The sequence below is a fragment of the Triturus cristatus genome, chromosome 3_1 (assembly GCF_964204655.1).
Source record: "Triturus cristatus chromosome 3_1, aTriCri1.1, whole genome shotgun sequence".
Lineage (NCBI taxonomy): Eukaryota > Metazoa > Chordata > Amphibia > Caudata > Salamandridae > Triturus > Triturus cristatus.
The window spans coordinates 1,045,123,916-1,046,277,348 of record NC_140583.1 but is presented as its reverse complement, the minus strand read 5'-3'; the positions used below and the strand labels follow the sequence as shown (position 1 = coordinate 1,046,277,348).

Genomic DNA, 1,153,433 nt, shown 5'->3' with positions numbered 1-1,153,433 from the left:
ACCTCGTATTGCTAAATGTTTAAAACGTGTGTACACATTTTTATACTGGAACCACTGTCAGTAGTGCAGTTCGAGCTTACAACATTTACTTAGAGCGCTCACTCTAATAATAAAGGCTTTCAATTAATGAACCATAAATACCAGTTTAAACAGCATTAACATATAGGCAAACATATTACCTTAACTGCAAGCCAAAGGGTTTGTCCTGCAGGGAATTGAGCCTACTTGTCCAAATGACAAAATACAAATGAAATCTTGTAGCCCTTGACCCCAAATAATATGTCCTGGGCGTCTGGCTATAGGAATTCCACATCCCTGATAGGGGTGGGGGCCACCTACCATGGGCATGGATATGCCCCCACCCCAACTAGATGTGGCAACACTGTTTCTAACCCTCCCCCCCCCTTGGGGGACAGAAATCCCACTAGACACAAGGGATTTGTTTTTCTTAAATGTAGAGGTGGGGACTGCCCTTCATGGGCTTGGCCATGCCCACACCTCAAGTAAATGGGGCAACAGTCTTTCTGCGCCCATAGGGCAAATCGATCTGCACCTCCAGGTGCCATTTTTATCGGAAGACTTGGGGTAATGCTGGGTAGAATGAAATTTGTGGCTTCCCGCAGATTCCAAAACTTTCCATCATAGAAATATGAGATAATGTTTTTTAGTCAAAGTATGAGATTTGCAAGGAATGCTGGGTAATAAAACATGGTGAGAGCCACACAAGCCACCCCACCCTGAGTTCCCCTAGCTGAATAGTTTTCATAAATGTACAGGTTTGCTCGGTTTCCCTAGGTGCCGGCTGACCTACGTCCCAAAATCCACAGCTACCCAATAAGGGGTCAATTTTGAGTGAAAGAATTTGATGTTTGCATGTTGTGTTTTCAGCCGTTTTCTGTCACGTGTACTTGGAATACCCACACCAGTGTGGTACCATTTTTACTAGAAGATTTGGGGGAATGCTGGGTTGAAGGAAAGTTGTGGCTCTCTGTTGAGTCCAGAGCTTTACATCACAGAAATGTGAGGAAAATGTGTTTTTGTCAAGTTTGAGGTTTGCAAGGAATTCTGGGTAACAAAGCCTGGTGAGAGCAATGGAAGTCACCCCACCCTGGATTCCCCTTGTTGTCTAGTCTTCAAAAAGTCACGGTTTGCTGTGTTTCATTAAATTTCAACTGAGTTAGCGCCCAAATTCCACAGCTACCCACCTTGCAAAAAAAGAGTCAGTTTTAAGTGAAAAAATGTGATGGATCCATGTTGCGTCTTCGGCCGTTTCAAGTTGCGGATACTAAGCCTACCCACACAAGTGAGGTACCATTTCTATCTGAAGACATGTGGGAGCATAGAAAAGTAGAACATCCATTATTACCAATTGCATTTCACTGCATTTTTGGCTTCAAATGTAAGTCAGTGTGTAAGAAACAAGACAGTTTGAAAAATACCCTCTTAAGCTTATACTAGTATGGGTACACACACTTTTTCACAGATATACAAATAACTGCTGCTCCTAAACTCCGCATCTTATGCCCATTTCTGAAATACATAGGTACCCTCAACACCTATTTTTCACTCTACATCAGTGGTTCTTAACTTGTGGCCCAAGAACCCCTGGGGTCCACAAAGCCTGCTCGGGGGGGTCCACAACGGCTTGGAAAATTAAATAATATTAACAGATTATTTCAGCGTATGTAAATGAAGAAGCAAATTTTACAACATAAAATTTAAGAACATTCTGTAATTGTGAAGAAATTTGAAATTGGAGGCTGAAAATGAAGCAAATATCCTCAGATTGATTTGTGATAGTAGTGCAAGTGCATCAAACAATATACTATGGACGATGAGTTGCCTCAATTGAATTTAGAAAAGCCAGACTTTCCCCTTAAAATAACATTTTGAATTTTCTTTTTACATTTGTTTGTGAATTCAATTAAATATTTTATCATTTGTATATTTGCTTGATGAAGGCCCGTTTCTGTATTTTTTCTGTATTTGTTTGCCCATTCAAATGATCAAAAATGATTAGGCCAGGGTCCACAGATTCCAGCAGTTACTCATTGGAGGGTCCCAGGATTCCAATAATGATTCAGAGGGGTACATGAGTTCCAGTAGTGATTAAGAGGAGGCCTACAGAAGTCAAAATGTTAAGAACCACTGCTCTAGAAATATCACCTTATGAACTGGCCTATACTCAGTACAGAATGAAAAACCATTGTATGGTGCAGCTCAGGTGTTGACTCTGGGTACCTAGGGTTCTTCGAGAACCTACATACCCTGTATATCCCTGCAACCAGTAGGGTCTAGTGGATATAATGGTATATTGTTATTGTAAATCGGCCATTGTGATAAAAGTTACAGATAAAAACTGTGTCACAAATGGCTATTTTTTCCGACTCATTTTCAATATTTCTATATGTTAATTTTTTTAAGAAACCTTGAGGGATCTACACATATGACCCCTTGCTGTATTCGGAATTTAATCTACTTTTCAGAAATCTACAGCTTTCTTGAATCACCCTTTGGTTTCACACTACTTTCCACCACAAACTTGAAGCAGGTTGAGAGCACAAAAAATAGGAAAAATTGTCTACCTCTTTGAAAAATGCCAAAACTGAGTAAAAAGTTGTTTTTTTTATTCAGCTCTGCATGTTCCTGGAAGTTGGGAAGATGGTGACTTCAGCACAGCAAGCTGTTCGTTTTTAGGAACAATAACAACCACTCTTATCCAGAGCACTTTTTTTTTCTATTTTACTCTAAAAACTCAAAATGTTGCTATATTTTCCTCTTTTCTCGGTTCCCTCCAGGGCAGTCCACAAACCATGGGCACTTTTAGAATCCCAAGATGTTGGGGAAAAAAGGATGTAAATTTGGTGTGAATACCTTATGTGGGGAAAAAAAATATTGAGCCCTAAGTGCGAAATACTACAAATAGCCAAAAAAAGGGCTCAGTACTTACGGGCGGGGCAGGACCAGCAATTAAGGGTTTAAAAGGGAGGACATGTTGAATTTAAACTTTACATGTCCTGACAGTGAAAACTCAAAATTGTTGTTTTTCACTCCAGGAAGGCTGGTAGTCCTATTGGCTAACAGGTTTCACTAGCCCACTCACGCACTAAATGCATTTGGGACCGCTGAATATAGTGCTTCAAGGTATCAAATCAATTGAAACATTAAACACAACTTATTGCTGAAGTCGGATTTAAAGTGACATTTTTCATTTTTGAAAAGGTGACTTTAGAAAGTCACCAGTTGCTTGCCCCAGTTTTCTAGTAGCAGTTTTTGGTTGACTACAGCAGTTGCCACCTGAGACTGATTTGGTCTCCTGTTAATAGGTGTGAAGCAGTCCCAGGAAGGAGAACCAAGTGTCTGCTGGAGGGAGGAGGAGTGACCTCTTCCTTCTAGGATGGCCCAGGGGTGGTGGCCGCAGATTGCCTAGCGTCAAAGAGGCAATCGCCTCTGAGAGGCAAATGTGAGTCACACCTTAGCTTGCCAGATCCTTTGTGTAGTTAGACAAGCTAGCATCTCCTCCAGAGGGGGAATAACCCCTTACAGAACCGGGTTTCCAGGTGGGTTGGCTGATTAGACTAGATAAGCCTCAGGGGTGGGCCTGTGGCTCTGTCCCATTTAAGAAGGGTCTAACATATTGGATTTTGGCCCGAAGATGCACTGCAGGATTGTTTAGTGCCAACTCCACAGGAAATTATGCAAAAGTGAGTAAGGTGGCCCAGTGGGAATTGTAGCCCCATTGGCTAGTGAGTCCTCCCAGCCTGTTGACTTGAAATTACATTAAAATTTGCACCCCTGGCTTCCAGCCTCAGAAAACCGCTGGTCTCCAGTTGACCAGTTCACCCTGGACTCTACTGGTGTAGCTGAGAGATCGAGTCCTAGCCCCCAAGAGGTCCCTCTCAGGTCCTGGACCCTTGGCTTGTGCTAGAGTGTATTCCTTCTCACCACAGCACTGCAACTTGTGAGCCAAAGCCAAGCATAATGGTTTCGGAGCCCAGAGTCTGAGGCCCATAGACTACAACTACTTGCCAGTTTGTAGGCAGCCTCAAAGAGACCCAAAGCTTTCATTGGATCAGTGGACCTCGCAGAACTGTCTGCAGAACCGTCTGTTCCGAATGTGAGGCCGAATTCAAGCTGCAGAGGACCATGCCAACCTCACGGTTGATGAAAAATAGGGCCAGAAAAGTTAGCAAGTGAGATGGTAAAATCTTGACTGGGACCAACCCAGTGCCTTCTTCTGACTCCAACTTCCATCGCAGTTGGCCTGAAACTTTGATTTTGCCAAGGACCCTCAAGCTTAAGGTTCATAGACTACCACTAAGAGTAAAAAGCAGCGTTTTACAAACTTGAAAACAATTTCCAAACTTTTTGGTATGAAAGGCAATGATTTATGAAAATCTTCAAAAATCATAACTCCTGTTCCCCCATCTGATTTTTGTCATTTTAGTGTCTACTAGAAGAACTGACTGTGGTACTGATAAATACTTTGTTTGTTTACCTTTGAGCTAAGCTGGACTGCTCTGTGCCACAGCTACCTAGAACTTTGATACCATTATAATTTGCTTCTTGGCATTCATGCTTATTATTCTTCTATGTTCCCCTGATGGTGCCAGCTGAACAACATTTCACCCCTCTTAGCAAGATGCACCTTCTATTCTGTGTTTCTTCTCCTAAACCTCGCTTCCATGCATGACATGCATAATAGATCATTCTTGGTTTTGCCATATTCATTTGGAATAATATCTGCTTCTCCAAGTTCACCCATGTGGTCACCAGTGTCAAACTTCTTGTCACTGGCCAGTGTGTACATAGATCCTGAATCTCCCAAAAGTTTGATGCTTTTCCTATTGTGTTGCATTTCGCACTTTGACACAATCCAGACTTCCCGTCCCTTTTATCTGCAAGACAATGTTTTTTTGTCTCGCGTCCCCCTTCAGTATTTTCCACTTTTATCAGGTGAAATTTATGTACCCTATATACGCTGACTGACTTATTTATTAAGCGCACGAATGCCGAGGCGTCTTGGCGCCGAGTGATCAGAAATGCTGGCCACACTGATTAATCTGCCAGTTTAGGAAAGAGCCAGGTCTTTATTTGTTTCCTAAAGATGGTCCTGTTTGATTGTAGTCTGATCTATATGGGGAGTAACAAAAGCTGTTGATGCACACACAATATTTTAAACATGTATATAAAAATTCAATAAACGATAGCGATTATTGGAACTTTTGTTCTTCTTTATTCTTGAATGATTTCTTCCACTCCCAACGTGTTTCGTCGCAATAGGGATTAGCCAGTTCGATCAATAACACCAGAAACACCGAATGTTAGGATGATTGCTGATTACAATTCTATGAGTACAACACTTTACAGAAGTCTGAATAAACACTGGCACATTTTGAAAGCTGATAGAACATTGAAAGAATTTTGGGGGGATAAACCTCAAATTACCTTTCAGAGAGGTAAGACACTGAGTACAATACTGAGTCCCAGTTACCCCATTGATAAAAGACAGGAGGTATGGCTTTCACAATTGAGCAAGGGTTTTTACAAATGTGGACATTGTAATATGTGCAAATTCGCAAAAGATAGAACTAAACAGTTCGTAGATGACAAGGGTCATACATATGATATTCTATCCAACATTAATTGTACTACTAAATTTGTGGTGTACATTATTATATGCAAATGCCAAAGAATTTATGTAGGTAGTACAATTAGGGCACTAAAAGAATGTGTCAGTGAGCATTTCAGAGCTGTGAAATGTAATGACTGCAGATATCCGATTGCTGAACATATACATAATTGCTCAGCACAGGGTCCATCTAAGTCTTTTCAATTTATTGGTATTGAGCATGTCAAATTAGACCCACGAGGTGGGAATAGGGAGCTCCAACTGCGGAGACAAGAGGCAAGGTGGATCATGCGGTTGAGGGCGGTTGAGGTGGGTCTCAATTATGACCATGAGTTACAGTATTTTCTGGGTGATTAGGCATTGTAGGGATGTGAATCAATCTTCCATTTGTGGTTACTAATAATGAATCATTTGAAGGTAGTAGCTGGTAACTCTGAGACGATGGAGGCCTTAGTATGACCTATGAACGTAGCATATGCAAAGGGGCGATTTTCTAGCGGAGGGACGCCTCTTACTTAGCATAGGAATTGAACTTAGATCTTGGGCGCTTCTAAATAGAAGGTTCTTTTAGCTTTTTATCTTTGACTTTGCTCATATAATATATAGCAGCAGGATTATTGAGAGCCCGCTTGGGTTAATCTCATACTCTGAGAAGAATTTCCTATAATGGCTTTTGCCATAGACATTATGAGTGTCATATCTTTTTTGATGTTTACTTTTTGTTTATATATTTTTTGTTTGCACATATATCTATTCTTTTTCTTATCTTATAATCAAGTAGCGGGACTACTGAGAGCGCGCTTTGGTGGTTCATTGATAATAATGTGAATACCATCTTAGTAATTGCGCCCGTAATAGTTAGTTAGGGGTTAGTCACCTCCATTATGTTTTTAGTCGTAATGTGAACACCATTTAGTAATGGCGCCCGTAATCAGTTTTAGGGGTTAGTCACCTCCTTTATGTTTTTGGCCTTTAAAGCATGACGATGCCATCACGTGATTGCCTGCGTGAACCTGTATTCGGGAAGTAGTGTCTACGAAAAGGTGAGCGAATGCATATGGATCTCTAAACTTTTTATAAATGAATAGTAGGATTAGTTAACTCTTATGACGAGTTCTCTTTGATTTATTTGCAGGTCCCAGTACTCTAGGGTACCTATTGATTTAATGGAGAATACTTTGGAATCTAATTTACTGGGGAGACAATAGCTTGTAAGGTGAGCAAGTTCGTAATTGTAGCGTTCTGTGTACATTGTTAGCACGTTTGTTTTACTAGATAGTTTATTTCGAGTATTTTATGAGCTTGGTCTATCTTTAACGTGTAGGTCCCGGAACTTTAAGGTACCTACAAAGATATATACCCTTAACCCTAGCGGTTTGGCTCGTATTAGGAATCGGAAGCAGATACTATGGCTTCTTGCTAGAGGTGAGATTTATTTGAAAGCATTAGTGCAATTCACGCTGATTTACAGTAGGGCGTTTTTGGATTTGTCGACATGTGAATATACAGCAGACTGTTATGGTTATTCCTTTCAGGGATTTTGGTGCAGCATCTGAAGCGGGATATAAATATGAATAATCTGGAGTGTTATTTGACTCATTGTGGAGAATTAATGAGGTAAGCAATCGTTATATAAACAAAATTTGGCGGGAGAACCGCTTTGCGAGTGATTGTCTTATGCCTTTTGTGTCTCGCAGTTACTAACTTTGGAATTTATTCAATATGAATTACTTAAGGAATACATTGGAATAAGAAAATTGAAGGTATGAACAAATACTTAATATTGGTACAGCATGTCTGTCACTAGTTTGGGGTGATCTGCACTATTTTGGTCCTTTTGTAATATGACATTTAGTTTGAGATCGATTTTTGACCGTGGTATGGTAGGGCACTGGGTCCATACAAATTAGGATTGATGTATAATTTCACTGTATGTAAGTGAGGTAATCCTATATGGTATTAAGCTATAACAACCAATATGCACAATATTCAGATGATGGTTTGTTTCTTTATTTTGCATCATCTTGTTGTCCTCTACACAAGTTTTGGATTGAATCCAACTTATAAATTGTACTCAATATGGGAAATTCGATTTATTGTAATATAATTTCATTACTTCCAGCCCTGAGGAAGTCGTTTGGGTTACTCCCTATTGCGACGAAACGCGTTGGGAGTGGAAGAAATCATTCAAGAATAAAGAAGAACAAAAGTTCCAATAATCGCTGTTGTTTATTGAATTTTTATATACATGTTTAAAATATTGCGTGTGCATCAACAGCTTTTGTTAGTTTAATCAATCTCTGATTGAGTCTTTTAGGGAATGGGGTGGTATTCCCTAGTGTGGTAGCACCGCGGGTACTTTGATTGAATCAGTTAATATTACTGTGGACTCCTGTTGGAGCGCTAGGTTCTTTTTCCCTTACACCCATCAAGCTTTCTATATGGGGAGTACGTTCCATAGCTTGGCCGCTTGGTATGAAAAACCCACGCCTCCCCATCTGACTTTTTTTATCTTGGGAATCAAGATCAGACCTGTATTCGATGATCTGAGGCAGCATTGTGGAAAATACAGTTTCAATAGAAGCTGTACATCCCCGGCTCCCCCACCATACAAGGCTTTGTGTACAAGACCGAGAGCCTTGAAGTCCACTCTCTGCCGAACCGGTAGCCAGTGGAGCAGTTTAATAGTGGCTGAAGTAGGGTGATATTTGGGAAGACCATAAAGCACCCGTGCCGCCGCGTTCTGGATGGACTGTAGTTTGGCAATCTGGCCCTTGTCTGCTCCCATGTAAAGGGCGTTGCCATAATCAATTCTGGAGAGAATCAAGGCCCCCACTACCGTTTTCCTCAGGGTTAAGGGGATAAACGGAAGGATTTTGCGCAAGTTTTTCAGCGTGTAGAAACAAGCAGGTGACACCTGATTCGTTTGTTGGGCAAATTTTAGATTGCTGTCAAACATGAAACCAAGGTTCCTGGCCTTAATTACAGGAATGGGGCAGTTCCCAGCCACAGTGGGCCACCATACTTGGATCCAAATTGAAGCCTTCTGCCCGAATTCGATCACCTCCGACTTTTCCGTGTTGAGCTTTACAAAATTTGAGCTCATCCACTGCATAACATTCTTTAGGCAGTTCCTAAACCTAACCACCGTCTCGTCCACATCTTGGGTTACTGATACCACTATCTGGGTATCGTCTGCATACGATACATGCATCAAACCATGATCTCTTATTAGTCTGGCCAGAGGGGTTACGTAAAGATTAATCAACGTGGGTGACAACGCGGATCCCTGCAGGACACCACAAGGGAGGCCGAATTTTGCAGACTTGAAACCATCCCAATCTATCAGTTGTTCTCGAGATGACAGAAAAGATGTCAATAGGGTTAGAGCCGACTCCTCAATGCCTGGCTTAGTGTCCCACCATCCCACAATTTCTGCACACATAGTTCCTCAAAAAGCACACTTCATTATTCTATGTGCGTCCCAAGTTCCATTGTTTAAAACACCTGAATTCTCCTTCACAGAAATGCCACCTTTCTTACATTTTCCTCCCCCCGTTTCTTCTCACACACTGGTATATGTTCTATACAGTGTAAAATACCACTAGCTTCTATCAAACTAGAGTGCCTTTCGACATTAACTTTTTCTGCTCCTTGGGATTGTTGGTGCAACAAGTTAATTGATCCATAATAAAATTATCTGCTAGTTCTCCAAACTTGTTAGTGTGAGATAAGGTTCTCAAAGCGGCTTCAAAATTATCCACTTGTTCTTGAATGTCTTGCACTTTGGCATTAAACCTTTGTATCTCCAGCCCATGTTCATTCTAGGTTAAAGATGCATTTCAGTCATCAGAACTGTCAGTTCATCAACATCATATATTTCTCATCACCTCCTTCTACAGGTATCACTGGGCTGTTTTCATAGTTTTCATTTCTTCACCTCCAAATTCTGCAGTAGGACATTCTGTTGTCTTAAAGTCGTGAAGTTTTTTTCTCTTTGGCTATCAACTAGGAGTCAAAAATCTTCTTCCACTGTTTCCAGGGTTACAGATTCAACTGCTTCTGAAATAAAATGGGGGCTGCAACATGTTTGCTGCTTCCATTTTAACACAGTAAATGAAAACAACAATCTAGCTTAATAGGCTAACATAAGTTAAAATAAAAATTTAAGTTTCTATGCTTATTGCGTGAACAGAAGGCCAGGTAATAAAAGTAGTTATAGTAGGCAGTTGAGCCCGCTATATGATATGTCCCCTTTGTTTCTCTCCTCCTCACCAGAGGTATTTGAATAAATCACCCTTTGATTTTTCTGTACAGTTTCCCTACCATAAGAAAGTCTCCATAAGTTATCCTCTGCCTTAAGGGACCCTCTTCAGTCCCAATGCCCTAGGTACCCGGGTATCATTTACTAGGGACTTACAGGGGCCTGAAGGGCCAATCCTGGAACAGTTTTCAGGAAAGGAGCACTGGCACAGGGGACCTGGTTGGCAGGGACCTTGTGCAGTACAATCAAAACCACACCAATACTAGGCACAAGTGGGGGCTAACCATGTCAAAAGAGGCACTTTCTCACAAAAAGGTATATTTATCTTTCAGAAACCCACCCATATGCTAAGAATAAATGGTAACAGGCACCTTAAATTGTTTGGGGACGCTCATAACAACATGGAGGAATACCTTTCAGCTTCTTGTGAGATGATCCTCGAAGAATGCGATAGACAGGAAATGGATCAACCGATATTAGTAAAAGAGGTAGAAGCAGCGATTAAGAGCTTAATATCTGGTAAAGCCACAGGTAGGATTTCATCCCCAGAGAAGTCTATAAAATATTAGCCGAGGTACTTAAAGACCACTTAGTGGAACTGATGCAGGAAGTGCAGAAAGGTAATACCCCCCAGATACCTGGGCGACTGCAAGGATTGCAGTCTTTTGAAAAAACTCTGCTCATATCACCCTATAACACTTATTAACTCTGATTCCAAGATCTATGCAAAAATTCTAGCCTTGTGGCTCGCTAGGGCCGGCTCTAGGGCAGTGCAAACGGTGCCACCGCACCGGGCGCCGACTTGGGGAGGGGGCACCATGTTTATTGTTTTAAAAGCTCCAGATGCCACGTTCCTTGTCCGAGCAATTTTCAAGCATCATTAAAAATGTCACGCTAGATAACTCCGGTGATTAATGTTGTTCCTGGTGAAAGACCCGAGCTTTGTCTGGGGAAAGTTTTAACTCCTCATAGCCAAAAAGGTTAATATGCCTGCTGCAAAGAACTTGTCCCATTCTGCATACACAAGAAATAAGTCAAGGGGTTATCGCTTTTGTCAGCAAGATCCGATTGTTACTTGCAGTTTCAAAGTTAAAATCCTAATATAGAGCAGTGAGCTATTAACTGCCATCAAAGAGCTCATGCAAACTGCAAGAAATATATTACAGCTACATGTTTTTTGCCCAGTCTTTCCTTATCCTAGTATAGAAATCAAGTCTTCTTATTAAACAAAACCCCTAACCATGATGTTACATATAAAACAATTCTTAATTTGTACTTTTCCAGACCAAGGACTTTTAAATGATACTGCCTACCAGTATGAATGACGTGACTCCTACACATTGTAGTCCTCTGTCTTAGGTAACATTTCCTATACACTGATTTACACACGCATGATTGTCTCTGTGCAACGTAGGTGTGATGTAAAGTGTTCTGAGACCCTAAACTGGTATGAGGGGGGGGTAGAAAACTAAATGAATCTAAGAGACAGTGGTTATGGTGACTTTGGGGGCATTGTCAAATGGTGGTAGTGAAGGAATCCGTGGTGAGGTGGTCATTGGGGGCGCCAACAAACACTGTCGCACAGGGCGCCACCAGTACTAAAGCCGGCCCTGCGGTTCGCTACGATTATTAGCCGTATTACAGCTTCCGTCCAGCATGGCTTTATCCCAGGTAAGGGGACGACTGATCATATCCGATGAGTTACTACCCTCATTGATGCGGCAGGAATCACTAAGGGTCCAATGGCACTAGTCTTACTAGATGCCAAAAAGCGTTTGATCGGGTCTCCTGGCCGTATCTTTGGAAGGTGATGGCTCGGAAAGGGGTTGGACGAGGATTTATTAAATCTGTAAAAGCTCTCTATAATAAACCTAGGGCTAGGATCTCTGTAATGGGCGGGTTATGCGATGAAATAACTATAGAGCGAGGCACTAGGCAACGGTGTCCCTGCCCCCCACTCCTGTTTGCTATTTATATTGATCCTCTGATAAGACAAATTCAGTGCAATCAGGCAATTCAACCAATTGGGTCATCGGGGGGCAGGGGGGGTGGAACAAAGATATTGGCGTATGCTAATGATCTAGCCATCGTTACACCGGATTCTAGTAGTGCTATTGCTGAGATTGAAAGGGAAGCCAGGATATTTGGCCAATTTTCTTGCTAACTTTTAAACTGCGAGAAAACTCAGATAATTATCAATAGAGATGACTTATTGACGGATAGGCAGGTTACTCAAGAAGCCACATATTTGGGGGTAATCATTAAAGCGGAAGTGAAATTGTGGAAGCTAATCTGACCCCTCTAATATCCAGATGAAATTAGATTTCTCGAGATGGAATAATCTGAGACTATCGATGATCGGGCATACTAATCTGATTAAAATGAGTTTTCTACCGAAGGTTTTTATATCTCTTGTGGGCTATCCCGCTCGAAATAGGTAACAACTGGTTTAAACTAATTGACCAGATAGTGACTCAGTTCCTATGGCATATGCCAGTCCCAGGAGAGCGTTAAAATCCCTGACTCTCGGGGCGTGACCAACTGCCAAGGGGAATGGTCGCACGGTAGCTGAGCTCGGCTGCGCCAGTCCCGAAATATCCGTTTTTAATTAGCTGCCCTGGCCGAATCGCCTTCCGAGGGGTCTAATCATGCTTACTGACTGCTGCCCGAGGAGCGGGTGAAGTTTGGGTGCAATCGTAGAGGTCCGAGTGAAGCTGCAGCCTTTAATCGACCCGCCCTCTGTGTCTGAACCGGAGGAGAGTGTTGCTCCTCGGCGGAAGGGCGCCGCGCAATGCCGCGGCTGTGGCCTAGAACGCGACCTGAACCGAGAGTGGTTAGCGGACGGAGCAGACATCCCAGGTGCCGTCGCACATCGGGAACATACAGTGTTGCTCCCCAGCAGGTTGGTGGACACCAGGCAGGGGGGGTGAGAAGATTTGGCGCATGCAGCGGCTGTTCCCCCGCATTGCTGCCGTAGCCCACAGCTGATCGGGCTCCCTGCCCTGGTGCGGATTTCCGAGCGGCCCTTGACCCGATAGCGGTCTTCTCCTCCTTGCCTCCCCGCTTCCATATAAGACCAGAGGGCTGTAGCGGTGGCGGATGTTAATCCGGCTCACCTGGGGAGCAAATGCTAAAACCACAATTGATGGACAGAATGCAGAACAATGTCATACATTCACCCCAGTACAGAGATCTGGGCCTAAATCCATCGGTTTTTTGCTCACCGTGCCATTCCAGTTTGAACCCAGCCATATGCAAATCAGTCTTGACCCTGTGCCTCATGGGAACAGTCCAGCCCGAACTGCCAAGCCAGGTCCTCCCTGGACTGGAAACAAGCATCCTAGGACCGGTTTCGGGGTGTCATCCCTCTTTAGCCAGGATAGCATTATTCCAGTGGCATGGAGAGCACGGGACTCACGTCTGAGCTTACCCGTCCCACTCGGGGTGACAAATGCAAAAACAACAATTGATGGACAGAATGCAGAACAATGTCATACATTCACCCCAGTACAGAGATCTGGGCCTAAATCCATTGTTTTTTTGCTCACCATGCCATTCCAGTTTGAAGAGAGAGGAGGGGTGTCCTGTATAGCGAGCAACGGCCTCCGGGGGGCGCTGGGAACTCGTGGGGGGGGGCCGCAACACTCCGCTTGCTGCCGGTAATGCCTCAATGGCCTCTGCGTGAGTGACTGGTGGGCCTTTATCGTCTCCCGAGAGGAGTTCATCAGCCAGCCTTTGCCGACCCCAGTGGGAGAGAGTCTGAAGGGTGCTCCAGCCGAAGTTTGGCCCTGGGACTGACTTGAGAGAAGCCGCATTGGAACTATCCGACAGTAGACAATACAGTTGGTGGACAGCTACCTACGTGATAGCCAGGGTCTCCGGCTGCCGCATCCCGGTGGAGGAACATAGCCCTCGACACAGGGGGGTGTTAGCTTGTGTTCATTTGCTCGGAGGGTGGGGTGCCCCCTGCCAAACCCGACAGGCCGAGTGGGAGGTCCCACTGCAGGTGGCGGCGAGTAGCTGGTACATCCCGGTCCCCCCTCATCGCACCCTCCTGGGAGTGGCGACCATGGCGTCGGGCTGCGGTGGGCGCAATGCCACGCAGGCCAAACTAGAAAAATATGCATGGAATAAGTCTCAAGAGGAGGGCCAAGGTACCATAGCAACACAGAGTGAGAGCACGGAGCCAACAAACAAAGATATCTTAGCGGCCATCACCACCGTCCGGAACTCTCTTTAAACCCGGATTGACACAGTTGCCGTAGAGGTCGCATTAATCAGGGCAGACATGCGGAAAATGGCCGATCGGGTGAGCACAGTCGAGACCGCCACTAAAGACCTGGTGAAAGATACAACCCTACTGGGGAAACAGGGGACCGAACTGCAAACTGCCCAGGAGGCCCTTACCATACAACTGGACGAATATGAAGGCAGGATACGACGCAACAACGTTCAAATTCTTGGCGTCCCAGAGTGAGCGGAGGGGCAGGTGGCCGACTTGTTCGTTGAGGAGCTGATGCTGCAACGCCTTCAGCCGCGGGGCCTGTCCGAGTGCTTCTCCATTGAGCGAGCCCACGTGTACTTGGAGGTAGGCCGAAGCCGGGGGGCCCCCCAGACTGCTTCTTGCACGGGTGTTTAACTTTCGCGACCACGATGTGATCCTCCCGACTGCACGGGCAGCCCTCCCTCTGTTAATCGACAACAGTAAGATTTCCTTCTTCCCGGACTTTACCTTGAGAGTCCAAAAGCAACGTTGTAGCTTCTTGGAAGTAAAGCACGCTCTCAGAGCCCAAGAGATCAAATATGCCATGCTGTTCCTTGCTAAGCTCCGGGTGGAATCGAATGGTAAATTGTGGTTCTTCACGAGACCGGAGGACGCCTGGGACTGGCTAGACGGCTGGCGTATGGTTGGTAAGGGGTCCCGCAAATCTCTAGCTGCGATCGACGGAGCCAGTGACAGGCGTCATCAGCGGAGGTCCCCACCCCATTCTGACTCCGATTCTCAAGGCCCTCTGGGGTGAAAAAGGACATGGTGTAAGTAAGAGGGTCTGACTGTTAAGTCTCTGCCTCCCTTGAATAGCTGAAGATTGGGGGTTGTACTCTGGCTGCAGTTTCTTCGAGTACTGACTGATGACACTGACCCTTTACTAGTTGACCCTTAGTTGCCATATTAAGTTTGCTTTATATGCTCTGTTTTTGCGTAGTATAACCCGGGAATTATTCCTGGACATTCCACCCGGGGGGCTTTTTGGCCGGGGCTAGTAGTTAGGATTGCTGTCTTAGGGAGTGGGGTTGTTCACATTCCTGAAGTTGATGAGGGTGGGCAACAGGCACTCTGCAAGTTGGGGATGGTGGGTGGTTTCAGACCCGTTGTGCAGGGAGGCAGGGGGGGTGGGAGTGCATGCTGAGAGGGGGGACGGGTTGGTTTTATGTTTCAATTGTTTTTTGTATTGGCGCATTGTGCTGTTTGGTTCTCTGGTGCAGTAACAAGTCACACAGACAGTTGTAAAAGCCGAATCCACATCAGTTGTTTCTGTCCACTAGCTAGATTCTTACATACTATGGTGGGTGGCTCCACGGATTGCTTAGCGGCGGGATCCATAGAGGAGATCCCTTTTCCTGACAACTTGTTCAGATGGCACCCAGTATAGCTCTTAACTTATTGAAATGGAATGTTAATGGCCTTGGGGACAGGATTAAGAGGGGTATTGTCCTAAAAGCGGCAAGAGTTGGATATTGCGATGCTCCAGGAGACGCACCTAGTAGGAAACTCATGTGGGGCCCTGAATCGGATGTTCATTCAGGATTCTCCTTGGGCTCCAGGGGGGCGGGGATCCTCCTCCGGAAAGGATGCCCATACATTATACACAACACGTGGTCCGACGCGCAGGGCAGATATTCAGCGGTCACGGGCACACAGGAGGGTCGGGTCCTTAATGTAGTATCCGTCTATGCGCCCCCTATGTTACAGTGCTTGACACTACGTGATGTAGGGACTCTTCTTTTGGAGCTACCCCTGGGAGTGTTGGTACTGGGGGTTGACTTTAATCTGTTCATGGATGGATCTCAGGACCGTCTTCCACCTCGAGATGACCCGCAGAGGGGCTCGCAGCTCGGGGGGGTTTGCTAATGCCCTCGGCGTTGTGGACATGTGGAGGTGGCTGAACCCATTAAGTACACACTTCACATTCCAATCAGGGGTACACGGTAGTCAATCTCAAATCGATTACATGTTCACTATGTACATGCTTTCACTAGGTCCAGCTGACCATTCTCCGATACTGACAACTTATGGCATACAACGGACTAGTCGGCCCGCCACCCTCACTATACCATGGGCGCTAAAGATACCACACATCAAGGAGGCACTACTTACAAGATACAGACTACTTCTTTGCTGAGAATGTGGGTTCCGTTGCCTCGGCGGGTATACTATGGGGCGCATTTGGAGCTGTTTTCAAGGGCAGGGCTCTTTCGTTAATGGTGGGATACAGGGCTGAGCGCTCCAAGCGGGTGGTAGAATTGGAAGCGGACATATTGGCTTTGGAACGTACTGTTGCACACGCCCCTGAATCTGCTGCCCAACATAATTTGAAAATGAAGAGGCAGGATTTTAAGCAACTACATTTAGAAGAAGCCACGTCGCGCTCCCTCGCAACTCGCCATAGGATCTATGAACAAGGCGAACGTACAGGTAAACTCCTGGCATGGCTGGAACGTAAGCAGCAGGCCACACGTTGGGTACATGCACTTGCGGGACCGGATGGTGCATTTCTCACTAATCCTTAACAAATTGCAGACATCTTTGCTTCCCACTTTGAGGAGGTTTACAAAATATCGGAGACCTCTCAGGCCCAGTGGACAGCCGATCTTCTCACCACTATGAATGTGGTTAGTCTCTCCCCACATGATAGAGATGTCATGGAGGTGGACTTTACTGAGACGGAGGTTCAGAAGGCCATACAAGACGTCCGCTCCGGGAAAGCAATGGGTCCCAGTGGACTTCCCATTGAGCTCTTTAAACCCATGGCCGCTAAACTAGCTCCCCACTTATTGAGTCTGTATATGAAGAATTTTGAGTCGGGCTTACTTCCGACTGACATCCTCACCGTGGCTAAATAGTGGTTGTCCATAAACCGAATAAGCAGGCAGAAGACTGTAAATCATACCGTCCAATCTCCCTCCTTACCGTCGAGGCTAAGATCCTGGCCAAACTCCTGGCCAATCGATTTCTTCCTTATATCACTGAACTGATCCATCCGGATTTATGCCGGGAAGAAACACTGCTCGGAATTTGCGACGGGTGAATGGGGCCCTTTGTAGACTTAGCACCCTAAGGGTAGAGGCGATCTTATTGTCATTAGATGCCACCATGGCATTTGACACCATTGAATGGGATTTTCTTTTTGCAGTGTTGGCTCGCATGGTGTTTGGACCTAAAATGATTAAATGGATTCGGCTACTGTATACACAACCTACCGCACATGTCACCGTAAACAATCACCGCTCAGTCACCTTTCCCCTCCGACGAGGCACGCAACAAGGCTGCCCGCTGTCTCCACTCCTCTTCGCTCTGGTATTGCAGCTGCTGGCCGTATTTGTTAGGGGAGATCCGGAAATACGGGGAGTTCAATGGACAATGGACCATGAAGACCGCATCTCGCTATACGCAGATGACGTTCTTCTTTATTTGGCCTCTCCAGCGCATTCTCTGCTGCGGGTACTCCACATATTTGGCTCACATTCCAGTTACAAGATAAACTGGTCTAGTCCAGTAGTAGGGGTTATGCTATCCCGGTAGCGTCTCAGGGCTTTCGATACCTTGGTATCTTTGTTACCCCAGATGTTAAACTTTTCTTTGAACAGAACCTGTTAAGTCCACTCCAACGTCTCAAATCTGACGCCAGGCACTGGCATTCTCTCCCACTTACTCTCCTTCGGGCCTGCGTCTCTTTTTAAGATGCTTGCGCTCCCGCGCTTTCTCTATCCCTTACAGAACACTCCTAACCCTATCTCAGATTCCTATTTCTCACTGATTGATGGCATCGTGCAGGGAGTGTTGGTAAGAGATTAGAAGTTAAGCACTTAAAAGTTTTAAGTTAAGCCGCAGCAGTAATTCATTGTAAACTAACTAGCTAAGCGAAGCCAGCTAACTAGGGATGGGTGACCAACCGTCCGTAAATCGGACCTCACGCCCCTTGTCCGTGAGATCCTTTTTACGGATGCCTTTTTCTTCCTTGCAGGAAACAGAAGTGTTCCCTGTGAGAGGCCTCAGCCCCCTTGATGGGGCGCCTTGCACTCATCTGTGAAGCACAAGAGCAGCCCCACCCCGCCCATTGTCATTCTGTATGCGGCGGATTGCCACATCCATAATGACAATTGGCCAGTCTGGGCTGTGAAAGCATGTGGGGGCCTCCTCCAGTCTCCCCCTGGGGCAGGGCATTCCCTTAAGGTTAGATGGACGACATTTACATTTACATTTAAGACTCCTCTAAGGCAGTGGTCTGGAGCGTGACATTGAACACTAGTCTAGATAGCCTACAGAAGTACAAGGCTGACTTGAAATTTCATAACTTTAAACCCCATTTTGATTCTCACACAAATCTAGGTGTTGTGAGCTGAGCATTTAGTAAACACCAGTGACACGGGGTACAACATTTTTCGGGTGACATGTTGCACTTCATTCAGTTTTGACCTCCAAAATGAGGAATTGGGATTAGCTCTTGTTTCAAATGGGTCCCTGATGCACTGAAGGGGACCACAGCACACAAACTGTAGGATTACCATGACCCAGACCCTTTTCTTAACCAGGCTTTCTTCCAAAATACTATTGCAGCAGAAGGAAAAGTTACACCAAGCAGGCAAACAAAAAGAATATGTAGAAGAGAGTACCACAATTACAGTGTGCAAAGTAAAAAAGTTTAGAAGAAGATATTATAGTTCTTTCACAGTCTCATCATTTCAGAGCTGAAGCATTGTTAATATTATTTACAACAAAGCCATAGTTGCTGCTTTTTTAAATTGATTTTATGCAACTAACATCCATTGACAAAGCCAATACTCATGGCTTGTTGAAAGTCTAATGTTACTGGATGCAATGACAGAAACCGCAAAATACCAGTCGGGCGGTGCACTATGCTCAGCACATATTTTTAGCTTACGTGTTTAAAGCCAAGCCCTTAATTAAATCAGACACACCCCCTGGAGAGACCCCGACTTTTTTTTATCCCACGTAAAGCCCTGGAAACAACACCATGTCACAGTCACCCCATGTCCTGGCACTTTGCATCATGCATGACTCATGACTTCCAAGTTTTCAGATTGCCTATGTGCAGGTGCATAGTGAACCTCCCCCCACCCTACCCCACCCTTTCCTTTAGGAACTACAGCGGGAGTGAAGTTCTTGATGAGCCTCTTCTGTCTGCAATTTGATGGGTGGATGGGTGGGTGGGTGTATGGGTAAAATGTGGCTGAAAGGATGGATGGCTAAGTGAAAGGGGCATGGCGAGAGAAAGAGAGGATGGATGGATGAATGATTGGCAGAATGGATGGGTGAATGGGTGCATGAATGAGTGAATAGAAGAATGTAAATATGGATGAGTGAAACGATGCATAATGAATGAAAGGGAGGGTGGAGAGCTGGATGGATGGATGAGTGAGTGAAAGGGTGGATGGGTGAGTGACTGAGTGGATGGATGAGTAAGTGAAAGGATGGGTAAAAGGGTAAATGGTTGGATGGATGAGTGAATGGGTGGAAGACTAAATCGATGAGTGAAAGGATGGCTTGGGTGAAAAGGTAAATGATTGGAAGGATTAGTGATTGGATGAATGTGTGGAAGAGTAGATGGATGAGTGAAAGGATGGATTCGGTGAAAGGGTGGATGATGGATGGATGAGTGAAAGGGGGGGTGGATGAAGGGATGGATGAGTGAAATGATGGATGGAAGGCTAGATAATGGATACGTTTGCAAATGATTGAAATGGTTTGGATATGGATGGGCACACAGATGGAAGGACAGAATGAATGGTGAAAGACTGAATGATGGATGAAAGAATTAATGGATGACAGAATGTAAAGTATCATATGAAATACCACAAAAAGACCTGCACAGTTGCTCAAAGCTGCACACATACCAAATAATTGTGAAGTGCACGATTTTCTCAACCTCAAATAAATTTATTTTGACTTGTGCTTAAGTGGTTGTCTATTTACTTACTTACTATTATAGTATTGCGCAACTTCCTTTGGTGTGTCTGTAAAACTTACCTTTTTCACAAAGTTTTGTCCTGAATTTTGACCCTCTGTCCTGAATTTTTAAACTTACCGTCCTGAAGTTGCACCCATGCCAGTTGGTCACCCTATTGTGGCCTGAAGCCATAGCGCTTTTCGATACTGATTCTGTTTGCTGAAGAGTGTTCGAAACACTGCCAACTTTTAAATGGGGATTTATTTTAGCATATTGAACAGAAATTGTGTTATGGTGATGTGTGGTACGCTCTTTTTTTATAGAAAGTTGTGAAATAGCATTTACAGAGCTTAATCCACTATAGTTTTACTTTGCACCAGTCGATTCCTGAAAACACCATTGTCACATTTTGAGAAATGACAGCCCGCATCCTATGTATCCACTTTTAGGAGGAATAATTTCTTGGAAAATTGAAGAGAAGTTAGTATTTGTGTGTGTAACTCCACCAACAATGATATGTCACCTCTTCTTTCCTTTAACGCTTTTATCATTAAACAATCGTAAATCAGACTACACGTGAGCCTCCTTGCCACACGTGAAGCACCGACTGACGCCAAATACGAGCTCTTTCACTCCTCGTAAAAAATATCAAATCAGGCCATATTTGAATCCCCTTGCCACCCACGAAACACTTGTAAATCAGGGCGAATATAAACCCTCTGGGCGTCATGAAACACAGGAGGATAAATATGACCAAAAAACGTGAAACGCTTGTGAATCATACCGTATTATTTCCACCCCAATCAAAAGAAACAGACATAATCGGAGCTAAAATAAAAATAAAACTTTGGGAGGGGATAGAGACACCTGCCAGTGTGCTGCAGACAAGAAAATTGGGACGCACGATCCCTAAAAAAAAGTCTATTTTGTGTGCAGTGGGCCCTTCATGCCTTCGGACGCCAGTGTCACGGCACCTGTTGCACTACTTATAGCTACGCCCCTACCAGGGTTTGACTGGGACAAAAAATAGGCCCGGGGACCACAATAAAAGTGACCCCCATTGGTGAAGCTTTGTTGGTCCCTGGCGATTGGTATTGTCGCCTCCTTTCATTGGCTGACCTTGCTATGAGTCAGCCAATGAGAGGAGGGTGCAGTCCCTTACTCGTAACAGAGTGGATGTGGTCAGTGAGATTTGCTGACCCCACACTACTTTGTGATGAGAGTCACTGATAGACACTTGGCCCTGGGCACTTCAGGGCTTAAAACTAAAGCTCCCAGGTCCAAGGCTTTCAGTGACGCTCCCCCTCGTCATGAGGGGTAGGACTTCCACCACTTTGCTGGGCTGAGGAGCTCAGGCCCACAAGGTGTAACAGTGGCGTAGCTAGGGGGGGGTGAGGGGGGCGGACTGCCCCAGGCAGCACTGTTTTGGAGGCGGCCGCCGCGTGGCACTGGCGGCCCGTTGCGGTGGCCTTTATAATTTATTTGGGGACACTCACTGTCTAACACTTTGTCAGTCAGTGTCCCCAAATAAATTATAAAGGCCTCCAGAATGGGCCGCCAGTGCCTCGCGGCCCTGTTCTAAGTGCAAAGCAAGCTCACGTGACCTGCTTGCAACTACTGCCTGCATAAGCGCACGCACGCTGCACGCACTGCATAGTGGTGGTGCGTGCGCGCGAGTCGCGACCAGGTCACCAGTCTCTTCTGGGCAATCCTAACCTCCCGAGCACAGACACGGTCACGGGCTAAGGCGGGGACGAGTGAATCACAGGTCCGGTGACTCCGGTCCTGCAGTCATGCTGAGCTCAGCTGCCGTCCACGGTGCACATCGAGCGGGCGGCATTTATCAAAGTTTTGTGCTGCACGTTTAGGCGGTGCCATAATTCTGCTCATGGGAGCCAGCTTCAAGGTACTCGACCCTGTTCCGGTGGGGATTTTTTATTTTATTGCATCTTTTATATAGCGCGAACTCGACCCGAAGGTATTAGATAGGGTGACCATATCTTGAGAACCAAAAACCGGGACATTTGGGGAAAATAGAAGGACTACCATTTTTCATCCACGGATTGGCGCAGAATGACAGCTGTCATCAACATACAATCACGGAAGATGCATTAAGAAAGTAAACACAATGTAATTTCTACAATCCAAATCATACCTATTAATTAAATTGCTTTCTTATAACAGTTTCTAACTAGCAAAGCTTTAGAACACCCCCAAAAAAGTGACTCTCACTGTTTCAGTCAACCCTTTCGAAAAAAACCGGGACATGAGACAAAATTGCTGAATTCTGCCCTTCTGAGTCGGCGGCGAACCTGTGCAGAAGTATAGGAGCTGTCTAAGCTTCTCATGTCGGCACCTGCGTGTGGGATCCGATGCACAGCTGCCACAAGAAGTCATTCATCTTCAGGAGTCAGTAGGAGTGCAGATATGTTTTAAAGCAAACACTTCTGTGCAGTGCCATATGTATTTTTTAGACTACTTTTACAGCCTGCTGCATAACACGCACTGGTGCAAGTACTCTTAGATAGTGCGGGCTTTTTAATGCTCACTCTCTCAAAAAGTATATATTTGAAATAAAACTGCCTACAGCCGAATTGTGACCCCTAGGCTATGTGTACTTTAATCAAACTTTTCTCCTGAGGCTTGCATGCACCCCCATGCTTAATTGTCTCAATGTTAATTGCTTAGACTAGCAATGCAACGTAGCTTCAGATTGTTAATAAATAACGGGCGGTGACGCACACCCTGCTGTTATCAACGAATTGATTTTTATCAAATTGCTCAGTGTGTCCTTTTGAGATAAATTACAGTCTGCAGAGGGGTTGTGACCTCTATGCTACGCGTGTACCCTTCCATTTCCAGTGCTTTGCAGCCGTTTTAAAATCTTCTTACAGTTTCTCGTTGCTCAAATGGGTGTAATTTCTGATATTTATGTTGCCTTTGTTTTTATTGCTTGATTTTCCTTGCGAAAAAAGTGTCACTCATAGTTGTTGAAATGTCACTCATAATTACGCTGACATTATAAAAATGTCACACTTAGCAATCTGAAACCTTGACAGCTATGCTTCCTTTATCTCCGGCCTGCTGCTGTTAGATGTACTTCCGGTGCCAGCTGCGCCCCTCCACGTGCACAAACCATGAGCTGAACATTGCAGGCATTGCCCTGTAGAAACATAGACATGGCCGCCGGTTGTACAGTGGGGTGTCGGAGAGCATGCCATAAAGTATAGAACCCTGCGAATGCTGTTAATTTCTACGTTTTTATTTCTTTATTTGAAATTTAATACCACACGCAGACGATGTTAAAGTACTCTACAGTTTTTTATTTTTACAAAAAAATTTGAGAAATGATTCCAAATAATAAACATACATATTTACAAAGAAATGTTCAGGATGACGGCAGAGCATTTTGCAATTTGTAGATACATATTTTGAGAAATGCATCCAAGTCATAGAAATCCATGTTAGCAAAGACGTGTTGTCTTATAGTGAATGTTAAGTAGTCAGTTTGTTCTTCACTCTACAATATTTGATTTAAGAATGACACTGCATATGTGGCGGTGCAGGTGCTGGAGAGGGCTGCAATTAAATGTCACAAACGTAAGTGTTAGTGTTAGGTGTTATGAGGCATGAATATGGAGTTTTATTGGATAAATAAAAAATCCATATTCTGGGTGCTGTTATTGAGATGGAGTAAGGGCCTACTTTGGAGTTTGGCCGATGTGATGCTCAGACACAAATGTATTACAGGTGCATTGTAGCCTATAGCCTTTATATACAGAGCACAGGATATGTACCACTGTGTGGCAGAGTATTCCATTCGCATCAGTGCTTCTTTGTTTCTGGGGTTTCTGTTTTGCCCAGTGACGTGTAATTGCTGATGCTAGGTAGGTTGGTGAAGGGCTTTGAAGGTTATGCACACTGTCCTGAGTATGCAGTGTTTCTCTACTGGGATCGAGCTCAGACATTCTCTAACTGATGAGCTGTGGTCTCCCCTTTCCATGTTTGCAGTAAGCCTTGCTGCTGAGATTAATAATAATGTTGAGGAAGCCAGGCTCGATAGGCCAGTGAGTAGGGCAGTTTCACATACCTACCTGGTGACATCTAGAGACTGGACTAAAGTTTGCAGTTCTTGTTTTTAACATAAGACACCACAGCATGCACAAATCTTGCACTGAAACAAGATCTGCTATTCTCGAGTTAGGGCACGAGATAGGGGTTGCCTTAAAGCTGGTGTTAGTGTTTGAGTTGGAGTGACATTCAATATTGGTGTTAGAAAGAATTAGGTTACAACTAGGATGAGGGTGATGGTTAGATGAATGGGATAGGGGTGGAACGAGGACTGGAATTATTAGCATCGCTTGGATTAAGAATAGGTTTAGAGATACATGTATGATTATGCTTAGATTGCGGGTTAGTTTTAAGTTTTGGATGAACACAAGTGTTTCGATTGGGTCTTACCGCAGGTTTGTGGTTAGGGTTTGTGTTCTAGGTTTAGAGTTAAAGGTAAAGTAATTGAGCCAACAATTGTGCAAGGAGGAATCCAGACTGCTTAACACCCAGCCTTAGCACAGAGGCCAGCAATTTACAAATAAACATAGAATTGTCTGAGACTGTATCAAGCTCTGAAAACTATAAAGGGCCTACCACAGCAGGCTTCTTTTTTTGGTCACTCTGGTGAGACACTAAAAACACACACAACATGCGCCCTTCTTTAAAAATGCAAATGAGTAAAATATCTGGTTACCACATTAACAGGCCAATACCTGCCTTAATAATGTCCAGAGGGCTTGTGACACATTCATATGGGAGGGGGACTAGAATTTCGTTGAGTCAGAGAAGGTAATAACCAAGAGAAACAGGATTGGGAACACCCAGTGGTGCTCGAACAATTTTCAGAGTGGCGTCGCTGCCATCAGTGCTTCATCACTGAACTCACAATGTTGAACATATATCATTAAAGCATGGTGTGTTCGCGCAGTGTCATTTATAGACAGCACAATCTCCATTGAAGTGGTCACTTAACTTGCAAAGACATACAATTTTACAGATAAAACTAATGTAGCGCACAAACGATGTGTGGAAATCGGGTGTCATTCAATCAAACAAACAGGATTTGCATAGCGCTACTTATCACCTGTGAGGGTATCTAGGCGCTGGAGGGTGGGGGCGGTGCTGCTGATTAGGGACGTTAATCGAATAACCATGTTTTTAGGCCCTTCCTGAAATCCTGCAGGGTGGCAGTCTGTGTGTTCTCCTTTGTACTGCCGGTCACCGGTGTATTTAATTGTGTAGCCTTGGACGGTGTCATGTATGTGCATGTAACTTGCATGATCGAGGTAACTATTAGCGGCGATACTATGTGTCTCTCGGTCCTTTTTCCCCAGCAACCCTCATCCCACTCTCCAGGGGTGGCAATCTGAGGGATAGCCCCGGGCGCCACAAGCTCTAGCTACGCCTCTGAGGTGTAAGATCTTCAGTCTGGAAAAGTTCCCCTAAGGCAGCAATGCACCTTCACATTTATACTCCACTATACTGATTAACCGCAACCCCATACCCCTTCGGCCACTGAAAGTGACAGAGGCTGACTCATTCAAGTGTATTGCATGATTTTATTCAGTTTATCTGTTTGGACTAGTGTTTTCACAACATTTTGTTTTATTTTGTCACCTAACTTAAGCTATGTCAAAGTTGTATCTTTGAACTCATAGACTCTGTTCAAAATGGCAAACCCTACCCCAGTATTGTCCTTTCCCCAAATCAGCACACAGGGCACTGAAATTCTCCCTTTTCAATGCATTAGTGGTTTTAGCTAATTTATTCCAAAATTATGCTTTAAATGCACTTTTGCTTTAATCTTTTTCAAAATGGTTCACGGGGATCCTCCTATCAAAACCTTACTCTGAGGAAGGCTCCTTTTCTGAAATTCAGAACAGGTATTATATTTGACTTTTAGCAGTGCCAGTTGAAGATGTGGGTGGAGCTAATAGAGTAAGTGGGTGGAGCCAGTGGAGGGAGTGGGTGGAGCCAGAAAAAGTGGGTTTGGCCTCCGACAAACATTTGAGCACCTGCACTTCATATTTTACAAATTAAGCACTGGTTTAAAAGCATATTTTTCATGTTTATGTCTAAAGGGAATTACATTGTATCTGTTTGTACTTCTTATTGTTGGTGTGAACTTTATTGGAGATGAGCTTTTGTAATAGCTTTAAATAACTGTTTCCTGTGCCAGTGAACAATGTGGTGTCCAAATGTTTTATTGTCCATTCCAATAATAGGCGTTTTAATTTGCCCTCTATTTTCGTATGCCAACTTCCACAGAATGACAACAGGTGACTGAATATGTAGTAATATGGATGTTTTTGTTTTTTAGGTGTAATCTGAAACCGCACCATTTTCATCTGCCAACAAACTACAGCTGAATCATACCTGATAGTGTTCACGCTTCATCCAGAACTGCAGCAGCTGTTTCCAGTAGGAACAGCTGAGGCTGGAAAACCTCGCAAACTGATGCACTGGATTATTGCCCATCCAGCAGAATGTTCTACATAGACCATGAATGCTTGCCTGACGGACAGGAGCACTAAACCTGAATTATGAGGCAAGGGACTTGAATTTCTTTTCGAGGTCCCTACTGCTTGCTATTTTCTATGCTTGGAGTCTTTTTTCAGGTGAGTGGCTGTGTAAATACACTGACCTACGGTGAAAACCTCACAGTGATGCAGAGCAGAAAGGTAGGGCATCTGAAAAGTCATTGCGCACACTCAAACCATTGCCTCCTAGTATGCCCTACATTACTGTGGCAACTGAAGAAGCTTAGTAGGCCACCGGAAAGATATGAGGCAGAGCTCGTCGTACAGAGCAGCTGGTGGTTGTTTCTAACAATGCTTTTACCAATACAGTTTGTACAAATCTCACCCATTTGTTTAACTTTCTTTCTAAGCTACAAACAGTTGATGGAAACAAATAGAGTTTTATTATTTTTTGTGTGGTGATTTTCATGCTAAGTTGAGGTAATGTAACTGGGAGCCAGGAGAATCTATGAAAGGGTGTTGAACCACATGTGACAACAGGGGGATAGAGCTGAATAGACAGAGGCGCACAATTTAGTTGATTTACTCGAGACACCTAGAGGGGGTGTAACATCATTACCATCTTTTAGAGGGATTAGTCATGCCTCAACTATCTTTTATATGTTTGTGAACACTAATTTTATAACTTGGTTCTCCAAAGGGAAGTTCTTAGCGACTGAGTGGGGTGACCCTAATGCCCTATGTGTTTTAGCTCAATTTCCCCTGATTAGACACCAGTTTAACACCAATACAATCCCCATCACCCAACACTCTACCAATGGTCTAATGCTTATTTGGCGCTTTATTAATCCAGTTGAAACCCTGACAACGTTATTAAAATCACATCAGGGACTGTTCCTCAGTTGTCTGGCAGACACCGGGAGAGAGGCTATGGTAACTTTTAGCACCCTAACTCAGTGCGTTAAACAGGCCCTGCTTAAACCTTCTCGCCCTGACAAAGAGGCACCCCGAGGGTTCTATGAACATTGCTCAGCATCCAACCATAGATTGAGGAAGGCGTTGACCACCACCCCTAGGGTATGGCCCGAGGTTTGGGATGCATGTCGAGAATATAAATCCATTCTTAAATCCAGGAAAGAGGAGTTACACAAAAGGGACTGGGAACTATTGGAAACTGTGGTAGTAGAGAATGACAGCAAGCTATTTTGGGGCTTAGTAAAGAAAACGAATCCCCTTTTGCAGTGCAACATCAGTATCTGACCGGGTCTTGCTCTCTGCTGCCATGTATCATATTGAGGAGAACCCGGACGTACATGCTCTCCATAACAGTTGGCAGCACTCGCCGCCTCTTCATATATCTCTTTTAGAAGTAGAGTTGGCAATACGGCTGTGCACAGGTGGGATAGCACCACGTCCAGATGGGATCCACATTGACCTCATAAAATGTATGTCTGACCTATGGGGAATATTCCCCATTCTTGGACCTTATCTTCCATTGTCCCTATAGTCAAAAAGGAAGATCACTCGTCTCCTAAATGCTATCGACCTATTTCACTCATCAATAGCACAATCAAAATCACAGGGAGAGTGGTTTACAATCGTCTTGTCATATGGGCTCGAGACAACGATATTCTCCAGCCTTTTCAATTTGGATTTCGTCCAAGGCTGGGCATGGCGGAGCAGTGCCTGAATTTGAGTTAGATAATAAGCAAATACACTTATTCCAAGGGCTCCCCCCTTTACCTGGCCTAAAAGGACCTGTCAAATGGATCTGATTCAGTGAACAGACCAAGCTGGGATGATGATGCTGGACTTAGAGGTGGAACACCCTCTGGTGAATTTCTTGCACTCTGGGCATGCAGATTTAAGAGTGAAAGTATGTATGAGAGTCAACGGTGAAATGTCTCCTTAATTTTCCTTAATGTTGGGGGTGCGCCAACGGTGTATCGTGGCACCCCTGCTTTTTATTCTTTATATCAATGGATTATGCACTTACTTGATTTCTAATCCGGTAGACACCCTAAGGATTGTAGGCACGCAGGTGCCTGCACTACTCTAGCCGATCACGCAATCCTCTTAGCCCGCACCCCCAATTCTCTGGGATTGTTGGTGGACCCCTTTGCTTCCTTCCTCAGTTATCTAAACCTAGTGACCAATTATTGAAAACCGCACATTATGGGAATGTGGGCCCAGCAAATCTAGGTTAACCAGACTCGTAATCAATGGCCAGCCACTTACTAGCTTTAGCGATTTTAGTTATTAGGAGTAACTTTTAGTTCCTCTGGGTCTTGGCACTCTCAGCTCTACAGGTCCTGCCTTAAACTTAGCAGATCAGCGGGAGCGATGCACAATCTTACTAGATCTAGAGGAACAGGAACCATTTCACCATTTTGAAATTGTATGACACCCAATGTCTAACTGCTGCTACACACTGGGCAGTGATATGGGGCTTTCATAGCATTCCTCTGTCCAAGTGGAGGAAAATGGAATTCTCCATATGCTATTTTACCTACTGCCATCCACTCCCAGTTGTATTAACTGCTCAGAGCGTAATCAAGGTTACATCGCAGATAAGGTGCATCTGGCTCCCTTGTTGCTTTGGGTCAGTGTATGGATTAACCCAGAGGCGTCACTTTGTAAGGAAATAATCATGGATTGTCTCAGCTTGGAGAAGGGCTCCTCTATTGTGTGGCTGAGCTACATTCATAAAACATTGGGCACCTTGGGGTTGTCTTCTTTGTTTACGGATCCTAAAAACATTAATAAAATGAACAAACTAAAGGTTAAAGCTACTTTTCTGGAGCACTGTGAGGAAGCAAGATTGAAAACCGAATTATCCAAACATACATGGTTGGCCTAAACTAGATCTTTAGCATCTGTGGAACCTTCTATTTATTTAACACTAGATCTTACGCATTGGGAGAGATCACTTCTTTCCCGTTTTAGAAGGAACGATGAGGTGGCTTTTTTGTTTTAAGAGTATCTGATTTGGCGGGGAACGCTGCATCGCCTTGCCCATGGGATAATACAACTGAACAGTCCCTATTGAACTTTACCTTTTTTGTAGCTTTTATAATTTTCCACGCAATCGCTTTTTAAAGCCCATATTAAAAAAGTTAGGGCTTTGCCAGTGCAGAGAAGCTTTGTTTCATCTACAATTATTGAGCTTTCCTAAAATATGTTTTAGCATGAGTTCCTTTTTTAAATTTGCAATTTAGGACCAGAAAGTTAGTGGATGTGTGATTTCGAGAAATCTATTGTTTATCAGCCTGTATCCATGTTTACTAATGGAGGATCATTGTAATATGATACATACATTGTTTTCACTATGCTAGATGAGAATCTGTTGTTTGAGTTTTTTTGAGTGACATTATTCTCTTTTATAAGTGTATAGTATGAGATCTGAGTATTTTTATGAAATTTTTCTGTATTATGCTTCTATTTATATTGTACCCTCTTTTATGTCCTAAATAGATCGAATAAAGATTTGTTTGATTGGGATTTCCAATTCATGCATTACAGTTTTAGGGAAAGAGCACTGGCACTTGAGCCTGGTAAGCAGCACTGTAGAGTCAACAACCAGCATCTAGTAGTCCAAATCGGGGGACATCTGCAAAAGGCCCTGTTTTCTTACACTTATGTATCGCTATTGAAACAAAAGATAGCAACACAGCTGACAAAGCAAAGTAGTGGGCTACTTTAAAATATGAATCCCCGACTTAATAAAATTATATGGTTTAAAAAAAAGAAAGCATGTGAGCAACTCAAAAGGCCTCTTCCTATGATCCATTACATAATTAAAAGACACATGAGCAGCTATGAAAGTCAAGTTGGATAGGGTTAGACTATTCAAGTTAGTTCAAGTGTGGTTTGTCCTCAAAGTGTGACAAGAGGGTAGACGAATGTCATGTCTCTATGAAGTGACGCCAGGTGAAGGGTGTGGGGCCTGTTCATTATGACACTATTTAAGTCTGCCACTCCCCATTGCTCTTCACATGAGTTAAGTGATTGCCTGAGTTCTGATAACTTTTTGCGCTGGTCAACGACCATGATGAATTTGATGAATCGACAGGTGAGTTGAATATTCGAGCACTCCATGCTGATGATCATAGCCTGCTGAATGGATCTTATTTACAAGGTGCTGAATAATGATTTTAACAAGCGAACTATCTCCTTAAATCCTGAGCACATCCACAATAAATGCACGGCTGACTCGTAATGATAATCGTAGTAAGTGCAAGGCTTTGCTGAAGAAGTCCGCTCTTGTGGGGGATCGCAGTTCGTTGAAGGCAGGACACCAAATCTATGAAGCAGAAGCCACATTTGAAGCAGAAGCTTTGATAGATAGATGTAAGACTGATGTCACACAGAGTGAACTTCATATAACTTAATAAAGCGATCATCTTCGAATGGTTCTCCTTCCTTTGAATAACACTGATAAGAAATGTTTAAAGAGGCAGATGAAGTAATTACTATTTCAAAGCATGCAATATAGTCAAAGACTACTAAATGTCCTTTGCAATTCAATGTACAAAAGTAAACCTTTTGCTTTAAAACTATTTGTGAGTGCTGCACAATTATGTTGTAAGTAACTACTCAAGAATAAGTGAAGACAAAAGGTTTTCTTGAAGATGAAAATTCCTATTCCAAGATGGCCATCCTGCTGCCACATTGACATTGGGGTTAAATAACAAAAAGTCTGTTTTTCATTTACGTAGCAGAGCAAACACAGTTGTATGGGAATTTATCTGGGTACTCGCAACAGACACCTTCACCTGGAAGTGGCTTGAGAAGTTTGGTGGCTCTTGGCTCCATGGGTATGATTTGGAAGAGCAGGGTGATATAGAACCAGCAAGGAAACAACACAACCTAACACACACTACGGAGTGTATGTGACACACCTCACTCTAGGCAAGTAACAGCACACTTTTTACCCACCCTCCTCTAGTCCAAATGACATTCGAGCATTTTGCTCTCACGGTGTACAACACCACTACCCCTGCTGTTTCCAACTGTAGGTTGCACTTCCTAATTCAAATGTCCAAGAAAAAGTAATTTATGAATGTCCATCCAGTATTAACAATGTTCAAGTTTCTTTATTCTTCTTTTTAATTTGAAACAAAGCACCGGGCAGCCAACGCGTTTCGTTCTTTTTGGAAAGAACTTAGTCAGGGCTGTAAAGACATTTAAAACATATGTATAATACAATCTTAAAATACATTGACATCCAACAATACATTACACATAATACATCAAGACAAGAGACACTCTAAAAAATAAGCTTCCAAGCATTCATTTTCTTTTATACTTGAACTTAATTTATCAAATAAATAACAGATCGAGCACCTAAGCAACTTTCTCTTCATTTAAATTCATTATTATTAGTTGCAATTAGTGATCCATAATCTCATTTGCAAAAGATTATTTCAATCTTTACAAAACAATTTATGATGTATTCATCTTATACAATTGAGGCCAAGTCCAAATTGCACAAACCCTTGACGTCGGATATTATATCCTTTTGTTCATCAACCTTCTTGTAAAACATTACTGAACAGATCTAATATTGCCCCATAGGATGAGTCAGGCGTGTTTTTATAGAGGAAAGAAAATAAGCATGTATATAGTCTTCAAAGCTAGTTTCAAAAGATGAGAAGAAAATCAGAGAAAGAAAAGGTAAAATAGCTGCAGCATTTACATCCAACAACAAGCATTTACAATGCAATGGTCTCGGCATTGTTAAAGTTAGAGCTGTTGGCATTGCTCATGACATTCTTGTATGTTTTTGTTTTTAAAACATTTAAAGAAACGGCATTGTTATTTACAATGTCAATAGCTTAATCACTCTCCAATGCGAGACCTATTGCATTTGCACCCACACACAGAGCCACCCACACACACAGAGCCACCCACACACACAGAGCCACCCACACACACAGAGCCACCTACACACACAGAGCCACCCACACACACAGAGCCACCCACACACACAGAGCCACCCACACACACAGAGCCACCTACACATACAGAGCCACTCACATAGAGCAACCTACATAGAGTTACCCCCACCACTCACATAGAGCATTCTACACACAGTTACCCACACACAGAGCCTCCCACACACACAGAGCCTCTCACATACACACACACAGAGCCTCCCACACACACACAGAGCCTCCCACACACACACACACCCTCCCACACACACACACACACCCTCCCACACACACAGAGCCTCCCACACACATATACGCTACAGCCAGGGCTTAATGAGGGCAACCTCGTTTCACCTTGGAATCAAAGGCCGCCCTGCAGGCAGGGCCTGGCGGCTGCGCGCCGTATCCCCTTTCCCTCAAGGTGACCTCATCCCCTGAGCGCGGGAAGTGCGTTTGATGTCACTTTCTCACTTTCTTTCTCTCTGTCAGGAGAGCGCGCCAGCCCATCCTCAGAGCGTCAGACATCTGCGGCTGACCCGAGCCTCGCATGTGATGTCAGACCCGTGGACCCAGAAACAATCCGGGCAGGCACAGAACAGAGGTGTGGGTTGTGAGGTAGGGCCCTAGGCAGGCACAGGGGTTGGAGGCCCTGAGGTAGGCCCCGCCTGCTTTCCCTGCTACTGGCTTCTGTTATGTCTTCTGCACGGGGTGAGATCAGGAGGGGGCAAACCGCTTCCATATTCAAAGACTCCTTCCTACGCATCCCATCTCGTCTAGTCCTGTGATGAATGGCGCGTGGGCCTAATACGTTTACGTATAGTTCAATCAGCAAGGCGAGCGGGAGTCTGGATGCGGGGAGGCGCTGTTCATACCGACCTGTAGCTCCCAGCTCTAGAGAAGCAGTGAGGGAGGGGCGGCATGCTAGTTTAACTGCTGTAATAATATATTTTTGTATTGCACTTCATAGCAGTTATTGTCTTTAGGAGGGCTTTAAATATCTGCCAATATATACCCAAACTTTGCTTAAATTCTCGATCTGAGAAAGATGAACGTCTGAGCAGGCCCTGTCACAGTTGGAACTCGCGATCTTTTGGTGAGAGCGGATGTTTCTTTATCTTTATTTCAACCATTTGATTGCATGCGAAGAGGGAAGGACCACAGATGAAGGAGGACAGGAGATTTTTTTGGGGGTGGGGGGTATTAATTCAGAAAGCAGTGCCATGCTTTTAGGCACATGAGGGTTGCTAGAACGTTCCCTGAAGCATTTTTTATCATGCATCATTAATATTGAGTTTTTGCGCTTGCTTGTAACTTCAGTGAAAGTAAATTATGACTACCACTCCGAGCATACACTCATTTTTTAAATAAAAGACAGTGACTGGAAACTTGGTGCCCTGCTATCTTGGAGCAACCTGACAACTCTTTGGAGTAATGTGGCAACCATTGGACAACCTGTAGTATTTTGGATGCGTCTTCGATTTTTTAGCCCAAAAGAGTCAGATTTTCATTTGTTTTGTATTGCATTAAGTTTGTAGCAATATAGGAAAGATGCACTTATTGTGGTTACAGTAGAACCAGGTGGATTTATTTCCCTACAATAGAAGTTAGTGGAGTTATGCTCCACTGACTGTAATGCTCTGCTGCCTTTCCACTTGGTTTGTGCTTCACACGTACACATTCCTACAACAAATATCAATGTACACATCTTCCACGTGGCTCTATATCATATGTAACATCATTAGTAGGCCTAGCTTTACACACCCAAGGGGTTTCATGCTTCATCACTGGGCAAGCTCCTTGTCGGGCCGGCGCTGCAGTGCCCGACGGGCACCCACGAGGAGGCTCTTTGCCGGAGGTCATTTGTATATTCCGTATGATGAAGTGGTGGTGAATTTTGTAGTGTGTGAAAGTTTTAACAGAAGTGATTTAAAATAGGTATAGATGGAACTCGCTATCCTAGTTAAAAATGTGGAGCTTATACAGGATACAATTGTCCTAATAAGACTAAATGGTGTGTAAGCTTGAATATGGTCAACATGTTTCGCCTCTGTAAATCCAGTGAGAACTAGTGACGATTCTTCAGGACCCGGAGCATCTATCTGCACTACAAATTGACTCGGTTCCTTATCCTGTTCGTGATGTCATAGTAATCGGTCAAATATCTGATCAGAATAAATTATGAATTGTACCTTAACCTGGATAGTAACCCCAGAACGGGTACCTAACGGCTCCTTCATGCTCAGAGCAGATTAGAACGCATGTTAGCGTCTTGCGCGCGGATTAGCGCCTTACTTTGGAGCTAGCCCAAATCTGCTCGCCTCAGGATATCTGAGCTGATATTTGACCGATTACTATGACCTAACGTCCCACCTTCGACTGAATTGTGTCTCAGTAATCATGGATGAAGGAAGGACAGCAATCACCGGTTACCTGTAGCGCTGCGAAGTCTCTGCTGGTCACATGCCAGCACTATTAAAAACACTGAATCAAACGTATACACATAAGAAGTGCACGAACATTCCTAGTGGCCACGCCATGTTCTGTAATGTTTGTGGGTTTTTTTTAACGAATATACTATTTTTCAATAGAGGCCACAAAGGTTTTACCAGTGCTCCTTTCTGTGCCCACTAGCCCTCTAGTAATAACTTCCTTGGCCGCTGCTGCCTGCCCTCGTTGCAGAGGGCACCGGCCTGGAGGTGTGTACATCAAAATCCCCAGTGAGTCACGGGCACGCGCTGTGTTTACTCTCTCGGCTCATGTCATGTGCAGTCGCTAAGAACTACTTTTAATCTCCTCTGATTTCCTGAAGCCGGGCGATTGAGTCACCGCGCCTCACAGGCCCCTGTGCCCGCGCCAGCCCCGGTAGCGATCTTTGAAAAGATCAAAAAGGCCCAATTGCTTCCTTTATCGCATCTGAGAATGTGTTTCTTTCCGGGCAGGGGATGGGGGAGCGGAGGCCCTTGTATAAATAAGCTGTCCCGGCTGAGCTCAGCGTTAGTCAGTGCCCGGAAGCGGGCCTGGAACAGAGCCCCCTCACTTCTCATAGCTCCCGTTTCTGGATCTGCGTGTGTCAGGGCACTGCTATAGTCTGAAGCGCCGCGCTTCAAAGCGCCCTGAAACCTGTGTACCTGCCCACGAAGAAGAGAGCGTCCTTTGAGAGGACATTCCAGACAGATTTCATGCAGACGCCGGTTGTGCAATCCACGTCTCCATGGCTCATCCGTGCCTCTTCCGCCCCCCTCCTGCCTGGAATGAAAACACGTGCTTTCTAAGTCTAGGGTGTTGTCGTGAGGCAGCCGTCCCCGGCCTCCACGGACCGCGATGCACCCCAAAGTAGTTGTGGCGGAAATGAAATGACACACACTTTGACCCTCTATAATTGACCCCCTGTCCGACCGTAAACTCCACCTATCAGACTTTTGTTTTCCTAACGTGGGTGAGACAGGATGTTTTTTTTGGGGAGGGGGGGGCATTGACGTCAATGATGATGACGTTTTTAGTTTGGCGGGCCAGGGAGGTGTTTTTCGTAAGAATGAGAAACATTTTGCTTGTTTAGACGGCAGGGCAAGGAGAGCGACACTCTCCAAAGGAGGGTGAGTGAAGCTTCAACAGCCTCTAGTTTGTTGCTAAGGGGTAACGGAAAAGGTGAAGAAAAAACCACAGAAAGAAAACAAGGCTTAGACCCGGCCATATATCATTGTTTCAGGAGGGGCGCAGTTCAATTGAATCAGCCGAAGTGAATTTAAGACTACAATTCCCAGAATGCTTATTTTAGGTTGTTTAACGGAATCCCAGGACTGGAACACAGCTTTCTCTGTGAAATAGAACCTTCTGGTAACCTTACTTGTATACCGAGTTTGACAGTAGTTGACTGAACGCTACTGTTAAGTGCAATGAACAAGCACACCACTGCCTTTCTCCAAGGCGAAGCAGAAATGCCTCGGAGAAATGCAGCGGCGGATTCGGGGGCGTGTTTTTCTTTTCTCTCCTCTTGCCATTGGCTGGAGGAGATAATTAGAAAAGTTGCAAAAAACACGCCCCCGAATCCGAAAAGGACGGGGCCTGTTCGGAGTGACGAACCTCTTCTCCAATGGCTGGCCAGCATTCAAGAGGCCAGCCAATGGAGAAGAGGGGCGGGTTCAAGCCCCTCTTCTCCAAGTCATTATCTCTCGCAAGCGAGACTGCGCAAGCACAGCCTTCGCTAGCCGAGACCTAAAAAGGGGGCAGCACCCCCGTCCCTGTAAGCTGGAAACAGCTCTATTGGCTATATTCAATCCGTCTAATATATATGGAGGTCATCCATGACTAAGCCATGCACCTACCGATTAAACTGCTATTTGTTGTTTTTAGTCTGGGGACGCATTCCTTAGGATAGTTCAGCTAAGAGCTTTACCTGCGCCATCACCTTAATGTCCGAATTCGCAGATTGCATATAATGGCTATTGTGCCAATTAGAAATAGTATTATGATATTTAGTACACCTCGCTATCGTGTCCCAAATCCAATATGCCAAACACAATGCTACCATTGCACTAGTGCACTAAAAATAGTTACATATCTTAATATCGAATTGTCACCTTATGTATTGTATTGGAGTGCCAGGTGTAATTTTTAGCCTTGTGGTGATATCCTATTAATCGGCTGTTGTGCCTGAAAGAAAAGGGGAGTTTATAGAGTACATTATTCCTCACATTTAAAATCAGCTACATGCTACCAATATACGCAGCATTTGCTACAGATCGTTTCAACCTATCGGGCACATAAGTATATGGCGTCGCAAACTTTTGCTTTTGGGAAAAATATCAAGAACGAATTCCATTACTATCGTCCCTGTCAAACACTGACATCCTATTCCAAATCCCGGGCATCATCTGGCCCCCCCCATTTCATTTGAGCGGAAGACATTCACATCCTGAGAGTGCAGTCTATACTATGATGTGCACTGAAATGATATTATTTCTTAACACCCTTTATGTTCAAAATCCCAGGCGCCTTCTAGTTTCCAGTTTCCTTTGCCCGAAAGACGTTTACGTCTCATCACCCTTGAGGTACAACGTCCAAAATAACGCGCACTACAAAGATATTAACTCTCCGAGCCCCTTACGTCCCAACGCATATTAAATAAATATGCAGTTTAACAAGAGATGGCATGTTATTGATGACATTTTGTTTCTCACGTAGGCATCCCCATCTCATTACCGATTTATTTGGTCCGAACAGTAATAGAGTTTGAACATCAAGCATCGCGACACATTTTAAAAACTGACCAGTGTTAAGCCCAGACATATAGTTTCATACAAATTTGCAACCATTTCGCCGGCAACCGTTAATTAGAACGATACTAAAGATCATCATTTAGAAAGCAAAACGTGCCCAAACATCCGAACAAAAAAAAAGACCTTGATTATCGGCCCGTTTGATAAAATACAAAGTCAATACTATTGCCGGCAACCGGTATTTTGAAATTACGCATGTTTCTGAGCCTCACCATGTTTTATAAAACGTGCCCATAACTCCAAAACCTGGTGTTCAACCCTGCGGTGCTACTCAACCTGTATAACCAATATTCATCACTTTAGTTTGTGCCAGACTCGTTATCCAATTTGTCAATAGCTCACTTCCAACTGGTAATGCAACTCCTGGGCATTATTCATTACTTACCGGCGACGTGGCGTTTCGAGTCGTAGGTGATATATCAAATTTAGGCACTCAAGGGAGACGCCCGAACAACCTCCCTCTATTTATCCACCTCCTGATTACATCGGTATAACGTTCCCATGCGCCGTAAAACCTTAAGGGGAAGTCTCAAAATTTCCGACCTCTTTTCTATCAGGAGCACCACCTCCGTCGCTAGGGAGGGTCAAACACAACCAGCCCCTTGTATGTAGTTCTCAGGAGCACCACCTCCGTCCCTAGGGAGGGTCAAACACAACCGGCCCTTATATGTAGTTCTCAATCTCCATACTAGTGTCGCATCAAGTTTGCGTGCACCTTCTAGGGCCGCGTACGCCCCTTCGGTCACGCCCCTGCATTTTGTGCACGATCTTCCCACTCATGTTGTATTCCATGTCCGTGAATGTCCCTACAGTTGCGCTCCTGCATTTTGTACACGATCTCCCCATTCATGTTGTATTTGATTTTACATGCAACAACTGGGGCCATACACGCCCTTACAGTCGTGCATACCATATATATACAATTGCTCGTTACATGGCGCCCAAGTTATTCCTTGATGTACGAATATTTAAAATCCATATGGCAAGCCAGATATGTTTATAGTTTGCGCTCATCTTAAATTCCTACTCCAACTGCAGAAAACGAATGTATCGTCTGCATTCTTTCCACATCACGCACTAGTTCACCTTACTTTAACAGGGGCAAGTTAATAAAAGCAGTGATGTCCCATTGTGATAATATCACTCCCCCAAGGGTAGATGCTAATTTTTCAAAGTCACCCACATGCTCCCCACTATATCTAGTGCACACCTACACAACGCAGAATATAGTCGAGATACCAAAAATAGAGAGAGGGTTCCTAACCAGGCCCAAGAGGATAGAACAGAATAACTAATATTAAAGCATAAAGATTGTATCCAGATATGGGGCAAAACAGACCTCTTGTTATGTATGCCTCCCACCCCTGCACATACTATTCCATGTCCATGACATTCACATGTTTCATTGTTACATATCCATATATAAGCACCAGACATAGTATCCACAAGTTGATTTGACACAAGATGTACAGCTCACTCAATGAACATACCTATATATCGACAGTTGATCTAGAATTCAATCTACACTGTGATTTACTTCACTTTCATTGATACAGGTCTGTACATCAAAAATATACACGATGATCCTATTTTTTCATCAAATTCAACTGTTAACAATCATATACATCAATTAAGCTCCCTCCTCATATTATAGCCTGTCTGTACATTAACAATCTCAACATTTCAATACAATAATCATAGCTGTATTTGTCAGACTCCCACATTTACCATTCAAGGAAAAAATTTAACTCTTCATCTGTATTATGTCCCTTTGTTATACTACGTAGTCGACAAATCCTTTAAGGGCTAAATCTCTGTCTCCCCCCCCTCGGTTTTACAGGGATATGGTCAATTCCATGGAACCAAATTTCAAGCCTACCCCCATGACATTCACTCATATGAGTTGTCATTGGATATTTGGTGTCTTGACGCCGAATGGCCCATATATGTTCCTGGATTCTTACTTTTAGGGGCCGGATAGTACTACCTACATATATAATGTTGCACCTACATCCTATCACATAGGTCACATAAGTTGTTTTACATGTGATGGTGTGTCTGATAGTATAAATGCGTTGGGTGTTGTAACTAAAGTCTTTCAATTTATTTTTTCCAAATTGACAAATGTTAGTCTGTACACGTGAAAAAACCATGTGTTTGTGCAAATAACCATGTGCCCTCTGGTTTTTTTTTCCCTTCACAAAACTGGGACATAGCATCCGTCTCAATGTCCTACCCCGTCGATATGTAATCTTGGGTTCCATAGAAATAGAGATGTTTCCAGCTTACAGGGACTGGGGTGCTGCCCTCTTATTGTTGGATGTAAATTTTGCAGCTATTTTTCCTTTTCCTTCTCTGATTTTCTTCTCATCTTTTGAAACTAGCTTTGAAGACTATATACATGCTTATTTTCTTTCCTCTATAAAAACATGCCAGACTCATCCTATGGGGCAATATTAGATCTGTTCAGTAATGTTTTACAAGAAGGTTGATGAACAAAAGGATATAATATCCAACGTCAAGGGTTTGTGCAATTTGGACTTGGCATCAATTGTATAAGATGAATACATCATAAAATGTTTTGTAAAGATTGAAATAATCTTTTGTAAATGGGAGTATGGATCACTAAGTGCAACTAATAATAATGAATTTAAATGAAGAGAAAGTTGCTTAGGTGCTCGATCTGTTATTTATTTGATAAATTAAGTTTAGGTATAAAAGCAGGGTGATATAGGTATGGGTACGCAGGATATTAAATAATTATTAAATGTGGAGCTTCCTTCCCTCTTCTTTATTTTCACTATCCAGTTTTTTTTTTTTTCTAATTTTCTATTTTTCCATGCCTTTTAGGTCCTTGTAGCCTCTGCTTTACTTGTTCTTTTTCTCTGTTTTCCTTTCGCCCTAATTATTCTTTCCCTTGTTTTATTTTTTCCATTATCTTAATTCCTTTAATTCCAGACTCCCTCCTTCTTACCTCCTTCCTTCACCACTCTTATTCCTACTCGTATTGTTCCTTTATTCTTCTTAATTCTCGCCCATTCCTCTCTCAACCTGGTTCCTTACTTGTTCCTCTGAAATGTTCTTTCTTGCACTCATATCTTATTGCTCCCCCTTTCATTCCTTCTTTTCAGTCTTATACCTTCTTCTTCCTTCCATCCCTTTTTCCTTCCTAATTTATTCTTGATTTGATTAGTGCATTTGTAAAGAACATGAATGCCCAGGTGTGTCTTGGTGCTACAGACAGGTGGGTCAAGTAAGATTGCTGGAATGGTGTGAAAATCGTGGTAATTGGAAAAGAGCCAGGTTTTCAGCGCCTTTCTAAAAGATAGAAGCCTAGGGCTGCTCTTTATGGTGATCGGGAGTAGGTTCCATGTCTTGACGGTCCCTAACAGGAAGCTTCTTCCGCCCCATCATGCTTTCTTGAACCTGGGTGTTTGCAGAAGTTTGCTGTGTGCAGATCTTAGACTTCTAGACGGCACATACCATTTCAAGTCGGTCCTCAGGAATTGAGGCACTGCGCTATGTAGTCCTTTGAAGGCAAGGCATTGGGATTTACACTTAATCCTCTTGTCCACCGGGAGCCAGTGGAGGGCTCTTAAACCGTGGGAGACTGGCTCGAACCTGGGGATATCCAACACTAATCTGTCTGCCACATTTTGAAGGCGCTGCAATCTTTGTAGATACTGAGATTGGATCCCCATGTACAGGGCATTGCCGTAGTCCAACCTGGACAGGGCTAATGCTGTAATCAGTGTTTTTAGGGCATCAGGTGGGATGAATGGATGGATTTTCCTGATCATTTTTAGGATGAACCGAATGGTTGCGGAGAGGGATTGATCTGACTATTGAATGTCAGTTTATCATTAAAGATGAATCCTAAATTTTTGACCTTAGGCACTGGGGCTGGGCAGTCCCCCCCAGACTGGCGGGCCACCATCTAGGTGACCAGAAAGATGAATCAGAGCCCAGCAGCAAGACTTAAGTCTTTCCGCCGTTCAATTTTTGGCATTTGGACAGCATCCACACGTTCACCCGTGCCCTGCAGCAGTTGAAACGGTCATCCGTCTCATCCACATTGCTTGAGACTGACATCACCAACTGGGTGTCATCAGCGTAAGAGACCACTGAGAACCCAAACTGCCTGATGATTGAAGCCAGAGGGTCCACATGTACATTGAAGAGTGTGGGGCTCAAAGACGAGCCCTGTGGCACACCACAAGGAATGTTTAAAAGGCTTGGAGGAAAAGGCTCCAAATTCACTGGAAAGGTCCTATCAGCAAGAAAAGATGACAATAGTGTGAGGGCGGTATCTCTGATCCCCAGCTCAGATAGCCTACTGGCTAATATTTCGTGGCTCACCGTGTCGAAGGCCACCACTAGATCTAACAAAATCAAGGTGGCCTTGCCCCACGTATCTAGTATTGCCATTAGTTCCTCTGCAGCCATGACCAGAGCTGTCTCAGTTCTCAGTTTCTTTATCCAGTTACATCTTCCTTACCTGATCCTTCCTTTACTACATAGTTCTCCCTCTCATTTTTCTTCTACTTTAATTTGCTCTTTCTCTTATTCCATCTTTTTATTCTTTCTCGCATACATTTTTTTCTCATTCCATTATTTTCTATACCTCTTTTACCTTTCCTTTGTCTCCTGATTCTTATTTATTACTCTCATTCCCTTTCCTAAATTATTTTCCTTTCAATGCCTCCTTATAACTCACTGCTTCTTCCTCAGTCTCCCCCAGTTAATTTATTTACTTTTATTACTCTGCTTCTCACTCTTTTTTCACCCTCTCATTTTTTATTTTTTCCCGTCATTCCTTCTCCATGCCATTTTTTTTCTTCACTCCTCTCATTCCCTTTCTTTTGTTATCACTTCTTTTTGGTATCATTCCTTTTTACCCCATTGTTTTCTTTTTCACTATTCTCACTGTTAGTCTTGCGCTTTATTTCTTATCTTTTGATGTCTTTCCCCTTGTAGCAATGTGAATACAACTGTGTTAATGACAACTGACTTTGGATTATTTTTGCAGGCATTGGCGCCATGAAGTTGGGACGCCACATTTTGCTGGTAGGAGAGGGAAACTTTTCCTTCTCGGCAGCTCTCTCTGATGTTAGCAGTCAGGAGACCTGCATTACTGCAACCTGCTATGAAAGTGAAGAAATCATAACTCAGCAAGCTCTTGCTAGAGAAAATGTACAACATCTGCGAGAAAACGGTGAGAGTGACTAAATGCATATGTTTGCATCGATATCTGAACAGACTGTGCCCAATGTTTATTACCTGCACATTTTGGTAATGGGGTAAAGCAAGGAACGCGACTCAAGTGTCCTGTTTTAATTCTAAAACTTTCCCTCTTGACAGTATCGCTTAGTGCACACAGTGGTGTCTCCCCACCCCAATGATTTTCCCACGGTGTTAGGGTCCTTTCACTGTTTTTTAAAATGTTTTTATATAGCATGCTCTACCTTAATTGAGCCTGTAGGTGCTCAAAGGTTAGCAGAGGGTGTTATCCATGGTCGATGTTGCCGTTCCCTCTTGGTGTCTCAGAGCATTAGATACTATTTCACTTTGTCGCTTTAAAGATGGTCTTGCTATGATAAACATTTTATTGTTTAATTGCTCTTGGGTTTATGTCAGTATGTTTATTACAAAAATATCATCTGACATAAATATTGTGATCTAAATATTGTCTCGAAAAATATTGCTCCATTTGTTATTGGTTTCTTTATTATTATTATCTCCAATGGGGCGTTTTTTGTGAACCATATTTATAAATTTATTTTTGCCAGGTGATATTTAGGCAACTATATTTTGGGTTTGTGCATTTTGCTGTGAAGTGTGTAAAAACACTGTCAGCCAGCACAAGTATGTAGCGTGAAAATATATAAACACCAATTTTCTTAAGTTGGGAAATCACTGACAAATACCCACTGAAATTCACACAAAAAAATAAACATGGAAAACAGGAAACCCTCACCATATAGAAATATAGCAATCTTGCTCCACACCAGTCATAGATCTGGGTTGATCCACTGTTCTAATGTCATTGTTAGTGCATTTGGAAACAGTTCCTTAATGCTGTGATTATATGCATATCAAATATTCTGTCTTGAGATATTCCTGCATGGTCACTATTTAGACAGTGTATATTAAGCCTGTATTTTCACGCTTTGTTTTCTTTGTTTTCTCAAATGTAATTGCAACGCCTCTGGATAGTTGTTTCTAGGCTAACAGACCAAACTACCACTATATTGCTAAAGAGGTATTAAGAAGATAAGTCAATTCTTGGCAATACACAGTGGAACTTGAATGAAAACAAAGGGTAGGTACTCCGAAATAACCCCACGGTTGACACTCAGTATGTAGACATCCCCCCCCCCCCCCCCCCTTAGTGGAAATGTGTCTCATTGACTGCGACTTAGCTAGATTTATTTTCACTTTGTGCCATGATTTGTATTTATTAAAACACGTTATTGTGATTGACCAAATGTAGATCTTCCAACACTAAAACTTTATGCCATTTTTTGCACCTAGAAAAAAAATACCCATGCAGATAATCGAGTATTAGTTTTATAATTTAACAGTAGTTTCGTTAACACTGTAAAAAACGGCATTGATGACACTAACATTATATGTCTTTATCAGTTTGTACGAAATATTGGTATCTTTATAGCATATGCTGGAAACTTTATAGCACATTGTATGGCGTTCACCCTTTGGGAGTCAGTGTACCTTCTGCAACTTCCTTGAATGTTCAAAGAGACAGGAGCTTGCTGTACCTTTTAGTTTCCTAAAAAAATATAAATTTTACATTTGACACGAAATGCCACTAGGACTTGCAAATAGAGGAAGGTGTGTTTGTCTCCCCAGTGGCAAAACAAAACCTTAAGTACCTCCCTTCTCTCACATTCTGTTGGTAAGGGAGCCCGTATCACACCACTGTTATCTGTGTGCCCCACCTCCATGAGACTTAGAGCCTAGTTATCCACAGGTTGCACTGACGTACGGACTCTGGATTTAAACTACTATTCCTCAGGTGGAACTGAACGTATAAGCTCAGACATTAAACAGCACCGCCCTCAAAATGTGACAGTCTGAGAAAAGCATCTAGTATAATGGGGTATCCCAGTGCCCCTCAGAACCTTGGTGTACAAGAGTGTGGAGAATGTTGGTTCTGTCGGGTACAGAATTGATTCTTGGTTTACTAAATAATAACCAATAGAAAAAATACTCAAACCTTTCAGTAATAATCAATGAAAAGGAAGGAGAAGAAAGGACAAAAACCATAAATCAAAAAACACACCAACAATTAAATCAATCTGAATTTGTATTTTAAGGATCAATATATTCCTTTACATTTTGTGGTATCGAGATAACATTTAGAAGGCTGTCAAAGTTCATGAAAATACAATTTGTTCCAATGGCGCAAGTGATATGGCGAAAAAGATAACGTTTTCAATCTCTGAGCAGCGCCTGAGAGCTTTAGAACTATGCTGCCCCATTGATGTGACTCATTACCATCAAGGACCCCACTTCAGTCATTGCTTTTTTTAATCCAACGCACGGTGGATCAATCGCTGAAGACCTTTTCTTTCATTAATTCGGGCTGTTCCTCAAATCGCCTTGTCTTGAGGAAGACCCACCGTGCCTATTAGTCAATCTGACACCTCTCCGGGTCGAAACGCCGACGCGCATGTGCAACTCTGACCCTACTCTCTCCGCCCCATGTGAAATTGAAATTTAAATCCCAAGTGGCGCTGAGCTTTATGAACCTAGGGATGGATGTTCTTTGAATGACCAGCTTCAACAATCTGGACAGCACTGTATATATCTTGTTCACTTTTTTTGCACTTTTTTTCACCATATCACTTGCGACGTTGGAACAAATTGTATGTTCATGAACTTTTACAGCCTTCCAAATGATATCTCAACACCACAAAATGTAAAAGAATATATTGATTGATCCTTAAAATACAAATTCAGATTGATTTAACTGTTGGTGTGTTTTTTGATTTATGGTTTTTGTCCTTCTCTTTCCTTTTTATAGATTATTACTGAAAGGTTTGAGTATTTTTTTCTATTGGTTATTATTCAGTAAACCAAGAATCAGTTCTGTATGCGACAGAACCAACACTCTCCACAGTCTGAGAAAAGCAACAGCATGGCTGTCACACAGGTTACAAAGACTAAATTAGGGCTACAGAGTTATCACTGAGGTGCAAAAAAGAAAATACAGGCTCAGACCATAAACAGTACAGCTTTCTTGGGTAACACAGACATGTCATTTGGAGACCATAGGCGGCAGAGCTGTCACACCGGCTCCAAAGACCCACAGGCTTTTTCCATAGATTAATCTCATGAATGAAACAGAATGCGCCGGCTCAGAATGTACACAGCAGAGCTGTTTCTCTGAATACACTGAATAGACAGAACAAGGCCTTAGGCACCACAGCTATTCCTCAGGTTAGTCTGCTTCTGCTGCTTGATTGTTTAAATATTACATAATAATGAGTTGCGCAAAATCTCTCCAATGTCGCTTGGCACTCCAGACACTACTTTTAAAGCCCATAAGGTACATGTCCCTTTCGTCTCTGATGGATGGTGAACCAGTAGTTTTCAGTAATATGATTTCACATGAATTGTTTGCATTACTTGTTGTGCAGCAGATGAGATTCGAGCATAGTGCATTCCCTCCCTGTATAATTTCTTTTCTTCATCCTTTCACTTCCCACTTCACTTTTCACTGAAACAAAGTGACACCCAGTGCATTCTGTATAATGCATTTCTTACTGCCTTTGTTTCGGCCAGATAGAAGCATAGCTGCCTGGTGGGTGGAGGTATTCTCACTATCACAGGAAATAACTGAGGGCTTCATGTGGAAAATGTTTGACTATTCTCATGATTTTGACAACTATTACTACAACAGTAAAGACGGCATTACCACAACTTGACATTAAAATTGGCAACACCATGGGCATTGGTGTTTTGGCATTGGTATCTCCAATTAAACGCCACAGAGTTTACCCCAGCATTTTCCTGGTACTAAGGTGCTTGGACTTAAGGAGCTCGGAATTCGTATTACAACAATTATTAATGTAGTAAGGTCACTTATCCTTAATATAGAAATTGTATAAAGTGTAAAAATGCACTTAATACAAATGTATTGAACTTTTTACCCCACTTATGACGAGCACTAGATGAGTGACTAGAATCGAAGTGCATGGACAATATTCCTTTTTTTAATGATTATAAATTATGTTTATGAAAATATTCGCCTTTATATGACCACACTTATACATGAATAAATTATCATCTTTGTAACTGACGTGTATATATCGCCACACCCTTGATGCAAATTATAGTTATATAACATTTGGGGTCACAACAAAAAATAAATACACCATTCCAAGAACACCTCATCGCCTCCCGCACTCGACCCTTACCCAGCAGTCTGGAGCCAATCCTGTTTGTGCGAGTCTGACTATATTGAAGTGGTCCCACCAGGTATCCCATACCTTTGTGTGTTTTTTTGGACACCCCCAGGCTTAAACACTGATTCCTCTGCTATGGAGCAATAATACCTCACTTAAAGCCCTCCAGGAAAGCATGGAGCATCACAGACCTCCAGTCACATGTGATGTCTCACCTGGCCAGGATGCAGTCAATGCCAACCAATTGTTTCTGACCCTAATGACCATCTCACACAGGAAACACCCGCAGCAGGGCCATCTTGAGTCCCGGTCTTTTGATATCCCCAACACCTCAGTGAGTGTATCCAGAATTGTGGCCTATTATTTTTGGAAAACTGGACAGCCTTATATCACGCGCAGCAATGTGCCTCTCACTGATCCACATCTAAGGAGTCCGGTGTGCTTCCTATCCCCATATTCCACAGTCCATCATGGGTGTAGTATTATTTGTGGAAGTATTTAAATTGAATGAGTCTAAGCCTGACCCGGATTACCAGCTGTCTGGCATCTTGGCCTCGACTCATTCTTCTTTGTCCAGTTTATGCAGATGACTCCCATCCGCCACGTAGTTTTGCCATGATATCTGGGACATTAATCACCAATGCCTTGCATAAACAGGAGATTTCTTTCCCTCCGATTACTTCCATGGTGAGTTTGGATTCTAGAGCATTCCGATAGTGACTCGAGGTGCCCCTTCTAGGTCTCCAGTGCATGTCTCAGTTGGTAAAAGAGGAAAAATTGAGACTTGAGGGGCTCATGTTCCTGAGTCAACTGTTCGAAGGGTAAATTATGACGATGAGCCCAGATGTCACCAAGCATGGAGAGTCCCAGCCCGTCTCGGTTTCTGAATCCCTGTAATTGAGATATTTATTTTAACCTTGTTCTGCACCACAGCGGTGTTTCTTTGATTAGTGTTCCACCCCTAACCATCCTTTTCAATGCTCCCTACCAGATTTCAACTGGTATCGCCTTCACTTAAGGCACAGTCAACACCAGGATCGCATCCCGCTATGGCCAGGAACAAGGGGCTGCATCCCCAAATGCTGCCATCTCTATACGAATCGGTGGATTGTCTCTGTCCCCAAAAATCCAGACATTGATTGGCAGCATTTGGCTACCCAGTAGTGCACCCTCATGTGTACTGCCAGAGTCCCCTTTATATGACGTTTGAATACATTCTTTGTGTGCTACAATTGGGGGTGAGATTCCCACACACAGCTGTTTACGCTAGCCTATGTGTTTGTAAAACAAGATGGTGCAGTTCCTGTATGGATCATTTTAAAGGATGTAAAGCATATGTGGTAGAGCCACCATCTTAAAAAAAGCTATGCGATCTAACATATTTAATGGCATTGTGGGCCAGCATAGCATATTGCTCCTTGATTTTCTGTGTTTTAGGAGTTATATTTCGTTCCCAGCTATCCATAAGATCTCTGGACATGTACATTCTCAGGCATCTAAAGGGACCTCTTTCAGATCTGATTATTAAGGTCTGGGGGAGAAGGACTGTGGGTCTCTGTGATCGCTGATCTCCCCAGTTCACACAACAAACCAATGCCTGTCTGTATAGTTTCAAGATTTGGATCAGCCTGAGGACAGAGAGTTCAGGACTCTGATTGTATAGCAGGACGTCATCGGCGTGTAGGCAAATGCTGTCCTCCATGCCTTTCTCCCACTGCAGTCCCCACAAGTGTGCATCCCTATGTGTCCATTCACCTGAGGCTCGATAGGGCAAAGAGGAGAGGAGAAAGAGGGTAGCCTAGTCGAGTGCCCCTCCATATCTCAAATATCTTTGACACTGTGCCATTGACACTAACTCTTGCCCGTGGGGAGCTAGTCGGGACTTTTATGCAATTACAAAAGTATGGGCCCAATACATTGTAAATGAAAGGCAATTTAACTGATTCAAAAGTCTTCTCAAAATCCAACTGAAGTAGAGCCATTGGCTCTGACACATCATCCAGTTGTGCCAGCACTGTCAAGCCTGTGTATGCGTTGTCTCTTCCCCCTTGCTAGCATTTTGGTTGAAACTTGACATTGACATCCAGGGGGAAGCCACCATTGTTTGCAGAAAATATTCTCCCAAATGTAAATGCTATTGCAGAGTGATCAGACAGTGCCCTTGGTAATGGCCTAAAATAATTCAGTCTGGAGTGTGACCAATGTGAGTATGAGAAATAAGTGTAAGCAAGTGCATCTAGGTTTCAGAATGGCGATTCTCTTAAGTGTAATGAAATGAGAATCAAGATTTAATTAAATACACTGAGACTAACATTATGCATAACATATTTTATTGCCACTCCTGCAGCACTTTAAAGGACTTCAATAAACAAACAACTCTAGATCTGGAACACAGAAGCTCATATATACTCCAAACTCCCCAAATTATTCCTCTTTTAATGCCAAAACTGAAACTTCCTCTGAAACCTTCTTCTTCAATCTTCCATTTATTCCCAGATCTTCTTTTTCATTATGTAAACATTAAAAAACCCAAAACATCATTAAATCTAACCCCCTTTTTTTAATTTTTAAACTATTAAAACAATAACTCATCAATATATATATATAATTCATAAACCCTTCCCCTCCACTCCTTCCCAAACTGGGTAGCAGAGAGCGGGATAATGTTAGCCTCCGTGTCTTCAATGAAATCTTGATTCTCATTTCATTACACTTGGAGAATCGCCATTTCATTAGAATACCGGAGGCTACCATTGTGCATGTTCAAAGCTCTTCAAAACCACATTAGACACATGCATTGGTCTAAAATAATGCCTTGAAAAAGTTTCAGCTTTTGCCAAATCCGCTGCCTTTGAAATGTCCTCTAAGCGACCTCCAGATAAATACATTTTGCTTGCCATTGTGCCTCTTATAGAATGGGATTTATACTTTTCCACATCTATTCCACACTCTCTCATCACATTCTTTTTTTAAGTTTAAAAAGGCTTTTATTTGGTAAAAGAAAGACTATGATATAACATAATACAAATAATACGGGAACAGCATTATAGAATTATAAAAAGATAGTAATACATCATATATGGGGAGAGAGAGGGAAGGAAGAGAGAAGGGAGAGGGAAGGGAGGGAAAGATAACAATTGTAAGTAAAAAAGTATTACATAAAAGTTCCTAATGCATTATTATAGCACATAACAGTAAAATACAGGGAAATAAAGCAACAATGGTTGTAAAAGTCAAGGTGGTGGTGTTACATCTTCAATGGAGGGAGCATATGAAGAGAGGTTTTCAACAGATACATCTAAAAAGGTAGTAACAATTAACCAAAGGGAGCCTCTGTTAATCGGAAGCGAAATAGGATATACATAAGTTCTACCCAACCTTGTTCCTTTCTTAAGGTCAATCATGGAGAAACACAGTGCATATGAAAATAAAAGGTGAGGAAGAGTAACACTAGAACTCAAGGGGGTTTAAGTACTTCTTGTTGAGAGGGGGTTGGTAAAGAATGTTTAAATGCACATTTATCAAAAAAGGTTGTAACAGGCGTCCATAACTGGATACGTTTCATGGCCATTTGTAAAGGAAACAGGAGAAACGTGTCCAATCTGTGATTGTGGCATACATCATACCACCAAGCTTTATAAGAAATTTTTGTGAAGTCTTTCCAATTCCTTGTGATCTGCTGAAAGGCAACTGCTATCAGCAAATCAACGATTCTTGCATCAGCTTCATAGTTATCCCAGATTGGGGAAAGGCTACCTAGAAAGACGCTTTGTGCGCAAAATGGGACATCAGTGCCAAAAATTAAATTGATTTGTGACCAAACCTGTTTCCAAAACCTGTCCACAAATGAACATGTGAAAAGCATGTGAAACAAGTCAGCATTGGAAGAGGAACAGGACCAACAGTTATCCTGTACATCAGAAAAAGTTTTATTTAAAATGTGGGAGGACAATAGTAACCTGTTGTATGTAAAAAACAAAGTTTGTGTTAAACTAGCTGTTCTGGAGATTTTACGGATCTTAATCCAAATCTTATTCCATGTCGAAGGGGACCAGGCCGTATTGAAATCTCTTTCCCAGGCGGCTTCAATCTTAGAATTAGGCCTGGGCATAACCTTGGATTGGAGTAGAGTATATAGGGTAGAGGCCTTAGGTTTGGTATACAGATGAATAGATAGAGCATTAGGTGTATCAGTGGCACTAGAGGTACTAGCGTTTCGGAGAAGCCGAGTGTGTGTGTCAAGTACCGTATGCCGGAGAGCGCAGTATTTAGAAATCCAGGAGGCGTGTAAATTGTAGGTCTGTTGAAGCAACGGAAAAGGAATAAATTCATTGTTTGAGAATAATTGATGAACCCAAATCAAACCTTGCCGTCTCCAAGACTTCCAATAAAAAGGTTTGTTATTAATCAAGAGAGCCGTATTATGCCAAATAGTAGACGACATCAAGGACTCAAGAGTATCAGGGGCTATCGGAAGAGAGGGAGCAAGAAGATTGGAGGTGAATTTAAATATAGGAGAAGACAGTGCTTGGGGTTTGCGGGAGAAAGAGAGGTATTCTTGAAATGAAAAGGGGGACAAAAACGAACTTTCAACTGAAACCCATAATGGGCAGGGAACTGTTGAATCCAGCAACCAATATGAGGCTTGCCGCAGTAGAAAGGCTCTGTGATAAACAGAGAAGTTAGGAAAGTTAACCCCACCCTCAGCTTTAGGACGTACTAACCTAGAGAAAGACATCCAAGCTTTTTTTGAATTCCACAGGAAGGATGATAGTAACGAATTGATCGACTTAAACAGTTTAGGAGAGATGGAGACTGGAATATTAGAAATCATGTATAAAACCATAGGGGAGAGCATCATTTTTATGGTATCTAAACGGCCCCATCAGGAAAGGTAAAGGGGATGCCATTTCGTGGTCAGATCCGAAAGTTTTTTAATACAAGTATTCAAACATAGAGTAACCGTGTCTTTAATCGTGGGTTTAAAACACAATCCCAGATATTTAATATGAGAAGATTTCCATGTAAAGTTTGTTGAGTCAAAATCAGCTTTGAAAGTAAATTTAGTTAACGGTAGGATTTCACATTTATCACTATTCAGTTTATATCCAGAAACTATTTTTTTTTTTGTTAAAATTTTTATTAGAAACCGTTGATACACAATAAAATACAGACAAGGGCCTACAACCACCAGGGCCGGCCGCTATAGAGCCCGAGGGCCCGCAGTGCAACGCCACACATTCAAATGATCCAGAGGCAAAGCTCCCGGCAGTTCGTGAGCACATGTAACAGGCCGTGGCCATAGGCCAGGAGCATTCGGAATAAACAGTTTCATTTTTTATTAAATATAAAACACACTCAAGGCAATGAGAGTCTGAAATAGCAGCGTGCTCTTCCCAGGAGGGGGAATAACGTACAGTGTCCAAAGCAGGTCTTGTCTGGAAGCGGTAGAGGGGGGCAACGGGAGAACAAAGCATGGAACACATCTCACACCATCCCGCGGAATGCGTGGCTAGGGGGACAAAGCAATATCGATCTCTAATGGCAGAGGCGGGGTGCAGATACGTCCTCGATATAAATTCCATGGATCCCATACCTTAGCCCACTTCCCTGGCCTGCCTCTCGCCACATACACCGTCTTTTCCCTAAACATACACCAGTCCATATTCTCCTTCCATACCTCGATCGTGGGCGGCCTCGGGGAGCCCCACAGCTGTGCAATGTTACGCTTAGCCACCATGTACCCCAAGGTCACCCACTGCGTCTGTGCCGCATTACAATCATTCGGTTCCCAGACATTCAACAAGCACCTCCTAGCCTCTGGCAACAGAGCAACGTGCGTGACCTCCTCCACTACGGTGTGGATACCGTTCCAAAATCGCACAACCTCCGAACATTCCCATAAGATATGGAGAAAGGTACCCGACAGGCCACATCCACGCTTACACTGTCCATCCATCGAGTAACCCATACGCAGCAAACCGGGCCTCGTGACATACACTCTATGAAGGATCTTCAGCTGTACGAGTCGTAAGCGGGCCGGGATCGCCACCTCTTTCGGGGAGGCCACCGCCGATATCCAGTCCTCGTCGTCCAATTCCAAGCCATCGCCTGTCCAAGCATCCCGCAGACGGAGCAGCAAGTCCGCGCGATCATTAATGAGTTTCTTATAAATCAGAGAAATAGTGCTGTCGGGCACGTAGCCATCCAACACTCTATCCTCCAGTGGGGAGTACTCGGGGATAGCAGCAACGTCTGGAAAAACCGAACACAGCGCATGGTAGACTTGAGCATACCGGAAGTACTCTCTATCGTTTAATTTATATTCAGTTTTAAGCATTTCAAACGGTTTGAAAGACCCCTTCGCCCAAAGATCACCCACCTTACATATACCAATCATATCCCATTTCTCAAAGCCTTTCGATCTCCACAAACAGCCCAACCGCTCAGAGGCATACAACGGCGTCGCCCGAGTCAAGCGATCCCTCCACCCCATCGCAGCATTCGCCGCGTGCCACACACGTACCGCAACTTGCGTGGGTCCTGTCAACCGCGTGCCCGGAGTCACCGAGTACAGCGCCCTATTATAGTCCCCACCCGGGAGCAGAAATTTGTCCATCTCGAAGGCCGGATTCAAGGCAGGACCGTATATCCCGTGGTTCACCGCCGCCAACTGAGACGCCCAATAGTATCGTTTAATATCGGGGAGGGCGACCCCCCCCATCGTACCAAGGGAGCGTCAACTTGGCGAGAGCAATCCGCGGCCGCCCGTCCCAAAACAGTTGGCGCTGAAGACCCTCCACCTCCCGGAAATAACGGGCTGGCACGACATCTAGAGTATTTTGCAAAGCGTACAAGAAGCGAGGTAGTGACATCATTTTAAACAATGCCGCCCGTCCAAGTGGCGAGAGCGGAAGCCGTCGCCACCTCGCGACGTCGGCCTTCAATCGCTGGAGGGGAGGGAGAAGGTTTCGCTCATAGCGGACCGCGGGATCCAGTGAGATAAAGATTCCCAAATATTTGAACCCCAGGGTAGCAATCTGGATAGGGCAATCCCGTGGCAGGAGGGGGGCCTCACCCGAGAGGACGTAAACACACGACTTGGCCCAGTTGATGACCAGGCCGGAGTTGCGACCAAAGGAATTCAGTACGTCCACCAATACAATCAGCGACTGTCGGGGAGAGGTGAGATACAGAAGGATGTCATCCGCGTAAAGGGAGACACGGTCTTCAAACTCCGGCGTCCATCTAATGACTTGCAACGACGGCTCCCAACGCAACCAGGCGGCGAGAGGCTCCAAAGAAAGTGCAAAGAGAAAGGGTGATAACGGACATCCCTGCCGCGTACCTCTCCCCAGTGCGAAGGGAGCCGACACCCTACCATTCACCACCACCTGAGCCAGAGGGTCAGCATATAGTAATTTTACCCAACCAATAAATTCAGGGCCGAACCCAAATTTCGCCAACACGGCCCAAATATATGGCCACTCCAAAGTGTCGAACGCCATAGTAGCATCTAAAGATGCCAAGATGGCCGGCTCACGTATAAATTCCGCTCTAGCCAGCACGCCGTGCAACCGCCTCAAATTTAGAGCGGTGTTCCGATGAGGTATGAAACCAGACTGATCCTGATGAATCAAGTCGCCCACGACCCGAGCCAGTCGATTAGCCAATACCTTAGCCAGAATTTTGGGTTCTGCGTTCAGTAGCGAAATGGGCCTATAGGAGGCGCAGCGATCTCCCGGCTTCCCCTCTTTGTGTATCACAACTATGTTGGCGAGGCGTTGGTCAGGGGGGAGGAAGCCCGCCGCACGTGCCGCGAAAAACATGTCCCGAAGATACGGCGCTATCTTATCGGGACGCAACTTATATAGTTCGATGGGAAGACCATTAGGACCCACCGCTTTACCCGATGCGATCGAGCGAGTGGCCAGAGCGAGCTCATCTGACGACAACTTCGCCTCCATCAATACTGCATCAGCCTCCGATAGGGTTGGCAATGCAATGTCTCTAAGCAACAGATGAGAATCCTCCTCCGAACGCACAGATACCGGAGAGTATACCCCACGGAAATGAGCCGCGAAGCAGTCAACGATCTCCACCGGGTCAGTCACACGCACTCCATCCATTCTCTCCACAACGGGCACCACCCTGCTCGCTCTCTCCTTCTTATCCAACCAAGCAATCAACTTTCCGGCGTTGTCCCCCACATCATACAGTCGTCCTTGCTGCTCTCTACTCATCCCTTTAGCGGCTTCCGTGACTAGCGCTCTATAATCTGATTGTTTGAGGTTGAGAACATGCACTTTCTCATCAGTAACTCCCCGCTCCAAGTCCTCCTCCATTTCAGCTATTTCAGTTTCCAGGCGAACCACCTCCGCTCTCTCGCACCTCTTAGCATGGGAGATAAGGGACAGGGCCTGCCCCCTGATCACCACTTTATAAGCCTCCCATAGGGAGACGGCCGACGGCACCGACCCCACATTATCATTGAAGTAGTGATCAGTGGACTTGACCAGCTCCGCGCGGATCTTAGGGTTACGTAGATACCAGGGGCTGATGGGTGCCACTCTCCCCTCTGCCCCAGGGACAACCTTCAGTTGCAACCATATAGGGGAATGATCAGAAATACCTCGGGCTAAATGACGCACCTCCCCAATCATCCCAGCCTGGATCGCTGGCATAAGCATGTGATCAAGTCTCGAGAGACTCCCATGGGCCCCCGAGTGAAAGGTATACTGCGCCTGACCCGGGTGCATCAATCTCCAGCAATCTACAAGTCCCAAAGTGTCCAAAAAGCCACCCAACCAGGCCTGAGCCCTAGGGAGATCCCTGGGGGGGTGACGGTCCTCCAACCCGGAGACAACGGCATTAAAGTCACCCCCCAACACCAAAACCCCCCCCCAGGGAGTCCCAGGACCAAACGCCCCAAATCAGCAAATGTAGCCGTCTGCAACCCCGGAGGCACATACACAGCGACGAGCGAAATAGTCCTACCCTCCCATCTCCCCACCAGTGCCACATAGCGCCCCCTATCATCGTGAAGCACCTCATCAACTTCCAATGGGAGAGAGGCCCTAACCAAAATGCCCACTCCCCTAGAGCCAGAAGTGAAACCAGAGTGAGCGGCAAGGCGGTAGCCCCTCCTATTTAGGGCATGGAAGGAGTTCCCAATCAAATGTGTCTCCTGCAGGAAAACAATGTCGGGCGAAATCCGCTTCAAGAACTGCAACACCACCCCGCGCTTGATCCTGTCCCCAAGTCCATTCACATTCCACGAAAGGATTCTCAATCCCCTACCCCCCATCCCACTCCCGTGCATGATACCCACATCCCGGAAAGCACAACCCGGATAAGTCAGCAGAGAACTTCACATTGCCTTGCGAAACAAACAAACAATCCCCAACAACCCCCCTCCCCCACAATCCCCAAACCACAACTCCCCCCTCCCTGCACCCCTGCATGAGCCCAAACAGCCCCCCCAACTCGCAGTGTGCCTGTCGCCCTAACACATACCACAAAAAGAACCCCAGAAGGAGGAAAGGACCCCAATAAGCTCCCCACAACCCCCGGGGCATTTGGAGGGCATATTGTGCCAATCTAGGGTCCAGTTGAGCCAAGGTACAAAACGTCACCAGTTCAGTCCATCACCAGGAACCAAGTTCTAATCCTGCTCCACCAAATCCCGTCCGCTCTCCGCCATCCGACTGTCTCGATCCTGTCCCCGAGGCAGGGCATCCAACCAGTCTCCAACCGCCTCCGGCCGGTCGAAAAAGTGGGAACGACCCTGGAACTCAACCCGCAGCCTCGCCGGGAATAACATCGCATATTTCAGCTCCATGTCCCTCAAGCGCCGTTTGACACCCAAAAAACCCAGCCGTTGTTTCTGGACCGCTTGCGTGAAGTCTGGGTAAAAGCTGACATTGGAGTTCTCAAACTTCAGCGGCCCGGCAACCCTCGACGCCTGAAGGATAGCATCCCTATCCCGAAAGTTAAAGTGTCGGGCGATTATAGGCCGCGGGGGAGCACCCACCTTGGGCGCACCACCCGGAATCCTGTGGGCCCGCTCCACCGCAAAGAACTTGCTCAGTCCCTTAGGCGCGAGACGATTGGTCACCAGGTCCTCAACAAAGAGATCCGCAGCAGATTCCTCCGATCTTTCCGGCACTCCAATGATACGGACATTGTTCCGTCTAGCCCTGCTTTCAGAGTCCTCAAGTCGACGGTCCGTCAGATCACTGGCTAGCCGCAACCTACGGACCTCCGTCTGCAGGGCGGCCACGTCCACAGTTAGACTCGACGCCGCTTGACTCAAGGAGTCGACCCGCTCGTTAGTTTTGGACAGGTCTGCCCTGACCAAATTCACATCGATCAGGACCGCGTCCAGTTTATGAGCCAGGGTATCAAACTGCTGACCCACAGCGGTCTTCATCTCCTCAATGGCGCCCATGACGTCAAGCAGGGTCAATTCCGACGATGGGCCGGAGACCTCCTTAGACCTCTCAGGCGATTTATGCGAGCCACCAGGGGATCCCTTTGCCTGCGCATATCGATCCATGTTATTGACCTGGGTATAGGCACCCCTCCGGGTTTACTTGGGTTTCGACTTGTCTCCGTCTAGTCTCGCCGCCATCGTCCGGAGGCCACCAAGGCCGGCACCCGCCCGCACCAGGAAAAAAGGGGATCAGGTAGCTAATTCAATTGAGCACAGCCGTCGCCGACAGTCAGCCCATGTAGAATCCGAGAGTCAGGCCAGACACTTCGCCGTCCGGGCCCCTCTGAAACACCAGAGTCTCTCCGCCGATATCAGAGAGCAAGCTTGAAAACGAAAGTGAAAGTGCAGGGTCCATGGCAGGGCAAGCCCAGCCAGCCGCTGTTGTTCACTTCGTACCCGGGCACTTCACCAGCTCGAGATCGGGACCAAGGCAAGAGCAGGCCGCAAACTTCGGAGTGCAACCATTCCGGGTCCCGGCGTCCGATCTGAATTCGGAAAACGGGTGACACCTCAGCGCAAGTTCATCTGCAAAAGCCCGTCAAATAAACCAGGATTAAGTCAGGATAGACGTGGGAGGTTGCGGAGGCCCTCGGTAGCCGTAAGCCTACGTGGCCATCTTGGTTGTGCGCTTAAAACATGATATCCAGAAACTATTGAAAAGGATTGAACTTCTTTGAGAAAGGCAGGAACTGATTCGTTAGTGTTATAGATAAAAAGCAGAATATCGTCTGCATACGCTGCTAATTTGACATCCGTGGTCAGGGTCTGAAAGCCATGTATTTGTGTGTTTTGACGAATCCGAGATAGGAAAGGCTCCAAGGCCAAATTGAAAAGGAAAGGAGAGAGAGGGCAACCCTGACGTACACCTCTACCAAGGTCAAAAAAGGGTGAGATGAGACCATTAGCACAAACCGCGGCGCGGGGTCTGGAGTACAAAAGCGAAATCAGGGCTATAAACTTAGGGCCAAAGCCGAACCATCGAAGGGCATAGAATAAATATGGCCATTCAACTCTATCAAAGGCCTTCTCTGCGTCGAGCGCTATAGCAGCAAGGGAATGTTGTAAGTGCGGAACCTTAGACAGAATATCAAAAAACAACCTCGTATTGTCACTAATGACCCGCCCTTTCACGAAACCAGATTGCTCCCTACCTAAAATATTTGGTAAAATAGGGTCTAAACGTAATGCCAATGCTTTTGAAAAAATCTTATAATCTATATTTACCAATGAAATAGGCCTATAGTTCTTACAATATTGCAGATCCTTGCTGTCTTTTGGAATTAAACATATATGAGCCTCTGAAAAGGAGCCTGTTGAGCCTCTTAAAGAGGTAAAAGAATTAATCAAACGAAAGAGTTTAGGCAGTACTAATTTGGAAAAATGGAGATAAAATTCAACAGTAAATCCATCAGGTCCAGGTGCTTTGTCTTTCTTCAGGTGTTTAAGAGCCTCGAAAAGCTCTTGTTGCGTAGTATCGTTTTCTAGAGACGATAAATCGGAGGGGGTTTGCGGGGTTTTATGTATAGAGGAAAAGAATTGTGAGAGGGTAAGATCTGTGGGATTCATTTCGGGGGCATACAATGATTTATAAAAAAGTGCAAATTCATTCAAAATGTCCGTGTCACTGAACTTTAAGACAGAGTTGCCGTCAAAAATAGAATCAATGGTTAGTTTATTATGTCTAGTTTTTAAATAATTAGCCAGAATTTTACCTGCCTTATTTTTCCCACCATAGTATTTGGCGCTAGACTTTAGGAGGTAAAAAGAAGCATTGTCAGTGGATTCCTTATTAAATTGTAATTTAGCTTTAATTAGGGCATCAAGAACCGTTTTGGAATTAGACGTGTAGAAAGAATGCTCCAGAGTCTTGATTTCCTGAAGCAAAGTATGGGACCGATGGCGAGCGATGTTACGCTTTTTGGCCACAAAACCGATGATAAAATTCCTCGCCGAGGCCTTAAAGGCGTCCCAGATAGTGGAAAAAGGTAGAGAAGTCGAATCATTTAAAGAGAAATAGTCGTCAAAGAAGGTAGAAAATGAAGAAGAGAATACGGGATCTAAAAGAAGAGAGTTGTTGAATCTCCACCTTCTGGGCGTATTATTTTTCGGCAAAATGTCTAAAACAATTGAGACAGGGGCATGGTCAGATAACAAGATAGGTCCTATATCAGCGAGTAAAAGCGCTTGTGCAATGTTATGGGAAACGAAAAAGTAATCCATACGTGTCTGAGAGTGATGCACCGGGGAATAAAATGTGTACTCTTTGGTGGTAGGGTTACACAGCCTCCAGCCGTCAAGAAGTTTATTCTGAGTAATAGCATGAACAAAGGACTTATGTGGTTTGTTAGGAATGAATGAGACTTTGGAGTGCCGATCAACAAAGGGGTCAAAAGTCTGATTACAGTCCCCTGCTAAAATGAAATTATCTTCCATGCAGAGGGCAATCTGCTGGGCCATTGAAGACCAAAAGGAGGAATCCCCACCAGTAGGACCATATACATTGAAGAAGGAGATTGGGACCCCCTTCAGCTGCAACTTAACATGGAGCCAACGGCCTTCTGTATCAGATTCCTTTGAAACAAATTTACAATCAAGCGACTTATGACAGAGGAACATAACCCCATTGCGTTTCCCATCCCCATTAGAATAATACATTTCCCCCACCCAGCCTCGTTTTAATTTTAAGGACTCAACCTCCGTTAGGTGAGTCTCCTGTAGAAACACAATATCAGCATTCATCCTTGCTAGGTGGGCCAACACCCTTTGACGCTTGATGGGAGAGTTTAACCCTCTAACATTCCAAGATACCAGTCTAAGCGGCATAGTAGTTTAGAAATAAATGAAGGCCAAGGATAAAAAATAGTAGTAAAATAAAACAATGAAATGCCCCAAGTAGAACATAGAAAGAAAATAAATTAAAATAAAGGAAGAATACAGTACGTCAAAAAAGGAAAGAGTTACCAAGGCTTGAGGAAAGAAGAGAGAAGAAAGGAGTAACAGAGAATGAAGATGAGTAAACTTCGACAGAAAAGCCAAGAAGTCAGAGAGAGTAGATCCGGAATGATAATGCATAGGAGAGTAATAGAAAGATAAGTATGGAACTATGAGATAAAGCACCAGTACGAGCTGAAGGAATACCACCTCAAAAGGAAAGACAAACAAACCAAAAAGAAGAACAAAACAAAGCACATGGAAAAAAAAGAATTCAATTACAGCCAAACGAAGGATCAAGAGAATAGATGGGAGAGAAATAAGCAAGTAGAAAAAAACAGAAAGGATGGGAGAACAAAAGGGAAACATACCTACATGGGGACACACCAAGCGGAGACAGGAGGGGGGTGGAACCACATGGAATGGACGATGCACCAGGGATCGGCAAAACGGGAAGCCGGAGAAGACTTTAAAAGCAGGTGAAAGGAATCTGTAGCAATGAAAAAAGAATCAATGTTAAAACGCACAAAGAGGCAAATGCCAAAAAGTGGAAAAACAATATCAAACATAATCTCAGAAGAAAAACATGACAACAATTTCTTTAAGTATACTAGCACTAAGAAACAAAGGAGCACCAAACAAATTATCAAACTTCTGGGAGGAGAAAAATGAAACATTCAGTCAACATGTCAACGAAAGAACCATTTTACACACTCAATGAGAGGAAGCAGAACCAGAAGAGTCCATATCATTAGGTTTGCATAAATTGATAAAACTTTGTAAGCGCACCGGATCTTCATACGTGGTGGTTCTGTTATTGTATGTGACTTTGAAAAGACATGGATGGAAGAGACCATATCTAGCTCCTAAGGAGCGCAAGTCGGCTCTCATATTCAGAAAAGCTTTGCGTCTGGCGGCAGTGGCTTTCGCATAATCTTGCGCAAAATACAAGGACGAGCCAGACCATGTGACTTTAGGAGAAGCTCTAACTGCTGAGAGAACCTTTAGCAGATCCGTATATTCCAGAAAGTACAAGATGACGCCTCTGGGCCGTGGCGCAGGCGTAGTATGAGCTAGAGGACGACCCAAGCGATGCGCTCGTTAAATGTTAAGGACCGTCCCTTCTGGCATGTGAAGCAATTTAGGAAGGAATGACTTGAAAAAAAGCAAGAGAGTCTGTCCCTTCAAGGCCCTCCTCCAGGCCATAAACGCGTAAGTTGTTGCGTCTGCTGCGATTCTCCAAATCCTCAACCTGTTTTTGAAGCATCGAAACTTGAGAGTGTAGATGAGAGACAGTAACACAAGTTTCTTTAAAGGATGATACATTGTGCTCAACTGATGATACTCAAGTGTCCGTTAAGACTTGTAGTTTAGTATTGGTTTCTTCCATTAATGGTCGAAGAGCCCTAATTCCCTCCAGTAGTAGCTCCAGTGACACTCGTGAGGCTGGTTTAGGTGGCGAAGGAGGGTCTTTCTTTAAGCGTTTGGTATTTGATTTCACTGATACGGTAGGGGTAGGTGAGGGCTCCATTGTCGTATCCAGGCTTTGAAAAGATGAGGTTGAAGAGTCTTCTAATTTGGAGAACTCTGAAAAAATCTTCGAATTCTTTATGAAAATGCGCTTTGGCTTGGAGAAAGAGGAAGGTGGTACCCTTGTTCTCCCCATAAAACTCTATGCACAAAAATCAGGCCAGTGTCAGTATGTCAGGAAATCGACACAAAAAGCCAGGCGCAGGACACGGATGAGCACCAGCAAAAAGGAAGAGAGGGGCCCTTGAAAAGGAAAAGCGCTCACTGGTAACCAATCACCATGCCATCTTTGAAACTCCGGCGTAGTATAAACAGGGATAAATAAGCCAGGAGCCCACACAAGCGCCAAGAGGAGGAGCAATACCGCGTATGCCACCAGTATTTAACGTATGAAGAGATTGCAGTGAATTGAGCGCTGCAGAGTCTCGTTGCGATATGCTGGTCAGCGGTAATCCTACACAGAATGTAATCTAAAGGAGCACAGCTGCAATATCCTCACATTCAAAAGACTCTTCACGAAGGTGCCAGCATACTTGATATTGAAGACATACAGATTGTCTGCATTAAAACGCCGCAATTTCACCACAGAAAAAGCTTCCAGATACCTTAAACAGTGAGGAAGTGTTGAGCAGGGTCATTTTGAAAAGGCAGATGCCATTCCGACGACAGTCTGAGGTAACGCGCGTTCGCGCGCTAAATACAAAATGGCGGCCGCGCAGGAAACGAAGCCGAGGAGGAACTCACTTTGAGAAAATTAAGGTTCCCGCGCCGCCATAAAGGTCTACAGTGAGCACACAACGCGCTCCGAACCATCAGACAGCCGTACAGATGCTCAGCCGAACAGCAGCTAAGGGCAAAACGCCGAGTCTTCCCGGCTAACCACGGAGCTTCATCCGGGCGCCGCCATTCACTCGGGCGCAAAGCCACGCCCCCCCTCTCATCACATTCTTAACCCACCTAGAAATAGTAGCTGTACTTACCGCTCTAAATGGTTTCTCATAAGAAATCAAGAGTTGATTCTCTCCATCTCTTCTATTTTCTAACACCCTATTCTCATATTCATTCAAACAATTCACCACACACAACTTTTTCTCCTCTCTAAACGTGGGATAAAATACTGAACTAGACATAGTGTTAGTTCTGCTATACATTTCAAAATAAATACCGTCTGGACCCACTGACTTCTTGTCTACTTCTAATGCTTTCACATCCGAAACCCTTTTACAAGAGATCAAACACAACAAACATGCCAATTTCTCTGATAATCTTTTAACATCCAAATATTTATTACCTGGCCACTGCAAGAATAAAGACAACATAGAATTAACATCGCATAGAACTCTATAACGTGGCTTAGGTGGTCTTCTAATCCTCATGCTTTTAAGAATTCTACATATCATAACATTTCTCCCTAAACTACTTCTATCTATCTGCGAATGACCTGCTGAGATTGCAGACCTATAACAATTTAAGGTCCTAAATTCCAATGCTTCATGAAATTTCTCCATTAAAAAAAATTACCACCTCCACTACAGGAGCCTCCATGGGATCCAGACCCCTTGGCAAGCACCAACTAGAACATATTCTCCAAATTCCTTTGTATCTATTCCTTGATCCTGGAGCCCATGACTCTTCCAATAATTCTGCAACCTTCTTCGAAAGCTCTTTGACTCGGAAAGATCTCTTGACACTTTCCATGCAAGTAGGTTCAAAAGCACGCTCAAAACCAAAGGATGTTCTTCCTCTGCATTTCCAACTAGACCCAATCTCGCTGGCATCAACATAGGTTCTGCACAAGCTAGCTCCATTACTGATGGAAACCATACCTGTGACATCCAAAAGGGTGTCACTAAAACTATTTGACTCTTCTCCTGTCTCACCTTCAATAACACTCTCTGAATCATCACAAGAGGTGGAAATGCATATCCCTTCCTTCCTTTCCACACCTGTTGAAATGTAACCACTGCACTCGCACATGGGTCCGCTTTCAAACTGTAATAATACTTCACCTGAAAATTCAGCCGACTTGCAAAGAGATCCACTTCCAAGGGGCCCCATATTCTGTTTATCTTCACAAAACAAACCTTGTCCAATTTCCAGTCTCTGTAATCTTTCAAATTCCTTGAATTCCAATCTGCACTCACATTCAACTTCCCTGCCAAGTATTCTGCTCTCACATCTACCTTGTGCTCCAAGCAAAAATTCCAAGTCTTTTGCTAATTCTGCCAAATTCTTTGATTTCGTACCTCCCAACTTGTTTACGTAAGTCACCGCTGACACATTGTCCATCCTCATCAAACATGCTTCCCAACCTGTCAAGCTCGCATCTGACTCTATCATATAATCTGGTGTCACTCTGAAAATCGCTCTCCCATTCCATGCTTCCATATTGTCTAACCACCATCCAAGTTCCTCCTTTGTATCCGTATCCCAAGCAACCTTGTCTCCATACCATAAACCTTTTCTTAATGTATTCCCTTTCAACCTCTGCAATGCTCAATAATGTAGCAGACCAGGACAAGACGCTAGAATTGAAGAAAACAAGAGAACTATTATTATTGCCAAAAGTTATTAAATCTTTCTTCAAACTTTGCTTTATTTCCCTTTTTATCTTTTTCATCTTCTTTTCTGGCAGTTTCAACTGACATACCCTCGTATCCACCTGAAATCCTAAGAAATCTAGGTTCTGAGTAGGTTCCATGTTCAAAATGAAACCTAACCTAATTTCTCGACCACCTTCTGCACATTTACTATCAACTCCTCCCAACACTGAGTTAATATCAGAATGTCATCTAAATAAATAATCATTCTTATTCCTCTCTGACGAGAATATGCAAATATTACTCGCATGACCTTTGTGAAACACCAAGGTGCTGACAAAAGTCCAACAAGGTTTTCCCTCCATTTTGGAATGTCGGTGAACCAGGAAACTGTTTATCTCCCTTAAATTTATCACAGGGCGCCAACCTTTCTCCTTTTTCTCCACTATAAAAAGATTGCTTACAAAACATTTTTCCCATTCCTCTGTTTCTTTTTTTGCATTCTCCCCAATCATAGAAACAGTCTCCTGATCTACAATTTTTTCTTGTTCTTTTGACATTTTTATTTCCTTTTGTTCTCTCTTTTGAAAAGGATTCCTCACAAAATGTATCACAAATCCTTAAACTGTTTCCAACACCCAAGGATCTCTTGTAACTCTTTTCCATTCCTCCTTGAAATACTTTAAACGACCTCCTACTTTTTTCCGGGAAGAACCAAAAATAGTCCCCATACTCACCTTGTCCTCCATTATTTGTTTATCCAAATCCTCTTGAATATCTAATGCCTCGTCCTGACCTTCCTCTACTTGGAAAGAATCCTGTATTTTGTCCGTATCCTCTACTTCTGCTTTGCCATCCATATTGGTAATTGTTTGCCACACCATACTGTGACCTCTGCATTCCTCAGCCAGTAAAGGGTCCCCTTGTACTGGCCCTTCCAAAAACACCAAACATTTTGCGCATATTTCCCTGTGGTTTATCCAAAGCTGTGAAGGTCCCTACATACTTCCCTATTCCTTTAACTTAACCTTCACCAAACAATAAACCTTTATTATCTTCAATTTCCTCCTTTTGTGCTAAATCTCCTAAATTTGGATTAATTTTCATTAATATAGCTTTCCTCCTTTCATGTATTAATCCTGCGTTCGCATTTCCCAAAAGCACAAACGCCCTCTGGCTCCAACCTCTCAATAATTCAACATTAATTTGCTCCTCATTAGCGTAAGCATCTTCTGCCATATCTAGTATTCTTCCCAAAGGACCCACAACATCCAATAATTTATTCTGTCAAATATTTTAAATTACCTCTCAAGACCTTTCCTTGGCTCTCTTCCAAACCTAAATAAAAAACTTATAAGGTCTGGGTCTAAATTAGGTGTTGCACAAACTTTCTCCTCTATTCTCGGTCTTCAACATTCTGCCCTCATAATCCTACGCATTTCCCGGTCCAAAGGCTTCTTAAACCATGTCTTAATAAGCTTTGCCACATTATCCATTGGTAACCACTCACTGCTTCTTGTATGTTTCAGATTTACAGGATCTATCACACTCTCGTTATTTTCTTCTACTTCCATTTCCTCAAATTCCTCGTAACTATCATCTTCCTGTAAATCTAGGATGTATTCATCCATATTCTCGTCCTCTTTACCAGACATTAAATTTTGGATCTCATCCTCATAATCTTCCTCCGCTTGTGTGCCGCTAAGGACATCCCCTCTTTGTATGCGGCTAAGGACACCTTTTCCTTTTGTGCCGCTAAGGACACCTTTCTTAGTGGTTGATTTATAACCCACTTTTTATCTTTTATAATATCCACTTCTTCTATATGTCTGTTTTTTTCCGTTTTCTTTCTACCAACTTCTGAACTCATTCCTTCTCCTTCAGACAAAGAATAAAATTCCTCTCCAGATTCATTCTCCTTTCTTTTCCTATTCATAATAAAGTCCTCCATAGTTTCTTTCACCTGTTTTTTCATCTCAAATTCAATCAATTTCTTAATCAACTCCTCATTTACTTTATTATTTATTTCAAATGCATTATTTAATTCTCTTTCCATTCTTCTTTCACTCTCCATGAAATAACACTTCTTTTTCTTCTTCAAATATATTTAAACTCTCTACTCCTAACTTCCTGAAAATATCTCAATTAATAAATCAATTTATGATTAAATTCTTCCGAATTAAATAAGAAAAACCTCTTAAAATTCACTCCGATTCATCTGCCAACTTCCTTCAAAGCTGATTACACTCTGCGCACTCCGAAGATCGTTAAACCGTCTTCGCGCTAACATTAATACTATTTTTTTCATGAATCCAGACCCAATCCAAAATGGCCGCTCTATACGTCTGCACGTATTACAAAAGAACATATGCACGTACATTAAAGAAACTTCATTCGCTGCCTCACGCGATCAACTACGGCTGCCCAAATAATGCAAACAACAACTATGGCAACCATCTCACGTTCAGCTCTCGCGGAGTGTAACTTCAAAACATAACATTCCGTCTTCTTCAGCTTACCACGATAAACCTTGCGCTTCTAATTACCAAGGTAACAAACTCGCTCGTGCTTGTGTTCATTTCAAACTGTAACATCTTCTTAAGTTACCAAACATTTAAAAACTTTCCCCAAAAACTAAATATTTCCTTCATTTTCTAAACATAAACTATTTTTCGATCTACTTATTTCACCTAGCTTAAATATATATTTCTCTATTATTTTAAAAACACAATCCTAATATAAATAACAACATATTATTATAAGAGTATGCTTCCCGAAATTAGAAGCTAACTCAAGTAAAAAAACAATCTATTAAACTCAAAATATCTATTTAATTCTTATCAAATAAACCTTTACTAAGCTACAAAAAAGACTGACCTATCTGTTTCAGAAGCAGCAATTAAAAGAGGAAGAATGTTGGAGTTTGCAGTATCTATGGACTTCTGTGGTCCAGATCTAGAGTTGTTTGTTTATTGAAGTTCTTTAAAGTGCTGCAGGAGTGGCAATAAAAGATGTTATGCAGAATGGTAGCCTCTGGTCTTGTAATTAAATCTCCAGACATCACAAAGAGCCAATGATTCTGCCCAATGAACAAGGGCCTCTATCCTACTTAGGTTGATTGCTCTTTGGAGTCAGTTTCTAAGTGCCTCAAATTATAAAACACTCCTTCTACAAAAATCAGACCATTAGGAACTGCCAAAATTACACTTGTCAGCTGCGTCAACATGCTTTAATTAATTGTTGTGTGTGGGGGGGGGGAACATAGATACTCTCATTCGAGCACTCCTTTCCATTGTTCCCGTTACCAGGATAAATCTTCCCAGACTTTGTCCGAGACCACCAAAGGAAATTATTTGTGGATCAGTGTCACCACTTCTCTGGAGCCTCGAGTAAAGCCTGTGTGATGTACCCTGTTAAAGCTGTAGCGGTCCAGAAAGTTACATCTGTTGCCCATTCGCTGGGCTTGTTGCAATATCTCCCCAACACCTCCTTAACCTGATCATTAAGCCCATTAAAGTTCCAGGAAATGAAACTGTTCATTGATGCCATTGCATTGTGTTGTGGTAGGGTGTGGTAATGGAGCTTTATACCTGTGGATGGTGGAGCGTTTGGGCTGCAGTGTGGTGAGCAAAACGAAAACCTCTGTACCCAACACCCTCCTCAACTCTTCTAAATTTGAAGTGTCTGTGCCCTCATTACTAACTTAGAAAGAAGTTTATTCTGAATATTTGTTGCTCCTTAATGTCTCAATCCTTTTATGTGTGTTTTCTCCTTTGCTTTATTTCTTTAGGTGCACTGTTTGTAAGGGCATTTAAGAAATGGGGGGGAATCTGTTTTTGAGGCAGGTGCTGGCTATTCCTGTTAGAACCCCCTGATTCCCCTAAGGTTTGATGCTGGCCTCAGACCAATCTCGGAGCAGGCGGCTATTAGACCTCTATTTGTTTGAAGGAGAAGTTGGGTTACTCCTGAATTGATACATTATCTTAAAGGCCTCAAGGAAATCCTTAGGTATTGTGCTGCTGCAGATCTCCCCCGGATGAGATATGTTGGAAAAATATTTCCTGAACTGGATTTTAAAAAACTGGCGAAAGACCCCAGGGGTATTTGCTGTACCATTTTAGTGATTGAATTGAAATCACTGTTTATATCTTATCGGCTTAATAAGCTTCTAACTTCAACAGCATTGGGCACATTAACAGGAGCGTTTTTAATGACAAAGCATTTTCACTGTGCAGAGCCCCTTCTAGTTGATATTGAACCAATTCTGGCCAGGAAACTGTACATCCTATTTAGATACGGTACTCAACCACTATGCATCCTTACTTCAAGATGAGTGAAGTCACCAGACCTCGCTGCTATGGGCTGCCCATCTTGTGGACATGCATGAGAATCTGTAGCCCATATGTTGTTTTTCTGTCCTGCTTACACAGGGTGAGGGTAGGTGGATAATTCCAATCTGCAGGTGTCTAGGTGTCAGAAGGCACATGGAGACGTGCAGAATTCTTCAGACTGACTTGTCGGCCTCTATGTTCTTCGCAGTATCAAGGTTCTTAATGAGTATGTGGCTTGTACGGAAAAAAAGGGAGTAGTTACCCAATCTGATTAACTAGGAATCCTATGGTGTACAGTTAATAATAACTATCTGTTTTTAAGATTTTAAAGTATGTTTTTATCTCAAGAAATTGTGTAAAATTATATTATTGTTTTTACATATTTATTATTTTAAGAACATGAACACAAACGTATTTATGTTTCTATTTGTATGTCTCTTTTATGGTATTTTGTTACCGAAATAAAGAGTGTTGAACTGTAAGGGCATTTGTCTCAAAACACATGATCGCTATCTACCTTGATATGTGCTAATTTGGCCAGTGATGTCAGAGCAGGGCATTTTTTTCTTCTGTCTCTACATTCACAATTCCTACCTGTTTGGAAAAAACTTGGCCATCTTATTAAGTACTGCAGGCTGGCCGCGTTATGCAGATTGTCGCACTGAGTTACATTATAACAAGAGATAATTGAATAGACAGTCTAAGATTTTCACGTTACAAATAAAGAAAAGATTCAAGTTGTTAGACAGACTATAGTGACAATCAGTTGGTCAGCCATTTTAGAAGCAAGTGCCTGGGTAAATTGGATACTCTTGAAGAGCATGCAGAACAGTTTGGAGTTTTGAGGCTGAATATTAAGGTTTAGGTTAATTATGAATCACACCTTTTCATAGACATAATAATCCAGTGGACAGTTAACAGGGCTGGAGAGTGAAGGTCAGATCTTGCTTAAAGTACTCAAAGACTAGTTCATCAGTAATTGTCTGGCCGGCAGAGCATTGCAGAGTGGAAGACAATATCTGGCATTCCTAAGTGCAGCAATGTAAGACATTCTCCATAGTACATCTGGATTAGGACTTTGGTAAGTATATTCCAGTGCTCGGAAGATCTTTGTAAGCAGTTTGAAATAACATATTATTTACCACAAGGCTGCTGTGCATCTCAATATAGATTAAGAGCAGGAAATAGCCTTTTACAAAAATTCACTCAAAAGTAGTCCTTATTTCAGAAAAAATTTCCTTTAAATGCATTTTATAAACAATTGGGAATAGCCCTGTATGCAAAAGCAGTATGCTAAAATAACAATGGTATGGTGGTCTTTTTCAGGTGCCCAAGTATACTTCGAGGTGGACTGCACCAAGCTTAAGGATTTTTTTGCCACTGCCAAGAGTCGATTTGATCAAATTGTTTTCAACTTTCCACACTGTGGGAAAAAGACTGGTGTGAGAAAAAATAGAGAACTTCTTGATAAGTTTTTCAGAAGGTGAGTAGTGAAACAGATGAGGAAAGGCAATGTAAATCTTTGGAAAAATATTTCAAAATTAGCGAAACTGTTTTGTGCACCAAAAATGTAAATGCACAGGAAAACCTCTTGAATGCCCCATTTCTTATAAAAAAGAATTAGAACCAAATAAAATTGCACTGTTTTTATTTTACATACTCGCATCGTCCTTCTCTTCTGGAAAGGGAGCTAATAATGTAGAGAGGCTTGTGCATCTCTTCTTAACCGCCCATTGAGCCTCCTGAGGTCACTGTATATGATAAACTGCCTTGATTGGTCCCTCCACCTGGGTCTCGGCACCTTGACATACCTTTCGTCAAATACACTTGCCTGTTAGCTCCTCTAAGAACACACGTTTGCTACATTCATTCAATCATAGGGGATAAATGGAAGCTGGGCGGTAAGTGATTCAGGTGGGTGGCTTCCTCACAGACTTGCTGTTTGGATGATTCCTGACCTTCTTCTCCCCTTAGTGCAGTGTGCATCTCCGCTGACCTCACACTACAATAAATTAGTGCCTTTGTTGCTGAAGTTTTGGCAGCCTAAATTGTTAGTGCCACAGTAGCTTGGCCAACTAGACCTCAACATTCCACCTTCCTGGTGCTTTGGCTCACCTTCTCAGTCTGGAAAGTAAGGTATATCATGTGGAAAATGTTCATAAACTGTGAAAGATTTTAATATCTGCAGTTAATTTGGATATCTTTGTTTTGGTGGATCCTTGCTGATGAACAGGTCGTTTTTTTCTAAAAAGAACGAAAGGCTGTTCTACCAGTTTAGCACCAGTGAGTACCCAAGGCAATCATTCAATCAACTTCTCACTCAGTTGTTTCGACTGCCAGCCTACTCATGTTCTAACAATCAACGCCATTTGATTAATGTACTAGTCGAACACTATAAAGATGATGCAGTCAGCATTTTACATACCTTTACACATTAACACTCACCCTTGTGTACTGGACAGTTTCTTACAATAAATGAAATATTTCACCTATGCCATACCTTTGTTTTAATGCAGAGAGGTGTATTCCTCTGGTGTTTGGATAATTTGCAAGTTTCTGTTTTAATATGAATCCAAATAAGTTTATATTATATCAGAAAGGCAAAAGCAGCCCTGTTTGTGTTCAGTGTTCTTGGATTTATGCTGAGTTGCATTTTATGTTGAGTAATCCTACAAGATCTGAATGTGTTTACATAAATTTCCTATCCCTAAGTTGGCAAAAGTATGAAAACAATCAATCATTTGCATTGTTATATTTATAAAAACCTTATGTGTTGTTATTTCAGACTGTTCTTTAGAACACTGTTCTGTTACGGTTTTGTTTTGTGTTTTATGTTTGTGGTATATATAGAAACACATAGATTTTCTTCATTATTATTGTTTGATACTGCACCACCCATGCCCAGGGTGGTAGGTATCAGTGGCTGATCTGTGTTTTCTTAAGAGTATAAATAACAAATACAAATGGTTTCATAAAATATTGTTTCTGATGAATACTTCTACATGCAGATTCCTCACCTCTTGAATCCCCTTCAGGCCCCAGAATGGATCCAGAATATTGAAATGGTTCTACTGTGCCCTAAGGTGGTGCCGAAAGGTAGCGCCTCGGGATAGACTATGTTCCAGTCCCAGCGCCAGATATGACATTATAGAGCCCTATTAGACACCACCCAGCACACTGCCTTCAATGCCCTTCCCACTCCTTTTGACGCAGATTGGGAGGTGCTCTCCACAAATGTTTTTGCTTAACAACTTTATTTTTCAGCAACATTAACATTGATATATTTCCCACAAATATCAGGCTTTAAGAGATGCCATTTCTTCAGCAACCTGATGTTGAGCTTTGCTACACACAATGTATGTCTCCGGAGTCTGTGGCTCAAACGCAACTGCAAGTTGTATGAAAAATATGCATGCATGTGTTACAATGCCATCAAGGAACCAAAGGCAAAACCCTTCATGGTAAAAGCTCGAGATGAACGCAATAGAGGCATTCTCATTCCAGATACTGGTCCCCTACTGGCTTGCATTTGAGAAGTAAATCCTTAAAGCGGGCTCTTCCCTAGGGATAAGAAAAATTCTTCAAGAACAAGTTGAAGAACACCAGTAGAGGGACTCTTCAACCTCTTGGTGTCGCTCCCACTCTAGAGATTGAGCTGCCAGTCGGTGGATTCATTCACAAACTCTAGCCTCGAATTCAGAGAGGAATTTGGTGGCGATTCCATCCGTGCTGCATTTGGAGCTGGAGCCACCTGGTTCTCTTTGGGAATACCCAGCCTCTGGCACTGACTGTGCAGATACTTTTTTTCTTTTTCTTTTTTTAAACCTTTATAGAACATTTTGCATTTTACAGACAACATTTGGCAGACACTGCAGCACATACTGCAATCATGAAACAGCTGACAATTCGTAAGATGTACTCCAAAATATACATCACAGTACGACTTGCCAAGGAAAATAGAGCATGTAACAATGAGAGTGTACAAGATTGGTGGACCATGGAAGAGCTTTCTCAATTGGCACAACCGCAGCAGGCTCCACTTCAGTGGCATACGGTGTTAGTGAGAATAGGATCCTCGAGGGGCTCATCAGTGTTGGCTAATCTGTGAAAAAAAGATATGAGGGGGGCCCCATATATCCGGCTTGCAGCCGGCATTAAGTCCCAGAATTCACCGAGGAGTGTCTGGCAGTGAGCTGCATCTGTTAGCCAGTGTTTAACCTGCGGCTCCGGCCTCCGGCAACAGTGGACTACTACCCGTCTCTTGGCAAGTACCAGCAGCATCGGAACAAGCTTGTGATTGTCATCCGAAATGTCTCTGACATGCCCCAGGAGGCACACTAGAGAGTCCGGATCAATGCCCTCCTGAGTGATATCACTGATTACGGAGCATACTTCGGCCCAGAAATCCGTTACCTTGGGACACATCCAAGCCAAATGCGCGAAGTTCGCCCCAAGAGTGGAACATCGCACCACCACCAGGCCCATCCTATTCAGAGTGGCGGGGGTGTGGTACAACCCGTGCATGTATTTAAAGTGAACGAGCCTAAGGCGGTAGTTGGGAGAGAGACATTTCGTTTGGTTGCAGCAGTACTGTAATTGTGTAAGAGAGAGGTCTCCGGCCAGGTCTCTGCTCCACGCATTTCGGGCGCGCTCAGTGTCAGTGTGAGATGCAGCCAGTGAGAGCGCATAGAGTCTAGTAACTATCTTGCGCGGGGATGCAGAGGAGGGTAGGTGTTCAAGCGCAGCGTTGGGCTGGGGGGGCGAGCGTAAAGGCCAAGTTGTCATTTTTGCAGGTGGCCCAGATCGGGTAATAGAGCAGTTTCTCTAATGGTGCAGCATCTGCTGGCAGTGTAATTAGGGTCGATGTTGGCATAAGTGTGTATACCAAGGCAGGCTGCTCGACGAGCCATGCCGCTGTCTGTAGCGGGGGGAATGCAGGGTTATGTGTGAGCTGAATTGAGGGTGCGAACAATGTTTGCGAGCCAGAGTGTTTACGTAGGCTGTCTCAGGCCCAGCGCATGCACTCCACTGTGTCTATCTCATCCCGGGGGCTTTTATACGGTAGGAATAGCGCTGTTTGCAGTGGCCAAGGGGATGCCAGGTCCGCCTCGACATTATTATTAAATTATTACATTAAATTTATATTGCGCACAGCTACCCTGACAGGGTTTCCCGGCGCAGGCATGTCCACTACTGCAGACTAAGTAAACAGAGCTAATCACTGAGAGAAGAGCCAGGTCTTAAGATCTCGACGAAACCTGAGATAGGAGGATTTGTGTTTCATAAAGTTTGGGAGGGAATTCCAAAGTTTAGGCCCAAGACATGCAAAAGAGCGACCACCCATTCTAGTTAGTTTAAATCTGGGTAATACCAGATTGCCTAGAGTGGAAGAACGAAGGGACCGAGGAGGAACATATGGACGGATAAGTTCCTGCAAATAAGCAGGGGCAGTCCCTTGCTTAATTCTGAAAACATAACACAAGGTCTTGAATTTAATGCGGCTTTCCATGAGGAGCCAGTGCAGATTCCAAAGAAAAGGAGAGATGGAAGTTTTCCTTGGGACGTGGCATTAAAGGCGAGCTGCGGAATTCTGGACCACCTGGAGCTTGTTCAAAAGCTCCTGACTGCCACCCAGGTAAAGTATATTACCGTAGTCCAAGCGAGAAGTGACAAGTGCCTGGACCACCATTTTTTGTGTGGAGTCAGGGAGCATCCAGATGATCTTCCGCAGCCACCTTAAGATGGTAAAACAGGTGGCGGCAACGCTGACCGCCTGTTGCCGCATTGAAAGATGGTTGTCAATGATGAACCCAAGATTGCGGACCTGGGTAACAGGCTGGGGGAAAGAACCCATTTCCTGGGGCCAATGATGAGGGCCCCAAAGATGTTTATGTTTACCCAAGATGACAACCTCGATCTTGTCACCGTTTATATTTCAAGAAATTGACATGTGGCTGGATCAGTATTGAGTGAATCCAGAAGTGGAGGAAGCTGGCTTGGGCACATAGAGTCGGAGGTCAGGGGCACCCATTCCTCCCCTCGCCAGGAGTAGTGTTAGGACATCATAGGCAATGCAGGGCTGCGGTACTGCCCAGACCAGGGTAAACATTTTGGATTTCAGTTTTTTTGACAAATTGTGATGAGTGGAATAGGGATGTTCAGAAACAAGTACAAGAACTTGGGAAGCACAACCATTTTTGCGATGGCAGTGCGCCCTGCCAGCGAAAGGGGACTTTTTTGCCACGTTTGTATCCTGGTCTCCAGCCACTCCATTGCTCTCCCTAAGTTGGATCTCCACAACTCGTCAGCCAGATGCCCAGATATCTAGTAGGACCTGTGGCCCAGATAAATGGATATTCAGTGGGGAACAGATGTGTGGTGTCCGTAAGTGGGAACAAGACGGACTTGCCCCAATTAATCTGCATTCCGGATAGGCAGCCAAAGCGGATAACCTCCCTGGTCATGGGGGCCAGGTACTCTTGCGGCTCTCGGATGTAAATCGTGATGTCGTCGGCATACATAGACGTGGCCAGATCACAGGACGTGAAACCACTGCCTCGCTGAGTATGGTGCAAATAACATGGGGGATAGCCCAGTCTGGTGCCCCTCGTGATTGCTATGGGTTCAATCACCTGCCCATTGACCCTGAAGCATGCCGTTGGGGATGTATAGAGAAGCTGAATTTTCCAGACGAAGTCAGGACTAAACCCCAGGCGCGGTAAGAGGTAGAATAGGAAAGGCCATTCAAGCGTATCGAAAGCCTTGGTCGCGTCCAGGAGGGCGGCCACAACAGGCAGAGAAGGGTTTATCTGGTGGAGAACCGAGAATATGGTGCGCAGATTATGTGAGGTGGCGCGATCCGGGATGAATCCCGATTTGTAGTGTAGTTCCTATATCCCTGATAGGCTCTGCGCATTGGAATAATATACACTATAGATTTAACATAGGACTGAGGTCAGTATGTCTCTATCGAGTACATTAAACTTAATTACTTGTGTGTGCCACTAACTCAGAGGTCACTAGAAACTTCTTGAAAAAACAAGAAGGGATTAGTTTCTGACAACCACATAAACATGACAACTTTGTTTCCCTTGGAGTCGGAACAATCTCAGAACCGTGGAAACAATAGATAACAGTTTCACTCAGTCAATCGTGCATGCTTCGTTTCTACAGAGTTGCATAGAAATAGAGATTGGCGTTTCAATAAAAAGGGTTTATTGAACAGTCTTATTTCTCGTGCAAGAGATATGAACTACTACAATCGTAAGACAGGCTGCGAAGTACAATATGTACAGAGTTAGCAGTAAGATAAAATAATACTGCAATAGCATGGTTTGTAGCTATGACATATATTAATAAAAATACATACATAAATAACACAGGCTAAAATGTGAATACTCATCTGATGCTTCTAAATTGTTCTACCCCAGTGTACCTAATCTAAGTGTAGTACGAGGTAAGAAGTAGGTGCTGTTTTCTAAACTATAGCTAGCTATAGTTTAGTTTTGCCAAGAGTTGCCAAACGTTTCTCTAAGTTCTAGTCTGCTCCATACCTTAGAATGTGCGAGGTTGGAATCTCTTTCCGGGACTCGATAATAAACACCTCGCAAGGGGAATCAGAAACACTGGAGCTGGATTCTCTGCAAGGAGGATGACAGCGTCTGGTCAGTGCATCAGGCTGGAACTCGATCTCCTTCCGAACTTGCCGTGGCGAACTGCAAGTAGGCAGTCGAACTGGACCGTACCGGAACCGTGGTTTGCCAGGGCAAGTGCAGGTATATTTATACCTTGAAGGTGTTTAGGAATGCCTGTATTGACATAAAAGTCAGGCATCGGAACGTCATGAATGAACCCCTAAGGAATAGATGTTCATGCATACTAAATGAGCTCTTGGAGAAATCCATATCCAAGCAAGGGAAATTCCTAAAGGCTTAAGAGTCTGGTTTTTCAGGAACTTGTTGTGACGTGGATTGACGGATGTAGGAGACCATGCCTGTATTTGGTTAGCATGGACAATGCCTAAATAAGGGCTGGATTTTCTATGCCTAAATAAGGGCAATATGAATTGTACCTATATAAGGACATAAATCGGGAAACCTATATACAGAATCTAAATCTACACACAATAGATTGGTTGGGGCGGGCAATTAAGGGCATCAAAGGGAGGAGGCGTTTGGCCAGGAGTTTAGCGTAAATTTTATTATCGGTGTTAATTAAAGATAATGGACGACAAGAATCGCAGCTCTCGGGGGGGGGGGGGTATATCTGGCTTTAACAAGAGAGTTATCATGGCGTCACGGAGAGATGGGGGGAGCCTGCCCAATTCCAGGCCCTCATTATACATCTCAGCCAAGTGTGGGACGAGGAGAGGTGCGTACTGTTTATAGAATGCAGGGGTGAGCCCATCTGAGCCTAGGGCCTTGTCGCTTGGGAGACATGATATGACCTTTGAGATGTCTTAATATGTGAATGGTTCCTCCAGATATTCCTGGTGCCTGCTGCTGAGCCATAACAGCTCTATAGAATCGAAGTATTAATCAAGGGATTCCCTAGGGGCGGCTCCCCCGCGGTATATAAGTGTGAGTAGAAGGAAGAGAGCCTCTCCATAATATGTGAGGGGGAGGTAGTTCGTCCAGCTGTCTCGTCGAAGAGTGGCGATCCAGAGTTTTGATGTCCCTTTCCAGATGCTCAAGAGTGCCTCTAATAGATTTTAACACCCCGGACTGCTTTGCGATGCTTCCCCCCCCCCCCCCCCTCCCCCCCCCGATTACGACCTTGAAGGCCTCCTAGAGCATTGAGGATGACTCAACGGACCCGGTGTTGCGCTCAAAGCATTCAGTAATGACACTTTAATCAGCTCCAGTGCCCTGTCCATTTGGAGCATCTTTTGCTTATCACCAGTCATTGTATTCTCCACATCAGACTCCCCCCGCCTCCAGCTGTGCGAGTTGCGTGTCATGCGTATCCTCCCTGGTCTTCACGCTATCTAGGCGGGCAGACAATTTGTCGAGCTTAGTAGCAATGACGCCAATGCTGGCCTTGACTTTCAACAGCAGTGCCTTCTGGTCATCGTCCCGCGTTGCACCGTGTTCAGTCTGGGTAGCCAAATCGCCTGTCTCTGGGGCAGACCCCTCCTGGCGAGTCTGCCTACGGTTTTCAAATGCGAATTTAGTTTGTTTGGCGTCTACCTTGCCCATTCTGCTCAAGGGGCTGGAGGACAAAGATCCACGAACAATTCACCTGATTCCCTGGGGGCTGGCAGGGTCACACCAGAGGCGCAGAGAAGCAGGAAAACAAAAGTCGGTGCCTGGCGGGCCTTTCTGTAGTGCAGATGGGGGGCTCCAACAGCAAAATCGGCGCAAGCAGTGAGTTCGTCTGCAACCGTGGATCGGGAAGAGCGGCAGGCCCCAACACCTCCAGCAGGCACACTCGAGTCATAGCTCGTCGCCTCCCCAGAGCAGTGCTACATCAGGTATCCCGTACAGGTAGCGCCTTACCAACTGACAACAGCAGTGGGCTGCGTGGTGATTCGATGAAACAAAAGCAGGATCCTAGTCAGGCCACAGTCATTAGCACCAACAGCTTGTGTCCTCCGCGCACAGGCGCAGACACACCTTCGGCGCGATCCAGGCAGCCTGCGACAGGGGGCCCAGTCCAAGGGGTCGCACAGCAGGTACACCTGTTTATTGAGGGGGGAGGGTTACGGAGCTCTCAGTTTGTCACAGGGGTGCTCCCTCCAAGATCAATGCCTGTCCTGGGCCGCACGGTCTTGCTTTCTGCAGCGGAGCACTCTACTGCAGTAATGCGACTCCGTTCCAGCCCCCACCCTCTGCCGGCACTTGGAGGCTTGTGAGCTGGCCTCGGGATCGGGGTTGCGAGGGCAGTCGCACAGCGAAGGCGAGTCGGGAGGAGATGCGAGGAGGGCGCAGCGCTCCCGTCGCGGGGCCCAGTGTGTTCAGGGAGCGGCTGCCGCCAACCGCTAGGAGGCTGGACCCCCTGCCATAGTCGCGCACTGTCCCTGGCCCCACGGTATGGCACCCACGCTGCCACTGGCTGCCTCCTGCCACGTCCGCCCCACTTACTTGGTGCTTCTGACGGGGATATCACCCCTGTATGGCAGCAGCCGATGCCCCAGGCTCAGTCAAGGTGGCGCAATCCACAGTGGTGCCACTCTGCCACAGGGCCCGCTGCTCGGCTACGCGCAGGCCCCAGCCACGCACAGGGTGTCCTTTCTCGCTGCCAATGTGCAGTGGCTCGGAGATAAAGCGATCAGCGCATTATCCAGGATGCGGGTGCCACAAATCGCAATGTTAGCACCGTCAAAGCCCCACAGGTCCACAGGATTATGCCGGATGATTAGCTTGGCCGGCAGAGCCCACTCAGAGTGCGGCTATCTTGCAGCCTGCTAAGCCACGCCCCCTAGCTGCCTACAGTTCTAATCGACTGTGCAGATTAAGCTCTCCACCCAGGCGATGCTGGTACAATTCTGCTCTGCTCCACTCCATCTCCCTTTGTTGTGCATTCGGGTCCCAAGAAGCTTATGTGCTGCTTGACCCTACTCCACAGCCACCTTCTGTCAACGCACTGGCAGACCCTCTTCCTCCACTGAAGGTGTTGTCTTTTGCCCTTCCTCCGGCACTGTCCTTTATGCCACCAGCACTGACTGCTCCATAGTTAATGAAACTTTCTGAAGACAAAGGCAATTTTGATTGGAATTTGACTTATATCTCCTCCATTGATGATGAGAACAGACCTTAGCCTTGTAATGAAAATTATGAATAGGCTTGGGGATCTTTTTGTCATGGAATCAAACCCCATTCTGTCGCTCACCACGACAAAGATGACAGCATTGAGGCTGGCTGTCTTCTTCATTCAATGTTATGGATATTTGTGACTGCCTGGTCCTCAATACCTCCGCTGAGGTGGATCTGGTTTGTCTGTCATGGCCTCCCACTGAGCCTCACTCAGTGCTGTCCTACACAAGGCTGTGAAAGTTCTTGAACTGCCATTAACTTTGGAATAGGAAAAGACCAACCTCTTCACAGACATTTGAGCCCACATTTTCAAACCTTGCTCTCCTTCAACAAGTTATTGATGTCCCACCTCTTGGTTGAATGGAGCAAACAAATTTCTTCTCCCAAAGTGAACTTCTAAGTCGCTTGCCTCCATCCCATCACCCAGCATCTGGGAACCCCTATTTCTTGATGCTCATCCCCTGAGAGCTTTCCTCTAAACAGAACGGTGACTGTTTTTCCCTCTACCCCTCCAGATAGAGAGTTAAAGAGAACTGAGGTTAAAGGTAAGGTTTTTTTCCCACTCCTTGTGGGAGATTGTGCAAATGGTAATTCCAAACCTAGCCAACCCCCTTTCGTGACCATTTTGTGGAAGTTATTCTCAACGTTCAGGGCGCAGCAAAGTGAGATCCATAGGTTCTTTGATTGCTTTGATGGTCATCTAAATCTTATCAGTATGCCTTTGATGAAGGCACCCTTTTCAGCAAGAATGCTGACTCACCCCTCGAACGCTTCGAGCCGGGAAAATCTTTGAGACTGGCTTAACATCAGAGCCAGTTCTATCAGCAGTAAATCAAGTTCAGGGGATATTGCTGAGGGGTGCATTTCAGTGCAACTAGCGCTCACAACCTGATCAGCAATTTAAAGAGCTATTCTGCAGCAACAACCGGTGTGGCTGTTCAAGAGGACATTGTGGGCTATAGCAACCATTATTGTCCTCTTCCTGCCCCCCCCCAAAAACATCTCTAGTCCACGCTTGAGAGAACACATGCAGTAGTAAGAGGTTGGATAGGAGGATTCCCTTTCGCATGGTACACTGGCAGTACATTAAACATCATCATTGGGTCCTTCAGATTATGTAGAAAGGCTGTGTCCTTCTTTTCCAGAACCTGACTCCTTCCATTCCCTCTGCTTCTCAACCCCACCCTGTCCCCATTCCCTTTGTCGTCTCAAATGTCATGCAGTATGTTGCAGCTGGAGATTTTGGCCTGTTGAGAAAACGGGCCATAGAACTGGTTCATGAGAACTAGATGGAGAAGGGGTGCTGCTACTTTTATTTTCTTGTTCCCAAGAAAAATAATGAAAGATCACGGTCTCTGTTCTTTTCTGTACACTCACATTCTGAGTGCCTTCCTCTGCAGGAAGTTCAAGAGGATTTCTTTTGCCAAGGTCCTTTTGGCTCTGAAGCTGAAGGCTAGATGGTGAACCTCGACTTAAGGGACACATATTTTCTTATTCCGATCCTTCAGTTACTCATAAGATATCTACGTTTTGGTGGTAGGCTCCAGCCCACGATCAATTTGAAATCCTCCCGGTAGGCTTCACATTGGTCTTCTGAATTTCACAAACGTGATGTTGGTCGTTGTAGCACATCTTTGTAGGCTGGGCATATCTATCTTCACATATCTCGACTGACTGCTGAATGCTGGATTGACAAAGCTAATGCCAGATCACATGCAGGCCACGGTCTCTCTCTGCTCTTCAACTTAGGGTTTTGAACAACATCCACAACTCACACCTTCAACCTTCCTAGCTTCTGCTCTTCATCCAGGCGGAGCTGGAAACAGAATCTTTCAAGGCCTTCCCATCCCTTCAGTTACTTCTGGACACTCAGGCTATGATCTGATGTTTCGAGATAGAGCACTGCTTCTGTCCCCGACAGTCCTTTGCCTATTGTACCTGCTTGCTTTTTGCTGATTCCCCACACTTGGGGCACATTTGTGATGCCTTTCCTGGAAGTGGACTCAGCAGTGGGAAGTCCTCTCAGACAGTGCATTGATTTTCCCTAATGTTGCTTGAGATTTAAAATAGTGGCTTATGACAGGCTATCTCCCACACGAGAAGCCCTTCTGTTCTGCACCGGCGGTGGGCAGGTTGGTGACCAATACTTCGTTTCTTCGGGTGTTCATCTTGATACGATAGGCCTCTGGTGTTCCTCAAAGCGGAAGTCTTGTATCACACTGCTAGAGGTTTTACACAATCTGCCTGGCCCTCAATACTTTCCTACTCTCCGTCCGCAGTCGACAAGTACAGGTACAACCGCAATGTGGTACGCCAACAACAGGTCGGTGTATGTGTGAGGGCCCCTGTGTCAGTAGGCCCTGGGTCTCTGGTCTTGAATTTACTTTCGTGATAGCCGTGAGCCATCTGTTGTGCTCCCTGAAGGCACAGGCCTAGTTAGTCAGCACCATCTTGTCGATCGTTAGTGGCTTTAATTTTTTCTTCACCCTCTGGGACACCCCTTTAGTCAACCTTTTTCCGACCTTTTTCCGACAAAGTAGAGAAAACACTGTTCTGCTGCAAGGAGTATTGGGAGATGCATTTTGTCTGAAGTGGACCTTTCATTGCCAGTATGTGTTCCATCCCATCCCTCAAATTCCTTGGGTTCTGAGGAAGCTGTGGCCGGACTCTGCACAGGTTGGGTGGTTAGTCATACATCCTCTCAGATCATGAAGCAAAGCAAAACAAAATTGTGGGACGTTGCGAATTTTATCTGCTACTGTACATCTATACAGTACCAATGTATTAGGGAAGTCCCAACGAGGAGCCTTCGATGCAAAGGTGTGGCCAAACACAAATACCTCAGGGACAATTCTTACATGAAAAATTATTTCAGTCCAAAAGACCAATGGTGAAATAGTGTTGGGGGCACAGTGCAAACTTGTGGATGACCACGAAGGATGATTCATAAAAGTCTGTGTCTGCTACTAGCGTAAAGGTAACATGTTGGCACACTCTAGTTGCCTATAACGTTTGTGCATGAAAAGATTTTCCCAATTATTTTTTCCTGCACTATTAATTTTGCACAGAGCAACATTTGCTGCTCTATTATTCTAATATACAGATTTTGATTTTGCCTTATTTATATTTCACACAGTTGTTGTTTCTGTAATTGATTTGCATTCATTGCATACTGGCAATAGAGAATGTACTAGTTTGAGTAGCATATTATGTTATGGAACTGTTGTTGTTTGTTATATATACTTATTGGGTTGCCTTTACTATTTGGTTACCCTATTCTATTTTACACTTCAGTGGGCAGAGTTATGTTTTCTGACATTATGGTTTTTTCAGCGAGCAGACAACAGATCTAGTATCTGGCATGTATGATGCTTGTTTGTCCCATATTCTTTCAGCTAACATTCTTACATAATTTGTTTCTTCCTATATGTCTGGACCTTCACTCTTTTTCATCTTGGTTCCCTCATAGCTGTGCAGAGGTCCTGACAGATGATGGTGAAGTCCATGTATCTTTGTGCAGGGGACAGGGTGGGACCCCAGCAGACCATCCCATCAGAGAATGGCACAACAGTTGGCAGGTTGCTGCCATGGCAGCCCGCTCTGGATTTATTCTAAGCAACGTGAAGCCCTTCAACCCAGATTTCTACACTGAATATAAATGCACCGGCTACAGGTATTTTGTAGTGGTCACATGACTCTCTTTGAAAGAAAGTCACTCCTTTTTTATGTAATTCTCCGCTGGCACCTTTTAGATCAGATTGTGTAAGAAAATTATGTATGAAAGCAATAATGTTCAAATGTAGACATTTCAAAACATGCATTAGTGAACAATTCCTATGTCTGAAATGGACAACACAGAAAAGGAATTCCAGGTGTTATTTAAACGTATTTCCAGATTAAAGATATATGTAAATTGCAAAGGGTTTTGTAAATTATGGCACATATTCACTGAAAAAACCAAAGGTTAAATTGACGTTATATAGTTAGGTGAATATGTTAGTCACAACGTTAACATCTTGATCCCAAAATACCACAAAAATTCACGAGTTATAGTTAGGAGAGGTAACTATAAGAGGCGCTCTGCCATGCACTGCTTATGACCTCACATATTACATCACTCATGACATATTCTATAACATCACTGATTACATCTCCAATGACCTCATCCCCCCATGGGGCTCAGAGGGGCATGGTATCCCTACTTTTTTTTCTTCACTTTTTTAAACTTCACTACAAGGGGACTAAGTCTGTGAGTCCTCTAATGGCTGCCAGCAACATTTTCCTCAAGTTGCTGGCAAACAATCCAAGCGCTTGCTCCTGCGGAAGACTGAGATGGGCCAAGAGTAAAAAAGCTCCCGGGGCCAAACAGAACACTCTGTTTTTAAATTTGCGCGCCCGCAAGACTCTCACTGACCCAACCATCCAGATATATACAAATATTTTTAAACCCTAATTTCTCAAAAACTACTGAGTGGATTTACACCAGATCACAAAAAGCAAAATCTGCAGACCAAGATCTAGCTTTCTGCCAAATATGGTGTATCCATTCAGCATTTTTTGCTGTAGAGCTCCTTAAAGAAGTCATTTGCGTTTTGAGACCCCCTTTTTTTTCCAAAAGCCCCCGCTTGACGGATCACCCCGAAACTAGGCAAAAATAGGCACCTTTTTGGAACGTTTCGTGAAGATTCGTCAAACAGTGCAAAAGTTATTATCAATACAAAACACATTTCCTATGGAAACATTGACCTAACTAGAACTACTCAGTGGCGACTGCTACTGGGCAATATATTTTTCATATAAATAAAACTCACCCACACACATATTTTACACGAAAAATACCATGATATCAAGTCTTTAATTCATTTTGAAAAACCACTCAGCATTTTATAAAAGTAGAATTCAATGAGGATCACAATAAGGTTTATATAAAGAATATTATATTGCCTCCCGTCGCTCGCTGCCTGCTATGGGGACACTGCCGTGCACACAGCCAAAGATGTACTAACTGTGGGACAGACCCAGCCTTAAACCAGGCAGAAAGAGGGGATGGTGCTGCAAGATTCTCAATTGAGCCTTGATTGGGAAGGATGCTAGTGGATTTCTCAAGCGGCAGCTCCCTTTACCTAACCTTCAGATGGCAGCTGCGAATGCTTGAGCGGTCAGAGCCTTGCAAGCCTGCTGAAAGGGTGGAGCCTTAAGGGACTGCTGTCACCGGAGGTCAGGCGCCCCACAGGGCACTACAAGGACTGCCCTCAGTTCCTCCTTGACAATCCTGTAGCCTACTGCCTCTCTGGAGAGCCATGCATCTTAGATGAGATTGTACAGGTCGTGGGGATTTAAACTGCTGATTGGACACCAATAAGGATGCTGGGGTGAGCCATAGTGTGCTAAGAGAAAGAGGAGTTTGATGCTCCCATAGCACTATGCACTGGGGAATCCTGCCGCGCAAATCATGGAACCTCCCAGGGTGGAAGAGGGAGCAGAGTACTGAACATGCGCAATCCGGTGCAACTCTCAAGATTACCAGAGTGCCCCATCAATAATAGATTCAAGGCCCGACATCTAAACTAGCAAATACGAATCTTGCATACAATTATGGTGGCTATTAACTTGACTCTGTGCCAACCATCTGCAAATGCTACCAAAAAGAGCACACTAAAAGAACCTAGCACGATACTTGTGCAGCTGTCATAAACCAACAGGGACACAGGCGTCTGTGGCGACAGAATATTCCTCGCAAGTGTCAATATTACCTCAGGACATGGTAATCAGTAAGGAAGATATGCAGGCCTCCATCAGGGCTCGAGACATGACCTAAGGGGAAATCTTAAACAGGAAATGGACAAAAGTCAACAAAAGCTGACATCCACCTTGGGCTCGAAGCTTGATGAGCTTTGCAGCGATGTTTTTTCCATTGGAGCTAGAATCCTGGATGTAGAGGAGAGAAAGGATGTGTTGGAAGCCTTTAAAAGTACCAAAAAAGAAAACTGGAGACTACCTAGCAGCATCTAGACATTGCCCTCACACTGAAGTCTTGCAAAACATATCCTGTAGGGTAAATTTGAAAGTGAAGGGTCTTGTAGAGGGAGCCGATATTCCTCCTTCATCTCGAGCCTCTTCAAATCTCTCATGGGTGAACAACTTGCAGAAATATGTCTTGATATAGCAGGCAGGGTAGGTCCAAAGAATTCCTGACCAACTTAGTGGGCAAGAAATATTTTAGTCAAACTGTACTATTTTAGCCAAAAGGAAGACGTTCCCAAGACCACATTAAGAACAACCGAATCTTATAGGGAAGCTGCATATGCCAATCAGGGATCAGCCAGTTGCACTCTTAGAGGTCAGAGCACATATACTGGGCCTGGTCAGCAGGGCCCAGTACACATCAGAGTTTAAAAGCCAGCTGCATCATTCCAAAATATTTGGGGGGAGGAGGTGATCATAGAAAAAGTGCCACTTTCTTACAATCTGATATTTGGGAATCAAGAATATGACCCGCCAGCTTTAAAAAGTTAACTTCCCCCTGCTGCTGGAGTCGTTTTGGACAGACTTTACGTCATGGCCCAACTTATTCCTGTCTTTGATGGGGTGCATAAACATCATAAAGATGAATATCCTTCCTAGAGCTCCATACCTTTTTCGAGCTTTAACATTAATATTAGAGACAGAATTTGAACAGTGCAACCAGTAATTTCAGTTGGTTGAAAATGAAAAGATTGGATTATGCTCAGATCTGTCACTAGGTAGTTCACTCCACAGTCAAGGATGGAAGCAACAGAGAGAATATCACTTTGAAAAATCAATAGGCAAGCTATTATGTTCCAAAAGGGTTATTTATGCTCTATACTTTTATCTTATCACCCAACTGAGGAATGCTCTCAGAAGAAAACTAGGAAGAATACATGGGCGCATGACTATGTAGGGAGAGGATGTGGCCTAATGGCTCGGTCGGTCGATCTCGAAGTTGGGGAAGGTGTTCAAGTCTCGGTAGGGACGCTCAACATCCTGTGATTCTGGGCAAATCACGTAATCTCCCCGTGCCTAACAAAAATGAATGTGTCTGTCTGTAATGCAACTGGTGCTCATGTTAAGTGCTCTGATACCTTCAAGTCTAGTTAGTGCTATATAAAACTCAAACATACCATAACACAAATAGTACATACTGAGGAAGGATATACATACATGCTCCAGTAGCTTGAAAAGTAGGAGGCTCCACTTCAAGACAATGTACAAATGCACTACACCCCACACAATATACAGCAGATGTGCCCAAAGGTGTCTGACCTATGTTGGGTGGAGTGTGGAGAAGTGGAGAGCGTGTTGGAGGTGCTCAAAGCTATCACCATTCTGAAAGGAGGTTTCATCTTCTTTACCCAATGTGTTGGGCTTCCCACTGCCTTTAATTCTACAAGTAATGATTTTAGTTCTGAAACCAAACAATATTAAACAAATGTCTAGAGGGAAGTGGTATTCGTGCTTGTATTGTCTAGGAGCTGCTAAAATGGCTATTAGATTAGAATTGAAGAAGATTTACTGCACTTCATTGCACAGGTTAAATTAACAATAATGGGGTAACCCTGTGTCCCTCAGAACCTGGGTAAGTATATGCACAACAACAATGGTTCTGTCGGGAATACACTATTCCTTTGCAAACAACAACTTCGTTAGAAAGAACATTTACTTTATATAATAAATTGAATCAAGCCATAAATGTAAATATGGAAGCAATGGAACACAATATAAAAGTGGGGTTGAAGATATTTTGAATAGGTAATATTTATATAGATTCCAATATTCATATACATTTGCAAATTGTCAACAAGGCTGTCAAAACAGAGTGCAGTGTAACAAGGTGTATATTCAAAGTGACATTTTGGGTGCTCCGTGATAGACGTGTAGTACATATATATATATATATATATATATATATATATATATATATATATATATATATATATATATATATATATATATATATATATATATATATGTGGAAATATGTACAATTTATACAGAGGAGGGAGAATGAATGAAGATGGTCAGAGCTATAGGGATGCAATGGCTCAGGCAGCTAGAGCAGTTATTCAATGATTTTCAGCTAGAGTCTTGGTGGGTCTGGACCATGTGGAATCGTCGACGTTTCGACCCTTACAACGCACAGTTAAGTTGTCATACGGGTCTTCATCAGGACATGAATTGGAGACAGCCCAATCGAGCTGGCCAGGGCGTCCTCCGGAATTGAGGGCAGCCAGAGTATCTGTGAATGATGGGGGCACTCTCACCAGGCGATGTGGGATCGTCATGGGAGGTCTGTATTAATCAGGGATTCTCAGGGCAAAGCAGGTGAGATGGCCTCTGAGGATCTCAGTGGGGTATATCCGGCACTTGTTCAGTCTGCCGTTTCGAGGAGAAACTAATTCTATTTGGGTACAGCCAGGTGGGAGTCCTGGCAGTGTGCGACCGTATCGCAAATGTATATAAATATTGCAATCTATATAAATATTACCTATTGCAAGTATCTTCAACCCCGCTTATTTCTTGTGTTCCATTGCTTCCATGTTTGCATTTATGGCTTGATTCAATTTATTATATAGAGTAAATGTTCTTTCTAGTGAAGTTGTTGTTTGCAAAGGAATAGTGTATTCCCGACAGAACCATTGTTGTTGTGCAAATACTTCATCGCACAGGGGCACCATACACTGTTGTAAACATTGCCTATGGAAAGATTAGCAAATAAAGTGACGGGCACCCACGCTGCTTTTGAAATACAGTGGAAACCCCTAGTAGAGTACGTGTCCGAGGACCTCCCAGTTCTAGCACTCTCTCCTAGATGTAGGATGTCTGTGCTCTGAGGATTATATTGTAAATTAGCTTATACAGTTGGTGTGAGCAGTGCTTGTGAGCGAGTGTGTGGCGGAGGGCAGGTTTTGTTGGATTGATTTAAGGAGGGTGGGCACACCGTCATCATTATCGTTGCTTCATATTGTTTTATTTTAATGCTGATGTGTGTGATGCATGCTTTCCTTTGGTTTGTATTGATTGAAAACCACAAAAAAATCAAGTCCTGTGGAGGGCCCCATTTCCCTTGTGAGCGCACATCAATTAATTTTAAAGTTGAGATCTGCCTGCAAATAGCTTTGTGCATCTTTAAACATCTATTTACATGCATTTAAAAGGAAGATTTAAAAAGCTTCTATGAGTACCAAAGTGTTACTATTTTAAAATTAAAGCCTTATTAAGGTACATAGAGGACAGATCATTTGAAAAAACAGATTTGGAAAGGGTATGCTGAACTTATGTAAGGAACTCTCTCACTAATTATTTTTAAAGCTTCAAAAATATATTATGCCTTTAAATCACTGAAATATGTTGTATCTGAAACAACTGATTTCGTATCTGCATTAACCTCAGCGCTCATTCACTTTATTGTGCTCCATAGGAAAGGTTTTAAGTTCGAAAGCTTGTATTCCAGCAACATGGCGCCCGAACGCATTTCATCATTAGTGTAGAAAGTTAGCTCACTATTTGTTCATTAGAACTTTAGAGAGTCAACTAAGAGGCTTCTGCCGCTACTTCTCTTGGAAGTACGTTTCACTCGGCATCCCACCCTTTTTTTCTCACATGAATCAGGAAGATATTTGAGAATTTACAGGAAATATGTTCTAATTTTAGCTTTCTGGAGCACTAATTTTCATGGTAGCCCTACCTACCCATTTTTTTCACCTACAGCTGTCTCCTCTATAGAAAGTGGTTTTAATTCTGTAACTCCTGTTCCAGCAAGATGGCATTCAGGAGTGCCTCAGATTTGTCATGATTACAGAACGTTAGCCTTTTAGTTGTTCATTAGAAATCTGTAGTGAAGCTGCAGTGGAACACTGGGGAACCAATTAAAAGACAACTGCTGCGGTAATTTTGTTTCACTCAACATGTCTTACTTTCTTCATTTGGTGCTGTATCATTTTGTTTATTCATTTATTTATTTAGTTGTATTTTTGGGTGTATTAGATGTACTCGTTTTGACTTCTTGGGTTTTGATTTGGGAGGGTTCGAAATTCAATTTGAGCCGCTTAAAGTAGGTTAGAACTAACGCTGCACGTGAAACACTGGTGTTGAATGGGGATTGCTTTTGTTTTATTTTTACGACAACATTTTGGGAGCTGTTTCTTTAAAGATTTGAATTTCAACTAGATTAGGTCATGGCTTAGAATCACACCTGTTTCCTATAGTGCAGGAGTTTAAAACTATGGTGGAAGGGTTTGAGTCAAACTGAATGCTGACATTGTCGAATGTAGCTGCACGATATGATGTTATTGCCTCTCGCGGCTTTTAAGGTGATTCATTCGTTTACATTTGTATAGTGCACTGAAGGGTTGGGGATCAGTATTAATAAACAGGGTGGGTTTAACCCCTTGAGTGCCCCGCCCTTTCCCCCTCCTGTGCCGGGCATTGTATTAGCGGGCGGGGTCCATAACGAGATAGTCTCGTCATGGGCACAGCGCAACCGCGCTCCATGACGAGACTATCTCGTCATGGGCACAGAAGGGGTTAACAGAGGGGTTTAATTGAGGGATGTCACGTAAGTCAAGGGAACGTGAGAATGGGTTGTGGGTTAGTGAGTTTATTAATGAGTTTCCACGTGGTGGGTTCATTTTTGTTTGAGCAGGGGATGAATTGTTGGAGGGAGGAGATTAGCTTCAGGAGTCTCTGGGTTTAAATTGTAGTAAGGTTTAACATTTGGGTTCGTTTTTACATGCACAGTATTATTTCATTTTATTTTATTTCAATGCAGAGAGTTTGCTTTGTACAAATGGCTGAGATGTCTTTTTGTTATCCATTTCAGTGACCCCTGACGATGGGCCCTTGTGGCACGAAATGCATTGGGTGAAAAGTAATAAACATCTTTTGAGCCAACTTGCTTTTAATGATTCTTTTCAACGTGTCGCTGTTGAAGGCCCGGAGGGCATGCAGGAGATATGTGAAAATGCAAAATGAATCATGTTGGAATCACGCTGTTTTCGCTGGCATGTTATAAGCATGGATGAATTTTGGACAAAAGTTTTTGGATTACTGATCGGTTTACCTTGAATAAGATGATTACCATTTAAAAAGGAAAAGAGAAGTTGTTGTTGATAAGGATACATTCCTGATCTCGCAGTGCGACAGATGGGTGCGCACCAGCGTTACTCTTCGGATATTCTTTACTTTTTTGTAATGACATCTAAGACGAGGGCACTCCCAAGTAATAATTAAGATATTGACTTGGATGGAGTATGGCCTTTGGCTGCATCTCAAGCCCTCTGGCTTCCCTACCTCCTGTTATTAACTATCTTGCAGTGCTTTCCCTTTTTGATTAAATTGCTCAGGTGATCATCTGCAAAGGGAACTTCTTCGCAGTTCTTAGACTAGGACGAGTGCTGATGGCTAATGTGTAGTGCAGGACAAGTATGGTCTCAAGGGACCCCTTGAATCTATAATGCTCTTGGTGATTATGTAATGATCCAGGCCAATATTATGTCAAATAGGTAGATAATTCCAGAACTCAACCACAACAGTAGGTGAAATTCTGCCACCAATTTAGTTTTTTGCTGTTTTGTTCAGCGGTGCTGTTTAAAGTTGCAATTGGTTTTCATGTTCACAAGGAGGAAGACAGAGTTTCACAAAAAAAACTTTTAAAGTGTTGATTTACTTGTTTTTCCTTCCAGTTCTACTGACTATTGTTATATAATGTCTTCTTAAATACTTCCCAACCCTCCCACCCCCCAAAGTTTCCTTGGTAATAGGATCAGTTCAGGAGACATAGAAATAAGAGTGGTGACGGGAAAGACCTTTATCTTCTTGCTGAGTTGGCGATGGTTCTAAGTTTTTATTAGATTCTCATGAATCGAACTGTGTGGGCCAGGACGAAATGGCACTCCCACCCACTTGGAACTTCTGCTGTCTATGGACTTTTATTAGTCAATCAATCATCAGACGTATGAATGAGCCTGCCATTATAATGATCCCTTATAATTATCCCAGGGACCTAACCGTCAAGAGCGACAAGACAGTACTGTGTAGCCAAGTAAACAATTCAAAACGATTTGAGATGAAGCATCTTGTTCAGTTTACTTGAGAACATAATGGAGACTTGTACTGTGTCATGAGTTTCTGGTTCCAGATGGACAAGTGTTGAGCAGGTTTTTTGGCCCAACTAAAGACTAGAAAAGGTGTTTGTATTTATATGGTGCAAACCTTGCTGGATAGTAACGGAGTACAGTACATAAAGTAGTGATTTTCATCATTTGCCATTCACAATATGATATTTCACATATTTACAAATGCATTACTTTGGGTACATAGCTAGATTTTTAGGATCAGGGCGATTAAGCGATATGCCCAAGATCATAGAAATTACAGTTAAGTGCCAAAGGTGGGATTAGAACCCAGGGCATTAGGATCCAAATCTGCAACTTAGCCATTCGACTACATCTACTCCCCTTGTTTTTCAGAGTTGTAACCTTGCAGCCCTTATGTAAAGATACAAGGGGCGTGTACAACCAAACTAGTGGCAGTCTGGGAGTGAAAGTAGTGCAGAAATATGGATAATAAAATAAGAAAATATTTAACATTATCCCAATCAGGCATTGAATGTAGTTAATTGAACAAACTCCCAGGTTCAAGGTCTTGTAAACTCCCATGGGAGAACGGGTCAAGTCGGTATTCAAACGGCCTGTATGTTATTTCTCCCAAGAACCTTAATCTCTGCTATGCAGTCTTTATGAACAGAGACTTTGTCCATTCTTGAATGGTAAAAAAACTAAAATACTTAAATACAAAGGCTCAGCAATTGCAACGTGTTTTCCACTGATTTGAAATACTATCTGACCATCTTCTACATCGCACAAAAAATACAGACATTTCATCAGAGATAAGGTTTGTTAAATGGAAAGAAAGGATAAACATTGAACAGATTGGCATCGAGGGATGAATTCTGTGAGTCACTATATGCAACGTTTTGTAAGAAGATGAAAATGGGGGGATCTTAACAATGTATTCGTCAATCGCATAGGAGAAAAACTAATATCTAACTTTGCTTATGGATCCTGTATGATGAAGATACTGTGTCGCTTAAATCCTTAAGATGACTGATGTTCCCTACATAGAAGTATGATTTTCACAAGAGTAGCACTTAAAATGAGCTACATAGCCCACAGAAATGAAAAGAAAATGGTTTGGAAGATTTTAGTCCCAGAGTTTGGTCAAATTTGGCAAAATATACTTGTGCGATATACTTCTATTTAAATGTTTCAGATGCGACAATGACAAAACATTGGTGTACAGTTCAGTTAAGTACAAGCAGGATCTCAAAATGAAGAAAAACCCTTTGCGCTAATACATCTGTTGAGAGAGGAGCAACAAACAAGGAATTTTATTAGATTTGTATATCCCATATGAGATGTGGTGTTAATCATTTTTAACCTAATCAAAAGGTATGAATGATGAAATGCTGTAGAATGTGTTTTTTTTATTTTTGGTTTGTAATATACCAGATGTGCCACTAATGGAGCCAACAAACTGTCAGTATTGTTTATAATGTTTGTATATTTTTGATGTCAGGGGGTTCAGAGTCTAATTTGAACAGTAATAATATGTTCGAGGCATGTGTAGTTGTAGATACATTTACTTTGAATACTCCTGCCATTTAGTGTTGGTTCCAGATGTGTGAAAGTTGTTTTTCTTCGAAGGAGCCTTTCGAGTCACAAGTTTGAGTGGTGACTCCCCTTGGCGATAATGCGCATGGGCATCGACTCCATTGTTAGATTGTTTTCTTTTCGCTGTCAGGTTTGGACTTGTGTGCTTGCGCTTCGGGCCAAGACGTTAGTGTGCTCTATTCGGTTTGTTTTACACTCTAACCCTCATTAGTATTGTTTTGATAGTGCTTTGCCTCTCTGCATATCGAGGAAAGCTTAATCGCTCATCAATTCGACACGCTTCCACCACTGCCCCTACAGTGCCTCGCCTTTCTGGGCCATCATATTCGCTCTCCACCAGGTTCTCCAGTGAATGCCCTGCTACTAATGGAACGAACGTCCTTCCGTTTCTGACCCCGCTGACACCTGAAATATCCACGGACCAACTCACATTCAGGTCTGTAATCTGTGTTTGTCACCAGAACACAAAAAAGCGGATTGTGAAGCCTGTATCTCCTTCCGCTCGAAGAAAACACTCGGAGACCCTCAAGCATGTCAGCTCGAAATGCAGCGGAGGAACATTGAGGACACTCCTGACATCTTTGCCCATGAAGACTTCGGTGAAGAGGAAAAACAACACCCTGAAGCTTCCGTAGCAGGTACTTGGGCCTCCCACACGAGTGAGGCACCGTTTTTATCGGGAGACCCGGGGGAACGCTGGGTGGTAGGAAATTTGTGTCAGCCCGGTGATGCCACAACTTTCCCACACAAATTTGAGGTTTGCAGGGCATTCTGGGTAAGGAAACGTTGGGGGATCCACGCAAACCATACCTCCCTGGAATCCCCTGGGTGTCTAGTTTTCAGAAATGTGGGGGTTTGGTAGGTTCCCCTAGGTGGCCGCCAAGCCCGGGGCCAAAAACTCATAGGACCCCCTTTGCAAAACCAGGTTGTTTTGTGATAGGTAATTTTGATGTCTCCTCAATAGGTTTTGGGCCCTTGCCTGACGCGGGCACTATGCCTACCCACGCAAGTGAGGTACCATTTTTCTCTGAAGACTTTGGGGAACGCAGGGTGGGTAGAATTTTGTGGACCCACGCAGATTCCAGAACTTTCGACAAAGAAATGTGAGGAAAAAGTATTATTTTGAACACATTTTTAGGTTTGCAATGGATTCTGGGTAACAGAACCTGGTGAGAGCCAGTGAAGTCACCCCATCCAGGATTCCCCTCGGTGTCTAGTTTTAAAGAATGTACAGTTTTGCTAGGTTTGCCTACGTGCCAACTGCGCTAGGGCCCAAAATCCACAGGTATGCACATTTCCAGTGGGCTTTCTGCCGCCCTGGGGGGGAATCGGGGACGGGGGTTTCATCCTGATATGCCCCTAAAGGGGCAGAAACACTGTGGCTATTTTTTGTGGGGGTGGGGGCATTGGTATGACCATTTTGGGCAGCCCCCACGCATAAAAAAAGCCTGCATACTCGCTGGCGCCTACTGGGCTTTCTGCCCCCCCAGGGGGCAGATCAGGGGCCACTGCCACCATCTGCCCTCCCAGGGGGGCAGAAAGACTGGAATTTCTCTGGGGGTGGGTTGGGGTATTGTCATGCTCATTTTGGGGAGCCCCTACCCCTACACTAATAAAACAAAAAAATCCATGGTTTCTAGTGGGCATTCTGCGCCCCCAGGGGGGGCCAGATTGGGGGCTACAGCTCCCATCTGCCTCCTGGGGGGCAGAAAGCTTGACATTTTTGTGGGGGGGAGAGTGGGGGCATTGGCGTGCCCGTTTCGGGCAGCCCACACCCTAAAAACAATTGCGCAAAAAAATTCCCTGGTGTTCAGTGGGCTTTCTGCCCCCCCCCCCCCCCCGCCCGAAGGGGCAGATTAGGGGCCCCCACCCCTTTTATTTATTTATTATTATTATTTTTAACAATTCCCTGGTGTCTAGTGGGCGTTTTGCCCCCCGGGGGGGGGGCCAGATTGGGGGCCGATGCCCCATCTGCCCCCCAGGGGAGGCAGAAAGGCTGTAATGGTGGCGGGTGGGTGGGGGCATTGGCGTTCCCGTTGCGGGCAGCCCCCACCCTAAAAATAAAACTAAAAACTAATCCCTGGTGTTTAGTGGGCTTTCTGCCCCCCCGGAGGGGCAGATTAGGGGCCAATGCCCCATCTGCCCCCGGGGGGGCAGAAAGACTGTAGTAATTGGGGGGGTGGGGCATGGGCCGTTTTGGGCAGCCCCCACCCCTATTTTTTTTTTACACCACTTCCCTGGTGTCTAGTGGGCTTTTTACCCCCCTGGGGGGGGCAGATTGGGGGCTAATGCCCCCATCTGCACTCCAGGGGGGGCAAAAAGACTAAAATTCCCAAAAACACACAGGGGGGAGCAAAGGCCCTTGCCCAAGGGGCCGCTCCCCCCTCTCTGGTGTCTAGTGGGTGGATCCCTGCTTGGGGATCGCCCTCCCGTGGCGATCCCCAAGCAGGGATCAACTGGGGAGGGGTACCATTGGAAAGGGGAGATTCTCCCCTTTCCAACGATATCTCTCCCGTCTTTCTACGTGCTCAGGGGGCTGTAATGGTGGCGGGTGGGTGGGGGCATTGGCGTGCCCGTTGCGGGCAGCCCCCACCCTAAAAATAAAACTAAAAACGAATCCTTGGTGTTTAGTGGGCTTTCTGCCCCCCGAAGGGGCAGATTAGGGGCCAATGCCCCATCTGCCCCCCGGGGGGGGCAGAAAGACTGTAGTAATTGGGGGGGGCCACGGGCCTGCCCGTTTTGGGCAGCCCCCACCCCTATATTTTTTTTTTACACAACTTCCCTGGTGTCTAGTGGGCTTTTTATCCCCCCCCCCCCAGGGGGCAGATTGGGGGCTAATGCCCCCATCTGCCCCCCAGGGGGGGCAAAGAGACTAAGATTCCCAAAAATACACGGGGGGAGCAAAGGCCCTTGCCCAAGGGGCCGCTCCCCCCTCCCTGGTGTCTAGTGGGTGGATCCCTGCTTGGGGATCGCCCTCCTGTGGCGATCCCCAAGCAGGGATCCACTGGGGAGGGGTACCATTGGAAAGGGGAGATTCTCCCCTTTCCAACGACACCTCTCCCGTCTTTCTACGTGCTCAGGGGGCTCTTCCCCAGCTCCCGAGGCTATTTTTGCAGAAAGGGAATCCCTCTGGTGCCCGCACCAGAGGGATTCCTTAGGGTATGCCTCATGACGAGCTGGACTCGTCATGGGCACAGCGCGACTGTGCTCCATGACGAGTCCAGCTCGTCATGGGCATACAAGGGGTTAAAGACAGGCTGTGCTACATATACTCTTTCAAACAACTGCAACACCCACAGGTTAGCCACCGCTTTGAGGAGAACTGCTTTACAGTCTATACAAAACATGTGTATCTATAGCTACACATGCCTCAAATGGATTGTTGCTTACCCTGTAAGCATCTGTTCGTGGCATGTAGTGCAGTAGATTCACATGCACCCACCCTCTTCCCTGGACACCTGTGGCCGTTGCAGTTTCCTTTACCTTTTTGCTATCCATGGACATCTCTTTACTATGCTTACTCTACACTCCATTCTCACCCGCCTGCGGGAAAACAGTTTAATAATGGAGTTGATGCCCATGTGCATTATCACCAAGAGGAGGAGGACTCACTCCAACTCATGACTCGAAAGACTTCTTTGAAGAAAAACAACGTGTACACATCTGTATCCAACACTAGATGGCACGAACAGATGCTTACAGGGTAAGTAACATAATCCATAATCAGACAAATTAAAGCAGTGCGAGATACCTATGAAAAGAGAGATCAATGTGGGAACATTAAATATTATTGACTTTTCATGGACCGCTGACTTGAAATACTTCAGACATAAACATTTAATGCTCAATCTAAAATCACCACCGATGGATACTTTTTTCTCTCGTTGAATTTACTGGAAACCAGGTGAAGTTATGTTGGCGACACATGTCTTTGCAAGGGCTTTACCCTTAATTGTGTGATATTCAAAATATTTCATTTTTTTTTGCCAGAAGCCAAGAAAAACCTTTCCACGTTGAAGATGCTTTAATTCACATTTTCACCCGGAGTTTTCCTCTTGAGGGCTCAGAACCTGCAGATGTTGCTGGGAAACTAATACATAGGGAAGTTCCCTTCCTCCTGCCAGATGTGCTGCTTGATAGAATTAGCAGGTGAGGCTGTTTTCAAAAGACATGTTGTTTCTGACTTATTTAAGAAGCATGGTGATTGGTGAGCTAAGGTCTGCTTATCAAAGCTAGAGTGAATAAATCTGCGTATTAAGTTTTCACATTTTGTTATTAATTTTATGAAACGTAACATTCAGAGCTTATATTCTGATGTGTATTGTCCAGTGCTTGAGATTGAAAAATAGAAGTGCAGGTACTCTGTACCAGAGTACCTGCTTGTTTCTGAGAAGGGCTGGTACTCTCCAATTAAAAGTATTACGTCACTTTTGAGGGTACTCTCCCTCTAAAATAAAAAAAAGTGCCGGTACTCAGTACCGGACAGTACCGACACCTTTAAAGCACTGGTATTGTCTTGACACATGTACAGCTCAGAATATGAATAGTGCCTAACCTCTTACGGAATATAACTATAAAAACCTTCAGGTAAGTGCTGGTAACAGTATTACTCTGTACAACATACTACAAACAAATTCAGTGAAAGAGACTATGCAAGGGAAGGGGATCAGTCACATAAGTCTGTGCCATGTATCCAATGCCTCTACACCTTAAATTGAGCTGAAGTTTTTTTTTTTACAGGTAGTAGCTTGGTTGTATTGTTGCCATGGGAGTTAATAGCTCGAATCCTTCCATTTATACTTTTCATGTCCTGGCATCCTCTGCATGTTGTTGCAGTTGTTTGGTGCTAACTGATATTTGTTTCACAAGCTTTTTTGACAACATTGTTAATACATACAAACTTGCTTAAACAATTCAGTGCTTTCTATTGTTTTTTACAGGAACTTTCTGGACATTAGTTCTCATCACCCAGTAAGGACATTCAGTGAACAACTCATCACGGCAATCAGCAGTGCTTTCCCTCTGCAGAAGGTTGATCTTCCGCATACTACTCGCATCGAATCAGACAAATTCAAGGCAGCCCTCTCCTGGAGCACAAGTGTCCCTGACTCTAGCTTGTTTTGGCTCTCAGTTGCCGAAGAACAGAGCATGTGCTTAGAACATGCCAAGAATCAGACGGACAGAGGTTTTCCTGCTCCAGCCTTCCATTACAGCCATTTTGTCTGTGAAGTTTGTGACGCTGGTGATCCAGCATTCATTTCAGTCCAAAACTGCTCTAAGGCCAGATTGTGCATGAGACCCACTCTTACAGTCTGTGTTCAAGATCTCTGTCAAAGACCAGACTTTGTACCAGAGAAGATCTATGCACTGAGCGGACCAGTTTTTAGGAGATGTCTGATTTCTCCATGGACAATGCCAGTTTACCATGAAACTGTCTTCTTGTGTGGTTTGAGAAATGGCACCGGCGGCTTTTCAGTTGAGCTTTTTATGGATACCATTGCGGCCTCCATTAACTCTGTTACGGACTCCATCTCCAACGAGACAAAAGACAATCAAGCTGAGCGGGAAATACATAATAGTCCTCCCTTTATTTCTTTCCATCAGCAGTTTAAGAAAGGTGATTATTCCATTTGCCTGGAAAGCAGACATTTAGCGGCTGGTGAGAATGATGGTCTGTGTGTAGGATTTATTACGACCGTTCCGCCAGAACAGCTGCCCTGTGACTCTGAGGTCTTGTTAGCCGTGTTAAATCTGGATGCATTGGTAATACGGATATTGGGTGTGCCTGACTGGCGCATGCTGTGGACGTATGATGGACGTTTTATAAGTCAGTTCCTACATGGGAAGCTAAAACCTTTCAACAGCTTCTCCATGTACCCCCCTTCCTATGTTCATGATATAAGCTTCTGGGTGAAAGATGAAGAGCAGTTCGATGAGGTAGAATTCCACACCCTTGTCAGACGGGTTTCAAAGGAATGCGTTACAGACATCCAGTTACTGGACCGCTTTCAGCATCACCAAACTGGGATGGTCAGTTTTTGTTACAGATTAATATACCAATCCTGTGACAGAGCCCTCTCAGATGTGCAGGCATCCACCATGCAGCTGCAGCTCAGACAGGAGCTGCAGATGCTCCTGCAAGTCACTGTAAGGTAGTTTTCTGTATTTCTAGCTACAAACTCATGCCATCATTAGTATTGTACCAACTTTTATGGTGACATGTTTCGTAAAGCCCATTTAAAACCTCACTACCTTTTATACTGTTGTAGCATCTTTACAATACACAAGTATTTAAGACTGCTTTGCGTACGTTCATAAAAAATGTGTCCTCTGAAAATAGACAAGCAATTTGCAAAAGCCTCTGAAATGCATTTTATGTATGTCTCTATATTCTAAAATGGAACACAAGGTGCTATTTTTTTAAGGTGTTTAAAATTATGTATGTTCTTCGGAATAGGTTTTAGGGAGGTCCTAGATATCAGGAAAACAGAGAAACTTCACTGCAAGTAAGCTTTTGCCTTTTATCCATAACTGAGTACCCTCCTTGATTCTAATATCACCTGGAGGTTGTTAAGAACTAAGTGCTATGTGGCATATTGTTAAAGCCTAGATTTATTTGAAAGCATATGAAGCAAGTTAGTTAGCGTATGGCTTCCACATGCAGGAAACACGTCCTCTGGTTAAGATCAAATAGCAGTGCCTACAGAAACAATATGAAATTGCTATTCTTTTCACAAAAACATTCCCGTCACAGACTATTAATACATCTTACGATCAATCCACTGAATTGTTTCACGTTACTTATGCTGCCACGGATACCCCTTACTGCAAACAGGGAGATCCTCACTCCAAAGAACTTTGCAACTATCTCAGTGTATTCTTTGTTGATGCAGCAAGGGTTGGTCATGAATGCCAAAAGACCACCTGTGAGAAATTGGGTTGTTGGTTGACTGGGGTATGAGCCCTGATCAAGCAGCAACCACAGTCCTTGTCAGGGGGAGACACATGCTAACCCTAAATTAACCTGCGCTCAACTCACGGGTAGCTTGGTACGGAGCAGTCAGGCGTAACCTAGAGGCAATGTATAATGTATTTGTGCAACACCTCAAACAGTAATTAAGTGCGAACACCACACAAAAGGGATTCCATCACCAGTTAGTAAAGTAGAGTTATTATTAATAATTAAAACAAGACCAAAATAACAAAAATCCAATTAGTAAACCACAGCTATTCAAGTTCAATGATTTTAGTAAAAATAGTGCCACAAAGCACCAACTGTGCATATCTGGTCACGCCGGACCAGGACAAAGCCGCATGTTCATGCCGACTTCGATGGAGGGTGGGCCGACTACAGGGACCCGCTGAACAAAGTACCTTAAATCCTGGTTTGCAGAGCATTGCGAGGATCCACGTTGAAGATGTGTTGCGCAGCCGAAGTGATGCATCGGTACCGAAATGCGGCGAGGCTGCAATGTGAGGGCCAGCGTCCTCGTTGAGGATCCCGTCGATGGGGCTTACAATGCAATGTCCGGCGTTGCGGACGGGGTGTGCTGTCAGGGCAATGTGTCAGATCCAAAGAGCTGCGATGCAGAGTTAATCGACGCAACAGCGGAGGAGCACCGGTTCTGCCCTGAGTTGCTCCATGCAGCAGAGGAGATGTGTCTGTTCCGCTGGATTCTCAGGGGCTGGCAGGCACCTTGGCCCACTTCCAAAGACCCAAGAGTAGGGTGACATCACTAGGCATGGTAGGTTCATAGATGGCAGAGTCCAGGTGCAGGTGCAAGGTTGATAGAGGCCTGTTGTGACTCTGAGGCATCAGATCAGGTCAGCCACCTAGCCCTTAGAATCACCATGGTTTCTAGGTTCAAGAGATGTAGGTCCAGTCTTTCTCACCCAGGCATGAGGGTAGCAGTCCAGCAGAGTGGCAGTCCTCAGCAGCACAGCAGTTCCTCATCCTGGAAGAGTATCCACAGGCCCTGAAGTTTATTATAGACTTGGTGTCTGAGTTCCAGTATTTATACATAGTTATCCCATTGATGTGGGGAGAAGCTTCTAGAGGCTTGCCTTCTAAGTGCACAGATGCCCTGCCTTCTTGTCTCCAGACTAACTACTGGTTTATGCAGCCCTCGCTGTGGAGACCGGGCACAGCCTATTCAGGTGTAAGTGGGACTGGGCCCAGATCCTCCCTCCCATCCTGCCACTGATGGCCTATCCAGTCACAACCCCAAGATCCCCATTGTGGGTTGCTGTCTAGGAGGAATACACAAAGCCCAACTGTCACCCACACCCAGTCATGTGACCCAGAGACAGTCTGCAGGCACCAAATGGCTAAGGAAGGAAAATGTCAACTTTTTAAAAGTGGCATTTTCAATATTATAATTGAATTATAGAATTATAATTGAAACTACAATTCCAGAGACACCAAACATGAAGGGTTACCAGTTTCCATTCGGAAATTACAATTCTACAATGTAAAAAGGTAACTCCAATGTTATCATATGGAAGAGTTAGGCATTGCAGTAGTTAAAAAACGAATTTGATGAGTTTTTCAATACCAGGACATGTAAAACTTAAAAGTACATGTCCTAATTTTTAAATATATTGCACTCTGCATTCTGGGTTGTCCATGGCTTACCCTTATGGTGACTAGTAAGTATTAAAAAGGATGGTTTGGCCCATGCAAAACGGTTACTTTCCCAGGTCAAAATGGCAATTTAAAACTGCACATACAGGCTGCAATGGCAGGCTTGAGACATGTTTAAAGTGCTACTTAAGTGGGTGGCACAATCATTGCTGGAGGCCCGCTAGAAGCATTTAATTTACAGTCCCTGGGTACATGTAATACCGCTTCACTAGGGAATTATAAGCAAATTAAATTTGCTAAATGGATATGAGCCAACATTAAAATGCTTAGAGACGGAAGCACAAGCACTTTAGCACTGATTAGCAGTGGTCAAGTGTGCAGAGTCCTAAGGCCAGCAAAAACAAAGTCAGCAAATATAGGAGGTCTGAAGGCAAAAAATTAGGAAAGGAACAATGGTGCCCTTGACAAATCTCCAGTAACAGCCAGTGAGGCATAAGAAGACCCCCACTTATGTCTGGGTCTTATGGGACAGGGGGGGGGGTCCCCAAGCCAGAATGGTTTCAATCTAGGCCAGTCTAAAGGGGCTACACCTTGCCTCCTCCCACTTGGTGACCCAAGTAGACCACTGAAGTCTGCCCTACCTAGCACTTACTGGCTTGGATAGTCAGGCCTGCCCTCTGCAGAGCCTGAAGCACCATCCTGTGTTGGCATAAATGGTCCTCCCAACTGGAGCTGAAGACTGCAATGTCATCTAAGTAGGCAGGTCTGAAGTTCGACAGCCCAGCCAGGACCTGGTTGACCAACCTCTGAAAGGTGACAGGGGCGTTCTTCAAACCAAAGGGCATCACTCTGAACTGTAAATGGCCTTCTGGGGTAGAGAATGCAGACCTCTCTTTTGCCCCCGTGGTGAAGGTGATCTGCTAGTACTCAGACATTAAATCATACATGCTGAGGAACTTGGCAGCTCCCAACAAATCTGTGAGCTTATCAGCTCTGGGGATAGGGTGCGTCTGTCTTGGTGACTGCATTCTGGCCCCAGTAATCCACACAAAACCGGAGTTTAGGGGTGGCATCTGAAGGGGGGCAGCCTTGGGGACCAGCACCACTGGGCTGGACTACGGGCTGTTTGAGGGCTCCATAACCCCCTAAGTCCACCATCTTGTAGACCTCCTCCTTAATGCTGGCTCTCATCTGATCAGACAACCTGTACATTTTGCTTCTATGGGTGTGCCGTCCCCAGGGTCAATTCATGTGTACCCATGTAGTGAGTCCTAGAGTAGGGGAGAATAACAAGGTAAACTACCCCAACAACTGGCGGCAGTCTCTCTGTTGTTCTAGGGTCAGTGGAGGGGAGAGGCCCATACCCTCCACTGGCCCATCCTACTTCTTGGAAGAAAAAAGGTAGGGGAAAGGTTCACTCTCCACCACTCCATCATTCCTGACCAGGATCATGGTTAACTCAGACATCTCAAACTGTGTTTCTGTTGTTTTTTGTATACAACGTTTATTGTCATTTTATGAAAACAATCCTCTTACCTTAGGCTTGTCAATATCTAGCAATAGACTTACAGAATTTGTTAATCTACCAGTCAGAAAAATACAATAGGGAGAAGTAGCATCTCTTGTAATAATGTGAAGTTCAATAATCAGCCCAACCTCAGGATCATATTCGTTCTTAACTGCTAGTCAACACCCACAATGGGAGCTCCCTCCCTCGTTCATCTCGAAGAGGGGTTTGAGGGGAATGACGTGCAAAACCCTTAAAGGCTTCCCGGGAGTCTTGAGGTACACCAGGTAGGTGACCTCACTCTTGCACTTTTTCACCCTCTATGGCCCAAAACAACGGTCTTGTTGGGAGAGGCTTGGGCTCCATCAACCATCATTTTTGGTCTGGCTGAAACTTAACCAGAGTGGCCTTCAGATCATACCACTGTTTCATGACCTCCTGGCTGGCTTCTAGATTTGCGTTAGCTTGCTTCCAGAAGTGCTTCATCTGGGTATGGAGGGCCAGCTTTTAGCTGACCACTTCCTTGGTGGCCTTCCTGGGAGCTTGCACCCACTCCTCGTTCATCAGACTGAAAGGTCCTCACACTGGGTGACCATACAGGAGATCAAAGGGGCTGAAGTCAACCCACTTCTGGGGTACCTTCCGATATGAAGAAAACGTGCATTGCGTCATCCCACTTCTGCATTAACAGGCCCATGATTATTCCTTTGAGGGTCTTGTTGAACCTCTCAACAATCCTATTGGTTTGAGCATGGTAAGGAACGGAGAACTTTTACGTTACCCTACACTCCTTCCACCTAGCCTTCATGTATGCTGACATGAAGTTGGTAGTATGGTCCGACCCCACCTCCTTGGGAAACCCCACATAAGTAAATATTCCCATCAGTGCCCTGGCAACTCAGAGGGATAGCCTCTGGGTACCAGTTGGCATTGTTCACCAAGACCAGGATGAACCTGTTGCCCATGGCTGTCTTGGGGTCCAGAGGTGCAATAATGTCTATGTCCACCCTTTCAAAGGGTGTGCCAGCAACATGAAAAGGTTGCAGGGGAGCCCTGTGCTCCCTCACTGGCCTGGCAGGTAGGACAGGACCTGCACAAAGCATCTGTCGTCCTCCTCATTTGAGGCCAATAGAAGTGGGTGACAAGCTGGTCATGTCTTACCACAGATAACCTGCCAGGAACAAATCATGAGCCTTCTCTAGAAGCAAGGCCCTGTAGCAATGGGGGACCGCCAACACAAGTGTTGCCCAAGGCTCAGGAACCTTAGGCCTGCTATATAGGAGATCATTCTCCTAGTAAATCATGTGATCACCAGAGGTGTCACCAGCTGCCTGGGTCTTAGCCTGCCACGTCGGCCCTAAAGAGTAGAACACTCCATCTGCGCCTTGCAGAACTATCTGGTGGGACCCCCTTAATGCAGGCAGTTGGCCAGCTCAGGTAGGAAAGTCTTATTAGCAAAGGCAATCACTGCATATTGTTTTAAATCCCGACTTCATGTTTTTCTGGACCAGGTGCTTTTAACATATTTGTCTACCACTTTGGATGAGATGCGACTCTTTGCCTTCTGCAATATTGCCTGTACATCGATTTATACACTTCTATGATTAATTATAACTGTATAATATGTTTGTGTGATGTAAAGCCCTCTGAAATCCTACATTATGGTGAGTTATTGAAATAACTTCTACTGATCTGAGATTCTTATAGAACTTTCACATCTCTAACACACAGAGGTTGATCAAAACTCAAAAACCTTGCTCCAAAACATTGTGTCTTCAAAGCACTTGTTAAGTGATATTGAGTGTCCTCGTTTTGCTACAATGCTTTGAAATCTAGGTGTTAGGCTCCACACAGCACTAAGCCAGGCTGAATTTTCAACAAAAGGAAGGCTGATGGACCTTTTAAGTGAACCCTTTGTTTAGGCCTAAGTTAACCCCTTCACTGCTAGGCCTTTTCCCCTCCTGTGCTAAGCCTTTTTTGGGCTATTTGGGGTAGTGCGCGCTTAGGCCCCTGTAACTTTTTGACTACATTAGGTATCTACGCCAAATTTGCGTCCTTTTCTTCCAACATCATGCGGATTCTAAAGGTACGCAGAGTTTGTGGATTCTCCTAGAGGGTTCCCAGAAATTAGTCAAAATACAGCAAAAGTTTTTTTTTTTGTGTGAAAAACTGGCTGCAAATGAAAGCGTCTGGGTTTTTCTCTGCAAATGATATCAAAAAAGGGCTTGTGGGGCTGAAATCACCATTTCTCCAGCTTTTAGGGAATGACAGATTTTTGTCAGAAATCCAAAATGTTTTACACAGTTTTGAAATTTTTCTGGGACATACCCTATTTTTGCTATTTTTTGTGCTTTCAACCTCCTTCCAGTTATTGGTAGAAATGGGTACAAAAGCAATAATGGATCTTGGAAAGCTATACATTTTTGAAATGTAGACAAAATTCTGAATTCAGCAAGGGGTAATTTGTGTAGATCCATCAAGGTTTCTTTATAGAAACTAACAATTAAATATAGGAAAAATAAAAAATTAGTTGAAAAAAGCAGCCTTTTGTGTCAACGTTTTCACCTGTAACTTCTTCTAATTATGACATCTCTTTGAAAGCAATGTACCGTTACATCCGCTGGACCTTCCTGGTTGTGGGGATATATAGGATTTATAGGTTCTCCAAGAGCCCAACGAACCCAGAGTAAAAAACTGAGCAGCATTTTGTAATGGTTTTTTTTTTGTTCCGGGTATATAGCAATTATTGTGGGAAAATGTATACATGGAAAAATTGGTATGAAAGACACCTATGTATTTCTGAAATGGGAACAAATTACAGAGTTTAGAAACAGTCCATATTTGCACATTTTCGAAATTGGGAATACTCATACTAGCATGAGAATTATTGGTCATTTTTCAAAATGACTTTTTTTTTACACAATGTCTTTCATTTGGAGGGGAGAAATGCATCGAAAATCAATAGGTAATAACAGTTGCTTTACAAATCTGAACTACCCTAAGTCTCCCGATAAAAATGGTACCTCATTTGTGTGGGTAGGCATAGTGCCCACGACAGGAAGTGGCTCAAAACCTAAGGTGAACACACCACATTTTCACACTGAAAATTTACACATTTTTTGCGAAGAGTCTAGCTGTAGTTTTTTAACCCTAGCTCTGCCGGTACCTAGGGAAACCTAGCAAACCTATATATTTTTGAAAGCTAGACACCCAGGGGAATCCAGGATGGGGTGACTTGAGTGCCTCCCACCAGGCTCTGTTACCCAGAATCCCTTGCAAACATAAAAAATTGACAAAAAAAACACATTTTCCCCACATTTCTGTGATGGAAAGTTCTGGAATCTGCGTGGATCCACAAATTTCCACCCACCCCGCGTTCCCCAAAGTCCTACGAGAAAAATGGTACCTCACATGTGCGGGTCGGCCTAGTGCCCGCGACAGAAAACGGCGCAAAACGCAACGTGGTCACACCTCAATTTTGCAGTGAAAAATGACCCTTTTTTGGCATAGTGCCTAGCTGTAGTTTTTGAACCCTAGCTCTGCCGGCACCTAGGGAAACCTAGAAAACCTATATATTTTTGAAAACTAGACACCCAGGGGAATCCAGGATGGGGTGACTTGAGTGCCTCCCACCAGGGTCTGTTACCCAGAATCCCTTGCAAACGTAAAAATTGACAAAAGAAACACATTTTCCCCACATTTCTGTGATGGAAAGTTCTGGAATCTGCGTGGATCCACAAATTTCCACCCACCCCGCGTTCCCCAAAGTCCTACGAGAAAAATGGTACCTCACTTGTGCGGGTCGGCCTAGTGCCCGCGACAGGAAACGGCGCAAAACGCAACATGGTCACACCTCAATTTTGCAGTGAAAAATGACCCTTTTTTGGCAAAGTGACTAGCTGTAGTTTTTGAACCCTAGCCCTGCCGGCACCTACGTAAACCTAGCAAACCTATATATTTTTGAAAACTACACACCCAGGGGAATCCAGGATGGGGTGACTTGAGTGCCTCCCACCATGGTTTGTTACCCAGAATCCCTTGCAAACGCTCATGAAGGAGCGGTTCCGTCATAAGCACAGCCCAACCGATGCTCATGTCGGAACCGCTCCGTCATGAGCATCGAAGGGGTTAAGAAACCCCCCTCATTTCCTACAGGTTGCAGACGAAAAACTCTGAAACGAAAGCAGACAATGTGCAGCTTTTACTAAATGAGTCCTAGTGTCAGCAAATTACACTGGGACAAAGTCAACATATTTCACTGATGCTGGTCTGGATCCCAGATCGAGCTCAACAGTAGCTACTGAATCTAGCGGGATCCTCTTCATTTTTATGCACTGATGAAAGGAAATGCATATTGCTTAAGAGGAAAGAGACAATGTGGGATATACAATTTGAGTATTTGAGAAAGATTTGGAGAGAAGAGGGACCCTACAACCCTTGCCTCAACTCGCCTAGATGGCATGCACAAATGGCCATGACCCAGGTTTCTGCTGTAGATGCATAGTATTGCTTTAATTTAAAACTGGTATTTATATGACCATTTCGCTTTTTAGAGAGTCCTAGGATTGGATGTGCATTCAAACTGAACATGTTAATGACCTACTGCGGGCACTGTGAGAAACTGTTACTGCCTTCAGCCTTAGGGTACTCAATTATTTCCATCATCGCCTGCCCACAATATAAACTCACCCATCCCTGAAGGCGAGTCAGTTCACTAAATACACATCGAGAACAAATGCAAACAGTTTTTGACACTCAAAAACCAAATATACTGCTATTATTACACCATTTGCAAAAAAAAATAATGCAGAGAAATCAAACACATTTACATTGTACAAAAAAAAAGTCTCTTACCAAACTACACAAACAGCAGAACCACCAGTAATGAAACCGGAAACTGAAAAGAGCAAAAGCCTTCACCTAGAACAAAAAAGTAAAAAATAAAAAAAAACAATTACAATTGCAATTCACAAAAAATATAACAATAAACATTATAACATGCTATGTTACTACCCAAATGGTAAATCGGGTTGTGTGCCAGGTGGGGCAGAAAACAGTAGAAAAAAAAAACAGGTTAATCTGTCCCGGGGCGGGGGGGGGGGGCAAAATACATATTATAAAAAATTGCCCCCTGGAAGCGACTCTTGCCCAAGGGGTCACTTCCATTTTTATTTAAACTAATTCCCTGGTGTCTAGTGGGCTTTTCTCACCCCCCCCCCCCACCCCCCCCCCCACAGGACCAGAAACGTCTACACAAAAGACCGATCTGCCCCCAGGAGGGGCAGAAAAGTCCTAATAAAAATTTGGGCCCCCAGGAAGCGACCCTTGCCCAAGGGGTCGCTTCCTTAATGCTAAAACAGACATCCCTGGTGTCTAGTGGGCTTTTCTGCCCCCCCTGGGAGCAGAAACGGATACAAAGACGACCGATCTGCCCCCAGGGGGAACAGAAAAGTCTTAATATTTATTTTGCCCCCCAGGAAGCGCCCTTGCCCAAGGGGTCGCTTCCTTAAGTCTAGAAACAGACATCCCTGGTGTCTAGTGGGCTTTTCTGCCCCCCCTGGGAGCAGAAACGGATACAAAGACGACCGATCTGCCCCCAGCAGAAAAGTCTTAACATTATTTTTGCCCCCAAGGAAGCGACCATTGCCCAAGGGGTCGCTTCCTTAATTCTAAAAACAGACATCCCTGGTGTCTAGTGGGTTTTTCTGCCCCCCTGGGAGCAGAAACGGACAGAAAGACGACCGATCTGCCCCCAGGGGGGGCAGAAAAGTCTTAACATTTTTTTTGCCCCCAGGAAGCGACCCTTGCCCAAGGAGACGCTTCCTTACTGCAGAAAAAGACATCCCTGGTGTCTAGTGGGGCATCCCTGCTCCACGATCGCGACGCTGTGCGCGATCGTGAAGCAGGAATGCCCAGCATTGAGACATCAGGGGAGAGGAAATACTCTTTCCTCTCCCCCGATGCCTCAATACTTGCAAACATGCCCCTGCGGCCCCACCGGAGAAAAAAACTCACCTGCTGCTCGCTGGGACGCCTGGAAGCAAATGGCTTCCAGGCGTCTCAGCGCTTCCTGATGACGTCAGCGCGCGCTGTGCGCGCTGATGTCATGGGGAAGCGTGGGGGGGCTCGGGGTGGCAGCGGAAACTTTTCCGCTGCCATCCCCCTCTGTGGGGGCAAGATCGATGCCCCGGGGGGGGGGTGGGGGGGGGGAGCGCCAGCGCTTCCCCCAGGGGCTGTGCTCATGAAGGAGCGGTTCCGTCATAAGCACAGCCCAACCGATGCTCGTGACGGAACCGCTCCGTCATGAGCATCGAAGGGGTTAAGAAACCCCCCTCATTTCCTACAGGTTGCAGACGAAAAACTCTGAAAAGAAAGCAGACAATGTGCAGCTTTTACTAAATGAGTCCTAGTGTCAGCAAATTACACTGGGACAAAGTCAACATATTTCACTGATGCTGGTCCGGATCCCAGATCGAGCTCAACAGTAGCTACTGAATCTAGCGGGATCCTCTTCATTTTTATGCACTGATGAAAGGAAATGCATATTGCTTAAGAGGAAAGAGACAATGTGGGATATACAATTTGAGTATTTGAGAAAGATTTGGAGAGAAGAGGGACCCTACAACCCTTGCCTCAACTCGCCTAGATGGCATGCACAAATGGCCATGACCCAGGTTTCTGCTGTAGATGCATAGTATTGCTTTAATTTAAAACTGGTATTTATATGACCATTTCGCTTTTATGCATTCAAACTGAACATGTTAATGACCTACTGCGGGCACTGTGAGAAACTGTTACTGCCTTCAGCCTTAGGGTACTCAATTATTTCCATCATCGCCTGCCCACAATATAAACTCACCCAGACCTGAAGGCGAGTCAGTTCACAATTTGTACTATATTAGAGTAGCATGTTATATGAGAACTACAGAAACGCATCATCTGGGAAAAGGAAACTGTGGTAATGTGAGCATTGGCTCAGAATGTCCAGACATTGGAGTGTGTGATGAGGTCATGAGAGCACTGCATTCCGATTGTAAGCAGTTGCTCCAGGGCCCCTTCATGTTGAGACTTATCCTCTCCAATAAACATCTTCATACTTCCTCAGACTGCTTGGAGTCATCCTTATCAAACTGGCGACGAGGATGGGATGTTTCTGGATGTTACTACGCAATTTGGATAAAGAAGGGGCCAGAGAGCAAACCATTTACTGGCTTGTTTTCCTCACGACTGAATTCGTCATTGTTCACGAGTAAGTGAACCACCAAGGTGAGAGACCCATTTTTCTGTCATCTGCTCATCGTCTCATAGTTTTGTTTTTTGTGGCTTCCACATTGATTTTTGCCCTTGAGCCCTGCCACGCGCTTCAACTGCCACTGTACACTGTTCCACGCGCTATGTCTAGAAAGCTTTGCGCTACATCTTTGACAATCTGTGGTGTACTTTGTACAACTGCGCTGTGTTGTTTTTAATTGGCCTCAGTATCGGACTGCCACTGATTTTCAACCGGCCCCCGTACTTGCCAGCAACCTGTGAGGAGCGTGTGCTCCCCATCGCACGATACGAACAGAGAGCACAACCGTACTTGTCACGCTCTTCCTCACGAGCTCTAGACTTTACCACCAACCTGTGAGGAGCGCGTGTTCCCCATCGCTCGATACGAACAGAGAGCACATCTGTACTTTGCCTGCATTTTTCAGCATTTTACGCTCCATTCGGCAAGCGCAACAATCTATATTACTTCAAAATATGCCTACCTGCTGCCTTCCTTGTCTCGCACTCGTCTTGACTTCCTATCTCGTTTTTACCATCGAGTTCAGCGTCTTGCGAGAGAACTACTGTGCTTTCACTGCCATCTAGTGGTTTCTTTTGACATTTTTTTTTTTTTAGTAACTTGCACCACTATCAAGCACATGTTTATTAGGATCAAGCAGCAGTCTTTCAAACTTCAGCATTTATTCTCTGTACCAAGGGAATTATTATTATTTTTTTTCTTCACATTCACCAGCAAAATCTGTGACATTTTATTCCAAGCAGCATTCTTTAAAACAAGCAGCTCCTTCTGTGATGTATTTACAAACCCTACGTTGAGCACCCTATGCAAATCTACATTTCAGTGACTTGCACACTGGATTTACATGCAAGTCTTCACGTCTCACCTCAATGCAGATCTACCTTTCAGTGATTTGCACACTCTAATTGTATACAGAGTTTCTATGTTTCACATTCCAGTGCAAATCCACGTCTCAGTGATTTGCACACTCAAATTGAATACCATGTTCATATGTTTCGCACTTCAGAACAGATCCACGTGCCAGTGATTTGCACACTTATTTACTCTGCAAATTCTTTTATGCTGTGTGAAAATATTTTTTTTTTCTCTTTCATTTTTTATATTTCTGTGATCTACTCACCTTATGTCTAATACCGTGCAGAGCATTTCGCCTCCAGCACCCTTTTTACAAGAACCAGGTGAACCTATACTGGAATGGAAATTATGGATTCATTCATTTAATGCATATTTAATAGCTATTGATGCTACAAAATTTAAACCGGATAGGAAAAAAGGGTTGTTGTACTACCACTTAGGAGTGGAAGGGCAAAACATCTTTGATCGATCACTTACCTGATTATCCTGATATAGATGAGACTGATTTGGATGAATATCAACTTGCTACTGCTCAATTAGATAAATATTTTTCAAAGTCCAAAAATCTTGTGGTTCACAGATTCAAATTTTTCACACGAGTACAAAAACCGACTGAAAGAATTGACTCCTATGTTACCGCTTTAAAAGTACTAGCAGCTACCTGTGAATTTGAAGATTTTACTTCCCAATTGATAAGGGACCAACTTGTAGTTAGATGTAATTAAAAAAAAATACAGGAACGTCTTCTCACTTGTAAAAATCCATCTTTAGATAAGGCTGTTGATATAGCGAAAAGTATTGAGGGTTCTTGTCAAGATGTGAAGTTTTTGGAAGAATCTCTTAACAAAAGTTCCATTTCTGGTGCTGTCATCAACAAATCTATTCCTAGTTTTGACAAAAGTAATTTAAAAAATAACAAAATTGCTTCAAAATCCACTTTTCAAACCCCGCATTCTTTTTCGCAAATTATCTGTTTTAAATGTGGATCACCTAACCATGTTGCCACTTTCAAACATTGTCCTGCTCTTGGTCAACAATGCAAGAAATGTGGAAAAACAGGTCACTTTTCCAACGTTTGCAGAGGTGGTAGACCTTTCAATGGGGGTAGATTTAACAACTCCAATCCTGTTAGTTGTTTAATAAATGATGACCATAATTCTGATGACAGCAACAGCGATGTTGTGATTAAAGAGTTATCATTAGGTGTCAGATGCATCAAACAAGAGAATGTCTCTTCCATTGCTGATCCAGAAATTGAAGTTTGGATTGACAGCACCTCCATCAAGCTCTTAGTAGATACTGGAGCTCGCATCACTATTATAGATCAAATCAAGTACACACAATTCTGGAGTTCACATCATTTATTACCTCCAGATGTTATGACTGTGGCTTTTGAGGGCAGTAAAGTAGACTTGTTGGGGTATTTTTGGTCTTCCATTAAAATATTTGATTCTTCTATCAATGGTAAAGTCTATGTAGCACGTAAAGGTATTAATGTTCTAGGTCTTATTCATCAAGCAGAGTTCAATCTAACCATCAGACCTGGTTCAAATGATCCCATCACTATTGAGAGACATGATATTAATTTGGTTACCAATGTCAACATTGATTGGGAAAATAAATTCCCTAAAGTTTTTCAGAACAGTTTAGGAAAAATTTCACATTTTGTATATTCTGTAAAAGTGAAACAAGACATTGCACCTGTCAAGCACAAATTACGCAATATACCTTTTAGTGTCAGGAAGGAATTATCGGATATGTTATCTGAAATGTGCACACAAGGTATTATTGAAAAAGTAGAGGGCACATTATGGCTTTCTCCAATAGTTTTGGCAAAGAAAAAGACAGGTGAACTAAGAATGTGTGTTGACTTAAGAAGTGTCAATGAGGCCATCTGGGTAGACAACTTTCCCTTGCCCAGGATTGAAGATGTAATCACTAAAATAGGTCAATCCAATTGGTTTACCAAATTAGATCTCAGATCAGCTTACCATCAGGTGGAATTGGACAAAGCTTCTCGTCACTTAACTGCTTTCATTACACCTGATGGTACTTTTCAATTTTGCAGAATGCCGTTCGGCATAGCTTCTGCGGCAGCTGTGTTTCAACGTTTGATGTCTGAAATGTTTATTGGTAATTCGCAAGTAGCTGTTTTCCAAGATGACATTTTACTATTCACTAAGAGTGAGTCTGAACATGACCTCTTAATATCAAAAGTTCTAAACATACTTCAATCCAGAGGAGCTACTTTAAGAAAAGATAAATGCATTTTTAAAACCACAGAAATTGAGTATTTGGGTCATGTATTTTCAGCTGAAGGAGTCAAGCCTAAGCCTTGTCTTGTCAAAAGTATCACAGATGCACCGGCTCCTAAAAACAAAGATCAGTTACTTTCTTTTCTAGGTATGTGTGAATTTTATAGTAAATTTCTAAAGAACTTTGCCAATTTAACAGAATGTTTTAGGCCTTTATTAAAGAAAAATTCAGAATTTTTATGGTCAGATATTTGTGAACAATCCTTTAATGAAATTAAAGAAAGAATCGTGAACGTTCCTGCTTTACAGCCTTTTCTTGAAGGCAGAACCACCATTGTAACTGTTGATGCCTGTGATTATGGTCTTGGGGCTGTTCTCACCCAAATGGATAATGGGCGTGAATTTACCATAGGGTTTGCGTCCAGAACTCTCAGACCTGTTGAACGCAAGTATTCGGTCATTGAGAAGGAACTTTTAGCTTGTGTTTGGAGTGTAGAAAAGTTCAAAGCCTATGTTTGGGGTAGACCTTTTACAATTAAAACTGATCATTGTCCTTTGGTAAATATTCTATCTGGCAAAAACATCAAGCGTACCACTGCTCGCATTTCAAGATTGCAAGCTAAACTTTTAGAATTCACCTTTTCTATCCAATACATTACCGGTGGAAAGAATTCACGTGCTGACTGCCTCTCTAGACTTCCGATTGATGAACCTGAAAATCAAGAATGGGAAACAGAAATAGAAGAGTGCTTTATTGCATTTCAAGGGGATGCTTCATTTTGTGAAAAAGATTGGATCTCGGCTATCCAATCAGATCCCATTCTCAGTCAAGTTATCACATTTGTAAAATCTGGTTGGCCAAAAGAATCTGTGTAACAATATGATCTTCAAACATTTTGGAAGGTCTTGGATGAGTTGTCCCTTGAAGGTGACATCTTAGTCCGAGGAGATAAATTAGTGGCTCCGTTTTGTTTTCGTCAACATTTAATCAGTTTAGCTCATGGTGGTCATTTGGGTTCCACTTTGACCAAGAGGAAAGTTAGAGAGAGATTTTGGTGGCCTCGCATGGATTCTGAGGTCGAAGAATTTGTATCCAACTGTACCAAATGCAAACTTAGTGACAAAGTTTTAATAACTGAACCTCAAGTTCAATCTGTCAATCTTTGTCCCGAAAAACCTTGGCAACGCATTGGGGTAGATTTTCTAGGTCCTTATCAGATTCTTCCCAACTACATGAGATATTTTGTTGTAATGGTGGATCATCTTTCTAGATGGGTTGAAGTTGAGGCAATCTCTGAACCCACTACTAAAAAAACAATTGAATGTTTTCAAAGAGTATTCTTAAGAGAAGGTTTCCCAGGTGAGATTCTCACTGATAATGGGGTTCAGTTCACGTCCTCTGAGATGTCTTCATTTTTAGAAAATTGTGCAATAAAACACTTGAGAACGCCACTTTATCATCCCCAAACCAATGGTAAAGTTGAACGCTTTAACAAAGTACTTGTAGAATGCATTCAATCATCCATCAAAAGCAAGTCTTGTGTTGCTAAGTCAATACTTGAGTTAGTATGGTCACATTGCACCACTCCACATTCAGTTACTGGGAAATCTCCTTTCGAATTGATGAGAGGTAGAGAACCATCCACTGAACTTTGCCCTTTTTGGACCACAAGAATTTCTCAAAAAGATGGAAATGTGGATGACTGGTGGAAATCAGCTGAATTTAATTCCAATTTTGCAAACTTGAAGAGGTTTACTAAAAGTATTCCCAGTTCAAAAAGAGTAACCAGATTGAAAATAGGTGACTGGGTACGTGTGAAGAATCCAATCCTTGTTAGCAAAGGCTTGTCCAAATTCAAAAATCCAGTTCAAGTTTGTGAACTAGGGAAGAATTCTGTTAAACTTTCTGATGGGAATTGGTGGGGTATATCTCGTGTGGCACCTGTTCCTCACGATGATATGTCTAGCAAAACTGAAAAGTATTTTTAACAACGTTTCTCTTTACCTATCAAAGAGCATTCAAGAAATAATGTGACCATCAGGAAGAGTTCTCGCATTCCTGTACGACCTAAAAAAATGAATGACTTTATTTAACTTTATTTATTTTTTTCTCTTTCTATTTTCTTTTTCTTTTTCGCTTTTTCTTTGTCTCTTCCTTTCTTTCTTCTTTCTTGTTCTTCCTTCTTTTCTCTCTCATCTTTTCTTTCGTTTACCTACTTTTATTTTTTTGAAAGGGGGTATGGGCACTATATTTAAAGTTTTATGTTTAATATGTTTATCTTACTTCATACTTTGTATAAATGTATTGTTTCATACTTTGTTTTGTAAAAAGGGAGATGTGTGGTAATGTGAGCATTGGCTCAGAATGTCCAGACATTGGAATGTGTGATGAGGTCATGAGAGCACTGCATTCCGATTGTAAGCAGTTGCTCCAGGGCCCCTTTATGGTGAGACTTATCCTCTCCAATAAACATCTTCATACTTCCTCAGACTGCTTGGAGTCATCCTTATCAAAGAAACGCTCTTAGGGAATGCAGGATGAAGTAAAACGTGAAATGTGAACAGGGAATGCTTCGCTGACATGGATTACTTTAGAGGTTTTATAGCCATCGTTGAAAAATAAAGTTAAGAGCATAAATATGCATACTTAAAGCTAGGAGAGGACAAAACTCGCCAAATTTGACTCCGCTGAGTTACATAAAATCTTTGCAAGATTCGGAGGTCCGGCAATTGGCAGATAGACGCACGTTGCGCTGCTCGTGCTGTAATTTAGCGCCATGAGCGCGTTTCACTCTGAAAAATCTGCGAGAATGGCACAACGCGGCTCGCCAGAGGGTTTAGTTACTAGAGTTGATTTTGTTGCCGCTCTAGTACATTTTCTATTCAAGTGGCAGCCTTCAGACCGTGAATGGTTGTAACCGCCCGCGTTAGAAAAGTCTCACTGGGTAACCTCCTACCGACTGGAAATCGCTGTAGGTGATGCCAAATTTCACTTGCACGCCTATGTTCTGGAGCAATGCACGAAAAAAATTCCACCACATGGCGATTGGGGGAACTTGCCCTGAAACTCTGCGTTACAAGAGTAACGCTGAATTGCCAAAATTACACCCGTTTCGGGGGTGGAACAGAGTATTTCACCCCCCCCCCGCTTAAAGCCCTGGGTGCCCAGGTCAGCAGTGGTGTAATAGCAGGGTAGCGCTCATGATGAAAGGGAATGGAGTGGGATGGGGCAAGATGAGCGATGACAGTATAAGCAGACGCGAGAGTGTCAGTGTTCAAATGTTGGGAAAGTATGCAACCAAAGGTTCTTGGAGAATTGGTCTTTTTCCTTTCTGCTTTAACAGCCTTATATTCAACTGTATTCCAAACAAACCCATCTGTTGCTTGCAAAGGCTTGGAGCTTTAGTCAACTGTTCACTGCAACATAAGGGCAACAACAAAGGTCCTCTATAAGTTTTACCACCACAGTAGGTGGTCACGGTGAAGGACTTTGGATCCCAGTCTGGGAACTGGTCACAGTAAGTGACTGCGTCTTTTCTGGCCTCTTCAGTACATTTTAACTCAAAGGGTGGCTCTCCTGTCTTACTGCTGCAACCCTCGCAGCAGGGCACTTCTAATCTTTGAAGTTCTCACACTGTCACTTCACATTTCTGTACACTTTTTTTTGTTGCAAAAAACTTTTTCAATTGCCTCAAATGTTAATTTTTTTCCTAGTGTCCCACACTGCCATTGTAAAATAGTTTTTTTGTTTCAATGTTTAGGCAAATAGCATGCTAGACAAGTTGCGTTGGAATTACTGTAAAATAAGGGTTATTTAAAAAAATGTGTATCATTGTGTGGTGTTAATTCAGCAAAGACTGTTCAATATTATTTTTTGGAGCCACACTGCTGAAACACATTGAGGGTGCTGTCCTCAAACTTCATTAATGTGAATTACCTTCTGCTCTTGTAGAATTAATTCATGAATGCCAGGTTCAGATTTGGATCTGTTGTGACTGAAGTGCAAGATAGGTCACATCGGGGTCTGGTCTTATTAATAGAATTGAGGCATGATTGAAAAAGTGCACAAGTGCCCAAATAATCAATATGTATATTGAATAAAATTTAGAATTATCCTTAAAATAATTTCTGATTGTTATTTTTGCATAATGTGATAGTTGCAACTTTTGGCTGTTTTTTGGGTGATACTGGTCTGTGTTGGGCTGAATTTGGGCTTGTACTTGGACAACTTTGGAATGGGTCTCAAAATCTGGCAACACTGCTTGCTGTCATTGAGCGAAATGGCGGCGTCAGCGTTCAGAGAGCTCTGATTAGTTGTGCTGAGTTTGCAAAAATAAAATTGCATAATACCAGAATACTATATTGCTGGAGTGTATGTATGTATGTGTGTGTGTGTGTATATTTATATATATTTTTTGGTTTTTACCTGACCGCATCGGTCCCAGGCTTCAGGTACAAATCTTAATTCACATAGTCCAAATGAAACACTCCTACAGCTTTAGGAAAGTCAGACAAAGGTGTACAGCCGGGACATGTCACCACCCTTCAATTTAATAAAGCAGCTTTCGAGACTGCAGTGGAGTGCCAGCTTTCCATTCCTGAATTTGAAGGAGTGTGCTAGAGGAGTACATTTTACTACATGCCAATATGATTTTATAGGGGTAGCTAAAGCAGAACCTCGGGCTTAAAGAAAAAAAAACGTGCTAAGAAATAAAAAAATATGCATACCCGAGACTGGTGACAATACCTCACAAAGTAAAAAATACAGGATGTGAGATTGGTATACTTCCTTTTTAGGTCTTGCGCCTAGCGTTGCAGTGCATAGCACTGCGTGAGACCTCTTGTACGGGGTTCTGAAAGATGCTCACACGCTCGTGCGTGTGATCAGGCTTTCGCCGGCTGCCATTGGGTTTCGCGTTTTTTTTTACAAAAATAAGGCACGCAATTGGGCAAAGGCGGGCGCATGTCCCGCCTTTGCTCCGCCCATTCCCATCCGTGTCTAGCACGTGCATCAGCGCGGCACAGACGACAGGCTCCCTCGCCCCCGCTCCTCTGTGGTGCGCGCGCACCACTGGTTTCGATTCACACGTCTGCTCCTCTGTGGTGCACGCGCACCACTGGTTTGTGAAACAACCGCGCGCAGGACATAGAGTGCTGGCTGGAGGTGGTCAACAGTCGCGGTGAGTGCGGCCTCTTCCCGGCCTCCTACGTGGAGGTGCTGCGGGCTGCCGAGCCAGTCCTGCCGCCGCCCGCCCCGGAGCCGCACTACCCAGCCCGAAGTGATATAAAGCAAAAGGTGATCCGTTGAAGTTTCTTTGGTGGGAGGATGGGTTTAGGTATGGATAAATACCTGGTGCTCAAGACCCATTTGTGTGACTCATGGCAGTCCACAAAAACGTGGCATGTTCTGGGGCCCCTGGGAATCTGATTTTGGCATGGTAAATTGAACCTGAAGCGCCCATGTTGTGTTTTGCTTTGAACATCAGGGTGGCCATGACACTGCAGCTTTGGAAAAAGTTTGAGGGAATGTTTGCAATTTTGTCTTAAGATGTCTGCACCATGAATGTCTGCACCATGAATGTGGACTTCGTTATTGCTCCGTGTATGATGCAAGTGAAAATAATAAAATTGTTTATGAACACAAAAGTTGGAGGATAGGTTGTTGGACCTAGGAGAAGCAAGCTGGAAATAGGGATGGGAATTTGGGGTGGAGTTGTGGTTGGCGGCAAGAGAAGTAGAGGGGGAAGAACTGAACTTAATAGGAGGCAGCTGACGTGCAGGTCTGAGGGAAGAAAAGTGCTACTTGCTAACAAGCCAGACCTGGCTATGTGTATCACTCTTGCCATCAGGCGTTTAGGCACACATGTGAGTGACTGCCCCACAATCCTCCTAACCTTTCATAGGCAGGTTAGGGAAGGATATTCATACATTTAATGAAATACAAGTTGTGTAAATGGCAGTAGAGTAGTAGCATTCCTTAAGTAAACCCATTGATTACTAAAATAATACACATCACAAAATTGTATTTTGGGCTTTTCGTCACAGAGTAATTGGATTCCTTAGTACATGGAAAATAAACACATACAGCACAGGTCAGAGACAGGACACTGACACCTGGTTTCAAGCCTGCAAAATTCTACAAGTTAAATGGGAAGCTATGGAAATTAATTTACTCGCTACTTAATGTTAAACCAAGTCCACCCTCTATAAATCTTCTCTGCGTTATGAGAGGACTAGGAGATATTTCAATGCCTGAATATCTTAAACGGCATATAAGGCAGGTAAAATACTGCTGTACCACTGTCCATATCTGGATGTCCTCTCATATGATTTGTTTATGCAGATGAAATACTGCTGCATTGGCACCCACAGGTCGATATCTTAACCAGTATTGAATGCAGTTTGTGAGGCTGCAGTAGTCCTAACAACTGGATGCCTCGCCTGAGAGTTTCCAAGGTATTGGGCAAAAGCATTTAATGTATGCCCTATGTCGGCAAACGTATTTAAAAATGTACCGTTGACAGTGACTTTGTGGTTGAGTACATTGGTGAAGTCTTATGTGATGCAATCAGTGATTGTTGACATTTGTGGTGACTCTGAGGACTGTTGTTACTTAGGTGCAAGTATTTTTTTGAGATTTTATTTATAGTTCTTTGAACATTGGTTAGTTACTAATAACAAACTACGGTCATGCCTTAAATGGCATTTCTTATACTTTTTTGTTCCCACATGGCTCTTTTATTTGTCAGTATAAATCTAGATGACCTGTTCGTAAATGCAGTGGCATGAAAGTGCCTCATTTAATGAGATTAGAGTGCTTCCTAGATTTGCCCATCCATCATCGCCTGTAGAGGACTATGATGCCCGGGACCAAGTCTGTGCTACATAAAAACAAGCATTTTAATTACTTAGTTTATGCCATTGCACATTCGAAATGGACGCTGCACTTGTCGTTTGAAATATGGTCCCTCCCCACTTCCCGGCCAACCGCAGTGCTTTCATTGAAGTGGACCGGATCCACGAGAGTGATGTGCGTATGCAGTACCAGCAGCAGCTCTCCCATGGCCTGGTAAGGGCATATTTCTGCTGCAGTGCAGGAGTTACGGAGACTGCCACAGCGATGTGTATGGCACGGTATTCAGCTGCTGTGAGAACATGCGAAAGTGCTCCCTGGGCTATAGCTGCCTCCCCCTCCTTCTTGCTTGTTTCAGTTACGAAGCCACCTGCTTTTTTAAAAAAATGTTTTGTTTTTTCTAGTTGTGCTTTCAGTTTTATGACGACCGCACGCCTTTGTTTACATGTTGTTTCTTTATAATGCACCCCATGCCGTGCTTTCACTTTAATGGCTTTAATAAAGTTTAGGGAAGAGCTGCTCTTCATGTGAGCGCTCGCTCCCTGGACAGTAGCTGCCGCCTTCTACCTCCTGCTTATTTCAGCTACGGTCCAACTTCCTGAACAGGCCACTGTCCCCCCATATATGCCCTTTGTGTTGTGTGCTTTGCTTGTTTTTTTACCAGACGCGTTGTCCGCTTCATGGTGTTCACGTCTTTTTTTTTAAATTCCAATTGGGGCGGCCCCCCCTCCCCTAATCTGTCCTCCACCTCTGCAATACATACACCAGTACCACAATGCCGGTTGCAGCATTAGGGTCTTCCAAATATGTGCAGCTAGGAACGAAAGGGAGCGGCCTCCAGTGGTTATGTAATGGATGCGGTGGACCGAGGCAAAGAGTAAGAGGTCGAGCAAACAGCATGAGGAGGCTTGGTAAGACATATTTTCCTTTAGTGCTGGTAAAACTTTATTTACTCCGGGAAACCATCAATTTGGGTTAAAGGTGTGCCTACAAAACAGCGTAGAGTTGCGAGAGGCGGAGTCAAAGTGGTCTCAGTCAACATACTTTTTAAAAAATTCATTTTACAGTAAATGTCTCCCGCAAAAGACCTCACTTAACATGCAGATGAGCTTCATTTTATGTAGATCGGTAAGAGGGTTACTGTTTTTAACAAATAACCTTTTATTAGTACAGACAACACTAAGCACTGCGTTACATTTTAAATTATGACTTAGTGTTTCAACCAGCCATTCTCTCGTTACATATAATTCCTACCAGCAAAAACTGACTCCCACAACTTGAAACCCTCGTTGTAACATCCTGTATTTAATTTACATACTTGTAAATTATTGTCAATGTGTTCATATGATGCAAAGTGCTCCCACACCTTACATTCAGGCAAGTAGTGCTATCAAATAAAAAAACAAATCACTAAGTGCTATTTAAATTGTTTTTCGTGTAATTACTCAAACAAACACAATTGTTAAAGTTAGAGCTGTTAGTGTTCAAAATTACATTGTTTTTTACTTTTGTTTTTTATACCAATGGCAATAGCACTATGCAAATATAAATACTACACTGCAAAAAAAAGTAAAAAAAAGTAAAAAACGTTGTCATTTTCAATGCCAACAGCTCTAACCTTTAACAAATGCGAGACCGATTGCATTGCAAATGCTTGTTAAATCATGGGATAGTAAAGGAAGTGCAACAATGATGCATGGCCGTAAACGGGTAATTTTACACTTGGTAACTATTCTAGAAACAGAAGCTTTTTCATAGAATAAGGAGTAACAGAGAAGGCGGATAGGGATGTAAGACACATGATAACTTTTTAAAGTAATGCTTCCTTCATCAGTTTTCCTATTTCTAAGTGTTGTAAAGAACTTGTGCGATTAAATACATTTAAAATTGATTTTATTTGTACATCTTCGAAAGGATGACCAAGTTCATTGTGCAGGGATTTCAACTCATTGATCTGTGAGCTGTGTTTGGCTTCACCAATAGAGAGGAAGAGGGATGCAGCGAGAACAGGCTATCATACCATTGTGACAAATACACTAGGATATGGATATCTTGTCCTTATTTCTACATAATGTACTATTTATATCCATTTAACCAAGTGTGTTTCTGCTTTCCCATCGAGATGCAAAATTACCTGGTGAATTTCTAACAGGGAGATCAGGTCATAGGTGTTTTATGAAGTCCGTTCAGGCAAGTGGATTGAGACACCAACATGCCACGTGAAGATCCAGACAGAATCTACTTAGCAACGATGAGAGGACTCCATGACAGGTGCCCATTATTATTCCGTACCAAACAAAGTGAGCCCTGTTGAAAAATATCATCAGATGTCCTCAACACATGCTAACTCAGGACATGGAACTGAAAACAGTCTTTTACATTCACCTATCACACTCTTCCAACTTACAAGTAAAAAGTGGCCAACAGATCAATATGTGACACCTGATGAGTCACCTCAAACGGTGGGAAGCAAAAATGGAAAAAAACATATATACTAATTAACAGATCTTGTTCGCAGCTGTAAACATACTTCGTCATCACCGAAGTCGCCAGTATGGAATGACTCTAAGGCAGTTGTACTGTTGAGGACACCTCCCTGCCCAATTAGCGGTAAGATATCGATGCCGCATAGAGATCAGAAAGTTGGTTCCATAGCAGAAAACAGGAGGCATTGTACATTTTATTCAATATATTAAAAATGTTCTGAAACAATGATTGATAGCTAGGTTCTGGGGTACAGCATGGCTAGTATTACAGTGCTGTTATCACTATTAAATGAGGGTGCGAATTAGGAAGGCAGCAGGGTAGGGATTCACGTTATTACACTCTAGAACTATTGTAGGGAATTTGGATTACAGGACTGTGGTCTGGATTATTACAACAGGGTTAGCATTTGGATGACCACAAGGCTGGAATCTGAAGTAGTGTGTGGCCGGGATGAAGATTATAAAAGTGTTAATGCCTAAATATCTAATCTGTAGTTATGATTACGCTGGGAAAATATGCATTATTGGTAGGATGTGATTGTAGCAGGTTGGAACGTGTAAACACAGGCATGAGATCTGATTTACATCAGACATTAGATTCTGATTATTATTTTGGGAGAGGATTTCACTGGCATTGCAGTTGCTTGGTGAAAGTGGGGAAGTTTTTTGCTGCTGTCGGTCAGCAATGATGCCATGGTCTCTTGGGTTGGTTGCTAGTCAGTCAGAAAAAAGCAGTGCTCTGCTGCCTGGGTCAGACAGTGTGTGTGTGCGCCAGGAGACATTACAGCAGTGTCAGTGGTTAGACTAAAATATTAGAAGCCACTGTGTACAGAACTTTTTGTACACCCTTAGTATAGCAGCTAGGATACTTTGTAACAACTACAAATACTGGTTCCAGGTTTAAAAGGTAGCATGAGACCTTATCAAAGTTGTATAAAGGGTCATGGGACATTTATAAAAAAAGTCCAACATAATTTCAATAAAATTGATTGTATGGGGTCATCTATTTAATTTAACTCTAAAGGGAATGCCTTACTTCGGGCAGTGTCTGTGGTATGCACTACAGATGGTCCCCCTTTCCAGGATTAGATCCTAATCCCAACATCCTTCCTAGGTTGATACATTAATTAAATGTAGTTGTGTGATAAAAGCAGCAGCAGGCCCTGACAGCCAGATGTTTTGAGACCGGCGTTAAAACGTACATGCAGGAAGAGCCTCATCACCCAGAAATAGCTACAGTAAAGGACATCACATCTGGTGACCTCGACACAAATGTTCACAGCAAACATGATCAAGACCTATTGACGCAGTGCATGCAGTATGTCCTAGTCATGTGGTCACGTGTATGCTTTTCCCATACTGCTGGTCTAACCATTCGTCTCCTGGACAAGGATTTCTCCATTGAACAAACCAGATGTGTGAAAATACAATTGTGAATTCATATACCCCTGTGATGCATAGCTTTCTAACTCCAGTCTTTGAATCAAATAGTGGGAGAAAATTATTTGTATACAAATTATGTGTGCTTGCTCTGCACATTCATTTTCAAAGTACATGGAAGGTAGCAAATGATGGGTGGTAAAATCAGTGGGTCACTGGTTGTGTTGGAGAATACCATTCGATCATAGTAAAGGCAGTGAAGAGCCGGCTAAAGTAAAAGAATGAAATACTTGTTCAAATTCCTAACATAATATGGCCTAGACCCAGACAACAAATAGGACACCTTGAACTGTCTGAGGCAGAGAGGGCATTTATTCACACCAGGGAGAATCCGCTCCAAGGACTCTTGCTTGAGAATGAGCGAAGGGCGGCTTGCCCTCTACAACAGATTTCCGATTGCTGTATTCCATCTGTCACAATGGCAAACCTTTTAGCTGCTAATGATTAGTACCAGAGACTTGGTAGAAAAGGAAATTCCCAAAGTACGGTTACCTGTCTTCATAATTTTTTACATTCTTTATATTCCATATTGCCATAATAACAAATATTTTCTACAGATGGGTATGTTTCAACTCAGGAGAGAACAAAACCTTTTGTTTATAGCAGCCTTGTATTATCCTTGCTTGGATGCTTTACTGGTTAGTTATGAGAGAGCATGGCGATTCTCCAAGCATAGTGAAATGAGAATTAGGATTTCATTAAAGACACAGAGACTAACATTATGCATAAACAACCTTTATTGCTACTCCTGCAGCATCTTTAAAGAACTTACAACACACAAAAACACTAGAACCAGTACCCTACAGTCCATAAATAACCCTTTCACTGAACATTCCTCCTCTTTTAATGCGGCGACTAGTACTTCCTGAATCATCGTCTGTTCGCCCAAAATTTCATCCAACAATCCTCCTTCCTTTATTCTGTAGAAAGATAAAAAATACCAGATAATTCAAAACTTCAATCTAATTGCTTATCAACCACCGTTAACACAATATTTTCAAAGAAATACCTACACATAACATATGTAAAAAAAAAAAATCCCTTCTTTCCCTCTTACAAATTCCATCAACATCCTCTTTATTTTTTTAATGGTTTTTTATCTTCACTTAACCTCATGGGCAGAGAGGGTGGGATAATTTTAGCCTCCTTGTCTTTAATGAAATCTTGATTCTCAGTCGCCATTTCATTTCAAGACTGGAGGCTACCATTATGCATGTTGGAAGCCCTTCAACACTACATTTGAAACATGCTTAATAGGCCAAAAGTAGTGCCTTGCAAAAAATACCCACATTTGACCAGTCTGCAGCCTTTAACATTTTTTCCAGCCGACCACCAGACAAATATAACTTGCTTGCCATAGCACCACATAAGGAATGTGATTTGAATTTGTCTACATCATGGGTACTCACAAACTTTCTCTCGGGGGCCAAATTTACAGTGTGGTTTGTGGCCGAGGGCCGCACCAGTGGGGGCGGGGTCAGAGGGGGAGGGGCGGGGCTAAAGCAAAAAAACATTGTGATAATGAGGTTGAACACAGGTCCCTGCAGCAGACGCCTTCGTCCACTGAGCCACCAGACCCGGCATACACACATCTCTCTCTCTCTCTCTCTCTCTCTCTTTCCCTCTCCCCCTCCCTCCCCTCTCCCTCCCCTCCCCTCCCCTCCCCTCCCCTCTCCTCTCTCCCTCTCCCTCTCCCTCTCTCCCTCTCCCTCTCTCCCCCTCCCTCTCCCTCTCTCCCCCTCTCCCTCTCTCCCCCTCGCCCTCTCTCCCCCTTCCTCTCTCCCCCTCTCCCTCTGACTCTCTCTCCCTGTCTCTCTCTTTCTGTTGCCCTCCCTCCGTCGCCCTCCTCCCTCCATCTCCCTTCTCCCTCCTCCCTCTCTCTCCCCCTCTGTCGCCCTCCCTCTGTCGCCCTCCCTCTGTCGCCGTCCTCCCTCTGTCTCCCTCCCTCTCTCTCCCTCTGTCTCCCTCCTCCCTCTCCCTCTGTCTCCCTCCCTCTGTCTCCCTCCATCTCTCTCTCCCTCTGTCTCTCTCTCCCTCTGTCTCTCTCCCTCTGTCTCTCTCCCTCTGTCTCTCTCCCTCCGTCTACCTTCGTCTCCCTCCCTCTCCCTCCCTCCCTCCCTCCCTCTCCCTCCCTCCCTCTGCCTCCCTCCGTCTCCCTCTCTCCCTCTGTCTCCCTCCCTCCATCTCCCTCCCTCTGTCTCTCTCTCTCTCTCCCTCCCTCCATCTCTGTCTCTCTCCCTCCCTCGGTCTCTCTCCCTGTCTTCCTCCCTCTCCCTCTGTCTCGCTCCCTCTGTCTCTCTCCCTCCGCCTCTCTCCCTCCGTCTTTCTCCGTCTCCCTCCCTCCCTCTCCGTCTCCCTCCCTCCGTCTTCCTCCCTGCGTCTCCCTCCATCTCCCTCCCTCCATCTCCCTCCCTCCGTCTCTCTCCCTCCCTCTGTCTCCCTCCCTCCGCCTCTCTCTCTGTCTCCCTCCCTCTGTCCCCCTCCCTCCGTCTCTTTCTCTGTCTCCCTCCCTCTATCTCTCTCACTCCCTCTCTCCCTCCCTCTCCCTCAGCTCTCCCTCTGTCTCTCTCCCTCTGTCTCCCTCCCTCTGTCTCCCTCCCTCTGTCTCCCTCCCTCTGTCTCCCTCCCTCTGTCTCCCTCCCTCTGTCTCCCTCCCTCTGTCTCTCTCTCCCTCTGTCTTCCTCCCTCCCTCTGTCACCCTCTGTCTCCCTCCCTCTGTCTCCCTCCCTCCGTCTCTCTCCCTGTCTCTCTCCCTCCCTCTCCCTCGGTCTCCCGCCCTCTGTCTCCCTCCCTCTGTCTCTCTCTCCCTCCGTCTCCCTCCCTCCGTCTCCCTCCCTCCCTCTGTCTCCCTCCCTCTGTCTCCCTCCCTCTGTCTCCCTCCCTCTGTCTCCCTCCCTCTGTCTCCCTCCCTCCGTCTCCCTCCCTCCCTCTCCCTCTCTCTCTCTCCCTCCGTCTCTCTCCCTCCGTCTCTCTCCCTCCGTCTCCCTCCCTCCGTCTCCCTCCCTCCTGTCTCCCTCCCTCCTGTCTCCCTCCCTCAGTCTCCCTCTCTCTGTCTCCCTCCCTCTATCTCTCCCTGTCTCTCTCCGTCTCTCTCCCTCCCTCTGTCTCCCTCCCTGTCTCCCTCTCCCTCCCTCTGTCACACTCCGTCTCCCTCCCTGTCTCCCTCCCTCCCTCTGTCTCTCTCCCTCCCTCTGTCTCCCTCCCTCCATCTCGGTCTCTGTCTCCCTCCCTCTGTCTCCCTCCCTCCGTCTCTCTCTCTGTCTCCCTTCCTCTATCTCTCCCTGTCTCTCTCCCTCCCTCTCCCTCCCTCTGTCTCTCTCCCTCTGTCTCCCTCTCCCTCCCTCCCCTCCTCTCCCTCCCTCTGCCTCCCTCCCTCTCCCTCTTTCTCCCTCCCTCTGTCTCCCTCAGACTGCGCCTCTGTCTCCCTCTCTCTGTCACCCTCTGTCAACCTCTGTCTCCCTCCCTCTGTCTCCCTCTCCCTCCCTCCGTCACCCTCTGTCATCTCACCCCGTGTGTGTGTCAGCCCTCAGCCCGGGCTGAGACAGCTTCCCAGCGCGCGCACACAGCCGCACTGAGACAGCTTCCCAGCGCGCGCACACAGCCGCACCCGAGTACTTCACAGGTCTTTAAAAGACCATTTACATGTTAATAAAGCTTTGTTGTATTTCACCTCTTAGGCCCCTGCATCTCCACTTTGACAATCACTGGAATCCCCCGGCCCCCACAGAGCAGAGTCTCAGAGTCCGGGCTGCTGCACCCGGCAGTGTTTGCGAACACTATTTAATTTTTTTTTTTTTTTAAACACAGATAGGATGTCTACAAGGTCCGCGGGCCGCCAAGGAAGGCTTGCCGGGCCGCTGGCGGCCCGCGGGCCGTACTATGAGTAACCGTGGTCTACATCAACACCACTTTCCTTCATAACATTCTTTACCAACCTTGCAGTTGTTGCTGGATTCACCACCCAATAAGATTTTACATAAGAAATCGATCCTCCCCGTGTTTTCTAAATTCAAATACTCTGCTCTCCTACTCCTTCATACAATATACTACACACAACTTTTTCTCCTCAGCAAATATTTGCTCAAAAAACAAATCTGACATGGTTGTTGTTCTCTTCCAGATCTCAAAATACACTCCATCTGGTCCCATTAATTTGTTACTTACCTCTAATGCGTTCACATCGGAAACCCTGTTGCATGACACTAAACATTATAAACATGACATTTTCTCTGAAAGTCTCTTTAAGTCTAATTACTTGTTTGTTGGCCATTGCATAAAGAGCGACAGCATGGCCTTGACATCCCACTGCACACTGTAACATGCTTTAGGAGGCCTCTTAATCCTCATACTCTTCAAAACTCTACATACCATAACATTTATTACTACAGATTTGTCATCTACTGAGCATGACCTGCAGACCTGTATCAATTGATTGTCCGGTATCCTAACCCTTCCTCAAAGGTTTCCACCAAAAAATTAACCACCTCAACTACAGGATCCTCCACGTGATCCAAACCCCTTTCCAAGAACCGACTAAGCACCGACTAACAGATCCTTTAGCAGTGGCACCTTTCCTACCTCTTTCAAGGAGGCCATCCTAGTGCCCCTCCTCAAAAAACCCGGCGCCGACCCCGCGGAGCCGTCGAATTATCGCCCCATCTCCCTCCTTCCATACTTCTCAAAACGAATGGAGGCCCATGTCACCCGGTGCCTGTCAAACTTTATCGAATCTTCCTGTCATCTCGAGCCTAACCAAGCCGGCTTCAGACCCGCCCATTCCACAGAGACAGTCATCTTGGCAGTCCTTGACACACTCAGGAGCAATGCGGACGCGGGGCTCCCCCAAGCCCTCGTCCTCCTGGACTTGTCAGCTGCGTTCGACACGGTGGATCATAACATGCTTCTCCACCGTGTCGAGCAGGCAGGCATCCAGGGCACTGCTCTCGAGTGGGTCAGGTCCTTCCTCACTGGAAGAACACAGGCGGTCCGCCTGGGTCCCTACACTGCCAAAAAAAAACCCTCGCTCTGCGGAGTCCCCCAGGGCTCCTCTCTCTCTCCACTTCTATTTAATCTTTACCTCCGGCCCCTGATTCAATCTCTGCGGAAATGGGACATCATTGTCTATAATTACGCCGACGACTTACAAATCATCCTCTCACTCAATTCACCACATGCCATCAAAACGTTCCACGCAGTCATGATTCATATCCAACTCTGGATGAATCTGAACCAATTGAAGCTGAACCCCGGAAAAACTGAGCTCCTCCTCCCTGGACTCAGTCATGCCCACTGGGGCCCACAGTTCTGGCCTCCGGAGCTTGGCTCCCCCCCTATTCCAGCAAAAACAGTAAAGAGCTTGGGTGTAATCATCGACGCCGAACTCTCCCTCAAAGCCCAAGTTGGAGCGGTAGTCTCATCTTGAATGTACCAACTCCGGAGGATCCGCAAAGTACGTCACCTTCTTCCCCCAGCAGCACTCACCCAAACTGTCATCTCACTTGTGCTCTCCCGTTTGGACTTTTCTAACTCCATCTATCACGGTCTTCCACAATTCCTGTTACATCGCCTACAAGTCGTCCAGAATCAAGCAGCCCGCTTGATTCATGGAACCCCCAGATGGTAATCAGCCAAGCCTCTGCTCCACAGCCTCCATTGGCTTCCGATAGCCCAAAGGGCTGCCTTCAAGGTGGCATGCCTCACTTTCAAAGCCCTTCACTGCTCTGGCCCTGCGTTCCTCAAATCTCTCATCCATCCTCATTGCCCAACACGTAACCTCCGATCAGCCCACCGTGATTTGTTAATCACTCCTAAAAGCAAAACCAAGAAATTCGGCGGTCGCCGCTTCTCCTATCTAGCTCCTGTGCTTTGGAATCTCCTTCCTCTTCCAATAAAATCCTCCTCTTCCCTTCTGAACTTCAGAAAATTGTTAAAAACTCACCTATTCCTCCCCATTAGCTAAAACTCCGCCTTCTATGCTCCCTCCCCACCCACTCTGTCTACTAGCGCCAGGAAGCTTCGGTGTCAGTGCGCTTTACAAATGGCACTTAAGATAAGATAAGATAAGACTAGACCATAGTCTCCAAATCCCTCTACACCTATTTTCTGGAGGCTAGGATTCTTACAGCAACTCTGCAGCTTTACTCGAAAGTCCCACGAAACAGTTAGATCTGCTGACACCTTCCAAACAAGAAGGTTCAGTACCCTGCTCTGAACTTAAGGATGTTCCTCTTCCTCTACATTCCTTGACAGTCCTACCTTGGCCAGAAATAAAGAAGGTTCTGCACTTGCTAACTCCATCACCATCGGAAACGAAACCTGCGACATTCAGAAAGGTGTTACCAACATTATCTGGCACTTCTCCTGCCTCAATTTCAAGAGCACCCTCGGTATTATTGCGAAAGGAGGAAAAGCATATGCTCTCCTCCCTCTCCAACTCCGCTGGAATGCGTAGAATGCCGACGCCAAATGATCTGCTCTCCAACCGAAATATTTTTTCCAACTGATATGTTAATCTACTCGCAAAAAGGACCCCACACATTGTCTATCCGGCAAAAACAACTGCATTCCAACTTCCAATCGCTAAAATCCCTCAAATGCTTTGAATTCCAATCTGCATTTATATTCAACCCCCCCGCCCCCCGCCAAGTACTCTGCCTTCACCACTATTGTGTGTTCCAGACAAAAATTCTAGTAATCCTTTGCCAGATCTGTTGGACCTCTGGATCCTGTTCCCTTTAACTTGCTCGCATATGTCACAGCACAGTGTGTCCATTCTTGTCAACACATGTATGCTGAAACTCTTTACAGCATACAAACCCTCTGTCAGTTCCAAGTAGTTTATATGTCTTAACTCCAACTTACCTAAAAGTGCTCCCCAACCATTCAAACTTGTATCTGTCTCTAAGACATAATCAGTAGCACTTCCAAATTTTGCACGCCCATTCCAGGCCTTCATATTGTTCATTCACCAGACCAACTCTTCTTTTGCCTCTGCACTCCAAGATATTCTGTCTCCGTACCACAAACCTTTCCTTAGCGCTTCCCCTTTCAGCCTCTGCAATGCACGATAATAAAGCAGCCCTGGAATAGCCTGTATTGATAAAGACAGTAAACCAATTACCCTTGCCAACTCTCTCAATGTTAAAAACTCTCCTTTCAAATTCTGACGTATCTCCTTCTTTATCATTTTTACCTTTTTCACTGGTAAAAGCAAAAGACACTACCGTATGTACTGGGTTGGTATCAGAACAGATTTCTCTCTGTTCAGAATTAAACCTAATTCCTCTAATTGCACACTACCTCCTGCATCTCCCTTTTCAGCTCCTCTGGGGGCTGTGACAACATAAGAATATCGTCTAAGTAAATTATCATTCGTATTCCCCTCTGGCAGAAAAAACATATCCACCCTCATCACCTTCGTGAAACACCAAGATGCCGCTGAAGGGCCAAAATGCAGACATAGAAATTGATAAAGCTTCTTCCTCCATCGGAACTGTAAATATTTCTGGCTCTCCCAAGCCATAGGTACAGTAAAGTAAGCATCCTTTAGATCCAGTTTCAGTAACCAATCCTTCTCCATCAACAAATCCTTCAAATAATGAATCCCTTCCCTCTTGAAATGTCTGCACAGTAAATACCTGTTTAATTCCCTGAGATTTATGACCGAACCCAGCCGTTGTCCTTCTTCGCTACCAAAAATAAGTTGTTCACAAAGCATTTAGCTGACTCTTTTACCTGCTCTATCGCACCCTTCTGAATAAGGGACTTTATCTCTGAATTCACAACTTCCTCTTCTTCCTTTGACATCTTTATCTCTCTTTTTGAAGCGGACAACTCACAAACTCTATAGTATAACCCTGAATTGCGTCTAACACCCAAGGTTCCAGAGTTAACTCCTCCAATTCTTTTTTTAAAAAGTATTTTAAACGTACTCCTACTCTTCTGTGGAAAGAACCAAAAATAGTCTCCGTACTCACCCTGTCCTCCATTATTGAGCAGTCATTGTCCTCTCAAATCTTATGCTTTGTCTCCCTGCTCTTTCTCTGCTAGGGTAAAACCCTAAGCTTGTTTGGAAAACTCTTCCTATGAACTGATTCCCAAACTGAAAATTGTATTGTGTACTGTATTGGGACCGCTGTATTCCACGGCCAGTATGGGGTTCCCTCCTACTGTCCCTTCCAAAAACACCAAAGACCTTTCTCATATTCCCCTACACTTTATGCAAAGCCGTAAAAGTGTTCGCATAATTCCCAATACTTTTCATCTGTCCTTCTCCGAACAGTAATCCCTTTGCATCCTCACTAGTCTCTTTGTGTGCCATGTCCCCCAATTTAGGATTGCTTTTCATTAGAACAGCTCTTCTCCTTTCTTGAAATAAACAAGCATTTGCATTCCCCTAAAGGTCTACAGCGCTTTGGCTCCATCCTCTCAAAAATTCCAAATCAACCAGGTCCTCGTTTGCATACGGCTCCTCAGCCATATTCAATATTCTGGTTTAAGGGCACAAAATGTTATCTTGGCATATCTTTAAAGATCTCGCCAATACCTTTCTTGGGTCCCTGCCTAAATGGAACACATAGCTAATGAGATCCAATTCCAAATTTGGGGTGGCAGACACCTTCTCATCAATCTTTGGTCTTGAGCACTCCGCTCTTATCAGTCGCCACACTTCCCTATCCAAAGGTTTGCAAGTCCACGTTTTGATAAATTTACCCACATGTTACATAGGCCACTATTCTCCACTCCTAGGATGCTTAATATTTAGGGGTGTAAACATATCTCGCCCAAACGGATATCTACCTGTATCAGACGAACATTCTACCTCCATATCCTCAAAGTCATCAGCAAACTCATCTTCCTGTTGCAAATCTAAAACGTATTCATCCATCTTTTTCATATTAATGCCAGACAAGTTCATATACATTCCACCTTCAAAATCTTTCTCCTCCTGTGTGCCGCCAAGGACATCCTTTCCATGCGTGCCGCTAGGGACACCCATACTACCTCTTCTATCAAGGATACTTCTCTTTGTAGCGGTCTGAAAGCCCACTTTGTTATTTTTTGACATATCAATGCCTTATATGTGTCTGTTTTTTTATGTTCTCTTCCTTCCATTTTCTCCACTTACTCCCTCTCCCTCAGAAAGAGAGTAAAATTCTTCAACTGACTCTACCTCCTTTCTTTACTTATTTTTAAGAAACCCTTCCACTGTCTCCTTCACCGGTTTTTTCATTACAAATGGTATCAGCTTTTTAACAATCTCCTCTTTGACCATATTTCCAGTCACATTAAATTCACTACCCTATTTACTCTCCATGTCCTCAATATGCTCCTCAAAATGCCCCCCCCCAAAACTGCTAAATAATACTCTTCAACAATATATGTTTTACACTAATCGTATCCTTCTCCTACTTTCACTGAAAAAAACAGAACCTGTCAAACAAATCCGATTGACAGTTCAACCGCCTCCACACCTCCATATATTAATTCATCTCTATAGTAACTATCCCTTTCCAAAATGGCCACTCTCTTCTTGCGAGAGTAGCCTGATTATGTGTGTTGCACAATCGCTGATCTACGCATTGCAACACACATTACGTCTGAAAGCAACCCCCTCACAAACACCGGTCCCGCGGGCAACAATGCCCTCGCATGCACCGGTCCCACATCAGAGAGAAAACATCAAAGAGTTGGCCGCACACTGAAGGATAGGAATGGGGTTATGAAATGCCAGCATCCTTTGAAAAAATTATCCTCAGCTTCTCGTGCCGATATGCGCACTGCAAATTAATACGGCAACGTATTTGTAAGTCGTAAAGACCAAAACTCTTCACATACCGGAGCAAACTCTTGACCATTTGGAGAAATAAATCTTACTATGTATGTTTCCTACTTTAAAAAACACTCTTTAGCCAAAAATCACAAAATGTAAACTCTCATAACCTAACCTGTGCCTCCATAAATTAGGAGAGCTTAACATACATCAATCACTCAACTAAAATATCCATCTCGTTTCAACATTGACATCTTACTAAATGATTTTTAAAAGGTACTTATCTCCTCGGGGGAGCAGCAATTAAAAGAGGGAGAATGTTCAGTGAAAGGTTTAGTTATGGACTGTAGGGTTCTGGTTCTAGTGTTTGTACATGTTGTAAGTTCTTTAAAGGTTCTGTAGGAGTAGCATTACCGGTTGTATAAGCCTAATAGTAGCCTCAGGACTTGAAACAAAAGCAAAGGATAACTTACTGTTTTCCCCACTCCAAGTGGTAAGTTGGTACACCTTTACTGCCTGAGTGGAGAACAGGTGAATTCTGGCAAGTGTGATCAAGAACACAAAGCGTTTTTACCCAGATGAATGATACTGAATGTATAAACCTCAGAAGAATCAAGTGCTGAATTGGTTACATTAGGATTCAAAACTATATCTTGAGGGTCTGTAAACAGGCAGCATGTTAAAATATGCAAGACAAAGCCTCCTGGCTAATGATGAATGAAGTACCTAGCAGTATCAAAGGTGAGACTCCATATGTTCACTACTAACAATGTTGCTGGGTACTTGGTCTGCGTTGGAAAGCTGGTCATCCAAAGTCCCATTGACTCTCTGTCTCATCCACTGCCTCCTGGAGCGCTATTCCCACGCCATTCGGGATTGGATGGTTCAAGTCCTCCCAGTTGTTTCTCCTCCAGATCTCTGACCTGTCCTGCCCAAACTATTCAAGATGGTCATGATGCGGCCAAGTTCACAATTAGTAGTCGCTTGTACACCACCAATTCCATAGGGTGGGCCTTTAGCACTAGTGTAGCCATTCGCCACCATGCTTGGCTGTGATCAACTTTTCTTCAGGTGATGTCCAGGTGTCCCTCATGGACATGCCCTTTGACGGGACTCACCTATTTGAGTACAAGGCAGATTCTGCCACAGCACCCTCCCTGGGCTTATCTTCCCTTCTTCGCCAACAGCATGAGCCAAATCGCTTTTTTCACAGCTTTAGCAAAGGCGCCCTGGACCGTTGGCTAATCCAACCTGCTGGGTAGTAGGACATTTGTGCCTGCACTGTGATCCTACAACTTAACCACAGAAATGTGAGGAAAATGTGACTTTGTAAGTAAATTTGAGGTTTGGAAGCACTCTGGGTAAAACATTGGGGGATCTATGCAAGCCACACCGCCAGCCAAGAGTCAGTACATGCACACCACCATCCACACACACCACAAGCCAAGCGCCATCCACGCACACCGCCAGCCAAGCGCCATCCACACCCAGCCAGTCAAGCGCCATCCACACACACTGCCAGCCAAGTGCCATCCACACACACTGTCAGACAAGCGCCATCCACACACAATGCCAGCCAAGCACCATCTATGCACACGCCAGCCAAGCGCCATCCACGTACACCACCAGCCAAATGCTATCAATGCACACGGTCAGCCAAGCAATATCCACGCACACCGCCAGCCAAACTCTCCCTGGTTTCTGGTGGTTTTCTGCCCCCGCAGAAAGGCTGTGGAATTTTTGGGGGGAAGGAGTGGGGGGGCATTGGCATGCCCATTTCGGGCAGCCCCCCCCCAGGGTCAGATCAGGGGCTATTGGGATTTTTTTGGGGGGATGGGGGCATTGGCATGCCCCTTTTGGGCAGCCCCTACCCCTATATAAATAAAAAATATTCCCTGATGCCTAGTGTGCTTTCTGCCCCACCGGGGTCTGATCGGGGGCGCTAACACTGTGGAATTTTGCTGGGTGGAGGACATGGCATGCCCATCTCAGGCCGCCCCACCCCTAAATAAAATAAGACAAATAATCCCTGGCATCTAGTGGGCTTTATGCCCCTCCCGGGGGGCAGATTGGGGGCTATTGCCCCCATCTGCCTCCCAGAGGGGCAAAAAGACTTGAATATTGCAGATTGATTTTCAGTGCCATGTGATCGGACGGACGCGAGCCGTCCGACGCACATGAGCACTGGTGCATTGGATGGCTCTTGGCCATCCGACGACCGAAGGGGTTAAAATAATTGCCCATTTCTCATTTGTTTTGTTTGTTTCTCAACTACTGTTGCTGCACAGAAACACGTTACTCAGTCAGGGGGTTTATGATTTGCTTTCTGGTACTTCTGGCTTTGATTTAATCAATATAAATAAACAACTGCAAGTCTCTGAATGCAACTTTATCTCTACTGTGGACTGGACACAAAAAATTCGAAATAGAACAAAATACGTAGTGTAGTGTCTTGTTTACAATAGAGCACAGGCCCCCTGTGGTCCCTAACAGACTCTATAGTCTAGTGATGTAAGTGATTGGATCTGGTTAATAAAATTCATGATGCGATACGTTTCAGTTAACGGTTACTCTCTAGAGAATAAAGACGTGTATTGAGCTCCTGTGTGTGGCGTGATTCATTCACATGCTACCGGGCTGGGGAGAACGTCACAACAAGCCTCTGAAGCTAGTCTTTGTCATTACAGTTAGTCTATCCAGTAGGTGCTGCCACTATATTCCCCCTGTGTTCATGATAGGCAGGGCTACTGGGATTGTGCGGCCGTGGCGAGTTTCACATAGTTGTAGAGTTGCCGGATTTGCCACATAATCTATCATCTGCTGCATAATCTGCAGATTTTATCAAAACAAAATGTTGTTTCTAGCTCAGACGGTTTAAAAGTTAGTAAAACAAAGCAACACGTGTTGCCGCTTGGTAGAAGGTCTTTTGCAAAGGTTGACTGCTCACCTTTATGTAGTTTATTGCTATAGTTCGGTGTTAAACTGGAACTAATGAGGCACAGCTAATGCCCACACTGTTTACAAGCATTGGTAAATGCATTAGGTTTCGCCTATGCCTTTATTATTATTACATGTTTTTGCTTGGTAGGCAGTTTAGCAATATAAATGAAAGAAAACGTGAATGAGGCGTGAGCAGGAGAGTTAGAAACACCGGGTAGCAGGATGTGGGTGGGAGGAGGGCGGGCTAGGTTGACTCCCGGCAGAAGGAGACCCACAGGCCGCCCCCAAGATACTTTAAATGATAATCGGTACATCAGCTTAAAAAAACTAGACCAAAGCAGTGACCTAGAAACCGCATGCACAGCAGCGCCCTAAGGCTGCTCTGTATACTGTAATCTGTACATAATTTGTTCTGTACACACTGTTTTAGCAAATTCTCAACAGTCCAGAAACAATCAATGATGTCTTTACGTTGCAAACTGTAGTTTATTCAGTTGCTTGTAGAATTGGACTTTAGCTGTAGGAAAGCGCCATTTCTTGGCATGGTTACACCCCATTTTGTTCTGACATCTGATGAAACCCGACTCAATGTGCTCTGGGTCCCTGCCAATCAGGTTCCCAGGGCCTGTGTTCTTTCTCAAAATTGTACCATTGCATCCACAATTGGCACATCCCTGGCCACAGGCAAGCCCCTTGTAAAAGGTACCATGGGTACTAAAGCCACTGTGACCAAGGAAGGCCTCTGAGTGCTGAAGCTTCTATTATGCCACCCTTAGGGGCCCTGTACCTTAACCCACACACTCTGCCACAGCAAGCTGCGTGTTTTGATGCAGAGAAAAGTGAAGAGTCGTCATGGCACACACCCCTGCCTGCCATGCCTGCAATCCACTGCCTAAAGCCTAGGTAAGTCACACCTCTAGCAGGGTGCACTAGTCCTAAGGTGAGGGTACAAAGGCATGAACCCTGTACCCCTACAGTGTCTAAGTCTAGTGAAAGACATTGTAAGTGTGGTAAAGCCATAAAGAATATATGGTCTGGGTGTTGCGCCACTACAAACTCCACAGCTCCCTAATCTCTTTACTAAAAACTGGGAAGTTTGGTAGAAAACTTCTCAGCACACAAAACCCACCGATGCTAGTGTGGAATTTAAACTAAAACATATTCAAAGGGCATTTTAGAGATGCCCCCTGAAAATGGACCAGCCGTGGTGTGGTTCCTGAATGACTGCTCGCCATTGTCACTACCAGACTGGTGTCTGGACCCCTGGGTAGAGGGCCTCTACTCTCTGGGTCCAGAAACAAAGCGCATCCTAGGCAGAGGTGTCATGCCTCCTCCCCCAGGATGGGCTGCGCCCACAAAAGGGGAAGCTTCAAGGGCCTGCCGCCTTTCGACGCTGCCCCTGCTTTTGCTGCCCCCAGTAACTGGCTCCAACCAGTTCTGACCCCCACTTGGGCAGGAGAATCGGTGGCAAATCCAAGCTAGGAAGAGAGGTGTGCCCACCGTTGTCAACCCCACCCCTCAGGTGGGGAAAGCGAGGTGAAGCACACATCTCAGTGCCCTCCATCTTGAAGATGAGGGGACTCAGCCAATTAGGAAGAAGCTCTTTCCCCACTAACTGACTAGGCCCCTGCCCTAACGGCCTGTCCCAACCACAACTTGCCTACAGCAGAGAAAGCGGCTTGTTTAGTAGCAGCAGACCCCCAGAACCTGGAGGACCTGCCCTGCCCTGCACTCAACTAACAGTCTCTGTCTCCTGTGAACACTGGATTGGCTCAAACTAAAGACTAACCTCCAGAGTTCGGACTCCGCGATTCTGTACCACTTTGCAATCAGCCACCATGGACCGAGGCCGAGTGGCCCCATACTTCATAGCGGTCCCCCCCAGTGATTCTTAGTTGGGATCCGGGGACCCCTGACCTCCCACGAGGCTCGAAACGAAACCTGCAGCCTTTACTAGAAGGGTCCCTACAACTGTGACCAAAGGTGGTAAGACAACTGTTCTCTTGACCAAAGCAGTCCAGGAAGTCTGACCGCATCTGTCCGACAGACGCTGACCACGACCAATAGCAGCCTAAGCAAACCGACGCCTAAGACACCCCAGCCCTCGGGTGGCACAACCGACGGTGTCCAAGCATCTTCCCAGGTCCTCAGTCTCCTTCCCAGTCGTGGGTCACCTCCAAGAAGTCCCCCCCAACCGAGCCTGTAACTTTCCAAAACCAACAGTCTCCGCCCAGGGACCCCGACGTCCCCTTTACCTCCTGCACCTGGCTGCCTCTGTGCCGCTGGCGGTGCAGTTCTTTTGTCGGTCGTTGTCCCTTGCAGGGCCGAACATAACCTGAGGGGCTTGGCCCCCACACTCAAGTGGCCTGCTTGCCGGCAGACCCCAACCCAAGGCCCCCTTATGCCCGTTGGCTAGCGTTGGGCCCCTGCACTCTGCACCCGGCCACCCCAGTGCCGCTGCTGGTGCAACTAGAGTGTCCACCTGGACCTTGGGGAACCCTGGTCCTAACCCCGAAACCTCAACCTCGTAAGTCAAATACTTACCTCTGAATTCGATAACCATTTTTCCTCCTCCCACACGGACCCATAGTAGTAGATTTTGGTTCTAGAAAGTGTTCTATGTAGAACTGCTAATGTATGGCGGAAAGTGAGCACTATTGTAAAGTAATTTGAAAGTAATCAAAGCGTATTTACTGTGTAACTCCAAGTCTTCTGAGGAGCATTATCAACCTGTAAACTGTTATAGTTACAAGAACAACTGCATTTCCTTGAAGGCGTGCATTTGCAAGTATTTATTGACTATAAGACGATACTTCGCATGACATTACTACGCATGCTTTTAGTGCGATGTTTTTACATCGCAAATGCCTTTACTTCGCATATTTTTTGGGCGCATTCAATTACTTCGCAAAGGCATTATTAAGCTAATAATTTACTTTTAGTACGCATAACCTTTCTACGCATACCACTACTTTGTGATCATTTTTATATTTTACAAAGATTAAATAAAATAAATAAACACCCCAACACTACACAAAATTCTAAATGTAAAAACACTACACAAGACAAACTTCACAACAATACTCTAATCCCTTCAACACTATCCCAGAACTACCCTAACCTGTGCCCCAGTCCTGCCCCTACATGCAAACACTTCCCTACACGACCCCCTGACACTACTCTAAACCCTAAAACACTACCTTACACTACACAAACACTACCCCCAGCACGACCCTACCCCTACCCCCAATCCATCCCTTACACTGAAACACTACCCTACACAACCCCCTAAGACAACCCTAAACCCTAACACACTACCCTACACTACACTGTTGTGTCCTAATAATTATTCCAAGGGCCACACTTACCACTGGCCCGCAATATTAAGTAAAAATAAGGAGCAGTTGGCAACGTGGAAGGTTCAAATGTTTATTAGCCACCACAGAACTCTATATAGAGGAGCCTCGTCGATCCTCACCCATCAGGTGCGCCGAGGAAGACTGCTGGCTCCTTGACAGTAACACACTTTTATACATTATCAGTACAGCATACAAAACCTTATATGTGGAAAAGTACCAGTTAGTCCTGGCGCTCCTAATGAGCTCATGCCTATTTCTAGTTTCGGTTACACATACAAAGGGTTACTATCTTTACAGAGAAGGTCGAAAGGGTGACTCCCTTCTCGTCCCAGGTCTAGAGGAATTTGCTTGATACTCCCTTTTAGCAGATGTGACCTTGCTTCTCAGCAACTCAGCCTGTCTCCTAATAAATGCATGAAAAGGGGGGAGCAGAGGGTGTGCGGAAGAGACCATGTGATTCCCAAGCGAAAGAGCCGCAATCCAAGATGGAGGCGGTTCGGTTCTCGGCCCTTTTTGTCGTGCTAAACATAATGGGGATTTCGAACCTTTGAATACACCATAACTAATCATACTATCATTAGATATACTGCGCTAATCATACCATAGTGACTTGAATACCTCAGAACGGCCCTTTTAGCGCAGCATAGCTAATAACGGGGTCAGTCTTCAAAAATACCCTCATCGATCTGCATTAAGTCATGCATCTCCTTCTGAGCCCGCTGGGTATCTATTCTGGTTTGGATGGGCTTGGGCCTAGGGATGGATCGGCGAACCTGAGTAGCGCAATATGCACAGCAAGCAGGCCCGCACTGTAGACAAATGCAGCAGGTGAAAATTAACCCTACTACTCCCAAAAGAATCATAAATAACTTCCATCCCCAGGTGGTCACCAAATCCCAAGACCACCCGGACAAAGACCAAGTACCAGTCTCGGTGTGAATTTCAGAGGCTAGCCGATGCAGTTTCTGGATGGCTAAATGGACAGAAGGGGCGGAGTCAGGTATATATACACAACAGGAACTGCCGATGACTCTACAAGCTCCTCCGCGATCAGCTAGGATAACATCTAAAACAAGACGATTTTGAAGGGTCACAAGCCGGGTCGCCTGGAGCTCCACTGTGATATTAGTTAATATTCCTGCAGTAGTATTAACCACCCCTTCCACCACTCTAGATAGCCTCCTAATTTCTTTACTAGTGAGGATGGGTCCCCATATGGGCAACACCCCTTTTATGATATCAACGAAGTGTTGGGCTGGAGTGTCAGTCTGGTCAGTGGCATCATTACTGGTGGCTTCAGCTTTCAGGCTCCGCCGATTTAAGGAATGAGACTTATGATAATCAGAAGGAGCTATGTAGACCGGTGGGTAAAGGAAAGATAAGTAACACCTACCTGCCCATCCTCTGGGTAGCCAAGTGTATGCGTTTTCACCGCACACAAAATAAACATTGGGAGGGGTGAGCGTTGGGGGACTACTGAACGTCTGCAGTCTATAAGTGTAATTGCATCTACTATAACCTACAAATAAATATCCAGTACCCTGCACGCAGAAGGAGGAGGATGTATTCAGTACCGGGACCGGAATGATTTTCTCATCTGAGACATTTCGCTCCTGGAAATACTTGAAATACTCAGTAAAGTTAAAAGTCATGAAATCCAATACTTCATCCCTCAGCCAGGTATCATTTTCATGGTCAGTGTACACGTTCATGCAGGCGGTAGGATCAAGGGTACCATCCGTTCCCTCAGCATTAGGAGTAAAACCTTGGTGTTTCTCTATATAGGCTAGAATCAAGGCATAATCCTTCTCTGAGAATCGACGTTCATCTATAGTGTAGTGTTCATATAGCATGGATAACATTTTGAACCAGGCTTCGCAACTACCTAAATAAGATAAGGGCATTGATATAGACAAATCTTGCTTATGCATCACTGACGGGAGGAGACCACAGACCCAACAATCAGTACCATTCGTGGAACTATGAGTCTGGTGCAGCATCTCAATGAAGGCATTATGTACATATGTCTGTCGGTGCCTTTCCTTATGAGGGGCAAAGGTCTGGAAATGATGTTCCTTAGGAGCAGGGGTAGACACTATCAAGGTGTGTACAGGATGGCAGAACTCTAGATATATAAACAAACCTAAGCATAGTACAAATGATACAATCAGTATAGAAATGAAAACAATTTTAACACGCAAACTCCATGAGGAGAACATTGGCAAATGCGGGGGAATGGTACGGGGTACTATGGGACGCCCTTCTTCAGGGACAAAACGAGCAAAAGGGTACATTTTCTCACTAAAAGTCCAATATAATCTCGGGAAAAGGGGGCTACAAGCAGTCCGACCTGCCGGAGGGTGCTTCTTTCCTGTGTCCGTATAGAGCCTCACAGGCAGACTCCTATCGTTCAGAGAAACCAAAAAGGTAAAAAGATAAAAACTTCTCGCGTTGGGGTCGCACTTGACGCAACCCTTGTTGAAAAGAAACTCCACCTGGGCCCCCACCAACCGATCAATGTCTCTATCTTCGTTCTGAACAGAGCTTTACTGAAAGTTCCATGCTCTCAACGAGTTCAGTCCAGTGTTCTACCAATCCTCAGGTCTTTGCCGAGGCCTCCAACTTCACTCGCCAAGGCTAGACCTGGGATTCTCTATTTCCGGGGCCGCAGGTGATATCGATCCCGACCAGGGGTTTCAGGTTTCACAAACAAAACGGGCACAGTGGGGTCAGACGAGGAGCTGGGCTCCCGACCAGATGCCTCGCTTTGAGCAATTGGGTGGCCACAAAAAGGGGTTTCCAAGCTCACAGCACTCTCCCCTCGCCCGTCAACCTCTCTGCGGGTGTCCAGGGAAAGTGGTTCTCTAGTGCTGGGTTCGCCCTGAGTTGGCAGGCCTTCCTCCTGGTCAAGCTGCTCCCTGGGCAACGGGAGGGGAACTCGCTTAAGATGGGAGATATGGATCCAGTGCTGCTTCCCCTCGACTTTCACCGCCGTTCGCGTGGCCAGGAGCACCTGGTACGGCCGGGACCAGCGTGGATCCAAACTCGACTTTCGTTGGTAGTTTCGAACCAAGACCCACTGTCCAGGTTCTACGCTGTGTCCAGGACCCTCCGGCAGGGGCTGCAGTACGGCAGATATCTGTTGATGAATGGAATGGAGATCTTTAGTCAAAGCATACAAATAGTCAGTCAACATAGGATGGTCAATGTCCCTGAAGGATTTGGGCCGGGGTACTCCCCACACGTTGGCAGGTCTGCCATAAATTACTTCATAAGGGGAGATACCGCTCCGGGAATGGGGAGTAGTTCTCACGGACAACAGGGCCAGGGGCAGGAGATCAGGCCATTTTAATCCTGTCGTGTCCTGAAGTTTAGCCAGTTTCAACTTCAGAATCCCATTATATTTCTCAACCAGGCCCGCTGACTGAGGATGTCGGGCTGCGTGAAACTTCTGCTGGATGGACAGACCCTTGCATACATACTTAACTAAGTTAGCATTAAAATGTGTCCCGTTGTCACTCCAAATCACCCGTGGCAACCCATATCGAGGAAAAAACTCTTTTACCAGAGCTTTCGCAGTTGCCAGGGCAGTATTTTCCTTTGTGGGATACGCCTCCACCCATTTACTAAAAGTACAAATCACCACTAGCACGTATTTCAGATTGTTAACTCGCTCTAGCTGTATGTAATCCATTTGGAGTACTTCAAAAGGCAGAGTGGGTGGCGCAAAATTACCCGCCAGGACGGGAATACTAACCCCAGGATTATGCTGGAGACAAATCATGCAGTGCTGGACCAAGTTCCTAGCCGTCTTATGGATATTAACATTATACGGTTTATACCAGACAGGATCCAATGTTGCACAGTTGCCCTGAACTCCCACATGCGAAGGTCCGTGTGCCATGGTTACTACCGCATTTACAAATGCGTTTGGCAGTAACCATCGACATCTCTCTGACAAGTCAGTCCAACATCCATTCTCATCAAGCCTCCCCACCTGTTCTCGCCAGTATGTCAATTTTTCCGGGGTCACTTCCTTTTGTAGCTCTTTCACACTATCTATGGTGTTGTTAAAAACCCCTGCTTCTATCATTCTTGTTACTACAAACATGGAAGTGGTGTCAGACTGGGCTGTTTCCTTGGCGATTCTATCCGCAAAGAAATTTCCCCTCCCCACATCATCAACTATAACCTTGTGTGCACTGCATTTGACTATGGCCAAGGTCTTAGGCAATGTTAATGCGGCTAGTAATCGTTCAACTAATGGTCCATTGTTTATTTTCTCGCCATGAGATGTCAAGAATCCTCTTTCCGCCCATAACCTCCCGAAGCTATGTGCTACACCGAACGCGTACTGGCTATCGGTGTAGACATTTAGCCTTAAGCCTTTCCCAACTCGCAGGCCCTGAATAATGCAACCAATTCAGCCGCCTGGGCCGACCGGTATGGTATCTTTGCTGCCTCGACTACCGTTTGCAGGGTAGTGATCGCATAAGCCGCAGCTGTCGTACCATCCGGTAATCTAAAACAGGACCCATCAACGTACAATTCTCCTTGGGCATCAGATAGTGGGGTGTCAGTTAGATCTATCCGGCCCTTGGTTTCTTCTTCAGTTCGAAAGATACAATCATGTATGTCTTGTCCATCGTCTCCCGAAGGGAGGGGTAACAACGTGGCAGGGTTCAAATTAACACATCTTTTGATCGTTATATGAGGTGCAAACAGGGTCAATTCGTACCCTGTAAGACGCGCACTAGTTAAGTGCTGCGTCTGTGTCCTGTTTAATAATACGTCCACAGCATGAGGCACCATCACTGTCAGATCCGTATTCAGGACTAGCCCTTCCGATTGTCTGATTGCTATAGCCACTGCCGCTGCAGCCTTCAGACAACTGGGAAGTGCTCTGGCGACATTGTCCAAAACCGCCGAGAAATATGCACAAGGCCTTTGCTTACCACCAAAGTCTTGTGTCAACACTGAAAGAGAACAACCGTCCACCTCATGCATGTAGAGCACAAAAGGTTTCCGGTAGTCAGGGGTGCCAAGCACAGGAGCAGAGCAAAGAGCAGTTTTCAGAGCGGAAAAGGCAGTCTGGCATTCATCAGTCCAAGGTAAAGGTTCATGCACATCCTTCGTAGCTAGATACAGGAAAGGTTTAGTCAAGAGAGAATAGTTAGCAATCCATTGGCGACAGTAGGAGGTTATACCAAGCAAAGCGCGGACATCACGTTGTGTGCGAGGAACAGGCATGTTAGTTATGGTTGCGATGCGCTCAGAAGTCAACCATCTTCCCTCCTTCGACAGGAGATGACCGAGATAGGTCACCTCCGGTCGACAATATTGAAATTTAGAGAGCGACACCTTGTTACCATGCGTAGCCAAATGCTGTAGCAGGGTAACCGTGGCATCGCGGCAACCATGTTCTGTATCAGAGGCCACAAGGAGGTCGTCGACATACTGCAATAGGACATTACCTGGCGGCAATTATAAAGAATCCAATACTCTCTTTAGGGCTTGGCTGTAGATACTAGGACTTTCGGTATACCCCTGGGGGGCGCGACAGAATCTAAAGCTGCGGCCCCCCAATGAGAAACCAAACAAATGTCTACTATCCGGATGTATGGGAATACTAAAGAAAGCATTCTTTATATCAACCACCGAGAAAAATGTTGCAGTGGGAGGAATCATGGTCAAAATGGAATTAATGTCTGGTACCACAGGATATTGGGGTACCACAATCTTATTAATCTCTCGCAGGTCAATCACAAATCGATAGGTATCAGCATAATCAGGGGACTGGGGTACAGGGGCTCGTTTAAGAATCGGAAGAATAGGGCTGTTGCAGATGTTGGAAGTCGTTTCCTCCACCACCCCTGTTTTAATCAGATCAGAAATAATGGCCAGTAAAGCGCGTTCTCCCTCGGGGGCTATTTTGTACTGTGGGATCCTCCGCAATTTGGCATTCTGTTTCAAAGTGATGGACACCGGGGGGATTTGTAGGAACCCTACGTCAGTGTCCCCCAGGGCCCAAAGATCCCTCGGGAGTTTTGCAAGCTCAGGGGGTAAGGAGTCCGTTTTTGAAAAACATTGAATGGAGGGGATAGAGGTATTCCTAATGGTTAGGTAAACTCCATCGGGGGAGCAAAAGATGCGGGCATGCAGTCTTTTTAATATATCCATACCCAGGAGATTTTCCCCACACTGGGAGGTGAGGAGGAAAGGTGATTCTATCGTTACCGGCCCCAGAGTAAGGGAAAGTGGCGTAGAAATGGGGCTCACCACCGGAGTTCCAGAGAACCCCACGGACACATTAGTCTGGCCAGACAGAGCGGCCCCCGGGACCAGGGCACGTGAAACAGAACTGTTCATAGCCCCTGTGTCAACCAAAAACTTACCTGATGCATCCAGTAGTTGTGCATGGACATAAGGTCCAGCTTGATCTATCGGGATTGACACATGCCCCTTACTCTGCCCTTGGCTGTCCTATGCTTCAGTATATCCGGAGCCTTCGTCCGTCACACGTCCGTCATGGTAGTACTGCTTACCTTGGCTTTGGTCAAAATAATTCTGACTATTCTCACCTCGGGCTGCCTGTTCTTGTCTCGTGTATCCACCTCGGTGCCCACTCATTCTTCCCCGTCCACGACCTCGTGAAGCAGTATTCTGCTCATACAACAACGGGCACTGTGCTCTCCAATGCCCCTCCTCTTTACAGAAAGCACATTGATTTATGCCTAGATCCGTTCGCCCAGCCGTTTGCGTCGGTCCCGCCCCTCTTGGAACGAAATTCTGCAACCCTCGTCCTCTTCCTCTACCCCTCTCCACTTGCTGCAGTAACACTCGAGTTTTCAAATCTTTCGACTTTCTTTCTGTCTTATCCTTGCTCTCATTTTCCCGATGCTCATAATACTGAGCCATGCTTAGTATTGTGGAAGGCGTGGTGGTCGTCCAGGTACTCTCAGCTGCCTGCAACCGGGCCGATACCTCAGGTAGCAGATTGGTTACGAATCTATTGACAAATAAGCGCACACACCCCTCCGTGGCCAGGTCCTGTCCGCTGAAATCAATGAATACTCCCTCAAACCTCGTGAAAAAATTGGATACACTCTCATCCTTCTTTTGCTTACAAGCCGTCAGTTTATCCCAATCTACTTTCCTGGGTGGGATCAAGGAATGCATATAGGTTATTATTTTTTCAGGCAAGGTCAGTATCTCAGGTCGGGGCTTGTTCCCCGGTTTACGATCTCTATCCCAGTTTCTCAGTTGGTCCCATGTCCCACCAAATTCCGTAACATGGTCCTGGTCATGTACCTGGCGCCAAATGTCCACCGGTACTAATAAGGCAAAGAATAATTCAATATCCGCCAGCGTCATTACTGCTGATGAGGCGGCCTCGGTCAGTTCCTTGTAATATGCAGTGGGGTTTTTTCTAGGATCTGGCAACTGGCTTTTTAGGGATAATACCTCACTCCGCTTCCAGGGGGTATAGACCCATTGTTCCTGGAACCGGGCGTCTATTCCCGGGCGGGTAACGACACCGTGGGCATCCACCACCTCAGCAACTTCCGGATGGAAGATAGGGTGCACTTCTCGCATAGGGAACTGGGAGAATCCGGCGGGAATGGCAGACTGCAAACGAGTTCTATAAGAAACCAAAGTCTGCACCTTCCCATACACCTCTTCCGGCGTCAACTGAGATTTGTGACCCTGATCAAGAATATCATATAATATAGCCGGAGCTCTCCCTCCCTGGTGTACCTGTTCCCATACAGAAATAAGACGGTTGGCCATATGCTCCAGGGCATGCTGTTGCATCACCGGTTCGTAGTCTTTCATGGTACTCCAAATATCAGAAAGAGTATAAATAGGATGCCGCATCCACTGGGACGCTTGTGTGGCAATAGTTTCCCTTTCTTCCGTTCCCAAGGCAGAACGAGTGAACAACCTCCTACCCTCCGTTAGACTGGCCGGATGTATCGGAGTAGTTACAGCTGTTACCGGCGTTGTACTGGCGGAGGAGGAGGGCAGAACAGAAGGGGAAGACATTGACCCCGGCAACAGCTGAGGGGTCCCGGCTGCAGCTGCCGTCAATAAATTAGGCAGCATGGCCATAACTTCAGACACAGATGTCGGCAACCGGGAGAGGTTCGGCAGGGAGGGAGGGGTGGAAGTGGCCGGGGGAGCCGAAGCCCCCAGAGACACATTGGGGGCCGGGGCCGAGGCCCCTGACACCTCCGGATATATCCTCTGCGGTACATAAGGGGGCGGTGGCCTGGTGTCCAATAAATCCTCTATTTCATCTTCCGCATTCGGACGGGTCACATAGCTCTTATTAACCTTTAATCTAAATTCGCGATTCATGCAATCCAATCCCTTTTCTACTCTGTCTCGGTCATAGGCCATAGCTTTCTGAGTAACATTCTGTCCTGCCTTGGCTCTAGCTACTTTCTCTTCCCTTATTCGCCGTTGTTTGGCCTCCTTCTGCCATGCAATTAGAGCATCGAACATAGCCTGCCTACTTCGCCTGGAAAACAGTTGTTCCTGTAGGAACGCAATTTTCTTCTCATCAAACGAACCCGTCTTGGGCCATCGTAACTCCTCATTTCCCTTAGTATACTTATGCCACAGAGTGCAGAACAATAAGGGAGAGATCCCATGTTTGACATACATAAAATGGCTAGGACTGCCCTCCGGGCGGGGCGGGTTGGCTCTCAGCTAATCTGGAGTCACTTGTTCGGCAGCAGCAGCCAAAACAATTCAGTTTGCTAAAACAGGACATTTTGGTTAGTTTTTTAGACATGTACACACAAAACAACGATCAACACGAATCATACATAATATACAATCGGTATCAGAGAACCAAGCCCGTCGACTCTGGTTCACAGTTCAGACACCAAACTGCACACGGGATTCCGGCCACCCTTCCGGCTCACCACTAAGACCAGCTCCCAACGAGGACTTGCCCCGTCAGGAGTATGCCTTGTGGCTACCCAGTCTAGGTCGCAGGTCCTTCCACGTGCAATCCGTCTATATTCCTCCGGCGCGCTGTTTTAATCAAATCAATACGATCTGTACGTACTTCGAGTCAAACCACTGTAACGCTAACCCAACCAAGCAAGGCACCACCCTCCGGTGCGCGCCTTCAAATCAATGCACCGCTGTCCAGCGCGAGCTTCAAACAAATGCAGCCAGTGTTCAAATAAAAAATGCATCGTTCTCAACGAAGGCTCTTAAATCAATCAAATAGCACACCGTCCTCAACGCGTGCTTCAACAAAAATAATGCACCGTTTACAACGCGTGCGTCAAATCAAATCAATCTATACTCACCGGGTGCACCCAGATACAAATGTTCATTCTCCGCTGCCAACTTCTCCCGACCAAATCAGTCCATTTTCAGGGTTAAGCCCGTAGGACCCCGGTAAAGGGTGACTAGCAGCAGGGGACGTACCGAAAAGTCGCGCAGGGTGGGAGAAATCCTCAGGCTCCTCTCCCGCCAACCGGTCAGGACGCCCACAATCCCAACACCCGAGTACGGGGGGGGGAAAGACCCTTTCACGGGGTCCCTTCGTGGTCGCCAACTGTTGTGTCCTAATAATTATTCCAAGGGCCACACTTACCACTGGCCCGCAATATTAAGTAAAAATAAGGAGCAGTTGGCAACGTGGAAGGTTCAAACGTTTATTAGCCACCACAGAACTCTATATAGAGGAGCCTCGTCGATCCTCACCCATCAGGTGCGTCGAGGAAGACTGCTGGCTCCTTGACAGTAACACACTTTTATACATTATCAGTACAGCATACAAAACCTTATATGTGGAAAAGTACCAGTTAGTCCTGGCGCTCCTAATGAGCTCATGCCTATTTCTAGTTTCGGTTACACATACAAAGGGTTACTATCTTTACAGAGAAGGTCGAAAGGGTGACTCCCTTCTCGTCCCAGGTCTAGAGGAATTTGCTTGATACTCCCTTTTAGCAGATGTGACCTTGCTTCTCAGCAACTCAGCCTGTCTCCTAATAAATGCATGAAAAGGGGGGAGCAGAGGGTGTGCGGAAGAGACCATGTGATTCCCAAGCGAAAGAGCCGCAATCCAAGATGGAGGCGGTTCGGTTCTCGGCCCTTTTTGTCATGCTAAACATAATGGGGATTTCGAACCTTTGAATACACCATAACTAATCATACTATCATTAGATTGTCACGGGGGCACCACTGGGGGCACGGCTTCTGACACACAACCCGAAGGGATGCCTGATTGTTCCTTTACGCCTTGGCCACAGGACTGGTACGGGCCCTTTAACTCCACTAGAGAACCCCGTGGGGAGGAGCCGACTGTCTGCACGTCAGACCACGTCATCCAATCGGAGAGCCCGGGACTTTGTAAAACGAACCCGGAAGAGAAGAAGGACGCGAAAGCCGGAGGAAGTGAGGAGAGCCGAGCGAAGGAGACGGAGCAGGAACGAGTGAGCAGTGGAGAAGGAGAGACGACTGAAGGAGAGTGCGGAGTCCGAGAGACGGCGCCGACGGAGCCAGGAGGCCAACGGATACGCTACTCGCCCCGCCACGTTCCTGGAGGAGCGTGGCTGGGAAAGGTACGTGATCGTATCTTGAGTCTGTCACAAGTACGGGGAGGGACGAAGTGAATAGGACGAGGGAGGTCACGGGAGTACGGGGAGCCTGAGTGTTGAGGATTCTTTTTCTGTGGGTCAACCACGCTCACCCCCTCCAGTCTTCTCTGCCTACGTTCACCTCCTTACCTCACCTGAGTTACAAGAGTCACAGGATTTGGTGGTAGTCCCGGTGATCCCTCACAACCCCTTCCCCCCTCAAAGCGCCCTTGGTCCCTACAACCCTACTCACATTTGTATCCCTCTGTATCTCTTCCCTGGGTCACGGACGGAGGAGGAAGAAACGGTCCCTACGACAGAACCGGGAGGAGAGAAGATCCTTACAGAGGTGCCCTTAAAACGAACACTGACCCCTGGAGCAACAGACCTCATCCAGAACGTTAAACAAAGGACGCTTGTTGAGCCAATAAAAATTCGATTCTTTACCTCATCAGTGAGTCCCTGTGTTGGTATAATAGGTGAACCATCTCCCCCACCACATCGGTCCTCACATAGATATACTGCGCTAATCATACCATAGTGACTTGAATACCTCAACACCTACACTACAATACTACCCTAACCCTAAAACACTACTCCAAGCACGACCCTGCCCCTAACACCACTCCTGTACACTACCTACTTGCAAACACTACCCTTCACAACCCCCTACACTACCCTATACACAATTACTCTACTGTACACTACACTACAAAAACACAACACGACCCTTAAAACTACACAGCCCCACTTACCTCTCTCTCCTTGTGGTCCTCTCGTCTCGCCTGGTTCCTCTTTGCTCCGGCTTCCTGCCTCGTCTGGAAACGGATGTGCCTTAAAAATAGTTACCATCCTCGAGGGCTCAGAGACGGCTTGCCATACGGACAATTCCTCCGTATACGGCGGAATTGTAAGTGGAGAAAAGATTACTTTCGAGAGGCTGCTATCCTCTCGGCTAAATTGATCGACAGAGGCTACCCCAAACATTTGGTCAGAAGATCCCTCAAAAGAGCTTGGTATAACCATAGGGATATTATTTTGGCACCTTCCATCAAACGCGTCAATAAACGTATCCCTTTTGTTTCCACTTTCAGCCCCAGCAGTAATGCGGTTTCCAAGATAATTAAAAACAATTGGAAATTATTACGCTTTTTTCCACACTTTACAGACCCTCCCCTTTTATCATATAAGAGGGGTAACAATTTGAATGACAAGCTTGTCCATGCCATTACCTGGCCCATCAAAGAAAAATCTGAAAATACTACCTTATGGAATTTACCACCTGTAATAGGCCACTTTAAGTGCCTAAATTGTAATGTGTGTGATTTGACCAGTAATACCAAGGTTTTTGTCACTCCTTCTCACACCTATCAATTGAAACATTTTTCAAATTGCCGTACCACCAACGTTATCTATGTGATACGCTGTCCATGTGATTTACTTTACATTGGGCAGACTACACAGATGGTTAAACAACGCATCTCCCAACACAAAAGTCGCATTAGATGCAACGTCGTCACTGCTCCACTGGTGACGCATTACAAGGAGCTTAACCATTCAGAAACGGATATGACTTGGCAAGTCATAGATTGTCCACAATTACCAATCCGGGGCGGTAATTTACAGACCTTGTTAAACAAATGCGAATGTCGTTGGATTACACGCTGTAACTCTGTATCACACGGATTGAATTCACTGGATGAATGGAACACAGTTATTACGAGTGGCTAGGACCCGTGTTGTTATTACATGTTGTTACTCCTTTGATGCTCAGTCTGTAGTATTCTTGATCAGTGTGTGAAAAAATGTGGATAAAATGTGGATAAAATGTCAATAATGTGTACAAATTCTCTAATTTTTTGAGTCTTTTTACAACATCTCACTCCTTTGTCTAAATTGTTTTGCTATCCCAACAATGGGTTTTTACCTATCCCTGTCCTCTCCCCTCTTCCCCCTCCCTCCCCTCCCTCCTTCCCTCCTGCCTCTCTCCCTTCTTTCCATCCCTTGTTCCTTTCCCCACCCCTCTGCTGTTTCCTCTCCCCTTGCCTCACTCCACCCTTACGCCTCCCCCCTCTCCTCTCCCCCCGCGCCTTCATACACACCCCTTTGATCCCCTTCTGTTCCTCCCTCCCCACTCTTCCCCGGTCTTTTTGTTTTCCCAATGTGTTTCATCATGGATACTGTTCCTTGAATGACGTTGCAATATTGATTTTTGTTTATTTGTCATTCACATTTTTCTATTTGTGTCGATTGTCTATATGTCTTATCCATATCTTACTATTAGGGTGTCTGATTGTATTTATTAACACTGTTGCAATCGTAAATTGCTTTGCCCTTGCTCAGAGGTTTATTGGTAAATTGTTAATTGTAGTTGACAAATAACTATACTTAATTTGTATACCTCGTAAGGAATTTATTAACTTTTTATTGTTGATCACGACACTGATCGGGTGTTTCTTTCCTTTCATCCTCCTCGTTCTACCTATAGTCTTTTTTCCCTTGCTATGTCCGTACCTGCTAGTCCCTCCTTTGTGGCCTTGCGGTGATCACATGACCCGGATTGTTTATTTTTAAGCGTCCGCGTTTCATATGCGCTTGACGTCTTACTTGTCTGGACGCTGAGGCCCTATCCCGGACTAATCCCGTTGTTTGGCAATTGACGAACCCACTCTAGTAAGTTCTCCCTATCGCTGCCTCCCTTGACTAGATTAATTACTTTTTGCTTCGAATTGGCGTTGTCCTTACACGCCCATTTTTTAAAACTCGTTTTCTTTTTGTCCAGTAGAGTCCTGATGACTAATCCCGATGTTTGGCAATTAACGAGCCTACTCTAGTAAGTCTCCCCTATGGCTGCCTCCCTTGACTTGATTAACTACTTTTCGCTTCGAATTGGCGTTGTCCTTAAACGCACACTCTCTAAAGCTCGTTTTCTTTTTGTCCAGTAGAGTTCTGTGGACTAATCCCGATGTTTGGCATTTAACGAGCCTACTCTAGTAAGTCTCCCCATGGCTGCCTCCCTTGACTAGATTATTCACTTTTCGTTTCGATTTGGCGTTGTTTTTACACGCCCACCTGTTAAAGCTTTTTTTTCCTTTCTGTCCAGTAGAGTCCTTATTTTTCAAATATTGCGGATTATTTACCGCTGGATGCCCTCTCGTTACTTAACGAAATGCCCCTATTGGTAAGCGTTTTTATTCCCCACAATCCCCCTTTTTATTTTATTTTCCCAACTTGCGCATGAGTTTCATTTCTGTTTCCTTTTACGATAGATGGCTGCTTTTTAAACACTACCAGGATATTTTTATCCTTCCTATTGGCCTTCATTTCTCTGTTGTTATCCACAGGTAAGCGCCTGACACCGCGCTTTACTCTACTATTTGCATTGAATTAGTTGTCCACCCTTACAATTTCTTCATTATTATTTCAGACATTTGATGATCCCCTTCTAAATGTGACGGACCATAATTATTTGTTCCACAATTTCCCTGATATTAACATTGAAGTGGTTTATGACCACGGACACAGGTACTACTACCCCCTTACTTGCCTTTTACTTTTCATTTTCTGTGTTGTAAGTTATGTTTTTCTTCTGGGCCTTTCTATTCATTATCCTCCCCCTTTCTTCTTACACATAGGTATTTAGAATATTGCAATAACCATAGTCCTGATGATGACCTCAACTTAAGGAGGTTGAAACGTCGTCGACCAGACAGCATTACTTACGGCTAACTACAGGGTCCTGTGAGACCTTCATGATTATATGTAAATTACCCATTGTATATTACTCTCCTTGACCTCGAATTTATTTAAATCATTTCGCCGTACCGTGTTGTCACTTCCACACTTTTGTCACTGCGCTGTTCACTTTTTCACTTCTTTGTCAGTGCATATGTGTTAGTTATGGTTATTTTGAATTGTATATACCATTTGTGTATCTAATTATTAAATCTGTTCCTTTTCTATTCTCGGATCTCTCTTAATTTTTTTCCCTTCCTTTGATTGAATTATGTATTGATTGGTCCTCTTATTCATTTTCCCTGTTGAGACATTGTTTTTTGCTACTTAAAAATAACAATGGCGATAGCGCATACAATTACTACGCATGCGTTGTAACAACGCTTGCGATGTAACAGCCTGTGTACTAATGGTATGCGTTGTTACATTGCAAGCGTAGCAACGCTTGCGAAGTAATGGCCTGCGTACAAACAGCCGCGTACTAATGGCTGTTCACCGTATTTATTACCTACCTGTACTAAGTCCTGCTTGGCTCTATAAATAAACCATAAGTATACCTTTTTTTATTATACTAACTGTGAGAAGTTGGCCTGATGTATGATGTCACTAGTTCTAGTGTACACCTTATATCAGTCCAAACAACCCTTATGGGGATTGGTTGTAAAGTCAACCTTATAGACCAGCTATCCTAGTGGTAGCATGGACAAGAGCAGTCTTAGGCTAAACTCTGAATGGCATGTGAAGCCAGCTGTGATACCATATATAATCCCTTGAATACCAAATGAAAGGACACCACAACAGATATATATATAAAATAAAGTGTATTTATTCTAGTCAAACCCTCAGCACTCTTTATGAGCTTCGAGGTAAGTACAACACAGTCTTATTCAAGCATACATGGTCACACAGGTAAGTAATACAGTTAGGCCCTAGGGGCCACGCAAACCATATACTAAAGAAGTGGTATAAGGACCACTGTCACGGAAATAGAATAGGCCTAGGCCTAGGGAATCGCTGGGGCTACACTACACTACCAACAGTTAGGAAGTGGGAGGCCCACGGGATTCAGGTGCAGAGTGGAAACACTCACGCGTAATGCGTAAAAGTCGATAGAATCACTAGCAGTTAGAAATAAGCAGTTTTAGGACACTTCTGGTATAGCTAGAAAGTCGAGACTCGGAAACTAGACCCTAGGATAGTCAATACCCTTGTGAGCACCGAAGTACCCAAGTTACCTAGCCCACGGGCTGCGGGTGCATAGGTGTGAACTTGCGTCGGGTTTCGTCGTGGACTTCTATGGATGCCTGAAGGAATGTTGCTGACAGGCAGTCAGTGAAGAGAGTCCGGTGGATCCCAAGGCTGGGATTAAGAAGGAAGGGTACCTGCAAGCAGAAGGGACAGAGTCAAGGTCACTAGCCAGTGACCACGTGGAACCAGGAAGGAACCAGGAAGGAACCAGGCGATGTCGTGAAGATTGCAGGTGAAGGGTGAAGCTTGTCGCTGCAGCCACGGGTACCAGGAGACGTCGAGGACGACCAGGACCAGGAGGCGAGCTGTCCCACGAAGGCTCTTGCTGTCGGCGGCATCGAAGTTGAACTAGGACTCACCAAGCCTTGGCAAGCGGAACCCACGAAGAACGGAGGACTTGCTTCTGGTGCAGACCAGGAAGGTCTGGGGTGCTTCTCTTTTGCAAGGAAGCGGGAGCCAGTCTGGAGGAGCCAAACCAGCAGTGAAGATTTCAAGGTGTGTCGTCACAGAGGCCGCTAGCCAACGGGCAAGCAACCGGACAGACGCGGCAAGCAGGAAAATGCAGAAGGGCCCCACGCAGGACTCGTGGAGTGTGGGGGGCTGATCTTCGGTGCAGATGGTGCTTGGGGTTGGGGCTTCTCAATCCCCGGTGCACAACTTCGAGGGTACCTCAGAAGCTGCGCTGGAAGATACTCACCACTTTTCCCAGGTAGCCGGTCCCACGTCTCTCGTCGCCTCCACGGATCTCAGCTCGGCTGTGGATGTGGATCAGGGTCGGAGAAGTCTGGAAGTCAAGGCTCTGGTTGGGCTCTGCAGTCGGTCCCTCGTAGAACTTCAGCAAAGCAAAGGGTAAGTCTCTTGATGGTGCCTGTTTGCACAGGGTAGCCACTCCTTGGCCACAAGGGAGATTCTTCAGTCTTCTTCTTTCGTCGAATGTCGAAGGTCCAGAGTTTCTGTTCAAGTTGCAGGTTCAGGATAATCTAATCTCCTGGGGCCCAGCTACCACTCTTATACTAATCTGGGGGGCTGGGTTGCCTGCTAGGTCACGCCTTATGGGTGGGACCTGGGAGGGGGGTGGTTACACCCCCTTCCCTTTGTCCAGTTTCACGCCAGGACTGGGGCTGGAGTGCCCCAGCACCGGTTTGAACTGGACTATGCATGGGACACCTTGTGTGCCCCATGCATGTCTCATTCCTTTCAGCCCTCCCTGCCCTAATACACTAAAGTCTGTCTAGCACCTCCCCAAGCAGGAAACCTATTGTCCAAGCCTCCCTTCCCGGGATCACTCCCAGCAGCAGGAGGTCAGACTTGTGTCTGTGGCAGCAGCATCCATTTTGTGATGCTGAGGCTTTGGTTAGAGTCAAACAGCAAAGTAGGATTTTAACATGTCTCTCCCTCTAGAAGGGGGGAATAATATCCTCATCACCAGAAATATGGGGGTATTATTCCAAAGTGTTAGACACCTTACACGACATGTTTTGATAAAGCCAAACCATAGTTACCATAACCGTTTAAGATTATAAGGCACTTTAAGAGTATATGGTAGGCTATATCATAGAACAGCTATAAGGACATGGTTCCGAAAGCTGCAGACAGGCTCAGCTCATGCTAGAGCACCATCTCTCATGTTACCAAGCACTCTGCCTCCAGGATTGTTAAGGCCTGCCATAGGAGTGGCTGATAGGTACACATGTGTCTATATCTAAGGTAGGTATAGGAATACTCCACCTAAGCAAGGGGTGATTACACGACCTTGCCCCAGCTGAGTGATCAGCCAGTTGTGTCTGATTGGAAGGCCAGACCAGGGGTGGCATAATACATGCTGTAGCCCCTGGGAGGCCTAGGGTACACCTATGCCCTGGGTACCTAGGGTACACTGTACAGGGTCCAATAAGGTGATCCTTACCAATTGTTTATGTACCTAGGGTACATGGAGTCCATTTTAAAGAGAGAGCAGACAGCCTGAGACCCTGAATGGCAGGATCTCAGGCCAACTAAGTCGAAAAACCAGCTAGACACTAGGCAAAAAGTTGGGGGTAATCATACTCAGATATCCACCTTCCTACACAACCCCCCCCCCCCAAACGAAAGGAGATGAGGCTGTCCTTGACAAGGTAAGCCTCTATTGCCTAAGTGGCCATATAAGGAAGAACCACCACTGGCATGGTTACCCCTTGTCTCATGGTCCACTAAGCAATCCCTCACCCTAAAGGTATCATAGGGTCTCCACCATAGGGAATCTCTACCTTTGGTGTGTCTTTGCAAAGTAAAAGGCTGGTGTTGAGATGGAGTACTGAAGTGAGTGTCCTCAAAGTGAGGCCTCGGCTTCCTCCAATCATCCTCCACCATGGACGCCTTTCTTTCTTTAACTGAGTTGCACTGTGCTCTCAGGGTCAGCTTCTGGCTACCTAAAGCTGGAGGCTGGGTCCCTTTTGTGGGCTTACTGGAGGGACAGGTCAGGTTTGGGGCCCTAAGGTCCCATGTTTGCCTGTGCCCAACAGAATCCCTCTGTGGCAGGTCCCTAACTACCTGTAAATGGGATCCCTCAGGAATGTTTTTAACCATCACCTGGCTAGGGCTACTAGCCAGGCAATCCTCATTCTTTTGATGGGGGGGGTTCTTGTGGACAGGGGCCCTCTTGGGGTCCACTGGCCTCCCTGACCTCTGCAGCCCTAGGCTGACTGAGGCAGGGTAGAGAGAGGCAGGCTACCTGCACCAGACTGGGTCCCACCTTGGAAGGGGCCACTGACATCAGAGGCTCTGCCAGGCCAGGCCTGGCTACCTCTGGGGCAGTTCCTTCACAAGGGGTGAGGTCAGATCCCTGAGGAGGCTGACCTTTTCCTAATGTCTGGGGAGAGGGAGACTTTTCTTCCTCCCCACTACTCTCTGTTTGTGTGGAGTGATCCATAGTTTCAGGCTTCACTACACCTATGTCAGTCTGAGTATGGACTGGGACCATTACAGTCCTGCCAACCTTTTCAGGGAGGCACTCAGTTTGGGTTTGAGCTGTGACTGTCACAGCTCTGCCAATCTCTACAGGGAAGTCTGTCTTTGCCTGGGCTGTGGCTACTACTGCCCTTCCAACCTTTTCAGGGAGGAAATCTACTTGGACAGGGGTTGTGGCTGGCACAACCCCACTACCCTTTTGTGAAAGGCCTACCATTCTCGAATGGGTGTCTTGTTCAACTCCAGCCCAAGCTGAGAGTTCTAAGTCATTCCCCAGTAAGCAGTCCACAGGCAAGGTTGGAGACACTGCCACCCTTTTAGGGCCAGTGACACCTCCCCAGCTGAGACATACCTCTGCCATGGGATGACTGTTCTGTTTGCCATCAATGTTAGTTACCTGGTATGAGAAACCAGGCAAAAGCTGCTCAGAGGGAACTAGCCTATGGGCACCATAGTGATGCTAGCTCCAGTGTCTCTGTAGGCCTCAGCTTTTCTACCATTGATGTAGGGCTCCTGTCTGTACCTACCCAAAGTGTTGGGACAGGCAGTGAAGTTGGCAAACCCCATGCCACCATCACAGACAAGAGTAGCTGCTGTAGGGGAATTGGCTAAGCCAGGGTCCCCCTGTGTTCCCCAAGAAAACCCAACCAAATTTTTGGGGCACTCCCACCACCTGGGGGATTACTGCTGACAGTAATAGGTGGTGTGGCAGGAGTAGTTGGAGGAACAGTTTTGTTTTTAGCCTTTGGGCAACTGCTGTCAGTTTTCCAATGCCCAGGAGTTTTACACTCATGGCAGTAAGGCTTTTTAACTGTGGTAGAGGATGGAGCTTGGGACCCACCACCCTGTGTGGAGTTTTGGGGCCCTGAGGAAGATTTCTCTTTTGTCTTGTCCCCACCCTTCTCTTGAGGCTTGGTGGTATCTTTCTTTTGGTCACCACCCTGATTTTTAGGCCTAATCCTGGTCCTGACCCATTTATCTGCCCTCTTTCCCAATTCTTGGGGAGAGGTCAAATCTGAGTCTACCAGGTGTTGATGGAGAAGCTGGTTCTGACAATTACTAAGGATCTGCTCCCTCATAATCAAGTTGTACAATCCTGTATAGTCCTGCACCTTGCTGCCAGTTAACCAACCTTCCAAAGCCTTAGTGGCACAATCCACAAAATCAGACCAGTCCTGTGTCTGTGTCTTCTGGGTGTCTCTGAACAACAACCTATATTGCTCAGTGGTTAAGCCAAACCCATCTATCAGAGCACTCTTCAGGACTTTGTAATTGTTAGCATCCTCATCACTAACTGTGAGGAGCTTGTCTCTACCTGTGTCAGAAAAGGAGAGCCACAAGATAGCTGCCCACTGACTCTGGGGTACCTGCTGTACTTTGCAGGCCCTCTCCAAAGCAGTCATCCACTTGTGGATGTCATCCCCATTCTGATATGGGGGAACTATCTTGCTTAGGTTTCTATGGTCATAAGACCTATCCCTATCTCTAGAAATGTTGCTGCCACCAGTGGGTTCTGACCCACACAATTTTTGCTCTCTGGCCAGAGCAAGCTTCTCTTTGGCAAGGGCAAGTTCTTCCCTTTCAATCCTCAGTTTGGCTTCCCTCATTCTGGCCTCATGCTCTCTCCTCTGGGGGAAGTCATCCCCCTGTGGGATGAAGCATTGGAGCTTCTTGAGTGATAGGAGTGGAGAGAGTCCCCTGAGGGAGATCTACCCCTTCTATCTCTCTTCTTAAGATTACTTGGGGGCCTGTAAGGGAAGCTCCCATGCAAGCTCCCATGCTAGCTTAAGTTAGCCTGACTAAGTCTTCTGACTGGGGTCTTGCTACCTCCCTCTTCTTCTGAAGTTTCTTCTGCCTCATCTGTATCAGTTAAGTCAGGGGTCTCTTCTGTGGAGGGGAGGCCCTTATCTACAGCTATGGCACCATACTTGGCAGCTCTTTCAGCATCATAGGCCTCCAGAAGCTCCACTAGCTGTCTAAGGGTAGGATTGGAACCCTGTTTTAATCTCCTGGAGGTACACAGTTGTCTCATCTCCTGGAAAGTGAATGCATCATATCTAGAGGGAATCTGTCTAGGATTTTCCTCTCCTGAGGGAGTATCAGTGTGATCTCCATTCAGGGACATGATTCTAGTGAGGGTGTGGTGTGTGCACCTACCTACACTAGTTGTATCTACTAAACCTCTCTAGTAGTTGTAGTCAGGGTGTGTTAGGCCCTTCAACCTACAACAACTAAGTCCAGTAGGACTTAAGTATTATAATCTATGTTATATGTACCTAAACAATATCTGTGTGATCTTTCAATTTAGTATCTCAAGATTACAATGGTATTACAACAGCAAGCTCAGATCCCAACCGCTGCTCACCAATGTGAGAAGTTGGCCTGATGTATGATGTCACTAGTTCTAGTGTACACCTTATATCAGTCCAAACAACCCTTATGGTGATTGGTTGTAAAGTCAACCTTATTGACCAGCTATCCTAGTGGTAGCATGGACAAGAGCAGTCTTAGGCTAAACTCTGAATGGCATGTGAAGCCAGCTGTGATACCATATATAATCCCTTGAATACCAAATGAAAGGACACCACAACAGATATATATAAAATAAAGTCTATTTATTCTAGTCAAACCCTCAGCACTCTTTATGAGCTTCGAGGTAAGTACAACACAGTCTTATTCAAGCATACATTAAGTCACACAGGTAAGTAATACAGTTAGGCCCTAGGGGCCACGCAAACCATATACTAAAGAAGTGGTATAAGGACCACTGTCACAGAAATAGAATAGGCCTAGGCCTAGGGAATCGCTGGGGCTACACTACACTACCAACAGTTAGGAAGTGGGAGGCCCACGGGATTCAGGTGCAGAGTGGAAACACTCACGCGTAATGCGTAAAAGTCGATAGAATCACTAGCAGTTAGAAATAAGCAGTTTTAGGACACTTCTGGTATAGCTAGAAAGTCGAGACTCGGAAACTAGACCCTAGGATAGTCAATACCCTTGTGAGCACCGAAGTACCCAAGTTACCTAGCCCACGGGCTGCGGGTGCATAGGTGTGAACTTGCGTCGGGTTTCGTCGTGGACTTCTATGGATGCCTGAAGGAATGTTGCTGACAGGCAGTCAGTGAAGAGAGTCCGGTGGATCCCAAGGCTGGGATTAAGAAGGAAGGGTACCTGCAAGCAGAAGGGACAGAGTCAAGGTCACTAGCCAGTGACCACGTGGAACCAGGAAGGAACCAGGCGATGTCGTGAAGATTGCAGGTGAAGGGTGAAGCTTGTCGCTGCAGCCACGGGTACCAGGAGACGTCGAGGACGACCAGGACCAGGAGGCGAGCTGTCCCACGAAGGCTCTTGCTGTCGGCGGCATCGAAGTTGAACTAGGACTCACCAAGCCTTGGCAAGCGGAACCCACGAAGAACGGAGGACTTGCTTCTGGTGCAGACCAGGAAGGTCTGGGGTGCTTCTCTTTTGCAAGGAAGCGGGAGCCAGTCTGGAGGAGCCAAACCAGCAGTGAAGATTTCAAGGTGTGTCGTCACAGAGGCCGCTAGCCAACGGGCAAGCAACCGGACAGACGCGGCAAGCAGGAAAATGCAGAAGGGCCCCACGCAGGACTCGTGGAGTGTGGGGGGCTGATCTTCGGTGCAGATGGTGCTTGGGGTTGGGGCTTCTCAATCCCCGGTGCACAACTTCGAGGGTACCTCAGAAGCTGCGCTGGAAGATACTCACCACTTTTCCCAGGTAGCCGGTCCCACGTCTCTCGTCGCCTCCACGGATCTCAGCTCGGCTGTGGATGTGGATCAGGGTCGGAGAAGTCTGGAAGTCAAGGCTCTGGTTGGGCTCTGCAGTCGGTCCCTCGTAGAACTTCAGCAAAGCAAAGGGTAAGTCTCTTGATGGTGCCTGTTTGCACAGGGTAGCCACTCCTTGGCCACAAGGGAGATTCTTCAGTCTTCTTCTTTCGTCGAATGTCGAAGGTCCAGAGTTTCTGTTCAAGTTGCAGGTTCAGGATAATCTAATCTCCTGGGGCCCAGCTACCACTCTTATACTAATCTGGGGGGCTGGGTTGCCTGCTAGGTCACGCCTTATGGGTGGGACCTGGGAGGGGGGTGGTTACACCCCCTTCCCTTTGTCCAGTTTCACGCCAGGACTGGGGCTGGAGTGCCCCAGCACCGGTTTGAACTGGACTATGCATGGGACACCTTGTGTGCCCCATGCATGTCTCATTCCTTTCAGCCCTCCCTGCCCTAATACACTAAAGTCTGTCTAGCACCTCCCCAAGCAGGAAACCTATTGTCCAAGCCTCCCTTCCCGGGATCACTCCCAGCAGCAGGAGGTCAGACTTGTGTCTGTGGCAGCAGCATCCATTTTGTGATGCTGAGGCTTTGGTTAGAGTCAAACAGCAAAGTAGGATTTTAACATGTCTCTCCCTCTAGAAGGGGGGAATAATATCCTCATCACCAGAAATATGGGGGTATTATTCCAAAGTGTTAGACACCTTACACGACATGTTTTGATAAAGCCAAACCATAGTTACCATAACCGTTTAAGATTATAAGGCACTTTAAGAGTATATGGTAGGCTATATCATAGAACAGCTATAAGGACATGGTTCCGAAAGCTGCAGACAGGCTCAGCTCATGCTAGAGCACCATCTCTCATGTTACCAAGCACTCTGCCTCCAGGATTGTTAAGGCCTGCCATAGGAGTGGCTGATAGGTACACATGTGTCTATATCTAAGGTAGGTATAGGAATACTCCACCTAAGCAAGGGGTGATTACACGACCTTGCCCCAGCTGAGTGATCAGCCAGTTGTGTCTGATTGGAAGGCCAGACCAGGGGTGGCATAATACATGCTGTAGCCCCTGGGAGGCCTAGGGTACACCTATGCCCTGGGTACCTAGGGTACACTGTACAGGGTCCAATAAGGTGATCCTTACCAATTGTTTATGTACCTAGGGTACATGGAGTCCATTTTAAAGAGAGAGCAGACAGCCTGAGACCCTGAATGGCAGGATCTCAGGCCAACTAAGTCGAAAAACCAGCTAGACACTAGGCAAAAAGTTGGGGGTAATCATACTCAGATATCCACCTTCCTACACAACCCCCCCCCCCAAACGAAAGGAGATGAGGCTGTCCTTGACAAGGTAAGCCTCTATTGCCTAAGTGGCCATATAAGGAAGAACCACCACTGGCATGGTTACCCCTTGTCTCATGGTCCACTAAGCAATCCCTCACCCTAAAGGTATCATAGGGTCTCCACCATAGGGAATCTCTACCTTTGGTGTGTCTTTGCAAAGTAAAAGGCTGGTGTTGAGATGGAGTACTGAAGTGAGTGTCCTCAAAGTGAGGCCTCGGCTTCCTCCAATCATCCTCCACCATGGACGCCTTTCTTTCTTTAACTGAGTTGCACTGTGCTCTCAGGGTCAGCTTCTGGCTACCTAAAGCTGGAGGCTGGGTCCCTTTTGTGGGCTTACTGGAGGGACAGGTCAGGTTTGGGGCCCTAAGGTCCCATGTTTGCCTGTGCCCAACAGAATCCCTCTGTGGCAGGTCCCTAACTACCTGTAAATGGGATCCCTCAGGAATGTTTTTAACCATCACCTGGCTAGGGCTACTAGCCAGGCAATCCTCATTCTTTTGATGGGGGGGGTTCTTGTGGACAGGGGCCCTCTTGGGGTCCACTGGCCTCCCTGACCTCTGCAGCCCTAGGCTGACTGAGGCAGGGTAGAGAGAGGCAGGCTACCTGCACCAGACTGGGTCCCACCTTGGAAGGGGCCACTGACATCAGAGGCTCTGCCAGGCCAGGCCTGGCTACCTCTGGGGCAGTTCCTTCACAAGGGGTGAGGTCAGATCCCTGAGGAGGCTGACCTTTTCCTAATGTCTGGGGAGAGGGAGACTTTTCTTCCTCCCCACTACTCTCTGTTTGTGTGGAGTGATCCATAGTTTCAGGCTTCACTACACCTATGTCAGTCTGAGTATGGACTGGGACCATTACAGTCCTGCCAACCTTTTCAGGGAGGCACTCAGTTTGGGTTTGAGCTGTGACTGTCACAGCTCTGCCAATCTCTACAGGGAAGTCTGTCTTTGCCTGGGCTGTGGCTACCACTGCCCTTCCAACCTTTTCAGGGAGGAAATCTACTTGGACAGGGGTTGTGGCTGGCACAACCCCACTACCCTTTTGTGAAAGGCCTACCATTCTCGAATGGGTGTCTTGTTCAACTCCAGCCCAAGCTGAGAGTTCTAAGTCATTCCCCAGTAAGCAGTCCACAGGCAAGGTTGGAGACACTGCCACCCTTTTAGGGCCAGTGACACCTCCCCAGCTGAGACATACCTCTGCCATGGGATGACTGTTCTGTTTGCCATCAATGTTAGTTACCTGGTATGAGAAACCAGGCAAAAGCTGCTCAGAGGGAACTAGCCTATGGGCACCATAGTGATGCTAGCTCCAGTGTCTCTGTAGGCCTCAGCTTTTCTACCATTGATGTAGGGCTCCTGTCTGTACCTACCCAAAGTGTTGGGACAGGCAGTGAAGTTGGCAAACCCCATGCCACCATCACAGACAAGAGTAGCTGCTGTAGGGGAATTGGCTAAGCCAGGGTCCCCCTGTGTTCCCCAAGAAAACCCAACCAAATTTTTGGGGCACTCCCACCACCTGGGGGATTACTGCTGACAGTAATAGGTGGTGTGGCAGGAGTAGTTGGAGGAACAGTTTTGTTTTTAGCCTTTGGGCAACTGCTGTCAGTTTTCCAATGCCCAGGAGTTTTACACTCATGGCAGTAAGGCTTTTTAACTGTGGTAGAGGATGGAGCTTGGGACCCACCACCCTGTGTGGAGTTTTGGGGCCCTGAGGAAGATTTCTCTTTTGTCTTGTCCCCACCCTTCTCTTGAGGCTTGGTGGTATCTTTCTTTTGGTCACCACCCTGATTTTTAGGCCTAATCCTGGTCCTGACCCATTTATCTGCCCTCTTTCCCAATTCTTGGGGAGAGGTCAAATCTGAGTCTACCAGGTGTTGATGGAGAAGCTGGTTCTGACAATTACTAAGGATCTGCTCCCTCATAATCAAGTTGTACAATCCTGTATAGTCCTGCACCTTGCTGCCAGTTAACCAACCTTCCAAAGCCTTAGTGGCACAATCCACAAAATCAGACCAGTCCTGTGTCTGTGTCTTCTGGGTGTCTCTGAACAACAACCTATATTGCTCAGTGGTTAAGCCAAACCCATCTATCAGAGCACTCTTCAGGACTTTGTAATTGTTAGCATCCTCATCACTAACTGTGAGGAGCTTGTCTCTACCTGTGTCAGAAAAGGAGAGCCACAAGATAGCTGCCCACTGACTCTGGGGTACCTGCTGTACTTTGCAGGCCCTCTCCAAAGCAGTCATCCACTTGTGGATGTCATCCCCATTCTGATATGGGGGAACTATCTTGCTTAGGTTTCTATGGTCATAAGACCTATCCCTATCTCTAGAAATGTTGCTGCCACCAGTGGGTTCTGACCCACACAATTTTTGCTCTCTGGCCAGAGCAAGCTTCTCTTTGGCAAGGGCAAGTTCTTCCCTTTCAATCCTCAGTTTGGCTTCCCTCATTCTGGCCTCATGCTCTCTCCTCTGGGGGAAGTCATCCCCCTGTGGGATGAAGCATTGGAGCTTCTTGAGTGATAGGAGTGGAGAGAGTCCCCTGAGGGAGATCTACCCCTTCTATCTCTCTTCTTAAGATTACTTGGGGGCCTGTAAGGGAAGCTCCCATGCAAGCTCCCATGCAAGTTAGCCTGACTAAGTCTTCTGACTGGGGTCTTGCTACCTCCCTCTTCTTCTGAAGTTTCTTCTGCCTCATCTGTATCAGTTAAGTCAGGGGTCTCTTCTGTGGAGGGGAGGCCCTTATCTACAGCTATGGCACCATACTTGGCAGCTCTTTCAGCATCATAGGCCTCCAGAAGCTCCACTAGCTGTCTAAGGGTAGGATTGGAACCCTGTTTTAATCTCCTGGAGGTACACAGTTGTCTCATCTCCTGGAAAGTGAATGCATCATATCTAGAGGGAATCTGTCTAGGATTTTCCTCTCCTGAGGGAGTATCAGTGTGATCTCCATTCAGGGACATGATTCTAGTGAGGGTGTGGTGTGTGCACCTACCTACACTAGTTGTATCTACTAAACCTCTCTAGTAGTTGTAGTCAGGGTGTGTTAGGCCCTTCAACCTACAACAACTAAGTCCAGTAGGACTTAAGTATTATAATCTATGTTATATGTACCTAAACAATATCTGTGTGATCTTTCAATTTAGTATCTCAAGATTACAATGGTATTACAACAGCAAGCTCAGATCCCAACCGCTGCTCACCAATGTGAGAAGTTGGCCTGATGTATGATGTCACTAGTTCTAGTGTACACCTTATATCAGTCCAAACAACCCTTATGGTGATTGGTTGTAAAGTCAACCTTATTGACCAGCTATCCTAGTGGTAGCACGGACAAGAGCAGTCTTAGGCTAAACTCTGAATGGCATGTGAAGCCAGCTGTGATACCATATATAATCCCTTGAATACCAAATGAAAGGACACCACAACAGATATATATAAAATAAAGTCTATTTATTCTAGTCAAACCCTCAGCACTCTTTATGAGCTTCGAGGTAAGTACAACACAGTCTTATTCAAGCATACATTAAGTCACACAGGTAAGTAATACAGTTAGGCCCTAGGGGCCACGCAACCCATATACTAAAGAAGTGGTATAAGGACCACTGTCACAGAAATAGAATAGGCCTAGGCCTAGGGAATCGCTGGGGCTACACTACACTACCAACAGTTAGGAAGTGGGAGGCCCACGGGATTCAGGTGCAGAGTGGAAACACTCACGCGTAATGCGTAAAAGTCGATAGAATCACTAGCAGTTAGAAATAAGCAGTTTTAGGACACTTCTGGTATAGCTAGAAAGTCGAGACTCGGAAACTAGACCCTAGGATAGTCAATACCCTTGTGAGCACCGAAGTACCCAAGTTACCTAGCCCACGGGCTGCGGGTGCATAGGTGTGAACTTGCGTCGGGTTTCGTCGTGGACTTCTATGGATGCCTGAAGTAAAGTTGCTGACAGGCAGTCAGTGAAGAGTGTCCGGTGGATCCCAAGGCTGGGATCAAGAAGGAAGGGTACCTGCAAGCAGAAGGGACAGAGTCAAGGTCACTAGCCAGTGACCACGTGGAACCAGGAAGGAACCAGGCGATGTCGTGAAGATTGCAGGTGAAGGGTGAAGCTTGTCGCTGCAGCCACGGGTACCAGGAGACGTCAAGGACGACCAGGACCAGGAGGCGAGCTGTCCCACGAAGGCTCTTGCTGTCGGCGGCGTCGAAGTCGAACTAGGACTCACCAAGCCTTGGCAAGCAGAACCCACGAAGAACGGAGGACTTGCTTCTGGTGCAGACCAGGAAGGTCTGGGGTGCTTCTCTTTTGCAAGGAAGCGGGAGCCAGTCTGGAGGAGCCAAACCAGCAGTGAAGATTTCAAGGTGTGTCGTCACAGAGGCCGCTAGCCAACGGGCAAGCAACCGGACAGACGCGGCAAGCAGGAAAATGCAGAAGGGCCCCACGCAGGACTCGTGGAGTGTGGGGGGCTGATCTTCGGTGCAGATGGTGCTTGGGGTTGGGGCTTCTCAATCCCCGGTGCACAACTTCGAGGGTACCTCAGAAGCTGCGCTGGAAGATAATCGCCACTTTTCCCAGGTAGCCGGTCCCACGTCTCTCGTCGCCTCCACGGATCTCAGCTCGGCTGTGGATGTGGATCAGGGTCGGAGAAGTCTGGAAGTCAAGGCTCTGGTCGGGCTCTGCAGTCGGTCCCTCATAGAACTTCAGCAAAGCAAAGGGTAAGTCTCTTGATGGTGCCTGTTTGCACAGGGTAGCCACTCCTCGGCCACAAGGGAGATTCTTCAGTCTTCTTCTTTCGTCGAATGTCGAAGGTCCAGAGTTTCTTTTCAAGTTGCAGGTTCAGGATAATCTAATCTCCTGGGGCCCAGCTACTACTCTTATACTAATCTGGGGGGCTGGGTTGCCTGCTAGGTCACGCCTTATGGGTGGGACCTGGGAGGGGGGTGGTTACACCCCCTTCCCTTTGTCCAGTTTCGCGCCAGGACTGGGGCTGGAGTGCCCCAGCACCGGTTTGAACTGGACTATGCATGGGACACCTTGTGTGCCCCAGGCATGTCTCATTCCTTTCAGCCCTCCCTGCCCTAATACACTAAAGTCTGTCTGGGGAGGTGCTAGCTCCTCCCCAAGCAGGAAACCTATTGTCCAAGCCTCCTTTGCCGGGATCACTCCCAGCAGCAGGAGGTCAGACTTGTGTCTGTGGCAGCAGCATCCATTTTGTGATGCTGAGGCTTTGGTTAGAGTTAAACAGCAAAGTAGGATTTTAACATGTCTCTCCCTCTAGAAGGGGGGAATAATATCCTCATCACCAGAAATGGTATGGGGGTATTATTCCAAAGTGTTAGACACCTTACACGACATGTTTTGATAAAGCCAAACCATAGTTACCATAACCGTTTAAGATTATAAGGCACTTTAAGAGTATATGGTAGGCTATATCATAGAACAGCTATAAGGACATGGTTCCGAAAGGTCCAGACAGGCTCAGCTCATGCTAGAGCACCATCTCACATGTTACCAAGCACTCTGCCTCCAGGATTGTTAAGGCCTGCCATAGGAGTGGCTGATAGGTACACATGTGTCTATATATAAAGTAGGTATAGGAATACTACACCTAAGCAAGGGGTGATTACACGACCTTGCCCCAGCTGAGTGATCAGCCAGTTGTGTCTGATTGGAAGGCCAGACCAGGGGTGGCATAATACATGCTGCAGCCCCTGGGAGGCCTAGGGTACACCTATGCCCTGGGTACCTAGGGTACACTGTACAGGGTCCAATAAGGTGATCCTTACCAATTGTGTATGTACCTAGGGTACATGGAGTCCATTTTAAAGAGGGAGCAGACAGCTTGAGACCCTGAATGGCAGGATCTCAGGCCAACTAAGTCGAAAAACCAGCTAGACACTAGGCAAAAGGTTGGGGGTAACCATAGTCAGATATCCACCTTCCTACACTAACCTAATTGGTCTGGATTCTGTCTGTGTGACATCAGCCTTGATTGAGTTAATACATTCATTGTTTTAACACACTCTCCTGGTAAGCCTATCTGCTCGATCACACTACCACAAATAGATGTTAACGATTATCTAATTTAGCCTCTGCTATAACTCTGGGGACCTACTCGACTCTGTGCAAACTATACCTTATATAGTATATACAGAGCCAGCTTCCTACATTAGTTCCCAAATGTTACATCACATTTAGTGAAGGAAATGCAGCATCCTTAACAATAGAAGGATTCCCAAAAGAACCCAATGCATTTCAGGTGAAGGGGTAAATATAAATTGAGGAAAATTACAAATTATTTCTATGCAATCACATCACGTATACAGCACAATTACAGGTTCAACATAAGAAATCGACAGAATAAAAAAAAAAGAAGTGCGACGCATCTTATGATGCAGTGTGGGTTGATCCTTGATAATAACCTGTTTTCACACGTAGTGCGTGCTATAATATGCATATGTTAGATTGATGCCTGCATTGAAGATGGTTCGTGTGTGTTCATGACAAAGTCAGCAGAAAAAGACCATATGTACCAGCATGCAATGTTGTAAATAAAGTAAAAAGGTGAACTGGAAAAAAATAAAAAGTGCTTGCTCCACCAGACGAAACTGTGCCGGCACATGTCCGTGACAAGCATCGAACCAATTCAAAATTGAGTAAAATATTTAATTAACACAACACTCCGTGTCTGCAATGAAAAATGGAAGTATCAAAACTGGGCTTGCGCATAGGCTCGTAAATGGTGTATGCACCAGCCAGTAGGGAGTAACTAAAAGAAACAACATGCGTATGAGTGACCTGCAGTTTGTGTGATTACAAACCCAGCGTGAAAGAGGTTTACAAGTAATACCTGAAGTGTAGAGTCAGGTTTACAAAGTCTAAAAAACCCGAACAGTAAATGTGTGAATCATAGTGGCAATAGGTCAAAAAATATGCAGAGATGAAGGTAGACGGTTCCAAATTAAACAAACTCCACCACTCACCACGATCTTGCCAGAAAACCGAGTAGAGTTGCACCACCAAACGCTGGGCAACAAACGCGAATACTGTGTGCTGGACGCAGGTGATAAAGACCATTAATTAGTGACGCACACATGCACATTAGTGGAAACCAACGACAGTCTGCACAAGTCAACAGGAGATCATCTTTAATAGAATATGGCCCGATGTGAGGCAGCATAGGTGTGTGTTGTGCGTTGGCGTAAACCACTGACAGACTGCACAACTCGACAAGGGGTATCCTGTGTTTGAATCCCGCCTGATGTGTGGCAGCATAAATATGTGGGCAATCACCATCCATGAGGGGAGCTCACGATTATAGAATAGTGTCAGTGTGTGTCACAATTCAAAATTTGCGAACATACGTGGCAAGAATTTTCAATTCTATTAAGGACACGAAGGCGAGGATTATGCTTCTCATTTGCTTTACTGAAAATTCTCAGCAGCCAATCGGATAAAAGTAAAAACAAATAAACACTACAATACCCATGAACACTCGCTGGGTATCACATGACAACCATAGAGTAAACCCCTATATAAGGAGTACAAGAGAATACCATATCCTCTTTCTTTGTGTTAAAAATAAACAGTTAACTCCATGAAACATAGTCTGAGATTTGAGAACCAACTTGAAAGGAAGAATCAAGTCCACAGAACGAAAAGCAGCAGGCCAACGGGCTGCAAACAGTAGACGTGAAGCTTGTTCCAACTGGACACTTCCATTATGCAGAGACCATGAAGACTTCTCCAAAAGCGAGAATCAGCGAACCTCATTTGAGATCTGAACCTGGAAGGTAAAGACAGAGTCGTAATATCTTACTCACCCCAAGAGTGACTTATATCAGAAGGGAAGGGTGAAAAACAGAAGATATATACAGCGTAATATATATACACAATGCAAAGCATAAATCACAATACAGAATTATGGGTGGGATAATCCTCCCCTCCGTGTCCTTAATAGAATTGAAAATTCTTGTCACGTATGTTCGCAAATTTTGAATTCTATGTCAGGACCGGAGGCTCCGATTATGCTTGTTCAAAGCTGCGCCACCACAACAGATGCAATATTCACAATAGGTTTATAATAAAAAGACTTAAACGTAGAGTCAGTAGACCATTCAGCTACATTCATAATATCCAGTAAACTGACACCCACAGAAAAAGCTTTAGAGGCCATGGCCCCACAAGCGGACTGTGCACCAAATTTTGAAACATCAATTCCTGCTTCGCCCATAAGCCAGCGCACCCATCTTGCTAAGGTAGCTGGAGTTACTGGGCGAAAAGGTTTCTGCAGAGCAATCAATAATTGACCTCCCATATCCTGCCAAAATTCTGCAGTATTTACCTCATAATCCCGGATACATTGTACCACACATAGTTTAGGATTATCAGGAAAAACAGGATAAGTAATAGAAGAGGTGTTACATTTAGTGCGTCTGGTGACAACAAAAGTAACACCCTCTGGAGAAAACAGACGACCCGCTAGATCTAGTGCGCGGATATCTGAAACCCGCTTGCGAGACACTAGACAAAGTAGCAAAGCTAGTTTAGCAGAAAGTTGCTTACGGGACAGAAACTTATTGGAAGGCCATGCGTCCAAGAATCGTAAGACAGTGGAAACATCATATAGCCCAGAATATTTAGAACAAGGTGGTTTTACCAACCGGATACCTCTGAGCAATTTGCATATTAAAGGATGTTCACCAGTCGGTTTCCCATCAATCGCCTCATGACCCGCTGAGATGGCCGACCAAACATTATTGACAGTGCGATAGGCAAGACCTGAAGACGCGATGGACGCAAGAAAATTCACCATCAAAGAGACATCCGCTGTAGCGGGATCCACCGCCCGTGGAGAGCACCAATCACACCATCGTTTCCAGGCTGCAGAATAACAGTTGTGTGTGTTGGGGTACCAAGCCTCACTGATAAATCTGGTAGCGTCTCGCGAAAGGCCTGGGAATTTCCAGCGATCCCCGAAATGCGCAGAGCGACCAGCATGAGTTGGCCTGAGGCTATCAGAGGATGCGGTGATTTGAGAGGATCCAGCAACAGATTCCACCGCTGGGGTAGAAGGAGCGGTACTGCACACAACATTTCCAGAAGTACTGGGAACCATGCTTGAGCGCTCCAAAGAGGAGTGATCAGAATCAATTCCGACTGATAACATTTGGTCCGGGCCAGGACCCTGGGAATCATTACAAACGGAGGAAAAGCATAACACAGTGTTGGCTGCCACACCTGAAGAAAGTGGTAGAAGAACAATGGTTCTAGTGTGGCCTAAAAGGTCCAATTATAAAGTGATCCTAGGGAGAGCACTATGACTAGAGAAATGAAAAATAAATTTCCTTAAGGGAGCAAAAACAATGTACATAGGGACATAGGTCAAGGAGTTTTCTACAATTGTTGTCAATGCGATGCCGTAATTTTAAACTTCACTATCACTCTGCAAGTCACACTTTTTTCACTTATTGTGTGAGCACCTGAATACTATTATTGTGGAAATAAATCTTTCACATGAACTGACCTATGTCCCTATGTACATTGTTTTTGCTCCCTTAAGGAAATTTATTTTTCATTTCTCTAGTCATAGTGCTCTTCCTAGGATCACTTTATAATTGGACCTTTTAGGCCACACTAGAACCATTGTTCTTCTACCACATTATTCGCCCCAGGTTCACATATTGGGGTAACCTTGTTTTTCTCAAAACACACCTGAAGAAAGGCATCCGTGGCCAAAGCCTCCGGATCCGGACGCCAGCTGAAAAACACTGGAATCTGTTTGTTGAGCCGAGAGGCGAACAGATCGATATGACAAGGACCCCATGTCTGGTTCAGAGACCGGAACACTCGAGGATGGAGTCTCCAGTCGCTGAAGTCCTGGAGATGCCTGGAGTGCCAATCGGAGATCTGATTATTGCACCCCAGAAGATATTCCACCACCACGAACAGATTGTTCTGAAGGCAAAAGTGCCAGAAATCCTTGTCAATTTCCGCTTGAATCCGGGAGCTTGACCCGCCCAATTTGTTCACATAACGTACCTCTGAAACGTTGTCCATGCGGAGAAGAATGCAACAGTTCATCTGGCGGGGGAGAGGCAACGAATCGCAAAGGAACCCGCTAGAAGTTCCAGGTAATTGATGTGGAGATTCAATTCCTCCTGAGACCAGCGACCGCCCATAGACACCTGACCGCAACGGGCTCCCCAACCCCTCCGACTGGCATCGGATTCTATCACCACTTCTGGGGTGGACCCGAAGAGAGCTCGACCGTTCCACGACTCCATGTGCTCCAGCCACCACAACATCTCCCACCTAGCCTCTTCTGTGGGAGGAATCTGATCGGAATACTTGAGGCCTTTCTGGAGATGACGGATTTTGAGTCGTTGAAGCGCTCAGTAATGAAGGGGACCGGGAAGATCGCTTGGATGGAGGAAGCTAACAAGCCGACGATCCGGGCTACAGACCTCAAAGACACAATCTGCTTGTGCAAAATCAATCTCAACTCTCTCTTGATAGATCTTACTTTTTGATTGGGTAAGAGGAGTTGACAAGTGAGGGAGTTGATCAGAAACCCCAGGAACTCGACCAATTGGGACGGAATCAATACAGATTTCTGTGGATTAACTCGAAAACCCAGAGTCTGCAAAAGATCGACTGTCCAAGATAAATGCTGCATTACCAGGAGAGGACAATGACCCATGATGAGAATGTCGTCCAAGTAAACAATGAGACGAACGCCCCGGGCTCGAAGAGATTCTACCACAGGCCTCAGAATTTTCGTTAAGCACCAAGGTGCTGACGAGAGGCCGAAGGGAAGGACTTTGTACTCATACCAGATTCCCTGCCATTGGAATTGAAGAAAACGGCGATGCGGTTTGTAAATGGGCACAGACAGATACGCATCTTTCAGATCCAGGTGGACCATCCAGTCCCCCTCCTGAAGAAGATCGCGAAGAAGATGGATCCCCTCCATCTTGAAGTGTCGATATACAACCCATCCATTGAACACCTTGAGATTTAAAACTAGCCTGGACCCACCCCCCTTCCTCTGTACTAGAAAGAGGTTGCTGATGAAACCCTGGGGGTGAAGAGACGTCCGCACAATGGCCCCTTTTTGAAGCAGATATTCGATCTCGTTGGATATGAAAGTCTGATCGTGAAGGGAAAAAAGCATTAGTCGTGGAGGGAGAGTTTGATAGGGGAAATGGAAAAACTCTATTTTGTAGCTCTGCACCGTGTTCAGGATCCATGCATCCTGCGAGATTTTTTGCCAATTGTGGAGAAAACTTTTTATCCTGCCCCCCAATTGCACCTCCGAAAAGGAAATCAAGCTCACCTGAAGCTGTGGAATCATTTTGACCGCCTTTGTAACCTCCATAACGGTCTTTCCTGAACTTGTTCCTACCTCCGCGTGTGGGATAGAAGTTAGCGGAGGAGTTGGTGTTGGAATCCTGGAATCTGCCACGTTGGGAGTTATAGCCTCTGTGGGCGCCTTGCTGAGAACCACGGCCGGACAATCGCCCACAATATCATCTGGCCCGCCCAAAACCTGGACGGAAGGCCCGCTTGAGGGAACCCTGCGCTTTGTCAAGACCACTAAAGGTAGCAACAAACGTCAGTTCTTTTAGAAAAGGCTGACCAAAAAGGAGACCCTGAGCCAAAGGACCAGATTCAGAGGTGGAGAGCTCCGCCAATTTCGGGTCGAGCTTCAAGAGGATAGAGCGACGGCGCTCGCAAGACATGGCACAGTTTGCGTTGCCCAATTGACAAATGGCCCGTTGAGCCCATCCGATCAGATCATCCGGATCAACTACATCCCCTGAGGCCTTTGATTTAAAGCCTAGGTCCAACATTTTTGTAAGAGGACCTGTCAAATCAAGTAACATATTTTGACAAGCCTCCATGCTCGATCAATGCCTTTCTTAGGATCTTTAGAATATTTTTTGAGGTAAGCGCGCATGTAGGGATCCACCTCCGGTGTGTCAACCACCTTGTCAGCCAAGTCTGGCCTAGGACATGCCGAGCGCAAACGCGCCCTCACATCCTTATCAAATGCCTGGCAACTATGGGCCTGAACATAGGTAGCAACCTCAGGAGAGGGAAGCCAAGACGAGGAGTTAGGGTGGACAATCTCAGTGGGATCAAAGCTAAGCAATGTAGGATGGGAAGGGGCATCTACAAAGCGCTCCTTACGCTGTTTTTTAGCGGGCGGAGGAGAAACCTCTGGTTCCGAAGTAGTATCAGAAGAGGTATCACCATCATCCCCTTTGGGTGAATTAGAAAGTACGTCCTTGGAGGAGGCACCATAGGTATGGTCAGAGGACAAGGCTTTCGCTAACTTTGCAAAGTCAAAAGAATGAGGATTCTTGGAACCCTTTCCGCCAGAGGTAGAACGTGTAGCAGAGCCCGGAAGCCATCCTTGCTACAGGGTGAAATTACATAAATGGCGTTTCAAAGGTTCAATAGCCCTGACCATGGCTTTATTAACGGAGTGTTGAACTCCCACATCAAGAGCCTCAACAAGCTCATGCTCCAGAGACCCAGTGGGGCCCTCCTCATCATAATAATAATCTGACATAGTGGCACTGAAAAGTGACGGATATATCCACTGGAGGAGAAAAAATTGAGCTAATATGCACTGTCCACGTGGAAAACACCACAGGAAATAAGTGAGGAAGAGACAGTGTGTAATAGGGGGGAGTGGTGACCTCAGACAAGCCAATGCAAACAAAAACAGGAAATACAGTGTGTGCTAATGTAATAAAACGTGGAGGGAGGGCTTGCCCAGAAAAAACCACTCTAGGCAATGCCTATGCTATAATTATACAGCCCACATTCATAAAATTGCAAAAATTGGGCATCGCTGGGGCTGGCACAGGCAAGTGGACAACGAGCAGGTTCAGCGCTGCTCCCACGCTATCTCAAACCCGATGTTTACACAAGAAAACGGGTAAAAATGTCCGCCCTGCATGCGTGGAACGAGCCGCCCGTAAAGCCAGAAAGCGACGCGCGTCCTCACCCCGAATCTCCCACTCCACAACGAAGACGCGGGCACCTCGCGCCCGGTCTGGGGAGGCAATCAGCGCTCCCAAGGCTCAGTAAGCACGAGAAAACCTCACAAAAAGCACATTTGGAAAAGAAGGAACAGCAGCGCTACACGCACGTACTGTAAACAACAAAGAGAGCGGTCAGAATAGACGGCGCGAGTACAACAAAGCGGAATTGCGGCACAAGGAAAGCAATATCAGCGCGAAACGCGCACATTGTCAGACAATAGTAATAAGCAACGGTAGACAATCGTACCAGCAGAGAGTCAATTGCATGAGCAGAATAAACTGGAAACACACAGTAAAGCACAAAGCAAGCAACAGAGATATATATAAGTAAAAGCACATAACTGGCTGCGGAGCAGCAAAGAAAGAGGATATGGTATTCTCTTGTACTCCTTATATAGAGGTTTACTCTATGGTTGTCTTGTGATACCCAGCGAGTGTTCATAGGTATTGTAGTGTTTATTTGTTTTTACTTTTATCTGATTGGCTGCTGAGAATTTTCAATAAAGAAAATGAGAAGCATAATCGGAGCCTCCGGTCCTGACATAGAATTGAAGAGACCACCTTTGCAACAAAAGTGGTCTGATGTATAACCCTATATAGAAGAAAGATTACAACGTTTTAAAAGTACTCAAAACAACACTTGAGAAAGATGTGGCAGTCACATATCTTCAAAACACTAAAAATCATACCATTGTATCAATAAATATTTCAACATCTCTGTTGCTCGAAGACGTGATCCAGAAAGGTTTTGGTAAGTTTATTTGGAGCACCACAGCATACCATCCTGCAGGCAGGGCAGCAACCGAAGTAATGGAGTGCATTCAAAAACATCCACGATCAACATTCTTGTGGAATGTAGAATGCACTCAAAAGATAACACAGTATGTGTAAGTGGTGCAGATTGGAGCTTCCGAATCCCCTCTACTTCCACGGACGGAGTGATCTCACAGTCACAGGCGCACATACACATAATACGCTGGTGGGGCCCATTACACCAACATTCATCCTACCACTCTTATCCTTGCCATGTATAAGGGGAAACACTTTCTGATACCTAACCAATCTGCATGTACTTTAAGGTCAATGCGACCAACTAGTTGCTTATAAATCTGGCGAAAACATTTCCAATAATATGCAAATAAATTCAATAAACATGACAAGAAATAACCACCTGACACAGAGATTCAAACAGATTTATTTGTTTATCTAAAATTATAGGAAAAGCCAATTAAATGCAAATTCATTTCTCTCATATTTACCTATTCTGTCTAAATGTCAGATCCTAAGTCAGAACCGGTCCTCTGTAGGAGAAACAGAGTTTCTCGTCGTCATGTAGAGTCACCGTCCTCTCCGTCAGCATAGGGACCTCGGATCATCAGTTCGGGAAGAAGTGGCGCTAGACCTCTCTAGCCTACTAATATTTATACTAAAATTTACATTCTGTAAAGTTACAATTCATTGTTCAGAACGGATGAATGGCGGAAATAATGTCATCTTGGTACATTTGCGATACTGTGTGAGATTTTCTCACACTTAGATTGTCCAAATAATGAATAGAAAATAAAGATGTCCATAACTAATTCGATACTTTTACGGATGTCTTTTTTAGATAAAATGTATCCCAGTCGTGGGATCATCAGTTCATAAGTTCAGCATTCATATTTGAAACAAATTTCATGTTCAGGGGCTCTTGGCATTCGTCCTGGATTTGTCGTCATGATCATGGCTTTTCAGTTTTTGTCGAGTGGGCAAGGTCACAGGCAGTGCGAAGCTTCCTTGCAAAATTTCCATCAACTCGAATGCAGGCTGCGGGTGGTAGCCATTTTCTGGTAGGCCTCATGGTTTAACTTAAGCAAATAGAACATAAAACAGAATTACTGCACATAAATGATTATACAGTGATATTCCCCTGCTAATACCCTTATGTGTATGTATTTATCTAGCCATTTGCGACATCAAAAGTTATTAATGCATATTAATTATATGCGCAAAACACAATAACATTTACATAATTCTCTTGTTAATAAGGTTGGTTAGACAAAACTCGACAAACTTTTAATAGTTAATAATTAATCAGTAGTACTTTTAATTATAACATGCGAAAATGAAACAGGTATTCAGGTTTAAAGTAAAAACCCTGCTCCATCAATCCCCCCTTTTGTGAAATCTAATCACCACAAAAATCAAAAACCCAAAAATCAATTTAGTTTCCCCTTTTGGAAGAAAATCAAAATATCTTCTTGTTCATTTTTCAAACCCTTGTTTCCATCTCATCTTCCTTCTTAGTTTCTATATACATGCTTTCTCTTAGCTCTTCTAATTCTATTTCTTGTAGATCTCTTTCTCGTTTCTTTTGTCTCTTTTTAACATTTTCTTTTGTAATTTTCTTTTTATTTCTTCTATATCTACAACACATACACCCTAATCTAAGGATCAATAATGCAACAATTACACAGGTTAATGGAAATAATATCTTACCAAAAATGGTACTACCTATTTTAGCTATAAAATTCTTAATAGCAATCATCTTATTAGCCATTTTAGTCCAGATACTTTCGGCTTCCAGTGGTACTAATTCTTCATGCAAATCAGTAATATTTTTGATATAAACTTTTAGATCTTTGCTTTCGTCAGGAATGTAAGTGCAGCAGTGTTGAACTTTCAGCATTCTACAGACTCCACCCTCTTTTGCCAAAAGAATGTCAAGGGCAAGTCGATTTTGCATCGCCATAGCACGCAAAGCAACCATTTCTGTATTAACCAAAAGAAAGCCTCCAGCGGTGCTTGTTGACAAGCGATCCACCACTGTTGACAGCTTCCGAATGCCAAATGCATTCAAAGAAATTCCCACTGCTGGAATTAAAGCTCCAAAAATATCTCCTACAATTTCTGTCCATGTTTCTCTTCTATAGCGTGTTAATGGGTTAGAATGTTCAGCATCATCTACTCTATCCATGTGAAAAATCTTTGGAAAGACCAGGCCAACATAACATGTACCAAACCAATGGTCAGGCAAACGGTAATAAGCCTTGTTCCCACAAATATAATACACTCCTGGGAAAACTGGATCTTCTCCTCCTCTAAATCCCCATCCGGTTGCAATAAAGTATGTATCATGGCACTCACTAGTCCCTATGAAATAATAATCATACTGGGATCTCTTCCTGGTAATGCACAGTTTGCCTTTCTGTGGGGCATCTATAGCCATAGTTGGACTGGCTCCATTTTTCAACTCCTTTTCTTTCTCAATATCCCACATTGTGTCACTCATTTTATGCCCTTCTGCTTTCTTGTGCATGTTCAATCTTCTTCTCTCAACCATGTCTAGAAAATTCTTCTCTTCTCCTTTCAAACTGCAAGTTAAATTGTTTCTAAAAACATATTCTAAGGTTAATTCTTTGGTTTCTAAAAAAATCTCACCTAAAGTGTTAGCTTCTTTTGCAGGATCCAGTGCTTTATTCATAGGCAGTTGCCCAAGAATATTATCTACATTAGACAGATTATAATCTAATTTCCCTAACTGGTAAAATATACTAATCAGCACACTACAGGAAATTCCATACATAGCCGGAAGATGATGATAAGTCACTCCTTCCGAAACAGAGGCAGGTAATTGCATGCAAACATAGCAATCCCTTACTTCCATTGTCTTTACGTATTCATACAACAATTTAGAAAAAACATTGCTAGAAAAATCATTAATTGACCTATCCTTATGTATGTGTACATTGCTAGTTCTAGTTGGTACTATTTTCTGTGAACTCTTCCCTATATTCGTTTTGTTCTCAGTATGACCTTCTAAAGTGTCTATGGTGACTCTAAATGAAATCAGTAGAGCAAGCACGCTCCAGAGCAGCATTAATAAACCTGTACAGCAGCAGCACATCTTGCACCATCTTTTCAGAAAGGTACATCTACTTTTATTATTCTCAGTGTTAGCCATTTCGTTTAATTTGACCGTGTCTTTTGACTTAGCCTCTTCTACTCCTCTACTGAACTTAAGGGCAGCAAGTACCCACCAGATTATTACAATCTACTAATTTTAGTATTGCTTTTTCTTCTCTTCTCCAAGTGATTTTCCTTGGATTTACTCAATTTGGATTTTCATCACTTTTCACTGTCTCTTCATCATCATCAAACTGTATCAGGTCCTGAACATCCGTCTCTTCTCCAATGTCGGACAAGATAACTCTCAGGATTCCCACAGCTTCTTCTTCGGCAACCTCTTTCAGTAAAGCCTCCTCTGGACTTCCTTGACTGTCTGCCTCTTCTCCTTGTTCAGGCAGTGCCACATACGTCCATTCCGGTGACTTGTACCTCTGGTTTGGTTTCCTTATTCTTTTAGTTCTCTCAGGTATCTTTGTTTCTTCTTCCTTGGTAGGATTTTGATTTGACACTTCGTTCACTTGTTCAGCTTTCGAAGAGTTAACTCGTGTCAGTCTATACCTCAGTCTCTTTATCTTATTCGGCCAAAGATCTCCTTTTGCATTCCTCTTTTGTTTTCCTTCTTTATTGTTTCTTTCTCCAAGCCAAGTTCTCTTTCTCAGAACTCGTCCTCCATGTATCTCATTGTCACTTTCATCAGACTCTGTTTCAGTTGCCTCTTGTTCATCAACAGCTTTCTTTTCTCCAACAACTTTCTTTTCTCCAACAGTCTCTTTTTCCACCAGTTGAGATTTCCCTACTTCTGTCCCTCCTCGGGTCTCCGACACGCAATCTTCTTGCTGTCTACTTGTCCCTTCACCTAGCTTGTTGTTGATGTTCCCTACACCTCCTCGGGGTTTTTCCGCAATCTTTCCCTCTCTGTCTTTGTCTGTCCCTTCTTTTTCTATATTTATCTCAGGTGGAACTTTTCCAATTTCCTCATTTGATTCAGGTATCACTTCTGTTGGAATGTTCTTTTCTTTCCTTTCTTTCTTTTTGTGTTGGTCACTGTTAAGTGGAACCTCAGGTACTTCTTCAGAATCTGAACTTGCCTCCGCGGTTTGCACTGTTCTTTTCAGAACCTCTTCTGGTGGGATGAAAATTTCTCTTGACTCACTTTCCCCACTTTCAGGATTCTTTTTCCTTCTTACTGTTTCGCTGTCTGCATCATCACTGGAATCTGATTCTTCAAAGTATTCTTTTCCAGTGCCGTCTCTTGGATTTGGAACTCTCAGTGTGTGACTTGCATGTATCCAATTTTTCACTCCAGCACACTTCACAGCAGTCGTTGTGGTCAAGATGACTTGTCTTGGCCTTCCCCAGGAACCAGGCAATTCCTTCTTCTGTGGACTTTTATCCTTACCCAGTCCCCTGGGCTCAGATCATGGGCTGGTTTCTTTTCAAGTGTGGTGGCGTCTTCTCCAACCTGGTGAAACACAGAATGAACTACGTCAGCCAGGCCCTTACAGTAATCCAAAATCATGTAATCAGTTATAGTCATCAGCTTGTTGACTGGTACAAATGCATGTCTCATAGCACGTCCCATGATAATTTCATGTGGACTCAACCCTGTTGTTCTGTCTGGGGTAGACCTAATGGTCATCAGGACTAGAGGCAAGACATCAGGCCATTTCATTCCTGTGGCTAAGCACATTTTGCCAATTCTGTTTTTGATGGTACCATTCATTTGTTCAACCACACCAGAAGCTTCTGGTCGGTAAGCACAATGTAGCTTCTGCTGTACACTCAATGCTTCACAGATTAGACCCATGATTTCATTATAAAAATGTCCTCCTCTGTCTGATTCAATGGTTACTGGGAACCCGTACCTTGGGATGAACTCTCTTAACAGTAATTTTGCCACTGTTATCCCATCATTTCTTCTTGTTGGCTATGCCTCCACCCACCTGGAGAACAAACAGACCACCACCAGGACATACCTCAATCTGTTGACTGGGGGCATTTCAATGAAGTCTATCTGCATTCTTGTAAAGGGTCCTCCCTCTCTGCCTATTGTTCCTAGGCTCACCACTGTTTTCTTTCCAGGATTGAATTGCTGACATATCAGACATCTCTGACAGAGACTTTCTGCTATTAACCTGAACTTTGGACTGTACCAGGTTTGCTTAAAGGCTCTTATCATAGCATCCCTCCCCAGGTGTCCTTGGCCATCATACATCCTTGCCATCGTTGATAGCATGCTATTTGGCATGACTGGTCTTCCATCTCTATAGACCCACACATGATCCTTTTCTCTAGGTGCACAACCTGCTTTCACCCAATCTTTCATTTCCTCGTCTCCTGCCTCATCCTGCAATTGTTTCACTTCCTCCCATGTCCCCACCTCATTAGTAAACATCAAGGAACAAGAAGATATTTCTCTCTCTTTACTCCTGTTAATGGAATGATTGTTTCTTGCACAATATTGTGCTATGTCATTGGCGAATTTATTTCCCACAGTAACAAAATCATCACCTTGACCATGAGCAGCACATTTTACAACTGCTAGTTCTTTTGGCAGCTGTATCGCCTCTAGCAATTTTCCAACCACTTCAGCATTCTTTATGGGAGTTCCACTTGAGGTCAGGAAACCTCTTTGTAGCCATAGCTGGCCAAAATCATGGACAGCTCCGAAGCCATACTGGCTATCAGTCATCACAGTCACTCTCACACTCCTCCCAATCTTGCAGGCTTTTGTCAGTGCCACCAATTCTGCCACCTGAGCGGATTTAACTCCTTTCAAAGGTGATGCTTCCACAACTCCTGAAACTGTACACACAGCATAAGCAGCACTCAGTGTTCCTTCATCCGTTCTCAAGCAAGATCTATCCACAAACAACACATGATCACTCTCTGGCAATGGCAGATCTCTTATGTCTGGTCTTGGTTTTGTACAGTAATCAAGCACATCCAGGCAGTCATGATCAACTTCATTTCTCACTCCTACACATTCAGCATCAGGCAACAGTGTCGCTGGATTCACATTCACACATCTCTCCAGGCTTACGTTGGTTGCACCAAGAATGACTTTCTCATATTTAGTCAGCCGACTATGAGACATGAACTGTGTCCGGCTCCTTGTCAAAAGGATTGCCACATCATGAGGTACCAATACCCGTAAAGGATATCCCATTATGATTCCCTCACTTTGTTCCAGACTTTTGCAGGTAGCAGCTACTGCTTTCAGGCAACCTGGTAAACCCACAGCTACTGGGTCAAGAGTTGCTGAGAAATAGGCAATTGGCCTCCTCAGGCGTCCATGTTTCTGGATTAACACTGAAAGTGCACATCCATTTCTCTCACTACAATACAGCTCAAATTCCTTTTCATAATCTGGCATTCCCAGGGCAGGGGCTTCACATAGTCTGTCTTTTAACTCTCTAAATGCAGCCATTTCTTCTGGGTTTAGTTCTAATGGGTCTTTTACCTCACTTTTGGTCAATTTAATCAATGGTTTGGCAATCAGGGAAAAGTTACTTATCCACTGACGACAGTAACCCACCATTCCCAGGAACATTCTCACCTCTCTTTGTGTCATTGGGGCTCTCATTCCTCTAATGATTTTAATCCTGTCGATGGTCACTTTTCTCAGGCCCTTCTCAATATTATGTCCCAGATACTGGACTTCTTTCTTGCAGAATTGCAATTTGGCTGGAGATACTTTTAATCCTCCATCTGCCAAGTGATTCAGTAAAGCAATGGTGTCTACTTCACAAGCTTTACGTGTTTTTGATGCCACAAGTAGGTCATCAATATACTGGACCAAGACTGAATTTTCAGGCATTGTTAGACTTTCCAGAGATTTCTTTAGCAATTGATTAAATATTGAAGGGCTCTCTGTATACCCCTGTGGAATTCGGCACCATGCCAAAATCCGCTCTCCAAATCTAAAAGAAAATATTGGCTAGCTGTCATGATGCAATGGAATTGAAAAGAAAGCATGACATAAATCAATTATAGTATACCATTCTGCATCATGGGGAATCTGATACAAAATCACTGATGGATTTGGCACAATGGGACAACATGACACAACAATTTTGTTAATTTTTCTCAAATCCTGTACTATTCTGAACTTTCCATTAGGTTTCTTCAGTCCCATTATTGGTGAATTACATGGGCTGCTCAATATTTCTCTTAACATCCCCTGCTGAATCATCTTCTCAATTATGGGTATTATTCCTTCAATTATTTCAGGTGTCAGTCTGTATTGCGGTATGTTTGGGTAAGCCACTCCCTCTTTTACAGTAATCTTTACTGGATCTACATTTCTCATCAGACCCACATCTTCTCCAGTAAAATCCCAAACTGCTGCTTTCACTGTCTGCTTCAATTCTGGGGGTAATGCATCTGGATTAAATACAGTATATGTCCCCAAAGCCTCACATTCCCTGTTATCCATGGTCATTCTGTATAGAACATCCTCATCTGGTGTTTCAAAGGTTTTTCCATCTGGAGTACAGAAAATAGTGCAATTCATCTTGCACAGCAGATCCCTGCCTAGCAAGTTCACGGGACTAGTATCACACACCACAAATCGGTGCATGTCTGAAAATTTCCCTATTCTAACCCTTACTGGGTCAGTAAGTAGAGTTTTAATCTGTGTGTTGGACACTCCAACTACTTGGATTGCTTCATCCGAGAGAGGAAGATTCTTTATATCAGCTGACCTGACAGTCGATCTTGTGGCTCCTGTGTCAACTAGAAAAGTAACACTTTCACCATTAATTTTCCCATCTACAAAAGGCCCTGCCTGGTCTATTTCTAGAGTTGCGCCAAGTACGCATTCCTCCTCCTCTCTTCGGCACCGTCAGAAATCTCCCTCGAAGTCGCTTCCCTCATTTTTCAGCCAGTACTGAGAAACAGCGCTTGCGCGTTTTGGCTTGATTACCTGCTCTTCATCGTAGAACCCCGACTCTTGGCTGTACTTCTGGGATCCTCTTCTCTGCGGCAAGGGTGGTTTTGGCACCTGATTCTGCTGTTTAGCAGCCTTCTGCTGTGGCTGATGCTGACCACACCCCTCACTCTGCACCTGTGAATTCAATGATGGATTGTCATCATTAGTAGATGGTGGTTTCTTACACTCGGATTTCCAGTGCCCTAATTTTCCACAGTTGTGGCATGGGAACTTCTTCGCCTCTTCAATGTTTCCTTTCCCTTTTCCTGAACCAAACCTGGGTTTATTTCCTGGGTTATTTGCTTGTTCAACCAACTGAGCTTCCTGTCTTTCTGCAACTTTCACCTGTGCCCACATTGCCTTTTCTTTTAGCTTCCTCTGCTTTGCCTCAATCTCATCACTGAAGTATTTTGCATGTCTCAGAATCTCATCAATCTTCTTGCTCTGCCAGTCTACAGTATGCTGCCTTATCATTTCACTGATTTCCGGCCGCAAACCATACACAAATCTATATACAAAATGACTCAGGTCCTTGTCACCCAGATGTTCATCTCCACTAAACTGTTTGAAAGCTAATATTAGTCTTTCATAATATGCATGGACTGATTCTTTCAATTCTTGATGTGTTCAATCTATTTTAACCCAATCGGTTTCCTTGGGGGGTACCTTATTTTTCAAGAAGGCCATAACCTGCTCATACTTCTTCATGACCTCCGGGTCTGGAGCTCCTGTCTTTGGATCTCTCGGGTATTCCTTAGTGGGCCAGTCTATGACTATTTTACATTCTGCCCACAAGTCTGCTGGTACAATTATATCAAACAGACTATTCAGGTCAATCCACAGCACTTTTGACAATTTCACAAATCTGTCGACCTGTCTATACCACTCGACGGGTTTTTCCCTTAGTCGAGGAAAATCATTTGTAAAGGATAATATATCCTGTCTGGTCCATGGGACATGTACATACCCACCTCCTGGAATCTCCCTCATAGGGTAGGCTGTTACTGCTTTCTCCTTTTCTTTCAGAGGAAATGTCGAGTAAGTTCTATCTGCCCCATCCTCTCGCTTTCGGTACCATCTGTCTTTCCATCTTTCTACGTCTCCCCATTTTCTCAGCAAAGCAATCATCTCCTTGATCTGCCCTGTTCGGCTTGCAGTGTTCAGATTCTCAATGTCTTTATCTGTAAAATCCACCCGGTAAGGCTTTTGTAAAGCTTTTACCTTATCCATGTCAATTCCCAATTCACTGGCTGTTCCTTTCATCCTGTCATGTATGTTCTTTGCTCTCCATGTGATGCACTTACACAGGAAGAGAATCTCCCCTTCCTGATAATTTTTCAGCGTTTCTGTAGGGATTGTTCCTACAATCATCTCCTCTATTTACATACGTAGCCTAGCTACATCAATTCCCTGAGATTCTTTTTCTTTTCTCTGCAAAGTTTTCAGCCAATCATTCAAATCTTCAGCAGTTATCACAGATTTTTCTGCACCCCCTGGTTCTGTCATTCTTTGTGGTTCTAAGATTGATCCCCTGTTCCCTTCCACACATCCAGAATTCAAACTTGAGTTAGTCTGCACACTCAATTCTCCTCCACATATGGTATGTCTCCACTGATTTTCTCCTGTTCTCCACTGTATCTCTCCTGCTCTCATTTCTGCCTGCTCCGGAGGAACAATCAATCTATTGCCCACATATGGTACTGTCAAACCACTTTCGCCCGTCCTCTGCTTGTCAAAAATTGGCATAACCGGGCCTATTGTCACAGGCACTGTAACTGCCTCAAGATTTTTAGTCAGTTCTCTGATTTTCTCTGTCAGTTCAAAGGTAGTTCTTGCTAGTTCTCTGGTCTTTTCATCCTCAAGTTCATTCTCTCTTTCTATCTCTCTTTCTCTCTCTCTCTCTCTTTCTCTCTCTCTCTCTCTCTCTCTCTCTCTCTTTCTCTCTCTCTATCTCTCTCTCTCTTTCTCTTTCCGCCAGAGAACAACTGCTTTTCAACCCAGGGGTGGTACCCTCTGTCTTAATAATCCGCAGGGTGTCTCTCATCGGGGTCACTGCTGTTTCTACCTCTGGTTCTCGTCTATACGGGGGTGGTCTTTTATAGAGCATGTCCTCTAAGATATCATCATCAGACTCATTTGCCCCATATCTCCTGGGTTCTATATTATGTTCTTTCTCTGTACATTTTCTCCCTTCTGATTCCTCTGCCGTTCTTACAGGATATAATCCCTCGGTCATACTGGCGTCACGCCATCGTCTCATCCGGTCATGATGGGTTTCACGATCATACTTTCGTCCAAACATGTACCTGTAACTACCCCCACCCCTCTGTTTTTCTCGTTCATGCATTTCATCTTCCCATTCAGTCAATGCCTCAAACTGCGTCGGCCTAGGCCGAGGCTCTAGACTCATCATCCGTCCCCGTAAGTTCCTCAATATGGCCAGATTAAATGAGCCATGTTCCGGGAAAGCTAAAACTCCATCTTCTTTTGTATACTTCACCCAGTTATCTAACCAAATACAGGTATGATACCCATACTTCGCAACCATCAAGGATGCCGTGGTTCTTATCGGGGGCAGTAACTGTCCTTCCCTAGTCACAATATCCTTATCCAACCAGGTCTTAACCTTACTAAACAAGGATTTACTTTTCTTTTCCTCAGCGTGGTAATACATTTTCTTATTTTCCACAAGCTGTTTGCTCTTTCTACAACTGTACGATCTCCTGTCCAATTACAGCGCGACTCACACTAACGCACCAATCCTGGAGCGTCTACGTCACTAACTCAGTCCACGAATCCCAGCGCAACTCACACCAACGCACCAATCCTGGAGCGTCTGCGTCACTGACTCAGTCCACGAATCCCAGCGCGACTCACACCAACGCACCAATCACCGTGCTTCCACTGTTCTAACCCACTGTCCAATCACAGCGCGGTCTCCCTGACGTCAGCAGTCGCTGCAGTCGCTTCTGCTCCTGTCTCCTGTCTCTCTTGTCTACCCCTCCTTTACAAGACTACTTGGTAGACTTTGTTTCAATTTCTACGAGTCTGTTAGTTACAACATACAAACATCTCCATTGTCTGCTTCGCTACCCACAGAAAAGCAAAAGATCTTTCCCACGAGAATTCTGCCTTTCCCGAGAGCAGCGCTTACCTCTGCCCTACTACAGAATCGTTACTTCCGTTGATAAAGTAGCACATCCCTCTACTCTACCCTTCTAACAAGCACCAATTAACTGTTTTCTCAGGAATGCTCCTAAGAGTTTCACAATTAACTAGAATGCCTTCTCATTCACGCACTTTCACACCAGAAAATGTAGTACATTCACACAGAACTCTGTCTTTCCCGAGAACAGCGAACAGTCTGTCCTACTACAGAATTATATCACATGTTAACAAAGCAGCGCTTACCTCTGCTCCGTCCTTCTATCAAGCTCAGTAAATACCTATCACCTTTCTAGTGATAAGCTTTAACGGAATGTCATACGGATCCCTTGAGACCTAAGACCAGAATTTCACAGATAACCTTCGCTATCATATACACTTATCCCACACAGAAAATAAGTTTCTAATGGCAACACACGGCGATGCTACCTCATCGAACCCAGACAATGCGACGCGCAACTTCAATTTTCACACGTTTTCCCCTGTCTGCATACAGGGTCAACAATCCCGCCATTTTCCGAGAGCAGCACTCCCTCTGCCCTACTACGGAACTGTCACCGACTCCCTACGTCCCAGAAGCCGTTCACAATACATATAACTCAACACGACTTCAACATACAGTGTTAGTACAAATATCAATCAATAATCAACAAGCCTATATACACGCAATTTCGCCAGACCAAGACAATAGTTAACCATCATTCTGCTACCAAGAAACTGGTGCAGATCGGAGCTTCCGAATCCCCTCTACTTCCACGGACGGAGTGATCTCACAGTCACACGCGCACACACACATCATACGCTGGTGGGGCCCATTACACCAACATTCATCCTACCACTCTTATCCGTGCCATGTATAAGGGGAAACACTTTCTGATACCTAACCAATCTGCATGTACTTTGAGGTCAATGCGACCAACTAGTTGCTTATAAATCTGGCGAAAACATTTCCAATAATATGCAAATAAATTCAATAAACATGACAAGAAATAACCACCCGACACAGAGATTCAAACAGAATTATTTGTTTATCTAAAATTATAGGAAAAGCCAATTAAATGCAAATTCATTTCTCTCATATTTACCTATTCTGTCTAAATGCCAGATCCTAAGTCAGAACCGGTCCTCAGTAGGAGAAACAGAGTTTCTCGTCGTCATGTAGAGTCACCGTCCTCTCCGTCAGCATAGGGACCTCGGATCATCAGTTCGGGAAGAAGTGGCGCTAGACCTCTCTAGCCTACTAATATTTATACTAAAATTTACATTCTGTAAAGTTACAATTCATTGTTCAGAACGGATGAATGACGGAAATAATGTCATCTTGGTACATTTGCGATACTGTGCGAGATTTTCTCACACTTAGATTGTCCAAATAATGAATAGAAAATAAAGATGTCCATAACTAATTCGATACTTTTACGGATGTCTTTTTTAGATAAAATCTATCCCAGTCGCGGGATCATCAGTTCATAAGTTCAGCATTCAAATTTGAAACAAATTTCATGTTCAGGGGCTCTTGGCATTCGTCCTGGATTTGTCGTCATGATCATGGCTTTTCAGTTTTTGTCGAGTGGGCAAGGTCACAGGCAGCGCGAAGCTTCCTTGCAAAATTTCCATCAACTCGAATGCAGGCTGCGGGTGGTAGCCATTTTCTGGTAGGCCTAATGGGTTAACTTAAGCAAATAGAACATAAAACAGAATTACTGCACAGAAATGATTATACAGTGTTATTCCCCTGCTAATACCCTTATGTGTATGTATTTATCTAGCCATTTGCGACATCAAAAGCTATTAATGCATATTAATTATATGCGCAAAACACAATAACATTTACATAAGCAACATCTATTTCTGTCAGTTTGCTCACCAGCTTAGTTCACTTATTATTTTAGCCATGCAATAGCATTCCCACGTGTAATTCTCTTGTTAATAAGGTTGGTTATACAAAACTCGACAAACTTTTAATAGTTAATAATTAATCAGTAGTACTTTTAATTATAACATGCGAAAATGAAACAGGTATTCAGGTTTAAAGTAAAAACCCTGCTCCATCATAAGTACATGGAGGAATGCATCACATGTTAAAAGTGACTCACAATGCAACACATCCTCCCTCTTACAAAAAGAAATTCATGAAACCTTTTTAAACATGGGTTAACTAGTCTGACATAGTGTCTGAGAGTTTTGATGGCTACACTATTGTCATGGATGGCTACATAATTGTAATAATAGAGTTCAAAAGTAGAAGTGCAGAAATTAAAATGTATATTGCAGTTAAAGGATTAAATATCCTGGGATGGAAAGACCAGTGGAAATTAGGCATAATTCTAAATCCGTGTGCAAAAGAACTGGTAATGCTAGATGAGGAAGTGTTTGGAAAATAGGTAGCATCCATGGGAGTAGACAATGGAGAGGAGTAGCTCAAGAGTCTTTTTAAAGGTGTTTTCTCAAAAAAATTAGGGAAATTTGAGAATTTTTCACACTAAATTAAGTTGAAAGGTAACAGCATCCCAGTCATGCAAAAATTGAGAGGGGTACCGATTACCATGAGAGATGAGCTGAGGGATATGCTGAATGAATTGGTTAAGGAAGATTTTATTGAAGAAACTGAATCCGCTGAGTGGGTCCCTTCCATTGTTTTGGCCCGCAAGCCTGATCAAAAGGTGTGTTTGTGTATGGATTTGAGGGCGTTAGATGCAAATATATTGATCAATTGCCATTCCCTACCCAACATTAATGAGGTTGTGTGGATGTTGGAGGGAGCAAAAGTATTTTTGACTCTTGACCTCAGGCCATTTTGTTGCAAGAAGACATGATCCAGAAACGTTTTGGTAAGTTTAATTGTAGCAGCACAGCATACCGTCCTGCAGGCAGGGCAGAAACCAAACTAATGGAGTGCATTCAAGAACATCCACAATCAACGTTCTCATAGAATGCACTCAAAAGATAACACAGTATGTCTAAGTACATGGAGGAATGCATCACATGTTGAAAGTGACTCAAAATGCAACAATCTTTCTTAAACAAGTGTACACAATGGTTAAAAACAAACAATATAACATGTGCAAACGATGTGACATTCACTTATCTTCAAGCATTGAAAATCAAAACACAGCACAGCTCGCACTTCCTGCATGTTCAATTCCGTTGATATGGCCACAGAGGGGTCTCTGCAAGCGCCGAGCTCTGCAACAAAAAAGAGCAGTAGAGTGAGTGTCTGGTTCAACCCCGTTGTGACTTGTGAGTGCCATTTTTTATTTTATTTATTTATTTAGTGCATTTTTATAAAGCGCAGACATTACCCGAAGGTGTCAGAGCGCTGCACAATAGAGCTAGTTACGTTACAAGAGAAAAGTGGTACACAAAATAGAATACAAAGAAAAACAGGACACTAAAAATGAAGGGTACACAAACACAAAATTCAAAACAGCACGCAGGGGTGAGGAATGTACAGGAAAAAATACAAATTTACAATGAAGAGCGAACTTTCAAGAGGGGCCTGAGAATGAAAGTATTAGTTCTGAAAGTGTCTTTGGAAGAGAAGAGATTTGAGATCAGCTTTGAAGATCCGAGTAGAGGAGGTGGCACATAGCAATGGGGGAAGTGAGTTCCAGATTCTCACTGCATTGCCTGAGAAGGATTGCGCCATCGATCTTTCCCTTTTGAAGACGGGGGGCTCAAGCAGAAGCTTTTCCGCATTGCGAGAGGGTCGAGAGCCTCTGGACAATTTCAATTTATTTGCCAGGTAACAAGGGGAGGACGTGTGCAAGGCTTTGTGTGTGATGCAGGCAGTTTCGTAAATAGATCTTGCCTCGATCGGAAGCCATCGAAGAGAGGACAGGATAGAAGTGACGTGGTTGCTTCGTTTAGACCCTGAAATGAAGCGAGCCGCTGAATGGAGGATGGATTTGATAGGGGAGAGGTGGGATTTGGGTAGGCCCGTCTGAAGAGAATTGCAATGATCCAGTCTTGAGAGAACCAGCGATTGTACCAAGGTTTTTTATTCTTTCTCCGGGAAGAACCGACGGATCCCCCACAGAAGGCGCAACAGGTACCGTGCGTTCTTGGCAATAGAGTTGATGTGGGAGATTAGGTTGAGTCTTTTGTCCAGAATGACACCTAGGGATTTAGCGCTGTCGACAATGATGGGTTTGTTGTTGAGTAAGTTCAGCTGATCCATCCACGATTGAACAGGAGGAGGGGATAGAGAGGTAGAAAGGAGGAGGAATTCAGTTTTGGCGGGATTTAGAATGAGTTGGTGAGCTAACATCCAGTTGTGAATGGAGTTGAGAGTAGTGTTGACTAGTGAAAGATCTTGTGCGGAAGACACCTTGAGGTAGATTTGAGTGTCATACACATAAAGATGATAATGGATCCCATATTTGCTTAGGAAGTTCCCTAATGGTTCCAGGTAGAGATTAAACAGAGTGGGTGCCAGGATAGAACCTTGAGGGACGCCTTGACCTACAGCCAATGGAGATGAAAGACTGTTCGCTATCATAATCATTTGGGATCTGTCCGAGAGGAAAAAGGCAAACCATTTAAGAACTGTGATATCCAATCCCATTCTCTTTTGAAGAGTGTTGAGGAGGGTGCTATGATTAACAGTGTCGTAGGCTGCAGAGAGGTCTAGAAGAATCAGAAGACAAGATTCCTCAGAGTCGAGTATATGCAGCGCATCATCAATCACTTGCAGCAGGGCTGTTTCAGTGCTGCAATTTTGGATGAAGCCAGATTGGAAAACGTCGAGGAGATTATTATCCATAATATGTAGGGAGAGTTGTTTCGCAACACATTTTTCGGTGATTTTCGAGAGAAAAGGGAGGTTGGTGATAGGGCGGAAGTTGTTGAGGTCGTTCGCATCAGCGATTTTTTTTTTTAGCAGAGGGGTAACCTGTCCTGATTTAAGGGCAACAGGGAGGGAGCCTTGACTGAGGAAGAGATTAACTAGCCCGGTCCAGTAAGAGAGAGTATGGGTGTAGAAATCGATGGCGATGACGCTAGAAATGGGGTCAGAAGAGTGGTTGGATGGTTTAGTTTTGAGGATGCATTTGAGAAGGTCATCTTCCGAGATGATGTCAAAGTATTGCCAGGTGACTAAGGATTTCCGCTCCTCAAAGGGGGTGGGGTGGGCGACCTGATCCACCAGTGCTTTGACCTTTTCATCAAAGAAAATAGCGAAGTCGGCTGCTTTCTTTGTGGAGTCCTCGGGCTTAGTAGTTAGGGGAGAACAGTTTGGGTTTTTGATGAGGTTAAAAAGTTTTTCGGGTCTGTTTTTGGCTGAATCAAGGAGGGATCTGAAATGTGATGCTTTTTCATGGAAGATATGGTTCTGATATTTGGATCATGCTGAACGTAACAGAGAGAGATTGGAGGTGGAAGGAGATTTTCTCCAATGTTTCTCCAGGATTCTAAGGTTTTTCCTTTCATGTTATGTTATGTCATGTTATTGAGTTTTGTATAGCGCGGCAAATACCCGGAGGTGTCCTGGCGCTGTCATGAAAACTGGGAGGACTTGGGATGGGAGCAACAATACGGATACCTGGGCCTATTCATTCCGGAACAGCCAGGTCTTTAGTTCCCTTCTGAATAATAGGAGATCCGTCGTAGTTCTAAGATACGGCGGAAGTTCGTTCCAGGCTTTAGCAGCCCCGTAGATGAAGCTCCTGCCTCCCCACCGCGCTTTCCTAATGCGTGGGACATGTGCCAGGTTGGCTGATTTTGAACGAAGACATCTCCCTGGCACATACCAGTGTAATCTGTTCTTCAGAAATTACGGAAAAGGGTGGTAGGGAAGGCTTTCATTTGAAGGGAATTCCTGAAGATGATAGCGACACCGCCCCCAATTTTGTCTGATCTGTCATTTCTGAGGATAGAGTAGTCTGTGGGTACCAGAAGATCAAACAAAGTGTGAGAGGAGTCATTAAACCAGGTCTCAGTGAGGAAGAACATGTCAAGATTCTGGAGGGTGATAATGTCAGAGATTTCCAATTTGTGTTTGATTGCCGATCTGCAGTTGTGGAGCAAGCAGTGCAGCTTTGACGCAACTGTTTTGGTGATGGGGGTGTTAGGGCTGTTAAGGGAGATAGGGATAAGATTCTTGAATGAGGGTGCCCGGTAAGAGGGAGGCTGGTAGGTTCTGACAGAGGAGATGGTCTGAATAGTGAACTGCGTAGAATTATTTGGAGGGGAAGGTGGAGGGGGAGTGATGCTGGTGGTCTTGTAGCTGGCTAGTAAGTTGGAGATGTCTGTAGAGGACAGACTGTGGTTGGCTTTATTGGGGCGCGGGAGCACGGAACTCTTCGGGAGGATATTAGGGAAGGGGGACAGCTTGGCGCTTAAAAGTGAGATGGACGCTTCAAGCTGGGAAATAGAAGACATGAGAGAATCAAATGTATTTTCCGGGGAGAGGAGAGCTGAGCACGGAGTGTTGGGTGGCTCGATGGATAAGGGCAGGAGTGTGGAGGGTGAGGGGGGACGGGGAGGGGTGGGGGAACGGGAAACGGGAGGGAGTGCAGGGAGTGAGGGAGGACGGGGCAGGGTGGGGAAACGGGATAAGGGAGGAAGTGCAGAGGGAGGGAAGGGAGGGGTGGTGGAGTGGGTGGGGAGTTGGGGAGCAAGGGTAGAAGGTGGGGAAAGATGGTCGGCGATAGGAGTGGATGGTAAAACAGTGGTGGAAGGAGAAATATTTTTACTGGTGTTGAACAGAGGGGAAGAGTAGAGATCATAAATAGGAGGAGAAGGTTGAGGAGTAGGAGGGGGGTCAAATGAAGGCCAAAGGTAAGGGGAGAAGAGAGGAGAAGAGGCTGAACGGGGGAGAGTGGGGGGTCCAAGGAAGGCCAGAAGTATGGGGAGAAAAGAGAGGATGGTGCTGGACAGGTACTGTAGGTTATGAATAGGGCTCCCAGTTTTCCATTTTTACTAATTTTTACAGATAAATACAGACAGAAAACTATTTTTTTCCTGTCTGTATTTATTTTTAAATACAGAAAAATACGGAAAATGTGTCTTCTTTGGATATTTTTTTCTACTGTCAATCATGAGTGCCAGGTCAGTAAGTGTATAGATTGAGAGATAGGGCAGATGAAAAAAGACAATACATTTCCTAATTAAGCTTAATTAAGTGCAGATCTACAGTTATTTATGCTATTTTGCAATGCAAGTGTTTTCAGATAATGCTATTGCACTGTATACTGCTGAAACCTTTTGGACATTCAAATGCGAATGTACATTTATCAGTCAAATAAATGTGGAAAATACCCATGGCAGCTTCATTTATACAGAAAACACAAAATAGAAATGGATAAATACAGACAAAATGACCAAAAACATAAATATGTTTAAATAGACGGAAATGTAGAAAAAATAAACACCATAAAACCGGGAGCCCTAGTTATGAACGGTGAATGAAGGGGTACAAGTGAAATGCCATGCCAGAACTGGATTCAGGAGGTCTCCAATGAGACCAGCACAGCCAGCTGAGTCCATGTCACTCGGGCAGTGCTATAACTTTGAAGCAATGGTGTAGCTCTTGTTTTTTTTTTCCCCACCATTCTTGCTTGAGAAGCTCAAAAGGAGTTCCGCTAAAGCGCATGAACACAGTACTTTGCTGATGAGAAACTGATGAAACACAAGGAAGAACAGGATATAGAATGCCCACAACCAATCGTAACAAGGAAATGCAGCTGGCCACGTCGTGTGCAAGGCGACATAGAGGGGGACAGGATCCTAGTGTTGCTCCCCTGCTGCAAGGGTGGCCAAGCCCATCTGGCCACCGTGGAGGGAAAGGTGGATCATCCCCTCAGTTTATGGCCTTGGGTTGTCAGGAGGGGAGGAGTGGACTAGGAGGGCTAATAAGATCTGTTTAGTCAATAAACTTGCAACATAGTTTATCCACAAAAAGTGTCTCTGTCATTTATTATGTTGCACGCAATTTATTGTTGTAATTTCAGGGTCCTCAAATTCTCAAAGCGCCAGGGGTAGCAACTCTAATTAAAGTGACAAGCACAAGGACAAATAAGAAGTGAAGGCAGATGTAAATTCCGTAAAAGATATGTTTAATACAGTAAGCCTAATCGCTGTTCAAATGTAATCTTGTGTGAATTTACTATTTATATATAGAACTCTAACCACTAGTATATGTAGTAGACCTTTGTACTTACTACCATTCCTATGTGATTTTGAGTGTTTCCGTTTGTATCTTTCCTTGAGTGACTTTACAACTTGTACATTTGCAATTTTATTCTGTTTGTATATTTTCCTTGAATGACTTTACAACTTGTACATTTGCAATTTTTTCTGTTTGTATCTCTTATGTAACTCATGCAATCCAAAGTCCTTATGTAACGCAACTGGTTCTTTTGTACAGAGCTCTGACACCTTCGGGTAATGTTGGCGCTATATAAAATCGCATTAAATAAATAAAATAAAAACAAAATAGATTTCACAAGCACTGCAAACCTAAAAATGACAAAACAATGAAGTAGTACCTTCACAAAATGTGCCACACAATGTGCCTTTTCTTGCCGTATAATTTACTCAACTCTGCCGCATAATTTGACCCTCCCCTATCGCATAATTCCAGTGGCCGTGAAGATACTTGATATAGTATAGTCCTACTTCGATATCAATTGTTCCTGTTTAGCTTTTGAAAATCTGGCGAAGTCGTTGTGAGTGATCAGAGCAATACAATGCCTTCAGCACGTCGAGATCGACAAAGTATCATTTCACCCCGTTTATAAAGCGCGAGAAAGATACACGGAAACCCAAGAAAATGAGCCGTGCGTGGCCCGGCAGGGAGGCAGAACGTTACGCACGCGCTCAAGATTATTGTTATAGGCGATAAACAGCCAATGAAAGATTGACAAGAGCGCTCACAGTCGAGCCCTGCCAGGTTCCCGATGCGTTCAGCTACAAAAACCAATGAAAAGCTAACAATATTTTGTTCAGCCAACCGAAATCTACAGAGCAGACCACGACATCCTACGCCCAACGAACAACCGCAACGAGTTTTTTCAGCCAATCCCAAATCAAAATGCAGTCCTTGCTGTTTCATAGCCAATAAGTAACTGATGAAAGCGTTCACGCCTCAAACAGGAGTTTTTTTCGTCCAATAACGAGCCGGCATACATTTTGGCGACTGATAAAATATGTTTTCGTCATGCTGATTGGTTTTGAGGACTTAGGCGCCACAGCTGTAGTTCTTCTGAACGCAAGGAACTGTCCAGGGAAATTCTGCAAAGGTGGCTTCCCTGCTCACAGGAAAGGTGTCAGGATGGCTGAAACCAACAAGAAGGACTTAACAGAAAAGTAGGAATTGTCTCTGACTGGGGCTCCATGTCATTAGAAGAAGGGTGGAGGAAAACAACAATAAGGACTGTCACTATTCAGAGGAAGGACTGAGAGTCACTCAAATGATACTGTCATTCAGACGAGGCACTGTCCTAAGAGGAGCCGCTATCAGTCCCTCGTAGTAGGCACTGCCTATAGAAGAGGGTCTGTCACTCAGCGGATGACTACGACTACCCCATTCATTGATGGAAGGAGTAAGCAAACCGCAGAACAGCTGCTTTCATTCAGAGAAAGGGTTGCGACCCATAGGATGGTCTGCCAGTGCCACTTAGAGGAGGGTCTATCATTCATAAGACAGTCACTAAATGGAGGTATACTGCCCTGCCTGCCGTCAACAGAGGTGCTGTCAATCATTGAATGTGTAAATCTCTCACACGAGGGACTGTCACTGGGAAGAGGGTGATTCACTCAGAGAGATTCTGTCTCACGTGAGAGGCTGTCACTCAGAGTGTCTGTCACTCAGGGAGGTACTGTTGCTGAGGTGAAGAGCTGTCAATCACTCATAATAGGCTGTACACGAGGGAGACACTGTCTATAAAGCAAGGGTTAGGCACGTAGAGGAGGGCTTACAGATAGAAACGTGGTATAGGTCATAGGTATGTTGGCGCCACTAAAAGATTCACACACTAGTTTCCTGTTCTCTACTTCTGTGACGGTGCTGAAAGGTGTAGAGAACCACGAACTCTACAGAGGGAAGCAAAGCTAGCACAAATTATGTAAATTCCCCAGCACACGTAAATATAAAAACTCTTAAGTTTCAGTTAGTTATTAACAATCACAGCAGGCCAAAAAAATATAGAAGAGTCATAAGTTAGGTCTTCTTCTTTTCTTTTATTCAATGAAATACAGGGACACGAGGTATCCTCTAGCGGCACATATGTCTATCTGTTCAGAACAAACTATCAATAGACGTTTTGAATTTTACGGAATAGATCACATACCCAGACACCCAAGGGGTGGGAATAGGGAATTGACATTGAGACGGAAAGAAGCACTATGGATTTTAAAATTGAGGAGTACAGAATGTGGTTTAAATATTGATCAGGAGCTACATTATTTCTTAGGCAGATAGAATGTCTGTGTTCATGCCTGACATACATTGACATCTGTATGAGTTGTTGAATACCGGATCAGGGGCAGGCTGAGGACTAGATACGTCTGTAACCTGAATCAGAAAAAGGAAGATTATTTGGAACATTACTAATAAGATGTCTTATTTCTATGTTGAACTGTATGTATAACTTTTGTCTCATTCTATTGATATCGACCGTGTGGTTTTATTGGGCTCATAACACAAGTGATTAATTAGAAGGAATTATTTAATGGAGTATATTGTAATGACCTTAATTGATGGAGAGATTAAAGGGCACTATGTTTGAAATACACACGGAAATTTGTGGAGCGGCAAGGCGGAGATATTGATGTTACTTATTCGCGTTATCAACGTTACGCTTTCTGACGTCACCTCACCTCTTAATTTAAATATTTGAAACTAGATTTCACTCTCTGGATCCTAATTTAGGATTGAGGTTTTATAAACATATACCTTTGCAAATATAGGGTTAATTTTCTAAACTGCTGTTTTTCACAACTCGGGGACAGAGAATCTTAAGAGATTACGGAGTCTTTTCTCTTTGTTTATTACTTATGACGCGACACGTTAACGTCATCAGGAAGTGTTTTCAGTTTGTTGAAGATTTGAAGGTTTTGGCGGAATCACTCAGGATACGGGCTGCTGCACTCGGCTTAGCCGCGTTTGTTTCAGAGGACGGTGGACACACATCGTCAGATATTTTGAGAGGTGAGATAATATAAGTACTCTGGAGTAGATGATTTTGGTTCCTGATTATAGTACGAATATACAAGATTAACTATTAGGGTTTGGACAACGTATGATGCGATGGATGTGGTAGCGGCTTATAAACATTTTGTGTTTATTAGTGATACTTCATGTGGTTTCGGATGGAGTTTGGACTCAACTGTTTCAGATAATAGGGAATATCGGCCTTATAGAGATATAAGAAGTTTCTTGTTTGACTATTCCTGATACAAATGAGCCCTGCATTTCATACGAGTTTTCACGGGCCTCACTCTTGGTTCTTTACAGCTTACTGTGAATTTGAATTTGACGTAGCACGTGAGAACAGAACTGTGAGAAATTTTGCTATATCATCGTCGGAGTTTAGAACCCAGTGTGGTCTGGAATTAGTACCACATTTCAAGTAGGTGACTGTCCTTTTAATTAGTATAGGTATGGATGTTATCCAATTCCCCTTGAATTGTTTCTGATACCTTTTCTTTCGATTTTTTTCTACACTTCATGTTTTTCAGACTCATGATAAAACAAGGAATTTAGGTAAAATTGTATAGTTTTGGTAAAATAGGGCTGTGGAAGTCATCACGGGTTTGCATGTGTAACGTGGAGGTTACTTGACTATGGTATAAGGGACCGTCAATTTCACTCACCTCTCTTTCAGGGCACGTTTTTGTCATCTCCGGTATTTTGCGTCTGGATTTTCCTTTCTCTCTCCATCCTTTTGGGGTCATAGTCTTAAATTTCAGCTCTCACAATGTTTCATCTTTCAACTCATTGTATTTGTGAGATTTCGATTTGATATGTTTGATCCAATTTTGAATTTCTCTTCACATTGTTATCTCTTAACTATTCACAATAGAAACCCATGTAATGAAATATTTCGAGAGTCCATGTATTGATCTTTATATATGTTTTTTACCTGTACAGCCTTGATGAAGTCGTGGGACCACAATCCCTACACGACGAAACACGTGTTGGCTGTGGAGTGTCTTATGGAGGCTTCTTGAATAAAAGAAAAGAAGAAGACCTAACTTATGACTCTTCGATATGTTTTTTGGCCTGCTGTGATTGTTAATAACTAACTGAAACTTAAGAGTTTTTATATTTACGTGTGCTGGGGAATTTACATAACGTAGAGGAGGGCTGTCAGTCACACAAATGACTTTCACTCGCAGGAAAGCTTGACTCAACGGAATGTCACTGAGAAAGGATTGCTAGTGGGGTGGTGGTGGGGGAAGGGGGATGGTGGCGGGGGGGGGGGGGGTGGAGGAGCTGTCGGTCTCATAGAATGCCCTAACACTTATAGGAGGAACTGTTCCCTCATTAGAATGGCTGCCATTGAGGAGAGACTGCTCAGTGGAGACTTCGTCATGTGGCCGTTATGTCACTTACATGTGCTGCCATTCATATTAGATATGCTGCTCAAAGTTGTAAGATTCAAAACCATTTTAGTGATTAGAGTGGTCCATCAAAAACTACAAAGGGTTTTACCTTTGGTTTTCACTCATATGTCAATCGCAAGAAGAACAATCTTAGTGGGTAAGGGCAATAAGATGTCAACCACAGGTACGCTGTCACGTTTCTGAGTGGACTTCTTGAAGAGGGGCAACTATTTATCATAATGAGAATTATGAAGGGGTGGGAAGGGACTAAACTGTCACCAAGCGAAATTACACAATCACGGATTAGGCTATCGCTGATTGCAGGGAAATACTCATCCATGAGGGTGCTAACCTTGGAATTCAGTCATTTGCAGCTACGTCATTTCCTGTTCTGCTAGTCCATTTTTCTAACTATCCTGAACTGGAACAGGTAAAGGTACTGTGTCTTACTTGATACTGTAAACCAATGTGGCTGAAAGGATACATCGGTTAATTTACATACAGTTTTGTGACGACGGCACTGCATGAGGAATACTTGTGGGTTTTTTTCTTGGACAACTTGACCCAAAGCAGTTGGCCAATGAGACCTACAGCTTATTTTCTGAAAATGTAATTCTAGAGAAACCTGAGAATCTCTGATGAGCGTTCATGGTCAGGTGTGTTGTAACGTAAACCGGTTTAAAGAACGCTTGTGGCCCGGCTTTCTGAGGCTTTACAGATATTTGACAGCAAGATTCGAGAGTCACATCTTGGAGTCTGTGAGATGGAAAAGCCAGTTTCCAAACCTTTGTTAACAAGTTGTGCCAAAGCCACGGGCCAACAGCAAGATCTTCTTTGTTTTGCATGGATACATTTTTTAAGACCAGTTACATCATTGAACAGTTCTTAGACTCCCAACTGCTTTATAGGTTGTTAACTCAATGCTTCATACACAATGGTGAATGTCCAGATAACCACCAGAAGGATTCTCAAACAAGCTCAGGCCAATATTGCAAGGCAAGTGCCAGTGCATTGTGGCATATTGGCAGCTCAGCTCGTACCACCATTTGGAAATCACTGACGTCTGAAATGTGCTTTCTTTATACCAGTTCGGAGAATGCTTTAGTTGTTATCCAACCTTCATCAAGCTCAATAAATGACAGAGAAACCATAACTTAATACTTCAGCAATAATCAAAGGTGGGGAGAAGTTTTCCATCTCTATTAGACTAGTTGGAGGTAGCTGGGAATCATTGGAGAGGCTGAGGACTCAACCCCAGTCCGGAGCAGCATGGACTGTTTCTTTCATTGTCTGGGCTAGGCATTGTTTGGGAAGGTCCTGGTTGGTAAAAATATCTTTGTTTTCCATTGGTGATATAGCAAAAAACTGTGGTCTCCAAGAAGCAATTTTATTTCTGTAGACCAATAGTAGATGTCTGAAGCGTCGCTCCAAGTGGCTGATTTCATTCGAGACTCAGAGCAGTAGGGATGGGCAATCTATCTGGTTCTACCATTAAATGGCGATCAGTGAAATTCCTGGATATACACACTATATATATTTTGTTGCATGTATATACTACTAAACAAAGCAGCGGATTGTGGTAAAATAGAAATGTTGTTTTGTCACCAGGACTCCATTAGCTACACCTTTGATGTGCATAACAATGTGTACTGATCCCTTGTTGTGGGCTTAGCTTTTATAAACGTTGTTTTTGCTTCCCTCATACATATCCCTGGTAACGCTCTTTTTTTGTTTTATCAGTTCCTCGAATGCTAAGACTGGACACATTTGGGCACCCGAAGGAGCTACTGCTTTCAAGTGTCTTCTGTCAGCAAGGTTTTGTGCAGCGCTCTTGAGTAATATCTCAGACTGTGATGAGACATTCAATTACTGGGAACCCGTAAGTATCTTTACTTCTTCGATAACTGCTATTTAATGATATCAGTTAGATTTAACAGAAGCAGGAAATAAAACAGAAACCAAGCAGTGATAGTTAAGTCACTTGTATAAAATATACAGATGCGATTTCAAGTTCTGTATTGTAGTCGCCTTGTAAGTATTTTGCCTACTTTGTTACCATTTTGTTGGAAATGGAAAGCACTCCTCGGTAAAATTGACATATCTATAATCAAAAATAATTTCCCGTTCTGATTTGCAGGCATTTTCGTGTGTTGCCTCATGTTGAGGTCAGAGTGGCACTCTTAAAACTTCCTTTTGTGGTCACTAATTGACTTGAGTGGTTATTGGGCAGGGCCATAGTGATAGGGTGGGGAAGTGTGGCTCACTGGTTAGAGTAGGCAGACCTGGAAGCAGAGGTCAGCCCAGGACCAGGGTTCAATTCCCAGCTCGGCTGGGTCTTGAGTCCATAAATTGTCCATGGACTCGATAATTCTCGCTCCAGTGCATACTTGATTCATGGGTTCACACTCTGCGACTCTGGGCAGTACCTTGCTTAATCTCCACAATGGCCCCTCGCGGCGGGATGCCTGGCTTTCACCTTGTGGATGCCCTGCTGGGTTATCTCACAGGGGAATACCAGGACGGGTTCCCTAAGCAAGCGCTTAGAGACCGGTTGGTGATTTGCGCTATATAAATATCTGCACATTTACATTTACACATTTACATAGCGCATACATTTGGAAAGGTGGCTCGGTCTAGGTGTGTAATCGTCATTTATAGTAAATGTCAGGTATTTAGAGGTCTGAAGTAAGCTGTAAAACATTTGATGAACATTTTGCAGAAATTGAACCAGTTTGCCTTTTTTATTTGAGGATATTCTACTGAATCAGTAGTGGGATGGGCACATCTATCTCTCCTAATGCTGTGATGGGAAGCTGTAAACCAGGGACTTAAGCTGATCTTAGTGCTTGGGTTGGGCTGTATCTGTTGACTAATCTCTGAAGCTATCTGCAGTGCTTTTAGTGTAGAGCATCGTGGGGAATGCCTTGTGTTCTATACCTTACTCGGGTCTCACTTGGAAGCTAGTGCATGACACTTGTAACTTCCAAATAATTTGTTTGATGCTCTCCATATGAAAGAAATAATCCAAAAGGTCAAGTCAAGTCATACTTTATCCAGTTGGATGCAGGAACCATAAGAGCACGGGCAAAAACAATAACAAGCATTGGCATAGCCAATAGGTCTCGCCTTTGGGGCGTTATAAGTGTTTGGGTTTGTTAACATTTTTAATATGTGTTGTAGAGTATTGTGAATGTTGTGCAGCATGTTTGAAAATGTATAAGTTATAATGAAAAAAAGTGTTGTAACTATTTCTGTCACCTTATATCTAACCGAAAAAACATTATATACAACTGAAGTATTGTACTAAAAACCAAATGAATACAAAAAATGTGTTCTAGTTTATTTGTTTATGCAATGCATAGAGTTTAAATTGGCATAGAGTAGAGTGGTGTGGAATTGAGTGTCAGGGACTGGTGTAGATTAGAGCAGCATAGAGTAGAGTGGATTGGCATAGAGAGGCATAGAGTGGACTGGCATAGAGTAGGGTGAAGTACAGTAGAGTGGCATGGTGTGGAGTAGAGTAGAGAAGAGCAGAGTGGAGTAAGTAAAGAGGGAAAGCTCCAGGGAATGGACAATGCTAGCCATTGAATAAGAAGTCAGCAATTGACAGTGAAAGCCAACCAATGGTAATCAAAGGGAGGTCTTTAAGCCCACTGTAAATTCACGGAAAGCTGGGTCTTTTGCATCTTCGTGGGTATGGGTGACATCAGAGACCACTCAAAAATTGCTCTCTCTGTCTACGTGATGCCACTCAGAACCCCCAGCTGAAAAACATTCCCATATGCCCATCTATGATTCTATATGTTGCATCTTATCTGCTTTTAAATAAATAAACTGCGTTTTGTAATAATGAGACTAAGGGGTGTGCAAAAACACAAACAGTAGTTTCTCTTTTTTTTTCCTTTTTGCAAATTCTAGCATGAGTGGAAATGGAGCTGACTGTCGAGTTTTTGTAGCCAAAGTCAGCTCTGTGGAATTTAAAGCAGTGATTAGACACCTCTGTGGCAAGCGCTCAACTAGCTGAGCTAGCCTGGTCAGGCCTATTACCGATTCAACAGGCTGAACGAAAGACAAGACTTGTTCTCATTACTGCAATTAGGACGCTCCGCAAATGGCTTTGTTTACGGTCCGCAATAAATAAAGCGCTTATATCTCTGAGGGGTGGCGGGGGAGCGCGGTGGCGTCTTGTTGTGCTCGGAAACATTCCAGGGTGGCGCAGATTGCCATCTCCGCACTCTTCCTCCAGAGGCTGCAGCACCCCTCCAGCCCGTACCTTGCCAGCGGTGATGGGCGGTGTTTGCTGTGCCGGATCAGTGCTTTTCAGAGGCAGCCACAAAGACCTGCTATTGATTGTTGTTGTCATCCGAGGGCATCTGACAAGATGTTCCTCCTGCAGACTATTATCGTATCTGTGCCAGCCCAGATGGGAGCCATGCAGCAATAAAACAGAAGTATTGAAAAATACACACAGACTATTTCTGGATCAAAGTTCCTTCAAGGGAACACAAACATTCAAAACATGGGAACGCCGCAGGTTAATAAATAAAACCAAACCTACTGTGCGCTTTGTAAGGGACCACCATATAAAGCACAGGAACAAATCCTGTGTCTAAGTGGAACTGTGTCATGACTGACAGCAGCCTTTTCATAAAGGAACTACCACTCTACTGGATCTAATGCATGGGTGCTCGCAAACATTTTCTCGGGGGTGGGGGGGTGCAAAAAGTACGTTGTGGCACGTGCTCAAGTGCTGCATCGATAGCGGGGCAAGCCCAAAGAGATGGGGTGGGGTGGGTGTAGTAAGGATGTTGAGGAAACAGCAGGTAAGTTTCAGAGGTTTATCTCAGGGTTTACATAAACCCACGAACAGGAGCCCGGCGTCTGTGAGGAACCACCAGTAACTGACAAACATTGCAGTGAGCCACGCATACACAGTTCCAATCCAGAGTGTGTAACCCATGTTAATAATAAGTTATCCTTGTGATAGAGGTGCATGAGGATACTTCACCCTACAACATTTCCTTTTTTTATTTTTTTTTACAACAGGAACATAAGTTATAACTTAGTAAACGAAGAATACAAGCAGATATAATGCATGTTCTGATGCCATCATGTGGCCACTTTTGATATTTCAAGCATCTGGGTATAAACACACTGGCATGTTAATGCTTGCACTCGTGCTTGTGCTGGCATCCACGACAGTGAGCAGCCGCGCGCAGGCCACATGTTTTCAATTAGCACGCGCGCCGCTGTTCGCTCCCGCAAGGTGGATGCCAGCACAAGCACGAGTGTGCTTGAAAAGGAGCAGACCGATTTCTAAAGGTCTTCTCCTAGTGCATCGCATGCGCGCTGCCTAGGCGAGACCTAAAAACAAGTTAATTTACGATCCTAAAATACATATATACAACTAAGTCCTGATAAAAACATGAGAATCAGTTCAACAGGTTCCACAATTTGATGACACCCAGTAGAAATTTCACCACAGCCCAACAAATAAACAACAAAGGTAGCGACTGAATATAAACCATGGCTTCTTTGCAAAGCCTAAAGTTTGCATTTTTCAAAATAGTTAGCAAGAAGCAACGTCTAGGAGAGACACATAGTATTTGCAACAAAAAAATAAGTGCGGAGGAGGAGCCTAGCGCGCAACCAAGATGGCCGCGTAGGTGCGAGGCTCCCGAGGACCTCCGCGACCTCCTGAATTAATCCTGGCGATATCCTGTCCTTGTTGAGGGGACTGTGTCGGTGAACCCGAGCTGAGGCGCCGCCCGTTTTTTGGGCTCGAATCGGACCCCGAACACCGGTGGGAGCATCGATTGAAGGTTGCGGCCTTCTCCTCGCCGGCCCCCCGGATTGGAGTAGTGGGGCGATCCGGGGACGAAGTGAATAACAGCGGCGAGCGGGGCTGGGCGACTCGCGTACCCCGCACTTTCACTTTCGCTTTTGCGCCCTCCTTGCCTCAGGCGGGGTCGGGCTGCGGAGCGGGGTGCGGTGGTGTTGCCTTGTCCAGGTGCCCGGCTGACCCGCCGGCGGTGGGTTGACCCGCGGCCCGGTGGTCGCCCCCGTCCCCCCCCCTGACACCCGTGATTTGGTGTGGCGGCCCGTTTGGAGATCTTGGCACGACGGTGTAAGGGCCAGCATGTCCACCAAACAAGATGGCGACCGGGCGAAGATGAAGACAACCCGCCGTGGCACGGCGCACCAGGCCAATAGTATGGATCGCTATACGCTCCAGAAGGGTTCTCCGGAGACAGCGCGGTCATCCCTGGTGGGCCCGACGGAGGCGCCTGCCCAACCGGTGGATCTGACCCTCCGGGACGTCATGGGCGCCATCGCAGAGATGAAGGCCTCGGTGGACCAGCGTTTCGATACCTTGGCGCAAAAAATTGACTCGGTCCTGGTGGATGTGGGCCTTGTGAGGGCAGACTTGTCAAAAACGAACGACCGAGTTGACTCCCTGGCCCACACCACAACGAGCCTCACGACGGATGTGGTGGCCCTCCAGAAGGAGGTGCGCCGGCTTGGCCAGGCGAGCGCCCTGATGGACCGGCGACTGGAGGATTCCGAGGGTCGGGCCCGGAGGAACAATGTTCGCATTATTGGTGTGCCGGAGGGCCGAGAGGCGGAGGCGGCAGATCTCTTAGTGGAAGAATTGATCCTGACCCATCTCCAGCCCCGGGGGCTGAGTAAGCTTTTTGCGGTGGAGCGTGCCCACCGGGTCCCTGGGGGCCGCCCTAAGACCGGTGCCCCGCCGCGGCCTATTATTGCCCGGATTTTTAATTTCCGGGACAGAGACGCCATCCTCCAGACCTCCAGGCAACAGGGACCGGTCAGGCTGGACAACATGGATGTACACTTCTACCCAGACTTTACTCCGGCGGTCCAGAAGCAGCGACAGAGCTTTCTCGGTATTAAACGTCGCCTAAGGGACCTAAACCTCAAGTACTCAATGCTCTTTCCGGCTAAGCTGAGGGTGGAGGTGGATGGCCGTACGCACTTCTTCGACCGGCCCGAGGCGGCTGGGGACTGGTTAGATACTTTGCCTGGAGATCGGGGTGGGGGGGGCGCGGCTGGCGGGGAGGGCCCGCCGGATCAGAATTGAGGGGTGACTGTATAGGCCTTGCTCTGGATATTATTCCTTTACCATATATTGCCTTCGTATGTTCCCCTCCCATGGAGGTCGGGTGGGGTCTGCTGGGGGCTTCCCTCCTCCTCTGGGGGACTAGTTAGTACTTAGCTATGGGGCGACAGGCACACTGCACTTTGGGGGGGCTGTCTGGGCTCATGCAGGGGTGCAGGGAGGGGGGAGTTCTGTTGGGACCGGGGGGTGGGGGGGGTGTGTTGTTTGTTAACACCGCAAGGCAAACCCGCAACTGTTTTGTTGTTTTTAAGATGCTCGGTGGGGGGCGACCGATTGTTTTGACGTATGATGGGGGGTAGGGATTTGCTTGTGTTGTCATGGAATGTTAACGGCCTGGGGGATAGGATTAAGCGTGGTGTGGTCCTGCAGTATTTAAAACGTATTTCACCAGATGTTGTCTTTCTGCAGGAGACACACCTTATAGGTAACACCTTTCATGCAATGAATCGGCGGGGATATCGTTTGGCGGCCCACTCCGGCTTCACTTCGGGCTCGCGGGGGGTGGGTATTATGGTCAAGAACTCGCTCCCGTTGGAGATTGACGAGGTGCGCCATGATGAGAGGGGACGTTACGCTGTTCTGGTGGGACGAATGGAGGGTAGAGTGTTTATCTTTATATCAGTGTACGTCCCGCCTGGGTTACAAGCCACTACATTTGCGGACCTGGGTCGCCTCCTTCTGGACCTTCCGGGTGGCCTGTTGGTGGTTGGAGGGGACTTTAACGCGGTTGCCTCTGGGTCTATGGATCGCCATCCCCCTAGGGACCTCCCCCGGGCACAGGCATGGCTGCCCGGCCTTTTAGACACGCTGGGCCTGGTGGATTGCTGGCGCTTGAAGCATCCCGTATTGCAACAGTACACCTTCCACTCGGGGGCCCATGGTAGCCTCTCGCGGCTTGACTACATCCTTGTCCCGGCGGCCCATGTAGGGAGGGTGGGGGAGGTGCGCCATTTGGCACGGGGTATCTCAGACCACTCCCCATTGTTGTTGCATTTCGACGTCTTCCCGAGGGGGGATGGCAGAGTGGCCCCGATCAATGCATGGTATTTGCGCGACCCCACCATTCGTGCCGACTTGATCAAATCCTTACAGCGCTATTTCGATGAGAATGTGGGGTCGGTCCCGTCTGCCATCTCCCTGTGGGAGGCTTTCAAGGTGGTTCTTAGAGGGGAGGCCCTCTCCTTTATTTCCAATGCCCGGCGGCGCGAGCGGGAGGAGGTGACCCGGGTTGAGGCCGAGATTGCAGAACTGGAGGGTGACCTGGGGAACGGGGTAACGGACGCCAAGTTACATGTTTTGCACTTAAAGCAGGCGGCCTATCGGGCCCTCGTCACGGAGGCGGCCAGGGGCCTCAGTAGAGAGCAGCAGGGGCGATTGTATGATGTGGGTGACAAGGCGGGCAAATTGATTGCGTGGTTGGACAAGAGGGAAAGAGCGAGCCGCGTGGTGCCTTTGATTGAGAGCATGGATGGTGTGTGCGTCACTGAGCCGGAAGCCATTGTCTCCTGCTTCGCGGATTATTTCCGCGAAGTCTACTCCCCGGTTTCTCCCTGCTCGGAGGAAGATTCCCATGCCTTGCTTCGGGACATCGCACTGCCCTCCCTTACGGTGGAGGACAGGGACTCGCTGGATGCCCCGCCCACCTCGGACGAAATTGCCTCGGCTATTCGCTCGGTTGCATCCGGCAAGGCCATGGGCCCCAATGGTATTCCCATTGAGCTATACAAACTACGCCCGGATGTGTTGGCGCCCCACCTGCGCGCGATGTTCCTTGCGGCCCACTCGCAGGGCTCCCTCCCGCCGGACCAGCGTCTGGCTACAATTGTAGTGATCCATAAGGAGGGGAAGCCCCGTGAGCGGGTCACATCCTATAGGCCAATTTCGCTTCTGAACGCGGAGCCCAAAATCCTCGCCAAGGTGTTGGCCAACCGGTTGGTTGGCGTGGTGGGCGATTTGGTCCACCAAGACCAATCGGGCTTTATACCACACCGCAACACGGCGCTTAATCTGCGGCGCTTACACGGGGTGCTCGCGCGTGTCCCGTTTGTGCGGGAGCCGGCCATCTTGGCGTCCTTGGACGCCACCATGGCGTTTGATACGCTCGAATGGCCATATATCTGGGCGATGCTGGCGAAGTTTGGGTTCGGCCCGGGTTTCGTCAGCTGGGTCAAATTGCTATATTCGGGCCCGTTGGCGCAGGTGGTGGTGAATGGGCGAGTATCTGCCCCGTTCGCGCTGGGGCGGGGCACGCGACAGGGCTGTCCCCTGTCGCCTCTCCTGTTCGCCCTGGCCATGGAGCCCCTGGCGGAGTGGCTGCGGTGGCACCCTTCTATCCGTGGTCTCCGCTGGACCCCCGAGCATGAGGACCGCGTGTCCCTCTATGCTGACGATATCCTTTTGTATCTCGCCTCCCCGCGCAAGTCATTGATCGTCCTGGTTGATGTTTTGCGTTCCTTCGGTCGCAACTCAGGCCTGGTCATCAACTGGGCGAAATCCTGTGTCTATGTGCTCTCCGGGGAGGCCCCGGTCCTGCCACGGGACTGTCCGATCCAGATTGCCTCCCAGGGTTTCCGGTACCTGGGTATATATATCACTCTTGACCCGGAGGCCCGCTATGAGCGGAACTTGCTGCCCCCCCTCCAGCGTCTGAGGGAGGACGTGGTGCGCTGGCGGCGTCTGCCGCTCTCGCCGCTCGGCCGAGCGGCCTTATTTAAAATGATGTCCCTGCCGCGCTTCCTCTACGCCCTCCAGAATACCATGGACTTGGTCCCGGCACGCTACTTTCGCGAGGTGGAGGGCCTCCAGCGGCGCCTGTTCTGGGACGGGAGGCCGCGTATTGCTCTGGCTAAATTGACGCTCCCGTGGTACGATGGAGGGGTCGCCCTCCCGGACATCAAACGGTATTATTGGGCCTCCCAACTAGCTGCAATTAATCATGGCCTTTACAGGCCCGCCTTAAACCCGGCATTTGAGATGGACAGGACGCTTCTGCCCGGTGGCGATTATAATCGAGCGCTCTACTCTGGCGCGCCCGACTCCCGTTTGACGGGACCGACGCGTGTCATGGTGCGTGTCTGGCACGCGGCTAATGCAGCCATGGGGTGGAAGGACCGTTTGACCCGAGCGTCTCCGCTGTATGCATCTGAGAGGTTGGGCTCCCTGTGGACGTCGAAGGGCTTCGAGAAGTGGGACACGATCGGAATCAGCACGGTGGGAGATCTCTGGACGAGGGGGGGATTCAAAACTTTTGAGACGCTGCAGGCGGAGTTTCAGCTGCAGGGCAGTGAGTACTTTCGGTACCTACAGGTCCGCCATGCGCTGGGCTCCGTCTTCCCGGATGTTGCATCCATTCCGGAGTCTTCCCCCCTGGAGGACAGAGTGCTAGATGGCCATGTCCCGGACAGCACGATCTCCCTCATATACAAAAAATTGATTAACGATAGATCGTGTCTGCTGACTAGTCTCCGCGAGGCTTGGGTTGCCGACGGGCTGGAGCTGGACGACGAGGATTGGATTTCCGCGGTGGCCTCTCCGAAAGAGGTGGCCATCCCGGCTTGCCTTCGTTTCGTCCAGCTCAAGATCCTTCACCGGGTCTACGTGACGGGGCCAAGGCTTTTACGTATGGGTTTTGCCGGTGATGGAATGTGTAAGCGTGGCTGTGGTGCGTTGGCGACTTTCATGCATATACTGTGGGAGTGCCCGAAGGTGGAGCGATTCTGGCGTGGTGTGCATGAGGTTCTACGAATGGTTACGCGTGTCGCGCTGCTGCCTGAAGCGAGGAGATGCTTGCTGAATGTCTGGGAACCAAATGACTACTCGGTCCCGCAGGCGCGGTGGGTGACTCTGGGATACATGATAGCCAAGCGTGATATTGCCCAATTGTGGGGATCCCAGAGGCCCCCTGCGGTGTCGGCCTGGAAAGAGCATATGGATTGGTGTATGTTCCGTGAAAAGGTGGTGTATGTGGCGAGGGGTAAGCCTGGGGCGTGGATGAAACTCTGGGGCCCCTGGAACGCCTACCGCGGGGGTATTTGTGAGCCGCCGCTGCTACCGGCGGCCTCGCCGGCTCCGTCTCCCTAGATGGCGCCCCTCCCTTGGCCGCGGGCGCGCGGTCCCCCAGTCCCTGATCTACTCCCGTCCCCCTCTTCAGAATTTTGCTGCTGGTTTGGATCCCCCACTTATGGAGCACGTGTTGTCACTTTGGATCGAGGGTTGCCTTGCGGTTGTGGTTTGTTTACGTTGTTTTGTATTAAGAAAATGGAACCGTACTGTGGGCATGGAGCTTTGAGGCCTGCACCATTGATCACTCCTGTTTTCCTACTGTGCACCGCTGAGAATTTTTTGCTGTATGTATGTAATATGCTTTTGATGCTCTAGCGGCCGGCCGGGTGGTTGTAGGCCCATACCTGTAACTTCTATAAACTGCAATAAACGGTTTCAAAAAAAAAAAAAAAAAAAAAAAAAAAATAAGTGCAATGTGCATTGTGTAAAATGAACATCACGGGGGCATAATGGTAAAATCACATTATATGAAGTCAGTGATGTAAAGGCCACCATAAAGTGCAAAGTGTTCAATCTCAAACATCTTAACAGTTGCCTATGGAAACTATTTGGAGCCCAAATCAAATGAGTCAAGCAATGGGCTGGTAGTGTGCATAGAATAGTTGCTCACGGAGGCCTTTCTAACTTTCTTGTGCATTCTCGATAAATGACATAAATCAAATAATCTCTCTCTTAGGACATGCTTGAAAGAGATATGCAAGCCACTGAGATTATCAAAAAGGTCAGGTATACCAAGGGTGAGAATTAGTTCCTTGACATACATGAGCCAGGGAATCTTATTTGTCAAGTCCAAACGTAGACAGTCTTCTACTACTTGGCGTGTAAAGTTGTTTGAGGGGTTGGACCATATTGACAACCACAATAGGGCTGGGCGGAGTTTGATGGCGTAGTTTATGTAGGCCAGTCCCAATTCATCACGGCACAAATATATGGAGGTACATTGGAGGACTGCCAGCAGACGTCTCAAAAATCTGTTGTCCTTTTTCTGTATCATGTCATGCTCTGGCAAAGCCCAACCCCGTTTGTGGTGATTGGGAGACATCTGGTTCTATAAACGATAACTAGCTCTATCATGAGTGTATAGCCTAATGTAAGTGCAAATTACAAAAGCGCCACTACACTTTTACCAAACATAGCTGCACTATTATGGCCTAGCATAGACCAGCCACCATAGTCGTGAAAGAACACCCAAAGAGGAGAAAGTGGAAACAGGGCAAATCTTGAAACTGCTAACAATAAAAGACTTGCTTTTATATTTCTTAGCCCGAAACCATCATGTTTGTCTTAGACTGGTTTATGGTAGGATAAAGATTTGTCATGAAATTTGAGAACCTATCCAACAACCTCTGGAGACCAAGCGGGTTCCGGGCCATGAGGACAACTTCATCCGCATATAGGAGTGCAGGAATGGGGCGAGGGCCAACATATGGAACATCAATAGGATGGTTCAGTAGATATTTTTCCAGTCCACTTATGTGTAACAAAAACAGAAAGGGAGCCAACACACAAGCCTGTCTGACTCCTCTAACAATCTGGAAGGGTTTAGTTGTCTTTTCATTAGTGGCATACCTGGTGCCCGCAGTTTCATTACTATACAGTAGCCTTAGAAAGTGAACGATGTCGGCCTCAGCCTCCAAATCAATCATGATGTCCCACAGTTTACTTCAATCACACGGTTAAATGCCAAGCTGAGGTCCATAAAAGTGGCATATACAAAACTACTCTTTGCAGCCGAGTATTTAATGGTTACAAGATAAAAGGTGGCGTGTAAGTATTTTACCTACTTAGTTACCATCTGGTTGGATATGGTAAGAACTCAGCAAAATTGAGGTATCTATAATCAAAAATATTATCACGTTCTAGCTTGCAGGCACTTTCTTGGCACACTGCCTCATGTTGAGGTCAGAGCGACACTCTTACAACTTCCTTCTGTGGTCACTAATTGAGTTGAGTGATTATTGGGCAGGGTCATAGTGAAAGCACATACATTTGGGAAAGCGGCTGAGTCTAGGTGTTGGTATAATGGAATAGTCACTTACAGTAAAATATCGGGTATATAGAGGTTAGAAGTAAGCTGCAAAACATTTGATGAACATTTTGCAGAAATTGAACCAATGTGCATTATTTATTGGAGGGTATTCTGCTGGCTCAGTGGTGGGATGGGCAAATCTATCTCTTCTAGTGCTGTGATTGGAAGCTGTAAATGGTTGGACGTAAGCTGATTTTAGTGCATGGGTTGGGCTGAACCTATTGACTAGTTTCTGATGCTATCTGCAATACTTTTAGTGTAAAGCATCGCGTGCAATGCCCTGCGTTCTATACCTGACTCGGGCCTCACTTGGATGCTAGTGTATGACACTTATAACTTCCCAAAAAGTTGTTTGATGCTTTTTTGAAAAAAATAATCCACAGTTCAGATTTAACACAATTTCGAGGTTTACACAAAAGGCATTATTTTAAAATGAACCCTCGATTAAAAAAAAAAATACTTAAAATTATTTTCTTGGTCACGCAATAAATCTTTCAGAAGATGCATTTAGTGTAACAGGAAAATCTTTCTCAGTTGGATTCATATGATTGTACATGGCTTCTTCTTCAGGTGTAATTTTGTGCAAATTAAAAATGAACCTCAGTAAACAAGCTCAAATCACAGAAACATGTTCATAAACAAGAATATGGTTTTATTGGTTTTGTATCAAGCTGTATTGATGGCACAGTGCCTGAGCACAACCATTTCTGGCCAAAGCTACCTTCAGTACCCAGTCTGATGTCATGCCCAAATGAAATCACTTAAAAGTCTGCATATACTTTGTGTGTTGGGATCAGCTGGGATGTAAAAAAGATTCAGAGTAGGAATACTGAATGCCATTCTTTCATGAATGTTGACAGATGAAGGCCCAGGATATTAGAAATGGGGGTTCTGGTTGGCTAGGGTATGCACCTAAGCCAGACAGAACCCACCACTCGAGTCAGGGCAAGTACCTTTGCTCACCCTCTGGTAGCTTGGCGCAGAGCAGTCCGGCTTATCATCAGAGGCAATGTGTAAAGCGTTTGTGCAGCACATTCACACCAGTAACCCATTGAATGCATCACAAAAGAGACTTCACACAGGATTATATAAAAATATATCCTGTATATTGTACATAACACATTGACCAAAAATGACATAAATCAATTATTATTGCGCATACTATGCAAATCCTGAGCTAATACTTGTTATCGTGACAATGCAAGAATCAAAATGCCATACGTTGTAAATCAGGGCAAGAAATGCAACAATTAGTTTAGAAGTAAAACACATAAATCCCCAAGCATCACTCTTAACCTATAGGGTGCAGTGCACCTGCACTCCAATCAAGCTTTATGCAGTAATCAGGCTCCAAACATGGGGCATAGCAGCACCTGTGTGCCAATAACTGTGAATACGGTAATTACCATGATTTGCAAGGTGGTAAGTTCCGGATCAGGGGTCCTCTGTCAACGACCCACCATGTAATGCCACCCAAACAAGGTGCCACAAAGTATGTCCACAAAAGGGGGGCACACACACTCCAAAACTCAGCGGGGAGACCTCAAATGCAGAACCAGCAAAGGCAGCTTCCTGCGAGCGTTCTGTGCAGCTTTTACCAACTCCTCAAGCGTCAGCCCCTTTTTAAAGAAAATGCAGGCCCAAGACTTGCACCAAACTTTGACGAGTCCAGGTCCTTCAAGCACTCGGACTCGCTACCAACATTTCGAAGAACGGAGCTTCTTGAATGCAATCCCTAGTAAAACCAGGGACGTGTGCATTGTCCTCTCGGCAATTGTGCTGATCCATGGGGCGGTGCCAGCAGCTTCAATGTCATTGGGGGAGGGCTCTTCGTTGCTTCTGCACCATGATGAGGTAAAGAAGGCTTTCCGATTCAGCCTGCACTGCGTGCTGCGTGTGCTGTGGGAATCGGCCAATGCAAATCTATATTTGACGCTGTGGCGCCCGTTCAATCAACCAGGCCAGCTTGGCAATGCCCTTGGGCAAAGCGGGTTGTGCTGTAGGCACTCACAGCACTTTGCAGTGTGAAATGCTACTGGAGCACACACAACGCTCTCTACATAATTAGGGGCACCCCCAAACTCAGGATCATTGGCAGCCCAGGGCTCTCACTGGAAGCCACGGGCGCAGAAGATTCACGACCTCCCTCCCCTGGCAGGAGGCGGTGCTTGAGGACCTAAAGTGCTCTGTCTTGAAATCTCCACAGCACTGCTTGGGTCAGAGCGCTTCACGGTGGAGATCTTTGATGTCGCTAAGATCTCCCGGCAACAAGTGAAAGGCCATAAAGCCCTTGGCGAACACTGGTGGAGGTATGCATAGTCTACAAAAGTAGCAGGCAGCAGGCCAACACAAAGTGGTAGTCCCTCCTGAAGCACATCACACAGCAAGCAACAGGTCAAAACAGCAAAGCAGTTAGTAAAGTGGCAGTCTCTCCTGGCAGCACAGCCGTTCCTTCTCGCAATGTGAAGATATAGGGCTAGCAGTGGCTGGTTACAAGTCCCACGCACTGTCTAAAAACATGGGGTTAGAGCCCTTGTACTTATAATCAAAAAGGTCTTTGTTCAAGGAGGAGCTTCAAACGAACCCTTTCAAGTGTACAACAATTCCCTTTCAACGCATCCATGGCTCCAGACATCAGTAGAAGGGTAGATCAGCTCTTTGTGTGAGGGCAGGACACAGACTATACAATTGTAAAGTGTCAACGCCCCTTTTTCTTTTGCAGCCCAGGAAGACCATCAGTATGCAGATAAATGCAGATGTTACCCTGTCACACCCAACCCTTCCTGTGTTGTGGCTGCCCGGAAAGTATGCAGAAAGTGTAGTTTTCACCCAGCCCTAGACATGGATTGGAGTCAGGCTGCAGAGCTCAAAGATTCATTAGTACAAAGATGCCCACTTTCTAAAAGTGTCATTTCTAAAATGGTAATACAAAATCCAACTACACCAGTAAGCAGGATTTTACCATTCTAAACCTACCAAACATGGCAACGGTACTCCTTTCAGATCAGGAATTACAACTTAAACATATATAAGAAAATCCCCAATGCTAGCCTGCGAGAGTAGACGGCGTCACAGTAGTGAGAAATAAAATAGGCTGTTTGTCACTACCAGGACCTGCCACACAATAAAGGCACATGTCGTACCTTTTACTTATTCAGCACCCTGACGATAGGGCTACCCAGGGCCTACCTTAGGAATTACCTGTATGTAGTAAAAGGGAAGTGTAAGGCTTGGCAAATAGCTTTTAATGGAAACACAAGGAGATGATAGACGGAGTGCTAAAACATTTCAAATCCTCGACCCCAGTTACAGATCTGGGTTGAATCCATCATCATTCTTTAGCTCACTTTGCCACCCCAGTTCAGACACAGCTATATGCAAATCAGTCTTGACCCTGTGCCTCATGGCTACAGTCCAGCCCGAACTGCCAAGCCATGTCTTCCCTGGACCGGAAACAAGCATCCTCGGACCGGTTTCGGGCTGACAGCCCTCTTCAGCTAGGCTAGCTTGAATCCAGTGGCAAAGTGAGCAATAGTTTTTAATAACAAGATAAAGTGGCAGTAAACTGCGCACGCAGGCCCTGCAGTGACCGGCCTGAGACAGGTTTGAAAGGCTACTTCTGTGGGTGGCACAAGCAGTGCTACAGGGCCACTGGTGCATTTAATTTACAGGCTCTGGGTATAGGGGATACCACTTTACAAGGACCTTACATGCAAATTAAATATGCCTAACAAGTGTAAACCAATCATAACATGTTTTAGAGGAGAGATCATTTCACTTTAGCAGTTATTAGCAGTGCTAAAGTGCCCAGAGTCCTAAAGCCAACAAAAAGAAGGTCAGAAAAATAGGCGGAGGAAGGCAAACATTTTGGGGATAACCCTGCAAAAAGGGTCAGGTCCAACACAGGGTATTCAGATTTAGTAGATGAAGACCCAGAGTATTCAGATTAGGTACACAGCTCATCACTGACATTAAACATACAAACATTTCATCTCAATTATTCGGGATATTTGTTGAGTAGGAAAACCGGACAGCGTAAACCTATTTTCTTTTGCACTACTTGAGATTTTGACATAGCATGCGCAGTATGAAAAACAGTTCCCAGTTAAAGGACCAGCCCTCATAGATGAAAGTGAATGAAATGAAGATTTGTAGAGTGCAAGAGTATCCTAGCGCCAGACTCATGGGCAAGAAGTTAGACCTGAGCAAAAAGCTATGTTTTCAACTTTTTCTTGAAGATCTGTTATGACTCTATAAGGTGCATGTGAAGAGGAAGATTATTCCAAGCAGAAGGCTCCTGAAAAGAAAAGGAGCGCCCACCTTTTCTGGAGCAATTGATATCATTAACGTTTCCCTGCAGACAGGTGTATCCCTAAGATTATCAAAGGAAGCAGCGGATAACCTTCCTGACTCTGTTGCTGAGATTTGGACTCCCATCTAGTTTTTTGGGGAGAATATCTTTCTACTAGTACCCTTTTAGTCAATAAAACAGTTTCTTACGAGGACATTTTGGCTCTTAATTTGAACGAAAAACTGCCTTGACCGATACCAGGCGGTCTTCCTTCAAAATAAAGGTGGAGAGTTTGTACTTGAATCTATGCTTAAGAATGGTGATAGGTGTATGTTGTGTCTCAGCCTTTATTTTTTTACACCCGTGGACAACCTTTGACATTGCGAAGCACAGCGATGTGCTTGGGGTGACTAACGGAAGAGAACTTTTGTAGACACTCCTCAAGTGTTTAAGTATCCCCCCAGGTGAACATTGCCATAACGTGATTAAACTCTGCCAGCAATTAAGTGTTCTCCAAAGCTGGACCATGGTACCATGATGCCTTGATGATGATGATTCAGTGTCTATGGAATCGGTTGGAGCTTCTATGTTCCTACCTGATGAGGATGAGGGAGCATCGTGCTACAGGACTGAAGCTGCCTTCCTGCCTGAACTCCAGTCTGGGATTTTGCCTCTAGGCAAGCCTATACCAGTCAGAGTTTAGAAGGGATGTAAAATAAAAAAGAGGAGGGGAGGTTCCACATTCTAATGCTCGCTTCCAATATCGCTAAACTCTACCACAAAAGGAGGAGCATGGATGGTAGAGGATCTTTCTGTTAAAAAGCTTTCAGAACCCCTTTTGGAGTGCCATGGAGCAAACAGGAGTTACTGGGCCAAGCCATGAGGGCTGACACCTTTTACTCCTGGTGTACTGGGCCCCGGTCTATTATGGATCCTGAGCAGCTGGGCCAAGTACCCCTTCAGCACTTGACTCTCAGTAATAGCGTGGGACAAGCAGTCTAAGGCTTCTCAGGGGGAGGTGGATACAGGGAGTGAATAACGACTCTAAATAAGCGCAGCAGCAGCAATACATGATTGCCCAGCCAAATACTGCTTTTATGAAAAAACGTTTTTTATTTTACCACTATTAACACAAAGGGAAATACGAAATTGAAAAACAACTTCCACATTCCCATGAGGTCAGGGCTGTAGTGTTTCTTTAGGTGGTTCACTGAGTCCCACTCCCTCCTTGCTCTAGCGATGATGGTTATTTCCCTATTCACTCTAGGCAACATTCAGGTGAAGCCTTACCAGCAGTCTGAGTCTATATTTAAAGCCTAAAGTATTCCACTGCCAAAGGTCTTCTGGCAAGCAAATTCTCCCAGGGTCGATGGGCCCCAAATCGTTCTTACCTGCACCTGCAGGATCAGAGTGACTGGAGTCTCTTAGCCCCCCACCCCAGGCACATGAACTGCAGAGGCTGTCTCTGATAAGTTCTCTGGACGTGGCCCACTTCGGCTGCACTTGGTGATCCTCAGTCGTGCGGTTGCAGCAACCAGAGGTTCTTTGTGGCCTCACCAAGCTGGGTAAGCCCTTTGGTACTCCCCACAGCGAGTAGGAGGTGGGGAAGTTGTGCAAAGGTCCTGACTGGTCCTCAGTCATGGCGCATGTCCGTAGGGGCCCCCAAAGTGGCCTCACTCCTCCGGTGACAGTATTAACCAAGTTACACTTCTTGCTTAGTCCCGGTGCCCCCCTCTGGCACAAGGGGGTCACCGTCTCTCCACTGTACAGGGCTCTGACCCAACCGGCATAGAAGATGTATTCACGGCGGCCACCCTGGCATACGGAGTGGCTGGCTTTTCACCACATATGGGTGACTGCGCACTGCATACGGCAATCTCTCCACGGCAGCCCCTCCTGGCACAGTAAGTCGCCCCACTCCTCACTGCACACAGGCGATGACCTGTTCAGCACAGCAATAATCACGGCTCAATTCACGGCGGCCCTCCTCTGGCATACGAGGGTATTAAGTACAAGACAAGTACCAGCAATAGTAGTAAACGGGGTTTATTGCATAAATAATGCACCCACGACCGGAGCCATCCAACCGTGAAGAGGAGCCGGCTGAGTTCGAACTGCCGTACATACACAAATGGTGAAAGTCAAACCAATACGACCTTTGCAGGAGTGCGAAGCCACGACAGACGATAGAGAGCAGAGTTGCTTCATCTGGGAGTGCCGCTCGGACGTGAACGGCGGAAACGATCAGCTGCTCCGAAGAATCACGGTCAGAAGAATTTCTTGAAAATTGGGCTCTAGGTGGTGGGTGCGGAGAAGAATCCCATCCTCGTCACCAATTTATTAAGTACAAGACAAGTACCAGCAATAGTAGTAAACGTGGTTTATTGCATAAATAATGCACCCACGACCGGAGCCATCCAACTGTGAAGAAACCAATGTCCAGAGTGACGTTAAGCAGGAATCTTCACGAGTGGAAAGCACCGCTCTAGAATGCACACAAAGAAATGACATGTTAAGCAAGAGTCGCGTGATACCACGCGACTCGTGATACACAGTAATACATCTCCATAACAGAGGGTCACCAACTTTCCCTGCACACAAGCAGTGACCAGATTGGTGAAGCAGTCCTCTCCTCACACCTCGCTGCATACATTTTCTACACAGGATTCCCCACTGGACCTCGCTCCCTCCAACGCAATCCTCTTCCCCACAGGGCACACTGATCTTGGCAAGCAGGCAGGTGCCAATCACAGCAGAAGCGACTCCATAGCTGATAGCCACACAGCACAGACCATGGGAGTGATGAGGAGTTCACACCTGGTTGTTAGCCGCAGTGATAGGTGTATCAAAAAATTATCCCAGGTCCTCAGCCCTACTCTTTATGATTCTCTTACCAGTCCCATATCCTTCCTGAGAAGAACCCAGGCCCCTTCCTTGTGACCTCTCCCTCTCTTTGAGTTAAATAGCAACCTTTGAAGTGTACTGGGGAAGCCTGGCTCTCCCTCTCTTCAGTGTGTCCCACCCAGTGTACTTGGAATGCAGCAGTCTGGTGATTCTTGAACCTCCTCTCCTCATGTTTCACCATGCAGCCCTGGGTCTTCCAAAATGGAACCCTGAGTCAGCCATGTATTGTACCACTTGCAGGCATGCATACATCTAACACATGCATATAACAAACATACTGTGCACAGAAATACGTCCTCCATGTATTGTTCCTCTCATAAACACACATACACCCAGCACATACATATATGTATAATATGTATATATTATACACACACACCAGATATGTGAGTAACCCATTGCTCAGATGTGATGTGAGTGCTTACGTTTTTTAACCTGTCATCTCACCACTTGCCCTTAGAGCTCTCACTGCGCTTCAAAATCGTTGATGTTCCTATCACATGTGGCCAACATCTGATCCCAACTTTGTTGTTTGAGGTTTCTCTTCCTAAGTTTGATTGATTCCTTATAGGAAGTATGACATGCAGCAATTAGACTAGCATCCCTCGGTACAGATGTCAGGGCTGCCTTTAGGTGCCTTCTACCAAGCGACCAAGGTGCATCAAACCATTTGATGGTAGAATGTTCTTTACTCTGCACAGGCTTTAATAGGGATGTTTTAATTCCCTGACAAATCGTGATATACTGGTAACCAAGAAATCTTCATCGGGCCCTATGTGTCAGACAGAGTTCAAAATGACTGAAGAGCCTACGGACATGAGACTTCAGAAGTTCCTCAGGGTCTTTTAATCTCCTAAACAGCCTGAGCCCATTGATGTTGTTGCCAAAACATGAATCAAAACCCAATAGAGTTAGGGGGCAATGCAAATTCTTTTCCATCAGTGTTATCAATTCACTGCTTCCCTAGTAGGGATTTTAACATAAATCCTGATTCAGAAGGAGGTATATGAAAAAAGACCAGTCTTTTGGAAGAGGAGGCCTCATCCACGTAATGTGGCATGCTTAATCATAGACCACCTCTCCCCCCCTGGTTATTGTAATACCACCAGAGCAGACTCGACCTCCAGCTGAATCTGATGGAGGGAGTTCTTAGATAAGGTATTTTTGGGACAAACCGGGGATTCAGATAAGATTAAAACTACCTATAGTTAACCTGGTTTTCATCTTTAATGGTGGTAGCCTCTGGTGCGTCTAAAAAACTGCGATGGAGTGAGAGGACAGTAGCTCGAACCATCATCTTTATCCCAACATGACCCCCAATGCCCATGCCCCCTCCGTACTCACGTCATCAAGAGGTCCATCGTGCCATTTTACCTAAAAGAGGTCCTCATCCAGCCGCAGGTACAGCCAGTGAGATGAGCGCTTCTCCATTTTAACCTTGTTGTTTGACAGGGTATGTGCGATTGCAGGGCGGTTCCACACCGCCTCAAGGGACCATGGGGATTGTAGTCCCTTGGTCTGCTGGTTGAGTATGGGCACTGGTAGTTATGAGCAACTGTATAAAACCGTTTCTAGTTATTTAAATTGCTATGTTGAGGTCTCATGCTCTCTTTCCAACTAATTTTAAATATTGTTCAGATCATACAAATGTCAGATTTTTGGATCTCTCAACCACGTACGCACTCTATCTAGAGAGAAAGTCTTGGGTGGGTGGAAACCTAAAGAATTGTACAGGTGCCTTGCATCCTCAAAGGTCAACAGCATAAAGCCCAAAAGTGTGCACATAGAATGATTATTTATTTTCCAGAAGAATAATACTGTTCTGTTTTAATGTGTTTATTCTTCTAACCTTTGCAGACACACTACCTCATTTATGGTAAAGGATTCCAGACATGGGAATACTCCCCGGACTTTGCAATTCGCTCTTATGCATACCTTTGGCTGCATGCCTTACCTGCCTGGTTGAATGCAAAAGTCTTGCAATCTAATAAGGTAATAAAGTCATTTTCTTTTGCTTTTTACTGTTGCTATAATATGTTCCTTTTCAGCTCTTTGCTGGGAAAGGGTGATAAAATGTTAGGAATAATACCATTTTCTGTTTATATAATGCCTAGTACAAGTGAATGTAGGTCACACACGAATAACGGGTGTTATTTGGACCCTCTGAACGATACCCATAAACAAATTACGGGGAGTGAAGAGGTGCTGTAGAGCATGGGCTATCCCTCATTTGACTCAGAACTTTACATAAACTATAGAGTCCTACTCAATTGGATCAGTCTAAGAACCCTCCCTTTGACCTAAGGTGAAAAGAATCATTTTGCTTTAAAGAACTCTCACCCACCAGTTGTACCGCTTGGTGGCGTGCTACATCATAGAATTCCTTCACATTCTGTTGCGGAACAGGGCGTGCTACAACCTATGAGGTGCACGGGAGCACTTTGTTGGAAAAGGAATAGGCTAGTGATTTGGGTAGGGTTACTCTTTAAAATTACCTTCTTGGTAGCCCTTACCTTTTAATCTGGGCGCAAGCTGGTATGATTAAAAACAGTACAAGTTAGGAAGTCTTGTGGCTCTAGTTACCCCTACTACTCTTAGGGTCAACCTGTTTCTGTCAGTTATGTTCCCAAATTCTCGTGGCTGTTGTCAGGACAAATTGTACTTCCACAATCCACACCTATTCCATAATGCTGACGCAACTGGTGAAAGCACTATCTCTTCATAATTGCCTTAACATTTGTAGACTAGTCACATAAGTAAAATGTGGGATTTAAATCTTTAATTAGCGTCTTTCAGAAAGAAATTCTGAAATGCCATGTTACTGTGACTGTAACCAGTATTAGTTTCTCTCATCTCTTTGGCTGGTGGAGTAACGGTTGAGCTGTCTGATTTTTGTTTTGCACTGGAAGTGCACTTGAATGATGTTAAACCAGTGAATTAGATAACAATATCATCTGCTATTTATACAGAATCTGATGTCTGTTTTGAAATTCAAACCCATTCCTTAGCAGAATATGAGACATCATTTGTTTTGGTGGAAAGAGTCTTTTTGACTGCAATAATCAGAGTTTTATTGAGGTTCCTCTGTAGCTTTGGTGTCTGCCAACTGGATTGCTGAATAGTTTTCTTAGTAAACTCTTCATAGTTGTCCTGTTTGGCTGTGGGTATTTTTAAAATGCAGGGGAATTTTCTTTTTAGGAGCAGGCAGTGGTCCCAGGGACCACTACCTGCCCTTAAACAATGAAACGAAAATGTTGCTTTTTAAAAAAAAAAAATGTATGCATCCCGTTTTCCTTAAGGAAAATGGGCTGCATTTAAAAAAAAACTGCTTTATTGAAAAGCAGTCCCAGACATGGAGGTCTGCTGAGCCCAGCAGGCCACCATACCTGGGAGGGCCAGCCATTCCTATTGGGGTCTCAAATTGCGAGTGCCTCATGAATATTGATGAGGCATACAATTTGCGACCCCATTGGGAATCGCAAACAGTGTCTCTGACACTGTTGGACATGGCATTTTGCGACTCACAAATTGCGACTAGCAATTGAGAGCAATTTGCGAATCGCTAAATGCCCCAGTTGTACATCTGGCCTAATGTCTTCAGTTTCTTTAGCAAAGGCAAGTTATGATTTTTTAATGCTGTCTGATACTAGTTGAAATATTTGTGTTTGGACCTGTGAAAAAAATCAAAATGAGGGAGAATTTGACCAATTCAAGATTGTCATCCTGAGAAGCTCACCCTAACCTTTTTGCTATTGACTCTGAGCTCACTCTATTAATTATTTCCATAATTTCCACACAGTGGGAAAAGCTTCTGTTCTCCATTATAGACGATGATAATGAAGTTATGGCTGACACCGCTAAATCGTTATTGACTACATTGAATGGTTATATCCGATCAGCTGTTTTTAGTGCCAGGTGATATGATCATGTTATGACTATTCTACAAAAATGTTACCTGTTTGACCACATGATTAAGGTCATACACCTCGACATAGCTGCTCGTCACTCCAAAGAGGTGTCTCATGAAGTGTATTTTAATATTTATTCTAAGAGTAATACAATAGTTTACCTAGAGACTCCATAATGTATGGGAAGCAGTTCACAAAACTATCTTCCGAGATTAATTCAGACTTCTGCATGTGGTTCTACATGTGATTCAGAATGGAGAACAACCTTATAACAAAAGCACTTAGTTTAGACTTAAGTGTCCAGACCAATAGAATGCATTTGTCAGGAATTTACAGGTAAAGTTTGACTGGCGCTATTAATGTGGGCGACCCGGTGTAGCAGGCCAAAAATACCCCTGCCCAGATTAAACCCGGGTAAAGTTTGGCCCAGGCCAGAGTATACCTGTGTGGATAAAGTGTCCTAGGCTGAACTATACTACAGGGTTTAAAATAGACTGGGCCAGACCATACCCCACCCCACCAGGCCAGGATATGCCCCATTATATTTAAACCTTTTAATTATAATTATTTGTTCTATGGAATCTATTGAGTTGTGATATCGTCAGCCGCACAGTAGTCAGTGACTCCATGGATTGATTGACTTATCCAGCATGCTTCTATCTGCATTCAACAACAGAACTTTATCTTGAAAACAAGCATGATCATTTTGATGTTGTTATCAGTGTTGAACATTTTTACTAGAGCGAGCATTATAGAGTGTTAGATATGTGCTTTTAATGTGTTAACACTACTGAGAAGTATGGTACTAATCTTTGATCTTTGTGAAAGTTTATAATTTTTCAGATTAAAGTTTTTCTGGTTGAAGCAATCCAATTCTATGTCTTTATAGTTCTAAATAAGATGATGAAAAATGTACTAATTTATGTGTATATTGCTCAACATGATTGATATCATAGGGGTATAATTTGGCCTAGAGTGGTATGGTTTGGCCTAGTCCATAATATAACCCAGTGTATAAATTGTCCCAAGCCATAATATACTCGGGTGTAATCTGGCGTAGGCACTCTACAGAATACTCTCTGCAGAATGGTCATGGAAATGCAGTTGGTATTGGGTCCCGGCCCACAAAATAGGAATTTCTTTGGTAGACACAAACGTTTGCAGTTTTTGTCCAGGAGTCATGTGGATACCACCTGGCACCCACATTGTTCTAGCATAGTTGGTGCAGAAAATCTGGGAAAATTGCAGGTTTTTAAGGGTAAGTGTAAGGAACGGGGACTTCGATAGTAAAAGTAATTGCGGTGTAGGAAAAAAAAAGTCAAATAAATTCATTATTTTCATACTGTAGGCAAGTATAGGTTTGGGGAAATAGGTGAACATCATGACATGTATATTTGTTTAGCAAGTCAATGCACAATTCCCACAAAGCAATAAATTATGCACTTGCACAACCTAATGAAGACTGGCATAGTTTACATTTGTAAAGTTAAATCTCTTTCGATCAGGCCCACTCTTTATAAGTGGCCTTTTTTTGCATCTATCATTGAACATATATATATATTCTAAGCCTAAGGTTTTCCAATTTTGTTTTGCTGGTGGAGGTCTTTAATGTTTAAAGGCAGCTAAAAAATCTTGGATTGTGTAAATATTGCCCTCCCCAATATCAATGTAATTAGAATATTTTTCTTACATTGCTTTCTGACCAGTGCTAATAAATTTCCTACATATACACAGTTTTTCACATTGTTACTCATGATATCTTTCTGCCTTTATTACTTACTTTAAAGAAATTATCATATAAACCTTCATTTCTTTGACGCCTTATTTCTGATTTAGTCATTCCAATGCACCTTCCTCTGAGAAATGCCTGAAGTTTGCACTCCTATATATTTCATTTGCAAGATGTTAACCAAATATTGCGGTTGAGATGTGAGCTGTTAGTAAGGTAGACATGCATCTATTGTCCTTGTGCTTTGACCTCTATACTTACAAACTAAACACTCTGATATTTCTTCTCCCCAGGTGCTTGTATTTTACTTTGTAAGGAGTCTTTTGGCCTTCTTCAGCTGCATTTGTGAGCTTTACTTTTATAAGTAAGTCCTCTTTTGCTTACCAAACATCCAATGTTGTGTGTGGCGCAGCCTATGGAAGATGGCCTTAAGACATGTTACTGGAACGAACTAAGGAAATAGCTTCTCGCAGAGGAAAGCAATGTAAAAACTCCAAGAAAGTTTGTTTGATTCTTATTTGTAGCATGCCAGCATCCTGTATGAAGACCACTTCAGGGTAGAAATGACAGGGATAACCAATTCTATCAAGCATAATTTCACTAAAACATTTAACAATATAAATGCATATATGGAAACATAAAAACGTATATATGCATTACTAAACTGTATTTTTTAAACAAATTCTGCTTTTCGAGGGACATTGCTGACTTAAAATATTGTTATGTTGTTTCAGAACAGAAAAAAATGACCAAGAAGTTTTCTAATTTTTGGTAGATTCTGTAGCATCACAGTGACAGGAAGGCCTTTGCTGTTACACAGTTTCTTGCTTCGAACATGCCTTTCTGCCACTTGGCAATTCTTTTAGTTATAATGGATTTTTTCGAGGGGGAGGGGGCTGAGCATGAGGCATAACGTTCTACCAAGCAATATATTCTGAGCCCTGAGCATTGTTGTTTCCAAGCCTTTGAGCCCTCACTTCCTTCTCTGTTGATTTTCATCTCGTACATGGTGGAAAACGCCCCCAGATGGAAGCAACAAACTACCTCTTTCACCCATGGCAGCTGAGATGCTCTTTCCCCAGTGGCACAATGTTATTGTAAAGACACACTAAAGAGATGAGTGGATTCTTGTGTTAAATTGTATCGTTGGTTAGATTTCTAGATTTTGAACATTTTTGTAGTTGTTGGTGAGACTGTTGCACTGCATACCTTTGTGTTGGCACCATGCCATGAGCTGGACAACACAGAGGAAAACAAACAGTTATTGGCATATAGCGAAACACATATAGGTTTCAGGAAAAGGCTTAGATGTGTTAGTCCCCAGGGTGCTAAATGTAAAATTCACAAGGGGCGTAGCCAAGTAGAACTGATGAGCTGCTACTGAGGGATGTGGCCAGTGCTATAAACTTTGCAGACAATCTCTTCCATGTGTAGCAAAGGGAGCGAGTTCCAGTGTGTGGATGTCTGGATGGAGTAAGATCTGTAATCGCAAACTTTGAACCTGATTTTCTGAAAAAAACGGATGTGGTAGATTGAGATGATCCTAAAGTCTGGATTTGCTTAGTGCCCAAATTTCCAATTGATTTTAATTAAAAAAACATTCAAGAGACAAAGAAGAAAAGCTAGTAATTGCATGCTGAAAGAGCACTTTTTGTGTGCTATTACACATGGGCACGTTACTTGTGTAAGCAGAGGTGCACATTCATTTTGTCCAAGCCCACCTGAAGCACATTGACTTTGAACATCAGGGATCCATGAGCAATGGCTCCATGTGCCTAATGCGCTCATAGTAGACGAAAGAAGCACAAAGGACAGATTTCTGCAGCTGGCATCATTAGACATTCCATTATCATCTATGCTGATGTTAATGAACCAAATTGAACTGTGTGATTTTTCTAATCGATATTCTCTCATATTTGTTTTGTGACCAACTTTGTTAATTTTCTTTAATATCCGATGAGAAGTTCCCCCAAAGTAGGTTTTGCAAGAGGATGCTCCCTTTCCCCCCTGAGGAAATATGAATTTTGTGATCAGTTATGTCCCCTATCGTAGACCCCAACGGCTCCATGTGCGTGCTATAAGTACATGTATGTTCCCTCCAGTTCCAGTTTTGGAGACGCAAATACATGTGCGTCCACCGTCAACATGTCCTCTATCAGATCCACCATGAATGGGTCAGATATTCCATTCCTAGGTATGAAAGGCCACCGACTTTATGAGGTTCACTTTCCACATTTTACAGATTCAGGCGAGTAGGCCCTGAATTCTGCCATCAAGCCTTTCCTGCTTTCTGCCTCTGAAAGCTCCAGCCCGAGCCTGCATCTGTATCCATGAACTTTGTCCTACTCCCTGCGCGGCTAACGGTGCCTGATCCAGCCTGTTGCCTGCCAAAAACTGTATTTCACCTTCAAGATTATCTGCCTCGCTCCTCATCTAACGCATTCCTGTCTAGTAGTTTAGGTAAACATTCCTCCAGCTACCGTGCAAGGGGCCAGGCCTCACTGTCCTCATGCAAGTAATTCATAGCCCCTGTTACCATGGAAGATTCCTGCCCCCTCGCATCTCATGTAGACACTTAGACGCTCGTACACGCACTAACAGTCAGTATAGAATAGATTCCGTCCGAGAGACCTTTCCTTTTGGATAATACAGTTCTTTAAACATAAGATATTAGATATGATTTGGGATTAGGTTGACATGACCCCTCAGACTTCTGTCTCCACATGTAGAGCTAAATGTCAAGTCCCCTTCACCCTCTAGTTGCACGTCAATCACACGTCATGTGGCTGCGCACGCATCTCTGCCAAATATTTCTGCTGACATTGCAGGATTCTCTTATGGATCCACCCACTTGTGACATCATGTATAATGACGTTTTCTAAGTTACGCCTATATGACCGCCTTTTTGGTTACGTATGCATATTTTATCTCTCTTATCAACTGTTACGCCTCCTGCATCTGTTTCACTATAATGCATTTCTTATAAAAGTGATTGCCTGTCAATAATGTATTGCCTTCCTTCCTGAACCCTCATGGTGATGGAGTGTGAAGCCTGCAATTCGAATTGTATTTCCTTGTAGAGGAATAAAGCCTTTTAGAACCACTAATACCACGGATTCTGCCTCTTATATTTACTGAGTTATTCTTACTAGACTTTACCGCATAAAAAATAGTACCGGTAATGAAATATTTACCACAGAAATTGGCGCCCGAATAGGGACACTTTCTCATCTCACGCGCCGGAGGTGCGTTGCAGGCCCGGTCTCCTGCCACAGCTGAACGGACAAAAACGCGTACCTGCAGGATTTCCTGTATCTCCCTCCGGCCAAGCGGGGGTGACTGAGGCTGCGATCAACACCCAGACGAGGCGGTGAGAAGTGCGAAGTATCCCGACCAGAGCCTAGCTGAGAGAGCAAGATCCGAGGTATACAGAGGCCCACCAGGTTCCGAAGTTCCGAGTCCAGTCCGGTCCAGTTTCAGTTCAGTTCCGAGGCCTTCCGTTCCGCGCTACCCGGTGAGTACCATTGCCGGGGAGGCATTTAAACGTGCACATAATCTGTGCCGGTCAAGACGGGTTTGGGTACACAAATCCGGTCTGCACTGTTTCAGCAGTGTATCTGTACTGTTTAGCAGTATATCTAATATGTCTTGCATATAATTAAGTATTATTTAGTGTCAGTATTATGTCAGTAACGAGTTTCTTATTAGTTATCATCGTCCGTTAAACTGTCAAATGTTAAATGTTCAATACGTTCTATACATTGTGGTGTGAATGAGTGTTCATTATTGTGTTTATTGTATTAAGTGTGTTCAAATAATAAGATCTAAAAATGCCGCTCTTTTCAAAATTAAGACAGATCAAAACTAGAAAAGGGGTACTCGAAGAAGCTGTTCCCATTCCACCTAGGGATACTCCAGGATACTTTATGTATCATAAACATGGCTTAGATGCCGTGTTATTTCTTGATCTATGGGTGGACTACACCAAAGATTTACCAGAAAGTCAAAGATGGCCCGCAGCGGGGACCTGGGATGCAGATTGCATCATGAGAGTAGAAGAAGAATTATGGAAAAAGAAAGCCAGACAGTCACAGAAAGATGCCATTGAATTATGGCGTAAAGAATCATCTAGACGTACAGAAAAAGCGCTCAGACAGGAAGAGAAAGGTAGGGAGAATTCAAATAAAACCCGAGAAAATGTATTAATAGAGGAAGGTACCCGAGTAAAAACAGAACAAGTAGATAGACAAAGAAATACTCTTATGAATGGTATGTATCCTCTTCTGGCCGAAGGATTACCTAAGGCTACCCCGGAAATACCAAAAGACTTGACTCCTCCATTGCTCCCGATAAAAGCACATCCTAAAACAGCAAAGGACGTTTTCCTTTCCTCCTATTTAGATGACGTAGCTCCCGAGTATGCTAATACCATACCACACACACCGCTTGCCGATGGTGTTCAACACCAAGAGCATCCGTCTGTATCTCCGCAGCAGCAAACTCCTGCACTAGTTCCAACAGGTCCGTCCGTTTCTACTGTTTTTCCCGCATCTACAATTTCTAGCTTACGTCCAACGAATCCTTTCGTGCCCAGCACCTCAGACGGTGCTACAGGAGGTACGACAGACATGTTTGCCACCCCGCCGCGAAATAAACAGACCCTTAGAGATTTAGCACTCCAACGTACACCCCAACTAGCGACATCCGACATGTTTAAAGAACATCTTGTGGATTGTAGATACGATCCAGTGCCAGGTAAACAGGACAGATTGCTAATATCATCACTACGTATAAGACGAGCTACATTGTACTTAATGACGATACCAGGAATGGTTGAACACCTAGACAATATATATCACTTTGTCCAAACAGGGCGAGGTCCAGAAAGTATTAACGAAGCTATGGAATACCAGAAAGTGGATGTCCAAAGACAACTACTACGTTTTTTCATAAACTGCGTGATCAGGAACCAAGACAGGCCTGGGGCAGATCATGATACCATGCAAAAACTTGCCAAATGGGGTCAGAACATATCAGAAGAGAAACATGATAAACAGGCGTGTATAATCGCCATGTATCGAAAGATCCGCAAGGAAGTAGAACGAATACATAAAGAAAGACGAGAAGCAGACAGAATTGAATCAGAGGGAGAGGAGGAGCAAGAATCAGAACAAATAGAAACGATAGCTTACGTAGGTAGAGGAAGACCCCATAATAATACTAGAGGCTTTAATGATCCGATACGTCCGATACGTCCAGAATGTAATAGACATTTTCAAACCCCTATGTTAAATACAAGGCCCCTGAACACCTATTCCAAGCCGCTGATAAATTACTCCGAGATTGAAGGGGGTACCATATGCTCGATTCCATGGATGAACAAGAATTAGCCAGGTCAGCAGTACAATGGGCTGACAGTCCCAGCAAATACAGTGATGATGCACTAGCACACACGTTTCTGAATCTTGCCCCAGACGAACAGCGTTTAGCTAGTATATACATGATTCAACACCTCCTTATATTATATAAAAGCCAACACTCCGATCCTGGACCCTTACCTGACATATTGACCGAATTACTCACGAATAAATGGAGAGGTTCAGGTACTGATTTGATTAAAGAAATTCTAGAATTTCGAAACCAGTATATAACTTTCGTGTGCCCAGAACACGTTCCAGTTCCCACTATGGGAAGAAAAATGTATCACATAGATAGACTGAATCCGTTACGCGAAGTACACCCAATCAGAGGTGAAGGTAATAACTTTACACGCGTGTTTGTGTACACGCCTATAACTAAAATCGAATTATTAGAAATGAAGAAAGTAGTACCCAGCCATGACAAGGATCCAGCAGGTTTCCACCGTGAGATAAAAGACATGCTACTCATGGGAGAGTATACCTACCCCGACATTATGAAAATACTGAAAGTGTTAATGCCTGCCGGTGTTTACGAGAAACTCAAGGAAAAGGAATGGGAGGTGGGAGACCAAAAGATAGATTGGACAGCATTAGAAAACGAAGAAAAGGCCCGAGCTGCAGGAGCAGGGCTTGGGGAAAAGACTACAGCACTACCAGGATTACTAGTGCAGGTACTGCCACGTTTATTAACTACGAAAAAGGAGGACTGGGGTGCAATCTCAGCCTGTAAACAAAAGCAAGATGAAGACACTAGTGATTTCTATTCCCGATTTGAAAAATGTTTTGGTATAAATAGTGGCATAAAAGCAAGTAGCGAGTCATATCCACATCTGTTTGTGACAAAATTAGTTGAAAATTCTCTACCGCAAGTTAAGAATAGAGTATTGAAATTTGAGAGTACCTGGCAGGGTAACACCCCGTTACAGATGTTACAATATCACCACAATAGAATCAGAGAAGAACAAGAACACGAACAAAGACGTATGAAAGATACAAAAATGAAAATGCTTGTTGCTCAGTCAGTTCCAGCTGATGTACTTAAACAAAGGGATCCACCCGCATGTATAACATACCAAGAGATTCCCATTCATACCATGTGTGTCCCACGGTCGTGGAGAATACACATCTGTTGTTAAAATACCCCTCACACACCAAAAGGGCCCTTGGTGTCATGCTTCATCATAGGGGTCTTCCCGCCCCTCTACGGGACGGGGCGTGCTACGACCAGCGTGTACGTGGGAGCACTGTTCTTGGTAGGACTACTATGTGTAGTGCAGGGGTGTGCAAGGAAGGGTCAGGAGTGAGTGGAGAGTGATGTTAAAAAATACCTGGCTTACTGGACTAGGAAAAAATTTTTATTCTGCCATCTAAGCTGGTATTAGTAAAAATGTGGGGATGGAGGGTGTATGCCTCAATGAGCTTGACCTCCTGATGTCGACATGTTTCGAAGCTTACCCCAAGCTTCTTCGTCAGGACCTAAGAAGATCCCTTCCAACAATGCACTGTGATGTGGTGAGAAATAGTGGGTGTAAAAATAAACATAGGAGGTAAATAGCCTCCAAAAGTTGGTACCGCCCCACTGGGTCTTACGTACTCCTTGTGACCTAAATGGAGAAAATGGTATGATATGAGAGACATACAGGACATTACTGTTATAAGGACAGACGCTCATTCCGTGGTGTTTAAAACAGTGATCTGAAAAGGAAGTGAGCAATGATCGTCTTCTAGCCTTATCACGTGATCTGTGATAAAAAACATAGTGTGACATACTACATTTAAAATACACAATAACAAAACAACAGAAAACACACACTCTACTCATAAAGGAAACGAAGTTCCTGTATGGCGAAAATGTCATTTGTGGTTGTTTGCATGCCCAACAAAGCAGAGAAATGAACACATACTTGCTGCAAAAAGGATGATTTCCTCATGAGCTCATTTACCGGGTGGTTGAAGTGCCAAAATAGGCTACCTAAATAGCGAGAGAGAGGAAAATGTACTCCCATTGTCATTTTTAGAAGGTTGACCTTCCACCTGCCGGCTGTGCCGTACTTACGCCTCCTAGGATCAATGTCCTGCTGGAAAAACCACCCCGGTCGGCTCCGTCGATAAATTAAGATCGGAGTAAATGTACTTTAAATACCCCCTCCAATCAGGGAAAGAGTGTCAGAAAACGCCCCGTATGGCGGACCAATAGACGGTCCCTGCTAGTAGAGTAACCTAAAGCGCGCAGGCGCTGCTGCACGAGACCCGGAGCCGGAAGGTAGAGGCAGACGGGTCATTGCAATGAGACTGTAAGGACCCCCAGGGAGGTGTCTAAGTAGGTGCCTGATGGAGCGCCTTACATAAACTCATAATTAAAAGAGTAAAAGAGGCTATGGGGTGTGTGTAAAGGATAATCTACATAACACAAAATCGAGACTTGAAGGGGTATCTCTAGTCAGGTAGATAACCGGTAGTTGAACAGTGCTACCTTCCAGATCAATATCTGTTAATCCGTATGTTACAGGCAAAGTATTTGGACACCTAATTATTTTCTTAATAATGATATCTTCCATAGTTCATTTATTTTGCTAGGTCCCATTACACTCGATTTTGTGTTATGTAGATTATCCTTTACACACACCCCATAGCCTCTTTTACTCTTTTAATTATGAGTTTATGTAAGGCGCTCCATCAGGCACCTACTTAGACACCTCCCTGGGGGTCCTTACAGTCTCATTGCAATGACCCGTCTGCCTCTACCTTCCGGCTCCGGGTCTCGTGCAGCAGCGCCTGCGCGCTTTAGGTTACTCTACTAGCAGGGACCGTCTATTGGTCCGCCATACGGGGCGTTTTCTGACACTCATTCCCTGATTGGAGGGGGTATTTAAAGTACATTTACTCCGATCTTAATTTATCGACGGAGCCGACCGGGGTGGTTTTTCCAGCAGGACATTGATCCTAGGAGGCGTAAGTACGGCACAGCCGGCAGGTGGAAGGTCAACCTTCTAAAAATGACAATGGGAGTACATTTTCCTCTCTCTCGCTATTTAGGTAGCCTATTTTGGCACTTCAACCACCCGGTAAATGAGCTCATGAGGAAATCATCCTTTTTGCAGCAAGTATGTGTTCATTTCTCTGCTTTGTTGGGCATGCAAACAACCACAAATGACATTTTCGCCATACAGGAACTTCGTTTCCTTTATGAGTAGAGTGTGTGTTTTCTGTTGTTTTGTTATTGTGTATTTTAAATGTAGTATGTCACACTATGTTTTTTATCACAGATCACGTGATAAGGCTAGAAGACGATCATTGCTCACTTCCTTTTCAGATCACTGTTTTAAACACCACGGAATGAGCGTCTGTCCTTATAACAGTAATGTCCTGTATGTCTCTCATATCATACCATTTTCTCCATTTAGGTCACAAGGAGTACGTAAGACCCAGTGGGGCGGTACCAACTTTTGGAGGCTATTTACCTCCTATGTTTATTTTTACACCCACTATTTCTCACCACATCACAGTGCATTGTTGGAAGGGATCTTCTTAGGTCCTGACGAAGAAGCTTGGGGTAAGCTTCGAAACATGTCGACATCAGGAGGTCAAGCTCATTGAGGCATACACCCTCCATCCCCACATTTTTACTAATACCAGCTTAGATGGCAGAATAAAAATTTTTTCCTAGTCCAGTAAGCCAGGTATTTTTTAACATCACTCTCCACTCACTCCTGACCCTTCCTTGCACACCCCTGCACTACACATAGTAGTCCTACCAAGAACAGTGCTCCCACGTACACGCTGGTCGTAGCACGCCCCGTCCCGTAGAGGGGCGGGAAGACCCCTATGATGAAGCATGACACCAAGGGCCCTTTTGGTGTGTGAGGGGTATTTTAACAACAGATGTGTATTCTCCACGACCGTGGGACACACATGGTATGAATGGGAATCTCTTGGTATGTTATACATGCGGGTGGATCCCTTTGTTTAAGTACGCTTGGTTGGGAGGAAGTATCCACCTCCACCACTCGTTGAGTGGAACCTCTCTACTCCCCCCCTTGTTTCTCTTTCCAGTTCCAGCTGATGGTCACCAAAAGGGTGATTCAACAGGTCCAGTTAAAGGGACATGTAACTATTGTAAACAACAAGGTCATTATATACACGATTGTCCAGTTCTGAAACATAATATCCCCACGGGTAGAACTCAGGAAAGACCACGTCCACCTAGACAGGATCAGAATCAACAACAAATTCCTCAGCATGCACAACATAGGTCAGCTCCGCAACAACTAGCTCCGCAACAGGCAGCTCCACAACAGACCGTAGCACCACCACCAGCGCAGCCTATTGCTGCCACACAAGCGACAACGCAACAGATGTACCAGTATGCACAAGCAGATTATCCCGATTATCAGCGATACACATGAAATAGCCTAGAGAGGGAAGTTGGCTTACCCCTTATTGAGGTTCCTGTAGATCAAGAGGGACCTTATGTACATAGTGAACTATTAGGGGAAGACAGGAAGTTTTTACTTGATACAGGGGCAAGCAGAACAACTATACGACGCAGTGAAGTTCCAGGGGCACACCTCTCAGGCTCACAAAATATTTCCCTTGGATTCTCAGGAAAACCTATAATTAATGACGTAACACAGCCTCTTCCACTTACAGTTGGTCCATTGACACGTACTACAGATTTATTGCTTACTAAATCATGCCCAGAAAACTTGATAGGTATAAAAACATTGAAAGCTCTAGGAGCTATAATATGTTGTTCTCCGGAAGGAGTACGATTATTTTTACGTGATTTTAAAGGTCACTACGTGTCCAGAGACATGGATCACCGGCTGCAGAGTTTACCTACACATTTATGGGCACAAGGCCCCACTGATGTTGGTTGCATGAACATTACACCATATCGAGTCACACTAAAAACAGGAGTAGTACTACCACGAATGCGACAATATAGGTTACCACCAGATGCTGTTGCGGCCTTACTGCAAATCATTGACGAACTCATTGCACAAGGAGTGGTTGTCGAAACCGACTCCAATGTATGCAATTCCCCGATAATTCCGATTCTTAAAAGAACGGATCCAAAAGCACCACCAGTATATCGATTAGTTATTGACCTGCGCGAATTAAATAAATGTATTGTACCACAATACCCTGTGGTCCCAGATATCTCTTCACTACTAACTGCTATTGATTCAGAAGCAACGTTCTTCACTGTAATTGATCTCAAGAATGCTTTCTTTAGCGTCCCAATAGATCCGGAAAGTCAATATCTGTTCGGATTCAGTTTAAATGGACAAAGTTTTAAATTCACACGCGCACCTCAAGGATTTACAGAAAGCCCCAGCATCTATAGCCAAGCACTAAAACGAGAACTTGACAGTATCCACATGCCAGTTAACACTGCCTTGCTTCAATATGTCGATGATCTGTTGATCACCGCCCGAAGCGAACCTGAATGTGAAACAGCGTCACTGACGGTTTTAAAATTTCTGGCCGACAAGGGGCACAAGGTGTCCCCTTCTAAGCTGCAATTCTGTGTCCCGCGAGTTGTCTACCTTGGGCACTCGCTGTCCAAGGAGGGAAGACCGCTTACACCCGACCGCATCCAGTTAATTGCTAACATGCCACCACCCAAGACACAAAAGGGGGTGCGGGCTTTTATAGGCCTCACTTCATACTGTAGGCAGTGGATCCCTCAATATGCATTTCTAGCAAAACCACTCATCCAGTTGACAACACAGGAGGCCGCCACATCGACTGTCCTCCCTTGGACTCAAGAACATACACATGCTTTTGAAAGCTTAAAGAAAGCTTTATGCCAAGCACCTGTTTTAGCAACACCATGTTACAATAAACTGTTTACACTATTTGTTACAGAACGCGAAGGTACTGCCTTGTCAGTACTCACTCAGGAACAAGCAGGATCACACAAACCATGTGCTTATTTCTCTAGTACATTAGATCCAGTAGCTCAGGCTCTTCCTGCGTGCCTGAAATCAGTGGCAGCAACAGTTTTAGCAATCAGACAAAGCGATGCCATAGTGTTAGGACATCAATTGACAGTACAAGTACCACACGCAGTAGAGGTTCTCTTGAACCGCACACAAACGCAACACTTGACTATAGCGAGACTCACCGGTTATGAATTAACATTGTTTCAACCACACATAGAAATCAGACGTTGTAATACGTTAAATCCTGCCACACTGTTGCCAGTAAACGGAACAGATCCATTAGCACATGATTGTATTGAAGTCATTACTATCACGACGAAACCCAGACAAGACTTGACAGATATCCCTTTACCAGATTCGGACCTGACATTGTATGTAGATGGTTCATGTATGAGAACCAGTACAGGAGAGTTAGTAGCCGCTTACGCAGTCACAACAGACACTGAAGTCATTGAAACAAATTGTATTAACATTTTGTCAGCTCAAGCAGCAGAGCTCATCGCTCTGACACAAGCCTGTACTCAAGCCAAAGATAAGAAAGTCAACATATACACAGATTCACGTTATGCATTCGGAGTCGTCCATGACTTCGGCGTGCTGTGGCGAGAGAGAGGTTATTTAACTTCTCATGGTGCCCACATCCAACACGGACCCCTCATTCAAGCCCTATTAGACGCGATCCATCTACCTACTGCAATATCGATTATGAAATGCAAAGCTCATACAAAAGTTACCGATATCATTTCTCAGGGTAATGACCTAGCTGACAGAACAGCTAAACAGACTGCTCAGAACCAGACTCATACAACTGACGCGACAAAGACAATAGTTCCGACACCAACACATTGCATGACAGTTAAGGATCCCGCCCTTGATATAATTGACATACAGACACATGCTACACCAGAAGAAATAAAGAAATGGACTGAATTAGGAGGGATCCAAACGGATCAAGGATGGATGACGAAGGAAAAATCTATATGGTTTCTTCCCGATTCCATGGTTCAAGTCATCATTAACACAATACATAGTCCAGCGCACCTAGGAGAAAAAGCTATGCTAGACAGTATTCAACACATTTGGTTCAACAAACACTTGCGAGCAGCAGCCAAACAGAAAGTACGTACCTGTATGATATGTTGTCAGTTTAATCCAGGTAAAAGCATCCCCGTAGAACAGGGTGGATTTCAACCTCCCGATCATGCTTTTGAAGTCCTCCAGATGGATTATATCCAGATGGAACGATGTCGAGGATTCAAATATGTTCTCGTAGTTGTCTGTGCTCTTTCCCGTTGGACAGAAGCCTACCCGGTTTCAGATTACACTGCCCCGACTACTGCCAAACAGTTAGTTCGAGAATTCTTCCCGCGGTATGGTTTGCCACGTGTTGTCTACTCAGATAACGGCCAGCCATTCTCATCGGAACTAATGAAACACGTTTCACTCTTGTTAGGCTACCAATGGAAATTCCACTGTGTCCGACATCCTGAGGCAGCAGGTCTCGTGGAACGCCATAATCAAACTCTGAAAATTAGATTGTCCAAAATATGTAGGGAAAAAGGTGTCGATTGGATAGTAGCCTTACCAGTTGCACTCTTTTACATGAGAATGGTAGCACATTCTCGAACAGGGCTATCCCCGTACGAGGTGATCTTCGGTAGACCACCAAATATGTGGGGGACGCCTATACCTCGCAAAATCACTGATGTTGACTGTAATATGCTGACAGATTACCTGGCTTCCTTGATGTCTGCACTACAATCTTGTCGTTCACAGGTAGCTGCAGCTTTTCCCGATAACACTGAGGTGAAGCCCCATGACGTGGTTCCAGGTGATCTGGTTCTGGTACGGAATTTCGACCGGAAGACCCAACTGGAGCCTAGGTGGAAATCGCCAAAACTTGTTCTACTAGCAACAAGGACAGCCGTGAAGATCGAGGGACGTAAAGGGTGGTTGCATTCGAGTCATATCAAGAAATTTTATGGACTACCGTCCAGTGTGAACATTCAGCCCTGCATTTCCTCACAGACAGACTCAAAGCTCCCCTTGGTTGAACCCACGAAAACGGAACTTTATAAACTAAAATTAAGGTCTAGCAAGTCAGACAATTCGATTGTTTAAGTCCTCTCCAAGGTGAATCGGTTGAATTTGTCTCTGACATGTATCCTCTAGACCGGAATAGAGAAATAAATCAACAGATGCAGCTTAAAAAGCATGCGTATTGTAAATCACTTCGTAGTCATTGCACAGTAACACTATTAATTTTGTTTTTTCTAAGTTTTCTGATCATTATAACTAGTATATTACTTCGTATGTATTACCCTATTTCTAAACGTGCTTATAATGTTACTGCTGAACATTCTTTTAGCGAATTACCTCCGCATGAGTTGTCTTATAGATTTGCGCTGCGCAACAACACATTCATTAGTATGTTACATCATTCCCATCAGACCAGCAATGCTACAAATTGTTGGATATGTGGCCGACTCCCTCCCTATCAGAACTATAAGGGAGTTTTGCCCCTCTTTCCGTATCCGTTCACTCACAATGGCTCCTGTGGAGCATGGTTTAGTTTGATTAATTCCCTAGATTCAAATTCCGCAGTTTATCAAGACAACTGGGTATGGGGAAACCTGAACCTGGTTTTGCTTAAAGTCTGCTACCCTAACAAGGAGGGACTTCCCAAAAGAACAGGAACTGATCTAGAAAATGAAGTATATGGATTAGGTAATTTTACACTTAACCTCATGATCCTGAATGTTGAATCCGAAGCCACACCAATCTTGCCCGCTATGTCAGTATTCCCAGTTAAAGGGGAATTATGTGTAAGAAAGAATGGTTCCATACACATGGGCCATAGTAAATGCACCACTGTAATAAAATTCAGTGATCAAGGCAAATCTACATTTAGAGCTTCCCGTCATTCCTACTTCATATGTGGCCAGACCGCATATATATGTCTACCTCTAGACTGGGATGGTACCTGTTACATAGCATTCCTTCTGCCACCTGTTTTCCTAACTCCTCCTGATTATCACAGAAATACCCATTTAGTACACAATAGACAGCAGAGAGATCTCCCGATTGTCGATTACACTGAAACGGCATGGGAACAATATACAGATTTCAATAAAGGTTTCTTTCCCTATATAGGTACAGTCACTAATAGTAAGCTGATACGTAGATTAACTAGAACCCTTGAAGCAGTAGTAAACGAGACTACTTCCGCCTTAGGCAATTTAACAGAAGAGCAGTCTGCTATGCGGATTGTTGTGCTTCAAAATCGTCTTGTCCTTGACGTCATCCTGGCCGATAGGGGCGGAGCTTGTAGAGTCATCGGATCAAGTTGCTGCATTTTCATACCAGAAAATTCACCGTCAGTATATAAAGCCATAACCCGCCTTCATAAGATTATAAGCCAGATACACCAGAGCCCAGGCACTTGGACTTGGTCTGGTTGGTTCTGGAGCATGTTGTCAGCCTGGGGATGGAGGATCCTATCCTTCCTAGGTATTGGCTTTCTCATACTATTCAGTTGCTGCTTATGTCTACAATGTGGGCCAGCGATTTGTGGCCTGTGTGCCACATCGTGTATCCCACCTCCAAGTTTTCGTTCAAAATCCCGGAAGAAGAAAGAAGAACAAATGATGCTATATGAACAGATCGATGGATTGATGAAGATCGATATCTCCTGAGGGTCCGTAGGGGACAAGGAGGGAATGAGGAAATATGAATTTTGTGATCAGTTATGTCCCCTATCGTAGACCCCAACGGCTCCATGTGCGTGCTATAAGTAAATGTATGTTCCCTCCAGTTCCAGTTTTGGAGACGCAAATACATGTGCGTCCACCGTCAACATGTCCTCTATCAGATCCACCATGAATGGGTCAGATATTCCATTCCTAGGTATGAAAGGCCACCGACTTTATGAGGTTCACTTTCCACATTTTACAGATTCAGGCGAGTAGGCCCTGAATTCTGCCATCAAGCCTTTCCTGCTTTCTGCCTCTGAAAGCTCCAGCCCGAGCCTGCATCTGTATCCATGAACTTTGTCCTACTCCCTGCGCGGCTAACGGTGCCTGATCCAGCCTGTTGCCTGCCAAAAACTGTATTTCACCTTCAAGATTATCTGCCTCGCTCCTCATCTAACGCATTCCTGTCTAGTAGTTTAGGTAAACATTCCTCCAGCTACCGTGCAAGGGGCCAGGCCTCACTGTCCTCATGCAAGTAATTCATAGCCCCTGTTACCATGGAAGATTCCTGCCCCCTCGCATCTCATGTAGACACTTAGACGCTCGTACACGCACTAACAGTCAGTATAGAATAGATTCCGTCCGAGAGACCTTTCCTTTTGGATAATACAGTTCTTTAAACATAAGATATTAGATATGATTTGGGATTAGGTTGACATGACCCCTCAGACTTCTGTCTCCACATGTAGAGCTAAATGTCAAGTCCCCTTCACCCTCTAGTTGCACGTCAATCACACGTCATGTGGCTGCGCACGCATCTCTGCCAAATATTTCTGCTGACATTGCAGGATTCTCTTATGGATCCACCCACTTGTGACATCATGTATAATGACGTTTTCTAAGTTACGCCTATATGTCCGCCTTTTTGGTTACGTATGCATATTTTATCTCTCTTATCAACTGTTACGCCTCCTGCATCTGTTTCACTATAATGCATTTCTTATAAAAGTGATTGCCTGTCAATAATGTATTGCCTTCCTTCCTGAACCCTCATGGTGATGGAGTGTGAAGCCTGCAATTCGAATTGTATTTCCTTGTAGAGGAATAAAGCCTTTTAGAACCTCTAATACCACGGATTCTGCCTCTTATATTTACTGAGTTATTCTTACTAGACTTTACCGCATAAAAAATAGTACCGGTAATGAAATATTTACCACACCCCAAAAAAGTATCTTCCTTGAAAGCTATCTTTATTTAATTATTTCCAAGAAAGTTTATCGATGGGCAGAGTTTTGCGGGGAACTTTGCAGCTTCATGAATGGCGAAGTTTTGCGAAGGTGTCAAACTTTAATGCTGTCATTTCACATGCAAATTAGGCCCTCCGTCTTGATAAAGGTTCACTTTTTAGGTCTCGCCTGAGCTAACGCATGCGCTGTCTCAGGGCGAGACATTTAGTAAGTGGGTTCTAAAAGTGCTACCCACGAGCATGAACGTGCACAGCTGCCAGCTTTCAGCGCCCGAGGCGCCATCTGGAGCGTGATTACTTTCACTTTTAACATCTTCAAATGCAAAGCACCTTGTTCTTTGCCGGCTCGCGCGACCCTGCTTTCACTTTTGCCTTATTTTTTTTTTTTTTTTTTTTAACATCTTCAAATGCAAAGTACCTTGTTCTTTGCCGGCGCGCGCATATGAACGAAACAGTGAGTAAAGACAGAACGGGTCCATTCATTGCAGCGGGGCTCTGCGTGTCCAGAAAAAAAAGGGAGGTGAACGCTGGTCATTCGAAAAACAAGTCCTGACTAAAGTCGAAAGACATCGATACAAACGGAATATTCTAAAACAGTAGCTCCATTAATGTCCAAACCGCGGAAGCGCTTCGATATCTCCGCAGAGGTATGAAATGCGCTATAATGTTCTAATACAATCTAATGCATGCACTATTTTTTATGCTTTTCTATATAGCGCTCACTTTTCCCGAGGTGTCAGAGCGCTTTACAATTGAGCGGAGTAATTACATGAGTAAGGAGTTACATGGTAGTAGGAATCACTACTTGTGTGTACAAAAGTTACTCATGCTGAGAGTAACAGATTAACAGTTACATATTCACTCAAGCATTCATACTAAGAAAAGGTGGAAAGCCTACAAATGGTGCATAACTTCCCGCATAAAGCCTCCTCAAATGCTTCTGCGGAGTGTTTGTGTGGGAAGATTGGCCGATGATATTCCTACTTTATAACGCCCTGTTGGGGCGATGGAGGTGTCTGCCTGTGGGCAGCAGGCGGGGCTGCTGTGCGGTTTGTCATGCAGGAGCGCTCTGCCACGCCCACATTATGCGACTCACTTGGGGCCATATGTAGGTAGCTAAATACCGGTCGGTAACGGCCGAAATTCGGTAAATATCCCGTTACCGACCGGTATTTAGCTATTTGAGATGTAGGGGGCATATTTCAGGATTCGGTAATTTACCGAATCGGTAAAATTACCGATTCGGTAAATAGCGAATCCTGAAATGATATGTAGGGGGAGTGTATCATAGGTGTGTGGATTCGTTATTTACCACCAACTAAAAGTTGATGGTAAATGACGAAGACCTTTCAAAAAGCATTATTGTGCTATTTGAAAAGTGCAATGTGGCAGACATACATGCCCTTAGGGCATGTATGTGCGCCACATGTGCACACATGCACGAATCAGGGGTGCAACAGGGTGTCAATGTGACACCCTGCCACCCATGATAATGCCTCCCCTATTACCGATTCGGTATTTACCGAATCGGTAATGGCAACTGGCTTCCCATTCATTCCTATGGGCCTCCAGGCCCATAGGAATGAATGGGAAGGGATGCATTATTACCGATTCGGTAAATACCGATTCTTAAATACCGATATTTACAGATTCGGTAATAATTTACCTACATTACATTTACCGATTCATAAATACCGAATTGGTAAAATTCGGTATTTAAGAATCGGTAAATATAATTTACCTACATATGGCCCTTAATCTCAAATTAATATTGATACAGTAAGTAAAAACTTTTTACAGTTATTAAAAATCATAAATATTACAGTAAGTAAGTAAGTTTATTTTATTTAGACAGTTATCCATAAAACACAAATGCAATTAAGATCATGGAAAATGTCCCATTCTAACTACCCAACACCCCCAACCCACTATAGTTCATCATTAAAACTCAGTTTAACAGACAGTAAAAACCGAGCAGTTCCAGCAGCCACATCTAGAAAACGCATAATAAATATGATGGTAAAAGTTACACTACAAGACAATTTAAAGCAGTCGGAGGCAGTAGACCATCATTCTGGGGATACCTCCCGCCAAAAATAAAATGCAGTGCAGATTAAAATAACAATGAAATAACAAGTCCGAACATTTATCACGTGGATTCCCCTAGATCTCCCAAACTTTACTTGCAGATTCTAACTAATTTTCCAACCGCAAAGCTCTTCTTTCACCCACCCGGATGTGTCTCTCTCGGCGTTTTTTAGCGTGACATTATTTGAAATTGAATATTTGCTGGTTATGTCCTAGTCGGCGAACAACTGCAAGCTTTGACACTGGGGATGGAATAGGGTGTTATACGTTAGAATGTCATTACAAGAACGTTTGAAAAAGTCAAGTTAATAACAAAAATGAACACCCTAACAAACAGCTTGCAATGCAAACAGTTTAGTGCACTGCGGAGTAAGGTTTTAATATGTGCTGTTGGGTGATGCTCTGTCCCGGGCAGTGCCTGCAGTGTGGGTAAGAAACACATTTCATTTCCCACTGATGTCTCACACACACGTCAGCGGCAAGGTCATTAGACACATCTAAGAAGAAAGGGTTAGAAATCACAGCTACGGCAGGTTACAACGCCATGGTGGTGCAAGTTGTTTCTCTGGGGCAACAACTGCTGCGTGTGGGGTATTGCCACGAGCTGGACATTGTCCATGGCCAGTGTCAGAGGCGTCTGCCGTGCACGCAGTTACACCCCGTAGAGTTTGAAGTGTCCCCTGTGCAGTGCTTGCAGTGGCACCTGTGTAACATCTATAGTATGCAAGCAGTGCCTGCAGTGTCACCGGACAGCTCCGGCAGTGCCGTCCGTGGAGTCTCTGCAGTGCCACACTTGCGGTTCCTTTAGTGTCACATGAACTGTCTCTGCAGTGTCACCAGACAGCGTCTACAGGTACCCTTGCAGTATCTGCAGTGCCACTGGACAGCGCCTGCAGTGCCACTATAGGTACTCTTGCGTCTGCAGTGACTGCGTCTGCAGTATGCAAGCAGTGCCTGCAGTGTCACTGGACAGCGCCTGCAGTGCCACTATAGGTACCCTTGCATCTGCAGTGCCTGCAGTGACAGCGTCTGTAGGGTCACGTGGACAGCATCTGCAGTGCAACTATAGATACCCGTGCGATGCCTGCAGTGACAGCGTTTGCAGTGCACCCATCGTGCGATGCCTGCAGTGACAGCGTTTGCAGTGCACCTATCGTGCGATGCCTGCAGTGACAACATTTGCAGTGCCTGCAGTGTCACCTGGACAGGCTATGCAGCGTCATCTTTGCAATGGTGTCAGCATCAGGGAGGGGAGCCTCGCCAGGGCCCATTTCATGGAAACATTACTCCTTCAGAAGGCGCGCTTGAAAACACCTTATAAAATAAAATGCAAAGCACCCTAAACAAAGGCCTCTTGATTCTTTTACAAACCCCGGCATTCCAAACACGATAGAGTACAGCTGTAGTGAAATCTGTCGTGCAGTGCCGTCAGAAAAGTGATTGCGCGCCTTAATAAACGTGCAGTTTTGTGGGCGCCATGTTGTGCCAGTCACTTCCTGCGTGCATAGCTCTTGCTGTAGCCGTACCACGCGGGCTCTGAGGCGGTTGTTCCGTGGAATGTGCTCCCCATAACGACGTAGGAGGTCAAGGGCTCGGTGGACTGGCCCTACCGTTCATGCTTCCAGCTCTGTAAAATCATGTAGCATGTTGTTGCAGGTGACGTACTCTGTTTTTCACACTCTGGCTATCTGGGCTTGGTGTAAGCCCCTCTATTCACACAACACGCCACGTGGGAGGGTACTAAGGCCTCCGATGGCTTACATTCATGCACTACTTTCTTTTGACAGCGGTATAACAATATGACATTCCTTCTATTTTGTCGCTTTAAACTCTTCGGCATAAGCAAAATAAACGCCGAGGGGCAGTGCGCTCCCATGGGTCTTCTCTTGTGAGGTAAGGTGCCTGATGCTAGTGCGCAGACACCTGGGAGGCATCCGCGTGGCGCACTGTGTTCATATCCTACTCACAAGAAGTTGAAATGGACTTGGATATTTCCGAGCTGAGCTGCTCATACGGACCCCACCGCTGCTGTCCACAATTACAACAAGCATTGGCATAGACAATAGGTCTCGCTTTTTGGACCTTATAAGTATTTAGTTATGCAGCACAATATCCTTGGTGCAACAACATCAACTGTTGCATGGATAAACACTTATAAGTTCCCAAAAGCGAGACCTATTGGTTATGCCAATGCTTGTTTTGTATCTGTTTGAGGAGACTAACGAATCCAATTCCTTTCTGCCACATATGTGAATTAGTAAATATCCTGTGGGCTTCGCCTAATTTGATTTGCCTAACCCGTTGCTTCAGCTCTACATACCCAAGTGACAGGCGCGCAACGCCCATTGGGCTCAGGGCCTTCAGCCCCTGCCATCGTGTGTGTCAGCCCGGGCTGAGACAGCTTCCCGGGCACACACACACAGACAGTTTTTGAGCTGCTGTTGGCTGGCTTGCCTGGCACCCGTCTACCGCAGCCTCACCCAAGTACTTCACAGGTCTTTAAAAGACCATTTACTTGCTAACGAGGCTTTGCTGTGTTTTCACCCCGTCTTAGAGCCCCTGCAGCTCCACTCTGCCTATTGCTAGAAGACTTAGCCCCCCCTCACTCCCCGAAATTTTTATTAGCCCCCCCTCCCGCCCCTCCGAAATTTGGCTCTACTTGCGCCTCAGCCAAGTGATATGGACTGACTTCCGCTCCCCTTCTTTTTCTCACCTTGTTGAACTCACTCCATTTTGTGTGCGGTGTAACACAGTGTGTCTTTCACATTTGATTAGTGCTCAGTACGTACATAATTAAAATGCAAATATTTCTGGAGACAGGTCGGTTGGGGTTGAAAATATGCTTTGATGACAATCTGGCTATTTGCGTCCAGCCGAATCCCATGCAGACTGGCTTCTGTGGATCTGCGGGGACTAGAGAGAGGTTATTGAATTATGATTTCTAAGGGCCTGCTTGTTAACAGATCATTCAAAGAAACAATTCTGTTGTGAGGATCGACAGCGAAATAAGTGTATGTGCTATTCTATCTTTGTACTTCTGTCATCATTGAACTAAAGAATGTTACCACCCATGATATACAGAATTTGGCGATGAGGTAGCAAGTGGTTTAAGTCACAGAAGCCTTGTGAACAAAATCTATCATTTTAGTATACAAACTGAAAAAACGGAATAATATAAGTGCCATGAAAATCAAAAAACGCCAAGTGAGAAGAGACTTTAAACAATAAAACTACATTTCTATAAATCTCGGTGTATGTTTTTGGTACTGAAAGCTCTGTAGTCATGTTATGAATGTGCACGTTGGTTTTCATTACGCAACGCTCTTTTAAAAAAAAATGTTAACTTCTTTCCTAGAGCTGTGTGCAAAAAGTTTGGCTTGCACGTGGGCCGTCTGATGCTGGCATTCCTGGTTCTCAGCACTGGGATGTACTGCTCATCTGCAGGTGAGTAAGTTGTTGGGTGAGTGTAGTCTTTGTGCAGCTGGAAGAGAAGCTATATTAAAGAATGAAGCTTATGCTGTTTCCATAGACAAATGTTCACATGTAATGAGAATTTGATATGAATAGGAAACTGCAATACCTATGCATAAATTGTCACATAACAGCCTTATCTTGTTCCTGGTGTGTGTGGTAAATCAACTCTGTTTCCCATAAGGAGTAATTGGGGATAAGTTGTATTAGGTAACGGAAAGATATTGATATCACAACCTAAGGTCTGGTTCCGTGGAGGGGTCTGGGATGGGGGAGGGAGGAAATCAGGGCCACGAAGACTGGGATCCAGAGCTGTATGTTACATGTACTAGTTGTGGGAAATTGGCAATAGTCTTTGCATGACTGGGCAAACATCCCAAAGTGGCCAACCTGTCAATCATGGAGGCCTGTAGTAAGTCTTGGCTGCCAGATTTTCTAAATACGTGTCCCAGGCGTCCCGCTGAGGAGGGCCTCTCTGTTGCAAAGGTAGCTATTTCCAGGTTTTGACTTCAGGCGTCACTCACTTTAACAAGTCCTGCAGCCAGAGCTGCAGAGAAGGTGCTTCTGGGGATTTCCAGGCCATGGCTATATGATGTTTCGCCAATACACACACTAGATCTATACATTTCGAGGTGTACTTCTTCATTCATGTACGCGTTGTGATTCCCAATAGGCTCTGTAAGGGGTCAGCCGGTAGTGTCCGACACCGCCACAGTTACATCTTCCTAGAGCTGCTCAATGATGGGACGCATCCATACCATATGGTGGAAGTCGGCTTCAAGATATGGGCTTCAGGGGCACCCTGGGGCTATTGTCAGGAACATGCAGTGAATATGCACAGGTGTGAGTTAGGTCAGATGCAGATAGTTAAACTGCGTGTACTTCAACTGTGGGTTCTAGATATCCTGTATACTTGCTCAAGGGCTACGGTCCATTGTCTGGTAGTGAGCTCCTGGCCCATAGCGATTGCCCATTTGTCTTTAAGGATGGGGAAGTTCATGACTTGAGTGTTGAACATGGCTTTATACAGCACTGTAAAAGCCCGCCTGGCATTCCCATGGGGTACCAGTGCCTGGCGACAGGGACCTTTTAAGAATTTCTGGGGCCCTGGGCCAAATTTATTTTGGGGGCCCCTGTTCAGAACAGCTTTGATTTTATGATCCAGTTTCAGCTCTTTGGTAAAATTCTAAATGTGTGTACATCGGATATTTAGAGACAGTGATGTGTGTTTTCAGTATTGTACCACAGCAGTAGCTCACTAACAATACTACATGTCACACCCTCCCATTTCTCATATGTATAGTACTAAAAGAAACTTTTTATATGGATGTTGCATGAAACATAAACACATTTTATCTGCAAATTGTCTGTAGTAGACTCTCACACATTAAAAATAAATTATAGAAAAAGGCTATTTACAACAAACCATTTAAAAATGATTCAAGGTCACCAGGGCAAGACTCTCTGCAGAATATAGCTGGCTCTATCAGGGGGCCCCCTGAAAGTCTGTGGCCCTGGGCCAGAGCCCACTTTGCCCATGCCTTAAAACGTCTCTGCCTGCAGAGGCTGAAAGGGGTCGGGCTTCATTCGCTATGGTCCCCACAGGTGTTGCAGGGCTTTCAAGAGAATATTATAAGACAGGAATTGGCTTACATCTATGCCGTATTAATTGTGAAGTTCTTGTAAAGTTAGGAGAGTTTTATGGACTTATATGTTGCCCAGTGTGGTGAGCATTGCGTCTCTCCATGGTCTGACATTGTGATGCCTAGCCACCCTGCGTAGGATTGGCGGGGCCCAGAGCAGTAATATGGCAATGGGTGGCGCCTCAGCTAGACATACTTGTGCAAGCAGATTTTATTAGTTTCCATCAGTCAGCTGGTTCGTAGGGTGGCCTGTCCAGAGTCCTAACCGGGAGAGCCGAGAAGGAGTACAATAATCTAGGCAGTGCCAGCATTTTGGCTATTGCCACCCTGCCCATCAACGATAACGGTAGGGAGCACCAGAATGCCAATGAGCTGTATATGCTGGTTTCCACTGCCCCCAGGTTTCCTTGTATAAGAGCTTCATCAAAGTGGTAAATATTCACGACTAAGTATCAAAATGTGTCATGGTGCCATTTCAATGTCGAGTTAGGCAATGCTTCACGTTTCGGGCTGATTTAGCTGATGGACAGGGAACAAGACAGATTTTGCCCAATTCAGCCGCAGTCCTGATATACTTCCAAATTCATCCAGTGCGCCCATGACGCATTAGAGTTCTTTTCCAGCATCCCGGAGATACAGCAGTGCTTCGTCTGCGTATAGCAAGATTATTTCCACTTAGTATCCTCTACTGTGGGCCTTGTACACGGAAGAGGCCCACGAAAGGCTCCATAGCCAAGGCAAAAATGATTGATGGCAGTGGGCAGCCTGCCTGGTGTCCCTGTGGATCTCAAACGTGGCTGAGATCTCTCTACCTGTGTGCACCCAGGCCATTGGAAGGGCGTAGAGCAGTGCTATCCAGTGCACTGTCTCCTGCCCTAATCTCAGTCTCTTCAACACTTCCATCTGGTAGGGCTCCTCAAAGTATCCAAGGCCTTCTCAATGTCAAGAGATAGGGCCGTGCATGGCAGCACTACCTCAGGGTTCTCTTCCATCAGTTGGAAGAGGTACCTAAGATTTGAGAAGGTTTTCCTTCCCAGAATGAAACCCTTCTGATCTGGGTGGACCAGCGTAGATAGGCTGGGTAGTAGTCTTTTTGTTATGACCTTCCCTAGTATCTTGTAGTCTGAATTCAGTAAGGATAGCGGTCTATATGATCGCACATCCAAAGGTACTTGCCTTGGTAAAACAACAATCATTGCTTCCTGCATGGACGCTGGGAGGACTCCCTCGTCTCGTGCCCGGTGTACATCGTATGCAATTTTGGAATGAGGGTTGAATTATATGTAGTGTAGAATTCCACTGGCAAACCATCTATCCCAGGGGTTTTGTTTTGGGCCATCTGGTCGGTTGCAACGCATATTTGTTCCACTGTCATAGCCTTATCTAAGGTGTGGCGCTGTTGAGGGTCAAGCCACGGGATAGGGAGTCTATCCAGGAACTCACATTTGGAGGGGCCCTCACCATTCACCTCTGCTCAGTAGAGCGAGGTGTAGTACTCAAAAAAACGATTGGTTGATATCAGTCTGCATGTGTAGCTGCTGCCCTGTCAGGGAACTTACAGCATTCATGTGGGTGCTAGGGGTCTCTGACCTCAAGAGCCACACCAGGACTCGTCAAGCCCTATCACCCTCTGCATCCTGCCTAGCCACATACTGCGCATAGTCAAGTTTCCAGAGTTGAGCAGCCACTTCTCTGTGTTCCTTTTTAAGGGGGATCACCTCGTCTTCGTTCCGTGTGGAGTCCCCTGCACGTATCTCCACCACTCGTATGGCTCATTCTAAAAAGCTTCCCACTCGACCCCGTGCCAGTCCCTTCTGTGAAGTGAAGTAATAAGTGATGTATGTGCCCAAGATATCGCTAAAACCTGTTCTGTAATGCTGGGGTAAATAGTCGCTAGGTAGGTCCCAGTCCCTGCTACCTTTCCCATTCTATCCTCCTCTTCAGGGGGCTGTGGACGGAGAGAGTGTGGCCAAGGTACTCAGTAGCTACAACCTGGGATGCCATGTAGGGGTTGCAAAGGAGTAAGTCTATTCTAGTGTGCAATTGGTGAACTGGTGAGAAAAACGAGTACTCCCTTGTGTTGGGATGCATAGATCACCATATGTCAAGCAGTTGGTCATGTGTGAGCCAGTCCCGTAGGAGGTGTGCTAGTCTGGTCGCTAATGTGCCTTGCAGAGCTTGGAATTACCTGTCCAGGGCGATATCGTGCACCATAATAAAATCTCTGCCCCAAATACTAGGTGTCATCCGGTTATGTATCAGCATGGAGGTGAGATTTGCTAGGAACTGTTGCTGGTTGTGGTTAGGCACATAGAGCACCAGTAGAGCAGTCTGGCCCAGTTCAGCGTCCCCATCACTGCTACATATCTGCTCTCGGGGTCTACCACTGTGCGAGTCTATGTCAACGGTACTCCTGTGGCTATCTAGATGAGCCGCCTCTCTTGCGAATCCCAAGAAGGTGGTGCCAATAATTCGGCCTCTCCATCTCCTTTGTGATTTATGTGTGTTTCCTGTTAAAAGACGATGTGGGCCTATCTGCACCTCAGGTAGAAGGATATCAAGTGACAGCATCTTGGGGTAGCCAATCCCTGTACATCCAAGTTATAACGTATGTAGACGATTGGGCGTGTTGTCATAGTGTGCCCTCAGCCCAACCCATGTTCTACCGCGCACCCACCCACGGCAGTCCCCCAAGTAATTTCACCTCCCTTGTGTCTTGTTGAACATGCTGTTCCATCTTCATGGAAACAAAACCCAACACAAAATACCCACCTCCCTCCCCCTGGGCAGAACAGTAACAAGTCTGCAACCAATTATGAACCATAACTAGAGTTTAAATAACATGATCTGTCTGAAAGCAGGGAGGAGGTTTCCTCAACAGGCAGTAACTGACTTACTGCATGAAGCGCATGCCTGTATGTGAATGAATGTAAGAAGTACCCACCCCCGGGTTGGGCGAGGTGACTTTGACTCTCCACCTCTGCAATCCAGGAGATGGAAGTTATGGAAGGCATTGTCCTACACCAGGGGTAATATCATTTGATCCGCAGCCATCAGAGATAGGTCTAGGCGTAATCGTAATTCCTCAGGTATGTTTTCCAGGGCATAGGAGAGGTCCCGTTCCAACGAGTCAGACTCGTCGATGTTGGAGACATGTTGCTGCATGACTTAAGCTCCACCACTGCCCTGGCTTGCTTGTGTGCCACCTGTTTGTTTGTAAGTTTACCCTTTGACGGCCTTTGCGATCATGTATGTGGGTGCTGTCGGCCCCTGCCTCCCTCCGGATGTGCATGTCAAGCTAAATAGGGATACCCCCTTCAAATCGAGCTACTCCAGGCATCCGCAGCTTAGCTGAAAAAGAAAGTGGTAGCATCGTCTATGACCCGCAATTTGGCTGAGAACATGAGAGAGTATTTCAGTCCCAATTGTTGGAACTTTTGTTTAACTGCCAAGAAGGACCTCCTAAACCTTTGAACCTCTGCGATGTAATCCGGGTAGATGTACACTGGTCCATTTTTCGACCTTGCGACTTGAACTATGTGGTGACGATGCCGGTAGTTAAAGAGTCACACCACCACCGACTTGAGTGGGGAGCCCGGGGGCGGAGCCCTGCCTGGAACCCTTTGGACCCTCTCCTCTGAGAAAAAAGTTGACCCTCTTCTATCCAGCACTAGGTGCAGAAGCTAGGCACTATGTGCAGTTCCACATTGGGGCCTTCAGCCCCCTCCGAGAAGCCCGCCAGATGAATATTTTTCCGCCACGACCTGCCTCCGCATCTTCGGCTCCGTTGGGTTACTTCTGCTTGCAGGGCCTTGATTTGTGACTGCATCTCGGTCATTGCAGGGCTCATTCTAGCTAGGGCAGCCTAGTTCGCCTCCACCCTGTCCCTGAATTTACCTTGGTCGGCTCACAAGAATCCCGTATCAATCACAAATGTGTCCAGTTTGGTGTCTAGGGTGGATTTCACATCTTTAATGGCCCTAAGTAGTTCGTCAAATCATTCCCTTTGATTTAGTGGGGTTAAGCGGCTAGGCTTCCCTTATCCACCCTATGTGTGGTGGTGGGAACAATCTGGAGGCACCCCCTGTCCTTTTTTAGCCTTAGTGGATTGCTCTTTCGTCATCGCTGTGATGCATTAAAGAAGTGAAGTGAGGAACACCGAATTGGCCACAGGAGGCAGCTCTCGGCACTATCTGGCAGGGCACTGTGGAGCAATTGCAGTTCACCGTTATCCGGGCGGCAGCGACGCTCCTCCCGATGCACCATTCATTAGCAGTCATACAGAGTTTGTTCCACAGCGCACTGCTGCATTAATTGATGTGTGGAGCCCCCACGGCGTTCAGCGAGCTCAGGCCCAGTCTGCAGGAGTCTGCGCTCTGATTCAACAGGACCCTCCGTCGTAGGCCCTAGGTTCCTATTGTGTCAGTAGTGCACCTCATGAGTGGTGCTGCAGCAAATTGGAGCGGCGCAGCCATGTCTCAGTCAGTCGCCGGGGGTGCGGTCAGCGGCGTGCATGCAGTCCCTTTCCATTGTGGGCAGCGTGCACGGTTTGAGGCTGTGGCTTTAGGCCCGATCGGACTGCAACCCTTCGGCAGGCTTTTCAGCAGCGGAGGTGCCCCAGGAAACACTGCTACCAGGAGAGCCAGACCAAGGGGAGTCTGTGATGTTCGTTGTCACTCTCCGGAGACTGCAGGATGATGCTGGGCGGGCATGCGGTGCGGAGCTCCTTTTCTCTGCGCCCGCTTCAGCTGCCATCTTGACCCCCCTCCACTTGGATACTGACATTCAAATACCGCCAGGAACCATTAGTAGGCCTGTGCATAAACAGCTGGGAATAGTAAAGCAGGCTAGTTAGACAGATCTATTTTTTTTTGTTTAAATATCTTTATTGGTATTTTCTAATTTTGTTATAACTGGCATCACATTTTTTATACAACATTTCCAGATGTCCACCGCAGGAGTATGAAACACATGCGACAAACAATAAAATATGTTACAACGGTATGAAAGTGATACTAATACACTATTCTTGCTGACAGGTACATACAGCGTGTGGAATACGTATAGAAAGGTCCCAGTCTGCCATTGCTCGCATGTGTTGCTACATCATTGTCTATGAATCGTATACAAGGTCATACACGTCATGATCAGGACATATTCAATCCAGGCTGGCACCGCAATATCTGATATAGATGCAATCCTAACACATAAAAATAACCTGCCGTTCGGATGTGAACAACATTATCAATAGAATAACGTATGTTGACAATGTGAGGTAGAAAGTCACTTGTGGATACCAATAAGACCTGTTTTTGAACATGTAATCAAAATTAAAACTTACAATACAAGAAACTGCCATCCATGAGATATAAATTGGGTCGCTGTTTCATATCTGAGCATGAGGGTATGTTGTCTGCATACCATTACCTAGTGGCTCGCCTAGTCGGGGGGTTAAATTAAGGCGTGTACCTACATATAACTATAAAAACAGCAGTGGGCACCTCCATTCCCAGAAGTGTGTAGAATCTTGATAATCGCTAGAAATGTACCTGGGATCTTATGGATGGGTAATTGTCTATGCGTCGGAGTGCAACAGTTTCGTGTGATTAAGCGGCTAGATACTATTGTGTCTGTTGCAGGTTAGCGGACTGTGCATTCTCATCTGCCACAGCGTCACTATCTTGAAGGGCAGTTAGTATAGTGTCCCAGCCCTGCGCTATAGGATATTTGCGAAGGCCTGCCGTCTCCTCCCAGTGCTCTCCGCCTGCACCCATATTACTAGTGCGCGTTTCCAGCCAGCCACCTCAGGTGGATCCACATTTTTCCATTTTTCAGTTATTAGTCTTTTCGCAGTAATTAAACCCAGATCTCGGAATCTTGGGGTGACCTTATTGTTTTTTGATCTGGCATAAAGTCCTAGAAGGCAAATCTCCCATGACAGCGGTAAGAGTGTGTTCTAGTTAGACAGATCTATGACTAAAATAAGGAATATTCTAGTACACTCCTAGCTCGAGCTTTCCTAAATGGAATGCAATCAGCACTGATGGAGAATGCATCCGAACCCCGATTTCTGATCCATGGACTTAGATCACTGTTGCCAATTATACCATGCCTTCTCTCTTGGAGGTGTTTCTCTTAATCAACTCAGTGGTGCTTGTTTTTTTTCTACCTCAAAAGATAAAATCCTGAGTTGGTCCATCTAGAGTTCATACTTGAGGCAGGCATATATTAATCTAATAAACAGATGTTTTGGCAGGCGAGATGGCAGCAGTATATTTCTTTATTTTAGTGCTACAGAGCAACCTGACATCACAATATATGCACTCTTTACTTTTGGTGTTACAAAGCAGTAATTTGGTATCAAGGTATCTTTCTGGCAAGTAGTATACACGGTCCATCTGATGGAACGTATTTCATTGAGATTTGTTTAGATGTTGCTCTGCTGAATTTCTATAGCACCTTTCCTTCATTAAGACATACAGTATTCAAAGTGGACAAAATCAGACAACCGCAAAGTGTAATGATGCAAAGAAGCAATTGCTGATGAAGACGTCAGTACTCAATGCTTGGTGTAAGTCTGAATTGTATGTGATTAGGCCCGGCTTTAGCGCTGGTGGCGCCCCGCCCCACAGTGTTTGTGGGCACCCCCCAATGACCACCTTCGCCACAGATTCCCTCACTAACACCTCTTATCAGTGCCCCTTAAGTCTCCATTACCACTTTCTCTCTCATGCATTTCTTTGGTTTTGTAGCGCCACTCATACGCATATAGGGTGTTAGAGCACTTTAAATCACACACACATTACAGAGAGACAATGATCACATGTGTCTAAATCATCATATAGGAAATGTTACATAAGCCAGAGGACTACAAGGTGTAGGAGTCACGCCATTCATACTGGTAGGCAGTAAAGTTTAAGAGCGCGTGGTCTGGAGAAGCACAAACTCAGAATTAAAAACGTAACACCATGGTTGGGGGTTGTTTTTACTAATAAGAATTCATTCCTACCCAAATGAACCCTTTTTACAACATTAGGATAATGAGGGCAGGGGAAAAATCATAACTCTCTGGCCCATACCACTCAGCTCTTTGAGGACACTTAATAGCTAACTGTTCTATTTTAGGATTTTAACCTATAAATTGCAATTAATAAAAGGATCTCTCTGACAAAAGCCGTAACCCACTGAACTAACTACAGTATATGCACTTTGGGATCTGCATGGTACACGTGCTTTTCAGCAGACATATTTACTCGCTGTGCTACTTTATTATGACTCAAACCTGCCACTAGACAAAACTCGGATCTCTCTCCAGGAAGAACATTAATCACCTGAGTTATTTTGACTCTTTTATTATTGCCTCAAAATTGCTGTAGGCCAGGAACACGACAGCAGGTGCTTTTAGAATTCCAATATACTTGAAAACAGGGCGCCTCCCTAAGTCAGCGATTGGTTCTGGTGCAGTGGCACCAGTCGCACCGCCCAGGAGCCGGCCCTGTGTCTGAACATGGAACCCGTCTCACTGCAGTTTAGAAAACTCGTGTCCCAAGTACAGTCCTGGTCTCGCTGCGAGGACTTCTGGTGCAGTTCTTATGGAGCACTAGTTAAAGATCCCTGCTACAGGTTACATGACTAGTCGTAGTGTGATTTTTGTGTTCACACAAAAACACACTAACCCCACCATAAACAAACTCATTTGGGTGGCTGTGGAGAATAGGAGACCTTTTGAAATGCTGCAGATTTTGAATAAGGCTTTTTGGTACAGTGTCCAGATCATCTTTAGACACTGCCTCCATTTTCTCCCCATCAGGCTCTTTGTCTGTGCAGAAACCATAATAATCTGCTCAAATAAGCTGATATTAATTGGACGTGAAAGCAGCTCCCTCGGAATGCCTGGCACCCCTGATGGTCGTTGGCGAGATGGCCGCTGACTGATTGCAGCGAGAGGTCGCAGTCTCCCTCCCTCTTCCCAAGTCCCTGATTATGTTGTAGAAAGACGCTGGAATGCTGGAGATCCCCCCTCAAACAAACTACTGGTAGCGGCCTGGATTCGTGACCTGTGTTCACTCCGCTGGGTGCCACAGTTCACGGTAACTTTGGAGTATTTTCAGGCCGACTTGCTCTTCCAGTGGCTCTGGCGGCTCAGAGGCGAGTTTGGTATGGCGCCTAGGGGGGCCAAGCAACCAAAGGACGACGTGGCCCAGAAGGAGCAACTGGATCACGACGGCGGCAAGGAGTTACTGAAGGACCCGGCAGTTCTGAGCTCCCAGCGAGGTACGCAGTTGCGGAGAGGCACCAAAAAACCTGATGACCCACGAGGCTATGGCGGCGGTACTGGGTCAGCGGTGACTAGCGGCGGAAGAAACCTTAGCAGGGGTACCCGTAAATCGACGGCGGTAAAGATCGGCATGGACGGCGGTAAACTTAAAGCCCCCAAGGAGCTACAGCAGCCTACCTTACAGGAGTCCTTCATTACGAAGACAGCAGAGACGGCAGTGAATCAGACCGGGGCTGGAGCTGTGCCGGAGGACGCTGGAGGTGCGGTTGCTGGGCAACAATTGGATACAGTGTTGCAGGCAGTCTCCGAGATGCAAGATAGCTCGATCATGGCCTCTGCCGGACTGACAAGCCGAAGTGCAGGATAGGCAGAGCAAGGCAGAAGGCAAGTTTCATGGTGTGGGCGCGAGGCCGTTTGACAGCGAGGTGTGTGTTGGTAGCAATACTACACTCGCTCAAGCTATAGGTTCCGATAGGGGGGAAGTGAGCTTACTGAAAGAAACCCTTGCGGCCCCTGCGGTGTTTGGTGATGAGGGGCCCACAGGACAGGCTCAGGCGTTATTACTCGATAGAGGGATCCCTGGCATCCCGGATGGGGAATGTTTTTTTCCGCTAAATGATGAATCAGACTCTCTGTTGTCAAGCGATGGAAGCCTGGACAGTAGTTCTGACTTAGATTCAGCAGTTAGCTTGTCAGTCCAGAAGGCACCCGCAACTCGCAGGGGTTTGCAGAAAAAAAGGACAAAGTAAAAATCAAAACACCCTCTCAGCCCACCAGGCGCTGGGGAGACTAGGAAACTTTGCTGGGACTATTCGGCGACCTCACATCTTTACCAGGAGTGTACGGTGGCTGACTCGCAGGTGTGCCAGGACAACTTAAGTAACCAGCCTCAAGCCACCTCACTTGATCTTCTCTATACTACCCTAAAGCAAATGCAGGGCGAGGCTAGACTGGAGAGCCGGAGAGCTAAGCAGGCGGCGAAGAAAATCCAGAGCTCCATGAGAAAGCTGAATAAACTATATGATGAGATGGCAGACAGGGTCGCTCATGTCGAGGAAAGAACGGGAAGACTGGAAGATGACGTTAGTAGATGGCATTCATTCAAGGAGGCGCAGGAGAAGCTGACAGAGGATGACCAATGGAAACTGGAGGACTTTGAGAATCGCCAGAGACTAAATAACATAAGATTTTTGGAGGTGGCGGAAGGGGTTGAAGGTCAGGATGTCAGGTCATTTGTTATTAATTTGTTTAAAGGAGCTTTTTCCGAGATGGCATCCTGGGGGTGGGAGAGCGAAGTTCAGAGAGCACATCGCTTCCCATTTACTCAAAAAAGATCTTATAGTGCGTCTCGGGTTGTAAGACCTCAGGCAATCCTGGTCTATGTCGGAAATGTTCTCCTTAGGCAGGAGATTATGGAGAAGGCCAAACCAGAGGCTAGTCGTATGTTCGATGGGGTTACTTTCTTTGCCCGGCCGGACTTCTGTCACGCCACCGTGGAAAGAAGGTGGAGGCTTAGGCAACTGATCGCGCCCCTCCAGAGCTTCGGACATGAGGCCTATCTGATGTACCCAGCAAGGCTTCAGGTCATTGTCAAGGGGCAGGTTAGAATCTTTTTTTCGGAAATCATGGCCCAACAATATTTGGCAGAATTAAAGGAGCAGACGGGGGATAGGGGTTCGTTTTTTGTTTTTTGAGAGATATGTATTTTGTTAGAGGAATCTCTGGCAAGGAATTGCTGGTAGTATGGAACATAAGGAACATGGGGGGGGGAATACGGGGGAGAGGGGAGGTTGCGACTGCTGCAATCCAAGCTGCCACACATGGGTCATGAGTGACCTATTTGCCTGTAAGGAGGGTGGGCGGGGTTTGGGGGGTAGTTTTAGGGGAGGGGACGGGAACGGGCTGGGGGGGGGGGGACGGGGGTTTACACGGTGTAGCACAGCACTGTGACCGAGATGCCTGAATAGCCATAAGAGATGTATTAGCAAAAGAAGGGAGCAAAATTCACAATTTTTACAAGAGATAAGGAAATTATGTAACGACATATCGGTTATCTGGATGGGTCAGGCATATGACGTATTTTAATGAGTATAAGGATTGCTTCTCTTAATGTGTGTGGGTTGAACAACCAGGTGAAAAGACAACGCGTTGCACCTGCCCTGAGATTAATGCGGTTGGATTTTGTTTGCTTGCAGGAGGCACACGTAGAAGGGATAAGGGGTCATTTAATGGAACAACTGGGTTTCTCTTTGCTTGCACATTCGAGACAGGGGACTAGGACTAGAGGGGTGGCTATCCTGTCTAAAAGAAGGGATGTAAAGGTTATTAGGAAGAAGGAAGATCAATGGGGTAAATGGGTTTTGATGGAATGTGTAATAAATGATCAAACAGTTACTATTGGATCAGTGTATGGATCCACCGAGGATGATCCGGGTGTTTTCGAATTTTTAGATTCAGAGTTGGCTTCATGGCCAGAGCCAGTTATTCTGGGGGGGGACTTTAATATAAATGGGGTTGCGGGCTTGGGCATGGAGTATGGGCAGCACTATCGATGCCGGAAGAAAAAAGTATGCCGAGCAATACCTAATCTGGCACGCCATAATTCCTTAATCGATGCATGGGGACGCTTGAACCCATTAAACGATGGAATTACTTATTACTCTGTGTCAGGCTGGACTATTTTTTATATCAAACTCTTTAATCTCAAAAAGTCAGATGGAGAAGTTCCCTCGTTTGGTTTCTGATCATAATCCGCTGGTTCTAACATTAAAATCGATAGGCAGCGATAGGCGGACGCGAACATGGACTTTTGAAAGGAGGCTGCTTAAGGACGATGATTATGTTAAACATATGAGTAATTGGATAGTTACCTTCTGGGAAATTAATCGTGGTAGCACTTCCGCAGGAGTAATCTGGGACGCTTTTAATGCCGGCATCCGGGGGGAGATATTAAGCTATAGTATGTATAAATGAAAACAAGAGGAGATCAGAGTCAAAAATTGGTCAAAGCGGTCACGGAGGCAGAGGAAGAATTGATTTTTGCAGTTCGGTCAGGCGCCTCTCCGGATCCAGTGCTCCTTAAAATTTTGTGTATTAAAGCAGATATAAATGAGGGCTTTGCTACTAAAGCAGGCGCGACCTATTTGACAAAAAGGGAGCAATGCCACGAGTTGAGTGAGCGGGTGGGACATAATCTCGCGATCCGCACAAGACAGAGATTGGCGTCGGGAGAAATCAAAGAAATATCTGATGGTAAAGGAGGTAAAGTTATTGATTCCGAGGAGGTTAGAGAGGTTTTTAGGCAGTTTTATGCCAAACTATATAGCGAGGATCAGTCAGGGGATCCTTCAGATATCCAGCGGTATCTGGGGGATGTCGCTGCTCCCCAGCTCTCTGAAGGAGACAGGGAGGTGTTGGACGTACCTTTGAACTCTTGAGTAAATTCTCGTGGAATATAATAATCTCCCTTCAGGCAAGGCTGCTTGACCTAATCTAATCCCCATTGAATTCTACAAAACATTTCAAGATGTAATACGCCTTGACCTGGTTGATACAATCCTACAGGCACAGTCAGGAAAATCTGTGCCAGGCTCCTGGGCAGGCGCTGACATTGTGGTGATTCCAAAAAAGGGTAAGTCACCCTTGGAACCAGGATCATATAGACCTATGACTCTTATGAATTCGGACGCTAAGATTTTCTCTAAGGTAATGGCTCTTAGGTTGTGTAAGATAATAGGCCAATTGTTTAGTCCTACACAGCATGGTTTTATCCCAGGGAGGGGAACTGCACAGCATGTCCGTAAGGTCATTACTTTATTCAGTCAGTCAGTCAGTCAGTAGTTCTTTATACGGTGATTAAAAAACACCATAAAAGTCATATAAATACACACAATATAATTCATCCTTTAAAAACACAATTAAATCATCTTAAGAACCCTGACTGAAATAACAGATCATCAAGGGGAGACACAATTGACTCACCCTCGGTCCATTAACTATAATTATATTGCATTAGGGCCACAGGAAAAAGCAGATCACATATAACCATAATGATCACGTTGAAATCTCCCCTCTAGTTTTTCTTAGTCTCAGCGCAACTTTCATAAAATTCATCATACAGCATAATGTCAGCGGCTCGTGAGCTTTTTGTAAAAAGAGCAAAGCAGATTTAGCTTGTGTCAGCTTAGCCCTTTTTAAAATTTCTTTTAAAAACTTCCGCCGTGGCATTAAATAAAAAGTACAAAATGAAGGGTGTCCTGCGGAGACCTATTGTCGCACCCTTCTGCTCAATTGACACAGTAAAACCAGGCGGGTCTGCCAGTAAATGTGATAAAAGATTGAGCCTAAAACGACACATTAAAAACCTCTCTTGGGCGTTATGCATGAGATAGAGGTAGGGTTCCATCCCCTCGGTAGTCTTAACCATGTTATGAGCAATCACCACACCTTTGGACCCTTCCTCTAGTGTTCTTCTTGTGTCTCTTTGGGCCATGAAGGATCTCTTTAGTGTCATTTTATCTTGAGGAGTGATTGCTTCAGGGTTTGTGAACAAGTCTTTGCAGCCTAGTCTATCCAGGTTAGACTCAACATATTTTAGCCAGGGGATGTTCATACTTTTATCTCTTGTCAGGCAGTCTTTTAAAATGAGCCTGCTCAGCGCGGCTTCTGGGTTTGTCCAGATTTTAAGCCAAGTTAAAATGGGTCTAAACTTGACCAGGTCTTCAATATAGGGCCTCCCCAATTCTCTATGCGCGATAACAGCTGGAATACTCTTCCGCACCATACATGGCTTTTGAGCAGCAGATAGAACTGTAAAGATTCATGGTTTGTTCCGGGGACCATCTGCCCAATCTCCTCCCATAACTCGCTATGGCTCCATTTGAAGCAATTAATTTCCTGCATCGCTCCTCGACTAAAGGGGAGAATTTTAAAGACTCGTCAAATTGTAGCCCCAAATAGGTGAAGGACTTCACTTTTTCTAGAATATGGCCCCCAATCCTGTACACAAAGTTGGGGCGAGATTTATTGCCTACTGACATCACATAAGATTTACCAAGATTGGCCGACAGGTCTAAGGCTTCCATAAACTTAACAAAGCCGTCAATCAGTGTCTGCAGACCTTTTGGGGTGCGAGCTAGCAGCACCGCGTCATCGGCATATAATAGGACCGGGATATGACGCGATCCTACTTTTGGGCAGTCAGTGTTTAGGTTAATTAAACACTGCTCTAGGTTGTTGATAAAGAGGGTGAATAAAAAAGGGGCCTTACTCCACTAGTACATGCGAAGGCTTCTGTTAGCCCCCCCTCAGTGTTGTAACGTACCCTGGCTGTAGTATCTCGGTGTAATTCTCTCAGTATGTTAATCAGCCCTGGGTCTATTCCCCACTTACTCAACATCGTCCAGAGTTTACTCCTGTTTACATGGTCAAAGGCTGCCGCCAGATCCATGAACCCTAGATGAATAGTTTCATTACTTGTTTTGGTATACTTTGCGGCCAACAAGTACAGGTTAAGACATTGATCACTAGTAGATCTACCAGATCTAAAACCATATTGTGCGTCTGAAACAATATTATTATCTTCAGAGCCATTCAATAAGTCGGTTCAAAATAGCCCTTCCTAAAATCTTGGCTGTTACATCGATCAACGAAATTGGCCGATAACATTGGGGGTTATCCCTATTACCCTTTTTAAAAATGAGGACTATAGCTGCTGTGGACCAGGACCAGGGTAAACCGCATGTGACTGCTGCGTTTATAACCCTTGTAATAATTGGGGCCCATAGGTCTACATTACTCAAGAATAGATCCGGGGGGATCCCATCTGGACCCGGAGCTTTGTTTTTAGTTAGGCCCTCAATGCCCACCCTGATTTCGGCTAAGGTGAAATCCACTATCTGTATATCTGGGGGTCACCATCTCTTCCTCTATAATGGGGTCCTTGCAGTGATTATAAAGGCCCTGAAAGTGTGCCAGCCACTGTTCAGGCAAAATATTTGGACCAATCTCAGGGGCGTTATCTTGAAAGCATGGGTTATTTATTAAACTCCAAAATTTAGTGATATCCTTTTTTTCAGCCGCCTCCCTTAGGTCTGCCCATGCTGCATCCTGCAGGGCGAGTTTCCTCTTTTGGACCTCATTCTTATATGCCAATCTACACTGCCTTATTTTCTCGGAGTCCCTCGGTTTGAGTTTCACACTGCCTTTGAGGTCTCTAAGGGCTCGTGAGCACTCAGTATTAAACCATCTTGGCTGATTACCCCTTTTACTTTACTTTTACTTTATTCGATGCCACGGAAGTCTCAGGAGACCCTATGGCAGTCATGTTTTTGGATGCAGAAAAGGCATTCGACCGGGTCTCCTGGGACTTCCTTTGGGCTGCTTTATCGTGTTGTGGTATTGGAGAAGGGTTTATTAAGGCGATTCAGGCACTCTACCAATCTCCTACAGCCCAGCTTAGAATCAACAGAGGGCATATTTCAGCAGTGCAGATTAAACGGGATACCCGTCAAGGGTGTCCATGTTCGCCTCTGTTATTTGCGGTCTACATGGATCTGTTGATTCGCAGGTTGGAAATAAATGACCAAATTCTGCCGATTAAGATTCAGGGCCAAGTGTTTAAAACTCTAGTCTATGCCGACGACGTCGCAATAGTGACTCCTTCTCCAGCTAGCGCAATCGTGGAAGTAGAAAGGGAGGCTGAGTTATTCGGTTGGATTTCGGGCTACGCGTTAAATGGTCCCAAGACACAGATCATTAAGAATAGCCAGGTGATCTGTAATAAGGTGCGGGTAGTTAAATCGGCTGGGTACCTCGGCATTAGTATTTCAGCGGATCTGGATAAGATCGTAGATCATAATATCAAACCTATAATGGCTAAAAGCAAGAAAAATCTTGATAGGATACATAATCTTCCCCTCTCCTTGGTAGGGCGTTCTAATGTGGTCAAAATTATTATTTTGCCCAAGTTTCTTTATTTATTTAGGACAATCCCATTGATTTTTTTAAGGTAAATAGTTAGTTGCAATTGAACGTTTGATCAATAGATTTATTTGGGAACAAGGGAAGACTAGGAGAGCCCTTCGTTTTATAACTCTTCCTAGGAATAGGGGAGGATGGGTGGTCCCCGATTTTAAGATATACCACTGGGCAGCAGCCTTCCAGTACATGAGTGGGTTGATGGGGGGGGAGATACCTTAGACCCACAGGTTTAGATAGGATCAACTGATATATACGCAATACTTATCGGCGAAGATGCAGAAAATTGCTTTCTGAAATATACTGATCCCAGCTACTTTAAAAGAACCAGATTCAAGACACTTATAGCAGGCTATAAAATTTGGGCATCATTCTGTAAAAAACTGGGGCTGGGTAGATTCAATGCCTATACTCGGATTGAAGGGAATGTTTCTCTCCCAGGGGAAATATTCGCAGATACTGTTATGGTTGATTGGGGGCGGCGGGGGATTCGGAAATTAGGGGACCTGATGGGGGCTAATGGCATCTTACAGTTTACTGATATCCAGGGGAAGTATGGTATTACTAGGAATAATTTTTGTAAGTTTTTTCAAGTTCAGAGTTATTTGATAAATAAACAGGGTGGCACTGCCGGGTTCTGTAAAAATGGGATATTCGATGTTATTGAGGGTTGGGCAGGATGTTCTTTAAGGAATATCTACGCTGAGCTGTCTGTCTTAAAAAGTGACGATCTGAAAAAATATGGAAGGAAATGGGCAGATAAACTTCAGGTGGACCATGATTGCTTTCAGGACTCTCTAGAGTTGGGGCGGACCATACTCTGCTTGGCGGCATTGCAGGCCCAACACTATAAAACAATATATTCTTTATGCCATACACCTGCTAGGATTGCTCAATAGGGGGGGGGACGACAGGAATTATGTGCCCCCTGTGTGATAGTGTTGAGGCTGATATTGTTCATGTTTTCGCACTATGTCCGCAACTTAATTTGTTACACAGGGCTATTGAATCTTTCCTCGATAAAACTTTAGGAATTAATGTTACCCTTACGCCAGCATGGATTATCCTTGGGGTAGGTGGGGGAAATGAGCAATGAAGTTCGTATTACTTTTTGTTTATGGCTATGTCAGTTTTAAGAATTTGTGTGGCAACAGCATGGCTGGTCAAGGTAGCCCCAACATTTCATCAATGGTTGGCTAGATTGCTGTCAGTATATAATCTGGAAAAAGGGATATATGATAGGAAGGGGAAAAAAGGTAGAATTCTCGGAAAACGCATATGGGATCCTATCAGGAGGTGGAAGGAGAACGTGTGAAAATAATTTTGAATTTATGTTTATTCTCTCTTATGGTGACTAAGGACTGTTGTAAGAAAGCACCCCCCAACAACATGGGGTGTGTCCCCCAGGCGCGTAACTGTCCTCAAATGGGTTTCAAAAAATTGTACAGGATTCTTCAATGTTCGATGTTGAAAAACTTTATTTGTTATTCAAAATTCATCGTGAGCGTTTTTTTATCAATTCAAACGCATTGCAAAGATTATAGCGTTGATTGTAAATTCCCAATGCATTTCGGCATAAGCCTTCCTCAGGGGAATTCTAGAAAAACAATAAAGATGACGATAAGCGCTGTATCTGAGGTATATTAGTTACTCTTGTGTTGAGAAAAGAAGGTGCAAAAAGTGATTAAAAACCGATCAAATGCAGACATGCATGGTTGTGGTGAGGAAAAATAAGAATAAAAATGAGTTTTTAGGCGCAGATATTACCGTGCTCGTAAGGATTATAAAGACCCGTTTCAATAACCCAAAGTGAATATTGGCGGTTAAATCAGCGTGTTGTTACGACTATAGATTGTTTCAAACAAAATGTCTAATGGAGAAACGGTGACAAACGATGTGCTTATTATTAAAGTTTGCTTCCAGTAATAAAGTTAGTGAGAAAGCATAAAAGCATTCTGAAGCGGTGACGAAAGTTGTTCTTACCCAGTGTTGAAAAGCGGAGGTATGTGCTCACGCGTTCGAGTCACGAACGTGACGGTGGTTGTGAATCGGAGTCTGAAGCGGAAGTAAAAGGTTGACAGCGTGTGACGTGAAAAAAATGGTGTACATAGAAATAGGACTGCTGTTAGATTACGGGCGACCTAAGAAAACTAAGTTAGCTAAGTAAAGATAGATAATAAAGGTGATGAATGGTTAAGCGCGAGTTGGGTGAACTTAAACGCGAGTAGGGTGAACTTAAAAAAAGGAGTGTAGAAAAGCGTGCCATGTTACGGTGTATCAACACAGTTTCACATGATGACATGATAACATGAAAGAACAGAAGCGTCAATGTGAATGTAATTAACAATGTTAAATCTATGGAAAAAAATATATAAAGAAGATGTTACAAAAAACTACGTTTTAGGAATAAGGCAATTGGTGACTATACAAGACATGTAAACCACATTAAGGATACATTGTATTTAGGGCAATTATAGATAGCATAAAAATTCTGTGCGGTCATTTAAACCATCGGGTTTCATCGAGTTCAACAAATATATCCAATGATTCTCTCTTTTGAGAAGAAAGTTATGATTGTCTCTTCCTTGAGTTTTAGTAACAGTCTCTAGAATGCAAAATTTCAGTTGGCTGATGTTATGCCCAGCTTCCAAAAAATGTTGTGCGACCGATGATTTCTGTTGTTTTGTTCTGATGTTGGACTTATGTTCATTCAGTCTGATTTTGATCTTCCTTTCTAAGACTAAGGACTGTTCTCATGTTTTCTTTTTTTTATGTGCATCTCAGACAAGGGACTGTGCTATGTGCAAAATTATTTGATTTCTTTCTGTTTGGAAATAGAAAAATTCTATAAAAATATTTAAATAAAAAGGAATGCCTGGCCCCCCTGATGTGGAACACACTCATTGCTTCCGCCAGAGATCAGCTACTGCTGCTGTTCAGGAAACTCCTGTAAATGTCTAGTTTAGGCGCACCTGTGACAGCCAGGAAGTGAAGTTTGACTCAGACCACGGGGGACATTTAACTTCGGGGTGATCCCCCACCTCCCGATTGCTCTTAAGATGACACAAGGAAAACGAAAGACCATTCCGCACTCTCCTGCACATTTTATTCATATGCAGCTTTCAGGGCATACACCAGCAAATGTTTTCAATATTACAGGCGTACTTCGTATTGAGAAAAGTAGTAAAGACGAAAACCAATGTTTTTATGTCATGAGAAATGTATACATAAAAGTGAGAACGCTGTTAGAAAACTTTGTGCCATCGCTCCTTCTGGTTAATGTCGTGAGATTTAACAAGGTTGGCAGAATACAGCACCGGGAGAGAGTGCACTGACCAACCTCGACGGACAACCTTTGGGTCTTTTCACTTTTCTCACCCATGTCACTGGACCTTTCAGTAAAGTTGTATTGACTTAAAAACAAATTAAAGTGACCACAAGATGATATGGTTTTCACTGTCTGAAACCAGTAAATAGCATTGTCAATGTCTCTGATGAAACGGTGAGTCCACTTTGAGAATAAAAAAAAAATCTGGTTCTCAATACACACACGTTGAGGGGTAGTTTGGTTCATGTCCTGGTGATGTAGGTGCACCACTAAAGCTCTAGGTATCGACTGGTGCTACTACATTATTTAACCATGACAATTTCTTAGAGGCACCTAAACACAAACAACCTTTGACAGTAGCATCGAAGGATCAGTAGTAGATTAGTGTGTCCCACAGACTTTGTTTATTTTGGAGAGTAAGCCGTAAATGCCATCACATAATAAATATACCATATCTCCGTATACAAGTATAGGTACCAACAGTCCATTTCAGATGTCACAAAAACAGCTGACATATGTTTAGCAGGATAGGCCTTCTTTTTCAAGACTGTGTGTTAAAATACAGTTGAAGTGTTTGTGGCAGTATATTAACCAATTATAATGAGGATTGCTCCAGAATTGTTTAGATCATTATCATTGGAGCAATGTGTTAGATCTGTGTGACCCGAAACCTGTGCTCTCTTTGTGACATCCCCTGAATTCTGTTTTGGAGGTGCCGATTATTGCCACCCCCATCGGTACATTTAACCGTCTTTGTTAAATATGTTACCCATGATCAGACTGTACTCTGTAAGGTGGGGTTTCCACATGAAGTGGCCCATCTAGCAGAATTGGCGGAGATCCCTACGGTGCTATGATACCTCAGACCTACTTTGCTGTAAACAAAGCTCTTAAGTAAATTTTTCTGTTTGCAGTGGACACTATTCCAGTGAAGAAGAGTCCATTCAAAGCAATGTTTTGGATGATAAGCAAACATTTGAGATGGTTTTGAATTTGATCAGTTAACGCTACGTTCACTTTTAGCTCAAGTTGCATGCATGGACATTTACACAATGGCTTTTAATTTATAGGAAACATTTGGAATTAAATCTCATGGAAGTGTGAATTGAGAATTGATGCATTTAGCAGCTAGTCTTACCTAGAAGGGCACATGCCGTTGTCTGTGTCTGTTGAGCAAAGCGTTTAATAATAACGTTGCAGGATTTAGAATTACTCAAAGACCGTGTTCTGTTGAAATACCTTGCCTGTATTGTTTCAGCATACCTCCCCAGCACTTTCTGCATGTACACCACCATGATTGCAATGACTGGCTGGTTTATGGAGGAAACGTCGGTAGCAGTCTTGGGGATCGCCGCCGGAGCCATTTGGGGCTGGCCCTTCAGTGGAGCTTTGGGGTAAGGCCAATAAACCATCGCTAAGACATGTTTGAGGCTATGTTGAATTTTTTTCCATTTTAAAACTGAGTAACCTGACCAGTGGCAATGTTCTCTGTTATTGGTGCAAATCTGACTTTAGGTGTACCTGTTCCTTGTTATTGTGAAACTGACATTAAATTTAGTAGGCATGTTGTTGGGTCTTTTATTATTTTAAGGGGTCTTCAACCAAGCAATACTAAAGCTCAATCCCTTCACGTTAAAAATGCATTATAGTCGTTCTGTTTTAGCTGCCTTGTAATGTGTGTGAGATACTTAAGCTTCACAGGTAGTCTGTGGCTAGTTTTCTCTAGTTTAGTACACTCTGTTTTCTTCCACTTCAGTCTGGAAGATTTTTGAGTGATATTAATATTGCTTCATCTTAACTGAACTGAAGCCCTGTTCTAGATGCTGAAAGATCAACTATAAAAACGCAGACAGGAACGGTTTGCAGTAGAAAAGTTGTACTGCACTAAACAAAAATGCGGCATTAAGATTAGTTGTCGTACTTCAACAAGTTTGTGCAGGATCAGCAATATAGAGTTTTCAGCGAATGATGCTCCGGTCAAGCAATACAAGGGGCAACACCCTACAAAACGGAAAGATAACTATGAGATGCAGGCCCAGCGACACTTGTAGTTTCCATATGTATTTTACATTTTTATGTGCCCAAGAAATAAGCAAAAAGCTTTGGGTTCGTGCAGGAAAACTGGACCTACAGCAAACAATCAAGAGTGCATTATTGGTGGTGGAGTGTGTGTAAGTTATTGACTGAGACAAACTGTCAGAGCATCGAACAAGGGCACGTAATGGTGAGTGGAATGGGAACAGCAGAAGAAGAGAAGAGTCTAAAGGGAGAGATCCAGGGCCACAATCACATACAAAAAAGATAAAGAAACAAACGATATGGACCCTTTTCTTTTCTTTTGTTATGGGCTACATTTTTTGTCAAAAGGTTAGAGCCACATCTAAAATTCAACATTTCTGATGTGACTTTTATCTGTCATTATTTATGTAATCTACATTTTCAAGGGGGACATTTTTACGTACACCTGTCAGTAACATTGTAAATAACATGTGCTCCGGTAGGATGTGAACAGCTAATTGTGACTTTGAGCACGGTGAACAAGGCACCATGCAAACATTTTCATAAGGCATGTAACATTATCAATGAGCGCATGTCTCCATTGACATCCTATAAGACCAGATCACCGCCAACAAGCAAGCCGTGTAATACCTGACATGCATACGCAGAACCTGCCCTTTCTAAGTGTGCTATTGTTTCCACACCTTAAAAAACCTTTTGGGATTCCATGGACTAAACCATTGCTAACATAGCACCAATGAGACAGACTTGCAGAACGGAGTATGATGGCTGCCGCAAACATTTACTGAGGTATGCCATGTTTTGGATCAAACACAAGCTGGCATGCGTGTATAGGAGGAAATTTAGATTCAAGATGGTGTTAACTGATTTGACTTGAAAAATGTTCATGGCCTCAATGTGTGGATTCTTTTCTTTTGTAGTAAATGTCTTTATTTCTTTTACAATTTGTACAAGTAACAGAAATACATCTAGTACACCATTGGGGCACTCCGTATCAAAAGAAGGGAGTCGAGTACATTTCAGTCTCTAGTGTCCTTAGCTCCCTTTCACGCAGTGTGTGGGGGTTGTGTATCCATTTGCGTAAGTCCATTAATACAGGAGGGCCACCGCACCTACCCCAGTGATATGAGAATGCTTGTCAATAACCTCAATGTGTGTACTCTTAGTGTGTTAGATCTATTTGTAGCGTATACCTCTTTCAGTCATAGCACTTTCCTGTATTGGTTGAGCAGGCTTTGCAAATGTAACCCTAAATTGAATCAACTGTTTTTTTTAAACCAAATACAGATCAGGCCATTACAACCTTTACTTAGGCTGCCACCCAATTATTAATATTCTGAGTTCGGCTGTCTTTAGCAATGTCACCATTTCTTGGCTTGCTAATGTGCCTTTAAGTACAACTTTAACATCAACTATAGTCAAACCATATCTGAAAGAAACACGTTAGTTAGATTCCTCACCTTAGAATAACCCCAAGCGTCAGGCTGGATCCGGAAAGATTTTTAGTCAGAAATACCCCTTGCACGTCGCTAGGCGTCGTCTGCGGCTCCGCGCCCGTCGTCGGCGTCGTGCGCCGTAATGATGTCGGAGTACTTGGACGCCGCCCTCGCGCGCTGACGTCAGTTCTTCTTTTTTTCCGCGCCAGACAGCGCCGATCCGGGAAGAGCTTACCCCTTTAGTCACTTTTTGACTAAAACTTTTTGGACTCTTTTGTCTACTCGACTCGAACTGGTGCCGGTAGGATGCCTGGGTTTAAAACCTGTGACTCCTGTCACCGACTGATGTCGGTGACGGACCACCACCGCCGGTGCCTTTACTGCCTGGGGGCCGACCACGATGCGGAGTAGTGCCTCGACTGCCAGGCCTTGACCTCTAAGGCTAGGGGGGAGCGATCCCGCAAGCTTCTCGAGCTCCGACACTCGGCTCCGCGCCGTTCAAGGTCCCGGTCCAGGAGGAGGTCGAAGGACCGGTCGCGGAGCCGCAGCCACCATCACCGCTCGGGTTCCCAGTCTTCGGGTAAGTCGAAGCATGGTAAGAAGTCCAAGAGACAACACCGCTCTTCGGACTCCCCTCGCCGGTCGTGCGACTCGATCGAGGGTCCGGGTGGTACCACCCCCGCGGCTCCGCCGGAGCCGCAGGAGCCGCGTCCGTCCCCATACCCACCGGTCCCTGGGACTGACGCGACTCCGGCGGAGATCAGTGCCTTCCTCTCGGCCATGAGGGGCCTGGCTCCGCCGTCGACACCTGCCGGCGAGCCTCCGGGCCCCGTGGGCTCGACTGGGCGGCCTAGCGAGCCGGCGGCTCCGGCCCCGGCGCCATCGTCGACTTCGGTCCCGACGCCGCAGGTCCCCGTGGGATCCAGGCCTGGATCTCAGTCGGTGGCGGTCTACCTCACGACGCCTCCTCCGCCGGCGCCGACACCGGTTCCACCCCCGGCGCCGTCTCCGGATGACGCCGTTCCCCGGTTCAGCCCCGGTCCGGGCCCGGCGCCGCAGCCGACGCCGATGGATGACAATTTCATCTACCGTCCGGCTCCGGTTATTCACCCTGTTTATCAGGAATCGGATGACGGGGGCGACTGGGAGGGGTCTGAGGACCCTCTGGCCATGCAGGCCGACTTATCTCAGGACTGGGCAGATGAGCTGGGGGATGCCAGTGGTCTGGACACCTCCCCGGACACTGGTTTCATCTCTCCTCCAACTGTGGCTTCGGAGGAAGGTGCTGCATTTTCCGTGGTGCTGCGCAAGGCGGCCGAAGCCCTTGGGCTGGAGCTGCCTGCTGTGGCCGTGAGGACTAACCTCCTCACTGAAGTGCTTCAACCATCAGCAAGCTCCTCGGAGCCTCTGCTGCAGTTCAATGAGGCACTAGTGGACGTTCTGAAGGGCACCTGGTCCAAGCCCAACACAGTACCTCCTGTGGATCGGAACGTGGCCCGGCGCCACTGCCCTGCTCCGGGCGACCCCAGTTTTCTGTCCCAACACCCCACGCCCGAGAGCCTGGTTATCCAGGCCTCTACTTCCCAATCCTCCTTCCCGTCCGCTCCCCCGGATCGGGAATCCAAGAGGCTGGAACAGTTCGGTAAGAAGCTGTTCTCTTCCCTTAGCTTGGGACTGCGGTCCTTGAACACCGCTTGCCTCTTGGACCGTTATTCTCACTCTCTGTGGGATACGGTGGAGGACGTGCTGCCCCAGTGTCCGGAGGAGACCCGGACGCGGCTCGCCCAGGCTCTTGCCGACGGGCAGGATGCAGCGCGACATGCTATTCGATGTGGACTAGACACTACGGACTCGCTGGGTAGGACGATGTCAACCACGGTGGCGCTCCGCCGCCACGCCTGGCTGCGGTCCACATCTTTCTCAGGGGATGTCCAGAGCACCCTCATGGATATGCCCTTTGATGGCACTTGCCTTTTTGGCGAAAAGGCGGATAGTGCGCTGGTGCGCTTCAAGGACTCCCGTGCTACGGCCAAGTCCTTGGGCCTCTCGGGGCCGCGACCGCAAACTTCTGCTTTTCGTCCGTTTCGTGGCCAAGGAAGGGGCGCCCCCTCACGTCCGCCTAGCCACCGGCCGCAGAACCAACCTGCACGCGGACGTGGATTCCGCCGAGGCGGTACCGGGGGTCAACGTGCCGGTCAGTCCACATCAACCCCGGCAGCATCCGCCTCAAAGCCCTCCTAGTCGGTGCTTTCAGGCCCATTCCACGCCAGTGGGAGGCAGAGTTCGCCATCACCTGCTCCACTGGCGTTCCATCACGTCGGACAGGTGGGTGCTGCAAATCGTCCGAAGGGGCTACTCCCTCCCCTTCGAGACGATCCCTCCAGCCATGCCACCGCAGTGCCACCGCATGTCGGGGGTTCACTTGAATCTTCTACGGGAGGAAGATGCAGCCCTCTTGGCCAAGGGCGCCGTCAAGCGCGTTCCTGGTCCTGAAGTAGGTTGTGGTTGCTATTCCCACTACTTTCTGGTTCCCAAGAAGGGCAAAGGGGGCCTACGCCCTATCTTGGACCTCAGGAGCATCAACCCCTTCCTCCGGAAGGAGTGGTTCAAGATGGTTACCCTAGCTCAGGTTCTGGCTGCCCTGGATCCAGGAGACTGGATGGTAGCGTTGGACTTGCAGGACGCTTATTTTCACATTCCCGTCCTGCCGGCCCACCGGCGTTACCTGCGGTTCACGGTGGGTCAGGAGCATTTTCAGTTCACGGTGCTCCCCTTCGGCCTCACCAGTGCCCCTCGGGTGTTCACGAAAGTGATGGCGGTGGTCGCAGCTTATCTGTGCAGATCAGGGGTTCTAGTCTTCCCCTATCTCGACGACTGGCTGTTGAAGGGGGCTCGCCCCAGCAAGTCGTCTCCCACCTCCAGACTACGGCCGACCTCCTGCATTTGCTGGGATTCTCCATCAACGTGCGAAGTCGCATCTGAGTCCCTCCCAGAAGCTCCTTTTCATCGGGCGGTTCTCGACTTGGCGCAGTTCCGGGCTTATCCTCCGGAGCAGCGGGTCCGGCATATTCAGGCTCTGATTCCCATCTTTCAGCCTCTATCCCGGGTTTCAGTCAGGTTGGTGCTGCGGCTTCTGGGTCTGATGGCCTCCTGCATCCTGTTAGTGCATCACGCCAGGTGGCGAATGCAGGCTCTGCAGTGGGACCTGAAGTTTCAGTGGGCCCAGCATCGGGGCAACCTGTCCGACCATGTCTTGATCTCGGAGGGCACTGCAAAACAGTTGCAGTGGTGGCTCACGAACCGCGATTGGGTCAGCGGCAGATCCCTCTCCCTACCCCACCCGGAGCACGTAGTGGTGACGGATGCGTCCCTCCTGGGATGGGGGGGCCACATGGGGGAGGCGGAGATCAGAAGACTCTGGTCTCCGGCCGAGTCTCGGCTCCATATCAACCTTTTGGAGCTGAAAGCGATCCGACTTGCACTGACGGCATTCCTTCCCGTTGTCCGGGGAAGTGTGGTGCAGGTGTTCACGGGTGGGGTCGTGGACCCTTTGTCAGGAGGCTCTGCGCCTCTGGACATGGCTGGAACATCAGGGCATCACCCTGGTGGTTCAACATCTGGCGGGCTCTCTGAACGCCAGAGCAGACAAACTCAGCCGCCGGTGCGTGATGGATCACGAATGGCGTCTCAACTCGGACGTGGCGCAAGGCCTCTATCGGCAGTGGGGCGAGCCTTGGTTAGATCTATTCGCCACCGAAGAGAACACGCAATGTCAGCAGTTCTACGGCACTCGCTTGGGGACGTTTTTCGTCACGAGTGGAGTTGCGGTCTGTTGTACGCCTTTCCACCTACGGCCTCTTCAGGAGGACCTTCTGTCACAGCAGCAGGGGACGGTCCTCCACCCGAACCTGTCCAGGCTCCACCGCCATGCGTGGAGATTGAGCGGCGACAGTTGATGCCATTTGACTTGCCTCCTGAAGTCTGCGATGTGATTCTGGCAGCCAGGCGTCCCTCCACTAAAACGGTATACGCCTGTAGGTGGAACAAATTTGTGGCATGGTGCACAGCAAAGGCTGTTGATCCCCTTTCCACCCCTCTTTCTGAGGTTCTTCTCTTCCTTCTTTCTTTGGCCCAGCAGGGCTCTGCTCTGGGCACTCTTAAAGGTTATCTTTCTGCTATCTCTGCCTTCCTCCGGCTTCCTGATCCGCCTTCTCTTTTCAAATCCCCTGTTGTTTCTCGATTCCTTAAGGGCATTACTCACATGTTTCCTCCTGTCCCTTTCGTAATGCCTCAGTGGGATTTGAATCTTGTTTTGACGTATCTGATGTGCGCTCCCTTTGAGCGACTTCATAATTGTCCTCTTCGTCTGTTGACGCTTAAGACTGCTTTCCTGGTAGCCATCACCTCTGCTAGAAGGGTGAGTGAGCTCCAGGCTCTCTCTTCTAAGCATCCTTTCGTTTCTAACCATCCGGACAAGGACTCGCCCTTCCTTCCTTCCTAAGGTTGTGACTGCCTTTCACATCGGGCAGTCTGTTACGCTGCCCACCTTCTTTCCGCCTCTGCATCCCTCGAAAAAGGAAGATAGGCTCCACCGTCTGGACCCAAAACGTGTGCTCTCTTTCTATCTGGACCGCACAAAACAGTTCCGGGTGGACGACCAACTCTTCGTTGGCTACGTGGGCGCTAAGAAGGGGCAGGCGGTTCACAAGCGGACCATCTCTCGGTGGGTCGTTTTGTGCATCAAAGCTTGTTACTCCTTAGCTAAAAAGGAACCTCCTGTTGGGCTGAGGGCCCATTCCACTTGGGCCACGGCGGCGACGACTGCTGTGGGTCGGGGAGTCCCCTTGCAGGACATTTGTCAGGCAGCAACGTGGGCCTCGCTGCACACGTTTGCCAAACATTATTGCCTGGACAGCCAAGTCCAGAGAGATGGCTTCTTTGGCCGTTCTGTTCTCCAGGACTTTCTGGTGTGATCTTGGTTCGCAGACCCACCACCGGGGTTGGTATTGCTGGGATATCTATTCTAAGGTGAGGAATCTAACTAACGTGTTTCTTTCAGATGAACAAGTTACTTACCTTCGGTAACGATGTATCTGTAAGAAACATTAGTTAGTTAGATTCCTCACCGACCCACCCATCCTCCCTGTTCTACGAACCGACATCTAGGGTTAAGGTTATCCTTTTCAGGGCCCTAGACTTTTTTGCCACCAGTGTCGGTCTCTTGCATGGCTCTGCGTTCCTGGCGCGGAAAGCTATGTACAAGAACTGACGTCAGCGTGCGAGGGCGGCGTCTAAGTACTCCAACATCATTCCGGCGCACGACGACGACGGACACGGAGCCGCAGACGACGCCTAGCGACGCGCAAGGAGTATTGCTGACGAAAAATCTTTCCGGATCCAGCCTGACGCCTGGGGATATTCTAAGGTGAGGAATCTAACTAATGTTTCTTACAGATACATCGTTACCGAAGGTAAGTAACATGTTCGTTAATACTAATCCATAAAAAAGTTATTGGAACCTGATTGGTTTTGATGAAGTGTGCTTTAAATCTACACATGAAAACCAAAAACTAGCACAAAGCAAAAGAAAGCACCCAATCCTCAAACATCAAACCAGCACTTATTGCTTAATAGACCCAAAGATCTCTGAAACGGAATTTGGGATTCCTAAAAGGGAACAATAAAATATATATAGCACATCGAACCTAAAGAGAACCAATAAACAAGCATTGGCACCCTCCCCCCCCCCCCTCCCCCAAATATCAAGATCTTTCCCACAGATCCATTCAAGAAGATTCCAAAGCAAATCCTAGTAAATTAATTAATTTCTCAAATGTTAAATTGCAGAAGGAAATGCCAACTGCACACAAAGAAAGCAGCTGCATACAGAGTAACTGAATTAATTTAGGGAGTAATAGTTTCTAAACAACTCATGCTACGGAAACACAATGTTGCAATTGGTGCACAACCAGGGAACACTTTAGTATATTGAGTTTTGTGGTTTCACGCTGTGCAGACACCATCTTACCTAATTGAAGACGACCCATTCCCCGTAAAGTAGATTTTGTCTAAAATCATGAGTGGCAGCAACACCATTCTGCCGCCATTAATAGTCTTGCAGTTCAGCCCCCTATCCAGTCTCTAGGTTTTTGTCTCTGCGATCCAATATCAGTCCCACAATTTTCCTCAGAAGCTTTCAACAAAATACACAAAAAGTTAGCCAATCTCCAGAACCCCTAAATACCTTCTAGGTGTAGCTCAGTTTCGAGAAAATCCTTGAATTTACAGCATCACCTTTATGGAATGAGATGTTCCTTCCCTCTGCAGTTTGTATAGGGACATCAAGTGCCGAATTTGCATTGCATATAGAAGTATACAGGATTTCAGAAGACCTTTACTGAAGTCTGGATGTATGAAGCAGATTCGTTTAAAAAGAATTCATATTTTTGGGGGTCTGGAGAAAGGCAGAAAAGCACGCTTTTTTGTACCTGAGCTCTTTCCAGTTTGATTGCGTGATAAATCTAACAAATGGTAACCGACTTAATGGAGGCTTTGCGTTTTGGGGGATTTTTTGATTCAGTGATATGGGGGTTCTATATAGTTCACTGTTTTCCTGACTGCAGTGTTTGAATGCTTTCTAATCCGTTAAACAATTTTGACTGAATTTCCTTTTTTGCCTTTCTCCTATGTGTATCTTGAAACATCAAGTGCTGGGGGCTTCAACCTGTTACTTTGAGTAGTAGGCTTCCTGTGTTGCCTGCAGATTTCTTGCTTCCTCGCTGAGAACTTCATGCTCTGTCTTCCTTTCCATCTTCAGCCACCCAGGTTCCTTTCATCTGTTGTCCATGTTTGGCGATGATGTTCGGTTGCAAAGAGTATATGGTTGCTTTTATTCCTATTTCAGCTCCGGCAATTTTCTCTGTTGGTGCATTAACTACCCTAAAGAGAAACACTGTCTCCATAGATTGCAGCCTGGGGTCCTTGCTATATTCCTATAGGTCACCACAGTGCAGTAATGTCTGGTGAAACTTACAAATCCAGCTACCTTGCGGTATCTATTTGAGTGCTCTGGTACTTGGGCAAAGAAAATGGCTGTACGCTCCTGCCAGATTAACAGTAAAAGTGCATGTTGGAAAACTAGTTCCTCCAGGTACTCCACCATTTGACCTCTTGCTGCTTATTCCTGTCTATGTACTGGAACAGCCTATTTTCTTTTCTAGCCAAAGGGAAATGCATGGACTTCATTATGGTTGATACTCGTGTACTTTCTGTTGTGTTCTTTTAGCCTCATCATTTGTATTCCCTGTGATGTATGGTCAAAATTGCTGTGCTATCTGCATATGATATTGTGTATAATTTTAGACTACCAACGTTTGGCCACTTGTTTTTTGGAAATATTAAGCACCCTAAATAGGACGGGGATTTATAGGTTGTGCATCTCTGGGAAGCCCACACCCTTGTTTGGGTGCTGTGCAGGCGTGAACCGCTTCTGATATGGAGTTTTTTCTCTTGATTTCACTGTGCCACTGTTTTACCCCAATGTAGAAACCTTGGTTAAGCAGGGTGAGCCCCCATATGTTTCCGCTTAATCCATAGCTTGAGACCGTTACTGTTTCATATAACACCATACCTGGGAGAACATGGCGGCAGTCGGCTGACTCGCTGCAGCGCTCTGTGATCAAGCTCCTGTTGTACTCTGCCTAGACGCGTTTAAAAAAGGTTTCCCATAATCCGGCGTTACATATCCTTGGCTAAAGCCTTGGCTGTATTAATTTTAAAGAGTACGGTTTTTCCGACCCGACTCGTGTAAGAATACGGAGTATTTGTTTCGATCCCCTAACGATCTCCTAACGTACCTGGTGTCCGGCACGGCTCGCCGTTTCCCTCTCTATGACCGGAGGTAGCGAGCTCAGTGGTGGAGGTAGCAGCGGTGCAGCGTGTGCTACTTGCCCTAGTCAAATCACAATACCGGTTGATCTGAGGCTGAGGCTGTGGTCCGTGGCCGCCCTGGAGCTGCGACGGGGGAGGAAGGCACGCAGTTTGGAGCTTACTACATGTAGCGTTTCCACTAAGTCCCAGGCTCAGAAGTTCGAGCATAATTCTCGAGGAGCGGTGGAGGGTGAAGGGGGAGTTGAGTGCCCCGAGGGCACGAAGAAGGGGAATAGCTGTGAGGAGGGGGCCTCTGAGGAGTCAGCTGAGGAGTGTTTACAGTTACATCAGCAGCCACCCAAAGGTAGAGGTTCTCGCAGAAGAGGCAAGGTGCCCATAAAGGCACAGTGGAAGAAGCCTGTCCCTACTCCACAGGAGGTAAATCTGGCTAATTTGGTACACAGCGGACCCACACCCCCTGAAGGTAAGAAAGCCTCATCTTATTTGTCTGCGGAAGTGAAGTCGAAGTGCACAAGATCAAACGGGGCCAGGGGTAAAGCTAAACACAAAAGGGATTTGAACGTGGCACCTGATTTGAGCTCTAAGATAACGCCGTCCTTGCGCTCATATTTTAAAGTTGTACCACAGGTGCTGTGTTTGGCAGAGGCTCAGGACATGTCTTCCCCCTTGACAATAATAGACTCTGGCGCCAATGATTTGCCCGTTTCGGATGCCCTAGATGTCTTGGAAGTCCCAGTCTCAGATTTTGTCCCTGCCTCTTGTGGCCCCTCCGGTGGAGACTCAGATCCTATGCTCACTTCTGAGTGTGTTTTCTCTGAAGTGGATTCGGTTCAGCCTGGTTCACTGAATCTACTTAGGGGCGATTTATTGGCCAGTGGCACGATCAGGCCACTGGAACCTGAGCTTCCGGGGGAAGGAAGTCATGTTATTGCAAGAGAAGGAGGGGGGGCAGGGGACTCTGTTACTCTCGAACTGGTAACCCCAGTGGATCCAGATACAGGGGGCATAATCTCTGCGGCCTCTATACTGGCAATGTTTTCAACCCTATCCCGGGACATTAAAAAAGATTTGAAGAGTCTTCTGCCAATCAGGCGGACATTCGGAGCTATTGCGAATCTCTAGACAAAAAGATTGATGGGCTAACCTCTAGGACGGGGAAGCTAGAAGAGACGGTTGCTGTGATGTCTATCCATCTGGACAAAGCCGGGAAGGACATTGTTAAATTGCAAAAGGAGGATCAGGCCCTACTTGATAGGATGGAGCTGTTAGAAAACAACGCCAGAAGATCCAATATCCGTATACTTAACGTACCAGAAGGTTCCGAAGGTCCTGATGTTAAAAAATTTGTGGTGCAATTGCTGAAGGAGTCGTTGTGTCTCGATGATTCTTTAGAGGAATTGACCATCGATATTCAGAGGGTCCACAGAGATCCGTTCAGGAGAAATCAACATAGATCTAAGCCCCGCAAAATCATGGTTAACTTCCATACCTATGCCCTTAAAGAGCAGATCCTCCACTTAGCCCTAAAACAAAAATCTCTCCCTGGAAAGGGATTTACTTTCCTCATCAGATCTGACCTTTCTAGGGTTACGTTAGAGAAACAGTGGGAGTTTGGCAGGCGGCTTGAGGCATTTAGAAAGTTGGGGGCAACTGCTCAGTTGGTGTTCCCTGCTGACCTGAAGGTGATGTTCAACAATAAGATGTTTAACATCAGGTCATTGCAAGCCGCTGACGAGCTCCTTTTAGATTTGGGTATTAAGGCAGCAGGCTAATATATACCTTTCGTAAATTTTCAGACCAAGAAAGGGCTCCTGAGTGTTAAAATACATTAGCAGAATTGCAGGTATTGAAATTAGTCTTTGTTAATTAGAAAAGGTAGTTATGGCTACAACATAATTATCATAGGGAAGGAAAAGAGGATAGGGGAGAAAGGCGAAAGAGAAGGAAGAAAGAGAAAAAAAAAAAGAAAGGGGAAAAAAAAAAAATTGGGTGAAGGGTAGGATTTCTAATCTGTTTTTTCCTTTTCCTTGTTCTACCCATAAACTCCCATTCACACATACCTGCACTTACACATTGCTATAGAATAAATGTACAACTTGGTCACTTTTGGAGGGAAACTTGGCTCAGAGTCAGGGTGGTCACGGGAGCTTGAGATGGGGTGCTATCTACTGGACTCGATCCGGTTAGATACACCAAGGGTTCTCCATGGGAGGGAGGGGGTTGAGGGGGGACACAGGGGTCACCGGGTAAAATGCTTCATAAAATTCCTCATGCGCCAACCTTGTGCTCTATTGTATTCTGCTGGGTGTAGGATAAGTTCAGATATGCTGCTATTGGATATTAGGATAGGTCAGACGAGAGATGTTCCAAGTCCCCGGGTGGGGTTGAGAGGCGTTAAGGTCAGTAGTAAGGACAGGCGTTATGGCAATGGCTAACTTAAAGATAATATCTTGGAATGTAAATGGCCTGCGCACTAAATCTAGGGCCAGGAAAATACTACAATATCTTAGGGACTCAGAGGCACAGGTTATTATTCTGCAAGAGACGCATCTGGTTCAGGATGAAATGGATGCGCTAGTTAAGGAGAATAAGTGGATCGACTTTTCAATCTCCACTTCTCAGTCTTTGACTTGCAGAGGGGTTTCACTTATCTTTAAAAAAACAACTCAGGGCTAGGGTGTTAGATTTTAAGGTCGACCCAGCTGGTAGATGGGTTATTGCCTCTCTTTCTGTCTTGGGTAGTCAGTTTACTATCGTGGGGTATTATGGTCCCAATCAGGACGATCCGTCATCTTTGGAGGTAATTTTTTCTCACCTTTTGTCTTTCCCAGAGCCTGTAATTTTTGCAGGTGACTTTAATATTGTCCTAGACCCCACTCTGGATAAATCGCATAATAGTCGATCTCGTATCCCATCAAAATCTAGAGTCTTTTTGCTTAATGCAATGAAGCAGTATGGCTATGTAGATATTTGGAGGTTGAGGGCAGGTGAACAGCTGGGTATCTCTTATAGAAATCAAAAATATCGCCATCAATCTAGAATAGACTTTGTATTAATCAGCCATACTTTAGTAGATTCTGTTAAAGATGTTAAATACCTCCCATTACATCTATCTGACCACTCTGCAGTAGCTATGGAGCTTATATCGATGCTAAGTTTGCCGGCTAGGAGTTGGTCCTTTGATCGTTCCTTACTTTCCCACCCCGACGATGTTCTTTTCTTTAAGTCTGAGGTGAGCCATTTTTTAAAAACAAATGTAGGATCGGCAAGCATCGGAGTGGTGTGGGACTCTCCTAAAGCTTTTGTGAGAGGCCTTATTACAAACAAAACGGCTCACAGGAGGAGGGAATACAGGGAGGCCGTGACATCAGTGGAAGCAAATATTGCTAAGATTCAGTTAAATCTAGACGCTGACTCCACTACAGCAGAGGACCGCTCTTTTCTGTCTGGAAGATTACTTTCTTTAAAAGGCCACCTAGCTTCTATCTTAAATCAGCGGATACAAGAAAGATGGGAGGCCAGTAAGCTCGCACATTTCCAGTATGGAGAAGGAGCGGGGAAGCTATTGGCATGGAAAACCAAAACGGACCAAGTCCGTAATAATATCGAGGCGATTAATGTCAATGGCTCCCCACTCTCCCGAGATGACGATATTAGATCCGCCTTCAGAGAATTCTTTCAAAATATCTATTGTGAGGATAAGAACATCAGCCTAGTTAGTATTAAAGATTGGCTCAGTAAGATTACTCTTCCAGCACTTTCTGAAGAGCAAAGCGAGAGGTTAGATAGCGAAATCTCGGAGGAGGAAGTTATTAAGGCTATACACAATGCCAAAAAGGGGAAGGTGTCTGGTACAGATGGCCTACCGGCTGAAATCTACAAAGCCTTGGAGCGGGAACTTGTCTCCTTCTTGGTATTACTATTTAACGATATTCTACTGGATGGTGGTCGGCCCCCGACGTCATGGGACAGTGCGTCTATCACTGTAATCTTAAAACCAGGGAAACCATCTACTGCATGTGGTTCCTATAGGCCAATCTCCATACTAAATGTAGATTATAAAATATTTGCTTCAATTCTGGCCAACAGATTAGCTCTTGTTGCCCCCAACATCTTACACCCGGATAAGAAGGGGTTTGTCAAGGGGCGACAGCTATATGAATTAACTTTTGATTTAATAGGGGCTATCGACTTGGCAGCTTTGGAGTCTCTCCCCCTGGCGGTTCTTACCTTGGATGCCACCAAGGCCTTCGACAGAGTCAATTGGTTGTATCTGTCGCAGGCCTTGGCAAAGTTCAATGTGGGAGCAGGGTTTTGCCGGGCAATCGGTCTACTATATCGGAACCCAAGTGCCTATGTACTGATCAATGGCATATTATCTGATCCCTTTAACATCTCGAGGGGTACACAACAGGGCTGCCCCCTCTCCCCACTTCTTTTCGATCTATACGTTGAACCATTCGCTCAAAATTTGAGGGATAATGTTAACATCAAGGCGTTCGCGTACAGGGGTTGGGAAAGAAAAGTGGCCCTGTACGCTGACGATATCCTCATCTTTACCTCTGATGCCCATACGGCTCTCACGGAAATATTCAAGCTAGCCTCGGAATTTGGGGTAGTGTCCGGGTATGAGATCAACGCTACAAAAACCGAGATGTTAACCTGGGGTATGGATCAGAGCTTTTGTATCTCGGGTATTCGGCCAGGAAATAAGATGAGATACCTGGGCCTCGATATTGTGGAGGATATAGATCAGATCGTAAATACTAATTTTTCCAAGGTAGCTAAGGACTGCCGTAAGCTGCTTCAGTCTTGGTCCCATCTTCCATTGTCTCTACTAGGAAGGGCTAACTTGGTCAAGATGGCTGTGTTGCCAAAGATTTCCTTTCTTTTTAACACTATCCCACTGTATTTTGATCCAAGCCCGATTAAAACTTTTCAGGCCGAGATTAACACCTTTATCTGGAATAAACATCTTCCAAGAATTTCGTGGAATAAGTTAAGGAGGCGCTGGGAAAAGGGGGGGGCTGGCTGCCCCGGACATCCAGGTGTATGCCTGGGCGTTCCAGTTATCTCATGCCAGGATGCTGTTAAAGAAACCATTAGAGTATGGGGTGGGAACTTTATATACCACTTTGCTTATGGGAGAAGGGGTTAGCCAGTCTGGGTTCCTACTAAAATTTGGAGATCCCAAGTTCTTTAAAAAAATTAAATTGAGAATTCTCTTGGGAATGGCAAGGACTTGGGCCCAGGTATCAAAATCCATTAAAATAGGGTACTATAGCTGTAGGACTCCCTTATGGGATCTGCCCGATAATCCACCCTGGTTGGGAGACTCACTTGCAGTACCTATTAGAGAGGCAGGGGTGGAGGTTTGGGGAGAACTATTTGTTGAGGGGGAACTGCTCTCCTGGGAGTGTCTGAGTAGGAAGATTGGCCCTGGCCTAGCTAGGCTAAAATATCTGCAGATGTCCAGCTGGTCTCGCTCTTATACTGCACAGCCCTCTCGAAAAAATAAGTTCCCATTAAGTGGTTATAGTACCCTTATTACTTTGTTAATTGATAAACCCCCTGCTAAGAAGGAGATTTCCTCTTGGTATAACCTGATTTTGGAGGAGATGGACGGAGTATTCGTGCTTCCAGATGAGCTCCGGGGGGCTGATATAAGTAACACCAACTTGCAAGAGCTATGGAGTACATCTTGTCGACTGCTGTGGGATGTGGTGAAACCAACGTGGTTGCGTAGGAACCACATCTTTACTATCCACAGAGCATACTACTCTCCCCTCCGACTTTCTAAATTTATTCAGGGGAATATGGTGGTGTGTGCTAGATGTGGGCTCCTAGCAGCCTCCGACATTCACATGTTTTATGAATGCCCTCTTCTGTCTCAGTTTTGGGAAGCCATTTGTAAGATCCTGTCGTCTTCAATAGACTCCAAAATAATTTTAGATCTCCAGTTGGTGATTTTCGGAATCTTAGAGGGGGTCTCCAACTTGGCGAAGAAGCTAGTATTTGTTTTTCAAAATTGTTTTTATTAGCTTCCAAAAAGGCATAACAAACAATACAGACCAGGACATGTGTCTCGTAGCCGAGTGGACCGGCAAGCAATAGTGGATACAACATCAGAGTACCGACCCTAAACAGACCCAGAAGAGGCGAGCCTCCCCCATAAAAACTCACGCTAATGGAGGGGTACAGAGAAGCTAAAGTAGGGAGAGGATGCAAGCCCGGGACTTATATCCCGGAGACCCCCATTGGGCATTAATCGGGTTCTAACCGTCCTACGCCGGCAAGTACTCAGAGCTCAGGCCAAACCACCCGCTGATACGGTGTCATGAAGCAGCAAAACCAATTTATAACCCCCCCCCCAACTCCCCACAATCCCTCCCGCCCCACCCGCCCCACCCCACAAAATATAAGAGAAAAGAAGGAAGAGAAAGCTAGGAAATAGAGAAAGAGATGGGACGGGCTCCGGTAGAGGGCCCAGAGTTCAGGTGCTGGGGCAAGGGAGGGGCGAGGTCCCTCCAGAGCGGGCACAGGCCAAAAGGCTCCCCCAGGGACCCTGCGACAGCGAACCACACCATTAGGGGGTGCCACCCACAGCCGCTGCGTCTGCCTATAGCTGAAACAGCTGCAAGCCCCTAAGCTGGGGCGGACATACCGCCGCTGGCAAACCACTAGAAAGGAAATTCACCAGGGGGCCCCACTTAAGTTCAAAGGTGGCATAGTCATCCCTGAAGATGTCCGCCATTCTTTCCAGGCTCAGGAGCCTCCAGAGGCGGGCATGCCACATCGAGGCCGTGGGAGCCGCCTGCTTCTTCCAATTGGCCGCGATAGCCACTTTCGCCGCCCCCAGGCACAACCACATCACGGCCTTATCTGCTCTGGTTTGGTAGCGCAGGGAGGGATCTCGGAGGCCCAACAGTGCCGTCGCCATGGAGGTGGGGATCGGGTAGCCCAACATAGATTTGATTTGCGCCAGGATCTCCTCCCAGAAGGGGCGGATCGTAGGGCAGGTCCACCAGATGTGCTGAAAGTCCCCCTGCAACCCACAACCCCTCCAGCAGCGGTCAGAGGTACCAGGGAAAATACGCCGCAATTTAGCTGGATATAGGTACCAATCCACCATTACCTTCATGTGGGCCTCCCGCAATTCAATCGAATGGTTGTGTTTAGATATGTCCGACCACAGAGCCTCCCACTCCCGTTCCTCAATTGGTCTAAGTAGCACCCCTTCCCATTTAGCCTTGAATCGCGGGGATGGGGAGACCACAGTGGCCAAAAGGTGCCCATAGAGAAATGAGATGGCTCCCCTCATGGTGGTGGTAATGCGTACAAATCTTTCAAATGGTGTCTGGGGCCTGTGGATTGCCGCCTGGACCGCCTGTGATTGGAGCCAGTGCTTGAGCTGGAGGTATCTAAAGTGTTCAGTTTGCGGAAGGCTAAAGTCGGTCCTGCATTCGGAAAAAGACATCAACCGTGACCCCCTAAAGAGATGTCCTACCATTAGACACCCCCCTCCTCCCAAGCCGCGAAGGGCCCCCTAGCGAACGCCGGCGGAAAGGCAGCCAACCCATGAATAGGGGTGTGGGGGGAAGGGAAAGTGGTCCACCGCTCGTCCTCCGCCAAGGTGTCCCAAACCCGCAACGTCGTTTTGGTGGGCGTGCTGATGTACGCTTTGACCGGTCTCTCGCGTTTCGGGCGCTACGCTATATCCCATATAGTCCGACCGCCACCGACCTGTCCATATGGAGCCAATGTTTATCCGATTCTCTCTTCGACCATTCTATCAATACGCGCAGTTGCGCCGCCTTATAGTAAAGGTGGAAGTCGGGGAGGCCCGCCCCGCCCGCAGAGCGAGGCCTCCGCAGCATGGCAAATGACAGGCGGGCTCTTCCCCCCTGCCAGATGTAGCGAGAGCAGAGGGAGCGCATGGTCGAGAAAAAAGAGAGGGGGACATCAATTGGGAGGGCTTGAAACAAATGGAGCAGTTTCGGCAATATTGTCATTTTAAGCGAATGGATACGCCCCATCCAAGAGATAAACAGTGGCTTCCAGCGCGCTAGGTCGGCCTTGATGTGCGTAAGCGGGGGGGGGAAGTTGGCCTTATATAGGTCATCTACGGAAGGGGTGAGCTGAACTCCCAGATACTGGAGCGACGTAGCTGCCCAACGAAAAGGCGTGATCTGCTGGATGTGCGAGAGCTCATCACCCTGAAGCGTAAGATTAAGGATGTACGAGTTGTCCTGGTTAATCTTGAACCCCGCCACCTGTTCATAACGACGCTTTGCTGCGTTGAGAGACGGGAGCGACGCGGAGGGGTACGTGAGGGAGAGGAGTACATCATCTGCAAATAGGGAGATCTTATGGTCCTCTCCCGCGAATGGAATCCCCGTTATCTGCGTGTTGTGTCGAATGGCCATCGCCAGGGGCTCAATGCTCAAGGCAAACAGGAGGAGGGATAAAGGGCAACCCTGCCTGGTGCCCCTAGAGAAGGGGAACGGAGCCGAACAAGTCCCATTGACCTGAACACGCGACGTTGGGATCCGATAGTTGGCCTGAATCATGGCGATAAAGGCGTCCGCAAAGCCCATCCGACGCATGGTGGAGAAGAGAAAGCCCCAGTCCACCCGGTCGAACGCCTTCTCGGCATCCAAACCAACCAGGATGGCCGGCAAGTGCCTCCTAGAGGCTTTTTCTATGAGATGTACAATACGTCGTGTGTTATCATGCGTTTGCCTCCCTGGAATGAAACCTGATTGGTCGGGATGTATCAGCGCTGTCATAAGAGGATTGAGCCTAGCGGCCAGAATAGAGGAATACAATTTAGCGTCTAGGTTAAGAAGCGCAATTGGGCGATAAGTGGAACAGTGGTCCCTGGATTTCCCCGGCTTTGGGAGGACCGTAATAACCGCCTCCGCCATGGACGGAGAGACCACCCCCTGAGTGATGACGGCGTTGAAAAGAGCTTGCAGGCGTGGAGCCAGATCCGGCGCCATCGGGACCAGGGGCTTTATTTAATTTGAGCGCCATGATGGCCCTGGTGACCTCCTCCAACGAAATGGGGGCGCAGAGATCCGCATTGGCGGCAGCGGCAACCTGGGGAAGCTGTAACCCCTGAAAATAATCTTCTTGCGCTGGACTGTCCAAGGCATCCGACGAGTACAACTTGTTGTAGAAGGAGCGGAAGCAGTCCGCCTTCCCCGCGTCGGAGCGAATCACCACGTCCGCGGGATCCCGTTCAACTCGGAGTTGGCGGGCCAGGTGTCTCCCGATCTTGTTCCCCTGCGTATACGAGGTGTGGCAGAGACGCAAGAGAGTAAGCTCAGCCCTGTTGGCGTAGATAGACTTCAGTTTGCCCCTCAGAGCCGTAAGAGGCCGCAAGGTGAGGCGAGATGGCTTGGCCTTATGGGCCTGCTCCGCCGCTCCCAGCTCTACCTCCAGGCGTTCCCGTTCCGCTGCTCTCTGCCGGTTGAGCGCGGAGTTGAGTGCGATGCACTTACCCCGGAGAACCGCCTTAAATGCGTCCCACCGGATCAGCTCCGAGGTCTCGTCCGCCCCGTTGAGGGCAAAGTAGTCGTCGATAGCCTCCCTCAGGGATGCGCGCAGCACTATGTCCCTAGTGAGGGAGGCAGGGAAGTACCACTTCCGCGGCCGATCCCGGGGGCTCGTCCAGTAAAGTGTGATCGTGACCATACTATGGTCCGAGATGGAGAGCTGGAAAATCCGGGCATCTTGTAAAGCCCCCGACAGAGAGCGATCAATAAAAATATAGTCCAACCACGAATATGACTGATGAACATGCGAGAAATGGGTGTAATCCTTCGTGGAAGGATGAAGGGTGCGCCAGGCGTCGCAAAGGCCCAAATCGGAGAAGCGTTGCCTAGAAGCCGCGGAGAAAGTTCCCGACTCCGCCCTCTGGGAATGCGAGCTATCCAACACTGTGTGCCATACCAGATTAAAGTCCCCCATCAGGACAACCGAGCCCTCCGCAAACTGTTCCAATTTCGAACAAAAAGTGGACAAGAATCCCGCCTGACCCGTATTGGGCGCGTAGAGGGAAATGAAAGTGCAGGTCTGTCCCCTCAGAACCCCCTTCACCATCACCCATCTCCCCGTCTTATCCGAGCATACCTCCAATGGTTGGAACTTCACTCCGCTATGAAACAGCAATGTTACCCCCCTGTGTTTGGTGGTGGCGGAGGAACTGTACATGAGTGGGTATGACCTATGCCTCAGCCTGGTGTCCTCCCCTCTACGCAGATGTGTTTCCTGCAGTGCAACTAGGTCTAGGTGGTGGTCCGATATGTACTTCATCACCCTCTGTCACTTCTGGGGGGGATTAAGCCCTTGAACATTCCAGGAGCCTATGGATACAGCCATCGTGTAGGTGAATGAGAGTAACCGTCAGCAGTCAAGCCCATAGTGTGCCCCTCCGCTCCTCCAATCCCCCCCCCCCCCCCCCCGGACGACCCCCCCGCCCTCCATGTCAAGAGAAGAAAGGAAGAAAAAGAAGAAAGGGAGAGAAAAAAAAAGGAATAAAAATAACCAAGATACCCCAACTCTACACAACATCCAAGTGGGAATCACTCGGAGGGTCATGGCAACCCGCCCACCCCCACCCCGGCAGCAAATATATCACTATGCATAGAAAAGAAATGAGGAAAGCATCCTCAACTGTTGTTCCTAGGCCCCCCAACAGGCCCATACCGGTAGTCCAGTGTCCAGCGATACTGCCGCTTCCATAATGGCCACCTGGCCCGACGAGGCAGTGAGCAGGCGAGGCCGCAGGAGTTCACGACAGGTGCACAGGGACCCCCTCCGCTTGTTAAAGCATTCTCCAGATGGCGGCACCCGCGGAGTCACCTGGGCGGTGCCCGACCCACCGTGGCCCACTCTCCGGCCCTCGCCCCGGCTCCGTCAGATGTGGAAGTCCCCCCCTCCGCCTGCTCTCCTTCTGATGGGGGAAAGTCCCAGAATGGCCCTGCCGGCCGCCAAGTCCGTCACAGTTCGTTGCTTGTTCTGGTATTCAAATGAGAGGCCAAAGGGGAAAGTCCAACAGTACCTAATGTGCTCCGCTCTCAATTTGGCAGTTGGAGGCCGAAAGGACTGGCGCCTCGCCAATGTCGCCGGGGATAGGTCTTGGTACAGCGCGCACGTAAATCCCTGGAACGACACCTCCGCAGACGCTCGGGCCGCCGCTAGGACGGCCTCCTTGATTTTGTAGGAGTGAAATTTAGCCAGTATGTCTCTCGGCCTCCGCTTATCTCCCGGCGCCAAGAAGCCCACCCTGTGTGCCCGGTCAAGTTTGATCTTGAGGGTCTGCGGCTTCACCACCTCCGCGAAGAGGCCCTGCAGGAATGCCTCCAGGTCTGGACCCTCCGCCCGCTCTTCCAGGTGGCGCACGCGGATGTTATCGCAACGAGCGCGATTCTCCAGGTCTTCCGCCTTGACCTGCGTTAGCGTCAGTTGATCTTGGAGGGCTTGAATCCGGCGCGAGTGATCCGTGGTCCTGCCTTCCAAATCCTGATGGCGGGCCTTCAACTCCACCACTCGCGTGCCCACCGCGTCGACGTCTTGCCTGAGGCCGGATAGCTGGTCGCGCAAGTCCGAGCGCAGCTGGTCAATCGAGCGCTGGACATCCCGGCCTATCTCCTCCCGCAGCTCCGCTTTGAAGTCCCGTAGTGAGGCCAGAAGGTCCTCCTTAGTGAGCGCCATCTTGCCCGGGGCTTCTGCCGGGGTCCCCGGCGGCCCCCTATCCGCTGGACCGAAGAAGGCTGTGACGGAGGCGTTGCGTCTTGCTTGATTCTTCTTAGCAGGCATATGGCCGCCCCTGACCGGCTCCGTCCGCGGCTCGCACGTGCAGGGCCCCCCGGATCAGCACCCGGGGCCTCAGCCCGCTCCGACAGCACACCTCAGTCGCTCCCGGCCCCTCTCACCACGGTCTCCGTTGTGCCTCCGGGGACCCGCCAATCGGTGTTGGTGCGACGGGGAGCCTCCTCCGGTCCCCCCGTCCAATGCCAGTGTGTCCCCTTGCAAAGTTTCTCTCCGCCGCCCGAGGGGGAGGTGCGCCGCAGACGCGGTTCTGTCGAGGGCCCCCGGCACAACCACGAGGGGACGGCCCCCCACTAGCGCTCCCGGGTAGCTGGGACACGGAGGGCGGCTCACCCGCCACCCCTCCGCTCGTTCAGGCCATGCTCATGCATTCTCTTGGGGCCGCCTGGTCAGTCCTCCTCCCGCTCCTCACCGTGCCTCCGTCGCTCACTCTCCGCTCCCCGCTCAATGTGGCCGCTGCATCGAGAGTCCCGATCTCCGCTGAGACAGCAGCCTCGGGGGTCCGCTCCTCTCCCCCTCCGGGTCCGCGCCTCCACAAATGCACCCAGGGAGCCGCAGCTGCACTCGTCCTCAGCCCGGGCACGCGGGCCCGTCAGCCATCTTGCGCATCGGCTGCGCCGCCGCCGTCGCGGGTCCCGGGCGCTCCGTCAGCCTCTCAGCGGGATTCGGCCCGGTCTACCGGTACCCATCAGCTCGCCTACGCATACCGAGTGCGTTGGTCCCACCCAGGAACAGCTTTGTAGCCGGTATAAGCCCGGGGTGGTGCGGGAGCCGACTCGGATTAAGTCCGATCGGCCATCTTGCTCAAGCCACCAGAAGCTAGTATTTTACGCTATACTACTGGCTAGAAGGGAGATATGCAGGAAGTGGAAGGACCCTTTACCTCCTTCTATCAATGAATGGTACGCCTCTGCCCTGCAGGTTTCTAAGTTTGATTTGGCTAGAGCAGGGAACCCAGACAAAAGATCTTTTTGGCACCTTCTTGAATGGGATCAGTGAGGTTCTGGGTTTTTTTTTTTTTCTTTTTCCCCCAGGTCCAATGATAAAGCCATCTATCCCATTCCTAGGTATAAACGGTGCTCTGATTCCTTCTTCAGCACTCTGGCAGCACTCTGGCTGAACTCCTGAGGTTATGGTATAGTGATCGCTGGTATGTCAAGCACTATCGCTGTGGGACGAGGCTCTCGCTCTATGTCTGTCCCTTCCAGTTGGTATGAACTGTGACAGCATATCGCTTGTAAACCTATTGATTGCGCATATAGAACCTTGGTGGCATATGAGGACAAAAAAACAAAAAAAAAAAACACCATACCTTTTTTTTTTCTTTACATCAACACTTTAACACTGTAGCAATAAACACTTACCTGACCTGCATTGAATGAAAAAACGTCCCCATATTTAAAGAGTGCGTAAAAATATAAAGTTTAAAAAGACTACTACTTTCAAGTATGGCACTGAAAAAATTATTCGGAAGGAAAGAAGAGTAGTACCTCAACCTTCATATTTCACGCTAGTGTGAGCAAATCATCAAGCTCGTGTGTAAATCATGGTAGACTTTTTTTTACAGTATACCCATTTTATGAAAGCAAATTAGATTTGCACAGGTTTGCAATAGAATGGTATTGTTAGAAAACTCAATCAAAGTGATGGGGGATGATAGAGAGAATTTCTTACCTAGAAGATAGGTCAAGTTGCAAAACATGCTGGATCGTGAACATGATTGCACAAGTGGAACTGAAAATGACTCCCACCCAAACACATGTAATATTTTCTGGTTAACTTCCTCAGAAATAGCATTTCTTTGTCATTTGCAGTTTAGTTTTCTGTATGGAGTAGATGAGATGTATACATGGTAATAGATACATGCTGCTGTAGATGATTTCACTCAAAAGTCACGGTTAATTGCAAAATGGAAATACAATGCTTCTTAAAGTTGAATTATTTTAGAATTGATATAATATTGATATGTGTGAAATCTCTCACTAACTAGAATGGCTTTGTTTAATATTAATTCCCTGCTATGGCTTCGACAATGTTATTTTTCCATTGGTTGTACCTTTTATTATTAACATGCATTGCAATGTTTTCTAGGTTACCCATTGCTTTTGATTTACTAGTAATGAAAAGGAAATGGAAGAGCTTTATAAACTGGTGTTTGGTGGCGCTAATATTGCTTTTGGTAAGTGGAAATACCCTTTATCCCTAAGTATGAAATCTGTTGAAAAATAAATTTTGCTTTTAGTTTTTCAAAATGTAGCCTCAATCAATCAATCAGTCAGGGGTTGTTAAGCACGCTACTCACCCGTGAGGGTCTCAAGGTGCTGGGGGGGGGGGGGTCGCAGATCCGTTAGCCGTAGAGCCAGGTCTTGAGGGACTTCCTGAAGGTGTTCAGGGAGGGGGCGAGTCTGATGTCTAGATGGACCTCGTTCCAGGTTTTGACCGCAATGTGGGAGAAGGATCTTCCACCTGCTCTGGCTCTGCGGATGCGCGGGGTTTTGGCGAGTGCGAGGTTGGAAGATCGGAGGTTTCTTTTGGGTACGTAGAAATTGATTCTGTCATTGAGGTATTTGGGTCCGGTGTTGTGTAGACATTTGTAGGCATGGGTGAGGATTTTCAAGGTGACTCTTTTCTCCTCGGGGAGCCAGTGGAGCATTCGAAGGTGTTGGCTAATGTGTTCGTGCCGGGGGATGCCGAGGACAAGTCGGGTGGCGGTATTCTGTATCGTCTGGAGTTTTCGGAATAGGGACTTGTTTATGCCGGCGTATAGTGCGTTTCCATAGTCCAGTCTGCTGGTGATGAGTGCGTGGCTGACTGTCTTCCTTGACTCTGGGGGTATCCATTTGAAGGTCTTGCGGAGGATACGGAGGGTGTTGAAGCAGTTGGAGGCGTCAGCGTTGATGTCAGTTCATGGTGAGGGATGAGTCGAGTACGATGTCGAGGTTTTTGGCGTGGTTCGAGGGGGTCGGTGGGCTTCTGAGGGCTGTCGGCCACCAGGTGTTGTCCCATGCTGAAGGGGTGGTTCCGAGGACGAGGACTTCTGTCTTCTCGGCGTTGAGCTGAAGGCAGCTGTTGGCCACCCAGACTGTGACCTCCTGCATCCATCCTAACCTCCAATATACTGAGAAATAAGTCCTAACTCTGATACTTTTGAGAAATGTAATTATATTGTATTTGAATCTGGGTTGTTGAAGGTTGTTTTATATGCTGCCTATTTTCACTAGATAGAAAAAATAATGTATGTGTATGCTAAGAGCATATGTTGTCTTAATGGTGTTGAATTTGGGTCCTGGATAGGGTTAACATTGGGTATTGTCTGGTGCTGGATAAGAGACAAGGATATTGTTTTTATAGAAGTCATATAATATATGTGAGCATTGGATCCAAAGACTAATTACTATCCCAGCAAGGGAGAAACTAAAAAAGTTAGTTTATGAAGCACCTTATATATGAAGCTCTCAGGGCGCATAACAAATTTAGCTTGCGTACTATGCATGTCGAAAGATGTGCTTAAGAAATGTGATTTTATCTTTCTACTGCGCAATGAAATTTATATGTAATTGTCTTTCAGATTTATATATAAAATACTGAACTACCCTATTCTTTTATTTACTTTCTGCCTTTGCTTTCTGTCCTCATGTTTCACCTTAAAACAAAATTACAGTCTTCACATTGCATTTTTAAACTGTGTAAACTGAGTTGTACAATGCGAATTATCAAAGACCAATTGATATGATATAATTCTATTCTTTGTGTATTTTTTTGATGACTATATATTAAACAAAACATGTTTTGAATGCAAAAGGTGCCCTACATTGCCCATTAGAATGTTCAGTTTGTAAACTACATAGTTGTAATGAAATACAAAATTATTTATAAGGAGCACTGCTACCCATGAGGGTGTCCTGGTGCTAAAAATGGATCTGCAGACATTGATGGCTGAATTACACAGAATTAAACAACCAGGTTTTCAGTTATTTTCTGAAACAATCAACAAACTTGTATCTCTTATTGAAAAAGAGAGTGTTCGAGGACCTAGCTGTCAGAAAAACAAAAGATCTGCCACCTTGTCGAGCTCGCATGATGCAATGTACCATAAGAAGTTTGGCCTAGGTGGACCTCTAGTGTTTCTGTGGTATGTAGATGTAGGAGTATAGGAGACTGCTGCGGCCTCGCGAAAAGCCAATTGTTGTTTTAATTGTGATTGAATGTGACAAGTTTTTAAACTTAAGTTCACTTTTTTTAAATTGACTCTTGCCTGATTGATTTGGGCACAGGCTGCTCCTTGACTCGGCCGAGTGCCGAGCATACTTCCTGGGGGCTCGCCCAGTGGCGGCGGCCAATCAGCAAAGCGGGAGGAGTTAAGCTGCGATCCGGCCATTTAATGCCGGTCGCAGCGTGGGAGCCGGCAGTTTAGGAGACTGCTGCGGCCTTGCGAAAAGACAATTGTTGTTTTAACTGTGATTGAATTTGACATATTTTTAAATCAAAGTTAACTTTTTTTAAATTGACTCTTACCCGATTGATTTGGGCACAGACTGCTCCGTGACTCGGCCGAGTGCCAAAGGCAAGCCCGTATGCGCCCGTCAATGCCGATCTGCGGCCAGGGGCCAGCCACTATGCCCAATTCTTGAGATACACCTTGAGGGAACTCGAGCAACTCCACTCCACAAACCTTCATTTAAATCCTCACACGGGCGACAGACTGATTAAATCAAACATCATGAAGCTCAGGGACGCTTTTCCCGAATTTGATAACTGGTCCCCTGCTAGGACACTCACACAAAGGCAAGACTGCCAGGGGACACATAATCGAATAATTGCGTATTTAAACACAGTCTCCCTAGTAAAACACAAACTGAATATTTTTCACCTTCTAGACTCTACAAAGCCTGACATTCTCCTACTAACCGAAACCTGGCTTACCCCAGACTCAACCCCAGACATTTTGACTGACCAATCGATAAAAAAGATGGTGGGGTAGCTGCTATAATCTGTAAAGATCTTAACTTTACTAGACTTACCACTCTAGATATAACTAACCTCAGTAGATAGTCTAGTTATTAAACTAGATTCGGCCTCGGCACCTTTAGTCTGTGTACTGCTCTACAGACCTCCCCCCCACCCCGATAATGCTGCTCTTTCCTCAAAAATTGGGAGAACAGATGAATCATGCAAACATTTTACTCCTTGGTGATTTTAATTATTGGGCCAATGACATGGAGGGCTGCCCGCATTCCGCCAAAATGATTTATCTACTCAACGGGCTGAATTGTATTCAGCATGTAACTTCCCCCACACATATTAAGGGACATATATTAGATCAAATCTGGACATCCAATCTTGCAATATCCAATTTGACAGTGTCCCCATACACCTGTGCTGACCATTTCTTTATAAAATTCGTGATTAGCAAAGTAATCACAAGTAAACCCTCAGCCTAAGGAGGCCTGAAGGCAAGGAAATGGAACAATGTCATCATTAATGCCTTTTGCAAATTATTGACAGATACAGCTCATATTGATCAGTCATCTATTGACCTAGACCTTACTGCAAAAGCTATGACAGACTGGCTAACTGCAGCTAGTAATAAATATGCCCCTCACAGGATAATTAGAGTTGCAAGGCACCATGAGGCACAGAGATGGTTCTCCGACGACCTAAAAATCCAGAAACTGGCCTTGCGCCAATTAGAAAGAAGGTGGAGACTGAACTACTCCCTCTAATGAAATTCTCCTACCGATCTCAACTAAAGAACTATAATAAAGCGATCCAAATCAGGCCAGTTTCTCTGCGAAGATTATGAACTCCACTAACAAATCAAAAGACATATTCTCATTGTCACCGAGTTATCAAACCCTGCTAGAGTCACAATAAAACCAGTGACATCCCAGTCACTCTGCAACTCATTGAACGTCTTCTTCATTGACAAAATTGCTAAGATCAAAATCAGTATCGTCATAAGTCCTACATATGAGGCCTTGCCTACGCCCTCGGGGAACCTTAACTCTTTATACCAATTCCCACTGATTAGCAGTGAAGCCTTCCTTGAACTCTTGGGCAGGGTTAAATTTGGCTTCCCCACCGACAGCTGTCCACCACACTTCCTTAAGGAAGTGTTCACTGCAAACCCTACCCCCGCTCTCCGTCTTCTGAATGAATCACTGAAGCAGGGCCGTGTCCCCAGAGCCTTTAAAAAATCTACTGTAGTCCCCCTTCTGAAAAAACCTGGGGCCGACCCCTTGGCCCTACTTAATTATCGTCCAATATCTCTGCTTCCTTATCCGACTAAAATAATACTGAAATCTCATGTAGCGAAATGCTCATGCTCATTCATCTAACAATCTCAGTTCCTTGACCCCCATCAAGCGGGATTTCATCCATCTCACTCTACGGAGATGGTTATTCTGTCGGTATTGGTCGAATTAGGAAAGGAAGCTGATAAGGGTACAGCTCAGGCCCTGCTGCTGCTAGAGCTTTCCGCGGCTTTTGACACGGTCGACCATGGAATTATGGTGGACTGGTTCAGAGATTTATTTATTTATTTATTTATTTATTTATTTATTTTTGAGATTTATACAGCGCGTACAGTTGCCCGTAGGCGTCTCGGCGCTAGAAACTTTGAATGTATTCCCGAGGTTGAGCCGGTAACTATTCTTGATCAAACAGCCAGGTCTTTATCTTTCTACGGAAATGCATCAGGGATGGGCTGTCTTTGATGGATGCTGGCAGGGAGTTCCATAACCTGGGAGCTGCCACAAGGAAGCGTCTATCGCCCCAGTTAACTGTTTTTGTTCGTGGTATTTGAAGGATTTTAAGGTTATTAGATCGGAGCGATCTTATGGAGGACTGGTGTCTGAGATGGGATTTCAGGAAATGTGGACCACAGTTGTGCAATGCTTCATAGAGTATGCACAGCGCTTTAAACTTGATCCTGTTTCGAATCTTGAGCCAATGTAAGTCTCTTATAGTCTCCGAGATTGGTGAGAACTTAGGGATTCCAGACAGGAGGCGGGCTGCAGCATTCTGGATGGTCTGCATTTTGTTGGTCACTCTTGCTTGGGCGTTGATGAATAAGCCGTTACAGTAGTCAAGAGATGACAGCACGAGGGCGCTTATCAGCGTCTTACCTGCTGAGGTTGGTAAAAACGGCATGATTTTCTTGATCAGCCTAAGTTTGTGATGGGCTGTTGCTGCTATTTTATTTGAGTGTGCCATAAAATTTAATTTATCGTCAAAAATCACCCCCAGATTTCTGACGGTGATGGCTGGTGTAGGTGGTGTTCCGTGTGTAGGGGGCCACCAGGTGTTTGACCATCCTGGGGAGAGATGTCCAAGTATGACGACCTCTGTTTTTTCGGCATTTAACTTTAGACAGTTAGAGGCCATCCACTCACCGATCGCCCGCATGCCCTCTTGGAAGTTTTCAGCTACCTTGTCTCCATTCCCGTTAATGGCCAACACAAGCTGGGTGTCATCTGCGTACGAAGTAAGGCTCATCCCATAGGCCTTGATGACAGAGGCCAGGTCCGACACGTAGATATTGAATAGTGTCGGACTAAGGGATGAGCCTTGGGGAACCCCACACGGTAGTGACAGCTTGTGCGATTGGAAGGGCCCCAGTGTGACCACCTGTGATCTACCTGCCAAGAAGGAGGAGAGCAGATTTCTAGCTATGTGGCGGATGCCCAGCTTTTCGGCACGGTCGACCAGGATCTTGTGGTCGACCGTGTCGAAGGCTGCCGACAGATCGAGCAGTACGAGTATTGCTGTACCTCCCTGGTCCCGGATCACTCTTATGTCCTCTGTAGCTTTTATTAAGGCAGTTCCGGTTCCGTGGAACTTGCGGAAACCAAATTGGGTGTTGTCCAGTAGTTGATGTTTTTCTATGAACTCTGAGAGTTGTGAGTTCATAGCCTTTTCCACTACCTTTGCTAAAAAGGGGAGACTGGCTATGGGGCTGCAGTTTTTTAGTTGGTCCTTGTCCAGATTAACTTTCTTAAGTAGGGGTTTGACCAAGGTATTTTTAAGGGAGTCTGGGTATATCCCAGTTCTGAACATTGTGTTACAGATTGATACAATGTCAGGGGAGAGATAGTCCATGATCGGACGAATGACTTTTAGAGGACAAGGATCTAATGCTGAGCCTGATTTGATTGTGGCCGTTGTTTCCTTGATTTGTGTTTCTCCAAGGTCTAAAAACTGAGAGAGTTCGATATTGTTGGTCCCGTTGTTAGATATGGGGGGCTCATTACTGTTTTTGTGGAGAATGCTTGATATATATCATTTACCTTTGTGAAAAAGAAATCAGCCAGAGAATCACAAAAGACTTGGGATTGTGGAGGATTCAGGTCCGGTGCGTTTCCCCGCTAAGACCTTAGTTATCTCAAAAAGTTTTTTACTTGAGTTTTTAGCAGAATTGATTTGTTCAGTGAAATAAAAAAAAATTGTCTCGACAATAAGAGCTTTGTATTGTCCGAGTGCTTCCTTATAGCTGGTCTTGCTTTCAGCGCTGTAGGATCTGCGCCAATGTCTCTCCCTGTTTCTACAGAATTGCCTCTTAATTCGGAGCTCCTCTGCAGGATTCCAGGGTCCAGCCCTTGACTGGGTCATATCCTTTCTGAAAGATCGGTCTCAATCTGTTCGTCTGTCTCACTTTATCGCTCCTGAGGTCATGACCAATTGTGGAGTGCCACAGGGATCGTCGTTATCCCCGAATTTGTTTAACTTATTCCTACTCCCTTTGATCTGATTCTTAAGGGAGAGTAAGGTGAACGCCTTTACCTATGCAGATGAGCTACAACTTATATTCACCATCAATACCACACCCGAGTCCATGATTGACTTTCAGGCTACCTTGCTGTACATCAGTAACTGGATGAATGGCAACCATCTGAAGCTAAACCCGGACAAAACCAAACTGATTCTCACTGGCGGCACTCAGAACCCCTGGATCTCACACTTTTGGCCAACTGAGTTGGGCTGTCCTCGAGTTCCATCCCCTTCAAAGAAGAGCCTCAGGGTCACAATAAACAATGAATTATCTATGAAGTCCCAGATCGGAACAGCAGTCTCGACTGGATTCTTCCAGTTAAGGAGGAGTAGGAAAATCAGTAGATTCCTTACTTGAGAAACACTTGTGCAGATTGTCCTAGCCCTGGTCATCTCCCATCCAGACTACGTAAACTCTTTATATCTCGGGTTACCTGGTATCTAGTCAGGAAACTGCAGCTGCTGCAGAACCAGGCTGCCAGACTGATCTTCCATCAACCAAGACGGCAACATGCCACACCCCATATGCGTCAGCTCCACTGGCTCCCAATACCACAACGCTGCGCTTTTCAAATTGGGTGCCTCATCTTTAAATCCCTACAGGATGTGGGCCCAAAATTCGTCCCCAATTTTATTAAGAGACATGTACCCACGCGCAATCTGAGATCTGCCCACTTGAATTTACTGGTCATTCCTCCTTATAAACGGAAGAGACTAGGTGGCAGCAGGTTCGCAGTGTTGGCTCCACACTTTTGGAATGCTCTTCCCTATGAAATCAGATCCTGCACAGACTTACCTGTATTCAGGAAACTTCTTAAGACATGGCTCTTTGTCCAAGCTTATGAATAGCTCTACCGGGGCTCAACTACTCCTATACTAGCGCCAAGAAACCGATCGGTGTTTAAGTGCGCATAAAAAATCATTTTAACATAACATGTGAGGAATCAATTTGTGTTGGAGATAACATTGTCCTGAGCTACAGAAGGCCTTATGGGACAGGCACAGTGCTTTTAAAAAGCACATTTTCTTAATTGGCAGCCATTGAAGCTTTTATGATTGTGTAGACTAATATAGTCATAGAATTAACATAGCTGCCGCATTTTGTATCTTTTGTTAAAATTTTGGGTAAGCCCGAGTATAATTCCCAATAGTCCAGGCAAGAAGAAATCTCTCTTTGCTAAAACCTGCATTTCTTAGTTTGACTACAGGGCCCACCCCTACCGCCCCCTGAAAGTATAAGTTATTTACAGCTGGGGTGAGCCAACAATGGAATACAAGTTAATGTTTGTGTTAATGTCCTCACGTGTATCTTGTGGTAATAAGGCATGTCAACAGCCATACCGCCTCCAACAATTGTGATCTCTCTATGTCTTTGTTTATTTAGCGGTTACATTGAACACCATTATGATTAAAACTCGCTTGCTTCTATGGCATCCTCTGGTGCCTACGTATGAGATTAGTGTGAAATTCGGACACACTCGCACAAAAAAAGTATGGAGCGAAATTTGTAATTCTTAGCCTGTACGGAAAATGTTCAAATGGGTGCAACACATGACAAAATATAGAAGTTTTTTCATGATTAAGGAGTTATGAGCAACCTATAAACGTAATTACACTGCAATTTCATTTTGTGCTTTCTGTCCACAGGTAATTCCTTTGCACAGTAAGTACATTTATTTTGTCTGCATGCTGAAGCTGACCTTCAGCACATTACGCATTCACCTGTATAATTTGCAGGGTTGCATCACTGGGGATTGTTTTTCTCTAGTATCACCCTGAAGAATGCCCAGGACCTATATAGGCCACTAGAGTAGGGCAGACACATGTTGGCGCTTTTAAATTCGTGTCATAGGACCACATCATCCTTTTTGTCCCTTCCCATAGTTTTTAATTATTCCCACTCACCCCTTCAATAAAGGGATACCTTGGGGTGAGCAAGGGATTTTTATTATATGTAAACCCCCCCTAAAACAATCAAGACTTCTCTAAAGAGCTTCCTGGAACATGGTTCAGCCCATCCTGACCTGTAGGAGTCAGGGCGACCCTGATTATGAAGCACTACTAGAGTGGGTGAGGATTGTATATAAAAAAGAGGCTTTTTTCATCTTCCGACCTCTAAGTGTGGTGAAGTATAGATTTCTCTCTCTCCTCAATCTGTTATTTATAAGGGAGGATACTATTTGAGTTAAGAAGAACTCAAAGCCTGGACAATGTTTTTTCACCATGATATTGGGAAGAATGCGAGTATCTTATGAAGCATTTTTAAATCCTAAAACAAGTTAGTCACTTTAGTAATTTGGGCCAGATGTACGACCAAGCAATTTACAACTCGCAAATTACGTCCCAATAGCGACTTGCAATTTGCGAGTTGCAAATTATGATGTACAACTGAGGAAATTAGCCTTTTTAGGGGCCCACTGGTGCAGGGGTTCACTCTTATCTGTCCACTGGTTCTTAAAACAACAAAGACGAGATTGGCACGGAAGCTGTAATATCGAAGAATGGATTTTATTAACCTCTCATGAGTGGGACTACGTCAATACAGTACCCTCAGGCCACTGTAGGAGGTAGTCCATAGAATACAGAGGCCATGGGCTTTATATACTCAGTTTATAGCTGAGTTAGCATGGAGACTCAAAGAGGAGGTACAGGCATATGCAAGAATAGTTATTGACTAACATGGGTATACAAATATTGCTTGCTCAACAAAGTGAGAGGGGAGACATTTCTGCTTACACCAGTTAAAACAGCCTGACCGTTACAGTGTAAGACAGGTGTATTCTAGCAGCTCCAGGCCTTTCTGAGCATGCGCAGTGCTCTGGCTCAGTACTGAAAGAGTTAATTATAGTTGATGACTCAAGCAGAATAGAAAAGCAGGCAACAGTGAAGACGGAAGAAGCACATGGCTAACACATGGCTAACTAAAAAGGCTAGAAGGATGGGTGGTGAGCGCACTCCTTTCTAATGTACTCGGGTTTTAATGATATGCGTGCAACATTGCTTAATGCTTGCGAGGCATGTATGAATGCTGAAAGTGTGGGCCTAGTGTTAAAAATCACTAGGACTGCAATGTGCACTGCTTAGAGATCTTTTAGATCATTTAATGCATTTTTTCATGAATGATTTTCAAAGAAACATATACATTCTTGTAAAAGAAACAATGAAGTATTTCGTGCAAATAACGTTGTCAATGAATATATGCACATATATACATTTGATAAACACTTATTTCAAACGAGGCAAGCTTATTTTAGCACCCAATGCATTTCGGGACGTTTCTGTCCCTTCGTCAGGGGTAAGCTGTAAGGAAAAAAGGAGAGTTTCAGGATCTGCGTGTAGCGAGATCGTAACGTTTCAGAGAAACTGTGGTGAAAAGTGCTCCCTCCACCACAGTGACTAATGTGCTCAAGGAAAGGTATACGATACCTTTGAAGATTTCTTAAGAGTTTCTAGATTTCACATGTTCACACTCTGAAGAAACAATATCATTTGTAATAAGAAAACAAGTTCCACATGTTAAACCGCAAGCTATTTGAAACCGTAAAAATCACACTGCGTACCTGTTGTGTAGTGTTCTATATCTTTAGATGAATCATGATCTAAAAACTAATGGAAAAAGGGTGTAAACTACAGAGGAAAAACAAAAATAAGCGGTGACTGTCAACCGCATGGCTGAGATTCAAGGCTCACCTATTTCAATTCGTCTATATGAAGACCCGAGTGGGAGCCGGCCGTGGCATATGGAACGTCTGGAAAATGAAAAAAGTTTAACGATTATCTCAAGTTTAAGGGTGATTAAAAATATATCTATGGTTCCGGGGAAAACGGTGCGGTGGGCTTACCGAGTCAAGAAATAACGTAACCGCGTCTCAAGTCGCTGTTGTTATCGAAGTTGCGTGTACTTCCTGGTTTGTATACGCCGGGATTTCATGCGTGTCAACGCCGGAAATGGATATAGAAAAAAGTCTAACGAATGAATTGCTAAAAAAAGACTAACGGATGAATTACTAAAAAAACGACGTCGGTAATATGAACAATGCGTTCTTGAATGTGTGTACCAAGAACAAAGATGTTAAGAATTCTCGAGATATGTCTATCCTGTGTATGTAAATAAAATTCCGAAAAAAAATCCGAAAAAAATCCCCAATGTGGGATATATACCCTAAACAACAGTGTGTGAATTCCAAAAGATAAAGAAAGGAAAAATTGCTAACAGAAAGGCATACAATGTCCAAAGTGTTTAGTTGGGATGAAAGAAATTCCTAATAAGTGAAGCATATTTTAGGAATTAAACTGAATGATACAACATATCTTATCACATAATCACAATAAAGAGATAGTGTGCATGGACTGAATGATACAACATATCTTATCACATAATCACAATAAAGAGATAATATACATCATCAAGACAATAGAATCATTCTACATTGAAACAGTCATATGTACTGGTTATGTAAATGTGGTGCTAGTATGATTAATTGTATATCCAAGTTGTGTGGTTTAACATAAGTGTGGAGCCCTGCGGGGACTGAATAAATTATAAGAAGCAAGCCATCTCAAACTTGTCATTAAGCCCATGGGGGCTTAGAGTTTTAAGTTTTTTAATCCAAAATGCTTCCCTTTGTAATAAGTATTTTGAATTGTCGCGATCTGGAAATTTTGGTACTTCTTCAATAATTTGAAATTTTAATTGGGCGATTTGATGTCGTGCTTCTTCCCAATGTGTTGCGATGCTTGAGGTGGTATTTTTAGTGCGTATTTTGCTTTTGTGTTCCGTTAATCGTACTTTCATTTTTCTCTCAGTTTTTCCAACATACAACAGTCCGCATGGACATTTGATGGTGTAGAAGACATTTTCAGAGTTGCATGTTGTGCTGCAATGTATCTTTATTTTTTGTCCAGTGGATGGATGTAGTAAAGTGTCTCCTGTAATTGCGTTGTTGCAATGAGTGCAGTTCCAGCATTTTTGTAGACCTTGCTTATCCCTAGATTCCAAAATGGTTGGTACTTTCTTTTTGCTAGAAAGGATTTCTTTGAGATTTTTTGCTCTTGTGTGTGCAAACAATGGTTTATCCGTGAATAAACCTTTAAAGTCTGTTTCCAATTTTAACAAATCCCAATGTTTGTTGATGATTTTTTTAATGTTTGCTGATGCGGTGGAATATTTTGATACGAAGACTGTACGTGTGCTGGTTTCTTTGGGAGACTTTATGAGTAGCTCATCACGTGGACGGGTTTTGACCTTGTTGAGTTGTTCTGTTAGTAAGTTCTCAGGATACCCTCTGTCTATGTAATTTTTAGTTTGTTGTTGCCAAGTGGATTCACACATTGTTTTAGTTGAAGAAATGCGTTTCGTTCTCAGAAACTGAGAGATTGGAAGGTTCCGAATTAGAGTGGGAGGATGAAAGCTGCTAAACAATAAAGCATTGTTTTTATCCGTTGGTTTTTTGTACACACTTGTGTGAATTTCGCCCTGTGATTTTTAACACTAGGCCCACACTTTCAGCATTCATACATGCCTCGCAAGCATTAAGCAATGTTGCACGCATATCATTAAAACCCGAGTACATTAGAAAGGAGTGCGCTCACCACCCATCCTTCTTCACATATCATTGCGCCTTTGGTGAACAGCACCACTGTAAAAATGTCTTTCGAATCCATAGCAAATATCACTGAAAATCGAGCTACAACCAAAGTTTACACAGCAGAAGATGCTAATGAAATCTACAATTTAATAAAGGAGACTAAATCATTTGACGCGCAAGGCGGATCGGTCACACAACAACTACGTCAACTGGAATACCTTACCAGAAGAGAATTAAACCAACGTCTACACGCCTCCACACTTATACAATATCATCGAGTAAAACGGATCCCGCGTGGACTAAGACTACCTATACGTCCTATGTTGTTTAGACTTCAAAGCAATTCACAGTTTATGGAGAAATGGTATTCCATTCTCAATAAATGTTCACTGGATCTGATATTGCTGATAATTGAGGAACTGTCTAAAACAATTCATGATCTTGAAGCAGAAATAGACACACTTAAAAACGAATTGTCCACCAGAATGGAAGCAGAACCCTGGGGACAATTCCTGGACAATCTAAATTTAAAACTGGACAAATATGGAAAAGAGCTGCAAGAGACCAAACTAAGAAAATTCAAAAGAGACACAATCGATTATAAGCTTAATGAAGCTTATACTTGGGCAGAAGTATATGCCCAACGTAGATTCAACACCAAGAAAACTACCCAAACATCCTCTGAGGAAAGCATTGTGTCAGACTCGGATATTGATACTCAGCGATTTTCTTTCAAAACCAGTACCAGTTCAAAAACTACTACCAAACTACCAGAGGAGAACCTACCAACTGCTGTACCTAGCACCTCTTCCTCTTTTTTAGACGCAGGCAGAGAACAAGGAAGACCACCAGACAAGAACCAAAGCAAAACCACCAGTGGTACCGAAAAACCAGGAGAGGAAAAGGACAAAGAAAAAAGCAAAAAAGGTTTGAGAAGCCAAACGAAAGCCTCGTAATAAACATCTCATCTCTCAAATTAACAGCGTTTGAAGAAAAAGTACTCAATAAAGGAATGTCATTCGTGAGCACCTACAATAGTACTGAACTAGAAACAGAAGTGTCTTTTTACAAATTTATGAGAATTCTTAGGCTGCGACATTTTTTTACCAACATTTGTCCGCAAGATTCCATTGATGATTCCTCTATAGACTCAACACCTACTTTTAAACCCAAGAGCACTTTTGTTGCTCCAGTATCCCATAAAACTTTGGATACTTTTGAATTACTCGTACAACAAGATTTGAAAAAGATTCAATATTCGAAAAAAACCAAAAACCTCAGTAGAGCTGAAAAAAGTGTTCTCACTAGATTAGCCAACAATCCAACCATCACAATCTCCAAAGCTGACAAAGGTGGAGGGTTAGTAATCTTGGATACTGAACACTATGAAAGGAAAGCCATAGAACATATCACGAATTAAGCCATATATGGAAAATTGAACAAAGACCCCACAATGGAAATTTCTAAAAATCTCAACATCATTCTAGAAAAAGCAGAATATTTGAATTGGATTGACTTACAGACGAAAAAATACCTACAGACAGATTTTCCACGGAGACCAAAAATTTATTTATTACCTAAAATTCACAAAAATTTGATTGACCCCCCATTCAGACCCATTGTTTCTGGATGTAACTCAATATTTGAAAAACCTGGTCGGTATATTGATACCTGTTTACAACCATTTGTTCAAACTTGGGAAACATACATTGAAGACACCACTGATTTCCTCAGAAATATACAGCAACTAAAGAATCAAAATACAGAAAATTGGATTTTATGCACCATAGACGTGGTAGCACTTTACACGTCTATACCGCAGGGGAGTGGCCTTGAAGCTGTTGAATGAGCATTACTGCAACAAGACTATACTCAAACACAAAAGATTTTCATACTACAATGACTTGAGTTTTGTTTACAAAACAGTTACTTCTGTTGGGACAAACAATTTTACATACAACTCAATGGTACATCCATGGGGTTTCCAGGAGCACCAGTGTACGCCAATACGTATATGGCCAAATTTGAAAGTGATTATATTTTCAAAGATCCAACATGGCAAGCAGGTCTCGTCTTCTTTAAACGTTTTATTGATGACATCTTCCTCATTTGGAAACAATCAGAACCAGTACTCACCAACAATATACGGACACTCAATCTGGTAGATCCAAGAATACAATTTACTCATACCATCAGTCGCAAGGCACTCTCATTCTTAGATGTTTGGATAAACATCGAACAGGGCGAAATTCACACAAGTGTGTACAAAAAACCAACGGATAAAAACAATGCTTTATTGTTTAGCAGCTTTCATCCTCCCACTCTAATTCGGAACCTTCCAATCTCTCAGTTTCTGAGAACGAAACGCATTTCTTCAACTAAAACAATGTGTGAATCCACTTGGCAACAACAAACTAAAAATTACATAGACAGAGGGTATCCTGAGAACTTACTAACAGAACAACTCAACAAGGTCAAAACCCGTCCACGTGATGAGCTACTCATAAAGTCTCCCAAAGAAACCAGCACACGTACAGTCTTCGTATCAAAATATTCCACCGTATCAGCAAACATTAAAAAAATCATCAACAAACATTGGGATTTGTTAAAATTGGAAACAGACTTTAAAGGTTTATTCACGGATAAACCATTGTTTGCACACACGAGCAAAAAATCTCAAAGAAATCCTTTCTAGCAAAAAGAAAGTACCAACCATTTTGGAATCTAGGGATAAGCAAGGTCTACAAAAATGCTGGAACTGCACTCATTGCAACAACGCAATTACAGGAGACACTTTACTACATCCATCCACTGGACAAAAAATAAAGATACATTGCAGCACAACATGCAACTCTGAAAATGTCGTCTACACCATCAAATGTCCATGCGGACTGTTGTATGTTGGAAAAACTGAGAGAAAAATGAAAGTACGATTAACGGAACACAAAAGCAAAATACGCACTAAAAATACCACCTCAAGCATCGCAACACATTGGGAAGAAGCACGACATCAAATCGCCCAATTAAAATTTCAAATTATTGAAGAAGTACCAAAATTTCCAGATCGCGACAATTCAAAATACTTATTACAAAGGGAAGCATTTTGGATTAAAAAACTTAAAACTCTATGCCCCCATGGGCTTAATGACAAGTTTGAGATGGCTTGCTTCTTATAATTTATTCAGTCCCCGCAGGGCTCCACACTTATGTTAAACCACACAACTTGGATATACAATTAATCATACTAGCACCACATTTACATAACCAGTACATATGACTGTTTCAATGTAGAATGATTCTATTGTCTTGATGATGTATATTATCTCTTTATTGTGATTATGTGATAAGATATGTTGTATCATTCAGTCCATGCACACTATCTCTTTATTGTGATTATGTGATAAGATATGTTGTATCATTCAGTTTAATTCCTAAAATATGCTTCACTTATTAGGAATTTCTTTCATCCCAACTAAACACTTTGGACATTGTATGCCTTTCTGTTAGCAATTTTTCCTTTCTTTATCTTTTGGAATTCACACACTGTTGTTTAGGGTATATATCCCACATTGGGGATTTTTTTCGGAATTTTATTTACATACACAGGATAGACATATCTCGAGCATTCTTAACATCTTTGTTCTTGGTACACACATTCAAGAACGCATTGTTCATATTACCGACATCGTTTTTTTCGTAATTCATCCGTTAGTCTTTTTTTAGCAATTCATTCGTTAGTCTTTTTTCTATATCCATTTCCGGCGTTGACACGCATGAAATCCCGGCGTATACAAACCAGGAAGTACACGCAACTTCGATAACAACAGCGACTTGAGACGCGGTTACGTTATTTCTTGACTCGGTAAGCCCACCGCACCGTTTTCCCCGGAACCATAGATATATTTTTAATCACCCTTAAACTTGAGATAATCGTTAAACTTTTTTCATTTTCCAGACGTTCCATATGCCACGGCCGGCTCCCACTCGGGTCTTCATATAGACTAATTGAAATAGGTGAGCCTTGAATCTCAGCCATGCGGTTGACAGTCACCGCTTATTTTTGTTTTTCCTCTGTAGTGTACACCATTTTTCCATTAGTTTTTAGATCATGATTCATCTAAAGATATAGAACACTACACAACAGGTACGCAGTGTGATTTTTACGGTTTCAAATAGCTTGCGGTTTAACATGTGGAACTTGTTTTCTTATTACAAATGATATTGTTTCTTCAGAGTGTGAACATGTGAAATCTAGAAACTCTTAAGAAATCTTCAAAGGTATCGTATACCTTTCCTTGAGCACATTAGTCACTGTGGTGGAGGGAGCACTTTTCACCACAGTTTCTCTGAAACGTTACGATCTCGCTACACGCAGATCCTGAAACTCTCCTTTTTTCCTTACAGCTTACCCCTGACGAAGGGACAGAAACGTCCCGAAATGCATTGGGTGCTAAAATAAGCTTGCCTCGTTTGAAATAAGTGTTTATCAAATGTATATATGTGCATATATTCATTGACAACGTTATTTGCACGAAATACTTCATTGTTTCTTTTACAAGAATGTATATGTTTCTTTGAAAATCATTCATGAAAAAATGCATTAAATGATCTAAAAGATCTCTAAGCAGTGCACATTGCAGTCCTAGTGATTTTTAACACTAGGCCCACACTTTCAGCATAACTAAAAAGGCTGCCACAAAAAAAATGGCTTCAGCTTATGCTAATGGTAATTTCTGCGATTTCCACACAACTTGTGTCTGAGACACTGTTAGCGATTCCCAATGGGGTTGCATATTGCATGCCTCATTACTATTAATGAGGCTGTCGCAATTTGCGATCCCATTGGGAATGGCTGGCACTCCCAGGGATGGTGGCCTGCTGGGGTCAGCAGACCTCCATGTCTGGGACTGCTCTTAAATAAAGCAGTTTTTTTAAATGCAGCCTGCTTTCCTTAAAAGAAAATGGGATGCATTTAAAAAAATTAAAATGAAACTTTTCAGTTTCATTTTTTAAGGGCAGGCAGTGGTCCCTGAAACCACTACCTGCCCTTAAAAAATATTTTTAGAGCCAGTCACAAAGGGGAAGGGGTCCCCTGTGGACCCCTTCCTGTTTGTGAGTGATTTACCACCCTTCTTTGAAGGGTGGTAAACTGCGACTGTTTTTTGACTGCAATTGCCGTCGCAAAACTGTCATACATGGCATTTGGGGTAGCTATTAGGAAGGGAACTCCCCTTCCTAATAGCGAGTCGCAAAACACTATTTTGCAAGTCGCAGAGTTTTGCAAGTCGCAAAATAGGGTTTGTACATGGCCAACGGGAGTTTTGCATGCGCAAACGGGTCTAAAACTTGTTTGCGCATGCAAATATCTGTTGTACATCTGGCCCTTGGAGAGCAAAAAATATTTTAACATCAAATATAATGCCTAACTTGAAAGTGCAAGAGGTTTGAGGAGTGCCGAGTTCTGCTGGCTGCCATGCAGCTGACGAGATGGAGCTTTGAAAATTTAAATCTCTGTTTTGTCAGAGTAAAGCTTGAGCTCATCCAGGTGGCAGTTTCAGGCGTGCAATCCTGGAGCGGGTTTGTGTGACACTGTTGTTCTCAGCTAGAGAGACAATGATTTGAGTATCATCTGTACATGAGCTCAACCTGAAATCAAAACAACAAATCAACTTAAGAATAGGAGCAACAAAAACATTACAAAGAGTGGGGCTCAGAGGTGAACCCTGTGGCACTCCACAGACCTGATGGAAATGTAGCTGAATAAAAATAATTTAGTGGAATCTGTTGGCTAGAAAATAATTGAACCATGATGAGTTTCATAGGCCTGTGTTGTTAAGCTGCTGAAGTAAGGTTGAATGAGGTATGGTATCAAAAGCGGCAAAGAGGACAGAGAGGAGAAGGGCCTCTGATCCCCTTGCTACAAAATGCTTTGCAGTCTGCTGTACTATGAGTGGCTCTGGAACCTGATTGTGAGCATTCCAGACAGTTATTGGCCTTCAGATAATCTTTTAGCATGAAATTAACAAGTTTCTTCTAAAAGGTTGTAAATAAAAGGCAGGAATGATATTAGTCTGTAGTTAGCCTAAACCTATGGGGTAGCAACTTGCTTCTTCAGTAGAGGAAGGACCGTAGGATGCTTCCAACTGATCGATACATTGCATAATAATAATAGAAAGATTGCACAGTTCCATCAGAGGCATAGCTAGCAGGTCTTGAGAAAATAAAAAGATACTGATGGGACAGGGATCTAATGGAGACCCTGAAGAGGTCTGCAGCATCAACCTCTACATTGATTGGTAATCTACGCTAAGCTTTGAAATAGTGTTAACTTTCTTGAGTTGTTATCAGCAGGTGAGGACCACATGCAGCCAGGACAGGATTACATTTTTGCATGCTGATGGATCTGTGAATCTATGAAGAATCTGGAATAGTTCTCTCGTATAATTTTCAGCAGCTTTCTATTTTAAGTGCATAGTATCTGGCTCTGGCTGAGCAGATAGATTTTTAATGGTGCATTTGTACTTATTTTTAGATGCAACTGAATAGCTGGGTCTCTAAGAGTGTGCGAGAATTATTAATTTGTGCTCCCATGTGACAAGTTCATTTGAGTACCTTGGAGCTTTGGGCATAGCTCCTTCATTACAGTGATTTTCTTTTTTTTGTTTTTGGGTTTTTTATTGGCACAGACTGATCCAAACCAGCCATACATTAAATTCAGTTTTCGAGCGTTCTATATCCTTAAAGAGAAAAGTGTCATGTAAATGACCAATAAGCTCTGCATGCTTTATTTCAGCCAATGCTCTAGTTGTGTTTGCTGCTTCGTTGTAATAGCAGTATGGAAAACAGTGAAAGGTATTGTATAGTCCAGATCAGAGGTAAGGAAATAGACACCTTACTTTCCATAATATTTGTAAAAATAGGTTTCAATATGTTGTCCTACTTATTTTGTGGGGTAGATGACTAATTGTTCAAGACCTACTGTCTTCATGTTCTCTACCAGCGTAGTTGCCTCTGTATACAAGGCAGAATCAAAATGAAGGTTCAGGTCATCTAAGATTACAAATGTACCTGCTTTCAAAACATGGGGTTAGGAGGTCAGCCTGCTTGGAAGCAAAACCATTCTTGGGACCTGGCACTCTATAGAATATCATGATTGTAATAGAGATAGCAGGTGTCAAGGCGATGTTTGCAAGGGCATATTCCCCAGATAAGGAGTGATTGAGTATTAAGGTAGTACAGTTGTATACTATTCTGTGAACAATTGCTATGCCCGCCCCCTCCTTTCTCTGATCTGTTGGTTCTAATGATCGAATACCCCTGGGAAACTGATAATTGGATGTCTGGGGCAACCAGCTCATGCAATCAAGTTTTAGTTAAGAACAGAGATTATGCCAAATATAAATTAATAAATTGAGAGATTTATATAGAATGCCGGGTTGGGGGCTGCTGCACTTGACGTAATATGCCATGAAACTATAAGGAGAGTGTTTCTTTTTTTCTTCTTCTTAATTTGGTGTGTGTGTTAGACATTGTTTTATCTTCCCAAGAGGAAACTATAGTGTTATACAGTTACTACTAGAAAAGGTAGGACAGTGTATTAGGACGACAGAACTTCAGAATGTTGGGACTGAGTCCATCTACACCATTAGACACTGTCAGCCCAATCCCTAGTTAGCTCATAGTGCGTCACCCAAACCCCTAAACTTCCTGGGCTGCCAGGTGGTTTTGGCAACCCGAACATGTAACTGATCCCCATGGTAATCATGGAAACAGATCTTACCCCTTTCGTTGTTTACTTATGCATGACCAAGGTAAACACAAGGAAAGATGTGAATAAAGTTTTCAATACCTTTATTGAAACATTTGTAATCATGCATAGAAAGAATGAGCTTCAATTATTAGGCATATAACAAAGCAATGTAACCAGCATGATGAACATGGTGAAAAGAATAAACAGTCCAACTATGGGAGTCTGTTTTTCACATATATATATTTCTACCTATAACTACCCCTACTCTGAGAGCATAGTGGGTGTACCTCTCCCCGATCTCTTAGGTTAGCCTGAGCCCCCATACCTGGATAACTGACCAAGGGAATTGGACTGATGTTGACTTGGCAATCCCTCTTCGCAGGATGGAAGATCAGCATAAGCAGAGCTGCATGTCGAACACAGCATTAGATTAAGGACGTTGTGGCTGGAGTACCCCTCTCACCCTTAAAGGGACAGTGCACTGTTTATATAATAAAACCACTTTATTACAGGTACAGTTCTGATGCAATGATGTGTCTGGATGTTAGAAGCTGTCTCCGAATGGGCAATGCAAGCACTAGGATATATTGTTCTGTGTTCCTAGCCTTGAACGAAGTGTACAGGTTATGTAGGAGTAAAGGCTTTGTAAAAACAAGCAACGTGTACAGCGTCTTCTCAATAGAATAATGTGCAAGCAAAACATGTAAAAATAACATTGCTAAAACAATGTCAGCCTAAAATGTATGACATGTAATACTAAAATGGAGAATCAACGTGGGCCCAAGCAGGCCTCACTACAATAGTGAGCATATCAGTTATAGCAGCTAACTTACAAATACTACATGAACATTATCGCTCTATGCCAAGTACAAAGGAGACAATAGTTGTAAAGTGTTTACCTGCAGACAAAAAGGTGATCAGGTCTTGTCGTAACTAACTATCTTCGATCTGGGAAAATAGGACCAGGGGTCCTAGCGTTAGCCATGTGCTAGGAGCAGGGAAGTTCAGACAGGGTGGAATTTGGCATGCCACTGACACGTCTGCTGGGCAGACATGCAGTTCCCTCCCTTATATTCTGCAGCAAATGGCGGCAAACCTGCGTGAGGGTACAGACACTGGCATGCTGAAAGCAGCTCTCTCCCCTCACCCAAGATGGTGCCGCTAACCTGAAGACTAAGAGTTTCCTGACAGCCAAATTGAAAATTCATATCCAACTGATCGGTACAGGAAGAGTGCAAGCATAGATAAAGGAAGCAAGTGCAAAAAATATATGCCCTTAAAAAGTTGATTCAAAAAACTCGGTTTCACCGTAAGACTGCAAAAATAGTAAAAACATTTCACAAAATGTAAAACACTAGCCATCAATTTGTTCAGAACCAGACTTAAGTTGAAAATGTGATATAATCAAGTTGCAGAAGTGAGGGACACTAGTTTTTTAAATGGTGAGAGAGTATGGTATGAACTCCCAAAATGTTAATGATCTAGTTCCCTGTTAAGGAAAGCAGATTTCAATGAGTAATTCTGTACATAATCCTAGTAGCCGTAGCTTACAGAAACCGTGCTGTCTTAAAGTGTGTTTTAAGTATTTTATCAGCCCCAAAACATCATGCAAGTTAAGAAATTCATCAGATAAATTAGTACAGTTCCCAATCAACCTAGTAAAAGGCTGAAAGGTCTAATGAATAACCAGACACTTAAATGACAAACATTAGTCAGTGGGATGTTTACTTATGAATGAAGAAAATTCATAAGGTGTCCATAGCAGCAGTGTATTGGTTTTTAGAACTGAAACAACTTAAAGACCTCCAGAAAACAGTTCTATAACCATTTGGGTCTGCAAAAAATATATTTGATTCACAAATATTTTCTATACTTCAGTGTGGCTTACCCTAGTAGTTCTCCTACCTTACTGTCGGAATTCCGGATTAAGCATGGAGTACTTACTACAAGAGGGAGTCATAGCCAAATCTTTGTGAATTGTGCCCACAGTGTTATTCATTTACATCTGTAATTGTCTATATACTTTAAGGCTTTTGAAAACGAATGTCACACTTTCTGAACTTGTACGAATGAGCAGTATTCTTCAGCCCTTACTCCAAATGCTTCTGGATGAGGATGGCCATTGGTTCACATTGGAAACTTCCCTCTCCTCTTCTTGAGGGCCACAGCCAAACATTTAGTCTTCACTTTACAGAATGATGAACGTCTTCCTCTTGGTATGTAAAGCTTCATACTTTCAGCTTTGAGGTCACTAGGACATAAGTAGTATTGGGTGACTAAAACCAATCTTTAGCAAAGACCCCAGAATAGTTCCCATTTTTTACTGGAGTGCTAGTTTCCTCTTCAAAGATGTCCTTTTTCTTCGTATCAACTTACAACAGTCAGCTGGTCTCAGTCTTAAGAAATTACTTCCAGAGCTCCAGTTCAAAAGGAAGCAGACATCTTCTCTTTCTTATCTTCCCTGAGCTCAGTTCTGTTCTGATGTACAGGTGGTGGGCATCCCAAGATATAGTGTCAGATCAAGAGTGGTTGATGTAGAGCCTAGAAAATATCCCCACTAAGTTTCTCACTATTATCGGAGTTTTCCATAATGGCATACTATAAACCTGGGTGCTAAATCAGCCAAAGCCCACCCCTCTGCTTGCTGTTCATTCTGAGCCTGTAGTCTTGTCACCCTTGGGCGAGATGGGCCAGTACAGCTGAGAAAATGCCAGTGTCAAAGGCAGATACATATCAGTTATACCTTTGCTTTAATGTAAACAAGAAATCTTCGGAGTTCCTTCGTGGCTTTGTGTGGCCATTTGGTATCGGCTTCTTTTCCCTTCCCTTACGACCCCCCCAATAGTTGTGGTTCATTTTACCTTAATTTCCCACCCCCGGTCTTCCTCTCATATATCCTCAGGCAAGGCAGTTGCTACAAGATGCCTTGTGTTCTCCGAGCTGACCCTAACGAACAGCTCTGGGATGGGTGAAATATTATTACTATCACTGGAAGAGGCGAGAGCCTGGTAGAAGCAGTTTATGGGGGTGCCAAAACTTAGGGATATAGAAATAACTATTCTAAAAACGTTCTTTGCAATGTTTTTACTGGAAATCTAAAATCATCAGATTTTTAATAACTATCAAAAGTTTCCCAAGATGAAGCACTCAGAACTTTCTAAGCAAGTCATAAAAATATGCGTTTATACATGAAGAAAGCATTTACGACTGTAAAGTCTGTTTCTGTCCCTATGATAAGTATCACTTTTGAATTATGTCACTGCAGGGACATGCCGGCTGCATATCTAGCATGTCTTAAATTCTACACATTATGCACACTTGCCTTAATGTTAGTGATAGACATTTAAACATGTCAGAAAGGTTTATTTTCACATGTACTTACTGGAGCTAAGCTTAAAGTAGTTAAGGACGGCAACACATTCTTAATGCTATGGTTTGTAACACTGTGTGTAGGTAATTCAAATATATATTGGGGCAATACTTTTATGCTACTTGTGCAGTTTTTGTTGTGTGTCTTTACTTTAGCCTTACCTAAATGTCAAATAAGCCAATTTGGGGAATTGCTCTCTATGTCTAAGGGGTTGGAGAACATGCGCTGGAAAACCGTTAATAGCCTCTTAGTAATACCTCCGTATTGTCCAGAGATTTTCATTTTTGATTTGTGTTTTTGGATCATTAGAGATGTAATTTAGGGGTAGGGAACTTACAGTTTTCATAGTATTTAAGTGTAGGGCCTAACTTACGAAGGTTTCCGTTTTATCAGATGCACAGCTCGTGAAGGGCTTACATATCCTCATACCATGTACTATATAACTGGTGGGGGGCTTTTGATTGATCCTTAGTGAGTATGTTGATAAATATCAAGTAAGGATTTGTATATGTTTGTACAAAAAACTAATAAACTACGTTTTCAAAAATTAGAGATGTAATTTAGCTTGGGTAAACATTGCTAATCCAGGTCGAATATTTCTGGGCGACATTCTTAAAAATGGCGGATGTGTTGCAGTGATGATGTAATATTTCTGGAAACATGAGATCTATATACTTCATTTGGGTGTCAAAACATAGGTTTTGGGGGTAAAGTAGTCTTGTAGAGACAGAAAATAACTCCTCGGACACAACTCTTTAGCCATTTCCCAAAATGGCAGATATAATAGATGAAGAAGAGACATACATGGAAATGAAACAAATAATAATAATTTTGAATCCTTTTATGTATACACTAAATGATGTTTATGCTCTCAATATGAAAAAAGGTGTTTTATCACTCCTGTTTAGACACATTTTCATAGTTCACTTTATTTGTTCGTTTCCGCAAACACTTGTGGTACATTTGCAAAATGCTGAACATTTGAGAAGAGCATATCGACAGGGACATCTTTTTGTAGCACAGGTTTTTCAAGCACCTGTGCGTATACGTTCTGTGGGTAGAGACTTTAGAAATGTTGTAGATTTTAGCACCCCATCAATATCTTCCCAACCAAATTCACACAGATCTTTCTCTACATATGCATGATCCAAAACATTTACATATCTTCTGACCAAGTAGAGCGCTTTTAATGTGTCCACGTACAGAATATGACGTTGGTGGAAGGTCACTTAGTGGGACTGATCTCTTGAATGCACAGTACCGAAGATCGTCAAATGTGTGAAAGTCTGAACTCATTTTCCACACACGCAGAAGGTATTTTTCTATGTCTTTAAAATCACATTCTTCTGTCTCAGGGAAACTTCACAGGTTCAGCAGTTAAAGCTTCAAGAGTTGTTCCAATTTTGCTCATAGTGTCATCACCTGTAAGAATATGTGCCTCGATTAGAACACTGTTCATCTCTGGGTCAAGTTTCTTGTGCAGAATATGAAGAGGGATTAAGTGTATTTTGTCGCCTGTTCCATAACCTATCCATAACTCTGACAATCCTTGACTTATGAACATTGCAACAAATCTAAGTAGCACAATTATAACATCTGTGTCATTTGACAGTACAATCACTCAACTTTAACCATTTCGAACAGCCCACTCAACATGTGGCACAACACGAAGGTCAAAGCGGTACAAAAGGGGGTGGTGAGTGGTGATGGACGGAGCATCAGAACCAATCAAACACTCACACCCAGTCAACAGATCTGGGGTTGATCCATCACCATTCTTTAGCCCACTCTGCCACCCCAGTTCAGACATGGCCATATGCAAATCAGTCTGACCCTGTGCCTCATGGGAACAGTCCAGCCCGAACTGCCAAGCCATGTCTTCCCTGGACCGGAAACAAGCTTCCTAGGACCGGTTTCTGGCATTTCAGCCGTCTTCAGCCAGGCTTGCTTGAATCCAGTGGCAAAGTGAGCAAGGGACTCAAAGTCTGAGCATACCCTGCCAACTTATGGTGAACAAAGCGGTACAAAAGGGGGTGGTGATGGACGGAGCATCAGAACCAATCAAACACTCACACCCAGTCAACAGATCTGGGGTTGATCCATCACCATTCTTTAGCCCACTCTGCCACCCCAGTTCAGACATGGCCATATGCAAATCAGTCTGACTCTGTGCCTCATGGGAACAGTCCAGCCCGAACTGCCAAGCCATGTCTTCCCTGGACCGGAAACAAGCTTCCTAGGACCGGTTTCTGGCATTTCAGCCGTCTTCAGCCAGGCTTGCTTGAATCCAGTGGCAAAGTGAGCAAGGGACTCAACGTCTGAGCATACCCTGCCAACACGAAGGTCAGCTTCCTCCAATGTGCTGTTAAGTTCTTTTACAATATGGCATGTACCTGTTAAATATATCTTTGCAGGCACCAACTCCTCACTGACAATCATTCCACTTGCAATTAATGGAAACTCAGTGTTCACTGAAGCATCAGCAATGTTTTGGCGAGTCCACATCTCCAAGTTCATCTTGTTCAATGTTGATGACCAGAATTTGTCAAGTTGCACAGGTATAAGTGTCGAATTTTTGATGCAAGGTCAACTGTCACACTTTTCAAGATAACTGTCAAAAACAATGCGCAGTTCTTGCAAGGTGCACTCTGACTTTGATATCTGTGGAACACTCTGATAGACCTCTCCGAATCGTTGCATGGATGAAATCTTGACCATTTGCATGTGGCATATTTTCCACAACAACAGTAGTTTTCCGTGAAGACACCATTTCTAATTGATATTCTTCAGGTGAAAGTTTTTGTTTCGAGCTCCTGTACGAGTTTGTGCTTCACTGGTTTGGTTGCAGCATATCCATCAAATAATGCATTTGTTGGAAGAAGTTCATGCGACAGAATGTCCTTGATAAATTCACCCCTTTCGCTACATCCATTTCTCTGTGTATTGATTGTTTGTAACCTGTTTTGTTGTGGCTGGTTGAACGAAAGTCTTACTAAGGCAATTAAAGCGTGGAAGTTTAGCTTTAATAAATATGTCAGTCAACTTTTTCTCTTTCAATTCAAATCTTTCCTGTTTCAGTTCTGCGTATAGTTTTGATCCATGTTCCAGGACATCTAGTAGACGTGTCTTTATATCGTTATCCACATATTGTTTGGTCACAAAGTTGTGTAGTCGCACAGGCTCAGTCATTTCAGAGAGGTTTCCTTGCTGCTACATGAAATGAAAAAGGCTGTTGACATGTTACCCTCACTTTCCCACACGTTCGTGGTGAGGAACAGTTTCACGATGGTCTATGAATTTTGAATTTGTCATCTCCCTGAAAACATTGCAAATAGAAAGGACTGCATGGTAAACTTGCTGCCATTGAGCAACATATTTACTATTATGTCTCTGACCAACAGTTCCCTTGGAGCTTTTCTGTGATCTCTGGATCGTCTGTTCCAGTTTCATATCTGGAGCCACAGCATTGAACCTTTCCTCTCTGTCTTTCACCACAAAATGTCTTTGGATGAACTTTCGGTAGAGGTATGGTTTTTTCACCGCTCACTTCTTCCGTCTTTCCAAATACCAGGACGCATATCTCAGGTAGATTATGCAAACGAATTCGTGAAACACTGTAATCAGTGACTTCACAGTCTTCACATGCAGCTCCCAATCACCTTCCCGATCAGCATGTACCAAGTTTTTCACTGCAGCTATAATGTCTAAAACATTTCCCTATTACTTGCAAAGTTCTGATTTTTCTTCACATTCTTTGACAAACTCTACGAACTTGGTTTTAAGGTTTTCTGTTTTTAAACTGAGTGTATTGAACATTGCCTGGCTTTGCATTATCTTTTGAGTTAAGTGCATCCTGTGCCTTGTTCACTTCTGCGACAAGATATGCAAAACCTAATTTGTTATTCTTGTTCCAGAAAGCATTCCAAGGCAATGTTTCTGTAGCCTCAGCTATAATGAGCATACCTTGTAACGAACAAATGTAATGAGGTCTGCTCGATACTGACTGGACAGTTTTGCTTCTAAGGATTTCAGCCTCAATAAGTGCATTGTCTATGCTGAATCCACTGAGATAACTTCCTGCACATTACAACACAACTTTTGTCATTTGGAAAACGCCCATCTTGGATAAAGATCATCAAATTCTACTGGATTGCTCATACAAAATGTCAGCTACAATACGGAACACACCTTCATCGTGGAAAATTTGCAGGATAGGCTGATCTTAAAAATGACCACGCACGTTTTGGAAATTTGTTAGAGCTTTATATACTGTTGCATAGTTTGTGACTGGAGATGGTATTACTGGTAATAACCAAACCTTCTTCAGTGGTACAGTATTCTGGGAGATCTGAGCATGAATTCCAGCCCACGGAGGAACTGTCTTTTCTTTATTCTTCAGTCCTCATCAATATGATAAATTCAGTTAAATCAGCTTTGCGGACCCCAGTATCCAGTAGATCCATGTCCTCAGCCACTTTAAAACTTTCTGGTATGGCTTGTTTATGGCTTGTAATTTTGCATATTTTGGCAGGGCAGTTGGTTTATAAGTTTGCAGCTTTGTTTGTTTATGCCTACAGCTGACTTCGCTTGTTTTCCAGCTGCTTCTTCATTGTTAATGTCTTGAAAAAGCACCATGGCAGTATCATGTATGCTGGATGTTCCAGACAAAAAAGAGCTGTCTTCAAAATCAAAATTATCAAGAGCATCAATTGTAAATCCTTTCCTGGTAAAGTGGCTTAGAAGTGGTGTGCTGTTGAATTCACAAGATTGTACAGCATGAGCTGCTAACAAGTTCCTGCTCCGTACTATGTTGTTATAACTTGTTGATACTCCAATCCTGTTCATTGAAGTGATTAGCTTTCTACTTTTGCACTTTTCATAGATTGCGTGGGCAGTCATCATGTGCAGCGGAGTTTTCTATTTGCTGTGATGTAATCCATAAAACATGATTTGGAAAAGACAGTACATTTGCACAGCATAAGCCTGCCGGTCCATGGGATTGTCTTCCACTTCTTCGCTTATATCTTCAATGCTATCATCAATGTTGTCTGCTTCTGTTCTGAACTCAAGAACTTTAGTTTGTAACAGTTTTACATTGCTGATATTGAACAACATGTAAAAAATGTTAAGACAACATCAGGCATTCTTGTTGACTCCCATGATTTGCGGAGTTCTGGTGCCTCACAAAATTTGACATTAAGTCCAAAATCTAAATCTTTCAAGATAGTTCTTAAAATGGTTCCTGCTGATTTTACTGCATCCTCTGATCTTATTTTGGCAGGAAGAACTTCAGGAGGCAAATCAACTGAAATCACTGTAAGTGACTCATTCTTTTTGTTAGACTGACAAAACTTCATTCTGTCATTGTACATTCTCGCCAGAAAAATCTTAATTTCATTATTATGGATCAGTACAGTTTCATCAATGATGACCATTATTTCTCTGATCTCACTGAGTGTGAACCCATAGCCAGCACTCAAGAGAGGCTTTACAACTTAATTTGCTTTTTCAAAGAGGGCTGGCAGTTATGTTGCAAATACATTCACCTCGCTGTTTAGACCAGCTACTCAGCTGAAAACTTAATCTTGGAAGAAACTAGCTGCAGATAAAAACATGTTTGCCCTTTGAGACTAACATACTCTGTACTTTGTTCTTACTTCAATCTCTTTGGCCCTTGTTCTGGCTAAATGACAAATAACACATTGCAGATTGTCTGCTTTCGGTTCAGTTGTCGGAGGTGGACGAGAGTTAGCCATCGATCTTCTAAGTAGATGGGCATTGGGTTTGGTTGTCGTTGCTTTCTCAAAAGACTCAGATTCTTGTTGTGATTCACTGCTTTCTGCTACTTTTGACATATTTGTTCCAGGCCATTGTCAACTGTATACGACTTGTAGCAATTGTTGATAAAATATTTGATTCTCTTTGCCTATCAGTTTCAATCTTTTGTGAACTTTGTCTTGCCGTATTGCTGCATTATCTCAAACTCTCGGCTGTCCAGCCACAGTTGATGTTAGGTTTTCTTTTTAGATTAGTTTGGCCTATGACACAGTTTTCTTTGTTGAAGTAGTCCCCCGATTTTGTAGTTAGCAACAGTCTGTCAAGAGTTAAAGATCCTCTGCTACCACCTGCTTCGCTCATGTTTATAAATATGAATCAATGGAAAACCTGAAACAAAACCAATATTCAAATAAATTACCAATATGATGGCTAAAACTCATCATTAGGCCTACTTTACCCCCCAAACCTATGTTTTGACACCAAAATGAGGTATATAGATCTCATGGTTCCTGAAATATTACATCATCACTGCAACACATCTGCCATTTTTAAAAATGTCGCCTAGAAAATTTCGGCCCGGATTAGCAATGTCTAGCCAGGCTAAATTTCTTCACTAATGATGCAAAAACATAAATCAAAAATGAAAATCTCTAGACAGCCATTTTTGTACAGAGGTATATCAAGGAGCCAGGTCTATAGTGGTCAGAGGTCCGATTAGTCCAGCAAATTATTTTTAAAAAAGGTGACTGTTCCTACAGTATCACTGACTACAATTTTGAGAACATTTGCCCTGAGTGGATGAACAAAGGGTGTAGAGATCTTTTTATTTAGTTCATTTTATTTTATTTGACATTTAGTGGTCCTTAGGTGGTTGGAGCATTAAAGAATTGTTTTTAAGTAAGAAAATAAGGGTGAATTGAGAACATTGTATTACTACAAGGAGACAGGTGAATGCAAATGCTACAAAATATCATGATTATAGTGGGCATGACGTTTAAAATAAATACAGAAGCTTAAATAACACTCCATGTCTATATGTTGAGCGTTGAAAATGGCAAATTCCATTTTAATTCACTGATTTCTAGCCGAATGCACGCCAATTTAATTTCTATCAGAGTTTGTGGTTTTTTTGTATATCCAATTCACTGCACATCTCAATTGAAAACATGTTTTTTCTTTCTAGGGCCCACTTGTTGCTATTGACTCCTACTATTATGGCAAATTGGTAGTAGCACCTCTCAACATTGTTGTGTATAATGTTCTCACACCGCATGGACCTGATCTGTATGGTAAGGCACCTTTTTTAATGCAATACCATGATGTGCTATGAACGATTACAGAAGTTATTGCTAAGTATAGAAGGAATTATGAAATGAAGAGCAATTTTCAAAAATTGTACTTGACATTTTGGCATGGCAAGTAGCTGCAGTATTGATGGCCAGCATTGTTTACTGACCCAAAAGTCACAAGTGGTTTGGTGTCTTATCTCTTGATCCTTGTTACATACTTTAAAGCTTTACAGTGTTCTGTGTGATGGCAAAACTCACAGTAGGGTAGAAAGATTTTGAAAGTTCAGCGCAGCTGTGGTGCTAGGTTAGGGACAACACAGCAACAGTGTATATCACTGCTGTTGTTTAAACTTTATTTCCAACTTCTTTTACAATTCCTCCTGGCAGAGCAATGCAAAGTACTTGTGAAACATACTCCTTTTAGAACCATCATTTTTGCTCACAGAGGAGTTGAAGGGTTAGACAGGGCAAGGGTGGAAGCTTTCTCCCAACATTAAAATTGTGAAATTGAGATTTTGGGTTTGAATAAGAAAGACAAGCATACTTTGTCTTCCCATTGCATTTCATCAGGAGCGCCAGTTATGAGTGAAGACCAGTAAATTCTATTTTTGCATTATTTTTCAATATATATGTATTTTTTTCACCTTTCGCATTTCAGTTTATTTCGGTCTTGTTTGAACCCCTTTAAAATTTTCATGCGGGCCTCCCTATCTGGAGCTTTTACACACTTTCCTGTTTCTACTTCACAGTTTCTTTCTCCTTTAAATTACCATGGACCATTCAGCATTGAACTGCTGTCTTACTTGTTGCTTTACCTGTTTAACAGTGTTCTGCTCTCCGCTTCTTTACCTTAGATCCCCCTTCTGCACCTCCACACAGTTTCTTTCGTCCTGCTTTTCTCAACATAGAACCTTGCTCCTTGGCCTAGTGCCAGATCGTCTAGAGTAATATGATACTTTAATGGCAGGATTTACACATTACTCAAATATTTCATAAGCTATATTTGTTACCTACTTTATAATAAACAAGGGCCTGGTTTAGATCTTGATGGACCAGTTACTCTGTCACAACGGTGACTGATATTCCGTCCGCAGAAATATCAATCCCATGGGATATAATTGTATTTATATTTCAGCGGACGGGATATCTGTCACTGTTGTGATGGAGTAACCCGTCTGTCAAGATCTAAATCAGGCCCTTAATAAGTCTAAATCCAAAATGCATTGCATGTACAGTGCTTAATATGTTCAGAAAAGCAGGTGCCCGAAATATTTCTTAGCAGGCCTCAGGCTGCTTCCACAGCTGGCATCATCCACTTCCACCATGCCGCCGACTTCCACCTCCTGGGCAGATCATTTCGCTCAAGCCAAGTGAAGTATGTGATATGAATTTGAGCAGCTTTCTAAAAAGTGGTCTGGAAGGCTGCAGCCCCCCTATTCCCTCCCTCCCCCCTCCCCCACCCTCCAGAGAAAAGTTTGAAAAATGGGTTCAATCATTCAATTTTACATTGGAACATTAACTTTTATTTACTAGAAGCCACTGCTTATTTAAGTTCTTTTATGGTTTGTTGTCATGCCAGGGCTGGGGTGGTGAAAAGGTGCTAAAAACATACCTTATCTGACAGAATAGACCAAAATGAAGTAAACTCACACGCTAAACTGAGCAAAATCTGATGATGCATTTGAAGAAAACACTTCTAAAAATGCTTGGATTGGTTGATGATGGATGGACTATCCCCTCAGAGGTTACTTACTTGGTCTTGTTACTCCCTTCCCCCTCTGGAACAGCGTCTGTGCATTCACTAGGAAATTAAATAATCCTAGAACTTCACTTGCTTTTCCAAATGCATCTCTGAATTAAATTACACAGATGCACAACACAAAGATGTTAAAAGTACATATTCAAACTATTATCTTTTTAATTTGAGATTTTTATTGCAGTGCCGCAGCAGAAAATAATGTAATGACCCCAAAAAATAATCTTGACCAAAAATTAGGCATTACTTGCACAGCCTGACCTGATCTCAGTTTATACATTTATTTATTTTAAGTTTTGTATAGCGCGAACATGACCCAAGCGGGTATCAGAGTGCTTTACATACGGGCTCTGGAAGACATAGGTAAACAGCCTGTGGGAGAAAAATAGAGAAATATACATCAAGATCGTAATGACAAATTAGCGGGCGAACACTGAGGCCGTGCCATATGCCAGGTAGTAGATTAATCGCCAAAACTAGAGTGGAGACCCAAAAGGAGAAAAGCTTCTATTTCCACACAGTGTACATTAGAAGAGCTTTTACTTCCCTTTTGAAGGCAATGTTGAGCAAATCAGTCTTGTTTCAACCGGTATGGAGTTCCAGATCCTCGGGGCAATACCAGAGAATGAACGATTGTAGGTTTTCTTTTTTTTTTAAATTTCTTAGGCTTGAGCAGCAATGTGCTTGTGCTGCTTGAGGGCCGGGAGCCACCAGATAGTTCGAGGTTATTTGACAGGTACAGAGGAGTGTTGAAGTGTAATGCTCTGTGGGTCATACATGCAATTTTTAACTGGATCATTGACTCAAACGGAAGCCAGTTGAGCGATTTCAGGTCTGGAGAGATGTGGTTAGTTTTCTTGGAGCCGGTGATGAGTCTGGCCATAGCATTCAGAGATGCTCTGAGGGAGGCTAAACTGAGTTTAGGTAACCCGCATAGAGTAGAACAGCCATATTCTAGTCTTGAGATGACTATTGCTTGCACTGCAGATTTGAAGTCATCTTGGGGAAAGTAGGGTTTGAGTTTTCTTAGTATGCTCAGTTGGAAGTTTGCTCCTTTGGTAGATGCTCTGATGTGGTCTTGCATGTTTAGGTTTTTATCTAGCACAATTCCCAGTGATTTCGTGGAATCAATGTTATGTGGTGTGCAGTTGAGAGTGGTGAGGTTTCTTAGATATTTCTCAACAAGGGGGGTTTGCTTACTTGGTGAGATGAGGAGGAATTCCGTTTTAAGGGCGTTTAGTTTGAGGTGGTTGGTGGTTAGCCAATTTAGGGTTTTGTGCAGTGTTTCGTTGAGTGACTTTATATCGTTAGGGGAAGAGATTTTCATGTAAAATTGGGTGTCATCTGCATACATGTGGTATTGGATGTTAGATGCTTTGAGGATTACAGTAAGTGGTTAAATGAAGAGGTTGAAGAGCGTGGGGAGAGCGAGGACCCTTGGGGGACACCCAGAGTGCAGGGGCTGGAATTGGAAAGAGTTTGATTGGATTTGACTCTCTACGTTATGTTGTTGAGAAAAGAGGCAAACCATTTTAGTACAGTGCCTGAGAGCCCCATCCTACATTCCAAAAGGTTAAGTAGATTGTCAAGTTTGACAGTGTCAAATGCAGATGAGAGATCGAGTAATATTAGTAGGCAAGATTCATTCTGGTCAGTATGAGATCGTCTTCCACTATATGAGTGATGGCCGTTTCAGTGCTGTGGCCAGGAAGGAAGCCCGATTGGAATTGGTCAAGAAGTTGGAAATGCTCAATGTGTTTGCGGAGTTGTTCATGTACACATTTCTTAAGGAGTTTTGCCAGGGTGGGGATATTAGTGATTGATCTATAGTTATTCAGGTCTTCAGGGTCCGCCGTGGGTTTTTTGAGAATAGGGAGAACTAGGCCCGCCTTCAGGCAGTCAGGGATCTCACCTTGAAGAGGAGAAGCATTGATGATCTTGGACCAGAGCGGGACTAGTGAATCAATCATGTCTTTAAAGAAGTTGGGGATCATAGAAGTGAATTGAAGGTTTAAGTTTCTAGAGTATGTTAAAGATGGCATTGTCATTGAGGGATGTGAATTGGCTCCAAGAGGCATTGTTTTTAGGGGAGAGACCAGGCAGCGTAAGAGGGGGCGAGGGTAAGGAGGAGTCAGTAGGGGGTGAGAGATCGATCAGGGCAGACTTTAATTCTGATTCGATCTTACTCGCCTCTTCGAGGATGAACTCAACAATGGCATCGCAGTTTGGCTGATGGCCGGAGATGAGAGGAGATTGGGTAGGAGTGTTATTGGATTGTAATTTAATCAACTCAAACAACCTTTTCGGGCGGTTTTTTGGCTTTGTCAAGTTGGGATTTGAAGAAGGTTGCTTTCGCCGTTCTGATAAGTTTGTTGTATCTACTCCTTTTTGTTCTTAGAGTTTTTAGTAGACCAGTGGATGGAGCTGATCTCCAGGCCCGTTCTGCTAATCTCAGGCTGCGTCTCTTAGCTTTTAGGCTGTCATTGAACCATGTTTTGGAGTCTTTGATGGGTTTTCTTTTTAGTTGGAGGGGGGCAGTTGCATTAAGCGCAGACAACATGGTGTTGTTATAATGCTCAGTGAGTTTGTGAACGTCAACCATGTTTGCAGGCAGAGGTAGGTAGATATTGCAACAAGGTATAAGCTCATTTACGTTTGTATTTTGGAACGTTCTTTTCCAGTGTTTTTGTTTTAGTGGTTGAGATCTTTTGGAGTTCCAGCTTTCTAGGATGCAGAAGGTGATATAGTGGTGGTCCGACCAGTCACAGGGTAGAATAGATTCGAGGTGAATGGAGTTGAGCTTGGAGATGATTAGATCGAGGGTCGAAACTAAGTTGCGTGTGGGGCTGTCACAGAATTGAGTCAAGCCGAGGTCAGTTAGGACATTTTCGAGACTGTTAACCGCCTGATCGTGAGGGTCATTCCAATGGAGATTGAAGTCACCAAGGAAGATCTGGGGGCAGTGTCGACCCTGGTTGGAGGAGATGGTTTCCATAGTTTGTTCAATTAAAGGGAGGTTGTCTCCTGGGGGTGGTAGAAGATGTGTAGGCTGCATAAGGGTCTGTGAGTGCTAGTGATATCAATGCATAGATATTCGCAGGATGAGAGATTTGCTGAAGTGGACTGTGTTGCTGTTAGAGAGTTGTGGTAGATACAGGCTATGCCACCTCCAGTTTACTTAACTCGGTCAAGTCTGATAATGATGTGGCTTGGAGGGACTAGAATGTCAAGGATGGGACCTGAGGAGTCGGTGAGCCATGTTTCGGTGAGGATAAGGAGGTGAAGTTCCTGAACAAGGATAAGGTCGGCAATGTCCGTGGCATGTTTTACCACTGATCTACAGTGGAGTAACATGCATTTCTGGTGTGGTTTGTGGTCAGAGAGAGAGGGCTGTGTAATGGGGATCTGCATGAGGTTATCAAATTTTACGGTACTGGCGTTGAGTCTGGGAGCTCTACGCTGGTTAGAAGTGATGCAGTGTGGCCCTGCTTGGGATTAGTTGCTCCAGGCGTATTTAACGTGGTGGATTGTGAAGTTCCAAAAGGGATAGGGATAGGGATGACCGTAAGAGAGGACTACAATGCATTCCTGTTAAGTGCAAATTGCACACAGTGCAATAAGAATACATCAAGACAAAAACATTAAATTAAAAATACGAGCAAATGCAAATGAAGACCACATAAATATACATTCTAAAATAACGTTTTATGAATACAGAAATAGACTTTATAAAGAAGAACAATAAATACAAACCCAAAAGGCTGGAGACTAGCTTTTTAACTTATTGCCGATGTTCCAATGGCACATACATTTCTAAATAGAATGGACTGGCCTCTATTTATCCATAAAATCCCAAATTGTCTCTAAATTCTATGTGATCTGTATACCTGTCTCTTTCCTTGTTTTACTCAAGAGAAGCTCTTTGTCCTTTCACACAACAAAACTGAATATGGTGTGAAGGATTCAATTTCTTCAATAACGAAGATATTGTATCAGTCAGCAAAGGTTCTCTGTAGAATTGCGTATAAAATTAGTTATGGAGGAGAGGGCGGTAGTGTTTGCAGCTATTAACACTCTTCATAGAGGATTTTTGCCATTTCCATCCAGAGTCCTTGTATTCCCTTTGAGCCTTTATAGTTTTTCAGTTGCCAATGCTAAATCTTTCACATAGAGACTCAATCTTGCATTCTCCATAAAGAGTAGATAGTTGATCAGTCTGGCACAGTTTGTGCAAAGCGTTCCTTCACTAATCAGTTTTTCGTTCCCAGACGTAATGTCAGTAGCAGCCGCACCTTTAGAAGATAACATACAAGTTCATGATTTTCTGTAAGGCTGCAAAAACTGTCCATTTCTGTTTATTTAATTCAGTGAATATATTTTCTTCTCTGGTCTTTGACTCAGCAGATAGCCCAACGAGCCTCAGTAATAGTAAAATCACATTTGTGCAAATCAAGAGATAAATCTGATAACTTGAATATCATACATGATCCCAAGGTTACCAACAAACTTAGATGACAGCTGTCTGCTTAGACCTGTGCACATGTTCTTTGTTGTTGTCACAGGAAGCATTGTCAGCTGTCTTAGTAAAGTGTGTGAAGAGAGCAGGAAGCATTCCATGCAGCCTTCCTGGTCCGAGCCTTCATGCAACCTAATGTGTATCCAACAAAACCTAATCTACAAAGCTGAATGTTGAGAGCCTCTGCCCATTTATTTTAGCTACAAACATTTTTTGCTAAATTGTGACTGTATCTTAATAAAGTAAGTTTTTTTCAATTCATTTGTAGAGATAACATCTCCCATGTTATCGCTGACTGCAAGTTCTAGATCAGGGGTCTCCAACCTTGTCTATAACGTGAGCTAGTTCTGATTTATGTAAAATATTCCTAGGCAACAATAACTTTTGCGGTGGTAGCCACATCAGAGACTATATGTATATATGTGTGTGTATATATATAGCTATCGAGTCCATCCCCACGCAGCATCTGTCCCGGTAAGGTGAACTCTGGGAGTTGCAATGCCTACAACACTGCCTCTGATGTGCGGTCACATGATTGGGGATTGTAAGTGCTTCCACCAATGGGATGGTACAGGACTATTCAAAATGCGGGTGGGGCAGCATCCTGTTGAACAGCGGCATCCGAAGAAGGCTGTTTGAGCCAAAATGCATCATGCCTTATGCTGTGAAATTAAAGGCTTCCGAAGAAATTCCCGGTGTGGCCTCTACCTTTCTCGACTGGAGGGGCTTTGTGTATATATATATATATATATATATATATATATATATATATATACTTCACTATATATACTTACCTTTATGATGCTGTGGTAGTCTTTATTCTGGATACAATATTTTTGCTGGACTATATTTATTCGACATTGTATTTCAAGACCAAACCCCCCAAAGCATAAGTTGGGGTTACTTAAAGGAATGTAAGGAAACGATTTATCATAATATAATCCCTCCACATGACTAATGAAACAACAGACACAGCAAGTTCCCAATGGCATACAGGAAATACTAAAAGCTACCCACAACTCTATATAAATTATCATAAAACGAACAGCTTACATATGTTTTTATTCTTCAGTCATTGTTTTCTAACATCACCATATCATTTTCTTAAAATACATGGTTTTCTATCAAATATGCACATTCCATTTTGGGCTAGCACACTCAATGCAAATCTAGCCTTTTTATAAAAATATACCTAAATAAAATGTCATGCCTGGTCTCTAAACTTCCACTTGTGATTTCCCTGGTTCAAATGCATCACATAGACAGATTCTGCCCCACCTGCCCATGCCAGGGATGCCCACCATAATACTAAATATGCCTACATAGTCCCACAGGTGCCCACCATAATGCTACAAACCCCCCACACCATATCAGCCAGGAACATTATTATTCCAAGGATGGTCATGATTACGTGATAGAATACATAGGCCAAGCCTACTCACAGTATGGCACGTATAGCCATCATCATGCCATGATTAATCCAAGGATGCCCAGCGCATGTCAACATTTACAATTATATGTCAGTGTAACCATTATGTCAGAAATTGTCTTAATAATCCGCGCGCATCCAAGATGGTCGCGTGAGCACAGGGCTCCCCGGACCCTCTCTGCTCCTCGGAATCTATCCTGAGAATATCCTGACGTGGCTTATGGAATCTGGGAGATAAAGACCAGCTGAGCATATATCTCTTTTCAAAACTCAAATCGGACCTGGGAATCCTGAGTTGTCGCCGTCGGAACTTTTGGGACCCACCCGACGGAGGTGACCGGGGTGAAGGTGACCCGAGGGGCCGGGCTGCAATTGAACAACAGCGGCTTCAGCGCGGTGCCAGTTGCCGATCCACCACTTTCGGTTTCGGTTTTGCACTTCAGGAGACCGGCAGGGGGGTGCGCTCGGGGTGGCGAGGTGCTTCCTGGGCCTCTGAATGAGGTTTTCTTTCACCTGCTACTAGAGTGCCTATCGCCTCGGACCCCCTCTACCGACATTTTGTGGTCTTCTTGCTGGTGCCCTTACACCTCTTGATTGGGTGTCCCCTTGAGTGACCGTGTTCACATGGGGGGCAAAGGGGGTCCCGAGGGCCGCAAGACCAAGGCTTCCCTCCGCGGGGGAGCAGTCCAGAGCAATAACATGGACCGATACACCCAGGGCAGGGGGCCCTCTGGCGCTGCTGGCCCCCCCTCGGATACTGCGGAGGGAGGCGCGACCGTCTCTACGGAACTATCCCTGCAGGACATTATGGGTGCCATTGAGGGCATTAGGGAAACCATCGCGACGCAATATGAGGCCCTGGCCCGTAAGATTGACACTGTCGCGATTGATGTCACCCTGATCCGGGCCGACCTCTCCAAAACTAACGAGAGGGTCCAGGCTCTCGACACACGGACCTCCACCCTCGGTGCGGAGGTGTCGGATCTGCGGGCCGCGCTTGGAGACATCAGGGTGGTCAACGATCATATGGCCCGGCGGCTTGAGGACTTCGAGGGACGGGCCCGACGCAACAACATCCGCGTCATAGGTGTACCGGAGTCCTCTGACGGCCGCCCGGTTGACCTCGTGGTCGAGGAACTTATCCTGAAACAGTTGTCCCCGGCTGGCCTAAGTAAGTTCTTTGCCGTGGAGCGGGCCCATCGAGTTCCGGGCGGTCGGCCACGGCCGGGGGCCCCCCCGAGGCCTATCGTGGCCAAACTGTTCTACTACAGGGACCGCGACGCTATTCTGCAGGCCTCACGGACCCACGGCCCGGTTCGTCATGAGAACTCGACCATCAATTTTTATCCGGACTTCACGCAACTGGTCCAGAAACAACGGATGGGATTCCAAGGGGTGAAGCGTCGTCTCCGCGAGCTGGGCCTAAAGTATTCGATGCTCTACCCTGCAAAACTCCGAGTGGAACATGGGGATCGGACAGCCTTTTTTGACTCTCCCGTGGCTGCAAGTGACTGGCTGGACTCTCTGCCGGACGGAGGTGGCCGTCCCGGACCCTCTGTGGGCACCGCGGGTGACGGGTCCCCTTTAGAATGACTTTTGGTCCTTGATTTTGCCGTTTTGCACTGTACAGTCGGGTCTTATTTCACTTGCATATTGTGTTTAACCAGGACCAGTGAGGGGGGCGGGCGGGGACGGGTCCCTTACCTCCTCTGGGGTCTTTTCGTAGAATGGGGTTAGAGGGGCGACAGGCACACTGCAAGTTGGGGGGGTTTTTTGGCCCGCAGGGGTGCAGGGTGGGGGGAGTTGGTCCTGGGGTGGGGTTGGGGGGGAGGTGGGGTTGTTTTGCTGTGTGTTTTTTGTTTACAGGGCGAGGTACTGATTTTTGTCCACATTTGGGAACTGTGCTGCAGGCTGGGGGACCCTTGATCTATTGGGGGGGATGGGGGGGGACGGGTTGAGGCTTATGTCATGGAACGTCAATGGGTTGGGGGACCGTATCAAGCGGGGTGTAGTACTGCAATATTTGCGTCGTTTGACTCCTGATGTGGTGTTTCTCCAGGAGACGCATCTGGTTGGTAATGTTTGTCATGCAATGAACAGGGGGGGATACCGCCTCGTGGCCCATTCTGGTTTCACAACTGGTTCCAGGGGGGTGGGCATTCTCCTGCGAACCTCACTTCCGGTGGAGATCACTAAGATAGTCTCGGATGACAGAGGGCGCTATGTGTGCTTGATTGGGAGGTGGGAGGGGCAGCCCCTTGCCCTGGTTTCAGTTTACGTCCCCCCGGGCCTCCAGAACTCCACCTTCACTGACTTGGGTCGAATGCTGCTTGACCTTCCGGACAGCCTCCTGCTCATGGGCGGGGACTTTAATTCTGTGGTTTCGGGTGAACTGGATCGTCACCCACCAAGGACCCTCCCCGCTGCCCAGGCATGGCTGGGTGGGATGCTGGATACCTTCGGCCTGGTGGATAGTTGGAGATTAATGCATCCGACCCAATGTCAATTCACCTTTCACTCGGGGGCGCATGGGAGTCTCTCTAGGTTAGACTACTTCCTTATGCCCGCGGCGCAGACTGGTCGGATTCGTGAGGTCAGGCACCTGGCGCGGGGTATCTCCGACCATTCTCCGCTGTGGCTTCTTTTCGACACCGGGCCGCGGTCTGCAGGGCGGATCGCTCCCATTAACCCATGGTACCTGCGAGACCCTACGACTCGTGACAGCCTGGTCAAGGCTATGGACCAATACTTCCTGGATAACGAGGGGTCGGTGTCGTCTGCAATGTCCCTGTGGGAAGCCTTTAAAACCGTGATCCGCGGACACGCCCTTTCCCAGATAGTGGTGGCTAAGAGGGTCAAGAGTGAGGCAGTGGTGAGGCTGGAGACTGACATAGTGGGGCTGGAAAATAAAAGAAAGAAAAAAAGAAATTGTCTTAATTGTGCCAGAAATGTACTCCTTATATTAAGGCACCAGATATATTTTGTGTTCCCTGACAGGAAGAGAGAATGACTTTCAAGGAGGGACACAATGCCAGAACATACACAAATGTTCGCATGCATACACATGCCAATATAAACATTTACAATTTAAACAAATACACTTACATGCACAAATCACTCCCACTATCAGCAACAAACAAGGCCATTTCCTCTCTTTACTCTCATTCCAACCTTTGCTCTCCTTGGCCACAGGGTTGCTAATGTATGGTTCTCACAAACTTCCACTCTGTCACTGGTGGTCACATAATCTCGTGAGTCCAGTCTGGCTATTTCTGGCACTTCTTTTGTGACTCCGTATTCACACACATTGCATGACTGAGTGGGGCTAGCAAAGTGACCATTCTCATGGTGACTTTGCTAAACTAAGAGTGGACACAGATGTCATGTTGCAGGTATAACAGGCTAACACTGTTTGTGTGTGTAAGCATGTCATCTTGCTGGACCCTCCAACAATATGGAGATGTGTAGAAGTGCTTTCTTCAATATGGCTAGGCCCTCTGAATTTATACAGTGCTGGACTGCTCTTCTGGGAGCTACTTCCGGGTTACTGGTGAGCTACCAGTAGCTCCCAAGCTACCCTTTAGAGACCCACAGACTGGAGAAAAAGCTCTCTTGCCCATGGTGTTCCTTTGTTTTTTGAGTCTCTTTCTTGACCCCACCTTTATACCCGCCTCTTACAAATTTGCACAAATTTTGCCGTGCAGAACTGTTGTGGTTTCTTATCTTCACATTATCTGTACATCAGTAATCCTCGTCCCCTGCAAATCCTTTAATTGCCTTTTCCCCACCCCTCTCTCAGTTCTATCAGAACGCTCCTGTTGGAGTTGGTTTAGAATGTTGGTGATCTTTTAGATCTACCCTGCGTGGTGAGAATGGAGACACTTAACCTAAATACTGAATAAAGTTGCATACTTCATCTGGCTTACCTGCTTTTTCTCTTCACTGGCAACAAAGACGGGATGTTGCGTAGGCGGCAGCGGGGTATCTTCACTCCAATAATCTGACTTTCTCACCGTACTCTGCCTCTTCAAGGAAGTCTTCTTTGTCTCCTTTTGAGTCCTTGAATTGCCCTCCACTGGCCATCATTTCTCTTTGAATGCACCTGGATTTGTCCTCCTCCTCTTCGAGGTTCTGGTTAATTCTGTGTTCTGAGCAGGTGCAGAACTGTTTCCTAGGTGGATTGCGAGTCTGCTCAAGACACCCACGCAGACCGCACAGTGTTCTCAGCTATAGGAGTTATTCTCCAGCATAGTTGGGAGCCAGTGGAAGAAGTACATGCTGGTTCCGTCACTGGACCCTTTGATGATGGGAACTTATCGTCAAACTGTTACTTCCTGCAGGTTGCCACATTGGAAAATCTCCCTCTGAGACATTTATTTCTTCGGTGCTCCTGCTGCATTGATGCTCGCAGACCCTGAGAAATTCATCCGGGTTGTTGCTCCTGTGGTGGCAACCTCCTGGTCCTCTTCAGTTCACCTGGATTTCCATCTCTTGACAAACCGCCCGATGTTTCATTCTACGGTGTCACGGTAGTCCCGCTCTCTTCTCTTGATTGAGACAGCGCTCTTCTCTCCTTAGGTCTTCCCCAGCAAAGGAGTGTTGCTGCTGCTCTTTAAGGGCTGCTGCGGTTCGGCTGGATTTTCCCTTTTTGGCAAATCTCTAGTTACCAAGAACTCTTGGCAATTCCTTCAGTGATCAAGAATTCTTGGCAATTCCTTCAGCGACATTTACAAGTGTTGTGCTCATTTTCTTGAGGTGATGCTAATCTCTTTTCCTCAGATCTTCTCATCAGAGGACCGTGCTGCGGCAACATTCAAAGGGCCAACTCTTCCTCTGTAGGCGTTTGTTCAATGCTGCAACGCTAACCTTCTCCGACATCCAAGTATTGTATTCCAATAATTAAAAACAATGTATGTTTAACTTTACAGAGTTTGCCTGAATATCACAAAATATTATATACTAACAAGCTGCAGCATTAACTTTGAACTTGACATCCAAGTATTGTATGCCAATATGTCTTTTAAACCATGAATGTGAACCCTTACTTTTCAGGTTTGTCTTAATCTCAATATTGTATATACGAACACCCCTATACCAATTTATTTACATTTACAACTTTTATTAATCACATACTTGGAACTTTCTTAATTACATATTTCAATATAATTAGTAGTTTATTATTTATATGACTAATTGTTGTAGTATTGCTGTTTGCTAATTTGAGTTTCACTCCTTTACATAACTACTCCTGTAATATTGTTATAATATTTCTCATTACTTTTTGGTCAACTTGGAATCCTGTAATATTGTACATCACATATTCATTGTATTTCCTCTCTTGTTCTTGTCTCAGTTCTCCCTGTCAGTCATGGCAGCAGTGAGCATAAGTCAGCGTCTTCCTTTTCTCAATGAAGTAGGGAAGACAATATTTCCCTGGGAAAGATGGATTAAATTGTTCGAACCCTATTTAATAGCCATTGAAGGGAAGAAGCTTCAGTCTGATTAGGAAACATGTGTTTTGTTACACAATATTGGAATACAGGGTAGAAAGATATGTGTAGATCTATCCACATACACAATAGACGAAAGGGGGGGAAGGTGGAGAAACTGTACAAAAGGTATATCAAATTATTCGAAAGACATTTAAAAACTACTTCAAGGAAAAGATTAATGTAGTGTTGGAGAGGTATAAGTTCTTTAGTAGGGTTCAAGGAAATAATGAAAAAGTGGCATATTATATTGCTGTGCTAAAAGGACTATCCTCCACCAGTGAATTTAGACCTTTGACGGATTCATTAATAGGGGACCAACTAGTAAGGTGCACTAATGATTACAAATTCAAGAAAAATTCATTATAAATCCCAATCTACAAGAAGCTATAGTTATAATTTAGGGGGTTGAACACACTGCCATGTGCGTAAAAGTGATGAAAGTTCTTCCAGAAAGTCCAAATGATAAAAATTCTGTCAATAAAATACAGGATACTAGCGAAGTCAACAAAATAAAGAATATACAACTACAAATGTCAAAAACAAAATCTAACAGATCTGATAGACTTAAGTTTTATAGGTGTGATAACACCAACTGTTTAGCTAATAATCCCAAATGTCCTGAAAAGGTGTAGTCTGCAGGAGGTGTAATAAAAGAGGACATTTTGCCAAGGTGTGTAGAGATCCAAAAATAAAGAAATAGATGTAATCAGGTCTATGGATAATGAGGAGAAGTCAGACAAAATAATTTCCATGTGAATTCCATAGAGAAAGTGAAGATGTAAATTATCCCACTTGTGAGATAGCTCTTGATGGAGTAAAATACAATATTTACGCAGACTCATGCTTTCAATATGCTCTTATAGATAAGTTAAACGTTTTAAGAGAAATTTGCAGGAAAGAACTATGTATTGGAAACTCCTGACATCATACCAGGGGGTTTTCCACGGAGAGCCCATACCCCTGGAAGGAATGGTAAAAATGCATAATTTGATTAAAAACAAGAGCACAGTAGGAAACACATACTTAACTAAACAAGGATCCAATTTTTTAGGATGGAAACACAAAATTGGATCCAAATAATGATGAGCAAGTTCTGGTTATTAACAGATCCATTATGGGCAGGGAGATTTTTCGAAGAATTCCCTGAGGTTTTTTCTGAAAGGTTAGTTCTACTCAAAGACTTTGTGCACAAAATCAAGCTAAAAGTTACTGCAGTGATTGTAGTGAAAAAAATACAACCTATTCCATTACTCATGAAGGGTCCCCTTAAAAGGAACTGGATAAATTAGAATCTCAGAGAGTCATTGAAAAGATTGTATGCACAGAGTGGTTAGCTTCTACTCTTATAGCCATGAAAAATAATTCTAAAGAAATTCGTTTATGTGCTGATTTGAGTAATCCTAACTCCAACCTCTGGGTGGACAGGTATCAACTCATAAATGATGCTAAATAACTTACCGTACTAGATCTCTCTTCTGTGTACCACAAGGTAACACTCCACTTAGATTCCAAATCCCTCATGTCTTTTACCACACCTTTTGGGGCAAACCGTTACTGCAGAATGCCTTTCAGGTTAGCTTCTGCAGCAGCAGTGTTCCAAAGGGTGATGCGAAGGTGAATCGCGGTAGCGAAATTTAATTTTGTTAGTATGGTTCAATCGGAGAGATAAGTCAAGTCTGTGGTACTGTAAATTCGGAACCGTGTAGGTGGCATGGTCCCACCATGCCAATTTTGGTATCAGCGAACCGCAAATGAGTAACGCGGTTTGTATGAGTGTTTGCGGCATGTTTCACTAATGAATTTACCGTCCACATGATACCACATATCGAACCCTTTGGGTTCCATTTTAGAACAGTAGCCATTTTGTGGTTGCCCTCACATAGGCTGCGCACTAAGGCCATGCTCAGGCCTAAAGGACACGTACACCTTCTGTGACTTCTCTCTGACCTGTGCAAACCGACTCCGCTGCCCGAGGTCAATCCTGTCCGGCCGGTTCCTTTCTCGCGGCCTAATGTGATTAGCATCAGGGCTCGACCCATCATAAAGCCCCTGTTCGCACACGATCTCTGACTAAGCTATTTTCACACCTGACTCTGTTTCCTACTTTATGGCTTGTTTTACGAGCAGGAGGTGCCCGTTTTATTGGGGTCTGCTGTTATCTGATGAGGGTTCTGAGCCTTGCTGGGTAAAATGACTGCATGCTTAATGAACTGAAATGTGGGATTGTCATTATGGCTCTGCTGTTCCTTTGAAACTAAAATATGTGAATGACCACTTGTAAAACAGGGGCGGTGTTGCCCCCAAATCGTAATTTTGTGTATATAAGTAAAGACTGGTTTTTGGTTCAGGAGCAGTCTCCTGAGAACCTACATCGTGTTGTACTTCTCGGATATCTGTGATTGGTCTGCAGCCAATAAACACGATCTTTGATTTCACCTAGAAGACTCCGTGTTTCTGTGGGTCTGAAACAGGAAGAATCCGAAGTCTTAGGGTGTGTTCCCCTGCACCGCTGGGTTCTAAAAACCCAGTACTTCAGTTGGCGCCCAACTCGGGCCGATTTCAGTGGTACCGGTCCAAGCCAGAGGTTCGTGAGGAGCTTCGTGTGGAAATTCTGGAGGAAGGCCGCCACTTCATCGACCCCTGCATGTCGACGTGGTCCGAAAGTCTTTTCTGCGAGGTTCTCCGCGTCCCGACGGCTACGAAGGACTGCTGCCCTGATTAATCGCCCTGTTTTGGACCCTTGACGATTTGGTAGAGCGAAACAATTGAGAGCGTCTTCTGGTGAAGTCATCGATACCTCAGTTAAGTATAAGTGGAGCGTCTCCCAGTTTGTTTGGTATCCTTCGGGATTTTGGTATCCTTCGGGATCGCTTTGATTTGGGTCTTGCAAGTGCCAAAGCCAGAGGACTCGTGTATTCACGAGACTATCGTATTCGATAATCCTTTGAAGTTTGAAACTAGACTAGTGAGCGAAGATGCCTGGTTCCAGTATATTTGGAAATTTGTTTTGTTTTGGTTGTAAAAGGGACTCCCGATTGGAGGATTTGTGTCCGGTTCCTCCAATTGGAACTCCAACTTATGAGCTTTATGTGAAACATGGCATGGGCCCCATTACTTATAATGAAGTATGGGTCCGAAACACCAGAAAGGATGGTGTTTTAAAATGGCCTCAAAATGGTAGTTTCGACACAGAGATCCTAGATAATTTAGAAGTTAAATTGTTCAAGAAGAAAGCCCGGCCGGCGATGTTGATTCCTTCCGCCTATGGCGAAAGGAAGCCAAACAAAAAGAAATTAAATTAGCAAAGAAAAATAAAAGAGAGAGAGGTATGTCGATAATGCAAGCAGCTTTGCAGTTGTAAGGATAATGAAGAGGACCGAATGAATGAGCAGTTGTACAGGCAACGCAAACTAGTCATTGATAAATGTTACCCAGTTTTGCCACCCCTTCAACAAGATGAGTCAAAAGAGAAAGAGAAAGATTCCCTAATGTCACATTTGCTAAGTTCGCCACCCCCGTATGCGCAAAATGCTACAGCGCCTCCGCAACCCGTAAATGTGCAGCCTCCAGCTAATGCTCAGCAAGCTTTCCCGCAGCCGCCAGCTCCTCCTCAGCCGGCTCCTATCCTGGTAGCACAGCCTTCCCAAGGGCCACCGATTTTGCTACCTACCACTTCTGCGACCCCTGCGACTTTACCTAGCACATCAGCTGCCTCCCTTGCTGCCCTACCTGTTACTACTCCTGTATCTGTATCTGCACCCGTTTTTCTTCCCTCTGTTTTTCCCCCGGTTCTTGCCTCGACTTCTCCTTCTGCAAGACAACGAATAGCTAGTGCAGTCACTAGCCTTATATCACCCCTCTTTGGGTCGTCTACTACGACCCCTGGTCCACAACGTAAGCAGTTACGTAGTCAAATACCTGGTTCTAGAGAGAAAGAAGAACTGGACCGCATGGCACGTAGATGGATTGTTTATCCTTCTAGATATGATGTAGAATCTGTTGTTAATGTTTTTCATCAGTGGGAAGCGCCACAACAGCGGTACGTTTTTGAGAAAATGTGTGAAATCCTATGTGAGGAATTGGAAGATAATGATTTAGACTCCAGTCCGCAAGAGTTGTGTCAAGTGCGATTTGAATTTGGAAAAGGTACGATTGTGGGTTCTGATGTTGAGAAAGCAGTTGCGACACTGCTGTCTTTCAGGAATGGGGATTGTCAGCAGTCGTTGTTTGGACAGGAATTCCCTGAAGGGACACAGGTAAAAGCGCGACAATACCCGATGCGTGAGGTTCCTCCAGTCTGGAGACCTGGTGATGCTGCTGCTAATCCGCCTGTTTTGCCACATTTTCAGCGAGCTTGGGTACATGTTCCCTGGAAACGATCTGAAGTTTTAGCGCTTAAGCAGACATTGCCTGACCCCCGTAAGAACCCTGCAGGATATTATAAGGAGTTATCGCAGACTGCAGAATCGTGTGTCATGAACCTGGCTGACATAGATATGTTGTTCGGAAATGTTGTTCCACAGCCTTTGTGGGGATTGATTCGTAATGCAGATCATGCTGCAGAACTAGGTGACACATGGGCTAATATCATTAATGCGGACAATAGACAGGTCGGCGGTGCCAAGCCTGAGCCCGTGGTAGCAGAACTCCCTGGTAGAATAATTAATTATATGAAAACTTTAATGCCCGCAATACGTGTAAATTGGGATAAATTATCCGCATGCAAACAGAAGAAAGATAAAACAGTGTCCGATTTCTTCACCAGGTTTGAAGAAACATTTATCGACCACAGTGGTCAGGACATGAGTACAGAAGGTGGCCAACGGTTATTTGTTGATACATTCGTGCATAATTTGCTTCCAGAGTTGTGTAAAAAATTAAAAGATTCGGAGAGTTCTTGGGCCGTTTCCTCTTCAGCGCAAATACTGGCTACTGCGCAGTATTACGAAAATAGGGATAAAGATGAGAAGGATAGAACAGACAAGAAAACAAAAGAGTTGAAAACGAAGGTTATTTTACAGCAGGCTTATCCGCCACGTGCAGGTCAGAATAATTATAGGCAAACCCAGGGTATCTATCAGCAACCCCAACAGTTCCAGAATAATCAGCAAATGTATGGGTATTATCAACCACGTGTCCCTATCGGTCCCAATCAATGTTCATATTGCAAGGAGGAGGGTCACTTTAAAAATAATTGTCTTAGATTGTTGCAGCGCACAAATAATGCTTATGGCGCAAGAGGTAGAGGTGGCCAGCCAGCTCCAAGAGGTAGAGGGCATGGAAATGTTCCCCAGAACGCGCGTCCTCTTCCGCCTCAAAATACGATGAATAGTTTTGATCAGCAAGCCAATGCAACTGGCAAGACAGCTCAGTACTATAATAATGACTACTATGCAGAAGATGATAATACGGAAAGTAATGATTACTAGGACAGCCATAGACAGAGAGAGGGAGTTGTTTCAGTGCCTGTGGATCAGAGCGGACCGTATGTTAAGGTGACTACAGCGGGTATAACAGAGCCCTTCCTGCTGGACACTGGTGCTGCAAAGAGTTCTATTATGCGCTCCAAACTCCCTGGCGCTCCTTTGTCTGGCGAAATGAATGTTTCCGTAGGTTTTTCTGGCGCCCCGGTTAGGAACCCGATCTCAAGTCCTATGGCCCTTTCTGTTGGACCTTGTGAGCTGAAAGCACCCCTCATCCTAACGACAGGATGTAATGAAAACTTGTTAGGATTGGATCTGTTGAAGAGATTACATGCGACATTATATTGTTCCCCCTCGGGAGTACAACTTACGCTGGGCAAGGAAGTGATTTCTCCCATGTATTTGTCAAAGAATGAACTACCAGCTGAATTGTCGTCTCTTCCTGATGCCCTTTGGGCCACTGGCCCTAATGATGTGGGCCTTTTGGAAATACCGCCGTATGTTGTCACTTTGAAAGCCAATGTTAAATTGCCCCGCATTCCCCAGTACAAGATCTCTAAGGAAGGTGAAAAAGCGTTGTTAGCAATTATCTATGATTTAATTGAGAAGGATGTCATTGAAGAGACAAGAGGCAACGTTTGCAATAGTCCGGTTCTGCCTGTTTTAAAACGTACTGACCCTTCTCAGCCACCTGTTTACAGATTTGTGATCGATCTTAGAGAGGTCAATAAGGTTGTTGTGCCACAGTTTCCAGTGGTCCCTGATATAACCGCTTTGTTGACTATGATCCCAGCTTCCGCTGCTTGGTTCTCAGTAATTGATTTAAAGAATACTTTCTTTAGTATCCCGATTGCAGAGGAGAGCAGGGATATTTTTGGCTTTTGTTTAGGAGGTCGAAGTTTCCGTTTTAAACGTGCTCCACAGGGCTACTGTGAAAGCCCATCAATATACAGTCAGGCTTTGAAAGCACAGCTTGATGCCCTTGTTTTACCTGAAGGTGCTATCCTTATCCAGTATGTTGACGATTTACTAATCGCCGCAGATACTGAGGAGATTTGTAAAGAAGCTACATCATCATTGTTGCGTCATCTGTCTACCTTCCATCACAAAGTGTCTCTCTCTAAACTACAATATTGTCGACAAGAAGGGACCTATTTAGGTCATCTCTTCTCGAAGGAGGGAAGGAAGCTGACCCCAGAAAGAATCCAAGCCATTGCACAATTAAGCGTGCCAAAGACAAAGAGAGAAGTGCGTGCTTTCCTGGGCATTACTTCATATTGTAGGCACTGGATCCCGAGTTTTTCTTTATTGGCAAAACCCTTGCTAGCATTAACATATAAAGATATACCGAATCCTGTCCCATGGTCCGAAGAGTGTCAGCAAAGTTTTGTGGAATTACGTAAGGCATTATGTTCAGCTCCTGTGTTGGGTACCCCCGACTATAGTAAGCCTTTTACCTTGTATGTTTATGAAAGGGACGGTTGTGCATTGTCAGTACTGACACAGCCTTTTGGAGACAGACCGCGCCCATGCGCGTATTTTTCGTCGACTTTGGACCCTGTAGCGAGGGCATTGCCAAGTTGTTTAAGAGCCACAGCTGCAGCAGCTGCGTCTATTCGACAGTCTGCTGGATTAGTGATGAATAACACATTGATCGTAATGGTTCCTCATGCAGTGGACACATTGTTAAACAGGACCAAGACACATCATTTAACTAATGCTCGATTGTCAAGTTACGAGTTGACGCTGCTAGCGAGTCATGTGTACATAAAGAGGTGCAATACGTTGAATCCAGCCACATTATTGCCAATTTCAGCAGACACAGATGAGGTTGAACAGCATGATTGTCTGTTCAGAACAGAAGAAGAAACAAAAGGGAGAGTGGATCTTAAAGATACTCCCCCGGTTGAATGTGATGGTACCTTATGGGTGGATGGTTCATGCTTCAAGCTTCCGAATGGTGATATGACTGCTGCGTATGCTGTCACGACTCTGCACACGATTGTTGAAACTGCACGCATACCACATAATTCGGCTCAAGCAGCAGAATTAATTGCACTTACAAGAGCATGCGTGTTGTCGAAAGGAATGAGAGTGAACATATATACTGACAGTCAGTACGCTTTTGGTGTGGCCCATAGTTTTGGGAGTTTGTGGAAAGAACGTGGGTTCCTGACTTCGCATGGAGCCAAGATTCAGAATGGTCAGTTAGTGAATGATCTCCTTGAGTCGCTGACCTTGCCATTACAAGTTGCGATTGTGAAATGCAGCGCACACAAGAAGGTTACCGATGATGTTGGGCGTGGTAATGCATTTTCTGACGAAACCGCGAAAGAAACAGCAAAAGATGTGACAACCCGAATGTATGTTGCAGGCCCTGCAAGATGGGTTGGTGATGTTGGAATGTGTGAAGACACGATAGAGAGTGTGAAGTCCCTTCAAGCTGAAGCCACAGAGAAAGAATTGATTATGTGGAAAGAGAGTAAAGGTAAATTGGATGAAAATGGTTGTTGGATTGATTTGTCAGAACACCGGCGATGGTTGTTACCTGATGCATATGTGCTTCCAGTGGTTACGATGGCGCATGGAATGGCACATATCAGTGTGAAAGGGATTTGTAAGTTGTTGGCTCCAGTATGGCAGAATGCTGGAATCCCTAAATGTGCAGAGAATGTGGTCAAAAATTGCATGGTATGTCTGAAATACAATCCTGGTAGGGGAACCCCAACTCCACCTGGTCATTTTGCACCTCCATCATATCCCTTTGAAGTTCTGCAACTAGACTTCATCCACATGGAAAGATGCAACAATTTGAAATATGTACTGGTTGTTGTTTGTGCTTTTTCAAGATGGATAGAAGCATATCCCCTAAAAGACAATACTGCCTTATCCACAGCTAAAGCCCTAGTTAAAGAATTTTTCCCTAGGTTCGGAATGCCGAGGATGGTATGGAGTGATAACGGGAGCGAATTTGTAGGCCGAGTGATGAAGGATGTGTGTGAGGGATTAGGCATTAAGCAAAAGTTTCACGCTGCAAATCACCCCCAATCAGCTGGATTAGTAGAGTGCTACAATGGCACCTTGAAGCTTAAGTTGGCCAAAATTCAGGCGAGCTCTGGTCTTAAATGGCCTGACGCTCTGCCCTTAGGACTCCTATCAACAAGAATGACTGTGCATTCACGAGTGGGACTTAGTCCGTATGAGATTGTGTTTGGCCGTCCTGCCAATGTATGGGGAGTGCCAAGGCCGACAAAGTTCAGTGAAATCGAATATGCAGTACTGCTTGATTACCTGTATGAATTGACGGCTAAATTGCGTATCTTACACCAATAGGTTCACGATACTCTACCCCAGGCCTCTGAAGCTCCAGGACACCCTATTAGTCCTGGAACGTGGGTGCTAATTAAGAATTTTCAACGTGTGAAAAATGATGAGCCCCGTTGGATCGGCCCCCACCTAGTCCTGCTATCGACAAGATCAGCAGTTCGAGTGAAAGGGAAAAAGAATTGGATACACGGCATACATTGCAAGAGGATCCCTTTGCCCCTACCGTATGATCGGTGGGTCCAGGAGGGGATCGCTGACTCTGAGGCTGAGACTGTGCCTCGTTTTGTTCCATTTAGCGATGCACGTGTAAAGGGGACAAATACAGAGCGAGAAAGTGACGACATTCTGCAAGAAGCTATATCGCCATCAATTCGATTGGATACCACAGAGCCTGAACTCTTGTTTCAAGACCAGACAGTACCTGGCAGAAACAGGTATAATTTGAGGCCAAGAACTATGGACAAATAAAAAATCTTTTTCTTTGATATCTTCAAAAGTGCAGCTCTCTCTCAACTGAAAAACTTTTTGACTTTTTGTTTTTCGAACCACCATCCGGGTTCAGCTGCAGGGTCGCGGTGCCAAGACTTTGGGGTACAAGCCGGGGACGTTAGGTCAACGGTTCTGGTTGGTCTAGGGCGTTCCCTGAACTGACAGGTGTACTCCTTAGCAGAAGATACTCATCCGCCGCGAGCAGCACGATTAGAGGATGGAGTTTTTCAGGATGAAGAGGCCCACCGAGGAAATAAATTTCAAGAGCAGAATATGTAAAATAATGAATAGCAAATGTTTTGTAGTATTATGTCTGTTTGTGCTATCTAGCATAATGATGTTTTCTGTAGGTTGTGTATTATTGTCTTTCCAAGTGTCATTTGCACCCACTGTACAACCCACATCTCTTCCTACTGTTTTCCCGCACTCTTTCCACCCTCTGCCAGAGCACGAACAAGCTAGACGTGCTGAATTTGTAAACAATTCGTTCATTCAACTCCTGCACCAGCACCAACTAGTTATGAATACAACAAACTGCTGGGTGTGTGGTTTGATGCCACACACCATTAATAAGGGCATCCCATATCTAGTACTGCCGTTTAACTATAATGGTTCATCATGGGCATTCCAAACCATGTTTCTTTTTGCGCTTGAAACCTACTCCCAGCGACCACGGCGTTCCATTAGACCTAACTCGAACAATAAAGCCTTGATGAAAGGAGTCGCAGATATGAGTAGAGATATCGATGCATATACATCTATTCCCAAGGATGAGTTGCTAGCTTATGTAGGTTGGAACGCGACTGGGTATAGCATCAGTTTGGGCGAAAAACAGCGCAAAAGTTCATCTCCGATTTGGGTCGTACCCCACATAGGTCGGTTCTGTCTACAAGGCAATGGTCAGAATCCAAGAGCTCAACTAGGGAAGAGTAACTGTACTGAAACATACACTTTTCCATCACAGTTTTCCCCTGCGTTTTTGGGTGCCAAGGGTACATACTTTGTCTGCAATGATCGAGCATATACATGGTTGCCCCCTGATTTCTCTGGCACGTGTTATGTGGCGAATTTGCTACCGCCAACATTTACTGCCGCCTCTGATTATCACAAGACCAGAGTTGTGAGAGATGTCGTTAGTAAGGAAGATACTACCGGTCAGGAAGCGGGAGACTTTTTCCTGGGTTTCCTGCCGTTTTGGGGACCAATGGTCAATAGTCGGAACCTGAGACAACTGACCCGTGTAGTTGAATCCACTGTTAATGTAACGGCCGGTGCCCTTGGTAACTTGGTAACTTGACAGCTGAGCTTCAAGCGGATCGCCTGATGATGTTGCAGAACCGTATGGTTCTAGACGTCATACTTGCAGACCGTGGTGGGGTATGCAAGGTTATCCAATCGAGCTGTTGTATTTTCATACCAGATAACGCTCCGACAGTCTACCAGGCCATTTCCAAACTGCATAAGATTTCCGAATCCATTCACGTAGATAAAGGAGATTGGTCAATGATGGGGTGGTTCTGGGGACTGATATCAGCTTGGGGATGGAAGATGCTAATAGTCATTGGGATGATCTTAGCCATTCTTTTTCTGTTCTGTTTATGTATACAGTGTTCTCCTGTAATGTGTAGCCTCTGTGTTACATCATGTGTAAGGAAACCTATATCAAAGGACGAGCTAAGCAATAGGATGATGCTACAGCAACATCTCCATGACTTTATGAACATAGACTTTTACTCAGATTATTATAGTTCTTGCCTATATAAGGGCAAAAGGAGGGTCTGTGGTACTGTAAATTCGGAACCGTGTAGGTGGCATGGTCCCACCATGCCAATTTTGGTATCAGCGAACCGCAAATGAGTAACGCGGTATGTATGAATGTTTGCGGCATGTTTCACTAATGAATTTACCGTCCACATGATACCACATATCGAACCCTTTGGGTTCCATTTTAGAACAGTAGCCATTTTGTGGTTGCCCTCACATAGGCTGCGCACTAAGGCCATGCTCAGGCCTAAAGGACACGTACACCTTCTGTGAGTTCTCTCTGATCTGTGCAAACAGACTCCGCTGCCCGAGGTCAATCCTGTCCGGCCGGTTCCTTTCTCGCGGCCTAATGTGATTAGCATCAGGGCTCGACCCATCATAAAGCCCCTGTTCGCACACGATCTCTGACTAAGCTATTTTCACACCTGACTCTGTTTCCTACTTTATGGCTTGTTTTACGAGCAGGAGGTGCCCGTTTTATTGGGGTATGCTGTTATCTGATGAGGGTTCTGAGCCTTGCTGGGTAAAATGACTGCATGCTTAATGAACTGAAATGTGGGATTGTCATTATGGCTCTGCTGTTCCTTTGAAACTAAAATATGTGAATGACCACTTGTAAAACAGGGGCGGTGTTGCCCCCAAAGCGTAAAGACTGGTTTTTGGTTCAGGAGCAGTCTCCTGAGAACCTACATCGTGTTGTACTTCTCGGATATCTGTGATTGGTCTGCAGCCAATAAACACGATCTTTGATTTCACCTAGAAGACTCTGTGTTTCTGTGGGTCTGAAACAGGAAGAATCCGAAGTCTTATGGTGTGTTCCCCTGCACCGCTGGGTTCTAAAAACCCAGTACTTCAAGTCTTGTGTCGAAAATTGCAGGTATACTTTATTCCTTTCATAAAGATAATTCAATTCATGTAGACGATGAGGAACAACATCCTGATGCGATTGAAAATCTTTTATATATGATCCCAATGCATTTCGGGCTCACTGGGGGCCCTTCATCAGGGGTATCTAAACAATAAACAATAGGATAAACTCTTGTCATATGAGGAACCACGTCAATGGAAACATTATGTTCATGTAGCAAGTAGTTAGTGAATGGTGCCCATAGTAAAGAAAAAAGGAAAAAAGGATTCTTCGGCTACGGTCAATCAACTCTAAAGTTACATGCATGGTATGCTCTACGAAAGTGGTGAGATGAAAAAACGTCGTGGTCTCGGTGTATGACTCTGCCCTAAGTCTCCCATCTAATGGCTGGGGATTATTAGTAATGAAACGCTTAAAATATTCAGTCGCGGTGTGTCGTAAGTCTTACGAAACGCGAGTGCAGTTAAGAGAATAACGGGTGTGTTAAAACAATATAACAGGTATGTAAAAAAGGAAGATACACGAGTGAATTGCCAAATGCTAACGTGAATGCCGAGCTGCGGAGACGTGTAGCCGGAGTGATCTGCGAATCGGGGGTGAATAACCGCTAAGCGGTCGGTGCACGCGAAGTTAATAAAACAATGTGAAACGAAATCCTTAAAACCCACTAATTAGCTTGGGTGAACGGGTGTCTTACCTCCTGTGTCTGCATGCAATTAATGCTGGACGTGCATCGTATTTCCCGTGAATGAGTAGTCCAAGGGGACGAGGTTGTTGTTAGTTAAAGTGATCGTAATTGAAGACGGACTACAGTGGGTTTAAAGAACTAGAACGCGTTTGAGTGCCGTTGTATTGTATGGAACCTGTGTCGCGCCATACTAGCATATGTCATGGATGAGTGAATGTGCGTATCAAGAATTACAAATTGAATAATAAATGCGCTAAGAAATGAGAATAAAAATGATAAATGAAAATCGACAAATACATGCAGATGTGACTAAACACATTCAAAGGTGAATAAAAACAATGTGATAATGTACAGACTGAATAACGGCCATTAAAGTGACTACCACTAAATAAACCAATATACTAAGAGCAGAAGGTTACGTCAGTTCTAAATAGCACGCGAATTCCGTGCGGTCGTTAAGACCCTTGGGTTTCAAAGATTCCAATTTGTATATCCAAATGTTCTCTCTTTGTAGGAGAAAGGTGTTGTTGTCTCTGTCTTCAATTTTTTCAACAGTCTCCAGGATTGTGAACTTCAATTGTGCAATGTTATGATGATTATCAAGAAAATGTGCAGCAACAGTTGACTTAATGTTGTTGGTGCGTATGTTACTTTTGTGTTCATGTATGCGGGATTTGATTTTCCTTTCCGTCTTGCCCACATCAACGAGTCCACATGGGCATTTCAATAGATAGATCACGTTGGTAGTGTCACAGGTGGCGTTGACGTGTAGCTTGACAGTAGTGCCTCTCATGGGATGCATGATCTTATTGCCTTTAATGATGTTGTGACAGTTGCTGCAATTATAACAGGGGATGGTTCCCCGATATTCTGTAATTTGTGGCTTAATGGTTGATCTGATCAGTTCTTGGATGTTTTTGCTTCTGGTATACGCAAACATTGGTAACTCACAAAAGATTCCGTTGAAGTCCGTTTTTAAGGCCAATAGAGACCAATGATTCTCAATTGATTGTTTGTATCGGTGACTCATGGTGGAGTACCGAGATACTACCACCATGCGTTGCTGATCCAGGCGATTCGAAGGTTGTAATAATGCACTGCGGGTTTTCTTTGAAGCTTTGGTGATAGCATGTTGTTGGATTTCATTCGGGTATCCACGGTCTTGGAACCAACGAATCATCTTCTTGCTCTGCAATTGCAATTGCAATTCCGAGTCATCTGATACTATCCTCTTTACCCTAAGTAGTTGTGAGAAGGGTAAATGGTTTTTCAACGAGGGTTGATGGAAACTTTTGTAATGTAAAAAATGATTGCGATCTGTTGATTTTCTGAACATGGTGGTAGTGAGTTTGTTACCATGCCTTGTCAAAAGTACATCTAAATAGGCTATGGAAGTGTTGTGAGTGTTAAATGTGAATTGTATACAGTCATTGATTGTGTTCAAGTTTTCCAAAGCTGATTTTAAAGTGGCAGACGTGCCACGCCATAATACGAAAATGTCATCAATGTAGCGTAGAAACAACCAAGCGTGTTTCTTCCTGGTGTCAAGAGTTAGGATATATTTATTTTCGAACACGTGCATGAAGATATTCGCATAGGCCGGTGCGGCACAATTGCCCATTGAAGTGCCGGTTAATTGTAGGTAGTATTCGGCTTTCCACCTGAAATAGCTTTGGTACAATGTGAAGTTAAGTAGTTCCATGATAAACACTTGAAAATCGTGATCCAATTCTGATTGCAGGAGAGTTTCTTCTATTGCTTCAATTCCAAGGTTGTGGGGGATCGAGGTGTAGAGGGATTTAACGTCGACGGTACATAGCCATACTTCATCATCGGTTGGTAATTCAATTTGATTGATCTTTTTCAAAAAGTCAGTGGTGTCCTTGACATAGGTGTTCATTTTTACCACAAACTGCTGTAGGTGTGCATCTAAGAATTTTCCAACAGACTCATGTATGCTTCCCCTGGTGGACACAATGGGACGGAAAGGAGGGTTGTTGAGATTCTTATGGATTTTGGGGAGCATGTACAGAGTTGGTGTTCTAGGATGGGATGGTGTCAAATATTTCTTAGTCCTCTCGCTGATAACTCCTGTATCTACAGCTTTATTCAGGATTTCTTGTAGCTGTTTTTGGAATTTGTCAGTAGGATTATGTGGAAGTACCATGTATGCGTCACGATCGTTCACATACAGATTTACTTGAGTTTGATAGAAATTAGTGATCATTATCACAAGGGCGCCGCCTTTATCCGCTTTTGACAGATTATGTTGTTGTTGTTGGACAAGTTTTTTAATATGGCATGTTCTTTGTTGGTCAGGTTTTGTAATTTCGAGCGTCTTTTTTAACTAAATTCTCGAAGGAATCTAAAGTTTTGTGGGAGACTGGTGCTTGGAATGTGCTCTTGGTCCTGAGGTTCTTAAGCTGGCAGTCTTCTTCCCTATTTGAAGCTTCTACTACATTTTTAAAAAAATGACGTAATCTCAGGTTCCACATTAACTTGAACAAGTTTACATCTAATTCTAGTTTGTTGGTGTGATGAGTAGGTGCTTAAGAGGTTCCTTTTTGAAGCGTTTGTATTTCCATCTGATTCATACTGTAAGAAGAGATGTTGATAACCAATTGTTCAAGATTCAAGGTTTCTTCCCCTTGTTCCGTCGTCCCGTTGTTGGCTGGACTTTTGGACTGGGTATGGTATGGTTTGGTCGGTGCCTTTTGCCCCTCCTGGGTCTTCTGTTCCTTTTTGACCGTCCTCCAAAAAAGGCACACCAGCATTGAGTTGAGTTGAGACAATGGTAGGTGGTTGCTCAATTGTGGTTATTTGAGTCACGATCCTCCCTTCTCCTTCCAAAGAAGACGTGTCCGTTTCTGTGTTGGTGTTGAAAGGCTTGTTCTGTCGGCGTTTTGCGTAGATTTCTGCCCAAGAATATACCTCTCCCATCTTATAATCCATAGTGTCTCGCTTGTATTTACGGACTTTTCTTTCACTGATTTCTTCTGTATATTTGTTAAGTTGTGAATTGATGTCTTCCAGAATTTTCTGCCAGTCGTCAGGTTCAATCATCCCTTGAAGTTCTGATTTAGATTGTGCAATGTCTTTGTTCAATTCTTCTAAAACTCTTGAAAGTTCTTCGATGATAAGTAAGATTAAGTCTAAGGAGCATTTATTCAGTATGGCATACCACTGTTCTACGAATTTGGGACTGTTTCTGCATAGAAGTGGTTTCAGTGGGGCTCTAAGACCTCTTGGATTCCGCTGGGCTCGGTGATATTTAATCAGGGTGCCTTTGCTTGATTTCTCTCTTACTGAGATACAGAAGTTGTTGTAAGTTATTCTCTTTGTTTCTCTTGTTGATTATGGGCGTGGTTTCCTCATTGATCAGTGCACCACATACATGAACACAAAAGTAACATACGCACCAACAACATTAAGTCAACTGTTGCTGCACATTTTCTTGATGATCATCATAACATTGCACAATTGAAGTTCACAATCCTGGAGACTGTTGAAAAAATTGAAGGCAGAGACAATAACACCTTTCTCCTACAAAGAGAGAACTTTTGGATATACAAATTGGAATCTTTGAAACCCAAGGGTCTTAACGACCGCACGGAATTCGTGTGCTATCTATAACTGACGTAACCTTCAGCTCTTAGTATATTGGTTTATTTAGTGGTAGTCACTTTAATGGCCGTTATTCAGTCTGTACATCATCACATTGTTTTTAATCACCTTTGAATGTGTTTAGTCACATCTGCATGTATTTGTCGATTTTCATTTCTTATCATTTTTATTCTCATTTCTTAGCGCATTTATTTATTCAATTTGTAATTCTTGATACGCACATTCACTCATCCATGACGTATGCTAGTATGGTGCGACACAGGTTCCATACAATACAACGGCACTTGACCGCGTTCTAGTTCTTTAAACCCACTGTAGTCCGTCTTCAATTACGATCACTTTAACTAACAACAACCTCGTCCCCTTGGACTACTCATTCACGGGAAATACAATGCACGTCCAGCATTATTTGCATGCAGATACGGAAGGTAAGACACCCGTTCACCCAAGCTAATTAGTGGGTTTTAAGGATTTCGTTTCACATTGTTTAATTAACTTCGTATGCATCGAACGCACAACGGTTATTCACCTCCGATTCGCAGATCACTCCAGCTACACGTGTCCGCAGCTCGGCGTTCACGTTAGCCTTTGGCAATTCACCCGTGTATCTTCCTTTTTTACATACCCGTTGTATTGTTTCAACACACCCGTTATTCTCTTAACTGCACTCGCGTTTCGTAAGACTTCCGACATACTGCGACTGAATATTTTAAGCGTTTCATTACTAATAATACCCAGCCATTAGATGGGAGACTTAGGGCAGCGTCATACACTGAGACCACAACGTTTTTTCGTCTCACCACTTTCATAGAGCATACCATGCATGTAACTTTAGTGTTGATTGACCGTAGCCAAAACATCCTTTTTTCCTTTTTTCTTTACTATGGGCACTATTCACTAACTACTTGCTACATGAACATTATGTTTCCATTGACGTGGTTCCTCATATGACTAGAGTTTATCCTATTGTTTATTGTTTAGGTTCCCCTGATGCAGGGCCCCCAGTGATCCCGAAATGCATTGGGATCATATATAAAAGATTTTCAATCGTATCAGGATGTCGTTCCTCATCGTCTACATGAATTGAATTATCTTTATGAAAGGAATAAAGTATACCTGCAATTTTCGACACAAGACTTGACTTATCTCTCTGATTGAACCATACTAACAAAATTAAATTTCGCTAACGCGATTCACCTTCGTAGCGCCCAGAGGGACGTTATCTAATGGCAGATAACGCTTGAATTAATCTAGTTAACAACACTTCCCGGTTCAGAGAGTGATGCCTCCGAGGCACACGACGACCTTTCTAACCATCTGGCTTTTGCACGTCCAAACTCCAATACTTTTATCTCATTTGTCTGACCAATTCGACTGTTGCACAGCCACTACAATTTGACCAGCATGGCTTAAGACGATATATCAAGAATTACAGACCTGCGAGCCGACACGTTTGCTTTTGCAGATGATGGCGCCTCAAAAATGTATGCACTGATCAATGAGGAAACCACGCCCATAATCAACAAGAGAAACAAAGAGAATAACTTACGACAACTTCTGTATCTCAGTAAGAGAGAAATCAACCAAAGGCTACACGCTAGTACCCTGATTAAATATCACCGAGCCCAGCGGATTCCAAGAGGTCTTAGAGTCCCACTAAAACCACTTCTATGCAGAAACAGTCCCAAATTCGTAGAACGGTGGTATGCCATACTGAATAAATGCTCCTTAGACTTAATCTTACTTATCATTGAAGACCTTTCGAGAGTTTTAGAAGAATTGAACAAAGAAATTGCACAATCTAAATCAGAACTTCAAGGGATGATTGAACCTGAAGACTGGCAGAAAATTCTGGAAGACATCTATTCACAACTTAACAAATATACAGAAGAAATCAGTGAAAGAAAAGACGGTAAATACAAGCGAGACACTATTGATTATAAGGTGGGAGAGGTATATTCTTGGACATAAATCTACGCGAAACGCCAACAGAACAAGCCTTTCAACCCCAGCACAGAAACGGACACGTCTTCTTCGGAAGGAGAAGGGAGGATCGTGACTCAAACAACCATAATTGAGCAACCACCTACCATTGTCTCAACTCAACTCATTGCTGGTGTGCCTTTTTTGGAGGAAGGTCAAAAAGGCACAGAAGACCCAGGAGGGGCAAAAGGCACCGACCAAACCATACCCAGTCCAAAGGTCCAGCCAACAACGGGACGACGGAACAAGGGGAAGAAACCTTGAATCTTGAACAATTGGTTATCAACATCTCTTCTTACAGTATGAATCAGATGGAAATACAAACGCTTCAAAAAGGAACATCTTATGCACCTACTCATCACACCAACAAACTAGAATTAGATGTAAGCTTGTTCAAGTTAATGCGGAACCTGAGATTACGTCATTTTTTTGAAAATGTAGTAGAAGCTTCAAATAGGGAAGAAGACTGCCAGCTTAAGAACCTCAGGACCAAGAGCACATTCCAAGCACCAGTCTCCCACAAAACTTTGGATTCCTTCAAGAATTTGGTTAAAAATGACATACAGAAATTCAACTTCAAAAGACACTCAAAATTACAAAACCTGACCAACAAAGAACATGCCATATTAAAAATCTTGGCCAACAACAACATAATCTGTCAAAAAGCGGATAAAGGCGGCGCCCTTGTGATAATGGACACTAATTTCTATCAAACTCAAGTAGATCTGCATGTGAACGATCGTGACGCATACATGGTACTTCCACAGAATCCTACTGACAAATTCCCAAAACAGCTACAAGAAATCCTGAATAAAGCTGTAGATACAGGAGTTATCAGCGAGAGGACTAAGAAATATTTGACACCATCCCGTCCTAGAACACCAACTCTGTACATGCTCCCCAAAATCCATAAGAATCTCAACAACCCTCCTTTCCGTCCCATTGTGTCCACCAGGGGAAGCATACATGAGTCTGTTGGAAAATTCTTAGATGCACACCTACAGCAGTTTGTGGTAAAAATGAACACCTATGTCAAGGACACCACTGACTTTTTGAAAAAGATCGATCCAATTGAATTACCAACCGATGATGAAGTATGGCTATGTACCGTCGACGTTAAATCCCTCTACACCTCGATCCTCCACAACCTTGGGATTGAAGCAATAGAAGAAACTCTCCTGCAATTAGAATTGGATGACGATTTTCAAGTGTTTATCATGGAACTACTTAACTTCACATTGTACCAAAGCTATTTCAGGTGGAAAGATGAATACTACCTACAGTTAACCGGCACTTCAATGGGCAATTGTGCCACACCGGCCTATGCGAATATCTTCATGCACGTGTTCGAAAATAAATATATCCTAAGTCTGGACACCTGGAAGAAACACGCTTAGTTGTTTCTACGCTACATTGATGACATCTTCGTATTATGGCGTGGCACGTCTGCCACTTTAAAATCAGCTTTGGAAAACTTGAACACAATCAATGACCGTATACAATTCACATTTAACACTCACAACACTTCCATAGCCTATTTGGATGTACTTTTGACAAGGCATGGTAACAAACTCACTACCACCATGTTCAGAAAATCAACAGATCGCAATCATTTTTTACATTACGAAAGTTTCCATCAACCCTCGTTGAAAAACCATTTACCCTTCTCAACTATTTAGGGTAAAGAGGATAGTATCAGATGACTCGGAATTGCAATTGCAGACCAAGAAGATGATTCGTCGGTTTCAAGACCGTGGATACCCGAATGAAATCCTACAAAATGCTATCACCAAAGCTTCAAACAAAACCCGCAGTGCATTATTACAACCTTCGAATCGCCTGGATCAGCAACGCATGGTGGTAGTATCTTGGTACTCCACCATGAGTCACCGATGCAAACAATCAATTAAGAATCATTGGTCTCTATTGGCCTTAGAAACTGACTTCAATGGAATCTTTCGTGAGTTACCAATGTTTGCGTATACCAGAAGCAAAAACATCCAAGAACTGATCAGATCAACCATTAAGCCACAAATTACAGAATATCGGGGAACCATCCCCTGTTATAATTTCAGCAACTGTCACAACATCCTTAAAGGCAATAAGATCATGCATCCCATGAGAGGCACTCCTGTCAAGCTACACGTCAACGCCACCTGTGACACTACCAACGTGATCTATCTATTGAAATGCCCATGTGGACTCGTTTATGTGGGCAAGACGGAAAGGAAAATCAAAACCCGCATACATGAACACAAAAGTAACATACGCACCAACAACATTAAGTCAACTGTTGCTGCACATTTTCTTGATAATCATCATAACATTGCACAATTGAAGTTCACAATCCTGGAGACTGTTGAAAAAATTGAAGACGGAGACAATAACACCTTTCTCCTACAAAGAGAGAACGTTTGGATATACAAATTGGAATCTTTGAAACCCAAGGGTCTTAACGACCGCACGGAATTTGCGTGCTATCTATAACTGACGTAGCCTTCAGCTCTTAGTATATTGGTTTATTTAGTGGTAGTCACTTTAATGGCCGTTATTCAGTCTGTACATCATCACATTGTTTTTATTCACCTTTGAATATGTTTAGTCACATCTGCATGTATTTGTCGATTTTCATTTCTTATCATTTTTTTTCTCATTTCTTAGCGCATTTATTATTCAATTTGTAATTCTTGATACGCAGATTCACTCATCCATGACATATGCTAGTATGGTGCGACACAGGTTCCATACAATACAACTGCACTCGAAAGCGTTCTAGTTCTTTGAACCCACTGTAGTCCGTCTTCAATTACGATCACTTTAACTAACAACAACCTCGTCCCCTTGGACTACTCATTCACGGCAAATAGATGCACGTTCAGCATTAATTGCATGCAGACACAGAAGGTAAGAGACCCGTTCACCCAAGATAATTAGTGGGTTTTAAGGATTTTGTTTAACATTGTTTTATTAACTTCGCGTGCACCGACCGCTTAGCGGTTATTCACCCCCGATTCGCAGATCACTCCAGCTACACGTGTCTGCAGCTTGGCGTTCACGTTAACCTTTGGCAATTCACCCGTGTATCTACCTTTTTTACATACCCGTTATATTGTTTTAACACACCCGTTATTCTCTTAACTGCACTCGCGTTTCGTAAGACTTCCGACACACCGCGACTGAATATTTTAAGCGTTTTATTACTAATAATCCCCAGCCATTAGATGGGAGACTTAGGGCAGCGTCATACACCGAGACCACAACGCTTTTTTGTGTCACCACTTTCGTAGAGCATACCATGCATGTAACTTTAGAGTTGATTGACCGTAGCAGAAGAATCCTTTTTCCTTTTTTCTTTACTATGGGCACCATTCACTAACTACTTGCTACATGAACATAATGTTTCCATTGACGTGGTTCCTCATATGACAAGAGTTTATCCTATTGTTTATTGTTTAGATTTCCCTGATGAAGGGCCCCCAGTGATCCCGAAATGCATTGGGATCATATATAAAAGATTTTCAATCGCATCAGGATGTTGTTCCTCATAGTCTACATGAATTGAATTATCTTTATGAAAGGAATAAAGTATACCTGCAATTTTCGACACAAGACTTGACTTATCTCTCTGATTGAACCATACTAACAAAATTAAATTTCGCGATTCACCTTCCTAGCGCCCAGAGGGACGTTATGTAATGGCAGATAACGCTTAAATGAATCTAGTTAACAACACTCCCCGGTTCAGAGAGTGATACCTCCGAGGCACACGACAACCTTTCTAACCTTACATCCATCTGGCTTGTGCACGTCCAAACTCCAATACTTTTATCCCAAAGGGTGATGCAACACATTTTAAAAGACGGTCATGTTGTCATGTGCTTTCAAGGTGACATTTTGATTTATTTATCATGCAAGGTAGAGCACAATGACATCCTGAAGACAGTATTAACACACCTTAAGGGGGCAGGGTTAACAAGAAAAATTCTAAGTAAGGGTGGCTTGTGTTGAATACTTAAAACACACATTATCTAACAAAGGAATAAAGCCCAAGTTAAACCTGATTGACTCTGTAAAAAATGCCCTGTCTAACAAAGAAGAAATACATATTTTTTAGGGTTGTCGGAATATATATCCAAGTTTGTTTAAAAAACAAATCCTGATATTGCCCAACCCTGATATTGCCCAACCCTTACGATGGGATATATCAATTCATTTCACAGAAAGGCAGGAAACCCGGATCCAAACTCACTCCCAATTGGTTGAACGGAGGACAACCAGTATGGGTAGGCAGTAATTATGTTGCCAAGTCTGTTAAAACTCACCAAATCAAGTAAAACAATTGGTATGATAGGAAGTGGTGTGTGAAAGAAAAGATATGGAGGGCAGGACAGTGGGTTGTATTAAATGTCCCTTGTAGGTCAAAACATATTCAGCAAGTTTTCTCAGCTTTTAAGAATTCTAAAAGGAAGACGCAATGTAGTAATCTTAGGAGATGGCAAACAATGGAGTATAGACAGGATTCCTAACTGTACAGAAATTCCTAGAGTTGATGGAAAAAAAATAGTATACTCCACGAGTGACCTCTTGCGTGATGTAACTATTTCCAAGAAAAGCACCAGATATCCGACCACCAAAATAGCAGTCGGATGTTAAAATGAACGGATTCAGGTTTGTTATATCTGTCGGCTCATTCTGTTTCAAAATGATTAGTGTACATTTCCATGTTTTTTTGTGAAACCAAAAAACGGCTTTTCTACGGAAACTCTGACTCAATCATAATAAGCATTTTTCACAAAATAACAATTGATGCACTTAATGGCATTCGCCACAAGATGTCAGTCTTACGTTTCGAATGAGAAGTTCTTCACGTTTGAAGCCCTTGAATCGTAAAACATTGAATGGAGAAAGGCTATATATTTCGCTTATTAAAAAAACACGCATTCTGAGCAGCTGTATGAACGAGGACTTTTATTTGAACTTTATAGCAATGAAAGAAATATCTATATAGCTTTTCAGCGACAACTCCACTATCAATAGTGTGTTTTTATTTCTTGAACTTGTTCCCTCTTTGTGAAGAGATTACTGGCCTACAGCATGACAGCAATACTACTGACAATGGTCAATGTACATCAGTTTCTATTTATTATGTATTGATGTACTGCCTGTGCTCTACCTTTTAAAAACGTCATACAATATATAATATTCATATATGGTGCATAAGGAGAAACAATTTCAGAATACTAGAAAAAATTGTTGATACAATAGGATTACCAGAAGCAGTGAATGAAGCATTCCCGGTCACTGTACAAAAGGCATTTAGAATAAAACATATGGCCGGTCCTTTTCATCTCTCTCGGGGTGGCTGTCAGGGTGGTATCCTGCCGCCAGTACTCTTTACTCGCTATATTAATAACCTTAGGCCCCGTCTAGCCACTTCCGCTGCTGATATTGCTGTGATGGGAATGACGCGCGTCTCCGCTTTTTTATATGATGACGACGCGGAACTTATGGCCCTCACAACTAATGCTCTCCGCAAGCTGTGGACTCCTTTGTTTCTTTTATGGGTGAATTGGGCTTGGTTACGAATTTTAGCAAGTCTCTTAGCATGGCCAGCGGAACGCGAAGACTTTATATTCCAAGGGCACCCATTGGCTGTAAGATCTTCGCCAGGCATTAGTTTTACGTACCTAGCAGTTTTCTTTGACTCCTGGTACTTGGCATGCTCAGGTTAGGAATTCGTTTTTAAAAATATAAAAAATCAGCAGGCGTCCGCTGCTGCAGCCTCAAGGACCCACATCACTGCAGCCTCTTCTGAAAATCTATAAAGCTCAATGTATCCCAGTGTCCCTATACGGGGCAGGTGTTTGGGGTTATTTGAATTCTATTTCACTCCAGTATCTGAAAAATCGAGCCTGCAGACACCTCCGTCCCCTCCCACCGGCCAGCTCACACTTGAAGCCGTCACTGCAGTATGTTTCGGATTCAGTGGGTCTTGCTCCTTTGAGCTTCGAATATCTCATTGGACCTCTCGTAGGCAGGCCTGAACAAGGATATTAAAAGGACTGTTCACCGTGTGAGCATGGGGCTGAGCATACCGTGACTTACTTACATCAAGGATTCTTTAAACCGGCTAGGCTATTCGAGATGGTTTTAAACGCCTGCAAAAGATAAACGGCTGGTTACGCTTAGTTTTCTGGACTTCAGAGAGGTTAAGCGATGAATTGGACACGAGTTCAGTTAAGGATTACATTCATCTCAGAGAAATTAGTGCTAGAGTTCTTTAAGATCTCCCTTTGGCTCGATGGCAAAGGTCTCTTTTAGCCCGCTTTAGGGAAGGGGCAGATTGGCGATTATTATGTTTCCCTTTAGGGGCTGGTGCATATAGAGTAGCAGCCTGTCAGTGTTCCATGTGATGACGCTTCCTACAAATCCATATGACCTCTTATGTTTGCTGTAAATATTTTAGGATGTAGTATGTTTTATATTTAAAGCCCTTTTTTAAAGCATTTCGCATTGAGGCAGAGAAGAATATCTCTACTCTACCTGCAACTTTTAGATAATGCGGAGGTGTGTTTTAGGGTCAGTTTTATCCTCAAAGAGCAGGTAAATCTATGGAAGGATATTGTTGATTTGCATTTTTCTTTGGCGTTTTAACAAATTATTCCCTACTTCTTAAAGACATTTTCTTGTTTTATTTTAATAGCTGCATTTTAAGGTACATCCATTTTTATTGTGGACTGCAGTGGTTTATGACCTCTTAATTGTAGCTGATAGAGGGATTTGTTGCATTCCCTCCAAATGTATTTGGCTCTTTTGAACTGTTTTGGCCATTTTCTTGTATACTTTATATGCACTTTATTATGATTCCTGAAATTCTATTTTATAGGCTTATGGAAGATGTATTTTGCTAATGTACTTTCATGATTTCATTTAAAATCGAATAAAGGTTTTTGAACATAACTGGACTGAACTGAGAACATATTCACAACTTTAGGTTACTCATTCCAGAAACGCTGAAGGAGTTTGAAGGGTGATATTGACAAAATCAAGAATGATGAAATATGTGCCATGACGGAATATCATACTGAGAATGCCAAGTTAATTATGAATTGCTGTCAGAATTTGTGGTATGTGAGTCAGTGCAAAAGTGCAGGGCGTGTTTGGGAGTATTTTCTCTCGTCAGTGTGAACAAATGAGTCCAGGAAGCTGTCCCCAAGACACAGCAACGTGTACACAGGGATAAAAACAAGGAGGTAAAAAAGTTGAGGTTATGAGAATAGTAAAGTAATAGGAAGTGATTATACCCCTGGGTCGGAGGATTCTGGTAAAATATCAAGCAAAAATGCCGAAGGCTGATACAGAATGCATTGACAAGACAGTTATTCACTTAAGGGGTCAAGATTCTTCAAGGCTTATAATGTACTGGGATTTTGTACTGAAACCTGTGTTTGGGAAACACACAACACACAATATAAAAACACAAAACTATTTGAATTTGTCTACAGCTACACATATGAGGCACCAATCCCAAAACTGGAAAACCTGAAGGATCTTAGCACCACAGAACTTGAGCACTGCATCCAAGCTGTAAACCAGTGAATATTGAGTAGTCACCTTGTTGGAAATTGGGTTACTGGCTGACGGGGTGTAACCCTACTCAAGCAGCAACCTCAATCTGTCAGGTTGAAATTCAAACAAATCTCAAATTAACCTGTCCTTAACCCTCTGGGAGCTTAGCATTTAAGCAGTCAGGCTTAACTTAGAGGCAATGTATGAAGTATTTATGCAGCACTTCAAACAGCAATAAAGTGAAAACACAACACGAGAAAAATCACCGAACAGTTTAGACAAATAGAGTAAAATGTGATACATTGTTTGGAATCAGAAGGACAAAACCACGATCCGTGGAACTGGAGATATGCAATTTCAAAGTTTTAGGTCAAAATAGTGCCTGAAGCACAAAGGTCCAACTGTGGTTTTATGGTCGCGCTGCACTGGAACAAGTTCAGACCAACTGTGATGAAGCGCGGGCCAGATACAGGGACCAAGTTAGGCCGGCAAAACAAAGTAATATATATCTTTAACAGGCCACCAAGGAGACCATTCTTTTTTGGACTTCCATTGATGGTCTTAGGGTCTTTCCCCCAAGAAAACTGTTAAAGATTTGTATTCTGGGAGTTTAAAGGACTTGTATATATGGAGTGTATGGGAGCGGTGAGATGAGTAAGTGAGTGATCGGCGAGTGGGGTGATTATAATATTGCATTGTGAAGTATTGTGTGTTTTTTGTTCTTGTATTTTGTGTATTGTTGCCTTATGAAACCAATGTATGAATTTTAAGCACTGTATTTAAATAAAAAAACCTTATGTGAAAATGATATGCATGAGAATAAGAAATACTGTTAGAAAACGAATCATGGGAAGTAAAATAAAAATGTGAATGAAAAATCTTTTTTCGGGACTCTCCACATTGGATTACTTCCACTTATAAATGTAGATAGGCGTAGCGGGAAGCGTTATTATTTAATACCCCTAAAGGCCTGATACTGTTCCTCCTAAAAAATGGGAGGCATGGTCACTTGCTAACTATCTCTCACTCTACTTAATTCAACTCTAGTCATAAGCATGGCTAGATACACAATCACAGTGCTATAAGACGTATATTCCAGTACTCCTCACACAGAATAACTAAACATTTCCTTCATAAACTTCACTCACAAACATCACCATCCCAAACAGACAAAACAATGATAAAGAACTGAAGTTTTCTCACCCTCCTTTTTGCTCCCCTACACGATTAAGAACAACCACAGATGATAGATTAAGAGAAGCACCGTGGTTATCTCGCACAATACCAAAATACATCCTGCATTGGTCAGACCGCGATCTGCAACTCTTCTGTCCAAAGTCAACCCACATATAGTGTGCTATTCGCCTGTTAATGTGCTTCCAGGACTTGTCAAGGCTATGATGTGCTATATAAATGCAACTGCAACACAACACCGACTCTTGCTTTAATGACAAACTAAGCTAGTAGACCAAGTTGCTGTATTGCCACATGCTTTTACCCACATGACACTCCAAGCTAGGGTTGAGTGTGCAAAGATATTGTATTGGCTCCATTAGAAATCAGTTCCCCTTCAGTGACCTCGGAGTAGTGGACAGAGAGGGAGAGTGGCCTCATAAGAGGCCATTAATAGACTGTGTGCAATATTCGGGGTTGAAATTACTAGGGATGATAGACGTTAGGACTGAGATGCATTGGCAGAGTTTTGCATGTATTGAAAGTATTGGCATAGCATTGGGTAGTCAAGCTTAGTGCTGAAGTACATTGGTTGTGTGAATTGTTATCTCATTTGCTGACTGTCAATGGTCAGTAGTTGAATAGCAGAAGTTAGGATTGAGGAGCACTGGCATTCTGTGGATGCTGTAGGACCGAATTGATGGGCATTTGTGAAGTTCTTTATGTATTCTCTGATGTGGATGCTTTACAACTGGATTGAGGTGTGTTGGCAGAGCTGGTTTTGCAATGCTACGGATAGCATGCACTTTTGGAGGTCAGGATTGAAATGTGTTGGCAGAGGTGTGTGTGTGTGTGTGTTTTTCAAGTACTTGATTACTATTCTGCACTGCATGGCAGATTTGAGGTGCATTGGCCGTGCTCTACAAGACGTCTATGGGAAACAGTAGGTGGTACTTACTACCTGCATGAAGGTGAATGAGCCAAAGCATGTGTGGATGTCCCAGTATTGGAAAAGTCTGTGCTGGTGACTAGGACTGATACTCATATGCAGAGTTGTGGCCTTATAGCACCCACAGCACTGGAAGGCAGATTGAGTTTCATGTTGAGAGTGAGGTCATATATAATTTCCCAGACATCTCATTATAAGGGTTGTTCTTGGTTTGATAAGACAGGCAGATTGGTAGGAATGTGGTGGCAGGAGAAGCGGGCTGCTGGTAAGAAGGGAAGGCTGCTTACACAGGGTGGAGGATGACCTCATTCAAATAGAAGGAAATTAACCTACACAGCTGTCCTTGTAGACCTTCAACAGCAAGGCAAACTCCACCAGCAAATAAAATGCATAAATTCTCCTAGATCCAATGCACCATTAAAGTTCTGCATTAGGTCTGTGGTAAGCATCAGTGAACCAGGTACCTCATCTCTTTCAGCAATTGAGTGCTACTATTATTTATTTATTTATTTATTTAGCGACTTGTAAAGCGCCTGGTGACCCGAGGGCATCCCCGCGCTATGAAAATTTGTTATCCAGATGAGAGGGAGAAGGAGAGAGGGCTTTATTTAGGAAATAGAAGGATTTTAAGTTTTTTTCTGAAAATCAGATAACTGGGTTCCAGTCTGAGGGAACGTGGGAGGGAGTTCCATCCAGTGGACGCTTTTACAGAGAAGCGTCGGCCTCCGGTACGTGTCCTTTTGAATTTGGGGATGTTGGCTAGGTGCTCGTTTTCGGACCGTAGAGCTCTGGGTGCTTTGTATGGAGTAACCAGGCCGCTGAGAATCGCAGGTCCCGATCCGTTGATCAGTTTGTATGCCGTGCACATGGCTTTGAATTCCACCCTTTGGCGCACAGGGAGCCAGTGCAGGGCCTTGATGGCAGGTTTGGCTGACACTCTGGAGGGAAGGTTCATGAGTAGACGGGCTGCTGCATTCTGTGTTCGTTGCAGTCTCGCCAGGGTAGCCTCAGGCGCTCCCAAATAGACCGTATTACTATAGTCCAACCGTGACAGTATGAGCCCTTGGACTAATAATTTCCTGGACGCGGGTGGAAGTAGGGGAAGAATCCTGCGGGTAGTGCGCATAAGCCCAAAACAAGTACCTGCAGTTTTGGCCGCTTGCGTCTTCATTGAGAGGTCGGGTTCTAGCCAGACTCCGAGGGTCTTAATTTCGTGTTTCGGGATGGGGATTTCCCCGAACATGTCTGGCCAGACCGCTGGGGGGATGGTCACCCATTGTTTACCCATGAGCATCACTTCGGTTTTTGATCCGTTTAGTTTTAATGATGATTCACACATCCAACCGTGGATTTCAGTGAGGCAGTTTGCCAGGTTGTCTGGGTGGTCGTCTAGTTGGGATAGGGAGACGACCAGTTGTGTGTCATCGGCGTAGCTCACTATTTTTATACCGAATGGTGTCACTACGTCTTCAAGGGGGGCCATATATGCATTAAAAAGCGTAGGGCTCAGGGAGGATCCCTGAGGGACCCCGCTCGTGAGGGGGAGGGTGGACGAGTGGTAGTTGCCGTCCCATACCTGGAACGTGCGTCCGGTAAGGAAGGACTCTATCCAGCTGAGTGCCGTCCCGGTAAGCCCTGCTGTCGCCAACCGATGGAGAAGGACACAATGGTTGACTGTGTCGAAGGCTGCGCTAAGATCCAGGAGGATCACTGCCACTGACCCTCCTGAATCTAGAATGCGCCTTGCCTCCTCGATGACGGCAAGAAGGGCGGTATCTGTGCCGTGTCCCGGGCGGAACCCAGTTTGGGATTGCCGTAGGATGTTGTTTGCCTTTTGGTTCATGTGGCAGGTTTGATGGTCCTTTCTGCCAATATTGAGGTTGTCATGCTTTATATGGGGGAGGCTTGTGCCCTGGTGGTATGCATTTCTGACTGTTTCCACCTCTTTAAGCGTTGGCATTAATTGATTCCCTCATGCCATCATTATGGAGATATGTGATTGTTTTCTTCTCCTTCCTGTTTCCCTTTTGTCATCCAAGTGTTTTCGGTTTTTCTAACTTTTGTCTGCCATTCAAGGTGGTTCGGAGGACCTAGTGGCCGGCCATGTTATCTGTTTTGGAGAGAAGTTTAAGCTGGCATGCCCTCCATTGTTTGTCTTTCCTTTCGCTTTGTTCTTGAGGGAATATCTGGGTAGTGCTGACATTAAGATGAGTGATCAGATAAGGCTGAGGAGGTAGGATGTCCTGCACTGTGTTGGGTATCCTGCCTATGTAAGTTTAAGGAAACATGGTTTTTTTTCGGTATCCCCTCACTTTTTGCCCCTATTTGGACTATTAGCTGCCGGGTTTTTGACTCTGAGAGTGCACTGAGGCCTGCTAACCAGACCCCAGTTCCAGTGTTCTGACCCATTACAAAAGTTATGTCGAATTGGCTATACCCAATTGGCAAGCGCTGACTTACTTATATGTCCCTAGTATATGGTACCCAGGGTAACAAGTGCATGTAAGTCAGTGTTTCAACCCAGGGCTGCAGCACTGTTTGTACCACTTTGAGTATCACAACGGATAAAATGGCTACCAGCCTGCCACCGCAGACTGGAAAAACAGTGTGTTCATTGCTAGTTCAACTTTGCCATTAAAACTATTGGCCAAAGACACCCTTCCCTTAACAGCAAATGTAAGTCTACCCAAGGAAGGCCTAGAGAGCCCTATTGTAGGGGGCTGTATATTGTTACGATAGACATCTATGTATTAAGAGCAAAACCCTTAAAAGTTGTTGTTTTGCTGATGAAAATTAGTAGCCCCATTGGCTAACACAGGGTTACAGGCTGGCACCCCAGCATGACTAACTCCTGAATGAAATTACCCAACTGGGTACTGTAAGGTATCAAATTAATTGTGGCATTAAATCCGACTTGAAGCCCAAGTCAAGATTTATAGTTTAAACACTTTAAATTTTAGCAACTTTTAGAAAGTTGTCACTCTGTGCCCTAGCTAGTTCGGTGGCCTCACAAAGGCACAAAGGCAGCTTTCTGCCCACCTAGTGAGACGTGTGAGCAACTCCCAGGCTCAGTAACAAAGGCAATTACTGCAGAATGAGGTGTGACCTCCTCTGCCTGAAAGGCCGCAAGTGTGTTAGACCAAAAGGTAAGCTTCAAAGGGGAAGTTGCCTTTAAAGGGCTGCCTGTGACAACACACATGAAGAGGATGCCTTTTGTTCCTGCAAACAAGTTGGAGACCGGGCCAGAGAGAAAAAAACCTGTCCCCAAACTGGTTTTCCCGTGCGCATGTAGCCTTTGGGTAGCCACACCTCTGGGGTGGAATACCAAGCTCCTCACAGTCAAGGAAGAGTTCAGACATCTCAAGAGTGGCATGACTGTTGCACTCTGAGATTGCCAAATGCCACACATCACCGGAACATTGTCACCAAAGAGGAGGGATCCTAGCCCATTGGCTGGTGACCGCAATGTCCCCTCGGCCACTTTCCCAGGATATAATGGGCACACCTGCACCCTGAACTTCAGTACACCATGGATTTGGAGAGGGGACCAAGAGAGAAGTGTCCTGCTGCCTTTGAAGCTGCACCATCGGAAGGACTGTACTTGCTGTACTTTGGACTAGTGAGATTGAAATGTGCCTGTGGGTCCTAGCTCGCTGAAAACTTGATTCCCTGCCCCAGATCGAAGCAGTGACTCTCGGTGTTAGTCGGCTGGCTCCCTGGAACAGAACCAGGGACATTAAAGCTGTGGAAGCCTGAACCGACAAAGCAGTTGCTACTCCTGAGCGATCGCCGCTGGTCGCCGCTGTACACGCCAAGAGACAAATCCGAGATAGCTAAAAGTTGCCCCTGTGTCTGCCAGACCCGGAAGTGCTAGTAGAGACTGGATTCATTGCCCAAGAGGGTCACTAGTCCCATCAAGGATATTTGCTGTGACCGCTGTGTCACGAGATCGGGAGCCCCGCTGCAGCTGGTCTTCTACTGTCTTAGAGAGGACGTTGTGGGACCCCAAGTGCTTTGGTCAAAGTCGCCTCAACCCATATTTGGACCAAAGGATCAGCCACACTTAACCCCCGCAGACCACACATCTCATAGACCTCTTCCCTGTTGGATTTGGTCGCCCTATTTGGTTCCGAGTCACTGAACTAACTGTTTCAAGCCGTTAAAAGGTTTTTGTCGACTAACGCTTGTTTGCTTTTGGATTTAAAAGTATTTGTTTCTTCTAAAATCTGTATCTCCGTAACCCTCTGGTGGATTCTGATGATCAAGGGCTCTAACAATTCATTAAAATATGTTTTATGTTTCTAAATTGTTGTTGTGTCTGTTTCTTGTTGTTTCACTTTCTTATTCCATTGTTTGTTGCTGTTAAATGATTTACACATTGTTCCATTGTTTAGCCTTGCTGCTTGAAGCCACAGCTACCCAGGGTTGAGCTTAAGGTTTGCAAATGGGCCTGACTGGACCCAAGACAGGTTTGGTGAGTGTATTCCACATCACCATATCGTATCACGCTCCCAGATCCTCACAGTGATTTAAAAACGTTTAAAGTAGAGAGTTCTTTTGCACACCAAAGTCGTCTTTTAGTCACAATATTGCAACTGAATCAACCACCACTACAGGTAGAGTTGTATAGTTAAGTTCAAGCCAATTAGAAATAATTAACACAATTCCTAATGTGTATTTCACTCTTACTATAGCTCATCAGAGAAGCATAGCTTAGTTCAGACATAAGTAGGGCACCCGCTGCTAGCTAAACCAAACCTTTCTGATATCTAGCGTGACCACTGAAAAATATGTCAAGTGAAAAAACGTCCCCTGTGAGCACATATATGGTCATTTTAGGTTAAGATCATTCCAGGTGAAGCAACACAATCCATCTATAAAGTGTGCTCATTGACTTGGTTAGCTCCCTCGAAACTAAATCCTCTGGTGATTCTGTTGTTCTTGGATGTGACCTCTCCTAATGAGGTGGAACAGTAGGAATAATTGTACAAGTTCACCCCTTTAGAGGATAGAAGTATCTCTCTTCATCGTAGGCAGTATGGAATATGAATTTTAGGATTCCTATTTCTTGAGCCATCAGTGCTAAATTTGAAGTTGTGTTTGATAGAAAACAGCATGAATGACGACACTTGCACACTTTCCCGGGAAACGTCGTTAAGTTTGCTATAAGCCTACCAAAAAAAGAGCTGGTTGTATCCACTTGTGATGTGACTAACGAGCCCACGTAGATATTGTTCAATGAGTCACTGCAGAGTCCGCGATTCCAGCTTGCTTTTTGCGAACGCCTTGCGTCAGTGGGTCACTTATCTTGTCCGTATGACGCATTATGCTGGCACTGTTCAGCTTTGATACTGTCTGAAAATAACCAATGATTACACCCTTGGATGCAGTTAAAAGGCTTGCTTTTTCAAGCCTATAAGGCTCCATCTGGAGAGGTATAATAGCCTGTCAAACTGCATATCAGCTTGAAATGCACAGTTAATAATCAGTCTTAATCCACGCTGTGAATTAAGAATTCAAGTGAGGTAGGGAACACATCAATCAGCAAGCTCAGAATGCTGTGTTTTTAATTCTCACAAGTGTCAGTGATATGACTCAGTTTCTTTTTGATTTGGAACAAATAGATGATTTGTAAGCAATTGGTGGGTTTTGTGTTTTTATGTTTTGAAGTGCTGGTATAGACTGCGCCAAAACTTTGTGTGTTATTTCATGCCCGCCATCTCATCAGTTCTTAATGTCACTCTTTCTACATCTGAACTGCCAAGGTAACAAGATAGCCACTGCTGGGGATTCGTCCCTTCTTTGTTTTGTCAAATACTACGTTTGTGAACTCATGTTGAATGCATAAACTAGAAGTACTGTTAGAAATGAGGTTCTCTGTTTGGCAGTGGTATGCACCCTGTCCAATTAGGAACCCTTCCTTCTAGTCTGGATAAGAGAGTTACACACCCAAGATAACCTCTGCTCATCCTCTTGGCAGCTTGGCACGAGCAGTCAGGCCTATCTCAGCTGCAATGTGTAAAGTATTTGTACACACCACACACAGTGAAAGTAATACAAATGGACACCACACCAGTTTATAAAAGTAAACAATCTTCATCTAAACTAAATAAGACCAAAAGAACAAAAATCCAACAGACATAACTGAAAATATCAATTTAAAAAAGTTTAAGCAATTCTGTCCATAGAACTTTATGGATGTGTTGATTTTAGAACAAAGTACCTTTTATGCGTCAAAATCCACGACAAAAATGAGTTGCAAAGGAGGAAAGTGTCAGAAGACACCGCAATGCATTGGTTCTTAAGTTCCAGGAAAATGTAGGCATCCGTTCTGCTGCGCTCAGAAGTGTTGCGTCGATTCCTTACAGTGAGGAGAAGCAATGCGTCGATATCGAGAGGCGAATCCTTTCGGCGGGGGATGCGTTGGAAACTTGGCGCACAGGTGCGATGCGTGAGAAAATCCAGGCACTGCAGGTCAATGAGGTGGCGAAACAGGGGCTGCATTTATTTGCAAAGTCGCAGACAGGTGATGCGTCGATTCCTCTGCACGGCAAGCTTGCAGCAAGGAAAACTGCGCTGGAAGGGCAACACATGAATTTTCAAGTCCTGAAGCATCAGAATCACCTCCAAGGGCCCAGAACTAGAATTGGCACCACTTGGCAGGTCAGAATTCCGAGCAGTAGAGTTCAGAGATGCTGCAGATGAGGTCTTTGATGGCCCTGAGACTTGCAACAGGAGAGAAGCACACACAAGCCCTTGGAGAACCTTGGAAATGCAGGATACAAGAAAGCAAAGTCCAGTTCTTTGACTGCCCACAGATAGAAGCAGCAACCGTAGGCCAACGCAGCAAAGCAACACATAGCAAAGGGGTAGGCAGGCAGAGGCACAGGAAAAAGCAAGAAAAATGCCCACTTTCTAAAAGTGGCATTTTCAAACACACAATTTAAAAACCACATTCACTAAAAGATGTGGTTTAAAATTCTGGGAAAAGAGGGCCCAAACTCTAACTATCTCTACCCAATTGAAAGTTACACTTGTAAGATGTTACATGGCAGCTCCAATGATAACCTATGGAATAGATAGCCGTTAGAATAGTCGCCCCACTGTTTTTAAGCATTTGTAACTAAGGAACAATAAAATGATAGCGTGATGTTATTATCCTTTTTATTGTTTACATCTGTTTTGCAGGTGGCGGGCTGAGGGGACTGCCCTGCTCTCATAGCAGGGTGGGAGAGGAGTAGTTTGCCCACTCCTAAGTACGCAATAACGCTTTGACTGGCCCTCTCGCGCCGGCCAAACTGTCATGCACTCTTTGCATGTTCTCCATGCAGGTTGCATTACAGCCTGTGTGGAGAAAATACCCAGGCCCCCAGTTCCCGTCTGAGCGCTGAGCTACGGCGCTTAGACCAATTGCAACTCTGCATTGCATCATTGTGATTGGTCAGGGGAGCCTGGGTGCTTACCAATCACAACCCTTCTTTGCAGCGTTGTGATTGGTCAGGGGAGACTGGTAGTGCTTCCTGGTTCAGCCGAGTCCGACAGAGAAGAGATGCAGCGCTAAGGTAAGTGTTCTTTTTTTGTTTTTTTATATCCCCTGGCCCGCCACAGACATACACTGCACCCTGGACCTACCTTAGGGGTGCCTTACATGTAAGAAAAGGAAAAGTTTTGGCCTAAGAAGTGGGTACAATTTCCAGGTCGACATGGCAGTTTAAAACTGCTCTCACAGACACTGCATTGACATGTCTGAGACCTGCTTGTTGAACTATTCATGTGGGTGGCACAGCCAGTGCTGCAGGTCCACTAGTAGCTTTTGATTTACAGAACCTGGGCACACACAGTGCACTTTACTGGAGACTTACCAGTAAATCAAATATGCCAACCATGAATAACCAATCCTAATTGCAATTTACATAAGGATCACTTTCACTTTAGCACTGATCAGCAGTGGTAAAGTGCCCAGAGTACACAAACCAGCAAAAACGAAGTCCAGCATACATTAGAAAATACAGGAGATAAAGGCAAAAGGACATTAGAAACCATGCCAAGGCTGCCAGGTCTAACAAGTACCAAAGTGATAGTGGGAGAAGTGCAGCAGCTTTCCCCTTGTGTACTGAGGGGCTCATCTTTTGTTTATTGAAAAAGAGGCCCAGGTGTGAAATTCCACCTAAAGCTGCAACATGGACAGCACCTACTGGACATGGGAAACAGAGGTAATATACCCATCAGGGCGGTATGAAACAACATTGCTTTAGCAGTATTGCAGACTCTGTGTTTCGTGTGCTGATAGGCGATTGGATTGAAACTGAGACGATTTGGCAACCGATTGGCTGAGGCACGTAAGCGGGGGATAGCAATTTAATGAGTGTGAAATTCGATGGGTATGATTCTTCTTTTTTGTTGTTTTTCTTGGAATGTCACTGATGGGTTTGGGTTTGGTATGTGAACGAACTTGGTGAAACATTGTCTTATATTATGTAAGGGGTAAATGAGAAATTCGTAGACAGATTTTGTAAGAAGGTGATGGGGAGGGGCATTTGATGGGAATATATTGACCCAGGTTGATCTCAGGACTTGAACACATAGCTTAAATCACAAAAGCATTATGAATTATATTAATTCTCTTGGAATTAGAAAGTGAAGTGGCTCTACATTTCCAATGTATTCTATTTTTTTAAATATTTTTCTACCTACAATTTATTTTTTAATGTATATCTCCAAGTGTATCTGTCTCTGTATGCAGTTTCTTCAGAGCATGGAACAAGCCAGAAACCAGTGGTATGCAGTCGAATTGTAGGAGACAATTCTAGATTGTTTATGTATTTTGAAAGGTCAAGCAGCCTAGTGGCAGAGAGCTTCCTAATCAATCTTTGTTGAGGTGCTCACTGAAGAGCTCTTTTTTGTTTTGTTTTAGGAATTATGTAGAAAACCTGTTTGTGATTGTTATTTCGTATTCTTAGCCGATTTTTAGGTCTCGCCTAGCTATTGCGTAGAGACTCTAGTAAGGGGCTCCCAAAAGTGCTCCCAAAAGTGGATTGCATGGCGAGCACGCGCACAATCACGTGCATCGTGCCGCCATGCAATCCATTTGGCATCGTACTTCAAAGGGTCCGCTCCCCCGCCTGGAATGCGCTCCCCCGCCCCCGCCAAGCGCGCGCGCCACGCTCCGCCGGGCTAGTCTTGTTTTAAATGGACATTTATGTTGAGCGCGGCATGCTTTTCTTTTGTTCATTGTTTTCACGAAAGCGTTTATTTATTCGGATTTGCACCACCCCGGTGGTGGGCCTAATCCCGGCCAACAGGGTGTCGATTAGTCACAGTATCGTGTATGCTGGAATCGCTCACAGTTCGGTCAGAGGCCAACGGTCTTTTTCCAGACTTTTATTTTTTATTTGTTAACTCTTGACTTGTTACAATAAGCACGCTGCAAGTTTCCTTGAGTAATTATGTATGTCTGTCTGATCTACTGTTGATGGGCCTTTATGCAAGCAAGGGAAATGGGGCCCCATTACCTAGTTTAGTAGTAAAAACTGTTATAACTGGGGTGCAGTGGCCTCCTCATACTCCTTGGCGCCTGTGCCGCTTCACTACTTTACAACCACGCCCCTCCTGATGACGTTCAATCTCATTTAAGGATGAACATAATGCAGAGGCCTTTCTTTTAGACAACACCCCAGCATGTGAGGAGTTTGGTATCCGTGTGGTCATAAACACTCGACATATTAAAAGTGTGTTTGCACAGCCTGCAACCAGTACACTCATATTCATTACAAGAACTGACATTTCCCCTTCTACCTTAGTCACCCTTCTCTCTACCTCTTTGTGCTTCCTACAACTCTTTCTTTCCTATTTAATTCTCTCCGTTACCTCTTCTCGATAGTTCTATTTCTTCTTTTTATATAGTCTGTTCCACTCTTTCTTAGGCACCCTGTCTCATTTCTCTGTCGTCTGTATTTCCTCTCATTAGCCTTTCTCTCTTTTTCTTTGGCTCTCTATAACCACCCGTTGCACCTCTTTTCACTCTATCTGCGTGTTTCTCGCTTCCTTTCCCCCTCACTCTCCGTTTCTCTCTCGTGCAAGAACTCCTCTTCATATGTTTCTATATACACACCCTCTATTCCTTCCCGCACAATTAAACCACCCTAATCGTGCCTGCCAGTGTATCGCTCTCTCCCAGCTCCCCTCTCTTCATATAGGTTAGTCCTCTCCAGTTTACTCCCTCCCCTCTGCCACTCAATAACTGTCGATCGATCGCACTCTCGCCATGTTTCTCGCGATAGGTCACCATGTGTCCACTTTCAGTGAAGTCACGCAAACATTTTAAGGGTTAGTCGCCTATGGGCAGTGTGGCAAAGTGATGAAAGCATTTTGTTCAACAGATCTAGGAATGCCTTGGCCAGGTGGGACGCCCCGGGGAAGGGGGGAGGGGGTGAGATTCGAGGTCGGTGACTTTCAAGCTCTATAGAAGGCTACCTTCTGCCCCTGAACACAGTGTCTCCACACCCTGGTCATGGTTCGTAATTGCACCCCCCTCCCCCACCGTTTCTGGTCGGGGCTTCTTTTTCCCATAGTCTGTAGGTTGTATTCACCATTCTACAATCCTTCCACTTGTTTTTCTCTACTATTTTGTTGCGTTACTCAGAGGCATGGTCAGTGTGTCGCGTGCCCTAGTGCAAGGAAGGAAATGGGCCCCTATTTGAACTATTAAATTCAGCAATAATCTGGGCTCAGTGGGCCCCTCTAGACTCTGGACACCGGTGCCACTGCACCTGCTGCACCAATGGAGGATACGCCCCTCGCCTAACTACAAGATGTTCTATCTAATGGCACATGCGTGGTTTTTTGTGTTTTATGTGATTCTGTACTGGTCTGGAGTCGACATTGTATACCAGAGGCAGCCAGGACTCCATTTCCTGGCCGACCCGATAATTGCATCTCTGGAAAACATAACCCTGTTGTCCTCTGTGGCAGACAGAAGCAAGAAAAGAGCGCGCCGGCGCCCCCTGGTTGTGCCTGTGTGTGTCTCCCTTCCACAGAGCAGTAACAAGTAGCTTGGACTCAGAGATGGTCTTTGCTAAAATATCGCCCTGGACCTGGGGGGGAGGACATTTTGGCACCCTTGCTGATGGTAGTGAATTAAATGAGGCAGCACGGGGTCACTTTTCTGTTCACTGGTCAGTACCTGGATGAGCAGGGACTGGCCCCTGAACACAAATAGCCCCGCACCTCCCCCAGCTCACCTAAATCACTAATAGTAAATGATGGCTATGTTGATGTGTGTCAGCAGGATTCAGAGGGTGAAGAGAGGGCAAGAAAGGGGGCTAAAGGGGTGTTAAAACATCACCTGCCTTGTGATAATAAAGGATAACAAGCATTTGCAATGCAATAGGTCTCGCATTTACGCGAGTTTGAGCTATTGACATTGCAAATGACAATGCATTTATCTGTTTTTAAAACTTAAATAAAAGGCAGTCATTTGCAATGTCAATAGCTCAAACTCGCGTAAATGCGAGACCTATTGCATTGCAAATGCTTGTTTTAGAAGACTTGCTTCTCGGCCGCTTACTGTGGAGCAGCTTAGGAGGCTTGCCATTTTAACTAGTGACCAAGTGAGGGCCATGAAGGTGAAACATATTGCCCTCAGCTTATGTAGTGTTGAGTGTTACTGACCTTTCGTATAAAGCACCACTGTGGCCTCCAACACAAATCTGCACCAGAGAACCGAAAATCTTCCATATTCTTCAGTGTCACAAAAGTGAAGCTATTCCTTGCAGTTTTCCGAATACCGTAGTCCCCTGTGTCAGAAGTTTGCTTTTTAGAAACTCCTAATGTTGACATTTTCTGTTACAATTACCGTGAAGAGGAAGGTGAGGATGCTAGCTAAAAAAAATATCTGAAGCTGGAGGTTACATATTGCCTGTTACTATCTATATCACCCTACCATTACATCACTAGTACTACTTTGCGTATAAAGGCGATCGCCTGCCTATACACTAGGTAGGTCGCTCCCCTTCCGCACAGCACCGCCTGTGTGTCCCTGCCCCTGCTGAGCAAGTTTGAGACCCTCCACCACCCGCAGGCTACCACCTGCGCCTCATCCCTGGTGGCCAGTGGTAGGCCGTAGGTTTGTTCATCTTGCGCTCTATTGTTTTATTGTATTGCCTGTATTTCATTGTTGTGTCTGTGACTGCTGTTGTTCTGTCTTCCCCTGCTGCCTGTTCGTGGTCCGTGCCCGTTTTCTTCCCTCTGTTCCCCTCGCTGCCCCCGTGTCTCTGCCTGGTTTTTCCTGCTGTACCCCTCGCTGCCCCCGTGTCTCTGCCCGGTCTTTCCTTCTGTACCCCTCGCTGCCCCCGTGTCTCTGCCCGGTTTTTCCTTCTGTACCCCTCGCTGCCCCCGTGTCTCTGCCCGGTTTTTCCTTCTGTACCCCTCGCTGCCCCCGTGTCTCTGCCCGGTTTTTCCTTCTGTACCCCTCGCTGCCCCGTGTCTCTGCCCGGTTTTTCCTTATGTACCCCTCGCTGCCCCCGTGCCTCGCCGCCTGTTTTTGCCTCGCCGCCCGTTTTTGCCTTCTGTTTCTCAGCTGCCCCCTGTATTTCTGTGCCCTTTTTGCCTTCTGTGACACTCGTTTTTTCCCTGTATTTCTGTGCCCTCTTGCCTTCTGTGACACTTGTTTTTCCTGTATTTCTGTGCCCTTTTTGCCTTCTGTGACACTCGTTTTACCTCGTTTTTTGTGCCCTTTTTGCCTTCTGTGACACTCCTTTTTCCCCTGTATTTCTGTGCCCTCTTGCCTTCTGTGACACTCGTTTTCCCTCGTTTTTTGTGCCCTTTTTGCCTTCTGTGACACTCGTTTTTTTCCCTGTAATTCTGTGCCCTCTTGCCTTCTGTGACACTCGTCTTCCCTCGTTTTTCGTGCCCTTCTGCCTTCTGTTCCCTTCATTGTCCCTCACCGGTTCCGCCCCCCTGACTGCCCACTGCCCATTCGCTGCCCCTGCCTCCCAGCTGCTCCTCCCTCCCACCTCCCCTTATATGTCGGCCGCTGGCGCGCCAGAGGCGTACCTAAGGCAAGCCCGTCTGCGCCCGTCCGCGCCTGGACCACGCCCAGCGCCAGATCCCCTGGCCCCCGCACCCGCCACGACGACCGCCGCCACTACGACGCCAGCACTCTGCACGTTCTCAACTCCGGTCGGACCCACACCTGCTTCAAGGCCGCCCCGAAACGCATACACGGTCCCTTCACCTGCCGGAACTGCAGCTACACCAGCCTCAGAGCTGACAAACCACCCGCCAAGAAAGACCCCAACCATCTCCGATGCATACTACTGAACACACGCAAACACGCCGTCGAGCTCTGGGACCTGCTCAACACAACATCCCTGGACGTCGCCTTCCTGACAGAGACCTGGCTGAACGACTCCTCTGCACCCGACATCGACATAGCCATCCCAGACGGTACAAGATCATATGCAGAGACCGCACCAACGGAGTCGGAGGAGGAATCGCCATTGTCCACAAGAACAGCATCAGGGTCTCGACTAGTACCGAAGACGCGCTCAGCACCGCCGAAAACATGCACTTCCAGATCCACACAGACCCTAACTCCACCCTCAGAGGCACCCTCGTCTACCGACCCCCCCCCCCCCGGACCCCGTCCCCAGTTCAGCGACTCCATCGCCGACTTCATCAGCACGCACGCCCTAACCTCCACCGACTACATCCTCCTTGGGAGACCTGAACTTTCACCTTGAGAACAACAACGACAACAACTCCACAACCCTGATCGATAACCTCGCTAACCTCGGACTGAAGCAACTCGTCAACGCCCACCCACTCCGCCGGCCACACGCTCGACCCCGTCTTCTCCTCAAGCCCGCATGTCTCCGTCGGCCACACCACCGAACTCCTCTGCACCGACCACCGCTGCATCCACTTCGCCTTCCAGAAACCCACAACACACCACCGCACCCAACAGATCCCCCGCTGATGCTGGAGCAAAATCACCGAAGACCAACTACGTGCAGACCTCGCTCTCAGCCCACCCACCGAACCCTCCAACACCGATGACGCTGCCCACAGCCTCAGACGCTGGTTCGAGGACTGCGCCAATACCCTCACCCCGCTGAAGAAACCCCTCCACCGAGACACCAGCAAGCGGGCCAGCTGGTTCACTCCAGAACTCCTTGCCTCCAAGCAAGCCTGCCGGAAACTAGAGAAGGAATGGCATAGTGAACAAACTCCGGACAGCCACGCAGCACACAAGGACGCCATCCGCAATCACCACCACCTCATCAGGGCGGCCAAGGCGACCTCCTTCGAAGACCGCCTCGACAACAACCACACAATAGCAAGGAGCTCTTCAACACCGTGAAGGAACTCTCCAACCCCAGCTCCAACACCATCCCGCCGTCGCAAGCACTGTGCAACTCCCTCGCCACCTTCTTCCAACGCAAGATAGGAGACATCCACGACAGCTTCAACACCCAGACAGCCCCAACAGACAGCAACACAACAGACCCTCCGCACACCATCGACCACGACCCCCTGCTAGCCTGGGCCAGCATGAGCGTCAATGACACCTTCAAGACCATGAGCACAATCCACTCCGGGTCTCCGTCAGACCCATTCCCACACCACGTCTTCAACAAAGCAAGCAGCTCCAACACACCCCACCTACGCAACGTCATCAACCTCTCCCTCGAGAACGTGACCTTCCCAGAGAGCTGGAAACACGCCGAGATAAACGCCATACTCAGAAAACCTAAGGCAGACCCAAGAGACCTCAAGAACGGCCCATCTCTCTGCTCCCCTTCCCGGCCAAGGTCATCGAGAAAATCGTCAACAGACAGCTAACCCGATACTTTGAAGAAAACAGAATCCTCGACCCTTCCCAGTCAGGGTTCTGCAGCAACCACAGCACTGAGACTGCCCTCATCGCCGCCACCGACGACATCAGGACCCTGTTGGATAACGGTGAGACCGCAGCACTGATCCTCCTAGACCTCTACGCCGCCTTCGACACCGTCTGCCACCGCACACTACGCGCACGTCTCCACGCCACAGGGATCCGAGACAAGGCTCTGGAATGGACCACCTCCTTCTTCTCCGGCAGAACCCAGAGCATCCGCCTCCCCCCATTCCGTTCCAAAGCCTCGGAGATCATCTGCGGCGTACCCCAGGGATCCTCCCTCAGCCCGAACTGTTCAACATTTACATGGCCCCGCTTGCACACGTCGCCCAACAGCACGGCCTCAACATAATCTCCTATGCCTACGACACTCAACGGATCCTCTCCCTCACCAAGGACCCCATCAACTCCAAAGCTAACCTCCACGAAGGAATGAAGGCCGTCGCCAACTGGATGAAGATCAGCCGTCTGAAGCTGAACTCGGACAAGACGGAGGTCCTCATCCTCGGCTCCAACCCTTCAGCCTGGGATGACTCCTGGTGGCCGACTGCACTGGGGGCAGCCCCGGCACCGACCGACCACGCACGCAACCTGAGAATCATCCTCGACTCAACGCTCTGGATGACCAAGCAAGTCAACGCCGTCTCCTCCTCCTGCTTCAACACCCTCCGCATGCTCCGCAAGATCTACAGATGGATCCCGACAGATATAAGAAAGACAGTCACCCAGGCCCTCGTCAGCAGCAGACTCGACTACGGAAACGCCCTCTACGCGGGAGCCCCGATCAAGCTCATCAAACGACTACAACACATCCAAAACGCCTCGGCACGACTGATCCTTGACGTACCACAACACGGCCACATCACCCCCCACTTGAGAAACCTGCACTGGCTCCCCGTCAACAAGAGGATATCCTTCAAGCTCCTCATCCACGCACACAAAGCACTCCACAAGACCGGCCCAGCCTACCTCAACAGACGGCTCTCCTTCTACATCCCCAACCGCCAGCTACGCTCCGCCGACCTCTCACTCGCCACCGTCCCGCGCATCCGAAGAACAAACACCGGCGGGAGATCCTTCTCCCACCTTGCCGCCAAGACATGGAACACCCTCTCACTGAACCTACGACAGACCCAAGACCTGCTGACCTTCAGGAGGATACTCAAGACCTGGCTGTTCGATCAGTAACACCCCTACCCTACGCCTTGAGACCCTCGCGGGAATGTAGTGCGCTTTACAAATGATTGATTGTTTGATTGACCACGGCGTCTACTAATATATCTTCTATTTTTTTTTTTTCAAATATATCGTAATATTTACTATACCTTAAGTATTACTGAATTAATTTATTTATAGGTCTTTCAGCATTATAACTGTAATGTGTTTTAGAAAATGCTGAAAGGCGATGAAAAGTGAACATGGCTATGACCTAGATGTGCAACATGTATTGCCCAAAAACAAGAATAGCTTAATATTTTTAATAATATGAACTACAATTCTCAGTTAAAAATAAAGCTCACTCGTGAGGAGAATTCCCAGTTGACAACACATATATAGTACCCCAGCACTACATTTGAAGAGAACAGTGCCCCCTACATTCACAGTGGTGAGGCATCAACATTTCCTCAGAAAAACATAATTAAATGAGAAAATAATTCAAAATATTACAAATAATGCTGTAGTATAAAAAATAATTTACTATTCCACGCATGCTCATCAACAACACATATACGTGTGTGTGTGTGTGTAGATATATATTTATATATACAGTCAAGGTACATATATGTTGAATTAAGTATAATATAACCCTTACTTTCCTATATAAACTTAATGTTTTGATATTTTGGCCAGCAATATGTTTGCTAAGATATTATAGTAATTCGATTTAAAGACTCAACATTTTGGTGCCATACCAAATAATTCGTACCCATGGGTAACCACCCTTGCCTTGCCCCTACACAGCCCCATTCACATACGTTTACAGATTGATACATGCAATTAAAAATCACATAAAGTCAACATTTCTTAATGGTGTATTATTATATAAAATCCTGATTTACTCAAATGGTGAACTTTCATGGCGGCTCTCTTCAGGAGAGGGTTTGAGGGAAGATCTTTTAGATTATATTGTAGTCCATTGCCTTCATTGGCTGCGATGTGGATGCCTGTGGTGAGTCGTGGAGATGATGTCAGAGAGGTCTCCTCTGGAGTTTCAGGCAGGCCAGTTATTTGTTGTTATTTAGAAGGTGTGTGGATAGCGTGAGTTTTGCTGTTGCACTGTAAGGTTAGGCGGATTGGATACCCCATCTGTATTTGATTCCTGTCTACTCCAAGCAATTGGTAGCTTGTCAGAGCAGCCAATATTTTTGCAGGGGGGTGATGGACAAATCTTGGTACATCCACAGTGTCACACACTGGAAAGAGATTGCGCCGTTAGTGCGAGCGGCGATCATGAGTGCATCCTTGTGCCTGAAATAGTGCATACAGGTCAGGATGTCGTGATTTGAAGTGAATATCTGTTTCAGGCATGTCTGGTTGTTTATATATGAATAAGCGCTTGACAAAGCTTTCAGTGTCCCCTTTCTTTGTGTCATGTGAGGCACACCTTATCCTGAAATTAGACCATCTTGGTCTGTTTTCGAGGTCCTCAAGATGAAATTGATGATCAAATATTCCTCACGCAGGCCCAACGCCTCTCTTTGGAAGGATTCTAACTTTTCTTCCCTGGCGTCTCCTTCATCTTCTAGAGCAGACATACTTTGTCCAAACTCCCCTTGTCGTGTTTACCTTCTTCAGATTCCTGGAGACCTCATGTCGTAATACTACATAGTCAGTCTTGTGTTTGACAAGCCGGTTCATGATACAGTCTATTTCATGGGAAATATCGTATTTACTGTTTGTAAAGTGTGCACATTTGACAAGTATGGAGAACTGTTCTGAAGGTATTTATAATGAATGATTCTCAGTCGGCTATTGGCCGATATTTTGCCCGTCTGCTCGCAACAGTGCTGCCACTTTTCGTCGTCTAGGGGTTCTCCTATATCTTGCTCCCAATGCTCTCTAGCTGTTCACGTATATGTGCTAGACTCTGCCTGTGTAGCGTGATAGATCTGCGATAGCACATGGACTGAGTTTGTGTTTTGGAGAAGCCCATGCAGCGGGCCCATCGTAAAAGGCTCATCAGGGTAGGTGGGGGTTGCAGCCCTCACACTCTGTCGCAGCCTTATATACATGAACAGCTCCATCAGTGCTGCGTCTCTATTGGCAAAGAACTGGTCTTTGGTTAGGAATGTGCCATTTTTGTAGAGGTCACCCACGTGGCTCTGTTCGTCTTAGTGAGAAGTTGGCGACACTGCGCCTCCCGTGTTACCTCTAGGGCAGAATGGCCAATCGCTGGGAGCAGTAGAGAGTACATCATATCTATAGTCAATCGTTTCACTATTTTCTGCCAGGCAGTCACTGTGCCCTTCACCGTGGAGGAATATACCTCCCTCAACTGTGTCTGTGTTGCTAAAAATCCAGACAGTGGAGTAGGCTGCATATAATATTATTCTATTGCCAGATGGAGCAATTGGGAGGGGAGGTTGAACCAGTATGTCGCATAGTGCGCCTGCTCACTGCAATAATATAGTTTGAAGTCTGGGGCCTCAAAACCTCCTTGAGTAAATGGCAGCGTTAGCATCTCCCACTTTAGCCAGGGTTGTCGGCCTCCCCACGCCAGGCATATCATCTGGGTTTTAAGGGTTCTGAAAAAGGATGGCCCCGGAGAGAGAGGAATATTGATAAATAGGTACAGTAGCTTAGGGAGGATCACCATATTCATTAGGGATATCCTGCCTGCCAGGGATAAGGGTTGCGCTATCCACCTCTCTACGGAGTCCCTGATGTGGTCTATCACCCTTCCTTGATTGGGACGGAGGAGTTCTGGGCCGTCTCTAGTTATCGTGATACCGAGATATCGAACTTCATGGGGGCACCATTCTATGGGATAATCTAAGGGATACGGGCGCACGGCCTCAGTAACTGGAAACAGTTGAGATTTCGCCCAGTTTATTTTAACTCCTGACAGCTCGCCATATGCCATGAACTCTCGCAAAATTGGGTTAAGGGTGATCTGGGGGTTTCGTACATATAGCGTGATGTGGTCTGTGTATAGCGAGACTAATACATATCAAGTGGGGTATTCCAGGGCCCACTCGCGGTGCAGCTGCCGAAGCCGGGCTTGACCGCCAGGGCGAATAAAAGCGGTGATAACGGGCAGCCCTGACGAGTGCCCCTTTTGATCTCTATCCAGGGCAATCTGGCATTATGTAATACAACTCTGGCGCTTGGTTTTATATACAATACCCTTATCCAGGCCAGGAAGCTTTCCGACATTCCCATCCGCCCCAGGATGCTAAACAGGTAGTCCCACTCCATCGAGTTGAACGCCTTGGTGGTGTCGAGGAAAATCGCTGCCGCCTCCAGGGCAGGGTCCATGTCTTGCATTGCTGCGAAGAGAGTGCGCAAATTATGAGAGGTAGCGCGCCCTTGTACAAACCAGCCTGGTCAGGCAGCACCAGCGCCTTCATGAGGAGGCTCAGCCGGTTTGCAATTATTTTAGCCAATATTTTGACGTCACAATTAATCATAGAATGAGCTCTGTATGAATCGCATTTATCTGCAGGCTTCCCAGGTCTAAGTATGGAGATTATAGTGGCCTCCCCCATAGATGCCGGCAATTCCCCCAATTCTAGTGCCTCGTCATATACTTGTTGAAGTATGGGTGCTAAGTGGTCTATGTATGCCTCGTAAAAGTCATCAGGCAGGCCGTCAGGCCCGGGAGCCCTACCCGATCGAAGTTGCATTATAGCAGCTCTGATTTCGTCCAATTCAAATGTAGCAGAGATTAACTCTATCTGTGAGTCCCCGAGGCATCCCAGAGCAATAGGTTCCAGGTATGCCTGCAGGGATACCAGCTGTTGCCTGGTCGACGTATACAATGTGGCGTAGAAAGTGGAGAACGCCTGGAGGATATCAGACGTGTTTTTAACGCTCCCTCTTTCATGGATTTGTATCTCTAAAACGTAGCCCGAAAATCTGTGCTTCCGTATAGTTTCAAAGCAAAACCAAAGGGAATGATGGACGGAGTGTTGAACATTGCAAGCACTCACCCCCAGGCAACTGATCTGAGTTTAATCCATCATCATTCTTAAGCTCACTCCTCCACCCCAGTTCAGACAGGGCCATATGCAAATCAGTCTGACCCTGTGCCTCATGGGAACAGTCCAGCCCAAACTGCCAAGCCATGTCTTCCCTGGACCGGAAACAAGCATCCTGGGACCGGTTTCTGGCTAATCAGCCGTAATCAGCCAGGCTAGCTTGAATCCAGTGGCAAAGTGAGCAAGGGACCTACGTCTGGGCATACCCTGCCAACTTAGGGCAAACAAAGCAAATCCAAAGGGGATGATGGACGGAGTGTTGAACATTGCAAGCACTCACCCCCAGTCAAATGATCTGGGTTTAATCCATCATCATTCTTAAGCTCACTCCGCCAACCCAGTTCAGACAGGGCCATGCCACTGGAATCAAGCTATCCTCGCTCAAGAGGGGTGAAACCCCGAAACCGGTCCTAGGATGCTTGTTTCCAGTCCAGGGAGGACCTTGCTTGGCAGTTCGGGCTGGACTGTTCCCATGAGGCACAGGGTCAAGACTGATTTGCATATGGCTGGGTTCAAACTGGAATGGCATGGTGAGCAAGAAAACGATGGATTTAGGCCCAGATCTCTGTACTGGGGTGAATGTATGACATTGTTCTGCATTCTGTCCATCAACTGTTGTTTTTGCATTTGTCACCCCGAGTGGGACGGGTATGCCCAGACGTGGGTCCCGTGCTCTCCATGCCATTGGAATCAAACTATCCTGGCTGAAGAGGGGTGAAACCCCGAAACCAGTCCTAGGATGCTTGTTTCCACTCAAGGGAGAACCTGGCTTGGCAGCTCGGGCTGGACTTCTTCCCATGAGGCACAGGGTCAAGACTGTTTTGCATATGGCTGGGTTCAAACTGGAATGGCATGGTGAGCAACAAAACGATGGATTTAGGTCCAGATCTCTGTACTGGGGTGAATGTATGACATTGTTCTGCATTCTGTCCATCAACTGTTGTTTTTGCAGTCGTCACCTCGAGTGGGACGGGTATGCCCAGACGTGGGTCCCGTGCTCTCCATGCCACTGGAATCAAGCTATCCTGGCTGAAACCCCGAAACCGGTCCTAGGATGCTTGTTTCCAGTCCAGGGAGGACCTGGCTTGGCAGATTGGGCTGGACTGTTCCCATGAGGCACAGGGTCAAGACTGATTTGCATATGGCTGGGTTGAAACTGGAATGGCATGGTGAGCAACAAAACGATGGATTTATGCCCAGATCTCTGTACTGCGGTGAATGTATGACATTGTTTTGCATTCTGTCCATCAACTGTTGTTTATGCATTTGTCACCCTGAATGGGACGGGTATGCCCAGACGTGGGTCCCGTGCTCTACATGCCACTGGAATCAAGCTATCCTGGCTGAAGAGGGCTCAAACCCCGAAACCAGTCCTAGGATGCTTGTTTCCACTCGAGGGAGAACCTGGCTTGGCAGTTTGGGCTAGACTTCTTCCCATGAGGCACTGGGTCAAGACTGATTTCGATATGGCTGGGTTCAAACTGGAATGGCATGGTCAGCAAAAAAACGATGGATTTAGGCCCAGATCTCTGTACTTGGGTGAATGTATGACATTGATCTGCATTCTGTCCATCAACTGTTGTTTTTGCATTTGTCACCCCGAGTGGGACGGGTATGCCCAGACGTGGGTCCCGTGCTCTCCATGCCACTGGAATCAAGCTATCCTGGCTGAAGAGGGCTGAAACCCCGAAACCAGTCCTAGGATGCTTGTTTCCAGTCCAGTGAGGACCTGGCTAGGCAGTTCGGGCTGGAGTGTTCCCATGAGGCACATTGTCAAGACTGATTTGCATATGGCTGGGTTCAAACTGGAATGGCATGGTGAGCAAAAAAACGATGGATTTAGGCCCAGATCTCTGTACTCGGGTGAATGTATGACATTGATCTGCATTCTGTCCATCAACTGTTGTTTTTGCATTTGTCACCCCGAGTGGGACAGGTATGCGCAGACGTGGGTCCTGTGCTCTCCATGCCACTGGAATCAAGCTATCCTGGCTGAAAACGGCTGAAACCCCGAAACCAGTCCTAGGATGCTTGTTTCCACTCGAGGGAGAACCTGGCTTGGCAGTTCGGGCTAGACTTCTTCCCATGAGGCACTGGGTCAAGACTGATTTCGATATGGCTGGGTTCAAACTGGAATGGCATGGTGAGCAAAAAAACGATGGATTTAGGCCCAGATCTCTGTACTCGGGTGAATGTATGACATTGATCTGCATTCTGTCCATCAACTGTTGTTTTTGCATTTGTCACCCCGAGTGGGACGGGTATGCCCAGACGTGGGTCCCGTGCTCTCCATGCCACTGGAATCAAGCTATCCTGGCTGAAACCCCGAAACCGGTCCTAGGATGCTTGTTTCCAGTCCAGGACGGACCTGGCTTGGCAGTTCGGGCTGGACTGTTCCCAAGAGGCACAGGGTCAAGACTGATTTGCATATGGCTGGGTTCAAACTGTAATGGCATGGTGAGCAAAGAAACGATGGATTTAGGCCCAGATCTCTGTACTGGGGTGAATGTATGACATTGTTCTGCATTCTGTCCATCAACTGTTGTTTTTGCATTTGTCACCCCGAGTGGGACGTGTATGCCCAGACGTGGGTCCCGTGCTCTCCATGTCACTGGAATCAAGCTATCCTGGCTGAACAGGGGTGAAACCCCTAAACCAGTCCTAGGATGCTTGTTTCCAGTCCAGGGAGGACCTGGCTTGGCAGTTCGGGTTGGACTGGTCCCATGAGGCACAGGGTCAAGACTGATTTGCCTATGGCTGGGTTGAAACTGGAATGGCATGGTGAGCAAAAAAACGATGGATTTAGGCCAGATCTCTCTACTGGGGTGAATGTATGACATTGTTCTGCATTCTGTCCATCAACTGTTGTTTTTGCATTCGTCACCCCGAGTGGGACGGGTATGCCCAGACGTGGGTCCCGTGCTCTCCATGCCACTGGAATCAAGCTATCCTGGCTGAAGAGGGGTGAAACCCCGAAAGCAGTCCTAGGATGCTTGTTTCCAGTCCAGTGAGGACCTGGCTAGGCAGTTCGGGCTGGAGTGTTCCCATGAGGCACATTGTCAAGACTGATTTGCATATGGCTGGGTTCAAACTGGAATGGCATGGTGAGCAAAAAAACGATGGATTTAGGCCCAGATCTCTGTACGCGGGTGAATGTATGACATTGATCTGCATTCTGTCCATCAACTGTTGTTTTTGCATCCATATAGTTTCAGCTTGTGCCCTTCCCGGCCTCTCCCCTTCCCCATAGCGGCGAGCTTTGAAATATTTCCCCTTAAACCGGCACTCCTTGTCGGCTTCCTCCTGATCTTCAGTTATCTTGTCCCTAAACACTGCGTATTTCTGCGAGGATTGTGATCTTGTTATGGCCTCTTCAAGCCGCTTAAGTTCGCCCTCTAATCTAGCGAGCGGCTGTCTCAAGTCTCGAAGCACCCCCATCCCTTTGCAATGCTCAGTCCCCAGACCGTGACTTTAAACGCCTCCCACACAGTCGTTACTTGCGCAACTGACCCTGGGTTTCATTGGAAAAAATCAAGTATCTCCTGTTCCAGTTCGGCTCTAAACGCCGTGTCCAAGAGCATGGTGGGGTTTATGCGCCAGCTGATATAGGGTGTGTGTGTGATAGGTGGCGAGATGCACATGAGTACTGGGGAATTATTGGATTGAGTGCGTGCTAGGTGTTCCACACCCATCAGCCATGTGCCAAGGGTCTAGTGATCATCCAGTAATCCAAGCGCGACCAGGTTTCAAATATGGCAGTGTAGCCGGCACCCTCCCTTCTGTCTGCATGTGGGTGTCTCCAGGCGTCCAGCAGCCCACAGTCAGTTATGATGTCTCCCAGTTGGCGCTGTGATCGAGTGTAGTGGTTTGTGTCGGTCTAGTGTTGGGTTCATAGCGACATTAAAATCTCCTTCCCATAGTACGTGTGTAGAGCCAGTGTCTACAATCTTCCCCCATAGTGTAGCAAGAACATAGGATCATCTGTACTAGGGCCATAGCAGCTGACCAGTGTCACTGAGTGTGACGTAGGTGCCCCCAACATCAAGCTAAACCGTCCCTGCGGGTCCGATAACACACCTGCGGGTACATATGGGGTATTTTCGTGTACTAATATAGTAGTACCGTGCGAGTAGGTGGAGTATGATGCAAAACAGCTGTATCCCGCCCATCTGGCCGCAAATCCCTGCAACTTATTGGGATCCAAACGGGTCTCCTGGATCATTGCGATTTGAATGGAGTGTCTTTCTAGGTATGCTATTATTTGGCTGCATTTCCTAGGATCTCCCAGCCCCCGAACATTCAGGTCAATAAGTGTATCTGAAGGTTCATACCAGGACTATACACCTGAAAGGGTAAGTGTGTCTCGGATCTCGTGACTAGAAGAAGCGCGTTGTGCCTGGTTAGGTACGCAGTGAGCGGGGCTGAATATGTTATCTGTGAGCCTGTCTCGTATGCCATTCTGGGACTGTGCAACATCGAGGTTTCATACTGGTAAGTATTCAAACAAAACTTTCCCTGGACCCTTCCCACCTCCCACATCGACATCCCTAACCTGTCGTGAAAGAATATTCCCTCCCACCCCTCCCAAGAATGCTTCCCTTGAACTCCTTGTTGTTAACGTCTCTACCTGAAACTTGGGGTTCATCCAGCGGGGTTAGCGTCAGAGGGCACGTCTACCCGCTCTCCCTCCTCTGTAACATGAAGGCAGAGGGGGCGGGGTGCCCGGGAAACAGTGTGGCATGCTTACACATCATGAGTCGTAAAACTGTTCAACCGTATAAATTGAAATTAATAGTTTGGAATTAATGTAGAGCACAGGTGATTCTAAAATAGTTGAGTAAATGCCATGTCATGGGTTTCCTCTCCGGATGTGGTCTTGCGCGGCGCCGTCTTCTTTCAGGCACATACAGTCATTGTCTGAGAGTTGGGAAGATGTTCTAACTTCGGTGGGGTCAGCTTCAAGATTGGATCTCGGTTTCTTCATCTTCCGTAGGTAGTCCTCTACCTGTTGGGGGTTGGTGTAGAAGTATTGCTGCCCCTGGTGCGTTATCCACAGTTGTGCAGGGTATAGCATGGCATAGTCTATCTGTGCCTGTACAAGCTTAGTTTCACTACCGCAAATTTCTTTCTGTCTTCTTGGACAGTGATGGGAAAATCTGGATACAGAGCTACAGCATGGCCATCGTAGGTTAGAGGGGATTTCGATCTCAGCAGTCTCAAAGCCGCTTCACGATCTCTGTAGTTAAGGAGTTTGGCAGTGATAGGTCTGGCTGGGGCCCCGGGGGAGGTCTGGGACCCAGCAACCGATGTGCCCTGGCTCGAAAAGGCCTCCGGGCCAAAGAGTCCACGCAGCATTTCTTCCGCATAGTCTTCCATTTTGCCTGTATTCGCACTCTCTGGTATTCCCAAAATGCGTATGTTATTTCGCCGAGAGCGTGCTTCAAGGTCTTCATTCTTGGCTGCTATAACCTTTAGCAGCTTATCCATCTGTGTCATCTGTTTCCCCAATGAAGCTGCCATGTCTTCTAGGTCCGAGATTCTGTGCTCCGTCTCTTTGATACACGCATCATGCTTTTCGAGTTTCTGGGCCATAAAATCCAGTTGGTTGCACATACCATCAATTTTGGCTTCGATAGAGGCCAAACTGTGCTTCACGGTCATGAGCAGGGCTTTCATGTCACTGTCTGTGGATGTCATGGTTTCAGCTTGTTGTCCTGCAGGTGGTTGTTCTGGGTCACTCTGGTGTCACAGCGTTCTGCGGGCTTCAAAGGGCTTTTTCTACTGCTTCGGGTCTGCTTTGCCCATTGCGCGCCGACTTGGCATATCCGCTCAGTTCCGTAAAAGTCTCTATGGGCATATAGGTCTTTAGGCGCGGCGCGAGAGTTCAATGTCATTCAGTGCTCTTAAGGGTCAAAATCAATTAGGTGTCCTCGTAGTGCTAGGCTGCCTTGTTGATATGGATGGGCGCTTTTAGAGCTGCACTGTAAAGAACCGCTGTGGTACTGGGGTAGGCCCATACAACTGCACTGGGCACTTTTCCGCGTCGAAGAACCCCAGTCTGCAGGCGGGGTATGATTGAGTTCAGGATGCCCTGTCAGGGCGGGGGCTCCAGGTCAGTCACATGACCCACCGAGGCGCGCAGGCCAGACCAGCAGTCTGTCCCTTCTCTGTGGCGTAGGGTTAGCGCTGGTTCCCAGTCATACGTCCGTACGCCCTTAGTCTAGCACAGCAAGTGGATGAGTCTCATTGAGGCTCGTTCCAGTGTTCCCAGGAGTGACTGGCCCCCAACACCAGAGAAAGAGCCCAGCCGGGTACAGAAGGAGGGGGCAGATGTCTTCTCTTCGGGCACGTTACTGCTGTAGGCTGCGTGCAGTTAATAAAACCAGTAGTATCTGTGGTCCTTACACGATCCCTCTGTACAGCGCTGTGTGTGCGCTTCCATCAGGCTGTTCAGGCTGTCTCGATTCAACAGGCCTCCCCTGTGCCTGGAATGGGGTCAACTAGGCCTCCACCTCCCACGTCGGCCATAACTCGGTCCGTCCACAGTGAGGGCCTTATCTCTGCGCGCTCCGCGCTACAGGAGCCTCTCCCTGCACCCCGCTGCTCTGCACTTTGGTTCAGTGCCCCCTGCAACACGTACCTGGGGGCAGCTCCTGTAGGCCCTCCTCACACCCGCGCCTGGAAGTCGCGTGGCCTTCTGTGTCCGGAGGCGGGGAGCGGGTCTTCAACACTCTGCCGGTCCCTGCCGCTGTCGATCCTTGCAGCGATCAATATCACCTCCAGCAGCCAGGAGGCTAGTCTCCACTTATTACTGGCAGTTAGGGGATATGATTACCCCGCCTCAGCTGCGTGCTTCAGTCCGGCCGCCAAGGGTGTTCGCTCCCGGTCGCTCAGCCACGTTGTCGCCCCCTCAGAATGGAGCTCGCCTTTCCTCAGTTCCCGGCAGGGTTTCTCAGCCGCCAAACACAGAGTTAGGTGCCAAAAGCACTCCGATGCACAGTTTTAAGTGTTGACTCCTCCAAATTACTCAATATGAAAGCAGGATAATGTTGAATATTGATCCCCGGGCCACCAGAGCCTCACACGGGTGCGGCCATCTTGCTTTAGAGCCCTCTAGCGCCCCCAGAATGATGAGAATCGTTATTGAAACCTAAACAGTTCTACATTTCCAGAAGTTTTCCAAAGCATTAACAGAAATAATTTTCATTCCATAGGAAAATATTTTGCTTACCGAGAAACCCTATCCCCTTATACATATGGATGCTAGGTCTCCTTTCCCATACTGGAATAGAAACCATTTGCATATGTGATTCCACTATATCCATATTGTCATGAAACCAAACACATTTATGGGTCTGTGCATGTTCTGCTCATTTTGTATTGCCATCTCCTCAATCACTTAGTAATGTATCCCAACACTAAACTTGACTGCAGCAATTCCACCCTCCTTTTAAGAACCATTTCCAACATTCCAAAACCCTAATATTAAATTTGTATTTATATTTGTAAATTACTCTTTTTGTACAACCACGTTGTGCAAAAAAAAATTGGGAGACGTGTTTCGTAAATCCTGCTAATATAATTTAAATAAGGGAAGTCCTTATACCCAGAGATCGTGCACTTTCTTTCACTTTTCAGTTGTGTTGCTGAGAATACAAAAGATTTGAGAGATTCCATTAGGTTTATTAGAAGCAGCATGACTCCAAACCAGGGCTGGAAAGAGCATCATCAGAGCCTGCACTTCTTTGTATATGACAGTGATACCTGTCAGTTGTTCCTCCTGCCGTAAGTCTGTCTTGCAAACTGCTGGGTTGAAACATTCTCTGATTCTTCCGTTGCTTCCTGCCAGCCCGCTGTCTCGTTTCAGCATGTTCTGTACCCTTTAAATGCCAATGATTGCTGCAAATTGCTGCAGCTTGTGGCAGTTGTCACAACACTGCTGGGACTAAAAACCGTGTTCGTCATTTGATGACTGATTGAGCTGATCTGAGAGCAAAGCGCCAGGCTGTGCCAGTGAGGGGGCACCAGGCGCTCGCAGAGAACACCTTGCAGGCTTTGTCCTGGAAAATTTCAACCACTTTATCTCTTACTGTTCCTGGAAAATTATAACTTTTTTTAATATTTTGTCAGTTTTTTTTCAGTATGTCCCAAGAGTATGAAACCAGTCATACTTTAAAAACTATTTGTACATAGTTTATATGAGAGGTGTACGTAAATTAGTGTTAACCCCCAAAAAGCTCATAATGCTTTATAAGTTGGTGAGTGTGGGCACAAGCATGTTTTTCCATATATTTGATAACATCAGAATGTCTTGTTAGCCTTTAGTGCATGTTATTTAAGATTTCTGTGTCTTTGCTTTGGATGGCATTGAGTTAATGATGCACTTGGCATAAGTGTACAAGGCCTGAAGATTAGACTCAAGAATCAACACGTTTTTGTCTTCATTTTGTGCAGGTTAATAAAATTGTCACACATCATTTGCTCACATTGGTTTAGACAATAGAGGATTTTACCAGTCCCTCTTGAATGTTTGCTGTGGCTGAAGGCCTCTACAGGTTGACACTATCCAGTTCCGTGCTGGCGGAATTCCAGAAACAAGGACCGCTTGCTCAAGGGTAGCAAGCTCTTTATAAATGCAAACCTTTTCCCTCTTCTATCCCTCCACTATCCTTCTCAATCCAAATAACTGACTAATATATCCACCACTCAAATTACTTTCATATTTTCACTATAATAATTCACCACTAATCCATTTATGGGTTCCGGAGTGGCGTGCTACTCACCGAAAAAGAGATTTGACGTTCGTCAAGGGTAGTAAGCACTATATAAATGCAATTACAATATAATACAATACAATACAATGTGCTTCCTATTATTTCTATTAGAAGCACTGTTTTAGATAAGTGTTAGAAACACAAGATCCAAGTACACTAGCCTCCACCTCCATTTGTAGACTTAAGAAGAGAAGGGTTTAAATCACTTAATATTTGCAACGTGGAGAAAGAAAGACCGGTTGCTGGCAAGAATGCTGTCAGACTAGACACTGATTCGAAGGTCATCTGGCCTACATAAATGAGGGAGATTTTACATATCTCTGCGAATATTATAGAAATAAAAGGTATGGTGCCACAAGGCAACTAATTGTTTAGAATAATAGGGCAGGTATGTGTGATGAATAATATTTGGGGTGTATCTTATTCTTTGTTTGCATCACTAAGGTAGTCAGTATGATGATGATTATTACAGATGTGATTTGTAGAAAAATAGCATATAATAGTAATAATTCTAAAAATGTGTTTGTGTGGACTGATTTTGTGGGTTCAGGATGGGTCATCTTTAACTTGCAAGAGATTCTGTGACATGTTTCTTGAATTACAAACACCCCTATCTTTCATCAACCTAACTAGGGGGGAAAGTTGAGAATAATCTATCCATTTTCCTTTACACCGCCACTTCGCAGTTTCTTCTACAGGGGAAGGACATCTACCTAGGTGTGACCTGTATTCCATTGGGCTTCTCATGACTAGACATAAAGTCAAAAGAGCAATTTGCTCCATACCACATTCCGAGAGCGTGGTTTGCACAAATTAACGCCATCCATAATAAGTTTTTATTGGGAGAGGGGGTGCTCCATAGTACAGAGGACATCGGAGGGAACCGATATATAAGCAACACTTTCTTTTTCTTGCCCTTACCATTATCAAGAGGGATATAGCCCAGTTGTGGAAGGGAACTTCGCCGACGACGATAGGGAAGTGGCGGAAAGAGCTAGATAAATGTACGGGTGCGGAGATGGCAGTGTTTGAAGCGAGGCGCTGCCCTCAAAAACATAGGAAGATATGGTCTCGGTGGGCAACATACCGTGGCATTGATCTCCCTTCTCTTTCTTCGCAATCCTCATAGGAACTACCTCATGAGAAGCTTGTGGGCCAAAATGTATGTTGCATCGTTTCCTTTTCTTGGACATATATGTGTACTGAATTTTGCTTGCCGATGCGGGTCTGGTGGAAATGTCTGCGTACAGTTCATAGTTTGTTTTCTTCTGTTTTGTATACCAAGTGTACCCATTGATATTTATGTTGCTGCTAATTCATTGATATTTTGCTATCAAGTGGATTATGTTGGGCTCTCGCCAAAGTGGTACTTGAAAAATTTAATAAAATAGGTTTGGTTTTTTATAAACGAGCAATTTACCCTGAGATCATGGAACTGGAGTGCACTTTCTACTACTATTCAACAGTGTTGTGATCTTCTCAGGTTTTTGAAGCAAAGGTTGGAATGAAGAACACTCCACTTGCTCACAAGAGAGAACCAGTTTATGTTCCAACTCAAACTTATCCACCGTTTCATAGAATGCAACATTCGTGACCTTAACACTCCAGTATGCCCTGTGTAAGTCATTCAGGCAGCATGCAAAATTGAGGCATCAAGTCAACTGGAAGGTGGATGCCCTGTACCTTTTATCAGATTGCATTTTTCTCCTGGTATCATAGAAGTCAGAAACAAGACTTTCAGAGGCACTGTCCACAAGACCTCAACTTAAGAAGCAGTAGATCTCTTGGTTGGGAGACTGAGCTCCAACTTCAAAGATTTAAAAGCCACCCGGTATCAACTATGGGACGCTCAGGCAAGGCTATGGAAATTGTGGTTACTCAACATCTAATACAGATTCAGACAATTTATGGACACTGGCTAAATCAGGACTGTTAGAGAGGACCTTCTTTCATCATCGGAACGTGCAGACTAGTTAGTAGTTGTAATCCTGTTCAACCGTTTGGTGGGCTTAGGACACCCGAGGCAGAACCAATACCAACACCTATTCCACAAAACGTTCCCTTATAGCGTGCTCTAAGGCTCATCCCTGGACGAACAACTTTGTATGGTTCTTGGCAACAGAAATTGCAACTCCAGTCAAAATGTTAAGATTATACCAACAAAACAAAGATCTACCTTTGACCACAGGCCGCTCACAACTTCGGAATATAATTAACGTTGCTTACAACACATCTGCTTCTGGATCCCTAAGAGGCATCTGTGTTTGAATGGGTCCCGAACAAAGATTCTGATGACAAAGCCAAGAGTACAGGCCACTTTTTAGCGGACCTAGCCACATGGTGGTGTCTTGTTTGAGTCAATACCATGCTACAATCAGCAGATTACTGCAGTTGATATAACACTAATATCCCGTCCACGAAGCTCACAAGGTTACTTATGCTGCTGCAGATGAACACTAGATTGAACATCCCAAAAGCCTTGTTGCTGGTCTGCCTGAACTAGTGCAAAGTGCTGTGCGTCTGCGTACCAAGATAGGATTACTGAAATGCTGTAAGACTCTGAACATCACATCAAGAGTGCCTGAATCTAAAGCAAAGTGGCTCGATTTCACCGACCATGGAGTATCTCTATTGACTTATTGTGGCAAAAAGAATCAATGAATAGCACGGTGCACAAAACCTTTGAGGGCAGGTCTCAGCATTTCAGTGCTAAACTGTTCCTCTCTCCCACTACAACCATGGTGTAAACTCAGATCTGGCAATGCTACGCTGATGATTTCTTGTAAACATGCCTGCTACTAAAAACGTGCACTGACAACTAACTGGTAGTTATTAAAGGAGCAATAAATCGTTGGGCAAAAATTGCAAAACTTAAAAGTAGTGGCTTCGCTTAAAAATACACAAGTAAGTTAATCTTTTTTTTAAATGGTCTGTTTTTATCATACATTCTGTCAAGATTAAATGAGTTTAATTCTCCAGTCTGCTGCCCCACCAAAATATAGAAGTATACTTAGCGTTTCATTTTTTGGGATATATTTGACAAGATTCCAAATAGAGTTGCAGATGCTGCATAACTTACGTCCCCAGAACCTGTGCTAGAAAAGGCTCATTTGAATAGTTCTATAATTGCTAGGCTCACATACACTACTTTTATTTCATTTAGCAATGGCGTTACTTAAGCACGTTTTCGTATTGTGGGAGCCTTTCCTGTGCAAAATGAAGCATTTTTAACTAGCAGCTCGGGGCGCAGGGGGATTATAAAAGAGTTAATATTGGCGGAGAATCCTCCAGTTTATGAAGGAAGTGCCAAATTCTCTATTTCAAAGAATCTGCCAAGTAATGGCGCCCACTATAAGAATAGTAAGAAAAAGTCAGTTCCACTTGAGGAGAATCCTTGACAAATCCTATGATTCTCACTTACCACCCTACACTAAATCAGGTCCAAGATCTCGATATCCCTCTTGATTTTCTTAACTGGCTATTGGTGTGCTGTATCAGAGGTGTGTCTAAGCCTTTAATGTATGCTTGGAGACAGGTAGGCAATAGCAGAAGGATGAAGAGCCTTCCACCTTAAATCAGTATTGGACATTGGTTTGATATATCCATATTTAGTGGTACAAATATCTAATTGGTAACAGAACTACCCTGATGGTTCATAAAGTGGACCAATGATGCAGTAGGTATATAAGAGGTTTGTGACTTTAAGGATGCTCTGTGGTTTGCTGAGGGCCATGCTACTGTGGTACTGCAACAAGTAGGGTGGGGTCGTGGAACCTGTTGCTAAAGGCTTTGCGTCTCTGGATGCCGCTAGACCTCTGTAGGAGAGTGGCATCGACTGCATAGTTGCCCCCAACTTTTTGCTGATGTTTTGACTGTTTTCTGACTCTAGCCAGGCTGTGGCCCTGCTATCCAGGACCCCAGCCTATCTGCTTCCTCTCTAAACTGATGTGAGTACCCTAGGTACATACCAATTGGATACTGAGGACACCCTATCAGCCCCTTGTAGATGGTACCCTAGGTACCCAGGGCATGGGTCCCTCAGAGGCCTACCAGGAGCTGCAGCACTTATTGTGCCACCCCTCAGACAGCCATACAAACTGACACCACCAGACCACTACTGTAGTCTGGGTAAGGTGGTGCTTACACCCCTTACAGGGATATAGGTATCCTGTATCCCACTTAATACAACACATATATCCTCATAGGTCACCCCTAAGGCAGGCCTTGCTAATCCTACAAGGCAGGGTGCTGAGATATGTGTGAGGGGGAACCCCTACTGGAGTAGGGCCCCTCTGCAACCTTCGTAAAACTGTTGCTGGGTTGTTTGTAGTGCAGCCATACCATATACTCCTAATCGCATTATAAGTAATCGCGATAGCGTGATAACTTGAGAGTGGCTGCACAGAACCTTGTCGTGTTTGGTGTCAAACATGTAGGAATCATACCCCCAATCCATCCATGGCAGTGAGGGCATGATTCCCCCCTGCTAGATGGGCGATATGGTAAAAGCGGACGATTTTAGACACCAATTTAAAAGTGCACACGTAGTACAAAATGGATGCTACCTGCCACCCGCACGACTCTGGCTGCCTGTTGCTGGGTAGAACTCCAGCCACGGCAGCTGGACAATAGGGATCTTGTTGCAGGGAGGTGCTCCCTCCTCCCCAGACAAACTATGTGGATTGGAACTGGGTGGGTGCACCATAGGATGTCTTAAAGACTTGCACGTAGGCTTCTCCAGTGCCTACTTCTGCATACACCGCCTCAAACCGGTTCAGGGGCATCCTATTCCCTGCCCAGGCGGGAAAACACACAAAGGGGAGAGGGTGTAGCCACCCTTTCCCGCCTGAACTCTCATTGGTGGGATCTGATTTAGACACTCCCCTAATTCTTGGATAAAGGTGGGTGCAGGGTCCCCAGAGCCTCAGATTAATCTTGGACTTCACAGACTTGAACCTTCGACTTGCTGCCGCACAGCTGAATGAAGAAATCTCCCTTGGGGTAAAGGAGTTACCCCCCTGCTTGGCAGGCACCTGAATCACTGCAAGTGACCCGGTTGGAACTCCGCTGCTCCTACGGACATCGAAGACTTCTGCCTACCTTGAGGTGGGTTTCCAAGCATCCCAGAGGCCAGTGAGTGTGCACAGCAAAGCTCAGCACCGTGGACCCCATGGGTGCCGAGATCCCCAATACCCCAGGACACCGGCCACCTCTTGCACAGCACACGACCCCAACAAGTGGGGAAGTTTTGCTTTGGCCCAATATTGAGCCAACCTCTCAGCATCATCTGTGCCCTTGCCCGCTCCGGCGACCCGTGGGCGCATCTTTACGCACGCCAAATTGCTGCCTCCCGCGGTCCCTTGTCTCTCGACTGGTGGGCCCTAGCGGAGGTCAATCTTCACTTTAAAGGGCTCCCCTGGTTGCTCCAGGCCTGCTCTACAGTCTCCTCGCTGGAGACCTTGCTCAGACCTCGTGGGGCTGCACCCTAGCTGTTTTGTGATCCTTGCGTGGGTTGCGGTTGCCAAGGCTTAGTGGATCCAATCCGGACACTAACACCGCAGCGGCCTTCGTCCTTCGTGGGACAGTCACCCTCCAGAAGCTGGCCTTCCTTGAAGCCTCCTGGACCCCGTGGCTGCCGATCCAAGCTACCCATCTTCCACCTGGAAGCACCCGACATTGAAGGGCTCTTTCTCCTTAGCCCCCTGGTCACTGTGCCGTGACCCAGACTCTGTCCCCTCTGCTTTCAGGTCCTTACCTTCAAGATCTACATCTTCAGTCTGCACGACATCGACGACGCTTCACGCCAGCAGCAGTTCTTCACCTTTTTCCATTGAAAACGAGATCGCGACCCGACATCGAAAACGAACTATGCACCCGGCTTCCCTGGGGCAGGTAACCGTGGTACCTCGGTACTGTCGTAGGTGTGGGCCCTCCAAGAGCTTAACTCTAAGCTGCTGAACTTGAACTCCTGCTAGAAGTGTTTAGATTCTTGCAATTTCCAACCGCGACATTCTCCATAGGGTTTAATAGAGATCCCGACAGTAGTTTATACCACTGCACGCGTCTCCCGTGGGTCCCCTTCCTCACTACCTGGGTGGTTTCATAAGGGGCCAGCGACCCTAAGTGCCCTAGGCACTGTCTGTAGAATTGTCGTGGTTCCTCTACCACTTTTTTAATATATGGTTTGGTCCCCCCCCCCCGGTGCCCTATGATTCCAGTGCTATTTATTGTAATTATCAATGCTTGTTTGAATTGTATCTTTACCTCCAGTCTCATAAAGAGACTAGTGGGATTATTCTTAGAATAAATACATATATTTTATAGATATACCTGTGTGGACTACTCTTTCATTTGGTTATTCAAGAGGTTATCTATGGTAAAACAATAAGCTTAACACTCCTTCAAGAATTAGCCTGAAGGCTGCTCTCCACAGCTACCACTAGGATAGCTTTCTTTAAAGGTTGTCTTTTAACCTATCACCTTAAGAGTCGAATTGGACTGGTGCAAGGTGTCCCCTATAACTAGTGGACAGCATATGCCAGGCCAACTTCTCACAACCTCCAAGGAATTTTTCTGGTGGCACACCACCTGATGGGTTCTCTGAAAGTCAGCGCAGACAAACTAATCTTTCGACTCCTTATGGATCATGATTGGTAGATACTTACAGCGGTGATGCATCACTTCTGGGTTGTGAAGGCCGTCTGGAGGAGGTGGAGAACAGCGGCTTCTGGGCGAAACTTAACTCCACATCAATTTGTTTGAGTTGAGGGTGATTCCCATGGCGTTGAAGGCCTTCCTGCATCCCATCAGAGGAAGGCTGTTGCAGATGCTGTCGGACAACACCACAGCCATGAGATACTGCAACTAGTAAGGCTTGGTTGGGTCTTAGGGCCTGTATCAGGAGACTCTACACCCTTGGCACTGGCTCGATCACCAGTGAATCACCTGGCTGGATTTCTAAATGCCACGGTAGAAGAACTCGGCTCCAGAAGTCTAACGGATCACGAATGGCAGTTACACCCAGAGGTGATTCAGGGCATCTTCCATTATTACCCTGGCTTGATCTTTTTGCCTCTGAGAAAACCACAATGTCAGCACGTTTACATGTGATGTTTCCAAGGCGTCTCTCTCTCTCTCTCTCTCTCTCTCTCTCTCTCTCTCTCTTTCTCTTTCTCTTTCTCTTTCTCTTTCTCTTTCTCTTTCTCTTTCTCTTTCTCTTTCTCTTTCTCTTTCTCTTTCTCTTTCTCTTTCTCTTTCTCTTTCTCTTTCTCTTTCTCTTTCTCTTTCTCTTCTCTTTCTCTCTCTCTCTCTCTCTCTCTCTCTCTCTCTCTCTCTCTCTCTCTTCTCTTTCTCTTTCTCTCTCTCTCTCTCTCTTTCTTTCTGAGACACTTTCTGTGTTTAGTAGAAGTCTGGACTTCTGTACACCTGCCCCGAATTCTTAAGAAGATTGGGCATGACCAGGCCCAAAGCATCCTAGTGCCCCCGGTTTGGGCAAGGAGAGTATGATATCCCGAATTCCTGGGCATAAGCATGTGTCCACCGATGAGGCTGCCTCTTCGGGAGGATCTCCTGTCACAGCAACAATGCAAGGTTCTGCACCTGAACCTGTGCAAACTACACCTCCATGCTTGGAGATTGAGCGTGGGATTTGAGCCTCATGCCGACTTTCTCGATGCATTTCCATTTTTTCTAATGGACAGTTGTTCAGTTTGACTTTTTACCTTGAAGTTGATTTCGTCGGTGGCCATTACCTGAACTCAGAGGGTTGGAGAAATTCAGATCCCATTAGTTTGTCCATGCGTCCTAATTTTCTATCCTGCAACGTCGGTTCTTCACACTTGCTCATCCTTCTTACCCAAGGTGGCGTCTGCATTCTATTTGACCAGTATATTACACTTCCATCTTTCTTCCTTCTGCCACATCCAGCCCAGGAGAAGGAATGTTTGAGTAATCGGAACCTGGTTTCATACTACATCTACGACACGCAAAAGAGTTGACAGCTGATAGACCACTTTATTGTGGGCATCTCTGGAGCTAAATATAGCAAGGCCTTGACTAAACGCACTATTTCTTTTATATCAAGATCTGCTCTTCCCTGGCCTGCAAAGACCCTCCAAACGTCATGTGTGCGCTCTCCATCTGGGCCATTGCTGCCTGCGCAGCCTCTCGAGAGCTGTTTCAGTAGTCATCTGCTGGGCATACATGGTTGACCTTGCAAACCTTTGCAATGCGTTACTGTCTCACATCTCCGGCACACAGTGACAGATACTTTGCCTGAGCTGTGTTGCATGATTTCTATGGTTCACCAAAACTACTCAGTCCTGCTATGACCTAGTGTTCATTCAGTGATATTTCTGGTGGATACATAATTTTCCCGCAGATTCCGTACCATCCACTCGCCTCTCTAATGAACTTGTGCTGTGATTGGTAAGATCCCAAGGTTTGTAAATGTCTTCTGTTGCGCATTTGTCACTGTTGTGGGGCTCTCAGCCCCTCGCTGGGCACAGACTGGCTTTCAGAAGCTGATACCAACGCACTGGTTGGTCTCTCACATACCCCGGTGGCAGAGGCAGATTTAAAGCCGGAGCCATGTGGCACCACCTGGCAGCGCTGGGGAAAAAAGTTCTCCAGACCAATTTGAAGCCTGGAAAGGGTTAATAAAGCGAGGAATCTGTGGGAAGACGGTGTAGCCATCAGAAATCTCGTTTCAGAAGTTCTTATCTTTTTCTCTCCTGCCCCATCCGAGTTTACGGGGCATTTGTAGAGTCCCTTAATTGTGAACTGGAACACTCAGCAGCAGACAGTACATCAGTAGGTGTAGTCTAAAAGAGGGAGTCTTCGTTATGCTCCAGAAAACGATGACTTTTCCCTGCAGGTGTTAAGACGTAATCCCCTAATGGTTGCACCCTGTTGGCACGAGGGCGTGCATATATTCTTGCCACTTCTGTCCCGCCCCCTCCCCTGCGGCGCTTCCTCTCTCGATATAATCTCAGAAGTAGGAGCACGGATCTCTGAGCAGCCTTTTCTCAGCACACGCTATTCCAAGCTTGTGGGGAACAAGTCCTGTCAATCAAAGATGAAGGCAAGGACCGTGTAATTGATGCTCTCCAGGCGGACGCATTGTTCACCCCCACGGGCCGTGGAGGTGGGCTTCCGTGCACGAGACATGATAATCACCGCACCGGAGTCGAAGCGAGTCCGTGGCGCGTGCAGGAATGATGCAAGTCCGATCACTTTGCTTTGCAGTTATCAATGCCGTCAGGATGTGCAGGACTCACTGGTTGAGCTCTTCCTTGAGGAGGGTCATGACTCTACTCCCAGACGCGCCTAGTCTGAATAAGATCCTGAGATGCACTGGTTTGTTCGTGTTTCTGTGGGAAATCATTTTTAAAGTGCATTGCATGAATACTACCGACCTTTTCAGGAAGCTGTGGTGCTTAAGTTATACAGGCATGTGTTCGTGGGGGACTCTGGGCCTCAGTTTGGGCGACCAGCACCAAATTTTCACCATCAAACTTTGACCCGGAGACGGAGTAATAGACAAAGTAAGCCTTCCAACACACAGCTAGTTGCACGGTGTGCCGCACTCATACCAAATCAGAACACTTCGCACGGAGTTAATGTCACACCGTGGAACCTAAAGTGAGCTGGCCAGGGTGCTGGCAGAGCTGGCCTTGGGTGCTGTACCCTGGGCAAAATAAAAGCAAATATGGCGCCCCTCCCAGAGTATCTTTAAGTGTCTGTGTTATAAGCATTTGGGAGGAGTATACGGGAAATGTGAGGGGGCAAGATTAAGGAGCGCTATGAAAAGCAAAAGAAACAAAAAGCAGACAAGGGCGCCAGCTTCTTTCGTGGAAAAGTGTTTAAACACTTCTTTGGATCTAAGTTGTAGGGAGACTGCTGCAGGAAGCCCTGGCGCCCCACTGGAGTTCGGTGCCCTGGGCATGGCCCTAGCTCGCACAGGCCGGCCCTGGGTGCTAGTTTCTAGCTCATGCAGGGTAGGATTGAGATAAAAAATAGGCCCGGGCACGCAAAAAAAAAGTGGCCCACATTTGCGGATGAGTTTTTCATTTCACTTACCTAAAAAAATACATGGATTAGTTCACACTGCTGAACCACACATGAATGCAAGCGAGACCACATCTCCTCAGGCCCCGTACCCCTGCTCACTCAGCATGCATTAATGGGCCGGCCCAGTGAGAGAAAGGGAGTGACGCCTCCGCCTATCTGCCTCCAGAAAGGACACTCAGGCACCTACTGGGCCGTTGGCGGCATTCGGACAACACAGACAGCCCCCAGGCTGCCTAAAAAAGCGGCCCACAGCTGGAACTGGGATACCGGTCCCTCGGCCACTGCCCGCCTTACCAAACCAACGCTGAGCTCATGTTTGAGGAATCTGCCCAGCCAATGCCAATTGGGCGGTAGTCTGAGACGCTTTTTTGCTTCTTTTTTGAAGGGGATGTAGAAGTGCATCACAGACAGATTGCTCAGCACAAAATCCCGCCCTTATACAGCCATGGACCACTCCTCACACAGCTAAATGTTAGAAGTTGGCAGGTCTCAGAAAGGGAGGTAGAAAAGGAAAAAACGGACAAAAGGAGAAATGAGGGATAATAAGGGTCCCGCAAAGGAAAAGTTAATAGTAAGTGTTGGAAGATAAAAAAGAGTGCAAGAGGCAGTGCTTGAAATGGAAAAATAGAAGTGCGGGTACTCTGTACCAGAGTACCTGCTTGTTTCTGAGAAGTGCCGGTACTCTCCAACTAAAGGCATTGCATTCTCTTGAGAAGTGCCGATTCTCTCCCTCTCAAAATAAAGAAGTGCCAGTACTGCGTACCGGACAGTACCAGCCCATTTAAAGCACTGGTCAGAGGAAATCAAGACTAGACAGCCTTGGTTTTCTGCAACCCAGCATTCCCCAGCAGGGTCATACAAACTTTAAGCCCCTGTACTTATTTATTTTGATAAATTAAGTACTAATACGAACCTTTCTGTTTAGCAACTTGCATGTCCCTTGGACGAGCGTGGCTTGGGCTAAAAGGCAGTGTCACCCCTCGAATGTGCAAGATGCTTACGAGAATATAGCTAGCTTAGCCGAAGCCTCGCACGTGCATTTTGCTAATATACTTCTCCAATTTTATATGGCTTGATCGTGACCCTTAGACTGATAGCTTTCCAATTGATAGAGCCTCGCGCAGCGGCACAAATGATATTAACGCTAAAAACTCGACCGCAGTAATCAAAATGTTCTCAATGTGAGACTTATCAACAGATTAATGTTCATGTATCTATAATAATGTACAAACAATAGGATATCACAAAATGCTCCCGCCAAACACTTGGGCTTTTGTGGACGAAAGTACTGAAAGCTGATGAGATGGCACACTAAACGGCTACCTCAGCAAACTCCTATGTTTCCTACTCTACGAAAACGCATCCAGGGCATGACAAGATATGTGCGAGTCACTCACTAGATATCAAAACTCCCAGCAGCGGATTTGAAACATCCTGCCCCTCCACATCAAGCAATCCGTGTTGCTGACCCAATTCAGGAAGGACCTCAAGACCTGGCTCTTCGATTGATCCTCCACCCAGTGTGACCAGCAGCCCCCCACCCCCATAGCACCTTGAGACCCTCAGGGAGGAGTAGCCGACCCTGATTAGTTGATTGATTTGTTAGTAATAGCTTGTGTGCTACCCAGGGCCTACTGAAGACCCTCCCCCACCCCCCAATCCCGAGCCCTGATCCCCCACCCGAGCTCTGATGAAAGGTCCTCTTTGTGACAAACAAAAGCAAGCACTGGCAAAGCCAATAGGTCTGGCATTGGCAGCCAGCCTTTGGACAATTCTTGTTTCGTTTAGTCATGCAAAACTTTATGGTTCGGGAAGTTGCTGAGCCCTCATCAGTCTAAAAGAAAAAGATCAGCTAAAGGCATAATTTTTTTATGTCTAAAAAACCTCCCACACATTGCGATAATGGTACTCCCTTGTCACAGAAGGGGGTTACTTTGTGTGTGGATGTGCTCCATGTGAAAGGGCAGTATGCTGTAACTCTTAATGAATTCAGCTATTGGCAGAAGTGGGCTGAGGCATTACTCCTTGATGTATGCAGGAGTTGGCGGAAGAAAAATGTGAATGACATAACCACAGATTAATGGATGAAGTCTGGCTGAAGACCTCTAGAAACAGCTTTGTTATGAACATAATTTCAGGGTAAACAAAAGGTGTTGGCTAACACAGATGAAAAAAGCCAATGGATCTGTCATAAGCTGCTAGCCTCTTGCCTTTGAAAAGAAGGGATGAAAGAAAAAGGGATAGAAAGGAGTCAAAGAAGGAAAGAGAGAAGAATAATGGATGGATTGAAAGAAAGGAAGGAAGAAAGGAAACCGAGATGCAAATACAGAGCACACTCATGTGCTTATATTCAGAGTTTGTGTGAGTTGTGTGTATTACTGTTGCCTTTCTCTGTTTTCCACAACTTCTCAAACAAGCCCCAGAGATGGTGCACTATGTGTTGCGGTGTGTGCATGTTAATTGGAATTGTATTTATATAGTGCTTACTACCACTGACGAGGCATTGAAGCGCTTTTTGGCGAATAGCACGTTACTCTGGAACACAAAAAGGAATCGTGGTGGATTAGTATAAGGAAATATGAGTTAATTTAAGCAGTGGCCATGCAGGTCTGTTAATTGGACCGAATAGGATAATGGAGGTATTGAAGAGGGAAGAGTCTAGAAAGTGTTATTTGAGAGATCATAGTAGTAAGATGAGGGTTGGGATGAGTAAAGGAGAGATGGAGGAGGGAAGAGTGGATTAGGGAAATCATAATAGTAAAAGGAGCTTTGGGATGAGTCAAAGGAGGGATACATGAGGGAAGAATTTAGAAAAGGTTGTTTGCGAGATCAGAGTAGTAAAATGACATTTGGGGTGAGCCAAGGAGAGAAGAGTCTAGAAAGGGTAATTTTGGAGATCGTAGCAGATTGAGGTTTGGGATGAATCAGAGTGGAGGTAGAGAATATATTGAGAGAGGTATAGGAGGAGACAGAGTAGCGCAATAGAGAGGGTCAAAGGCCTGTTTATTTCTTCTACAGTAGGAGGAAAGTAATAAATATATAGAAGCATAACTACATGGAAAGGGTATACATGTATAAGGAAGATAATATATCTAGATGTAAAGTAAAATTGCATAAACTCAGACTTTCAAGTGTTGCTGCACTTGAAGCGAATTTATTTGTGTATTTTCATGACTATTTTTCGAAATGTGATCTTTTCCTCAATATTTCAGTAGTGAAGCACTTGTAGATAAAATAGGTCAATATTTACATATTGTAATAGAGGAATAAAACAGAGCCCCATAAGAATAACTTATATGAAAACTCTGCAGTGACATATAAACTTAAGCATAGAATAATATATATATGTGTATGTATATATATATATATATATATATATATATACATATATATATATATATATATATATTATCTACTGGCGGTCGCCAGTAGATAGTTATAGTTAGGACCGTGTTTCCATAGGAAATCTCAAAATTCTATTTTGAATAACTTTGGCGCCGGTTGACGAATCCTCGCGAAATTTTCAAAACTAATGGGGCGCTCCGCTCAGCTCCTACCCTGAAAGTCTCGAGGAGATTGGTCAAGCGGGGGCCGAGAAAAAAGGGGGGTCCCAAAACGCGTTTTCCCCATGCATTTTCCCATAGGACCTTTAGTCGAAGGTACAGCCCGAACGGCTGAACAGAATTACTTGAAATTTGGCAAAGAGGTAGTCCTCAGGTCAGGGATGTGCCTTTTGCATATATGGAGTCAATCTGTTCAGTAGTTCGTGAGAAAATTGCAGTTAAAGTACATAAATATCTATAGCCGCGCACCGTGCGCGCACCATGCGCGCACGGTGCGCGCTCCCTAACGTGCGCGAGCGTAATTCTGATTGGTGGTTACATGTCAGTCAACGTTCGAATCGGTCGAAATCAGGAAGTGTCGGCCGCCATTTTGTTTATTTTGAGTGCGAGAGTGAAAAAGGAAGGTGGCGAACGTGAAAAGGGGGCAGGGTAGAGAGTTCCTGACCCCCTAGCCTTTGTCAGGGGGTCCCTGAAGGACCCCGAAGGCAGAAAAAACATTTTCATTTTTTTAAAAAAATCACGGGGTGCGCGCACCGTGCGCGCACGGTGAAAAACGCAAAACATTTTTTTTTTTAATACGTAGTTTATTGTAAAATAAATATATAAAAAATATAATAATACATACATAACTTAGCATTCAAAAAAACTTACAAATTCACTGAAAAAACCATAGGTTTCACACACGTTATAGTTAGGAATTAGCATTTAAAAAAACCTTGCAAATTCACTTAAAAAACCATAGGTTTCACACATGTTATAGTTAGGTGGACATTTCACTCGTAAAAATCCAATGAAATTCCCCCGTTATAGTTAGTTCAGATAACTATAACTCGCGCGACCGCCACTCTATCAAAAGGATGATGTCATCAGTGATGTCATGAGTGATGCCACTGACCATGTCATGAGTGATGTAATATGTGACGTCATCAGCAGTGGATTGCGGTCGCGCGAGTTATAGTTATCTGAACTAACTATAACGGGGGAATTTCATTGGTTTTTTACGAGTGAAATGTCCACCTAACTATAACATGTGTGAAACCTATGGTTTTTTAAGTGAATATATATAGATATATATATATATATATATATATATATATATATAAAATCTACTGGCGGTCCCCAGTAGATAGTTATAGTTAGGACCGAGTTCCCATAGGAAATCTGAAAATTCTATTTTGAATAACTTTGGCGCCGGTTGACTTATCGTCGTGAAATTTTCAAAACTAATGGGGTGCTCTGCTCAGCTCCTTCCCTGAAAGTCTCGGGGTGATTCGTCAAGCGGGGGCTGAGAAAAAAGGGGGGTCCCAAAACACGTTTTCCCCATGCATTTTCCCATAGGACCTTGAGTCGAAGGTACAGCCCGAACGGCTGAACAGAATTACTTGAAATTTGGCAAAGAGGTAGTCCCCAGGTCAGGCATGTGCCTTTTGCATATATGGTGTCAATCTGTTCAGTAGTTCCTGAGAAAATTGCAGTTAAAAGTACATAAATATCTATATGCGCGCACCGTGCGCGCACCAAATGTCCGCGAGCGTAATTCTGATTGGTGGTTAGATGTCAGTCAACATTCGAATCGGTCAAAATCAGGAAGTGTCGGACGCCATTTTGTGTGTGACAGTGCAAAAGAAAGGTGGAGAACGTGAAAAGAGGGCAGGGTAGAGAGTTCCTGACCCCCTAGCCTTTGTCAGGGGGTCCCTGAAGGACCCCGAAGGGTGAAAAAAACATTTGATTTTTTTCAAAAAATTGCGGGGTGCGCGCACCCCCCAGCCGCCATTTTGAGTTTCAGAGGCAGAAGAGAGCTAAAAACACAAGTGGAGAACGTGAAAAGGGGGCAGGGTAGAGAGTCCCTGACCCCCTAGGCCTTCTCAGGGGGACCATGAAAGACCCCTAAGGTCCCAAAAAAAAACAACAATTTAAACTGTTTATAAGTTTATAGAAGATATTAACTATGCTGTTCAACTTTATCCAAATAAAAAAAAAAGAGCTGAGCCATTCCATATTACAGGATACAGTCAATCTATAACTATATACATAGGTAGTTTATTGTAAAATAAATATATAAAATATATAATAATACATACATAAATTAGCATTTAAGAAACAAATTCACTTAAAAAACCATAGGTTTCACACACGTTATAGTTAGGAATTAGCATTTAAAAAACCTTGCAAATTCACTGAAAAAAACCATAGGTTTCACACATGTTATAGTTAGCTGGACATTTCACTTGTAAAAAACCATTGAAATTCCCCCGTTATAGTTAGTTCAGCTAACTATAACTCGTGCGACCGCAATCCACTGCTGATGATGTCACATATTACATCACTCACGACATGGTCAGTGACATCACTGATGACATCTCAAATGACATCACTGATGACATCATCCTTGTGATAGAGTGGCGGTCGCGCGAGTTATAGTTAGCTGAACTAACTATAACGGGGGAATTTCATTGGTTTTTTACGAGTGAAATGTCCAGCTAACTATAACATGTGTGAAACCTATGGTTTTTTCAGGGAATTAGCAAGGTTTTTTAAATGCTAATTCCTAACTATAACGTGTGTGAAACCTTTGGCTTTTTAAGTGACTATATATATATATATATATATATACACACATCTATATTACCTACTGGCGGTCGCCAGTAGGTAGTTATAGTTAGGACCCTGTTTCCATAGGAAATCCGCAACATTCTATTTGGAATAACTTTGGCGCCGGTCGACGAATCCTCGCGAAATTTTCAAAACTAATGGGGCGCTACGCTCTGCTCCTACCCTGAAAGTCTCGGGGGGATTCGTCAAGCGGGGGCTGAGAAAAAAGGGGGATCCCAAAACGCGTTTTCCCCATGCATTTTTCCATAGGACCTTTAGACACAGCTACAGCCCGAACGGCTGAACAGAATTACTTGTAATTTGGCAGAGAGGTAGTCCTCAGGTCAAGGAAGTGCCTTTTGTAGGTCTGGTGTAAATCTGTAAAGTAGTTCCTGAGGAAATAGCATTTAAATCAATATATATATCTGTAAGCGCGCTCCGAGCGCGCACAGTAAGCTTACCGTACGCGTACGGTGCCATGCGCGAGCGTGATTCTGATTGGCTGTTAGATCTTAGTAAACATTCGAATCGGTCGAAACCAGGAAGTGTCGGCCGCCATCTTCTCTCTCGCACTCGGAGGGGTGGAGGAAAAACAAAGTTGGATATCATAAAAAGGGGGCATGCTAGACAGCTCCTAACCACTTAGCTTTGGTTATGGTGTGCCAGAAGGCCATCCAAGGCCAAAAAATATATATATTTTTTTTTTGAAAAAACGCCGAATACGCTTACCGTACGCGTACATTAAAAAATTAATTAAAAAAAAAACAAAAACCATATTCCCCCCCCCCCCCCCCCCCCCCCCCCCAATGTGCAAAATGTCCCCGCAGGGCACCTTTTGTGCATGGCATATATGACATCAGTGAACATTTAACAGAAAACCTTTCAGAACGAAGCGCATAATATGTCCTCCGTGTGCGGACGGTGCGCGAAGGGCATCGTGCGTACATGGCCCATCCAGCCTAACGTGGGCACGCGGTGTGCGTAGCGCACCGCGTGCCCACCGTGCGTGCACGGCACTAACTGCGTTAAGTGGGCGCGCGGTGCGCGAAGAGCACCGCGTGCTCACTGTGCGCGGACGGTGCGCGAAGCGCACCGTGCGCGCACTGAACGAACTGCGTGAAGTGGGCGCGCACGGCACGAACGGCGTAAAGTAACTTAGCATTTAAAAAACCGTACAAATTCACTGAAAAAACCATAGGTTTCACACACGTTATAGTTAGCTGTACATTTCACTCGTAAAAAACCAATGAAAATCCACGTTATAGTTAGTGCAGGCAACTATAGCTCACGCGACCGCAATCCTCTGCTAATGACATATGTGTCTTTATGAAAAAAAAATATTTGTAATATATGTATAGCTAAAATTTAATGGAAGAAGACATGGGCAAATAAGTGTCTAAATACAGTATTAGCATCAGCAGAGGATTGCGGTCGCGTGAGTTATAGTTGCCTGCACTAACTATAACGTGGAATTTCATTGGTTTTTTGCGAGTGAAATGTACAGCTAACTATAACTTGTGTGAAACCTATGGTTTTTTCAGTGAATATATATATATATATATATATATATAACCATAAGTAATATATACATTTGTTAAGCAGACCTTATGAATATCTACTTATTTTAAAAACCATAGTTATTGTACATATTTGTTCTAAGAAATTCACGTATCTAGATACATACAAATAATCAAATTATAAATGTTTTCAAACACAGGCCAATGCTGTACCATATTGTTTGCGTATGGGGGTTATGTAAGAAATGGCCAACTCTTGAGTTGTCTTCTGAAGAAAAGATGGTTATCCATGGATCTTATGTTTGGGTGAAATGAATTCCATAGTTTGTCTGCGTGAACAGAGAAAGATGCACCACCTATTTCTTCTTTTTCTTGTATGGCGGGATTTTGAGGCGAGCTGGCAATCTTGAGTGGAGGTTCATTTGTTGAATGTATTTGGGGATTTTATTCCTGATGAAAAGCAGTCCTGCTCCATGTATTGCTAGGACTAAATGTACAAGGGCAAGTCGGTTTTTGGCATGACTGCTGATGAATATACCTTGGCAAAGTGGATGTTGGCAAAGCATGTTGACATGATAATGGACAAAGTTCATGCTTGCTGTGCCACAGTGAGCTACATAGCAGAAAAATATAGCTCCTGGCATCACAGTGGTGTTATCTACACCTCCACAATATGCTCACAAGAATGTGGGTTGTTTTAAATATACAGGTAATGAAAATCTGCCATGGCAATGGTTGCTTTTCATATTGATGTTCTGAGGACATGGCAGCCTGGCTGTGCCAGTGTTGGACTTGGCCCTTTTTGCAGGTTCACCCCTAAACTTTTTGCATTTCTCCCAGCCTTTTTCTCTGTGTAATGTTAGTGGTTTTAGGACGCTGGGCACTTTAACACTGTGGTCCAGTGTAAAGTGCGTGCGCTCTGTGTTACATTTAGTGGTAGTGAGACTGGCATGCCCTCCCATAGGAATGCATGGGGCATTCCCTGCTCAGTGTGTGTCAGTGGTAATTCCTGTAATGATAGGAGCAGTATGGTCAAGTCTGGTATGTATGAAATTGTGAGAATAAATGCTGCACAATGGTGTGCGCAGATTTATTATGACTATGTGAGAAATGCCACTTTTAGAAGTTGGCATTTCTTTGTGCTATGTGTCTGCCTGCCTGATGTGAATTGCATGTCTGGTTTTGGAGGGACAGGGCAGGCTGAGCCAGACGTGGGTTGAATAGAGAGATCTGCAGCGGGAGTATGGGGAAGGGTGACCCTTTGATCTGAGCAGGGCTGTGCCTGGCAAGGTGAATGATGGCTCCACCTCCAAATGTGTGTCTGATAGCAGACCCCCTCTTCCTCAAAGGCAGGATGCAGCCTTGTAAACAAAGTGCTCCAGGACCACACCGAACTGGTTCTGGCTGGGTTCAGTGACTTGTGACTTTTGCAAACAAAGTCTTTTGGGGGTATAAGTAAAGGGGTTGCGACCCCATGAAATTGTGCAGTCTGTTCTGGTGTGCTGTTCCGGACAGAGGGGGCTGGCTGCTGCTGGTGCCTAGGGGAGGGCTTGCCTCCCTGGGCCCTGCATTGCCCCTTCACCTTTGAGGACTTTCTTTTTTGGCTGTACTAGCGCCTTGGGAGCGCTTGACTTTGGAGAAGAGGAGCCCGAGTGCTCTGCAGCGCGAAGCTGCAGGCTTTCCCGAGGGAATCCCGATGTGGGGATTCCCCCCTGATGGAGGAGAGCGAAGCGGGTGCCCACCCCGTGTTGGGAATTGTTTGCGGGTAACCACCCTGCGTTTCAAGTCAGTGGCGGGTGCCCACCCCGCTTATGTGCTGTTCCCGCGGGTGCCCACCACGCCGGTACCTTTAAAGGAAGCGGGAGCCCACCCGGCGTTTCATCGCCGCGGCCGGAGGCCGGAGAGGAAGTCAGGCAGCGCAATGCCTGGCGTGGGGCGGGACTTCCGCCACACAAAAGGAAGTCCCTCCGCCAGAGACGCGGTGAGAGGAAAGTGCCAGCCGGAGCCTCGCGGGCTCCACAGTGAAGTCCCGGGTCCCAGGAGGGGAACAGTGTGAAGAGAGGTGGGGCAGCCGAGGCCGCCGATGGCATCACGGGGCTCCCGTGGCAAAAGGAGAGCCCCACGGGTTGGCGAGTTGCGTGACTACAGTGGAGCGGGCACAAGGCACATTGTCTGTGCCTGCCCCCGCCGCAGTTGGAGAGGAGACGGAGAGCAGCACCAGCGAGTCCCGGTGAGTGGAGGCTCGAGTTGTGTGTGCTATCTCTGCATTCCGAGCGGCCCCATCTGGCAGCGGGCCGCTCCCAAGAGGCATTTCTTGATTGGGGGTATTTCGAGGCACACTGTCGGTGCCTGGGTGATCCCCCAGCGATGGAGGCATGTGTTTAGAGCCATGGGGGGTGGGGGGGGGGGGGGGGGGTTCAGAGGGGACCGAGGTGCTGCCCCCGCCCTGATGAAAAGTGCCATAGCTGCGCCGCACCAGCATGGGGCAGCCACAGCGAGTCAGGAGTCCCTAAGGGGGGACAGAAGTGGCACAGTAGTGCCAGGCCTACAATACTTCCCAGCTGCCCAGCAAGTAGTGGGCAGCTGCAAGGTTTAGGCCATCTTTCCTTTGGGGGCATTCTCGCTAGGAGATAGGAGTGAGATGCACCCCTCTGTCTCAGTACTTTCACAGCTGCGCAGCACTTAGTGCCAGCTGCAACGTTTAGGTCTGCGCAATGGCGCATAAGGACTCTGCTGCATTGGCAGCCGCCCTGACACTTTGGACATAGGGCATTTGAGTCCCTTTGAGAAGGCCAGCTGGCCAGGGGGACTGTTGGGTTAATAGGGAGGCAGGCCCTAATGTAATTGATGCCTCTCCAATGGTTTCTGTTAGGAGGATATGTGCTAATGTGATCTATGTGGTGCTAGGAAATGTGATTTCTCTGCTATAATTTACGCACCCTGTTTTATGCCTCTGAATGTGGTTTTATGATCATGAGGTTTTGCATACTATGTTTATGTTTGTGTTATTCTCTACTGTGGTTTAGATATGAGGTTATTTGCCTACTGTGGTTTATGCTAGGGAGATTATTCCCTAATGTGAGTTATGCTTAGGAGGTCATGGTCTAATGCGTTTAGACTTATGAGATGATTGTGTAATAGTTTTAGACTTATGAGGGTGGCGCAGAATGTATTTCAGAATGTATTTCATGCCTAAATGTGATACTGTGCATAATATGGTTTGTGTTACAGGAAGATGCTGAGTACAGTGTGTGCCAGTAATTACTGGTTGTGTTCTATGTTTATTATATGTTCTGCATTTACTATCTTTACTAAGTGATGGTGCTGACAGTAGTCCAAGTGGCCCTGTCATGTGTATATAATCCCCTGTAAATATTTCCCAGTGCCAGTTGGCACAGTGTATATTGTGTGGTTACTATTCTAATGTGTTTTATGATAATACAAAGGCTATTTTTGATATAACCTTGTGTGGAGTCCCTTTTGTGGTGTGCCTAGTATGTTGTTGCTGTGTGGGTTGCACAAATGCTTTACACCTGGCCTCCGGGATAAGCCTGACTGCTCGTGCCAAGCTACCAAGGGGGTGAGTAGGGGTTATCTTTGGCGTGTAAATCCCTTGCCCTGACTAGAGTGGTGGTTTCTGCCTGGCTTAGGCGCAAGCCTTAGCCAACCAGAGATCCCATTTCTAACAACCAGGAAGCAACAGGATACTACTGTGTGAGAGCTGTATAAGGTACCTGCACCACTGCATACACCCTTTACAGAAGCCCTGATATGGTGAGCAGTTCACTGGCACACACTCTTCCTGCCAGCAGCAGTGATCACACCTGAGTGACAAGCATTTTCTGGAGTACTCACTCTGGAATACCTGAGCAGCACCCTGGACCCAGCATCATATTATATAAACATTTCTGATGGATTCTAAATTCTGAAAATGTTTGTTTCACAGATACACTATGACCCAAGGAATGCTGACCATTCATAGAATACTCCGCTTTCCGAAGGACAAACCTTGCATTGCAGATTGGGATAGTTTACTCAGAATCAACCCACTGAGCCCCCTCAGCCGTAGGCTAAGATATCACGATTCCACTTTAATGAGCTGTCAGCCTTGCTCATGAATGTATTCATAATGACACTCATAATGAGTTACCTCACAGGCTTCAAAAGTATCACTGGTTATATTCAGATTTAACCAACTTACCACTGCATGAAGATAACTGTAATTTCATTTTCAGATACTGAAGCACCTGCAAGTGTCGTGTTTTTTTCCGGGCGTCACAGTATAAAATATTGGAAACTAATACCCAAATTACACCCCACCTATATTTAAATAAAAGTGTTACAACTGTTCTACAAATTGAACATGATAATGACCGGCTTTCTTCCTGGGCAAAATTAATTGAAGAAACATTGGTGAAACTGACTGCAGGATTAACATATTCTACAGACTTTTTTGCTTATTAATTCACATCCTATACTATTGAAGATTTCAGTGTGTGTATCTTATTGGAATAGACAGATCTATTACACCTCATTGCGTGCGTAGTAAAAAAAGGATAATTTAATACAGAACAGTTTCAAATGGATACAATCTGGTATGAAATGGCAGCATTCAGATAAACAAGGGCCACTCATAAAGGGATTTACAACAGCATTGACGGGAGACATGGACTGATCAAGCTGGAATTTGCCCTGTACTTACATCAAAAGCGTCCTGCTGTCACATCACACTCTAAACACAACACTAAAGTAATAATTATAAAGTAAAAATAGAAATACTAGCACTAAAGCAAAATACTTTATGGGCGGTTGTGCTTTTTGCGTGAGAGCAAAATACAGTCACTCAATGTTTACCAGTGGCTGAAATAGGCTGATCCATTGCCCCATGCTCTATGCTATTATTATTATTATTATTATTATTATTATTATTATTATCATTATTATTATCAACACTGGTAAAGTGCAGCTAACACCCTACGGGTACCCTGGCGCTGTGATACGTATGTCTAGCTTAGAGTAGATACAGGTGGAGCGCAGTTACCAGAAGAAAATAATTAAAAAGATGGCAGAGGACATACTCGAGTATAGAGCCATGTCTTTATCCTTTTTCTGAACTGCAAGAGATCATTCACTTGTCTGATCTCAAGTGGAAGTTTGTTCCAGAGACGCGAAACCGCCGTGCTGAAAGCCCAGCCTCCTGATTTCGTTTTTCTGACTCTGGGAACCTTCCCCAGTTTAGCCGAGGAGGAACGAAGAATTCGGGGAGGGGCATACCATGTAAATATGTCCTGCATGATTTGGGTCCAGCGCCATGCAAAGCTTTAAACACTATACATAGTTCCTTGAATTGTATCCTTTGCAATAATGGGAGCTAATGCAACTCTGAAAGTGCCTGAGAGGCAGAAGAGCGATGTGGTCTCATTAGTGCCAACTTAGCCGCCATGGTCTGTATTCTCTGTAGCCTCTCAATCAAATATCTTGGAGACTCCAGCAGCAAAGCGTTACTGTAATCCAACCTACTGAGGATGGTACTTCTAACTATCAATATTCTAGCCTGTTTTGAGAACATCGGGAGGATCTTTTGAAATGCTCTAATCAAAGAAAAACAGCTCCCAGCTGAATGATTTTCAAGAGTCAGTCTATTATCGAACATAACTCCCAGGTTGCGTTCCGTGTTGCTGGGAACCAGTGGGGTAGCAGTGGGAATGGGCCAGAAATCAGACTGGAGTATCTGGGGAATTCTACCCACTGCACAATGCAGGACCTCTGTCTTATTGGCGTTGAATTGAAGAGAATTCTCTCCAAGCCAAAGTGCTGTGTCCCGCAAACAAGCATGAAAGTCTTCCAGAGATACAGATTGATCTCCCTCTAAAGACAGAATAAGTTGAGTGTCATCTGTGTAGTTCACAAGATTGATATTATGAGCCCTTATGACAGCAAGTAAAGGGCTCATGTAGATGTTAAACAATATTGGGCTGATCACAGATCCTTGTGGGACACCGTGCAAAATGTTGGAAAACTTGGAACTTGTCTATTAGATAGTTGCGATTGAACCCACTTCAGGGCACTGCCCACAACCCCAACCTCTTCAAGTCTGGACAGAAGGACTTCATGGTTTACCGTATCGAATGCGGCAATCTGAAAGTAACACGTTAGTTAGATTACTTACCTTAGAATATCCCCAGGCGTCAGGCTGGATCCGGAAAGATTTTTCGTCAGCAATACCCTTGCGCGTCGCTAGGCGTCGTCTCCGGCTCCACGTCCGTTGTCGGCGTCGTGATCGCCGGAATGACGTCGCCGGAGTACTTAGACGCCGCCTTCGCGCGCTGATGTCAGTTCTTCTTTTTTCCGCACCAGTAAGCGAAGATCCGGGAAGAGCATACCCTTTTAGTCACTTTTTGACTAAACTTTTTGAACTTTTTTGGTTCCTATTTTGAGTCGACCTCGACCCCTGGTGCCGATAGGGATGCCCGGGTTCAAGCCGTGCGACGCCTGTCACCGCCTGATGTTGGTCACGGATCACCACCGCCGGTGTCTCTACTGCCTTGGGGCCGACCAAGATGCTGAGTCGTGCCTCGACTGCTGGGCCTTGACCTCAAAGGCTAGGCGGGAGCGGACCCGCAAGCTGCTCGAGATCCGGCAGTCGGCTCCATGCCGCTCAAGGTCCCGATCGCGGAGGAGGTCGAGGGACCGGTCGCGGAGCCGCAGCCATCACTGCTCGTCGGGGTCCAAGTCCTCGCATTCCGGTAAGTCGAGGCACAGCAAGAAGTCGAAGAGACGACATCGCTCTTCTGACTTCCCTCGCCGGTCGCGCGACTCGGCTGAGGGTTCGGGTGGCACCACCCGCGCGGCTCTGTCGGAGCCACAAGAGTCACGTCCGACCCCATACCCTCCGGTCCCTGGGCCCGATGCGACTCCGGAGATCCGAGACTTCCTCGTGGCCATGTGGAGTCTCGCTCTGCCGTCGAGGCCTGCCGGCGCGCCTTTGGGTCCCGCAGGTCCGACTGGGGGGCCTAGCGAGCCGGCGGCTCTGGCCCCCGCGCTGTTGTCGACTTGGGTCCCGACGCCGCAGGCCCCCCGGGGGATCCAGGCCTGGATCCCGGTCGACGCCGGTCAACCTTACGACCCCTTCGCCGGCGCCGACCCCTTCCGAGCTGCCCCCGGCGCCGTCTTCGGACGATGTCGTCCACAGGTTTAGTCCCGGTCCGGGCCCGGCGTCGGAGCGGCGCCGATGGATGACAGATTAATCTACAGCCCGGCTTCGACCTTTCCACCTGTCTACCAGGAGTCGGATGACGGGGACGACTGGGATGGGTCTGAGGACCCTCTGGCACAGCAGTGCCAGTTATCTCAGGGCTGGGGAGAAGAGCTGGGGAATGCCAGTGGTCTTGACACCTCCCCTGACACTGGCTTAATCTCTCCTTCCGTGCCTACGGAGGAGGGTGCTACCTATTCTGTGGTGCTGCGCTGGGCTGCGCGAGGCTCTTCAGCTATAGCTTTCTGCAGTGGCCGTGAGGACTAACCTCCTCACTGAAGTGCTTCAACCGCAGGTAAGCTCCTCGGAGCCTCTGCTGCAGTTCAATGAAGCACTGACGGATGTTCTAATGGGCACCTGGTCCAAGCCCACCACAGTCCCTCCTGTGGACCGGAACGTAGCCCGGTGCCACCGCCCCGGGCGACCCCTGCTTTCTGTCGGTGCACCCCATGCCTGAGAGCCTGGTTATCCAGGCCTCTACCTCCCAGACCGCCTTCCCGTCCGCTCCCCCGGACCGGGAATCCAAAAGGTTGGAACAGTTTGGAAAGAAACTGTTCTCCTCCCTTAGTTTGGGGTTGCGGTCCATCAACACCGCTTGCCTTTTGGACCGTTACACCCACTCTTTGTGGGATACGGTGGCGGACGTGCTGCCCCAGTGTCCGGAGGAGGCCCAGACACGGCTCGCCCAGGCTCTTGCCGAGGGGCGGGATGCGGCACGTTACTCGATACGATGTGGGCTTGACACAACGGACTCGCTAGGTAGGGCAATTGCGACCACGGTGGCGTTTCGAAGTCACGCCTGACTGATGTCCACGAATTTCTCCGGGGATGTCCAGAGCACCCTCATGGACATGCCCTTCGATGGCCGTCGCCTCTTTGGCGACAAAGCGGATAGTGCGCTGGAGCGCTTTAAGGACTCCAGGGCTGCGGCCAAGTCCTTGGGCCTCTCGGCCCCGCGCCCGCAAACTTCCGCTTTTCGCCCCTTTCGTGGCCAATGAAGGGGGGACAGAGAGCCGCTCAGCCCACATCTACCCCAGCAGCATCTGCCTCAAAGTCTTCCTAGTCTGAGCTTTCAGGCCCATTCCACGCCACTGGGAGGCAGAGTTCGCCATCACCTGCTCCACTGGCGTACCATCACATCGGACAGGTGGGTGCTGCAAATCGTCCGAAGGGGCATCTCCCTCCCCTTTGAGGCGACCCCCTCCAGCCATGCCACCGCAGTTCCACCGCATGTCGGGGGATCACTTGCAACTTCTTCAGGAGGAAGTTACGGAACTCTTGGCCAAGGGGGCTATCGAGCACGTTCCTGGCCCAGATGTAGGTCGGGGTTGTTATTCCCACTACTTTCTGGTTCCCAAGAAGGGCAAAGGGGGCCTACGCCCTATCTTGGACCTCAGGAGCGTCAACGCCTTCCTCCGGAAGGAGAAGGTCAAGATGCTCACCTTAGCTCAGGTTCTGGCTGCCCTAGACCCCGGAGATTGGATGGTAGCGTTGGACTTGCAGGACGCTTATTTCCACATCCCCGTCCTGCCAGCCCACCGGTGTTACCTGCGGTTCACGGTAGGCTATGAGCACTTTCAATTTACCGTGCTCCCCTTCGGCCTCACCAGTGCCCCTCGGGTGTTCACGAAAAGGATAGCGGTGGTCGCAGCTCATCTGTGCAGATTAGGGGTTCCAGTCTTCCCCTATCTCGACGACTGGTTGTTTAAGACGGACTCGCCCCAGGCAGTCGTCTCCCACCTCCAGACTACGGCCGACCTCCTGCATTTGCTGGGGTTTTCCATCAACGTGCCGAAGTCGCATCTGAGTCCCTCCCAGAAGCTCCTTTTCATCGGAGCGGTTCTGGACTCGGCACGGTTCCAGGTCTATCCTCCGGAACAGAGGGTTCCGGATATTCAGGCTCTGGTTCCGATCTTTCAGCCTTTATCCCGGGTTTCGGTCAGGTTGGTGCTGCGGCTACTGGGTCTGATGGCCTCCTGCATCCTGCTGGTACTGTAGTGCAGGTGGAGTTTTAGATGACACACATTGCTATGTTAGCATAAGCATCTTAGATGTTAGAAACGTCATCTTGCCACTTTCGCTGCTTTTGCACACGACACTGCAGATAGATGTTATTATTTGAAAACTGCTTGCTTGCCTTTTCTTCACATGAGAACTGTCTGTTGTTCACATCCCTAGACGTGCACTGCGAACTTGGTCTGAACATTGTGTGCAGAAACAGTCTGAGCCACCAAACAATGTATGTTTTTGAGTTCAGGTTGATCGGCCCACGCTCTAGACATAACACGCACACAGCTGCAAATATTTGAAAGTCAAGCGTTTTTAATATTGCAGTTTGTATGCATTAGACACATTCTGGAGAAGAACTTTTCCAGGCGCAGAGCAAAGCTGATCCTGTGATTCACCTAAGCTGGTATTTACGGTATGGGGTTCCCCATTCAAACCTAGAGACCTTCTATTAGTCTAACAATACTAGCTTACCAACGAAGAGAGGGTGGTTGTATTCCACTATCATTTGTAATATGATTTCTCCCTTCATTTTCTATGGTATTGTAACAATGCTGATGGTTTTAATTTTAATCATTTGTCTGCTTATGTTAGCCAAAGTACTGCATCTTAGGACACGTAGTTTATAAAATAAACATTTTAAAACTTTACTGTGTCTCTGAATACTCTTGTTGTGGACTGATATGAGAATAATAACGAACAGGTATTTCTGATTCCCACCATTCCTGAGAGTACTCTAAGTCGTATATGGTATGAAGAGCGAATGAGACACTGATGCTGGTCGGATAGGGGTTCTGGGTACTGAGGTGAGTTTTTGGTACACCGCAATTCATTGAGCTCCTGGTTTCCTGCGCATAGTTCTGTGCATGAGCAGAATCCCTGCATCCATACATCACGCCAGTTGGCGGATGTGGGCTCTGCAGTGGGACCTGAAGTTTCAGTGGGCCCAGCATCAGGGCAACCTGTCCGACCATGTCTTGATCTCAGAGGGCACTGCAAGACAGTTGCAGTGGTGGCTCACGGACCTGGCGGGCTCTCTGAACGCCAGGGCGGACAAACTCAGCCGCCGGTGCATGATGGATCACAAATGCCGTCTGAACTCGGACGTGGCGCAAGGACTCTTTCGGCAGTGGGGAGAGCCTTGGTTAGATCTATTCGCCACCGAAGAGAACGCGCAATGTCATCAGTTCTGCGCGTTGGAATTTCCAAGGCGGCACTCGCTCGGAGACGCTTTTCGTTGCGAGTGGAGTTGCAGTCTGTTGTACGCCTTTCCGCCTACGCCACTTCTGCCCAGAGTGCTGAAGAAGATCAAGCGCGACCGGGCCCAAGTCATCTTTGTGGCGCCGGATTGAGCATTAAGATACTGGTATCCCGAGTTACTCAGTCTATCAATCGATCCCCCGATTCGACTGCCTCTTCAGGCGGACCTTCTGTCGCAGCAGCAGGGGACGGTCCTCCACCCGAACCTGTTCAGCCTCCACCTCCATGTGTGGAGATTGAGCGGCGACAGTTGATGCCATTTGACTTGACTCCTGAAGTCTGTGATGTCATTCTGGCAGCCAGGCGTCCCTCCACTACAACGGTATACGCCTGCAGGTGGAACAAATTTGTAGCATGGTGCACAGCAAAGGCTGTGGATCCCCTTTCCGCCCCTCTTTCTGAGGTTCTCCTCTTTCTTCTTTCCCTGGCCCAGCAGGGCTCTGCTCTGGGCACCCTCAAGGGATATCTTTCAGCTATTTCTGCTTTCTTACGGCTTCCTGATCAGCCTTCTCTTTTTAAATCCCCTGTTGTTGCTCGATTCTTTAAAGGCATTACTCATATGTTTCCTCCTGTCCCTTTCGTAATGCCACAGTGGGATTTGAACCTGGTGTTAACCTATCTGATGTGCGCTCCCTTTGAGCCACTTCATAATTGTCCTCTTCGTCTTCTGACTATTAAGACTGCTTTCCTGGTTGCCATCACCTCTGCTAGACGGGTGAGTGACCTCCAGGCTCTATCTTCTAAGCCTCCTTTCCTTTTTGTCCATCCGGACAAGGTTGTTCTCAGGACTCGTCCTTACTTTCTCCCTAAGGTGGTAACTGCTTTCCACATCGGCCAGTCTGTTACACTGTCCACCTTTTTTCCGCCTCTGCATCCCTCGAAAGAGGAAGAGAGGCTCCACCGTCTGGACCCAAAACGAGCGCTGTCCTTCTATCTGGACCGCACAAAACAGTTCCAGGTGGACGACCAACTCTTTGCAGGCTACGTGGGCGCTAAGAAGGGGCGGGCAGTGCACATGCGAAGAATCTCTCGGTGGGTCGTTTTGTGCATTGAGGCCTGTTATTCCTTGGCTAAGAAGGAGCCTCCTGTGGGGCTGAGAGCCCATTCCACCCGGGCCACGGCGGCTACTACTGCCCTGGGACGGGGAGTCCCTCTGCAGGACATTTGTCAGGCAGCAACGCGGGACTCGCTGCACACGTTTGCCAAGCATTACTGCCTGGACAGCCAAGTCCGGAGAGACGGCTTCTTTGGCTGTTCCGTTCTCCAGGACTTCCTGGTGTAATCTTGGTTCGCAGACCCACCACCGGGGTTGGTATTGCTGGGGTTTCTATTCTAAGGTAAGGAATCTAACTAACGTGTTTCTTTCAGATGAACAAGTTACTTACCTTCGGTAATGATATATCTGTGAGAAACATTAGTTAGTTAGATTCCTTACCGCCCCACCCATCCTCCCCGCTCTGCAAACTGATATCTAGGGTTAAGGTCATCCCTTTCAGGGCCCTAGATTCATGGCACCAGTGTCGGTCTCTTGCATGGCTCTGCGTTCCTGGCATGGAAAGCTATGTACAAGAACTGACGTCAGCGCGCGCGAGGGCGGCGTCTAAGTACTCAGACGTCATCCTGGCGATCACGGCGCCGACGACGGACGCGGAGCCACAGACGACGCCTAGCGGCGCGCAAGGGTATTGCTGGGCGAAAAATCTTTCCGAATCCAGCCTGACGCCTGGGGATATTCTAAGGTAAGGAATCTAACTAACTAATGTTTCTTACAGATATATCGTTACTGAAGGTAAGTAACTTGTTCGACAGGTCAAGAAGAATCAGTATAACTGACTGTCCCTTGTCTGCTCGCATTCGTAGATCGTCCATAACGGTCACCAGGGCGGTCTCCGTTCCATGACCAGGACGGAAACCAAATTGCACATCATCCAGCATGTTATTAGTTTCTAAGAACTGGGAGAGTGATTTACTGACTAATCGTTCCAGGATTTTAAACTGGGTATGGTAAAAGAGAAATGTGTCTGTAGCTTTTAGAACAAGCTGGGTCAAGCGATGCTTTTTTCAAGAGGGGTGTCACCAGCGCCTGTTTCCAGCAGGTCGGCACAGACCCACTAGTCAGGGATTGACTACAGATTTGCTGAAGTATCGGAAAGAGTTCAGGAGCCAATTACTTCCAGATTTTGTGTGGAAGCGGGTTCAAAGGGGATCCTGAAGAGACCCCCAAGGCCATTTTATTGAACCCTTCCACAGAGTGTGTCTCGAAGTGGTCTAGGGAGTATGATTTATCCACACCTACCCGTCTCGCTCTCATCGCAAGCGGTAATTCCTTGGGCGTATTACCCATTTTGAGTCCATCAATTATATTACTAATCTTGTCCTCAAAAAAGTTTGCAAGACTGTCACATAATTCCTGGCTAGGCAGATTCTCATTTTTTTAACAATCCGGGTTGACCATATCATCTACTATCTTAAAGACACTTCTAATACTTATTTTGTGCCTTTAGAATAGTATCTGCAAAATACTCTGTTTTTGCTACAAAACTTTATTTTTTTATACTTAGCTATTGCCACCCTCCAGATGATTTTATCTTCATCTGCATATTCCCTTCGCCATTTCCTTTCCGCTTGCTTACAGCCCAGTTTCAGGTTTCTCAATTTTTCATTAAACCACGGGGCTGACGGTCTGCCTTTTTTTTATGCTGTAGTGGGCGGAAGCAAAATGTGAATGACACAAAAACAGACCAATGGAAGAATTGAGGTAGCTGAAAGCCCCTTTAAGTAAGTTTATTATACTTATAATTATTGTACCAAACCTAAAGGGCTTGGCTAACGCCGGAACTAGAGAGTTCAGAACACACAGGTTCTCATTCAAAACAAGTATTTGCAATGCAATAGGTCTCGCATTTACGCGGGTTTGAGCTATTGGCATTGTAAATGGCAATGCCTTTTTTTATGTTTTGGTTTTTAAAAATTAAATAAAAGGCATTGTCATTTACAATGCTAATATCTGTCTCTGGCCTCCCATGCGAGCCCGAGTTGTGTGCTGCAATAGAACAGAGCAGGAACCCAGTAACTTAACACCTGTTTATGCAAAGACGTCAGCCTGTGAGTTTTCCTCAGGGCACTGGCTCACCTGTGGATGGAGCGGAGCCAGCTGCTGAGACTGCGCATAGGTAAGACACCAGCCAGAACTTTCCTCCCGCACTTTTTAATGTCTGATGTAGACTTCCAAGTAGTGTTGACATGTCACTTCAAGCCCCCTCCTTTTAATTAACATAGCAGTGATTTCTGGGAGCTGTAGTCTTTCTTTGCTTTAATTGGTCCAACTGGACTAATGCACCAGATGAATGGTTTGTAAAATAGAAGCAAGGGACTGGATAGCAGTGTCCTGCCAACACTGAGCCATTCGCAAGTCTGTTTCTAGAGTGCCACTAATTACAGATGCTTCTGGTAGACAGAATCAGGGTTTTACCTTACCTGTGAGCATGTTTTTATTTCACTGCACATATTTCAGCCCTCTTCCCAGTGTTCGGTTTCTGTTGATTAGTGACCACCCACCAGCCCAAACTGGGACTGAATTCTGGCATTGTTGCCCCCTTTCTGAATGCTCTGCCACTTTTTGTCATGATTCATGGCTGCATCTTCATAAGTTTCGTATCCTGAAGAGATGTCAACAGAAGTCATCCAATCAGAGGGCGTACAAGATAACGCCGTTTTTTCATGCTCTCCAGTTCGTCATTTTCTTTTGAAAGTGGTTTGTCTTTTCAGCAGAGCTTTTCTCAAAAGATATGGTGGCTTCCAAGACCTCAGATTAAATTTGTATATATTGTCTTTATCAGATGCGTCTGAAAGAAACATTGTCCTTTTGTACAGTTTTCCATGTGTTTGTTGGTTGGGAGATAGTTCTCTGCAACGAACGGAGAACCTGCTGAACTAACGCTGCGTGCATTTTTCACATTGACATTAAATCTCGCCCTGCTCTGTTTTTTAGTCCGGAGGCTTGCTAAATACACACAACACTGTAGGAGGTGCACTAACACACGGTAAGCAGGCAAGCCTGTGCCCATTGACCAGCATGAAGTGGGAGTACCCCGCAATGTCTGAAGTATACACTGCCACGACCTACAGACTCTTAACTGTAGACGTTGTAGAACCCAAGATAATGAGCTGCATGGCCAAACACTAAAAAAGGTCCCAAAGGCGAGACCTATTGGCTATGCCAATGCTCGTTATATGTGAAGTGAAAAAATGTTTAGCACTAAAACTAACTCCAACGGGCTTTGCGTACTGAATGATTTCAGGAGAGCATGGGAGAACGAGCAGCCTGTGAGCACTATTGTTTTTTTCACGCGTGAATGGGACTATTTGAATGAAGTTTAGAAACTGGTGCAAAATTAAAGGTTCATTGGACCACAAACAATGGAAAACATCAAACTTGGTAGATTACTTTAGAAATAATTAATATATGAATACTATATATAAATTAAAAATGATGGAGCAGAGATTGGAACACGAGCATGGAAACATAAATAAACATGTGTATTAAGAAACCCACTGCTGTGTTTGTGCTTGGAGGGGGATCTCTTAACATGAAGTGTCACACTTCAAATCCCTCCTCCATGTGTCATACACCCGAGCAGCATAGACTGTAGTCTTTTAAAATTGCCATTACTTAATTGATGTGCGCCACCAATGCTAAAGCCGGCCCTGGACATGTGCAACGCTTTCAGCCAGTCTGGGCTTTTTGCCCAGCAGCAGAATGTATTCTGGGACGTGTAGTTTAATTTGTCATCTACATAGGTGCTCAAAAAACCGTGTACACAAAGTGCTGTTGTCTAAAAGGATGAAGGTGTCACAAATGACAGACCTCCAGTTGGCAGCTATGTAAGAGACTACAAAGAAGAACGAGTTGTGCCGAGGTATCTATATCATTCAACGGTGGACTCTGTTCGCCCTACTTGTAGGCGTAACTACACGCTCCTGGCGTCCAAGTCATCCAGTTCGCAGTTGAGTGAAGCTGCGTTAAAATAGCTCCCCTCGGCGTACAAATGCACGGAGAACATAGAAAGCATCTGCCCCCTCTCTTCCAACACCAACTGCATGCTGCGAGGTGGCCATGTGAGCGTGTGAACCCATATGTGGCAGAATGGGGGATGGGCAGCATTCGGTAAAAGAAGAATCCGATTCCAACGCGATCCCTGCACCATGCCCCGGAGCGCAATAAAAAATCTGGTGCAGTATGCAGGAATGTAGGGCTTCCTGTGTAACTCAACAGACGAAGGGAGTTTGAGCAGGGAGCGGTGGGGTGAAGTGTGCACATGTGCACTGATACAACACATTTGTGTGAATTTGGCGTATCCACTTAGGTGAACCTAAGTCCTTACGTCCAAATGCAAAATGCGCACTCCGATGCTCGCTCACAAATAAAATGTACTGAGACGCGCATGCATAAGGAGCACATACACAGATTCGGGCCCCTCAAAAATACACAAGTGCACTTGATGCACACCCAGAACACACTAATCGAGTCAAAAACTGACACACACACACACACACACACACACACACACACACAAAGCACACGGACGGGGTCGGACAGGCAGATATGTCACAGTGCGTCCCCAGTGGCACCTACTGATACACATGTGGAGCAAACGCACACACTCAGAGTGCTCAGTTTTATGCAATTTATAAATAATAGCCTCCTCCAATAGCAGCGAGTCGATTTAGATTCCGTCAGAAATAAAAAAATGTTTTAAGTATTATATAAAAATATAGGCGCAAAATCAAACATCATAGATTGCTGTTAAGAAGCATCCGTGCTCAACACTGCCTTCCACACACAATAATATTACGAATGGCTGTTCTTCTTTAAGTCACTTGTAGCATAAGATACACTCCGAGCGGTGTCACGGCGCTAGCTGGGGCTTTGCCTTGCTTTGCTCCGTTTTGCTGTGATGTACCTGTTTGCCGGGCATACTGTTTGTTTATTTAGACATTATTAAATCACGCGAGTTGTTTATTAGTTTATGTGTGAAGTTTTATATAGCACCGGACATTATCCAAAGATTCTAAAGCGCTTTACAAGCGACCAGTCACAGCTGCAAAGAACAGGGAGTTTAAAAAAAAAAGAAATGCATCTGTTTCACCACCCTTTTGAGACGTCTATTGCTAAGGTACTGGAAAGGAGGGCAGGGATTAAGCATCGTGGTCGTGTAGGCTTGGGGTGAGAGGAGCTGCAACCCGCCCTGGTCCAAACTGCGAATGCAAACACAGAAATCAAGGGGGCTGGCTGCGTCCTTGATAATTCCAGTGAGGTGCGGGGAAGGGAACCTGGCGACTCCCCCTCCAGATGCGCCGACCTGAAACACACATTAAGGGAAGTGGAGACAGCAGCCTGTAAGGGTATGCAGGTCTCCCAGCCAGTGATAGAGGGGGTGGGCAGCGAGAGCAGCCTGTCCTCCCCGTGACCCTGTGCGCTCCGTGTCTGCTTCAGTGTGAAAGAGGATCTCTTGTCTTTATGGTGCCATGTGTTTGAAACACATGGCCCCATAAAGATAACACCCACCAGCGCTAAAGCCGGCCCTGTTTCGCGTAGTCCCACTGTGCCAAGGGCTTGGCTAGACTCGCACCTCAGCTACAAGATACCCTCCCGGGTGACAGTGCGCGCTACAAATCTGCCGGGCAGGGCTGCAATACATTTAATGGGGCAAGACCAGCGTTTGTTAATATGACTGATACAGTTTTAATTAAATGGGTCCAGTGTTTCTCAGCGGGCCATGTTTCAGAAAAGGGAATTTACTTTTACTGTGGAGTGGCACTACCCTGTGAGGGCATCTGTCAACAGAGGAGTACCAGCAGACATGTTGAGAAGTTTTAGCAGGAACCAGGCCACAAAATATTTTTCCGGCCACACCTAGGTTTGCACGAGCATCTATTTCGCAATATAAAGAGAGAAAACACGACAGGTCCGGCACGTAGCGCCATCTAGCGGTACAGCCATTTTTTCTGCCTCAGCATTTAGAAACGGAAGGTTTAAAAAAATAGAAATACATTTTACAGCATGGGACGCTTAGGGGGCGCTGAAATAATGTCTTCCTGCCTCCCTCTTCTGACAGCCTCCAGTACCAGCACTTCCCGAAGGGGTCGCATCTGAGGTAGGCGCTATACTTCTAATGGACACTTCACCGCGGGGACAGTCACTATGTAAACAAGCCTGGCGGAGCGTGGCGCGCACGCTTGGCGGGGGAGCGCATTCCAGGCGAGGGAGCGGACCCTTTGAAGTGCGATGCCAAACGGATTGCATGGCGGCACGATGCGCGTGATTGTGCGCGTGCTCGCCATGCAATCCGCTTTTGGGAGCACTTTTAAAAACCCTTACAATAGTCTTGCCTTGCGATCGCTTACGCGATAGCAAGGCGAGACCTAAACAGCAGGCATACCTCGCAAGCCTCTACACTCAAAGTGCAAGGTATTTCACATCGAAATTGAAGATTCCAGAAAAAACTCTGTTGCAACTCGAACTCAAGCCATTCTTGAAAATGCAATGCTAACAAATGTACAGAGCCTATTTATACCTGTGAAACCCGTACATATTTTAGTATCCTCTAGTTTGTGCTCACTGTAACAAATAGAACTTTGAAATGTGCGCATGCATACCTCATTTGTCATACAGTTCTGTGAAATAAGCTTGAGTGCTTTTGCTAAATAAAACAAATTGCTATTTTTGGGTAGGCTTTTAAATTCTTTCCCATATGAGTGATAATTGTTTGAAAAGGAGGGAAAAATTGACATGAAAGTTTCTAGGAGCCAGTATTGGGTACATTAGATAGATATCTTGTGAGCCATTACTTGATTAAAAACACATATATTTATTTGTATTTTGTTTTGTAAAGCACTAACGTGACTAATTTCTACTTCATAATGTTGAGGTTAGTGTCAATCAAATCAATCAATCAATCAAAAGATAATTGTACAGCGCGCGGCTGCTTCGCGTGAAGCGCCCTGGCACTAAAAGCTAGAGAGACAGATCAGGCGGTCGCAGTGCAGAGGAGTGTAGCTTTTAGTCAAAAGAAATGTTTTTAGTTCCTTCTTAAAAATAGGCATATGGAGCACTATGGAGCCTAACCGGCAGAGTGTTCCACAATTTGGACAACAGAAACGTTAAAGATCTACATCCTCATCTGGTTCTGTAAAAATTTGGGACCAGCAGTAGTTGAAGGTTATTCGACCTGAACAATCTACATTGCTTGTACAGACAGAGTCTTTTCTCGCGCTGACGTCAGTTCTTCTTTTTTCCGCGCCAGTAAGCGCAGATCCGGGAGAGCTACCCCTTTAGTCAATTTTTGACTAACGTTTTTGACTCTTTTTGGTCAATTCTCGACTCTGGTGCCGGTAGGATGCCTGGTTTCAAGGCCTGCGACGACTGTCAACGACTGATGTCGGTGACCGATCATCACCGCCGGTGCCTGTAATGCTTGGGCCTCGACCACGACGCGGCGTCGTGCTCAGATTGTATGGCCCTGACCTCGAAAGCTAGGCGGGAGCGGTCCCGCAAGCTTCTCGAGCTTCGCCACTCGGCTCCGCGTCGCTCTCGATCCCGGTCCAGGAGGAGGTGCAATGATCGGTCGCGGAGCCGCGCCCGACATCGTCACTCGTCTGGCTCGAAGTCTTCGGGTAAGTCGAGGCACTCCAAGAAGTGACACCGCTCTTCGGACTCCCCTCGGCCGGTCGCGCGACTCGGCCGAGGGTCCGGGTGGTTCCACCCCCGCGGCTCCACAGGAGCCGCAGGCGCTGCGCAAGTCCCCATACCCGACGGTCCCTGGGACTGACGCGATGCCGGCGGAGGTCAGTGCCTTCCTCTCGGCCATGAGGAGCCTGGCCCCGCCGTCGACGCCCGCTGGTGCGCTTTCGGGCTCCGCGGACTCGACTGGGCGACCTCGCATGCCGGCAGCTCCGGCCCCGGCGCCGTTGGAGGCTCCGGCCCCGAGGCCGCAGGTCCCCGAGGGGCACGAGCCTGGGCCCCCGTCGACGCCGGTCGACCTCGTAACGCCTCCTCCTCCGGCGCCGACACCGATACCACCCCCGACGCCGGCTCCGGTCGACGTCAATCCCCGGTTCAGCCCCTGTCCGGTCCCGACGCCAATGCGGCGCCGCCCGACACCGCATCCGACGCCGCTAGAGACACATATTGTCTATCGACCGGCTCCGATCATTCCTCCTGTTTACCAGGAATCGGATGACGGGGGCGACTGGGAGGGGTCTGATGACCCTATGGCCCTTCAGAGCCAACTTGCACAGGACTGGGCAGATGAACTGGGGGAGGCCAGTGGGTTGGATACCTCTCCGGACACTGGATTCATTTCTCCTCCGACTGTGGCTTCGGGGGAGGGTGCGGCTCTTTCTGTGGTGCTGCGCAAGGCGGCCGAAGCCCTTGGGCTTGAGCTGCCTGCCGTGGCTGTGAGGACTAACATCCTCACTGAGGTGCTTCAGTCTGCCGCATGCTCCACTGAGCCTCTGCTGCCATTCAATGAGGCCCTCACTGACGTACTGCAGGGCACCTGGTCCAAGCCCTCCACAGTCCCTGCTGTGGATAGGAACGTTGCCAGGTGCCACCGCCCTGCTCCGGGCGACCCCAGTTTTCTGTCCCAACACCCCACCCCCGAGAGTCTGGTTATCCAGGCCTCTACCTCCCAATCCTCCTTCCCGTCCGCTCCTCCGGACCGGGATTCCAAGAGACTGGAACAGTTTGGTAAGAAGCTGTTCTCTTCGCTCAGTTTGGGCCTGCGGTCTTTGAACACCGCCTGTCTCTTGGACCGTTATTCCCACTCTCTGTGGGATGCGGTGGAGGATGTGCTGCCACTGTGCCCGGAGGAGGCCCGGGCGCGGCTTTCCTCGGCCCTGGCCGATGGGAGAGATGCAGCGCGCCATGCAATCCGATGTGGACTCGACACTACGGACTCGCTGGGTAGAGCGATTTCTACCACGGTGGCGCTTCGACGTCACGCCTGGCTGCGGTCCACGTCTTTTTCAGGGGATGTCCAGAGCACCCTCATGGACATGCCTTTTGATGGCGCTCGCCTTTTTGGTGACAAAGCGGACAGTGCGCTGGCTCGCTTCAAGGACTCCCGGGCTACGGCCACGTCCCTGGGCCTCTCGGCCCCGCGGCCACAACCTTCCGCTTTTCGCTCCTTTCGTGGCCAAGGAAGGGGCACCTCCTCACGTCCGCCTAGCCACCGGCCACAGAACCAGCCTGCACGCGGTCGCAGACGTGGTTTCCGCCGAGGCGGTACCGGAGGACGACGCGGTCAGTCCACATCCACCCCGGCAGCATCCGCCTCAAAGCCTTTCTAGTCCGAGCTTTCAGGCCCATTCCACGCCAGTGGGCGGCAGAGTTTGCCATCACCTGCTCCACTGGCGTTCCATCACGTCGGACAGGTGGGTACTGCAAATCGTCCGAAGGGGCTACTCCCTCCCCTTCGAGACGACCCCTCCAGCCATGCCACCGCAGCACCACCGTATCTCGGGGGATCATTTGAATCTTCTCCACGAGGAAGTTTCGGCCCTCTTGGCCAAGGGGGCCGTCGAGCGCGTTCCGAGCCCAGAAGTAGGTCGTGTTTGTTATTCCCACTACTTTCTGGTTCCCAAGAAGGGCAAAGGGGGCCTACGCCCTATCTTGGACCTCCGGAACGTCAATGCCTTCTTCCGGAAGGAACGGTTCAAAATGTTGACTTTGGCTCAGGTTCTAGCTGCCCTAGACCCTGGAGACTGGATGGTAGCGTTGGACTTGCAGGACGCATTTTTCCACATCCCCGTCCTGCCGGCCCACCGGCGTTACCTGCGGTTCACGGTGGGTCAGGAGCACTTTAAGTTCACCGTGCTCCCCTTCGGCCTTACCAGTGCCCCTCGGGTGTTCACGAAAGTGTTGGCGGTGGTCGCAGCTCATCTGCGCAGATCAGGGGTTCCAGTCTTCCCCTATCTCGACGACTGGTTGTTGAAGGCGGGCTCACCCCAGGCAGTCGTCTCCCACCTCCAGACTACGGCGGATCTCCTGCATTTGCTGGGGTTTTCCATCAACGTGCCGAAGCACACCTGAGCCCCTCTCAGAAGCTCCTCTTCATCGGAGCGGTTCTCGATTCGGCGCAGTTCCGGGTCCATCCACCGGAGCAGCGGTTCCGGAATATACAGGCCCTGATTCCCATCTTTCGGCCTCTATCCTGGGTTTCGGTCAGGCTCGTGTTGCGGCTTCTGGGGCTGATGGCCTCCTGCATCCTACTAGTGCATCACGCCAGGCGGCGCATGCGGGCTCTGCAGTGGGACCTGAAGTTTCAGTGGGCCCAGCATCACGGCAACCTGTCCGACCATGTCTTGATCTCGGAGGGCACTGCACAGCAGTTGCAGTGGTGGCTCACGTCACGGGCAAGAGCCTCTCCCTACCCCTACCGGAGCATGTCGTAGTGACGGATGCGTCCCTCCTGGGATGGGGTGGCCATATGGGAGAGGCGGAGATCAGAGGCCTCTGGTCTCCGGCGGAGTCTCGCCTCCACATCAACTTGTTGGAGCTGCAAGCGATCCGGCTTGCACTGAAAGCCTTCCTTCCCTCTGTCCGGGGAAGTGTCATGCAGGTGTTCACGGACAACACCACCGCCATGTGGTATTGCAACAAACAGGGCGGGGTGGGGTCGTGGACCCTTTGTCAGGAGGCTCTGCGCCTCTGGACATGGCTGGAACACCAGGGCGTCACCCTGGTGGTTCAACATCTGGCGGGCTCTCTGAACGCCAGAGCAGACGAACTCAGCCGCCGGTGCATGATGGATCACGAATGGCGTCTGAACTCCGAGGTGGCGCAAGGTCTCCTTCAGCAGTGGGGAGAGCCTTGGTTAGATCTATTCGCCACCGACGAGAACGCGCAATGTCAGCAGTTCTGCGCGTTGGAATTTCCAAGGCGGCACTCGCTCGGCGACGCTTTTCGTCGTGAGTGGAGTTGCGGTCTGTTGTACGCCTTTCCGCCTATACCACTTCTGCCCAGAGTGCTGAAGAAGATCAAGCGCGACCGGGCCCAAGTCATCTTGGTGGCTCCGGATTGGGCACGAAGGTATTGGTATCCCGAGCTACTCAGTATGTTGACCGATCCTCCGATACGTCTGCCCCTTCGGGAGGATCTTCTGTCGCAGCAGCAGGGGACGGTCCTCCACCCGAACCTGTCCAGCCTCCACCTCCATGCGTGGAGATTGGGCGGCGGCAGTTGATGCCATTTGACTTGCCTCCTGAAGTCTGTGATATCATTCTGGCAGCCAGGCGTCCCTCCACAAAGACGGTATACGCCTGCCGGTGGAACAAATTTGTGGCATGGTGCACAGCAAAGGCAATGGATCCCCTCTCCGCCCCTCTTTCTGAGGTTCTCCTATTTCTTCTTTCTTTGGCCCGGCAGGGCTCTGCCCTGGGCACCTCGAAAGGTTATCTTGCTGCCATCTCTGCCTTCTTACGGCTTCCAGATCAGCCCTCTCTTTTCAAGTCCCCTGTAGTGTCACGTTTTCTTAAAGGCATTACTCACACGTTCCCTCCTGTCCCTTTCGTAATGCCTCAGTGGGACTTGAATCTTGTCTTGACATTCCTGATGTGCGCTCCCTGTGAGCCTCTTCACAATTGTCCTCTTCGTCTTTTCACTCTTAACACTGCTTTCCTGGTAGCCATCACCTCGGCTAGACGGGTGAGTGAGCTCCAGGCTCTTTCGTCCAAGCCTCCTTTTCTATCTGTTCATCCGGACAAGGTTGTCCTTCGGCCTCGTCCTTCCTTTCTGCCGAAAGTGGAGACCCCCTTTCATCTTGGGCAATCTGTCACCTTGCCCACCTTCTTTCCGCCTCCGCATCCTTCCAAAGAGGAAGAGCGGCTCCACCGTCTGGACCCAAAACGTGCGCTCTCCTTTTATTTGGACCGCACGAAACAGTTCCGAGTGGACGACCAGCTTTTCGTTGGCTACGTGGGTGCAAAGAAGGGAAAAGCTGTACACAAACAGACCATCTCCCGGTGGGTCGTTTTGTGTATAAAAATCTGTTATTCCTTGGCAAAAAAGGAACCGCCTGTTGGGCTGCGCGCCCATTCTACTCGGGCCACAGCGGCTACTACTGCTTTGGGACGAGGAGTCCCTTTGCAGGACATCTGTCAGGCGGCAACGTGGGCTTCGCTGCACACGTTTGCCAGGCATTATTGCCTGGACAGCCAAGTCCGGAGGGATGGCTTCTTTGGCCGTTCTGTCCCCCAGGACTTTCTGGTGTGATCTTGGTTCGCAGACCCACCACCGGGGTTGGTATTGCTTGGGTATCTATTCTAAGGTGAGGAATCTAACTAACGTGTTTCTTTCAGATGAACAAGTTACTTACCTTCGGTAACGATGTATCTGTAAGAAACATTAGTTAGATTCCTCACCGACCCACCCATCCTCCCCGTTCTGCGAACTGACATCTAGGGTTAAGGCTATCCCTTTCAGGGCCCTAGAATTTTTTGGCACCAGTGTCGGTCTATTGCATGGCTCTGCGTTCCTGGCGCGGAAGGCTATGTACAAGAACTGACGTCAGCGCGCGAGGGCGGCGTCTAAGTACTCCGACGACGTCATTCCGGCGCACGACGCCGTCGACGGACGCGGAGCCGCAGATGACACCTAGCGACGCGCAAGGGGTATTGCTGACGAAAAATCTTCCGGATCCACTCTGACGCCTGGGGATATTCTAAGGTGAGGAATCTAACTAACTAATGTTTCTTACAGATACATCGTTACCGAAGGTAAGTAACTTGTTCTTTAACGACCATCCTGCCACACTCATTCCATTTTCATCCTCACTTTCACTTTCATGCCCGTGTTCTCTTTGCCTTTCAGCACACAGCTTCTCCGTAGCCACCATTTAACGACCATCCTGCCGTAAACACCATTTAACGACCATCCTGCCGTAAACACCATTTAACTACCATCCTTTTAGTTAAAATAAAAGAATTGCCTCTAAGGGTTTAAGGAACCATAGAAATACAAGGCAAGGCAGCAACAGAACGCTCTGAGCCCCACCAGTGTTTGCCACACACACATGCCTCTCGCCTATCTCTCCCCCGCCCTCCCCCTCCGTGTTTTCTTGCAGCTTTGCCCAGATCTGAGTCTCAAACAACCAAAATAATAAGTGTGCCCTGCACGCTTTCTGCGCTTACAAAGTTAACATATGCCGCGCTCATTCCCTTTTCATCCTTCTAAGGTCGATAACATTAGCTCCATTAATTCTGCGTCTAAGGATTTAAATAACCATATGTTTTCTTGCAACTTTAGGCACTTCACACACACAGCCCCACTGCTCACACACACAGGCACTGATCACACGCACCCCTGCGTCTCAAACAACCCAAAAAAATAGTTTACCCTGCACGCTTTCTGCGTTTACAAACTTAACATAGGCCGCGCTCATTCCCTTTTCATCCATCTAAGGTCGATAACATGAGCTCCAATAATTCTGCGTCTAAGGATTTAAGTTACCATATGTTTTTTTGCAGCTTTGCCCAGATCTGTATGTCACGCGCCCCAACAGTGTTTGCCACACACACACGCCTCTCGCCTATCTCTCAACCGCCCTCCCCCCGCCGTGTTTTCTTGCAGTTTTGCCCAGATCTGAGTCTCAAACAACCAAAATAATAAGTTTACCCTGCACGCTTTCTGCGCTTACAAACTTAACATATGCCACGCTCATTCACTTTTCATCCTTCTAAAGTCGATAACATGAGCTCCATTAATTCTGTGTCTAAGGATTTAAGTAACCATATGTATTTTTGCAGCTTTGCCCAGATGTATATGTCACGCGCCCCAACAGTGATGCAACATACACTCCGAATGCCACTCAGAGCCACATAATTACATGCCACATAACTACAATGCACTCAATACAACAGCCACTCCAAAAACCAATCAGTGCCGCATAGTTACACAACACATAATTACACAGCGCTCAATGCCACATACGCTTCAAATACCACTCAGTGCCACATAATTACACAACACATAATTACACTTCACTCAATGCCACATGCACTCCAAATAACACTCAGTGCCAATTAATTACAATGCAAACAATGCAAGATACACTCAAAATAACACTCAATGCCACATAATTACACGCCACTAAAATCAACATACACTCCACACAAAACCACTCAGTGCCACATAATTATATTCTACATAATTACATATCTATCTATCTATCTATCTATCTATCTATCTATCTATCTATCTATCTATCTATCTATCTATCTATCTATCTATCTATCTATCTATCTATCTATCTATCTATCTATCTATCTATCTATCTATCTCACTCTATCTATCTATCGCATCACCACAGCATCACTTAGCACCACCCCAACATCACTCAAGGGCACCACTACATCACTATTCGCTACCACAGCATCAATTAACGCAACAGCATCACTCGACAGCACCACAACATCACTCACCGCCACCACAGTATCAATCTGTACAGCCATTCAACAACAACTGGCTCTAATATGTTCTCTCAATATTTAGGTTTTATTACAAATGGCACAAAAAAAATGATATTTAACTTCTGTTCTTGTATTTTAGGCGCAATTAAATACACTAAACATGAGTTATTAACAAAAGTTTAAACGATTGCCATTATAATTTACATTAACTTTTATTTAAGTATTAATTATTTGCAAAAATTAAAAGCCATTGTTAATTGTAATATCAATACATCTAAGTCACGTAAATACAACACATATTGCATTACAAATGCTATAGGTGTCACATTTGCAACAGTTAAAACTATTGACATTGTACATGAGAAAGCTAGTAATTTCAATATTTTCAATACCAACACATAAATAAAAAATTTGTCAATTTACAATACAAAAAGCTCAAACTTTCCTAATGCGAGACCTATTGCATTGCAAATGCTTGTTCTTGGAAGGGTGTTATGTCCATGCTCTGTTCAAAGGATTTGTTTGATTGGACCATGCAAGTTCACTTCCTGATTTGTAGAAATTGGTAGGTTATTGAAATCTTTTTTTATTGTCACAAATCCATATCCTCTTTCTTTTTTCTTTGATTGACCAAATTTATTGGTATTCGAGAAAAAGCCATGAAGGCAATTTGAAAATTGTCTGAAGAATTGGCAGGTGGAGCAACGAGAATGTATATATTTCATTTTATATAATAGGAACTAGACCGGATTCCTTGGTATGGGTTGTTTCATCACAATGCTTAGTTTGTTCTTTATTTTTAAGATGGAGGTAAGTCACTGGGGTGCCATTTAGATCAATTCAATGAAGGTTGGGGTGTTCCAAAAATGTTTTTGGCATTGCAAGAAATGAGGGGTATCCCCCCTGATGCTTGTTCCATTTATAATTTCTGACCTGGATCTGGGATTCGTCCGACTGTGTGAAATATGTTGAAGTTGTCCTAGTGTAATTTTCCTACACCAAGACACAATTTAGTAGTGCCCTCAAATTGACTGCTTTCTGGTCGGAGCAGCAACATGCAGGCGGCAAGGGAGTTTTCTTATTATTACTTCCAGCTGGCTCTAAAAAGCTTGCTTTCAAGGGGCATCCGCTCATCTTTTGTTCAAGTATCATCCCGGCTGGGAGCCATCTAGAGCCTTACACCTAGCAGCCAATACAATGGAAGGAAACCGGCACACAGGTTTTCACTTCGCAAGTATTTTAGAGAAACAATGATTTGAAGGCAGGCTTTTGCTTTGTAACCTCCCTGCCCCCATGTAAAATATGTGTATGCACTGTAAGGATGACCGTTGTATCTGTGTGTATAGGTATTTACACAAATAGCAATTGAAAAGGCATGTACTAATTTATTTTGTATTTGGTTCTTTTAGAGTGCTACTTCTCCCGGTGTAGGGTGCCAGAGTGTTTTACATCCCACACAAAGAGACAATAAATCATACAAGTGTGTAAATCAATATATAAGCAATGTTGCAATGCACAATGAGGGTTAGTGTTAGGTGTAGGAGCCACATATCTTTCACACTTGTTCACATTATATGCAAAGAGTGTGTGGTCGAGAGTAAAACAAAGTCAGAATATAAAACATAATGCAGTGATTGGCATTGTCTGTACTAAGAGGACTGTATCACTACCCAAATACACCCTTTCTTGCAAACTCAGAACAACAACAGATTTAAAAAAAGAAAGGATAAGGATCTAAGGGGCATATGTATCAAACCCTTTTCCCGTTCGCAAACAGGACGATTCTCAGAATTGCCCGTTTGTTAACAGGAAAGAGCCTTTTGGGATGTATCATCCCTGAAGGCCTCGCAAAATAGGGAATCGCAAAGTTTGCGATTCCCTATTTTGCGTATGCATTTAAGGAATCGCAAACTGCGATTCCTTAAATGCAATTCTGGAAGCACTCAAGTTGTGCGATTTTGACTTAAGAAATCGCAAATTACCACCAACTTCAAGTTGGTGGTATTTTGCGATTTCTTTGAAAAGTGCACTTTTTTGCATTTTTAAAGTGCCATGTAGCGCACATACATGCCCTTAGGGCATGTATGTGCTCCACATGTGCACACATACATATTTCAGGGGTGCAACAGGGTGTCTTTTTGATACCCTTGAAATTGCATTTGCAATTTGCGAGTACCTTATGGGTACTCGCAAATTGCGAATGTCTTCCCATTCATTCCTATGGGCCTCTAGGCCCATAGGAATGATTGGGAAGGTATTCCTTAATTGCAATTCGCAATTTGTGAGTCACAATTAAGGAGTATGTAGGAATCGCAATTATTATTGCGACTCCTACATACATTGCATTTTGCGAGTCCTTAATAGCGATGCGCAAAAAATCGCTATTAAGGACTCGCAAATTGATTTTTTAATACATATCCCCCAGAACCCATGATTTGCACTATGCATGCAGCTCCTTGATTCCGGTTCAAAGATCACTTTTCTATAATAGGATTGCAGTTTATGAACTGGAAATAACAAAAGAATCTTCCTAAGCAGTAACCCACTTTCTTATTTACATAAAATACAAATCTGTGACCAGCATGTTGTGCTTTGCACCTTGGTACATTAGCAGTCTATGCTACTTTGAGTCAAAATTGTGACTATTATAAACAACAAGGACCTGCTCACAATGTGAACCAATAGTTTATACATCCGTATTGATGGCTATGAATATTAGACCCTCATTTGTAGCTTGCGATGCTATCGTCTAAGCTAATTTACGGTGTAGTTCACAAAAAGAGGACGAAAAACAAATTGTCTACGTGGTGTGTCAGAATGGCTATCTGTGTATACTAGTCCTATGTCTCCCCCACCCAAATATGGTGAAGTGAAAAATGGAAGAAAAAAGGAAGAAAAAAGGAGTGAGAGGAGTGTTGGTGCCTCACGGTAGCGCCACCAAAGAGGGTTAAGCAGGATGGTACTCGCCTGCTACCTCAATTTCTCATCATCAGCTACCAACACTCCAAAAGCAAGAAATAGTGTCTGATACTAGTGATAAACTAAATAGGTGCTAGGGTGTATGTTTAAGAAAGAAAAAGAAACTGTGCTAGAATATGTGCACGTCTCAACCCCTTAGTGATATGTAATAATATCTAAAAGAGCTGAATCACACTGGCTTGTATACTTTATTCTCAGCTGCGTGATAGCTCATGTGTTAAAATGCCGACATGTTTCGTTACCATTGGACAACACTCACGGTAACTTCTTCAGGGCGTGGGGTCTGTTCCATTCACCCTGCACCTCAATGTTCTCGTTTAAAAACCATTCAGGGTTTTGCCCGCGTTGGGCATACCTTTACCCTTAGGACCTTGCGGCTCTCTGTGCGCGTTCAAGGCACCGTTTGCTTCGCTCCAAACGTGAGTCGTGCATCTGTTCGTAACTGGCGTTTACTCAGCCCAGGAAATTGTGACTAGACAAATCACAGTAGTCTCCTGTGACTGCATTAGCCACCATGGCTATCTTGCTGTTATAATCCCATGAAAATTGCTGGGAATACAAAGATCTCTGCAACAGGAGTGCTTTAAATGGGTAGGGACTCAGTACCTGCACTTTTTTAATTTGTAAGGGATTTACAGACGCTTCTCATCACTGCTCTAATGCTTTTAATAGGAGAGTACCAGCACTTCTCGATAGCGAACAGATACTCTGGGACCAGGAGTACCTCTACTTCTGTATTTCCATTTCAATCACGGTGCAGCAGATTTCTTAACCCTGCATGATATTTTAAATAGAGCCCTTTTGTTACCAATCTAGTAAGCTACAACAGTTTTACAATCACAATTGGCCTTGTTGCTAATTTCTTTATGGCAGATAAAAAAAAGTGTAAGTTGACTGTCAGACTTCGCTTTTCATGACTCCGCCCCTTGTGACTCCACTCTCTTCCCTCTGCCACTCCTTAACCCACAATTTATGGGTTCCCGGGGTAAAGTTTTCCAAATTCCAGCAGTAGTTGTTGTCAGATATGAACTGCTGATTCGTCATGTATTCAAAACATTGTTCAACAAACATGTAGTTTTGACCAGAGTGAAGATATGTGTCCTTTAGAACTGTAGGAGATGAGATGATAGATTTATTTTCATACACAGGCATAGGAAGGAATAAAGTGTAGGTGGAATTAGGTATAGGTTTAAAACTCTTAGGCATATTTTTATATTACTATTACCCTACCACCAATTTTCCCTTACTGATTACAACAAATGTTTCTGCAGTAAATGTAGGGGTGTAAAGCTTTGTGAGTACGGAAGGAGTCTTGAGAAATCTGAATGAGGTTCTCATGTTCCAAATTTTTAATAATGTGTAGGGTTGTTCATTAGTCATTGACCACAATAAGTAGGGATTTGTGAATTGTAGTGGGCGAGAGAGGATAGCTTTATATAGAAGGAACTGGGGTCATATTGTTCTAATATTACATCCTTTATGGAGTCTGTGAGGAGATTCAAGATTGCTTCTTAGAATAGACCTCATAATCATACAGTTGGTGTCTGCTGAATCGTATATCTGTAGTAATGTTGGTGTTGGTTATGGAGAGTTGTTTGACTTCATCAAAGATGCTTTCCACCATTTTGGAGATGAAAAGCGTTGGCTGAGCTGATGTTGGAGTATTACTGAATGATTCAATAAAAGAAAACTTTGGATGGAAACACCCCTTCTTTATTGGATGTTTGAAGGACTGTATTTTACATGGGATAAGGTTCTCAAGAAAACACTTCAATATCACCTTCTTTAACATTCTACAAAAACATTTTTGACCTCCTTGAGGACTCCCTTTTTGTACAGGATTTATAAGGTATGGTCTCGGAGCAGTAAGGCCATAGAGAGGTTGAGTGCTGTACTTGTTGACTATGTAAATTACACCTGTGCGGCTGTTCTTTTGCCAGTACTGCTCTTTCTAGTGGTTTCTGTTATTGTCATGCAGTTCTACTTCTACTCTTGCATGACACATACAGTGATTACACAAACCACGTTTTTGTCTTGCATTGATAAGACATGGGGGTTTACTAGGCAATCCACTCTACAGAAGTTTTGCACATATTTATGTTGCATGCATTTTACAGTTTGCGATAAAGAGATGTATCAAGAATCTCACAATAATTTGGCTACATGACAAGCTGGCAATAAAACCCAGGTCTGTAGACTCCAAGATCATCAACATAGCTGCAGGGTCATATCTGAATTTTTTTGTTAAGATGTTGGTCACCTACCCACCAGACCGGGAACTCACGTTACCAACTCTTTACATGTTGATTGATGTATGGATCACCAATTTATGTTGGTCACAACAAACCTAGGGTTGAATTAGATCAGTGATGCAAAGGTATATATGTTTGTATGTCTGTGCTAAAATCTTTTAGCCATCCATCCCTTTGGTAACCTGTTGAGCATGACTCTTTTCTTTTCCAGTCAACTTTTTGTCAAGACGAAAAAAATAGGAATAAAGTAGCTAGTTATGGAAGTAACAGTATACCAATTTGATTGTTATTTCCTACTCCCTGCTGTATTTCCCTTTCGTTTAATGGACATTTACAGTAGTAAATATAATTAGCACAATGTATTCTCTCTATATTTTACAATTGTTCTATGTGGTTCAAACATTAAAGCCCATCTGATGAATCTTCTTTCATTCTCACGCACTAGGAACAGAGCCATGGCCATTCTATTTTGTCAACGGTTTCCTGAATTTTAACGTGGCGTTTGTATTGGCCCTGTTTGCCCTACCCCTAGCATCTCTTATGGAGTGTCTGCTACAGAGATTTAATGGTAAGTTTATATGTTTGATTAAATTTTGTCATTCAAATGATTAAAAGTTGTATTTGTTTGGTCTCATTGAGTAATATTGTAAGTGCTGCATTTCTGAATAGATGGAAAGGAACTTTTATTGTGAATGACATTATTTAAGGCTGGGGAGATTATGGCTCTCGTGATTGACTTGCAAACTCTACAAACAAAATTGACTGGCCATGGAATGGACTGAGGCAACCCTGAAGTAGAGGCTTGTATGGCGTTCCATCCGTAGGTGGAGTAGAGGACACAAGTTTCAAGGATGAAGTTTCTGTGCACTGAGTTGCTATATTAATGATGATAAACCCAGCATTTCCAAAAGGCGTTATGATATAACAGTTTTGAATGCACAGTCGAATTAAGAGAGTAGACCAATATGCCTTAGAATTACAGAGGATATACCATGGTTGTTCGGATTATTTCGAGAATTTAGATTAAGGGAAAGGGCAATAGGGGGAGTATTTATGTAAACCAGGAAGGAGGAGAGTCCTGGGCAGTGTTCGGGGAAAACCTAAGGTACCTGAGAAGCTTTGTGCACAGAGTTAAACTAAGGGTTTAATTCTGTGCCTCTAAGGTTTGCTTTTATGGAGAAAAACACAAGACAGTGGCATTATTTAAAGACTATCCTGTCTCATTAGCCCTTCGCCTGTCTTGGTTTTGCCTTGGAAAAACTTTCAACTGGATATATATTTGGGTCGTTTTAGTGTGTTGCATGATGCCTTGCGACCTCTGCTAAGCACTGGTCTCACAAATGAACATTGTAATAATCGATGTTTGGAATTTTGATCGATTAAGTGTTGTCTTTGCATGATCAATCATTGGGCATGTGTTGCACCAGTCTGAAGGGTAAGCAAGCCGCAGCAGTGACCACAGGTTGGAGGTGCCTATGCCCCTGAAAGGATGGGTTTTAGCCCAGGCAGCTCTAAGGCAATTGTGTGCTAAAGTTTCTGGCTCGAGAATCTGGGAACCTTTTGAAAGAAGGAAACTGGATGAATTAATCACTTTGTAACAAATAACACGCCTGCTTGTCAAAAAGAGAAGGAGTGCAGAGTGGCACCGCAAAAAGAGCTGCGGCCAGACAGTAGGGTGACTGAATTAGAAATCAGTGATGTAGTGGGAGAGGTATTCAGTCTTCCAGATGAATACCAGGATAGTGGGTATGTGCTCCCCTGCCATCATGCAATGTTTGGAGCCGAATGCATCATGCATGAAGGGCGGGTATAGATTGGGGGTCCACCATTAAGCACCCTTTCATGCTTTTGAAGCATAGAGGCATCCAGGCTCCAGGGAATGCCCTTCCATGGGGGCAGGATGGCGCCGAAGCTACTGTTTCCTACAATTGAAACCTTTTCATCCATGAGTTATAAGATGACATCATCCTGATCTTGATTGTTTTTTTGTTTTTGCATGCGCTTCCTAAATGGCAAGCACAATATATTTTGCATTTATACAGCAAATTGCTACTAGTAGTGTTGCCCAAAAGCACTGTACATTCCTTTTCCAGAGCCTGTCTGTGGTCCATATTGATCAAACATATTGTTATACCGTGGGCTATTTTGGGAGTGTTGAGTGTCATGCCGGAGGTTTCACTGCACCTAGACCTGTTTGTGAAGCAGAAGAATGTTATATTGACAGGGTGGGCCATGAATCAGTGGATTCTACTTCCGCTCATGCTTCTGGTATACAACTAATGCTTGGTATTGCTGATTCAAGTTGTCTATTTCTCCCTCTTCTTCTTGTGGGGAAATCAGCGGTTCATCTAAGGTAGCAAAGCGGTGGTGGAATTGACCGCCATCTTTATTTGTCTTTGAAAAAACAAGTGATGTGTTGTGCTGGGAATGCATACAATAGGGAATAGGGCCAATATAAGCAGCAATTCGCTCTCTCCTTTGTAAACACCCACCCCTTTTTAGATGGCTCATTGGTCTCTTCCCCTCTTCTCATTTTTCAGTTCAGAATTTGGGACGTCCATTCTGGCTGACGCTGGCGCCAATGTACATCTGGATTCTGATCTTCTTCACCCGGCCCCACAAGGAAGAGAGGTTCCTCTTCCCCATCTACCCCCTCATCTGTCTGTGTGGGGCAGTAGGACTCTCTGCACTGCAGGTAATGTTCTCCTTCTTTTCAAAGAAATACTGCGTCCTGCAAGTTTGTGGTGAAAATAGATTGATTTGAAAATTAAAAGTCACATATTGCCTACATTATTATATTGTAGGCCTAGTGTGTAAAGCCTTTTTGCGGTCACTAAGCCTGCAATTCAAAAAACCACAGCCTTCGCAACCGCCAAGGCAAGTTGCAGTGTACTATAAGCACTTTGCAAGTGTATAATGGCTTTCTGACTCGCTTTGTGCAGTTTATTATTTAGAAAGAGGCTGGGACTTGAAAAGGGTGTTCTCCTGTCCCTCCTCCTTCTAAATTTTAGTGCGATGTATCAATGGTTCAAAGGAGGAGTCAGAGGCGGGGAAGTGCTTTAAATGTCCCACACAGCACGGGAGCGCATCGGATGCGCGCAGCAGGCACGCCGGCGGCGCGCCAAAGGCAAGCCCTTCTGCGCCCGTCCGCGCCAGGACGGGCCCAGGGGCCAGCCCCCCTGCTCAAATTATTACCTACTCCTCGGAGGAACTAAGAAATCTAGATTAGGGGGACTTCGCGCTCTGCCCTGCCATCCACGCACGTCTCAAACATACAGGAATCCTCCAAAGGCAGAGTAGACTCCAAGGGCTCCCGCACACCACCCATTGCCAGGGCCATACGTCGACCCCTACTCAGGCGAATAATACCACACTACGGATACACTACCTTAACACCCGTTCCCTCGTCAAACACCAGATAGATATTTTCCTGCTCCTTTCATCGGATAAGCCTGATATCCTCTTTATCACCGAGACATGGTTAAACCTTGACTCCACTCCCGACATTCTGGCTGCTCTTCCCGACGATTATTGCATCTTACATGTCAATCGGACCCCAGGAAAAGCAGGTGGTGGAGTAGCTGCCATCCTCCACAAAGACTATACGTTCACTTCTATTTCCTCCCTTAATCTCCCCGCTGGGGATAACATGATTATTAAACTTGACTCCAGTGCAGGGCCACTAATCTGCGTCCTGATATACAGACCTCCACAGCACATGCCACCATTCCCCCTCTCACTGAGTGAGCAGATGGCCAACCTGGTCATGGACTATGCAAATATACTTTTATTAGGCAACCTTAACTACTGGTGCAACGATGAATCTGGCGGACCCCACGCCACCGAACTGATGGACCTCCTCTAACCTCAATTTCATCCACCATATCACCTCAGCTACACACATTAAAGGTCACACTCTGGACCAGGTGTGGACAACCCATCTCACGGTCTCCACCCCCTCAATATCACCGTGCATTTGGTCTGACCACCATTTAATACAATTTACCGTCTCTATTCCTATCTGTAACAAGCCCCCTGCCACTGAGGGGGGCATGATTAGGAAATGGAGCTCTGTTAATAAACAGGATTTCTTGGATAGCCTAGCTAGCTCCTCCCCCGGAGCCGACCCAGATGTGAATATCGCTGAAGCAAACATTTCTGCCTGGCTACTAGCAGCCAGCAAGAAACATGTCCCATTCAAAAAACTCAAAATCGCTTGCCGCTCTGAAGCCCAGAAATGGTTTTTGTCTGAGCTCAGGGCCCAAAAACTAGACCTCCGCCAAAAAGAGAGGAAATGGAGACTAACTTACAGCCCGGAAGGAAATCTTTTTTACTCGATCGCCTGCAAAAATGATAAAAACGCCATTCTTTCAGCCAAAGCCACCTACTTCTCGGCAAAAATCACGGAGTCGAATAATAAATCCAAGGACATTTTCGCCATAGTGAACGTGTTATCTAACGCTGAGAGAATCCTCCCCAAGCCCGTGGTCACCCAAGACCTGTGTGACTCCTTGAACAAATACTTTTTGGAAAAAATTGTTAATATCAAAGCCAGTATCTCTACCTCCTGTCCCAAGGAGGACCCCCCGGTCACTATATCCAACTCCCGCACCCTTGACCACTTCCCACTCATAGATGCTCAGTCTTTGCAGGCTCTACTGGCAAGGGTGAAATCTGGCTCACCTAGGGACTGCTGTCCCCCGCACATCTTGAAGGACACATTTTTGGCCCTTTCTCCCCCTATCCTGACCTTCCTAAACAAATCCTTATCTCAGGGCAGGGTCCCCAAAGCCTTCAAGGATGCAGTCGTAGTCCCCCTCCTAAAAAAAACAGGAGCGGACCCCCAAAATCTCTCCAACTACAGGCCCATCTCTCTGCTTCCCTATCTGGCGAAGGTCCTTGAAGCTCATGTAGCAATGTGTTTGTCTAACTTTGTCGAGCAGTCTGACTACTTAGGCCCCATCAAGCAGGGTTCCGCCCTGCTCACTCCACTGAGATAGTAATTCTCGCAGTACTGGATGCCCTACGAGAAAATGCTAATAAAGGAATCCCTCAGGCCTTGATCCTTCTGGACCTCTCGGCTGCGTTTGACACGGTCGACCATGCCATATTAATGGACCGTGTCAAACAGGCCGGCATCCGCGATTCAGCCCACAGTTGGATCAGGTCCTTCCTCAGCAACCGCACTCAAGCGGTACGCCTAGTCCCTTTCACTGCTCCAAAGCTTCCCATAACATGTGGGGTCCCTCAGGGATCCTCGCTGTCCCCTTTGCTGTTCAACTTATATCTGATACCCTTGATTCAGTCCTTGAAGGAACGTAATACTATCACCTTTAACTATGCGGATGATCTCCAGTTGATCTTCACAATAGACAACTTCCCTGAATCAATTTGGGATTTCCAGGGTACCATGCTTCACATTCGGCAGTGTGGACCAAAACCATCTGAAGCTGAACCCTGGTAAGACCGAGCTAGTCTTGAATGGGAACAGCCAAAACCTCTGGGGCCCACACTATTGGCCTACAGAACTTGGCGCTCCTCCCACCCCATCCTCCTCTGTCAAAAGCCTAGGGGTTATCATCAATAATGATCTATCTCTAAAGACCCAGGTAGGCACGGTTGTGTCCTCCTGCTTTTTCCAGCTCTCGCAGGATCAGGAAGATCAGTCGCATGTTCAACCACTCGGCCTTGATTCAGGTTGTAATAGCCCTGGTACTGTCACGCCTGGACTATGCCAACTCTATATACCTGGGCCTTCCACTCTTACTCAGCAATCGCCTCCAACTGGTCCAGAACCAGGCGGCCAGATTGATCCATCAGCAACCGCGATGGCAATCTGTCAGACCCTGCTAAAAAACCTCCACTGGCTCCCCATTCCCCAACGCACTGCGTTTAAGATGGCCTGCATTATCTTCAAGTGCCTCCATGGCCGCATCCCTAAATTCATCAACTGCCTTCTTCCTAGGTACATCCCCTCCCGCAACCTCTGCTCCGCCAACCTCCAACTCCTAGCCGTCCCGTCTTTTAAGCTTCACCGCCAGGGCGGACGCAGGTTTGCGACTCTGGCTCCCAGACTATGCTTAAAACATGGCTATTCACTCAGACCCACAAGTAATGCCTGCTTGGTCCCGGCACACGCTAGAGCTAGCGCCATGAAACCTCCAGGTGAACGTGCGCTCTATAAGAAATTATTAACATAACATAACAAAGGTTAGCGACTGCAATAAAAAAAAATAATCGTCGAATGCATGTATGGGGGTCTGCTGTTCCTTGCAGGCCTCAATCCCTGCATTTTAAGGCACTGGAAGAGGTTTGCAAATAAAATCCCTGCTCATTAATATTAATGGAGCTAGAAACCTGCAAATCCTACCTTCAGCCTTAATCCATCGTAGCTCAATAATATACTTGGGTTGCAGTGCACATTCAGCAAAGAAGGGCATCCACTTTGCAACCCAAAATTTGTGTTTCAGGCCCTTTTATTTCGTACAGTCCGTCATTTTTTTTATTTGTGTTTATATGTTTGATTTAGTTCATTTCTTTTTGAAGAGAGCATGGCTTTAATATTCCTCTTTTTTCACCAAATGTGTAACTTTTACATAAAATATAGTTTGTAACCCTTGTTCTGCCTCAACAAAATTCAGCATCCAGTATGTTGTCACAGTTTTTATTGTTACTCAGTTTGCTGGATCACAACGCAAATTCAGTTGTCTCTTCACTCTTAAATACGCACTGGTATTTCTCAACCCAATGATACTTGTGTTATGGGCCATAGAAGGTTGATGGTTTGAATGGGATTTAAACCTGTGACTTGGAACGTAAACGGAAATCTTGGTACCATTTATTGAACTCGCTTATACAGCTTAGCACAGAAAGGGTCTGGTGTGGACCAGGTCGCGTTTCCAAGAGGCTGTCCTTATACTGCAGATCATGTAACATTTTACTAGTCGCTTTTGTGATCAAGAACCTTTTGTGGGAAAAAATAAGCAGGTTGTGATGAGGTGACCCCTTACCATTCGAGAACAGTTCTCATCGACAGAGGAATATTCAATTATTCCATCCTACTGTTCCACTTTCCCTGGGGGCTGACCAAACAGATACAGCATTGCGTCATCTCGGTAGTTTTCAATGTAAGGCATTCAAGATATTGCACAAAAATGTTAATTATTGTATGATTCGTCTAGTAGTGTGAGAGACCTCTTCCCCAAATATACTAAGGATCTTGTGACTGTTACAGTTTAAAACGTCAACCGCAACTCCTTTTCCTGGAGCTCAAGCTAGCTGCAGTGAGCAGACTAGTGAACATTTTTGTTGTAAGAGAGGCATCATCAACATACGATATGCTCGACACAGCAGAGTGTAGTGTATGGAGTCCAGTTGGCAGGGAATTTTCAGATACAAGGATGTAATGCGGAAGGTGTTGCAAACGTATGCTGTAACCTACTAGAAGCACAATGCGTTTTCTGATGGATACTAGTAACTGCAGAATCTGATAGAGACATCTAGCCGTGGATTCCTTACCTTAGCAGTATCCCCAGGTGTCAGACTGGATCTGGAACTTTGTTGTGAACAGTACCCCTGCACGCAGGTAGGTGCCGTTGTTCAACTCCACATGGCGTTGTTTGCATCCTCTGTGCCAGAAGTGGCGTTTGCTGTGCCTATATAGGTGCCCCCTAGGCGTGTTGGTATCCGTTCTTTTATTTCGCGTAAGCCAGCACAGATCAGGAAGAGTTACCCCTTAGTCACTTTTTGACTCTGCTTTTTTTGACGTTTTGTCGAAGTCTTTTTTGAGGTCTTACCTCTTGGTGTGGCAGGGTGTGGCAGGGCTGGCTTCAAGTGTCGGTGACACGAGCCAATGTCAGTAACGGACCCGCTCCTTGTTTCCCCTTGGTGCATCGAATGAGACCATGACCCGAAGGCCTGCCCCGACTGCTGCGCCATGCATCCGAAGGCCTTGAGGCAGCAATCCTCAAGCTCCTGGCAGCTCAACATGCCACACCACAATGCTAGGAGTCCCAGTCAGGAGGAAGGGTACAGAAGTGGTTGTGGAGTCCGAGGTCATCGTCCCACTCCAAGTCATAGAGCTGTTCAGGTAAGTCTTGGACTCACCAAAAGAAAATGAAGTCAAAGCATCCTCATGCGTTGACTCTCAAGACAAGGGAGCATCCCTCGAAGCTTGGCTCCGTGGTCGAGCCAGCACCTAGGCGGACTGCGCACCTCCCCCCATTTCCAGGTGCATATACAAGAGTTTTAGGGTGCCAGGTGCCTCATATTTGAGCACCCCCTACTGGATCTATGCTGGCGGCTCCTGTGCCAGTCGGGACCAAAGGATCCACAAATGGAAACGGATTGGCGCCAGTCCTGAGGCCGATGCTCAGCGCAGGATAAAGTTACTTTCGGCTCGCCTGTCCCAGTCGGAGTCGTCACGGCCCCTTGCCTCCTTTTCGGCGACAGGTCTCGGAGGCAGTGGGTTCTGTTTGTGGCATCGGTCGCCGTCTGGTTCTCATGTGCGTCGCTCGCCCCTTCCTGGTAAGTCCAGGCGCATGTCGCCGAGGTCCTTGACCTCGACCTCCCTTCCTTCTGTTGTCGGGGGCACTAGTTCCCAGATCTCTCCGGACGTCCGCCCCCGGGAGTCGTCCCTCCACTATCTGCCTTTCCCGGGCGTGGGGGCGACTCGGATCCTGATGGGGGCCTATGCCGCGGCGTTGCAGGTCTCCCTTGGGTCCCCTCCTTTCCCTGGGGTGTCCTCGGACCCTCTGATATGTGCGGGGTCTCCGGTGGGCTTGCCGGTGGGTTCGCCCTGGCGCTGATTGAGCCCCTTGCCTCTAGGGATGATGGAGATATGGCGTCGTCAGGGTGCGGCCCGGCTGGGTCCCTCTCTTCAACCCATAGCACCCCTACTGCACCGCAAAGTCCAGTGGGGCTTCCTGTGGCGTCGCAGGTGGTTGCTGGTGCTCACAGCTTGACTCCGAGCCCACCTCGGCCCTCCGGACAGGCGGCTGCCTTTTCGGAGGCCAAGCCGGCACCGGTTGGGCGCTTAAGCCTTGCCTCCCCGGCTCCGTCCCTTACTTCAGAGTCAGAGCCTGTTGTGGTTGAGGCAGGGTCGGCACCGGTCCGGGCCGTAGACTTGCCTCCCTGGCTCCGGCACCATTCCCTTCTTCGGAGCCGGAGCCTATTGTGGTTGAGGTCGAGCCGGCGACGGACGAGGACGTCCTGGAGCCGTCTCGACGCCGTATCATTGACTCCTCTCCGGGGGCTTCCGGGGGAGTTCCGCGTCACCCCAATGTCCGGCAACCACGGATCCGTCATTGCCTCTCCCCCCCCTTGGAATTTGTGGCTTCGGCGGATTCTCCGCTTCCTCAGGAACCCCATCAGGACCATCATTCGTCCATGGGGCTTCCTTCATTTGACTCCTCTCCGGAGGCTTCAGGGAGGAGTTCGGCGTCACTCCAACGTCTGGCAACGACGGATCCGTCATTGCCTCTCCCCCCTTGGAATTTGTGGCTCCGGCGGATTCCCCGCCTCCTCAGGACCCTTATTCGTCCATGGGGCTTCCTTCATTTGGACATTGGTCTCATCCTCCATTCATCGGAAAAACCTCCTTGGGGTGGGAGGCTCAGTTTACAGCCCTCACCCACAGATGAGTTATTGTCCCCTCCTCGGAGGGCTACCGAGGCTGGTGCAGCATTTCTAAGAGTTGTTTCCATGGCCGCCCGCATTCTGAGTATGCAGCCCACTTCGTTCCCTCTGTCTGTTGACCCTCTGTTGGATGTATTCTACCACGTTTCGGGGAATGTAGAGCCGCTTCTGCCTTTCAAAGGTTCTCTTTATGATGCCCTTCTGGGCACCTGGGCTTGACCGGCATCAAGTGATCCGGTGGCTTGTTCTATCATGCACCGCCACGGCCCTGCTCCAAACGATCCAGTTTGCTTATTTGTTCATCCAGACGTTCAGGGGTTGGTTCTGCAAGCTGCTTTTCCTCCCTTGCCTCAGCTGCTGCTTCCTCCCTCCCGGGAGTCCAGATGGCTGGAGTCGTGGGGTTGTAATATTTTCGCCTCCACTAGCGCAGCACTTCGATCACTCAATACAGTGTGTGTCTTGGCTCGGGCTACTTCTGCCCTTTGGGACTCTGCCGAGTCTCTTCTATCTTCCACATCTGAGGGTGCTCTTGTTGACCTCCTCCTTCTTATCCGTGATGGTCGTGATCTGGCGGAATTTACTATCCGCTCGTCCCTGGATACCTCGGATTCCTTAGGCCGAGCTATGGCTTGTTCGATTGCACTACGATGCCATGCTTGGTTACGGGATGGCGTCTTCCCGGAGAATATGGGGTCCTTTTGTTTGATGCCCATACCGATTCAGCAGTTTGGTGCCTCCTTGCGGGCTTTCGCCCTCCCCAATAGGTCTGTACTTGGCGGGTCTCACGTTGTCATATCCCGGGGTGGTTACCCTTTCATTTAATGTCTGCCTGTTGGACTATGTGTTTTTGGGCTGGCAGTAAGCCTACTGTGGCTGTTTTCCACAGGTTGTTCTGTTCAGTCCTCTGACTATGGTTTACCCTAAGTGGTGTTCCCCTGTTTTTCTTGGGGGTGTGATATACTCCGGGTGGGGTACCTGTATGCTATTGTGTAGCTCCGCTCTGCACCAGGCAGGCGTGGAAGTCCCCTTGGGCTCCCTATGCCTACTGACGCTATTTGATTACCGTTGGACGGTTTATAGTGTTGTGCCTTCTGGCACTGACTCCTATGCGCCACAGGTTGAGCTATGCGTGCGTGTCTCATTCTTCTCTTCTAGGGTTCTTTTTCCTTGTTCTATCTCTTTTGAGTGTATTTCAACACGCTTCATAATGAAGCTGCCTCCTGTCCCAGGTGCATCAGGCGGGTCCTCCTATCGCACCCGCAGCTGCCTGGTCTCGTGGCTGGGATATATATATATATATCATATATATAAAAAAACCTTAGAAATTTACTGAAAAAACCATAGGTTTCAGGGGCGTTATAGTTAGCTGGACTTTTCACTCGTACAAAACCATTGAAATTCCCCCGTTATAGTTAGTTCAACTAACTATAACTCGCGCGTCCGCAATGCACTGCTGATGACATCACATATTACATCACTCATGACATGGTCAGTGACATCACTGATGACATCACTGATGACATCATCCAGTGAATGTGTGTTTTTCTGAAAATTACATATGTTTTATATATGTATATCTCAAGGTCGATGGAAGAATACATGGGTATATAAGTGTCTAAATGGATGATTTGTTTTTGAAAAATTGATTGTATAACTGACTGATTAAGTGTATCTTAGTGAATACATGGCTTAGTGAGTAATGTTTAAATATGTAAATGTCTGTATCAGTCTCTCACTTTGTGTATAAGTGGCTGCATGGGTTGGTGAGTAGCTACATGAGTGTCTATATAGGTTATTAGTTGTTTTTTTGAGTATCAGTATGAGTGTCTGAGTGCCTGTATGGTTCGGTGGGGGGTATTACGTAGTGCATAGGTGCATGAATGAGTGACTCACTGTTTGTATGTGTTGAAGACAGCATGTGTGCCGGACTGTATGGGTGGATGAGTGTGTGCATGGGTGTGTTAGTGAGTGAATGACTGTCTCAATAGTGTCTTTATGAGTAACTAAATATGTTTTAAACTAGTATATGTGACTATTGGTGTATATAAGTGAGTATATGTGAGAGATTGAAAGAGTTCCTGTATGAATAAGTATGTGTTTCTATAAGTGATTGTTTAAAAGACGAAGTATGTGTAAATTTCTGTAGAAGTAAGTGTGGTGGTGTGTGTATAACTGTATATGCAAGTAAATGGATGTTTGTTTCTTTATTAGCATGAGTGACTATGTGTGTGTGTAACTCTGGATGAGTGGTGTTGTGTAACAGGATGTATAGGTGTATGAGTACATATGATGAGTGAGTACATGTATGAGTGACTGTATAGGACTGTTGGTGAATGAGTGGATGTGTTTGTGGATCTTAGAATTACTGAATAGGTTGTTGTAACTGGTATTGGTATGTCCATTGTTTTGAAAATTTTAGTTTCTATTTTTGAATGTGTGTATCAAAGGTTATATTAGGGGGAGAGGAGGTCTGCCACTCTATCACAAGGATGATGTCATCAGTGATGTCATCAGTGATGGCATTTGAGATGTCATCAGTGATATCATCAGTGATGTCATTTGAGATGTCATCAGTGATGTCATGAGTGATGTCACTGACCTTGTCATGAGTGATGTAATATGTGACGTCATCAGCAGTGCATTGCGGGCGCGCGAGTTATAGTTAGATGAACTAACTATAACGGGAGAATTTCAATGGTTTTGTACGAGTGAAAAGTCCAGCTAACTATAACGCCCCTGAAACCTATGGTTTTTTCAGTGAATTTCTAAGGTTTTTTAAATGCTAATTCCTAGCTATAACGTGCCTGAAACCTATGGTTTTTTCAGTGAATTTCAAAGGTTTTATAAATGCTAATTTCTAACTATGCCTACAGAGATAGGACATGTGAAGAAAGAAGAAAAAAAAGAAATGCAGAAAGAAGCAACAGAAGTCCTCAAAGACGAAGAAAAGTGCAGGAAGAAGGATAACGTGCAGAGAGAACAAACAGAAGAGCAGAAAGAAGCCTTGTTGCAAAATCATCCTGTACCCTCAACTTTTTCAGACGGATACTGGTGGTAACTGAGTCTGACTAACCAGTCCTAGAGCCACTGCTATGTTAAAAGACACTCAGAATACAGTGAAAACACCTACATACACTAGGGAACACTATGCGTTGGGGTCCCCCTGTGATTAGCATGACCTCCTCTGTAAGCCCCTAGTATATAATAGGGCAGGGATTAAAACTACCTCTTAAAACGCGCCACAGGGCGTGTTTGCACACGTCACCTCAGGCCCCGTCCCCTCCCTTCCCCACTGTGTAAATACGCCCTGTGGCCGTTTTAAGTTGGGAGACTAAGTCCCCTTGAATCCTGAGGGTCCCTAGGGTCCAACTAGACCACTAGGTACTTCCAGTAAGCGCCACAGAGCTGCGTTGCAGAGAGATGTAAAAAGGGGCACGGCCTAGACCACCTCTCTGCAACGCAGCGCAATGGCGCTTACTGGAAGCACCTGGTGGGCTAGTTGGCCCCCAGGGTCCCTCAGGATTGAAGGGGAATTATTTCCCCAACTTAAAACGCGCCAACTTAAAAAAAGGGCTTGTTTGCACACGTGAACTCAGGCCCCGTCCCCTCCCTTCACCACTGTGTAAACACGCCCTGTGGCCGTTTTTAGTTGGGAGATTAAGTTCATTTGAATCCTGAGGGTCCCTAGGGTCCAACTAACCTACTAGGTACCTCCAGTAAGCACCACAGAGCTGCGTTGCATAGAGGTGTAAAAAGGGGCATGGCCTCAGAACACCTGTCTGCAACGCAGCTCCCTGGCGCATACTGGAGATACCTGTTGGGCTAGTTGGCCCTCAGGGACCCTCAGTATTGAAGGGGAATTAATTCCCCAATTTACAACTGGCCTGGGGGCACGTTTGCAGAGTGCTGCAAGGAGGGGGCGTGGCCTCCGGCGCGATGCCGGTCTTTTATTTATTTTATTTTTTTAAGAAGGAGGGCTGTGTGGCCCCCCTTCTTTTTCTAATTCATTGGCCCTGGGGACCCCATCCCCCAGGGCCTGTACCCTAATTTTTTTGGTTGAAAAAAATTAATTTGGCCCTCCCAAAGCCTTAATCGGCCCCGGGGACCCCAACCCCCGGGTCATGGCCTTTTTTTTTTTATTATTCTTTAGGAGGGGGGGGCTGCGTTCCCCCCTCCTCAGGCCACTTATGGCCCCGGGGACCCCATCCGTCGGGGCCGGCCTTTGTTTTTTATTATTATTTTTTTTAAAATATATTTATAGAAACACCTAGGACATGCTGGACACACCGTATGTACCTATCACCATGACGATTTGCGTGATATTAATTAAAAGGTGACTTTGCATACAATGAATCCACGTGGAATGTATTTACACCGCTAGTGAAGCTCTGACGTGTCTGAGGCCCTACCGTGCCTAATCCCAGCGCCCCCGCCGGTGGGTACTCTCCAAGTAGACACCCTTGTCGTTTATTTATACAAACATGGGTGGCTATTGACGGGCACATTTAATACACACGCACACCAAGCCATTCAGAGGGGATGCGACAAAAATTCGACCAAACTATGCAAGAAACCCCCCTCACGGTTAATAAAACACACATCCACCGCCGGATGTGTAATACTTTTTATTTTACTCTCTGGAAAGGAGACTACCTCACTTGAGAGTCACAGCGTGCTCCTGGCTGAGCCCAATGCTGTGTTACACCCACCAGTGCCCGCCGAGTACCACACACCTCTGTGTTGTATTCCACCAGCTAGTGCGTATGCTATGACACTCTCTAGCCCATGTGCACTGTAACACCACCCCGTGAATATGTCACGCCACACTTGCCTTCGCACGGGTTATATTGCCCCATCTAACGTGCCTTCCTCGATGCCTATGTTAAAACGCACAGCGCTATGCCATACATATTACAATCTGGGATCCATATCTTTGTCACAGTGCATATGCAACGTTACACTCCCCAGCACATATTTTATATTACAACTTTAGAGACTAGTTAGGTTACACAACACTGCCCTGTGCATATTACACTCCAAGGCGCATATCGCATAGCACAAGCTAGTGCCTGTGCTATCTCGCGCTCGCCAATGAATCTGTCATTGCTCACAATGTATTGCAAATTATATTTCACACCCGGTTCATCTTATATCACACTTGGTGCATAGTTTATACCATATACTATATCTAGTTTTCATTTTCAATTGTGCTCTCAGGACTATGTTCTATATAACACTGCGTCCACCTACCCTTTTCACGGGCATTACATTTTGCGATGGGGGGTGGAGGGTCAGGGGGCGTTTCTGCCAAGTGAGACCGGAGTCACAGTCACAAACGTCCTCTTCCTCCTGAATAAAAGTGAGATTATGCTGCATACTTGTTCATATTTTAAGTAGTTCGCACAGACACACATGTTAAAAACAATAAAGTTCCTAATACCCACCTTCTATGAACAGTTAGCTTGCTGCCCCATCCACCTCCTCCCTATCCTCTGTTGTCTGAATCCATGGACTAGCCTCCTCCCTCCTGCCATGCATGGTCTGATGTGCTACCACTGCCCTCCATTTAGCATGATGTACCAGTCCACTCCTCCTGCCCTCCAGTGCCCAATTCTATGGCCCATCATTGGCCTCCTGCTTAGCCTCTGTGCTTCGCTTGCTGCATCTATTCTCCTTCCCCCTGCCCTCCGATGTCTTTGTGCATGCCCCTGCTCCATCCTTTTTGCCCACCATGTTCCATGGACCTGCCACTCCTATCTACTCTGAGTGTTCTGTTGAGCTGCCACTCCCCTCCCACCTGCCTAGCATTGTCAGTTGACTGTAACCTGTCCCTGCCACCTCCACCATGCCTGTCCACATGCCATGCCCCTATCCCCTTCCTCCTGTCCTCCATGGTCCATTTTACTGCCACACCCTTCTGCCCTCCCTGGTCTGTTGTGCTGCAACTGCTCCTCCTGCTTGCCCCGCACGGTCTGTTGTGAGGCCCCTTCCCCTGAACTCTCTTGTCTGTGCCCAGGTCCTGACCCTCCCTTCTATCCTCCATTGTCCTTTGTGCATGCCCCTGCACCCTCCTTCTTGCCCATCATAGCCATTGTGCTGCCACTAACCCTCCCGCTTGCCATGCATGGTCTTAAGTGCTGCCATGGCCCCTCCCACCTTCCCTGTGTGGTCAGCTAGCTGCCCCAGACCCCCTACCACCTTCCCTCCATGGTCTGTGTGTATGCCATCATAGTCTCATTGTTGCTCTCCATGGTGTGTCTTGTTTCTAGTGCCCATCCTGCCTGACCTCCATGGTCATGTTGCTGCTCCTGCCCTGCCCCCTTGCCCCCAGCCCTCTGTTTCCATGTGCAGACCCCTATTCCCTCCCTCCTGGCTTGTCTGTTCCATTGTAATGCCCCTGATCCGTCCCTCCTGCCCTTTATGGTCTGTTATGCTGCAGCTTTCTCTCCTGTCTGTCCATTATGGTCAGCTAGCTACCATTGCCTTTTTCCCCTCTGTTCTCTGTTGTCCATGTGCATGGTCCTGTCCCCTCCTTATTGCTTTCTATGGATTGTTGTGCTGCACTCCCGTCCCGCATGCCCTGTGTGGTGTATTGTGCTGCTGCAAACCCTGATGCCTGCCCTGTAGGGTCAGTTTGGTGCACCTCTCCATGTCCCCCCTGTCTTCTGTTATCTGAGTCCATGTCCCTACCCCAATTCCTCCTGCCTACCATGATCCAATGTACCATACTTGTGAACATTTTAAACTTGGTAAGAGGGAGATTTTGAAAAAAAAAACTGGGGTATTGATTTTCCCTTTTGAGTTACATTGAAAAAGAGGAGATTGTAGACAGGAGACAGATCAAATAAAGCCCATTTGAGCTTAATAACATTGGACGTTTCCTGGCTGAAACGGGTCTGTTGGCATGTATGGTTGTACTACCACTGCCTCTTCCTTCTGCCCACAATGGTCTATTATATTGTATTGTTGGTTTGTTGCCCCTGCCCCCCTTTCCACTGCCCTCCATAGTCTGTTGTGCTGCCACTGCCCTTCCTGCCTGCCCAGTGTGGTCAAATTTTTGCCTCTGCACTCTCCTACCTGCCTTCAATTTTCAGAGTCCGTGCCCCTGGCCTCTGCCTCTCAACAGTATCCCAATGATCAACTAGATTGCTATATTTATTACAAAAGTGTGGAACGCCTGACGTCATCTTGATGTAATCAAAACTGTAATACCTAGAGCATTTCCTTTAGAAATTACATATATGAGAGGGTCTTATTTGCATCAAAATTATGGTTAGTGCTCTAAAAAACTAAAATGAGGACATATTTTCTGAGTTTTCAAATAGCGACAAAGAACTTTTAAATTATTTGTAATCTTTAGGTTTTTTTATCCAGTTGGCCACTTGATTAAATGTTGCACCTAGGGGAGAGGATGTGGTGTTACTTCCAGAGCTGCACACTTTGCAACTGGGGAACCAGGTTGGAGTTTTTGCTTCAGCTCAACATTCTGTGATTCTGGTCAAATCACTTAATCTCCCCATGTCTACAACCAAATGAATTTGATCTTGTGTGATGTAACCAATGCTCATGTAAAGCACTCCAATACCTGACAAGTCTGCACTATATAAAACTGCAAATACACAAAAAATAAGTGTTTTGCACACTTCTGTCATTGGGCTACATGTGGGCTACATCTGGGTGATATTTGTGCTGCATTTGGGCTCTTTTGTCTCTGGTGGCCATCTTGGGAGATTTATTTGTTATAAAGTTTCCTAATTTCCTCATTTACTGCAGTCTCCTCAGGAAATACTTTCAGTTTTTTACTTTGATTCCATCAAGAAGGTATTCAGATATGTCACACATTTGCCATAAATTCTGAATGTTAGCACTCTAGTTGCTCATTAGATCAATGTAGTAAAGCTACTGTTCACCACGGAAGTCTGCTGCTGGTATGAAAAGTGCATGTTTCAGTCTGCATATCAGAATTTTTTAATGAACTTGAAGAGGATTTGAGAATTCACTCAAACTGTGCCCTAATTTTTCTTTCTGCAGCACTAATCATAATTGCTATGGCAAAATGAACCCCCTCATTGTGTTCCTTTTTAAATTAAATGTTTTAAGTGTTACCAGTTTATTCCAATCAAGATGGCTTCAGGTGTGCCATACTTTTGTCATAAGTAAGACTGTTAGCGCTCTAATTGTTCTTTAGAACACTCTGGGACATTTTGTCATTGGGCTATACTTGGGCTACATCTGGGTGATACTTGGGCTAGATTTGGGCTCTTTTGTCTCTGGTGGCCATCTTGGGAGATTTATTTGTTATGAAGTTTCCTAATTTCCTCATTTACTGCAGTCTCCTCAGTAGGAAATACTTTCAGTTTTTTATTTTGGTTCCATCAAGAAGGCATTCAGATGTGTCACACATTTGCCATAAATTCTGAATGTTAGCACTCTAGTTGCTCATTAGATCACTGTAGTAAAGCTACTGCTCACCAGGGAAGTCTGCTGCTGGTATTCAAAGTGCATGTTTCAGTCTGCATGTCAGAATTTCTTTATGAAATAGAAGAGGATTTGAGAAGTCAAAATGTGCCCTAATTTTTCTTTCCGCAGCACTAAACATAATTTCTATGGCACAATGAACCCCCTCATTTTGTTCCTTTGCAAATTAAATGATTTAAATGTTACCACTTTATTCCAATCAAGATGTCTTCAGGTGTGCCATACTTTTGTCATAAGTAAGACTGTTAGCGCTCTAATTGTTCTTTAGAACACTCTGGGACATTCTGTCTTTGGGCTATACTTGGGCTACATCTGGGTGATATTTGTGCTACATTTGGGCTCTTTTGTCTCTGGTGGCCATCTTGGGAGACTTATTTGTTATGAAGTTTCCTAATTTCCTCATTTACTGCAGTCTCCTCAGTAGGAAATACTTTCAGTTTTTTATTTTGGTTCCATCAAGAAGGCATTCAGATGTGTCACACATTTGCCATAAATTCTGAATGTTAGCACTCTAGTTGCTCATCAGATCACTGTAGTAAAGCTACTGCTCACCAGGGAAGTCTGCTGCTGGTATTCAAAGTGCATGTTTCAGTCTGCATGTCAGAATTTCTTTATGAAATAGAAGAGGATTTGAGAAGTCAAAATGTGCCCTAATTTTTCTTTCCGCAGCACTAAACATAATTTCTATGGCACCATGAACCCCCTCATTTTGTTCCTTTGCAAATTAAATGATTTAAATGTTACCACTTTATTCCAATCAAGATGTCTTCTGGTGTGCCACACTTTTGTCATAAGTAAGACTGTTAGCGCTCTAATTGTTCTTTAGAACACTCTGGGACATTCTGTCTTTGGGCTATACTTGGGCTACATCTGGGTGATATTTGTGCTACATTTGGGCTCTTTTGTCTCTGGTGGCCATCTTGGGAGACTTATTTGTTATGAAGTTTCCCAATTTCCTCATTTACTGCAGTCTCCTCAGTAGGAAATACTTTCAGTTTTTTACTTTGATTCCATCAAGAAGGCATTCAGATGTGTCACACATTTGCCATAAATTCTGAATGTTAGCACTCTAGTTGCTTATTAGATCACTGTAGTAAAGCTACTGCTCACCAGGGAAGTCTGCTGCTGGTATTGAAAGGGCATGTTTCAGTCTGCATGTCAGAATTTTTTAATGAAATAGAAGAGGATTTGGGAAGTCAATCAAAATGTGCCCTAATTTATCTTTTTTCAGCACTAATCATAATTCCTATGGCAAAATGAACCCCCTCATTGTGTTCCTTTTAAATTAAACTACTAACTCTCTACTACTCACTCGCTACTACTCTCTACTACTCACTCTCTATTACTCTCTACCACTACTCTCTACTACTCACTCCCTACTACTCACTCTCTACTACTCACTCTACCACTCACTCTCTACTACTCTACTACTCACTCTCTACTACTCTCTCTCTACTACTTCCTCTCGACTACTCACTGTACTACTCACTCTCTACTACTCACTCTCTACTACTCACTCTCCACTACTCACTCTCCACTACTCACTCTCTACTACTCTCTAGTACTCACTCTCTACTACTCTACTACTCTCTACTACTCTCTCTACTACTCACTCTCTACTACTCACTCTTTACTACTCTACTACTCTCTACTACTCTCTCAACTACTCATTCTCTACTACTCTCTACTACTCACTCTACTACTCTCTACCACTCACTCTACTACTCTCTACCACTCACTCTCTACTACTATACTACTCACTCTCTACTACTCTCTATTACTCTCTCTACTACTCACTCACTACTACTCTCTACTACTCACTCTCTACTACTCACTCTCTACTACTCTCTCTACTACTCACTCTCTACTACTCACTCTACTACTCACTCTCTACTAATCTCTTCTACTCTCTCTACTACTCTCTACTACTCACTCTCTACTACACACTCTACTCCTCCCTACTACTCACTCTACTACTCTCTCTCTACTACTCCCTCTACTACTCACGCTCTACTACTCTCTACTACTCTCTACTACTCACTCTACTACTCTACTACTCACTCTCTACTACTCTCTCTCTACTAGTCACTCTCTACTACTCACTCTCTACTACTCCCTACTTCTCACTCTACTACTCAATCTGTACTACTCTCTACTACTCATTATCCACTACTCCACTACCCTCTACTACTCACTCTCTACTACTCACTCTCTACTACTCTCTACTACTCTCTCTCTACTACTACTCTCTCTCTACTACTCCCTCTACTACTCACGCTCTACTACTCTCTACTACTCACTCTCTACTACTCACTCTCTACTACTCTCTACTACTATCTCTCTACTACTCACTCTCTACTATTCTACTACTCTCTCTCTACTACTCTCTCTCTACTACTCTCTCTCTACTACTCACTCTCTACTACTCACTCTCTACTACTCCCTACTTCTCACTCTAATACTCACTCTCTACTACTCCCTACTTCTCACTCTAATACTCACTCTCTACTACTCTCTACTACTCATTCTCCACTACTCCACTACCCTCTACTACTCACTCTCTACTACTCACTCTCTACTACTTCCTACAACTCTCTCTCTACTACTACTCACTCTTTACTACTCTCTACTACTCACTCTCTACTACTCTCTCTCTACTACTCTCTACTACTCCCTCTACTACTCACGCTCTACTACTCTCTGCTACTCACTCTCTACTACTTACTCTCTGCTACTCACTCTCTACTACTTTCAACTACTCGCTCTCTACTACCCACTCTGTACTACTCTCTACTACTCACCCTCTACTACTCACTCTACTACTCACTCTCTGCTACTCTCTCTATTACTCTCTACTACTCACTCTCTACTCTCTATTACTCATCCTCTACTCTCCACCTCTCTACCTCTCTCTTTACTACTCTCTACCTCTGCACCTCTACCTCTCTCTACACGCACACATATACACATAAATATATATATGCATATATATGCACATGCATTTATATTTATGTATGTGTGTGTGTGTATATATATATATATATATATATACACATATACATATATAAACATGTATATAATCTGCATATCTATATAAATACAAATATAAAAGCATGCATACATATACATATATGCATACATATGCATATTATGTACATGAAAGTTTGAAAAACACTAGTAAAAGCAAAGCTAAAAAGCCACCCAATTTCAAACAGAATTGCCTTAAGGTGATTCAAAATATAACTTTAAGTAAGTACAGTGTCTGTTCCTCAATAGTTCATTTATTATTACACCATTAGTAGGTGGGGAACTGGTTGCTAATTGCAAATGAACTATTGAGGAACGGACACCGTGCTTACTTAAAGTTATATTTTGAATCACCTTAAAAGACTATAAGCCCCACAATGCAGCGTGATATGTTGGTACGTCATGATTCGCAACTGCTTAAATAAAGGATGTGGTATCGGCAGTCAGGTGACTCGTCAGTGATGTTCAGTATGAGCCCTGGAAGAGGAGGTGCCATAGCCTCGTAACGCGTCGGCTTGTTCCCAAGCTCAGGGAACTGTTTGTGAAAGCTAACGAGGACACAGCCCGGATGGGAGGGGTGCGGTCGAGTGACCTTATCGAAACGTCAAGGCGTGTGTTGGTTTATATATATATATATATCTATATCTTATCTTCGGATTGCCCGTTTGGTATCCCTTTCTACACACCTCCACCTCTCTTTGCTTCTGCGAGGTCTGGTCCTATAGCCTGTTTTTTCGGGGAGCAGTCGGGTGCCTTATACTCAGCCTTGCCATCGTTCTGCACGGCGGTGTTTTTTCTTACAACATTTAGGCTGCACTTCGGTGCCTGTTCCTGCATCTTCAGCAATGAGGTTTCCTAGGGTTCCACTCCCTGAGGTGGGCCTCCGCTTCTGGATTCTCTTTCTAGAGTCTTATCTGTCCCGATCATGTACTGCACAGTCCCTCTCTTCTATGGGGGTGCATTTCCCCTCCGGGTCGGAGGTGGTGGTCTGGAGATCTGATGTTGTTCTCAACAGCTATGTGTGTTCTTCACAATTCCTATAGGCACCTTCAGTGCCTCGGATGCCACACTCTTCGGATGTGTCTTTTTACTTTGCGTATTACCCTCATCTGTGTCTGGTGTGCCTGCAGGACAGCTCCTCTGATGAATGTCGTCCCAGGTGCTGCGCCCTGCACTTCTGTCTTTCTGGAGTGTTCTCCCCTTGGCCTTCAAACTGCCTTGCTGGCCAGTCCCATACTCATTGTAGCTACTCCACCTTGTTGTCGCTGTAGCTGTCTGCTATGTGCATGTTCTTGTTTTGGCCCGCCTCGGTGTGGTTAAGCGTAGTACTGTCCGCCCGTCGCGTTCTGGTGACTAACTGTGCACTTGGCGTGTCTTATGTTCCGCCTGTGCTTCGGAGGCACTGCTCTGTTCCTGCCTCTTGCCCTTCGCTTCCTGGATGCTGCCTGTCGGGCCTCCCTTGCGTGGGCTCGCCTGGTAGGCTCTGAGTACGTCTCTGCATGTTGTCCTCTAGCTTGGTTGGTGTCAATTTACTGCGCCATTGAGCTCTGGGATTGGTTAGTGCATTATGCAGCTCTGGGGGTAGTTTCTCCTTCCTCCCTTTGTTATATACTCTCTCTACCATTCTGGGATAAGGCTTAGTGCTGTTTCTACTTAAATCACACAGGTATGCTCTCGCGCCATTTTGGCAGTCTTTTGATGCCTCGCCTCCTATTATCATTTGCTCTTCCGAGCTGCTTGGGTTGCTGACTGGCTGATCCGCCGCAGCTTTACCCTTAGTCCGTCACTCTGTTGCCGGCTCAGTGCTCTCAGGCACTTTCTGTTGTTCTGTAACAGACCCACCTCCCCCTGGGGTATCGCTGCGGTATCTATTCTAAGTTAAGGAATCTAGATATCTCTATCAAATGTACGAGTTACTTACCTTCGGTAACGATGCATCTGGTAGAGACGTTGTCCAGCCGCAGATTCCTTAACGCCCACCCATCCTCCCTGTTCAGCGAGGACCTTGCCAGGGGGTTTCTCCGCTTTCCCTCCTTTCAGTTGGCACTGGTCTTCATTCAAGGTGTTCAATTTGGTGCAACCCTTTTATGATTTACAATATGCAGACACCTTCCTCCAGGTGGCTTCTCTTCCTGTAGAGCGGTGCTTTTTGCTTCGCTTTCACCGGGAGATTCTTCTTCCTTTTCTCTGCATTCCTCCACCCTGGTCCTTCCAGTGTGGGATCTTCTCCTATTGCTGTCCCTCCCTCCCGCCTCCTCTTTCTACTTGGGGATCTTGTCTCCTGTTCAGTCGTCCCTTTGGGATCTGCTGGGCTGTTAAAGCTTTCCATTACTATAGGGGAAGTGCCATTCTTGTAATGCCTTCTCGCAGTAGATTGTTGTTCTTCCTGTGCTCCGCCCTTGTTGGCCGACACAGTTCTACGTTGCAATAACAGTCTGTCTTTGTCTGTCGGGATATTCTTCCCTTGTTACTCAGCCTCTGGGGAGGGTCCACGCTTCGCTTTCCAGGGTTGTTTCTCAGAGCGTTGCTCTATCCTTTACTTCTTGGTTTGTAAATAGACAGTGTCTGATACTGTCCTTTATGATGGTGTTATGCACCATCCGATTTCTTTGTCTTACGGATTTTTTCTCCTTCGCACACTGTTCCCATACTTTCACAGTTTTGTTGGTGGCTCCGCGTTGTGCCGCGGAAAAGTTTCTCTGAAGAAAAGTGATGTCAGTGCGCCGTGGACGACGTTAGTGCGGGGTCGTGTGGCACCGTCCCCCTGCGCGCAGAGGTGTTGCTGCAAAAAATTTCCGGATCCAGTCTGACGCCTGGGGATAAGTCTAAGTTAAGGAATCTGCGGCTAGACAACGTCTCTACCAGATACATCGTTACCGAAGGTAAGTAACTCGTACTTTGGGACCTGGTCCAAGCCCAGCACAGGGGCTCCTGTGAGCAGGACCAGTGCCGCAGCCACCGCCCCACTCCTGGGGACCCCAAATTCCTCACGGAACACCCTACCACATACAGCTTAGTAGTCCAAGCCTCCACTTTTCATGTAAATCCTGGTGCATTCCCAACCTCACTGCTGGATCGGAAATCCCAAAGGGTGGACGATTTAGGCAAGAAAATGTTTTCTTTCACCAGCCTGCCATGGCAGTCGGTGAACACTGCAATGCGTTTTGGCCGCTATATCCAAGCCCTGTGGGATACAGTTGCACAGGTGCTGCAAACAGTCCTGGAGGAGGCCCGGGGCGTACTCTCTCAGGCTGTTGTCAACGGGAGGGATGCAGCTAAGCTCACCATTAGATGTGGACTAGACACCACAGGCTCACCAGGCAGAGCTGTTGTATCAACAGTGGCCCTGCAATGCCACACCTGGTTGAGAACTACTGACTTTTCTGGGGATGTCCAGACATCACTCATAGACATGCCCTTTGATGGCTCCTCACTCTTTGGAGACAAGGCAGATTCGGTGCTGGAGCACTTTAAGCACAGCAGTGCTACAGCCAGGTCCTTGGATCTTTCTATGGCCCCTTGTTATCTTCAATCCGCCTTTCATGGCCACGGAAAAAGCGTATAGCTGCATCCTTACCTGCCCAGTCACGGTGGTGCACAAGTTTTCCAGTCTCTGCGTGGTCAAAGAAATGGTACCTACCCTCCCTGTGGGTCGGCTAGCCAGCAATTGGGTCAGTCCATCATCCCCCCAGCTGCCGCAACCTCCAAACCCTCCTAGTCAGCCCGTTCACCATCATGGGTACCCAGTGGGCCGCAGGATTTGCCATCATCTGCCCCGCTGGCAGTCTATTCCATCTGACAGGTGGGATTTACAGATTGTCCAAAGGGGCTACTCCCTCCCCTTCTAAACTTCCCCTCCCTCCATGCCACCTACATGCGACAGGCCGACGGAGGGCCACCTATATCTTTTCCGCCAGGAAGTGGCGACTCTTTTGGCCAAAGGAGCCATAGAGAGTGCTAATGCCAGAAGTGAGTCATGGTTGTTATTCCAGCTACTTTCTGGTTCCCAGGAAGGATTGTGGCATTCGTTCTATCCTAGACCTGCGCTCTCTCAACTTTTTCCTCAAGAAATAGAAGTTCAAAATGCTCTCTCTAGCTCTGGTCCTATCTGCCCTGCACCCAAGAGACTGGATGGTAGCTTTGGACTTACAGGGCGCATATTTCCAAATTCGCGGGTTTTTCCGCCTCAGGCGTTACCTGCAGTTCATGGTGGGCCACAAGCTCTTTCAGTTCACTGTGCTCTCCTTTGGCCTCACCAGTGGCCCTTGGGTGTTCACCAAGGTGATGGTGGTGGTTGAAGCTAATCTTCGGAGATCAGGGGTGCCAGTCTTCCCCTATCTCTACGACTGGCTGTTGAAGGTGGGCTCGCCCCAGGCTGTTGTCTCCCACCTCCAGACTATGGTGAACCTCCTGCATTTGCTGGAGTTCACTATCAATGTGCCAGACTCACACCTGACTCCCTCTCAAATGCTCCCTTCATCGAAGCTGTTCTGAACATGGTTCAGTTTCGGGCCTATCCTCCCGAACAGCGAGTTCAGGATATTCAGGCAATGATATGATACCAATGTTTCAGCCCCTATCCTGGACTTCGTGAGACAGATTCTGAGGCTGCTGGGCCTCCTGGCCTCTTGCATCCTGCTGGTGACACATGCCTGGTGGCATATGCGGTCTCTGCAGTGGGACCTGAAGTTCCAGTTGGCGTAGCATTAGGGGAAGGTCTCCGACATAGTCCAGATCTTGAAGGGAACTGTGAAAGATCTGCAGTGGTGGTTAACTAACCGTGATTGGGTCAGCGGCAGACACCTCTCCCTTCCCCAACCAGATTTCCCAGTAGTGACAGATGCATCACTCTTGGGATGTGGCGGCCATTTGAGAGAAGTGGAGATCAGAGGACTCTGATGGAATCCAGACTCCACATCAACCTGTTGGAGCTCTGAGCGATCCGATTGGCATTGAAAGCCTTTCTACCCTCCGTTCTGGGAAGGCTAGTGCAGGTGTTCACGAGCAAGATCACTGCCATGTGGTACTGCTACAAACAGGGCGTGTGGGGTCGTGGACCCTTTATCTGAACCTGGCACAGATAATTTTTCTCAAATCCTAGACCTATTTTCACTACAGCAAATAGTGAATGTCCTACCCATCTGGCAGGTCACACCCTTGATGGGGTCTGCTCGAATTTACCTTGGCTTGCCACAGACACCCCCTTCCCATTAATCTGGTCTGATCACTTGTTTATTCCTCTTAGAATTACAATGCCCCCGAAGACACAGATTGTGAAACTTTTTAATGAACCTCAGCAGGGGCCTTCATGGGCAAAGATTGCTAAAGATCCCAATTTATCGATGGTGGCCAAAAATCTTGCCCCTATTTTGACAGGCAAAACGGAGATAGACTCTTGCCTTTTTCAGTCCTGGCTTACCAATATCGGCAAGGCTATTATGCCCTCGGACATAAAGAGCAAGCCGTTAAAACCTAAAAATCTAAATACTCCCTGGTTTACGCCCCAACTGGCTCAAGCACGACTGCATTGCAGGCAACTGGAGCGACAGTGGAGAAAGGGATACATGGAGAAACAAAAAAAAATATTTAGGGAAGGTAGGAAAGCATATGTTTCCAAGATTCAACTGGCAAAAAAGGAATTTTTCACAAAAAAAGTCAACACAGCTAAAGACAATCAGAAGTTGATTTTTCAAATTGTGAAGTCTTTTACTACACCGATGGCGGGACAAAGGGAGCTTCTTGCCTCTCAGTCATTATGTGATCAGATCTCCCTGTTCTTCGAGGAAAAAATCCTCAAAATTCAGAAAGACTTTCTAGGCGGCAATTCCACCCCGATCCTCCTTTGGTGAGTAGCCTAGCCTCCATTTCTACATTTACACCCGTATCGCTAGATATGACTCTTATGGCCATGGAAAAATGTAAATCAGGGTCTCCATTGGATGCCTGTCCTCCATCAGTCCTTCACAAATTGTCAGAGGTAGCAAATCCCATGATTAATCAGATTGTCAATTCGTCTCTCAGTACGGGCGTTGTCCCAGCTGATTGGAAGTTGACACTGGTTAAACCACTTAAAAAAAAAAAACAACATATTGATTCGGCAGTGCTCTCAAATCTTCTCCCTATCTCACTTCTCCCTATTCTGGGCAAAATCACGGAAACTTTTGTTTTAAAGGAGCTTACAAAATTTCTTGAAGAGCAACATATTCTTCACCCATGCCAAGCTGGATTCCGGCCCAAACATTCTACAGAGTCAGCCCTTATTGAAGTTTCCGATTCCCTGAAAATGATTGCAGATCGAGGCAGGAAGGGGGTTTTGATTCTGTTAGATTTGTCGGCTGCATTCAACACGATCTCCCATGACATTCTTTTGAGGCGTCTCGAATGCAGCGGCATTTCAGGTATGGTGTTGAGGTGGATTAAATCCTTCCTGGTCTCTCGGAGACAGGCTGTTACCCTAGGTCCCTTCCTCTCTTCCGAACGACCCATTACAGCAGGAGTCCCTCAGGGATCTTCCCTAAGTCCACTATTTTTCAATGTCTATATGGCTCCCCTTATTACCCTGATTAACTTCTTCGGGATTGAGGCTTTGTCATACGCAGATGACACTCAAATGTTTATCTCTTTGGAGAACGACTCTACGCAAGCTGAAATGAATTTTAAAATCTGTCTGACTGCGGTCCTTCAATGGATGTCGACTAATCATTTGAAGTGTAATACGGACAAAACAGAGATTCTTCCCATAGGGATGGACACTTCTTTCCACCCGTCTAATTGGTGGCCCGATGGAGCAACTCCACCTCCTGAGGTTGTGAAGGTAGCCAGGAATCTAGGAGTCCAATTTGATAACTCCCTCTCCTTTCTTCCCCATACCAAAGCGGTCGCAGGAATGTGTTTTGGTTTAATTAAAACCCTAAAAAAATTCTTTAGGTTTCTTCCTTTGCCTGCTAGAAAGTCTGTAGCAGTGGCCCTGATACTCTCTCGTATTGACTATTGTAATGGGCTACTGGCTGGAGTTAATAGGTCAGTCTTAAAGAAGTTTCAGGTGGTACAACATGCTGCAGCCCGCCTGGTACTTAAACTCCCCAGAAAGTCCTCCGCTTCCGCCGCCTTGAGTAAACTCCATTGGCTCCTGGTACCCAAAAGAATTCTTTTTAAGATACTTCTTGTTACGTTTAGGGCAAAGATGAAGGTCGGTCCCAAATTTTTGTCGGCACGCTTTACTCCATATACCACTACTAGGCCGCTCAGATCTTCCTCGGCAAATCTTCTTAAACTGCCCAACTTTAGATATAAACTAAAAGGCGCAAGAACCCTAGCCTTCTTGGGTGCCAGAGCATGGAATAAGCTGCCAGCCCAGATCAAACTCTGCAATACTGAACCCTCATTCAGGAAAGATCTCAAAACCTGGATCTTTGGTATCTCGGATGACTTTTGTCTTGCCCTGATCTAATTACTTTCAGTAAGTCAATACCTTGTTTTCCTACTACTGTATGACGTTAGCGCCAAGATACTCCTCGCGGAGTGATAGCTGCGCTTAATAAATACAATCTCAATTCAATTCAATCAAGACGTCTCTGTCTCTGGACGTGACTGAAACAGCAGGATGTAACCCTGGTGGTTCAACATCTGGTGAGTTCTCTGAATGCCAGAGAAATCGAACTCTGACGTAGATGCCGCACAGATCACGAATGGCATCTCTTTGCGGAGATGATGTAAGATCGCTTTCAGCAGTGGGAACAGCTGTGGTTAGATCTGTTCCCCAAAGACAAGAATGTGCAATGTCAGCAGTTCTGCACGCTGGAGTTTGCAAGGCGGCTCTCATTCGAATAAGCTTTTTGTCTCAAGTGGAGCTCAGGCCTCCTGTACACCTTTCCGCCCATACCACTCCTCCTCAGAGTTCTCTAGAAGATCAGGAAAGACTGGGCCCAATTCATTCTTGTGGCTCCAGTTTGGGCACAGAGATTCTGGTAACCTAAGCTGTTGAGCATGGCCATCAGTCCTTTGATCAGGCTGCCCCTTCAGGAGGATCTTCTGTCGCAGCAGCAGGGAAGGGTTCTCCACGTGAACCTGTCAAGGCTCCGCTTTCTTGCGTGGAGATTAGGCGACAACAGTCAACAACTTTCGACCTCCCTCCCGAAGTCTGTAATGTTATCTTTGCAGCAAGGCTTCCCTACCACAAGACTGTTTACGCCTGCCGTTCGGCAAAATTTGTGGCATGCTGTACAGAATGTCAAATTGATCCTTGTCTGGCCCCCTTTTCTCCGGTTCTCTTGTTCATCCTTTCCCTTGCCCAGCAGAGTTCTACTCTGGGTACTGTTAAGGGATGTCTTACTGCAATCTCTGCTTTTCTTCTGTTGCCTGACAAATCTTCTCTTTTCCACTTCTCTATTGTACATAGGTTTTTAAAAGGTTGACAACATGTTTCCTCTTTCTCCTTTCATTATGCCTCAGTGGGTCCTTAATGTGGTCCTGAAATTCCGGTTGCGGGTTCTGTTGAGCCCTTACATAACTGTTCTGTCAGGTTCCTTACCATTAAGATGGCCTTCCTGGTGGCAATAACATCTACCTGGAGGGTCAATGAGCTTCAGGCCTTGTCATCCAAGCCTCCTTATCTGAACATCTACCCAGACATACAAGAGCTTTCTTTCTTCCAAAAGTGGTCACTCCATTTCATGTAGGCCAAATCATCACTCTGCCTACCTTTTAAGCACCGCCTCCTCCTATCATGGAAGAGGAGCAACTTCAACATCTGGACCCAGAAAGAGCATTGTCCTTCTACTCCGGCCGTACATTAGAGTTCTGTTTGGCTGGCCAGCTCTTCGAAGCGTAGAAAGGACAGGCTGTACAGAACAGAACCATCTCACAATGAATCGTTCTCTGTGTCAAAATCTGGTATGCATTGGCTAATAAGCAACCCCATGAGGATTTCTGTGCTCATTCCACCAAGCTAAAGCTGCCACAACTGCTTTAGTTTGCTGAGTTACGTTCTTGGACATTTACCTGGCAGCAACTTTGTCTTCCCTGCACACGATTACCAAACACTACTGTCTGAACAGTCAGGTCCGTAGGGATGGGCATGTTGCCGGTTCGGTCCTGCAGGACTTCCTCGTTTGAAATTGATCACAGGTATTGCTTGGTTATCTATTCTAAGATAAGGAATCTGTGGCTGGAAGTGTCTATCAGATGAACATGTTACTTAACTTTGGGAGCGCCTTATCTGGTAGAGACTCTATCTAGCCTCAAATTCCTTACCAACCCACCCATCCTCACTGCTCTGCAAGCAGATTTCTAGGGACAGTGCTTTCCCCTTTCAGAGCCCTAGTTTTCCGCACCAGTGGTCAGTGTACTTTGTGGCTCCGCGCTTCTGGCGTGGAAAGTCGCTAAGAGTAACTGACGTCAGCACTCCTAGGTGGTGTCTATGTAGGCACCATGAATGACACTTCTGATGTGGACGATACCAATGACACCACACTGAGCCGAACAATGCAACCAACTAGCACACAGGGGTAGGCCTGGGGATAATTCTAAGGTAAGGTATCTGCGACTAAATAGTCTCTACCAGATAAGGCGTTACCAACAGTAAATAACATGTTCTTCCTCACCTGGTGAATATCCCCAGGTGCAAGTCTGGTTCCATAGAAATTTTTCAGCAATTCCCTCGGGCGTCGATAAGTAGTGTTGTGTGGCTCCTTTTTAGCTCCATGTTGACTCCGCCCCGCCCGAAAGTGACCCCTGCACGCTGAAGTCAGTTCCGTTCTTTTCACACCTTCCAATGCGGATCTATTACCTCACTCTTAATCTTGATGAAAACGTTTTATTTAGAATTTTCAAGAGTGTGCAAGGGATAAGCCCCTCCTAAAATGTCAGGTTTTATACCCTTGTAGGGATTGTCTCAAGCAAATGTCTTTGACTGACCCTTACGAGATATTCCTGTCTCTAGTTATCTCACAACTCCAGGTCATGTGGGGGATGTTTCTGAATAAATCCGAAGGTGATTTGGGGACGCTTAGCCAAACTGTACAAAATGGAACATCACTAGAAAGTGAGGAACGTCTCCTACGCATGAAGGTCCAGGGCACAAACCCAGTCCTGCACTCCAGACAATGGTCAGTCGTGTTCCCACTCCAGATCTTCAGATAAGTCCAAGTTCAATAATAAGCATAAGAAGTTGAAACAGGACTATCCTGTGTGCCCCCACTCTCATTCAGAGAAGTTGTGCTGATGCCCAGATGCCACTCGCTGATGAATTCCTGCTGAGGCACCAATCCTCCAACTCATGCCAATGGGACCTTCGTTTCTTGGACCATCAGCAACGCCGCAACAGATCAAAGCCTTCAAGAAGTCTATGTTGCACGGTTTCGGCACCCTACGTTCTCCCTGTGGTGCAGGTTTGGTGTCATGGATGTGAGGAAGCCTCCACTAAGCCACTTATCTCTTGTTTTTTAGCTAGATCTCCGAAGTTTGGACTAATACGCATTCATAATGCTTTGCATCTACCTGCTATCCAACCTGCATTTGCATTTCCTACAAAGCATATAGCGCGTTGACACTAACCTCTAAACAATTGTATATCCAAATCATTCCCTTTAACGTAATTTTCTTCAACTGGATCAAAAGGTCTTGCTAAAGGACCCAGAACATCCAACAGATTATCCTCCAATTGTGTTAATGATCTTCCTAAACCCTTTCTAGGGTCTCAATCTATCTTAAAAAGATAAATAATTAGTTCTGGGCCCAAGTTTGAAGTCAAAGTTTCTTTCTCATCAGTTACTGGCCTTGAACATTCAGCCTACATAATATTTCTTTCTTCCTTTTCCAATGACCTTCTTATCCAGAGTTTAATATATTCCGCTACTTGGTCTAGAGGCCACTGGTCTGAACACCTAGGATGTCTTTTATCTTTAGTTTCAAACTATTTCTGTCCCATAGGGCCCACAACAGTTTTCTTAACCTTAATTTTTCATGCCAACACTGTCTCCGAATTCATACTACAAACTAGCCTATAATTTAGATTTAAATATACTCATCTATATCCATTTCTTCTCCAAACTGCTTCAGAGTATTTAAATTATTTCCTTCCCTACCCTTCTTGCGTGCTGCTTCAGGCATCTATTCTTTGTGAACTGCCGAGGACTCCCTTCCTGTCCAAATCATTATTTAAATGCCTTCTATTTTTAATACACTACCATTACCTCTCTCCTCTCCTTCTGAAATGGAGTAATATTCCGCCTGATCAACACTGAAATAATTTGTTTATCCCTTAACACAGGGTTAATTGTTTCTTGAATGGTGTCTTTTAACTCTGGTGATAATTTCCTCCTTATCATGGTCTCGTGACTACCCTCACTTGTTCCCTGACCGTACTTGTCAAACAACTCTTTTAGGTAAATACATTTTAAATTAATTCTCTTTAACAATAAAATCTCACCTAAACCTCCTAAAATCTGCTGCTTATCAACTAGCTGTCCTTAGGTAGCATATTCTCAGGGCTTCACTCCTGGGAGCGATCTCAACTAAAATTTGCGTTGCCTAGTTAGGAGCCCTACTCACTGAAGAAAAAAACGATTGTGCTCAAAAACAAGCTCAACTTCCTTTAAAAATGTATGTACACGCGTATTGAGGAAAATACGTCAAATGCGCATGCGTGCCCATTGCAAAGTTGGCCGCTTACCAACAAGGTCTTTTGCCTTCACTCTGTTCAAAAGACGCTTAACTATGAGCGTGAAATCGTCTTAGGTAAAAAAAATTCTTCTTTGAAGTTACCTAAAGTTTACACAAGAACGCTCCTAAAACAAAGCTTTTTAGTTACACTTCTTTCCTGCATGTAAAACGCCAGTCATTTGTATTAAAATATGTGTGTCTGTATTAAATTCACCAATTTATCAATCCAAAATACATTTTCTTCTTATCCTAAACAATCATTCTGAAACTAACATTCCCCAACCCATAAATTGGATTAATAACCATTACTCATTAATCCTATCCATTCTGTACACACAATTCTTATTCTAAAAATTAAAGAATTAGAAAAAGTAGCACTTATATGCTCAGAAGCAGCAAACAAAGGAGAAGGAAAATGATGGACAAGGGGACTCTATAGGATTGGAAGATTCTAGTCTTTTTTTCATTCGGTATTCTGATTCTTGATTCTTTAAAGTGTTTGCTGCTTAAAAGAATACATAAAAGATTAATGCATAATGCTAGCCTCCTGTCATGCCATAAAATCTGCTTCTTTCACACTGGTGTGGAAGTACTTGATCAGTAATAGCCTTCTGTGAAAGTGAAACAAACATGCTCAAAGAAAACCTGCAGCATTGGGCATATGTCATCGAAACCAGTCTTGCCATAAAGTATTGACAGACGCATTAATAGGTACATTGGTCAAACCCTGTTTTTGTCCTATGGTTAATAGAGAAGTAGCCAGAAGTCATAGACCCGTTCCAGGACACCGAGTCTTCCTGGCGCAACATCCCATTTCCAAAATCCACCAGTAGACTTAACCCAAATTAATTTCTCCTTAAACCTTCAGATAGAGAGTCGAAACGTTTGGAAGCTTTTGGGGATGAAGTCTTCTCCTTTGCTAACCTAGGCTTACGATCAGTCAATGTCAGCTGTCTCCTTGATTGTTATCGAGATCTTGTCAACTGTGCCAGATCTAAACTGCAAATTATCCAGGGTGGCCAGGATTCAGCAAAGTATGTATTCTGATCAGGACTGGACACTACCTACTGCATGAGCAGGGCGGTTAGTACCAACGTGGTGCTTCAGCTCCCGGTCTGAATGAGATTCTGGGATTTTCAAGTGACATCCAGGGGTCCCTGATGGACACGTCATTCGACTGGGCTTGTTTGTTTGGTGATAAAGCAGTTCGGTGCTAGAGCGCTTTAAAGAACCCAAGGCCACAGCATGCTCTGTCAGCCTTTCTGCATCAGTGTGGCGATATCCCCAGCAGTTTAACCCCTTTTGAGGTTTCAGCAGGTGTTTCCAACAACATCAGAATCCAACACTGCACCAGCAGACTCACTAGTTCTTTTGAGGCAGGGTCTGGGATCAAGCCATCAGCGTCCAAGTCATGTGGAACAGCTCACTTCCCAAACCCACCTTCCACCCCACCACCACAGCCACAAACCTGCTTTAACTTGGCCCTCTTGGCAAAAGACCAGACAGGACACAACCATTTTTCCAAGAGTGGCAGAGCATCACATGCAAGCAGTGGGTCTCCAGATTGTCCGACTAGGATACTCCTAACCATTTCTAACCACTCCACCCACATTCCTCCCATTACAGACCATCTATCACGGAGCATTTGTTCATCCTGTAGCTGCAAATTCAGGTTTGTTTGGTCAAAGGAGCTAAAAGGAGGGTCCAGGCATCCTAAATAGTGACTGGGTGCTATTGTTTTGTGGTGCCAAAGAATGGCGGAGGTCTTTGTGATGTTTTAGATCATCGACCTCTCAACGTCTTTCTCATAAAAGTCAAGTTCAAGATGCTCATGCTGACCCAAGTTCTATCTGTCCTAGGTGGTGACATTGGATTTACAGAACACCTGTATTCATAGCTCCGTCCTGCAGACCCACAGGCGTTAAGTGCTGTTCATGGTGGTCCAAGAGCATTTTCAGTTTTTTTATGCTTCCCTTCTGCCTAGTCAGTGGCCCTTGGTCATTCACAAAACTGATGGCGGTAATCACAGTACTTCTTGGTAGATTGGGAATAGCATGTTTAATTCCAGCTAGATTATAAATAGCCACAGTTTCTCTTTCAGTACCCATCTAAGATTCTTGTGCTCAGATATAATCCTCCAATAGTGACTCAAATCTATTGTGATAATTTATTATCTGTGACCTGAATAATTCGTTTGGGGCACTTTCAAGGAGCTTCAGCTGATAGGCTGTCCTAACCTCTTCTCTGAATGCTATTTTCATTTTTACTTATTCGGGAGATGTGCAGCACCTTTTGTAGGAATATTGGTAGAATTACCCTTTTATTCAACAAAGGCTGTGTAGTCACAACTATCAGTGCCTGACATAGGCTCGCCTTCCCTCAGAAGACATTCTTTCTTTTTTAGTGTGATGTTACCTTCCTTTTTCTTAACTTTATTCCGCACTCTGTTAGAAGTATCAGGGCTTCTGGCTGCTTTCTGTTTATTGCATTTCTTCATATTAAATAAACAATAGTATGATTCCCATACAAATAAAATAAGTACAGGAAATGTATAATAACAGTCCAGCCACTTCTGGCCTCAGACAGGCCTGCCCATTGCCAGATCTTAGTCTTGGCCTCTGTAGCTGCACACAGCCCTTCTTTTTTGGGCTGTGAACCTCATCTGGTGGGAAGAAGTCTTGGCAACCAAGTACCTCTTGGAGAGTGTGAGGGCTTTTCAGCCCAGGGGTGGTCTCCACAATTCTCCATAAGGATCTTAATAAAATAAAACAAGTGGGAGCACCAAAACTGAATTAGCAGGACCCTGGTGAAATTACAGTGAAAGTTTTCACTCGTTCACACCATCCAGTATACAAACATTACAGGCTTTCTACACGACACTCGCTCATCAGCAACAGACACAGAAATGGTCAAGTATCTGCAGGACATAGCCTAACATGGTTGTCCGTCATCAGGGAAACGTGAAAATCTGCCCCAACCCATCACTGTAGAAGAGATCCAGGAAGCAATTAATCTATTGCCTAATGGTAAAACGCCTGGGATGGACGGCCTAACCGGGGAATTTTATAAAGAGTTTAGCGATCTCCTAGCACCATATCTACATGAAATGTACACTGAGGCATACGACCAAAGATGGTATCCCCCTCACTATGTGAGGCCCTGCTGATTACACTTCTTAAACCGGGAAAACCGCGAGAACAGTTCGGCTTTTATACGCTGCTTTCACCAATTAACACAAATGCTAAAATACTGGCCAAGGTTCTAGCCTCCAGAATCCAGCCATTATTACAAATGTTAGTGCTGCAGGATCAATCAGGCTTCACAGCAACTTGCTCCAGAACACAAAACCTACGTACCATTTTTGCCCTCTTCCACCAATTAGACCCCTCCATGGAATCGGGGGCGGTGTTACTAGAAGCTTATGATTCTATAGAATGGCCATTTCTCTACTGTGTGCTTCAGCGAATGGGTATGCCCCAAACCATTGTTACGTGGATAAAACTACTATATACTGAACCAAGTGCCAAGATAGAAATAAATACTACTGTAGCAACACCACTGCGTATCAGAAGAGCACTACGGGGTTGCCCACTGTCCCCACTACTGCTCCCTCTAACCCTCGATTCACTGGCCTGCAAGATACAACAGAAACACACAGACTTAGCTTTGCGGTTACAGCTATGACCTATCAGCTTTTTCCTATATGCGAACAATAGGATACTTTAGATCTGTAAACTCACAATGCACCTAGCGCCCTTAACTATACATACCCACCAGTTCCCACTTGACTTTCCGCTGGAGTGGTGCGATGATCACATTAAATATTTGGGAATTTGGGTCCATAGAGACCCGGATTTGTTCATACAGGAGAATTATGGCAGAGCAATATCTCAACTGGAGGAAGAAACACCTGATGGATCAGATTCCCTTTTTATCACTGGCAGTCATAATTGCGCTTCTAAAAATGATTGTCCTTCTGCGGTTTCTTTACCTGTTCGTCTGCCTCTTCATTTGTTAAATACCATAAGATCGCATACGATAACTCTAACATGCCCAGGATTAAGTAAGTGGCACTAAAACTTTCATGTGGAGAGGGCGGATTTCAAGCTCCAGATATATATCTGTATTATCTCCGTGCCCAAGCACACTTAGCACATTATTGGCACCACCCCATGACTATGTTCCACATTTGGCAGTCGGATCAGATGATGCCCACCCTCTCCCCCTTATGAACATTTTGCCACAGAAAAGGACGGGTATTCCCAGCTCAGATATTAGCACAGTTAAATGCACAATGTCAGCGTGGCAAACTCTCAATGCCTGGGCCAAAAAGACACTGCTTTATGCCCCAGCACTCCCCGTTGCACACCAACCGGACTTGTGACTCTGACTCTACTGACAGATATCTGTCTTACAACCATGGGGAATGTATTCACCGGCGGGTCTTTATCTCACTCCTGGAATTTTCCGCAGATCAACCACAAACCCCTCTCTTAATTTTCACATACCTCTGCCTCCGCCTTATCATTACTTATCATATCATTACACTCTACAATGCCACTCTAGAGGAGATGTATGCTGACAGGCAACAGGCCCTTGACAAATGGAATGCAGTACTCATCACACCCCTTACTGTTGAGTAATGGGGATTCTGTTGTACCCTCACTGGCATGCTTACTTCCAACTTCAATCTCCACATTATACACTTTAAATATCTCCAACAAACATATTACACTTTAGCTACACTGTTCAGATGTGGGATAACAGCAGATGCAAATTGCTCCAGGTGCAGAGCAGAACAAGCTGATTTTCTTCACCTAGCTTGGTCATGCCCCTAAATTAACCATTTCTGGACTGAGATAACGAACACCATCACAATTATGGTGTCAGAAATGGTCCACCATACCCAAAAGTGTGCCTTCTAGGTTATACTAAACCACTCCAACCAGCTCACAGATGGTTTGTGGCAGTTGCACTGTTGCTCACAAAGCAGAGCGGAGCTATGAAATGGGTGCAAAAATGTACACCAATGTTGAAACACTGGATTGAAGACATGGTCTACTGCAGGGAGCAGCTAGAGCTCTTTGCTGAGAAATTACCGGTGTCAGCATGCCCAAAAGACATTTGTAGCCCTATTACAGTCTACTTAATGTCCTCCTTTGATATGTCATAATGTGATTGTTATGTTTCTTTTATTGTATTGACATCAACGGGATAGTGAAAAATGGAGAACATATATTGTATAATTCTATGCCCATACTGTACTTCCTGTTATACGTGATGTGAACTTCTTTATTCTTTCTAGCTTTCTTTGCAAACTGTACGTTATATGGTTGAAAATTGATAAATAATTGTTTTGTTTAAAGATTGTTTACTCATTGCTTGACCCAGCTTGACTTTTGAGCTCCGAAACCCACACCTAGCTAGGTTCTGGAGTGGGAGAATTGCCTCATTCCTGCACAAAGCAGCTTGGACAACAGCGTTTCTCCGGGGGAATGTGCAAGTGTTTTACGCCAAGTATTGACTCTGCACTTCTCAACAAGGTTCTTGATAAAGGGAGGTACGTAGGGAACAATCAACCTGAACCAGTCAGGCCATGTGAGATTATTTTTGAAAGTGTTCCCTGGGCACGTCAATTTGGGCTCTAAGCCTCCTCCATACTGGATTCAGGCGTGGTATCTGAGCCTTGTCTGGAGTGAAGCGGTGTTGGCAACTAAACATTTCTGGGGGAGTGTGAAGGTGACTTTACATTGCCTTGCCCCACACATTTTCCCAAGGAGCTTAATACATGGGGACAAGTGGGGAACAACAACATTGAATGATCGGGGGCCAGAGGAAATTACATGTGAAATTAGTCCGCTGGCACCTGCTTTCAAAGAGCAAATGGAAAAGGAATACTCTTTTTTAAAATAAAACTATCAAATCATGTCATTTCTGAATATCACCTAAACCAGAATCTATGCAGCTTTCAGGATCCTTTGGTGTAATTGGGTAAAACTGAATGAATTCCAAGGTTTTAGAATCACAGCTGAAATCAACATCTTACTATCCACAACAAAACAAAAAAAGGAAATTTTGTTCTAAATTGTGAAAGTTTATTCATTTTAATAAAGACCCTCAAACTTAGATACTGTAGTCTTGGGAAGTTATATAGACTTGACATTGTGTGTTAGATTTTGAGAATGATAATATGTGGTTATTGTTTTTAGTTTTAAATAGTTGCTTTGCTTATTGTTAAAAATTTAATAATCCACTACCTTATTGTGTAATCTTATAGAAACATCTGAATGTCATGCAAGGCATTTCAACATGTCTCCGCTTTTGTCTCAGGCTCTTTGTATACAGTTGTTTACATAGGTTTTAACATCAGATCGCGTTATGCAACAGACGTCCAATGTAGGTCCTGGCGGGCCGTGTCCATACCAGAGTTTAATGATAATGACATGATATTGTATCTAAATAAAACGTATGTACCTTAGTCAGTGGATCTCCTGAAAACAAGGCCTGGATGTAGACTTCCTACTTTAAAACCAATGCTGAAGACTCCTACTTTAATACAATCAAAACAACACTGGAAACTAAGTGAATGCAAAATGAAATTATATCTAAAACATGATCAGGAAAAAAAAAATTTAATTAGCAATCAAAGGAAACAAATTGTGTTGTTGCTGCTTTACGGTACTCTTTCTCTTGTACACTGCCCCTCTTTCCCTTCACAGTTATCTCCGTGCTCCCCGTATAACTTTTAACTGTCCCTCAGTTACAACTATTTCTGGCTGGTATGGGCTTAGTAACTAGCTCTTAACCTTTTCCAGGTGTTATGGTAAGCTGCACTACCTCCCTGTAAACCATAGATATGCTCTATTCTTTGTGGACAAAATTCTTGTCCACACAGTTCACTCAGTTTTTGTCGGGTGTTATCATACTTCTACTTTTATCAATCCAATATAATTTGTATGTTTATACCCTTCTATTATTTTCTAAGAGTGAAAGCTGCATACATTGTGTATTAGTAGATTGCACCGTGTTTAAATTAACTGAGCAAAACCATTCCTTGTTCTTCCTGAAACCTGCTGCTCTTGTTCATGTGAATGATCTCAAATACATCAACTGAAATTGAAATGAAGCTTGAGTGCTTGTTATTGTAACAGTTTACATGTCTTGGACAGTTATGTATATCTTATATCAATAAAAAATTGCTTTATTGCAGAGTACTTCTACCCTTGTTTGTAAAAGACCTATTCAAATTACTTGACAATACTTTTTGAAAATTAAAGGCAAATCCAGTTATTCCACATTGTCCTTAGACTTTTCCAAGAATTCAGGTTCTGAAATAACTCCCATAAGTGTAGGTTGTGGATTAATTTAGTTCTGATACTTTAAATAAAGCGTTCATCAAGTATAATTAGAATTTCTAAAAGTAGAGAAACTGGAAATATGGAGGAACAACGAGAGATTTGTAAGTCAAAGTTTTCACCAAAAAGTAAGCCTGGAGAAGACAATTTTGGTTGTGACTTTTTAGGTAATTGAGCTATGTCAATCCCTAAGTGTGCTCAGCGTCCTTGCAAAGGAATGCAGACCGCAGATTTAAACACTATTGAGGACAAACGAATTTGTACCCCTTAATAGGTAAATTAAATAAGCATTGTTGATTTGAGTAATAATAGTACCTAATAGTTGAGTAGTTAGAACCAATACATTTTTTGCTTTGTGCCATTACCTGAATTATTCTTATTAATGTTATAATTAGTAGCAGTTTTATTGGTGTTATGTGTGCAGTGAACTGCAGTCCAATTTTGGCAATGGAATGAGATTTGTAGCTTAAGTAGTGCTGCAGGCTATCTATACTGTAACATTCAAAGCTCTGTTCTATTTTAAGTGCATTGAAATAATATTTTTGTATAGGTTGCAGCATAACTCCGTTAGTTTTTATCTTGTAAAATGTGTTGTGTTATTCCCTTTCTGATGGATACTTCTTACAGCAAATTACTCACCTTGTGAATATTCCCCAGATGTCAGACTGGATCCTGAAACTTTAAAGTAGTGCTTCTGTATGTCAGTTGGTGGTGCTGTGCGACTCTGCGCTGATATCAGTCCGTTCCAGAAGTGACAACCGAAGCCGCATACAATTGCCACCCTTGCGTGCAGATGAGAGATTTTTTCTTTTCACGCCTTCAGATGCCGATCTAGAGCTACTCCGAGGTCTTTCAAGACCTTTTCTTTTGCAATATATTGCAGTGTGCAAGAGAAAATGTCACGTTCTAAGACTATAGAGTTCTAGCTGTGAACTGACTGCCACAAACAAATGTCGAAGACAGGCCCTGACTATTTATGTCTGTGGCGACTGGGTTTGGAGCATGATTGCAGGGTCTGTGTTGACTGCGCCCATATGAATCCAAAGGCCATACAGGACCATGAGGCGAATCTCTGTGTTGCGAAACAGTAGAAGACTCCATGCCATGACTGATCGAAGTCAAAAATAAAGTCCCGTCCCGCTCCTGATGTTGTTCCTATGATAATTCATCATCATGGTCAAAGTCTTCATGCAAGTCCTAGAAGAAGCATAAGCAGTGTAAGAAGGGATTTGCCCTTTTGCGCCACTCACAGACCCCAGAGAGGTTGCAAGGGCATCAGTGTGCCACCTGTTCTGGCTCTTGATCTCCACTAGAGTTGGTATCGACTCATCCTGAATTTTCAAGCCTGCAAATATAGGCCTTCAAGGAGGCCATGCTGCACATTTTCAGCAGTTTACTGGTTCCCTCTAGCATGTCTTCATGCCTCCAAGGATCTGAAGGTGCCTACAGTCGGGCTTACACTGACAGGTCTGCCCTCTGCATCATCTGTGCCCCTTGAACTCACTTTGGATTCAGCACTGGCTTTGGTGTCGCCTTTCGCCTTGGTGCCACCCTCTGCACTGGATTCCCTTTGCATCGACACCAATTTCAAGGCTGCAGACTCTGGACGTGGAATTGCAGCATAATGTGCTTTCCGACTCTGAGCAGAATCTTCCATGACCTCAACCAAAGCTATACCCAGCTCCCACCCGAGCACAGCCAACCGGCAGTCCTTCAGATTCTGATACTTTCACCTTACCACGCACTAGTGCCCAAACTTTGCACAGTCTTTTAATCACTGACTGGGACAGTGACAATTTTGATTAAGGGGATGATTTTGTCACCAAATGAAAAAAAACTGGTATGAACTCCAAGATGCAAGACATCTGGATAATTCTCCAAATACTGGCCTTGTTTATCCTCCTTCCCTGCCACTGAGAATAGGGCCTTCTTCATCATAATTGTGCAAAGGGCGGCAGATGTATTAGACCTACAATTCCCAACTATGGAGATTAAGACTAATGTTTTAATTGTGGTACCTCTGCATGGTCAAGTGCCTACAGAACCTCTGATGCCATTTAATGAGGCCCTCACAGATATCCACTTGAGCACTGGGGCAAAACCATGTTTGGGACCACCAATGAATAAACCGGTCACTTGACGCCATTGTCCAGCACCATAAGACCCAGTTTTTAAACAACATCATACTCCAGAGAGTATGGTGGTGCAAATGCCCACCATTAAAGTAAACCCCAATCCCTTCTCTACCACTCCACCTGATCTTTGGTCAAATACAATGTAAACATTAGGCAAGCATATATTTTCCTCTACGAGGCTTGACCTGTGATCAGTAAACATCAACTTTCTTTTAGGTTGCTACTTCCATGCCCTATGGGACATAGTGGCTTATGTTTTACCAGCAGTGCCGTACAACCTCCGTCGCCCCTAGCTCAAGCTATTCATGATGAGCGCAATGCAGCAAAATGTGTTATCCTCTCTGGCTTGGACATGACCAGCTACCTAGGTGGGGCAATGGGTACGAGTGTGGCGTTGTGCCTGGATAATATCTATAGGCTTCTCTGGGGGTATCCAAGCCTCCTTAACAAACATGCCATTTTATGACTCCTGCCTTTTTGGCAGCAAAACTGATTAGGCCCTAGAATGGTTTAAAGCAGGGACACAGCATATTTATTTGTTGTGTCTGTCTGTCACCACCAGACAAATATATCAGCAATTTGTTTACCTTCATTCCGATAATAGGGGTTTTTAGTTTTGTCAATACCAGACCCTTAAACGAGCTCAGAAGGCCTTTCACCCTTTGCATGGCCAAGGTTGTACAATGCCAAGGGCATCAAGGGCAACGTGCATCTCAGTGCCCTGCCTCTCCAGCATCTGCAGCTTTTGTGTGCCCTTTCTGGCAAACAACCATTGTGTCTGACAAGTGGTTCCTCCAGATGGCACATCACGGTTATGCCCTCCCATTTCATTCCACCTGGCCGCACCTTCCATCACCTCCAGGGTGGCTAATGGAGGACCACCTGTCCATCTTGCAGCAGAAAGTGCAGGTACTTTTGGCCAAAGTGACCATAGAAAGGATTCTTGTATCAGAGGTAGGAGCTGAATGTTACTCCTGCTACTTCCTTGTGTCGAAGAAGAACAGAAGTCTTCATCTTATTTTAGGATGTTGGCTAGCTGTCAACCACCTCTAAGCAATGGCGAACCTCCTAACATCATTGGTGTTCACTGTCAACTTGCTGAGGTCACTCCTGACTCCTTTGTTTATGCTCCCATTCATTGAAGTTGTGGAAGAAGGACCCCGAACTCCAAACCCCAAATTGAATGCACCCCTGTTTAAATCACCCAGATTTAATTGAAAAGTTCTGCTCCATCACCCTGTTCTTGAGATAAAGAACACTCTCCTTAACATCAGGCCCAACATTAGTGTAGAACAGCTGTACATAAATAACAGGGACCACTCAATAATTGAGTTCTAGATTAGACAAAGTGAAAGGGTTTTATTACAAAATCTCAAGGTGTACAGAGAAATGAAAAAATATATTACATGAATGCTCAAATACAGAATACATAGTTAAGAAATTTGAATTATTCCAAGTCCCATCATAAGTGGAGGAGACAGTATCCCTAACTAATAGATGTTCAGGAATATCCCTGGCTCACTCCCAGAATCAAGGGGTTCTTATACAAAGATTTTGTATAGAAAATTAGCAACACCACAGTTTCAGCCTGGTGTGATCCCATGTATAATTTCCTTTTAACAGATGAGAGAACTCCACATTATATATAACATTATACGTTAGCACTATCCCATTGGAAAACATCCAGCAGCTTCAGCAACACATTGTCATAGGAAGTTTGACTAAATGCAACATTTCTAAAACAATAAGTTAGACACTAACCAAAGAGTACTATGCCCAGCAACATTAGAACTGAAAAACCTTTACATAATACAAATTATTAACAAACACTTGAATTTTCGTTCACGATACATGCACATTGGTAAAATACATTTTGATATCCGCTTGTCTCTTATTCGGAAGAGCCCGTGGGGAGAGAAGACATCACAGGGGAACGGGATGGGAGTGTGAAGACATGAGTGTAATTTGCAGCATCAAGCAGCATCCATATTAAGTAATATAAAAAATGTATGAAAATGTGGCACAATTAAACTACATTAATAAACACACTTCTGCACATCAAAGTAAAATCGTTTAAACTATAATCATATTATTTTAGTATCTCTGTCAAACCTAATATAAAACTAGGCCTGGGCGGTAAATTCCGTTCCGTTCGCGGAATTTGCGGAATTTGGGTAATTTCGCGTTCCGCGGAGAACGCGAAATTGCCCAAAAATCTGCGTTCCGCGACTTCGCGAAATTTTTTGCTTGTTCGCGTTCTCAATATGCGCGTTCGCGAGATATTTCACCCCGAGCACGCAAACAGCGATCGCGAACAGGAAAAAAATATCGCGAACAAGCAATTCCGCGTGTTCGCGGAATTTCTGCGTGTTCGCGGAGATTTTTTACCGTTTCGCGGAGATTTGCGTAACGCGGTTACGCAAATTCCGCCCACCCCTATATAAAACAAAAAAATATTCACTAAAATATTCATGCCTAAAATGCTACTGCAAAGCCATTCTGAATAGGGCACTGTTTCTTGCCTCTCCCCCAGAGCTGACGGTTGAGTACATTCGAGCTCGGATTCGGATGTTTCAGCCTCTGTCCTGGATGTCAGTGCGGATGAATAAGAGGCTGCTGAAATTGTTGGCCATCTGCATCCTGCTGGTCAAACATGCCATATTGCACATGCTGGCTCTGCAGAGGGACCTCAAGTCGCAGTGGGCCAAGGTGAACACTTTAGCGGTGTGGAGTTTCCAAGTTGTCTCACTCTCGGAGACTCATTCAGTCTAGAGTTGAGCTTGGGACTCCTGTATGCTTCCCTATTGCTGCCTCTCCTGCCCGAGTTCTGAAGAAGATCAAGAACAACCGGTCCCAGGTCATCCTTGTGGACCCAGATTCAGCCAGTACAGTCTGGTTCTCCAGAACTCCTGGGCATGAGCATCTGTCCTCTGACAAGCTACGCTTCAGGGGGATTTTCTGTCGCAGCAGCAGGGCGGGGTGCTGCACCCATGCCTGCACAATTTGCTTCTCCATGCTTAGAAGTTGAGCAGTGGCAATTGACGTCCTTTGACCATACTACTTAGGTTATTGATGTCATCTTGGTGGCAAGGCTTCCCTCTACAAAGTCTGTGTACACCAGTCGTTGGGAAAATGTTGTGACTTGGTGCGGCACCGTACAGACTGAGCCACTACAAGTCAAGTTGTACAAAGTTTTATTGTTCTTTTTGTCTATGGCCCAGGAAGGATGTGCTTTGGGCACTGTGAAAGTCTATTTGCCATTTATTTGAGCTTTTTTGCAATTGTCGGATCATCCTTTATTTAAATCACTTGCTACGATGAGATTTTCTGCAACATTTATGTCAACCAAAACCCTTTGTGATGCCACAGTGGGACTTGAATTTAGTACTGACTTTTTTTGATGTGCACGCCTTTTGATCTGCTGTACAATTGTCCTGTGAGACTTTCAATGTTGAAACGGTCTTCCTCATCACCAGAGCTGCAGGCTCTTTCTGTTAACCCACTTTATACAGCATTCCTCCCTGGTAAGTTGGTGTTGAGGACCCAAGCTTCTTTTTGCCAAAGGTGGTCTCTCTATTACATGTTGGCCAGGCTATCACTCTCTCGGCATTCTCTGCTCCACCTCACCAGTCTACGAAGAAGTTGAAACTTCATCTTTTAGATTCTAAAGGAACATTAAGCTTTCCTATAGAACACACCAAAGAGCATTGGTTGGACGATCAGCTCTTTGTATGGTTCTGCGGTGAAAGAAGGGCAAGGCATTGCAAACACAGGCCATCTCCTTATGGATTGTTCTCTGCATCAAGATCTGCCGATTACTGGCTAAGTAGCAGCCCCCAGTAGGCTTACAGGCCGATAACACTTGAGCCAAAGCTTCTACCACTCACTGTGTTGGCACACCAAGTGCCTGTCCAGGACATTTGTCAGGCTTCTACGTAGGCATTGGTTCATACGTTCACAAAATACTAGTGTCTTAGCAGTCAGGTCCGTCGAGATGGTCATTTTGCCTGTTTGGTCCTGCAGGACTTTTTGGTCTGAGCCAGTTTACATACCCACCACTTGGGGAGATACTGCTGTGGTATCTATTCACAAGGTGAGGAGTCTGCGGTTAGAAGTATCCATCAGAAGAGCAAGTTACTTGCCTTCAATAGCGATCTTTCTGGTGTACACTCCACCTAACCGCAGATTTCTCACTGACCTCTGGTCTCCTCGTTCTGTGAACGGACTCATTTTCCATATAAAATGGTCCAATTTAGACATGCACATTGGACATGTCAATCTGCAGATGGGCTCTGCATCTGAGGGTGCAAAAAGTCTGACAAAGCAACTGACATTAGCGTGCATGGGTGGCGCTTACATGCTTCTCAGCTTGTCAATTACGGATCACACATGCATGTTGCTTACATGTGTCTCAGCTTGTCACTTCCGTAGCAGAATGAGGTCAGCACTGAGCCACACAACACCACCTACTTGCACACAGGAGTCCTGCTTTAAAGTTTCCAGATCTAGTCTGACGCCTGGAGAATATTCACAAAGTGAGACATCTGCAGTTAGATTATCCACCAAAAAGATTGTTACTGAAGAAAAGTAACTTGTTCTTCCGGCTCATTTTTCCCCGCACTCCAGCAAACATCATAGGAAAATGCCATAAGACATAATCAAAAGAAATAAAAAACTAACTTAAACATTGTGTACCAAGTGATTATTGGATTCAGCACCTAGTCTGTATTTTAATTCTCCTATTTTAATTCTCATATTTTTTTCAGAAATGTTACCACTTCCTCTTCCAGAGATATCGTCCTGAGCACTATACAATTTCATCCAACTGGCTGGCTCTTGGGACAGTTGTCCATTTTGGACTTTTGTCTCTGTCGCGCTCCATCGCTTTATTTAAAGGTTGGTATCATTGGGCTGCACTTCTTGTCATGTTTAACCACATATTCAGTGAGTGTAATATCAAATTTTGCCCTGAGCTGAACTTTTGTAAGGATTGACATCTTCTTGTAAGTAGGACAAGAAGATAGGAAAGCATTCATTTTTGCAGCTCTTTCATTTTTACGTATCCCCACAGCTTAAGTGTTAAGGAAAAGAAAGGGGAATAGGGAACAGATGGACTTGAAGCAAGTGGAGCAACCACACACACAACCACAACCACACACACAACCTCACCCAACCACACCCACACACACAACCACACCTAGCCACACAACCACACTCACAACCACACACACAACCACACACAACCACACACACACAACCACACACACACACAGCCACACACACACAAACACACACAGCCACACCCACAACCACACACCCAACCACACACAAACACAACCACACACAGCCACACACACATCCACACACACAACCACAAACACATCCACACACACAACCACACACACAACCACACACACACACACAACCACACACACACACAACCAGGCAAACACACAACCACACACAACCACACACACAACCACACACACAACCACACACACACAACCACATACACACACACAACCCCACACAACCACACACACAACCACACCCAACCACACATCCACAACCACACCCGTACCCACAACCGTACCCAACCACAACTACACACACAACCACACACACAACCATACACAACCACACATCCATACACACCCACAACCACACCCGTACCCACAACCACACCCACACACACAACCACACACAACCACACACACACACAACCACATACAACCACAACCACACACACAACCACACACACACAACCACACACACACACACAACCACACACACAATCACATACACAACCACACACAACCACACATACAACCACACACACACAATCACTCACACCCACAACCACACACACAACCACACACACACAACCACACACCACACACACACAACCACACACACCACAACACACAACCACACACACACAACCACACAACCACACACAACCACACATTCACACCCACACCCACAACCGCACCCACACACAACCACACACACAACTACACACACAACCACAACCACACACACACAGCCCCACACACACACAACCAGACACAACCACACCCACAACCACACCCACACAACCACACCCACAACCACACCCACAACCACACACACACACAACCACACACACAACCACACACAACCACACACAACCACACATCCACACACACACCCACAATCGCACCTGCACCCACACCCACAACCGCACCCACACCCCCACACACACAACCACACACACACAACCACACACCCAACCACACATCCACACACACCCACAACCGCACCTGCACCCACAACCGCACCTGCACCCACAACCGCACCCACACCCACACACACAACCACACACACAACCACACACACACAACCACACACACACAACCACACACAACCACACCAAGCATTGGCATAGCCAATAGGTCTCACCTTTGGGACCTTATAAGTGTTTAGCCACGCAACAGTTGATGTGGTTGCACCAAGGATATTGTGCTGCATAACTAAATACTTAGAAGGTTCCAAAAGCGAGACCTATTGGCTATGCCAATGCTTGTTTTCTGTGGTGTTCAGCCTGGATCTAGAGCTTGGCTCCTTCAATTTGTTTCTGCTATGTTTTAGTGTTTATGTAACCAAACTTTTTGACAGTGTGCAGGGATGTTGTCTCTAAAATGAAAGGGTGTCCGCTGAGCCGCGTGCATTGTAAGCAGATATCTGTCATGGAACCGTACAACACATGTTTTTGATGTCTCCACACCAAGCATGACTCCAAGTCCTGTGACAAATTCTCCCTGATGCATCAGACGGCCAACATGGGGCAAGAAAATAGAGCCTGCATTCCTGAGTGCAGGAAAGGGATTGAGTTGTGAGGCTGTTTACAGTAAGACTAAGTCAAGAGTGAAGTCAAAAAGAAAATACACAAAGTCCAAACAGGGTTTTCGTCTCTGCTGCGTTCCCAAAATGACTTTACTCCAGAATCAACATCTAACTCTGCCACTGAAGCTGATGCAAAAGTGTCTCCAGAGCCTTTGTTGACCGTGCAGCAAATCGCAGCATTTAAGGAGGCTATTAAGATTCTCAAATAGGCCTTAAAGCAATATTAGACCATTTGCCAGTGAAGACGACAATGAGTATGCGGACCACTTGCTGCATTTTCATCACACTCGTGCTGGCTTATACACTAAACTCCAAAAGGACCGTAACTTGAGCATTTTAACAGAGATGGAATTAAATTCACCTTCAAGATCCCCCTATAGACAATAGTTCTTCGTAGTATGCAGAGCTGTGGATATGCCAGATTTGCAGCTTCCTACAGGGGAGACTATGGCCAACCTTCCGACTGAAATGTTGCACCCCAAGCCCTCTACGTCAGAGCCTTTATTGCAATTTAATGAAACCCTGACTGAGTTCTAAATGGTGGCCTGGTCCAATCCTTGCTGTATCCTGTTAGTGAGTCTCCTAATTCCTGGACAACACAGACGTACCCCAGCCAATTACACTTTCCTGGCAAGTCATTGTACACCTGAGACGCTTATAGTTAAGGGCCCTATAAGGATAGGTAAGCTAAATTCTTTTCATTCCGCCTCACTGAATTGAGAATTAAAGAAAATAGACACTATTGGCAAAAGACTATTTTTATCATCCATTGTAGAAGACAATCCTTGAAAGCTGTTTGTCTCTTGACCGCTACACTTGCGTCCCTGGTGACACTGCAAGGGAGTGAAGGACTGGGTTATTCTAAGACCCAGCGGTGCCAGGGGACAACACCTGAAACCTTCGTGGGTTACCTGTTCTGGCGTACAAAACACAGAGACACGGGACACTTCCAGCGACGTCAGAGATCAGCGTTTATTTACTGCAGGGATACAGAAATCACAAGAAGTACACAACGTGTAGGTTCTCGGAGACTGCTTCAAATTGCAAAAGTGGATCGCTCCTTTTATACACGTTTTTGCCATTGCACAGTATGGCGAACAAAGGTTACAACTCAGTTCCCACAATAAACTTCAAAAGAGTCGTGTTCATGTTTCAGGAGGCCGGAACATAATTACAGCAGCATTGCCGGTTCCCAACTGTAAAAACATATCTACCCCGCAATAAAACACATTCCATTCTGACCGTAAACACATTAGGAGAGGGGACAAAAACAGATGCAAAGAAAGGACAAGGATGCACAACAGGTTAGAAAAGAGTGTCGGGAGTAATAAAGGAAACTTGATGACAGGATCAAAGACCTCGTGTCCAATGCATGCATGACTGAAACAATAGGCTAGCACGGCAAGATGAGTCTCGAGCGGGGCCATCTGCCTTCGCCGTGTCATTTCCCTTGTCGTAAAAGTCACCCTCAAAGAAACACGTGTCCCTCGTGTAAGCTTGGGAGTCCCAGGGTCACGAAGCGGGCAACGTCCGTTCGCTGGCTACTTGAGGGCAAGAAACAAAATGGATGCCGTATCTAAAATGGAACCCGAGGGTTCGGATGAACAAACCCAAAAATGAGACGAACCATACGTGGTTGCGTAACGAAACTGCGTACACCCACTATACTCGTCATTTGCGGTTCGTAGACACCAAACTCATCCATATTTGTCACCACTCAAAAAGTGTCGTTCCGTCTCACACGGAACCTCAGGAGATTTTGAATCCTTTGCTTGAAGACTTGTGAAATTCCTAAGCACAGGTAGTAAAGGATAGCCAGGATACAACCCGACCACCAATGTTACCATTAGAAGTCACACTTGGATGCATTCCTCTGGAATTTGTGGGGATGTCCATGCACTCATCTACATGTCTATTACTGGGGCTCCATTGTTAGATCAGAAGGCACATTTTGTGACATAATGCTATAAAGGTAGCGAGTTACGGCCCGTTCCTTGGGTTTGCTTTACCCATTCTGCCAATTCCAGTAACAGAATCAGAAATTCCAAGGATATTCTAGGAGCCCTGCCTATAATCAGACGCAGCCCTTGCAACCTGTGCAACCAGTTCAGGCTTTTTGTAGCTCTCGGGGAGGATGACACCTACAGTAGCATCAATCCTCCACCTTGTCCAGCATCATTGCCACCAAGCCCCTTTAGTTCACGCTCCAGCAGCCATTTGGTGTCTTTTGGGGGTTATGTTCCAGGCTGTCTACCACACTAGCATGGTATTATGTCAGGCTAATGGGTCCTTCAGATAGTTAAACACGGTTATGTAAAACTGTTCTTGGTCCTTCAGATAGTTGAACAAGGTTATGTCCAACTGGTCTTGGACCACCTTCAGAAAATGGTGTTGTTACAGTCTTCTTGGAATTTTTCATTAACAAACCTAAGTCTTGTAGGCTACATTTTCTGAGGCTTTGTGTTTTTCAGGCCCATTCTGGCGGCTACGAGTCTTTGGTGGTAGCTGTACCTTCAAACACACAAAAGCGGATGGGAGGAATGCATGTATTCATCTAACCACCGGCAAGCGCTTGGGGTAGCATTCCAACACATAATTCTTTTAACCACCATGCCACTTCACATTGGTCTCCCTGACAGTGAGTCACCTGGCAGGGTCCATCAACATCAGGGTTAACTAGCATAGCAGGCATCATCTTACAGGTCAAGAATGACGTATGCATCCAGAGGAAGTACAGTGTATCTTCGCCTGGTGGGGTGTGTCCTCTGTAGATCTTATCTGACAGAGACTTCTAGCTGCAGATTCCTTATCTTAGACTTTTTCCCAGGCGGAAAATCTTGTGCAGTACCTCTGCGTGCCAGTAGGTGGCGTTGAGCATCTCCAGGTCATCCTTGCCAGATGTGACGTGTGTGGTGTCTATAAAGGCTCCACCAACAGTGCACTAACATCAATTCTTTTATTTCAATGCAGTCTGCGCAAATCCATAGAGAGCTACCAAAGTCCATTTTTTAATCTTTTTTTCAATGTTGTGTCCACCCTTTTTGAGCTTTTTGCTCTTCAACTTCGCCGCGCCGGTCTAAGACTTCAGAAAAAGTGCTAGAATGATGACCAATCTATGCCTGCTCCCTTGCGTAGGCCGCGGAGCCTAAGTCTGGGTCCACGCCATGCCTCCCAGAATTTCCTGTGCTGGAGCACCCCCAGTCAATTAAAAGGGATTTATGGGGACATGCATGTCATATTTGGGCGGGCTGACCCCTCTGGTGTTCCATAGGGGCCCACGGGTTCATCAGGTGACCCCACTGGATTCCCGCCCACTGGTACGCCCTCTTTGCCGTTTGGGTCCCTTGGATCCGTTACTGGATCCGGATCAGCTCCCATCACAAGTCTTTGACCTTCCCTGGATCCCATTTCAGTGATGTTATTCCCGGTGCCGCCATAGCCCCATGGCAGCCCCAACCTCATTGTTATACCGGACTCTAATACGGATCTGGACTGCCGTCACCCGACGTCCACTCTGGCACCAGCCGGAACTTGAACGAGTCGGAGCCAGGGCCTACTTTTTTCGTTAGGCCCTGTAGGGAGTGCGATTGGGAAGGATCTTAGGATCCTTTATGGCTATTTTAACCCCATTTAAGAGTCAGAATATAAGCGGCACAAAGAACTTGTGGATGCCAGTGATTTCAACACCTCCCCAGTCACTGGCTTAGTCTTTCCTCCTAGTGTTCCTACAGAGGAAGGGGCTTCATTTGCCATGGTGGGGAGAGGGCGGCTGAGGTCCTGGTCTTTGCACTGCCCTCAATGGCAGTCCAAAGAAACTTCTTGATGGAGGTGCTTCAGCTGGGAAACGCCCCTACAGACGTCTCCTCCCTTTTAACAAAGCCTTCTCGGATGTCCTGCTCGGGAATGGTGCAAGCCCTGCTCAGGGGCTTCTGTGCACCAGACAATAGCCCACCGCTCCACTCCTGGGGACTCAACTTTCCTCACCCAGCACCCCACCCCACCCCAGAGAGCATGGTTGTCCAGGCCCCCACATCCAAAGTCAACCCAAGCATGTTTCTATACCATCACCAGTAAGGTTATCCAAGAGGCTGGACATCTTCGGCAAGAGGATGTTCTCTTCCGCTAGCCATGCAGTGCGGTCCGTGAACACCATGCGTCTCTTGGGCTGGTATTTCCACACATTTTGGGGGGTTGTGCAAGTATTGCCTATGGTCTTGGAGGAGGCCTAAGCCATTCTGACCCAAGCTATTGGACAAAGGTATGGACTCAGCAAAGTTCATCATATGTACGCACTGGATACAATTGATTCGCTAGGCAGAGCGATTGCGTCATCAGTGGCACTCTACTGGCTTTTCTAGGGATATCCAGACATCCCTTAAGGACATGCCCTTCGATGGCACCCGCCTCTTTGGCAACGTGGTAATTTTGACTCTTTAAGGACAGCAGCACCGCTGTCCATTCGTTAGGACTCTCCATGGCCCCACGCCAGCCCCATTCTGTCTTTTACCCTGCCAGTTGTTACCGTAGGGGCTACCAACCACATCGCTTCCCACCCACCCACCAAGGTCAGCAGGCTTCCCAGTCCTTTCGTGGCTGCCAATACGGCTCCCACAAGCCCTTTGGGTCCCAATACCAAAGGTCCACCCAGTCTACCACCTCGCCGCAGCCTCTAAAGACTTTAGTTTGTCCCCTCACCATTACAGGCAATCGGTCTGTGGCAGTATCAAGCACCACCTGCCCCGCTGGTAATCCAAAACCTCGCACAGATGGGTGCTCCAAATTGTTCAGTGGGTTTACACCCTTCTGTTCACCGAAATCCGCCGCCTGTCACCATCTTCAGATCGACTGACAGACGACCACTTCTCCCTGCTCCATCAGGAAGTGCAGGTTCTTTTGGCCAAACAAGCCATTGAAAGGTTGCCTGCATAAGAAGTAGGTTGCAGTGGCCATTCCAGCTACTTTCTGGTGGCCAAAATGGATGGAGGTCTCCGTCCTATACTAGACCTGCGCCCGCACAACTACTTCCTGAAGAAGGAGAAATTCAAGATGCTCATGTTTGCTTAGGTCCTTTCTGGCCTGGAGACTGGTTGGTAGGACTTGTAGGATGCCTATTTTCACATACCCGTCCTGCCTGCCACAGGCGTTACCTGCAGTTTACGGTGGGCCACAAGCACTCTCAGTTTGCTGTGCTACCTTTCGACCTTAACAGCGTCCCTCTGGTGTTCACAAAGGTGATGGTGGTGGTTGCATCTCATCTGTGGAGGTCAGGGGTTCTAGTCTTCCACAACCTCAACGACTGGCTATTGAAGGCAGGCTTGCCCCAGGCAGTCTCCTCCCACCTCCGGAGGGTTGAGTCCAGGATATTCAGGCTATGATTCTGAATTTTTCAGCCTCTTTCCTGGTTTTTGGTGTGACTGACTTTGAGGCTGCTGGGTCTCATGGCCTCCTACATCCTGCTGGTAACACATGGCTGCTGCCATATGCGGGCTCTGCAGTGGGACCTGCCGTGGGACCTGAAGTCCCAGTGGTTGCAGCATCAGGGGACCTCTCCAACCTGGTCCAGACATCGGAGGGAACCACAAAAAATCTGCAGTGGTGGCTGACGAACCACAATTGGGTCAGCGGCAGACCTCTCTCCCTTCCCCACCCACAGCTGACTGTGGTGACAGATGCTTCACTCCTGGTGACAGATGCTTCACTCCTGGGTTGGGGTGGCCATCTTGGAGAGGTGGAGATCAGAGGACTCTTGTCTTCGGCTAAGTCTCAGCTCCACATCATCTGTTGGAGATGAGAGCGATTCCCCTGGCATTAAAAGCCTTTCTTCCTTCCATCAAGGAAAGGCTAGTTCAGGTATTCTCGGACATCACCGCCATGTGGTATTGCAACAAGACTATGGTGTCTCCACCCGGTGATGGTGCAAGGTCTCTTTCTGGCCTGTGGAGAACCTTGGCTAAATCTAATTACCACTGCCAAGAACGTGCAATGTCAGTACTTGTGCGCACTGGACTTTCCAAGACGTCTCTTCCTCAGAGACGCATTTTGTCTAGAGTGGACTTCAGGCCTCTTGCAAGCCTTCCCGCCGATAAAATTCCTGTCCAGAATTTTAAAGAAAATCAGGACGACCAGGCCCAAGTCATTCTTGTGGCTCTGGATTGGGTACAGATAGTATAGTATTCCGAACTCCTGATCATGAGCATCAGGCCTCCGATCAGGCTGCCCTTTGGGGTTGATTTCCTGTTGTAGTAATAGGGCAGGGTCCTGCACCTGAACATGAGCACACTTCTTCTTCATGCATGGAGAATGAGCAGCTGTAGCTGACAGTCTTTGGCCTCCCTTCGGAGGTCTTCAGTGTCGTGGCAGGCGTCCCTTAATCAACACAGAATACACCTGCCGTTGGGCCAAGTTTGTGGCTTGATGTACTCTGCATCTTTGTGCGATATGTTATTTGTTCTATTGTTAGTCCTGCATGGCTTGCTTTGGGCACAATTAAAGGGTATCTTTTGACCATACCGGCTTTCTTAGGGAAGCCGGATCAGCCCTCCCTGTTCAAGTCACCTGTTGTTGCTCGTTTTCTAAAAGTACTCCATCACATGTTTCCTCCAAAACCTTTATCATGCCCCAATAGGACCTGAACTTAATTTTGAAATGTTTGATGTTCTTGCTGTTCGATTCTATGCATAGCTGCCCTCTGCATCTCTTGACCATCAAAACAGCATTCCTAATCCTGTGGAACAATCTCTACTGTATGAACCGACTGTGTATCTCATAAAAACAAAGTTAAACAAAATAAAAATGAACCAAATGTGTATTGGCGTAATTAATAAAAAGTGTTTTTTTTTCCAAAACGTCCTTTCTAGTGGCCATTACATCAGCCAGGAGAGTTAGCAAGTTGCAAGAACTCTCTCTGCACCCTCTTTACTGGGGTGACTGTATGACATTGTTCTGCATTCTGTCCATCAATTGTTATTTTTGCATTTGTCACCTCGAGTGGGATGGGTATGTCCAGACGTGGGTCCCGTGCTCTCCATGCAACTGGAGTTAAGCTATCCTGGCTGATGAGGGGTGAAACCCCGAAACCAGTCCTAGGATGAGGACCTGGCCTGGGAGTTCGGGCTTGACTCTAACCATTGGGCGTAGGGTCAAGACTGATTTGCATATGGCTGGGTCCAAACTGGAATGGCATGGTGAGCAAAAAAACGATGGGTTTAGGCCCAAATTTCTGCACAGAGGTGAATGTATGACATTGTTCTGCATTCTTTCCATAAATTTTTCTTTTTGCATTTGTCACTCTCCATATGCCAACTTTTTTCCAGACAAACTGGTTCTCTGAACATGTGCCTTGTTCCTGCCAAAAGTGGTGACACTCTTTCACATCGTCCAGACCATCCATCGCCCTGCCAACATGTTCTTGGCTCCGCTTCACCCTTACAAAGAAAAGGAGAGACTCCATTCTCTGGACCCAAAAAGAGCATTATCATTCTACATAGATCGTACCAACGAGGACTGGGTTGGTGATCAACTCTTCATTGTGTTCGCTGGAACAAAGAAAGGGAAAGCTGTGTAGAAATGGACCATCTCCAGATGGATTGTACTCTGCATTAAGATCATCTCCACACTGGCTAAAAGCAACCCCCTCAGGGCTTGCTGGCTTATTCACAAGAGCTGAAGTTGCAACCACTGCATTAGCTTGCAGAGTCCCTGTCTGTGGGCATCTATGTACATGTCACCAAGCACTACTGCCTGGATAATCCGGTCCGTCATTATGGGCACTTTGTCCGTTTGGTCCTTATGGACTTCCTGCTCTGAATCTGTTTGCAGACCCACCTCCAGGAGTTATTGCTTAGGCATTTAATCTAACTTAAGGAATCTTCGACTAGAAATCTATCTGATGAACATGTTACTTATCTTCGGTAATGCTTTATCTGGCCGAGACTCTCTCTAGCCGCAGATCCCTTACTGACCCTCCCATCCCCCCTGCTTCTACGAATGGATGTTTCCAACTAGTGTGGCTTCTGTAGGTCCTTAGTGTCTGCATACTCAGCATTATGTCGTGGCTCCGTGCTTCAGGTGTGGACACACAAGTCTTAATACACCAAGGCTAAGGCCACAACTACAGCCCTGGCTAAGGGTGTCCCTATTTAGACATCTGCCGGTCATGTGGACATCTGTCCATACTTTCACCAGGCAGTACTGTATCCATTCTCGGGTCCGCTGAAAGGGTAATTTTTCCTAGTCCATTCTGGAGGATTTCTTGCTGTAAATTCTACTACTCAGCCCACCTCTGTGGAGGAGGCATTTCTTTGGTATTGTTTCAGAAGGAGAGGAATCTGTAGCTAGACGTTTCCAGCAGAAGAATGTGTTATCTACTTTCAGTAACACTGTTTGTTAAATGCTCTATCTACAGGCAGATTCCTCGCCGCTAGCATTCCTCCCCCTTTCTATGGAGTGCACTATTAGGGGTTAATAAGATTCCAAGTTAGATTTTGCACACTGCCGATGATATCAACCTGTTTGTCACGTTCCTCATCTGAGGGAGCAGAAAAGACCAACAAATGAACTAATGTCATCGCTCTGTATAGTCATATCTGGAGGAGGGATGGAGTTGCCAGAGAATCACCTACCCACGTTCAGGAGTTATTGCATGAGTTTCCGGATCCAGTCTGGTGCCCAGGGAGATTAAAAAGGTGAGTAATCTGCAAATTTTAAAGGATGTATAAATACCCTTTTGGAATACATTGGATATTTTACAGCCTTTATTCTGCTTCTACTCATCAAATATGCAAGGATTCATTGTAGGAGTGAAAGAGGAATTACGGTGAATAGTGGTGTGCCGTGACGGCTATGTGGGTAGGCCCATTCTCAAACGAATAAGTCCCAGAGTTTAGGAGCAGTGTTTAGAAGGATTATGGAATACACATCTGGTGATCTATCTTGATTGAGCTTCCATCTGTCAAGTTTAAGTAGGTGACTGATCAAATTTTAGGGGCTCTTAAGGGCTAAGTCTATAAGCATGTGTTGTGCTGCTCTATAAAACAGAAGTCTGGGAGTCCCAAATCCCCACTATATTTATGACTACACAGGATTTTATGGACTATTCGTGGTTGACCTTGATCCCAGATAAAGCTAAGGTCCAAAGTCTTCCACTCTAGAAAACATTCTTTCGGTACTAGGACAGAAAGGGCCTGAAAAAAGAGGGAGCAGCACCCTGGGCAGGACATTCATATGATTAGCTTGTATTCTGCCCAGCTTGGAGAAGAATAGAGCCACCCAGCATCTGAAACATTACGACTGAGCTACAAGAATAGCAGGTAAACGTTGAAACATTTAGGATGATACTGCCCCCTATGTATTTAACAGATCGAGCTGCCCAGGCAAAGAGTGTCTTGAGACTTTGACACGTTTACCTCTTCCTGAGTCAGGGTTAGATTTAGTATCTCAGATTTTGTCAGATTAATTTTGCACCCAGCTATATTTTCAAACTCAAGTAACTGAGATTGTAGCTGTGGGATGGAGGTTTCTGTTAATAAAGTGAGCAAGGCACCGTCTGCAAATAAAGTTATTTTTTGTATACATCAGCCCGATTGGCATTATCCACTCTGATGTGGGGGGGGAGGGGGGGGGGCGGCGGTTCAGTGCTGAGGAGACAAAGAGTAATTGAGAGGGGGGCGCTCCTAACTTTGAACTCCTATTTTAAGGGAACAATTGACCATTGGAACAGGTTCCATAAATGTGTACATAGTATCCTGCTAAAGCTACAGATATGATCCTGGGCCGGGCTTTTGCTGCTTTTTACCAAAAAGGCAAAGAAATGCTTTCCATCCAGTTGAATAGCTTTTTTGTGTTTAATGGCATTTGCACCTCAGGCGTTTGTTCCATTACTGGCCTTTCTAGCTGGGTGGACCATACATCAGACATCGGCGTACATCATCAGCCTTTGATGAACCCAGATTAGTTCAGTCTAGGAGCAGGTAGTCCATTCTGGTTACGAGAATTTTGTAACTAATATTTCAGCTGGAAAATTCATCAAGTCGAAAGTTTGAGGTCTCCATCCGTCTTTGGGATTAGGGAGATGGTGGACTCCCCTACCATCGGAGTCCACTTTCCCTGTGCAGCAGATGTGTTAAGGAGTTCATCAAGGCGCTAAGGACCCAGCGATAGTTTTATTAAAAAAAAGCTCTAACAACGCATAATGCTTTGTTCTTTTTAGTGGATTTAATTGCAGATTCTCCTTCAGTTGTTGAGTTGGGGTTTCGGGATTGTGTTTGTTCAGGCGTTAGGCCCAGCAGTGTTGTGGATGGCAGAAGAGAACACTGTGCTTATTTGGAGAAGGGGTTAGATGAGTAAAGAGAGGTATAACAATAAATAAAAGTGAGAAATAGTCCTGTAGGCGACAGAATGTCATCGATGTAACTGTTTTCAAATTTCTCTCTCGTTCGCCAAGCACTGGGAGGTTCCACATTGTTCCCCTGATCATAAGCAGTTTTGTATTCTAATACAGAGCGAGTCAGCTCCATTTTGATAGTAGCATTAGGCTAAGTCCTCAGTTCTTGCTGTACAAAGAAGGCACCAAGCGGCCGTGGACTTATATGCATGTTCAGCTTGAAGTTCATCCTCAAGTTGATCCTGCTCTATACTCCTCAATCTCCTTAGCGTGGTCATAATTTCTATGCAATACTTCAAAATACTGCACTAGATGCTTCCCATGGACAAAGGATTTCAATTATTGAGAATGATTTAGTCATAAGTATTCCATTCATTTTCTAGATTTGCAATTCAGCTTTGAATGCAGGGCATCTCAGTGGAGGTGGATTTAAAGTCTATCTCCCCAGTTTTGGGGGCTCACTGCCCAGGGTCAAAGACCGGGAGATCGAAGCGTGGTCCAAAATGACTATTGGGTGTATTGCAGACTTGATTACCATTGGCATCAACGCACTGCTTACCAGTGCATAATCAGTGCTTGAGTATGCGCAGTTGACATGGGTGAAAAGGTGTAGTTGTCTTATATGTTTCTACCATGGACCCAAAAACTCATATCTCTCATGGTATTTATGTTTCAATCCTTTTATTTCCATTTTGTCAATAAGGCACAAAACACAAGATATCACCCAAAACAGCAAAGAAGATTGCAGCCCTACCCCACTGAATAGCATAATTGACCTTTACATCTAACATCTTTCGCCGACCTTCACAATTAGGAGTACTTCCATTCATCTCGGATTAGGGCTACTCCTATTATAATTTATCCTACCAAGGACCCCATTTTTTGGTATATTTCTTAGGGAAGCCACTTGCTTTGTATGTCATTTCTTTTGCAGCAGTACTGAATCCCATAGCTCTGACTCAATTTTCTATATAGGGAATGGGTGTTGCACTCCATGTACTAGCACTTTTCCTTTTAGTTATCATTAGGCCTGTTGCCACCAGTTTCTGCCTCGCGCCACCCCTTGCTCCTCAGACATTATCCACTGTGGTGTCCGCTTTGGTTCGATTGGCAGGCCGCACCAAGTCACTTGCTCTAGAGTGTTACTTATTCTAAGCCAGTATGTGCCAATCAATGGCCAGTCCCCAACTATATTAAGGAATACCCCTCCCCCTCCGCATCACAGATAAGTCTGTGTTTGGCTTCTGCCTATTCGGTGGAGATGTTCTGATGTAAAATAAATTCTGTGAAAATACTTGCTTTGTATCACCGGTCTCGCCAGCTCTCGATCGACCATTTTCGCCTCCACCCATTCCTGTTCCTCCTCAAGGGGGTCCAGATCGATTTCCCCTTCTTCTCTAAGGGATAGAAGGGTCAGGCATATTTACCACTAATGCTCTACATGTTCTAGAAATAGCATTTTTCCTCAGTTGCTCAAGGGTTATTTGTGATTCTAGGATATTAAAACCCAGGATCTAGGTAAGCCGTGTTTTCGAGAGTTCTAATTTGTGTCTTATATGATGTTTAATGTTCTTGTAGAAGGAACCTAAGTAGGAGTGAGGGAAGAAATCCCTGATTTGTCTTTCCTCGCTCCCCAAACTAAGTTTAAATCCCCAGTTCTTATTATAGCTCCATCTGCAAATTCTATTAAGCAGTTTAAAAAAGAATGCTAAAAAGCTATACTGTCCCATTTTTACACTTTAATCCTGTAGCAACATTGATGTGTCTACCATGGACCTGGCCAATAACCATAAAAATCTACCCTCTTTGTTCTTTTTACTAGGTGAAAGTGTGTAGAGCTCTTTGAAATAGAGGGTGTTTTATTTGTGCCAAAGAGTAGTAGTAGGCTGTTGAGTGTTGCTTATGTTTAAGACCCAATTGGTTTAATTTCTGTAGGTGTGTTTCCTGAAGGTCTGTAATTCCTTATCATCTCTCCTAAAGGGAGTACAAGAGTTAGACCCTTTTATTAGGAGAGTTCAACTCCTTCTAATTTAGGAATCAATCCTAACCATGTGTATTGTGCAAGATGTATAATCTTAAACAAAGCTACTGGCTGGTACTCGGATAATCCTGCCATCCCAACCCTTGGGATTGCGACTTCGAGCATTGAAGAAACCACAAGATTACTTCTGGTGAAAAGTAAGAAAGCCCCATCACCGACTCACATTCTCAAACCCACATCCCTCCATGGGATATAAAACAAATGAAAGCTACTTGGGCCTACAGCACTATAAAAAAACAACTCCTATTGGCAGGTTTCCGTGGCGTCATGCAGTCTAGATTTGCCACCTTCCTACATATTAGTGGGGACCTCTCGGAGACCCGTGAAAGGCCTACCCTCAGGCCCTCTAGTAAAAAAAAAGTAGAGAAAAGTAATCTGATCGCCCTTGGGCCCCACAATCACAACTGCTGAATGAGCCAAGAGGCTAGACATAGAAAGAAAAAAAAATAACACCATGTCACATACATTTGTTTTGTTTAAGGCAATAAATAAGCTTTGAATGTTCAAATATGGCTTTCTATGCATGTGTGTATATACAGGTATAGAGAGATGCATACAAATTTACAAATCTAATTCAGCATGGTGACACTTATTATAACGTGCACCTTGCAGAGTTGGTGCAGTCTCAATTTGAGGTAGCCATTTGCCTCCTCATAAACTTTCCCACCTTATCTAGAAGGAAAGACTGCACACAGAGGGCCTTTTCAATTTCTCATTGATTTATATTGAATACAGCAACAGAATGGGGCGTATCTTGTCTAGCACCTCGTATGTATTACCTACTGGCGGTCACAAGTAGGTAGTTATAGTTAGGACCATGTATCCATAGGAAAAGCGTTTTTTGACTTTCCTATATCTTTGGCGCCATTTGATAAATCGTCACAAAATTTTCCCCAAAAAGTGCGTCGGTGATTCTTGTTGCACATGGATAGTTTTAAGGTGATCCGTCAAGTGGGGGCCAAGAAAAAGACGAGGGGGGCAAAAAAAGTGCATTTCCCATGTTAATTCCCATAGGAGCTTTGAACACGACACCAGCCCGAACCGCTGGATGGAATTACACCGAATTTGGCCGAAAGGTAGATTTGGTTATGCAGATCACATTTTCCTTATTTGTTGTAAATCCATTCAGTAATTTTTGAAAAATTTAAGGGAAAGCAAATAAGGATATTTGTGGCCGCGGCTAATTTGCGAATAATAATGAGCTCGTGCAGGGAAATGCAGAGCTCTGATTGGCTACCAACACTTCAACCAGGAAGTGTTGGCAGCCATCTTAGGACTGGGCTTCAGCCGAGTCCCACAGAAAAACGTGAAAAAAAAAGAAAAAGGGTCATGGTAGGAATACCCTGACCCCCAATCCTTGGTCTTGGGGTCCCAAAGGGACCCTGGCAGGGAAAAGAAGCATTCTTTTTTAAAAGGTCTGTTTTCAAAAGGGCCCATGGGTGGGGCAGAACCCATGGACATTTTATAAAAAAAGGGGAAGGGGCGCACCCCCCCACCCCCACCCCCCTTACTGAGGCTGTTTGAGCCCAGGGACAAACTCTTCCCTGGGGCTTTATGAATACAACAAGGAGCTTTAATAAAAGAAAATGGGTGGGCGGTGGGCTGTGCAGACCACCGGGGACCACCACCTCCTGTGTGGTCTCCCGCCTGGAGCCATTCATGGCCCTGAGAACCGCCAAACCCCAGGGCCGGCTCCTGCTATGCCATAGGTGTTCACCCTCAGGACATAGCGGTTTCCTTTCGCTTGCCGGGATCTGACAGCTCCCGCCAAGCGAGAGCAAACACTCCGGTTCCAGCAGGCGGGAGCTGTCCAAGTTCTCCTGCCCGCTGGAACAGGAGGTTTCATCTCATTCCCTGCCCGCAGACATACTGAAACAAATTGCTCCTTTAAATACAAAACATTGTCCACCGTGGGACTCTTTCCAAAAGATGTGCTGGCAATTCTCTTGTGTCAGTCCGGGGAAGCCCACCATTCAATGATATTATTTCAAAATGACAGGTGGTACCTACACACTCTGGTGTTGTTTTTCACAAACATGAATACGAACAAAAATAGATAAATTTATATATATATATATACTGACAAAAGGTTTCTGTAATAATATTTAAATTTTTTCTATATTTGAATTCTTCCATAAACTGTTTGATATACAGATAATAATCAAATAGATAACATAAGTGCAGGCGACGTGGTGCTCAAGTGTGACAAACATATATCAAAAACTGTACACATAAGAAGCACAGTATAAAGATTTACTGGTTTGTGTATTTACAAGGGGAATACATGTGTATATCCTATTACAACATGTAAGGCAATCACTGATCAAAATGACCAGATGAAAACTTATGTCGACGTTTCGACCCCTGTCAAATCTCTGGGTCTCTTCAGGACAATAGTCGTCTGACTTATTACCAGGGGATATCCATCTGCTGGTTAGGAAACGCTCATGTCTGGGAGCTCGTCTGGTTAACTTAATTGGATCTTTCAGGTAATGTACTTCCAATCGGTCCAATATCACCTCCAATCCTTGAGTCTGTATCGGGCAAGGCTTACACAGTCAGAACAACGTTCAACAGTTCCAGAGTCCTTACTCTGTGGGAACCAGATGGCGTAGTGGGCAGCGGGCGGTGACTATTCATTCACTTGCAAACATCGATGCGATGTGAACTACTCCAATTGCGTGCACCGCCGGTCTGAAATTGCTCCTGCATGGAGGGAGCTGCCTTTCCAGCAGCTCCTTCTATGCACTAGCACTGCCGGCTCCCACAGGAGGCAGGGAGCCAGTTGGGACCGTGGGGCCATGAAGCTCCCCCCTACGGTCCCCGGGGAAAAGAAACGAAAGAGGCAAAATAAAGGTGAGAAATCAAGCAGAAAGTGGCAGAATAAAGGTCAGAAACGAGCAGCACAAGACAAAATAAAGGTAAAAAAAAGCAGCAAGAGGCAAAATAAAGGTGAGAAAGAAGCAGAAATAGGCAAAATAAAGGCGAGAGATGGGCAAAAAGAGGCAAAATTGAGGACAGAAACCAGCAGCAAGAGGCAAAGTAAAGGTGAGAAATGAGCAAAAAGACGCAAAATAGAGGTCAGAAGAAAGCAGTAAGAGGCAGAATAAAGGTCAGAAGCGAGCAGAAAGAAACAAAATAATGGGCAGAGCAAGCAGAAAGAAATAACATAGATGGCAGGAGCAAGCAGGAAAACGAACAGAAAATGAACAGAGGAGGTGCAACACTTAAGGCAGCAGATGGTAGCAGACTGCAGGCAAGCTGGACAAGAGGACCATCACAGGGGAGCTGGCAGGAAGACCTGCTCCCATGTGCCCCTCTACTTTTTTCTACCGCACACCCACTGATAGACCCACTCATGCATTCACACACCCACTAACAGATCTGTTCAAGTACTCATTCACCCACTCACTCTTGCATGCTCTCACAAACCGACTCAGACTCTCATCCACCCATTCACAGACCCGCTCAGACACACATGTTCTATTCACAGACCCACTCAAGACTCATACATCCACTCACAGATCCACTCAGAGACTCACGCACCCACTCCCAGACCAACTCGGAGACTCACGCACTCACTCATAGCCCCACTCAGACACTCACAGACTCACTCAGAGACTCATGCACATAGTCACTGATCCACTTAGAGACTCATTTTGCCGCTCACAGACCCACTCAGACACTCATGCACCCCCTCAGACACCCACCCGCTTACAGACCCATTGAGACACTCACACAACCACTCACAGACCTCACTTAGGCACTCATACACCCAGTCTCAATCAGGGTCATACGCCCACTGAGACTCATGCACCTACTCACAGACCTACTCAGAAACTAATGCACCTAGGCACAGACCCACTGATAGGCTCATGCACCCACTCACTGATCCACTCAGTGACTCACACACCCACTGACTGACTCAGTCAGACACACTCACCCACTCAGAGACTCACTCTCCCACTCACAGGTCCACACAGGCACTCCTACACCCACTTACTGTTAGACGGACCGGGAGGGTCGGCCGAGGACAAGGGGAGAGGTCTCCGGGGAGAGCCGTCTCCAGCGAACGTACAGATGCGTAACTTCCCCCCCACAGATATACACCACACAAGGATAGGATTTAACGTTCTTTATAAGCGATTTCTTAAGGTACGATGGAATGGTACAAGGAGGTCTGGACTCAGGGGTCCCCTCGATTCTAGTCTCTTGGTTTGGGAAAGGGGGTAGCGGGACAGTCTGGTTACCAATCTGGTAGCTGAGATGGTCTGATGGATAGCTCACAATCCTCGAGCTCGATGTTCTAGCTTTGGACGGGCCGCGGCAGCGCCAGCAGGTCCCGGTGAAGGTGGTCGTTACACGGTCCGCGGCAGCGCCAGCAGGTCCCGATGAAGGTGGTCGTTACACGGTCAGCGGCAGCGCCAGCAGGTCCCGATGAAGGTGGTCGTTACACGGTCCGCGGCAGCGCCAGCAGGTCCCGACGAGGATGGAGGATGCAGAAGGCCGCGGCAGCGCCAGCAGGCACGACGATAGTTCACAAGGCAGGGCTATGGCAGCGCCGGTAGTCCGTCAAGGCTGAGTTCTTCTCGGTGTCTCTCGACTCCAGGATACAACTGCCTTCCTGCTCTGGAGCTGCCCTAGTTATAGGTCTGGCGCCCTTTGATGTCCGGACCCTCGCGCTTGGAGGTCGGAAGGTCCGGGATGAGGGAGTCCAGACACCCAGCAGGGGGGTGGAGCCAGCGCCCGGGGGAGCTGGAGGGCGATCGGCACCTGGCGGGGGAGAGCCATCGACATCTCTTTCTCCCATTGACCTGCCAAGTGGTCCGTTCACCTCCTGGGTGGATGGTGGTGCCGGGATGTCGGGGCCTGGCCAGGCCCAGGGTTAGGGTCGAGCTGAGGCCACGCGGCCTCGTGGTGCAGTGTCCAAGATGGCGGCTGATCCGGCCGGGGGAGCCGGTAGGGGTTCGGCCCCATGATACATGGATGTCCGGGGGCAGGAGTTCCGTCGGGAGACGGGGTGCGGGTTGCTCTTGTGGGTAACACCTGGGGGTCCGGGGCTTGGGCCCTGTCATGCGGGGAGGGAGCAAGCCCTTCATGTGGCCTGTCCAACATGCGTCCCCCCCAGCTGAAGGCGGGGAGAGTCACCCATCCTCTTGGGGACTCTCCTCGTCGAGGCGGAAAAAGCGTGACAGGCCATCTGCGTTGGCGTGGTCTTGGCCCGGTCGATGTTCCACAGTGAAGTCCATCCCCTGCAGGGAGATGGACCAGCGCAATAGTTTTGGGTTTTCCCCCCGCATCTGCATTAGCCACTGCAGGGGTCGATGATCGGTTTGCACCCGGAAGTGGGTACCGAAGAGATAGGGCCGGAGCTTTTTGAGGGCCCACACCACTGCGAAGGCCTCCCTCTCGATTGTGCTCCAGCGCTGTTCTCGGGCCAGGAGGCGTCTGCTGATGAAGGCCACCGGCTGGTCAAGACCCTCGGGGTTCAGCTGGGAGAGAACCGCCCCGATGCCGTGGTCGGAGGCGTCCGTTTGCACAATGAATTCCCGACTGTAATCGGGGGCCTGGAGCACAGGGGCAGTGCACAGGGCGGCTTTCAGCTTCTCGAAGGCCGCTTGACAGTCGGGGGTCCAGTTAATCTTCTTCGGGTGGTTTTTGGACGTGAGACCCGTGAGGGGCCCCACAATGCTGCCATAGTCCCTCACGAACCGCCGGTAGTAGCCGGTGAGTCCCAAGAAGGCTCGGACCTCGGTCTGCGTGACTGGGGGTTGCCAGGACTGGATGGCAGCGATTTTGAGTTGCAGAGGGGCCACCAGACCGCTTCCCACCTGGTGTCCGAGGTAGGTCACGGACCCCTGACCAATTTGGCACTTGCCGGCCTTGATTGTGAGGCCGGCCCGCTGGAGGGCCTGCAGGACCTCTCGGAGGTGGTGGAGGTGGTCGGACCAGTGGCGGCTGTACACAGCGATATCGTCCAGGTAGGCGGTGCTGAACTCTTCGAGCCCCGCCAAGACCTGGTTCACTAGTCGCTGAAAAGTAGCTGGGGCATTCTTCATGCCGAAGGGCATGACCTTGAAGTGGTAGTGGCCATCGGGGGTAGAAAAGGCGGACCGTTCTTGGGCTCGGGATGTGAGACCGATCTGCCAGTAGCCCGCTGTCCGGTCGAAGATGCTGAGGTAGCGGGCAGCCCCCATGCGGTCGATCAATTCATCCGCTCGGGGGATGGGATGAGCGTCGGTCCTGGGGACAGCATTCAAGCCCCGATAGTCGACGCAGAATCGGAGTTCAGGAGTGGTGCCGGGGGCAGCAGCTTTGGGGACCAGCACGACCGGGCTGGCCCAGGGGCTGTCCGAGGGCTCGATGACCCCGAGCGTGAGCATCTTGGACACTTCCTCTTGGATGCAGGCCCGCACCCGATCTGGTACGCGGTATGCCCGGTGTCTGATAGGGGGACTGTCCCCAGTGTCCACGTCGTGCAAGCACCAGGGGGTGACCCCTGGGGTGAGGGAAAACAAGGTAGCAAACTGCAGCAGGAGGTCCCGGCAGCCTTGGCGCTGCTCTGGGGTGAGGGCCTCGGAGAGCCGGACCCCGTCCACGGAACCATCTTTCTCCTGAGTCTTCAGGAGATCAGGGAGAGGCTCGGAGTCTTCTTCCGCCCCACTGTCTGTAGCCATCAGGAGGCTGAGTTCCGAGCGCACAAAGTGGGGTTTGAGTCTGTTGGTGTGGAGGACCCGGAGGGGGTTCCGGGGAGACTCCATATCGATGAGATAGGTGACGGGGCTCTTGCGTTCGACCACTTTGAAGGGCCCCGTCCACTTGTCCTGCAAGGCACATGGTTCGGTGGGGGACATCACCCACACTTGTTGACCAGGTTCGAATTCGACGGAGGAGGCATTTTGATCGTACCATTTTTTCATGTCCTCCTGACTGGCCTCAAGATTCGCTTTTGCCATTTCCCTGAATCGCCGGGTCTGATTGCGTAGGGCCAGGAGGTACTTGAAGACGTCTGGAGGGGTCTTTAGGGGGGCCATCTCCCAACCTTCTTTGACTAGGCTGAGGGGCCCTCGCACAGGGTGCCTGTACAAGAGTTCGAAAGGGCTAAAACCGAGGGACTTCTGGGGAACTTCTCGATAGGCGAAGAGGAGGCACGGAAGTAGTACATCCCACTGGCGACGGAGGGGCTCTTCCAATCCCCCAATCATTCCCTTGAGCGTGCGGTTGAATCGCTCAACTAGTCCGTTTCCTTGAGGATGATAGGGGGTCGTGAATCGGTAGGTGACCCCGCACTGATGCCAGAGGGACTTCATATATTTCGAAATAAAGTTTGTGCCTCGGTCGCTGACGACTTCTCGGGGGAAGCCCACCCGGGAGAAGATCCCCATTAAGGCCCGGCCGACCACCGGAGCTGTTACAGTTCGCAGGGGCACAGCCTCGGGGTAGCGGGTGGCGTGGTCCACCAGTACCAGGATGAACCGATGTCCTTGTGCTGTGCGGGGGTCCAGGGGCCCCACAATGTCTATTCCCACCCTCTCGAACGGGGTGGTGACAACTGGGAAGGGTTGCAGAGGTGCTTTGAGCTTGCGGCCGCTCTTCCCGCTGGCCTGGCACGTGGGGCAGGACCGGCAGTGGTTGAGGACGTCGTTTCGCATCCTCGGCCAGAAAAAGTGGGTCACCAGGCGACTGTAGGTTTTGTCCTGGCCCAGGTGTTCAGCCAGAGGGACATCGTGGGCCAAATTTAGCAGGAAGTCTCTGAAACGGAGGGGCACCACCAGCACTCGACTGGCCCCTAACTCCGCGATTCTCTGTTCACTGTATAACAGGTCGTTATCCCAATAGACCCAATGGGCTCCGGTGGAGTCCCCTGCGCTCTGGGCGATGGCTTGCTGGCGGAGTCCCTCGAGGGAGGGACAGGTCTTCTGCTCTTGGCGGAACTGTTCCTGGGTGGGCCCCCCTTCTTGACGCCACTGAGCCAGGCCGGGAAGGTCCTGGGGTTGGGCGACCCCTTCGGGGGTTTGCTCTGGGGGGTTGGTATAGTCGGTGTCCTCTACTGGAGCGATCGGGGGAGGAGGTGCAGGCCATTCTGGTTCTTCTGGTCGGGGGATGGCACGGGCGGCCATGGACCGGGTGGTTACGCACGCCCAGTCCGGGAGGCCCAGCATCCCTAGGTGCTCTCTCCTTTCGACGGCGGCCCACGGGGAACTCTCAAGATCATTCCCCAGGAGACAGTCCACGGGGGCATCATCCCGGACCGTCACCTTCAACATGCCGGAGACCCCTCCCCATTCGAAGGGGACGCAGGCCATCCGACATAGACTCTCGGAATTGTCGGCTGAGCGGACGGGGCAGAGAATGTTCGGCAGGATCTGCTCTGGTTTTACCAGGTGACAGCGGACGGCCGTCACACTGGCCCCTGTGTCACGTAGGGCTTCGGCCCGGCGCCCATTAATGTTCACCCACTGGCTATATTTTCTGGTGTTGGCGGGTAGGGGGGCCCGCGGGACCATGTCTTTTCCCCCTAGGCACGCTAGAACCATGGCGGCCGGTTCCCACTCTTGTTGTGCCTGCTCGTATTCTTCTTGTTCTTCGGAGATTTGTTCTCCCCCCAGGGCGGCGGCAGCTACCTGGCGGGGTTTTGGAGTTTGGTTCTGTGGACAGTTCGGGTCATTGGCGTAGTGGCCGACTCGCTGGCATCGGTGACACGTGACGTTGGCTCGGAACCCCGGGCGCATCGGGGGGTTCCCCCGGCTGGCCGGGGGCGGGGTGCTGGCAGCGGGAGCGGCCGGGACGGTGTCTCTCCCTCGCCCCTGGCCTCCTCCTCCTCCTCGGGGACGGTGCTGACCTTGGTTGTTCCGGTTCTGTTCGTGTGGCCCTCTCCGGCCCACTCGGGTGCTTTCCCACCGGTCAGCTTCGGCGGCGAGTTGCCGAGGGTCAGTCAATTTACTGTCGAGGAGGTGCTGCCTGAGCTCGACGAAGCAGTTGTTAGATAGGTGCTCCCACACCATGAGATTAAAAAGTTGCTCGTAGGTCGTTACGTGGCTTCCCTTGATCCAACCCTCGAAGGCTCGGCTGAAATAGTTGACATATTCCACCCAAGTTGTACCCGGGATCCGGGTGCAGTCCCGAAACCTCTGGCGGTACATTTCGGGTGTGAGCCCATATCGGGTGAGGAGGGCAGCCTTCATGTGGTCATAGGATGACATCTGGTGGTCTGGGAGCTGTAGCAGGGCATCGCGGCCTTCGTTGACGAACCTCCCCCATAGGCCGGCTCCCCAGTCACTTCGATCGATCCGGTGGGAGGTCATGGCGATCTCGTAGGCCTTCAACCACTGTTGTATGTCGTCCTCTCGGACATACTCTCGGACGACATCCTTGGGGATGTGGACTTTCTTTTCTGTCGCTCCCGGGGTGCGCGGTCGCTCGGGCACCTCCGGTTCTTTGTTCTGCTTCCGTAGTTATTTTTCTGCCAGTTTGCGCTCGTGTTCGTATGTTAATCTTTTTTCTTCGAGCTCTCTCTGCCTCTGTTTTTCTTCCCGTTCTTCTCGGAGCCGCAGATGTTCTAGGTTCAGTTTTTGCTCGGCTAATTTTAGTTCACCGTCCATTTTGAGTCGTGCCATTTCTAACTCATGCAGTCTGTTTTTTTCTCTTTCTTGGATCTCTTCCTGCGAGAGGCCCGTTCCTCGCTCCTCGGGAGCCGTGGCGTTCCTCTCCGATGCTGCACCGTTTCGGTCTGGGGATCTGGCGACCCCGGTTTCTGCCCATGACTCAATGGCGTGCTTAAAATCGTCTTTGGTACTCAGGCCGGTGGTAGCAATGCCTAGTTCCATGCAGAATTGTTTCAATTCACGATGGCTGTACTCTTCCAATTTATCCATCTGGAATTTCTCGGTGAATCCGCTCTCTTTGGTTGACATCGTGGTTTTTGTCGTGGGGTGAGCTACTCTCTGTACGATTACGCGTTGATTCGGATCGCGCCGCTGGCCACCAATGTTAGACGGACCGGGAGGGTCGGCCGAGGACAAGGGGAGAGGTCTCCGGGGAGAGCCGTCTCCAGCGATCGTACAGATGCGTAACTTCCCCCCCACAGATATACACCACACAAGGATAGGATTTAACGTTCTTTATAAGCGATTTCTTAAGGTACGATGGAATGGTACAAGGAGGTCTGGACTCAGGGGTCCCCTCGATTCTAGTCTCTTGGTTTGGGAAAGGGGGTAGCGGGACAGTCTGGTTACCAATCTGGTAGCTGAGATGGTCTGATGGATAGCTCACAATCCTCGAGCTCGATGTTCTAGCTTTGGACGGGCCGCGGCAGCGCCAGCAGGTCCCGGTGAAGGTGGTCGTTACACGGTCCGCGGCAGCGCCAGCAGGTCCCGATGAAGGTGGTCGTTACACGGTCCGCGGCAGCGCCAGCAGGTCCCGATGAAGGTGGTCGTTACACGGTCCGCGGCAGCGCCAGCAGGTCCCGACGAGGATGGAGGATGCAGAAGGCCGCGGCAGCGCCAGCAGGCAGGACGATAGTTCACAAGGCAGGGCTACGGCAGCACCGGTAGTCCGTCAAGGCTGAGTTCTTCTCGGTGTCTCTCGACTCCAGGATACAACTGCCTTCCTGCTCTGGAGCTGCCCTAGTTATAGGTCTGGCGTCCTTTGATGTCCGGACCCTCGCGCTTGGAGGTCGGAAGGTCCGGGATGAGGGAGTCCAGACACCCAGCAGGGGGGTGGAGCCAGCGCCCGGGGGAGCTGGAGGGCGATCGGCACCTGGCGGGGGAGAGCCATCGACATCTCTTTCTCCCATTGACCTGCCAAGTGGTCCGTTCACCTCCTGGGTGGATGGTGGTGCTGGGATGTCGGGGCCTGGCCAGGCCCAGGGTTAGGGTCGAGCTGAGGCCACGCGGCCTTGTGGTGCAGTGTCCAAGATGGCGGCTGATCCGGCCGGGGGAGCCGGTAGGGGTTCGGCCCCATGATACATGGATGTCCGGGGGCAGGAGTTCCGTCGGGAGACGGGGTGCGGGTTGCTCTTGTGGGTAACACCTGGGGGTCCGGGGCTTGGGCCCTGTCATGCGGGGAGGGAGCAAGCCCTTCATGTGGCCTGTCCAACACTTACAAAGCCATGTACACACCCGTACAGTCACTCACAGACCCATACAGCCACTCACCTACTCACAGACCCATACAGCCACTCTCACACCCACAAACCCACTCACAGACCCATACATCTACTCTCATAGGTTACAGTTAGGAAATAAAAAAAATTTAAAAGTTGGAATTCGCTGAAAAAGACCAATGATTACATGGATGTTATAGTTAGGAAATAGAATTGAAAAAAATGTAGAAATTCGCTGAAAAAAACAAAGGATATAGGGACGTTATAGATAGGCTCAGCTATCACTCGTACAAAACTAGTGAAATTCAGCAGTTATAGTTACCTGAGCTAACTATAACTTACCCCCCCGCAATGCACTGCTTATGACCTCACATATTTTATCACTTATGACATGGTCAGTGACATCACAGAGTGGAGTTAAGTGAAGTGGAGTGGCATACGTTAGAGTGGAGTTTTATATCCTATAGTGGAGTGGTGTTTCGTAGGGATGTGGCGGTTTATACTGTGTAGTACAGTGGCGTAGAGTGGATGGGCATAGTGCGCAGTAGAGTGGCATAGAGTTAGGTACAGTGTTATAGAGTGGAGTTGCATACCGTAAACGAGAGTGTCGGACAGTTGAGCTGAGTATGGTACAGTTGTGTGGAGTGGCATATTGTGTAGTGGAGCGCAGTACACTGGAGTGGGGGTAGCATAGAGTGGAGTAAAGTGTCAGAGAGTGGAGTGGCGTGTTGTAGACTTTAGTGGTGTGGAGTGCAGTTGAGTGGAGTAGCATACAGTCGAGTAAAGTTTTATAAATTGAAGACCGTGTTGTACAGTAGAGTATAGTGGCATGTTGTAGAGTAGAGTGGCATACAGCCTAGGTGAGTTTTGTAGAGTGGAGGGGTGTACAGTACAGTGTTGTAGAGTGTGGTAGAGTGGATTGGTGTACATTGTTATTGAGTATAATGGCATAGAGTGACATCGAGTGGAGTAGTGTACCGTAGAGTGGAGTACTATGTCATAGAGTAGAGTAGAGTGGAGTAATGTGGAGTGCAGTGGCATACAAAGAGTTGCGTACAGTGTTGTATAGTAGACTAGAGTATCATATAGTAAAATAGAGAGTAGAATGCTGTACAATGGAATGCAGTATTGTACAGTGTTATACAATGGGGTTTAGGGATATAGATAGGAGTATAGTGTTGGAGAGTGGCATACAGTGTAGTAGATTGGAGTTCAGTAAAGTATAGCAGTGTGTCAAAGAGTGGTGTAGCACTGGTAGTAAACTGTTATAAATTGGAACGGGGTCTTGTGCAGCAGAGTGGAATGCTGTGTCGTAGGGTATAGAAAAGTGTCATATAGTGGAATAGAGTTTTGTACATTGGAGTGTCCGGGCGTAGAGTGAAGTATAGAGATGGACAGTGGAGTGTGTCGGGATAGAGTGGAGTAGAGTGTCGTAGAGTGCCATAAAGTGGAGAAGACTTTTATAGAGTGGAGTTATACAGAGTGAAGGAGAGGGGCGTACAGTGGAACAGTGTAGAGTGGAGTGGCATAGAGTGGATTACAGTGAAGTGAAGTAGCGTACAGTGAAATAGCGTGCAGTGGAGTGTAGAAGAGTGTAGTGGCATAGAGTGGAATAGCGTACAGTGTAGTGGCATAGAGTGGAGTAGGGTATAGTTGATTAGCATTGAGTGGCATAGTCGAGGAAACTGTTATACATTGGAGTGGGGTCTCAAGACAGTAGAGTGGAGTGCTGCATTCTTGGAAACTGTCTAAGAGTGGAGAATAGAGTATAGAGTTGTACAATAGAGTGTACGGGCATAGAGCCAAGTACAAATGTGGACAGTGGAGTAGAGTCTAGTAGAGTGGCATAGTGTAGTAGAGTTTTGTGGAGTGGAGTTATACAGAGTGGTGGAGAGTACACTCGATTGACGTTGAGTGGAGTAGTATACAGTGAAGTAGCATACACTGGAGTGGCGTTGAGTGAAATAGCATATAGTGGAGTAGCATACAGTGGAGTAGCGTAGACTGGAGTAGCGTACAGTGGAGTAGTGTGGAGTGCTGTAGAGTGTTATGCCGTATAGTATAGTAGCATACAGTGGAGTGGTGTACAGTAGAGTTTAATAGCAAATAGTGGAGTGGTGTACAGTGGAGTGACGTTCGATTGAATCGCGTAGAATGGAGTAGCGTACAAGGCAGTGGCGTTCAGTAAACTAGCACACAGTGGAGTATCATACAGTGGAATGGTGTAGAGTGGGATAGCATATAGTGGAGTAGTGTATAGTAGAGTGGTGTACACTGAAGTACTGTAGAGTGGTGTTGCGTAGAGTGGACTGGCTTAGAGTATTGTGTACAGTGTAATAGCGTTGAGTGGAGTGGCGTAGAGTGTAATAATGTATAGTGTACAGTGGAGTGTTGTAGACTGGAGTGGCATACAATGTAGTGGGGCAAAGTGTAATAGTATTCAGGGGAGTGGCGTACATTGGAGTGGCTTCCAATGGAATAGCGTATAATTAAGTAGCGTAGCGTGGAGTGACATACAGTGGTATAGCATAGAGTGGAGTGGAGTGTTGTGGAGTGGAGTACAGCGGGATGCCTTAGAGTGGAACAGCATATAGTGGAGTAGCGTCCAGTGGAGTGGTGTAAACTGGAGTGGCATAGAGTGGAGGTGTGTACACTGTAAGAGCATATAGTTTAGTCTTGTATCTATATACAGTCATAGAGGGGAGTAGAGTGGAATAGTGTATAATGGAGTGGCTTACAGTGGTGTGCCGATAAATGGAGTGGCACAGAGTGGAGTGGTGTACACTGAAGTGGCTTATAGTGGAATACTATAGCCTGGAGTGGTGTATAGTGTAGTGTCATACAGCGGAGTGGCATACGGATATATGTGAAATTTAGAAGCAGTGTAGATATATGGTGTGCAGAGTATCGCAAAACAGCGATTTGCGATGCCTTGCATTTCTTGAAATTTACCAATCAATGTAGGGCCACCCATGGTGGCCTTGTGTTGCTTTGGAAATCTGACTTAAGTATTGCGTTGCCCATGCAACAAGATGTGTGATGTAAGGGTACCACAACACAATAATACAGCAGGGCTTTACTTCTGTTCTGGACCAAGGTATACCGCAGTAACTTTGCGGTATACCGTGAAAGCAAACACAAGGAGATGATGGACGGAGCGCTGAAACTTTTCAGACACTCAAACCAGTCACGGATCTGGGTTGAATCCATCATCTTCTTTAGCTCACTTCAACACCCCAGTTCGGACTAGGCCATATGCAAATCAGTCTTGACCCTGTTCCTCTTAGGAACAGTCCAGCCTGAACTGCGAAGCCAGGTCTTCCCTGGACCGGAAACAAGCATCCCGGGACCGGTTTCGGGGTATCACCCCTCATCAACCAGGCTAGCTTGAATCCAGTGGCAAAGTGAGCAAGGGTCCCACGTCTGGGCATACCATGCCAATTTAGGGCGAACAAAGCAAACACAAGGAGATGATGGATGGAGCGCTGAAACTAGAAGTTATTTGCAATGAACCCTCTGAAGGAAACTTTAGTATACCCGGTACTCTAAAAACTGAACCGTTCTAGTTCTTGTTCGATTCTGAGCAGATCGTCTGCCTTGGTGCATGTTTGGTGTTTATGTCACATTAATCTGATAGGGTGCTTTTTTGCCATATGCTAGGTTTAAACATTGTCAGTGACACAAATTGGAATCCTTTTAAACTGTGATGGCGCTATACGTTCAGTTTATGCCAAAAAATCTTGCTTTGGACGTATTACGCTAGTTGGAGATGCACAGCATTTTACCAGATTACTTGTGAGAAGTAGTGCACTTCAGTGCCAGGGCTTTAGGCCAAATCTCTCCTTTAATGTTGTTACTGATTTTTTTTATACATTTATTCTCTTTTACATAACTTTGCAAAAAATGCATGTTTGCTAATGCTTTGTTTTAACCCAGTCATTTCAAAATAACGTGTTCAAAACACAGTGTATCCTTTTCATAGATAACTTTATCTAATACATTCAAAAGGATTCAATTATTAAGACTGTTTTCGTTAAGTTTGTGCATCTGTTTTTTACTATAATATGGGTTACCGTCCACTTTTTTCTACATGATCATTCCACTGCAAACAAAAAAACATTGTCATTTGGAACGCCAATACCTCTAACTTTTACAAATGCAAGACCTATTGCATTGCAAATGTTTGTTAGAGGCTTTCTACTTGCCGATGTGAATGGAGATGTCTGCTAATTATGAATAATTGTTTAATGTATTCACCTATATCTAATTGCATTATGGGTTCTTATATACATTGAGCTACTGGGGCATATGATATGTGTAACCTGTGTCAAATTGATACAAAAATATAAAATTTGATTAAACAAATGACAAAAAAATGCTTGTAATCGATGGTGAATTGTGCCTTAAAAGTTCAAACTTTATGAGGCAAAAAGTTTTTTTTGCCATTCGTGTCTTTTTTTTTAGATTAAAGAAAATATATGCTGGTATTTGTGTTATAAGGAAATAAATTCTCGTCACTTCACAGTTGGTTTAAGGAAGTGCCTCCCAACCTTGTCTTTTAGTTATGCCTGTAATCTGGCATTTGTTCAAAAGTACTTCATGTATGACGATTAACATAAGACTACTGTTTGCAAACTTAATATTTGTCCTTTTAATTATCATATAAAATTAGCAAACTCCAACGATGCTCTTTAATGTGCTGAACACCACTTGTACAGAAGCTGAAATGTAGACAGTTATGATTCAAACTCAAACACATTCAATTAAAATTAACAAAGTACTTTGAATAATACATTTGCAAATTGACAAGTATTTTTTGTAATTTTTATTTTTATTCATGTTGTTGGCTCTTCATACATTTTAATGATTCCTAAAGTCAAACAAGTTACTGTCTCCAAAGCAGAGCTTAAAAAATATCTAAAGTTTTGAGTTTTTTGTGTGTTCCCTATTCAGGTTACCATGGCCCTCTGGACCTGTACCCTGAATTCCATAGGATTGCCACGGATCCTTCTATTCACAGCGTGCCTGAGGGTAGGCCTGTCATTGTCTGTGTGGGCAAGGAATGGTATCGGTTTCCCAGCAGTTTTTTTCTGCCAGAAAAGTAAGTTATTCTAAAACCTGTGATGCACAATCACTCAATCTGTAATTTACATTTAGTCCTTTAATACTTACTTAGCCCACGATGAGTGTCTTGTAACAGATCAGAAAGGTTTAAATATGCAGGTAAAGTGCTGTAAAAAAGTAGGAGGTGTAAACCAAAAGCATCTCCTTACGTACACTAAATGATTTTAGAGAAAAGATCTGATGCAGATACATAATAATTCTGGACCATAATGCAGATATATCATAATTCTGGACCATGATATGCAGGGCACAAGTCGGGGGTACACGTGGGTGGACGGCGTTGAAATAATTTAAGTACCACTATGTTTTCGTGTATAGCGCTACTCATCCTAGTGCAGGGTGTCAAAGCACTTTACATCACACTTACATATTACATTTACAATAAATCATATGCATTTGTAAATCATTGTACAGGATGTGTTACATAAAACAATGGGGCATTACAAGATGTAGAAGTCACATATCATCTTCCGTAGCTCACTGTGCTATATTAAAAGGTTTACAATGCAACTGCAAGTAACATAAGGATCCCTGTGTTTAAAGCAATAACCTATTTACCTAGCTACATAAAATCAAATCTGTCGCTTGCATGTTACATGATGTGCTTTACATTAACTCTCTATGCTACTTTGAGTCAAAACTGAGGCTAGACAAAACACAGATCTTTCCAGCATGTGCATTAACCTCCATCCAGAAATGTATTACAATTATTACTCATTCAGATTTACTGGAACACACAGATCTCTGCAGCAGGTGCCCTAACCCCATAAGATATTTTAAAATACAGTCTTTAAAACCAATTAACCACAACAGATTTACTGTCAGTTTTCTTCTTGTTGCCACTTTCTTTGTGGCAGAGTTTAAATAAAAATAAATGTATAAGTCGAGACCCAGGTTTTGCTTCAGGTTTAAGTCACTTTTCTGGCACAACCCTGATGTAAAATCTGATTTGGGATTTACAGTACCGCACATTGTCCTGCCTTGCATTATCTTGCGTCAGTTAGGCATTATATGGGTGGTGCTAGGGCGGCCCTGTGCATCCATCAATGTATTTTGACGCAGAACCATATTTACAAAGACTTGTAAATATAGATTTGCACCAAACTGGTGAGTCTACCTGAGGCTGGCATAGCAAGAAGAAATATATACATTTCTCTTCATCATTTCCCCTTTGCATGTATGCTGCACTCTGCAGCACACATACAAAGAGGAAATAGCCTCATAGAATAGTTGTTGCGTGGCTTTGAGAAAACAAAATACGCAAACATTTTCTTAGGGTCCTATTGCTGAATGCCAAGGTTGCAGTAACCTTTTTCTTTCACTTCCCTAAAATTGCTTATTCTTGCAGGTTTTTTTCCGGCTCCTTTTATGCATTCATGATTGTTTTTTTATCACTCTCCTATCTTCCCTTTCTGTCTTTCTGTCTTACTTTGAGTCATGGTCTGTTGGCGAGCGCCGATCTAAAATGAGTGCAGGTGGGTAAGGCGGAGTAAGAATACTTTGCATAGGACAGTGGCCTCACCTCCGGAGAGCAGAGGCAGCTAAAGCAATCTCATCTACATGGAAATATGCTGCATATAGAATATTATTCCTGGTTGAGTAGGCTGGCAGTAGAGTAAGTTTGTTCAATCCCTGGGTAGAGGAAGCTTTACGCTGACAAAAGGCAAGATTGTTTTATGTGTAGCTTACAAAAGTGTGAAACTTCTGCCTAAATCAGAAGGGTTTGCATGTATACTCAAATTGCGCTCAAATGTACTCATGATAGACCAGTTAAACATATAAGTGAGGGCTTAAGATCGGAGGTCACTTCTTTAGATGCCACTTCCTGTAAAGTCGTGGCTTGTAATGCCACGTGCAATGTCATGTGCCGTGATGTCATGCGCCATGATGTCACTTGCATACTGCCTAACTAGGTTAGTCCCCCCACTTCTTTTTTTAGGACTTGCGCCCTGATGATATGTAACAACAATAAAATCAATTAAGGGCGCTTGATGATTGATACGTGAAAGAATCTGATTGGCGGCACATTGTTTAAATAATTGTGATACAATTGATTAAAAAGAAACATTAATTTTTTTAAATAAAGACTAGTGAGGGGGTGTTGGTTGCCAGTGCTTTAATCTGTCTCGCGCCGACCCCGTGTTGATCTGCGAGCATCCTTGGCCCAGCAATGATCCCGAACATCTCCCCTACAGCCGGAGGTGGCGGGCGACACTGGGACCCGATTTGGCCTGTGCAGCCGACCTTGGTCACACTCATTTCCCCAGACCATGGCTCGCCGCAGGCCACAAGCAAGATGGCAGCCGCACCTTAGGCTCTGCTTTGTCCTGTACAACCGGCTCCCCGAACGACACACGCCAAGTTGACCCTGCCCTACGCCCCCTCAGGACCGACTACCGCCCGGTACTTGGGGCCGGTGCTGAATCCATCAGGCGGCAGCGCATTGGCCGACCAATCTGAGGCCTGCCCTGATGGCCTTGAACGCTGCTACTGCGGGCCTGGCCTAGCCCTGGCAACCGCTGCCCCTGAACGAGGGATTGCAGCACCCGTGGCCGACGCTGCTCTCTGCCTGGGACCGTGGCGGCACCCCCTACTGCACCTGCGATCACGCAGAGATTGTGGCAGCAGCAATTGTGGAGAGGTGGGTGCTGCTGCCTGACCCTTTTGCAGCCCTCATTACACCAGTCTTGGCAGTCACAGACTTTCTGTCTGATTTTAGGTTTTTTTGTTTAATCTGTTTGTTGAAATGTATTATATTATAAATATCCAGAAAAAGCCTTAAAATCCAAGAACATGTCATGCATTAATCCCAGCGTAAGGGTTCGTTAGTAGTACACGCCGCGGAGTACACGAGGAACACTTTTCTTCATTTGTAATGCCGGATCAAGGACTTAAGGTCTACTGTTACCTTCTTTCGTATACAGCCTTTTTTTACTACTAATGAACCCTTACGCTGGGATTAATATCTTCTGTTTATGAACACGATGATTAGGATAAGTTTCTCTTTTGCCCTGATGAAGTCTATGGCCTACAGCCGCATAGACAAAACACGTGTTGGCATGGTTTGTGGCTTGGACTACAAGTGTTAAGACGATTGAAAATATGAATATATACCCATCGAGCTTGGAATAAAGCAAGAAGATAATATCAAGGATTGACATTTGTACTTTATTTGTTGCTTCTACTATTGTGTTTTTTGCTCAGGTTACCTACTGTGTTTCATTGTACTAATTGTGGATTTTGTCTACATTCTTACAACGTGGGGTGGTAGTTGTGAGGTGACATTGATTCATTAACACTGATTTGGATATCTGATTTGGAGACACTGTATACACTACCCTGCGTGGATTTCCCTCACTGCCTTTTCTTGTTTTAGGTTATATACATCCACTCATAAGAGTCTACTGGGAAGAACAGTAAGGACTAAGAGGGGAAGGGGCAGGAGGAGGGTGGGAAAGATCTGTTTTTATGACCTATCATACTTCAAACGATCCCAGTTACGTCAAACTCAGTGTCATATTTCAAAATACCATTCCATTAGAAGTCCCTTGCACTTGATACAAAACTCCTTAATGACTGGGCCCACCGTACTCAGTGTGTGGGCTAGTATGGTTAGTGTTGAGGGTAGTTGAAGGGTAATCCGGGGCCAATGCCACTTGTAGTGCCGTCAGCATCACTCCCCATGCTGCAGAAATGGGATACTTATGAAGACCCAGTGTGTCTTCTCTCAACAATGAATTCGCCTCTGCTTCAGCCCAGTGTAGCCACGATTGAGCCCAAGCTGTGAGTACAGGAGGGTCAGCTGCCTTCCAGCGGCGGGTGACCAACTGCTTGGAAACCGCCAGCCCTAAATCTAGAAAACAGGAGGTGGCCCTGTGTTTTTTATCTCTGGGGAATTTACCTGTTATGCAAGCCACCCATGTATTCGGTAGTGCTCGATCTGTCCTGGTGGTTAGTAAGTGAATCACTCCAAGCCACTAATTCCGTAATCTGGGGCATGTCCATATCATATGCAGTAAATCAGCGTCTGTCAGTTTACATCGCGGGCAACAACCCTATTAAAGAACCTATTGATCTTTTTTTTTTCTTCTTTTTTTCCTCATATGACCTCTGTAGCTATAGCAACCTCTCGACCTGGTCCACCTCTGGTGCATATAACTTGGTGGTTCCAATCTCAGCTGGTATTCTTTACGGGAAGTGCCCGTTGCACACAACCTGAGCTGACCCAGAGGTTTTAATCATTGGAACTTATCCTATACCTTAATCTAATCTGGTCTAATCGAAAGAAGGATCATCCAACAAGTTTCAAAATAACCCAGTATCTGGCCATTCTCTATATACATTTACCCTCTGATCTAAAGCTCTAAAATATCTTACAGAATTCCACCAGGCATTCCAGGTAGGAGGTACCATCTGACGCCACAATTTACAAATCTCTCTCCTGGCCAACTAGATCAAATAAAACACCAATTTGTGTTGCAACCCAATTGGGTCTCGCACCCCCCGGCATGAATACAATGCCAAATAAAATAAGAGATCGGCTTACCTCCACAACAGTACCCAGTCTTACCCACGCTTCTCCAGAATTCTTGTATCTTGGGGCAGAAGGCGAATACGTGAGCATCATCTGCATTCTGGAAACCACATCTCAGACAACTGGCTTCTCCACCGCCCTTTATTTTGGATATTTTAAGAGGGGACCAGTATATCCTGTGGAGTGTGAAAAAGTGGTTTCTTCTGAGTGCGGCAGATTTAATCAGTGGGTAAAGAATGTCTAGAGATACTTGCCATAAATCTTTCAGCTCCTCACTCGGCAAGTAGTTCTCCCAGACCCGGCATGGCTTTTCCATCTTTCTATCTACTGCAGCCAGGAGATGGTTGTACCATTGAGCCACTTCTTTCTTCCTCGGGGCCAAATCTTGTAGTTCGTTTTCCATGGGATTATCTTCCAAAAGGGACCAGCGTTGACTCTTACACCAAGATGAAAGCTGATAAAACTTAAACCTAGACAGAGTTCCACTCTTAATATGGCTCCAAAAGTCCCAAGGATTACATTTATTACCCACTACGACGTCCTTCCAGTGTGAGACTCCAGCCTCTTTTAATGGCTGAGCTAGAGCGTCCGAAAGACACGCCGGTGTTCCAGGAGATCCCCATACAGGGGCTCAATCGCTATAAGAAAGTCCCAAGCAATCTCGACAGTCCGACCATAGCTTGGCCGCCATACGCAACGTCTTCAAATTGACTTTTTTTTTAACTTATGGGAGCCGAATTTGTACATGAATCCTAACTCCACTACACCGACTAGCATAGCTTTAAACATGCTGCCAATCAGCGAGTCATCTGGGGTAAGCAGTAACATCCTACAGTTTTTTAATTGGTAGGCCCAACAATACAGCTGGAGGTCTGGTAAGCCCATGCCACCTTGTGTTAATTTGCGCCTGAGTTATTTTCTGGACAGCCTGATCCCTTTACCTGCCCAGATGAAGGAAGATATCTTGCCCTGAATTTTAAGAATATCAGCTTTTGCAAAATCTAGTGGAATATTATTGAAGAGATAGGTATATTTCGGAAGGACACCCATCTTAATCAGGTTAACCCGACCGTAATGGGAGAGTGGGATATTTTGCCATCTTTTTAATAAAACATCAACCTCTTTTGACACTCTATCTAAATAAATTTTTGGGATTTCTCAAAAGGCCCTGAGTTATTATAACTTCGAGATATCTGAGCTCCCTGGTGAAGATCCCCTCCTGATCAATGATGTTCCATGCCATAATCTCAGTTTTGTCATTGTTTATTTCGTAGCAAGAGAATTTCCCAAAAATCTGGGCTTCAACAAGAAGCTCCGGGAGTGTAGTGTTGACATTAGAGGATAATAAAATTAAATCATCTGCCTATAGCGCTAGTTTCCTCACAAACACATTTACTTCAAAAGGAGCGATCTTCTTATTTAATCTTAAACTCTGGGCGAAAGGATCTATGTACAAATCGAACCGAATGCGGGACAATGGGCAACCCTGCCTAGTGCCACACCCTATATTAACAACAGGAGAAAGGCTACCATTGACCAGAATCCGAGCCCGGGGGAATTTATATTTTCTTTTAAGGACTTCCCTAAAACCGTTGGCGAAGCCTAAGACCTTCAAGGTCCTATCCAGGAAATGCCAATTCACATGGTCGAAGGCTTTGGCTGCGTCTACAGTAATGATTGAAAGAGGGAGACCCTGTGATGACGCCAGATCGACCACCCCAATTATAGTGTGTACCAGTTCCGACATCTGCCTGCCCGGGAGAAAACCCTTTTGATCCTCATGAATTATTGGCCCTATTATCTTACAAAGCCGATTGTTTAAAATCCCAGCAAAGACCTTATAATCGACATTTAATAATGAAATTGGCCGGTATAACTGGCACTGGGTTGGATCCTTACCAGTCTTCAGAATCAAAGTAATAACTGCATCGCTCCAGGAGTCAGGCAGAGGGGATGTACCATCTATGATCTCATTATACAGTTTCAACCAGACCGGGGTAATCTTGACTAGCCTCAGTTATTTTTGGAAGCTGTTTCTCTTTAAGCCACCTATCAATGTGTTCCTCTACACCCTGAAGGTCTTCTCAAAATAGCTCCTGGAAGAATTGCACAAAAGCCTGTTCTATATTCCCTTTATCCTCTGCGATTTGTGTACCAAATAATCTTACTAATATAATTGTTAGCTCTATCAACTCTGCTCTTCATGGCAAGGAGCTTGCCACAGTTCTCTTCTTGGTCAAAGGCACTCATTTTGCTTGCCTCCCATTTTTGAAGTAAGATCTCTTCAGACTTAAGTCTGAACTTCAGCTGAAGCTCCTCAACTCTCTTTATTAAGTTATCGTTCTCTGCTCTGAGAGGACAGCTCGCCTTTAAATCTGCTTCTGCCCCTGCTATCTATAGTTCTAAGTCAGCCAGTTCTTTCCTCTCGGCCCTAGCCCAGCCCACAACAGTCCCTTTTAGTATCCCTCTCAGCCAGGCCTTAAAGGTATCCGAGACAGTGTACAAAGGGGCAGACCCCAAGTTGTCTTGAAAGAAAGTAGCTGTTTTAAACTTCAAAAAACCAGGAGTTGGAGATTGCAAAAGAAATCTCCTATTTATAGTCCATCTCCTCAGAGTGAGCTCTAGAGGGAGTTCCAGGTTAAGAGCTATGGCACCATGATTGGATAGGTGTATGGGCAGATATTCGATTAAACTAACTTTATCGAGATCTGAGTGCTCCATAAATATGTACTCCCTACTCTCTCCCATTTTTTTCCGCCACACATCACAGAGGTTACAAACGTTTAATATAGTCAAAAGATGGGCTTTAATGCTCGGAACTGCTATCTGTGATTGAGGGGAGGACCTGTCTAGCTTGTTGTTTAAGAGCACATTGAAATCTCCTCCCAATATCAGAGGAGCCTCATAATCGGCCGAGGCAAGACAAAGATTGTTCAGAGGTGTAGTATCGTCCTCATTGTGCCTATTGATCTTGTCTGGGGATAAGTAGGCCCTATGAACTATGTAGAATTGAATTAGCCTGAATCTTGCATTCCCAGACCTTGAGCCTGATGGGACCCTCTCCCTCCATCCTTCTTCTCCCCCCTACTTGGCTAGGGTGATTGCTGCCTGCTTGCCTGCCTTGTGCTTCACTTGAGGACGAGGAGAAGCAGCTTTAAGAGGTCATTCCTTCCTCTGTCCCCCCACTTAAATTCTTTGCTGGGTGGTCACCCTACCCTGCAGACTTTGCAGGAGATGGCTGCTCTTGGAGCTAACCCACTGTGGGGGCCTCTCCATTCCCCATGTCTGAACATTCATCACGATAGGACCTTCACACACCTACCACACAGTGGGAACCTGATTCCGCCTGTTGTGGGGGTGGGGGATTGCAGGGAGGAGGAGTCTGTGCTGGTGGTGCACCTCAACCATCTTACTCTTCCTTGACACGCCTGGGCAAGGCTGGAAGGGACTGCCTGGCGATGTGGCTGCTCGTGCCACCTGAGGTGTAGGTGGGACCCAGACTACAGACTCCAGCCGTTGGTGACATCGTCTGGCCTGTGCTTGGTGATGGGACGAGACATACCCCCCTCCGCCGACACTAGCACAAACCAAAATGGGCCAATGTACTAGGCCTGCCTCTGGCGCACACAGAGCTACCGAGGGACCCTTGTCCGCGGGTGCCCCCTCGATGCAGTCAGGGGAAATACAAGAAATGTTTGGCATCCTGTTCTCCTTTTGAATGCACCCCATGTGTTTCATGTAAACCCAGGAAAAGCTGTTAGGCCGGACTTGACACAATGCTGTCAAAAGGATTCCCACATTCGCCTCCCCTACATATTCTGTGGAGCTCACAAGAGTCTTCTCTACCATTCAGGTCAACCTATTGTTTGTGCCTCTTAGGTATTTCACATCTTTTTCACATCTTTTCAAAGGCTAATCACTGGCAGGAAGAAGCTGGAGAGCCAATGGACATTAGCCTCCAGTAACTTCAGGCATGGAAACAGTAACTTTCTAAAAGATACTTTTCCTGAATATTGACAAAATGTCCACCTTCACAATTTAATTGATTTTAATAACTATTAAAATATATGTTTAATTATTTTTCTAGCTGATTCCATTCCCAAGATACAGTATTAGTATTTATTAATGTTTCCACCGTTTCTCCAGCCATCCAGCCTTACTATAGTGAAAGTAGGTTTTGGGTGTTAGTCACTGTTTAAATATGTTAACATTACATTTCTACATGTCCTGCTTTTACATACCCTGCACCTTATCTTCTGGGCTACAAGGCCTACATAGGGGTGACTTATTTTTTATTTTTAAAACTTCATTTTATTCAAACAAATATTGGTACACCTTTACAATGTTCTTGACACATGATAATGCCAGTCTGTACATAGCAGTACAGTTAACCCAGCAAGTTCAATCATACAAGTCATCTTTCTTCTCGTGGGCTACCTTGTATGTATCTTCCTCCCCTTGGACTTCACCCTGTTTCTGCCCTATATGCCTCCCATGCTGACCAAATCTTTCCCCACTTTGTTGGGAATCCTCTACTCTGATACACCATCTTTTCTGCCACCAGTCTAGATAATTTCCCCAATCTTTAATCCTTGGAGGATCAGCGCTTCCCCAATTTCCCGCAATATTCCTTTTAGCCCCACGTGCCACCAGCATCAGCCATGTTTTGATGTGAGTGGGCCAGTTGATTACACCCATCACCCCCAGTATGTGCCTCCTTGCCTCCACTGGCACCTGTTGCCCCACTAGGATTAAGCTCAATCGCTTCTAGGTGCCACTTGGGTCATGGTGATCGTTCCCTCTCCTCTCTAGTTATTCGGTGGGTAACCTCAGTATGGCTTGGCCTACTTCCTCTGCCGCACCTCGTAGTCCGATCTTCCCTGGAAGTACAGGTGGTATGCTGTTTCTTTCTCTATGTTGCGGTTACTCAGTCTTTTAAGGGCCCTTCCTCCTGCTTACCTGTTTTGGCCAGCTTATATCTGTTTTGCTTCTGTTCAGGTCGGGCCCTTGGTTCCTGCTATCTTCTTTCTGTGGATTCCTTCCTTGCTGCCTTGGATTTCCTTCCCCATCTCTGCCTCCTCAAGGCTCTCACAGCCTACTGCCTCTCTTTAGTGCTCCTCTGCGCTCGACTTACCGGTCGATGGCTATTGCGGCGTGCGAGCCTTGGCAGGCACTTTTCGGACCGGGTCGGGGCCTCCTCCTCCGCTCTGCTTTTCCGGAGCTGCACGCTGTTCTGAGGGAGCCGCCCTTTCTCCCATCCTCTCCGCTGCTCACGCCTACTTCCGGGCGATGAGTGGAGGTCCCGATGATCTTCTCCCGCCATGCTGGAGTCTGTATTCCAGTGGCGACCCTTGCCGATGCCTCGCGGTTTGTTCCAGGCCTCTGCTGCGTTCTCAGCTCCCAACTGTTGTTCTCAGATCCCGGCTGTTGTGCCCACCCAGAGTCATCCGGTTTTCAGCAGCATAGGCCTCAGCGTTGCAAGTGCGGCCGTTAGTTTTCCTCGGGTCGCACTTGAACTTTTCGGCTCACCTCGTTACAGGGGTCATCCTGGAATGTTTTAGACTTCTTGTGCGGGCGGATAAATGTCGGATTTCAGGCAGATGAGTGAGGGACCACATGGAACTAGTCAGTTATGAGGCCATCTTGACTGATGCCAAGCCACACCCCCTAGGGGTGACTTATTAATATTTAAAAGGAAGGTTTTTATATGTCAAAAGGATTTATTTTGACGGGTCAAATTACTGTTTTTACATTTCTACAGTAACGCTACAATGCTATCCTGAAGCCATATGTAGTAGGCTGGCTTAGTATATGGTGCACACTTATTTTAGTACACCTTGCCCTAATCCAGACAACCCTTATGGTGATTTTAGTGGTCTTAGACAACCTTAGAAAGCTCTCTGTGGAGAGCAGTCTTCAGGCTTAGTCCAGAAGGAGTGGTAAGAAGCTTGTTTTACCAGATCTAATCATATAGTGTAGATTATAAAAAGTATGTCTATTTATTACACAACACTCCCTAACATATTGATATATCTCCTAGCAGGAGATATCAACACAAATACACAACAATACTTCAATTGCTAGAGGTAAGTAAGCACATTACACAGTGGTCTCCAGGGAAGACCAAACCATATTCTAAGAAAGTGGAATGCGAACTGTGAGTGAAGTCAGGACATAGACCAGGAGACTCAGAAGAGCCGGGTACACAGGGAGCCTCCCAAGAAAAGTACCCAGGAAGCCCACGAAGGCTGTGTGCAGAGTGGAAACACAGCCGCGTACTCGATAGAAGCTAATGGGAAAGTCGCGGTTGCACTTTTGAAAAAGAAGGACCCTTCCAAGTGGACCCTGAAGAAACCCAGTGAAAGCCAGAAGGTTGGAGAGTCACCCCACTCGTGGATACCCTAGGAACAAGGATACCTACACAATGGAAGCCAGGTGCTTAGGTGTGAAGTTACATCGGAAACAGTCGTAGACCACAATGGAGGACTTCAGTAAAGATGCCATTGGTGAAGAAGATGCGAGAATCCGGTGGAATCCAACAGTGGATTCTTGAAGTGAAGAACCTGCAAGCAGAGGGGACAAAGTCTGTGCCCCTCGGAGATGGCAAGGAGGCACGGAAGAGCAATGCCCACTGATGTCGGAGGATGCAGGAGTGTTGACGGTGACCTTCTTGTTGCAGCTGTGAGGACCAGGCAACGCTGAGGAAGACCAGGAGCCATGCACGAGCTGTCCCACAATAGAAGTCTAGAACCAGTGGGTCGGTGTCGAGGCGGGAGCACCAACAAGCCTTGGCAGCCGCAACATAAGTGGAAAACAACGAAGGAGCAACATTGGGACCAACAAAGGTCCAAGAAACTCACCAAGTGCAACAGAGTCCGAGCAAGCAGGGGAGTCCACTGAAGCAGGAAAAGACCCTCGAGAGGACACACTGGCCAAAGGCACTGTATTCACTAGAGGACCTCAAGCAGCTTACCAAAGATGAGGCCCACAGCGCAGAGGATGCGGTGTGGACGAAGATCTTGGCAGGAAGAGATGCTGGAGCTTCTTGTAGCCTGAAGATCTCTGGAGTGCAGAGCTAACAAGCCGGGGCAGCAGCAAGTTGATGCAGTGCACGGGGGTTTGGTCCCAGCAGTTCCCGACGAGGGATACTGCTCTCAAAGTTGCAGAGAGGACAGGTCAGGCCTTGAGGGTGTTCCAGAACCACCATCTGTGTTGCTGAGTCTTTCGAAGTCCGTGGGACGTCAGGAGCAGTAGACCGGTCAGCTTCGTTGCGGGGCCTTCACATATACGGGAGTGACCCCTTCACTCCAAGGGAGATTACTGTAGGTGTCTTTGATGCCCACAGGTCTGTTGAAGATATTGGAAGAAGCACAGACACAGAAAATTTGCAGAACAGCGAGATCAGGAGCTGCAGGAGTCTTCCTTGATGCAGTCTCAGTTCCAGGCAAAGTCCAGGTGTCCAGACGGTCGAAGAGTAATGTGGTTTCAGGTGTGAATCTTGTCTCACGATGAATCTGAAGAGCCACCCACAGGTAAGCCCTGAAGTAACCTAGGGAATGGGTTGGAATGAGTCCGGGGTCCCTCCCAGAGGTGGGGCTGGACAGAGGGGAGGATACTCCCATGTCCTTTGTCCAGTTTCACACCAGAGCGGGAGCCAAGGGTTCCCTGAACTGGTTCCAACTGGAGTATGCAAGAAGGGCACTAAATGTTCCCTTCAAAGCAGTCTGGTGGCGCTGCAAAGCGCCCCACCCCAACCCAATACACTAAGTCCTGTCTGGGGAGGTGGTCACACCTCCCTGCAACAGGAAACCTATTGTTCTACCTTCCCCTGCTTGAACTTGGCTCAGCAGCAGGATAGCAGAATCGTGGCTGTAGTCGGCAGCAGCACCAGCTGGCTGTCAGACCCTGAAAGGCTGTAACTGTCAGTACAGTGGGGTACCCCAAGGGAGCCCCCCCCAGTACATGGGATCATACTTCCAACACTGGAATCAGTGTTGGGGTATTATTCCAACATGATTGATACCAAACATGACCAGGTTCAGTGCAGTCACTATATAATTAGACATTTAGTAATGACTAATGTCCACTATATGTTTTAAAATGGCTGACCGCACTTACAAAGCCTGGAGAGTCGATTCCAGGGTTTGTAGGAGTGTCCTGCTCATGCAGGGGCACCCTTACACTTCTAACCAAGCACCCTACCTTCAGGATTGGAAGGCCTGCCTTAGGGGTGAATTATAGATTTCAAGTGTAGTGACCTCAGATATAACGAAACGTATATCTGTTGTAAGTGGTGCTAGCACTAGCTTACATATACTGCAATGGCAGGCCTGTAATCACAGTTTGAGTAGTCTCTCATGGGTAGCATAATCCATGCTGCAGCCTATGGGAGACCTCTAGTGTACCTATGCCCTGGGTGCCTTAGTGCCATATACTATTAAATTACAAGGGTGCGCCAGTAGCTAATTGTGGAGGTACCAAAGTACTTACCATGTCAAATTTATGGAGGAAGCACAGTGTCTGGGGTCCTGATTAGCAGGATCCCAGCCAGACTTGTCAAAAACATACTGACACCAGCAAAAAGTGGGTGCAACCATGCTAGAAGGATTCTACCTTCCTACACCATGTTTGCTCTGCTAGTGTTGTGGCTGGAACAATAGGTGCTGCAGTTCACTAGTGGCATTTAATTTCCAGGCCCGAGTATACTTTGTACTGTATATTAGGTAATTATGGGCAAGTTAAATTTGCCAATTAGAAGTAGGCAAATTCAGCTATGTTTAGATGGGGTATAGCGTTCCAAATCAATCAAAAATATAGTGTCCTGCAAAAGCAGCAAAATCTGAGGTGCCACACAGAAAAGGTGGGTTTTCGGGAACAGTTTATCAGGTTTACTGTCTCATGTTTAAACAGTGACTAAATCCTTGTTGCCTGGGGTCTAAATAACCCTTTCCTGTGCCATGTTTTGGCGAAAGGTTTCCAGAGAGCCTATCAGTCCTCTGGTGCTACTGATTTCTCAGTCATTGATGATCCTCTGCTCACTGGTGGAGTCTGCACAGGATGTTGGGTGTCAGGCACAGTCGTGGGAGGCCTCCGAAGTAGTCAACCTCTCTCCTTCTCCTCTGTTGGCACTATGTACTGGTTATGTTTTAAGCAGCTATCAGGAGGCAGTGAGCCTCATTCCAGCACTGTCAGCTCCTGCATCACTTTTTCTTGGGTGCATAGTGCTGATGGTGATTTTGCAGCGATTGGGGAGGCAGGGAGACTCACTCTAACAAGAGAACTGCCTCTTGCATTGCTCCAATGCTGTTCTGCACTTCCAGGCTATCCCTTCCAGCTGGATACAGCATCAGGGTAGTCACTTCCTGTAGGGGTATCTTCTGCTCTCCTCTTTCAGCAGGTCCGTCAGGCTCCAGAACTCATCCAGATCCACAGCTTCTCTAGCAGCTCCATGCACACTTTCCAAGTGACATAGAGTGCCAAATGCAATAACAACTCAAATGTTGAGCATATGTATACACCAGTGTATCATATAGCTTGAATTAGCATGCAAAATCGTCTGCCTTTTACTCTTAGAATTATAGTAAACTAAATATGTTTCTGATAGCAGCAGCAGAATTTGAATTTGTTTGCTGCACTGACATTTGCCTAAGCAACAGCAAAATAACCTCTACAATTTTGTAATTATTCATTATATTACACAGTGATGCAAAGTCATAATTATACCCAGCTGTATTAGTTGAGTAAGATCACTTGAAAGTAGTCAAAATGTCCTTGTTACTTGCAAGTCCTTATCCACACACGTATTCTTGTATCGCCTATAAATGGGACGAAGTCTTAGTAAACCTTCCTGCTCTCTGTAACATTGAGGCCTCATCACCATCACCACAATGTCCCCTACCTAGGGCACTTTCTGCCACCAGACAGTACAAAGCACACACCATACTGTTGAACGTGGCCCTTTACGCTGGGTCATCCCCTAACCCTTTGCCTTCGCCCTCCTGTTTTCTGAACCCATTTTGGTTGGATTTTAGGACTCTATGCACTTTACCACTGATAACCAGTGCAAATGTCCTTGTGTCCTTTCCTTTAAACATGTTAAAATTGGCTTACACCTAGTTGGCATATTTAATTTCCTTGTAGGTCCTTAATTGAGTAGTACTGCATGTACATGCCTAACCCTTCCTTTGTAATACATATAAATCACCCCCTAGGGTAGGGGGCAGTATATTTAAAACGTTTAACTTTTACATGTCCTTGTAGTAAAAAACTCTTCAATTTGTTTATTACTACTGCAAGGATAACATTGGGTTACTTCATTATATTTAATAAGTGATAACTTTGAATTGGGAACACATAGGAATGTCGAGTTTGGTCTCTAAAGAATTGTAATTTAAAACCCTCTTTAAAGGTAAAGTCGGATTTTAAGTCACAATTCTGAAAATGCCACGTTTAGAAAGTTGCAAAAAGAACAATTGATGGACAGAATTCAGAACAATGTCATACATTCACCCCAGTACAGAGATCTGGGCCTAAATCCATCGTTTTTTTGCTCACCATGCCATTCCAGTTTGTACCCAGCCATATGCAAATCAGTCTTGACCCTGTGCCCAATGGGAACAGTCCAGCCCGAACTGCCAGGCCAGGTCCTCCATGGACTGGAACCAAGCATCATAGGACCGGTTTCGGGGGTTCACCCCTCATCAGCCAGGATAGCTTGACTCCAGTGGCATGGAGAGCACGTTTAGAAAGTTGCCATTTTCTTTCCCAATCATTTGGTGCCTGCAGTCTGGATCTTGGGTCACATGACTAGGAGTAGCTGGCAGTTGGTCTTTGTGTTTTTCTCTCAGACAGTGAGACAAAGGGGGAATAGGTGTCAGCAGGATGGGCCATCTCTGACATGATAGAGGGGTTGAGCTTACACCTACCACACTTTCACATCACAAAGGCTCTCCGTCAGCTCGCACACAAAGGGTTTGACACGTATGTGGCTTTTGTGCCCCCATACAAGCTAGGGCCAGGACAGGGAGGCAGGAAATTCCAAACATCTCTGGGAGTGAAAACCTCCATAACTTTCTCCTAATTCAAAGCTGGCATCAAGTATAAATATTGGACCCTCAGACCCAACTCTTCAGTACACCTCCGGACCTGTGGATACTACAGAAGAAGGACTGTTGTACCGTTCTGCTACCAGAAGGATTGCTACTCTGCAGCCATGCTTGCTGAGAAGGGAGATTGGACCTGAACCCTTCGTCTCAGGCTGAAGTGACTCCAAAGGTCACTTGACTGATCTGTTCTGAGCTACAAGGACATAACTAACTCCATCGGATTCCCTCCATCTGCTCAGCTGACCTACTGCCTCGACCTGACTGAGTCCTGTCAGCCTCTGCTGGAGTGAGTTCCTGATCCCCAAGAGGTGCTCCTCAGGTCCTGGGCCCTTGGTGTTGTATCAGTTAACCTCCCCCTTAAAGAAAAGGAGAAATTCTGATGTTGTGGGCTCTTTGCGACTGTGAACAGGTCTGCTTTTGCTAAAATCTTGCTGACCCCACCGGTCGCCAACGCAAAACTCCTCTGAACCTGACTCTTCGCAATACAGCAACCCCCAGCTCCGACCGGATATGTGAGATCTGCACTTCGCGCTGCTGCATCCACAGTCCGCGGTGACCGCCAACGTGAATCTCAAGCAGCGACCACCCCAACTTCTGGCTGGATCTTTGCGCTACAACGATGACCGCCCACGACGTCCAGCCTGCTCTTCACGCTACAGTGATGACCATCCGCGATGCTCTCCCTATTCCTTGTGGTCCCTTCCACCGCAAACAAACTCTTTGCGTGGGACTTTAGAAGGTAACCCTTTCAGCAGGACTAACCTGGTCCTTGAATCAGTCTTTGCTCCGTCACGGTCGGCCTGAACTTGTGTCTTTCACTCAGTCTTGCATATCTCCGGTTGGGTAAACAGCCCTAACAACAAATACGTCACCCCGCATGCAATTACAACATGGTCATTACAACAACTGCGTTGTAACAACGCATACCATTACCCCGCAAGTCGTAACAACGACTTGCGGAGGGGAAGAAGGTGTTGGATTTGAAATGCAACACCTTCCCTACTGTCCGCACAGACTGGAGTTGGATAGTAAATTATACTATTCCAATATCCAGCGCCTCCCTCCGCAAGTTGCTGTTACGACTTGCGGGGTAATGGTATGCGTTGTTGCAACGCCGTTGTTGTATCGACCGCGTTGTAATTGCATGCAGAATGAAGGCATACATAATAAGGAGGCTTATTCCGCCAATTGTACTGATTGGATTTTTGTTGTTTTGGTCTCAAATAAGTTATTCATTTTTACTCTATTTTTCTAAATTGTTATGGGATTTTCCTTGTGTTATGTTTACACTTTACTACTGTCTGAAGTGCTGCATAAATACTTTACGCATTGCCTCTATGTTTGCCTGACTACTGTGTGCCAAGCTACCAGAGGGTTAAGCACAGGTTAATTTAGAGTTTGCACATGACTTCACCCTGACATAAATTGTGGTTGCTGCTTGAGTAGTGTTTGACCCCTCCCTCAGCCAGTAGCCCACTTTCCTACAGATACCTATCAAGTACTCTGACAACTGGTGAAGGGTCCCAGAAGGTACACATGGAGAGGGAGAAAGAGAGGATGGAAAAAGTATACTGACATGGAAGAATAAGACTTGTAGTAATGAAACGTAGTGGTAAGTAATCAGGACATGTCTATCTTCCTAGTCCCAGTCCTTACATATGTATAAATGTACCAAGCTTGTAACACGATCGCAGGCATCCAGATATGACAAGACCCAGATTAGAGTAAGTGGGATGAAGAAACCCATGCTTGTGCAGACAAAAGCATCAAACGATGCAGCCAGAAACCCCAAACCTACAGTTTATAATAAGATGCAAATGTGCGGGGAGAAGCAAAAGTGTCAGCCCTACAAAATGTAATGTATGGGACTCCCATTTACCTCTGCCCAGGAGGACACCATGCAATGAATCGAGAGCCACTTAATCGAGAGCCATTGCCTATGACTAAGCTAAGAGAGGCCTAAGATAGGCCTGAGTAATGGCCAGTCTTAGCTATTGATGTGAAGTAGCAGTGATGGAGTTCTTGGCCTGGCAAGCCCCCCTATGGGTCACAACGAGGGAATCAGTTAACCTAAGTGAACCCAGTTTTGGGTTGCTTGTGTTCAGTTCAGAATGGTCCTGGCTTGACAGTTAGGAATGAGCAGGACCAAGCGTGATTTGCGAATAGCTGAGTCTAATCTAAGGTGTTATGGTGATGAAAGTAATGATGGACTGGGATACAGCCCGAGTAATTACCAGTGGCTAAAATTAACGCAAGCATTCAACCCATCACAGTTATGTTGATGCAATCTATGGGCTTGGTTTTACTGGCCATTATTGATCATCGTACCACAGATTTTTGTGGTGAAAGCATTCCACAAACTCTGAGGATAAAAGCGCGATTGGGTGTTTTCTCTCTTAAAGAGTCTAATGTTCTTAATTGTAGTTACAGCTTCTGGGTCTTCGAATAGTTTGCCATTCAATTTCAAAGTTCTCCTTTCTAGTCTGGTTGAGCCCAAAGATAGAGATATTATAAATAATACATGCATGATACTGCCATAGATTTGATGATTTGATGTCTGCGTCTTCTAAGTGAGATACGTGTATTCATGTGTACGATTGATATAAATAAGAGAACATATATTCCCTCCCATGCATTGTTCTCCAGCTATCTATCAATTCAAAGTATGAGCATTGTTTAATAATTTACGTGCTTTGGGCTACCGGTATTTACTTTATAATTGTGTATCCAGTAGACCACGCAAAGAGTAAATTAAAATTGGCTTTTTTACGAACAAACAGGAGGTAAGAACTATTTACCAAGGCTTATTGTGCCGCATATCAATATCTATTCACAAAAATAGTATTGATATGCACAATGGGTAAAAGCCAAGGAGTCCTTTTATCTGTTTAATGACCCAGTCTACTTTTAGAAAAACGAATGGAGACCTAATCGTGTCTACAAGAGCATAACTAAAAAAAAAGAAAAATTGAGAAAGGAGTACCTCAATGAGTCAAAATTACACCTCGTGATACTGAGCTGGATTCACTCTAACAGCATCATTGGCACATTTCTTTCCACTGTAATGCAAAGGCACTAAGCTGGTAACATTCCTAAGTGCAACTAGGATCAATCTCTCTCTATTGCTTACTCCTACAAACGCTAACCCTAATTTAGATGGGTACGATCTGCTTACGTTTTATACTGTGTCCCTAACTGTACTAACTCAATCATGTGTAGCGGAATGTCAAATTGTGAATGACTCGCTATTAGAAAAGTACCTCGCGGGTTTCAAATTGTGTTGTAGTCACATAGCACCAAGTTTGAAACTCCACAAGATAAAAGGATGAGATAAGGATCAGTCTTGCCATTATCAAGCATGTCAGCACATGTCAGCACTCATGCTCAAGTCGTTTGCTTGCATCAGGAACTTCTGAGGTATTGTTCTGAAAAGGAAATTCTTATGGATACTTATACCTACAGATTCCTCACCTTTTGAATGTCCCAGACACCAGTCTGGATCCGGAAGCTCTTCAATATTGCTGCACACCAGTAGGGGGTAATGACTCTACTATGGCAGCGTCTCTGTGACTTCACAAAAGCTGTAAAGCACCCCCGTCGGTGTGCTAATGTCCATTCCTTTTTTCCCACACCATTGACGTGATCATGAGCTGTCACTCTCCTCAGATATTGTTGACTTGTTTATGCATCAGCTCCAGTTTCGAAGTCCCTTTTTGAATAAAGTCTTAGAAATGTTCAAACTTGGACTTCCATACTTTTCAGCAGGACCAATACACTTGTATCTGACCAGGGCGCTGTTGCGGCGGCCTCAAAGCCTCAAATCCTGCCTATTTCCCGCATCCATTGATACTTTGTGTTTCTGGCCCTATTTCTACTTAAAACGTTAAAAAATCATATCTCTGGTTCCACTTATTGGATTTTTGTTGTTTTGTGAAATGTTGTTTATTAAATATTACTCTAATTTCCTAATTCTCATTATCTGAAAGAAACACGTTAGTTAGATTCCTCACCTTAGAATATCCCCAGGCGTCAGGCTGGATCCGGAAAGATTTTTGTAGCAATACCCCTTGCGCGTCGCTAGGCGTCGTCTGCGGCTCCGCGTCCGTCGTTGGCGTCGTGCGCCGGAATGACGTCGTCTGAGTACGTAGACGCCGCCCTCGCGCGCTGACGTCAGTTCTTCTTTTTTCCGCGCCAGACAGCGCCGATCCGGGAAGAGCTTACCCCTTAGTCAATTTTTGGCTAAACGTTTTTGACTCTTTTTGGTCTTCTGTCGACTCGACTCTAGTGCCGGTAGGATGCCTGGGTTTTATAGCCTGTGACTCCTGTCATCAACTGATGTCGGTGACGGACCACCATCGCCGGTGCCTTTACTGCCTGGGGGCCGACCACGACGCGGAGTCGTGCCCCGATTGTCAGGCCTTGAACTCGAAGGCTAGGCGGGAGCGGTCCCGTAAGCTTCTCGAGCTTCGGCACTCTGCTCCACGCCGCTCACTGTCCCGGTCCAGGAAGAGGTCCAAGGACCGGTCACGGAGCCGCAGCCACCGTCATCGCTCGTCGGGCTCGAAGTCTTCAGGTAAGTCAAAGCGATCAAAGAAGTCCAAGAAGCGACACCGCTCTTCGGACTCCCCTCGCCGGTCGCGCGACTCGGCTGAGGGTCCGGGTGATCCCACCCCCGCGGCTCCGTTGGAGCCGCAGGAGCCGCGTCCGTCCCCATACTGATGCGACTCCGGCGGAGGTCAGTGCTTTCCTCTCGGCCATGAGGGTCCTGGCTCTGCGCCTCTGGACATGGCTGGAACACCAGGGCATCATCCTGGTGGTTCAACATCTGGCGGGCTCTCTGAACGCCAGAGCAGACGAACTCAGCCGCCGGTGCATGATGGATCACGAATGGCGTCTGAACTCGGACGTGGCGCAAGGTCTCTTTCTGCAGTGGGGAGAGCCTTGGTTAGATCTATTCGCCACCGAAGAGAACGCGCAATGTCAGCAGTTCTGCGGGTTGGAATTTCCAAGGCGGCACTCGCTCGGAGACGCTTTTCGTCGCGAGTGGAGTTGCGGTCTGTTGTACGCCTTTCCGCCTATACCACTTCTGCCCAGAGTGCTGAAGATCAGGCGCGACCGGGCCCAAGTCATCTTAGTGGCTCCGGATTGGGCACGAAGGTACTGGTATCCCGAGCTACTCAGTATGTCAATCGATCCTCCGGTACGACTGCCTCTTCAGGAGGACCTTCTGTCGCAGCAGCAGGGGATGGTCCTCCACCCGAACCTGTCCAGCCTCCACCTCCATGCATGGAGATTGAACGGCGACAGTTGATGCCATTTGACTTGCCTCCTGAAGTCTGTGACGTCATTCTGGCAGCCAGGCGTCACTCCACAAAATCGGTATACGCCTGCAGGTGGAACAAATTTGTGGCATGGTGCACAGCAAAGGCTGTGGATCCCCTTTCTGCCCCTCTTTCTGAGGTTCTACTCTTTCTTCTTTCTTTGGCCCAGCAGGGCTCTGCTCTGGGCACCTTGAAAGGTTATCTTTCTGCACTCTCTGCTTTCTTACGGCTTCCTGATCAGCCTTCTCTTTTCAAGTCCCCTGTTGTTTCGCGTTTTCTTAAGGGCATTACTCACATGTTTCCTCCTGTCCCCTTCGTAATGTTTCAGTGGGATTTGAATCTTGTCTTGACCTTTCTGATGTGCGCTCCCTTTGAGCCTCTTCACAATTGTCCCCTTCGTCTTCTGACTCTTAAGACTGCTTTCATGGTAGCTATCACCTCGGCTAGACGGGTGAGTGAGCTCCAGGCTCTGTCATCTAAGCCTCCCTTTCTTTCTGTTCATCCGGACAAGGTTGTCCTCCGGACTCGTCCTTCTTTTCTTCCAAAAGTGGTGACCCCCTTTCACATCGGGCAATCTGTTACATTGCCCACCTTCTTTCCGCCTCCGCATCCTTCGAAAGAGGAAGAGAGGCTCCACCGTCTTGGACCCAAAACGGGCGCTGTCCTTTTATTTGGACCTCACCAGACAATTCCGGGTGGACGACCAAATTTTTGTTGGATACGTAGGTGCTAAGAAAGGGAGGGCTGTACACAAGCGGACCATCTCACGGTGGGTCGTTTTGTGTATAAAGGCTTGTTACTCCTTGGCGAAAAAGGACCCTCCTGTTGGGCTGAGAGCCCATTCCACTCGGGCTACAGCGGCGACTTCTGCCCTGGGACGGGGAGTTCCCTTGCAGGACATCTGTCAGGCGGCGACGTGGGCCTCACTGCACACGTTCGCCAAGCACTATTGCCTGGCCAGCCAAGTCCGGAGAGATGGCTTCTTTGGCCATTCTGTTCTCCAGGACTTTCTGGTGTGATCTTGGTTCTCAGACCCTCCACCGGGGTTGGTATTGCTGGGGTATCTATTCTAAGGTGAGGAATCTAACTAACGTGTTTCTTTCAGATGAACAAGTTACTAACCTTCGGTAACGATGTATCTGTAAGAAACATTAGTTAGTTAGATTCCTCACCGACCCACCCATCCTCCCCGATATCTAGGGTTAAGGTCATCCTGTTCAGGGCCCTAGACTTTTTGGCACCAGTGTCGGTCTCTTGCATGGCTCTGCATTCCTGAGGCGGAAAGCTATGTACAAGAACTGACGTCAGCGCGCGAGGGCGGCTTCCAAGTACTCCGACGACGTCATTCCAGCGCACGACACCAACGACGGACGCGGAGCCGCAGACGACGCCTAGCGACGCGCAAGGGGTATTGCTACAAAAATCTTTCCGGATCCAGCCTGACGCCTGGGGATATTCTAAGGTGAGGAATCTAACTAACTAATGTTTCTTACAGATACATCATTACCGAAGGTAAGTAACTTGTTCTTTATTGCTTAATGTTTTGACTTTCACTACTTTATACATTGCCCTGAATTAGGGCCTGTCTGCATTATGCCACAGCTAAGAGAGGGGTTGAGCTCGAGTTAATTTAGTGACTTTAAGGTTTCACCCTGACAAGACGTGATTATTCCTTGAGGTGAGCAGGCCCCCACCCCAAATAATAATCCGTTTTCCTACAGTAGCCTTGTCTGCATCCTCTTTTACTTCACCTGTATAGGTCACTACCCTCCAGCCACAGCATTTAGGTCAATGCACTTACACTGTCGAGGGAAGCAGTATCCACCTCCATCTTGTTGCATAAGTAACCCGGGACCATTCAAAATGGATTCCACTCAGACTTTCTCAACACACTGAGTCCTATCGCTTGTGTGCTCCACACTCACTACACATGCATGCTGCTGACACACACATGGAATATCACTGCAAGTATCTTGGGTTCACATAACAGTGGAACTTTACATGAGAGAAGTCGGTAGACTTTCCTGTCCCCAACACAGTGCGAAAGGTCTGGTCAGAGTTCGAATTAACAAAACTTCCAACGCTGCCACCACTGCCTGAAGTGTCTCACCCCAGGCCCACCATGAGGATATGCTTGGTGGGCCCCTCCAGCCAACAGAACAGGCTCTGTACCTCACACTACCAAAGGATCCACCTTAGGCTTCTGTGCATGTTAGATGAGCGTGATTCCACGGCCAATAAAAGAAAATCAGTATACCATTTTCACAAACAGACCAGTATCAAAACAGGATGCCTTCCCACCCCAATATATTTCAATTAAGTGTCAGGGTTGTATGTGCAATGAAAAACCTTGAATTTACAGGAGATGCATAGTTCCATGAAAGAAACATGCTGGTCGTACTTGGTCCTGTTGTGTCTACTATTGTATCTTGATGCAGACATATACCTACTTCCCAGTCTCTGCATTTGATTTAAGGACACCTGCGGTTCTGCTTTCCCTAAATAAGGTGTTGATGTATGAAACTTGAGAAGTCTGCATGAATGTGTAATATGATTAGATTTGTATCTTTTGTCACTTTTACACGATTGGCTATGTATGCATTTTAAGTTAATAGTGATTGTGCTTTGGTGTGTTTTGTCATTGTGTGTATGGTCTATTGGGGATAATTTGGACCAAGTGTTGCAGTGTCTTGAGTTTTGTCATTAGATGCTAGCTTTTTGTCATCATCGATTTTTGTACACTGTATGATATATGACCGTTTTATATTCCAATGTATTTACATATATACATATTACTTCCATCTCATAATCTTTGAAAACATGTATTATTGATCAATAGTTTATACAAACTGCTTTATGGCTGTGGTTCCTGCAATTGTCCAAATTAGTCTACGCATGTTTTTGTTTCTCCTCTACGTATTTCAAGACAGCATCACAAAATATGTCTATATTGAGGAAGAATCTTTCATAGAGGAGAAAGACTGTGCATAAGATGAATCATTATGCAATTTATATAGATCACTTCTTTGCGTGTGAATAGATACAGAAACAATTAGGCATTCTTGTTCATAAACCTGTTTCCATACACAAATTCCCTGGCCTACAGTACTTTACGTTTCCAAAATGTATAATGTCTTTTGGCAGGATTTTTGATTAAATTCGGATTGACATCTCCTTCCTAATTGAGGGTTCCTTGTCATCAACTATATTAGAAGCAATTATTTATTAAAAATGTACATGGGGTCACTGGATGTACAAACAGCAACACTGGAATTATGTTATATGGTAGGTACTAAACTATGCGGCAAGGATGGTTAAATTATTCAGCAAGAAAAGGCAGCACATTTTGTGGCAATATTACTTTATAATTTTGACATTTTTACAAATATGAATACTGTGTGGGTGAAGGTTTCCTCTCATTAATATTAGTTTTATATCTAAATGTAGCAATCAGCAACTGAAAGTTAATTTGTTAAGGTTAGCAAAGAGCCTGCCACTGCCTTGCAACACATCTTGTAGTGTTTTAGAACTTTTTATCCGTTCCAACTAGAAACATTTATTTTTATTAAAATAAGCAAATTATTTAGTAGGTATTGGATTGTGTCGTAAATATGGCAAATCTATAATAATGCGAAAAACGCCTCTATAAAGTTCATCATCTTTCTATTGTTTACCAGTTTGAGATACTGTGACACGACAAACAAGAATGAGTATGTTATTATAAATATAAGGTTTTTGTTTTTTTACAAGAGATCTCTTTTTACTTGTAGTTGGGAACTCCATTTTATTCAGTCGGAGTTTAGAGGTCAGCTCCCTAAGCCATACACCGAGGGCCCAATGGCAACGCGGATTGCACCCACTGACATGAATGACCAAAACCGAGAAGAGTCGTCGAGATATGTAAGTACTTTACTTGGTGCTCAAACCCTTTAGAGACAAAAACCCCTCCTTGCTGAGTTTGAGGCCAAGCTAAAGACTATCCAGCGTAGTTTTCTTTTACAAGTTACTTTTGTAAGGCGTGAGATGCTTTACTGTTGAGACTGCTTAATATTGGACAAATTTACCTATTCCTTTACATAGGGATGCCGATCTTTCCAAATTTAGGAAAGCATTAGCTTTTGACCTACCTGTTAAGGACAGTGCTTAATCTGTGCAGGTGGTGGTTTTTGGTACTTGGGCTAGTTTTCCATCATCGTACTTAGAGCAAGAGAGAGAAAGGCAGTCAAGTGGGGAAAAAGGAGCAAGAGAAACATTAACAAACAGCGTCAAAGAGAGAAACCTTGGATCAAAAGGAACTTCCAGGAGTGAGTTAAAGTCTAGAAGTGTAGAATGGTGGAAGAAGAAGCATGAGATAGACCCAAAATTAGGCAGCTTTGGTATTCCGCAACCCTGGCCTTCGGAAGTCCGGGCGAAAAAAAGTTGGGACTTACACTTAATATATTTATTTATTTTAGTTTTTTAACCAATTCAGCACTGGTATGTGGGCTTACTCAGCTTTAGCTACTGCTACTGAAACCTGCATCTCAATAGCTTCAAAATTCTCTCCCTGGAGAATCCTTGTTCTGTACCAAATGCCCTTACAGCAAAGCCTTGGTGAAGACTTTAAAATGACAGTGTTATATACAAAGAAGATGCTCTTATACCTTCTCACGAATGGCAAAGAGGATCTTGTGATGGAGCAGAACAATACAACAAGCTATGAGTCTTGGATGCCTCCTTATTCCTCATGTAATCTACACGTAGCAAGAGATATTTGGCAATGTGCGTTTCAAATATGTGAATATACATTTTAATTCAGAATTTTCTGGTTAGGGGACGGCCCATGAACACTTTACCGTTTTTTGACCTGTAAAATGATACAGTGTTTGTGAAGTCTTACAGGACTACAATAATTCAGGTCAGCGTGACTGACACGTTTCAATATGACAATACAGTGGCACCCGCACACCTGAAAAACATGACCACAAGTCAGTTCTTTCAGAAATGGGTGTGCCTTTTAAGTGTTCACTGAAGATCAGTCTTTTATGCTATGGACTTCCCATGCTATCCCAAACTTATAAAATTGCCAGTTTTGTCATTATTTTATTTAACATTTTAAAATGGCTGTTACAGTCCACAAAACCACAGAATTTGTTTGGGGGTTACATTTAAATCAATTTTCCTCAAACTTTTAAACAACAGAAAATGTGTTTTAGTGTACCTGGAAAGTTGTACCCTAATAACTAATAGACAAACCTCTTGCAGTCGAAACCTAACAAAAAGAAACAACCCACCTAGTCTCATCGAATCCATTTTGTGCCGCTTCGAATTTTCGATTCTTCCTACTTTGCCAATTGCAGCGGAATTCCCTACCACCAGACATTTGTGCGACACGATCTCTCAGAGACTTCAGAATAGCATTGAAAGGACATTTATTGCAATCGAAAAGGCTTGAGTGACCACTGCCACACTCTGCTTTAAATGTGTTTCAAGTCTGCCTTTTTTGTTGTTTTGCTTAGAATTGTATTTGTCCTAGATATGTTTGTCTTCTCCGGTCATATCCATACACCTCCTGCAATTACTGCATACTTTAGCTGTTATTTGCCTAATACATGGTATATAAAACGTTTCTGACTGAAATGGTATTTCTTCTAAACAAATCAATTATCGCAAAGCAGCATTTGAGTAGACGGGTAGCTGATCAATATCTATCTGAAAGATACATATGGGTGGCCTCACTGTACAAGTCTTTGGCAGAAATTGCTGGAATGGGAATTGAGAGCAGCTTTCCTTCCTATCTGCAGCCTGCTTTCTGTTGGTGTGTAGTCCCATTCACCTCTGGGAATTATCAGCTCCTTTCCAGAACATCAAGGGATGGCGTTCACTTCTGAGGTAGAAAAGGGTTTTGCTTCCCTGGGCCGGCCTTCCCGTGGTTAGCTTGTTAATGCCCTATATTATAGGATCTTCATTGAAGGCATCAACATTAGAATTTAGTCCCAGTCCCGTGCCGGAGCCTAAAGCACTTCGTCAATATATTTATGCATATGCCAGTTAGATAATATATAGTAGTAAGATTAAACATACAAGCACTCAAAGTGCTGCCATTAGAACTGCAGTCTATCACTAGGCCAGTTTACCAAATTTCAAATATTTTTCCACTCCATTTTTGAAAAAAAAAAATCTGAAAAAGCAGCTTGTTGACTGATGTTGTCTCCCCTCCTAAGTATATACAGGCTATATCCATTGTAATGTGTTAACGGACTGTGATTATATGGTTTTCAGTGTCAATGATTCAAGGATGCTAAAGTGTCTAATGGTTGTGGAAACTGCTGTATTTCTATGCACATAATGTAAACCCTTGTTTACCGCAAAAAATGATATTGTTTAAAAAAAAGAAATCGTAAAAACATTTCTCAATAGTAAACAGAAAACCTTATTGATGCGAAATGAAAAAGTTCCTAGCTACCATGAAGGTAAGTTTCAATTCTGTTAAGGACACGGAGGCCATGATTATGTCCAGGTAACTTCAAAATGCATCAGTCTGGTAGTTCTTACATCACATAAAGCCATCCTCAAGGAAAAGCACTTCATCTTTCTTCATGCCGCAATCTCCAGAGCCATAGATCCTTTACTGGAAATCTTGCTTCTGATCGTTAACTGCAGAAAACACATTTCCGTCACAAATCTCTTTGAGATTAGGGGCCACACATCAATATATGTGAAATCGTTTAAAGCAAATGATGATAACACAGCCATTTATATGAACCTTTGTAACAATTATAGTTTGTAAACCAAACACCAAAGAACATTCTTATCTTATCGCAGTTCCAGGAATCACCAACATGAAGGTGGGAAGGATAAATCCGATCTCCCTTTGAGTTGGCTAGTCTTCTCCTCTGCGTCATTAATAGAATTGAAACTTTCCTTCACAGTTGTTAGGTTTGTTTTCATCCTATTTTAGGACCGGAGACTTCAGATTGTGTTTTTAAAGCTTACTTACCACCATAGTTGCCATGCTCATAATTAGTTTAAAATAGAACTTTTCGAATATAGTATCCGAAGACCAGTTTGCCGCCTGAGGATGTCCTCCAACCGGCCCTCTGCCGTGAAGGCTTTAGAAGCCTTGACTCCCCTGGCAGAATGTACCTCAAAGCATGTAGTTTCAATGCCCACTTCTGATATCATCCAATGGATCCATCTGCCAATCATAGGAGAGGAAACCGGTTTAAAGAACTTTTTTTTTTTAGTTCAATATATTTTATTAAGTTTTGCAACCAGAGATAGACAGTGGTAAAAGAAATAAATATACATTGAGAGAGGCGGGTTACATTGAGGGGGAGAGGGAAAGACTGTGCATAAGATGAATCATTATACAATTATGCAATTGATATAGATCACTTCTTTGCGTGTGAATAGATACAGAAACAATTAGGCATAATTTTAACAAACTCAGTAACGGTAGAGTACCTGCTGGTCTGACCTTCTCCATGAGCTTTTCATTAGCTCAAATACATCTCACCTCACAAAGTTTAGAGTGACCAGAAAAGATGGGTAGAGAATCTTCCTAATGATGGTCTTGGTGCTCTGAGACACATAAAGGTAACACCTTCTGGGGTAAAAATCTTAGAAGGCACATATAATGTTCTCATGTTGGAGACTCGCTCATAAGACGTCAAATATAAAAGCATTGCCTGTAGATTCCTTCAGGGATGGATAAAAATTATCCTGCCAGGACTCAAATAGGAGCAACACCAAATTAACATCCCATAACTGAGAATATCTACACTAGAGGGGATTAGAGAGACACAACCCCCTCAACAACTTACACATTAAGGGATGTTCCCCCACTGGAGCACCTTGCCATGGCTCATGAGCAGCCGAGATAGCCGACGTACTCTTATTAATTGTACGATACATCAGGCCCCTCTGAGATAGTTCGGGCACAAAATTCATAATGTGCACTAAGTGTGTCCCCGCGGGATCAAGGTTCCCTCTCAAGCACCAACTGGTCCATCTGCACCAAGCAAAGTCATGCTGTTTAGAAGTGGAATCCACCCATGCTCTCTTGAAGAGGTTCGAAGCCTGTTTCGTAAGGCCCGGGAGGCCCCAGTATCCCTGGTAAATTTTCCAAGCTATGAAACGGCGCAACACATCTGGCATCAGCTGGAGCAATCCTTAGGGATAGAGAACTCAGGTAGAGTAGAAGGAGCCTCTTCACTGGCTTTTTGTCACTACTGTACCTCTTTAATTATTTTTTTGCCTCTTTAGTTTTCCTCCATCCTTCCTCTGAGTTGAATGTGCAGTTCTCTCTGGAATATTTTGGCAATATGGGCATTCGTCCATACTGTGAGAATTCAGCACACAAATGATCCTTGATAATGAAAATAATTTGCTGAGCGACATGGGCCAACGGCACTAGCCACTGCTTATTGTTGCCCCATTTGATCTCAACACTGCCAGGAGGTAGTTGGCTCCACCAGGCCAACCATCACAGAATGGGTCTGCTAAGGCGATGTAGGTTTGTGTGAAGGCTGCTGCAAAAGCAAAGACCTGCTGATTTAAGATATTGTACTAAAATGATCGAATACATGTCAAACCGCACTGGAGGACGACAGAGGACAGAATGCCAAGAATGAGGGCAGAAAACATAGGCTCATAATTATTTGAACAACATAGAGGGGCGAGTCTTTTCCCCAGAAAGTACCTTTGACACTGAAGAAGAAGAATTTCTCCTCCAGCAAGTGATTGAAAATAAGTATCAAACTATAGAATTGCAAGCACACCTAGAAGACTGGTCTCATAGAAACAACACGACGACGCAGGGTTCCCTCTGGAGGTGGATGCTCAAATATATGGAGCTTTGTTGAAAGACTGTTCAAAGCAATCTAGGGGTACCCTGAAGCTGCAGAAATTCAACTAAATATAACACGCTGAATATACAGCCCTTCCTCCTCAGCAGTACCGGCACGTGACCTATTCAGTTATGTCCATTTCTTTCAGATAAAAAGGGAATTCTCGGCAAGCTTGGCAAACGATGACTGGCTAGTAGCTCGTTTTGGCACCAGTGATGAGACCAGAATTGCATGATTTTGCCAGTCGGAGATTTGTCTGAAGGGATGCCATCATTTGTAAGAGCTTAAGGTTTCTCCTAAGAAATCAAAAACATGGTGAATTGTCTTCGTTTTTGATGCGTGATGGGAGATAGGTCTTAGAAGAGTTTAATGGAGTGCCCCTCAAAAGCAAAGTTATTTTTATTCAGCATGGCTGCCAAGATTTCCCTTTTTATCTGATTGAATTTGCAACTTGCTTTTTTTTCTTCAAAGAAATCTTTCGACTATTGAGGTATAGTGACTCGTCCCTTAGTTGCCAATACACATGGGCACTGTCTCCATTGTTAGATTGTTTTTCCGCCATTGGGTTTGAACGTGTACCTATCAGGCTCTGTGGTCGGCACCTAATATTGCTTATCCCTGGATCCACTTGATCAATCGACTCCTGTGCATACAGAAGAACTTGATGGGTCTTCTATCCCATTTTTTTTTCTCTCTACTCGAACAAGGAAAACCAGGCTCTTCTTGGTGCCTCACCCCTGGGGCCTTGGCCTCTTCCCAGGGCCCACCTCCCATTGTTTCTATGACCCCGGCGTCGAGAATGCTGTGCCATGAGGGAAAGGAAGCCCTTCTAATACTGTCCCCAGTGCCATTGCAAATTCTCCTGGAACAAACATCAAGTCTGCAATATCTGCCTCTTCCCTGAGCACGACTACGCTCAAATGTCATGCCTGCCTCACCTTCTAATCGAAGAAGACTCTTATGTGCCGATGTGAGCTGATCTGAGCCCATCCGAGATTGCAGAGGCCAGAGTGAGTCCCCTGACACCCCTGATATCTTTGGGGAAGCCTATGGTTGTTTTAGATGTACACCTCTTCACTTACATACTTACACTTTTTACATTTCTTGCATAGTCACCCAACTGGCATACCTACAGCTTTATCTCTGTGCTCACCCGCTGTGCGGAAAACTATCTAAGAATGGAACGCATTGCTAACTAAAGGAGACATCACTAGAACTCAAGACTCAAAAGACTTCTTTGATCTGAACCCTCCACTAGACATCGGGTGAATGTGAATCTGCAGCACTTCACGCTATGAACAGATGCTTACACGATAAGTAACATATACCCTATTTTCTGTGCTCTGTAACTCTTTCCACCTCAAACTCATGATCATTGTTATACTGTTTCAAGACTTGTAGTCTGTCTCATCCTACTAGGTCAACTGTTCTACCTATTCCAAAAATTCCATAACTCTCTTCTCTTAACCTTCAACTTTGTACTGCTTGGTCTTTTGGTGTCCCTCTGGCTCTTTTCTGGTGATGGCTTGTCACTGCGATGTTGCGTGTAGGTTTGACGTGTTACATACCAGCTGCTGCTCTGTATTCTTGCCAATATATTTCTCATTGGTAACCATGTATCTCTCACTACTTATGTTTTTATTTCTCGTTTGCTATAATATTTATCCCATATGTTGCAGTGCTGTCTGTCTCCGTAAGTCATGACCAGGGTTGTACTGTAAATAATATGCTCTGTTATGCTACCAGTCAACATATGTGTTGACCTCTGTCTAATGTTCATGCGAGTCCTCCGTACAGTAGAGAAGCCCAATCAGATGAAGTTTTGTTTATTGAAAAACACTGAATAAATCTTAAAAGTGGAATGTCCTCACAACCGCACTTCTCATCTGTCATTGTAAGGCAATCCTTTAGGCAATGATTAGTTTTTGCATATTTGTGAGGAGGTTTTAAAATCCATTGCGGCAAACATAGTCAAGTTCTTTGAGCCCTCTATCTTCCCCTGCAAATAAAGAAGTCTTCATTATCAAAGGCAGAGACGTTATCATCTAATTCAGTGAACTCTTTCTGATAATGCAAAATGTCTTCAACCCTTGCCCATCATCTCACCAACCCCCTTCTCAACAAACTGTGCTCCGATTGTAATAGTTGTCTTGTGTGACAGTGCCCAGGAGATTCAAATGGATGTTAGCCCTAACCACATTAATCCACTCCTCGATCACCCTATCATCCCCCTCTCTTGTATTCCCTTCTTCCTCTACTCCACCTCTTGTGTGCAAGAAGATACCTTTCCTCTCAAGCTATTGCAGGTATGCTTGTGTTCACTAGACAAGCTGTTACATTTCCTGCCAAAGAAATAGTGCACTCACCTTATAACGATATTTACAATTGCACCCAAACAACCTTTCCTGGAGTCTACCATACTAGTCCACCTCCTCCTGTTTCCAATGGTTCGCCACAATCCTGGAGAAAACAATGGAGCCCAGATACTGAAGGTCACAGAAACGTGCATGAGGCCTTTCTCATTAGGGGTTTTGTCCACTCCATAGCGACCATTTGGGAATACAAAAAACCTTCATCCTCTAGGTCCTGCAGGGCGTATCAGACAGATTCAACAATCCTTCTCTGAACCTACAGGAAAGCCTGAAACCTGACTAGGGCCACCTACATCATCGTTAATTGGTTCAATGCACCCAATGATAATAAAAGCAGCAGCTGTTTTCTAGTCTGAAACTTCACATGTAATGTTCTTCAAAATTCTTCGCTCCTCCTTTTTCAGGATTCACATGATCACATTCCCACCTCTTCTCCTATATCATGTCCTGCCGTAACGCAGGATCACCAACACAACTATAAAGCTTGTGCCTCTAAAAAGTGAGACATTTTGAGGCTGTGCCATGCAGGTAGAAGAAGCAGGCTATAATAATAGATTGGTTTAAAGATCTTCTGTAAATGAAAGTTGTTTCTTGTCTAGAGGAGTTTCAGGATACAACTGACTACTCTCCAATAAAGATAACTGTAAAGTGGCTGGCATCATATATATAATTCCAAAAGTTTAGATGGACTGGCATCATCTAATGCCAGGTATCTTTTGTTAAGTGACTGACTCCACCAGTGCTTCCCATTTAATTGTAAAGTGAATTAGAGTACTGTAGGTGGTTGTGAAACGGCTGAGTTAGTGATTATTCCAGACTTATTACAGTCATCCCAAGTGGTTCTGAATGGACTTCATTTACTCATGCCTCCAGGTTTTGGAGTGGCAGCTGAAGGTGAATATGATCCTCCCATAGGGTCTGAAAGTTTTTGAAGCACAAGGAATTATTTTAGCATTCCTGCGGTTTTCCGGTGTGTCTGGTTGCTTCTAACCATGTTTGTGTCCTGGAGCAACACACCACACACTGTCCAACTGCTTTGGGTTCACCACATTTGCACCTGTTTCTTGCTGACCAAAACGAAATTAAGCCAGGATTGGGATTTAGTATGCATATGTAGGTAATTTAAAATGTAGATCTGACATAATTTACTTCCGGTAACCTTGCATCTTGGTGGGTGCTTCAAACTTTTCCATTACAAACCGTGTTCTGGTGCCTTTGGCGGACGTAAACAGGTTTCTTTGTGACAAGGTCAGTACATTTTATAAAAGGCAGTCAAGCAAGTTGCGACGATAATTCGTATTTAGAAGATAGTTGGTGCCAATTTTGATTTTGGCTCTGCATAATCATTTTATGAAATCCTTTGTTTCCATTGTGCCCATTTGCCTATTGTCAGTGCAAACACACCACTATAAATCCATCAGCAAGCGCCTTGTTTTGAGGAAGGAGGCAACATGGGTTATTACTCAGCCTATTCATGCAATTGTGTGAGTTCAGCAAGAGCAGAATCGGGGCGCGCGCCCATCAGTGGGGCATTCAGCGAAAATCAGCGGCTTTTAGGCAGAGCTTCTTAAAAGCTCGTCAGCCGCATTGTGCCTTGCTAATATAATCCGCGTACAGATTGGAGAGAACAAACAAAATAGCATTTAAAGATTTTTTTATCCTGTCATGCCTGTTGGCTGATTACAGTGCGCGCACATAAAGGCGCTGTTGATGTTTGAGTTGGGAGCTGACAATTTCTCTTCAAATGCCTCCTGATGATTCCTCCTTCTCTAGGTCTGAGTCCCATGTAACTAATGCGAGCTATTTCTGCCTTTCAGATTTCTTTTATTTTTTTTATCATGAGCTTTGATAATATGCATCTTGATATTATATATTCTTTTTTATGTGGAATGGAAGAAAGAGTGTTCTTTGTGCGGATCCATTGCAGAAAATTCTAATCTTCGCCGTGTGCTTCTCCGGTGCTAGGCTTTTGGAGACCCTTTCAAACTTACGTTTTGAGCTTGAATACTTTCCCTTCCCTAGCAAAAAGGCCATTTGGTGCCATTTTGTGCCTTCATAGAGTGGTGCTCTAAGGCAACCTACCAAAGTCACTCTGGCCACGACAGTGGACTAAGTAAAACCTTTGCCTGTTTTTTGTTCTTACCCCCATTGCATTACTGTAGCGAGAGTGGCCAAAGCTGCAGCAACCATGACATTTTAGTGTTTGATAAACCGTGACATTTTACTGTTTGATAAGGTAACCATTGATTATAAATGTATATCCTTCACCTAGGTGGTACATGCAGGTTTCCACACTTTTAAACTTACGATGATTTAGGTGAGAGTCAAGTCTTTCGAAAAATGTCACCACTGAGCTGTCTAACCCATTTCTTACCACTTTCAAATCCCAACAACCTGCACACATATAAATGTCTCTGCGGCTCTAGGATCTATGTTTTCAATTTTCAGAATAGCGAGTCTGTGAAAATTTACATTTTAAAATTGCAGTTTAGAAGCAGAAGAGCACCATGGCCTTTGTCGGCCTGGAACATTTAACTACGGTTGTTTGGGTCTAAATACTATTTGTAACATGATTTTTGGGACTATCCTTGGATATCTGACATTCGTGGAGCTCATTACCCGGAAAAACCTGCATCACCAAAAAAAAACTGAAAACGAGAGCTTCCTCAGAGGGCTAGAGTATTGGATGCGAAATCAGGCCGATTGCTGCTAAACGTAGGTTGAAAAATAATAAAGTTTGATTTTGAGTTGTGTGACAATGGGGAAAGATTCTCATTTCTGGGCAGTGTGCTATATTTGGAGGAGGGCCCAATGTTCAAGGACACTTGACCAGTGAATTCAGATATCTGATTATTTTCCACTAGCGCTTTGCTTTAAATGGTTTGTGAAGAGTCTTAAATGTGTAGGTGGGTGTGCTTTGGGTCTCTTTCATTTCTGGATGGTTCATTGTATATTGCTGGGCTTGAAAAAAGTGTTCAGTACCTCTTGTCACAGTCAAAGTAGGCTATTGTGGTGCTATTGTGCGCATGATGGGTTGGTGTGTTTTTTCTGGATTTATCTGAGTGGCGCTTGAGAGCGTGTCACGGTGGTGTGTGACTGTGCTATTGTTTTGACAAACAAAATGTGCTCTCCCAGCATTTACAAAAAAATTTGATCTGATTAAGAAAATATATGCAAATGTATGTTGCTCATCCTACACTTAACACCCACAGTTTCCTTAAATGTGTGCATTTGTGTTGCTTTTCAGAATCCCCTGAGAGTACTTTTAGACATGTGTGCTAAATGTAGATTTTCAGGCATCCTCATAGTGTACCTTGTGATCGCCAGTGGATCATCCACCAATTCACTGAAATGCATAGGGCAGAAATTCACAAAATTACACCTTTTTAAAATAATTTTCTCCAATAGGAAAACTCCTCTTATAGAGCCAGATCTGTTCTGCGGAGAGTCTTGCCCCAATGACCTTAAATCATTCTTAAACAGATTTGTTTAAAATACCGTTTTCCTTTAATGTATGTTTAATGTGGGTGATGTGTGAGAGTCTATTGCAGACATTTTGCAGATGTTGTGTTCAGGTTTCATGCAATATCCATATTTTTTTTTTAATTTTAGATCAAAATTGGAACTCACATATTTATATGTCACAGAGATTATTTTGTAATAATATTAGTGAGCTGCTGCTGAGTTACAACATTGAAAACACACATCATGTAAGTAAACACATTTAGAATTTGGACGAGTGTGACTGTGTAGTGTCGGTGACAAGGCCAAAGAGGACTTGAAACTGAAACTGGATCATACATTCAAAGCTGTTCCGAAAAGGGCCCCCCAAATACGTTTGTCCCAGGGCCCCCCAAATCCTTAAAATGCCCCTGGACCCTATTGGAAACTGTTTCCTTTCAAGGAGTCGAAGTACAAGTCAGAGTCTATGAAATCTGAATATCCTCGCATCTGGGCAAACACAAAAGGAGATTATTTTCCAGCTCCCCCTGTTCCTGCAGAGAGTTATTGAAAAAAGCCCATTTCCCCGAGCACTGGCAGGCCGAGTGCGCGTCTGATGACGTCAATCCCTCGCGCGCTTCATTTCTCAGGAGGAATATTCCATATGTACCGACAGATTTTCTGCTACGGCCTTCTGCTAAAGCCATTTGCATGTAAATAAAACGGGTCCGCTGAAGTATTTCTCCATAGAGTTCCGGGAGAAATCGAAAATAATTGTTCCAGCTGGTTTATTTTCACTCAATATGGCTGATAGTGTTCAGGGGCTAGGAGAGGGATCACAGCGATAATCGAACCGCCTGCCGAAACGTTGTGGTCGTTTTAACAATACCTTGAACAAAAATGTACTGTGTTGGCCCTCGGGGGTGCAGAATAGGCTCCCATTCCGAAAGAAGGAAAAATAAAAATATGACTACAACGCAGGCAAAGCGATTGAAGCCACCTAGTAAAACGTAAATGGGTTGATAAATCTGCCGTTAATTGAGCTACTGGAAATACCAATTTACTAATCCCATAATGTTTTTCAAAGTGCAGAATAAATATCTGGTGAAACATTTATGTATTGTGAGAATAGCTTTTATCATTAGATATTACTGCACACAGTATACAGGAAAGAAAATCCGGTGAATGCTGGCCTTCTTCTCTCGGGTGCACGTTTTTTGTGCAAGAGAACGAAAGAATTACAGTTTTCAAATAACCGGGCTGAGATGTCTTTATAGAATTGTTTATCCACTGATTGCGGTATCTATGTGTGGATGAAAATCGGAGCCGTCTGCCTCCCGGCTTGTATTGCCCATGCGGAACGGGGCGTCTTCCGACCACACAATCGATAAGGGTGAGTCAGTAGCAAAGAAATGTCTTAGTGCCAACATCGGCAACACTCCCCATCCCTCCCACAGCAATATCTTAGAGAAATAATCAGACAAGACACATTCTTAGTGGAGAAAATTGCTGCAGGTGTCTTTGCATAACAAATATGCCAACATGGTGGGTTATCTTACGGGCGATCCCAGGGCAGGCAGCCCCTCGCCGCCTGCCCACCTGATGAGCCAAAATTCACCGTGGCCCTAGCCAACCGGTGTTTGTTAGATTTGGGGGATGGGATAGCCCCTCCCACCGGTGGACCACCAGTCCACCCCCTTACTCACGCCCCCCCCCCCCTAAGAGGGGCAGAGCGTTGAGGCAACCCCTGGTTGCTCAGGTCCACAACCGCCCGTAGGACTAACGGGGCGCCGTCGCTCTTCCAGGGTCCAACGCGAGGATCTCCCTGGGGATATTTGGCTTTAGCACCCTTACTGTGCTCCTGCAGAGGGTACCCTTTTGTACCTTACAGCCTCTTGATCACCCTGTAACTCCGCCTGCAACACAAAATAATAAGTTAGATAGACACACCCCCACCCCTGCCTGTATGCCTGGTAAGCGGTGGGGAGGGAAACGGCATCCAGGCAGAATAAACAAGCATTTGCAATGCAATAGGTCTCGCATTTATGAGTTTGAGCTATTGGCATTGTAAAATTACAATGCCTTTTATTTATGTTTTGGTTTTAAAACAAATAAAAGGCATTGTCATTTACAATGTCAGTAGCATAAGCTCGCATAAAAGCAGTGTGTGGAGTGCAGCAGTGTGTGGCGTGCAGCAGTGTGCGGCGTGCAGCAGTGTGCGGCGTGCAGCAGTGTGCTGCATGCAGCAGTGTCATGCAGCATGCAGCAGTGAGTAATGCAGCAGTGTGCAGCAGTGTGTGGCGTGCAGCAGTGTGCCGGTTGCATCAGTGTGTGCCGTGCAGCAGTGTGTGGCGTGCAGCAATGTTTCGTGTAGCAGTGTGTGGCGTGCAGCAGTGTGTGGCGTGCAGCAGTGTGCGGCGTGCAGCAGTGTGCGGCGTGCAGCAGTGTGCGGCATGCAGCAGTGTGTGGCAGTGTGTGGCGTGCAGCAGTGTGAGGTGTGCAGCAGTGTGTGGCGTGCAGCGGCATGCAGCAGTGTGAGGCGTGCAACAGTGTGAGGCGTGCAGCAGTGTGAGGCGTGCAGCAGTGTGAGGCGTGCAGCAGTGTGTGGCGTGCAGCAGTGTAAGGCGTGCAGCAGAGACACGTGGAGGGTGGGGAGAGACACGTGGAGGGTGGAGAGAGACACGTGGAGGGTGGGGAGAGACGTGGAGGGTGAGGAGAGACATGTGTGGAGGGTGAGCAGAGACACGTGTGGAGGGTGAGGAGAGACACATGTGGAGCGTGAGGAGAGACACATGTGGAGCGTGAGGAGGAGACACCTGTGGAGGGTCAGGAGGAGACACATGTGGAGGGTGAGGAGGAGACACATGTGGAGGGTGAGGAGGAGACACATGTGGAGGGTGAGGCGGAGGGTGAGGAGACACGTGTGGAGGGTGAGGAGAGACACGTGTGAAGGGAGAGGAGAGACACGTGTGGAGGGTGAGGATGGATGTGGAGGGTGAGGAGAGACACGTGTGAAGGGTGAGGAGAGACATGTGGAGGGTGAGGAGAGACACGTGTGGAGGGTGAGGAGAGACGTGTGGAGAGACACGTGGAGGGTGAGGAGAGACACGTGGAGGGTGAGGAGAGACACGTGGAGGGTGAGGAGAGACATGGAGGGTGAGGAGAGACCTGGAGGGTGAGGAGAGACACGTGTGGAGGGTGAGGAGAGAGACGTGTGGAGGGTGAGGAGAGAGACGTGTGGAGGGTGAGGAGAGACGTGTGGAGGGTGAGGAGAGACACGTGGAGCGTGAGCAGAGACACGTGTGGAGGGTGAGCAGAGACACATGTGGAGAGTGATCAGAGACACGTGTGGAGGGTGAGCAGAGACACGTGTGGAGGGTGAGCAGAGACACGTGTGGAGGCTGAGGAGAGACACGTGTGGAGGCTGAGGAGAGACACGTGTGGAGGCTGAGGAGAGACACGTGTGGAGGGTGAGGAGAGACACGTGTGGAGGGTGAGGAGAGACACGTGTGGAGGGTGAGGATAGACGTGTGGAGGGTGAGGAGAGACGTGTGGAGGGTGAGGAGAGACGTGTGGAGGGTGAGGAGAGACGTGTGGAGGGTGAGGAGAGACACGTGGAGGGTGAGGAGAGACGTGGAGGGTGAGGAGAGACACGTGGAGGGTGAGGAGAGACACGTGGAGGGTAAGGAGGGTGAGGTGGAGGGTGAAGAGAGACATGTGGAGGGTGAGGTGGAGGGTGAGGAGAAACAGAGTTGGAGGGTGAGGAGAGACAGGTGGAGGGTGAGGAGAGACAGAGGTGGAGGGTGAGGATAGACAGAGGTGGAGGGTGAGGAGAGACCGAGGTGGAGGGTGAGGAGAGACCGAGGTGGAGGGTGAGGAGAGACCGAGGTGGAGGGTGAGGAGAGACCGAGGTGGAGGGTGAGGAGAGACCAAGGTGGAGAGTGAGGAGAGACCGAGGTGGAGGGTGAGGAGAGACCGAGGTGGAGGGTAAGGAGAGACCGAGTTGGAAGGGAATCAGAAGTGGAGGAGAGAGAGAGGTGGAGGGTGAGGAGAGACAGCCCTGATTTTAAGTAATATAAGAGACGGAGTGATGTCACGGCGGGGCATAGATGAAGGCTATGTTGCTCTGCCCTCACTGTCTGCTTTCCACCACCATGCAGCTCCACACTCTTTCGTGTACCTTTGGAATCAGCAACTATGAGTGGTTTTACTGGGTGGTGCTGTGACATAGGAGCTCTCTTTTAGGGCAATTAAAATCTGAAAATGGCTACTACCTTCCTGGTGTGAAGTTTTCTCTTTTCCTGAAGCTTGCAGATAGATCACTCTTCCTTTCCATTTCACTCACTACCATCACCCATATCTTCTCAGCTTTTAAAAAAAGTGGAGAATCCTCTCGTGACTTTTGGTTGATGGAAAAGTGTCTACCATCTGGCTTGCCAAAGGAGAGGTTAAACATGGTAGCCCTTGCCCTAATCCTCTCCCTTGTCCAGCAAGGGGATTGGGTTTGCAATATAGAATTGAAAGGTGCTCTTTTCTAATCGATAGTTTACAATAAGTTCAAAGGAGTCTATGATTTGTGGCCATAGTAATGAGCCACCAGCACCGGGTGCATTTTATCAGTTAAAAGTTGTCCTACTTGTTACCCAAGTCCTGCCAGTGTTGGCAACACCTGGGAAGATAAGGGAATTATGAGGCCTTTCTGCTGTACCTTCACCAATATACAAGTCTGCTTTTCGAGCACGGATTTTCGGCAACCATGCCAATGTCCTATCTCTTCCCTCAACTGAGATTCACATAAATAAGTCTTTCTCCTCGAAGAGGAACCTTGCCTCTCAGACATTAAACTTCAGCGTGACGATTTCAGAGAGTTCCGGTGGTTTATGACTTTCTGTGTTCAGTTATTCCATGTCCAACATTAATTATTTGCTAGATACAGCTTTACCTAACACGTTATTGGATTTCTTGCAGACTTCCACACTCATCAGCAAATTTTCCTTTCAGCTATTTTTCCCCCGGACACTGGAATAATTCTCCAAAATATCAGTGTCAAAAACATTCTCCTATCATAGAATCCATAAAGAAAAGGTTCCGATGCCTTTAAGTCCATATGAAAATGTTCTTGTTCTTATGACTTGGAATATTATGGCAACTTCCACTCTTTGAGTGTATCCATATGTGAGCAGTTACATCCAGTGCAGTGACTTTGTTTTCCAAAGGCAGGTTCCACTTGGAATATGTCATTATCTTTCCGTCATCACAACTCAATGGACGGCTGCCCTCCAGAGAACAATTAGTTTACCTAGATTATATTGAGGAACTACTTTAGCTGTATGCCCAAGGAGTTGAAGCTACTGGGTCCCATTGAATTATATGTTTTATTTAGACTCTTAATAAGAGTAAAAAGAAAGAGGAGTTGAGGATTAAAGAGCAAGTGTACATTTCTTAACATACTGGCTCTTGTTCAAATCCACCTTTTCTCCCTTAAGAGCGGCTTAGTGACTTCGCTCTTCATACTGTAATTTGCCTTCAAATGGTATACAGGTATATAGAAAAGGAGCTAATGTAGTGAACGCCTTAGCCTTACACACATGTACTGGAGTGTCCTGTTGATGGGAAACTGAGATGGACCATACCTTCTAAGGCTCCCTGTTTGCTTTTGTAGGTCTGCTTAGGCAGCATAGCTGTCACTTGACGTGTTACTTACAATAGCCATGGAGTGCATTTGGGTCAGCCCCCTTGAGCTATTGGCTTATTTAGACCAGCATATTTCCGATACTGTCAAAAAACCTAATAAACGCCTTAATCAGTAAGCCAAGAAAAATATTTCCCTCGCACTGCCATGATATTAGACATTTAGTGTATAATTCGGCCTCCTCTGGAGTGCTTGCATTGCAATCCATTAAGGATTATTCTAGAGCTAAAGGGTATACTCACACTTTTAGTATTCATCTTATACGGAAGGAAGTCTTTTTTTAATTTTTTTTAATTTTTTTTTTACCACAGATGACATTTTATGAATGCTTTTCTTGTGTTTCAAGTGCGAGTCTCATCCTAATATGGCTTTCTAATTGCTTTTTGTTTATCACATGGGATGGACATAATAGGGTCAGGTGTACACATCTTGATAAAGAAAAAGGACTTGAAGGTAAATGTTCAAGATGTACATGTTAATTTGTGGGCCCTAGATAAGTACCACCAAAACCACACCACCACCAATATCACATAATTATCAATACCATTCTCATCAACACTAATCTCATCAATACTGTTGTAGCGCCCTCCCCAGCCTGGGTACCCGCTAATGACTACGGCACACAAGGAGCTTAGTAAAATATGTCTTTATTCTTCTGCGTGTAACCAAAAAACTCAACATTCTATACCTGCTTTCACTTCACTATGCTCTAACGATTACGTCACAGTTCTACAGAGTCCATCAGGAGCTAAAAGAGTTCCATCATTACTAACTCAGACAACACTACAACCATCAACGCAAATCCCACCTCCAATATCTCTACCACAACAGCACACCTTTAATACCACACCACTAAACATTACCACCACCAATAGCACACCATCACTAATACAACAACCAGTACCATACCACTAATACTACCCCACCATAAATAAAACCTCCATCAATATTGATACCACTAATATCACTAGTACAACCACCTTTAGTACTGACACCATCAAAAATACCTCCACCACCCAGTACAAATGCCAAAAGCATGTCAATACACCACACCACCATCAAACAATATCGCCACCTTCAATACCACCTATGCCGCCACCCTCAATATTTTTACCAACAATATCACCAGCACCACTAATACCAATCCCATCAACAAGACAATAACCCCTAACACCACTAGCATCAATACCAACAACATTACCAACACCACTCAACAACCACTACCTATACTACCCAAACACAACTAATATCACCAATACCACCTCACTAGCACACTAACAAAAGTGCAACACACCACTAGTTACACACTAACAATAAAACCAAGGCATTCTACTTTACTTTCTATGCCTTCATTCAACACTCTTCAAACAATTTTGCTCTGAAATGTACAGATATAAATAGGAGTACTTTGCTACCTCATCAGTGGTATGAAGCACTATACATATTTGTCAATACAATACCAAGAACAACACCATCAGTACCAATACTACCACCATATTACAATTAGCAATACCAAAACTATGAGCAGGAACACTAAAGCCACCACACCATTCAACACCATGAACAATAACGCACCAGCACCACAACCTGTATGACAACCATTACCTGAGCAACCACTTCCCCTACCAATATCACCATCAGTACCCTACCACCAATGCCCCTCATCAATACTATCACCACTATCCATGCCACCAGGAATTCCACCATCACATCCATTAATACCACACCACCACCACTACCAATACAACTAATAACACCAACATAATACCAATACCACTACAATATCAATGCTACTTTCACCACCACTTATACTACCACCAAGACCACCACCGAATCCACACCTACCATGCCACCACTTTCAGTGCCATTATCAATAACACCAATGCCACTTATATCACATCACCTTTACTAAAGCCAAAGATGCCATAACAATACTAACACCATTATTAATAACACCAATGCCAGTGCAACCACCAAAGCTGCTAGCTCCAATACAAATCACCACCAATTGCCCCACAATCACCAGTGTCACACAACCAACATAACCAATACTACTGCCCCACTGATACCACCACCATCAAGAGCACCACCAATACTATAGCTACAATGGCACCACTCTCACCTCCATGCCACCATCAATAACACCAATGCCACAACCACCTGATACAGCCAGTACCATCACTCATACTTGCAATATCCCGATAGCCAATATCATCAGCACTAGCTCCATCATAACATCTATACACTCCACCACCACTACCAACATCACCAATCCCACCATCACCTCCCTACAAATGTTATCACCACCAACACCACACCACCCCCACAAATAACACAAATGTTACCACCGTTCTACTACCAACACTACCCTACCACCAAAAGTCCCCCCACCAATGCTAAACCAATAATATCACCAGCATCATTACCACCAAGAATAACACAACAAGTGCCACCACCATTACCACCAGCACCAATACTGCCAGCACCAATAGCACCAACCCAGTGACAGCGCTACCACCTCAATATCAGTAAACACACCTCCAAACCACACCAAAACTCCACCAACAATACGGTCAATGTCACCTTCACAATTTAAATCCCCACTCAAGTAACACCAGCACCACCACCTCCACCCATATCTCTTCCAACATGTCATATCACCACCAATACTTTGCCTCAAGTAACACTAATATCACAATCATCAGTAAGACCTGCTACAGCACTACCAATACCACAATAACGCCATCACAAGATATCAGCTGTAACACTTATGCCACCACCAATATCGTGCCACCGGTACAAGCAGCATCACCAATACCATTTCTAATATTGCCCCTTATACCAGTAACAATACCACCACTGGAATACCAATACCACCACCAATGCCACTACCACAATACCTCCAGCAAGTTTATTGCCACCACAATTGCCAACGACAGCCCAATACTGCTACACCACTACACATATCACCACCAATATCACTCCACCAATAACACCATAATCAATGCAACCAATAATAACACCATTATTGCTGCCACCACCACCAATGCCACTATCACCACCAGAGACCATCAACACCACTAAACTTACCACCAATAATGCTAATATCACAGACATCAAAACCACTACGAGAATCACCTCAAGTCTTCTACAATGCCACCATGAACCCCACACAACTGTCAATGCCACCATTGCCCTAACTATCGATACTGCCACAGGAAAAGTGCCACCCATACCACCAGAGGGTGGACTAGTGGCATTGGATCTCAAACTTTATTATTTGGCTGTGCAACTGCAATGGGTGGCTCGTAGAGGTCCCCACTGAGGGACGGGGTGAGCCATCAAGAACGGGGACTACCTTCTAAAGATCTTCTGGTTAGCATTTTACTAAAACCTATACCTTCTTCCATGGAACGAGATAGGATGGTGCTCTTCAAGAAGACACACTATGTCTGGGCTAGGGCACTGCAGAGGACACGCAGTACAACACTATACACAAGTGAACTGCCATTGAAGGTTACTGGGTGCTGGAAGAGACCTGGAGGGTGGACAGGACTACACCGATGAGTGAAGTCAGGACTCATTGTTATGGGGGATTTATTTGTCGGGGCAAGGTCTGGACCTGTTTGGAGCTGCAGGAAATGTAGGACCTTTCATTGGGGCACTTTCCACTCCACGGGGCTGTGTTGCGTAGGGTCTGGGAGTGGTGGGGCTGCGACACTGCAGAGCCTCCGGAAAATAAATGCTTACTATATCTGTTCCTAATTACAGGCCGAAGTAGGGCAGTCATGTTACTGTACAGAGCTTTGTTGAAAGAGGCGCAACTGGACCTGACACGCATGCAACAGTGACAGGAGAAGAACTTAGGGTCACCACTGTCTGACATTGCTTGGGGGAGTGTCAGAGTTGGATTGGATCAAAAATAGGCCCAGGCATGCTAAAAAAAAAGTGGTCCACATCTGTGGATTGCCTTTCCGCAAAACACTGCTTTGGGGAAGTTTTATGAAAAGAAGGGGGAGGTCTCTGACAGAGGCATGTTTTGATAAATTTACTTTTTTTAAAAGGCACGTATTAGTTCACACTGGTGAACTACACCTGAATACATGTGAGGCCACTTCAGCTCAGGCCCCCTACCCTGGCTCAATCTGCATACACTAATGGGCCAGGCCAGCGAGAAAAAGGGAGTGACACCTCTGCCCGTTGGTGAAAGGGAGGTAATAGAGGCCCATATACCTCCAGAAAGACCACTGGGCCGCTGGCTGCATCCAAACCGCACAGATACCGCTCCAATCAGCCACCAGGCTGTCCAAAAAAGCAGCCCACAGCGGGAACTCAGAGTTACCAACATGTCATCATATCAACCATTGTGGCGTCTACTGTGCTATGAAGGTGTGTGAAATAACCAGGCAGTTTTAAGAAGCACCAGGCAAGAATTGCCAGTTTCTCTTAGTATTTGAGCACTCATGACCCCTACCAGCCCGTTGCAAGGTTGAGGTCCATTCAGAAGCAGCTGTACCTGTACAACTTTTTAATGCATTTTTACATGTCTTCATTTCCTAGAAGACTTAGATTGCCCTTATAAAGATATTTTGCATTGCAGGACGCCGTCCTCAGTTGTTCCCTATGGGAAAATAGAATTCTGTTTAAATCTCTCACTACGTACATAAAGTGATCTATTCCTCTTCTCTACAATTTCTCATCTCTAAGTTCAGTTAATCTCACCCTTGTGTACACTTAGATCAATTAATCTTCTCCAGATCCCAGTTACTCGTAAGACCAGGCCTGGTGACAGCTTATGCTGTTGCCGCCGGTAAGCTCTTGAATTCCCTTCCTCTACTCTCCGTTCTCAGTCTTCACTTTCACTCTTCAAAAACCCACCTGAGGCTTAGCTTTTTCTACAAAAATCATAACTGGTGGTAGTAATACATTCTTGGTCGAAGTGGTTTCAGCGCCATGAAGCCAATGTGACTGTGCAGTGCACTCTATAAATACCCTTACAAATACAAATGTCTTAAGTTCTCTAAAGAATTGGGTTACTCTTTTAAAGATATTTTAAGATTCCAGGGCACCTCCCTCAGTTCCCCCCATAGATATGTTGAGCCATTTAACCTCTAAAAGCAAGCCTTCAGTTGCCTTGTTGAAATTAGAGTTTTAGGAGTTGCTTTTCCATCCTAAAAACATTTCAAAATGACTTTTCGATCGGTCCCTCCTTGTTTTAAAAAAAATTGAACTTGAGGGCTATTGTTATGAAATAATTTGCATAGACTTAATAAATTCATTAAAAACACCCTTACCTAGGATAAGAAAATGTTCGTAACAATTGCAAGACACATGCTTCACTAATGTTGAATTTAAAAACATGTTATTTTGAACGAAGAGACAGGTAAGGGAATTGAAAAACAATTCTACATACTTTTTTTTTTTTTTTTAAACTATCCTCAAGCCTCTCCATTCACTATTAAGGGAACCTCAAAACCAATCACTACCCTTAAAATCACTTCCTTACGTGGGATAACACTCTTCGGTTGTTCCCCTGGCTCAATGTTTGTATTTAGCAATAGTAAAAAGTACCTGTGGGTGCTGGGTAGACTTGCACCTGTACAGCTCTTGAAGTTCAGGGTATGCACAGTTATTTAGCGAAGTTTGGAATCATCATAATGCTGTCCAATCCTTTAACTATTACATGAAACTACCGTTAACATATGGTTAAATTAACATTTTCGACAATGAAAATCTCTCCAAAAGTGAGGAAGGTAATTTCACCTTAAACGGTGCATATTCTCGAAGTCTTTCCATTATACTTACTGTATTAATTCCAAACCGTCTGCTCCTCTTCGTATGATCTGAATGCCTACATTCCTAAACAGGACTCTTTTTTCAGTGCATCCCACATCAGGAGGTATGTTAAGAATTAGGTTCGACATTTCTCATATGGCAAAGAGTTCTGATTTATGCAAGTAAGTAGTCAATCCAGAGAGTCCCCCCAAATTAGACATATGGTGTACAAAGCGTAGGCCAGATGCTTTTTGATCCCGCAGATATAATGCGTCTTCCCAAATAGGCAACTTTAAGAACATTGAAATGTTGAGCGCTCCATTGAAAATAATGGTGTGCTCCGGGCTTCTAATGGCTGGTAGAAGCCTGGAGCATCAGCATTCCAATGTTTAACAAAGGCCTCAACGAGCCTGAAGGGATTGCAACCCCTCTGGGTCCCTGAGGCCTTTGTTTAACAAATCAGAACATTCTGCCATCTTGGGGCAGAATGTTCTAATAGCCTTAGAGCCCTCCATAGCGGGCTCTACCAGCCGTTAAAGGCAGCTCCCTTGTTCAAGGCCCTCGCTGAATGCTGGAGCGGGTCTTTAATGGCCGGTAGAGACCGTGACTGCGGTCTCTAAGGCTTTAATCAGTCTCTTTAATGTACATGGGCTGATTTTCCCGTTTGGGAATGCAAGTTCAGGGATGCAGTTTCTTGCAGTCCTCCATCCTAGTATTCAATGGCAGTGAGTCAAAGTGTGACCTGCCTCACTAACATTAATTAGACAAGTTGTTTTATTACCCCATGTGAATGTAAAATTTGCTATGCCACCTCTTAGTGCATAAGTTGCATAGCAAATTGCATTCCCATTCATAAAGTAGTCGTCGTGCAAATTGCACATCGCTGATTTGCAAGTGGAAATAGTAAATCAGGGCCTTGGTTCTTATGTAGGTTTTCAAGGAATCCAGAAAGAAGTTAAGACATTTACTTTTATATACTTTTTGGATAATACTTTAAATCGGAATTTCGCACATGCTTGACTATTTTGGAAGGAAGCCTCATAGCCGGTGGAACTGAGAGAAAATCATTTTAGAGTTGAGTTTTCAGAAAATGATCACTTACTCATAGCTCTCCAAAGGGGTGATAGGTTTTGCCTGCAGATAACAAGATAAAGTAGAGTGCAGTGTGAATAACTCGCAATGTAATGAACTGAGACGCACAACCTCTCCAGTAGTATCTCAGTATACATTTTGAACCACATGGACGAGAAAAATGAGTCCTTTATGTCAGTATCACAATGCCTGACTGAGTTGAGTCCACCTCCCCACCTACGCACTTACTCTATAGAAGGAGAAAGGGCAAGGGGAGATAGAAAGAAACAACGTGGTATCCTCTAGGAGGCTGCATAAACAGCGAGCTGTAGGGCTGGTTCCTTGCCTTTGAATCTGGAGCGAGTGAAATCAGATACGGTGAAGCATACACAGAAAGTACAGTGGAACAGTCCGTTACATCCGGATAGTGCTCTGCATGGGGGAAAGAAAGCTGAGTGGCTTTGTCAAGCTGACATATGTGAACGAATCCAAAATGCTGCTACAAGACTTCTTCTCTGTCTCCGCCCCGGAGAATGCATGGCTCCAGTCTTGCAAGCACCCCTAATGGCTACCTGTAATCAGACAAGCACTGTTCAGGGCACATTGTATCACCCAAAGAGCCTCCAAGGAAAAGGACCCCTATACGTACAAATGAAATGTAAGCCATACAAACAAAATCGGACACAGTTCATCGTACTGCCTTACTATGCAAAATCTGTAGAAGGCATGACTGTCCCATTACAAGCCACCAAACACTTGAACTCATTAGCAGCCAAGATTTGAAGTATCAAGGAGCAATTACAGTTCGGAAGAGAAGTAAAAACATGGCTGTTCCAAGATAATTACACCATCTCATAACCCTAAGATAGAACCTGGAACAAACATCGCTCCTCCAAGTACAGTTATGCAACATCTCAACCAGCTTACTCTCCTCATGCTGCCAAACCTTCTCAAAATGTTCAAAGTCCAGGTAAGTTATAAAAAGTCTGACCTGTAACCAGCCTGGGTGTTATAGTAATGTAAGTAAGTAAGTAAGTAAATGTTATTGTTTAGTCAATTAAAACCTTTACAATTTGAACACGATTACACGTAGTACAATTAATATTTAATAACACCTTCTGAATAAAATACAGTTTTAAATTCATTGCAAAACATAGAACAGCCAACTATCTTCTAAGATCCATAAAAAATGTGCAAATAAGCTTGCTTCATAGTAGGTAAATTCATACATAACCATCCTGGCCCTCACTCCACTCCAATCAGTGGCTGTGCAGCTGGTTGCAGTTTTAATAGGCTGATAATACTGCCCTTCTGTTTAGCCCGGTTACGCTCACCTAAGACGGAACTGCTACAGGTCTTTAACAGTCCACTGCAACAAACCACCCATCATTATTTGAACCGGAAAGGAATAACAGAAGAGATCTGCCGCAAACCGCTGGCCTCCAGAGGATTCTAATTTAGTCCACCGCTGCCGGTCCTAACTAGCTGCATACCAAGACCGCTTTTTGAAAGCTCACTATGACATTCATATAAGGGATGATTGTAAGGAAGTCCATCCCATCAGATCTGCAGATCACCTCCGACCTAGTCCTCAAAGGACTATAAACATAAATAAAAATCTCAGAATGGACATCCCTGTGGGGTAAACAGCAGACTCTGGTTCTTTGTATGTGGGAAATGTGTGCGAGCAGCAGGGCCGTACTGGGAACCCAAAGCAGCCCTGGCAATTTTTGCCAGACCAGCCCCTGGAAAAGCACTGCCTGACCCCGGGAGGCTGGAAACGCTTGCTTGCTGCTTCTGTTACTGGGGGCCGATATTGCAGCACCGCTGCCAAACTGGCCACCAGTAACAAAATCGCCCCTACCTATGCAGAACCTGCCCCAACCCTTCCAGCCTTGAGGGGAAACGCCCAATGAACGGTCAGTCTAGCCCTTGCGAGCATGAGTCTGGCTGAGCAAACGAGTCTGGTGATGCGGCTATTGAGGTTGGTGGGGTAGAGATTGTACTGGAATTTGTATCCGTATGCAAGCATTTTTAAGAGTTTGGGTTAGTGAATTGGGAGCCAGGGGAGGCCTTTGAGGTGAATAGTGATGTGAACACGGGGGGAAACCTGAGTGTGAGTCTGGCCACTGGGTTTTGTATGATCTGAAGTCTTCTAACTGTTAGACAGTGATTCCAACAGAGTTCGTTGTCATAGTCCAGCTTTCTGGTGATGAGGGAATGGTGACTATTCTGCATATGTCACCAAAGTGAACATTATTTAGAAGAACTCAGACAAGACCACAATTCATTCTTTTGTGTTCTTTTTATATCAAAAATAAATCTTTTTTTGTAATGTTTCAACACTTTTCATTAATCAAGTATAGAAACTTCATTCAATTTCATCATTGGCAACCTACACCACTGTCTTCTTTCACAATTTAGGCAGTAGTCATTGACACTTTTACACACATATGCACCTAACACAATTGGTCATATGACATTAAACCAATTTCCACATTTATAATGTATGTAACACAACACATGAAAATTATTTTTGTTGAAGAAGTGTCACAGCGTCGACGTTTCGGTCTCTTAACCTTCAATTTCTGAGACCATCATCAGGACTCTAGTTGCACTTCGTATCTATCATAGAAATATACATGAATTACTAACATTTTTAATCATCTGAGCTTGTCAATTATTATTGTCACTACACTGAAGGAAAGCAGATGTCTCCCATTGTGACCACTCAATCAAAATGCAATGAAATAAAATAAAATAAACGTGTCAGTACACCTAGTGACCCAAAAACGCCAACTGAGTACCACCAAACAAGTGCCGTAAATCAACTATAAAGTGTATAGTTTCAACCACTGAAATGTCTACCAAAAAGATGTCAGATAGCAACAAAGTCTCCCTTTATCAGAGCTAGATACACTTACTTAAACTTTCATGTGAAGCCATAGGCTCACGCAATCCAATTCTATATGAGAGTGCTCAATCTACAACAGAAACAAAAGCGAAATCCTAAGGAAGGGGTACACACCCACAAAGAGGCAGAACACGCAATACCAGGAGAGGGTGGTTCAGGAACCAATACACTCCGGGATTTCGACAGACCAGGAACACATACTACGAATGGTAGTACCAAGGGTAACTGATAGTTCAACTACAATGAACGGACATAACCACCAGAACTTAGAGGTAGTTCCCATATTTAATCTATCGAAACATGAACTAGGCAGCAAAGAGATCGAGTTGCTTAGTCATGGGTTATCGTATGTGCCTACCAATAGAAATGATATGTTTGTAACACAAATTGAACTATATAAATTGTTCAGAACTATTCGCTTGAAGTATATGTTCAGCAAAACTCCTTTTGTTACACAGAACAGTGTTACAGGTCTACGCTGTCCCTCAACTTTCTATCCACCAACTAATTTGATTCCCAAAGAATTAGTCATTTTTGAGAACATAGTATTGATGGAAATTGACCAAATGTTCAAAGACAGACAATATGTAAGATATAATTTTACAAAAGACGAACATCTCACATTGAAAACCCTTGCAGGCAGGGATGATATTATTATCAAACCTGCTGACAAGGGCGGTAGTATTATTATACAAGATAAAATTGATTATGATGCTGAAATTTTGAGTCAACTAAATAACATCACCCATTACGTGAAACTAACAAGAGACCCCACAGACAGGATCAGAAAAGAGATCCTTGATCTGACAAAAAGTGGACGTGACAACCTTTGGTTGAGTCCCAAGGAATTTGATTACCTGAATAAAAATGACTTTTCAATACCAGCGTTTTATACGCTGCCTAAAATACATAAGGATGACAAAAAACCCCCGGGAAGACCTATTGTGGCTGGCTGCCAATCCATTTTACAACCTCTAGCCGAATATACAGATTTCTTCATCAAACCTTTTGTAGTGTTGACAAAATCTTACACAAGAGACAGTACACAAGTGATTGTGGACGTGGAGGGACAAGCTTTCGATAAACATCACAATATCCTCGTGACGATGGATATAGAAAGCTTGTACACTAACATACCCCAATGCGAGGCCTTAGAGGTGATTAATACTGTATTAGAACAGAGAGCCCGCCCGCACCAGGTTCCATCAGATTTCATCGTCAAATGTGCAAGAATTGCATTGGAACAGAATTATTTCATTTTCAATGGCGATTTTTATGTCCAAGTGAAGGGAGTCGCTATGGGCGCAATTTTTGCTCCTGATATAGCGAATTTATATGTAGCCGCATTTGAAGAGAAGGTGATCTATAATAACAACCCTTTTGAGAAAGAGATAAAAAAATATCTCCGTTACATTGATGACGTATTCTTAATATTGGAGGGTTCCGCTGACAGATTACATGAATTCCTGTCCTGGCTCAACCAACAGAATAATCACCTTAAATTTACTATGGACTATGATGTACAGGCAGTCAATTTCCTGGATTTGCGAATCTGGAATGATGACGGCAACTTGTCTACTAGTTTATTCACTAAACCGACAGCAAGGAATACATTGCTTAAGTATTCCAGTCATCACCCACGGAACTTACGAGATAACCTCCCGTTTGGACAGTTCCTTCGCATCAAACGAAACTGTACCAAACGGGAGGATTATTTCAGAGAGGCCAAAGTCTTACAGTACAAGTTGGGGATGAGAGGCTACCCATATAGACTTGTCAAACGTTCTCTCAAAAGAGCGTGGTACTATGATCGACAAGCACTATTGGAAACAAAGAACAAATTGGTATCCGCACAAGATGTTATTACCTGTGTCACAACTTTTGGAACTGAGTCCAATTCTATCAAGAAGATAGTTACCAAAAATTGGCATCTGTTTCAAAAGGTAGAACCCCAGCTGGCAACACCTCGTTTTGCATTCAAAAGGGCAAAGAATCTAAAAGATTCTCTTGTCAAGGCATACAAAGAATCAGCTCCCACCACTTTGACCAATTTATGGGGACTTCCCCCCCCATAATGGGCCACCACCCCTGTGGACACTGCGCAGCTTGTCCTACAACATCAGTGGTAAAATCCTGTGTCTTAAATGGAAAACAGTGGACATTACGACAGCATACAAACTGTCTTACTAGGAACGTGATCTACTGTATAGAATGCCCCTGTGCCCTTTATTATATTGGCAAAACCACACAGGAAGTGAAAAAACGGATAATTCAACATCAATCTCGGATTAGGTGCAAGATTACAACAGCACCCATGGTGGAACATTACATAGAAAAGGGACACTCCCCTGTTGATATGAAGTGGTTTGTGTTAGAAAATGTAAAAAACACGAAACGTAGACAAAATGTAGATCGTCTCCTTACAATGAAGGAAAACAGGTGGATCTGGTCAGCTAAAACTGTTGAGCAGGGATTGAACTCTTTTATTGAATGGCAAACTTTAGCCACTTTATAACTTGATCTGGATTGGGAGCCATTATTTTGAATCTTGACTACTATGTGGTTTATGTGGTGTTTTCAAGTCAATTACTAGACCAGGATAGAGTTTGTCAGCTTATATGTATACGACCATGGCTTATAAACATTCTCGTTCTAAGATTGGTTCCTAATTGTGGCATCTAGATCAGTGAATTGTGCAATTCAGGACACTTCATGTGCCCGATGACAGGGTCATGCCTTACCAGTAGACCCTATTTATCAATGGCCGATTGCTTACTCTTTGTATTAGATTGACTCCTATAACGTTTTGCGAGTCTAGAGTATAGTATATACGAATAGGATTTCTACATAGAATGACGCCTCATGGGATATCTAAGTGCCTGTATCCTCATTACAACTACCCCTAACCTTAAAATGACATTTAACATTTCGGGCATTAAGTTTTGGATGCGACTGTCACTAATTGTATATACATTTGTTTTGTTTATTATATTCAAAACAGAGAAGTGTATGAAGCTATACGAGGATACATTGAACTTACCTTGTTACGTCGGAGTAGACGACTCCGTTCAAAGATGGCCGCCACATTTAACATCTAGCTGAGGCGGCTCGCGATGGCTGCTTACGCTTAAATAGTTCTCACATGTGGAGGTCGTGGCTTCTCGGATTTGTTGGGCGAGCGGTACGAAGAGAGCTGACTCTGTGGAGACTAAGTAAGCGCTTGTCTTGGGAGGGCTTTACAACCTCCATAGAAGAGTAGGTGTTGATCTTTATTTGACTCGATTTATTATATTTCAGAGTACATAAGCGCAGACGAAGGTTGTCGCTATATGTGAGTACTGGCAGTTAGCATGTTTACTTAATTTCTTGCGGAAATAGGTCCCTTGAAGAGACTTAGGATTTCGCTTTTGTTTCTGTTGTAGATTGAGCACTCTCATATAGAATTGGATTGCGTGAGCCTATGGCTTCACATGAAAGTTTAAGTAAGTGTATCTAGCTCTGATAAAGGGAGACTTTGTTGCTATCTGACATCTTTTTGGTAGACATTTCAGTGGTTGAAACTATACTCTTTATAGTTGATTTACGGCACTTGTTTGGTGGTACTCAGTTGGCGTTTTTGGGTCACTAGGTGTACTGACACGTTTATTTTATTTTATTTCATTGCATTTTGATTGGGTGGTCACAATGGGAGACATCTGCTTTCCTTCAGTGTAGTGACAATAATAATTGACAAGCTCAGATGATTAAAAATGTTAGTAATTCATGTATATTTCTATGATAGATACGAAGTGCAACTAGAGTCCTGATGATGGTCTCAGAAATTGAAGGTTAAGAGACCGAAACGTCGACGCTGTGACACTTCTTCAACAAAAATAATTTTCATGTGTTGTGTTACATACATTATAAATGTGGAAATTGGTTTAATGTCATATGACCAATTGTGTTAGGTGCATATGTGTGTAAAAGTGTCAATGACTACTGCCTAAATTGTGAAAGAAGACAGTGGTGTAGGTTGCCAATGATGAAATTGAATGAAGTTTCTATACTTGATTAATGAAAAGTGTTGAAACATTACAAAAAAAGATTTATTTTTGATATAAAAAGAACACAAAAGAATGAATTGTGGTCTTGTCTGAGTTCTTCTAAATAATGTTCACTTTGGTGACGATTCAATTGATAAAAATAAGTTAAATAAATCCTCAAGGTTTATTCTTGTGTCTAGTTAATATACCCAATCCCTTGGGGTTTAGTGGGTTGCCCTATTGTTGTGTATATTCTGCATATGTTGCATGGGAACTATTTTAATATTTAATTGAGCATTTTGAGGGTGTGGAGCATGAGGTGTTGACTACTTTGACTGAAGCAAACTTTGCAGCACATTTCACCCATCCCTTTTGCTCCCTTCATCAGAAGTCTGCCTTTCACTGTGTCACTGGGCAGTGCTGGGGCTGCCTGTGGATGTTGCTAATAGCAATCTATAAAGAAATATTTTGGTCACCCACACACATTGGTTGTTAGCAAATTAAGCACTTGGTTGGAGGGAAGGTGTTGGCAGCTATATTTTACATTTGTAAAAGGTAGTCTAGTCCATTTCAAAATTGTTTCACATGCAACGTAAACCCTTCAGATATTTAGGGAGTTTGGTGTTTTATATATTCACTTCCCTGGATTATTTGAAGCAGGCAAACCCCAAAGTGAGTGAATGGAGGAGTAAAGCATAAAGCTTGTGAGGGCAGCTCAACGTCAAGGGTGCAATTGGAAGGATTTCTTGCAGGAGACTCTGTTAGAGCATGTGTGCTAATCATTAATTTATGGCTTGGTGGCATCACAAGAAAAGGGAAGGGCTCCACTCATGGTGCCCTCAAATCATGCTCCTCTATACTGCTAGCCGCACCTTCCATCTTCCTACGAGAGAGCTCCAGGCATCCGTTTAGGTGATGGACCATGAGCTCCACACTGACTGAGTTTTCAGGCACTGCGCACTGGCTGGCACTACAGGAGCCCTTTGAGAACAGTGCAGCAGGGTTATGGGCATGCACACACATTCCTACATGCATGGGTCTTTTCACAGTTTCCCATCTGGCTATCTCAGTCTAATCCTGCAGAAGTGTCTTATTCTGTTGATGCTCACCAAAACAAAAATTAATTTAATTTTTACATGGCTTCAGCTCCTTCTCTAAAATGGCTGCCAACACTACTACCCATGATGTATCCCTGTTGCAGCATGCACACGTTTAAATCTGTGCATCTTTGTCCAACCTCCTTTCATTTGGAGAGAAAGAAACATGACTGAGTACAAGTTTGGCTTAGGTGTAAGTGTGTACTTTAAAAAATTAACCTAGAAAAAGGTAACAGGCTGTATAGTTATAATTTAGGTCAGGATATGCCTCATTTCTCTCACAGCAGTGCTTAGCCATTTTAAAGAAGCATTGCAGGGCCAAAAAACGAAAAAAGATTCATCAGCTGTTTGAACACTACCGTAGATAACAGAAAATACCACTTTAAGAATAATGCTCATCCCACCACGGTCGTTGCTCCACACGGATAGATGTACAATGGAAATTATTGAGAAGTCATCATATCTTCGAGTAAAAATGTGTTTATTACATGTTTTTGTGCTGTTATTGCACAAAAAACAGTTGTATAAAACCTATTTATTTTTAAGGAACCATGCAACATTCTCCACGGGGGCATGTGAAAGACAAATTTTGTCAACATAATGGTAGTCCCCTTACCAATGTGCAGAGGTTTTACGTTGTCTAAGCTATGAGGATTATGCAGCTTGGAGGACCAAGGTTATCTTTATATTATGTGGCAAAAATGCAAATTATGTGGCACAATTTTGTACGGCAGCATTATTTTCATCCGTTTGACCTAGAAACAACAGTTTGCGTGAAATCTGCATATTTTGGAAATTGTATGGCAAATTCAGTAAATTCATAATTATGCTGAAAAGTCTGAAGCCATAGACTCACATAAATCCACTGATCTCCCTATTGCCTATTGTTCATCAAGAGTTTATTTGTGACTGGTAAACAAAACCTCCACGTTTTCATTGTAGTCAACGCACTTTCTTAGATGGAATTTGAATAAAAGAGCTTGTAATATAAAAAAATAGATTATGGGTACTTTGTCATTGCCATCTTCGGCTTCTGGTGACATTTACAAACTACAGGGGCAAAGATTTCACCAGAACCCCTCAATGATGATGTTGGACTAGATTACACAGTTAACCTTTATGTATGCTCTGGATATAAGCAACTTTAAACTATCGTGTATATGCAGATAGATCAATCTCAACCTTAAACAAGTGACAACTCAGTTAGGTGCTGCCCATGTACAAAACATAAATAGCAAATTAATTTGCATTCAGTCTGCTCACTAGACCGCATGAGGAATGCGGGCTAATGGCTATGTTGAAACATCAACAGAACATGAGTGTTCACAAAGAGTGGTAAAATAGAATGTTTAAAGCTTTTTTTGAAAATTATAGTACATCTACTAAGGAAGGAGATTTGGACTAGCTGCTAAGCTTTTGATCTGAGGACTTGGTTTGAATCCAGCTTGGCATTGACTGAAATGTGTCCAGTTTAGGCAATCACTTAATCACAATTTGCCTAAATGTGTGAGATACTAGTGTGTGGGTGTGTAACAAAAAGATTAAAGGGACCACTTGGTGATCTTGCATCATTTTCCATCACCTCAATAACGTGCAATGTTCTTTTCCTCTCAGACTAGGTCGATACTATAGAACTACCAACACGTGCATGCTTGTACATTGTGAACAGGTACCCAGGTGTGGATACCCTGACCTTTTGAGCTTTTGGTGTGGTGAGCCCCCCTCATTTTATCAGTCAGAAGCCCTCCACGATTTTCTTTATCCCGGTTTAGTCTTAACACCTCAAGTCTGCTTCTCAATGTCTGTAGGTGCACTTTCTTGGGCACATTGGGAGATTCGCCCCACACACAACTTCTTGTTGCCTGGACACATTTTATCATTATGTGTTTCATACTTCTTTTCATCAAATAGTACACTTTTCCAGCAAGCCTTCAGAGCCTTGTTTTCTGTGCATCAGACATGCACAGGACTTGCCTGATACCAACCATCCTGCTGACAACCAAAGCTTGCAGTTTTGGTGAACATTCTTTGAGCTCCAGCAATGCTCTGTGTTTCGGGGGAATGCATTGAGAAGAAAAAATGTGGCTTTAATGTGCTAAAACAGGCAATAATTGGCAGGCGTATATGCCTTTTCCATGCATTAGCACATTAAACCAGACCTATTGGCATGCCAAAGTATATTCTAATGTTCGAGGCATGTGGGCTGCTGAATTCATATCTGTGCATAGATCGCCGCCTAGTGTTGGGTCCGGATGTTTGCACGTTGTTGTCCTGGAAGAGTCTTCGAAGTATCCTGGGATAGGTGACTCCTCCTCTGGACTACAGTGCGCATGGGCATCCTCTACATCCTCAGATTGTTTTTTTCCGCCATTGGGTTCGGATGTGCTTATCTTGACTCAAGTTAGGAAAAACTTTTTCCAGGCCAAAAGGCCTTTAGTTCGCGTCGGTACTGTTCCCGATCGGTATCGATAGTATCTTTGTTAGTTTACTAACTTCAAGAACAACTTTTTCGCATCTTACCCGACCATCGACCCGACACCGACGATGGAATCGAGGACACCATTCAAGCGGTGTCCTGTATGCAATGCGAAATATCCCCATGTCGACGTCCACCCGGTGTGCAACAAATGCCTTTCACCGGATCACGACGAGTCCACATGTATGGCCTGTGCCCGATTCCGATCCAAGAAGACTCTCCGGAATCGACGAGCAGCGAGACTCGAAGCGCAGCAAGCGGCACCGGCCCCAACCAACATCTTCAGCGCCGAGGACGAAGATGTCGAAGACGTGGAGAACCTACCCTCCAGCCCCGCTTCCGAACACGACTCCAGATCGGAAGACATCGAAGAACGACTCTTTCACAGAGATGAAGCCGACACCGAGGTAGGAGACTACGATGAGGCCTTAGGGGCCGAAGAGAGTAGCTCCGGTGACGAGCAAGGCCTACCCGTACAGACTGAGGATATCCCAGTGCGCCAGTCTATGGCTCCGGTCGAGGGATCGCCTTCGGGCCTTACCCAAGACCTATCCCGCAGTTCTTCGGCCCCGCCCTCTGGCCCGGCCTCGGACATTCAGCGGCAGCCATTACTACCCAAAACGGCTGGTTTCCCTTCTTCAAAACCGAAACCGAAAGCTGTATTGGTTCATCAAAAACCGAAACCAAAAGTGACACTGGTCGGATCGAAGCCCACCACACCTTCGACGCCAGCCAAACCCGTCGGCACCGACCGCACCAAACGAGACTTCGGTGCCGAGCTTGCAGCAGCCGACGTCGGTGCCGACACACGGAAAAAGACCTTCGGTGCCGCCAAACCTACTCGGCTCCCGGCACCGAAACAATCGGCTCCGGCCACAAAGGTCAAACTGGCTGCTGCGTCTCACACCGCTTCGACAGCACCACCAAAGGCACAATCATCGACGGCGTCGACGGCTACTACCGCTCCTCGACTCGATGACCCAGTGGCGCCGAAGAAGTCCACGCCCGCCTCTACAGAACCGGTCGGCGCCAAAGAACCGGTGGCGCTCCAGGTGCGGCCAATTGCTGCGTCCTTGCAACGCATCAAACACAAGGCAGTCCTCCAGGACACGTCAGGCTCCGAGCCGATCAAAGCTCCAACAGCCTCTCCGGCACCGGCCAACATCACTTTTGGCCTACCGCCGTCCACGGCCCCAAAACTGTTCCAAATCAGAACACGGGTCACCCACACCACGATCACGCCTGCCGAACGCTCTCTTGCAGAGACGTCACCATCACACATCATCGACGCCGACACCGGCAGAATGATGCTCCACAAGAGGAGAATAACCTCCGAGCCAGCTTTGGACTCCTACCGGATCCCGCTTAAGAAAAAGCTGCCAGTGGCTTCGGAACCAGTTCTTTACGAACCTCTCCATTCCTCTTACCAAGATCCACAGTCCTTCTCTCCCACACACTCCGAAACAGACGTTTTGGAGGACTACATAAGTGACCACGTCCCCTACCCCGGAGAGATGGACCCTGAAGGCCAACAGGACCCTGACCAAGCTTGGGATGACCCTGTAGACCCGGGTGCACCTATGGATACACAGGACCCGCAACTATATGGAGCGAAAACATCTCCCACAGAGGACACTGCCGCATTCAACGCCCTCATTGAACGTGCTGCGGCCAATCATGGTGTGCAACTCCACTCTGACACCGTCGAGGACGACTTTCTCATGGATACTTTCGCATCCTCAGAAAGGAATATAAAAACTCTACCCATGTTGAAAGGTGTCCTCAAACCAGCAAAGGACATCTTCAAAGAACCCACCAGGGCAAGAGTAATAAACCCCAGGATCGACCAGAAATACAGGTCGGCGCCTGGGGACCCTACCTACATTAGAGGCCAGTTACCTCTGGATTCCATAGTAGTTGCGAATGCTCGCAAACGGGCACACTCGCAAACGACAGGGGATGCTCCTCCCCCGGACAAAGAGTCCAAGGTGCTAGAGACCTCCGGCAAACGGGTTGCGGCTCAAGCAGCTAACATATGGCGTATTGCCAATACTCAGGCGCTCCTCGCTCGCTACGATCGAGCACACTACGACACATTAGAAACATTACTCCAACATCTCCCTGACCAATTCAAAGAGGGAGCAGAGATCCTCATCAGGGAGGGACAACTCCTCACAAACGCATCCATTAAGTGTGCACTGGATGCCGCAGATACAGCTGCCAGAGCCATAAACACTAACGTCATGTTGCGACGACACGCCTGGTTACGAATCTCCGGATTCAAACCTGAGGTACAAAATAACATCCTCAACCAGCCTGTCAACCCCGACTACTTATTCGGGCCAGAGGTTGACACCACCCTAGAGAAAATAAAAAAGGACACAGACACTGCAAAGTCCATGGGGGCTCTCCAAACGCAGTCCTTTCGGAGCGGCTCCTTTCGTCGCCCCGGAAATAGAGGAGCAGGTAGAGGACAGGGGTCACAGCAAACCTACAACAAGGGAAACACACAAAGTTCCTTCGATAAAAACACCCGGGGTGGATATCGTGGCTCAAGCACAAAGGGCAGAGGACGCGGATACGGCAACACCAGGTCCTCCCCCAAGAACAAACAGTGACGCCCTCTCCCTTCCTCCCGACCACATAACACCTGTCGGGGGAAGGCTACAAAGGTTCCTGTCCACGTGGAACTCCATCACCACGGACAGGTGGGTCAAAGATATTGTCAAACACGGTTACTGCCTAGAATTAACCTCAACTCCACCCACAATACCTCCACAGCACCGTCCTATGTCCTCAGAGCACTTAACGCTCTTACAGCAGGAAGTGCTAAGTATGCTACTAAAAGGCGCAATAGAGGTCGTACCCGTCCACGAGCAAGGTACGGGGGTGTACTCCCTGTACTTTTTAATACCGAAAAAGGACGGGTCACTCAGACCTATACTAGACCTGAGACCCCTCAACCGCTACATTCTCTCCGAGCATTTCCACATGCTCACCCTACAGCAAGTCCTCCCGCTGCTCAAGCAGGGAGACTTCCTGGCCACACTGGACCTCAAAGATGCGTATTTCCACATACCCATTCACCCCTCACACAGAAAATACCTCAGGTTCACTGTTCAAGGGCAGCACTACCAGTTCAAAGTCCTTCCCTTCGGTGTGACAACAGCACCCAGAGTTTTCACAAAGTGCCTAGCTACTGTGGCTGCACATCTACGGAGGCAGCACATACACGTCTACCCTTACCTGGACGACTGGCTTGTTCAAGCAAAGTCAGCCCAGCAATGTGCCAGCCACATGTCCCGCACCATTCACCTCCTTCACAGTCTGGGGTTCTCACTAAATTACCCAAAATCACATCTCCAACCCGCACACGTACAACAGTACCTAGGTGCGACCATAGACACTCTGGCGGCCACAGCTCAGCCAAATTTAGTGAGAATCAACAGCATGCAAATGCTGATTTCCAAGTTCAAACCACAACACTCCCTTCCCGCGCGAGTGTTCATGCAGTTGATAGGCATGATGGCCTCCTGCATTTTCATAGTCCCACACGCGAGACTACATATGCGCCCGCTTCAGGAGTGCTTAGCACATCAATGGAATCAGGCTCACGGACAACTAAAAGACCTAGTGTTGGTGAGCGGTCGGGCATACAACTCTCTGCATTGGTGGAATCCACAAAACCTTTGCAAGGGCCGACCGTTCCAAGAGCCTGTTCCACAGATAATACTGACAGCGGACGCGTCTCTCCAGGGATGGGGAGCTCATGTACTCAACTACACAGTGCAGGGACTATGGACAACACAACAAAAGAAGATGCACATCAACCTTCTAGAACTGATGGCAATCTTCCTGGCCATGAAAGCATTCAAAGTACACTTGTGCAACAAAGTCGTGTTGATCCGGACGGACAACATGACCGCCATGTACTACATACAGAAGCAGGGAGGAACACACTCTCCACAGTTGTCTCATCTGGCTCAGAGCATGTGGAAGTGGGCCATTCAGAGGAACATGTTCCTCATGGCGGAACACCTCCCCGGCAAGGACAACCAGATGGCGGATCTGCTCAGCAGACACAGCCACCAGATGCACGAGTGGGAGTTACACCCATCAGTACTCCAGCCGTACTTCCAGCAATGGGGTCATCCAGAGATAGACCTATTCGCCACAAGCGAAAAACGCAAAATGCCAAAGCTTTGCCGCCAGGTTCCCACATCCACAGTCGCAGGGCAATGCGATATGGATGAACTGGTCCGGCAGATTTGCGTACGCTTTTCCCCCAGCACCGTTGATACCGCTGGTGGCTCGCAAACTCAGACAACACTCACTGACACTCGTCCTGGTTGCTCCAACGTGGGCACGCCAGCCATGGTACACCACTTTTCTCGAACTTTCCGTGGTGCCGCATCAAAGGCTGCGGATCAAACCCGCGCATTTGACGCAGAACCATGGAGAGATTCAGCACCCAGATCCGCAACAGCTGAACCTGGCAATCTGGCTCCTGAAGTCCTAGAGTTTGGCTACCTAAACCTGCCACCTGACTGTATGGACATCATTAAGGAAGCTAGAAGACCCACTACCAGAGCTTGCTATGCAGCCAAATGGAAAAGGTTCGTCATTTATTGCAATAATAATGACATTAACCCGCTAGACGCATCCATCCAAAACATAATTTGTTACCTCTTACACCTATACCGATGCAATCTGGCGTACACCTCTATACGTGTCCATTTGACCGCAATATCAGCCTATCTCCAGAACAGGCAGCACCTCTCTTTATTCAGAGTGCCTGCCATCAAAGCATTCCTGGAAGGACTCAAACGAGTAATTCCTCCAAGCCACCCACCGGCTCCAATGTGGAACCTCAACTTGGTCCTCACACGCCTGATGGGTCCACCCTTTGAACCTCTACACTCATGCGAGATTCAATTCCTTACCTGGAAAGTAGCTTTCCTAGTAGCGATCACTTCTTTAAGAAGAGTTAGTGAACTCCAGGCACTAACCGTTCAAGAGCCATTCATACAAGTTCACGCCAACAGGGTCGTACTACGTACCAACCCCAAATTCATGCCCAAGGTGATATCGCAGTTCCACATGAATCAAACTATTGAACTGCCTGTTTTCTTTCAAAACCCACAAACTGTCGCAGAAAGAGCACTCCATACACTAGATGTGAATAGAGCCCTCATGTACTATATCGACAGGACTAAGATCTTTAGGAAGACTAAACAACTTTTCGTTGCCTTTGCCCCACACCACAAAGGTAACGCTATCTCCAAAGCAGGTATAGCCAGATGGATCGTTAAATGTATTCAAATTTGCTATCAAAAGGCTAAACGCACATTAACGATTCCCCCACGAACCCACTCAACACGTAAGTTAGGGGCCTCCATGGCTTTCCTGGGAAACATCCCTTTGCATGATATATGTAGAGCAGCCACCTGGTCCACTACACACACCTTTACCAAACACTATTGTGTAGATGTGCAATCAAAACAGCAGGCAGCTGTAGGACAGGCTGTTCTCAAAACTCTTTTTCAGACCGCTGCAGCTGGCACTGGTAGCCGTCGCTAATAGGAGGTACTGCTATGTATTCTATGCACAGATATGAATTCAGCAGCCCACATGCCTCGAACTGAATATGCTACTTACCAGTATGCATCTGTTCTTGGCATGTAGGGCTGCTGACATTCATATCGCCCTCCCTCCTCCCCGGCGCCTGTAGCAGCTGCAGCTCTCAGAATTACTGTAAGCATGGTCATCACTTTCTGTATCTACTCCATCACTGCCACAATGGCGAAAAACAATCTGAGGATGGAGAGGATGCCCATGCGCACTGTAGTCCAGAGGAGGAGTCACCTATCCCAGGATACTTCGAAGACTCTTCCAGGACAACAACGTGCAAACATCCGGACCCAACACTAGGCGGCGATCTATGCACAGATATGAATGTCAGCAGCCCTACATGCCAAGAACAGATGCATACTGGTAAGTAGCATATTCAATCCAGTCTAACACAGGGATAGTTAGAACGTTTGGTCTGCACACTGACATGTCATGCTGGACATTATACTGCAGGGGTGTATTTCACCCTGCATCACTTTCGCCCAGTCCACATCGCTGAGCACTCTGGAATTCAGACCACAGCAGATCGAGGGTACTGTTCTGCCACCTTGATAAAACTGGAGGGGTCATATCTACGCAGAAGAAGCTGTTAAGAATTGAATGTCATGTGATATATTGCATAACATGTTATGTTTACATTCTGACGAGATACCATTGTATATTAAGAGGAGAGATGGACGTGGTATCATTGTTATGTCTGTTATAATATACCAAGGACGACTGTAACAAATGAAACGTAATTATTGATGGTTTGGCAATAAATGATAAATAAAGTTAAAAAAAAAAAAAAGTATATTCTATTTATTTAGAAAGTTTTATAGAGCGCGAACAAGATCCTTGCGGATATCAGAGCGCTTTACATAACAGCAGCCTATAAGAGGAGACAAAAAAACAGAGATAAGCAAGTGAACAAACATATAAAAACCATGATGAGGGCAAATATAGTGGTATAGAGGGATTACAACATGGTGCTGTCACATAAGACAGGAACTAGCGAACTCCGTTCTGAAGGGAAAGAGCTCAAGTAAATTTTGCCATGAGAAGCGCTTTGACTTCTTTTTTGAAAGCGGCGGAGGAGGCATTCCGTCTGGTTTCGGGGGGAAGAGTGTTCCAAATTTTGGGCGCCAACCCAGAGAAGGATCGATTATATGTTTTCTTTTTGTTGAACCTTTGAGGTTTCAGTAAAAGGTTTTCGGCACTCCTGGAAGTCCGTAGACCACCAGAGATTGTCAGTTTCTGCGCGAGGTAGCTGGGAGAGTTGTGGTGTAAGGCTTTATGAGTCATGCACGCCACTTTTAGGTGGATTCTAGCTTCAAATGGAAGCCAATTCAAGGATTTTAAGTCAGGGGTAATGTGTGCAGTCCTTTTCGAGCCAGTGATGAGTCTTGCCGCAGCGTTGATAGACGCTCTTAAGGGCGCTGTTGCGGCTTTTGGTAGCCCACACAGGGAGACGCTTCCGTAATCCACACAAGGGAGAACTAGGGCTTGTACAGCCAACTTGAGGTCCTCTATTGGCAGGAAGGGTTTCAGCTTCCTTAGGGTACTTATCTGGAAATTAGCTCTCTTTGTGGCGTTACTGATGTGTTTTTGCATCATGAGATTGTTGTCGAGAGTGATCCCCAAAGATTTTGCAGAATCCACGATAGTTGGTTGTACGTTGAACGCGGAGAGTTGTTTGATCAGGTCATGCATTAGAGGGATCTTGGCCGGTGGTGCTATGAGGAGGAATTCTGTTTTTAATGCGTTGAGTTTGAGGTGATTTTCTGATAACCAAGACTGGGTGATCATGAGTGTGGAGTTGAGCAAATTAATGTCCTCTATGGAATTGATCTTGAGGTATAGTTGTGTGTCGTCTGCATACATATGAAATTGAACATTGGATGTTTGCAGGATTTCAGTGAGCGGTTCCATGAACAGGTTGAATAAGGACGGTGAGAGTGCGGACCCTTGCGGCACCCCAAGAGATACAGGGGAGGCATTGGAGAGCGCGTTGTTGACCTTGAATTTTTGTGAACGGTTATTCAGGAAGGATGTAAACCATTTTAGCACTGTGCCAGACAGACCCATCCTATGCTCCAGGAGATCTAATAGTTTCTGGTGTTTGACCGTATCAAAGGCTGATGAGAGGTCTAGTAAGATGAGTAAGCACGAACCATTCTGGTCAAGGATTTGTAGCGCATCATCAAGAATGTGTGTCATGGCCGATTCGGTGCTGTGACCCGCTCTGAAGCCTGATTGGTGTTTATTTAGTAGGTTGAAGTGATCCATGTGATTGGTCAGTTGCCCGTTTACACATTTTTCTAGCAATTTGGCCAAAGTGGGGATATTGGAAATGGGACGGTAGTTGTTGAGGTCAGAGGGGTCCGCAGTGAGTTTCTTAAGGATAGGTGAGACTTGGCCTACTTTGAGGGAGTCCGGGATGCAGCCTTGTTGGAGTGAGCTGTTAATGATTTTGGTCCAGAGTGGAAGGAGCCACGGTGAAAGGGCTTTGACTGCATTAGCCGGGAGGGGGTCAGTGAAATGATTGGCCGGTTTCAGGTTGTTGAGGATCTTGCCTAGGTCGTCTTCAGTGTACGTCTCAAAGGAAGACCATGCTGCCTTGTTTTTGGGGCAGGCCTTAGGGGGGGAAAGGCATGGGATGGGAGTAAATAACAGGGTGATAACCGTATGGGGAGCAGTGTGTGGTGGGCTGTCATTAAGGAGGTCCTTTATGAGGTTGTCGGTCTTCAGATTGAAGAAGGTGGAGAATTCTTGACAGTTAGGTTGTGGTTGATCTAGGTCTCGGGCCTGTTGGGGAGCTTCCTTGGATTGATTTTTGACAAGTTCGAAGAGCTTTTTTGGCCGGTTTTTAGCTTGGTCAAGTTGGTGTCTGAAGAAGTCAGCTTTAGTGCGTTTAATTTTTTTGTAGTATGCATTTCTCTTTTTCCTAAGAAGTTTGAGGTGGAGAGCCGATGGGACTGCTCTCCAGTTGCGTTCTGAGGATCTGAGGGCTCTTCGATCTTCATTAAGTAGAGCGTTGTACCAGGGCTTGGAATCTTTAATGGGAGCTCTCTTAAGTTGCAGTGGGGCGGCCTCATTTATTATCGAGGTCATGGCGTCGAGATAGTGATTCGTGAGAACATGGACGTCAGAGGTGTTTGCAGGGGGCTGGAGCAGGTTATAGCTGGAGGCGGGTAGTGAGTTGGGGTTGATTTTTTTCCAGTCTCGTTTCCAGATCTTTGGTTTTGTGGGTTGCGATGAGTTGAGTTTAAAGGTTTCTTTGATGTGAAAGGCAATAATGTGATGGTCGGACCAGTCGCATGGGTGGATCGAGTCCACCTGGATGACGTCAGCTTTGGAGATAATGAGATCAAGGGTTGATCCTTTAATGTGAGTAGGACTACTGCAGGATTGGGTGAAGGCTAGATCATCCAGGAAGTTTTTGAAACTGTTGACCCCTGAGTCATTAATGTCATTCCAATGGAGATTGAAGTCGCCTAGGAATATTTGGGTAATTTGCCGCCCGTTGTTTGAGGAGATCAAATCCATGAGATGTTCGATGAAAAGGAGGTTGTCTCCTGGGGGATGGTAGATGATGTGGAATGAGCAAACAGGTTTGCCCTTGCAACAAATGTTTAGGCATAAGTATTCGCAAGATGTGAAAGATGGCGAAATGGCTCTGTTTATGGTGATGCTGCTGCGATGTATACAAGCTATGCCGCCCCCTATCTTGTCCGATCTATCGAGTCTAATGATGTCGTAGTTAGGAGGGACGAGGATGTCGAGTAGTGGTGTGGATGAATCTGTTAGCCAGGTTTCCGTAAGAAATAGGATGTCAAGCTCCTGGGAGATGATGAGGTCAGCTATGTCGGCAGCATGTCTGGAGGCTGATCGGCAGTTAAGAAGAGTGCATTTCAGATGGGGTGCAGAGAGGGAAGAAGAGGGATCTGGAGGTACAAGGATTCTTCTAAGGTTATTAGCACATACTCCTCTGTTGTTGTGTGTGGCGGGTCTGCGAGGGTTGAGGGGGATAGTCGGGATGGTAGTCTGAGAGGATGGAAGGGAGTTGGGGAGGGGGGGGTCGTAAGAGTGCAGAAGAGAGAGGAGATCGCTCTCCGAGAGTAAATTGGTGGTGCGTATCGGGCGTGTACGGGTGTTGTGGGAGGGAACTGTTTTCCAAGATGGAGGGGGCATTTTAGAGGCAGGTGGAGTGGGGTACGGTCTTTGCCCCCCGTGGGCGAAATGGTAGCCCTACCACCACTGTTTAGTGCTAACTCCCTCTCGCCCCCCTTGAAGTTTGGGTCTGGTTGCGCCCCTGCCTAAATCGTACTCCTCCTATAATGACCAAGACATCAAATACTGCATCGAGCCTCAGTGCCACTCCTCAGCTGCCGTAATCCGGTCTGTCATAATCTGCTTCCTTTAAAACTTGACAGAAAAAAGAAAACATTCTCTCGGCTAGGAGCCCTTAGACCCGTTCGTGGTCACCACTGCCTCTAGTAAACCTGACACTTTACGTTTTCTACAGGACGCCCGGCTGTGTCAATGTCACCAGTTTTATCAATTTGAAGCATTGGTCAGTGATAGGTTAGTTAAATCAACAAAGGATTTTCACTTGAAAGACTTGCGTATCCTCCTTGCACTGAGGGCAGCAGTGATGATGCTGGACGTTGGGGCAAAAAACTTTAGAGTTAAAGACCTCACGTCATTTTGGGATACAAATTTGGCATTTTGGACCATGTTTTGGCGCTGTATTTACAATGATTTCGAAGACCAGGTGTGCAACATTTTTATATAAAGTTGACATCTTTTATGGCCAAGGATTGATTACAAATTAATGAAGCCAAATTTAAAATGATCATGGAGCAATGCTTCCAACATATTGAAGGAATATGTATGGCACTCCTCCCTCGTTTCTCGGTAAGATGCACATCTTTTGAGCTAGATGTTCAACCATTTTGGAGCCAGACACGTTTTCAGAGGAAAATTGATACTGGTATGAAGTCATGTCTTAGAGAAATATTTAACCAAATGTATAACCTTATGGAAGACTTGAGTTATTTGCACTTTCAATCTGGCACCAATTCAAAGGTGTGAAATTAAGTTTTATTTGACTTTCTTTTCGTCATTTTCTTTATTTCTATTTCCTTCCCTCTCTTTTATACCCCCCATTATCTCATTCGCTTTCATTTTCTCTCTTTCTCTTTCTTCCAGTTTGTAGTGGGTGTCGTACAGATGGCCTTGCCTTACTTGCTGAACGTTTTGTGTAACTTGACAGGGCATTTTTTCTACCATTGCTTATTGGTTGTTTCTGTATTATAATTAAACAAACATTTTAAGATTGTTCTCTTTTTTATTTAGGTGGACCTCAGCAAATGCAATTACTTGGTAGATTTGGATACTGTCACTGAAACTCCAAGGGAACCGAGATATTCTGCAAAAAAAGATGAGTGGGTGGTTATTGCCTACAAACCATTTCTAGACGCCCCAAGGTGAGTCAAGGATACAAAAATTTACACTGGAACCAACAAGATTTGGATTTAAAAATATCATAGCTTTAAATTGATTGAAAATCCTACATTTCTCATCCTGTCGACTGCCTTCTCTTCTTGGATGCTGGTTTGTTGCTACATAATCCTCATTGGCCATACCTGTTAATAAAGAAAAGGGGAAGAACACTTAATAGGCTCCCTCTTACCAGGAGCACTCCGACATGTAAGAGTTCTTTCCCTTTATTTTATGGCTTCCAAAAACCACCACCTGCTTTTAATTCCTCATTCACCATTAGACCAATCACAGAGCTCGCTTAGATGTTATCTTCGAAAGTTGCCTTTGTTTTCCCTGTTGTTGTAAGCTGCTTTCGTGTCACTTCTTGTTGTTCGTTTTTTGTTCTGACACTGGAGATCTTTTATCAGCATTCATCGTTGGCAGCAACCGTGTTGAGACTTTGTCGCTTTACCACAGCGCTTTCTATTTATGCAACTGCATACTCCTGCTTCTTGCCTTGCTTGTTAGAGAATATGCCATGTGCACCTCACTTCTGTCCTTGTGCTGTACAATCCTGACGGTGCGGAGATGCTACTAGGAATGTGCGGAGTTCCTAGAATTTGCTTTTGCATAATTTGCTAAATTTCACAAAAAATGATGCAAAATTGCGTGAAATGCGAATCCAGCATTTAGCTCTATATTTTACTGTAACATGCATCCTCACATAACACAAACAACACAAGTGCCCCAAACAACAACTGTTCACGTTCTGATCGTTCTAATTGTTCCCGTGCTCCGGCGTTTACAACAAACACAGCACCACTTGGAGTAACGGCATAATTTCAGGAATTTTGCATAACAAATATAGAATGAAATGCCAGACATAGCACACTATTAGGTTGATATAATGGAAATTTCACCCGTGCCTAATGCATACCTTAAAATCTCTTTTCTTAAAGCCACAGTTTGATCAATAGTGCAGCCGTGTTGCACAAATCATCTCAGTAACTTGAGAATCCTGCTTCTATTTTATATGTTTAATGACATGGTTCAAGGTGACTGGTCCTGTGAACTGTGTTCCTTTGCCATAAACCACAGGTTGCAAAGGTGAAGTCCTCTGAGTTTGAAACTCTGGGTGATTTGTGATCTCATACTTTGGAGATATCAGATACCAACACAGGACCCAGTTCACGAAGGGCCTCCGCTCTCGCGGCAGAGGGCTCCGCACTGGTGGTGGGCGCCAGGTCCAGCTTTAGCGCTGGTGACGCCAGGTGCAACAGTGTTTGTTGGCGCCCCCCCCATCTATGATGGAGGTCACCTCCACCATGGATTCCCTCACACCACCTATTAACAGTGCCCCTCAAGGCTCCAGCACCACTCTGTTTCAGATGCATTTAATGAGTGATATGGCACCACTCAAACCAGTGAAGGGCGACAGAGCACTTTGCATCACACACACATTCACTGAGACAATCAGATGTGTGTACATCAGCCTATAGGAAGTGGTACATAAGCCAGAGTACTACAAGGTGTGGGAGTGGATTGTCATCCATACTGGTAGGCAGTGTAGTTTAATAGTTTACATTGCCTACTGGTCTGGTGTTTCGTTCTCAGACTTAAAAACGAAACACCATAGTTTGGGGCTCCCTTTAATAATGAGAATTGATTCCTACCTAAATGAACCCTTTTTTCAACATTAATCGATGCTCTAATCAATACGTTGCAGTGTGCATGCAGTTCATCGATGACGGTTAATAATTTACTATTCTACATAAGGATTTTAACTTATAAGCTGCAAGTAACAAAAGGATGTCTCTTAGAAAAGCAGTAACGCACTGACCTATTTACATTATATGCACTCTGTGATCTGCATGTTAAACGTTCTTTGCAGCAGGCATATTAACCCTCTGCCCTATTTTATGATCAGTCAAACCCTCAACTAGACAAAACTCAGATCTCTCTCCAGTAAGAACATTAATCACCGGAGTTATCTTGAAATTTGTATTGTTGGCTGGAGATTGCTGGAGGCGAGGAACGCAGCAACAGGGGCTTGTAAAACCAAAATAAACTTGCAAACACGGCACCCTCTGAAGTCAGCACCCGGTGCGGTGGCACTGGTTGCACTCCCCTAGAGGTGACCCTGGTGGGACCTCCACTATGAGAAACAGCATTGCAGAGGTCATGCCACGACTGCAGGGCCCCTGACACGTGTGGGTAGGCCCGCATGATTTAGGCTCACCATGTGGAATGACAGCACCTTACTGCACACAAAATCTTGTTTCATGCTAAGGAGCAGTGCTGACCTCGCACTTGTTTGGCTTCAGGGTCAATTGAAGAGAAAGCAAGCCCCACACCTTCACATTCTGCAAAGGCAGGTTGGATTTAGCTTTGATAGCTGTTGGTTGAGTAATTGAATCACTGCGTTTCACTGTAAGGAGGGCCAACTTTAGCGCTGGTGGCGCCATGACCTGCTTCTTCACTAATCTCCTCACTGCCACCCTCCAGAGGTACCTCTCAACTCTCCATAGTCCCTCTCTCACTGCGATTCATTGTTTTATATAGTTGCTATTCATAGTTCACTCACACTTAGTTCTGTGATCTGTCAGGTACACATTCTTTGTTGCAGGCACATTAACCCTCTGTGCTACTTTATGTTGAGTCAAAACTGCCACTAGACAAAACTCCATATTTCTCCAGCAAAGAACATTAATCACTAGAGTTATATTGACATTTGTATTGTTGCCTGAAAACTGCTGTACACACAAGGAGCTCTACAACAGGTGCTGTTAACCCATTAATTATTTTTAAACAAAGCGCCTCCCCAGGTCTGCGCCAGGTGCAGCCGCACCGGTCCACCGCCTTAATACTGGCCGACGGTAAGCATTGTGTTTTTTTTCTCAAGAGTACGAGCTAACAACAAGCCAGCCTTTACACATTTGTATATTTTGCCATGTGTCACGTTAGGCTCTTTTATTTTAAGCCATCCCTCCAGCAGGGAGTCTTTTCAAGGCACCCACCCTTGTCCTAGCGTGCATAGCAGGTAAAGCAGCAGACACATTCAGTAATGTCCTAGCGTGCACACCAAGTACTCAATCTACGGTTTCCGGGCCTGGCAGACCTTTCCTTGCCCCTGCAGACCTACCAAGGGAATCTTGAAACAGCAGCATAGAGATAAAGCCTCTTGACAGGCAACATCGTTTTTTAATTCGGGGGTTCTTTGTACTAGCCAGTTAAGCCCGTTTTATGAGCAGGACTGTCGTGCTTATACAACAAGCTGACATGACTGTAGGAACGAAGCTCGAACAGCAAACGGCGAAAACAATCTTGCAAGCGTATGTTTGTTTGCACTCTTCTGGTTTTGGGCTTTGTTTCTACAGTCAGTTAAGCATGCACTGCCATCAAGGAAGGCCTCATGAAAGGTCAGTTATGGGGACTGTGGAACAGGCGGGCAACTAGAGCCAAATTTCGGGGGGGCGGGGGGGTTGGGGGGGCTTAAAAAGATTTCGGGGGGGGGGGGGCTAAGTCTTCGAGCCATAGGCAGAGTGGCTGTAGGAAGGGGTGAAACCACAACAAAAGCCTCATTAACGAGTAACTGGTCTTTTAAAGACCTGTGAAGTACTCGGGTCCGGCTGCAATTAGACGGACGCCAGCCCGCGAGGCTGTCTCAGCCGGGCTGACACACACGACGGGGGGTGGGGCTGAAGCCCGGTGAGCCCAATGGGTGTTGCGCGCCTGCTGTGGAAGGACATAGAAAACGTATGGGAACTGAACAGGAGTGTAACAGGGTTGGGATGGGTTAGTGAGTGTGAGGAGATCTAGCCCCGGTTTTTCATTTGGACGCTGGCGTCTGCAATCATTTTTTTTCCATTATGAGTACAGGCAAGAGAGTGCCAAGAAATATCCTCTTGGGTAACTTCACACGTAGAAGTGGTAAACCTGAGAGCTTTGGAGCGTTAAAGCTCCATGTACCCTCTCTAGCTTCCCTTTACTGCTAGAGATGTTGCTGGTACTGCCCCACATGCCAGCATTTTAGAAGAGGAAAGTGGGAGATTAATAAAAAATAATCAGAATATATTTTCCCCATTGACTTCCATTGTAGGCGAGGTCATTTCAGGCTGGAGACAGCCAAAACAAAGCCATTTCTGGCTAAAAAAAAGTGAGTCTCCCGCCTGAACTGAATCGGCTCTATTGGCATATATGGGTACTGTATGGAGCAATTATAATGCTTGAATGTAATTGAATATAATACTGAAGGTAATATTTTTTGCCATTATGGCTGTTTCTACTTCAGGCCAATGCTTTTTATGATGAAGTATCACTCGAGGTATCTCACTTAAAATATGAAAATGTCACATGTTGGCACAATGCAAACATGGAATTGTTGCACATAAGAAGGTTCAAGACTTGCCAGCCTTTAATATATGGAAATGCATGGTTTTGTCTGTGTGTAACTGGAGAGTCAGCGACTTAAATCCTGGTTGGTGCACTGGGGAAAAAACTATGTTTATTTAGAATGCTATTTTTGGGTGGCATTGTGTGTCAGTAAGCACTGTGGAAATGTTCATAAATATTTTACATACAGGCTAAAATGTATAGGTTGCACATAGTTTAAGATTGGCTGCTGCAAATTGTGCAAAAAGATTGGAAAGAAAGCATTTTGTCGTAATGTTTTGAAAAGGTGTGTGTTCCTTTTCTGTCCCTATAGTTCCCCACTCCACACTGTCTTTTGTGGTTGCCCCGCCATCGATGCGGCCCTTTGGCACCCCCCACATTGTACTTTTTGGCTTCTGAGAAAATGTTTGTGAGTAACCATGGCTTAGAGTCCGCCCATTGATTACCATTGGTTAGCTTCATTATCACCCACATTTACCTGCTTTTTATTTTTTTTAACATGTTAGCTTTTCTTCCTCTTCTTGTATTTGTCCTACCCCTGGAGCATGGATGAATTACTGTGTCCTTACACTGCTTGCTTTTTCAGGTGCTACTTTTTTCTTTTTGTATAAGCACTTCACGAGAGTGCATGAGTTTTCCAGCTGTCTCTTTAGTTCGTTTCTCTTCCCCTCTCTGCACTGCTTTCTCTTGTCTATGTGTTTCTCCTCTCTCCTCTGAAATGCTCTCGCCCTTGTATTCAATCCTGACTGTGTTGTTTCTCACATGTGCTTCTCCACCTCCAAGTTCCACATTGCTCTTTTTCTCTCTCTAACCCATTTACTTTTTAGGTCTCGCCTGACCCAGCGCATGCGCTGGTCTGGCGAGACTTATTGAGAGGGCTCCAAAAAGCCTAGAGCTACAGTGCATGTGCGCGGGCGCGCGCTCCGCGCTTCACCCAGATTACTTTCACTTTTGCGGCCGCACGGCCGCTTTGATGTTTGCATGACTAAACACTTATAAGGTCCCAAAGGCGAGACCTATTGGCTATGCCAATGCTTGTTTTCACTTGCCCCCATGGTCCATGTTGCATTCCCTCTTGCCAGTTTCTTCCCCTCCCCACTGCCCTCTGAGTTGCTTCCCCCCACCCACACCCTCCATGTTTCTTATGTCTCTTTGTTGCTTCATTTCCCACCGGCTACCCCTGTTGCTTCTGTGCACGCTCAGCAAGTGTTCCTTTCCCGTACGTTTTCCCATATGTTGCTTACGTCTCCCTGCCTATGTTGCTTCCCCCACCGGTTTCCAAAGAAAAACGCTTTTGCATGTTTTTTTCTGTTTAGTTGCCAATCGGAGTTGGATCAGTAAATAAAAAGAGGCCACATCATTTTATAGACACGCTTGAGTAATGTGTGCACCTACAGAAGAGGCTTTTTTCTTATTTAGCTATGCTGTACACCATCGGTGAGACTAATTGTCTTTGCCAATGCTTGTTGGCTTTTGACCTTCTCACACTTTCATAGCTGACAATTTTCAAAGTGTCTCGCAGAGAAAGTTACAAGGTATCATGTGACCACTGTATGCCTCTCAATGTTTGGGAGCAATTCAGACTGAATTTATGAATTAGTGTCTCTGTCAGTTAGAGAAGATTTGCAAACTTTTGGCAGATTACCTTCTCCCTTTTTAGAATTCCCCCAGCTGTGCTTGTCTTTTGAATTAAAGAAACTTTATTCGGGACACTTTGTTGATCTGAAGGAAGTAATGTCATTCTTTGGGTGCTTTTTAAATTCCTAGGTTTAATTGTTCCTTTTTAGTCCAGTTGTGCTACCGGTCCATTCCTTTGTTGCATAACAATTATCTTTGTCTGAAAATCTACACTGAGAGATTTTCCAAGTTTCAGTACATTAGTGCATTTCTCGCTCTAGAATATTGCTCATTGTACTCCAAAGCTGGTAATGCTGATATTGATGCCTATTCAGTCCGGTCCTCAGTTCTTTTGACTAGAATGATTTCAATCAGATTTTGACAATTTATATGTGCGAGAGCTTTCTTTTTGGTTATCCTGCATTAACTGTTTCCTCCGACAGTATACTGCTAGCTGAGTTGTTTCCTCCGACTTTATACTGCTAGGCTGAGTTGTTTCCTTTGACAGTATACTACTAGGCTGAGTTGTTTACTACGACAGTATGCTGCTAGGCTGAGTTGTTTCCTACGACAGTATACTGCTTGACTGCGTTGTTTTCTACGACAGTATACTGCTAGGCTGAGTTGTTTCCTCTGACTGTATACTGCTAGGCTGAGTTGTTTCCCAGGACAGTATACTACTAGGCTGAGTTGTTTCTTACGCCAGTATACTTCTGGGCTGAGTTGTTTTCTCCTACAGTATATTGCTAGGCTGAGTTGTTTCCTACGACAGTATACTGCTTGGCTGAGTTGTTTTCTACGACAGTATACTGCTAGGCTGAGTTGTTTCCTCTGACTGTATACTGCTAGGCTGAGTTGTTTCCTCTGACTGTATACTGCTAGGCTGAGTTGTTTCCCAGGACAGTATACTGCTAGGTTGAGTTGTTTCTTACGCCAGTATACTTCTGGGCTGAGTTGTTTTCTCCTACAGTATATTGCTAGGCTGAGTTGTTTCCTACGACAGTATACTGCTTGGCTGAGTTGTTTTTTACGACAGTATACTGCTAGGCTGAGTTGTTTTCCAGGACAGTATACTGCTAGGCTGAGTTGTTTCTTACGCCAGTATACTTCTGGGCTGAGTTGTTTTCTCCTACAGTATATTGCTAGGCTGAGTTGTTTCCTAAGACAGTATACTGCTAGGCTGAGTTGTTTCCTCCGACAGTATATTGCTAGTCTGAGTTGTTTCCTACGACAGTATACTGCTAGGCTGAGTTGTTTCCTACGACAGTATTCTGCTAGCCTGAGTTGTTTCATCCAACATTATACTGCCAGGCCGAGTTGTTTCCTCTGACAGTATACTGCTAGGCTGAGTTGTTTCCTTTGACAGTGTACTGCTAGGCTGAGTTGTTTCCTTTGACAGTATACTGCTAGGCTGAGTTGTTTCCTTTGACAGTATACTGCTAGGCTGAGTTGTTTCCTTTGTCAGTATTCTGCTAGCCTGAGTTGTTTCCTCCAACATTATACTGCTAGGCCGAGTAGTTTCCTCTGACAGTATACTGCTAGGCTGAGTTGTTTCCTTTGACAGTGTACTGCTAGGCTGAGTTGTTTCCTTTGACAGTATACTGCTAGGCTGAGTTGTTTCCTTTGACAGTATACTGCTAGGCTGAGTTGTTTCCTTTGTCAGTATTCTGCTAGCCTGAGTTGTTTCCTCCAACATTATACTGCTAGGCCGAGTAGTTTCCTCTGACAGTATACTGCTAGGCTGAGTTGTTTCCTCTGACAGTGTACTGCTAGGCTGAGTTGTTTCCTTTGACAGTATACTGCTAGGCTGAGTTGTTTCCTTTGACAGTATACTGCTAGGCTGAGTTGTTTCCTCCAACATTATACTGCTAGGCCGAGTTGTTTCCTCTGACAGTATACTGCTAGGCTGAGTTGTTTCCTCTGACAGTGTACTGCTAGGCTGAGTTGTTTCCTTTGACAGTATACTGCTAGCCTGAGTTGTTTCCTCCAACATTATACTGCTAGGCCGAGTTGTTTCCTCTGACAGTATACTGCTAGGTTGAGTTGTTTCCTCTGACAGTGTACTGCTAGGCTGAGTTGTTTCCCAGGACAGTATACTGCTAGGCTGAGTTGTTTCTTACGCCAGTATACTTCTGGGCTGAGTTGTTTTCTCCTACAGTATATTGCTAGGCTGAGTTGTTTCCTACGACAGTATACTGCTTGGCTGAGTTGTTTTCTACGACAGTATACTGCTAGGCTGAGTTGTTTCCCAGGACAGTATACTGCTAGGCTGAGTTGTTTCCTTTGACAGTATACTGCTAGGCTGAGTTGTTTCCTTTGACAGTATACTGCTAGGCTGAGTTGTTTCCTCCAACATTATACTGCTAGGCCGAGTTGTTTCCTCTGACAGTATACTGCTAGGCTGAGTTGTTTCCTCTGGCAGTGTACTGCTAGGCTGAGTTGTTTCCTTTGACAGTATACTGCTAGCCTGAGTTGTTTCCTCCAACATTATACTGCTAGGCCGAGTTGTTTCCTCTGACAGTATACTGCTAGGTTGAGTTGTTTCCTCTGACAGTGTACTGCTAGGCTGAGTTGTTTCCTCTGACAGTGTACTGCTAGGCTGAGTTGTTTCCTTTGACAGTATACTGCTTGGCTGAGTTTGTCCTACGATTGGTTTTTAGAATACATCGACAGATACGCACTTAATGAACTCATATAGACTTCAAATTGTCCTCATTTCAGAGTAGAGCGAAGTCAGAAGAAAATAAGTAAGCATTCTTTGAAACGCTGTGTCAAGTTTAAGAACTGGGAGTATATCAGGCCAGTGAATTTTTCCAGCTGCTGAAGAGATTGTACGAAGGACCCAAGTCACTCACATCCATTATAGAAAACAAAATATGGTTTGTTGTTCAGGTTCTCTTAGAGTACTGGTAGGGTCCTATTCACAAACGTCTAGCCGAGAATCTACTAGGAGTACATGTTTCTAAAGATGTTTTCGATAGAAAATAGCCATTGATTCCTTATCTTTTGAATCCTCCCAGGCACCAAAATATATCCGGAAAAGATTCAATTGCTCCTGAGTACCAGTAGGTGGTGCAAGCAGCATCCACTGAAACTCCATCTCACCCTGAACATGAAGAGAAGGCAAATTACATAGTTATCATCCTGAACATGAAGAGAAACAAAACGATCTAGTTATCACCCCTGTTTGTTAACATCAGTTAAAAGAAATTCTGTGCCCTTTGACACTGATCCAAAGATATGCTCCTCTGATTTTTGTTCGAATATACATTTTTTAATTTAAAAATAAATTAGTCTGCAGTGTACCAGGCACAGGGCTGGACTGGGACCCAAAACCGGTCCTGGCAAAGTGCTTTGCCAGCCCCCCAGGTGTTTGGGGGTGCAGCCGAGCGGTTTACCAGGGTCGGTTTCTGCCGACTTCGTTACAGCGGCCGATATTGCAGCTAAGCCGCAAAAACGGCCCTGTAACAAAATCGACCCAGGGGCCCAAAACCGGCCCCCAACCCTGGCGGCCCACCGGGGAAATGTCCGGTGCCCGCTATGGCCAGTCCGGCCCTGACCAGGCATATCTCTACTAAAATCTACAGGTTTCACACCTCTGTCACAGACCCACATATCTTTCAGTGGTATGTGGCTCCTAGACATGCCTTTAAGTCCTGCAATGAATGCTCCTTTATATATATGGGAAGGGTAAAACTAGTAAATGCATAAGGGATATCTTTTTGTCACCAATGCAATGGCAGCAACTAACGCGAATACTAAGAGAGATTTGCAAAGAGGATCTGCAGCGTAGTGTAACAAGTGGCAAAAGCAGTTGGGTGTTACCTGAATGCATCACCAGTATTGTTGAGATACTCTGATTCTAGGTTAGTCTTAAAATACTAGAAGTTTGGATAAAACGTTATAAAAGGACCCTCAGTTTTCAGAATGTTGTTGCTGGTTTCTACTCACCTTGGTTACCAGAAAATGTTTCTCCTCTGTGACTCACAGCCTTAGAGTAGATGGGCTCCTAAATCCACAGTAAACTAGTCTTGGCATTGTGGAGGAGCTGGAGTCCTCAGTGACCATGAAATTGGCAATTTAAAAAATGTAGTTCCCTAGCTCTTTGGAAGTTAGCAGGCCAATCAAAAACTGGATTGACTAATATGAGCCTTGGACCAGGTTATACATCTCTGTTCTTTCCACATTGCTTTTCTACCTTCCTTATCAGAAACATCAGTCATTCATCATGGGATTTCATAGCAATCTCTATTGTCTGATGTACCTGATTGACTATGAGTGGCCTCCAGGATTTCCTCATTTTATATGCTGTTAAAGGCTCTCCCAGTTACAGATTTCAAAATAAGAAGAAAGAGGCTCTCTCAGGATTGCATAGAGTGTTGCAAAAATACAATTTAAATATCAAAGACAAAGGCTGAGAAAACTGTGTCCTGTGGTTTAGAAGAACACTTTGGGTAAAGCCCATCACATGTTTTGCAATGGTTCTCTTAACGACAGCCTTCCTAGTTGTGAATGTTCTTCATTAATATCACCATGGTGATCCAAAATCACCTCTGGGTTGATGGTCTAACAATCTCACAATAGCCTTTGTGGGAAGTTACGATATAGTGAAACAAAAGGTCGTAAGAAATTACATCTGGGTTAGAAATAAAAAGATCTTGAACTGGCCAAAAATGAAAACAAAATAACCTCACATCAGTGGCCCAACAATTTGGATGAAGATGTCATTACTGCAAACATCAATCCCGTGGATGTGCATTGGCCAATTAATGTTGACCAAAGATGTGGCCGAATCGAAAGAAGCCATCTTCATTTTTCCAGATGAATGGAAAAATGAAACTCTAAGCTGAGTTGTAATTTTTGAACCACAGACTGAAGATGGTTTACCAGTTCCACTGTTATGTTCCTATGAAAGTGTTCAGAAATAGTTATCTGTTCATTAGGACCAAAGACACCCACATTAAGACCACAGATATGCAACAAAAATCACACAAGACATGTTTTAAATACCAAAATATGGTTGTACCCTGTCAAAAAATCTCACCATCACATATCCCAGTGGAAAATACAGGGAATTTGCAAAACTCTGTCAATAAGTTGGACAACTGTGATTCTGATGCCACTACATTTTCCATATAAATATGATTTTTCTGCCTATGCCATATTAACTACCATCTGGTTCTTGATTATCAGATTTTAACAACAAAAAAAATATTTCAGACGGATACTTTTAACTGCAGATTACTGTATTAAAGAAATATCCCCAATTGAATCCAGACATTTTCTCAGCATTGCTTCCGTGCATTGTGATAGCTTTGTTCTGTCGCTGAAGTGACAGCGCGGGGCTTCATTTAATCACCACCCCTTTATGCCAACATCAGTTTCTTTCTTTCCATGCCTGTGAATGTGGATCCAGAGCTCTGCTCCCCATTTTGTCGTTTTTTGACTATTTTCCAAATTGTCATTCAGCCCTAAATCTGGGGCTAATCATCGATGTAGTCAGCGACTAACTAAAAGAATAGGATTTTAATTAATTGGCTGTTAATTCATTTGATGTAGATATCTTGAAAATCTGGCATAAATCCAGCCCTTATAGATCTATGGTGAGCATCCCTGTTCTAGCATTCGAACAGCTTGCATATTCAGCCTTTTTCTTTGTAAAATACCAGTTTCTCCTTTGCACAATATTTATTAATGTTACCAATTTTATCAATCACAGAATGCTGACTCCAATGTGCTAGTATTTCGCCTCTGACTTTGGGGTTACATAAACTAATGCAACAGTTGCATTGACCCAATGAACTATCTTACTGGATTGAAACATTTTGCATGATTACTTCCTAAAGAGGGCACATTGCTTTCCTGTATGCTCCTTTTTCAGCGCACACTGTATCTGCGGCTCGGTACAGAAACCTTGCAATCTTCGTCATCCAAGTAATTTTTTTTTTATACATTATTGGTCCTGTTGGATCAGTTGACTAAAACAAACTTGTTTATACTTATTTTCTCGGTGTATGACACAAAACGTAGAATTGTGTACAGGAAGAATCGTCAACCTATGATGCACATCGCCTGCGCCTTGAGGGCTCAGGGACAAGTGTGTTCTTAAAGGCTTATATAGCACTTTAAGGAGGGTTGAGTGGTAGTCGTGGCAAAAGCTTGGCTGCAGAGGTGCACAACTGGGAGCGGGTTCACCACAAAGAATAGAGGGTATTGTATAGGCAACTAACACTGAAGGGTGTCGGGTCTGAGAACCACATGAAAGGCTCCCATTGTTAGTAGAATAGGCTCAATCAGCGTACGGGGAGAATTATAAGCTACGCGAACAATTAATCTATGGATGGGGATGTCTAATACTGTGATTTTTTGTTTTTTTATCACTCTTCGTCCTGTGCTGCCTATAAAATATTTCTGTATATTGAATTATTGTTAATAGTAATGTGTCTTTTATTGAGAAAATGAAAAATTAAGATTTAAAGAAGGAGGGAAGCTGTGTTATTCATGCACGAGGCTGGTCTTTTGGAAGGATAATTGTAAGTCTTGAGATGCTGCATGATGACTGTGACATGGCTAGTTGACATTTACGAGGTGCTGTATAAAGGCACACGAGGCAAGTTGATGAACGATGTACATGGTCCATAAATATTTGTTGTTGAAGTCATAGCACTGTTTTTTGATTTGCATCCTGTTAGTATATAACTGGGCGATGCCTTTGCAATGCTTGGATCCCTCCATTTGTGACCAGTGTCTGTAAGAATATGCTTGAATGTGCCAAGCTTGAGACTCAAAGCCACCTCTTACCATTCCACTTTGCTTGTGTCCTCAACGGAGCATGTGATTCCATAGAATCTGGACCCAGAAATCTGGAAAATGAGGGACTTTTTTTTAGCTTCAGTGACTAATTCTGGGGGTCTTACATCGCAATTCTGATTTATATTCTCATGCTCACTGCATTTTTGATAGCCCTAGCATGCTATTGCACTGGCACATTCAGACGAACTAAAATGTCCATATCTGAAAGAGACTATTATTTATAGATGCCTTACCTTGGAATTACCCCCCGGCGTCAGAGTGGATCAGAGGAATTCGTTTTTAGCAGTACCCCTGCGCATCGGTAGGTGGCATCGGTTGACTCTGCGTTCGTAGTTGGCATCGTGGTCACCGGAATGACGTCATGGTATCTACTTAGACGCCACCGCTGACGTCAGTTCTTTCTTTTTCTGCGCCAGCCAGCACAGATCCGGAGAGAGCGGTATCCTTAGTCATTGATTAATTTTTTTTCGACTTTTGTCGATATCTTTTTTGAGTCGTTCGACTCCTGGTGCATGTAGGGATGTCACACCATCGTCGGACTGGCTTCAAGCCTTGTGACCCCTGTCACAAGCTGATGTCGGTCACGGACCCACACCTCGTGTGCCTCTGGAGCCTGGAACGCGACCACCACCCGAAGTCGTGCTCCGACTGTCGGGCCATGAACCCATAGTCTTTGTGGGAGTGGTCCCAAAAGCTTCTGGAGGCCTGGCAGTCATCATCATCACTCTTCCTCGAAGTCTGTCATTCAGTAAGTCGAAGCACAAAATGAAGGCGAACCGAAGCTGGAGCCAGATCCTCGGTCCTCGCTACTCGTTCAGTCTGCCTTTCGCCCCTTTCGTGGCTACGAAGGGATGCCCCACCGCTCTCCACCCAGGGCCAAAGGTTGGCACACACTACGCAGCCTCTGCGCGGCTGGGGACGTGGGACCCAGTGCTGTAGGTATGCGGGCCAGTGGGCGCGCCAGTCCACCAGGGCCCCTCTGCAGCAGCCACCAAACCTTTCTAGTACGAATTTTCAGGCCCCCCCCCCCCCCCCCCACTGGCACAACATCACGTCGGACAGGTGGGTTTTGCAGATAACCTCTATAGACAAAGACATTTTGCTGTATTAGTATATATGTGATGTATGTATTTGTGGTTTCGCGTGAGGATGTTTGGGTATGAAGGTGGTTGTATGCTGTTGAATGTAAGTTGTGCAATGGGATCTATTTTTTCCCAAAAAATCTGTTTGGTCAGTATTTATGAATATATTAATGTTTTTGTATAGAAAAATCTAAAGAATAATAAATTAAACAATGACTACATTTGTTTGAATCATGTCAATATTTATGATGGTCTAGCCAGAGTGGTCAATGAAAGTATATAACGTTTAGCATATTGTAAATTAATATAGGTAGAGTTCTTCTTTTGTGCATTTTGGGTTTTGCAGATAGTGTGAAGGGGCTACCCCCTCCCTTTCGAGATTACTTCTCCCTCTATGCCACCAACACTCCATTGCATGTCGGAGAATCACTTGGCCCTTCTCGGTCAGGAAGTTAGGGCTCTTTTGGCCAAGGGAGCTATCAAGCAAGTCCCTGTGCCAGAAGTAGGTCGTGGTGGCTACTCCCACTACTTCCTTGTACCCAAGAAGGACAAAGGCCTGCGTCCTATCTTAGACCTCAGGGACGTCAACCGCTTCCTCTTGCCCTTGACCCTGAAGACTGGATGGTAGCGTTGGACTTGCAGGACGCTTATTTCCACATCCCTGTTCTGCCAGCCCACAGGTGTTACCTACGGTTCACGGTAGGCCACAAGCATTTTCAGTTCACTGTACTCCCCTTTGGCCTTACCATTGGGCCTTACCAGCGCCCCTCGGATGTTCACAAAAGTGATGGCGGTGGTCGCAGCTCATCTGCGCAGAGCAGGTGTATCAGTCTTCCCCCACCTCGAAGACTGGTTGTTGAAGGCAGGCTCGCCCCAGGGTGTTGTCTCACACCTCCTGGCTACGGCAGACTTCCTGCATTCGCTGGGGTTCACAGTCAACGTGCCGAAGTTGCACCTGATTCCCTCCCAGAAGATCCTTTTCATTGGAGCAGTTCTGAACACAGCGCAGTTTTGGGCCTATCCTCCCGATATTCGGGCTATGATTCCGATGTTTCAGCCTCTATCCTTAATTTCGGTGAGAATTACCCTGAGGCTGCTGGACCTCATGGCCTCCTACATCCTGCTGGTGGATCATACCGGGTGGCATATGCGGGCTCTGCAGTGGGACCTGAACTTCCAGTGGGCACAGCATTGGAGGAATCTTTCCGATTGCGTCGAAATCTTGGAGGACACTGCATCCCAGTTGCAGTGGTGGCTAACAGACCAGGATTGGGTCAACGGCAGATCCCTCTCCCTTCCCCAACCAGAGTTCACATTGATGACAGATGCGTGACTCCTGGGATGGGGCGGCCACATGGGAGAGGCGGAGATCAGAGGCCTTTGGTCTCCGGGGGAGTCTGGGCTCCACATCAACCTTCTGGAGCTCCGGGCGATTCGTCTTGCACTGAAGGCATTCCTTCCTTCTGTCAGAGGACGAGTAGTGTAGGTGTTCACGGACAACACTACCGCCATGTAATACTGCAACAAACAGGGCGGGGTCGTGGATCCTATGTCAGGCGGCTCTTTGCCTTTGGGCATGGCTGGAACATCAGGGCATGTATCTGGTGGTTTAACACCTGGCAAGTTCCCTGAACGCCAGGACGGACTAACTCAGCCGCCGGTGCATGATTGATCAAGAATGGCATCTTCACTCGGAGGTGGTGCAAGGTCTCTTTCCGCAGTGGGCAGAGCCTTGGTTAGATCTGTTCACCACCGAAGAGAACGCGCAGTGTCAGCGGTTCTGTGCATTGGAATTTCCAAAGCGGCACTCGCTCAGCGACGCTTTCCATCACGAGTGGAATTGCGGTCTTCTGTACACCTTTCCGCCTATAGCACTTCTGCCCAAAGCTCTGAAGAAGATCAAGCGCGGCCGGGCCCAAGTCATTCTTGTGGTGCTGGACTTGGCACGACAAGTCTGGTATCCCAAGCTCTTGAATATGGCCATCGATCCGCCGATCAGACTGCCTCTTCGGGAGGATCTTATTTCTCAGCAGCAGGGGACGGTCCTCCACCCGAACCTGTCCAGCCTCCAACTCCTTGCGTGGAGATTGAGTGGCGACAGTTGACAGCCTCCGACCTTCCTCCCGACGTCTGCAATGTTATCTTGGCAGCCAGGCGTCCCTCCACCAAAACGGTATATGCCTGTAGATGGAACAATTTTGTGGCATGGTGCGCAGCAAAGGCTGTGGATCCCTTTTCTGCCCCTCTTTCTTAGGTCCTCCTCTTCTTACTTTTTTTTGCCCAGCAGGACTCTGCTCTGGGCACCTTGAAAGGCTATGTCTTGACTATTTTGGCTTTTCTCCGCCTTCCTGACCAGCCTTCTCTTTTCAAGTCCCCTATTGTAAATAGATTTCTTAAGGACATTGCTCACCTTTATCCTCCTATTTCTTTCGTAATGCCCCAGTGAGACTTGAATCTTGTTTTAACCTATCTTAGGTGCGCTCCTTTTGAGCCACTACATAATTGTCCTCTCAGACTCTTGAGTTTGATAAATGCTTTTCTGATTGCCATCACCTCTGTTCGCAGGATGAGTGAGCTCCAGGCTGTATCTTCGAAACCTCCTTTCCTTGCTGTCCATCCGGACAAGGTTGACCTTCAACCTGGACCTTCTTTTCTTCCCAAAGTGGTTACTTCTTTCCACATAGGTCAGACCATCACTTTGCCCACCTTCTTCCCTCCCACATATCATTCTAAGGAGGAGAAAAGTCTCCACCATCTGGACCCAAAACGTGCGTTATCATTCTATCTGGATCGCTCGAAACAATTCCGGGTGGATGATCCGCTCTTTATTGGCTATGTGGGTGTCAAGAAAGGTTGTGCCGTGCAAAAACGGACATTCTCTCGATGGGTCGTCCTTTGCATTAAGATTTGTTATCCCTTGGCGAAGAAGGAACCTCCGTTAGGACTGCGCACCCATTCCACCAGGGTGATGGTAGCACTACTGCTTTGGGACGTGTAGTCCCCCTCAGTGACATCTGCCAGGCAGCTATGTGGGCATCACTGTACACGTTCATTAAACATTATTGCCTGGATGGTCAAGTCTGGAGGGACGGCTTCTTTGGCCGTTCGGTTCTCCAGGACTTTCTGGTGTGTACTTAGTTCGCAGACTTACCTCCGGGGTTGGTATTGTTGGGGTATCTATTCTAAGGTAAGGAATCTATAACTAATAGTCTGTTTCAGGTGAACAAGTTACTTACCTTCGCTAACAATATATCTGTAAGAGACATATATTAGTTATAGATTCCTTACCACCCCACCCTTCCTCCCCGTTCTGCGAACTGACTTCTAGAGTTAGGGACTCCCTTTCAGGGCCCTAGTCTTGTGCACCAGTGGTCAGTGTCTGGCATGGCTCTGCTCTTCTGGCGTGGAAGGTTGTGTAAAGAACTGACGTCAGTGTGCAGGGGCGGCGTCTAAGTAGGTACCGCAACGTCATTCCGGCGACCACGACGCCAACGACGAACGCGGAGTCGACCGATGCCACCTGCCGACGCGCAGGGGTACTGCTAAGAAAGAATTCTCCGGATCCTGTCTGATGCCTGGGGATAATTCTAAGGTAAGGAATCTATAACTAATATATGTCTCTTACAGCTATATCGTTACCAAAGGTAAGTAACTTGTTCATTTAGAAAGTGCAGCCACCAACAAATACAATTAAATAATAAACAAGTAAAATAAAACTTCACAAAGCAACAGGTTTTGCATTCGGGGATCCAAAGTGAGAAACAATTAGTGTGTATAAATAAAGGAAAAAGAGTATCACATTGGTGAGAGGTAGTGGTAGAGATACAGACCAGCATTGTGGGAAGATTGTAACAGGTGGATTTGGAGACCATTCTTGAATTGCAATGACAAAGGAGCAGTTCTGAGATGCGAAAGATTCCAGAGTTCTGAGTCTCTGTCGATGTGCTGAGAAAGCCTGTGGGCATGTGCGTTTTTAGTGAGTTTTTGGGATTGCTCGCTTTTTGATGGATGTTATTCTAGTAGTGAAGTGAAGCACCTTGAGAAACGTTCATTTTAGACTCAAATTAGTCAGGTTTACTTAACTGTAGTGCCTTATGGATCATGCTTTGTAGATCACGCCTAATAGATATGCATGGACATCAGCACTTAGTCACAACCCCCTGATGTTCCAGAAGGAACCCAAGTCCCCCCGCCCCCGTCTAGCCATGACATAACTTCTTCAGGTGGGAGGTTTTCCTTCTGTGTGATTCAGTTTACTGTGTCTCCTTATTTTTTCACTGAAGATCTAGTTTGGTGGTGAACGTGGTAAATATGAAGCCTGTTTTTTTATTAAGCGATCTGAACGTGTGTATTTGATGGTGGTCTTGCCAAGCTGTTCATAACTTGGGTTCCCTGGATCCCTGGGGGTCTCCAACGGCTACTCAAGGGGTTCAGTGATTGCTTAGACAATCAAATAATTTTAGCAAATTAATAAAGCATATACGGAAAAAAATGCAACATTTAAATTGAAAAGTTTGAAATGTTCTGTTAATGTGAATGAACTTAAAGTTTGAGGTTAAAAATGCAATTGGTATCATTAGCTTGAAGTGTGGGTAAAGGAAACAGAATTGAGTATGGATGTTTGGTGGCCTCAATTGAAGCACTGGTATGTACTGACAAAAAAACATTATTAGGAGTAAAACAAAAAGAAGAGGTACTCTGCTAGAGTCCAATATCCCTTTGTCTTTTAGAAATAAAACCACATTTTGAAAAGCTCCAACCTTCCAATTAAAATTTTGACTTTTGTATACTTTTTTGTATTGAATAAAATATTTCATCATTTGTGCAATTTTTGAAATACTTATTTCTGCATTCCTGTGCATTGTTTTGAGTTTCAATTCATATAAATTGCTTGGCCACGGGTAATCACTAATCAGCTTCAGTTGGTAATTAATAGGTGCTCCACATGGGTCAAATGCATAAGAACTGGTGGTCCAGACTGCAGACATGGCAATGATGAATTAGTTTGGACTAAATAATCGTTCGGAACTGCTGTTTCCAAATTGAAACATGCTCTCTTTAAAAAGTTTACACTTTTTTGGATGCTATGTTTTTTTAGTTCTTAGTGTCTGTACCGGTTGGTATTTTTACAGTGGCTGAGGAGCTCATTTATTTGTGGCTGCACAGTGATAATTTGTTATACACTGAGCCCTGTTCCTAAAACTTATATTGTCTGTAGTCGAACAAGGACATGCGAAATTGGAAGAAAGCTTTAATTAATCCATAGCCTTAGTACAATGATCAAATGGAACTGGCATTAATGAACTAGGAGCATTTGTTTTTAGCCTATTTTGTTATATTTTTCTATCCCTACCATATTGGATCATTTATCGTTTAATTCCTTAGATGTGTATTTTGTTCATCATTTCATCTGCTTGTTCATTTAGGATCTCCAATTGAAGAAAATGACTGACACTTTGGGTGTTGTATTCTTAACCCACCCCTGTGGTATATCCTATTAATAAGCCCCTCAGGGAATCAAAAAATAACATCACCTGCACTGTGCAGGTGATGTTAATTTTTCCTTTCCCGATACCCCAGGGGTGGGTTAAGAATACAACACCCACTGTGTCACTCATTTCCTTCAACTGAAGATCCTACATGAATGAGCAGATGAAATGATGAACAAAATGCACATCTAAGGAATTAAAAAGATCCATACACCTGCTTCATACAAACGGACTGTGGTTAGGGCGAATACATATTTTAAAATACGATATTGTCGAAAAAAACTGCAGTAGAGCGTGTTCCAGAAAAAGAGTTCCAGCAGTTATAAACAGCTAGATAACAACTAGCAAAAGCCACATTTCCTTCAAAAAACATTTGGCAACTTGGTTGAACCATAGGAGTTGCAGTGGCTACAGTAAGAAGCAATTGGTAGCCCAAACTGACATCGAAGAAAAAACCTGACAAAAAATGTTTTCCTTGCAGCGTATTCCGCACATGGCTGCCATGTTCTTGCTTTCTGCTCTTTGCAGCTGCCTCAAATCTGTGACTTCTGTAATTTGACCTCGGAGCGCTGCTCTATAATTATAGAAATCATGTGTTTTGGTATCTTTTGTGAAGTCGTTGAGTAAATCAGAAGCACGGTTTCTATCGCTGAGAAAAATAACGCAGTTTCTTTATCCTGCCTAAGTGATGCTGGTGCATGTCATAATTTTCTCATTTAGTAGAACAAAGTGATGCTTTAGTCTTTTTATATGTGCAAGTTTTAAAAGTTTGCCAGTTGTTTAGAAAATGGTGCCTTGTGGTAGCCACCAAAACAAAAATAAAATCCTTTGAACAGGCAAGTTATGCGAATTTTTAGACGTGCATTAATAGCTGCCAAGTTGTGGTTTCCTGGCACTTAAAACATCAGGTCGGGTCTGTCAGATCAAGTTACCTCAGAACAGCCAGGTCTTTAGCTGTTTAAGAAAAGTTGTCAACCAAGGACAGCTTCTCACGGATTCAGGAAGGGCATTCCATATATTGGAACCCTGGTACCCAAAAGATTGGCCTGACATGGGTGTACGTTTAGGTCTGAGGTCCACGCACAGACAACGTTCACTGGAGCCGGGGGGGGGGGGGGGGGGGGGGATTGATAAGGTCAGACGAATTCTTTCAGATATCGAGGGCTTGCCCCGGACCTTGCTCTGTGCATAGAGTACAGCGTCTTAAACTGAATCCTCTTCTCCACGGTGAATCAATGGAGGTTCTGTGAAAGGCGGGCTGCCCAGACCTTTTTTGGAAGTCTATGAAGCATCCTAGCTGCCGAGGTTTGGACCACTTGCAACCTGGTGATGGTAGCTTTTTATGCCCCCAGATAGAGTATGTTGCCGTACTCCAGTCTCGACATAATGAGTGTCTGTGTATCCAACCTTTGAGCTTGGAATAGTAGTAGGCAGATACTTTTCCACAGCCATTTCAGCACTGCGAAGCAAGTTACGGCCACCTTCGCTGCCTGTGGCTTCATGGACAACTTGTTGTCCAGAAGGAACCCGAGGTTCTTGACCTTGGGGACTGGGTCCAGAAGAGGACTCGGAGGGGATGGCAGATTTTAAATCACTCTTTTTGATATTTTCATATAGAAAACCCTAAAAAGATGTAGTTGCCTCAATTAAGGGTGACTGCATTCTTCCCGGGATCTGAAAAGTTTTCTCTCTCCAGATCACTCTTCATTGCCCCAGGAGTAAAACTTTCTTTGTGTTTCCTTAGTACCCCTTTTACTCGGCAGATTCACCAAATGGCTGAGATCAGAGAAATTACTCAGTAAATCTTTTTTTTCGTCCAAACGTTCTTTATTGGTTTTTCCACAATTCACATGAGTACAGTGGATGTGATCACAATCCATATGTCATAGAATAAAATATCTATTAAATGTATCAGTTGCTACTCCACTTAGGATTGTCTCTTTACATGAAACATTGTTGGCATAAGGCACTGCCAGTGGACATATCATTAAGCAAACTTTAACCTCTGTCCCCTCCCTAAAGCCCCACCGAGTAACCCGCAAACTAAAGGTACATGGGGATATCACCTGTAGCCCGAAGGAGAGACTGGTGCATGTTATATGAATCAATCAAAATCTGAAAGTGTGTTAGCAAAGCGAGTGCCCCCCCCCCCACCCCCCCCCCGACTCAGTAAGGAGTAACCGGTTAGACTTGAAATAGGTGAAGTGCCCTCGTTCGAGTTGAACATGCACACGAAGGAAGACCTCTGGAAAGATTGGTCACCAGAGGACCCCAGATATACTCAAAGTTTTTTAAAGTATCAGAGAGAAATCTGCCATGCGCTCCATCGTGAGAGCTTGCCACAGTCGGGCATGACATTGAGTAAATGTAGGCACCTCTTTTAATTTCCAAGCGACAGCTTCGCCACACCTATACATTGCCAGAATATTGACCGGTCTTCTATGATCTGGCGCTTGAGGGAGTCGTTGCGAAGTCCCAAGAGTGCTTATCCTGGCTCATCCGGTATGGGGTAGCCCTGAATATCTTTATTCTGGGCCTGAATTTCAGACCAGAATGGGCGAATTGTTGGGCAGTCCCACCAAATGTGTCTGAAATCCCTTAGCATGCCACATCCCCTCCAACAGAACTCTGAGGGCGTAGGGAATATTTTCTTCAATTTGGTAGTGTAGAGGTACCAATCAGATAGTACTTTATAGTGGGCCTTTTGCATCCCCATTGGGTGATTGAGCATAGGAATGCCTCTCCAAAGTTTGCCTCAGTGCACATCTGAGATTGTGTTACCTAGTGTCTGCTCCCAGAAAGCCTTAGGTCATGTCTGAGGGGTGAGAAGGGTAAAAAGCAATAAGGAACAAAGGAACCTCCCCCGCTCCTAACATAGCCTTCAATGGGGGTGAGGTCTCTGGTGGTGTAAATGGTGAAGGGAAGGTGGTCCAAGCAGATGCCCTATTGACCTCGTCTCAAACTCTAAGTGTAGTCTTCGTGGGAGTACTGAGATAAGCATTCAGCGGGCGTACTGTTTTGGGTTTCCACAGGATATCCCAAATGGATCTTGCCACTGTGTCCATGTGAAGCCAGTGTTTATCAGACTCCCATGCTGACCATTCTGACATCACTCTCATTTGAGCTGCCTTATAATAAAGATGGAAATCTGGCAATGCTAGCTCCCCGAAATCTTTGGGAGAAGGAGTTGTTTGTATGGAAGATGGGCACTTCGGTCTTGCCAAATGAAACTTGTGACCATTGTGCGTACGTGGGCAAGAACCCCTGGTCCAGCTTGACAGGGTGCCCCTGCAAAAGATACAAGAGCTTAGGTAAGACAGTAATTTTAATTGCGTGCATACAACCCAACCAGGAGATATACATGGGCGCCCACCTTCAGAGATCTGCCTTTAATTGTTGAAGGAGAAGCGGGTCAAAAAGTCTGCTATTTTGGGTGAAATTTTGATGCTGATGTAAGTGAGTCTTCTTTTAACCCATTAGAAGGGGGTAGATGCCACTACTGATTCCATGTAAAGTGGAGGCAGATTTAGGATTTGGTTAAGTTGATCTGGAAATATGACACCTGTTCAAATTGTCACAGATCTACCTGCAGTGCTTCTAGGGAAGACCTTGGGGGGATAAGGGTGACAGCACATCATTGGCAAAGAGGGAAATCTTATGTTCCTCTGTACCAAAAGTAATGCCTTGGATAGAGGGTGTCATACGTATTTTAGCAGCTAGGGGCTCAATAATGAGGGCTAATCACAAAGGGGAGAGGGGACACTCTTGTCTCGTTCTCCTCTCCAACTGAAAAAGATCAGAACTGACTCTATCAACAAGGACCCGGACTCCAGGCAACGCAAAATTGGCTTTAATTTTGGCTATGCATTGGTCGCAAAAGCTGAATCTCCTCAGGGTGTGGAATAAAAAGTTCCAATCTACCCGGTCTCAGCATTCAACACCAGTAGGACTGCTGGCATCTATTTTCATTTTTTTTTTTTAGCTTTTTCAACCAGGTGGATCCCCCTTTGTCAGTTGTTGTGGGTCTGTCTACCTTTGATAAAGCCGGATTAAGCTGGTTGTATCAAATCTGGCATGAAATCCTGGATTCTAGAGGCTATGATCTAGACATACAAGTTGGTGTCTAGGTTGAAAAGTACTCTTGGTCAGTATGAGCCACAGTACTGTGGATTCTTCCCTGGGTTCGATGATGACCAAGATGACTGCCTCGCTTATGGACACTCCTTACCGCACATGAAACAGCCATGGAATTAAAGAGGGCCACCTGATGTGGTATGAGTTCTGAGCCAAAGCTCTTGTAAAATTGTGCTGCAAGTCCATCTGGGCCTGGGGATTTATGAAATTTGAGGCCTGTTATTGCCCTATGGACTTCCTCCTGGTTTATGAGCTCCCCCAGCAGTTTATTCTGAGCCACTGTCACCTGTGGGAGAGTCACCCCTTTTAGATATTCGAGTTGCGCTTTCTCATTAGGTTCCTCAGCAGTATAGAAGCTCTAATAGAAACAACCAAAGGTTTAGGCCTTCTCTGAATCCGAGACTGCTGTTCCCGCGACTCCTGCTTAATGTCCCCAATGTGTTCCCTCTCCCTCTTGACCCGTAGTTTTTGTGCCAAATGAGAACCCACTTTGTTACCCTGTTCGTATGTCATGTATTTGAATTGCAAAAGAGTGAGTTCAGCACTATAGTATAGATGGCATTGAGTTTGTCTCTGAGTGCATTGACTTTTCCTTTGAGGGGCAGGGGTGGGTTCTCTTTATGTGTCTGTTCCACGTTTTAGAGTTCTGCCTTCAGGGTTAGCCTTTCTCGTGTTCTTTGATTCTTTAGTGTTGATGTCAGTGCGATGCATTTACTGCGGAGCACAGCTTTAAAAGAGTCCCAGTTGTTAGAGGGGATAGTATTACATGGGTCATTCAAAAGGAAATAGTCTCTAATGACTTTCCACAAGTCCTCCCGCAGAAGTCTGTCTTGAGGAAGGGACCCAGGAAAATAACAGCGTTGTTATTTCTGGGGGGGGGGGCTTGCATTCTCAGGCTAATATCAATGCCACAGGCGCATGGCCAGATATGGAGATAGGGTGGAACGAGGCTGTTAGCAATGTTGGTGCAAGGGCTTGACTAATAAATACATAATCCAATCTGGAGTTAGTGTGATGTGAATGTGAGAAAAAAGTGTAGTCTTAACTCATGGGGTGGGGGGTTCCCCAGGCGTCCAAGAGGCCCACCGATCCAATCTCTTGTTTCAGAGCCTTGGGGAAGTTCTCCGTGAGAGCTCTATTTGAGTGTGTGCTATCCATCCCACAATCCCAAGTGAAGTTGAAGTCTCCCATCAGGAAAATCTCCCCCTCTGCATATCCCCTCAGCATCGGCAGCTTGCAGTTCAGAAATGGGACCTTATTAGAATTAGGGGCATGCCTGGAAGTGAATGTCAATGTGAGACCATGTATTCAACCTTTAACTAGGACCACCTTCCCTTCTTTGTCATAGTTACACCCCTCGTGGTGAAATTTCAGAGGAGAGTGAGAAAATAGAGCAACCCTATTATCTTTAGTGGCAGCGGAGGATTTGTACATCACTGGGTAGGCCCTATGACGTAGTCTGTGGTCTTCCGCTCATTTAAGGTGGGCGCCTTGTACTTCCACCACATCATGCCTTTGGTCAACTAAATATTTCCACAGTTTATGACGTTTGGCATGCAAATTAAGATCTTTAACATTCCAAGTAAGGTTGTTGATGACCATGATTGCCTACAGGTCAAAAGAGTCAGCCATGTTATCACAGGGGCGCCCCACCCAGCAAAGCACCCCATATCGGCCCCCCCATTCAGTCCTGCATATTTGTGCAGACCCCTCTCACATGTTTCAGGTGTGAAAAAGGAACCCTATGGACCATCAAACGAATAAACATAAGCCCCAAAACTTGAACATATGGCAAATTAGCTCTCCAATAACTCCTCTTCTCAGTAGAGAAGTACATCGTAGCAGACATGTAGGTCCATATCCGCTAATGCAGGGTAAATGTAGCATAGTAAAGTCAAGGCACATTGTAATTCTATAGCAATATTAGAACGACTCTGTGTGAGGGTGAGTGTGCCCAAGCAATTCACATAAAACATATACTTAGGCCCCCCCTTCCCTCGGGGGAAAAAACATTGCAAATAAACATGACTTTGAATCATAGTAACTCCTTATGGCTTTAGTCATCTGCCCCATATCAGTTTCAACTCCTCCTGAAAACTCCTAGTTGGTAGACTTGTCAGGCCCACCATGGCCGCGTTTTCTTGGCGTTCGTAAGCAGTTCTGAGACAGCCAATGCCCCGTGTCTCCACTCTCCACTGCAGATCCCGAAGGTCCACCTGAGCCTTCTCCAGCGGGCTGGTCTCCAGTAAGTAGGATCCCCAATACATTTTCAGCCTCAGAGAGTGGTAACATGATGTTTTTTGCTGTGGAAATCAAAGGCAAGGCTGAACGAATAGGTGTATCGATATTTTATATTTTCCTGCTTTAATTTGTCCATGATGAGTCGAAACTGTGGACATCGTGGCAAGGTGGAAAGAGTAATATCTTGGAAAAGAGGTGCCCTGGAAGGAAATATCCTCAGTCTTCCACGCTCCTTGGAGAATCGCTTCCTTCATTTTAAAGGAGTGGCATTTTGCCAAGACGTCTCGTGGACATTTGCCTCCCCCAGGCACTGTCGGGCCCACTCTATGTACTCTGTCGATCTTAACTTTAATTCTTGAGGCACCCAGCAGCTCCGAAAACTGGTTTGTAACAAATGCCTCCAAGTCAGGACCCTACGCTCCCTTCTTTAGATTGCAAAGACAAATGTTATCCCTCCGGGACCTGTTTTCAAGATCGTTGCATTTCAAAATGGATGCTTGGAGTTGCAGATGCGGGGGAGTGACTCCTTCATTCCAAGGGAGATTACTTTGGGTGTCCTTGATGCCCACAGGTCTGTTGAAGATCCTGGAAGAAGCACAGACACAACAAAGAAGACTTGCAGAACAGCGAGACCAGGACCTGCAGGAGTCTTCCGTGATGCAGTCTCGGTTCCATGCGAAGTCCAAGTGTCCAGACGGTCGAAGAGTGGGTTGGTTTCAGTCTTGTCTTGTCCCACAACAAATCTGAGGACTCACCCACATGTAAACCCTTAAATACCCTAGGAAAGGGGTTAGGAGAACTCAGGGGTCCCTCCCAGAGGAGGTGCTGGACAGAGGGGAGAATACTACCATGACCTTTGTCCAGTGTCATGCCAGAGCAGGAGCCAAGGGCCCCCTGAACTGGTTCAAGCTGGAGTATGCAAGGAGGGCACCAAATGTGCCCTTCAAAGCAGTCTGGTGGCGATAGCAAGCACCACCACCACAGCTCAATACACTAAGTCCTGTGGGAGGTGGTCACAACTCCCTGCAACAGGAAACCTATTGTTCTACCATACCCTGCTCAAGCTTGGCTCAGCAGCAGGAGGGCAGAATTGTGTCTGTGGTCGGCAGCAGCACTAGCTTGCTGTCAAACCCTGAAAGTACCCTAAGGGAGCCCTCCCTAGTACATAGGATCATACTTCCAACACTGGAATCGGTGTTGGGGTATGATTCCAACATGTTTGATACCAAGCATGACCGGGTTTGGTGCAGCCACTATGTAGTTAGACATCTCATAATGACTGATGCCCACTATATGTATAAAAATGGCTGACCACACTTACAAAGCCTGGAGAATTGACTCTGAGGTTTATAGGGGTGCCCTGCTCGTGCAAGGTCAAGCTCACACTTATAACCAACCACCCTGACTTCAGGACTGAAAGGCCTGCCATAGAGGGGACTTATAGGTTTTAAGTGTAGTGACCTCAGATATAAGGATACTTATATCTGTTTGAGAGGTGCAAGCACCTAGTCACACAGGCTGCAATGGCAAGCTTGTATTCACAGTTTGAGTGGTCTCTCGTGGGTGGCACAATAGATGCTGCAGCCTATGGGAGACCCCAGGTGTGCCTATGCCCTGGATACCTTAGTACCATATACTAGGGACTTACAAGGGTACACTTGTAGCCTATTATGAATGTACAGAAGTACTTACCACGGTCAATTTAGGGAGAAAGCACAGTGACTGGGGTCCTGATTAGCAGGATCCCAGTCAGACTAGTAAAAGAAAATCATACTGACATCAGGAGAAAGTGTGATTAACCATGAAAGCAGATCCTACATTTCTACAAAGGGGTTCCATGGGCCTACTGTGAGCGCAATCTTAAGGCCATACATGTAAACAATATACATGCTTATGTTTTCATAAACAAGGCTCTAATTCAGATCATGTGACAACACTGAAACAGAAGGCAAGGCAGGTGCAGATACAAAATAATGGAATAGTGCACACTCAAAATTCAAATACGTAAAAAAAAGTAAACTTTCAGTGCTGAGTAAGGTATTTGAGAACTTCTCGCCTCTGATGCCAGGCATGAGAGTGAGGATTTACTCTTCACTACCAAGCTCAACTTAGTAGCATTGATTTTAGTTTGGAGCAGAACTGTGTCTACCATTGCTAATGGTACACTAAGACAATTATTCTAAATTCCACAATTACTGATTTACTCTTGATGTCATAAGTGTCTCTGGTCAAAATGTCACTTGAGCTTCCTCATAATATCCTGCAAGAGGAAGAGAAGGAGGTGTTCCTAGATATGCATGAGAGCAGCTTGACGTTCATTTTTTTGTATGACCGTAAAGAGAAATGATATTCGGATGACAGTTCGGAAGGTGTTGCCTGTTTCCTGCCTGCTTTCCACCAGATATGGCCATGACCCCCCAGAGACACTAAGCATCAGATTCCTGTGGCCTATGTTCTGGCAGATACTTAGTTATTTATGTAGTTATTGATGAAACCATTCTTCTTGATATTGCACAGTGATTCTTGTTACAGAGCAACATCCATCTGCAGCTTCTCTTTCCCCTGGAGATTCTCAGGCTCATTACCCAGCACATTCCATCGAACGGTCTTTTACATACGTGGTCTTCCTCTAATAAAGACCATTTTGCCTGGATTTCGTGAGAATGTGGATGAGAATTTGACATGCACTTCTCTGTATCAGAGAGATGATGATGACAGGAATGGAGATGATGCCAACTGTGAGGACACCCTTAGTGAAACTTGCTGATTTTGGCATAAGTAACATTTTATATTGGAGTGGGTGGTATATGTTTGGCCTGTTTATATTTGCACAACAAATTGTATCCTTTAAGACTCAGGAAAAGGTTTCATATCTCTCTGAAGGCCAAACACCAAACCAAGACTGGATAGATTTGGGAATAAGGCCCAGTGACAGTGAATGCCTCTGCTTCTGGTTCGAGTGTCATTAGTAAATAAGAGGAAAACATCGAAAGTTTGTGATTTTTCTATAGCCTGTCACATGGGTCAAGCCAACCCAAATTCTGCAACTACTGCTTTGGGCAAAGGTTGTAGAGCTCAGACAGTTCATGCTCTGCAGGGATGGCTCCTCCGCTAAGGCAGAGGAGCGTGTCCCCACTGCTCTTTGAGCAGGAAAAATAAAATGATAACAACGTAGCTATTAATTATTGTATTTTTTGCAGGTTTGGGGCTGGTTTAGGGTGGGGCGAGCTGGAGGCACAGCTGGAGAAGTGGTTTGTGCACACTAAGTTCACATGACTGCTTGACTGGCCATCTGAGACCGGTGAAACAGTCATGCGCACTTAGCATGTTCCCCTACCTGGCTGCATTACTCAGCCTGATGGGAAAAATGCCCAGGTCCCCATTCCCCATCTGAGTGCCAATCCACGGTGCTCAGACCAATCACAACGCTGCATTGCAGCGTTGTGATTGTCTATAAGGAGCCTGGGTGCTTCCTGGTTCCCGGACTCCGGAGAAGCGAGAAGAGACGGCAGGCGGAAGAGGTAAGTGGTATGTTTTTTCTTTATTATGTCCCACCCCACTTCCCCGCAGTCATAACCTGCCAGCCGCTACTGATGATCTGTGTTATTGAATAGAGAAGGGAATATCCCTTCTGCCACTCGTGGTGCTCTCAGCTCTCAGATAATTCTTAATCTAAGTACATGTCACTGCCAAGTCATGATCCAGAAGATAGCCAAGTTCTGCAGATCTGTTCTCTCAGTACATCATCATGGTATTTATGAGAAGTCTATTTCACTTCTCTTCTCCAGTAGTCAAATCAGCACCTTCCCGATAACTAACATGGTTCTTTCATGGCTAATGCGTCATCCCTCTGAACCTATGCACACTGGGGTAGCAAAACAGATACTTCCTGATTAATACTTATAGCTGCTAATTCATTATGGGGCATATGCATCAACATTAGCATTTGCGATTCCTTATTAGCGAAAAATAAGGAATCGCTAATAAGGAATAGCAAAAGGCTATGCATGTAGGAATCGCTATTCAAATAGCGATTCCTTAACATTCCTTATTACCGAATCGGTAATACCGAATCGGTAATAAGGAATACCTACCCATTCATTCCAATGGGCTTGGAGGCCCATAGGAATGAATGTAAAGCCATTCTGTATTAGCGATTCGGTATTACCGAATCGCTAATAGCTGGAGCACTTTCAAGGGTGCCAGGGTGTCAAAAGGACACCCTGTTGCACCCCTGAAAATGATATGTGCACATATGTTGCACACACACATGCTCTAAGGGCATGTGTGTGCGCAACATGACACTTTGAAAAATGCACAAAAGTGCATTTTTCAAAGTTTTTGCAAATTACCATGCAGTTCATCTTCATGGTAATTTGCTCCCCTTATTAGCGAAATCGCTAATTTTTTTAACTTTGATGCATTGCATTTAAGGAATCTCACTTTGGGATTCCTTAAATGCAATCGCTATTTAAGGAATCGGTATTTAAGGAATCCCTATTTAAAGAATCGCTATTTAAGGATTCCTTAAATACCGATTTCTGCTTTTGGGTTGATGCATTGGGATTGGGAATTTTTTACTTAATACCGGGAGCTAATAAGGAATCGGTATTTTACCGACTGGATTTTGGCTTGATGCATAAGGGTGTATGTCATGTACTGGAAGAAATGACTGTTGTGCATGAGGTTGAGCATGTGGTCTGATTGTGTCATAACAGCTTTGCTACTGTCCATGCCAGTACTACAGAAGTATGTGAAAATGAACAGAGCGACATTCAAGCAGCACTTGTTTATATACCCGAACGATGAATCATAGCTTTCTTTTATTTATTTAAGTGTGGCTTGGATGGTATTTAGCCAATCCATAGCTGTAAAACAGTAATAGAAAAATGCTTTTGTGATTTTGTTAGCGTGGTGTTGATAGCACTTGTTAATCCTTTCTAAAAAGGGCAAAAGGCTTTGTCACTTTTTTTGTTTGGTGTGGATGCCACTGGCTTAACCCAAACTTGAAAATTCTGCTACAAAAAGAGAGATTTGAGGTGAGCAGATTTAAAGTGTTGCTGTTGTAGATGCAATACCTATAGAGGAGCAGCTTTCCAGCGAAAAACTGGGAACGTCCCAGTGTTCACTACTTTTATTTGGCATAATTGATGCCACATTGTAAGCCTTTAAGGGCATTGTTTAGGCTTTCTGGGATACTACCTAACTGTTTCAGTAAGAGTTATTGATGTGGAGCATGGGGATAGATTGATGGAAATACCTTAAGAATATTTGTTGAAAGATAGATCCATGCTGATCAAGGCCACAGATGTGCCTATGAGGGAGGAGGTAGCCCTTCCTCCTGCCTACCCTACAAGTAGTAGTGCAAATAGCATCATGCCTCACAATGTGAAAGACAGCTAGTTCCCACTAGAAGTAAAGGCTGCGAAGTGGGCATTTGTCAGGTGAATGAGTTAAGAGAAGTACCTACCTGACTGAGAGAAAGAAGGTCATATGATCTAATAAACTCATATAACTCCCAAAAGAAGAGCCCTCTGAGATGGTACTTCCTAGCGCCTAAGTGGGATGCTTGGGTACCTAAGAGACATTAGGCAAGCAATAATTGTCCGGCATAGATCACACACAGTTGGTCCCCGTGGTACAGTCTGACCACCATGCCCTGGAAATGGAGACTGGACTAGATGCCACACAGTCCCTGAGGAGTAGAAGGGAGACATATTTTGAGAAGTAAGTGGTCATCGTGCCTTTGCACAGCTACCGGTGGTAATAGTCAAAGAAATAATCCCTAGTCTAGGTTTAGGTCAGATTATGCCCACTGGAAAGAGCAGACCATTTGTGCCACCAAGACCTCCTGAAACTACCATTCAGCTGTGTTAGAAGCAAGACTGTTAAAATGCCAAAGGCACTTGCAAGTCCCAGTTCCTTTGTCTTAGTCTACATTCTCACCTAATCATTGGATGGCTGATAGACTAATGTCAGTGGCAAGCTGGTTCATTAGTTGCAAAGGAGAGAGTCTCCTGCACTACTATGTATTGTCCTAAGCTATCTGTGGGTGTTGCCACGTAAGGAAGGGACTGAGAGTAAGCCCTGTGTCCAAGATTTCCCTATGTGAATCTAAAGGGCGGTTCATTTTCTAGTGTGAGCAGCTGGTCCATCCAGGAGTCAGAACTGCAAGTTAATTGGTCCTAAAATGGGGTAATTCATATTATAGCCTGAATGCCTTTGTTGATTCTGCATATACACTCTTTTGGTCCTTTACAAGACACAAGCAGGAGCTTCGCTGCAAAAACAAACTGAAGGCACCAATATCTATTTCACGCAAGAAAGTAAAGCTAAATACCTGATATAGAACCAAGAGTATATGGACATTCCTGCCCATAGACGTAAGCAGGAAAGTCTATTTTATGATTCACCAAGACCCATTATCATGGTACGCAGTGTGTGCATAGGTGCCATCTTCTATTTACAAAGGAAGGTGCACCTTATAACCGACTACTAAGTGCCGCAGTGTGGGAGGCAATGGGACCCATCGTTTGGTTAAGCCGCCACTTGTAGTGCTTTGTGCTTCTAGTCCCTGCATATCTCTTCGACTAACAAAACGGATGTCCTAATATTGCCAACAGCTTATATTTCGGAAATATACGCCACACATAATAGTGACTTTATCCAGGGACATTTAGTATGGTGGGGTATACATATTTTGTTGTCAATATTGCCAATCTTCTCCAATTGCATAGTTTTGGGATTAACTTCACTGACAAAGGTAGCAAGGTTTTGAAACTTATACTGCCCTGCTCATGTACATTTTTGTATGGCCCAACTATCTGGTAGCATTCTAAAGATTCTCCTGTTTTAAGACTTAGACATTAAGTGGGTAAGGGCACCCTAATTGCAACCCTACTCCCTAGGTACTACTGTCCTCTTTCGAGGCAATATGTGGAATTACAGTGATGATAGCATGCCTATTAGCGAGAGGTAAAGGTGTTTGGATGTGTACCCTCAGAGGAGATTGTCTGTTGGATTCTCTTCATGTAAATTCTGTGTAATCTCTTGTAACTCGGGTTCCTTGGCTTTGAAAATGTCTGGGATTCTTATAGCCTGTTTGTGTGAATGTGTTCTCTTTCACATGGATGGCTGGACAAGTGCATTTAGGGCTCCATTGAACTCTCAGCTATGTGAGGTTCACACAGTTGTGGTCTCCTTTATGCTTGGATGTGAGCGTCCATCTTGGCCTTTAGGGCCTGTATGGATTACTTTCATACCTCACTCTCCCAACCAGTTGGATCAAAGAGGTACAAAGGGAAAAGAGAGTACCTGCCACGAATAGATCACATTAAGGCCCTAAAAAAAGGTCCAGATACTTTAGAGACAACCACCAAAAGGCAAACCGGATCAAGGTAGAAGAAACAGACAAATAGGGTCTAAATAAATTAGAATGTTTTTAGAAAAGAGTCTTTTTTATTTTATTTCATCATTATTATTTACGTAGATGTGAAATTCATTTTTGATACATATAATAAAAAATTGAACAGAATAAATCAAGAAGAATAGTGAAACAAAACATCAAAGTAATGCAGTTTCTATACAGGAAGTTGCTAACAGTCCCAAAGGTGCTCCTTCAAACAAACAAACATTCATACCATCACGTATCCAACAACCACATCAAAAAACATATAACATTAATACATCTTTATAAAAACATACAGCAGATTGGAATAATTATTTAACAGCTGAAATCTGAAACATGGATGGACTTAAAACAGTCCAAGCGGCTAAAAAGGTACACAAAAAAGCCACGTTGGTAGTAGCCGGAAGTGCGATAACAAAATGCCAACGCGCGTTTCGGTGAACAAGCCCCAACGGGGGCTGCACCTTCTTCAGGGCGAAGGAGGACAAAGATGGTGGGACAGGCACACCATTAAAGGCGAGAAGGGCCAAACACTGCTCAGAGGTCACGCGTTCTTCATATCGAGAACTAGACCACACACGGGTTCTCAAGCGTTATACGTGACCGCCCCCGATAGCGGTAATTTTTCAGAGCGATAGAGAGTGTCTGCAGGCAGATGAGTGCCTCACGAGATCCAAGACCCGTAGTGAGGTCGTCCCAAAGTAAGAGGGAAGGTTTTCCCTATGACAGGATATAAGATGGGTGTACCAGGAGTCCCTCGGTCAAAAGAACTGATACGACTTTTCGGTAGGTGGGAGACGAGGGAGGGTGCACCAAGTTTGATTCGACTGGCAGGCGACCAAGCGGATTTCGAGCACAGATCTCTGCGGAGACACGGACGATCGGCGGCTTCCGGGCCCCTGGTAGTCCTGCCTGTATCAGTTTTCAGGGGTCCCCCTTCTTAGTGGCCCCTGGTAGTCCGGCCTGTATCAGTTTTCAGGGGTCCCCCTTCTTAGTGGACCCCTGGTAGTCCTGCCTGTATCAGTTTTCAGGGGTCCCCCTTCTTAGTGGATCAAAGAGGTAGCCTACTGATGCAGAACCCGCTCTTCTGCGAGAGTAAACTCCATCCATTCCCCATTGCTGTTCAGGATCTGCATTAATTAGAAAAGATGGTCTCTTGTCTGGATCCATTCAACATTTAATGGACCAGTAAAAAGTGGTCTCTGGAGGGGCCACAAGGCAGTGTGGCCTAGTCTTGAGGTGATCATGCTGGATCATGACCCTAGGAATGATGGGACCCTCAAACACCTCATAGTGCAGAGCATATAATTGGCCAGTAAGGAAAGGCAAATACTTGTTTCACCTGGCTCATCTAATCTTCTCTTCAGTACACTGTTACACAAATTAACTCTACATTTGAAGGCGACCTGCACACTCGTGTAGGAGAAACCAAGATGATAGAGCCAAGAAGAGAACTGCAGCTGTGCCGCTTTTCTCCCTCCGAAACGGACCAAAGTCTGGGAATGTCCCATGAAGATGCGTTGGGGAAAGAAAATTGCATTTGGCTGCACAATGAGCTGGAGTGTCATACCAGAGGGAGGTTACCTGTCTCACAGACATCCGCCACAGCAGTCCTGCATGGACCTTTATGGGAGTGATTTGATGGACAGATGCTGCCCAGGACACGCCACGACATCGCCTGTCTACAAAGATAAGCAACACAGCATAACAACAGTATGATCCAGCAGAAGCTTTGTTGCCTTCAGGCATGTGTGTGCCAGTAGCTGCCTCTCACGTCAAAAGTGACAAATCTGAGATGAGCTCTATCTGAAAGAAACACGTTAGTTAGATTCCTCACCTTAGAATATCCCCAGGCGTCAGACTGGATCCGGAAGATTTTTCGTCAGCAATACCCCTTGCGCGTCGCTAGGCGTCGTCTGCGGCTCCGCGTCCGTCGTCGGCGTTGTGCGCCGGGATGACGTCGTCGGAGTACTTAGACGCCGCCCTCGCGCGCTGACGTCAGTTCTTCTTTTTTCCGCGCCAGTAAGCGCAGATCCGGGAGAGCTACCCCTTTTAGTCTTTTTTGACTAAATCTTTTTGATCATTTTTGATCCTTGTCTGTCGACATCTGGTGCCGGTAGGATGCCTGGGTTCAAGGCTTGTGAAGATTGTCATCGACTGATGTCGGTGACCGATCACCACCGCCGGTGCCTCTACTGCTTAGGCCTCGACCACGACGCGGAGTCGTGCAACGACTGTCAGGCCCTGACTTCGAAGGCTAGGCGGGAGCGGTCCCGCAAGCTTCTGGAGCTTCGCCACTCGGCTCCGCGTCGTGCGCGATCCCGGTCCAGGAGGAGGTCCAAGGATCGCTCGCGGAGCCCTAGCCGACGCCACCATCGCTCGTCGGGCTCCAAGTCGTCGGGTAAGTCTAAACACTCTAAGAAGTCGAAGCGGCGACATCGCTCTTCGGACTCCCCTCGCCGGTCGCGCGACTCGGCCGAGGGTCCAAGTGGTTCCACCCCCGCGGCTCCGGCGGAGCCGCAGGTGCCGCGTCCGCCCCCATACCTTCCGGTCCCTGGGGCTGACGCGGCGCCGGCGGAGATCAGTGCCTTCCTCTCGGCCATGAGGAGCCTGGCCCCGCCGTCGACGCCCGCTGGCGCGCCTTCGGGCCCCGCGGACTCGACTGGGCGACCTCGCGTGCCGGCGGCTCCGGCCCCGGCGCCGTCGACGACTCCGGTCTCGACGCCGCAGGTCCCCGCGGGGCCCTTGCCTGGGCCCCAGTCGACGCCGGTTGACCTTGTCACTCCTCCACCGGCGCCGACGCCTGAACCACCGACGCCGTCACCGGCGCCACCGACGCCGACGCCTGTGACGCCGACGCCCCGGTTTAGCCCTCATCCGGACCCGACGCCGGCACGGCGTCCGCCGACGCCGCATCCGACGCCGCTTGAGACCTACCATCTCTACAGTCCGGTTCCGATCATTCCTCCTGTTTATCAGGAATCGGAAGAAGGGGGCGACTGGGAGGGGTTCGAGGACCCTCTGGCTGTTCAGTCACAGCTTTCTCAGGACTGGGCAGATGAACTGGGGGAGGCCAGCGGACTGGACACCTCGCCAGACGCTGGATTCACTTCTCCTCCGACCGTGGCTTCGGAGGAGGGTGCAGCATTTTCTGTGGTGCTGCGCAAGGCGGCTGAGGCCCTTGGGCTCGAGTTGCCTGCCGTGGCTGTGAGGACCAACATCCTCACTGAGGTGCTTCAAACCTCAGCAAGCTCCACTGAGCCTCTGCTGCCGTTCAACGAGGCCCTCACTGACGTTCTGCAGGGCACCTGGTCCAAGCCCTCCACAGTTCCTCCTGTGGATAGGAACGTTGCCAGGCGCCACCGCCCTGCTCCGGGCGACCCCAGTTTCCTGTCCCAACACCCCACCCCCGAGAGTCTGGTTATCCAGGCCTCTACTTCCCAGTCCTCCTTCCCGACCGCTCCGCCGGACCGGGATTCCAAGAGACTCGAGCAGTTTGGCAAGAAACTGTTCTCGTCCCTTAGTTTGGGCCTGCGGTCCTTAAATACCGCCTGTCTCTTGGACCGTTATTCCCATTCCCTGTGGGATACGGTGGAGGACGTGCTGCCCCTGTGTCCGGAGGAGGTCCGGACGCGTCTTACCCAGGCTTTGGCCGATGGGAGGGATGCAGCACGGCACGCCATAAGATGTGGGCTTGACACCACGGACTCGCTAGGTCGGGCGATTTCCACCACGGTGGCGCTCCGCCGCCACGCCTGGATGCGGTCCACGTCATTTTCCGGGGATGTCCAGAACACCCTCATGGACATGCCCTTTGATGGCACTCGCCTGTTTGGTGAGAAGGCGGACAGTGCGCTGAACCGTTTTAAGGACTCCCGGGCTACGGCCAAGTCCTTGGGCCTCTCGGCTCCGCGGGCGCACACCTCCGCTTTTCGCCCCTTTCGTGGCCAAGGAAGGGGCGCCTCCTCACGTCCGCAAAGCCACCAGCCGCAGAACCAACCTGCGCGCGGTCCCGGACGTGGCTTCCGCCGTGGCGGAAATGGAGGACGACGTGGTCAGCCCACATCCACCCCGGCAGCATCCGCCTCAAAGCCTTCCTAGTCCGAGCTTTCAGGCCCATACCACGCCAGTGGGCGGCAGAGTTCGCCATCACCTGCTCCACTGGCGGTCCATAACATCGGACAGGTGGGTGCTGCAAATCGTCCGAAGGGGCTACTCCCTCCCCTTCGAGACGACCCCTCCAGCCATGCCACCACAGCACCACCGTATCTCGGGGGATCATTTGGATCTTCTCCGCGAGGAAGTTTCGGCTCTCTTGGCCAAGGGGGCCGTCGAGCGCGTTCCGGGTCCAGAAGTAGGTCGTGGTTGTTATTCCCACTACTTTCTGGTTCCCAAGAAGGGCAAGGGGGGCCTGCGCCCTATCTTGGACCTCCGGAACGTCAATGCCTTCCTCCGAAAGGAAAGGTTCAAGATGCTAACGTTGGCTCAGGTTTTAGCTGCCCTAGACCCTGGAGACTGGATGGTAGCGTTGGACTTGCAGGACGCATATTTCCATATCCCCGTCCTGCCGGCCCACCGGCGTTACCTGCGGTTCACGGTGGGCCAAGAGCACTTTCAGTTTACCGTGCTTCCCTTCGGCCTCACCAGTGCCCCTCGGGTGTTCACGAAAGTGATGGCGGTGGTCGCAGCTCATCTGCGCAGATCAGGGGTCCCAGTCTTCCCCTATCTCGACGACTGGTTGTTGAAGGCGGGCTCGCCCCAGGCAGTCGTCTCCCACCTCCAGACTACGGCGGATCTCCTGCATTTGCTGGGGTTTTCCATCAACGTGCCGAAGTCACACTTGAGTCCCTCTCAGAAGCTCCTCTTCATCGGAGCGGTTCTCGATTCGGCGCAGTTCCGGGTCCATCCTCCGGAACAGCGGGTCCGGGATATACAGGCCCTGATTCCCATCTTTCGGCCTCTATCCCGGGTTTCGGTCAGGCTAGTGTTGCGGCTTCTGGGGCTGATGGCCTCCTGCATCCTACTAGTGCATCACGCCAGGCGGCGCATGCGGGCTCTGCAGTGGGACCTGAAGTTTCAGTGGGCCCAGCATCACGGCAACCTGTCCGACCATGTCTTGATCTCGGAGGGTACTGCACAGCAGTTGCAGTGGTGGCTCACGGACCGCGAGTGGGTCAAGGGCAAGAGCCTCTCCCTTCCCCAACCGGAGCATGTCGTAGTGACGGATGCGTCCCTCCTGGGATGGGGTGGCCATATGGGAGAGGCGGAGATCAGAGGCCTCTGGTCTCCGGCGGAGTCTCGTCTCCACATCAACCTGTTGGAGTTGAGAGCGATCCGGCTTGCACTGAAAGCCTTCCTTCCCTCTGTCAGGGGAAGTGTCGTGCAGGTGTTCACGGACAACACCACCGCCATGTGGTACTGCAACAAACAGGGCGGGGTGGGGTCGTGGACCCTTTGTCAGGAGGCTCTGCGCCTCTGGACATGGCTGGAACACCAGGGCGTCACCCTGGTGGTTCAACATCTGGCGGGCTCTCTGAACGCCAGAGCAGACGAACTCAGCCGCCGGTGCATGATGGATCACGAATGGCGTCTGAACTCCGAAGTGGTGCAAGGCCTCTTTCAGCAGTGGGGAGAGCCTTGGTTAGATCTATTCGCCACCGAAGAGAACGCGCAATGTCAGCAGTTCTGCGCGTTGGAATTTCCAAGGCGACACTCGCTCGGCGACGCTTTTCGTCACGAGTGGAGTTGCGGTCTGTTGTACGCCTTTCCGCCTATACCACTTCTGCCCAGAGTGCTGAAGAAGATCAGGCGCGACCGGGCCCAAGTCATCTTGGTGGCTCCGGATTGGGCACGAAGATACTGGTATCCCGAGCTACTCAGTCTGTTGACCGATCCCCCGATACGTCTGCCCCTTCGGGAGGATCTTCTGTCGCAGCAGCAGGGGACGGTCCTCCACCCGAACCTGTCCAGCCTCCACCTCCATGCGTGGAGATTGAGCGGCGGCAGTTGATGCCATTTGACTTGCCTCCTGAAGTCTGTGATATCATTCTGGCAGCCAGGCGTCCCTCCACAAAGTCGGTATACGCCTGCCGGTGGAACAAATTTGTGGCATGGTGCACAGCAAAGGCTGTGGATCCCCTTTCCGCCCCTCTTTCTGAGGTTCTCCTCTTCCTTCTTTCTCTGGCCCGGCAGGGCTCTGCCCTGGGCACCCTGAAAGGTTATCTTGCTGCCCTCTCCGCCTTCTTGCGGCTTCCTGATCAGCCTTCTCTTTTCAAGTCCCCTGTAGTGTCACGCTTTCTCAAAGGCATTACACACACGTTCCCTCCTGTCCCTTTTGTAATGCCTCAGTGGGACTTGAATCTGGTTTTGACATTCCTGATGTGCGCTCCCTTCGAGCCTCTTCACAATTGCCCTCTTCGTCTTCTAACTCTAAAGACTGCTTTTCTGGTAGCCATCACCTCGGCTAGACGGGTGAGTGAGCTCCAGGCTTTATCTTCAAAGCCTCCTTTTCTATCTGTTCATCCGGACAAGGTTGTCCTTCGGCCTCGTCCCTCCTTTCTTCCTAAAGTGGTGACTCCATTTCACCTTGGGCAGTCTGTCACCTTGCCCACCTTCTTTCCGCCTCCGCATCCTTCCAAAGAGGAAGAGAGGCTCCACCGTCTGGACCCAAAACGTGCGCTCTCCTTTTATCTGGACCGCACAAAACAGTTCCGGGTGGACGACCAGCTTTTTGTTGGGTACGTGGGCGCTAAGAAGGGGAAAGCTGTGCACAAACGAACCATCTCTCGGTGGGTCGTTTTGTGTATAAAAATCTGCTATTCCTTGGCTAAAAAGGACCCTCCTGTTGGGCTGCGCGCCCATTCTACTCGGGCCACGGCGGCTACTACTGCCTTGGGACGGGGAGTCCCTTTGCAGGACATCTGTCAGGCGGCGACGTGGGCTTCGCTACACACGTTTGCCAGGCATTATTGCCTTGACAGCCAAGTCCGGAGGGATGGCTTCTTTGGCCGTTCTGTCCTCCAGGACTTTCTGGTGTGATCTTGGTTCGCAGACCCACCACCGGGGATGGTATTGCTTGGGTATCTATTCTAAGGTGAGGAATCTAACTAACGTGTTTCTTTCAGATGAACAAGTTACTAACCTTCGGTAACGATGTATCTGTAAGAAACATTAGTTAGTTAGATTCCTCACCGACCCACCCATCCTCCCCGTTCTGCGAACTGACATCTAGGGTTAAGGTTGTCCTTTCAGGCCCCTAGATTTTATTTTTGGCACCAGTGTCGGTCTTTGCATGGCTCTGCGTTCCTGGCGCGGAAGGCTATGTACAAGAACTGACGTCAGCGCGCGAGGGCGGCGTCTAAGTACTCCGACGACGTCATCCCGGCGCACGACGCCGACGACGGACGCGGAGCCGCAGACGACGCCTAGCGACGCGCAAGGGGTATTGCTGACGAAAAATCTTCCGGATCCAGTCTGACGCCTGGGGATATTCTAAGGTGAGGAATCTAACTAACTAATGTTTCTTACAGATACATCGTTACCGAAGGTTAGTAACTTGTTCTTTACTCTCCCTTTCTTGTATGGCAACACTCAGAAGTACCACAGGATGATGTAGTGTAGTAGAGGACTCTACCTCTTCTACAATGCATGAACCGGCTTGCCACCAGCATTCGATAAGCAGCTATTCTATTTTCAGGTGAGACCTTGCACTGAGACAAAGGAACTCGGAGCTGCAAGTGGCTGCAAGGGTTAAATGATGATAGCTGAGATAGCTTTCCACTCTGGAGGCCTTGGTGGCAAAAAATGTTTTTCTAGTGGGCATGATGTAGCTTAAACGTGGACCAAAGACTGTTGTTTGGACTCTGACCACTCATGGCTTTGCAAAGGCACATCCTTTTGTGGGTGGTGTGAGCTCTTTACCACCACCTGACCCTCTTCTTCTCAGTCAACTGGTGCTTTCAAATCATTCTACTAACAAATCCCTGAAGTCCCACTTCTAGCCTCTTTTTCTAAGGTGAACTAGCTGTCTTTTACACTGTTAGTCTTGGTGCACTTTGCACTGCTGCCTGCCCGGCTGGCAGGAGGTGAAATGGGTGTCTTCTCCTTTCCACTGCACACCTGTGGCCTTCCAGCAGAGAAACATATTTCAACTAATAGTCTCACAGTATTTCCCCCAAATGGCACAAGCTAGCCAGACTGTCCACGTCGATAACTCTGATTGAAACAATTAAGATAGCATCGCAGAAAGTCCAAACAGTGCCCTTGCAGACTTAGAGTGACGCACGCATTATGCAAAATACAAGTAAGGAACTCTGGGTAGTTCCCAGTCATTAGGTGGAGATCGACTCCCTTATATGGATAGCATATACAACACCACCAGTACTCTAAATCCACTGACCTCCAGTGACAGTTTTTGTAGTTGAATGATTAAGCATAGGACACGCCAGTGCCACCCTCACTGTGCTGAAAAGTGACAAAACCTTTAGGTGTTTTTTAGCAAACTATATAAGCACAGGATTTACAAGTGCTATCCTCACCAAGCTAAATAAAAAATGGCAAAGGCATTTTACCATTCCAAGCACAGTATTACAGCTCTGGTTCAATCTCACACAAACCAACGTGGAATAAGTAAAAAAAAAAAAAAAGCAGCTCTCGACACATCTGTTTCCCTCATACCCTGAGTAATGTCCAGTTGTTATGCAGCACATCTACAGCACCACTGGCACTCTAAATTTGCTCAACCTCAAATGTCTGTTTTTCTGCCAGAATTTTTAAGCATTGGATAAGCCAGTGCCATCTGTGCCAAGCTAGCAAAGTGCCGAAGCCTTTTGCAAAGTCTTCATGCCTAGGATTAGTAAGGGCTCTCCACACAGTGCTAAACAAAATGACAAAGGTATTTTACCATTCCAGGCACAGTATTACAGCTTTGAGTTGCTTAAATGCAATCCAAGTCAACCTTTGCTAAGTGAAAGAAAGCTAGGATTCATCGATCAGGTAAACAGAACAAGAACTGCTTGAATGCCGCCCTACTGCCTCACCTATATAACTCTGGCATATATACTAATAGAACAGCAGCGACGTTGCTGCAACACAACCTGAAGACACTGTGACCCTCATGCACCTCACTCTTCTCTTACAGCACAGGACATAATGTAACCATACATTTCCATCCAAAAATACCAGCCCCCATGTTATTATTTCAAACTGTTTGAGCTCTATGACTACACACCAAGGCAGTTGTGCAATATGCAAAAGGGTAGATTACATAACAACACACTTTTTGTATGGAGCATCCTTACTTAATGTGACAGTGTGTGAGAGGCAGAACTAGTGATTGCATCGGTTCAGTTAATTGTTGTATGCAGGCTTTTCCACCACTTGCATAAATAATGGTAAAAAAAACTAATGATATAGCGGTTGCGACCAAAGTATTATTGCGATTTCGTAACACTGTTCCCTACTAGTGTTCTTACTCCCCTATCAATGACAGAGTTTGGTGTCATAACATTACTTCTCAGCAGCATTATCTGATGTACTAAATTTAGATAGTCCCAGAGGAGGGTATTGTGCTCACTGTGCCACAGGGCTTTAGCAATATCTCACTGATGGGGGCCTGAGCAGCCCGAAACCAGTTTGGGGTTGCTTGTGTGTCTGTCTCGAGGCTGAACTGTTTCTATGTCAGCAGGATCAAGACCGATTTGCATAAGGCTGGTCGTGTATAGAGAGACGCAGTGGGCAAAAAAACACTGACTGGAATGCGGCCGGATTGGTTGTCAGTGGCTGAGATGAATTTCATCCATCACTTTTGTTGTTTGTTCATCTTAAATTCGATTCACCCACTTTAAATCCTCAAATATGAAATAGGTTCTATTTTTATCCCAGTCTAGATGTTTTTTCAGTTACTGTTTTCCCCTCTCCCTCATTCTGATTGTGTGTTCTGTTGTAAACGTGGAGTCTCTGAATCTGTTAATATGACACATATTAAAATGATTATTACATTGCTATCGAGAGAGTTCCGATTGCTTTCTAGCTGTGTTATGGCTTCTAATTCTGCTTTCATATTGAGAAAGATGTGAAATTTGCTTGTTGTTTAATAATTCCCTTGCGTCACCTCCTCCAGAAATGGTACTTTATATTTCGATTTAAAGAAACTCCCTGCAAAATATCAGTGATGTAATTATTACATTCAGAACGAACCCCTTGAGCCGACCCATCGCCCAGATCTTTTGCTTGGAAAATACATTACTGGCCTTTCAGGTATCTTACTGTTTTGCATCAGAATCATTCTACTTCAGTGTGGTGGCCTGCTGGGCTAGTTCTATGGTATTGGCAGTCTAATTAAAGGGATCTTTTGCCGCCTCTTTCATGCCAACAGTCTATAAAAAGAAAACTTATACTGGCTAGGATGGAAGTCTTGCTGTCCAGCTAAATAGCTGGTTGCCTAATTAGCCTGATGAGCTGGACCTACCCTGGTGGAAAACCGCACCAGTGGGAAAGCACTAAATGTGATGGGAGGAATGCTCAATTTAATCTCAGCCACTCATAATTACTCTGAGCCACATTCCATCCCATCCTTTGTTAACTCATCGGTGCCATTACAGAAAGACAACTGTCCTGCCCCCAAAAGACATTCACAATCAATCAATTTTCTGTTACAGCCTTGTTCGGCCTCATCCTTGAGGTTCAGTCCAGTGGCTTAGCAAGTTCAAGACCAACGTCTAAGCTTAGCCCCTTCTAGTGAAGCAGCTCAGAAAGTGATGAACAGAATGCTTGAATTAAGCTCAGCAATTTGTGATTTTTCTGTACCTTATTGCATTCCATTGATTTTAGCATGTCTGTACCGTTTTTATCTCAATTCACAATTTATTTTTGATTAATTAAAATCTTACAGTTACATTTTTTTTAAAAAGCGCTTCCACTAACATCTGATAAAAACTAAAATCACAGTTGCCTTTTGGATCAATACAATATATTATATGTGACAGTAAAAATAATATCTGTACCCATAAATCAATAGTCAAAGCTGTAATTTTTTTGTCATAATTGTTGTAATAAGATGCAGACAATAGAGTAAGAACATAAATATGTTATGATTCTGTGTGGTCATAAGAGTCCTTTATTACTTCCTATTTTGCGCTCTACAGGCCCATATGGATACCAGATATTTCTTCCTATGGCCTGACACTGTCCTGCACAGTACCACCAGAACCAACAACAATTCCACATAGCTTTAATCTGGCTTTTCGATCTATGAATTGAAGCCTCCCATGCCTTGCAGGGCGCCGCCACTACCGGCACCACCTTTGGTGTCAAATACGTCAACGGTACTACTTCCTGACGCCGTTCCACTGCTGAGATGCCCAATGCCTCCTGGAAGTAGAGGGGTAAAGAAATAAACTCCAATTATTTGTAGAACTGATTCAGATGCCCTGAACCGCTGCCCTAATTGCGATGCTGGTCATGAAGTCCAGTCCGCAAGGATAAGACTTGAAGGGCCTATATTCTGCCATTGACCTGGATACATACTCAGAGCTTGATCTGGATTTACCCAGTGGTCCACCAACGCGTGAATGCTGCTGAAGTATTGTATCTGCAGCTCCCTAACCACGGATACCAAAACCAAATCCCTTACAGAGGTCCTCTTGCCATTGGCGGAGTCTCTGCTTCTTTTTAATGACACCATTCTGGAACCAATCTTGGCAGCGTGGAAGAAGCCCTCTCCTGCCCTGGCTATCAGCTGACTAGGGCCCTGTCGCTATCCTCCTAGTCCAGGTGATCCAACTTTTCCCTCATCCCACCCTTCGCATGAGAATTTGGTTCTAGAGGCTTCCTGCTCTACAGGACAATCAGGTGAGGCCTTCCTAACAGTACCATGTGACAGGGAATCAAAGCCCCTGGAAGCTTGGGGGAAGAATGCCTTCTCGGGAAGTTTTATGGTCCTGAAATCTATGCACGCCAACTGTCTTCTCGCACACTTCACCGATTCCATGTGGGATAGGGCACAGATGATGGTACTTCATGTTCCAGAAGACATGAGCGATTATATTCAGGCTGTGATGCCAGACAGCCAAAAGGCCTCTCGCCACCTCATTAAAATGGCCCGTGCGATGGGCACCTCATTCTCCATCCAGAGACATTCCTGGCTCCAGACTTTCCTAGGGATGTCCAGGCGAATCTAATGGACCTGCAATTTTGAGGTGGAATGTCTGTTCGCTGGCAAAGCTGATTCGGCGTTGTGTTTTAATAACAGCAGGATTACAACCTTCCTCATTCTTCTCCTCCTCAACCTCCCATGCATCACATGGAAAGCAGACCTTGCTTGTTCCCCCAAATACACTCGAGCTTGTGGAAAGAAAGTCGTCCTACTTTCTCCCGACCTGGTAGGCAATTACTTCGGACCACTGGGTCTTCCAAATTGTAGAAAGGGGTTACCCATTGCATTCCCTTCCTTCAGGCTCTACCTCCTATGTGCACTCCACCCTCTTCTCCAATCCTGACCACCTAGATGTATTGCAGCAAGAGGTGGCCGGACTCCTACACAAAGGAGCAGTGGAGTTCATGCCAGAACAGGAAAAGGGTATGGGATGTTACACATGTTACTTTCTGGCACCCTGAAAGTACAGCGGTCTGCGTCTGGTCCTTCACCTCAGGGCATTGAACTTCATCTCAAAAAGAAAAAGTTCAAGGTGCTGACCCCAGCCCACGTGTTGCTGGTGATGGAGATTGGATGGTGCCACTCGGCCAGCCGGATGAGTACTTCTGCATGCCTATCCTACAGTCGCATCAAAAGTAGTTGCGGTACACACTACCAATCTATGATAAAAGCACTGAGCAGTAGGGTCTCACCTCTTTTGTCTGGAAGTGCTGAGACTATGGTCTTGGGCACCCCATTGAGGGATCTGGCTTACCGCCAATCACCTAGCAGCAGAGCAGGCAGCCTAAGATGGCGTTAGCTTGCCGATCACAAGTGGTGTCTTCTATCAGGGTTAGTGAATGAAATCTTCGCCCAGTGGGGCACTCCTGAGGTGGACTTATTCATCCCCTTGAGAATGCTCAAAGCCAGCGGTTCTGCTTCCTCCAGTATCCGTTGCAGGGAGCCTTGGGGGACGCGTTTCAGTTGAGGTGGAACTTTCACATGCATTACTTGTTTTCCCCATACACTTGATTCTTCTAAGACCGGGCCCAAGCAATTCTTATTGTTCTCGATTGGACAAGGAATGTATGGTATACAGACCTATGTGCTTCTCCACATGTTTGTTAAGGGATCTTTAATGCGCTGTTTGCTTTCCTCTGTCCCTATTCAAGTCACTCTTTGTTATGCTTTTTTTAAGGGGTTGACAAATATGTATTGTCTAATTCCATTTGTTGTGCCCCAGTGGGACCTTAATTTGGCTTTGACTTTTCTTATGGGAAGTCCATTTGAGCCCCTGTATGCTTGTACGTTGAGGATTATGACCCTCAATATATTATTTGTGTTAGTTTTACTTCGGCCAAGTGGGTGAGCTAGTTATAAGCCTTTATCTCCTGTCCACCCTTCACTTCTTCTACCCTTACAAGTTGGTGTTGTAAACCAGGGACATTTTCCTTCCGGAAGTGATAAACCTTTTCACTGGGTCAGGACATTATCCTTTCAATTTTTTACTCTCTGCTAGGTCCCACAAAGGAGGAGAAGCGGGTGGATTCTAGGCGGACTGTACTACTATCTGGATCATACCAAGACTAACGGCTGGATGACTAGCTCTTCGTCGGGTACTGTGGTGCCAATAAATGTAAAGCTGTACAGAAAATAACTCTTTCTAGATGTATTATCCTGTACGTTAAGACGTGCTATGCTTTAGCCAAGAAGGATCGTCCACAAGAGATCAGAGACAATTCACCAGGGACAAATCCACCTTGATCACGTCTGCCTTTACCAGAGGCGTTCCCATCACAGAGATCTGCAAGGCGGTGATATGGGCATTCCTGCACGCTTTTTCCAATCATTACTGCCTGGGTTCCGAGGTACATCTAAACTGTCACTTTGACCAATCCTTTGTGCATGATTTCCTTTGTTTCAATCATTCATCACCCCTCGTCCTGGGGCAGGGTAATGCTCTTAAATCTGTTCAACAGTTGAGGAATCTGCTGGTAAAAGTATCCATCAGAATTGAAAGTTACTTAGCCGTGATGCTGAACTTTCTTGTTGATATGCTATGTACCTGCAGATTCCTCACCGACCTAACTGGCTGTGTCATAGGGAAAGTTAATAAAATGTCATTGTATGTTTTGGTACTGGGCTACTCTGTTGATGTCAGTCTGTCCGCTTGCCTCGAAGGCTTGGAAAAATTGCATGTAAACATATGTTGGTGTGTCGTAGCAGGCACTATATGGCTTCAGGGACATCACCTGATGTCATTTTCAACACGGTCCGAAGCTAGCACCCCTACCAGCAACTTGAGAACTTTTTAAATTTCCAGATACAGTCTGACGCCTTGGGTTATTGTGCGGCTGAGGAATCTGCAGGTAGATAGAGTATCCTCTAGAAAGATCATTACCGCAGGTAATTAACTTTGTTTTCATTTTGGTTCATTCTAGTCTACCCCGCCATGTTGCAAATATAGGGCACCAAGCATCAATTGAATTCATAATCTTAGTATAGAGTTTCTTTGTTATGTGGTCTTTTGAGTCTTCTCATTTGTCCCAGAACCATAAACCTCGTTATTTAATGTGTATGGATTGCCATTTCAGACGGCATTCCCTCTCATTGTAGTGAGACAAAAATGATTTAACGAGAAAGCCTTCATTTTCTCGCAGTGCAGTGAGTTATCCAATGCACATGGATTGATTGTCGATTTCAAGGTAAGCAGAGTTTGCTTTTTCAGAGAACATCAGGACATCATCTGCATATGCAGCTACCTATTGATGGCCAAAGGAGATTGGTATCTCTTTTAGGTTAATTTTGGAGTGAACTGCTACTAGTAAGAACAAGAGGGGGACAAGTGGGCATCCTGCTCCGGTGCTTTGTGATAGGCTGAATTCTTAGTTTCTATGGGATCCTTATCTTGTTGGTTTATTGCCACTATAGTTCCACTGAAGGCCATTCCTTCAATTGTGCCAGTCATGGCAAAATATGAGAAAAGTATTTTTCATGTGATCTAAACATTGTGTGTGGCAGGTTTTGTAAAAGCTTGAATTTGATTCATCAGTGTACAGTGCTTTGCCAGTTTTAAGTGAGTTGATCGCCTTAGTGAACTCTGATTTCTCAGCTTGCTTATTAATCTTTTAATTTTGGTTTATTATCTTATGGGAATAATGGTAACTTGTTATGGTAGGCTTGACCTTCTTCGGAAGAGTGCTGCGTGTTTAAACTGTAGAGGTTTGAGTAGAGGTTGTGAAAGCAGTTTAAAATACACTTGGTATCAGTTTTCTGTCCAAATGCCATGTTTTGTGGTTTGTTACCATTACCTTTACAGCCTTATTGCATTCACACAGTTTTTTGTTTTTTTTTAATTTTATTGTGCAGAGAAAAAGGGTACAAGCACGGGCCTACAACCTCCTGGGCCGGCCGCTAGTATTCAGAAATGATCAAGCAGTTCAAAAAACACTGACTGACCCACAGGGGCTCCGCTAAATTACAGGAGATCAGACTGCACATAAGGGACGTCAGGATATACCCTTTTTACATAAATATCAACAAAAGTAAAGAAAAACAAAAAGCAAGGCGAAAAACATTGAAAGGGCGTCTAACCACAGTAGAGGAACTCCACACCCGACCACCCAAGGGTGGTCAATAAAAAAGGGGGGGTCTGAGAGGGAGGGGGGGGCCACGGGAAAACCAAATCTATACACAGATGAACAAATTAAGCAAGGAACCCTCAAGGATCAGGGGGACAAGGCAACCTCAGACGTATCCACCAGGGGGGGAGAACAGATAGTCCCTCGATACACATTCCACTGACCCCAGATTCTACCCCACGCCCCCGGTTTACCACGAGCCACATACACCGACTTCTCCCTGAACATGCACCAGTCCATGTTCTCCTTCCATACGGACACGGTGGGAGGCCGTTGGGAACCCCAAAGCTGCGCAATATCTCTCTTTGCGATCATGTTCCCAAGGGCCGCCCACCGAGCCTGGGCCGCATTATAGTCATTGGGCTCCCACACATTCAGAACACATCGGCGCACCTCCGGCAGCAGCGCGACCCCAGTGACTCGTTTCATAACATCATGCACCTGGCGCCAATATTCCGCCACCTCGCGGCACTCCCAGAGGATGTGGAGAAAGGTGGCACTGAGCCCGCAGCCACGCTTACAGAGCCCGTCATCAGAAAACCCCATCGAGACCAAACGGGGACCCGTCACATAGACACGATGGAGAATCTTAAGCTGGACCAGACGGAGACGGGCCGGGATGGCAACCCCCTTGGGATGACAGCGCAGACTGCCAGTCCTCGTCGTCCAACTCAACCCCATCACCCGTCCACGCCTCCCGAAGACGCACCAAGAGATCAGCCCGATTATTTATTCGTTTTTTATAAATCAGGGAGATAGTACTGTCTGGGACGTGTCCGTCGAGTATACGGTCCTCGAGAGGCGAAGAGACAGGGACCGTGGTCCCCTCCCCAAAGACCGAGAGCAGGGCGTGCCGAACCTGGGCATAGAGGAAGAACTCCCTTTCACTAAGCTCGTACTCGCTCTGAAGCGCCGCGAAGGATTTAACCGCGCCTTTAACCCATAGGTCCCCCACTCTGCTAATGCCGATCGTATCCCAGTGCTCAAAGCCTTTCGTTGTCCAGAGGCTTCCCAAGCGCTCTGAGGCGAATAAAGGAGTAGCACACGTTAAACGCTCACTCCAGCCCACAGCTACATTCGCCGCCTTCCACACACGTACCGCAATCCTAGTAGGGCCCGTGAGGGTCCTTCCGGCAGACCGAGAGTAAAGCGCTCTGTTATAGTTACCGCCGGGAAGCAGGAATTTATCCATCTCATATGCCGGGTTCGAACCAGGAGCGTACGTAGCATGGTTAATGGCAGCCAGCTGGGAGGCCCAATAGTACCTTCTAATGTCAGGAAGCGCGATGCCCCCGTCATACCAGGGAAGAGTCAGCTTTGCCAAAGCGATACGCGCACGACCGTCCCAAACCAGTCTCCTCTGCAAACTCTCCACTTCCCTAAAGTAGGCCGCCGGAATGATATCGAAGGAGTTCTGGAGTGCGTAAAGAAATCTGGGAAGGGACATCATTTTAAACAGTGCTGCGCGACCAAGTGGAGACAAGGGCAACTTACACCACCGAGCCGTATCCACCCTCAAACGCCGGAGGGGAGACAGGAGATTCTGCTCGTAGCGGACCGCCGGATCCAACGAAACGTACACCCCCAAGTATTTAAAGCCGGATTGAGATGTTTGGATCGGAAGCCGAGGCGGCAAGAGAGGAAGGCCACCGGAGATAGGATACACGCAAGATTTGGACCAGTTAATTATCAAACCCGAATTTCTCCCGAAGGAAGTAAGAACATCAAAAAGCACATTGAGCGACTTCCGCGGCGATGTGAGGTACAAAAGAATGTCATCCGCGTACAACGAGACCCGATCCTCGAAGCCCGGGGCCCACCGGATCCCTCTGATCGAGGGCTCCCAGCGGAGCCAGGCGGCGAGCGCTTCCAAGGCGAGAGCAAAGAGCAGAGGGGACAACGGGCACCCCTGCCTAGTACCCCTCCCGAGAGCGAAGGGCCGAGAAACCCGCCCATTGACAACAACCTGAGCCATTGGTCCAGCATAGAGGAGCTTAACCCAACTAATAAATCTCTCCCCAAAGCCAAACTTCGCCAAGACGGCCCAAAGGAATGGCCACTCGATGGTATCAAAGGCCATCGTGGCGTCTAAGGAAACCAATATGGCCGGTTCAGAGAAGTACTCCGCCCTAGCGAGGACGCCATGGAGACGCCGCAAGTTGAGAGCGGTATTACGATGCGGGATAAAGCCGCATTGATCCGGATGTATCAAATCACATATAACACTCAGCAAGCGATTAGCGAGGACCTTGGCAAGGATTTTCGGTTCGGCATTCAGTAGGGAAATAGGCCTATATGAGGCACAGCGGTCTCGTGGCTTACCGTCCTTGGGAATCACAACTATGGTAGCCAGACGCTGGTCGTCGGGAAGGGAACCCCGCTCGAGCGACTCCAGAAACATACGACGGAGGAAGGGCGCGATTTTATCCGGGCGTAGTTTATACAGTTCAATCGGCAGTCCATTGGGGCCCATAGCCTTGCCCGAGCGAAGGGAACGAATCGCGGTAGCAATCTCATCGACAGACAGGGAGGCCTCCATCTGCTCACGGTCCTCGACGGATAAGCCGGGCAAGGCAATATCCCGCAGCAAGAGACGAGAGTCATCCTCATCTCTATCAGACACCGGGGAGTACACCGCCCGGAGGTGGTCTGCAAAACACTCCACAATCTCACCAGGGTCAGTCCATCCGAAACCCGAAGCTCCGGGACCACACGATTCACTCTCTCCTTCTTATCCAACCAAGCAATCAGTTTACCCGCCTTGTCCCCGGCATCATACAACCTACCCTGCTGCTCCCTATACATGGTCTTGGCAGCGTCAGTAACAAGAGACTTATATTCAAACTGCTTCAAGCTGAGGGCGTGAAGCCCATCCTGAGTGACACCCGTCTCCAGAGCTGCCTTCAGCCCCGATATTTCAGTCTCCAGCTTCACCACCGCCTCATTCTTAACCCTCTTAGCCTCCACTATCTGGGATAGGGCGTGCCCGCGGAGCACTGCTTTGAAGGCTTCCCACAGGGACACTGAGGACAGCACCGACCCCTCATTCTCGAGAAAATACTGATCAATCGACTTAACAAGGCTATCACGAATCTTGGGGTCTCGCAGGTACCAAGGGTTAATAGGGGTGATCCGCCCAGCGGACCGCGTCCCGGTGTCAAAAAGCAACCACAGTGGGGAATGATCAGAGATACCCCGGGCCAGGTGCTTAACCTCTCGAATCCGGGCAGTCTGGGCCGCGGGCATAAGAAAATAATCCAATCTGGAGAGACTCCCATGGGCCCCAGAGTGAAATGTGTACTGACACTGTGTCGGGTGCATTAACCTCCAACAATCCACCAGACCGAGGGTATCCAAGAGCCCGCCGAGCCACGCCTGGGCAGCAGGGAGGGCCCTGGGCGGGTAGCGATCCAGATCTCCCGAAACAACCGAATTAAAATCCCCACCCATAAGCAAAAGACTGTCAGGAAGCTCAAGCAGCATACGACCCAAGTCCGAGAAAGTGGAGTTCTGGAGGCCCGGGGGAACATAAACCGAAACCAAGGAAAGGGACTGTCCCTCCCACCTCCCAGCCAGGGCCGCATAGCGCCCTCTATCGTCTAGGACAACCCTGGTGATCTCTAGCGGAAGTGAAGATCGTAGGAGAATGCCCACCCCTCTAGAGCTAGTGGTGAAACCGGAATGGGCCACGAGTCGGTAGCCCCCCCTGTTCATGGCATGACAAACATTACCAACCAAATGCGTCTCCTGTAAGAATACCACATCAGGAGTCAAACGATGCAAATATTGCAGCACAACACCCCGTTTGATACGATCCCCCAATCCATTGACGTTCCAAGACATCAATCTCAACCCGTCCCCCCCCATCCCCTCAAGTAGGTCAAGGGTCCCCCAACAAATAGCGCGACACCTGAAACTGAAACAGAGCCAATACCTCGCCTTGAAAACAAAAAACACAAAACCAAACAACCCCTCCCACCCATCCCCCCCCCCCCCCGAATTCAACTCCCCCCACCCTGCACCCCTGCGGTCCAAAAAACCACCCCAACTTGCAGTGTGCCTGTCGCCCTAGAAACCCCATTCTACGAAAAGACCCCGGAGGAGGAAAGGGACCCGTCCCTGCCCGCCCCCCACACAGATCATAATTAAACAGAATGTACAAAAGAAGTAGAACCCAGCCGAACAAAACAAAATGTCAAAGCCAAGGACCAAAAGTCACTCCGAAAGAGGCCCGCCACCCTCGGTACCACCAGAAGGCCCAGGCCGGTCACCCCGGTCCGGTAGAGAATCCAGCCAGTCACTCACAGTCGCAGGACAGTCAAAAAAGGTAGTCCGGTCTTCGTATTCCACTCGGAGCCTAGCAGGAAAAAGCATAGAGTACTTAAGACCCAGGTCCCGGAGACGACGCTTCACCCCCTGGAAGCCCATCCGCTGCTTCTGGACAAGTTGGGTGAAGTCCGGGAAAAAGTTAACGGATGAGTTCTCATATCGGACCGGGCCATGTACCCGTGAGGCCTGCAGAATCGCATCTCGGTCTCTGTAGTGAAAAAGTTTTGCAACAATAGGCCTCGGGGGAGCCCCCGGTCGCGGCCAACCGCCTGGGACTCGATGGGCCCGCTCCACGGCAAAGAACTTACTCAGGCCAGTGGGGGCAAGCTGGTTGAGGATGAGATCCTCAACCATAAGATCAACCGGGCGATTGTCAGAGGTCTCTGGAACACCTATGACGCGGATGTTATTGCGTCGAGCCCGTCCCTCGAAGTCCTCCAGCCGCCGGGCCATCAGGTCGTTGGCCGACTTGAGGTCGCCAAGAGCAGTCTGCAGGTCCGACACATCCGTACCAAGGGTGGACGTCCGCAAATCCAGCGATTGAACCCTCTCATTGGTCTTAGAGAGATCCGCCCGAATTAGCGTAACATCAATGGCCACCGTGTCGATTTTACGGGCCAAGTCCTCGTACTGCTTAGCGATGGTCTCCTTGATGCCGTTAATGGCGCCCATGATGTCCTGCAATGACAAATCCGGAGGGACGGACGGAACACCACCAGCGTCATCCGGGAGAACACTGGCCGCCCCAGGGGACCCTTTACCTTGGGTGTAGCGGTCCATGTTGTTAGTCTGGACCGGTCCCCCACGTAGGGATGTCTTGGTCTTACGCCTCTCGGGATCCCCCCTGCCACCCATGTTGAACCACGCTCGCCGAAAGGGACCACCGAGCGAGCGGCGAAGGGGCACAGGCGAAGCAGACACGAGCCGTACCAGAGACCGCAATGTGGCGGTGCGAGAGGATCAAAGTCAATGGGCACACTGGTATCAGGCGGAGGCAAAGGCACCAAGCGAAGGCCGAGTGAAAACCCAGCCGCACAAAGCAACTCCACGGTCCAGCCACTCGGAGATCCAAAAGTGAAACCGAAAGTGATGGGACGGCCGCTGGCACAGCCCCGATGCCGTTGTTGTTCAACTATGCCCCGGCTCCACAGTCCACCTTCGCACCGGGCACAGCCATCAGTTGGGCCTCAAAAGTTCAAACCACCATAGATCAGGTCTCCCAGGTCCGATTTGGTTTCTGAAAAGAGTTTAGGGTTCAGCCAACGTTCATCTTACAGAATCCGTCAACCAAGTCAGGATAAAGTCAGGATAAGTTCCGAGGAGCAGCGAGGGTCCGGGGAGCCCTGTGCTCACGCGACCATCTTGGATGCGTGCTAGGCTCCTCCTCCCACACAGTTTTTTAACCTAAAGATTTGTGACCCACAAATGCAGCCTTTTGCCAATTATTTTATTGTACTTATATTTTAGATATCAAGTTGTGCAAGATATATAAATCTTTAGTTTGTGCCTATATGTGTTTCTAGAAAAAAAATGTATATATCAATTGAGTCTAACATAAGTTCCTGCTTTTGTTGTTATAACACATGATACTAATCGTAACACCTCTTATTGTTACTCTCATTGCATTTCCAAGATGTTCTGGTAAATCTGTTGCCCTATCTGATAAAAAAATAAAAATAATAATTGCAGTTAGGATTCACTCCTTCACTTCTTGGTCTTTTAGGGCTTCATCATTCATCCTGCTTATTTTTACCCCCAACCACAGCTTTGTCACTATTTAATTGTAAGGTGATACACGCATGGTCAGAAACTATTATTGATTTAATCTTAGGGTTCGCTACTTCTGAGGTTAGCATGTCATTGACTAGTAAATAATCTGTTGTAGTTAAAGTGTAATATAGGAGCTGCATTACAGATGGCTGCGCCGGCATTTATTGTCGCTGTGCGCCAGAGTATGTGTTTATGTGCGTTTGTGCGCTAATACAATATGCGCACAGACGCAAATGCACATAAACACAGAGTTCAAAGTCTGCGCCGACATCACGGTGCATTACAGACCGATCCTCTGTAATGCCATCAGGTGCATACTCTGGCGCACAGCCACAATTAGCGCCGGCTCAGTCATCGGTAATACGGTCCTAGGAAGGAACATTTTCTTGTGAGGCTATACAATCACCATATGCAATTCCGATTATTTTGCTACCAGAGGTTTCTCACTTGTGCATGTGCTTTATTTGCTAAATGTTTTCAAGAGGAAATCTCCTCTAGAATTATGTCCCATGGAACAGTTACCTCTTAGTACCATTTCAAAATGGTATGCTATCGCACATATTATTCTGTTTAGATCAGTCCAACAGACTGCTGTGCTACTAATAATGTGGGCCTATTGTAGCCAAAACTGTTGGACGTGTTACTGTTTGTCTGTCTTTGGCCCAGCAAGGACTTTCAAAGGACACTGTTGGCCCTTTCAACCTTTTTGGGATTACCTGATTAACCGTCCTTGTTTATACCACCTGTTATAATGTGTTTTCTCAAATGTTTGGTCCACATGTTTCCTCCTAAACCTTTTATGACACCACAGCGAGAACTAAACTTGTTCCTTACATTCCTTATGTGTACCGCTTTTGACCCCTTGCATAGCTGTTCCATGCATCTCCTGACCCTGAGGATGGTCTTCTCATGTGGAAAAACTCAGTTTTTTGCTAAAGTAATCTTTAAGCTCTGTCAGTCTAGCTTCCCTATACTACCTTCTTCATGGACAAACTGATGCAAAGGACTAGAGCAGCATTTCAACCAAATGTTGTGATTCCTTTCACACCAGGCAATCCAGCACTCTTCTGATGTTCTTTGCCCCTTCTCACCCTCCAAAAGAAGAGGAACGACTCCACCCTTTGGATCCCAAAAGTTCTCCTCGCTTTTACATCGATCCTACCAAAGAACATTGGTTGGATGATCTGCTCTTTGTGGGCCTCTCAGGGGAAAAGATAGGAAAAACAGAGCAGAAATTGACCTTTACCGTATGGATAGTCCTTTGTATTAAAATTGGCTAGGTGATTGACAAGAAGCAACCCCCAGAAGTTCCATTTCACCGGAGGCAAGGCTGGTACCACTGAGTTAGCATGCAGAGTGTCTGTCCTAGATATCCTAGATATTTCTCAGGCTGGAACTTAGAAATCAGTGCACCATCCACAAAGCGCTGCTGCCTTGGCAGCCAGGTCTTCAGGAAGGGCATTTTGGCAGTGCAAGAACTTTTGGTCAGAATCATTCCACAGACCCACCACTGGGGAGGACCTGTATGGTATCTATTCTAAATGTGAGGAATCTGTGTTTTAAGTATCCATCAAAACAAGTTACTTACTTTCTGTAACTCTCTTTCTGGTAGATACTCTATCTAACTGCAGATTCCTCTCCACTCTTCTGCTTCCTCCTTTGGTGGGATGGACTCCTTTCTATCTGAGACCGTTCCAAATTGGAAAACTGCAAACTGACACGAGTAACTAGATTTCGGGCTCCGTGTCTGACGGTGTGGACATTGTCCAGAAAGAAACTGACTTCAGTGCGCTTGGGTGGTGCCTATATGTGGCTCCTACAGGCGTGCAGGGGCTATGCTTAAAAAAAATCTTCCGGATCTAGCCTGGCTCCTGGGGATATTCTAAAGGTAAGGAATACTGCTGTTACATAGACTATGCAACAGAAAGAATGTTACTGAAAGCAAGTAACTTGTTCATTTATATATGTCAAATGGTGTCTATATGGTTCTCTACTGTCTATATGAGTGGTGAGGGAGAGGTAAGTGCTGTATATAGCGAAAAAGTATGTAGTGGTGCAGATGTTGGGTGTACAGAAATGATAGTGTGTGTATGGAAGCTTAGATATGGTTTGAGGTAGCCTACAGATGATATCCAACAAATGAGAGCCTACTCGTGACTAAGTAGGAATCAAAACACAGAAATAAATTTGATGATACTTCTTGGAGACAGAGGTGTTCTACGCTTTTCGGTAAGATCCACAGGCATGCGACAATAGTTCTTAGTCTAGGGGGAGCCTGTATTTCTGTAGTCCATCTCATACTGGGATATTTTGCCTATAAAAGCTTTTAAGTCTACAGGTTCACTGAAAATTATCTCCTCTCTGATGCTGACTTTCATTTTAGATGGGGCGAAAATTTTGAAGGGAATATTCAAAGGTCTTAGATTTTTCCTCAAAGGCAAAAAACCCCTTCCTACGTGCAACGGTATCCTTTGTTTAGTCCTATGAAATTTCAGTGTTATTTTCTTTTATTGTTCTCTTGTGTTCCTGAATCAGCTTGGTTTGTTGTCAGTGCAGGGACCTTGCGACGTTTAGGCTGGGCCGTGGGCCTGGTTGGTATTCTTGTGCTCTAATCTGAAATCCTTATCAAAAGTTATTTCCAAGACTTGTGGAATCCATGACTACACGAAAGTTTTACAGGATTTCGCATCTTTTTTCTGAGTTGCCTGGAAGCCCAAAGGTTCCCTCCTGTATTCCTGTTCTTCAGGTTTGTGATTTATCTTTCTGCTGAGCCAGGTTCCTTGGTCATAAGATCTGATTGCTTCTGTGAACTCTTTTTTCATCCTCCACTCTATTTGTTCTTGATTCAGCGTCTGTGAATCGGATTGAGAGATCCTTGAAATCTTTTTTTTTAGATGAAACATCTCAGATTGTTTTAGGTCTCTGTTGGTTTCATTACTTTGGGCCAAGTTTTGTAATCTGGTTAAATGTGGTAGGATCAAGTCAATGTTTGCTTTGGAGTCTGATTTCCCTTAGATTGGTGGTTCTGGAGACTGAGGTTCCAGCTTGGTTCTCTTCTGGCCTGCTTTCTTTTCTTATGTTGCTTTAGGATCTTTCTCTTTCGAGTCAGCAGTGTTGAATGGAGTGGAAGACTTGATAGCTGATGTCAGTTCTCGGAGTGGTGTGTCCTCTAATGGTAGCTAGTGTAATGAGGAGCAGTTGGCATTTGCTAAGTCGTTACAGAGACGAGTACAATGCTGCAGTTGCCATTCATTCCCTCTCACTCTGCTGTCCTCCCACTTGTGTCATACACGGCCCAGCTCAAACTGCTAAGCCGTATCTTCCTGAACCTGACATCCGTGCCCTAGCTACATTTCCTACTGTGTATACCTCCTCTGTCCAACTCCCCCCCCACACCCCTTCCCCTTATAGGGCAGCTTACACACATCTGTAATTTCCAGATAATTGTTTTCATTCTTCTTCTCAAGAAAACCTAAATATATTCACAGTTTCTCTTTTCTCTGACAAGTCTGTTGTGGATGTTTCCCCATAACTGTTCTTTTGCACAGCCAAAGGTATGCTCTATTCTTCCCTAACAATGGTGGATAATAATGAGCTGTAAAGTGGCAGGTTAATGGAAAGAAATACATTTATTTCTTAGTCCACTGCAGTTAGGATTCTGGAACTCCTGTTTTCACGCTGTTGTGCAATAGTTACTATCTGGTAACTATAAGCTAGCACCACTCCTATTCTCAAAGCAAATTAGTGGCTAAAGTTGAACTTGTATGTGTAAGGAGTTTGATTTATGACTGCAAGTTATTCACAAAAGGTGATCTTGCGCTCGTAATCCATTTTCTGATGCATAATATTACCCCACAGTGGTGTAATTGTGCACATGGGTATATCCTACTCCAGGGGTGGGAAAGTGAACTTTCAAGGGTGAGATACACTAGAAAGTTTGGGAACACAAGAATTTGACTAAATTTTACTTCTGTGTGGTAATTGACTCGAAACACCTCTTCCATTGTTTGGGACAGGGGTAGAGGCTTATTCATTTGGGAAAATGTTTTTCATGTGGCGAACAAAAGGTGCTACTATACAAATGCGCTAACATTTCCCTTGAACAATTGCACCCTTACTACAATTTTCCATTCGGAGCTACATAGTCACACTGCAGATTCACAGATGTTTTCCAGGAGTAGTCCTGAAAGCCTGAGAGGTTCACATGATTTCTTATCAATACATATTCCAGCAGATTCCTCACCTTATGAATATCTGTCCAGGCAGCAGCGTGATGAGTAACCTTTTCCCCAGCAATAGCTTTCGAGTGTCACCAGATGGCTCCATGCGGCTTCAGCCATACCTCCACCTTTCCAACGTGATGACATTGGAGTATATTAGGTGTCATCCTCTCCGCTGCGCTGGCATCAGTTCCTGTTTTCCCCAACTCATCAACATGGATCCAGAGCTATTTTTTTGCTTTACAGATGAATTTATTTTTTGACAGCAATAAGTTAAATATCTTTTCTGAAGGTTTCAGGCCCTCCTTCAAAAGAAAGGTCTACAATCACAATGGTAGGAAAAAAGCAGCAGAAGCTCTGGAATGAACTCTCTACCAAGGCAAAATCTAAAACCTTTCTCCTCTGGCAGCCTCGCCCTGTCTCCTGGATAGCCCTGTCCATGCTCTGTGGGAACTGGCAAAACTTAGTCATCAACCGCCAAAAAAAAGTTACAATTTGGTAAACCATGGTTTAGATGCCTCCAAGCAGATCCTAAGCTATGGTGTGTCTTCTGAGGAACCACGGGTTTGTCCATAAACACGTCCGCGACACCGCACTTGAATGTGTTCCACAGGCTCCTCAGGAGCTGTCCAGGAACCCTCATGATCATGCCCTTCAGTGGCGAGCAGAGAGAAGGCTAACTTCTCCCTGGAACGCTTAAAGAAACAGATTGCCACTGGACCTGGACTTTCCAGTAAGACAGCTCCACCAGGAGTATCAGAAGTTTCAAGGCTACACCATGGCACACCCATCATGGCAGCACCAACCTTCTCAGCTGCTTTAATTGCCCAGCAGACATATTGCCCCTGTCTGTATAACAATGGGTCTAGGGTACGCCAGTACCAACATAAGCAGTAACAAATCATACCCCACCATCCTCTGCCATCTCTACTGCCACAAAACCTCTTTGACTCCCCACTTTTCTATCAATTGACAGTTGCTCCTGACAGATCACTGGGTCATTCAGCAAATCCACCAGGGCTGTGCCCTACTCTTTCTTTCATTCCCTCCAGACCACCCTCTCCAGCACACACGTGATTTTAGTGCGGAAAGTCATTGCCCTAGTGAGGGAAAGGGTCACAGAGTTGGTGCCTCTGTAAGAAAGAGGCACAGGATTTACTCCTTAACTTCCTGGTCCCCAAGAATGATGGGGTCTGAGGCCCATCTTTGGCCGTCAGTTTTTGAACCTATGACATGATGGCCCTGGCCAAATTTTGCTGACCCTCAGTGCAGGGGATTGGTGGGCATCCTGATCATCCCGGGCACCTCTTTCTATCTACCAATCCTCTCCTACCACAGGTGTTCCTTGAGGTTTGAGTATTAGAGCACTACCAAGGCTGATTTGTATATGGATAGTTCATGTCATTGGGACATGTTGGGCAAGAAAAACAATGGACTGGAATGCCGCCCTGAGTAATTATCTCTGGCTGAGATTTATTCAAGCATTTCGGTCAGCATTTTTTGGTCAGTGTCACATTCTAAATGCAATAGGCAACCCTAGGCATGCGCCTGTGCTCACTCTGCCGAAGGAACCAATTTATACCTCACTGACAAAGACTATCTATTCCAAAAATGACCTGGGGCTGTGTGTGCTCCCTTTCAAGGAGGGCCTGGCAGTTTGGACTGGACAGTCCCTATTGGACATGGATGAAGGTTGATTTGCATGTGGCTAGTTCTGTCTGAGGCCTGGCATGCATCCCAAATAACTACCAGTGGCTGAGATTAATTTTAGAATTCCACACATGAATTATTGTTTTACTGTGGAATCGCAGAGCAGTCCATCCACATTGTAGCTCTTTGAACTGATAACTACATGATGGCTTTTTATATAAGTGCTGGCAGTTGTGGTAGCTTCACTACAATAGCCAGAGGTTTGTGTATTCCCATACCTGGGGTGCTTAAAGTGCAGTCCCGTCCACTAGTGCAAGCACACCTTCAAATTATGATGACTTTCCTTCAGATTTTATTACAGTCAGTGCCCAATAATGTCACCTCACTTCTACAGAGAGGCTAGACTTCTTAGGAGCAGTGTTGGACACAACCCACATTAAGGCCTTTCCTCATCCACACGGGAATGTGGATATCCCGCAGATTATTCCGATGTTTCTGACATGAACCATGGGTCTCGACCTCTTGTGTCTGCTGGGACTCATGGCCTCATTCATCCTGAGGGTGCCTCACGCTAGATGTTGGATGAGAGCCACTGAGTGTTGCCTGGGAAATCAGCGAATTCAATATCACAGAAAATTCTTGGCTTTGGTGTAAATCTTTGAGTTGGTTCAACTGGATCTGCACTGCTGAATGGAACCCTCCAAACTTTTAGTGAGTCTTCCCTTGAGGCCTCCTTAGGCCCTGTACGGGAATTTTCCTGGTACCAGTTCACCTTGCTGTCACATTCCCTCATCGTGACAGCAGATGCTCTAACTCTTCTCCCTCTATAGAGGACCACAAGTGTGAACTACATCCCAAAGCAATGAATGTGATTGTCTCCAGATTGAGGTTTGCACATGTGAATCCCTTCGCCACGACACAGAACAGGTAGTGCTAACAGTTTTTTGCTAAATACTTTCTTCTGAGTAGTACTCTTGGGGTTGCCTTGAGGTTCAGTCTGTCTCATGGCCTGTATGGATTGCTACTTATTACAGTTCGGTCAAAATTCCTGCGAAATGTAAGGAAGAATTGAGCACATCTGACCCTGATCACCTCAGATTAGGCCAGCCTGTTAGCACTCTGCTCTGTATTGAGGCACCTCTTCCTCTTCCTCATAGAATGGATATGCTCTTGTAGCAGGATGGTCAAGTCTTCTACCCCAATCTTTGAATGGTGTGGCTGCACGCATGGAGGTTTGGTGGTGCCAACTAGAGTCCTTTTGTTTGCCACTAAAGGTTCCAGATATATTTTTGAAATTGAGGAAACCTGCTATGAAATCCAGGTTTGCAGACCGCCGGAACAAATAATTCAGTAGAGCGAGTCGGAAGGTTTGACCTTTTAAGTTTCTTCTTTCTGACCTTCTTTGATTTCTCATGCCTAACAGAGTCAACCGTGGGCCACAGGTAAAGTTTATTTGTATTTGGAATTTATAAAGCGTGTTATTCCCAAGAGTGTCAAAGCTCTAGCAATAATGGAAGAAGCCATGCCGCAAGGAAGACACCAACCAACCATCACGGAAGGGTGAAAAGCCAGGTTTTGAGTTTCTTCTGAAAAACTGTGTGGGAAATGATACTAACAATGCAAGGGGGTAACGTATTCCAAAGCTTAGCTGCAGCTACTGAGAAGGTCCATTCTCCCCATCTGGATTTCCCAAATCTTGGAGTATTCACCCTCCTTAGAGATGACAATCTCAACAGTCTGTAGGAAGTATACCCTGAAAAGCCGTTCTCGGGGCAAGCGGTCCCTGCAAATACAGGGTAGTGTGAACCAAACAAAGAGCTTTGATGATGCTTCCTGATCGGCAGCCAATGAAGGGACCGAATGCAATCCTAAACTGATAATTGTTTAGGGGCATCCGTAATCAAATGAGCAGCCGCATTTTGGACAATCTGAAGTCTATTTAGAGTAGATTTATTGATATTTAAATACAGAGAGTTGCAGTAGTCCAACCGAGAAGTAATAAGGGTGATAACCCCTGCCACTCTGAGCTCGACAGGAATGAAAGGAAAATCTTTTTTAAGATTCTAATGTTGAGAAAGCAGGAGCTCACTATCCTCTTGGCCTGAGAATCAAAAGAGAGGGTACTGTCGAAAATGACACCTACATTTTTAGCTTAGTTGACTGGACGCGGTAAGGGGCCACAGGTCACAGCCACCACAATTCAGACCATGCCGACATTTGTTCACCAAATATCAATAACTCAGTCTTATCAGCATTCAGTTTTAGCCAATTGTCTTTCATCCAAGTTCTTATTTCCATCATGCAGTATCTGAACCTTTTAGCTACCTCACGAATGTCACCTGTAAAAAAGGCTATAATTTGGGTGTCATCCGCATATAATTAATTATGGTAATTAGGTAATTTGGCTGCTCTTTGCACCTCCCTATGACTTCTTGACAAGCCATTTTTGTTTGTATTGCCAATTGGGCATGTTTTCTAGAAGGTTCACTTTACTTTTTTTCTCCCATTCCATTTCGTTGTTCCACAGTGGGATTTGAGTCTTGTGTTAACTTTCCTTATGACCTTCCCTTTCAAACACATGGACAGTTATCCAGTTTGACTTTTCCCTCTGAAGACTGTACTGTTGGTAGCAATAACCTCAACCTGTAGGGTCCGAGAACTTCAGGCCCTTTCAGTTTGACTTTCTTTCATGGTTTTCTACCCAGATAGGTTGGTTATTTGTACTTCTTGATTCTTTCTACGCAAGGTGGTATCCAACTTTCAACCAGTTCTTTTGTTATTTCATCATCTTCTCCCTTCCTCACCCAACTAAGGCAGACTAATGGCAGGGAAACTGGATCCTAGGCATGTGGTCTCCTACTGCTTTGACCACACTTGTAGTGACAAAGTGGATGATTAGTTCCTTGTGGCCTTCGCCGAAATCAAGAATGACAAGGCAGTGACTAAATTCACCATATTGAGATGTGTCATCCAGTGTATCATGGTCTGCTATGCATTAACCAAGAAAGATCTCCTGTAAGGAATTCATACCCATTTCATTAAGGCAATTGCTGCTTCTACAGCTCTCACCAGAGACATTCCGGTGGCTGATATCTGCCAGGTGACCTCAAGGTTCCTTTAGTAATTTTGCCACACATTACGCCTCACAGCTCAAGCATGCAGTGACAAGGTACTTTACCACGGCTGTGTTGCATGATTTCCTTGCTTAAATTGGCACACATTAAGCCCACCTCACTTCAATCATAAACTGATATTAGTCTAAAGAAAGATGTTTCCTTTAGAAGAAAAGGTGATTTCTCTTTTGTCAGACACCATTCAGGGGCTGCACAGCAGACAGGTGCTATTGGATCCTAACCATGTTTGTTGAGGTATTTTGCCACTGGTGTGCAGTGGTCCGTCTTGCTGTGGCTCTGCACACTGGACCAAGTAAAACGTTTCCTGCAAGACTCTCAGGATAATGGGGATAAGAAGTCAGTCTTCTCAGGGAGGTGATGTGGGGTACAAGCTCATAACTCAACAGTCAACTGACTGACACAACAACACCATATCCAGCCCAGTGCCTGTCTTTTTGTAAAAGAAAGTATTTTAATCACAGAGCATAATATCATACTACAAAGTTCAATTAGGGGGACGTGACGCAGGGTTGAAATCCTGTTTGTGACCTCGAGGTGCTATATCACTTTGTGTCATTCCACAGCATCTGCAATCCCTGTCGTCTTAATCTGGGATACAGTGTTGATCAGACACCGGAGTAGTTCACCCTCAAGACGTATGTGCGCCAGACAGTTCCGTTAACTTTTTACTTCGTATGGTTATTTTAAAGAATAACTACTACACAATACAGTTTGTGAATACAGGTTGTTACTCTTCTGCAGGGCAGGCAGACTCCCTTCCTCTCTCAGCCGGCAGGCTGGCTGCTAGGATCCATGCAGACTCTCCGCTCCTCCAGAAGAAAATGCAGACTTTACGTGATGTCCCCCAAATTCTGGGAGACGGGCTGTCAGTCAGACAACAGCCCTGGATCACACAGCAGTTCTTCACGGACCCTGATGAGATCTTGAAATACATGGACATGGAACAAAGTGGCATGGTTTGGGTCTCACTTTAATACACATTTTCTAGACAGGGGATGTGGACTGTCTCAAACTTCAGAACCAGTTTGGGGGTGGATCTCTCTCAGGTACCCTTCTCAGGCTTCTCTCCATACTCATTCTTTGTGTAAAGTGATTCTTCTCATGGCAGGTGGCACTGGTGCTCTCTACAAGCAGGAGTACCCCGGACATGGGACAATGAAGTATGAGGTTTCTCAACCTGGCTGTCATCAGCCTTCCTGAAACAGTAACCAGGGACAGCCAAAAGGGTAGGCCTGACCCAAAAACGTTCTCTTCTTGAACAATAGAAACTACAGTTTCGTCCTCACTCATTCCAGGATATGAACAATAATCCTCTGTCAACTGTGAGGGCCTGCTTACGTCGCTCTTCCAAATCACAGGGCAGGTCCTGAACCTCGCATTGTCTGGGACTGGCCTATACCTCTGCACGCAAGCTAGATTAGCCATGGGTAAAAATAAGTTGGGGTGTCAGATTCACATGCAGTCAGGCACCCAGAGCGTCGGTACATGCAAGCATGCTAGTTGACCGTGCAGGGGACTTTCCCATCCCGACACCTCTGACCATTACTTTTTTGTTTAATACGTAATCCTCCTGCAAATTTCTCAGTGTCATCCCTCTTTCCCTGATTGAATAATGTTGTACATAATAAGATCCCAAGGTATGTAAATATGGTATGTTTTGTTGTTACTGACGTTTATGCATCTCAGTTCCTCTATGCAGGGCCGGACTGATATCACAAACCAGACCTGGTAATTAGATCCGAACGGTAGGAGGGGTACTGGCGTGAACATTGCTGCTGCGTGCACTTTTGTTACTGAAGGCTGATTTTGCAGCACTGCTACCAAAATGGCCCCTACCAGTCCAAAACCGGCACACCACCCTTCTGGCCCACCAGGGAAACGCCTGGTGCCCGCTACGGCCAGTCCGGCCCTGGCTCTATGCACACCTTAATGTGGTGTGAAAAAAGTACCAGAAACCGACACCAGTGTACCGGTTCTCTTCTGATATACTCTGATGTCATTACATCTAGCGGGCCATGGTGTGGCTCAAGTTCCATGGCATGCTTGGCGACGTTGTAGGGCTATGGCTGAGAAAACGTTTCCAGACCAGTCTGGGGCCTCGAGTGATACTCAAAAGGTGAGGAATCTCCGCTAAAATATGTACCCAGCTGAAATATCCTTACCAAAGTCAACAATCTTTTTATGAAGGCATACTTTTTGTAAAATCCTTAAATTCTGAATTCTGCACCAGTGATGACTTGTAAACCTGTGGGTGCAGCTTTCCAATGTTTTCTGTGAGTCAGGCGTTCTAAATCAAGTATTATGCGTATGACTTCTAAAGCATGTTCTTCTACTAAGACCAATGGTCTCTTGTATGTATCATATCCCTTCCTTGCTGTGTGTGTCCTCTGAAGGTCACCTTGCCAGCGCCAGATCTATAAACCTTGTCATGTCCTTCGCTGTAATTGGCGTTGCCTTGCGCGCCTCCCTGACAGTGAAGCAAACCATCTTGAGACCCCCCTCCTCCTCGAGGCAAGTAAAATGATATTTTCCATTCTTTTACTTCCCCTTCCTTTCCTCAGTTACGTCTGAGATGTGCGTCATCCAAGTGCTCGCAAGCCCCTCAGGTGGAGTGAAAAATGTTTAGATTGCATTTTTGACTGCCGAGCCGCCAGGTAGGTGCAAGGTCAAGTCATTAGTATTCGGACCGCGTGAATCGTTCCCACACATGCTTCCCTCCCGCCTTCCCACACATGCTTCCCTCCCGCCTTCCCACACATGCTTCCCTCCCGCCTGCCGCTGCGCGCAGTCTGGAGCCTTTCTGATTTCCTTGGAAAATTCTGGGATCCAGGGCATTTTGTTGTGCGCTTCAAATCAGTGCTGACGCATGACGTTTTGGTGGGGCTTTTGTGCTTGATACAATCAGAAACCTGGCGATAAGATGAATTCAAACCATAAACCTATTCGATTCTCTGATGCCGAGGCTTGTGATAAACAAACAGCACCTGCAAAATCACTTGGTTTTTTAAAATGTGAAAGGAAAATGCATGAAAAGAATAGGCGTGGGTAGAAATGTGATTACGCTGGAGTAATTGGAGTAAATTCGCCAATTCCGCAGTATGCTTTGACTCAGAAATACTGATAACTAAGCCGAGCACTTTGCCAGGGCCGGTTTTGGTTCCCAGTCCGGCCCTGTTAGAAACCATTCAACAAGCTATTAATCTATACTTGGCTTGGTGTTTTAGGAGATATTTTAGTTGTATTTGATAGTTTCAGGAACATTTATGGATGCCGGCATGGCTGGTTTGTTGCATGGCTCCTTCATTATGTTTTATGACCTGTGTATATGAAGGATGAACACTTAACTCTGTCGTTGCTCATGACAAAATGGTTCTGTCATGAGCACCATTGCTCGTGTGCTCATGATAAAACCCTTTTGTCATGTGCACAAGCGCACTGAATCGCTCTGCTGTAAACAGCAGAATGATTTCCCTTTTTTTTTTTTGTACCTCTGGAGATGAGTAAAGAGCTTCCCCAACTGCCCAAGGCCTTTTTTTTCCAGGCATTTTTTTTCAATGTTATGACGATGGAGCACATGGCGCGCTGACGCCATTATTTTAACATTGAAACTGAATCTTACTTCAGTTTCACTGTTCTGGTGCTTGTGGGGCTATCTCAGCCCCCCCCCCCCCCCCCCCAAGCACGGAAACACACAGACAGGGGAGGTATCATTGGAAAGGGGAGAAGATCCTTTGACCAAGTACATGCAGCAGGGAAGTGCCCATAACGTATTGTGGAGACATCAACATTTTTTCACATTTTTGTGTGGGAAAGTTGTTGGATCACCAGGCTGACACAAATTTCCTACCACCCAGCGTTCCCCCAGGTCTCCCAATAAAAATGGTACCTCACTTGTGTGGGTGGGCCGAGTACTCGGAGGCAGGGAAGAGCCCAAAAAGTACTGTGGAGACATCAAAATTATCTATCACAAAATGACCTGGTTTTGCAAGGGAGCCACCTGCGCTTTTGGTCCTGGGCTCGATGGCCATCTATTGAAACCACAGAAACCCACACATTTCTGAAAACTAGACATCCAGGGGAGTACGTTTTGGGCCGTTTCCTTTTGCAGGCACTAGGCCTACCCACACAAGTGAGGTACCATTTTTATTGGAAGACTTGGGGGAATGCTGGGTTGGTGGAAGTTTGTTGCTCCCCTTAGATTCCAGAACTTTCCATCACAGAAATGTGAGGAAAATGTGTTGTTTTTTTACAAAGTTTGAGGTTTGCAAGGGGTTACCCAGAACATGGTGGATTTTCCTGGATGTCTAGTTTAAAAAAAATGTTTAGGTTTGCTAGGTTTTCTTAGGTGTCGGCAGAGCTAGGATCCAAAATCAACAGCTAGGCACACTGGAGAAAAAAGTGTCCGTTTTTACTGGAAAAATTTGATGTGTCCACGTTGCATGTTGGGCTGTTTTTTCCAACTCAATTTCAATATTTTCTTTATTTCAGTTAGTTTCTATTGGAAACCCTTGAAGGATCTACACAATGACCCCTTGAAGGGAAAAAAACATATGCTTTCTTCTGCAGCACTTTCCCCCCATTTATCCTAAATAAAAACAAAAATTTGCTGTATTTTAGCCAATTTGTCGGTCGGAATCCACAAACCTTGGGTACCTTTAGAATCCTCAAGCCCTAAAAAAGGCATAGCACAGGGGGGGTGAGATAGAAGCTTAGCAGCGAAGGGGTTAAAAGAGAGATACTGACGTATGGTACTGTTTATTGTGACAAAAAAGCGATAGTGTAATAGGATTTGCCCCATGGTATTCCCTTAATGAATTTTAGGAAGACATATGGCAGTGCATTTGTTCCCTTCCTTTTCAGGCAAAATTGGTTCTATCCAGTAATACACTGGTTATTACATATTTTGCTTTTTCATTTGCTTTTCTTCAGGACTAGTTGTTTGCAAAGCTTTATGTTTTTCTGTAATTTACACGTCGTATCAGTGCACCAAACAGGTATGCTTTTTGACTGTGGTTCAAAGGACAATGTAATAAGCGGTTCCTTCAATGACCACTCTAAAGTGCTGCCTAATGTTCCTGTACTTCCTGATAGACTACGTGACGCAGATTCACTAAGTGAAAATGTAAAACATCTAGAAGCAGGTGTTGTCCTCGTAATGTAACCTAAGGAGCCTCAAAATTGTACAAGTCTGCCTTTATCTCAATCCGGAACTATTTTTTTTTACCTCCAGTCACACTGATCTACTGATTCCCTTTCAAACTATCGGGTCCAAATTTTCGCTGTCCCTGTAAATGGCCAATTAATATTCTCACCTTGGGAAAACACAGTGTGTTCCAGACAGCTTCCTTTTGATGTCTCGTGTGCAGACAGCTTTTGCTTCCTGGCAACAGCTCCTGTCATCACGCAACACCCACCATATTACACAACCCAAATCCAACACATACATGCACACAGTGAAAGCCATTAAGTGGTTCAGATGTCTTTGAGCATGACTGATAGGTGGTCTGTAGAAGTAAGCTCACGGAACTACTTAAACAAGCATTGGTATAGCCAATAGGTCTCGCTTTTGGGACCTTATAAGTATTTAGTTATGCAGCACAATATCCTTGGTGCAACAACATCAACTGTTGCATGGCTAAACATTTATAAGATCCGAAAGGCGAGGCCTATTGAATATGCCAATGCTTGTTTTTTTCTTTTTCAGAGTTTTATATAATGCAAACTTGACCCAAAGGTATCAGGTATCAGAGCGTTTTACATGATCACCAGCTGCGTTACATGAGCAAGGACACATTCATTGTTGTTGGGCACAGGGATATTAAGTGATTTGCCCAGAATCACAGGGTGTTTAGAGTCATTAACGAGACTCGAATGCATATTGTGCATATTTGGCCTCCCAGTCTCAACACGTTCTTTCATTTAGGAATTTCATTTTACGAGTGTTCATTAGAGCATTACATTAAACATTTAACCTTCCTAATCCCATTAGTAACCTAACCAAATATCATCTGGTACACCGAAGTAGAAAACAACTCAATCATCCGCTTTGGCTAAAGACCACTTTTTCTGAAGGATGGCATGTCTTGAATTCTGCAAGAAAGAACCGCCAGAACTAGAGAGAGGGCTTTTGCTAAGTCCCCCCCGAGTCACTGGTTTTCATGTCCATCAAGGCCACAATATTTCATGGATGATTACATTGATCCATTTGTATTGCCATTAATTTTGATGATGGGGCTCAATTACTCATTTTGTTAGACAAGAGCCAGAGTGTGTTCTTTGATGTATTTAGTTTGCTGAAGCTTTAACATTTGAATTGCTAGTTTGTGGCTTTCTTGTTTAGAATTGACTGCTGTTTGAATGCTTTAGACTATTTTAAAAACTAATCTCCAATGAGCAAGGCTTGGTTTTTCCTTGCTGCCTTGTAGCTGGATTGACAAATTTACTTATGTACAAAGTTATGCGCGCACACTGGTTTTCCAAAAAGATACTGGACCTTTGTCAAAGGTATATACTGTGCAATATTTTGTTGAGTATTACTAATATGCTCACACCTTACAATTCAAATTTCATTCTCTGATTCCTTTTCATAACACTAGTCTTTGAGCGTACAACTCTGCAATTGCGGTCTGTTCAGATAGGGGCCTATATATTGTTGGGCCCCAAGATGTTACTTTGTTTTGATATTTTCTTTGCACCCCATGCACACGGTCACACAACTGTTACTAAGCACTCATCCTAACAAAAAACAGACTTATTGGTGTTGCCAATGATTATTTTGCAGTGCCGGCATTCAAACTGTAACCCATGGATACAGATTGGGTATTTCTCCATGAATTTGTGTTGGGTTTATACTTAGTACACAACGAAAGTATGCACTGTCTGAATCGTGTTGCATGCAGCACAAGAGGCAGGTTACCTACACAGGATGAGGCCATCGCACTTTCCCTGTCACCAGGACAGTGCTTCAGAGACTACACCGCATTTTCTTCACCCTTGTCCGATTGCTGGCTGTAACCTAAATTTAGCCAGTAGTCCTTACTAGAAGCAAAAGACTGCACCAAACTAGTTTGAGTATCCGGCCTGTGCTAGACTCAAATGTCCTGTTGTCATCTGTGGCCGCCTTCTTATGCACTCTGCTGAGGGATGATAGATTTTGCAAATATACCATTAGCAAGAAAGCATGCACCTTCTCCCATGGAATTCACATTGCTGTGATCAGTCAGTGCTTGCTTATCTCCTCTTTTGAAAAAGCCTAGAAGTAAAAGCCGCAATGAAGATCTCGACTTCGCTTTGCTAAAGATATGAATTTCTATTCTCACATCACAACTTGATTTATTTATTAGTCTTGGATTTTTGCAAGTGCCAAACATTACAGACAGTCAGAGCGTGCTCGCGGGAGGCATTCCTATTGAACGGGAAGCAAATCACTGTGAGTGAGAAAATATATATAAAGGGCAGAGGATAACAGAGGGGTGATATGGGGTTTGGGAAGCAAAAACTAAAGAAAGTGAGGTGGGAAAAAATAAATATAAGAGATGGAGATGAGAAAAACCCAAGTGAAAATATACAGCGGAGACAGAAGAGAAAAAGCCATATAGAGGCAGAGAGAGAAACTGGGAGATGTGGAGGCAGAGAGACTGAGAAAGAGAGATGGACAGAGGGAAAAAACAAAAGTCAAGGCAAATACTCGGAGAAAGAAAGTATTCGCATGACGGATCGGTTCTGATTTTAGTTTGGGTGCCACGCTAGACCTGTGACTCGGCTCTCGCTCGGCCCTTTGCATACGATCCCGGTCTTGCCCACCTATTCAACCACAAGCGCTGAAAATCGCAAGTGAAAATATACAGAAGAGACAAGCGGGCGCGCGGCAGCAGGGGGAGAGGACAGAGGAGGGGGCCTGCGCGATTCCCTTGCGGGAGCGAGCAGCAAGGCGCGATAATTGATAACATATGGCGCCAGCTGCTCGCTCCCGCAAGTGAATCGCCAGACGTGCACGCTTTGCCATTGGAAGCAATGCAACGCGTGCATGTTTTTGCCGGGAAAGCTGTGCCGATTACTAAAGGTCTCTTTCCTAAGTAGTGCATGCGCGCTGCGTAGGCGAGACCTAAAAAGTAGTCCACACATATATTTTCATTAATTCCTAGTTTTCTTTTTTCTTCTTTTTTTATTTACTGTCCCACTCCTAGCCCTCTGTTGGCCTGTCTGTCTTTTTCCCGGTGCTTCCACGACTATCCAACCCCTGCATAATGTTTTTTTTTCCAGTAGGGCATGGCAGCTGAAAAGTGTTTCTTGGTGCTTGCTTCACTTTTAAGCGCTTTTCGTACACTTTGTTTTTCACTTTCATCTTATTGTTGTGACTTAGCTGTCAGTCACATTGGAATGGTACAATTAAGAGACAAGCCTGCTTCCATGTGAAGAGACATGATTCATGATGAATAAGTGAGTAGGTGTTGTATGGGCACAATGTACGTACACTGCAGCCATCTTAAAATGGCATTCCCCATGACGAGGGGGCCATTTTTGCTGTTTTTTTTTACCTTACTGTTATAATCTCCCTTCATTTCTTCTACCTCCCAGATGGTACCTTCCTCCCCCCCCCCCCTCCCCCTCCTCCCTCCGCTTGGTACAATCGTATTATGGGTTTGGGAGTGCGCGTTAGAATGTTCAGGGTGGGAACTGAGGAGCGCCAGGCTAGGCACTTTGAGATTTGAATAAACCCTTCTTTCCAACTAAGGTTTATGAATTTCTTTATTATAACAATTTTGGCGACGAGTTTAAACGTGCTGTGCAGGGGACAGCTGCAAATCTCACCCCTGTTTTTGCTTGCCAGCCATCTTTTTGGCGTCCTATTTTTATTACCTGTTTGGAATTCGCCACCTTTCTTCGGAAGGAGTTTCCTGTTACCCCGTAGTCCGTGTACTTCGCAAGACGACTCTTTCCCTCAAAAACTGTGGAGAGCTGTTCAAACCTGTTTTCTTCCTGATCGTCTGCCCTCGCACGTCGTTCTGCCTGGAGGTAGTGTCTTTCTTCGGAGCACCTGCATCGCATTTCCGGAGGGTGTGAGCAGCGTCGGATCTGGGTGCAGCGTCTCCGCTGTCATCGCGGCTTTTCGGTAAGGGAGAAGCGTTCCCTGGCTTGTGAGGAGTGTCCCTCAGTCATCGTTGGGACGAATTTCTTCACGCAACTCGCCTCATGAAGGTAGTGTTCTTGGCCATCGCGTGATCTCCTCTACTGTGTAGTCCTCTGGAGCTGTTTCTGTTCTGTCATCGTTCTTCCCATCTTTCAAAAGCTCCGTGTTTTCAGTCAACTTGGGGAGTGGGATCGCGCTCCTCATCATTTCTTCCACAGTAAGGTAGTGTTCGAGTAGCACTTGAATGTTGTGCTGTTAAAATAACTTTGAGCAGTGCTTCCGGTGTTTCCTCTGAGGAAGCATTTTGTCACAGTTTGCTTGCAAGTTTCTTTGCAGCGCTTCCCAGAACTGTGCTTCTAATTGACAACTGCTTTGCTTTGAGTTCAAGGCTCTGTACCCTGGAGTGTTTTTCCCGTCCTCTGATGTTTTCGTGCAACTCACGCTGATAGGCACAGCTTGCCTGCAGTAACAAAAACTCGTTCTTCAGATTCATTTTCTCTGGTGCAGATTTTCCTCCTGGTTTTGACTTTATTGAACCGTAAGACTTAAATCGCATTAGAGCATTTCCTCTTCTTGTGTTGCTAATTTTTGTGTATAAATTCTTTATCCTGCGTTGTTTTTGGGGCCCCTTCCTTCACTCCTATAGTTTTCCGTGGTTCGCAAATGTCTATTACAAATATGAATCAAACGCCTCCTTTTCTGAATGATGAAGGGGAGCCAGAAATCCCATGGGATAGGTGGGTTAAAATGCTTCATTCATATTTAATTGCGATAGGAGGTGAAAAGTTTTCCCCAGTCAGGAAACAATATATATTATTGCATAATTTGGGCACACAAGGGAGGAAAATTTACGAGGACCTGGCTGATACTGATGATGATGGTGATGGTGATGTGGATGTGTTTACTACTACTCTAAGGAAATTAGGTGCTCTTTTCAAAGATAAAGTAAATGTTGTTTTGGAACGCCATAAATTTTTTCAGAGAGTACAAGGAAAAAATGAGAAGGTAATATCATACATTGCCACTTTGAGGGGACTTTCGGCCACTTGTGAATTTGGTGCACTAACCGATTCACTCATTAGAGATCAGTTGGTTTGTTGCACCAATGACCACAAGGTGCAAGAAAGGTTGTTAACCCTTAGTCCAGAGTTAGATGAAGCTGTGACCATAGCGAAAAGTATAGAGCACACAGCTTTTTGTGTCAAAGAAATGAAGAGTAGTAAGGAGTTAGCACCTGGAGAGAAACAAATTAATGAGGTTAAAGAGGAGGGTGACATTTTAAAAGTTGAGTATAAAGCAAATGGTGCAAACACTAAACTTAAGAAAGAAAACTTCAAATGTTACAGATGTGGTAATACTAATCATCTTGCCAACTCTCCAAGGTGTCCTGCAAGAGGAGTTCAGTGCAGAAAATGTAACAGAGTGGGACATTTTTCTAAAGTTTGTAACTCCAAAGATGTAGGAAAAAGTGTACATGTTGTTTACGATCAGGCCCAAGAAATAGGAGAAAACAAGTATATTTTTCAGGTACATAGTGATGATGAGACTATAAGTTATCCTATATGTGAGATACAACTGGATGGTAAAGTGGTCAAGGCCTTTGCTGATTCTTGTTCCCCGTACACCCTTATAGAGGAAAAAATGTTTCAAAGTATGTTTAAGGATGGTGAATTTATGTTAGAAGACCCTGATGTACATCCTGGAGGCTACAACAAAGACCCCATTCCTTTGGTAGGAATGGTGAAAATGCGTATATCTTTTAAAGACAGACATACTTGTGGCAAAATTTATATTACTAAAAAAGGCAGTAATTTATTGGGGTGGAAACACCAGAAAGAGTTAGGTATCAGGCTCGATCCCAATAATCCAGAACAAGTAATGTTGATTGATAGGTCTCTAACAGGAAAAGAAGTATGTAATGAATTTCCAGAAGTGTTTACGGAAAGAGTGGGATTGTTAAAAAACTATATGCATAGAATTCAGCTCAAGAAAGATGCCGTCGCAGTTACACACAAAACTAGGTTTATTCCATTGATAATGCGGGAACCACTAAAAAAAGAGTTGGAGAAACTAGAGGGTTGGGCATTATTCAGGCAGCTGAATGTTCAGAATGGTTGGCCCCATTGTTATTACTTCAAAAAAAGAAAGTAATGAGATTCGCATGTGTGTGGATCTCAGGAGTCTCAATGCCAATATTTGGGTAGACAGGTACCCACTTCCCAAAATAAATGAAATGTTGGCCGTAATAAATAATGCCAAGTTTTATTTGGTGCTAGACCTCACATCGGCATACCATCAAGTGGCTTTACATCCAGAATCCCAAATCCTCACAGCATTCACCACACCTCTGAACATTCTAACGCGCACTCCCAAACCCATAATACGAATGTACAAAGCGGAGGGAGGGGGGGGGGGGGGGAGGAAGGTACCATCTGGGAGGTAGAAGAAATGAAGGGAGATTATAACACTTATCTTTCCAACCGGACATAATGGTCAGTGGTTCACCACTCACGTTCTAATGCGAAACTTATTGAGTTTGCAAGTGTTTGTTTCCGCGTGACACCAAAGTTGCTCACAAGTTTTTTTTTTATTGTACATTAACACATTTCCAGACTTTTCTGAACAGTGAATCATTCATTCAGGTACCATGCTGTGTAACTGGGATAAGCCATTACTCTGTGCAAGAGTGTTGCGCCCGCGGTGGAGGGAGGCGACCTACCCTTCAAGGGGACCCCATTACACCGAATGCCAATGAATATACGTGAACTAGAGGAGAGTGATAGATTTCCTAGCTAATGAGAAGGAAAGTTTCAATTCTGTTCAGGACACAGGCAAGGATTATGCATATCTTTCTTCACTTTATTAGCCATCAGGCTGCAAACAACATCAGTAATAGCAACAAACAGCATTAACTACATTTCCTGTGAACCACTGGAAATGGGTATCCATAGTAACCAATGTTCAATCACATAACAGTCCTTTGTGCATATATATGAATGACATCCCATCCTGTTCCTCTTCTTTATTGGAGGAAGTTAACCTTTAATGCCTTCTCTAATTGAGTCTCTGCTCATTACCTGTGGAAGAGAAGCTAAAAGCCGTTATCCACAACTGACCCCTGAACGTTCATACCAAATTTCGAAAGACATTGTATGACTGTATCCAGTTATCATTTCTCACAAAGAACAATCAATGAGTATATTAGACCAATCTGAAACACTTTTCCCAGGATAAATGAAATCATCCATTATCTCTGAATTACTATAAATCGAAGTATACTGGGGGGGCAAGCAGATCTCTCCTTGATGTTTCCTGGTGGGGTAATCCTCGCCTCTGTGTTCTTAATAGAATTGAAACTTTCCTTCTTGTTAGCTAAGGACCTTAGGCGAGGATTATGCATGTTCAAAGCTTACTTACCACCAAAGCTGCAGAATCAGAAATAGGTTTGAAATACAATTTCTTCAAAGTGGATTCTGATGACCAGGCCACAGCGTTCATAATATTCTCAAGTCTACCACCTACCTGGATGTCCTTAGATGCCATGGCCACCCCAGCAGAATGAGCCCCAAACAGTTGTACATAATTTCCGACTTCCGCCATGATCCACTTTACCCACCTGGCAATGGATGGAGAGGACACCGCCATGGACAACGGATATGAGAATTTGGCGGATTCCAGTGGCCCGGACACCTACCCAGGCACTGGCTTTGTTTTCCCCACCTAACGTGGCTGCAGACAAGGGTGCCTCATTTGCAATGGTGGCGCGCTGGACGGCTGAGTTCCTTAACCTTACGTTAGCCTCAGTGGCAGTCAAGACAAATGTCTTGAGCGAGGTACTTCAGCCAGGAGTTGCCCCCACCAATCCGTTACTCCCATTCAATGAGGCCCTTACTGATGTTCGGCTGGGCCTGGTCCAAACCCTGCACAGGGGCTCCTATGCATAACACAATTGCCTGCCTTCATCACTGCCCCAGGGGACCCCACTCCAAAGAGCTTGGTGGTCCACGCCTCCACCTCAAAAGTTAACCATGGCGTATTCCTCACGAGTCCACTGGTAGGGAATCCAAAAGGCAGGATACCTTTGTGAAGAGGATGTTCTCATCCGCCAGCCTGGCACTGCGGTTGGTGAACACCAGGTGCCTCTTGGGCTGATATTCCCGTGTCATCTGGGACTCAGTTACACAAGTGCTGCCCATGGTCACAAAGGAGGCTCGAGCCATACTCTCCCAAGCAATTGCTGATGGGAGCGATGTAGCCAATTTCATAATTTAATGTGGGATGGACACGACTGACTCATAGGGCAGACCTATTTCATCATCGGTGACCCTTTGACGCCACCCACGGCTGAGAACCACTGACTTTTCGAGGGATGACCAAGCTTCACTCATGGACATGCCCTTTGATGCCTTTCGATTGTTTGGAGAAAAGGTGGACTCAGCACTAGAGCGCTTTAAGGATAGCAGAGCTATGGCGAGGTCCTTGGGCCTTTCTATGGCCCCTCACCAACCCCAGTCCGCCCCTTTTGTGGCCACGGAAGGGGCTTCCAACCACTTCTTTACATATCCGGCTACCCCGGCCGGCAAACCGCGCAATCTTTTCGTGGCCGAGGATGCAGTTCCCACAAATCACGTAGGACAGGTAGCCAGTCCACCACCCTGCAGCAGCTGCAGCTCCCTAACCTCTTTAGTATACCCTCCCACCATTCTGGGCATCCAGTGGTGGGCAGAATACACCATCACCTGCACCTCTGGAATTCAATAACATCAGACCATTGGCTTTTGCATCTCATCTAAAGGTGTTACTCCATCCCCTTTGTGACCACCCCCCAAAACATTCTTTTTTCCATTTGTCGACCTAAGTGGGAAGGGTATGCCTAGACGTGGGACCCGTGCATGCTACGCCACCAGATTCAAGCTAGCCTGGCTGATGAGGTGTGATGCCCTGAAACCAGTCCCAGGATGCTTGTTTCTGGTCCAGGTGGGACCTGGCCTGGCAGTTCGGGCTGGACTGTTCCCATGGGGCGCAGGGTCGAGGCTGATTTGCATATGGCTGTGTCTAAACTGGAATGGCGTGGCATACAAAAGAACAATGGATTTAACCCAGATCTGTGACTGGGGTGAATGTTTGATTGGTTCAGCTTTCGGTCCATCATATGTTCTTTTTGCATTTGTCATCCTAAGTGGGAAGGATATGCCCAGACATGGTTCCCGTGCTTGTTACACCACCAGATTCAAGCTAGCCTGGCTGATGAGGGTGAAACCCGGAAACCGGTCACAGGATACTTGTTGCTGATCCAGTGAGGACCTGGCCTGGCAGTTTGGGCTGGACTGTTCCCATGGGGAGCAGGGTCAAGACTGATTTGCATATAGCTGGTTCTAAACTGGAATTACGTGGTGTGAAAAAAAAGCAATGGATTTAACCCAGATCTGTAACCGGGGGTGAATGTTTGATTGGTTCAGCATTCCGTCCATCATCTGTTCTTTTTTCACCCCCCTAATACATGCCATCTACTTGGGATGCGTAAATGTCAAAATGAGGGAATGTACTGGAATCTCCTTTCTGGAACAGGTAAAGAGAGTATGCCCTTGTTATGAGTTCATGTTGAGGCCTTTTCCTGTGCAGACAGAGTGATAATTGGCACATGAGGGAGGCCTGTTGTGTGACAATCCAAGAAGATATTATTGACAGGTAAGGTTTGATAAACATTGTAACTTAATTATCACAGCAGATGTGTGTCAGCAATACAGTATCCATGTTTCCCTGGCTAATGAGCGGGAATAGCTTTGATTTGAGGTAAAATACTGTTACGAGAAATCGACTGCTAGTCCTCTAGGAAATCGGTATGACGCAACCTGTTAGCGGGTTTCTCTGGGGACTGTTAAAGGCCCTTGAAATAATGTAGGAGGCTTTGAAGAATTGCCCAGAAAGACTATGTTTTCCCCTCTAGTGCCCCTTATCAATTTTAAGAAGGGAGGTTATTTTTGCATTGGCAGTTATCCAGGTCCTACTGTGGCTCCGCTCTCTCTTCCTCAGATAGGTAGTGCTGCAGCTGAGTGCCAGTTGGTGCTGCCCTGAATCACTGTACACACAGAATAGCAGCACATCCAACACAGTATGGAGAGCGGCATAAAGACTACACCCCTCCAGGTGGGGGCTGCTTAAACCTCCAGCCTCTGGACTGGTTGGTGGGTTGCCCTGAGTGCTGTCTTCACCCACTGCCAGGCCCATACATCACTGAATCTTTAGATTTTTCATAGCAGTGCTCCCACATGCTGTATGGCTCTTCGTTGGCTCCCCACACCACAGAAGTGATAGATCAGAGCCACTTATGAGCCCCACCCCTGCTTGCTGATATCAGATTCTTTTTCTGCACCTTTTGGCACAGATCCTTCTGCTCTGCTCCTAAATTTGTCAGTATTCCGGCAACTTCCAAACGTTATACACTGTGCTAGGGAATATGACCTCACTGAAAACCACAGGATTCAAGCTGCGACACGGCTGTTGGAAGCAAATGTCAGTCATGGATTTTCTCAATGTGTGTTTTCGGTGCCTGGGCTCAAGACACGACTCGAAGTATACACTTATGGATCCGATGGGGATAAGAGGCAAAGAGGCGAAGCTGTATCTCACGGAGTACAAGAAGTTGCCACCACCTTCGGGCAGGTCCTTCGCCAAGTCACAAGACTGGGTTCGCTCCCTATCTCGGGGTCTTTCTCACAACCATTCCACTTACTGGTCAAAGACTTCTGTAAAATTCCAAGTCCAAATACAAGCATACAAAAGCGAAGTGGAACTTTACCTTATCCTGCCACCTCAACTCCAAGGAGAAGGCGCAAGAGCATCAAGATACAAGTCGCACTCCATGGAGATCACTTGTAACTGAGTTGATCCCTCGGCACTCTGAGTTTCCCAGGACGTCGCCGACCCCGCAGCAGATTGATGCCTTCAAAGAGGCAATGCTGCTGATATTCGTTATGCGTCCACTCCCTATAGCATGCCTGCAGGCCCAACCAGAACCCACCAGAAGGCACATACTGACTGGCATAGACTTCCACACTACACCCACTGTTCCCCCCATACCGACGCCATCGGCATCAGAAGATGACCCGGTGCTGACACCAGTGTCCGATTACGAACCGACATTAGCCTGAGCTTGGTCGACATCATGCTATAAAAATTACAAAAGCGCGACTGGTCGCCATGCAGCTTGACTCTAACATTGTGCCTCCACAACATTGCAGCTATAAACAGAGAATCCATTATCTTTTCGATTTTGACAAAGTAGGGTGCACTCCAGAATGTTGATGATGGTGAGGTGGATGGCTTGCTACCCCCTCATAATACTGACAATGCCTTATACCTTGATTTACAAAACACCAGTGGTCTTAACACTTAGACAGAGCTTGACTCACCACATGGATAACTCAGAGGAGAGTGCATTCACAGTGGTGTTTTCGGAGGGCAGCTGAAGTGCAACAGATACAGCATCCATTGAGACTAAGAACATATTTTTACAGAAATCCTGCAGCCTGTGCCAGCAACAGCTACATCCTTGCTTCCTTTCATTGATGCTCTTACAGATACTGCTCCTGATCAAAACCATGTTTTTTCCCCATCTGTGAATTGGCTAGACTTCATAGATTGGCACCTTGTGACCATATTTCCTAACCTAGCATCCTACTTCGGGGAACCTTTTTGTCCAGGCTTCGACCAGTAAAGTGCATCCCAATGTATTCTCCACCACTCTTCCAGATAGGGACTCTGTGAGGATTGACATCTTTACCAAATGCATGTTTTCTTCTGTTAGTCTCACATTGTATCATATCAAAGTAGTAATTAATGTAGTCTGCCTTTTGGGTCATTACACTCATGCCCTTTGGGAGATCTCAACAAGATCTTACCGGCAGTACCAAAATATCTGAGAGCCTGTTTTTTTATGACATGGATGGCAGTGGTTGCTGCCCATCTTCATATCTCAAAATTGGTATATTCCTATACCTTGACATCTGGCTGCAGAGGGCAGTCTCTCCGCTGTCAGTCATGGACCACCTCTGGACGATGGCAGAACTCCTGACATTGTTGTGGTTCACTATCAGTGTATCAAAGGCCCACCAGATTCCCTCCCAGAGACTTCCATTCATAGGGGCAATTCTGGTTACAGTGGACTTCACGGCTTTCCCTACTCAGCAATATGTCCAGGACATTCCTGCTATTACCCGAATGCTTGGGGCTGCCTCTTGAATCTTGGCGAAGGTGCTTCTTATTCTTTTTGACCCTTTAGCCTGGCGTATCCTCCTTGTCAACCATGCAAGGTAGCACATACAGTCCCCACAGTGGAACTTGAACTTGAAGTCCCAATGGGCCCAGCCTCAAAGCCGCCATTCTGACACTGGACAGGTCTTGTAGGAGGCAGCTCAATAACCAAAGTGGTAGTTGACCGCCACAGTTTGTCTTGCGGCAAGCCACTCCCCCTTCCCCACCAAGAGCTGACAGTGGTGATGGACATATCCCTGCTTGGCTGGGGGTTGGTCCTCTGGGGAGGAAATCAGAGGCTCCACATCAGTCTTCTGGAGATGCTGGCGATTTGTCTTAATCTGAAGGCCTTCCTACTATCCATCAAGGGGAGGCTGGTGCAGTTTCTCTTGAGCAACTCTACTGACAGGTGGTTCTGAAACAATTAGGGCGGGATGCAGTTCCAGGTCCTGTGCCAGTAGACTTTGCGTCTCTGGAAATTGTACGAGTGCCAGGGTGCCTGCCTGGTTGCCAGTCCCCTGTCCATGAATGCCAGGGTAGACTAACTAAGCAAACATAGTCTGGTAGATCTTGAGTGGCAGCTATATCCTGAGAAGGTGCAAGGCTTCCTCCACCAGTGTAGAGACCTCTGGCTAGATCTGTTCACCACCATCAAGAATACACAGTGTCACCAGTTGTGCGCACTGGAGTTCCCACTAATTCACTTGTTAGGTAATGCATTCCAGCTAGAGTGGAACAAGGGTCTCCTGTATGCCTCCCAGCGACTTCTTTCCCTGCCCAGAGTTCTGAAGAAGATCAGGTTAAGACCAGGCCCACGTCATCCTGATGGCCCTGGATTAGGCCAGGAGTGGTTGGTACCTACACCTTCTGAGCATGAGTATCTGTCCTTGGAGGAAGCTGCCACTTCTGCAATATCTCCTGTCTCAGCAATAGGGCAGCATCCTTCAGCCAAATCTACGCAATATACACCTTCATCTGTAGAGACTGGGATGTGTCCATTGCATTTGTTTGATTTGCTGCCCGAAGTTGTGGATGTCATCTTCGCTGCTAGACGCATCTCCAAAGAATCCATTTATGTCCGGTGCTGGGAAACATTTGAGACCTGGTTTGGAGTGGTGCAATGCCCAATACGCAGACCCCTTACAGGCAAACATGTGGGATGTACGAGTATTTGTTCTGTCCTTAGCGCACCAGGCCTTCCAGTGTGCACTATGAAAGATTATTTGTTGGCCTTTCTGCATTTGCCGGTCCAACCATCCTTGTTCAAGTCATTTGTTGTGATGTGGTACGTTCAAGGGTTGACACACGTTTCTTCCCATGCCATTTTTTTATGCCACAGTGGAACTTAATCTTGGTCTTTGCTTTTCTCACGTGTGCACACTTCAAGCTTATGCACTCAATGGTTGCTACTTCTTCTGACCTTGAAGAGTGTCTTCCTCATTGTGGTTACGTCAGCAAGTTTCGTAAGTGAATTACAGGCGTTTTCAGTGCAAACTACCATACACCATCTTTTCCCTGGACAGATTGGTGCTGAGGACTCGGGCAGCCTTTTACCTACATTTGTGAATCCCTTCCTTCCACATTGGGCAATCCATCACTTTACCAGCCTTCTTTTCTCCTTCTCACCCATAGAAAGAGGAGTTTATGTTCCATCGGTCTAGCCCCAAAAGGGCTCGAAGCTTTTACATCAGTCATACCAAGGATCATCGAGTTGATGGTCTGCTTTTTGTGAGGTCATCCAAAGCAAAGAGAAGCAAGGCTGTGCAGAAGAGGACCTGTTCAAAGTGGGTAGTCCTCTGCATTAAGATCTGCTACGCTTTGTCCAAGAAGCTGCCTCTGGAAGGTCCAAGAGCCTATTCAACTGGGGCTAAGGCTGCTACCACTGCATTAGCTCAATGAGTGTTTCTTCTGCGTGATATCTGCCAAGCTGTGACGTGGCTGTCAGTGCATACACTTAAGAAGCACTACTGCTTTGATAGCCAGGTCCAGTGGGAAAGACACATTGCCCTCTCTGTCCTGCAAGACTTTTTGATCTGAGTCGACTACACAGGTCCTCCACCTTGGGGAGGTACTGCTGTGGTATATATTCTAAAGTGAGAAATCTGAGGCTAAAAGTACCCATCGGAAGAACAAAGTATTGACCTTCTGTAACCCTCTTTTTGTTAGCTGCTTTATATAACCACAGATTTCTTAGTGCTCTCCCACCTGCCCTTTCCATGAGATGATCTCTTTTTAACATCTAAAAAGGGCCGAAGTAAGTACCCAGCACACTGTAACCAATAATTGTTCATGCTTCGAGTCTCAAGGCACGAAAGTAAAAAGATAAATTTATATCATCACTCAGGGATGGCATTTATATGTGGCTCCTTACTTCATTTTCGGGGCAGTATGGAGCTGATGCGAAGCAGCAGTGGCGCAAGGGACTACTGCTGTGAGAAATCTCCGGATCCAGTCTGGTGCCTGGGGAATCTTCTATGGTGAGGAATCTGCAGATTGAGAGTATCTACCAGAATGAGAATATTTCCGAAGGCAAGTCACTGCCAATTCTTATGTCAATTTCACAAGCTCCTGATAATGCACTGTTTAAGTAAAAGGTTGTAAACGGTCTCTGCATCAGACTTAAAAAAGCACTTTCACCACCTGCTATATTTTGTGGGCTGTATCATGTCCCATCGGTGTTTCAATACTGTGCTAGCATGTTATGTTTTTACCAGCATTTGAATAGCACACGTATGCCATTTGCTACAGCCTTCTAGCGCTTTATAAATCATACTTGTAGAACATACCAGATCTGCCTCTTACACATTTCCTCTAAACAGCACACTCCCCTGATTCTTTCCCTGTAGGGATGAACCCCACACGAAACAACTAGTGGACTCCACACTGTCCTTTCCGTGCAGGCTATTCAATCCTGCATGCCAATTTTCTCACAGGTGACATGATTCACATTTATTAACTGTTGCATGCCCTATATATATATTTTCCTGGAATTCATGCACTTCTCTAGGCAGGGAATGCAAACTAGTTCATGCACATTTGAAAGGAGGTGACAGTATATTTTCCTGCAAGTGACACACTCCCATGCACAGCACTTTGCTAGCGATGATGCCATCAAAAATCCAAATGTCCGATCATGGTAAGCACTGCCATGCACATTTCCCTATGGAGGAATTGCCCATTCTGCCAAATTTCTTGTGATGCCTCAACTATACATATTTGTCTACTCCTCTAACCACAGTTCTCTGCATTTGAAACACTTTTTTTTAATGCAGTTGCCATAAATGCTAGAGTCTTGATTTTGGCGGGAGACTGAGACTCATGATTTTCTTCACTAAAATTGTTATTTTGTCTTACTTGCGCATAAAACTACTTACACTCCAATATAAGTAAATGGAGTTTTTCCTAAATCTCCCTCCGAGATCCTTACAAACGTTGGTCTGTATTACTACCCTTTAAAGGACAGATCTCCCAACCCTAAGCCCCATGCACATGTTCCTTGCAGTTGATGCCCTTGTCATGGGCCCTGTGAGGACGGGCGCATCTGGGCTATGTCGCAGTGGACATTAAACAAAAGATGACACACACACACCAATGAGTATGTTACGGGCTAAAAGACCTTGCGCACTCTTAGACCCTTTATTATATAAAATCTGGCCACTCCGGGCCAGGTTATGTACAGGGTGCGACTTCCGGGTCAAATTAGCACGGCGGGTGGTGCTGAGATCATTACATCCCTCCCCAACTTGGCGTCGACCTTTGTTCTTGTACTTGACAGGCAATGTTTCTGAGTCTTTGGCTTGGCAATGGATTTGGCCTCCAGTTATAGCGTCGAGGGTGGAAATGGCAGTTTCCGCCTTCAGGCCTTGGCTCGTACTGGGGATCTGTCTGCATGCTCAGTGGCCCAGCCGTGGAACAAGCCGAATGATCTTCTCTAGGGTCAGATTGCGGGCCTGGGTCATCCCAGGCAACTTTCTCATCTTCTGATTGTGTGTTCCTTTGGCTGGGGCAATCCACCCTCCGGAACCACAACACATTTCTCATGACAGACTCTTGCCCCCTCCTGGCAGGGGCCGGACTGGCCATAGTGGGCACCGAGCATTTCCCGGTGGGCTTCCAGGGTGGGGGCCGGTTTTGGGCCCCTGGGGGCCGTTTTTGTTACAGGGACGTTTTTGCAGCATAGCTGCAATATCGGCCCCTGTAACAAAATCGACCGAAACCAGCCCTGGCAAACAACTTGGCCGCACTGCCAACTCCCCGGGGGGGGGTGGCCGAGCACTTTGCCAGGGCCGGTTGTGGTTCCCAGCCCGGCCCTTGGCAGTGACCATGGTGCCCCTCGTGTGGGTGATCGTCCACGTAACTTGTTCAAAAGGTGTCCGGAACTTCCATCCCGGCCGTCGGTCTTTTATTAACACGAGGTCCCCTGGTAGGAGCTATCTGGACTTGGCATGTCTCTTCAAGCCGACACCTTCATTGGTCCTGGTGCGCCTGGCCTGGCCTGGAAGCCGGCTGGCTCGTACGGGGTTGGTACCCACTGTTGGGATACGGGGATAGTGTCCCATAGATGTCTGCTCAACATTAGGGACCAGGGGGACCACTGTTTGGTGCAGTAGGGTGTTCCCTGGTGCTCTCACAGTAAGTGGTGCAGGCTGAGTTCAGGGTTGGCACCTTCTGAGCGACATTTGTGATAGCAGTTGAATCCACCACTTCGATTATGGGATATTTAGAATAACTGTCAATTATTACTGCAGTGATTCGTCCATCTGGGAAGCTCCCAAAGTCAAGCCTTATCTGGGACCATGGGGTTGTACATGGTTCTTCTGTGATAATCGGTGCCAGGGCATCTTGGATGCTTGTGAGCTGGCATGATGGGCATTGTCTCACAAAGTTATCCACCGCGGCTTCCAGGCCTGGGACCCAGACTTTCTCCCTCATCCGGGACTTCATCCGAATGGTCCCTTGGTGGTCTCCATGGGCTACAGTTGTCACACGGAGTTGGAGACTTTCGGGGATAACAATGTGTGCTCCCCGCAATATCGGGCCTTTTGCCATGGTGCTCAAGTCATCGCTCACCCTCCATATCTTCCCAAGATCTTCTTTATCCCAGCCATGCCAATTGTTGGCATCCCGTAGGTAGTTTTGCCATGAACTTTGCTGAAGAGCATCCATGACCTTCATCATGACTGAGTCAGTTTGGGTTGCTTTGCTGATTCCTCGGAAGTTGAGCGCTTGGGGACAGGCTCCATGGGACTTCATGCTTACATATTCCTCCGTGTCTGCATTTTCATTGTTGTCATCTGCCGGGACTGGTGGGTGCCGAAAGAGAAAGTCGGCCGGGTTCTTGGATCCTTTCCGGTAGACTACCTCCATCTGGTAATGATGCAGCTTTATTGCCCAACGTTCAATCCGCAGCGAAGGGTGTGGCACAATGCCATGAAATAATGGTATGAGCGGTTGATGGTCGGTGACCACGCTGAACTGCCGTCCTCTTAGGTCGAGATGAAAGTGACAGCACGCCCACTTGATTGCTAGAGCTTCTTGTTCTATATGCGAGTATCGAGCCTCTGTTGGTGTGAGAGCTTTGCGTCGAATGCGAGTGGTGCCCACTTGCCCGGTTCCACTTTTTGGGTGAGCACCGCTCCCAGGCCTACGGGGCTGGCATCGACCAATAGTTCTGTGTGCCTCTTGACTCTTTTTGAGTAGAGCCTCCTTGATGCTCTGGAAGCCTCCTCTTCGCTACGGTCCCACTTCCAGGGAGCGTTCTTCTTGGTCAGATATTGTAGAGGCTCAGCTACGGTCGCTAGGTTTGGAAGGAACTGGCCCCAGTATGTGGCCATTCCTAGAAGGCTGCGCACTTCCGACACGGTGGTTGGAGCCGGTGCTTTCTTGATGGCATGGGACTTAGGAGGGTCTACTTTAACTCCTTCTTGGTTGAACACATAGCCAAAAATCTCGATTGCGTTCTGGAAGAAGGAGCACTTGTCTTTATGAAGTGTAACTCCATGATAGGATAGCCGTTTTAACGCTGCTCGAAGGTGCTGGTGATGTTCTTGAGCGGTCGTTGAGTGGATCAAGATATCGTCACTTACATTCATCTCACCATGTATGCCGGACAAGGTTTCCCGAATTGCATCTTTAAAGAACTCTGCCTCTGAGGAGATTCCAAAGTTCAGCCGCTTGTACCGGCGCAGCCCTATGTGCGTTGAGAATGTAGTTCTAGAGTGGCTCGCCTCCTCCAGCATCAGTTGGTGGTACCCGGTGTTGAGGTCCAATTTGGAGAACCATGTGAGCCATTAAGGTCTGCGATTGTCATCCACTGTGGGCGATATTTGCCTCTCGTGTTTGATGGCTTGATCAGGGAGATGCATGTCTATACATAGTCGTTTCTTCCCTGGTTGCTTTGGTTTTTCGGCAATCACCATGGGGGACACCCACAGCGTTTGGCCAGAGACCTTCTCGATCCCTTTCTGTTTTTCGAGTTTGCAAAGTTCCATAAGGGGTCTCAGATGGAACGGTACACACTGGTGCTGACCGGCCACCAGCCTGATGGACTTGTCAATGTGTAGTTTGATGGAAGGAGCTTTCAGGCATCCGAGTCCTGTGAAGAGATCAGGGAACTGGCTTAGGCTCTTCGGTCTGGAAGGGCTTCACGGTGTGTTCGAAGACTACTAGACCCAGGTCCTCCACGTTGTGGCTTCCAACAAGGGTGTCAACTTCCCTGTCGACTACGTGAAAAGTGGTTGGAATCCCCTGGCCCTCTGCTTTTATTTGGACGGTCATCTGCCCTACTAAGGGTAACTGTGTGTGGCTTCCGTATGTAAAGATCTTGGTGTTGGTCAGAGACAGAGGTGGTTGGGGCTGTAGGCGTCGATATTGCTGTATCCCCATTACGTTTACAGAAGCCCCAGTGTCGATAAGGGCCTTGATGCTGGACCCTGCAACCTCAACTATGTATGTAGGTTGCGTCATCTATTTTATTTGAGTTTGTTTGTGAACGAGATGAGAAATTCTTCCTCTTCATCATCTGGAGATGAGTCTTCTATTTGGTGTCGATGATGAGGTGGTAAATTGGAGGTGCCTTGGGACTCCGGGTCTTCTAGGGACAGTTGCCTTACTGATCTCGACAGAAGTCATCTCCCATGTGTCCCTCTGCCTCTAGGCCCACCTCTGCAAGTGGTAGCAAAGTGGTTTAGGGTGCCACACTTCGAGCATGTCCGTCCTTGCGCTGGGCATTCTTCGAGAGGGTGTTCTTCTTGCCCACGATACCCATAGCAAGACCCAGATTGAGAATGGGCTGACTGTCTTGGCTTATTCCCCCTACCTTGTGTGCGAACTGTGTCAGCGTGTTCTATCTTCACCAGTGATCCCTTTTCTGGCTACTGCCTAATGGCTGAGTCCATTTCTGTTGCCCTGGCGGTTGACAGGTCATGGGACGGAGCTAAGATGAGGATGTCATCGATTGTAAAATTGGACTGTCGTAGTATGAGGCCCCTCTATGTCTTGTTTCTGCAGCCTTGTATGATCTGGGTCCTCACTTCTTTTGGTTGATCGTCTGCTGTACATGCACTGGTCAGTTCTCGCAGGCGTGCATAGAATGTATCCATGGACTCCCCTTCACATTGGCAGGCTTGGCGGAGCTTGAGGCGCTCATAGTCCGGATTAAGTTGCGGGTCGAAGTGCGCATTGCCGCACCCGTGTTGGGTAGGTGCGCAAAAGCTTGTAGGTTTCCTCCGCCGCATAGTTGAATAGAAGGGACCTCTTAACAGTGCTGGGGTCTCGCAAGTCGTGACAAAATAGATGTCTAGTCTCCCAATCCAGGTCTTTCAGCGAGGCGGTGGCAGGATCTGCAAGCTCCCTGAAGGGAGGCAGCGTGCTAACTTGCATGTGTTGAGGTGTAGCCTGGGCAGGGGGCGGGCCATGTTGGGGCGCTGCATTGAGGGCATCATTGGCCATGGCTATGGAGCCCTGCAGGCGTGGGTGAGGCATGAGCAGACGAGGGAATCCAAGGGTGAGTGAGGCAGCTCACTACTAGAAAAGGGTGAAAGCCTTGCAGCAGCCAATGCTTGTTGGCTACCTCAGAGTGAAGCTGAGCCGGTGAGAATTCTTGTGGCAGCCTCTGCTTGTTGGTGTTTATTCTATAAATAGGCTCCTCAGCCTAGGGAGCAGCGGGCCAGTAGCAGCGGAGCAGTCAGGGCCCAGGGGTAGAAAGCAGGAGAAGACGCTCAGCCGAGCTTAAGGAGACGAAGTGGAAGGAGGGGCCACTCAGGAGCGCTTCGTCCACAGCCAGTGTTCCTCCAAAAGCTGTGGGGCGATCAAACTACGTGGCCTCGACTCACTCGATGCAGGTGGGGCCGGCACGGCGTCAGAAGGCCACAGAGTGCCCTACACAGTGAGGTCTGTGCTGATGCCACTGCAAAGATGGCCAAGCAGCCGGGAGACATACGCCGGCACGCAGGATGCAGGTGAGTTTGGTGTAGCAGCGGGTTGCTCTTCAGGGTTCTAGCCAGTGCAGCCAGGCGTAATCAGTGCGGTTGAAGAAGCCCCCACCCTCGTCGCCAGTGTGATGGGCCCTGTCAGGACAGGCGCATCAGAGCCATAATGCAGTGGGTGCTAAACAAAAGGACACACACACAAGTGAGTATGTTATGGTGTAAAACACCCCATGCGGTCTTTGCGGCTTTATTATATAACCTCTGGCCACTGGGTCAAATCAGCACTGCAGGTGGTGCTGAGATTATTACAGCAGTGGCTCCCCAGGTCAATTTATAAACATATGTTGCAGTACCCTTATCTTTCACTCCAACCCTTGTTGACATTCCCTTTTGCAGCTGCCACAGGCGCCCTCCCACACTCATAACTGTAACTTCCAGCTCCTTGTTGTGTGACTGAGACAGTCACTTTGTCTTGCTCTCCTGACTTAGGGAGACTGTCACTTCATGAAGAGGAGATAGGCAGACCCGCTGAGAGCATGGCGAGCCTCCCTTTGTGTGACTTGAGCAATTTTCTGCACTGATCCAAAGAATGTCATCAAGAAGTTGATGCAACCTGACCTTTCCACGGACCTGCCCTTGGCCAGGCTCCCTTGTAAATGAACCAAGTGAGTCCTCCTCGCACAGTGGCCTCTTAACATTTAACAATAATTAAACATATGAGTTAAGACTGGAGTAACACGAGAACATTAGGTAAAATAACTGAGCAATTCACAGACGTGTGCATTAATCTATTGCAAGTGGTTACATTTCCAAATGTAAGCAATTCATTTCTACTCAGCTAGCTGGCACTCAGGACCCCCGTCCACCGAGATCTCTGCACAAGGGCGCACAGGGTAGGAAAAGGAAGCCATAAGGAGCAACGTCCCCATTTGCCCACTACTGTATCCGCCACTTTTTAACTGGTCGCAAAACGTGCGCAATTAGAGAACCGCTTTTTTCGACTAAATTGTACCTACACCTGGCCAATATTTTCCTCGTTATCATTTTGGAACGCCAGAGATTTAAGCTCACTAAAAAGTAGACTGGAGAGCGTGCCTAATTATCTGCCTCAGGTATTGTCCCATCGGTGTTTTCGTTCCAGCCTCGCCTTCGAACTCCACGAGGCCCCGGCGGGCCCGCCTCGCGCTGACATTCTTCGTCGCCATCTCCTATCAGCTCTTCGCAGCTTGAGCAGGCCGCGGTGCCAGAGATGTGCGGTGAGCACCGGTTGCCGTGGCAACCCGCCTCATTTGCATGCATGCTGCACACCTTGACGGCTCGAGCTGCCCGGGATGTACTTTGCCTGTCATCAAATCAATTAGAGCCGGTTCTTGGCAGTCAGAGCGCGCGTGTCTTGCGTGTTTCGCAAATGAAGGCACCATCGCTGAAGTATTGGCGCTACTTAAATCACTTCAGACATTCCTCCGCTGTCGTTGTCACAATACGCCACACTCTTTCCCGAGATCACTTTCGGTAACTGCCAAAGGCGACAGCGACTCCGGCTTATTTTATGGTTTTGTTTTGTGTTTTTTAAATAAAAATCAAAACGTGTTCAAAAGACAATGAAATGCAAAGCTCCCCATCCTCGACTGACCTACAGCGCGCCTGGCGGCCTGCGTAAAAGTTCCTTTAGCTCAACGTCTTGTCATCGCTCAGGTGATATTGTACCCAACCTTGATGAGAAAGTTACATTACGTCAGTTGTAAGCAAGGCCTGGTCTTGTGCCACTTATGAAAGCAGAGTGTGATGAAGGAGACAGGAGGCTAACTGCAAAACATAGATTGAGACACTCTACAGTACCCCTGCTCTCAGAGGGTTACCAAAAAAAAACTTCCTTCATTCTGCCAATATTCTTAGCCCTTCCCCGTGAACCTTTTCACCTCCTGGAGTGCACTGAATTTTTCCACCGAAACCTCACCACATTTTGGAGCGGGAGTCAACTGGTCTCCCCTTATCCTCTTACCCCCCTACTCTCTCATTAGTCCATGGATTAAAATGGGGAAACGCCCCAGTACGGTCTGCCAAAATACCCGAACAACCGGCCTATCTTTTCAGTGGGTTAAACCGTTGTGATTGCAAGATCATCGTACCTTTTTATGAGCTACTTCGCATGTTTTCGCTGGAGTTTTGCACTCAGCCTTTCAGAGGATCCTAATATTAAACTCGCCACTCACTAGTTGTCAGCCAATTCCGTTTTTAGAAAATTGTCAACAGTTGTATAGAAATGGATACATGTGAAATAAAAAATACTCACAATGAACTCCAATTTTTGTGTGTAACTTGTGTTGTTAAAGACTGACAGCAGGTTCTTGCACCTGCTGTCAACATATGTTTGTAATCTGCAAGGCTTCAACTCGAATCTGCTTCTGCAGTTGAAAATCGATTTATAGAGCACCAGGTCTGTTGAGTGATAATCATTTTTGAACACAAATTATATACAACGCTTAGAGTTTGTGCCTACAATGTTCAGAGGTAAGGAGGTACGAATATCATGGAGCCGTACCCAATTAACATTGACTGAACCATTCAAAGGAATTAAACCTCCGGTACCCTGTTAAAATAAAAACAGCAGAACATTACCTGTTTCACAATTGTTATGTGTTGGGGTTTTTTTTGTGTCCCGGAAAGCACTCAATTGATTTGCAAGGTGTAATGTTCAGGTCAAAAGTGAAACAGAAAAAGAAACACAGTTATCCTGCAATATTTGCTGATTTCCTTCTTAATCCCTTGGGTCTAAATCTACAAATTTTCCAGGAAGTTTGTGAATTGCTTTACCTTGTTTTCTGGTAGACAGATTGAGATAAATTTGAATTACCTAGTGTGACTGGTGGGTATGCACCGTTTTTGCAAGTGCTTTTAAAAGCGTAGGACCAAGGGCAGCAAGGTACCAATGTTAATCCTTTCTCTATTTTGGTCTAGTCCGATTTTGCTTTCGTCAGCGTCAGATAAAGTCTTGTAACATTTGAAAACCTAAGACATACCTTGATGTTGAAAAAGACGGTTGAAGGAAACAGGCTTAAGATAAAGCAAGACCAGGTATCCAGCACATACATCTTCAACCTACTTCTTCACCAGATGTAATTCCTAGAACCGTTTCACCACACATACCAACATTCCACTCTCGCATTCTGACACAACGCTCCACATTCCACACGGCTTCTCTGACATAGACATACATGCACGCCACACTAATCTTGCTAATGTGTACGATTTTTCTGCATTCTCTCATCACATTCTGAGAGGGGGGAAGCATTATTTTGCAGGCTGTGCCCCTCTGAAATTCCTACACATTAACATAAAAACATATTAAATAGATTGATATATTTAGAGATACGATCATATCTCTAAATAAATCGTTGTATTTAAGTCTGGGCTGTCTGTTTCAGGCAGCCTGCCCCACCTCGCTCTAAAGCAGGAGACGGAAGCCAGACAGTAAATTAACTTTCTGAACTGTAATGCCAGTCGCGGCTCTCAATTCTCATGGGTGGGTCGTGCAGGGAAACTGCGGGGGGGTAAAATAAAAATAAAACTTACCTGACTGGTCCCACGCTGCCTCTGCTCCTGGGCCGGATCCCGTGTTTTCCTGCTCCTGAACAGGAACAGAAACAGGCATGCTCCCTCCCCTCCGGTAAGCCAATCACATCGCTGCAATGGCAGCGCTGTGATTGGTGCAGAGTCCCGAACAGCGCCCAGACGGGCACCTGTAGGGAGGCCATTTTCTCTATGTAGGCTACATGCAGCCTACATAGAGAAAATGTAGAGTGCGTATGACTGCTTTGGTCGGCCCCAGGGCCGACCAAACAGTCCGGGTACTCAGAGTGGTGCAAGCCACTCTTCCCCGCCCCGCTCACCCACCTGCCCCCAACCAGGCATACCCCTGCCTTCTGCTGTCTCGCAGCGGGAGAAGCAGAAAATAAAATGGTATTTCAAATACCATTTTATTTTCTGTTTCTCGCACTCCAAGAAAGCAGTGGGGCAGCGCTCCTCCACCCTAATGAAGGAGCCGCCCCTGTGTAATGCACAGCGCAGGGCTTTCTGTTTTAAAGCCCTTCATTGCCATTGTGGTCTATGGTTGTATGCGCTCTGTAGGCCAGTGACGCTATCAGTCTCATGGTTTCAGGTGTCGGAGACTTCACCACTGCGTGATTTCAGACGTCCGTCATTCAAAGGCATAGATCCCACCCTTTGGTCATATATGAGAGTGGATGGAAGTACGTCTGATTTCGTGCTTTGTTCTCGGAAACAGTGTTTGCATGCTAATGTAATGTTATAAGGAGCAGTGTTCTCGTTCCTATGCAAAGTTGATTGAAATATCTGAGTCTAGCAAGGCGATTAATGTATGATTATATAGGACAGTTCTCTGATGTATGACATTAAAACTGGCCCTATCTTCATGCCCCTAAGTTAACATTGATGCCAAAAACATGGATTGACTTGCAAACAATGAATGTTGAAAATGTTTAGGGAATGTATTACTGCGATTTAGTGCCTCTCTTATTTCACATACTTTACTTAATCATGCATTCCCCAAGAGTAATCGACGCCCATCAGTCTGGCTTCAGGAAAGGCTGCAGCACTGAAACCGCGATACTCAACATCATCGACGATATCTACAAATCACTCGACTCAGACCAATGCTGTCTCCTCATCCTCCTAGATTTGTTGGCAGCATTCGAAACGGTAGATCATAATCTTCTCATTAAGGTTCTTCAAGAAAGGGCCTGACTGGATGAGGTGGTCCTCCAATGGTTCTCCTCCTTCCTACACAACCTCACCCAGAGAATCAAAATCAAAAACTTTGTCTGACCTTCACCCAGTCAGCAGGGGAGGACCTCAAGGCTCAGTGCTCTTCCCCCAACTTTTCAACATTTACATGGAACCCCTCACCACCCTACTCAAAAAAGCTAACATTCCCTTCCACCTATATGCTGACGACACGCAGAGCTATGTCTTCAAAGACATTCAAAGACTAAATGACATTCTGAGAGAAGTCCAACACTGGTGGTCAAGTAACCAATTAAAACTGAATCCTGACAAAACCGAAGTCCTCCTCATATCGAACAAAGAAGAAAACCCCCAAATTGCTGAATGGCTAAAAGCCATCGATGCGCTCAAAGGGAACCTCACCCTGGCTGACTCTGTTAAATCTCTAGGTATCACGCTAGACCCGAAATTGAACATGTCAAAACACATTGCGATCTTAGTTAAGAGCTCCTTCCATAACCTGAAGCTACTGAACAAAATAAAATCCTTCATCCCGCCCAAGGATCTCAAACAAGCTACCCAATCATTGGTGCTGTCAAGATTAGACTATGGGAATGCAGTCCTCTCAGGAATACATAAATCACATCTTGCTCCCCTCAAAACAACTCTTAACGCGGCAGCCAGAATGGTCACTGGAATCGAAACATTTGACCACATTTCACCGGCACTCAGGGAACTCAATTGGCTCCCAGTCGAAATGCGGGCGAGCTTCAAACCAGCCTGCCTCACACACAAAGCCTTGCACACCGGCAAACCCGAATATCTAGCGGCCAAACTCAAAAAAGCTGGTCAGACCAGGAATCTCAGAAGCTCTAACACCTTACTACTCATCCCACTGAAATCCCGAAAATAAAGAACTGTGGCCAGATCCTTCGCCGGGAACGCGCCCAAAATCTGGAACTCTATTCCCCCACACATCCGAACTACTCCCTCTTTTGCATAATTCGAAAGTCAGCTCAAAGTCCTGTTCCTCGATTGCTCCCTAGTGAACCGATAGGAGCACTCAGAGTGCTGAAACAGACACCACACACCTCTTCGACACTGCGTCAGCAAAGCTACGAACTTGAAATCGCCACGACCTATACTATTATTGTATTATGTGATTCTTTACAATAATGTACTGATGTAAAGCGCTCTGATTACCTCGGGTCAGTCAGCGCTATATAAAACTTCAAAATTAAAAATAATGTTGTTGTTTAGCTGTATTTTGTTCTGTGCATACTTTGAGGCTTGAGCCATGCTAGGTATTTATGAGGGGCTTTGATTGAGCGCGCAGGCGCTAAGGCTGAAGCCAAAGGGCTTGTCAGTGGGTTAGCCTCTCTACAGAGCACACAGAACAATGTTTATATATTCCATTTGCAACTGAAATCTGTGGATATGTGTGTGAAGGGGGTACACCGATGACAAAATATTTGCAAGGCAAAAGCTAGAGAAATTAAAGTGCTTCATCTTGAGGAAGTGTAATGCATGTTTGGGGACAGTGAAGTGACAGATGCAAGGAAGAGCATTCGGGGAAGAGTGAAAAGAAGATGCTGACGAGGAAAGATAGGGTGTTGAAGATGTGCAGAAAGACAAGATATGGAGAGAAAAAGAGGATACATATCTAACATAAAGCACACATAACTGAAGGCCAAAACCCCTTCCACAGGCCTCAATGCTATTTAATACACAAGCTCAGTTTCAGATTTGAAACATTTCCAATGTAAATTATTTATAACAAATCATTGTTGTTACTCATTTATGTTGAACAACTAACACCCATTGACAAAGCCAATCATACTGACAGGCTTTAGATGTATGTCAGTTGTCTCAATTATCTGGATACAATTACTTCTCAGAGAGAAACCAATTTACCGGTCAGGTGGCACACTATGGGCATCGCAGACATTTATTTGACATGTTCCTTTATAGAGAGCCCCCACTTTTTTTCATCCCACTTAAAGACCTGTCTGAACATATTTCTATATGACTGGTTACAGCCAGCAGCTGTGGTGCTTCTTGAAGTCTGTTTAGAGCGTATTTTTCCAAAGTTAATGCTGCATGCAGTGCAAGACACTGGGTAAGCATACATTTTAAAGGGCTAAAGTTGTCATGCTGTACAATTTGCACATTACAGTAAATGTTGAACATACTGATGCAGGAAGATATGGGGCAGTTTTTAATGTGTTTAATATTTCAAGACTACACGTTATCACTGCTTTATAAGCCTTGCTTTATCGCTACATTAATTTGCTTTAATGCACCATTTGCCAGTCTTTTTTTCATTTCTCTCTCGGGGGAGGGACTCACCCTGGGTCCCAGGTTTGTCCATTGAACTTGTTCACATCACTCGCTATATTAAAATCATGCCCAACATTTACGCCGCACCACTTTCAAATCTCACCATCCACCACTGTTCCAGAGTATGCCTATTACAGCAAATGGGGCATTCTGATTGGTTAGCCGGCACCCAACATTGTAAGCAGGGTGGTAATAAAAGTAAATATTAACAGGAGTTAATATTACCCATCTTAAATATTTCGCAATTTTTTAGAAGAAAAAATAGCATTTGCAGTTGAGTAGAAAAAAATCTGGAGTGGCATGACTGGCAGGGCAGGTTAATTATATGCTGGTGCGTAATGGGGCATCCCAAGGGTGAAGCTGTACACCCACAGTACTTTTTTTCTGCGCACAAATATTTGGCAGGAAGAAGGCTCTGGACTTCCTCAGAATTGCGACAGAGAATGCTCAAACTCGATTGACCTGACCAGTACTTGAAGTGGAAAAAAACTGCTCCTAATCTATAAATTTGTTTGGTGAGGGAAAAGTGGGGTTAGGGTCCCTATATACAGAATCCTGAGTAGTAATAAACACATATTAAAAATTAGTTTTGTATAGTGTTTTAAATACCACATAATTATTTATAGTTCTGCATATCCAGCAAATATTCGTGAGTAAATCACTTTATCTTTTTAAATCTGCTGGCCAACTTTATGTGACTCACAAAGTGTATCTTTGTTTCTTCTGATGCAGTGTTTTGTGTGGTGGCCTAAAGAATGTGTACAGGGTGTGCTTCCAAAGCTATTACTCAGCCATAACACAATTGAGTGCCAGTTTAAGTGAAGTATTTGGGCCTCGGTTAAATATTTTTGTTGGGATGCACAACAGTTCAATGCAAGTGCAGTACAAATAAACGGTCCTGGACTTCCATTCTTGAGTTATGTGCTTCTTTGTATTCCAAATTCATATTCATTCACTAATCACATAAACCTTTCGGCTAACCTGTTTCCTCCCATTTGTGAACAATGCCAAATTCTCCTGCTGCTCCCTTTCACAATACTTGACTAAATCATAAGAAATGCAGTTCTACAGCTAGGTTGGCGTGGGTTGGAGAACAATAAGTTTAGAAATGTATGCCTAGAACAAGTTCTACAAATGCGAGGTAACTTGTTGACTGTAAGTGTGTGTAATTTGTGAATTAATATGAATTTGGAATGAAAAGAAAGCTGTAACTCTAGAATTGACGCCAAGAACTGTTTATTTATACTGTACTTGCAATGAACGGTTTTGTCAAAGAGTTTATCCCCACAAAAAAAATCAGCATTTGAATCTATTTTGCCCTATTTTTGATAGCTCAATAGTATAACCATACAGCACGGTTCTTAGGGTTGTGCATCACCCTACCTTTGACATATTTGGGAATTACCTTTGAGTGCAGGGACATTCGCCACACCTGCAAATTTTGTAAATTGGCTTCTGTATTTGGGCCTAGGAGCCAGTTGGGAGATGGGGGAATTGAGACTCTCGGTCAACGTATGCTGTTACCGGTGGTCCCTGCAGCATGTGTCCAAGTGTTGGCTAACGGCAGCAGCATACAGTTTGGAGGATTCACAACAACAGTTCCAGAACCCAATTAGGGCACAGATATAGTTGCCAGAACCAGAGTCTGCCTGTTTCCCACTCGAAGCCTCTACGGAGCATCACCATTCTTACCTGTGATGAGGTCCAAGTAGCAACCCAGGCACTGGAATAGGTGAACCCACCTCCACCAGTGAAAAGGATTGGCACTCTGGCAGGGTACCAGTCGGGGCTGGCCCTTGCATGTCCACCAAAACAAACCTCAATTCATAATAATGATCAGAAAGATGGTTCATATTATTTAGATTGTGTGACTAATCCCCAACCATGTGGCAAGGTGGAAATACACAGATTCGGTTGGAGTCAAACCAGCCATGTGATACTTTAGCCGGGCCTATACATTGTTGCACTTTCCAAGCACCTTTTAGACCGTTAGGTCTCATGACCAGGAAAACACCAGAAACTACTGTAAAATGATGTCTCCCCAGTGTTTTAAACTTTGCTGCTTGGGAGCAGTGATATGGAATGGGACGGATGCAATTTGTATTACTATTTAAGAATGAAAGTGACATGGCATGGACGAAATCTGGGTGATGGCATGTGCTCAGAACGTGTTCACATAATTCAAGTGTAAGATCTGTAGGCATTGGTGACTAGGAGAATGAGTGGAGATTGGGTTGGCAAGGGACGGGCCAGCAGCCATGCCTTAGGGTGCTTGATCTGCAAAGTGTCTATGCCGCGAGCTCTGGGACAGGATTCCAGTGAGAGGTTACTTGGAGCTTCAATCATCCACATTTGTGATCATCCAAGGAGTGGTGTAGAGAGCTTGACATGATAAACTTCACAGTGACTTATCTGTATTGTCACTTTGCATTGTCTTTTTTGTATAGTGCTATATTTATCTGATGTTCGTCTCAGAGAGTTTTACAAACAATGAGCTGTTATATGGGCATGCAGATGATGCAGTAAAGTGAAGTACATCTGAAAGAGACACGTTAGTGATAGATTCCTTACCTTAGAATATCCCCAGGCATCAGACGGGATCCGGAAAGTTTTCATCAGCAGTACCCCTGCGCGTCTGTAGGCGTTGCCGTACGGCTCCGCGTACGTCGCTGGCATCGTAGCCACCGAGATGACATCGTCGGAGCTACTTAGACGCGCCCACATGTGCTAACGTCAGTTGTTTCTTTTTCCGCGCAGCAGCGCAGATCCGAGAGAGAGCGGTACCCCTAGTTAAAAGTTTTAACTTGATTTCTGACAACTTGTTTTGTCAAGTACTCGACTCCTGGTGCATTAGGAATTCCCGGGTTTAAGTCGGTAGCGGACCTGCACGACGTGTGTTTCTTTTGCTTGGGACACACCCATGACCCGAGGCGTGCCCCGATTGTCGGGCCATGGCGCCGAAAGCTTTACGGGAGCGTTCCCGAAAGTTGTTGGAGGTCCGGCATTCGGTTCCGCGCCGATCGAGGTCCCGCTCCCGTGGGAGGTCGAGGGACCGGTCGCGGAGCCATCAGCATCGTTCATCGAAATCGGGGACAGGTAGGTTACGGCGCCATAAAAAGTCGAAGAAGCGACATCGCTATTCTTCTACCCCTCACCGGTCGCGGGACGCAGTGGAAGGGGCGGGCGGGCACTCCCCCGCGGCTCCGTTGGAGCCTCCGTTGTTGCCTGCGGCCTACCCAACCTTTCCATGCCCGCACGTGACTTCGGACGAGGTACAGGCCTTCGTGTCGGCTTTGCGCCATTTGTTTGCCCCGCGGACCCGTAGGATGGATCAGCCCCCGTGCCACCTACTTTGGCCTCAGCTACGCCGGCACCATACCCTGCTGATGCTGGACGAAGCCAAACCAGAATTGGTCTCTTACCCCCCGATTCCATTTCTTGGTGGGGAATTTGTCCCGTTTCCCCAGGCACCTCATCCTTACCGGCCTTCTCAACAACCGGTGGATGAAGGGGAGTACTGGGAGGGGTTTGAAGACCCTCTTGCAGCTCAATGCGAGGATGAGCCTGAATGGGAAGGCGACATGGAGGGTCCAGTGGATCTGGATTGCTCTCCGCACCCTGGTACGCTGTCCCCTTCTTCCGTGGCTACGGAGGAGGTTGGGTCTTTTTTAGTGCTGTTGCGTGGGGCGGCTGAGGCTCTTAACCTTGAGCTCCCTTCTGTACCTATCAGGACCAATCTCCTGACCGAGGTGCTGCAGCCACCGTCCTCCTCCGCGGAGCCGCTGCTGACCTTCACGAGGCGCTTACTGACATCCTGTTGAGCACCTGGACCAAACCAAGAGTCTGGTTGTCCAGGCTTCTGCCTCACCGAGCGCATTCCCTTGTGCTTGTCCGGGCAAGGAATCGAGGAAACTGGAGCAGTTTGGGAAAAAGATTTTCACTTCTGCCAGTTCCGGGTTGCGAGCGGTGAATACTGCGTGCCTGTTGGGCTGCTATTCCCATTCTGTGTAGGACACCGTGGCACAGGTGCTGCCTCAGTACCCTGTGGAAGCACGGGCTGTTCTCTCCCAGGCCATTACCGAAGGGAGGGATGCTGCTAAATTTACTATCCGTTGTGGGCTTGACGTGGCCGATTCCCTCAGCAGGGCACTTTCCACAACAGTGGCGCTCCGCCGTTACGCTTGGCTCAGAACTACTGGCTTCTCCGGGATATCAAGAACACATTGTTGGACATGCCCTTTGATGGCACTCGCCTCTTTGGTGACAAGGCGGATAGCACCCTGGCACGCTTTAAGGACTCTCAGGCTACGGGCCAGTCCTTGGGTCTCGCCACCACGCGTACTCCCTCGGGGTTCACTTTTCGCTCCTTTCGAGGTCAGGGTCGAGACGCCCAAGCGCGTTCCTTTCAAACATGCCAGCCTGTGCAGTCACAACCTCAGCACAGCCGCGGACTTGAGACCCGCCGTGGTGGGTCCCGAGAGCGGCAGGCAGGTCAATCCACCACCGCCCCTGCCGCCGCCGCCGCCTCAAAACCTTCCTAATCCGGTGTTTCATGCTCACCAGACGCCAGTGGGTGGCAGGATTCGCCATCACCTTCCCCACTGGCGCACCATCACCTCAGACAGGTGGGTTCTGCAAATAGTCCGAAGGGGCTACTCCCTTCCCTTCGAGTCTACCCCTCCAGCAATGCCACCCCAGTACCACCGCATGTCGGGGGATCACTTGGCACTTCTCCAGCAGGAAGTTGTGGCCCTCTTGGCCAAGGGGGCCATCGAGCACGTTCCAACGCCAGAAGTAGGTCATGGTTGTTATTCCCACTGCTTCCTGGGTCCAAAGAAGGACAAGGGTCTGCGTCTTATCTTAGACCTCCGGAACGTCAATCGCTTCCTCCGGAAGGAGAAGTTCAAGATGCTCACGCTTGCTCAGGTCTTGTCTGCACTAGACCCGCAAGACTGGCTGGTAGCGCTGCACTTGCAGGATGCTTACTTTCATATACCCATCCTGCCGGCCCAACGGCGTTACCTACGGTTCACGGTAGGCCACGAGCATTTTCAGTTCACCATGCTCCCTTTTGGCCTTACCAGCGCCCCTTGTGTGTTTACAAAAGTGATGGCGGTGGTCGCAGCTCATCTGCGCAGATCAGGGGTTTCAGTCTTACCCCTATCTCGACGACTGGCTGTTGAAGGCGGGCTCGCCCCAGGCAGTCGTCTCCCACCTCCAGACTACGGCCGACCTCCTGCATTTGCTGGGGTTTTCCATCAACGTGCCGAAGTGGCATCGGATTCCCTCTCAGAAGCTCCTCTTCATCGGAGCGCTTCTGGATACGGCGCAGTTTTGGGTTTATCCTCCCGAACAGCGAGTCTGGGACATTAGGGCTATGATTCTGATCTTTCGGCCCTGGTCCTGGGTTTCGGTCAGGAAGACCCTGAGGGTGCTGGGCCTCATGGCCTCCTGCATCCTGCTTATCTATCATGCCAGATGGCATATGCGGGCTCTGCAGTGGGACCTAAAGTTCCAGTGGACGCAGCATCGGGTGAACCTGTCCGACTATGTCCAGATCTCGGAGGGCACTGCACAGGACTTGCAGTGGTGGCTCACGAACCAGAGTTGGGTCAGCGGTAGATCCCTCTCCCTTCCCCAACCGGAGCACACAGTAGTGACGGATGCATCCCTCCTGGGATGGAGTGGCCACATGGGAGAGGCAGAGATCAGAGGCCTCTGGTCTCCGGCAGAGTCCAGGCCCCATATCAACCTTTTGGAGCTCAGGGCGATCCTACTTGCACTAAAAGCATTCCTTCCCTCTGTCAAGGGGAGAGTAGTGCAGGTGTTCACAGACAACACCACCGCCATGTGGTACTGCAACAAGCAGGGCGGGGTGGGGTTGTGGACCCTATGTCAGGAGGCTCTATGTCTCTGGACGTGGCTGGAACGTCAAGGCATTTCCTTGGTGGTTCAACACCTGACAGGTACCCTGAACGCCAGGGTGGACGAACTCAACCGCAGGTGCATGTTGGATCACGAATGGCGTCTTCACTCCGAGGTGGTGCAAGGTCTTTTTCAGCAGTGGGGAGAACCTTGGTTAGATCTATTCGCCACTGAAGAGAACGTGCAATGTCAGCAGTTCTGCGCATTGGAGTTTCCACGGCGGAACTCGCTCGGAGACGCTTTTTGACGCAAGTGGAGTTGCGGTCTATTATACGCCTTTCCGCCTATACCACTTCTGCCCAAAGTGCTGAAGAAGATCAGACGCGACCGGGCTCAAGTCATTCTTGTGCACCGGACTGGGCTCGAAGAGTTTGGTATCCCGAGCTACTCAGTATGAGCGTAGATCCCCCGATCCGACTGCCTCTCCTGTCGCAGCAACAGGGGACGGTCCTCCACCCGAACCTGTCCAGCCTCCACCTCCTTGCGTGGAGATTGAGCGGCGACAGCTGATTCCAATTGACTTGCCTCCAGAAGTCTGTAATGTAATTCTGGCAGCCAGGCGTCCCTCCACTAAAACGGTGGAAAAAATTTGTAGCATGGTGCACAGCGAAAGCTGTAGATCCTCTTGCTGCCCCTCTTGCTGAGGTCCTATTGTTCCTTCTTTCTTTGGCCAAGCAGGGCTCTGCTCTGGGCACTATCAAGAGCTACCTTTCTGCTCTTTCAGCCTTTCTTAGACTGCCTGATCAGCCTTCTCTTTTCAAGTCCCCGGTTGTCAATAGATTTCTCAAAGGCCTTTCTCACCTTTTCCCTCCTATTCCTTTTGTGATGCCTCAATGGGACTTAAACCTGGTTCTCACATACTTGATGTGCGCTCCCTTTGAGCCTCTTCATAACTGTCCTTTGCGGTTATTAACTTGGAAAACTGTCTTTCTGGTGGCCATCACCTCCGCTCGGCGGGTGATTGAGCTCCAAGCTCTTTCCTTGTCACCCATTGGCCTCCCCGCTCCCACCTCCCAGCTGCTCCTCCCTCCCTCTCCCCCTCATATGGAGGCCGCGCAGCGGTAGAGAGAGCGACCTTTGACCCTGTTCACCAGGCAGGTCGCTCCCCTCACCGCCACGCAGCCCCCTGTGTGACCTGCATTTTGATCGCTGCCGCTCGTGTTAGCCTCTGCCTTGGCGATATTCCTGTTGTCTCTGTGCCTCTCCTCGCCCCTTTTGCCTTCTGTGCCCTGACTGACTGTCTCCCTTTTGCCTTCTGTGTCCTGAGTGTTTGTGTCCTTTTGCCTTTTGTGCCCTGATTATCGGTACCACTTTTTTGCTTTCTGTACCCTTGATTGTGTGCCCCTTCCTCGCCGCCCGTTTCCCGCTGCTGCGTCCCGGTGGCCCCGCCCCCTTGTCACCCATTGGCCTCCCCGCTCCCACCTCCCAGCTGCTCCTCCCTCCCTCTCCCCCTCATATGTTGGCCGCGCAGCGGACGCGCGCAGTGGGCGTGCCGAAGGCAAGCCCGTCTGCGCCTGGACCGCGCCCAGCGCCAGGACCCCTGGCCCCCGTCGATGCCAGCCTACACGACGGACTTACGCCGCCGCCACCCTCAACGCACTCAAACCCGGCCGGAACCCCGCCTGCTACCAAGCCACCCCGAAACGCACCCACGGACCCTTCACCTGCCAAGCCTGCACCTTCACCTGCCTCCGGACCTGCACCGCACCTAAAAGGCCAGGCACCAGCAACAACCACCTCAAATGCATCCTGCTCAACACCCGCTCCGTCCACAGACACGCCGTCAAACTCTGGAACCTGCTCGACACAACAGCACCAGACGTTGCCTTCCTCACGGAAACCTGGATGAACACCTCCTCAGCCCCCGACATCGCCATAGCCATCCCAGACAGATACAAGATCACCCGGAGGGATCGCGCAAACCAGACCGGAGGAGGCATCGCCATCGTCCACAGGAACACCATCCGCATCACGGCCAACTCCGACGACACCCTCACCGCCGCCGAGCACCTTCACTTCCAGATACACACCGACTCCAAGACCACCCTCAGAGGCACTCTCATCTACAGACCCCCGGGACCACGCACACAATTCTGCGAAGCCATCGCAGACTTCATCAGCCCGCACGCCCTCACCTCCTCTGACTACATCCTCCTAGGAGACCTCAACTTCCACTTGGAGAACAACAATGACAGCAACACCAACACCCTGCTGGACAACCTCGCCAACCTCGGACTCAAGCAACTGGTGAACACCCTCACCCACTACGCCGGCCACACGCTTGACCCCGTCTTCTCCTCCAGCAAGCACATCTCCTTCAGCCACTCCACCAGACTTCATTGGACTGATCACAGCTGCGTCCACTTCAACTTCAGAAGAACCACGACCCACCACCACCCGCAACAGGTTCCCCGCAGGAGCTGGAACAAGATCACCAGCGACCAGCTCACCACCTCGCGCCAGCGCAACAGACCCCAACGAAGCAGCCCGCAACCTCACTCAGTGGCTCACCAACTGCGCCGACGACCTCGCACCTCTGAAGAAGCCACCCAGCAGACCTGGCAGCAAGAAAGCCTCGTGGTTCACCAGCGAACTCAAAACGTCCAAGAAGAACTGCCGCACCCTCGAAAAAACCTGGCGCAACGACCAGACTACAGAAAACATGACAGCCCTCAAGAACGCCACCCGCATACACCACCAGCTGATCCGCACCACCAAAAAAACAACATTCAAAGAACGACTGGACAACAACACCCACAACAGCAAGGAACTCTTCAGCATCGTCAAAGAGCTCTCCAACCCCAGCGCCGGAAACAACGACATCACACCCTCGCAGGACCTCTGCGACTCACTCGCCTCATTCTTCCACCGCAAGATCGCTGACATACACAACAGCTTCGGCGCACAGACCACACACCCAACCACCGAACCAACGCCCCCCACCACCACCCTCTGCGACTGGACCCCGGTCACCACCGAAGACCCTATCCGCACGATGAACACCATCCGCTCCGGATCCCCTACCGACCCCTGCCCCCACCACGTCTTCAACAAGGCCGACTCCATCATCGCACCCCAACTCCGGGACATCATCAACATCTCCTTCACCACCGCCACCTTCCCGGAGAGCTGGAAGCATGCCGAGCTCAGCGCCCTCCTGAAGAAACCGACAGCGGACCCCACCGACCTCAAGAACTTCCGCCCCATCTCGCTCCTCCCTTTTCCTGCCAAAGTCAAGAAGACCATCAACAAACAGCTTGCCGCCTTCCTCGAGACGAACAGATCCCTCGACCCCTCACAGTCCGGTTTCCGAGCCAACCACAGCACCGAGACCGCCCTCATCGCAGCCACCGACGACATCAGATCCCTGCTCGACAACGGGGAAACAGCTGCCCTCATCCTCCTGGACCTCTCTGCAGCGTTCGACACAGTTTGCCACCGCACACTAACACAGCGCCTCAGCCACACCGGAATCCGAGAGAAGGCACTGGAGTGGATCACCTCGTTCCTCACCGGAAGAACCCAGAGAGTCCGCCTCCCCCCGTTCCGTACTGCGGCCACCGAAGTCACCTGCGGCGTACCCCAAGGATCCTCGCTCAGCCCCACCCTCTTCAACGTCTACATGAGCCCCCTCGCGGCCATCGCACGCCAACACAACCTTAACATCATTTCCTACGCTGACGACACCCAGCTGATCCTCTCCCTCACCAATGACCCCGCCAACGCCAGAGCCAACCTACACGAAGGAATGAAAGACGTCGCCGAGTGGATGAAGAACAGCCGCCTGAAACTGAACTCAGACAAGACGGAAGTCCTCATCCTGGGATCATCTCCCTCCGCCTGGGACGACTCCTGGTGGCCCCCTGCCCTGGGCACCACCCCCAAGCCAACGGACCACGCACAAAACCTGGGCTTCATCCTGGACTCCTCCCTCTCTATGACCAAACAAGTCAACGCCGTCTCGTCATCCTGCTTCAACACCCTGCGCATGCTCCGAAAGATCTTTCGATGGATCCCCACCGAAACCAGAAAAACGGTCACCCAGGCACTCGTCACCAGCCGACTGGACTACGGGAACACCCTCTACGCGGGAACCACAGCCAAACTACAGAAAAGACTCCAGCGCATACAGAACGCCTCCGCACGACTCGTCCTGGACATCCCCCGCCACAACCACATCTCCGCCCACCTGAGAGACCTGCACTGGCTCCCCGTCAGCAAGAGGATCACGTTCAGACTCCTCACCCACGCACACAAGGCTCTTCACGACCTGGGCCCCAAGTACCTCAACAACCGCCTTACTTTCTACACGCCCACCCGCCAGCTGCAATCGACCAGCCTCGCCCTCGCCACCGTCCCACGCATTCGCAGAGCCACCGCCAGAGGAAGATCCTTCTCCTACCTGGCAGCCAAGACATGGAACTCCCTCCCCATCCACCTACGGCTGACACAGGACCATCTCTCCTTCAGGAAGCAGCTCAAGACCTGGCTTTCCGAGCAGTGACGGACCCATCCCCCCCCCCCCCATCACCTTGAGACCCTTGCGGGTGAGCAGCGCGCCATATAAATCGATTGATTGATTGATTTCTGTAAACCTCCTTTCCTGGTGATTCATCCGGACAAGGTTGTGCTTCGACCACGTCCCTCCTTTCTACCAAAAGTAGTCTCTGCCTTTCATCTCGGGCAAACTGTCACTCTGCTCACTTTCTTTCTGCCTCCGCACCCTTCAAGAGAAGAGGAGAGGCTCCACCGTCTGGACCCTAAACGTGCGCTTTCGTTCTATCTCAACCACACAACAGTTCTGGGTGAATGACCAGCTCTGTTGTGGCCGAATCTCCTCAGGGTCGTACGTTGCTTAGATGGTCCACCTCTCGACACCACCACAGTCTGAACGTTAGTACACAAAACTCCATGGAGTGGTCAAGCGGGGGAAGGGAAGGAAGGGGACAGCGGGGGAGGGAGACCTGTGAAAAGAACAAGACAGGTAAAAACACCACGATTACCCACAGCTTCCTTCCTATTCTATGTGAACGGTAATTGAATCGTAAGACCCCCTATGGGCAATACCTGTAAGGAAAGAAAGTCTTTTGCTTCTGCTCTGAGTATTGCCTAGTCTGTGTGGAAGTACCAGCTTGACCTACAGGGCAACGTAACCATTTATAGACATCACGGCCTTAACATCACTTTAAGCAGAGGGTCACACTATGAGACAGAACCACGTACCATTTAGTCAATCCAGCCTAGTAGGGACAGGGGTGTGGAAGAGCCGACCACCAGCTCACTCTCTATACCCCTGCTTGTGTGATACACAAAGAGACATACATGAATAAAGTCTTATTAATGATTCTCCCCAATTCAAATCGGAAAACCAAGAATTGTTCCTCTGTTACAATACGTCTTGCACAAAGGTTTTCTCAAAATCCCGACACGGTTTGATTCCTGTACCAGGAGAGAGCTCCACAGACTCACAGTCCCACTCACTCTTGCACAGGATCACAACACCAAGTATTTGCCCCTTGCTCCGGTCTTTTTTCCTGAAGGCACTGGAGAATGTCACCTTTTCCAAGAGTCCGTGCGAATTACTAAGGGCATAAAATGTACCGTGCCCCCGCATGAACCGCTTGGTTCGCCAACGAGGGAAACGGTTTCAGGACGTGCTGGTCAGGACCCCTAATGAATGTAAGAGCCACTGCAGCCCACGCCTAGCGGGATATTCCCGTCTTAGACTTCCGACAGGCCGAGACACGAGCTGCTAAGCAAGGAACCGGGATGTGTTCCACCAACAGAGCAACCCATCAAATGACGAAGCATATGTTTGGAATTGCCACCACAAGAAAAGAAATAGCTACCAGCATCCGTTCCAGGGACGGAAATAATAAAAGTATGGTGCACGAAGCACCCCTACCAGCCTCCGTCGTCTGCTGCAGCTCCGGCAACGAGTAATCGGAGTCTCTCTCGGTTCCGGGCGCTCTTATGAAGAAACGCCTCATGCACGCGCTGACGTCACCGGCGTCAGCGCCACCGGGGCACATGGGGTGTGTAGTTTTGCCCTATTACGGCCGGGTTGCAGCGCCGTAGATGCTCGGGCAGTGTTCTTCTGTACACCACTCCGGTGGGACACAACAAGCTCTTTGTGGCTATGTGAGCGCCAAGCACAAGCGGACTATCTCCCGATGGGTTGTCCTGTGCATTAAAGCCTGTTACTCTCTGGCTAAAAAGGAACCTCCGGTTTGGCTACGTGCCCATTCTATCAGGGTGACAGAAGCTACTACAGCAGGTGTCTCCAACCTTTTTTGTATTAAGAGCTACTTCTGACCAGCGAAAGTCATCATGAGCTACTAAAGGCCAAGCAACTCGTACATTGTTCCCAAAGACCCCCTACACCCAGCTTCGTTGACTTTAAGCCTAATTTCCATGGAGCCAGATACTATGTGTGGTCCAAAAAGCTTGGAGTTCTCTAGCTAGAATCAGTGATGGTTTTCAGCAGATTTGTTGTCACTGTGCTTAAAGAACTTTTAATTGTAAATGGTCCCCAAAATAATTACAATTCAAATCAAAACAAATAGGAAAATCAATCTTAACTTCCGTATGGTACTACATGAGACCCTCTAATGCTGTGTAATCTGGTAGGTTCAGGTCGCAATTCTGAAGTCGCCGCCCACATGTTATCAGTTTACTGAGATGTTAATCATTTTCCATCCCCTTCTACGATCCCAGGATTCTCATCTGAAGTGACAGATTACAGAATGTAATGAGAATAAAGGGCCTAGCAGAGGTTATAGTCGGGAATAGACAGTCTATAATTGTCTTCCCCACCTTCAATCATGAAAATGTCTTAATTTATTGGAAGTCTTGTAAGTACCTCTGAGCATTATAATTGTGATTCTCTGTCCTTCTTTAACCTTATTTGAAGTGTTTTCCACATGGGTAACAAAAACCTTCCAGGCCTGACATTAACACAAATTCAAACTGCAAATGGTTATCATTCAAATGACGTCGTACTGTTCAGCAACACTATAGCAATACGATGTTGGGAATTGATCTGAAAGCCTCAAATAGAAAAGTATAATGTTCCGTGTTATTACAGTTAGTGCATGTGTTAGGGAAAGATATTAAGCATTTATTATGAATTGATTCATGGGATAATAGCTGAAAGCCTAAAATAGAAAAGTGTAATGTTGTTTGGTGTTATTCTTATAACAGTTAGTGCCCCTCCTAAGAAAAGATAAATAAGGATTCTCTTTTTCCGTGATTCACAAGAAAACATGTTTATTATCTTTCCCTAGCAAGTGCACTAACTGTTAACACAGAACGACATTCTACTTTTTTATTTTAGGCTTTCAGCTACTATTATATGAAACAAACCAAAATAAACAATGCATATCATCTCTTCCTTGCAAGTGCACTAAACTGTAATAACACAGAACATTACACTTTCCTATTTTCAAGACGAGTCATGTTTGTTAGTAAGGCAAAACGATTACAGTGACCAATTAAAAAAATCAGCTTGCCTCGCCCTGCCGGCCCCACTCCTAAAGAAAGGTTAAGTGAAATCCAGCTTTTTAAATATCATTTTCTGAAAAAGCGACAGCAGTCCCAATAACGTACCTAGGAATCGCTTGAGGGAAAGTCCGTCCTGCTCTCTGGAGCAGGATGACAGGACTCTGACAGGAGTCCGGCTGTGTCCTGGGCGCTGCTATCAGACACTTCCCAAGCCCCACAGTCGCAGCCCCATGCCAAGACTCCGGTGCCCGGGTGCTGCGAGGGAAGGCCTGTGCTTGAATGCTCAAGCCCTAGAAAACGGCATGGCAGAGTCTGAGAATGTTGTTGCTGCACGGAACCACGGTGTCTCCAAGCCCGGTTCTGTGCAGCATAAGACAGGTGGCGCTGCAGGGTTAAATTAAATAATGAAGAGGCCTGCGCACAAAATGAAATTATCTTTACAACGGAGAAAAAAGTGCTACGTGTTTAAATTTTAAAATATAAACATTTAACTACTTTTTTCCCCAAAACAAGGCTGTGAGCCACTAGAAGGGGATCGGCGAGCTACCAGTAGCTCGCGATCGACTGGTTGGAGATACCTGTACTACAGCATTAGGATGCAGTGTCCCCCTGCAAGACATCTGTCAGGCGGCCACTTGGGCCTCGTTGGATACTTTCACTAAGCACTATTGCCTTGACAGTCAGGTCCGGAGAGACGGCTTCTTTGACCGTTCAGTTCTCCGTGACTTTCTGGTGTAATCTCACTTCGCAGACCCACCACCGGGGTTGGTATTGCTTGGGTAAGTAATCTAAGGTAACGAATCTATCACTAACGTGTCTCTTTCAGATGCACAAGTTACTTACTTGTGTAACGATATATCTGTAAGAGACATTAGTTAGTGATAGATTCCTTACCGCCCGCCCATCCTCCCCGTTCTGCGAACTGTTCTCTAGGGTTCAGGTCATCCCTTTCAGGGTCCTAGTTCTATTGCAGCAGTAGTCTGTCTCTGGCACAGCTCTGCGCTCCTGGTGCGGAAAAGTTGTGTACAGAACTGACGTCAGCGCGCGTGGGTGCGTCTAAGTAGCTCCGACGACGTCACCTCGGCGGCTATGGCGCCAGCGACGTACGTGGAGCCGTACAACTACGCCTACAGACGTGCAGGGGTACTGCTGACGAAAACTTTCCGGATCCAGTCTGATGCCTGGGGATATTCTAAGGTAAAGAATCTATCACTAACTAATGTCTCTTACCGATATATCGTTACATAAGTAAGTAACTTGTGCTTCCAGATCTACCTGTGGAATATGGCCTTTGTAGTTCTGGAGCAGCCCTGGGATGCTTGCGGTTAGAGGGTTGATCAGGTGGCTAATTGGTTCGGACAGAATCAGGGGGACCCTGACAGCTGTTCCACAAGACTTCTTGATATTGTAAAAAAAATGGGTTACTGGTTGAAGGGGATGAAACCCCACTCAAGCAGGAACCACAATCCTTATCAGTATGAAGTAACACAAGCAAACATGAACATTAACCTGCGCTCAACCCTTGGGTAGCTTGGCACAGAGCAGTCAGGCTGAACTCAGAGGCAATTTGTAAAGTATTTGTGTAATACTTCAAACAGTAACATAGTAGCAACAAACCACAAAAAGATCCCGCACTAGCTTTACAAAATAGAGTAATTGTTATTAAATATAACAAGACCAAACGACAAAAATCCAGTCAGTAGAACCGGAAATATGCAATTTTAAGGATTCCAATGAAAATTGCACCAAAAAGCATAAAGTTCCAACTGTGGATATCTGGTCATGCCGGAGCGGAACAAAGTCACAAGTTCAGGCTCCCTGCGGTGGAGCGCGGGGGACCTATAGCCTGCTGAAATTCTGGTTTATGGAACGTTGCAAGGGTCTGCAGCTAATATGCGATACGCAGCCGAAGGGATGCGTTGGTTCCAAGATGCAGCGAGGCTGTGATACGATGTTCTGCGTCGTCATTGAGGATTCCATTGATGAGGGCTTGCGATGCAAAGCTCGGCATCAAGGATGCGCAAGGATGTTCCAAGGACTTGCGAGGCGGAGTCTGGCTGGTTGTCAAGGCTGCTTTCAAGGAGGGATCCGAGCGCCTGTGCTGAAGATGCGTGGTCTCGATGAGGCAACGGTCTGCGATGAGATGCAGGTATTTGCGACGGAGCCAATCCACGCAACTGGTGTGAGGCTTCAGTTCTGCTTGGGGCTGAGCCATACAGGAGATGAGATGTGCTGGTTCTGCTGGATTCACAGAGGCTGGCAAACACCTTAAGACCACTACCAAGGGTCCAGGGCTAGATTGGCACACCTTGGCAGGGTAGACTTATGGATGACAGAGTTCAGGTGGTTTGGTTGAGGTTGTTGGAGCCTTCTGTCCTTGAGTCTCAAGTCAGGAGGCCAGCCAGTTGGCCTTTGAGTCACTCTGGAGTCCTGAGTTGAACTGATACAGGTTCAGTCCTACTCACCCAGGCAAGAGGGCAGCAATTCAACAATCCTACAGAGCAGCAGTCCAGCAGAGTGACAGCCCTTTCAACAGCACAGCAGCCCTTCCTGGCAGAGTATCCACAGGTCCAGAAGTGTATTGAAGAAGTGGTGTCTGAGGTCCAAAATGTATACCTTGTGCCCACCCTCTGGAAGGTGAGAGAAACTTCTAGAGGTTTCCCTTTGAAGTTCCCCAGCCATCCTGGCTCCAGACCAACTACAGGGGGTATGCAGCCCCTTCTGTTGAGGCAGTAGATAGCCTATTCAAGTTTAAGTAGAACTGTCCCTAGTTCCGCCCACCCATGCTGCCAGTGATAGCCCATCCAGACACACCTAAGCTCTCTATTGTGCGTGGCTGTCTAGGAGCAATACACAAAGCCCAACTGGCAGTTAATCCCAGTCATGTGACCCAGGGACAGGCTACAGGCCCTAAATGGCTAAGGCAGGAAAATGCCAACTTTTTAAAAGTGGCATTTTCAAAATTATATTTTAAAATTCGACTTTACCATGAGAGAGGATTTGTCATTACAATTCCAAAGACACCAAACATGAACTGGACAATCTGCTCCCATTTGGAAATGACAGCTTATTAAATGTAATGAGGTAACTCCAATTTTATTCTACAAGAGAGGTTGGCCTTGCAGTAGTGAAAAACAAATGTAAGAGTTTTTCAATACAAGGACATGTAAAACATAAAACTACATGTCCAACTTTTTAAGTATTCTGCACCCTGCCCTCTGGACTGTCCAGAGCCTGCCCTCGGGGTGACTTATATAAGGTCTAGGCGGAGCGAGCATGAGTTTACCAGTACAGACCAACATGTTGGCAAAAGTTTTTCATCTTAGGCATCTGATTCGGCTGCACAGCAGAGAGATGAGAGAGTCTTTATGGGACTGTGAGTCAGGGAGATGGATGATATAGACTCAGCATACCCATGGCCTCTTAGGCGTTATATAAAATGAAAAAGGGTGATGGGCAAAAGGTTTGGAAATAGCCTAAACCACACACAATTGCTCTGGGTAGCATTCCAACCCATGGCTTGCTGTGCACAGGATCCATCCTACACCTCACTGATTGAGGTGTAAGTAGATCAAAACAAGTCCAAATTTGCATTTGCTTCCCTCTGAAGGGGATTCGCCTGCAGTTCAGGATGGACTGGTCAAAAGAGGATCAGGGTCCATACTTGTTATGATAGGCCTCTGGCTAGAGTGTCACTGTGGGTAAAAACGATTGGTTGCAATGCTACTTACCCCGTGTGATTGTTAGTGTGTGTTTGATGCATTTGATTAAGTGCCAGATGAAGCCTTCCGCTGGCCATGGTATTGTTAGTGGCACCTACTTGTACAATTAAGAAAACTAGTCTTGGTAGCGTTCACATACATTGTTTCCTCTGTTTGAAGCTATCCACCATATAATCTGATTTTAGCATATATTCTGATGAAACGAAGAGTCCAGCTCGAGTTATCTGGTGGATCAGACGAGAGAAATAGCTTGCTTACTACTTCCAGCAAATACCTACTGTTAAATTTCACAATGATGTTTCCTTTCCCGAGCTCTAGAATGTAATCTCTTGGAGACCTTGGCTCAGTGAATGATTGAGAACCAACGAACTACTGATTACAGCATCACCCAAGTAGTTGCCAGGTGCCACACTCTGCATTTAAGGACGACGATAATCAGGGATTATGTGTCTCTGTGTTGATATGACTGGTGATTGGGGAACTTTGGTGCTGTGCCCAGGACGATGTTTTGATTGTTAAGCCGCAGTGCCGCTCTTATACTAGAACGCCTTCTATGGCAAATAGGGTGGGACCTACATACAGAAGAGCACAGTGAACCCAACCAATCCATACCAAGCACAGAGGGGGCAACAGTTGACAAATGTCAATTTCAGGTATACATACATTAGCAGTGAAAACAAAACGTTTAGCCAGGTTAGGTTGAGTTGCCAGTTATCTTTAAAAGCAGGATGTAGTTGGTTTAGGAAGTCATCCAGTTAAGCCGAAGCGAGTGCAATAACTTTTAAAAGAGAGTAGGACGGTAGGGTGTTACTAATATGAGGAATGGTTAATCTGCTTTCAGGTTAATCTACTTTAAACAGCACATCTGCATCCTGCCGGGCAGGCCTTTTATTCCACCTGGCAGTTCCCTAGTGGGCTGGAGCCCTTGCAGGGGGGTTTTGGAAACCCAAGGCCTCTCCTGGTGGGTGCCCCTGCCACTTTCCCCTGCTCCCTGGGGTTAATTTCAGCAGGCGGGAGAGGCTTCGAGAGAGAGAGATAAGGAGGGAGGACAGGGGAAGACAGTGAGAAACCGGTCAGTGAGGACGAGAAGGGATGGATGGAAAGAGGGACCGCGAGCAGGGAAAGGGAGCGGTTCTGGTCCCCCCCTTCCCCCCCCCCCCCCCCAGTCTGGCGCAGGAGCGTGTGCCGCTCAGCTCACCCCTACAGGCTTTCTGGCCCTCTTATGTCTTTCTATGAATCTGAGGTTAATTCAGACCCCCTCTCTGACCCCCCACCCCCTCACATCCCTTATTTCCCTCCTGCCAGCCTTCCTAGATAGTTCTGATAACCATGTTACATTCCAGACCTGCGCCTTCCTTTACCCATCCTCCCTCACCCTGCTACCCTGGGACTTTTCGGAGTTTGTTGCTTCTGTAACCGTATCTTGCATTCATGCATATGTAATGCTGGTCTTTGTAAAGCCTTCGAATACCTACCCGATGTGGAGAAGATATGGGGAATAACTTAAATAAATAAATAAAATAAGAGTATGAATCCCAAACATTGCATGTAAGGTACAAGGAGGGAGTGGGTCTGGATCGCGCGATAATGAAATTGGCTTTGGAGAGGAGGGTCATAAAAAACGAAAGAAGGGAGAGGTCCCAGATCGACACCTGAGCGGGATATGCAGGAAAGGGCTTTCCCGCCTATTGACTGTGCCCCACAGCTTTCCAAGTGAGAGCTTTTCTGCATTAAACGAGCCGGAGTCGTGACTCTCGGATTCGAGTGGGCGAGGATATTTTCAGCACTTCGTGATATTTTTGGAGCAAGTTGCAAAGAAAGATCCGACGCCTCGCCCTTCGTAAGAAAAGTTCCTATGCACAGCTGGTAATTACTTTTGGCTTCATTGTAACATGGTTATTTATATCCTGTACTCTTTTTATCGATTGCTTGCTAATACTAAGTTACTGAAAAAAGATATTTGGCTCTATTTAAGTGCCCAGGAAGCCGTGAAAATATTTTCATCTTTAGCATGCAGCTTTTTCATTTTTCTGTAATTGCCACTTGTATGAGAAAGGTTGATAAGTGGGTGGATTAGCAGAGAGATTGCTCCAGCAAGAAGTATCGTTTTTTGCATTAAAGTACTCACTGGCTCGAGCTGTTATGGAATAGAGCAGGAACTACCCATGTTTATAATCCCAGGGCTGTTCTTGAGCCGGAACTAGATTCTAGACCTTCCCCAGCGATTCACCCTGTCAGAGGTCCGTTGCAGTGTGCCATCATTGTGCGCTTCACGGGCCCGGTGCAGTGTGCCATCAGTGTGTGCTTTGCAGGCCAGTTGCAGTGTGCCATCAGTGTGCGCTTCACTGGCCCGGTGCAGTGTGCCATCAGTGTGTGCTTTGCAGGCCCGTTGCAGTGTGCCATCAGTGTGCGCTTCACTGGCCCGGTGAAGTTTGCCATCAGTGTGCGCTTCACTGGCCCGGTGAAGTTTGCCATCAGTGTGCGCTTCGCAGGCCCGGTGCAGTGTGCCATCAGTGTGTGCTTCACAGGCCCGGTGCAGAGTGCCGTCAGTGTGCGCTTCGCAGGCCCGGTGCAGAGTGGCGTCTGTGTGTGCTTCGCAGGCCCGGTGCAGTGTGCCATCAGTGTGCGCTTCGCAGGCCCGGTGCAGAGTGGCGTCTGTGTGTGCTTCGCAGGCCCGGTGCAGTGTGCCATCAGTGTGCGCTTCGCAGGCCCGGTGCAGAGTGGCGTCTGTGTGTGCTTCGCAGGCCTGGTGCAGTGTGCCATCAGTGTGTGCTTCGCAGTCACGTGCAGTGCTCTGTCAGTGTGTGCTTCGCAGTCACCGTCAGTGTGTGCTTCGCAGGCTTAGTGCAGTGTGCCATCAGAGTGTACTTCTCTGGTCCAGTGCAATGTGCGAGCAGTGTGTGCTTCGCAGGCCCGGTGCAGTGTGCCATCAGTGTGCGCTTCTCTGGCCCAGTGCAGTGTACTGTCAGTGTGCGCTTCGCTGGCTATGTGACGTGCTCCGTCAGTGTGTGCTTCGCTGGATTGGTGCAATGTGCCGTCAGTGTGCGCTTCACTGGCCCGGTGCAATGTGCCGTCAGTGTGCGCTTCACTGGCCCGGTGCAGTGTGTCATCAGTGTGCGCTTCGCTGGCCCGGTGCAGTGTGCCGTATGTGTGTGCTTCGCTGGCCTGGTGCAGTGTGCCATACGTGTGTGCTTCGTTGGCCCGGTGCAGTGTGCCCTCATTGTGTGCTTCGCAGGCCCGGTGCAGTGTGCTTCGCGGGCCCGGTGCAGTGCGCTGTCAGTGTGTGCTTCGCAGTCCCGGTGCAGTGTGCCCTCATTGTGTGCATCACAGGCCCGGTGCAGTGCACCACCAGTGTGTACTTCGCAGGCCCGGTACAGTGCGCCATCACTGTGTGCTTCGCAGGCCCGGTGCAGTGCACCACCAGTGTGTACTTCGCAGGCCCGGTGCAGTGTGTCATCAGTGTGTGCTCCGCTGTGTAGTCAGCAGTCTTCCAGCATGGAAGGCTGCACATGCTTCACTTCGTGGACAGTCAGAAACTCCTTTAGCCCAAGTCCTTTTCAGACTTCGAGCATTTGGAGGCTGGAACCTAACAACTTGCTGGCAGACTCGCGCATCACAGAAAAACAAACAAACATGCTGTGTCACTTCTCATGAGACAAACTGAGATTTGAAAGTGTTTTTTAATCTTTAGCAAGCACTATTGTAGTGTGAGTTTTTATTGCGCTTTTTGTAGTACTCGGTTCGTTTCTGTACATATACATACCCGTTCCAGCTCTGCTCACTGCGAGTGCCAACTGGCAGACTACTGTATATATGTAAGAGGTTTAGGTCTATAAGCACTCTGTGGAAATGCTAGGTATAGCTATCTGAAGGTGCATGTGTATGTAATTACGCTAGCCTATATTAGATTATATAATATGTTTTGCAAATTTTAAAATACGAACGATTGAGACAAAACCAGCTAGTTCCAAAACTTGCACTTTACCTTCAGCAGTATGATGCAAGCACATAACTCACATAACGTATAGCTATAGTTTCACAATTCTAACCCAAGGATCTCTAATAGAATCATTAACTCGTTGAGCTGTCTGCCAAAAATACTGATCTGTGGCATTCAGGTTGCTGTCTGTGCTCTGCAGATGTATGACGGAATTCCACATCTGTTTTTCACTCATGCCTTAGGAACTCCGTCATTTGAACGAGTGCCTGTTTCGCACGCATTTGTTTTGCATGCAAGTCGTTTTAACGACTGGCCTTAGGGGGGCGCTGGATATTGGAATATTTTAATTTACTATTCCAACTCCAGTCTGCACAACAGTAGGGAAGGTGTTGGACTTTAATTCCAACTTCTCCACCATTGCGCCCCCCTAAAGCAAGTGGTGCAGAACGATTGAGTGCTAAAGAAGCATTTGTTCTGTTGCCGGCACTGTGAAGGCACGGCGTAATTTAGGTATCGTCGTAAAGGACATTTTCCGTGCTCTGCAGCAGTCATCCAAGCTATTTGTGGGACGAGTCAAACCTGTGACCACAGGCCGCAAACAAATCTCTTCAGCGAGTGCAATACTGCCTGTTTGGGACCAATTACATGAGTCAGTGGAATTTTCCTGACAGATTTGTCACCGTGGCAATTTATTTGGGCAGAGTTTAACAAGATTAAGGTATAAGATGGCTGTCATTGACACCTTTCTTGGCGGTGCCGATTGGCTCTGCTGCTCTTAAGTCTGTCCCTCATGAAAACACCTCCTTTCCACTGCTATCTTCTCAATCTCAATTCATTAGTTTTCAGAGCCCATATTCAGGTTTGGCTACTGGCAGCTTTAGATTTCTGAATGAACTCATGTCATATTTTCTGATAAAAATACAGCAAGAAATATTACAGAGAAATTGGGCTGAAGGGCAGACCCCTTTAGCTATCGTCTTTCATGTTTCTCATCGTTTGCCATTGTTTGGGTGAGCTGTCCATCAAGGCCATGACATTTCATTGATGGATACGTCCATTTGCTTTCCTATTAGGTTTTGGAGATCAGTTAACCTTATTACACTAAGGATGCGACATGAGCCAGCGTTTGTTCATTGATGTATTTATTTTATTGACACACCTATCCTTCTGAATGCTGCTTTTTTTTTTAAATTAAAGAAATGCCTGCTGTTTAGATGCCTTAGCCTTTCATAAATGCTCAGTTCTATTCACTAGTCACCCATGTGTGTTGGTTTTACTTTACCAGTATGATAACATATTCCATTTACAACTTTTTTATTCAAATGTAATGCATACACAGGTTTTCTTAAAGATTAGATGAAAATACTGTCCCTTTGTCTAAAGTATTTACTTGTCAATATTTTGCAGTACATGCCTTTTTTAAGTTCCTCATTTATAACACAATCTCCTCGGTTCTTTTCATGACACCTCCACTCTCCGGTCCTGTTATACCTAAAAGTCCCCCGCCCTGAGGGCTTTGAACGACAATGGCGCTTCCCCAGCCGCGCCCTTCATGATGACTTGTTTAAAGCGGAGATACGCGAGGCGATTGAGGACTACTTTGCCGTCAACACCGGCTCAGTAGACTCCTGGGCAGTCCTTTGAGAGGGCTTTAAAGCTGTTCTAAGAGGCACTTGCATTGCCAAACACGCCGGAGTTCTTAAAGACCTGCGAAACAGGTTATCACGCCTTGAACGCATGCTTGCGGCGCTAGATGGTGCCTCTACACACTCAATGAGCCCCACCCCACGATGAGCTGGACCTTGAACCGACACTAGAAGCGCATTGCGCGTTTCGCTGGAAGCGGCGTTAGTGCATTGTGCATTGTTGTAAGAATCTTTTTAAATACTTCCTGGTTTTGCTATTTAATTAAATTTTGTTTCGTTTTCCCCTGATTTTAACGGCCTCATACCTGCATTGTAATTGGTAATATTCACCGCTCTTTTAGCGGGTCCTTGACTCAACTCCACTACTTTGGGAGACATATTGGGGGGAGAGAAGGACGCCTGGCGGCGCCATCTTTGTTCATGGTCTAGTCGTCAGAAGGACGCTAGACCTGTACTTAAGGCGGTCATGCTGACGCGCAGCGGGCACGTGCAGCGGGTTCGCCGGATTTCCGCCGGAGTTACGCCTGAGTTCAGCCCGTCTGCGCCCGTCCGCACTCGATCGGGCTCAGGTCAGCGGGCTACTGCTTTACGTCAGGTATATTCTGCCAGAGATCTACGCTGTTTTGACAGTGGTATGCAGAGGTTAGATTCCACGATTATAGCTAGGTTAGGGGATATGAATCTCCTTCGAGTTCCTAGTGGGAGGTCTGGGGCTGACCCACCTACTTTAAAGTTAACTTGCCTGAACACTAGGTCGCTTCATAAGCATCATTTAGAAATCTTTAAACTCATTCAGGATGAGGATATTGATGTCCTAACCCTTACGGAGACATGGTTGGGTGATGACTCTTTTCCTGACATCATAGCCGTCCTCCCCCTTGAATATGATGCGGTTTGGCATAATCGTGCCAATAACGCTGGGGGGGGGGGTAGCAATCCTGTACAAAAAACATCTGAAGGTTGTAAAAATAGTGGCCGAAACATTGGATATATCCGACGTTCTTGGAGTGAAGATTATTTTGAATAATTCATGTCTTGTGATTTTCACTGTTTATCGTCCTCCAAATTCTACGTCAGTATTTAATGATTTATTTGCCCCCTTGATGTCTGACCTCTGTACAAGATATCAAAAAATAGTGATAACCGGGGATTTCAATATGCATTGGAATAAAGTTCATAATGGTCTGGCAATTCGTCATTTGGAGAACATTATGTCTTCTTTTGGTATTAAACAGCTTGTAAATGCCCCCACTCATATTAAAGGGCATATTCTTGATCTTATTTGGACCTCAGACCCCAAGGTATATCTTGTGGATATCTTACCCTGTATTTGGTCGGATCATCATATGGTGAACTGTGAGATCCCTATTATGGGGTACCCAGTTCAAAAATCCTTAAAAATGAAAGTAGTTTGTCAGTGGAAAAGAGTTGACTCACAATCACTGACCAATATCCTTCCTGGGTATGCCCAACTATTGGTACCTAGTGGAGATCTAGACCAAGACTACAAGAACATAACTCGGAATTTGAGCCAGGCGATAGATCAGATAGCACATGAGAAATTACAAAAATTAAGAAGAGTAGGAAAAGGGGCTCCGTGGTTTAACTCGGTTTTGAGGGACCATAAAAGAAAGCTCCGTCTTTTGGAAAGGAATTGGAGGAGAACAAAGGAGGGCACAGATAGGGAACGATATAAAATTTCTCTCAACGGATATAAAAAGTTGATTATGGCTACAAAAGCAGCCTTCTATGAAACTCGTATTAATCAGGCTGAGAATACCCAGAAGGAAACATTTAAAATCTTGACAGAGCTGAGCAAAAAATCTGAAACGATGGAAACTACAATAAATGTGGACACGTTTCAATGTTTCTTTCTGGAGAAGGTGGAGACCATTCTCTCGGAGATAAAGAACGGTATTTTGAATAGCCCGCCTTTACTACAGGAAGCCCAAACTCCCCTGGAAGTATCCATTTCAAGGTTTCCGGAAATAGATTATCAAAGCCTTGAACAGCTTATGAGCAGAATTAAGTCAGGATCCCCGGCGGACCCATGTCCCCCTAGGGTCTTTCGTTTGGCGTGCCCTATTTTAGGAGATTATATTATCTCTCTCCTTAATAGTTCATTGGAGACCGGCCTTTTACCATCAAGTTTCAAGGAGGCTCGAGTTAAACCACTGTTAAAGAAGCCAGGCGCCGATGCGACCATTTTGAAAAATTATAGGCCGATCTCTCAACTGCCTTTCCTGTCCAAGGTTTTGGAGCAACATGTGCTGAAGTCCCTCTCTGTATTTCTGGAGTCACACCATGTACTCCAGGAGCGTCAGGCGGGCTTTCGTGCACACCACAGCACCGAGCTGGTGATGCTCTCGGTGCTGGATGAGCTCAGAGGTATGGCTGACAGTAAGAAACCAAGCGCCCTGATACTTTTAGATCTATCAGCGGCGTTTGATACTGTCAGCCATTCCCTGTTATTGGACAGATTGGCCTTTTTTGGGATAAAAGATCTGGCCTATAAATGGTTACAGTCTTTTCTGAAAGGAAGGGCACAGAGAATCCAATTGGGGGATTGTATCTTGGAAGTTGGTGTTTTGGAGTGCGGAGTCCCTCAGGGCTCTGCCTTATCTCCACTACTATTTAACCTTTATCTGCAACCTCTGATCAACACCTTAGCTAACCTGGGTTGTCGTGTATTTAACTACGCTGACGACACCCAGTTACTATTGAGTATTGATAACACGGTTACAGCACAAACCAACGCTCAAAATATTCTTAGACACACGGTCAGCTGGATGACGGCAAATCTGTTGAAAATAAATCCAGATAAAACAGAGATATTGGTGGTTTCGACCACAGTCTCACCTTGGTGTGATCTATATTGGCCCCAGGAATTGGGTCCCACGCCGATACCTAGCAATAAAGTAAAAAGTCTTGGTATCAAGATTGACAATGAGCTGTCAATGGCCAGTCAGATCTCTTCTGTTGTAGGGACTTGTACTGGTCTGATTAGACAGTTGCGTAAACTTGTCTCCTTTCCTTCTCCATACTTTGTACAGTTGTCTCTGCTATAATTATATCAAGGTTGGATTATGGGAACGCCCTTTACTTAGGTTTACCTAAGTCTTTGACCAACAGATTGCAGGTTGCGTTGAATGATGCAGCACGACTGATTTTTAGGCTCCCTAGAAGAACTCAAGCTTCACCTTTATTGCACAAGTTACACTGGCTTCCGATTGTGCAGAGAGTGGAGTTCAAGAGCCTATGTACGGCTCATAAGGCAATTTATGGGCAGGCTCCTGTATATATTAAGGAACGTCTGGAGCGTTACAAGCCTAAACGAGCTCTTAGATCTTGTGACGCTCAGTTGTTGGTTTGCCCTCGATACAAGCTGTCAACCAAAGGAGGTAGATCCTTCTCGGTGCTGGCCCCCCAGTTATGGAACAGATTACCTGAATCACTTCGGAGAGAAGGAAATCTTCTATGCTTCAGGAAGCAGTTAAAAACGCTCCTTTTTAAGGAGGCTTTTGACCTATTTAAATAGCTATCTTGCAAGGTTCCTCTCTCGCTCTCTTCTGTTTGAAATATAGTTGTTGGTTATCGGTCCTAAGCGCCTAGAGACCTGTAGGTGAGTTGGCGCTATATAAACCGGAGTTAACATAACATAACATTGCCAAGGGACACCGCTTGGCCCTTCTAACCGACTACAGGGAAACAGCAGATCGGGAAATATTATATTTGGGCAAATACCAGGCAGCTAGACGATATGGAGAGGGCAAAAGACCTGGCAGGGTTCTGGCCCAGATGCTGAGACCGCCCTACAACAAGGCCTATATCACTGAGCTTCACACCGCAGATAACCACACTTACACCTCCACAACAGACATTCGGAATGAATTTCTGGCCTATTTCTCGACTCTATATTCAACTAAGTTAGGGAGCTCCCACGAGGCACAAGAAGAATATCTAGACGAGATCGCACTTGTCTATCTCAAAAAGCACATGCAAGATTTCTTAGCAGAACCCATTTCAGTTGCAGACGTTCTCGGCGCCATCAACACCCTCCTAGGCTCCACGGCCCCCAGGTTAGATGGCTTCACTGGAGACTTTTATAAGGAATACAAAGACCTGCTAGCTCCACAACTTATTGAGGTCTATGCAGAGGCCTTAGAGAAATAGCTACTTCCCCCTACACTCTGAGAGGCTTCTCCCCCAAACCCGGTAAGGATCCCACGCAATGTGGTTCGTACAGGCCTTTGTCCTGAATCTAGACTATAAAATCTTAGCCAAAATCATCGCTAACCACCGGTCCCAATTCACAGGTCCACCTCACTTAATCTTAGAACACTCTTCGCAGTAATACACAGGATTAACCCCGAAGTCCCTGCAGCGGCGATCCTCCTAGACAAGGAGAAAGCTTTTGACTCCTTGGAGTGGCCCTTCTTTCTTTTTGTCATGCGCCGTATGGGCATGCCCATAGGATTCATTGCCACCACCGCACTATTATACAGCAAACCCACGGCGAGACTAAGCTTAAACGGCACACTTTCCCGGCCCTTCCGGCTCTCCCGTGGGACCCGCCAGGTCTGCCCCCTGTCCCCTCTGTTGTTCATTTTGGCAATGGATCCGTTAATACGCCATTTTCAGGAACGTCACCTTCAGTGGGGTCTGCAATTTAATACCGGCCCCCTCCTGGTCACGCTTTATGCAGACGACACGATTCTTTACGTTAGAGATCCCCAAGTAAATTTAGACCCATTGGTTAGAGAGATTCTTAGATTCGGCTGCTTCCCTGGACTGGGCATCAATTGGCATAAATCAATTATCTTTCCATTAACATCGAGCACAAAGCCATTGGAGTGTGAATTCCCGCTAGAATAGTGTACGGACTCAGTCAAATACTTAGGGATCCATATCCACCTGGACGTTGCTCAGATAATAAGCTTAAACTATGGGCGCGCCATTAACACACTAGAAGCGCAGGTAGAGAAAAGGCTGCAGCTGCCCTTATCGCTCGCTGGACGAGTTGCGATTCTTAAGATAGTGGTACTCCCCAAATTGTTATTTCTTTTAACTAACCTCCCAATTCCCCTCACCAATAACTTTTTTCGGACACTCCGCACTCTTTTGACACGTCTAGTCTGGGGTGGAAAACAAGCGCGGGTCCGATGGTCAGTACTCACATTGCCATATGATAGAGGGGGGTATAGTGTCCCAGATTTACAGTTATATTATGTAGTGGCCCAGTGCAGTTACACACACTCCTGGTTTCATGCAGACGCCAGGATACCATTTCTACGGCCTGAAACTGATTTTGTTCTCCCGGAGCAGCTCTCAACTGTCCTGCCTAAGGGCATTCCCAGAGACCCTCACGACATCCAAACCATCTCCACTACCAGCTGGGCGTGTGATAGACTGAGGAGAATGACTGGTGCTACCGCATTATATTGCTCTGCATTGCCCATCCCCAATGCACGCTGGATCCCAATCTCGGGAGAACGTTTGGTGCAACGTACTCTGACAGCATTTGAAATCTCCACGATGGGTGATTTGTACCCGGGGGTCACATCTTCTTGCTCTCAGATGATGCCCGTTTCCAAGCTAGGAGCATTATGAATACGTTTGTCCTTGGCCGCATCAGGTCGGCGTTACGCTCCACTTTACCTACCTTCCTGGTCGAACCTGAGCCGTTTCCCCCTATCACGATGAAAATAGAGAGCACAAATAGCGCACATTTGATTTCCAAAATGTATAAGACATGTGCCAAGATGAGACCTGTAAATGACGATAAGATCCGAAGTGACTGGGAAATCGATTTGGGCCGTCCAATCACAGAGGAGCAGTGGGCGAAATGTTGCGCAGTCACACAAGAAGTTTCACTCAATAGCAGGCACTTTAAATTTTTACGTCACATATATTTCACCCCTGCTAAAGCGCACAGAATTGATCCATCCAGACCACACAACTGTCGCAAATGCGCAGCGCCTCACACTGACTTCGCACATCTTACCTGGACTGTCCTAAGCTACAGCCCTACTGGGAACGCATACACAGCACACTCGGGCAACTGATTAACTTGCCCCTGATTCCTACGTCAGAGGTGGCCCTTCTGGGCTACACAGTCAATTTCCCCAAGAAGGTCAGATGGTTCGCATCTCTGGGGCTACTGTTGGCGAAACGGGAGGTAGCGATCCACTAGGGCCGTAGATCAGCACCCACTGTCCAGGCTTGGCTGAACAGCTTGGCCTACTGTAATGTTAGCAGCGAGAACTACGCTAGTGTAATGCCCAGTACATCACGCCCTAAAGACATATGGGGTCCATATCGCTTGTACGTGGAGAACATGACTCGGACATCCAGCTCTCAGCTGGAGCGGGGCATTGTCCCGGAGGGAGTGGGGTAAAACTTCATAATGCAACATCCCAGTGCATCCAGATAAACATCGGCAGCTATGGCTAATCCGGCCATGGACCGGCTAGTTTATACAATTGACAGGACAGCTAGGGAATAGGGTAAAGATTGGGGTGCGGTCGAGGGTACACTTCACAATGACAATGTTATGGTATTACAGTGTCTTTATGCCAAACCTGTGAAAATGTAATACTATTGCAATTTTTGTATTATGTAATTCCGGATTGCGACAATGTATGATATTTACCAAGTGAGCAGATATGCATATATATCACCTTTGTACTTAAGTAAATTGGAAAATAAAGTTTTAAATAAATAAAAATGTGTTTCGACTCGGACCATCCTTTTGTGGTTTGTTGCTTTTGTATTTGATTCATGAGGTGAGAAATCTGCGGATAGACATCCATCAGAGGAGGTTTGTTACTTATATTCGGTAATGATATTTCTGGTGGATTCTCTCTCTATCTGCACATTCCTTCCCGTTCTGAGCCGTTTTAAGGCATAGGCAAAGTGGGCAATTTCCATGACCCCACCTTCCATGGAGCTCCCTTGAGAAAGGGATAACTGTTCCACTGCACCTCTTTCTTTCTCTCTTTTTAAATGTCTCAGTTTACCTAATCATTTCTTCGCCACCTCGCCTCTTCAATTTCTCTCTCTCTCCCTATCATGTTTTCTTTCTCCCTCCGTTCTCGCTATACAACCTCTCTATCTTATGCCTTGCTTGATATCTCTTTCTATGTCTTTACCTTTTTTCTCTGTCATTGGATTCTGTCACTCATTTGTCTCTGCCCTCGTTCTCTGTTTCAATTAACCCTCCCTATCTCTCCTACCTCTTTACCTCTCTATGTTTGTACATCTTTCTACCTAACTTCTCGCCTGTCGCCCTCTCTGTCTCCCGCACCATTGTCTCCCTGCCTAATCCTCTCTCTCTCATTTCTCTCTGTCTCCTTTGCCATTTTAACTCGCTCTCTTTACCTCTATCTTTATACATCTTGCGTGTCTCTACTTCACCTCTTCTCTATTTGAACCTCATCTCTTTGTACTCCTCACTGCCCCTCTCTTTACTTTTCTCTCTGCTTTACTATTCTGTCTACCTGACTTGCCCTTCTATAACTCTTTCTCTTTAAATCTTTGACTGTCTGGTGCCCCCTCGCTTTTCCCTATTTCTGCAAAGTCCGAGATCAGTGTATAGCCAGAGAAGTGTTCACCCATAGAAGAGATGAGGGGCAAGACAGAGGAAGAGAAGGAAGGAGACCGTTATCATATCAGAAATCACCTGATGGAATGGTGAAAATCCTTACAGTGGTGTTTCAGTTTTCACTTTCGCAGCAAGAATGCCAGTTGTGAACGGGGTATCTGTCATTATAAATATCCAGCAACAAAAGTGAAATTTTTAAGCAGTATATGCAAAATGTTGCACACAAGACCGCCCAAAATCCACCAAGCCTGCTGTGTCCGTCCCACAACTGGGGGAACAGGCATGGCTAGAAGCTGAATTCCACGTAAAATATTGCATAACAACACAAAGGAAATCTAGATACATGCGCGAAAAGAACTGTCTTCATCAATTCTAGGCCTGGGCGGTGAACTCCGCTCCGTTCGCTGAGTTTGCAGAGTTGTCTGCGCTCCCCGGAGCTCGCGGAGTGCAGAAAACGCCACCACACGTAGTGCAGCGGAGTTTTTTCCCCGCTCGCAAATGGTAGGTTCGCTAGCGGCATCTGCCGCTCGGGTAGAATTTCTACCCGAGTTGCAGGAAGACCAGCACGAACGGCAGTTCGTACTGCACTTCGCCAATTGCAGAACTCCATGGAGTATTATTGTCACTTTGCGGAGTTCTGATTAGCGAAACTCCACGAACTACGCCCAGGCCTAATCAATTCTTGCTAAGCTTTCTTTTGGTACTGCTTGATTAGAGAACACCAGGCAGCTTGAACTTTAGCTGTTTTTGCTCTACCCCTGTAACTGAAAGTTTTACATATGATTCAGTATTGTTTAGTGACACAAGCGCTTGAGTTAGCTGAATTTTCATTAAAAAAAAATTCTGACATTGCTCGGAATAGGGCGCCCCAAAATGTATTTTGCCTGGGGGTCCAAACATTCATTAAGATGGTACTGTTCCTGATCTTAATGTTGTATGTTTAATGAAGTTCCAAGCTAGTTTCTCTCCACTGAATGTTCAGCACTTTTTCAATCTCATCTGTGCCTGTAAGGGAGTAGAACAAGGATAGGAACACACACACGCACACACACACTCTCACTCACTCACTCACTCACTCACTCACTCACTCACTCACTCACTCACTCACTCACTCACTCACTCACTCACTCACTCACTCTCACACACACTCACTCTCACACACTCACTCTCACACACACACTCTCTCTCACACACACACTCTCTCTCACACACACTCTCTCTCTCTCTCACACACACTCTCTCTCTCTCTCTCTCTCTCTCTCACACACACTCTCTCTCTCTCACACACTCTCTCTCTCACACACACACACTCTCTCTCTCTCGCACACACACTCTCTCTCTCTCACACACACACTCTCTCTCTCTCTCTCACACACACACTCTCTCTCTCTCTCACACACACACTCCCTCTCTCACACACACACTCTATCTCTCACACACACACACACTCTCTCTCTCACACACACACTCTCTCTCTCACACACACACTCTCTCTCACACACACACACACTGTCACACACACACTCTCTCTCACACACACTCTCTCTCTCACACACTCTCTCACACACTCTCTCTCACACACTCTCTCTCTCTCACACACTCTCTCTCTCTCTCTCTCTCTCACACACACTCTCTCTCACACACACACTCTCTCACACACACACACTCTCTCACACACACACACTCTCTCACACACACTCTCTCACTCTCTCTCTCTCTCGCTCTCTCTCTCTCTCTCTCTCTCTCTCTCTCTCTCTCTCTCTCTCTCTCTCTCACACACACACACTCTCTCACATCTCACTCACACACACTCTCTCACATCTCACTCACATCTCACTCACACACACTCTCTATGAGACCACTCTCCTTGCGTTTTTCCCAGTGGCCCCGAATGACATCTGGGGTTACCGTCCTCACTTAGCACACGGGCTACGGCCCAATCGGCATAACAGTAATATTCATGGCGGTCCCTTCTAGTATACGGGCTCACCGACTCCACTTCATACATGGGCTACAGCTCCGCTAAGCATGACAGTAATCTTCACTGTAGCCCCACACAGCGTTGCGGACTTCACTCCGCATATGGGCAATGTCGTAGTTGGTGCAAAAGCAGTTTCCTCACACCTCGCATCGGAAATCCAATCGCAAGGAACTCCCACCGGAACTCGCTCTCTCCAGCACTCTCCTCTTCTTCACAGGGTACACTGGTCTTGGCAAGTAGGCTGGCACTGGTGCTCCACGGGCAGGTGGTTTTGAATTCCCTGGGTGATATCCCGTCTCTCAGCTGGGAGACTGGCAGGCCTTAGCCTCCAGTCCTCGGCACAGGCAGAAGTCTTGCAGAGCTTCTCCTCCTCGCACAGCGTGACTGGCTGCTTGACAGTTGACAATTTTGGGGGAGAAGATGAAACAAACAGCTGCCGAACCTCTGGAGAAGAGACGGCGTCCAAAGACGAATCAACGACCCGATATCGGCCCGGCGCCGTAGAGTCCGCCACCGGCGTCAGGTCAACGTCGACCAGCGTTGAAGGGAACGCCGGAACGACCTCCGCCACAACGCGCGGCGCGGGAGACCGGGGCTGGGTCGGAGCCGGGGCGGCTAAGAAACGGTGCTGAAAAGGTGTCGACTCGACCTCCGACGATGCAGCCGCCTGCGTGGAGGGACGAGGGGGGCCTGAGAATGCACCCCGGCTCCTAGACAGCCCCTGCGGCACCGCCAGGGCCAGAAGCCACTGGCGCCTGAGCGGCGTCACCTTGGACAAGTCTGCCGCCTGCCCAGAGGACCGAGGGGGACTCAAGGACACGCCCCGAGCCCCGGCAACCTCCCACGACACCACAGGGAACCCCCGCGGGGTTTGCGGTGAGGCAGAGGCGCACCCCCGACGGCACCACATCCTCCGAAACTTGAGCTGCCCTTCTTATAGTCCATTTCCAGACACCAAATGTGATTAAGGGTAGGAGTCTTTGAAGTTTATATTGGGATGTGCTTCATTTTGAAGAGCCCGTTCCTTTTTCCTGTCGTTCCTCCAGAAGGCAGTCTGTCACAACAGGAGCAACTCCAAATCTGATAGCCCCTCAACACAGACCATGAGAGTGACTAGCGGTTCACCCATGGATTTCAGCCACAGTAATATGTGTATCAAAAGCTTACCCCGAGGACTCAGCCCTACTCTTTATGACTCTCTTGTGAACCTCATCTGCTTCCTGGGATGTGGTATTTTAATGTGTCCGGTCACAGTTTAGCATCTGCGGAGATTAATAACCTTAGGGAATTTGCAGATAGAGTATCCTTCAGAAACATCATTACAAAAGGTAATTTACTTCTACAGAACCACTACAGTGCAGACACATCTCTGGCTTTGCACTCCATGCACCATATGCTGCTCACCTAAATCCGCACCACAGGTGTTGACTTTGTGTATTGAAAAAACAACCTCTACTCCCTCTTCTGTGGCGACTAATTCTACACACATACATGTGTGGAATTTAGTAGTTTGCACTTCCAAGGTCTCATCCTGCATACTAGCAGTACTTTTGCACCTTTGGATGTCGTTAATTACTTTATTTGTTTTTTGTCAATGTTTTACAAAATAAAATACGGTTATGGGATGGTGGTGCATTCTATCTATTAATGGGAACAGTTATAGTTAATTTGAGAAAAGTAAGCTTCACATTTTGTGCCTGACTGTTCATACAGAGAGAAGTCGAGGAAAAAAAACTGTTGGTTTTCCTTCTAGGGATACAGGCCTTTTCTAGTCTATACACAACTTTAATGAAGGCATTCCACACGTGGCATTTACATTTGTGCCAATGGCCTATTTCATTTGTCACACACATTCAATCACTGTCAGTTGTTGAGTTCGCAAAATTTTTTGAGCTCACCATCCAATCAAGTAGATATTTGATTTAATCGAAAATATAATTCACTGCAAATGGTTCATTAAAAACATTAGTTCAAGTAAAACTCACTAAAACTGACAGCAATCCATGTTAAATGAGATTGAAGGTCAAAGTCAGTGTCTGGGGTAAGATCATGAGTCATAGAGAATTAAAGGGTAGGGTTACGGTAGGGCCAAGGTTATAGTGAAGAAACAAATTGTTAGGACCAGCTTTATAATTAAGGTAAATTTTAAGGTTATTGTCAAAGTTAAGGCTCGATCTATCTTTCAAGCTCTTTTGAAAAAATATTATTACATCTGATAGAGACTACTAGCCACAGATTCCTTAACGAAAAATTATCCCCAGGCGTGAGACTGGACCCGGAAAACTTTCTTGCCCAGCATCTCTGTGCGCCGGGGGTGGCACCTCGTGACTCCGCCCCGATGCCCTCCGCGGGCGTGACGTCAGCGAGGTCACATAAGCCCCACCCCGGCGCGCTGACGTCAGTTTTCTTTTTTTCTGCGTGCAATACGAATCCGGATCGTGTCCTGGCCTGTTTCAGGCCTTTTTTTTACGCTTCGCATTTTTCTGGGTACAGTGTGCGAATGTCTTCGGGATTCAAGACGTGCTCGTCTTGCGCGTGCCAGATGTCAGCGACGGATCCTCACCTCATCTGTATGTGGTGTTTGGGGAAGCACCATAACTCAACGGACTGCGAGGCGTGTCAGCCAATGAAGCCGGAGCGCCGGATGAAACTCCTTTCGGCACGCAAGTCCAGGTCGGTGTCGTCGCCACGTCCGTCCCTCGCGGACGGCTTCAAGAACCGCCGCTTCCGTCTCCGACATCGTCCCCGCTCGTCGCCACCCTATCCGCCGTTCCGCGCGGGGGCGACCAGAGCCCAGAGGGAGGCTTATGCGGCGGCCTTGCAGGCCTCGTTGGCTCTTCCTCCTTCTCTTCCTGGGACGTCTGCAGATCCCTTGCCGCGTGCGGAGACTCCTGCGGCATCGCCGGCGGCTCCGGCGCCGACAGGTTTGGATCCAGTTTCGGAGGACGTGGTTCCGTCGGGGTGTGCCTCTGCCTCGCCGCAAAGCCCCGCGGGGGTTCCCTGTGGTGTGGTGGGAGGTTGCCGGGGCTCGGGGCGTGTCCTCGAGTCCCCCTCGGTCCTCTGGGCAGGCGGCAGCCTTGTCCGAGGTGACGCCGCTCAGGCGCCGGTGGCTTCTGGCCCTGGTGGTGCCGCAGGGGCTGTCTAGGAGCCGGGGTGCATCCTCAGGCCCCCCTCGTCCCTCCACGCAGGCGGCTGCATCGTCGGAGGTCGAGTCGATGCCTTTTCAGTGCCGTTTCTTAGCCGCCCCGGCTCCGACCCAGCCCCGGTCGTCCGCGCTGCGCGTTGTGGTGGAGGTCGTTCCGGCGTTCCCTTCAACGCTGGTCGACGTTGACCTGATGCCGGTGGCGGACTCTACGGCGCCGGGCCGATATCGGGTCGTTGATTCGTCTTTGGACGCCGCCTCTTCTCCAGAGGTTCGGCAGCTGTTGGTTTCATCTTCTCCGGAGACGGGTCACCGCGTCGTGGCTTTTTCCCCGGCGTCTTCTAAGGACGGCTCTTCGCCGTCCCCGCGCCCACAGTCTTTGCCGGAAGCACCTCAGGTTCCCTATTCATCGGTCCACCCTGCTCCTTTTCGAGCTTGGCCTTTCCTTCCTCCGGTTGGGCTGGGGGACGGCCACCTTAGTTTGCAGCCGTCGCCCATGAAGGAGCTGCTTTCCCCGTCGCGGGGCCCTACAGAGGCGAGTGCTGCCTTCGTTCGGGCTGTTTCCACGGCTGCGGGAATCTTGCGTATGGGCGATATAGCTGCCCATTTCCCCACTGATCATCTGCTGGAGGTTCTCCATCAGGGCTCTGGTGGACGGGAGCGGCTTCTGCCCTTCGAGGCTGTGCTCCACAATTCTCTTTTGGGGGCCTGGGAGCATCCTGCCACGGGGGACCCAGTGCCCCAACCTCTTCTGCACCGCCACCGGCCTGCTCCGCATGATCCTGTCTGTCTTTCCCTCCATCCTTCTACCAGGGGCCCTCTTTTACTGACTGCCTTTCCCTCCTTGCCATTGGTGTTGTCTCCAACATCGCGGGAGGCCCGCTGGTTGGATTTCTGGGGTCACAACATCTTCGCCTCTTCCAGCGCTGCTTTGCGGGCCCTTAACACTCTTTGTGTGTTGGCTAGAGCCACTTCTTGCTTATGGGACTCGGCGGAGTCCCTTCTGTCTTCTGCTTCTCAGGAGGGTGCCTGCGTGGATCTGCGGCACCATCTGTTGGATGGCCGAGAGCTGGCAGCGTTCTTTCTTCGCTCGGCTCTGGACGTTTCAGAGGTGCTTGGTCGTACCATGGCTACTTCGGTGGCCCTTTGTCGCCATGCCTGGCTCCGGGATAGTGTTTTCCCTGAAAACGTTGGGGAACGGCTGGTTGACCTCCCCTTTGATGGCACTCTGTTGTTCCACGCCCCTGCGGATTCTGCCATTCAGAGGTTTCTTGCGGGGCTTCGCCCTCCTCCTCCTCCTCCACGTCAGTGACCTGACTGTCGGTCTGTGTTTTGGGAGGTATTCTCCCGTTGTTTTCCTGGGGCCTTGTAACGGGTAGCCCAGGTTGGGTATTCTGTATGGTTAAGGTCCTTTTGTTGAGCTCTTGGTGCTGTTGGCTGCTGAACCGGCCATTTGTTGTCTTGTGGTTTTGGCTGTTGGTAAGCCCGGTAGGCCTTGAGATTGGGCCTTCTGTCTCTTCTTTATTGGCTGCTTGATAAGCCGTCTGTGGGTTTTTTCTGCAGGTCTTTCTGTTTTGCACTCTGCTGCGGAAAGTTTTTCCTAAGAGGTGTTCCCATGGTGCTTGGGACGTAACCTACCCTATGTGGGGTACTTGTAGCTATTACATAGCTCTGTCCTGTGCTGGGGAGGTGTGGTCACCCGTTTGGGTTCCTTGCACTCCGTGGCATCACGGTATGTCGCAGGTGCGATTTTCTTGCCACTTGTCTTGGTGCGGCTTGCACTCGGTCTGTCCTCCTCCTTGTCGCCATGTCTTTCGGCCAGTCTGGCCTGCTGTCTGCGGCATCGTGTAGTGGCAGGTCTGCACTTTGGTCCTGTGTTTGGCATGGTCCTCTGTCTGATGCTCCAGTGGGTTGGCATTCGTTGGCCTGTGTTCTGATGGCCGGCATAGGCCCGTCCTACGTCTCTGTCTCTCTCTGTCTCTCTCTGTCTCTGCCTCTGTCTCTCTCTCTCTCTCTCTCTCTCTCTCTCTCTCTCTCTCTCTCTCTGTCTCTCTCTGTCTCTCTCTGTCTCTCTCTGTGTCTCTCTCTCTCTCTCTGTCTCTCTCTGTCTCTCTCTGTCTCTCTCTCTGTCTCTCTCTCTGTCTCTCTCTGTCTCTCTCTGTCTCTCTCTGTCTCTCTCTCTCTCTCTCTCTCTCTCCCGGTTCCTCCACTTCTTTGGGGGTCTGTGTGTGTGTGTATCCCTGGCCTGGCACCTTCCTTGGTGTGTGTCCTGGTCCTCCCTGGCCTCTGCCTTCGGCTGGCGTCTGCCTTTTTCTGGGTGCGCTGTTCCGTGGTGCTGCCTGTTGCTGGTGGCGCGTGCCCTTGCGGGACTGCTTGTTCTGCTCCGCCTTTGTGCTCTTGCTGTGTTTCCTTGTGCCCCTGCCTCTTGTTGCGCTGTGGCTTCGCGCTACGGTGCTTTTCTTCTTCCGCCTGTGCCGGTGGCGGTGGCGCCGATCCGGCTTCGTCAGCTGCTTGCGGCCTCGGTGTTTTCGGCTCTTTTCTATCCCTGTGCATATGTTTCTTCCGGTAGGCCCTGCCTCTGGCTCTACCTCTTCTCACTGGGTTCGGGGTGGCCCTTGTGTTCCTTGAGGCTTTTGGGATGCTGTCTGCCCTTGCGGGGTGTTGGGCGGCGCTCTCCCTTGGTTGGGCTTAGGATAGCCTGGCCTTTCTTTCTGGTTCTTGTGCCATGCCCCCTACTGGGGCCCTTGTATATTCTAATGGGGCGGCTCTCTCGCAGGCCCTCCTCCCTTCTGGGTATGGCTAGGGTATCTATTCTACGTTAAGGAATCTGCGGCTAGTAGTCTCTATCAGATGTACAAGTTACTTACCTTCGGTAACGATGTATCTGGCAGAGACGATTCTAGCCGCAGATTCCTTCACGACCTGCCCTTCCTCCCCGTTCTGCGAGGACCCTCAACTTGGTTTTCTGCGCTTACCTCCCTCTGGGTGGCTTGTCTTCTGTGGGGGTCCTTTTTGTTTTCTGTCTGTCGGGCTTCCCTCCAGCTGGGCTCTCTCCAGTGTAGGGGCTTGCTTTTGCTCTTTTCCCTTTGTTGTTGCAATTTCTGATCCCCTTGCGGTTTTCTACGCTGGGGGTTCTTTTGCCTGTCCATGGCCCCCTGCTCCTTTCAGAGACTCTGGCCCTCCTTGACTGCGTAGTCTGGGGGTGGATTGCTGTTGCTCCTCTGTGCCGGGCTTGTGGCCCTTTGCTGTGTGGTCTATGGTGGCAGTCTCTCTCTCTCCTTCTCTTACAGCGCTTCCACTGATTGTGCCTCCAGCCTGGCTCTCGCCTTGGCTTACACGGTGGTTCTGCGGAGGGGATCTTTATGCTTCCCTGCTGTGGCTTTACTGATGTGGCCTTTTGGTACTTTTGTGCTGCCACTTGGCTTGCCTAGTTATTCCTCAGAGGTGGTCTGCTCTCTTCCTGCTTTGGCTTTCCTGTTGTAGCCTCCTGGCGACTCGGTGCCACCTGGTGTTGTTCCTCATCTTTTGTCTCTCTCTTTTTCTTTCTCTGGTTTTCGCACACTGTTCACATGCTCTCCTCAGTTTTGTTGTGATGGCTCTGCGTTGTGACGCGGAAAAGTTCTCCAAAGCAAACTGACGTCAGCGCGCCGAGGTGGGGCTTATGTGACCTCGCTGATGTCACACCCGTGGAGGATGTCGGGGCGGAGTCGCGAGGTGCTGCCCCCCAGCGCGCAGAGATGCTGGGCAAGAAAGTTTTCCGGGTCCAGTCTCATGCCTGGGGATAATTCTACGTTAAGGAATCTTCGGCTAGAATCGTCTCTACCAGATACATCGTTACCAAAGGTAAGTAACTTGTACTTTACAAATGTAGGCCCTAATCTAGGGTTCTGTTAGATATTCCTAACCGCGGATTCCTCAACTTGTATATACTGCCAGGCACTAGACTGGATCCTGAGAATTTTCTCAACAATAACCTCGCACATCAGTCGGTGGTATCTTGCTGCTCCGTGTCAGTTCTATCCTGCCCCAAGAGTGAATTTGGAGCCTCTACCTAGCTGCCATTGCTCCACGCTAACACATCTGTTCCTTTCTCTTCACACCTTCTAATGCAGATCCGTAGTTCACTCCTTTGAATTCGGTCAGGCCTGACAGTCTTTTTTCTTCACATTTCCACAGTGTGCAATAGACATATCCCCTCCAAAAATGACAGGGTTTAGAAAGATTGTTACTAATCTGGAATCTTAATTTGGCCCTGACATTCCTGCTGTGCAGACTCAAAAGTGACTTCTTGTTGCCATCACTTTGACTTATCGACCTGAATGAGTTCCAGGCTCTCTCTGCACAGCTGCCCTACACCACATTTCCCCAGACAATCTACTGTTGAGGACCAAGGCTGTCTTTTTACCAAAAGTTGTGGCTCCTTTTCATGTTGGGCAATCCATCTCCATCCCAACGTTCTTTGCTTCACCTCATATTCGAAAGAGATGGAGAACCTCCATCAACTGGACCCCAAAAGAGCCATAAGCATTTAACTCAATCGCACCAAAAACCATCAGGTGCCCAATCAGCTTTTTGTGGGGTTTTGGGGGCAAAGAAATGTAAATCGGCTTGGAAAATGACTTTGTCAAGATGGATAGTCCTCTGCATTATGATCTGCTACGCATTGGCTGAGAAGCAGTCTCCAGGAGGACTGATGTCTAATTCCTTCAGGGCCAAGGCTGCTACCATAGCATTGGCAGGCAGATTATCTGTTCATGATAGCTGCCAAGCCGTGATGTGGGCATCTTTGCACACGTTCATGAAGCACTATTGCCTTGACAGGTCTGACGGGAAGGGCATTTTTCCCATTTGGTCTTGCAGGCGTGCCAGAACACTGCTGTATAAAGCTTCGGGTCCAGTCAAGCGCCTGAGGAATATTCTATTGGTGAGGAATAGGGGTGGGCGGAATTTGCGAAAGTGACTTTTGCAAATTATCGCGAAAATGTTACAAATCTCCGCAAACACGCGGAAATATCGCGAAGATGCGGAAGTTTTTTTCGCGCCCGTTCGCGGTATTTTCTGCATGGTCGCGGCTCGCCAACTTACCCATGCGGTTGCTTGCGGGCGCTGCCATCTTGTTTTCACTCTTCTCGCGGTGCATGATCGCGAGAAGAAAGACGTGATCGCGCGACCAATGACATTACTGCGGGCGCGAACTGTCGCAAGACAGCGCAAATGGCTACCAACAATCCAACATCTTGTGGAGAACGCGACCGGATCGGGAAAACTTGTCGGCGAACGCGGGGATTCAGGTAAGGCGATCGCGCGCGAGAATGTATTATTTTACAGCGCGAGCAAGAACCAAATTATCGCTAAGCTGCGGAATGCGGAAATTTTTACATTTTTGCGCTCTCCGCGGAACGTGAAAATTTCAAATTATCGCAATTTCCGCGAGCGGAACGGAAATTTAGCCCAGGCCTAGTGAGGAACCTGCGGCTAGACAGAGTATCCACCAGAAAGAGCATTGCAGAAGGTAAGTAACTTGTTCTTCTGTGTGTGAAAGTGTTGTGTTATGCAACATTGTACTGTATTGTAGATTAATATAGTGTTGACTATCTCTGACCAGGCATTGAATCACTTTTTGGTGCCCAGAGTTATTTTGTATTGTTAGTTGTAAACATTCCAGTTAGTCATATATTATGCAACATTATTCATATTCGTATACCAGTTGGTTGCTTGCAAGTTTTAGTCCAGAGGAAAGGTAGTTGTTGATATAGACGTTATATTTATTAATATATTTTCATTCTTGTGACTCTTTTTAAAGGGATTAGAGGAAAAATGTATTATTCCATTGTTTGGTTGACCTAGTACACTGTCTTATTGGCATGTAGTTGGTGCTTGTGAGGGTTCATGTCTAGTGTGCTGTTAGATGGTGTTGTCTGGTCATCATATAGACTGGTGAATTATAAAATTGTATTTACTAATTCCCGTGTAAGCTGATTTGTGGTGTGGTGCATTGTGTAGCGTGCTGTGATATATTTGACGACTTGTATTACATGTGGAACACTAAAATGTGTATGTGTGTTGCAGTGTTTGACATGTATTCCTGCATTTGATAGTATGGAATGTATTGCACGTGCATAGGTTCTTCCTTGAGCTTTACTTTCATAGACTGCATAGAGTGCTATGCTATGTTGTGAAATCGTGAGAATATTGTGACAGTTGTTTTTTGTAGTGGTGTGGTATAAGCGTAGGCTATTTTGCAGTGGGTATGCAAGGTTTGTTGTCATGCTGTGTGGTGGTGGTGGTGGGTGGTCCTATGTTGAAGTTATACAGTGTGGCCTATCATGGCCTTATGGGAAGGGTGATTTGTATGTGGAACTATGGTGTTGTATGATATGATATTGATGAGTTTGGTTTAGTGTTGTGATAAGTGATGTGCAGTGCTAAATTTGTGCCGGTGGTTGCAGGTGGTGAGAACAGGCACTAATGGGGATCTGGGACTTATTTTTCATCATCAGACTTTGACTCAGAGGAAGAGAGGGAAAGGCAAAAATGGGAGCATGAAAGATGTCAAAACAGTGACCCAAGTCAGAAAGAAGAGATGAAAAAAAACTAAGTGTAGCGAAATAGAAGATGGAGGCCTGAGATTTAATCAGGATGAGCCAACCTTGGGGTTCAACATCCATAGGTGTCATTCAGCCGCACCTGCAGATGGTTCCTAAGAAAACTTTGGACCCCTGAACTTATGTTTCTTATTTGCAAATTAATCACTGGTGATGCAAAATTGTGTATTGTTGGAATTTATTTTTCGGTCTCAACTACTAGACAGCACATGTGCTGCTGTTGCAAGCTGTATTGTTAGCTTACAGTGGCTTAGAGCCCACCCATTGCTTATCTCAGTTGGCTTTATTGACCCTCTCATTTGCTTTTTCTTATTCGGCAGCTGATGTGGGTTTTCATTCAGTGCTTAATTTGTATAAATTAGTGCTGGTGCCCAAATATTTGCTCAAAAGCATGCAGCTGGCACTTTTAAATGTATTTTGTATGCTTGCACATGTATGGTGCGTGTGCTTACAAAATGACGCAGCCGACCACGTCACAAGTTGTTTTTTTGTTGTTTTTTAAATCATTATCCTCCATGCTGCACTGCATCTGGGATGCTCTGCAGCTTGACGAAAAACAATTTGCAAAGCCAATTGGTCCCAAAGGCAAGACCTATTGGCTTTGCCAATGCTTCTGTAGGTATTATGTTGAATCCTGTGATGCTGGTGAAGAGTTGACGAAGTGTTATCCAATCAGATTGCCGACTGTTAGGAGCTCCAGCCCAGGAGCTTGGGATCGCTATATGGCATAAATTCTAGGAAAAAGACCCCCTCCCCGACCTAGACCCACACCCGTTTGGTTCCTACAGAAATCAATATTAAGACCCCCCATATGGCCGTTGTCACGCAACAAAGGTCGCAGGACCGTGCTGATATCAACAACAACTCACCGCACCAGTGTTGCATAGCACCCCATGATCCATTGCAAGCGAGTGGCGCCTAAGATCCAGGGACTGCCGTGAGCCAGGTGAACCCCGCTCTCAATCTGGAGGTGACTGGTTGAGAGGTGTGCCGCTTCCTCCTCGCTCCCAACTACCCCATGGCCAATGTTAATCAATAGGTTCCTACTGCACCAGCGCCGAGTGGCATGTCGAACTAAGGGACCACTGTGGCTGGGAAGAAGGAGGCGACTGCCTTACCTGTATAGAGCCCGAATCTCCCTCGCTCCCAGATGCTCTCCAGACTCCCTCGCTCAGACTATGCTGCCCTAGTCCCAGGCGAGCAGTGAACGGAATGTAGAGACTACCGCGAAGGGAGAGGTGTCAACAGCGCTCCCTGTGGCGAGCCCGCTGACCCCTCGCTTTAAAGCTGCCCCGCAACTCGCCTCGCTGTTCTGAACTGGCTCCCACTACTTTGACTCCACTGCCACTGGTCCCATCCCGTACATGCACCTTCGAGGGATCACACTGGCCCCCTGAGTTCATGTTGCAGCCGTGAGCCTCTTCTCTAATCTACAGAGCCCTGTCTCCCGATGAGCTCCATCATACTACGCTCAACCGACTCTCTTGAAGAGGGTTGTCTGCCAGGAATCCTAGTTACCTGGTGCTTGGACCAAGATGTCTACAACCTGGCCTGATTCCCCTCGTAGCGCGAGATCTACCTGCAGACTACCGCACGTCGCCTTGGCTCACCATCACCCGGCCTTCTACATCTATGACCATCACTAGCTCAGGGATCCCTCCAGGCCCAAGATCACCGCCCGTGAGTGCAACAGCACTCTGAAGGCCTGGCTGAACGAGCACCTCAAAGAACCTCAGCAATGGTGAGAAGATCATGCTCTGTAAATATGTGATATATATTTGTCCAACCCTAATGGCTTCAACTTTTCTTAAAACGTAATCTTGAGTGGATTTCAACATCTATATATGTAACTCTAACTGCATGTATCTGTACGAGACATATGTACTTACTACCATTGTTTTTGAGTTTATCTGTTTTCGTATATTTTATGCACTTCAAGTACTCTGAAGTCCTTTTGTAATGTAACTGGTTCTACTGTAAAGCGCTCTGACACCTTAGGGTAAAGTTCGCTCTATATAAAGAATGCATAAACAAATAAATCAGTAGAGACTGCTCTGGTCGATCACCATTGAGGTGTTTGGCTCGATGGACGAGGTGGTCCCGGCGGTGTCCGAAATTCTCTTCCTGCAGCGTCTCCAGCGCTTAGAAGCAGACTGACCTGCCAGTATAAACTGTGTCCGACCTCTCCTTTCCAACCCCGGTACTTTCGCCTCAGTGGAGAGCTCTGGTCGTTCTTCCAGCTGAACCAAGCATGAGCCTCGTACACCAGCAGTTTCTCGAAAATTGTGAGGTATTTTCTTTCTTTCCAGAACGCGAGTGGGCGCTCACGTGTGGTTGACAGGATTCGGCGTGTCCTCGATACGGTTCGTACAGCGAAGGTCAAGGGAGAATAGCTGTTCTGTAAAACTGCCGCAGAGCAGAAAATAAAGGGGCATGAGGTTCACCGGGTGACGCGAAGACTTGAGGGACAGTAGGCAGGCTCGCATTGACGTCAGCAGGCTCAATCCTGAACCTCTGCTGCAAAATACTCCCCGGCGCAGATTAATGGCGCTGGTAATTGAATCAGAAAGCACTCAGAATCACCAACTAATTATGCCAGTCAGCCGGCTGCTTTGTCAAGCTCCCACTTCATCACGTATAGTATAGGCCGCGTGCCAGGGCTTCGCTGCACAACAATCAAAGATTATTACTCCTGGCTGAGGAGTGCATTTTAGCCATCTGGTAGCGAGGCACACTCGTCCCCTTTTCTTTATGTGTTTTTTATTACAACGGTTTATATACAAGATTTTGGAATTTACAGCTAAGCACTCAATTAACCACCACTGCCTCGTACGTGACAGTTGTTTGCAACGCTGTACTTATGGGAGATTTAATTTTGTGTATTTATCGCATTTGTTTCTCAAGTATCAAAGCTTTTCGCATTGTGCAGTTAATTTCAGTGTGCTGTGTTGTTAATTTGGTTGATCGCGCCCTTAATAGTGATTTCCGTGGGGTAAAAAGGCTTGAATGGCAATGTCTCCAAATGTATATTATCTTCTTTCCCATGCCTCTGTTGAGTGTATCTAGAATATGTGGCTTTTAATAACTCACAACACGTCTGGAAATGGCGGCTCTTTAAAGCTTTGGGATTACATCAATTTCCGCAGCCAGTAAGGGTAGTGATCAGATCACGCTTTTTTGTTCTCCTGCGTTTATTTAACATAAACAGCCAAGCTTGGTTGCACACGAACAGCCATGCTTGGTTGCACTTACAGAAGTCAATGGCACGGATGTTGCAGTTGACTTTGGGAAGTTCCTTAAAGATCAGCCACGTGCAGCGGATTTAGAGTAGCAAGGGGCCTGCAGACTGCTCTGTAGCCCTAGCTCAGTTTCATATTGGAGTTTTGTCAGCCTCTGCTGCTGACAGCGTTGTGAGAGGTCGTGATATTCTATAAGGTTCTATGAGCTTGGGTTGGGATACGAGTAGTTCATTAATCCAAGTAATGCACTGATGGGCAGCTACTCTTCTTTCAAATACATAGCCAATCAGTTTACTGATTTTCATCAAATCTTTAGAAGTACAAGTATCTGCTGCTGGAAGGTGGTGTCCCAACCACATGCTCCAGCCATCTGGTGCTTTGTGATCAATTCATCGGGCTCTTCATTGCACTATCCAGTGTGGTTGGTAAGAGCGTGAATACCTCTGGAAGACGTGAAACAGCTGTTGGGACTCCGGTTCTTTTCAGCAGCCTTTCCAAGATTTAATGAAAATCATCATGCGGTGCAGCTGTTTATTAAAGAGGGTCATACTGCCCAAAACAGCCAGTGTCTGGGAATCCCACCACCATCCACCTGGAGCAAGGCATGGTGGTCTGCCATAACTTGGTTTTCTACTGCATTTTGTAATTGTTTTGAAGCATTTTTATTGCAATTGTTCTTCTAATAAAACAACTAAAAACAACATAACATTGTGAGAGCCATACATTTTACACAAAGTCAGCATTATTTGGAAAAAATAAACTTAGCCCTGCATAGCATTGTGCTGTACAGCGCTTGGGGACAATTCCTCAACTTTCTGATCCTTAGTTTTCCACTTACTAGCACAAAAAAGGGGAAGGTACGGAATAGTAGTTTGTTAAAGAGAGGCCAAAGAATAGCACTTAGTGACCCACACTTCGAATTTCCTAAGACTAATCCTACTTTTGTACACTACTCTTTGCACTGCCAAACACACCTTCCATATCCACACCATGCCTCTGTTTCTGAAACCTCTTGGCAATCCCACTGTGCCACTATGAACCACAGTCTGGCTAATGTTTTGGAATGTCTGGGAATTCATTGTCCCCTCAGAACATGTAGCATAGCCGCCTAGTATGTCTGCTAGGGCGTAAAAGTCCTCTGCATGGTTGAAGACTTGTACCCCTGTCCTGAGTACCCAACCGTACTGTTATCTGGTATCCTTAATGTTGATTTTTGTATCCTAGGTAAACACGGACCATGAATGTGCGACTGACATAGGCCTGTCTCACGGATTGTTGTCTTGTTTGACCGGTAGTGGCGCCCCAAGCACTATCCTCATAGTGGCGGAAGCCTACCACCTTCACCAGGAGTTAAGCAGCACGATCGTGGTGGTGGTGGCAGCATACTGTGAAATGACCGGTATTAGTGAACTGGACCTTTTTGCCCTGTGTCTAGGAGTGAGGCCTACAGACTCACTCACCATTTTAAAAGTTATGCTGCTGTACCTTTAAGTCACTCTTGGCCTACATCAGGTAGATGTTGAGTGCTGCGCAGCACAGGAGTCGGGACTGTGCGCTGGAAGCATTTATGCCTGAGAAGGGTATAGTACAGGGATAGAGCAGTGCTGTGCAGTGAACGTGTGTATAGTGTATGTACTGGGTGTATATATGCCTGTGACGAATACATTACATGAGAGATGTAGTGCTGTGCAGTGCGTGCTTAATGTAAGCATTCTACTCAGCCACACCTTGATCCACAGATCTATCTGTGGCCCTAAGGCGGTATAATGAAGGTGATTTTTTTGCATAGCCAATAGGAGGGTAACCTCCTATTGTGTCAAATTTGTGTTGTATGTTTCCCTTTCAGATAAGTTAGTAAAGAAACTTTGTGACAGATTCCATAATTCTTCCGTCATCGTACTGTTTTCTGCCAATAACCTTTAACCTTACACTAATCTATAATATGAGAATATCATGTCTTACATGTGAATTCCGTTTCCCACATTTAGGACACACATCTGAGCCAGTGAACAATATCTTAATGTATTCCCTCCTTAGAAACTATGCACGCTTGGTATGATATCTTAAACTAGATCAGCTTAAATCTGGCATTCCGGGACACTGAGTTGACAAATGAACTTGCTTTGTACCACTCTGCATCATTCAACACCTCTATGCAGTACCTCTTTCAGTTGTCTCTAACTTATAGTCCCATTACGAACTTGTCAGATTTCAGTGCTCTGTTAAACACCGAAATCCCATGCCCCCCCACCCCATAGGCGGGGCAGTTCACCCAGAATTGTGGATCGCTGATGCTGCAACAAAAACTGCTGCTTTCAATCTGCCTACTTTAGAAAACACTAAAGATTGCCTTGTCTGAATCGCAAAGCAGTCATGTGCAAGCAAAACATGCCATTTTCAAGCACATATCTCATCTCCGTAAGTCGTTCAGCTTGTATCCATCTGGTCACAGGCTCCTTTTTATTAACACATTTAAATGTGTATATCTGATAGAAACTACTAGCCGCAGATTCCTTAACGTAGAATTATCCCCAGGCGTGAGACTGGATCCGGAAATATTTTTCCACAGCATCTCTGCGCGCCGGGGCGGCACCACGCGACTCAGCCCTGACGCTGTCCGCGGGCGTGACATCAGCGAGGTCACATAAGCCCCACCCCGGCACGCTAACCTCAGTTTTCTTCTTTTCTGCGTGCAACGTGGATCCGGAGCATGTTACCTTGGCCTGTTTCAGGCCTTCTTTTAACGCCCGTGCGTTGGGAACAGTGTGCGATGCCTTCGGGTTTCAAGACGTGTGGTTCTTGTGCACGTCAGATGTCGGCGACGGACCCTCACCCTATCTGTATGTGGTGTTTGGGCGAGCATCATAATTCTATGGACTGCAACGCTTGTCAGCATCTTAAGCCGAAGTCCCGGTGGGAGCGCCGGATGAAATTGCTTTCGGCCCGCTTGTCCAGATCGGTCTCTTCCCAGCGTCCGTCTTCTACCTCGGATGGGTCTCGGAGCTGCCGATTCCGGCTACGACATCGTCCTTCACCGAGGCCCCATGGGCGTCGCTCGTCCAACGGTAAATCCTGCGGCTTGCCATCGGGGCCCTGTCCTCGTTCGGCGGAGGGCGCGGGTTCCTCTCGGGATGTACGCCCTCTCCCGTCGACACCCTATCCACCGTTTCCTGGCGTTGGGGCAACAAGGGCCCAAATGAAGGCCTACGCTACGGCTTTGCAGGCTTCTTTGGACCCCCCTCCTCTTCCTGAGTCGTCGAGTTCGGCTTCAGGTTTCGGAGGTGCGGTGTCGCTGGGGTGCGGCCCTACGGGGTTCCCCTCTTCGACCCACGGCATCCCTGCTTCACCGCAAAGCCCTGCGGGGTTCCCTGTGGTGTCGCACAAGGTCGCCGGGACTCACGGTTCATCCCCGAGTTCCCCTCGGTTCTCTGGGCAGGCGGCTGTCTTACCAGAGGCCGAGCTGACACCTTTACGGCACCGACGGCTGTCCTCCCCGGCCCTGACGGTGCCACGGGTGGAGACCGGGACCCGGGGCGCCTTCCCGAGTCCTTCTCGGTCCTCTGCGCAGGAGTTTGCCTTGTCAGGTGTCGAGCTGGCGCCTTTTTGGTGCCGTTCATTGGCCGCTTCGGCTCTGGCCCCGCCCCTTTCTCCTGTGAGGCACGTGGTGGTGGAGGTGGACTCAGCGCCCCTGGTGAACACTTTGGCGCTGGTCGAGGACGCACCGGTGCCTATGGCGGACTCCACGACGCCGTCCCGACGTCGGGTCGTCGAATCTTCTCCAGAGGCCCCTTTTTCTCCGGAGGTTTGTCATCTCCTTGTCTCCTCTTCACCAGAAACTGGACGCCGCATAGTTGCTTTTTCCCCAGCGTCTTCAAAGGCAGGTTCTATGCTGTCTCCGCGGCCAACGCCCCCGAACTCACTCTTCCGCACCTCGCAGTCAATTGCCCCACAGGCTTCTCCACCTTCACTGGAGACCCCTCAGGCCCCTAACTCGTCCATGGGCCTTCCATCCTACAGGGGCTGGCCTTTTCTTCCTTCAGCTGGGCTCGGAGACGGGCGGCTTAGTTTGCAGCCCTCGCCCACTGAAGAGTTGCTCTCTCCCCCATGACGCCCTACGGAGGTGAGTGTAACCTTTGTCCGGGCCATTTCAATGGCCACTGGCATTTTGCAAATGGGAACCCGGTCATTCCAATCCCTGCAGACCATTTGTTGGAGGTTTTTCACCAGGGCGTTGGTGGAGGGGTGCTGCTTCTTCCATTTGAAGCGTCCCTCCACAACTCTTGTGGGGGCTTGGGGGCGTCCTGCTACTGGAGATCCGGTGACTCAGCCGCTCCTCCACCGCCACCGCCCGGCCCCGCTCGATCAAGTCTGCCTTTCTTCTCACCCATTTTCCCGGACCCCTGTCCTGCGGTCTGCTTTTCCTGCCTTGCCTTCAGTGGTTGGACTCCTGGGGGCGTAACATTCTCGCCTTCACTAGTGCTGCTCTGCGTGTGCTCAACACACTTTGTGTATTAGCCAGGGCTACCTCCGCTCTCTGGGATTCCGCAGAGTCCCTTCTGTCTCGTACCTCCCATGAAGGTGTCTGCGCAGATCTGCGACACCAGGTGCTGGACAGTCGGGAGTTAGCTGCATTTCTACTCCGTTCGACCTTAGATGTTTCTGATTCTCTGGCTCACGCTATGGCGAGTTCTGTGGCCCTCCCCCGCCATGTTTGGTTGCGGGATAGCGTCTTTCCGGAGAATATTCGGGAGCGTCTTGTTGACTTACCTTTTGATGGGATTCTTTTATTTAACACCCACGCGGACTCCGCCATTCAACAACTCCTTGTGGGGCTACGTCCTCCTTCCCCTCCGTAAGCTTCGGCTTGTCGGTCCCTGTGTGCCTTGAGGGAGGCATTTCTCCTTCCATTCTCTTTGGGCCTGGTGTTCGGTTGGCACGCCTGTGTATGGCTTAGAATGCCTTCAGGGTCTTTTGTTTGGCCCCTCTGTACCATTGGCTGCTGGTTCAGCCCTTCCGCTTTGTGGTGTGTGTTTTTTGGCTGTTAACGTGAAGCCGTTTTGGTCCTCAGTTTGGCACATCTGTGTATTCTTTGGCTGATTGATAAGCCACCTCTGGTGATCCCCACGGGTCCCTTTGTGTTCTTGTCCTCTGCTGCGGGTTTCCCTAAGAGGTGTTCCCCTGTTTTGTCTGGGGACATGTCATACCCTAGGTGGGGTACTTGTTGGCTATTGTATAGCTCTGTCCTAAGCTGGGCAGGTGTGGATTCCTTCTCGGGTTCCTCGCGTTTCCTGGCGTCACTGTATACCGCTTGGTGCGGTCTCTCTCTTTCTCTTTTTCCTCCGCCTAAGTGCAGCTGGCACTGCTCTAGGTTCCGTTCTGCTCAGTGGACGAGGGTGTTTCTATCCTTCTTCTGCAGGGCTTGCCTGCCCTCTTCAGCCTCTGGATCGCCAGGCCGTCTTTGTCTTGCCGGCTACGGCGTCGTGTTGTGGTGTTTCCACCTTATTATCCGACGTTTCGACCTGGTCCTGTGCCTTGTGTTCCAGGGGGGCTAGGTTATTCCTGGTTTTCCCCTGTGTTCTGGTTGATGGCTTTAGGTCTGTACTACGTATTTCTCTCTTATCTTCTGACCGGTCCCACTTCTCATCGTGGGACAGGTTATGCCTCTGGGACGGTCTTTTCCTGGGGCTTCTACTGGGGTTCCCTTGCCTCTATCTTCGTCTTGCACTTGGGTTGCTTTGGGCACACTACTTCATGGTCTTTCCTGGCTGCCTGCTGCGCACGCCTGGTTGTTATGGTCCACCTCCGTGGGCCTCGGTGTGTACCCGTGTGCTCCTGTCCCTTGCTCTGTTGGAGCTTTGCACAACTGTGTCTTCCTTCTCATGTATGCGCTTCTCGGCTGTGGGGCCATTCCTGCCTTGTCCCCTGCCTCGGGGCTAATGCCGTTCGGCTGTCCCCTTCACTGTGTGTGCTCTCCTGAGGCGGGATTGGCCTCCGTTTCCACCTCTCCTCCTTGGATTTTGCGGGTGGTTCTTTTCTTCCTTTGGAACTCTCTTGGTGCTCTCTGTCCCTCTGGGTTTTCTGGTGGACACCCTTTACCCCTCGGGTAGGCTTGTGGTATCCTGGCCTTCCCTTCTCCTTGTTCTTGCTTACTTCTGCTTGGCGGGGGCTGGGCCGTCCTTCCTGTCACCCTTACGCATCCCCTGTTGGGGACCTTTGTTTCTCCAAGCTGGTGAGGTTCACTCGCAGACCCTCCTCCCCTCTGGGTATGGCTAGGGCATCTATTCTATGTTAAGGAATCTGTGGCTAGTAGTCTCTATCAGATGTACGAGTTACTTACCTTCGGTAACAATGTATCTGGTAGAGACGATTCTAGCCGCAGATTCCTTCAGGGCCCGCACTTCCTCCCCGTTCTGCGAGGACATTCAGCTCAGTCTTCTGTACTCGCTTCCCTCCAGGTGACTTTGTTTTCTGCGAATGCTCTCTTTCACTACCTCCCTGGCGGGATGTTTTGTTCTGTTATTTGTTCAACTCACACCATTCTGGTAATTGGACGGTAGGTTCAGATGTGCGTCTACATCCCTACACCCTAGTTATTCCAGTGTGAGGCCTACTCATAATCTTCCCCCTTTTTCAATGCTTGGGGGTTCTGACTCCTTGGCAGTCCTCTGGGTTGGGGGTTCTTGGCTGTGCCTCAGCCCTTAGCTCTTTACAGGGGATACAACACTCCTTGATGGTGTTGTCTTGGGGTAATTTGTCGTTACTCCTTAGTTCCGGACTTGTTGCCCTTCACTGTTATAGATTGTGGTTGCAGACTTCTGTCGTCTGCCATGACTTTTTTCACATGTTTTTCTGTCTTCAGGCAGGATATCGCCTTCGCTTTGCAGGGTTGCTTCTCAGAGTGGTGTTCTGCTCTTTCCCTTCCATGCCTTTCAGTAACGCAGTGCCTGGCACTGTTCCTAATGGTGCTGTTCCTCACCATTACTTTTTTCCCTTTCTGTTTCACTGCTCTTTTGCTCACTGTTCCCATGCTCTCACAGTTTGGTTGGTGACGGCTCCGCGTTGTTGCGCGGAAACGTTCTCTGAAGAAAACTGATGTCAGCGTGCCGGGTGTGGGGCTTATGTGACCTCGCTGACGTCACACCTGGGGACAGCGTCAGGGCGGAGTCGCGTGGTGCCGCCCCCGGCGCGCAGAGATGCTGTGGCAAAAAAATTCCGGATCGAGTCTCACGCCTGGGGATAATTCTACGCTAAGGAATCTGCGGCTGGAATCGTCTCTACCAGATACATCGTTACCAAAGGTAAGTAACTTGTACGTCTCCATAACTGCTCCTTGTGGTGTAATTGGCACCTCTTGTAGCCCTTCTCATTTACCTGTCCCACTTTTCAATCACCAAATATGGAGTCCTTGCTCTTTTGTCACGCGGCAAAGAAAAAAAACAATTTTAATTTAGGAAAATCCTATGTCCATGTTACGGAATGTTTTTGTGGATTAGGGCCCTCATCAAACCATTGCACCAAGTACTGTAGATGGGATTCTATGTAGTAAATTCTAAAATCAGGAACATTAATCCACGTGTCCTTAAGCACGCCTGGGTTTGAATCCCATCCTCGTCGCCACTCATTGAAAGCAAATGAATCCAATGGAAGTTTCAATTAATGTATTTCCTATGCAGCACAGCAACATGCAACAGACTGGTCAGCAGGAAAGTCCAGCATAACTGAACGGCCAAGCTGACACAGCTACAGAGTTCTAAATGAATACACTTCATAACATGCACAGTAATAAGATACATTAGAACACATGAAATGAAGGTCGCATGCATGAAAATGCATGAATGTAACAGTAGTTTCAGAATCTTCAGTCCACCCCAGATCAGCATGGACAACAGACCGCCCGATTCCCTCAAGAAGGCTCTCACGATAATGCACATAAAACCCAGCGCCACATACAGACATGTTGGGATGATACTTTTCTTTGTAAGAGTGACTTGGCCCATGATCACCAGCTGTAGTATTTTCCACAATTCAGCCAATTGAGGTTCACCAGAAATCACTAGCCTTGTAATTGCCATGTCTCCAGACGTCTGCGTAATACAAACATGGTGGAATTTGAATGCCTAGATTTCCTGGGCAATCCCAGTAATGGGATACCAAAGTCCCTCATTCTGCATTATGACTATAGACACGACGTTTGCCAGTTGGTATACAAGTGCAGCATGTACCATTATCTATCAATCTTTGTAACAGTTGGGAGTGTCTCTTTCTGGGTCGCTCTTGAATATGTTATGTTACATTTATTTTTTATAGAGCACTAATCACCCGAGAGGATATCCAGGCACCTGGGAATACCACTGTATCACTGTTTAAAGAGACAATGTATGTAGTGTCTACTATTGGTATGCCCTAGTCCCACGTATGTTTCCTCAGGTTCACCACCAATAGTTGCAATGCCATTGCGAAAAGTAGCAGTGACAATGGACAACCCTGAGGGATACAACACCATCTCTCAGAGATCAACACACATATCATAACTCCAGCTCATGGGACAGAGTAAGGCAGCATAATTCAGCTAATGAATGTGGGGATGCAGTTATATATCACTCTTGTGCTCCAAACAAAAAACCCCAATTAATTGAATCAAAGTTTTCTACATCACATAATTAGTTCAACTATTTACCAATGCCTATTTTATGTGGACCAGTCTGTGCTACAAAGGTTAAGCATGGTGCTGCTTTGAGTAATGAGTGGTAATGAACACAGAACAGGCCCTTATTAACGCCAGGAAGCAGGGTCATAAATGAAGCTAAGAAACAGGGTCTGTATAGAATTTATCCATCAGAGAGTGTACGTACACCTTTAAACCAAATTTACAACAATACTTATGGATGAGTAAGAATTATCTGACGAAATGAATGAGGGACACACATTTATTGTACAGTTAACTTTACGTTGTATTGATTTTTTCCATTAAAAAAAATGCATAGTGATGATAATGCTGACAATGCAGTGCTCTGTGATATTTTAACTCTGCACCCTTACAACAGATGCATCATAGTGAAACAAATAAGTTTCAGGAAAAAAATTGAAGACATGGCTGTTCCCCTGGTAACCTTCCGTTTCCACCTGGTATCGTCCGTTCCTCAGTGCTGGGAAGCCCCTGGGCAGCTATGCGCTTTAGAAAACCCCTAAACATAAACAAAAGACTACAATGTTATCAGTTCAGAAACTGCACAGTATTCCGGTGTTTTAGAAGCACAGTTCTGAGCAGCTCATAGCTGTGTCGTCAGCGTTTCAACCATGGGAGCATGTATCAGCGATCATCAGGATATAACGGCCATCTGTCTTAATATACGGTCTATGTAATTGGAACTCTTAATTGAGGAAACAGTTACAGGTCAATAGTCCATCGCTCATATCAGGCTAGTACTGATGCGGATTCAGCTTCCAATTTGCAAGTCACCAAGGACCGGATGTACAAAATAGGAATAGGGATGACCTAATTGTGATTTTTTGCGAACCGCAATTAGGAAATCGCTATTCCTAATCTATAATATTCTTTTGAGTTTCATTAGCAATTTGTAGTGGGTCGCAAATAGACCTATTTCATGAATATTAGTGAGGTAGGTTGTTTTTGTGACCCAGTGGGATTCGCTGCCATCACAAGGATGGTGGCCAGCTGGGGTCAGCAGCGTACCATGTGTGTGACTGCATTTAAATTTAGCAATATATATATTTTTTTTTTTACACAGCGTTTTCCTTAAAGGAAAATGGGATGTGTCTAAAACAAAATTAACTTTGAAGTTTAATTTATTAAGACCAGGTCACGTGGACCACTGCCTGCTCTTAAAAACATTTTTTCCAACCATTCTCAAAGGGGAAGGGTAACCTTGCGGACCCCTTCCCATTTACGGATGGGTTACCACCAACTTTGAGTTGGCGATAAATTGCAAATGTTTTGTGAGCACATTTCGGTTGCAAAACATTCGTACATAACACTGCGATTCGATATTAGGAAAGGACACCCTCAGCATGCCCTTTCCAAATATCTAATTGCAAAATGCAAATTGTGATTCGGTAGAATCGCAATTTGGCCTTTGTACATCAGAAAAAGTATTTTTACTGTCGCAACCAGCCTAATTTTGCGAATCCGGCTATTTGCAAATAAAGAAATGCTTTGTAGATGTAGCCCCAAGTCTCTTATTGGCGCTGCAAAAACGTATCTGTCCGCATCAACTATCAAAGTTGAGCTATAAGGAATAAAGTGTGACGGATGAGTGTGAACAAGCAGGTGGCTAACCGAAAGCAGGCAAGTTGGCATGGCTTTACTTAGTGTTTTTCTGCCAGCATTTCTCACGCCAGAGGTCTTTACAGATTAAAGTCAGCACAGCCTTTGCCTGTCTTTAGAATCACCACAAACAACCTTCCTCTCATTGTATATGTGGCATAGTTGAACACAGTTCATTTGTTAGACTGTGCCCGATATCTCTCCTGGCTCAATATCCCAAAATAATCTAGCCTCTCTTTCTTAGTGCGTGAGCACCCCTGCACCTCATTCTGTTCTTTAGAAAGACCAACAGCACTAGAGTCCTCTAAATAATGGTATTTTATTGTGGACATAAATTCATTGTTTTATGCATAGGTTTTATCTTTGCTGTTGTGAGATTCTTGTAGTCCCTGTGTGGTGATGATTGTGATGCAGATGGGTGGATCGGTAATCATAAATAGTTGAAGAGGGCGTCTTGAGTTTGTGTTCAGAAGGGATCAGTCTTCAAACTATTAAGGATTATAAACATTTCCAGACTTGATGAAGCAGTGGAGGGGGTTTGTTTGTGCATCATCAGTCAACCGTCAGAACTACAGAAAGTGATGTGGTAAAGAGTGACTTGGTAGGATCTTATATTGAAGATTTATTTAGATATTGCATATAATAGTTTGCCGCATTCTCAGGGGATATACTGTGTTTTTTTTTTTTTTTAAGTTTTATTGAAAATTGGCATGTTAGACAGCAAAAACATAGCATAACACATATAGTCGGTTATACTCAGTGCGACAGAACGTCAAATACTTCCCAACACTCGTGCAGCATATTCAGTTACAGGTATATCACTTTATCCAACATTATCCCCATCGTCCCCCCGACCCCCTGGCGGTTCACATACATCCCCTCGGGGATATACTGTGTTTTCAAAGCAAACAAGAGAGTTGGGCTCTGTCTGGAAGCAACGACACAAGGCAGTTTGCTTCATGGAGTGTACTTGACTTGAAGTTGAAGCAATTAGGTAGTTTCCCTGCTAAACTGATTTGATCTATTTTGACAAAGACTGCAGTTTTGTCTGGCGTGGCTGGTTAATCTGTTTTGTCAAGTTGAAGCAGACTGTCTTTGATCATGAGGAGGGCTGACGCTGTCCCTCTCCCTGGACGGAGGTCTGGCTGCAATTTGATGTGTTCCTGCATGATACCCGTTGGTGGATACCTTTATGCTTTTTTTGAGAATCATGAGAAGGAAGAGCATATTTGAGACCGCGAACAGTGTTAGATGGCACATTCTGGTCTGGATTAGGTTTTTAACTTTTTTAGTTGCCTTACACGTTATTTGCGTTGAAAGTCGTGGTGTTGAAGTTGATGTGGTGTTCTAATCTATGGGTTCCTTCTGTAACTTCTTTGAATGAATTTGGGTCAACTGAGCAGCATGTCCTGTCAGCTTGTTGAGTGTGCTTTGACAGGTGTTGAAGCAGAGAGTACATTTGTAGTCTGTGAACTTCGAGTCGCTGATCTCTGAGGATAGGCTCTATCACATTGGAGCGCATGGCTCATAGTGTGAGTCTTTTATTAGTGGAGTTCACATTTCTGTGGTCAATGTTTCATATGTAGGGAATAGTCATGCGTATTGAGAAAAGATAATTTAGGACCTGTAGGCCACATGTATGAAAGCATTTTGCATTTGCAAACAGTGCGAATCGCAAAATTGGCCGCTTGCGAATGCAAAATGGCCTCTCCTTATGTATGAAAGGCTTTTGGATTCGCAATTTAGGTAATCAGAATTTTTAGCGATTACCTAAATGCGAACGCAAATAGAGAATTGCAAGTGGCAAATCTGTAATGCACATGAAAGAAGCCTTTCCTTAATGAAAAATGTGCATTTAGAGAAACGCTATTACCATCAACTTCAAGTTGATTGTAAGCATGTGCTAATTTTGAAAAATGCACAAAAATGCATTTAGTGCCATGTAGTGCACGCTTTACATGTGCGCATTTTCTTTTTTTGGGTGCCTCAGAGGGTCCTTACTTTGGCTTTGCATTCACTAATTTGCAATTAACAATTAGGCAATTGCAAATTAGCTAATGCAAAACCATTCACACCTATGGGCCAAAATGAAGTAATATTACCTAATAGTGATTCGCTATTTACTGAATCGCTATTAGGAACTATTAAGGAATTGCTAAATATTTTGTTATTCCTACATACATAGCATTTTGCTATTACCAAATAGTGATTCGGTAAAAAATTTCTATTTGAGAATCGCAAAATGCTTTTTTCATACATCTGGCCGCATGAGAGTTATATAGAGCAGTTGTTTTTTTAGATTCATTGACATGCTTCCAGCAACGTTTTAGAAAGTAGTAGGAATAGGTCTGGGGTTTTAGCCTGTAATTTTGAGCTCTTCTCTGTTCTTGCAAGGCAAAAACAGCTGTATGTAAATCAGTCCAATCCCATCTCTAAACGAGCAGTCCAACACCTAAGCAAACTAGTGGGTCACTTCTTCTCCATTGACGATAATCAAACTTACTGTAATCCGGCACCACAGGCCTGTTCAGTAAGATGAAGCTTGAGGTTTTAGGCACAGCAAGCAAGTACAAATCTGAACACACCTCTTCTAAACCCTGCAGGTTGGCCTGGGGAGTATCAGCATTGCGATTCCACACCAAGGTCTCTTGGAGAGGGTTTCATGGTGGATATTGAAGGTTATTGGGACGTTTTCAGTCCAATAACATAGGGCTATATTGATGTTGGAGGTAACAGTAAGAAATGAGGGTTCATTCAAGATTGCCACTTGTTTCATAGGTTCCATCTTTCAACAGATTTTGGGATGGGAGCGTGTTGGCTTGGGTGAATGGGATGCTGATAATCTGCATTGTGCCTTGTAGGTGTAAAGATTGAAATTACAGAGGATAAGATAGTGCTAGAAGAGGGAGGAAGAGTGGTTAAGTTGCTTTGCATGTGGTTTAACTTGTAAGCCCTGATTTATGTTTTTTGCTGCAAGGCATTTAATACCCCTGCTAGCCTTCACACTCAGTTTTTAGGTCTCGCCTGGCGTAAGACTGCGCAGACATGCGCAGTCTCGCTGGCGAGATTTAATGATTTAGAGGAGATTTCTGTAGTGGGCTTTAATCCCCGCCCCTCTTTTCCATTGGCTGGCGTCACCGTTTATGCTAAACGGTGGCCAGCCATTGGAAAAGAGCGTCTAGTGACGTACACTTTTCTCTTTTAGAGCCGTCCGAGTTGTACTGGCTCGGTTCTTTTACTTCTGTGGTAAAATGTTTTCTTATCTTTATGGGGCCATGTGTTTCAAACACTTGGCCCCATAAAGCCTGCTTGAATTAGATGGACTCTCCTCCTGCCGCTGCCGTGGAGGGTGGTGTCAGGGCGCCCTCCCGCTCTCTCGCTTCCTGCCCTAGTGTGTTCTCCGCCCCCTCCCACTCCTGTCACAGAGCCCTCCATTCCATCGCAGCTTCAGACCTGCAGCCTCCCCCGCACTTCCGCTCCGGGCTCCTGCGCTCGCGCTCTGTCCCGCGCGCAGACCTCGCCTGAAGGCTGCCCTTAGACTCGGCACTGCGCGCGACCCTTTCTGGAGGGCACATTCAGCTTTTTGTAAGAACGGGGAGATTAGGTGATTTACTCAGAGTCACAGAATGTTGAGCTAACGCTGAGACTCAAAGCTAGTTCCCCTGTAACAAAGTCGGCAGACCTCTATTTTTTACCCTTCGTTTAATTCTTTCCAATTTATAAATGGTCAGATCACAAAAAATTGGAATACATTGTAAGCAACTAAAGATAATACGTGCCAATATACATATTATATTAGAACTGAGCTGCGCACCAAAGACCACGTGGAACAAACTTTCCATCAGACATTTGTGCATGAGTTGTGTGTGCAGGCCACCAGTCGGACTCGGTTCCTGGTTCATATTACAGGTGACCGGAATCTATACTTCCCATCAGCCATTATGCTTTGCAGTCATGCGCAGTCTGGATGTCTGTCCACTAACCTGACTCCGATTTCCATAGAACGCACAGAATCGCGCTGATGTTGTAAAAGCGCCAAACAGTTTGAATTGTGTATGTGCGTCTTCAGTTTCTGGCAATTCATCAAGCGTGACCTCTTTCGTATAAGCCGGCTACTGTCCCACCTTTCCCGGAGCAAGTAATCTGCCTGGCACCCACAACGACGCTAGCGGCGCGAGCAGTCTCACTAACTGAGCCGACCGTGCTCCTAGATTCCAGGCTGCCTCCAGACTACCCCTCAATGATGGTGGACGCGACCTCTATCCCAGGCGCCTCTCTTCCTCCCCAATGGCAGCTGTACTTACAACACTACCAGGAACAGACTTTCTCCAATTGGCTGTTCACAGACGGCTGCGCCTGCACCCCTCGAGCGGTGAGAAAGGGTCGGGCGCGTTGTGTGATCCCTTTACGATCATCGTGGGCATCACAACTATTCGATATGTGTTTCTGGGATATGTGCGGCCATCATTTAATTACTGCTAGCCCTTCGCTAACATTGCCCAGTCTTCTGTCGCTGACTCGAGCCTGCCACTGAAGCTGCCTGCAGGCCAGGCCTCCGGTGAGTCTGTTACAGGAGTCTCGGAGGGTGGGGTGGAGTGGGCAGCATACCGACCATGCCAGTCACATGCATCATGGGGCCAGGCGTGGAACGTTATATAGGCCCCGCAGCCCCCATTTTCCAGCCTCCACGGTCCCCATCAGCGTAGTAGTTATAGCGCGCATGGGTGCACCAGTTGCTTCATAACAGTCCTGACCTGGTAACCTATTTTACTGCAACAACTTGAATGTATTGTAATTTCAGAAGTGCACCCCCTCCAAAAATGTTTCCTCCGTAAAAGTGTGTTGGGCTGGAGACAGGGAAGGGCCGAGGGCGACATTTAGGGGCAGCTGCGATCTGCTTCTGTCCCAGGTAAAGAATGCAGGCCAGGGTTTCTAGTTATAAGATGAGTCATTCCTAAGAATAACAAGCATTATTAAAAATGCAATAGGTCTGGCCTTTTTTTAAGTTAAAGCCATTTGCTTTGCTATACAATACTATTAGCAAAGCAAATGGCTTTAACTTAACCAAAGGCGAGACCTGTTGCATTTTCAATGCTTGTTGACACATGCACTGAGACACGGGGAAAAGGTGATGTGCCCAGGCTTGCACAGTATGTCTAGGTCGTGAATCTAGGGTTACAACATGGGCCAGGACAGGAGCCAGCTGTCTCTGGCTGGCCACCTCTTGGCGCACAACGCCCAGCGTATATGCAGCGTCTAAATGGGATTGATGAGCCATTGTACCTCGCGGCAGCACATTTGGCAGTGACTGTGCAGTGAGACTCCTTGCAGTTTGCTCCCATAAAATCTACATATTTATTTTTGTGAATGAAACCGTGTGTTAAGAGTGCATCCTTATATCCTCATCCTTACACACCTTTTTAAGACTTGACATATAGTGGTGAATTATTGTTCTCTTATACTTTCATGCCTTATAGAGCTGCTCCCCTAACTCAACCCTGTGCTGGTCAGTGACTCTACGTGAATATATGTGTAATGTTTTGGGTAGGGTCCCTTTCAGAGTGCGTTTTATGACGTAAAATAGACAGAAATCACTGTGGCTAATATGATTTTTTTCCATGCAGTAATGGACTGTGATTAGATTTTGGAATAGAAGTCAGAGGTTGCAGATCTCCTAAATATGCGATCAAAAACTAATGTCTTCCCCTGTTCACCACATCTAAATGAAGGATAATCGTGGTTATCGATAAACCTAAAACTTGATCCTGCATTTTGTACCAAATTTGGACGGGTCAGGCCTTTTATATTGTGCAACTGATTGTTAAAAAGTGCCTAATTGTGCCAACAAAATGGGTCTATATCAATGCAAATATTGAGAGGAAAAATATTGAATGGATTGATCTGGAATGAATACATTTTTTAAGCACCATTAGTTTGAAGATTACATAAGAGAATTAAAAAGATTAAAAAGGCTGATTGCCGTGAAATGCATTTCTTATTTAAGATGACATTAGAGTAAATGCCTTGCCCTTTCTTGATTAGACTCTAATATGTTCCTACAGCTCAAACTAATTGTAGGCAATAAGCATTTGAAACATTTGTGTTTACTGTATGAATGCAAAATAAGCTAGTCATTTGCTTTGTGAAGCCAACCCGAACAGATGTCTGCGTTTGCAAATGCCTCTCTTGTGTTCCAAGGATGAACATAAAAAATATCGTTTGCAGTCTGCACTTATTTGCTTTTTTGAAAGAGAAATGCTCTACCTTTTCAGATAAAAACAAGATTGCATAATTGTGAGTGAGTCAGCCAAGTGTGTTAGAGAACGTATAACGCGATTGGAAGATATATCTAGCATTCAGGTATGAGTGGGAAGGTCTGCACCGCGAGCCATGCATTTATCAGAGTGCAGCCCATGTCAAGGATTGGTTGGGGAATTCAGCTAGGTTTTGTTACCGACTTTTTTTTTTTTTTTTAGGTTAGGGGAAAATTATTTCATCTTTCAGTTCCTTACATTGTAAACATGTGTAGAATACATTTGTAAGCGCCTACTGTATAGCAACTCCTCTTTACCTGCCTCGACTAAATTCCCCATCAGATCCTAGATCCTGTATTTCTGTCTCCATAGTATCTAAATCCTATGTTGGTCTGTGTACATTCTGATAGTTTTGAGATGCCCATGAAGCAGTGAAAAATACTCTGTGCAGCACTATGCTAATATGCTGTCCTAAATCCGTTCTGTATCAAATGATGCCCCAATTACATCAAATTCACTGCTTCAACATCTACCATTACACCACTAACTCAATATACAACACTGTCTCTTCTAGCTACAGTCACCACTACAAGGCCAATGTTAGGGGTTAGGATAAAAGCTAGAGTTGGTGCTAGAGAAATATTTGTGGGACAGCCTCTACATCCAATTTTATGGCAGGCGCACGGTGCTCATTGGGCAAAAAGAGCTTTGGCGCCCCCGTCGTGTGTCTTATCCCGGGCAGCTGCAGCTTCAAGGACACACATTTGTTTAGGAGATGTGTGCTGGGCTGCGCAGCAGACGGACCCTCAATGACAGGCTTGTACGATATTGAGTTGAAGCACATAAAAAGTATGGGAACTGTGATCGTGAGTGCATTGGGGCAAAGTCAGAGACATGGTTAAACACGCATTGGCAAAGTCAATAGGTTTTTCCTGAGCAAGAGCTATTGGCCTTGTATTTTACCCATGTTGTCCAGCAGTGTGGAATGGCGTAGAGGGGTGTGAAGTAGAACAGCGTGGAGTGGCTTGGAGTGGCATAGAGTGGAGTGGTACAGAGTGTCGTAGAGTGCAGTGGCCTAGAGTAGAGTGGTCAGAGTGCAGTGGCGTAGAGTGATGCAGTGTAGAGTGCAGTAGCACAGAGTGCAGCAACATAGAGTAAATTGGTGTAGAATGGCATAGAAGGAGTGGAATAGAGTAGAGTGGTGCAGAGAAGAGCAGAGTGGCGCAGAGAAGAGCAGAGTGGCCTAGAGTGCAATGGTATAGAAAGCAATGGTGTAGAAATGCATTTGTATCAATTATTAAAAGTCAGTTGGTTAATGCGATCGCTCCAGATGTCTGTGTGTGTAATCAAACAGTCTCAGAGAGAAAATCTGGTGTACTGCGGTATAGTGACATGCATTTATAGTGCTATGATGTCCCAACCTGAGACTGAAAGCATTGTTAATATGCAAGTCATTTTTTTGAAAATGTATTAGGCACAGTATCAAATAAATGGGCTGCTGCAAATTGTCCATAGAGATTTCCCGTACAAAATACTATGCCGAAGCATCATTTAAAACTTTTGGCTCATTTTATATGTACTGTACAGTGCAGCACTCGTGCAATCTGTGAAAGGTTTGGAGAAATACAAACATTTCCCCTTTTTAACACTTACCTCGAGGTGGCGCAAAGACTTGTCTGCTATTGTTAATAGATGGGTCTTGGGATCAAAAATCATGGGTGATAGACGGGGAACACATGTACTACCCATGGAACGCACTTTTGATGCAAAGCAGCCCAAGCGCTACTTTGCATTACTTTAGTGCTACTTTCTAGCACAAATAAAGTTTTGCACAGGAAAGTAAATCCCATTTCTAACTTTGTTCCATTTTAATATGACAAGTGTGTTAAAAATATATATTTTTAGTGATACACAATCATACAGCCTGTATTATAACTTTGTTCCAAGTTTCCATTAAAAAGACACACTCCAGAACTCTGCTGATAACACCTTTAGGTGTGCACAGTAATTTCTCATTTTCTTTTTTTCAAATTTATTTTTCCTTTATTTCCATAAAGCAAACGAAACATCAAAACATACATAAATGAGCCATACATCATCATTATTAATGCAAATATTACTTGACATCTATTGCCTGCTATTCCATCACCTTTAAGTTATTCATACTGATACAGATAAATCCAGTTCTCCCACATTTTCTTGGGTTTAACTCATAATTGCACGGCACTGGTGGGTTGCACAGGCCTGGTGTGGAGGTTGTGTCTGCACCCTGCCAGTACTGTGCAACTAATAATTGGGGCCATGGTCGGCTACTTCAAGTGCCTGGGAATAGATTAACGCTGGTGAAAGACCCAGTAGTCACATTACACCACATCTACAATTATACATGTGAGTTACTTCACCACACTTTAACTTCAACAAAAGACAGAGAATGCAAGATTCCAACAGAATGTAATAGAGAGAAAGAAACAGTGCTATTGTATTGTCATTTGTGTAGCACTTGCCTAACACTTGTTAGGCACAGATCTGGCAGAAATGGGTTGTTTCATTTTATTAACGCTTTGAACCACTTTAATAAAATCAGTCACAATTAAAACAGAAACTGAAAGAAAAACAATATACTCTGTCCACTATCAATGATTCTATTTAATGCCCAAACCCTCTTATTCATGTTCACTTTCCGGATTCCAGGGAAGTGTTGCCTTAAGCAGAGTATATTGTGGTTGCTGCAAGCCCTGTTGTACTGTGAAATTTTTATAGTTTTTTCCTTGCTCAACGGCTATTTTGGAGTTGATTGAATCTATCTCTCACTCAGTTTTTCTTCAAAATCTTGCAGAGGCATAGCAACAAAACTTATTAGGAATATAACACTGTTGCTGACTCAAGACATAAACAAAACATGTAGTAATCGGTGTGGTAAACACCGATTGAATGTTAGGCTACATTCTGAGGTGTGGAATTCAGGAGAGGTTAAAGATGTCACCCATTAAATACCCCACGCAAGTGTAGCTATAATTATAGTGTGCACTAATTAATTGTACATAACGTGGAAGCATGAACAAATTCTCCAATTCTATTTTCGTCCTTCTATCGTGAAAATATCAATACAGGTACATAGCGTAAGTACTCCATTTGAGGTCACAAAGCCCACCTAGTTTGCCAATTTGTCCACCTACTGTGACCTCATACCTTCTAATAAATCTCAACTTCTGTCTTTGCTTTGTTAATAGAAATGCATATTATGAACAGAGAAGGGTGTATTGGGGTGGGTGGGATGATGCTGGGGGTAGGTGGATGTGTGTGTGGTGGGGGAAAGTGACAGGACCACTCTATTTTTTCAATGTTTCTGTAGTCAACAGGTCTGACTTTGCTCTTGCACAATGATATCATAGAAGATAGCTGAACAATCATGCATAGATTTTGATGATACAAATGCGCTCCCTACAATAACTTTGTAGACCATGCTTTGGGTGAAGTTTAAACACTGATGGATAACCAGCAGTTCTGCCATGGGGGATAAGCTCACTGCCTCCACAACTCAGACAGAGGGCTGTCCATCCTATTTAAATATCTCCATCTGCCTGGTCTGTATTTCTGTGCTTTGCGGGCAGCCGTGTTTGAGTCGTCCCCTAACAGCACTACAGGCTTGCTGAGCAGATACTGGTTTTAAACCACTCAGCAAGCTTCTTTATGTTGAGAACATCAACTTTCAAAGTGGGAGTTTGTTTTCTCGATACAAAACAAAGGTGGCCAGAAGTGCAGGATGTGTCCTCCTGCCTTAGGAGATCATTATACATTTTCCTTCACTGTATCCACCATAACTGGCATACATGGGAATCGTTGTCCTGGAACGTGTCCCCATCGCGAGGTCTGGGGGCGCTCCGTCCATCATCTCCTTGTGTTTGCTTTGTTCACCCTAAGTTGGCAGGGTATGCCCAAAAGTGGCTCCCTTGCTCACTTTGCCACTGGATTCAATCCAGCCTGGCTGATGAAGGGTGTTACCCAGAAACCGGTCCCGGGATGCTTGTTTCCAGTTCAGGGAAGGCCTGGCTTGGCAGTTCAGGTTGGACTGTTCCCATGAGGCACAGGGCCAAGACTGATTTGCATATTGCTGGGTCTGAACTGAGGTGGCGAAGTGAGCCAAAGAATGATGATGGATTCAACCCAGATCCGTGACTGGGGGCGAGTGTCTGAAAAGTTTCAGCGCTCCGTCCATCATCTGCTTGTGTTTGCCTGGTTGGCCCAACCCGTGTTGCTTGACGTGGGGCTCAGCACAGTGAATTGACTTGGCGAACGTTGGAGTGAAACCTAGCAGGAGGAGCTCGCACATGCACTCGTGAGTTGGCGTGTGATGCAGATTAAAGGAACGCACACTAGAGGCTGCGCAAGAGCTCTTGTGTCGGCATGTGATGCGAGAAGAGACACGCTCAAGTGGTTGCAGTACAGGTCAGTAAGCGGCAAAGAAGTTGAGAACAAGGCACACTTGAGATGCGCTGTAGTGTTTCAAAGCAGGACACATAGCGACATGGTGGAATAGATCGCACTCGAACATTTTGAGTGATCGAACAGACATGTAAGGAACTGTAAGGAGCGTGCTGATCTTAGAGCACAAATTTGAAACCATGTAGTTATGCTCACACCAGTTCAGGAATTATTTGTGCACATCCACAAGATAAGTAGCAGCAAATTGAAGTGACTATGTGGAAAGTTATTGTTTTAGTTGATTGTGTTATAATAATTCATTATTTTAACTGGTTGTTTTAGATAAATTAATAAAACTATAATTTTACCGCACATTGTTTGAGTGCCAAGTCTGAAGCATGGCAGCAGGAAGCATGCTCCCATCTCTGCAATTCCTCTCTGAGGCAGGTGACCCCATCTTTCCATGGAAAAAATTAATTTTCGTTCTGATTCTTATTTGATCGCAGTGGGGGGCGGGACAGTCTACTATTGCACAATCTAGGGATTGAAGGTCATAATATCTCTGTAAGTTTGGATGAGTTACTTGTGGGGGTATGCTGAGGGAGATTCCAGCGATGTATACGAAATATCCATGGCTATGTTGGAGAAACACTTTGGACCAAGAATCAACATAGTCATGGAAAGGATGTCGCTGATAGTAGATCTCCATTCACCTTAATAGATGATAAAAACTGCAAGTCAATTTTTGGCAAAGACAAAATAGAGTTGTGCGCTCCTGACATCTCTCCTTGGGGTTATGACGTTATCAAGATTAACCTGATATGCTACACTGTAATGAATATCAATTTTAAAGGTCGTGAGATGGTAGGAAAGGTATATGTGGCAAGGCAGAGTGGTAACCTGTTGGGTTGGCACCACCAAAGGAATGTAGGAATCACACTTAGTCCCAATGCCACTGAGCAGATTATGCTCATAGGGAGCCTTGGGGAAGATGGGGACACAGCAATAGAAAACCCTGAAGTGTTTAAGGAAGGCCTGGGTCGACTGAGAGACTTTGAACACAAGATCATTCTAAAACAAAATGCCATACCGATAGTCCATAAGGTGCAGAAAGTTCCTAATCTTTTGATGGGCCCTTAAAATATGAATTGGATGGGCCTAAAGTGTAGATGTTGTGGAGGAGATTGAGTTGTCGGAGTGTTTGGCCCCGTGGTCCTCACTCCAAAGGACAGTGGGTCCAGATTGAGGGTGTGTCTGGACCTCAGGGACCTAAACCAGTATATCTGGGTAGACCGTCAACCTTCCCAAACATAAAAGAAACTTCATGTATGCTTAATGGGGCTAATGTGTTCAGAGTCATGGACCTATCTGCAGCTTATCGGAAGTTGCATGAAGAGTTGCGTCACCTCACTTCATTTGTTACGTCCATAGGCGCTTACAGATTTGAAAGGATGCCTTTTAGTTTAGCTTCAGCAGCCACTTGTTTAAACAAGCATTGGCATAGCCAATAGGTCTCGCCTTTGGGGCCTTATAAGTGTTTAGCCAGAGCTATTGACTTTGCCAATGTGTTTAAGCTGTGCTGTAGAGAAGTGTGGCTGCTGTGCAGCATGCTGAAAAGTTGTAATAAAAAAGTGTCAGAAGCATTTTTGTTACCTTAAATATGACCAAGAAGGCAATATGTCCAACAGAACGACTATATTAAAAAATGTATGTACAATAAAAAAAATCCTCATTTTTCTTTTGTTCTTGCAATGCTGGCAACTTGTTTTTGCCTATTCCAATGGTTGTTTGGTAAAGTTTTTTTTGAGGGAGAAAAAAACAATTGGAGGTTGAAGGTTGTGAACTCGTACCTGTATTATAACACTAGCAGCGGCCAGACGCTAGGGGAGAATCAACAGATGGCAGATTCCAAGAGCAGGCTGAGGTGGTGTTGAGTGATGTTGAGGTGGTAGTGGTGGTGGTGGTGACTGGTGCTGGTAACTGGTGCTGAGACGATGCTGAGGTGATGCTGAATGATACTTAGTTCTTGCTGAGTCATGATGATGTGGTGGTGTACTATTGCAAAGGCGATGCTGAGTGATACCGATGTGGTGTTGAGTGATATTGTTGTGGCCCTGAGTGATGCTGTGGTGGTTCTCAGTGATGTTGTGGTAGTGTTGAGTGATGGTGTGTTGGCCGTGAGTGATGCTTTGGTGGTGCTTAGTGATGCTGTGGTGTTGCTGATTGATGCTGTGATGTTGCTGAGTGATGCTGTGGTGGTGCTGAGTGATGCTGTGGTGGTGCTGAGTGATGCTGTGGTGTCGCTGAGTGATGCTGTGGTGGCGCAGAGTAATGCTGTTGTGGTGCTGAGTGATATTGTTGTGGTGCTGAGTGATATTGTTGTGGTGCTGAGTGATATTGTTGCACCGAGTGATGCTGTGGTGGTGCTGAGTGATGCTGTGTTGGCTGTGAGTGATGCTTTGGTGGTGCTAAGTGATGCTGTGGTGGTGCTTAGTGATGCTGTGGTGTGGCTGAGTGATGCTGTGTTGGCGCTGCGTGTTGCTGTGGTGGCGCTGCTTGTTGCTGTAGTGGCCCTGAGTGATGCTATGGTGGCGCTGAGTGAGGCTATGGTGGCGCTGAGTGAGGCTATGGTGGCGCTGAGTGAGGCTATGGTGGCGCTGAGTGAGGCTATGGTGGCGCTGAGTGAGGCTATGGTGGCGCTGAGTGAGGCTATGGTGGCGCTGAGTGATGCTGTGGTGGCGCTGAGTGATGCTGTGGTGGCGCAGAGTGATGCTGTGGTGGCGCAGAGTGATGCTGTGGTGGCGCAGAGTGATGCTGTGGTGGCGCAGAGTGATGCTGTGGTGGCGCAGAGTGATGCTGTGGTGGCGCAGAGTGATGCTGTGGTGGCGCAGAGTGATGCTGTGGTGGCGCAGAGTGATGCTGTGGTGGCGCAGAGTGATGCTGTGGTGGCGCAGAGTGATGCTGTGGTGGCGCAGAGTGATGCTGTGGTGGCGCAGAGTGATGCTGTGGTGGCGCAGAGTGATGCTGTGGTGGCGCAGAGTGATATTGTTGCACCGAGTGATGCTGTGGTGGTGCTGAGTGATGTTGTGTTGACTGTGAGTGATGCTTTGGTGGTGCTTAGTGATGCTGTGGTGTGGCTGAGTGTTGCTGTGGTGGCCCTGAGTGATGCTATGGTGGCGCTGAGTGAGGCTATGGTGGCGCTGAGTGAGGCTATGGTGGCGCTGAGTGAGGCTATGGTGGCGCTGAGTGATGCTATGGTGACGCTGAGTGATGTTGTGTTGGCTGTGAGTGATGCTTTGGTGGTGCTTAGTGATGCTGTGGTGTGGCTGAGTGATGCTGTGGTGGCGCTGCGTGTTGCTGTGGTGGCCCTGAGTGATGCTGTGGTGGCGCTGAGTGATGCTGTGGTGGTGCTGAGTGATGCTGTGGTGGTGCTGAGTGATGCTGTGGTGGCGCTGAGTGATGCTGTGGTGGCGCTGAGTGATGCTGTGGTGGCGCTGAGTGATGCTGTGGTGGTGCTGAGTGATGCTGTGGTGGTGCTGAGTGATGCTGTGGTGGTGCTGAGTGACGCTGTGGTGGCCCTGAATGATGCTGTGGTGGCCCTGAATGATGCTGTGGTGGCGCTGAATGATGCTGTGGTGGCGCTGAATGATGCTGTGGTGGCGCTGAATGATGCTGTGGTGGCGCTGAATGATGCTGTGGTGGCGCTGAGTGATGCTGTGGTGGCGCTGAGTGATGCTGTGGTGGCGCTGAGTGATGCTGTGGTGGCGCTGAGTGATGCTGTGGTGGCCCTGAGTGATGCTGTCGTGGCCCTGAGTGATGCTGTGATGGCCTTGACTGATGCTGTGGTGGCGTTGACTGATGCTGTGGTGGCGTTGAGTGATGCTGTGGTGGTGCTGAGTGATGCTGTGGTGGTGCTGACTGATGCTGTGGTGGCCCTGAGTGATGCTGTGGTGGCCCTGAGTGATGCTGTGGTTGCCCTGAGTGATGCTGTGGTTACCCTGAGTGATGCTGTGGTGGCCCTGAGGGATGCTGTGGTGGTGCTGAATGATGCTGTGGTGACGCTGAGTGATGCTGTGGTGGCCCTGAGTGATGCCGTGGTGGCCCTGAGTGATGCCGTGGTGGCCCTGAGTGATGCCGTGGTGGCCCTGAGTGATGCCGTGGTGGCCCTGAGTGATGCCGTGGTGGCCCTGAGTGATGCCGTGGTGGCCCTGAGTGATGCCGTGGTGGCCCTGAGTGATGCTGTGGTGGCCCTGAGTGATGCTCCCTGAGTGATGCTGTGGTGGCCCTGAGTGATGCTGTGGTGGCCCTGAGTGATGCTGTGGTGGTGCTGAGTGATGCTGTGGTGGCGCTGAGTGATGCCGTGGTGGCCCTGAGTGATGCCGTGGTGGCCCTGAGTGATGCCGTGGTGGCCCTGAGTGATGCCGTGGTGGCCCTGAGTGATGCCGTGGTGGCCCTGAGTGATGCCGTGGTGGCCCTGAGTGATGCCGTGGTGGCCCTGAGTGATGCCGTGGTGGCCCTGAGTGATGCTGTGGTGGCCCTGAGTGATGCTCCCTGAGTGATGCTGTGGTGGCCCTGAGTGATGCTGTGGTGGTGCTGAGTGATGCTGTGGTGGCGCTGAGTGATGCTGTGGTGGCGCTGAGTGATGCTGTGGTGGCGCTGAGTGATGCTGTGGGGGCCCTGAGTGATGCTGTGGGGGCCCTGAGTGATGCTGTGGGGGCCCTGAGTGATGCTGTGGTGGCCCTGAGGGATGCTGTGGTGGCCCTGAGGGATGCTATGGTGGCCCTGAGTGATGCTGTGGTGACGTTGACTGATGCTGTGGTGGCGTTGACTGATGCTGTGGTGGCGTTGACTGATGCTGTGGTGGTGCTGACTGATGCTGTGGTGGTGCTGACTGATGCTGTGGTGGTGCTGACTGATGCTGTGGTGGCCCTGAGTGATGCTGTGGTGACGTTGAGTGATGCTGTGGTGGCGTTGAGTGATGCTGTGGTGGTGCTGAGTGATGCTGTGGTGGTGCTGAGTGATGCTGTGGTGGTGCTGAGTGATGCTGTGGTGGTGTTGAGTTATGCTGTGTTGGCCCTGAGTGATGCTGTGGTGGCGCTGAGTGATGCTCTGGTGGCGTTGAGTGATGCTGTGGTGGTGCTGAGTGATGCTGTGGTGGTGCTGAGTGATGCTGTGGTGGTGCTGAGTGATGCTGTGGTGGTGTTGAGTTATGCTGTGGTGTCGCTGAGTGATGCTGTGGTGGCGCTGAGTGATGCTGTGGTGGCGCTTAGTGTTGCTGTGGTGGCACTGAGTGTTGCTGTGGTGGCCCTGAGTGATGCTGTGGTAGGGCTGAGTGATGCTGTGGTGGTGCTGAGTGATGCTGTGGTGATGCTGAGTGATGCTGTGGTGGTGCTGAGTGATGCTGTGGTGGTGCTGAGTGATGCTGTGGTGGTGCTGAGTGATGCTGTGGTTGTGTTGAGTGATGCTGTGGTGGTGCAGAGTGATGAAGGGGAGTGAAAAAAAGAGAGAAATAACGTGATAGAGAGAGTAAATGAAGGGGAGAGAAAGAGAGAGAGAAAGGGGGAGAGAGAGAGAGAGAATGAAAGGGGGTAAAGAGAGAGAAGATGCAATAAAAAATTAATACATTGCTAAATGCCTCTGCTTATGTCGCCTTGCCCTGTATCAGCTTCTTGTTTCTGAAAAAAAAAACAGTGCACGAGGGAATAACAAATGCTATCGTTTTAAAAAACTTGCATGTAACATAGATTGTGTCACAATAGATAGCTAATAATAATATTTTAAAACACATGCAAAATAAAAGCTGTGCAGGAGTGAATAATGCTAATTTGCCATTTGCGCGCGCTATTTGGCACACGCAAAATAAAAGCCGTGAAGGAGTGATTAACTAATGCTGATGTGCGATGTGCGCGCGCAGTAAGGGTGCCCTCGAGTGATGCACTCAATTAGGAAGACAGAGGAAAGCCAGATGGCGCCTCTGTGCGTAACTGTGCACGTAACCACACTCTCTAGGCCATACAAAAAGCATGTGGTCGGATTTTTCAATGCCCACTTACTAAAAGTCTCGCCAAGGTAGCGTATGCGCTGGCTCAGGCGAGACCCAAAAAATTGTGTTATTTGCCTTTTGCAGTATTAGGGTATTTTTGCAGGTGGAAAAGAGACTCTAGTACAAAAACCAACACATTTGCTCTTCAGAGCTTTGTCAGAAGCTGGGCAGTGTCATTAACCAAATGAAATGCAAATACCACTAAGGTAATTACACTGCCTGACACAGCACAGTGTCAGGCAATCCTCGCATTCCTTACTGTGTTGAGCAAGGAATAATTGGACTTATGGGCATTCTGCCTTTATTTTTAAATCCAAGTCAGGCAGACAAGTAGAATTTCTCGAAGTTTTACATCTGATTACCTGGAGTTATGTTATGTTATGTTAATGGGTGACTTATATAGCGCACGGCTACTCCAAGGAGTGTCCCGGCGCTTTCTGACCCATTACTGAGAAAAGGAGAAAAGACAACAGAAACATAACAGAATTACTGATTAAAAAGCCAGGTTTTCAAGGCCTTTCTAAAGGCAAAGAGGTTGGGAATGCGGCGGAGATCAACAGGAAGGGAGTTCCATAGTTTGGGGGCGAGATATTTAAAGGAACGTCCACCTATTCTGACTTTCCTAATGGGAGGCACCATTGCCAGGCCAAGACTTTCCGACCGGAGAGATCTGGTGGGTTTGTAGAAAGAAAGCTGTTTCTGAATGTAGGAGGCCCCCACCAAATGGAGTGCCTTATGGGCCAGTGTAAGAGCTTTGAATGTGATTCGCTTCTTGATCGGAAGCCAGTGAAGGGAGGAAAGCAACTCAGATGATCTGGCTTGCTGGGGTAGGCCGAAGATGGCTCTTGCCGCAGAATTATGTACAACCTGGAGTTTGTGCAAGAGATAATCCGGCAAACCCAGGTAGAGGACATTTGAATAATCAAGCCTGGAACAAATCAGAGCTTGTACTGTCAGCTTCCTGTGGGCTAAAGGGAGCAAAGGAAGGAATTTACGCATCATTTTTAGCAGACCAAAACAGGTACCCGTGAGACCTGTGATCTGTGTTTTCAAAGCCAGGGTGTTATCGATTTTGACCCCAAGGTTTTTAGCGACCAAAGAGGAAGAAGAAGGGGGGGACATGCAAACCGGCCACCATTCCTGCCAGGGCGGTTCTGCCTGACAGCCGAAGAAGAGCACCTCGGATTTATCAGGGTTGCACTTGAGGCTGCTCCGCTGAAACCAGTTGAAGACAGCCCCAAGGCAACCACGGATGCTCTCCCCGTCGAACTCCATGCCCTTCTTGCAGGTGAAGAGGAGCTGGGTGTCGTCAGCGTATGATATGATCTGGGCACCCATCGACTCCGCCAGTACCGCCAATGGAGTCATGAAGATGTTAAAAAGGGTCGGGCTCAGCACCGACCCTTGTGGGACTCCGACATCCATAGGCGGCACCTCGGCGGAGTACGGGGGGGCCCAGACCACTTGTCGACGACCCGCTAGGTAAGATCTCAGCCAGCTCAACACCGTCCCTCTGAGACCGATCTCGTGAAGTCTTCTCAAGAGGGCCTCATGCGGGACGGTGTCGAAGGCCGCCGACAGATCCAACATCACCAGCATTGCTCTTCCACCTGTGTCGAGAACTTCCTTAATGGCTTCATTAACTTCCAAAAGAGCGGTCTCAGTGCTCAAGTTGGAGCGGAAGCCAGATTGGGTGGAGTGGAGTAACCCATGGTCTTCAAGGAAGGAAGAAAGCACAGAGTGGACGTGCTTCTCGACGATCTTAGCCAAACTGGGCAGGAGAGAAATGGGCCTATAGTTAGCATGTATCTCTGGGTCAAGGCCTGTTTTTTTTTAGAAGGGGAACGACCATTGCCTTCTTCCAGGCTGGCGGAACAATGCCGCAGGACAAAGATAGGTTCAAAACAGGAGAAATTAAGGAATTCAGAATCTTGGCAGTCCTGGCTAAAAAGCTCGCCGGGCACGGGTCAAGCGGAGAGCCAGATTTAATCCTGAGTAAAAGATCCAGAGAATTAGATTCCAATAAAGGAGGAAACTCCGATAGAATGGGGCAGGAATCAGGAGGTAAAGTCGTCAGATTGGAGTCATGCAATGATGCATTTGGGGCAGCTGGTGGAAAAGATTCTTGAATCAATTTGATTTTCGTATTAAAGAAGATGGCCAGCTCCTTTACCCAAGATTCGGAGAACTTATGCTGGACTATGCTAGATTTGGGAGAGATAAACTCTTTGACAATGGTAAAAATTACTTTACTGGAATTTGATGCAGACTCAATTCTATTTGCAAAATAGTTCTTTTTGGCCTCAAGAATGTCAGAGTGGTAAGATTTAATAGATAGTTTATAGGCAGACTTAGCTTCTTGGTCATATTGCTTCCGCCAGAGTCTTTCGGCTAACTTACAGTTACGCCGTGCCAGAGCAAGTGACTTAGAGAACCAAGGAGCCGAACTGCGCTTGACAGATGAAGAGGGGGTAGAAAGAGGAGCAAGATCATCAAGCCTTTCAACTAACCATTCCTGGAAAGTTTCAAGGTCCCTCTCCAGATGGCCGGATAGGATACAGGGATATTCGTGAAGCGCTTGAGCAAGATTCTCAGGGGTAATTTTATGCAAAGGTCTTCTGGGGTGCCTAAGGTGGTCTGAGTTAATATAAGATGTTTTACTTCTGCCCTGAATTAAAAAACTAATCAAAGAATGGTCAGACCAGAGAACAGGGGTGGGATGGGACATAATAAGGGGAAAGGTGGAGAACACTTGGTCAAGCGTGTGACCCTTATCATGAGTCGCACTTGAGATGTAAGGAGTTAGACCAAGAGGAACAGTGATGTCCTTGATTTTGACCGCTTCACTGTCCAACTCAACGTCCATATGGATGTTAAAGTCCCCTAACATTATGCAGTTTTCCACCTTCAAGCAAAGAGCAGTGATAGCAGATTGAAGGTCATCGAAGAAGGAACCCCGCAGACCCGGAGGTCTGTAGACAAGAAGCCCAGAAAAAGATTGATGCGGGGAGAGTGCAATGGAAAAGGCGAGGGATTCGCAGCCAGAAATAGGCAGAGATGGAATAATTGTGCAGGCAAAAGATCTTAGAACTGCAAGTGCAACACCACCACCTTTACCCACTGTCCTATCCTGTCTGTAAACAATATAATCTGGCGGAAAGGCTGCCGCGATGTCAGGATTAGACGACTCGCAGAGCCATGTTTCTGTGAGCAAGAGACAGAGTGGATTCTCAGAGGTAAGTAGCTCAAAGATGTCCAAAGCGTGCCTATGTAATGAACGGGTGTTAAGCAATAAGCACTTAAAATGTTTAGGAGGGAGTGGACGGGAACCCTCAGAAGCCCGGTATATGTTGGGATACCATCCACAACCTGGACAGCAGCATTTACCTTTGAATCGGCCAGGAAAGACATACCGACAGGTAGCGGTATTAAGGTTAAATGAGAGTAGATCCGCTGCAGAGTAAGTAAGCCTATGGCCAGAGCCTGCCGCCGCGCCGTCCGCTGCCGTGTCGCGGACGGGCGCAGACGGGCAGGACTCTGGCGCAGATCCGGCGCGCCCGCTGATCGCGTCCGCTGCGCGGAGTCATCCCTGCCCGTTTTTATGACGCTGCAAATCGCGTCAGGAAGCCCAACCCGACCCAAGATGGCCGCCAAAAACCGGTGCCCTGCCCTCGGCATCAACACTCAGCCGAGAGCAGGTCCGGTGCAAGAGGGGAGGGGGTGAGAAGGGGACTGAAGCGCTCCTAAGCGCTGGGGGGTCACAGCACAATAATCACACCTTTTAAGCTCAGGTGGAACGAAGTGCAAAATGCAAGATGCAAAATTTAAAACCAGTTAAAAACAAAGAGGAAAGGCAAGAGACCTCCCGGCTTCCGCCTCAGGAGGGGGAAAATGCGTGCGGAGTCAGAATGGAGTCCATGTATTTCTGTATTTGGATGACTTGCTAGTGATGGTAGGGTCTCCTGAGCTGGTCATGGAACAGGACATAGGCTTCTATATCAACATTCGGAGGTCTCATCCCAACTGAGAAGCTGAGCTTCATCTGTACAGTGTTGGACATGAAACATGTGAAATTTTTTCCTGCACCTCGGAGAAAAGCAGATATTTTAGATAAGAGTTTGATGTTTCTGAATTAGGTTTTGTCCCCAATGTGGTAAATCCTCCACCTAGTGGACTTCATGACCTTGAGCATCTTATTAGTGCCACACGCTAGATAGCGTGTTGGGGGTGACATTGTGTTGGGGGTGATCAGACCGTTACTGCCGCATTTTTAAACAGGAATTTTAGCAAATTGGTTGTTGGCAAATTTTTATTAACTTGTGCTTCTTTTAAAATCAATGTAAGAGTAGTGAATTTGTCAGGAGGGGAACTGTTCTGCACTCTCACTTTGTGCAATCGGGTGACATTTTTTCATCTTTGGGTGCCGATGCGCTTTAGTGTTCCAACTGCTCCTTATAAATGAAGGAAGCAGCGTGGCCAAAGGCAAGAACATCTGCGCCCGTCCGTGCCCATCCGATGTCAGACAATACCACCCAAATCAATGTATGCTACACGGATGGGCAACTGTTGGCTCTTCGAACCCCTGCTGTTGATCTGTGTTTCAACTCCATTGAGCCCTGCTCTCCCTCCTTAGCTTGTGAAAAGTGCGATTTTCAGCCTATGCTGACTATTGGTGACTCCCATTCTCACAGTGCGGCATCTATACATGGTGAATTGTTACTCCCTGGACGCTCACAAACTGGATATAAACTGTTTTTGTCCCTGATTTGGTTCAAACGCTGCCACCGGCTATTTTTATTGCCAGGCTATATCGGGCCAGAAAGGGAGGGGGCGATTATGCATAAGAAAGCAGGGCATGTTCTCTCCTCTCTCAATTAAAAACTGCGAAAGCCTTCTTTTTTTACTCTCACACTCAGCCCCACTTTCGCTTTTTCAGGTATTCTATTGTACAGACCCCCGGGCCCATATTCCCACTTCCTGCAGGTTCTCCCGGATCTGGTCACAAGTCTTGCAGTGAATAGAGTTAATTTCACTGTGCTAGGCGATTTTAATCTTCACATTGACGATTTTGATAACATGGCCACCAAAAACATATAATCAGATTTCGCATCTTTGCAACTTCCGTAATTAGTAGAAAAGCCCACCCACAAAAAAGGCCACCCTATTGACTTAGTGTTCAGCAATAACGTTGATCTCCAGGTGCAAAGCCCCACTCCACTCACATGGTCAGACCATTTGCTCTATATGTGCCCTCTCATCCCTCCGTATTAACTCCCGTCAAGCGTCAGGAACGCCGTTGGTCAAAGCTAAATGGAGATGACTAGTCAAATGCACTCCAGGCTACCAGACCTAACTTAACGGACAACATTCCATCTTCCTATTCCAGATTCAATGATTAGATTTCCAATTTATTGGACCTGGTTCTACCTGCAAGATGGTGTAAGTCCACCCAGCGGGGAGAGAAGTTCCCTTGATTTAACACCAATTTACTTGCTTTAAAGAAAGAATATAAGCGTCTCGAAAGATGTTGGAGAAAGTCTTATGATGATGTGAGCAAGACTAATCACAGAAGGGCAATTAGGAGCTACCATGCGGAAATAAAAGCTGTTCAATCTGCCTACTATGCCACCAAAAATAAGGGATCAGCAAATTCCCCAAAGGAGATTTTCCAGGTTCCCGAGTACATCACGTATCCTAGATAGGCTGGATCTGCTACGGAGGCATCCTCCGAACGTAGCATTGGCTTGGCCTCCTTTTTTCATAATTAGATTCTTAACATCTACACTTTGTTTCCTGTCGGTCCTATTATTGAGGAACCGCCAGGTAGTGATCATCTCTTAGTGCCGCCTGAGGAAACTCTTAAGGCTTTCCCCAACCTTACGGAGTGCCTCCTCACCGACCTTCTAAAGGCAGTCAAATCAGGTTTCCCGCTTGACACCGCCCCATTATATATTTTGCATCAAGGGTTGGACAGTATCTCCCCTAGTTTAGTGGAGCTATTGAACCTCTCCTTTCCTAAAGGGCAAGTTTCCCCGCAATGGAAGCATGCGTGGGTCAAGCCCCTCTTAAAAAAACCTGGACTCAATCCCCTCTGCCCCAGTAACTTCAGGCCAATTTTGCTGCTCCCAGGCCCCTCAAAGCTCCTGGAAAAATTTGTCAACAAACATCTGTCCGCCTACCTTGAGTCCAATGAAATCCTCCATCCCACTCAAATGGGATTCAGACCTCAGCATAACACAGAAATGGCTCTGCTGGCTGTAGTCGAGGAACGTAAATCCCTATTGGACATAGGAGGCTCAGCCATTATTATCCTATTAGATCTTAGCGCAGCCTTCGACACAGTAGACCATGCAATACTATCCATAGGATATCCTGAGTAGGTGTCACCTGCCATGCTCTAAATGGCTTGTTTATTTTACTGAAGGACAGAAACTTCCAGGTGCCTGATCAATCCTGGTACTCCCACACGCTTCCTTCATGCTGTGTGGTGCCCCAGAGGTCTTCCCCTTAGTCCCCCTCTTTTCAATCATTATATGTATCCCATGGCTGAAATTGTCAGCTCATTTGGGGTGTCATTGATCTCTTATGCTGATGACACCCAGTTGGTGATCTCCATCTCCCCTGATCCTAACTCTACCAACCTCAGTCTTGTCCCATGTCTTCAGGAAATGGTCAGTTGGATGGCTAACTGTAAACTGAAGCTGAATGAAGACAAGACTGAGGTTGTGCTATTGGGTAACAACTTAAACAAAAAGGTTCCCCTCCCCTATGCCTGACATTCTAGACCAGCTGCCGAAAATAGCTATAAAGAGCCTCGTAATGTGGCTAGACTCCAGTTTTACGATGGAGCACCAAGCCAAAACACTTGCAGCTAACTGCTTTGACGTTTTGAGACTGTTAAGAAAGGTCTTAAACCTCCTTCCTTTTCTGGCCAGGCGACTAATTGTTCACGCTGTCATCATCTCCCAGCTTGATTTTGGCAACATGCTTTATCTGGGCTCTCCCCATTATGTGACAGAGGCCCCAGACTATCCAGAATGCTGCTGCCAGGTTTCTGATTAATCTTCTCCGACATCAGTCCGCAAAAGCAGCCTTGAGAGACCTCCATTGACTCCCAGTGGAGCGACGGGTCCAATTTAAAGCCGTATGCAGTTTGTACAGGTCCCTTCACAACAAAGGCCCTGCTCTTTGAGATCAGTAGCCACTCCTTATATCCTTGGAAGGTTCTTGAAATCTTCCTCAGCTCATTTGCTGCAGGTCCCCAAATGTAGGAGATCTCATTGGGGCGGACACTCCTTTTCACACCGGGCTCCCAGGCTGTGGAGTTCCCTTCCCTTCGATCTTCGCCGGCTTTCATGCAAGCTTTCTTTTCACAGGTCATTGAAAACCTACCTTTTTGGAAATTAGGTCTCTGTTGACTGTGTTTACATGATGACTGTTCCAGTGCTGCAAGGCCTTCTGGTAGCCATGTGCTCTACAAGACCGTGATAATAGAATAGATAGCGCATGAAGGACCTTCAGTGGTGCCTGAGACAACAGTGGCTGCAGCATCAGGGGAGACTCACCAGCTCTCGTAGAGCTATTCTATTATGTTCTTTCGGAAGATCAGTGGTGGATGTACCCCACCAATCTGATGGTGAGTCGGCCATTCACCTCTCTGCAGTCGCTGGCCAGCATAGTTACCGACGCTTCCTCATTGGGCGGGGGCACACATCTAGTGGAGATGGTAGTGTGAGGCCGTTAGACCCAGTCAGAGCAGTAGCAGCACATCAATGCGTTGGAGTTGCAGGCAGTTCACCATGCCCTGAATGACTTTCACCCTTCTAATTATCATTCAAATAATTTCAGAAAACACAGCTACCAATCTATGGATCTGACGCAAGTACACCATTTGATTCCATATACAGGCTGATGATGTCCCATCTGGGGTAGATGGTGCTTTGACTGGAGTCATCTGGCACCACTTGGCGGCTCTGGAGAGTAATTGCTTTGGAAAAAGTTTTCGGAATCCAGTCTGGAACCTATAGTATATTCATAACGTGAGGAATCTGTGCCAAGACATAAGATCCACTAGAAATATTGTTACTGAAGTTAAGTGACTGTTTATTCTCGACTTGGACGGGAAGCACTCCCAGAACCAATTACCATCAGTTCTGGGGCGTCCTCTGAATGTGCATTGTTGGAAGGATGTTGGATGTACTTGCGTGGGGTATTTAATGGGCGACATCATTAACTTCTCCTGAATTCCACACCTCAGAATGAAGCCTAATATGTGCAATCGGTGTTTACCACACAGATTACTACATGTTTTGCATTTATATCTTATCATTTTGATATGAATGTTCGAAACTCAGTAGTTTTCCCTGTTGGGAGGGGGGATACTGAGACCTGGAGTGGGTGACTGGGCTAAAGATAGCTACTGGGGGTTTCAAATATTTGAGTATTCGTCTCCCCGGACATTATCGTGTGCCCATAATGTTGCCCCAGTGCTGTCGCGCGTTAGGGAGGAAGTGAAGGGATGGTCCTTGTTGCCGTTATCCCTGCCAGGTAGATCAGCCGTATTCGAAATGGTCTCTCTGCATCGAATGCTATAGCAACTCCAGAATTACCCATATGCTATCACTCCATACTGGTTCTGCAAGGTTAATACAGTCCTTAATTAGTTTCTAGTGGGGGTTAAGGGGGGGGAGGGGTAGCGACCCATTTTGCTCTCTAGACTTGTTTTCAATCAACATATTGTGGTGGCGTCGCTGCAGATGACATGCAGCCCTACTATGCGGTCTCCCACCTGTTGATTGTCAATGACTAGTGGAATGGCTCCTGGGATGATCCTCCCTATGCAACAGAGAGATGGGAAATGGGTGACACTCCCCTGCTTGACCTCCGTTATGGTTTGAGGGGAGTGGGATTTCTTCCCCCGGCGATTGAGGTAGTCATACATGTGTTGCAAAATTTCCCTCAGACGACTGGGGTAGTGGTGGACACTGACGCATTCGAGACCTTTGCTGCAGGACATATTCCTTCGGCAGTTGGGCCAATTGAGAGGTTTCCAGAAGTGTGACATTATAGAAATATCGACACTAGGGGATGCTATGCAATGCACCGTGGTTAAATCATTTCAGGAAATGCAAGGTGATTACAAGCTACATTGCAGCCAATTCTACCAATATCTGCAGCTCTGTCATGCCATATGTCCCTATTTACGAGACCTCTAAGAGATATCAGAGTTTAACCCGTTAGAGGACAAGCTGCAAATGGGGCACTTAGACACCCATAAAATCACGAAAATATATCAGGCTTTGATTTTGAATGGCTCCACTATGCTGCATGCTTTAAGAGCGGTGTAGGCGGCCGTCATAGACAATTTGGATGATGATGACTGGACAGAGGCCCTGCAGCTCTCCACGGGCAGCGAGATCATCCCGATTCAGTCTGATTCAGTTTAAATATTTGCACTGAGTCTACTATACTAAGCACTGCCTTTGGCTCATGAGGGTGATTGATTACTCTGTGTGCCTCCGTTGTGGGAAAGAGGAGGACTCATTTCTCCATATGGTGTGGAGCTCCGTGGCTCTGATGCGCTTTTGATGGTGGTGACATCCTGTCTTGGGGAGGTCCTCTCCTGGGAGAGTCCATTAGCCCCTAAATTGAAACCTCTTCATTGCACAGAAGACATGGGAAAAAATCGGTAAAAGTAGCACCTGTTGTTTTTGGGACTTACCGTGGGGAAAAGAAACATCGGCTGAATGTGGAAAGCCACCTCACCTCCGTCGGTGAGGGCATGGAAAAGAGGGATCGATCATTGTATAGGCCTTGAGATGGCGGTATTTCAGGCACGGGATGCCCACAAAAACATTTGAATATATGGCAGCGATGGGCAGATTATAGAGGAATGGTTTTGACGCCAGTATGCACTCTTGAATCCCAACTGGAAGCTGAGGTAAGGAAATATGGGGAAGCTGCGTGAGAACCAGAGGCGAGGGTCTAAAGTTGTATCTACATATGAGTCTTATTGGTGGCGTGTGGTATGGAGAGGGTGAGTCGGTGATTGACTGTGCAAGTTTTTGTGTGTTAGTGGTTCAAAGGAGTTTATATAGCAATCTCCTATGTATGCAGATGGGCCTTCAATCAATCAATCAATCAAGCATTTATATAGCGCACTACTCACCCAGAGGGTCTCAAGGCGCTAGGGGAGGGGGGTCCGCTACTGCTCGAACAGCCAGGTTTCGAGTTGCTTCCTGAAGGCGAGGTGGTCCTGGGTCAGGCGGAGGTGGGTCGGGAGGGAGTTCCATGTCTTGGCGGCGAGGTAGGAGAAGGACCGTCCCCCTGTGGTGGCTCTTCGGATGCGGGGGACGGCGGCGAGGGCGTGGCCGGTCGATCGAAGCTGGCGTTTGGGGGCGTAGAAGTTGAGGCGGCTGTTGAGGTATCCTGGGCCTTGGTTGTGTAGGGCTTTGTGTGCGTGGGTGAGGAGACGGAAGGTGATTCTCTTGTTGACCGGGAGCCAGTGCAGGTCTCTCAGGTGTCCGGAGATGTGGCTGCGACGGGGGATGTCCAGGATGAGTCGTGCTGAGGCGTTCTGGATCAGTTGGAGTCTCTTCTGGAGTTTGGCGGTGGTTCCGGCGTAGAGGGAGTTGCCGTAGTCCAGACGGCTGGTGACGAGGGCCTGGGTGACCGTCTTCCTGGTCTCGGTGGGGATCCACCGGAAGATCTTACGTAGCATGCGCAGGATGTTGAAGCACGACGAGGAGACGGCGTTGACTTGTCTGGTCATGGAGAGGGAGGAGTCCTGGATGAAGCCCAGGTTGCTTGCGTGGTCTGTTGGTTTGGGTGCGCTGCCTAGGGCGGGGGGCCACCAGGAGTCGTCCCAGGCGGAGGGTGAGGATCCCAGGATGAGGACTTCCGTCTTGTCCGAGTTCAGTTTCAGGCGGCTGTTCTTCATCCATTCGGCTACCTCTTTCATCCCTTCGTGAAGGTTGGCTCTGGCGGTGGCGGGGTCGTTGGTGAGGGAGAGGATCAGCTGGGTGTCGTCGGCGTAGGAGATGATGTTGAGGTTGTGCTGGCGTGCGATGTCTGCGAGGGGCCTCATGTAGACGTTGAAGAGGGTTGGACTGAGCGAGGAGCCTTGAGGAACGCCGCAGATGACTTCGGTGGCTTCAGATCTGAACGGGGGGAGGCGGACTCTCTGTGTCCTTCCGGCGAGGAAGGAGATGATCCACTCCAGTGCCTTCTCCTGGATTCCGACGTTGCTGAGTCGCTGCACTAGTGTACGGTGGCAGACAGTGTCGAAGGCTGCGGAGAGGTCTAGGAGGATGAGGGCTGCTGTTTCTCCGTTGTCAAGCAGGGCTCGGATGTCATCGGTGGCTGCGATCAGGGCGGTCTCGGTGCTGTGGTTGGCCCGGAAGCCAGACTGCGAGAGGTCGAGGGATCCGTTCGTCTCGAGGAAGGCGGCCAGCTGCTTGTTGACGGTCTTCTCGATGACTTTTGCAGGGAATGGGAGCAGCGAGATGGGGCGGTAGTTCTTGAGGTCGGTGGGGTCGGCTGATGGCTTCTTTAGTAGAGCGCTGAGTTCGGCGTGCTTCCAGCTCTCCGGGAAGGTAGCGGTGTCGAAGGAGGTGTTGATGAAGTCCCGCAGGTGGGGTGCGATGACAGCGTCGGCTTTGTTGAAGACGTGGTGAGGGCAGGGGTCGGTCGGAGATCCGGAGTGGATGGAGTTCATCGTGCGGACGGTGTCTTCGGTGCTGATTGGGGTCCAGGCGCGGAGGGTAGTGCTGGGGGGCGGTGGTTCGGTCGTGGCGTGCGTCGGTTGAGTGCTGAAGCTGTTGTGTATGTCCGCGATCTTTTTGTGGAAGTAGGAGGCGAGGGAGTTGCAGAGGTCTTGCGAAGGGGTGATGTCGTTGTTTCCGGCTTTGGGGTTGGAGAGCTCTTTAACAATGTTGAAGAGTTCCTTGCTGTTGTGTGTGTTGTTGTCCAGTCGTTCCTTGAATGCAGTTTTCTTGGTGGCGTGGATAAGTTGGTGGTGTTTTCGGGTGGCGAGCGTGAGGGCAGTCATGTTGTCCGGTGTAGGGTCTCCGCGCCAGGTTCTCTCGAGGGCTCGGCAGTTCTTCTTGGAGCTCTTGAGTTCGTCGGTGAACCATGGGGCTTTCTTGCTGCCGGGTCTGGTAGGCGGGGTCCTCAGGGGGGAGAGGTCGTCTGCGCAGTCGCTGATCCACTTCGTGAGGTTGGTGGCCGCTTGGCTGGGGTTCGTTGCGCTGGTGGGTGGGTTCTTGCTCAGGGAAGTCGCGAGCTGGTCGGCTGTGATCTTGTTCCAGCTTCTGCGTGCAACCTGTTGCTGGTGGTGGTGGATCGTGGTCCTTCTGAAGCTGAAGTGGACGCAGCTGTGGTCCGTCCAGTGGAGTCCGGTGGCGTGGATGAAGGTGTTGTCCTTGCTGGATGAGAAGACGGGGTCGAGAGTGTGTCCGGCGTAGTGGGTGGGGGTGGTCACCAGCTGCTTGAGTCCGAGGTTTGCGAGGTTGTCCAGCAGGGTGGTGGTGTTGCGGTCGTTGTTGTTCTCCAGGTGGAAGTTGAGGTCCCCGAGGAGGATGTAGTCAGCAGAGGGGAGGGCGTGTGGGCTGATGAAGTCGGCGATGTCTTCGCTGAATTGTGTGCGTGGTCCCGGGGGTCTGTAGATGAGGGTGCCTCTGAGGGTGGTCTTGGGGTTGATGTGGACCTGGAAGTGCAGGTGCTCGGCGGGTGCGAGGGTGTCGTCGGTGTTGGTCGTGATGCGGATGGTGTTCTTGTGGATGATGGCGATGCCTCCTCCGGTCTGGTTGATGCGGTCCCTTCGGATGATCTTGTAGCCGTCTGGTGGGATGGCGATGGCGATGTCGGGCGCTGAATAGGCGTTCATCCAGGTTTCCGTGAGGAAGGCGACGTCTGGTGAAGTTGTGTCGAGCAGGTTCCAGAGCTCGACGGCGTGTCTGTGGACGGAGTGGGTGTTGAGCGGGATGCATTTCAGGTGGCTGCTGCTATTGCTCGTCTTGGTCTTGGTCGGTGCTGGAGTAGTGCAGGTCCGGATGCAGGTGAACTTGCAGGAGTGGCAGCAGAAGGGTCCGTGGGTGCGTCTCGGTGTGGCTCGGTAGCAGCCCGGGGTTCGGCCGGCGTTGAGTGCGTTGAGTTCGGTGGCGTCGTAGGTCCGGCGGGTGGGCTGGTGACTGCGGGGGGATGTATGATATTACAACGCAGGCTTTTACCACGCGTGCAGTTACATCGCATGCGTTACAACGCATGCGATGTTACAACGCTATGCCATTAGAACGCAAGTCTTGCGCTAGATGGCGTGCTGACATTAAAAAAGTGTAATTTACTATTCCAACTCCAGTCCACTTAACAGTAGGGAAGGTGTTGGGATAGTAAACTACACTATTTGTAATGTTAGCACGCCATCTAGCGCAAGTCGATGTACAGACTTGCGTTCTAATGGCATAGCGTTGTAACATCGCATGCGTTGTAACGCATGCGATGTAACTGCACAGCGTGGTAATAACCGCGTTGTAATGGCTGTTCCCCCTGCGGGGGCCAGGGGTCCTGGCACTGGGCGCGGTCCAGGCACGGACGGGCGCAGACGGGCTTACCTTTGGCGCACCTTCGGCGCGCTTCGGGCGCGCCCGCTGCGCGTCAACGCTGCGCGTTTGCCACTCTGCCATATGAGGAGAGTGGGGGGGGGTGGAGCGAGGGAGGGGCAGCTGGGAGGCGGGAGCGGGGCGGCGAATGGGAAGGGTCTCAGGTGGAAGGGGGCGGGGCCGCAGGGGAGCAGCGGCGGGGAGGCGGCGGGAAACGCGGCGGGGGCACAGCAGGGAAAAAACGGCGGGCAACGAGACTTAGACAAAAAAGAGAAAAGGCTGGGCACAGAAGGGCAACAGGGTATACAGCAACAAACACAGGGGAAACAATACCGCAAAGACAGTGGCAGGCTACAAACGGGCAACAGGGGAGAAAAGCCAAGCAGTCAGCAGGAAGCGGCGCTGCGCTACGGAGGGCCACGGGGAGTGTGCGCGGTCCGTGGTGGTGTGACCGGCCCAGAATATTGCAAAACTCAATATAATTTGTTATGAAGAAAAAAAAACTAGAAGGGTCTGATACTATTTGTTTAATTTCTGACAGTTGTACTTATGTGTCTTCTTTTTTGGTATGGCATTCTATTCCATTACCTGTGAATGATTGATGTTGAGCTGAAAAAAGAATACTAAATTCAAAGTTTTTGGTGTATGTGCCAGGATCTTTTTCACATCACAATTTGTCTGTCACATCTCAGAGGTTTAAATGAAAAGTATATCTGAAAGAAACACGTTAGTTAGATTCCTCACCTTAGAATATCCCCAGGCGTCAGACTGGATCCGGAAGATTTTTCGTCAGCAATACCACTTGCGCGTCGCTAGGCGTCGTCTGCGGCTGTGCGTCTGTCGTCGGCGTCGTGCGCCGGAATGACGTCGTCGGAGTACTTAGACGCCGCCCTCGCGCGCTGACGTCAGTTCTTCTTTTTTCCGCGCCAGTAAGCGCAGATCCGGGAGAGCTACCCCTTTAGTCAATTTTTGACCAACTTTTTGATCCTTTTTGATCCTGTCTCGACTCCGGTGCCGGTAGGATGCCTGGTTTCAAAGCCTGTACGGACTGTAGCCGCTTGATGTCGGTTACGGACCATCACCGCCGGTGCCTTTATTGCTTGGGCCTCGATTACGACGCGGCGTCGCGCTCGGACTGCAAGGCCCTGACCTCGAAGGCTAGACGGGAGCGGTCCCGTAAGCTTCTCGAGATTTGCCACTCGGCTCCGCGCGCCTCTCGATCCCGGTCCAGGAGGAGGTCCAAGGATCGGTCGCGGAGCCGCAGCCGACGTCACCATCGGTCGTCGGGATCCAAGTCTTCGGGTAAGTCGAAGCATTCCAAGAAGTCCAAGAGGCGCCACCGCTCTTCGGACTCCCCTCGCCGGTCGCGCGACTCGGCCGAAGGTCAGGGTGGTTCTACCCCCGCGGCTCCGGCGGAGCCGCAGGCGCCGTGCACGTCCCCATACCCTCCGGTCCCTGGGACTGACGCTACGCCGGCGGAAGTCAGTGCCTTCCTCTCGGCCATGAGGAATCTGGCTCCGCCGTCGGCGCCCGCTGGTGCGCCTTCGGGCCCCGCGGACCCGGCTGGGCTGCCTTGCCTGCCGGTGGCTCCGGCCCCGGCGCCGTTGACGGCTCCGGCCTCGACGCCGCAAACGCCCGTGGGACCCGTTCTCGAGTCCCCGTCGACGCCGGTCAACCTCGTCACGCCTCCTCCGCCGGCGTCGACACCGGTACCACCCCCGACGCCGACGTCGACTCCGTTCGACGTCGAGCCCCGGTTCAGTCCCACTCCGGGCCCGGCGCCGGTACGGCGTCGATGGACGCCGCGATCGGCGCCGCTAGAGACACATTATGTCTACCGCCCGGCTCCGTTACTTTCTCCTCTACACCAGGAGTCGGATGATGGGGACAACTGGGAGGGATCCGAGGATCCTATGGCCGTTCAGGCTCAACTGTCCCAGGACTGGGCAGATGAACTGGGGGAGGCCAGTGGCCTGGATACCTCTCCAGACACTGGATTTGTCTCTCCTCCGACTGTGGCTTCGGAGGAGGGCGCTGCTTTCTCTGTGGTGCTGCGCAAGGCGGCCGCAGCCCTTGGGCTCGAGCTGCCTGCCGTGGCTGTGAGGACTAACGTCCTTACTGAGGTGCTTCAGTCTGCAGCAAGCTCCACTGAGCCTCTGCTGCAATTCAATGAGGCCCTCATTGACGTTCTGCAGGGCACCTGGTCCAAGCCCTCCACAGTTCCTCCTGTGGACAGGAACGTCGCCAGGCGCCACCGCCCTGCTCCGGGCGACCCCAGTTTTCTGTCCCAACACCCTACCCCTGAGAGTCTGGTTATCCAGGCCTCCACCTCCCAATCCTCTTTCCCGACCGCCCCGCCGGACCAGGATTCCAAGAGACTAGAACAGTTTGGCAAGAAGCTGTTCTCCTCCCTTAGTTTGGGCCTGCGGTCTTTGAACACCGCTTGTCTCTTGGACCGTTATTCCCACTCTCTGTGGGATGCGGTGGAGGACGCGCTGCCCCTGTGTCCGGAGGAGGTCCGGACACGACTTACCCAGGCTCTGGCCGATGGGAGGGATGCCGCGCGACATGCTATACGATGTGGGCTTGATACCACGGACTCGCTGGGTAGGGCCATTTCTACCACAGTGGCGCTTAGACGTCACGCCTGGCTACGGTCCACGTCATTTTCGGGCGATGTCCAGAGCACTCTCATGGACATGCCCTTTGATGGCACTCGCCTTTTTGGCGAGAAAGCGGACAGTGCGCTGAATCGCTTTAAGGACTCCCGGGCTACGGCCAAGTCCTTGGGCCTCTCGGCCCGCGGTCGCAAACTTCCGCCTTTCGCCCCTTTCGTGGCCAAGGAAGGGGTGCCTCCTCACGTGCGCCTAGCCACCAGCCGCAGAACCAACCTGCGCGCGGTCGCGGACGTGGTTTCCGCCGAGGCGGTTTTGGAGGACGACGAGGTCAGCCCACATCCACCCCGGCAGCATCCGCCTCAAAGCCTTCCTAGTCCGAGCTTTCAGGCCCATTCCACGCCAGTGGGCGGCAGAGTTCGCCATCACCTGCTCCACTGGCGGTCCATCACATCGGACAGGTGGGTGCTGCAAATCGTCCGAAGGGGCTACTCCCTCCCCTTCGAGACGACCCCTCCAGCCATGCCACCGCAGCACCACCGTATCTCGGGGGATCATTTGAATCTTCTCCACAAGGAAGTTTCGGCCCTCTTGGCCAAGGGGGCCGTCAAGCGCGTTCCGAGCCCAGAAGTAGGTCGTGGTTGTTATTCCCACTACTTTCTGGTTCCCAAGAAGGGCAAAGGGGGCCTACGCCCTATCTTGGACCTCCGGAACGTCAATACCTTCCTCCGGAAGGAAAGGTTCAAGATGTTAACTTTGGCTCAGGTTCTAGCTGCCCTTGACCCCGGAGACTGGATGGTAGCGTTGGACTTGCAGGACGCATATTTCCACATCCCTGTCCTGCCGGCCCACCGGCGTTACCTGCGGTTCACGGTGGGCCCAGAGCACTTTCAGTTTACCGTGCTCCCCTTCGGCCTCACCAGTGCCCCTCGGGTGTTCACGAAAGTGATGGCGGTGGTCGCAGCTCATCTGCGCAGATCAGGGGTTCCAGTCTTCCCCTATCTCGACGACTGGTTGTTGAAGGCGGGCTCGCCCCAGGCAGTCGTCTCCCACCTCCAGACTACGGCGGATCTCCTGCATTTGCTGGGATTTTCCATCAACGTGCCGAAGTCACACCTGAGCCCCTCTCAAAAGCTCCTCTTCATCGGAGCGGTTCTCGATTCGGCGCAGTTCCGGGTCCATCCACCGGAACAGCGGGTCCGGGATATACAGGCCCTGATTCCCATCTTTCGGCCTCTATCCTGGGTCTCGGTCAGGCTAGTGTTGCGGCTTCTGGGGCTGATGGCCTCCTGCATCCTACTAGTGCATCACGCCAGGTGGCGCATGCGGGCTCTGCAGTGGGACCTGAAGTTTCAGTGGGCCCAGCATCACGGCAACCTGTCCGACCATGTCTTGATCTCGGAGGGCACTGCACAGCAGTTGCAGTGGTGGCTCACGGACCGCGATTGGGTCAAGGGCAAGAGCCTCTCCCTTCCCCAACCGGAGCATGTCGTAGTGACGGATGCGTCCCTCCTGGGATGGGGTGGCCATATGGGAGAGGCGGAGATCAGAGGCCTCTGGTCTCCGGCGGAGTCTCGTCTCCACATCAACCTGTTGGAGTTGAGAGCGATCCGACTTGCACTGAAAGCCTTCCTTCCCTCTGTCAGGGGAAGTGTCGTGCAGGTGTTCACGGACAACACCACCGCCATGTGGTATTGCAACAAACAGGGCGGGGTGGGGTCGAGGACCCTTTGTCAGGAGGCTCTGCGCCTCTGGACATGGCTGGAACACCAGGGCGTCACCCTGGTGGTTCAACATCTGGCGGGCTCTCTGAACGCCAGAGCAGACGAACTCAGCCACCGGTGCATGATGGATCACGAATGGCGTCTGAACTCCGAAGTGGCGCAAGGTCTCTTTCAGCAGTGGGGAGAGCCTTGGTTAGATCTATTCGCCACCGAAGAGAACGCGCAATGTCAGCAGTTCTGCGCGTTGGAATTTCCAAGGCGGCACTCGCTCGGCGACGCTTTTCGTCACGAATGGAGTTGCAGTCTGTTGTACGCCTTTCCGCCTATACCACTTCTGCCCAGAGTGCTGAAGAAGATCAGGCGCGACCGGGCCCAAGTCATCTTGGTGGCTCCGGATTGGGCACGAAGGTACTGGTATCCCGAGCTACCCAGTATGTTGACCGATCCTCCGATACGTCTGCCCCTTCGGGAGGATCTTCTGTCGCAGCAGCAGGGGACGGTCCTCCACCCGAACCTGTCCAGCCTCCACCTCCATGCGTGGAGATTGAGCGGCGGCAGTTGATGCCATTTGACTTGCCTCCTGAAGTCTGTGATATCATTCTGGCAGCCAGGCGTCCCTCCACAAAGACGGTATACGCCTGCCGGTGGAACAAATTTGTGGCATGGTGCACAGCAAAGGCTGTGGATCCCCTTTCCGCCCCTCTTTCTGAGGTTCTCCTCTTTCTTCTTTCTTTGGCCTGGCAGGGCTCTGCCCTGGGCACTCTGAAAGGTTATCTTGCTGCCATCTCTGCCTTCTTGCGGCTCCCTGATCAGCTTTCTCTTTTCAAGTCCCCTGTAGTTACACGCTTTCTAAAAGGCATTACTCACACGTTCCCTCCTGTCCCTTTTGTAATGCCTCAGTGGGACTTGAATCTTGTCTTGACATTCCTGATGTGCGCTCCCTTCGAGCCTCTTCACAATTGTCCTCTTCGTCTTCTGACTCTTAAGACTGCTTTTCTAGTAGCCATCACCTCGGCTAGACGGGTGAGTGAGCTCCAGGCTTTATCTTCAAAGCCTCCTTTTCTGTCTGTTCATCCGGACAAGGTTGTCCTTCGGCCTCGTCCCTCCTTTCTTCCGAAAGTGGTGACTCCATTTCATCTTGGGCAGTCTGTCACCTTGCCCACCTTCTTTCCGCCTCCGCATCCTTCCAAAGAGGAAGAGAGGCTCCACCGTCTGGACCCAAAACGTGCGCTCTCCTTTTATCTGGACCGCACAAAGCAGTTCCGGGTGGACGACCAACTTTTCATTGGATACGTGGGTGCTAAGAAGGGGAAAGCGGTGCACAAACGGACCATCTCTCGGTGGGTCGTTTTGTGCATCAAAATGTGTTACTCCTTGGCAAAAAAGGACCCTCCTGTTGGGCTGCGCGCCCACTCCACTCGGGCCACAGCGGCTACTACTGCTTTGGGACGGGGTGTCCCTTTGCAGGACATCTGTCAGGCGGCGACGTGGGCTTCGCTACACACGTTTGCCAGGCATTATTGCCTTGACAGCCAAGTCCGGAGGGATGGCTTCTTTGGCCGTTCTGTCCTCCAGGACTTTCTGGTGTGATCTTGGTTCGCAGACCCACCACCGGGGATGGTATTGCTTGGGTATCTATTCTAAGGTGAGGAATCTAACTAACGTGTTTCTTTCAGATGAACAAGTTACTTACCTTCGGTAACGATGTATCTGTAAGAAACATTAGTTAGTTAGATTCCTCACCGACCCACCCATCCTCCCCGTTCTGTGAACTGACATCTAGCGTTAAGGTTATCCTTTTCAGGCCCCTAGATTTTATTTTTGGCACCAGTGTCGGTCTTTGCATGGCTCTGCGTTCCTGGCGCGGAAAGCTATGTACAAGAACTGACGTCAGCGCGCGAGGGCGGCGTCTAAGTACTCCGACGACGTCATTCCGGCGCACGACGCCGATGACGGACGCGGAGCCGCAGACGACGCCTAGCGACGCGCAAGGGGTATTGCTGACGAAAAATCTTCCGGATCCAGTCTGACGCCTGGGGATATTCTAAGGTGAGGAATCTAACTGTAGGAGAGTAGGGTCTGCTTTCTATGTTCACCCCCACTTTTTGCTTTTGCTTTACTGGTTTTCGACTTAGATGTGGCTGTGGGCCTGCTAATCAGACCCACAGCCCTGCTGTTCTCTCTCTAAATTAATACTATGTACTTTAGGTGCATAACCCATTTGGATAGGATCACCTTATTGGCCCCTGTACAGTGTACCCTAGGTACCCAGGGCATAGGTGTACCCTAGGCCTACCAGGGGCTGCAGCATGTATTATGCCACCCCTGGCCTGGCCTTCCATTTTGACACAACTGGCTGATCACTCAGCTGGGGCAAGGTCGTGTAATCACCCCTTGCTTAGGTGTAGTATTCCTATACCTAACTTACATATAGACACATGTGTACCTATCAGTCACTCCTATGGCAGGCCTTGACAATCCTGGAGGCAGAGTGCTTGGTAACATGTGAGATGGTGCTCTGGCATGAGCTGAGCCTGTCTGCAGCTTTCGGAACCTTGCCTTATAGCTGTTCTATGATATAGCCTACCATATACTCTTAAAGTGCCTTATAATCTTAGACGGTTATGGTAACTATGGTTTGGCTTTATCGAAACATGTCGTGTAAGGTGTCTAACACTGTGGAATAATACCCCCATGCCATTTCTGGACATGAGAATATTACTCCCCCCTTCTAGAGGGAAAGACATGTTAAAATCATACTTCAACTGTTAGCCTCTGACCAAAGCCTCAGCATCACAAAATGGATGCTGCTGCCACGACACAAGTCTGACCTCCTGCAGCTGGGAGTGATCCCAGCCAGGGAGGCCTGGACAATAGGTTTCCTGCTTGGGGAGGTGCTAGCACCTCCCCAGACAGCCTTTAGTGTATTGGGGCAGGGTGGGCTGAAAGGAATGAGACATGCCTGGGGCACACAAGGTGTTCCTTGCATAGTCCAGTTCAAACCGGCGCTGGGGCACTCCAGCCCCAGCTCTGGCGCGAAACTGGACAAAGGGAAGTGGGTGTAACCACCCCCTCCCAGGTCCCACCCATAAGGCGTGACCTAGCAGGTATCCCAGCCCCCCAGATTAGTATAAGAGTGGGAGTTGGGCCTCAAGACTTTAGATTATCCTGAACCTGCAACTTGAACAGAAACTCTGGACCTTCGACATTCGACGAAAGAAGAAGACTGAAGAATCTCCCTTGTGGCCAAGGAGTGGCTACCCTGTGCAAACAGGCACCATCAAGAGACTACCCTTTGCTTTGCCCACGTTCTACGAGGAACCGACTGCAGAGCCCGACCAGAGCCTTGACTTCCAGACTTCTCTGACCCTGATCCACATCCACAGCAAAGCTGAGATCCGTGGAGGCCACGAGCGACGTGGGACCGGCTACCTGGGAAAAGTGGCTAGTAACTTAAAGCGCAGCTTCTGAGGCACCCTCGAAGTTGTGCACCGGGGATTGAGAAGCCCCAACCCCAAGCACCATCTGCACCGAAGATCAGCCCCCCCACACTCCACGAGTCCTGCGTGGGGCCCTTCTGCATTTTCCTGCTTGCCGCGTCTGTCCGGTTGCTTGCCCGCTGGCTAGTGGCCTTTGTGACGACGCACCCTGAAATCTTCTGCGCTGGTTTGGCTCCTCCAGACTGGCTCCCGCTTCTCTGCAAAGAAGAAGCACCCCAGACCTTCCTGGTCTGCACCAGAAGCAAGTCCTTCGTTCTTCGTGGGTTCCGCTTGCCAAGGCTTGGTGAGTCCTAGTCCAACTTCGACGACGCCGACAGCAAGAGCCTTCGTGGGACAGCTCGCCTCCTGGTCCTGGTCGTCCTCGACGCTTCCTGGTCCTCCTGGCTGCAGCGACAAGCTTCACCTTCACCTGCAATCTTCACGACATCGCCTGGTTCCTTCCTGGTTCCACGTGGTCACTGGCTAGTGACCTTGACTCTGTCCCTTCTGCTTGCAGGTTTCCTTTCTTCTTGATCCCAGCCTTGGGATCCACCGGACACTCTTCACTGACAGCCTGTCAGCATCTTTCTTCAGGCATCCATAGGAGTCGACGACGAAAACGACGCATCTTCACCCCTATGCACCCGCAGCCTGTGGGCTAGGTAACTTGGGTACTCCGGTGCTCATCAGGATAGTGACTATCCTAGTGTCTAGTTTTCAAGTCTCAACTTCCTAGCTACTCCGGAAGTGTCCTAAATCTACCGTTTTCTAAACTGTACTATTGCTATTGACTTTTACGCATTACGCGTGAGTGTTTCCACTCTGCACACGAATCCCGTGGGCCTCCCACTTCCTAACTAACGCTAGTGTAGGGTAGCCCCAGCGATTCCCTAGGCCTAGGCCTATTCTATTTCCGTGACAGTGGTTCTTATACCACTTACTTAGTATATGGTTTGCGTGGCCCCTAGGGCCTAACTGTATTACTTACCTGTGTGACTTAATGTATGCTTAAATAAGACTGTGTTGTACTTACCTCTAATCTCATAAAGAGTGCTGAGGGTTTGCTTAGAATAAATTCACTTTATTTTATATATATATCTGTTGTGGTGTCCTTTCATTTGGTATTCAAGGGATGATATATGGTATCACAGCTGGCTTCACATGCCATTCAGAGTTTAGCCTAAGACTGCTCTTGTCCATGCTACCACTAGGATAGCTGGTCTATAAGGTTGACTTTACAACCAATCACCATAAGGGTATTTGGACTGATATAAGGTGTACACTAGAACTAGTGACATCATACATCAGGCCAACTTCTCACATTGGTGAGCAGCGGTTGGGATCTGAGCTTGCTGTTGTAATACCATTGTAATCTTGAGATACTAAATTGAAAGATCACACAGATATTGTCTAGGTACATATAACATAGATTATAATACTTAAGTCCTACTGGACTTTGTAGTTGTAGGTTGAAGGGAGTAACACACCCTGACTACAACTACTAGAGAGGTTTAGTAGAAACAACTAGTGTAGGTAGGTGCACACACCACACCCTCACTAGATCATGTCTCTGAGAGGAGATCAAGTGGATGCTCTCTCAGGAGGATCAGGTCTGCAAAAGACCCCCTCTAGATATGATACCTTAACATTCCAGGAGATGATACACTTGTGTACCTCCAGAGGAATAAAACAGGGTGCAAACCCTACCCTCCTTCAGTTAAGACAACTCCTAGAGGAGTATGACATTCTTAGGGCATCTCAGGCAGGTGCCCTAGGCACAGAGGAGGGTCTACCCACCACAGAGGAGTCAGAGGAGACTTCAGATGAAGAGGTAGACAGCCAGGGCCAAGTAGGAAGACTTAGCCAGGCTAACCTAAGCTTACATGGGAGTTTGCATGGGGTCCCCCCTTACAGACCCCCAAGTAGGCTTACACAGAGAAGCAGGAGGGACAGATCCCCTTCAAGGGAATCCATCCACTCCCATGTCTCTAACATCTCTAATGCTTCCTCTCACAGGGGAATGACTTCACCTGAGAGAAAGGAGCATGCAGCCAGAATGAGGGAGGCTAATCTGAGGATTCAGAGGGAAGAACTTGCCCTTGCCAAAGAGAAGCTTGCTCTGGCTAGAGAACAAAAGTTAAGTGGGTTAGAACCCACTGGTGGCAGCAACATTCCTAGAGATAGAGACAGGCACTATGATAATAGAAACCTGAGCAAGATTGTCCCTCCCTACAAGTGTGGGGATGACATCCACAAATGGATAACTGCTTTGGAGAGAGCTTGCAAAGTACAGCAGGTACCCCAAAGTCAGTGGGCAGCTATCTTGTGGCTCTCCTTCTCTGAGAAAGGAAGAGACAAGCTCCTCACAGTTAGTGATGAGGATGCAGATAATTACACTGTCCTGAAGAGTGCTCTGATTGATGGGTTTGGCCTAACCACTGAACAATACAGGTTGTTGTTCAGGGATACCCAGAAGACACAGACTCAGGACTGGACTGACTTTTTAGATTGTGCCACTAAGGCTCTGGAAGGCTGGCTAATGGGAAGTAAGGTTAAGGACTATACAGGATTGTATAATTTGATCATGAGAGAACAAATACTCAACAACTGTCAAAACCAGCTATTGCATCAACACCTGATTGATTCTGATCTGACTTCTCCCCAAGAATTGGGAAAGAAGGCAGATAGATGGGTCAGGACTAGAGTTAAGCAGAAAAACCAGAACCAGGGCGGTGATCAGAAAAAGGCAGACCAGAAGGGTAATGAGCAGAAACAAAAAGACCAGAAGTCTTCACCAGGCCCCCAAAAGGCTCAGGGGGAGGGTGGACCCAAAAAGGATAAAAAGAAAGATGGCCAAAAGAAACCATGGTGCAACTATTGTAAGTCCAACTCACATTGGTTTAGTGAGTGCACCAAAAAGGATAAGCCCCCAGCCACCATTGCCCCTAAGGCAACTGTACCCCCTAGTTCAGCTGTAAGTGGTGGTTCCCAGCAAAAGGGTGTAGTATGGTTAACCCTGGGAACTGAGGAGGATTCTGGCCTAGTCAGAGTACCTACTCAGGCTGTTCTGATCTGTGATGGGGACTTAGCTTTGTCCTCTACTGTAGGCCCCAGTAACCTGGGCAAGTACAGACAGACACCTTTTATCAACCAAAGAATGGCTCAGGCCTACAGGGACACTGGAGCTAGTGTCACAATGGTGACACCTGCTTTTGTGGACCCTGGACAGATCATACTAGGTGAGAATTACCTAGTGACCAACGCTAGCAATGCCACTACCTCCCATAGTGTGGCTATTGTTAACTTCTCCTGGGGAGGGGTAACTGGCCTCAAGAAAGTTGTTGTTAGTTCAGACCTTCCTGTAGAGTGTTTACTGGGCAATGATCTTGAAACTTCAGTTTGGTCTGAAGTGGAGTATAGGACCCATGCAGAAATGCTGGGGATAGATGCACATGTCCTTGCTGTGACCAGGTCACAGGCCAAAAAGTGCACCACTGAACAAGTGCTGGATCCTGAAACTATGGACCAGTCACAACCCAAGAGAAAGAGCAGCAGGGTTAAGGCTGTGCCTTCCCCCCTGCCTCAGGTAATGGATCAGCCCTCCCAGGAGGATGATTCTGAGAGCCCTGAAGGAACTGTCCTAGAAGAACTTGAACCTGATCAGGTTGAGTTTCTTGGGACAGGGGGACCTTCAAGGGCAGATCTGAGGCAGGCTCAATTAGACTGCCCCTCTCTTGAACCCCTCAGACAGCTGGCTGCTGCTGAGGCTGCAGGGAATGCTCAAGGTACCCATAGAGTGTATTGGGATGAAGGGCTACTGTATTCAGAGGCTAGAGACCCCAAGCCTGGTGCATCCAGGAGGTTGGTCATACCACTGAAGTTCAGAGGCTTCCTTCTAACCTTGGCCCATGATATTCCCCTTGCAGGACATTTAGGCCAGAACAAGACTTGGGACAGGCTTGTCCCTCACTTTCACTGGCCCCATATGTCAGAAGATACTAAGGAGTTTTGTCACTCCTGTGTCACCTGCCAAGCCAGTGGCAAATCAGGTGGCACCACAAAGGCCCCCCTCATACCACTACCTGTGGTGGGGGTCCCCTTTGAAAGAGTGGGCATAGATATTGTAGGACCAATGGACCCACAAACAGCATCTGGGCACAGATTCATACTGGTGATAGTGGACCATGCCACCAGGTACCCAGAAGCAATTCCCCTGAGGACCACAACAGCTCCTGTTGTGGCAAGGGCCCTGCTTGGAGTATTCTCCAGAGTGGGCTTTCCAAAGGAGGTCATTTCTGACAGAGGTACCAACTTCATGTCAGGATACTTGACTGCAATGTGGAAGGAGTGTGGTGTTAACTATAAGTTCACCACACCCTATCACCCACAGTGCAATGGGCTTGTTGAGAGATTCAACAAGACCCTAAAGGGAATGATAAAAGGATTACCAGATAAGCTTAGGCGAAGATGGGACATCCTTTTACCCTGCCTTCTGTTTGCTTACAGAGAGGTCCCACAAAAGGGGGTTGGCTACAGCCCTTTTGAGCTTTTGTTTGGGCATCCTGTAAGAGGACCCCTGTGTTTGGTGAAGGAAGGATGGGAGAGACCTCTCAGACAACCCAAACTAGACATAGTGGATTATGTACTTGGTCTCCGCTCCAGGATGGCAGAGTATATGAAGAAGGCTTCTAAAAACCTTGAGGCAAGCCAAGAACTCCAAAAAGCTTGGCATGACCAAAAGGCTGTACTGACTGTTTACCAGCCAGGGCAGAAAGTGTGGGTGTTGGAGCCAGTGGCCCCAGCAGCACTCCAAGACAAATGGTCTGGACCCCACACTATTGTTGAGAAAAAGGGAGAAGTCACCTACTTGGTGGACCTTGGGACTCCCAGAAGCCCCCACAGGGTGCTTCATGTCAACAGATTGAAGGCATATGTTGACAGGGCAGACATGGGGCTACTCATGGCTACAGATGAGGGGCAGGAGGAAGAGAGTGACCCTCTCCCAGACCTGTTGACTCAGAACCCTGATGATGGCTCAGTTGATGGTGTGGTCTTTTCTGACAGCCTCACTGTCCATCAGCAACAGGACTGCAGACAGGTTCTGCAATCCTACAGACATATGTTCTCTCTGACCCCAAGTCAGACAAACTGGTGCACCCATGAGGTGGACACTGGTGACAGTCTGCCTGTGAAGAGTAAAATCTACAGGCAACCTGACCATGTCAGGGACTGCATAAAAGTTGAGGTACAAAAGATGTTGGAGCTGGGAGTCATTGAACCTTCAGAGAGCCCTTGGGCTAGTCCTGTAGTTCTTGTGCCAAAACCTCACACCCAAGATGGTAAGAGAGAGATGAGGTTTTGCGTGGATTACAGAGGTCTCAATGCTGTCACTAGGACAGATGCCCACCCAATACCTAGGGCAGATGAGCTCATTGACAGACTGGCAGCTGCTAAGTTTTTGAGCACATTTGACCTAACAGCAGGCTACTGGCAAATCAGACTAGCTGAGAGTGCAAAGGCCAAAACTGCTTTCTCGACCCCAGGAGGACATTATCAATTTGTGGTAATGCCCTTTGGTTTGAAGAATGCACCTGCCACTTTCCAAAGGTTGGTGAATCAAGTCCTTACTGGGTTGGATGATTATTGTGCAGCTTATCTTGATGATATTGCTGTCTTTAGCTCCACCTGGGAGGATCACCTGGTCCACCTGAGGAATGTTTTAGAGGCCCTGCAAAAGGCAGGCCTCACTATCAAGGCCACTAAGTGCCAGATAGGGCAGAGCAAGGTTGTATACCTGGGCCACCTAGTTGGTGGGGGTCAGGTTCAACCACTGGAGAGCAAGATCCAGACCATAAAGGACTGGGCTCCTCCAACTACCCAGACTCAGGTCAGAGCTTTCTTGGGCCTGACTGGGTACTACAGAAAGTTTGTTAAGAACTATGGGTCCATAGTGACACCACTTAATGACTTGACCTCCAAGAAGATGCCAAAGAAAGTTCAGTGGACAGTAAGCTGTCAAAAAGCATTTGATGACCTGAAGCAGGCCATGTGCAGTGCACCTATTCTGAAAAGTCCAGACTACTCCAAAGAGTTCATTGTCCAGACAGATGCTTCTGAGTTAGGTGTGGGAGCTGTTCTTTCACAACTGAATGTAGATGGTCAAGACCAGCCCATTGCTTTTATAAGTAGAAGGCTGACCCCTAGAGAGAAACGTTGGTCAGCTATTGAGAGGGAGGCCTTTGCTGTGGTTTGGGCCCTGAAGAAGCTGAGGCCATACTTGTTTGGCACTCACTTCAAGATTCAGACAGACCATAAGCCCCTCTTGTGGCTAAATCAGATGAAGGGTGAAAATCCCAAACTTCTTAGGTGGTCCATTTCCCTACAGGGGATGGACTTCACAGTGGAACATAGACCTGGGACTGACCATGCCAATGCAGATGGACTCTCCAGATATTTCCACTTAGAACATGAAGACTCAACTGGTCAAGGTTAGTTTAATGTCCCTAAGTTTGGGGGGGGTTTGTGTAGGAGAGTAGGGTCTGCTTTCTATGTTCACCCCCACTTTTTGCTTTTGCTTTACTGGTTTTCGACTTAGATGTGGCTGTGGGCCTGCTAATCAGACCCACAGCCCTGCTGTTCTCTCTCTAAATTAATACTATGTACTTTAGGTGCATAACCCATTTGGATAGGATCACCTTATTGGCCCCTGTACAGTGTACCCTAGGTACCCAGGGCATAGGTGTACCCTAGGCCTACCAGGGGCTGCAGCATGTATTATGCCACCCCTGGCCTGGCCTTCCATTTTGACACAACTGGCTGATCACTCAGCTGGGGCAAGGTCGTGTAATCACCCCTTGCTTAGGTGTAGTATTCCTATACCTAACTTACATATAGACACATGTGTACCTATCAGTCACTCCTATGGCAGGCCTTGACAATCCTGGAGGCAGAGTGCTTGGTAACATGTGAGATGGTGATCTGGCATGAGCTGAGCCTGTCTGCAGCTTTCGGAACCTTGTCCTTATAGCTGTTCTATGATATAGCCTACCATATACTCTTAAAGTGCCTTATAATCTTAGACGGTTATGGTAACTATGGTTTGGCTTTATCGAAACATGTCGTGTAAGGTGTCTAACACTGTGGAATAATACCCCCATGCCATTTCTGGACATGAGAATATTACTCCCCCCTTCTAGAGGGAAAGACATGTTAAAATCATACTTCAACTGTTAGCCTCTGACCAAAGCCTCAGCATCACAAAATGGATGCTGCTGCCACGACACAAGTCTGACCTCCTGCAGCTGGGAGTGATCCCAGCCAGGGAGGCCTGGACAATAGGTTTCCTGCTTGGGGAGGTGCTAGCACCTCCCCAGACAGCCTTTAGTGTATTGGGGCAGGGTGGGCTGAAAGGAATGAGACATGCCTGGGGCACACAAGGTGTTCCTTGCATAGTCCAGTTCAAACCGGCGCTGGGGCACTCCAGCCCCAGCTCTGGCGCGAAACTGGACAAAGGGAAGTGGGTGTAACCACCCCCTCCCAGGTCCCACCCATAAGGCGTGACCTAGCAGGTATCCCAGCCCCCCAGATTAGTATAAGAGTGGGAGTTGGGCCTCAAGACTTTAGATTATCCTGAACCTGCAACTTGAACAGAAACTCTGGACCTTCGACATTCGACGAAAGAAGAAGACTGAAGAATCTCCCTTGTGGCCAAGGAGTGGCTACCCTGTGCAAACAGGCACCATCAAGAGACTACCCTTTGCTTTGCCCACGTTCTACGAGGAACCGACTGCAGAGCCCGACCAGAGCCTTGACTTCCAGACTTCTCTGACCCTGATCCACATCCACAGCAAAGCTGAGATCCGTGGAGGCGACGAGCGACGTGGGACCGGCTACCTGGGAAAAGTGGCTAGTAACTTAAAGCGCAGCTTCTGAGGCACCCTCGAAGTTGTGCACCGGGGATTGAGAAGCCCCAACCCCAAGCACCATCTGCACCGAAGATCAGCCCCCCCACACTCCACGAGTCCTGCGTGGGGCCCTTCTGCATTTTCCTGCTTGCCGCGTCTGTCCGGTTGCTTGCCCGCTGGCTAGTGGCCTTTGTGACGACGCACCCTGAAATCTTCTGCGCTGGTTTGGCTCCTCCAGACTGGCTCCCGCTTCTCTGCAAAGAAGAAGCACCCCAGACCTTCCTGGTCTGCACCAGAAGCAAGTCCTTCGTTCTTCGTGGGTTCCGCTTGCCAAGGCTTGGTGAGTCCTAGTCCAACTTCGACGCCGCCGACAGCAAGAGCCTTCGTGGGACAGCTCGCCTCCTGGTCCTGGTCGTCCTCGACGCTTCCTGGTCCTCCTGGCTGCAGCGACAAGCTTCACCTTCACCTGCAATCTTCACGACATCGCCTGGTTCCTTCCTGGTTCCACGTGGTCACTGGCTAGTGACCTTGACTCTGTCCCTTCTGCTTGCAGGTTTCCTTTCTTCTTGATCCCAGCCTTGGGATCCACCGGACACTCTTCACTGACTGCCTGTCAGCATCTTTCTTCAGGCATCCATAGGAGTCGACGACGAAAACGACGCATCTTCACCCCTATGCACCCGCAGCCTGTGGGCTAGGTAACTTGGGTACTCCGGTGCTCATCAGGATAGTGACTATCCTAGTGTCTAGTTTTCAAGTCTCAACTTCCTAGCTACTCCGGAAGTGTCCTAAATCTACCGTTTTCTAAACTGTACTTTTGCTATTGACTTTTACGCATTACGCGTGAGTGTTTCCACTCTGCACACGAATCCCGTGGGCCTCCCACTTCCTAACTAACGCTAGTGTAGGGTAGCCCCAGCGATTCCCTAGGCCTAGGCCTATTCTATTTCCGTGACAGTGGTTCTTATACCACTTACTTAGTATATGGTTTGCGTGGCCCCTAGGGCCTAACTGTATTACTTACCTGTGTGACTTAATGTATGCTTAAATAAGACTGTGTTGTACTTACCTCTAATCTCATAAAGAGTGCTGAGGGTTTGCTTAGAATAAATACACTTTATTTTATATATATATCTGTTGTGGTGTCCTTTCATTTGGTATTCAAGGGATTATATATGGTATCACAGCTGGCTTCACATGCCATTCAGAGTTTAGCCTAAGACTGCTCTTGTCCATGCTACCACTAGGATAGCTGGTCTATAAGGTTGACTTTACAACCAATCACCATAAGGGTATTTGGACTGATATAAGGTGTACACTAGAACTAGTGACATCATACATAAGGCCAACTTCTCACACTAACTAACTAATGTTTCTTACAGATACATCGTTACCGAAGGTAAGTAACTTGTTCATTTAATCAGAAACCTAGAACATCCAAGTACCTTCATTGGTAATGGGGCTAAGCATCTGTCACATTGGCTGTAATAGATTTTTTTGCCAGATCCAACAAGATACTGAAACATTTTTTGCAAGATTTGTTTATTAATTGTTATGTTTGTGGGTGCTAATGCTGCCACAAGCTGACATTTCAGCATCCTGTCTTCCGTATTGTTTCATGGAATCAAAGTATCATGCCAAGCACAAGTTGTGTGTGGACGATACTGACACCATACCTGCCAACGTTTTGGAGAAGCATGGAAGTGTTGCTGAAATTGTTATTCTAGGTGCCATGAGATGATGATGCTCTCAACAACACACATACCAGTACTGATACTTAGTCACTAATCACTCCATAGGATCACAGGCGACACTCAATGTGACTGGAATGTTTTTATTTTTTTTTATTTCATTTCTTCCAATCTTAATTTCCAGTATAAACTAAATTTTTGAGGGTTTCAATGGTTTACACAAAAACACCATGTCAGACCAATTTTAAACTAACTACACATAATTTAGCACATATTACATATATTTTACATCATACTCAAAGGACATCACCAAACATGACGTAGACAACAAATTCAACATATCTGTTGTAAAAAGCTCGAGTTCAGTGCTTCCAAATGAGTGAATACATTGAAAAATGTAAAAAATAAAAAGTGAAACAAAAAGATGGAGTCCAAACAGGTTGAGACTTTTTTAACTGAATTGTTAACAACCTTGGTGTGGGCAGCGACCAGACAGTGTACTATTCAGGGTACCCAACAAACTTCAACAATATTTCACAAACATTTCAAAATGACGGAGAGGGTTAGCCTGATAGTGTACTTTCACACTCTTGTATGGTAATATTGTGGTCAACGCGTTTCAAACCCAAATATATTTTGATAGGGTTCTCCTCAGGACCTAGAACTCATAAAGAGCTGAAAAAAAGGAGAAAAAGTGCTTGTGTTATCACTTGCGACACAACATTCATTCAAGCCACACCTTCCATATAGATCTGGCCTTGCAAAAATTACCTTTTATTGAGATCCACCGATCTCTGCTGTAGAATTGCTCATAAATTTGTCTTAATTTTTCTTGTTCCAATATTGTGTGGTAGGAGATGATTTTATGCGGTTTGTTTTGGGCGAGCTGTGATAAATAGAAAAAACTGAACAGGGAGAAAAGAAAAAATTCAGAAAATAATACATTCACAATTGACCAAATACCTACGAGTGAGTGGTGGAAGGGGCCAATGACATTCTGCAGGTGTTAAGTAAGCACCGTAAGACAAGTGTTTGAGGTTATGAGGTCGACACATGGAGATAGGGTTACGTGGTAAGGGGGTTTGCTTGCTTTAAAAGAAATATTTATGATAGGTACTTCTTCCTGCATATTCCTCACATCATGTATATCCTCCAGGGGGCAGGCATTATCCTGAAACCTTTCCCCCAGGTACATGCCCTAGCATCACCAGAGGGCACAGTGTGGCTTCAGCCACAACATCACATGTCCAGGATGTTACAACACTGGGACGAATACGCCGGCAACCGGCTCATTAGCATCAGTTTCATTTTCTACGCTTCCAAAGAAGTTCTGAAGTGCAACCTGGATTCTGACTCTTTCCAAAGTAACTGTGGTCACACTATGCGGCCACTCCTGGCTGGGATCTCTTCGTTTTTGGGAGCTGTCCAAGCTACCCAGGGCCGGAGCATAGTCCATGACATTCAGGGAGTGTGAATCTCTAATGTCCCAACTAAAAAAAGTGGGCCGCGGGTTGGAGAGGTGAGATGACAAGGTTCTTGAGGAACTGTTTCCATTAAGAAAAGAATTCAGTACTGATTTGCATTAGGCGGCCCGCTCTCTAGAGTGGCACAGTAGACAAAAACAATGGTTTGGAATGTTATTCCGAGCAATTGCCAATGGTTAGGCTATTTACAAGCATTCATCCCATTACATCTTGTGTGTTTGATTGCCAGTACTATAGCTGGGAACTTGAGACTGGTGTAGCTTTCCAAGCCTACTACTGCTGTTTGTGAATTCCAAAAAGGAGTACATTTGCACCCATTCAAAGGAATACTTTTAGGGATGAAAAAGGACTACTTATTTGGTAAACTGGTCACTATATATATGTAAGATCCAGATCCAAATGAACACGTTAAAAACTCGTAGTAAAGTGAGAATGAGGAAAAGAACCGACACAGACATATCGGACCCGAATCAGAGTCCCCAGACCCAACTACCATACCAAGAATGACTCTGAGGGTTGTCACACCCCAAACACCCCAGCTGGAGTTACGCCACTGCTCATCCCACCTGGGCGTGGTTGTACTCCCTGGGAACTCCATGACTACGGTCACGCACAACACTACTGCCTGGAGCCCTGCCCTTATTTCAAATGTATTTTCACAGCTGGCACGCTTCTTCGTCTCTGCTACAAGAAGCTCGATGGTAATGATGTCAAATCAGTGCATGTGGGCAAGACTCCATGCTTATAGTCCTTGCCTTTTACAAATCACTTTATCAAGTGACTGACGCCTCCATGTACTAAGCCAGAGTCGCAAATAAAGGAGGACACACAGGCCAATTAATAGGGCGAGCCAAGTCAGCGCCAAGCCATTGATCTGTTTTGGCTCCAAGAGTTGATGCACGAGCCGAGCCAAAAACACCTTTGGCATGTACATGTTATGTTGATTTGTATAGTGCACTAATCACCAGAGAGGCTCTTGAGCAAGGTTTGTAGGTGGGTGGTCCCAAGGTGCTTATTTGAAGAGCCAGGTCTTCAGCTTCTTGCAGAACTCAATAAGTGAGAAGGAAGCTCTGGTGTGTTGAGGGAGATTGTTCCATGTCTTGGGTGCGAGGTAGGAAAATGAGCGACCTCCAGGTTTGCTTTTGCTGATGCAGGGCGTGTGCGAGTAAGAGTGAGGCCGAGAGTAGGTGTAAAGTGGGTTGGTAAAAGTGTATGCAGCTGTTCTGGTATTCTGTTCCTGTGTTGTGTAGGGCTTTGTATGTGTGCATGAGAAGTCTGAATTGGCTGCGCTTGTGAATGGTGAAGCTTCCTGAGGTGCAGTGTGATGTGGGTGCGGCATGGGAAATCTACTATGAGTCTTGCAGCTGCATTCTCGATGGCCTGGAGTCTGTGTAGGAGTGTTTGGAGATTCCGGCGTTGAGAGTGTTGCTGTAGTCCAGCTTGCTGGTGATGAGTGCTTGTATGATGGACCGTTTGGTGTTATGAGGCAACCATTTGAAGATCTTTTGCAGCATGCATAGGATGGGGAAGCAGGAGGTGCACACTGCGTTGACTTGAGCTGTCATCTTGAGCTTTTCATCTAGGATGATCCCAAGAATTCTAGCATGGTCTGTGGATGTTGGTCCTAGCACCGACCGCCACCAGGCAGAATCCCATGGGGAAGTCTTGTTGCGGAAGCCTAGTACTTCCGTCTTGTCAGAGTCGAGCTTCGGGCAGTTGGTTTGCATCCAGTCTGCTACTATGGTCATGCAGTTGGTGAAGTTGTTTTGGGAGGAGGTGGTCCTTCAGGGAGAGGGTGAGTTGAATGTCATCGACGTAGGTGATGACAGTGATGTCTTGTGCTCAGATGATGTAGGTGAGCAGTGTCATGTCAGACCCCCAGGGTATTGCGCTATAGATTTGCAAATTTGCTGCACAAAAACTGAAGTTTTGCGGCACAAAACAATGGAAATTTTGCAGCATTATTGCGGCACTTTATTTTTCTTGTAATCATTCCTTTTCAGCCTTAAATCAATGGAAACCGTTTTAGCAGAGTATTCCACTTTGAAATAGGCATGTTTAAAGTGTCTGAGAGTGCTTGTTTGCTATATACTCCTTTGTGGTAACATTCTGGATCATAGGTTAAGCAAAAAACAATAGCACAGGGTTGCTAGTCATCTGTTTTCTGTGGCATTGTGCTGACTGGGGTTAGCAGGTCTGCTGTAGGATACCACATTTTGAAATGTAACCAGATTGGTTGAGAAAAATCATAATTGCTTAGAGAAACAGTCATTGACAAAGCGACAAGTTTGAGATTTTTTTGCCAGGAACATTTTGCATACTGGGATTTCTAAGTCTGTGCTCATTGCTGTAAAGACAGATACACAAGTGTCTGAAGTTGTCACAAATTATGTGTCAAATTAAAACATGTCCAAAAAGCACGTGATATGTGCCACATCGCAGCTACACACAAGTTCGAATAGCTGACAATAAAACATTTATTTTCTCCTTATAATAATTTGAAATACCTGTTTTTCTGAAGATATATATTCCCGTCTGAACAAACAAGTGTCTTTAAATTAACTCTCACTGCTTGCTACTCCCTTCATAGTACTCCCCCCCCCCTTTGTTCTTCTGTCCCCAATCATCGGTTCCTTTGTGTTGCTGCTGTTTGGACTTAGACCCCTTTTCATTTTTTGAGCTCCATCTCAGTTTTTGATGTCCTTGTCACACACAGCGTTTGCTTGCCCACAGATTTCTTTTATTGTGCGTACCAACATTCTGAAAGTGGTCGATAATATACTGATTTCCTGCCAGTGGGTGTTTTTAAGTCACAGAGCGAAGGCAAGATATTTCAATTTAAACTGACTTCTTGTCAGTAGTCCGTCTTCGGTTTCACTTACGGTCTTGCCCTCAGTTTTTATGGCTCTGTCTCCACATGTACGCAGTGCCCTGCCCTACTGTTCCTGGTTTTCTTTGTCATGGTCTTTTGGCCTAGATCACACATTGTCTCTGCAGCTTCACTCTAGCCTTTTGTAGACTCATGTTCCATTGCTTGCTTTCAGTCGCTTATTCACACCCTAAGGACTCCAACCTTGAATGAATGAATGAATGAAACAAGTCTTATTATGCGCAAACTTTGCCCAATGGGCGTCAAGGCGCCTAACTCAAATAAAACAGCTCGTCAATCTAAATCAGCAATCTCTTATTGGTAAGCTTTGGTAAAGTACCAAGTTTTAAGGGCCTTTTTAAACAAATCCAAAGAAGGAAGGGTTTTGACCTCAATTGGAAGGGAATTCCAAAGCTTAGGAGCGACAACAGAGAAAGCTCTTGCTCCCCATCTAGCTAATCTTATACGGGGGACTACCAGTTGAAATAATCCAGCAGATCGAAGAGATCTGGATGGACTGTAGCGGGTAAGCAAGGAGCCAAGTGCATCTTCCGAGCCAGCCGCAAGAGCTCTGTAGGTAAGACATAGAATCTTAAAAAAGACTCTATGTTGAACAGGAAGCCAGTGAAGGTCTCTCCTAGCAATCGTAGCTGAGGATGCCAAGGGAAGAGCCAGAACAAAACGTGCAGCAGCATTCTGCACGATTTGCAGTCTATGGATAAGGCCCTTGTTGGACTCAGCATATAAGGAGTTACAATAATCGAGCCTAGAGCCAACAAGAGCGACTGCAATCTGCTTACGGGCCTGGAGAGAAAGATAGCTCCGAATCCTATTTAGGATCCTAATAACACCCCAACAAGAGGCCACGGTCCTATTAGCTTGGAGCGTCATAGAAAGTGAGGTGTCAAAAACCACGCCGAGATTTCTGGCTGATGGGGAGGGGGTGAGGCAGATGCCAAGAGATATAGGCCACCACTCGCTCGACCAAACATCTTGGTCTTTCCCAAAGACCAAGACCTCTGTCTTATCGCCATTTAACTTTAGGGAGTTGATGATCATCCAGTCTGCAACATGCTGCATGCATGACCTAAAGCTAGTGGCAGATGTATGGACAGAGGAATGGGCCAGTGACACCATGATCTGGGTGTCGTCGGCGTAGGACACAACCTCCATCCCCTGCGATCTTACTAGTCTAGCAAGGGGAGCCACATAGATGTTAAACAGGGTCGGACTAAGAGCCGACCCCTGTGGCACCCCACATTGTAATGACTTAGCAGGGGAGAGGAAATTTCCAAGCTTTACTCTCTGTTCTCTACCATGGAGAAAGGAGTCAAGAAGATTCAAGGCCGGACCAGTCACCCCTGCCTCACTAAGCCGAGATGTTAAAATGGCGGGAGACAGGGTGTCAAATGCGGCTGTGAGATCTAATAGGACCAGTATTGTAGTTTGGCCACTATCCACTTTACGTCGGATGATATCAGCTACAACAGTGAGTGCGGATTCAGTACTATGATGTTTTCTGAATCCGTGCTGTGTGTTATCAAGGTACTCACTGGTCTCAAGAAAAGTGGAGAGATGAGAGTTGAGGTGTGCCTCCAATATTTTTGCAGGAGCAGGAAGCAGAGAAATTGGTCTAAAGTTTTTAAGAAGGCCAGGGTCCAAATATGGTTTCTTAAGGAGAGGCTTTACAATATCCTTCTTCCATACTGATGGAAAAGAACCCTGGACAATAGACTTATTCATAACTTCCAACATAGGCGGCAGAATACTACTTCTGCACTCCTTCAAAGTTTTTAGAGATAAGGGATCCATAGGAGAGGAAGATTTAATCCTATCGAGTAGGAGATTTAGTCCTTCCAAAGACAATAAGGGAAATTCCCTCAATAGTTTGGAAGGCTCTTTACCCAAAGTATCTAACCTGGCTATAGCAGATGGAATATCCTTATCCAAAGAGTGGCAGTGGACTTCTAGGGCTAGGTGAATATCCAAGATTTTGTTGTGGAAGAAGTCTGAGATGTTATCACAAAGGTCCTGGGAGCTCACTACAGGATCAGGAAGTTGAAGAGAGCATAGTGAATCAGCAATTTTAAAAAGCTCCCTAGATGAAGTTAGGGAACTTGTAAGATTGGAAAAATATTCCTGCTTTTCCACTACAACTCTCTGTTTATAGTCCCGTAAAGCGGATTTGTGAGCGACTCGATCTTTCGGATCCCAGGACTTCCTCCATCTTCTCTCGCTATTCCTACACCCCTGCCTTAGGAGTCTCAGATGCTCAGAAAACCAGGGAGCAGTGGGCTTCTGACGAGCTACATATCGCCGGGAGGCGGGGGCAAGCTCTTCCACGGCACTAGTAATAGAGTGAATGAGTTCTTGGGCTGCATCATCCGCAATCTTCGTGGAGAAAGATTCCGAGAACCGGATATGAGAAGCAATAGTTTCATCGGTAAAATTTCTAAGATTTCTCCTAAGGGTAAATGAAGTGGCAACATGCTTAACTGGGGGCCTTAGGCTTTGCTCAAGCATTTCATTGACTGTTGATCTTCAACACACCAAAGGAAAAAAATACACAACCCTGTCCGACAGCTGATGTCGTAACCTGAACCCCAACCTCAAAGCAGTTAGTCAACCGCAGTAACTGCACTATGGAAACCCCGACTCCAGGGAGAATTCAGCACGCACAGTTCCACCACTACTTGAAGTTGTGCTTCGATTGCTGGGCCATGGCTTCGAAAGCTTTGAGGGAGTGGTCCCTAAAGCTGCGTTTGGCCCGGCGCTAAGCACTGCGTCGTTCGCCCCGGATTTCTCGGTCCTGGTCGAGAGTAAGGTCCGGGCACGTGTCCAGGAGTCCTTAGTCCTTATCATCCCACACAAAGTCGTTTAGTAGTTCTGGTAAAAGGAATAAGAAACACAAGTCAAAGATGTCTCCCCATCCATCGGCCAACGTGACGGAGAAGCCTCAGCACTCTGGGCCTCGTTCTGTGGAACCTCTGCCTGGGTCTGCTCCGTGCATACCTGCCTTCCTGGGAGCTGGAGCGACCCCCGCCCACCTCAAAAGAATTTGATGATCTCATATTTAGGTGGCTTAGAGGGGGCTCCATCTGGTTTTGCACCGGCGGCTCCGGCCCCAGCGTCGATGACCCCCAAGGGATCCGGTAATGGATCTGGACCAACAACATAGGTGCCACTGCGACCTTCCCCGGCGCGGGCTCCCTAGCCGAGACTCCCACCTTCGCCAGCCCCATTCTCATCCCCGACATCCTGGAGCCGGATCGGCGCCGATGGCACCCTTGGGTCCTAGGCTGGTTCTTCACAGCCTTATTTTGAAGGGCTAGAAATGGAAGATTATTGGAAGGAGTCGCTGGACCCTTTACAAGACCAGCCTCAACACGAAATGGGCTGGTTTGAGAAACTGGGTGAGGCCAGTTGACCGGATACCTCTCCAGATTCTGACCTGCTTTCTCCCCCTACTGTGGCTACGGAGGAGGGAGCTTCATATGCTATGTTGGTGAGAAGGGCGGCTGAGGCCTTGGACCTTCAGCTCACTTTGGTGAAAGTCAAGATGAAAATCTTGACTGAGGTCTTGCAGCCGGGTGTTCCTCAGAACCCCTCCTGCCATTCAACGAGGCCTTGACTGATGTCCTTCTGGGAACCTGGTCCAAACCCAGCACAGGGGCTCCTGTGAATAGGACAATTGCCTGCCGCCATTGACCTGCACCGGGCGACCCAAATTTCCTCACCCAACACTACCCCAAGAGTTTGGTGGTTCAACCCTCTACATCTGAAGGCACATTCCCTTCCACATCCCCAGACAGGAAATCCAAGAGGCTGGATAATCTGAGTAAGGAAATCTTTTCTTCCGCTTGCCGTGCATTGCGATGACCACCACATGCCTATTGAGCTGTTATTCCATTACCTGTGGGGAACATTGCGCAAGTGCTGCCACAGGTCCCGGAGGAGGCCTGAGCCATCCTCTCCAAAGCTGTATCAGATGAGAGGGATGCAGCAAAGTTCGTCATTCATTGTGGACTTGACAGAACCGACTCCCTGGGCAGAGCGATGTCATTGATGGTGACTGTTTGACACCACACCTGGATGAGAACTTCTGGCTTTTCTGGGTATATCCAGGCTTCCCCATGGATATGCCCTTTGATGGCACCCTTCTCTTCAGAGACAAAGCAGGCATGGCCTTACAGCACTTCAAGGACTTGCAGGCTACGGCCAAGTCCTTGGGCCTCTCATGGTCACACATCCCGTCTGCTTTATGCCCCTTTCGTAGCTACGGAACGTGCTTTTAGCTGCACCAGCTATACCGCTGCACAAGTTCAGCAACCTCTGCACAGACGTGGGTGCGGCTTATTCTGACCCTGTGGGTCAGGAGGCCAGAGGTCGGGTCAGCCCATGCCCCCTCAGCCTCCAGTCGCTCCTAGCCCAGCCCTTCAAGATCATGGGCAGACAGTTGGTGGCAGGATCAGCCATCACCTCCGCCACTGGCAAAACATCATGTCAGACAGGTGGGTTCTTCAGATTTCCAAAGGTGCTACTCCCTCCCCTTCGAGACCACACTTCCCTCCATGCCTCCAGCTTACAACCAGCTGATGGAGGATCACCTGCCACTGCTTCAGAAGGAAGTCATGACTCTCTTGGCCAAGGGAGCCATAGAGAGGGTTCCAGCCCCAGAAGTAGGCTATGGTTGCTATTCCCGCTAATTTCTGGTCCCGAAGAAGGAAAAAGGCCTGTGCCCTATCCTAGATATGCGAGCCCTCAAATGCTTCCTCAAAAAGGAAAAGTTCAAGATGCTCACCCCAGCTCAGGTCTTGTCTGCCCTCGACCCAGGAGACTGGATGGTAGCATTGGATTTGCAGGAAGCCTATTTTCACATTCCCGTCCTGCCTGGCCATCATCTCTACCTGTGGTTTACGGTAGCCCACGAGCACTTTCAGTTCACTGTGCTCCCCTTTGGCCTTACCCGCACCCCTCAGGTGTTAACCAAGGTGATGGCGGTGGTTGCAGCTGATCTGCACAGATCGGGGTGCCAGCCTTCCCCTATCTCATCTTCCACCTCCAGACTACGGTGAACCTTCTACACTCACTGGGGTTCTCTATCAACGTGCCGAAGTCACACCTGACTCCCTCTCAGACGCACCTTTTCATCAAAGTTGTTCTATATACGGTGCAGTTTCAGGCTTATCCTCCTGAACAGCAAGTCCAGGATATTCAGGTTATGATACCGATATTTCACCCTCTATCCTGGATTTCGGTGAGATGGACTCTGAGGCTGCTGGGCCTCATGGGCTCTTGTATCCTGCTAGTGAAACATACCAGATGGCATATGCGGGCTCTGCAGTGGGACTTGATGTTCCAGTGTGCGCAGTATCAGGGGAATCTCTCCGACAAAATCCAGATCTCGGAGAGAACTGCACACGACCTGGTGGCTAACAGACCACGATTGGGTCAGAGGTAGACCTCTCTCCCTTTCCCAACCAGACCACACAGTAGTGACAGATGCGTTACTCCTGGGATGGGGCGGCCATCCGGGAGAGGTGGAGATCAGAGGAATCTAATCTCAAGCGGAATCCGGACTCCACATCAACTTGCTGGACCTTCGAGCGATTCGCTTAGCATTAAAAGCCTTTCTTCCTTCAATCTAGAACATTTTGTTCAAGTGTTCACTGACAACACCACCGCCATGTGGTACTGCAACAAACAGGAGGGATGGGGTATTGGACTATTTGTTAAGAGGCCCTGCATCTCTGGTCGTGGCTTGAACTGCAGGACATTTCCCTCGTAGATCAACACCTGGCAGGCGCCAGGCGGACAACCTCAGCCCGCGATACCTAGCAGATCACGAATGGTATCTCCATCCAATGGTGGCACATGGTCACTTTCAGCAATGGAGAGAGCCTTGGTTAGATCTGTTTGCCTCCGCTGAGAACGCAAAATGTCAGCAGTGTTACGCGCTGGAGTTTCCAAGGCCGCACTCACTCTGAAACGCTTTGCGTCTCGAGTGGAGGCCTCCTGTACACCTTTCCTCCAATACCACTCCTGTCCAGCGTGCTCAAGAAGATCAGGAGCAACCAGGCCCATGTCACTGGGCACGTAGAGTCTGGTATCCCGAGCTTCTCCAACTGAGCATCAATCCTCTGAACAGGCTTCCCCTTTGGTAGGATCTTCTGTCACAGCAGCAGGGGGGGGGGGGTGGGTCATCCACCCAAACCTGTCATCCCTACGGCTTCTTGTGTGTAGATTGAGTGGCAACAGTTGACAGTATTCTACCTTCCTCCTGAAGTCTGTAATGTTATTTTGGCAGCCGGTTGTCCCTCTACCAAAACCGTGTATGCCTGCCGGTGGCAAAAATGTGTAAAATATTGTACAGAAAGATGTATTGATCCTCTTTCTGCTTCCCTCTCTCAAGTTCTTCTCTTTATTTTGACCCTTGCCCTGCAGGGCTCTGCTCTAGGTGCTCTCAAAGGGTGCCTTTCAGCCCTGTCTGCCTTCCTGAGGCTGCCAGACCAACCCTCTTTATTTAAATCCCCTATTGTAAATAGATTTCTTAAGGGGCTTGTACATATGTTTCCACCTGTGCCTTTCATCATGCCTCAGCGGGACCTTAATTTTTTTTCTTACCTTACCAATGTGTGCTCCATTTGGTCCTCTACACAACTGCCCCCTCTGGCTGCTTACCATCAAAACAGCGTTTCTAGTGGTAATACTTTCTGCCAGGAGGGTGAGCGATTTGCAGGCTCTGTCATACAAGCCTCCTTACCTGACCATCTTCTCTGATAAGCTAGGGCTTTGCACTAGGGCCTCTTTCTTACCTAAAATGGTAACTCCAATCCACGTGGGGCAATCAGTCACCTTGCCCACTTTCTACGCACCTCCACCACCCTCTAAAGAAGAGGAGCGACTACACCATCTGGACCCAAAAAGAGTGTTGTCGTTCTACCTTGAACGCACAAAAAAGTTCCAGGTGGATGACCAACTCTTCGTGGGGTACGTTGGATTAAAGAAAGGTTGTGCAGTGCAGAAGAGAACTATCCCACGATGGGTCATCCTCTGCATCAAGATTTGCTACCCTCTGGCCAAAAAGCAGCCTCCTGAAGGATTAAGGACTCATACCACCAGAGCTAAGGCTGATACTACAGCATTGCAACATGGAGTTCCAGTCCTCGATATTTGTCAGGCAGCAACGTGGGCATCTCTGCACATGTTTACCAAGCACTACTGCCTGGACAGTCAAGTCTGACGGGACTGCCTCTATGGCCACTCTATCCTGCTAGACTTCCTAGTCTAAACTTGTCCGCAGTCCCTCCTCCGGAAATGGTATTGCTTGGGTATCTATTCTAAGGTAAGGAATCTTCTGCTAGATGTCTCTATCAGATAGACAAGTTACTTAACTTCGGTAACGTCTTATCTGTTAGAGACATGATCTAGCCACAGATTCCTTGCAGATCCACCCATTCTCCCCGTACTGCAGACAGTTTCTAGGGTCAGGGCTGTTCCTGTTCAGGGCCTTAGTTCTAAAACGCACCAACGCACTTTATGGCTCTGCCCTCCTGGAGTGGAAAGTCGTGAAAAGTAACTGACATCAGTGTGCCGAGTGGGCACCTATGTAGGTGACGCGGATGTCACAATTGTGGAGAGATGCCAACGACGTAACGTGGAGCCGACCGGTGTGCAGGGTTATTTCTTGATGAAAACTCCACAGGATCCAGTTGTCATGCCCCGAGGCTCGCGTCGCCCGGGGCATTGGTATTTAAGGGATCTCGAGACCAGGAAACGCGCTTAGCGTTCTTGTCTCGAGATCCCTTCGTGTCCCAACGCTCAGCTGCCTGACTTCCGATTCAGGTTCTTCCGGTTTCCGGCCTCGTCCGTGTGTACGGAGCCGACTCGCTGGTGAACGCCGCCTCCTGAGTTCCCGCTGGCGTGTCCTCCTGAGTTCCCGCTGGCGTGTCCTCCTGAGTTCCCGCTGGCGTGTTGTTCTACCTGTTGAGAGGTACCCTGGTAATATCAACCCAGGGGATATTCCACAGGACCTAAGTCCTTTACCCTAGTGCCAGAGTTAGTGAGAGTGCCCGGGGTAGTACTGGGGCTAACGCGGAGTGACGCCCAGGTCTTCCTTGAGACCCGGATTGTTCCCCATTACCTTCCATGCATACGCTGGGGATTCTCCGCTCACCCTGATTCGTATTATCCCATTTCCTTACTGCCCTTATTCTCCCCTTGTTTACCCTTTTACCCCACACTTCCATTAGGGTAGCATTATTCCTTCCATCTGCCAATTACCGGGTTAGCACGGTTACCCTTATCGTGTTCCCTTGTATATTCTCCTGAGAGAGAGAGAGAGGATTGCTCTCCCCTACCATTACCTATAACTCCTTTGGGTTTGCGTGAAACACTGCGTGAAACATTGTATTGTTGAGCTCCATCTCGCCAGAATCACGGTAAAGGCGCCTTGCGCTATTTCTTTATTTCTAACGACTGAGTAATGTATGGGTTTACTTTAATGTGTTATTATATGTTTCTGTAGATGATTTTCCACAGTGTGCCTCACACAGACAGAGTCCAGGGAGTTGGTAGTTCCACTCGATCGTTACAAGAGGGGGTAAGCAGATAATAGCGATACAACCAGATACATAAGACTACGCTGTACCCTGTAGTTATGGTGTCCTCTTTTGTCGCATAGGGTTTACTCTGCCATATGAAAGCCTTCCTGGTACCCACTAGAAAACACGATCTACGGGTAGGTGAGGTCCAGATTGATGAGATATTACAAAAGGGGGGCTCATTGGCTAAGTGATATTGTGACATAGTGTTTGCTTTACAGCGAGTGTGCCAGTCGTACATTGCAGTCCTTCCCGGTCAGAAGCTGGTGACCCATTGAAGTGTACCCTCCTACCCTTGTTTTGTTTCCCTGTTTTCCCTAGCGAGTCTCCTGAGTCTCTAGAGTCTGATAGAGTCGGGAGACCGCTGGGGAGGGCTGAGGACTAAGCTTCAGGTTCCTGACGCTCCCGCGGAACAGCAGTTAACCATTACAGAACGCTAAGCCCTAGTGGTGTGTTCTGCCCGAGCGTCATGGATCTGGGAGCAGTTTCCCTAGCCGATGTAGCCGGCATGATAGGGAATTTACAAATAGAAACACAGGCTTTGGCTGCGAGAGTAGATGCTCTGCAGCGACAGCAAGGAGAGAGACCGGAGGCCCCGTCATCTATCATCCAAGTCACTACCCCTCCTTCTATTCCTTTAGCACCCCCTGAACGGTTCTCGGGGGATGCAGCTCGGTGTGCCACATTCCTGAGCCAATGCCAATTACACTTTACATGTAAAAGTAATTGTTTTCCATCTGACCAATCTCGAGTAGCTTTCACGATCTCATATTTGAGTGGCTCCGCTGCAGATTGGGCCATCCCTTTAGTGGATAGAAATGATCCATTGCTGCATGACCATGCAGCATTTAGAAGAGAGTTCCGCAAATTGTTTGATCGACACACATACACTCACTCAGCAGACACGGAGTTGTTAGCGCTCAAACAAGGAAATCAAGACTTGGTCCAGTATATCACATCCTTTCAGAGACTTGTAGTGGAGGCTAACTGGCCAGAAGAAAAGCGTAGTACCCTCTTTTACAGGGGTCTACGCGATGATTTGAAAGATGCTCTTTCCCAGATAGTAGATTTACCCGAGGCATGTGGGGAACTCATAGACCTAGTAGTCAAGATTGAACATCGTCTACAAGAGCGAAAGCAAGAAAAGGGAAAAGGGGAGCATCGATACATACCGTCTAGGGAAAAGAAGAGCGAATCTCCCAAAACCACAGACGAAAGTGAGCCCATGCAAATAGGGGTAGTAAAGGGTCCTCTAACTCCAGAAGAAAGACAACGTAGGCGTACTAACAGACTCTGTTTATATTGTGGGAAAGCAGGCCATTTTTTGAGATCCTGTCCGGTTAAACCCACTCAATCGGAAAAGACGGGAAACTAGAGAGCCCGGGGCCCTGTGAGGCAAGGATCCCGGGTGATTCAAATGGTTTTGTCTCTTCTGTTCACCTTTCTAACCCTGTTTCTCATCTCTACGTATCCGCCCAACTAATCCACGCACACATAGGGCTGCAGGTTGCCATTATGATTGATTCCGGTGCTTCGGGGAACTACATGGACTCGGAATGGGCTAGAGAAAATATGATACCCTGTAGAAGACGAAATGCAGTGAATAGGGTTACTACCATTGATGGACGTCCCCTTGTCTCAGGACCTGTAACGCATCAAACAATCCTGTTACACATGGTCATAGATCCTGATCATCACGAGGAGATAGAGTTTGACTTGATTCAGTCTCCTCATATTCCGGTTTTACTAGGCATACCATGGCTAAAACTCCACAATCCCGTGATAGATTGGGAGAAATCCACCCTTTTGTTTCGCCCTCCTACCGAACCAGAGGTGAAAATTGCAAGCACCCACGTCACCGTGGTAGCAGAAGAGGCTGTAGGTCTTTCTAAATTGCCCTCTCCCTACAAGGATTTAGCTACAGTATTCGACCCCAAGGAGGCGAAAGTTCTTCCTCCTCATAGGGCATATGATTGTCGCATTGATTTAGAGACAGGAGCTCGAATACCGTGCAGCAGGGTGTATTCCCTGACTGAGAAGGAGAATACATATTTGAGGGAATATCTCGATATCATGTTGACCAAGGGTTTTATCCGTCCCTCACGCTCTCCTGCCTCTTCCTCATTGTTTTTCATACCCAAACGTGAGGGGGGTCTTCGCTGCTGTAGAGATTACAGGAAGCTAAATCTGGTCACTATAAAAAATCGGTATCCTCTGCCCTTGATTTCCTCCCTCCTTGACAGAGTACGCGGAGCCCAGTATTTCACGAAACTGGACTTGCGTGGCACCTATCATCTGGTGCGTGTCAAGGAGGGAGACGAGTGGAAAACCGCCTTCTGTACAAAATATGGATTGTTCGAATACCTCGTGATGCCTTTTGGGCTGTGTAATGCTCCGGCAGCATTTCAGTTTTTCATAAACGAGGTACTCCGAGATATGCTGGACGATTTTGTAATTGCTTACATTGACGACCTGTTAATCTTTTCTGCCTCTATGTCAGACCATGTGCTCCACGTGCGAAGGGTGTTGGAAAGCCTTCGCGATAATCATTTGTACTGTAAGTTGGAAAAATGTACCTTTCACACACAGGAGGTGCCCTTCTTAGGTTTTGTTGTTTCCCCATGGGGTTTAGCTATGGATCCCAGTAAGGTTGCAGCGGTTCTCTCTTGGCCTGCCCCTGTTTCGGTTAAAGAACTACAAAGCTTTTTGGGCTTTGCCAATTTTTATCGACGTTTTATACGTGATTTTTCAGACTTGGCAAGCCCCCTCACCGCTCTGTTGAAGAAAGGTGTTTTGTTTAAGTGGTCTAGAGAAGCAGAAGATGCGTTTCAACGGTTGAGATTGGCATTCACGAGAGCTCCCGTCCTGAGGCATCCAGATCCGGCCTTACCCTTTGTAGTAGAGGTTGATGCCTCACAGGTGGCTGTGGGAGGTGTCCTCAGTCAAAAGGACCCTGTTTCAGGACACTGTCACCCTGTAGCCTATTTTTCACACAAATACACACCTGCTGAATACAATTACGCAGTGGGGGAGAAGGAGCTTCTTGCGATAAAAAAGGCCTTTGAGGAATGGAGACAGTATCTCTAAGGTGCACGTTTTCCAGCTACGGTGTACACAGACCATCGCAATCTCCAATACCTCAAATCTGCCAAGGCATTGTCAATGAGACAATTACGGTGGTCTCAATTCTTTGGGGAATATGATTTTACGATTCACTACAGGCCTGGCAGGAGGAATGGGAATGCCGATGCTTTATCACGTTTAGGTTTCACACAACCCAATGAGCCAGTAGAAATACCACACATCATCCCCTCAGATGCGATTGTAGGTGGGGTATTCACCGAGGATGAGTTCCGCGAAAGGATTCGGCTAGCTCAAGCCTCAGGCCAGATGCGGGAGGTGGTGGGCACCCACGAGACAGGGACGAACGATGGGTACGTCTGTGTTCAAGGTGGGGTTGTGTTACCTACCCCCGAGCTACAAGAACAAGTTATGAAATGGTATCATACCCATCCTTTAGCAGGTCATCCGGGCATAAAGAGGACCATCCAGACGATTTGTGAACGGTTTTGGTGGCCTCACATGTCAAAGGACATTGCAACTTGCTTCAGGGTTTGTTCTACATGTGCTCAAACTAAAGCATCCCACCACAGCCCGGTAGGTCTTCTCCTGCCCTTAGCCTCTCCGCCTGGTCCCTGGCATACGGTATCACTCGATTTCATTGTGGAATTGCCGGTTACCAAAAGACGTCACGATACTGTCTTGGTGGTAGTGGATCTGTTCACAAAGACTGCTCACTTTATTCCTCTAAAGGGTTTACCCACATCTATGGAGTTAGCGGCAGTATTCTTGCAGCAGATAGTGCGTCTGCATGGTTTCCCTTCTGTTTTGGTTTCTGACAGGGGGGCCCAGTTTGTGTCCAAGTTCTGGAAGGGCTTATGTTCTTTGCTGCACATAGATGTCAGGTTGCCTTTTAGCCATCACCCGCAGTCAGATGGGCAAACAGAGAGTCAACCAGTGTTTTGAGCAATATATTAGAAACCAAATATTGCAGTCGCCGTCAGATTGGGATGAGTGGGTGTGGATGGCAGAGATAGCATATAACAACAGCCCACACTCCTCCATCAAGTACTCACCATTCTTTTGTTCTGCGGGGTTCCATCCTAAACTATTGCCATCCGGGTGTTCCCCAAATAGTCCCATTCCAGCAGCAGAGAATCTGATACACAAACTAGTAGAGCTACAAAAGACACTACAGTGAACCTTGACATGGCAAAGGTACGATATAAGGAGGGAGCAGATTTGCACAGGAGACTGGAACCCATCTATACTCCGGGGGATAAGGTGTGGCTTTCCACCAAACATTTGACACTCAGTGGTTCACGCAAGTTCAATTCCAAATTTATTGGTCCATACAAGGTGGTGAAGGTAATCAACCCGGTGGCCTTGAAATTAGATCTGCCTGCTTCTTTTAAGATTCACCCTGTTTTCCACGTTTCATTGCTTAAGCCAGTGGAGCCGGGCACTTTGTTACCTAAACGGCCCGCGCCCCTTAAAGTTCAAGGTGGCGAGGAATACGAGGTGGATCACATTGTGGATTCCCGTATAGTAGGGAAGACCCTCCAGTATTTGCTGCATTGGAAGGGATATGGTGTGGAGGAACGTACATGGGAACTGGCTAGAGCTGTGCACGCTCCGCGGTTAATTCATCGTTTTCACCAACGATTTCCTGATAAGCCCAACCTGTTGGGAGGACGTTGTGGGGGGAGTGTGCTGTCATGCCCCGAGGCTCGCGTCGCCCGGGGCATTGGTATTTAAGGGATCTCGAGACCAGGAAACGCGCTTAGCGTTCTTGTCTCGAGATCCCTTCGTGTCCCAACGCTCAGCTGCCTGACTTCCGATTCAGGTTCTTCCGGTTTCCGGCCTCATCCGTGTGTACTGAGCAGACTCGCTGGTGAACGCCGCCTTCTGAGTTCCCGCTGGCGTGTCCTCCTGAGTTCCTGCTGGCGTGTCCTCCTGAGTTCCCGCTGGCGTGTTGTTCTACCTGTTGAGAGGTACCCTGGTAATATCAACCCAGGGGATATTCCACAGGACCTAAGTCCTTTACCCTAGTGCCAGAGTTCGTCAGAGTGCCCGGGGTAGTACTGGGGCTACCGCGGAGTGACGCCCAGGTCTTCCTTGAGACCCGGATTGTTCCCCATTACCTTCCATGCATACGCTGGGGATTCTCCGCTCACCCTGATTCGTATTATCCCATTTCCTTACTGCCCTTATTCTCCCCTTGTTTACCCTTTTACCCCACACTTCCATTAGGGTAGCATTATTCCTTCCATCTGCCAATTACCGGGTTAGCACGGTTACCCTTATCGTGTTCCCTTGTATATTCTCCTGAGAGAGAGAGAGAGGATTGCTCTCCCCTTCCATTACCTATAACTCCTTTGGGTTTGCGTGAAACACTGCGTGAAACATTGTATTGTTGAGCTCCATCTCGCCAGAATCACGGTAAAGGCGCCTTGCGCTATTTCTTTATTTCTAACGACTGAGTAATGTATGGGTTTACTTTAATGTGTTATTATATGTTTCTGTAGATGATTTTCCACAGTGTGCCTCACACAGACAGAGTCCAGGGAGTTGGTAGTTACTTTCACCTTGTGGATACCCTGCTATCTCACAGGGGAATACCAGGACAGGTTCCCTAAGCAAGCGCCGGGAAACCCACAGCGGGTAGCTGTGCGCTATATAAGCTCAACTACATATACATACATATACATACTCGATCGTTACAAGAGGGGGTAAGCAGATAATAGCGATACAACCAGATACATAAGACTACGCTGTACCCTGTAGTTATGGTGTCCTCTTTTGTCGCATAGGGTTTACTCTGCCATATGAAAGCCTTCCTGGTACCCACTAGAAAACACGATCTACGGGTAGGTGAGGTCCAGATTGATGAGATATTACAAAAGTGGGGCTCATTGGCTAAGTGATATTGTGACATAGTGTTTGCTTTACAGGGAGTGTGCCAGTCGTACATTGCAGTCCTTCCCGGTCAGAAGCTGGTGACCCATTGAAGTGTACCCTCCTACCCTTGTTTTGTTTCCCTGTTTTCCCTAGCGAGTCTCCTGAGTCTCTAGAGTCTGATAGAGTCGGGAGACCGCTGGGGAGGGCTGAGGACTAAGCTTCAGGTTCCTGACACTCCCGCGGAACAGCAGTTAACCATTACACCAGTCTGACAGCAGGGAAATTCTAGGGTAAGGAATCTGCGGCTAGATCTTGTCTCTTCCAGATAAGATTTTGTGGCTTTGTGAATCCTTCCATCTGCAGGGGGATTGATAAAGTTGTACTCCTATTGTGCTTTTGGCACTGAGGCTGCTGGCAGCTCTCTCTCTCTCCCTCTCTACCCCCTCTCTCACCTCTCTCTCGTTCCCTCTCCCCTTGGTCTGTCTCTACCTCGCTCCTCCTTACCTGCTGAAACCCGTCAGCTCAAGACACAGCACTTACTCTTTTTCCTCTCCTTTCTTTCATTCGTTCCCCTGTGAAATGGAATGAATGTTGTATTTTTCAGACATTTTTTCCTTCCAAAGTGCAGCCTTAGGACAGAGAAACATAAGAAATTTTTTTTTTTCAAACAAGACAAAGTGGCCGCAAAGGGGCCAGAATGGTTTTATTCACACCGAAACACATTAGCGCCACTTTAAGGGCTTGCCAGTGAAGCGCTGCTTTCGTTCTCTCTTCTAACAGCATTGTTATCCCCTTTGTTCTGTGAAGCGCGCGCAGCTGAGAATGCAAGCTCTGAACGTGTACAATTGTGGCCACAATTGTACTTTCGCTTCTGTAATTTGTAATGCGGCAGAAGGAAGCAGGCAGCTATTACGGCTGTACTGCGTCACGTAGTGACGTGCGTCCGTACAGCCAAGAGGATGGCACTTTTTATTGTGGACATCGCGCTCCAGAGTTGATTTTGCGGTTATTCACAATTCACAAAATGCTGGAGGGTCTGGTATGTATATGTTGAAAAGAGTTGGGCTGAGGGACGATCCCTGTGGGACACCACATATCAGTTTATTGATCTCTGATGTGAAGGGTGGCAGTCTGACCCTTTGGGTTCTTCCTGTGCGGAAGGAACAGATCCATTTGAGAGCAGATCCTTGTATGCCAATCTCTTTTAGTCTTCTGATGAGGGTGTTGTGGAAGACAGTGTTGTAAGTCACATAGCGTTGAAGACTGTTGAAAGGTTGAACAGGATGAGCACTGCTGTTTCTCCTCAGTCCAGGATGTTTCGAATGTTGTCGGTGGCCGCAATGAGTGCTATTTCGGTACTGTGGTTCTTTCATCATCCTGATTGTGTGTTTTCTAGAAGATGTTAATGTTTGAAGTGGGTTGTGTATTGCTTATCTGATAGAGACTAGTAGCCACAGATTCCTTAACGTAGAATTATCCCCAGGCGTGAGACTGGATCCGGCAATTTTTTTCCCACAGCATCTCTGCGCGACGGGGGGCGGCACCACGTGACTTCGCCCTGACGTAGTCCGCGGACGTCACCTCAGCGAGGTCACATAAGCCCCACCCCGTCACGCTGACGTCAGTTTCGTTCTTTTCCGCGTGCAACGCGGATCCGGAGTGAGTTCCCTTGGCCTGTTTTCAGGCCTCTTTTAACATTCTTTGTGTTGGTAACAGTGTGCAATGCCTTCAGGTTTCAAGACATGTGCTTCTTGTACGCATCAGATGTCGGCGACTGACCCTCACCCTATTTGTATGTGGTGTTTCGGCGAGCAGCATGATTCTACTGACTGCGACGCTTGTCAGCATCTCAAGCCGAAGTCCCGGCGGGAGCGCCGGATGAAATTGCTTTTGGCCCGCTTGTCCAGATCGGTCTCGTCACAGCATCCATCCACTACCTCGGAAGGGTCCAGAAGCCGCCGATTCCGGCTGCGGCATCGTCCTTCACCGAGGCCCCATGGGCGTCGCTCGCCTGCCGGTAAGTCCTGCAGCTTGTCACCGAGGCCCTGTCCTCATTCTACAGAGGGCGCAGGTTCCTCTCGGGACGTGCGCCCTTGCCTGTCGCCACCCTATCCGCCGTTTCCTGGCATTGGGGCGACAAGAGCCCAAATGAAGGCCTACTCTGTGGCTCTGCAGGCTTCTCTGGGCCCCCCTCCTCTCCCTGAGATGTCCGCGGCTCCCTCGCCATGCGCGGGGCCTTCTGCGGACTCGCTGGCGGCTTCACCCCCGGCGCCGACTAGTTCGGCCTCAGGTTTTGGAGGTGTGGTGTCGTCGAGGTGCGGTCCTACGGGGTTCCCCTCTTCGACCCATGGTGCCCCTGCCTCGCCGCAAAACCCCGCGGGGTTCCCTGTGGTGTCGCAGGAGGTCGCCGGGACTCACGGCTTGTCCCCCTCATTCCTCTGGGCAGGCGGCTGTCTTACTGGAGACCGAGCCAACGCCTTTCCGGTGCTGACGACTTTCCTCCCCGGCCCTGGCAGCGCCGCGGGTGGAGGCCGGGACCCGGGGCGCCTCCCCGAGTCCCTCTCGGTCCTCTGCGCAGGTGGCTGCCTCGTCGGAGGTCGAGCCGGTGCCGTTCATTGGCCACTTTGGCTCCGCCCCCGCCCCTTTCTTCTATCAGGCACGTGGTGGTGGAGGTCGACTCGGCACACCTGGTGGACACTTCGGCACCGATCGAGGACACACCAGTGCCCATGGCGGACTCCCTGGTGCCATCCCGACGTCGGATTGTCTACTCTTCTTCGGATATCCCTTCCTCTCCGGAGGAATGTCATCTCCATATCTCCTCTTCAACGGAGACGCCGCATCGTTGCCTTTTCCCCGGCGGCTTCCAGGGCGGGTTCTACGCCGTCTCCGTGTCCACGGCCCCTGGACCCGCTCTTCCGCACCTTGCAGTTGATTGCCCCGCTGGCTTCCCCACCTTCTCCGGAGACCCCTCAGGGCCCTCACTCGTCCAGGGGCTGGCCGTTTCTTCCTCAAGCAGGGCACAGGGACGGGCGGCTTAGTTTGCAGCCTTTGCCTACGGAAGAGGTGCTCTCTCCCCCACAACGCCCTACGAAGGCGAGTGTAGCCTTTGTCCGGGCCATCTCCACGGCCACCGGCATTTTGCAAATGGGCAACCTGGTCGCTCCACTCCCAATGGACCACTTGTTGGAGGTTCTCCACCAGGGCTTTGGTGGAGGGGAGCCGCTGCTTCCATTTGAAGCTTCGCTCCACAACTCTCTTCTGGGGGCCTGGGGGCATCCTGCTATGGGGGATCTGGTACCCGCCGCCGACTAGTTCGGCCTCAGGTTTTGGAGGTGTGGTGTCGTCGAGGTGCGGCCCTACGGGGTTCCCCTCTTCGACCCATGGTGCCCCTGCCTCGCCGCAAAACCCCGCGGGGTTCCCTGTGGTGTCGCAGGAGGTCGCCGGGACTCACGGCTTGTCCCCCTCATTCCTCTGGGCAGGCGGCTGTCTTACCGGAGACCGAGCCAACGCCTTTCTGGTGCTGACGGCTTTCCTCCCCGGCCCTGGCAGCGCCGCGGGTGGAGGCCGGGACCCGGGGCGCCTCCCCGAGTCCCTCTCGGTCCTCTGCGCAGGTGGCTGCCTAGTCGGAGGTCGAGCTGGTGCCGTTCATTGGCCACTTCCGCCCCTTTCTTCTATCAGGCACGTGGTGGTGGAGGTCGACTCGGCACACCTGGTGGACACTTCGGCACCGATCGAGGACACACCAGTGCCCATGGCGGACTCCCCGGCGCCATCCCGACGTCGGATTGTCGACTCTTCTTCGGATGTCCCTTCCTCTCCGGAGGAATGTCATCTCCATATCTCCTCTTCACCGGAGATGCCGCATCGTTGCCTTTTCCCCGGCGGCTTCCAGGGCGGGTTCTACGCCGTCTCCGTATCCACGGCCCCTGGACCCGCTCTTCCGCACCTTGCAGTTGATTGCCCGCCGGCTTCCCCACCTTCTCCGGAGACCCCTCAGGCCCCTCACTCGTCCAGGGGCTGGCCGTTTCTTCCTCAAGCAGGGTACGGGGACGGGCGGCTTAGTTTGCAGCCTTTGCCTACGGAAGAGGTGCTCTCTCCCCCACAACGCCCTACGAAGGCGAGTGTAGCCTTTGTCCGGGCCATCTCCACGGCCACCGGCATTTTGCAAATGGGCAACCCGGTCGCTCCACTCCCAATGGACCACTTGTTGGAGGTTCTCCACCAGGGCTTTGGTGGAGGGGAGCCGCTGCTTCCATTTGAAGCTTCGCTCCACAACTCTCTTCTGGGGGCGTCCTGCTATGGGGGATCTGGTACCCCAGCCGCTCCTCCCCCGCCACCGTCCTGCCCCGCACGATCAAGTCTGCCTTTTTTCCCACCCATCTGCCCAGGGCTCTGTCCTGCAGACTGTTTTTCTTTCCTTGCCTTCAGTGTTTATCCCTCCGTCACGGGAGGCCCAGTGGTTGCACTCCTGGGGGCGTAACATTTTCGCTTCCACTAGTGCTGCTCTGCTCGCGCTCAACACACTTTGTGTGTTAGCCAGGGCTACCTCCGACCTATGGGATTCCGCAGAGTCCCTTTTGTCTCGCACCTCCCACGACGGTGCCCGTGCTGATCTGCGGCGCCATGTGCTGGAAGGTCGGGAGTTAGCTGCATTTATTCTTGGATGTCTCTGATTCTGTCGCCCGCACTAGGGCGAGTTCTGTGGCCCTCCATCGCCATGCTCGGATGCGGGATAGCGTCTTTCCGGAGAATATTCGGGAGCGTCTTGCTGACCTGCCTTTTGATGGGATTCTTTTCTTTACTACCCACGGGGACTCCAATATTCAACGACTCCTTGCGGGGCTCCATCTTCCTCCCACTCCGTAAGCTTCGGCTTGTCGGTCCTCAGGTGTCTTATGGGAAGAGTTTATCCCACCTTCCTCTTTAGACCTAGTGTTTTGGTTGGCCCGTCTGTGTGCTGTGTGTGGCTTGGAATGCCTTTCACGGTCCTTACGTTGGCCCCGCTGTACTTTTGGCTGCTGGTACAGCCCTTCAACTTTTGTGGTGTGTGATTTTTGGCTTTTAGTGACCTGTATAGGTCCTCAGGTTGGACCATCTGTGTATTTTTTGGCTGATTGGTAAGCCGCCTGTGGTGATACCTACAGGTCTTTTATGTTCTTGACCTCTGCTGCGGGTTTACCTAAGAGGTGTTCCCCTGTTTTGTTTTGGGATATGTCATACCCTAGGTGGGGTACTTGTAGGCTATTGTATAGCTCTGTCCTACACTGGGCGGTTGTGGATACCTTCTCGGATTCCTCGCATTTCCTGGCGTCACTGTATACGACTTGGTTCGGTCTCTTTTCTTCTTTCGCATTAGTGCAGCTTGCGCTGCTCCAGGTTCTGTCCTGCTCAGTATCCGATGGTGTTTCTATCCTTCTTCTACAGGGCTTGCCTGTCATACATTTGCCCTTTGTTCCTGCGGGATATCTGCTTATGTGCGTTTTGCCTTCCCTCCTCTGCCTCTGGATCGCCAGACCGACTTTTGTCATGCCATCTACGTCGTCGTGTCTTGGTGTTTCCACCTTATTATCCGACATTTCGAACTGGTCCTCTGCCTTGTGTTCCAGCGGGGCTGGGATATTCCTGGTGTTTTTCTGTGTTCTGGTTGACGGCTTTGGGCCTGTACTACATATTTCTCGCTTTCCCGGGGTGGCTTCGTTCCCCCCCCCCCCCAGGCTGCTTCTTGGGGGGTACTTCTTCTTCTCCTCTTTATCTTCTGGCTAGTCCCACTTCTCTTCGTGGGCCGGGTTGTGCCACTATGACGGTCCTTCTCTGGGGCTTGTTCTGGGGTTCCCTTGCCTCTGTCTTCGTCTTGCGCTCTGCTTGTTCTGGGCACACTACTTCATAGTTCTTGCCAGCTGCCTGCTGCGCACGCCTGGTAGTTATGGTCCACCTCCGTGGGCCTCGGCGTGTGCCCGTGTGCTCCTGGCCCTTGCTTTGCCCGACTGTGTCTTCCTTCTCACGTATGCGCTTATCGGCTGTGGGGCCGTTCCTGCCTTGTCCCCTGCCTCGGGGCTGATACCCGTTCAGCTCTCTCCTTCGCTGTGTGTGTTCTCCTAAGGCGGGCTCTGCCTCCGTTCCACCTCTTCTCCTTGGATTTTGCGGGTGGTTCTTTCCTCCTTTGGTACTCACTTGGTGCCGTCTGTCCCTCTGGGTTTTCTGGCGGATGCCCTTTGCCCCTATGGTAGGCTTGTGGTATCCTGGCCTAACCTTCTCCTTGTTCTTGCTTACTTTTGCTTGGTGTGGCTGGGCCGTCCTTCCTGTCCCCATGACACATCCCCTGTTGGGGCCCTGTGTTCTTCCAAGCTGGTGGGGTTCTCTCGCTGACCCTCCTCCCCTCTGGGTATGGCTACGGTATCTATTCTACGTTAAGGAATCTGCGACTAGTAGTCTCTATCAGATGTACAAGTTACTTACCTTCGGTAACAATGTATCTGGTAGAGACCATTCTAGCCCCAGATTCCTTCACGGCCCGCCCTTGCTTCCCGTTCTGCGAGAACCCTTCAGCTTGGTCTTCTGCACTTGTCTCCCTCTGGGTGGCTTTGTCTTCTGCGGGTGCCATCTTTCATTTCCTCCCTGGCAGGATGCTTAGTTCTGTTTATTTGTCCCATTCCTTCTTTCCTGGTAATTGGACGGTAGGTCCATGTGTACTTCTGCATCCCTGCACCCTGGTTATTCCAGTGTGGGGCCTGCTCATCATCTTCTCCCTTTTTTTCATTGCTTGGTGTTTCTGACTCCTCTGCAGTCCTCTGGGTTGAGGTCTCTTGGCTGTGCCTCAACCCTTAGCTCTTTATAGGGGATACAACACTCCTTGATGGAGTTGTCTTGGGGTGATTTGTTGTCACTCATCTGTTCCGGACTTGTTGCCCTTCACTGTTATGGATTGTGGTTGCAGACTTTGTCGTCTGCCCCAACATTTTTCACATGTTTTTCTGTCTCCAGGGAGGATATTGCCTTCGCTTGGCAGGGTTGCTTCTCAGAGAGGTGCTCTGCTTTTTTTCCTTTCCATGACTTTCAGTACACAGTGCTTGGCACTGTCCCTCATGTTGCTATTCTTCACCATTCGTTTCTTCCCTTTCTGTTTCATTGCTTTTTTCGCACACTGTTCCCATTCTCTCAGCGCGCCAGGGTGAGACTTATGTGACCTCACTGACGTCATGTCCACGGACAACGTCAGGGCGGAGTCACGTGGTGCCGCACGCATAGATGCTGTGGCAAAAAAAAATCCAGACCCAGTCTCATGCCTGGGGATAATTCTACGTTAAGAAATCTGCGGCTAGAATCGTCTCTACCAGATACATCATTACCGAAGGTAAGTAACTTGTACGTTCATGGCATTCTCAATCACTTTGGCAGTTGAATCAGCTCGGCTCTGGGCTTCGCTTTTTAAAACTTGAAGAGTTTGTTTATCTGTAACATGCAAAGTATTTCATCTTAGTACATCAGATTATATAACTGCATAGACAGACATGTATTAAAAGTGAGTTTTTAGGAATTTTCATTCCTTGTCCTCTAACAATATTGCCATTAGTGAACTAAGAGGCAAGATTTTAGTCCTATAAACCTAAACGTGGCTTAGATTGTTATTATAGATGGAGCAGCATTATAGTCTATTAAATCAAACATAAGAGGTGCTTGTACAGCGCACATCCCCAATTCAAGTATTTAAAAGTGCAGTCATGTGATAATATAGTAAAGGGAGGCTCCGTGAAAAAAAAAAATTCCTTTTTTCCTGGATCACACAATTTGGACAAGCAGGGAAGTTGGTATTCGTTGCAGGTTATCTGGTTTCACATTTTGAAATTCAGCCACCAGATGGGAGTCTCTGTAGCTCTATTTCGCCCATTTACATCAAAGGTCGCTGTTTTCTCTTTAATTTTTGGCTCACAACTAAACCCAAACAACACAGAGAAAGTTGGCCCGACTCAGGACCCCAAGAACCAACTGTCAAGCCAAAAATGTATTTATTTGGGGAGTGTCACACACCAAACACCGGAAACCACCAGCACTAATTAAGTACTGCCTTTAATGATGATCCAAACATCCCAACAAACGTACTGGTCCTTTTTGGGCAGCACTAATTTTAAGTGATGCTATCAAAAACAACTACAGCAGTTCAGTGTCTTCCATCTGCCGCTGGCTCTTCTTCCGCAAGACACCCTACCCTGCCCTTCTCCCTCTACACTACCGGCTTCCAGTGGAGGAGGTAGACTTATCATTTCTCCACCAGTTGGCAGAAGATCCCAATGATTAACTGGAGATCCAGCTTATTCTGCTAGGGATGTGTCCTAGTCTTCCTTTCTTCCCTTCCAGGCTGCCCTCCTTTGATCTAGACATGCTCTGCGGCACAGGCCTCGATCTTGGAGGTGGAAGTTATTCCCCTTCTTAATGAAGGGGTTATGACATTGGTGCCCCTGGAAGAAAGTGACAGATCGGTACTAGTGGATGTACCACTTCACTCTGTTGGTGAGTTGTCTTTTCAATGCTCTGCAGATACAGGTTATCACAGTTACAGACTTCTTCTGGTATGACTAGACAACTCGCATGATCGACATCCTGGTCTGGGGCCTGTGGTCTTCTTCGTATCAGCACCTACCCATAAATGTGTGTGAGCAGCGACTAGTCGATCTTGCCAGTATCTCTCTTCCATGTCATAAAGAGCAATTCAAGTTGTATCAGACAAAAGACAACCATTCAGTTTTTCCGGTGAGTGCTTCTCTCACCCACACTGTGACGGTCATTCCGTGGGACACTGGCACTGAATGACAAACGTCACGGGTAGGTTTGAAGAAGTAATGAAAGTACACTCAGTTTAGGAAGAGAGCAATATAGTGCCTGGGGCATTCTCTTTGCTGCTATTTCCTGAGAGTAGGACAAAGACGAGTGTATGCGGCAACGTGCGTACTCTTAGTTTTGATCAACAGATTTTAATCGGTCAGCCTTTGTACTGACCCAGCTCTGTTTAGTTTTCTGTGGTCTTGACTACCTGTATCCTAATCCAGCCTTATCAGCATTACATACCTGGTCTACCGCTTGTAAGCTCGAGCCTGGGCAGCGCCAGCCCTGCTCCGCGAGACATGCTGTATTCAGGTATGGACTTGAAGCTCCGTTCATCTTTTCAATTGGCTGCTGTGACTGTCCTTCATAAATGTTGGCTTTTGATTTAATAGGCTTATTAGTCCCTCCTTAGTACCTCCCTGTCTTCTTTTGTAACCTCACCTCAGAACTGGATCTTGTACGTGTGTCCTTACGGTGTTGCTTGCATTAGCCCTTCTGGGGAACTCGTTGCTTAATTAAAGAGCACTGATGGGATGCCAGTTTTAGCAATGGCGGGCGCTTTTCATTTTTTTATTTTCAGCGATTTCACAATGGGGCCACGCACCACTCACGGGACGGGCTGCGCAGCTCGCCCAACTAATTTTTTATTCAACATTGTCATGTCATCCGCACTTCTTGTGCGCAGCTCACCCAACTTGTTGTTTGTTTTGGGGTTTTTTACAACAGGGATTGTTTCGCAACCTCCCTGGGACATTCAAGGTTTTTTTTTGTTTTTTCGGGAGGGTGGGGAGTCTGGCACAAAGCCATGTGCCACTTTTGGGCATATGTATAAACGCGTGTATTGGTGTAAACATACGTTTGTGTGAGGAGGTGTGTTTCTCTGTGTGTTAGCGTTTCTCTCTGGGTTTCTTCATGTGTGTTCATTTGTGCATTATGTGTTTCTTCGCCTGGGTGTGTATATCTGTGTGTGTAGGGGAGAAGGCACACATTGCACAAGGGTTATCATGCCCGGAGAGGAGTACATTATCCTGGGACACATTAAAGTAATTTAAAGGATATTTCAATGGCCATTGTGTCTCGAAGCACACCTGGAAGTCGGTTCTGAAGCAGCGGGGCTTGATCATTAACTCCAGTCTGTTTCACACAGGCTTGGGAGGGGGACAATGTAATTCACTGAGTGCCCACAAGCAGTAGTGTAAAAACAAGTATTTGCAATGCCATGGGTCTCGCATTTTCGAAACTTTGCCCTATTGGCATTGTAATTGACAATGCCTTTTATTTATGTGCACTTTGTACTTCTAGTCGTTGCTTGCAGGTTTTCAAAACACATAAATAAAAGGCATTGTCATTTACAATGCCAATAGCTCAAAATCTCGCAAACGCAAGACCTATTGCAGTGCAAATGCTTGTTTTTCAGTGCCAGAATGATGGACTGAGCCCAACCCCTCTCACTGTCTGAATTCTCAGCTTCTACATTCCCTACCTAATGATGTTCACAAAGACTGCACCCCTCCCGTGTATATGCTGGACTCTCACTGTAAAAGTTGGTCGGGTTTGGATTTCCGTGAGACGGCCTCATTGGAATGGTGCACTTTAATGTGTTTTATGTAATGAGAAAGGGTGATCACTGGGACGGGGGTCCTATGGTTTGTGTTCCCCCTGCCTGTGTTTATTTTTTAGTTCATGGGGACCTGGCCTGCCACGTAACCACCCACTCCTCACGCTTGAGTTATAAAAACTTTAAGTAAGCTGTAGAATTCGTTTTCATCAGGACCAATGGAATTATGCTGCAGGAGAGGGCCTAATTATGTGGCAGGAAAAGGCTAATTATGAGGCATAATGTGGTACATTTTTTGATGGTATTATTTCGTTAATTTGATGTTTTACTCTTACTAACACTCTCTGGACATAGGTTGCATGCACCTCATTGGTTCCAGTTTGACACCTAAATACAATAGGTAACAGGTGACCAGTTAACCTTTCCTAACAGACTCCAACTACGCAACAACACATGTCGTTGCGTATTTAATAACTTTTGAACCGTTTGAGGTAGAAACTATTTTTTTTGTTTAAAAGTGCAGATTATACAGTAGATGATGGATTATGTGGCAAATGCTGCAAAACCATAAGTATGCGAAAAACGCCACATCCACACGATCACGTAATTCCAGTTGCCTTGGTTTTCCACATGCAAGCAGAACAGGCCCTTCGGGCAAAAGCGCTATATACTAGTAAAAACAATTACACAAGAGAATTTTGGACATTAATTAATAACTTGAATAGAGTTAGTAGGACAACAACATACTCTATAGTAACTGAATCGGGATGTGTCAGGTTTTTGCAATCACATTTGAATTATAACCCAAATGTGGTGTTTACTCCAGGTCCAGATAATAAAAGTGGAACGAGGGATAATGAGGAAAATGAATTATATATAACTGAAGACCAAGTACGTAAGCTTATTAAGAAACAGAGACTTGATGGAGCCCCTGGTCCCAACGGGATTTCCAGCTGCCTTTCCAAAGAGAATGCAATAATTTGGGCAGGTTACATAACAAGGGTTTTTTAACCAAGCATTGCAAACATCGCCTATACTGGAGTCCTGGAAAGGCTCAATAGTTTCACCTATCTATAAAAGTGGAGAATGGGCATAGCCAACAAATTATCGATTAATTGCGTTTCAAGATACTGAAGCTAAACTCTTTGCAGCAATCCTTCTGAGAGAATTATTAGAGTGGGCAACAGAATGCACTTAATCCAGCCAAATCAATCGGGTTTTATACAAGGACAAGGTATGGCAACTAATATTTTAACACTTGCAATTTTAATTGAAAAATACAAATTGAGAAATCAACCACTATACCTATGTTTCATGGATTTTAAATCAACTTTTGATTTTATAAATCGGCAAATTCTATAGGGAAAATTAGAAAAATATGGCATTGGCCCCGGCCTTTTTCAAAGCAATTTAATTACTATACACCGAGACCTGAACTAGGGTTCGACTAGGTAAAGGTACGCAGCTGTCAAGAAAAATCAAAACATCCCAGGGTTTAAAATGAAGGTGCGTTCTAGCACCCTACCTATTAAATTTATTTTTATCTGATTTAACAGAAACTTTAGATAACGAATTAGCTCATCCGCCTAAATTGGCAGATAAACATATTTTAAATCTATTATATGCCGAAGATGTTGTTCTGCTAAGTCAAACAAAGATAGGTTTACTGCGTCTTATAAATAAAATATTAAAATACTCAACTGAGAACAAGATGGTAACAAATGAAGCAAAAACTAAAGTAATGGAAGTAAATAACAAGGCACTGAAACATAGTAAATATAAATGATATTTGCAAAATCGACAGAACAAATGAAAACCTATAAATACCTGGGTGTACTGGTTGTTATTTTTACAACATAAAACGGAGCTGACAAAAAGAAGTAACTCCCTACTTGTGGCTTTTCGATCATTGCATAGTTCTTTGGGAGGGAGTACCTATCTCCCACTACTTAAGGTTATAAAAGCAAAATTGCTGCCCAGTTTCACCTATGGTAGTGAAGCACTCTGTGGCAAGGACTCCGTACTCTTGAATAATGCTAGTACCAAAGTGTTCAAGTATTAGTTTCGGCTCCCCGCTAAAGCATCACCTGCACAAATTGGATTAGAATTTGGAATATGTAATCAGCAAATTGCAAGGATGGGTCAATATATAAATGCATGGAAACTAATAAATCGTCTAACCGAATGAGTTGCTTACTCTAGCAAGAAATAGAGCTGAATCAAAGTTTACAATTTTGGAAATATCTACAAACAGGACTGAAAGAGTTACGGCACACGAGATTTGGGAAATGACTATAACATCAACATCCTTCAAAAACACGATTAACGGAATAATACAATGTCTGTCCCTCCTGAAAGATAAAGAGCTATTTACTAAGCGAGCACATGCATGGATGATTGTGAATGAGTAAAAGATCCTCAAAGCCCAGCCCTGTCTAGAAAAACCTTGGACTGCACAAATAAAAAATATATTTATTAAAGCGAGATTTGGCTACGTTCCTGGATCGACACACGCAATGCCATCGTTGCAACCATCTAAGTCGATCCCCTGCAGACTATGCAACCAGTGGGAAGAAAACGTTATACATTTGGTATGTATATGTACAGCAATGAAGGAAGAAAGACGGAGATATTTAAAAACCTATTTTAAAAAACGAAGAGTATGACATGTAGACAAGCTCTGGTAGTCTGTTTTAAGCCAATGGATATATTCATGAAAGCAAACTTCACAAAAAATGTGATTTTAACAAAAAAGAGGTTAGAAGCCAGTGACTTGAGTATCGTAAACTTGGTAGTTGAAAATGGGCAGAAAACAAATCTAATTTGCACAGGAGAATTTGCATATAACTGATGATTTTACTAAGTTAAACTTGCCCCTTTTATATCGAGATATGACTTGCTGACTTGCAATTTGGAGGAATTAAATGTACCCATATTATGTATTTTTTCTTTTCCCCACAGTTGGTAATTTGTTTACCTAGGGTTTTATGTGGTCCTCGGTATTGAGGTCTTGTTTTTAATATGGCTTTGTAATTGATGATTTCCCATTGTATCATTTTAATTATTCACACAATAAAGCTTTGATTTGATGGTTTTCCACATAGAAGGCTAGAGTTTTAGTGAAATAGGAGTCGCTCCAAGCATGAACAGTGCCCAAGGCTGCCATCTTAATAGTATCTCTTCTCTTGGAGCCTGCGACTCTGATGTCTTCTAGCTTTCATTTCCTTAATACCACAGCAAGGGATTAAATGCATCCCATTCCTCTACTTGGTTACATCACTGCCTATTGTATTGTTGTTCTCTGATCGTCATTTTCTTGAGGGCACGCTAGTTTTCTTCATAGTAATTTTATGTGATAATTAAGTCATTCTTTAGAGGTAATTATGAAGAGGGATTTCTTTGTTCAGCGTTCATCTCGCCAGACACACTCTGTGGCCTAGTGGCCCTAGTTTTTCCCATGTTTTTGTTTTGGAGCTGGGTGTTTTTGTTGTCTTTTGTTTGTGTTCTTGGTAGCTGACCAATAGTAGTACAATTCCTTTGGCCTAAAAAAAAATCAGGTTACCCAATATGCAAAGTCTACCTGTTTGTCAAATTGGTTCGGTAGTTAAACACCTTTTATTGCAGGGCAGCTGCTTCAAGGGTTTAGTGCCTTTCAAAAGTACTTAATGTAGCACTATCTAACATGCAATAATGTTGTTTCTACAGTTTTACATCTTTAGAATAAATGCTATCTCAAACGCCTCCTCGCCCTATACTCCTAAAAATTAACCTTGACTTAAAACTTTTAATTGTTCCCTCTCCTTAACTTTCATCCTCTGAATGCCTGTATTGTTGCAAATGACCCAGCCCTCATTTCATAGATCACAACTTCTTATCCCTTGAAACCAGTATCCCTGCAACTAAGAAAACCTTCTGGTCTATATTCATCAAACCAACCATAGCCCCCACTAATGATCAAGTCTGATTCCCATTAACTTAATGTATCTCAAAGAAACCGGAGCAAGTGCATGGAACGATTTCCTTTGAGTCATAAGACTAGCCCCGATTACCAACATTAAACAATAACCACGGAATTAACCACTAACACTAGGTTCTGAAGAAGTGTGCTACTTGTCATAATGTGCTTCAACATCTTGTTAGGGGTAGTAAGTGTGATAGGAGTGTAATTACAATAAAATACAATACATCCTGGGCAGGTTAAGTTATGTCACAACCTGCAGGAGAACTGTGTTGGAGGGTTAAATGTTTCTGAATCCAGTCTGACACCTGGAGGATGTTCGAAAGGTGAAATCTGCAGATAGATGTACTATCCACAAGAGAGACCATTAGCAAAGGTAAGCATCCTTTTCATTTGGGATGCAGTGGGCGGGGCATAGTGACAATGGAACTGTAAATGGTAAGTAATCACTGAAGTAAACAGGTATACAGTGGGATAGTACAGAGAGGGAACAGCGCTAATGATAGTGATAGCCACCACTTTGCGCAAAAAAAATAGTTTGGGCCCAGTCGAAAGTGGATGGGAACAAGAACGCATACCACACTGCAGGAAATTATGCTAAAAATGTACGAGATTAGCTTTAGAAAAATTACAAACACTATTTTTCAAGTTAATGGTTATACATTCAACCATGTTCACTTGCTGATATAAAAAACGTTTAATTTTTTTTAATTCAAATGTATTTCTACAAATGTAACCCTCTTATCACCTTTTCACTTAAATTCTTCACGTCAAGCCAGCCTTTGCAAGAACTTTTTAAAAAGTTGGTTCATTACTGTAATTCACAGTTAACATGAGCCAGGCCATTGGTATTGGGAGGCAAACTTACTAGTCAAAGATGGAAGCGTGGCTTACTCAACTGTGTAGTTGTCTTGATCTAGGGAAATCGACAAATTGTTTGCTGTAAGGGTTAGTTCAGCAGCAAGATGGTGAAAAGATTAGATAGCTAACGTTTGATGTGTGACCTACTCAAGACAGCACATCGCCACTAAACCTCCATTCCTGATGTCAGAGCCGTAGTGATAGGTTTGTATATTAAAAGAAGATACTATAATTAAGTGATTTCTCTTTAATAAGTGCCCCCTTGTATGGTAATTGAATGATGCATACAAATAATATGTACACGCCAGAGCAAATGCAGTTGTAATATTCCCTCAATGCATTTTCTGTTGTGATCCTCCTCTTGAATTTTAATTAAATACATTCACCCAAATCACTTTCTGCATTTCATTCAATTAACATATGCTACTGATAAAATTCTCACTCGCCCTCCTCCAACATCCTTCGATGGTTCATAAGGGAGAGCCACAGGGAGCCTGAAGCCCCATTGACAGTCATCGTCATACACTAAAGACTGCGAAAAAATTGACTAGAGGGACCAGAAGAAGCGGTACTTCCAGAAATGTGAGCTCCTTCCCGAATATTTCATCGAGAAAACCGCGCAGCACGCGCGCTGACGACAAGGCGTCGCACTCCACGCGCTCTGCTGTTCAGGCAATCCGCAGCTGAACTATTGACAGCCTGAGGAGCCGACATTGTGTCTCGAAAGATAAGCAGCGCCTTTTTCAAAGCGATTCCAGAAGAATAGGCGACAATAACCTTTAGAATATCTGTAAATTGACTGTATCCCGGGACTGCTGGAATCGTGCGTTGTGCAGTGGTTAAGAGTTGAACGCCAGCATCACTTGACATTTAGCCCCCCCTCTCTCCCCCCCTCCCCCCTTGGACGATGAATGCCTACAATGGAGCCGATGACTAAGAAACCGTTCCTCGGCGGTTTGTCGTGACTTACAGTCTGTGCAGGCGAACAATGAGGGCAGCCGTAGTTCATGCTGCTAATCCTTCGGGTAGCTTTCTATTCCCGTCCATGGTGATCAACTCAGAACAGGCTGTCACGCTGCAATCTAAACCCAGACGTGTCAGGGCACTGGTGTGGCGAGTTCCTAATGTTTGTAACAAAGAAGGTGTGGTAGAACTCTCCTGTATACGAAGGATTTTTAAAGATGTATCTTATTTAGTGATGAAAATGATTTATTGTCATATTTGATTGTAAGCATTTTAAGAGTTACACTTGGTGTGTTTCAGTGTGTCCAGTGGCACCCTTGAGCTTTCTCAAGGCAATGATCATGCTGCACTTATCCTGCCTGTAAACAAATTATTGTTTTAATCACTGTGCAGGCTCTGTGCTTTATTTTAACAGTAGTCTTTGTTAGCACAGTTTCTTCATTCCTTAGCAGTTCTAGAACAAACACTGACCACAGACCCTTCACTGCATTTTAGAATGTTACATAGGACATATACTGATGCTTTCTAATGAAGAATATGCATTATTTTTGATCCGCTACCTTTACGATATTCTATCCCAAATCTGCATATGACTACACAAGCCCCATATATTTGTCGCCACTCCACTGTTACGAAAATCCATCTACTTCCACTCACTTTGACACGGATCCTGAGATCTACTTTTAATAATTTCTGTATTTTACCAAAGTCCTTTTTAAACTTACATGAAATTTCTTCCCAGTTTGCAGAATGTCACTTTAAACACCACTGGTTTCAAACCATGTAACACGTGCTGGAAGCATGTGTCAGTTGTGATCTCCCCCGTCAGGTAAGATGAAGTTGGGACAAATCGAAATAGAATCATGGGAAATGTTAATGAGGCACTTCGATGTCCAGACGCTCCCGATCTTTGGTAAAGTCTCACAATAAGTGTTCCAGAAACCCCATGCCAGCTTCACCTTCTTCAGATCCAGTAAGGACTCCGCAGCAAGTTGAGGTAGTGCTGCAGATAGACAAAAAAATTCTGTCTGTCCCTCTGTGGCCCTCTGTCCCCATGAACCCTCTGGCTGTGGTTCCAGTCAAATTGCCATATCTGAAAGAGTTATAGATTCCTTACCTTAGAATTACCCCCAGGAATCAGACTGGATCTGGGGAATTTTTTCTTAGCAGTACCCCTGCGCGCCAGTAGGCGGTGTCAGTCGACTCTGTGTTCAGCATCGTGGTCGCCAGGATTACATTGCGGGCCTACTTAGACACCGCCCCTGCGTGCTGACGTCAGTTCTTTCTTTTTCGGCGTCAGCCTAGCGCAGATCTGGAGAGAGCTACCCCATAGTCACTTTTTGACTAAACTTTTTTGATGTTTTGTCAACCTCTTTTTTGAGTCTTCGACACCTAGTGCGCGAGGGATGTCCCATCGTCGAACCAGTTTCAAGCCTTGCGGGGCCTCTCGATGTCGGTGACGGGCCCGCACCTCGTGTGCCTTTGGTGTCTGGAGTGCACTGACGGGCCATGAATCCTAAGTCTTTGCGGGAGCAGTCCCGAGAGCTCTTGGAGGCCCGGCGGTCGGCTCTGCGTTGCTCCCGGTCTCGTTCGAGGGCAGGGTCTCGAGACCCGTTGCGGAGCCCCCACACCTCTTTGCACTCTAAGTCCTCTAAGTCTTTGGGTAAGTCAAAGCACAAGAAGAAGGCGAAGAAGCAACTTCCCTCTCCGCCTTCTCCCCATCGGTCGGCTGACGAAACGCAGGACCCAGAGCGTCATCACTCTAAGGCTCCATTTCCGGTGCCTGATTCAGGGACGACTCCGTGCCTTCCCCCATTTCTGGGATCCGGGGATGTCCCCTGCCCAACTTCGTACATTCTACGAAGCCCTCCACCGCATCTTTGGGCAGCCCGGCTCAACTTCAGGCCCCGCATAGCCGGTCGGGCATCCTGGGTCTTCGATGCCGGCAGCTCCAGCCTGACGCCGGAGGACCCCCGTGGATCCAGGCCTGGATCCGGATCGATGCTGTTCGATCTTACTCAAACTTTCCTGGCACCGATCCCGAAGACGAGGCTCCGGTCGATGCCGTCCCCATCCTTATCCCCAAGATGGACACAGAGCCGGACCAACGTCGGCCGACGTCGAATTCAACACCGGAGGGTACTTTTGTTCCCCTGTTCATCCCTGGTGTTCCCTATCGCTCAGAGGGTGGTGATGAGGACTGGGAGGGGTCTTCTGACCCTTTAGCAGACCAACTTGAAGAGCCGGTCTGGAGAGAGGACCTGGGTGAAACCAGTAGTTTGGACACTTCCCCAGACCTTGGCATGCAACGCAGTGGTGGTGTGAAGGGCAGCCGAGGCCTTGGGCCTCAAGCTCCCTTCAGTGGCAGTCAGGACTAACCTCCTGACAGAGGTGCTTCAGCCTGCGGCAACCTCCTCTGAACTCCTCTTGCCCTTCAATGAAGCCCTTACTGACGTCCTTCTGGGCACCTGGTCCAAGCCCAGCACAGGGGCTCCTGCCTGGCACCGGGCAACCCAGTTTTCCTCACCCAACACCCTTCCCTGAGTGCTTAGTGGTAATAAGCCTCTTCCTCCAAGGGCACATTCTCTTCTGCTCCCCCAGACAGGGAATCCTCTTGGGAATCGTATAATCTCTTCTTCCAACTTGGCACTGCGGTCCGTGAATACCATGTGCCTCTTGGGCCGATACTCCCATACAATCTGGGATACGGTTGCGCAAGTGCTGCCTCAATGTCCGGAGGAGGCCCGGGCTGTTCTCACCCAAGCGGTGGCAGATGGGAGAGACGCAGCGAAATTCACAATTCGATGTGGACTGGATACCACCGACTCACTGGGCAGAACGATTGCCACGTCGGTAGCCTTTTGGCGCTACGCCTATTTGAGAATGTCTGGCTTTTCGGGGGACGTTCAAGCAACCATACTGGGCACGCCCTTCGATGGCTGTCGCCTTTTTGGGGACAAGACAGATTCAGCACTGGCGCACTTCAAGGATTCTCGTGCTACGACAAGATACTTGGGCCTGGCTGCATCTTCCCGTCCATTGCAGTCTGCTTTTCGCCCCTTTTTATGGTAACAGAAGGGGCACCGACTCACGCAAGCTGCCCTGTCTCTGCGCTGGTGTGGGACCCAGTGATCTCGTGGATCTGTGAGCCAGCGGGAAGGCCAATATACCCCTTTCCCCCCTGCAGCAGCCTCCAAACCCTCCTAGTCTGGCGTTTCATGCCCATCAACGGCTAGTGGGCGGCAGGATCCACCATCACCTCCTCCACTGGCACTCCATCACGTCAGACAGGTGGATTTTTTAAGTAGTCTGAAGGGGCTACCCCCTCCCCTTCGAGACTACCCCTCCCTCCATGCCACCGTCTTTCGACAGCATGTGGGTGGATCATTTGGCACTTCTCCGCCAGGAAGTCTCTGCTCTTTTGGCCAAAGGGCAAGGAAACAAAAGACACACAATTGATGGACGGAATGCAGAACAAATCATAACATTTACCCCCAGTCAAGAGATCTGGGTTAAATCCATCATTCTTTTGCTCACCATGCCACCCCAGTTTAGACCTGGCCATATGCAAATCAGTCTTGACCCTGTGCCTCAAGGGAACAGTCCAGCCCGAACTGCTAAGCCAGGCCCTCCCTGGACCGGAAACAAGCATCCTAGGACCGGTTTCGGGGTTTCACCCCTCTTCAGCCAGGATAGCTTGAATCCAGTGGCACAGTGAGCCCGGGACCCACGTCTGGGCATACCCAGCACACTTAGGGTGAGGAAGCAAAAGACACACAATTGATGGACCGAATGCTGAACAATTCATACATTCACCCCCAGTCAAGAGATCTGGGTTAAATCCATCATTCTTTTGCTCACCATGCCACCCCAGTTAAGACTTGGCCAGATGCAAATCAGTCTTGACCCTGTGCCTCAAGGGAACAGTCCAGTCCGAACTGCTAAGTCAGGTGCTCCCTGGACCGGAAACAAGCATCCTAGGACCGGTTTCAAGGTTTTACCTCTCTTCAGGCTGATAGCTTGAATCCAGTGGCACAGTGAGCCCGGGACCCACGTCTGGGCATACCTGGCACACTTAGGGCGAGGAAGCTAAAGGCACACAATTGATGGACGGAATGCAGAACAAATCATAACATTCACCCCCAGTCAAGAGATCTGGGTTAAATCCATCATTCTTTTGCTCACCATGCCACCCCAGTTTAGACCTGGCCATATGCAAATCAGTCTTGACCCTGTGCCTCAAGGGAACAGTCCAGCCCGAACTGCTAAGCCAGGTCCTCCCTGGACCGGAAACAAGCATCCTAGGACCGGTTTCGGGGTTTCACCCCTCTTCAGCCAGGATAGCTTGAATCCAGTGGCACAGTGAGCCCGGGACCCATGTCTGGGCATACCCAGCACACTTAGGGTGAGGAAGCAAAAGACACACAATTGATGGACGGAATGCAGAACAAATCATAACATTCACCCCCAGTCAAGAGATCTGGGTTAAATCCATCATTCTTTTGCTCACCATGCCACCCCAGTTTAGACTTGGCCAGATGCAAATCAGTCTTGACCCTGTGCCTCAAGGGAACAGTCCAGTCCGAACTGCTAAGTCAGGTCCTCCCTGGACCGGAAACAAGCATCCTAGGACCGGTTTCAAGGTTTCACCTCTCTTCAGGCTGATAGCTTGAATCCAGTGGCACAGTGAGCCCGGGACCCACGTCTGGGCATACCTGGCACACTTAGGGCGAGGAAGCTAAAGGCACACAATTGATGGACGGAATGCAGAACAAATCATAACATTCACCACCAGTCAAGAGATCTGGCTTAAATCCATCATTCTTTTGCTCACCATGCCACCCCAGTTTAGGCCAAAGGAGCAATAGAGAGGGTACCAATGCCAGAAGTAGGTTGTGGGTGCTACACCAGCTACTTTCTGGTGTCCTTTATTAGACGTTCGCGCCCTCAACCGCTTCCGGCGGAAGGAGAAGTTCAAAATGCTCATGTTGGCTCAGGTCCTGTCTGCCCTCGATCCTGGAGTCTGGATGGTGGCGCTGGATTTGCAGGACACCTATTTTCATATTCCCGTTCTGCTAGCCCACAGGCGCTATCTACGGTTCACGGTAGGCCACAAGCATTTTCAGTTCACCGTTCTCGCATTTGGCCTTACCAACGCCCCTCTGGTGTTCACAAAAGTTATAGCGGTGGTCGCAGCTCATCTGCGCAGATCAGGGGTTCCAGTCTTCCTCTATCTAGATGACTGGCTGTTGAAGGCGGGCTCGCCCCAGGCTGTCGTCTTCCCACCTCTAGACTACGGCGGACCTTTTGCACTTGCTGGAGTTCACTATAAACGTGCCGAAGTCACACCTGACTCCCTGTCAGATGCTCCCTTTCATCTGAGCTGTTCTGGACACAGTGCAGTTTCGAGCCTATTTCCCCAAGCAGTGAGTCCGGGATATTTGGTCTATGATATCGATGTTTCAGCCTCTATCCCGGATTTCGGTGAGAATGACCCTGAGGCTGCTGGGCCTCATGGCCTCCTGCATCCTGCTGGTGAATCATGCCAGGTGGCATATGTAAGGTCTGCAGTCGGACCTCAAGTTCCATTGGGCACAGTATCAGGGGAATCTATGTCCAGATCTCGGAGGGAACTGCACAACAACTGCAGTCGTGGTTAACGAACCAGGATGGGGTCAGCAACAGATCCCTCTCCCTTCCCCAACTAGAGCTAACAGTGGTGACCGATGCGTCACTTCTGGGATGGAGATCAGAGGAGTCTGGTCTCTGGCAGAGTCTGGGCTACATATCAACCTGTTGGAGCTCTGGGCAATCCGCCTGGCATTGAAGGCATTCTTTCCCTCCCTCAAGGGGAAGGTAGTGCAGCTGTTCACAGACAACACCACCGCCATGTGGTACTGCAACAAACAGGGTGGGGTGGGGTCGTGGACCCTATGTCAAGAGGCTATTTGCCGCTGGACATGGCTGGAACATCAGGGCATGAGCCTGGTGGTTCAACACCTGGCAGGTTCTCTGAACACCAGAGCAGACAAACTCAGCCGTCGGTGCCTGGTGGATCATGAATGGCGTCTTCACTCAGAGGTGGTGCAAGGTCTCTTTCAGGGGCAGGGAGATTATTGGTAAGATCTGTTTGCCACCGAACAGAGCGCGCAATGTCAGCAGTTCCGCATTGGAGTTTCCAGGGCGGCACTCGCTCAGTGACGCTTTTTATTGTGAGTGGAACTGCAGCCTCCTGTACGCCTTTCCGCTTGTACCAGTTCTGCCCAGAGTGCTGAAGAAGATCAAGCGCGACCGGGCCCAAGTCATTCTTATGGCTCCAGACTGGGCACAGAGTCTTGTACCCAGAGCTCCTGAGCATGGCCATCGATCCTCCGATCAGACTGCCCCTTCGAGAGCATCTTCTGTCGCAGCAGCGGAGGACGGTTCTTCACCCGAACCTGTCTAGCCTCCACCTCCTTACTTGGAGATTGAGCAAAAATATATTGTGATTTCTTAAATTGCGATTGCATTTAAGGAATCACAAATTGCTATTCCTTAAATGCAATGCATAATGGAATCGCAAATAGCGATTTCACTAATAGGGGGCGCAAATTACTAAGGTGCATTTTTCAGAGTTGTAGGTTACACACACACATGCCCTTGGTGCATGTGTGTGCGCAACATGTGTGCACAGATCAACTTCAAGGGTGCAACAGGGTGTCCTTTCGGCACCTTTGCACCCTTGAAATTGCATGTGCAATTAGCGAGTACCTATTGGTACTCGCAAATTGCGCATGCAATCTCCCATTCATTCCTATGGGCCTGTAGGCCCATAGGAATGAATGGGAAGGGATTCCTTAATTTCGACTCGCAATTTGCGACTCGCAATTAAGTAATGTTTGGGAATTGCTAATTTTATAGCGATTGCTACATGCATAGGCTTTTGCAATTCTTTAATTGCGATTCCTTAATAATTGAAATTAAGGAATCGCAAAAGCCTACATTGATGCATGTGCCCCAAAAATCTGCCTTCTGAAGTGGTGGATGTTATTCTGGCTGCTCGCTTCCCCACCCCAAGTCTATATACTCGACCATTGATAAGCATGTCAACCCCATCAATGTAAAACTGTCTGATGCACAGTTGCTTTTATTATCTTTGGCCCTTTGCTGTGGGCTCAGTCAGGGTTTGGTAGTGGCCTTTTCAGCCTTTCTGCATTTATCTGATCAGGTTTCATTATTCAAATCACTGGTTGGGATGCAGTTTTTTAAAATGATTTTCACATAAAAACCCTCCCCCCCACCCCCCCCCCCCACTCCCTTCACTATGCTGCAGTGGGACCTTCATTTTGTTCTAACCTTTTTGATGTTTGAACCCTCGATCCCCTCCTCACCTGTAATTAGAGGTTTGTGACCCTGAAAGCTATATTTCTAGTTGCCATAACGTCTGTGACTCACATTAGCAAGTTGCAGATCTTGTCAGTTAGCTGCCCTACACTTTTGCCTAATAGGCTGGTGCATACTGTCCATGCACCTGTTCTTCCAAAAGTAGCGTCACCCTTCCACACTTCTCGCTTTCTTTTGTCCACCTCATTCGTCTAAGGAGAAGGAGAGGATACATTGGTTAGACTTGCTCTTGGAACATAAATGTGCCCCACATGGTGAATTGGCGTGTTTGCTTGCATTGATTGTCTAATTTCAAGAGAAACTGGTACCCTGACTTTTATTTTTACCCTGGCGTCATGCTAATCTAGCGTGGGCACAGAGGCGTAGGCCTGTCCATGACAATGCATGTCCAGGACCTGTCCTGTGGCTTGGAGTGGTACCTAAGCATGCTGTTGTAGTTGACCGTGGACTACTGACACCGTCCAGTATGTAGCACATAAAGAGACATTGGTGGCAGTGTGCCATGTTCTGTGAATTCTTATAAGGCCAGACCTTTTTATCTGTGTCAGCGAGAGTGTGACCCCTTGATCCATCTTGCCAGGGGCAGAAAACTCACACTTCATTGTGCCCACATTGTGGGTGGTCCTGCATGAAGACCATCCTGGTACTCCCTGCTGTGAGAAGCATCACTTTAAACAAAGGCTGTGCCTGGAGTGCTGCCTGAGAATGCCATTGGAAAAGAACCCCCACCACCAAAACCCATCCTGAAGATTGAGAAAGTGGACCAACTTCCCCTGTCTGAAAAATGTGTACAAACGTTTAATCCAAACCACCCTATAAGTGGTGTTCTGTAAAGTGTAACAGTGTCAGTATATTTTAATTGTATATGCATGTTTTCTGTCTCTTTAGGGCCCTACCATTGACAAAGAGCAAAACCAATTTTTGCCATAACCAGCTATTAGGAACTGGTATAGTATGTAAGCGTCTGCACTGAGTGGGTGTGTATACGTGTAGACAGGGATTCTCATAGGGACAAGCAGGATTCCTGTCCTGATGAAAGCCCCGCAAACCCTTCGTGGGCTGGTTATATGATGGAACCACACATGCCTTTACCACTCATGCCTTTTCAACGCGGGCACTACAATAAACGCATCTTTACGATGCGTTCCTTAGGCACGCAGGTCGTTCCAACGAGTTGACTGAGGGAAGCGCTGGCCTTTGGTATAGTATAATTTACTATTCCATCTCCAGTCTGTGTAACAGTGGAGAAGGTGTTAGACTTGAAATCCAACACCAGTCCAACAACGTGTTTCCTAAAGCAAGTCTTTGTGACGACTTGCGCGCTAAAGGAACACATGGTAATGACACGTTCATTGTAGTGCCCGTGCTGTAAAGGCACTGCATGGTTTTGACTGTGTGATAGAGGGTGTTTCCCTCATGGGCCTGTTCAGGACTGAAAAATGCCGACCCATAAGGACATGAGCTGTGTAATTAAGCCTCAATTGTCCAATTGTTTGTTTTATGCATCCCTACACCATACCCCTAATAAAGGCACTGATCTGTTACAGGTAGGTGTCTGTTTTTTTTAGCTACCTGGATCCCCATTCCCCGGATCATCCTTAACCAGACCCTCAAACATGACGAGGGCAGCCCATCACTAGAGGATTCTCTGGCTAGTGTGGGATGGTAGGACATGAATTAGGTCAATTTCTCACTAATGAGGATGTCCAACTAACATACTGGAGAGCCAAATATAGAGGCACGTTTGTTCAGAGAAATTTATATTTTTTATGTATTTATTTTATCTTTTTATATTGATATATCGTTTTTTATCTGATATGTTGTTTTGCACTTTTATGGGTCCCTGAGCTTAAATAAAATTGGTTGATTATGGTAAAGTATGCAGAGATATTCTTGTCGTCTTTAGTAATGTTCCTTTAGATTATCTTCAGTTTGGTAATACATGTTTTTTCCTCAACTTTCAAACCTTTGAATCATGTAGGGATATCCCTTAGATAACCCCCGTTACAAATTTGAGGGTGCTTGCAGATTTTCCTGCTCAAACTGCACATGATTAGTACATCTATATGTTGACAGCACTGCTGTGAAACAGGTCTATACTCACAATATACACTGAGTGGGCCTAGGGTCTGCCCCTTTCAGCGACAATCCTCTTTCAGACACTGACTTGAGACTTTGTCAAACACATCTTAGTTCAGCCCAGTGGAGTATCCATCTCTCACCTAAAGCTTTTGACTTAGAGTATCCTCCTATTTCCTTTGCTGGGCTGAATCACTGCATGTGCCCAATGTGAGTGATGTTTGATTTGTGTATTTAACGGCTTAAAGACAGACCCCATCGTGACCCTCTTCTCGTATATAAATTATATGAACACAAGTTTTCACCTTATGGTTGTACCGCTTGGCTTCTCAGTGGATGCGTGAATGTACAGCTATTGTGGCACGGAGTCTAGGGAGGGTGGGGGTGGTCTTCTCTAGTCACTTAGTTTGGGAGGGGGGAGGGATTGTTGGATTGTTTAGTATATTTATCCTATGCTCGGAGTGGTCAATATCAATTTGCTGATCAGTATAGCCTCCATATTGCACTGTTGATGATACGGTAATGATATACACCCTGTTTGTACGCCATGCCGCTATGTTGTCCTGACAATGTGGTTACATGTTTGAAATTAATAAAATATGTTGAAAAAAAATAAAAGTATCCTCCTATTTCCACTCATGTGCTTGCATTGAGTGCCATGAGGAACCACTTCTGAAATATAAGTCTGGTAATCAGTGGCGGCCGCCACATACAATAAAAAGGTAGTGGGCCGGGGGAGCGGTGCGCGCGGGAGGAGGGGGCAGGGTGACAATTAAAAAAAAAAAGAATAAAACGTACTTTAAGTAGAGGGTCGCGTCCCACGTCGCTCCGGGTGCTGCTTCTTCCGAGTCCCAGCAGGCACTGGGGCTGCATCAGACTCCCTGTCCCAAGCTGTGCGGGGATTGGCCTAAACAGGCTAGAAAGATGCCCTGCTTAGACCAGGGATTCTGTGGGATTTCTCCAGCCCGGCTGCTCAATGCAGCCGGGCTGGAGAAACCTAAGTGCGCATGTGTGTTTTGGTCGGCCTGAGACGGCCGGCCAAACACACATGTGTTCTTAGAGAGTACACATAGCACTCCTCCTACCCCCACCCATGCCCCGCCCATCCCTGCACATGCTGGCTGAGCCAGCTGCTTAAAAATAAAACAATAATCAAATATCGTTTTATTTTTTAGCTGCTGGCTCTGCCAGCGGGGCGCAGCTCCTCCACTATTGCGGAGAAGCCACCCCTGCTGTTTGTCCTGTCGGCTCTTTCCTGTATGTATAGCTGTATTGCGATAATGCTGCAAGAGTTAGTCTTTAAACCCAGACCTTTTTGGCTTTGCCAGTGCTTCGTTCTTTCTTCAAGTTAGATGAGCAATTATGGTGATGAAACTACTGGGAATGTTTATGAATACTCACAACGTGACGACTTTGTGACTGTTTACAATTTCCCCTGGGAATGCCCACTTTTCATTCAGTTTCCTAAATTTATGACTGGAGAAAATTGTCCAACTCGTATTATCCACAGATGTTGATTGTATGAGCCATGCTCTGTCATTGGCACTTCTGTGAGTCATTCTTAAAACAAGGCCACTAAATAGTCCACCGCTCATTAATCAATTTCCCTTTTCCTACTACAACATTAGCTTATTAACAATATTCTGAGGGAATTAATCTTTTCTGTTTTTTCTTCTTCCTGGTTTAGGTCATCAAAGCTGTTGCGCGCATTCTACTTTCCCTTTGTTTCGGAGCAGCATACAACCTACGCCAACTACACCATCATGAAGCCCCGGAGAACAAAGCAGGCCCGGAAGAGGGGTGGCGGCTAACCATATCGGCCCTCGGGTAGCCGATGGGGACCAACAGCTGATAAGCCATTGGATGCTTTCCAGGAGAAGGACCTCCAATCTACTGATATGATTAAAAGCTGATGTATTTGATGCGAGGAGGCAAAGGACACTTCTGCTGCTAAATCTCGGGCTTTTAATACTGTGGTGCAAATAAGAATCATGGACATTTTAAGGGAACAGATAAATAATAAAACTCATTCCAGATTTTTATTCCTGAATGTTGGATTTTTGAATCAGGCTGTGTAAGTCTCCTTGTGTACACTTCTAGAGGACAGTGATATTGAACCTGTGTTGCCTCCTGGAGTCACCACTGTCTCTGCCTCATGTAAAGGAACTTGTCGAAGCCGCAGTCCTCATTGGTCTCCTCTGTCATATACCTGAGAGTGCTCTGATTCTATTGTGTGCTCTTGGTAGGAGTGCACAACATTCCCTATAAGTGAAGTGCTGGAGATACTTTTTGGTTCAGTGTGATTGAATAAAAACAAATAATGTGTGCCCGTCTGTGGTGGAAATATTGGTCTTTGCTGTGTGGGATTAGAGAAGCCATTAACAAGGGTTTAACACATTTCCTGTCTCCAATGAATACATAAGTAAACCAGACTTTCCACAGGCATATACGAAGAAGGTCCTTGAGGCATGAGCAAAGGGGAATGCAGAATCTTGGTGTGCTTATATTTTAGGTGGCTATCATTACAACGTATAAGGGAGGTGGAGAGATGTACTTCTCACCATTTGATTCAGTGAGTGCTATATCCATCGAATAAGCAGGCTCTCACCAGAGAAAAAACACAGACTTAGAACAGTTTCTTACCACATACAAGGGTACCAAAGGCTTGTTATCATATTTATTCACATTGGGTTCAGTCCTGAGCAGTCAGCAAAAATGGGGATGGATACATGACCCATACTAGGTAAACCACTAATATACTACTCATGGGAAACACTATGGCAAAATACGGTTCCTAACAGTAAGTAAGTACCCCACTGGGAATCCTCCACTAAGGTGATGATGGAATGGAATATATCCACAAAATATTTGCATAGGATTTTGTCCAGCTGTACCAACAAATGTAGAGGGTGTAGGGAGGTGGCAGATTCCTTACGTTTATGATGGGCATGTCCGTTCAAAAGTATCAATTTTTTGCCCCAAAAAAGGATCGGACAGCAATAAAAGAAATAGTATATTTTGAGTTATGGAAGAAAGACCCAGTGACAATTCTTAAAATGAAATCATTGGGATTTATTATTTTGAAAGGAATGGAAAGAAATCTTCTATTGCTTATAGGTGCAAAAAATTGCGCTGGCCCGGAAGTAGAAACAAGTGTCAGCAATAATAACATCCAACCGATATACCAAGATTGTGGAGACTATGACAATGGGGAGGCTCTTTAATCTCCTACTCAGGGTCAAAGATCATTTCTTGGCTATCTGGCAACCTGTGCTAATATTCATGCAGAAGCCTCTAGTGAAGTTGCATGGCTTTCACTGCATCTCTTTGACAGACTGAAATGGCATAATCACATACACATTGCTAGACCGAGAGAGGAGAGCGAGAAAAAAACCTCAAAAACTCCCAACAGTTAATAGACTTCTGGTAATCTTCCCTACAGGTTCCCCCGGAGGAGGAGGTAGTGTTGAATGATATAGTATCCGAGTCAACTGAGAAGGTACTGTATGGAGGTTTGCATTATTGAGATTTTTTCATTAAAGTTCGAATTGTAAAAATCAGTTAAAATAGATATATGATACAGGGACTCACTTGCAATTCTCACCTCCTCCCTCTACCTCCATATGAATTAAACTGATAATATTAAAAAATAAATAAACATGTAAGCCAAAAATTAAGCTATTGAGAACTGTAACTCAGCCAAAGGAACAACATTGTTGCTCTTGATGTGACAAAGATCAGCTTTTCTTCAGTTGTACCAACCGTGTGACACAACTACTTGAACTTCCTTTAATCTTCAGTCCATGGTGGGGGCTCCTACTAGATTTCGAAAATCCTCCAAACACACCACAAAGAAACAGTGCTCCCAAAAGATGACTTTGCTTTACTCAACCTCACCCAAAAAAGAGAAACAGTTCTTCCACGCAGCCAGCTGCTGTAACCGAGCTTTGGAACGTTTTTCCTGTTTGTGGAGGTAACACTGGAGCAGGAAAAACATTTTGCCAATGGTGTATTGAATCATTAGAAATTGTAAAATGTGCCTGGATACCACGAAATTAAAGAGTACAGTATTTTTTCAATTACCATTTCAATGCATATTTTAACAATCTTTCTGCAGCATTAAAGCTGATTTAGTATGTACAATGAAAAATTGACCTACCTTAAGACTAAATACACATTAGTTGTTTTGCTAGCTAAAGGTTTTCTTAATGACTTTTCTTTATAATGGCTTCTCTATAAGGGTTCTTTCCGTTCTGGATTAATTGCGGCAACATAACCTCAAAATGTCCTCTGAGTGAACAGCGGTTATGAATATTGAATTGCATATCTTAGATATACTGAATATATTGAAGTTGGATTTCTTCCTTCACAGTTTGTTCACCGTATAAGTGATGCAACTGCAGTTCCTCATTAGAATGGTTATTACCCAGATAAATATATAATATAAAAATATATATATCTGATAGAGACAGCTAGCCGCAGATTCCTTACCTTTGAACTTCCAGGCATCAGGCTGTATCTGGAAGATTTTTGATAGCAGTACCCCTGCGGGGCGATAGGTGGCATCGATTGACTCAGTGGGCGTCACAGGCATCGGGTTCATCGTCGCCATGAAGTCCGCGTCATCTATATAGGCAGGTGCGCTAACGTCAGTTCTTTTCTTTCCCCGCCAGCCAGCGCACATCCATCAAAGAGAGCTACCCCTTGTCACTTGACAGACTTTTTTTTTTAGCCCTTTTGGTGTGTAGATATGTCCAACAAGAAGACCTTGGGGTTTAAGCCTTGCGGCGCCTGTCACCGCACCATGCCGGTCATGTACCCCCACCTGGTGTGTCTTTGGTGCCTGGAGGGCGACCACATCATGAAGTCGTGCTTAGACTGCCGGGCAATGGCACCGAAGGCTTTGAGGGAGCAGTCCCAAAAGCTAATCGCGGCCCGGCGTAAGGCACCACGGAGGTCGCCGCATCGATCTTGTTCCCATTCCTGGTCTATGTCGAGAGGAAGGTCCGAGCACCAATCTGGGGGGTCGAAGTTTTCTTCCTCACAGTCAAAGTCCCTGCGGTCAGGTAAGAAGCACGATAAGAACCAAAAATATTTCGAAGCGTGCTTCGACTTCACCCCGTCCATCACACATTGAGACAGAGGAGTCTCGACGTTCGAGGCCCCGCTCTGCGGAGCGGGTTCCTGGGTTGGCTCTGTATTTCCTCCCTTTCTGGGGCCGGGAGCATCCCCTGGCTAATTAAAAGAATTTTATGCCGCTATGTGCGCCATATTATGGCGGCTTGATCCTGCTGGCACGCCTTCAGGCTCTGCTGGTCCAGCCAAAGGAGATCCCATGGGTTTTGCACCTCCAACTCTCCTCTCGGCCTCCTCTTGGACTCGCTCCTGGATCCTGACTGGCACCGGTTGTACCACTATGACCTTCGCTGGCACTGTGTTCGACGTCAAGACCATCAGCGTCACCTGCACCCACCGGCGGCGCCTCCCCCATTGTCATTCCAAACGACACACAGCTGGTTGGGCATCAACTGATGCCGAGACTGGCGCCGATGGAGCCATACAGCTCCATGCCATTCACTCTGCCCTATTCTGAAGGGTTAGGGATGGATGATGATGATGATTGGGAGGGGCAGCAGTATCCCATAGAAATCCCACAACCAAATCAAGACCTGGACTGGTATGAAGACCTGGGTGATGCCAGCGGCCTAGACATCTCTCCAGATTCTGGTATGCTGTCTCCCCCTAACCTGGCAATGGAGGAGGGGCTTCCATTGCAATGGTGGTGCATAGGGCTGCGGAGGTCTTGGACCTGTAACTTCGGTGGCAGTCAAGGCTAACGTCTTTGCAGAGGTCCTGCAGCCAGGTGTCTCCATCTTTCAACGAGGCCTTGGCCGATGTTCTACTGGGCACCTGGTCCAAGCCCAGCACATGGCTCCTGTGAATAGAACTATTGCCCGCTGCGACTGCCCTGCACCTTGCAACCTAGCTTTCCTCTCCACCAATCCCACCCCACCCCAGAGAGCTTGGTGGTCGTAGCCTCCACTTCCGTGGCTCATTCCCTTCCGCACCTCAGGACAGGGAATCCAAAAGACTGTACAGCTTTGGTAAGAAGCTCTTTTCTTCCCCCAGCCTAGCAGTGCGGTCAGTAAACACTGCCTGCCTCTTGTACCTTTTTTCCCATTCGATATGGCATATGGTTGAAGAAGTGCTGAAAAGAGTCTTGGAGGAGGACGGGCTCTCCTCTCCCAAGCTGTTTTAGACAGGAGAGATGCAGCGAAGTTTACCATACGCTGTGGCTTAGACACAAGAGACTCGCTAGGCAGAGCTCTTTCCTCGATGGTGGCTGTAAGTCACCATGCCTGGCTGAGGACGCCTGGCTTTTCAGGAGATGCTCTTTGATGGCTCCTGTCCCTTCAGAAACAAGGCAGATGCAGAGCTTGAGCACTTTAAGGGCTCGCAGGCTACAGCCAAGTCCCTAGGTCTTACCACGTCATACCGGCCTGTGTCTCCCTTTCGTGGTAAAGGAAAGTGTTTCCAACTGCGCCAACCCTATTCCAGCCAGGGGACCCCGCAAGCCCAGCAACCTCTGCGGATCCATGGACGCAGTTCACCCTGATTTTGCGGTTAGGTGGCTAGAAATCGAGTCAAGGCATTAACCCCTCCTCCACCACAAAACCTTCCTAGTTCGGTCCCTCCGGATCATGGACATTCAGTTGGTGGCTGGATGCGCCATCTCCTCCACCAGTGGTGAGATATTACCTTGGATAGGTGGGTGTTGCAAATAGTTTGAAGGGGACTATGCCATCCCCTTCAAAACTACCCCACCCTCCTTGCCTCCACCTCCAACATACGATTGGCTGACGGAGGATCACCTTGCCTTACTCTGCGAGGAAGTCAAGACTCTCTTGGCCAAGGGAGCTATAGAGAGGGTTCCTGGGCCAGAAATAGGCTGTGGTTGCTATTCCTGCTATTTTCTGGTTCCAAAGAAGGACGAAGGCCTTCATCCTATTCTCAACCTCAGGGCCCTCAACTACTTCCTCAAAAAGGAGAAGTTCAAGATGTTCACCCTTGCTCAGGTTCTTCTGTTATTCTGGCAGCCAGGCGTCCCTCCACAAAATAGGTATACGCCTGCAGGTGGAACAAATTTGTGGCATGGTGCACAGCAAAGGCTGTGGATCCCCTTTCCACCCCTCTTTCTTCTTTCCTTGGCCCAGCAGGGCTCTGCTCTGGGCACCCTTAAATGATATTTTTCAGCTATTTTTGCTTTCTTACTGCTTCCTGATCAGCCTTCTCTTTTCAAATCCCCTGTTGTTTCTCGATTCTTTAAGGGCATTACTCACATGTTTCCTCCTGTCCCTTTCGTAATGCCTCAGTGGGATTTGAATCTTGTATTGACCTTTCTGATGTGCGCTCCCTTTGAGCCACTTCATAATTGTCCCCTTCATCTCCTCACTCTTAAGACTGCTTTCCTGGTTGCCATCACCTCTGCTAGACGGGTGAGTGACCTCCAGGCCCTCTCTTCTAAGCCTCCTTTCCTTTCTGTCCATCCGGACGAAGTTGTTCTCAGGACTCGTCCTTCCTTTCTTCCTAAGGTAGTAACTGCCTTTCACATCGGACAGTCTGTTACTCTGCCCACCTTCTTTCCGCCTCCGCATCCCTAGAAAGAGGAAGAGAGGCTCCACCATCTGTACCCAAAGCAGGCGCTGTCTTTCTATCTGGACCGCACCAAACAGTTCCGGGTGGACGACCAACTCTTTGTTGGCTACGTGGGCGCTAAGAAGGGGCGGGCGGTGCACAAACAAACCATCTCTCGGTGGGTCGTTTTGTGTATCAAGGCCTGTTACTCCTTAGCTAAAAAGGAATCTCCTGTAGGGCTGAGGGCCCATTCCACTCGGGCCACAGCGGCGACCACTGCCCTGGGCCAGTGAGTCCCCTTGCATGACATCTGTCAGGCAGCAACGTGGGCTTCGCTGCACACGTTTGCCAAACACTATTGCCTGGACAGCCAAGTCCGGAGAGATGGCTTCTTTGGCCGTTCTGTTTTCCAGGACTTTCTGGTGTGATCTTGGTTCGCAGGCCCACCACCGGGGTTGGTATTGCTGGGATATCTATTCTAAGGTGAGGAATCTAACTAACGTGTATCTTTCAGTTGAACAAGTTACTTACCTTCGGTAACAATATATTTGTAAGAAACATGAGTTAGTTAGATTTCTCACCGCCCCACCCATCCTCCCCGTTCTGCAAACCGATATCTAGGGTTGAGGTCATCCCTTTCAGGGCCCTAGAATTTTTTGGCACCAGTGTCGGTCTCTTGCATGGCTCTGCGTTCCTGGCGTGGAAAGCTATGTACAAGAACTGACGTCAGCGCGCGAGGGAGGTGTCTAAGAACTCCGACGACGTCATCCCGGCGATCACGATGCCGACGACGGACGCGGAGCCGCAGACGACGCCTAGCGACGCTTAAGGGTATTGCTGACGAAAAATCTTTCCGGATCCAGCCTGACGCCTGGGGATATTCGAAGGTGAGGAATCTAACTAAGTAATGTTTCTTACAGATATATCGTTACCGAAGGTAAGTAACTTGTTCTTCTAGAACCAAGCAGGACTTGGCACAGGTAAGTAAAATATACTTTCAAATGCAAAACTTTACAAGGAAATGCAATTGTGAATGGAATTGGAATTGTTACAGGTTTGTATTTGCTCCTAAAACAGTTTAAAATACAGTAAGATTACTCTCAATTACTGTTGGATTACTTTTAAGTTAGTTTGAGTATTAGAGGTGATATCCCGAGATCTCATACACTGGAGTTTGTCACTTTCAGGTAGGTACAACAATTTTTAGGTTAAAGCACGGTTTCTTTTCCTTCAGACAAAACAACAGTTAAACAGAACATTTTTAGGAACAAAACTCGTAACTTTGGTTCCTATAGGAAAAAGAAGGTGATTGATTTGCAGGTAAGTAGACGAGCTGCAAATATGGGTTTTGGGTGTTAGAACCAAGGTTCAGGCTGACACTCAAATTGCACCACCAGCGGCACTGGGGCGGCCTGGTGCAGAGCTCAGGGGCCCAATGTTAGCCAATGGGGCTAAGTGGCACCTCGGTTGGGGGCTGCTCACAGGCAGGCCACTAGGTTTCAGGAGCCAAGCTCCTAGGGTTAAGGTGAGGGCAAAGGGGGTCCCAGGTCAGCACCAAGTCCCCACCGCCTGTGGGGCAGGGGTGGCCGGGTGCATGGTGCTTAGGAGGGGTCGGGAGCCCAATGCAATCCTATAGAGGTTGCCGGTTTGGGATTTTGGCTGCAGGCTCGGTCCAGGAAGTCTTCCGGGAGGAACCAAGAGCTGGTCAGTTAAGTTGGAGGGCTCGGGGTGTAGGTGCACCTCAGGTCCTCTTCTCCAGGGCGCAGGGCGGCTGGATGCAGGGGTGCCTTTTGAGGTCAAATTTCACCTTACCAGGCCACTCGCCGTTGGGGGGGGATCTCCGTTCAGGGGCTGCAAGTGACGCCAGGGAGTCCCGGAGGGTTCAACCCATGGGGACTTTGACTCTGGGGTGCTGGGGGACCTCGATGGACCGGTGGGACTTGGGCCCTAGACGAAGGGTGCAGTGGTGGTTCCAGGCCTCGGGTTTCTCCCTCCTCACCAAGCTCAGTCTTTCTTTAGAGTTTCTTTTGAACACAGCTGCTGTTCGCATGAGATCAGGTCTTTGGTGAAGGCAGTCAGTCCTCCCATGGGTTCTGGAGGTCGCTGTGTGCAGGACAAGTCGACTTCTGGCGCAGGATCTCCGGAAACTGCTGACGGGCCGGTAGGACAGGGGCCAAGTAAGTTCTTCTCTGCAGTCTCCTCTTCTGTGCGACTTCTTCCGTCCTTCTTCGTAGGTTGCAGGAATCTGAGGAGGCAAGGTTTGGGGTTACCCCTAAATACTAAACTTAGGGGCGTTACAGGGGTGTGCAAGTTGGGACAAATGGGTCCCTTCCTTGGGGTGTGCACACCCCCCATTATGCCACCCTACAGTGGGAGTGGGGCATGAGCCTCTCTCTAATTGGCTGGGACCCTCATCTTCAAAAGGGAGGGGACTCAGATGTGTGCTTCATCTCACATCCCCACCTGAGTGGCTGGGTTGGCAAAGGTGGGCACCCCGCTCTTCCTAACTTTGTTTTCCTGCCGATTTTTCCGCTCAAAGTGGGGGTCAGAACTGGTGGGCAGCAAAAGACGGGGTCAGCCAACAAAGACAGCAGGCCTTTGAAGCTTCCCCTTCGTGGATCCAGCCCATCCTGGAGGAGGAGGCATGACACCTCTGCGCAGGATGGGCTTTGTTTCTGGACCCAGAGAGCAGAGGCCCTCTACCCAGGGGTCCAGAAACCTGTCTGGTGGTGGCAAATGGCGGATGGCCTTTCAGGACCACACCAGGGCTTCTCTTTTTTCAGGGGGCATTTTTACATGAAACCCCACACTGACATCAGTGTGGGGTTTAATGTGCTGAGAAGTTTGCTACCAAACTTCCAAGTTTTCATTAAAGCCATTATGGAGCTGTGGAGTTCATAATGACCAGCTCTCAGACTATACATTCTTTATGGTTTCCCTGCACTTACAATGTCTAAGAATGGACATAGACACTGTAGGGGTACAGTGCTCATGCAACTGTACCCGCACCTGTGGTCTAGTACAGCCTGCTAGAGGGGTGGCTTACCTAAGCCGCAGGCAGTGGACTGTAGGCATGGCATACAGGGATGTGTGCCATGTCGACTCTTCACTTTTCTCTGCACCAAAACACGCAGCCTGCAATGGCAGGGTGTGGGTATTAAGGTGCAGGGTCCCTAAGGGTGGCACATAAGTGCTGCAGCCCTTAGAGCCTTTCCCTGGTCACAATGCCCTTGGTACCCACTGTACCTTTTACAAGTGGCCTACCTGTGGCCAGAGTTGTGCCAATTGTGGGTACAAAGGTACAGTTTGGGGAAAGAATACAGGCCCTGGGAACCTGATTGGCAGGGACCCAGGGCACATCAAGTCAAAGTGCATCAAAAACCTGGTGAAAAGCAGGGGGTTACTGCAACAGAAACCCACTTTCCTACACTATCCCTCAAGGGAAGGCTAGCTCAGGTGTTCACAGACAACACTACCGCCATGTGGTACTGCAATAAACAGGGTTGAGTGGGTTCGTGGGCCCTCTGTCAAGAGGCCCTGTATCTTTGGACTTGGCTGGAACAACAGGGCATATCCCTGGTAGTTCAACATCAGGCGGGTTCTCTGAATGCCAGAGCAGACAAACTCAGCCGTCGGTGCCTTGCGGATGACGAGTGGCGACTCCATCTGGAGGTGGTACAAGGTCTCTTTTTACAGCGGAACAAGCCTTGGTTAAATCTGTTCGCCTCTGAAGAGAACGCGCAATGTCAGCAGTTTTTAAAGTTTGAGTTTCCAAAGCGATTCTCACTCGGCGACGCTTTTCATCGCGAGTGGAGCACAGGCCTCCTGTACACCTTTCCGCCCATACCACTCCTGCCCAGAGTGCTCAAGAAGATCAGGAGTGACCGGGCCCAAGACCTTCTAGTGGCTCCGAGCTGGGCACAGAGAGTCTGGTATCCAGACCTTCTGCAAGTGGCTCTGCAGATTTAATCGCATGTCAGAAAAGGTGTGCACATTACCAATGAATGCACTGTGCCTACAAAAGCTTAGAAGTATACCTTATGCAAACATAGTGTACCAAACCGAAGTATGCACTGATGTACATGCTGCACACTGGGTATCCAACGCAAGACCAATGCCACTGAGATTCTCTCATAAGGTGTGCACATCACTGATACATGCTCTGTGTACACAAAGTGCACCAAGAGGTGAGCGCATCATCGATACCAAAGAAGATGCACACTGATGCCACTGAGATTCTTTCAAAAGGTGTGTGCATCACTGATGCATGCGCTGTGTACACAAAGTGCACAAGAACGTGAGCGCATCAGCGATACCCAAGGAGATGCGCTCCAAGGGAGCCCAGAACCGCAACTGGTGGACTCCGTTGTTTCAATAATATGGCCATCTCGTAGATGTGATGCCCTATGTCACAGGACAAAACCTAAGGGGATGATGGACGGAGTGTTGAACATTGCAAGCACTCACCCCCAGTCAACTGATCTGGGTTTAATCCATCATCGTTCTTTAGCTCACTCCGCCACCCCAGTTCAGACATGGCCATTTGCAAATCAGTCTGACCCTGTGCCTCATGGGAACAGTCCAGCCCAAACTGCCTATGTCACAGGAGCACTGGGAGGTGCACCTTCTCTCAAAACAAACAAAAAGGCTTCAAGATGGCCACCGATCACGTAGACGCATTCTACGTCACACGTCTTGAGGTGTCTTACATCACAAGACCACCAGACGGTGCTCTCACGGGGCAAACTAGTGTTAGAAGATGACTTCCAGTTGTGCAGTTGACGTGGTACAGCACAAAGAAAACTTCCCGAACCCTGGGCGGGATTTCCGATTTGGTCCATTTCCACCCACTTACTTCATCGGGGGTACTCGCCCAGCATTCACTTCGTACCACAGTACTTGTACACGAGTGCAGCACACGCCTGCTACTTACTACCACGTATGTCCTTCACCACTGCCTCCGCTCCACTGCTGCTCTGCACCCTCAGAGCCACAGTTCCTTGACCACCATCTCTCTTTCACTTCACTGGCCAGCTCGTTGCCAAAATTGTTGTGAAGGAGGCTTAGTAAACACCGCGGTACAGTTGGTAAGTGGTTTTATTCATGACAGCAACTAGAAGTGGACCCTCCCTTGCTGGCCAGTAGCTAACTGTCCCTTTAGAAACGTTCGCCTTCAAACAATAATGTGGAATCTTACGATCTTATGAGTCCACTAACCAAGCAGCACACTATGTCAATTATGCTGGGCACGAGACACAATACCACAAAGCTCAATACAAGTGGAATTTCTTTTGTGGCCCTTAATGGCAACACAAGTAAAGCCTGCATTGCTCCTTAACGTATTAGCCTAGTTGTATAACCGGTCTCATAAAGATAGCTATCCGACAACCACAAAGTGACGCAGTGCAGCTGGGCCGTCAAACGGTAGTCTCTGAAGTCTGGGGCCCCATGCCCCCTTTGGCAACTTTAATTTAGTTAGAGTTACTCTCAGTCTTTTGGTTCACCAGTCATCAGTTAGTTCCCCCGATCAGTGTCCCCATCAGTGTGTCTGGGTCTTGAAAGATCTGGGCAAGGAGTTCTTAGTGATGTTAGCAAAATAGTATAACATGCACGGTAGCATGACCAATTTCGCCAATGCTATTGGGCCAGCCAGTGATAGTGGGAGGGTCGTCTAAAATGCAACCTGAGCTCTCATTGACCTAATGGCTCTACAAATCTTTTATTTTATTATATCCTCTTTAGTGTGGTGTACTTGTACTCCCAATGTGTGTGGTTCTCATATTAGTACCTTCCCCGCCAATAAAATGTGTCTGTGTGGTTGCAATGGGTTTACGGGGTGGGCACATCATTTGGTGTAATTCACCTTCAATCCCGATATTTTGCTGTAGTATTCCATAATTTGGGCTATAGACATCAGATCTGCTCTTATGACTTTTACAATTAGTAACATATCATCTGCGTACAGTGATATTGTTAGTGTGGTATTTATGAATGGATCCCATACTCCACTATGTCTCAGTTTATGTGCCAAGGTCTCCATCGCTCGTTCGAAGAATATGGGTGACAACGGGCACCCCTTCCTTACCTCCCTTGCATTTTTACAGGGGGCAGAAATATTGCTATTGAACGGTGTCAAACACCTGTACAAGGTCTAGGGGCATGCATGCAGGGTTGGGCCCACCGGCAAGGGCAACCGCCTAAATTTGGTAAATTCATCTCATATTGAGTGAGATATTTCTGTGGGGTATAAACCCATGTTGGTCTCTGTGTATTAACCCAGGGATCAAAGGAGAACCACTACTTCCCTAGTCCTCTCCAGCAAGCATTGTTGATGCTGGGCTGCATTGAACAGCTTCAGTTTGGGGCGCTAGGATAGCTTGGTATGTAGTGTAGAAATCGACAGGTAGGTCGTCCATACCCAGTATCTTCCCAATGGCCAGTGCTTGGATTGACTTTCTTATTTCTTGTTCTGTGATTTGAGGCACCCAGACTTTGGGGTTGTGCATAGGTAAGTCAGGGGAGGGTGATCCCATTGAGGAACTGTGTGAAAGCTTCCTGTGCTTGGGGCATAGTTGAACGTACTAGTCCCTAATTGCAGTGTTTATCGCTTCTTGTGTGCAGACCATTTCCCCATTGTCATTACATAGGGCCAGTATTGGGATGGGGGAAGGCTGTGGGGTTGATTATCCATGCCAATAGGTCGCCTGCTCTGACCCCTCTGCATATGGTAATTCCGTTTAGTGGGGTGGGAATAGGTCAGTTATTGGAGCTGGTCTGTCAGGTCAGCATGGTTGTCCCTCCCTTGTTTAAGTTTCTGGTCCCATGAGGGGTCTCCAGTCTCCGCTAACTCCAGCTTTCTGAGTTCTGGATCAGAACATGTTATGCTGGCTTCCAAAGTTTTGTGTATTCCACCCGTAATTTTAATGCAGACACCCAATATCGTGACTGAAGGCGCACCACTGTATTATGGGTGAAGAGGCTGCATCCTCGTTATCATGGAAATAATATTGTGTAGCCGAATACAGATCATCTGTTAGCAACAGGTTTTCCAACCTTGTAGCTAGTAATTTCCAAGTAGGGATGGGCACAAGTATACTGCCCCATTGTAGTCCTAACTCTGGGGTGTTCTGGTCCAAGAGGGTTTTACTCAAGTACATCCGGTGACTTTTAGCAGGTCTAAGTGCATCGGTACATACTCTGATATTCAAGAAGTCAATTTTTGTCCCACTTGTGCTCAAACAAATCATTACATACTAAACCTTTTGGGGATTTACAGCCTTTAGGTTTGGCACCTACATCAGGGTTTAAAATAAATCTCTTCTGACTTCATAATGCATCTTCCACCCTCACAAGGGTTTCGATATATAATGGTTAGAGTTGATTCTTCTTTAAAAAAGTTATTTTTTTCCATTTGCCTGAAATGAACTGAAGTAATGACTCAATGTTTTTGACAGACATTTTTCATTTCAGTGCCTTACAGCAGGCAATAATTTCTGATAGAGGAACCCAATATTTCCATGCTTTGGCAGAGCTCTTTGATAGGCACTAGAAATTCATCAAGCTCTATATTCTGGTTTGACCCCCAGTATAAGTTCAAGAAATACACTGTTCAAGAAATCTGTGATTCCTTAATCTTTCAAGGTCCTTTTTAATTTTTGCTGCATTGCAAAGAATATCCATCTAGTAAACACACTTGGAAAAATGCTTCTTCAGCAGTAGTGACTGCTATGGGGTAGTGGTGGTGAGGCAGGCGGGGAAGGGGAGGGTGGTAGGCGGGGGTTTAAAAAAAGAAAGAAATTCCACTTACCTGGCCACCACCTCTCCTCGATGACGCAGGAACAGGAAGCACCCAAGCTCCCAGATTCTCCTATCCAATCATGATGCGTCGTGATTGGTCTGAGAGCCGTGGTTCGGTGCTCAGACAGGGAGTGAACACCTGGGTATGTTCTCCACCTAGGCTATAATATAGCATCGGTTAAGAACATGCAAAGTGCGCATGATGGTTTGGGCTGCCCAAGACGGCCAGCCAAATCGCCATGCGCACCTAAGTCCACATACCACTCCTCCCCCTGCTGGCTGACAGCCCTGCCCACCCCTTAAACAAAACTGGGCCAGTATGGGAAAAATAAAATGATAATAACATTGTGTTCTTTTATTTTTCCTGTGGGGCGACACTACTCCGCCTTAGCAGAGGAGCTGCCGCTGTTCTTCAGTCCAGTCACCGTTGATAGTTTGCCCTGCTTCTCCCAACATCCAGATAAATCCAGGGCTTCCGGAGCAGTCGTACTGGTACATATGTGGATCTGTCCACCAAAGGCGGTGATGCGTGGTCACTGGGCCTCATGTCAATGGCAGAGAAGATGGCTTGTTTTACATCTTTGCACAATAATGAGACTTCTTTCTTTCCACCGAGTCAGCGTTGACATTTCAACTGGAGTGTTGAGCTGCTATCATGTGGAGTGCAGGCCCAAAGAAACGAATCACTAATTATGGACGCATAAAGAGGAACAATATTAAGTATGCCTTTCTTCTTCCCACGTCGGCTAATTCTGGAAACCGCAATTTTCTTGAAGAAGTGGCCTTAAATCGATTCCTATCAAACATGGTTGCCTCTCTTGTTTTTGTTTTCTGGATTTGCCAATCCAAGAAGGGGGCAGACTCTTTTCCTATGATGTCTTTTCCTGCCTAATCCATATTTAAAGAGACTTTTGCTAGAAAGAAAATGCATCACAACACATTTGTTTGCCATCTTTATCATTGCCCTGTTAAATCCTTTTTCCTCACCGAGTTTTGCTTCCCTATTCCGCACCAGGATCCTTGATGATTAATTTCTTATGCAAAACATTTAAGCTTGGCTATTTCTCAACCATGAGTCCAGGGTAGTTTTGGTGCCTTGCTTGTCAACTCCTTTATCATGTGTTATTCTTAGTCAAGACATACCAATATTGTCTAAGAGAGTTTTTTCTGCCTTTTGTGATTTTTCCTCCTAACTGGGACTCTCATGAGGAGATATTTAACACCATTCACACTTATATTAAGCTCAGATGTCACTATGGCTTCAGAAACACTGCTAATTTCCCATGAGTCACATTGTTTTTGCTACTCTCAACCTATGTTTATAACTCCTCATTTGTTGCATACTGCCATCTCTTTCCAGTCCTGCAGTCTTTAAATAATAATTTTCCAGGAGATTGCATGTCCAGGATCTTAGATGAAATCAGAAACTTTAAACTCTCCACAGCCAGTGGTACTAAATTATTTTAGTGTGCTCCACTAAATACAATGGGTGAACTACGCTTTGACAAAGATTGGATGTGACAGTGCTCTCCATAATCTAGTTGGGATTGCTCCCATGTGTTAGTCATTGGCCACTATTAAATTGTCATCGTAGGACAAGAAATTAACTACAAGCTCTTCAGCCATTCAGAATACTCAGTCAAAAGTGCAGAGGGTGATGCAACTAAATACAGCCCAAAAATTCCCTTTAGAACATTCAATAGTAATTAAAAGAGACACAAACTATATAAATTGTTTACATATTATTGTTTTACCATTCATTAATTAGGCATTAAATGTAAAACAGCAACATGCAAATCATCTCCTTAGCACGCTTTCTTGATGAAGGTAATTGAATTGGGTTGGGTTAAATCCTCTATTATTGAAATGCAGTTATTCAGCAGTTAAGTTAATATTATAAATCAATCAATCAAAAGCATTTGTACAGCACACAGCTGCGAGATCAGAAGCGTCCCGACGCTCAAGCGAAACACTGGTTGTCAATGAGTACAGTGCAGGGGGTAACCTGTGTTGAACAGAAAGATTTTCAATTCTTTCTTGAAAATCAAAACAGAGACAGTTCTGCGCAGGCTCAAAGGGAGTGAGCTCCACAGCTTGGCTGTCAGGACCATGATGGATCTCCATCCTTGTCTAGCCTTGGTGAATTTGGGGAACTGCAGCAATAAGAGATTGTTCGACCTAAGCGATCTGCATTGCTTATATGGACAAAGACTTTATCTCAAGTAGAAAGGGCCCTCCCCAGAAAAGGCCCTAAATGTAAGACTTTTAAATTTAATCTGATTTATTACTTGCAGCCAATGAAGTTGCTTCAGATGAGGTGATATAGACTGCAGATAAGGGACTCTCCTAATCAGTCTAGTTGCTTCAATTTGCACCAACTGAAGTCTGCGCATTAGAACGGCAGGAAGGCACAAACACAGACTATTAGCATAGTATAGACGCGAGGTTACCAAGGTGCGAACCACCGTCTTATGTGCATATGATGGAGTGGGTAGTGCAAAATTTTGTATATCCCCCCATTCTGCATGTTTATACTAATTAGAATAATCTATTAATTTAATAGTATTAATGCGTTTGCATGAAGTTTAATCAACATTACTAATGTATGAAATACACGTGGGATTTGCATTTTGCATGGCTAAATAATTTGTACGCATACTAACATTAGAAAAATAGAATATCGCATGATATATGTTGCTTTTGTGTCGTTTTCGTAGTGTTGCACCAGATGACATCAATGGGTGAATATGAACGCTTTAAATGTCGCTATACGCTAGGTAATTACAAGCACATAGGGGAATTAGTGAGGTTTTAACATTTTATTTGTTATTTCTATGTATTAATTACTCTTTTGTGTTTGTTTCGCTTAAGTTGTCCTTTGGGCCTAAAGTTAAGATTGCCGCCTACATAGTCTGACGAGATGGCCACCATTCCACGAGGTTCCAGACGAAGTGTGCGTGCGTTACAACATGTACCAGTGGCCTCGACATGACCCTACTCTCGTTGTACCCATGCAAGGTCACGATGGGAAGCTCGCCAAGTACACTAACAATGGACTGACACAAGGAACCGGATGGATCATGTATAATGACATAACCTCTTGAACTGTGTGAAACCTCACCGGACGATCCTAACCGACCAATGGGAGAAGCCCAAATTTTATAAATGTATCTTCTTGACATTACTTTTATTATAAAAATGACGGTAGAATAGAGAGGATTATTATACTACGTTGCGTGCTTTTCTTTTTGCTGACGAAGATGACGGTGACGCTACGTGACGGCTGCGTTCCTGAATCTTTGACAGACTGAATTGCTGCCCATTTCTTTGATGAATTGAGGACTTCCTAAAATCCATGGGCACTGATAAATGCTTGCACAGCTCTGGTCCTTGTCTGATCTTGGGACTGTAGCGTGCTGCATGAAGAACTTTCAAAATCCGACTGATTAACGACTAAATTTGATGACTTAGAGGACGACAAGTAGCCAGACTAGGTAAATATGGTGTTTTGTGATTTGCGTGAAGACTAATAAATTTACTAGATGGAACAAAATTCTTGCGTTAATTAGATAAACTAAATATTGATTAACAAGCAAATGTGTTTTGGTTGTTTATTGAGAGAAGATAGATCAGGATCTTGAGTGTGTTTTAGCAGGACTAAATCACCCTACCAATCCAACTAAATGATCCATTGATCACGTGGGAGGAGTATCTTAATGTTCAGGTTTACGATGTGTAGAGATAAGGATATTAGTGTATAGATGTGTAAATAATTTTTTCTCTATAGGTTATAAGGTATTCCTTTCATGTCAGCGCTTGGAATATTCATCTCTCCTGTAAGTGCAGACCAGTGAGAAGTGAAGTGTGAATGTTGGTGTTATGGGCCCCACCAATGATTGAATGAGTGAATGTGTTAACGTGATGTTTGGTCTGTGATGAAGGGAGGATATCTAGTACAGGTTTTGTCTTGATTCCCGTTACCCAGGGTTCCGCGCTGCATCAGTTTTTCTGGTAGCAGAGTTATGGTTTGTATTGTTTTGGTTTGGTGATTATTGCTTGTAAATAGCTTATTGATTATTGATTAGTATTGGTTTATGTATTAACACTCTGGGCCATATGTAGGAAGCCCAATACCGGTCGGTAACGGCCGATTTTCGGTAAATATCCCGTTACCGACCGGTATTCAGGCTTTTGGTATGTAGGGGGCACATTTCAGGATTCGGTAATTTACCGAATCGGTAAAATTACCGATTCGGTAATTTTATCGATTCGGTAAATACCGAATCCTGAAATGATATGTAGGGGGAGTGTGTGGTTGTTGTGGGGATTCGTTATTTACCACCAACTAAAAGTTGGTGGTAAATGACGAATAGCTGATTCCTATGGGCCTCCTGGCCCATAGGAATCAATGGGAAGCCAGTTACCATTACCGAATCGGTAAATACCGATTCTAAATTACCGACCCATTCCGAATCGGTAAATATTACCGATGGATTACCTACATATCATTCACCACTTCATAAATACCGAATCGGTAAAATTCGGTATTTATGAAGTGGTAAATGTTAGGCTACCTACATATGGCCCTCTATGTTGAGTCGCGTCAGGTTCTATGTTGTTTGCACAGCTTCTGGGAGGTAGGAAGTCGGAAGTTTGTAACAGTTCCGTAGTAGGGCAGAGGTAAGCGCTGCTCTCGGGAAAGACGGAATTGTTGTTGCCCTGTAGGTACACAGGGGAAACGTGTAACAAGTGAAGTTGCACAACGCATTTTCTGGGTTCGATTCGGTGACCTCATCGTGTGTTGCCGATAGAAATATCTCCTGTATGAAAAAAGTGTATGGTAGCGGAGGTCACCTGTGAAATTTTGGTCTTAGGTACCAGGAGCCCAGAAGGAGCTCTGATAACGCTTATCACTGAAAAGGTAATAGGTGTTCCCTAAACTTGTTAGAAGGATAAAGTAGAGGGAAGTGCTACTTTATTAACGTATGTCATAATTCTGTAGTAGGACAGACTGTTCGCTGTTCTCGGGAAAGACAGAGTTCTGTGTGAATGAACTACATTTTTCCGTGTGAAAGTGCGTGAATGAGAAGGCATTCAGGTTAATTGCGACACTCTGGTTTTATTTCTCAGGAGCATTGGGTTTCCAACCAGGTGTCTTAATTCTGGAGAAACAGTTAGCTAATGCTTGCTAGAAGGGTAAGGTAGAGGGATGTGCTACTTTATCAACGGAAGTAACGATTCCATAGTAGGGCAGAGGTAAGCGCTGCTCTCGGGAAAGACGGAATTCTTGTAAGAAAGGTCATTAACTATACTTTGGTTAGCGAAACAGATAATGGTGACGTTTTTATGTCGTTACGAACAGATTTGTGAATTTGAAGAACGTAAAAAGCTTACAGAGGGAGTTTTGTAAAGGAGGGGTCAGCAGGAGCTGCGACAGCGAGAAAAGGTGACGTCAGAAAAGCCGCGCTGGGATTGGCTAGTCAGTGAGAAACGTAGACGCCCCTGATTAATGTGCTAGTGTATGCCGCGCTAGGAGTGGAGAAGTACAGGGTGACGTAGACGCTGCTGATTGGTGTGCAAGTGTGAGACGCGCTGGGATTGGAGAATTGCAGAAGTGACGTAGACGTTCCAGGTTGGTGCGTTAGTGTGAGTCGCGCTACGATTGGTTAAAATAACAGAACAGTCGTAAGGAAAAGACTAGCGATACACGGAAGACAAAATGATGTATTACGATCCACCTGAAAAAGAGAAAAAGTCCTGGTTTGGAAAATCAAGAAGTGGTTTAAAAAGGACAAACCAATTGTGACTAGGGAAGGACAATTGCTTCCCTCACCAAAAACCCCCGCATCCTTTATGGTTGCGAAATACGGATATCATACTTGTATTTGGTTAGACAATTGGGTAAAATACACCAAGAAGGACGGAGTTTTAGCATTTCCAGAGCATGGTTCGTTTAATTTAGCGGTTTTGAGAAATTTGAGAGAGAAAATTATGAATCTAAAACCAAGACCTAGACCGACACAGTTTGAATCACTGACAGAATGGGAAGATGAGATGCATGACAGAGAAAGACAGAGGAGTGGCGGAAGATATAAGTACATGTTTGGTAGATACGGGCATGACACTCATGATGAGAGAATGAGAAGGTGGCGGAATGCAAGTATGACTGAAGGTCTGTTTCCTGTGAGAACTGCTGAAGAAATTGGAGGTAGAAAATGTACGGAAAAGAGACATAATATAGAATCAAGAGGGTATGGAGTGCATGAATCGGAGGATGATGTTCTTGATGACATGTTTTATAAAAATCCACCTCCATATCAACCAGAATCTGAAATGTTGACACCAAGCGCCCCATTGAGAGAAACTTTGCGAATCATTTAGACTGAACCAGTTCCCCAAGAATTAGGGAAAAATAATTCCATCAGAGAGATGGAGAGAAAATCAGATGATAAAATGAGTGGCGAAAATTCAGCAGAATTAGCAAAAACAACTTTAGAATTAACTGAAAAGATAAGAGAATTGACGAAAAATTTAGAAGCTGTAACTGTTCCATTGACTATAGGCCCTATGATGCCTATTTTTGATAAACAGAAAGATAGTGAACATTGTTTAACAGTTCCCTATAATAGTAATAAACAGACTGAAAATCCAAAGCAAAGCCTAAATGAAAATCCATGGAGACAGACAATGATCGAGCCAAACGTTTCGAATAACCCATTTATAGCTCCAAATATAGCAGGAAGACATACAATGACAATGGAATCAGTATTAGAGACTCAAAAAGAGTTAGAACGAAGTAATGTAGAGAAACCAGAAGGCCCATCTTCAGAAGAATTGAGCGAATGGTTGAGAAGCTTGCAGAGAAAAGACAAAGAATCCCAATCAATAGATGTGGCAAATTATGAATGGTACTAGAAGAGTTAATAGTGGAACTATCCCCACAGAGAAGTTAAAAACTTATCAGGATGAGGAATTACTGTTTTTGTGCAAAAGCGTAACATGGAGAGCAAAAAATCTGCATGAAAGATTAGAAGAAGTAGCAAATGAAATGGGTATAGATATTGAAAAGGTGAAGGCTTTACAAAAACCATATTGAATAGATTTTACTGAAAAAGATATTGAAAATTTGAATACCACAGGACGAATAAGTGAGATTAAGGAGATAATTATTTTGTTGAGAAAATGGGGAGTTGTGGATAAATGGAGAAGCAGGTGGTACCGAAAACGAGATGATGCCTCAGATAAAACATTTGCAGCGTTCCCTGTTAGAGAAAAGAAAAAGGTAGTAACAGAATGCCCCATGAGAGAAATTCCAGGAGGAGGAATGTACATGTTCCATGGACTAGACAAGATATTTTGTCATTTACAAATGATTTCCCTCGACTACGCGAAAAGCCTGTCGAGTGGTATAGACAAGTGGACAGATTTGCAAAATTATCTAAAGTATTATGGATTGATCTGAATAGTTTATTTGACATAATAGTACCAGCAGATTTATGGTCAGAGTGTAAATTAATGATTAATTGGCCTACATGAGAATACCCTAGGGATCCAAAGACAGGAGCACCTGACCCCGAGGTAATGAAGAAATATGAACAGGTTATTGCCTTTCTGAAAAATAAAGTACCTCCCAAAGAAACTGATTGGGTAAAAATAGACCGGACTCATCAGGAAAGTAAGGAGTCGGTACATGCCTATTATGAAAGGTTGATTTTGGCCTTTAAACAGTTCAGTGGTGATGAGAATTTGAGTGAGAAGGATTTGAGTCATTTTGTATACAGATTTGTATATGGTTTACGTCCAGAAATTAGTGAGATGATCAAACAGCATACTGTAGATTGGCAAAACAAGAAAATAGATGAAGTATTGAGACATGCAAAATATTTAAGTGATGAGATTGAAGCAAAACAGCATAAATTAAAAGAGAAAGCTATGTGGGCACAAGTAAAAGTGGCAGAGAGACAGGAAGCTCAGTTAGTGGAACAAGCGAATAATACAGGACCCAGATCGAAATTCATTCCTGGGAAAGGTAAGGGAAATTTTAATATAGAAGAAGCTAAAAACAAATTACCATGTCATAACTGCGGTAGAGTAGGGCATTGGAAATCCGAGTGTAAATTTCCCCCAAGTACTAATAATGAAAATGCATCATTGAATCCACAGGTGCAGAATGAGGTGAGTGGTCAACCGCAGCGACAGCAGCAGGTTGTTACCCAACAGAATCAGGTGCCAAAACCGCCTTTTCCACAAAGCAAAAACTCACAGAAATACAGTAATGAGACAGGATTCTACAACGAAGAACAGGTAACTAAGCTGCCGCGCGCTAGCGCTGTTTCACAGTATTGGCTACAACGCGATGAGAGCGATTCCGAAGAAGGTTATTGACGGTTCCAAAGGGAGGAAGAAGAGTGCGTACTTGGCGCAACTCTAGAAGTAGACCAGACAGGCCCATTTGTGGATGGGAAGATAAATAATGAAAATATTACTTTCCTAGTCGATACTGGTGCTACTCGATCAACTGTTAGGTCAGCTGATGTTAAGAATCTTCCTCTCTCGGATGAAACGATCCAAGTAGTTGGTGTATCCAACAGACAGATTAAAACTTATCTTACAGAACCAGTGAAAGTTAGCATAGGGAAATTCTCTGAAATGCACCGCTTTGTTGTGTGCGACACAAATCCTGTGAATTTGTTTGGTAGGGATTTGCTGTGCAAAATGAATTGCACTATTTTCTGTACCCCTGATGGTATAGAATTTGAGACCCCTGATGAAGATGTGCTATATAAGATGACTATGGCAAACAGGGAAACTGAGGTTACTGAAGCCTATGCTGTATTTAACCCTGATGAATTACCTAAAGAATTGAAACAGACTGTAAAGGAGGAAGTCTGGGATTTCACGGGAGAAGATGTGGGACTAATGAGAAATGTAGACCCAGTAAAAATAACAGTGAAGGAAGGAATAAGCTATCCAAATGTCCCACAATATAAATTGACACCTGAGATAATTGAAGGAGTTACTCCTGTGATTGAGAAGATGTTAAAACAAGGCATTTTAAGAGAAATAATGAGCAGTCCATGTAATTCCCCGATTATGGGACTGAAAAAGCCTAATGGAAAGTTCAAGATAGTGAAAGATTTGAGAAAAATAAACAAAATCGTTGTCGTGTTGTCCCATTGTACCAAATCCATCTGTGATTTTGTATCAGATTCCCCATGATGCAGAATGGTATACTGTAATTGACTTATGCCATGCTTTCTTTTCCATCCCATTGCACCATGACAGCCAGCAAATTTTTGCGTTTCGTTTCGGCGAGCGTATTTTGGAATGGTGCCGAATTCCACAGAAGTATACAGAAAGCCCCTCAATATTTAATCAGATATTGAAGAAAGTCTAGAGATGCCCGAAAATTCAGTGTTAGTACAGTATATCGACGACCTTCTAGTGGCGTCGAAGACTCGTGAAGCTTGTGTAATGGACACTATAGCCTTGCTGAATCATCTGGCTGATGGAGAACTTAAAGTGTCACCATCAAAGTTACAATTTTGCCAAAGAAGAAGTACATTATTTAGGCCACAATATCGAAAAGGGACTGAGAAAGATAACAATAGACAGAACCAGGATCATAAAAGGAATGAGAGTTCCCATGACGCAAAGAGAGGTGAGAATGTTAATTGGAATGGTTGGATACTGTCGCCAGTGGATAAGCAATTTCTCCCTGATTGCAAAGCCCTTGGTACGCTTGACAAGAAGTGATGTGAGAGATCCTATTGATTTGAACAAAGAGGAATTGGCAGTATTTAAACGATTGAGAGATGGTTTGTGTGAAGCTCCAGCATTGGGAATGCCTGATTATGAGAAGGAGTTTGAGTTGTATTGCAGTGAGAGGAATGGATGTGCACTTTCAGTGTTAATACAGAAGCATGGAAAGCTGAGGAGACCAATTGCATATTTTTCATCAATGCTAGACCCAGTAGCTGTAGCTTTACCTGGGTGCTTGAAAGCAGTGGCTGCTACCTGTCGGAGTTTGGAACAGAGTGAAGGAATCGTGATGGGATTTCCTGTGAAAGTGTTTGTACCTCATGATGTGGCCATCCTTTTAACAAGGAGTCGTACTCAGTACATGACACATAGTCGGCTGACTAAGTATGAGAAAGACATACTAGATGCAACAAATGTGAGTCTTGTGAGATGCTTGAATGTGAATCCTTAAACGTTGTTGCCTGATGCTGAGAATGTGGAAGTCAGAGACGAAGCGGACCATGATTGTCTGGATGTACTTGATTTCTGTACCAAACCACGTCCTGACATAAAAGATGTACCACTGCCAGAAAGTGATTTTGTGATGTTTGTAGATGGTTCTTGCCTGAGAACAGATGATGGAATGTTGAGTGCAGCATATGCAGTATGCACAGTTGCAGCAGTAATGGAAGCATCCTACCTGAAAGGAGTAAGATCAGCCCAAGTAGCTGAACTTGTTGCTTTGACTAGAGCATGCAAGATTGGGAAAAGTGTGAGAGTGATTGTGATAACTGACAGTCAGTATGGAGTTGGTGTGGTGCATGACTTTGGCCAAATATGGCTACAGAGAGGATTTTTGACATCAAGTGGACATTCAGAATGCTGAAGTGGTTGGGAAGTTGCATGAGGCGATACAGCTGCCTAAGCAATTGGCTGTTGTGAAGTGTGCTGCACACAGTCAGTCTGGCGATTACATCGCCATCGGCAGCAAATACGCCAATGATATGGCCCAATACTGTGCACGTAATCAGAATTCAATTAATAGGGCAAAGGAGAAAGAAGTGACTTCTTGCACGTTAATGTTTACAAACATTATGGGTACCTGGGAGGAAGTAAGGCAGTTGCAGGAAGAAGCAGGAAATGAGGAAATGAAGCAGTGGGTAAAAGCAGGATGTGCACCAAGGTAAAAGGACCATGTGTGGGTCTATCGGGATGGAAGACCAGTTATGCCTGATAGCATGATGTCTGCTAATGCACGGATGTATCATGGTCAGGGACACATAGGGAGAGATGTCATGATCAGGTCATTTAAGCAGACCTGGTACAATGCTAAATTTAGACTTGTAGCAGAAAGTCTTTGTCAGAGATGCCTTATATGTCAGCAATACAATCCTGGAAGACAGACAGTAGTGAGTCTGGGAACAATAGGTCGAGAAGGAGGGCCTTTTACCAGAATGCAAGTAGATTTCATTGAAATGCCTCCCTGTAACAGGTTGAGGTATGTTCTAGTTATGGTCTGTTTGTTTTCTAGATGGGTAGAAGCATTCCCAACAAGAAGAAATGATGGGATCACAGTGGCAAAATTGCTTTTGAGGGAATTTATTCCCAGATTCGGGTTCCCAGTAACAATTGAATCAGATCGAGGAAGACATTTCCATAGTGAGATCATAAAATTGATTTGTGAAGCATTAAATGTACGACAAAAACTACATTGTGCCTATCGCTCAGAGGCTTCTGGTGTGGTGGAACAAATGAATGGTACTATCAAAAACAGGATAGGGAAAATGTGTTTAGCCACGGGTATGAAATGGCCTGATGTCTTCCCTCTAGTACTCATGACTATTAGATCAATTCCAGACAGAACTACAGGGTTGAGCCCCCAGGAAATTATCATGGGTAGAGCAATGCGTCATGTGTTCATACCAGTCAACAAGCTGTTGTCTATAACTGATGACATGGTGTTGGATTACTGTAAAAGCCTGGCTGACGCAGTTCATTCTGTGTTTCATCAGGTTGGAGCGGATGCCACCACCCTTGAAAGGAAGCAAGCTCCTGATCTGAGCCCTGGGGACTGGCTAAGAATCAAAGTACACAGAAGAAGAAACTGTTTGGTTCCAAGGTGGGGAAAACCACAACAAGTGATTTTGACTACAACAACAGCTGTGAAGTGTGCTGGGATCAAGAACTGGATTCATGCAAGTCACACATTGAGAATTCCAAATCCAGTGGATAGCACAGAAAAAGAATATTTTGATGAATCAGAATCGAGTACTGAATCAGATGATGAAGAGACAAGAACAAAAGAAAACCCTGAAAGGGGGGAATCGGAGTCAGATCTAACTTTTGTTCCGAGAAGTATTTCCCTGAGGAGAAGGTTACAGATTTCTGATACCAGCTCAGACTCAGAGACTGAATAAGGAACTCGACGTTTGAGAAAAGAAAAAGACAGTGAAAAGACAATTAAAGAAATTGCTGAGAGAGAAGTTCCAGATGAAAAATTGAGAGAAATTCCACCTGAAATAACAAATTTAGATGGACAGGTGCCAGATACAGAGAGAGAGGGAAAGATTTCTGCAGAAGACCCCCGAGGAGGTGTAGGGAACTCCAACATCCAGTTAGAGGAAGGGATAAGTAGTCAGCAGTAAAATTGCGTGCCGGAGACTTGAGGAGGGACAGAAGTAGGGGAAACGAAAGAAGTGGTGGAAAGAAAAGCTGTTGAAAGTAAAAAGCAAGTTGAAACAGAGTCAGAGGAAAGCGAAGACGAAGTACCAGAAGGTCGAGTCTTAAGAAAGAGAGCTTGGAGAACTGAAAAGAATGATAAGGGAAGTAAACTGCAAAGAGCAGCAAAAGACGAAGTTTGGCCGAATAAAATAAAAAGACTGAGATATCGACTGACACGAGTAAATTCACCAAGAGCTGAACAGGTGAATGAAGTAACCAGTCAAGAGAAATCAAAAGACGAAGAAATAGTTGTAATTGGAGAAAGCAAAAGACCGAGGAAACCTAACCAGAAGTATAAGTCGCCGGAATGGACGTATGTGGCCCTACCTGAAATAAAAGAAGAGGCGGATAGCCAAGGAAACCCAGAGGTGACTGTGCCGGAAGTGGTTGAGGAAGACGAGGAATCGGAAATCCTGAGAGCTATCTTATCCGATATTGGAGAAGAAACGGATGTTCAGGACATTCTGTATTCAGATCACGAAGGAAAGGTGAAAGATGATGAGATGCCAAACTGAATGAGACAAGAAAGCTGCTAATGGAAAGACAATAAAATACGGGAAAAAGACAAAAACTGGTAGAACCAAGGAGGTGCTTAGAGCCTTGGGTTAGACAAACTAGTTGTGAAGTAGAAGAGGCTAAGTCAAAAGACACTGTTCATTTTTACAAAAATGGCAAACACAGATAGTAGAAAAGGTAGATGTATATTTTTGAAGAGATGGTGTAAAATGTGTTGTTGTTGTACAGGATTATTAATGCTTCTGTGGAGTATACTAGCTCTGATGCTCTCATTTAAGGTTACTATAGATACAATAGAAGGACATAGTGAAAACAAAACTAATATAAAAAAGATTCAAAGGGTATTACCAACTAGAATAGATAGAAACTATTTGCATAAAGACAGGTCTATATTTGATTTTTCTAACAATGTATTTTCGAAATGATTGTATGAATATGTAAAGACAATGGACATAAGGGACTGCTACGTCTGTATGCAGTTACCTGCATCTGTATCGGAGGGAGTGACCTATCACCACCTTCCAGTAACTTATGGAATAACATGTAGTGTAATATCTAGTTTATTTGACCAAACAGGGAAGTTAGAGTATTATTTTTCAGATGTAGATAACATATTTTCACAAGTACCGTCAATTAACAAGCTCAACAAGGTAAAACCTGCCAAGGTATTAGGTGAATTTTTCTTAGAAACTAAAGAACTAACATTAGAGTATATATTTAGAAATAATTTGACTTGCAGTTTAAAGAAAGAAGAAAATACATTTTTGGATATGGTTGAAGAAAGGAGATTAAAAATGCAAAGGAAAGCATCTGAGGGAAAAGTGGAAAAGACAATCTGGGATGTTGAAATGGAAAAACACTTGAAAGGAGAAGCTAGTCCAACTATGGCTTTAGATTGGCCTCAGAAAGGGAAATTGTGTATTAGAAGGAATCAAACTGCATATGATAATTACTTTGTAGGTAATAGCGAGTGCCATGATACATACCGAATCATGGGTGGATGGGGATTTAAAGGAGGAAGAGATCCAGTTTTTCCTGGATTATACTTTATTTGTGGGAACAAGGCGTATTATCGTTTGCCAGACCATTGGTATGGCACATGTTATGTAGGCCTGGTTTTCCCAAAGATTTTTCACATGGGAAGAGGAGAAGATGGTGTACATAATTTAGGTAGTTACTTAGCACGTAGAAAGAGAGAATCTTGGTCAGAAATTGTAGGTGATCTCTTTGGATCATTGATACCAGCAGTGGGAATATCTCTGAATGCAAACAAAATTAGAAGGCTATCAACAGTAGTGGATCGCTTGTCAATAAGCACGGCTGGAGGATTTTTATTGGTAAACACTGAAATGGTTGCCATGCGTGCCATGGTAATGCAAAATCGACTTGCCCTTGATATATTATTGGCAAAAGAGGGTGGAGTCTGTGGAATGCTGAAAGTTCAACATTGTTGTACTTACATTCCAGACGAAAGTAAAGATTTGAAAATGTATATTAAAAATATAACTGATCTGCATGAGGAAATTGCACCACTGGAGGTTGAAGGTGTTTGGGAAAAGATTGTAAAGAAAATATCTGCTATTAAAAATTTCTTAGTAAATTTAGGTAGTACATTTTTAGGTAACATTTTATTTCCATTAACATGTGAGATTTTCTTAGTATTAATATTAAGATTAGGATGCCTCTGTCATAAAAGAAAGAAAAGATAGACAAAGTTAAAAAGAGAAAATTTAAGAAGAAAAGCTAGGAAACAAGAGAGAAAATTTGAAGAAATAGAATTAGAAGAGGTAAAGGAAAGTATGTATAAGACAGCCAAAAGAGAAGATATTAGGGAGACTGAGATGTGAATAAAAGCCAGAACTCATTTCGACTTCATGAAAAGTGATACAACATTTTAATGGTGTGGTGATAAAAATCACCAAAGGGGGGATTGATGGAGCGGGTAGTGCAAAATTTTGTATACCCCCCCATTCTGGATGTTTATACTAATTAGAATAATCTATTAATTTAATAGTATTAATGTGTTTGCATGAAGTTTAATCACCATTACTATTGTATGAAATACACGTGGGATTTGCATTTTGCATGGCTAAATAATTTGTAATTAACATATGTACACATACTAACATTAGAAAAATAGAATATCGCATGATATATATGTTGCTTTTGTGACGTTTTCGTAGTGTTGCACCAGATGACATCAATGGGTGAATATGAACGCTTTAAATGACGCTATATGCTAGGTAATTACAAGCACATAGGGGAATTAGTGAGGTTTTAACATTTTATTTGTTATTTCTATGTATTAATTACTCTTTTGTGTTTGTTTCGCTTAAGTTGTCCTTTGGGCCTAAAGTTAAGCTGGCCGCCGACATAGTCTGACGAGATGGCCACCATTCCACGAGGTTCCGTACGAAGTGCGCATGCGTTACAACATGTACCAGTGGCCTCGACATGACCCTACTCTGGTTGTACCCAAGCAAGGTCACGATGGGAAGCTCGCCAAGTACACTAACAATAGACTGACACAAGGAAACGGATGGATCATGTATAATGACATAACCTCTTGAACTGTGTGAAACCTCACCGGACGATCCTAACTGACCAATGGGAGAAGCCCAAATTTTATAAAATGTATCTTCTTGACATTACTTTTATTATAAAAATGACGGTAGAATAGAGAGGATTATTAAACTACGTTGCGTGCTTTTCTTTTTGCTGACGGAGACGACGGTGACGCTACGTGACGGCTGCGTTCCTGAATCTGTGACAGACTGAATTGCTGCCCATTTCTTTGATGGATTGAGGACTTCCTAAAATCTATGGGCACTGATAGATGCTTGCACGGCTCTGGTCCTTGTCTGATCTTCGGACTGTAGCGTGCTGCATGAAGAACTTTCGAAATCCGACTGATTAACTACTAAATTTGATGACTTAGAGGACGACAAGTAGCCAGACTAGGTAAATATGGTGTTTTGTGATTTGCGTAAAGACTAATAAATTTACTAGATGGAACAAAATTCTTGCGTTAATTAGATAAACAAATTATTGATTAACAAGTAAATGTGTTTTGGTTGTTTATTGAGAGAAGATAGATCAGGAGCTTGAGTGTGTTTGAGCAGGACTAAATCACCCTACCAATCCAACTAAATGATCCATTGATCACGTGGGAGGAGTATCTTAATGTTTAGGTTTACAATGTGTAGAGATAAGGATGTTAGTGTATAGATGTGTAAATAATTTTCTCTCTATAGGTTATAAGGTATTCCTTTCATGTCAGCGCTTGAAATATTCATCTCTCCTGTAAGTGCAGACCAGTGAGAAGTGAAGTGTGAATGTTGGTGTTATGGGCCCCACCAATGATTGAATGAGTGAATGTGTTAACGTGATGTTTGGTCTCTGATGAAGGGAGGATATCTGGTACGGGTTTTGTCTTGATTCCCATTACCCATGGTTCCGCGCTGCATCACATCCTCCAGAATCAGATGCAACAACTTCTTTAGGGATTTAAGTTTAGCAAAGCAGACTGGTGACACTTGTTTAATTTGAGTAGAGAAAGATAGACTTGAATCAAACACTATTACCAAGTTCCTAGCAGTGGAAGCAGGGGCCAGCAGAGGATTTAGATCCTCTGGCCACTACAGGCTAGGGAGGGGAGGGCAAAATTGGCAAAAGCAACGGACTTTTGTTTTGTTTGAATTTAATTTGAGGAAATTGCTATCATTCCAGCCAGCGACTCCCTTAAGGCATTTCCTAAGCTTAGTAAGGGCAGAATCTGAGTGCTCTTGGAAGACACTTGAAGCTGGGTATCGTCCGCATAAAACACCACCTTTACTCACCAAGATTCAATCAACTGGGGCAAAAGTGCTAAATAAAGATTGAAAAGAGTAGGACTCAAAGCTGAGCCCTGAGCAGCTCCATATAGCAGAGGCTGGGGCTGGGCGAAAACAGGTGAACATAGACCTGCAGCGTTCTATCCTTCAAAAAACCCTTCAGCCAAGAGAATGCATTTCCTTGAAGGCCTGCCAATCTGAATCTATTTAAAAGGGTAGCATGTGAGGCCTGCAGATAAGTCCAACAGGATCACCATTGCAGAGCGTCCTCAGTCATGGTGTTCTTTGATGTATTCAGTCACTTCTAGTAAGGCAGTATCTGATCGAGACTTCTAGCTGCAGATTCCTTACCTTTGAACTTCCCCAGCCATCAGATTGGATCCAGAAGATTTAAGGTGAGCAGTACCCCTGTTCACTGGTAGGTGTCGTTGATCGGATCCGCACCACGGTGGCGTCCACATCACCTATATAGGTGCCACCTCGTCGCACTGACGTCAATTATTTTCTTTACATGCCAGCCAGCGCTGATCCGACAGAGGCCTACCCCTCTGTCAGTTTTGTTTAGTGACATTTTGTCAACGTTTTTTGAGGTTTTGCCTCCTGGTGTGTCAAGGATGTCATTGAGGTAAAATGTTTAAATCCCTGTGGTGTCTGTCACCGCGCCATGTCAGTGATGCCCCCTATGACCCCGTTTGTTTTGGTGTCTGGAGCGGGACCAAACTCCTAGTCGTGCTCCGACTGCCAGGCCAGGGCATCGAAGCCTTGAGAGAGTGGTCCCTGAAGCTGCTAGTGGCCCGCCATGCGACTCCACGAAGTCACGGTCTCGATCGAGAGGAAGGTCCTGGGACCGTTCCAGGAGTCCAAAGTCCTTGTCGTCCCACTCAAAATTGTCTGGGCATTCAAGTAAGAGGCATAAAAAACACAAGAAATCGAAGTGCGCTTCAACTTCTCTTCATCCGGCGGCCAACGTGATGAAAGATTATTGGTGTATGAAGCCTGGTTCCTTAAACCTGCACCTGGGCTGAGTCCGCACCTCTCTAGTTTTTTCGAGAGCTGAAGCGACCCCTGCTCAAATTAGAGTTTTATGAGGCCATATGTCTCATATTTGAGCTGCCTACACCTCCGGTGCGCATGTGGGCCTCGCGGGGTCAGAGGGGGCACCATCTGCTTCTCTACTGGCGACTCTGGCCTCAACTCCGATGGGCCCCCATGGATCGGTCATGCCACTCCGATCTTTCCTGGAGCAGATGCTCCTGACGCCAGCCCCACTGTGATCCCCAAATCCGACACAGAGCTTGAGTCTCATAGACTGATGCCGATTCCAGCACTGACAGGACCTCCGAGTCCTAGTTTGATGCCTGAGCCCTATTCCGAAGGGCTAGGCTTAAACGGAATGGAAGGGTTTTGTTGGACCCTTTAAAATACCAGCCTTATGATCAGGATATGGACTGGTGTGAGTAACTGAGTGATGCCAGCAGACTGGATACATCTCCAGATACTGGCATGCCTTCTCTCCCTGGTTACGGAAGAGGGAGCTACATACGCAATGGTGGTACGGAGGGCCCGTTCAACGAAGTCCTCACCAACGTTCTCCTGGGGACCTGGTCCAAACCCAGCACAGGGGCTCTTGTGAATAGGACGATTGCCCTCTGTCACCACCCCGTTCCAGGGGACCTAAATTTCCTCAGCCAACACCCTACCCCAGAGAGCTTGGTGGTTCAAGCTTCCACTTTCCATGGCGTGTTTCTTGCTGCTCCCCCGGGCAGGGATGCAAGAGGCTGAACACTGCATCCTTATTGGGCTGTTACTCCCACACACTGTGAAAAACTGTTGTGCAAGTGCTGCCACAGATCCCGGAGGAAGTTTGGACCATTCTCTCCCAAGCAGTCACAGACTGGAGAGACGCAGCAAAGTTCACTATACGCTGTGAATTGAACACAACCGCCTCGCTAGGCAGAGTGGTTTCGTCGACAGTGGCCCTCAGATGCCAATCCGGGCTAAGAACATCTTTTTTTTTTTGAGGGATGCCCAAGCTTCCCTCATGGATATGCCCTTCAATGGCACCCGTCTTTTCATAGGCAACGCCTACTAAACGCTTTAAGGACTTGCTGGCTACTGTCAAGTCCTTGGGCCTCTCTGCTGCCCCATGTCATCCCCAGTCTGCCTTACGCTCCTTTCATGGCCATGGAAGGAGCTTTCAACTGCACTAACCCTATCCCAGCCACTAAGCCTCGCAAGCTTCCCAGCCTCTACATGAACAAGGGCAAGTTTTCTTACTGGCCGTGTGGGTCGGGTAGCCAGCGGTCTGGTCCAACCACCATTCTAGCCAGCTGTAGCCCCCAAACCTTCCTAATCTTGTGCTTTTAGATCATGGGAGTCAAGTTGGTGGCAGGATCCGCCTTCACCTCCACCACTGGCAGTCCCTAACAACGGAGAGGTGGGTTTTGCAGATCATGCAAAGGGCTACTCCGACCCCTTCAAGACTACATCTCCTTCCATGCTATCATCTTATGACAGGCTGATGGAGCATCACTTGTCCCTGCCTCTTGATGAAGTCATGGCTCTCTTGGCCAAGGGAGTCATATAGAGTGTTCCTGTGCCAGAAGTAGGCTTTGGTTGCAATTCCCTCTACTTTCTGGTTCCCCAAAAGGACAAGGTTCTTCATCCTATCCTAGATCTCAGAGCCCTCAATTGCTTCCTCAAAAAGGAGAAGTTTAAGATGCTCACATTTGCTCAGGCCTTATCTGCCCTGGACTCAGGAGACTGGATGGTTGCGTCGGGCTGCCGGACACCTATGTTCACATTCCCGTCTTGCCTGCTCATCGGTGCTACCTGCAGTTTACGGTGGCCATGAGCATTTTCAGTTTTCTGTGCTCCCTTTCGACCGTACCAACTTCCCTTGGGTGTGGTGGTCACCAAGGTGAAGGTGGTGTTCCCAGCTCATCTGCACCTGTCAGGGGTGCCAGTCTTCCCAAATTCCAACTACTGGCTGCTGAAGGCGGGTTCGCTCCAGACTGTCATCCCCGACCTACAGACTACGGTGAACCTCCTGCATTCGCTGGGATTCGCTATCAACATGTTGAAGTCACACCTTATTCCCTCTCAGATGCTCCCTTTCATTGGAGCTGTTCTGGACAAAGTGCAGTTTCAAGACTATGCGCCCGAGTGGCGATATCAGGAAATTCAGGCGATAATACTGATGTTTCGGCCTCTATCTTGGATTTTGGTGACATTGACTCTGAGGCCGCTGGGCCTCATGGCCTCCTGCATCCTGCTGGTGATATATGCCAGATGGCATATGCAGTCTCTGCAGTGAGTCTCTCCGACATGGTCCAGATCTTGGAGGGACCTGCAAAGGACCTGCAGTGGTGGCTAACGAACCACGATTGGGTCAGAGGCAGATGACCCCTCTCCCTTCCCCAACCAGTTCTCACAGTAGTGACCAATTCGTGGGATGGGGTGGGCACCTGGGAGATGTGGAGATTGGAGAACTCTGGTTTCTGACAAAATCTTTATGTGCATTGAAAGACTTTATACCCTCCATCAAGGGAAGGCTAGTGCATGTGTTCACGGACAACACACTGCCATGTGGTACTGCAACAAACAGGGCTAGGTGGGGTCGTGGCCCTTTTATCTGAAAGAGACTATTAGTTATAGATTCCTTACCTTAGAATTACCCCGAGGCGTTAGACTGGATCCTGAGAATTTTTTCTCTTAGCGGTACCCCTGCGCATCGGTAGGTGGCGTTGGTTGACTCCGTGTTCGGCGACAGCGTCGTGATCGCCGGGATGACTTTGTGGTATCTATTTAGATGCCGCCCCTGCGCACTGACGTCAGTTCTTTCTTTTTCGCACCAGCCAGCGCAGATCCGGAGAGAGATCGGTACCCTTGTCATTTTTTGACTAGAACTTTTGTGACTTTTGTCAACATCTTTTTCGAGTTGTTCGACTCCTGGTGCACGTAGGGATGTCCCATCGTCGGACAAGCTTCAAGCCTTGTGACTCCTGTCACAAGCTGATGTATGTCATGGAACCGCATCTCGTGTGCCTCTGGTGCTTGGAGCGCGACCACGACCTGAAGTCGAGCTCCGACTGTTGGGCCATGAACCCGAAGTCTTTGCGGGAGCAGTCCCGAAATATTCTGGAGATCCGACAGTCGGCTCCACGCCACTCGAGGTCAGCGCCAAGAAGGTCACGGGACCTGTCGCGGAGCCACCAAAATCATTCCGCATCGAAGTCTTTTTCATTGGGTAAGTCGAAGCACATGAAGAAGGTGAAGAAGCATTGTCGCCCTTCGCATTCTCCCCGTCTTTCGACCGACGCGGGATGCGGAGGGTCGTCGTCCTACGGCTCTGCCCTCAAAGCCTGCTGGGATGGCTCTGAGCTTCCCTCCCTTCCTGGGGGCCGGAGCTTCCCCTGTCCAGCTTTGTGCCTTTTACGAAGCCCTCCATTCCATCTTTGGACAGCCTGAGTCTGCCAGCACACCTTCGGGCCCCGCTGACTCGGCTGGGGCTCTAGGCCTTCAATGCCGGCAACTCCAGCCTCTGCGCCAGAGGGCCCCCAAGGATCAAGGCTTGGATCCGGATCAGTGCCGGTCTACCTCACACCTTGCCCGGCGTTGATCCCTCTGACGATGCCTCCGATGCCAGTTGCATCCCCAGCCGGCGTCGACCCCAGCCTCCCCCTCGACTTGGACATGGAGCCAGACCGGCATCAACCGATGCCATTACCAGCGCCAGAGGGTACTTTTGTACCGCTGTTCTTCCCTGGCGCTCCTTATCGCCCTGAGTGGCAACCAGAGGAGGGTGAAGAGGATTGGGAAGGGTCTGTTGACCCTCTGGCAGACCAGCTTGAAGAGCTGGACTGGAGAGAGGAGTTGGGTGGTGTTAGTGGTCTGGATACTTCCACAGACCTTAGTATGCTTTCTCCCCCTACCGTGGCTACGGAGGAGGGAGCTTCCCACGCTGTGGTGTTGCGTAGCGTGGCTGAGGCCTTGGGCCTTGAGCTTCCTATGGTGGTAGTCAAGACAAACCTCCTTACTGAGGTGCTTCAGCCAGCGGCAGCCTCTTCGGGGCCCTTGCTGCCTTTTAATGAGGCCATCACTGATGTCTTCCTGGGCTCCTGGTCCAAGCCCAGCACAGGGGCTCCCGTAGATAAGATGATCGCCCGACACCACCGCCCAGCACTGGGCGACCCACTTTTCCTTTCCCAACAACCTACCCCCGAGAGCTTGGTGGTCCAAGCCTCATCTTTGAAAGGAAGCGCTGTCCCTACAGCTCCTCAAGATAGGGAATCCAAGATGCTGGACCTTCTTGGGAAGATGTTTTCTTCCGCAAGCATAGGACTGTGGTCGGTGAACACCGCATGTCTCTTGGCCCGTTACACACATTCAGTGTGGGACACGGTTGCGCAAGTGCTGCTGCAGTGCCTGGAGGAGGCCCGGGTCATGCTCTCCCATGTTGCTGAGGGTCGAGACGCAGCAAAGTTCATCATCCGGTGTGGACTGGATACTGCTGACTCGCTGGGTAGGACAATTTCCACGTCAGTAGCCTTGAGACGCTACACCTGGCTGAGAATCTCTGGGGATGTTCAATCTGCCCTTTTGGACATGCCCTTTGATGGCCGTCGCCTGTTTGGCGACAAGGCAGACGAGCGCTTCAAGGGCTCTAGAGCTATGGCCAAGTCCTTGGGCCTGGCAGCGACTTCTCGCCCCATGCACTCTGCCTTTTGCCCCTTTTGTGGCCACGAAAGGGGTGGCACACCACGCTCTACCCAGGGCCACAGGGCCACACAAGCCACCCAGCCTCTGCACGGCAGAGACGTGGGACCCAGCATCGTGGGTCTGGGGGCCAGAGGGCAGGCCAGTCCACCAATGCCCCCCCTGCAGCTGCCTCCAAACCTTTCTAGTCCGATCTTTCAGGGCCACCAGTTGGCAGTGGGCAGCCGGATCCGCCATCACCTCCCCTACTGGCACAACATCACCTTGGACAGGTGGGTTTTGCAGACAGTCCAAAGGTGCTACTCCCTCCCCTTCAAGACTACACCTCCCTCCATGCCACCAACACTCCCTCGCATGGCGGAGGATCACTTGGCCCTTCTCCATAAGGAAGTTACAGCTCTCTTGGCCAAGGGAGCTATCAAGCGAGTTCTTGTGTCAGATGTAGGTCATGGTTGTTATTCCCACTACTTCCTGGTACCCAAGAAAGACAAAGGCCTGCATCCTATCTTGGATCTCAGGGACGTCAACCACTTCCTACGGAAGGAGAAGTTCAAAATGTTGACATTAGCTCAGTTCCTGTCTGCCATCGACTCTGGAGACTGGATGGTAGCGTCGGACTTGCAGGATGCTTATTTCCACATCCCCGTCCTGCCAGCCCACAGGCGTTACCTACGGTTCATAGTAGGCCAAAAGCATTTTCAGTTTACCATGCTCCCCTTTGGCCTTACGAGCGCCCCTCGGGTGTTCATGAAAGTGATGGCGGTGGTCGCCGCTCATCTGTGCAGATCAGGGGTTCCATTCTTCCCCTATCTTGACGACTGGCTGTTGAAGGCGAGCTCACCCCAGGCTGTCGTCTCCCACCTCCAGACTACGGCAGGCCTCCTGCACTCGCTGAGGTTCACTATTAATGTGCCGAAGTCACACCTGATTCCCTCTCAGTAGCTCCTTTTCATCGGGGCAGTTCTGCATACAGCGCAGTTTCGGGCTTATCCTCCTGAGCAGCGAGTCTGGGATATTCAGGCTATGATACCGATGTTTCAGCCTCTATCCCAGATTTCGGTAAGAATGACCTGAGGCTGCTGGTGGATCATACCAGGTGGTATATGCGGGCTCTGCAGTGGGACCTGAAGTTCCAGGGGGCGCAGCATCAGGGGAATCTTTCCGATTGCGTCCAGATCTCAAAGGGCACTGCACACCAATTGCAGTGGTGGCTAACGGACCAGGATTGGATCGACGGCAGATCCCTCCCCCTTCCCCTACCAGAGTTCACAGTGGTGACAGATGCATCACTCCTAGGATGGGGCGGCCACATGGAAGAGGCAGAGATCAGAGTCCACTGGTCTCCGGCGGAGTCCAGACTCCACATCAACCTTCTGGATCTCCAGGCGATTCGTCTTGCACTCAAGGCATTCCTTCCTACTGTCAGAGGAAGTGTGATGCAGGTGTTCACGGACAACACCACTGCCATGTGGTACTGCAACAAACAGGGTGGGGTGGGGTTGTGGACCCTATGTCAAGAGGCTCTTCGCCTTTGGATGTGGCTGGAACATCAGGGCATGTCCCTGGTGGTTCAACACCTGGCAAGTTCTCTCGGAGGCCAGGGCGGACAAACTCTGCCACCGGTGCATAATGGATCGCGAATGGCTTCTTTACTCGGAGGTGGAGCAAGGTCTCTTTCAGCAGTGCGGAGAGCATTAGAATTTCCAAGGCGGCACTCGCTCGGCGACGAGTGGAATTGCGGTCTTCTATACGCCTTTCCACCTATACCACTTCTGCCCAGAGTGCTGAAGATCAAGCGCAACCGGGCCTAAGTGATTCTTGTGGCTCCGGACTAGGCACGAGCTCTTGAACTTTGCAATCGATCCTCCGATCAGACTGCCTCTTCGGGAGGATCTTCGGTTGCAGCAGCAGGGGACGGTCCTCCACCTGAACCTGTCCAGCCTCCTTCACCTTGCTTGGAGAATGAGCTCCGACAGTTTACAGCTTTTGACCTTCCTCCTGAAGTCTGTAATGTCGTCTTGGCAGCCAGGCGTCCCTCCACTAAAACAGTATACGCCTGTAAATGGAACAAATTTGTGGCATGGTGCACAGCAAAGGCTGTGGATCCCCTTTCTGCCCCTCTTTCAGAGGTTCTCCTCTTCATTCTATCTTTGGCCCAGCAGGGCTCTGCTCTGGGCACCCTTAAAGGCTATCTTTCGGCCATTTCGGCCTTTCTTCACCTTCCTGATCAGCCTTCTCTTTTCAAGTCCCCTATTGTAAATAGATTTCTTAAGGGCATTACTCGCCTCTTTCCTCCTATTCTTTTTGCAATGCCCCAGTGGGACTTGAATCTGGTCTTAACTTACCTTATGTGTGCTCCTTTCGAGCCACTTCATAATTGTCCTCTCAGACTCTTGACCTTAAAGACGGTTTTTCTGGTTAGCATCACCTCTGCTCGCAGGGTGAGTGAGCTTCAGGCTTTTTCTTCTAAACTTCTTTTCCTTGCTGTCCATCCAGACAACCTTGTCCTTCGAACTAGACCTTCTTTTCTTCCCAAAGTGATTACCTCTTTCCACATAGGACAGACCATCACTTTTCCCACCTTCTTCCCGCCCCCGCATCCTTCCAAGGAGGAGGAGAGACTCCACCGTCTGGATCCAAAACGTGCGTTATCATTTTATTTGGATGGCACAAAACAATTCCGGGTGGATGATCAACTCTTTGTTGGCAATGTCTGCCAAGAAAGGTCGGGCCATGCAAAAATGAACCATCTCTCTTTGGGTCATCCTTTGCATTAAGGTCTGTTACTCCTTGGTGAAAAAGGAGCCTCCGTTAGGACTGTGCGCCCATCCCACCAGGGCGACGGCAGCCACTACTGCTTTGGGACGTGGAGTCCCCCTCGGTGATATCTGCCAGGCAGCCATGTGGGCATCTCTGCACACATTCACTAAACAATACTGCCTGGATAGTCAAGTCCGGAGAGACGGCTTCTTTGGCCGTTCAGTTCTCCAGGACTTTCTGGTGTGAACTTAGTTCACAGACCCACCCCCGGGGTGGGTATTGTAGGGGTATCTATTCTAAGGTAAGGAATCTATAACTAATAGTCTCTTTCAGATGAACAAGTCACTTACCTTCGGTAACGATATATCTGTAAGAGACATATATGAGTTATAGATTCCTTACCGACCCACCCATCCTCCCCATTCTGCCAACTGACTTCTAGAGTAAGGGACTGCCTTTTAGGGCCCTAGTTATGTGCACCAGTGGTCAGTGTCTTGCATGGCTCTGCGATTCTGGCGTGGAATGTCATGTAAAAGAACTGACGTCAGCGCATGCTGGGGCGGCATCCCGGTGATCACGATGCCAAGTCGACCGATGTGCAGGGGTACTGATAAGAGAAAAAATTCTCCGGATCCAGTCTAACGCCTGGGGGTAATTCTAAGGTAAGGAATCTATAACTAATATATGTCTCTTACAGATATATCATTACCGAAGGTAAGTAAGTTGTTCGTCAAGAGGCCCTGTGTCTCTGGACATGGCTGGAACAGCAGGGCATATCCCTGAACGTTAAGGTGAAGGAACTCAGACACCGATGCCTAGCAGATCACAAATGGCATCTCCACCCAGAGGTGGCACAAGATCTCTTTCAACAGTGGGGAGAGCCTTGGTTAGATCTGTTCACCTCTGCCGAGAACGTGTAGTGTCAGTAGTTTTGCATGCTGGACTTTGTCTTCAGTGGAAGTCAGGTATCCTGTACGGGTTTATGCCCATACCACTCCTTCCAGAGTTCTCAAAAAGATCAGTAACGACTGGGCATGGACAGTCTGGTATCCTGAGCTTCTAAGCATGAGTTTTGATCCTCCAATCAAGCTGCCCTTTCAGGAGGATCTTCTGTCGCAGCATCAGGGGAGGGTCCTCCACCCAAAACTGGCCACTCTCCACTGACTTGCATGAAGATTTAGCAGCAGCAGTTGACAGCTTTCGACTATGCTCCCGAAGTCTGTAGGCATCCCTCCACCAAGATGGTTTATGCCTGCCATTAAAAAAGAATCGCATGGTAATCATCCACACAAATGTATCCCCTTTCTGCCCCTCTGTAGGAAACCCACCTCCCTATATAGTGCACCACAGTAGGGTACACTGTGCAGATAGGTTGGGGAGAACCTTTTTGGTTTACAGAGGCAAAATTAGATAATACTAACGCTCTATTTTGCAGTATAGTTTGCGAGCAGCTAGGCTTATCAGAGGGTAGTTCTAAGCATTTGTTTATTGTACACACCAAGGCAATAAACAATTCACAAACTTAAGGAATGAAGTCAAGACCAAATTAGCAAAATAGTACTCTTTTTATATACATATTTAGACCGAGCACTTTGGGTACAAGGTAAATACTTTTCACAATACGAGAAAATCACAGTAAATGCAATATCTACAGTTGTACGCAATTACGCATAATACATTTCCGATGGAAGGAAAAAGGCTTTCGGAAAAATAAATGCAGTACAGTGATTGTGTGGTTGCCCTTTTGGAAATTGGAAGGTTCAGGGCCCAGGTCCAAAGTGCCACAGCCAAGTTCTAGGGAGTTTCCCCAGGTTTCTCGGGAAACAAGAGACAAAGGGACTTTGTAGCTGGTGAGCTACGAAGGAAGGGGGCCACCTGTAAAAACAAAGCAAAGGATGACTTGTAGGCAAGTCCGAAGCCTCTCGGAGCAGCGGAGGTCACAACGGCTCTGGGGTTTCGAGGGCACAGCTGGTTTGAAGCTGCCCGGCTTGGTGGGCAGGATGCAGTGAAGATCAAAGGCATGCAAAGAGGAACCTCAAGGTCACGGGCTGGCACCTTGGAGCAAGGATTATGGAGCTGCTGGACCACTACTGAGGTGGGTCTCTGGATTCCTGAAGTCCCTTGTTGGGTGCTGGCTCACTGTACAGTTGGAGTCTGTCGGGAATCAGCTTTGTAGGTTTTTGCAGCAAGGGGACAGTACCCCTGGTATTGGTTCCTTTCAATTCCGGTTGGTCCTTGGGCCTCAAGACTTGGTGTAGAGGCTGAGCTGAACAGGGGTACCGCTCACTGGTACTCTAAAATGTTGATCGGGCTGTGGGGGCTGGATTACCCTGGACCAGACTTTTCTGTTTTTGGTGCCTGCAGCTGCAGGGAGATAGTACCTCTATCTCGAGGAAGTTCTCGGGAAATTTGTGAAGTGCTGATGACCCTCCAAGATTTGTGGAGGCCACACAGCGACAAGATGAGCTGGAGGATGGCGATTGTCGAATTCTGTAGCGGCAGGCAGGAGTTTGCACCCAAATTCCACCACGAGGTCTGCAGTTCTCGTTCCAATTGTGTTTCTTCATTCGTCTTCTTCTTGTGTCCATTGAATCTAAGTTCAAGGTCTGGTGATGCCACCTAAATACTAATTATAGGGGCATTTACAAGGGGGTTACAAATAGTGGCCAGATGGCCCCTTAGCTGGCGTGTCTAAATCCACTATTATGCCCACATCCTGTGGTACAGGGTCATAGTCCTAGCTCTGATAGGAGAAGTTCCACCATCTTCAAAATGGCAGGCATTGAAAAATGTGCTTCACCTCACCCCCAGCACCTGAGAGGTGGGGTTGGCAGAGGGGGGCACACCTCCTGTTCTTTCTAAGGTTTCCCACCTGTCTTCCTGCCAAAAGAGGTGACGACAAGAGAGGGGCCTGCTCCTTCTATCAGGAGAGGCTGGGGTCGCATTTCAAAGGCGGCAAGGCCTTTGAAGCTTCCCGCCACAGATGGCTCTTCCTGACCAGGGAAGGTGTGAACACCTCCACCCAGGACAGACTTTGTTTTCAACCTCTGAGCGTGCTGGCACTCACCCGATAAGGTCAGAACTCTGTCTGGTGGTGACAGGCTGGCTTAGACCAGTCAGGGAGCACACTAAGGGTTGGTAGGTTTCAGGGGACCCCTCTAAGGTGTGTTCTGTGTGCAATTTTTAATAAATATGACACTGGAATCAGTGCAGGTTTATTAAGATAAGATTTTTGGCACCAAACATCTCATAATACAGTGAGGCAATCATGACAAGCTGGAGCACTCTTAATGACGAGTGTCCAGCACGTGTACTCTCTATGGCTTCCTTGTTAACTTACAATATCCAAGAATCGAGATGGATATTGCAGGGACATGTCTGTTTATGCAGATATGTCCTCACAAGAGATTTAGTGCACCCTGCCTTAGGGCTATTAGGCCTGCCAGAGGGGTGTCTTACTATATCTCATGCAGTCTGTAGGCATGGTACACAGGGATGTGTGCCATGTCTACTCTTTTTGGTTTTGTCCGGCTCAAGGCACGCAGTCTGCAATGGCAGGGTGCATGGCCTTGGTGAGGGGACCCTAGGGTGGCACAATGTGTGCTGCTACCTGTGGGGCCCTTTTTCCATGCCAATGCCCTAGGTACCAGGGGTACCATTTACTAGGGACTTACAAGGGGTACTGAAATTGAGCCAATTGGGAAACAAAAGGAAGGAGCTTCTGGCACAGGGGACATGGTTAGCAGGGACCCTGTACACTTTCAGTCAAAATTAAATCTTTTACCAAGCAAAATGTGGGGCTAACCTTGTCCAAAATAGGCATTTTTCTACAGCCTCTTTCTGAGGTAGTGTTATTCATGCTTACCCTTGCCCAGCAGGGCTGTGCTCTGGGCACTCTCAAGGGCCATCTTTCTGCTCTTTATGCCTTCTTGTAGCTGCCAGACCAACCCTCCCTTTTCAAGTACCCTATTGTAAATAGGTTTTCAAAGGGTCCTCCACATCTGTTTCTGTGGAGAGTTGGGCCTCTGTTGAAGTTGCCCCCCCACACACACTTCTTGCCCCCTTTTTAGCTACTAGATGCTGATGTTCGAATCTGAGGGTGCACTGAGGCCTTCTAACCAGACCTCAGTGCCAGTGCCCCTTCTCTAGAACAAGGTGTTTTCTAATTGTGCTCCAATTGGCAAAGTACTTTAGCACCCCTGTAAATCCCTAGTAAATGATACCCCAGGTACCTACGGCATGGGGACTAAAGAGGCTCCTTAAGCGCTGCAGCATATGTTATGCCACCCTAAGGGACTGGCATGCATATTCCGCACAGACTGCCATTGCAGGCTGCATGACATGGTGCAAACCATAAGTGAAAACATGACAACACACTCCCGTGTGTCATGCCAAAGTCACTGCATCTAATATATTTAAATCACTTCTACAGCAGGCCTTTAAGCCCTAAGGCAGGGTGCATTATATCTGATGTGAGGACATATCTGCATGAGCAGATATGCCCCAGGAATGTCTAGTTCTATTACTATATATGGTAAGTGAGCAGAGAAACCGTCTTAAGGTATGTACTGGGCACTGGTCAAAATTAGTTCCCCAGCTACATAATGGCTTCACTGAAACATATGGTGTTTCGTATCAAACACCTCATATTAATAAATGCACAATCATTCCAGTGATGGATTTATTATTACATGCACTTAGAGGGCACCTTAGAGGTGCTCGCTGAAAACCTACAAACTATTAGTGTGCTGATGGACTCATCTTAGCCAGCCTGTCACCACAGATGAGTTCCTGACCCCCCGGGGTGAGGGCTGTTGCTCTCAGGAGGTCAGGAACAAAGCATGCTCAGGCAGAGGGTGTTTCCACCCTGTCCCACAGGATGACCTGCAAATTAGCATTCCAAGGCAGAAGCTGCATAGACTGCAAAGAAGTACGGCCATTCAAGCAAGTCAAATGCCTTAGTGGCATCAAGGAAGACCATAGCCATGCTGAGGGAGGGCTTTCTGGTCTGCATTACTGCAAAAAAGGTGCAGAGATTATGGGAGGTGGACCTCCCAGGCACAAAACCCAACTGGTCCGGTCACACTATGAGAGGCGTTACAACAAACAAATGATGGACGGAATGCTGACAATGCAGACATTCTCCCCCAGTCAAGAGATCTGGGTTAAATCCATCGTTCTTTTGCCCACTACGCCACCCCAGTTTAGACATGGCCATATGCAAATCAGTCTTGACCCTGTGCCTCATGGGAACAGTCCAGCCCGAACTGCCAAGCCATGTCTTTCCTGGACCGAAATCAAGCATCCTAGGACCGGTTTCTGGCTATCAGCCGTCATCAGCCAGGATAGCTTGACTCCAGTGGCGTAGTGAGCACGGGTCCCACGTCTGGGAATACCCATCCCACTTAGGGCGAAAAGCGTTACAACAAACAAATGATGGACGGAATGCTGACAATGCAGACATTCTCCCCCAGTCAAGAGATCTGGGTTAAATCCATCGTTCTTTTGCCCACTACACCACCCCAGTTTAGACATGGCCATATGCAAATCAGTCTTGACCCTGTGCCTCATGGGAACAGTCCAGCCCGAACTGCCAAGACATGTCTTTCCTGGACCGGAATCAAGCATCCTAGGACCGGTTTCTGGCTATCAGCCTTCATCAGCCAGGATAGCTTGACTCCAGTGGCGTAGTGAGCACGGGTCCCACGTCTGGGAATACCCATCCCACTTAGGGCGAAAAGCGTTACCACAAACAAATGATGGACGGAATGCTGACAATGCAGACATTCTCCCCCAGTCAAGAGATCTGGGTTAAATCCATCGTTCTTTTGCCCACTACGCCACCCCAGTTCAGACATGGCCATATGCAAATCACACTATGAGAGGCAGCAGAGGGAGCAATCGGGAGGCAATTAATTTGGCAAGAACTTTATTATCCACAATAATCATGGATATCAGTCTGTATGACTCGCATCGCTGCGGTCCTTGTGTGGCTTTAAGGTGGAGACAATTAGTGCCTCTCACAGGGACGGGGATAGTTCACCCCGTGCAAGAGACTCTCCAAACATACCAAGAAGGTGCGGAGCCAAGAGGGGCAAATATTCTTAATAGAATGCGGCCGTGCGGCCATCTAATCCGGGGACCTTTTCTCTGGGTGGTGCACTAATGACTTGCAATACCTCCTCCTTGGTGAGTGGTTCCTCTAGAAACCTGTGATGTCCATCCCCAAGCCAGAGCAATTGCACAGAGTCAAAAAAGGAGCAGAGGTCTGACGGCAAGGTAGCCTGAGTTTTTTTATACCATTAATACTCAAAGCATGGCCCGGGGCCGCATGCAGCCCTGCTGACATTTACATGCAGCCCCCTGGTCAACAGCTGACCTCAGCCCTAACAATAAAATGTTAGTTAATGGTTAATTGGTGTGAAAGAAATGAAGTAGCTATAGAGTCCTGCACCACATGATTTTTAAAACACCTTCATATTTTAAGACATCTTGCAGCAGAAGTGTGACAATATGATCAAGTCTCTTTAACATTCATAAAGTGTATTTAATTAAGATGTTGGACTTTTACATCTTAGTACATAATGTTATATCGCTGCACTGAGAAGAATTCATTTAAAAGTGATAGTTTTCAAATATTAATTATTTCTTCCACCCTGACAACAATGGCAATATTGAACTAAAAAAAGGCAAGTCAGTTGTTATGTGCATTAATTGGGTGGCCTGGGTTCCTGTTAGACATGTACAACATTATAGTTTGTTAAATCAAACACAGGAGACGGTTGTGTACAGTGCAAATCCTGAAGTCATGCATTTCAAGGTCCACTTATATGTGATAATGAAGAAAAAGGAGGGAAAGTGAAATAAAAATTGCCTAGGATCACACAATTTGCTAAAGTGCAGAAGCAGGGATTAATTACATGTTTTCTGGTTACACATTGTGCAGTTCAGCCACTAGATGTATATGCTTCCCTTCCCCTACACCTACCTTACCTTCGAACCCGCCCTTGCTCGACCTCCATCCCGCTGGCATCAATGTGGCCCTCGGTCACATTACAGACCAAACATTTTGTCTCTTGGAAAATGTTTGTGAGTACCAATATCTTATACAGTGCGGTGTAAAAGAGGGTAATTTCCCCCTGCACCTCGGGCAACTCTACTGCAATGTCCTCATCTTCATTCCGCAGCTTGGCAATGTAATCACTGGCCTAAGGTTTGCCCAGCATGGTAATAGCGTATGCTGGCGAGTGTGACTGCACTGTGATTAACATAGAATTGCAGTTCCAACTCCCGAATCTCAGTTTCGAGCCGGGCCAGCTTCCAACGCAGCGCACATAGGACGCCCGCCTGTTTCGCTATACATTACCCACGGGTCACAGTCTTGAATACCTCCCAAATAGTCGAGCAGGGGTCAACCTTGCCCACATTGTGCGCAAAATATTTTACTATGGCCCTCCGGATATCCTCTCTAAACATCTGATCGTGCAGCGCCCTTTTCTGGTATTTGCCTCATAAAGGCACAAGTGTAAAATTCAGGAGGGCGAATGAATTGAAAAAGCACAGGAGCGTGGTCTGACAGGGCTTGCGGCAGATGAAGAGTCACACCAATCCACGTTGCACATTTTTAGCCAATAATCAAAGCGTGACCACACCAAATGAGCCGAGGTCACTCACGTTCCTCCTCCTTGTCACTGTGTTGGGCCCTCCAGAGATCAATGAGGTAATTGTCTGTCATGATAGTCTGCAGTTGGGTGGCTGTCCATGGATGAGGGCGGTGGTAGTCGCCAGAACTGTCCATCTGTGGGTCCAAGACCATGTTAAAGTTCCCCCCCCCCACTATGATCGCCCCGGGGCCAAACGTGCTCTTAAGTCTCCAAATCTCCACAAAAAATGGGGATCGTCCACATTGGGGCCATAGATGGATATAAGCTTGAGCAGGTGAACCTGCAGGGAGCCGGAGAGCATCACATAGCCCCTGCATATTGCAAAGGACCTGACGCATATGCCATTGCATGCTGCTCCTAATGAGGACAGCCAAGCCGGCATATAATTTGAAAAGCATGCAACATGTTGCTCCCTTTCCACCCTGCACCTAGGCAGGCTAAGAAGGAATCTGTCAGGTGTAGCTCCTGTAAAAAGCAGATATCTGCAATATGCCGCTGCAGGTATGCCATGATAAGTTGTGCCTTACGCCTATCATTCAGGCTGCAGATATTCCATAACAGGTTTAAGGGGGCAGGCAAGCTCAACTGACAAGGCCGCGTGAGGAGAAGGTTTATTAGGTTCTTAGTTGCACAGAATATGGCAGGGAAGGGGAGGAAAGGAGGGAGGAAAAAGGGAAGCATTCCGAACTGATACAAACAACTGCCCCAAACATTGCCCACCCAGCACCCACTTCAGCCCTCCATTCCGGCCGAATGCAGCCATCCCACCTCGAACTAAGCTTCAAGGGGCCAACAATGTAAAAGAGATAAGGAATTATCCCACAGGTGCAGTCCAGAGTCACGGCACACTCCTAGCTAGAGGAAAGCTGGGTGGCTGGAGGGAAACCGCAAGGCAACAGCTGACCCCCGTCATGCCAGTGAATCATCCGCCCTCAGTCAGCAAGGAGAGATCTGGGCCACAGAGCACGTGTAGAACAAAAGGGCTAAGTCCGCCCAACTGGGGAGCAATATGCAGCCACTGTCCGAGGCCTGAGTCCAGCTACACTAACAGCTAATTGTCGTCATTCATGTGGCCCGAGTCAGCATTCCTAGATGCAGCATGCAGCCCATGTGCTGCCAACGAGAGGCCCTTGACAAATTTGGTGGCCGATTTTGGTTCGGTGAAAAAGGTAGTCTTTCCTGAGTGAAATATGCACAGCTGGGCTGGGTATAGGAGGGAGTATTTAGCTTTGGGTTTTAGGAGGAAGCACTTACTGGGTAGGAAGTCTCTCCTGGCCGCCGCCTGCACTGCCATCATAAAGTCTGGGTACAAGAACACGTTGTTTCCTTGATAGTTGAGTGTTTGCCTGTCCCTGGAAAACTGCAGTACTACATCCCTGTCCCTGTGACTCAGGAGAAAGCAATTATAGGACGGCCGGTGACCCAGGCGGGGGACGTGGGCCCAGTGATCTGTGTGCTCTTTCCACTATAAGCACTGCAGAGACCGCCTCCCCGAAGAGGGTACAGAGAATTGACTCATCATAATCTTCCATGCGGCTCATGGAGGTAGACTCCAGGAACCCGATGATTCTAAGATTTTTCCTACGAGACCGTGCCTGCAAGTCCTCATTTTTGTTGCGGATTATTTCCAGTACCCTTTTCATTTGGAGCAGTTTCTCCCTCATTGCTGAATTGTCGTCTTCTACAGTCGATGTACGCTGTTCAAGCTGGCCAATGCGTTTGTCATGGCTGGCCACCTTATCTTTGAGGCAATCGAACTGGTCAGCAAGTAAGTCTATTTTGGTATCAATGGTAATTAGACTGTGCTTTGTGTCTAGGAACATTGCCCGTATATCTAGCTCCTGTGAGGATCTCTCACCACTCCCTGAGCAAGGGAGTCTGCAGCATGCATTTGTCAGCGCTGGTCGAAGGGCAACTTGATCTGCTTAGTGTCTGTCTTCCCCATCTTGAGGTTGAGAGTCACTCCCCAGTCGGCCGTGGACCTAGGTGAGTAGGTCTCGGGTGGTCCAGGGTGCCAATACATAGTGCAAAGCCACCCTAGGTAGTCCTCACCTAGGGGGAATGAGCAGACTGATGAGCTCGGTGCAATCATCAATAAATGTGGTAGGCCAGTCCCGCCGGGGGGAGAAGCAACAATGTCAATTGACAAACAGATGCCAGCAAGGGGAACAACAATCATGGTATGTAGTGACAGCCTCCCCACTGGGAGGGGCCCCCATCCATAGTCCAACAATGTGCCAGCAGATCCTCCCAATGCCACAGGAATCCAATCACTCTCCGCAACCCTCTGGCACCCCTAAATCCCCATCACCAAGTTTCATTCAGGGACTTGGTAACAGGCAATATCGGAGATCCCAGAGTAGCACCTAGAGGGCCGCCAAACAGCTCAGTGAGCCCATGTAGCCAGCCTCTGGCACAGAAATCTCCAGGAGGCAGCAAGCCCAAGTGTGTTACCACTGTCAGACTCGCGGCGCCCAGCTATGCTCACAGCTCCATCCCACAGTCTTATTCACCCGCACCCATCCGGCGCTGCAGCAGATCTGCTTGGCAATCCCCAGCCTGGGAATCATCTGCAGCCGATTTTATCTTGGGTCTCCAAGTTCCCCTCACAAGGCCAACGGTCCCTGCAGAATTGCACAAGGGGGGCACAGGCTGCCCGCCTGCCCCCTCCTCAGCAGGTACGATACCCGCCACCCCACCAGGAGGGTCTTTGCCTGCTGTACGTCACTTCAGGACCCCTGCTATCCTCGCCTCCTCAAGTGACAACCGTACTTCTTAATTGGTCCCAGCATTGAGGCAGCACAGCGGCTGTGTTCCGGGCTCTTATGGGTCCGCCATCTCACTAGGCCGCTGATGCTCTTGCTGCAGATATCTTCATCCAGGGACCTCCTCCGCACAAAATAGATAGTTCCTTGGATAGAGCATATATGGCTACCAGTGAGCCCCGGGCGGCAAGCCCAGATGGCACCATATATGCCAGATAAATGTTGGATTGTGCCTCCGGCTGGCAGAGCCTCACCGGGTGACAGCCATCTTGCGGCCTGGCTCTCAAGTGCCCCATGTCCTTCTACCTTAACCACACACATGAGTTTCAGGTGGACAACCAACTCTTTGTGGCGTATAAACAGAACAAAAAATAGTGGATCACTACTAGTTTATTTGAAACCTTAACTGTGTCTATTTAGGTCTACTGATGTATCTGTTGATATGTCCTAATGTATATAGCAACCATATTACTGTGCAATACAGACAAATACCAAAGGATTAATTTAGAACTCCAAACGTTCAGGTGAATAGTATTTTCTTTTTACTTAATCTTGGTATCACAGAGAAAACAAAGAGTTTCTTAGTTACAATCACAGTTATTTGACATTAATACACAATCCTTTATTACGATAAAAAAAAATGTAAAATGATTAACTCACACAAAATTGTGTCATGCTTGACAAGTGACCTCCTACAACACCCACGAACCTTGCAATTTAAAAAATATTACATACAACCTGACCGTATAAACTGCAATACAATGTGCAGTCCTCTACCAGGACCAAATACTCAAACATAATCTGCTGTAAGAGTGAAAGAAATTGAAATAAGAGACAGAGATATAAAACACTAGTGCCCATTAAGACTGTGAAAATGTTAAAATCATGCATATTCAGATAAAGACAAAAACCATATAAGTTCATGAATGTACCAAGTGTTGAAAAATAAGTAGTGCAGAGCACACACCTAATACAGGTACAACTTAAAAAATGTATAATTTTATCTTTTATCTGGAAAGATTATCTGAACTATAGTAGTATACAAGGGTCTTAAGATCTTCTGAAATGTTTCTAGAGAGTAAATACACAGTCTCCGAGGAATAACAAGGAAATGATTGAGTATACAAAATGAAGTCCATTACTACCTTATGGCTCAGAAACAACTTTATGAAAAATAACTGACCTCACGCTTTCAAAGTGTAGAGAAAAAATTATCTCTGCTTAGGGATGCTTGTAAACTGTTTTCATCCAAACCAAAGTATATATGGGAATTTTATTGCCTCCATAGGGTATATATGGTGCGATGAAAGGTCAGGCGGTGCAGAACCAGACCATCTCTCGATGGGTTGTTCTCTTCATCAAGATCTGCTATGCAGTGGCCAAGAAGCAGCTGCCTTAAGGCTTACGGGCTCATACCACCAGAGTAGAGCTGCGACCACTGCGTTAGTACATGGAGACCCAGTCCTGGACATCTGCCAGGTAGTAATGTGGACTCCCATGCACACATTTACCAAGCATTACTGCCTGGACAGTCATGTCCACAGGGATAGGCATTTTGCCCGTTCGGTCCTGCAGGATTTCCTAGTTTAAATTTGTCCACAGATCCGCCACCGGGGATGGTATTGCTTGGGTATCTATTCAAAGGTAAGGAATCTGCAGCTAGAAGTCTCTATCAAAAGAACAAATGACTTACATTCGTACTGCCTTATAAGTTGGGGACTATATCAAGCCACAGATTCCTTACCGACCCATCCACCCTCTCTGCTCTGCTATCAGATCTATAGGTTCAGGGCTGATCCCTTATAGGGCCCTAGTTTGGATATACCAGTGTCAGTTCATGGCTCCGAACACTGAAAGTCGTGAAAAGCACCTATATAGGTGGCGTGAACCTCACTTCCAGCATGGATGACGCCACACGGAGTCGGCCGACGCCACCTTCCAGCATGCAGGGGTGGATCTTCCAGATCCAATCTGACACCTGGGGAAATTCACAGATAAGAAATCTGCATCTAGATATAGTCTCCACCAGAAATGGCATTACCGAAGGTAAGTAATTTGTTCTTCAGTACTAACAGCTTGTGGAAAGCCTGATTGCAAATCGTGAAACAGACCATTAGATTCCAGATAGGAGGAGAGCTGGCCATTTGCCAGTTTCTCAAGTATTTTGGCCGCTACTGGCGAAAGGGAGGTGGGCCTAAAATGACTCACTATGGTGCAGTAGGTTTCTTTAGTAAGGGACGAAAAAAAGCTTATTTCCAAACAGAGCGAAAGTGGCCTACTTCTAGAGAAGTGTTCAGAATTTTATTGAGCACAAGGTTGATGGCAGAAGTGATCATTTATAAGATTCAGGGTGGACAAGGATCTGCTGGGGATCCTGATTTACATTTCTAGAGTTCTTTCAGGGAAACCTCCTCAGAAATGTTGAGAAAATAAGAAAGTATATGACTGAAGTACCATGGAATCTGCTGATGCCTCAAATGCAGTAATTATAGGAAAGGTGGCATAGGTTTTATGATTCTTCCGATGAAAAAATGAAGACAGGTCGTCATAAAGTTCACCGGAAGGGCTGAGTTTCCTATTAACAGCCTCAGGAGAGGGAAAAGAAGACTTGTTGATACTTCACTTGAAGTATTTAATGCTGCCAAGATTCGAGAGGAGAGGTACTCTATCTGAGCTTTATGAGAAGATTTGCAAATATGCTTCCAGACAATAGGATTTTCTCCAAGTTCACTACAGATTTTCACAGCTGCTCTTCTCTTCTCTTAACAAAGATGAGAACCAAGGAGCCAATGGCTTGGTCCTTTGTGCTCTTTGGTGTTTTAATGGTGCATCCGAATCAAGGCCATAGTCATTGTTAAAATTGCCCACATCCGTGTCAGGGATCCCTGTTAAAGTTGGGGTGATGAATAGTAGATTTTGGAAAGGGATGTTTCAGTAATTCTATGCCATGCTCTGCAAAGAAATGGGGCGGGGGGGGGTCTACCTTCTTTCCACTCGGCATCCCATTAAAAGAGAAGAAAACTAGAAAATGATCTGATCAAATAAGACACTATGCAGGCAAACCTCCAGGTCAGCAATATTTGAAAAAATCAGATCGCCCCTTATACCCCTGGGAAACCCCCCCTGATCCTCCGGGCATAGGCCCTATGTGAGAGGTCCATTGATGCTGACAAAAAAGAAACATTTTATATCAACCCTAATCTTGGGCTCGCCAGAGGACCTGCGAGATAACCATTCTGGTATTTACTGCACTTGAGAAAAAAAAACAAGAAAACTTGAGAATAAAAAATCAATACCACCTACATACCACCCCTCCCTAGTCTATACCTCAATCAGGGCATCTACCTCTTCAATCTGTCGTATATTATACATGTGATTATTCCACATTATTAGGAGGGATGCCGGAAACCTTAGTTGGACCTTAGGCCCTAGTGAAGTCAAAATCGTCATTCTTTTACCGAGCTCCCACTGTTTTGTGGCGGTGATATGAGATATATCGGACCTGATAGAGAACGAGAATGGACTGGAAAAAGAACTACATTTAACTGTGCCTAATTTCAGGGCTGAGGATAGGATTTTTTCTTTTAAGGAGTATGTTAAAAAATTAACCAAGATCTTTCTTGGCTTAGATTTAGCCGAATTCCTTTTATATGGGTCCCGATGGACACGCTGAATGTCCAGTGCTAGATCAAATTCCTAGAGATCCTTTAAAATTGTATCCTTTAAGAGGGCGATCACAAAGTTTTTAATATCCCCCCCCCCCTCCAGGTCCTCAGGCACGTTTAGTATTCTTAAATTGTTTTTCAGGGCGTGATTTTCAAAACGCTCAATGTCATTCTTCAATTCCCTGTTCTGATTAGCTATCTTTTCAACTTCCACCGAGGAGCAGTGCAGGGCTTCTTTGATTATTGGAATTTCGAGTTCCAAGACTTCTGTTCTCCGGGTCACTTCTTCAATTTTGTGAGGCAGTACTTCACAAGAGGACTGAATAGCGGCTTGGTTAGTTTCAGAGATAGTAAATAGTTTCCCTATGTCGTCTCTTAAGGCCATCAAGATATCCGCCAGGGATCCAACCTCCATAGTGGAGGATGCATCCTTTCCAGAAGTACCTGGGATAGCTGCAAGGCTCGATAAGACAGGAGGACCCAAGAGAGTGTGGGCAACCATCACTGCTGATGCCCTATCCAGTAGAGCGTCCGGCCCATTATCTGGATTATCTTGACTCTCTTGATTCTCAAGGGCCGAAAACCTATTAAGTACGTCTATAGCAGGATGGATAACCACTAGTTGCTCTACCCTTGTACCAGTCAACCTCGTTACCCCTGTGTCAGATGGTAAAGACCCAGGTGGCAGAGGGGGAGAGTTATCAACGTGCCCCAATGAAGTTTGCAATAAAGTAGTCTGTACACTAGGGGAGGCCATGCTGGATTTTATATTTAATCCTTTGTCAGAAGGAGTAGATATTACCTTATAAAAGGTCTTCAGGGAGGGAGTTACTCGGACTTTTGTGGATAGAACCTTCTTAACCCTTCTCTTCCCTTTACCCCGTTGGTGTTGAATCCGTTGTGTTGTTCCCTTTGCGCTGCCTAGGTGTAGCTTTTACCTCCACAACTGGAGGAGAAACGCGTGGGGCAGTCTCAATATCCGCACTGTATTTAGCAACCCTATTGCGGAGATTGTACCTACACACTGTTGTCTTAAAGTTTCGTTGCAAACTGGAGGGGGCGCTACAAGGAAAGCTACTGGCGTTTTCATCCATACAACCTGGAGGCCCCCCCCCCCCCGCTGGTCTGCCCACACCGTCTTTCTTACAGCTCTCGGATTCAGATTCAACCAAGCATCAGGAGCAACAACCTCCCCACCTGGGGGAACCACCTCCGATCCTGACAGTCCCAGCAATCCAAACTCAGTCCGATGAAGTCTCAGGGGCCCAAGTGGCTCATCCAGCACCCACCTCAAATCGTGCTCAGTCCTGGAGAAACGACGATCTCCTACCTCACAGCAGGTCCCAGGCTCTCTCAAACCCAGCCGCTCACCGCCTCTCTCGCCGTACACACAGGGGCTTACTCTACCGTGCAGCGCCCGGAACTGGAGGCAAGGAATCCGCCTCCTCCACACCTGTGCTGCGCCAACAGCTCGCGGCGGGGAGAACTCCAACAGCAGAGCGCCGCCCCTTCGATCAAGCACCATTCTTGGGCAAAACCAGGCGTGCAATAAATCAGAAGGAAAAAAAACAAACGTAAGTAATCGCAAAGGGAGTGAAACAATTACGGGAGGAGGAGTGGCATTAACCACACAAACAAATTAAAATTTAGAAAACGAAATGTTAAACTTCCATAATAACCCGGCTAAAAACACTCGCAGGATCCGTGGAAGTTCCCAAGGCACACATCAGACACACATCAGACGGGAGCTCGCCCGCGGCTGTTTAGCTCCCAGCCGCCATGTTTCCCCTCCGTTTCCCACCAAGAACCCCTGGGTTGTTGCTTCTTGAGATGATAAGAGGCACACAAAGGGGTTGCGAGGGGTGGGGGGCCGAAGGGGGAGCACGGGTAGGGAAGCATTGGGTAAAAATAAAAAAAAATGTCCTCAATCTTAGATTAGTGTTAGAAACTATTCCTTCGATAGAACAATGAATGGTGCTTTTTTTCTGATTGACAGATTTTACAGTCTTAATGACTAGTAGAATTAATATTATATCATGGAACATCAATGGGCTTAGGTGCCCACGCAGGCAAAGATTAGTATTAAAGTATCTTGAGCAGTCTTCTGCACAGATATGTCTTCTACAGGAGACTCATTTGAGTAATATTGAGTGTAAAACTGTCTTTGGTAAATATCGCTGGATTGAGTCTTTTTGCTCCTCAGAACAGGTAGTGCATAACAGAGGGGTGGCAATATTGATTAAGTTAGGAGCAAAAGGCATCATCAAGTCAGTATCCTCGAATCACTCGGGGATATGGATCATAGCACAGATTGAAATTGGGGTGCCGAATTAACAATTGTCTCGTTTTATGGTCCAAATGTCGATGATCCATCATACATTTGTAATATGCAGGCTAAGTTATTAGGAAGAACTACCCCAATAATCATCGGGGGATTTCAATGTCCTTCTTAGCCCCCTACGAGACAGGTCTAATCATAGCCATCATGTTGGCCCCCCACGCATCCGCCGCGCAATGATCAATATGATTCATGATCTCGGGCTGGCTGATGTGTGGAGGGCCAAAAAGGGAGATAAAACAGGTTTTACCTTCTTTAGTAAAACATATGGCCACTCTTCGAGAATCGACTATGTCTTAACTGACAGGCTGAGCATAGAGAAGGTTGGGGATATTTCCATCTTGCCAAGCATTCTCTCTGATCATGCCCCCATATATTTTTTTTATCTAAGTGCTAGACAAAACCCTGGAACCAGATGGACCCTGAAGAGGGTAATGCTTTCTGATCCCGATATAATTAGTGCACTTAAAGCTTCCACTACAGTCTTTTTTGCCCTTAACATCGGCTCGACTTCATTAGATTTTGTCTGGGATGCTTTCAAGGCAAATCTTCGAGGACATCTACATAGTCTGATCTGCTCCAAAAATAGGGCAGAGTTTCTGGAGTTTCGGAAGATTGAAAAGCATATAGGGACATTGGAGGAAGAGAGGCTCAGTACTCCTCAGCCATCAATTGAAGAACTGCCGAGAATTAATAAAGATCTAGACTGCCTTCGTCAGGAATACAGGGGAAAACTTGAATTCAAAATTAAAGCCCAGTGGTCTGCCTATAACATGCAGCACTTTGAATATGGTGAAAAGGCGGGGGCTCTCCTCGCTTGGAAGACACGGGCAGATCACACCAAGAATAATATAAATGAACTAGTTATAAACGAGAATGGAGAAACTTCATGTAAGCATGAAGACATGCAGAAAAGTCTTCTTTCTCTGTTCTCTGATCTGTACAGGGAAGAGATTTCCCCCAGTGTAGAGAACATCCAAAATTGGCTGCGATCTAAAGAACTGCCTGTCCTAACTGAGGGTAGCCAAGCTGCTTTGGATCCCTATATTACAGGGAGTGAAATAATAACTCATATTAAAAAGATCAAGATCAACAAGGCTGCTGGGACTGACGCCCTCCCCGGGGAAATTTATAAAATTCTACAGGACGAATTGGTATTAAGATTATGTGAACTTTTCAATTACGTCTATAGTGCAGAAGGCAGAGTCCCTAAATCATGGAAGGACGCCACAATCGTCCTTATACTAAAGCCAGGAAAAGATCCCCTTAAAGCCGACTCATATAGGCCAGTCTCCCTGCTCAACACTGATTATAAAATCTTCATGAGCGTTCTGGCAGGGAGACTGGTCAAGTTAGTGCCACAGTTGGTTCATATGGACCAAAAGGGATTTATCCCGGGGAGGTTCATCCAAGAACAGACCCTGCAGCTGATTGGTAGTATTGACCTGGCTGTGACACGGTCAATGCCCATGGCTGTTGCAGCATTTGACGCAGCGAAGGCAATCGACCGTGTATGATGGGGCTTCCTGTGGGAGGTGCTAAAAATAATGGGTCTGGGGCCAGTTTTTATACGGACATTGATTAATTGCTATCAGGGGGCCTCAGCGGTGATTTATTGAACGGTAGGCCGACATCAGGTTTTAGTATTGCAAGGGGAACGAGGAAGGGTTGTCCCATCTTGCCCTTACTTTTTGATTTATATATAGAGCCTCTTGCCCAAGCAATCAGACTGGATGAACTAATTGTCCCGTTTAGTGTCCATAGGTATAGTAGCAAGCTATCCCTTTACGCGGATGACTTGTTGTTGTACACCTACAATCCTGCTGAGGTCCTCCCTAGAGTAGAAGTCCTTCTCAAAGAATTTGGCTTGTATTCAGGATACCTTGCAAATTCCTCTAAGACTGAGGTAATAATCAGGAACATTGACAATTGGCCGGGTAAAACAAGCACGGAATTCAGATATTTAGGAATAACAATTGTAAATAATTTAGATGACATCCCTAAGATTAATTTAAAGAGGGTCGCTAAGGAGATTGATCGTCTTTTTTTAAGATGGGCAAATTTGCCTCTTACAATATATGGTAGGGTAAATTTGGTAAAAATGGTCATCCTGACAAAATTGACCTACCTTTTTAGCACCATTCCCCTAGAGTTTCCGCATAGAGATATAAGCAAAATACTAAGTAAAATTGGAAGCTTTATCTGGTCTAATAAAACGGCCCGGCTTTCCTGGAAGGAATTAAGGCGCCAGCTTCAGAAAGGGGGCCTGGCACTTCCTGATATACTTTGGTATTATTTTGCTTTTCAGTTTAAAAATATCCGGGCATTACTCTGCACGGCGGGGGGTTCCAATTGGGGGAAGATTTTAAATGAAATGGTTGCTCTTGAGTGAGGTGGAGAGGGCTTCGTTTATAAGTTTGGAGCACCCAGATATTTCAAAAAGGTCCGCCTGAAAGTTTTAAAAGCAGCTTTGAACTTGTGGTACAGGATCCGGAAAATATGGGGGATAGGCTACTACTCTGATTTTGCTCCCATTTGGGACTCACCTGGGTTACCTGTTTGTTTAGAGGATAGCCTAGCACTACCCATTAAGAAAGCCAGTATTCGGGTTTGGTCTGATCTTGTTTCCACAGATGGGATCCATCCTTGGGGAGTATTAAGGTTGAAAATTGGAGAATCCTTCTCTAGATTTAAATCTCTACAACTTACCTCTTGGTGTACTGCAGAGAAAGCTCTCATAGGCGGGAACTGGGAAATAGAGCTTCAATGTCAGAACATACATATTATAAAAAAGGAAGTTGGGACCTGGTATAAGAAGCTGCAGGAAGCAGAAGACAGAGTCCTTCCCCCACAAAATGTAGTCTGGAATATGTCAGCTTCAGAGAACAATGCTGCAGAATTGTTTGAACTCTCTTTCCAGATGTTATATAAGGTGGTTAAACCCGCCTCGCTAAAAAAGAATAATTTCTACGCAATTAATAGGTTGTATTATACCCCCAAGAAAATAGCAAAGTTTGACCCCTCTCCTTTCCAAAATGCCCTAGATGTGATTCGGCTTTGGCTGATGACCTACATATTTTTTTTGAATGTGGTGTCTTGAAAGGGTTTTGACAAAAAGTGGAATGCGCTCTTGGTGCTATTTTTAAGGTCAATTTTAATCTGAATTTATCTGTGGTAATATTCAGTGTTGATAACAATCTGATGAACCTATGGTCAACATCTCAAAAAGGTCTGCTAATGTATTTGATCCTTATTGCCCGGAGGGAGATCTGTAGGTTATGGAAGGATCCATTGCGTCCGCTTTATGAGAACTGGCTGAGGGCCGCTCTGGGTATGGCCCATATGGACTTGGGACATTGAAATGATGATGGGCGTAACATCTGGTCACAGCTCTTAGTATGGGGCAAAGAAATGAGATTGATCTAATGCCCCTAAGTCCAATGATTACACCAAGTTTCATACAAAGAAGCTGGCCTGGGTAGACCTACAGCCAACGAAATAGCGGAAACCGGGGGCGCATAAGATCGAAGGTCGGTTTTTATTTGCAGAAGCTATATGGTGAGATGAGGACGGGAAAAAAGAGAAAAAAAAAAATGTTAAACAAAAAATCAGATTGAGCATGTGTCCTGCCTGATCCGTGGGGGACAGGACCCGTTGTGGAAGGTTCATACCTGCCAAGGTAAAACTAAGGTGCTCTGCCTGAGGGTACTCAGTATTATCCATATACATGTTAAAATCCCCAAGGACAGTGAAATTCAAATATTGCAAGGGAAATTGGGCAATGACATTCAACAGTTGGGGAAAGCAATTATTTGAACAGTAAAGGGGTCTATGTATCATAATTCTTGAGATGGAAAAAGAGGTTTTTAAAGTTTTAAATTTAAAGCTAATAATAAGGCCCTCAATACCCTCTATTTGCACCAGTGGGGTAGAGATTCCCTCAAAAGTCTCCCTAAATATATGAAATATAAATAATTAAAACCGCAGCTCGGATTCTACTATAAGCTCATTTATTAAATGTCGACTTTTATGCGGCACATTAATAAGTTAAGCCTTTATCCTTATCCAATTTTTCCTTAATTGATTAAAAGTTGAAACTTATCTTATTTCTGCAACATAAAATAAAGAACATGTTCTCATCTGAGACCAATAATATAATCATAATAAAATTAAATACACAGCTTAATGGGTAAGAGCAGTTAACATGACACTGTTTGGGGCAATGTGGCTAGGTGACGTTTTGACGCGGCATGATGCAGAGCAGTTTGCTTCAGCTTCTCCGTTGGAACTCCAGCGGTCAGTCACGGCCGGCATGGTTCACGGGTGGAGGGGCGGGCGTGGGGTGGCGAGGGAAGGGGTGGTCACACGGGGGGGTTTAAATAGTAACAAAACAAAATATATAAAAAGTACCTTTCCCGGGTCCTGCGTGTTAACTGCTGGGTCTGCTCCTGCTTTCCTGCCTCGCAGAAACAGGAAGCAGACAACCTCCCTCCCCTCCCCTAAGCCAATCACAACGCTGCAATGGCAGCATTGTGATTGGTGGGGACGGCGCCCAGCTAGGGACCTATGGGGAGGCCATTTTCTCCATGTAGGCTGCATGCAGACTACATGGAGAAAAGGGAGAGTGTGCATGACTGGTTTGGTCAGCCCCAGAGGGCCGACCAAACCGTCAGGTCCAACAGCATTAAGCTTGCCACTCCTCCCCTGCCCTCCAGCAGAGCCCCCAACCAAACCCTTCTACTTTCTCGCAGTGTGAGAAGCAGAAACATAAAATGGTATTTATAGTACCATTTTATGTTCCTGCTTCTCGCACTGCAAGAAAGCAGTGAGGCGACGCTCCTCTGCCCACATGGAGGAGCTGCCCCTGCCAGCGGTGCTGCTGCAGCACGCAATCACTGGACAGAAGATTGACCAGAACTCCCTCCGGATACCCTCTTGGCCCACGGAAGTGCCCCCATGGTCTGCCAGCCCTATTTAGAGATGGGCGGATGAACAGTTTGTTGACAGAGGAGCCTACTCGGACTCCTTTACAAGCATAACCCTCAGGTGGCCTGACAGTACGCACCATCGGAGGTAAGTCTTCCGGCCATCTGCCCAATTTAGAGTGGGTGATCGGATGGCTTTTTTTTTTTTTACTGTATGTCACCTCCAGGTAAAGCCTTGCAGTGAGGGACAGTAAAAAACAAAACAAATGACCCCCACACCATGGGGGGAAAGTACCCATGATGTGGTAGTCATCAGTTTGACTTATAAAGTTTGACAAACAACCATCGTGTTTGACAGAGCCGTCAATCAAACTTTTACAACATTGACTTTCCAATGTTAAGAGATGTTGGTAGGTCCAGCAGACATCTCTAAATTGGGAAGCAGGGATGTCTGTCAGGGCGACACAGTAATGTACTCCATCACCCTGACAGCCATTACCCAGCCCTCCGAAGTCTAAACCAGGCCCGTAGGACGTTCTGGGTGCAAGAAGTAACCTGGTGATCATAGAAATATGAGAGAAGGTATGCAAACATGGAAATATAGACATTCTGCAAATACTGGATGTCTTCTTCTGTACTCCTTTAAATATTGTTTCACGAGTATTATTTACAAAAGCAAAGTGGATGCATATGGATGCCTCTGGTTTATTACGGCACAATATGAGCCATCGGCAATCTGACTATTCTTTATTTTCTCATTGTTCATGGTTTTCTTCCGCAGTCAAACTTACTCTTTCTGGAGGGTATGACGCGTGCCTCTCCGGCGAACGCTTTCCAATTATGCTTCATGTGCCTCTGAGGTACCCTGTAGGGCTTGATAAAAGCTGATTTTATTTACGGCCTAATTACACGGAACACAATGCTCTGCTGGCATATGAAAGCCGCGAGCCGTCAGCTGGCGGTCTTGACGTCAGAGGTTGCGCTGGAGAACGCCTCGGCCGGCACCTGTGCGCGCCCGGGCTGGTGGTTGAATTCTACCTCAAGAAACAGGCTGTACTGTCTTTTTATCTGTGGGAAACAAGGGACACACGAAAGCAGCAGCTGGGTTGTTTTCGTCCACAGTGACACGTGTCCATAGCCTGCGTAGAAACGATACTGTCGTCGTCCTTGGTTCCTCTTTTAGGTTTCACGTCAATGCCGCCATCCAACAGCACCCTGCAGTGAAGAGCCATATGTTGAAATACACAAAATGGTGCTAATGGGACTTAGAGGATATCTAAGCACCCATTGCCATGCGGGGGATTTGAAAAAACTCTCTGCTGCATTGCAAGAGAGCAATAAAAGAATCCCCACTGCCAGCTTTGTCGCATAGTGAAAAAGGAACAAGCACTGGCAAAGACAAGAGGTCTCATGTTTATTATGGGAGTGCCAAGCTATTGGCTATGTTTAAAATATGTAAAAGAAAACATTGAAAATACTGGGGGATAAGCAAACACATATCTGGAGATATCTCAGAACTGCACTGAATGCAATAATTTCAGTCTTTATAATTTTATTATAGTAGTTATAGTGCATTTACTACTACCCCTAGACGGGATGCTGACACACTTCCTCACACGAGTAGTATGCTACACCATACCATGTAGGTAGTATAGGTGGGAGATGTTCTCTTAGTATTGAGTCTATGTGGGAAGTACATCCATGTCGTGCATGGTGACCAGCGAAGTCATGGCTTTAAATGGACCTGATCTGTCCGGGTCTGAGCACCGGCAGTTATTTTCAGGGGGCCTCGAAATGGGTCTCTATCGGGCTCTATTTTCGGGCCTCACAGAGGTAGTCAGTTTTCTTTTTCTTTTCTTGCACCAAACTTATTTTGCTCTAGCTGGAATTGCCAGGCTAGATTCTGAGGCCGCCGACCTTTGTGCATGCTGTAGATCCTTTCATGCAGATTTTTATCATATGAAGCGGACTGTGGTAAAGTATCACAGTTTAGGACAGAAAGTCCTCTCTTTAATTAATGACTTTTCAGGCACCTATCTCCGAGTCATTCTGAGTAAAGCTTTGTTTGTTGGGTAAGTAACCTAGAACTAAGGATAATAAAAAAACTTGTAATTTCATAGATTTAGCGCCTTATTTTTGGTAAGCGTAAGATTGCAATCCTGCAACCAGCCTCCAAACTCACACAGGCGGACCCGAGTACTTCACAGGTCTTTAAAAGACCATTTGACTGTTAACAAGGCTTTGTTGTTTTCCACCCCCTTGTAGACCCCCTGCAGCTCCACTCTGCCTATTGCTTGAAGAATTAGCCCCCTCCCCGAAATGTTTTCTTAGCCCCCCCCCCTCGAAATTTGGCTCTACTTGCGCCTCTGGGAATGGTGTATGGAGTTATCCATACATATCTTTATTTAGACCACGCCCCTACTTGGATAGGCCAGACCCCTTCTAGAGGTTTGCCCTGCCCCTTTTAGAGCACCCCCAGTTTTTCCCCCCAATAAAAGCTCTGATCGAGGTGCAGTTGTGTGTCATGGGAAATAGCGCTTAGCACTGTGGTGAGTGAAAAGAGTGTGATGGATAGATGTGAAATTTACATTTTGAGTTATGCGTGCATAACTAATTAGCTCTGCAGGTCCCGTTTATTAACTCTAGTTATTAAAAGGAAGATTCCTGCCCTGTTTTCACACTGATTGCTGCATTAAGGTCAACCATGGTGCTATTTTATGAAGGTGGACTAAATATTAATGGACTATGATACACAGAGTCCTCCTCTGATATAGAGGTAAGTGAAGGTCAGAGTGTATAGGCAGTGGAGCATTACGTGTCATACAAAGTTAGAGTCCCCTGATGGCCAGCATTGTTTGTTAGATCTTTATATAGTAGGCCCATTTAGTAGTCTGCCTGCTCTGTTGCTGCAAGGTGGTTAGTTGCCTCAATTTGAGATAGACACTAGCTGATAGAATCGTTCTGAAGTCCTTCCCGGGGTGTTTAAAAGAGCAGTAGGCAAGAAGAGGGGTATGTTCCCTCGGGTGGCCATCACATTTTGGGAAGCAGGAAACGACCTGGTGGTATGGTGTTGGTAAGATTAGGATTAGTGTCCCCAAGCCTCTTGGAGGCTAAGTCAGTCAAAAGATTGCTTTATTCGGTTAAAAATTTTAAAACCATCAAAGCACAGAACAATGTTTCATATTGCAAATAGTTACAGTTACAAAAGTCAAATAAGACCACCAACGCAAAACGGATTAAAACATCATTTACAACATTTCATGAATAATAAATAATACAGTACGATTGGCACCTGGTCACAATAAAAAGTATATCATCCAAATAATTCTACAATTTTTACAAAGCCATAAAACCATTACTGCTTCATCAGTCCACATTCTCCAACTATTAAAAACAATACTAATAAAATATGGGGAGGTTACTAAAAAGACTGCGCCCTATTTCTACACCTAATGGCCCCTGTGATGTAGCTGGCTACCCCGAAACATACCAGTGGTGACCCAAGCATTTGCAGATAAACCAGTGTGGGCCTCACTTGCTCAAAATTACAGTTCTTAAAAATAGGAAGAATAAATTTCTTGCGCTGCAAAGAGTAAAACTTACAAAAAAATACCAAATGCAACGTGTTTTGTTCTGTGGTGTTATCGCAAGGACAGGGCCCTAGGGTTCCCTCTTTGAAAAAACCCTTAGGGTAAGCCAATAGCCAGGGAAGCATGCCATGCTTGAACCTTATTAACAAAAACAGATGAAATGGTTTGTTTATGTAGGTCAGGTATGGCTGGATCTCTCTGCCTATACTTAGCGTGACAAACCTCCTGACTGCCGGCTTTCCCAGTTCACCTCCTTCCCTCAGTGACATTGCTCTACTCAAGAACTGAGTCTTAAAGGCCTTTATCTCCACTTTACTCAACGCACTTGGTTTGTCAAACAATTCGAGGCAGCCAAGTGACTCCAAATTGATTTTAATATAACGAAACCATGGGATAGACATGGCTTTGTCAAGAGACAAACAGTCTTGAATAATAAGTTGATTTAAATTCGGAGGTTGCTGTGCCCAAATTCTCAACCAACCTAATAATGGAGCCACAGAAATTTGATCAATAAGATAGCCTGCCCCCAGGTCTTCGTGTATATTAAAAATAGGAGCAGATGGGGGGAGTGACAACAATTTCCGAAAAAAGGCATTTTCTACTTTCTGGATTTCAGTCATAGCCTTGTAACCCCATACCTCACTACCATATAGGGCCATAGGAACACACTTAGCTCTATATATCTTCATAAGAGCGGGTAGGGGTTTACACCTCAAATGTTTTGCAAAGCCCAACAACGCTCCTGTCGCCCTAGCAAGAATATTCTTTTTCTGGGCGCGTTGCATGACCCACGATCTCCTGTCATCAAAGACAATCCCCAAATATGGGAAAGTCTGCACTTTTGTGAGCTCCTGCTCATTACAGTAGAATTTAGCCTTTTTCGCCCTCCCACAACCTATTGACATGGAATGTGATTTTTTAAAATTTATTATTAAGTCTAAAGAGACCATAAAATCATGAAATCCGTTTAAAAGGGCTTGTAGGCCTCTCGCGGTTCTTGCCAGCAGAACCGTGTCGTCGGCATACAATAATGCGGGAATCAATTTTGAGCCGGCTCTGGGAATATCCTTACTGGTCGAAATTAGAGCCACACCCAGATTATTAATGTAGAGCGAGAAAAGCAGGGGGGCAAGAATACACCCCTGTCTTACCCCTTGCTTTACCTGCCATGCTTCTGACAGACTCCCGTCTTCCTTGTAGCGGACGACTGCGGTAGTGTCCTCGTGAATAAGCGCCAGGAATGATATCAACACGGGATCAAGCCCCAATACCACAAGGAAGGCCCATAATTTTTGACGATTTACAAGATCGAAAGCAGTGGACAAATCCATAAAGGCTAGATTTAAGTCCCCCTGCTTAGCGACCATGTACTTCCCAATGATAAGATGTAAATTGAGGCATTGACCCACTGTGCCCTTTCCTTGTCTGAACCCGTATTGTAAGTCGGAAATTATAAGTTTATCTTCCAACCAATTTGTTAGACGAACGAGAACGACTTTACCCATTATCTTCATAGCAGAGTCCAAGAGAGAGATGAGCCGTTAACATGCCGGATCTTCTCTTGACCCTTTTTTAAATATTGGGACTATAACTGCTTTGCCCCATGACATAGGAGCACCTTCCTTTGATACTGCATTAAAAACAGAAGTTAAGATCTTTGCCCAGTACCTTGGATCTGCCCTATAAAGGTCCGCGGGGACGCCATCCGGACCTGGAGCTTTACCTTTTGCCATTAAAACAATGGCCTCCAGGACTTCATCATCCTTAAAATGAATTTTTGAGGCCTGTTTAGTATCCCCGTAATTTACTGGATTGAGTTGATGAATCTCAGAATAAAGGCCACTAAAGTGGTCCACCCATCTATCTGGCGGGGGATTAGACAGTCTTTATTTGTATTCTCCAACTCATCAAAAAGTGGACTATTGATCACCTTCCAGAATTGAATGCTATTTTTCAAAACACTTGCCTCTGACAATTCATCCCATGCCATATTTCTTAACTGGATTTTCCTTGCCTTTATTGCTTTTTTATAGGACCTTCTTGCCTCTACAATCTTACTTAAGTCTTTTCCACTTTCTTTCAGTGCCAACAGGAGTGCGGTATGAGCACTAGAGCAAGCATGATCAAACCAATTTTTTAGTTTCTTAGGCCTTGGTCTCCCATGGCCCCAATACCAGAACCTGCCATACCGACATTCGCGCCTGGAGGCGCTTTAAAAACAACTACACTTTCGGTGGAGCGGGTGCTGGCATGAGCACTAGAGCAAGCATGATCAAACCAATTTTTTAGTTTCTTAGGCCTTGGTCTCCCATGGCAGGTTAATTTACCCACTACCTGTTTTGTTATTCTCTCGAAAGCACCAAGGATTTCCACTGGTTGTGACTCTGTCGACAAGCATAGACTTAAATCCTCGTTATTACTGTTATACAAATTCTCGAGGAAATCATCCAGGGTAATAACATCCCATCTCAATCGTCTTCCCTGATTTTTAGAGACTAAATTTAAATTAGAAATCATGGGCAATGGATTATCCCTCATTAGAGCCTTGTCTTTAATTTCCCCATAGTGAGAGGATTGTGATCACTTAAGGCATTTTGAGTGACACAAAAGGCACCTATTAAGTCCTTCAAAAGACAAGACACAAAAATATAGTCGATCGTACTATAATGGCCTTGTCCGGTGAACGTGGGGGCAGGAGACAAAGATTCTTGTACAGGGGCACATAAGTGAAGGGCGGATACAATACTCTCTAGGTACATCCCACCCTTAGAGTGTTCAAAATGGGTAACCTCTTGAGGACAAAGATCATAATTAATATTTTCAAAACAATTGAGATGACATACATGGATATTAATATCGCCAAAAAGTAAAAGAGAATAAGGTGTAACATTATTTGCATCATACTCATCCAAGAATATAAACAGTGCTTTTAGGTGCTCTAGTTCATCAGACCTAGTGAATGAGTTATAAAAATTCACCACTAAAAATGACGGCAAGTTGGCACCTTCAAGTTTAACCGCCAAAATATTTGGAGAACTAGTCACTAACAACTCTGTACTATATAATAGCTTGAGAATAAATAATAACAAAAGACCTCCCCGTGATCTCCCCATAGTGGAAGGCACGGCATATTTATTAAAAGACTGGTACCCATCCAAATAATAGGGGTCTTTAGGCTCCCACGTTTCTTGGAGGGCAATTATATGGTGGGTAGAGAGAAAAGCCTTCCAATTTATATCGCCTCTTTTAGATCGCAAGCCAGCAATATTCCATGATAAAATCATAATATTATTCGTTATTGGGGTTCCCCCCCATGCCCCATCTCATGTGACACGATATTCTCCAAATTCACTGAAAGGAGTTGAAAATCAACATCCTCTCTATTTACATGTACTGTAACAGTCAAATTACCAGTTACGATAGGAGGAACTATATCACTCCCATCCACTTGAACCTCCTCAGTGGTCAACTGGCTAGTTCCTTTACCACAAGCTATCTTTAGGGGTAAAATTCTGTCACTAAAGCCATTAAGGTCAATACTGTCTTTCACAGCCAACACCGTGGGTAACAGAGATCCAGAGTCATTTGAAAAAAACACTCTAAGTTCATTATTATGGGCCTGAACTCTATCAGCACTGAGTCAATCATTGACATCTAAAGTGCTAAGGGTCTTGTATCTATTACTAAGAACCAATGTACTACTCGCAGGGGCAAATTGAGAGATGTGCCCTCTATTTCCAGCAAACCCCGAATTATGAGGTGGATAAAAAAAAAACAGCGGGAGAACATTTACATAGTCCTGATGTATTCTGATCGACCCTGCCTATCCTCAAGATGTGGTCTACTAAGTCGGGAGAGTTAAAGCTCACTACAACGCAGTCACCCTTCAACGACTTGTTGGTCTTCCCCACCCATGGGACCCTTCTTACCATTTTAAAACTTTCAAAAAGGTGGCTCCCTAATACTGTCTTACCGGCTAAGTAGTGGAGGGCTTTATTTTTTAACGAGGACCAATGCTCTTCCCTACCATCACGAGTTTTCGGAACATTTGCCAAAATTACAGTATGCGGACAGGCCTCCGGCGGCAAGTGCAGAGGACATTCCCTTGAAGGATACTCAACAAGAGGACTTAGTCTCCCTGTCGGGCCCCTAGGCCCCGAACTATCACCACCATTAGTTAATAAAGCAGGTGGAGGAGGATTTATAGGGCCTACGACAGGGGTCGTCATAGACTCAACCAACTCAGAAACTCTAGTTGCTACTACACTTAAAGGGTGCATCTCGGGTAGATTTTGCCTTGGCATCGATACATTCTGGCCCGCTATATGACGTTCAATGAGAACATGTCTGTCGTCAATCTTATTGAGTCTATCCATGACTGGCAATATAATCGCTCTCAATCGCTCATCCATAAGCTTTAACAGTTTGGCCGTCTTAACCCCCGTAATATCTACTTCCCCCTGGTCAGTACACTCATTACACCCATGACACTTATCAACCGTGGCCTGGACAACCACACTACCTTCCTGTCTGTCCAACCCATATACGGAATCTTTGTTCCTGGGTTGTTTGGCTTGTTGCCGACTTCCTTTGGGGGCGTTATTAGCTTTTCTTTTTCCCTTGGCTATTTTAGTAACAGCGACAGGAGGGGCCTGTAGCTGCCTAGTACGTGTGAGTGGCGGTGAAGGAGGGGGACTAGAGATATTCGTAGAAGCAGTAGAAATTACAAGGCTAGGCTCTAACACAGACCCAATGGAGAGATGACATACAGACTGTACGGCGCCTAACCCTAAGGTAATATCACCAGGTTGTTTTACAAGATTAATCTGGGTTAATGGCTCCAAAGATAACCTCCTTTCCACCATTTCAATTTCCCTGGAAACGACGGTTTCTGCTTTTTAAAAAAAGCATCTAATGTCCCCGTACCCCCCATTGCAGGGCACTTACTATTGTTTTTAGCCATGGTATATGAAGGGCAGGAGCAATAATCAGAACTCGCTATATAACGACTAGCAAGAAGACAGAAGCCTCCAAGAAACAACACACCTCCACTTCACACTAGTCCTAATTAAACTTATGTGTTAGAAAGCAGGCCCAGCCCAACCTCCTTCAGCCCCTAACGGCTACAGGCGTGGCCTTGAGCGCCTCCTAGCCTCCTGGCGCACAGCACCAACAACGTCCTGCCCCAAGGGCTCCTGGGGAATGCAGTTCTCGCTGGCCGGGCGGTCGTCAACGCTCTGCAACTCAATGTCTTTCTTGGGCGATAAGAGGGATGGCCCAGCCCTGCCTCTGTCTGCCCCTGACGGCCACAGACGGCCCGCCCTTTGCCAGGGCTTAGCCCGCGCGCAGTCCCGCGACACGGGAAGTGTAGTTGTTTTTAAAGCGCCTCCAGGCGCGAATGTCGGTATGGCAGGTTCCGGCATTGGGGGCAAAGGATCCTGGGAGTTGTGGTCTCCCCTCCACACAGCGGCCGCGAGGACACCAGAGGCGGCGGCGGGAGGGAGACCCACACTGCAACAAGGACGTCGAGATAGGGGGGACCCAGGCAGGTAGGCAGGAAATTCTCGCTTCAGCCCCAGAGACAATTATTTGCCAGCCTCTTGGAGGCCTTAACATACCAAACAAGGAAGATACCTTTTTCCTGTCCACCCTTTGGCTCGATTCCCGGGTAAAATGCCCTGTGGGGGGTGTTAAGTAAGTTGTAGTGAACGATTACCCTGGTTTCAGATCACATGACCAATCAGCATGTCATCAGTTGAACCAGAGCAGGCCTTTCTCAGAATTGTACCCAAACCTAGTGATGACCACATGAATTTCCCCTTCAAAAGCCCCCACTCTATAGTAAATACATTTTTTAAAACAAAGTTAAAACACCAATGCAGCGGCTGCAAGCAAAGACAAACCATCTCTCACACTCTCTCACCTTGAGAGGCAGAATTCTCAAACAAGCATTTTGGGAGCATTGGCCTCCATGTAGAGTGGGATGAGAGGGCCGTGCAGGGAAGTGGAAGGAAAGGTAATGGAATCAATGTTCTGGCAAGGGGGTTCATTGTATTCTCTCGCCTTGTCAGGGAGAGGTTGACAAGGCTTGGCTGCTGTTGATGCCAAAGCCTCAGCAATTTTAATGAATGGAATTTCCAGTTTGTAAAATTGGGTCTGGTGTTTCCGCATTGAGTACATCCTGGTGCCGGAACACTGGGCCATTTGTGATCAGGCGCCATACAATTCCACGCATGAATTTAACTCTGCCTGACTTGCAATCAGGCCTCTAGTAGTTGCCACTCTCCAACCCAATCGGCCTTCAGAATCACCCATACCACTGAATAATGCATCCATAGGTCTGCTGTCAGTTCAGCATGCAGTAGCATCAGAGTGACTCTGACACATGTTCTGTAACATTTCAGTCTAAGGAACAGGTGGAATTACTGTGCATCCATAGCACATAGTGAGGAATCTAAAGACCCTTGAATGAGCCAACACACATAAAAAATGCTTATATATACTCATGTACAAAGCCGTCCAAAAACACAGTTTTGTCACACAGCTTATAGTGCAAACCAAGGGAGTGGCCAGAAAATTCAAATTCCCTCCACCTTGAACCAAAGCACCAACCAAGCGAAACAAGTCATCGCAGGTGAGCTATCTTGCCTCTTCCATCCAAGCATCTATCCATTCATCCTTTCATCCACTCATTGATATCCACTATTTCACCTTTACATTCTGTCATCCATTTATTGTTTCATACATCATTCAGTCTTTCACCATTCTGTCCATCCATTCGACTGCCCATCCATCTCCAAACCTATCCATCAAAACTATCCATCTGACCACCCCTTCACTTATCCATTCATCCATCCAGTCACTCTTTCATTCATCTATCCATCCACTTTTTCACTCATCCATCCACCCTTTCACACACTCACCCATCCATCCTTTCACTCATTCATCCACCCTTACGCTCCATCCATCTCCCACTCACCCATCCATTTATCCACAAATCCCCCTTCACTTATCCGTCTATCCACCCTTTCACTCATCCATCTATCCTTTCAATCACAAATCCATACACCCATCCATCCCTCTACTCAGACATCCATTTACCCCTCCATTCATTCATCTAACATTTCCTGCATCTGTCCATCCATCCATTCATCTTTTCACTCCTCATCCATCCATTCACACTTCGTCACCCATCCACCCTTCCTCCCTTTCACTCATTCATCTACTCATCCACCCATCTATTCATACACCAATCCTTTCACCCATCCATCCTTTAACTCACCTATCATTCCATTCTTTCACCCTTCCATCCACCCACCTACCCTTTCACCCATCCATTGATCTACCATTTCACTCATCTATCGATCCACCCTTACACTCACCTATCCATCCATTATTTCACCCATCCATTCTCCATCCATTTATCCATCCTTTCATTCATACACCCATCCATTCATATTTTTACTCATCCATTCTCATTCATCCCCCCTTTCATCCATCCATCCTCCCTTTTACTCTCCATCCATTCTTTCATTCATCTATCCATCCATCCTTTCACCCATCCATCCATCATCCACTAATCCAATCATTTCACTCACCCGTTGATCCACCCTTTCACTCACTCACCCATCCATCCATTCTTTAACCATCCATCCATTGACTTCTTAGCACTACATCAAAAGCTAAATCTAGGTAAGCAGATGAAGAGGAAAGGGGATTTGTGAGTTCAGTCTTTAAGTACACTTTAAGGAAATTGTGCCCAAAAAAGTGTCATTTTCAAACCAGAAGCCCCACATAAAATTTCTACAATCCATAGCTGATACAGATATTACAAAACGTGCAATTTCACACGGACCGCAACTTTTATTTTACATGTTTCTTTACTTTCTACCTTTCATTTCGCTCTTCACTCCTCTCTCTAGCAAGTAGATTTTTAGTTGCATGTAATGACTCACAATGGTCATGGAAGAGTCAACGTTAAAAGTACATATAGAAATCTCACAATTCCAAGCAATAGTTTGAAGACAGAAAGATTTCACAGAATAGTACAGCAGTGCGACTGCTCAAGACCTGAAGACTGTGCAGGTTCGGAGAGCAGGCAAGTTAAATCAGTCTTACAGGCTCCTGTCTCAGACAGCAGCAGTGATTATCACTTTAAATATATACATTTGAAACTGCAATCATTTTGTCCCCAAACATCAGCTCGTCTGGAATATTATCATGTGGTATTGTCACAATGATTTACGTTTGTCTTACGGTAATAGATTTAATGTTTACCATGTGGTGATACAAATAGTGAATTTTGATTTCTAACCATCCAGCCTGGGTACCTCTCTACCAGAGACCTATGACTGGATACCAACAACGCACCGTTATTTTACCCGGTGAGGTAAAATCCTGCTAAATGCTAAATCCAAAAGGCTCCATCTCTATTTCCTCTTTCTTGTGCCCTCCTTTTTTCTCTCCTGGTTTATCTCTTTCGCTTTTCCTGTCCGCCCTCAGTGTTTGGGACAACTCGACTCCTATAACAGGGTTCACAGATGACCAACATAATAGAACGGAGACACAATACGCGATGATATAATGGACTTCATGGATCTTTAGAAATCATTCCATGAAAATTTCCTGTTTTGCCCTTATCAGGTTTTGCACGTTTGCACCTGGTTGGGTTGCATCCATTCCATCTCCAGCCCATCCCATCGATTTAGACAGGCTCATGGATCATCAGTTTTTAATTTTAAAAAGCAGGCCTTTGAAAGTCCATTGCCGCCAGTGCACCTATTAATGCCCCCATCAGATATGGAAGTGAATCACGTGCCTCACTCTGGACAAAATAACTAGAGCTGTCTAGACCATGGACCAGGCACAGGCTGGTAACTTTAAAATACTTGGGCGGCGTCCGCAGATTGGAGTCAGTTGGGACTGCGGTGGTGGTGCCGCTCCATTGGAGGCAGCGATACAGACTCTGCCAAGACTGGCCAGGAGGCTGCAGGCACTGGCAGGCTCAGCCGCGAGCCACTGCGGGCAGCGGCAATTCGGGTTTACCAGGGCAGCCGCATAACGCCAGCAGGAGGCAACAGTCCCCACCCCCCCACAATAGCCTGCATGTTCGTACGCATAAATAAAACACACCACACAAATTTTTGTTTGGGTAAGAAAATGCTGCAGGTTTATTACATACACCATTATGTAATATGGTGGGTTATCTTACGGGCGATCCAAGGGCAGGCAACCAACTGGGCCGCCTGATGAGCCAAGCAGCACGGGGGAGAACCCCGCCTGTGCTGCCCCTTCGGTGATCCTCTTCCCGGCTCACGGTCCCTTATTACTCACGCCCCTTTCAGGGCAGAGCATAGCAAGGCAAGCCCCCGGTTGTTCAGGCCCACAACCGCCCGAAGGACTAACGGGGCGCCAACATGGTTTTCCAGGAACGTCCCATGAGGCTCCTGGGCTTTGGCACCCCCTATGGTGCGCGCAGTGGTACCCTTCCTTCGGTACCCATTTGCTTCCAGATCGCCTTGTAACTCCGCCTGCAACGAAAAAAGAACAACATTCTATGCCTCCCCCGCTGCTTCCACGCCGGGTAAGCGGTAAGGTGGGTGACGGCGTGTCCAGGGCGCGAAAAGAGGAAGGTAAGAGGGTGGGGGAGGCCTATATAACCCCCCCGTTCCTCGCGCCCCGGACGTGACGTGCCCTGCACGCAGCAGCCACTGGCTGCAGCAAGGGGGAACTCCTCCCCGAGGGGTCCCCTAGTAGAAGGGGGGTGGGCTGGTGCCTTGCTGGCACTAGAGGTCCGCCCTTCTAGGGCACCCTGCAAGCGCCAGGGCAGCCGCATAACGCCAGCAGGAGGCAACAGTCCCCACCACCCCACAATAGCATGCATGTTCGTACGCATAAATAAAACACACCACACAAATTTTTGTTTGGGTAAGAAACTGCTGCAGGTTTATTACATACACCATTATGTAATATGGTGGGTTATCTTACGGGTGATCCAAGGGCAGGCAACCAACTGGGCCGCCTGCCCGCCTGATGAGCCAAGCAGTACTGGGGCGAAACCCGTCTGTTCTGCCCCTTCGGTGATCCTCTTCCTGGATCACGGTCCCTTATTACTCACACCCCTTTCAGGGCGGAGCGTAGCAAGGCAAGCCCCCAGTTGTTCAGGCCCACAACTGCCCGAAGGACTAACAGGGCGCCGACACGGTTTTCCAGGAACCTCCCATGAGGCTCCTGGGCTCTGGCTCTGGCACCCCTATAACTTTTGTCTAGATTGGGACAGAGGATGAACCAAGATAATATCCCTGATCAGGTCAGTGATGTCCTATACGCTACCTCTGGCATATTTATCATACTTCCCATATGTGGCTGACACCGCACTCTCCCCCTGTGCCATGTGATCTTGGCCCACCTTGGTGTGAGCAGAGCCCCGTGAAGTATACTTGGGTGCTAGGCCGGTAATGACAAGTGTTAGGAGAGAAAGATGAAACACTGCTTGCCGAGCCCCGGACAAAACCGACAACCATTTTACCCGTTGTCAACAGTAGCACATACATCCATAAGACATTGACAAGGGCCACATGCATAACTCCTGGTGGCCAAAGGACCTAGTTGGCCAAGCAGCGAAATCTTCGCTCAATGCAATAATACGAAACAGACTTCTCACAGCGCACGCCACCCAGGCGCCAGACAGGACACAGAGGTTTACACCGAAGATCCCGACTCCAAAGGAAAGGCACCACAAACCCAACCCTCTGCGCAAGTCACCATGAAAGCTAATTAACTGAAGACCAGTGACCGGGGTAACTCCTCAGGAGTTTATACTCGCAGCTGGAGTCATGGGACACGACACGTTTGGATACCAGAGCCTGTCCAAGTGATCCCTTAATATCCTTCTAGGATGCTTTAAACCTATAAAGCATAAGGCTGCATAGCCACCTTTGCAATTGCCCACATTAGTTACAAGTCCCTAGATTGTAGGTTTGCCACCCACAGGTTAGCCAACTCCATGTGTTTTGCAAAGAACACAGTCCCTGCACAAGTTGGTGCCCACCAAGAACTAGTTTCTTTTTGATCCTCTTAACCTGTGGGAGCAAAACTAACATCAGTGGTCGCACTACCGACCCACAATGCTCTAATTACCGACCCCAGTATGCCACCTGCAAAGCTTCACCATGCGCTGCCTGGGCCAAGTGTTCCACACTTCAACGTCACTAAAAGGGGTTTCTTCTGATCAGAGCCGGACCTCCTGTATGCTAAGTGGAGGAGTGGCCTACTATTTCAGAATAATAGTGAGCTGCTGCTGTGTGACCGTGTTGAAAACACGCCACCATCCCTGAATATTGGATGCAAACTCATTAGAAATTGGAAGAGTGTGTCCGTGCACTATTAGTAACGTACCCAGGTGGGCGTAAAAGCTGGACTGTATCAAGTACAACGCTGCTCCAAACCGGGGCCCCCAGAGTTTTCTACCAGAGGCGGCTGCTACTACTACCGCATGTGCTGTGGTGCACGAGGGCACTCCTGACCTAAAACCTACAAATTGCCGTGTTAGCGCGCCAGAGCCCCCCACACATCCTGAAGAAGACAGTGCATTGCCAGCAAGGAGAAGGTGGTAATCAATCAATGTGCCCCCCGGCAACCTCAGGCACGTCTGTGTTTCCCCAGCCGCCCAAAACATTTGCTGTGATACAATAAATAGACATCAAAAGCCCCTCAGAAGCAGTTACCGCAAAACTTTCTCTCCTCCGTACGAGGGTAAGGGTATGGCTAACCCGTGCAAGCAAAATTCTGTGCATGGCAGTGGTGTCGCACGCCAGGTGTGCTGCTGTTTTTGCCCTTGCATTCCAATTATATTGATAAAGCCAGAACGGCAACCTGCACATGTCAGGCTTCTTGGCTTTGTCACAGGTTGTTGGTTGCCTGAGGTAGATACTCAGCACTGGGCTTGTGTCTGATATTGAAAGCCTTTTTTTTTTTAATATATTGCCCAAGTGACTGCCTTTAGTCTTTCTTTGTACTATGTCGATTGGCCAGTGCAAAGCTGCAGCAACAATACGGTCCCTGGCTGGAACCATAAAATCCCTGCATGTTATCGGTAGCATGTATCCACTGTGTGCTAGCTCTGCCTTTCGGTGGGCAGCTGGGTCATTGGACCTTTGCATCCCTCAGGGCTGGACTAAGAATATTTGTTTATTTGATTTCTTTATAGAGTTTATATAGTGCAAACTACGACCAGAGACGTCGGGTAACCGAGCGCTTGCATGAGCACCAGTTCCGTGACCTGAGGACCCTACATATAAGGCATGTAAGGCACGGGGAGGTAAAGTGATTTGCCCAGGTTCCAAGATGTTGCGCATCGTTGCCAAGACTACAAATTGGGTGCTGGATTGTTGCCCCAAACAGTGTGAGTATTCTATCCTGTCATCCTAGGCGCATCGCCATGGCTTCAGGTGACAGAGACCCTCCCGGGTACTTCCCTAGCCCCTTGTTGGCCCGCTGCAGCCCGTTGTGCAACTATATGCCTGCACACACCACCATCGGCCACCTCTATTTGCCCCAAACCTAGCTCCAGCCGTGCCAGGCACAAGACGGTGTGAGCGTGGCTTGTGCAGCAGGCAGTCGGAATTCAATGGATAGTGAGTCGATCGATGCCTGTTGGTGTTGACATCTCTAAGATGGATAGCGCCCTTGTGACAGGCAGTCCGGGTGCCAGTGGTGGGAAACCGAGGCGGTACCACGCACCCGGTCCCCCCGTTAAGTTGTAACCAGGTGAACTTGCTGCTGGGTATAACATTAGTGGGGCGTGAATGAATCCTTGTTTTGGCCCCACACGCCTATGATCCCCAGTGATGGCAGGCCCTGCCAATGCACCACCGGGTGCAGGACCATGCACCAACACCTAAACGCTTGGCATTAACTGCCCTTATCTAACACGATGTTTGCAAGGACTGGACCTGCACACATATCCTCCCAACGCATGACATAGCACCTGGGCACGGGACAAAGTGATTTGCCCGGGAGCCCCGACGGAATTGGCGTGCTAACGTGCGAGCCACGTTACACTGCACAATCGGGCACCGGAGTCAGTATGCCCGACAGCACTGTACGGCCTAGGAGCGCTATCAGTGCCCCGCACCCAATGCACAGGAGGCCCGGGAGGTAAGTGAATTACCCAGAAGCGCAGGATGGCATGGGAGCGCTAGCATGCGCCCAGCTTACACTGCCCGAACCGGCACAGGAGATAGGTGCCTCGCCCCGGAGCACGGCACGGTATTGGAGCGCTGGCCTGCGCAGCGCTTGCATAGTACATTCAGGCATGGGGATAAGCAATTGCCCAGTGCACCAGATGAGGGCGCGACGCACTTCTATCCCTACCAAGGACACGCTCGTAGAGCCTCGCCTACAGCTCCTCGCAACCCACGAGCAGTCGCGTCGCCCGCATCCAACCCGACAGCGAGGAACAAATTGGATCGCTGCCCTCACTGGATGGGGGGTGCACCCGCCGCTCGCCACACTCAACTATACTGAGTTGGGCGGCAGGCAAAATCCAGCACACGGGCAATACACGCTGATTTCTGAAAGTATTAACTCTATTATTTTTTTATTTTTTATTTTATGTTTTATTTTTTTATGTTAACCCTTTAAGGACAAAGGTTTTACCCTCATTGGTACCTGTCTGACACCAATACAGCAATAAGCAACAGGATTATGACCGGTCAGCTTTAAGGAGGGTTTTTCACTGTGCAGCAACTCGAGTTGCTGTGTTTCAATAACTTTAGATCCGTTTCAGCTAACACAGCATGTTTGTTTAAATCTACTGGTTATGCAGGAGATGATGGTCGCAGAGTCAGGCCCGGAATCTGCCCGGGGGAGTTATCACCCTTTCTGGGGGACTACACTCAACTGCTTATAGGAAGTTTGGTGTTAAGTTATTATTTTACTCCCAGATCCCATGAGTCTGCCTGTAGACACACAGGGCATGCCATCTTCAGGATTCTTTCACAACCTTACTAAAGGAAATACCATTGCATACACTTTAGACCGAGAAACAGTGCCATTGAAAGACCAGGGAATGGACACCCGATCCTCGCAGTAAGAGTCGAAGACCTTCACCATTAGGCCAGGGTGACTCTTTATACCGGAGGAGTACTATAATCCACATAGTCTGGTTGGAACAGCCTAGGGAAGGGGCCCCGTGTCCAATGACTAGTTGGTATTGGTCTGGGAGACTCAGCCAGCTGTGGCTGAGCTGCAAGCTTGAGCGCTGTTCACGGGCACCGTATTAGCCTAACATATTCCGCACGAGGTGGGGGTGATTAGCCCAGGCTCACCGGTGAGGACGCGACACGTGTCAGCGCCATTGGCTAGGTGACGGTGAGGCGGCGGAGGCCTGCCGTTGGCCGGGGGGGGGGCACAGGAGGGGGCGGGGAGACCCGCGCGATATCGGGCTCCGAGCAGCACCAGGGAGTGCGAGGCCAGGCGAGACCCTGCCTCCCGCCCGGCACGGCAGACCCGGCATGACCAGCTTCCCCTTCCCCGTACTGTTGTTTGGGGGGGGGGGCGAGGGAACAGACACGGGAGGAAAAATGGGACCGTTTCAAAGTACCTAATCCCTCATAAGCTTCTGAGAGAAAGCCTGTAATAAATCTATCTAATTTTCTGGAAAAGAACGAGGGAGCACATTAGTTTTCACCTCAGATGGGACTCGAACCCACAGTCCTTGGCTTAGTAGGCCAGTGCCTAATCCATTAGGCGACTGAGGCACACATGCAACCTGTGCCATCCGAGCCCGTAACTGCATGGTGGGGCCACCGTTTAATGGACCGCAGACCAATGCACCACACAGTGGCCGAGCCCCGCCCCACAACCGACACCGCCGAGGAGGCTTCGCCCCCGCAGCTCCTGCTCCGAGGCCGGCCACCAGCGCCGGACCGCGACCCACGCGGCTCCAGGACCACTGCCGGGCACCGTGGGGCCCCGAGGAAAGCAGGAGACCGAGAGCACGAGGGCAGAGCCGCAGCTCGTAGGCAGTGCCCCTCCACGCTTCCGGAAGCACCCAACGCCGCCCAGGAGCGACAGGCCGGGGAGGCTCGCCGGTAAGTCTCGGCACGCCTGGGCCGCAGCGCTCAATCCTGTCAGGCTCGGCCCGGACTCCACGCCTCAGTGAAGGCAGGCTAGACCACCATGCCAAAGCAGCACTACCAAGCTGCAGCTACGCGGCCGTGAGGCCTGGGGGGGCGGCACACGGGCAAAATACTGTTTTACCACCCTTGTAGAGATGGCGGACTGAGTTAGTTTTGACTAGATTCGAACTTGTGTCCCGTGAGCGTCAATTCCTTGAGCTTGCCTCCCAGCTCCTGATTATTTGAATCATTCAAAACAGACTGCTGTGCACGACATGAGGTTCGAACTTACGACCTAGTGATGAAGAGTTTCACGCTCTACCCACTGAACTATCACAAGTACTAGCGTGGCCGAGCCCCCGAGGTCTCCCGCGTGCCCACTACCCACAGGCCCAACCGCGACCCCCGGGGCAGACAGGGGTGCCGCGCACCAGGGCAGAGCAAGGCTGCGGATGGCACCGCATCCCCACATGCAGGCTGGCCCGAAGCAGGACCGGCTGTGTGCCCTGACTGGAGCTGCATCCTGCTACCTCCCCCTCCCCGGCAGCCTCCAGCCGAGGCTGGACTGCCCGCCAAATCACCCGGAAGGGGATATACGGCTTGGGGGTGGGGGGCAAGGCCTGCACTCACCGCCACACGGGTCAGTTCCGGAGCGAGGGGTAGAGACGGCGTGTCCAGGGCGCGAAAAGAGGAAGGTAAGAGGGTGGGGGAGGCCTATTCCTCGCACCCCAGACGTGACGCGCCCTGTGCGCAGCAGCCACTGGCTGCAGCAAGGGGGGACTCCTCCCCGAGGGGTCCCCTAGTAGAAGGGGGGTGGGCTGGTGCCTTGCTGGCACTAGAGGCCCACCCTTCTAGGGCACCCTGCGGGCTCCAGGGCAGCCGCATTTAATTTATGGGGCCTTGGGGAGGCCGTGCGCAGTTGCGCACCATTTGATTTAATTCATGAAGAAGAGGCTTGCTTGCGGCCGGCTCCACTGAGTGAGGGGGCCCTGTAGTGCGGGGCCCCCCGCACCGCGGGGGCTGTGGGGGCCTTTGTTACACCCCTGCATAGCAGAGGAGCATAAAGGGCATAAACCTGAGAGGGATAGAATCAAACATGGCATGGGTCTCAAAGCCCAGAAGGAGGCAGATCTTGATACCAATGCACACATGCTACAATCAGTGTATCCCCTCCCCAGGGAGTGGCCATAGTAGGGTAAAGCCCATAGTGATGGGAAATAGGCCACCCATACCCAGCATTAACAAGCTGAAAGTAATGGGCCTTTAGCCTCAGAGTCCAAGGAGGACTGCTTATGGGAAGGGGTGCGAGGAGGACAATGGGAAGCCAGGTTGTGTTTATATGGTAAATGTGCCCAAATTGAATCCTGGAGGATGAGGACTTGCTTAAAAACCAATGTATTTATCTGATAAGGTCCATGCATAATTGATATTCCCCAATTTGTTCAGATTTTGCACAAGTAAGAAGATTTCACAACCCATCTGCACCAAGGAGGAATTTGTATTACATTGAGCTTAGAGTCAAATACATCTATATGGCAGAAGGTCTACTGGAATTAGGATTATGCAAAAGCTCCATGCCAGGTAGCTGTATTCAGTTTAAATATGTGTCTATTCCTATTCATCAAATTCCCTGCCTGTTAGATCTAATGCAAGGAAGGAACAAGGGGTGTCTATGGTTGACTGACTTGGATCCAGGAGCCATTATATACACGGCAGAGCCTCACAAATTCAGTCTGTAGAGGTGCCGAATCCTGAAGACCAAATGGGGACGTGTCGACCCAAGTAAAGTGTTACCGGTTGGGGAGCCCCTAAGCACAGTAGTATAGGTGCAAAATGGGAACCCAAATATCAATATAGTGTCCTGGAATGTGGCAGGTCTAAAATCCAAATTTGGTGACCCTACATGGGGCTCGTTTGTTGACCAATTTGATATTCGTTTTTTCCAGGAGCCATGATGCCTAGATCATGTTGTATGGGCAGGTTATTTGAAACTTCTGCACCCCTGTACAAAGGGAAAGGCCGGCCTTTCGGTGGACTGATAATATAGATACGATCATTCTTGAATGCTGGAATAGGCTCTTTCGATACCGCCTTACCCGATATACAGGGCTTAACTATAGCCAGTAAGGATTGCCGTACACTTTATGTGTTAAATGTCTAAGATCCCGGGGTAAGCGATGGGGGTGGGAGGAGAGGATACCTGCCATGAAACAACTCATGGCTCATAGAGGGGAATTTGACACCCATGGCTCTCTGATAACAGCAGGTGATTTCAACACAACTTCCAAACATTGACAATAATGGCCATTCCTTTACTGAGGACGAGGCCAAGAAATTGGGTATTCCTGCCATAGAGGTAGCATCCTTGACAAGATAGACTGAGGCTGCTTTTCAAATGTCATTAACAATGACCTAGAACTTGAGGGGCATGCAACGGGCAGACCAGGTTGGGTTTGCAAGCCCTCCATACTTATAGTTGTCCAGGGCAAACTAGCGGTATTGATTATATACTGGTATCCCTGCCTCTTTGGAAATTTGTATTAGACATGAAGGTAGTTACTAAGTGCATCTTTGATCAAATTTAAAACAGCATAGGATATATCAGAAGAGGTTATGTTCTGTAAATATACTAACGCAGCATGATGCTGTTGAAGCTTGGCTGCGCACATATGGGGTACCAAACCCCGTCTGTGTGGAACACTGTAAATTGTTCAAAATAGCATTAAGTGGCTCGTACTTTGAGGTTGGGGCAAATTACAATAACATACGAGAAGCGTATCAAACCATTGCCCTATATCGGGAACGCAGTTAAAGAATGCAAAGTGCTGAGTCTAAAACAGGTATCATAAGAGTCAAATACAGTTCAGGCCCTACGGAAACACATAGTGATGAATGCATGACCACTGTCCACATTGATTCTTCCTTTAAATTGCACATCCTAGCCCTTTGTGTTAAATATTTTTTTTTCATGATGTCTTTAGAACCTATATCTAAGATACCAGGGTTAGCACAGTACTGGTGGACACTCATATCGGAGAAAGTATGGTTCAGATATTAAAAAAAAGGATTTCAAAGTACATTATCATGGGCCAAACAGTCAATCAAAGGGGCTTTAGATATTCCTGAGTACGACTAGGGCCACTTTTTATGCCACCATACAATAGGGGCCAATCCCATCAGATCCTCCAGGTAATTCATCCCTACTTCAGCTCGACAAATGATATCTGATGCAGTCCTTGGTACTGCCAACAGTTTACGTAAATATCTTCAATTCTCTGAAAAAAAGAAGAGTTAGTATGTCCCCAGACACCAGCTCCATATCACGTCACTGCAGAACATGTTGCCTTATAACACTAAAAGAGTTATTTCAGAGGTCTGTAATGCAGTCTTGCTGCAAATCAAAAGACTGTGTCGGCAGCTGGCTCAAACCGGATAGACCCAGCATTGAGTAAAGGAGACCACTGTAGCTCTTCATCAAAGGGGTTACCTAAATAGTTAAGATTTTTAACCCTGTTAATCATTGTCGTCCCAATCACTTGTGTTTTCACCTTCATTTTCTAGTACAGTTAAAAGGCCATTTATACAAAGCAAGTAAATAAAAGGGGCCAAAATAGATTCTCGCCTGACTCCCCGAAAAGATTTAAAATGTGAGGTGCAATCTCCATCTTGGGAGTAGCGAACTTCCACAAAAGTGTCCAAATGCAGGTGACAAAGTAGGTCAATCAACGCTTGTTTGACCCCCGAGGACTTTAACAAATCCCACAGTTTGGCACGGTTCACAGGAGAGGTCCATAAATACCATTTGGATGGCACTTACCCTGGCCTTAACATACTTTTGTAAGATCAGAGACAAATTGAGACTCTGCTCAATCGTCCCCAAACCAGAACAAAAACCAAACTGAACATCCAAAATAATTTTATAATTCTCCGCCCATTTCTCCAATCTGGGCAGTAAAAAATGAGCAAATATTTTAGAGTAGGTATGAAGTAGAGATTTGGGACGGTAAGAAGAAGGGTTGTTTCTATCACCCTTTTTAAATATGGGGACGATAATTGCCTCTTTCCAAGAGTACAGAAGTAGGCCAGTGATTATTGTGCAACATACATTTTCCTTCACCCTATCTTATAAGGCTGCTTTATAGGCCTGCCAGGATCTTCTCACTTCGACAGCACACAATCATTGATCAGGTATTTGTGGGCTGCAGAAGATGACTAGTCAAACCATCTGGAAGACAGTTACATTTGGTCACTAGTTAGATACCAGCATGACCGCACTACTCTGACACATTAAGGAAAAGCCTTTCATGATAATGTTTGCGTCCTCTTCAGACGACAAGCAGGCTCCAATAGCAGGAGCATTGACTACAATCAGTTACTCAAAAAGCAGTCTGCCTCTACATGGTCCCAGATGGTGCACACACTTTCTTACTTAAAAATTGAGGGATCTGATCAAAAGGAATCCTGTGTCATAGTCTAGTCAAGATTCATGATAAGACACAATGGATTGTATTCACTCGAGCTATGGGCAATACCCTTAAACTTTAGAAACACGAGCATCAAGCCTTTAGAAATTAGGTTGAGACCAATTATGCTAGAAGGCCCAAAACCTCTGTATGTAGGTATTGGGTGGTAAGTAAACAGTCCAATTCCCTGCGCCATAACCAAATTATTTTTTAGAAGTAACTTGTTAAGAGCATCACTATATGGGGAATATTTAAAATTTAAAAAGGCCTCCTGGGTCAAATCTGTCAGACCACAACCCCTTTGATCTACATATACACAACGTGATGTTGAAATATCCAGTTTGGACAGTAAACGTTTCTGAACCAAATTCCTTAGTATACTTTGTTAAAAAGTCATCAAGTTGCTCTACAACCTCTGTGTGTGTCTCATCAAAAATATTACAATAATAATTAATCAATAAAAAATCACAATGACTGGGACATACAAAGTGTATCCGTATGATACCACGGAGTGCTCTTAATAAGTTCCACCTTTGCACTAATTATCTTCACTGAAATGAACACGGCCAACCTTTTTATAACCCACACCCCCTGAAAACTGTAATGCAAGGTTGCAGAACGAGGTAAACCGATTAACTGCAAAGTTTTCAAGCATCCATGTCTCCTGGCAGCACACCATCTCATAGCCTGCAATAAAATGTAACCAATCTGTATTAGATAGCTTTGCTCTAGCTCCCGCAATATTCCAGGATAAAATGTTGATGCCCCTGGGGTCACCTTCCTCCTTTGTATCAATGACAGGCGGCATTGGGTTCACAAAAGATGCAGAGCCTTCTGATGGATTCTTACCACCTAGTACCTCATCAATGGTACTATAACCTATACTACAGTTCCTACGTCAATCACTATCTGTAATTCCATCCAAAGGACTAAATTGAGTGGCAATTGGAACATTGTAGTGAAGGGCCCCAGGATAAGATTTTTGGTGCAGAATACAAGTCCTCTGGTTAATAAAACTGGCCGAAGGGGTGAACATGAATTCTCCCTGTAATGATGTGAGGTAATTCAAATGACACAACAGATGTTTCACAATTACAGGCTTCCTAAAGTTAGTCACTACTCAGTTGACTTTTACACAGGAATAAGAATTAGGCAAGTCACACAGTTGGGCTTTGACTGGTGCCAAGTTAGGGACAACAGAAGCAGAGGACGGTATAGCGAGCCACCCGGCCTCTCCCCTCAAAATGTACCCACATTCACCCCTCGTGGCCTGGTTTGTCAAGAAGGGTAGAAATAAAGGTGCCGGGGTCGCACGTGAGCACTGGCCGAACGGGCAAGTGTTGTGCAAGCCTCGTCCTTTCGCAGCGTGCCGCCAGGCCTGACCCTTACCTGGCGTTGCACGCTACAGATGGGGCCTCGGTAATAATAGATGATTCCTGGGTCAATGATAGATGTCTCTTCGATATTTCAATCTCCTTTGAGATAACCGCCACTGCTTGATTTAGAAAGCCCTCAATTGTTGTTGAGTGTCTTGACTTATTAAAGTGGCCCCCCAGTTACTTGCGTTTCACCATATTACCCAGAAAAAGATACGGAAGTCAACCAGCCTCAACCAGTCATTGATTGCTTGCACTTATCCTGATAGCACCTGAGCAGGTCCAGCACACTGCAGAATCATCAAAGTCACAAATATGATCCCACTTTGGCTCTTACTCCAAACCTATAAGCAATAAGTTACAGGTCACTGTGAGCCTGTTGTTGGTTACCGTCCCCAAACGGATGTGCTCACAATGCGTCAGCATCCATGCAGCACGGCTCTTCAGTCTCTCACTGGTGTCTCTCTCCGATCACCTGCTAGGGCTACCACTTGGGGAAGTAGGAACACTGTAAAGAGTGTTAATGCAGTGCTGTCGCTCCCCAACAGAAAGTTACACAGAGCCTCATCAGGCTTTTTTTAAGGGCCAAAATCAAAGGAAGTCAGCGCACTACTGTAATTATGACAATGATTTAATGTGAACATGTGTTAGTGATTCTAAACCATGATGTGCGTGCAAACCGGAAAAGGTAGCCAACCTGAAAACATGCGAAAAAGCAGGTGCGAGCGCACCCGTATACTGGATGCACAGCTATAATAATGTTTGTTGATTGTCACTTGATATACATAAAGTTGAGTGAAATTATCAATACTTAAATGAACCACGAGAAATCAATGCAACTTATCATAACAATGAGTTATGCTCATTTACTTGATGAGTTTTCAAACATCACAATTGCGAAAAAATTCAAAACAAGATTTTTGAGTAGAGCCAAACATAATAGAGAATCAAATTAAACAAATCAATTGTATATCACAATGCTTAAAAACATCAGCAATAAACTTATGATGCTGAAAAAATGGCGATTGTAGTTGATGATGCCCAATGCATTTCGGGATTCTCACAAAATCCCTTCTTCAGGGGCCTGTATTCAAAAAGATAAAAATGAAGAAAAAAAAACATATACAACAATTCACTGTATACAAAGAAGAAACTCAATTTTCATACATTGTTCATTGATACATCGTACAAGACCAGAGTGGTGCTAGCACACCTGTACTTGTCCTTGACCATGCATGTGTCATGTTCACTGTGAATGATCAAAAGCATACAAACTGAATAAGAATCTTGAAACATTGGTGTCATATTAAACGATAAAGATGAGCCTGAAAGGAAGACCAAAGACCAATGTGAACCGCTCCCTGTTAGTGACAGATAATGTGCTAGATAAAAACTCAGGAAAAAAGAAGAATAAGACAAAATGATAATAAGTAAATGAACCTCACGGGAGATCGCCGTAATAAGCTGAATAGATGATAAGTGTAGAAGTTTGTTTCTTGTCAACTAGAAAAACAAAGCAACCATGCTTATAATGGAAACTGCCACCAAAAGACCTCAATGTGGAATGGCTCAGTGCTGACTCGTGTACTTACTACAAAGAACTGCAAACCGTACTCCACTGGAAAGTGTACGGCAACTTCATCACGTTATACTAAGATCTATGGAGATAAAGCAAACTTGAGCTCACTGATCCAACACTGATGTAATGCAAACAACTAAAGTGGAATTAGAAAAAACTGGTAGTTCAATTACCCAAAGACTCGTAGCTAAAACGCATTAGCAGAATCCAAAAGACGATGCGTTACGCTGTAGAAATTGGTCCCCAACGTGTACATACACATAAGATTGGCGACGATACGACCTGGAGCCAAAAAACACAACCAAAGACCCTCATCAACCACTGAACTAGTGTGGTTGTATGCTGTAAAGCATCAATAGTAAGCTCTAATATTGGGAAGAAAGTTCCCCTTACCTTGGTGATAAATAAATCTGGCACAGACTGATCAGCATGACAGAAGGAAAAGCGGCATAATGCCGCTGTATTTTAAAAAAATTCCTAATACCGCGTCTTGCGTCACCACGCGTGTACTCGTAGTCACAATAGGAAGAGGACTAAAACGAATACTTTCTCCTGAAATGCCTTGCTTATAAGGAAAACTGTACTGAACTATGATGGTGCTCAAAAACCTCCGTGCTTGTAATTGTTAGTACAATAGCTGAGTTGTATACAGTGAATTGTTGTATATGTTTTTTTTTTCCCACTTTTATCTTTTTGAATCCAGTCCCCTGAAGAAGGGATTTTGTGAGAATCCCGAAATGCATTGGGCATCATAAACTACAATCGCCATTTTTTCAGCATCATAAGTTTATTGCTGATGTTTTTAAGCATTGTGATATACAATTGATGTGTTTAATTTGATTCTTCTATCATGTTTGGCTCTACTCAAAAATCTTGTTTTGAATTTTTTTAAGGGCCACCACAATCATGTCTGGAGAGCCTCAGGGGCCAAACACTCTCAATTGACTCAAACTTGCTACCAGGAGCAAAAGAAAACTCTCCCTGCTCACTAAGGGTAAAATCCAGAGCATGGATGAGCTTGGAGGAAAGGAAATCCTCACAGAGGAAGGTGCCATTGGGCACTCTCGCTCGGGTGGCCACCCTGCCCTGCAGCATGCTCTCTCCCCGTGGCTGCCCATGGACAGAAGCACAGTTGCAGTGCAACTCGGCAACGCACAGCTGATCACCGACCTGCAGCCTTATAGTGCCAATATCAGCAACACTCCCCATCCCACAAACAGCAATATTATTTGGAAATAAACCACACGACACCTTGTTTGTGGAGAAAATTGCTGCAGGTTTATTTGCATAACAAATATGCCAACATGGTGGGTTATCTTACGCGTGATCCAAGGGCAGGCAACCCCTCCGCCGCCTGCCCGCCTGATGAGCCGAATCACACCGTGACCGTCGCTAATCGGTGCTTACCAATTTTGGGGGAGGGGCTGACCCCTCCCACTGGTGGACCGCCAGTCCACCCCCTTACACACGCCCCGAAGGGGCGGAGCGTTCCAGGCAACCCCCGGTTGCTCAGGTCCACAACTGCCCGTAGGACTAATGGGGCGCCGTCGCTCCTCCAGGGTTCAATGCGAGGACGTCCCTGGGGATACTTGGCCTTTGCACCCTTATTGTCCTCCTGCAGAGGGTACCCCACTGTACCTTACAACCTCTGTATCGCCCTGTGACTCTGCCTGAAAATCAAAATGACAAGTTAGAACACTTCTCCCCCCCCACCCTTGCACCTACACCGGGTAAGCGGTAGGGAGGGAAACGGTGTTGAGGGCAGCGACAAAGAGGCTGTCAGGTGGGTGGGGAGAGGCCCTCATACCTCATCCCCGCCCACCCCCTATTGGAAGTGACGCTGCGCGCAGACCCCTTGGGGGGGTTCCACACACTAGACTGTCTCATGTGCCCTCATGTGGCACTAAGACGGCTGCCCTCTTATGAGGGTCCCCTTCGTGTGTTAAATGGTAGCGGCAGTTTCAGTCGATAACCTTTCAAGTATTTGCCCGGCGGTAATCGCCTCTTATACCACTCGATAATTTACCAATGAAAGAGGCAGGCGCCGGAGACTGGAAGGCAGGAAACAAAGTTTTATTCCGTCGGAGCAGAACACATCAGATCAGACAGCAAGGTATCGTCACGAGGTGCTCTAACTGCATCTCTGAGACCTGGTCTCTTATACACTGGTTTATTGCTTTATTACATATAGTACATTCTTGAGATTCCCTTGATGCCTGAAAGAACATCCCCTGAAGCCCCGGCTCAGATCCGATCCCACACATAGATACAGTAGAAGTTCCCACCCTACCCGCAGTGGGAGATGGCTATCGCGCAGCAGGGAATTCCGCTAATTCCCGGGGGTGTGTGCAACTGGCCGGGTCTCAGGGGGTAGGGGCTTTGATCTACTGTAATCCCTTTGATGTGGGGTGTTTCCCTTACAGTAGGGGCAGTAAACTGCATCCGCAGGGCTAGGTGATGGCCTGGGACCAGTTCAGACAATGGGGCGCAGAGGAAGGGGGTTATCAAAGGAGAGGCATGACCATGTATGGGTTGTCGGTTGGAAGTGGTTCCGTAGCAGGGTCGCGCAGAAGGAGAGGGTTTATGGCCTGTATGAGAGAGCGGGGGTGGCCGGCGCGCGGGGGATGCTTGCAGCGCCAGGGAAAAGCGCTGGCGGTCGAGAGTGAGCGGGGAGAGAGTGGGGTGCCTAAAATGGCGGCCGTGCATTCGTTGTGCGTGGCGCTGGGGAGAGGCAAGATGGCGCAGATAATGTTCAGTTTGCACGCTAAATTTCCACAGTCCTCCCTTTTAACATGTCTCGCCAGCTTGCCTAGTTTGGATCTATCCCCATAATACCCCGTACCTCCACCTCGTTCAGAGCTTTCATCCGCTCAGTTTCAAAGTCCAAAGTCTTAGGGCAGATGCAGTTCATAAAAAACGAACATAAAGGTGGCAGACACTGAATCCCCAAGCAACATCCACATAGTATCACAATCGGTATCAGGATAAATGAAAACAGCCTCCATCCCCAACCTTTAATAGTGTCCCAAAACCAACTCCCCAGTGACCATTCTTCTTGTTCTTGATGAACCTCTGCGGACAGTCTGTGGAGATGTTCAATTGCTTTGTAGACTGAGGGTGAGTTATCCGGTACGTAGGTACAACAGCTGGACCCAATGATGCAGCATGCTCCTCCACGATCTGCCAGAACCACGTCTAGAACAAGGCGGTTCTGGAGAGCCACCAGGCGGACGGCCTGAAGCTCAGCGGTGTTGTTGGCGAGGGCGCCAGCTGTAATGTTCATTGCCGTTTCGACTGCCTGGGTTAAGTGGCGGATGGCACGGCTGTTTGCCATTGGACCCCAGAGTGGAACAAGGCCTTTGACTGCGTCCATGAACTGTGCTCCGGTGGAGTCGGCCTGCACAATGTCTTTGGCCCGTTTCTGTCGGTGATGGTTTGCTGGAGCCACATACGTCGGAGGAAGGACAAAGGCGATGTAGCAGGTGCCTCCCCAACCTTTCGGAAGCCAGGTGTAGGCCTTAGTACCACAGACGAAGTACATATTCGGGGAGGCAACAAAGGAGGGTGGGTCAACTGAGTCCAATGTTCGGGTGATGAGGCAGGAGCTGTGGCCCACCAGCTGTGCCCCCAGGCCTTCGAGGCATACAGACCCAGTGATGTTGATGACGGACAGGGCCACTGTTAGGGTGGCGGCCGTCCGCTTCCGGAGGTAAGAGAAGGTGGGTCTGGCTGGATTGTTGAACACTTGCATTTCAACTCGTTCTTTGGCAGGGATGTCCATGTGAAAGGAAGTGTTCGATCTCAGAGGGCAGAAGAGGGCAGAAGTTCTTCCAGTTTTGTTCAGCCAGAACCCATGGTAAAAGTGTGACATGGTTCTGCCGGAAGTGGCATTGTCCTTGTAGCTTTCTTGCAGGAGGATTAGCCAGGCGAGGCAGGAACCATGGACAGAAAAAGGTGAAGGGATGAAAGGGATTGAGTGCCCAGTGGCATGTGGTAGCAATCCACAGATCCAGCAGTTAGTGGCGTTGGTGGCAAGATTGTGTTGGTGGAGTAACTGCACAAAAGAGTTATTCCAGAACTCCTTACGCCTTTCTCGGAGTTGGGGTGAAAGTGAGATCAGATGGTGTTCTTTCGTGGTGGTAGGTTGAACGGTAGTCAGCAATGTCTTATGAGCGGGTGTGCTCTCCTCCATGATCCAGAAGGTAACCACGAGGAGAAGGCAAAAGAGAAGGGAAATGAAAAGTGCTATTGTCTTAAAGCTGTGCATTCGGCCAGTCTTTGGGTTGTTGAAGTGGATCTTCGGACGTCCGGTTGCTTCCATCATCTTCATGTCGGGCGCTTCCATCACCTTCAAGAGACTCGGTAGCGGGCAGAACCACAGACTTTGTTTTAGTTTCTCTCCTGGTGGCCTTTTAGGTGACTAGGCTACCGTTCTGAGATTTCCACTTAGCCTGTGGTCTGCTTAGCCTAAGTTCTCTCCTTTCGTCGCAAGTTATACCCTTCTTTGGATGGCACAGTGGGATCGGGATATTCAATCAACTCAAGGGTCTCTGTATCCGGGCAGCGGCTCAGGGATGGTCGGTCTTTGTCCAGTAGTTCCTCTTGGGCGGTGATGTTGTCCGTGGTTGTCAGGGTCGGTGATACCTTCTTGCAGTGGTGTGCATGCAGCCAATTGCGTTTCCCCTCCACTCGAAGAGCTGTTCGGGTGGTGATCAGGACTTGCAGGGGGCCCGTCCACCGGGGCTCCAGACTCTTGGTGCGCTGGAAGTTACGCACTAAGACGAAGTCACCGGGTTGGATGTCGTGTCCCGGGCCCCTGGAAACATCGGGAATGGCGTGCAGCACCTGCTGATGGATAACAGACAACGTCTTAGTTAGGTTATACAAATAGTCAGACATGAGGACGTCCGGGACGTCGTGGATGGATGATGGTTTTGGTGCAGTCCAAAGGTTCATGGGCCGCCCAAAGACGACCTCGTAGGGGGTTAAGTGGTGTTTGGTGGGGGTGGAACGCATTGATAGCAATGCTAGTGGGAGGGCGTCTGGCCATCTTAGTCCTGTGGTGGCGACTATTTTTGCTATCTTAAGCTTCAATGTGGCATTGTGTCGCTCAACCAGGCCTGCAGATTGGGGATGGAAGACCGCATGGAACTTCTGTTTTACACCCAACCCTTTTAAGATGAGTTGGATAACTTCGGCTACGAAGTGGGGGCCATTGTCGCTCCACAAAATTCGACAAAGGCCGTATCGGGGGAAGAACTCCTTCAGTAGTACTTTTGCGGTAGTCATAGCGGTGTTGTCGTGGGTTGGGTAGGCTTCCACCCACTTGCTGAAGGCACACACAACGACAAGCACATACTTTAAACCTTGGCACCTTTCTAGCTGGACGTAGTCCATTTGTAGGACTTCAAAGGGGTGATTGGGGACCCCAAACCCTCCCCGGGGTACAGCAGTTCCTTTCCCAGGGTTGTGTTGGAGGCATACTAGGCATTGTTGGACCAGACGTTTGGCTGAGTCTGGTATTCTGTCGTTGTGCCAGACTTTGGAGATGAGTTCGATCATGGGGGCAGACCCTATGTGTGCGGGGGAGTGTGCCATGGTCAGCATGGGGATCAAGTATGAGTCGGGTAGCAGCCATTTGTTCGAGTCTTTAGTTCGCCAACAACCGTCATCGTCCTTCAACCCTACCCGGGCCCATTCAGTTAATTCGTGTGGTGTGCTGGCTAGTTGGATATCCCTAATCGTTTCCCTAGCATCCTTCCATTTCTCAGTTTGTGACCTGGTCACGTACATGCGGGTCGTGGACCTATTCTCGGCTGTGGTTCGGGCAGTAATGTCAGCTAGTGCATTTCCCTGTCCTATAATGTCTGTCACCTTCTTGTGTGCCTGGCATTTGATCACAGCTAACCGTGTGGGGAGGAGGACTGCTTCGGTCAGGGCAGAGACTAGGTCTCCATGCAGGATGGGTGTGCCATGAGAAGTCAAGAATCCCCTCTCTTTCCATAAGAGCCCGAAGTGGTGAACTACCCCAAAGGCATACTGACTGTCTGTGTAAATGTTTGCAGTTGTCCCCGCTGCCAGGATGCAGGCTCGTGTGAGGGCAATTAGTTCAGCCGCCTGTGCGGATCGCTGTGTGATGCGGGCTGTCTCAACAACTGTTCGGGCTGTGGTGACTGCATAGGCAGCTGAGGTGGTGCCATCAGGGAGCTTGATGCATGAGCCATCCACCCACAGTTCTCCGTCAGGGTCCGGGAAGGCAGTATCCCGGAGGTCAACCCTACTCTTGGTTTGCTCGTCGGTGAGGGTCACGCAGTCATGTATAGGGGATGCATTGGGGTCAGCGTCAGGGAGAGGTAGTAGAGTAGCTGGATTCAGGGTGGTGCATCGTTTCAATGTGATATGGGGTGCAAGCAGAGTCAGTTCATACCCAGTCAGTCGTGCGCTAGTCAGGTGTTGAGTCTTGGTTTGGTTCAGGAGGGTATCAACAGCATGGGGTACCAATACTGTGAGGGGGTTCGAGAGCACGATCCCCTCACTTTGTCGGATAGAGACAGCAGCGGCGGCTACTGCTCGAAGGCAGGCGGGCAAGGCTCTGGCTACGGGGTCGAGAGTGGCAGAGAAGTAGGCACAAGGGCGTTGCTTAGGGCCTATGGACTGGGTTAGGACAGACAACGCACATCCCTCCCTTTCGTGGGTGTAGAGGGAGAAAGGTTTAGTGTAGTCTGGGGTTCCTAGGACTGGGGCCGAGCAGAGGGCGTCTCGTAATTCTTTGAAGGAGGATTGGCATTCGGGTGTCCAGGGGTGGGGGAAGGGGACATCCTTAGCCAGCAGGGAAAGCAGAGGCTTTATGGTGAGACTGAAGTTTGGCAACCACTGTCGACAAAAGGAAGTGAGGCCCACTAGGGATCGTACTTGCTTCTGAGTTTTGGGAACAGGGGTTTCTAGGATGGTTTGAATTCGGTCAGGGGTAAGTTTCCTCCCGTCTTTGGATAGTAGGTGGCCTAGATAAGTTACCTGGGGCTGGCAGAATTGCAATTTCTTTCTGGAGACCTTGTGACCGTTCTCCGCAAGGAAGCGGAGGAGGTGAATGGTGGCTGTGACGGCAAGAGGAGTGGTGTCGGCCGCCAAAAGAATGTCATCGACGTACTGTATCAATACCACTCCATCGGGTAGTTGGACTGCATCCAGTTGCCTCTTGAGGGCTTGGCTGTAAATACTGGGACTCTCAGTGTAGCCTTGGGGTGCCCTGCAGAATCTGTACGAACGGGCTTTTAAAGTGAAGCCGAACAGGTAGCGGCTGTCTGGGTGGATGGGGATGGAAAAGAATGCGTTCTTGAGGTCAATAACAGTAAAGATGGTGGCGGTGGATGGAATCAGGGTGAGGATGGTGGTGATGTCTGAGACTACGGGGTACTGGGGTATGACTACTTTGTTAACCTCTCGCAAGTCAACAATGAAACGGTAGGCTTTCTCATCCCCCTCGCCTTGCTTCTTTACAATGGGTAGGATAGGGCTGTTGCAAACATTACTCACTACTTCTTCTACCACTCCTGCCTCGACCAGGGACTCGATGATTTCCACCAATGCCCTCTCGCCTTCGGGTGATATCCGATACTGTGGAAGCTTTGGGAGCACTGCGTCCGGTCGGACGGTTATGTGTACCGGGTCGATCACCATGCGCCCTACATCTGAGTCGGTTTTAGCCCATAGATGTGAAGGTAATGTGTCGAGTAGGGACATATCAGCATCGGTTATAGAGAGCATACGCCGTGTGTGACAGGGTCTGGACAGATCTGGGTTATCGTGTAGGATGACTCGAACTCCGTTTGGGGAGCATCTGATAGTGGCTCGAAAATGTTTTAGCAAATCAAGTCCCATAATAGCATCGGGGGTGTTGGAGGAGAGCAGAAAGGTCGTGTCAGTGGTGTTATCTTCTAAGTCAAAGGGGATTGGTGCTGATAAGGGGTTAGTGGAGGGCGTTCCGTCAAAGCCTATTGAGGTTACGTGTGAGCCAGACAAGGGTGCCCTAGGAATCAGTCGTTTAGATAACGCACTACGTGTCGCCCCAGTATCTACCAGGAATGGAGATTTTGTGCCCAAGACCTTAGCGGTGACGTAAGGACCTTGCTGGTCAACACGGAGTTCGACTGGATCCCTCCCTTGCCCCTGGCGGTCCTATGCGAAGTCATGAGTGCTCTCATAGTCGGACTGTTGACACTGGTTTTGGCGGGGGCGATCAAAGGTGTTTGGTCTGCCTGGCCTATCGTTGATGGTGTTGTTCGTGTGCCCTCGTCCCTGTCCTCTATTTCTGGGGTCATATGCTGTGTCTCTGGGGTCCCTATTCTTGTTTATTTCCAGAAGGACCGGGCACTGGGATTTCCAGTGTCCGAACCCTCTACAGAACGCACATTGATTTCCATCTAAGTCTCTCCGTCCGTTGTAGGGTGTAGGTGCATGGTCTCTAGGGGGTAGCTTTCTAGGGGCGGTTGGTTGGTAATTCTCTTTTGGGGGTTCCCTTCCTATGGTCACCCCTTGCAACTGTGCTATCATCACCCTCTCCTTTAATTCCTTTTTCTTCTTCTCTGACGCCCTATCGTTCTCGTTCTTCTGGTTTTCGTAGTATTGGGCCATCTGGAGAATTGCTGCGGGTTTGGAGGCTGCCCAACTACTCTCGCTGGTCTGTAGCTTCTGGGAGACTTCTTGAGACAGACCCTTTACATAATTCTGGACAAAGAGGTGGTGTCCGGTTGCGGTGGTCATGTCTTGGCCACTGTAATCGGAAAACACAGTCTCGAATCGGGAGAAGTATTCAGACACATCCTCCTGGGGTTTCTGGCGGCAAGCCGTCACTATCGACCAGTCTACCTTTCTTTCTGGGATTAGAGTCTTCAGCTTTTGTACAATCTTGTCTGGGAGCTCTAAGATGGCTTTCGGGGGTTTCTGTCCAGGTTCTCGCTGCTTGTCTATGGTATCGAGTTGTACCCAGGTATATCCGAACGGCTCGGCGTGGTCAACTTTCCGGATTTGTTTCCACACATCAGCCGGCAGGCATAGCCCAAAGAACAAGTCGATATCTGCCAACGTCATTATCGTTGAGCCTAAGGCTGTACCCAATTCAGTGTAGAAGGCGGTCGGGTTCTTTCTCAAGTCGGGTAGAGTCTTTCTAAAGGTCAAAATATCTTGCCGGTCCCACGGCTGGTAGACCCAGTTATATACAACCCTTCCCTTCGCATCTTGGTGGTTGATGTCGTCGTGTGTTCCCTGACCCCGTGGGGGGACCCAGTAGGGGGCAGCTTCTTTAATGGGCATCATGGCATCGGTCCTTCCTCCCTGGGGCTTAGTTGCTATGGGGGTTTCTGTTTTGGTGGTCTGTCCATGTTCTTTGAGGTGTCGGTAGACCTCGAGGGTACGAGTGAAGAGGTTCGTTACATCGCCCTCTCCTTCTTCCCCAATGTCTACCTTCCTATATAGGGCCGCTAAGCCTTCGGGACCTTTATCGTGGTATCTGTCCTCATATGCATTCAGGGCGTGATAACAGAGCCGTACGACGAAGTGTCGCCTGCGGCTGTCGGCATACGAGCTATACACGTCTGTTATATACTCCTCACTTTCTTTTCGCTCCACCAGCGTCCCTACTATTCTATCGATTCCTGATCTTTCATCCTTAGTTAATCGATTCATTCTGGTGGACTCTTTCTTTCCTATCTCATGGTCGTCTAGCGTTGTAGTCGACGTTGGGTTCGGCACAAGAGGTTCAGCCGGCGCGGAGGCCGTGAGGGCCGAGGCCCTTGTACTGCTTTCGCTCGTGTTCGGGGGTTGTGGGTGTTGTACTATTGATTGGGAGGGTGCATACGGAGGGGGCATGTAAATGATCGGGGGACCTAACAGTAATTCGTCATTCGTTCGCTGCTTGGAGGACAACTCAGGGTAGAGCAAAGAAGGGGTCCTAACAGCGTACTGGCCTGAGGTTTCGGGCTCCTGTCTTAGTTTAGTTTCCCTTCTCTCTTTTATGTCTTCTTCTAACTTTTTAGCGGCAAGGTGAGCTGCCTTTCGTAATTCCTTTTCTGCTTTTACTTCTTCCCTCTTTTTCCGTTGCGTTGCTTCTTTGCGCCACATGCCGATACTGTCAAGCATAGTAGGCGTCGTCTTATTGCTACGCAGAGCTATTTCTAGCGCTTCTATCTTATGGTCGTCGAAGGATCCCATCAGTGGCCACTGACTTTCGGGGTCCTTCTTGGTATATTTATGCCACAGCTTGCTATAAGCTACGGCGACTAGTCCATATTTAGTGAACATGTCCTTATTAGGGGTGCCTTCCAGTGGAGCCGGATGGTTCACCTCTAATAAGCGGTCCGGGCAGAACCAACTACCAATCAGTGGGGAGAAGATAGGCATGACGGGTTTCAACGGGGACAAAAGTCAGCACTACCTATCTTTTCACTGCTTGCAAAGACTAGACAGAATATCTCTATTCTTCGTTATTTGTAAGCAGAGAATACCTCCAAAGAACCAATATCGAACAACTAGTGTTCGGACAATCAATCAATCAATCAATGGGGAGATAAAGATAGGCACGACGGGTTTCAACGGGGACAAAAGTCTGCGTTACCTACCCTTCACTATTTGCAAAGACTAGACAGAATATTCCTATTCTACGTTATTTGCAAACAGAGAATATCTCAAAAGCACTATTCTTCAAAACAATCAATGTTCGGACAATCAATCAATGGGGAGATAAAGATAGGCACGACGGGTTTCAACGGGGACAAAAGTCTGCGTTACCTACCCTTCACTATCTGCAAAGGGAGAGAGAGAGAGTATTTCTACTCCTCCCCGTTTGTAGACAGCGAATATCTCAAAGAGAACAATCAATGAGCACAATCAATGAGCAATACTAGTATTCAAACAATCAATCAATTATTTCGCACTTTTGTCGTATTTCACGACCTTACCCGGACCGCGTGGACAGTTTCTCGTCTTCCGCCTCCAGCGCCCGATCGTCCTCTATTCTCCGTATTTGCCGCGGCACTCCTGATGGTTCCCAGTCAGGACCGTAGATCACTCGAGAGAGGTCTGCTCGGAACCAGTGAAGTTCGGATGATCGGCTGCCAGACGAGGGTCTATTGGGCAGGAGCTCTCCCGATCGTTGCAGTCGTTCACTCTGTCGTCGGGACCTCTCCCACTGGATCCACGTGTCGCTGATGGGCCCCACGTTTGGGACGCCAATTGTTAAATGGTAGCGGCAGTTTCAGTCGATAACCTTTCAAGTATTTGCCCGGCGGTAATCGCCTCTTATACCACTCGATAATTTACCAATGAAAGAGGCAGGCGCCGGAGACTGGAAGGCAGGAAACAAAGTTTTATTCCGTCGGAGCAGAACACATCAGATCAGACAGCAAGGTATCGTCACGAGGTGCTCTAACTGCATCTCTGAGACCTGGTCTCTTATACACTGGTTTATTGCTTTATTACATATAGTACATTCTTGAGATTCCCTTGATGCCTGAAAGAACATCCCCTGAAGCCCCGGCTCAGATCCGATCCCACACATAGATACAGTAGAAGTTCCCACCCTACCCGCAGTGGGAGATGGCTATCGCGCAGCAGGGAATTCCGCTAATTCCCGGGGGTGTGTGCAACTGGCCGGGTCTCAGGGGGTAGGGGCTTTGATCTACTGTAATCCCTTTGATGTGGGGTGTTTCCCTTACAGTAGGGGCAGTAAACTGCATCCGCAGGGCTAGGTGATGGCCTGGGACCAGTTCAGACAATGGGGCGCAGAGGAAGGGGGTTATCAAAGGAGAGGCATGACCATGTATGGGTTGTCGGTTGGAAGTGGTTCCGTAGCAGGGTCGCGCAGAAGGAGAGGGTTTATGGCCTGTATGAGAGAGCGGGGGTGGCCGGCGCGCGGGGGATGCTTGCAGCGCCAGGGAAAAGCGCTGGCGGTCGAGAGTGAGCGGGGAGAGAGTGGGGTGCCTAAAATGGCGGCCGTGCATTCGTTGTGCGTGGCGCTGGGGAGAGGCAAGATGGCGCAGATAATGTTCAGTTTGCACGCTAAATTTCCACACGTGGACCACGGGCAGCTCACATAGTGCCAATATCAGCAAAACTCCCCATCTCACATACAGCACTATTATTTGGAAATAAACCACACAACACCTTGTTTGTGAAGAAAATTGCTGCAGGTTTATTTGCATAACAAATATGCCAACATTGTGGGTTATCTTATGGGCAATCCAAGGTCAGGCAACCCCTCTGCCGCCTGCCCGCCTGATGAGCCAAATTACACCGTGGCCGTCGCCAATCGGTGCTTACCAATTTTGGGTGAGGGGCTAACCACTCCCACCGGTGGACCGCCAGTCCACTCCCTTACTCATGCCCCGAAGGGGCGGAGTGTTCCAGGCAACCCCTGGTTGCTCAGGGCCACAACCGCCCGTAGGACTAATGGGGCGCCATTGCTCCTCCAGGGTACAACGCAAGAACGGCCCTGGGGATATTTGGCCTTTGCACCCTTTTTGTGCTCCTGCCGAGGGTGCCCCTCTGTACCTTACAGCCTCTGGATCACCCTGTAACTCCGTCACAGCACTGGGTGTGGCCACCGTCACAACCAGGGCCCCCCACCACGGCTGGCATTTCTACCTACATCCTGCTGATTCCAGGGCCTCCCCCAGGTCCAGCAAGAATAAGTCCATGCCCACTCTGAACAGGTGTACCCCATCTTCTTCAAAACATCCTGTGGACTTGGCGTGCAGTAGCCCATGTCTGATAAAGCCGAAACCCCTTTGCTCAGTGAATTTACGCATAGCGCTGTTAACCCTCTGCGTGAGGCCTCTATGGCCTCCCCTGGCCGAGCTCCTTGCCACTCTAAACTTGGGGTTATCTCCGACCACCATAACTCACATGCCCCCAATTGGTTGCTAACTTTCACATGGAGATTTCATTTTTAGCAGCAGTGCCTTCCTGCCCATGAAAGTCAAATCATTGCCTCCCAGGTGTATGACCAGAATGTAGTGAGAGGAGACAAGCCCCCCTAGTCTCTGCCGCAGCTTCTTAAAGTAAAACAATGCAAGGTTGCTAAACAAAATTGTAGAGCACTGCACACCCTTCTATACAACTAACCAAGCTAGCACATCAACCACCATAACACTGCACCCCACCAAACATCCGGTGCCACGCCGGGGTGCCTTCGGTATCCTCAAAATTCGCCTGTACATAATACGCTTAACCTGTCTTTCGGCCACTCCCCTGGATGGCTTATGGTCAGATGTACAGACCACGCACCCAACCACCGAACCAACGCCCCCCACCACCACCCTCCGTGCCTGGACCCCGGTCAGCACCGAAGACACCATCCACACGATGAACACCATCCACTCCGGATCACCAACCGACCCATGCCCCCAACACGTCTTCAACAAGGCCTACTCCGTCATCGCACCCTAACTCCGGAACATCATCAACTGCTCCTTCAACACCGCCACCTTCCCCGAGAGCTGGAAGCACGCCGAACTCAGCGCCCTCCTGAAGAAACCATCAGCTGACCCCACCGACCTCAAGAACTACCGCCCCATCTCGCTCCTCCCTCTCAATGACCAGACAAGTCAACGCCGTCTCATCATCTTGTTTCAACATCCTACGCATGCTCCGAAAGATCTTCCGATGGATCCCCACCGAAACCAGGAAAACTGTCACACAGGCACTCGTCACCAGCCGACTGGACAACAGTAACACCCTCTACACCGGAACCACAGCCAAACTACAGAAAAGACTCCAGCGCATCCAGAATGCCTCCGCACGACTCATCCTGGACATCCCCCGACACAGCCACATCTCCGGGCACCTGAGAGACCTTCACTGGCTCCCCGTCAGCAAGAGAATCACGTTACGGCTACTCACCCATGCACACAAGGCCCTCCACAACCTGGGCCCCAGGTACCTCAACAACCGCCTGACCTTCTACACTCCCACCCGCCAGCTACGATCGACCAGCCACGCCCTCGCCGCCGTTGCACGCATTCGAAGAGCCACCATGGGAGGAAGATCCTTCTCCTACCTGGCAGCCAAGACTTGGAACTCCCTGCCCATCCACCTCCGTCTGACCCAAGACCACCTCTCCTTCAGGAAGCAACTCAAGACCTGGCTGTTCGAGCAGTAGTGGACCCCCTCCCCCAAGCGCCTTGAGACCCTCCGGGGTGAGTAGCGCGCTATATAAATTCTTGATTGATTGAGATGTACCTCTTAAAACCGTGGGATTCCCATCGTCCCAGCTGTAAGCTGCGATCCGCTGACAAGCCAGCCCTGAACGCTGTGGTTGCTGTCCCTATCCTAACAGAGTGACTGGACCAGCCCTTGCCTGGACCTACATTGCCTGACATTTTGGCCTGCCTACATCACCTGTACAACCTGAAAATCGGAAAGGGACATGCCAAGTATTCCTAATACATAATATCCTCTATGTGCTTTTACCCCTTGTTACCAGAGTGCCGGGGGGGTAAGCAAATGCTGTGCATTTGAGGATGGAGTAACATAAGAGCAAATGTACTCGCCTCTTCTAAATTTGACAGCACATGTGTTCTGGTAGTAGTCAGCCTTGATGCTCCAAACCCATATTCTCAACACTCTTGCAGCAACAGCACTTATCTTTGGCGTGACAATCTAAAGCAACCCCCCAGGTTGACATGGTGGATCTAACAAATGTAGCCCATGAGCCAGCGTAAGCTAGAGGTACACAAGTGTGTCACACAGGGCCAGTGCTCTTGGCTAGTTTAGCCCTGGAGTAAATCATATGCATAACTTGCCTGCCCTTTATTTTTCGATTACCTGCTAGTCCATCACCGTCTGAAAGTGATTTTCTAGCAATCCTGTGCACACATATAAGTTAAAAGTCAGTAATGACAGCAGTAGGAACAACAAAATATACACAATTCTTCAGATGAAACAGATTTTCTTTAATCCTCAGAGAAACGCAACCAGCCGACACGTGTTTCGTCGGGGAAAGATGAACCCACGACTCTTCAGGGCTGACAAAAGTTGCAAGTACGTGGTGGTTGCCCACAGCCGGTGATAATTCCAACCCGGCTGGGTACACGAATCACAAGTGGAAAAAAAGGATAAAACTCCAGTCGATCCTAAATTGTTTATCCTCTAGAAAGATCCTGGGTTCAATCCTCACCAGCAAGCTCGAGGGGGCTGCACCAGCTCGATAGTATTCAGTCATTAACGCCCCATGCAAAGCCACTCTCACTTGCTTCTTTTTAGTGAAGCTCAATTTCTCCCATTCTTCACGCACAGAGCCCGTATTAGAAAGACCAGTGCAGCCCCCTCGAGCTTGCTGGTGAGGATTGAACCCAGGATCTTTCTAGAGGATAAACAATTTAGGATCGACTGGAGTTTTATCGCAAATAAATTTACAAGAGATTGGCTGATCCTGATTATTCAGACAGCCAAACGACTGAGTGAGGAACTCTTAAAAGAGATTCTTGAATTGGAAGAGAATATAAAAGCAGATTCTAGTATTATAGATGCTAAAGAACAGCTGCAGAGGATTCAAGAAGATCTCAGCGAATATAAAAACTACATGATCAATCAAAAGATTAAGGGGTTAAAGAGAAACCTAGAAAGATACTCACACGAGTGGGCGTTCCCTTACACTGAAGACAAGTACTATCAGCAGGGTAGTGAACAGGCACCACAGAATAGGTTTCAGAGGGGAGGCCGAATACAAGCTAGGCGCACTCCTCAAAACTGGACGTTCGACAACACCTCCAGTGAGGAGGAAGAGGGGATATCGGCCCCTGAACCAGGGAGGGTAAGATTTAACCCACAGGTGCAATCCAATCAGGACCTGGGTGGTCTACTACGTTCTTTTTTAGCCCAAAGCCAGAGAGGAAACAGAGGGGGTGGCTCGAGGGGTCGAGGTCGAGGACGTCAGAATCAGCCCCAGACATGGCAATCATTCTCCCCCCGTGTAACCAGGAGCAGGGGCAGAATGCCTATATAAACAACATCGTAGTCAATCTGTCAGATCACCAGCTAACAGCAGAAGAACTGAGAGTGCTCAATAAGGGTCTAGGATACGTTCCGACTCCTCGGCATGATTCTTTTAAATGCAGAATGGAGGTGCAGGAGGCAATGAGGAAGATCAAACTTAAAAAGTTTTTTGCACAGAAAGACTCGGACCCTCCCTCAATTTTTTCTACTAACTTACATCGACCTTCTCACTTCTGTCCCCCCAGTCATGCAGTAGGTCCCGAAGTTATTGTTTTCGAAAGAAAGGTTTTGGATGAGATCAGGTTGCTTGAAGAAACAGAACAAAGAAATGTATTCAGCAACATGACTAAGAACGATTGGCATGCTTTGACATCTCTGCAAAAAAATTCATCTCTTACAATAAAATCAGCTGATAAGGGCGGGGCCATTGTCCTTATGAACACCTTGGACTATGAGAGAGAGGTTCGGAGGCTACTTGATGATAGAAAGAACTATCAACCCTTGACTAGGGATCCCACAACTGAGCTGTTGGGTATTATCACTACTATGGTAGGACAAGCCAGAGAAAAGACCTGGATTACTAGCAAGGAGGCTGATTTTTTAGTCAATACAAAACCTAGGATTCCGGCATTTTACATCTTGCCGAAAATCCATAAGACACAACGTCCCCCTCCAGGGCGCCCCATAGTGTCGGGGATTTCCTCGGTGCTTGAACCATTATCCCAATTTGCTGATTTCTTTCTTAGAGAATCAGTATTGAAACAATTGTCTTACGTTCAGGACACTACGGATATCTTGAATATTATTCAAGATTTACAATTTGATGTATCACAACAGATACTTGTGACTATCGATATTGAGTCGTTGTATACAAGTATCCCCCAAGACGCGACGCTGGTGGCAGCAGCACACGCTCTTGGGGGTCAGGATTGGTTTTACGACACTCCCCAATCCTTTGTTATGCAATGCATAGAAGTGGCATTAACCCGCAATTATTTTGCCTATAAGGATGACCTGTTCCTACAAACATCTGGGACTTCTATGGGTGCTACCTTTGCACCTAGTCTGGCCTGCATTTATGTGGGCCAGTTTGAAGAGCATCATCTATACCACCCATCTAATCCCTTCCAGGGGCATATCAGCCTCTGGAAGCGGTATATTGATGATGTTTTGTGTATATGGACAGGTACTCGGAGCCATCTGTGTGAGTTCTTGGAATGGCTTAATAACTGTGATGAGTGCCTTAAGTTTACATGGAGTATGAGCACCGAGAAGGTGACGTACTTGGACCTGGATATCACTGTGACTGGTAATAAGTTAACCTCGAGTGTCCATCAGAAAGCAACAAATAAAAATTCTCTCTTGCATTATCAATCATTTCACCCCAGAGCATTGAGGGACAATCTCCCGGTAGGACAGTTTCTGCGCTACCGCAGAAACTGTTCTTCGACTGCCGATTTCTTGCAACAGTCTGAGGGTCTCACTGAGAAATTGGTGCAAAGGGCTTACCCGAGAAAAATTGTCAACAGAGCTCGCAAGAGGGCTCAGAACACCCCACGTGAAGCCCTGTTGGAAAGGAGTTCAAGGGAAGCAGCGGAGTGTCTACCTATAGTGCTTACCTTTGACCCCCTTGCGACGAAGATTCGCCAGGCTATCAGGAAGCATTGGTCGTTGCTATCTACTAGCGAGTACAAAATGCCTGCACCTCGTTTTGCTTTTAAGAGAGCTCAGAACCTTAAAGACAGACTTGTTCATACAAGGCCTCAATCACAAGTAACAAATACATCCATTCCCTCTGGGCACTACCCATGTGGTGGTTGTTCTGTTTGTGAACTGACTGAGAAGACAACCAGTGTACAGTTGCAGAATGGACGAACTTGGTATTTAAACAAGTTCAGTAATTGCAACTCATCTAATATCATTTACAGATTAACTTGCCCATGTGGGCTGCACTACATTGGCCTCACCACAAGAAAAATTAAAGTGAGGATACAAGAGCACCTTAGCACCATTAAGAATGGCAAATTGACTACGAAGTTGGTTCAGCACTACAAAGATCATCAGCACAACTGCAAAGCTGTGAAATGGGTGGTGTTGGAAAAAGTGATGGGTAATGCGAATCAGATTGAGAATACACTTGCATTGAAAGAGGCCCGTTGGATTTACTCAGAAAAGGTTGATCAGAGTGGCCTAAATGATCAGATCGAATGGAATAAGATCTCCAGACAATGAGAGTGTTTGATCAAACAGTATTTGATGCCGTGACACTTTGGGCATATATATTAAATGAGTCTAGTGCCTCTTTCTTCGTATTATTCTGATTAACACGTTTTTGATTGGCATGACAAATTCTGAGGGACTGCCTTAATCCCGTTTGAAATAATTGAGATATGTGCTGTGCGCCTGCTTTTCTTATCTTTTCACTCGCCTGTAAATTATCTTAAAATTTTGAATAGTCCATCTCTGAATAAATTGTGATTGCATTCACCCAGTGCTATTAATGACAAACGCTAAATATACGCCAGTATAGTTCAGATTTCAGCCATTCTGGCAATGATTCAGTCAAGCTTTGCCACTACAAGATGGCCGCCCTGTAGGTCTTTTAAAAAGCGACGCTGCAGCGACCCGGATGAGTTGCACTGATCCGGAAGAGCTTGAGACGCGTTGCCGGCTTAAATCTCGGCCGCGTACTCCTCCTGGTTGATCCTGGAATTAGTTACGGCGCGAGCTAAGGAACCTTACGGTGAGACCGGTTGAGTCCGGAATAGTATTTGTTTTGCCATAGGTAAACAGGAACCGGGTAAAAACGTTGGAAAATCGGGGTTTTACTTTATTTTACTTTATCCATTTTTGGAACGGGTGATAGAGAAACATCGCGAATGGCTAGCAGATAGTATTCATATACGGGGGAGAATTAGGTTGCTATCAAAATATTGTTGTACGCTGGGTGCCTAAGGACCCGGTGAACCATAGTAGCACTCATGGACATTGCCTGTACCCAATTTAAATGTGATGGTGGGGTCGTGAGAGGATAGCACTGGAGACATTATCCCCTCGCTGCTGATTATGAGTGTTAAGAGTTCGTTTTTATTAAGGTCAAGGTTTAGGGACCTCTCAATCAATGTTTGTTCCCTATATTTGTCTCAACAGATGAAGGTTTAAGCAACACATAAACAACGGATGTGCTTTTGACCAGGACCAGGAGAGCAACGTATAGTGCTCCTCTAAACCACGTGAGAGCTGGTATGTGGGCCCTTGGCTCTCACTAGGTAATTCACATTGATACTCTGTTTGCTGTCCTTTTTGTGAGGATACCTGTCTCTAAGTTTTTATGTGGGGTGTAATTGGTTTCTTCATGCATTCGCCAACCTTACATGTGTTTTATGTTCTCTGCATATGTGCAGTTACTTTTGTTTTCAAATAGATAAAACCCAGGGAAGCGATTGCAGTTCCTTGACGCCCTGATGAATTTGCCGCAAAGATGAGTAGGCAATGAAACATGTTGGCCATTCTTAAATGTGGTTACATAACATGACCGTGGTTTTAACCTTGGGATGACTCACAGAGCGGAATAAAATATTTGGAATTATACACGTGGGTCATACCTAATCTTATCTGCAAGACTACACGGGCCTTCCCCTTTTTTTCTTCCTTTTGTTGGTTTTGGGCTGCCTAAACAAACCTCCCGGGGTTCTTTTTCACACATTATTTTTTCTCACATCATTATTTTCATGAGAAAGACATCGATGATGAGAAACTCGTGAGCACACTGGCGAGAACCTGCCAGCAGCTCCTCTGGTGTTGCGCACGTGAGATGCTTTCTCATTCTTCACACTTTTTCCTGTTTATGTTCTTGGTGGAATACTTTTCACTTGTGCGGTTGCTTTTTTCAAGGTTTGCATTTGGTAAATATTAGATGTTGTGGCACAAGGGATTTTACTGATAGTTCATGATAAGAACTACTGCTGATGGTGTAATAGATGTTTACATTACCCTTCTACTAATCCCATTCAATCAAAAGAAGTGCTTTGATGTTACCAGGTCTTGTGTTTTGTACTAGTGAGTAGCCCCGTGCCAAACATCTGGTAATGTAAACCAGGAAGCAGACAAGTGGATGGTGAGCACAGGAGGACAGTCTGCACAGAATCCAAACCCAGTCTGACTGCGGACTTTGACGGATGTTGTGTAGCCGTACCGGTGCGCCCACCCTGGTGTGGATTCCCAGCACCCAGATTGGAAAATTGCCAGGATGCAGGAGAGGAAATGTAGGAGCTTTAATACACTTTATCAGCCAGAGTCCTCCAACAAGTGTACCCTACACCTTGAGGACCCTGCCCCCCTCTACCGGCATCCACTCCTACACCACCTGGCTGGGCCAGCTAAAGGGCAGGCAGTCTCCTAACCATAAGTGAAACGTCCTGAGGTACCCATGGATTATGTTGTGGGACATCCACGTTAACTAGCCACTGAGTTTGCACCTCCGCAAAATTATTGATACAACTGTCTTGAACCAATGTTGTGTTTTAGTCCAGTACCCTTGGGGAATTGTCTTTTGTGCCTCACCGAGTCAGTCAGTCCCCTGCTTGTTACCATATTAAAATTCTTGCAGTAAATACATACTTTTTGATTATAAATTGGTAGACCCAACAGGGTTTGATCCTGTGACCATGAGGTTGAGCCCTTGCTAACCTCCTTGCAAACCCCGTCCAGCTGGTATCACTCTAGCAGCGCAATCCAACTACCCCAGCAAGCTCTGTATGAGACCCAGTGAGGCCTTGTCCTGTCTCCTGGCTGTCTGGATGTGCAGGGCTAACTCCTAATCCTTGTCTGACGGCCGCCCTGCCTTGCCGGAATGGTGTCCAGTTCTACCATGGAGCCCCTGTGCTCCCTCCTTTTACTGGTTGGTCCCAAATATAGCCTGACACATATCCCACTCTATCGATGATCTATCAGATACGTCTGACCTACCTCTTGCCCTACCCCATGCCTAAAGCAATTAATAGTAGAAGCATACCCCCAAAGGGGCAATAACGTCTCACACAGCATCCAGAACACTTCTAAGTCAGATGGAATTCCTGTAAAAACACTGTTCCTGGAACTTGTTAATGGTAGCACTATCAAATTACTGGTGACTAGCGTACTGCCAGCGTTTGCCGGGGCACGGCAGGCGGTCAGCTACCATTGGGAATCCCGAACCCTCTACACAATCCCTTCGCTTAGCCTTGGGATGAATACGCAGGAGAAACAGACTACCTAGGAGTCAAAATTGGCTTCGGTTGGTGAAATCACTTTGCGCCTGACCGAAAGCTAAGAGCCAATGTAGCTGCTCCAAATAATAGCTTATGGTGCCATAACGAGGTGGACGGCCAATCATGGAAAATTACAGCTGGGTGCCTAGAAAGGGTGCCCCCTGAGATCTATCATAGGCATCGCCAACAACTGGGGAACTGTGCCCCCTTCCGCTGTTTGGAGGGGGTGGGGCAGCTGGCCAAGATTACAATGGTAGGTTCTGTGTCACCTTCTGAACTGTGTCTACCCACTTGCTTCCAGATTTCCCGACCGTGGGAGAACCCATTCCCTTGAGCAACCCCATGTCTGCAGCTTCCCTGCGACGGCAACTGCATGCCAGATATAGCTGCCTAACAACCAAAAGTTAAAAAGGCCGCCTGGAGCTGAGAAAAGTATCCTCGAGTGCGGGGCTTGCTAACTATCTTTCCGCTAACATGCAAGTTCCAGCTGCCCTAACCATACCAGCCGCAAGGCAATGCGTGACCCGATCGCCTTTCCCCCTTGTATTCTGGCACCTCAGTCTTCCCCCTAGTGCTCACACAATACTTGGCGCCGCTGCCGGACAAATTCCCCTCTGGAATCTTTGGTCCATCTTCCTGCGACAATATGCCACCATCGTAGCACGGTTCACTCCCCGTTGGCGACATGGATACCATGCAAAATAAAGACAAAGATGATTAGTGCACACTCCAAATGCCATAAACAGCGGGCTCACGCCAGCTTAGTTGAGTCTTGTGCTATGCCGTTCCTTCATAAAACGCACATTGGATTCACCCGCTGCTAGCAGCAAAGAGCACTGCTCATCTAACTGCCCACCTATTCGATACCTGAGCAGGAAAGGACATGCGACATGACCACATATCGTTGACCTATCAGCGGCCCAGCTGTGCCGTTATCATGACCTCTCAGAGGCCCAATTGTTCAACTGGTGCTAGATTATCCTGCCTCATTTTGTAGTGGCCACCCAGATGTGAGTACCTAGCCACCCATGAGTTAATGTAAGATTTCCGCACCCCTTAGTGGTAAACCTTAATGAACCATTCTGAAACCGAATTTCCAGCTAATGATTAGGTGCCACCCACTACTGGAGTCTTCTATCCATAGTCCCCCCTTAAGGATGCAAACCTGTCTGCATTGCTGCAGGCTTTACATTGCGCTACATGGGCAGCCCCATAGGTGCATCCCCTTGGAAATGTGCCCCTAAATATCATCGCGTTAAGCATTCCTGAACTCTACCTTCTTGTTTTCTCCTAGTCAACGTGTGCCTCTGGAGAAGATGGTATTTATTGTAATAGGTACAGAGGTTGAGCTATATTCTCCCGGTTCGTGTAGTGTTTATGTTTTCACTAAACATGTCTCTAATTCACATGCTGATTACAGCAATGGGCCCTGCCAATGAATGTTTACCTATTTAGAAAGCAAAAGGACATGAGATAAGGCCCAGAGTATCTGTGAACTTCAAACTTGCTGGACGCTGACCATCAATGACAAACCAAATCATTCCAAAGGTAAGCTCGCGTTTATTGCGATGGTCAGATTCCACCAGCCCCTACTAGTCTGTCAGCGTTCCAATGAAAAGAAAGTTGTGCCCCTCTGCTCTTTATACGTCTAGAATCAAGATGCACTGACCAGTCAGGTCGAACCTATGACCCCAGAGACAAACCCGATACTGAGCTCCAGTCATGCAGGCCACACGCCCCAGTGATCCTCACCCACAGAATGCTCGTAAGCGCGGACCCCGCGTACCTTTCATTTATATTAAGCAAATTAAAGAACCATCACGGAACGGCCGAGTAGCAGTCGCCGTCTCCAAAAGAACTGCCGAGCATAAACCAGGGAGGATGATGTACCAACGGCATCATGGTGATTGAAATAGGTGCAAAACGGGGGCAGGCACGCTTCGCCTTGGGCACCTCTTCGGAACTAACGATAGTAAAGGTGTAAGGGCCTTTAAATGTGTGTTAGCAGAACCACTCACAGCTCCACAGGCACAGAAGAAAAACAGCAGATCCCGCAAGCAGCTGAGTTCCGCAGAGCCTCAGCAGGCAGAGAAGGAACGCCCTTTAGAACTGCGAATAGTGCTTAGTTTTGTCCATGCTCAGTCCGGACCAAGCAGAAATCATAGGGGAATTCTGATCCCCTATTTCTAGATCTAGCATTGTTCTGCACTCGTTTAATTCATCCGTACCAGGTCTCCCTATCTCTCTAATCCAAGGCAATACATACCCTAAAGAGCGCGCATACACCCGTAGGTATCTCGGCACTAAATAAGAGATGGTTCTTGTTACCCAACTCACTGGCACTCATTTTGTGGACCTCAGGTGGATGGAAGGCTGAGTGCACCCACCGGGATTTGGACCTGTGACCGTGAGGTCGAACACCGGTCCCTGCAATGGAGGGTTTAGGCCACTGAGCCACCCGACCCGGTTATTTCCTACTCCCTTGAGAGGGAATAATAGAAATTCACCCGCCCTCAGACTAATTCCAACCGCTACCAGCACTAAAGCAATAATTAAAAGTGACGAGGTCACGAGTCTGAGCCACCTGCAAGTCCTGAATGAGAATGTGTGTTGCCAAAAGAAAGGTGTGTAGGTAATACTGTCAAGCCCAGACATGGCGGTTGCCCATTGTATCCTCACTTGTGAGCCAGATGTGTAACCCAGGTGTTGAGGGTAGCGGCAAAGAGGCCGCCAGGTGGGTGGGGAGAGGCCCTTATACCTCATCCTCGCCCACCCCCTACCGAAAGTGATGCTGCTCGCGGACCCCTCAAGGGGGGGGGGGGGGGGTCCCACACACTAGACTGTCTTGTGTGCCTTCATGTGGCACTAAGGCGGCAGCCCTCTTATGAGGGTCCCCTTCGTGGACCAAGGGCAGCCCACAGGGCTCTCAGAACCAAGAGTTCGCTGTTCTCGATGTTTCTCTACCTTCTCTTCCCCCCGGGGGACCATTCAGAGGCACAACGGCTCGGGTAGAATCTCAGCATCCTCTCGTGGCGTCAGCACGGCTGTCTGCGGCTTCCCTCTCAGGGGTGGTTCCTCCACCTGTGGTTGAGCACAAGCACAGCAGGGCAGCGAGGGGAGAAGAGTCGGCCATTAACCTGATCAATTTCACAATAGGGTTTCACCAAGTCAATTAAGGAAATCTTTGTGCTTTAAGTAAAGTAATTACACCACATAAATATGTCATTATTCTTGCATACATTGGGAAACTTATGTACTGTAGCCGTGTGTTTGCATATTAAAAAACACAGTTGCATCATTATTAGCCAACCTCAATGCACATGTCCTGATTATTATGGGTTGTCCTTGAAAACCCCTTATATTTCTGTAGGGCAATTTTGCAACAGTAGCAAGGTTTTCTGGTTCATCACTATGGGTGCTATGAGAAATGAATGATTCAACACCATGTTAATCCAGTCAGAAAATTGAAATAGGTCATGTTGCAACACCTTTTATTGAACTGACTGATAACAGTGGATTACAATTCTACAATTTCTGAGCTTTCAAAACCATATTGACTCCTTCTTCAGAGAACAAGGTGGCAAAAATTATGGCCTAGATAGAAGTGATCTTTAATTCTCCAAAATCTTTCGAATTGCACAATCATTGGTGCAAGATTGGACTTGAAGAAACTGCAAAAAAATGAGCTAAAATAAAAATTAAATGAAATCAACATTGTTGAGCCAAGCAGTTGGCTATCAGTCAAAATGCTTTGGTCGCTCAGTGTCTGAATCCTGTCATGAATGTGAGAAGTCAGGAGATAGAACTTAAAAAGCCCTCTTGTATACATCTCAGACTTCTTTTCCCTTTCCGGCCCCACATCAGGTTGTCATGCCTAGCTGTGGTTTCTGCCACGGTGGGGGTTGGATTTACGTTATTGCATTTTTTAACACCTTCATAAATACACGTTGGAAAGGCTACAGATGTTTCAAATTGATGCTGGTCCCTGGTGCTGGAAAATGTGATCATACCACCCACTTACCAGTTACACTCCAATGGTTGCATGTGGAAACCAAGACTAATTTTAACAAGGAGTGGAAAAGCCCAATATGTCTGGAACAGGCAAGCTGGTGTGACGATTATGTTTTATATTATTCCTTTATTGCAAGCAAATGTCAAAAAAATATATGCCCAACTCAGGTGGCCATATGCTTGCAATAAAAAATCTTAGAGTCAAAAAATATGTGTTTTATATATTTTTATTTAACAGTACAACTGCTTCCTAGCAGGTAGATGTACCCAGAACATGTACAGAAACCCTTTTTAGTTATTATCCAAATCACAGGAAATTACAATTCTTCTTGGTGCACAGAAAATGTAGAAACGTGTTTCGAATTACCCTGATTTGAAGAAATAGCTTAAATACAGAAGGAGGACTGACTACAAAAATAAACCATAATGAAAGAAAAAAACACTGTCAAAGCAACATTCTGATCCACCAGCCCTTGCAATGAAGCACGCATGTTTTAGGCGAAAACACACTTGAGCTGTAAATGCCATCACTCAGTTCAAAAGACCCAATGGCTGAATGGGTCTTACCCATTGTCCCATTCGGTATGCTGTGTTGGGCGGTAACATAAGGTGAATAAGGTGAATGCCAGTCCGACATGCCAGTGAATGAATAGAGCTCACTCAAAGCCTTTCTATGTACATATATGTATGTATTTTTGCTTTATGTTTTTTTCAGTGCGTGAGTCAGAGAGACAGCGGTGAGAAGACCAGACTCACAAAGCTCTATTTTGCCGGTTGTGCCGATTAGGGTATTAACCACCCCTTTGTGCAGGAAAAACAGAAGCGTTACCATCCTAAGTGAACCCAGTTTTACCCACTGCTTAATTTGAGCTGGTGGTTGCCGGTGGGACCTCCAGCCCTTGTTTTTGGGGACAGGCACTTATTTTTTCACATAGGATATTTACTGAGAGCAAAAGAGGGGAAAACACACAATTCCGAAAGATGGAGAATGAGATAGACAGAAACATTATCACAAAGGGAAAGAGCAGAAACCTGCAAGAGTGAGATAAAGGGGCAGGGACTGTCTGGCAGTGAATTAAACAGGTATGGGGTGGATTTAAAGTGCAGGGCGTGGTATTCAGTGCACCAACTATTAATTGCTCCGACCGCAGGCCTATGGGCAGACCTTCAGGCACCAGCACTACTTCTTTTACACATTACACACTACTTTTACCTATTGCTGGAGGCATGGTTTTATCTGTGTCAGGTCATAGGCTGTGTAGTAATTTATGTGGAACAATATTTGGAGTCTAGCCTACTGCATTTAAAAGGAGAGTTTAAACTAGGCTTTTGTGCTACTATGTAATATCTTCTGTGTTAGACTTGTCAGTCTTAGAGTCAGTGGCGGCCGGCACGGATTGGGGGTGGTGTGGTGTTGGGTGTAAGAGGGTGTAAAAAAGACAAATAAACGTACATTATCGCCGCGTCTTTTCTCCGTCTCTCCTCCATGTCGGGCTGGAACAGGAAGCTCCCAGGCTCCCCTAAGCCAATCACAACGCTCCATTGCAGTGTTGTGATTGGTCTGAGGGCCGTTGTTCGGCGCTCAGACGGGGAATGGAAGCTTGGGCATGTTCTCCACCCAGGCTGTAATACAGCCTGGGTGTAGAACATGCAAACAGCACATGACTGGTTGGCCGGCCCAAGACAGCCGGCCAAACATTCATGCGCACTTACAGAGTGCCCACCACTCCTCCCCAGCTCTGTGAACACATCAGTCCCACCCTGCCCCACAAAGCCTCAGCAGCAGGAAAATTTAAATGATAATAACGTCAAGTTATTATCATTTGTTTCCCTTTACTTACACTGCTAAAAAGCAGTGGGGCAACGCTCCTCTGCATTAGCGGCGGATCCGCCACTGCTAAGGGTGGTCTTCCCCTAAACCTTTTGCCTGCTTACCTCCTCTTTTTGCTGATTCTTTTTGTTGGCTCTAGGACTCTGAGAACTTTATAACTGCTGATCAGTGCTAAAGTGAATGTGCTTCTCCCCTAAATATAGTAACATTGGTTCATCCACAATTGGGATATTTAATTTATCTGTAAGTCCTTATTAGAGTGCATTACCTGTGCCCAGGACTTGTAAATTAAATGATACATCGTTGCTGTTGCGGGAGCAGGATCGGCGCATCACACTTGGAACCAAAGCATTGCCCTAAAGAACCACCACATCAGAACCAACGCACCTTCACCACTACAGTGTGGAAAGATCAATGCATTCCCTCAAATGCGTGGAGAAACCCGGTGATTCATCTATGGAACCAACGCCTCCCAGCACATCGCATCATCTACAGAGCCGACACATCGCCGCTACTCCGTGAAGAAAATCGATGCATCACCTCAACAGCAGGATTGACACCAATGTATTGCTCAGCTTCTCCCTGCATCCCGCTGTTGCGATTAGCATCAAGGTATTGTGTTCAACGGGCCTGCGCGGCTCCTGTATCCGGCCCATGCTCCATCGCAGTTGACCTGAACTCTTGACTCTGCCCCAGTTCAGCATGACCAGATAACCCCCATTGGTGCTTATTGCTTCTAAGCACTACAGACATATGTGTTCTTTAAAAATCATATCTCGACTTCTACTCATTAGATTTTTGATATTTTGGTCTTGTTTTATTTATACAAATCATATCTATTTTTTTTTAAACTGGTATAGAGTATTTTTGTGGTGTTTTCATTGTGTTACTGTGTGTTGTGTTGCAGTTCAACTTTACACATTGCCTCCTAAGTTAGGTCTGCCTGCTCAGTGCCAAGGTATGAGAGGGTGAGCACAGAATAATTTATGGTGTTTAAATGACTTATCCTGATTAGGATTGTACACCTTATTAGGACAGGGTGCATACCTCTGCAACTAGAGACCCACTTTCTAACACTCTGTACTTGTACTTTCATGTTTTTCAGTGCATGGAATTCCTAAAGCAGCAGTGCATTCTGGGGGTAGATACATATAAAGCACATTAGTTTCAGTTAGCCCCCATAAAAGAAATCTTGGCTAGTTGCATTTGTGTTCTATTAGAAAGATATTTAATAATATATCTTAGTCAAGACTACTATATTCACCAACAAATATTTGCTTTTACTTACTTTTTCATCTATTGAAATTATAAGTAAACTGGACAATTTTTACAAGAGTTAATTAGAGTTTCTATTCACAAAAAGTGGATTTATATGCGGAACATGATTTACATCTAGATACCCACCCTAAATAGTTTCCCAAATGTTTCTCTGTCGAGGGAAGCATAAATTGTGCATTTTGGATTTGAAAGTGAGGGTAGTGGGAAATGTGATATCTTCGTATGGAAAAATGTTTCCCTCTGGGACAAAGCACTTATTACTATAATTCTGAAGTGCAGTTGCACTACCACAAAGTATTGCTGCATGCGTAATTGTACGCCATGTACATTTACGCATGTGACAATGACCTTGCATGTAAGTAAATTGGAATTGATAAAAGAATTCAAATCTACTTATGGAAACCTGCAAGTAGAACAGCGGGATACCTTTCACATCAAGCAAAAAGTGACAATTGCCCTGCCTCCTGCCCTTCTACTCCTACAAATGTCTCAGTGTCCAACTAGGACTGCTGCGCTTGTCTGTCAATTCTTCATATGTCAGTAATATTCTCCAAACATAGGTCTGCACCTCGGTGAGTACATTTCTGACTTTTATTTAAGAATCAGGATACAGTGTATCAGAGTACTGCTGGAGGCATTTTGTGTGGCAGAAAAGTGGAAAGAAATCACTCACTCTGAATCTGCAGCAGGACAGAGGCAAGATGGCATCTGAGTAACGTCTCACTCTAGATGCTCCTCCTGTCGGAACCCCAATTATTAAGAACCACCCCAAAGCCTCGTAGAATGCCACAGCTGGATTACCTGAGAATCAACATAGCCGTGGCACACGATCCGTGTCTGCCTGGAATCAGCGGGATGAGCGGTGTGAGGCAGCTCCTGACACCCTTCGCTGCTCGATCAGACATTTGCTGCGCTTGGTGGCCTGCGACGGCCTGTCATGGAGCAGCTGCTGCCCTGAGCGTTCTCTGTGTTACTGACTGACCTGCAGCGTGAGTATACGCGCAGACAAGAGGGGCCGTCAGAAGCAGCTGTTTCAAGGAGCTGGCGCCGCCAACACAGGAAGACATTTTCTCCTGAACTAGTGAGATTTGTGAAACATTGTATCTTGCACGGGGCCATGTCAGGACATGGCGGAAAGCCCGCAAAGATAAGGAGAACTGTGAGAAAGTGCCCTCTTTCTTGCATGGTATGCCCCCACTTTTTGCTGAATTGCTGATGTACTGCGACTGAGTGTGCCCTGGGCTCCTGCCAATCCGGAACCCAGGGCCTGTGTTCCTTCCCTAAAACTGCATTGAAGCCTAAACCCAAGTTGCATCTCTGGCCACATGTCAGCCCCTCATGAATGGTACCTTAGGTACCCAGGACACTGTGACCAGAGAAGGCCCCTAAGGGCTGCATCACTGATTGTGCCACCCTTAGAGGCCCTGTACCCTGACACACACACACTGCCTTTGCAGGCTGGGTGTCTAGGTGCAGAACAAAACAAAGAGTCGACATGGCACACATCCGTGTGTGCCATGCCCCCAAACCACTGCCCTGGCATACATCAGTCACCCCTCTAGCTGGGTGCCCTATGCCAGTTGTGAGAGTACAGGTGCAGGAGCCCTGTACCCCTACAGTACCCAGGTCAATTTCAGAGCCCTGTAAGTGCAGTGCTGCCATTAAGATTATATGGTACTGGGAGGTTGTCATTACGAACTCCACAGCACCATAATGGCTACACTGAAGACTGGGAAGTTTGGTATCAAACTTCTCAGCACATTAAACCCATTTAATGTAAAATGCACGACAGAGGGCATCTTAGAGATGCCCCCTGAAACTCGACCAACTCCCAGTGACCTGACTGAGTGGCTGCACAGGCTGCTTCCACCAGACATGTTTCTGGACCCCTGGGTCGAGAGCTTGCTGCTCTCGGGGCCTGAAACAATGCACATCCTGGGACGAGGTGCCAAGCCTCCTCCCCCAGGATGGCCACGGTTCACGAAGGAGAAGCTTCAAAGGCATGCCGCCTTTGTGAGCTTCTCCAGACCATTTGCTGCTTTCAGCAACTGGTCCCCACTGGTTCTACCCCCCACTTCGGGCGGGAGAACCGGCGGGAAAAACAAGTGAGGAAGAGAGGTGTGCCCACCTCTGCCAACTCCACCCCTAAGGTGGGGGAGGCGAGGTGAAGCACAACCTCGAGTACCCACCATCTTGAAGATGGGGGGACCCAGCCAACCAGGGACAGGCTCCTGCCCCCCTCCCACTGGAGAGTGGCAGAATAGGGGGTGTACCCACCCCAGGGAAGGGACCCATTAGTCCCTGCCCTTTACCTACCTGTAACACCCCTAAATTTAGTATTTAGGGGCACCCTGAACCTTCCTTCTTCAGATCCAGCAACCACATGAAAAGAAGAAGAAGAAGAAGGACGAGAAGCCGTGCAGAGCTAACAAGAGGACGACGCCCACTGACTTGGCCCCAGCCCTACAGGCCTGTCTCCCCTTGAAGCTGCTCCTGCAAAATCCCAGCGTGTCCAGCGGCCAGCAACCTCAAAAACCCAAGAGGACCTGCCTGCATTCAATTTCCAAGCTGCTTCTCCCGTGAATACCGGACGTGTTTGAACTGCAGCTCCTGGTGCCAGCCAGGGACCGCGAATTCAGCACACTGCACCCGCCGAGCCCTGCCCGTGTTTGAGTGAACAAACACCACGAGGAGGTCCCCCCGGTGATCCTGACCCGATATCTGGCGACCCCTGACCTGCCTCAAGACTCCAGACAACACCTGCAGCCTCAATCCAGAGGACCCCCCTACCGCGACCAGAGCGGGTAAGAAAATCCGATGTCCAAAGGCACCCCTGCACCCAATACCCCACGGTCTTGTCTGCCCAACCCAGCGGTGCCTAATCATCCCGCTACATCCCAACTTACCCCTCGAAGTGGTGGTCACTCCTGAAAGGTCCTCGTCCCGAGCCTGCAGTGTTTCTTTGTCCCAGAGAATCTCCATTGAAATCAACAGGGCACCCAACCTCAAAACAGCACCCTGCACCCGGCTGCCCTAGCGCCGCTGAGGGTGCGCCTTTTGTGCTAACTTGGTCCCCAACTTGCCCTGAGCTTTACCCTAGGGGCTTTTCTCCCACAACCCTGTGGCCTGCTTGCCAGCCGCCACCAACTGGAGCCCCCCTATCCTCCATAGGATAGCATTGGGCCTCAACACTCTGCACCCGGCCGCCCTAGTGCCACTGGGGGTGCAACAACAGTGCATCACTGACCCTGGGAGACCCCTGAGTCTAACCCCAGAACCCTAACTCAAAAGACCGATTACTTACCTTGAAACCGATAACTCATTTTTCCTCATAGGATAACATTGACACTTTCTCTCCCAAAAAGTTTCTGTGTCGACTTTTGAAAACTACAAGTATTCCTTAAAAATCAGCCAAATAACCAAAATGCATTTTCTCAACTGTTTTCAGGAAATGTCCCAGTGCTGCATCTAGGATCCAGCACTGAGCAAGAAAAAGTAACCACAACATAACTTACCTGCTAAGTGAATTTCCTCCCATAGGATAACATTGGTGATTCTATGTGAAAAAGTTTGTGTCAACTTTTGAAATGCAATAATATTCTTTAATAATCTTACCTTTAACCAAAACGCATTTACTCACCTGTTTTCAGGAAATGTCCCAGGGCTGAATCTAGGATCCAATCCTGTGTTAGCCAAAGTAATCTGAAAAGTAATTAACTGCATTTTACTTAAAAAGCCCATCCATTTGAATGTACTATACCTGCAATGTGTTGCAAACTGCTTACTTAAAACTGCAACCAAAACCAGTACAAGTTATACTGCAATTCTGAACTGTGTTCATACAAGTAATTGCTACTGCAAAGTAGTTGTATGCTTACCTGTACCAGGCTTGCTTGGTTCTAGAAATAAAACAACAGTATATTTTTTTATACAAAAACAATTGGCCTAGAATTCAGTTCTTGAGTGCTGAATTCATTTGCTGACTGAGTGTGTACACCAAATGCTTTACACTGTCCTCTGATACTGCCTTACTGCTCGACCAAGCTACCACTTTAGAGAGTAAGGTTCTATCTAACTTTAACCTCTGCCAAACCTCTGGAGACCCTTAGACTCTATACACACTGTACCTCACTTTGGTGCAGTATATATAGAACTAGTTTCTTACAAGCACCCAACTTTCTATGGCCACTGCTATGCAGCCCCGTCACAGAGAGAGCAGCTTATGGAAAATCGCGGTAAAAAGACTGAGGGGTGCGGCGGCAATGGGAAGGAAAAAGAGGGGAAAAAATGGAAAAGGTGGATAAAAAGGAGACAATCAAAAAAGCTCCACATAAAAAACAGTTATTAGCGGATTGTCAACCGCTAATAACTAATCTCTTCGGTCCAGTTGGAACAACCTCACAAGGAACTGTGGAACAGGGCAAGGGGAACGAGGAGCAAACAGCCGCTGGCACCACTTCTATCCCCGGGGGTGAACCCGCCGCTAACATACAGACTAAACCCGGCATATAACATTGTCTAGATGTGGAAGATTCAGTCCGCACAAACCCTATCCAAGAATGTTGATAAAATAACTAAAGCTAGCCAGGGAATGTTTAAAAACAAGAACCCTTCGGGGTATAGATGCCGGGAACTAAACAATAAACATCCTGCCAATATGGGCTCGATCCTCTGACACGCATGAAAAGTTCTACTCGTTGACTGATGAATCTGAGATCTCAGATGTGAGCATATCATCCTCCACAGAAGGAGAAGGGGACAACTGAAACAAAGGCGCGGGGTCGGAATTCCCTTCATCGGCTCAAGGACAAGAGACATCCCTAACAAACAAAAAAAGGAGAAAGAACCTACCCGAGACCTCCGACTGTGGCAGTACTGGGGATTTGAAATGGGACTATTCGGCCTCACAACTAACCACTCTAACAGATCAAATGATCAGATCTGATGGTAATCTCATGATAACAAACAATGGGGAGACTTCAGGGTTTGGGAAGCAGAATGATCCTGCCCTATCATTGGTACTACAATTGATTAAGAGCTTCCAGGAGGAGGTTAAGATGGACGATCGGAGAGCACATCTGGCAGTAGAAAAACTGCAGGGTGCAGTCAGGAAAGTAGGCAGAACCTGTGTGGAAATTGCGGAAAGAATGGCCTCTGTAGAAGCACCGGCCAAAAATTTGGAAAAGGATGTTGTCACTCTAAAGACACAGAATGATGCGCATGATGGGATAGTTAAAGAGCTGATGTAGAAAATGGAAGACCAAGAAAATAGGCAACGCCGCAACAACCTTCTCTTATTAGGAATTCCGGAGGGGGTCGAAGGAAATGATCCCAGGAGATACATGGTCTCCCTACTAAGAGGGGCCTTTCCTAAACTGAGCACCTGGGATTGGGACAAGGAGATTCAGCAAGCCCACAGGTTCCTCTTAATGCCTTCAAAACGTCCTTTGAATAACCCGGAACGGCCATGGGCTATGTTGCTTTACTTTGGAAATTTCTTATCACGACAAACTCTCTATGACTTAGCTCGCCCAACAGCGAAAAAGGAAAGTGAAGGAGTGCGCTTTTTCACTAGGCTGGATTACGTTCATGCCACTGTGGAACGGAGGTGGAGACTGAGGCAGCTTTTTTCACCCTTCCCAACAGATTGATGCAGAGGTTTACCTGCAGAACCCAGCTCAACTAAAGATTGTTTTCAGTGGGGCGACATGTAGCTTCATGTCAGAAATTCAGACCCAAGAATAGTTATAGGAGATTTCCGCAGGTCTAATAGATGACATAATCAATCATTGAGGCAGTTGGGCCATGTTTAAGTCTATGGCTATGTTGGCTTTCAATATGTGGAAGTTTAATATTGTGGCTTACTTAAATAGACCTTGACTTGCTAAGGGTGTAAATATATGATTATTGTTGAGGGTGGCAGGGGGGAAGGCTCGAGGAGTGACGAGGTCACGATTGCTTAGATGACATCATCCTGGCTCGGTCTGAGCCAGGTCACCTCAGTTATAGGTGGTGGGAGGTGGGAGGGGGGACAGGGGGGCTTCTGGGTGGGGGGGCTGGCAGGAGGGCGAAGTGTCCTATAAGTCCTATAAGTATGATCTTTTGTGTATCTTTGATGGGTAAAATACATATAGCCACCATAAATATTAGTGGCCTGAATGACCCCGAGAAAAGACGCCACGCCGCTACAAGGCTTCGACTACTGAAGGCAGATATAGTGTGCATACAGGAGACTTACATAGAAGGGGCTCAACTGCACCTTTTGAAATCACTAGGATAAAGATTGGTTGGTGGACGACACAAAACACACGGACAAGAGGGGTGGCGATTTTGTCTTGTGATGCTTTCTTTACAATTTACTCGAACATTAGCTGACCAATCAGGAAGATGGGTAATAACAGAATGTGGTAAAAGCACTGGGGAATTGTTTACTATCTGTTCGATCCATGGTAGTATCCTGGACGATCCAGGATTATTTGATCAGGTAAATAGCGAACTTTCCGCCTGGCTGCTTCCTGTTATTCTCTGTGGGGATTTTAATATAAGTATACCCGCCAATATGAAATTTAGCTCGGAAGCTAATTGGACCTACAGTGGCAGGAAACCCAAAGTGTTTCTGGCACTAAGGGCATTGTGTATAGACCATTGGCTGAACGATGTCTAGAACTGGCAAAACTGTTCGGATCCTGGCTTTACTTTTTCTAATCCACACAAAGTTCATGCCCGACTTGATTTTATACTAGTGTCCTACTCCCTGCTTCATGGTTGTACGATAGAGAAAGCCCCACGTATACTTTCTGATCACAACCCTTTAGTGATCGAGATCAAGGGAAAGGAGTCTAGACTGAGGGTTAAAATCTGGAGCTTTGAACAAGCCTTTCTGGTTAATGAAGAATATTGTAAACACATGAGGATTTCGATTCTGCTGTTTCTGAAGGAAAATTTAGGCAGTGCAGGAATTGATATCGTATGGGAATCATTGAAAGCAGGTATACCTGGGGAAACCCTTAGATATTCCCTGAACTTAATAAAAAAATTACAGCAAATATATGATTTACAAATCAAGCTAGAGGTTAAAACTCTGCAACGTTAAAACTCTGCAACAGGGAGGGGATGTGGAGGAAGCGCAAGCAAAGGTGATAGTGGCTACATCATATATCCTGGAAATAATAGCTAAAGATGCCGCAGAGAGGCTCACAGTGTGGAGAGAGAAAGCATATGAGTGCAGTGAACAGGTTGGGCATCATTTGGCCATAAGAGCAAGACAAAAGACGTTGCAAAATTTAATACACGAGATTAGGGACCCAATACGGGGATTAGTTTCGGATCCAGATAGTATTCGAAATACGTTCTACTTATACTATCACAATCTATATAAAGATGACTTACCAGGGGACTCCAGAAAAATTAAGGAATATCTGAATTCAATCCCGGGAGAACAATTCTCTGTGGAAGATCAACAACAGCTCGATGAGCTCCCACAATGGATTGCGATACTATTATGTGTCAATTGCCTTCCTAATGGCAAAGCCACCGGGTTAGATAGCATTCCTGCTGAATTCTACAACAAGTTTTCACAGCAACTTAAAGATTGCATGACCTTGCTGTTTATCCATGTATTTAAGGGGGTAGACCGCCGAGCTCCTGGTTCTCCGCAAAAATAGGGATCTTTCTAAAAAAAAAACTGCAAGTGATCCCCGCTCATATCGCCCAATAACACTGATTAACAGTGACAGCAAAATATACTCCAAAGTCTTGGCTTCCCGGATAGCACCAATTGTCCATAAGGTAATCTCAAACCACCAGCATAGATTCATTCCAGGGCGGGGAACCATAGACCATATAAGGAGGGTTATTACACTTCTAGATGCCACGACAATATCTAAGGACCCAATGGCTCTAATTCTACTGGATGCTGAAAAGGCCTTTGATAGGGTCTCCTGGCATTTTTTATGGGAGGCCCTGTCAATCGTAGGAGTCAAGGAGGGGTTATTGCAGGCCATTAAAATGCTCTATTACCATCCAGTGGCCGAGGTCGCCATTAATGGAGCACTATTGATCTGTTTGCCATAACTAGAGGGACCCAACAAGGCTGTCCAAGTTCACCCCTGATATTTGCGGTATAAATCGATCCCTTTTTACGTTAGCTAGAGAACAGTTGGGCCATAAGACCTATTTTGACACACGGCTGGGAAACAAAAGTGTTGGCATATGCTGATGTCATCGCCCTTGTAACCCCTGATCCAATTACTGCTCTTCAGGAAGCAGAATGGTTTTGTAGACTTTCTGGATATGCACTTAATCGATGCAAAAAGCGACTTGTGGTCAATGGGAATACAATGATTAGTGACCGCAGAGTGGCTAAAAACGGAAAATTTTCTACGGGCAATCCCATTAGAATTCTCAAATAACTGCCTGAAAAAAAAGAAGACCTATTTTCCCGATTTATCTGGGCATATGCTAAACCAAGATTGGCCTTTACATTTCTCACACTCCCGAGGGAAAGAGGAGGATGGGCTTTACCCAGCCTTAGACTTTATTATTGGGCTACTACACTATGACATAACCTGGTACTGGTGCAAGGGAAACCGGCTGGAAGATACACTGAAGAGGTTCCGAAAAAGCTTGGGGATGGCTATGGCTGTTACCTAAATGATGATCATTATAAAAAAGTTCAATTTAAAACATTACTAGGGGAGTTCAAAGTTTGGAAAACAGTTCGAAGAACAATTGGTCTCGGCAGACTCAATTTTTATACACCATTAATAAGCAACACAAATCTGCTGCAAATATTTAAAGTTCAAACGATTAAAAGATGGGGGAGGTGGGCCTGACTAAACTTGGGTCCCTTTTCTCTTTAGAAAGCCTTGTTTTCTTCGAAAATCTTAGAGAAACGTTTGAGATTGATCGGAAAATTTTCTTCAAATATCTTCAAGTAAGGGATTTTTAATTTAAGAAGAGAGGAGGACCAATTGGATTCTCCAATAATATTATGGTTGAAAAATTGGTAGAAAACAGGGACCTCTCAGTACGGGCTATTTATAACCTTTTTAAAGCACTGATGAAAGATGATTTGGTACTTTGGTCACTGAAATGGAAGGAGAAATTCGGTATTACAGGGGATACATTTCAGCAATCATTTAAAATGGCACAGAGTATCCTAATTCCGGCCCAACTACAGGCACAATATTACAAGACCTGCTTCTCACTATATTACACCCCAAACAAGATAGCTAAATGGGGGAGTGGAAAAGCGACATCTTGCCCCCGATGTGCACTATATCAGGCAGACCTGGTCCACATTTTCGCTTCCTGTAAAATGCGTTTTAAGCTAAAACAAGATACACCAATTTTTTTAATGAAGCTCTAGGAATAGAATGTCTCCAATCTCCAAGTTTGGTTGTGTTGGGGGTGGCGGAAGATGAACAGGGGAATGTCGGCCAAGATTTGCTGTTTATCGCCATGGCGGTTCTTCGACTGTGTATAGCATCTGCTTGGCTGGGCCCCAATCCCCCAGGATTTCAGCAGTGGCTTTCCCTCTTTTTGGCAATTTACAATTTAGAAAAACCTGTTTATTCAAGTAAAGGGATGCACGCACGAATGAAGGGCGCTAAAAGATATGCGCCACTGACAGAATGAGTAGAGAAAAATCGGTAATCAATAAAGGGGAAGTTAAGAAGGCGAGTTTTTGGCATATATATATTACCGGTTTAATAGTGATTTTTTTTGTTGAAAAATGTTTTTATGTAAAATATGAGCTAGGAGAACTCTGGCTCTGTGGGGTCCTTTAAAATTGTTTCGTTTGTACCAGGAATGAGTAGTCGAAAGATTATATAGGACTGTTAAGAATATAAAGGTAGAGGCTTTCACCAGCCCCCGGATATGAGGTAAAGAGAAAAAATGCACAATTGCTATGTTGGTGAATTCCAAATGTTTGTACATATTTATAAGTACTGTGCCAAGGAAAAAAATCAATCTGCAGCAGGAAAAGTCATATTTTGATTAAAGAAAATCAGAAAAACTTTGTACTATAAGCTTCCCAAAATGTTTTCTTTGTTTCAGTTTGAATATGCTGTCTAAATCGGCTAAACATTCAGGGCCACATGCATCAACGAGAAAACTGGTCGCAAACGGGCAGATTAGCAGAATCTGCCCCTTTGCGACCGGTATTTTTGCATTTGGGTTGCATCATCCCAAATGCAAAAATCGCAATTTAAGGAATCTCTAAATAGCGATTCCTTAAATTGCGATTGCATTTAAGGAATCCCAAATTGAGATTCCTTAAATGCAATGCATTAAAGTAAAAAAATTAGCGATTTCGCTAATAGGGGGAGCAAATTACCATGAAGTTGAACTTCATGGTAATTTGCAAAAACTTTGAAAAATGCACTTTTGTGCATTTTTCAAAGTTTCATGTTGCGCACACACATGTCCTTAGAGCATGTGTGTGTGCAACATATGTGCACAGATCAATTTCAGGGGTGCAATAGGGTGTCATTTTGACACCCTTGCACCCTTGAAATTGCATGAGCAATTTGCGAGTACCTACTGGTACTCGCAATTTGCTCATGCAATCTCCAATTCATTCCTATGGGCCTGGAGGCCCATAGGAATGATTGGGACGGCATTCCTTAATTGCGACTCGCAATTTGTGAGTCGCAATTAAGGAATTTGTAGGAATCGCTATTTTTATAGCGATTCCTACATGCATAGGCTTTTGCAATTCCTTAATTGCGATTCCTTAAAAATCGCAATTTAGGAATCGCAAAAGTCTTTGTTGATGCATGTGCCAGTCAGTCTCATGTTGCGGTTCCACACACATAAACACCTCATGTGACATGCACGTTGATCATAGCTTCTGAGTAATCTGCAAGCCATAGCTAGGATTGCAGGGCAACAAAATAGGCACCTTGTCCTGGTCAGAACATGACAATTCTTCTTGGGTATCTCCAGGGCCGGCTTTTGCACTAGTGGCGCCCGGTGCGACAATCATTTTTGGCGCCCCCACACCCCTATGACTGCCTTCTCGAATTCTATCACTACCACCAGCCAAAAATACTCCTCATCTCTCCAATCATAAGTTATTCCCAAACACAGCACCGCCCTAAGGTCAGTGCCCCCTCCACAGGTCAGCGCCCAGTGCGGCCGCACCATCCGCACTGCCCTAAAGCCGGCCCTGGATATCTCTTTTGATGTCAAGACCTTGTGTGCCTCCTTTGAGGAAAATGCTATTGACTTGAAGCCCAAAGATCATGTCTGTCTTTGACGTATGACCAGATGAGATGTGTGGGTTGTAGGAGGATGAGGGTTAACAAGCATCCAGGGTATGGGATGCAACATGAGCCAGATGAATCCAGACCCTATAACAAAATGGAAAACATGCATTTTCAGGCTTCTTCAGAGTTTTGGGAAGCTTTCTGAAGCCTTAACCGGAGAGGGTGGGCTAGAAGTTGGAGCACCTGTACATTGAGAGATCTGCCATCAAATATGTGCAACCTCTTTGTTTTGCAGTGAGGATGAAGGGGCATATTATCAAGAAACGGCGTTAAAATTATCGCCGCTTTAGCGGCAGAAAACTGCCGCTAAAGCGGCGATAATGGGCTTGATAATATGCCCTTGAGAATTCCCATAGAAGCCCATGTTCTGGTGTCAACCTGGGCTTCTATTGGAATTCTCTGCGGCATACTATCAAGCCCATTATCACAGCTTTAGCAGCAGTTTTCTGCCGCTAAAGCGGCGATAATTTTAACGCCGTGCTTGATAATATGCCCCGAAATCTGTAGTGTATGTTTAGGTTAAGGTTTGGACCAAGGAGTGATTTTATAACACTTACAATCACTCACGATTGAATGGTGGAATGTGCTTAGCTAGTTAGGGGCTTCTTGTTTACAGCACATTGGCTGCGCAATGATAGCTGAGGCAGGTGCCAGTGGTTCAGTGGAATGAAGAGTGGGGAGGTATTTAATAGGGGCTGGGTATATGAAAATGTGTTCTGAGTGTTATGATTGGAGGGAAGAGAGAGAGGTCATAGAGGGCAGGCTTAGAGACTAGAAAGGGTGGCTGAGTGGCTCTAGTAAATACGATGTGTGGTACCAGGGACTCCGAGTGTGACAAGTTTGCTCCATTTTTATCAGGGTCTCAAAACCCAATGACCATTTTTTCCTGGGCAACAGCATTCTGTTAATTGCTTCTCTTTCAATTATCAAATGCTGTCTTGCAATAAAACCCAAAACCCAAAGCCCAAAACCCCTTGCAGAAGCACTTGGGGGCATATCAGCAAGGCGGCGATAGAAAATTATCGCCGCTTTTGCGGCCGTTTTCGTCCGAAAAGCGGCGATAATTTTATCGCCTAATTAGCAAGGTCACGCTAACGCGTGCAACCTTGCATTAGCGCACGAAATCTTAACGCCCAGCTTTGCATCTCTAATGAGATGCAAAGTGGGCGTTCCTGACCTAATATGACAGGAGAAATGTCGCTAAGCGACATTTCTCCTATCATCAAGCCCCACGCTATGAAGCATAGCGGCAAGAAAAGTAGCGATAACCCCTGTTATCGCTACTTTCCTTACGCCTGCTTCAGGACTGACTTAGCCATGATATCCTATGGAAGGTGGATATCATGGCTAAGTTTGCGAGGCCCTATCAACAAGCTAACGCCACATTTCGTGAGATTATCGCTGGGTTACCAGCGATAATCTCACGTTAGGCAGTTAGCGCTAGGATTTTTATCGCTTTTGAGATAAGCGTTGCTCATAGCACGCTATCTCAGCGATAAAAATCCACGCTAGCCGGCGATAATTATCCTAGCGCTAAGTGCGCTTAGCGATAATTATCGCCGGTTGTTGCTGATATGCCCCTTGATTACTTAAACACCAGGGCCCAAATCTACTAACCTTTCATTCAATGCAATGCAGCACCTGTGAATAAAACAGCGAGGGCGAAATGCTCCATATCTACTAAGATATGGTAATTTCAGCTCTCTCATAGCACTGGAACAGATCAGGCAGCCTAGTTCCATCGCGGGCACTCTTGCAACATTGTGCGAGGGTGACTGCATTAGGGGCAGCATTGCCTTCCTGCACAAAAACAATACTATGGGGCATATTCCTATCACTTGGGAAGAGGAAATAATGAAGATATTTCTCTTCATTACACCTCTCTCAGATAGGCACACTTGTTTGATCAAAGCCACCCTTGTTTTTAGTAAATCTGGGTCTGCGTCAAAACACATGGAGGGATGCATTGGAATGTCCAGGATCCATCAATGTAAAGCGCTGCTCTTTGTTACATTTTTCCATAGTCTAGCAAGACAGCGCATATAGTCCCTTGTGTGGCTTTATGAAACTCGCATTTTGCATTGTCACTGCACCTAAAATGTGTCTCAAGCATGATGAAAAATGCAAAATAATAGTAAATCTAGGACCAGGAGACAATATCTTGATTGGTGTGAGTTAATTTGATGTTTAACGTTAAACAGCAGCGAACAAAGAAGAACGATGTGCACAATGATTTTGTGTTCACAAACCCAGCGATTCACAAAACCATAGGTGTGGGACAGCAAAATCAGATTTCTTAATGTGTACTAACCCTTTGGGATTAGGAAAAACCTTCCCAAATTGCAAAACGGGTATTAAAACTCCTTCTCAATCAGAATTTGTAGTGTGGGTAAAAGGGGGCTCTGTCCTAATTGTGAATCACAATAAGATCTATCAATGATTTTCAACCACAGTAGCGGCCACAAACAATTGAACAGTTACTGTCACCTCAAAGAGGTGGTAACCCATTTGGGTTTTTTCAAAATTAAGTTTATAACAGAAGGCAAAAACCTGTTAGTTAAATCATGGGAAGTTAGCAAGCAAGGTCAATCAAAGTAATAAAAATGTGCAAGAAAATTAACATAAAATAATCTCTAAAGAAAGTAACCAGCCAGAACCAAAATATAGATAAGGGAGAGGACTGACATAAGGTTTTCCTCAATGTCATTGGGCTAGGGCAAAGTTCAAGTCAAATGACAGACTGACATAGAGTCTACATAGTTAGGAAAGCAAGAAAGGTCAACGTATAAAGTGGGCAAATAGAGTAGCACATAGTCTACCCAGTTTAAAAAACTGAGAAAGTCTGGCACATCTTACAAAAACATGAAATTGAAAAGGATTTTAGGCAAAGAAGCCATACACACAGTATGGTCATTTATGACACACTAGGGCAGGATTAACAAAAATAAATTTGTGAAACCAATCATTATTCAAATACAGAAGATATATCAAATAAGATTCATCTAGTAAACACCTACTTTGCTGCATATTAATAAAGAGGTGTGCATAGGAAATTAAGGAGATTACATGACATTTATATAATACAGAAATACAATAGACAGTTCAGCTCATGAATGGTCCCTAGAAAAGACTGAGCAAAGAACCTTGAAGGTTGCAAAGCCAGCAACATCCTAAGCATGGATGGTGAGGAAGGCACATGAATACAATTTATTAGTACAGTAAACAATAACACGAGCAAGAGTTCTATTTTGCTAATTTTCTGACATGGAAATTCACATAGAGAAACACATGAATGTAGAGAATGCTCGTTCACATAAAATAACAGTGCGCTATCTTTCTGCAAATATGAAAGAATGACAATGCAGGCTGTTTGAGGCCTAGTCAGGCTAACATAAACACATCATAATTAGGAATTATTTTCTTATTAAAAAAGCTTTCACAATCGTATTCCAAAATGAAAGGCTGGTCACAAAAAGCCAGTACACAATTTGCACCCACTACCTACATCTGCCTTGTGGAATATCAGGTCTAAAATGTGTTCATGTGCCGTACTTTCTTTTTTGAAAACGGCGACGCAATGCGTGGGATGCAATTGGATCTAAACTATTTATACAACGCTGTGTTTCTCTAGAGAGACATGTTTAAATGTGTCGCATTGCTTTACGATCAGTGACATGTGGGTTTGAAATACGCCAAAGAATACCTGGAATCTCCCCTTAACCACTTCTGTGCACTACACTCAATTTACCTAATGGAATGCAACGTGCATAAAACCAATTGAAGTGAAATAACAATATTTTACTTGGATCTGATTTTTATTGTGACAACTTCTGATTAGTAGTTTTAGCTGCTGTGCAACTGCTGAAGACTGTCTAATATGATGTGTGGAGGGGGATTAAAGGTCGACGGTGGTCGGAGGGGGGTATCCCCTACGTCCAAGTCAACACCATCGTTAGCTCGACTTTCAAAGAAAGCTTTTAATTTAAGCTTCCTAAAGAATGCTGCCAATTCGCAATGAAGGCGAAATTTGTCAGGGCGGGCTGATGGAACAAAGCCCAATCCCTTTTCCAAAACCGATCTCTCATGGTCTGTCAGTGTCTTGTTTGACAGATTAACGATCAGGCTGTCGAAGTGCTCGGTCCCGAGGCCTGCAGTTCCTGAGCTTGTTTGCTCCGGGTGTGATTGCCCACTGGATCGTCTTGTGCCCAGTGTACTCTTTGGTTGTTCCCTCTCCGCCGGCCTTTTCCCCTTTGGCCCCTCTCTAAAAAATGGGGCTGTGGAAAGGGGTTAGGGGGGTACATTGGGGAGGTATACCCTGGATTCCAACCCATCTGCGGGCCAAATGGGTAATGGAATTGTATAGGATGTGAGCCCATAGCACCTTGTTGTGGGGGAAAGGTTGCCCAAGGCGCTTGATTGGGGAAGGGACGTGACCTTCCTCTTTGTCTGCCCCTTCTAGATGGTCTGGAGCTGCCACTGCTTGAGCCGCTGCTGTTAGAGGAGTCATCATCTGTCCCGTAGGAGTTAGTTTCAGTTCTACGTGTGGACACAAAGGCCGGGTCAGCGTAGGGGTATACTTTGTTAAATTCAAATTTTTTAAGGTCTTTCTGAAATTGATTGACCTTACTCTGTGTGAGGTTATCTTTGTACTCATTGATGTCTTTGTTCAGCTCATCAAGTCGTCTTTTAAAACCAGTGAGTGTGGCTTTAAATTGTGTTTCAGTTTGAGTAATCTCAATCATAATCGCCTCAGATAGTCGGACGGCTGTTTTAATGATTAAGACTAACCAGTCTCGAGTACAGTGCCATGCTATCATAGCCCAATCTTTTCTGAAAGTGGCATCCTCCAGAAAGATACGTGGGGCGTTGGTCACTAATAAGCCCCTTGGGGCCGTGTTGGTCCGTAAGTACTCCGTAAGGATAGTGCCATGCAGAATTGTGCGGATTCGATTTTTCTTCAACTCAGAGAGTTGTTCCCATTCGCTAGCATATGTCACTGTTTGTGATATGGATGGGTCCGCAAAAAGTGAGGGGCGTGCTAGAATAGCATCCACCTCAGAGTCAGAGAAAGTAAGGCCAAGAGAGGCCATACCGTCTGGGTTCAGGAGGGATGATGCAATCCCGGGAGGATCAGGAAAAAACCCCGCCTCAGATACGGGGGGAAAAAAAGAAAAGAAACAGCAAAGTCTCTCACAGCTGTGCGCTGCTAAACTATCAAAAACAACAGGAGAGGAAGGGATCAACACGGCTAGTCCCCTCAGTAGAATATCAATAAACAATGAAGCCAGTGTACAAAAATATGAAGTAGGGGGCACTCTAGTCAATGTAATACATCAATCAATCGAGCAACGAGCCTCAGATTCCCTGTGAACCGTTATGTTCATAGGAAGTAAGCTTGGCCACTTTGGAACAATACCCAGTGGGTATGAAAAAAGCCCTCACTCACCAACCTGGTTGGTGACATGCTTCATCATTGGGCTTCCACTGGGACGACCGAATGTCATCCCAGTGTGCTGCGACGCCAGGTTACTGCGGAGCTGGGTTGGTTGTGTGGGGAAAGTGAATTTAAAATAACCAATCAAGTCAAAAAGAAACTTTATTAATTTTGCTTAAATGGAAAGAAGTAAAAAGGAGTGAGGGTCAAAAAAATAAAAGACCTGGTTCACTCCGTGGCGGTCAACATGTTTCTGCCTCATGGAGTGTTAATCGGGCATTCGTCAGGACCAGAGGGGGATGTGCGTAGCCCCGGTGGTGTGCACTCGCTAAGGTCCACCCAACCGAGGGCTAATGTGTGAAAAAATCAAAATACACTGAGTAGTGTGAACTCCGCCAAGTAAAATAATTAATTATGGGGAGAGGAACGAGTTTACTCTGATGATATAAAGAGACAAACAAACAGAAAGACAAAACATAAGAGAGGTATCAATGTTTGTCACACAAAACGTGCTCTACAGATCAGCAAATTGGAACTGATGTGCTCGAAGGACAAGTGAGTGCCTTTAGGTCTACCACAGGTGCGAAAATTTGTGAGAAGCTGTGCACCTAGGTATAGTAATATATCAGTGTAAGGACAACGGAACGCTGTCCTCTCAACGGTGACTAGTAGTCAATTCTCGGATCGCAGGTGAAATGTAGCAGTGACACTCAATGCGGAGAAATCACGCTAGGGATTAGAGTAACTGCACGCGATGCTCAGTGTGCAGAAAAAGGGACAGATCTTACAGCGAGGCCTGTCCGTTAGAAGCCTCATGGATCCCGGTAGGGGGGTGGGAGCAAAATGGCACACCCTGCATCAAAAGAAGGAAGAAAAACGGAGTTCGTGTAAATATCACGAACGGGTGAGAAAGCGAAGGCTCGCTTACCTTGTTGGTTGAGGAGCGGAATTGGATTACTTACGCCCTTGCTGCTCTCAACCTGCGATATGCCTAAACAGCCTCTTGCTGCCGGGTCCGGATAGTAATGCACCCGGGCCGGAGGTCTGCATAAAAAGACCCCACGGCGATCCCTGGTGAGGCGCTGACAAAGAGCTTCTCCCTGATTGGGTAGAAAGCTCTAGCTCGCACGCTGATTGGCCCAGTGAGAGCCAATAAGTGCGGCGATAAGGAAAAACAAAGAAGTTCGTTGCGCTGGGTAACGATAGCAACGAAGGTGAAGAAAGAGAGTTTGTAAACTTTATTGGCACAAAACAACAGGAGTATGAACGAACCAAGCACACTGCCCCGCGCGTGTGCATCAGAGCCTTGAGAAAGAAACTGAGGTACTACTGAATGGGGCTATGTTGCGAGCTCGCGCACGGGGTCAGAGGGACCTGGTTGAAAAGTGCATGAACAGTCAAGGGTTAGTCATGTTCAGCAAAAGAGCAAACGATGTTCCTGAAGTACAGAATAGTATTCTTTGAAACAGTGAGGATGACGTCAACCCATTGACCAATTCGTGTCAAAAGATGGTATCAGAGGATTAATCAGTGAATGACGATATTCAGATAGGAGGTTGAGAGCAATTAAAGGATATTGACCCAAGGAACATTATCATTCAGCCCATGGAGGTTAGTCCCCAAACGGTACACCCACCTCTGTTCCCTTTCAAAAAGCACCTTAGGGATGTTGTTACCACTTGAAATCTCTTCTATCACTGTCCATCTTAGATCGTTGGTAGTGTGGTTGGTAGAGAGAAAGTGTTCACTCATTCTGGTTGTAGTGCGTTTGCACCTAATGTTACTCCGGTGTTCGCATATCCGGAGTCTCACCTTCCGTGTCGTCATCCCTACGTATCGTAGACCGCAGGGGCAGGTAATGAGGTAGACCACATTCGTAGTGTTACAATTCGTGTGACCTCTTTGGGTCCAGGTCTTGTTGGGTTCAAGGTTGAGGGTTTTGCTATGTGTGGTCAGATGACATACACTGCAGTCAGAACAGGGAAAATGCCCAGTGATCTTAGGGAGGCCCCAAGCTTCCGTTATAGATCTATGTGGGGTCTCTCGTGGCATCAGTGGTCGTGTGTGTACCAGATTGTTGCGGAGGCTTTGTGCGCGTTTGAATGAAAAGAGGGGTTTTTCCCAGTTGCGATTGGCGCTGTTGATTATACCCCAATGTTTATTAATAGTCTTTTTGAGTTGGTTAGAAAGGGTACAGTAGGTGGTGACACAGGTAAGTGGGATAGACGCAGTATCCTTTGGGTAGTCCGTTAGGAGTACATCCCTTGGTTGATTCCTCGCACGTTTGTAACTTCTGGAGAGAAGGGGTGAAGGGTACCCTCTCATACTCAGTTTAGTTGTTAGATCCTGAGATTGGCTCTTGAAATCGCTCAAGGTGGTGCAATTCCGTCGTAGGCGGAGGTATTGTCCGTAGGGTAAATTCTCCCTCAGAGGACGTGGGTGAAAACTGGTGAATTCGAGGAGATTGTTCCTTGAGGTGGGCTTGTAATAGGTCCTAGTTTGAAAGGACCCTCGTACTTTGGTTATCACCACGTCCAGAAATACAACCTCAGTGTCGTCATATGTATGTGTGAACCTCAGGTGCGGGTTCAGAGTATTAATCCATTGGAGGAAAGACTGGAGGGTGTTGTTACTACCTTGCCAGATCAGGAGCACATCATCTATATATCGCTTCCATAAGGCTATGGAAGAGCGATAAGGGTTTGAAGTCGGGAGGATGAACTTCTGTTCGAAAGCATAGACGTACAGTCCAGCTACACTTGGAGCAAAGGTACTCCCCATGGAAGTACCTGTGGTTTGGAGAAATAATTGACCCTGGAACTCGAAGAAGTTTCTCTTCAAAGCCAAAGTGGCACATTGTATCACGAACTCTTTCGTTGTTTTGTATTCCCAGGGAATCGAGTCAAGTGATTCTTCCAGGACCCTGATGGTTTCGTCCTGGGGGATGCTTGTATATAAGCTCTCTATGTCCAATGTTGCCAGTATTGTGTGTTCTGAGCATGTGGTGTTGCTAAGTAGTTTCAGAAGGTCCTTTGTATCCTTTAGATAGGTGGTCGATTTTTGGACCAGTGGTTTTAGGAAGTGGTCACAAAACCGAGAAAGGGGTTCCAGAAGAGAGTCAATCCCCGAGACAATGGGGCGTCCAGGTGGTGGGACTCTCTCTTTATGGATCTTGGGGAGTGTATAGAAATAGGGGATCTTCCCCGGGCCTTCAGTGAGAAACCGTGCTTCAGCTCTGGTAATGACACCCTGTGTTTGTGCCTCATCGACCACACTTAGGATCTCGCTTTTGAGCCCCTCAGAAGGATCATTGGGGAGTGGTGTATAGTTGTGGCGGTCGTTCAATAAGCGGAGGCATTCCTGGTCGTAGTCGGTAGTATTGAGTAGCACGACAGCGCCCCCCTTATCTGCGGGTTTGATAGTTAGGGTGGTGTCCGCACGGAGAGAGGTAATCGCTCTATACTCCTCTGCTCTCAGATTCTTAAAGGTAGTGGGGATGGTTGTGTGCTCAATTTCGGTGAAGACTGCTCGTTCGAAGGTCGTGATTTCCACAGGAATGGTGTGTGGAGGGGGATTAAAGGTCGACGGTGGTCGGAGGGGGGTATCCCCTACGTCCAAGTCAACACCATCGTTAGCTCGACTTTCAAAGAAAGCTTTTAATTTAAGCTTCCTAAAGAATGCTGCCAATTCGCAATGAAGGCGAAATTTGTCAGGGCGGGCTGATGGAACAAAGCCCAATCCCTTTTCCAAAACCGATCTCTCATGGTCTGTCAGTGTCTTGTTTGACAGATTAACGATCAGGCTGTCGAAGTGCTCGGTCCCGAGGCCTGCAGTTCCTGAGCTTGTTTGCTCCGGGTGTGATTGCCCACTGGATCGTCTTGTGCCCAGTGTACTCTTTGGTTGTTCCCTCTCCGCCGGCCTTTTCCCCTTTGGCCCCTCTCTAAAAAATGGGGCTGTGGAAAGGGGTTAGGGGGGTACATTGGGGAGGTATACCCTGGATTCCAACCCATCTGCGGGCCAAATGGGTAATGGAATTGTATAGGATGTGAGCCCATAGCACCTTGTTGTGGGGGAAAGGTTGCCCAAGGCGCTTGATTGGGGAAGGGACGTGACCTTCCTCTTTGTCTGCCCCTTCTAGATGGTCTGGAGCTGCCACTGCTTGAGCCGCTGCTGTTAGAGGAGTCATCATCTGTCCCGTAGGAGTTAGTTTCAGTTCTACGTGTGGACACAAAGGCCGGGTCAGCGTAGGGGTATACTTTGTTAAATTCAAATTTTTTAAGGTCTTTCTGAAATTGATTGACCTTACTCTGTGTGAGGTTATCTTTGTACTCATTGATGTCTTTGTTCAGCTCATCAAGTCGTCTTTTAAAACCAGTGAGTGTGGCTTTAAATTGTGTTTCAGTTTGAGTAATCTCAATCATAATCGCCTCAGATAGTCGGACGGCTGTTTTAATGATTAAGACTAACCAGTCTCGAGTACAGTGCCATGCTATCATAGCCCAATCTTTTCTGAAAGTGGCATCCTCCAGAAAGATACGTGGGGCGTTGGTCACTAATAAGCCCCTTGGGGCCGTGTTGGTCCGTAAGTACTCCGTAAGGATAGTGCCATGCAGAATTGTGCGGATTCGATTTTTCTTCAACTCAGAGAGTTGTTCCCATTCGCTAGCATATGTCACTGTTTGTGATATGGATGGGTCCGCAAAAAGTGAGGGGCGTGCTAGAATAGCATCCACCTCAGAGTCAGAGAAAGTAAGGCCAAGAGAGGCCATACCGTCTGGGTTCAGGAGGGATGATGCAATCCCGGGAGGATCAGGAAAAAACCCCGCCTCAGATACGGGGGGAAAAAAAGAAAAGAAACAGCAAAGTCTCTCACAGCTGTGCGCTGCTAAACTATCAAAAACAACAGGAGAGGAAGGGATCAACACGGCTAGTCCCCTCAGTAGAATATCAATAAACAATGAAGCCAGTGTACAAAAATATGAAGTAGGGGGCACTCTAGTCAATGTAATACATCAATCAATCGAGCAACGAGCCTCAGATTCCCTGTGAACCGTTATGTTCATAGGAAGTAAGCTTGGCCACTTTGGAACAATACCCAGTGGGTATGAAAAAAGCCTGTGGAAATCACGACCTTCGAACGAGCAGTCTTCACCGAAATTGAGCACACAACCATCCCCACTACCTTTAAGAATCTGAGAGCAGAGGAGTATAGAGCGATTACCTCTCTCCGTGCGGACACCACCCTAACTATCAAACCCGCAGATAAGGGGGGCGCTGTCGTGCTACTCAATACTACCGACTACGACCAGGAATGCCTCCGCTTATTGAACGACCGCCACAACTATACACCACTCCCCAATGATCCTTCTGAGGGGCTCAAAAGCGAGATCCTAAGTGTGGTCGATGAGGCACAAACACAGGGTGTCATTACCAGAGCTGAAGCACGGTTTCTCACTGAAGGCCCGGGGAAGATTCCCTATTTCTATACACTCCCCAAGATCCATAAAGAGAGAGTCCCACCACCTGGACGCCCCATTGTCTCGGGGATTGACTCTCTTCTGGAACCCCTTTCTCGGTTTTGTGACCACTTCCTAAAACCACTGGTCCAAAAATCGACCACCTATCTAAAGGATACAAAGGACCTTCTGAAACTACTTAGCAACACCACATGCTCAGAACACACAATACTGGCAACATTGGACATAGAGAGCTTATATACAAGCATCCCCCAGGACGAAACCATCAGGGTCCTGGAAGAATCACTTGACTCGATTCCCTGGGAATACAAAACAACGAAAGAGTTTGTGATACAATGTGCCACTTTGGCTTTGAAGAGAAACTTCTTCGAGTTCCAGGGTCAATTATTTCTCCAAACCACAGGTACTTCCATGGGGAGTACCTTTGCTCCAAGTGTAGCTGGACTGTACGTCTATGCTTTCGAACAGAAGTTCATCCTCCCGACTTCAAACCCTTATCGCTCTTCCATAGCCTTATGGAAGCGATATATAGATGATGTGCTCCTGATCTGGCAAGGTAGTAACAACACCCTCCAGTCTTTCCTCCAATGGATTAATACTCTGAACCCGCACCTGAGGTTCACACATACATATGACGACACTGAGGTTGTATTTCTGGACGTGGTGATAACCAAAGTACGAGGGTCCTTTCAAACTAGGACCTATTACAAGCCCACCTCAAGGAACAATCTCCTCGAATTCACCAGTTTTCACCCACGTCCTCTGAGGGAGAATTTACCCTACGGACAATACCTCCGCCTACGACGGAATTGCACCACCTTGAGCGATTTCAAGAGCCAATCTCAGGATCTAACAACTAAACTGAGTATGAGAGGGTACCCTTCACCCCTTCTCTCCAGAAGTTACAAACGTGCGAGGAATCAACCAAGGGATGTACTCCTAACGGACTACCCAAAGGATACTGCGTCTATCCCACTTACCTGTGTCACCACCTACTGTACCCTTTCTAACCAACTCAAAAAGACTATTAATAAACATTGGGGTATAATCAACAGCGCCAATCGCAACTGGGAAAAACCCCTCTTTTCATTCAAACGCGCACAAAGCCTCCGCAACAATCTGGTACACACACGACCACTGATGCCACGAGAGACCCCACATAGATCTATAACGGAAGCTTGGGGCCTCCCTAAGATCACTGGGCATTTTCCCTGTTCTGACTGCAGTGTATGTCATCTGACCACACATAGCAAAACCCTCAACCTTGAACCCAACAAGACCTGGACCCAAAGAGGTCACACGAATTGTAACACTACGAATGTGGTCTACCTCATTACCTGCCCCTGCGGTCTACGATACGTAGGGATGACGACACGGAAGGTGAGACTCCGGATATGCGAACACCGGAGTAACATTAGGTGCAAACGCACTACAACCAGAATGAGTGAACACTTTCTCTCTACCAACCACACTACCAACGATCTAAGATGGACAGTGATAGAAGAGATTTCAAGTGGTAACAACATCCCTAAGGTGCTTTTTGAAAGGGAACAGAGGTGGGTGTACCGTTTGGGGACTAACCTCCATGGGCTGAATGATAATGTTCCTTGGGTCAATATCCTTTAATTGCTCTCAACCTCCTATCTGAATATCGTCATTCACTGATTAATCCTCTGATACCATCTTTTGACACGAATTGGTCAATGGGTTGACGTCATCCTCACTGTTTCAAAGAATACTATTCTGTACTTCAGGAACATCGTTTGCTCTTTTGCTGAACATGACTAACCCTTGACTGTTCATGCACTTTTCAACCAGGTCCCTCTGACCCCGTGCGCGAGCTCGCAACATAGCCCCATTCAGTAGTACCTCAGTTTCTTTCTCAAGGCTCTGATGCACACGCGCGGGGCAGTGTGCTTGGTTCGTTCATACTCCTGTTGTTTTGTGCCAATAAAGTTTACAAACTCTCTTTCTTCACCTTCGTTGCTATCGTTACCCAGCGCAACGAACTTCTTTGTTTTTCCTTATCGCCGCACTTATTGGCTCTCACTGGGCCAATCAGCGTGCGAGCTAGAGCTTTCTACCCAATCAGGGAGAAGCTCTTTGTCAGCGCCTCACCAGGGATCGCCGTGGGGTCTTTTTATGCAGACCTCCGGCCCGGGTGCATTACTATCCGGACCCGGCAGCAAGAGGCTGTTTAGGCATATCGCAGGTTGAGAGCAGCAAGGGCGTAAGTAATCCAATTCCGCTCCTCAACCAACAAGGTAAGCGAGCCTTCGCTTTCTCACCCGTTCGTGATATTTACACGAACTCCGTTTTTCTTCCTTCTTTTGATGCAGGGTGTGCCATTTTGCTCCCACCCCCCTACCGGGATCCATGAGGCTTCTAACGGACAGGCCTCGCTGTAAGATCTGTCCCTTTTTCTGCACACTGAGCATCGCGTGCAGTTACTCTAATCCCTAGCGTGATTTCTCCGCATTGAGTGTCACTGCTACATTTCACCTGCGATCCGAGAATTGACTACTAGTCACCGTTGAGAGGACAGCGTTCCGTTGTCCTTACACTGATATATTACTATACCTAGGTGCACAGCTTCTCACAAATTTTCGCACCTGTGGTAGACCTAAAGGCACTCACTTGTCCTTCGAGCACATCAGTTCCAATTTGCTGATCTGTAGAGCACGTTTTGTGTGACAAACATTGATACCTCTCTTATGTTTTGTCTTTCTGTTTGTTTGTCTCTTTATATCATCAGAGTAAACTCGTTCCTCTCCCCATAATTAATTATTTTACTTGGCGGAGTTCACACTACTCAGTGTATTTTGATTTTTTCACACATTAGCCCTCGGTTGGGTGGACCTTAGCGAGTGCACACCACCGGGGCTACGCACATCCCCCTCTGGTCCTGACGAATGCCCGATTAACACTCCATGAGGCAGAAACATGTTGACCGCCACGGAGTGAACCAGGTCTTTTATTTTTTTGACCCTCACTCCTTTTTACTTCTTTCCATTTAAGCAAAATTAATAAAGTTTCTTTTTGACTTGATTGGTTATTTTAAATTCACTTTCCCCACACAACCAACCCAGCTCCGCAGTAACCTGGCGTCGCAGCACACTGGGATGACATTCGGTCGTCCCAGTGGAAGCCCAATGATGAAGCATGTCACCAACCAGGTTGGTGAGTGAGGGCTTTTTTCATACCCACTGGGTATTGTTCCAAAGTGGCCAAGCTTACTTCCTATGAACATAACGGTTCACAGGGAATCTGAGGCTCGTTGCTCGATTGATTGATGTATTACATTGACTAGAGTGCCCCCTACTTCATATTTTTGTACACTGGCTTCATTGTTTATTGATATTCTACTGAGGGGACTAGCCGTGTTGATCCCTTCCTCTCCTGTTGTTTTTGATAATATGATCTCCCCCGTAATACAGTTCAGTCGACATATTGGGGTGACTCTGTACGTTAAGCCACATGTTCTGTTAAGTTTTCTCCCTTAGCGTTTGTGACTGATATTTTAAAAAACTGTGTAGCCATTTTGGAAGTTTTCCCCGAAACGGTTTGAAAATGTCTTTTAATGTTTTGTTGTGCTTTATGCTTTATGTTTTTTGTGGATCGATTCACCCTTCCCAACCCAGGGAGAATGCCATTTTTTGTTTTCATAGCCATGTTAATTTTTCTATTTTTTTAACTTTCAGTTGCTTTACAGATACAGTAGTATTACCTCTGTAATAAACAGTGCTTCTAGAATGATGTCACCAGCAGCGTCCTGTCCACATGGGCGAAAGGGCCATGTCCCCTCACCTTTTTCCAGAGAGAAAGAGTGCCGAACAGGCTGAACAAAGGTCAGCCTGGCAGCCACTCATCCTGTTCAGGTCAGGTAGCCAGGAGCTAGACATTCGCTAAATGAGAAGGTTCCTGGCTGCCTGAGCTTAACTTTTTCAGGCTGAGGATTTCACAGCCCTATGGCCTGACCTAAGCCTGGCAAAATTGCCATGAGGCCCTCCCCCTGATGAGGGGAAGCCTCACTGATTGCCTGGGACCTGGGTGCTTCAGTTTTAAGCCCTAAAGTGCCCAGGGCTGAGTGTCAATCAGTGAAACCTCGTCACAGGGTGGGGTTGGGTCAACAAGTCTCAGTGACCCCATCTCACTCTGTGATGAGTAAGGGAATGCTGCATCCCCTCAATGGCTGACCTAAGGGAAGGCAGCAGTCAGCCCCCCTGAGACTTCCGAGGCTTTCAGGGCAAATAAGTTTTATGTTTGTGGTGCGTGCATGCTTGTATGTATAAATGTATAAATTTGTTGTGATTCAGTGTTGTGAATGGGTGTGTGTGTGTTTGTGTGTGTATGTGCGTTTGAAATGCATGGGTGTGAGTGAGTGTATGTGTGTGTGTGGCCCATCCTCTTCCCCTCCCTGTCAAAACTACCGGCCGCTACTGGATGTCACCTCCTGAAAAACAGGCAGAATTCTAATTTCATGTCATTTTCAAACAGAAGTTTATCTGCCAGAATGATGTCACTCCTAAGAGGAAGAGAGGCTTCCTGTAGGAAGTAAGGTTCCAGTTTAATGCCACTAACCCCAGTTTATATTAACCGACTTCTTGATTCCCTGATGAAAGCTTTGGATTCAATCAGTCCTAGAGGAAGAGCAACTTCCAGTATGATACCACTTCCTAAAGGAATTGTTGCTTTCAGTATGACATCAGTTACTGAGTTAAGGATAGCTTCCATTGGCTATCTGATAATCGAAGTCGGTGAGTCTAAAATAATTCTTCCATCCAATCCTCATCACAAAAATATGTAGCATACCAGGAAATCCGGTAAGTTGGAGTTATAGAAGTTTATTCAAACAAATATGGCACCCTGCTGTATGCATCATAGAAGCAAGGATGACTTTGAGTGGAATATCACTTCCTGAAGTTAGGCTAACATCTAGTGTGGTGTCACTTCCTGAATTAGGATGCCTTCCTTTGTGGTGTCACTTCAGCCTGGTGTCATGGACTCACTCCTGGCTTTACTTGAGGAAGGATCACTTCAAGTGTGAAGTCACTACCTGCAGAAAGGGCAGCTTTGAGTGTGATCTGACTTCTGAAATAAGGATGGTTTTAAACGTGATGCCGCTTCCTGAAGAAAGGTGTCTTCAAGTCTGTACGTGCTTCCTGAATTAATGGTCACTTCCATTGTGATGTCACGTGCTGTGCCATGGGTGGACGACAGTGTAATCTCATAGCGCAGACAGATATCCCATTTTCACTTTACGAAAGAGAAGAAACCAAAGTGTTGCATGATCACCCCAATTTACTGATGGTGTTGGTTTCTTGACCCTACACTGGGACCCTGCTAACCAGGCGCCAGTGCATGTGCGCTGACACCTAAAACATGTTGAAATTGGCTACACTCCTAATTGACATAGTTAACCTTACCTATGTGTCTCTAGTATATGGTACAAGGCGTACCACGGTCCTTTAAGTTAAATGCCACTAGTGGATTGCAGAACATATTGTGTTACAATTAAAGTTACAGTGCAGAACATGACTGCAGGCCTTCCATCACTAACCTGGCTGTGCAGGTTCAAACTGCAAATTCAATATGTCAAATAACTCCTTTTGACAAGTCTAAACCCTCCATTTAAATGTTAATAAGTCACCCCTAAGTAAGCACTAACGCCCAATAAGGTAGGGTGCATAGTACTTAAGTAGGGCATGTTAACGTTTAATGTAAAACATGTCTTTACAGTGCAAAAGCCCCAAAAGCTATTTTTACTGTAGCTGGGTTAGCTGTTCCTTAGAAAAGCTTTTGGAGTTAATATTAAAAGTGAATAATGGTACCTGAACGTAGGAACCAGCTGAAACGTTAATTTTTGGACTTTTAAAAATATCTTTCACAAATCCAGTTCATTGGTAAAGTCATATTTGTACTAAATATTTGACAGAAGGTACTTTAAAGACTATAGATAGGGGCAGCTCTAGGGTGGTGCGATCGGTGCCATCGCACCGGGCGCTGACTTGGGGTGGGGCGCCATGTTTATTGATTTAAAAGCTCCAGATGCCATGTCCCTTGACCCAGCAATTTTCAAGCATCATTAAAAATGTCACGGGTGGTTAATATTGTTCCTGGAGAGAGACCAGAGCTTTGTCTGGTAGAGGAAGTTTTAACTCATCAGAGCGAAGAAGGGCATGTTAACGTTTAATGTAAAACATGTCTTTACAGTGCAAAAGCCCCAAAAGCTATTTTTACTGTAGCTGGGTTAGCTGTTCCTTAGAAAAGCTTTTGGAGTTAATATTAAAAGTGAATAATGGTACCTGAACGTAGGAACCAGCTGAAACGTTAATTTTTGGACTTTTAAAAATATCTTTCACAAATCCAGTTCATTGGTAAAGTCATATTTGTACTAAATATTTGACAGAAGGTACTTTAAAGCCTATAGATAGGGGCGGCTCTAGGGTGGTGCGATCGGTGCCATCGCACCGGGCGCTGACTTGGGGTGGGGCGCCATGTTTATTGATTTAAAAGCTCCAGATGCCACGCCCCTTGTCCCAGCAATTTTCAAGCATCATTAAAAATGTCACGGGTGGTTAATATTGTTCCTGGAGAGAGACCAGAGCTTTGTCTGGTACAAGAAGTTTTAACTCATCAGAGCGAAGAAGGGTAATATGCCTGCTGCAAAGAATGTGTCCCATTCTGCATACACTAGAAATAGGTCAAGGGGTTATCGCTTTTGTCAGCAAGATCCTTTTGTTGCTTGCAGTTTAAAAGTTAAAATCCTAATATGGAGCAGTGAGCTATTAACTGCCATCAAAGAGCTCATGCAAACTGCAAGAAATATATTACAGCTACATGTTTTTTTCCCAGTCTTTCCTTATCCTAATATTTCAAAAAGGTTTCATTAGTGTAGAAATCAATGTATTATTAAAGAAAACCCCTAACAGTGATGTTACATTTAAAAATCTGAATTTGTACTTTTCCAGACCAATTACTTTCAAATGATACTACCTACCAGTAAGGATGACATGTGACTCCTACACATTGTAGTCCTTTGTCTTAGGTAACATTTCCTATACACTGAGATCTACACACGCATAATTGTCTCCAGACAGTGGTTATGGAGACTAGGGGGGGATTGTCAAATGGTGGTAGTGAGGAAATCCGTGGCGAGGAGGTCATGGGGGAGCGCCAACAAATATTGTCGCACAGTGCGCCACCAGCATTAAAGCCGGCCCTGCCTCTAGAAGCCCATTTGCATGAGCTTTCTTGTGTCACCCAGGAGCTGAATAGCGCCTTGATGATAAGTGAACTCCCAAAAATCGCCAGTGGGCCTGACTTTGCTGCAGCTCCTGGTACATTTTTCTTCACAGCAGCACATCTGATTCAGCGGGCCCGACGGGACCTGCATCCGAAGACGTCGAACCCTCTTCAACTGCAACCTACAGCCTTGCACCGCTGGGGAAACCTGACTCCCAGAAAAGGGTTTGAGTCAGAAGGTAGAAATCTTCACTGGGTCTAACGCCAATCAGCATCCAATCGACGGCTTCCTGGGCTCGAAATCTGGACTTTTCCACTTCTGAGATTTTTCCTCCTTTGTCGTCAGCTCCACCATGGCCTCGTCAGTCATCAACCCAATGTTGACGAGCTCATCTTTGGATCCTGCCGTCTGTCTTGTCCCACTGAGGTCTCTAGCTTCTTGGAAATTTTCTAAGTGTGAAGGTAACTTTCCAACGAGGAATAATCGACCTGTGTATCTGACCAAGCTCTATCGAGGTGTGCCTTAAACCTTAACCTTGTCCTGGTCTAGTGTGACCAGTTGCCCACGGTTGCTGCTTTGTGCTTTTTGGGGCTATTTTAATTTAAAACTTTAAAAATTCACATCTTTGGTTCCCCATATTGGATGTTGGTCATTGTGCTATTATTTAGTTCTTTAAAATATTCTCTAGTTTTATCGATTGGAGTGGGATTTTCATTGTGTTGTATTTTTGGCTTTTTAACAGTTTTACTACATTTAAATCATTTGCACATGTGCTTAAGTTAAGCTTTTCTGCGATATGCCTTAGCGACCAGAGGTTGAGCTCAGGTTTATGCATTATCCTAACAAGACTAGTGACATTAATACTTGTGGGGGACTACTATCCACTCCAACTAATAATCCACTTTCTCACAATTGTGTTGTATATAAAGCACCCCCGCCATGCCCACCCCCCCAGACGTGACTTGACTGCCTCCCAAGATATGAGCCCTCCACCCAAGACCCATTGGGGGACAAATCAGGGGAAGAAGGGCAGGCAGCCTGCCAGGGAAATACTGTGCTAAGCTGCTGCCTGCCTAAGTTGTCACACTAGGGGTTCTTCTAGTTTGAGGTCCCTTACAGAAGAGCAAAAGGGTGGCTTCCAATGCGATTTCACTCTGACTCGTGATTTCTAGTGCTGTTCACTTCATGATGGGTGGGCAACTTTGAGCGTAATGCCATTTTCCGAAGAAAGGTTTGCTTTTAGTATCATGGTACATTCTACTGGACAGGGCGGGCTTGAGGGAGGTGCGACCAGTGCAGCCTCACTGGGTGCTGACCTGGGGGAGGACACTGACCTCGGAGGTGCTGTGTTTAGCAATAACTTATTATTTAAAAGCACCTGCTGCAGAGTGTGCGTCCAGCTTGCAGGCAACAATAAAAATGTCAAGATAACTCTTGTGATTAATGTTCCTGCTAGAGAGAGAGAGAGAGATGGAGTTTTGTCTAGTGGCAGTTCTGACTCGCCATAGAGTAGCACAGAGGGTTAATATACCTGCTGCAAAGAACAGATCTGTATTTTATGTAGATAGCTGAGTGGATTAGTAAAGCCAACCTTTGCCAGCACTTTAAAACAAATTAAATGTATGTGAGAGAGGGGCTATAGAGAGATGAGGGGCACTTTTGCCAGGTGGTAGTAAGGGAATCCAAGGAGGAGGTCATGGGCACCTAAAAAGATTGTCACACAGGCGCCACCAGCGCTAAAGCCGGCCCTGTTCCTGGAGTCATTATTTGTGGTATTGGGAATTTCTCAAACTGCAAGCGCAACTTAGGTGGCACAAGCAGATATAATTTATGGAAATGTTAAACAAACAGAATAAAACAGATTAACATAAAGCTCCAACATTAAACTCCATACTGCCAGTAGCCTACCAAGGACACCATGGACCCTGATGCAAGCAAAGAAGATTTCCCCATTGACTGCAGATCGGGTAGTAACATACGGCAATTATCAGGGTTCAATGGGCCCCTAGGGCATTGGGCCCTGGTGCTGCTGCATCAATTGTAGCTACGCCCCTACCTACTGACTCTAATGCCTGGGGTACTACAACGGCGAAGACTGTGCTTTCTGGAGTCAACCCCAAGTGAACATGGCTGGTGCACTGTCCACACTTGGCATTTGATTCTAGACAAAATGACGTGCCAAACTTCATACTTGAGCAAGGCATTATTGGCAAAGGTGTTTGAAGCAGCACACATTTGTGAAATCCATGCATATATTTAACTGACATGAGTGTCTTATGCACATGTTCATTTTTGCTTATGTTACCCTCGTATTTCCAGAGGTGATTAAGAGTAGTAATCAGGGAAATCTTACCCAATTTGATGAAAACCCACTTTAGTCTGACAAACATTTGCAAAAACATTTCACACACTATTTTTTATCCAGTGGCATTTTATTGATTTTATGGTTCAAACTTACAAGAAGGAGTAATAACACTTCCACAATTATAGTGATAGCTCACCAACTCACCTAAATAGGTCATTAGGAATTCAAAAGAGACCCCGTCCCCTCTCCCACTCCGCAAAGCATCAAACACATGAGCAAGTTAAGCAGACTCTCAACAGCTGCACAACAAATATTCCTCCTATGCATATTAAATAGTGAGTTCCAGCATACAAGTCCCACACCTCAAGTGGTAATTTGTAGGGATCTCAGGATTCTGGGACAGCCAAATGCCATCCACTTCTACGATAAATTGTCCACCAGTGGGTGCCATTGGCAGTTGAATTTGTGGTCCATTTCGACAAGTGACAAGTGACCATGTCAACTACTCCATGGCCAGCCAGGAGCGTCCAAAGACTCCTTGCCCATTCCTGCATTGTTGGTGGATGTGGAGACTTCCACTTTTATGCTAACAATTGTTTGGTAGCCACTAACATGTTTGTTATAAGTCTGTACTCTCCTTTTTCCAAGTCTACAAGTTCCGGTGGGTGGATACCTAGAATGATTACTGCTGGGTTCAGACTTAGCGGATTGTCTATTAGGCCTTCCCCCAAATATGACTAGGACTCTCTTTCCAGAATTTCCTTAATTTTGGACACGACCACCAGACATGTATGGTATCTCCCTCTTGCCCCAAGTCCACTAGACTCAAATCCTTCACCCCTGCAACAGCGCTGCCGTCATTTTGTTACGTAAGTATCTATCTTGCAAGTGTCTATCCAGATGGGCACCAAGGTCCAGGTTAAAAGTTCCCACCCACATCAAGCTAAACGGATCCCATTCCCTTATCATAGCCAGCTGGCTGGGGGGGCAGGAAATGTTACTATCCCTGGATAGGGGTAAATATGTAAAAAATATTACAGGGGAGACCCTGGTGCTTTCCTTCTAAGTAAATGTTGTATCCCTCCTTATTATCGCCAACCACTCTGGTTTCTTCAAAGTGAAAGTCTTTGTGGAGCACAATAACTGCTCCTGCCTTCTTAGCTGAAGTGGCTACGAAAAAGGTGTCCACATTCCCACCCGAGGAAACACCCACTTATCTGCATCATCAGCTCAGACAAATCCTTGAATATTTGCTTTTTTGTCCCAGCCCTACCCTTCGCATCCCCTCACCCCCTCTGTTCATACCCCCACCCAATGAAATTCCCAAAATATTTCCCTGTCCAGGAGTAGGGATCATTTCCCTGTCCAGGAGTAGTCATCATTTACCTGTCCAGGAGTAGGGATCAGATATACCCCTAAAACGAGTATAAAACACACTGCAGCCTGCTTCTGTCCACTCTGGGCCTCCCCAGAGCCATTAAAGAACCACCACACCAGTTGGCATGCTTCAAGTTCTATGCTGGAGAGAACTCACATCATGTACATCAGCAAGAAAAACATGATGGGTTTGACACCAAATTTACAACTCAACCCAGCCAGGACCATAGCTATCTAAAAGGGCCCAAGAAGGATTGCTGAAAGGCGTTACCACTTGCAGTACAATCTCACCCCATCCGAACCAAAAGAAAGAGGCAAATAAAATGTGCTTTGTTCCTGAGAGGTCACCTCACTAGTATGTCATCCGATGTGCTAGTTTAAGGTATCTCCCATTTTTCTTTTGATTTCCATCTCGGAGCATTCTCCTCTTTTGTCAGCGGCTGTGGATGTTCCCTGGATGGTCCCAGAATTTCCTGTGCTTCCTCTACTCTGCGCCCTACATATGATTTCGAATCTGGGACCAGAGGGTGAATGGCAACGACCTTCGGTATTGTACTTCTTGTCTTCTCAGCTCGGCTGTGCACACCTCTTATTCAAAGTGGCCTGGGAGAGGTCTTGGTACATGTCTATGTTCTGGTCCTGATGGGTAAGCTGATCAAATTTCTCGGCTTCCCTCATTATTTTGCCTTTCACGTACAAAGAGCACAATAATATCTCTTAGTCTCGCCTCTGGGGATGATTTGGTGCTCCCGGTCTAGGAGTACAAACTATCAGTATGTTCAATGCTAGGCTCTCTTTAAGGACAAAGGAGATGAGGTTCCTACAATACTTGGTCACATTGTCACCCTCCTCTGTTTCTTGAACATTGTGGATGCGCATATTATTTCAACATGACCTATCCTCTAAGTCGGAACATTTGTACCATACGACTCTAACTTCATTTTCCACTTTAGAACCCAACAATTTCTCTAGCTCCTGGCTCACAGCGATTACGTTCTCTTTGTTAGTGGCCTCTTGCTCCCCCAGGATTTTGACATTTTGTGACATCAGCAAGAGCAGTTGCTAGATCAGACTCCAGGGCCTGCATTTGAGATGGTAGCATATTTGAAGTTTTGTCATGCGGACTACTGGAACATGCTTGCAGATTCTCCTTTGTATTTGGGCACTGCCCTCGCCCTTCTTTCAGGCCATGGCTGTTCTCTCCCCAGATTTATTCACGGGGGAAGGGGCAGTCGATAGCATAGATGCTGCCATATCCCTGGTCTCATACTCATATGTACTTTGAAGGCTGGTTGTGGGTAAATACCCTGAGAGAACGCTTGGAAAAAGGAGGGGGGTAAGAGGGATGTTATCAGTTCCATTAAAATATAAGCTGTCTAAACTGAGTTTAGGCATTAGCATACCTGCCAACGTGAAGAACAATCTCAGTGAGAGGAGGCGGCGGTGCCTTGAAGTGGGCTGAGACTCATGCCGAGAAGTACCTATAAGGCCCTTTTGATCTCCACCCCACCCCCAAAAAAAACTTGCTGAGGCTGGTGCTGATGTTCTGGGGTGTTTTTACACCCCTGAATCGACGTTGGCAGTTCAAAGCCTCGGAAACGAGCTGGAAAACCACTATTTACAGTGGTTCTCAGCTTGTTTTCCCTGCCACTGTGCGATTTCAGTTCCTCACCAGGAGACCGTGTTATGGGAGCCGATAGAGTGTCACACAGTGGCACCGCGTGAGTTGGCAAGCATGCAGCAGGCAGCAGTGTGGGCCCCGGCAGGTCTGGAGAAGGTGCAACAATGGAGTGTTGCGGTGCCAATGCTCTGGGGGTTGAGCAGGCCTAAAGCTCCTCCCTGGTGTACCCAGCTGTCTATCTGGGTAGTGGTAAGACTTCTTTCTGCTTTAGGGTGGGATTCTGGCGGTACTGACATGTCGTCCAGGCTCCCAGCATCTGATTGTTACACACTCCTGCCGACTGTCCTCAGATCTCCACACCATGGACGGTCCGGCGCCCCTCCTATGTGTCCAGACAAGGGCTACCAAAGCCTCTGTGGGTTCATTGGGCAAGCTTAAATGCAGAACTCATCTGCTGGACGCCATACTCTTCCAGCGTTAGCCCATGCCCCATTTTCCCACACTTTTTAGCACATTTGAAACTTTCCCTGTTAACAAACTTGTTGCCAAATATCGCTCTCATCTTCAGCTGCAAGAATTGTGGGTAAGGTGCACATCATACTGGGTCAACTAAAGCTCCACTGCAGGAGGCAAGATTGATCCAGTGGGCATTACTTCATGGCCGGCAAGTCTGCTAAGCTTATTGACCTCCGTGGAGTTGACAATGCAAATGAAAAGTTTGTTTCCAAGACCCCCCCAAAAATGGGTGTGCACTTTACTTGTTCCACAGCAGAGCTTGTTACCTAGGGTCCTTCATTGGGTTGCAGGATTTCCCATGTCCCTCTTCTAGCTCATTTTGTTTACACCCGAAAGGTTGCCTGTGTGTTTAAGTGTTCAAATACAGTTATGTTAGAAGCAGACCTTATCTGGGTATTTGCTAAGAAGAGGCAGTTTCATCCAAGTAGTAAAACCTCTTTTCCTTCCTTTAAGCATGAGGCAGGTCAGTACTAAGGTCCTCGGACCTCATTTACAAGCCGCTTGCGCCATTGGTGCGTCACTTTTTTTGATGCACCGATGGCACAATGGGCTTGCCCATATATACAAGGCCACCTAAAGTAACCCTGCATGACTTTTAATGGCCTTGTAAATATGGGCCCATTTCACTCCCTTTTCCATGGGTGTTGCTGTGGGTGTTCCCAACCAACATCTATGGAACCTGACAGATTCCCAGATTTACAACGTTTTGTAAAGCTGGGAATGCCTCCTAATCCTATGTCTCCCCAGGGGAGGTGTAGGAGTGGCGCAAGAAGGACATTTCTCCTTTTTTTCCTCTTTCTATTCATGCTGAATTCTGCAGCACGCATAGAAAGAAATTATATACACAAAAGCATTAATTTCACCTATCACCTCACTGCCAAAAGTCTCTCAACCATACCAGAGATCTTCTTGAACTATGAAACTCCTGAAACTCATACCGTTCTTGGGGTACGTCACATCCACCATTTGAAACTCGAACTGACACCTAACATTTCCAGTATCGAACTGTAACACACCCCTAATACCATATCTATGATGATCCATTCTGATATGGCATACTTCTCCGATCACCTCCAAATCTGTCATCAACATCCAGCCATTGCACTAATGATCCTCACTGTCCACATCCTGCTGTACATATCTCATGCCCTTGTTTTGATACAAAGCTGCTCACCTCAAATTCCATCTCTGGCCGTTCTTAAGCTTCACCCATTTATCAGCGACAGCTTGAACTATGGTTCTTTAAACTTAGAAAACTTACTGATGGCCAGTCTCCAGGTTCAATTAACCATGGATAAAATTCACCCCAACCTGCTCCTATTCATAATTCCCTCTCTTTAACTCCTTCAACCAACATGGTACCCTATTTGGACCAAATGTTCTCCCTCTCAGACTGAAGATGGGAGAAACTGCAGTCTTTTACGAAACATCCACACCATATCTCTCACCTTTTCCTCAACATCCAACCCACTTGTAGGGCCATTTCTAATGTGTGTTTGACCCTCCAGTTTTCCCTTTCCACTTAACAGTTGGACTGAGGGTTATATGTTTTATGACATTCTTGGCCAAAAACTCTTTACTCTAACTGGAAAGTAACTGCGTCCCATTATCCGTGACTAGATTTTGAGGCACCCATTCCCACACAAAAATATCTCTGAGAGGTTTTATTGTACTGGTAGCGGTAATTGTGTTTTTTAATCAAATCTTTTTATTATGAAGAACATCAAAATAAAACAACACAAATCAAAAAGGAAAACAATATAGAGCAGTCATTGAAAGTTTCAGAAGTCAAAGTATAATAATATGATTACAGACGAATCGTTACTTTGGGTCTATTGCACAATCAATTATAGTAGGATCCCACATTGCCAATAAAGCCTTACAGTGTCTCATTATCAACCACAAATGTGGAAGCATCATCAAAAGGGGTACATAACCAACCTCTGCTCTCATTCCAGGAGCCCCATATCTTCGTCCATTTTCCCGGGCACCCCCTGCCTTCGTACACCGCTCTCTCTGCTTGCATACACCAGTCCATACCGGATTCCTAATCAGTGTGTCGCAGCTCCACCCCACCCCTCCATGTTCTGGCAATATTACATCTTGCCACTATACAGCCCAGCGAAACCCATGTTCTTTCCGGTCTAGATAAATCAGTGGCCTCCCAGATGTTTAGAAGGCAGAGCCGTGGGGAGACTTCTATAGTTTTATGACATATCTGGGACATGTTGGAGACAACCTTTCCCCAGTACTTCTGAAGGCTCGCGCATTCCCACCATTGGTGTAGAAAGGTACCAGTGTGGCCACAGCCGCAGGGACAGACAGAGGAGTTAATGAGACCTATCTTAACAAGTGCAGAGCTGGTGTAATAGGCTCTATGGAGTATTTTGAGCTGTATAAGCTTGAAACGGGAACTAATCGCCACCTCCCGGGGTGATGCCAGGGCCTCCCTCCAATCTTCATCAGTAATGTCTCCCAGGTCGTCAGTCCATTTTTGGCGTATTTTGTCACGTGTCTCTGGGGAATTATTAAGGATTTTCCAGTATGTCAGTGAGATAGCTTTTTCTGGAAGGTAATCGTCTAGTAGTCTATGTTCTAAAAGAGAGGAAACCGGTATGTCAGGACCCCTGGGTAATGCCTTGCGTAATGCGCTACGGGCCTGGAGATATCGAAAAGTTTCCCTTTCATGCAACTCATATTGTGTTTGCAGATCACTAAACGTAACTACTCCACCCTTCATCCATAAGTCCCCAACCCTGGAGAGGCCGATCAGGTCCCATTTGTCGAACCCTGGTTGTCTGGACAACATGCCTAATTGACATGACTCAAGTAACGGAGTAATCTGTGTGATTTTAACTTTCCAGCCCAACGCTGCCGTTACTGTGTGCCATATGGAGACCGTAGTAGAGATCGGGGGAAATCCGGGCATGTGTTTTGTCCTCCCATACAGAGCCCTCAGATAATTGCCAGAGGACATATTGTGCATGTCCATCCTATGCACCGGGTCTGTGTGTCCAATGGTTAAGAACCACTAACTGTGCATCCCAGTAATCTGATCTGGTGGCTGGCAAAGCAATACCACCATCGTACCAGCTTTTAGTAAGCTTGGTGAGGGCGATTCGAGGCGTACCACTATTCCAGAGCAGACTGTGAACCTCAGACTCAATTAACTGAAAGTATTGAGGTGGGACCAGGTATGGCCTATTCTGTAATGCATAAAGGAAGCAAGGGAGTGCCATCATTTTGTAAAGCGGTACAAAACGGGGTGGTGATGGAGGGAGCATCAGAACCAATCAAACACTCACACCCAGTCAACAGATCTGGGTTTGATCCATCACCGTTCTTTAGCCATTCATTTTGTAAAGGGTGGCTCTTCCCAGGAGTGTAAGCGATAATGATTTCCAGTGCTGCACATCAGCACGGAGAAAAAATAAGGGTGGCACCAGATTTCGCTGATGAAAGACCCCTGCAACCCTGGTGATGTTTATACCGAGATACCGGAAACCTTCGGTAACTACCTTGGCCTCACACCTCGAAGGAAGGGGTGGATGGGCCCCACTTAGAACATAGACCAGTGATTTATCTCAGTTGATGGTATGACCGGAGTATTTTTAGAAAAGGGCAAATATATGCAATTCCCTATTAATCGAAAATTGGGATCTGGCCAAGTAGAGTAAAATGTTATCTGCATAGAGGGAAATTTTATCCAACCAGTTGAGTCCATGAATAAGGGGGTCTCCCCTAATCCATATAGCCAAAGGTTCAAGCGCCAAAGCAAATAACAGGGGCGGTAGGGGGCAACCCTGTCTCGTCCCTTTACCTAGTTCGAAAAATCGCTGACCGGCCTCCATTCACTATGATTCGGGCCAGGGGTTTTGAGTAGAGTAAACGCACCCAGGATAAAAACCGACCTCCAAATCTATATCGCTCAAGCGCAGCAAACAAGAAAGGCCATTCTATCATGTCGAAAGCCACCTTGGCATCTAATGACATGATTACTGAATCCTCTTGTATAGTAGCGGCCCGACCCAGTACACCAAACAGGCGGCGAAGGTTTAGCGCGGCGTTCCTGGCTGGTATAAAGCAGAACTGCTCCGGGTGTACCAATTTGTGGAGGTAGGCGTGAGGCGGATGGCCAGAATTTTAGCTAATGTTTTGACCTCTGGATCAAGGAGGAAGATAGGTCTGTATGAGGAGCACTGCTTTGGGGCTTCCCTTTTTTTGTATAACAGCGATATTTGCCAACCGTTGTGTTGCCGGCAAGGTACCCTGTTTCACACTTTCATCGTACATATGTATGATACACGGTGCAATCACAGAAGCGGTAGTTTTGTAAAGTTCGATTGGGAGGCCACTCGGGCCCATGGCTTTCCCAGATTGTAACTTGCCAATCGCTTTAGATACCTCCTCGGCAGTCATGGCTGTGTCTAGCTCTGTCGCCTCACGGGGATCTAGTCTTGGCAGAGGCATAGTGGACAGTAACTCAATCGCGGCTTCTTTGGTAGAAGTGGGCGAGGTAGCATGAACTATGTCAAAATAATTGCCAAATACCTCCGCAATTCCGGCTCTGTCATGGTCTTTTATGCCTTGCGAGTCTGTAATCCCTGCTACCCACCTGTTTGCCAGCTCTCTCTTATTGAGCCAGGCCAACAACTTGCTGGCCTTATCTCCGATAACGTATACCCGGTGTTGGGTGGCCCGGTAGTGAGTCTTGGCTGCATGCTCCGCAACGCCTCTATATTGTTTTTGCTTTATGGCTAATTTGTGTGAGGTTAATAATGACACTGATGCGACCAGTTCGCGTTCCATACTGGTGACCTCTTTTTCTATATTCTCGAGCTGTTTATGTTTTTCCTGCCTGTGACTCACCACTGCTGCCACTCCACAACCCGCGATCACCTTCTTATACGCCTCCCATAATGTAACGTCTGACTCCACTGAGCTGTCATTCTCCCCAAAATAATTTTGGTTGGTTACCGAAAACGTATCCTGTATCTCTGATATTTTAAGGTACCACGGATTGAGAACCATTTTGTGGTGAGAGGGGGGTGGAACACCACCATAATAAGTTACGATCGACGAATGGTCCGAGATACCCCTCTGGAGAAAGGAGATCTCGTCAAACATGGGCATCTGGGAGGCCTTGCAGGGAAGATAATCTATACGGGACATACGCCCATGTACCCGGAATGGAAAGTGTATTGCTTGATTGTAGGATTGAACACTCGCCAGACATCTACCAGTCCCAAGGCCCCAAGAAAATCTAACAATAGCTTTCCAGGAGCTTCCCCTTGTCTGGGTGGCAAACGGTCTAAGTCCCCGTTCAAGGCAGCATTACAGTCTCCTCCTATCAGAACGTCCCCCTCGGGCAGGCTCAACATATGTGGGCCCAAATCAGTCAGAGTCGAAGAGTGAAGTTTGGGGGGAATATATATGGACGTGACGTTAAGGGACCTACACTCCCATTGCCCAGAGACTGAGACAAATCTATCAAGGGGATCACATGTAACTTTATGGACCTGGAAAGGAAGGGAGCTGCGCACTAGGATACCCACCCCTCTGGATCCCCGAGCTTAGCCCGCATGAGCAATCCGTTTCTATCCCCATCTGTTGAGCGCACAATAGGAGACACCCTGAATATGTGTTTCCTGGAGTAGTATCACATCGGGAGCCTGTCGTTTTAAAAATTGTAATACTATCCCCCTCTTTATTCTATCTCCTAACCCATTCACATTCCACGAAAGAAGTTTAAGTTTGCCTAGTAGTGTAATGGCAGTGTGATTAGCACTCATCTGTTCAAGTAAATTGAGGCTCGTGTTCCCATAAGACCTCTGTAAATTAGACACATGCAGATATTGTGCTTTTGACCATGAGAAATAAGTTAAGCACACAATTGGCGACCCAAACAACTTTGGAAGTGGCAAATAGACTGCATAAAAAACACAATACAAAACAAAAATGAAATCCCGGAAAACTCCCTGGAACCCTCCACCACCCTGCCTCCCTGCAACGTGGACTTTGAACTGCCCACCCCCCAAAAGGGGAAAGTTGCACTGCCGAAACTACACAGGAATATGGCCCTTCTTCCCCAATAAAAGCTGTGACTGTGCCAAAAACAACACACTTTTAACCTTCTGTATTATGATTTGATTGGTATCCTCTCTCCTCTCTCCCACAGTGGACAATCCCATCTCTAGCAGTGGACCAAAATAACAAGCCTAGATTTCTGACCATTGCCGGTCAGAGCCCCTGTGCAATAACATCTAAAGGAAAAGAACGGATAGCCCTAATCCCAGGTCAATTCTAGTCACCTCCGCCCCTATGAGCCATTGGCCACTCCCAAGTCCCGCGGCCGTTTAAGAGACCTTGTTGACCATAGGAAATGGAACAGGCCCCAACCCAAGGCCACTGTCAATGATAATTCAGACTTCATCTTCACAATTGTTCAGTTCCAATGGGCCTTCTGAGCCGAGCAGGCGATTTGGGGACAAGTGTCTCTGTGTATTGGAAGATCGCCAGTTCTCCAACCAGCCCTAGGTGTCCTCTGTGGTTTGAAAGAACAGTGATTTTCCGTCCGCTTGGACTCGGAGTTTGGCGGAGAAATCATGGCATATTTCAAATTATGACTTCGGAGGGCCCGCTTGACTTCCAAAAACGACCTGTATTTTAATTGCAATTTGTATGTAAAGTCCGGGAATAAAGTTATGATGGAGTTCTCAAAGTTGAGCGGTGGGGCGGTCGTGCTGTCTGAAGGACAATGTCCCTATCACAGAAATTGAGAATCCTGGTGAGTATGGGACACGGCGGCACCCCTGGTTCTGGGGGGCCTCCAGGGACCCTGTGGCGTGCTCCACAGAGAAGTATTGTGAGAGGGTACGGGTTTGTAGATATTTTTGAATCAGGTCCTCCACAAGAGGTCCACTGTGGGCCCCTCCGCTTTTTCCGGCAGCCAAAAATTCGAACATTGTTCCTTCGAGCGCGGCCTTCATAGTCTTCCAGCCGAGCTTCGAGGTCCGACGTCTGAGCTTGTAGTTGCTTAACACTGGTCTCCAGTGTTTTCATAGAGTGTTGAAGGGTTGAAACTGAATCCTCGGTTGCCTTGACTCTGTCTCTCATATTTCTCAAATCGGCATGTATGAGGGTAACTTCCGTGGTCACTGTGCCAATCTTATGCTCCAGTGCAGTGTGGACCCCCTGAATGGCCTCCATTACGTCCACCAGTGTCGGGGCTCCATCGTCAGATTGCTGATTATCATTGTGTGCATCCTGTTGCCCCTCTGCAACATCTGATTTGGAGTGAGCAAATTTTGTCAATTTTGTGACATGGGTCTGCATAGTGCCGCTTGCGGTGGCCATGTCCGCGATTACTATGTTCTACGGATGGGCCCAGGTCCCGGAAGTCGCCAAGGACCAGTCACTGGGAACGGTCGATAGCGTGAATAAACAGTACGGCAGGTTTACACGGATCAAAAAACCTTGCAGGGATCCACGCTGTGCAATACTCTTTCAAGGCTTACAACTCTAATTCTCCAGGGCCGCACTGCTGATAATACGTCACAGCTTTGTCTGGCCACGGCCAAAATGGCGTTTCTAGGTGTGGCGAGAGGTTCTCAGCTGTAAGGGAGCCCTTGAGCCGGTCTTTATATATAGCGCATTATAGTCCAAAGAGACCAATCTGGAGTGCATTGACTAGTCCCCAAGGTGGTCACTTACACAGGGGCACACACGGCATGTCCGTCTGCCCGCAGATTGCCGGACGTCCCCGCTGGTGTCCTGATGTAAAGCCGCGAGGCAAAGCGAACGATGCTGGGATGACGTGTTCTGAAGCGTCTGGCTGGTGGAGATGAGATCACTTCAGGGCCAGTAGGCCTGTGTCCTACCGACTCTTCACCTGATGCGTAGGGAAAATGTTCCACCTGGGCCAACCAATATTTGAATATTTGCGGGGGAGGGGAATGGCAATCAGTTGAGTGCCGATGCTGTTGCCGGAATACTCCCAGATCCGTACTGCCCCGGGGTTCTATATCACCGCGGGGGGCCAGAGACCCAGACATGGCCCCCGCCCTCACCTAAAATGCGGGAGTGATCTGGAGCACGTCGGCTAGGCCCCAAGATCGTCGCACTCACCGGGGCTCACACGGCACGTCGGCCTGTCCATAGACGGCTGGGGGCCCCCGCTGGTGTTCCGGTGCAAAGCCGTCTGGCTATTCTGATGGCATTGATGTGGCGTATTGTGTTGCAGCAGCCAGCGGGCGGAGACAATCTCACTTCTGGGTCAGTAGGCCTGCATCCCTCCGACCGGCCTTGCGTAGCGGAGAGCTGTGTGACGTCACGGCCAAGTCTCCATCCTCTGAATGGCTGGGAACCTCAGCGCCAATACCTCTGGATGAAGATATCGGATTTGCTTCGGAGTAGCGGCGGGCAATTCCTGGTGTTCAGGGGATTCAGAACCGTGGGTTAACAGGGCATACGGATACATTTAAATGGATGTAGGGGAATTATGTGTCAGTGAGGATCGGAGCTCTACTCCTGAGCGGCCATCTCGGGTGCTGGCTGGCCCCCCCTAACCCCCTCCCCCCGGTAGTGATAATTTTTATCATGAAAAACATTTCCAACTACCTGAAATTAATGTCTACAATCACATTCACATAACCCTAGGATTAGGCAAACCTGTAAAGAGACCAATAAAATTCAAGAAGATTTAATTCCCCTGGTGCACCCAGATCGTCAGTATGCTAATATTCTGAGAATCATACCCACAGCTACCTTTAAACTTTTTTCTTCCTCTTTATGTACTGCACATCGAATCACACTCTTAGATACCTCCATTTCTATCACTTGGCCCTATCCACGAGTCTTAAGTAATGGCACGCCCTAGATGACCTTGATGCGCTAAAATAGTTCATTTACTTCTATCACAAATATATCTCCTGTTAGAATCCGGGTTCTCTGCTTGGCACAGGTAGGTACTTGTGACAAGCAGGGAACCTTTCCTCTAGTCAGGGTAAGGGGTTACACTCCTAAAACAACCCCTGCTCACCCTCTAGGTAGCTTGGCGCGAGCAGACAAGGTTTATCTCAGAGCGTTATAGGTTAAGCATTTGTGAACACATACAGTAACCAAGTGACAACACTACAAATGAACACCACACAGGTTTTATATTAAAAATAAGGATTCTTTATATAGAGTTACCACAAGACCATTAAATGACAAAAATACACAATACTGTTACTTTAGATGGTAGAATTTTGCTTAGTTCTCTTACGTTCCTAAATGCGACACTTTAAGTCAATGTACCTTTTAGATGCGACACGCAGGGCAACAAAAGGGTTGCAACGATGTTGATGTGATGAAGTTTTTGGTGCAAAGAAATAAAGACGTGAAGATCTTCCAGATGCATTACGCTTCTCCGATGTTGCGAGAAGACTCGACTCGATGCGTCAATTACAGCGGCGTCACCCTTTACGCGATGCGACGACAGCGGCCTTGGCAGCGGCACTCTTCTCCGACGTTTTGTGAGACGCTTCCGCTCGATGAGATGTTGCAGCGGCGACACCCGTTTACGTGATGCGACGGCAGCTGCTCTGACGGCGGCACGCTTCTCCGTGGATGCGAGGCGCTTTTCTTGATGCGGTGCAATGCGACAGCTACGATGGCTGCGATGGCGACACGCTTCTTCCTGGATGCAAAACTCTTCTCTTGATGCGGTGCGATGCGTCAGCTACGATGGCTGCGATAGCGACACGCTTCTTCGGCATTGTGAGACACTTCTTGGATGATGCGAGACGCTTTCGCTCGATGCGATGCTGCAGCGGCGACACACTTTACAAGATGTGACGACAGCAGCTCCGACGGCAGCACGCTTCTCCTCCTTGAGTCGCGCTTCCAGCTCCTTGCGACACGCAGTCCCTCAGAAGGCCCAACAACAGCAGCAGGCACTTCCAAAGAACTTTGGGGAGCTGGGGGTGAAGTCTGTTGTTCCTGAGACTTCAGCTGGAGGCAAGCTCTATTCCAAGTCCTTGGAGATCTTTTTAAGCACAAGTTGAAATAAAGTCTTTGTAGTCTTTCTCCTCTCCTTCAGCAGCAAGGCAACCACTGCAGGCCAATCCCCCAGGTCAGGGACAGTACTCCTCCTTACAGTTTTCCCAGTTCTTTCTCCTCAGGCAGAGGTTCTTCTTGTCAAGCCGGATCTAATTTCTTGGGAGCAGGGTCCCAATACTTATACCCCTAATTCCTTTGTTCCTCTGGGGTAGAGGGGCCTTTGCCCAGTCCGAACCAGTTCCTGAGCACTTTGTTGACATGACTCTGACTTTCTATTCAGGGTGCAGGGCAGAGAAATCAGCCGCTCCACAGGAGGTGGAGCCAGCATTGTGGTGGCAGAGCACAGCCCTATTCAGAGTCCAGGTACACTCCTCCCACCCATCTGGATGTCAATCTCTCTATTCACCACCAGGCTACCTAGCCCTGCCGCTCTGGGTTTCCCCAGCCCTGTCACTCACACAAACCAGACAGGCAGATACACATCATAGCAGAGGTGGGCTGAAATGGTTAGGCAAGCAAATACCAACTTTCTAAAAGTGGTATTTGCAAACACAGAATATTAATATAAACTTTACTAAAAGATGTATTTTATTATTCTGAGTTCAGGCATACTAAACTCGAATTTCTTACATGTTCCCTGGGTCTGTTAGGATCATAGGATGTAACAATTCTAACAGCCCATTCTGGCCTATGGGAACAGGTAGCCTTGCAATAGTAAAAAACGAAAATGGCTGTAATTCACTATTAGGACATTGCCACACACATCAGGGCTTGTCCTACCTTATGCTTACAATGCACCCTGCCCTTGGGCCTACCATAGGGGTGACTAATATGAAATTAAGGGAAGGTTTAGGGACTGGGAAGTGGGTGCACTTGCCCAGTCAGCATGACAGTACCAGACTGCACGCAGGTTCTGCAATGGCAGACCTTAGACACATTTTACTAGGCCGCTTCTGTGGGTGGCACAACCAGTGCTGCAAGCCCACCAGCAGCATTTGTATTTACAAGCCCTGGCACTCCTGGTGCACTTTACTGGGGTCTGATAGTAAAGCAAATAAGCCAATCATGGAATCCAACCAACATATACATTTTAAATAGGGAGCACTTGCACTGTGGCACTGGTTGGCAGTGACACAGTGCTCTGAGCAGCTAACACCAGCAAAACACATGAGGCACAGCGACAATAAAGTGGAAGGGAGACTCACGCCAAGGTGCCAGGTCTAACACGTGTCCCCTCCAGCTGAAAAGTGGGGAGAACTACCCTACCCCAGGGAGTTCCTCATCACTAAGGCGGAAAAATCTGGACAGACTGTCAGCATTGGCGTGATCTGTACCAGGGCGATGTTCCACCTTGAAATCCATACCCTGTAGGGAAATGGACCACCTCAACAGCTTTGGATTCTCACCCCTCATATGCATCAACCATCTGAGGGGTCTGTGGTCTGTCTGAACCCGGAAGTGAGACCCAAACAGGTAGGGTCGTAGCTTCTTCAGCGCCCAGACCACAGCAAATGCCTCACGCTCAATAGCACTCCATCTCTGTTCCCGTGGAAGTAACCTCCTGCTAAGGAAGGCTATAGGTTGATCTAGGCCCTCCTCATTAATCTGTGAAAGAACAGCCCCCACACCATGCTCTGAAGCATCTGTCTGAACGATAAACTCTTTGGAGAAGTTGGGAGCCAAGAGCACGGGCGCCGTGCACATAGCAGTTTTCAGGGCCTCAAAAGCTTTCTGACAGGTGTCAGTCCAAATCACTTTCCTGGGCTGCTTCCTAGAAGTCAGCGCTGTCAAGGGGGCAACAATGTTGCCATACCCCTTGACAAACCTCCTGTAGTACCCGGCGAGACCTAGGAAGGCTCTCACCTCGGTCTGGGTTTTGGGCGACTCCCAATTCAGGATGGTTTCTATCTTGGGTTGAAGGGGCGCCACCTGGCCGCTCCCAACCTGGTGCCCCAAGTACACCACGGAACCCTGCCCGATCTGACACTTACTCGCCTTGATCGTGAGGCCTGCCCTCCGCAGCGCCATCAACACTTCCCAGAGGTGGCGCAGGTGTTCTTCCCAAGTGGAGCTGAACACTGCGATGTCATCCAGGTAGGCTGCACTGAACGAGTCCAGTCCAACCAACACCTGGTTGACCAACCTCTGGAAGGTGGCAGGGGCATTCTTCATCCCAAAGGGCATAACCCGGAACTGGTAGTGCCCATCTGGGGTGGAAAATGCTGACCTCTCTTTGGCCCCCTCGGTCAAGGCCATCTGCCAGTACCCAGACGTTAAATCAAACGTGCTGAGGTAGTTGGCAGCCCCTAGCCGATCTATGAGCTCATCAGCTCTGGGGATGGGGTGTGCGGCAGTCCTGGTGACTGAATTGAGTCCTCTGTAATCCACACAGAACCAGAGTTCGGGTGTGGCTCCCGGCGCTGCAGCCTTTGGGACCAAGACCACTGGGCTGGCCCAAGGACTGCTGGAGGACTCAATTACCCCGAGTGCAAACATCTTGGAGACCTCCTCCTTGATGCTGGCCCTCACCCTGTCAGTCACCCTGTAGGCCTTGTGCCTCACAGGTGTACTATCCCCAGTGTCCACATCATGGACGCACCAATCAGTGACACCGGGGACCAGGGAAAACAGATCAGAAAATTGTCCCAGCAGCTGGCGACAATCATTCTGTTGCTCAGGGGTCAGGGCGGAAGAGAGGATGACACCATCCACTGACCCATCTTGCTCCTGGGCTGACAGGAGGTCAGGAAGAGGCTCGGTCTCCTCTTCCATCCCAGCATCTGTTGCCAAGAGCATGCCCACTTGGGACCTCTCCAAGTGGGGCTTGAGGCGGTTGACATGAAGGACCCTTAAGGGGTTCCTTGCAGACCGCAAGTCCACCAAATAGGTAACTGGACTCTTGCGCTCCACAACTTAAAAGGGACCGGTACACTTATCCTGGAGCGCACAAGGCTCCACGGGGGTCAAGACACACACCTTTTGTCCAGGCTGAAGCTCTACCAGAGTGGCATTCTGGTCGTACCACAGCTTCATTTCCTCCTGGCTGGCTTCCAGATTTGCCTCAGCAAGTTGCCTGAATCACCTAGTCTGATTTCTTAAGGCCAGCATGTAGCTATATACATTCTGGGGAGGTTTCCTGGGAGATTGCTCCCAGCCTTCCTTGACCAGACTTAGAGGTCCTCTCACTGGGTGGCCATACAGGAGCTCAAAGGGGCTGAACCCTAGAGACTTCTGTGGCACCTCACGGTACGCAAAGAGAAGGCATGGCAAGAGGACGTCCCACTTACGCCTCATGGGTTCTTCCAGACCCATTATCATGCCCTTTAGGGTACGGTTGAATCTCTCAACCAACCCGTTTCCTTGGGGGTGGTAAGGTGTGGTGAACTTGTAGGTTACACCACACTCTTACCAAAGGGATTTCATATATTTGGATATGAAATTGGTACCCCGGTCAGACACCACCTCTAGGGGGAATCCCACTCTGGAGAAAATTCCGATCAGTGCACGTCCCACCACGGGGGCCGTCACTGTCCTCAGAGGGATGGCTTCTGGGTACCGGGTGGCATGGTCCACCAGGACCAGGATAAACCTGTTGCCCATGGCTGTCCTAGGATCCAGTGGCCCCACAATGTCAATCCCCACTCGCTGGAATGGGGTACCGACCACAGGGAATGGCTGGAGTGGAGCCTTCTGCTTCCTTCCACTCTTTCCACTTGCCTGGCAAGTCTGACAGGTCCTGCAGTGAGTGTCTGAACTCCTGCGCATTTGAGGCCAATAAAAGTGGGTGACAAGCCTTTCAAAGGTCTTGTCCTGCCCCAAATGTCCTGCCAATGGCACATCGTGAGCCAGCCCCAGTAGGAAGGCTCTGAAGTCCTGGGGTACCACCAGCGCACGGGCTGACCCAGGCTCAGCAACCTTAGGCTCTGTATATAGGAGGTCGTTCTCCCAGTAAATGAAATGTGGCCCAGACTGCAGCGGCGGTGCGTCCATTGGGGCGCAGGGGCGGAGCCCCACTTACCATGCACGCAAATCAATCCCCAGAGTAGACCGGCAGCAATGGCAATGCAAATGATGCATTGCGTCGGACATGAAGGGGGTGGGGCCGGGGGGCGAGCACAGTAACTTGAGACTAGTTGACAGACAGGCAGCGGCTCGCAATTTTATTGCGCATGCTCGAGTTTGTCTCACGACAAGCACGAGCATGCGCATTCGCCGCACTGTCTGCCACTGACTACTGTACTGAGAGGAGGGGGCCGAGAGGCCGAGGGTTGCCTCTGCAGCAGCCCCCCTCTAGGTATCCGGGCGAGCCCTATCCGTGCTCTTTCGCCAATCCAGGGCAGGCGCTGATAATGCAGCGTCTCTGGATTGGCTGAGAGCCTGCTACAGCAACGAGTAACTGCTAATTGGGTGCCGCGCACCTATGGCCAATCACTGTGGCTTATGTCTGAACACAGTGACAGTGATTGGCCATGAGGTGCGCACTCCAGCAGTCGGTCGCGTCATCACGCACGCGGTGGTGCGACACACTGTCTGCTCACAACCTCGTGGCGGCGGTGCGTTCAGAGGAGTCGACCAGCGGCGGTGCGTCCATTGGGGCGCAGGGGCGGAGCCCCACTTACCATGCACGCAAATCAATCCCCAGAGTAGACCGGCAGCAATGGCAATGCAAATGATGCATTGCGTCGGACATGAAGGGGGTGGGGCCGGGGGGCGAGCACAGTAACTTGAGACTAGTTGACAGACAGGCAGCGGCTCGCAATTTTATTGCGCATGCTCGAGTTTGTCTCACGACAAGCACGAGCATGCGCATTCGCCGCACTGTCTGCCACTGACTACTGTACTGAGAGGAGGGGGCCGAGAGGCCGAGGGTTGCCTCTGCAGCAGCCCCCCTCTAGGTATCCGGGCGAGCCCTATCCGTGCTCTTTCGCCAATCCAGGGCAGGCGCTGATAATGCAGCGTCTCTGGATTGGCTGAGAGCCTGCTACAGCAACGAGTAACTGCTAATTGGGTGCCGCGCACCTATGGCCAATCACTGTGGCTTATGTCTGAACACAGTGACAGTGATTGGCCATGAGGTGCGCACTCCAGCAGTCGGTCGCGTCATCACGCACGCGGTGGTGCGACACACTGTCTGCTCACAACCTCGTGGCGGCGGTGCGTTCAGAGGAGTCGACCCGTCGTGACTGAGTGACTCGTCGTCGTCGTGTGTGTCATCGTGAAAAGTACCTGGGCTGAAGTAAGTACTGTATGAGAAAACAATAAGGAAATATGTACTAGGCGGCCGGCCTGTAGCTCTTACACTCGCCATGCTTCTGGGACAACACATAGGAGATGGCAGCCCTGTTTCGGCAGCTTGAGCTGTTTTATTATCATCTGTTGTAAAATATTGCCGCGATCTTCACCAAAGGAAGGATTGTGAAGACCGCCGTATAAACCGCAGTGATGAATATAAATGAGCGAGCAGCTCTGAGACTCACTAAAATATGCATTTTAATGGGGAGAGGGCGTAAATTGAATTTCCCATGTGCTACAAATCCCTAATGGCTCGTCGACATGTTTGAATATATTTTCATGAATGCAGAGAGGTTGAGTTCTGAAGTGGGTCCACGGATGCGTGAGTGGAAGGATGACTGAGTGTATATGTGGAAAGACCAGATTTCGAAGACCAAAACAAGCTACTGACATATGCATGTAGGAGTCCAAAAAGCCGTGACTACAGGCCCAGAAAACAGCTCCTCTTTCGCCACATCAATGAAAACTTCGATAGGATGTCACGAACGAGCAGCGGGGTGGCCATCGCTGTATGGAATGAACCGATAACTCCCTCAGAACTCGGCAATCTATTCATCCATTCAGAATACTTCTAAAGTCAACATCTCTCAGACGACAATGGAGCAAAGCACTCTGGAGAAGAGCTGTGTTGGAACGTGGGCAGTCAGGGTCGGCTCAAATTATTATAATGAACGTCAATAATCACCGGTGTCCTGGAACTTAGCCTCCATATTGAGCCTACAATTAAGCACCAAGAGTACCCTTTTAACGCGGGCACCTAAGGGTAGCAAAGTTGAGAAGTCCAATCACACTGTCTGACTGCGAGCTCCCCGACCCCGCGCTGTTAACGTGCATCAATCAAACTCCTCACTCACGCCATTCCTCCACGCCTAACTCACGCCTTGTTTTAAAAATGTATTAAAGACGATGGGGACGGTAGTCTGTCCTCCATGGCTATGGAGACAGCGACCCACATGATCGGGTGTTTGTGTAGTGTTTTTAAAAATAATGAAATGGCGACAGCGTCCTTGGTGTGAGCATGCCTGTGGATACAGGTGGAAGGCGTTACCTTGGGCTGCGCCATCTTCACACGCAGAGTGGCACACACTCTTTTCCACACAGATCAAACGTGCTCCTTGCCGTCTGTCTTCTGAATGATTTCATGGAGCTTCGTTCATTGCAACCCTACTCATGAAATTATGACACTGGACTCTGCTTTTCCACTGGCTTCTTCTTTTACCGCCCAATCTTTTCCGCCTCCCCAGGCCATTTCCACCAGCAATGGGCTTTTATTCCCAATCATGAATTGAAAAAAAGTTCGAAAGAGGCTTTGCCTCTCAAATTGGTAAAAGGCTGTTTAGTAAAAAAACGCATCAAGCACAGTTAGTTAAAAACGCATCAAGCACAGTTAGTTAAAATGGTGCTAAACGTACTTATGAATCTCATAACTGTCTGATATACTAATAGTGTGGCATAGAATTTTGCTTTATGATCTGGTTACCCATAGACATTGGCAAGCGTAACCATTCCCTCCAGCTGACCCCGAACAATGAGTGACCTCCCTGCTTTCACCATCCTAGAATGTGGAATCTTCTTGGAAATGTTGTAATTGTATGCGTGGTATTATGTGCGTTGCAGAGTCGCAACTAGAGCCAAATTTCGGGGGGGGGGCTGAATCTTTTAAGCAATAGGCAGAGTGGAGCTGCAGGGGCTCTTAGAAGGGGTGAAACAACAGCGAGGCCTCATTAACATGCAAATGGTTTTTTAAAGACCTGTGAAGTGCTCGGGTGCGGCTGTGTGTGCGCCGGGATGCTGTCTCAGCCCGGGCTTCCACACGCGACGGGGGGGGGGGGGCTGGCTGAAGCCCTGTGAGTCCAATGGGTGTTGCGCGCCTGCGTTGTAATAACGTGTGCTAAGCAACGCGCTGTAATGACATACAACCAGCAGCTGTATTATGAAAAGGAGAACAAAGCAGCTCCTCGACTACAAAATAGAATCGTGACTCCCTTTGTTTTCGCTTTGCTCGGGGATTGATATTGTACGCACCGGGATGTATCAGAAAGTTAAGGGGATCCACATTCTCCCCAAGGAGGTGAATCTTCTGGAGAAAGGCCATTGACACCTCTCTAGCATGGACACACAATGTGCGTCTTTTCATGGGAAAACTTAAACCCACCCTGCACGTTCTAAGTCAAACATTTAAAGGTGTCCTAGTCCTAACTGTCTAAGTAAGCAGCAATTCATGCTCCAGCAAAGCTTAACTCCAAAAAAACAGGATAGAAAATAGAAATGCATATGTCCCACAATTATGTGATAAACCGATAGGGCGTATGTTGGGCGCTTGTGAGCTAGGAGCAAAAACAATGTGTGTGTACGAAGAATGGTTGTATGCGCACTTTCTCTGTCCATGTACACAACCGAGCGATGAGGTGGGTTTCAGCTGGGTGTGCAATTTATCACCCCAACTAGGATTTATAGTTTATAGCTGCACAACCCGAAATAAAATAAAGGAGCAAAACGCTGTTTTGAAGCAAAATCCGGTAGATTTACAGATTTTAGAGACAGTTCTCAAGGGGAGCTCTTGAAATAAATGCTTGAAGATCTGCACCAGTACCGGTGCAGCATGCACGCCAAGCTTTTCACACTATGCCCATGCACACTGACTGAACTACTCGCACGCTCTGTCCGGGTGGGTCAAGCTCCTTGCAGATTCACGACGAGACGCAGTTTCACGCTATTTTTTCACGTTGGACTACTACCAGTGTTGCACTTCTTAATGTATTGATTAAAGGATAATTTGAATTTAAAATTGTGATCTATTGTATTCCATAAAGATACTGAAAGCTAAAGATCATATCATTATTACATTTAAATGTAAGCAGGTTCCAATGGATAATTTTAACGTAGCAGACTAAAAAAAAGTCTGGTTTCCCCGAACATCAAACAAAATAAATATTTTAAGAACACTGTAGTTATTTTATGTTAACTTGAAGAACTGACGCTGGTAAAATTCATTGGGATTACTTGTATTTTAAAAGCAATGCTTGTCTAGTTACAGCACGTTATTTTTATTTTCAGCACCTTCTAAAGCTTGACAACCCTTACCAAATTTTTGGTCATATTTCCGGCGAAGAACAAGACCTCCTTTGCTGCTCTTTCACCCCGGCTACGACCCAGCAAACACCAGAGTTAAAGGTAAGGAAACTGATGCTATTTTTTTTTTAGATTGGAGTTAGAGCTATGTGTGTGGTCACTGTACATGGTGGTTGGGGTAGGCACACATTCTGAACATTGTACCCTCAGTAGATGGAATTTACTAACAGCCTTAGCCCTGTGATTTGGCCAATAACGGTTGTTAACAGCACTGCTGTTAACAACCGTTATTGGCCAAATCACAGGGCTACAGCACTAACTATCCCTTGCCTTGTTCAAGGCCCTCAAGCAGTGTCTGTTTCAGTGCCTTCAGCAACCACTATGGCACACAGAGGCAGCAGGCAGTAAGGCTGTATTTTTAGCAGTCATGTTGTGCAAAGGGGAGCTGTTGGAGATTTATTGCGATACTGCACAAGATATATGTATTTATACTGCAATTTTATATTATTGCACCGCACCTTATATGTTGTACTTTGATTATTGGCAGGTTTCTTTAATATATATTGGTAAGGCCAGCATCGTCATCATGAATACAGTACAAGAGCTGATTACAAGGTCATTCCAGGCACGGCCACTTCAAGAGAAAATAGATTTAAAGCAATTGGGACCTCATCGGCCTGACCTAAAACTACAGCAAACTTCCCAGGACAGAGGAAAAATGTCCACACGTACATTCTCAAACGCCTGGTACACAAAAGCTGATTGGCTTACAGGGTGCCCTTTAAGAAATTCTCTGTTCTGCTTCCCCTGCTTGCTGTTTGGTGGTGAGTTTTCTTGGACAAATCAAGGAGTAACAGACTTGAAGCATTTGTCTGAAAAAATAAAGAAGCATTCACGCACAAGAAAGCATATGGAAAACCTGACTAGACTGGGAATGTTGGGGGAAGATGCTCCGATTGAGCAGCAGATAAGTGATGCATACCGCAAAGCAATACAGAAACACAATGAAACAGTTGATAGGAACAGACAGATTCTATCCAAAATAATTGATTGCATTCGTTTCTGTGGTGCTTTTGAACTGGCATTGCGAGGCCATGATGAATCGGAAGGTTCCCCAAATCCTGGAATATTCAAAGGCCTTGTGGATTTAATAGCAAGCATAGACAAGGATATGGAAGCACATTTAGCACGTGCTACAGTCTTTAAGGGCACCTCTAAAACAATACAAAATGAACTTCTTGACTGTATGCTCGAAATTATGAGAAGCCATATTGTGCAAGAATTGCAAAACACAGACTTTGTGGCTATTCAGGCTGATGACACCACTGATGTGGCCACTAAAACACAGTCCGTATTAGTGTTTCGATACATTGACAATGACAGACAAGTTGTGGAGAGGTTCTATGGTTTCACACATTTAAGAGACTCTAGTGCAGAAACCATTACTGCAGCTATACTGCGTCAACTGAGCTTAATTTTTCCAGAGCTGCCTCAAAAAAAAAAACTTATTGCGCAAAGCTATGATGGTGCGTCCGTAATGAGTGGAAGCCTTAGTGGAGTACAAAAGAGAATTCGAGATGTGTACCCTAATGCTCATTATGTGCACTGTTACGCTCACCAACTTAATCTTATTATGCAACAGGCAGTATCAAAGATCACCGAGACACGGATTTTCTTTCAGGATATAGGAGGCATGGCAGCATTCTTCTCGCGTTCCCCCAAAAGAACAGAAGCACTTCATGACATTGTAGACAAAAGCGTTCCAAGGGGATCCTCAACTCGTTGGAACTTTAACATCCGTACAGTCAACCTAATCTATGAACATAGAGAGGACCTTCTGAAATGTTTTGAAGCCATAGAAGCCAATGATGAGTTTGATTACAAAAGTCAGATTGAAGCCCATGGCTTTGGTAGAACACTACAAGACAGAGAGTTTCAGTTCTTACTGTATTTATTTCATGATATAATGCTAGCTGTCGACCTGTTATACAATCAGTTACAAGCACGAGAGATAGATACTGTCAAAGTGCAAGCATATACTACTATGTTTGTACAAAGCATAAGCAAAGTGAGAGATGGGGTTGACAATTTAGAGAGCAAACTGCCAGAGAAATATTTTTTCACAAACCACAGGAAAAACATCACCACTATGGTCCGAATTGCAAAGGAGATCTGTGACATTGTAATTGTGCAGGCACGAGAGCGTTTTTCTTTCACTAAACATTTGGTGAGTGCCACATTATTGCAAAGTCAACAGTTTGCCAAATATGATGAATCCTTCCCGGAGCGTGCTCTGAATGAGGCTGTGGGAGCTTATCCTATGCTCAATAAAGAAGAGCTGAGAACTGAGTTGACTGTACTGTACGGAATGCCTGTGTATCGGAAGGCCACAAGTGCCTTGTCTTTGCTGGCTTTAATCCATAAACTTAACATGGAAAAGTCACTTGGAGAGACAGTGGCTTTACTTAAAATTGTCATAACCACTCCTATGACAACAGTCGAGGCAGAACGATGTTTTTCAGCCTTAAAGAGGATTAAGACATTCCTGAGAAACACCATGCTTGAGGAAAGACTCAATGCTTTGGCAATGCTCTCTGTAGAGAGCAAGCTAGTTCAGAAAATCCCGGACTTTAACACTAAAGTTATTGAAAAGTTTGCTGCTCTTAGAGAGAGACGGGCTGATTTCATTTACAAAAAGTAAACAATGTTGAATGCTGCTACTTTGCAACCAGTTTAGTTTGTTAAATAAAAAACATCTGTGAGTGAGGTACTCAGAAATGCATTGTATCTCGAAGTCTGTTATGAAGCTCTGTGGTTATACACTGAATAAGCAGCTACCTATGTTATATGACATCTCTTTATTAATGTTATAACTGCACTTTCACAATTGCTTTATTAACCTTCCTGCTTTCTCAAATTTGCTTGAAAATGCACCATTTCTCTTCTCTTTTTTCAAAATTTTCTCGGGGGGAGAACCCCCCCGAACCCTCCTTATAGGGGTTCGGGCTCGCTCGCTACGCTCGCTCGCTACGGTGAAGTATACCAATCATTTTACGCCCCACCACTTTAAAATGTCACCAGCCGCCCCTGCCAGACTGATCACCTGCGGCCTGGTCTGCAGCCTGCTGCCGCATACCCACGAGAGAAGGGCATTCTTTCTGTGCCTTACAAAAGTCCTCCCTAGAGGGGCCTCTTTCCTGCTGCCAATGGGTCAGCTCCGGTAGGTCCCCCAGTTCATCTATCTGTTCGGCGGTAGGCTCCAGGGCATCCCCCTCAAGGTCTGCTTCCTCCTGGGCCGTGGGAACTTCAGGGGCCGGTTTCATGCGCCCCCTGCCTCTTCTCTCTAAGGCCGGTCCCTGGGCCTCCCTCTCAGGCTCCAGGACCTCTTGAGCACCTCTACTTGCTGCCATGGATCGTGTGGTGACACACGCCCAATCCGGAATTCCCAACATCTCCAGGTGAGCACTCCGCTCCACCTTAGCCCAAGGTGAGCTCTCCAAATCGTTCCCTGACAGACAGTCTACAGGCATGGCGGGCCTCACAGCTACCTGAAGAGTACCAGAGACCCCCCCCCCCCACTCAAAGGGAACCTGAGCCACCTTGCAGTGACTCTCTGTTTTGTCAGCGGCAAAAACTGGATAGAATGCTCCTGGGACAACCTGCTCTTGAGACACCAGGTGACACTTGACAGCTGTCACACTGGCTCCTGTATCTCTGAGAGCTTCCACCCTACGGCCATTGATGGTCACCCACTGCCTGTATTTCTTAGTGTTATCAGGCAGCTGGGTTTGGGGGACCATCTCACAGTCTCCTAATAAGACAAGGGACATCTCTGCGGGACCCCACCCACCTTGGACTTCCATCTCCTCTCCCAAGGCTACACTAGCCACCTGCCGGGGCGGAGCACCGGTGGGTGCTGGTTTACCATACAAAAGACACTTTAAATCAGAGGCAAAATGCCCCATGTTACCACACTTGTAACATTTTATGGGTCCCTTTTGAACAGGTGGACCTGTCGGGGCCCCGGTCGGTTTCGGTGGTAGGGGAGGCTGAGAACCTTTCCCTTGGTTCCCTTGGGGATTACTTTGGGGCCTTCTTGGGATCTCCCTCTGTTTACCCTTGTCCCCCCCACTCTTCAGCTGGGGACCCTGCCCACCTTTAGCGGAGTCTCACACTGGACCCTTGTGGACCCTGGTACTGACCCAGCGGTCCGCCTCCTCAGCAAGCTTCCTAGGGTTAGTCAGCCTACTATCAATCAGGTGCTGGCGTAGCTCAGGAAAACAATTACTGGACAAGTGCTCCCATGCCATTAAATCAAGAAGCCCTTGAAAATCATTAACCTTGCTACCCTTCACCCAACCATCCAGTGCTCTGCAAAAAAAAGTCACATACTCAACATACGTACTGTTTGGAATCTTGGTGCAACCCCTGAACCTTTGCCTATACAACTCAGGGATCAACCCATATCTAGTCATCAAAGCTGCCTTCATATGGGGATAAGAATTATAATCATCTGAAGGCAAGTCTAGCAGTGTGTCCCGCCCCTCACTAAGGAACCGTCCCCACAACCCCGCTCCCCAATCCTTCTCAGGGACCCGGTGGGAAGACATGGCTACTTCATAGGCTTTGAACCACTGCCCTATGTCATCATTTAAATTTTTTTTATTTTACTACATCTTTTGGTATGTAAACTCTAGATTCTACAGGCATGGACGGTGTGCTGCCACCAGAGGGAGCATTTTCTAAACTCTGGGCTTTCAGCTCCAACTCCCTCAAAACCTTTTCATGTTCATACTGTAGCTTTTTTTCTTCTAGGGCTAACTTTCTACTTTGCATTTCAAATTCTAACTGCCCACTTAACTTGAGCTTGGTCAGCTCCAATTCATGCATCCTACACTCTTTTCTATCTGCCAGCTCCTCTGGAGATAGACTTTCACAAGAAACACTGCTACCGGCAGGGGAAGGGGTTCTCCTTCCTCTTGGACCCACTGGCCCATCCAGCTGCTCCTCTGCATTGTCATTATCAGTGGCATTCCTTGCTTCTACCCAGGCCCTCAGCGCCTTGTAGAACTCTGGTTTGTTTTTACATCCAGCAGTATAAACCTTGAATTTCCTGCAGAAGTACTTTAGCTGTTTTACTGGGTAGCTGTCCAGTTTCTTTTCTTCCCATTCAAATTCAGTATCAACAGAGACTATGAATGCTGCTTTCTCCACCATGGTTAAGCTTGGCAGTACTCAAAAATAGAAAGTCCCAAAAAGGATCTACCAACAAGTATTGGTTGCGTTAAGGTCGGCACTCACTAAGTAGTGTTCACCAATTACTGTACATAAGTCACAAATGCAAGTCCAGAATCCTCACCGCTGACCACCAATGTTAGAATCCGGGTTCTCTGGTTGGCACAGGTAGGAACTTGTGACAAGCAGGGAACCTTTCCTCTAGTCAGGGTAAGGGGTTACACTCCTAAAACAACCCCTGCTCACCCTCTAGGTAGCTTGGCGCGAGCAGACAAGGCTTACCTCAGAGCGTTATAGGTTAAGCATTTGGGAACACATACAGTAACCAAGTGACAACACTACAAATGGACACCACACAGGTTTTATATTAAAAATAAGGATTCTTTATATAGAGTTACCACAAGACCATTAAACGACAAAAATACACAATACTGTTACTTTAGATGGTAGAATTTTGCTTAGTTCTCTTAAGTTCTTAAATGCGACACTTTAAGTCACTGTACCTGTTAGATGCGACACGCAGGGCAACGAAAGGGTTGCAACGATGTTGATGCGATGCTGTTTTTGGTGCAAAGAAATAAAGACGTGAAGATCTTCCAGATACGTTACGCTTCTCCGATGTTGCGAGAAGACTCGACTCGATGCGTCTGCTACAGCAGCGTCACCCTTTACGCGATGTGACGACAGCGGCCTTGGCAGCGGCACTCTTCTCCGACGTTTTGCGAGACGCTTCCGCTCGATGCGATGTTGCAGCGTCGACACCCCTTTACGTGATGCGACGAAAGCAGCTCCGATGGTGGCACGCTTCTCCGTGGATGCGAGGCGCTTTTCTTGATGCGGTGCAATGCGACAGCTACGATGGCTGCGATGGCGACACGCTTCTTCCTCGATGCGAGACTCTTCTCTTGATGCAGTGCGATGCGTCAGCTACGATGGCTGCGGTCGCGACACGCTTCTTCGGCGTTGCGAGACGCTCCTTGGATGATGCGAGACGCTTCCGCTCGATGCGATGCTGCAACGGCGACACACTTTACGAGATGCGACAACAGCAGCTCCGATGGCGGCACGCTTCTCCTCCTTGAATCGCGCTTCCAGCTCATTGCGACACGCAGTCCCTCAGAAGGCCCAACAACAGCAGCAGGCACTTCCAAAGAACTTTGGGGAGCTGGGGGGTGAAGTCTGTTGTTCCTGAGACTTCAGCAGGAGGCAAGCTCTATTCCAAGCCCTTGGAGATCTTTTTAAGCACAAGTTGAAATAAGGTCTTTGTAGTCTTTACCCTCTCCTTCAGCAGCAAGGCAACCACTACAGGCCAATCCCCCAGGACAGGGACAGTACTCCTCCTTACAGCTTTCCCAGTTCCTTCTCCTCAGGCAGAGGTTCTTCTTGTCAAGCAGGATCTAATTTCTTGGGAGCAGGGTCCCAATACTTATACCCCTAATTCCTTTGTTCCTCTGGGGTAGAGGGGCCTTTGCCCAGTCCAAACCAGTTCCTGAGCACTTTGTTGACATGACTCTGACTTTCTATTCAGGGTGCAGGGCAGAGACATCAGCCGATCCACAGGAGGCGGAGCCAGCATGGTGGTGGCAGAGCACAGTCCTATTCAGAGTCCAGGTGCACTCCTCCCACCCATCTGGATGTCAATCTCTCTATTCACCACCAGGATACCTAGCCCTGCCCCTCTGGGTTTCCCCAGCCCTGTCACTCACACAAACCAGACAGGCAGATACACATCATAGCAGAGGCGGGCTGAAATGGTTAGGCAAGCAAATACCAACTTTCTAAAAGTGGTATTTGCAAACACAGAATATTATAATAAACTTTACTAAAAGATGTATTTTATTATTCTGAGTTCAGGCATACTAAACTCGAATTTCTACCATGTTCCCTGGGTCTGTTAGGATCATAGGATGTAACAATTCTAACAGCCCATTCTGGCCTATGGGAACAGGTAGCCTTGCAATAGTAAAAAACGAAAATGGCTGTAATTCACTATTAGGACATTGCCACACACATCAGGGCTTGTCCTACCTTATGCTTACAATGCACCCTGCCCTTGGGCCTACCATAGGGGTGACTAATATGAAATTAAGGGAAGGTTTAGGGACTGGGAAGTGGGTGCACTTGCCCAGTCAGCATGACAGTACCAGACTGCACGCAGGTTCTGCAATGGCAGACCTTAGACACATTTTACTAGGCCGCTTCTGTGGGTGGCACAACCAGTGCAAGCCCACCAGCAGCATTTGTATTTACAAGCCCTGGGCACTCCTGGTGCACTTTACTGGGGTCTGATAGTACACCAAATAAGCCAATCATGGAATCCAACCAACATATACATTTTAAATAGGGAGCACTTGCACCGTGGCACTGGTTGACAGTGGCACAGTGCTCTGAGCAGCTAACACCAGGAAAACACATGAGGCACAGCGACAAAAAAGTGGAAGGGAGACTCACGCCAAGGTGCCAGGTCTAACATCTCCCATCATCAGCAGTTGGTTACTACACACCATTAATTCTTCCACAATCTTGCAATATGGTCTGACACCCACAGATACCAAACGCTTTCCCCTCTATGAAGCATCTTCACTAATTCTTTCATTACTTCATCTTTTTCCATCGCAGCAGCCCACTGACTGCTACTGATTGCTTAGTAAAATCCTTCACTAGCCTCAGACATGCAAGCCATCGCCTCTTCCATTTTAAAGTGCTTAGCAAATTCACTCTCATTCAGTAATTGCGAAAGATAGTCTGCTACACAGATCCACCAATCAGGAATATAGTCCATGGTGTAAGTGACGTTTTGTAGTCTAGCAGCAAACATTGCCAGCATGCAGTAACTCTTGTCTCTCTCTGCCTCCCGGTCTCAAAATCTTCTAAATCGCTTCATGATCAGTTCTCAACGTTATACTTGTTCCCTATACGTTCTGAAATATTCCAAAGTGCATGTTGCTGCTAAAGCTTCTCTTTCTATGATTGAATCTTTTTCTCTAATGGATTAAACACACAAGAAGAAAAAGCAACAGTCATCTTTTTATTTTTGGGAAAGAAAAGCCTCAATTTCAGAAGCACTTGAATCTATTGTGCTATTGGTCAATTATTGATATCACACCATGGAAGACTATTTGCATGTGTTAGGTCATTTTTGAAGTGCTGAAACGCCCTTTCTTGATCACCCCCCCCAAGAAAATCCCACTCCTCTCCATAAAAATAACCTGAGGTCTTCAGTTTTCTTGCAATATAAATTACATGCTTAGAATAATATTCTATTAGACCCATAAAAGATCTTAATTGGTTATTATCACGCAGAGTACTAGCAGTAACAATCACGTTCATCAAATCTGATTTTGGGTTGACCCCTTCGGCAGCTATGAAACCAGTATAAATGTTTTCTTTTGAACATATTTTATTCATTTTATTTCAACGTCAAAGACCTTATATTGTCACAGGGGAGATCCCAAGCCATTATGATAAACAGGATTGAAAAAATATATATATTGGCCTATTCATCAGCAAGGAAAGGCCAGGATTAAATAAGCTAAGTAGCCCAATAAAGTGGGCATTTCAAAGTCTGGTGACATGGAAAACCCCACTCCACCCTCCAACTGTGTGTCTGTCATTTCACTCCATTCTTGTAAGTCTTTTTGTAACCTTTCATTTTTTCAATCCATTTTTATTTGAATTTCTTTGGCCAGAAGCCATTCGCGAGTATCTTTATGCCACAATTGGAGTGTAGGACACTGTGGTTGTTTCCAATATATAATTATTGTCCGTTTCACTAACAGCCATGTCAATGGCACAAACTTATAGCAAATGTTCACAATCTACCCGCACCACTGGCACTGACATCAGAGCATCAACCACCCATCCCTAGCAATCACAGACCAGAGGGCAAGATCTTACCATATACAAAAAATATGCAGCATCTTGGTGGGAAGGTGGGCACTCAACCGACCGTGTCAGGTACATCTGACTAAGGATTTGTGATTTGAGATGGGCAACATCTTAAACTGAACCAGGCGGAACCTTGAGTTACCAGACACCACCTTGTGATACATCAACACCCTGCCCCAAAATGATTAGCAAAGTTCTGCTCCCTCCTGGCCCATATCATCAGGGTTCCAGATGTACATTCCTGTGACACCTCCTTATATATTAAAGATACTGCCTGCCCCCCCCAATCCTCAAGATCTCGGCAATTGTATTTATCATTCATTTCAGGACTTGATACCTCAGGAATTTTGCACAACAGTGCCTCACAGAAGCTGTCATCTTGGTGAATGTTAAAAGCAGGCCTGGACCAATGAGAATCTAGGCCATTCTAGACACCTCACTTTCATGTAAATTCCCCATTTTCCGGCATTCTTCCGCAATCGACCCTGTGGCCTATGCTGGCTGTTTCAGTTTACAAAAGGGTGTATGCATGTTTGGACCCAATATTTTATATTAGACATAAAAGGAGGGTATTCACAAAGTACCTACAGAAGCGTTCCCAAACCTGTGCCATCAGCACCACCAGTATGGCACATCCTGGGCCTCCCACCTCAATCTCAAATGCACCATGTCCAGATCATTTAGGAGATAACAACTATCTTACCGGAAACTATGATATTGGTCTTCAGCATACCCTCACTTGCATCAACATTTATAATGAGGTCTTACTAAATTCTCCTTTTATTACAAATTAGAACACAATTACGGTATTGAAGCTTTCAGCCGACCCTCTTCATCCATTGGTCTGTTATTGTGTCATTCATATTTTTGTTCTGACTACTACAGCTTACAGCATGAAGCAGTGGGTCAGCCCACTTCAACCACTGGCTAACTTCACTATGAGCAGTGCTTTAATGGGCCAGTACTGTCCAGTACAGAGTACCAGCACTTTTTAATTTTGAGAGGAAGAGTACCTGCACTTCTCCAGACTGACATAGTACTTTTAATTGGAGAGTGCAGGCACTTCTCAGAAACAAGCAGGTACTCCGATACGAAGTACCTGCCCTTCTATTTTCCCATTTCAAGCACTGACTACGAGTCAGAACATTCTGTTCATTCACTCACAGAATTAGTCCCTTCTGTGCCAGGGACTACTAGACAGTGTACGCTTTGAGCCCAGAAAGTATGTTTTGCTTTTAGCTAAAGTTGTTTTTTTAGATTGAGGCGAGCCCAGCAGACGCATTGTCTTAGCCAATGCTTGTTTTACTATTGTTTCCATTGCGGATGGGCTTTCTGGGGGGATTTTGTATTATAAAAAAGTTCCACACGATAATTTTACTTCATTCCTTACCGCCTTATCGCGTGCATCGTTCTCCACGTGTTTTAATGACATGTGGACTGACTATCGATTTTTAGGTCTCGCGTCTAGCGTTGCAGTGCGCAGCTTTGCTCGCGCAGCGAGACTTCATGAAGGGGCTTCTGAAAGCTGACCACACGCTCGTGCATGTGGTTTTGTTATCGTTGCAGGCTATTGGGCGTTGTGTGCATCTTTCTAAAAAAGACAGCATGCAATTGGGCAAATGAGGGCACATGTCCTGCATTTTCCCCGCCCATGGCCTATAGGTGTCTGTTACCCGCACGTCCGACATCTGTTTTGCATTATCGTGCCCGATAATGCAAAACAGATGTCTCGCTGTGGCGTGCGCACCACTTGCGTGCTTGTGAGAGAAGTTTCTGCGTCCGACCTGCCATCATGAGATGTCCTAGCTGGTGTTTGAATGAGTGAGATCGCGAGTCGAGTTACCTGCGTTACTAAGAAAGTATTTTTTGTATTCCTAAGTAAGTATTCTTCCGCCAAGAGGAGAACTGACTGTTGATATTTAAATACAGATTTACCTCAAGCAGTGTATAAGGTTATTGCGTCTAACTTGCTGGTGTCAGCTGTTCGTGATTTCAAAAGGCAAAATGCTCTAAGGTTGAGCAGTGTGGTATTTGCTCCTGTATTTCCCGTAATCCAGGCTAGTGGGCATAGCTCCTTGATGAGCTGGAAGGGCTGCAGTCACTCCAGAAACATGTAATGGAATTCTTCTCTCAAATAGTCTATATTTGTTTAGCAGAGGGAGCGAACTAGGAAAACATCAGGTGCCAAGACTTTCTAAAAGCTCCTGTGTTACTGTGTTCAGCTTTGTGTACAGTTATTTGTTGCCGCACACGGAGAAGGTATCTAAAGGAATTATTCATTCGATTTTTTGTGAGGAGACATGAAAATCGCAAAAAATTCCGTTGTTTTTGCTCCATATGCTTTCAACACATCCGGTACGGTGCATTCCACATTCAAGCCATCCACAATTGGGTCTTTTTTCCCCCCTGGTTGCCTAATGCTTTTTTGAAGCATTTTCCACTTCCCGACACTTGTAACCAGATTACATTAGTGTGGCTTAGCCAAGTACAGACCAGCAGCTGTTTAAAACTGTCACATGTATTGGATTAAAAAATAGAATTTAAACCAAAATTAAGAATATTTCAATTAAAAGACCGCATTTAAACTTAAATGTGTATACATTACACTTTTAATTATGATACTCATCATCGTATTGAAAATTTACATGAGCCGGGAGGGGAGGAAGGAGAACTGAAGAACTGTATTTTAGAATCATATAAAAGGTGACTCACAGCTATTTGAAGCAGCTCTCCAAGTAGCATACAACTAGTTTTCTTTAAAAAAATTAAAATAAAAAATGTATCATCCTTCTTTCCCATTCTCTTCTTGCACGTATCCCTTCCACCGACTGGGGGGCAAATCATCAAGCACGGCGTTAAAATTATCGCCGCTTTAAGCAGCAGAAAACTGCAGCTAAAGCGAAGCCCATGTTGACACCAGAACATGGGTTTCTATACGAATTCTCGAGGGCATATTATCAAGCCCATTATCGCCGCTTTAGAGGCAGTTTTCTGCCGCTAAAGTGGCGATGATTTTAACGCCGTTTCTTGATAATATGCCCCTAGGTTTCTCTGGAATCTCTCAAAATCTCTTCTAGCAGAGCTTTACATACTGGAACCACCACTCACGGGTGCTTCAGATGCTGCCCGTGCCTTAAGCTCGGTGTATGCCGCCTTTGCGATTTCTTCTGCTCAGTCTTGTGACTGCGAACCGTTTTTCTTGTGTGCCTTGATTTTTCTATGTGGACTTCAGCTTTCTGTTTTTGTTGTTGCTGTTTTCTTTCCTCTTCCCTACGGTGCTTGCCTGCCCTTTCTTTGCTACCACCGGTACAAGGACCTTTCTGAACTTTTTGGTTTGCCTGCAGAGTAAAGGTGCACAGATACTGCACACACCGTTAAATGTAATCATTAGGATGAGTCACGAGGTGAGTCAATGCTCCATGCTGTTGGACTCGGTCTCTGCACCCTTTCTGCTATTCTGGTGGTGCTTCTCCTTCCCCAGAGACTACCCTTTCCTGAGGCCACGATTACCAGCCCTTCGGAAGTCATGAAGGTTGCCTCAATAAAGTCGAATGCCCTGGGTCATAGGACTATCTTTCCAGATGTAGCAGCTAATTTTGTCTTTGATGGCTCTGATGGACTGCCAAAGATCCTCTCTCATCCCTATATGGCCAGCTACTCCTGAGTCTGGTGTGGCTCTGACACTGCATTGTTCAAGCTCAAGTTCTCTATCAACTGACCAAAATCTTCCAAGACAATTAAGTTAATCTGGGCAGTTGTGGATTTCATCCTTGCAGAGGCGTTCCCAAATATACATAGGGAAAGGGCCATGAGCCAGGTGGTAGCTCAGTCTGTTAGGCAATGACAATGAGACCGAGCCAACCAGAGCTCCTACACACACTCCCCATTGTGCTCCTTGCTGGGAAGGTGCAATATATTCAGGATGGGTGGTGAAATCTAAATTATTTGTAGCTCGCTGGTCTGCTGCTAAAGGCCAGAGAGTAGAAAAAACCCTGCAAGATAAAACCACATTCACACGGTTTCCTGCAAGTAAACAAATATTATGCCTCCCCCTAGGAACTGAGCAGTGATGCTACCTACAGTCGTTGTTGTTGCACTGATGGATTTAAGTCTCTGTCTTAGGTCCAGAATGGGGGGGCTTGGAGCTGTAGTGGTGTCCTCATTAAACTCTCTGGGGAAGATTTACGTTTCCTGGCACATCCCTGCAAATCAGCAGGGATGCGCCAGGAAAGATGCGTGACGCAAGTTTTCCCTTGCGCCACCACAGATGTGCTGCATTTACAATGCGGCGCATCATGGCGCAAGGATAAACAGATGCGTGTCGCATTTGCCGGCGTAAGGTTGGTGCAGTGCTGGAGTTGTGTCGTGGGCGCGACGCAACTCCAGCGGACACAACTCCACCACTGTGCCAACCCGGCCTATCTTCCACATAATGCGCCACACCTTACGCCTGCTTCAAGCAGGCGCAAGGTTTTGACGCAGTGGGGTCGGAAAAGTGACTGAGTGAAATCTTGTAGATTTCACTCAGGCACATTTCCGAGGTGTTCCTGCGCCGGAACGCCCACCCTGCCCCGGAACGCCCACATGAAACCTGACGCAGGTTTCATGTGGCGCAGGGCTTTACAACGTGACGCATCTCCCTAGATGCGTCACATTGTAAATCCCCCGCAGCATGGCGCTAGCTTTACACCGCCGCAGCATCACAGAAGTGACGCAACAGCAGCGCAAAAGTGGAGCACGGGGCTTGTAAATCTGCCCCCCTGACTTCTCACTCGGGCTTGCATGGTGGTCTTGTGTGGGCTCGATGTCTGTTCTTCTATCGGTACTAGGCTAGAGCCAGGAGAAAATGCCTAAGGCAGAAGCTGTCTACTCCTGTTCCTCCGGCAACTACTACTTTTTCTTTAAAAAGAGGACCCACAAACTGTTGAATTAGAAATGGATGTCCTTAGTGGAAGAATTCTCTTTGATAAACCTCTAGCTTAACTGCTATGGTTTAACCTCACTTAGGTATTAAATATCCCAAAAGGTAAAGTAATTGACATTGTATTCCTCAAAGCAATCATCTCCTACGCCTTAGGTTGAGTGGTACACATGTGCTTGTTTGTAGTTGCGTGCTGAAACTCGGGCACAATTTATTACTTAGAAATGTCCGAACAGGAAAGAATAGAGAATGTGAAAAAATGTGATTGTCTTTAGTGTTTAAATACAGAGATCCAGTTAATTTTGTTAAATCTGTAAGCATCAGATGCATATATCTTTGTGCCAGAGCAAATGTATATTACTTTTGGCACACGTCATTTTTATTATGTATTTTTTCTGAAGCCAAATTAACCCCTTTGCCGCGGGGGTAATTCCCCCACGGTGCGGGGGGAGGGGCCGCGGTGACGCGGTGCTCGTGACGAGCCCAACTCGTCATGAGTCACAGTGGAGCTGTGCTAATGACGAGCTGGGCTCGTCACGACCCTGCCCACACATTAATTCTCCCGCGCAGGCGGGAAATCAATCGCACGTGGGCGGGCCGCGGCCGTTATGACGAGCCCAGCTCGTCATGAGCACAGCTCCACTGTGACTCATGACAAGCTGGGCTCGTCATGAGCATGGAAGGGGTTAACATTCTATGTTGCAGTTTATAAAAACATCAGTTATAATAAGCTCTTCAATCATATTTTCAGTAATTCTCCCATTCAGTGATGTACTTTGCAGCTGAACAAGCGATCAAGAGAGTGAAAACCAACACCTTCTAAGTGCACAGATGTGGGATAGCTACCACGTTCTGCACGGAAGGGACACTAGTGATGTTTATTGTAAATGAAAAGCAAGGAGACCTTTTTAATCCTTTGAATGTGAATGCCCAGTGCTACATCTGTGATGATTTGATGGAAAGGTATTCTGGAAACTCTTGTTCATGAAGTAACTGACTGAGATAAAACCACAAAGCATAACCCATGATACAACCTAGATTTGCTAACTACAGACCAATAACCGCAAGAATATTTTTTGGAAAACTAATGAAAAGAGCAGTAGTCTCCCTGATTGGTCTTTTTGAGGAAATCAATCTACTCTCCGACCATTATTTTGGCTTCTGCATAGGCTGATGAATGACTTAATATCTTTCTGAGATGACCTGAAACTATCAATGGGCAGTAACTGAGTGACAGCAGTATTTCTCCTGGACCAATCAGCAGCCTTTAACACCATCCATTGCCAAATGCTTTTACTGAGACTAGAAATCATTGGCATACAAGAAAACAAAGCAGGCCGTCTCTTGCCTCAAAACCATTCAAAGTGTGGTGTCAGTACCACTGTTCACATCAACTCCTCAAACCTCATTGTCTCTTCCTGTAAGGGGCCATCCTGTCTCCTTTCCCTTTCAACCTTTTCTGTACCCCTTTACCAGATCACATCAGCCTATTCAACCTAACATGTTACAATTACACAGATCTTAAAAATGAAAATCCCGAAGGATATGGACCCTTCTAGAATTGACAAGTGTCTCCTCACGCCAGCAGTGATGTTATCAGTAATGTCCTAGAGCATGTCATGAGGGATGTACTTTGTGAGGTTATAAGCAGGGCATGGCCAGGGTGCGAGTTATAGTAACTTTAGTCAACTATAGCTGGTGAATTTCAGTTTTTTTCATTTTAAAATGTAATGCTGCAACTGACATTGTCATCTAACTTTCAGGGAAATTCTAAGTTGTTTTTTTTAATGTAAGTTACTGTCAATATAAGTAATTCAGGCCCATTGGTTTTGTCAAGGGCTCATTGCTATGTCAGTCATTTAACATTTAAATAAAGTTTTTGGAGTTAAAACAATGTTGAACACATACAGGACTTTCTTTTACACTCCTCTAGCCACATAATACAGCCATAAGACAAACTACAAGCCGCCCCTACGTTTCCAAGCAGAAGAGCAAAATCTCCAGCTTTGGGAATGGTTTGAAAAAGTTATCAACCTTTCCTCGGATCATGTTATATACACCCCAGCAAATATAAGGTTGATTTTTAAAATTTTTAAATTTTTATTTTCTTAATTATTTCTGCAGTGCTGCTGCACTTCCTTTAACTTTCCACAATACTTAGGAAAATGCTGGTGTTGTGCCTGGCCAGATTAGGACATTTATGCTAATCTATTTAATTAAGCCCAGAAAAAGTCATTATGGGGTGCTCTTTGCAGAGCCGTGAATAATAAATGACCGGCTCTGGACGCTCATTTATTATTCTTTATCCTCTCTCGGTCTCTATTTTATTAGGTTGAGCCTGGGCAGCCCCACCCACTCTCCACCCATATTGGTCTTTAGCTTGTGTCATTGCCCTTCATAAATGCTGGCTTCTGATTCATTAATAGGCTTGTTAGTCCCTCCTTAGTACCACCTTGTCTTCATTTGTAACCTCCCATGAGGACGGGCCCTTTTACTTCGGTTGTTACACGTACGTCTTATTTAGTCTGTAAGCACTATTTTCTTTATTGAGTTTCTCCTACTGCGGTCATGACATGCTTTCCTGCAACATTCTGCGCGCCATGCACGCTTTGACGGGGTGCTTTTGCAAAAAAAAAGCATTTGTTTGTCTACTGGACCGCGCTTTCACTCGTCCAAAGAAAGGGGCGTGCCCTCTATTAACATGAAAGTGAAGCATGGGGCGCTTGTAACCAACAATCATTTGCAATGCAATAGGTCTCGCGTTTTAGAAACTTTGACCAATTGGTATTGTAAATAACAATGCCTTTTATTATTCCAGGTTTATTTAAAATACATAAATAAAAAACATTGGGGCATATTATCAAGAAACGGCGTTAAAATTATCGCCGCTTTAGCGGCAGAAAACTGCCGCTAAAGCGGCGATAATGGGCTTGATAATATGCCCTTGAGAATTCCAATAAAAGCCCATGTTCTGGTGTCAACATGGGCTTCTATTGGAATTCTCACGGGCATATTATCAAGCCCATTATTGCCGCTAAAGCGGCGATAATTTTAACGCCGTGCTTGATAATATGCCCCATTGTCATTTACAATGCCAATAGCTCAAAATCATGCAATTGCGAGACCTATTGCATTGCAAAATGCTTGTTTTCCTAAGGTCCCCGCTCCATTGTGTGCAGGTGGGCGATGGAGGCGAGGCCGGGGAGGGAAGGTTCATCCCATTATGGAACTGACGAGCTCAGGTCTTTTCATTTCTCTCCTAGTGACAGCGGGAGGCCCGAGAGGAATCGAGTGTGGCTCCGACTGCTGACCTCCTTTCGCAGCCTCTCCATTGACGACGCGTTTTTTTTATTTCCATGAGCGGAGAACTGGTTCATTGTCAGATTACCGAGGAAGAGAACGATTCACTAACAGGCAGCAAAAATGTGTGTTTCTGATCCGAGTGCCAAGCACGGCTGTTAGACTTCGACGCACTAGCTTTTTGTATAACACTTCATACAGGATTTCTTACATGTCACATGTATCGGTGACAGGTTACACATTAAACAATGGCCATAGCCTGGTGGATATATCTTCATTGTGGTTTGCTTCATTTTTTTTAACCACTTGGAGTTTGATCACGAAAAAAAATGACATCTACGCCCGTACACATACTCGCAATTTACGTGTTTTGTGAATTAACATAATACCCAGTATTAAGTCCAAATAGCTGTACGTCTGTAGTTTCCAGGCGAACTACCGAGAATGTCTTGTGACATTTTTCCGAGGTGCAGTTGTATGCACAGTAAACTGCCTTGTGGAAAGGCAGCCTGCTGTGCATATACACATTTGTTTCATTTCGTGTTATTTTCTCCACCGACAGTAACCCCTTTCCATAAAATCACATGATTTTTGGGGTGTTCTGTTCCTCTTCGTGGCCTTGAAGGGGAGTTGGAATTTCTTGAAACAAATGTTAATTATCTATGCACATATTGTCACACCTTTGTGGATGTTCACAAACTCTCATGGTAAATGCATCCGACTGCGCCTATTCCTCACACCTCGAGTGGAGGTACTAAGGGGCAGATTTACAAGAACTGGCACATCTCTGCATTTAGCACAGATGCGTCAGTTAATTTGCGTCATGTAAAAAAAAAAAACTTGCGCCACCATGGGTGCGTCGCATTTACAATGCGACGCACCGTGGCGCAAGGATTGATAGATGCGTCACTCATCTTTTGGTGTAAAGGCAGCTCATTGCTGGAGTCGTGTCGCAAGCACGACGCAACTCCAGCAATGGTCAGGAATGCCTATTTCTATTATGCTGCGTCACTCCTTATGCCTGCTTCAAGCAGGCATAAGGTTTTGACACAGTGGCATGGTAAAAGTGACTCAGTGAAATCTTGTAGATTTCAATGTGTCACTTTTACGAGGCTTTCTTATGCCGGAACGCCCACCCTGCATACATTAACCTGACGCAGGTATACTGTAGCGCAGGGCTTTACAACGTGACACATCTTCCTAGATGCTTCGCGTTATAAATATGTCTTAATGTGGTGCATTGTTTACGATGCTACTGCATCACAGAAGTGACGCAACGGTGGTGTAGGTTGTTGCAAGGGGGTTGTAAATCTGCCGCTTACTGCTTAGTAGTATGCAGTCTCGTAGTACAATGACAAAATAGACAATACCTTTATGCCCACTAGGAATTCTTCTGTGGATACCCTGTAGGCATGGCCACTGGAATTACGCGGCAAGAGAGGTTCAACTTATGTGGCAGGGTTGAGGAAATTATGCGACAAGAAAAGGCAAATTATGCAGTGTAATGCAGCACATTTTGTAATAGTGTTTTTTTGTCAGTTTTAAACTTGGTAACACTGTCTGGGCATTGGTTGTACCTCATTAGTACCAGTTTAACACCCAAATAAAGAAATAAGCAACAGAACAGTGGTTAGTTTAGCTTTGCAAAGGGTCTTCCTCTGCGAAGCAACATGTGTCGCTACATTTATAGTAACTTTTCAATTGCTTGAGCTAGAAAAAATGTTGTTGTTAAAATTGGCAGATTATGCAGAAGATTATGAATTATGTGGCAAATGCAGCAACTCTATATTTATGCAAAAATCGCTGCGGCCGCACAATCACATAATTCCAGTGGCCTTGTCAGGAGGCGAACCTGAACCCTTTTCAGCCCTAAATGTAAATGTATCTTTGAGTATGCAATTCCTGATCCTGAATTATTTGGGAAAAGTACAAATTTCCCCCAAATAATAAAGGCAGTTTAAATACTTCTTTAGCTCGCGTTCTGGAATATGTTGTGAAAAGGTAAAATATACCACAAGTATTTTAAAAAAGGGTTGAAAGGGTGTAATTTTGCATTGTGGAAAGTGCTGTCCTGTGGGTGCCACTCAAGGCAAAAGAAAAACTAGAAATACTGTTATTTATTTGTTGGGCAGCTGTCCATCAGCGTCTATTCGTGGATTTGTTATATTCCACAAATGGACAATTTTACCCCTCCATGACTGTTACAGAAACAACAGATGTGCATGTTGCATCACACACATACATTATGAATCAAGTCCCCTTGATGCCCTGTCTCATTGCCAAACTAGCTAACTCTCATGGCAGTCTGTCATGCTTATAGTGAAGTGTCACCATCTTCCAAAAACCTGACCATAGGAGGAGGAAGAAAGAGATATTAAAACATTTGAATGTTGAGCGATCCATTCAGAACAATGGAGGGCTCCGGGCTTCTAATGTCTAATGGCCAGTAGAAGCAGTCGCATCAACGTTCCAATTTTTGACAAAGACCTCACGGAGCCCGAGAGGATTTCAACCCATTTCGGCTCCGTGAGGCCTTTGTTTGGAACTCTGGAACCTCCTCGACACCACAGCTCCTGACGTTGCCTTCCTCACGGAAACCTGGATGAACGACTCCTCAGCACCCGACATCGCCATCGCCATCCCAGAGGGATACAAGATCACCCGGAGAGACCGCGACAACCAGACTGGAGGAGGCATCGCCATCATCCACAGGGACACCATCCATATCTCGACCAACACCGACGACACCCTGAAAGCAGCCGAACACCTGCACTTCCAGATCCACACCGACCCGAAGACCACCCTCAGGGGGACCCTGATCTACCGACCCCCGGGACCACGCACACAATTCAGCGAGGACATCGCCGACTTCGTCAGCCCGCATGCCCTCCCCTCCGCTGACTACATCCTCCTGGGGGACCTCAACTTCTACCTGGAGAACAACAACGACCGCAACACCACCACCCTGCTCGACAACCTCGCCAACCTCGGACTCAAGCAGCTGGTATCCACCCCCACCCACCTCGCCGGACACACACTCGACGCAGTCTTTTCATCCAGCAAAGACATCGCCTTCAACCACGCCACTGGACTCCACTGGACGGACCACAGCTGCGTCCACTTCACCTTCCAAAGAACGACGATCCACCACCACCAGCAACCGGTTGCTCGAAGAAGCTGGAACAAGATCTCAGCCGACCAGCTCGCCGCTTCCCTGAGCCAGCACCCCCCCGCTAGCTCAGCGAACCCCAGCCAGGCCGCCGACAACCTCACGAAGTGGATCAACAACTGCGCGGACGAACTCGCCCCACTGAGGACCCCGCCTAGCAGACCCGGCAGCAAGAAGGCCCCATGGTTCACCGACGAACTCAAGAGCTCCAAGAAGAACTGCCGAGCCCTCGAGAAAGCCTGGAGAAGAGAACCAACACCGGACAACACGACCGCCCTCAAGCTGGCCACCCGGAAGCACCACCAACTGATCCGCGCCACCAAGAAAACTGCATTCAAGGACCGGCTGGACAACAACGTACACAATTGCAAGGAACTCTTCAACATCGTCAAAGAGCTCTCCAACCCCAACGCCGGAAACAACGACATCACCCCATCGCAAGACCTCTGCAATTCCCTCGCTTCCTACTTCCACAACAAGATCGCGGACATACACAACAGCTTCAGCACTCAACCGACGCACGCCACAACCGAACCACCGCCCCCCACCACCACCCTCCGCGCCTGGACTCCGATCAGCACCGAAGACACCATTCGCATGATGAACTCCATCCACTCCGGATCTCCGACCGACCCCTGCCCTCACCACGTCTTCAACAAGGCCGACGCGGTCATCGCACCCCACCTACGGGACACCATCAACACCTCCTTCGACACCGCCACCTTCCCGGAGAGCTGGAAGCACGCCGAACTCAGCGCCCTTCTAAAGAAACCTACAGCGGACCCCACCGAACTCAAGAATTACCGCCCCATCTCGCTCCTCCCGTTCCCAGCCAAAGTCATAGAGAAGACCGTCAACAAGCAGCTGGCCGCCTTCCTCGAGACGAATGGATCCCTCGACCCCTCGTAGTCTGGCTTCCGAGCCAACCACAGCACCGAAACCGCCCTCATCGCTGCCACCGATGACATCCGAGCCCTGATGGACAACGGAGAAACAGCGGCCCTCATCCTCCTAGACCTCTCCGCGGCATTCAACACTGTCTGCCACCGCACCCTAGTGCAGCGCCTCAGCAACGTCGGAATCCAGGAGAAGGCACTGGAATGGATCATCTCCTTCCTCGACGGAAGAACACAGAGAGTCCGTCTACCACCGTACAAGTCAGAGGCCACCGAAGTCATCTGCGGCGTCCCTCAAGGATCCTCGCTGAGCCCCACCCTCTTCAACGTCTACATGAGTCCCCTCGCGGCCATCGCACGCCAACACAACCTCAACATCATCTCCTACGCCGACGACACCCAGCTGATCCTCTCCCTGACCAACGACCCCGCCGCCGCCAGAGCCAACCTTCACGAAGGGATGAAAGACGTAGCCGAGTGGATGACGACCAGCCGCCTGAAACTGAACTCAGACAAGACGGAAGTCCTCATCCTGGGCTCCTCGCCCTCTGCCTGGGACGACTCCTGGTGGCCCCCCGCCCTGGGCTGCGCACCCAAACCGACAGACCACGCACGCAACCTGGGCTTCATCCTGGACTCCTCCCTCTCCATGACCAGACAAGTCAACGCCGTCTCCTCGTCATGCTTCTACATCCTGCGCATGCTACGGAAGATCTTCCGGTGGATCCCCACCGAGACCAGGAAGACGGTCACCCAGGCCCTCGTCACCAGCCGACTGGACTACGGCAACGCCCTCTACGCCGGAACCACCGCCAAGCTCCAGAAGAGACTCCAGCGGATCCAGAACGCCTCAGCCAGACTCATCCTCGACATCCCACGTCACAGCCACATCTCCGGACATCTGAAAGACCTGCATTGGCTCCCCGTCAACAAAAGAATCACCTTCCGCCTCCTCACCCACGCACACAAAGCCCTACACGATCAAGGCCCGAGCTACCTCAACAACCGCATCAACTTCTACGCTCCCAAACGACAGCTCCGATCAGCCAGCCACGCCCTCGCCGCCGTCCCCCGTATCTGAAGAACGACAACAGGAGGAAGAGCCTTCTCCTACCTGGCCGCCAAGACTTGGAACTCCCTCCCGACCGACCTGCGCCTGACCCAAGACCACCTCTCCTTCAGGAAGAAGCTCAAGACCTGGCTATTCGAGCAGTAGCGGCACTCCCCCCCCCCCCCCCTAGCGCCTTGAGACCCTCCGGGTAGGTAGCGCGCTATATAAATGTCTGTGATTGATTTGTTTTACAAATTAGAACATTCTGCTCTCTAGCCGGGGAATGTTCGGATAGCCTTAGAACCCACCATAGTGGGCTGTACTGGCCATTAAAGGCCAGCTCCCTTGTTAAAAGCCTTCGCCTGTGGCTCAAGCCTTTAATGGTCAGTAGAGTCCGCTATGTCGGGCTCTAAGGCTATGTTAGACAGAGAAAGTTATATTGTGAAGTCATGGGAAAATGTGCTGGATAACACTGAGAAGGTGAAGCAACATCTTCAAATACCATGGCTGAGTTGGGGGCAGAAGATTTGACCTTGATTGTCATACAGAGTAGGGCGTTCGGAGAAATAAGGGGATCTAAGAGATATTCCAACTATTGTATTGTGTGTTTGGCACACTGAATCCTCCATGTTCGTGTCCTAGTGAGTTCACTTGTTCTTTGTAGCGTAGTTACTGGATACTGGTGCTCCGTACATCAGTCTCCCATGCTTTGCTTCGACCTTTTGGGGATGTCTGTGCAAGCTGTATACAAATTTCTGTCTTGAACCCTTTCAGTTCCTTGGCTACAAGTACACTGAGGTAGCAAATACTAAGGCCCTGATTATGAGTGCTTCGGTAATTAACGATCCCTGATCAGATACATGTTGTACAGGTACACCAATTATTGGTAATCACCGAGCGCTTCTTCATATTTTTCTGCCAATAAATTTCAGTAAACCAAACCTCTCTAAACTTACATTGGGAAATGACCCTGTAAATATCAGGATATGCGGATTTTGTTGCAGAAAGCATCAAATGTGCACGATATGCCCCCTTCCAAGGGCTTACTTTGTAATAGTTACTATTTGTTGCACATGTTGAATTCCGAACCCTAGGCCCAGAGGTTTTGTTTTTTAATCCATTTGTCCATGTGTTAAATAGCATACCACCCACAAGAACACTCATAATAGAAGCCTGAAATTGAACTTGACTTGAAATTGGGGCTAAAGCAGCAGGATTCACCTGTAACCAGTGATAGTTTTCTGGGTCCATGTGTTACACATTAATGCTCATATGATCAGTGACACAGGGCCTGATTACGATTTTGGCGGATGGGATATTCCGTCACAAGCCTAACAGATACCCCTTCCGTTGTATTACACGTATATTATAATCAATAGAGCTTGTAATATGGCAGACACTTTTGTGACAGAGTATTCCATCCGCCACAATTGTAATCAAGCCCACAGTGCACACTGAGTCACACTCACTCAGTTTTCTTCGATTTTTGCTCCCCCCCAGAGTATGTAAATACATCTTTGGAGGTATTTTCTTTATGGTTTGCAATATTTTTCAGTGACACTCATGCTCACTCTTTCTTATTTACTTCCACTCTTGGTATGTAAATGATGGAATAGAGGATTATTAATTACTTTTTGCAGTACTACTTTTGACAGGTATACTCATTGGGGCAGATTTACAAGCCCCTTGCTCCACTTTTGTGCCACTTTTCCCATGTTAAAAGTGACGCAAAAGTGGCGCAAGGGGCTTGTAAATTTGCCCCATTGTATCTTCTGCTATTTACCACCACTCTGGATATGTAAATAAGCCACTAGATGCTGTTACTTGCTCTTTGTAACATTTTATCACTGACAGGCAAGCTTACCACGTATTTTACTTACTCCGACACTGGGTATGTAAATAAACGGGTGGTGGGTTGACTCACTGCATGCAACGTGTCTGAATGATAATCACACCTCTATGATTCTTTTATTACTCCTACTCTGGGTAGGTAAATTAAACTGCAGCGGCTTGATCTGCATTGTTAGCAATATTTATTTCTGACAGACACACTCAGCGCATCTGGTTCTATTTACTTCCACTCTGGGGTCTGGATTCACAAAGGTAAATACACAAGTGTAGATTTACTCATGTGAAAATTTATCTAAGTCTACACTTTTTTGCTATTCCTAATTTCTAAATGTATATTTACCCCTGAGTGCATATATACATGTCCCCGCACAGTTATTCAAGTGGGTCAAGACAACTAAGATTGAATTTACAGGTGTAAAATTACTACTAGTAACTTTTTACACGCAGCTGGAAATCTCTGCCACAAGGTTTGTGGTTTGCATTTTGTAATACTAAATATGGTTCAAAATGCAGTTTGTGAATCGGCCTCATGAGTGTTTTGAAGACCCTGTGGAAGTTAGTTTTCCTATGTATGCAACATTTATCACTGATAGGTATAAGTCACTGTGTCTTCTTCTATACACTCCCACTCTATGTAAATGAGCCTGCTGGGCTTGTTCCTCATTGTTTGCAATACTTATTACTGAAAAGCGCGTCCCCTATGCATAGTTCCACTCTGGGGGGCATATTTACAATAAAGTAGCGAAGCGTGTCGTTAAGCCAAGAAGGCTAATGACACGCTTCGTCACTTTAGAAGCGCTGGGCTGCACCATATTTACTAGAATATGGTGTAGCCCTGCGTTTCCCCCTGCGCTGGTGCTAAATTTATCTGCCTATCACCAATGCAGGCATCCTTGCGCGATAGTGTAAGGGTGCCTGTGTTGACGGGAAGATTGTTTATGTGCAGGAAGGTCCTCCTTCCTGCACATAAACGATCTTTAAATGCCATTTTGTAACTTCTATGTGTGCTGCTTAATGCAGCACACATAGAGTTGCAAAACTGCCTTTTTTTAAAAAATGATTGTGTATGTGCAGGAAGGGGTACCTTCCTGCACATAAATAATCATTGGCAATTTGCTGTTTCTGTGTGTGCTGCTCAACGCAGCACACATGGAAACAGCAAAAACGAGGGGAAATAAAGCATTTCTCCTCATTTTGCCTGTTTAAGACCAGGTTTTCCCTGGTTTTAATTTTGGCGCTGCCCCATATTTACACCATCCTTGTAAAAAGGAGGCAGAGTATAAATCAATGGGTTTTGCGGTGCAACACCCACTGCAACACCCATTGCCCTCCCCTTTCACACTAAATATAGCGGGAAAGGGTGCCTTATTTACAAGGCAGCGGTAAGCCACGTTACGTGGCTTAACGCTGCCTTGTAAATAAGGTGAGACCCCAATCGCCATCACAACTTCACAGAAAGTGATGTTGTGGTGGCGAAAGGGGATTGTAAATATGCCCCTGGGTGTTTTAAATGAAATGGCGAAACATTGTTTCTCACTGTTTTCAACACTTAACACTGATAGGTGAATTCACTAGGTCTTCTATTTACTCCCACTCAGGGAATGTAAATGAACCAGTAGAAGTGTGTTCCTCACTGTTTGCAACACTCTTCACTGATAAGCTGTCGGGATTCCCAGTTCCAGACCAGCAAAACCAGTATCCACGGGAGCGAAGAGAGTATCTAAACACTCCTGGAGGATATATTCACCCCTAGTCGCTAAGCTAATAGAGCGTAGAATGAAATCCTCAGGGAGTGAAGAGACCAAGAAGAACCACCAGAACGTCCGGTCGCACGAGGAACCACAGACGGGGTAAGCCTGCATGAAATGAACAGAAGAAACATAAGTTTCAGGAAACGTAAGGATAGAGATATAGACCTAGAATATGTATGTGTAGCAAGGTATATGCTTTCCCAAACTCACCAAACCAATGTCAGTCCAGGGTAGTAATCAGGTCTCTCTAAATAAAGAAGAGCCCAAGCTGCGGTGAGGTTGAATCTTTTCTGGGGAGCTCGCGTTCCGCACCAAGGCAAGCAAGAGAGTTAAACTAATCCCTCCTCACAAAGTCAGGCGACAAGAGTGTTCCGTGGAGGGAATAGGGCAATCGCTCCTCAGTTAAATTGTGGTCCTCAATCTGGCAGGTCAAAAGTAAAATAAAAATAAACAGAAAGGACTGTCCTTGTCCAATTATCAGTTCGTTTCACACTGCTTTCCGGATTTAATTGTGTGCATTCCGTTACTGACGTTGTGAGAGCGCTTGCTCTAGAACTCGTAGGTGCACAAATGAAGTCTGTTTCTCTAAAGTAAAGAGCAGCGTGACTCCGCGCGTCCAGAATTCCACTGCGCTAATTTAGAGCGACCAAAGAAAGAAGAACTTTGAAGTGAATGAGCCGTTTCTCGCTCATTCATAACGAGCGCGTCGTAGCGCTCTTTCGAAATGTTAGCGCGTTATAGCGCGGCAACCCAACAGTCCAAAACAAGTTTCAGCACTCCCTCGCGCCTTTTTCTCGGAACTCCAGAACCAGCTTGACGATCGTAGGAAAGTGAGATGGGGAGAGAGGAGGCACTCTGCAGCGCGCCTTCACACGGCCGCTAGGAAGAAGGAAAGGCAGTTTCCAGCGCGTTCTCGGACTGCAGGTAGGCAGAAGGATTCACCACATCACGGGAACAGCGTCAACTGTAGGAAAGATTCCCCCAGTGAGAGGAAAGCTCTGATCCCAAAGGTCCAGGCAGGGGTGTTTCGATCTCCAGACTTGAACAGGAAACAAAAGGGGCGTGCGTCTACTAAGGAAGAAAGCCAAGCACCTGAGAACGGGCGTTGGCTGCATTTATACTATGAGAGGTCAGCTGACAAGGATTCAGGGCAGTAAGGGAAAGCATACAGGGTGGTGACCATTGCAATGCATTATGGGAGAGGTAGTTCTTTGAGTGTTGGTAGTACCTAGTGAAACGATACAGGAAGCCTGGCGGTTGACAGTTCTCCCCCCTAACGGCCTACCCACAGGTCTGGGTTTAGAAGGGTATAATGCATGGAATCTTCTCACTAATACTGGAGAATGAATGTTCTCAACAGGTTCCCAAGTTCTGTCTTCAGGGGCATATCCCACCCAGTCAACTAGGTATTGTAATTTCCCCCTGTGTCTACGTGCATCTACAATACGCCGTACTTCATACTCTAGTTCTCCTTCGATGGTGACAGGGGGAGGGGGAGGCTCAGGACAAGAAGGAGGGACGAAAGGTTTGAGCGGAGAAGTGTGAAAGACAGGGTGTATTTGCATGTCTGATGGTAGGTCTAGTTTCATAGCTACGGGGTTGATTACTCGTAGTATCGAGTATGGGCCTACATCTCGGGGTTGCAGTTTGAGGTCCGGGTAGTTTCAGATTTCTGGTGGACAGCCAAACCTGATCTCCAGTCTTATAAACAGGAGCAGGACGTCTATGTTTGTCAGCTTATTTTTTCATGTATTGCTAAGCTTCATGTAACTCTTGTTTGGCTTGTTCCCATATGGACAGGAGCCGTTCATGGTGTTCAGTAACTGCGGGGACCTCTAACAACTCAGGCGGAAGGTGAAGGGGAAGAAACTTAGGATGACAACCTGTGACAAAGTAAAAGGGAGAAAGTTTGGAACTGGAGTGCGTAGAATTATTATAAGCGAACTCAGCTAAAGGGAGAGCTTGGACCCAATCAGGGGTAGTGGTGCTAATCAAACATCGAAGGAATTGTTCGAGAGTCTGATTGGTTCTCTCTGTCTGACCATCTGTTTGTAGATGGTAAGCCGAAGAGAGCCGATGGTCGATATGTAATCTATTGCACATGCCTTGCCAGAATTTAGATACGAACCGGGATTCTCTATCTGATACAATTATAGAAGGTAAGCCATGCAATTTGGCTACCTGTTCAATGAATAAGTCTGTGAGATCTTCGGCCTTAGGGAGTTTTTTGAGAGGAATGAAATGAGCCATTTTGGATAACATATCCACAACTACCATGATGACTGTAAACCCTTTACTAGGTGGTAGGTCTGTGATGAAGTCCATACTGATAGAGGACCAAGGACAATCAGGGATAGGCAAAGGTTGTAACAGGCCAGCAGGAGCACAGTGCAGAGATTTCTGACGGGCACAGGTGGGACACGCTTTAACAAAACCGGTGATGTCTTGAGTCATACCCTTCCACCAGAACCATCTCTGACATGTTTGGAGTGTCTTTTCTCCACCTGGTTGAGCTGCCATGGGTAAGGTGTGGCACCATTTCATGATCACGTTTCTTGTTTGTTCCGAGGGCAGAAATAGACGATTCTTGTGATAAAACAATCCATTCACTATGGAGTTCAAAGGGTCTGACAACCATTCTTCGTGATTCGGATTGAGTAACTCCTATTCTAATATTACAATAAAGGAGTCAGCATCAATATCTTGTTGCCCTCCCAGCGCTATGATTTTACTGTCAGGGATGATAGGCACAGGGGTCTCTGCTATATGCCTGAGATCACTCCCCAACCATGACAGGGCATCTGCTTTTCCTTGTTTTGCTCCTGGACGAAAGTTGATAACGAAATCATATTCGCTAAAAAAAGAAACCCATCTCATCTGTCTAGGGGTAAGGGCTCTGGCAGACCTAAAAAACTACAAATTTCTATGGTCAGAATAGATAGTGATGGTATGAGGAGACCCCAACAGATAATGGCGCCATTCTTGAAATGCCATCTTTATGGTCAAGAGTTCTCTTTCGCCTATTGTGTAGTTCTGTTCGGCTTGAGACAGTGTTTTCGAGAAGTAGGCTACTGGATGGAGGGCGCCTGACTTTACATCCCGTTGGGATAAAATTCCCCCCACTGCATATTGTGAGGCATCGGCCTCGACATAATACGGTTGTGTCTCATCGGCGTGTCTAATGATGGGCGCTGTAGAGAAACAGTTTTTTAGGTTGCGGAAGGCGGTGTCAGCAGCAGCGTCCCATTCAAACACGACCCCCTTCTTTAGTAATCTCGTTATGGGAGCAACTATTTCAGAGAAGTGATATATAAAACGTCTATAGAAATTAGCGAATCCTAGAAAGGATTGCACCTCTTTCACTGTTCTAGGACTCTCCCACTTAGTTATTGCAGACATCTTGGTAGGATCCATATGGATTCCTTCAGGAGAGATAACAAACCCTAGGAAATCCACTTTCTGAGCGTGAAAGAGACATTTGTCCAATTTAGCGAACAAATGATTGTCCTGTAATCTCTGCAGTATCAGCCTTACGTGTTCCACGTGTTCATGTTCCGTTTGGGAATAGATGAGAATATCGTCTATATACACGATGACAAAGATGTCAAGATATTCCCGGAGTATCTCGTTTACGAAAAACTGAAAAGCCGCAGGGGCATTGCATAAGCCAAACGGCATTACGCAGTATTCGTATAACCCGAACTTAGTGCGGAAGGCCGTCTTCCACTCATCTCCTTCTCGGACTCGGATCAGATGATAAGCCCCTCGCAAATCAAGTTTAGTAAAGATCTTTGCCTTACGTACCTGGTCCAACAGGGTGGAGATAAGTGGAAGAGGGTATTTGTATTTTACAGTCACATTGTTAAGGGCTCGATAGTCCAGGCATGCTCTTAATCCTCCTTCCTTCTTGGGAATGAAGAAGAGAGGAGAGGATACGGGAGAGGTGGAATGACGGATGAAACCCTTTTTTAACATGTCCATGTATACTTGTAGAGATACTTGGTCTCTGGTTCGGTTAAGGTGTATATTCTGCTGACCGGCAGATCCGCTGCAGGAATCAAAACGATTCTGCAATCATAGGCCCTGTGTGGGGGGAGCGCTAAAGCCTTTACATCATCGAAGACCCCAGCAAATTCGACATATTCAGAAGGCAAGCTCGGGGTATCAGACTTAGAGAGAGCGCAACACAAAGGGGAGCACCACAGGGTAGTTTCCTGATAGCAATGTACGATGCAATAGGAGGACCGTAACGTTACTTTCCTGGAAACTCAGTCTATGTTAGGATTATGTAGTTGAAGCCATGGTACACCAAGGATGGCTCCAAAAGTAGGGGTGTCAATGAGGTCAAATGAAATAACCTTAGAATGCCCATTGTCACATACCATTATAAGTTCAGGAGTGTGGTATGCTATCATACCAGAGGATAGCTCGGTCCCATCAACTGCTCTTACTCTTTCAGGTTGAGTCTTAGGGATGAACTCCAAACCAAGGGCCTTGGCTACTGTTATGTCCAAAAAATTTCCTGTAGCCCCCGAATCGATCAGAATAGACATGGTTTTTCTGTGTTGGGAGGGCAAAATAAAGACAACCGTAATGGCAAAGTGTTTAGGCACCGGAGACAAGGCGTTGGCTAAGGCGTGTGAGATCTGTAACGGTGATAGACTTGGAGAAGCGATCTCTAAACTCCCCAAGTCAGTTAGTTTTCCGCCGATACCGCAGCACCAGTTCTGACCACAGAAGTCCTGCAATTGATCTTGGGTCTAACAGGGCATTCCCTAGCAAAGAGTCCGCCTTTGCCACAATAGAGGCACAAATTCTGCTTTCTTCTTTTCTCGCGTTCCTCTGGGAATAAGGGAACTCTTACTCCGCCTATTTGCATTGGTTCAGGGGAATCTTTGATATCTTTCTTTTCACTGCGTGAAAAGAAAAGACGAGGGTATTCTCCTCGGGTTTTTTCTCCTTTCCTTTCCATCAAATGATGGTCTAACTTGACCACTAGATCAATGAAGGAGGAGCACTCCTCTGGGGGGATCTACTATTTGAGACAGAATGTCCTTAAGCTCGTCTCTTAGTCCTCTATAAAACAGAGAGGTTCTCTTCTCCTCAGGCCAGTGCGTCTCAGTAACTAACCGATTGAAGGTAGTAATGTATGTTAATAGATCCTTAGAACCCTGAATGAGATTGAGCAGTTCGTTGTCACTCACCTGCATATAGGAGTGACGGGCAAACAAACTACGCATCCTCTCTTTAAAAGGCGATAGATTATACAGAATAGGATCATTGTTCTCTACCAGTGTGTGGGAGAGCAGGCCGGATATACAGACGCGGAGGCCGAATGTAGTGAGCCAGTGGCTAGGTTTTTATTTGTTTTAGTTGGGGGATATGGGGTTGGATCAGAGTCCCGGGGTTCTTGGCTTGCTTTCCCGATCTCGTCCTCTTCTTCTGGTTTGGGGCGGTCTCTTCCTCTGGTCGCTGACTCGGTGTCTGTCGCAGTGGATTCCCCAGGGAGGCTCATAAGAGGGACAAGGAAAGAAAACGAGAGACCGTCAGGGATATGTCCTGTCTATATGGAAGGAACTGACAGACCCGTCACCGCACCCGTGTTCCTCAGGGTATGGACGTTTCTTTAGATACAGCCCCCAAGTCTAAGCGAGGTAGGGAGTCGGAAAGGGCCCGATCAAGGATGTCGAGGGGCCTTTTCGGGAAGGGTGTGTCTCTCTGTAACAGTGAAGGCAGGGGGGAGGAAATAGAAAAGAAAACCAGGACGCTCTGAATAGCACCACTGTACCACCACCAAAAGTAAAGCAACCCTCGGTGACCCCGTAGGCAACCCCTCCCCTTGTCTACCACCCGCTTCCCGCTCCCGTTATCCCGTGGTTTTAGCCACTCACCGGCCCCGCCGCAACACTTCCTGGTTGCGGCCGCTCTCCAGCCTCCTCCTGTGGGGTCCACCACTCCTCGTACCACGCTTCGTCTGGGGTCTCGTCGGCGTCCTCTGCTTCTGGACTCCGCCCCGTCGCTCTGGCCTTTCTCTGCTCCGGTTCCGTCCTCCTCCGGTACTTCTCCTCGTCACGCTGTGCTTCTTCTTCTTCTCCTCTTCGGTCTCCTCCCTGTTCCAATGTCGCTGCTTCCTCTCTCTCTCTCCGGCACCAGTGCGTCCGTCGTCAGTTGCGATGCTTCTTTTCTCCTGTAGTGAAGAGGCACATCCGGGTTTAGTCCCTCCCCCTTCCGGGTCATTCCTGTCGGCGCCAGGACCTGTAGGACTGTAGTTTATGGGGTAGGGCCAGCCTCCGCAATGGTGTTTGCTGTCCACGGGATCGTTCGAGGCTGGTCTCCCCGGTTGCGGCCCACAGGTAGGAGCGGGGAAGGGTCGCGGGCAAGATATGGTCCGAGGTCCTCTCACACAGTGGTACTGCCCAAAGGGCAGCGTTTCTGCTTAACCCCTTCAGTGCCACTCCCTTTCCCCCTCCTGTGCCGGGCGTTGCACTAGTGGGTGGGGTTCATGACGAGATAGTCTCGTCATGGGCACAGCGCAACCGTGCTCCATGACGAGACTATCTCGTCATAGGCACTGAAGAGGTTAAATACGAGATAATAAAGGCTATTTTAGCAGCATCATCCGGAAAGGAGGTGGCCCGACATAGAAATTGAAGATGACATTGGTTCATAAACACCCCATACTTGTTGCTGTCTCCATTGAACCTTTCAGGCATGGCCGGGGGGGGGGGGGGGGGGTGTGGTGGGGTGACTACAGTTACGCTAACAGGAGCTGTCGTAGGAGGAGTGGGCGTAATGGAGGCAGTGGCAGGGACTTGAAAATGACCTGGGTGTATGTAACTGCGTTTGTCTCTCGGATGTTTTTCAGACACAGAAGCCTCTAATTGTTTTTGGGTTTTTAACACATCTAATTCAGAAGCAAGGCGGTGATTCTCACCGCACAACAGTTTGAGTTCGGCTTGTAAATTAACTACTGTAGCCGCCAACTCATTCATGGTAAGTGCGGTATTGTCAAGGGACTGGGACTCAGTCATAAGCGCGGCAAATGAGGCACCTGTACTTATCTTCGCTCAGGGGATAGGACTTTTCGTGGGCTTGGCTTTTCTGTCGGGATTCCCAGTTCCAGACCAGCAAAACCAGTATCCACAGGAGCGAAGAGAGTATCTAAACACTCCTGGAGGATATATTCACCCCTAGTCGCTAAGCTAATAGAGGGTAGAATGAAATCCTCAGGGAGGGAAGAGACCAAGAAGAACCACCAGAACGTCCGGTCGCACGAGGAACCACAGACGGGGTAAACCTGCATGAAATGAACAGAAGAAACATAAGTTTCAGGAAACGTAAGGACAGACATATAGACCTAGAATATGTATGTGTAGCAAGGTATATGCTTTCCCAAACTCACCAAACCAATGTCAATCCAGGGTAGTAATCAGGTCTCTCTAGATAAGAAGAGCCCAAGCTGCGGTGAGGTTGAATCTTTTCTGGGGAGCTCGCGTTCCGCACCAAGGCAAGCAAGAGAGTTAAACTAATCCCTCCTCACAAAGTCAGGCGACAAGAGTGTTCCGTGGAGGGAATAGGGCAATCGCTCCTCAGTTAAATTGTGGTCCTCAATCTGGCAGGTCAAAACTAAAATAAAAATAAACAGAAAGGACTGTCCTTGTCCAATTATCACTTCGTTTCACACTGCTTTCCGGATTTAATTGTGTGCATTCCGTTACTGACGTTGTGAGAGCGCTTGCTCTAGAACTCGTAGGTGCACAAATGAAGTCTGTTCCTCTAAAGTAAAGAGCAGCGTGACTCCGCGCGTCCAGAATTCCACTGCGCTAATTTAGAGCGACCAAAGAAAGAAGAACTTTGAAGTGAAGGAGCCGCATCTCGCTCATTCATAACGAGCGCGTCGTAGCGCTCTTTCGAAATGTTAGCGCGTTATAGCGCGGCAACCCAACAATCCAAAACAAGTTTCAGCACTCCCTCGCGCCTTTTTCTCGGAACTCCAGAACCAGCTTAACGATCGTAGGAAAGTGAGATGGGGAGAGAGGAGGCACTCTGCAGCGCGCCTTTACACGGCCGCTAGGAAGAAGGAAAGGCAGTTGATTCTGCAATTCGGGTGATTTTGCACCTAAAAATAATTTTGTCCCTTGAGGTCATTTAACACCTAACTGTGATTTTTTCTTCTAATCTAAACAGTTTCCACACTCATACTCATAGTCCAGCAACTGTGAGTTTGCGCCTCAATGTGTTGCCAAGCAAAAGTTACTTCATACTATTACATGCCTTGTAGACCTAAGGTCATTTTACTACCACAATTGCACCTAAATTATGACATTTCACTCTGTCTGACTTTGCACAGCGGGTGATTTTACATCCAGCCTGTGTCTGTGCTAAATTGTGCTTTTTGCTTCTCCATATGTTTTTGCACCTGAAAGTGTCCCTTCTCTTCTGTTGATATAGCAATAAGGGTGATTTTGTTCTAAATGTTTTTTTGTACATAAATGTGCATTTGAACATGTGTTTGACTTGTGCTTCTAAAGGTTTTGCACACATGCTGATGTTGCACTGAGGATTATTTTGAGTTATTGTGCACCTAAATGTGATACCACAATCCAGCTTACTTTGCACCAAGAGTAATTTTGAACCTAAATGTGATTTTTGTTGCACCTAAATGTGATTTCGCAACTAAATGTAATCTCTTATCCCAATGGTTTCCATTCTCCTGCAGATGTTGCACAAGGGTGATTTTGTAATTTAGGCCAGAGAACAAGTCAGGCAGCTATATGTGTGAAGAGAATACAAAATTTTACAGCTATCGCGACAAGAATTTTAGATTCTATTAAGGACACAGAGGCGAGGAATAGGCTTTCTCAATTTCTTTACTACTCAAACAGCAGCCAATGAGAAAAAAGTAACCATTACACAAAACTACATATCCCATGAGGCTTAGAACCATGCCTCCTTCATCAACCAATAACATGAGAGGTTAACATACAAAATAATGAGGCACCATCTTGGCTTCCTCTTTTTTTGCAAAACTAGTCCTAAAAGTGTCCGAAAAAAAGCAAAACAGTCCTCGTTCTCAACGGAGAGCAATAACAGAATATCCAACTCTGAATGGAGAGCACGTCCCACAGTCTTGGATACAACAGTTATCGTCCAACGACGAGGAGATCCATACCACAGATCATCATAGGTTTAAGTCTGTTTGGAAATAGTTCCTGAAACAGAAACAAGTTTGAAAATAGGGAACCCAAAAGGTTTAAGATTTCAGGGTGGGAAAAAAACCCATTGCATGGTTAACATCTTGCAACATGACAGTTGACATCTTACCTGTCCCAACAGGTGGGATAATCCTCGCCTCTGTGTCCTTAATAGAATCTAAAATTCTTGTCGCGATAGCTGGAAAATGTTGTATTCTATGGCAGGACCGGAGGCTCAGATTATGCTGGTTCAAAGCTGACCAACAACAACAGTAGAAACATGCGTAATAGGTTTAGAATAAAACACTTTAAACATTGAGTCCGAAGACCAATCTACCGCTTTCAAAATGTCCTCTAAGCGAGACCCCAGAATGTATGTCTTAGAGGCCATGGCCCCTCTTGTGGAGTGTGCACCATAAACAGAAACATCAATCCCTGCTTCAGACATAACCCACCTGAACCAACGCGCCAAGGTGGCCGCTGAAACTGGAAAAAAAGGCTTTTGTATTGCTAACAGCAATTGACTCAAACGATCTGTCCCATGAGCTAGAGTGCGCTCTTCATAAACTTTTAAACATTTTAAGACACATAATTTGTCATTGTGAGGAAAAGCAGGATACTCAACCGGACATGACATGGTCTTAGTCCTCCTAGAGATGATGAAAGACACGCCCTGCGGAGAAAACATCCTTCCTGTCAAGTCTAAAGCGTGCACATCAGAAACTCTTCTACAGGAGATCAAACACAGTAACATAGTAAGTTTAGCGGACAGTTGTTTTAATGATAAGTCCTTGTTATGAGGCCAAGATTCCAATAAAGACAAGACTTTAGAAACATCCCACAAAGAAGTGTATCTGGAGCGAGGCGGACAAGCCACCCTGATACCTTTCAGCAACTTACATACCAGGGGATGCATCCCCAACGGCTTCCCATCGATGTGATTGTTTTAGCCGAAAGGTCTGACCTGAAATTATTAACAGACCTGTATGCAAGACCTGATTCCGCACATTCAGATAAAAAGTTTAATACCTCCTTCACATCTGATCCCATGGGATCCACCTGTCGTTGAAGACACCAACCCACCCATCGCTTCCAGGAAGCCGAATATCGTTTGCTGTTGGATGGAGCCCAAGCTTGGTGTATAAACTCGGCAGCCGCCGATGAAAGGCCCTCAAATCTTTCATTTTTCCTGAGATCGTCCAAACCATGAGGGATAACTGGTTCTGCAGGACCAGAGGATGAGGAAATCCCACTTGGTCCTGGAGAAGCAACGGGAACACAGGTAGCTGAAAAGGAAGGTCCACTGATAACTCCAACAGTGTTGGAAACCCTACTGAGTCTTCCACAATGGTGTGACCAAGACTAAGGACGTTCCCTGTCGACGGACCTGGGCCGCAACCTCGGAATCAGAGCAAAGGGGGGAAAAGCATAATTCCTCTGAGACCCCCAATGTTGACGGAACGTGTCCGTTCCCATCGCCATCGGGGTCCGGCCTCCAGCTGAAGAATAGTGGGAGGTGAGCATTGAGGCGAGAGGCAAAAAGGTCCATCCTGCAGGAACCTCGCATAGTCATGATCTCTACAAAAAGCGAAGGATGAAGTCTCCAATCACTGAAGTCCCTCAGGAACCTGGAGTTCCAATCCGCTATTTGATTCAGCTTGCCGGGCAGATATTCCGCTATCACACTGATCTTCTGATCCAGGCTACAATGCCAAAAGTCCCTCACAATGTTGGCCAACAGTCGGGATTTCGTCCCTCCTAGGCGATTGATGTAACGCACCGCTGACACATTGTCCATCCTGAGAAGGATGCAACAATTTCTCTTCAGAGGGGAGTTTGACTTTATGGCAAAGGAGCTGGCTAACAGCTCCAGACAATTGATGTGTAACTTTAACTCATCGGCGGACCATCGTCTGCCGGTGGCAAAGTCTCCACATCTTGCGCCCCAGCACCAATGACTAGCGACAGACTCTATGATGACGTCCGGGGAGGCGCCCAAAATGGCCCTGCCATTCCACGCTTCCTTGTGTTCTAACCACCATAGAAGCTCCTCCTGAGCCTCTGGAGACAGGGGAATCAGGTGGTTGTACGAATACCTTTTTTGAAGATAATAAATCATAAACCCGAGAAAATCCATGTACTGGCTCGGGAAGGTCATCGATTTCTTGAGATTTATCACAGGGAGGTCAGGTTGTCCACCCCAAACGTGTGAGCAGGAGGTTCCGATCCTGTGCCAGAATCAACATGTCGTCGAGATAGATGATCATGCGAACTCCCATCTCTCGCAGCTGAGTGACCACCGGCTTCAACAGCTAGGTAAAAACCCAAGGGGCAGATAACAGGCCGAAGGGGAGGGAAAGGTACCGGTACCATTGCCCTTGCCAGCAGAATTGCAGATATTTCTGAGCGGAAGGGCAAATGGGAACAGTGAGGGAGGCATCTTTTAGGTCCGACCGGACCATCCAGTCGTTCTCCAAAAGAAGATCTCTCAACAGATGGATTCCCTCCATCTTGAAGTGTCTGTATAGCACAAAGGGGTTAAACTCCCTGAGATTTAAAACTAATCTCTGACCTCTTCCCTTCTTTTGGACCAGGAAAACGTTGCTGCAAAACCCGCCGGGAATGAAGGGTCCTACGGCAATAGCCTGCTTGGCCAAAAGCTCTTGCAGCTCGGAGTCGATAAAAGCTTGCTCTTGTAGGAAAAAAGGAGTGGAAGAGGAGGGGTCACTTGGCAAGGGGAGCCTATTAGCTCTATCTGGTAACCCTGAACAGTGTGGATGACCCATGCATCTGTGGTCAGCTGTGTTCAATTCATCACAAAATGCAACAATCTGCCCCCGAGGGGAAGCATTGGAAAGATTGGCGGACATACCTGATGACTGGGCATCAAAGTTCTTGTAACCCCTGTTGACGTCTCTGTTGAATCGGCCACGGAAGCCTCGGGACCTGGAGGGGTAGAAATCCGCCTGTTCCCGCTCCTAGGTGTACCCTCTGCATCGAGGTGCGAAATCTCGTTGGGGACTTGGATTGGTGTAGCAGCCAGTCAAGCGTCCCCTGCCACGACCGGCCCTGCCAGAGACTGGGTGAAAAACCCTTTTGAGCGTTGACTGTGACATGTCCAAGGATGCAAAGGTACTGTCAAATTTCGCTATATCCTTGACAAATCGCTCCCCAAAAAGTTGCCCCTTCGCTAGAGGGCCTGGTTCAGCAGTGGCTAACTCGACCAGTTTCGGGTCGATGCGCAAAAGGATAGACTTGTGCCTTTCAGACAGGAGGGCGCAATTGGCATTGCCCAGAGGCAAATCACCCTCTGGGTCTACCCCGCCAGGACCGCCTGGTGAATAGCAGCTCCAGTCTCTTGTGCTTGAAGGGCCAATTCAAGGATTTTTGCCAGGGGTCCTGCAACATCTAATAACTTATCCTGGCATGCCCTGAGGGCGCTATCTATTCCCTTCTTAGAATCTTTCTTATATTTCTTTTAAAAAGTGGTCATAGATGAGTCCATATCAGGAGTAACGGCCACCTTGTGAGCCAGGTCGTGGCGGGGGCATTCAGATTTAAGCTGGGCTCTAACTTCTTTGTTGAAGCTCTTGCACAAGTGTGTTTGCATGTATTCAGCCACTGCCAGGGCGGGAGCACAATCTGAGGATCGGGGATTGACAATGTCCGAAGGGTCAAAAGAGAAAGGGGAAGGTTGGATGGGCGGGGAGGAATGTTTGCGCTTCTTGGCGCGTTTGCGGGGTCAGGATTCTTGGGAGGAGTCAGTGTCTGTGTCAGTAGCAGTAGTGGGAGGGATAGAGTAGGTAGGAGTGGGAGAAGAAGGGGCAGGAAGGTCCCCCTGGGCCTGTTCTTTGGAACTGCACAATTTGGAGTAGACCTTAACGTGAGGCCAGGGAAGTTCAGGTGGCTTAGGGTCAGGAAGGGGAGTGGGTGTATGATTATCAGAGGGAGAAGGGGTATTACCCACTAGTTGTTCCAGACGTTGTGAAATAGGCAGTAGAGCGGAGGAGAGGACTTTATCTAGTTTAGAATCAAGTTTCTTATCAATGATGGCATCCATTGAGTCCTCATAGTAATATCCATCTTCATCATGGTCATCAGACGCAGCCACTTCCTCCTCATAGACGTCGCAGTCCGACATATTACAGTACATATATAATGAAATATTTATGACTCAAATATTTTCTCCAGAGAGAGTCCAAATTTTACAACCCAGAACTCTCAAAGAGAACGGGCGTCGTCAGGAGCAACGCTGGGGCAGTGGGGGCCACACAGGTACCAAAATATACCCTTGCTGATAGAACTAATGGAGGGTGTAAAAGCCTGTATGCCTATTCAGCACAGGGTCTCCAAAAATTGAAATTCCCAGCAACTGGGAGATCAGGGGTTAATGAATGCACCCAGCGTTAGATGAAAAAAGATTTGCCTGAATTAATGGGCCGGTACCGGCTCCTCCGACTGCCTGCTGCGTGTAATCCCCAAAGCCAGCCCGGGATAGGAGTCTGTCCAGCGCTTGAACGATGGGCTGCACGCGTGCACAGACGTATGCAGGCTCCCGAGATGCACGCAGGCTTCCCGATCAGGATTTCAGCGTGCGTTTCACTCCCCGCAGGGGGGGGGGGCAATCCCTGTCAGTGCGTGAAGCGCAGTGCACAGGCAAAACTTGCGACGCAAGTGGAGTGCAAATTGTAAACAATAAAGGGGGCAAAATAAATACACAAAATAAATAAATCAATGCCTAATTACAGCGCAACACGCGCTGAGGATAGAACCTGAAGGAAGGCGCGATCGCGCTTGCCGGTCGCGATGTGAGAGCGCTACAGCACAATCAACAAGCAACGAGTGTAATCACACATAAGAAACAGATCAATAAGCCATAAATAATGAAATCACAATATCAGAAACACAATTATCACATGAGCAAAATAATGAGGCAATTATCTTGACTGCGGAGCAGCAAAGAAAGAGGAAGCCAAGATGGTGCCTCATTATTTTGTATGGTAACCTTTCATCTTATTGGTTGATGAAGGAGGCGTGGTTCAAAGCCTCATGGGATATGTAGTTTTATGTAATGTTTACTTTTTTCTCATTGGCTGCTGTTTGAGTAGTAAAGAAATTGAGAAAGCATAATCTGAGCCTTCGGTTCTGCCATAGAATTCGGGGGCCCAGAATTTCTTAACCTTCAATACCTTTGCACATATATTCATATATTATGAGTTAACCCCCACAGAATAGGGAATAACTGCAGAACTTGATTTACCAAGCAGAATTTCACATGGAATTCCTAATTCGGTGGAATTTAAAAAAGATATTTACCATCTGTCCTTGGTAGGTGGTAAATATCCGTGAGGTGACTGGTGCCGGTGGAATTGAAGGGGCTAGGGTGGTGGTCGAGGGAAGGGGAGGATGTTGACTGAGAATTCCAAGGCAGAAACACTCTCTCATTTAAAATTGATCGGAGTGGAATTCCACATGGAATTCCACACTACTCAACTCATAAGACGTAAATGTGATTTTGCTCCTAAATGATTTGCACACCTAAAAGATTTGCACACTCATGCTTATGTTGTACAAAGGTTTATTCTACATTTTGTGAAAGTCCTGCCCTGGTTTTCAACATAAGCTGCTTAGATGTTTTTCATTTGCTCCTATTATAATCATCAAACCTAAAATAAAGAGAGCTTCATATCATAGCAGCCTCGAATATGCAAAAACCAAGGATAAAATAATTTGGTACAGAGACGCTAGGGCAAAGTGCAAAAATAGTCTGTGATAAGTTTTTTGGGGGGAGGAACTGGTAGGGCGGGGACAGGAGGGGGTGAAAGTAGATTGTCCAAGAGTCTCACATATTTTCCAGAATTTGCAAGCACTTGAATACCTGGGGAAGTAAAGCAGAGAGCAGCGAGCAGATGCCTCCCAACATGTACTGATGCCCCTTTTTAAATAAGGGTTTAAAAAGAAGTCTTCTGGGAGCGTCAAGGGCGGGACCTGTAATTGCACAGTCTGCAAGCCCCCTCCACACTTGTTGGAGCCCATCGGTTGAAGGCAGGGGAGCGCAAACCTAGGAGACGCATGAACATTATATTTTTGCGGGCCACTGCGTTCAGACTATCCAGAAGGTAAGGTTGAGGTACCTCAGGGAGGTAAGAGTCGTTCAAGGGAAGCAGGATAATTGTTGTTTTTAGTACCTGAATGTCCATCTGGTGGGAAATTTGTCTGACCTGCTTGTTGATAACCCTTTTCCAGACTGTGTATGGAATAGAGTCTGAAGTTAGTAATGTTTCGTCAATACGTAGCGTTCTTATGGTTTTTACAATTTGACGGTTCCATGAGTTCTCAGAGCTGGCAAGTGTTTATTTTAACTGGGCTTTATGCATGTAACTGGTTTTTAGTGTCCTTATGTAGTACTTCAGGGTGTCAGCCTCTCAGAAAATCGATTGTCTTTGAAGGCCCAGCTCCAGTCGAAGTCTTGCCCTATGGATGTAATTCGGGAGACAGAAGATTTTTTAATAAATGGTAACCTGGGCGTGGTCGAGACTGGCCGAGCATGTGCCTGGAAAGGCCTAGTGCCCGTAACGTAAGGCAGGGAGAAGAGTGGGTTTAATCACCTTCAGAATGGGTTCAGCAGAAGGACTACTCAGGGACTGGTTGAGTCGAGTCAGGCTGTATGTTGTTGCTCCAGCTCTCTTTTTCAAGGCGGCCAAGTGGACTGATGGTCTGGAGGACTCGCTAAACCAGACCCCCAGGTAGTTGTGTTTTGATGTTTTAATCTTTGCGGGCCTAATGTTCCACGTTAAACTTTTCTTTTTCTTGCAATGGCCGAAAATCAAGAGCTTGGTCTTATCCTGGTTAATTTTAAGAGCGTTAGCAGTGAGTGTTGTATTTGTGGAGCGTACACAAGGCTCTTTGGAGGCCAGACTTTGCCTGGTCCATTATAACAATATCATCAGCGTATTGCAGAATGTGCAGGTTCGTTTTTGCGACGCCCAGTTTTGGCGGAAGGAGACTGCTTTTCTCCAGGAATCTCCCCAGGTCGGCAGTGTAAAGGTTGAACAAGAGGGTAGCAAGAACACATCCTTGCTTTAGGCCGTCTGAAGTTGGAATTTTTGCAGTGACTGTCGTTGGGCCAGTCTGACTCGTACCCATGTTGTTCTTATGCAAGGAGATAAGGGCTCCGAGCAGACTCTGTGGAACTCCCCACTTGTCCAATTTCCTCCACAAAGTGTTACGGGACACTTTGTCGAAGGCAGCGCTGTAGTCTATAAAGCAGCAATAGAGGGGGAGTTGATTTTTTTGCACTGCTTGTTGACTCAGGATGGCTAGGGCGGTGATGTTGTCTATTGTGGAGGCCGAAGATCGGAACCCAGTTTGAAAGTATGGTAAAATGTTATTTTCCGCTACCCAGTTTTCTAGCGACCTGAGAAGACACCGAGCACATACCTTAGCCTCAAGATGTAATAGGGCAATAAGTCGGTAATTAGCTGGAAGGGAGGGATCTCCTTTCTTGAAAATTGGGCATAAGATCGAGCCTTTCCATGAGTCTGGTAACCGATGAGTAGTAAACACGTAGTTGTAAAAGGGAACTAATAGCTTAGCCCAATCTTCCAGTGCACATTTGAATACAGCAGATGGAAGGCCGTTGGGCCCAGGAGCACCATCGTTTTTCATGGATTTCAGACACTTGCAGACCTCGGCTGAGGTAGTCAGCTCTTGGGTTTCTATCCGCGTAGTATCGGCAGGATCTCTAATTTCGACCTCCGCGAGGTCCGGGGTATCACAGGAGTATTGTTGAATTGCATACTGGGACCAGACTTCTTCACGGACTGCGTTCCCCCTGCTCTTGTTGGAGGAGCGAAGATTGTTTATATGGTTCCAAAAGCAGGTCAGGTTTTGTTCCTTTAACAGGGCAAATATTTTTACCCTGTCGTTCTGTTCCTTTTGTTTCTTAGCTTCCCATGTTGATTTTTTATAGGCTTTACGTAGTAAGGCCATAATATTAGCAGAAAACTCTGTACCTTTCGATTTATGCAGGCACACAGCCCTCCTTAGGGCTCTTCTTTGGGTGACTAAGCCCGGATCGAAAATTCGCTGCGGGCGAGGCCTGGGGAGTCTGTGATAAACTTCAGGGCCTATTAAAAGGTCTCGTAGTTTAGCAATGGCATTGTCCCAACAATAATGATAGTCTGTGGGAGGGTAGTGAGTGAAATTTGGAGTTGTTCCCATGAGCCAAGTGCCCACCTTGTCGGCACCTAAAGCGTCCCATTTGATTCGTCTGACTAGAGTGTGGAGTTCGATCTGCGTTGAATGCCCCACTTCAGTTATTTCGGCAGCAACTGGAACTTCCAGGTCCATTGTTACTATCAAAGGGTTATGGTCGCTCTCTGTACGAGTGGGGATCACAATCATGTCTAACTTACTTGCCTGAGATGGAGATAAGAAAATGTAGTCAATGGTCGCGAGATTCTTAAATGTTAGAGACAGATGGGCACCAGGATCCTGTTCCAATGCGATTTGCTTCACAGAATGTAAATTGTAATTGGTTAAAAAAGTGATCATGCTTTTTGGTTTGTGACTAAATGAGCATTGGATCCCAGATCTCTGATGTTAAAATCGCCTAATAACAAAACTTCTGCAGAAACAAACTCCAGTAAAAGCTCTTCCAGATCTTTGACAATAGTGCTGTTGCCACGGACGTTGATGTTTTAGCTGTGTTGTGGTAACAGTTGATTAAAAGCAAAGGGAAGGCCCTGTTTGAAGTTGAAAGACCGGTGATTAGTACAATTTGCCCTGCCGTTGGGTTCCGATAGAGAGGGGTAGCTGCGATCTTGCACCTATGTTTGATGAAAATGGAGAGGCCCCCAGAAGGTCTTCCATAGGAGTTAGGCTGGGATGCTGATTGGAAGAGTTCATAATAGCCATGAAGAGCTGATGGAGACAGAGACCAGGTCTCTTGAAAACAGATAATGTCACTTTTACTCAGATATTCCACTGCTGATTTGGGTGAAAGAGTTCACTTTAACCCAGCAGCATTCCAAGAGGAGATGATCAGTTTGGAATCTGACTGCTTGGCTGAGCCGTTAGGAAGGATAATGCTGGGAGAAAGCGGTTGGAGGCTCTCGATGGGAGTACCCATGGCGGCTGTAAGTATGATGGGAGACAGAGAGACTAGGTTTACATCTCACCAAGCGTTGATTGTTATTATATGAAATGTTTATGAGGTTATCTGCTTTTGATGCGTCTGGCAGCCAAACATGGGTTGCACCCCGCGTCCCCTTCAGAACGCTAGTGTACAGCCTCACTGGGTCATCCTGAAGAAGAACGTGGGTATATTTTTGTTGGGGGGGACCCAGAGTTCTTTGCCCCAGTCTTCAAAGAAACTGGCTTCCCCAAAAATTGAATCCCTTAGGGGTTCTCGTGACCACATTGTAACAGTTACTTCCGAAGTCCCTTTGCTTGGTATTAAGGCAAACTTCACTGATGTAAGATCAGAAGAAGTAATCCCAGAGAGCGCCGGGACATGTTTGAATAAGTGAATGAGGTTGTTTCTATTGAGAGTGTCATGCGGGCCCTTGTGTGCAATGTGAGGAAAAAAACCAAGTTCTGCATCTTTTTCCGGACTTTGGTATTTCTGACTCCAACGGTTTGAGGCGGAGGCAAAGGGGCCCTAAGGTGTAGGGGTGTAACTTCAGATAGACGATGATTCCTCACCAATTGACTTTGCCCTCCCGAGGCCTGTATAAATTGAGACTGAGAAGGCTTCTGCATTTGTGTAGGGTAGTCCCAAAGAGTTTTGGCTGGGTCACCTGATGGGTAACGCAGAGAAGGGCCCATCAGTACGCCGTCTGTTGTGATTTGGGACACAACGGTGGTATGGTTTACATTTTCCGAGCACTTGTTTGGACCGTTCCATGTGTTTGGGGCTTTCCTTAAAGGCTGAGCTGTGATGTCTTGCCTGCCCAAACTTTGGCCTTGAGAGGCTATCCCCTTGATTTGTGTTGGCAAAGACCCATGCTTTGTGATGGTAGAGTATAGTTCAGTGACACCTGGGACCGGGGGGGTCCCCTTGGGAGCTTCCTGAGTGAGTGACCGGGGGTTATCGATGGAGTCATTATTATCAATGAGAGTCATTCTAGTCTCAGGGGTTTTTGTTTTGGGTTTTAAAGCCTGGTTAACCCCTTCGCTGCTAGGCATTTTCCCCCCCCTGTGCCAAGCCTTTTTTGGCTATTTGGGGTAGTGTGCGCTTAGGCCCCTGTAACTTTTTGACCACATAAGGTATCCGCGCCAAATTTACGTCCTTTTCTTCTAACATCCTGGGGATTCTAAAGGTACCCAGGGTGTATGGATTCCCCTGGAGGGGACCCAGAAATTAGCCAAAATACAGCAAAACATTGTTTTTTTGGGAAAAAAGTGCTGCAAATGAAAGCGTCTGGGTTTTTCCCTGCAAATGGTATCAAAAAAGGGTTTGTGGGTCTGAAATCACAATTGTTCCAGATCTGAGGGAATTACAGACTTTTGTCAGAAAACCACATTTTCTTACACAGTTTTGGCATTTTTCTGGGACATAGTCTATTTTTGCTATTTTTTGTGCTTTCAACCTCCTTCCAGTTAATGGTAGAAATGGGTATGAAAGCAATAATGGATCCTGGAAAGCTATACATTTTAGGAAAGTAGACACAATTCTGAATTCAGCAAGGGGTCATTTGTGTAGATCCTTCAAGGTTTCTTTATAGAAACTAACTGTTAAATTTAAGAAAAATTGAAAATTAGTTGAAAAAAACAGCCTTTTTTGTGTCAACGTGTTCACCTGTAACTTCATCTAATTATGACAGCTCTTTGAATGCAATATACCTTTACATCCACTGGACCTTACTGGTTGTGGGGATGTATAGGACTTGTAGGTTCGCCAAGAACCCGACGAACGCAGAGCCAAACACTGAGCAGCGACTTGCAATGGTTTTTTATTATGTACCTGGTATATAGCAATTATTCTGGGAAAATGTATACATGGAAAAATCGGTATGAAAGACACCTACGTATTTCTGAAATGTGAACAAAATATAGAGTTTAGAAACAGTAGATATGTGCACATTTCCAAAATTGGGAATACTCATACTAGCATGAGATATTATCGGTCATTTTTCAAAATGAATTCTTTTTTACATATTGTCTTTCATTTGGAAGGCAGAAATGCATCGAAAGTCAATAGGTTATAACAGTTGCTTTACAAATCAATCTCCCAATCAAAATGGTACCTCACTTGTGTGGGTAGGCATAGTGCCCACGACAGGAAACGGCTCAAAACGCAAAGTGAACACACCACATTTTCACAATGAAAAATTACCCTTTTTGTGCCTAGCTGTGGTTTTTTAACCCTAGCTGTACTGGCAAACCTAGCAAACCTATACATTTTTTTAAACTAGACACCCAGGGGAATCCAGGATGGGGTGACTTGACTGGCTCGCACCAGGTTCTGTTACCCAGAATCCCTTGCAAACCTAAAAAGTTGTCAAAAAAACCAAATTTTCCTCACATTTCTGTGGTGAAAAGTTCTGGAATCTGTGTGGATCTACAAATTTCCACCCACCCCGCGTTCTCCAAAGTCTTCCGAGAAAAATGGTACCTCACTTGTGTGGGTAGGCCTAGTGCCCGCAACAGGAAACGGCACAAAACGCAACGTGGACACACCACAATTTCAAAGTGAAAAATTACCCTTTTTTGGCAAAGTGCCTAGCTGTAGTTTTTTAACCCTAGCTCTGCTGGCCCCTACGGAAACCTAGCAAACCTATACATTTTTGAAAACTAGACACTCAGGGGAATCCAGGGTGGGGTGACTTGACTGGATTTCACTATGTTCTGTTACCCAGAATCCCTTGCAAACCTAAAAAATAGTTTTAAAAAACACATTTTCCTCACATTTCTGTGGTGGGAAGTTCTGGAATCTGCGTAGATCCACAAATTTCCACCCACCCCGCATTTCCCAAAGTCTTCAGAAAAAAATGGTACCTCGCTTGTGTGGATAGGCCTAGTGCCCGCAACAGGAAATGGTGCAAAACGCAACGTGGACACACCACAATTTCACAGTGAAAAATGACCCTTTTTTGGCAAAGTGCCTAGCTCTGGTTTTTGAACCCTAGCTCTGCTGGCCCCTACGGAAACCTAGCAAACCTATACATTTTTTAAAACTAGACACCCAGGGGAATCCAGGGTGGGGTGACTTGACTGGATTTCACCATGTTCTGTTACCCCCTGCAAACCTCAAATTTCGCTGAAAAAATCCCTTTTTTCTCAAATTTCTGTATGGGAGAGTTTTGGAATCTGCGTGGATCCACAAAAAAGGACAACGTTTTTTGAAAGGACAAAAAACGGAACCAAACCAATGACTCGCAGCTCGTGAGCTGTAAAGCCACATCAAGGCACCAACCGCTTTACAGGCCATTCACACACCTTTCATACATGATACACACAAGACCATTCACACCACCAGGCACAAAACCAACAAATTACAACATTCACAAAAAGGGACAAGGTAACCCTGCTTGACAAAAACAGAAAAGAAAAAGTTTTCTACACAAGCACCTATTCCTCAAGCACACATACATACTGGTTGGATTTGGCACGAGGGTGAGTGATGGTTTAGTATATATAGTTTTATTAACCAGAGATTTCACAAAAAGAAAATGCACTGTTAATAACTGAAGGGACGGGAGGAGGAGCTTCGCGCGCATCCAAGATGGTCGCGTGAGCACAGGGCTCCCCGGACCCTTGCCGCTCCTCGCAACTTATCCTGACATTATCCTGGATTTGTGGACGGATTCTGGAAGATGAACCTTGGCTGAATCCATAACTCTTTTCAGAACGTAAATCGGACCTGTGAGACCTGAAATACAGCGTCTTGCATTTTGGAGGCCCACCTGGAAGCTGTGCCCGGTGCTTTGGTGAACTGTGGGGCCGGGGAGTAGTTGAACAACAACGGCATCGGAGCCTTGCCAATGACCGCGCCCCCACTTTCAGTTTCGCTTTTGCACTTCTGCATGGCCTGATCGAGGAGCTACATCGCGCGGCTGGGGCGTCCTCCGGCCTTTGTACTGGACTGATTTGTGCCTTTTTCTCAACTCTTTCGAGCGGGCCCTTGGACAGTCTGTGTCTGATCTGCTGGCGCCCCTTAGCTATCGGTCCGGGCGGACCCCACCGGTGAGCATCGCTCAACATGGCGGGCAAGGGGGATCCCGAGAAACGGAGGACCAAGACATCCCAGCGTGGGGGACCAGTCCAGAGTAACATCATGGATCGTTATACCCAGGGTAAAGGATCCCCCGGGCCAGCAAGTGCCGTCGTGGAGGGCGCCGGTGGGGGCCCGTCCGTCCCCACGGAATTGTCGCTGCAGGACGTTATGGGCGCCATCAACGGCATAAGGGAGACCATCGCCCAGCAATACGAGGCTCTGGCCCGTAAAATTGACACGGTTGCCATTGATGTTACGTTAATTCGGGCAGATCTCTCTAAGACTAACGAGAGGGTTCAGTCGCTGGGCTTGAGGACATCCACTCCTGTTACGGATGTATCAGACCTCCAGGCAACTCTTGGCGATCTAAAGTCGGCAAACGACACGATGTCCCGGCGGCTGGAGGATTTCGAAGGTCAGGCACGACGCAACAATATCCGTGTCATAGGTGTACCGGAGACTTCCGACAATCGTCCGGTGGACCTCACGGTCGAAGATCTCATCCTCAATCATCTTGCTCCTTCAGGCCTGAGCAAGTTCTTCGCCGTGGAGCGTGCCCATCGTGTCCCGGGCGGTAGGCCTCGACCAGGAGCTCCCCCGAGGCCTATCATTGCAAAACCTTTTCATTACAGAGACCGGGATGCGATCCTGCAGGCCTCGAGGGTGCACGGCCCAGTTAAATATGAGAATTCCTCCATTAACTTCTTTCCGGACTTCACCCAACTCGTTCAGAAACAGAGAATGGGCTTTCAGGGGGTGAAGCGCCGTCTTCGAGATCTGGAACTCAAATACTCTATGCTTTTCCCTGCCAGGCTTCGTGTGGAATATGAAGATCGGACTATCTTCTTTGAACGCCCTGACACCGTGAGTGACTGGTTGGATTCCCTGCCGGACCGGGGCGAACGACCCGGGCGTACTGGCGGTGCCGAGGGCGGAGGGCCTCTGCAGGAATGATTCTTGGTCCTCCACTTTGACATTTCCTTCTGCGCCCAGTCAGGTTCTACTTCAACTGTATATTTTGTCTATTAATGTATCGTTTGGGTGCGGGCGGGGACGGGTCCCTTTCCTCCTCTAGGGTCTTTTTGTAGCATGGGATTGTTAGGGCGATAGGCACACTGCAAGTTGGGGGGGCTGTATAGTCCGCAGGGGTGCAGGGTGGGGGGAGTTGCAATGATCTGGGGGTGGGAGGGTGGCAGTGGTAGTTGGGTTTTGTGTTTTTTCTTTTCAAGGCGGTGTGTTTGTTCCCTTTCAGTTTCAGGTGTCTGGCTGCGTGCCCGGGGACTCCAGCTTCTTGTGTTGGGATGGGGGGGGACGGGTTGAAACTGATGTCTTGGAACGTCAACGGATTGGGGGACCGTATCAAACGTGGAGTTGTGTTGCAATATTTGCGTCGATTGGCCCCTGATGTGGTATTTCTTCAAGAGACGCACTTGGTGGGCAATGTATGTCATGCTATGAACAGGTGGGGCTACCGACTGGTTGCACACTCTGGCTTCACCACTGGATCCAGAGGGGTGGGCATCTTGCTGCGATCTTCCCTCCCGCTTGAGATCGACAAAGTTACTCTTGATGATAGAGGGCACTATGCGTCCTTGACTGGACGGTGGGAGGGGCAGACTCTTTCATTGGTTTCGGTCTATGTTCCCCCGGGCCTCCAGACCTCCACTTTCTCTGATGTGGGTCGTATGTTACTTGAACTTCCTGATAGTCTCTTGCTTGTGGGTGGGGATTTTAATTCCGTGATTTCTGGCGAGTTGGATCGTTACCCTCCCAGAGCCCTCTCTGCCGCCCAGGCGTGGCTCGGCGGGTTCTTGGACACTTTCGGTCTAGTGGACTGCTGGAGGTTGATACATCCGACACAGAGTCAGTACACATTCCACTCCGGGGCCCACGGGAGTCTCTCCAGACTAGATTATTTTCTTATGCCCGCGGCCCAGACCACCCGGGTCCGGGAGGTTAAGCACCTGGCCCGGGGCATTTCCGATCATTCCCCATTGTGGCTCCTCTTCGATACCGGGATGCGATCCGCTGGGCGGATCGCCCCCATTAACCCATGGTACTTGCGTGACCCCAAGATTCGCAAGGGTCTCATTAAATCGCTTGATCAGTATTTTCTTGAGAATGAGGGGTCCGTCTTGTCCTCAGTGTCCCTGTGGGAGGCTTTTAAAACGGTTCTTCGCGGACACGCCCTATCCCTGATCGTGGAGGCCAAGAAAGCTAAGAACGGGGAGGTGGTTGCGTTGGAGGCTGAGATATCGGGGTTGGAGGCTGCCTTGGAGACGGGTGTCACTCAGGACGATCTCCACGCCCTCAGCCTGAAGCAGTTCGAATATAAGTCCCTTGTTACGGATGCTGCTCGGACAATGTATAGGGAACAGCAGGGTAGACTGTATGATGCTGGGGATAAGGCGGGTAAATTGATTGCTTGGCTTGATAAGAAGGAGAGAGTGCATCGAGTGGTCCCCGTGCTTCAGACGTCGGAGGGAGTAAGTGTGACTGACCCTGGTGAGATTGTGGAGTGTTTTGTGGACTACTTCTGTGCTGTGTACTCCCCGGTGTCGGCTAGAGATGAGGCTGACTCTCGTCACTTGTTGAAGGATATTGCTTTGCCCTGCTTGTCGGTGGATGAGCGTGAGCAGATGGATGCCCCACTATTGGTCGACGAGATTGCTACCGCGATTCGCTCCCTTCGCTCAGGCAAGGCTATGGGCCCCAACGGACTTCCGATTGAACTCTATAAACTGCAACCGGATAAAATTGCGCCATTTCTCCGTCGTATGTTCTCGGAGTCGCTTGAACTTGGTTCTCTCCCTGATGACCAACGTCTGGCCACTATAGTCGTGATTCCCAAGGACGGTAAGCCCCGGGACCGTTGCGCCTCGTACAGGCCCATTTCTCTGTTTAACACCGAGCCGAAAATCCTTGCCAAGGTTCTTGCGAACCGCCTGCTTACTGTTATTTGTGATCTGGTGCATCCGGACCAATCCGGTTTTATCCCGCACCGGAATACGGCCCTTAACTTGCGGCGCCTACATGGCGTACTTGCAAGGGCGGAATATCTTTCAGAGCCGGCCATCTTGGTTTCCTTGGACGCCACGATGGCCTTTGATACGATAGAATGGCCGTATCTTTGGGCCACCCTGGCAAAGTTTGGCTTCGGGCGGGATTTATTAATTGGGTAAAACTCTTATACGCTGCTCCGCTGGCACAGGTTGTCGTTAATGGGAGGGTTTCCCGGCCTTTCGTTCTTGGGAGGGGCACTAGGCAGGGGTGTCCGTTGTCTTCCCTGCTCTTCGCGTTGTCTTTGGAACCGCTCGCTGCTTGGCTTCGTTGGGAACCGTCGATAAGAGGGATCCAGTGGGCCTCTGGCTTCGAGGATCGTGTTTCGTTGTACGCGGACGACATTCTCTTGTACCTCACCTCACCACGTAAGTCACTCACTGTGCTCTTTGACATCCTCACTTCCTTCGGCAAGAACTCTGGTTTGATCATTAACTGGTCCAAATCTTGTGTCTATGCTATATCCGGTGGCTTTCCTCTCTTGCCTTCTCGTTTTCCCATTAAGGCGTCCCATTCCGGCTTTACGTACCTGGGGGTGTACGTCTCATTGGACCCGGCGGTCCGCTACGAGCATAATCTCCTCTCTCCACTTCGGAGATTGAGGTTAGACGTGGCCCGTTGGCGTCAGCTTCCCTAGTCTCCCCTTGGTCGTGCGGCGCTTTTTAAAATGATGTCTCTTCCCCGATTCCTTTACGCACTTCAGAACTCCTTTGATATTATTCCGGCGGCCTACTTCCGGGAAGTGGAGAGCTTACAAAGGAGACTTGTTTGGGACGGTCGTGCACGTATTGCTCTTGCAGAACTGACTCTCCCCTGGTACGACGGGGGCATCGCGCTCCCGGACATCAGGAGGTACTATTGGGCTTCCCAGCTATCTGCTATTAACCATGCAACGTACTCACCTGGTCCTAATCCGGCTTTCGAAATGGATAGATTTTTGTTACAGAGCGCTTTACTCTCGATCGGCTGGGAGGAACTTAACCGGTCCCACTAAGATTGCAGTACGCTTGTGGAAGGCTGCGAATGTGGCCATGGGCTGGAATGATCGTTTGACGGGTGCGACCCCCTTGTTTGCGTCTGAAAGATTGGGAAGCCTTTGGACGACGAAGGGATTCGAGCGTTGGGACACGATTGGCATCAGCAGAGTAGGTGACCTTTGGGTGAAGGGTGCGGTTAAATCCTTCGCTGCGCTGCAGAGTGAGTACGAATTGAGTGAGAGGGAGTTCTTTCGGTACGTTCAGGTTCGGCACGCTTTGCTCTCGGCCATCGGGGCTGAGACTGCAGTCCCGGTGTCTTCGCCACTCGAGGACCGCATACTCGACGGTCACTTGCCCGACAGTACTATTTCCCTTATCTATAAAAAACTAATAAACGTTTGGGCGGATCTCCTCGTGCGTCTTCGGGAGGCGTGGATCCGGGATGGGGTGGAACTGGACGATGAGGATTGGCAGTCTGCGCTGTCCTCCCCTAAGGAGGTGGCCATACCCGCGCGTCTCCGTCTTGTCCAGCTTAAAATTCTCCACCGTGTTTACGTGACGGGCCCTCGTTTAGTTCTGATGGGTTTTTCTGAAGACGGGCTCTGTAGGCGCGGCTGTGGGCTCAGCGCCACTTTTCTCCATGTTCTCTGGGAGTGCTGTGAGGTGGCGGAGTATTGGCGCCGGGTGCATGCTGTCATGGAATGTGTCACTGGGGTCGCTCTGTTGCCTGAGGTTCGCCGATGTTTGCTGAACGTGTGGGAGCCTAATGACTATAATGCGGCTCAGACTCGGTGGGCGGCCCTTGGGAACATGGTTGCTAAGAGGGACATCGCACAGCTTTGGGGTTCCCGGCGGCCTCCCACCGTGTCAGTATGGAAGGAGAACATGGATTGGTGCATGTGCAGAGAGAAGACTGTGTATGTGGCTCGGGGTAAGCCGGGGGCGTGGGGTAGAATCTGGGGTCAGTGGAACGCGTACCGAGGGAACATCTGCACACCCCCCCTCGTGGACACATCTGATGCTGCCTTGTCCCCCTGATCCTGAGGTTCCCGGACTATTACATTTTACCTGTAGATGGTTGTGGCTCTCCCGTCGCCCCCACCTCCCCCTTGATCATCCTCGTTTACCACCCGTGGGTGGAGTATGTATTGAGTGGTCCCCCGGCTGTGGTTAGACGCCCCTTTTTCGATGGTTTCCGCCTTGCTTTTTGGTGTTATTTTATTTTTTCTTTCTTTGTTTGTATTTCTAAAATTAATGATCCTGATAACCTCTGAGGTGCACACAGTAATTTGTTAATTCGGCTGAGCCCCAGGGGGCCTATTACTGCCTTGATGTTGTTGAACATGTATATATTAGCGGCCGGCCCTGGTGGTTGTAGGCCCATGTTTGTATTGAGTTTTTTATGTGCAATAAAGGTTTTCGAAAAAAAAAAAATAATAATAATTGAAGGGACAAGAAACTGAACCATTGACACACAGCTCGTGAGTAAACCACAACAAGGCACCAACCTCTTTACAGGCCATTCATATACCTTTCATACGTGTGACACATACAAAACCATTCACACCGCCAGCCGCGGGCCCAGCACATTCCAACACTCACACTAGCAGATAGCGCCATTCAAGGGCCCATCACTTTCACACTCCCACATTCCTGACACAGCAACCACACCAGCTCACGGATTGCGTGGAGTGGCATTTGGCTAGCAGTGTGTGTAGTGACCAGCAGGTAGTCACTACTCACACACCACCAGCCAAGTGCCAGTCCACGTACACCACCAGCCAAGCGCCAGTCTACATACACTGCCAGCCAAGCGCCTGTCCACACACACCACCAGCCAAGCACCAGTCCACGCACACCGCCAGCCAAGTGCCAGTCCAAACACACCGCCAGCCAAGTGCCAGTCCAAACACACCGCCAGCCAAGCACCAGTCCACGCACACCGCCAGCCTAGCGCCAGTCCACGCACACCGCCAGCCTAGCGCCAGTCCACGCACACCGCCAGCCAAGCACCAGTCCATGCACACCGCCAGCCAAGCACCAGTCCATGCACACCACCAGCCAAGCGCCAGTCCACGTGCACCACCAGCCAAGCGCCAGTACAAACACACCGCCAGCCAAGCGCCAGTCCAAACACACCGTCAGCCAAGCACCAGTCCACGCACACCACCAGCCAAGCGCCAATCCAAACACACCGCCAGCAAAGCGCCAGTCCACGTCCACCGCAAGACAAGCGCCACTCCACGCACACCGCCATCACAGTTAGGATTTTTTATACAAATAAGAAAACACAAACAAATTGCAAATAGATACAAATCTACTAACACAAAATTTGAAACTAAATACACTACACAAATGCCAACCTTGAAACTGAACAAAAAATATTAAACAATAGAGGCCAGGCAGTTCACTTTACCACTCATGGATGCTCCCAAAAATTATTTTGCGTGTGGTACATTCTAAAACAAGCAGGAACACACAGCCCAGGGTTAGAAGGACACTCGGGGCAGTACATACGAGTCTCCTTCCACGTACCTCTTCACCAACAGACTCCACATCTCCTACTGGGAAAGTCTTTTGAGGGTGTGGGAGGAATGTGATCAGGAAAGTGGCGATCTTTCAATCTAGCCACATCCTCCACCACTCCAACTCTAGGAACACTTGCCTGTTCCACTAAAACAAGGCTGCCTATTACAGACTGCTGAAACTTAGCAAAAGTCATCTTTGACTCAGGACAAGAATCCTTGAATACAACAAAACCATTAAAGGTTGCCAACCTCTGATCTACTCTGTCAACACCACCCATGTGCCTATTATAGTCTCAAATGCACACAGGTTTGCGCGCTTCAGCAACCTGACCCCAAACAGTCACAGGTGAAGTGCTTTCATCATGGATGATAGTCAGCATGTAGACATCTCTCCTGTCCGAAAACTTCACAGCTAGAAGTTCCTCGCAACGCACTGCACTGTCCCCGCACAAGCTTTTTGACAAACTAGGTCTTCAGGGAAACCTTTACGGTTAGAGCGGATTGTGCCACAAGCAACAGTGTCCACTTTGACCACTTTGGCCAATTCCCTGAACAATCGCACACCAGTGTAGAAGTTATCTACATATAAATGGTGACCTTTGTTAAAAAGTCCTCTACCAAGTTCCCACACAATTTTCTCAGTCACTCCAAAAGTGGATGAACAACCAGGGGGGTTAATCCTGGATTCCTTACCGGTGTACACCCTGAAATTAGAGGCATATCCAGTCCTACTGTCACACAGCATAGACAGCTTATTTCCATAGCGTGCCCTCTTACTAGGAATGTACTGCCTAAAAACCAAGCGCCCCTTGAACAAGACCAAAGACTCATCCACTGCTATTTCTTTCCCTGGAGCATAGATCTCAGAAAATCGATCTAAAAATCGATCACGACTATAGCCGTTGCCATCAAGGGACTAGTAGACCAATATGAATACATTGATGGCTTCCTTAGCAAGCCCATCAAAAAAGTTAAAACCAAGAACCTCTTCATCTCTTCCAGATTTGTGGAAGTCCACCGGGTAGCTCTAGAGTGGGGCTTAAGGCTGGCACTGTTGTCCCTCAAAATATGTTCGGCATACAAATTAGTCTGCTCAACAATCTCTGCCAAAAACACATCGTCCATAAACAACTGAAAAACATTTATCGGCAAAAAGTTTTCTATCTTCACTCTACACCCTGGATCACCAGCAATGCCGGCAGCACCATGCCTTGGGCAACCCAGAGGTCATCACTTCTAATGGGAAGCCTTGCAGCCCCAGGCTGCAACCCAGACGCCTCTTGCCGCACTATACCAACGGGAAACCTTGCAGCCCTGATGCCTCTTGGCGCACTATTGACACATCAATGTCCTCCTCTAACACAGGCACTTTATCCGCACTAAGAGGAGCTTCATCCGCACTGAGAGTAGCTTCATCATCCGATGATTCCATGTGGAGAGAAAACTCACTGCCTGAATCTTCCCCTCCCACCTCTGCCTCAGAATCAGAGTCAGTCTATGAACCATGGTCAGAGGAAGACTCAAAACGCATACCAACAACCTGCTGAGCAGTAATCATGTGGCTAGCCAATATCCTTACTAAGAAAGGAGACTGCACAAACAAGTCAACAAAAACCAACACTGTGCAAAATAAGTAAGTAAAATAAATGTGTGCCTTTATCACAAAGATCTATATACTCAAAAACTATACGATTCACTTGCAAGAGACAGCTACACTCACCAGCACCTACTCTGTAGAGACACAGCAAAAACGATATCCCACTAGAAAGAAAAAAACAAAACCAATTACTCACAAGACAACAAAATACACATTGAGCACAAATGCAAAAGGTTTTTGACACTCAAAAAACAGAAGCCAAACATACTGCTATTATTACACCATTTGCAAAAAACACATTCATGTAGAGAAATGAAAAACATTTACATTGTACAAAAAAAGTCTCTTACCAAACGCATGCAACTACACAAACAGCAGAACCACCAGTAACAAAACCGCAACCTGGAACAGTCTAAAGAGCAAAAGCCTTGAACTAGAACAAAAAGGGAGAAATAAAGCATTACAATTGCAATTCACAAGAAATAAAACTATTAACATTATAACATGCTATGTCACTACTCAAATGGGGGCAGAAAGGCCAAATAAACGGACAGATCTGCCCCAAGGGGGGGGCAGAATACACATAAAAAAATATATGTCCCCTGGAAGCGACCCTTGCCCAAGGGGTCGCTTCCAATTTATTTTTTTTCAAATCCCTGGGCTTTTCTGCACCCCCCCCTGGTGCCAGAAACGCCCACAAATGCAGACGATCTGTCCCCGGGGGAGGGCAGAAAAGTCTTAAGAATTATTTAGGCCTATAAGGAAGCGACCCTTGCCCAAGGGGTCGCTTCCATTTAAAATTTAAAACACTCTCTGGTGTCTAGTGGGGTTTTCTGTCCCCCCTGGGGCAGAAAGGCCACATAAACAAACCGATCTGCCCCCAGGGGGAGGCAGAATATACTTTTAACAAAAATATGACCCCTGGAAGCTACCCTTGCCCAAGGGCTCGCTTCCAAGGTAATAAAAACAAATTCCTTGGCTCTAGTGGGCTTTTCTGCCCACCTGGGGCCAGAAACACCAAAAGAAATCGGTCATCCTGTCCCCAGGGGCGACAGAAAAGTCCTAAAAATAATGTCCCCCCTTAAGGAAGCGACCCTTGCCCAAGGGGTTGCTTCCATTTAAAAATTAAGAAACTCCCTGGTGTCTAGTGGGGTTTTCTGCCCTCCCCTGGGGGCAGAAAGGCCAAATAAAAAAACGATCTGCCCCCAGGGGGAGGCAGAATATACTTTAATAAATAAATGTGCCCCCTGGAAGCGACTCTTGCCCAAGGGGTCGCTTCCAATTTAATTAAAAAACAATTCCCTGGCTCTAGTGGGCTTTTCTGACACCCCTGGCGCGCTGACGTCATGGGATTGCGTGGGGGGGTCGGGGGTGGCAGTAGAAGCTCTTCCACTGCCATCCCCCTTTGTGGCAACATGTTAAGCTGCCCATGGGGGAAGCGCCAGCGCTCCTCCCATGGGTGGGTGCAATGACGGAGCGGTTCCATCATGAGCACAGCCCAACCGATGCTCATGACGGAACCGCTCCGTCATGAGCATCGAAGGGGTTAAAACTAGGGAAGTGAGAGAGCCCCCTCACTTCAGAAACTGGCATGCTAGTGATCCCTGTCCCGTCAAGCCCCGATCTCCGTTTTGCAAGACGTTGTTTTTTGGTTTGTTTTTCAAGTTTTTTTCTCTCCCTCCTAGACAATGGTGGTTTCGTGGGGAGAATAGAGGGCAGGTGGGCGAAGATTGAAGGAGCTGGGACAGTGAGATCAGGCTGCGTAGTCGCTAATGGGGTGGTCATTAGACTGCTGATGTTAACGATCTCCAAGCAGAGCTTTGGGATCACTTGTGCTGGTCGCCAATGACTTACAAGGCGAAAAAGTTGAGTTTATGAGGTCTGATTCCAAGGGGAGGGAAATAGTTCTTCTCGCTGATGATGAAGAATCTAATTTTACTAGGCAGAAGGACTCTTCTGAGGGAGAACCAGTTTGAGCCTCTTGAGTAGATTTAGGTTTCCCGTTGCTGTTGGTATTGAGCTTCACGCTGTCCAAAAGTGAGCCCAGAATTTCTGGAAGGGATGAGAGTTTGTTAATTAGTGGACAGCAGGAACAAGAGTTCAAGCTATTGGGGGGCCCTACAGACCTTTCGAGAGAACTTAGCCTGGAGCCCAAGTCGGACAATGTTGAAGCCAAAGTTTGAATTAAGTCGATCTGTAGTTCCATTTTCTGGGATTGCCATAACAGGGCTGTTGCAATAGAGACTTGTTTTACATGAAGGGATGTCAACGAGATCGAGAAAGGACTTGTAGGCCCAGAGGGCATAGGCGGGCCCTTGTGTTCTTTCACAGTGCTGAAAGAATTGTGATGAGAGCTAAAGCCCGGTGTATGCGCTAGGGAGGACTCAATTCAGGCTTCTAGGGAGGCCAAATATCGATCGGATAGGTTTTTAGATGAAATGGGGCTTTCATACATTGGGCTCTTTCTTGGTGATAAGGAGTCAGTGGCCTCAATTTGATGTGCACCCGGGCTACAGCACGGGGCAGACTTGGGTGATAAATAAGCTGCTGCCGGGGCACCACTGCTTTCTTGAAGTTTTAAAGGGGCGGACGAGCTGCCATCATGAACTTGAGCTTGAACTAGTAATCTGGCTGGAGGAATTGTTGCAGTAATTGTTGTAGAGTCTGAGACAGAGTCTGGTACAGAAAGGTTTCCAGTGCCAATGGAGTGGGCTCTTAGTGAGTCAATGGAAGTGTCCTGGATCGTAATGACATCTTCCTGGAAAGGCCTGTATGGCTGGAGAATCTCCAGTGAGACCTGGGCCTCAGGCGAGCACAAACGGGAAGCCTCAGAAAATGATCATTTGATATGGCTGGGGCTGTGGTAGGAAAGCTGGTCGTGGTCCTGGGCTTCCGGATCGCACTGCGATGTCATGGTAGAGGCAGGGCCAGTTTGAGGAGCGGCCTTACTAAAAAACTCACTGATCCGCACTTGTGACAGTTGGCCTCCTGGGTATGATTCTTTGTTTTGCATTGACGGCGACTGTTGTGGAGCCTGCCCGGGAGAGACCCGGGCGGTGTCAGCTTGAAGGTTGGTGCCCTTTCTCCGGGGCAGTTTCCTTAGTAGCATTGTGACTTGCCCCTCCATAAGGCACCCGGGAGGTACTGCTTGCAGTTTTGCAGCTTGGGGCTTACCACGGCGCAATTTCCCTGTCAGGAAACTCCTCAGCACCCTGTCCAATGATTACTTACGCCAGTAAAGGTGACAGACTAGCTGTAGCTGTAAGCAGACTGTCTGTATGACGCGATGGTGGAAGGCACATGCAAGCGTATCTGCCAGGTCAGGTCCCCGCAATTCTGGTCCGGGGCTCCCACTTACCAGCCCCCCGTGGCGCCTATGGCGCTTGCAAGGCCTTCCTTCCCCCCTCTTTGCTGGTGGATGAGCTGGGCCAAGCTGGCCCCGGTACAGTCTTGCGTTCACTGGCCACTCTGGCCTCCTTGCCACCAAACGGTCTTCACATGGACACAGGCTGGTGCCAGTAGCCGGTACCGGTAGCTGTGGCTGTGCCAGTTGCAGTATGTTTGCAGGGTTTAACAGCCCAGTGGTGAGGGGGGAACCAGTCGTGTAAAGGGTTCAAAGGGGTTCAAAGGCGATGGAGGGCAGCCTCTTCCCCTGCTGCCTGGCACCCGACTGGGCGTCACTCGTGTGCGGAGGGCAGGTGGCAGCGCTCCGCTCTCTCCTCCAGCTCCACACAACTCTGCTCCGCTCACCGCCTTGTTGTTACTTGTTTTACTCAGCTTCGCATTCAGCCGATGCCAAAAGCCAGACGCGGACCGGAATGTCAGTCCGAGGGTCAGGGCTCGTTAATCATTGCTCGTTGCGGCCGTGCGGGGATGTAATTAGTAAATATGATGATATCCTTTGGTTTGGCTGGCTGGTTTTCACCCCTCTGAATGTGTCCAGTCCGAGTCTGCTTCGGGTCGTCCTTGGGTGCAGCGGGAGAGTGGCTCTGGTCCCCCGCTCTGCACCGCTCACCCGTCACAATGCATGGGGAAAGAAGAGTGAGCGAGCCGAGGGAACTGAGAGCGGGGGTCCGAAAGGGAACTGCCGCCGCACCGACCTGCGCAGCTTGACCCTGCTCGACCCCCTCAGCTCGACCCCTCAGCTCGGCCCCAGCTCCTCCAAGCGCCGGCCCCGATTTTGCCTCTGCTCCGCTCGGACTGCACAGGCAGCTGACTGCGCGTGACTCCTCCTCCTCACAGGTGAGCGCAATCACCAGCTTCTCAGTACACGTACTAGAAAAGAAAATGTTTGTCTCCGAAATTTGAGCTACCCATCTCCCCGTATAAAAATTAGAAGGTCATGAATCGATCATCAGATATCAAGTTCCATATCTTCACCACAATGTTTGAAGTCACTTAAATTCCCTAAAAGATTTTCCCATAACTAGGGAAATTAAAACTGATGCCATGCTTACCATCGCTGGTGGCTATAACACCGCTAAATCAACCTTCTGCCTGTGAGGAATAGGACTCACTACATCTGCAAATGGAGGGTTTCTTTCCCTAGAAAACACTATCATTAAAAGAAAAGAATATATCAGGCTGGGAGACTTTGGACAACTGGAAGATGATGACTATCAAGGAACATTTTATAGACTAGAGCGCTAACTGAACTTTTTGGTTGCGGGCAGGGTTTTCTGAGCACTTTAAACGGTTGTATGATGGAATCCCACATGCGTTTAACATGCATGCCTTCACAACGCCTGCATTAGAACGAAAGCATTGTTACAATGCGTTCCTTTAGCATGCAAGTCATCACAACGACTTGCTTTAGGGGCGTGCTGGACTTTGGAATTGTATAATTTACTATTCAACTCCAGTCTTTGCAACAGTAGGGAAGGTGGTGGACTTTAAATCCATCACCACTCCACCAATGCACCCCCTAAGGCAAGTCGGTGTAACGACTTGCGTGCTTAACAAATGCGTGGTAATGGCGCTTTTGTTCTTTTGCCGGCATTGTAAAGGCACAGCGTGAGTCTGGCTTCGTAATAAAGGATGTTTCTCACTTTAGAGAGCTGTACCACAAATAGGGAACTTCAATGCCTAGAAACTATTTGTGTGGTTGGATTGGTCTCCCGGCTGTTGCTACCAGTTCAAAGCCAGCCCTTTATGTTCCCTCACATTTGTTTTGTTCTCCCTTTTGGTCTCTCTAGAAAATATTTAGGTTTCTGACTGCCTTCCTCCCTGCCTCTCCCTGTGCATTAGTCCCAACAGTTACCTGCTGAGAGTTCTCTGGTTCCCACAGACGATGGCATTTTCCTGTTGTTTTTCAAGTTCATCAGAGTAGGGTGTCAGTCGAGAATACATTATGCTATATTATGTGTGACCTCATATCACATGTTGTTAAACCTCCACTGAAACACAGTGTTGTGCCATAGCGTGAAGATCCGAGTGACTGCAGCAAGAGGTACCGTGCAGACCCAGACACTGCTGGCCTCCACTGAGCTCTGGCCTGAAATGTGTTTCGTCTCATCCCATCTGCCTAGTTCCCCTGAAACTCTTACTTCCGGTTGTTGCACCTGAGTCTGCTGCAGTAGGGCAACTGAGAAGGTGCGGATTTTCACTGAGTTCAACTTCAGGGTGCAGCATGGGCGTAGCAGTTTACAAGCCCTGCAACGGACTCTGACATGATCCCATTACAAACCATAGCACAGGCAAAGACAAAGGCACCAAAATATGGGGATGTCGCTTGTCAGGAATGGCCATTTAAAAAAAATATATATATATTTTGTATTAAACCATTTAACACTTTCAAAACAGCCACCATCTACAGGGCATGGTCTTCCACTTCTGGGGAGTGGGTAAGCTTATCACCCTCCAGTAGCCCCACCCAGCAATGATGTCGCCTTGATTTTTGCCCTACAGAATTACCCCAGCATTAATAACTCCTGACAAATATACAAGTGATCCTTTACATTTCCAATACTTTCTAGCACACTTTGAGTTGCATTACCAGCTCAGTCCTAATGACTTTGATGAAGGGGCATTTATCCTTTCTTATCTTATCAAAGATGCCCTGAACATGACAACACCCATTAATTTAAACAAGAGTCCATTGTTGCAGATTGAGAACAGTTTCAATTGGACTTCAAAGCACCTAAAATATCGACCAGGAAATAGATATGGAAAGGCGGGTGCTTGGCGGATGCTTTATCACATGGGTACTCACAAACATTTCTCCAGGGGTCAAATGTTGGGTCTGTTATGTGACCAAGAACCACAATGATGACAGCAGGGTAGTGGTCGGGGCAGCGGCATGGGAGTTGGTTTGCGAGGGGGGTGTTGGTGGTATGGTGGGTAAAGGGGAAGCTAAATATATATTTATATATAGTGTATATATAGTAGCTGGACTGCACAATGTGAAACCAGAAAACCTGGGATTAATCCCGGCTTCCCCACTTTACCAAACTGTGTGATCTTAGTCAATTGTTTAATTTCACATCCCCTCCTTTTTCTTCATTATTACGTTTAAGACAACCTCGAAATACATGACTTCAGGATGTGTGCTGTACAAAACCTTCTCATGTGTTTTATTTAAATAACTATAATGTTGTATATGAGGAACTCAGGCCATCCAGAGGGTGCATTTAACAGTGGGCTCGCCTCTTAGTTCACTACTGACATTGTACTCAGGGTGGGTAGAAGAATGAATCTTTCTAAATTCCTGTTTGAAAACTATCACTTTTAAAATAATACTTCTCAATGCACTGGTAGAATCTCATATACTAAGGAGAAATTTTTCCGCATGTTAATGAAATACCACTTTCACAAATTGTAAAAAGATTATCATATTTTTACAGGTTTGTTGCAAACTGTTTTCACTTTAACTTAAATAAATGCTTGCTAGTATATTTAACATTTGTTTTAACGTTAGTGTTGAGTCCAGTAAACAGCAGCCCAGAACTGCTGTTTGCCAGGGGGCCGCATTTAGAGGTTAGGAGGGCTGCATGAGTATCACTGCTTTATCACTTGAGAAGGAACAAACAGATCCTGCTCAACCAACTCTAAATATCCTTTCAGGCATTGTTCAGACACTGCCTACTTCTTTTTGGGGTCAGGTAGTACAAGCCCATAGAGGAATAGATTCACAGAAATGGTTACAAGAGGGAATATATGTCAATACACCTCAATGCAAAACAACGCATACTTTTACCACAAAGTTATTAGTTCGCAAGCACCATTACAACACAATTTTTTTCTACGCATACCATTAGATAGCAAGTTCCTGGAAATGCTTTTAAAATATCATTACAACGGATCCCTTTACCCTGCATATTTTTCCACACATTTTTGTATTAAAAAACACCCCTACACTACGCTAAATTCTACATCCAAATACACTACCTTACACAACACACTACCCCACCACAACACTACCCCTGTCACCAGACCTGTCCCTACACGCAAACACTACCCTGCACGAACCCCCCAAACACTACCATAAACCCTAAACCACTACCCTACACTACTCAAACACCACTACACTACCCTAAACACTAAAACACTACCCCCTGCACGACCTTCCCCCACCCCCAGTCCTGTCCCTACACTCTAACACTACCTGCACGACCCACCTGACACTACCCTAAACCCTAAAACACTACCCTACACTACACAAACACCACAACACTACCCTAAACCCTAAAACACTACCCCCTGCACGACCCTCCTCTTTCCCCAGTCCGCTCCCTACACTCCAACACTACCCTGCACGACACCCCCGACACTACTAACCCTAAAACACTAACCTACACTACACAAACACCACAACACTACCCTAATCCCTAAAACACTACCCCCACCACAACACACCCCCTTCCCCCAGACCTTTCCCTACACGCAAACACTACCCTGCACGAACCCCCCAACACTACCATAAACCCTAAACCACTACCCTACACTACTCAAACACCACTACACTACCCTAAACACTAAACCCTAAACCACTACCCTACACTACTCAAACACCACTACACTACCCTAAACACTAAAACACTACCCCCTGCACGACCTTCCCCCACCCCCAGTCCTGTCGCTATACTCTAACACTACCTGCACGACCCACCGGACACTACCCTAAACCCTAAAACACTACCCTCCACTACATAAACACCACAACACTATCCTAAACCCTAAAACACTACCCCCTGCATGACCCTCCCCTTCCCCCAGTCCGCTCCCTACACTCCAACACTACCCTGCACGACACCCCCAATACTACCCTGAACCCTAAAACACTACCCTACACTACACAAACACCACAACACTACCCTAATCCCTAAAACACTACCCCCACCACAACACTCCCCCTTCCCCCAGTCCTTTCCCTACACGCAAACACTACCCTGCATAAACCCCAGGACACTACCCTAAACCCTAAATCACTACCCTACACTACTCAAACACCACTACACTACCCTAAACACTAAAATATTACCCCCTGCACGACCTTCCCCACACCCCAGTCCTGTCCCTACACTCTAACACTACCCTACACGACCCACCTGACACTACCCTAAACCCTAAAACACTACCCTACACTACACAAACACCACAACAATTCCCTAAACCCTAAAACACTACCCCCTGCACGACCTTCCCCCACCCCCAGTCCTGTCCCTACACTCTAACACTACCCTGCACGACACCCCCGACACTACCCTAAACCCTAAAACACTACTCTACAGTACACAAACAATACAACACTAACCTAATCCCTAAAACACTACCCCCTGCACAACCCTCCCCTGACCACCATTCCTGTCCCTACACACAAACACTACCCTGCACGGCCCACAACACTGCCCTAAACCCAAAAACACTACTCCTCAAACACAACACTACCCTTAACCCTGAAAGACTACCCCTACACGACCCACCCCCTACCCTAAACCCTTTAAAATGACACAGCCCCTCTTACCTCTCTCTTCTCGTGGTTCCTCTCTTCTCCTTCCAGTGTCGTCAGAGGGGCGGTGCTCGGTGCACGTCATTGTGAGGAAAAGGAAGAGCCTCAGTTTCCTCACAACTATGTGGATCGCATTACAACTCTTGCGATGTAACAGCGCATGCGATGTAATAACATGTATAGTAACGGCTACGCGTTGTTACAGTGCATGCGTTGTTACGCTTGCGATGTAATGTTATGCGGAGTAAAAGTCGCGTACTAGTGACTGTTTCCCTACAAGAGGACCCGGAAGTACAAACCCAGAAACAAAATCTATTGTTCTGAGAACATTCCTTATACTTTCTCAGTGAGATTTTCCATCAGCAAGCACTGGATTGGTGTCACAGTTTCACGATCAAGCTCATCCCAGAATAATGGAAATGCTAGATTTGCTCAAAAGCTATATTTGGTGGTCCAAGATACAAGACGGTGTTAATAAATGTATTCACGAATGTGAGATTTGTGGCCAGGTTAAGTTGGATCACACAAAACCAGGGGGCATATTGCAATCTCTGCCTGCACCTGGACAACCATGAACCATGATTTAAATGGACATTATAGAAGAACTACCTAACTCATATGGTTTCACAATATTATTGGTAGTAGTCAATTATTTCTCTAGGGTGAGACACTTCATATGCTTGAAAAAGTGCCTATAGAAGTTGATATAGCTGGAATTTCTTTTTGATCACATTTTAGACTTCAGGGTCTTCTAGGAAAAACCTTTTACTTATTGTGAGATATGAGCGGAAAGTATGCACATAATGCCAACAAACAAATACTCCCCAGTTGGACGGTCAGACTGAAAGACTGAACTAGACAATTGAGATTAAAGGCAGTGGTTAGGATTAGTAGAGATTATCTACAACAATTCCATACATGGTTCACAGACAGTACCCTCTTTATATGTTCTTATGACAGGTTTGAAGCAAAACCTAGGCATTTAATTAGTCGTGGAGCGACCTACAAACAGCTCATTGATATATTCATAGACTACAGTGCACTAAACACGTAATTAAAAGATTTTTTCCATCTTTATTGATATAAATTCATGTTAAAAAATCAAAAGATAGTTGATCATACATAATATCGAGACAATCTAAATACAAACACATATAGCTAAATTGAATGTGTTACAATAAACACAACACACAAATTCAACATAGAATCAATAAAAATTGCAGTGGCTAAATGTTGGACAAGTTCTCAAATGGTCTACACGCGTTTCGACTTTGAAGTGCCTTCTTCAGGACAGCCACAACATAACCCTAAATAAACGATAAAATATATATATATATATATAACACAGATCCACACATACAGAATAAGTGCATTAAGTCTAAAAGAGCCTAGAATATCTACAAAAAAGAAGCATTGATGGCAATATTTTATTTTAACAACATACACATTCTGTGCCATAAATTAGTCTCATGACTCTCCCAACACACCTATTAATATTTTTATAGCGTGTCAAGAAGTTAATACATATAGTATAAATAATCAGAAGGATATCATCAAGGTAGATCTAATTAGAAAACATACAGCATCTTATAACCCCTTGACAGGGAAAATAACATGTGAATTGTTATATACCCAGAAAAGGAACCAGGGAGGAAAAAGATGAAGCCCAAGTAACTAGATGTTTGAAAGTTTCCATCTTGAGCTTAATATATAGCAGGAAAAATAAGGATTAGAAAGATAAACTATTAAAACCCAGAGTGTTTGAATCTACTCTCTCCAAAAAGTGTGCTTAACTAAATTGATAAATCGGCATAAGGATAATGAAAAGGAAACACGGCCCAGATTGAGGGTATCGGGACCCGAGGTAAATCAATTACCTATTATTCAAAGATAAGAAAAATTAGACACTTGACTTGTCTATTCTTATTTATTATGTAAGTTTGATTCGTAATTTAACTAGAAGATACCAATTACCTATTTAATTTGTGGGTTGTATATAAATTTCCTTTGAATGATGAGAGTTTTCATCGCAGGGAAAAGAGCTGATACTGCGAATGCAAAATGACATACACGTTTTGAAATACTGATAAATTAAACTAACATGGGAAGCAAATTCCAATCTCTGGAAGTTACGCGGAAAGTTACAGGGTTGCATTACATTACCTCGGTGCTTTAAAATGGTAGCATACAGTCTGTCAGACTAGATCCAGTGACTAACGGCAACACCCAATAGATTCCCCCAGGTAGAATTACCTATATAATGTCAGAGAAAACAACTCTATTGAATAAAGAAAATGAAACGTTACAAAAGAATATCTTTGTCTTACATTATAACTACATTTTGAGTAAACACATAATTGCGAAAAATAAAACTAAGTATTAAAGGGAATCTATCTATGCAGGTCAACAATAAAGTGTGTGTCATATATAAATATGAAAGATTTGAAATATATAAAAAAGTCCAAGAATGAAAGACTACTTAGAACAATGCAAATGTGAGCATTGAATATGTGAGTAATAATACATCATGTTAATGGTACCGGATAGCATTTTCTCACGGTATATGATTGTTAAGTCCTCGTTTCTCAGTGTCTAAGACAAAGATCCAAAACACTTCGTGTTTTTTTCAAACCGCGTCACTTCTTTCTCCTTGGGTGATTTAGATTTTTTCAATAATGAACCACGGTACATCATTAGCAGTGTGTTTATGTTCGATGAAGTGTTTGACAAGTGGGGTATTGAGTTTGGCTGTACGTATCGCTGAGCGATGTTCTGTATGGCGGACAGGAAAAGCACGTGATGTTTCGCCCACATAGCCCAGGCCACATGGGCACACTAGGAGATAAATCACATTAGTGGTTTTGCAGTTAAACATCTTTTTGGCTAATATCTGATGGCCATTCAAGATAAAGGTGTCTTTAACTATGGCAAAATCACAAGCTTTACATTTAGAGCTTTTGAATATTCCTTTAATGTTGAGATCTCCGTCAATAGTTTTTTGAATGAAGACTGTTTCCTCAGTGTATCTGGATCTAGTTATGATATCTTTTAGATTTTTGTTCCTCCGATGTGCAAACATCGGCTTGGGAAGTTTATGTTGCTCCTCAGGGTCACTGTTTAGGATGTGCCAACTAGAATTGACAATTTGTCTTATTCTTTCATTCAGAGTGGAATGTTTAGTCACACATACCAACTGATTGGTTGCAGAAGGTACTTTATCTTTCAGAAGAGCATCTCGGTCATAAAATCATGCTCTTTTAAAAGATTCTCGAATTAATCTGTTGGGGTAACCTCTAGCAGCAAATTTGGCATTCATAGTGATCACTTGTTTATCAAATTCAGTCACAGTATAACAATTACGGCGCAGTCTTAAAAACTGTCCGAAAGGAATACTGTCCTTTTGTGCACATGGATGGTAGCTATTATGCTCTAATAGTGTGTTCCGTGCCGTCGGCTTCACAAATAGATCTACCTCCAAAAGGCCATTTTTATGACGGATAGTAATGTCTAAGAATTCGACTTGATTCTGACTGTATTGGGAGGTAAATGTCAAGTTAGGGTCACATGAATTTAGCCAAGCTAAGAATTCTATCAAGTTCTCTTCAGTGTCCGTCCAGATGAAAAAAATATCATCAATGTATCTTGACCAGTGGGTCACTGATTCAAAGAACAGTGCCATGTTATTATAAATATTTTTCATCTCAAATAGTGCCATGTAGATATTGGCAATCGAGGGGGCAACACATGCCCCCATACTTACTCCTTTGATCTGTTTATATAGTCTATTTCCAAATTCAAAGGTATTCTCTGTAAGTACAATTTCTAAACTCTGTAGATGAAAATCTTTAGGACATGGTATGTTAAAAGTTTCAATGAACCATTTGACTGCTTCAATGGCTTCACGTTGCGGGATGTTACTATATAAAGACTCTATGTCGAGGGTGACTAGTGTATGTTGATGATAATTAAAAGGAAGGCATTCAACTTTGTTGATCATGGCTCTGGTGTCCATGATATAAGAGGGAATCTTCGCGACATGAGGCCTAAGTATTTGATCAGTATACTTTGAAAGTGGCTCTGTAATAGATCCAATTGTAGACACGATTGGACGAAATGGAGGGTCTAATGTGTCCTTATGAATTTTAGGTATGCCATAGATACATGGCATCCTAGGTTCCTAACAGTTCAAAAATACAAACTCATTATCGCCTATATCACCCTGGTGTAAAGCCTGGGTAGTTATGCGTTGTATTTTTGCAGTGACTTTGTTGGTAGGGTCGCGTGTTACTTTGATGTTAAAAGTATGATCCTCAAGCATAGCTTTCATTTGCGTTCATATGTGGTGGTGTCTAACACCACAATTCATCCTCCTTTATCACAGCCTTTCACTGTCAATTTTTTATCCCGTGCAATCTTATGTAGAGCGAGATATTCATCTTTATTCAGGTTGTAGGTAGGTTTGGGTATAAATTTAATGACTTTCTAAAGTCGATTGAGTACTGCATGCTCAAACACTTCGACTTCCGGGCCTAACTGGACGAGAGTCGGGGTAAAAGTAGATGTATTGGTCAAACCTGAAAGGTTCTGGACTGAATCGATATCTGGGTCAGAGTGTTTATCTGATGGCATACATCAATGCATTTTTCCTTCCTAGCTCAAGCCATCTGTCATACCGTCTATAGATAGTGTTTTACACCACATCTGCAACTGGCTTTTCATCACTGATTACAAAAGCTATGCACATATGCAGGGACCCACTCTGTCATAAAACAGTGTGAGGGAAAGACTATGGATATCAACAAAATACCAAATAATCCCAGGACCTACTTCAGATTTGCTTCTGGGTTTGTGGGTCCTTTTTCAGTAAGCAGTTTAATGTGCTACTTTAATGTTAGACTACAGTCACCTTCAAGATGGAATATACATCCAGTAATTCCTGTATCCTAAATTATACAGCCCTTTTCCTCCTCCTCTAGTATTAATCTTAAATTCTCCGGAATATGAAGGAGACACCATATTAGATTCCCAGCTCCTTCATGACCAGTTACAGTAGCTAGTTTCATGGATAGATCATGAATTCTTCAGAGCACTCCTGGGAACCAGCTTCCTTTGCCTACTGGCAGACTGCCAGGGGTGATTGCTTCCTCTCCAGACCATCCAAACATTATATTACATAATTCCCTGTCAACTTTTCAGACACCAGCTCAGACATACAGAGAATGGGGACACATAGTTTACTTTAGACTCCCATCTAAATTACAAGCACAATTATTCACAATCACTCAATCTTCAAAATGTCTAGCTTACACATTCACCCAACGACAGCTAGTTAAAATCTCCAATACACAAACAGACACACAAAAACAACAAACAGCAGTCATAGAAATTCTGCATCATATCAAAACATAAGGTTCACCACTCCTCAAAGAAAGAAACAAGACAAAAAATAGGTTGTGACTATAATGGCACAATGGCCCTAGATGTGCAAGTATTATAAACTCCTCACACATGAAGCCCTGCTACCAAGTGTCTGCATTCGCACAATGACACCTCACTATATTTCTGCACTCAGGATATGTAATCTTGGACGACCAGTCATGTGACAGCCAGGGCACAGATCCCACCTGCTTCCTTCTACAAAGCATTCGCAGTCATCCATACATCTACACATTCAAGGCACAAAACAAAACAAACATAAGAGGAAGTTTAACCATGCATCATCTGAATTCACAATTCCCTTGACCAGATTCCAACACAAAGCCTGTCTCACAATTATATTCATACAAAATGTATCCCAACATCCTCCTCACTTTCCTAAACTACATAGTACAGCAAACTCTCCATCTTTCACAAGCAACTCTCTTATCACCACAGGGGCAACACAGCACACAGCACACTCAAACACAAAAGAGCAAACCAGTGTTCCCACACTCCCCACACACAGGTATCCTAGCTGGCAAAACCAACATGACTAAGTGCCAGGCCAAAGAAAGCAGTCAACCTTCAACCAGTAGAACACCCTCTAGAAACTACACCAGAAAAACTCGAGACGTCCTCCATACTCAGTGATGACAGCCTTCAGTAGATGCATACTGAAAACATTATTGACACAACAGGAATCAAACACTAGAGGGGTCCAGCAATACAACAGCAGAAGGTAAAGAAGTACTCTCCCACAATACACTTTAGCTACATCACACACCAAAATTCCAACACAGTACTGACAAGATCCATTATACGCAAACTGAATGAAATGAACAACAAAACAATCACAAACGTATCCTACCTCCTGTACTACTCACCTGTCAAATCATCCAATTTGTACAGAATAATGACTAGTCTGGTAGCAAACTCAGGAAAAACACTACGGTGTACTACATTTTCCCACATTTACACTTCTTGGTTACTTTCCCCCATAATCTCTGGTGATATGGTAATCCTCTTCTCCCTCATTCCACACCATGGGGTACTCCCCCATACAACTTCTCACGACCGGGTAATATTCTTCCCCAACACAGCACACCACAGGACACTCTTTTTACAAGGTCTCAAGACAGGTTACTACTGTTCCCCACTTTTTTTCTAAGGATTACTTCTCCATGCAACCTCTCACAACAGGGTACTACTCTTCCCCAGCTGCACTAACCACGGGGTAATCCCCGTATACTACCTCCAGCGAATGGATATTGCTCTTTTCCGTGTTTGCACAAATACACACACAAGTGTACTACATTCATATCTCTTGCAATGGAGTACCACTCCTCCCCACATCCTCAATATTTAAACATACACATTTAGGGGGTGATTGGGATGGCGGACGGACCGCCACCGCCGACCCAGCGGTGGCGATCTGCCCGCCATCGTAACCTGATTTACCCACCGCCAGATTACAATGGTGGTGGGTAACGCGGCGGACTGAAAGTCTGTCTGCTGCTTTTCCGCCAGTTGGCAATCGTTATCATTGCCGGCTGGGCGGAGCTGGGGCACATATATGGTGGAGGTCCCTAGCAGGCACCGCCATCCATATTATGATGTGTGGCAGAAAGGCTGGCGGGGATTTGCTTTGGGGGCCTGTTGCGGGCCCCCGGCAGGGTGGGGGGCTGCACTTGGGGGGTACCTATGGTACCCCCCTAAATTGCCATGCACAAGGTGGCAATGCACAACATGGCATTTTACCATTGCGGAGGGTGCTGCAGTCAGCAGCACCCGCCACAATGTTAATAAGCCTGATGCGACCACCGCAGTGGCGGTCGCATCATATTTGGGGTGGCGGGACCGCTGCATGGCAGGCGGGCGGTCCCGTTACCGCTAGGGTGGCGGGCGGACTTGAATCCGCCCGCCATCCTAATCACCCCCTAAGTCAGAAACAACAACATGCAGATGGGTACTACTCCATTTCCCCCACACTGCTGACTAGACTCCATCATACCAAAACGGTTCAGTGATAGAAAATCGATGCTAAAAACATGGATTTTCTAAATAGCCCCAAAAATATCAACTACAAAAATATCGACTCCAATACCTTAACAGGTAAGCACAAAAATATTGAATAAAAAATATCGAAGTTAAAAATATAGATGTAACAAATATCAATTTAAAAATATAAATTATATAAAATATTATGTGTTAAATATATAAAATATTAATATAATCTTTAACAAAACTAATTAAATTTAATATATATTTTAACTAAATATAAAAAATAAATGTAATTAAAAAACATATAAACACACAAACATAATAATTTATATATATACATATATTTACTAAAAAAATATTAACTATTATTATTTCTATACTTTTAATTTATATAAAAATGAAATATATACATATATCAATAATTTAAAATAAGAAAAATACCCATTCTATAATTAATTAACACATGTAACTAATAAAAAAAATTAAAACGTACATTTCGCAATCAATAAATACAACAATAGGGAAAATGTTGGCTAGCGGAATAATTACATTTACTATTACAACTCCAGTGAGTGCAACAGTAGGGAAAGTGATGGATAGCGAAGGGGTTTAAATTACTATTCGCACTCCATTGAGTGCAACAGTAGGGGAAGTATTGGATAGCGGAGAAGTAAAATTACTATTCCCACTCCATTGAGTACAACAGTAGGGTAAGTGCTGGATAGCGGAGGGGTAAAAATTACTTTTCCCACTCCAGTGAGTTCAACAGTAGGGAAAGTATTGGATCGCAGAGGGGTAAAAATGACTATTCCCACTCCAAACAGTGCAACATTAGGGAACATTTTGGATAGTGGGGAGGTAAAAATTACTATTACCACTCTAGTGAGTGCAACAGTAGGGAAAGTGTTGGATAGCGTAGGGGTAAAACATACTATTCCCACTCCAGTGAGTGCAACAGTAGGGAAAGTGCTAGATAGCGGAGGGGTAAAAATTACTATTCCCACTCCAGTAAGTGCAACAGTATGGAAAGTGCTGGATAGTGGAGGAGTAGAAATTACTATTCCCACTCCAGTGAGTGCAACAGTAGGGAATGTTTTGGATAGCAGATGGGTAAAAATCACTATTCCCACTCCAGTGAGTTCAACAGTAGGGAAAGTATTGGATAGCGAAGGGGTAAAAATTACTATTCCCACTCCAGTGAGTGCAACAGTAGGGAAAGTATTGGATAGCGGAAGGGTAAAAATTACTATTACCACTCCAGTGACTGCAACAGTGGGAAAATATTGGATAGCGGAGGGGTAAAAATTACTATTCCCACTCCAGTGAGTGCAACAGTGGGGAAAGTGCTGGATAGCAGAGGGGTAAACATTACTAATCCCACTCCAATTAGTGGAACAGTAGGGAAAGTGCTGTATGGTGGAGGAGTAAAAATTACTATTCCCACTCCAGTGAGTGCAACAGTAGGGAAAGTGCTTGATATCGGAGAGGTAAAAATATACTATTCCCACTCCAATGAGTGCAACAGTAGGGAAATTGCTGAATAGCAGAGGGGTAAAAATTACTATTCCCACTCCAGTGAGTGCAACAGTAGGGAAAGTGTTGCATAGCGGAGAAACAAAAATTACTAATAACATTTAAACAATTGATTTTTTTTTATAATCTTAAAAATAAATAAAAAATATTTCAAAAATATCTGATTAAATATAGTAAACATTTACATGAAATATATTAATTACATATAACAAAAAGGTACACATATTGGTGCCGATCACGATCCTGTAAAAACCGGGTACGAACCGTCGGACGGAGCATATTCTCCGTCCGACGCGTACCCGGTCGTCAAAATATACAAACATGGAATTACGATTCGCACGGGAACACCATTTCCGTACGAATCGTAAAAAACCCCGACCGAACAAAATAAACCTACAAATGCGATCCGGGAAAGCGCCGACCTGACGTCGGGACGCTCGCAGCCTGCCATTCACGAACCAGGAATTACGATTCGCACCGACGTCATCCCGCACGGTGAATATTTTCCGGCTGCCAAAAACTGCCGGGAAATCAGGACGACGCGAACAAGGACTACCAGTACGCGACGGACAGACAGGACGACGCGAACAAGGAGTACCAGTACGCGACGGACAGACAGGACGACGTGAACAAGGAGGACCAGTACGCGACGGACAGACAGGACGACGCGAACAAGGAGTACCCGTACGCGACGTACAGACATGGACCCGAACCTACGTGTCAACCCCGCGCTCATAGCAGTCGACCTCCTCTACAGGTTCGGACGCAGACGCCGCAGAAGGTCAGAACAACTAAGGGAGGGGGGAAAGTGGGGGGGGGGTGGCAGGACCAGGGCAGGCCACAAACCCCCCACCAAAGTCACACAGCACACATGCCCTGGACATACCTGACTCCCAGGCCCTGGTCACTACGAGGGGGTGGGGGCGTGTCCAGCTAAGCCAGCGACCGCCACAATGGAAGTCCTTCACGACGCGAACCGGCAACACAACCAGACAGGTACGTCCCGTACCCACGCCTGAAGAGCGTGGGTACGAGTCGTACCACGCCCACACCCACGTCACCCCAACAATGGCGGGACGGCTCGTACCCACGTGGCAAAGGCCTGGGTACGGGCCGCACAAGCATCACATAGCGTGGGGACGGATATGTACGGACCGTACCCCCACCCCGTATGCATGGAGCGTACCCCCACCCCAACAGTGTAAGTACGTTCCGTACCCTCACCTCGAATGCATGGAGCGTACCCCCACCCCAACAGTGTAAGTACGACCCGTACCCTCACCTCGAATGCATGGAGCGTACCCCCACCCCAACAGTGTAAGTACGACCCGTACCCCCACCCGCGTACGTATGGAGCGTACCCCCACCCCAACAGTGTAAGTACGACCCGTACCCCCACCCACGTACGTATGGAGCGTACCCCCACCCCAACAGTGTAAGTACGACCCGTACCCCCACCCGCGTACGTATGGAGCATACCCCCACCCCAACAGTGTAAGTACGACCCGTACCCCCACCCGCGTACGTATGGAGCGTACCCCCACCCCAACAGTGTAAGTACGACCCGTACCCCCACCCGCGTACGTATGGAGCGTACCCCCACCCCAACAGTGTAAGTACGACACGTACCCCCACCTCGAATGCATGGAGCGTACCCACATCCGTGTATGTCATGAGCGTACATATTGTGAAATAGGAGGGGTGTGTGCAGAATCCTCCCAGCAGTGCCCAGAGACAGGAGGGGTGGGTGCAGAGTCCTCCCAGCAGTGCCCTGAGACAGGAGGGGTGGGTGCAGAGTCCTCCCAGCAGTGCCCTGAGACAGGAGGGGTGGGTGCAGAGTCCTCCCAGCAGTGCCCAGAGACAGGAGGAGTGGGTGCAGGGCCCTCCCAGCAGTGCCCAGACACAGGAGGGGTGGGTTCCTATCACTCCCAGCAGTGAGTGCCCTGAGACAGGAGGGGTGTGTGCAGAGTCCTCCCAGCAGTGCCCTGAGACAGGAGGGGTGGGGGCCTATCACTCCCAGCAGTGCCCTGAGACAGGAGGGGTGGGTGCAGAGTCCTCCCAGCAGTGCCCAGAGACAGGAGGGGTGTGTGCAGAGTCCTCCCAGCAGTGCCCAGACACAGGAGGGGTGTGTGCAGAGTCCTCCCAGCAGTGCCCAGACACAGGAGGGGTGGGGGCCTATCACTCCCAGCAGTGCCCTGAGACAGGAGGGGTGTGTGCAGAGTCCTCCCAGCAGTGCCCAGAGACAGGAGGGGTGTGTGCAGAGTCCTCCCAGCAGTGCCCAGACACAGGAGGGGTGTGTGCAGAGTCCTCCCAGCAGTGCCCAGACACAGGAGGGGTGTGTGCAGAGTCCTCCCAGCAGTGCCCAGACACAGGAGGGGTGTGTGCAGAGTCCTCCCAGCAGTGCCCAGACACAGGAGGGGTGTGTGCAGAGTCCTCCCAGCAGTGCCCAGAGACAGGAGGGGTGGGTGCAGAGTCCTCCCAGCAGTGCCCAGAGACAGGAGGGGTGGGTGCAGAGTCCTCCCAGCAGTGCCCAGAGACAGGAGGAGTGGGTGCAGGGCCCTCCCAGCAGTGCCCAGACACAGGAGGGGTGGGTTCCTATCACTCCCAGCAGTGCCCTGAGACAGGAGGGGTGTGTGCAGAGTCCTCCCAGCAGTGCCCTGAGACAGGAGGGGTGGGGGCCTATCACTCCCAGCAGTGCCCTGAGACAGGAGGGGTGTGTGCAGAGTCCTCCCAGCAGTGCCCAGAGACAGGAGGGGTGTGTGCAGAGTCCTCCCAGCAGTGGCCAGACACAGGAGGGGTGTGTGCAGAGTCCTCCCAGCAGTGCCCAGACACAGGAGGGGTGTGTGCAGAGTCCTCCCAGCAGTGCCCAGACACAGGAGGGGTGTGTGCAGAGTCCTCCCAGCAGTGCCCAGATACAGGAGGGGTGTGTGCAGAGTCCTCCCAGCAGTGCCCAGAGACAGGAGGGGTGGGTGCCCATCACTCCCAGCAGTGCCCATGGAACGCAAAGGGTGGAGTAGCCACAGATACCATGCCCACAAATGTCAGTCAGGTGCACAAAGACCCTGCAGTACATGTACCACATGTGTGCGAGGCTGGGAGTATACGCATGCATAGGGCCAAAAAGAAAACATGTCCACATGAAGTCATGTCAATAGGCCACATACACAAGTACAATGACTACCAAGGATGCCACGAATGATGCAGGTGGAAAATGGCTCAGCATGCATGTGCAAAGGTGAAGGACTACGTCACACACCCAGCTAATGGACACACAGCTCTGCGCTAAAGTCAGGGGACACCCTGCAGGGAAGAAGTCAGGGTACACAGAGGAAGGAATACACCTTGGGACAATTGCAACATGCAGCAACTGCTTACATGAATGGAGAAAGCTAGCTAACACCGTGTGATGGCACACATATCCCAGGGTCCCCCCTATGAGCAGCACACTACTACATTTCCCACACACCCAACACATGACCAACACCCACAACCATGTAGCAGCCCCACCAACAGCAATGCCAGCAATGCAGGAGTGTTCCAAGGGCAAAAAATAAATAGCTTTATTCTGCATGAGCAAAAAACTAGTATGAAGTAAGTCCAATATTAACAAAGCCCATAGGGCAGTCCAGGAGTCCCAGCTGGATGGGGGACACAGTGAGATGCGTGTCCCCTAGCTTGCCTGCACAGTCACAAGCCGTTGTCTTCCACAGGGGTCAGGGCATCATGTTGGGGGGAAGGAACAGGCACCGCAGGGACAGGAGGGCGAAGGGTAGGCGACGTGGGTGCAGGGATGGAGGACTCCACCACAGGGGGTGGGGCAGGGCCAAAGGTGGATTCTAGGAGCGCGCTGCACACCTCGGCAAGGTCCTCCAGGGACTCCCCTGCACCCGAAGGAACCACAGGCCCCAAGGAGGGGGGGGGTCAGAGGGATGGGTCGCAGCGCCACTGGGGGAGGGTGTGGACAGGGGGGGGGACTCAAGCACCCTGACTGTGAACCTCCTTGACCGCTTGCGGGATGGTGTCACTGTGGGGCTCAGGGACAGAGCGGCCATGAAGGAGTCTTTGGGGGAGATGTGGCCAGGAGAGCTGAGGGGAGGGGATTTGGAGGGAGTGGATTGGGTGGAATGCGGACTCCCACTCTGGCTGCGTGTCACACGTTTGCCCCCCGACCCAGTGGGTGTGCCTACTTCACCCTGTGTGTGCGTGTCAGGAGGTGTGCGGCGGACCTTCCCTGCTGGTGTGGTGCCTGTGTCTGTTGTGGTGGGTGCATGCTTACGTCTGGGTGTATGTGGGACAGGCATGGGAGTGGGAAGTGTGGAAGGAGCAGGGGTAGGGGGTGGGACGTAGCGCTGCAGGAGACCCACTGCTGCAGTCAGTGTGGAGTCTATGGACCTCAGCAAGTTGCGTTGGTCAGCCTGCGATGAATGAATGCCCTCCAAGTATGCCTCCATGTTGTTGAGGACCTGGCTGTGGCCATGGAGGACATTAAGGATCGCAGTCTGACCAATCTGCAACTGCCGCTGGATGTCCACAGATTCAGCATTGGCGGCAGCAGTGGAGACAGGGGCAGGGGATGCGGTGCCTGGCAGGAAGGAGACATGTGGTGACCGGGCACGTTGGGAAGGGACACGAGCACGTGGGAGGCGGCTGATGCCAATGGAGGGGGCGGTGCCAGATGTAGGGCTGCTGTCAGATGGTGGTGCAGCCACCGCCCACTCGGAGAGATCATCCTCGGACCCGTCAGCTTCATACTCTGTTGTGCCAGTCGACAGGTCCCCGGGTTCACTCTCCTCCGCCTCAGTCCCACTCGAAGTGCCAGCCCCGATGTCACCGCTGGCACTGGTGCTCGGTCCCTCCGCGCCGTCTGTGTCCATGTCTCCCTCCGTGTCCCCCGACGATGCTGTGGGCAGGGTGAAGAGACAGAAATTAATCATACACCTGTATACATATGTCACATGAGTCAAATCTACTTAGGTTACAGTGCATAGCCTGAAACAAAGGATGAGTTACAACTACAAAACAAGGTACATATGTAGGCCCTGCAAGACACAGTTGTGTGACCCACCATGCCATGGAAAAACTATGGAGAGCATGACACAATAGCAAATGAGATGACATGGAATTTTGACTGAGGAGCAAGGCCCTGGGGACAATACAGCACTGCATCTGCACCACACAGCGTGGCAGGAAATTGGGATGAGCAGGGACCATATCCAGGAACTAGAGGCACATGCAGCATAGGTAATACTGATAACATGTCCACCCTGACTGGCACGCTGCACCTTGAGTGTATGTCCAGACAAAGATCACACACTGGCCAGTCCGAGCAAGGAGATTACAGGTCTTGACATGTAGGCCATGGCCGCACCACCCACCCCCTACATGAGACAAATCTGTGGAGACACAGGAAGCACTTACATCTCTTAGTCTGGGTGAAATACACATGGGATGCAATAATTCAAGATTGCACACCAAATACCCAAGGTGCGCCTGTCCAAATAATCATGTACAAATGGGCATCATCAGATGATTGCTACAAGACACACAGGCAATGGCCACCGTGAGTATGTACTTGGAAAATCAGGTCAGGCTGGACAGTGGACACTTGTAATACATCTCACGTCAATAAACATGGTGCCAGGGGACAATGGCACAGAGCACAACCTATGCTGTAGACACAGAGATTGTCGACATTCTCGGATTACACACATGATACCTAGGAAAAGATGCCCCTGGGGACAGTAGTGGCCACACAACTCCATGCTCCTGAATGGAAATGACTGCAACACACGCTAACATCCCTGCACTATGCGTAACGCACACTCATGCACATCATGTCACAGGCCACCACATGGGACATGCCTGCTGGAAGGCCTCGCACTCAAGAGATTAACTCCCATGTCTGCAATCAGCATTAGTGCCAACTTACATGGAACCCACAAGTCCAGAACTGGACAGGGCACAGGCAAGGTCACTAAACCTATTACACACCACCCCCACACATGATGCTGCAGGCATTGTACACTTGGAGAATGTGTCAGGCTACATAACTTTGTGATGGAGTGACTACACAGAGACCAGTGAACACATTGCAAGGTGGGGAAGGGAGGCAGGAGAGGCCTGCAACACTGTGGGTAACAGGATCTGCACAGCACCATAAACCCTGGAAGTGTATCCATGGAACAGTGCACTTACAAATGCTGGTGAAACACAACAAACACACACATGCACCTACCCCCTTCCGGCTGCTGCATCTCCTGTAGGCGCCTGTCCAAGTCAGGAAAGACCACCGCCAGCACACGTTTCTGGATGTGGGAGAGACGGCGGCGCCCGCGGTTCTTATGGCTCTCAGGTGAGTCCCCCAGCAGGACCCGTGCGATCCTCCGCGTCCAGCACCGGATATCCTGCCAGCGTTTCCTCACCTGGGGCAGGCGCCGCTTCCGACCATCCGCACTCCTCACGGCGCTGACGGCGTCCAGCCATATCTTCTCCTTGGCAGAGGCGTCTAATTGTGAGGATGGACAAGTGACACTACCTCAATACACCTGGCACATGTCACAGGGACACAGATTATAACACATTTGCTGTTTCCAACAAGGCATAGTCTGCATCCAACGCATTGCACCTTTGTCATAGGGACATGATCCTCTGGGGGAAGGCCAAAAGCAGTACGTGCCATTTAAAGGACACAGGTGGAATGAGGGCAACTACACAAGCAATGATCCAGGCTCACACTGTGCATCACACCCACCCCTCCTGTCTCTGGGCACTGCTGGGAGTGTTAGGCACCCACCCCTCCTGTCTCAGGGCACTGCTGGGAGGACTCTGCACCCACCCCTCCTGTCTCAGGGCACTGCTGGGAGTGATAGGCCCCCACCCCTCCTGTCTCTGGGCACTGCTGGGAGGACTCTGCACACACCCCTCCTGTCTCAGGGCACTGCTGGGAGGACTCTGCACACACCCCTCCTGTCTCAGGGCACTGCTGGGAGTGATAGGAACCCACCCCTCCTGTCTCAGGGCACTGCTGGGAGGACTCTGCACACATCCCTCCTGTCTCAGGGCACTGCTGGGAGGACTCTGCACACACCCCTCCTGTCTCAGGGCACTGCTGGGAGTGATAGGCCCCCACCCCTCCTGTCTCTGGGCACTGCTGGGAGGACTCTGCACACACCCCTCCTGTCTCAGGGCACTGCTGGGAGTGATAGGCACCCACCCCTCCTGTCTCTGGGCACTGCTGGGAGACATCAGGCATTCCCCCCCATGGGACCCCCCCTACAGCATGTGTGTCACACCTGGACACAATGGCAGAAGTCACAGTCACAAAAAAGGGACACAGTCTGTGCCAGTGGACATTGAACTCACCTGATAACCTGGTCGCCCATACAGCATGGGGTACCGTGGGAGGATCACATCCACCAAAGCCATGTTCTCCTCCAGGGTGAATGGCTGTGACCTCTCCACAGCCCTTGACATGGTTCCAGGGAATCAGTACCAGCAGCTGGGTCGTAGAATACAGAGATGTGCAGGCAAGTGCTCCCTCATGGGACCTGGCTGCCTTATATCTGCCTTGCTGGCCCATCTCATGCACAGGAGTACAGAGTGATTGGTCACTCACATATGCATCCTATGTTTCCTCCAATCCCTTCAAACCTAGCAGTCTGTGGGTTCTCAATCTGTTTTTTTCTCCTGCATGATGTCAGCCCCACAAACACATTGCAACAAAGTAGATTCATTCCAACTGACTTCTGCTGTGCACCTTCCTGAACAAAATCAAAATTTGAACTTGGTCTCCATGACAACCAGCATGCATGTAGGCCTTAATACTTGTCCCTCATGTGTCCCCTATGTAATTTGGAGCTTCACACATAGGTACGGTGCGTTCCGGGGCCCTAGGGCACCCCAAATGCATAGCAACGGCCCGTACACGCGTGCCTACGTTCACTATCACTATGGGTGTCCTCGCGTATGCGTACTCGTAGTGGTACGGGCCGTACACACGCCTGTACGCTCACTATCACTACGTGTACGCATACGCGAGGACACCCATAGTGATAGGGAGAGTACAGGCGTGTGTACGGCCCGTACAACTACGTGTACGCATACGCGAGGACACCCATAGTGATAGGGAGAGTACAGGCGTGTGTACGGCCCGTACCACTATGGGTGTTCTTGCGTATGCGTACTCGTAGTGGTACGGACCGTACACATGCCTGTACGCTCGCCATCACGATGGGTACACATACGGCAGCACTCCCATAGTGATATGGGAACGTACACAGGCCCTCTTAGCAGCAGTACGGCGGTTTTCACACATCACAGTGGTGACAGGCAGCACACAGGAAGGAATAGGGCGGACATACTTGTCCATGGATGGACATACTTGTCCATGAATGGACATCATGGCATTGTCTGTGCATTACTACATGTGTGGGGCACAGGTGTGACAGGCTGTGATGTGGCACATTACTCCTGAGTCGAGAAGGCACCAGATGTATGATGAGATGTGTACAGATGTAATGTGTGACGGTGCAATGTGTGCCAGGCATGCCCTTGACTCCTTGGACATGTGTGCATGTCGTACTGCACACTTGGGATGACCGACACTGGCATGGCACGGACACCAACACACGGAAGTGTCCCCTGATGCCCGTTACAGGGGTTACCACACCTGACTTGTCACTACCCATGGTGCACGATGTGACTATGTCATGTATGTGTGGGGGCTTCCCATTTGGTTGATGTTGGAGCACCCTCAAAAGCTGCAGCTGTTGCAGCAACCAACATGTGTCTGTGTGTAGATTGACATTGCACACTGTTCCGCACACCATGCCACATGTGGTTTCGGATGTGAGGTGCGCATGTATGCATGGGACACGGAGTAGCGTGACAAGGACATGTCTGCATCCTCTCAATGAATGTGTGGTGAGTCATGACATGTGCACCTTCATGGCAAGGTGTGTGGGCTGTCCTAGTGTAATGTCATGTGACCTGTGGCTCTAGTGTTCCGCTACCAGTCTCTGCAATCGGCCTCCTACTTCTGCTGATGTGTGGGTGTATGTCACTCCTGTCTTGCGTCTGGCTGTTCACTTGCACTGGGACACAGCTAATCCCATGGCATGGCATGGGGAGGTTCTCAATCTCCGTGTGTAGCTGGGTCTTGGTAGGAGTGTCACCTGGCAGGCATACGTGTCCAGGGCATGTGGCACATACCTCACTCCGTATGTAGCATATGTGTATAAACAGATTAACATGTGCTCAGTACAAATGATTTGTTGTTGTGGTGCACTCACTCTTCCTTGTCACTTCCAAATTACTGCAGAGCGCCGCCTCTTCCCCGAGCAATGCCGGACTTGGCTGCCATGCGGGAGAATGATCGGATCCGGTGCTACCGCTTCCCACGACGGTTGATTCTGGAGTTGACGGCGAGACTGGCACCACACCTGCAACCGCTGCACAGGTATCCTACGGCACTGACACCCAAGCTGAAGGTAATGGCAGCCCTACATTTTCTAGCCACGGGTACCTTTCAAAATACCATAGCTCATGTTGGTGGCATGTCCCAGAGCATGTTCTGCCGTGTGCTGCATGATTTCTTAGAGGCCATGTTGATTCACCTGGATGACTTCATCAAGTTCCCAACCCCTGAACAGATGACTGGGGTCAAGCGTGGATTCTATGCCCTGGGAGGGATGCCCCATGTCATTGGGTCCATAGATGGGACACATGTAGCTTTGGTACCACCACACGCACGGGAGGTAGCGTACCGCAATCGGAAGCACTACCACTCCATCAATGCCCTTGTGGTGTGTCTGTCCAACATGGTGATTTCACATGTCTGTGCTCGTTTTCCAGGATCAGCACACGAGGCCTACATCATGAGGCGTAGCAGGATGCCTGAAATGATGATGCAGCTGCGCAACGAACGAGCATGTGTTGTTGGTGGGTACAGTCTGTCTGTCCTGTATTTTGCATGGCCTACCAGCACGACCGCTTCACCACTTCTAACGATGTCCATGTGCTTCCCATGTAGGGGACGCTGGCTATCCCAACCTGCCATGGCTGCTCACACCTCTCCGCAACCCCATCACGCCGGCCCAGCTCCGCTACAACACCGCCCATGGCCGGACAAGGCGAGTGATAGAGAGGACGTTTGGCCTGCTGAAGAGCCGATTTTGGTGCCTCCACAAGACTGGCGGCGCGCTCCCATATGCCCCTGCGAAGGTCTGCAAAATCTTCATGGTCTGCTGCATGCTGCACAACATGGCAGTTGAGAAAGCTGTGCCACTCATCCTGGATCAACATGACGAGGACCATCCACCCGTGGAGGACGAAGGGCTTGGCAATGGGGCTAGTGATGTGGAGGATGTGGAGCCGCAAGAGGACATCCGGACTCGGCTCATACGCGACTTCTTTGCTTAGTGGTGAGTACCAGTGTCTGAGTGTGCACACATTGCTCCACGTGTGGCATGTGTTGTGATGTGTGTCTCCACCTGCATGTATGGCACGTGAGTCAGATGTGTGTGTGGGTGTGTCACTGGAGTGATGGTGGCAGTGATGGTTGTATTTCCACAGTCATAATTGTGACCTAGCATGTTGTCATCCATACATGTGTCGAGTACATCCACATGCAAGTGGCTGTGCTTTTTGTGGCTGACTTCTTGTGTGTCTCTCATCCCCAGGTACTTGCGCATGCCATCTGCTGGTTGCATTGTTGTGGCACTGCTATTCCTCATGGACACGTCATTGTGTGCTGACTCAGCGTTACAGGCACGGACAAGTTTGGAAGTCTCCTTAGGGTAAGGGATGCATCAGGGGTGTATTGGGTGTGGCAGTTGTTCACGATGTATGCACACTGCCCCTGTCGATGTTTGGTTCCTCTGCAGCCATGTAGCAACACCATGGGACACGACATGCAGCTGTGTACACCTGAATAGATGGTCTGACTGGTTGACAGTCATCAGTGATGGGATAGTGGATTGTGATGATGGCATCAATGTGTGTAACACTGCCCTCTGACACATACGGTTTGCATTGGCTTGACATGGTGTGGGACTTCTACATCAGCGGATCAATGGTGTATGGCAGTCTCTCCGTGAGCAGCTGTGGGTGTTAAGCTGTTGGCCGACAATTGTGTGCCAGTTCCATGGCTATCACACATTTGTGCTGCAGAAGGGGGGTGCCAGTGTTGGACCCACATGTTACTCCACATGAGGTGTTCATGTGTACTTCAAGTTGCCATGACTAATAAAGGTGTCCCTATGCCTCCAAGGTGCCTCTTCTCAGTCAATGCTGGTGTGTTGCCACGGTGCATCCAGCATGTCTGGCAGGGTTTCCCCTGCTAGTGGCTATGTGTCTATGTGTCGAGTAGCAAGATGCAAGTTGTGTGTGTGGCCTGAGACTGTGTATTATGCATGATGTCCATGACTGTGTGGGTATTGTGACATGTGTCATCCCCATGCATCCAACGTTGGCCAGGCCCCCATTCTCTGCATCCACCGGACTCAAGCTTGCAGGACATGGTTCTGCCACATACCTGGGTGCCCCCCAGGACACTGGACTGGATCCCTGACCTCTGCGCATGACTGTTGCTGTACTCAATGTGTCTGTCAGCACGGTTGTGCGGCCACCCCCTCAGCTGGTTGGGCCCATCACGGGTGTGTATGGTGCTCCATGTCTGTCTTGCCTAATACACTGTGGCCCGTGTGTCCTGTGCCAGACTCAGGCCCCAGGGTGTGGATGGTTGAAGTCAAAAGAGAACTCAGGCATGTTTAGACTTTACGAGACACATGTAAGGTAATAATGCAACCAGCAGGCATCTTCTCTTAATGGTGTGAATTTTTATTTTTGTGGGGGGGTGGGGGGGGGGGGGGGTATGACGTGAGGGGCTTTCCGGGAGTTTGGAATCCAAAGTTCAGTAGGGGAGTTGGTGTCCTTGCCATTGGAAATCCTCAGAGTCCATGCCACAGTCTTTGTCCACATTGGTCAGACAGTGACCAGCAAGGCCATGTGGCAGAGAATGTCTCGTGATGCTGTGATGCTGTTGCTCCAGTGGGCCAGGTGCCAGGCCAGGTGTCCTGGGAGATGGTGATGTAGCGCCGACCCTCACGGTCCTTTCCGTGGACGACCTGGCCTCCTGCGGGGACCCTCAGAAGCAGGCCGTGACGATGTTTGGGATGCTCCATCGGATGTTTCCTCCTCCTCCTGATCCCTCCCTGTGGGTGGTGATGTTCTACGCCTTCTGGCACAGGGAGGGTTGCCCATGTTGTCGGCCATCCGACGGAGTGTATCGTGAATCCCCTGGAACACCGTCACGTGCTCAGCCTGTCTGTCCTCCATCCTCCGTTGGTGTTGCAGTAGACAGGCATGTTGCTGGGCCTGCTGGGTCTTTATCTCATCGAGGGTCCCCTTGATCTCATTGAGGGTGGACACAACCTGGGCCATGCCCGTGGTGTCCTGCCGGTATGTGTCCAGGATGTTACGGACATGGGAATATACCGGTTCCCCAGCCAACTGGTCAGGCTGGCGCCTCCGCCGTCCTCCACTCCCACCACCCCTGCCCACTTGCACCTGGCCTGCCCTTGTGGGCACATCGGGTCTCCGGGACCCCTGAGGGGTGGCATTGGCGTTGTCACCTGCCTCCTCCTGGGTGCCCGGGACACCGTGTCCCTCCTGGCCAGCCTGGCTGCTTTGTGGTGGTGGGGCAGGGATCCTGGGTGTCTCCTGGGATGTGGCAGGAGTGGGGGTGGTGGTTGGCCCCGTTGTACCTGACGCAGGTGCTTTAGGTGGTTGGACACCAGAGGTGCCAGGTTGGTCGGGGTCGTCCACAGAGTGGTGCGAGTCGTCGCTGCCGGTGGGATCGGGCTCCCGCAGATCTGGGTCCTGTGAGTCTTCCCCCCCAGTGTTGGGGGGTGAACCACGACGTTGACCTGTGTGTGAGAGAGACAATGTTAATTTTGGTCCATGCAACATCCATGTTTCATCAGTTTCAACGTTGGCACATTTCCTCTTGCAATTAGGATCTGTCTTGCATTCCACTCACAGTGCACTTGTGCATGGGTGTGTCCCTTGGGCACCACTTTGGCCCCTTTAACTATGTGTGGCACAGTCTTACTTGCTGCGTCAAGTGTGACTGCAGTCAGCAGTGGAGTGGGCAGGTGTGGCGAGCCATGCATTGGTGCCTTCCGTGTAGCACTGTACATGTGCACATGGAGTGGCTCCACACACTTATATAATGCAGGTAGCTGTCGTTGTGCTCGTGAACAGGTTGTGACATGGCCCTGTGTTTTGCCATGGGGAAGAGGGGGGGTTCTGGCACTGGCCACCCTTGGCTACATGCACGCAGTCTACCTGCTGACGAGCAGACATTCCCACACACCACACGGCTGATTTGCTCTCCCTGTGTCTCCCTCCTTCTCTGTCCCCCTCTCCCTCCCTCTCTGTCCCCCTCTCCCTCCCTCCGTGTGTCAGCCTCCTCCCTCTGTCCGTGTCCCTGTGTCTCCCTCCCTCTCTGTCCCCCTCTCCCTCCCTCCGTGTGTCAGCCTCCTCCCTCTGTCCGTGTCCCTGTGTCTCCCTCCCTCTCTGTCCCCCTCTCCCTCCCTCTCTGTCCCCCTCTCCCTCCCTCCGTGTGTCAGCCTCCTCCCTCTGTCCGTGTCCCTGTGTCTCCCTCCCTCTCTGTCCCCCTCTCCCTCCCTCTGTGTGTCAGCCTCCTCCCTCTGTCCGTCTCCCTGTGTCTCCCTCCCTCTCTGTCCCCCTCTCCCTCCCTCCGTGTGTCAGCCTCCTCCCTCTGTCCGTGTCCCTGTGTCTCCCTCCCTCTCTGTCCCCCTCTCCCTCCCTCCGTGTGTCAGCCTCCTCCCTCTGTCCGTGTCCCTGCGTCTCCCTCCCTCTCTGTCCCCCTCTCCCTCCCTCCGTGTGTCAGCCTCCTCCCTCTGTCCGTGTCCCTGTTTCTCCCTCCCTCTCTGTCCCCCTCTCCCTCCCTCCGTGTGTCAGCCTCCTCCCTCTGTCCGTGTCCCTGTGTCTCCCTACCTCTCTGTCCCCTTCTCCCTCCCTCCATGTGTCAGCCTCCTCCCTCTGTCCGTGTCCCTGTGTCTCCCACCCTCTCTGTCCCCCTCTCCCTCCCTCTGTGTCCCCCTCTCCCTCCCTCTGTGTGTCACCCTCTGTCACCTCAGCCCAGCTTCCTGGGCACACACTGTTAGCAGATCTTTGAATGGCCCTTGGCTTGTTGATGTGAGTTTGTTTCTGATCTCCAGGCACCCATTGGGTGTAGTGTCTGTCTCTGCGCTGCTGCTGTGGTGGTGTGTGCTGCCACTCTTTCAGAATGTTGGCTGTTCATTAGCTGCTGTCATGTGCAAAACAGTGCCTTCACCCCCATGTGTTGATGCAAGCCGTCCGCCATTTGCTGGCGGGTCTTTCCTGTGTGGGGACACAGTGTTTGTATGGCTGTGACCTAGGCCATATGGGCAGAGGGCATTGTTGTCTGCTTCTGAGTTGCACTATGTGAATTTTGGGGCCCACCCTCCCGCCATCCGGGTTATGTCATGTGGTCATGTGGTCATGTGTTGGTGTCTTCTGTGGCCTGTGACTTGACATTGTCCAGCTGGGTGCATGGGGCATGGTGGCGGCAGTGGCATGTGCGTGTTCATGGAGTGTGGTTGAGTCATGCGATAGCTTGGGGTGGTTGCGTGCCTGTTAGTGATTTTGGTTGTGGATGACGTTCCCCCCATGTGAGGTGCGTTGTTTGTGTACTCATCCGGGTCTCGGAGTCCTCCTAATCCTTCGACTGCCTCCACCGGCTGTATGGCCATCACCCTCTCCTCCCAGGGCTGGTAGTGTACGGGTCTGCGGGAGGGCCCTCCTCCAGTGGCGTTGGCCTGGTTGTGTTCCTCCAGCATCTTGGCTCCGACCCTCCTCCGCAGATCGTACCACCTGGCTTGGCATTCCTGCCTGGTCCTTCTGGTGTCCGCAACAGCATTCACAGCATCGACGATGGTCTGCCACATGGCTGTTTTTGCTGCCATGCTGGTCTGTCTGACCAATGTTCCAAAGAGCTGTGGCTCGACTATGAGGATTTCATCAACAAGGACCTCCAACTCTCGGTTACTGAACTTTGGATTCTTGTTAGTGGGCATGGTGAGGGGTGTGGGTGTGGATGGTGGGGGGGGTGTGTGGATGGTTGTGGGTGTGTGGGTGTGGTTGTGCAGGTGTGTGTGTGTGAATGTGATGAGGGGGTGTTTGTGAAGGTGGTTGTGTGAAGGTGTGCAAGTGTAAGGTGTGGTGAAGCTTGTAGTATGGTTCTGTGGTGTCTGGCAGCAGTGAGTCTGTTGCAAAGGCTCATGGTTTGTGTGTGTGGGCCCTTTTTATTGGTCCATTGGTGGGTGTGGCTGTGTTTGAAGTTTGGGTGGGTGTGTTATAAGGAGTGGTGGTGTTTTGGGCCTCTGTTTGTTTTTGGCAGTTGCAGGTCAGTGAATGTGTTTTTTTAGTGTTTGTTGGCCATGTTTAGTGGCTTTGTGCCATTCGAATAGTGTATTCTTGTGTTGTTTTGTTTTGTCCTGGTTGTGTACGTGCGTTTTGAGCGTGTGTACGGTGTGTACATGGGCCATTTGGTTGTACGGTGCTGTCCTTGTGTGTGGCTTGGTACTTAGGAGGTTGTGGTGGGGGTGCGACTCTGACGTACACGGGTGTACATACAGGGGGGTAGGACACGTACAGGGGTGGGGGTACGACTCGGATGTACAGGGGTGTACATGCACGGGGGTAGGACACATACAGGGGTGGGGGTACGACTCGGACGTACAGGGGTGTACATACACGGTGGTACGACACGTACAGGGGTGGGGGTACGACTCGAACGTACTGGGGTGTACATACACAGGGGTACGACACGTACACGGGTGGGGGTACGATGCAAACGTACAGGGGTGTACATGCACGGGGGTAGGACACGTACAGGGGTGGGGGTACGACGCGAACGTACTGGGGTGGACATACACGGTGGTACGACACGTACAGGGGTGGGGGTATGACGCGAACGTACTGGAGTGTACATACACGGTGGTACGACACGTACAGGGGTGGGGGTACGACGCGAACGTACAGGGGTGTACATGTACGGGGGTAGGACACGTACAGGGGTGGGGGTACGACTCGGACGTACAGGGGTGTACATGCACGAGGTAGGACACGTACAGGGGTGGGGGTACGACTCGAACGTACTGGGGTGTACATACACGGGGGTAGGACACGTACATGAGTGGGGGTACGACTCGGATGTACAGGGGTATACATGCATGGGGGTAGGACACTTACAGGGGTGGGGGTACGACTCGGACGTACAGGGGTGTACATACACGGTGGTACGACACGTACAGGGGTGGGGGTACGACGCAAACGTACTGGGGTGTACATACACGGGTGTAGGACACCTACAGGGGTGGGGGTACGACGCGAACGTACAGGGGTGTACATGCACGGGGGTAGGACACGTACAGGGGTGGGGGTACGACTCGGACGTACAGGGGTGTACATGCACGGGGGTAGGACACGTACAGGGGTGGGGGTACGACTCGAACGTACTGGGGTGTACATACACGGGGGTAGGACACGTACACGGGTGGGGGTACGATGCAAACATACTGGGGTGTACATACACGGTGGTACGACACGTACAGGGGTGGGGGTACGACGCGAACGTACTGGGGTGTACATACACGGTGGTACGACACGTACAGGGGTGGGGGTACGACGCGAACGTACAGGGGTGTACATGCACGGGGGTAGGACACGTACAGGGGTGGGGGTACGACTCGGACGTACAGGGGTGTACATGCACGGGGGTAGGACACGTACAGGGGTGGGGGTACGACTCGGACGTACAGGGGTGTACATGCACAGGGGTAGGACACGTACAGGGGTGGGGGTATGACTCAAACGTACTGGGGTGTACATACACGGGGGTAGGACACGTACAGGGGTGGGGGTACGACTCGGACGTACAGGGGTGTACATGCACGGGGGTAGGACACGTACAGGGGTGGGGGTATGACGCGAACGTACTGGGGTGTACATACACGGGGGTACGACACGTACACGGGTGGGGGTATGACGCGAACGTACTGGGGTGTACATGCACGGGTGGGGGTTCGACACGTACACGGGTGTACATACAGGGGGGGTGTGTACAGTAACGGGGAGTGCGACTCGAACGTATGGGTGCTGGGGGGAGTGTTGGGCGCGTATGCGAGGACATGTCTCCATGGTTGCAATGGGAGTTTGGTGCGGACGGTGTTTTTACCATACGGTTGTGAGTTCGGACGCACGGGTTGGATCGTGATTCCTCGGTCAGACTTGACTTTTCACATTTGTACGGTAAATCGTCCGAGGACGTGTCGGACACATTTTCCGACCCGAGGACGTGTGGGGAAATATTCCGACTGCGGTTTGTATGGACTTTTTACCATGCGAATCGTGATTGCCAGTTTGTACGTCACTTGTACGATTCGTACGGTAAAAAGACCGGATACGAGTCGTACGGGGAATTTTTTTGCCGGATCGTAATTGGCACCATTATCTATAATAAATTAATAAATACATGTATAAACAATATTTATTAAAAAGAAGCAAATATTAACAAACAAACATTTAAAATATAAATATATTTATTTTATTTCCTACCCTATAACACCACACCAATATAAAAAAAAGTCAACATTTGTATTTAAATTTGTTTCCATAATTAACATAATTAATAATAAGTGTAAAAAATATTATTAATTAAAACAAAATAAACATTAATTGAATATACATTCTTTAACACTATAATATGCACACCACACACCTAAAATGAATTACATAATTACCATAATTAATTACTAATTATTTAATTTAAATTAATTAACAACTAATTATTAATTCATCAATGAAAAATAAATGACTTCCCACCCTTCCCACCATTTACATCTGTAAACACCACAACACACACCTAAAATGAATTATTCCTTGACCATTATTATTTACTAATTAAATCATTAAAATTAATTAACAACTAATAATTAAATCATCAATGAAAAAATAAATTACTTCCCACCCTTCCCACCATTTACACCTAAAACCACAATACATACCTAAAATTAATTACACAATTAACATAATTAATTACCAATTAATTCATTAAAATTAATTAGCAACAAATTATTAAATAATTAATAATAAATTAATTTACACATTTAATACTATAACATCTCAATTCAACAAATATTAATAAATGAAATGTATTCAATAAATGTAATATAGTTAAATTACTTCCTTCCTTATTTCCCGATAAACCCACAACCTGCTATGGAGCTAAAAAAGCAAAATTCAAATAAAAAATTAATAATAACTACAAAAAATGATCAGTACATTTATATAATTAAATTACTTCCCACCCTATTCCCTGATAAACCGTCGACCCAATACAGAACTAAAAACGCAAAATTCAACTAAAAAAAATAATAATTAATAACTACTAAAATTTGAACATATACAATAGAAATACAAGCAATTCTTATCCAAAAAATACATACATCACACGCAAATAAAATATATACTAAAATACATACCGTTAATAAAAAATCAATATTTTTAACATCTATATTTTTGCAAACGATATTAAACACTTTGATATTTTTTAAATCAATATTACTTACCTAAAATCGATATTCTTGACCACGAGAATTTGTCTGTCAGTATTCTTGACCCACGGTATTTTTGATACAATATTTGTGCAATACGATATTTTTGACTCGATATTTTGTCTCTGCACCATACCGAACACATACGGAGGAGTTCAAAGTAAATGCTTACAATTTACACCCACAATAAATGACAGGTGGGTAATTTAAACTTCCAAATTTGTCTTGAAATACTAAGGGGCATGTTCAGAAAGATACATCTACATGTGTAGATTTACTACCAGTAAAATTATTTTGATACTTTTGATTAACTTCATTACTTTTTTCTATTCACCATGTAGTTGTGTAAACTTTCTCAAAAGTGTGGACTTGCATGTCCCTACCCCCTGAAATCGGTAGCGGATTGACTAAAAATGGCAAATATTACCATAAAATGAACACTAGTTCTGACTTTACAACTGTATTCGATGTTCCGTACTCAGGGACAACATCTCCCTGTGGTAAAGTATAGGGAAATTATAAAAGTTTAATAAGTTAGGGGATCATTATGATGGTGGGTGGACATCAGTCTGCCCGCCACCATAATGGTGATGAGACCGACCACCAGACGTGCGGTGGTCCCACCAGCCCAATTAGGTTGCGCCCGCCATTCTGGCGGGCGCATCCTGGCCTTTTACCATTGCGGACGGTGCTGCTGGCTGCAGCACCGTCCACAATAGTAAAAAGGCATGCAGAGCATTTCCCAGCACCACGTGGCAGGCACCGCGTGGTGCAGGGAACTGCAGGGGGGTACCATGGGTACCCCCCAAGTGTACCCCCTCACCCCAACCCCTGGGGGCCTGCAACGGGCCCCCAAAGCCAATCCCCGCCAGCCCTTCCATGGCCTGTATACCACTCACATCATAATATGGCTGACGGTGCCTCCTAGGCAATGCCATCATATTACTGGCCCAGCACTGCCCGGCAGGCAATTGGAACGATTGCCGACCGGCAGAAAAGCGGCAGACGGACTTTGCGTTAGCCACGAGCCACTGCCATCATAATATAGCGGGGGTATTTCTTGTTACGATGGCGTAACAGTCGCCACTGCCGGCGGCGATCGTTACACCATCGTAATGAGCTCCTTAGTTAGGCCAAGCGATATTCATGTTCTACCTACAATGAGAAGAATACTTGTGATAGTAAGAGGAGACATGGAAAAGATGCTTGAGAAGATAGTCAAGGAAGGAATAATTTAATTTATAGGAGCTTCTACTTCGATTTCCCCAGTGGTTATCACTGAAAAAGCTAATGACCATTTATGATTCTGTGTGGATTTGAGTAGACTCAATCACAATATTGTGGGAGATAAATTCGCCTAAGTCAATATCAACAAGCTCATCCTATTGCTCAAAGGGGGCATGTTCTTATCTAAACCTGACCTCAAAAGCGCATATCATCAGATTCATGCTCCAAACTCCTCCGTTCCAATCACTCGGTGAAGGATCACAGCACCACAAGCAGAGGTTTCAAGTATGTGTTGTTTTATTGTCTTAAACCATAGTGCATCACTAAAAAACGGTAGAGGACGGTCTACGTGTTTCGGCTCCCAGCCTTCTACTGGATTAAAATTGTGGGAGATAATTTTGCCTAAGTCAATATCAACAAGCTCATCCTACTGCTCAAAGGGAGCATGTTCTTATCTAAACCTGACCACAAAAGCACATATCATCAGATTCATATGCACAAGGATTCTAAGCCTCTTACTGCATTCATCACCACAGAGGGTACTTTTCAGTGCACAAGGATGCCCTTAGTTCTATCCTCTGTGGCTAGCATCTTTCAGAAGATGATGGCAAAGGTCTTCAATGAAATTAGCAATAGCACATATTTTCAGGATGACATTTTGATATTTGGAGAGAATAAATAAAAACACAGTTTGGCACTCAAATAGGTTCTTGAGGCTGGTCTCACATAAAAAAAAGAAAAGTGTGAATTTTAGGTCGAGGAAATGGAATACTTTGGCTACACAAAATCAGCGCATAGTAAGACCAAAAGGGGAATTATTGAAAGCCATCATCTCCTCCTCAACATAATAAAGACCCGCTGAGATCATTTATGGACTTTATTAAATATTACTCTAAATTCATTGAGGGTTTCGCTGATAAGACTGAGGACTTCAGGGTTTTATTAAGAAAAGTGAACAGCTTCAGATCAGATGAGGCCAAGCAAAATGCTTTGTAAAGATCAAGTAGGATATTTGCACTGCTAGAATTATAGCTCCTCTTGACACACAACTTAAATCAATTTTAACAGTGGGTGCAAGTGTCACAGAAATAGGAGCTATTGTTTCCCAATTGCATAGCAATATGAAAAGGCGGTGACTTTTGCCTCATGCTCCCTGATAATCACTAAACAGCATTATTCTGATATAGAGAGCTGGCTGTAGCTAGGGGTGCTGATTAATTCAGGACTTATGTGTGGGGTTTAAAATGTATGCTCCGAACTAATCACAAGTACTTGGTTAGGATGTTGTTGCGTAGGGATGCATATTAAGGCTCTGCAAGATTGGCAAGGTTAGCTACATGCCTGCAGGGGTACAGCAGTGAAGTTGAGTACATTTCTAGGTGGCGAAATGCCCACACTGATTTTCTCTCCACTCTTCTTGTAGATTGACTTGTGATAGAGACCCAGTTCTTGCTACAGAGAGTGATGCTGCTGTGGCAAGAGAGGAGGATGTCATTGAGTGGCATGGTGGTGCCATCACATTGAGTGACTGGGAAAGAGAAATGGTGGGAGATATAGTTTGAAAGGAAGAGGTTAACTTGGTTTTAGAGGGTGGAAGAAGAGAGAGAGTTTGGGTTCCTCATCGATGAGGCCTTTTCTTCAAATGTAAGATGAGTTCTCTGTGTGACAAATTAGTCATGAGGGGATATATGTTTTTGCCATCCGAGTAATTAACTTGCCACACAAAGGACACCTGGGCTAAACACTGACCAAGAAGGGTGTCAGATAAAACTTTTGGTGGCTAGGTATGGATGATAAAGTAACTATATGAGTTGAACGGTGTGGAAGACAAAGAAGGTGAGAAGAGATTGAAAGTAGCTGCGTGAACCAATGGATGACATAGTCATGATTCTGGCAAAGCATGGGACAGTGTGTGCGTGGACTTCATTGGACCCTTAACAGGAGTTAGAAAGGAGTTCCGTGAACTATAAGATTTGTTAGGTTTGGGAACATTTTGGTTGTTGAATCCAGTAATGCAATGACACAGCACCTACACAGCATTTTTCAAGGCATCATCGATCTCTCTCTCTCCTCTCTCAATCATGGTTCTTCCAATGTGTAATCACCTATGGCAGTGTCAAAAATCCAGTACCCCCACTTTCTTGGACATGCACATTCTTGCCCCTCACAACCCACTTTTCTTTTTTTCCCATGCGTTACTCCATCGGGTGCAGCTACCTCCATTCTCCACGCTACCTGGTGCATCCCCCCGAGTCCAAGGCGGCCCAAATAGTTTACATTATTTTCTGACATCCTCTAACCTTGGATATCTCTCTTTCTATAAGCTTACAATTCTCCATACCAGTTTCCCAGCCTCAGCATGGCGGAGGTCCCTCACAGCCCCCTTTCTGAGCGATATCTCACTTCACCACCACAAACCCAATGTTTGTTAGGATCTTTTGGTATCTTGTAAGGTGCAAGGGTTCAATATCCGAGGTAAGGTCGCCCGGGGTATCAGCTGAATGTTAGCCCCAACTGCTTCCTCAAGGGATTCTACTACCTGTTCCCAGAAGTGGTGTATCTACGGACAGGGCCACCATGTGTGGAAGAATGTACTCTCCATACCACACTTGCGTAGGCATAGAGCATCCCCTGTCCTCCCAATCTTGTGTAGCAATGTTCTGTTGTAGTAAGTCAGATGGAGAAGTTTTATTGAATCAGCCCTTAGCTGGCTTTAATGGCTACTTCTGCCAGGAAACATAATGCCTCCTGCCAGTCCTCATCATCAATCTACCCAATATCCTGTTCACAGCTGCCTTGTAGATGTGTGTACCCCCTGTGTATTTCTTATTAACGTGCAATAGGTCAAGGAGATCAATTTTTTATGGACTCACCCATCCAGCAGTTTCCTTTCCAACAGGGAGTCCTACTGGGTCTCCTCTTCCCTGTCTATACTCCTCCTGAGTGCATGTCTCAGCTGTCTATACTTAAACCATTGGGTGGTCAGCATTTGATATTCCTTTTGTAGGTAGTCAAAGGTGACTACTCGGTTGGCATTATATACTTCTGCAAGTGTGATGATGCCTATATTAACCCAGCCCTGAAGCCTTTCTGTGCAGCCACTTGTCACAGTCTGGTCCCTTCCCAGAATGGCATGCGAGGCATGAGCCTCTTGTCCAATTGCATCTCTCGTAGTAGACTTCTCCACACCGCCAGGACCCTGACTGTCAATGGGCTTGCCCGGTGACTCAGGCGGACCTGATTAAATGCATTTAAATAGCTCTGGTTTCCCACGCCCCTTTTGTTTGTCCGAAATATTGGGTCATCCGAGTTTGCATATGCCCATATTTTCACTACACTGACCTGCGCCGCCTCATAATATCTTTTGACATTTAGGAACAAAATACCTCCTTCAAATTTTCGAGGTGGACCTCCCTCCCAAGTGAGTGTCCTCACCAAGGCATCTTCATGGGCAAAGAACGTCTTAGGGATTTTCTATGGGTTATTTTGTAGGATTTATAGCAGGCGACGGAGTGCGATCATTTTAAACATGGCCGCCTTGCCCAGTACGGACAGTGGCAGCGTGCACCAATATTTTTTTGCTTGGTGACTCTTGAGTGACAATCTTATCGGTAATGCATGTTTCAGGTTAGTAAGTTTCCATATAAGTGGACATCTATGGTTTGGGAATTGCAGTTTATGTTAATGGATGTGGATGTCCACGCTAAAGGTTTAGTTGTGAAATAAATGTGTGAAGGAAGTAACAACTAGGGCCACCATTAGTACCTTAAAAGATGTTTTCAAGAATCAAGGTATTCCCTCTGCTGTATTACTGTTAATGGCAAACAACTAACTTCAAAGAATATGAGGATATTTTAAGTGTTGGTGGTTACTAAGTGTATTACCTAGGTTTTCAGGGTGCTTCCCGTCTGACTTAGCTCCATCTCCCGGGCTTATTATGTTTGATCCCTACATTTACCTACCTGGAATTCTCACTTTCCCACAGTGGGCATCATTTATGAGGCCCCTTGCGGCAGTTTTGTACAGCTGGAGTGTCACTTTTTTTACGCTCTGGTGGCGCAATGTGCCACAGCCTATTTACAAGGCACAGCAAAGCCACTTCACATGGCTTTTCATGGCCTTGTAAATATGTGCCTGTAAGACCTGGGGTCTCCAGGCCCTAAGGGGGTAACGTGACACGAGCGGCTGAGCACCCAAAGGCTTGTGTGTAAAGCGACCATACAACACGCACATCCACTGAAGCAAGGAACGCACACAATAAGGGACGCCACACTGTAGAGATTTATGCAAATAACTCAAGTTTATCCAAGCAGTTCGAGATAAATGCAGTTCATGGGATAACCAGGCAATTCATAACATATATATGCACTTCATGAGATATAAATTCAGTTAAGGAGATGACAATGGCAATTCACTTATGTCAGCGTTTGATCCGCTAGCACCATATTCACCAGTATGATATTCACCACACCGGCTCCGAAGTCCGCAGGCGATCCTGTTGCGACGGGGGCCGGCCACGGCCTCACGCACCTTCACCACATCTGCGACGGCAGCGACGGGGCCCCGGGCTTCTCCTCGGGCCTCGCGACTATGAGGGGCACTCTTCCGGCCTCCGGGCCGCAGCGGTGAGCGCGCTTCAGCCTCCGCGCCACAGGGGGGGGCTCAAATTAAGCTGGGGGCTCCGCGCTCAATGGAGCACGCTGCCGGGGATCCCAGGTCAGGGAGCGCAGGGGTCACAGCGCTAAGACCTGGTTGATCCTCAGCGATACCACAATGGGTTAGGTAGGTAGTTTCAAGGTTCAATCTGGACACGCAGTCTCAGCATTCAGTTCCGGCAATCAGTTTGCTCTTGAAAGTCTTGATGGCGCAGATGTATCTGGCGCCCTTAAGGGGTTCTGTTACAGGGGGGTAGGGGGTGAGTTGGCGACTAGGTCCTTCCTAGTCAGGCTGGGCAGAGGTTCCCTGGGTCCTCCTACTGCTGGGCAAGATCAGTGGGTTTCACAGGATCCCTCACTCACTTGGCAGCACCTAAATCCTGTCACTCTCAGAGGCATAAGTCCCTGGCTAGGCCCTACCGCCTACACTCCTGCATGGATTCTCCAGCTCTGCTTTACCCCACTGGCCAACTGACTAGAAAAAGTTCCCCCTCTCACTTATGTATCCCTAGGTCAGGTGACCTCTAGCCAAGGCGGCAAAAGTAAAACCACACCTCCCTTCTAGAAGGTTCCAGCACATTCCAGGAGCTTCCCCATTCTACCTATGGGACAAAAAAGGCGGGCTGGTGTTGCAACATTGTTGTGGGGTTCCAGCCAGCTCCTGGCAGCTAGGGTGCTACTAATAAAGACCACTCTGCAGTAGCAGGGGCCTGTGGCAGCCATCTTGGGAGAAGGGAGCACCTGCACCGTAACACTGATTGGCAATGAAAAGGCGCCCGGAGACCTAAGTCCAACATCAAAAGGAGGGTGGAAAAAATGAGGCACGATCAAAAATAAATGGGGAGACCACCCTAGGGCTGACAGGTCCAACAGTGCCCCTTTCATGCAAAACACTGTGTGAGAGGGGCGTTCCTTTGGTGTTGCTGGGAGTGTTCCCACGCAACACCCATGGAATCTGAAGCATTCCCAGATTTATGAGGAAGTGTAAACCTGGGAATGTGTCAGATTCTAACACCACCCCAGGGAGGGCGTTAGGGAGGCACAACGAGGACAAATATCTTAATTTTTGTTTTTTTCTCTTTCTATGTGTGCTGCATTCTGTAGCACACATAGAAATAGAAAATCGCCTCCATTGATTGATTTTGTACAAAAAGGTGTCCCTTCCTGAACAAAATCAATCAACACCGCAACGCAGGCACCCTTGCACCATGGCACAAGGGTGCCTTGTTTGGCGCATGGCAGCCCATTGTGCGCTAGTGCAGGAAAAAAGGACAGGAGTGCGCTGTATCTAATAGCGCATTCCTGCCCTTTTCTTTTGATGCAGGGCAGCGCAGCAAGATTAATTTTGGCGCTGCAGTGCGCCAAAACCTCATAAATTATGCTCAGAAGATGGAATGTTTCTTCGTCTTTGTTACATTTGTCAGAGTAAAGTGTCACTTGAGAACCAATAAGACATTGTGTTATCTATTTTGTAATCTCATACCATATCAGTGGCGTACCACAGGTCCCCGCAGCCCCTGCGGGTGTGGGGGGAGGACCCAAGCTCCAGAGGGCCCCCTCAGCACGATACTCTGGCCAGAGAGCTCCTGATTGAGTTGGGAGGGGACCCTCCACGCACCTTGCAGGAGGGCCCCCTCAAATGTTGTCATGCCAGTGTACCATATGTTGTTCAGCAGCCTCTAAAACAGTGTTTTGGAGCAACGCATAAATATCTGAGAGCAGGGCCGGACTGGGAACCGAAACGGGCCCTGGCAAACTGCACGGCCGGCCACCCTGTGGGGCAGGAGGGGGGTTGAGGCCGAGCTGTTGCTATGGCCGGTTTTGGTCAAATTTGTCACAGGGGGGCAATATTGCCGGCCCCCGGTAACAAAAACGGCCCCCTAGAGGATTAAAACTAGCACCCACCCTGGCGGCCCACCCAGAAAAAACCCCTGTCTGAGAATGGATGCAGTTATACCCACCCTGAAAATCAAGACCCTTCAAGCACTGTCTGAGCTTTGGTCAGACTGCGTTTTGTTTTATCCTGTTCTGTTCCCCAATTCCTGTCCCCAATTCTCCACAAATTCCTACTTCCAGTTGTTTTACGGTAATCTACTGGAGCAGGGTAACTAAAAAGCTGCAGGTTCTCATCGCGAGAATGACACCTTCCCTTTACCTATCTCCCGATTATGACCCACACAACCATTAGGAATTAGATGAGAAAGCACAACGCCAGCATAAATCAAGACAATTTGGGAGTTTTTTTCCAGTAATTTGACACCAACACTAGGGGGCACCCTAAAGCTGCTGTTTTACCACTGCTTATGGGTACTCCGACCAGGCAGAGACGCCCTGTAGAGTTGTCAGAGCACAATCATCCCTCCATATTTAAATTTCTTTTATGGTTCATATTGGTTGAAAATGACTATTTATTTTGATGTGTTCATAAGCATGGCTTGGCCTAATAACACCAAAAAGCCTTAAAAATCGTATTGTGTGTATGTAACTATCCAGAGACATAACACCTTTTTGACTGGAGCGCGGAAAATTCTGGAACCCTTCCAACTGCCTCTTTTTGTTACGTTGGCGCATCCTCTGAGCGGAAAACTAATGTATAATTCACAGTCTGCATAAACTGCTGAGCACAATGAACGTTACTCCGTCCTGGCATTGTCTGCCTTTCGCGCGCACAGCTGCGGAATCCGCTAATTTGGCATTTTCACTAAAAACCGGTTGCATTGTCAGCGCTGAATTGAGGGGAATTGCAAAAGCAAGACAAGTATGATTGTTCTGGCTTTCATCCTGACCCCCAAATGGAGTAATACCCCGACTGCTGGTAAACATGTACAAACGTTGCTAGGTTTTCAGTTGAGACCTCAAGAAAATATCAAGACTTTCTGCACTGCTTATCAATCATTGACTAATAATCGTCTTATTCTCTTATTTTTGTCAACAGCAGAAAAAATGACTTTGTACCTCAATCCGAGGCATTATGAGAAAATTATAAAGATGTATGATAACAAGAATACAAAATGAAGAAATACCATGATGACCAATCGTAGTAAGGAGTAACAAAATAAAGAATTCTAGCCAACGATGACAAAAGGTAATACTGAACAAAAAATAGTTTTAGGCAATGTAAACATCTTGAGCCCGATCCACAAAGAGCCTCGCACTCTTGACAGATGCCCGGCACTCGTGTCAAAAGACACACATTTGATGGACGGAACAAATCAAAACATTCTCCCCCAGTCAAGAGATCTGGGCTAAATCCATCATTCTTTTGCTCACCATGCCACCCCAGTTTTGTCGAATCCCCCCCCAACCCAGCCCAGCCCCACCACCCACCACTCTTACCTGCATGGGCCGCTCCTGGTGTCAGGGGCTGCGCACACGCACTCGTGGTGGGACCTCCGCATTGCAGTTTCTAATTGTGGAGGTCCTGCAACCACTACCGGGCCCCCTCCACGACTGCGGGGCCTCCGCCACAAGTGCAGATTTTGGGAATCAGGCCCATGGTAGTTTAAAAAGAAACTGGGTTATGGTTAACAATAGGGTTAAGTTAATGTAAACTCTCTGAGAATAGCTCAGCAGAAAAAGGCCCAGGAAACGTCATAGATGGAAAACAGGGCAACGGAAACTACACTCACGCAGGACAGGCACTTCCAGGGATTTGCTAACTGCATGCTTCTCCAACACCTACTGGACTGGCAGACTTTGCTGAGGTCTCTTGTTCACAAAGGTTAGAGGTCTGTAAAGTCTCAAGAGACTAGAGAGATGGGGCCAGATTTACCAAAACTTTTTTAATGCAGACCCGACATGGTCTGCTGGTGTGAATTACAATCCAACACAAATCCTGATTCTTATTGGATTGTACCCCAAAGTAACGCTACGCAGCACAACATGGGTGGTGATGGGCAATCCCATCCAACCAAACACATGTTTTGGCCCAAATCCATATTTACAAAGAATTGTAGACAGGGATTTGCACCAAAAGCCTGCACCTCCCTGAAGCAAGAGTAATGAGGAGACATGTCTTCTTTTCCCCTCGTTTGTTTCTTGGCCTGAGGAAAATTTTAATTACCGCGGCTAATAATTGGAGTATTTTTGTAATTTTGCATAACAAAATTTATGTCAAATTACCAAGATTGTACCACATTGCGTAGTTTTAGCAAGATATACCATGCAGGAAATTACTGAATGCGAGCCGCATTTCAGTTAGATGTTGTAACAGAGCGCACTGCTCAAGTACGTTTTGTGCGCAACACTACAAATCCAAACACGAACGGCAGTTCCTTTAACATTGTTGGTCAATAAAATTTCAGATACATTTTTTACCCGAGTAGACTGTTCCGGCAATTTTTGAACGCAAAACTACAAATCCAAATGTGAGCAGCAGTGTTTTGAATGCATGCAACCGTCTGCAAGCAATAAACTGTGAGTAACGGCGTGTGTTGTGTGCATTCATAACCAAAACTCGCGATTTTTCGTGGTTTTTACTCGTTTGAGCCAGCATCAAAACTCTAATTAATTGAGAACATACTATCTGGACAACATTTTGACTCCTTTAACTCCTTCCGTGCTCATGACGGAACCACGCCGTCATGAGCCACGGTTGCCGTGTGCTCATGACGGAGTGGTTCCGTCATGCTGCGGCCGTTGGCGGCCGCGCCGCCCACGCGGCGCTAATTCCCCGCCTGTGCGGGCGATTAGCGCTGTGGGCGGAGTCATGACGGAACCACTCCGTCATGAGCACAGCCCAACCGTGGCTCATGACGGAGTGGCTCCGTCATGAGCACCGCGCCACCGCGCTGCCCCCCCGCACCCACCAGCGCTGCGGCGGAATTTCCGCCGCAGCGAAGGGGTTAATACTTGATTCATACCTGAATACACCAATACATCATCTAGCAGCTTCAAGGTCACGAGCTAACAGCGCCTGTGAAAGCTTTTTTTTCCCCTTTTCCAAGACTACAGATCTTCCTGCCTGCCGCTCTTAGAGAAGAAATGGTTTTACTCCTCTGGATTTTTCCACCAGGAGAGCAGAAAACTCAGCATTAGTAAATCCCAGGCCTGGGATAGAAAGTCGGTGGGGCAAGGTGTGGTTAGCCTTACAAGTCTGTGAAAGCAAACGTATATTTCTGGGCATTCACTAACTGAAATCCCATCCTGGAATGGACATTTTTTCCCTTTCCAGGACTGGGAGAGGAAAGATTTGATAAAGGGATAGTGGAAGGGCTTTATCAATGATGAATCTCCTCCCATCCCCTGGAGTAAAAAAAATGAACAAGCATTTGCAATGCAATAGGTCTCGCATTTGAAAGAGTTTAAGCTATTGGCATTGGATATGACAATGCCTTTTATTTATGTGTTTTTAAGAGCAACACACATATAAAAGGCATTGTAATTTATAATGCCTGTAGCTCAAACTCTCACAAATGCTAGACCACTTTAACGGTCGGCCGCACCCCTTTTTTTAGACGCTGCTCGCCGTATTCAGGTTACAGTGAGCAGCACTAAACAAAGGGGCATGGCCAACATTAAAGTGAAAACGTGGTATGGGGCGCTTTCCCCCCCCCAAAAAAAACGAAATAAATAAAGAAGGGTTCTGTAGCGTGACCGCTAAACTGAAAGTAGATCGTGTTGTAAATTAAATAAATAAATAAGAGCAGCTGCTATAGTGAAAGCGGACCGCGCTGTAAATTAAATAAGCGTGGCCGTTATTTTTAATGTGGACCGTGCTGCAAATTAAATAAATATATTACAGTTAAAAATGTAAATTAAATAAGCGTGGCCGTTATTTTTAATGTGGACCGTGCTGCAAATTAAATAAATATATTACAGTTAAAAATGTAAAAGCGGGTGGCGTGCTGGCTTGCAGGAAAGCACCTCGTGGGTAGAATATTGTTAGATCATTTAAGAAAATAGTGCTCAGAGTTTCAATGAAGCAGAGTGTATAACAACACAAGTTAAAAGTCCAGGCCTCATGGGAGGTTACAAACGCAGACAAGTCGGTACCAAGGAGGGACTACGAAGACTATTTATCAATTAAAAGCAACGTTTTTGAAAGGAAAGTAACAGGAGCTAATTAAAACGATGGCTGGGAAATGGGCGGAGCTTGTATTCCATACCTGAATACAGCATGCCTCATAGAGCAGCACATGTGCTGCCCAGGCTCGACCTAAAAAGGGAGAGACAGTGTTTTTGCACATTCAGAATTTGTAGAATTGCATGCTGTGTAAGATTCTGCACAGGGGGAACAGGCGGCCTAAGACGCAAAACTGGTCCAATAGAAGGCCTGCAAACTTGGGCCTGGAGTGGCGTTTCCAGGTGAACAGTTACATCTGTTTGTGAAATGAAATAGAGTGTAAAAGTATGTTCTGGTGGAGTCGTAGAATTCCAGCCGTACTGCTCCACTTTTCTTGTGAATCTGGCCCATCATATATTACTGATATCAGTTTCATCCTACTCAATTGATCAGCTTCAAAGCATGAAAGAAACTAATTTGCTGGGATTCGAACTAGCGGCCTTCAGCTCACCGCAGATGTCAGCAATGAACTTATAACTGATTAGAACAATAAACAAACAAGTAGTTTATGCATGCTTCTACCGGTGGTATGTACAGCTATTTATTTACTCATAAGCTTGACTTAGCCATTCACATACCACTAGATTATCTCATTAAATAGTTGCTTATGAAGGCAAGGTTTTTTGGAACCTCCTATCCCTGAAAGTCGACCTCCCTCTTCCTGTCGCGTGGACTGATTAGTACGCGATCATGATGCATGTAGCCTCTCCTAATCCTGCATTACCAATTACCACCAGATGATGATCTAAACTTTCTCATGGTGACCTTTGTAACCTACTGAGTATATCCAAACCGGACCTTAACACTAATGAAGGGATGTGGATTTCTCAGTGAAGGATTGGATTCTGGCTACTTTAAATAAGCTGACTCCTCTTAATGTTCTGGCTTGGGTGTTAATAAAGTTGGCATCTCCTTGGTTTAACAGCCATCTTCTGGCTCTTAAAAAAGAGTGCAAAGTGTTGGAATCGGATAGAAAAATAAATATGATCTTACCTGTTAAAGGAATAATATATTGACACAATTAAATTCTATCATAAAGCCATTTGGAAAGCCAGCGCTACATTATTTGCTTTGAAAATTAAGAGAGCCTCTAACTCTACTTAAGAGGTTTTCTCAATTGTTAAGTCAATGCTAGACCCTACATCCAAGGCTCCTGTGGCTGCTCCAACTTTTAGCAGATGCAATGAAACTGATGTGACATCCTGTCCACCTCCCCTGCACAGGCTTCGAATACAACAGCTCCTGTGACCTCCGAACTTCCAAACCCTTCGAGACCCTGTATATCAACCTTCGGCTGCATCCAGTCAGAGGGTCTCCATAGCCTAGTTAATACAGTTGATTCAGGATCACCACTGGAACTCACTCCTCAAGTCATTGATACGGGTGTGTCCATTATTTATCCAGTTCTTGTTAATTAACTTAATCTTTCAATTATCCTTGCAAGGTTCCGTTTTTGAGAAAATTTGCAGTGGTGATTCCACTATTGAAAAAAATCTTCTTTGTATTCTTTGTATACTGCTGAACTGGCACATTTGTGCCCCATATCTCTTCTCCACTTTCTCACCATATTTCTACAACAATATTTTACTCGCCAACTTTCTTCCTATCTTCCACAATCCTGTCAAACCTCCAGTCCATCTCCCTGCTTCCTTCATTGACCAAAATGCTGCAAAGAATGGTAAATGGTCAACTTATCTTTTTCCTGGAAAGCTCCAATTCATTACACTCCCGAAAATGTTGTCTCAGACCTAAAGACTCTACGAATTCAGCCCTACTAGAGGTATCTGAAACCATCGAAATGACCCTGGATGTTGGTGAGAATGTGGTGTTGATATTGCTTGATCTCTCCACAGCATTTGATTCCATCTCCACACCATTCTCCTGCAGTGGATCCAAGAAAGTGGCATCTCCCATAAGGCTCTGTCCTAGATCAAATCTTTCCTGACTGACAGGAACAAACAGTAGCCTTTGGACAGTTCTCATCAGCAGAAAGACCATTGGCATTGGAAGTCTCGCAGGGTTCATCCCTCAGCCCCCATTATTCAATATCTATATGGCTCCCCTCATTTCCCTGATAGCCTCATTTGGAATTGCTACCACATCCTTCTCTGATGATACACTGCTGATTCTATCCCTAGACAAAGGTTCTTTTGGTTTCGAACTTAGGGGCAGATTTACAAGCCCCTTGCGCTGCCAGTGTGTCACTTTTTGTAATGCACTGGCAGTGCATTTCTCTGCTCCATATTTACACCCTGCGTGGCTTTTCCTGTCCTTGTAAATACGGCCCCTTTACACACAGCACTTTGCGTGAAAGGGGTGTTCCATGGGTGTTGCTGTGGGTGTTCTCACGCAACAACCATGGAACGAGACACATTTCCAGATTTACAAGAAATCGTAAATCTGGAAATGCGTCTGAATGCTACGCCTCCCCAGGGGAAGCGTAGGGAGGTGCAACGAGGAGAAATGTATTCATTTCTCCTTGTTGTTTTCCTCTTTCTATGTGTGCTGCATTCTGCAGCACATATAGAAAGAGGATATCACCTCTGGTGATTGTTTATGTACAGGAAGGTGTCCCTTCCTGCACATAAACAATCTCCCCACGACGCAGGCATCCTTGCACTATGGTGCAAGGGTGCCTGCGTCGCCACATGGCAGCAGTTTGTGTGCCAGCGCAGGGGGACGCATAGAGATGCGACATATTGTTGTAAATATGTCGCATCGCTGTGCTGCAAAACTAACGCAGCACGGCGCAGCAAAATGACTTGCTGCACCGCGCTGCATTACTTCATTGTAAATCTGCCCCTCAGTTTCCAAAACTGTCTCACTAAGTCATCCTGTGGATTACAAACAATTACCTTAAATGCAACACAGTCAAAACCGAAATCCTGCTGTTCAGCAAATCGAACCTTTTCACCCCCATCCAATGGTGCCCCAAATCTGTACCCCTGCCACAGCGGAAGTGGCAAAAATTCTAGGGGTCAAATTTGACACCGTCCTCTACTTCTGCCCACAAGCTCTGGCAGTAACAGGCATGTGTTTTAAACTAATTAAAGCTCTAAGAAAATTCTTTGACTTTCTACCACTGGCTGCAAGGAAAGCGATCGCCTTCGCTCGAATCACTCCAAGGCTTGACTACTGCAATAGTCTTTACGCAGGATGCGCCAAGCAGATACTCCACAAGATCCATATGGTACAACATACCTCTGCTAGACTGGTGATAAAACTACCTAAACGAAGCTCTGCCTCTGCAGCCCTGGAAAAAGGACATTGCCTGCCAAACCACAAGAGGATCCTCTTACTGGTTTTCAGAGCCTTTAAGTCCATTAGACCCGAATACTTCACTGCCGCATCGATCATTACAGGACCCAGAGGGTGTGGAGATCTTCAAAAACGAATCTCTTGAAACTCCCACCCTTCAGACTTGAAACACGGGGTGGAAATGTCTTCATGATGCTAGGTACCAAAGCCTGGAACCAACTCCCAAGTTATCTGCGCTTTATGAACACTGAACGCAAATTCAAAAAGAGCTTGAAGACCTGGATTCTCTGTCTTCCCTTAATCTAGTTATTCTAGCAGACAGTTAGGGGGCCATTATGACGGCGGGTGGATCGCCACCGCCCGGCCCGGCGGTGGCGATCCGCCGCCTTCATACCACAATTTACCCCCCACCATATTACTACAGCGGGGGGTACCGCGGCAGACGTAAAGACCGTCCGCTGCTTTTCCGCCGGTCAGCAATCGTCACGATTGCCGTCCGGGCGGAAAAAGCCCACAATATTGTGGCGGTGCCTTGCAGGCACAACCATCCATATTATGATGTAGGCGGTGGGCATGCCTTTCCATGGCGGAGACTCTGCCATGGAAAGGTATGTGGTAAATGATTTTGGGGGCCTGTTGCAGGCCCCCGGAGGGGGTGGGAGGCTGCACTTGGGCAGTATCTATGGTACCCACTTCATTGCCATGCACAAGGTGGCAGGCACCGCGCGGTACCTGTCACGTTGTGCATGGCAACGCACAACATGCCTCTTTGGCATTGTGGCGGGTGCTGCTTACACTGCCCGCCTCAATGCCAAAGATACGGGATGCGACCGCAAAGAGTGGCGGTCGCATCATAATTGGCGGTGTGGTTCCGCCGCACCTCTGGTGGCCGGTGCCAGGACCGCTAGGGTGGTGGGCGGAATGGGGCCCTATATCTTCTCTCCAAGTGCCTTCACCTGTGGGTACATGTGTGTCTTAAGCTTAGCGCCAGGATGTTCAATTGCAATTAGCAGTGTGCTCTACAAGCTTACTATCCATTCTATCTTGAATCTCATAACCTGCTCCATTCTTCCCATTCGGACCTTCGCCCTTTAAAACTAGCAAGTCTGCCTTGTTAGTCGTATCAGAAGAACCAAGCTAGACCCTAGGGTAAGGCGGTTCAGCAGCTGCTTGATTTGAGTGCCACTTTTGATACAGTGTAACTTGGTACTACAGAGGTGACTCAGTTGTGGGATCAATGACAAGTCCTCGGAGTGGTTTGCTTACTTTTCATGGGCCAGAGCTTTCAAAACCATGACAAGCCTATTTTATCTACCACCTTGCCAGTTTCCTGTGGGGTGCAGGGGTTCCTCCTTGAGTCCAACCCATTTTAAAATGTATGTCCATCCTCTGGCCAATATTGTGTAATTATTTGGCCTTACCCTGACCAATTAAGTGGACAACGCCGAGCTGCTAATCTCGCTATTGTCGGATAAAGGTAATTACCCTGTACTACTAAGGAATTATGTTTCAGCTGATTGGATGGGACTTAACTGTCTGAACAGCAGAAAAACGGTGGCGATAGTACTGAAGAATGAGCCCTCCCTGAGGGCTGTATATTATAGGCCCTTTTTCTGCCCCTAAACCGGCAATAAGAATCCTCAACATTTTGCTTGATGACGACGGCATGCCTGCTCTGGCGTATCCACCAAATACCTTTAGATTTCCTCAGCTCTGCCTGATCTTTATTGACTACCAGTTGAAAAGTGTATGAAATGTATTGTCCTCTGCTTTGCTTTTTGTGCCTTTGCCAATTTTGGCCCCATCTTTCTCAGGTACCTGATTCAACCATACATTCTAACCAGAGCCTTGAGGATCTCCAATTGAAGGCTTGCTCTTATACCTAGGATCAGAAGAGTCAGACAGGGAGGGAATTATTCTGGTTCCGAATGTACAAACTTTGGAATTCCCTTCTTCTTCACCTGCCTCTGAGCCCCAGTGAAGCAATCTTCAGAAAACAATTGAAGACGTGGCTTTTTTAATTCTTTGTAGGAGTTGTTATGTAGTTTGTTCATCAGCCCAGGAATCCCTTTGTCGAGTAGCCATTCGCTGTATAAATGCTAAACATAAACATAAACTTCCAGGTCATCATTGCATTAGCTATAGGAACAAAGAAGAAAACTAGCACAGCCTCTACACGCGAAAAGGACTGGTCTACATTCTTAACCTCACTCTGTGCCACACACATTGATTCTAAATAATTTGAGGATCAGGAAATGTTTGATAATGTAAAGACTGGTTTTAGATTTAATCCTACCTCCAACCTAATAGCGTTATCAATAAAGCGGGCACAATATTCTGGTGTAGGAGCTTCCGATGAGATACTTGTTTCAGTTTTGAAAAGCACACCTGACCTTTGGGTGTAATTCCTGTTACTACTCGTTCTTTATCTCATCTGGTTCCAAGCTCATGAATATAACGTATTGTCGTACTAGTCTCTAAAAAGGGGTCTAAATTTCTCCCCAAAGTTATTGGATGATCCCTCAACTACAGTTTTTAGAGGAAAATATTCAGGGGGTTATTAATGAACCCCTTGCGACACTTTTACGCTGCCGTTGCGTCACTTTTCAACCTTACGCCAGCCTCATAGCAGGCGTAAAGGTGACACAGTGCAATGTGGTTAGGCCTCTCCCATGCATTGCTGGAGTTGTGCCATGCTTACGAAACAACTCCAGCAATGCGTGAATTTTTTACGTCGACAGATAAGTCAGGATTCCTGACGCATCTGTCATTCCTAGCAACATGGAGCGCCGTACAGTAAATACGGTGCATCCATGGTTGTCTCAAGGAGGGCATAGTGAAAAGTGTTGCAGAACTATTTTACCGCAGCGATGCATCACTCTTCATGAATGAGACCCTCAGTATGTTTGTCGTGGAACATCTTGTATTGTGGACTCTGGAGCAGGACATCATTCTGCTTGAGCAAAATTGTTCAGTGTTGGAAAATCTGGCTGTTTTCCAGTCAGTGATTTAGAAATAGACTATAACCTGTATTTAGGCACTTAAAATCATATTTATAGTATTTTGTCAGAGCTTAATTTGTCAAAATAAAAGTAAGTGTCAGGGCCTTTCTTGGGTGGCCACTGCAACCTGTACCACCCATCGTCCTGCCAGATGTGCCAATGACATTATTAACACAACTATTAAACATTGCACTCCTAAAAGTGTGACAGTTCAGACTATTCCAAGCCGCCCTAGGCTATAATAATGATGTGAGTGGCATGTATTAAGCTTTTTAATGTGTACTGATTTCTTAAACACTGTTGTTGAGCTCATCTCAAAATCAGACAGATGGTGCCACCATGTGGTGGACTGGCATTAGAGCCAGTACTGACAATTAAGTGCTGGCACTGAGCACCGCAAACCACCGGCTCAGAATAAGCACTGATTTTTGTAAACCATTTTATCAGGTACATATACCAACTCTGTGGCGCAAACTGACTGCCTTAAATATACCTTTATGTCTCCTGATGTTATTGATTTCTTTACATTCTAATCACCTGTGAACAGAATATTAATTGGAGCTTAAAAGGGCTTAGAAGTAAAGAATCAGAACACACAATAGGTTAAAGCAAGCATACATTTAAGCCCCTATTTTATTTTTTCTGTATTTGCATTATGTCCCATTAATCTTTGAGAATTTAATGACATTTCCTCCCGTTCTGGATTATAAACCATTTCATACAGTCTTCTATGCTAACAATATGATATTTTTCAGGTCACAACAGTCGGCCTTCAGTGGGGATTAGATGCCCTAGTATCACATATAAAGAACCATTTCTAAAAACATTAACACCACAAAGAGTAAAATGCTGGATTTCTCAAAGAAGCAGCAACAATCCCCTTTTAGCTGGAAGCTGGGCGTAAAGCCCCTAGAAATAGCATCCAGCTATGTTTATTTGGGTTTGTTTTTTCCCAAGAATTTGTCTGATTCTCTGGCTATAGCTCATTTAATCACAAATGCCTTAGGTGATGGATGTAGTATTCAGACTTTCTGTATATCTTTGGGTAAAAGGCATATTCTACATTTCTTAACGGTTTCCAGGTCAAAGATTCTCCCCCTACTATTTCTTATGCAACGAAAAATGCAGATGTTAAAAAATCCTTCTTTAATTAAACTGAGGGTAATGCGCTGAAGAGACTTTGCTCAACAATTCTGTGCCGGCTGATGCAGTTTGTTTGGAAATAGGGAAAACCTGATGCTATTTTAAAGAATTATGGGGCATATTATCAAGAAACGGCGTTAAGATTATTGCCGCTTTAGCGGCAGAAAACTTCCGCTAAAGCGGCTATAATGGGCTTGATAATATGCCCTTGAGAATTCCCATAGAAGCCCATGTTCTGGTGTCAACATGGGGTTCTATTGGAATTCTCTGCGGCATACTATCAAGCCCATTATTGCCGCTTTACCAGCAGTTTTCTGCCGCTAAAGCGGCGATAATTTTAACGCCGTGCTTGATAATACGCCCCTATGTTCAATTATAAATTGACATATTCCACTTTATCATACTCTAAGTAACTTGTTGCGAGGATTAGTGAGAGAAGAATTATTCCAAAACACTAGTGCTTTTTCAAATTTATGGAACAACTTTACCTTTGCTCTTCATCAAGTTGATTTGTCTTTATGATCTGTTTTATACCACAACTCTATGAATCAGATTAAATTAATCTGAAAGAAACAGAAGCAAGCGTCAGCAGATTGTATGCACTGTTTGAAGTTATCCTCGTAAAACTAATCTGACTGAATCTGCAAATTCCCCCAAAAAATCCAGATTACCCTGGGATATTAAACCATCATAAATAAGATGAAGGACTGGTTCCAAAACTAAACACTTAGGGGTCTATTAGGATGGTGGGCAGATCGCCACTGCCCGTATGGGGGTGGCGATCCGCCTGCCATTTCCGTCTGCCCGATGGCGGTGGGGACCCAGGCCGACGGAATGACCACCCACCAGTTTTCCGCCGGTAGGCAATCCGCCCAATTGCCTACCGGGTGGAAAAGACCTGCATTATGGTGGTGGTGCCTTCCAGGCACCGCCATCCATATTACGATGATGGCGGTCTCATGCCTTTCCATGGCGGAGACTCAGTCATGGGAAGGCATGCGGAGAATGCCTTTGGGGGCCTGTTGCAGGTACCCAGGAGGTTGGGGGGTGGGTGGCTGCACTTGGGGAGTACCCATGGTGCCCCCCAACATTTGCATGCACAAGGTGGCAGGCACCACACGTTGCCTGTCACGTTGTGCATGCAAATGCACAACATGCCCTTTTAACATTGTGGCGGGTGCTGAATACAGCACCGCCCGCCACAATGTTAAATATACAGGATGCAACCGCCATGGTGGCGGTGCATCCTAATTGGCACAGCGGGACCGCCGCACCACTGGCGGCAGGTCCCAGCACCACTAGGGTGGCAGGCGGACTGGAGTCCGCCTGCCATCCTAATAGACCCCTTCGATTGCAAGCTCCTAATATTGCTTCTTGCTTAGACCCTGGATATCCAGTGTAAAAGTTTGCTCTTCACGGCTGTGTCCAACACTGTCTTAAAGACTACTAGCCTGACGCTATTATCCCTGGGAGCCAAGATACCCAAATTGGTAAAGTACAGTAGAACACTGCCTAGGGAATTAAAGGTAGGGTGAAAGCTCCTCCAGAATTTTTCCAGAATAGACATTTTAACAAATTATCCTTAGCCTTGCAGTCCCACTAACAGAAGTTCAAGAAAATGTACAGCTTGTCTGAAAGATTGCATTAGAAGCTAAATTAGAGATGCAACTTTGATTGTGGACTGTGATTGTGGAGTAAAAAGTGAATAAAACAAGTTACACTTGACAGGTCCAACATATCAGCCACTTACCCATCTTCCATTCCCTAAATGACATCACCAATAAGTGTGACTCATTCAGTGAGATCATGAATGTGCTCAATGTGTGTAACTAAATGACATCATAGTTTGTGCCCAATGAGTGTGAAATCATGAATGGTGCCAAATGGAAGAGACTCATCAACAGAAATTACAAATGGTACACCATTAGTGTGACTTACTGAATGACTTGATGAATGGTGACAACAAGTGTGACTCATAAATGGGATCCATGAACATTGCACCAACATGCACAATTCACAAATTGTATCCAACATGTGTGACTCACAACACATGCAAAATGGTGCCCAACATAATACGCAAACCAGGTGACTGCATCACCCATAATGAGGGAACTTCAATCAATCAGCATGGCTTGTCACCCTGGAGGATCTCCAGGTGCTCTAGAGTGTGAGCGATCTTCGATCGTAAAGGAATGGCGGTTGAAGAGCCAGGGTTTCAGCTGCTACCTGAATTCCTTCAGAGAAGGGGCGGTGCGCCGGTGGAGGGGGAGGACTATCCAGGACTTGGCAGCGAGGTAGGAGAAGGAGCAGCTCCCACATTGGCGGATGTGTGGGAGTGGGCTGAGGCAAGGGTGGAGGTCCCTGGTCGGTCAGTGGAAGGTCGGGCAGTTGTTGATGTAGGTGGGCCCGGTATTGTGGACGGCTTAGCAGACGTGAGTGAGGAGCTTGAAGAGGTGTCTTTCCTGAACGGTGAGTCAGCGGATGAGCCTGAGGTGAGGGGTGACACTGGATCTTCTGGGGAGGTCAAGGATGAGTCTCGGCATCGAGTTCTGGACGGTTTGGAGGTGGTTGAGGAGTTGTTTTTTTGTCTCCAGCAAAGAGAGCGTTGCCGAAGTTGAGTCAGCTGGAGATGAGGTCCTGTGTAACAGTCTTCCAGGTTGAGACGCGGATCCAATGGAAGATCTTGTGGAGAACACGGATGGTGTGAAAGCAGGCAGTGGAGATGGCATTGATCTGTTGTTTAATGGTGAAATGGGAGTCGCAGGGAGGTTTCATGCATGATCCGAAGTGGTGGTTGATGAGCGGAGGGCCACCTCGTCTCAAGGAGAGGGCCTTTTTCCGAAGATGATGACCATAGTCTCGTCCAAGTTGAGTCTCAGATAGTTGGTTTTCATCCAGGTGGAGATGTTGGTCATGATGGTTTGGAAGTTGCGTCTTGTAGTGTCTGGGTCTTCTGAGAAGGAGAGGACGAGCTGGGTGTCGTTGGCATAGGAGGCTATGTTGAGTCCGTGGGTGTGGGTGATGTTGGCCAGGGGTGTCATGCAGGTGTTGAAGAGCGTGGGGCTGAGGGAGGAACCCTGGGGAAAGCCGCATATGATGTCTTTGGGTGCAGAGGCGAAGGGTGGAAGGGGATGCGCTGAGTTCATCCAGAGATGAAGGAGGTGATCCAGTCAAGAGCCTTGCCTTGGATACCTATGTGGTGGAGTCTGGTGATGAGGGTGTGGTGGGATACCGTGTCAAAGGCTGCAGAGAAATTGCTACTGGGATTTATCCTTTTATTGAAATAAAAAAGTGATTTTTTTTAAAAACATGTGTTAGACTTGGCATCTTTTGGCGTGCTTCTACAGAGTTTTTGCTTTCTGACCTCTCGGTTTTGACTCTGTTTTTGCTGGCGTAGTGTTTCTACGCACTTTTCTCACTGCTGATCAGTGGTAAAGTGCAAGTGCTCCTGTGGTAAATAGTGTTATGGATTAGTGTTTCCATGATTGGATATTTGATTTACTTGTTAATCCTTAGTAAAGTGCACTGAGTGTGCCAGGGCCTGTGAATCAAATGCTACTAGTGGGCCTGCAGCACTGATAGTGCCACCCACGTGAGTAGCATTGAAAAGGTAACTCAGACCCGCCACTGTGGAGACTGCGCGCAGTTTGTAACTGCCATTTCGACTTGGCCAGTGCACACACTTACCAGTCCCTCACCTTCCCTTTTCTTACATGTCAGCCACCCCTAAGGTAGGCCCAAGGTACCCCTGTGGGCCGGGTGCAGTGTATGTGAAAGGTAGGACATGCCCTGGTGTGTGTGGCGTGTCCTGATAGTGAATTACGGCCAATTTCGTTTTTCGCTGTGGCAAGGCTACCTGTTCCCCATAGGATAGAATAGGGAGTTTGTTTATACCAACTTATAAACATAACTGGCCCAGGGAATTAGGTAGGAAAAAAAAGTTTAATATGCCTGAACTCAGAATCTAAAGATGCATCTTTTAGCGAAGGTGATTTTTACATTCTGTGTTTGAAAATACCACTTTTAGAAAGTAACTATTTTCTTGCTCAGTCATCTTGTGTGCCTCTGCTGGAATGTGGATTGCCTGTCTGGGTTTTGGATGACAGAAGGCTGGGGAGCAGGAGTTTCTCCAGATAGTCTAGGTGGGTCAGGAAAAGGCTGAATAGACCTGGTCTGCAATGGGGGAAGGAGGAGGAGATTTCCTTGCACCTCAAAGGGCCTGGTCTGCCTCTGACCATGCCATCACCACCTCCTGCCAGGAAGTCACACCAGAGAAGGCAGAACTGGTTCTGGCTGGGCACATACACTCTCTGCCTAAGAGATCAAAGAATTTTGGGATATAAATATTGGCGCCCAGACCACTGAACTTTAGAACTCTTTTGGACCAAGAAGACTGCCAAGAAGAAGAGCTGAAGAAGCTGTGAGGAGGGACTACCACTTTGCTGTGTGCTTTGCTGTGTTGGCCTGCAGTGGCTGCTTCGGTCTTGGGCAGTGAAAGGACTGGATTGAACTTTATGCAATCTACTTTTGTGAGTTTCTCAAAGGGCTTGAGATAGAGCTTGCCCCCTGTTCAAGAAGTCTCTGGAACAGCAAAGACTTTAAATTCTCCTGCCCTCTACACTGGGGACATTGTGTATTGTGCTGCAACAGAAGAAAAAGCAACCAGATGCCATCTACGACGCCGCTGCCGACTTCGTGTCCTGAAGGCACCGCAAAGGGCACGCCGCACCGCGACCCTGGTCTCACCGACAATACCTGCTGATGCCGCCACCGAGCCGCTGCTCGCACTGCGACCTGTGGGCACCGCACTCTGCACCGCCTCACTTCACAACGACGCCTTGGTATCCCCGACGACACTGCTCCACGCCCTCATCCCGCACCGCAGCCTTGGCCTATCGACGCCGGCGCCATCGACTCCAGTTCGTCAGCCGACGACAGCGCTTCAGCAATGACGACGCCGCTGCTTGCACTGTGACCTGCCAGCACCACGATGAGCACTGCCTTCACCTCGCACTGCGACCCTGGTCCCACCGACGACACCATCTGACACCGCAAACAAGCCGCTGCTCGCACCGTGACCTGAGGGCACTGCACGCTGCACTGCTGCCCTTCTCACCACAGCACCCGACGCCTGCAGATGCCAGCGCTCCTGACTCCAGCAGAGAGGAGATTGATCTGCAATGCGTGTGACTTCGAGAGCCCCGACGACTCCTTCACCGACCTCTGGAACTGACACCTGCGGACGCCGTGCTTTCAGAAGCTCAACGAGAGGCCGCCGATGCCCTGCATTTCTAATAGGTACTGTTTGCGGGTCTTTCCGACACCGTAGCTAGCCCGCGACACCGCAGTTGTTACGAAGTCACCCACCTGTTCTCCGGATTGTTTCCTCCTTGATGCCGATTGGTCCCAAATCCCGTCGCGGCTTACCAGAGCGGCCAGGAAATATACTAACAGCTCTGAGAAAACCGCCAAGGGAAAGGGGAGTGGGAATGAGAAAAACAAAGAAAAACGCTGAGATGGTTCTTCAGCTTCTTGTCTGCTCCGAAGTGGTGCAGGTTTTCTCAAAGAGTGAAGCGTCAGCGAGCTCAAATTTTGTGTATCTACAAAAACATAAACATTTCCTTATCAGAACTTATCCTTCTATTTAACAAAACTATCGAACTCTTTAAGTCTGAATGTTAAATAAACTCCAAATGTCACTCTCAAGTAATTATTTGTTTGTCAATTTTGTCTTAATTTCTCCGAACTATGTCAACATACCTTGAATCTTTGCAGGCTTTTTCCCAAGGGTTCGTGAACTAAAAAAAAAATAATAATAAACAGAAGAGAACAACACAGAAAATACTACTGCGCTCTGTTTAGAGTATTTTCTATGTTTACAGGTTTTCCTGGTTATATGTCACCCAACATTAAAACATTTAGGGAATCTTTTGTTTTGATGCTGCTCAAATATATATATATAACAAGCGTTCCCAGAAACAATGACAGTTGGCAGGGTATGCTCAGACGTGAGTCCCTTGCTCACTTTGCCACTGGATTCAAGCAAGCCTGGCTGAAGACGGCTGAAATGCCAGAAACCGGTCCTAGGAAGCTTGTTTCCGGTCCAGGGAAGACATGGCTTGGCAGTTCGGGCTGGACTGTTCCCATGAGACACAGGGTCAGACTGATTTGCATATGGCCATGTCTGAACTGGGGTGGCAGAGTGGGCTAAAGAACGGTGATGGATTAAACCCAGATCAGTTGACTGGGGGTGAGTGCTTGCAATGTTCAACACTCCGTCCATCATTTCCTTTGGTTTTTGCTTTGTTCGCCATAAGTTGGCAGGGTATGCTCAGACGTGAGTCCCTTGCTCACTTTGCCACTGGATTCAAGCAAGCCTGGCTGAAGACGGCTGAAATGCCAGAAACCGGTCCTAGGAAGCTTGTTTCCGGTCCAGGGAAGACATGGCTTGGCAGTTCGGGCTGGACTGTTCCCATGAGACACAGGGTCAGACTGATTTGCATATGGCTATGTCTGAACTGGGGTGGCAGAGTGGGCTAAAGAACGGTGATGGATTAAACCCAGATCAGTTGACTGGGGGTGAGTGCTTGCAATGTTCAACACTCCGTCCATCATTTCCTTTGGTTTTTGCTTTGTTCGCCATAAGTTTGCAGGGTATGCTCAGACGTGAGTCCCTTGCTCACTTTGCCACTGGATTCAAGCAAGCCTGGCTGAAGACGGCTGAAATGCCAGAAACCGGTCCTAGGAAGCTTGTTTCTGGTCCAGGGAAGACATGGCTTGGCAGTTCGGGCTGGACTGTTCCCATGAGACACAGGGTCAGACTGATTTGCATATGGCCATGTCTGAACTGGGGTGGCAGAGTGGGCTAAAGAACGGTGATGGATTAAACCCAGATCAGTTGACTGGGGGTGAATGCTTGCAATGTTCAACACTCCGTCCATCATTTCCTTTGGTTTTTGCGCAGTCTTTCAATTGTAACAGGTATTCTCATAAATATGACAACCTCTTTTTAGAAATACAATGCAAGTGTCCATATATATATATAACAGTCTTCGTTTTAGTTTAAATCAGGTTTTCTTATCAATATGACAACCTCTTTCTCAAATACAACGTAAGTATTCTAATATATATGGCAATCTTCGTTTTATCTCAAACGTTCACAACATTGTTCTTTCCAGTGTCTTTTTGCCTTTGCTAAAACAACGTGTTCGAGTAAAGTGTCCACTTTCAGGAAAATGTTTCAAAACCTTACCGCTTTCTCTTGTTAAAAAATAAAGTGTACCATCTTCCAATAATCTCTTGTGTTCACTTGTCTTGCAGGAATCCGGAAATCCCAGGAAGCAAGGGTCGACGTTCCGATCGGTACCGGAAAACGTAGGAAACGGAGGCGCCTCGGGGAAAGAGGAGAACCCGGAACTGAATCCTCACGTCGGGGAAGGACGCGCTGAAAAACTGGATCGGCAAGAAGATGCGGGCCAAAGAGGATCGGGAACAGGTGAGTAATCCATCATGCAGTAAGCGAAGCATCTGGCAGAGGTGGGTGGGGGTTTTTATAGGAAGGAGGGAAAAGACGCGTTGGTCACGTTTCGTTTCTTCACGTGTCTTTGCATATGCAACCTTGGTTTACAGTACACAGGAATTATCCCCTTGAGGTTAGATGGGGAAACGTGAGCTGACTAGTGTTTTCTCAATAATGCATACGTGAAGATAGCAACGGTTTTAGCACGTGTGACAACCTTGTTCTTGGGGATAATAAATAAGCATTGGCAAACCTTGTTCTTGGGGATAATAAATAATCATTGGCAAATGCAATTAAATACCAACAAACTTGGCAAGACACATAGTAAATATTAATCACTAAATTCCTTTTTCAAGTTTTAGATGAGGTAAGCATGATAGGGTAACACATAGGTTGAGTACTCCGTACAGTAATCCTAGTTTAATACAGATTGTGGTTTTCTGGTAACAGCAGTCAGCCAGAACTGTTTGAATCTGTTTGCTCACGACACCGTGATAGCCCCGGACGGAGCTATCGACATCAAGGAACTGTTTTTCAAGCATATTTTGATAACCGAAGATTTCAAAGTACTGTATTGTGGATTTTTATCGTGTTTGGTCTTGTCTTAAGTATATAAAAATATTGGATATTTTTCTAAACTGGTGTGGTGTCCTTTTGTAGTGCTCACACTGTATTACTGTTGATTATGTGCAAATGCTTTACACACTGCCTCTAAGATAAGCCTAACTGCTCGTGCCAAGCTAGCAAGGGGGTGAGCAGGGGTTATTTTAGGAGTGTAACTCCCTTATCCTGACTAGAGTGGTAGTTTTTGCCTGGCTTTGGCACATGTCCTAGCCTACCAAAAATCCCATTTCTAACATTGGTTGTCAGCGGTGAGGCTAGAACTTGGTTTGCAGTTGACTTACAGTGATTGATGTGCACTACTACCATATCGCAGACCATTTCGTGCCACATACTAGTTCTTTTTCTTTTTGGCCTAGTTTGGATCTTGCCAGTTTGAACTTGCTACTTCATCATGCCTGAATCAAGAGCATCATCTGTTGCATCCCTGGAAATTAACTTCGAGGAGGACAGGTTGGAATCCTACAATGTTAGGGAATTGTAATCAATTTGCAAAAACCTAAAAGTCCAAGTCAGATGCCTCACAAGGACGGAGGAGCTACAAAAGGCACTGAGGGCCTGGGTAGCAGCCAGACATGCCAGCGAGCAGTCTGGTGATCTCAGTGGCGAGGCAGAGGAGCCTATTCCTAGGGTGGATCTGCTTTTGGGAGTGGGGGAACCCTCCAGGCCAGGCAGCAGTGGCCTGTCCCCAGGAGAGCTGGAGGACAAGGAGAGTTGCAGTAGAACTGGAGAAGCTTAAGTTAGCCATGGAGAAGAAAAGGATGATGTGAGAGCATGAGTTCAGGATTAAGGAGCTGGATTAGGGGAGTAGAGTCAGTTCAGATGGTGGCAGCAACCCGTCAAGATAGGCAGACAGGGTTGTGCACATCCCTAAGAATGTAGGCAAAGAATTCAAGAAGGGGGATGACATACAAAGGTGGTTTCAGAGTTACGAGGCAGCGATACACATGAATGGGGTCCTTGTAGAGAATTGGGGAGCAGGATTGTGCCCTCTCTTCCCAGAAGAAGAAAGGGATACTTTAGTAGTTTTGGGTAAGGGGTATACCCTCACCTATCTAGACACGAAGGACGCCCTTCTCTCTAGGTATGGTCTCACTCCTTAAAAGTACAGGGATCACTTCAGGTCCAGTAAGAAGTCCGATGCTAACACTTAGTTGGAATGTGTAGATATGTTTTGCAGGTCACTGGATGGCTGGGTGAAGGGCAGTACTGTGACAGATTTTCAGGGGCTCTACAATTTGATTGCATGGGAACACTTGTCTAGTCTATGTTTTGCAGATCTGCGCCAGCACCTAGTTGATAGTAAGCTGACTGACCCCAAGAAGCTTGCTATGGCGGCATCTGACTCCGCCACCGAGCCGCTGCTCGCACCGTGACCTGAGGGCACCGCACGCCGCACCGCTGCCCTTCTCACCATAGCACCCTACGCCTGCGGACGCCAATGTTCCTGACTCCAACAGAGAGGAGATCGATCTGCAACGCATGTGACTTCGAGGGCCCGAAGACTGCATCGACCTCCGGAACCGACGCCTGCGGACGCCGTGCTATCGGAAGCTCAACGAGAGGTCGCCGACGCCCTGCATTTCTAAAAGGTACTGTTTGTGGGTCTTCCTGACACCGTAGCGGGCCCGTGACACTGCGGTCAGCCAGAACTGTTTGGATCCGTTTGCTCACGACACCGTGAAAGCCCCGGACAGAGCTATCAACATCAAGGAACTGTTTTTGAAGCATATTCTGATAACCGAAGATTTTTAAGTACTGTATTGTGGATTTTTATCGTTTTTGGTCTTATTTTAAGTATATAAAAATATTAGATATTTTTCTAAACTGCTGTGGTGTCCTTTTGTAGTGCTCACACTGTATTACTGTTGGTTATGTGCAAATGCTTTACACACTGCCTCTAAGATAAGCCTGACTGCTCGTGCCAAGCTACCAAGGGGGTGAGCAGGGGTTATTTTAGGAGTGTAACTCCCTTATCCTGACTAGAGTGGTAGTTTTTGCCTGGCTTTGGCACATGTCCTAGCCTACCAAAAATCCCATTTCTAACATTGGTTGTCAGCGGTGAGCCTAGAACTTGCGTTTGCAGTTGACTTACAGTGATTGATGTGCACTACTACCATATCGCAGACCATTACGTGCCACATACTAGTTCTTTTTCTTTTTGGCCTATTTTGGATCCTGCCAGTTTGAACTTGCTACTTCATCATGCCTAAATCAAGAGCATCATCTGTTGCATCCCTGGAAATTAACTTCGAGGAGGATAGGTTGGAATCCTACAATGTTAGGGAATTGAAATCAATTTGCAAAAACCTAAAAGTCCAAGTCAGATGCCTCACAAGGAAGGAGGAGCTACAAAAGGCACTGAGGGCCTGGGTAGCAGCCAGACATGCCAGCGAGCAGTCTGGTGATCTCAGTGGCGAGGCAGAGGAGCCTATTCCTAGGGTGGATGTGCTTTTGGGAGTGGGGGAACCCTCCAGGCCAGGCAGCAGTGGCCTGTCCCCAGGAGAGCTGGAGGACAAGGAGAGTTGCAGTAGAACTGGAGAAGCTTAAGTTAGCCATGGAGAAGAAAAGGATGATGTGAGAGCATGAGTTCAGGATTAAGGAGCTGGATCAGGGGAGTAGAGTCAGTTCAGATGGTGGCAGCAACCCGTCAAGATAGGCAGACAGGGTTGTGCACATCCCTAAGAATGTAGGCAAAGAATTCAAGAAGGGGGATGACATACAAAGGTGGTTTCAGGGTTACGAGGCAGCGATACACATGAATGGGGTCCTTGTAGAGAATTGGGGAGCAGGATGGTGCCCTCTCTTCCCAGAAGAAGAAAGGGATACTTTAGTAGTTTTGGGTAAGGGGTATACCCTCACCTATCTAGACACGAAGGACGCCCTTCTCTCTAAGTATGGTCTCACTCCTTAAAAGTACAGGGATCACTTCAGGTCCAGTAAGAAGTCCGATGCTAACACTTAGTTGGAATGTGTAGATATGTTTTGCAGGTCACTGGATGGCTGGGTGAAGGGCAGTACTGTGACAGATTTTCAGGGGCTCTACAATTTGATTGCATGGGAACACTTGTCTAGTCTATGTTTTGCAGATCTGCGCCAGCACCTAGTTGATAGTAAGCTGACTGACTCCAAGAAGCTTGCTATGGCGGCAGACCACTGGGTGAGTCCCAGGGTCCACAGGAAAGCGTATGATGGAGACTCAGCCAAAGGTGGGCAGGGTCCCCAGCAGAAAGGTGGGGAGACAAGGGTAAGACACAGGAGTTCTCTAAAGGGCCCCAAACTAACACCTAGGGTAAAGGTTCCTATCCCCCAGGAGATAAGAAACAAGGGGTCTCATCAGGAAAGCCTGCTGAGACCAGCCCACGCAAGTGTTTTGCATGTGACCAGGTGGGACACATGAATGGGGACCCCAAGTGCCCTAAGGGGGCACAGCCACCCACCGGTGGACAGTCCAAGGTGTTGGCTAGTGTAGCTCTTGGGGAGGAAAAGTACCCACAGGAGGGTGGGTCCCCCAGGAATGACCCTCATCTCACTAGGGGACAGTGTGATGGTCCCAGGAAACCCGGTGCCCCCTAACACAAAGAAATACAGCACCTGGGTGACCATCAATGGGAAAAGGGTAGAGGCTCTCAGAGATACTGGAACCAGTGTGACCTCAGTCCAGTGTCACCTGGTCTCTGAGAAGCAGGTAGTCCTAGGGGCATTCCACCAAATTATTACGGTGGACAATTCAGAGCGCCAGTGTCTGGTGGCGCAGGTTCCTTTCGAGTGGGGAGGGGGTCTCAGGTCCCTTGACGGTGGTTGTGAGCCCTTCCATGCCTGTAGATTGTCTGCTAGGTAACGACATGGAGCAGTCCTTATGGAAGATTGTTGAGCTCAATTCTCACTTGGAGATGCTTGGGTTGCCAGAGTGGGCATGCGTGTCCACTCGGTCAATGGTCGCCAGAGAGGGTGATCAATTGGACTTGGAGCCTGAAACAGTGGGCCAAGTCCCTGCCAAGGAAACCAGCCCCTAAATTTCCCACGGACCAGGAGGAGGCGGACCTTGAGGGGGATGCCTCAGTGCCTATAGGGGAGCAGGTAGCTGACTTGGGGGATATCTCTGAGCTGACCCATTGGCAGCAAGAAGGGGGGTCCCACCAGGGAGGAATTCTGCAAGGAGCAGAAGGAGTGCCCTTCTCTGGATGGGCTGCAGCAGCAGGCTGCAGACCAGGCAGCTGGTGATCAGTCTGGATCACGTTGGATCTACTGGGAGAATGATGTCCTGTACCGTGAGCCTAAGGTCGCTTAGCCTTGGTCAGCCCCTGTGCTGGTGGTACCCCAGCGCTTCAGGACCTTCCTACTGGGTCTGGCTTATGACGTGCCTTTGGCAGGACATTTGAGGCAGGACAAGACCTTTGACAGGCTTGTCACCCACTTCTTCTGGCCCCAAATGCGAAGGCAGTCAGATGGACATTGCAGGTCTTGCCAAACTTGCCAGCAAGTGATAAGAGTGGGAGGAAGGTCAAAGCTCCTCTCCAATTTTTCCAGTGGTTGGAACGCTCTTTGAAAGGGTAGAGATGGACATTGTGGGGCTACCCTGTTCTTGGTGGACCATGCCACCCGGCACCCGGAGGCAATCCTTCTCAGGACAACGACGGCGCCATTGGTGGGCCGGGCGTTAATGGGGATCTTTTCCCGAGTGGGGTTCCCCAGAGAGGTGGTTACTGACAGGGGGACAAATTTCATATCCAAGTATATGACATCCCTGTGGAAGGAGTGTGGTGTAACCTACAATTTCACCACCCATTACCACCCACAAGGTAACGGTCTGGTGGAGAGATTCAACCAGACCTTGAAGGGCATGATTAATGGTCTAACAGAACCCATGAGGCATAAGTAGGACGTCCTCTTGCTGTGCCTTCTCTTTGCATACAGGGAGGAACCACAGAAGTCTCTTGGGTTCAGTCCCTTTGAGTTTCTGTATGGTTACCCTGTGAGAGGACCTCTGAGTTTGGTGAAGGCAGGCTGGGAGGCAGATCCCAGAAAAGATCCCCAGGATGTGTTTAGTTACATTCTGGTCTTCAGAAACCAAACTGCCCGCTTCAGCAAACCATTTGAGGTGGTGGAGCGCAAGAGTGATGTCACCTTCCTGGTAGATTTGCGGGCTCCAAGGTACCCTTTGAGGGTCCTCCACAAGAACCGCCTCGAGCCCCACTTCGAGAGGTTCGAAGTGAGCATGCTCTTGGCGACAGATAATGAGGTGAAAGAGGAGAGTGAACCTCTCCCTGACCTCCTGTCTACCAAGGAGCGTGATGGGTCAGTGGAAGGTGTGATCCTCTCGCCTACACTGACTCCAGAGCAGCAGAGTGACTGTCACCAGTTGTTGGGACAGTTTGCCCCACTGTTCTCCCTGACCCCAGGTGTTACTCACTGGTGTACCCATTGTAGGAGAGTAGGGTCTGCAATCCTATGATCACCCAGATTTTTTGCTTTTGCTTCATGGGTTTACGACTTTCTCCGGCTGTGGGCCTGCCAATCAGACCCACAGCCTAGCTGTTCTCTCTCGAAATTAACACACATGTACGTTAGGTGCATCCACTAATTGGAACTGGGCCGCCTTGTCAGTCCCTGTCTCAGCATACCACAGGTATCCAGGGCATCGGTGTACCCAGGGCCTACCAGGGGCTGAAGCATGTATTATGCCACCCCTGGAATGGCCGCCCAAATCTGACACAACTGGCTGCACGACAGCTGGGGCCACGTGGTGTAATCACCCGTTGCTGTAGGTGTAGTATTCCTACACCTAAACCCTAAAACGGACACATGGATTCCTATCAGTCACTCCTATAGCAGGCCTTATCAATCCTGAAGGCAGAGTGCAGGGAATCATGTGGGACGGTGCTCTGGCGCGAGCTGAGCCCGTCGACGGCTTGCGGAACCAAGTCCTAATAGCCGTTCCATGGTGACGCGGGCCAACTACTTTTAATGCATTATAATCCTTGCGGTTATTTGCTAACTTTGGCCTCACATCACCTACACATGTCGAGTAAGGTGTCATACGAATGGGAATACGAACCCCTCGCCAGTCCTGGTGACGGGGTTAGCATTCCCCCCTTTTAGAGGGACACGACATGGAAGTAACCTTGAACCCCGGTTAAAGTTGACTCAAGCCTCAGCATCACAAAATGGATGCTGCACCAGACACAAGTCTGACCTCCTGCTGCTGGGGGACCTTCCAGCAAGGGGAGCTTGGACAAAGGGTTTCCTGTCGAGGGCGGTGTTAGCACCGTCCCAGACAGGGTTTGTGTATCCCAGGTAGGCAGGGCTGAAAGGAAGGTGATTGCAAGTGGCACCCCGGTGCTCACTGTGCATAGCCCGGCTCAAACCAGTTTCGGGGGCACACCAGCCCCTGAGCTGGCGCGAAGCCGGACAAAGGATAGGGGTGTAACCACCCCCCTCCTGGCTCCACCCATAGGTAGAACCTAGTCACGGGCCAGCCCCTTTTCTTAGAATAAAGGTAGGAGCGAGTCCCCTTCCCAAATTGGATAATCAGATAATCGGATAACTCCGAATCACGAACCACTTTCCACGAAAGGAACTCTTGACTATTTCTGAAGACTCTCCCTTGTGGCTAAGGAGTAGCCACCCTGCACCAGCAGGCACCACCTAAGCGCTTGCGGTTTGCTGTACGTCTCCTACGGATCAAGACTGCCCAGCTCGACGAGACCCGAGTTCCCTGCCATCTCTGACCTTTTACCTACCTCATCAGCCCAGCTGAGAGTCATAGGTGTGACGAGACCTGCGGGACCGGCTATCTTCAGAACCTGCACGACGCTTATCTAGCACGCCCACCGAGGGACCCTCGAGTGAGTGCACCTAGGGTTTGAGAAGCCCTAAACCCTGAGCAGCTCCAGCATCGAAGTCTGTCTCCCCAGCATCCACGAGATCTGCGTGGGGGCCCTTCCGCTTCTTGCTGTTCCCAGCGTTGTCCGACCACTTGCCGACCGGCTTGTGGCCCTCTTCACGACGCTCCAAGATTATTTGCATCACCGGTCTGGTTGCTCCAGACTGGCTCTTGCTCCCCTTCAACAGAGGAGTACCACGGACCCTCCTGGTCCACTCCCGACGCCATCTTGACTCCCCCGCTTGGGTTGCCACTGCCAAGATCCGCTGCCCCTGCCTGGGCCCAGCATCATCGACAGCAGACACCTTCGTGGGACAGCTCGCCCTCCATCCTGGTCGCCGCCGCGCCTCCTGGCCCGAGGAACAGCCGAGTCCGACGTCACCCACTCACCTGGTCGAGGTGACTTCAGCCGGTACCCTCCTGGTACCCACACGATCGCTGGCTAGCGGTTGAGAACTGAGTCCCCTCTGCTTTCAGGTTTCCTTCATCACCGATCCAGGCTTGGATCGCTCTGAACATCGTCACTGGTCGCCTGCCAGCAACTGCTTCTTTCAGGCTCCTGAGACTACACGAGGACTCCCGACATCTTGCCGAACTTCACGCAGCCGCAGCCTCCGGGCTAGGTAACTCGAGCATCTCGGTGCTCCATCGCAGGTTCGCTCTACAAGTGTCCAGTTCCTTTTTCGTTTAGTCCCACTGATCGGATCACTCCGGAATCAGTACCTCCAGACTCTAACCATTCGCATTTCACTGTTAGTGTAGATGGTTTCTCGTGCCCCTCGGGCATTTGTGTAAATTGTGCAACTGAAGTATTTTCCTAAGAGTTTTGTAGTGTGCTTAGCTCCCTGACTCATGAAGAGCCAGGGTAGTCTTGTTATAAATAAATATCCTTTTATTTTCATAACAACTTGTGTGGTGTCCTTTCACTTGGTGTTCAAGGGGTATATGTGATGGTAAACAGCTGGCTTAACACGCCCTCTAGAGTTTAGCCTAAGACTGCTCGTATCCACGCTACTAGGATAGCTGGACTATAAGGTTGACTTACAACCAATCATCAATAAGGGTCGTTTGGAATGATACACAGTGACCACTAGAATAGTGAGCACTACATATCAGGCCAACTTCTCACACCCATGACGTGCCCCTGCCACCATTCAGTGGTTGGTCAACTAGGTGTTGACTGGGCTGGAGGATTTCAGTGCCGCCTACCTGGATGACATCGCAGTGTTCAGTTCCAGCTGGGAAGAACACTTGCAGCACCTTGGTGAAGTGTTGAAGGTGCTGCAGAGGGCAGGCCTCACGATCAAGCCAGTAAGTGCCAGATAGGACAGGGCGCGGTGGTTTACTTGGGACACCAGGTAGGAAGCGGCCAGGTGGCGCCCCTACAACCCAAGATTGACACCATTCTGGCTTGGGAGCCCCCCCAGACCCAGACAGAGGCGAGGGCCTTCTTAGGACTCACCGGGTACTACAGGAGGTTTGTTAAGGGGTATGGCACTATTGTTGCCCCCTTACCAGAGCTGACTTCCAGGAAGCAGCCCAAGAAGGTGATCTGGACTGAGTCCGGCCAGAAGGCTTTTGATGCCCTGAAGGCCGCCATGTGCACGTCACCCGTGCTCAAGGCACCCGACTTCTCCAAGGAGTTCGTCGTGCAGACTGTCGCTTCAGAGCATGGAGTGGGAGCGGTGCTCTTACAACTGAACGAAGAGGGCCTAGACCAGCCTGTAGTCTTCCTTAGCCGGAGACTACTCCCCAGGGAACAGGGGTGGAGTGCCATAGAAAGGCAAGATTTTGCTGTGGTCTGGGCACTGAAGAAGCTGAGACTGTACCTGTTTGGGACTCACTTCCAAGTTCAGACAGACCACAGGCCCCTCAGATGGTTGATGCAAATGAGGGGTGAGAATCCAAAACTGCTGAGGTGGTCCATCTCCCTACAGGGAATGGACTTTGCGGTGGAACACCGTCCTTAAACACGCCAATGCAGATGGTCTGTCCAGGTTTTTCCGCCTTAGTGAAGAGAACTCCCAGGAGGGTGGGTAGTTCTCCCTAATTTCAGCTGGACGGGACTTATGTTAGATCTGGCATCTTTTGGTGTGTTTCCCCTGAGTTTTTGATTTCTGACCTCCCAGTTCTGACTCTGTTTTTGCTGGCGTAGTGTTTCTGCGCATTTTTCTCACTACTGATCAGTGGTAAAGTTCAAGTGCTCCGGTGGTAAATTTTGTTATGGATTGGTGTTTCCATGATTGGATATTTGATTTACTTGTTAGTCCCTAGTAAAGTGCACTGAGTGTGTGCCAGGGCCTGTGAATCAAATGCTACTAGTGGGCCTGCAGCACTGATAGTGCCACCCACGTGAGTAGCATTGAAAAGGTAACTCAGACCCGCCATTGTGGAGTCTGCGCGCAGTTTGTAACTGCCATGTAGACTTGGCCAGTGCACACACTTACCAGTCCCTCACCTTCCCTTTTCTTACATGTCAGCCACCCCTAAGGTAGGCCCAAGGTACCCCTGTGGGCCGGGTGCAGTGTATGTGAAAGGTAGGACATGCCCTGGTGTGTGTGGCATGTCCTGATAGTGAATTACGGCCAATTTCGTTTTTCACTGTTGCAAGGCTACCTGTTCCCCATAGGACAGAATGGGGAGTTTGTTTATACCAACTTATAAACATAACTGGCCCGGGGAATTAGGTAGGAAAATAAAGTTTAGTATGCCTGAACTCAGAATCTAAAGACGCATCTTTTAGTGAAGGTGATTTTTACATTCTGTGTTTCAAAATACCATTTTACAAAGTAGGTATTTCTCATCCCTTGGGCCTCTGCTGGAACGTGGATTGCCTGTCTTGGTTTTGGATGACAGAAGGCTGGGGAGCAGGAGTGGCTCCAGATAGTCTAGGTGGGTCAGGAAAGGCCTGAATAGACCTGGACTGCCATTGGGGAAGGGGGAGGAGATTTCCTTGCACCTCAAAGGGCCTGGTCTGCCTCTGACCATGCTATCTCCACCTACTGCCAGGAAGCCACACCACAGAAGGCAGAACTGGTTCTGGCTGGGCACAGACACTCTCTGCCTAAGAGATCAAAGGATTTGGGGATATAAATATTGGGGCCCAGACCCCTGAACTTTAGAACTCTTTTGGAGCAAGAAGACTGCCAAGAAGAAGAGCTGGAGAAGCTGTGAGGAGGGACTTCCACTGTGCTGTGTGCTTTGCTGTGTTGGCCTGCAGTGGCTGCTTCTGTCTTGGGCAGTGAAAGGACTGGACTGAACTTTCTGCAACCTACTTTTGTGAGTTTCTCCAAGTGCTTGAGGTAGAAGTCTCAGGAACAGCAAAGACTTTAAGTTCTCCTGCCCTCAGCAAAGGGGACTGTGTGTTTTGTGCTGCAACAGAAGACACCGCTGCCGACTTCGTGTCCTGAAGGCACCGCAGAGGGCACCGCGGCAACGCGACCCTGGTCTCACCAACGACGCCTGCTGATGCCGCCACCGAGCCGCTGCTCACACCGTGACCTGTGGGCACCACACTCCGCACCGCCTCGCGGCGACGGCTTGGTATCCCCGACGACGCCCCTCCACGCCGAAATTTACGGCACTGCTTGCACCGTGGTTTGAGGGCACCACTCGTTAAGTTACACGACGCACCGCCCTCATCCCGCACTGCAGCCATGGCCTACAGACGCCGGCGCCATAGAATCCAGTTCGTCAGCTGAAGACAGCGCTTCAGCAATAAGGACGCCGCTGCTTGCACCTTGACCTGCCAGCACCGCAACGAGCACCCCTTCACCTCACACCGCGACCCTGGTCTCACAGACGATGCCATCTGACTCCGCCACCGAGCCGCTGCTCGCACCGTGACCTGAGGGCACCGCACGCCGCACCGCTGCCCTTCTCACCATAGCACCCTATGCCTGCGGACGCCAATGTTCCTGACTCCAACAGAGAGGAGATCGATCTGCAACGCATGTGACTTCGAGGGCCCGAAGACTGCATCGACCTCCGGAACCGACGCCTGCGGACGCCGTGCTTTCGGAAGCTCAACGAGAGGTCGCCGACGCCCTGCATTTCTAAAAGGTACTGTTTGTGGGTCTTCCTGACACCGTAGCGGGCCCGTGACACTGCGGTCAGCCAGAACTGTTTGGATCTGTTTGCTCACGACACCGTGATAGCCCCGGACAGAGCTATCAACATCAAGGAACTGTTTTTGAAGCATATTCTGATAACCGAAGATTTTTAAGTACTGTATTGTGGATTTTTATCGTTTTTGGTCTTGTTTTAAGTATATAAAAATATTGGATATTTTTCTAAACTGCTGTGGTGTCCTTTTGTAGTGCTCACACTGTATTACTGTTGGTTATGTGCAAATGCTTTACACACTGCCTCTAAGATAAGCCTGACTGCTCGTGCCAAGCTACCAAGGGGGTGAGCAGGGGTTATTTTAGGAGTGTAACTCCCTTATCCTGACTAGAGTGGTGGTTTTTGCCTGGCTTTGGCACATGTCCTTGCCTACCAAAAATCCAATTTCTAACATTGGTTGTCAGCGGTGAGCATAGGACTTGCGTTTGCAGTTGACTTTCAGTGATTGATGTGCACTACTACCATATCGCAGACCATTACGTGCCACATACTGGTTCTTTTTCTTTTTGTCCTATTTTGGATTTTGCCAGTTTGAACTTGCTACTTCATCATGCCTGAATCAAGAGCATCATCTGTTGCATCCCTGGAAATTGACTTCGAGGAGGACAGGTTGGAATCCTACAATGTTAGGGAATTGAAATCAATTTGCAAAAACCAAAAAGTCCAGATGCTTAACAAACTGCCTCTAAGATAAGCATGACTGATCCTGCCAAGCTACCAAGGGGGTGAGCGGGGGTTATTTTAGGAGTGTAACTCCCTTATCCTGACTAGAGTGGTGGTTTCTGCCTGGCTTTGGCACATGCCCTAGCCTACCAAAAATCCAATTTCTAACAACGTGGTATTTAATTATCTTTGAAATTACAACTTCATTAGAGCGCCGATTTTGAATTATTAATGCATCGATATATTGTTAGCTTCTGCACATGTTTCTAGACTTAAAATATCATTATCTTCCTCAGAAGAATAGTATATTGAGCTTTTTCTACAAAACATTAATAACATAAAAACCTCAAGATTTCTTTCTTTTTGCAACACTGATTGGTTTCCAATCCTTTCCCTGCAGTACTAATATTGCTTAGGCAGGAAGAGCACTATGCATGTGACCAAAATTAAAGTGTCTCCTCAAGAGACTTCAAATGAAGAGCCTAAATGATAGCGTTCAGCAAGAGACAACACATGAAGTACAAAGTGAGACATATGCGTTTAAGTGCACACAGACTGTCAACGTCATGGAAAGCCTACAAAGTGAGCTGCTCAGAAGTAGTCAGACTAAAATGATGTACTCAAACAAAAATCTAAATCCTCCTTAATGAGCTTTTTGAAAAAGTACTGACTTTTTTGGGCTCCATTCACATTCTTTACTACATATAAAAAAATCTCGCTCAATTCCAAACGATCATAGTGTTCTTAATGTAAATTATTTGAGTGCATTCTTGTACTAGCGATGATGGGAAGAGTTCTGGATTCCTTGCCGCATCTTCTTGCCCCGGTCTGCCTTCAGATGATAGGTAGTTGAGGCGATAAACGTATTCAGTCACTTTTTTGCAGTTTTACATCATACAGCATTTATTTTATTTTTTTAACGCATAGTTAATGAAAACCATTACATTAGAATCACATCAAGAAAATCATTTAACAATCTTAAAATGATGTAAATTACGTAATATCCAGTGTCCATAAAAAGAATCATCTGTTATGCCTGTTCTCTTCTTTTTACCAACCGGAATTATAAATTTTGTGAACATCTAGAAATTGGTCTGCACATAAAATAAGCAAGTGGTTTAAAACAATGATTTCATGCGTCGCCAACATGCGCCAATGTTACGTTTGTTGGAGCTTTTACCATCCTGGCAATGGCGGTTGCTCTCAAATAGCATTAATAGTGCGGGGATGGTGGGGGGGGTTAAAGAAAAATGAAAACACTTTCTGGCCGGCCGCCCACCGCCTCTCCTCGGTCCTCTGCATTCTCTTCCTTCGTTCTGCTTAACAGGAAGTAGGAACTGGAAGCACCCACCCAGGCTCCACTGACCAATGCAGCGTTGTGATTGGTCTGAATGCCGTAGCTCTGCGCACAGACAGGGAATGGGAGCCTGGGCATGATCTCCACCCAGGCTGTAATGCAGCCTGGATGGACAACATTCAAAGTGCACATAAGTGTTTGGCCGGCCCAAGAGGGCCGGCCAAACATTCATGCTCTCTTGGAATGGGCAAACCATTGCTCCTCTGTCCTGCTCTATGAGCAAAGCAGCCCTGCCCACCCACAAAGCTGCCGCAGCACGGAAAATTAAAATATAACATTGCATTATCATCATTTTATTTTTCCTTTTTTGCAGTGCTGGAGGCAGTGGGGCGACGCTCCTCTGCCTTAGCGGAGGTGCGCCCCTGCAATCTGGATCAAAAAACGGATTATTTGCCATTTGGGGCAAAAGTCCACAATTGGGGAATCACCTAGACTCGGGCGGATTAATTTCATTTTGATGTGGAGCGAACTAACAGAAGCCAAGAAACCTGTTGCACTTGAGATTTACAGGATTGTATGATAAACCATGAGTGGTCCCGCTTTACAAGGGCATTTTTATGTTCCTGAAGGGACAACTCCCACATATTTTTGTTTACCAATTTCTTAAAAACTTGAAATGACGTTAGCAGCTCCCTTAGCCTATTTTATCTGCAAGTTCTGTCTACTAATCAATAGATAGTCTCTCAAAGCGTTGAACCCGGTACCAGTAGAAAGTTCTGCCCGGAGCATTTGATCTGACAAGCCATCCTTGCAGCTCTTCATTTGTAACAGAATTTTATAAAGGAACTTTGACTTGCATATGTTTGCTTCACTAGCTCGAATTCCAACCTTATTTGGGCTGTAGATGCTTTTTGTGGTAGGCAAAAGAGGTGTCTATATGTGTTTAAATTAAGCGCTTCCAAATGCTTTGGGTGATATGTACAAGAAAATGTTGGTGCGCTGTGTAACGTCAAATTTTCCAATGCCGCACTCTAACATTTTAAAAATGCAGGGATGTGCCGTATTTATAAAAATACTGCGCACCCCTGCGTTATGCAGAGCGCTGGTGCCAAAAAAGGTGCCTAGTGCCAGTGCAGACACCCTTGCACCATGTTGCAAGGATGCCTGCACTGCAGGGGAGATTGTTTATGTGCACAAACAATTTTTAAAGACAATTTGCTGTTTCTATGGGGCATATTTACTAGGGGATATCACCACCATAACACCACTTTTAGTGATGTTCTGGTAGCGATATCCCCTTCTCCTTATTTACAAAGTGCCGTTAAGCCACTTACCGTGGTTTAATGCCGCCTTGTAACGAAGGCCCCTTTTCACGCTTCACTTATCGTGAAAGAAGCGTGCATGGGTGTTGCTGTAGGTGCTCCACCACAACACCCATTGCTTTTTGACGCCGTACCCTAAGCAAGAGACTCCATGACGCCGGCATCCGTGACAAGTCCCTGGACTGGATTCGTTCCTACCTCACCGGTAGGACACAGTGAGTCAGTTTACCACTGTTCCCCTCAGAACACACGGAGATCAGCTGCGGAGTCCCCCAGGGCTCTAACCTGAGCCCCGCCCTCTTCAACGTCCACATGGCCCTGCTCGCTACCATATTCAGGTACTACAGACCCAACATTGTCTCCTACGCCGATGACACTCAGCTTATCCTCTCCCTCACCAATGAACCCACAATCGCCAGAAACAACTTCCACAATGGGATGAAGGCCGTCGCCACCTTGATGAGAGACAGTTGCCTGCAACTCAACCAGGACAAGACCGAAGTCCTCATCCTGGGGCCCAACACTTCTGCTTGAGAAGTCTCCTCGTGGTCTGCCACGTTAGGAACCCCCCACGGACCAAGCACGAAACCTCAGCATCGTACTGGACTCTTCGCTCATCATGAACCACAAGATCAACGCGTTCTCTTCATCATGCTTCCACATTCTTCACCTGCTTCGAAAGCCCTTCAGATGGATCCCCACTGAGGCCAGAAAGACAGTTGCCCATGCACTCATCACCAGCAGACTCGACTACGGCAATGCACTATATGCAGGTGTCACCCAGAAACTCCTCAGGAAAGTAAACTACAGAACGTTCAAAACACTGCAGCCTGATTGGTCCTCAACATCCCCCGCTGCAGCAACATCTCCGAACACCTACGAGAACTCCACTGGCTCCCAGTCAACAAAAGAGTTACCTTCAAGCTCCTGACACACACCTACAAAGCCTTCCACGATGCCGGACTCTCATTCCACGTACCCACCAGACACCTCTGATCTGCCCAACTGATCCTTGCCACCATCCCTTGGATCTGCAAGACCAGGACCAGAGGAAAATCCACTTCCTACCTCTCTGCCAAAACCTGGAACACCCTGCCTCTCCACCGCAGGCTGTGTCTGTCACTGACCCAATTCAGGAAGGCTCTCGAGACCTGGCTCTTTGCCTCAACAACATCGCCCAGTCTGACCTACAGCCCCCTCCACCAGCGCCTTGTGACCCTCACAGGTGAGTAGTCATGCTTAAGTACTGAATGACTGACTGATGCTGCCCCATATTTACAAGGATTGGGCAGTGCTAAAAACGAAGTCCAGGAAAAACCTGATGTAAGGATGATAATCTGAGCCGAAATTATTAGGTTTTCCTCGTATTTTCTGCTTTCTATGTGTGCTGCACACGTAGAAACTGCAAATCACCTTTAAAGATTGTCCCTTCCTGCACATAAACAATCACCCCAGCAGTGCATGCACTCTTGCAAAATGGCGCATGGGTGCCTGCGCTGGTGCTAGGCAGCTTTTTTACAGCCAGCGCTAGGGGAAATGCAAGTGTGCACCGTATTTTTGTAAATACGGCACATCCCTGTGTTCAAAAAATGTTGGAGGGCAGAGTTCCCAATTTTGGACCAACACTGTGCTCCGACATTTTGTTGTAAATATCCCCCTATATGTGCTGCAAAATGCAGCACATATAGAAAGAGCAAAATACGACTCGTATTGTCATCCTAAAACCAGGTTTTACTTGCCCTTTGTTTTTGGCGCTGCCCCATCCGTGTAAATATGGGGCAGCATCAAAAAGCAATGGATCTTGCTGTGGAACGCCCACTGCAACACCCATTGCCCTCCCCTTTGCCGCAGCGGACTTCTGCAGAAAGGGGCATATTTACAAGGTGGTGTTAAACCACATTAGTTAATATGGAGTATGGAGCAAAAGCCCTGGAGAGTCAGAAAAAATGACGCTCCGGTGGCGTTAGGGGCTTGTAAATGTGCCCCTCTGTATCGTGACCCAAAACGCATATCAGTTTTTGCATAGGCATTTCCCAACAATCAAAAGCAAAATGGCGTCTCTGGAACACTGGGGCCGTGTGAAATTAATTTACTGAGTCAGAGGATTTTCATTGCTGCAAAGCAAAGTGATTTGATTGGGGCTGTGATTCTGCACTGGAGCCTTCTAAATCTTTTCCCAAAAAGATGTGTTCGAACATCCATCCAAGCACTCGTACAATTAACTGTTTGTATAATCACATTCTACACATTTCTAAAATGGCTCCATGTGCATTTTAAGAAGTCATTCAGCTAAATCTTCTCGCGTCTTTCAGAATATATTTGAATAGCCATGAAGAGACAGCAGACGGAGTCAGACCACCCAACTCATTTCTGTGCACCTAGAGGTCGAGCTCCAGGGATTTTCTGTGCAGTTTCACCAAAGTAGGCGCATAGTAAACTCGAAACACATTTTCATTGAATTTTAAAGTGTGAAAATTGAGTGAGTCTGTGGCTTAATCTCTATAGCGCCTCTTAAAAATCAATTGCCGCTAGGCGCTGGCCAATTTAGTTGTGAAAAATTATGCACCGCTGAAAGTGAAAACTAAAGTTTAGCATGAAGTATTAGTGAAGAAATGTTGCCTAAGACTTGTCAGAGCGGCACTGGAAGACTATTGGAAAACTGCTCTTTCTAGGTGCAGTGTGAAGCTTGTTCCATGTTTCTTTTCTTCTCTTACAGTGCACATTTTTTGTCTCCCTTCTTCATGAACTTTGTTTTGAGTGATATTCTGTTCAAATGGACGGTTAAAAATAAAGTGAAACCATGTAATATATGATTGAAATAAGCTGCTCAGTGTGGTAACTGCATGCCAGCTTGCTTTACTAGTTTTAAGAGAGCTCAGGGCTGTTTTTAGGTCTCGCCTGACCCAGCGCATGCGCTGGTCTGGCGAGACTTTTTGAGAGGGCTCCAAAAAGTGCTACCAGGCCAGCCTAAAGCTACAGTGCATGTGCGCGGGCGCGCGCCTCCCGCTTTACCGCGATTACTTTCACTTTTGCGGCCGCTTTGATGTTTGATCGCGATCACTTTCGCGGCCGCACGGCTGCTTTGATGTTCTCCGTGAGGCTTCAATAGATTGCAGCAGTTAAAACAAGCATTGGCATAGACAATAGGTCTCGCTTTTGGGACCTTATAAGTGTTTAGTTATGCAACTGTTGCATGGCTAAACACTTATAAGGTCCCAAAGGCGAGACCTATTGGCTATGCCAATGCTTGTTAACTACAGTGGACAAGATAGGAACTGGAGGACTCATTCTTCAGACTAATTGTGAAAATAGCCTGATTCATGGGTGCAAAGACACTTGATTAAGAAAAGGTGGGTTTGCACTGATAAATGTATTTACTCACACATGTTTCTGTGTAAGTACATGTTTTCCTGTGGGTAGGGAACAAGAATGGCCTTTACGTTTGTGAACGGCCACAGACTTTCTGTTTGTGGTTGTTCACAAAGCGTTTCCTACCCCTGTGTACACTAGAAGTGGTTGTAGATTTAGTGCTGTCAAGGGCAGGCGTAAAACTGTTTCCAAGGTGGAAAGAGGAGGGGAGCACAGCTCAGAAATGGCCGTGGTGCTGGGGAAAGGGTTCTCCATTTGTGCATATTCTTGTATAGTAAAATGAAATTCACAAATCTTTTCCAAGATCATGCCTATCAAGCTGCAACTGATGGTTTACAAGTGTAACATGCAAGAGTTTTATGAATTCCTGGAATACGTCAGTGCTTAATTTGTAAAATATTAAGTGCAGGTGCTCAATTTTATTCAGGAGGCCACACCCACTTCCTTTACTGGCCCCACCCACTTCCTCTATTGGCTCCAGCCACAACTAGCACTGCTGAAAGATAGATTTAATACCCAATCTGAATTTCAGCGAGCAACTGACTACAAGAAGAAAGATCTTTCCTCCCAACTGTGACTCATCGCCTGATGGAGAGCTATCGGAGAAAGCTGGACAATGACCTGCATGCTGCAGAATATTCAGGAGGGGCCCTGATCTAATCAGACAAAGGCCCACACCCACCACTACCCTCCCCCAAGGTTAATACCCAGCCACCTTTGATAGCTCTCTATTGAAGTAGAAGACCTACCTTCTCAGTGGAAGTAGAGATAGAAGAGAATTCCTGATACCCACTAGATGGACTCAGAGCCCTCTTCACTACATAGAAACAATAGAAATCACCTAAAACAACCACTAGGCCACTATGGTGTATAATTAATTACTGCCAAGTGGCCTACATCATGTTTCACCCTCAAACAGTTGTGAGTTTTAGCTAACTGCTTTTTAATTTTTTTTACCAGTTACAAACATGATGGTACACAAGAAATGCCACCTCTTTTTTAGAAGTTAAAATATGAAGAAACTGAAAAAAATACATGTTAGCAAACACTGTTGAACAGTCGATCATGAGCACAAGAGCTACCACATGTAAAGAAAATATATGTAAGACTTTATTTGCAAGAGCAAGAAATGGAGTTAAAAAGTACACTTTCACCTCATGAAATAAACAGCAACATGCACGTTATCACAAGGGGAATGTTACCACTATGGGAAATGGCCTAATAACGTGATTGCAACGCTGAGTGTAACACCAATTTTAAATAATTTCTAAAAAAATATAGTAAAATGTGGGCATGAAAAACAACCAACCACAACAGCCGAATAGCAAATGAATTGTGGCAGAGCAAGCAATGCTTTCCTTCAAGCCGCAGCTTCCAGAAGAAAACAATATATATCTGTTCAAACTTTGTGAGTCACTAGAAGTAAACTGTGTCAAAACTTTTTTTATAGCAAATATTTAATTATAAATGATTGGGAACATTTAACACACTGCAGTCAATTTTTTCCAAGTGACAGAAGCCAGGAAACTCTTGTTAGTGATCAATACAAGGCCACATCACCCCCAGCACATTGTTTTTGCTGCAGTTTTTTCAGGTATTACCTGCAGGAAATTACAGGTACACAAACTGTGCCACTGAGTGTAATTTGCGATAAAACTTTGGTTTAAAAGGGGTGCAAATATTTTGTGGTCAACTTTACATTTTTTGTGCCTCTGAAAAAGAGGCTGTTAGTGTGCCAATTTTATAATAGTATTTCAAGGCTTCGGGTTGGTGTGTATCATAACTTAATTCCCTTTAACGCCTTTGCTCTGCTTTATGCATGTCCCCATAAGTAGGGGCACTGGAATTATGCGACAGTGGAGGACCAAATTATGTGGCAGGGTTGGCTAAATTATGTGAAAGGAAAAGGCAAATCATGCGTCGTAATGCAATACATTTCGAGATAGTATTACTTCATAATTTGGTCATTGTTAACACATGGTAATACTGCGTAAAAATGTAATCTCGTTAGTACCCGTTTAACTACCAAAAACAGCAGTAAGCATAAGCAACTGAAATGTGACCTCTCAACCTTTAAAAATGGCCTTCCACTTTTCTTGGAACATGCCAACATTTTTTATGATCCGGTTCAGGTAGAAACTTTTTGTTTTACAAAAATCTGCAGTTTCTGCAGCAGATGATGGGTTATGTGACCAATGCGGCAAACCAATAATTTTGTGAAAAACGCTGCAGCCACAGAATTGCATAATTCCCATGGCCGTGTCTATAAGGTGCATAAATCAATCACAAGCAAGTAATCATCTATACAGACCACATCATCGGTACATAATGCAATGTTCTCCTTGGCCTTGTGGTATCAGTTTATGGTGTATGCTACCAGCATCGCAGAAACTGCTTGCACCTTTTTGGACAGAGAAACAAATCGTATAATTGATACTTGTCATGATATTTGATTCACCGCTAACATAAACGCATTAGAGAAGATAATGGCTCTGGGTGCCTTAAGGCGTGCGTGCTGCTACGTAGCGACACCATGCCAACGATGAAAGATAAACTAGGCGGGCAGTAATCTTTATTAGTGGACGTTCAAAGGTTGGGCACTCCTGGCAGCAGAGGCACCGAAGGTTGCCTAAGACCTCAAAAGCAAGCCCAAACAAAAGTTAAGATATTTAGCACACTTGGCAGATGCCCCCAAAACCTGATTGTGATTCAGAATAAAAGCCCCACTCTGGTATAGGTGATGAGGTTAAGATCCGGTGAAGTCTAGTACTACTGACCCCACCCTGCGCTCAGATGTGAAACTGCCGGCACCGCATGTAACCTTAATACTTTTTCATAAAAACAAGCACTAGAATGAAATCAGAGGTAGCACTTTTTCCGGGCACACATGTACCAATACCATTAAAAAGACACACCTGGTTCCATAGCATATGTTAATAAACGAAAATGAAATTATTACCTACAGCCTTTTTTAGGTTTTATTTCTAGACCTGCTGCTAGCTGCTTGCTTTGTTGAATGACTAATGCTGCAGCTGTGCATTACGCTGGGGCGGGCGAAAAGCTGGGAATCTGATCGGCATTGGTCCATCTGACTTGGGGGGAAACACTTGACTATTCCAAAGACGAGGAGGGAGGACGGGGCTGACACAACCCCACCCACAGGGGCGTACCACAGGCCCACAGCCCCCGCGGTGCTGGGGTGCCTCCAGGGGGACCCCTCAGCACTGCACTTCTGCCGGAGAGCTCCAGATTGAGTCCAGAGGGGGCCCCTCCACGTACCCTGCAGGGGGGTCCCCTCAAGTTTTGTTACGCCACTGCCCACCCAGGCAGTTTTTGGTGGTGTGCGTGTGCCGGCCGCGTGCCTCGTGATAAGTCGGGCAGCCTCTCCATCCAAATTGAAATATTTTACAGCATGAACAAATGCAGCCCAACCTGGCACCGCACCACTGACTGAACCCAGGCAGGCATGGATTTACCCTTTACCGTGTAATATAATCTCTTGGCCAGGGAGACCGTTATTGCGCGTAGACCCGGCCCTAAGACATAAGTGCAGATGCTAAGTACCGGAAAGCACCGGCACAAATTAAGCACTGGGAGGAGCGATGCCCCCGCCACCACCTTCAAATAAAATGATAATAGAACGGGTTTTAAACCAGTTTTATTATCATTTTAATTTAATCCACTGGACCCGCCCACAGGATTCGGATGAGTCTTGGGACGGGTCCAGGGGATAACACTGCTGGTTGGGGAGTGGTGGGCACTTCCGTCACTGCACATGAGGTGTTTGGCCATCCGTCTCAGGCCGGCCAAACACCTTATGCACAGTAAAGCTCTTTCCAGCCCCAGCTGCATTGCTGGGGCTGGAGAGAGCAGGCACAGGCTCCCAGTCTGCGAGAGCGGCCAGAAGGAGGAAGAGCATGATACGGCAATGGCGTCATTAAGGTACGTTTTTTTGTCCCCTGAACACAAACCCCCTCCCCACCCATCTCCTGCTTCCTCCGGCTCGGCCCGCCCACCACTTTGGCAGTGGACGGGCCGCTACTGTCTACTGACAATTCCCCAAATCCATCCTGCCCCAGCTCTATGCAGCAGCAGCAGGGGGAAACACAGCCCCAAGGTCCACCAGACCAATGATGGACCCAGCTGCCAATGCCAAGGTGAACACCCTCATGAAGGCTGCTAGGGAAGTAACACCCTAGACACGGAGCTTACAGCCTGTATACTGTTTTCCAGAAACTGCCTGGTGGTAGGGAAGAAGGAGACTTCGACCCTAGCCTGCCGAAAGATGATCCAAAGTCTCCTGCGTGACTGCTCTGCACTGGATGAATCAGACGAGCACAGCGCATATGAAACCTGAGGACCCAAAGGGTTCCAATTGCACCCGCACGCGGGAGGCCCTGCAAGGCTCAGGCAACGAAGAAGACGAGGACACCTAAGGACTCGAAGGGGTCCCCCTGCCCTTACCTGGGGGGCCCTGTAGCGGCCACTAACCTTTTTGTCCCTTTTTCTCTTTAACCCTGGAACTGGATGGCGACAGAGCAGGATGCAGATAAAGAAAGGCATAATAAATGTAGAGTGATTTACTGCAATGTATTTGACTAACATGGTCATTTTCCTTAACAGGTAGCTTGTGCACTTGTTGGCAATTTTGTTACCAACAACTTATGAATTATAGGACTTTATGGAAGGTGACGATTGACGTATCTGAACCAGACACAAGGTCCTGGCAGAGGGTAAAAGAAAAACAATTATAGATTTGGATTGATAAAATACCAACCAAGCCAATCTAAAAATGAATATATAGCAACACCCAACACATGTTTTGCTATCATTATAACTCTTTAGAGAGGTTTAGCTCTGTCCATAGACAAGGGAGCATCACAATAAGTCAGAAAAATAGCCTTTCAGGCATATAGTGTTACATAAATTATGCAAAAAAGGAGCAGAGAACTCTAGGTAGTTCCCACGTTTAGGTGGAGAGCAGCTCCTGTATAGAGCACCCTACAACACCAGTGGCATTCTGAATTTGCTCACCTGAAATGTCTGCTTTTCTATCAAAGTTTTTAAGCATAGGATTAGCACAGTGCCATTCACGCCCAGATAGAAAGGGACAGAGAGTCATATTTACAAAGAAAGGATGCAGTGTGGCGCTGGAGGCAATTTAGCAGTGCCACGTAATTTTAAAAACGCAGGGATGCATCGTATTCATAAGAGTATGGCGCACCCCTGTGTTTACCCTTGCGCCGGCACTAAAAAAGCTGCCTAGTGCCAATGCAGACACCCATGCACCATTGTGCAAGGGTGCCTGCGTTGCAGGGATGATTGTTTATGTACAGGAAGGGACACCTTCCTGTACATAAATAATAATTAAAGGAGATTTGCTCCTTCTAAGTGTGCTGCAGAATGCAGCACACATAGAAAGCGCAAACAATGAAGAGAGCAAAAGTATTTCACCTAGTTGTACCACTCTAACGCCTGCTTTTCAATGGCATTAGTTTTTGGAGCTGCCTCAGATTTACAGAGCCTTGTAAATCTGGGGCATGTCAAAAAGCAATGGGTGTTGCAGTGGAACACCCACAGCAATACCCATTGTATGCTTCTTTGATGCAGAAAACTGCATGCAAGTGTACAATATTTTTAATGCGGCATTAAGCCTCGCAAAGTGGGTTAGCGTCACATTGTAAATATGGAGCAAGGCATTGCGCCACCGGAGCATCGTAAAAAGTGACCCTTCAGTGCCGCAACGCCCTTGTAAATATGTATGCCCCAAAGTCTTTAACCATAAGATTAGCACTTGGCCATCCACGCCCAGCTGTAAAATGACAAAAGCCTTTTTTCCACTCCAGGCACAGTACTACAGCTGTGGATTGGTAAACTACCATTCAAGACAACATGAAATGAACAAAAACAAACCCTGGCATGTGTTTCGCTATCATCATAGCTCTTCAGAGAGGTTTAGCTTTGTCCAAACACACAGGGAGCATCAGTAAAAGTCAAACCAATACCCTTTCAGCCATAGAGTGCCGCATAAATTATGCAAAAAAGGAGCATAGAACTCTGGGTTCCCATTTTGAAGTAGAGAGCAGCTTCTGTATAGAGCACCCTACAACACCAGCGACACTCTGAATTTGCTCACCTCAAATGTCTACTTTTCTATCAAAGTTTTTAAACATAGGATTAGAACAGTGCCATCCATGCTGAGATAGAAAAGGACACAGTCTTTTGCCATTCCTACAGCAAAGTCTTTAAGCATAGGATTAGCGCAGTGCCATCCATGTTAAGCTGTAAAATGACAAAATCTTTTACCACTCCCGGCACAGTATTCCAGCTTTGAATAGGTAAAATATCGTCCAAGCCAAACTGAAATGAATGAAAGCAACTCCTGACACGTGCTTTGCTATTTTTTATAGGTTTTCAGAGATGTTCAGCTTTGTCCAGACATAAGGGAGTACCAGTATAAGTCAAAACAGAATGCTTTCAGGCATAGAGTGCTGCATAGATTATGCATAAAAGGAGCAGAGAACTCTGGGTAGTTCCCAAGTTTAGGTGGATAGCAGCTCCTGTACAGAGCATCCTATAACACCTGCGACACTCTGAATTTTCTCACCTCAAATGTCTGCTTTTCTATCAAAGTTTTTAAGCACACCTACGTTTGTGGTTTGGATACCCTGAATTGCACCATGTCCTGACTTTAACATTGATGAAAAAGGAATATCCCCCTTACAGTCAGAATTTCCACTGTAGTTAGTATATTTCATGATGATAAAAGTCAACAAATCCTCACTCTGTGAATCGTGAGATAAAATGTCTATATGTTGAGTCCCTTTATTGCTCAGCTGAGCAAACCTTAAGAGTGTTAAAAAGCTTTGTGAAGATGGCCCTATTGTGCATCCCGCTTTTATGCGCACAGTGCAGTACAGGGCAATGGCATTTCTTACACATCGCTGCCTTATGCTAAGGGCAATAACTTCTGTTGATTGATTACCTACAAATCGAATGCTTAAACAAAAGATGACGTGTACTTTGTGGACAGGAGATGAATAGGATACACAGTCTTGTCACCTACACTACTTAACTATAACTCACCCTTTCTCCATGCACTCGTTATACGTTTATGCGTAAAGCTTGTGAAATATGCATTTTATTCATTTATTTATTGCCATTCCTTATTGTCAATCCCCTCAGGCTGTGTTCTCAGGACAGAGGTGTTGTTTGCTGATTTTGCACTGATTTGTTTACTTGGGTACCGGCGGCTGTCGGGTTCTTTGGGTCCTGATGTGGCTGTGAGTAAACTTTATCTTTACGTCTGCGCCTGCTCGTGTGTTTTCTATGCACAACATATGTTCTGTTTTTTTGACTGGGATATTGCATGTGATGCGAATTTCACCAATGGAATGGTCATTTGTTGGTATAGTAACAACAATAAGAATGTGGGTGCTTGTTAAACTGAAAATAATTGAATCCTGAGCTAGCAGAACCTGTAATTGCGGATGCCAGGCCTATGGTTCTGTTATGGTGGCATTCCCCAGGCACCTCACAGCAGGCAGGTACGTGGGGGGTGTGATGT

The 1,153,433-nt window shown here is 46.4% G+C and overlaps 3 protein-coding genes and 1 long non-coding RNA gene across 7 annotated transcripts in view; all 4 read left to right on the top strand.

Moving 5' to 3' along the window:
* Positions 1-108,701, top strand: part of FDXACB1 (ferredoxin-fold anticodon binding domain containing 1) — a 132,172-nt gene extending 23,471 nt beyond the window's left edge. For 2 of the 4 annotated variants that reach the window (XM_085645803.1, XM_085645804.1), the window contains exons 2-7: positions 26,457-26,754; positions 42,858-43,043; positions 70,413-70,569; positions 83,310-83,513; positions 97,522-97,680; positions 98,472-108,701. In XM_085645803.1, the coding sequence (XP_085501929.1) occupies positions 42,869-43,043; positions 70,413-70,569; positions 83,310-83,513; positions 97,522-97,680; positions 98,472-99,687 (1,911 nt within the window). In that variant the 5' untranslated portion in view covers positions 26,457-26,754; positions 42,858-42,868 and the 3' untranslated portion in view covers positions 99,688-108,701. Of the gene's footprint in view, positions 1-7,170; positions 7,250-26,456; positions 26,755-42,857; positions 43,044-44,044; positions 44,151-70,412; positions 70,570-83,309; positions 83,514-97,521; positions 97,681-98,471 lie in introns of those variants that run through there. The other 2 variants (XM_085645805.1, XM_085645806.1) reach the window with 2 other exon arrangements.
* A 90,051-nt stretch (positions 108,702-198,752) lies between these two features.
* Positions 198,753-839,623, top strand: ALG9 (ALG9 alpha-1,2-mannosyltransferase). The gene is made up of 15 exons (XM_085645802.1): positions 198,753-198,890; positions 203,871-204,009; positions 224,415-224,549; positions 228,488-228,558; positions 249,947-250,035; positions 271,548-271,683; positions 295,564-295,651; positions 325,911-326,016; positions 445,353-445,475; positions 447,448-447,602; positions 491,966-492,095; positions 522,564-522,711; positions 547,465-547,594; positions 592,357-592,487; positions 838,978-839,623. Exons 1-15 carry the CDS (start codon positions 198,856-198,858, stop codon positions 839,099-839,101), a joined length of 1,740 nt encoding a protein of 579 aa, XP_085501928.1. The 5' UTR covers positions 198,753-198,855; the 3' UTR covers positions 839,102-839,623.
* Positions 839,624-1,007,355: 167,732 nt separating this feature from the next.
* Positions 1,007,356-1,010,438, top strand: LOC146861478 (zinc finger MYM-type protein 1-like). The gene is made up of 2 exons (XM_085645801.1): positions 1,007,356-1,007,613; positions 1,008,059-1,010,438. Exon 2 carries the CDS (start codon positions 1,008,098-1,008,100, stop codon positions 1,010,210-1,010,212), a length of 2,115 nt encoding a protein of 704 aa, XP_085501927.1. The 5' UTR covers positions 1,007,356-1,007,613; positions 1,008,059-1,008,097; the 3' UTR covers positions 1,010,213-1,010,438.
* Positions 1,010,439-1,068,039: 57,601 nt separating this feature from the next.
* LOC146861477 (uncharacterized) lies at positions 1,068,040-1,153,149 on the top strand. Its single transcript, XR_014979266.1, has 3 exons — positions 1,068,040-1,068,393; positions 1,127,385-1,127,559; positions 1,153,052-1,153,149. It is a non-coding gene; the product is annotated as an uncharacterized LOC146861477 (long non-coding RNA).
* Positions 1,153,150-1,153,433: the final 284 nt, after the last annotated feature.

What these genes read in the sequence shown, in the direction of transcription:
- ALG9 (XM_085645802.1), top strand. Translation starts at nt 198,856, where the DNA reads ATGGCTGAAACCAACAAGAAGGACTTAACAGAAAA. An exon ending in GATGTACTGCTCATCTGCAG is followed by an intron (nt 250,036 to 271,547) that starts GTGAGTAAGTTG and finishes GTATTGTTTCAG; the next exon opens with CATACCTCCCCAGCACTTTC. An exon ending in TAGGACTCTCTGCACTGCAG is followed by an intron (nt 447,603 to 491,965) that starts GTAATGTTCTCC and finishes TATTTTTTTCAG; the next exon opens with AAATGTTACCACTTCCTCTT.
- LOC146861478 (XM_085645801.1), top strand. Translation starts at nt 1,008,098, where the DNA reads ATGAATACAGTACAAGAGCTGATTACAAGGTCATTCCAGGCACGGCCA.